Genomic DNA, 1,147,279 nt, shown 5'->3' on the forward strand with positions numbered 1-1,147,279 from the left:
CTCTCCCAGGAGATAGTTGGAGCTTGGGGTGGCAATAAAAATAACTTGACATAGAAGACGAGGGGTTATTCACTAATTATGCTCCCTCCCTCCCTGTCTGCCTTGCCCAACTAATCCAGGACCTTGGCACGTTTTTCCACATGAAAACACAGGAGGAGGTGGAGGAGGTGGAGGACAGTTGAGGCTTTAGATGGAAAGCCGAGAAGGTCTGCTGCTGCCAGGGGAGCGCCCTGCCCCAGCCAAGGCCCGCCTGCTTCTGCAAGTGGTTTCCAGAGCATGTTCAGGGAGGGGGTGTGAGCTACATGAATGTACCTCTCCAACAAAATTAGCAGCCTTCAGGGTTTCCAGAGAAAAACAAACTTGACTTTCCCATGTGTATGAGTCAGCCAAAGGCATGCTGATGCAAAAGACCAGAAATCAGTTGATCTTTATAAAGGGTATTTATTTTGGGTAGGAACTTAGAGTTACCAGGCCATAAGCATAAGTTACTTCTCTCACCCAAGTCTATTTTCACGTGTTGGAGCAAGATGGCTGCCAACGTCTGTGAGGGTTTAAGCTTCCTGGGTTCTCCCTTCCAGGGTCTTGCCTCTCTCTGGGCTCAAGGTTCCTTTCTTCCTAGGACTTGCTTCTTCCTGGGGCTGGCTTCTCTTTCCTCTCTGAGGTTACTTCCTCCAGCTCCAGCTAAGACTTCAGCACCAAACTCCACCATCAAAACTCCACCATCAGAAACCCTCGCCTCAAAAGCTCCAACTCTGTCCTTTGCCACGCCTTTTATCTGTGAGTCCCTACCTCAGCACCCTAATGACATGGCCCAATCAAAGCCCTAATCATAACTCAATCATGCCCAGGTACAGATCAGATTACAAACATCATCCAATATCTATTTTTGGAATTCCTAATTATATCAAACTACTACGCATGCAAAATATTTACAGGAATCAACAATAGATGGAATAAAATTCATAGAATTCACAGAAATCAGTTATTCAGTGCATGTCTGCAGTATGTTCTCAATCAGAGGCCCTCCAACCCTTCTGCTCAAAGACTCCTCAAAAAAGAATTCTGGAAAACTATGCGTTTTCTCAGATATTTTAAAGATAGCATCCCTAATTTTTCAATGTCAGTTTAAAGACCTGAAAAGGATGTAACTTCCAGCACACTGTAAATGTTATATTTTAAACTAAAACTACACATCAGTTTTAAGTGTGTCTGATGCAATCTAAATAGCATGACAATGTGACACCCACTTTCATCCACTAAAAAACAAACAAAAAATAACCTCTTCTTTAACATTTGGAAATGATCAGTCTTTTATTTTTCTCCTTGAACTTATACCCATTTCACTTCTCCACAGAATTCTGTCCTAATAAAATGTCTTTTTATCCTTGAAAGTCTTGTATTCATCACATGATCGCCTTGTCCTGCACCCAAAGAGGTTTCGCGACTGTGCTCACGGCTGGGATTCGGAAGGGGAGGAGGGGTGGGGGGCAGACGCACCCCCGGGAAAGCCCTTGGCGAGCGTGGCTCAGTAGACGGCTCGGCATCACCACCAGTTCACCCCACCTGACGCTGGGGTGCGGGCGGGAGGCGGCGAGTCAAGTGGAAAGTGCAAAGCTCCATGGGAGACTGCGGGAATGGGAGCCACCATGCCCAGGGAGGCCCCAGGTGGCCCCGGGTACAGCAAGGGGCACGAGGGCTTCAGTGACCCCCCAGGGGCAGCCCCCACTCTGGTGGCAGAGTCCACCCCGCAGCCGGCTCCAGGGCAGCTCGGCAGGCAGCAGCCCCTGAGGCTGGCGTGGCCAGCCGGGCACCTGCCGCTGGAGGCTGCGGTGGACGCCGGCCTCGCCCACACCTGCACCTCCCAGCTGGGGCACTCCCCTAAACTCCACACCCACCTGCCTGCCTGTGCGACGGCCCCACTGGCACATCCTGGGCATCTCATGCTTCTCCAGGCCTCCTGGCTCCAGCCCGGCCTGCTCCTTCCCACCCGGCACCTCCTCCACCACCACCGCCATGCTCCCACGACCACCTCTCATCGGTGCTTCTGCCGAGACAGGCTCTCCCCACACTCCCCGGTGGGAGAACTCAAGGCAGGAGGAGTGAAGAACGGCCATAGTGGAAAGACGTGGGGGCCCACATGACATGTCAAATAGGCACCCCTGAGAAAACAGGGGTGGACGTTCAGGATTCCTGGCGGTGCTGCAACAGCACATGGAGGTCAGCGCCGCAACACCAGGGCTTTCACCCAAGCAACTCTGTTTCATTCTTGGATCTTTGTAACCTGGGCAAACTGGAGACCTGGCAAAATCTGTCTGAAACTCTGTATAGTCCAATCACAGAGATATACAGCTTCTGGAGAGAAAAAACTTCCAAGTTTGGTGGTGCCAGGATACCATCCAAATTTATCCCAAAGTGCACTCCAAGCTACGTGGGTTTGCCCTAACTTATTCTTCAAGACATCAACTGGGAATTTCCCAATATGGGAGTACACCCAGTGGATTTAAGGGGAAGTTGTATTTTGTAGCTCAGATCAGGATGAAGGGGATGTAGCAGTTTGATATGGTTATGAATTCCAAAAATAGATATTGGATTATGTTTGTAATCTGGTCTGTAGCTGGGTGTGATTAGGTTATGATGAGGACTTTGATTGGGCCACATCACTAAGGCATTGAGTCCCCGCCCCTTGGTGGGTGGGGACTTGCAGATAAAAGGCATGGCAAAGGACAGAGTTGAGGATTTTTGATGTTGGAATTTGATGCAGAAGCCTTAAGCTGGAGCCCCAGGAAGTTAGCTCACAGAGGAAAGAAAAGCCAGCCCCAGGAAGAGTAGAACCCTGAGCCCAGGAAGAAGCAAGCCCTGGGAAAGAAGGAACCTTGAACCCAGAAAGAAGCACAACCCTGGAAGGGAGGAACCCAGGAAGCCTGAACCTTCCCAGATGTTAGCAGCCATCTTGCTCCAACACGTGGAAATAGACGTTGATGAGGGAAGTAACTTACGCTTTATGGCCTGCTATCTGTAAGCTACTACCACAAATAAATACCCTTTATAAAAATCAACCAATTTCTGGTATTTTGCAGCAGCACCCCTTTGGCTGACTACTACAGGGGAGTAGTAAAGAAAAGCAGATTTAGGATGGTGAGCCTCACTTTCCAATTCCAAGACGAGAGGAAAAAAGGGTCATTTGTTTGATAATGATAATCACCCTCTCATTCCTGCCTAGAATACGTCGGCCTCCGATAGCCGTGGCCTGAATTGAGAAGAGCCTGCTAGCGATTTTAGTAGCACATTTGGGGGGTTGAAGTTCCCTGAGTGAGAGGTCACATAACTGGGCCAAGACTTTGCCGATACCGGAGGCAGGAGCCCCCTCTTCCTCTCTGAGCAAAACAGCGGGGGCCAAGCAGGAAGAGAATCTGTCCTCTAGAAGGGGCTTCATGCCAGAGAAAGGAGGCCCCACTTCTACCAAATCACCCAAAATTGAAAATTGGTGGACAGCTGAGCCTGGGACAGAACATATTCTGAGAAGAACTTGCTGTATCCTCTAGCAGCCTCTGGTGTGTTCTCAAGAAGAAGGGAAAACAAGCCTACGCCAAAACATCTCCGCCTGGGAATGCGTGTTGGCTCCCAAGACACGGCGGCCCGTGGAAGCAATCCCAGGTCCATCCCAGGGAGCGCTGGACGGGCTGAGGGCTTCCCCACGGACCTCCATTGTAGCGTGCAGCAGGGCAAAAGGGCGGCCGGAGCTGAGTCTCCCCCTTCCCTGAACTCCAACAAGACTCCCAGGGTCTGGCCTCCAGTCCACCACGTGGTGTGGACCTCTGTCACTTACCCAGTTGTGGGTCTGCTCCGCAGAAGCGTTCGCCCCCTGGAAGCAGACGCAGCTTGCTCTTCCCTGAGCCCCTCGCCCACCGGCCCGGGCTCACTAAGACCCGTGAAGCAGCCTCGAGGCACGATTCAGCTCCCCAGAGGAAGGAGCCAGAATCGCAGACAATCTAATTTAGAGTAGCCCTGGCAAGCCGGGCTTCGGCTGACCCTCTGAGTGAACGTCCTGCAGTACATTCTCCAAGGGACCCGCGCCCCGGTGTTTCCTGGACCAGGTGCCGTATGGCTGAGGCTGCTGTGAGACGCCATGTTGGACCAGTCACCAGGAATGGTGGGAAAGAGGAGCGGAGGACAGGAGGAAAGCAGGCACGTGAACTCACCCGCTCACTCCCCGCTGCAAGGCCGGGAAGATGGCGCTGGGCAGAGCTCGCTCGGGGGATTTAAAACTGAAGTTGCGGGAAACGGATGTGGCTCAACCAATTGGGCTCCCGCCTACCATATAGGAGGTCCCAGGTTCAATGCCTGGGCTTCCTGGTGTGGGCAAGCTGGCCCACGCTGGAATGCTGCCCTGCGCAGGAATGACCCCCCACATGGGAATGCCACCCAGTGTGGGAAAGCCGCCCCGCGCAGACATACCAGCTGACGCAGAAAGCTGGCGCAGCAAGGTGATGCAACAAGAGACACAGAAGAGAGAAAATAAGAAGACATAGCAGACCAGGGAGTTGAGGTGGCGCAAGAGAAAAATCAGCTCTCTCCCACTCCAGGATTGGTTCCTGGAGCCCCGTAATGAGAATTCAAGCAGACAGAGAAGAACACACAGCGAACGGACACAGAGAGCAGACAACGGGGGGACCAGGGGGAGACATAAATAAAATAAATCTTGAAAAAATTTTAAAAATCAAACCAAAGTTGATAACGCTGTGAGAACTGGCATGAGGCATTGGCTGGCCATGTCCGTCCAAACATGTTGCTTCTATTTATAGGAAATGAATCAGATAAGAAAGGGGATTTCCTGAAGAGGAGAAGAGGAAACCTAGGGCTGTCACGTGGACACTGGGGGGTGCCCTTTGCCTGCTCTTCACGCCAGGAGTCAGCGTGGGGCTTCCCTAGGCACACTTGTCTGCGCTGGAGACACGGGCAACTCACAGGGACAAGGAAGGTGCCTGGTCTTTGAGAAGGAGTCTCCCGTGGGCCCTTGGAGGCTCAGTTGCTAAGGAATTGGTTCCAGTCTTGTATTTCATTCACAGCTGCTCCTCTAGACCACTGGGTTTTGGTTTTTGCCTCTAATGAGCTTGGTGAAAACCAAAGTAACACTCCCAACATCTCCTGTCCTTCGAAACAACAGCAATAAGAGTAGCAAACGCGTATCCCTAATGAAAATGTACAGGGCATCATTCTCATTTTCTTCCCACAGTTACTCTGTGAGGAAGTGACTACTGGATCCTCGTTTCACAAATGAGGAAACTGAGGCATGAGAGATCTTTCCCAAGGTCACGGGGCTGATCAGTGGTGAAGCCAAGATTTACCCAGCCCCAGCCTGGGCTCCTAACAACTCTACTAGAGACATGCCACAATTACTCGGAAGGATACTCGTTACTGAGGGAATACCTGAGGTAGAACTCACCGTGAGGTGGTATCACAGTATCAACATCTTACTTTCTTCTTTTTTAAAAAGCTTTTTGTTTTTATTTTTAAAGAAGCTCTAGATTACGTGACTGATACATCGAAAATATACCCCACCCCTCCCCCTCCCACACTTCTCCCCATTAACATCTCTGAATAGTGGGGTACATTCGTTACTATTGCTGAGCACATATTGAAGCATTGCCACTAGCCATGGTCTGTAGTTCACGTTAGAGTTTACACTTTCAACCGCACATTGTTTAATAAGTTTTGACAAAATGTATAATGGCCTATATCCATCATTGCAATGTCATAGAGAACAATGTCCCCAAAATGCCCCCATGTTACACCTATTCCTCCCTCTCCCTCCCCTCAGAAACTCTGGCGGCCGCTGCCTATAAATGATACAAGGCCTTCCATTGCTAGGACCATAATGTCTACAATGAAGTAATAATAAGTCTACCTCCGTCCATGGTTGCACTCCCCTCTTAATCGTCATGCCTCAGCCTTGGGGATTTGGGGATGGCGATGCCCTCTCTGTTATTTACTGAGAGGGGCCTGTTTCATCTTGCTTTTGCTGAAGTTGTCCAAAACAGGCAGCGGGGAGAAGGGGTAGGATTCTGAATCCGGTGCCCAGTGGATGGAGTAACATATGGTTCCAAGGACTGACTCCTCAAAGAGTCTCTGTGTTTGGGGCAGATCTATAGACCGTCGCTCAGAATTACTCACAGCCACGTGGGCGTGGGGCCGTCCCAGTGTGTGGAACAACTGCTCCTGTCGTTGTGAGCAGCCACGGAGGAGCCGTGAAGTCAGCCAGGCAGAGGGAGAGGCTAGAGCCGACTGAAGCCATTTGTGTCATTTGCTGCCAGGGGGCAAGGTACTGAGTTTACTAAAGAAGAGTGTGTTTTTAGAGAAACCACACACATGCCCATTCTTAGTATGGTTCTGAGACACCCGCCCAGTAACACCTTGCACAGCAAACTGGGGCCATTCTTCTGATTTGAAAAAGCTCCTTCTAAAAGCTGTTTGGACTTCTCTGGCTAAAAATGGTAGTTTTACCCATGCCTAATGCATCTAATAAAATGTCAGGAATGCAAAATTAAAAGGTCCACAAGGTCAAAGGGATGCGTCATCAACTCATAGAAGGCAGGGAAGTAGGTAGATGAAGTAGTATACAGAAAGGAGAATCAGGTCATCTGCAAAGGGGGGTATAACAAAGAAAAGAAAGTCAGTTTGCCCACCCACCCCCCCCCCCCCCAGCCCTAAACGTCTCTGGTCTTGGAAATGCCAAGTGCTATGGAAGTGTGTGTGCAGACTGGAACTGAAAATATGGATATTGGATAAAAACCGGCATGCACAGTGATTCTCCAGGCCCAGGCCCTCTCCTTTTTCCCATACAGTCAAATGACCGCCACCACCCCATCCCCTCCCAGGCGACCAGGGATTACTTTTCAGTCTGAGTCTCTAGATCAAGCAGTATATTGAGTACCCACCACAAAGGACCCAAACAACCATCCCTGGGAAATTTTAGAACATCAAAAACAAAGAGAAAGACCTAAAAATTTCTAGAGAGTAAAAATTTAAAAAAGGAAACCTCACATGAAAAAGCATCAGAAATCGAAATGGCTTTGAATTTCCTGATAACAACAGTAAACACTCTTAAGTTAGTGGATTACTGCCTTTGAAAATCTGAGGGCAATTGTTTTTCCAACACAGACTTCTGTAACCAGCCAAATTAGCAGTCAAGTGTAAAGGTAGAAGATCTTTTTAGATTTTTAAGTCCTCAGGTGTTTTACCTTTCATTTTTCCTTTCTCAAAAAAAAAAAAAAAATACTAGATGGTGTTCTTCAGGAAAACAAGGGGAAAAAACAAGAAATAAAAACTACAGGAGCCATAAAACCCAAGAGAGGATGGTAAGGTACAAGAGACTTAGAAAATAGCCAGTGCAGGCTGTGATGGGAAGAAGGGAAGTCCCAGGGATATCAGCTGGAAAGAGAGAAAGAGAGAAAGAAGAAGGAAAGAAGGAAAGAAGGGAAGGAACGAAGGAAGGAAGGAAGGAAGGAAGGAAGGAAGGAAGGAAGGAAGGAAGGAAGGAAGGAAGAAATGAATTTGTGTGGAAAGTAGAATTTGGAGGCATATTAAGAGATATCAGGGTATTTTGATTTAAGGATTATACAAATTAAAGAGACAATAACTCCAGAAACTTAAAAAAAAATTTTGAATAATAAAGTGAACATAATCATTCTATTTTACTTAGCTCAATAAAGAAAAATATTTACATGGTCTTAAGAATTTGAACTCTGAATATTGATTTACCCAAAACCTTACTATACAAATTAGGAAGAATGGGAAGTAGGAACAACCGTGGTATAAAAAAGCCCAAACGCTCATTTACAACAAGGAATGATTATGTCAAAATTAATTACATTTTCAAATGGTGCAATGAACACATGACTTGGAATTACGGTGGGAAATGCTACAGGAAAACAGTGCGTGGGAACCTCGGGAGGCAGGATGAGGGGTGGGGAGCGTTGGGCAGAGAGGTCTGTTGTTTTTGTAAAAGGCATCTTGGTCTGATAGATTTCTCAAACTATGGTCATGGGTTACTTTGATCAAAATGAAAATGAAGGAAGCAGATGTGGCTCAAGTGATAGAGCTTCTGCCTACCACATGGGAGGACCCAGGTTCGCTCCCTGGGGCCTCCTGGTTAAAAAAAAAAAGCGTGCCCATGTGATGAACCAGTGCCCACACAAGTGAGTCGCGCACCAAAATGATGATGCAACAAAAGAGAGAGGAAGGGAAGAGTCGAGGTCCAGGCGTCTTGGATGGCCGATGCTGAGGTTTTGTGTGTGGAAAGTCTGCAGCACGGCTACACAGAGCGAAGGAAACAAAATCTCTGAAAAGCAAGTCTCTTGTGGTCAGCTAGGAAAACTGACGCTCAATTACAGACAAAGCACACAAAATGGAGAAAAACCAAAAAGAGATCAAATAAGAGAGAAGGTGACCACTAGTTTGCATGTGGGTTAATTTCACATGAGTGCATTTTATGACTATGCAGATTCTGTTCACTTATCCTTTTGCATTGATAAAATCATAGCATTTAGAATTGGAAGGGACAGGAGATTGAATTAAGATGGTTAACTGAGCGCAGAGGCTGCAGCATGATGGAAAAGGGATTTGTATTAAAACTAATAAGCCCAGAATATGCCTGGAAAACAGGAAGGACATTCCTGGTGGGTCAGAAATAAAAAGGAATTCCTAAATAAGAGAAGGCAGGTGGGGCTGGGATGACAGAGGAAGCTGAGTTTCAAAGAGCAAATGGCTGTTGCAGAAGGCAGGAATGGTTCTGGAATGATCCAAGCCACCAACCCCAAGCTTGGAGGTGGCAGTTAATGAGGAGCAAGAAGGGAGTCCCAGGGCAAACGTGGGGTGACTGGGGGGGGCGGTGCGTTAGGAGCAGCCAGAGGCGCAAGCACTGACCCTGTCTTGCCAGGAGACAATTGCCCTCAGGCAGGTGCAACGAGAGCGCGCTTTGGAGGATTGCCCTGGAAGGCTGGCGACTCCCAGGAATGACGAATCTCATACCCACTAGACAAGCACTGGCACGCCCGCCTGGAAGTAGGTGTGTCCCGCCCCTGCTTGGGAAGGCAATGAGCAGAGAAATCCTTTCCAGGCAGGATATCAGGGGGACCCACTACCATGATGCGGTCCCAGCGAACGGCCATGCATTTGAGGAAAACTAATATCCTGAAGAGGTAGCAAACTCAATAAGCGGAAGCTCTTTATTTTTTCCTGCTCTTTTCAGAGTTAATATCCTAAGAGAGATAAGAGAGGATATTGCATCCTTGAAACTGAACAGGACTTTTTTTTTTAAAGGAAAAGATGTTAGAGGCATTGGAAATCAAACTCCGTTGATTAAGACAAGAATCACCCAGGCTCTTGGAGGACACGTAGTTCTACGTTTGCTTTGCAGCTGCCTTCCTGTCTTACAAAGCCATCCGTTCTCTCTCATCTTGGCTCTTGCCTCCTTGTTCTGTACTCATTCGTCCTGGTTCTACCTCTGGAACAAAACCAAGTGAATCTGCTGCTTCTGCTGCTAGAAAGCCTTTCAAACGGCTACAGACTCTTATTATACCTCTCCCCTGTCTTCTTGTCCCAGCACTAAACCACTCGTTGGCTCAGCTCTTCTTTGCCAGCTTCCCGCTCTGCCGCCTTCTGTTTGCCTTTCCCCCGGCCTCGTCCACTCCCGCCCAGGTCCTAGGGAGAGCGCCCTCGCGGTCGGCCTGCAGTGCGTGGGAGCCCAGATGTGGCCTCATTTCCCCACGGAGGTACTATTACTTCCTCTAGTTACTCAGCTGCTATTAATAGCGTCGGAGCTGCCTTGAGCGCGAGGCTTTCCTTCCCAATCTGCAGGAAGTGAGTCAGGAGTCCCGCTCCGCCAGCGTGCCAGGTTCCGTTCAGCTATTTAGTAAACAGTCTGGGTCCACAGACTCTGCTCCAAGGCTGGCCGATGGGGCTTCAGAGAGCAGCCAAGCCTCGTCCCTGCCCTCGGGAAGTGTCCAGTTTAGTGGGCAAGTTCAGATGGATCAGGCAACAGCCTCCAATGCAGACAGTGGGAGGGGACGGCGAAGGGAAGGGGGAGCTTTGGCCTGCCAGGAGAAGGCCAGTCCCTCTAAGAGCCGGAGCACTTCCCAGTGACCACCGGTCCCGAAGGCCGCGCCTGGCTCCCCCTGCCCCGGCGGCGTGCCTGGGCTGGACCCTGTTTCCGGCTTTCTCTTCTGGGCTCCTCCTCTGTTCCCATGGACGTCCCTGGGCTTGAAGCGGGGTGGAGGGGCCCCGCCTTAGATCAGCGCACCCCAGACCTGGGGGACATTGCGGAATCCAGTTCAGCTCCTCTCCGCGTTTTGGGGCTCAGCCACCCCCCGTTTTGCCCCTTCTTCTAGGTCCTGTGCTGACTTAGGGGTTCTCGCTCACATAGGGCCATCTCTCGGCTTCCAGGAGCCCCTAGCCAAGGGCAAACTGTTCCCAGCACAGGGGCCTGGCGTCAGCGGGCCAGCCAGAACCCGCAGCCGCAGCGACAGGCCTTCCGGCCCGGCCTGTCCTCCGCCAGGGGCTTTGCCTGCTGCCCTCGGGCCGGGGCCTGAAATACAGAATCCCCGCCCCACCCAGCTGGGGTCTGCCCAGCAGCTCATCCTGCAGGAGGCTGCTCCTCACCAGGTGTCCCTTCACTCGAGGTGGGTGGCAGCCTCTGAGCCTGGAGCTGGAGGCTCAGATGGGTGGGCAAGCCAGCCGGCTCGGAGAAGCTGGGGCGCCCATGTCACCAAGAGCCCTCTCTCAGTTTATTTCAAGGTGGGTTGTTTAATTTGAATTATTATTACTATTATTTTTTGGAGAATAGTCATATCTTTTTAAAAATTTTTTTAACTATTTGTACATTTAATAATTGAAAATGTAAACAATTAAAAACTAAAAAGAAAACAATTGAATGAAAGCATGCATTTCTCATTTAAATGTACTAAATACATGTAATTTTTAAAAAATAATACAATATGTTCCACAATATATTTGGTTCATAGTCGTGCAATCATACAGTATTTTTTTTTTTGATTCTATGATCTCTTTATTTTTTTTTTAAATGCTACATTCAAAAAACATAAGAGGTTCCCATATACCCCCCACCCCCCTCACCCCACTCCTCCCACATCAACAACCTCTTTCATCATCGTGGCACATTCAGTGCATTTGGTGAATACATTTTGGAGCACTGCTGCACCGCATGGATAATAGTTTACATTGTTGTTTACACTCTCCCCCAGTCCATTCAGTGGGTTATGGCAGGATACACAATGTCCAGCATCTGTCCCTGCAGTATCATTTAGGATAACTCCAAGTCCCAAAAATGCCCCCACATCGCCTCTCTTCTTCCCTTCGTGCTTTATCGTCCACCTGAGACTGCCCCCAGCTCATTCGGTGAGAGACAGTTCAGCCAGTGACCCGAGACCTCGCCCCACCTCTCACGGCCAGACCCTTTCTTAAAAGGAGGAGGGAGACTTTTCAAGGGAGAAGAGTACTGCGCTCGAGAATTAGTGACTGCTATTGACAGGCAGCTACATACTGTATGATAATAATCGGGTTATGGTCTTAAATGGGTCTACAAAGGGACAAAATGAAAAATTTATGATTTATGGGCCCACAGACTTTGATCTGAAGACTCTCCCACCACAATCCAGTCCTGGAGCCCACCAGGGGGAGAAGTCCATGCTGCCCAGCCCGCTTCTCACCACCTGACATTCCTACTCTCGCAGCGGCAGTGTGAGACAGAGGTCAAGTCCAAGACCTTCCAACCTAACTGGACCCACAGAGGCACTGAAGACCCGCCTGGGGGGCAAATCTTCCTAGGAGCACCGTGTGCTTTAAGGACGGAAAAAACACGGCGGTAGGAGCAAGCTGCTGATTCACTCAAAAAATATCGGTCGCTCCTGCCATTTCCTGGTCCGGTCTAGAAAGGCTCCACGGGGCGGGCACAGCCGCCTCCGCAGGGCACACCCACTCCACACCGCCACCACGAGCACGTCACGTCTCTCCACGTGCCCCTCGGCTATCGTCCACGGAGCAGGAATGTTCTGCAGACTTGAATGCCAGAGGAAGGAGGCGGTGAGCAACCTGGCCCCGCGCTCCTGGAAGCCTGCCTGGCCCGCTTCCCCCTGCCCCACCGCCCCGCACACCCGCTGCAGCCATATGGCCACACCGCCCACGCGCCTGGACAAGCCGAGGCTGGCTCTTGGTCTTCTGGGAACATTCCAGCCTGCAGGCCGAGGGAACGCTTGGGTCCAAGCGGGCCTCCGGTGCGGAGCTCTCGGCCTGGTGCCCACGTTTCTTGCAGGAGCTTGGCCTGCTGTCCGGCTCTGCCCACCCCAGGTTGCTGGGCCCGAACCCAGGCTGCTTCTCCATTTGTTCCCAGGCCTGGCCGTGGCCGCTCTGCCCGGCCCGCGGCTCAGCGGCTCACTGGCCCCTGGGCATCATGTTCCCAAGTTCTCATCTGCCCCCTGGTCAGGCCGTGTGCTGTCCCAGCTGAGGGTCTCGAGCCTGTCCCCAGCCCCTGGCACGCCCTTTGGCTCCCCAGCCAAAGCAAATCCCTCCCTCTTGTCATTTTCCCCTTTTACTGCCCGAAATCTAGCTGGGCTTGTCAACACTTCTCCCGTGCCATCTTATGGAAGGAACCTTTGTGCTCCAGGCAATGTCAAAGCCACCTCACTTCCTCCTGAAAGCCGAGGGGCTCTTGTCAGGACTCCTGGGGCCACCCTAAGAAGCCAGCTTAGTTTCACATTGGGGTCAGACCCCAGGAAGTTTTCACAAATCCCAATGCTGCGCCCAGCTACTGGCGAGCTCGGGGGACGGTCGTGCCCTTCTCTTTTGGGGGGTTGTCGGCTGAACCCCTGCGAAATCCACAGTCGCCTGCACCCTGCAGCCGCTTCCCGGCCGGCCCGCGGGTCTGCTTTGTCCTCCGGCGCCTCGCGGCCCCCCTCCTCGTCTCGCCAGCCGCACGCCCGATGCGTCACCTAGAGCCCTTGGGTGCCGTTCGCTGCCCTCCTCGTTGGCTGCGCTGCCCCTGCTTGTTCAAACCCGAGGCTTCTGTGCGCAGAGCTGCTGATGCCCAAGGCTGAGTCCTGTCTGCGGGAAATGGGGCCAAGCACTAGCCTCCTGACGAAGCACTAATTGCCAGGCTGATGAATTAAAAGTGGGGGGGGGGAATGCCTCGGGGACACTGCCAGGCTCATTTTAGAACAGAGCCCCTCGAGTGCGTCTCCAGAAACATCTGTCATTTAGAGACAATCATCCTTTCCCCTCCCTCCAATTCTCAGTTCCTTCGGCCTCCTGCTCTCCTCTCCCGTGGGCCGCTCAGGGAGTTTTCCTGCCAGGACCTGACAGGTCTATCCAGAATCCAGGTCTCTGTTGTCAAGTTCAGGGTCGGCTGACAAAGCCCTGCCCTTCTGCTCTGGTCGCCCTATCGGGCACCGCTCTGGCCCCAAGACATTCCTGCAATACACCCTCATTCGCCAATCGGAGCGCCCCGAGGGGTGATATTTAATTCATGTCTGTCCATCACGACACAAAGAAGGGGCCTTCAGCTGGCCGCCGCCGGCTCGCTGGCCAGACAAAGGGTCCGCGGGGAGCCCCGGCCCCCCGCCGCGCCAGGCGCAGCCGCTCCTGCCAGGTCCCAGGGTCGTTCCCAGAGAAACGTGGCCCCGGGCGCAGCCAGGCAGATTAAAATAGATTACCCCAGCCCTGCGTCGCGTCTGGGCGACAGGTTCAGCCGGGAAAGGCAAGGGGACTTGAACATCTTAGCACTTCCGTGGCAGAGCCGCCGGTCCTCGGAATCTAGCCTCTGCCTCAAATCCAAATATTTGAACTTCAGGGAAGACAGTTGGAAGGTGACGCTCCTGGCGGCTGGCTCCGTTAGCTCCGAAAACTTTAAACTGTTACGGCAGCCCCAGCACTACCAAGCAGTTGAGATAAGGATTTGTTTGGGAAGTAGGAAGAATATAAATAATAAATAAATGAAATTAAACCCTTCCGTGGCAATTGGCAGTAGCACAAACAGAGGATTCACCTGCTGCAGGTGGCCAGCAAAGGAAGGGCTCCTCTCGTGGCAGATGCGCTCACTGGGTTTTTTTAATCCCCCTGAAACAGTCACTGGGGAGTCCAGAGTGAGATTCTGCTCCCGTCTCTCTCATCCTAGGAATGGAATCAAGACGGTTTTGCAGGCTGACCATAAGCACGGCGAGGCCGCTCTGCAAAGCCGCAAGCCACGTTTCTCTGCACCCTTGGAATTCTTAATGTATATACTGCACTTTTTTCTTTCAAAACATTTGCACATGAATGCTTCAATATGTGTCCATCAGTTGGAACAAATGTACCACACTAATGAAGGAGGTTGCTCATGTGGGAAAGTGTGGGAGGAGGGAGCGGGGCATGTGGGGATCCCTTATCGTTTTTATATAACATTTATGTAATCTAAAGCTTCTTTAAAAAGTTAATACATTTTAAAAATTACATCAAAACAAAACATTTGCACGTGTGTTCTCTCGTTTTCTCCATAAAGGCACAGAATACGTCCTTAGCCTCAGTGAGGGGAGACAGCGGAGAAACCAAGGCGAGGTGGGGTGGCAGGATGGGGGGCCCCGCCAGTGTTTAGCTCTGTGACGGGGGCAAGAGCTTCCACCTCTTTATCTTCAGTTTCCTCTCCTCTGATGGAAGAGGAGCACCTGTCTTCCAGGCGATACAGGTGAGACTCTTAGAAACGGGAGCTTTCCTCTAAGGGGGCTGGAGCTTGTCCCTCTAGCCAGGATGCTTCTGGACTCCCCCCCCCCCCCCCCCCCCCCCGACCGCCGCACCTCAGTTTACTCTCTCAGCCAATGGCTTCCGCAGGCTGCACGCCACAGCCCACCCCTCCTCAGCCCCCACCCCCCACCGTCCCTTCCTCAAGGCTCCCTCTCCCCGTCAGGGAAACGGGACAGGAGAAATTTCAGGAAGCTAGCCTCATTAGACCAAGAGGCTTTGTGCCCTATCTTGCGATAGGGCATTCTTGTGACGTTAGGCTATCATTAAGACTTTAAAAGTAGAAATCCCCGGGAAGTTTGCCTTTCAAATGTGCTTGCCTTATAGAGAGCAAAGCGATAACAGCAGAAAATGTAAGTAAAAACCAGCCCATTGCCGAGCCTTCCCACCAGCTTGTTCTCTGAACTTGAAGACCTATTTAGCTTTTCCAAAACTTTCATTTTTGAGATGATTTCTATTTATTCTCACATTCTTTATGTTGCCTCCATGTTTACTTTTGGAAAGTAGGGATCCTAAGAACTTCCTATATAAAGTTATGTGACTTAAAAGCGATGGTGCGAGCAGAAGGCATAGATCTCCACCTGCAAGTTAGATGTGAAAGACCCACCATAACTTTTTAAGTCACAGCCTCTCCTCGGGTGTGTGTGAAATTTCACATCAGACCTTCTTGGGGCTTTCTGACCCAGGTGGAGTTCCAGAAGCTTCCATAGCACCAGGGTGAAGCTGGAGGTGGAGGGAGCAGGGGACCGTAGGGGGCCATAGGAGGCCATCCAGAGGCCCCACGTGGAACTTTGAGGGGCTCCCTGCCACACCTGGGAGAGGCACCTCTGATTCCGTCGGGACACCCAGGCCACATGGTCCCCTCTTTTCTGAGGTTTTGACCCACCCAGGGCACTGCCAGGAGGCCGTGGTGCCGCAGTGGGACCCCATCTTCTCTCACCCCAGCCCATTCCTCACCGCCATGCAGGCTCTTCCGGCCTGCCCACGCCTGCTCGTCCAGCACCTGCCACCAACCTGCCACAGGAGTGCTCTGCGCCTGCCAGGCCCCGGCGCTCCCAGCAGCTCCCGGACCCCAGGCCTGCTCTGCAGGTGCCGCTCCCCCCGCCTGGAGCAGCACCCCAGTCCTCCCGAGCCGCCTTCAGCTCTCATTCTGCCACTGAAGCTCCCGAGCCACCACATTCACCCTGCCTGCTCTCAGCCTCGAGTTAGATAGCCCTCCTTTGTGCCACCTCTTCAGCCTGGCCCTGGCTCTCAGCCCACTCTGTTTAACAGCCTGGGTGCGCGTCTGTCTGCGCGCCCGCCAGACAGCAATCTGCCTTTAGCTCTGTCCGTCCGGCGCCTGCATGTGCCTGCTGCGGCAAGGGCGCAGGTAGGGCGGTGTATTAGCCAGAGGGTGCTGATGCAAAACACCGGGAATCTGCTGGGCGTTATAAAGGGTGTTTATTGGGGGTGGGAGCTTACAGATACCAGGCCATAAGCCTAAGTTACTTCCCTCACTAAAGTCTATTTTCACATGTTGGAGCCCAATGGCTGCCAACGTCTGTGAGTGTTCAGGCTTCCTGGGTTCCTCTGGGCTCAGCGCCTGTTTCCTCCACAAGGTCAGCTGTAGACTGTCAGGCAAACGGCTCGTCTCTCTCCGTGGGGCTCCAGCTTAAGACTTTAGCATCGAAACTCCAACATCGGAAAAGCCCCAGCCCTGTGCTTTGCCATGCCTTTTATCTGCGAGTCCCCACCCACCAAGGGGCGGGGACTCAATGCCCTAATGACGTGGCCCAGTTAAAGCCCTAATCATAACCCAATGAGGCCCAGGTACAGATCAAATTACAAGCACCATCCAATTATTCTTTTTGGAATTCACCAATTATATCAAAATGCTGCAGGTGCTAAGTGCATTTCCTCCTCAGCAGCAGCCCTACCCTTGGCTCTCTCTTCAGGAGCCTTGCCCTGCACTTGAATGGGGGAGAAAGGGTGTCTGTACTATCCATTTGAGGCATTTGGGTTACCTGCTGGGCTCCCCTCCCCCGGCCTCTACCGCAGAAGCTGCAGGGTCAGCCGGTCCAGGCTGCCCCTGGATGCGAGACTTGCCTTTCCGATGGTCACTCCGTCTCCGCTTCCATAATTCCTAAGGCTTTGATGGCAAGAGCCACCTTGTGTCTCCATGGAATGCAGAGGCATGTGGGGTAATGCTTCCCGAGAAGCCTCCTGGGCTTGATAATTTTTAAGGGCTCTTTCTGGCCTTAGTGGAGCTTATGGCCCTTTGAGAGGGCAGGCCAGGGGGCCAAGGATGCTTGCCCTCCCTGAGCTGGTGGGCTGCGTCCCGTGCGTTGGTGTTGGCTGGAATTCTGCAGGTGAGGTGTGCACAGCCCGCCACTCTGGCTGCCAGGACCTGCGTTATCTGCACAGCGAGTTTTGGACTCTACCCGTTTTTGGAGAAGAAATAAAGAGGCGAGGACAGTGGCTCTTTGTGCCTCTCAAAGGCAGCCCTGTTTCCCCGGGCTGGCACGGCCCGCGGCCAACGTGCCGGCCCTCACGCGAGATTGATTTCCTGCTCTGCCACACTGGCAGTGCGGTGCCAGCCCTCGTGCAGGAGCGCGCCGCTGCGTCCTTCGTGGAGTGAGGATGGCCCCGAAGAAGCAAACGGAAATAGCCCCCCGAGAGGGCTGTCAAGAATCGTCACCCCCTCTTACGCACCTGCGGTGCCAGTTAGGCGAGCCCCTCCTGCTGCTTGACTGGGAGCTTGAATTTAGACAAAGTGAATTTTCTTAGACTTCCCTTCTCATTTCCTTCACTGAGATCCGTTTTCAAAAGTCGGAAGTCAGGCACAACTCCGTCTTTAGAGGGGCAGTCCTCCGCACCTCCAAGTTTGCAAGGAGGTGGCTCACCCTGGCTGAATTGGGGCAGTCTAGGAAGTGGCCTCCTTCTGGAATGTGAAACGGGAGTGGCCAGAAAGGATGCAGGTAAGCGCTCCTCTCTACCCTCGCTGGCACCTTGTCACCTTCGTTTTGGTAAAGCTCGTCCGCGCTCCCCCTGCCTTTCTCCATGGCTTCTTTCCACAGCTCCCCTAGAATGGAAAGGTGTCATGTTTTCCTGACTGCTATGACCCAGCACAGTAGGGGGTTCCCCTCTTCTTCCCATCTATTCCCTCCTATATGAAACCCTAGGATTTATTCCTGAAAATTTTCTTTCCACATATTAAAGAGAAGATAAGGGCATTTAGACAGACTTTCTCAAGAGATAGCCTGGGTCTTGCTACTAATTCCTGTTTTTGAAGCCTGAGATGCTATTAATTTCTACTACTCCTTGTTTTTGAAAATTTCCCCAGTCTTTCTCTTGCATTCTTTCTTGCACAAATCTTAATCTCCTTCCCTACCCTGCCCCCCCCCCGACTGAGAGATGCCTCAAAAGATTGAGATAAAGATCATATTTTTAAATAGGCAAAAGAGAGAAGTATGTCCCTACTTTTCAAAGTACCTCCCCAATTACATGTGCAAAAGCTCTGCCTGAGAAAGGGGGTGGCACTCTTAAGGAACTAAAAGAAGCTTCCCTGGCTGGCAGGTAATAGAAAGAGAGGGCACCTGATGGGGGCAAGAGGTATAACAAGGTGCCACTGGGGGAGCACAGAACACCCTAAGGAAAGGCCCCTCCCAAAGTCTGGGGGGAGCAGGGGATGGAAGGCTGGTCAAGGCCGTGGTGGGCTCAGACTGCCTGAAGCACCAGTGAGATTCATTCACTCGCTCACAGGTTCAGCAAACCTTCCTGGAGCACCAACTCTCTGCTAGGTACTGAGGGGACGGAGAGGAAATGCTCCTGTCCCCAGGGGGCTGACAGGTAAGGGATGGGAGGGTCACCCCTCACTAGGATCCGCAGCAGAGGGGTGCCAGGAGCTTGGGGGCTCCGGGAAGGGGTCCCGCCACCCAGCGGGGCTCTTGGACGGCTCCGCGTGTGCAGGTGGTGATGGGGCGCAGGTGATCGGACACGCAGACAAACAGGCGTCCCCCCGGGGCTGGCGCGAGGGAGCTTCCTGGGAACATCACCGCAAAGGGAAACAACCTCAGGACGGCGCCAGGAGGGTGTGGACCGGCAGCTGTCGAGGCAGGGGTCGGCAGAAGAGAGCTTGTGAGAGCCAACGGTGGAGGCCACTTGGATTTTAGGTTTGCTCCTCAAGGGCACCACGAGCTTTGGAAAGATTTTCACTGGACATCGGCACAATCGGATCCGGCCAGCAGGCCCGGACAGGAACGCAGACCCACGTGGGAGGCGTCCAGGGCCAGGTCAGCCTGAGGAGACATGCTGCCACGGGAGACGCCAGCCCACGGTCCCGAGCTGGGGTCCTCCTCCACCCTCTAGGTTGCGTTCCCGAGGACAGGCGCAGCTGGTTGTCCTCTGCGCCTCTGGAACCAAGGGCCATAGATACGCAGTAGGTGCTCGACAGAGATCTGTTGAACAAAGGAATGAAAGAATGAATGGTTCTGCCTGCTGGGAGAGAGGAAGCAAGTGCCATGCCTCTGCTGGGTTTTTGTAATAGACTTCGTGAAACCGGAGGGCCGCTCTTTTAGTAGCCCATCTTCAGGGGACACAGCCTCGGCTCCGTCCACTCTCCTCCTGGGATGGGACATCAGGTGTCCCGCTGTCCTTGTGGAACTTGGTCTTGTTTATCATTAAGAGGCAGTCCTGGGAAGCAGACTTGGCCCAGTGGTTAGGGCGTCCGTCTACCACATGGGAGGTCCAAGGTTCAAACCCCGGGCCTCCTTGACCCATGTGGAGCTGGCCCAAGCGCAATGCTGATGTGTGCAAGGAGTGCCCTGCCACGCAGGGTGTCCCCGTGCAGGGGAGCCCCCTGCGCAAGGAGTGCACCCCGTAAGGAGAGCCGCCCAGCACGAAAAAAGTGCAGCCTGCCCAGGAGTGGCGCCGCCCACACAGAGAGCTGACACAAGATGATGCAACAAGAAGAAACACAGATTCCCAGGCCGCTGACAATAACAGAAGCGGACAAAAAGAAGAACACACAGCAAATGGACGCAGAGAACAGACAACTGGGGCGGGTGGGTGGGGAACGGGAGAGAAATTAATAAAATAAATCTTTAAAAAAAAAAAAAGAGTGGTCCCAAGGACTGGACCCAAAGCTCCAGGGGTGCTCTGGCCCCTAGGAAGGCTCTCAGGACCCTTCCTCCAGTTGTTCTGCAGCCTGGCTTTGCCTGGTTCTTTTGTCACTTAGAGCTGTTGACGCGTAGTGTGCGTAAATAAGTGAAAATTCTCCAATATTTCTATCTTTAAACCATTTCTCCTGGCACAAGAATAAAATACATTTGAAAATATTTCCTTATTTGGTATATATGGCTTCTGCCTTTTCAACTCAAGTGCAGGAATTTACACTGAACTCCTTTAAATGTGGAGGTGTTTTCTGGGGCCCTTTGCTGCAGCCAATTAAGGACATATTAGCTACGTCCTCTGGCCTCAAGTCATCGGCAAACGCAATCAGTGTTCAATAAACGGCCTACTCAGACCTCCAGCAGGCATGTTTAACAGGCCAGGTCCCTGTGGCATGCAAAGAATGCCACACGAGAAGCTTCCCTGGGGTCAGTGTTTTTCATACGGTGGTGGTGATCCTTTCACAGTTTAGTTCAGTTGTCAAAATCTTCATGTAAAAAAAAAAATAGCATGGACTAGAACAGGATGCACCAGCGTTTATCGCATGAAACAAGGGGCCGGTTCTACCTTGTGAAGCTTTTGTTTCAGTCACACATATACTGTCTCAAGTTCTGCCTAGCACAATGGCAGGCAGACAAATAAGACTGTCACATGTCATCACTTAATGATGTTGGAGACTATTGTTCCACTTCTTGAAAACATTCAATAGCTTAACATTGGAACGAACCAAGAGTGCCACTGTCACACCTCCCGTTCTTGACTTTTAAAACGAAAACTCTCATTTCTCGTCGATCAGACTCTTCTCCTTCGAGAAGTGGTTTTGAACTTCTAGGGCCCTTGGAGCTCCTGGAGTGCCTCAGGGCCTCGGATCCCAGTTCCAGCAGCTCCGCTCCACTTCTTGTCTTCACGTGGCCAGGTGGTGCCAAGGATTTTATTTGGGTGCCCAATGCAGGGAAGAGTTTCCTCTGGCTTTAAAAAATAAGTGGTTCAAGTGCACTACAAAGACCATGCTTCCTAATAAAAAGGATTAGAAACTGTCTTTGACTTTCTGAGTGTGCAGACACAGTACATTGGCAGGGAGGTAGTAACGTGTTGCCTGAAATTTACGTTAGGGCCATTTCTCATGGCTACTTTGTTTTCTCCTGTTGGGGCCTAAGTGAGGCATTTTCTGGATGTTTCTCTTAATATTTTGACAGTTATGCTTTTGCCCTCAAGGAATACCTTGTCTGCTGTGGTCCTTGGTCTTATAACTAGATATTCTTCTGTCAGGTGTGGGGTGATAACCATTCAAGTTTGCTCACACATTCTGATTCTCTGTCTTCTGGGCACGGAGTGGAATTGCACTTCTCTCTATTGAGGTGAGCGGCGGTCACGTGATTCGCCTTGGCCTACCCAGGTCAGCATCCAGGTGGAGATATTGAAAGGCCACTGCTTGACCCTGTAACACCCTCTTCCCCTGCCATGCAGATTAGGGGAGTACAGGGGCAGGGCTGAGCAACGCCCCCTTGCAGACTCTTGCTGGACCGACGGCCAAGTGAAAACTAAAATAAACCTTTGCTGCGTAAAATGCTTGAGACTTGGAATTTACTTGAAACTACGATGTAAACTAGCGCATCCTGACTAATTTGTGATTTTTCATGCACTTCCTTTCCGGTACTGTAAGTATATTTCCTCTGTTTTGTGTCTTTGTTTCTATAGCGACACATCTTGATTCTTCTGTTTATTGAGCTGTAACAATCCTCTCTCCTGATTTTCCAATGTGTTTTTTTTTTTTCTTTTCTGTAAAAGAGTCACATTGCAAGAAACTTTCTTGAATGAATATCAATAGTGGGGTAGCTGGAAGTCATACTTTCTTCATTATATTTGGCAGAGAAAGCATACACTTCTTTTCAGACGCGCTCCACCCTTCAGCTGCAACTCATTACTGTCTACCTAAATGCACTGAACTAGCCAGAAAGCAAATGTTTCCCATTACAAATGACATTTATCAGCGAGGCTTAGGAATCGGGCTCCTTCGAAATTGATCTAGTTTGGAAGTAACAGTTATGACTCACTACTGGATTTCTTAGTGCTTTCAAAGTGAAAAAATGCAATGGGTGATATGATGAACATTGACCTATTGCATCTTTTGTGCATACATATCAACCACAACATTTATTTTCCCAGTAAGACATTTTTTCTTGGCTTACCAATATCAGAATGCTTTTCTGAATATGTCTGGTGGTCTTTCATTTGCCTTAACACTTGATGTTTTGAAGTTTTTCACGTGACATATTCCTTATTATATATTTAGAATCTGTTACTTTAGTTTGCTCTAAGATGCCTGTCAATTGAATTGCATTGTTTAAAAAAATGTTGGCAGAAATGTCATTCAGACTTTAAACCTGTTTGAAATACAGGAAGTCTCCAACTGCCAAGTGGGTTATGTTCTAAAACTTTGCAGTCTTCTTTTGGGAGCTGGGGTAGCATTTCCCAGAAATACTGTTCTGAAACTCATCATTCATTCACATGTTGGCCACCCAAAGTCAATTTAACCTCCAAATTAGTTGAAATACATATTAAAAAAAAAAGTGACTGATTGATTTCTCTCCCACCCACCCCCCCGTGCTATCTGCTTTCTGTGTCCATTTGCTGTTTGGTTCCTCTGTGTCTGCTTGTCTTTCCTTTTAGACAGCACCAGGAACCAACGCTGGGCCTTACAGAGGTAGGAGAGCTGTGCTCAATGTCTTGTGCCACCTCAGTTCCCTGGCCTGCTGCGTCTCTTATCGTCTCTCTTCTGTGTCTCTTTTGGTTGTGTCATTTTGCTGTGCCAGCTCTCCACTTGGCCAGCTCACTGCACCAGCCAGCTTGCCTTCACCAGGAGACCCCAGGAATTGAACCCTGGACTTCCCATATGATAGCTGGGAGCCCAATCACTTGAGCACATCTGCTTCCCTGAAATACATAGTTTTGAGTGTGTTATCCTGAAAGTCTAAGGACAATTATTACCACTTTTGGGAAAACTAATTCTGTGGCAGTGGAAGGGCACACATTGACTTGGAGGAAATGTTTGTAGCCCTCAACCATCCTATGAGAAGGGAATGAATATGGTACCCTAGGAGCTTGTGCTTATCCCTCCTGCAGCCATGGAAACAGTAGACTGCTACTATGTGTGTGATTTTTTAAAAGCATGTGTGTGTATGTGTGACTGTAAGTCTAGGAAATGTTTCTGCCTCTTCAGTTAGTTGGGATGAGTCTCTGCATATCTGGTAAGGCTTAGGCTGGACAGAAAGAGAAAATGATCTTTCAAAATCAAATACTTCTAATTCCAGAATGTTCGTACTTGATTTCATACCGAGGCTTAAAAGATACTTGAAATCGATCCATGTATAAGCAACATAATGCAAAATTAACTCAAGGAGGGTCTCAGCTTCTTATTTGGATTTTCCAATCATGAAGAATTTATCATGATTCCAATAGGAATACTAGTCTAATAAGAATTTTAAAGAGGTGATGCAGCTACAAAACTCACACTCAGCCCAGTCTAGGTCCACAGAGCCAGGGGAGGGAGGGTTGAAATGATTTTGAAACCCCTAAATTTGTAGACATGGAGCAAGCAGTATTCATTTGTTCATGATCAATTGTAGTTGTGCTGGTGTCCTGTCACCATGACCCAAAGAAGGACTAGCTTGGTGTTGAAGCAGCAGGAACCTGGGTTTTAGGCATCCTTTGCTCCATTCTGAAAGCAATGAAAATGGTGGCCCTTGGACAGGGGGGAAAATAACAGGAAAATCTGGTCACCCAGTAAGGAATGTATATAATGATTCTGCCTTAAATCATAATACCACGGTACTATAAATTCAAGTCAAAATTTGTTTTGTGTGTGTGTTTTTTCCCCTAAGAGCAAAAAGAAATGGAGAAAGGGATCAAATGCTCCAGGCACTCAATTACAGCACAAGTTTTCCCATCACTTCTTTTTTTTTCTTTTTTTTCCTATATACTAAAAGAATAAAGATTTTTATTAAGGATTGTAAGTTGCATTCAAAAACCTTCAAATACACCAACACCACAATCCAGCCACGATCAATCAAATCCAACCGCAGTTTATTCATGCACAATCCATGAGTTAGGGCAAAACTCCCGTCAATTTACAGCAACTCATCACTTCCTAGAGAGTGAAACTCCGGAGTACAGTGAGGCTTAAGGGTTCAGGAGACGATTTCATTGTAAAACCTGCCTACAGAACACATGGGATTTTCTATAAGCTGTCAGCATGACCTGTGTGCTAATTGAAAGAGACAATGCCCAGCCACTTGAAAAATCTGGGAAATGGTGAAGTGCAATCAAGAACAGTACAGGAGGGTGGGCAGGTCCGCGGCTCTTGAGGCAGGCAGCTTGGTTTTCATTTCTCTCCCGTACTAACCTCCTGGCTTCCTTGATGAAGGAGACAGAGCTCACCTCTCTGCAGCTACATCAGAGGGGTTTGCCTTCTCTCTCAGAGTTCTTGCCTTTAATCTGCCCGTAGCTCTAAGCATGAGGGCCACAGGGACAGCACTGGATCACACTTAAGGAGCAGTAGGAGCAGCTGCAACTGCCATTCGTTGAAAATTTCCTGGGGGCAGAATTGAGTGCTGTGTCCTTTATGTGCATTACCTCCCTTAGTCCTCAAAATATCATTAGCTATCTTAGATGATTTGCCCACATCTACTCAGCTATCAAATACCTCATGTGAAAAGGAACAGTGGATATTGATCTTTCTATCATCTATGCTCATAAATTAACTCCCACAGCTGTTCTGAATAAAAACAGAAATCTAATGTATGCCACCTTCTTGGAAATCAGATGGCTCACATGTGTTGGCAATATATTTTAGTTTAGACCATCAATGGACCCACTAGGACTGTGACGTCAACTAGGTACACTCATGAAATCATGCACTCTTTGAACTACAAGACACTTAAGATCATCTAGGGATACCCTTGTCCAATGCATAGCTACGAGCTATAAGTGGCTATTTAAGTTTAAATTAATTTAATTAAATTTAAAATGTCCTCAGTCACAAGTCATAACTCAAGTGCTCAATAACCACATGCGGCTACTGGCTACCATATTGGACAGGACCAATATAAAACATTTCCACCATCGCAGAAATTTCTATAAGACAGGGTGGCTCTCATAACTCAATTCTGATTCAACTCCTTGGTAGCAATTAAGATGCTTTGATGGCAAATTAGAAAACTTGTCCCAATGTGACTTGGCCAAAGAATAAGAGGGTGGAGAATGTATTGGCTATAGGACTGGATGGTTCAGCGCCTGACCCAAAGGTTCTTGAGGCCCTGAGAGCTTCTTGCCCAGCAGTCTGGGTTTCTTTCATCACTGGTCCACTCTCCTACCGCCAGTGCCTCAGCTTTGTCTTAGGCAGGCTCCATTCAAGGGGGCATACCTGCAGCGGTGGCAGAGCTCACCACCCCCTCTAGGGGAAGAACTGTCTTCTAGGATAGTTCGAAGATGGAGGAAACTTCCTTCCCAGAAGCTTAGCATCCGTTTTCTTGTGTCTGATGGGCCCATTTCAGATCCAGTTCTGAGAAATCTGTACTCCAGAGAGATAAGATGCCATGGCTGATTAAGTTACCAGGCGCCCTCCTGGGCCGAGCCCGTCATTTCATGACTGCTACCCAGTGGGGCCCCAAGAGGCACGAAGTTCATGCAGCCAAGGCAATAGTGGGCCCTGGATTACAGAGTTCACTTGCCGGGCTGGTGTAGCCAGGATGGAGCTCAGCTAACCCCCTTCTTTCCACATAATCGATCTCTATAAAATGTTTCAAAGGCAGACTATACTGGAAGAGATATATCTTTGGTGAAGTATCCTAGAAAATGTAAAACTATTGGATGCATCCCAGTAATGAGGACTCAATTCAAGAGCGCTGCCTGATCCCACAGAGGGAAAGCACAGGGAATGGCTCTCTTCCCAGCCCTGCCACTGTATAATCTGGGGTCTCTCAGTTAGACTTCTCCACCTGAGCTTAGATACCACATTTCTCTCTCTGGTGCTATAATGGAAGTTAGGACAGGAGATGCCACGTTCACTAGAGGTCTCAGCGGCTGAAAGAATGCTTTCTAAAGGTCCTTCCGCTTGGGGCTACAGTGCGCTGCTTAGGGTAAAGGACTTTGTTACTTGGTTTCAATCAAAGGGGAAGCGGGGAGAAACAGCGCCCCTGGTCAAGAAATACATGTCTCTTGAGTCTTTGCTCTCAGTTTTTAATAAATATGAAGTCTGGGGTCTTATTATTATAAATTTCTAAGGTTTATGTAAATGTAGAAGTGTACCACAACTGGTTCCTTCTCCAAATATAAATATACAAAGAAAAATCTGCATAAATCTGTTTACAATTTAGAACAAAAAAAAGGGGGGGGGGGTAGTTGTGAAGATGAGTCCGGAATGTCCAAGGCAATTTGGAGGCAGCTGGCCTTTGAGTTGCTAAGTGTGTTTATTTTTTCCATTCTCTTCTGAAACCATGGTTGCTGCAGAATCCCAGAAACAGAACTGCACTGAATCTACAGAACTACTTTATTCCATCAAACCCGAGTCACCAAACAGTGATTAAATGGGTGTGAAGAGTGAAGCAGCCCAAGATTCCTAAAATGTCACATATTTGCAATTCAACCAAAATGGAACCAAGCCTGTGGACTTGTCTCATTACTTTTTGGCCAGAGAAAAGCAAATATCCATGGAAATGCTCTTAACAATTGTCCTCGTTTTTTTCTGGGGGAAAAAAAGGTACCAATTTATAAAGCAAATTTTGATCCTGTGAAAGGTGTCTTTCAGAGACTCTCAAAGAAGAGACTCTACCCAGAGCATTGGCAAGAGCGTTGTACTCTGAGCAAGAGGTTAGACAACAAAGCCTACACTCTAGCCCCTTTATTCACCACAAGCTGAAGGGCTCTCTCCTCATAGCAGCTCCTCTTTTCTTGTGAACTCGAAACCCTAGCGTTTTCAGGACAATTGCATCTCTTCTCTGAACCCAACTCACCAGCCCCTCTGGACCAACAGAAAGCACCTTCTTGACTCTTCTTTGTCATGGGTTCAGTTCATCCTCCATAGAAATGGCCACCCTAAAAGTCAGCAGACCCAATATTCTACTCACTGATTTCAACAATCAATCCCACAGCTGGCACAGTTATTTTCTGGTTTGTTTTGGAAGTTTTCAAAGACAACAAAACACATATTGATGTCCTATAGCAACCCCTTATTTAAGACAATGACCAGATCCATCCGCCTAACTGCCTCCAATATCTGTCTCTTTTCTCAGGTAAACAATGTAAATTACTAAGGCACACTTCCCTGAGCCTTCTTGCCCCCTCATTTCAGATGTGTGCCCTTATTGATCCATAATGAGAGAAAATGGCCATCAACTCACACCGACCCTAAATGGAAATAGATGTTAGAATTAGCAAACAAGGACATTAAAACAGTTACTATAACTGCACTCCATGTGATCAAAAAGTTACATACAGAGGAGGAAGATATTAACAAAAGACCCACATTGAACTTCTGGAAATGAAAAAAATACAATGTATGAGATGAAAAGACACTGGATGAAGTTAATGGCAGAGTAAGAATTGCAGGAGAAAAGGCTAGTGAACTTGAAGGTGTAGCAATAGAACTATCCAAAATGAAAGACAAAGGGAAAAAAATTTTTTTTAACTAAAAGAGCACCAGTGAGTTGGGGGGCAACTTCCGGTAGCCTAATATATTAATATATGTAATTGGAGTCCCCAAAGGAGATAGGAAACAGGGCAGAAAAAATATTTGAAGAACTAATGGCCCCCAAATTTCCATGTATGCAAAAACTATAAAATCCCACAGCTCCCCCAAGCTCAATGAATCCCAAGCACGAAAACAATAACAACAACAAAAATCGGATTTATGCACCTAATAGCAGAGCTTGAAATTAAATGAAGCAAAAAATTAATACTTGCAAAAGGAAGAATAGATCAAATGCACGTCTATAGCCAGAGAAAATGAGAAACAAGTACCTCTCATGAACGTAGATAAAAAAATTCTCAACAAAAATTTTATCAAATCAAATACAAAAACATGTCAAAAGCATCCGGGCCAAGTGAGGTTTACTCCAAAAATGCAAGATCAGTTTAAGATTCAAGAATCAATGTAACAAACTAAAAGAAAAAAGTCCCATGATTATCTCAATAGCCACAGAAAAAACATCTGACAAAATTCAACATCCATTCCAGATAAAAATTATCAATAAAAATCCTACAGATAACATCATACTTTATGCTGAAAAGCAGAATGATTTCACCTAAAATCAGGAACAAGAAAGAATGTCTGCTATCGCCATTTCCACTCAATATTGGACTGGAGTTTATAACTAGTGCAATAAGGAAAGAAACAAAATGACATCCAGATTGACAAGGAAGAAGTGAAACTGTCTGTATTCACAGATGACATAATAATAGTCTAAGTAGAAATGCTATGGAATCTAAAAAAGCAGAATTGAGAAAAATCCACATATACAATCAATTGATTTCACAAATGTTCTAATACAATTTATTGGGGGGAAAGGAATGAATGTCTTTCCAACAAATTGGCCTGGGATAACTAGATAAGCATATGAAGAAAAGAAAAAAGAGAAAAGGAAAGAAAAAAAAACTTTGTGGCTGCTACTTCAAGCCACATACAAAAATTAATTTGAACTGGATCATGAACCTAAACACAAATGCTAAAACTACAAATCTTCTAAAAGATAACATAGGAGACTATCTTCATGACCTTCGGCCAGGCAAAGATAGCATAGAGAGGACAAAAAAGCACTAATAATAGAAGAAAATTTTGATAAATTGGACTTCATAAAAATAAAAAACTATATTCACCAAAAGACATCATTTTAAAAATGAAAAGAAAAATCAGAGACTGGAAGAACAAAAGATATATCTGACTAATAACTTGGATCCAGAATAATATCTATAAAGAACAAATACAGATCAATCTTAAAGATAAACAAGCCATTTTTTCAAAGTAGTGAAAGTCTTGAATAGGCACTTCACAAAAGAAGACATAGTAATGGCTAATAAATACATGCAAAGGTGATCAACATTATTAGTCCTCAATGAATTGCAAATTAAAACCACAATGTGATACCATTTCACACCCTCAAGAATGATTAAAATTTAAAAGACTGACAACATCAAATATTGGTGAGGATGTATAGCTACTGGAACTCTTCTAGGTGTATAAAATGATGCAACTACTTGGAAACTGCAAGTTTTTCATAAAGTTGAACACATGCCTATCCTCTGATGCAGCAAGTCCTCTCCCAGGTATTTACCCTTCAGAAATAAAAATGTGTCCATGAAACAAGAATGTGTATAGCAGCTTTATTTATAGAAGTCAAAAACTGGACCCAACCCAGATATCCTTCAACAGTTGAATGGATAAGCAAATCATGGTGCTATATCCTTACAATGGAATACTACTCAGCAACAAAAAAGATCTATCTCAAAAACATTGTGTCAAGTGAAAGAAGAGTCACAAAAGAATAAATACTATGCCAATCCACTTACATGACACTCAGCAAAGCAAAACCCATCTATGGTGGAAGGAACCAGAGCAGTGGTTGCCTGTAGGTGCTAAGGATTAACTTGAAGGAAGGAATGAGGGAACTTTCTGGAGTGATGGAAATGTTTGTTATCTTGATTGGGTGGTGATGTCATGGGCGTTTATCAAAACATACACTTCATTCAGAGTTAAGCATTTTATTCTACATTAATCTTGCCTTTAAAATTTAGATAAAATTTGACCCTATCAGGTGACAGAACATTGATTGTTAATAAAGTTTGTTTGTGTTTCAGAATATTAATTTTTTTAAATTTCAAATTTCTACACTCTGAAACATTAAATACACGTGACCTATCTGAACTTAAAAGTGGTTGCAGAAATTGTGGACATTTTTGAGCATCTCTTCCATCTGAGAGTGAAAAGTTTTAAAGTGTAGGAAATACGGAAATTGCTAAGCATGTGAAAAGACTCTGAGTAAATGTCAAATAAGTGGTCCTGCAACTTTGGAGATGAGGTCGGATGGGCTGCAAGGCTGAATTGGAGTCCACGATAACAAAGATCGAGAACGAGGGAGAAAGGGAAGAACGGCTGGAAATTAGAAGAAAACATAGACAAGCTGGCACTGAGGCAAGAGGAGTGATGGCTGTGAATAACCCACAGGCCGTGATCCATGTGGGCAAAGTCTACGTGACAAGCGCCAGCTCCGCCGTGACCTCACGCCCTGCTCTCATTCCACACATGCCTCTCATTCCACTGGGCACAAATCTGCCTTTCATATTAGGAAGAAGACTCCTTCCCGCAAGCTCAGGCTTTTCAGTGACACAAGGCGACGGCCACTGGACAGAAACTACTTCTATTCCCCCAAACTTTTATTTCTTCCCAGACAACCATATGTTTTTCTCTCAAAGGTGGTTCACTGGCCTCATTAAGTGCTGTCCATGAGGACGAGAGTTTAACATATGTTTATAAGAAAAGATAAATTTGAGAAATAAGATGTAGTATAACTAATAATTATTATGCTTTGCCAGGATGGGAGTGGTGGAGCTGGCTACAGGGACTCTCTGTAGTCTGCTCAGCATTAGAGATGTTTGCCTGCTCTATATTCTGTGTTCCAACGAGAGCTCTGTGAGGACAGGGATTGAGCCTCCTTTATCTGTGTGCTCCCACAGGGCCTTTGCACATGATTGGAGAGGATTATTTACTCGATTAAACTTAGATGAACTGCCTTTTCCTCCTTCCCTACATTTCCAGAAGCACGAGTGTGACTTTCCCTGGCACACGGGCCTCTAGTCTGCGCCTTCATTGTGCTTTCTAGCATGTTTTGCAAGTGAATATTTCTTATTCATTCACGCATCCCATCTTGATTTCTTGAGGAGTTGAACAGCTAAATAGATAAACTGTGTCTCTTTGTGGTATGCATCATGTTTTCTCTAGGATTTCCTCTGAAAGAAAGAGCAATAAATAACATGGGGCCAACACGAGCTGTGTCAACATAGCGAAACGCCTGCAGAACAGCGAGGTGAGGCTGACGCTGACTCAGGCGACTTTTTCAATGATTTGTCCTGGGTCCAACACTAAGATTTTCTTGACATGACTCTCTTCCTGCCGAAGGGTCATGACCCTTGAGTCTGGAAGAGAAATTGAGCCTAATACTGCAGTGTCACTTCTGAGAATGATGGTGAAATATGTGGTCGGATCACGTTCACAAAAAGATGTTGAACATAGATGAGTACACAAGGGAGAAAACGTGGATAAGGGTAACCACCCAAGCTTCTAAAGCGAACAGGACTTAGAGATTTTGCAGAGCAGTTTCACATATGTTACGCTAGTGCACCCCTTCTGTGCACGCACATGCTCAACAAAGCCAGGGGTGTGGCTGGAAGTCTCTTCATTGTCCAGATAAAGAAGTGGACTCTGAGCAGTGGAGGGATTTACTCAGTGACACAAAACCACATTCCTCTTGGATATTTCTGACTCATATATTAATTATATTGTATCATCTAATTCAGTTTGGGAAATGTAGAGTAGTGTAGGATTCTTTTTTTAGCAGAGCTGTTCCTCAGCTTTGATACAATATCATCCAAAATTCAGTCACACGGCTTCTGGTTTAACAATGTATCTGGGAGCAGGCCCCAAGAAATTTTCTCCCACTTGTCCAATAAAATAGTTATGAAACTATGGAAAAATGAAGAAAAAATAAAAACAAGGAAAATTAAGACGTATACAGCTTAAGAAGCTGGAGTGAGACTGTAACTGTACAGTAGGTTCAACAAACATTAATTAGAAATGTAAATGCTGAGCACTTATTTTGTGCCAATGCTGTGCTAGATTATAAGAATATAAGCATAAAGGAGAAAACCTCCCCAGATTGTGCTTCATAGTAGACCTAAACCACCTGACAAAGGGCAGGAAAACACCTCTTATTTATTATTCCTGAATGCAGAGATCCACTAGAAAAGCGGGCAGAGGGCGCGCCGCCTGTTGAAGCTGTTCCAGTGGCAGCCAGAGGACAGCTTCTTTCTCCTTGCGCCTCACCCCCTCTCCCGTCTCCTCAAATTTTTCTGTGTTTTAACAATCGTTGAGACAATTGGTGCAAAGTCTTTGGCTCGAGTTAGGATAAGTTCCCCATAAATGTTAGCCTTTTGCATCCTCATTCTTATTTTTAGAATTCAGAGGTAGCCACCCAGAGCGACCAGGTGGGAAGGAGAGAAATTTTGTGTGTGGGGGGCCTAGTGTGGCTCCCACCCAGGCGTAAAGCCCCAAGGCAGAGCACCAAGCCTGCAAGCCTCCTAGATGTGGCCCGCAGCACCGAGTTTCCACTGCCCATGCCCTCTGTGGTCTCGAAAGGCAAAGAGGAAGATAAAATGCCACACACAGAATCCCCGTAGTTGAAATCCTAAAGACTGGCAATTGGACAAGCAGCAATTTAACCTTCTCAAACAGTAAGTCTAAGGAGGCCACTCAACTTTCCCACACGCGTGCAGAGGGTGGGGCCAGCAAGGCCACGCAGCCTCTTGGTGACAAGAGGATGAATCGATCCCAGCGTAATCAAGAATGAGAAACAGCCCGAAAATGCAGGTCTATGAAAATACAGTGTCCACCCAGGGGGCAAGAATAACCCCCACACAGTGCCGAAGAATTGACACGTACTCAGTGCCGAATCCAGACAGAAAGTTTCAGAAGCTCTTTGGCATCCTTGATGGAGTACAGAAAGATGCTGGCTCTAATGAATTCAAGAAGAAAGACTAAAGCAGAAAGAAAAGATAAAAAGATGAGATGAAAAGGGAAACGATTTGAAAAGCAAAGTTGTTTTTTATTTATGAAGATAACATAATGACTTAACCTGAATATGTCAAGCTAAGAAAATACATTATCCAATGTTTATGCCCCCTGTCATTGTTGTTATTCAAAATTGATCTGGACATTCAAGTCATGAAATAAGACATGAAAATAAATAGGAACAGGGAAGCAGCTGTGGCTCAATCAGTTGGACTTACCGTTTGAGACAGGTTAAATTGCTGCTTATCCAATTGCCAGTTTTTAGGATTTCAACTACGGGGATTCTATGTGTGGCATTTTATCTTCCTCTTTGCCTTTTGAGACCACAGAGGGCATGGGCAGTGAAAGAGGTCCCAGGGCCTCTTTGTGAAGGCAGGCTCACAGAAACGCTGTGAAGAGCTGATGGCCGACGCCCATGCCGTGGAGAGCCGACTCAGCAAGGTGACGCAACAAAAAGGGAGACAAGTAAAAACACAGAAGAGCACGCAGTGAACGGACGCAGAGAGCAGACAACAAGCAAGCTGCAAGGAGGGGGGGGGGGGATAAAAATAAATAAATAAATAAATAAATAGGTACAAATATCTGAAAAGAAGAGAAAACAGAAGCTAAGAAAGAGAAGCCATCAGAGCAAATGAGAGAGTTCAGCTCTCTCATTTTTATTTTATTTTATCTCTCATTTTTATTCTTATTTTAATATTTAAAATAAATATTAAAAAATGATCACTTTCCTGTATACCAAAACCAGTTTAATAATATGGCAAATACATATCCTAAACACAAAACAATATAAACTGTAAAATAGCTAAGAATAAACTGAAGAAGAAATAAGTAGTAAGACAAGAAAAAAATTATGAAACCTTACTGAGGATGATAAAAGGAAACAAATAACTAAAGAGAAAATCTGTGCTTATGGTTAGAAAGCTTAATATTCTCCTCTTATATTCTAAAAGTGTGAATTCCCTCCAAATTAATTTATTCACTTAATTGGCTTCAATTAAAATTTTTGGGTTTTTTTTTTGAGATGAATGATCAAAGAATAGCCAAAAAAAAAACACTAGAAAAATAATAACAAAGAAGGAGTCTTGCTTTACCAGATTATCACTAAAGCAATAACAAATACGTTTTCGGCTCTGATCTTGTTCTGACATCAGACTCAGCTTTCCACTTGCCTGGTGGACTGTCAAGTCCAGTCTGAACTCCCCCCAACACCAAATTGCTCTCCTATAAACAAATAAATCACAAGTCGGGTGGGTTCACATAGCAGTATTTCTTGTCCATTCCCACTTCTGTGGCGGGAGCTAGTCCCTTTGTGATGGGCTCTTCCCTGGTGGCTGCCCTTGTCTCCATACTCAGGCTCCAAGCCAGCTGTCCCTCTACCATCTGTGCTGCTACTGGACTCTTCACCATGAAAGAGCTCTTGTCATGTCCCTCCTTCAGCCACATCCCCAATACCATTAGGGACCCCAACTGTCCATTCAGTAGAGTCTGAACCCTGTAACCTGGTACTCAAAGCTCCATCACTGCCTGTACCACTGTATCTCTCAGTAATCCACTTTCTACAGCCTATGGTCCATCAACCTGAGTGATGCCCTGGACCCCGAGAATGTGTTCCATGTCGCCACACTTGTGATTTGTTCTTTCCAGAATGCATTCTCTCCCAGTTCCGCATGCCCAAATCTCCCCCAATTTTCCATCTCATCTAATATGTCACCTGTGCTTTGACACACTCCTTGGAACGAGAGATTCCTTTCCCTCTCCTTCTCCCTCTCCCTTGGTACTTATGTTCTACTTCAAGGCATGATCATTTACATACAAACTTTTAATCTGTTCTACCAGAATATAAACTCCCTGCAGACCTTTCTTATTCACTTTTTTATTTCCTGTAATTTCCATCCATCACGGGCCTGACAAAGAACAAGCTCATTTACATGTTGAATTAATTAATTAAAAGACATTCACACAGTTGACACAAATAACGGAAAGTATAAAAAATTTTAGTTTAGGGAAACGGACTTTGGCCCAGTGGTTAGGGCGTCCGTCTACCACATGGGAGGTCCGCGGTTCAAACCCCGGGCCTCCTTGACCCGTGTGGAGCTGGCCATGCGCAGTGCTGATGCGCGCAAGGAGTGCCGTGCCACGCAAGGGTGTCCCCCGCGTGGGGGAGCCCCACGCGCAAGGAGTGCGCCCGTGAGGAAAGTCGCCCAGCGTGAAAAGAAAGAGCAGCCTGCCCAGGAATGGCGCCGCCCACACTTCCCGTGCCGCTGACGACAACAGAAGCGGACAAAGAAGCAAGACGCAGCAAACAGACACCAAGAACAGACAACCAGGGGAGGGGGGGGAATTAAATAAATTTAAAAAAAAAATTTTAGTTTAAAAATATGAGTGATATATTACTAAGCTATAATTTCAGAAGACTAGAAACAGAATTCGAAAACACTAACAGCTTTTGATTAGAGAAGAACTTCACTATGTGGTTTTTCAGATGTGTTTTTCTTTGTGCAAGATCTTCAGCTTTTCTTCATATGTTCACCCTCAACTGTCTAGCGTTTTCATTTGCAGGCATTCTTTGCTTTTCAGAATGAACAAAAAGAAAATTGTTTTTACTCATTTAGCCATTTTGTTCAACTAGCATACAAGGAGAAGGTAAATTCAAGAGGTACTCAAGAAGGTGATTCAATCAAGAATTTTCCCTACCCCTTACTCTTCGTGTCTAATTAATCACCAAACCAGTTAATTTGGTCTCTTGAGTATTTCTGACAGCACTTCCTTTCTTTTGACCAAATTGAAGTCTCTTTCACCCATCACTTAAACTCCTGTAATATTCTTAGAACTGCTCCCAACTTTCTCCACTCTCAACTACCTCCTCCATTATTGCCAAAGCAACATATCTAAACTACAGGTCTATGTTCATTGAACATGAAGGTCTATTTCTTAGAAATCAGTGTAGCTCTGATAGTAGAAGCTATGTTCCTAGATGAGCTCAACCAGGGCAAGTAAGTTGACAAGAAAAAAAAAGGGGGCTGCAGACAGATCACTGGGGAACACGTACATTTGTGGAGGAAGCAGAGGGAAGATGAATGCATGTTAAAGAAATATCAGTGTACAAGAGCAGCATTTCAACAGCCATTGGGGCAGGAGGAAAACGGTAAGCTAGTGCTGCCGTGGAAGCCACATGAGCTGATTCAAGAACGAAGGAGTTGTCAACTGCATCGAATGGTGCAGCAAACTTAAGATGAGAGCTAGAAGGTTCCCACAGAACCTGACAATGAATAGGTCATTGGTCTCCTTGGCCAAGAGCAGTTTTAGTAAAATTGCAAAGAAATGAATGAAAAGAAAAGATGTTGAGACATACATTGACTGTTCTTTTAGGAAACTGGATATATAAAGGAAAGGTGAGAAGTGAGATGGCTATTTGAGTAAATAGTTGCAGGAGATTTTGTTTGATTTTGCTTTGAAATAAGAGACTTGAAGAGACTCAGTGTATCAATTAGCTCTTGCTACATAACAATCTAGCCCAAAACTTAGTAGCTTAATACAACTATTTATTTAGCTCACAATTGTGCAAGGCTACTGAGTAGTTCTGCTGTTCCAACCATACTCAGTAGATCATGCATCAGCCATCAGTGGGTGGGTTGGTTTGGGAGGGGCTGATCTAGGTTGGTTTCTCCTGGGACCATTAATCTCTGCTTCATGAGGCCTCTCATTCTATGATAGGCAATTTCACAAAGCAGAGACATGATTCCGATGAAGAAAGCCAGAAGCACATGGTCTTAGACTCAAGAATGGCACACTGTCATGTCCATTGATTATAGTTTATTTTTATACAGGGTGATCCATATTTGTGTTAATGTACGGCTATTTAAAAATATTCTCTGTCCTTAAAGACTATCACATTTCTACTGCAAAATGAAAGATTAGGGGAGCAGATGTAGCTCAGTGGTTTGAGTGTCTCCTTCCCATGTATGAGGTCCTGGAACAATACCTGGTACTGCCTTAAAAATACTTAGTAAATAAATAAATTAAAAAGTCAGACTTAATGAGTTCTAACTTAGAAAAAATTTGTATCCAAAAAAATAATCCTCATTTTCATTTAATATTTCAGTTTATGCTGAAAAGTAATTCTTGTTACGATAAATCATTCTCTATAAGGAAGAATGGAAGATAACGCTCTATCCCATCCATATGTCATCCCCTACTCTAACAAGCTGACAAAAATAAACATTAAGAGCACTTGCCAAAAATTAAGATCACATACATTCCTCCTCAAACTAATGTAACTTATCAAATTGTGTCTGCAGTTCATTTGAGGCATATTTCTGGTTGTGCCCTCGAGCTGTGATCTTACATGGTATTTTATGTTCAACATTAAGCAAAAATTAACATATGCATATACGTGATCTACATGCTAGAACTCGTGAGTGTAAATTCAAAAGGCCTCAAGGACATGTTAGTAAAGATAAGGTAAGTGTGAACTGCATGGCAACGTCAGAAAAGAGCTTCTCTGCTGCCCTGAGAGCTTTCTGTCACGTTTCTCTGCCTGTGAGGAATAACCAGGGGTGGGCTCTCTGCAGTACGGCAGCCCAGAAGACTTTACCATTGAGTCTCCTTCATTAGTTTATTCTTCACCTCCCTCTCTTTTCCATGAAAGCAGTCTATAGTTGCTTTAAAATCAGACAGCAGATAGTACTTCAAGCACAGCTATGTAATTTATCAAAAATTGCTTGAGTTCAGTGTTACACTGCAATAGCAGCCAAGATTTTTCTGTGTTTTCCCTATTATTCACTTAGACTAATAGTTTGTTTAGACATACAAAGAAAGCATAGTATTTTAGATAAAAACATTATTTGGCACCATCATAGATTTCTATGTACAAACAGACACTAAATGCCCATGTCTTTATTTTCTCCTTATTTCCTTATTTCTCCATGTCTTTATTTTCTCCTTATCAGGAATGATGTATTTTCCCCATGATCCAATATTCAAGATCCAAATAGCCGATAGTTGTGATGACGCCTTACAACTTAAAAAAATTTCTTTGTAACTTTAAAAAAATGGTACATATTATGTAAATAGTATTTATATTTAATACCTTATCTTGTTTTATTTACTTATATAATATTTAATATTATAAATATTTATAAAAATAATATAGAAAATATAAAATAAATCTTCACTCCAACAACCTAATCCTGCTCAGTTTCATGCTAATAAATGTCTTTACAGAAATGTTTTGGGATATATAAATTACCCTCCACATACACACACACACTCTCACATTTATATAATTCATTTTCCTCATATGAGATAATCCTGTATCTACTCTGTATATGCATATCAGTTCATATATATCTATCTACCTAATTAATTTTAACAGGCATAAATATTATATTTTAGAGATGTATCATAATTTATTTACTAATGATGGATTTTTATGGGAATAGCTTCAACCAATGATGGATTTTTATGGCAATAGCTTCATACTTGTAATCAAATTCATTTTAGAATCCTGTGTGTTATCATTAAAATAGAACATAGAGGAAAAGACGGAGATCCTTCTTGCCAGATTTGCAGAGCTCCTTTAAGGATAAGACAGTGATGGAAAGTTGTATAAAGTAGTTATTATGTTGCAATGACTTGACCCCACTGTTCTGTTGCTTACAAATGAACCTTTTCCATCTCTACCTTTTAAAGGTATATTTCACACTTTTAAAAACAGAAAAACTTAAAAATATTCACAATCTTAAGTTACTATGAATCTTAGAAGAGTAAATGCTGGTACACTCATTTATATCTTAGGTTTTGAATAGAAATCAGTTATTGAAATGGAAATCTAAGCACTTGCTCTCTCTTTCTATAAACCCTCTCTTCCAAGTTCCTGAAATTATTAAAGGAATTTAACATTAGATAAGGAACATGAGTCTTGCCTGTGCTTAGAAATTCAGGGAATCTGGACTAGATTACTGCACATGGGAATTAATTTTTAAAAACTCATGATTCTCTGTAGAAGCATTTGCAGCTTCAGATTGAAAGAGCTTATCAGGAGTGTATCAAGCATGAAGAGATACTCTCCTGTACATACATAGATGACATCTGGAAGAATAAATAATTGGGAATAGTTAAGAAATTTTCAAAATTTCAAGAAACAGGACTGATGTAGACACATTTTCCTTATTAGATATTATATTATTGCAAAACTACTTTCATTGAAGAATATGGAAAGGACACAGGAGGAGAGAAACAAATACAATGAAACAGTTTGAAAAATAGATTCAAGCAAATCTACAAGAATAGTACAGTCTATTGTAAGGTGGCAACTCCAAGTGAAAAGAGAGTGGGTCATTTAATAAAGGTTGTTGAATCTAGCAATTTGGGAATAAATGAAGTTAGAGTTTGTCAGAACTGATTTCAGCCTAATTAAAGATTAGGATATAAGAACCTACACAAGCTCTGGGAGAAAATACAAATTATAATGTATATAAGATTTGGGGTTAGAAAAGGATTCTGTGAATGGCACCCAAGATAGAAACCTACAGTGGATATTATTAATAGACTTGCTTACCTAAATTCAAAATTTCTATATACTTGATCCACCATAAATAAAATAGGAAGACATGCTATGAGAAAAATTTGGAGGAATAAATAATTTAAAAATTGGTATTACTTGCACATAAGGAGCTCTCACAAATCTATAGGAAAGGTTCCCTGTAAGAAATAAAATGGGCATAGGGTGCAAACAAGTAATCTCAAAAGAAGAAATGCACATGATAAATGAAGAATCTGAAAATGTTCAGCACCTCTGATGGAACTTTCCTAACCATTCCCCAATTTTCGTGTTTTTTTTTCAAGTTTTATGATTTCCCATGTCTGCTATTACAATGTTAGAATTTTCATGAAAGGACTTCACATGGTTAAAGCTCCATGGAATTTATTAGAAACTATTTAGCTCTTTTGAAAACTTTTCTATTCATTGATACCATTTAACTGCTGAATAGCACAAGATTAATTCACAGCAAAGGTCTGGACTCTGGCTATTTTATGCAGTTTTAACCACATCATTGGTGAATGTACAAACTCCATCAGGCATTTTGATATCCTGAAATTGATTCAATGATCCCAGTTTAAGAATCTCAGTTTTACAATGGGGCCCCTAAGGATGCAGGTAGATCAAGAAACTTGTCCACAATTCCAACTCTTCCAGAGGTAGTGACCAGAGGCTGCTCTGCTCTCTTCTCCCTGTAGTTGCCTCTGAGACCGGGCACTGGTTTGGTGTGTGTGGGTTCTAAAGCCAGCCTGCAGAAGGAGGCTGGGGTAAAGGTGTGTTCATCTGTGAAATGGGAATAACATTAGAAATGACCCCACGGGCTGTGGTGAGGATTAAATGCACTGATAAGGCCTTTGAACAGAGTCTGGCACATAGTGCATACACATTTAAATAAATAAAATAAAAACAAATAAATCTTAAAAAAACAAAAAGGCTGATGAATTGGACTATCCAATGCAAACAGTGAACCCCAATGTGAACCATGGCCTAGAGTTAATAGTGCAATTATTAAAACTTGCTTTCGTCGGTTGGAATGAATGTACCACGATAATGCAAGTGTTAAAATAGGGTGGTATATGGTAACTCCATATTTTATGCGTGACTTTTCTGAAAACCTGCATCTACTCTAATTTAAGAAAACGAAATAACATCTAATGAGACTCTGAACATTTCCTCCGGAAAGAAGTAAATTTACTGCATCCGTCTTCTTCAAGCCTGTAACAGTGAGGAAATGATACCATAATTTTGTTTAGACTGTAAACCATGGATATTTGTATCTGTGTTTTAAAATATGTAGGGAAAAAATATAAAGCTCCTTCAAGTGGCTTGGAAAGCTACATTCGGTAGGCTAGTAAGGTGAAATACTTAATATTTCTTACAAATGAGAATGAAACATTGAAAACCGACCATCACAAGTTCTCTCCAGAAGAAATAAAGCTTGCACAGGCCTTTATGCTTTGTCCCTTACTTTGGTTGTTGGAGAGACGGGATTGAGGGGAAGCAGAGCGATTGCCCCTGCCTCATCTATGCAGCTGGGAAAAAAACTAGAGCACTTGAGAGAGAATCTGCATTTTCATCCTGGAAACATGAGAAAATCAGAGGTGGGGTCGTGGCACAGCTCTGGAATTTAAAGGGTAAGTTTCGCTCGAAATGCCAATCATGAGGAATAAAGTCCGGAGCAGGGAAATCTGGACCAATTCTGGACTTGAGGCGTGGGCCAGATCTGGCTAGTGGTTAAGGCCAGGCCTAGCGAGGGGTACAAGGGTGCTGGGGATGGGGTGGGGGCAGCAGGGTGATGGCGAGGGTGTTTGTAGGAGACTGGCGAGAGGAAAAATCACTTCCCACCCGGAAGGACCTGATGGAGAGGCTCCACAGCAAAAAGGCTCAGCAGTGTGGGCACATCCTGTCACCTTGGACCCCTGGAATGCCAAGACAACGTATGTTAGGGTCAAACCAGAGGAGTTAGGGCAGTAGAACATTTTAGCTTGATAGGAGGGAACCAGTGAAGAGAGAACCACATAGAAGCTGCAAGGTTTTGGGTTAAGCCAAGTCATTTTCCTAAAGATTTCCAATGTGAGATTAGTCCATGAGTCAAGTGATCTCTAGAAGCAACAACTCGTAACAGGCAAAGAGGCTCAACCTGCGCCTGTACCTTCAAATTGACTCGATGCTACTTTTGCCCCTAAAACTGTTTTTTGTAGTTATTATCACTTTTTTTTTTACAAATTGTGATTAATAGTTATTGTTATACATTGCTCTGATCAAGAATTATATTTGTATTGAAGAGAATCTTTGTCTGCAAAATCCTTTGAGATTTGCTAACTTCAGCTGGGAGTACCCAGGGTTGCTTAGCTGCCGTCACCTAAGGCAGTGCTGGCCGGCTCCCAGCAGCTAAGAAAACTGCAGAGCTTACCGAGGGATGGTCACGGCAGATTCTAGGGCAGTGTCCCCCTCATCCTGCCCACCTGGGTAAATGCTTGACTGTCCCCACGTATCCTGTGCCAACCAACCCTCTCTCTGCACATGGGAGAGCTGTCTCCATCTTAATAGTACTTCAACCTTCACTTCAGATGCCCATTACTTGATCTATTCATTCTTCTCCATAATAAGAAGTTGAGCTCTCCATTTTCACTAAATCTCTTAAAGTATTAGCATTTATTTTCTGTATATAGAAATCACAATTATCACTAGAAATGAATTAAGTCTTAGCTTTAGGAATATTTTCTATGGAGATAAGGGAGAAGGGAAAAATCCCTTTGGGAAGCACGAATTCCCTTCTGTGCCACTCAGTAAATCAAAGCTTTTTTGATAAGTCTTCACTGCTGCCTCACCTGCCTGCTTGGTTTTATACAAAACCAGAATAACTTCCTGCTGGGTGGCCAATGGGCAAGGTGATTTCACCCGCATATGCTTGATGGAAGTCTGCACAGAACAGCTCACATTTCTGGATTAAATAAGAACTCCTAAAATGCCTTCTGCTCCAGGGTGAAAAAAAAAAAACAGAGAGAGAAAGCATGCACGCTTTTTGAAGTGCCAAGTTTCTGATGCTTCTGAGATGTCACCAGTCCCTTTTTACCTGCCTCCATCTAGAGCAGGGCTTTGCAACCTTTACAAAGTGCTGATGATGCCTGGACCCCACCGCAGAGACTCTGAATTGATTGGTCTCCAGTGTGGCTGGGGCGTCGCTGGCAAGCACCAGCCTTATGCATACATTTGATCAAATTCAGGTGCTACTTCCCATTTTATCAACTCCGTTACTAGCCTGCTGAGACTGTATTTTCAAAAACATAATTGGAATTCCAAATCAGACATTCTATCAAGGTTCTAAGCTCCCCCTTCAGTGATTAGACAGTTCAATTTTAAATGAGCAAATGAGATTTCACACTTGCAGCTTGGGCTTTCATGAATAAACTGCAGGACCCTGGCATACAGCGAGGCAGCCTCTGGCTGAAGCACAAATTCAAATCCCCCGAGCCGTGAGGCTGGAGAGCAGGAGCACCTGCATATCAATTTGGTTTTGCCGTCCCTGCCAGTCAGGGATACGTTCATCTTCAGGAACTGATGAAAAGCTTTGTCTTCTGGATAATACTGGCCTCCAAGCGAGGAAGAAAATGGTGAAAGTGAAAAGTGCAGTTACATTGTGCTATGAAGGTCCGCCTCGAAAGCATTCCATCCTAAAACATTTCCAGCTCATACAGTTTGTGTATTTAACCACCCCGTCTCCTGGCACACTCAAAGGGCCTTTCGGGAGTCAGCTGCCTTTAGGAAAGAAGAAATAGGTTCATGTCGCGTTCGTTGGCACATCAGAGGACCCGGAGGCTGCATCTTGGGGTCCCCTGTGCCCTCCTCGGCTTCCGGCTCCTGCCTCATGCCTCTGCTCAGTTGGCACCACCAGCCCTCCTTGAGACAATGAGGGCAGGTTTGGGGAGCCAAAGGCCCATTTCTATGGAGGGAGGTTGGGGGAGCCAAAAGGCCACTGACAGTCCCATCTTTTGGTTCTCCAGGGCCAGCATGTGAGAAGATAGCCGGAGGATGTGAGAAGATTCCACTGCGTGCAAAGGAACATTAAAAAGAAGGCAAATTATGGCTGTTCCTGGCATCTAAGAAAAAAGAAGGTAGCCTGCACCCACGTTCAGGGGATAAAACAGTTTCCTAGAAGGAGCACACCTGCCAGCCTGCAGAGGCAGCCCATCCCCCTGCCGCAGCCAGCGCGCCGCACCACCCGCTCCTGCTCCATCAGGGAGGAGCTGCGCCTGGGAGGCCCGGTCTCCAGGACGCCTTTCCCAACGACACAGTCCTAACTCCTTGGCGGAAAAGACACCCGGCTGAGGCTTGGAAATGACAATTCCATATTTTATACAAGCCTGGGCTCCTCCAAGCGTCTCTGGAGGCAGAAGAGAAACGGTTGAGATACTCATCCCTCATCTCCATCAGAGTGAGCCTAGAAATGACAGGAGCATGTCACGTGCCCCCCCACCCAGTTAAGCCTCTGAAAGAGGGGCGGGGGGTGGGGGGGTGGCTGAGCTAGCAGGAGAGGTCTCCTGGGAATGCCAAGGGTCTTCCGAATGGCTATGATGTGGGACAGAGAACATCCTACACCTGTGACCCAAGCTCTCATCCTGGGGACAGTGGGCGTTTAACACAGTGTCCCACCCGGAAGGAGCACCCCCAGGCCCTTTGACAGACCCCCCATCCCCAAGCTTTCACTTGCATGGAATTGGATTAAAAATCTCTCCTCTCCTTCAGCCAGGCAGCCCCTCCCCACCATTCTCCCTCTCTTACTTACCTCCCGCGCCCCCAGCCCCATTCCTCACAGCTGAAAATGGTTACGTGAGAATGGCCAAGGGGCCTGGACACCTGTGCCCACCCCATCCCTTCCTCCCTTCCTCCACAAAGGGAAGACTCGAAGCTGCCTGAAGAATGCCCATTGTTCTTTCTCTGTTTTCAATTCTGGTGAACAGAATTCTCCCAGGTATTGGACAAATGAACATGATCTTGCTCCGCAGTTGTCCCTGGAATGGATATTTTCTGTCCTGGCTAGATTTGAATTTCTCCACAGCTGGATGCGGCATAACACGCAATTGATCTCACTCCCTCGGTTGCGTGTTGGATTAAAGCAGGAGTACTTTATTTTCAAAAGCTACCAGTTTATTCAGTCATTGCTTTCCAGCATGATTTTGTGAATGGTCCCAACATATTTTCCATTTCTACTAATGACAAAGAGAAAATGCATGGGCGTCAATTAAAACAGGAGAGATTAAAATTAGGTTTCTCCTTTTTCATATTTAAAATCAAACATTATTATTATTCTAACCTAAAATTAATATCTATTCACTGCAAAATCCTGAAACATTGCAAAAATATAAAAGCAGAAAATGCCAGTCATGCCATCTTTTCATGAAGATACTACCAGCGTTTGACTATAATATAACAACAACCATGTTAAAGAAGTAAGCACTTAATCATACTTTACCAAAGGTTTTTAAAAGAATTTTATTAAAACTTTTATTTTGAAATTAGTATTTTCTCATGTACTTTGTGCAAAAATGTAAGAAATAATACAGGGTGATGCAGTGTTCCATGTTTTAGTTTGCCAGGCTGATGAAAGCAGATTCTGTGAAGAGTGTTGGTTTTAACAATGGGAATTTATTAGCTAACAAACTTACTGTTCTGAGGCTGTGAAAATATCCAAAGCAAGGCATCATCAAGTCGATGCATATTATAATGACAGATACAGGCCATTATTTATCTTGACATAACCTACAGAACTGAGTGGGAGGGAGTGTAAACTATAATACAATGTTAACTAAAACTCATGCTTAGTGGCAATGCTCCAAAATGTGTTTATCAATTGCAATGAATGTACCACACTAATGAAAGATGTTGCTAATGTGGGGAAATGTGGGAGGTGTGGGGAATGGGGAATATGGGAATCCCCTATATATTCTCCATAACATTTATGTAATCTGAGTTTCTTTCAAAAAGAGAAAAGGAAAAAAAAACCAAACTCAGGGAAGCTGATGTGGCTCAGTGGTTGAGCACTGGCTTCCCACATAGGAGATCCCAGGTTCAAACCCTGGACCTCAATTACTAAAATAAAAAAAGATGATGCTTTATTCTGAAGATCAGCTGCTGGTGATCCTGGACTCCTCTGTCACATGGCAAGGTACATGGCAGCATCTTCTACCCAGATTTGTTGCTTTCAACTTCTTGCTTCCATGGCTTTCTCTCTCTCTCTCTCTCTCTCTCTCTCTCTCTCTGTATTCATCCCATTCATAAAGGACTCTAGTAAGAAGATTAAGACCCACCCCAGACCATGCTTTAACTGAAAACCTACTTACAATAGGTTTACATTCACAGGAATGGGTGAATTTAAAGAACACAAATTTCTGGGGTACATACAGCTTCAAACCACCCCACACCCTTTATCCAGCTTTCTGACATCTTGCGTGCTATTGCACATTATCACAACCTGGACATTGGCACTGATACAATTAAGATACTGAACACTTCATCCCTACAGGAGCTTCATGTTGCCCTTTTATAGCCACCCTAACTTCCTTTATGATATCTGCAGGGTCTGTAGTAATAGCCCCTGTGTCATTCCTGATCTTGGGAATTTGTGCCTTCTCCATTTTGTTCTTTGTCAGTCTTGGTAAAGGTTTGTCAATTTTATTGAGTTTTTTTTCCCCAAAGAGCCGGCCATTTGTTTTTATAAATTTTCTCTATTTCTGTTTTCAGCATAATTAATCTCTGCTCTTGTCTTTATTCTTTCTTTCTTTCTGCTCATTTGGGTTTATTCTGCTCTTCTTTTCTAGGCTCTTAAAGTGCATATTAGTTTCCTACGGCTGCCATATCAATGACCACAAGCTCAGGGACTTAAAACAGTAGACAGTTATTCTCTCATACTTGTGGAGGCCAACAGTCGAAACGAAGGTGTGGGCAGGGTTGGTTCTCTCTGCAGGCTCTGAGGGGGGATCCATTCTGTGCCTCGTTCCTGGCTTCTGGTGGCTGCCAGCCACCTTTGGCTTTTCTTAGCTTAGAACCTCATAACTCCAGACTCTGAGTCCATTTTCACATGGCCTTCTTCTCTGTGTGTCTCAGGGTCTCAAATCTCCATCATCTTTCTCTAATAAGGACACCAATCATTGGATTTAAGGATCACCCTAAATCCAGGATGATCTCGTCTCAAGATCCTTAACTTAATTACATCAGCAGAGACCCTAATTCCAAATAAGATTATGTTCTCAAGGTACTGGGGTATAGGACATAGATATATCTTAGGGTGGGGAGTGGTGACCCACTACAAGGTGGGAGTTTAGATTATTGGTTTGAGACTTTCCTCCATTCTAATGTGGGCATTTAGTGCTCTAAGTTTCCCTCCCAGCACTGCTCTAGCTGTGTCCCACAAATTTTGATATGTGATATTTTCCATTTTGTAGTTAAATATATTTTCTGATTTCCCTTAAGACTTCCTCTTTGACTCAGATTATTTAGAAATGTGTGGTTTACTTTCCAAGTATTTGGAGATTTTCCTGTTATCTTTCTATTACTGATTTCTAGTTTGATTCCACTGTGATCAGAGAACACATTCTGTTTGATTTCAATATTTTGAAATTTGGTAAGGTTTGTTTTAGATTCAAGATTTATTATGCTACAAGATTCTTCCTGGTATATGTTCTGTGGGTGCTTGCAAAGAATGTTTATTCTGCTGTGCTTGGGTGGAGCGTTCTATAAATATCGATCATATCCTGTTAGTTGATGTTGTTGAATTATTCTATATCCTTGCTGATATAATTGTTCAAATAATTGTTTAAAGAGGGATGGTGGGGAGTGGATGTGGCTCAAGCAGTTGCATGCCCACCTCCCACAGGGCAGTTCCTGGTGCCTTGTAAAGAAGACAAACAAACAAACAACAACAACAACAACAAAAACAGTGAACAGACAACAAGCAGACATCAAGCAAAAACAAACAGATAATGAGCAAAAACAAGCAAACAGGGACCAGATGTGGCCCAAGGAGTTGAGTACCTGCCTCCCACATGGGAGATCCCAGGTTTAGTTCCCAGTGCCTCCTAAAGAAAAAAAAGCATTGAGCAAAAAACAATGAGCAAAAAAACACAACAACAACAACAACAATGAGGGCAAACAACAAGCAAAAACAATGAGCAGATAAGGGAGCCATCTGAGGGTGGGGGGAAGAGGAATGATGATGTCTCCAACAAAACTTGTGGATTAGTCTATTTCTTCTCTCATTTCAGTCCACTTCTGCTTCACATATTTTGCAGCTCTGTTGTTTGGTGCAACCAAAATTTAGGAATGCTATGTCTTCTTGGTGGACTGGTTCTTTCATCATTATCTAATGTCTCCCTTCCCTTTGTCTCTGGTAATTTTCTGTGCTCAGACATCTACTTTATCTGATAGTAGAATGAAAATTCCTACTTTCTTTTTATTAATCTTTGCATGAAATTTCTATTTACACCCTTTTACTTTCAATCTGCTTATATCATTGTATTTGAAGTAAATTTCTTATAGAGAACATACAGTTGGATCATGTTTTTTAATCCACTCTGCCAAACTCTTCCTTTTAATTGATGTTTTTGGGCAATTTATATAAAGTGTAATTATTGGTATGTTAAAGCTTAAGCCTGGCATTTCTTGTTTTCTGTTTGTTCTCTCTATTTTTCATTTCTCTGTTTCTTTTTTCCTGCCTTTCTATGTGTTCCTTGAACATTTAGAATTCACTTTTTATTTAACTATGGTGTTTTTGAGTGCATGTTTTAATAGCTTTTTAGTAGTTCCTCAAGGTATTGCTTTATACGTACATAACTTTTGACATACTACTGGTGTTGGCATTTCACACACCTCTGGTGTTGACCAGCAAAATGTAGAAGCCTTACCTCCCTTTATGTCCCTTTACTTGCCCCAATTTATAACCTAATTGTGTTATATGTTTCCTTTACCTGCATTTAGGACCACATCAGACTATGTTATAATTTTTGCTCCAACCATCTTCTGACAGTTTGAATTTGGTAAATCCAAAATAATAAAGACTTTTTTTTTTTAACTAATCCATTCCTGTGGGTGTGAGACCCTTTGATTTAATTAGATTCAGTTAAGAGAACTTGATTAGATCACTTGATTAGATTGTTTTTGATTGGGCTATGCCAGAGTGCGGCGGCTTGCTCGGTCGGTAGAGGTGGGGTCTGGCTGCGGACGAGGGGTCGGTCCAGCTCTGGACGAGGGGTCAGTCCCACTTGGGACGAGGGGTCGGTCCGGCAGCAGACGAGGGATCGGTCTCACAAGGGGTTGCGCCGTTCGGCTGACGGGGTCGCCCGGCGAAGCCGGCGACGAAGGGGTCACCCGGAGAAGCAGGCGACGAACTGGGGACAAGGGAGGCCAGGCCCTTGTCGGGGCTCTCAGGACTGGAGGGCGCACGGCAGAAGAACTACCGCGGAGACAAGGTAAATACGCAAGTCCAACTTTATTGAGGGAGAGGCAACAGTTTTATAGGGGCTGGGGAAGGCTGATTGGTCGAAGCCACGCCCTGTTCTGATTGGTTGCCGGTGAAAGGTCAGTGGGCGGTACTGGACGGGGGAAGGGTGGTGGTTAGGGATTGGCTGTCGCTGTTGCTGGGGGAAGGGGCAGGGTTTAGGGATTGGTGGCTGCTATTGCTGGGGTGGAGGGCAGACTTGAGTTTCCCGCCCACACCTGGCTGTTGCTGCTGTCGGGGGAAGGGAAAAGGGCAGACTGGATTTCTCCGCCCACGCCTAGCTGTTGCTGCTGTCGGGGGTGGGGAAAAGGGCAGACTGGAATTTTCCGCTCTGCGCCTGTGCAGGGAGAAAGAAGAAGAAGGGTGCCGCCCTACAGGCATCGTGTGGCGCCATCCGGGAGGAGGGGCGGCCGCGGAAGCATGGCTGCCGAGAAGGGGAGACCCGAGGGCACTCTGCGCCCATGCCGAGCTCCCTTCAGGGGTGGCGGTGAGTCCGACCAGCCACCCTATTATGGGGGCAGCGGCTTGGCCTGCCGCGGCTGCTCCCCCGCCAGGCCAGCAAACCACACTTCAGCCCGAGGGGTGACCGCACCAGAGAGGCATGACTCAGGTTGGGTCTCCACCCTTTTACTGGAGCTTTATATAAATAGAGGCACAGAAAGAAAGAAGACACACAGAAAAGGGAGCTCTGCCATTTTGATTCTGCCATGTGAAAGAGAGGACTCAGGGATTGCTAGCAGCCAAAGCTGAGGCACAAATCCCCCAAGAGGATAGGCCCATGGAGCAGCTCGAGATTGAAGAGAAAAGCCATACATCTAATCTCCCACAGATGGGCTCATGGAGAAAATGGAGCAGCTGAGGCTGAGAAGAGACCCAGAAAGAGATATATGCCAGATTGCCCACAGCTGAGTTCCAGGAGAGAGTAGATTCTGTAGGGAAAGGCAGGGACATTGGCAGAGATTGTCAGTTATCTTGCCTCACCTTGGGGCAGGACGCCAGGATCACCAGTAGGTAACTTTGGTGAGAAAGCATATCTGATAGTGCCTTGATTTGGACATTTGCACAGACTTGGAACTGTAGGCTTTTACCTCTAATAAATTTCCCATTATAAAAGGCAACATGTTTCTGGTATTTTACATTGACAGATTTTGGTAAACTAAAACACATCTGGTAAGAAATCTACTGTCATTCAAATGTTATTTTCCCCTACACATAAAATATTTTTTCTCATTCCCTGCTTTCAAGGTTTTTGCTTTTGTCTTTAATTCTCAGAACTTTGACTATGATGTGTCTCTGTGTGGATTTCTTTGAGTTTATTCTATTTGGGGTTCACCCACATTCTTGAAACAATAGGTTTATCTCTTTTGACAAATCTAGTAAGTTTCCAGCCTTTATTTTTCATTACTATTTCAGGATTGCCTTCTTTCTCTTCTCATTCTAGGACTTTGATGACACAATATTAGATCTTTTGTTATAGTCCCACAGATGTCTTAAGAAAATGGGCTCTGTTCATTTTTTTACTTCCTGTCCATTTTCTCTCTGCTGTTCAGATTGGGTAGTTTCTATTACTCTATCTTCAAAATCATGATGCTACCCTCTGTCTTCTCTGTTTTACTGTTGAGCCCACTCATTGAATTTTTTTATTCTGATTATTGTATTTTTCAGTTCTATACTTTCTATTTGGTTCTCCTTTATACCGTCTTATTCTCTGCCAAGACTTTTATTTCTTTGCTGAGATTTTAAATTTTTGTTTTCAGTGTGCATATAATTGCTAATTGATGCATAAAAATGCTTTAATTAGTAATTATGGTGACTGCTTTAAAATTTTTGTCAGATAACTCTAATATCTCTTCATTTCATAGTTGATATCTATATCTATTGATGTTGTCTTTTTAAAAAATTATTAGAGAAATGGTGGTTTTACAGACCAATCATAAATAAAATACAGGATTCTGATACCCTGTGGAGCATTTGTTACAACTGATGACAGCACTTTCTGTACTTTTTAAGAAAGCAGTAGCAGCCAGCTTTTATTGAGAGATTCTATGTTCCAAGCACTGCGTGAAACAATTTACATGGATTATCTCATTTAAACCTCATGTAAAACACCAAATACATAGGACTGTGAAACATATTCCATTATTGTTGTTGATATTATTTTTAATTAAAGAAATTGTAGGTTTATAGAAAAAATAATTTAAAACTAGGGTTTTTCCCATATACCCTTCCAATTATTGACACTTTGCACCAAAATGGCACCCTTGTTGCAGTCAATGAAAAAATATTAAAACAGCACTATTGTCTTCGGGACATGGAGCTGCCCTGGATGGTGCTTCAGAGGTAATCACCGGACATTGTAAATCCTCACAGGGCCTACATGATGGAATAGAGGAGAGTATGGGCCATGATGTGAACCAATGTATATGAGGTGCAGAGGTGCCCAAAGATGTACTTACCAAATCCAATGGATGTGTCATGATGATGGGAACGAGTGTTGTTGGGGGGGCGGAGAGGGGGGGTGGGGGGGTGGGGTTGAATGGGACCTCACATATATATTTTTAATGTAATATTATTACAAAGTCAATAAAAAATAAAAAAATTAAAAAAAAAAAAACAGCACTATTAACTACAGTCCATGGTTTACACCAAATGTATTTTTCCTCATGCACCATCCTATTATTAACATCCTGTAAATGTATCATGTATTTGTTATAATGAAAGAAAATTCTTATTCTTGTACTATTCACCCCAGTCCATACCCACAACAGAGTTCATTGTTACATATTTCCCTGTGTTATCTTCTAACTTTCATTCTAGTAACTTACAAGACCCAAAACTTCCCCTCCAAACACATTTACATACATAATTCAGCACTGCTAATTACACTCACAAAAATGTGCTACCACCACCACCATCCATTTCTAAACCTTTTCAATCAACCTAAACAGAAATTCTGCACAAATTAATCATATTGATGTTGTCTTTGTTTTCATTCATTTCAAGCCCTTCCTGGTTCTCAGTATGTCGAGTGACTTTTATTGAAATCGACATTTTGAACATTAAGTTATGAGACTCTGGATCTTATTTAAACTTTTTGTTTTGGCTGGCTTTCTCTGATACTGGATGCAGTGGGTGGGGGTGCCTCCTCATGAGGGTAGAAGCCCAGGTTTCTCACTTGGCCTCCATTGACACTTGAGAGTGAGGGCCCCTCATTACCTTTGGGCATAGGTGGGCGTTCCATCCCTCCATCAGGCTTCCACCGATATCTCCCTGTCTGGAAGTGATAAGAATGCCTGGGTCCTGCTACCTATGGAGTCTTCTTTGACACGATGTGGAGCAGGTGGGGTGGCCTTGCTACTAAAGGGCAGTGGTAAAAGTCCTGACACTCGGCTAGACCTCATCTGACACATCATTACTGCAGGGCAGGGGAGGAGGTGCAGGCTCCCCAAATGGTCCCTTTGACATTGCTGGTGTGGGCAGGGTCGGGGGGAGGGAGGATCAACACAGCCTGGAGAGTGTGGAAGTAAGTGTAGACTCATTTAGTCTTCAGGCCATCTTCTCTTAGGAAACTAGAATGCTATGGTTATACCTCACTCCATCCCTCCTTTCCTCCCTCTCTAACTTCCTCCTCAGGTTGGTGTGTGTCATTCCAAGATTTTTTGAATGTTTAGTGCATATATATTTATTCATAAATATCATACATATACATGTATGTGTATGTAAATGCACATTTTAAATATGTATCATATCATTCCTCCTTTGGCAAGTAGCTTTTTTCATTCAACATCATTCTTTTGGTAGAAGTTGATATATCTATTCATTTAAATTACTAAATATATTTGCATTGCCTACATCCAACTATTTTATCCACTTTCCTACTTAAGGACAGGTTTTTTCTTCTTTTCTGGAAGGAGTACTTTCTACATGTCTGCTTCTATATAAAAGGGACAGTTTCTCTAGGGTGGATACCTAGAAGTAGGAGTGTTTTATAGGAGGATATGGGCGCCCCTGGCTTGCCTAGCTACTATATTGAAGCATTTGCTTTCCCCAGATTCATTCACTATTTCAATACAGATTATTTTGAGTGTCTGGTATACACAGAGTTCGCAGGATCTGTTCTAGGCACTGGGTGTGTTATGTGTAGGTATAAACCGAAAAGACTTATTTCCTGCTCTTACACTGTAAGAGCTTATCCTAGGACTTACACTGCAGACTGGGAAGATAGGAAATAAAGAAACTTAGAAAAAAATAGGTAGAAATCAGTGTTTTGAAGAATGAAATAAAGTATAAGAGGGAGAGGGAGAGCAATTGAGTTTGGAGTGGGGCGGGGGGTAGATGTGATGCTATTTTAAGGAGGGTGGTCAGGAAAGACCTGTCCAATAAAGTAATGTTTGGTCAGATTCTGGGTATTATTTGACGGTAGAGCTGGTAGAACTTACTGATGGATTGGGTGTGGGGTGTGACGGAAAGAAGAGTCAAGGCTACTTTGAAGTTTTTGGACTAACAGAATTTCCACTATGCGGGAAGAGCAGGTGAGGCACCTTGTATTTGAGAGGCCTACTGGACATTGAAGAGGAGAGAGTATTCACTTTGGATTCTGCAGACAATCCGAGGTTTGGGGCTGAGCAGCTGGGGTTGCCATTTATTGGTTTTATTGATTTACATTCCCCACCAGCCATGTATAAGTCTCTATTTCAATCGACACTTCAACCCTTGATGTTACCCAACTTATTTTTTGCCAGTTTGAGAACTGCAGAGGGGTCTTATTATCATTTTAATTTGCAGTGTCCTGATCCAGTGATATTGAGCCTCCTGGAGTGTTTAATGGCCACAGGTGTTTTTTTCTATTTTATTCATTGATTTTTAGCTTTCTTTGTTGTTGTTGTTACTGCTTTTTCCTCCCCGTAGAGTAGTCTTTTATTGGTCACCAACATGCCAGATACCAGGGATATAGCGCTAAAAAAACAGCCAAGGACTCTGCTTGCCAGGTTCATAATTTCCACCTAAAAATCAGATAGGGGTCTTTTAGCTTGCCTCTCCCCACAGTGCTTCTCCCAACTTGAGATCCATCATCGCAGAGGAAGGTAGTTTTCTTGGTATAACAGATCTAAAAAAAAAAGGACACCTTTAATCAAGAGGCAAGAAGTCATGTAAGTAGATATTTTTCCAAAGGAGTACTAGACCAGCAGTTTGCTCCGCCAGCTGCCTAGAATTTCATATCTACTCATTTCCACATCCCTTCAAAAAGCCTAAGGTGATGCCCATTTTACAGAGGGCAAGGAATTTAAAGTGACTTCAACCTAGTCTGAACCTGTTTGAAACTAAGGGATGTGCTATGAAGCACTGAGAGGCCAGCTTTGGTGTCACTCCACCTCCCTTACCGCCACCCAGACCAGGGCTCAGATCTGTTGGCAAAAGGAAGCTGAGCATGATGATCAGGGGTTCTTACAAACCCTGAATAGAAATCCCAGGTGGTTCTACCCATCACCAGTCTTCTGCCAATCCGTGGCTTGTCTACTCACTCTATTTCTAAAAATTTACTCACTCAGCCATTCTGCCTTAAATAATATAAGATTATTTCCATAACCCCCATCATCAATGAAGAAATAGAGAAGTTAACACTTCTTTCTACCGTTTCTTCCTCTTCTACTCTCGTTTTTGGTATCCTCTTGTATTTTTGATTTGGTATATTATAGTCATAGTATTTTCCAGTACTCCCCCACTTTTAATTAATAGCAATGTATTTACAATATAGTATTTTCACAATGTACATGCCCAATGTAGTGCTTTCTACATTGGATTATAACACTTATATTCTGTATTGTAGCAATAATTATCACAGTTGTCTAGCCTCAGTTCTATGTTTAAATTGTTTCCATTTCACTTTCGGTCCCTTCATATTTATTTTGAATCACTTCTTGGTAGATTTCACTACCATATCATAGCATTGTTTTGGGAAAGGTGATTTATTTCCTGAGTCTTTACATATTGGAGATGTCTTCCTATTGCTTTTATTTATGGAGGTTTTTATTGCTTGTTTGTTTTAAAATTTTTATTGGTTTTCCTGTTGCTTTTAAATGTGAATGTCAGAGTGGTTATGATACTGCCATCTTTTTTCTTTGTTTTTCTTTCCCTCCAAAACTCTTTCATATCGATTAATGCTTGAGAAGAAGTCTGAGGTCAGTCATGTTTTTTCCTTTAGGTCAGAGGTCAGCAAACGTTTTCTATAAAGGGCCAGACAGAAAATATTTCAGGATTTGCGGTCATGTGTCTCTGTCACAATCACTCCAGTCTGCCCTGTGGCACTAAAGTAGCCGCGCAGTTCATAAATGAACGGGCATGGCTGTGTTCCTTAAAACTTTATTGGCAAAAGTGGGCCCCAGACAGCATTTGACCTGGGGGGAGTTTGCCAGCCCCTGCTTTAAGCATTTCCTTACAGCATTCCCTTTTTAAAACCCAAAGCTCAATAACCTTCCCCAAATAATTATTCTCTTTTAATGTTTCCTGACACATGGTAAATTCTTTTAACCTTTGTTCTTCCAAGAAAGTCTTCTCACTTTCACTTATCAGTTAGGGCACAGGCTAAGCTCCTGTACCAAAGAGATCTTAAAAATACAGTAGAACTTACATAGAGAAGTGGCTAGATAGATTTTTCATTGTAACAATCCAGAAAAAGGCAATTCAGGCCTGCTACACTGTGTCAGCACCAGTTCTTCCTCCCTTAAGTAGATAGAGTTCTCAGGAATATCTAATACACTCAATTCAATTTTGTATCTAATGGTAATAATGCACAAGACATACTGACATGGAAAGACTGTTTCTTGTTTATCTGAAATTCAAATTGAAATGGGCGCCCTCTATTTGTATTTGCTATATCTGACAAGCCTAATGGCCAGCCATCATGAAGGGGGAAGGGACAAGGAGGGCAGGTGCTCAGTTCTTTCAAGGGCAAGACCGCTGGAGCGACAGGCCTTTCATCGCCTGGAATTTAGTCATATGGCCTCACTAGTGAGAAGGCAGGCTGGGAAATGAGGTTTAGCCTGCTGACCATGTGCCCAGACAAAAACTCTGATATTGGCAAAGGAGAGAACAGATATTGGGGAACATATCTTTGAATATTTTAAAATTTTCATTATTTCTAAACTCTGTATCAAACATCAATTTCTCTAAATTGGATTTCTTTGTTTGTCCTCCATCTGTTTCATCTTCTGTCTAATCACTTTATTTTATTTTTACTTTTTTTTAAGATTTTATTTATTTCTCTCCCGTCCCCCCACCCCAGTTGTCTGTTCTCTGTGTCTATTCGCTGTGTGTTCTTCTTTCTCCGCTTCTGTTGTTGTCAGCGGCACAGGAATCCGTGTTTCTTTTTGTTGCGTCATCTTGCTGTGTCAACTCTCCATGTGAGTGGTGCCATTCCTGGGCAGGCTGCACTTTGTTTCGTGCTGGGCGGCTCTCCTTACAGGGCACACTCCTTGCGTGTGGGGCTCCCCTACGCGGGGGACACCCCTGCGTGGCAGGGCACTCCTTGTGCGCATCAGCACTGCGCGTGGGCCAGCTCCACACGGGTCAGGAGGCCCGGGGTTTGAACTGTGGACCTCCCATGTGTTGGCTGGACGCCCTACACTGGGCCAAGCCCACTTGCCTGTCTAATCACTTTAATCTCTTTGTCCTTTTCGTTTGGATTTGATGTGCTTTTGTAAAACCTGACACATATTCTGTCAGATATTTCTTCTTGTCCCTTCTTACTTATAATTCATTTATTACTTCTTCAGTGGTATGGTTTTACTCCTGAATTTCTTCCCTTAGCTCTCCCAACTTGTTTTACATTTTTTTCATTCTCTTATTGTTTCACATTTTAGAACTTTCATTCCTTCAGGGTGTGAAGCATTTGTCTCTAATTTTCTTCTCTTTATTGGAGTTCCTCTTCTTCCATAATACATTCCAATCTCTCCTTAGAATAATATTGTTTCTTTATTTCATCTTTCTCCCCACGTTTAAAATGCTTATATCAACATTTTAATTTCCTTCCTACTCATTGTGGATCAGAATATGTTATCTAGATTTGATAAGCAGATTAAAAACAGGCTGGATGGATTACCTTTGAGTTCCTCCGGCTTCCCGTTAGATTCAGCCAATGGGGAGCCACAGCAGGAGCCTGGAGGAAGATTAGAGAATGGACTCAGAGAATATGGTATGAGATTGTGTTCCTTCCATAGTTAAATGTTTATTTTTTTCTGTTGATGGGGCACATTTTAAAAACTTGAAAGAAAAAAATAGAAAAGTTATGCAAGCATTTGTCTATCCTACTTAAGCCCAGTTTTGAATTGTCACATGTTATCCCGCAATCTATTCCTATCTGATGGAAGAACCCTTGTTTAGTTGACTTTTGGATGAGTAAGGAATCCAGGCAATTATTGACAGAGGGGTGGAGTTTACACTGCTCTGGAGTATTGATGGATACCAAGAGTTTCACTGAAACAAGGAAGGGAGAGGCTTTTATATTCACTCCTACTCTGCCCTATGAAGATGAAAGGGCCGGCTAGGACATTTTTTTTTCATTCTGTTGAAAAAGTTGTGGTTGCTCTGCACTAGGATTATAATATCAGAAGACAATTTCTAGGGAGTAGAGGTGGCTTAAAGGATTGGGTGCCTCTCTCCACACAGGAGATCCTGGGTTTGGTTCCAGGTGCCTCCTAAAAGGAAGATGGACAGAGAGCAAACAGCAAGCATCAACAGCAAGGGAGGGGGATAAATAAATAAATGAAATACATTTTTAAAAAAAGAGTCCATTTCTGGTACAGTTTCCTTGTTAGAATGAATGGAATTTATCATTCTTTTCCAAGATGATAAAAGCATACTTCAATTAAAGTCTCCAGTTGTAACATGGGTTTCTACCCAGACTGCAAAGTATTTTCACAGAACGTTCCAGCTCTTGTTTCCTTGGGTGGGTGGAAACACTTTAAAAACTGGTCTGATATTTTTAAGGAAAATTGGAATACTTATAATTGAAAGTCATGAGTCTTTGGATCTAAAATAAAAATATGCACATGGACTATTCTATTCTTTTTTTCCTTTTAAACTATAGAAATCAATTCTTAATAAGGCTGATGAATGTGACTACCATTTTAATTATGGAGATGCTGGTGCCAAAAAATAATTGAGTCCCACTGGAAATGTTTAATGCAAGATGATGGGAAAACTATCATTTAGGATTTAATGATTTAGAATTAGTAATTTTAGAATTACTGCCAAAACGCAAACAATATTAATTTTTAGCATAGTGTTTTAGCCAAAAAACATAGCTCATTCTTCAGAGATGAGGTTAAGTAAGGAGGTAAAACATGGTATTTATAAAAGTTGAAGTACACACCAAGGGTTTGTGGACACTTCTTGATAATTCATGCTTTTTGTTTTAAGCATAATTACACAGACATATACATATATCTGCCTTTGAGCCAGAGAACTGTTGGTCAGCAGGATATCTTGAGATATAAATTAATTATCAATAATAGTGACATAATACCATTCATTTCTTGAATAAGATTTCAGTAATTTTTACATGTATAAAGCTGTCCTAGGTATCATGGAGTTCTGAAACGAAGTAAAAGCCTTAGAAATCTATCCTAGAGACTTAAAATCTACACTGAAAAGGTAAAATATATAGGTAAAAACTAATGTAAGATTATTTCTATTAATGTAACTAATTAATGCTGGATAAACAAGCAGCATACTAACCCAGAAGAATAAAAGAGCCCTATAAGCTAGAACAGAGAAATTATTCAAGACTATTTATTATGCAGGTGGCACTATGTTGGATACGCTATACATTTAAATAGAGCGCCTCCGTACCCTTGGATTAGAAGTTCATAATCCAAGACAGACAGCAATCATGTGGACAGAAATAATAAGTCATGTATTTAACAAATAAGTCAGTAGCTCATTTGCATTATCAATTCAAAAGGAGTGATGAAGAAAGAAGACTCCCAGAAATTTTTCTGTGTGTGGCGAATCATTCCCTTCTGTTAATTACAATGTTAAAAGTCTTCCTAGAGAGGTGAGATTTTTGAAATTATTTGGTTTGACACAAAAGTATTTTTCAAAGAAATATTAGTAGATATGCCATTTTGGTAGTATATAACTAAGAAATCAAGTTCATAGTGTTTTCCTAGCCAAAAAAAAAAAAAAAGAAAGCTTACACTCCAAAGGGCATTCATTCATCTTAATTGCGTCAGACACAGTTTTGCTATTACTTGATCTCAAATTACAAATTTTACCTGTTGAATTCACTAGCAAACACTCATGCCTCTTAGAATTGCCAAGCTCTGTATTCACAGTACAAATCATCCATAGATTACACCAGAATAACCTTAGAAACAGGCTGGGCCACTTGGGTTCTAGTTCTGGCTTTGGCATTTTTCCTTGGTATGGTTCACTAACCTTCCTATATAATTAACTGACCCCAAATTTATGGTGTGAGGTTATAGTTCCCACCTTTTAAAATGTCTTGTCCACACTGGGGGAATTACAGTGCACAAGGTGGTCCTGTATATTTATTAGCTATACTCTTAAGAGGAAAATGTCAGTCTTGCCAAGTAAGCCAAGCTAGAATTAGTTCTTGCTTATCTGTGGTATTTGGGATAAGAACTACCAAGATAGTAACTGTGAAACCCAGAGTTAATTCCAAATCGCCTTTCAGTTACTATGCACCCAAACCTATTGTTTCACCAAAACTTTCTCAGGAGCTGTTAACAAGTAGCCACACGATTTAAGTTTGGCTCTTTTCCTTTCCCTTGCCCTCCCTCTGGTGGAGGTGTTAATGAGTGAAATGCCCAAGGTGGGCAGTGAAGAGAATGCCAAGGGTTCTTATCACCCACCAATGGCGCCATCAGCCTTTGGAGTGGAGTATGGCGGGCCGTTGGCTGCCATTTTCCAGATGCCTAAATGGCACCTACGTTGGTCTACTCAGGATGCGTCAAATGAGAGCTCAGGCATTATTAGTTGGATAGGATTATTGCTCATGCCTTCAGAAAGGAAGAGACCTAAATCTTCATTGGGTTAATATGTTCCTAATAAACATCAATTAAATGTTATAAAATGGGGTTCCTGTTGGGGAAGCAGGGTGAACTGCTTCACAATAATATTTTAATCAGAGTGATGTTTTTATATTTTTAAATGTATTTTAAATCCTTTAATTTGATTTTCCGCAAAGCCATGCCAGATAGGAGAGGTGTCCTCACACTTGGAGGTCCTCAAACACCAAGTGATTTAATAGACCAGGACTCAGGTTCCCCAAATTTCATTTCTGTGCTCTTGGCCCTTCTTTGCCCAGGCAGCCTAATACATATCTGATGCACATAATAGCAATAGTTCCCCAAAACATCTCCCAAATTTGGAAATGTCCCTAAAGATCGGAGTTCCTAATAGACTATTTAATCTCTGTAAAGCAGAAATCATAATCACATCAACCCCAGCGGTAAGATTATATCAGTTTTCACACCCGTAGAACAATGCTTAGCACACAGACAGCTGTGATAAATGTGAGCCATGACTTTTTGTTGGTGATGTTAAACCAGGCTAATGGCAGCACAGAGTGGAAAGCGTGGGCTCTGGAGCCAGACACCCGAACAGGGATACCTTTTCACAGAACAGCGCGTCCAGCGGCTGGAGGCCTGCCTGGGAAGTAGGAGATGCTCTGTACATGGTAGATGGGGTTGTTAGTTGGTAGCTCTAGTACTTAGACACATAAGCATTAATTTGCTCCTGGCTATATGGAAAACGATGGCGCTGGACCTCTTGGACAAATATGGCCTCTCTAGGATATGTTATATTTCGACAACTCCTATTTTTTTTTTTAAACTCCCTTTCCATGTCTCCCTCTTTGGCCAACATCTCTTCTCCTTTACCAAACTGAAACCCGCTTTTCGAAATAACCATTTATAAAAACTTCCATGACATTTTCAGCCTGGATGGCCCCAGCCGTAGGGTGCCCCGCTTCAACCAGGCATGTACATTTGCTTGCTTTGTGTCTCACATCGCTTTACTTTTCTGCACATGTCCTACGAGTTCACTCGAGGTGCACTGCAGGTCCCTGCATTTCTAGTCGCTTCCTTTGCTCAAAAGTCACTGGAACGCGATCGCTAGAATGTCCACCACACCCTGTTTTAATCTTTTTTTTCCCTTTGTCATTGACTGACTAATTTGATCAGGGGCTGCCACCAAATGCCAATTTTATGACCCTGTGAAAAGGACCTGGTGAAGGTCCTTCCCCAGGTGAGGCTGAGGATGTCATCTGCTCCCCTCTACGGAAGGGCTGAACCCCCCAGGACGCGGGCCGCAGGCTCCTGGGGTGTTTTTTGAGTTTTCCCACCCAGAACCAGGACCCGAGGCGACGGGCGGCGCGGGGAGGGGGGGACGGCAGTCTTCGGGGATGGGGCCGCCAAGGAGGGCCAGGTGAGCGGGGCGCGCACGCCTCTCGATTTTGTTCCTTCCCTCCCTCCGCTGCGGAGACTGCGGGACACCCCGCCCGAGCGAGGGTACGCCCCACGGCCCCCGCAGGAGGACCGGGAGAGGGAGGAGGGCGGTGCTCGAGCGCGGGGCGGCGCGCACCGGCGCGATGTGACAGGCGGGCCACTCCCTGCAGCCCGCGGGGACGGAACGGGAGGGCCAGCACCCGCAGGGAGCGGCAGGAGGGGAAGGGCGGGGCGGGGCGGGGCCGGGGGCGGGGCCGGGGGCGGGCCGCCTGCGTCAGCAGCGCCCGATTGGCCCCTGCCGTCCGCCGCGCCTCGGGATTGGGCCGTTTGCAGCGGGAGATGCGGCGAGGCCGGGGGGGCGGGGCGCTCCCCGCGGTCCCGGCGGCGGCCCGCGGCGGGCGGGGAGGGCGGCGGGCGCGCCCGGGGGCCGGGGCCGCTGGGGCCCGCGGCGCGGAGGAGGGGCGCGGCCGCCTCCCTGGGGCCCGCCAGGCGCGCGGGCCCGTCCCGCCGCAGCCCTCAAAAGCGAGGCCGCGCGGCCGCGCGCCGCTCGTCTCCCCCCGCGCCCCCGCCCGGGCAGGTCCCCGCCGGCGGCCCGGAGGACACTCCCTCCTCCTCGAGGGCCCCGCGCCACCTCGCCGTGCCCCGGTGCGCACCTCCAGCCCCACGCGCGCCGCTCCGCCCCGGCCGCTGTCCCGGGGACTGGGCGAGGGCGGGAGTCGGGGCGCGGGGGCGCGGGGGGGCTGGGCCCGGAGCCCCGCAGGCGGGGGCGGCGCGGCCGGATCCTCCAGGACCCGCGTCTCGCCCCGGGCCGCCCCCGGGGAGGGCGGGGACGGCGGGGGTGGCAGGAGGAGGGGGGCCCGGGGGGGAGGGCCGAGAGTCCGCCCCCGGGAAGCGGCGCGGCGGCGGGGCCCGGCGCTCTGTCACTCGGCGATCGCGGCGCCGCGCGGGCCCGGCCCGGCGACCCTGGGAGAGTCCGGCCGCCGCCCCGCCCAGCCCTCCCGCGGCGGCGGCCCGAGCCGGGGCGGCGGCGGCCCGGGGGCCTCCTCGCGGGAGCACCGCCGCGCGCTCCGGTGCGTGTGGCGCGGACCTCCGCCTGGGTCCCGAGGGCGCGGCGCCCGCGGCCGCCGCCGCCGCCTCCACCTCCCTTCCCGCCGCCTCGGGCCGCCGGGCGGGGAGGGCGGCGGCCGCGTGTGCGGGGCCCGGGCGGCGGCGGCCGGGAGGGCGCACAAAGGCCGGCGCGGGGGCCGCGGAGGAGGGGCGCCCGGCGCTCATGAATATTAACCGAGCTGCGGCCTAGCGCCCGGCCAGCCCGGCGGGCGGCGCCCCGCGCGGGCCGAGGGACCGAGCCGGAGCCCCGCGCCCGCCTCCGGGGGGGCCGGAGGAGCCGGCGGTAGGCGGGAGGTGGCCGGCGGGCCCCGGGTCCCCCTCCTCGGTGGCTCCGCGCGGGCGGCGCCGCTGAGGGAAAGTTGTTGGAGCTGCGGGGCTCGGGGCTGAGGCCCGGACAGCGCCGCTTCTCGCACCCGCCGCGGGCCCGGGGACGCCGGTGGCGGGGGCGAGGGGGGTCCCTGCACTCGCCCTGCCTGTCTGCGTCCGCTCTGCGGGTGGGCGCGGCTGGAGGGTGTCTGAGGCGGGGCAGCCCGTGGGAGCCCCGCGGGCAGAAGAAAAGTTCCCCACCGGGTCGTCGGGGCGCGCGGCCCAGGAGAGCCCCTTGCAGGCGGGCGCCGGCGCGCCGAGCACCCCGCGGCCTCCGGGGCCCCCCGCAGCCCGGGTTAGCGGCTGGCCTTGCCGAGGGGGAGAGGATGGAACCTTCCGGGTGCGCCGGCGACCTTGGCGTGGCCCCGCGGCCCAGGCGCCGGGAGAAAGTTCATGCCCTTCAACTTCGCCCTGCTCGGGGGCAGCCGCTCGGGGCCGCCGCCTCACCCTCCCCTCTTTGTTTTTTCAGTCTCGAGACATGGACGAAGACGCCGGAGTCGGTCGACGGCCCTAGAAGGCGTCGCGGCGCTTGGCAGGGGCAGCCCAGGAACCTTCCTTCCCCGACAGCGCCGCCGGGCGCGCGGCGCCGCCACCTCGGGGCCCGCCGCGGAAGTCTTGCCTTTTCGGCGGGTGCTGGCGTTCCCCCCACCCACCCATGTGGACTCCAGAGGACCTGGCCCTTTCCTGCCATCTGAAATGAAATGATGGCCACACGGCGGACCGTTCTGCCGGAGGGAGATGGTGACAAGCTGAAGGCCTGCGAGGTAAGCGCGGAAGCCCCGCCGGTGGGCCCCCGGGGGCTCCCGGGTGGTGGCTCGGCCGCCGCGGGACCCAAGCAGAGGCCTTCTTGGGGTCCACCTGGTTGGAGCGAGCGCGCCCGCCTGACCAGGGGCGAGGTGAAGCTTCCCTTTGGGAGGCGCTGGGCTCACTTTGGAATGTTCCAGGCACGAGCGCCCACGTACCCCTTTGGGGTGGCTGTGAATTGTTACAAGTCTGCGACTAGGGAACCTCCGGATCTGGCTTTCGGCTGCCCACATGTAGTAATTCTGGAGGTGACACGGCTGAGGGGGCGGACCTGTGGGTTTCCTGTTGGTGGCTGTGGTTTCTGACACAGGCAGGGGGGCCGATTGTGGGCTTGTTGTCCCTGAACCGTGGTCTCTCTCTGACACGGACGTTGGCCTGGCCGCTGGTGTGGACCTGTGTTTTGCAGAGAAAACAAGTCTCTTCCTGTAGGCAGGCAGTGTGGGCACAGCCTGGAAAGGTACCTTGTAGGACTGTAATCACAGCTCCCTGGACAGCCTCCTGCCTTTCCTGTCCTTTTCTTTATGCCGCTCACTGCCCAGTCCCCTGAGTGGCTCTGGTGCGTGGCTGGCGCTGCTGTTCACGCCGCCAGCATCACTGGCCCCTCCACGCCCATCAGCCCTGGCCCCTTTATAATTAACATTTTAGGGAGCACCGGCTTCTCTATGCCCTGAAGATTTTACTTCCGTCCTCCTGAAAAATATTAATCAAGCTGGACAGAAATCCTAGATATCCATTGATTTATGACATCCCTACCCCCTGTTGCCCATCAGGTCTTTTTTTTCTCCTTGTGTTTGGAATTGACTTCTAGAATTCCAGAATGAATATATTGTGCTGACTTTGTTTTTGGTGTTTCTGTAATTTGCTTACTAAATGTTTCAAATGGTATTATCCTTAAACTTTCCTTTTGCTTGTATTTTCATTTATTTGTATTTGTAAATTATCGAAAGGTTGAGAGATTGATTTCGACCACAGTAACATCCCCAAACGAGCCATCACTATCTCACTCATTTTGTGTCCCTTGAGTATTAACTTTTAACTTCAAGGCCATTGATCAAGGTCTAGTTCTCTGTGTGTGAGCTTTGGCGTTTGAATACACATGCATCAGAAGTTAAATTTTTGTTCAGCCAGCTTACGGAGGAATGTGTTCCTGGCAGCTCGCTGCTGCTGGGGTGAGGAAGTTTACGGAGAATATGCAGTGAGGTTCAGTAGGCTGTTACCGTATAATTTGCTAGACCTCCAGGTTTGCATTTCGAACCAGTGTTTCGCTTCTTGACATCTGTAAACGCCTGCCTGTAGGTAAAGCATGACTAAGTCTGACATCACAACCCTCTGATCAGGGTAAATCATAATCACTCTTTTGGGGAGGCCTCCTTGCAACCAGGTGCTTGCTTGATGTGTATTGTAGTTACATAATAATACGGGGCATAGAGCTAAAGCCCTATTTGTCATCCTAGTCTTCTGAATACTCTAATTAGCACGTTACTTGCATTATATTCGCAAGAACTGTTGTTATTATTTTTTTTAATGCCTTTCTTTGGTTATTTGAAGGATGCCCCGAAACCAAGAATTTATAATAAACCCATCTTGTCCTTGGCTAGAAAGCAGTGTTCCCAGTTGCACACTTGGCTTTTATTAACAGTGACAGCTATGTTGCTTTTTAAGGGCTGTGAAATTTGTTTACATTTGGACCTTCCTTTGTCATGACTATATTATTTCTAGTTTGGGAACGATAAAACACAGGATTTTCTATTTTACTCAAAGTGTGTGTGTGTGTGTATATATGTTTGGCTTTTCTTTTGCATACGGGGTAAATTTTGTTTTTTGTTTGTTTGGATTCAATGTGGAAATAGAAATAAAGAGACTACTGTCAGAAAACATTTTCGAACTTCAAGGCTGGGAGTCGGGGGAACTTGTGTAAGTATTGCCTCAATAGAGTTGTGCTACGTTTTTCTTATTGATGCTTCTCGTGCACATTAAACCTTGTGAATATTAGTAATAAGGGAGTTGCCTTTGGGATACTTTGGGTTGATTGGTATTTAAGTCTTTAAGCTCTATACTTAATTTTTGTGCTTAATTCTACTAGAAGTACATTCTAGAGTACCGTTGGTTTTTTTATAAGCTGTTGTTAAATGTGTGAATAATTTGTTTCTAAAAACCAGGAGATGAGCTATATGTCTTAATAGTAATGCTTTTAGTCAGCCAAAAACCTTAACTTTGCAGGGTAAGAAAAATCAATGTCGTTCATAATAGGACTCTGTTTCATGCCTTATCTAATTAGCTCAACTTTCTATGAATAAGGTCCAATGCTTTGTTCAAAGAAATCAGAACTTTCTTGTTTACCTTGTTAGAATTTAGTTTGGTTATATGAATACATTTAGTTACCTCCCCTGATACATATTAGGAGGGTGAAAAGACAAACAGCCCTCATCAAATCAGGAATTGTGACAATTCGGTAGAATACATCTTGACATTGTAAGTAAGGATGGCACAGATTGTGTTCACACAAAAGGGACACCTTGTACACATTAAAATACACTTTCCAAATTTAGGCGTGTGTGTGAAGAATTCTGGCACATAGCCTTGAGTACATTTACTCATAAAATCTCTTTATAAATATAGGTTCTTCTGTTGACTCCTCTGTGAGATTATCATCTCCTTCCATATCATATGGTGTTCGTCCTTCAAGGTTCAACTTTGTTTTCACCTCTTCAGTTTAAAGAAAAAAGCTTTTCCTCAGCCTTTATTTCGCTTTTTGTCTGTAGTCTGTAGCAGTGTTCAATAATGGCATTTTTAGTGTTTTTACTGTCTCTATTTGAAACAAACTGAGTTGCTAATGCTAATGTAATTCCACTGTAGTGTTTTTGCTTCTCCAACTAGGCTGATTAGCCTGTAACTTAAATGTGCTATAGCTAATAAAAAATAATTCTTAGTTGATTTTGGAATAAGATACATAATAAAACAAGGCATTTTTCTGTGCAGAAATTCCTGTGAAGCCGTACTTGCCCTCTCCTCTTTCTGGGATGCTGTCCGCTTTGCTTTCACCCCAGCTGCCTTTTCCCTTCTCATCTCTTGAAGCTTCCTCCTCGGCTTCCCTGCAGCTTGGTTTTCACCAGCGCTCCTAAGCCAGGCCCTTTGCACTCCTCTACCCTCCTCTTTTACTTCTCCCTGGCTTTTATGTTCCTGGTTCCTGTTCCTGTGGCTTTAATCTGTAAATTGGGGACTCCACATCTATGACTCCATCTCAACTTTTAAGGTCTAGCTCAAGACCTTTCGAGCCAGTTGCCTGTCTCCTGAAGAATTTTCTTGGATACCCCACGGGCACCTCAAACTCAACAGACTACCCCTGCCCCAGCCTCTTCCCCTGCCCCTTTTAACAGGCATCACCATCTGCTTGCTTGTCCAAGTGACAAGCCAGCTTAGCGTTCTTTTAATTTTTATTAAAAAAAAATCCTTGACACCTATCAATCATGCACGAACGTACATACATCAGCAGTAAGTGTGGAGCAAACGTTGTGAACATACAAAACAAACGTGCACGTCCTCACACAGGGCTCGCATACCTCACCCACCACCACCACCTTGCACTGCTGTGTAACCTTTGTAACCAACTGTGCACAAGCATGGCCAGAGCATCGCGACTAGCTGTGGTCCTTATCTTACATTTGTAGCTTAGCATCCTTGACTCTTCCCTCAGGCCACTCCCGGTCCCCTCTGCCCCACTGCCACCACCCTGGCCCAGCCCGCTGCACCTGGTGAGTCACTGCCCGGGCTTCCTGAGTGTTTCCCATGCCCCCCAGCCTTTGGCCTCTTCAGTCCATGCCGTAATTGGAGTGGTTGTCCTGAGATAGAAAACTGATCATTACTCCTGTGCAAAACTGCTTTCTGGCGTCCCGCTGCCTTTGGAGTAAAGTTCAGACTCCTTCAAGGACTTTCCTGATTCATCCCCGGCTCCTCTCCCATCTCACTGCTGTCTTTCTAGCCTTGCGTATTGGACTCCTTTTGTTGCCTTGGAGATATCAGGATGCCTCTGCCTTTCAGGTCTTCGCACACGCTGTCCTCTTCCATCCCACCCAGCCCCCAAGTGGTGATCTGTACAGATCTCTAGCTATCTAGGTAGATATTTCCTCCCCAACTTATCCTTCTATCCCTCAAGTGCAGATTCCTGCATCAACTTGCCTGACCACTCAGAATCTCCACTTAGATAATAACTTGGCCCATCCAAAACCAAATTCCTAATACTCTACATCTGCTTCCCCAGCCCACCTTCCTGATTGTCCCTTCCTGGGTTTTCCCCTGGGGAATAGCAATCCACAGGTTTTGGACTGACGTTTGACCTCTCCCTGTTTTCTCATACATAGGACGCAAATCTGGACTCTACATTTTAAATAAACACACACACAGAATCTACTCTTTATCCTATCCTCCCACCACTAGCCTCTCTCCTCTCACCTGCTTCTCTCCTCCGAGCTGCTCTCTCCGTCACATCCTGGCCAGCCCAGAGTCAGGCCACAGACCTCAGAATGGACCGTTGATAAGGCAGGTGATGTCACTTTGCTCCACATCCCTGCAGCGGCGCAGCCTGCGCTGGCGCCTCCTGCACCCTCATCCTGACTGCCGCGCCCTGGGTGTGGGCCATTCTGAACGCCCGCTCTTCTGCATTCTCATGGCTGCACCTCTGCTGCTGGTGGCACACTCCCCAGCTCCTCCAGGGTTTTGCTCAGTGGACATCGCCGTGAAGTTGTTGCTGCCCAGCCCCCACCCCGTAAATAGCCCGCGTTCCTTTTGGCTTTCTCCCTATGGCTACTTCTTCATCTGATTTGCTGTAGATTTTGCTGATAAGTTACTTGAGACTGACAGTGTATCTAGAATGTTAAGTGTTGAGAGCACAGTCTGTCCTTTAAGTTCACTGTTGCAGACACTCAGTAAATACTTTTTGAATGAGAGAAGACATAGAAAAACTGTGAAATGTTCTTGGGTTCATTTTTTTTTTTCTTAAGATTTATTTATTTATTCATTCCCCCCCTTGCGGCTTGTTCCTTTTCTTTTGCTGTCTCTTCTTTGTGTCCATTTGCTGCACGCTTTTTCTGTATCTGCTCGTCTCCTCTTTGTTGCGTCATCTTGCTGCACCAACTCTCTGCGGCGCACGGGCCATCAGCTCCCCGTGGCGCACAGGCGAGCCTGCCTTTACAAGGAAGCCCTGGGACGTGAACCCAGGGCCTCCCATATGGCGGGCGGGAGCCCAATGGATTGAGCCACAGCCGCTTCCCCTTGAATTCATTTTTTAATTAGTCCTGTCCTACCTACATGGATACTTATTTTAGATTCTACAAAAATAGATGAATCATGAAGTGTGTATTCTTCTTTACACCTGCCCACCTGAGATTCCGTTCCATTTCCAACTACTGTTAACAGTTTTAGGTGCCCTTTTTCTTTGCATCTTCCTTGCCTTTGGGAAGCTGGTAAACAAGTGACATCAACCAAGACAGCGTGTAGTATAAATGCATGAAATGTTTTGCACAGGAGGTGAGATAATGATGATTAGGAGAGGAGCGGAAGATGGGGCAGACTGGGGGGAAGGGAAAACTGTACAAAGGCAATATGTCTGTTTTGGCAGTGTTCCGTTTCTTAAAATGAATGTCCAGGATATGAATATTCATTTTTTAAAAATCTTTGTAAGTCATAAATTCCTATGTGATTGAAAAAAAGCTCACGGAATTGACTATAACAGAATATTAACAGTTGTTAATTCTGGATGGAGAGAATATTGGGATTGTATTATCTTTTTATTTTCTCTTGTTTGTTTAATTCCAAAACTGCAATAAAAAGACTGTAGGTTTACCAGTCCTGTGAAAATCAAGCTAGCCGACAGTACTTAAAATGATACTTACATACTTTTCAAATAGCGTGTACACTGCTCAAAACAACATTTAAATGTCTTTTCGAAAGGCACGGTATCTTCAGTGGAGGCCTAGAATTCCCTCTGGGCTGGTGGTGGTATGATATTACTGATATTACTGAGCACTACCTCGTTTTCAGTGGGTGTTCCTCCATTTTCCCGGATCTGTATGTCGGAATAGCACTGGGTGGAAAGCTCGATGCTGCTGTTGGGAGGAAAGGGGAAGCCTGTTGGAATGGAGAATAGTGGTAGTTGGCGCAGCCGGTATCGTGATGCTGGGATTGCAGCACAAGTTTGGGTTTGAAAGCACTGATTGGAACCTATAGCCAGTGCCCAGATCAAAAGAAAATTTCTCCATAAATTGTTAGTGCTCCTTAGCTTTCATCTCTTCCAAGTTAGAAGTAAACATTTTTTGAAGGCTGGTGTGCCTTGATTATATAATCCCTCGCATCCTTTCTTCATTTCTTTAGCTACTACCAGTGATGTACAGTTTCTTTTGTTCTTCGCATTGTGAGGGGAACTGTCATCTTCTTATATTTAGCAAAATGCTGATTTAAGTATGGGCAATGCTAGTGTTGATAAAGATGCACAGATGCTGTTATTGAAGGCAGCTATTTTGTATTACAGAAAGACCATATGGTAGGCATTTGTTTTTCTTTCTGGTTGTGATTAGCTTAGTGAAATGCAAGGTTATTCAATATAAAGGTTGTCCTCGTATCTGTCTAATTTTAATAGACTACGAGGAATCAAATGTGTTAAAATATGACTGACCCCTCCATATCCTTTCTTGATTTGAAGTGGGAAGATATCCTCACTCAAGGGTCAAGTTTTGAATGCTTCCACCGGAATAGTTGGTTGGTTTAAGTTGTCATATTCTCATAAAATCAAGCATTGTGCAAACCATTTGTTTTGCAATAAAATCTGGAAGGTGGGCTTTTGTGCCCCTGAGGTAATCTGGAAGACAAAAGGATATACTGCTGTTATGAGAAACTAGATATAATGGAAATTGTAATTTGTAATAAGCCCTCTTTCTAGTGACCTATGCAAGAAACCCCACGATATAGATATATGAATGAGAGAGTAGGTTTATAACTCAACTTTGATATTTCTGAATATTTGTCTGTTTAGGGCAAAGTATTTAAGTAGTCCAGAACAAACTTTATTGATTATTATGGAAAAAAATGTCAAGTTAAAGACTTTATTTACCTCTCTCTAGTGACTAGCTGCTGTTGGGTCTTGGGTTCACATCAGGCATGTCTTTGATGCAGAGTTAGTTACTTACTGCCTCTTCCCCCTGTTGCTTCCCCTGTTCTGAATCAACAGCTGGCCGAGTTAGGAGTTGTGATCTGCACGCAGAGCTGCTTGTAATCCCACCTCATCTCTTCCTTCTTACTTGATGAAGACAAGTCCCTTGGCTTCTGCTCTTCTCTTCACTGAATTAATCTGTCTCGACAGGACTTGTATTCTTAAGAACACTAGCTTTCCTCCTTATTTATAATGCGGAGAGTATCTTTAAATATCAGCAGATACAAAGCTGAATGACGTTTAGACATTTCTTCTGGATATAGTGTCGTTACCTAATATTCTCCTGGAGATTAGCAGGCACCGTTTTTTGTTTTTTGTTTTTAATTACCAGGCAGCTAGACCTTCTTAGTTCCCCAGTGTTTCTGTGATAAATATGAGTCTGTATTTAAAAGAACCTGCAGCACCTCTGTCACCGGGACCTACTCTGTCCTCTAGGTTCTGCGTCTTGGTTCTGGAAACACATTATGTTCTGGTAACATGAGGGGAAGGAATGGATGCTCTGGGCAGCCAGTTTAAATTAGAATTTTAGGAAACGGTTTTTCAATTTAGTGTTTTTCTTTGACAGTATATTATAGGCAGTCTTCTGTGCCTGTGCCATAATATAAGTAGAGGAAGAGAATCTTAAAAAGCATAACCCAAAGATATTTTCATGGGTTGTAATTTAGGCGCAACATTACATGGATCGATTGATTGGTCGTAGCATCCCAGGCAAACAGACACTCACCTCGAGTAAAGCTCTGTGGTGATGAATAAGTTAGTAATTGGGAATGGGTGAGTAGGAGGGATATCCACCATGGCTTTAGCTCTCACTCAGAACTTCCTTTGTGGGAGATTGTACACTCTCATTTCTGAAATGAGACTGACGACTAATTAAGAGTGGGCTTGTTTTGTCTGGCTGTGAGGTGCAGAACTAGGACTGGTGGATAGGAAGATGGGTCAGCCCAGTATTTTGAAGTAGATTTTAAAAAATTAGAGATAACCTAGATTGAATGTGTTCTTCGCAGGTAGAATGTTTTTCAATTAGGGAAGCTGTACAGAGAGAGATCCCTGCTCTGGTAAGAGTTTGTCAGTCAAATCTGAATAATCATTGGAATCACATGGACAACTTTTGAAAATCCCTGGCTCCACCCCTGATGTAATAATGAATCAGAATCCCTGGAGTGAGACCCCCAAACCTTAGTTTTTGAAAAGGTCCCTTGATTATTCTAATGATCATCTAAGTTGGAAAACAAGTCTACATGCCATTCATAGCTTCTTCCAAAGTCTAAATTCCTATGGTACCCTGGTTTTGGAATTATTATAACTGAATTGAAATAGATGTAAAGAAAACCAGCCAACACATGGAAGGAAATTTTAAATGACTGAAAAATTGGTGAAAATTTTAAGCTTAAAATCACAGTTATTTTCTCCTATTTGTAATCCAGAAAACATTTTTACATGTCAATGTCATGCTAAAATATTATTTTTTTTCAGATAAAATAAATTTTGTATTAAAAGAGCACTTTAAAATTCAGTAGTGGTATAGGTGTTGCACTTCTTTTTGTATGTTATAATTTAATTCAAAATTTAGAAGTGCTAGAACGTTGTTTGGTTATATTGCAGCTACTTTTGTTACTTTTTCATTGCATTACAAAAGTAATTTGTTTGGTGTCATATACAGAAGGGTATATTTCCTTTAAGCAAATAACTACTTTAGTAATTCCTTCTGTTCATCTTTGTAATTATTTGTTTATAGTAACTATCAAGAATAGGAATATTTATGATAGAGGAATGTATATGGGAGATACTCTTTAAGGGTTACAGAAATCATTGTCCTATACCTCTTTGAAATAAACAATCTCCCCCCACCGCTCACCCCTGTACGTACATCCTTCCTTATTTAACACCAGTCACTATTCTGTCCTTGTTCGTTGCATCAGCCTTGTCTTCCACTTTCACTAATTGGGAGCCACATTGGGTAATACCATACAAATACAGTACAAACTAATTGCAGGGTCCCATTGCCAATTCTGCAAAAGATGCAGGATTTCTTGAAGTCAGTGCAAGTTGGAGAAGGAGCAAAGCCCTTGAAAAAGAAGGTCTGGCGAGTGAGATTAGTTAGCAAATGAAGAAAACACAGTCAAGCCTGATTGGCACTTCAAATGATTTCACTTTCTTTTATATGTTCCTATTTTTGTAGGAAAGAGGATGACTTTTTATATAATATTTGTGTATAGTTATTCCCTGTTTATTTCAGAAACCAAAGGGTAGCTGGAGGACAGTGTATAGAATGCCTGTGGTTTGCCTTTTTCTTAGATGCATCCATCATAAAAAATGTGGTTACTCCTGTGGGGTAAGGGTGTCCAGTGCCTTTTAGAGTAAAAGCTTTATTTCACTGAAACATTGAGTTACAGTGCGTGTGACCTAGAAACATAACTTCCATCACAGTTTGCATTTGAGGTTTTGTGTGAGGGTGAACGCATATACAGAGATGGATGCCCTTTCTTCCAGGAAGTGATGAGTTTGGGCCCCATGCCTGGGCTCTCTGAAGAGTGGGTATGTATGTTTGGCTAGAAGAGGGAATGGCTGTCCTTTCTTTGGTGTTGGAGTGCAACTGAGAGCTGCTACAAAATCCTAGCTGTTCTAGCAACGTTGTAGCTGTTTAGGCAGAGGTCTAAGGCATAGCTTCTTAAAAGGGACTACTGTTTTTAAGGTTCTTGGGAGTTCTGTATATTTAAGCTACCTTCATTTCTGTCTCCAGAATCTTTGCTGCCTAAAAGCACTGGTGATACCTCAGCAAAATGTTTTATTAGCACTAATGAGCAAATTTTATTGAGGTCACCGGACACGAGGCCACTATATAAAAATCAATTATATTTCCATATACTAGTAACAAACAAGTGGAAAATGACAGCATTATTATCTTAATATTTTAAAGAACTGAATAAATTGAGAGATACTATGTTTAAGAGTCACTAGGGGGAAGCAGACTTGGCCCAATGGATAGGGCATCCGCCTACCACATGGGAGGTCCGCGGGTTCAAACCCCGGGCCTCCTTTACCCGTGTGCAGCTGGCCCACGCACAGTGCTGATGTGCACAAGGAGTGCCCTGCCATGTAGGGGTGTCCCTGCGTAGGGGAGCCCCACGTGCAAGGAGTGCACCCCGTAAGGAGAGCCGCCCAGCACGAAAGAAGTTGCAGCCTGCCCAGGAATGGTGCCGCACACATGGAGAGCTGACACAACAAGATGATGCAACAAAAAGAAACACAGATTCCCGGTGCTGCTGATTAGGATAGAAGTGGTCACAGAAGAACCCACAGCGAATGGACACAGAGAGCAGATAACTGGGGTGGGGGGGGGGGTTGGTAAGGGGAGAGAAATTAAAAAAAATTAAAAATATTAAAAAAATAGTCACTAGGAAGAGGTGAGTGCTTCAAATATTGCTGTATAGATTCAGCGCGATCCCAGCAAAATTGCAGCAAGCCTTTTTTTTTTCTGTAGAAATAGAGATGATTCTAAGATTTATATGGGAATGCAAAGGACATAGAGTAGCCAAAACAGTTTTGAGATAGAATAAAGTTGGAGGATTTACATGGCCATTTTGTAAGACTTACTCCAAGCTGCAATACTAGGCAGGGTGCAACTATTACAGGGGTAGACGTCTAGAAAGTGGAAGAGAATGGAGAGCTCAGAAGGAAACCCATGTGTGTATAAGTAACTGATTTTTGACATATGTGCCAAGGAAATGGACAGTATTTTCCACAGATGGTGCTAGAACAACTGGATATCTGCATGGAGAAAATGAACTTCAGTCCTTACCTCACAGTGTGTGGAAGAGTTAACCTGGAAAGGATCACCTAAGTAAAAGTAAAAGCTAAGACTGTACAACTTCTGATCAAAAACAAACATAAGCATAACTTAGGGTAGGCAAAGATTTCTGAGACAATATAGAAAAAGCATCACCCAGAAAAGAAAAAAAAAAGATTAATTGGACATCATCAATATTAAAAATCTCTCCCTTTATTACAGCACTATTCAGAAAGTGAAAAGTCAAGCCACAGACTGGGAGAAAATATTTGCAAAATATGTATCTGATCAAGGGCTTGCTACCAGAATATATAAGAGTGTCTACAAGTCACTAAGCAGAAGACAAACAAGCCAGTTTAATTCTTAACACATTTTTGAGTGAGCTCTCGTTAATCTCATTTCAGTTAGGAAAATTGAGTTTCAAAGAGGTCAAGTCCCTTGCCCTGTGTTTTGTGGCTGGCAAGTGTCAGACTCAGGTCTCTGTGACTGCAAAGCCTATATTTATTCCTTTTTATCCATCCATCCATTTATTCAAGGAAACATGATCGCAGACGTTTAGAGCTCAATGCCTGATGGAGTCGGAGAGAGGAAAGTCTCTGCCCTCAAGGAGCTCGCAGTTAATGGGATGAGATGGGTTAGTAAACTTCAGTTAGAGTATCATGTGGGGCCTGCCAATCTTTGTTGCAATTTAAGCTCTGGGGAGGAGCTGCTAATAGTCTGGGAGAGGAGAGACCTGAGTTAAGGATGTGTAGCATGAGTCAAATACACATGTTTTAGTGCTTGGACTCTAGAATTTATTTTTGCTGCTTTTCTTACTAATCCAAAATTATGTTTTTGGTAGATGAGGGCCACATGAGCGTTCTCTAGTATATTTTGTTTCAGTGACATGGTTTTTTTGTGTGTGTGTCTAGGGTCTAGCTAGCTACAAGCAGTTAATATAGTCTTCTAAAAGTCAGCCTGTGGGAGGCGGATGTGGCTCCCGTCTACCATATAGGAGGCACCCAGGGTGTGATTCCTGGGGCCTCCTGGTGAGGGCATGCTGGCCCAAGCAGCGAGCTGGTCCGCGCAGAATGCTGGCCTGTGCAAAGAGCTGGCGCAGCAAGATGATGCAACAAAGAGACACAGAGGAGAGCCAATAAGGGATGTAGCAGACCAGGGAGCTGAGGTGGCACAAGACAATGATTGCCTCTCTCCCACTCCGGAAAGTCCTAGGATAGATTCACAGTGTCGCCTAAGGAGAAGACAGACACAGAACACAAAGTGAGTGGACACAGAAAGCAGCCAGCCTATACAAAACAATGGGGGAGGGGGGGAGAGAAATAAATAAATCTTAAACCTCTAACTTCTCATTAGCATACCGACCTGCAGACCCTCAACGCAGTGATATTAGTGCTAGTATTTTTATTTGCCTTTTTAAGTGTTACATTAGATCATTCTGCTCCTTTTAAAATATTTTAATCTATTCCAGTTTTGTAGGCTTCCTTTTTACTTAACCTTCGTATCTCTTAATTCCTTCCTGTTCTATTTTATAACCTGTAAATTGCTGGGGTTTTTATGGCGGCTGTTTTGCTTTTCTGTCTGAGCAGGCAAGGTCAGGCATAGTGGATTTGCTTATCGCTATGTATATTTGTAGAGGACTTTGCCAAGGTGATTGTAAACTCTTAGTTGAGAAAGGGGCTAGTTGAAAATTTTTTTTCTCTGAGAATACAAATACAGGCAATTTGAACAGATTCCCAATAACTGGAAATAAAATAGTAACTCTTTGCAAAAGTGGTAGGCTTAGCAAAGAGCCATATAGTCCACTAAATTTATACTTTGTTGTTTTGGGGTGTTTTTGGTCTGAAAATTCATAAATCAGAAAAAAAATTCTTTAGTAGTCCTTTGATTTCTAACATACAAGATGGAATTGCTATCTATTTGTCTCCAGTTTTAAGTGTTTCACAGTCATTTAATGTTCCTTCTTCTTGAAGGACTTTTTGGCATTTACGTTATTACCATTTATTAGTCTTCGTATACTGTTTGGTCATTTGCAAATGCTACACTGAAATGTCTGTATCCTGAAAACATACAGGTATACCTACAGTGAGAGAAAGTAAATTTTAGATAATATTTTAGGGTTTTGAGAGAAAACTTTTAACCAATAAGTACCTTAACACATATCATTTACATCCTTTAATCTTTACAACCTCAGGAGGTGTTTTTTTTTTAAGTTAGAAAAATTCTGGGTATACAGAAAAATCATACAAGATGTACAGATTTCCCATAAAGCCGCCTTTGTACACAGTTTTCTTTATTAACACTCTGTGTTAGTGTACCTCATTACCAGTTGATGATAATTGTATCCAGTTTAAAGATGTGGACACTGGGAAACAGATAACTTAATTAACTGAACACAGGTCACACAGCTAGATGCAGATAATAACTTAAGAGACAGAATGTTAATTATAATAGTTTTAGTGGAAGTCAGAAAAAAAGGTACAGGGAGGTCTTCACGTTGACCTAGATTTACTGGTTTCACATAGGTGGAAATAGTTTGTGGTCCATTACCAAAGTGATAGTTGAATGGCAAATTAATAGACAGCTTGAAAATTGTATCAGCAGTGTATTGTCTCTTGGCAAACCAGCAGGCAGCTTGATGTCTTTAAAATGTCAAGTCATGGCACACAAAATAATTGTGAACTCTTCTGTTGCGTCAACGTATCAAATCAGGAGAAGCCTTTGAGACGACAGACAGGAAACTAACTACCTCTAGGTGTTTAAATTTCTATTTATCATTTCTTTAGAGTGGTAGATTTTAACTTCCACTAAAACTATGTATAAAAATGGTTTATTGAAGAATGCTCACCTTGTAAAAGGCCAGCTCATTTAAAGGTGAACTACTGTAACAGGGTTTAAAGTACACTATACTTATTCCGCTTATTATCTTAACTGCCCCACAGGAAATGTCTGCTCCGAGCAAATGGTAGATCATTGTCCCTTGAACAGATGTGAACGCGAAGAGGTTTTCTTATCTTGATTTCATTTTCCCTGAAATGCCCTCCCTGTGTCTTGTCATTTATGTAAACCCTATACTTCCTTCACAGTCAAGTTTGAGTTTTCCGTACCTTGTAAAGCTTTCTCTGACTTTAGTGACCTTTGTAGGAAATATTTCTGCAGTCCCAGGATAGATGGTCTTGTTTTTCGGGTCTTCTTCCTTCGTTCTTTCTCTCCTCTGCACTCCACCTGGCTCGTTACCTTTATTTCCAGCATTGTTTGCACAGATCCGTAATCCCTTATCCAAAAGTCTTGGGCTTTTCTGAATCCAGAACTTTTCAGATTTTAGTAATGTTAGATGGCGAAAGTTCTGGGAAAACACCCAGATATCAAGCAGAAGAATTTCTGTTGTAAAAGGTATTAATATTATGGGAGAAAAGTAAAGACCTTTTTTTTTCTTACAAAGAACTTTGTGTCAGCTCTGGTCAGGTCAGGGGTTACCATAAAATGAATTACGAAAAATGGTTGACTTCAGAGGTGTGTTGATTTCAGAAGTATCAATATAGGATAATAGATATCTCTTAACTAATTTTTTGGAAGTATATACTGTATTTCAGAGATAAAAGTCAAATAATAGTAATATGACACTTTATGGATATTGTTTACTTCTTTCTCTTTATTTATAGAAATGAATTGATTTCCTGAACATCTTTCAAAGGTGGTCTATCATCCAGCCAGCCAGCCATCCATTCATCCATCCCTATCAGCTATCTGTGTATTACCTATCTATGTATCCTCTCTCTCTCTCATGCCAATTTATCATCTATTTCTCTATCGATTGTTATTCTTAGGTGGTAGATGCAAACATAGGTCATGTGTTTCAATCCTTTCTATAGCTTGAGTTGTCCCATTTTTGGCCAGGGTAGCCTCTTCACAATTTCTCCTGAGTCCTTTTTATGTGGACCTAGCTGTCTTTGGTAGCTTGCATGCTATCTGGTATGATTTTCTAGCTCATCGTTTTTGTACATTCCCTGTCTGTGCTCTGGGACCAGCCATTTCTCTGAGAAGCCCTTATTTCTCTTCATGTTAAATGATATTTTAAACCACATCTGGATGTTTGGGATGTTCATTGGTACTGAGTTGTAGTTGTTTATAGACCTTTTCTTGTATTTATATGTTATACATTTCATTTTGAATTAACTTTAGACTCACAGAAAAGTTGCAAAATACTAGTGTTCTATATCCTCACCCAGATTTCCCTTATGTAATATCTTATGTAACCATAGACAATGATCAAAACCAGGAAATTAAAATTGCTACTCTATTATTAATTAAACTGCAGACTTATTTGCTATATATATTTTTTTAAGTTGAAGATACTTCATGAATTCATACTGACACTTCTCAAATTCAGGGCTATAGGTTTTTACTTACCCTCTTCTATATTGTATCTGATTCTGTTTTCTTTTTTTTTTTTAAGATTTATTTATTTATTTAATTTCCCCCCCCTCCCCTGGTTGTCTGTTCTTGGTGTCTATTTGCTGCGTCTTGTTTCTTTGTCCGCTTCTGTTGTCATCAGCGGCACGGGAAGTGTGGGCGGCACCATTCCTGGGCAGGCTGCTTTTTCTTTTCACGCTGGGCGGCTTTCCTCACAGGCGCACTTCTTGCGCGTGGGGCTCCCCCACGCGGGGGACACCCTTGCGTGGCAGGGCACTCCTTGCGCGCATCAGCGCTGCGCATGGCCAGCTCCACACGGGTCAAGGAGGCCCGGGGTTTGAACCGCGGACCTCCCATGTGGTAGACGGACGCCCTAACCACTGGGCCAAAGTCCGTTTCCCCTGTTTTCTTTCCTATGAAAAATCTTGGTTCTTAAGGACATAGGAGGGGCATTAGAATATTCCAAAAGTACTCATTTAATTTTATCCTGTATAATATACACAACAACCCCAGAGAAATAGTACAGCACTACCTAAGCAATGTGATCACTGAAAACAGTTTAGAATAATAGATTAACAGTTTTTGTGTTTTTTGGGAGCATGTCTTTTTGGCATGAATTCATTGTCTGAAGGACTGTTTTGTTTCTTATCTTTGTATTCTTTAAATTTGAGTGATATTTGAGTTTGATACTTTTCTGCTGACAATTTTTATATGAACTTAGTTTTCCAGAACTTTTTAAAAAAGTTGTGATTCAGGATAGATTTTCTAATTTCACAAAGGTTTATTTCCTGTTGTTTCACTGGAGTGTTTAAAAAATATGGCAGGGAGCGGGTATAGCTCAGTGCTTGAGTGCCTGCTTCCCATATATGAGACCTGGGGTTCAAAATCTGGTACCTCCTGAAAAAAAAAGAGAAAAAGAAAGAAAAAAAGCAGCTTGCTTTTAAAGACATTTTAGTTCTGACCCCCTCCTCCCTTCTTTTATCTGAACCTTCTCTTTGTTTCTGTTGTTACCCTACCCCACTTGGGTTTTATGCCCATCAGTCTCTCCTCAGTGTGGAGCTTTCTTGTGTGTGTGGAAGGGAGGTTTGCTGGACAGTTTTGTCAGTTCACAGTCCCTGGACAACTCTGACGGTTTCAGACATCATCATGGACTCCTTGCACACACCTCCTCTCAGAGTGGGGATAATTCATCCCCATTTTAGTTGTTTTCCTCACATTGGCCGTTGCGCTTTCTAGTAAGTACCTCTTGGCTATTTCGGTGTAATAGTTTCCTAGGGATTCCATGACAAATTACCACAAACTTGGTGGTTTCGGACAACGGAAATGTGTTCTCAGTTGTGGATACCAGAAGTCCACAGTCATGATGTGGGCAGGGTCTCACTCCTTCCCGGGAGAGCTCTGCCTTGCTCCTCCCAGCTTCTGGTGAGTCTAGGCATAACGCCAGCCTCCGGGTCCATTGTCACACAGCCTCCACTTTGTGTCCACTCTCCCCCTCCTTTTCTTATAAGGACATGTGTCATTGGATTTAGGGTCCACCTGGGTAAGCCTGCTTGGGAACTTGAAACCTTTCCTCCTCTCTCAGTTTCACAGAATCCCAGGGTGGGGTTGGAAAAGATGGTGTAAGCCTTAGTTTGCTAGGGCTGCTATGACAAAATACCACACACTGATTGGCTTAAACACCAGGAATTTATTGTCTCAGAGTTTTGGAGGCTAGCACTTCAACATGAAGCTATTGCCAGGCCTTGCTTTCTCCTGGAGTCGGTAGCATTCTGGTGATGGCTTGCCGGAGATCGTTGGTGTGATGAGTGTTATTTTAGGAGAAGAGCAAGGAGCCGTGAAAGCATCCAGCAGGCAGACCTAACGTGGTGTAGGGGACAGGTGGGAAGGTTATGTTTAAGCCAAGTCAGGAAGGAGTTTGCTGGATAAAAAAAGGAGCAAAAAGTTCTGATATCTCACTGGGAGGGAAAAAAAGCACAAGATCAAGGAAGAGAAAAATACAGAATGAGTTGAGTCTTCTCAAAGCATTTTATAGAGATAACAGCTCTAATTTCTACACAGATTTCATCATTTTCAGTATCATTTAAATGACATAGTTACAATAACAAGTAAATCTGACATAAAGAGATATGCTGAAAAAATGGCTTAGGCTGAGCCTGAGTACCCCTGCCCCCGGTGGGAGCAGAAGGGAGCAGCTAGAGCGCGATTCTGTGCTTTGAGAGTTGAGCTTGCCATGGACCAGCCAGCATTCAGCGGTGGGATGGAGAATTTTGGTGAGTCCAGCAAGTCGGTTAGGTGGGGGTCAGTTACGCTATCATCTGCTGTAACTATATTTTGGGGAATAGAGGAGCTAACTGAGGGAGAAGAGGAGAGGCCCAGGGGCAGATACTAGCAATTTATAGACAGAGGAAGAAGACAAGCCAGCTAAAGTTTTTAAGGAGTAGTTAAGAAACTAGACTTTCCAGGAGCCTCTGCGTTCAGAATTTGAGGCCTTTGCATCTGACTCTTCACCTCAGTCATATTCTATATTCGATAGAACAAGTAGGAATCTACTTTGGGAAACGACAGAAAGCAGCCTTGGAGAGGGGATTTAGGCAAGGCAGGGACTTGATTAGATTTCCTAGATGTGGGAGACAGAGGCCCTGGTGGTCGAGCTGGGGCTCAGTTTAGGCGGTGGCAGTGGGGACAGAAGAGGGCAGGTCTGATACGTATTGTAGATGTGAGAGGTGAGGAAGAGGGAGTCAGGGAGACTGGTTTCTGGCTTGGGCGGCCAACAAGATGGGTTTTGTAGACTAGGGATCCAGGGGGAGGTGCTGGTGGCAAGAGGGAAGAAATGAGTTTGGTTTTGGACATTTAGTATAAGGTGTACAGGTATGAATTTAGACGAGCCATTTTGGAGCATGGGAGAAAGGGTATGGCTGAAGAGTGGTTCCAGTAATTCATCGTTAAAATCATGGATCCTGGAGGATGACATCATGCAGGGATAGCCTAAGAAGTGAGAGGCGGGTAAAGCATAGAATTCCATTTTAGACAGGAAGGTGATCCAATCTTCAGAATACTCCTGGGATGCGGATGTGGCTCAAGTGACTGGGCTCCCACCTATCATATGGGAGGTCCCTTGTTTGCTTCCGGGGACTTCTGGGGAAGGCAAGCTGGCCTATGTGGAGAGCTGGCCCCTGCAGAGAGCTGACCCAACAAGATGATGCAACAAAAAAGACACAGAGCAAAAACAATGAGAGACACAACAAACCAGGGAACTGAGGTGGCTCAAGTGATTGGGTGCCTCTTTCCCGTGTCGGAAGGTCCCAGGATCTGTTCCTGGTGCATCCTAAAGAGAAGACGAGAAGAGAAAATAAGCAGACACAGAGGAACATGCAGTGAATGGATACAGAGAGCAGACAGCAAGTGCAAGTGGCATGGGGGGGGAATAAATTAATAAAGTAAATCTTCAAAAAAAATATTACTTAATAATCATTATTTCTGTTAGACAAGTGTCTGTTATTGCTACTGAAAACCCCATGAGGGCAGGCATTTTACCCCATTTTCCAAATTAGGGATTTGATGCCTAAGGGCTAAGCCATTAGCTCATAACACCTCCTGGTTTAACAGTTGAGGAACCAGTCTTTCTTTCTTTATTTTTTTAAAGATTGATTTTATTTATTTCTCTCCCCTTGTCCCCCATTGTCTGTTCTCTGTGTCCATTAGCTATGTGTTCTTCTGTGTCCACTTGTATTATCAGGCGGCCCTGGGAAACTCTTTTTTGTTGCGTCATCCTGCTGCATCAGCTCCGTGTGTGCGGTGCCACTCCTGGGCAGGCTGTACTTTTTTCATGCAGGGTGACTCTTCTTGCAGGGCGTACTCCTTGTGCAAGGGGCTCCCCTACGCGGGGGACATCCCTGCGTGGCACAGCACATCTTGCGTGTGGCAGCACTGTGCACAGGCCAGCTCACCACACGGGCCAGGAGGCCCTGGATTTGAACCCTGGACTTCCCATATGGTAGGCCGACGCTGTATCAGTTGAGCTATGTCCACTTCCCCAGTCTTTCTTATATGGCCTTGGTCTGTGGTTGCTCTGCCCCACTGCCTGTCGCCAAGAGGCTAGATGGAGCAAACCAAGAGTACCCATGTACCCAGAATGAGAGAATCTTGTGAGGAGCTCTTAGCAGCGCGAGAGGCTGAGACTGAGAGAAGACCAAGAAAAAAGACTCTTGGGCTTGGCGCTGTTTAAAGGTCTTTGGTGATACCCCAGCCCTGTGGTGGGGCCTGATTTGCTGTTGGATGGAGCCAGCAGGATGGATTTCTTTTATCACCTTCCCAAGTTGGGTGCTCACCGAATGAATAAATGCTAGCCTAGGATACCCAGGAGGAAGGAAATAGCAGTGGTCTTTTAAAAATCCATCATAAACCGAGAATAAGACTTTCATGAAACCTCAGGAGCCAAGAACTGTCCTGTGCCGCTTTAGGAGATGGAGGGAGCTCTGCCACTCAGCTAGTGCTGCGTGGACAGGAAGGGGAGGGGAAGGCCGCTGCCGTGGGTGGCAGCGCTGCAGGCAGAGCTTGTGCAGCCGGCGCCGGAGCTGACGAAGCTGAGTCAGGCCGGGGATGCAGGCTGCGCTGTCGGCAGGCGATGGCCCAGCTCCGGATTTTAGACTGCATGGTCAACCACAACTGGAGTTTATTGTGCAATCTCTACTGTGCCTGGAGCGGTCAGGTCTGTTTGATAAATATATGCTTTTGGCCTTTTAATTCAAAACTGCTATGATGTATAAGCAAAAAAAAAAAATCCATGAGAAGGTTGGATAGGAAAACAGTCTTCCTGTATCAGTAAGAAAGGAATCTTATAGATGATTACTTTTCATCAAAATACTTTTCTAACATGGCATGTCTCAATGCTAATGACTTTCTATAACAGAAGTAAGTTAACTCTTAAGTGGCGCAGAAGAGAATTTATTTGTAGAGCTTTAAGTGGTGGGGGAGGGGAAGTTAGAATGAATTACTTAATAAAATAATAAAACGAGCATAAATTAAAGCAAAAGGACTGTAAAATGAGATGCATGTTATATATTTCTGGAGACATTCAATGTCCTGCCAATAAGAAAGGAGGCCACATTGTGACATAAGTTGCTTTTTGGGTAGTTTTCTGTGGTTCTTGATTTCTTTTGCTTTGGAATTAAATGGAAGTTCTTCTTTGAATTTATTCTGCTGTTGGACAGGCTTTTGAGAACATAGTTATTTTTGCAGTAGAGAAAATCTGCTTGGTATATTTTTTCCAATAGTTATCACCTAGTTTTGAGTTTTGTTCTCCACGAAGCAAAAACTCTTTATTTCCCTCTTGGACCCCTCAGTTGACTTTGCCGTTATCAGGTGCAGACTGCTTTGGTAAATCAGAAATAATATTGTGCATATTCTGCATAATGGCTTCTCTTGCAGAGTAGAAAGAAACCTGGATGGTGGCTCTTGTTCTAGGAGGCAGTGAATCTTTAAAAACGATGAATTATTTATCTTGTGGGTTATTAATCACGTTGTGGGAATTCACCCTCCTCATTAAAGAAGTTCTTTAGTTTTGGCTGAGATTTAGAAGAAGAACTAAATTTAAAATATTACCGAAAGCAAACGAAATGTATCGATCGCCCTCCGCCTGCGGGCCCCCCTTCTCAGGTCTCCTCTAGCCATAACATGACCTTCTTAGTTTATGAGACATGGAATCAATTCCAAGTGGGACATTCGGGTCGCCAGTACTTTCCTTTATGCCCTGTTTTCTATTTTCGGGATTAGTAAGAAAATATTTTCATAGTTTAGGCTGAGCACAGTAGACTAATGTGTCAGAGAAATTAGAGATGGAGAAGGTCATTTAGTCTAAATTCCTTCCATGGTAAGATTGATCCCTCAGTGCACTTTCTAGTTCTCTCCCTAATGGATTTGCATTACCGTAAAAATATGGATTTTGAATGATCGCTTAGAGAGTAAAAGAAAATAGATGTTGCAATTATCTTAACATATTAAATTCATAATATTGAAGCCTAACAAAGCCAAAACCTTTAAAAAATGTTAGTGTTTAGTAACTACTTTGCAGCATTACTAAACTGATTACCTGGAGGTCCTGAACCTTTTCAAGACTTCTTTGTTCTGGCTAATCCCAAAGGAATATTTGGGTTTCAGCAAAATTTAGGGATGAGTTAATGAGTAAGCCAAGCAGTAGTAGCAAGTGCTTTTGGATGTGCCCTGGCTTGGGATTTTGCCAGGATTGCACTGCTATCTTCTCTGTGGTTCAGGTCTAACAATAGGCCATTTAGTTGCTAACATCTCTCTGGAGGAAGTTTCTGGAACTTAGCATAAAGTAAAAATGACATGTGACCACATCTCTTGTGGTTTCTGTGCCAGCCCTTAAAAAGTATTTTGTAGAGTCACAAACTCAGTAACTGTAGGCCAGGGAGGTCCCATGGAAAGGTGAAGAGGGTCAGGTGTGCGACAACAGGGGCTGGTGGAGACTGCGGCTCCCTGGGAGAGCTTATCTCAAGGGGGGCAGCCTTCAGGCCCCAGGGGTCGTTGCCATGTTAGAGCCAGGGTTGTCAGACCATTTCGTTTGCAAGAGAAACTAGAATATTGGAATTTTATGTGAACTGATACCAATTCTTAAATGTTGATGCAAGTTCAGATTTTTCAAAATACTGGGGTCTAAACAAAACACATCTGCTGGCCAGCTGCGGCTCCAGGCCTCCCGTGTGGAACCTCTGAAAGTCTTGGGGCAGCCGCGGGAGACTTTTGAGTTTTCCGTTGAAGCTGGGCGATGCCCAAGGAAGCTGCTGGATGCTCTTGGGAGACTTGGGATAGGTAGGGAAGAGGAGTGGGAGAGAGAGGTAGAAGGAGTGAGAAGGCAGATGGGACACATCGCTGGGGAATTCTGGTTAAAGGCAAGTTGGTTCTTAAATGTCCCTGCAGAGCTGGGGGGAGGCAGCGTGGTGTGTTGAGACTGGATTTTCGGGCCGAGAACCCGAATCCAAGGCCTGGTGGTGGTGCCGGCTCTGCGACAAGCCTGGGGGGGGCGTGGCTTGCTCCCCTCTGCTCCTTTGCCTGATGGATGGAATAGCACGGAGGTAGTGTTTAGCCGCCCAGCGCTTGCTTCCTGCTTCCTGTTATTAGCGACTGATGTAGCATGCACAGCAGTGATGTGATGGATTTATATTGGAAATATTGTAAAAAGATGGGAGTAAAGGTGTTTCATTAATTTTTTAAATTGAAATATAAGGCATGGTCACTTGGTAAAAATGGGAAAATAGACATTAAAATATATTTATATAGTTCAGTCATTCAGATAAACCTCTATTAATCGTTGATGTATAGACTGCCTGTTTTTTTTCCTGTGTGTGAGGTGTTTTAATTACATCATTAGGTTGATATGCTTTTTTAAATTAATGTGATATATAAACTTTTTGCCATGTTGTGACATCGTTATTAATGGCCACATAATAGCCTAGCTAGAGGATGTATATATTTTTAATCATTCCAATTTAATCACTTCCAGTTTTTTGCTATTGTAAATAAAGTGAGTGTCTCTGTGATTAAAATCGTTTTCCCATTTAGGATCATTTTCATAGGCCAGAGTCTCAGAAGTGAGGTTACCGGGCCAGAATGATCATATTTTTAAGGTGTAACATTACTAAGATGTATTTCTGCATCAGTTGAGCAAAGCTCAGGGAGGAGATTGTTCTTGGACTTTGGTGAAAGTGAATTTTTAAGTTTTATAATTGAAAGCTTTAAAGACTTGTGTAGATGTGATGCTGTGCCTTTGCCCCAACATCATTAAGAAGAAAGGGCCCTATGTTTCTCCCCCGTGCTCTTTTTCTCCCCTTCACTTTGGCATGTGATCACTGTCACGTGCTCCAGGCGGTATCCGAACCAGGCGCTGGGCGCTGGGGGACGCTTGGAGCCAGATACAAGCTCTGAGCGCGCGACGTGCTCGTGGCCGGTCCCGGGGGCGCCGAGCGGGCACAGCCACGCCGCGCCCCAGGAGGCACCCCCGTGGTGGTGTTCTCTGTACGTGTCCCCAGCGTCAGCCTGCTCGGGGTTGTCAGCCCCGCGGGGCCCTGAGCGGTGCGGGCACCTTCCTCGGTGATCGCCAGCACTTGGTGATGCTTTCCCTTCTCCTTCTGCAGCCACGCTGGCCTCCCAGGGCCTTGACGCGTGCCCTCCCCTCCTGAAACCCCCTTCCCAGAGGCATGCTTCTTCCCTGCTCTAGGTTTTCATTCCCACCTCCCCTTCTCCCTGATGCCCTTTAAAAACCACTTCCCCAGCTCTCTCTCCCCTTTCCTGTTTTGGTTTTCTCCATGGCACTTACTACTACCCGTCCTACTATTAGTATATATTTCACTTGTTTATTTTGTTGGTTAGCAAGTCTCACTCACTGCAATAGAAACTTCATAAAAGCAGAGGTTGTAGGTTTATTGTTTTGTTTATTGTTTTATCTCCAGTGCTATAATAGGGGATAAACATTTGTTGAATGACACAGTGAAAATAAGACCACAGATCTTCTGTTAGAAAACAGACAACAACAACAAAAACAAACCCCAAAACAATTCTCATTTTACTTTAATTCCCCTCTGGGATTTTGAGGAAATCATATATATGTATATATATATATTTTTAATTGTTTTTTTTTTAAAGATACATAGATCACCAAAAAAATGTTACATTAAAAAGTATAAGAGGTTACCATATATTTTTTAAAAGTCTTCTGCTCAAGTTTGTTTAAAAATGTTAAGAAGGGAAAAACAATCATAACCATTAAAGAAGACACATTTTTTTTTTCTTTGAAAGGAGGTTGTAAAATCATTGGTAAACATTTATTTAGTAGATATAATCATCCCGCCTAAGTTCATTTTTGGGAAGATGAGCCAGAGGGATCGTGGATTAGATTCCTTAAATTGGAAGGCCTTAAGGAAAATGGACATGCTGAGGACCCTCTTCTGCAGGGAAACGAGATGGAAGGTAGAGAGTCCATGTGGAGCGTTAATTTACTGCTCCCCTGTGCCCCTTCTCCCCTGGCCGACTCACCGCCTCCTTTCTCCTTAAGCTGCTGGTGCCTGAGGACAGCAGTTCCATAGAGCAGTAGATCTAGGAGCTGCTTCTGGCAGCCCTGGAAGGGGCTCTGAACTGATGGACTGGGAAATGGGGACCAGGTCCCCCACATGTCCTTTCTCACTGCTCAGTGTGGACGGTGAACGGGCAAGACCTGCCTCCCCTGGAAACCAGTACTAAAGGGAGAGAATTTGCATTTTAACAAGGCCCCCCAGGGGATTCTTATGCACGTTAAAATTTAAGAAGCTGTCTTAAGTGAGGGGAAGTGAGTGAAAGGTGGTTTTTTCTTCTTTGAGAGTTACCTCAAGGAAGGTACTTAATTGGACTGTTTTTGCTTTCCATATTTCTTTACATTGTCTTTCCTTTAAAAACTAAGACAAACACACAGTATTGTGGCATATGCCTGTATTATTATTTTTATTATTTTTACTTTTTTTTTTCATATTATTTAAATGATTACAGTTATAGAAACATTCTAAGGGGCTGCATGCACCTTCCATCTTTGTTTAATCACTGGGGAGGCTCCCAGTTTACCCAGAGTCCCTGGACATAAAGAGAGATTGCGGTGTCCCCTGTTTCATATTTCACTTGAACATGGAATTACACCGTCTGTGACTGCTACTGTTTCGATCAGCAGGACCTAGGGGTAGGGCCCTGAGGGTCTTGCCCTGCTCAGCGTAGGATGGCAGGTTGGCTCTTCTTGGCTTGGACCTCCAGGACAGGCCCCAGGGCTCTGGGTGCTCTGCGGAGGTACCTCCTCCTGCTCCCCTCAGCTTCCTGCGCAGTGGTGGAGCCGGGCGAGGGCCCCCTGGCTGGGCAGGTGACGGGAGGAGCTTGCTGGTGGGCAGAGAGAATGTGGGCTTTGCAGAATCACTGTGTGGGGACGCAGCTGGCCTTGCCGGAGCGGAGCACACAGGTGGCTGGTCTTCCGCAGGTGAGCTTGCAGGCTGGAGGGGGGAGGGGGGCAGAGGCTTGTCGTTAGGAGAAACCCAGCCAGGCAGCTTCTGCACCTACCAGGGCTATCCAAGGTCCACTCCCTAAAGCTTTGGAGTTGTAGCTCAGAGTGAGCGTTAGCCTTCTGAGGAGCCCCTCCCCTGGCCTGGAGGCAACATCTCCACATCAGCCCTGGCTCACCGTTCTGGAGCCAGAAGTCTACGGTGCATCCGGGAGACCCCTCCGGGCCTCTTCTGGCTTCCGGTGGGTTGCCGGCAGCCCCCGGGCTTCGCTCTGCCTCGGTCGTCCCATGGGGGTTCCCTGTGTCCGCCTGGTCTCCACTTCTCATAAGGACACTGCCGTTGGGTGACGACCCACCCTGCTCCAGCTTAACTGACCTCTTCAAAGACCCTGTCTCCAAGTAAGGCTGCGTTCAAGGACAAGGAGTTAGGACTTGGACGTGGCTATTTGGACATCATGTAAAATGACATGACATCAGTAAAATGACGAGAAACGACGCAAGGAGCTTTCCTTCAGTGTTTGTGAGAGACATAGGTACCGTGTAGCGAGGGCTGGCTATATGTTAGACCTTTTGCAGATTTTACCTCCTCTAATTCTCATAATAACCCTATGGGGATGATCCTATTTTCACTCTCTGTTTACAGATAAGGAAACTGATGAAACAAGGGGTCGGGTGGCCTGTCCCAAGCCTACATGCTTATTAGCTCAGAAGCTGCAGAGTCAGGATTCAGTCCTGGGGACTCAGCCGCCAGCCTCTGTGCCAGCGCCCATTCCGTCCCACTGCTTTACTGAAGAACATACTGCCGCACGTGGAATTTAGTGCTCCATGCACCCCTCTTCAAAAGTGGGAGTTAGAAAGCTGCGTTCGGAATGTGGAGGGAGTGGTAAAAATGATAGGCATACTTGCAGTTGATGGCCAGGTGGAGACAAAGTGGACTGAGGAGCCGGGAAGTGTGGAAGAGGACTGGACAGGACAGTCGGAACGGTCGATGGGCTCTTGAAGAAGAGCTCAGAGGATGAGGAGCAGACCAAGAAAGAAAGGTGTGAGAAGAGAAGGAGGGAGATTAGGTTTCGCAGTAACTGCTGGTGGGAGCACATCCCTGCTGACATCATCAGACTGGGTTTTAGGAGTCTTTTGGAATGTCGATTAGTGGATGAGTCACTTTTCTTAGCTCTTCAGCTGTTGGAATACTGCAATCTTCAGCTTGCTAATGTGTATTATATATTGTGAGTTGGTGGCCATGATATATGAACGGTACAATTATAAACATTGACCCAATGTGAGCAGAGTTTAGTGTTGAAATAAAGTTTAAAAAAGCCTTCTCATTAATGCTGTTTAATAATAGGCATAATTGCTCTTGAGCTGAGAAATGGTTGCATCTGAATGGTAGGCAATTTGTTTAAGTACCTGGTTACAGTTAAGGTCAAGCCAGCTACCTGTAAAGAGATCTGCCAAGCTCAGAATTGGCCTAGGTGCTCTGCCTGGGAGTTCAGGTGATAGGTGAAATCAGAGGGGCAGACCAAGTGGTGTGTGGTGGAATGGAATGGTAAACGCCTCTGTTTTGTCTTCTTGGTGATAGTGGGGCTTGAAGGCCAGGAGAAAAAGCACTTAAACATTTTACCTTTTGAGTGCCAACTCTGCTTTGCAGGAGACTCCGCTTGGCCTCCTGGAAACCAGCATCCTTGCCCGTCTCCGCCGGGACTCAGGCGTATGATTCTGAGCACGCCTTTTATTCCCCGGGTTTTAGTTTTCTTCTGTGTCAGCTGATTAGATGAATCCCAGGGCTTTCTGCAGTGCTAACAGACCGTGGTTCTTAGAAAAGCAGGTTATGCTTTTGGGGAATGAAGTGTTAAATCCTGTGTTGTCATATGCTTATTTATGATTGGTGGGGAAGTGGCTTTTGTAGGGTACAGTTTACCGTGATTTTTAGTTTAGAGGAAGAATGGGAGAATCCATTTCATGTGGGCTTTGTGGGTAACGGTCAAGTTTGCAGGAGAGGCAGGTCGTCCTCAGTCCAGCCCACCCTCAAGGATTGCACATCGGCATGAATTCCAGCAGGTGCAGGGCACTGTTCTCTTTCTCTTGTGATTGGCTAGAAACCTTTGATAAATTGGGAGATGTGTGGGGCTCCCCGAGCCCAGCCCTAGGTTCTGTGACTTGCTAGGAGGACGAACAGGACCATCAGTGAAAGGACACACAGCACAGCCAGCAAAGGGAGAGGCCCTGGGTCCTCTGCAGGGGAGTCACACCGGGCGCGCAGCTTCCTCCAGCCGCAAATTGTGACAAGCTCCTTCGAAACTCAGTGCCCAGGACTCTGACTTGGGGCTGGTCGCATAGGCGCCCTCTGCCTAGCAGGGCACATTTCACATTTCAGACTCCCAGGAGGAAGGAAGACAGGTTTGAGCCTAAACCACGTGGCTTACTCACGCCGCTGAGGCACAGTGAGCCTGGCTTATCAGTTAGAGGAGGTGGGAGCAGCCCTCCCTGAATCCACTGCCAACACCAGCCAAGAGCTGGAAGCAGGCCTTTCTAAGGATAGCAGCCCAGTCCTGCTATGCCAGCTTTGTAGAGGGCTCATTCAGAATGTTTTATTAAATTTGATGGCTCAGGATGGTGGAAGGTGGGGACAGGTGGTGCTTTCTAGGGCCTGGGGATCACAGGAGCTCAACCAGGCCGTGCTCGCTAATGTCTGGCCCCTAGCTGAGGTGTTGCAATGCCTGAGTCCAGGGAACTGAGGGAAAAAAAAGGAGGTTTCAGTGGTGTCTTGAGTTACATCTTTTGCTTTTACAAATACTGATTCAGCACCCGTTTTTTTCTGGCCCTGTGTTAGGCATCAGCTATAAAATGGCAGGCCTGCATGCCTGCTTTCCTGAAGGTTGTAGTCTAGTGGGAGGCAGATATTAAACAAACAGAAATAAATATATATAGTCACAAACAAAAGTTTCTTTCCAAGAAAGGAAAATATCCTTTTTTATTCATTTTTTTTTAAGTGGTATCTGTTTTGTGCCACTGTTATTACAGCAGTAAACAAAACAATGGAGCTGACATTTTCATTGCTACAGGTGGGGAGACCTGCAGACAATATATAAATAAACAGGTGACCCTGGTAAGTGCTATGAGAGGAAATAAAGCAGGATAGAAAGAGAGAGCAAGAGAGCAAGAGATGGGGAGATTACTTTGGATGGGATAGAAGTGAAGAGACCGTGTACATGTAGAATTGTGAATGAATCAAGGTGGCAAACCATACGGGTGCCTGCTTGCCAGGTAGAGGGAAGTACAAAGGTAGAGTCCTTAAAGACGGCGAGGTGCTTGGTGTATTCAAGGTGACCAGGAGATTTGGGTGGTGGGAGGAGAGGAGCAAGGAAATAAGGTCATATCCAGGAACAGTCATGTAGGATCAGTAGGAGAAGCGTTTCCGGTTTTCTTCCCAGTGTGCTAGAAAACCCACTGTAGGTTTGTTAGCATGGTAATGACATAACCTGATTCATGTTTGCTTTTGTAAATGTTTCGAGTCAAAATATAGCCATATAACATGCGTGGAGCAGGAAAGTCTAGCTAGGTGAATTGTACAAAGCGAGCCCTCCTGTGTAGTTATCGTCCAGATCAAGATACAGAACATTAGTTGTAGCCCCTCAGAAGACTCTCTATGCCCCAGTCATTCTCTCCCCCACAGAGAACCAGCATCCTGGCTTCTATCCCAGTATATTAGTTTTGCCTGCTTTGAACTTTATAAGTTTTATCGTACTGCTTGTCAGTTGCTGTGTCTGATGTTTTTCACTCAGCATTACCTTGAAGTTCATCCATCTTGCATGTAGCTATATGTTTTAAAAAATTGATCAATGGTAGTTCATTATATGGATATGCCACATTTTATCCATTCTATTCGTAGTGGACATTTGGGTTGTTTCCAACTTCTGGATCAAAGGAATAAAGCTACTGTGAACTTCTTTGCGCATGGCTTTATATGTACCTATTTCTACTTAGTACATCTAGAGTGGCGTTGCTGAATCATGGGATATGCACATTTTATGGCCAAACTTTAATAGATAATGCCCAGCAATTTTCTACAGTGGTTGTACCAATTCACACTTCCATCAGCAGTGTTTGAAAATTCCTTTTACTCTGCATCAGGGTTTCTTAACCTTTTTTGTTCCGTGGACCCCTTTGCCAGTCAGGTGAAATGAATACTACTGTAATTTATTTATTGCATACATTCGTAAGTGAAGGAAATGATAGCTATCAGTTAGAGGTCAGAGAAAATAAAGATGATAAGTTGATGACTTTTAATTCAAGTTCATGGGCCCCCTGAAATCTTTCCATGGACCCCTGATAAAGAAACCCCTGCTCCTTTCCTATAATTGAGACTGGCAGTATTTTTAAATATTTTAGCATTTTGGTGGGCGTGTGTGTATATGTATATTGTTTGATGATGTGTAAAACCATTGCATTATGGTTTTAATTTGCTTGCCTAATGAATAATGAGGTTCATAATCTTAGTTTATTGGCTATTTTGATTTCCTCTTCTTGAAGTGTCCTTTCAGATCTTTTGCCCATCATTCACTAGCTGCAGGAACTTGGACAAGTTACCGAATATCTTTCAACACAGCGCTATAAATTCATAAAATAGGAATAATGTTATATATTTTTCAGTTTCTTTGAATCAGTCTATTTGAGTAACCAAAGCAAGTTAGTGTCAGTTCTAGGCCTTCATTTTTCTGAAGTCCCTAAGAACTACTTATTAAATATTTTCTAAGGTAGATGGTCCAGAGAGTGAGTGGAATCATCATTTTAAGCTTGCTCAAATAAATATTGGAAAATCATGATTAAAAAAAGATAGGACTAGTTTATAGGAAGACGGAGTCTTAGAAATGGTTTCTTCTTGTGGAAATTATGGTTATTTAGTCAATTTTTGAGTTAGATATTTTTATGTACTTACAGGAAGAATTGTGCCATTATATTTTATTTTTTGTATTTTAGCCTGATGATTCCCCAGATTTCCAGATCCCTCTCCTGAGCTTGGAATCATTTGTATAATTAGCTACAATGTCTCACCACTGGTGCTTTGTGGGTGCTTCCAACCTGCAGCCATTCCAGAGACCAAACTGCTTTTTTTCTCTCCCAAGACCATTCCTTTCCATCTGCCAGACTTCAGCAACAAGAAGGGCAACCATGCCAACCTCAGCAACAAAAAGTTGGTTTGAAAGATCACCAGCTAGCCAATATTAAAAAAACAAAACAAACTGGCAATCTCAATTATTGGCAAGGATTCAGGAAATTCCCTGTGGCATTCAGTGAATCCATAAAAACAAGTGCACTATTACCAAGGCAGAGCAGTGTACTGCCCTTCTTCTAATATTTAATTCCTTTTAGGCTGTTCAGGTAGATCTAAATGACTGATGATTCTTATTTCTAGCTTCTAAAATTTTGGTAAGTTTAGGGCTCGTCGTATTGTGCTTTATGACACTGTTAAAAACCTCCTTATATAATATGATGTTGATATATTTATGCTTACTTTAAAATACTAGCAGTTTGCACTTGTAAATGGTTTTGGCAGTTTCTAGTTCTGTCTTTGCATATGATTGGGCCATTTCTGTGTTTTAGTCAGCTAAAGCATTTTTCCTATTTAAAAATATTACCTGTTTAAAATGAGCCACTTTATAATTTAGTTTCCAGAAATGAATTATGTTGAATGACAATTGTATTTATGGGTCATATATTAGGAAGTGATTTAAAATGATTTCTTGCCCTTAAGTAGTAAGCTCCATCAGTACCTCTGAAATGTGCTGAGATATTTTTTGATATTTAGTCATAACTTTTCATGAACAAATGATATCAAATGAGGTCTTCTTACATTTGGAATTTTTTTTGCCACGCTGGGTTTTTGAAAGAAATAAGGCACAATTCAACCTGAACGAGAAACAACAATGTATTTGAAAGGGTCTAAAGTGAGCTGTTCCCATTTGAACTCCCATTTGACTACTACAACACAATGGGATGACTTTTTTTCCTGGTTAATATTAGGTTAGTATCTTTTCTTCAGTGTCCTTTGCTTGTGAAGAGTCTTGTTAATGAGAAACTTAACTCATCTTTACATTAATAAAGTTATTCCTTCAGAATTCCCCAGCAGAAAAATATTTTGAAAGTCAATATCTTTATAATTTGAAAATCTCAAGGGGTGAGATTTTAGGAAGTGATTTACTTCATATTTGAGAAGACGGTTCTATCAGAACAATATTATTTAGAAAAGTGAGAGGTCTCTTTGTGTCACTAAGTGATAGTTCTATCGTTGCCTCTTTACGATTAGCAGATAGTTTCTGTTGGCAGCAATGAGGAATGTAACTAAAACCGTGCTCCCTGATTTTGGTAAACATGCTTAAGAGGTGATTATAAATACTTGATAGAGCTATTAAGGCTTTGATGATAGAGGCAAAATGCTTGTACTAGTTTAAATTGTATTAAACTGCAAACGTCTGCTTTGCGCTAATACTCTCTTGTTGCTTTTAGAATATGCTAAATGTGATTGACTACCACTGCACTCTTTAAATATGTATTTAGCAAATTACTTCTTTTCACCATTTTGTTCTCCTCCTGCCTTTAGGAAGTTGCTTGTTTTTTTAAAATGTAGAATAGACAAAAATAATTAAGCAGAAATTTTAACAATTCATATAGGACAGTATAATTCATATAGTACAATTATAGGGTTTATTAGAAAAGAAATGTGAATGAGTGGGTTAAATCTTTTAGATTTTTTTTTTTCTCATTTTAGACATATATTTAGTCATTTTATTCTGTGCTTCTTTACCTAAAAAAATGTAAGCAAAAGTTAATATGAGGCAGATCTAAGTAATTTTTGGCAATCTAGACATCAGTCATTATTTTCTATGAACCTGTTGCAAATATACTGAGAAGATGCTTATTAAAAAGTTAAACTGATAAACTCCTGGGTATTTTTGTTTTGTACAAGTATTTTTGTTTGGAATTTTTGTTCCTGCAAGATCTAAATTACACTAAGACTTTATTTAAAAATGGAAATGCTTGGTGTATATAGTAGATAATTCTTATTTTAAGTAAGAAAATCTTACCTTAAGTAATTGGTAATACTAATTTACCTGTGGTAGGGTTAAAAAAAATAGCAAAATGTTTTAAAAGAATCAGTAGGAGTAGGACTCATGATAGTAAATCTTTTTAAGATGAGCACAATGTAAAATGCTCTGTTTTATCATGACTAATTCCTGGAATGTGCTAGAAAGCTGATGTCCATTCTGCCCAAAGTACAAATAGTTACAAAAGACATCCTTGTGTTTTCAGTCATTTGTTCCTAACTTTGTTATTGTGTTTACTTTTGTGACTCCCTACCTCCTTCACTTCTGACTAACATTTAGACTTTGTACTTTTTCCCGGCACAAGTTTTTTCTAACAGCTTTAGTTGAAGTAAAATTTGCATACCACAAAGTTCACCCGTTGTAAGTATACATTTCAGTGTTTTTAGCAAATTTATACTGACTCAGAACAGTTCTGTTATCCTCAGAAGTTCCCTTGTGCCAGTTTGCATTCCTGTATGCGAAGCTTTCATTAGTTTTATTGTTTCAGTCTTAGTATTTTTCTTTCATACTTTCTCTCACCCTTCCTTTTAGGTTGCTTTGTCTAGTTGTTGTATCTAATTTTTATGGAGTTCATTTTCATCCTTTATTTTGGTTTCTTTTAACCTTGAGTTATTATTCAAATGACCTTGTTATGGAGTCATTGAAGGGGATCAAATGACAGTTCTCTGTCCTGGAATTTAACCGCTCTTATTCTGGTTCCTTCTTGGCTTCCTCTTCCGTGCTGTTGTGGCATGACTCAGTGGGGATGGCGAGGAGAATAGACAGACCTTGAGGAGGCACCTGCTGGGGTCTTCTCGGGTGGGGACTCCGCGCTCTACACTGCGTGTGGCCACAGGTCACCCTTGGTCAAATGCAAGAAAACAAAAGGCTCAGTGGTATAAGGAGAGGAAGAAGTGAAGAAGGCTCGTATGTGTATTTCTCTTCTGTGTCTAGTCCCCCAAAAATGTAAACCCACCCCCCTTCCTGCAAGGAGAAGGATTCAGTGTGATTTTCTGGGAGAGATTAATAATTAAGGTGACTGGGATGAGGTCTGTTGCATTGAAAATCTTAATTATTTTGCAGAAAGCAAAAAAAAAAATGGTTTGCATCTTGTCCCATATTGTCTGGTTTTGTGAAGAGCCCAGTAAAACAGGACAGAGCAGGCTCAGTTCAGAAACTTGAAGCATGAAACCACGATCCAGGAGAGTTACCTATATGGGTAAAATAAAGAGAAAAGGATACTTGAGTATATTTGAAGCTGTGAGGCCAAATCATGATACACTAGAAAGAAATGTAACACATGCATCATTTTTAAAGTGTAAAAATTAAGAGTCTTGCTGTAATAGGAAATATAAAATACAATAAATTAGAGCAAAGAGCTGTTGGGATGAAGAATTTAGGCCAACTACAGAATAGAAGAGATGATGAAAGGTAATGCAGTGTGAGGGGAAATTCTAGTGTAGGAGTCAGTCAGTTATCCCACCAACTAGATACATCACTTAGCTAAGTGAGGCCTCCGCTTCCTCACGTGTAGCTTGAAAGAGTTCACTTATTCTGAGTAAATCTTACAGACTCTTGTGCTTTAAAATTAAATAATGATATGGCCACGAAGCCCATGGAAAGATGTTCCTCCTTCATCAGCCATCAGCAAAACGCACCCCCGCATCAGTACCCAGTGACCGCAATGACTGAAATAAAACACAGTGAGTGACCACATCCAGAGCCGGCAGGTGGCGGCGAAGCCATCCGCTGCTGGTCCACGGGTGAAATGGCGCAGCCACTCTGGAGAACGCTGGGCCGTTGCTTAGAAAGCTGAACGTGCACTTACCATGGGACCCAGCAGTTGCCCTTCTGAATGTGTATCCCGGAGAAATGGAGACTTACGTTCACACATACACCTATACAGGAGTGTTCACAGCAGCTGTCTTCATAGTAGTCCCAAACTGGCAACAACCCAGCTGACTTCAGTAGGTGATGGCGAAGCAAAATGCGGTACATCCAGCCAGCCAGCCAGAATAAAAGGAGCTAACTGTGGACACACCCAGCAACCTGGGTGGATCTCAAGGGAATTCTGCTGAGTGAAAAAAACCAGTCCTCAAAGATTACTGACGGTGTGATTCCATTTGTATAACATTCTTGAAGTGAGAAAATGGTAGAAAAAGGTTACTAGGAGTTAGGTACTGGGAGTTTGGGGGTGGGGAGAGAGAGAGGGTGTGCTTAGGAACGGCAGGGGAGGACTGCCTGTGGGGAGTGCACAAACCTACACGTGGTGAACTGCGTGGAACTGTGCACTACACACACACATGTGCTCACGCACTTGTGCGAGCACAAGTAAAACTGGGGAAATCCGAGTAAGATGGGTGGGTTCTTTGTCATTATCCTGGCTGTGAATTTTCACAATAGTTTCGTAAGATGATACTGTTGAGGGAAACTAGATAATGGGACCTTGAGATTGCTGCATTTTTTTTTATCGCTACCTGTGAATTTATAATAATTGCAAATAAGATACTTAATTTTGGAAAAAACTACATATTTTATTCACTTTCGTATTTCTACTGTTTGGAATAATAGGTACATAGCAGGTGCTTGATAAATATTTATGTACTCGTGAAGTGTGTGTCACAAAAGGAGGATCTATCTAATTAAAGCCTAACTAAACATCTGGGTAATTAATGAAGTCTAGAATAACTTTTGACTTGTAAACTCTACCTAAGCATATGATTGTGGTCACTCAGGGCTCAATTTGAGTCTTCCATGTTGATGTTTCGTATTATCCCCTTTCCCCCTCCAAATTTCCAAATCTTAAAAGGGAGGATAAGCTAAAATGCATTATGATTTTGAATGTACAAAGTCTCTATAGATGGCTTCTGTGTCTCCATTCATTCAAAAGACCAAAAAATAGGGGGGATAAAGTTAACTTCATCCAGGACCGAGTGATGATAAGTTATGTATCTGTTTACAGTGTTAAATTCTAGAATAGTTTTATACCTTCTTCTGTATTTAGTTGTTTTTTTTTTTTTAATTTTTTTTGTTATTTTTTTATCCCCCCTATTGTATTTATGTTTGAAAAAGTAGAAGTTCTTAATTTTGTTGAAGTCTCGTGTTTCTTTTTTTTCTTGTATGGGTAATGCTTTTGGTGTCATAGCTAGGAAATCTTAGCCATGTGTTTATTCATATAAAGATGAACACACTTGATGGCAAGAGATAAAAGCCACCTTCTCTCACCTTTCTGATCCTACAGCATATTTTATAAAAGTTCTTTTTTGCACGTTGTCTCCTGGGGAAGAGATCAATATACAGTCACTTACCCAATCCTCATTGTGCCTTATTTTTTAAAAAGTATGTGATCAGTTCCTTAACTACCTAGTAGCACTCAAATGTAAAATTGAGTTTTAAAAAAATGTGAAAGCTCTTTGTGAAAACTAAACTGCATTTTTCTTCTCTGGTAGACATAGCTTTGTAGGTCTTTATTTGATTTATTAGCAGGCCTGTCCCCTTGTCTCAATGTGGAGGGTAAATCAGAAGTGGCACATACAGCACAGACATGAGAAAAAAGACACAGCGTCCTCAGTTTTCTTTTAGAAGTTTTAGAGTTTTAGGTTTTATAGCTAGAGCTGTGATCATTTGGGATTAATTTTTGTATATGATGTTAGTTGTTGATCAGAGTGCTTTTTCTTATTCTTTTCTGCAAATGTACAGCCAGTTATTCAGGACTATTTGTGTGTATAAATTATTGTGTATGTACAATAATAACATGCTCTCCTTTCTCTTGGAGAAATCTCTAGGAATAGAGTGGCTGCTTTTGGTGTTAGGTCTCTATCCGGACTCTCAATTCAATTCTGTTGATTTATCTGTCTCTCTTACACCAAATACTACACTGCCCTGATTACTGTAGCTTTATAGTAAGTCTTGAAGTCTTGTAGTATAGATACTCCAACTTTTTTTTTTTTAAGTTGTTTTGCCTATTTTAAGTCTTACGCATTTTAAAGTGAATTTTAGAAACAGTTTGTCAGTGTCTGCACAAAAATCTCCTGTGTTTTGATTGGGATTGCATTGATTTTATAGATCAATTTGGGAAACTTGATAACCTAATAATACTAAGTCTCCCAAACCATAAGCATGGTATATCCTTTCCCAAGATGTTCTTTAATATCTCTCAGCAGTGTTTTGGAATTGTCAGTCTACAGGTCATACAAATCTTTTGTGAGACCTATCCCTAAGCATTTTATATTTTTATGACATTGTAAATGGTATTTTTAAAGATTTTCAAATTCCAGTTGTTTATTGCTAGCACATGGAAGTACAGTTGGTGTTTTGGTTGCTGTATATCCCTCCATTGGCATTCCATTAGCTGGAGCTCAGTCCCATGGCAGCCCCTACTGCAAGTTTGGCCAGGGACTGTTACTATCTTGCTATCTTCCCAGAAAAAAGAGACAGTGACATTGATGAGCAACTGCCCAAATATTGACTATGTGATGAAAATATTCAAGATTTAGAAATCTCTTGACTTTATTTTCTTTGTATTGTAATATATTTTTGTCAAGAAAAAGTTCCTTTCAAGGGGCATTTAAAAATTTTAATATATTCATTTGAAGTACATCATTATGGAAAATTAGACTCATTGGTGGAACATAATAAAAATTGTAAGAATGAAATCAAGTATATGGAAGTATTTGCTATTAGATATGTTATCTTACATTCCTTCTTTTGCATGTTTTAATTTTAGCCACTGTATTTCTAACTTTCAAGAGTTATTTCTTGCTTCTGATTGCTAATATTTCCCAGCATCCTTTTTTAGGGAAATATTTGATTTTTGATGCTCTGCACCATTTGTTGTAAAATATAGTTCATGCCTCAAAATATGATTTTTTACTTCATTAAGCACATGTTGGTTTTCCAATATATTTTTACATATTTTTTCTAAGGGAAGAAGTATATTGTATTATGTAGTTAACGTTTAAATATCCTTTCCTTTTAGGTATCAAAAAATAAAGATGGAAAAGAACAAAGTGAAACTGTATCACCATCCGAAGATGAAACCTTCTCATGGCCAGGACCCAAAACAGTTATGTTGAAAAGAACATCTCAGGGCTTTGGTTTTACATTAAGGCATTTTATTGTTTATCCCCCAGAGTCTGCAATTCAATTTTCATATAAGGTAAGAGAAATAAAGTAATTTAATAAAAACACAAGGCAATTCCTACCTCCTTTTGGTCATCTTTTCACCTTCCCCCTCCTACCTTTTTCCCATCTTAAAAGAATTAAGTGCTATATTTGCCCTTTTTTTGTTATATTCCTTTTCTTCTTTTGTGCATTTTCCTACATTTTAGAACAAAATCTTTAATCTGTTTTCTGAAAGGTCATACAGATTCTGGGCTCCAAATCTATTTTTCTAGGATTTTGAATTCCAGACTTCTTTCTCCTCTTATCTAACATGTAACTGTTTCTCTATTCTCTGGAAAGATGTTGAGTTTTCTGGGAAGATTACGCAGAGGAAATAGTTTGTTAAAATATTCCGACAGTTATAAAAATTATGGTGATTATAACAGTGCTTAGCCTTTAGATGTGTAGTAGGATGGCAAGTCAATAAAAAGCCCAGGCAGTGGACTTAGCCCAGTGGTTAGGGCGTCCATCTACCACATGGGAGGTCCGTGGGTCAAACCCCGGGCCTCCTTGACCCGTGTGCAGCTGGCCCACGTGCAGTGCTGATTCGTGCAAGGAGTGCCCTGCCACGCAGGGGTGTCCCCTGCATAGGGGAGCCCCACGCGCAAGGAGTACGCCCGGTAAGGAGAGCTGCCCAGTGTGAAAGAAAGTGCAGCCTGCCCAGGAATGGCGCCGCACACAGGGAGGCTGACACAGCAAGATGACGCAACAAAAAGAAACACAGATTCCTGTGCCGCTGACAACAACAGAAGTGGACAAAGACGACGCAGCAAATAGACACAGAGAACAAACAACCAGGGTGGGGGTGGGGAGGGAGAGAAATAAATCTTTAAAATAAATAAATAAATAAAATACCCAGCTTCTTGCTAGAGTAAATTTATGTGAACATGCTTCATTGCATGGTAGCTCGGCCCATAAGAGGCATGTCTGAGTTTCCTGGCTGCTAAAGCAAAGGGATAGTGGGCTGGCTTAGTGGGAAGGTTTCGGCTGTTTGGTGGCTACAAGTCCCAGATGGAGGGTCAGCAAGGCAGTGTTTTCTCGCTGAAGACTGGCATTCTTGGTCCCTGGCTCTTCGTCACATGGCAACGCGGTGTCTTCTTTGCTTCTGGGCTCTGTTCTCCCGGCTTCTGGCTGCTCCCTGTGGCTCTTTTTTATAAGGCCTCCGGTGATCCGGGCTAATTCCCACCCTCACACCTTCACTAAAAAGAACTCCTTCAAGAGGCCCAATTCACACTGGTTCACACCCAGGGGAAAATGAATCAAGTTTAGGAACAGAGCTCCACTGGGGTACGTAATTCAGTCTTCCATGGACATGTCAGCTACTTGGTTTTCAAGGTTGCTTTTCTAATTTCCTAGTTAATGGGAGGTAGGCAGCAAGACAGCCTGGTCTCACTAAAAGAGACAAAATAGATCAACAGACTTTACCAATGCTTGCCAGAACTTAAATCAAGAGTTCTTTGGAGCCCATCAGTGTCCATAAAGACAGCTCTGGTTCCTGGGATAGAAAGCATATTGTTAAAGTATGGGGCAGTAGGTGATGACCAGCCGGACCCTCTTTTCCGAATTTGGTGTTCACTTATCCAGCTGCCTACTCAGCAGCCCGCATGGATGTCTCCTATTTGGCACCTGACCCACTCACAGCTTTCCCGAAACTCCATCTTGCTGGTGCCTGGGGTCAAAACGGGGAGTCCTCCTTGAGCCCTTTCTTTCTCTCTCATTCCACACCCAGCCTGTGGAGAACCGCTGCTGGCTGCCAATTTCCTTCTTCCCAGCCACCAACCCGCTCCCCTTACCTGCCCCAGGACTCCTGCACGTAGCTTCTCAACCAGCTCGGGCTCTAGAGGGGTTTGCACTCCTTGCTCCCTCTGGCTGTAATTGTCTTCACCCCCTCCTCTAGAAAGTAAGCTCCAAAGAGCAGAGCTTTTCATCTGATTCATCCAGGGATCCCAAGCACCCTGTATTTGGTCAGTGAATGAATGACTTGGAGCCAGTAAGACAAGCTTAAAAGACACTTGTTATGCCTTTAGAAGGGAGGGAAATACAATGGTTTTCTATATGTCTTTCTGGTCTTTTAATAGCATTAAATGAGATGTTAAGAGTTTTTGAACCCCAGATATATATGTGAATTCTTAGGTTTAAGTTAGAAATGAAATATTTTTCACAAAATGGTAGAATTAAACAAATTTTGACATGTGAAGGGGCAAATTTCATCTGTTTAAAATTCATTTTTGTAACATCCAATATCAGTATACAATGAAGGTGACATTTCATATCAGTCAAAAAAAGATAAATTATAATGAAAATGATGTTGGAAAATCTGGCTAACCATTTTTTAGGAGGAAAAAATCTTATTTCTTGCATTAAACTTAATTTCAGTTGGATTAAAAGTATATATAGTTACTACTAAGTCGTAAAAGTATTTCGGCAATCTTGGAGAGAGAAAGGTCTTTCTAAGCATGGTAGAGAATTCATCTCTCTGCAAAGGAAAGATTGGTAAAATAGGACAGCATAAAGATATAGGGAAAAAGAAGCAGGAATGAGGACAGTATGAAGTCACATGATAAACAGGGAACTTGGAAAATAAATCACAATATTTGTTACAAAGAATTAACATTCAAATATAATCAATAGGGGAAAGTAGCACAAGTCGATAAAGGAAAGACATCAATAAGGGAAAGTTCGTGCATATGCAGTTCACAAAAGAAAGAAACACATGGCTAAAAAACAGGATAAACTGCTAAACATGGCCCTTAATAAATGTAATTAAAACTATGGAATGCTCTACTTATTAAATTGCCAAAGATTTATATTATCTGTTGAGGGCAGAGTAGGGGCAAAAAGCACCAGCAGAGTGCAAATGGACAAATTTGGGGTGGGGGAGGGCAGTTTGAATTGAATTCAACCTTGCTATGATTTGAGCAGACTTTAATAATATGTATTCATATATAGTTCTCTTTTTTATTTTGTAGGATGAAGAAAATGGAAACCGAGGAGGTATGCAGTAAAATTCTAATTTTTCTATGAATATTTTCCTATACATTTATTTCTGTTCTTTAAGTAATATTAAATGAGATGATATAGTTTTTGGACTCTAAGTATGTATAACAATACTTTGTAGGCATGAGAGTCTTAGAAATATTTTTTACTGTGGACTTCAAAGTTTTATGAATTCCATTATCTTATTTGCTATTTGAACATGTGACAATTTTATTTTTAATTGTATGTGAGTGTTAATGTGGGGAAGTTAATTTCGAGATTTTTATTTCAGTTTATAACCTTTCTAAATTTAGGATTCTTTCTGGTAAGGAATGCTCTGTTTTATCAACTAGATTTATTGACTCAAATATTGAAAAGTGAGGGTTTGGGTTCTTAGAGTAATCTTACTGTTGATTAGAAGAGAATCAGGTTGGAGATAGGGTAATTTCTCCCATATATTTTTGTATTAATGTTTAAATCAACTTTATTGAGTTTTAAAATTTACATGCAATTCAGTGTACACATTTGAAGAACTTTTTATTTCTAAATAATTTTAGACTTACAGAAAAGTTCCAAAAACAGTAGAGTTTCCAGAGATTCTTCATCAAATTTCGCTAATGTTAAAAACTTACATAACCTTAGTATAACAAAACTGCCGGCGGGTGGAGAGGAGCCGCTGGAGGCCTCTGCGACTTCTCTCGGGGGCTCCGAGGTGTGGAGGGCGCGCGAGATCCGGGAAGAAATCGCGGAGACAGGCTGGTGGCACAAGTCTGGTTTATTGCAGAAGGGGATGCAGCTTTATAGGGTTAGGGATTGCGTGGAGAGATTTGATAGGTGCTTAGGGACTGCGTGGAGAGATATGATAGGTGCGGGCGGGTACTGCTTTCTGATAGGTGATTGTAAGCGGTTGCTAGGCAGAGGGCTGGCTGAGAGGTTTGGAATGGGGGAGGGGACAGGGGAAGTGAGAGCCGACCAGATGTTAAGCTAGGCGGAGATAGCGGGAGGCAACCGTTATATCTTGCCCGGGTAGGCTGAGGGCGCTTCGCCCGTACCAGGCTAAGGGCATGATCGCCCATTCCAGCCACCCTGAACTGCGGCTTCAGGCTGCGTGCACGCCTGCTGCCGGGTCGGCTTAGTAACGTTGGTTCGCACTCCCACATCTCCCCCTCTGTTTTTAACAGCGGGTCAGAGCTCTCAGTGGGGGGGCTTGGAGGGGAATGTGGCAGGTGTGGGGCTTTTTGGGCTTCTGTGGCTGGCGAGGTCGTCGGCTGCGCTGACAGGGTCTCGGCTCGGCGGTGTCAGTTGTGGGGAGTCACTGGTACCGGACCTGCCGGGCTAGACTGATGACAGAGTTAATCTGGACCTTGACGAGCCGGACAATCCGTTTGATGATCCATGGTCCTAGGGCTAACAGGAGGATAATGGTGAGGAGCGGGCCAAGGAAGGGGAGAAGGTAAGAAAGGATTCCATTGGGCAGCCCCCAAGAGAAGGACCATCCGGCGTCTCGTTCTAGCTTCCTTTTGTGGAGGCCTTCTCTAACTTGCGCGAGATTGTCGCGGATGAGGCCGGAGTGGTTAGCATAGAAACAACATTCTTCCCCCAAAGCTGCGCAGAGCCCCCCCTCTTTAAGGAAGAGGAGGTCTAGGCCTCTGCGGTTTTGGAGAACGACCTCGGATAGAGAATTGAGAGATTTTTCTAGGTGGGCTATGGAAGTTTCAAGGCGGGCTATGTCTTCATCGACAGCCTGCCTAAGGGTAGAAAAAGAACTATCTTGGAGGCCGAGAGCTGTGGCCCCAGTGGCAGCACCAGCAAGACCTAGAAGAGTAGCAATTGTTACGGCGGTGAGGACCTCTCGTTTTCGTTCGTACTGCGGGGGGCTGTAGCGCTGCCAGAAATCAAGGAATTGGTTATTGTTATGAAAGAGAATGCGGGGGACAATAAGAACAAGCACACAGGTTTCATTGGTGGAGTTAAGGGTTTGGACATTGAGACATGGGGTGAGGCCGGAGGAGGAACATAGCCATTTTGCATTATTAAGGGGAATTAGGAACTTGGTAGTTGCATTAGGGCTTAGGGTCAGGTTGCAAAGGGATTGCATGGGGGGGGAACGTTGCCTCCAATTTTTACTATGCAGAGTCCAGTCTGTGAGACCGACTGGAAGGTGAGTCCCACCTTTGTTTGGTTCCAGTTGCAAGAGGCAGCAGTGGTGTCTGGGGAGGCGCCGGGGAGTGCACTCCCGGGCGAAGTGCCGGGACTCGCTGCACCGAAAGCAGCCAGAGTTGAGTGCAAGGGCCTGCGCAAATGAGGTGGGCATATCAGTGACCGCCTGGTTAATATCTTTACAGGCCAGAATCCAGTCGTGAATGCCCTTCTCCTTTACAGGGAGTAGGGCCTGTTTACAGGCAGCGGAGGCTCCCTCTAGGATGAGCTCGCGGGCCAGGGCCTGGCGGGCTTGTTCATCCGTGACCTTGCGCTCGCAGGTCTCGAAAACCCGCGAGACGAAGGCAGCAAAGTCCTCGTCTTTTTTTTGGATTAGGCGGGTAAATTTCTCCGCCTTGACGGCGGAGCAGTTGCAGAAAGCGCGCAAGGCCATCTCCCGGAGCTGGAGCCAGAAGCCAGCCGGGGCGTTGATGTACACTGTGGGGAGGTTGAACTGCCCCGTACCAGTGAAGGCCTCTGCCGGGTGGTGGACCCCATCACGGCGGTTTTCCGCGACCTGAAGCTCGGCCTGGGTGTGGAAATGGACCCGCCAGTCAACGAACTGGCCCAGGAACAGGATGGCCCATGCGAGGGCGATCCAGTCAAAGGGAATGCATAGCTGCGTGGAAATCTCTTCGAGCAGCTGCTGAGCATAGAGACTCCCTAGACCATCCTCCTTAATGGCCGCTTGGAGGCGCTTTATTTCACTATGCTCGTGGGGGTACCAGGGGAGCGGTCTCTGGGGGGTGGGGGCAACATTCAAGGGAAAGCAGGTGGCAGGCAGGGGGAGCTCCGGGGAGGGGTGGGCATCCGAAAAGGGGAAGCCCCAGTGGGCAGCGGTAGGTGGGGGGGGGTTCCATGGGTTAGGGGCAACAGTGGTGGGAGCGGCGGGGGGGGGCGCCCTGCCAAGATGGCGACATGGTGGGAGGAGCGGGAGCAACCGCGCCGGACCAAGATGGCAGAGCGGAAGGCGGAATAGGAGGCGGGGCAGCGGAGGCAGGAAGGGAGGGGTAGATAGGAGGCGGGGCAGCGGCGGCGGGAAGGGAGGGGTAGCCCCACTTCCCCTTCTCAGCTGGGGAAGAAGGCGGAAGCGCGCCATCTTGCAGGGGAGGGGAAGAAGAAGGGGGGAGTGCGCCATCTTGCGAGGGGTGTCGTGGGGGGGGAGAAGAATCACTGTTTAAGACCTTGCAAGGCAGCGGTGGGCTGGAGGGGGAATCGAGGGCATTATTGAGCTGAGAAACGAGCGAAGCGGAGTCCGGGGTATCATCCCCCTCATCGTCGCCATCAGGACAAGAGACCTCGCAAGCGTGGGACGCCGCGGGAGGCGCGGCACCCTGGAGGCAGGCCCAGATGGCGGTGAGGGTGGGGATGAGGCCAGGGGGGAACCACTTGCGCTCGTGCTCCATAGCATTGGAGATGCGGTCGATGAGGACACGGTAGGTTTCGGGGTCCCAGAGGTGGCAGGTAGTCAGCCACGGATTAAAAGGGAGTAGGAGGTCCCAGTAGGCCTGCAGCTGCCTCACGGAGATGCGGCACTTGTGGGTATCAAGAAGGCCAGCGATGGGAAACGGACTTTGGCCCAGTGGTTAGGGCGTCCGTCTACCACATGGGAGACCCGCGGTTCAAGCCCCGGGCCTCCTTGACCCGTGTGGAGCTGGCCCATGTGCAGTGCTGATGCGCGCAAGGAGTGCCGTGCCACGCAGGGGTGTCCCCCGCGTAGGGGAGCCCCACGCGCAAGGAGTGCACCCATAAGGAGAGCCTCCCAGCGCGAAGGAGGGAGCAGCCTGCCGAGGAACGGCGCCGCCCACACTTCCCGTGCCGCTGACGACAACAGAAGCGGACAAAGAAACAAGAAACAAGACGCAGCAAAAAGACACAGAAAACAGACAACCGGGGGAGGGGAGGGGAATTAAATAAATAAAAATAAAATAAAAAAAAAAAAAAAAAGAAGGCCAGCGAGCGCCCGCACCTGCGGGGCCTGGCAGGAGGAGAGACAGCCACCCATATCTTACTAGAAGAGTAGAAAGGGGAGGGGGAGAGCGAACAGGAACGCGAGGAAAAGGAAGAGAGTGAATAAAGGGCGGGAGCTGCCGAAGAGGAGAGCCAGGAACAACACGCAGAGGGGTGAGAGAAGGAGACAGGGGAAAAGCTGGCTGGGGCTCATGGGTGCCTGGCCTACTAGAAGAGGGTGAGGGCCGGCGGGGGTAGGGAGGGCGGTGGGCCGCCAAGTTACGGAGCGAGGCGGCCGAAGTCCTTACCTGCTTCCAGGCGGTCGGTGGTGCTTGGCCCCACGCTGGGGTGGGGGAAAGGCCGGGGGCCCTTACCTTCGGAGCGTCTCTGTGGTGGGGTTGCTCAGCCCCACGTTGGGCGCCAGTTGCCGGCGGGTGGAGAGGAGCCGCTGGAGGCCTCTGCGACTTCTCTCGGGGGCTCCGAGGTGTGGAGGGCACGCGAGATCTGGGAAGAAATCGTGGAGACAGCCTGGTGGCACAAGTCTGGTTTATTGCAGAAGGGGATGCGGCTTTATAGGGTTAGGGATTGCATGGAGAGATTCGATAGGTGCTTAGGGACTGCGTGGAGAGATTTGATAGGTTTGGGTGGGTACTGCTTTCTGATAGGTGATTGTAAGCGGTTGCTAGGCAGAGGGCTGGCTGAGAGGTTTGGAATGGGGGAGGGGACAGGGGAAGTGAGAGCCGACCAGATGTTAAGCTAGACGGGAGATAGCGGGAGGCGACCGTTATTGATATATCTCGCCCGGGTAGGCTGAGGGCGCTTCGCCCGTACCAGGCTGAGGGCGTGATCGCCCATTCCAGCCACCCTGAACTGCAGCTTCAGGCTGTGCGCACGCCTGCTGCCGGGTCAGCTTAGTAACGTTGGTTCGCACTCCCACAAAAACTAAGAAATTAATAATCGTACAGTACTATTATTTAAACTACCGACTTACGTCAACTTTTCTCATTTTTCCACTAGCATCCTTCTGTTCCATATCCCACATTGCATTTACCTTGCTCTGCTCCCTTCTTCTCCCTCACTCTCGGACAGTTCCTCAGTCTTTCCTTGTGTTTCTTGACCTTGACACTTTGAAGAGTACTGGGCAGTTATTTTAGAATGTCCCTCACTTTGGGTTTGTCTGATGTTTCCTCCTCATTAGTGGGAGGTCATGTGTGAGAACACCACATTTGCACCTCTTTTAAGTGTACAGTTTGAGTTCTGATTAATGCCTAACCTGTGAAACCATCATCCCAGTCAACATATGTTATAAAAAAAATCCTTTCCATCATTCCTCAATATTCTCTTCTGTCCATTTATAGTCAGCACCCCACTACCCCTAGACAATCACTCATCTGCTTTCTATGACTATAAGTTAATTTTGCCTTTTCTAGAATTTCTTATCAATAGACTAATACAGTACTCTTTTGTGTCTTGGCATAATACTTTTGAGATTTACCATGTTGTTTACCTTGATAGTACTACCTTTTTTTTTTTTCCTTTTCTTTTTCTCTTTGCTCAGGAGTTTTCCTCTATGTGTACTTCCATTTGCTCATCCACTCGCCTGTTGGTGGGCCTTGCCAATCTGATTTGAGGTGTTGGAGTGGTTGTGCTAGAGCCAAGTTGAGAGGAAGAGAGTGTTTTCAGAACTTTCTGCTCTTGAGGGCAGACAGTCCCGCTCTGTGCCTTCACACGTCTTGCACCAGGTTCAGCACTTTGATACTCAACAGCCATTCCAAATGTTACTTGACGTGGGTTAGAAATAGGTGTTACTGGGGAAAGGTCAAACATTCGAAGTCAGCTCTGGCAAGAGAAGAGAAGGTAAAAAACCCAGCTCCTCCATCATTCCACAGAGAGGTGTGCTGATGCTGGGTCTTGTGCTGGGCTCGAAGCATTTGGAATCCCGTGCCTGCCGTGGGCTGGACTTCATGGTGGAAACGCACCTCCAGGAAATGTAGGATGTGGTATAAAACATTAAGCAGATGATTGCATATCTGGCATAGGAAACCCTTCTTCTTTGAGCCCAAAAATCACTGAAGTTAATGGCCTTAGTTTTGGCCTTTGGCTAGAGAGAATAGGCTTAAACATTTGCAAGGGAAAGCTTAATGGTCTGGTTCTAGTAGAAGGCACTTGGAGAGAAATGATGTGCTGGAGAAGATTACTGTTTTAAAACATTTTATTTATTCACTTATACGTTATCTCACTCTAGAAAGAGTTTGCGCCCACATGCAGAAATGCATGTATTATAGTAATATAGAAATATATGTATTATAGTAAGATTTTTTAAAAAGTTTAAAAAGTTCATAGTGAGGAGTAGATGTGGCTCAAGCAGTTGAGTACCTGCTTCCCACCTCAGAGGTCCTAGGTTCAGTTTCAGGTGCCTCCTAAAGAAAAAACCCAAAAAGAACAATAACTACAAGCAAACAAATGAAAAAATCAGCTTAGGGGAGCCAGTGTGGTTCAATGGTTGAGCACCAGCTTCCCACATAGAAGGTCCTGGGTTCAATACCCAGCCTCTGGACCTTAAAAAAAAAAAATTCATAGTTAAAAAAAATAAGCTGACATTAGAGAGACTTGGTACCCACAGATGCCTCCTTTAAGTCCTACACTATTATTAAAGATGGATTATAAATTTGCCTTTGAGCTTTCCACAGGCAAAAGAAACAATGAAAAGATTATTAGGTAAGAATCACATTACCCATAAGGAAACAACTTACTGCTGCACGGATTTCTCCCATGGCCCTTCAGATGGAAAAAAAAATGTGTAATGTATAATGTCCTCACTGTTTGCAATTCAGTTTGCAGCATGCTTCTCATCTGGGGACAGCTGTGCTCTCAAGGACGTTGACAAGGTCTGGAGACAATTTTGGTTGTCAAGCCTGGGGGTGGGGTGCTCCTGGCATCTGATGGGTAGAGGCCAGGGATACCACTAACCAACCTACAATACGCAGAACATGTCCACCACAGGGAGTTCTCCAGCCCAAGGTCCATAGGGCTGAGAGTGAGAAATTCTGATTTAAAGCAGTTACTGCCAGTTGTATCGTCATGAGAGTCTGGCGTGATCCAGAGATAATTTTGAGACGTTTTGGAAGAGTGGTGTAGTAGTTTGCTATTGTTGATGAATTCCAAAAAGAAATATTGGATTATGTTTGTCCACTGATCTTTTCCTGTGGGCGTATTAGATTATATTGGATTCAGAGGTTTGCTTGGTTAAGTAATCATGTAAACCTCTTGTACCAAGAGGGCCCCCGCCCCTTGGTAGGTGGAGACTCACAGATAAAAGACATGGCAAAGGACAGCGAATGGGGGCTTTTGATGTTGGAGTTTTGATGTTGGAGTTTGATGCTGAAGCTGGAGCCCCAGGGAGAGAGACAGAACTGTTAGCCTGATGGTCTACAGCTGACCTTTTGGAGAAAACAGAGGAGCTGAGCCCAGAGGAACCCAGGAAGCCAGAACCCTGGCAGGTGTCGGCAGCCATCTTGGTCCAACACGTGAAAATACCCTTTATAAAAACCAACCAATTTCTGGTATTATGCATCAGCACCCCTTTGGCTGACTAATGCAAGTAGATATTCAAGACAGTGTTCTTTTATGATTATTATTTCTTATAACTGACCTTTTCATCTGAATTGAGTTCCTGCTATTATTTGAAGTTAAATTATCTGGCTGCTCTATTGGCCTTAAGTGTTGTTGATTAAGGAATAATCAATAATTAAGAAAAAAGTTACATTTTAAGAAAACACAGAGTTAATATACTATTAATAACAACTAGAAAATAGATGGCTAAAAGAAAACAGCCAACAAGGTATGTAAGTGATTGAAATGTAAAACATTAACATCAGATTGAAGGAAGGAAATTATTAAAAGCAGGTTTATAATAAATTAAAATCAATAATTTAAGAGACTAAGAGATGATTTTTTTTTTTAAAGGGAAAGGGTTTAGAATAGGACAGAAGTACAAATTCAAGCACTCTACTTCCTGTGAAACAAGATTCAGCAGGGAAGACAATTAATGAAGTTTAGAAGATCTGTACTTTTTCTTCCCAAGAGGAAAAATATGAAAAGTTCTGAGAGTACCTCAAGAAACTGGTTTATAATGTACTTGGGATGAGAACTGCTTGATTATTTTTGGAGGGGGACGGAAAATTTGCATATGATAGATTTACTCCACCAGGCATCATAATATATGTTATTATCCTAATTAAACCCTACTATAACTCTTTCTGGTGGGTAATAGTCCTATTTTGCAGATGAAGAAACTGAGATGAGAAAGAGGTGAAATAACTTGCCCAAAATCACTCAGGTAATAAATGACAGAGCTACATAGGACTTCCATACTAGGTTTGTCAAACTCTGAGGTCCATCTTGGGTTTTTTGTTTTGTGTTTTTAATTAGAGAAGCTGTAGGTTTACAGAAAGGTCATGCAGGTTGACCTGCAAAGGTCATATACCTGTTCCCATTTTTAGCATTTTCCGTTAGCGTTAAACCTTTGTTGCAACTGATGAGAGAATATTAATATAATTGTACTGTTAACTATAGTCCATAGTGTATAGTAGGTTTCAATGTGGTGGTTTTGTTAATTCCAGAATTTTATTGTTATCTTTTAACATTATGCTATAAGTACATTTAAGCATATAAAGTATCAAGGGGAAAGGGAGATATCAAAGAGAAAATGCAAGTAGAGTGGTGTGTTTTTACAACACCTTTGTCCTCATATAATTCCAGAGAGCTGGGCTTATGTGTATTTCAAAACAAGGGAAGTTTGAGTTAATCATTGATTTTTTTGCCAATAAACAAAAAATTTTTCTGTTTCTAACATAAAACTTTTTTTTAAAATACATTTTTATTAGAGAAGTTGTAAACTTATAAAACAATTGTGCACATGTGTAGAATTCCCATACAACACCCCTCCACAACATACTACATTGTTGTGGAACATTTCTTACAGATTATGAGATACTATCAGATGATTACCACTAACTATGGTCTGTAATGTACTTGTGGTATATTTTTTCCATACCCTCCTATTATTAACACAGTGCATCTTTGTCATTGATTCAATAATATTACAGTTTTGTAGTTAGCTACAGTCCGTACGTTACATTAATTGTATTTTTCCCATGCTTCTTCACATTCTTACCACCTTCCAATAGTGGTACGTTTATTTCTAGTTTCGTAGAAAGATGTTCTTGTGTTTGTACTATTAACCACAATTCTCATCCACCTCTGGGTTCACTATGTTATTCAGTCCTTAGCTTATTCTCTAGTTTTCATTCAGTTGACATTTACTTTCCTACACTACGCTTTTCAGCCACAATCCCATTTATAAATCAGTTGTGTTAGTTCTACTCACTATAATGTGTTACCATCAACTCTACCCATTTCTACACTTTTATTTTTTTTAATTTTTTAATTTTTTTAAAGATTTATTTTTATTTATTTAATTCCCCTCCCCTCCCCCCGGTTGTCCATTTTCTGTGTCTTTTTGCTGCGTCTTGTTTCTTTGTCCGCTTCTATTGTCGAGAGCGGCACGGGAAGGAAGTGTGGGCGGCGCCATTCCTGGGCAGGCTGCACTTTCTTTTGCGCTGAGTGGCTCTCCTTACGGGGCGTACTCCTTGTGCGTGGGGCTCCCCTATGCGGGGGACACCCCTGTGTGGCACGGCATTCCTTGCGCGCATCAGCACTGCGCATGGGCCAGCTCCATATGGGTCAAGGTGGCCCGGGGCCTGAACCGCGGACCTCCCATGTGGTAGACGGACGCCCTAACCACTTGGGCCAAAGTCCCTTTCCCCATTTCTACACTTTTACAGTCAAGTTAATTAAAACTTCTATCTTATACCTTCACAGCCCTCCTTTTGTCTCCTAATAACTTATACTGTAGGTTTTAACTCCATGCATTTATTCTTTGTATTTAGTTCATATTAGTGAGATCATACAGTATTTGTCCTTTTGTATCTGGTTTATTTCACTTAGCATAATTTTTTCATTGTTTATATCCATGTTATCACCTGTGTCCCAATTTCATTTCTTTTTAGAGCAGTATAGTATTTTATCATATGTATATATCACATTTTGTTTATACATTCATAAGTTAATGGATACTTGGGTTGTTTCCATCATTTGGCAGTTGTGAATAATGCCACTACAAACATCAAGGTGTAAATGTCTGTTCATATGTCATAGTTTTCAGTTCATTTGGATATATTCCTAGTAGAGGAATATGGCAGCTCTATATTTAGCTTCCTGAGGATCTGCCAAACAGTCTTCCACAGAAACTGCACCATTTTACCTTCCAACCAACAGTGATGGTGTGTTCTCTTTTGCCACATCCTCTCCAGCAATGACTGTTTTCTGGTTGTTTTTTTTTTTGGTAATGGCCATTCAATGTGGTGTGAGGTCATATCTCATTGTAGTTTTGATTTGCATTTCCCTAATAGCTAGTGATATTGAGCATTTTGGCCATTTGTATTTCCTCTTTGGAGAAATGTCTGTTTAAGTCTTTTGCCCATTTTTTAATTGGCTTACTTGTTCTTTTATTGTTGAGTTGTCAGATCTCTGCTGTTTTTTTTTAATTTTTGTTATAGCAATATAACATACTACTTAAAATTTCCCCTTTTAACTACATCCTGATAATTCATGGTGTTAATCACACTCACAATGTTGTGCTGCCATCACCACTACCCATTACGGAAACTTTTCTGTCACCCCATCCAAAGTCCATGTTGTTTACATTCTGCCATCTTACTTCTGTTGACTGACTTTTTAAGTCTTGTTCCTCCTTTCTCTAATTTTGTGTTAAAAATAATTTTGTCCTTTCAAAAATACTTTGACTTATGTAGGGTCAGGATTGACTAGATAAATAGAGGTTATATTTTGTGTATTATGGAAATAAACTCAGTGAATCCTGTTATTTTAGACACTTTGCTGTATGTGAACTTCTAAGAACAAAGAATTGACATACAGGCCCGGGTACCCCCAAGTTGAAACATACAGGAGCCAGTTACTGAATTCTGGTTCCTGGGGAGAAGTGGATCTAGAATGGTTAGTGAGTTTAAGGAGGTACCAGTGCTGCACCCGCCGCACCGTGCCTTTGTCGTCCAGCATGAGCTTGCTCTTGCCCCCGTCAGTATTGGGGTCCAGCCCTTTTCATGCAAGTAGAGTACTTACAACCTTTCAGTCACCTGGTTGACCACTGGGACATAGGCTATGTGAAAAAATGCCTTCTGATTTCTAAACAGTTGTTTATAGATCAGTTTTTGGAATGTGCAGCCTGTGTGGAGACAGACTACGTGTAATTTTGTGATTGTTAATTTCATGGGTCCAATCTGCTAAGGTACCTAGTCTCTTGGTCAAGCAAGCCCTGACCTGATTGTTCCCGTGGGGATATTTCGTGGATTGTAAATCCTCGATTCCATCTGTGGCTGGTTACATCTACATTCAACAAAAGAGATTGCCTTCAGCAAAGCGGGAAGTCTCCAATCTGCTGAAGGCCTTATAGGGAGCGCGGATGGCTTCGCAGCCAGGGAGCGTTTCTGTCTCTACTTCAGCCAGCCAGCTTCTCCTGGGAATTCCCGTCACCTTCACTGGAGCTCCCAGCTTGGGGCCTGCCCTACAGAATTTGGACTTGCCAACCGCACAGTCGCCTGAGCCAATTTCTATAATAAATCTCATTATTGTAGGAACTTCAGTTCTGTTTCCCTGGAGAATTCTGATGAATACAGATATGTTACTTTAGTCAGACTGAATATTACGGCATTTCCTTTTAAGACACTTATTTTGGGGCTCATTGTGATTATGAAACCCTTTCCTGTGGAATGGTGTTTTAATGAAATAGCGTCTCAGCTTCCACTGTGAAGAGTAGATTCCGACCCTAGAATCACTGAAGAGAAAGTAATTGCCAGAATTGGATCCAAACTGCTTAGAGATTCTTTTCTCATCCAGAATCCTGTGGAACAGTTGAAAGGCTTTGTTTGGGTGTTTTTTCCATTTGGCATTTGTGAAATCTCCTCCATCGTTTAATTTTCTGATTATTTTCCTTGCCCAGCTTTTCTGTTCTGTCACCTATACCCTATGTATGTCTACTCTGTTGTGTCTTTAAAATTATTTTTCCTTCTCATTGATTAGTTTTCTATACCGTGGTGCAAATAATATTTATAAGAAAAAGACCATTTAAATGGAAAAAAAAGTTGTAGTAATAATTGCGGACACTTGATGTCTTGCTGTTATCCTGTTGTCCCTTTTATCTCTGGAGAAAAATCTTCATAACTAATCAAAATAAGAGTAATTGAAGGTCAGTAAGATATAACTAAAGATTTAATTAAAATTATGTCTCATTTTAGTTGTAGGGATATTTTCACTGTTCTAACATGTGCATGTCACTTTGTAAAGGTTTCTTAACTGTTGATTTCTACTTTGGTGTTCATTATTTTCAGATATGGTAATAATAATCAGCAATGTCATGAAATTCTGTAGGTTTTTTCTGTAGTAAAAATTTGTCTTTTGCAGTTATAGTTGCTTCTGACCGGAGAGTTTTGCAGTCTGTGCCCGAGTGTTCTAATCAGGGCTATTAGTGGCAAGAAGTGTTAGAAACTCCCTCAAGCTAGCTCAGGAAAGAAGTGGGGAATTTCCGTTTTTAAAGTCAGGAGCCAGGTGGTACCAAGGGACAGGAGAAGTGGGACCCAAGTAGCCACAAATGCAAACAGTAATAATAACTGCAGCAGAAACAACAAAATCGTGAATTTTGAGTATACATGATTTTCCTCTACGCTGACCTTACTATGAGGTAGGACTCCTAATGTACCTCTTTCTGCCTTGGTTTCTCATCAGAATACTTAGAAGTCCTGCACGAGAAATTAAACGAGTCCAGTGTAAGCACTCATGTTTAGAGATGAAATGTTCTTCCATTTAATGAAGAGCTGAATTCTGTAAAGCTGAGGAAAATGAGTATGTTTTATGCCACTGATTTCCATTAATGGATTGAAAGCCTCTTCCCTCAGAACAATATACTACTAAACTCTGGGCCTGAAAATTTGTTGCAAGAAATTTTTATTATGGGTAGGTCCATCCCTAGTCTGTGGTTTGGTGGTGCGATGTTAGAAGCGCATTTACATTGTTTTTAAACTGTAGCAATACTTTGATGTCTTTATAAAGGAGATTAACTACACCCATTAGGCTCCTGGTATAACAATAGTCTACACTGTTTGGCTTTCATTGGTAGTTAGTGAATTTACTAAGTAGTTGCTTATTTTTATTAACTCTTAATGCTGTTAGGTAGAAAAGTCACAGTCATTTGAATTATCCTCTGGAGATTTTTTAAAAGTCTGTCTGGAATGTTGCAGGTCTTGTCCTCTTGACATTTTCTAACGCTTTAATCTTCTCCTTTGCCTCGTCTCTCACTTACTGTTTCTTTGTGTGCTTTTAATCTTTTTTTTGAAACATGAACATTTTGATATTTTTTGCATGTTGTCTCTGTAATTTAGAATCTGAGGTGTCTCTTCCCTTAGCTTTCCTTGAATGCCGGAGATGACCAAAAAGACGGAAGGGAAAAAACCTCCTTTCCTGGTCTTTGCAGATTGGCCTGTGCGGGTGCTCTTCTCAGGGCTCACCCAGACGGTGAGTTTAGAGAAGAGCTCCGGGGGAAGCGCAGGGCCTCCCTGAGCTGTGCTATACTTCTGCCTCGGGGCCCGAGTGCACAGCCCTAGGAACTCTCTAGTTTCCGTGCTTCTGAAAGGCCCCTCCCCAGAAGACGGTTTCCTCCCAGGCCAGTACTGCACTGACCGCTGCAGGCTGCATTCCCTTGCCCGGGCAGCTGCTCGCCTGCCCTCCCCCGGGCCTGCAGGAGAGTCGGGCCAGCTGCCTTCCACACGCAGGGCAGGGTCTGGGGCAGCCATCCCCCAGGCCGACCACAGACACCGTGTCCCGTGTGCCTGCGAGAAGCTGGGAGCGGGGTTCCGCGCTGGGAGCACTGCTGCCTGCAGGAGCCTTGCCGCCCTTTCCCCGGCTTCTGGAGCCTGGAGGACGGGGTCTCTGCCTGTTCTGGCTGGTGTTGAAGGCTTCTGGGGAGGACTGGAGTCCTGAATGCCTCACTCCACAGCCCTGACCAGCGCGGGCGTGGGCTGCTCCCTCGGCAGGGTGGCTGGGAGCTCGCTGGAGCGTTCCTGTATGCCTGTCTAAGTGGCATGCTGCTTAGCGCCCGGGCGCGCTTGGTGGCAGCAGCCCTGCCCAGTCACAGATATGCGTAGATCACATATAGGGGATCCCGCCCAGCAGTTTCCTGAAGTGACTGCACCACTTTACACATGGACCGCCTAGGAGATTTCCAGTTGCTCCCTAGCCTTGCTAGCGCTGGGTGTTTGTCAGTCTTTTTAATTTTAACCATTCCAGTTGGGCATTTACCGGTATGGATTGTAGCATTAATTTCAATTTTCCTGAAGGCTTATGGGATTTGCTACCATTTCATTTTGTTATTAGCTGTTTGGATATCCTCTATTGCTCGTTTTCCGATGCAAGATATCTTTATCAGACCTTTTTTTTTAAAAAAAGATTAATTTGTAACAATGTTTAAAAATATTCTGGATGGAGATTTTGTTAGCTGTTTATACAGTGATATCCAGTCTGTAGCTTGCCTTTCAGTCTCTTAGTAGTAATTTTTGATAAAGAGAAGTTTCTGATTTAATATAGTCCAAATTGTCAGTCTTTTCTTTTGTGGTTAATACTTTGCATCTGATTTAAGACATTTTTTTCTACTCGTGGTCATGAAGGTATTCTCTTGTGTTATCTTCAAGGTGTTTTTATTTTCATCATTCACAAATAAGCCTACAATTCATTTGTAATTTTTTTTTAAAAAGATTTATTTATTTTATTTCCCCCCCTCCCCTGGTTGTCTGTTCTCTGTGTCTATTTGCTGCGTCTTGTTTCTTTGTCCTCTTCTGTTGTCGTCAGCGGCACGGGAAGTGTGTGCAGCGCCATTCCTGGGCAGGCTGCACTTTCTTTTTGCTCTGGGCGGCTCTCCCTAGGGGGCGCACTCCTTGCGCGTGGGGCTCCCCTACGCGGGGGACACCCTTGCATGGCACGGCACTCCTTGCACGCATCAGCACTGTGCATGGGCCAGCTCCACATGGGTCAAGGAGGCCCTGTGTTTGAACCGCCGACCTCCCATGTGGTAGACGGACGCCCTCACCACTGGGCCAAATCCATTTCCCTGTATTATTTTTGTGTATAGTTTAAAGTAGGGATGAAGATACATTATTTTTTTCATATGGCTATTTGGTTGAACCCACACCATTTGGTGGGAAATCCATATGTTTGTCTCTGCCCTGCAATATCACTGTGATCATGAAGTGCTGGTATCATGTAGGTCTGTTTCTAGACTTTCATTTATTCTATGTGTTAGCCTATTGCTTCTTATTTATATAGCTGTGTATTAGTCAGCCAAAGGGGTGCTGATGCAAAATAGCAGAAATTGGTTGGTTTTTATAAAATGTTCTTATTTGGGGTAGGAGCTTACAGATACCAGGCCATAAAGCATAAGTTACTTCCCTCACCAAAGTCTGTTTTCACGTGTTGGAGCAAGATGGCTGCCGACGTCAGTGAGGGTTCAGGCTTCCTGGGTTCATCCCTTCCTGGCGCTTGCTTCTCTTGCCTCTGCGGGCGGGTGTCCAGGGACAACAGCTTAAGGCTTCAGCATCAACTCCGACATCAAAAACCCCAAACTATGTCCTTTGCCATGCCTTTTGTCCTGTGTCACACCCTTCTGGCATAAGAGGTTTACATAATTATTTAAGTAAAACTATGAGTCTCCAATATAATCTAATATGCCCAGAGGAAAAGATCAGTTTACAAACATAATCCAGTATTTCTTTTTGGGATTCATCAATGATATCAAACTGCTACACTCCACTCTCTGAATTCCAGAAAGACATTACAGTATTCAAAAAAACCTTAAATCAGTAACAATGCAAGTACTAAATCATATCACAATCAATTTAAAGAAATATAGTTTGTCTTGAAGCAAAGTCACCCCTAGATGTCGATCTCTGAAATTACAAAACAATTTATCTGCTTCCAATACACGAATGGACCGACAAAGAATAAACGTTTTCATTACAATAAGGAGAAATTGGGAGGGAAACATGAGTCACCATTTCTCTACTGATCCTTAGACCTGCCTGGAATCCTGTGAGTTCAAAGTCTGAGAGTCATTCTTAAGATTGTTCTTCTCCTTGGGTCCACCCTTTCCACAGGCTTGCCCAACAGCCATTGTCTTGGTTCCACCCTCATCAAGATCTGGGTGTTGACCAAGCTTCAGGCCTCTCCCTCCAAGAGTATTGGGGTGATTGCCACATCTTACCCAGTCTTTATCTTAACTTCCCTCATACGGTGATGTGAAGACAATTTCCCCTTAACCTTTGGCATACAGGCTCAACCCTCTCAGAGCAACAAGTTGACCACCTGGCCTTCCCTAACCTTAGCCGGACAGATCCACCCCTTTCAGGTCTGGGGGGTGCTGACCTTAACTGCCCTAGTCCTTGGGGAATGTGCTCCACCCTTTCTGTACCCTGGGGTGGCAGAACTCTCCCAGAACATTGGGTGGGAACATCCACCCTCTTCAACTTCTGGGGCAAACTCACCCTCTCTGTACACATGGGTGGGGTTCCTCTCTTGGCCCAAGGTGATGTCTAATTCCAGATCTCAGCTTTGGTGGTTTTCCTCTTAAAGTCATTTGCCCTTCAATCTCTCCTTCCCATGTTCTTTTTATTCCAAGCTGACAGTGTTTTTGTTCATACAGCTCTCTCAAAAACCTTGTTGGTTTAACATGCACGAAGCAGGGTTCCAAGTCATCAGACAGTAAGACAAGTCTTTCCTAGATAACTCCACTTTGACCTTGATTTACCTGTTCCAACTTTAGTTAAATCCTCCAATGGGACAATTTCATCTGGGAGCTTAGTTTTCAGAGGCTTGGAACTTCCAGAATCAGTTTCTGTTTTCTTTGTGCCTGACACTTTAGTTCTTAGCATATCTCTCCCATCTAGCATTTTGCTATAAGCTGCAAGCAGAAGCAAAGCTGCATTCTCCAGCATTACTTTGGAAATTTCTTCAGCTAAATGCCCAGGATTGTCATTTTCAAATTCTGCCTTCCATAAAACACCAGGAGTTAATCTTGCTAAGTTCTCTGTAACTTTAAAACATGGATCACCTTTCCTCCAGTTTGCAGTTAATAGTTTCATCATATACTTCTAAGGCATCATAAAAAGTCTTTTTGCCATCCATATAGCTATCAATAGTCTCTGCAAAGCACTGTAGGTTTTTTCTTCCAAGCATCTCACAATTCCTCCAAAAAAAATACCCCTTGCCCATTTACAAAACCATTCCAGCATTTTGGGAATTGCAAAAGCACTACCCTACTCTTAGTACCAAATTCTGTATTAGTCAGCCAAATGGGTACTGATGCAAAACACCAGAAATTGGTTGGTTTTTATAAAGGGTATTTATTTGTGGTAGGAGCTTACAGATACCAGCCCATAAAACATAGGTTGCTTTCCTCACCAAAGTCTGTTTTTTATGTGTTGGATCAAGATGGCTCCCGATGTCTGTGAGGGTTCAGGGTCCCAGGGTTCTTCCCTTCCTGGGACTTGCTTCTTTTTCCTCTGTGAACTTCTTGGGACCCCAGCTTAAGGCTTCAGCATCAGACTCCAACACAAAAACTCCAACATCAAAAACTCTCACATCAAAAGCTCCAACTCTGTCCTTTGCCATGCCTTTTATTTGTGAGTCCCCTCCCACCAAAGGGTGGGGACTCAATACCCTACTGGCCCAGGAGGTTTATGTAATTACTTAAGTAAACTGTAAGTCCAAAATAATCTAATATGGAAAAGATCAGTTTACAAACATAATGCAGTATTTCTTTTTGGAATTCATCAATAATATCAAACTGCTACAAGCCCCCAAGCCAAGAATGGTTTCTACATTTTAAATGAGTTGTTTAAAAAACAAACAAAAAAGCAGAAAAATATGTGACAGAGACGGATGTGTCCTTTGAAGCAAAAAAAAAAAAAAATTTTACTGGCCCTTTCAGAAAAAATTTGCCAACCACTGTTCTATATTGGTTGCTTTCTTTTCACCAATGCAACAATATTTTAATGACTGTGGCTTTATAAGTGTTGCTATCAGATAGCGTAATCCTCCAATTTTGTTTTTTCATGATTGAGTTGGAATGTTCTTAACATTTGCACTATCATTGGTTTTGTATGATTTACAACATTTTAGTATTTACAGTATTGTTAAATATTTAAATATATGAAATAGTGCCTCTTCTAGGCTGTGAACATGGTATATTTTCTCCATGAATGAGTCTTGAATTTTTCTGCTTCTATCGAGAGAATCCTTTGTTTTTCCCTTTATTCTCTTAATGTTGTGATTTTTATTGATTTGTTTTTCAAATGTTAAACCAACCTTGCATTACTTGACTAAACTAGTTTGGTCATAATGTATTATGTTTTTAATATTATCACCAGATTTCATTTTCTATTTCACTTAGGAATTTTGCATCTTGTTTAAAGAATGTATTCACTAACTGTGGGCTTTGGGCTCGGTCACAGTTGGTGTCATTTTGAGTCCTCTGATTAGACATGCAGGAGATTCACTGGGGGATATGCCTGTGAACGACAAAAGAGAAGGGCAGAGGAATGGGCTGGGAAACTCAACACAGTGTAGTTCTGGCACCTGTGAGGGAAGAGCAGGTAAGAGGGGCCTCAGCCTGCAGTGCAGTTCCAGGAAAGTCTTCACCAGCCAGCAAGAGGTCCCCAAGCAAATGCTGCCCTTGAGAGGATTCCCTGCAGGAATGGGGCAGTGTGGCCTCAGCAAAGGGTGGCAGCTGGGGCTGTCGGTCAGCTACCCCTGCGGCAGGTTCGTTCGAAGGAGACCTGAGCAGCTTGCCTCTGTGCTCAGCATGGTCAACTGGTCATTCTTCGCCTCTCCTCATAGTTGTATCCTGCTGGGGACCCCAACCAAAAGCATCTGGTGTTTTCCAGGGCCCTCTTCCTTGGCTGACCTTGAAACCCCAGTTTTGTCTCTCCATCCCTTTGGGGTTGATAGAAGCTCTGTACAGCTTCTCAGGCCCTCGCCATTACTTTGGAAAGTGCTGGGACCTTAATGTGAAAAGCAGTGCAAAACGTCGTGCTCACTGCTGGACTTCGTCCTTTCTGGGCCCTTGTTCTTTTGAGTCGTTGCTGCTTTGATAGCTTTCTGGTTCCTTCACATAAATGTCGAGATTTTCTGGTTGCTGGTTTTGCATGGAACAGTTGATCCTGAAACAAGTTAGTTCACTATAGGTAAAACTGGAAAATTCTGTCCACTTATATTTAACATAATTATATATATTTCTACTTAATTTCCTATTTTATTTCTGTTAGTCCTGACATTCTTATATTACTTTTCCTCACCCTCCCCTCTTCGTTGAGATTAAAAACTAATAATTCCTCTTTTGTACTTTCTCATTGGGAATCTATATTATACACTGCTGTTCTTTTAGTGGTTACCCTAAAAATTATATGCACTCTAAAGCTAGTTAATATTTTACTTCTCCTGATGAATACAAGGATCTTTTAACACATTAACCCCACTTATCCCTTCCTACCTCCTAGCTCCTTTGTGTTGTATTGCATTTCTCAGTTTCCTTTTACTGAAATGCCTGTTTTGCCTTTTTCTTTTCTGTCGGTGTTTTATTTGTCCTTATTTTTGAAAGACATTTTTGCTGGGTACAAAATTCTAGTTTGATGTTTTTTTCTGCGTAGAGGCACTTTATTCTACTTGCTGTTGGCTTCTGTTTTTGCTAGTGAGAAGTCATGTTTTGGTTTATTAGTTCTCTAAAGGTAAACTTTTTAATGTCTGATTTGGAGATTTTCTCTACATCTTTGGTGTTTCACTGCTTCGTATTCATGAGTCTAGGTCCAGACTTAATCATCTGTGTCTGGTAGTTCCACTCTTAGGAGCCTTTGTGGTCCATTAATCTCATCTGCATCGGGTATGTTTTGCCTTGCATGTTGGACTATTTTTTGTTTGTTGACCTTTAAAAAATTATCACTGGGAATCCTTTGATGTCTAGGATCAAAATGCTTTTCTGTAAGTAGATTTGAGCTAGGCTACTTGATTTGGCCTACAAGTTCATGTAACATTCGCCCATAGCCACTTATCAGCGTTTGGCTTTCTCATCCTTTTTTCCTCTCCTCTCAGCACCTGGGTGGGTAGAGGTGGGGAGGAGTGAGGTGGGTTATTTTGGGTTCACCCAGACTCTTAAGGATATAGGCCCCGCTTAGTGTGCGAAGAGTCTCCTAACAGATTCCTGCCTGGACAGGACTTGAGCTCTTCCTTCTGCCCGCTGGGTGGAAAAGACCTTACTACGGAAGCTCAAGTTCAGTGACCTGGATATGTATTGTTTTATTGATCTCAATATATTTTGGGATTTAATTTTCTAGTAGCTAGGCTTTACATGTGTGTGTATTATGGTTCAGAAGTAAATTATCCATTCCCCTACTTATAATGTTGAATTTGCTAGTACCGTCATACTTCATTGGATGATTTGCTGACCATGTGCTTGTGCTAATATCTTTGAGTATTCAATCAATGTAATTATAATAAAACTGCCAGGTAATTTGTAGTTTGCTATTATGGGCACTGTTTCCTAATATAAATGCATATGTATAAGCTTCTATATATATACATACACTTACACACATGTGTATATCACAAGTGATTCTGTATTGCTAGTAACAAGCCAACCTCAGTAATTTTTGTTTCTCTCTGCTTGACAAGTGGGTAAAGATGGGTGGGAGGACTTGAGTCTTGTCCTAACTAAACTGGGCTGGTCAAAACATTTGGGAGCCTCAGATCTGAAGGACGGGGATGCCAAGAATACTTATGAATTTTGAAATTATGCTATGCTTTCTTAAGAGTTTGAAAGAACATGAAATTTGAAAAAGAGAGGACACGGGGTGAGAAAGTAATAGCTGTTTTCAAGTGTTTGAAAGGAAATTGTGTCCAACATGGAATATAAATGTTTGCTGGTTCACGGTACGTGAACGATGCAGGTGGACCCTCCTCCTAATGCTCTATTGGCAAGTTCCTGCTCATATTTTGGAGACAGTATGATTGTTCATGCTACATGGCAAACAAGTAGAGAATTTCTGTCTCCTGTTCCAGGGAGATGGTGGCAGCAACACAAATATGATACTGGAAAATAGAAAAATAAGAGGGAATGATTAAATCTCTTATCAAAAAATGCTCATTAAAATATGCACAGTAAGGTTTCCCTCCCCACCTATACTATTGGGTATGTTTATGAAATGTGTGTGTTTATGCATTACTTTAAGGACAAAGCTTATTATGGTTGGAAATTGTGTTTTGTTGCTGTATCTTCAGTGCCCTACCAGAACCTGGAATTTAGTAGGAGCTGGAATATTGATTGCGTAAATTTATTGAAGAATGGGATGTGCCCAGGCAGAATTTAGCCTCTGCCGCTGAGGAAGAAAACAAGGTTTTCTGCTGCCTACCAGTCTTCCTGCCTTTCTTTCGCCTTTCTCCCATCAGTCCTAATTAACACAGTGTCGGCAGCGTGTTTTGGATTTAGGATCTTTTGATTTGGGACCACATTTCACATAGCAGTGAGGTGTATAAACTAGAACAACAATAACAAAGATGCGGTAATCCTTAAGTAGGAATTTGGGCATCCTGTTTGTTGAACAGACTAGTAGGTGGTCGAGTTTGAGGAGAGATTTTAGAAAAAGATCTTTGAACTTTGCTTTAAAAGATCCAAGAAACCATATTTACAGTTGTATTAGTCAGCCAAAGGGGTGCTGATTCAAATTACCAGACATTGGTTGGTTTTTATAAAGGGTATTTATTTGGGGTAGGAGCTTACAGATACCAGCCCATAAAGCATAAGTTACTTCCCTCACCAAAGTCTATCTGGGGCAAGATGGCTGCCGACGTCTGCCAGGGTTCAGGCTTCCTGGGTTCCTCCCTTCCTGGGGCTTGCTTTAACTCTGGCTTCAAGGTTCCTCTCTTCCCGGGGCTGACTTTTCTTTCCTCTGCGTGCTGACTTCCCAGGGCTCCAGTTTAAGTCTTCAGCATGAAACTCCAAAATCAACACTCCAACACTAAAAGCCCTCCACTCTGTTCTTTGCCATGCCCTGTATCTGTGAGTCCCCACCCACCAAAGGATGGGGACTGGGTGGGGACTCAACGCCCTATCATAACTCAATCATGCCCAGGTACAGATCAGATTACAAGCATAATCAAATATTTCTTTTTGGAATTCATCAGTTATATCAAACTGCTACAACAATAATCTAAAATGAAGGAATTCGACTGAAGTAAAATAGCCCTGATCAGAAATCCAGATTTTAGGAGTAGCTTTTAAAAATTTGAAAGACACTGCAGGAAGTTAATTTGGCAGTCAAGAAAACGAATATGATTTTTAAAAAATTGTTTGTAAAGGTTTAGAAACCTTTGAGAAAGGTGACATGTAGGATTTCCAGAAACTAATGGGAATCCTGAGCAGATAGGGCTGTAGAGGAGGAAGAGCCCAGAGCTGGAGTCCTAAGGGACTCCTCTGGAAATAGCTTCTCTCTGGAAACTTGTTCCAGAGGCCCCCTGTCTCTAGGTGATTCTGAGGTCCTCATTTCCTGGCTGCTCCACACCTGGAAACCTCTGTCCCAAATGCCTCCCAGCTAGGTGGTCCCACTTTTTTTTTCCTGATTGCTCCCTAGCTAGTCTTCATTGAGGGTGGGTGACCTAATAAAGGACTTCATGGTAATAATTAGGCCCCCTGCTTTTGAAGTTTGACACACCACTTTCCATCTTTGGTATAAAAATAGCTTTAGAAATATTTGCATTTCAGTTCATATAAGTATGTGGAACTATAGTTCTTGTTTATTCATTCACTTAGGATAACTGTGAGCCAGCCTTGAATCTGGTTGGATCTGATTGATGAGCAAACTAGCCTCTGACCTCACTTTCTGCTAGTGGGTACCCCTGCTGAGCATTCCATAAGTGTTCTCTAAGAGGCATGCCCACCTCCCTGCCTCCTGCTCCTCCTTCCGCTGCTGCTGTTCTCTTGGCACATATCTCCATCCCCAGACCACTTACTAACATTTCCCTCCTTCAGTCTGCAGAGCAGGTACTTTATTATTCTATCCTTAAAACCCAGAACAGTTCCTGGCATTCATATATTGAATGAATCGGTAGGACAGGGGCTCTTGCTTCAAGAATCTCCTGGTCCAATGAAGGAAGAACATGGCAGATGATGACATACGTGCAAAACTCTTGGTCCATACGTTGTTACCAGGTCACAGCCCAAGGAATCACCCCACACCAGGGAAGGGCTCCAGGACAGGTGAATAGCGTTTTCTCAGGAAGAAGGGGAAACAGCATTCCAGAACAGATTTCAGAGGTGTTGAGGAGATGTAGTTGCCCTAAGTTGGTGGTAGGACTTGCGACTGAATTGTGTGTCTCCAGTTATGGCCAGTTCATGGGGGATATTACTTGGCCTTTCTGGCTTGAGTGGGTGGATAGATAGAGGTGCTGGGAACTGAGGGGTGCTGGAGGAGAAGCAGACTTCCTTTCTGGGAAAATGAGTTTGATTTGGGATAAGTTTTCATTTCCGATGCCTGTAGAATGTTGAGTACCTAGTGGAAAATTTGGGTCTGGAGCTCCTAGAGAGAGGTAGGGGTTGGAGAGAGATTTGGAAGTCATTTTAATATATGTCGTACTTAAGTTGTGGGCATAAATGAAACCACAGAGAAGCTGATTATATAGAGGATAAAGATGGGGCCCTGGGAGAGGACAATATCTAAGAGAAGGAAGACTCAGAAAGGAAATCTGAGAGTAAGGAGTGGACAGGTACGAGGCCAGCCAGGAGGAGTTGGTGATTTGCTAAAATGAGGTAATGGGTTTAAGGAAAGTGTGGTCAACATGTCATTTATCACAGGAATTTCACTAGGATGGGGACTGAGAAGATATGGTTGGACCCGACCTGACAAGTAGCAGATGAGTCAGGTTACTGAGCACAGTTTCAGTACAGTGACAGAAGGTGGGGCCACCACATGTTATCCAATGGAACATAAGTTAGAGCAGTCAGCCTCAACAGGCCGGGGCTGGGGTGGGCACGAGGGGGTATGTTCACCAATCATATGTCCCCTAAATTAAATGTAGAGAAATGAGAATAAGTAAGTTGAGTATGGACTCTTCTTGCAAGAAGTGAAGAGATACAGAACAAGAGGTGATTGCTATGTAGAATGGTGGAGAGAAGTTTTTTTTTTTAAGTTTGGGCAAATTTTGTATGTCCGTGGGATTTGGAGAGGAGGACAGGGTGGACTGAAGTTTTACACTGAGAAGAGATGATTAGGGGAGCAGTGTCCTGAAGAAGGCTGGGGACTAAATCCATATCTGAGATAGGATGAAAGGAAATAAGGACAGGCAAAGACTTTAAAAAGAAAGGGAATATAACAGTTGAGACACAGTGAAGTAGGAGACAGGCGTACTACTCAGCCAGAGGGGTGCTGATGCAAAATTCCAGAAATCGGTTGGTTTTTATAAAGGGTATTTATTTGGGGTAGGAGGTTACGGATACCAGACCGTAAGGCATAAGTTACTTCCCTCACCAAAGTCTATTTTCACATGTTGGACCAAGATGGCTGCTGACATCTGCGAGGGTTCAGGCTTCCTGGGTTCCTCTGGGCTCAGCGCCTCTGTTTTCTCCACAAGGTCAGCAAACAGCTGTCTCTCCCTGGGGTTCCTTCCAGCTTCAGCATCAAACTCCAACATCAAAACTCCAATGTTAAAAGCCCTCAACTCTGTCCTTTGCCATCCCTTTTATCTGCAAGTCCCCACACACCAAGGGGCGGGGACTCAACGCCCTAATGACGTGGCCCAATCAAAGCCCCAGTCATAACTCAGTCACACCCAGGTACAGACCAGATCATAAATATGATCCAGTATCTATTTTTGGAATTCATAACCGTATGAAACTGGTACACAAGGTCTTCCAAATAGTGAGGACATCAGAATGGCATACAAGTTACAGAAGGCTCTTAGATGCCTCCAGCTGCTGCCGTGAAGGAATGGGAATTAAAGCAGTGCCCAGAACTTAGCTGAACTTGCAAACTGACAACCAGTGGAGTTATGCAGTTACTCAGCTGTATTAGTAGACCCAGAAGGTCTGTCATAGGATTTCTCCATAGTTGGGGATGGGCAAGGGGAGAGCTTTAAAAGGTCAAAGGAGAAAGGGAATTGAGGTTACTGGTAAATGTTGAAATGTTGATCCTGGCTTGGATAATCTAAGTAAGACAGTGAAGGCTGGAGGAGGCTGATAGTTGTGAAGAGTGGAGAGGGCTAGAGGAAATGGAGATCTTGTAAAGATGAGGAGCAAGTTTAATGGGGGTCGACCTTGAGAAGGGTTTAAGGTCAGAGATGGAAAGCTAATTCCTTGGGGTTAGAGCACTGTGGCAGTTTCCCTGGGTTTGCAGAGAAATTAAAATCTAGCCCAGCAGGAATAGTGAGGCTGTGATTCTATGTCAATCTTTCACAGTCTGCAAAATTGCAGAAACATTAGAGAGAAAAAAATCAATGTTGCATAAACTTCAGATGCCCCGGAAGACAGATGTGGTACCAGGACTGATTTGTTTCTTGTAGAATAATCAGTGCCAGGCACATTCTAAAAGTTGGTCAATATTTGTTGAGTGAATAATACTCTCCCAGAGTCTTTCTTGCCTCCGTGATTTTTAATGCCAGACTATTTTGATTCACCACTGGCACCTAGTGGTGATGTGCTCAAATTACTCTTGAGTAGCTGCTTTTCCTTTTACTGTTTGAAGAAAATAGTACAGTCCTAGTTGATTTGGAGCCAGTTTCCAGGGCGTCTTCCAGGGCCGTGGTTGGCATCAGTCAGCAAGTATTCACTGAGCATCTATTATATGACAGGACTCCTTGCACTCATGTAGCATTTCCTCATGGATATACAGACTCATCGAATTTGAATCCAGCGGCAGCACAGTTCCAATGGGAATGGAAAACTTGTCAGAGGTTTAATTTAGGTTCCATTGCAATATTTATGTTGGAAGCCTATCTAACAGTTTTTCTTTTCTTCTAGTGCTATGGCTTGACATACTGCGTTCCATTAATGTTGAATAGGTGTCTAGGAAGATGAAAGCAGGTTTGTGGTCACCTTACATTAGGTACCCACACTGCAGAATGCTGTATAGTATGGAGAATCGTTGAAGGATTTTGTTCTTTGCTTTAAGGAAAAAAAGGCCTGATCTCTTAGTGATGTATACAATTTAAAATTTTTATGAACAAGTTGACATATCTGGACTTGCTTTAAAATATTTTAGAAAAAAGTAGTTGGGCATAGATGAAACAAGATGGGCAGATTTTTCTTAATTATTAGACTGGGTTCCTAGGCATTCATTTGACTGTTTTCTCTATTCTCTAACACTGGACGTTTTCCACGATAAACCATTTTTTAAAAATTATAAGGGTGTGGGAGTGAGAGAAAGTTTAACATGATTAAGTTAGAACATGGTCTGCTTTTTAATGTTTAGCAGGGTTTCTTATTTCACTTTTTTCCATTTGATGTTAATTGAAGATCAGATTGAGTAGAAAGATTGGAAGAATGTGTTTTGTTGTAATAGATGTAATGTGATTGAGACCTGACAGGTGACATTCACTGGGAATGTCCAGGGGTTATTGGAATTCTGGGCCTGGAGGTCATGAGAATAATTGTTGGAGCTGCCAATTGGGGATTGGGAAATAAAATTTTTAAGTGATAGTTGTCACTCTGGAAGTGATTGAGTGGAAATTTAGAGAGCACCTATATATACTTCACAAGCTGGCATGATTTTATTTACTTAGGGCTTCTGCCCTTTGCTCCCACCTGCAAAATGCACACACACATCTGTCAGATCAGTTGTCTTATATTGTATTTTGCTTAATCATTTCTCATATGGGATATGTTTATCATATGATACTGTTGGATTTTTAATGTTAAACAATGTATCTCTGTTAGGCTCTTAAGATAATTTTGTGTGCTACCAACAAGTCAAATCCTCGAAATAAAAATTAGAAGCCTGTTTAACAGTTAAAAAGAAAAAAAGATATAAAGTATTTCAGGCAAACAGAAAATAGAGAATAATGGTAACTCTCAAATGCTCGCCACCCATCCTTCATCTTGACATTTAGGTATGTTTGCTTCTCCTCTCCTCTCTTCTCACTCCCCCTCCCACTCCCCCTTCCCCTTCTCTCTTTCCAAGCACAGTTAAAACCCTTTTGTACCACCTTCCCTTCCCCATCCCCCTGAATTTGATGTTTATTACTCCTGCTTGTTGTTTGCCTCAATGGGAGCTCCATTAACCACTTCTAACTCCATAAATTTTTCTCTGTGCTGTGTATTTTTTTCCTGTGGCAATCTGTTTTCCATCAACTTGGGTCATTACATCATTCAGACCTTAGTTTATAATCTGCCCATTTCAATCGTATTTGTGGTTTCAACTCTACTCAGTCTGAAAAATAGATACTAATTTCAATAAGTCATTTGACTGGTTTACTTTATTTATTTTTGGAGGTACCGAGGGTTGAACCCAGGACCTTGTAAATGGGAAGCAGGCAGTGAACCACTTTGATCTACGTCCTGTCCCCTGATTTACTTTAAATAATTGACACCTAGAGCCTTAATAGTCCATTGTGTTATTTATTGCGATAGCGTCCACCTTTGTGGAGAACATGCCCCTCTCAAGGCTTACATAATTTTCATATTGAAACACAGTCTAGTTTCGATGTCCTTTACCTTGTGTAGAGATAGAGTTTTTTAATGGCAAAGATATCAATAAGAAGAGTACTTACTTTGAAATAACCATCATTATAAAACCAGTGATGATTTGGTTACATTTAAAAATTCTTCAATAGTGTGTTTGAGAATTCTGAAAAAAGAAGAAAAACAGCGTAAACTCAGTGATAGTCTTTATTTTCTATTGCTTTGCTCCTGGGCAAAATGTGAGATGATTTTTCTTTTTTATAAGCTATTTATTTTTCATTCTGCTGGAAATACATTTCTGCCATCCCTAGAATGATTGGATTCCCTTTCTGCTAATTATCTTTTACTCTGTAGTTCTTCATTACAGGGTTCTTTTTTGTGTGTGTCTTTTCATTTTTTTATTTTTTAAAAGATACTTAGATTACATACATGTTACAGAGAATATATAGGGGATTCCCATATGCCCTACTCCCTACACCTCCCACATTTCCCCACATTAGCAACATCTTTCATTAGTTTGGTACACTCATTGCAATTGATAAACACATTTTGGAGCATTGCCACTAAGCATGGATTATAATTTATATTGTGGTTTACACTCTCTCCCACTCAATTCTTTAGGTTATGGCAAGATATGTAATGGCCTATATCTGTTGTTGTAATGTCATTCAGGACAATTCCCAAGTCCTGAAAATGCCCCCATATGACACTTGTTTTTCCTTCTCCCTACCCTTAGAACCTCCAATGGCCACTGCCTCCATATCAGTGATATTTCTTCCATTACTAGAGTCACAATAAGTCAACAGTGGAATACCAGTAAGTCTACTTTAGTCCATAGTTCATTTCCCAATCCCGAGGATTCTGGGATGGAGATGCTTCAAACCCATATGGCCAATAAATGGGACTCTCTTGCTTGCAATTGTAGACACTCTCGTGTCCTTGGTATGTTGATTATACATCATCTCCTCCTTGTTAGTTGTCCTGGGTGAGTCCAGTAAATTGGCGAGTAGGTGTTGCAACTCCATTGAGATTCAGGGCCCAGCTGGCACACGAACAGCCCAAAGATTTAAGTCTCTTGGATGTACACCTACCAACTTTAGTACTAATTATAAGTTCACATAGAAGGACGAAGAATCATGTGTAGGGAAAACACAACTGAGTCCAACTCTGTCTCACTGGGGAGGAACACAAATTCCAAAGTAGGACCCACTGGCAAGGGACCAAACTCTTGAGCTATCTGCCCTGGCTATAGTGTCTGGATGTCTCCAGAGCCCTCAGGAGCCCCACTGTTTGTAGTAGTATCTACTCTGGCTGTCAGTGAGATCCTGCTGAGATGTGCATAAGTGTTCCTCTGGAATGACCTGACTCACTTCGAAGTCTCTTAGCTATATAAACTCATTTATCTTCACCTTTTCTCTCTTTTGGTCAAGGCCTTCCCCCCCCCACCCCTAGTTACATTGCTTGTTGGTACTTGGTAACAATCCCTCAGTGCCAGGGAGGCTTATCCTCTGAAGTCATGTCCCATCCTGGGGGAAGTTACTGTGTTTATGTGCTGAGTTTGACTTAGAGAGAGGCCACATTTGAACAACAAGGAGGCTCCCAGTAGGTAACTCTTAGGCACCCTACAACACTAGGCTAAGTTTCAATTTTAAGAGCAAAGACTCATAAGCATAATCATCAATATCAAGAGTCTATCAATGAACCATCCTCCTTCAGTAGTCATTGCCCCTGTACTTGGGGGATTGTTGGTATCCCATTATAGAATGTGGCAGAGCTCCCCAGGATGGGAATTTGATATTCTTTGGTTATTGCTTGAATCTTCACCCACTGTGACAATGCCCTGCAGGGCCCTTTTTTGCATGGTTCGAATTCTGTTACTTCTTAAAGCAATCTAGTTGCTTTAATCTGTTTGCCTTGTATATTTAATAAATTTTGAAATAATTAAAATGTTGCAAATGATTTTGACTTTAGCATTCTCCAGAGAAGATCATTAGATATTTAAATCCTCTTTGTCTGACAAGGCCCATAGTTCTAGAGACTTAGTTTTCTTGTTTCAGATGCTGTCTCTTTGATGTAGTTTGTGCCAACTTTTGGAATTTTTTCAGTACAGTCTCTCTTACCTTGCTAACTTCTGTTCTTTAGTTTTCTTCTCTGTCTTTGGCCTCTGTTCTCCTTTCCTATAATACGACAGTGACGTTTGCATGGATGTTCTGAAGCAATTGTGGTGTAACAAGCATGAACCCCCTTGGACTAACTTGCCCCTGATTTTGATATAAATCTTCTGAATGTTTATAATCAGACTAGAATGATCACAAGTAACATTTATGGAACACTTACTTATACTAGGAATTTATAAACATGTGAATGAATTGTCTCTTTTAATCCCTACAACACCCATGCCAGGTAGGTATAATTGTCATTATCCATATTTTTTTTGGATGAGTAAACTGGGACACAGATCAGTCATTTCTTTAAGATCACTTAGATATAAGGTTACCATATAAAATACAGGACATCCAGTTAAGTTTTAATTTCAGATAAATAGCTAATAATTTGTGAGTATAAATATGTCCCAAATACTGCAAAACCTGGTAACTGTACTTGGAAAATAAATGATAGAACTAGGATTTTTAACCACATAATCTGGTTATTGGGCCCAGGCTCTTAACTATCATATGGTACTGGGTATGGAGAATAAAAATCTTAACCACCTGGACATCCTTCCAGTTTTTTAGATGGCAGTTACTTTTGTAGGATTATTATTAATGTGTTTGCTCAAGTTTTTTCCCAACTGATTATATTTATTATAATAGTAAAATTATGTGCCTTTTTCCTGATTTCAAGTATAATATTCAACTTCAAGTAAACTAATGTATATTCTTTTGTCTTTTTGTTTAAGTCTTTACTAATTGTCTAGTAAATAAATAACATAAAATATGGTCTTCTCCGTACTGGGTCACTTTAGCCATTTTGTCCATGGACAATCATTGTCTTTTTCTCCTTTTCTGTAAAGATAGGCAGACATAGTTATATGTATATGCTAAAAGACACATTGTACTTTTCTTTTGATAAGGCCAAGGAAACAACACTTGGTGCTTTGAAATATGTCCTGTGAGTTTTCAAAAAATGGAAAAATTCTAAAATACAGATATAGAATTGAAATAGGCTCTTATTAAGAATTGCCAATGAATTCATTGGGCTCTGCAATCCAGGGAGGCAAAGAATCATTTTTTCTTGCTGATTTTACCATGGTCTGGCTTTTAGTTTGCATATTTAGAAATTGACTTATAAAAAGTAAAGACACAGAATTGAAGTGTAGAACACACATTCTAAATTTGTTACTTTTGATTTTCAGTTCCAAGAGAATAGTGGATGGCATGTATTAGGAAAAAGACAGCTTAAAATAATGAGCTAATTGTCTTAGCTCAAGAGTCAAACAATATGAAAATTTAAGGGAAGCTTATTTCTTGGTGGGACTTGTCAGTGATTAGGGGAAAATTTTACTACTGTCCAGAAGAAACTGGAAAATACCTAGGCAGATGCAGCATTTTGGGGCCAAAAATTCCAGAATTTTGGGGCCAGTCCAGAACTCTCAGCAGATAGCACTTATTGTATTGTGGGGTGGCCACTATTTTAGTCTATTCCGTCTTCATATATTTTTAGACATAGTCTGTTGAAAAATTTATTAATGCAAAATATCTCTGATTTTATGATGACAGTCATTGCAAAATGAGTATTTCCTTTATAGAAATTATTTTAGACCACACTCATTGTGTGTAAATGAAATTTTCTGTCAGAATTTTTGGAAGTCACTACATTGCTACCCAACCAGTTTTTTATTTGTAGAATTCATTAACAGTCACTTACATTTTGTATTTTTAAATAGAAGTAAGCTGTAATCACTTGTGGGACATAGCGGACAAGAGGACATTAATAAGAAAAACGTTTCATCTCTTTTATTGTATTCTTTTCATGAAGGCAATTACATGATATAATAAAAATTACTAAGCCCTCAGATCCCTAGCCAAGAAGAAGTAGATGGTTTTCCTTTAATGCCAACTGTTGAGAATGTTGAGTTGGCCACAGAGGAACCTAGCCTAATTACCAACTTGATTGGAATTGAGTGTTTGCATTTTAAGTGACTTAAGATTGAAAAGAAACTTTTTTTCCCTTTTAAATTAATTGTAAGTGGACTGTCTACTTCGTATTCAGGAAAGCTTGGCAAATGAATAAGTAGTCCAATTACTTTTGAAACAGCCTGGAAAACTACTCTTGGTTTCAGACCTAAGTTGAAATCCCTGCTCTGCCTCTTTTCAAGTTATTTAATCTCTGTTTCCTCCTGAGTGTAAATGGCAACACCAGGTTGGTAGTGACTATCTTGAAGGCTTGTGATACATTTATTCATTCATCAAATCACTCTCCAGATCTATGGGTATCAGTGAACATGGCAGAACCCCTGCCCTTCATTTCAGTGGGGGAGACGTAGGGACAACATGTAAGCAAATAAAAATAGAATTTAGGTAGTTAAGTGAGAAGTTCTATGAGGAAAAAAATAAAGCCTGGCACATAGTAGAACTCTTTCACATCCCCCCCACTTCATTATAATTTTCAAAGTACAGTGAGTACGTGAATACCCACATATTGTCCACCTCAATATAACTGAACATTTTGCTGTGTTTGTTTTAACTGTCCATCCGTATGTATGTGTCTCACTGTGTATGTCTCTTAGATTCCCTCTTCCAAACCCATTATATTAACCCCTGAGTACTTTAGCAAGCATCTCATGAATTAAGACATTCTCCTACTTAGTTTGGATTTAACAAATGTTAGATGTCTTCTTCTCCCTAAGCCTTTGGGTGGCAGCAGTCATGACTTTCAGCCCTAACTCCCCAGAACTGACACCAAGGGTTAGAATATTTTAATGTCATCTGCTCATAGAGATAGTGTTGCATAAAGTTGCCTTGGAAGCAGATATTTAGTTTTTAAAATTGGATATCAGCTGTTCTGCAGGGGTGATTTTATTAACTTTCAGGTTTTTTAAAATTTAATTTAATTTTTCTATATCAAAATTACAAGTTATTTCATTAACATAAGATGATAACTACAATAACAGTAAATCTGCTTTGGTCTGTGGTTACACTCCCCCCTTACTTTTGTTCATTCCTTGACCTTAAATGTTGGGATGATGTCTGCTTTGACTGCTTCAGGCTGAGAGGGTACTTAGGTATTATGGGACAGAGGAAAGGAATTGTTTTGCTTGCAGTTGAAGGTACACCTTGTTTTGAGGATGGGAATGGTCCATCATCACTGTTTTAATAGTTGTCAAGGGCAAGCCTGAAGAACTGGAGAGTAAGAGTTGGCTGCAACTCTGCTGGGTTTCAGGGCTCAACCAGCATATGAATAATCCAAAGATTTAAGTCTCTGAGAAATGTATTTAATAGGTACATTGAAAATTGCAGATTCAAATATAAGGAGTAGAAGAGTCATGATTAGGGGAATTATAAATGAGTATAACTATGTTTTATATTGGGGAAATAGATTTTCATATATTCCCAGATAAGACCTGCTGAGATGGCTTGCCTATGTGTCCAAATGTTCCTAGAGCCTTCGGGAGCACTTTTGTTTGAGACTTTGTTTACTGTGGCAGTTTGTAAAATCTGCCTGACACTGCATAAGCATAACCTCCAGAATGACCTCCTGACACACTCTTAGCCATAAAACCTCTCTTTTATTTAATATTTTCCCCATTTGCTCAAGGTCTTTTTACAAATGCCTTTCTGATTAATGCTTGGTAAAAATCCCTCGGTGCCAGGGAGGCTCATCCCTGGGAGTCATGTCCCATGTCAAGGGGAAGGAAGACACTCTACTTTTTAATACAAAAAGTATATATGATAATTTTTAAAAGCATTAAAATAAAAAAATATACAAAGTGAAAAAAACTCTTCAAAGGGGGGCACAAACATCTACCTAGAGAAAGGTCAGGACTTGTGACTCAGGGCCACTGTCTCAGGCATTGGGTTCTTTGTGGGTTTTTGAAATTCACTCTGAAGAAAAACTCTGGGCACACATAGGCCTTCTTTTTTGTTTACTATCTTTCGAAACATATTCATTCACCACTTCTTCATAACCTTTGTCTATAAAGAGCTGAATCAGGAAATCATCAGTAAAGAAAATATGACCTGGTTCCATCTTGTCTAGCATAAATGTTTTCTCCAAGTTTGCTGCCAGGTTTAAATCTTAAGCATAGCATGATCATACAATCCATGGTCATGAAGCAAGGCATATTTGCCTCATTTTAATACTCAGGAATTTGGAAATCTTGATTCAATTTCCAGTTCTTCCATTAACCAGTTGAATGACCTTGAGCAAGTAATTTCATCCCTCTGAATCTGTTTTTTCATCTTGCATACATTTTGTAAGGCAAGGTGCATCTTATCAGGGTGGACAGAAGAGAGAACAAATACCTACATGACAACATCCATGGACTCTGTGGGAACATGTTCCAGAAGGTCATCTTTAGTCAGATTGCACTGAAATACCATGCATCTTTCTGTGTTACAGAAAGGATTTTGCTTAACTTATTTCACTGCTCTTGGAGAAAAACCACAGGCATAGGCAAAGATATTCAGATCTTTTTTCAAAAGTGGGAATAAACTGTTCTCACCCCTACAGCCAGCTTCAATCATAGTCGGTTTTTGATCTTCAAACTCCCTACATGATTTTAGCTCCTCAAACTCTCTGGTAGTCCAATGCCGCTGAAGAAATGAGTACTGTTTCTTTTGTTAAAAAAAAAAAAGGTCACGGTTCTTTCAAGCCTCTTTTTCCAGTTTTTGCTGTTTAAAAGCAGACACCAAAGCACCGTGATCTCTTTTTTCAGTTTTTCCTCTTCTTCAGAGCTGAGAATCTTTGCTGGTAGCCCTTTCCTTTGCCAAGAAGCCATGTCATAAGTTGACCATAATACACTTAATGCTGCTGAAAATTCCCCAACCCTGAATAACCTGAAGGATCCATGTTGATAATGAAGAGACAGGGTTTTCTCAGATCACTTGTCAGGTTCATGCCGCAGGCAGCATCAGGGGCTTCTCAGCCAGCACCATAGCCCAGAGTCGGGATTTGGGAGCTGCCACAACCCCAAGCCAGGTCCAGACAGCCTTGCACACCTCTCAAGTTTTTAATTCTGAAAACAAAAATGTGATGCTCTCCCTCATCTGAGCAGTATGCAAGGAAGCATGGAAACCTTCATTTCCTGAGGAGCTAGCCCAGTGCATGCTGTGCTGAGTGCTTTTGCAGAAACCTGTCAAGAATGTAAAAATGCAAAACCATCACCTCTGTATTATCAAGGAGAAGTTAATACTTTCCTCAGTCACAGGGCTAGGATTTGAATCCCTGCCTGTTGACTTTAAAACATAAACAATCTTTATTCTTCCCTAGCGATTTTAAGGAGTTAAGTGGAGGGCTTCTTGCAGAATAAATAGCTACGCATGTCAGGAGAATTACTGGTTGGTATTCCTTTATTAAGAAACTTCTTTTGAGCCATCTTTGTGCATACACCATGATAAAAGTTCAGTTTTATATGGCCGTTACTGTGAGTTCTTCGTATCTGATAATCATTGTATGCCAAGTATTGCTATTTAACAAGTATGTATTACTCCACACATGAATGTGCCCTCTTTTCTCAGTTATATTCTCACTTCTTTTAGGGTCAGGACTGTGTCTTCTATTTTAGCAGGCCTCAAACTTGAGTGTACTTCAGAATCGTCTCAGGGTTCTTTTTTTTTTTAATGGAGGTGCCGGGGATTGAACCCAGGATTTCATACCTGGGAGGCAGGTGGTCAGCCACTGAGCTATATGGGCTCCCCACGAATCTGCATTTCTAGCGCATGACAGTGGTGGTGCTTGTGTGGGGACCACGCCCTAGGAACCCCCAGTGGCCTTGTGGCCCCCGGTCCTTCTCAGGTGCTTACTTATCCCCGCTCATTGTGCACAGTGCCAAAACTTGTTAGTTCTTGAATTTTGGTGTGTAATAGGGTCACCTCGGAGGCTTGTTGCAGAAGCAGATTTGGACCCCCAAACTTTCATGTTTAGCAAACACCTTAGATGTTAATGCAGACCATCCATGGAATGCAATCTGTGAAATATCAAAATACTGAGTTACAAAGTTGATGGCAGTCTCCTCGTGGCCGTGACTGTTTTTCATGTTTGTCTCTGGTTGTTTTTTATACTGTGTTGTCTTTTATACTCAGGTCTCCTACCTGAGTACCTGAAGAGTAAGGCTCTGTCGTCTTCATCCTTCTATCTTAGGGCAGTGTTGAAAAGCAGTAGTGTGAGTATGCCATTGGAATTGGCTTTGGTATTTACTAGCTATATGGCCTTGGAGAGCTTTTTTAATCTCTGAACCTTGGCATCCTCTTATATGCAGTGGTGCTGGAAATACTTATTTGTGATGGGATTTAGCGCTAGCATATGTAAAATATTTAGTGTAGTACCTGACAGACAGAATGCACCCGGGAAAAGGAAACCATCCCTGTGGTTGGGGTTGACCTTGTGTTACCGAAAAAGCAAAAAAAAAAGTTTGATTTAATGAAAACACTTAAATTATGATTTTAACATCAAGATTCAGGATATATGCTTATCATTTCATAAGAAATATTGGTTTCATTGTCTCAAGGAACTATTTTATATCTTGGTATTTTAATAAAACATTGCAAAGTAAAATCATGCCTTTAAAATATGTTGGACGTTTTCTCTCCCACAGGGAAGCAGAGGAACCGCCTGGAACCCATGGATACCATATTTGTTAAGCAAGTTAAAGAAGGAGGACCCGCTTTTGAGGCTGGATTATGCACAGGTGCTGACATTCTTCTTTAAACGCATCTTTGAAGTTCTCTTTTTACTTCTCCCTTCTTCCAGATAGCATGTTCTGTAGTCTTCCTTTCCTTGTATACATTTCTTCTTTTCTCTTCACATATAGAATTACTGTTTGTGAGACCCAATTTATACTTCTTGATACCCAAATGGATGGTTTAAAGAGCAATAACTAAGTGTAAATTGATTAACTGTGGGTACTTACAGGTATCACACAGATAATGAACTCTTGGAATTATTCTTCTACCATCAGAAAGCTCCTTTAAGAGCCTGTTGTGGATACATTTAGTTTTGACAAAGGATTACAAAATAGCAAAGTGATTTAGGTTTTTGTTGACCTTGAAATAATCTTCCTGGATCTCCAAGTTCTGGAAGTACCTGATCTTTCAGAGGTGAATTAATTAATTTGCACCACAGAAAGTTGTTTACATCTCCAGTACAGATCCAATGCAGTGCAAGCCCAACTCCATTTCTTGGTTCAATGGATCCAGTCTGATTTGCTGGATATATAGTAGCTTTTGTTCTAAAATATTTTGTGGTTTGAGATTTTAATAAAAATTAAGTACTTATGACTGCTGAGCAGAGATTTCATTCATATGAATCCATACTCTAAAAGAATTACTCTTTGGTCTTATTTTTTAAACATAAAGCAATTTAAAATAATTAGCAAAAAACACTTTGCCTTTTTTTTTTCCCTTGTTAGGCCAGTAATTCATTAAGGTAGGGAAGGAAGAGAAATGAGAGAAAATAACAGATCATGGGTCCCAGGTAGAGAGGAAGGGGCTGAAAAGTGACTAAGAGGGCCAGTTTACAGACTACAGTTCCCCATGATAGAGTATAAATCCCCAGGTTCTACTTGCGTGTTGTTCCAGGCAGGGAGTGAAGAAGGCAAGAACTGGGAGTGGAACAAGAGCAGGGGTTAAAAGGCAAGAGAGGGAAGCGGATGTGGCTAAGGTGATAGTGCTTCCACCTACCATATGGGAGGACTTGGGTTCGATCCTGGGCCTTCATAAAAAAAAAAGAGAAAGTGTGCCTGCATGGTGAGCCAGTGCCTGCGCAAGTGAGTTATGGAGCAAGATGATGACGCAAAAAAGGAGAGACGAAGGGGAGAGTCACGGTGAAGTACAGCAGAAACCGGGAACCAGGTTGGCGCAAGTGACAGGGAACCTCTCTCCACATCAGAGGTCCCCAGGATCAAATCCTGGTGAATCCTAGAGGAGAAAAACAAGAAGACACATATACAAAAAAGAGAAATAGATACAGAAGATCACACAGCGAGTGGACACAGCAAAACCAGCAGGTTGGGGGGAGGGGAAGGGGGAAGGCAAAAGAAAGGCCAGTTTGGCCTCTGTACTTCCTTTTTAAACCATTAATTACTCTGCCCCTTTGCTGATGACGGGCTGAGTCACAGCTGTTTGCTGTTTTGATTGACTACCCACCTATCAACCCCCTGGGAGGGCCCAATGATAAGGCCCCTGGAGAATATCCAGGCCTTCTCCTGGCTTCCAGGGGAAATGTCGTTCTGAATGGGAGAATCCCCTCGCAGGTTCTTCCAGCAGCCCTCTTGGGGTACTGACGTCTACCTTGGCTTTTCACCAGGTTCCAGATCTATCTACTGATTCCCTGAATTAGCCTGCTTCCTTTCCACCCTCAGAGAGTTTACACCTTTATTCTCAACGACGGGTTGAACGGTGATGGTCATTCTTCTGTAATTACTTCCTGCTGGTTAGGGGGCACTAGGCCCTACCTGACAAGGTGTAAAACTCTCCGGCTGTTCTAGCTCAGTTGGAGGAAGACGAATCTGGCATCCTAGGTGAAGCTGGATGAAGTCCCCATATGGTGAACAAGATGTTGATTCTGGAAGATATAAACTTGATTCAAGTTTTGAGAATATATGGTCCCCCTAAGAGGATACTAGACCACAAAAGTCGAAGGGGCCAGGTGCCGATAAAGGCTGCATCTCCCTGAAGTTGGTGGTTTCATTTTGCATGTTTTGAATACTGTTTAGGACTATTTCAGAGTGATTTACACGGAGATGATTTAAGGAAAGGACATGTTCCTGCCTGTGCTGCGGTCAGGTGCCATGCGATTTTGCAGCACCACAGCAGCAACAGAGTCTGCTTGTTGTTTGAGAGCGTCTAAGTCGTGGCTGGTTTCATTTATGCCGTTATTTAGCTCTAGGGAGTGACTGAAGTAGATAATGGGGTTTAGTATAAATTTCCAACCCCGGTTTTCGATGGTGGTGGTTATGCCTAAGGCAGCTAAGAGGGGGATGAGAAAAGACATTGCCTTTTTAGTTATTGTGCTGCAAGAAACAAATGAAGGGAAGCGTACTTGGCCCAATGGTTAGGGCATCCGCGTACCACATGGGAGGTCCACGGTTCAAACCCCGGGCCTCCTTGACCCGTGTGGAGCTGGCCCATGCGCAGTGCTGATGTGCAAGGAGTGCCGTGCCACGCAGCGGTGTCCCCGTGTAGGGGAGCCCCACGTGGAAGGAGTGTGCCCCGTGAGGAGAGCTGCCCAGCGCAAAAGAAAGTGCAGCCTGCCCAAGAGTGGCACCGCACACATGGAGAGCTGACACAACAAGATGACGCAACAGAAAGAAACACAGATTCCCGGTGCCGCTGATAAAGATAGAAGCGGTCACAGAAGAATACATAGCAAATGGACACAGAGAGCAGACAACTGGAGAGGGGGAGGAAGGGGAGAGAAATAAAAAATAAATCTTAAAAAAAAAAAGGAACAAATGAGAAGACAAGGTTTCTTAAAGGGTGTTGGGTTAGAGACACAGACACTGCTTAGCTTTGTCTCTTGAAGAGGAATTTCAGGCTGTCCAGTGACTGGCACTCGTACGACCCATCAGGTGCTTCTGGTGAGTCGGTACTTCTTTGGGCCGCTCACTTCACTTGCGGTGAATGTACCCAGCTGGCACTTTCTTTGACACTAATATCTCTTCTCATGTCTGGCAGTGCCAAATACATAGCTGGATTTTCTCTAGATTGTTGCTAAGTTGCATGTTCCAAGAAGGGAATGAATAAGGCCAGAACAGGAGGTAGAAAGCAAGAGCAGGGGTCAAAAGGCAGGAGAGGGCTCATTGCCTTGTTAATACCGTGTTGTGTTTTCAGCTGTAGATGTTACGTAAGTAGTGATTGTCTTGTCAAGACTTATTAGGATGCACTGTTAACTTATCACCTATCTTAATAACTGTTTCATGATATCTACTGTAAGCTAGTTTCTATAAAATTAATATTTATAATAGCTATATCAGTGTACATACGGGATCCTTTGCATGGACTGCGTCTTCCACCCTGTTCTAGGCCTCACATGTTGGGAAGGTAGAGTAGCTGTGCTGTGAATAGACACAAAAAGTGAAATCTTTTCCTAATTTTCCTCTTTCTCCTGTCCTTTCTCTCCCAATTCTTTCTGCTCCTCTGAATTTTTTGAGTAATCCACATATCCTTTTCCTCATTAAAATGAAGAACACTTTAATATGTATAAAGTCATCAGTGGGGAGTAGATGAGCACCTCCTTCCCATGTATAAGGTCCAGAGTTTGATCCTTGGTACCTTCTAAAAACAAAACAAACAAAGGAATGAATAAACCAACTCTCTTTGGGGAGCAGATGTAGCTCAATAGTTGAGCACCTACTTCCCATGTACAAGGTCCTGGGTTCATTCCTTGGTACCTCGTTTAAAAAAAAAAGTGAAAAAATATGTGCATACCCACATTTCAGTTCTGTAGTACAGCATTAATCAGTGAACTGGCTAGATTGAGGGAGTTACACAAGGATATCAGCTAGACTGAAGTAAGAGGACACAGAGGAAAGGAAGCAATCAAATGCTCAAGTCTGTTGTAGAGTCTGTTGGAAACTACTAGCTAGTAGTTCTCCAACTCAGAAGACAACTGATAGAATAAAAAATAATATAGCTGTGCCCACCCAGTGATAACAACTTTTGAGGTTTTGAAATTCATAAATGGCTGGAACTCTTATTTGGAACATGGCTGTATTTCATAAGAAGCTGGATATATTAAGAGCAACGTTAAAAATATGTACATGAACCCGCCCCATCAAGATGTTGGTGTGAGATGCTTAGAGCTCTGTCCTCCCACAGGAGCTTCAAATGAACAGTAAAAACTGGCAAAAACATTTTCCTAAAAATTATAAAGAAAACAGTTAAAGGACTGCAGAAACAGGGTGAGTGCCAAATCAAGAAAAAAGCCACTAAAATGCGTAGGATCTTGTGGCCTGGTGGGACCGTACCCCCCTGCACACCTAGTATGGATCGCTGGTCCTGGCTCCGGAAGGAGCAGGTGAACCTCTGGCACGTGCTGGGAGTGGTGGCCTGAGGGACTTGCTGCCTAGAATTTGCCCGGAGTGTGGAGTGTGGAATGTGGCTCAAGATGAGATCTTCGAAAAACTGGGAAGCAGTCAAAAGGTGCTGCCTGGGGCAAGGGATTGTTGGCTTTGGAAAACATAGGACAATGCCGCAACTGAGAGGAAACCGTTTCCTAGGGAAGAAGGAATATTTGCAATCCTGTAAATGGGTGAAATCCTAGGGAAGAAGGAATATTTGCAATCCTGTAAATGGGTGAAATCCTAGGGCGATGTACAACGCACAAGTGCAGAAAACCTGGGAGGTCCCTGTGCTTTGTCCTGGAGTGATTCCTGGAGCAATTCTCCAAAAGCATTGTATGGATAAACCCCCTAGAATTTTTTTGTTTTTATTTTTGTTAGCTCCTGGTATTCAAAGAAATCTCTGTCCTAATGCAAGCTGGATACAAGCTTAAGGAACAGGCACCTCAGGGTACAAAATGCCCAGGTTTCAATAAAGATTTCAGATCATGAGGAGAACATGAGCTGGGACATTCCAGAAAAAAAGACTTTTTTTAAAAGTCCTAAATATTCACATAGGTAAAGGAAAACATGGACAAAGAACTGAAGGAAATCAGGAAAATGATAGATGAGCACAGAGAGAAAATCAATAGAGAGATGGAAACTATGAGAAGGAAGCAAACAGAGCTGTAGACCGCAGTAACAGAAATTAAAAATTCCATCAAGGAGTTCAAAAGCAGATTGGAGATGGCAATAGAAGGAATCAGTGAACCTGAAAATCAGGCAATTAAAATCATCCAGTGTGCTGGGCAGAAAGAAGAATGAAGAAAAGGGAACAGAGCCAGAGAAGTCTTTGGGACGCTGTCAGGCATGTCAGTATATAGATTGTGGGGGTCCCAGAAGGAGAAGAGAGAGAGAATATTCAAAGAAACAGTGGCTGAAAAATTCCCAAATTTAATGAAAGACATCCAAGCTGTTCGATGAACTCCGAACAGGATAAACTCAAATAGACCCACGCCATGCCACGTTAAAGTCAAACTGTCAAATGCCAAAGATAAAGAGAATTCTGAAAACCACATGAATGCTGTGTACAAGGGAGCTTCAGTAAGATTAAGTGCCAATTTCTTGTTGGGAACTATGAAGACAAAAAGACAGGGAAGACATATTTAAAGTGCTGGAACCAAGAATTGCCCTACAGGAAACGCTGAAGAGAGTTCTGCAGGTTGCAGGGGAAGGACATTAGACAATTGACTAAAGCCATAGAAAAAGAAATAAAGATCGCTGGTGAACATGATGACATGGGTAAATTTAAATACCAGCACTACTGTGTTTTTGGTTTGTAACTCCCAACTTTTTACTTTCTACAGGATTTAAAAGGCAAATACATGAGGTAAAATAATCAGTCAATGGTTTGGGACTCATAATGTATAGACATGAAATTTGTAGCAAGAACTACAATAAAGTGGGGGAATGGAGGAGTGTAGGAGCATAGTTTATTTTTGCTATTGAAGTTAAGCTTGTATCAAAGCAAACAAGATCATTATAGATTTAGGATGTCAGATATAGACTCCATGGTAACTACGAAGAAAATGTCAGAGAATATGCAAGCCCAGAGGACAGAAATTAGAGTATAAGTTGATAGGTGTTGGGCTGGGGGAATGGGGAGTTAATGCGTAATGGGTATAGCGTTTCTCTTTTGGGGAGATGAAATAGTTTTAGTAATGGAAGGTGGTGAGAGTACCTCAATATTGTGAATGTGATTAATTCCACTGAATCGTTTGCTTGGGAGGAGTTGAGATGGGAAAATATAGGTTTTGTATTTGTTCCAACAATTTGAAAAAAGAAAAAAGAAAGAGCAACTAAAGAGACAATTAACAACTAATACATGATCCTTGATATCATATAAGAATGGAGGAGAAAAGACTCGAAAGGGCATCACTGGTAGAATCACAATAAGTCTAAAGTGTAGAATACCAGTAACTCCACTCTAGTCCATACTTTATTCCCCAATCCTGAGGATTCTGGGGTGGTGATTCCCACTCTACCTCTGATTGAGAGGATGCTTCGATCCCATATGGCTGATGGTTGGGACTCTCGTGCTTGCAGTTGTTGATTCTCTCAGTTCCTTGGTGTGGTGGTTGTCCATCCTCACCTGTTAGTTGTCCTGAGTGAGTCCAATGAACTAGAAAGTAGATCTTGCAATTCCACTGAGGCTCAGGGCCCAGCTAGCACATGGACAGCCCAGAGATTCAAGTCTCTTGGACATACACCTACCAATCCAGTGCCAGCTATAGGTTCAATAAGAGGGACAGAAGAGGCATTTGTAGAGAAGTCACATCTGAGTCCAACTCTGTCACACATCTGAGTCCAACTCAGTCACAAACTCCAAAGTAGGGCCCACTGGCAAGGCACCAAACTCTTGAGCTGTCTGCCATAACTGTAGGACCTGGGTGTCTCCGTAGCCTTCAGGAGCCCCACTGTTTGGGGTTGTATCTACTTTGACTGTCTATGAGATCCTGCTGAGACCTGCATAAAAGTTACCTCTCTGATGACCTCTCGACTCATTTTGAAGTCTCTTAGCCATATAAACTCATTTGTCTTTACCATTTCCCCCTTTTATTCAAGGTCTTTTTCTAGCTGCATCACCAACCCATGCTTGGTAGTAATCCCTCAGGGCCAGGGAGGCTCATCCTCGGGAGCCGTGTTCCACGCTGGGGGGAACGCAATGCATTTGTGCTGAGTGTGGCTTGGAGAATGGCCTCCTGATGTGGAGACAGTAGCCACTGGAGTTGTAGAAGGCAGGGAGAGGAAAAAATAATATGGGGGCGTTTTGGGGACTTGAAATTGTTCTGAATGACATTGCAAAGACAGATGTAGGACATTATGTATATCCGGTTACAACCTACAGAATGGAGTGGGAGAGAGTGTAAACTACAATGTAGACTATAATCCATGCTGTGTGGAAATGCTCCAAAATGTGTACATCAATTGCTATGAAAGTACCACACTAATGAAAGAAGTTGTTAATGTGAGAAAACTGGGAGCTATGGGGAATGGGGCATATGGGAATCCCCTATATTTTTTTGTGTAACATTTTATGTAATCTATGAATCTTTTAAAAATAAATAAAAATATATTAAAAAACAACAAAAAAGCCATCACTGGGACATGGAGAAAATTGGAATATAGAATGTAAGCTTTATATCAATGTTAAATTTCTTGAACTTGATAACGGTGCTTGGGTGATTACATAAGTGAATATACTTGTTCATAGGAAATGTATATGGAAGTATTGTTTTCAAGGATTATGATGTGTGCAACCTGCACTCAAATGTTCAGAACATATATAAATAGATGGTTAGATAGTATTTTTGTGAGTGTTCTGTGAGTTTGAAATTATTTCAAAATAAAAAGTTAAAAAAATAAGCAGATGACTCAAGAAATATTTCAAAATATGCAAAAGTAACTTTCTTTTGGACTACCTCACATGGCATTTTGCTTCTCTCTGAAGGTGACCGAATTATAAAAGTCAATGGAGAAAGTGTTATTGGAAAGACCTATTCCCAAGTGATTGCTTTAATTCAGAACAGGTAAGAGTCTTGAAACATGCTTAATTTTGGCCAAGGATGGGTTTTATACATCTGTAGAGTAAGTAGATTTAAGATAGTACTTTGTTTCTGTAAGGAGTTGGTATGATGCAGAAATGTGGAACTTTTCCATAGAGTGGTTAGTGCATTTAAGAGTTATCAAAAATCAAACTACTTGAGGATACCTTAGTTGGTGGCTTTGCTATTACAGTTATCAGATTGGTGATTAGAATCCTTTAGAGTCTGAGCACCACACATTTCAGATTTCCTGCAAGTTTCCTCTTTTAATTGAAGTAGGAATCAAATACGTTATTTGTTTATAATAAATATATAGATACATAAATGCATATTAGTTTATTGTAAAACCTCTTAGGAAAATGTGTTATCTTTAAGTATCTTGTTAAATAATCGTCTTGGCTCAAATTATCCCTTTGTTTTGACCAAGAGAGCAAGAATTCCCTTTTAGTTCATTTGTCTGCCTTTGTTCTACAGAATGTTAGGATTTTGATATCTCAGTTTAAATAAATATAGAGTGTTGATCTGTGGGACCTCAGTGATGAGTTCTGTTCTCTTTCTCTCTATCACACAGCTAGAAGTTCCTTGAAATTTTCAGATTAAAAAAACAGGAAGCCAAGAGGTTACCATGTTGAATTTCTGTCAAGACTAGGCCTAGAATCTGGAGTCTTGTTTCCAGATCACTCCCCTATTTTATTTTATTTTTATTAATTACTTTATTTTAAATTCACAAAAAGTAAAAGAACAGAAAAAAGTAGCTCAAAAAATTAAAGAACTAAAAAGTTCTTTTTCTGGGACTTTTATCATCTAATTCCAACTGCCAACGCAGTTGTCCTCTCATGTTCAAGCACGATATACACATGAACACAGATTAGTTAAATGACACAGTCAGAGTCTCATTAATGAAAAAACATTAAGAGGAAAAATATGCTAACTCATCTTCATATCTCACAAAACCAAATCACATATTCTTTTTTTTTTTTACCTTTAGAATTAGTATAGTGCCAACATTACTTTTGCTGCAAAAACATTACAATGTTGTTAACTAGAGTTCATAAATTACATTAGTTATATTTTTCCCAGATGTCACCACATTCGTAACATCCTGTAGAACATTCCTATCTTTATATTATTAATCACAATTCTTATCTACTGCCAAAATCAGTTTTATACATTTCCAATATTATCCTCCATCTGTCTTCCAACTAATAATCTTCCTATTCTTTTCAGCCACAGTCACACTGATAAATAAGTTTGTTACATTCATTATAATTTGTTACCATTAAGTCCAACCATTACTACATATTTATGTTTGACCTTAATAAACATTTTGCATACATCCAGCATCTTCTCCCCGTTCTCGTCCCCCATTCCATCGCCCACCAACCTCCACTTCATAGTCCAACTCCATTAGTCTACTCATTTAATTGTAAGAAGCTCTTCCCAGATTCAGATACAGTAACTTTTGGACTATCTATTGCTTTATGTTAGCCATACACACCTGTCGATAATTAAATTGAAGTTCTTTAGTTATTGAAGATTTTTATCAAGCATGTTAAAAGTAGTTCATGCTATAGACTAAATTGTTTACACTAATGCCTTAATACAGTGTTGGGTATTTTTTATTATTTCCTCAGTAAATTAGCTCATCATGAATCTACCCAGATGTTTTGTCAGTGTATGACTGAAGAATTTTTAGTGTATTTAACACCTCTTCTTTAACTGAAATGAAATACTATTTTTCTAAGTAATTATAACTTAATCTTTGTTTTCCTCAGTCCACATTAGTTTTTCTATCACTGGTACAGTAAGGGTAATAACTTCAGAATAACAGCAGCCTTAATTTTTCAACTAAAAAAGCAATTTAGAAAATAGAGAAATACTGTTTTTTTCTTTATTTTCTTTCAAGAAAAAAGTGTTCCTTTTGTCTGCAGTTGGTAGCAAATGGATATTGCAGCACAAAACATGGAAATTGGACAGTGTATTAATGTAAAAATGAATCCTTACAGAAGAATTTATCTAAGTATCAGTATATTAATATTGAAATAAAAATACTTATTTTGACTAGTTAAATTTATTTGAACCTGTAGTTCTTCTTGGCTTACCTTTTTTTCAGCATTTATAACTTTAAAATATGGTTCAAAGCTGTCAAAAAGAGAAACCAGTAAATTACTAGATTGGCTTTCCCTTTCTGTTTGTCTGGTTATTCCTTAATGACTTGATTGTATGGGGAAACAAACTCTTATCTTCTGTGTTTGATTAGGTATTGAAGCACCTTAGGAGACTGGCACCACTGTCCTGGCCATATCTAAATGTAGTTCCACATCACAGAACTGAGTATAATTTACTCCTATGAACTTTTTTAAGCCTAGAAAAACTGATCTATCCCTCTTGACCAGAGATTTAGAGTACTAAAATAAAATAAGACTATGAACTGTTGCTATAAGATTCTAAAATGAAATCATAAAGCAGGCAAATAGTGGAGATGTTCTATAGTTTTTTTATTTTTATTTTTATTTTTTTATTTTTTTGTTTAAAGATTTTATTTTTATTTATTTAATTCCCCTCCCCTCCCCCAGTTGTCTGCTTTCTGTGTCTTTTTGCTGCGTCTTGTTGCTTTGTCCGCCTCTGTTGTCGTCAGCGGCACGGGAAGTGTGGGCGGCGCCATTCCTCTGCAGGCTGCTCCCTCCTTCGCGCTGGGCGGCTCTCCTTATGGGTGCACTCCTTGCGCGTGGGGCTCCCCTACGCGGGGGACACCCCTGTGTGGCACGGCACTCCTTGCGCGCATCAGCACTGCGCATGGACCAGCTCCACACGGGTCAAAGAGGCCCGGGGCTTGAACCGCGGGCCTCCCATGTGGTAGACGGACGCCCTAACCACTGGGCCAAAGTCCGTTTCCTATAGTTTTTTTTTTTTTTTTTAAGATTTATTTATTTATTTAATTCCCCCCCCCCCCTCCCCTGGTTGTCTGTTCTTGGTGTCTATTTGCTGCGTCTTGTTTCTTTGTCAGCTTCTGTTGTCGTCAGCGGCACGGGAAGTGTGGGCGGCGCCATTCCTGGGCAGGCTGCTCTTTCTTTTCACGCTGGGCGGCTCTCCTCACGGGCGCACTCCTTGCGCGTGGGGCTCCCCTACGCAGGGGACACCCCTGCGTGGCACGGCACTCCTTGCGCGCATCAGCACTGCGCATGGCCAGCTCCACACGGGTCAAGGAGGCCTGGGGTTTGAACCGCGGACCTCCCGTATGGTAGACGGACGCCCTAACCACTGGGCCAAAGTCCGTTTCCCTTATAGTTTTTTTAAATGAGTCATTTCAGTAGATGTGACTGTAAACTCTGATTCCCTTTTCTTCTGAAGTCAAGATAGAATTTTTCAAAGTTAGGATGTTCAGTATTTTTTAAATTATTAAACTTGAGGGTTCTTTTGTTATTTTTATGTTAATGATTTTTTTTAACTTGATAAACAGCCAGAATGGATATGAGAAAAACCTGTAATTTGTTTTTCTAACTTGAAGTAAATGTATATACATACTACTCTCTTAGTTTTGTTCCAGAACTAATGTAAGTAGTAGACTTGATATTTCTAAATTAGAAACACATTATAAAGAAGACTTGACAGATTATGAATGGCATAAAAATCTGGCTATTTTTCATCCTAATTATCTGGATTTGAAAAGTTAAGATTGAAGAAAACCAAAAATTTAACTCTTAAGCAGTTATAAAAATACTTCTGTGTTAACTCTTTTTCCTTAAGTCTTTCCACCCCTCTCCTAAAATAGAGTGTATATTTTCAATTCCAGTGATACTACATTGGAACTTAGTGTTATGCCAAAAGATGAAGACATTCTCCAAGTGGTAAGTCTTATTTATTCAAAGATGAGTGTTGTTTTATAGACATGACTGTTAATAAAAATCCTGTAGTGGACTAAGTCAGAAAACAATTTTAGGGGCAAAAAAAAAAAAAATCTCTGCTTCATTTAAGAGTCTGGAATTCTCTATGTTTTACATAAAATAAAAGCCCACTGCTAGTTTTTTGCAATTAAGTGACATGAGAATGTTTTATCACCCAGTGCATTCTTTTAATATTATTACTTAGGATGAAATTCCTAAAAAGTTTAGTGCTGCATTCTAAGTAGTCCTTTGCCTCAAAGCCAAAGCTCAGAGCACAAGTGCACATACCACAGGCGTTAGATCTTTTGTTTTTCTTTTTTTTTATTGTGAGGACAGAAATTTTATGAAAGCTATTTCCTAATTTTGCAATAAATATTATACTGTGTGTAAATGGTCTTACAAAGCAGTTTTGTTAACAGCATCAAATAATTGTTAGAAGTAATGTTTACCATGAATTAAGTACAACATAATGAAAAATATTTTAGGCTCTTAGGCAATTACATAGTTGAAAAGTTTAGTATTGAGTCTAAAATACTTGTCTGATTTATTTTAGAAGTAAAATAAATTGAATGGAATTCTTGATCTAATAAGCCTAAATGTTGCTGGAAGTAAAAAGATGATATAAAATATATAAATTTCCTCCATGTTGCTGGAAATAAAAAAGATGATAAAGATATATAAATTTCTTCTAAGAAAATAATTTTTCAGGGGACTTTCAAATTCGGTAGACTATAACAGAATGAGAAAAACCCTTTTAAGTAACACATTGAAAGCCAGCAGTTAGATCTGTAAGAAGTGACAGTGGCTAGAGAAGACTTTTTTGTTTAATTCCTCAGTGAATAGTTGGGCTTTTTCCTTATTTTTTATAGCTAAATTCAAGAAAATCAGGAAACTTACAGAATCCTTGCAGTGGGGATAGAAGTGGCAATGTAATGTTTTTCATTTGTACGGTGTTAGTTTGAACATAGCTCAGCAACATTCCTAAATAATCTGAAAACATTTTTTACAAAAGTATCACTAAAACTGATCCTAATGATTCGACTTATCCAATATCATGTAAAGTATAATTAATGGAAATCTGGGGGCTCAGTCCTGTGTTTTGAGGCATGCTGGTTTTATTTAGGAATGAATGTTCTGGGATGGAGATGGGACCTGCAAGGTGGGTGCAGCTACCCACAGTGACGTTCCCAGGCATATCGAGGTACCACAGAGTGCTGCCCCGGTTCAGCAGCGTGACAGAGGAGCGCATAAGCACTGGAGCCAGTGGCTGTGAAAGCCCCCAAACTAGAAGTAAATGGGGTCGCTCCTCTTATGTGCTGCTTATGCAGAGTTCCACCTTTACCTTGAGTCCTCCTTGTAGCCTGAAGACCTGAAGACAGAATGGACTTCCCGAAAGGGAGTGTTTTCTGGTCTTCAGTAGACCCTTTCCCTGTCAAGGAGCAGACACTGGTTGGATGCCCTTTCACACAGTGCTCGTTGCCTGGAATGGCCGGCATTCCACCAGAGTCCTAAGGCCCAAACGCAGACTTGCCGCTGTAGGCTGCAGAGCTTATGGTGGTCAGCAAACCCTTTAATGCCGTGGAAGGAATAATTTTCTAATGCTCCGATCAGTGGAACCCTAGGCAAACCAGTCTGTCTTGTTGAATATCATTTAAGATAAATAAAATTAAACTAAGATAAAGACAAATGCAAAGTGTTGAAAATATGGGAAAATTAGGTTACCAGGTTGATGGGAGCACATGGATCTTCAAGGTTCATCAGTAAAGGACTCAGGCATATTATAACCGAAAATTCATTTCTAAACCATGTTATTGGAATTATTTTAATGATCAGAAACTTAAAAGCACCATACCCTCAAGGATAAAAGAAAATTTTCATTATTTGCAGATAACTGTGACAGAATGTTGAAAAGCCTGTTGGGGAGTGAGTGTAGCTCAAGTGATTGAGTGACCACTTCCTATGTACAAGGTCTTGGGTTAATATTTGTAATCTTATTATAAGATTAAATACATTTTCTGTTTCATGTTCCAATAAATGAAATGGTTTTATTACCCTATCAAATGCTTGTGCCTGCATGAAGTACCTGCCCCCACCCCATCAAAGCACCTAAACCGTGACACTGACCAAAGAAAATACTTCCTCGAATGGAGTAATGATAGGAGAGCTCAATTGGGGTGCCTTCCCATGGAAGCCCCAAGATACTTTGTTATACATTTGGCTCAGAGGATTTAAAATTAAACCTTGCTGTAAGTTCTGGTAACCCTGGAGATCCTTGGGTATATCTCATTTTTGACTAGGAATTCGGAACTTCCTTTGTGCTGTTCTGTGTTAAAAGGGTAAGAACTTGCCTAATATAAGACAGAGGAATGGGCAGCCCTGGGATTTGAACCCACGCAGGGCTGAGACTCGGGTCTGTGCTTCATTCACACCACGGCACCCCTGCCTCGGCACAGCCCACCCCTCTCGGCTCTGGCACTGCATGGATGTGTGATTTAAATTGAAAAGTGTAATTTAACCACAACCTTTCTTTAGGTCTATTAGACACACTTTTTAAACAGCCATTATTATGTTCATTTTGAGTGTAATAGCCTGGTTTAAAAACCTCGGTACCTGGTTGTTGAGTGTGAAAGTGAGAGTAGGAATCCTGGAGGTTTCTTTCGTATTGTGTGAGCCAGCAGCAGGTCCTTTATTCTTTTTAAAAACCTATTTTTAAATAATTACAAGGCTGGTACATGCTTGTTGAAAAGTTTCAAATGATGTAGAAAGGTTCACAAGCAAAATGGAAGTCCCCTCGCCCACCCCATCACCGTGCTCCTCCGTTAGGCGCTTGCCCAAATCTCCCTGGGTAGACAGGAGTGTCCGCGTGACTTTTGTCACAGGCGAGGGCTTTATGTCAGCCTGTGGAAGGTGCAACAGCAGGGAGGAATATGAATCTCGGTAGCTTTTTTATTCTGCAGGTTTGTTTGTTTTTTCACCATTTAGTAGAGACAAGTTTAAATATCCTAGGATATGGTGATAGTGATTTTGACTTGCCGACTAAAAACTGAACTGAAAGGCGACTTTAGTAATTCATGCTTAGTTACTGCCAGACACTGCACATGGACTCAAGACCCAGACTCTTCAATATTTTAATTAATATTCTCTTATAATTCTAATTAAAAAGAACTCAATGGGCCATCTATCTCTCTTTTCTTATTTTCTTTCCCCCTTACCCCTCCCTAACTTTTTTTGGAAAAACTTTTAGAATCTGCAGGCACTGTGGACTGCTCTTCTTTGCTTTCATCAGATGTCGCTTTAAGGTTGTTTTTTTTTTAATTTCATAAGGAATTGCTTTATTGAAAGAAAAAAATATATACACACACTGTGCAGCACTAAGAAGTGTAAATATCTAAGTCGTAGCCAACAGGTGGCAATTCACATCCAGGGTCGACAGAACGCTTGAAGGAGACTGCAACAGAGTAGGCTCCCACATCACAGGGGCGTCTTCCCAGGAGGGGGCCCCCAGCTCTGACAGCTTTTCAAGTTCCCTCCCTTCCCCGAGGATGGGGAGAGGCACTCCGTTCAAGGGGAGGTGTGCGATTCGGTGCTCTTCAGGCAGGTCCAAACTCTCCAAGTCTAGAGGATTGTAGGGCGAGACTTTTTAAATTCTGGGCAGATGTCATCCGAGGCAGGAACGGGATTTTTTGCCTTAACAGTCTTCTCAGTCTTTTTGGCAGAGAAGGTGGGCTGTTTTTGTTTGAGGGGTCCGTTAGTCTTTACTACCTTTTCTGTAGCTCTCTTGACAGTTGCCAAAGCCTTTCTGGCAGCTCTAGGTAGTGCTGGTGGAGCATCAACTACTTTGCCAAACCGCGGTGTTGAAACCTGAGATCTCCCATCCAAGGCTGTGCCCGAGGGCCCAGGGCCCATCCTTCAGAGCCACACACGTGCCTGGTTTTCCACTCTCCTTACCAACAAAGATGAGAGTAGTCATTCTGGATTACTCCCAAGGTTCCACTGCTGACCTATGGCTTTAAATTTAAATGACAGGTCTGTAGTGCCAGAAGACTTAAAACTTAAGTATGGGGTAAAGGGAATTCAGGAAAAAATAGGAAGTGGTGTGTGAAGGGCTAATCTTGTATTCTCTTTCTTTTTTTCCTCCTCCTGACAACTCCTTGAGTATTCCAAGAGCTACTCAAACGGGAAAAATTATAGAGATACCCAGTTCCATCAGAACACCTGCATGTACTGGGAAGTATTCCTTTGGGCTTAAGCCAGATCCAGAACTCAAAATCATTAATAGCTGAATATGTTACTTCATGATGTTAGTTTAAAAGATTTGCAGTCTACAGTATTTCAGACAAACTTATTCACACAGGATGATTATGACATTTATTTTTATTTTTATGCTATATATTTTTTTAAATTTATTTATTTTTTAATATTGTCTTTTTAAAAGATAAATAGATCACCCAAAATGTTACGTTAAAAAACATAAGAGGTTCTCACATACCCCACTCCCCACCCCACCCCACCCTATATTTTGTTTTATTTCAAGGATATACTTTGTTTAAATGATACTTTGTATAATTTAATGGGTGTCCTCTGGCAATTGAAAGCTTCCTCCTGGGTAGTTAAAACCCTGGTGTGCGAAACCATGAGGCTCCATGAAAGATCATATACCCCCGGACCATGCCCTGGAGAGAGAGGATGCCACAGTCACAGCTCGAGAGGTTGGACCATGTGCAGTGACAGGGCTCCCAGAAGGGGGTCGGAGTTCTTGGGGACTCACACGTGAAGTTCCACTCCAGTGTCTGCCCAAGCCTTTCCTCTAAGTATTCTTTAGCAGGCAGTTTGTCCTCTAGTGGAACACGTGCAGGCATCGTGGGATGCAAATTGTCTATTCCTAATTTATTTCCCTAAAGTTACCCAGGAGGTGAATTTGTGCCTGTATCACAGCCATAGACGTTTCAGAATTAATCCCAGGTATGTCCATGACCTACCAGTGGAACACATGCCAAGCTACAGAGGTCTTAGAGGTATTGGTCATTTCCCCATGGATGTTAATTTTGGAATAGCATTGGTTCCCAAACTTTATGAGAATGAGGGAACTTTAAATGAAGAGACTGATTGGTTAATTGGTAGATAAATGAACCAGCCTTTTTAGTGTTCATGGACTGAGAATATATGAGGAGATTAATTTAGTGATCCTCTTGAATGAGTTCATATTTATATACAGTATCTGTATTGTCTAATATAAGCAGATGTGGTTGAGACATCTGTGTAAGGTTTTTTTTTTTTTGTCGGTGCATGGCACGCTGTATGTATTTGAGGACCCCTTGCCATAACTTTACTGTGAAGCTTGGAACCATTAATATAGATTGTTTAGTATTCAGGATTGCTAGAGGTGTTTGAAGTATGTAAAAATAGTTTTTTCTGGTATTTTATAGTTCCAGTCACATTATACTAAAGTTGATATTCCTTCCCAAATTGAGTAAAGGAGGTATCTTTAAATTATTAGGTCTAGAGCAGCATTTTCCAGACTGCAAAATTCTTATCAGGTTAAAGCTCCTGGGAAAAAGTGAGTTCGATGGCTGAATGCATTTGTGTTTTATCTTCAGTTTCTCAGTATACATTAACTTAGGAAAGGTCTGGGGATGTCAAGAAAGCACCAACCTACCTTCCCCTGGATGATACATGCCTCCCCTGCCTGGTTTTTTTTTCAGGTCATACTTTATAAAATTGCATAAAATATTGTCCCAGACATTTCATTCATCCAAACCCAATTTTCCTGTCATGGAAGAGTCTTGGTCTGAATATAATCAGCATTAAAAAGATAGGCTTCTTTTGTTAATGCTCACACCCAAAATGCTTATTTTGATTGCTCGCATGCGTGCCTTTAAATTATTATGGCACAAGTGAGTGGTTCTTTACCTGTAGTTAGCCTTCATTTCTCACTGCATTCTACCCTAAGTTCCACAGCATTCATTGGAAGTTAACAAGAATTACTCTGGAAGAAACCTTTTATTCTATTCGGTAGGTGTTTTCATAAGCTAATAAAGCAGCTCCAAAGGTACAGCACTGAAGGGTGTGGAACCTGTTTAATGAAGCATTCTGTTTTCCTTCCTTCTTCCAAGTCACGGTGTAAAGGCAGCCGCAGTCAGCCGACAGCCTGTGGTTGTGCTCTCATTACAGGGGAGGGAGGAGGCTGCACTGTTTTCAGTGGATAATCGAGCATTCGTGTCGTCATCTAGAAGCAGAGATGGAAGCAGCTCAGGGGAGACGAGAGGCGGCAGTGCTGGAAGGGCAGCTTTGTAGCCCGTTACCAGACAGCACTGCGTAGTGCAGAAAATACCCGTTAGGGTGCATGTCACCAGGTGTGTTTTGCTTTCAAGAGCGGGAGGCAAATCAAATAAGCACCAGATAAAAGCCTGAGAAAAAGATGCTCAGAAGCAGAGGGAAGTGATTCTCTATGCTTCACTGCCCTTTCCCTCTCTTGGTACCTTCCAGTGAAATCAGTGTAGATGCATTTTTAGCTTGCCGTTTCCAGCATCAGTGTGACATCATGACTCTGTCTTTATATCAGTAAGCAGCTTCTACTGTGTTTTCCTATTTTCTGCTAGCTACAGTTTACAAAGGATGCCACTGCACCGGTAAGAAATGCACAGTTGCCGCGCCCTTCCTTTTTTTTTTTTTTTTTTTTTTTTGGAAAAATCCCGTTTTATAGAGATTTGTCATAAGCCAACCTATTAAAACTCTTAAGTTTGCTTAGAGAACGCCTTCCATGGTTAATCGTACTAATTTGTAGAATGTGTTTGTGATGTATGGTTTTCTTTCTTTTTTATTTTTGTATTTGATTTTCTTTTGTATCCTCTACCTAACTGGTGTTAAGGCATAATATTGATTTGCATCAGTATTTTTTTTTAAGTAACGCACCCTCTCCTTTTCCCTCTTACTTTGGTGTTATTTGTCATGCAAATAGGTTCACCTGTTATTTGTGAATGCACTTAAACTTTGCAAGCTGTCTAATGTAAAGACAGCCTTTTGATCAGAGAAGAATGTGTAATATACCACACCTAACTGTCCTAAATGATGAATGTAGTCCTGTTTCATTTAATTCCAACTATTATAATTTCACAAATAGTTGATAAAAACATAATTTGAGCTGCATGTCTGCCTATTAGTAATAGAGTAACATCTCCTTATAAAAGTAAAACAAGAGACCAAATAAATTTATACAATTTAATTTGCATTAGCTTAATATAAAATATAAATTATATACAAAAAGTTTAAATACCTTAGTTATGCCATGAGTACATCCTTAATTTCTTATGCATGCATATTCTTCTCTTATTTTAAATATAAAATATTTAGCTTAGCTGTTGGAAGGATTTACTTTATCAAAGTGGATACTTTTTAGGGTCTCAGTTATATTAATTGACTAGACAGTATTCAATAAATTTAATTTATGATATTACTAGTGCTTGAAATAAAAACGTGTTTGGTTAAGATCTTTAATATTGCCACCCTCTTTCTGGCAAAAGATCTGCTTTTGCTTGGATTTATTAGGCAGCCATTTAACCTATCAACAGCTGACAAACCCTGACTGCCTGCTAAAGCTTGCATAGGGAAAGTTTTAGAAGCAATATGGTTGTGACAAATTGAGCAAACATTTGGTATGTTTCAGCTATTTTCAGAAAACAGGCGATTGCAGTTTATATTTATGGCAAATTTCACAATTTATTTGGTTCGCAGAGCTGCCTGACCCTGTGTTTGCATGCTGTGTTGTCCATCGTTCAGGGATAAGCTGGGCATGGGCGAATAAAGTAGGGGCCTGCGAGAACAGGAAGTATTGCCCTTTGGTGATTTTGCAATGACTCTTTTTCCTCACCCCCGCCCAGGCCTATTCTCAAGATGCCTACCTGAAAGGCAACGAGGCCTACAGCGGCAACGCGCACGACATCCCTGAGCCTCCGCCAGTTTGCTACCCCTGGCTGGCCTCTGCCCCCCCGGCCACGGCCCAGCCCAGAGAAGCGTCCCCTGCAGACTCCTCCTCGAGCAGGCCGCCAGGCAGCGCGCCAGTGCTGACCCAGCCCGGCAGGGCCTACAGAATGGAAATACAAGTGCCTCCATCCCCGGCAGACGTCGCAAAGGCAAACACAGCCGTGTGCGTTTGCAACGAGAGCGTCAGGACCGTCCTTGTGCCTTCCGAGAAGGTGGTAGACTTGTCCAGTCGGAACAACCACGCGGGCCCTGCACACAGAACTGAAGAGGTGAGGTATGGCGGGGCCGAGCAGGCCTTCAAACCCGCGGCGAGAACCACGTCGCCGCCGTCCTCCGTTCCCGCCGCCCACCTCGTTCATCCCCCCGCGGGCTCCAGGTCCTTGGAGCCGTCCAGGATTTTACTCAAATCTGGAAATTACGGTGGACGTTCCGAAGGAATCTCGGGCAGCAGATCTCAGGCTGTGGATTCTCCTTCCGTGTCTGTTAATCACTATTCCCCCAACTCCCATCAGCACATAGACTGGAAAAACTATAAAACGTACAAAGAGTACATCGATAACCGACGATTGCACATGGGTTGCCGGACCATTCAAGAAAGACTGGACAGCTTACGAGCAGCGTCGCAGAGCGCCGCGGAGTACGGCCCGGTGGCCCCGAGCCGCCCGGCCCAGCAGGTGCGGCGGCGGAGCGCCTCTCACGACCGGGCGCCGCCGGCGGTGCAGCCCCGGCAGCGCAGCGTGTCCCAGGAGAGGCTGGAGGACCCGGTGCTGATGAAGTACTGCCCCCGCAGCGCGTCTCAGGGCGCGCTGACCTCGCCGCCCGTGGGCGTGGGCACTCACCGGACTCGCTCGTGGGACTATATCGAGGGACAGGGCGAATCCTCAGAAGGCGTCACTTCCAAAAGCCACGTGCCCGATTCCAACGGGGATCGCAGGCAGACCTACAAGTGGAGCGGCTTCACCGAGCAGGACGACAGGCGCGGCATTCACGACAGGCCCCGGCAGCCGGAAGTCCACGCTGCCTTCCGCGGCTCGCATCTCGCCGTGGCCGCGGCCGTGGTCAGTTCTGATGCCAGGCGGGCGGGCGGGAGGGGAGCGGGACCCGCGTCGCAGTTTAAAAAGATCCCACCCGACCTCCAGCCGCCGCAGGCCAGCAGACACTGTCAGAGCGCGGGTGGCGTGCCCCCGCCCGCAGGCGGCCCCCAGGAAAGAGCCGCTCTCGCCAAAGCCCCGCCGAGCTCCCCGAGAGCGCCTCCCGCGTGCGGCGCCAAACCCGCCTTTCTCCAGGACGCGTTCCTTTCCGTCAAAGACCAAAGACCAGGCCACCCCCTGCAGCAGAACAGCCTCTTGAGGCAGCCGCCGCGGTTCCGGACAGAGAGCGCCCCCGAGCCCCCGGCGGAGGCCGCGCGCTCCCCCCCGCGCCCCGTCCCCCGGCCGGGCGGGAGCTCCGCCTCTGCCGATTCAGCGTCACCTGCCAGCCCGCGGCGCCAGGAGCTGAGTCCCCAAGAGGCCGAGGCCGAGCAGGCAGATGTGTCCGACAGCAGGGAAGCCGTGGTGCTGAGGGAGAAGCCCCCGTCGGGCCGCGCGGCGCCGCAGCCCCTCAGGCACCAGTCCTACATCCTGGCGGTGAACGACCCCGAGCCCGCGCCGGCCGCCACCTGCTGGCTGCCCAACGACGCGCGCCGCGAGGTGCACATCAGGAGGCTGGAGGAGAGGAAGGCCGCGGGCGCGGGGCCCCCCGGCGACTCGCTGGCCGCCATCCCCTTCATAGGTGAGTGCTGCGTGGCAGTCGCCCGCCGCGTAAGGCGCCCGCCCGGACCCGTGTCCTTCCCGACTCAGCAGGTGCAGAGACGGGGCGTCGTGATGTTAAAATGCTTTGAATTCCACCAACTGCTGCAACGGGTGCCTCGGCTTTTGGCCTCAAAAAATGATTTCTCTTCTAAGGGTTTTTAACTTGACACCCTCAGTGCCCGTTGTTTACATTTTAATTTTGGTGAGATAGACCCTTGCCGTCCAGGACCCAGGCGCTCAGCACGCCCAGTGGTACGTGTTGGTGAGCCCGCGCAGGCCGAAAACCAGGGCGGGTGGTTTTGGTAATTAGCAATCTGCCGTTCATCTAAACAGTGTCTGTTGTTTTCTAAAATTTATAAGTACTTAAATTACGAGCGGTGTGCCTGTCTGTGTCACCTGTGTCCCCGGCCCTGGAACGCGTTCTGCAGGTCCTCACGAGGCCCCCTGGCGCGCTTCCTCTGGGCGTCTGCTCGATCGCCACCGCATCTGCGCAGCCATCCCTGGCCCACCTGTCCATGGGGACGCCCCCCACCCACGCAGAACCTGCCCCCCTACTCCCCGTCAGCTACCTGACGGATCTACACATTACTTGTTTCCACATTTTTTTTTAAAAGTACTGTTTCTTTGCAGAGTTATAACATAAGCTACTTGAAAGCTGCGATTTTAAATCTTCTGTTGGCTGCCTTGTCCCTAGTATCTACACCACTCCCGGGCATACGAAGGCCTCCAGTAAATATTTGTAGGAAAAATGGGGGAATGGTCATTTTGAGAGTGTGGTTAAATGTCTAGCAACTTCTCCCCCAGATTAAAAACCAAATTCTCATCATAATTACTCTGCAGTGCTAAGACATATGTTAACAGGGCTATGATCTATATCCTTAGTATCATCTTCGTTTGATAAATGTGACACTTAAGGTATGGAGAGACTAAAAAGGTCCCTAGGATCACACAGTGACTGGACTCCCCGGGTTTCCCTGATTTGGCCCCATCCTAGAGGCCGACTCCAGAGGTGCCGTTTAGGCTACACGGGGAAGGGCGCCCCCTGGAGGCGGGTGGTGCTGCTCTTTACCACTGTGACGAGAGTTCTCTGTAACTTTACAGTGTAATTACAGGCTTCCCTTTGAGTACTATTTCAGGGTTCTTCTTTTCTAGAGAAACCTTGTTTAAGTTGCCAACCTATTGGATTGTCAGGTGACACTATCCAAATCAGCTTCTTTTTAAAAAAAAAAAGTCCACCCAACATATTTGTGATACACCTGATAAATTCAAGACGCAAACATTGTAAATGGGAAAATTGCAACCTGAATTGTACTCATCTGTACTTACCTATACGTGTAAAGCCAAGCTCAGAGAATAGTAGAATTTTTGCTATAGAGGGAACCTTATGCATCACCCAGATGTTACTTAGAAAGAAACTGAGGACCGATGATGGTTTATGATTTTATAAGACATAAATGTCTTGTAGACTTTGGCTGTAATTCATGGACATTTGAGATCTTATCAGAACATTGGCATAATAATTTTCATAAAAATTTTCTTCCTACTTAACAGGAACAATATAATCAGATACTATTGGAGTAATAAAAAAGTGTGCTGGTTATATACTGTTTGTTCCTGCATATGGTAAAGTGAAGAATAAACCAGAGTCAATTATGTTGTTCAGAGAGGACTTTGGCAAAGATATAAAATATATAAAGATGCAGAAACATGAAAAAAAGAAACCATTTTATTTTTGTAAAGTATACTTCTTTTGCTTAATATACTTGACCTTTTACGTGAAAAGCTTTTACCTCTTTGATTAAGTAAAAATTCTTTCCTATAATCAGGAAGTCCTAAAGATATTTGCCTGCTCTAGAAACTGTTTTAATTATACAAATACCTGGTTGACAAGCATAGTAAGTCCAAAATTTTCTTTGAAATCCATTTATTAGTGGACTTTTTTTTCTCTTAGACTTGTAGATATTTCTCTTTCCAATCTAGTTATTTTATGTGTGTGTATATGTATATTTACATGATAATGGGATAGACACCAGCTTTGAAATGGAGTCAGAAAGATTATTTGTGGGGAGTGAATGTAGCTCAAGTAGTTGAGCACCTGCTTCCCACATGAGGGGCCCTGGATTTGGTCCCTGGTGCCTTCTAAAAACAACAGCAAATAAATGAAAAAATCAACCCAGGGGACCGATGTGGCTCAGTGATTGTGTGCTGGCTTTCCACATACAAGATCCCAGGTTCAGTCCCTGGTCCCGGTATCTCAAAAAAAAAAACCTATTTGTAACATTTTCCGAAGTAAATTCCAAGAACACTAATTCCATCAGAATATGGCAAGTGTTTTTTAAAAAATAGAAGACCAGCTATCAGATAAATTGAGAAATGCTGGGTTTAAAAGTTAAGTTTTGTTTTTTCTACAGACTTTTCAGAATCATGAATGCGCTACTGTAATAGTGCACATTTTCTAGGCGTGTTATAATATACTTTTGCGCAAGAGTATTCAACTAGGAAACCTTTTATTTAGAGTATCTCATGGATTTGGTATGCCATAAAACACACTTAGGGAATGTTAGTCTATACTTTATGCTATTTTATTGGACATTTAAATTATGAGGGAAAGCAAGGAAGAAATTAAGGTTTGTTTTTGTGTTGTCACACCCAACAATCCTCATACTCTGTGATTTTAAGAATTGTTTATGTTATTTGAAAGCATAGACTAATGGAGGTAAAATTGCCTCAAATATAACAGAATGGAGCCAATTTATTTAGTTAGTTATAAAAAATTTAGAGTTAATAATATGTTTTATAGAAAAAAAATCGATATTAACACAATGTATTGTGTTAATAGCTGTTGTTTTCCTTGTGTCACAAAAACTTAGAAAAAAGAAGAAAATAAACCATTTTATTCACACCTTGTAGATTAGTTTGCTGGTTTATTTAGGGAAATAAGTTAGGGGGGAAACAAAACAAAACAAATACAAACTCACCATTTATACAAACTGTGGAATTGTTTTCCTAGCATAGACTTTTTAGATTTTCAGCTAAATATATTCATGTAAAATTAGATCCATTAATGACTACATTTCCAACTAGATGTGTTAGTTTTTAAAATAAATCCAAATTTCTAAAACTCCCTAACAAATCCCTGGTTTATGAAAACTTAAAAGGATTTCGGGAAGTGGACTTGGCCCAGTGGTTAGGGCGTCCGTCTACCACGTGAGAGGTCCGCGGTTCAAACCCCGGGCCTCCTTGACCCGTGTGGAGCTGGCCCATGAGCAGTGCTGATGCGCGCAAGGAGTGCCGTGCCATACAGGGGTGGCCCCGGCGTAGGGGAGCCCCATGCACAAGGAGAGCCGCCCAGCGCGAAAGGAAGTGCAGCCTGCCCAGGAATGGTGCCGCCCACACGGGGAGCTGACACAGCAAGATGACGCAATAAAAAGAAACACAGATTCCCGTGCCGCTGACAGCAGAAGCGGACAAAGAACACACATGAAGTAGACACAGAGAACAGACAACTGGGGGGGGGCGGGGAAGGGGAGAGAAATAAATAAATAAATCTTTTTTAAAAATTTTTTTAAAAAAAGGATTTCATATTTTTACATATAGTCAACAGGTAATTCTACTCCTTTAGTGACTTTGTACTTGTTGTCCCCTTGAACTAGGATGGATGCTTCTGATAACCACTTCACTGACTTTTATTTTATAAATATAAAATAATACCCAGAAAAATTGAGGGGCTTTTACAAAGTCAAGCCAGACTGGACCCTGTTCTCATGACCCCTGCTCAGTCTACCTGCTTCTGTTTTGTATAATAGAATTGAAAGCTAACCTTTTAAAGATCGATTAGTAATATTGGAGGCCGGCATTTATTAAATTCTTTTTGAGTCAAGGTAGGACACTGGATACACACATGTACATCCACATACACACACCATGTGCCTCTCCCCTTGGCCCTACCCCGTGACGAAATCTTTAAAATTTAACCAGTCTGATCTGTGGGACTGCAGAAGCGTAGTGATGTGACTGCGGCCCATTCTCTTGGCAAATCTGAAAGTCATACTTCACTTGCCCTTTTGAAAACCAGAGCACTTGCTGTGAGGGTGTCAGGTGCCATCCAGCAAGGCTGTGCGGCTCACCCTTGCACTGGACTGACCATGACGGTGCGCGTCCTGCTTCTGCTCGTGGTGTCACCTGCCGCTCAAGTGCACTGTTGCTGGCAGGTCCTCCTCGATTGACTGCTCCGCAGCCTTGACCCCAGCTCCTGCCACCATGAGGTTGTGTCACACGTGAGCTGAGCACTGATTAAAAATTCAGTCCCTCCTCACGTTCCCTAAAACCTTGCTGTCTGGGTAGTAGGCAGGTACAGAACTGAGTTTAGGGTTATTAAAAACCAAGTCTCAAAATGACTTTCAAAACAACCAGGTGTTAAATTTAAATTCATGTTTATTAAGTGACTTGGTCTTAATGAAAAAACTTAATTCCAATTATGACCATGAGTTGAATTATTATTGTAAAACCTGAAGATACTTGAACTAATGGTACCCCTTACCAGTATTTATAAAAGTTGACAGGACTTATTCCTTCTAGGACTCTGTTTATAATTAGTGAAAAATGTTTGGTGGGTTTATAAGAGGTCTGTCATTTGATGGTCAGATATTAGAAGTACATGTTAAGATGCCAGTGGCTTCTTTGTAAAACATTTTTTCTGACCGTGCTTCCTTTTTTTATTATTTTTTTAATTTAACGTAAGTGGAGTTTCTTAAGCATGTCATATTTACTAACCCCCAAAACTTTTTCACCTGATGTTCAGTAGTCTGTAATGGGGTTAATTAAAATTTGCCTTGAGAGCCATTTTTTTAGGATGATTTTACTTTACTGGGTTTTTATATTTTTTTAAATCATTAAATTCATTTAAAAAATCAGAACAAAACTGTGGTATTGCCAAAATCAATACAGTATTTACAAAGAAACAGTTTGTGTTTGCCTATTAAAAAGATAATTCAACCTTACAGAACTGTTTATTTACCTTGAGTTAAACTGAAATATATATATCTGTGTGTATATATATATATATATATATGAAGGTAAATTTTAAAAAGGGATATTTATCCCATTTGAATTTCTTTTAGGACAAAGAAAACATTAACAATACTTATGTTCCTTTTTCTTAAAGAGAAGGAAAAATAAATATTTTGAAACATTTTACTGGAGGCATAGATTGCCTTTTTAGGTCATTTGCAGTGAATGTCCCTTCTTAAAGCAGCTGGAAAAGAAAGTTTTTTTCAAATTTCATAATTTTATTAAAAAGAGATAAATAATGTTGCTATTCTGGAACTGTATATATAATTTCATATTAGTCACCATTCCTTCCAACTTGTACAGATTTACAACTCTCCTTCCATCATCCAAATTAATGAGTAATGTTAGAGCAGTAACATGCCTTAAATTGTGTTTTAATTCGGGGCAGGGGGTAGCACTAATTCTTCCTAGCAGAGGTGAAATAAAAATATGTCAAGGGACTGCTGTTTCTGCCATAGTCTGTGCCCCGAAAATCTGGTGGTTTCATGGAATTGTCTAAAATTATGCTCAGCTATAATTATAGACTATAAACATCACTGATCACACGCTCCTCTGTAGAGTGTGACCTTGTGAGGAAGATCCCCAAGCCCAGCTCATTTTGGAAGGGTCTTGTTTGAAAGTTTGGCCCGACCTGCAGCCCTGGGCTCTGGGTACCCCAAGGGGTGATGCGCGCTCGTTTGTCAGAGGAGCTGGGAGCACAGCGTGCACCCCTTTTACTGGTCAAAAGTCCCTTGGTTGCAAATGGTGGAAACCCATTCCAAATCAGCCCAGGCCAGAAAGCACCTTTGGGGCGCCATCAGGAAGTTGCTGGGTGGACCTGGCACTCCGCATGCGGTGGGCAGGAGCTCAGGGTGCCATGAGGGGTGTGACACTGGCCCTCAGTTCTGCGTTCTTTCTCAGACACTTTTTCTCTGTATGCAGGAGAAAATGGCCACGTAGCTCACTGTGTGCTGGTTCCCTGAGGGAGGGGCAGAGCGGGCCTCCCTTTCCCCAGTGACCCTGCAGCGAATCCGAGGGATGCAGAGCAGTGGGCCTGGCTGGGCCAGCCCGCCCTGGGGGCTCAGAGGAGCAGGCCTGGATGGACGCCCACCCTGAGGAAGGGGCCTCAGAGCAAGGCTGGGACACGCAGGCCGCGCCACAAATGGAACACGGGGCCCGCCACGACCTTACCACATTTGATGACCTCTTTACTGGTTGGCGGCCTTGCACAGATTTTTTTTAGGCTTTTGTATTTCTTCTGTGAGTTGTCTTTTCATGTGGCTTGTTCTTTTTCAGTAGTGATGTTAGCGGGTCTTATTTATAGAGGCTCTTTGTATTAGTTTCCATTCTTTTACCAGGCTTTGCTATTTGAAAATGAACTTTATACCAATTTTGTACAGTTTTACAGTCTGCCTACTTGATATTCTTACATGTCTACTTTTTTTTTTTTTTAATATCTCCCCCCCCACCCCAGTTGTCTGTTCTCTGTGTCTATTTGCTGCGCGTTCTTCTTTGTCCACTTCTGTTGTCAGCAGCATGGGAATCTGTGTTTCTTTTTGTTACGTCATCTTGTTGTGTCAGCTCTCCGTGTGTGCGGTGCCATTCCTGGGCAGGCTGCACTTTCTTTCGCCCTGAGCAGCTCTCCTTATGGGGCGCACTCCTTGCACGTGGGGCTCCCCTACACGGGGAACACACCTTGCGCGCATCAGTGCTGCGCGTGGGCCAGCTGCACACGGGTCAAGGAGGCCCGGGGTTTGAACTGCAGACCTCCCGTGTGGTAGACGGACACCCTAACCACTGGGCCAAGTCTGCACATTTTTCTTGGTTTATGAAATTTATTCAAAGTTCTTTTAAAATATTATTTGGTAAAAATAATAGTAAACGTTCTTATTCATATTTGAATAATCAATTTAATCATTAACTTACAACATTCTCCATTTGTATATTTAATATTGGGTGTTGTAAAAAGAGCCAGTGGGCTTTTCCTGAATGAAGTAAACTAGGGCCTCAATTCTAAGTCAATTGATTATGTAACTCAACATAGATCCCCAGAGGTACAGTTTAAGAAAGCATCATAAAGGAGCATCATATGTGGTTTTTTTTAAATACCTTTTCATATTTTTTGTCTTTGGGAATTCATGCAGTAGATTCCATATGAACCTTTCGCAACTATTTTCATTACAAATACCTCTACAAAGTATTCATACTGTTAATGCTGCATGTGCCAGATAATTTCTAAGGAATACAGTCTGTCCCCATTCATCCCAGAATGAATGGACCAGGAGACTCCAATAGACCAGCATAATTTATACATATTTATCATTTGACAAACTCAGTTAAGTTTGTTGTAATTTAAGTAGTAATGACAATTTTAGAGAATAGTACATCCAGTAAAGTTAAAATTTTATCATCATTAAATTAATTTTAAAACTTCCCTGTTATCTCCTTGCTTTGCATTCTCAACTGACAGGGAGTATCAAACTTGCCATACTTATTAGTTAGGTGCAAAAGGAACTGTAGTTTCAGACTGTGAATTTTAAATCATTATAACTATGTGCAAACACTTATTAATCAAACTAGGAACCATTACAATCAACCCATTGTTGCCAATGTGAAATAAATTTGCTTATTCCTGTAGCCCAAAAATCTGTGCTTTGGGATTCGACAAACTCTTGGAAAGCATTTTCTGCATCCTGCTGGTTGTGAAAGCGTTTTCCCTGCAAAAATTGTCAAGATGCTTGAAGAAGTGGTAGTCAATTGGCAAGAGGTCAGGTGAATATGGCGGATGAGGCAAAATTTCATAGCCCAGTTTGTTCAACTTTTGAAGCATTGGTTGTGTAACATGCGGTCGGATGTTGTGGAGAAGAATTTCTGTCGACCAACGGCAGCTGCAGACATTGCAGTTTTCCATGCATCTCATCGATTTGCTGAGCATACTTCTCAGACGTAATGGTTTTGCCAGGATTCAGAAAGCTGTAGTGGATAGACCGGCAGCAGAACATCCAGCAGTGACCGTGACCTTTTTTTGATGCAAGTTTGGCTTTAGGAAGTGCTTTGGAACTTCTCAGTCCAACCACTGAGCTGGTCATTGCCAGTTGTTGTATAAAATCCACTTTTCGTCATACAACACAATCTGTATTAGCGTTCTCTAGGGAAACAGAATCAACAAGGGATATCTGTCGAAAGTAAGAGATTTATCAGAGTCTCTCATGCAGCTGTGGGGATGCACAAGTCCAGGTTCCGCAGGCAGGCTGCAACCAGGAGCTCCAATGAAAGTCCAGTGAAGATTCTTGACTAGTTCTGGGAGATATTGACTGTCCAAAACTGAGCTGGGAAATTCTCTCTAAATGCTGGAATCACTTCCCCTTTTAAGGGATTCAGCTGATTGGGTTAAGTGTCACTCATTGCTGATGGCAATCTCCCTGATTGATGTAATTATAACCAGCTATCTGATTTATCACTGCAGTAAAGTCAATGGTGACTAAAGTCCATAAATGCCCTTGTATTACAGTTAGCCCAGTGCTTGCTTGACCAAACAACTGGGCACATTTACCTGGCTGAATTGATACAATAGCCTAACCATCACAATCCAGTTGAAAAATGGTTTATTGTTTTGTAGAATAAGAGTACTGCACTTCAAAACGATTTTTTTTTTCGGTCAATTCATGAGGCACCCACTTACTGAGCTTTCTTACCTTTCCAGTTTGCTTCAAATGCTGAACGAGTGTAGAATGGTCGATGTTGAGTTCTTCAGCTACTTCTTGTATAGTTTAAGAGGATTAGCTTTGATGATTGCTCTCAATTGGTTGTTGTCAACTTCTGATGACCGGCCACTACCCCCCTCATCTTCAAGGCTCTCGTATCCTTTGCAGAACTCCTTGAATCACCACTGCACATACGTTCCTTAGCAGTTCTTGGGCCAAATGCGTTGTTGATGTTGCAAGTTGTCTCTGCTATTTTACGACACACTTTGAACTCAAATAAGAAATTCACTTGAATTTGCTTTTTTGTCTAACATCATGTCCATAGTCTAAAATAAATATAAAATAAACAGCAAATAATAAGTCATTAGCAAAAAAACAAAGTGAGAAGTGCACATTAAATGATATATAACATAACCACATTTACTTAAGGATGTATGCCAATATCAAACGGCAGATTTCAACACTGCAAAACCGCAATTACTTTTGCACCAACCAGTTAATACAAGTAAAATTAATTCTTAGATAAATCGTCAAAATGTTTTCTGTTGCTAAAATGTAAGGAACTGCTTTTAAAGAAAGTTGTAAAAACCATTGGAAATAAGTTAAAGACATTCAGGATTTACTGATTTTAGCCATAAATATAAGCATTATAATTTTGTAACATTAGGCGGCGGACTTGGCCCAGTGGTTAGGGCATCCGTCTACCACATGGGAGGTCCACGGTTCAAACCCGGGCCTCCTTGACCCGTGTGCAGCTGGCCCATGCGCAGTGCTGATGCATGCAAGGAGTGCCGTGCTATGCAGGGGTGTTCCCCACACCGGGGAGCCCCACGCGCAAGGAGTGCACCCCATAAGGAGAGCCGCCCAGCGCAAAAGAAAGTGCAGCCTGCCCAGGAATGGCACTGCCCACACAGAGAGCTGACACACAAGATGACGCAACAAAAAGAAACATAGATTCCCGTGCCGCTGACAACAACAGAAATGGACAAAGAAGACGCAGCAAACAGACACAGAGAACAGACAACCTGGGTGGGGGGGGAGGGGAGAGAAATAAATAAATAAATCTTTAAAAAAAAATTGTAACATTGTTAGGCTTCTTGATTAAAATGTTAATCATTAAAATGATAGAGCATTCATAGAATTTGGTAAAAATTAAAACAGTTTGACCTTTTAAATCAGGAATTAAAGCCCCATTTCATTTTTAAAGAATTTCATTACGGTTTTCTAAAACTGGGACATGTCGTTTTAAGGATTATAGTTATGTCATCCTGTGAAATTACATTCTCTTGACTCGTTTTAAGTATTAGGATTTCAGCCACTAATGTTACATGGGCAAGAATTTGGAACAAAGCTAATGTTCACCAACATGAAAAACAAATACAATGTCCAGTTATAGAGCAGGACCTCTGGTGTTAGGTTGTCTGGGTTCAAACTCTGTCCCTACAGCATTGTAACTTGAGACGAGTTACTTTGTGTCTTGGTTTCCTCATTGATAAAATAGTTCTCCCTTCATTGGATTTGGGAAGTATTAATGAACTAACATGTATAAATATCTAGGATGGCGCGCGCCCCTGCTAAGTAAGTGCCCATGTCAACCACCGCTCCTCTATACACACGTTCCCATCGCATATCACTTCTACCCTTGACTCGTGGTGGCAAACTTTTGAGAAGCTAAAATTCACAGCACCTAAAATATTCTTCTTCTCTCCCATGGTACCAGGCATGCACTCAAGGGGGCAGTTAGGAATCGTTCCTCCTGGGAAGAGGACACCTTTTCCCACTTGCCCAAAAGTGCCAGGCAGGCTGCACGCAGCCTTGATAACATGTCACTTTCTCCGGTGACCTATAGACTGTACTTCCTTGTGCTGCTTCGAGGCTACACCACAGCCAGATCACCTTGCTCAGCTTTCTGCAGTGATCATCTGTAATACCTTTAACCTTTGAAAAGTGATTCCTGCATTTTAATTCTAACTTGAATTCTCTCCTTGATTTGATTATTGTTCTGATTTGATAGGTTTTGGTTCTAAATGTGTATCCACTTTGGTGTCTTAATTATCTGTTGGTGAAGGGATCAATTGGTTGGCAGAAGAAGAAATTAAATGAGAAGCAAGACATTTAATTTCTTTTCCCATAATCTCTGAATTATTTGGAATCGCTGGAGCAATAACAGACCGAGGAAGCCCTCTTTGGTGTTTCGGTGGCCAGGTGCCACAGTCTCCCTGTTCTGTTAGTAACGATGATCAATCACTGATTCTGTCGTCGCTCTTACCAGTAATCACTGGGCCCCTTGCCGCCCGCTCTTTGTTTCTCGTTCTGCCGTGTAGATGAGCCAACTAGCCCTAGCATTGATCGTGACATCGCACACATCTCTGCTTCTGCCGTAATCTCAGCCTCTTCCTCTCAAGTGCCCTCTGGGGCCACAGCTCCTCCCAGCCTCACCACCTCCGCCCCGTTAATCCGGCGTCAGCTCTCACACAACCATGGTATGTTCAAGCGGGATTGCGTGAGTTCTCCGCGCAGAAGCACGTGGCGTAGCCTCGTCTTCTCACTGCTTGAGACCCGACTAAATGTTGAACTTCAATTACAGAATCCGTGGGGCCTCCCGGCCTGGACGCCCAGCTCAGCGCAAAGACAGAAAGATCAAAATCGTATGACGAGGGGTTGGACGATTACAGAGAAGACGCAAAATTGTAAGTCCTGGGAAGATGAGTCCACGTGTTTGTGTGGTGGGTATTCAGCGTAACTTTCACACATAAATACTGAATTTAATGATGTCTTGTTTTCTAACTTCATGACATTAGAAATCTAGATAAAACGATTAAATCAGACTTGTTACTTAGTAACATATTCAATTGAATTTTTAAAAATCAGCAACACATGAACAGGTGCAAATATATATTCCGTATTATATATTTATGTGTTAAGTATTCCTTTCACCTTAGACCTCCAGCCACCAGTTCTATTCTCAGACACAGCTATGTTGTATTTGTATTGTATAATTCCAAATATTCTGTGCATACAATCCCACACGTAACACAAATGCTTATAAATGTGTGTATGTGTGTGTACATTCATATTAGTTTTATAAACAAGTGATAGCAGCTACCCATACTCTTTGGCTTTGCCTTTTTCACCTAAAGGCAGGTCTTTGAGATCATCCAGTGCATCTGTGCCTGCCTTACTCCTTTTCGTAATGGTTTAATTTCCCATTGAATAGTTGTACCATAATGTATTTAACCAGTATTCTATTTAAGATATTTAGATTGAACATTGTGCTACCACAAACAATACTCAGTTGACCTAGGTTATTTTGTTTGAAATAGGATTATTTCCTCAAGGAGTATGTGCCTTTTTCATTTTAATACCTACTTAGTATTCTCGATGACAGTGATACCTGATTCCCCCACCCACCCACAGTGTGCAAATGCCTCTGCGCTTACCAACCCAGGGGTATTGCCCTTTATGCGGTGTCTTATTATATTTTTAATTTTTTAATTTTTTTCATTTCTCTCCCCTTCCCACCCCCCCCCCCCACCCCTGTTGTCTGTTCTCTGTGTCTATTTACTGCATCTTCTTTGTACGCTTCTGTTGTTGACAGCAGCACCGGGAATCTGTGTTTCTTTTTATTGCATCATCTTGTGTCAGCTCGCCATGTGTGCAGCGCCATTCCTGGGCAGGCTGCACTTTCTTTCACGCTGGGCAGCTCTCCTTGCAGGGCGCACTCCTTGCTCGTGGGGCTCCCCTACACAGGGGACACCACTGCATGGCAGGGCACTCCTTGTGTGTATCAGCACTGCACATGGGCCAGCTCCACACGGGTCAAGGAAACGGGGGTTTGAACCACGGACCTCCCATGTGGTAGACGGATGCCCTATCCACTGGGACAAGTCCGCCACCTTATTATGGTTTTAATTGGAAATATTCTTGTGAATTCATCATTTTATATATTTAAGAGACATTTTTATTCCTTTTTCTGTGAACAGTTTTTTTTCCATCTCTTTGCCCATTTTCCTACTGTTTTTTCTTATAGACATTTAGGGTCTATTTAAATGACGGAGTGCTCGCTTCGGCAGCACATATACTAAAATTGGAACGATACAGAGAAGATTAGCATGGCCCCTGCGCAAGGATGACACGCAAATTCGTGAAGCGTTCCATATTTTTGAATAAAGTGGACATTTTAAAACTAAAAAAAAAAAAAAATAAATGACGGAAACTAGCTCTTTTCTTTGATAAGTCTTGCAAGTCTTTTCCTAATTCATTATTTTTATTTTGGTTTTCTTTCTTTTTCCTTTAGCCATGCAAACCTATTTAAAATTTTTGCGTGATCAAATTGAATTTTCTTTATGGCTTCTGGATGTTGAGTCATAGTAGAAGTAGCCCTTCTCTGCTTCAGATTTGTAACAAAATTCTCCCACATTTATGTCTCAAAATTGCATGTTTTTTTTGTATATTTATAACTTCGATTCATCTGGATTTTATTTTGTTCTAAAGATTGGAATAATGAGCCAACTTAATTTTTTCCAGAGTTTCTTGATGAAATCTATTAAATGTCATTCTTTTTCCACTGATAAATACCCATTATTTTATACTAAATTCTTATGGGTATTTAGTTTTCTTTTTGGACTCTTCAATTGATTTATCTGACCCTCCATGTATATCAGATTCTATTAACTGCAGTGTTTTTATAATGTGTTTTTATTATCTGGTAGGGCTATTCTCTCTCATAACTTTGTGTGTGTGTTTGAGTTTTGTACTATGCTGGCTGCTTTTGTTTATTTTCCCATTTAAATCTCAAAGTCCATTTTTCTAGTTCTTAAATTCCTATGGATATTTTCACTGACAATTTAGGGAAGATTGACACCTCTATGATATTGAACCTTTCCATCAAAGAATAATTGGTCTTTTAAAATTGTAGCAACTTTTGTATAGATCTTCTGCTAGTTCCATTTGACTTATTCATATCTCAATGAAATTAGCTTACCCTGTACCAGCCCCTTGATGGAAGTTTGTGTGAGGTACAGGCTGGCAGGGATGTTTCTAGCAGTACCTGGTTGAATTTGTGACCTCTTTTAGCCGTTATTTCTCCCCTACTGCCATATTGCAGTGCCTTTTTCGCCCTGCATCAGCTGCACGGTGCTTCCTGCAATGGCAGCCTTTGTGCTTCTGCGTTGATTCGTGGTGACAGGCAAGGCTGCTGGCTCTAGCACGTGTTTGTCATTGATCCAAACAAGGGATGGCTGGTTTTCAGCTGTCAGAGAGCAGTGCACTGCAGTTTTGTTTGAGACATGCAACCAGTGGTGTCCTCTCTTCCTGCATCCCTTTTTAACTTCACTGCATTTCACCAGCCTTCTCCACTTATTGTAGTTTGTAGGGGCAGATGTCTCCTGCTACTGGTGCAGGTTGAATTTGCATTACCAGTGTCTTGTTACCTTGTTGGGGAGCTTCTGAGAGGAGCAGAGGATAGCACCATCTGCAGTCAAATCTTAAAACCCTAAGTTTCTTAAGTGAATTTTGAACTTAAAGAAAAATATTCATCTTAATAATTTTTAACGTGAACCTGTCTTCCGCAGCACTAAGCCTTTCATGGACAACCATTGTTCACCTTAGTGAAACCAGTCCCATGCGAGTAGTGCAGGGGTTGGGGGCTGAGTGGGGTGGGTAGCTGGGGTGCAGGTAGGGCAGTGACCTGGCTGCAACAGCCTCTTTGTGCTCAATTTGCAGTTCAGAGTGTCCACAAGTGTTCTCTCTGCATTTCCTTAGCAGCTGTAATTGATGTTGTGGAAATCCTAACATAGCATTACAGCTATGGCCAACTAATGGTGTAAAACCCATTGGTTAGCTTGAATAGCTTTTTCTTTGTCCTGAAAAACCAGGACAAGAAAATTCCATACTTGAAGCAAGACAATTTTCATTTACAAAATCAACTAGGGGAGCTTCTACCATTGAATTCAAAAGTTTAAATACAAAACTAGCTGTTTTTCTCACTTATATTGAAGGAAAGTGAGCATTTAACATAATAGTGACAAAAGCCTGTTAGTGAAAAGTTAGGAAGCCCGTTGGTGAAAGGCTCTTTGTCATAGTTAAAGCATTCTCACATCTTTAATGTATTTTATGCATTTATTGCAAATATTCTTACACTTCTTTTCCAACAGGTCCTTTAAGCATGTATCTAGCCTGAAGGGAATCAAGGTTGGTATTCAATGTTTTTAAATTATTGAGCAAATTGATAAATGTTTCTCTGTATTTTAGTTTGTTATAGCTCTTCATAAGGGAATTTTTTTTTATCACTTAGTTATTTAATGCTTAAATGCCATACCCTTTTATTCTGTAACTTAAGTACATTTGGGCTAATATTATGTATAAAATGTTAGCTAATTCCTAAACATATTCATTCATTACATAGTAGTTTATATACAATTGTGCTGATTTTTCTTACTTCAAGGCAAAAAATTCCAACTGCCCAGCAGTAGTTCTACATTTCTACAATTCTACATTTCATTCATTGTATGATTGCTTCTCTGTTCTCATAATTATTATGATTGCATACCTTTTTGTCCCCTACAATCCACCCCCTTCCTCCTCTACCCTCCCCTCATACTTCATTGGAAAAATAGAAACTGTTTAACAGGAATTTTCATTTTTAACCAGCTCCAAAAATATCATCCACCTGCATTTATTATACCCACATGTTCCGTATTCCTTACTCTCATCTTAAATGTGTTTTACTTGGAATATTATCCTATTAAAAACCAACACCCACCTTCTTCTTTGGATCCCACCACCTCTTGCTTTCTCATGTTCTCTCCCTCTTCGACAAATCACTCTTTCTACCAGCTCCTACACCACGATACATAAGCATGTTCTACTGTCTCCTCTCTCAAGGCCACATTCCCCTCCATTTACTACTCCCATTTTCTTTCCTACCTTCACAGCACATCTCCTCGAGAAAACACAGCACATCTCCCTTCAGCACGTCACATTTTCTCCTCTGCCACGCCAGCAGGATGGCACCAAGCCAGTTGCCCAAGCTAGGGTCACTTCTGTTTTTAATTTATTTGACCTTTAAGTAGTTTACAACACAGCTTCCCGCTTTTTTCCACGACTTCTGTTTCCTGCCATTATTTGGTTTTCCTTCTCCCTCTAAGACTGTTTCTCAGTCTTTGCTGACTCTTCCTCCTCTGCCTAATGTCTAGTGTCTGAGGTCTAAACGGTAGCATGCCGGGGGCTGGTTCCGAGCCCTCTTTCTTCTCAGTGGTCTCCTCAGAGTCTCCCAGTCTGCGCCGCGAGTCTTCACCTCCTCCCCAAGCTTGTGTAAGCGCCTGCTCAGGTGGCATCTCCTGTGGGTCTCTAATAAGCACTCCTCGGTCACATGGCCAAATCCACCTTGATCGCCTCCAAACCTGCTTCCCGCCCGCTTTCCCCATCTCGCCAAATCCACTTCATCCACTCTGTTGTGCAAGTCAGAACTCCAGGAATTAGTCTTACTTCTTTCCCCCTCTCCCCTATATCAAATCCTGCCACTCGACCTCCAGACATAGCCTCAGTGTTAGGGTCCTCTCTACCCTCCTTCGGGCCCCATCGCTCCTCGCTGGGTGCCTCGGTATCTCTTCTTTCGTGCCTCCTTCTGTAGTGTGTAGCTTCTCCACACGAAAATCAGAGTGGCCCTGGAGCACCATTAGCAGATGAAGCCTCTCCCCTGATTAAACACGAATGGCTTCGCTGCATTGGCTGTGGGGTCTCCTGACTTCTCCCCACCCCCGCCTCCCCAAACTTTCAGGGCTGGCTCCTCCTTAACATTTTTTCTTCCAGATTTCAATTTAAATGTTATTTACTCAGAGTTCTTCATAGTGAAAAACTTGCTTCGGATAACTTTTTAAAATGACGGTTGTGTCAATTCACAGTTTTTTAAAAACAAAACTGGAAATTTTACTATATGTAAAAAAAAAAAAAAAGCAAGCTCTAAGAGTTTAAAAAAATGACCCCTTCATAGGAACGTTAAGTAAGACTTTCTTCAGCAAAACAATTTCAACATGCAAATACTTATCCGGGGAGAAAATGGCCATTTACGGTGTTTTTCTGGCTTGTTCTGTAGCTCACAGACAGCCAGAAGTCGTCAGAAGGCTCGGGGTCCAGAAAGGGCTCCTCGTCCGAGGTGTTCAGCGATGCTGCCAAGGAAGGATGGCTCCATTTCCGACCACTGGTCACGGACAAGGGCAAGGTAGTGTGCTTCCTCAGCCACTGTCAAGGTCGACAACACAGGCCCCGACAGAGAGCATAAAATAAAGTCTGTATGCACAGGATGGCAAGATACCTGGATTAAACAATGGGAACAAAAAAACATTTATAAATATCTTTTTCTACAAAAAGGAAAAATTATTGTTAAAAAACAACAACAGCTCTGATTGGTTTAATTTTACACATTGCATCCTATGTATCAATTATATTGGGAAATATTGTCTTGAATTTTGGCAAAGTAAAAAGAAATGATATTTAAGAAGAAACTGTCCTTTGCTTATTGGTTTATTAACCATAGGTTATCATGGGGCAGCCCTTTAAGAAGTGGCATTCTCCACTTATTATTATACTTTTCCCAGTTTATGCTTATCAATTGCCTTTATAATTTTCTTGTTTCACTTTATTTTGCATATCACTGGGTTATAGAAGCGAGTATCAACAGTATCAATACATGCTTCAAGTCGACTCCAATACACTGGAAACGTCACTATAAAAATTCCAGGCTCCAATAATTCAGGCAGCTTAATTATGAGAAAATTTTAAGACAGCTCACCCTGCATGCAGATATTGTCTGGCCATGTAAAGATGATGGATGCGGTTGACTTCCTTTGTTATTTGCACAACTTTTTTTTGAATTGTCTCATTTCTATGCTATAAGGCTTGTCTTAAGCCTGACTTTTCACTGAAAAGACTGTTCTAGACCTTATTTTTTTCCTTGTCTTAGCATTTTTTATATATTTCTCTGCACTTTTATTTTAATTACTGTGTTCATTTTATTTTCCTAAGTAAATTAAGGTTGGGATTTCACTGTCCTTGACTTCGATGTTAGCGCAGTGCCTAACTGGCTCACTCGCTGTAATGTCTGTCCCACCCCCGCTGTCGTCACTTTGCAGTTAGAGGTTTATGCACGCCCACACGGTTGCCCCTTATCCTGGGACGAGAGTTTAGCCAAGTGCTAAGCACTGGTGAACCGTTCCTTGTTTTCTAGCGAGTCGGGGGTAGCATCCGGCCGTGGAAGCAGATGTACGTTGTCCTTCGGGGCCACTCGCTTTACCTGTACAAGGATAAGAGAGAACAGACGCCTCCATCTGAAGAAGAGCAGCCCATCAGCGTCAACGCGTGCCTGATAGACATCTCGTACAGCGAGACCAAAAGGAAGCACGTGTTCCGGCTCACCACACCCGACTGTGAGTGCCTGTTTCAAGCCGAAGACAGAGACGATATGTTGGCGTGGATCAAGACCATTCAGGAGAGCAGCAACCTAAACGAAGAGGTACCTGTTCACAGGGCACTGGTGGGAAGACGCGTGCGCCAGAATCTGATAACATCGTTAAAAAAAATTACAGTGTAGTCTTTTCACTTAGGAAATAGCAAAATGAAACCTTGTGCGTACCTATTTTATTTTCACTTACGGGAGACTCCCCATGAGTGAACTAGAAAACTAGGTTATTCTTAATACCCCACATACCTTCTCCAAGCAATGAACTGTTTGTCAAGAAATCCAGGTTCCTTGCCTCACTTTATGACTAAATAGTTCCAAATCTGTTTTCTTATCTCAAAGACAGGGTTGTTGTGTAGCTTCAGTTGTAGTGAAAATGCTTATCAAAACAAATTGCTCTGGAAATAGTGGTCCTTAATGGAATCATAGAGATGAGAATATAACATAGCCTCTTATAATACGATAACTGGTTCCTAAGAAAACTTGCATGATCAAAAATCATCTCATTAGCCAGTTTATTTTAAAATGAGGAATAATGTTTGGGGGCTCAAAGTTTCCAGCCCTCAACCACCAGGGTATTTTTACAGCAGGAATTTAAGTAACAGTAGTTTGTTTTTTTAAGTTACTGAGCAAAGCCAGCAGGATCAAGCCGACCTTTTTCTCAAAGTACTTTTCTTTTTGTATCATTAGCACAGTTTTACCTGTTGTGTCCATTGTCATGGCAAAACAAAACAAGCGCAAAGTTCTTTTTCCTTGTTCGAAGTCCATGGAACACTGACGTTCCCTGGAAGGCCATGCCAGTTATGTCCTCTAATTTAGTCATTGCCGTTGTAGCCAGTTCAGAATGTGGCAACTTCTACCATAGACGTGACTGAACCCTGCCTTGTTTGGGGTTGAAAATTAACACCAGACCTTATCGCTGCAACCTTTGTTCCACAACCACCCACTAGGAGGAAAGCATCCAGACTGGATTTCTGCAGAATAAACGGGGGGAACAAGAACTTGGATCTAGATTTCAGCTTTAAGTAACACTTCCAAGAAGCTCCAGTTTAATAAGCACCTGCTATCCGCCAAGCGTTCCTCTTGGCCGCAGAGCGCAGTATTAACACCGCAGGCCCTGGCTTCAGAAAGACCGAGATTCAGTTGCTCCATCATTCGCTCACTGTGCAACGGTGACAGGTTACCGATCCCCACTAAGCTTTAGCTTCTTCATCTGGGAAGCAGAGCGCTATTTTGAGGGTTGGATAGGACAGTGCTTATTTAGGAAAAGTGCAGCATCGTGCCAGGCAGATAATAAACAATTACTGCCACCACTGTCACACTGTATATGCCAGACACTATTTTAAACACTTTACATGAATTAATCTCAGCAGCCTATGAATGTGTGCTGTTATTATCATCACCATTTACTAACAGGGGAACCACGAGGCAGAGAAAAGTTAAGTCACTTCCCCGAGGTTACCAAGGGTTAGGATTGGAAGCCTGGCAATCTTAGCCATAAAATCTGTCTGCTGGTAAGGGGAAGAGTCCATTTGAATTCAAGATTGTTTGCTCAAAGTCTTTTCTTTGTAAATTGTGTTTTCTTTTGTTATAATTAAAATGAGACAAGTTTTTCTAAAAAGTTGGGGACACGTATCAATGTATACTTGGAGCCAAGAGGAAAATGTCTTTGCTTTATGGTCAGAGTTAATGTATTGAAGTTTAATAAAAAGCAGTTTTGAGCTTTTTTCACCTATTAATCTGACTGCCACTTTGTGATACTAATTGATCCTACAAATTTTGTCATTAAATTCTGGCAGTTTTTCCATTTTTTGTCTAACTGTACTATTTGTAAATGCTGATCATGGCAGGTTAATTCAGGAAGTTATTTGCTGGCCCAATTCTCGGTATTGCAGGGGTACAGAAGATAAAAAGAAAACGCTTTTGGTGGTGGGGGTGGCACTCGGGCCGTTTGTGACGGGGTAATGCAGAAAGGAGGTTTTGAAACAGTCCCACTGAGAGGAAAGTGTGGTGCTTGTATCACAAAGTAGTGCAGTGGGAAGTCTCGGGAAAAACTCGGGGGTCCCCTCTTTGTGTTTCAGATTGACTTTCTAATCTTCCCTCCTGCTTGCTTCTGTAGGACACGGGAGTGACCAACAGGGATCTCATCAGTCGAAGAATCAAAGAATACAACAGTCTGATGAGGTGAGCATCCCCGGGTCCTACCCGGTAGTCTGGGTGTAAAGGTGGTGATCGCCAAGAAATCTGCGCTTCTTTCAGCAGCAAAGCAGAACAGTTGTCAAGAACACCTAGGCAGAGCCTCAGCATCCGGCAGACACTGCTCGGGACTAAGGCGGAGCCGAAGACTCAGAGTCCGCACTCCCCCAAGGAAGAGTCGGAAAGGAAGCTCCTGAGTAAAGGTAGGGGGTCCCAGCGCTCGGATAGGTCTGGCCAGGTGGACTCGGAGGGGATTTTCCAGATAGTTCTTGTGTTTCCGTGCCGCTCCCACTGATCCTGACCCCTGTCAGCTGGGCCGACGGACGTGGTGGGCCTGCTCGGGCTGGTTGGTTAGTCCCATACACAGGGTTTTGTGGTCGAGACAAAGGGAAGGAAAACACAACCCATACCTTTACCTAAAAGACGAGCAAATCAGATCCAGGCTCGGCTGTTTTGAGACACAGCCATCACATTTCCTTTTGCTAAAAGTCTCATCGTCGAGAACGAGGCCTTGATTTCCTTTTCTTGACTGTTAAAGAGAATCCCGGTACAGGCTGTAAAAGGTAGAGAAGTATAATCGGTGCCTTCTTAAAGATAGGAAAGGTTGAGAGGAGTGCTAGCTTTAGGAAGGGAGTACCACACAGCGGTTCCGTATTTTGGGTAAGTTTAGGGTATATTCGATAGAGTAACAGGACCCCGATTTATGTAAACTTTGGCAAAAGACTTTTAAAGCCACGGCTGAAACCCTCTTGTTTCCCTTCTCTTTTTCATGTCATTTTACTTTGAATAACAATCAAGACGACACCAGTCCCCCAAAGGACAAAGGCACGTGGCGAAAAGGCATCCCCAGCCTCGTGAGGAAGACGTTCGAGAAGAAGCCTGCGGCCACGGGCACGTTCGGTGTGAGGCTGGACGACTGCCCGCCAGCCCACACGAATCGGGTAGGGGCCCGCAGCTGGACCTCCTGAGGCCCGCACGCCCCACCGCGGCCTAGCAGGATGCGAGGGGACAGCGCGTGCCTGCCCAGCTCTCTAGTATTTTCCTCTTTGTAGCAAACCTCAGTTTCTCGAGGCTTTTCTGAACCTGTGGGTGGAGGGAGGAGCTTTATAATGCATTTTTCTAGTGTTGCTCAGTCATGAGGCATGTACCTGAAATGGCAGGCAAGAGTCCTTCTTCACACCGTGTTTAGTATCTCAAAGCAAGAGAGTAAAATAAATGTAAATGGGTGTGTATGTGAGTTTACAACCCGATGTTGGAGTTCAGATCCTGAGCTGATTGACCTTACTCTCTCCCCCCGTTCTTTTCTTGACTTTATTCCCCTTAATTCAACCGAACTGTCTCCATATTCTCCTTGCTGGCTCTTATGTCCCATGTAGGACCTTATCTCCTGGTGGGCCCATCTCTTTCTTTTTGGCCTTTCCATTTTCTTCCTACTGTCCCCCAATGTCTCTTGGTGGTTTTATCTATTCTCAGCTCTGCAACGTCAATATTCTTTCTTTTCCTTATATCACATAGCAATTTATGTATTTTCTTCTGGATGAAGAGTGTGTTTAGCTGGGATAGACAGCTACTGGCTAAATATAAACGTTTGTGCTATATTAAAAAGGGTGTTTACTTCTTGTTTTGCAGTATATTCCATTAATAGTTGACATATGTTGCAAATTAGTTGAAGAAAGAGGTCTTGAATATACAGGTATTTATAGAGTCCCTGGAAATAACGCCGCCATCTCAAGCATGCAGGAGGAACTCAACAAGGGAATGGCCGATATTGATACACAAGATGATGTGAGTGTGTTTATTCCTAATTGAGTATCTGCTTCAGTGTGTTTTCTTTTGTGGTATTGACTACAAAAATACTGTGTTTCTGTTTTGTGTGCCTAGAAATGGCGAGACTTGAATGTCATAAGCAGTTTACTAAAATCCTTCTTCAGAAAACTGCCTGAACCTCTCTTCACAAATGGTGAGTTAACTCCCATGAAAGATAACAGATGAAATAGTTTGAAATAGTTTGAAATTACGTTTAGTTAGAAAACTAAAGGATATTAAAGTGACCCAGGAATAAAAGGTTTTTGTTAAGGGGAACAGGAGTTCTTATTTGTATATTAAAAGCATAATTATTGGGGTTTTTTGTCATTTGAATTATTTTTCTTCTAATAAATTTCTATGAAAACAGTTTCTAAAAATTGTTTAGAATTATCAAAGTATATATTATCTTTTTCATTCATGTTTACAGTAAGTTAAAAATATGTTGTTACTGTTCTTGAATCTTGGGACATAATAGAGTACAATTACTAGGGGGGAAAAAAAACACATTTTTTCACCAAAGACAAATATTTGAGTGGTATATATGACACTCTATAAAAGACAACTTCACTAGATGTTGTGGTTCAGGGAAGGAGAAAGAATGAACAGGCAACATAAATATAACATGGTACCATCAAGGAAATCACAAGGATTTTTCTCCTATTTGATGAAAAGGCTTAGAGGCTCATTAAAAACCGTAGCAGGGGAAGTGGATGTGGCTCAAGCAATTGGGTTCCCACCTACCACATGGTTGGTTCCAGGTTCGGTTCTGTTGTTTCCTGAAAAAGGAAGATGAGCACACAACAAAGAGACACAGCAAGTGCAGACAATGAGGGGGTGGGGAGAAATAAATAAAATAAATCTTAAAGAAAAAGTCTGTACTTAAAAAAAAAAATCTAAAAACTATAGCAGTACTCAAAACAAAGACTATTTGGAATCTTCCATACATTTTTTTGTTTTTGCATACATGTGGTTTAAAATTGAACCTTAAAGGAAAACTAGATTATAATTCACCCAAGCAAGTTAAATTTGTTTTATTGTTCATACTGTTGTTGTCAGATAAATATGCCGACTTCATTGAAGCCAATCGTAAGGAAGACCCTCTGGAGCGCCTGAAAACATTAAAAAGACTAGTAGGTATTATTTTATGTTTCCGGAGGTCCAATTGAAGTCCAGCATTTCAATATTTTAAATCTGTCATGAAAATAATATGTTTCAGATTCATGATTTGCCTGAACATCATTATGAAACACTTAAGTTTCTTTCGGCTCATCTAAAGACAGTGGCAGAAAACTCAGAAAAAAATAAGGTAGGTAAAGTGCATATTGAAGAAATATTTCCAGTGGCTTGAGTTCAAAAAGATTGCCTCACTGCTTCATGGCAAATGGTCAAAAATGTGTTTATAATCAATGAAAACTCTAAAATTCATCAAATTCACTATGTAAAGTAAAAATTCCCAAAATACTAATCGTTACCACTTTTTTTAAAAAAAAAAGTTATTTCCTTTCACTTTTGTCCCACAAGCAAAATGAAGAAAAAGGTCAAATTTTAGTTCTTTTATTTTTCACCTTTATCTTGGTTTTGTGAAGAGGTGACATATGTACACGAAACAGCAGCCAACAGGCACCAGTTGCAGTATCCAGTGAAAAATAGCAGGTGTTTTCTTTTTTGTCTTGTCTTGTTTTAAACAGATAAGTCTTTTTTTTTTTTAATCATCACCACATTATCTCTATCAAACAGTACCAAATCTGTTATTCTTTATTATATCCTAATACTCAGTTCATGTTCAGTTTTTCCTGATTGATTTTTAAAAGGCCTTTTTGCAGTTGCTTGTTTAAATCGGGATCCAAACAAGGTCCACTTGCATCTGGTTGATTTGTCTTAATCTTAACTTTTGATCATCTTCATCAGTCACTAATGATTGCTGATCCCATTGTATCATAGAGGTTGCAAAATGATGATTTTCTATACTTTTGGGCATTATTTCTTAAAGTACATAAAAAAGAGTTATTTTGATTTCCAGAGAAGAAAGAAAAAGAGCTTTTCTAAGGGTGGTTCCTCTTTACAAGGTCGTTGGTAGAGAAAATGTGTTTGGGTAGTTTCGTGGCTGGCATGTCCCAGGAGGCGGTGGCCCGCAGAGGCAGTAGAGCTCGGTTATGAGAACAGAACCAGCCTCTGTCACTCACAAGTGGAGAATTACCAGCCACGTTTTTATTTCCTTCAGCTGCTCAGTTTCCTCAATAGTGATAGGGCACATGAAAAGGTTGAGAGAGAGAGTACACCTCTCACAAAATATTACCCTTGTGTTCCCCTGGACACTATTTTTTTTCTTTTCAATTTGGCTTCAGTTCCACAGTATGTTTTTTCAGGGTTGGTTAAAGCAAAGTTATTCAACATTTTTAATCAGATCTTAGTTTCAAAATATTACACTAGACACTAAGATATGTGAAAGGAAATGAAAAGATTCATGCCTTTGTTAATTTTATAATTAAGGAATACAAGTTTTCATGGAAATGAGTGTACAAATACATAAGTATATGCAATACTGAGACATTTAAATTGATAGAAGACCAAGTCAAGAGCTTTGGTAGATTTGGTTAAAGTAACACTTCGTTCTAAAAAGATTATCTCCAGACACGCGTTTTTACATGTTAGTGATTGTGATGTAGCGCCAGGGCAAATTCAGAGCCTTGTAGGTATGGTAAGCAGTTTCTGCTTTTTTGAGAAGGGGAGGCGATCTGCCGTATTTTTGTCTTGGGTTTGAATTTAAGATTTTTGTCAGTTAATCCGGCCTTGTAATTCTAATTTTGAACCAGATCAGCTGCTTCCAATCAGAGACTTCTTGGAAAAAAAATTAATGCCCATAAAGCTTACCCATTGTCTTAAAATTCGGAAAAATAAATTATGTATAAATTTGCTTAACCACTCTTCTTTTAATTCATTCTCATCAAAAGAATTTTCAGCAATAAAATGCCAAACATTTACAAGGGAAATTTAAGACCCCACTTTCTTAAGAAAAAGAGCATCTGCTGATATTCTCCAATCTCATCCTTTGTTCCAGATGGAACCAAGAAATCTAGCAATCGTGTTTGGTCCGACCCTGGTGAGGACATCCGAAGATAACATGACCCACATGGTCACCCACATGCCTGACCAGTACAAAATTGTGGAGACACTCATCCAGCACGTAAGTCCAGGGCTCGCGGCGTGAGGAAATTCATTGTAATGAGCGGCGGGTATTTGGTAGGCAGAGTTTGGTTATCGTTTTTTTCCTAAGAGTACTTCCTCTTTTCTATACTGTCCTCCAAGGTGTGGATGTGTTTCGGAGGTTATTTAATCTCTTTCCCCCTTTTTTATTTTAAATTTTAGCATGACTGGTTTTTCACAGAAGAAGGTGCCGAAGAGCCTCTTGTAAGTATCGCCCGTCGCCATTTACTCTCTTCCTTTCATTCGGGCCACAAGGTCCTGGTGCCACCGCAGCGTCCCCTTCCCTCTTTGTATGCTCTTGTCCGCTTTGCACCCTGGAAGCAGGTCTAGAACGCTTGAGTTTCTGATCTATTGGGAAGAAAAAGATGATGCTTATTTTGCAGTTAATTCTATGCAGACAATGTAGATCACGTTAAGTGCGTGCACGCCACTGAGTAATGTCTTTTGCTAAATGCTGTTGAATTTTAAAGAAAGTGTGTTTGAAGAGATGATGAAGAGCTTTCTGTTTATTAACCATAGACCACGGTCCAGGAGGAAAGCACAGTAGACTCCCAGCCAGTGCCCAACATAGATCATTTACTCACTAACATTGGAAGGACAGGATCGTCCCCTGGAGAAGTATCAGGTAACGCTCGCCTGGCAGCCTTGATCTCTAGGATAAAAGGCTAAATTCTTATGACATGAAAGAGCAAATCAATCATAAGTAACAATTTGCCATGATTTTCTTCTTTTTCCTTTTTTTTTTCCTTTCTACTAATAAAAACCTGAATCTTCCTTTTCTGATGGACCTTAATTATCTTGCAGTGACTCTAAAACCATTGGCAGTGCATGGACTTGTAATGCTTGCCAGAATGGAACTGTGAGGGAAATGAGCATGCAAACCACTGTTTTGTTCTTTCTCTCTCTTTCTTTTTTTTAAACTCACAATTTCCATGTAATAGCTTTCACAAGGTAAAACAGATCTGTGCTACTGAATATTTGGTTGCTGTGATGGCAGAAAGTATGACCTAGAATGATCTAGAAAGTATGGTCTAGAATGTGTAAGTAGTTTTTGAGCTAGAAGTTCTGTTTAAAAGCAGTAAGTTAAATGTGTTGAGCTGCTAATGGACACTATTTTCATATATTATTATTTGTCACAATAGGTGTCTCAATAACATAATCAACCTTTTAGACATTTATCTTCTTCTGTTTCTGATCGCTGCCCTAATGTTTTGGTTAGGTATTAGTTTTCACAAGCTCTGTTGATGAAAATTCTCTCCTGCCAAACCATTGCGCTAATCTAGCATGTTGACTGACACAATGTTCTCCCTTTGTCTCTAGTTCTTGTTTGAGTCCTAAAAGGTTTTCTCAGCACTCACTGACTCAGGCAAATCTATACTGATGTTGCACAGGCGAAGTGGGAGGCGTCTTCCACGCGGTAATGTCACTAGTGGATTCTGTGGTGTCCCTGATGGACAGCTGGAATTGTAGGAAGAAGGACGATTGTTGCCCACACTGTAGCTGCCTGGTCTGCAGGAACCCCCGATTCTTGTAAATGCAAAGATGGTTGACCTGTGGTGTAAATTCTCTCTTACGATTATTGTAAACAGATCGATACTACTCTCTTAAATGTTTTTCTGCTGTTTCTTGTTATTTCTGAAGCAGAGCCTGAGGAGAAATAGCATGGTACGGTCCACCAGTTCTTAAAGTCATGAAGCATTTAGCCATGTGTCAAAAAGGGGCGTGGCAGGGGGCTCAGCTCAGTAATTTTGAAAATCAATTTCCCTGACGTTGAAATATAAAATTCCAAAATTGGTATCATCCTGAATAGTGCTAGCCCCTTCCTACCCTCTTTATAATTGTATAATCTGAGTTTTTGCCAGACAGTAAAATTATGGTCTCCATTTTTCCATTTCCATGATAGCATTCGTTGAGATACAAAACGGGTAGCAATTTAACCAAAGTCGTCCAAAGGATCCCTGGTGTGAAACTGGGGTCAAAAGCACAACAATTAGCACTATTTGATATAAAACCAAAGTGACCTGGAAGCAGGTGACCGTCACGCCTCTTGTGCATCCTTACGCATGTGGCACATGCTGTGAAAATTGAAGAAACTGAGTATAACAGTCTGACAAAAATCACCATAAATACACCGAGTGTCTCGGTTCGTAGCTAGGGCAGCCAACAATCTTCAAAGTTCTACATTGTGTATCAGTTTCAGATACAGGATGTGGTACATAGTACAACTCTCAAAAGGTCTCAGAGCTTCTCTATTGCTAGATTTACTGCGTAGAACACTGAGTCAGCCCTGGCGTTGCTGTTTAGCCCGGGCTCCTTCGCCATTCCTCTCATTGAGCTGGTTCTGCCTTCACTTCACAGCACCCTTTCATGCCAGTGGCTTTCCGTGGTGCAGCTTGCCTCTCTGTGAGCTCTGACTATCCACTGTGTTCTATGGTTTTGTTTGAGCTCTGCTTTCCCATTTTGTTCTGTGCCTGTTTCCTCCATAAGTTTTGCATTGTTTGTTGAAAGCAGTGAAGACTGGCTAATTCTGAACATGTTTTCTTTACCTTCTCACAGATTCAGCTACTAGCGACTCAACAAAATCTAAGGTAAATTGTTTAGCACAGTTTGAAATACTTTTTTGGGGGGAGTGACTTTTGGCTGATTATTTTGACTAATATACAGATGCATCCCTGCCTATGTCAGATGAGGTAGTGATACAATCTAATAAAGGGAAAAATTCCAAAAATAGATTATGATAGATTAATACCAGGCTGTGAGTTGGAATGTTAGGTTTCTACTTATTGTCATACAAAAAACAGGCTCTTTCTCTCATTTTTTTAATATGAAAACTGTATTAACATACAAAAGTAGTGAAAATAATATAAGAGCTCCCATATACCCATTATCTTTTGTCAATAATTACCAACATATGGCCATACCAACACACAGCCAACCCTGTTTCCTCTGCACCTACATCCACTTTCCACTTCCTGAGACTATTTCACAGCAAATCCCAAACATTTTATCATTTCATTTAAATATTTAAGTGGTGATACACACTTTGGCTATTACTGTGCATTTTTATGTAAAATGTCTTGCCTTATTTCAGCAAAATTGCTAATGTTGTTATACAGATTTTGTCATAATTTCTGTTACATTGATAGTAACACCAAATTGGGCAATATTTTTAGTTTTTAGAAAGTTCCTATAATTCTTAAGAAAAATTTTGACCGTGCCTTGCCTGCTGAGGTAGTAGCAACTAGGAGTGTCAATAAATTTCAGAAAATAGAATGTTTCTCTCTGGAAATGAGAGCTGAATTTTACATTTCATGTTCAAATTGTATAATGGTTGATGTGATTAAATTATATTGTTGTGGAAAATACTGTAAAATATTTTAATTTTAGCATATAAATCACTGTCACTTACCTTGTGCTAGCCAATGTCTTTATTTTATTTTATTGCAGTATGTCATTCATTCATGAACATACATAAACGATAAGTGTATAGTAAAAGTTGTGAACTTGGAAAACAAACCTGCATAACACCCTGTAGGGGTCACATACATCACCCTACGACCAACATCTTGCCTTGTTGTGAAACATTTGTTACAAACTATGTAAAAGCATCGTCAAAATAGTACTACTAACTAGTCCATATCTTATGTTTGCTGTCTTTTCCCCCCAACCCACCTGATTTTTTTTTTAGGCCAGTAAAAAGAATTTTTTGGGAATGGGGGAAAGAACAAAGCTTGCTGAGAAATTTGGTGTGGGCTCCTCTTGGCAGAGCCCCTCGTATTTTTTTTAGTATATTTATTTACAGAAGTGGTGGACTTAGAAAACAATCATGCACATGTGTAGAATTCCCATACAACACATTTTCATCAACACACCACCCCGTGGAGGAACGTTAGGGATCATGAGATATCATCAGCCTGTGACCACCAACCATGCTCTGTAGCGAACATTTGGCACACTTTTTCCATACCCCCATTATCAACATAGCCAATGTCTTTTTGCTCCAACATTTTATTTTGAAAGAGTCTAAACCTACAGAAAGGTTGCTAGAATATTTTTGATAGAGTAAAGAATAGCACACAAACCCATTACCTAGTCAACAGTTGATAAATTTTGATATATATATGTAATTTTTTTTTCTGAATCATTTGTGAGTTACTTGTAGACATTATAACCCTTCACCCATAAATACTTCAGCATTTATCTCCTAATAGCAAGGGCATTCTCCTGTAAAGTCACAGGATAATTATCATAGCTAGGATATTTTATATAGATACAATTCATTATTATCTAACATGCAGTTTTTATATAGATTTCCCCATTTGTCCCAGTAATGTTCTATATCTGTTTTGTTTGTTTTTTTTTTTAATTTTCCTCTACAGGATTCACTTGTTCCTTGCATTTAGTTGTCATGCCACCTTAGATTTCTTTAATCTACAATACTTTCCCAGCCTCTTTCATCAGAAGAAAAAATTTAAAATCAGACAGCTGTTTGAAACCATAGACTTATCTCTCATTAGATGCTTGTTTCTTACAGTTTCAACAGCACTCTCTGTCTTAGGGTGCTCTTGTGCCAGGCCTGTCACATAATGGATATTCACGTGGTGTAACTATTTGTAACAGTTTTCTCAATTCTAACCTAAATAGAATTGCCCAGCGATTACCTGATCACAGAATCCTAGAATTTTTTTAAAAGCAGTTTTATTGAGAGAATCACAACTTTCAGGAATCCTTGAAGGTGATACAATCGAATTTGCCTTTCATTTAAATCCACAGAAGAACAAGAAGTCTCCTGCCTCAGCGCCCAGGCATACCTTTATTCCATCAACAGTCTTTAGTCAACTGTGGACAGATGTGAATGCACGTTAGAAATGTACTGGATCATCAGGAAATCCTTTATAACTTATAAAAAACAAATTCTATTAATCTGTGATTTCATTTTTGTGGATCCCTTTTCCATTTTGCTTTGTAGTTTGGCAGTTTTCACTTACCTTAAGATTTTTATGGCACTAGAGATGTACTCTGCCTGCTTTAAATTGCATTTGGGCACCTGTATGTGCTGACCCTCCCCCCCACCATTTACTTAGCATATAGACGTTCTGAATTAATTAATTGGATAATTGCAATTAAGAATCTGTTCTACACAGCGGACAAAACTAGTAGCCCACCTCACAACTTCGCCACTGACATTGCACTGGCGTGTTTCTGTGGTGAGGATTTCAAATCCTTTGGTTGACTTGTTGTGTGCATTTCCTAATTCTCTTGTTACCTTGAGATAAATGAAGACATTCTCCACCTGATTTTCCTAAGGCAGCCCCCTCAAGGTCCAACCCGGCCAATTGAAGGGAAGCCCCACGAGTTCCCCCGTGGGAATGAACTTCTCTGATACCGTGCCTGGGGTGTCTGGAGTTAGAAATTGAAGTCAGTCATACAATTTTAGGGACTTCTGCCTGAATATTAGATTCAACTGTGTCAACTTATTGTTTAGCTCTTAAACTTTGATCCAGCAGAAAGAACCTGAGAAACGTGTGAATGTTGCAAAGAAGGGAGAGTCAGGCACAGAGGGATTAGCAGTAATCGGGAGAGCTAGATGCCATTAAGCACCAGAGGTCTCTCTGAAAAACAAATTCAGGTGGGTGGTGACGTGACTGATAAGGATCTCCAGGCACAGAATGGGGCAAGCTATTAAATATTACAGGTACAAGTTATTAGATGTATACATGAATACATGTATGCATACGTTTGTTTTAACTGACTAGTTAGTGTATTCCCATGGTTACTGAAGAAAAATACATAGCTATTTATAAAGCTGACGACACTCTACTAGTTCTTCTCGAGCTTCGATAGAGTTTATTCAGTAAGAAATACTTGGGGGAAACCTTTTCAGAAAACGAACTCCCAGTGTTTTTCTGCTTAAAGTCTTGTCTCTCTGCTCCCTTCACAGGGTTCTTGGGGATCCGGGAAGGACCAGTATAGCAGGGAGTTGCTTGTCTCCTCCATCTTTGCAGCCGCTAGTCGTAAGAGGAAAAAGACAAAAGACAAAGCGCAGCCCAGCAGCTCAGAGGACGAACTGGACAATGTATTTTTCAAGAAAGACAGCGGGGAGCAAGATCACAGCCGCGTTAAAGAAGAGTCCAAGAGAGAGAGCGAGGCGTCGGGCCGGAAGCAGAGGCTCATCGTGGTGAAAGAGCACGGCACTCAGCAGCACCCCAGCGAGGCCAGAGACAAAGGGAAGGGGTCCCTCGGGAAAGAGAGCCCGCCGTCCGGAGCGCCCTCGCCCCCGCACTGCTCAGAAGCCAGCAAGTCGCCGCCTCCCTGCGGCCGCCCGCCCGAACTGAACGAGGGCCCCCGGCTGCCCGCGGCCAGGAAGACCTCGCCCTCCGAGGAGACGGCGTCGGACTGCGGCTCTCTGCGCAGCGCCTCCTCCCTGGCTTCCCTGGCCCGGTTTTCCACCAAGAAGTCAACCAGTCCAGAACCGACACACGGCGAGCTCTCGGCCACCATCGGCACCGTGGCCTCGGACTGCGCAGCGCCGTCGTCCACGGCCTACCTGGCCGGGCTCGAGGCCAGTCGGCGCAGCCCCGAGGTGCAGTCGGTGGCAGAGAGCAAGGGGGACGAAGCGGACGACGAGCGGAGCGAGCTGGTCAGTGAGGGGCGGCCGGTGGAGACCGACAGCGAGAACGAGTTCCCTGTGTTTCCCACAGCTCTGACCTCCGAGAGGCTCTTCCGAGGGAAACCCCCAGAAGCCACCAAGACCAGCCGGAGGAATTCCGAAGGCAGCGAGGTCAGCTGCTCCGAGGGGAGCCTAACGCCAAGCTTGGACAGCCGGAGACAGCCCTTCAGCTCACACAAGCTGATCGAGTGTGACACGCTGTCCAGGAGGAAGTCTTCCAGGTTCAAGTCGGACAGCGGCGGCCTGGGCGAGGCCAAGGCTGAGAGAGAAACGCCTTCCTTGGCGAAAGTGTTCGACGTCATGAAGAAAGGGAAGTCCACCGGGAGCCTGCTCGCCGCCAGGGGTGAACTGGACAGACAGGAGCCCACCTGGAAAATGAAACTAGCGGATCGCTTAAAGCTGCGGCCCAGGGCCCCCGCGGACGATATGTTTGGGATAGGAAGCCAGAAGCCTGCCGTCGAGACCGCCAAGAGGAAAAGCATCAAACGGAGACACACGCTCGGGGGGCACAGGGACGCTGCCGACATGAGCGTCCTGACTTTCTGGAAGGTGCACGAGCAGGCCGGGGAGAGGGAGGCGGAGCTCTCCGCTGTGAGCCGGCTGAAGCCCAAGTGCTGCGCCCAGGACCTGTCCATCTCGGACTGGCTGGCGAGGGAGCGCCTCCGCTGCGGCCCCAGCGACCCCCACAGAGGAGAGACCAGAGACCCCCGGGCCGAGGGCACTGGCTCGTCGGAAGGAGCGGGGGCAGACGCCGCTCTGCCCTTCCCGCCCGGCGCCCTGGCTTCCTCGAGCAGACCCCTCCTCTCCGTGCCACCGCCGTCACCGGACCAGATAAATGGAGAAAGCTTCCAGGACACGAGCCACAATGCCAGTGCTGCAGGCGGTGCCCGACCTCATCAGCTGCCCGAAACCCCAGACAAGAAAGCACAGTTGCATCCCTGCCTTTAAACTGGGGTTATGTCCACTCTAGCAAAGAGAAAGCTACTGTTACACGTTCCAGTCACTCTGTAAATATTTTCTTGTACCAGAATTGTTATTAAGCAGCCTTCATTTGGGCTGGTTTCATCATTTTGCACTGTGGAATAGCTTTACGGTGCATTACAACAACCAGATCGAGCTCACTCCCCACACACACACACACACACACACGTATATACATATATATGCATATGTATATATATGTATTTCAAAATATATCGGACAGTTGTACACAAATCAACAAGGTGTTTGTTGCAACTGACTAGATAGTGTATTCCCATGATCACTGAGGAAATTAGCTGGCATTAGTGCACAGCAAATCTGTTCTTTTGGTTTCATCACTAACAAAAAGTGCCTCATCATAAAAATGCATTTGGTTTTTAGGGTGCCATATTGTTTAAATTAGAGGACTGACATTGAATAAATGAATGCGTTTTATTGGTAACAAATGTCATTACATTTACCAGTTTTAACACAGGTGGATTCAGAACTTCCATTCTTTCGTCATTCCAGTGGATCTCTGTTTTATATTCAAACTTTTAATACAGTTTTTGAGTTTTGTGTGACTTGAATTTTTAATCTTTCTGTAAAATACGTAACTTAAATGAACATATTATATGTGTATCTTTTCTTCAGATACCAGATTTGATATAAATGTTGTAACATAGGTGTGTAGATAGCAGATCCTGGATGGAACTGGCTTCTTTACTGAGAAGAATATAATTCTGCATGGGGACTTAATCCAAACCTGTGTCATGCCTGTGTGCACACCCAATTAAACACTGGAAATAAAATTTGTTTTGGTGAACTTTGCCTGCCTTGAAACTTATTCTAATGATGTTTTTAAATGTCACCCGTTTTAACTGCCGTACATGATTCATTGGTCCTGGCTTGTAAAAAGGTACCTGCCACATATCTACGCTCCCTCGTCTTACTGCCGTGCCAAGCCAGGATGGGATCTTTTAAAAACGCGAACACATGTGTTGGCATAATCTCACTCCTCCACGGAGATGAGTGGAAGCCAGTTCGGAAGGCAGACCAGCTCTACACTTCTAGATATATAAACTTAGACAAGTTGTTTAACTGGCTGAATTTGTTTCCTCGTGTAAACTGGCAATGCTAGTCCCTAATTTGGGTCGTGGATCAGAGGTCTTCAGAGAAACAAAGGTGGGGCATCAGGCTGGGAACGCGATGAAGGTGAGGATGAGTTCCCCAGGAGGAACAAGCTGGCTGCAGTAAGGTGGGAGTTCTGGGACCACTGAATCATCAGTTCACCCTTCCAGGCTTTCAGCCGGCTGGACGAGACTGCTCTCGTTGCTGAAGGCAGTCTCCTTTGTTGTCTCTACCTATAATCAGCCTGATGATTCAAATCCAGGAAATACCCTTTAGAAACAATATTGATGCTTTAAACTTGATACCTTGTAACTTAGATACTATGACATAAAGTTAATACAACTTACGGTATTAGATAAGGGGATAAGAGAGGGAAGGGAAGAAAACAGACATTTGCTTTTCACGTTTATATAAACACGCGTAAGAAAACACGGAAGAAATATTCATGGCCATTGGTCCTTGTTTTTGTAACTTGTCACGTGGTCACAGCTTGTATGTATAACTCCCTTCTTCCTCTACCCATTCCATATTCCCTTTGTCCTCAGCTGGCCATGTTCTTTGGCTGGGGTGGGGAGAGGTGACCCAGAACTTTCATTCCTGAAGTTGCTGGGCCAATGTTAGACCTGAGTGGACTGGGTTGTGCAGTTTCCATTGACTTTAGTATTAAGAGACGCCCTAGAGGATCTCCTGTATTCCAGACTCTTCCTTCCCTCCATTTTGTGTATGCGCAGTCCTCTTTCCCCTTGATAGTCAAGATCAATCCCCCCAGCCAGGACAGTTAATTCCCTTCTTTGCCTAATGATTCAGAGGCGTGGAGACCAAAGTGGCCATGTGGCAGTCTTAACTTCCAGTCCAATGGAATCGTTCCTTGTGGAAGCACTTCTCTTGGAACTAAGACCTGCGAACTGGCAGAGCTTAAGTTGCAGGGATGGGAAGTAAAATATTTTCTAGTGGTTGACTAGGGCTAATAGTGCTGCCACTCCCATTTCCACCCCTTGTTTCCTGAAACTGAATCCTAACTAGTGGAAGAAAGAGCCCCAGAGTGGATGCTGATTTAGAGCATACACAGCCTCCTGGAGAACATTGCCCTAACCCTGTAAGATGTTGCCACCTATTTGATGCCATAATTGAGTCTTCAAAAGGCCACTCCACCATTCTGTCAATCCGGCAGCTTCAGGATAATGGGAACATGGTAAGACCAGTGACTCCCATGAGTATGTGCCCATTCCCAAACTTCGTTTGCTCTGAAGTGGTACCTGCCATGTCTAGTTGCAAAATACATCAAAGCTATTCTTAGAAATGGGAATGGTACAGCTGTGAGGGACCTTAATAATCAAATCCAGTGGTTTCAACCCCGCCTGACCCAATATTCTCTTTTTATGAAAAATATTTTGTAATTCCCCTTTGTTATCCTGAAACTGAACGTATATATAATAACATCTACATATAAAACCTGGCATTTATTCTATATATTATTTCTATGGAATATCTAGAATTCCCTTGTAATAGAAAATAGGAATAAAAGGAAAGTGATTTATAATAAGCATTTCAATATTTAAATGTTGAGGTACTACTATATTATAAAATGAAATAGAAATTGTCCAATATGTGGAACCACTGACGATGCAGTAATTCCAAATGGAGATGGCACCATAAATAGTTTTGCTGTCGGTGATGTGATTTTCTGAAATGATGCACAATCTTTGGTAAAGTTCTGAATAAAACCAGCACACTTTCCTGGGTTTATATGGTAGGTGGATTCCTGGAAAAGTCAACATATTAGTAAAACCATGTGTTTTAGTTTCCTGGCTGCCAAAACAAGTACCATGCAATGGGTTGGCTTAAACAATGGGAATTTATTAGCTCACGGTTTAGAGACTAGGAGAAGTCCAAATTCGAGGTATAAGATAATGCTTTCTCCCAGGGAAAAATTTTTCTGGGGCTGGCTGCCAGTGATCCTTGGTCCTGGGCTTTTCTATCACGTGGCAGTGGACATGGTGGCCTCTTCTGGCTTCTCTGGATTCTGTTGACTTCCAGTTTCTGTTTATAAAAGACTCCAGTAGAAGGATTAAGACCCATCCTCGCTCAGTTGGACCACACCTTAATGGAATTAACCAGATCAAACGGCCCTATTTACAGTGAGTTCCCCCACAGGAATGGATTGAGGTTAAGAACATGTCTTCCTGGGAGTAGATGTGGCTCAAGCAATTGGGCACCTGCCTTCCACGTGGGAGGTCCCAGATTCAGTTCCTGGTGCTTCCTAAAGAATGCGAGCAAGACAGTGAGCTTACAATAGGCTGGCACGGTGAGCTGATGTAACGAGCTGGCATGGCAAGCTGATGCAATGAGATGAAGCAACAAGGAGACGAGAGAACAACAAGCAGGAAGTAGATATGGCTCAGGTGATTCGGTGACTCCCTCCCACACAGGAGGTTCCTGGGTTTGGTTCCCAGTGCCTCCTAAAAGAAGATGAACAGACATAGACTGAGCACAAGCAACAAAGGGGGGGGGGTAAATTTTTTTTTTAAGAACGTATTTTCCTGGGATACATAACTCCAAGTGACCCCACCTTCAAAAACATTCTATTCAGATGTTTTTTTAAAAAGATTCAAGGCTCAAATAGATTTCATTAATTTCTGCTCTTTTCTTTTTTTTTTTTCTACTTTTAAAAATATTCCCTCTCTTGCCAGGACTGATTGTTGAGGATGCACCTCCCCAGGAAAGGTGAGGGAGAGGAACACAGCCTAAGGCGGATTCAACGTTTAACCACAAGCTCTTACAGGTCAGGTGGGGACTCACTATTGTTTGCCTTGGGAGCCCGGCAAGGGGCTAAAGATATATGACCCTTCCAATCTCCTCTACTACCTGGGACTGGTTGTGGAGGATGCAGAGGGAGTGGAAATCTTTCCTACCTGGGAAAAGAGATGGGGCTGCCAGAGAAGGCAGACCAAGAAGCGCATGTGAGAAAATTAAAGAGGTTTTTTCTGGCCTTTATAGCCTCCCTCCCTGAGGCCCTAGGAAACAGGTCTGCAACCAACTACTGGGTCCAGAGCCCAGTTTTGAGCAACTGGCAGGACAATCCTAATAATCTAGGTTAAGCCAAGAATCAGAGCAGCGTTAACACACAGACTTCTGCAACTAAATCCCTACAAAAGAGAAAGAAATTGAGCATCTGGGTAAACTACATCCTAGTCAGATGCCTAGACATCAGCAAAAAATTATGAATGATACTAAGAAAATAGGAGACATGGTCCAAGAAAAGGACTGTATCAAAGCCCCAGAAGAGACACAGGATTTGAGATAATTAATTAGCAAGATATGCACAAATTTCCAAAATCAAATTAATGAGTTGAAAGACAATATGGCTAACGAGATAAATTACATCAAAAAGACAGTGAGTTAGCACGAAGAAGAATTTGAAATGCTGAATAGAGCTCATGGGAATGAAGACACAATAGGTGAGATCAAAAACATATTAGAGACATACAACAGCAGACTCCAAATGATAGAAGAAAGAATGAGTGATATCAAAGACAACAGCTAAAATTGAAGAAGACAGAAAATTTTAAAAATTGAGCAGGGACTCAGAGAGCTGAATAACAACATGAAACTCAACAACATACACGTCATGGGAGTTCCAGAAGGAGAAAAGGGAAAAGGGGCAGAAAGAGTATTGAGCAAGTAATACCGGAAAATTTCCCAACTAACACGAAAGAAATGAACTTACATGTCCAAGAAGCGCACCATACCCCAATCGGAATAAATCTGAATAGGCCTACTGCAAGACACATGCTACTCAGAATGTCAGATGTCAAAGATAAAGAGAAAATTTCCAGAGCAGCAAAGGAAAAGTAAACCTTCAAATACAGGGACACCCAGTAAGACTTATCATGGATTTCTCAGCACAGACCATGGAGGCGAGAAGACAGTGGACTGTTACAATTAGGGTACTGAAAGAGAAGAACTGCCAGCCAAGATTTTTTTTTATCCAGCAAAACTGTCCTTCAAATATGAAGGTGAATATAAAACATTCACAAACAGAAACTTAAAAGAGTTTGTAAAAAAAGAATCCACCTTTGCAGGAAATAAGGGAAGCCTTAGCAGCTGAAATATAAAGACAGGAGAGAGAGGCCTGGAGGAGAGTACAGAAGAAAGAAGAGCAGAAAGGATAATCAAAAGACTAAAAAGACAGAAAAAATATGATAAGGCCTATGAAAACCAAACAATGAAATGGTGGAAGTAAGTAATGCATTTACAGTAATATCATTGTGAATGGATTAAACTCCACAATCAAAAGATATAGGTTGACAGAATGGATTAAAAAAAAAAAGAGCTATCCATATTCTTACAAGAAACTCAGCTTAGACCCAGGGTATAAACCAGATGAAAGTGAAAGTTTGGAAAAAGATACTCCATGCAAATAGTAACCAAAAAAGAGCAGGGGTAGCTATACTAAATTGGACAAAACAGGCTTTAAATGGAAAAAAGTTATGAGCTGCAGAAGGCCATTATAAATAAAAGGGACAATCCACCAGGGAAATAGTCATGAATATCTATGCACCTAACCAGGGTGCCCCAAAATACATGAGACAAACTCTGGAAAAACTGAAGGGAGAAATAAACATCGCTACAATAATCGTTGGCGACTTCAACACCCCACTCACATCATTTGATAGAACAACTAGACAGAAGATCAACAAGGAAACAACTTGAACAGTATGATAAATGAGTCAGACCTCACAGACATTACAGAACACTACAGCCTTAATCTGGAGAAAGTGGCCATGGTAGTTGTGAGGGCAGAGGGAAGAAGAGATGAGATGTGGGGGCATTTTTGGTACTTGGAGTGTCCTAAATGATATTGCAGGGACAGATGCTGGACATAATATATCCTGCCACAACCCACTGAATGTACTGGGGGAGAGTATAAACTACAATGTAAACTCTAATCCATGTGGTGCAGCAGTGTTCAAAAATGTATTCACCAAATGCAATGAATGTGCAACAATGATGAAAGAGGATGTGGGAGGAATATGGGGGTGGGGTGTGGAGTATGTGTGAACTTGTTATATTTTTTAATGTAACATTTTTTGTGATCTATGTACCTTAAAGGACAATTTAATAAATAAAAGAGAACACTGCATCCAAGTTCAGTGGGTATTATATTCTTCTCAAGTGCCCATGGGTCTTTTTCTGGATTAACCATATGTTAGGGACAATGAAGCTCTCAATAAATATAAAAATACTGAAATTATACAAAAGATCTTCACAGATCATAGTGGAAAGAAACTGGAAATCAATAATACACAGGAAAGAGGAAATTTCACAAATGTGTGGAGGCTAAACAGCACACTGCTAAATAATCAGTGGGTCAAAGAAGAAATTACAAGTGAAATCAGTAAATATATTGAGACAAATATGAATGAGAAATATAAAATAAAAAATGAGAACACAACTTATCAAAACTTATGGGATACAGTGAAGGCAGTCTTAAGAGGGAAACTTACAGCCTAAACGCCTATTTTTAAAAAGAAGAAAAAGGAGACTCAAAGATATAACAGAACAACTAGAGAAACTAGAAAAAGAACAGCAAACCAATCCCAAAGCAAACAGAAGGAAAGAAATAATAAAGATTAGAGCAGAAAGAAATGGGATTGAGAACAAAAAACAATAGAGAAAATCAACAAAATCAAAAGATGGTTCTTTGAGAAGATCAATAAAATTGACAAGCCCCTAGCTAGATTAACAAAGAAAAAAGAGAAGATGCAAAAAAATACAATCAGAAAGGAAAACAGGAGTTACAACTGGCCACACAGAAATAAAAAAGACCATAAGAAGATACTATGAGAAACTGTATACAAACAAACTAGAAACCTAGATGAAATGGATAATTTCCTAGAAATGCACAAACAACCTACACTGACACTACAAGAAATACAAGAACTTACAAGCCAATCGTATATAAAGAGATTGAATCTGTCATCAAAAATCTCCCAGCAAAGAAATGTCCAGAACCAGATAGCTTCACAGGTGAATTCTACCAGGCATTTCAAAAGGAATTAACACCAATCCTGTTTAAACTCTTCCAAAAAAAAAAATTGAAAAGGAGGAAAAATTACTCAACACATTTTTATGAAGCCAGCATCACCCAAATACCAAAGGCAGATAATGATACTACAAAAAAAAAAAAAAAAAAAAAAAAAAAAAAAAAAATTACAGACCAACCTTCCTAATGAACAGCAAAAATTCTAAACAAAATACTTGCAAATTGAATTCAACAGCATAACAAAAGTCTTATACTTCATGACCAAGTGGGATTTATTCCTGGTATGCAAGGCTGAGCCAAGAAAATCAATGTAATACACCACATTAACAAATTGAAGGGAAAAAAACACATCATCATATCTATCAATGTAGAAAAGGCAATCCAAAATCCAGCATTGTTTTTTGATAACACTTCAAAAGATAGGAATAGAAGGGAAATTCCTCAATATGATAAAAGGTGTATATGAAAAACTCACAGCTTCATACTCAATGGGCAAAAGTTGAAAGCTTTCCCTCTAAGATCAAGAACAAGACAAGGATGCCCACTGTTACCGCTGTGATTCAATATTGCACTAGAAGTTCTAGCTAGGGCAATTAGACAAGAAAAAAAAAAAGGCATCCAAATAGGAAGAGAGGAAGTAACTCACTATTTGCGGATGACATAATCCTGTATTTTAAAAATTCTGATGTATCCATGACAAAGCTACTTGACCTAATAAAAGAGTTCAGCAACGTGGCAGTATACAAGATCAACATGCAAAAATCAGTACACTTGTACACTAGTACTGAACAATCTAAGGAGGAAATCGGGGGGAAATTCCACTTAAAATAGTAACAAAAAACTCAAATACCTAGGAATTAATTTAACCACAGAAGTATGGGACCTATATGCAGAAAACTACAAAACAATGCTAAAAGAAATAAAAGAAGACCTAAACAAATGGAAATACATTCCGTGTTCATGGATTGGAAGACTAACTATTGTGAAGATGTCAATCCTACCCAAACTGATTTATAAATTCAATGTAATTAACAATGCGGTGCAGCAGTGCTCCAAAATGTGTTCACCAAGTGTGATGAGCATGCCACAATGATGGAGGAGGTTGTTGGTGTGCGAGGAGTGGGGTGGGGGTGGGGGTGGGAAGTATACAGGAACCTTATGTTTTTTAATGTAACAATTTTTGTGATGTATATATCTTCAAAATTACAATTTACAAAAATAATGGGGGTGGAGGGGTGGGGAGTGGGTTATATGGGAACCTCTTATGTTTTTTAATGTAATGTTCTTTGTGATCTATTAACTTTAATTTTAAAAAGTGTAAAAGAATTTCAACAGCCAACTTTACAGAATTAGAAAAGGCAATTACCAAATTCATCTGGAAGGGAAAGTGCACCTGAATAGCCAAAAGAAGAGCTATATGGGAGGAATTTCACTGCCTGACCTTGAAACATATTACAAAGCTACAGTGGTCAAAACAGCATGGTACTGGCCTAAAGACAGACATATTGGTCAGTGGAATAGAATTGAGAGTCCTGAAATAAACCCTCATCTCTATGTTCAACTGGTTTTTGACAAACCTAACAAGTCCATGTTAATGGGACAAAATAGTTTCTTCAACAAATAGTGCTGGGAGAACTGGATATCTATAACCAAAAGATTGAAAGAGGACCCCTAGCTCACTGCCTATACAAGAATCAACTCAAAATGAATCAAAGCCAGGACCATAAAACTAGTAAAAGAAAATGTAGGGAAATATCTTCAAGACCTTGTACTAGGTGGTGGTTTCTTGGACCTTATGCCCAAAGCACACAGAACAAAAGAAAAAATAGATAAATGAGATCTCAAAATTAAACACTCTTGTACCACACAGGACTTTGTCAAAAGGGAGAAAAGGCAGCCATCTCAATGAGAAAATATGTTTGGAAGTCACATGTCCGGTAATGGTTTAATATCCATGATATATAAAGAGATGTTACAACTCAATAATAAAAAGACAAATGACTCAATTTAAAAATGGGCAAAAGACTTGAATAGACACTTGTCCAAAGAGAAATACAAATGGCAAAAAACATATGAACAAAGGTTCAACATCTCTAATGATCAGGGAAATGCAAATCAAAACTACAATGACATAATATTTCACACCTATCAGAATGGCCACTAATTAAAAAGACAGAAGTACAAGTGTTGTAGAGGATATGGAGAGAAAGCAACACTTATTCACTGTTGGTGGGAATGCAGAATGGTACAGCCACTGTGGAGCAGTTTGGCAGTTCCTAAAGAAGTTGAATTAGACTTGCCATCTGACTCTGCAATACCACTACCCAGAAGAACTGAGAACAGTGACATGAGTAGAAATCTGCACATCTATGTTCATAGCAATGTTATTTTTGATAATGGATAAATAAATTCTGTTTTATTCACATGATGGAATAATGCAGCTGTAAGAAGAAATGAAGTCGTAAAGCATATGACAACATGGATGAACCTGGAGGTCATTATGTTGAGCAAAGCAAGCCAGACACAAATGGATAAACACTGTATGATTGCATTTTTGTGAACCAAATATATTGTGTAACATATTGTATGATTCTAAAATAAATTTATATGTATCTACTACATTTAATTTAGAAATGTATGTTTTATTCAATTCTATTGTTTTATTTTATAATTATATTTTCAATTATTAAGTGTACAAAATAAAAGTTTAAAAATTTAATTATGCTGTGCATTTTCTGACTTCTTGAGATGGTTATTTAGATCACTGATTTTTTAAGCCTTTCTAGTTTTCTGTTATCTGCATTTTAAAGCTGGGCCATATTTTCATTATCATTCCTTTCAAAATGTTGTCTGATTTTCTTTTTTTCCCCATAACCTGTAAGCTATTTAGAAGTATATTGCTTAATTTCCAAACATTTGGGGCTATCTAGTTATTTTTTTTAATTCATTTCTGGCATTAATTCCACATGATCATTAAATACACTCTTATTTTTCAGTCATTTGAAATTTGAGACATCGTTTTGATACATATTCCCTGTCCATTTGATAAGAATATGCATTCTGTCATTATGAGGGACTGTGTTATGCTGATTCCTCAAGTTTACTAATCATGTTTGTCAGATTTCTTATATCCTTACTCACTTCTTACTTGGCTCTTGGCAGTTCCTGAGAGGTGATATGAGTGTAGATTTTTATATTTCTCCTTTTATTTCTGTCATTTTAAAAAATTAGGTGGACATAAGTTTATAATTGTGATGGCTTCATGGTGGGAGATTCTTTCATTATTACCAACCATCCCTCATTATCTCTACCAAATCTTCTTGCCTTAATATTTATTTTAGTGGAGTGGATGCATCTCAGTGGACGCAGGCCTGCTTCACAGGTACAAGGTCCTGGGTTCAATCCCTGGTTCCTCCTAAAGTATATACATAAAGATGGTGGCAGAATAAGGAGCTTCTGGAGTCAGCTCGTCCTACAGGGCAGTTAGTTATCACCCAAAGCTATCTAAAGAATCTGTTTGGGGGCTCCAGAAGACCAGAAGATCATCCTGCAGCATCCTTGAAAGAATGGAAGGAGGAGACTGCACATCTGCAGAGAATAGCGTAGAGCGCTCCACGCCATGGAGGCTAGTGCCTGTTGTGCCAGCCACCTCAGAGGCTATTCTATGACTGGAGTTGAAGGTCCACTTCCCAAAGACAGGAGGAAGAAGTTGTTGGGCACCAACTTCAGCTACTGATTAGTAAACTCAGCTGACTAAAGTATAATCCTAAGAACAGCTAAAGTTTAAACCTTTCCAAGTTGGAAAGAGGATAGTAGCCACAATTTTAACTGCCCCCGGCATGAGGGGAAGCAGGGCTGACTGAAAATCACAGTGAAGTTAGGGGCTGGCTTCTTTCCACCTAGATCAGACTGCAGCTCTAGCCTAGGCTCCAGCTCCACCTAGGCACCAGCCTCTCCAGGTAATTGCGGGTGCTTTTGGCTGGCATAGACTGAATAGTCAGATACCTAGGGCTCCATCCCCACACCCCAATAGGATAGGAGAGGTGCTGGGTATCCTTGACCTCTCCAAGCAACTGCAGGTGTTTTCATCCCACAGGAACTAGTTTGTTGAGTGCCTTCTATTCCACCTGCACCTCTGCCCCGCTCTCATATGGTAGGAGGGGGCTGATGTTTCTCCAGCCTCTCTGGGTAACTGCAAGTGCTTTTGACCCATGCACACTGAATAGTCAGACACCTACAGCCACATCCCCACCCCCAAGTAGGATAGGATGGACCTGATGCTTCCTCAGCCTCTCCTGGCAATGGCAGGCACTTTCAGCCTACACAAACTGAACAGTTGCGCATAGGTGATTCTGTTCCCACCCTCTAAAGGGCAGAAGGGATAGCATTGCCTCAGCTTCTCAGGGCAACTGCAGGCATATTTGGCCCTCATGAATTAGATTGTTGAGGCCTCCAGAGAGTCCATCCCATCCCCTGGTGTGAGGGGGTGATATTTCAGTCTTCTTGGACAACTGTGGTCATTTTAGACCCACATGGCATAGACTGCTGCCCACATGTTCAGCTCCACCCCTGCCCCAGATAGGGGAGGAAGGGGTGTGAAGCTTCATCAGTCTCTGGGCAACTACAGACCATCTTTCCCTGCACAACACATGGCTGCAGCTCTGACCCTACCCCTGGCAAAGGAGAAAGGTAAAAGCTTCAATTCCTGGGGCAATGTGGGCAGCTTCAGCCTTCACAGCATATAGCACCAACTATATCCTTGGCTCCTACTACACAACCAGCAAGGGAGAAAAGACAAGAAAGCCCTAAACTAAAGAGAGAAAGTGCACTCAGAATAAATACATCTAGTAAGCCAGATGCCAAAACACCAACAAAAAATTAACAGTCCATTCCAAGAAATAGGAAGATAAGGCCCAGTCAAAAGAACAAGATAGACCTCCAGATGACATAAAGGAGTTGTGGCAACTAATCATAGATGTTCAAACAAATCTTAATAAAGTCAGTGAGATGACTAAAGAAATTAAGTCTATTAAGAAGACACTGGGTGAGTACATAAAAGAATTTGAAAGCATACATAGAAAAATAGCAAATATTATGGGACTGAAAGGCACAATAAATGAAATTTAAAATATGCTGGAGGCACATAACAGCAGATATGAGGAGGCAGAAGAAAGGATCAGTGAGCTTGAAGACATAGTCTCTGAAGGTAAACATACAAAAGAACAGATAATGAAAAGAATGGGAAAAAACCTGATCAGGATCTCAGGGAACTAAAGGACAGCAAGAGACATGCAAACATGTCTCTTGAGAAGAGAAGGGCAAAGGAGAAGAAGGAGTATTTGAAGAAATAATGGTAGAAATTTTCCTAATCCTATTCAAGGATATAGATATCCATGTCCAAAAAGCACATGATACTCCCATCTGAATATAAATCCAAACAGACCAACTCTGAGACACATACTAATCAGAATGTCAAATACCAAAGGCAAAGAATTCTGAGGGCAGCAAGAGAAAAGATGCATAATTTATAAGGGATACCCAATAAGATTAAGTGCCAATTTCTCATCAGAATCCATGGAGGCAAGAAGGCAGTGGTATGATATATTTAAGATACTGCAGCAGAAAAACTGCCAACCAAGAATCTTATATCTGGCAAGATGTCTTTCAAAAATGAGGGTGAGTTTAGAGTGTTCACAGAAAAACAGAAACTGGAAGAGTTATAACAAAGAGGCCAGCTTTGCAGGAAATATTAAAGGGAGTGTTACAGCCTGAAAAGAAAAAATAGGAGTCTAGAAATGAAGATGATATCAGTAAAAGTAACAAAAAGTGTCAAAAGAGTGGTGAAAATAAAATATGACAGATAAAACTGAAAGGTCAAAATGGGTGAAATAAGAACTACCTTTACAGTAATAACATTGAATGTTAATGGATTAAACTCTTTAATCAAAGGACTGGCAAAACAGATAAGAAAATATGAGCCATCTACATGCTGTCCACAAAAGACTCACCTTAGACTCAAGGATACCAACAGATTGAAAGTGAAAAGTTGGAAAAAGATATTCCACACATGCAGTAACCAAAAATAAACTTGGGTAACTATACCTACATCACATGAAATAGATATTAAAAGAAAAATTGTTGTTAGAGACAATAAAGGGCATTTTATATTACTAAAATGGGCAATTCACCAGGAGGAAATAGAGATCATAAATGTATATGCACCTAACCAGGATGCCCCAAGATACATGAAGCAAACACTGGTAAAACTGAAGGGAGGACTAGATAGCTCTACAAAAATAGTTGGAGAATTTGATACACCACTCTCAACATTGGATAGAACATCTGGGCAGAGGATCAACAAAGAAACAGCTTGAATAATATGATAAATGGACCAAAACTAATAGACATATACAGAACTCTGTACCCCCAAACAGCAGGATATATACTCTTTTTAAGTGCTCATGGGTCTTTCTCCGTAGACCATATGTTGGGTCACAAAGCAGATCTCACTAAATTCAAGAATGAAATTATACAAGGACTTTCTCTGATCATAATGGATTAAAGTTGGAAATCAACAAGAGGCAGGAAAAGGGAAAATTCACAAATATATGAAGATGAAACAACACACAATTAAATAATCAGTGGGTCAAAGAAGAAATTTCCAGAGAAATCAATAAATATCTCTAGACAAATGAAAATTAGAACACAATGTATCAGAACCTTTGGGATGCAGGAAAGGCAGAGCTGAGAGGGAAATTTATAGCCCTCAATGCTTACCTTAAAAAAGAAGAAAGAGCTAAAATCAATGACCTAACTACACAGCTGGGGGAACTAGAAAAAGAACAGCAAACTAATCCCAAACCAAGTAGAAGGAATGAAATAACAAAGATCAGAGCAGAAATTAACACAACTGAGAACAACAACAATAAAAACAATAGAATTAACAAAACTAAAAGTTGGTTCTTCAAGAAGATTAACAAAATTGACAAACCCTTCACTAGACTGACAAAGAAAAAGAGAAGATGAGAATAAATATAACTAAAAATGAAAATGGGGACATAACTACTGACCCCACAGAAATAAAAGTGATCATAAGAGGATACAACTGTATGCCAACAAACTAGACAATGTAGATGAAACAGAAAAAATTCCTGGGAATGTATGAACAACCTACACTGACCCTAGAAGAAATAGAAGGCCTCAACAAACCAATCACAAGTAAACAGATTGAAACAGTCATTAAACAACTCCCCAAAATGAAAAGCCCAGGACCAGATGGTTTTGCAGTTGAGTTCTACCCAGCATTCAAAGAAGATTTACTACCAATCTTACTCAAACTCTTCCAAAAAATTGAACGAGAAAGAATGCTACCAAACTCATTCTATGAAGCCAATATAACTTTACTATCAAAGTCAGATAAAGATACTATGAAAAAAGAAAGTTACAGACCCATTTCCCTAATGAATATGGATGCAAAAATCCTCTACAAAATACTTGCTAATTGAATCCAACAACACTTTACAAGAATTATTCATCATGATCAAGTGGGTTTTATACCAGGCATGCAAGGTTGGTTCAACACAAGAAAATCAATCAGCATTAATAAAGAAGGAAAATCACATGATCCCCTTGATTGATGCAGAAAAGGCATTTGACAAAATACAGCATCCTTTCTTAGTAAAAATACTACAAAAGATAGGAATTGAAGGAAACTTTCTCAACATGATAAAGGTCATATGTGATAACCCACAGCTAACATTGTACTCAATGGTGAAAGACTGAAAGCTTTCCTGTTGATATCAGGAAAAAGACAAGAATGATCACTGTCACCACTATTGTTCAATATAGTGCTAAAGGTTCTATATAGAGCAATCAGGCAAGAAAAAGAAATAAAAGCATCCAAATTGGAAAGAGAGAAGTAAAACTTTCTCTATTTGTAGATGATATTATCCTATATCTAGAAAGTCCCCAGAAATCTACAACAAAGGTAACTAGTGCTAATAAATGATTTTGGGAGAGTGCCAGGATACAAGATCAATACTCAATAATCACTGGTGTTTCTATAAAATCATAATGCACAATCTGAGGAAGAAGCTAGGGAAAAAATTCCACTTACAATAGCAACTAAAAGAATCAAATATTTTGGAATAAACTTAACCAAGGATGTAAAAAATAATATTCAGAAAAGTATAATACATTGTCCCATGTTAATGGGACAAAATAGTTTCTTCAAGAAATGGTGCTGGAGAACAGATATCTATAACCAAAAGATTGAAAAAGGACCCCTATCTCATTCCCTATACAATAATCAACTCAAAATGGATCAAAGAACTAAATATAAAAACCAGGACCATGAAATTACTAGAAGAAAATGTAGGGAAACATCTTCAAGACCTTGTAGTAGGTGGTAGATTTCTTGGACCTTACACCCAAAGCACAGGCAACAAAATAATAAATGGATAAATGGGACCTCCTCAAAGTTAAACACTTTTCCACCCCTCAGGACTTTGTCAAAAGGGTGATAAGGCAGCTGACTCAATGGGAGAAAATACTTGGAACTCATTAATCTGATAAGGGTCTAATATCCAGGATATATAAAGTGATGTTACAACTAACAATAAAAAGACAAACAACTCAATTTAAAAATTGGCAAAAGACTTGAATACACATTTGTCCAAAGAAAAAGTAGAAACGGTAAAAAAAAACAAACACATGAAGAAATGCTAAACGTTGCTAATGATTAGGGAAATGCAAATCAAAACTACAATGACATAACATTTCACACCTATCAGAATGGCCACTATTAAAAAGACAAAGAACTACAAGTGTTGGAGAGGATATGGAGAGATAGGAACAAGTTTATTCACTGTTGGTGGGAATGCAGAGTGGTACAGCCACTGTGGAGGACTGTTTGGCAGTTCCTAAAGAAGTTGAATATAGACTTACCACATGACCCTGTAATACCACTACTGGATATATACCCAAAAGAACTGTGAGTGGTGACCCAAACACATCTGCACACTGATAATCATGGCATCATTATTCACAATTGCCAAAAGTTGGAAACAATCCAGGTGTCCATCAACTGATGAATGGATAAACAAACTGTGGTTTATTCACATGATGGAATATTATGCAGCTGTAAGAAGAAATGAAGTTATAAAGCATATGACAACATGGACGACCCTGGAGGACATTATGTTGAGTGAAGCAAGCCAGACACAAAAGGACAAATACTGTATTTGCATTACTATGAACCAAATATATAGTGTAACATATTGTATGAATCAAAGTTTTTATGTATCCAAAACATTTAATTGACAAATGTATGTTTTTATCCAACTGTGAAAAAACAAAAAACAACCAATGGAATATGATTAGAAAAACAAACAAGGGAAACGGACATGGCTCAGCTGATAGAGTATCTGTCTACTCTATGGAAGGCCCAGGGCTCAATCCCCAGGGCTTCCTGACCCATGTGGTAAGCTGGCCCACACACAGTGCTGCTGCATGCAAGGAGTGCTGTGCCATGCAGGGGCACCCCCATGTAAGGGTGCTCCACACACAAGGAGTGCACCCCACAAGGAGAGGCGCCCCACGTGAAAAAAGCACAGCCCACCCAGGAGTGGTATCACACACATGGAGAACTGATGCAGCAAGATGACACAACAAAAGAGAGACTCAGTTTCCCAGTGCTGCCGGATAATGCAAGTAGATGCAGAAGAACACACAGTGAATGGACACAGAGAGCAGACAACAGGGAGGAAGGAGAGAGAAATAAATAAAATAAATCTTTAAAACAAACAACAACAACAACAACAAAAACCCTTATTCTTTATGGTCTGGTAACTGTAAGCTTCTACCCCACATAAATACCCTTCATAAAAACCAGCAGGTTTCTGGTATTTTGCATTAGCACCCCTTTGGCTGACTAATACAACTGTAAACATGTGGAAATGGATAGAGTTGATGGTAACACATTATATTAATAGTAAGTAGCAGCTGGCTTATAAATGGAATTGTTACTGAAAATGGTAGAATAGGGATGTAAATGTCAATTGACAGAAAGCTAGAAATCAATCTAGGGACTGAATAACACAGTGAACCCAGAGGTGGATGAGAATCATGGTTGATGGTAGAGTTACTAAAGAATCTTTCTGTGAACTAGAGCAGATATACATCACTACTGCAGGGTGGTGGGGATGTGGAGAAGCATGGGAAAAATACAGTAGGTGTGACCTGTGGATTGTGGTTAAGAGCAATACTTTAATATTCTTGCATTAATGTCAAAGATATACCACGTTGATAATGGGGGGGTATGGAAAAAGTGTGCCAAATATATGCTATAGAATATTGTTGGTGGTAATAATCTGATGATATTATCTCATAATCTGTAACGAATTCTCCATGGTGTGTGTGCTGGTGAAGGGCTATTGTATGGGAATTCTACACATGCGTATGATTGTTTTGTAAGTTTACAACCCCTGTAATAAAAATATATGTTTTAAAAATAGGGTGGGTTGGGGGAAAATACAACGAATATAAGATATGAACTATAGTTATTAGTAATATTTTGACAATGCTCTTGCATAGTTTGTAACAAATGTTTCACAACAATGCGATGTGTTGGTGGAGGGGTGATGTATTGCATCCCTGTATGATGTTACGCATGATTGTTTAGTAAGTCACAACTTTTACTATACACTTATTGTTTATGTATGTTCATGTATGATGGTACACTTCAATACAAATATATTAAAATGTACTGTAATGATATTAATGAAGCTATATTAATTACTTTTGGTTAGTGTTTGCATAACATCTTTTTTTGTCATTTTACTTTAAACACTTTGTATTTCTATTTTATAGGTCTTATTTCTTATAGCAGCATATAGTTGTGTTTTTTAATCTAGTTTGGTAACCTTTGCTTTTTAATTGGAAAAAGTAATCCAATTATATTTAATATAATTAATGATGTTTTTGCAGTCACATCTACCATCTTACTATTTGTTTTCTATTTGTCCCACCAGTTTTATGTCACTTTCTCTCTTGTTTCTTGCCTCACTTATATTAACCAATTTTTTTGTTATAATATTTTTTCTTTCTATTATCATGGTATTTATGTATTCTTTTACTAAGATTTTAGTGATACCGTTGACTTAATAGGATCTAATTTGAATTAGAACATTTTCTACTTCCCACACATTGTTTATTGTTGTCATGGATGTACTTAATATGCATACATATGGTTAGGCCCATATTCACACCCTGTAAGAAATTATTGTTTTGTACAGTTCAATAGTGATGTGGATTTACTAACAATTACAGGTTCTGCTGCTCTTCATTGCCCCCTATACTTCCATGTGTCCATCTGGGGTCTTTTCCTCTTTCTTGAATAACTTTTTTGGTATGAAAATGCTAATAAGTTCCCTCAGTTTATATTTGCTTGGAGATGTCTTTACTTCACATTCTTTTTTTTGAAGGAAATATTTGCTGCCTATAGAATGCTAGGATTTTTCTTTCAGCACTTTAAAGATGTCAGTCTATTTTCTTCTGGTTTCCATTATTTCTGTTGAGAAGTGAACTATGTGTCCTATAATTGCTGCTACTTTGAAGATAATGTATCTTTTAAAATTTTCCTTTCATTGCTTTCAGTATTTTTCACTTTCTTTACATTCAGCAGTTTTACCATGATATCCCTAGCAATAGTTGCATGTGTGCGTGAGTTCATGATGCTTGGGGTTTGTAGTAATTCTTGAATATTGGATGGCTTTTGTCAATTTGGGAAAATTCTGGACATCACCTCTTTAAATATGGCTTATTTCCCAGTCCCTTCCTTATCCTTCTCTGGGACTGAAATCAAACATGTGTTAGCCTTTCCTGCCACACATCATATATTCCTCAGGCTCTTCCCTGTATTTTCTCTCCTTTTTGCTCTCTGAGCCTCAGTCTATATCATCTGCTGATTTGTCTTCCAGTTCATTCATTCTCTCTTCAGGTGTGTCCAATCTTAATTTTGGTTATTTTTATGTTATATAAATTGTATTTTTTCATGTATCTCAACTCTCTGCTGAAATTCTGCATCTTTTCATCAATTTCTTGAGCATATTAATTTAATATTTTATTTTTTATTTCTTTAACTATAATATTTTAAAGTTTGTTTCTGACAACTTAAAAAATCTGGGTTACCTGTTGGTCTGTTTCTGTTTGTTTGTTTGCTTGTTTGTTTAGATCAAATGCTAGATATGTATTAAGAAAAATGGAGAGGAATGGGTGAGTCTGTCTTCCTCTAGAGAGGAATTCACCCTGTGTCGGGGTGGTCAGGTAGCCACAGTCCAGTCATAGACAGAGCTGCTTGAGGCAGGGCTGTCGTCTTTACAGGGCTGGTTCGTCTCTGGTTCAGCCCCTCTCCTAAGATGGGGACTTCAGAGATATTAGCCAACAAGCCTAGGCTATTTCTAAGCCCTCCTCCTTGCCGTTTCTGCACTCCATTGTTTCTCACCTTAGCTGTTCGGGCATGCTAAAAGCACCTCTGGTCTTCACCTGCTATCAATCCTTTAGCCTTTTGCCTCAAATAACTTAAGGCTTTGGCAAAAGCATGAAAAGGGAAAACCACAAGGTATGGGGTTCTCTTCTCTATGCCTCACTTTTCCCAGAGACCTTGTTCTTCAAGTCTTAACTGACTTGGCATCCCTTCACTTCTTTTATTTCCTCATTTATTTTGTCCCCCAGTCCAGGAAAGTTGCTGAAGTCCTGCTGGTTGGTAAACCCTCCTCTCCCTGCATGCATGACTTCTTAGTCTTCTCCTGCATTCAAGAATCAGTAAAGACCCCAAGACAAAGTAGCAAGTGAAGGATGGACTCTCAGTTAGCTCCCCTAATATCTTGGATTTTGCAGCCTCAGGCTTCTTCTGCCTTGACAAATCTCCAGTTATTACACGTGCACATATTTTACCCAGTTTTTGCAGTTATTCTCAGGGAGTATTGGCCATTCCTTTGTGGTTGGAAATAGATGTCCCCTAAACTATAAATAGTTTTCATCTACAAGAATGTCAGACAGGACATTTAAAAATGTGTAGGATATAAGAAAATGCTTTATTATCTAGAAATTGGGCACTTTTGTCACATAGGAGCCCAAGATGCAAATATATTATATTCTAGTGATAAAGTAATAAAGCCAGATGGTTAGCATCACTTTTCTTAAGTAATCTAATTTTATGTATATAATTCAGCAATTTAAAGAAATTCAATCTGCCCTCAGTCTGTTTAAATTATTCTGCTCTCATATCAGTAAAATTTTAATACGCAGAATAGCTTCATTCCACAGATAATGTGTCTCATCTTTGTTTCTATATTTTAACCAAAATGCTTGAGGATACTTTAGTTTCATTTTACTTCTTTTTTTTTTTATCTTTATAAATTGATTTATATTTACATTTTATATAAGTGGAACCATACAATGTTACACAATATATTTAGTTCATAGTAATGCAGTCATACAGTATTTGTCCTTTTGTGACTGGCTTGCTTCACTCAACATAATGTCCTCCAGGGTCATCCATGTTGTCATACGCTTTACGACTTCATTTCTTCTTACAGTTGCATAATATTTCATCATGTGACTAAACCACAGTTTATCTGTTCATTGGCTGATGGACACCTGGATTGTTTCCAACTTTTGGCAGTTGTGAATAATGCCGCTATGAACATAGGTGTGCAGGAGTCTATTCATGTCACTGCTCTCAGTTCTTCTGGGTATATATCCAGTAGAGGTATTATAGGCTTACATAACAAATCTATACTCAACTTCTTTAGGAATTGCCAAACAGTTCTCCACAGTGGCTGTACCACTCTGCATTCCTACCAAGAGTGAATAAGTATTCCTATCTCTCCACATCCTCTCCAATACTTGTAGTTCTCTGTCTTTGTAATTGTGGCCATTCTGACAGGTGTGAAATGATATCTCAGTGTAGTTTTGAGTTGCTTTCCCTAATCATTAGTGATGTTGAACATTTCTTTATTTGTTTTTGTTTTTGTTTTTCCATTTGTATTTCTTCTTTGGACAAATGTCTATTCAAGTCTTTTGCCCATTTTTAAATTGGGTCAGTGTCTCTTTATTATTGAGTTGTAACATCTCTTTACATATCATGGATATTAAACCCTTATTGGACATGTGATTTCCAAATATTTTCTCCCATTGAGATGGCTGACTTCTGACAAAGTCCTGTGAGGTGCAAAGGGCTTAATTTTGAGGAGATCTCATTTATCTATTTTTTTCTTTTGTTGCATGTGCTTTGGATGTAAGGTCCAAGAAACCACCATCTACCACATGGCCTTCTGCGACGGTTTGCTCGGTCGGTAGAGGTGGGGTCTGGCTGCGGACGAGGGGTCGGTCCAGCTCAGGACGAGGGGTCAGTCCTGCTTGGGATGAGGGATCGGTCCCGCTTGGGACGAGGGGTCGGTCCGGCAGCAGACGAGGGGTCGGTCTCACAGGGGTTGCGCGGTTCGGCTGACGGGGTCGCCCGGCGAAGCCGGCGACGAAGGGGTCGCCCGGAGAAGCATGCGACGAACTGGGGACAAGGGAGGCCAGGCCCTTGTCGGGGGCTCTCAGGACTGGAGGGCGCACGGCAGAAGAACTACCGCGGAGACGAGGTAAACACGCAGGTCCACTTTATTGAGGGAGAGGCAACAGTTTTATAGGAGCTGGGGAAGGCTGATTGGTCGAAGCCACGCCCTGTTCTGATTGGTTGCTGGAGAAAGGTCAGTGGGCGGTACTGGATGGGGGAGGGGTGGTGATTAGGGATTGAATGTTGCTGTTGCTGGGGGAAGGGGCAGGGTTTAGGGATTGGTGGCTGCTGTTGCTGGGGGAAGCGGCAGGGTCCAGGGATTAGTGGCTGCTGTTGCTGGGGTGGAGGGCAGACTTGAGTTTCCCGCCCATGCCTGGCTGTTGCTGCTGTTGGGGGAGGGGAAAAGGGCAGACTGGAATTTTCCGCCCTGCGCCTGCACAGGGAGAAAGAAGAAGAAGGGTGCCGCCCCACAAGGCATCGTGTGGCGCCATCCAGGAAGAGGGGCTGCCACGGAAGCATGGCTGCCGAGAAGGGGAGACCCAAGGGCACTCTGCGCCCATGCCGAGCTTCCTTCAGGGGTGGTGGTGGGCCCGACCAACCACCCTATTATGGGGGCAGCGGAATTAGGCCTACCGCGGCCGCTCCCCTCGCCAGGCCAGCAAACCACACTTCAGCCCGAGGGGTGACCGCACCACATGGCCTTTAAGATGTTTCCCTACATTTTTTTCTAGTAGTTTTGTGGTCCTGGCTTTTATATTTAGGCCTTTGATCTATTTTGCGTTGATTCTTGTATAGAGAGTGAGGTGGAGGTCCTCTTGCATTCTTTTGGTTATTGATATCCAGTTCTCCCAGCACCATTTGTTGAAGAGACTGTTTTGTCCCATTAACATGGACTTGGTAGGTTTGTCAAAAACCAGTTGAACATAGAGATGAGGGTTTATTTCAGGATTCTCAATTCTATTCCACTGATTGATGTATCTATCTTTATGCCAATAACAAGCTATTTTGGCCACTGTAGCTTTGTAGTATGTTTCAAGATCAGGCAGTGAAATTCCTCCCATGTCACTCTTCTTTTTTAGAATGCTTTTGGCTATTTTGATGCACTTTCCCTTCCAAATGAATTGATAATTGCCTTTTCTATTTCTGTAAGGTTGGCTGATGGAATTTTGATTGGTATTACATAATATCTATAAATTACTTTGGGTAAGATTGAGAGATTTCTAATATTTAGACTTCCAATCCATGAGCACCAAATATCATTCCATTTGTTTAATTCTTCATTGATTTCTTTTTGTATTTTTTGGTTTTCTGCATATAAGTCCTGTTCTTCTTTGGTTAAACTGATTCCTAGATATTTGAGTCTTTTTTGTTGTTATTGTAAATGGAATTTTCCCCCTTATTTCCTCCTCACATTGTTCAATACCACTGTACAAAAAACATTAGATTTTTGTCTTTCCTGCCACTTTGCTGAACTCATTTATTAACTCAAGTAACTTTGTCATAGACATTTTAGAATTTTCTAAATATAGGGTCATGCCATTTGCAGATAGAGTGTTACTTTCTCTCTTCCTATTTGGATACCTTTTTTTTTTCTTTCTTTCTTGTCTAATTGCTCTAGCTAGAACTTCTAGTACAATGTTGAATAACAATGGTGACAGTGGACAATCTTGTCTTGTTCCCAACCTTTGAGCGAAAGCTTTCAACCTTTCCCCATTGAGTATGATGTTGGCTGTGGGTTTTACCCTATTGTGGAATCTTCCTTCTATTCCTTTTTTTTTTTTTTTAATGTTTTTATCAAAAGGATACTGGATTTTGTTGAATACCTTTTCTGTGTTGACTGAGATGATAGTTTTTTTCCCCTTCAATTTGTTAATGTGGTGTATTACATTGACTGATTTTCTTATGTTGAACCAGCCTTGTATATAACATGGATAAACCCCACTCAATTGTAACGTATAAATCTTTTTGATATGCTGTTGGATTCAATTTGCAAGTATTTTGTTGAGAAATTTTACATCTATGTTCATTAGAGATTAGTCTGTAATTTTCTTCTCTTGTAGTGTCTTTCTCTAGCTTTGATATTAGCATGATGTTGGTTTCATAAACTGTGTTGGGTAGTTTTCCCTCCTTTTCAAATTTTTGGAAGACTTTAAACAGGATTGGTGTTAATTCTTTTTGAAATGCTTGGTACAATTCACCTGTGAAGCCATCTGGTCCTGAACTTTTCTTTGTTGGGAGATTTTTGATGATGTATTCAATCTCTTTAAATGTGATTGGTTCATTAAGTTCTTGTATTTCTTGTAGCATCTGTTATAGGTTGTTCATGCATTTCTAGGAATTTGTCCATTTCATGTAGGTTGTCTAGTTTGTTGGCATATAGTTTCTCATAATATCCTCTTATGATGCTTTTATTTTTGTGGGTTAGTTGTAACTTCCCCCCTGTCATTTCTGATGTATTTATTTGCATCTTCTTTTCTTTTTCTTTGTAGTTTAGCTAGGGGTTTGTCAATTTTATTGATCTCCTAGAAGAACAACTTTGGTTTTGTTGATTTTCTCTTTTTTTTCTCAGTTTCATTTTTTCCTGCTCTACTCTTTATTATTTCTTTCCTACTGCTTGCTTTGGGATTGGTTTGCTGTTCTTTTTCTAGTTTCTCTAACTATTCAGTTAGATCTTTGAGTTTAGCTCTTTCTTTTTTAAAATATTGGTGTTTAGCGTTATAAATTTCCCTCTCAAGAATGCATTCATTGTATCCCATGTTTTAGATTGTGCTCTCATTTTCATTTGTCTTAGTATATTTCCTGATTTCACTTGCAATTTCTTCTTTGACCCACTGTTTATTTAGCAGTATATTGTTTAGCCTTCACACAATTTGCAAAATTGCATCTTTCCTGTGTATTATTGATTTCCAGTTTCATTCCATTATGATGTGAGAAGGTCCTTTGTATAATTTCAATCTTTTTATATTTATGGAGAGCTGACCTAACATGTGGTATCCCAGAGGAAGATCCATGGCACTTGAGAAGAACATATAACCTGCTGAGTTTGGATGCAACATTCTGTATATGTCCTTTAGGTCTAACTCATTTATCATATCGTTCACATTCTGTTTCCTTGTAGATCTTCTGTCTAGTTGTTCTATCTAATGATGTAAGGGGTATGTTGAAATAGCCAACTATTACTGTAGAGATGTCTATTTCTCCTTTCAGTTTTGCCAGAGTTGTCTCATGTTTTTGGGGCACCCTGGTTAGGTGCATAGATATTTGTGACTGTTATATCTTCCTGGTGAATTGTCCCTTTTATTAATATACAATGGCCTTCTGTATCTCTTATTACTTTGTTGCACTTAAAATCTGTTTTGTCCAATATTAGTATAGCTACTCCTGCTCTTTTTTGGTTACTATTTGCATGAAGTGTCTTTTTCCAACCTTTCACTTTCAGCTTATTTGTATTCCTGGGTCTTGTAAGCAGCATATGGATGGCTCATGTTTATTTATCCATTCTGTCAGCCTGTACCATTTTTAAAAAGATGTATTTTAGTTATTTATTTCTCCCCAACCCCTCATGTTTGCATTTGCTGCATCTTGTTTGCATTTGCTGGGTCTGTTGTTGTGTGCTGCTCTTCTTTTTATTTTAGGAGGGCCCAGAACCAAACCTGGGACCTCCTATGTGGGGACAGAGGCAACTAATTGCTTGAGCCACCTCTTCTCCCTGCTTTGTTGTGTCTCTCATTATGTTTTCCTCTGTGTGTCTCTTGTTGTGTCATCTTGCTGCCTGAGCTTGCCATGCCAGCCCATAGCATCAGCTCAATGTCTTGCTTATTTTCTTTAGGAGGCACTGAGAACTGAACCCAGACCTCCCATGTGATAGGCAGGAGTTCAACCACTTGAGCCATATCCACTTCCCAGTCTGTATCTTTTGATTGGGGAGTGTATTAGTCAGCCAAAGGGGTGCTGATGCAAAATACCAGAAATCGGTTGGCTTTTATAAAGGTTATTTATTTGGGGGTAGAAGCTTACTCCCCTCACCAGTCTATTGCGACATGTTAGAGCAAGATGGCTGCTGGTGTCTGTAAGGGTTCAGGCTTCCTGGGTTCCTCTCTTTGGGGTCTTGCCTCTCTCCAGGCTCAGCTGCTCTGTTATTTCCACAAGGCCAGCCATAGACTCTTAGGTGAATGGCCTGTCTCTCTCCCCGGGGCCTCTCTTTCCTCACAACCAAGCTCCTCTTTGTGCTTACTTCCCAAGGCTCCAGCTCAAGACTCCAAACTCCCTTATCTGTCGTGCAGTTTCTCTGTGAGTCCCTGCTCCCTAGTCCCTGCCGCCTTGGTGGGCAGGGCCCCAACATCCTACTGACATGACCCAATCAAAGCCTTAATCATTATTTAATCAAGTAAAAGTAAAGCTTCTGAATCTAATATGCTCTATTATGCCCAGAGGAAAAGACCAGTTTACAAACATAATCCATTATCTCTTTTTGAAATTCATCAATAATATCAAACTGCTACAGGGAGTTTAATCCATTCACAGTCGATGATATTACTATAAATGCATTATTACCCACCATTTTATTCTTTGGTTTTCATATGTCTTCTCTATCTGGAACTCCCATGACATGTATGTTGTTCATTTCACATTGTCATTTAGCTCCCTGAGCCCCTGCTCAATTTTTTCCCCATTCTTTTCTTTCCTCTCTTCATTTTCAGTTGTTATGTCTTTGGTATCACTAATTCTTTCTTCTATCATTTTGAGTCTGTTGTTGTATGCCTCTACTGTGTTTTTGATCTCACCTATTGTGTCTTTCATTCCCAGGAGCTCTGTTACTTTTCAGTTCAGGATTTCAAATTCTTCCTTGTGTTTGCTCAGTGTGTCTTCTTCATGTCATCTATCTCCTTAGCCATATTGTCTTTTAACTCATTAATTTTATTTTGGAAATTTGTGTGCATCTTATTAATTAGTAATCTTACATCCTGCATCTCTTCTGTGGCTTTGATATATTCCTTTTCTTAGGTCATTTCTTCCATTTTCTTAGTATGGCTTGTACTTTTTTACTGATGTCTAGGCAGCTATTAGGAGGTAGTTTACACAGATCGTCAATTTCTTTCTCTTTCACTGGGAGTTAGTGGTGGGAGGTTGTGTGTTACTGCTGGTCTTTGATTCTTGTTTCGACATAGATCGTTAGGATTGTCCCTGTGAGTTGCTCAAAACTTGACTCTGGACCCAGGAATGGGGGGCAGACGCACTTCCTAGGGCCTTGAGGAGGAAAGCTAAAAAGGCTGGAAAAAATGTCTCATTTTTACTTTGAATATTCTCACGTGCACTTCCTTGGTCTGCCAGCAGATGGCGCACTTTGACAGCCCCTTCAGTTCAATGCCTGGTCAGAGTGTGTTTGCTTTAACACAGAGTGGGTCAAGGTGATAGAGGTTCCTGCCTGGAGGCTAAGAGCCTTGTAATTCAAACTTTCTCAGAGTTCTCCAGCCTTCTCCGTAGCCCCTTCGCTTTTCCCAGGTAGGAAATAATTCCACTCCCCTCTTGGTCTTCGACAATCAGTCCCGGTTAGTAGAGAGGGAGACTGGGCAGGTTGGGATCTCTTTATTCCTGGATTTCTTTAGTCCCTGGCCAGCTCCCAAGCAAACAATGGCACGGCCACACCTGGCCTGGAAGGGTTGGTAGGATATAGCAGACCAAATCTATAGACCAAAGGATGAATCAGCTTCAGGCTGTGTCCCTCTGTCTCCCCTGTCCTGGGGCCAGGGATCCCTGGAGCTCCCTTTGTCTGGAGCTGCCAGCCTGAGGCCTGAGAACTCAGGAGTGTCTTTAGTGTGGAGGAGGTGCTGGCAGCAGCAGCTGCTGGTTTCCGCTCACAGTTCTGTCTTTATGATTCCCTACCTTTATGATTCCTCTGGGCAGTGTCCAGCCTTTGCCTGGTGTCCTAAACCCTAGAAGATCTTTTTCCAGGCTGTTTCAGCCCATCCTCCAGCTATTTTTCTGGGACAGCAGAGAGTCCCATGTCTTTCTAGTCTGCCGTCTTACCGGAAGACCTCCCATTTTACTTCTTTCTTGGAGGAAGGGAAGCAGTATTTGTCCAGGGTTCATTCATTGAAGTGTATATGAGGTGCTTGCCAAGAGCAGTTTCTGCCCTCTGAAGGTGTTGACAGATGAAAATATTATATTGAGGTGCTGAAAAGCCCTTTAACAAGGTCATGTTCATTCTTCAGCCTCACTTCTGGTCCACCTGGGATGCTACATCGGATGCTGTAAGTACCTGGCTCTAGCCATCACCACCCCCTGGTGAGCTGTGTGAAGTTAGGAAGTTACTGCACTTCTCCTTCCAATCTGTAAGGACAAGCGGGTTAGAGTAGTTGATCCTGATGTAATTTCCACTCTCCCATTGCAACACTAGAACCCCCTAGATTGGCAACATTGTTTTTCCTTTGAAAAATGTTTTTTAAAAAAATTTGAAAATTCCAGAGAAGAGTAATATGACACCCTGTTTACATCTCCCAGGACAAATACATGTGAACAGTTTGTAATAGCATCAGATCCTTCTAAATAAAATATTTCTGATGAATTTTTAGTCCACTTTGTTATCCTCTCCAGTCCCATGTGCTTTGCTCCCTCCCCGTAGACAGACACTGCCATGCATATATCCTTCCACACCTTATTCCACTTTTTTAATATCCACAGCCATGATTATATAGTTTGTATTTTAATTTGCATAGATCATGTCAGAGTACAGTATCTAGCTGCAACTTTTTCACTCAATGTTAGGTTCATATGTATCCTTGTTGATACATATAGATCTATTCATTTGAACATTTTCTCGGGATAATCAGGCTCCTTTAAGTTGTTTCTTTGTACACAATTCCTTGGTTCTGCACACACTCAAGAGTGTCTTAGCATCTCTGGATTGTAAAAGATGTTTTCAACTTCATGAGGTTTTGCAAATTAATCTCCAAAGTTGTATCAATTTAGACTCCACCAGTAGTGCGTGAGCATTCTCATTTCTTCACATCTCCTTGGATATTAGTTTTGTCAGGGTTTTTAAATTTTGTTTTTAAAACAAAATTGATGGGCAAGATGGTGTCTAGCTGGTTTACATTTCCTATATTACTAGTGAAGGAGAATGGTTTTCAGGTATTTTTTGTCCATTCTGGTTTTTCTGATGGTGAGTTGTCTGAGTTGGCCCTTGACAATTTGTTGTTGTTGTTTTCTCTGTTGTTTGATCTTTCCATGGTGTGTCATGGGAGCACATGTTCAGAGCACAACAGAAAACTTTAGCAAATGATGCCTTTATTGCTTACACAGCTTAAAGAGTCCAGAAGGCCAGATAACCTTTTTGCTACTTACATGGCCCCAAGAATCCACAAGAGCAGGGGAAGAAGCCCCCTCACAACAGGTTACCCACAATGGCCAAAACCTCTTTTGACACTCGGGCCAGTGTCAGTGAATGGCAGAGACAAATCTATACTGTTTGAATGTGGTTTTTATCCACCTCAGGAGGGGACTGTGCCACTCAGAATTCCTGTTCTGTTTCCAGGTTTGAGGTCTGGCAGCGCCTTTTCATTAGACTAACGTTTCCCCAGCCATAGAGTAGAAAAGGCAGGGGGTGGCTGAAGGCGCAGGATGGCCGCTTACCTGCGTTCCGATTTCCCAGGGGAGGAGGTGGGGGCAGGTGAGGGCTGGCCAATGGCCGCTTCACAGGTGACTGTGATTTCCCCAACAAACTCTTTGTCTGTTGTGTAAATTTCAAATACCTTCCTTCAGCCTTTAGTTTGCTTTTTAAACCTTGTTTTAGGTGTTTCATTGCTCAGTTTTAAACTTTTCATTTAATCAGATGTAGGGTGGCACCGTGTGGGAGCGCGGCGACAGCAAAGGTCGGCTCGTCTCCAGGCGCCGGTGTGAGTCGGACCCGGGTGGCGGGAACGGGCATTAAGGCCCTCCGCTTGGGGTTCGGGCGTACTGCTCGCCCCTCTGCCCAGCTGCACCCGCTTCCCCCTCAGTGGCCTAACCCCGCCTCTCTCCCGAGGGCCACCGCCGCGCCATGACAGCCCCGCCTCGCTGCCGCCGAGAACCCTGGCTACCCCGTCTTCTGCCCACAACCAGTGATGCACCCCTGCACGAACCTATCAGCCATCTGCCACCCCCCGGCCACGCCCCCTGCCCCTCCCCCGTCTTCGCCCTATATTAACCGCTGTACTTCCTGAATAAATCGGACTTGCGCACAGATCCTGGTCTCCTCGGTAGTCTTCTTCCTACCGCGCTTCCTCCGCACCTTGCCGGCCCCGGAGCGCCTTCTCAGAAGGCCCCTCCGTGTGTTGCAGCCCTCCGCCCGAGCCCACACCGCCCCTGCTGCAGCCTGCCGGGCGAGCCCACACTGCGACATTTGGCGCCCAACGTGGGGGCAACAACTTCCCGGCCGGACCCCCACCCGCCTCGCCCGCAAGGTAAGGACCCCCGTCTTCACTAGGCCCCGCCGTCGGCACCATGGGCGGCCGTCTTTCCTCCCACCAGGCGCCTCAGGTTAGGGCCCTTGCCGGCCTTTTAGACACCAATCATAGGAATGTCTCAGTAAAGCAGCTCCAAACGTACTGGGACCTTTTGCTGCCTTTCAACCCCTGGCTCTCCACTTGCCAACTGAGGGACCCGGACATGTACACTAACCTCATTGACCGCGTCACGGCGGCTATGGAGTATGAGAACAAGCGTTTTCCCCCCAGCCTTCTCCCCACGCTCATCGCCATTCGCTTGTGCCTCCAGGGCACCCCTGTCAATCAGGACGCTTTCCACTGCACCTGCGGTAAGAGCAAGGGAGAGGGGTCTCAGTCAGACAGTGATTCTGACACTGAGTCCTTGTCCAGCTGCCTCAACAACGCCCTGTACTCTTGCCCGCCCAAACCGGACGTGCCTACCTCGCCCCAAGATGGCGAACTTCCGCCTTCTTCTTGGGAGGATAAAGGGAAGTCCCTCCCCCTATACCCGCCCCTCCGGCCACGGCGCCATCTTGGCCCCCGCCGGAAGAGGAGCGGCCGCCATCTTACAAGCCGCCTACCCCTGGGGCAGTCCGCCATCTTGTGAGGCGCCGCCATCTTGGGACAAGCCACGTTCTCGCCCCACCCCCTGGGCACCCCCCGCCGCGGATCCCTCATCCGCCAGAGGGCCCATGGGTACTTGGCCCCCACGGGCAGAGGCCCCCGCGCATCAGACGCCGCTCTTATACCCGCTGAATGCCGCCCCCTCGCGGCACCATCCGCAGGATTGGTACCCCTTTACAGCCGACGAAATAAAAAACCTCCGCAAGGCTGTTAAAGAGGACGGCCTTGGTAGCCCGTACGCCCAACATTTGCTTGAGGAGCTTAGCACTCAGCTCGCGGTTCCGTATGACTGGGTTTCCCTCGCTCGGGCCATTCTAACCCCCGGCCAATTCATCGACTGGCGTGCTCACTTTACATCAGTGGCAGAAAAGCAAGTGGCACACAACACCCATGTCGGGGCTCGCCATCCCCCGGACACTTACACAGGCACGGGCCAATTCGCCAATCCGGCCCAATATCACAACGCCCCCCCCGAGTTCTGGCTCCAACTTCGCGAGCTGGCTTTCCGCGCTTTCCGCAGCTGCTCCGCCACCAGACCTGAGCCACTTGCCAAGCTAGTCCAACGAAAAGACGAAGACTTCGCCGACTTCGTATCCTGGGTTCAGGAGGCCTGCAAGCGCAAGGTCCCTGGTGAGCGTGCGCAACAAGCCCTTGCCCGGGAACTCATTCTGGAAGGGGCCACCAATGCCTGCCGACAAGCCATCCTACCAATGAAGGAAAGGGGAGTACACGACTGGATCCTGGCCTGCTCCCACATAGACCCACAGATCACCACGCTGGCTCAGGCCATAGCCACGGCCATGTCCCTCTCCTCCGACTGCTTCAAATGCGGAGAAACTGGACATTTTGCCCGCGAATGCCCTCATGCCGCCCGACCACGACCATCCACGAACACGCCTCGAGACACCGGAGGAGCCAGACCACGCGCGCCTCCCACCCCATGTCCCCGCTGCGGCAAAGGATACTATTGGGCCCGTGACTGCCGCACCGCCAACAGCCAATGGCAGCCTTTAAACATGAGAGGGGGCAGGCCTCAGCCCCGCCAGCAAGAGGCCGCTCATCCACGCCACCACCCCCTGCCATAATGTGGACCGTTCCACTGGGACCCAAGAAACCAATAATGGAGTTAGAGGTTGAAGGCCAATGGTTCGAGGGAATCCTTGACACCGGGGCAGAAATATCCTGCTTCCCAGAAATAGCCGCACACAACTGGGGTGTGCTCCCCGGCCCCTGTGTCATTGGAGCCACCGGAACAGCTCCCTCATTCCAAACCAGCCGAGATCTTATTTGGAAGGACAAGGAAGGCCGCCAAGGCACCCTCCACCCCCTTGTCTTGCCCGGCATCGACAATATCCTCTGGGGCCGGGATGTCCTCTCGAACTGCAGAGCCATTCTATCCACGGCTCCCCCCCAATGATATACGCCACTGCTCGCATTACACCTCCAGCACCCACTCCTCTTGAATGGGATACCGAGGAGCCCATTTGGGTGGAGCAGTGGCCCATCTCATCCCAGAAACTGTTAGTTCTCCGAGCTCTTGTCTATGACCAGCTCGACGCAGGACACATTGAGCCATCCACCAGTCCATACAACTCACCCGTCTTCGTCATTCAGAAGAAGTCAGGCAAGTACCGGTTCCTCCACGACCTGCGTGAGATCAACAAGCACATCCGCCCAATGGGCTCCCCCCAAACAGGGTGCCCCCACCCCACGGCTATACCTAGACACTGGTGTGCCGCCGCCATCGACATCAAGGACTGTTTCTTCTCTATTCCACTGCACCCAAAAGACCGTCCAAAATTCGCCTTCACGCTCCCGTGCACCAATCACCAAGAAGTAGCTGAGCGTTACCAATGGTGAGTCCTCCCGCAAGGAATGCGAAACAGCCCGGCCATCTGCCAGCTTTATGTCAATAAGGCAATTCAGCCATTAAAGAACTTTGCATACATTGTTCATTACATGGACGACCTTCTCGTGGCGCATGAAACCCCCAGAGGCCTCCAAGCCATCTCAACGACCTTGGCCTACAAGTCCAACAAGATAAGGTACGCATGGAGCTCCCCTTCACCTTTCTAGGCTTCAACATCCACAACACCATCACGCTTGCGGCCCCCCAACTGGCCATTCCGCAGAAGCTATCTCTGACAGAGCTACAGCAAATCTGTGGGCACATCAATTGGCTCCGTTCGGCTCTCCCGATCACCACCACTCGACTACAACCCCTCTTCACCCTCCTGCAAACCGACCAAGACCCTCCACAGGCCGTAACAAAGAAAATCACTATTACCTCGGCCGCGCAGGAGGCCATCCGAGCTGTCAATGATGCCCTGCGAGAATGCCAACTGCAGTGTCACGACCCCAACCGAGCCATCTTGGCGCTGATCCTGCCTACCACGGGTACGCCCACCGGGCTCCTCTGGCAGAAGGGGCCCCTTCTCTGGCTCCATACCGCCAAAAGCAAGCTCAGAAAAATCGGCCCGCAAGTCACCCTCTGGATCTCCTTGGCCATTGACCTCGTCCGGCAATGCACCCACACATATGGTACTCCCCCTGACACCATTGTGTGGCCGCTTGGTGCCAAGAAAACCACCGCACTGCTTCTGTCCAGTCCAGACATGCAAGTCCTTGCAGAACTCTTCCATGGCGAATTTGACAACCACTACCCCAGCCATCGGCTGCTTCAGGGCACCTCCCAGTTATCCTTCATCCCTCTGCCGCACCACCCCTTCCCGTCTCGCCGCCCCTACCCACATGCCACCACCGCCTTCACTGACGCCTCCAAGCACAAGTTCGCAGCTGTCATCTACTCGCCTGGTACGTCAGAGCCTCAAATACTCATCCACATCAACGTGAACTCTGTCCAGGTAGGAGAGCTCCAAGCCGTCGTCCTAGCTCTCCGCGCCTGTCCCAACAGACCCCTCAACATCTTCACCGACAGCCTGTACACCTTGCAAGTCTGCCAACTCTTGGCTTTCGCCACGTTTTTTTCCTGCCAAAAGGCCTATCGACCAAGCACTCCTAACTCTCCAGAGTCTCTTGGAAAACCGCACAGCGCCCTGGTACACTGCCCATGTGAGGAGCCATTCTGGCCTTCCTGGACCTATCGCTGCCAGCAATAACCTCGCCGATCAAGCCGTCCAAGCCCTCCCAGCCTCAGTAGAGCGCTCGGGAGGCCGACCGCCCGCCCCTCCACCTGGCGACCTCCTCAACCAAGCCAAGCTACTCCACTCTCGATTTCACTTCTCTGCCAGGAGCCTTCACAAGTTGTTCCCGGAACTTTCCATCCAGGCCTGCAAGCACATGGTCAGATGCTGCCAAACTTGTGCACCCCTTCTGCCCCTTGGGCCGCTACAGCCGCAAGGAGTTAATCCGCGTGGGCTACACCCAATGCCCGATGGCAAATGGACGTCACCCACGTGCCCCAGTTCGGCAGGCTCAAGTATCTCCATGTGGCCATCGACACCTTCTCCCACCTGTGCTATGCCGTTCCCCTCCCAGGAGAAACAGCCAAGCACTGCATTCAGGCCCTCAGACAAGCCATCCTCTTCATGGGAGTCCCATGGGACCTGAAAACCAACAATGGACCAGCATATGGCAGCGCTTCCTTCGCTGCGTTCCTGAGGCTATACAACATCACTCATCACTTTGGAATTCCGTTCAACCCCCAAGGTCAAGGCATGGTTGAACGCACTCATCTCTTCCTCAAGCATCTTATTCAAAAGGAAAGGAGCAACCATCCCCGCCACACACCTGGAGAAATTGTCACCTTTGCCTTAATCCACCACAACCTCCTCTGCTTTGATGAGGATGGCCTTTCCCCAGTACATGCTCATTGGGGCCCATCCTACCGGCCCACACAGGCCCCCCTTGTTCAGTGGAAAGACCTCAAGACTAACATCTGGTCAGGGCCTGCCCCCCTCCTTGCCCAGGGAAGGGGTTTTGCTTGTGTCTTTCCAGATGACGCCGCCCAGCCCATCTGGATCCCAGGACGCCTCATCCGGCCCGCCACCGCCGAACCGCCTGACCCGGAGAGAGAAACGTCGCCAGCGACACCTCACCCCTCGGATGGCCATGATGACCCTGAATGCCGAGCCCGACCCTCTCCGCCAACAAGGTCTGCGGCTACTCCACCTAGCCCAAGCTGAAAGGGCCTGGCAGCCGCCGCCACCCACCTTCACCCCCCCCAAAGACAGGCTTCTCGAACACGCTGCCTGGCGAGGCCCCCCCCCCAACAAAATGAGCGCTGGCCCTTCCTCTTCCACCTTCTTCGGTGCTTAATAAAAGAAAAGGGGGAAATGTAGGGTGGCACCGTGTGGGAGCGCGGCGACAGCAAGGGTCGGCTCGTCTCCAGGCGCCAGTCAGACCCAGGTGGCGGGAACTGGCGTTAAGGCCCTCTGCTTGGGGTTCGGGCGTACTGCCCGCCCCTCTGCCCAGCTGCACCTGCTTCCCCCTCGGTGGCCTAACCCCGCCTCTCCCCCAAGGGCCACCGCCGCACCATGACAGCCCTGCCTCGCTGCGCCGAGAACCCTGGCTACCCCGTCTTCTGCCCGCAACCAGTGATGCACCCCTGCACGAACCTATCAGCCATCTGCCGCCCCCCGGCCACGCCCCCTGCCCCTCCCCCGTCTTCACCCTATATTAACCGCTGTACTTCCTGAATAAATCGGACTTGCGCACAGATCCTGGTCTCCTCGGTAGTCTTCTTCCTACCGTGCGTCCTCCGCACCTTGCCGGCCCCAGAGCGCCTTCTTGGAAGGCCCCTCTGTGTATTGCAGCCCTCCGCCCGAGCCCACACCGCCCTGCAGCGGCCCTCCGGGCGATCCCACACTGCGACAATCAGATTCATTAGTTTTAGATACACTGTTGAGTGTCTCTTAAGAAATACTTCCATATCCTTGACATAAGCCAGATGTGTCATCCAGTAGGCTGGGTGTGGTTTCACTGCCAGGCGTTTACATGTCTGGGATTTACTTTGTGACTGGGTGAATGGATGGTGTGAGGTAGGATGGCAGCATTTTTCCTGTGGTCATTATTGGTAAGTTTTTGCGCCAAAGTTCCAGATCTAGGAATTCTTATGCAAGACGACAAAATGTCCCTACTCGCTACTCTACTCTAGCAAGGCCGAGAAATTGTACAGCCTCAGCAGGGATGCTGTAGCAGACTGGTTTGTGCTGATATGGAACAGCAGGAGCTAGTTGTGGTACAGGCATCTCAGCTGGTGGCTCAGAAAAGAAGAGAAGAGGGGCGTTGTACCTGGGGAAAAACATCTGCTACACGGGCCTTGCAGCACCCTGTGATAGAGCTAAAGTGAGCTAGCACAGCATCCAAAAGAGTAAAAAGGAAGACACCTCCTATGCCATCCTATAAGCAAATTACTATGGTAGTTTAAAAAATGTATACCTTCACATGTACCAGCAGGAGAAAGCTCAGCTCCTCCTCGTCAAGGAGAAGATGGAAACTCTAGAATATGCTCAGACCTTCCAGTTGTAAAGCAGTCACAAAAGGAAAATATTGGAAAATATAGACATTTTTGATCAGCAAAGAAATTTGTTGACTGTGGCATTCTGAAATTGCTTTCACAGAAAACAAAAAGATGGCTTGAAAGAATGACTGTCTGAGAATAGAATAAAGATGGCGGGTATGAAAATCTACCAACAGAATGAAGCACAACTCCAGGGTGTTTGTATTTCCTTGGTCTGAATTTCACATGGATTAGGCAACATTAGAGTTTGAGGTCTGGATAAATTTCCCCAGAAGGTAAAATTGCTATGCCTCAGATTTTGACTGCATTTATACAAATACAGATATTTCCCTGGGTAATCTCATAATGATATTCATCGTTCAGTGGTAGATTTTTTAATGTGTTTATTGAAGTCAGTGTTCATTGAAGTAAATCCATATTTTCTAAAGAATAACCCCACCAATATTTGAGGCTCTGTATCATGTCTCCCAAGTCTTATCTTTTCCATTTTGAACATTCCATGGAAGAGTCGGTCAAAGTCATAAAGAGGTGAATTTAAAGTTCAATATAAGGAAGAGAATTCTGACCAATTATAGTGGTTTAAAAATGGACCACGTTGACTGGCAAAGCGTGAGAGCACTCACTCGGGTTTCTCCCTGTGAGCCGTCAGGTGTCAACGTGCACTTGCTCTTCTGGCTTGTCCTTGCGTGGGTTCCTTGCAGTATCCAGTCTTTGCAGCAGACGCATTCCCTGCGGCCTTGAGGGCCACCGTGAGAGTGAGTCATCGTAGCTGAGTCACCAGGAGCCTCGAGAAGTCCCTTATGGGCGCTCTTACTCAAGAACCAGAAAAGAACAATCTTCTACCAGTAAGCAAAACCATACAGGGCCCGTGGGAAGCCAGGTGAGTTTTATGATTTCACTTCTCTGTGGTCAATCTCTCAGACACCTCTGGGCAACAAGCACTGAATTTTTGACTATAATGTTGACCAAAAAACAGCGTCCCTTATTTCATTTTTCAAACAGCCAGAGACAGGCTTCCACCTGTACCTTGTTCATTATCTCCACTCATTTTTGCCAAAGTGACTGCACCTGAAGCTCCCTTAGGCTCTGCTGCTTCTTGTATGTTATGGCGGTCCCAAGTTTTCCTTCTCATTAACTCTTATCTCGAGAAATACCACTTGTTTCCTTCCCATTTCCCATGCCTGAGCTGTTCTGTCAAACTCCAGGACTGTGAAGTAATGCCAGGAGCCAGGATTTTGATTTTCCAGACTCTTGCAGCTGTTACAGACCAGCAGGGCTCTTCCCAGCCCAGAGCCTGATGTCCTCAGTGGAACAGAGAGGAGCAAATCTCCTCCACTGCTGGATCTCTCTCCAGAAGCAGCAGAGCTCAGACCAGGTAGTTCTGCGAGCCCCAAACAAAAACAGAAATGTGACGTTGCTCTTCTTTTAACGACTGCTCTACCTCGATGTTGACAGAGCTGGCACTTTAAATGTTGGAAAATAGTCATCTTCCAAGTCCTCCAGGCTGCCCCAGCCACGTCAGACTAAGGAGCCTGTTTCTTAAATCCCAGCCTTGCGGGTGAAGCCTCCCGCCCTGTCCCCCTCCCCTGGAGGGACGGAGAGGCCAGCAATGGGTCCCTGCCCCCAGGTCTTTCCCAGTTTGCCCCTTTTCGAATTATTTTAGTCTCTTAATAATGCTTCCCTATGGCCATAATAATGACAGGGTTCAAGGCGGACCAAAAGAGAAGTCACCAAGAGCCCAGATTTGTAAAACCCTGTCGGGGGCGGCAGCCCAAACCCCAGCCGCCCGTGACGGCGCAGCGCGGGCTCCTGACCCACCCGCGCCGGCCCTGGCGCCCCAGCCCCGCCGCTCCCCAAAAGCACGGCGACCCTGCCGTGGCCCCGAGTGACGACCCTGGCCCCCGGGGCCAATTCGGTTTGCTGGCACAACCGAGGGGCGCCCTCCAGCCGCTCTAGCCCCAAGCAGGGTCCCGTTAGGCGTCAGGAGGCACAGAAGGGGCAGGTGGGAAGGGAGATTGCATTATTCTATTTTACTGCATTGTACCCATAAATATAACACATGCCCCATTTTAACCGTCCTAAGTGAGCGCTCGGCGGGACTAGCGGCCGTCACAGCGCTGGGCTCCCCTCCCCGCCACCGTCACCCAAACGCGCCCAGGCCCCGCGGCCCCGCAGCTCCTCCCGCGCAGCAGCGCGCGCCCCTCCCCGCCCCGCGTGCTCTCATCTGCCCGCGGTCTCCGGGCTGCGGCCTCTTCTGGAAGTTTCTCGGAGGGGGACTGGCCTAAGAGCCCGCCTTTCGTGTCCGGGGCCGGCGCCGCCGCCGCGCCACGCGCCGCTGTCCCCCCCCGCCGGCGCGACGCGGGCCCTGGGAGCAGCCACCGCGCGCCCCCACCCCCGGGCCAGCGGCCGCCCCGCGACCGCGGCCGCCTCGCCCCGCTGCCCGCGTGAGCGCGACCCCGCGACGGCCGCGGCACGCGCCCCCAGCCCCCGCCCTGCAGCCCCGCGCGCGGCGAGGGGCGGCCGGGCCTGGTTCCCGCCCCCGGGAGGCGCCCTCCCCGCCCGCTGACCCCCTGCCCCTCGGCCCGAGCTCCAGAGCCGCCTGGACCCCGAGCTGCCCCCGGGCGGGGACAGCGGAGCTGACATCCTGGCGCCCCACGCACCCACCCACCTGGGGCGCGAGAAGCGCAGACGCCTCGCTCAGGCCCTTTCTATTTTGGAGTTTCTGTGCCCTGCCGCTGAATCTAATCCTCACGGATGGCGAGGTCCAGCATCCCTATTTCACAAACGAGGAGACGCAGGCACAGGGACCCATCCGGCAGTTTGCCCATGGTGGCTGGGACGGGCACATCTGGAATTTCAAACACGGGCACACCCCTGCACAGCGCCCGCCTGGCATGGCCCCAGAATCCGAGCCCCAAGCTGCAGGTTTGGCTTTGGTATAACAGAACTTTAAACTTACAAAATTTAGAGATGTCTATTCCTTTATACTATGCTAAGAACACACAAGTAAACAAAGCATCAGGTTAGTGTTACATCTCTGAAGAAAATCTGCTCATCACTTGAGGATTTTAAATTGCGATGCAGGCGATGTCACTTGGAAATAAGGTTTTTCTACAGTGAGAATTTATTACGGGAGGTGGATGGAGAAGAAAAATAGAGGGCACACAGAACACAGACCTTCCGTTTGTTTAAACACCTTCGTTTCTCTTATCCATGTAATTTAAGCATGATTCAGTTGCTAACGCTGGGCCAACTTCGTCAGCCATTTGTTTTTTGTGAGAAAGCTAACTTCAGTAAGGACTTGGAGAAATATAAAACTCCTTGGGGAAAAAAAATGCTTCGTTTACATTTATTTTGTTTTCTGCCACCCCAAATCATTTCCTAGATATTTGCAAAAATCCAAGCTGAACCATACAGCACACCTCAGTCTTAGGTGAAATTCAAACAATAGCTTGGTGCACACAAGTTCTTTCCTTAGAAACAAAACAGAACGTAAAGCAGAGCTGTGAAAGTTACAAGTAGCCGAGGGACGGCAATGCCACATTCTAGGGCAGTTTCCTCTGTTTCTTTCCCCAAAGCTTTCCTAGAGACAGCGTTCTGGCTTTGCAGACGTTGCCTGCAGTCTCCCTTCACGCCACCGCGCTGGCCTTCACGGGGCTTCTCCGCATCTGGAAGCAGCTGCCTGTCACCAGGAAGGGCCTTTCTGCTTGGCGCCTGCAGCTGTGTAGGAGTTTGCTTCTTCCCTGGCTGCATGCCGCTCACGTCTCCAGGTGGAGGTTGGAGCGGGTGGCCTGCGCTTTGCATCTTAGGATAAGCTGGCTGCCGCCACCCCGGGGGTTTCCAAAGGAGGAAGGGTCGGCATTCTCTCTGGAAGCAAGCAAGCAGGACAGCTGTGGCCTACACGGAGAAGGGGGCAGTTGAAGATGGGGGACGGTAGATGGTGTGGCCACGCCCACGTGGGGATCCACGTGGGAAGGTGCCAAGGCCTCTTCAATTAAAACACTCACCCTGAATCAGCAGGAGGTCTCTGGGGTCTCCGTCCGGCCTTTGGCTTTGGTGTGTGGAACTTGAGACAGTGATTGAATTCATTTTTCTAAACATTGGTCTTCAGGTTTTTTTTTTTTTTAATGTAAAGGCACCCAATTTTTTCTCAGTTCCGTCATCTTGCCAGAAGCATCGGTGTTGCTATGGCAACAGAGTAAATGCGATGTGTGATGTACAGCGGAATTCAGGTTCTCCTCTGCAGATCATCATCCACGGGTGAGCAGAATTTTTTATTTTGCAGAAGGCTGGGGTGGAAGGTAGGAGCAGGAGATACCTGTCTCTGGGACCCTGGGGAATCCCATGCAATCTGGCACCAGGTCAAACCACTTCGTCCTTGTCAGCCTCTGTGACCTGTGCCCTTGCCTTCCCCACAGCCACCAGGCCGACTGGGGAATCCTTTTATAAGAAGCAGTCTCTCAACACTCCGCGAGCCTCCAGTCCCTCCCATCCTTCCCCACACCACTTCCAAAATGCTTTTCAAAACACCACCATGTCACTTTTTTGCCTAAGATCCACTAATGCTTTCTCAAAGTAAATAATTAAATTTGCTGCTTAGCATGCAGGCCCTTCTGGTTTTATGATCCCACCTCTGCTCCTGCTCCAAGGTGTCCTGCCTCCAGCCAAACAGGGCTAGCCTTGCAAGGGCCGGGAGGAACCCTCTAGAGCGGAAGCTGCTGAGGTCTAGGACAGTTCTTTGTGCCGAGTCAGGGCCTGGTTTTCATGCCTGGTCCTAGATTTCATAATAAATGTATGTACACTATTTAAGATGTTATTAAAAGGTAAAGATGTAGGGGTGAGGTGGTATATGGGACTCCCTTACACGTTTTTTTTTTTTTGTTTCTTTTTATTTATTTCTCTCCCCTTCCCCCCCCCAAGTTGTCTTCTCTCTGTGTCCATTTGCTGTGTGTTCTTCTGTGTCCACCTGTATTCTTGTCAGTGGCACCCGAAATCTGTGTCTCTTTTTGTTGCGTCATCTTGCTGAAAATCAGCTCTCCGTGTGTGTGGTACCACTCCTGGGGAGGCTGCACTTTTCTCACACTGGGCACCTCTCCTTACGGGGCGCACTCCTTGCAGTGGGGCTCCCCTATGTGGGGGACACCCCTGTGTGGCAGGGCACTCCTTGCGTGCATCAGCACTGCGCATGGGCCAGCTCCACACAGGTCAGGAGGCCCTGGGTTTGAACCCCGCACCTCCCATGTGGTAGGCAGACGCTCTATCCATTGAGCCAAGTCCACTTCCCCCCTTATACTTTTGATGTAAATTTTCTGTAATCTAAAATCTTTTTAAGAATAAAGTTTTTATATTAATTTAAAAAATAATAAAAGTAGCTAACATGATTGGGCACATTTTCAGCCCTTCATCTGTAGCACCTGGTTGAATTCTCACAATGATTCTAAAAGACGGTTTCCATTACATATATTCATTTTAGAGAAGAGGACACAGGCCCAGAGAAGCTGCCCCTGGCCACACAGCTAGTGAGTGGTTTAGCCACATTAAAACCCAGGCAGACAGAAACAGAACAAAACAAAAACCAGGTATTGTCCCTGGAGGGAATGTGAAATGTTCAGCACTTTGGAAAACTGCTGTTTCTTTTTTTTTTTTTTTAAAGATTTATTTTTATTTATTTAATTCCCCTCCCCTACCCCGGTTGTCTGTTTTCTGTGTCTATTTGCTGCGTCTTGTTTCTTTGTCCACTTCTGTTGTCGTCAGCGGCACGGGAAGTGTGGGCGGCGCCATTCCTCGGCAGGCTGCTCCCTCCTTCGCGCTGGGCGGCTCTCCTTATGGGTGCACTCCTTGCGCGTGGGGCTCTCCTACGCGGGGGACACCCCTGTGTGGCAGGGCACTCCTTGCGGGCATCAGCACTGCGCTTAGGCCAGCTCCACACGGGTCAGGGAGGCCCGGGGCTTGAACCGCGGACCTCCCATGTGGTAGACGGACGCCCTAACCACTGGGCCAAAGTCCGTTTCCCTGTTTGCTGTTTCTTAACGTATTATACATATACTTACCACACGATCCAGCCATTCCAATCCTAGGTATTTCCCAGTGCAACATGAAGAAAAATGAAAGACTTCTACATGGCTGTTCATAGGAGTTTTAGTCATCCTAGTAAAAACCGGAAGCAACCGCCATGTGAATGGATAGACAAATTAGTCTATCTCTGCAATGGAATACTACTTAGCACAAAAAGAAATGATATATTGATTCACACACTAACATGCATGAATCTCAAAATAATTAAGCCAAGTGAAAGAAGCCAGACTGGGAAAAACAAAACAAAACAAAACCACCACATACTTGTGATGATTAATTTCTTGCTTCCACTTGGCTAGGTTATGATGTCCAGTGTTTGGTCAAACATGACCTATTTGTTACTGTGAGGATATTTTGTAGATGGACTTGTGTCTACAATCAGTTGATTGCATCTATGGCCAATTACATCTACAGTAAACAGCAATGTGAGGAGTCTCCTTATTCAATCGACACTGGGAACTTAAAAGCCAGAGCTGAGGATTTCAGAGGTTGGAAAGAATTTCTGCCTCAACTTCAGCCAGCCAGCTTCTCCTGGGAAATATGAACTTGCCAGACTTCAGAAGCACCTTTACTAGAATTTTCAGCTTGCAGCCAACTCTACAGTGTTTGCACATGCTAGCCCCAGGGTAGCATAAGCCAATTCCTCATAATAAATTTCTCTCTTCCACTCTCTTTCTCTATATTTAGTATTTCGTTAGTTAATCTCCTGTCAGCTCTGTTTCTCTGTAGAACCCTGACTAATACAGTATCCTCTGGTTCTATTTATATAACACGCCAGAACACTCAAATCATCTGTAGAGACAAAATAAAAGAATCGGGACGTGCAATCCAGAAGGACAACAAAGAAGCACGAAGGAACTTAAAGTGATGTGTATGCCTGACCCAGGCTATGGGTGGGGCTGTCCATCTCTTCGTAGACAACCTGAGCTGGGTGAGAGCTGCAGCCCTGCCCTCGGTAACCATGGCAACACCTCCAGTCCCAGAAGAACAATTAAGCAATGTAAACTCCATAAACTTTAAATATTCAGGAAGGATGCAAACCAAATGTGTTAAAAGCTTACATGGAATGTATGAAGTTCATGCTAAAAGCTTACCTAGAATGTAGGGGATATGTGTTAATTCAAACTTATTGAACACTGAAACAAAGGACCATTTAACTCTTCCTCTGTATAAAAAGAACTCGAAAATCTTATTCAGGGCTTGGGTTTTGAACAGAAAGCTCCTGAGCCCGGCCGGTCGTAAATTCCTTTTTCCTTCCCAAAATTATACCAAGTCCTGGCCTTTTCATGCACAAATAATTGAACCTCTCTCGGTGTCTACAGCATGCCCACTATTTTTATTAAGGGGATGGCATCACGGGTATATACTTGTGCTAAATCAAGTGAAATTGTACACTTTAAACACATGCTGTAAAGGCATGCAATGACACCCCATGTGGTGAGCAGCTCTGATTCCTGGCGCCTGGCGGTCACCACTGGGGCCAGCCTGTCCCCTTAAGACTCTTGTTGGACAGTACAGTACCTGCAGGCAAAGGGGCAGCACTTCTGTGGTTAGATGACCGAAGGTTGTAACGTCCACGCTGACTCTGCCTTGCCAGCAGGCGCCAGCTCAGGGAGGCTGAGGAATCGAGGGCAGACTCTGGAAACAGCCTGCGGGGAGCAGAGTCCTCCAGCCACTCCCGGCCTCCAGTCAAATCCTTCCCCAGCCAGGGTTTCAGGCGAGACCCCACCCCCAGCCGACATCTGTGTGCAGCCTCATGAGAGACCCTTGGCAGAAGGCCTGGACTCCAGACCCAAGAAGCTGCGAGATAATAAATGTGTGTTGTCTTAAGCCACTAAGTTTGTGATAAGAGGTTAGACAGCAGTAGATAACTAATCCAAGAAATAAATTTTTAAAAAAGGCAAGCATGCAAGCAAACAAAATCCCCAAAATGCATGATGCACAGCCACTAGAGTGGCTAAAATGAAAGTCTGACGGTACCCTGGGCTGTAAGTGGAGTAACTGGAACTTACCCATTGGAGCATAAATTGGAAAATTCTTAAGAACTGGCAATTCCTTCCTAACCATACACCTGGCAAAAATGTATCCACACGTGCACTGAAAATGCAGTAATCCTCCAAGCTGGAAGCAACACAAGTTTCTATCATTAAAAAAGTAGATTGAGGGAACCAGGTGTAGCTCAGTGGCTTGAGCACCTGCTTCCCACGTACAAGGTCCTAGGCTCAATCACTGGTGCCTCCTTTTAAAAAAAATGGATTGATTCTGGCATTTTAATGCATTTCTATATAGCAACGAGAAAGAACCAACTGCTGATACAGGCCACACCATGGAAGAATCTCATGACTATAACTGAGGTGATTTTATTACATAAAGGTAAAAAACGGGCCAAACTGGTGATGATGGATGAATCAGAGCAGTAGCATCTGGGAAGGGGGGTAAGGGGGACTGGTCATTTCCCATTTCTTGATTTGGGTTGAGTTTTACGCAGACATGTTGACTTTGTGAAAATTGAGTGGTAAACTTATAATTCGTGTAGTTTGATGTGTTACCCTTTAGCGAAAACTTAAAAACTAATTTATCTTACTAAAGCAGAGATTTAATTTAAAAAGAGCAGCAGGGCACCTGAGGGCTGTGCAGCATCTTAGCGTTTACGGAGCTCTTAGGCACACACTACCATCCTTAAAAACAAGGCACTGACGGTTTCGGTCTAAGCTAAGGAGAACACAGAGCCTCGGAGAGGCTGAGAGAAAGGACAGCTCCCAGGCGCGCCTTCTAATCCAGCCCAAGTACAGCGACGCCTTGGGAACCAGCAGATACAAACAACCCGGGCACGGGGAAGTCTGTCCTCAAAGTGACGGCTCCCTGGGGCGATGCTGGAGCGGGAGGTGTGGACGCTGTCGGGAGAGGCCTCTCGCAGGGGAGGCAGGGAACGCCTGTTCCCCTGTGCAGGCTGTTGAAAAGAAGGACCGGGGATTCTTCACGGGGGTTAATACTGCCTGTGCATGAATTCAAATGTATCTAATTCTGTATCCATGTTTGCCGAGTTTCCGGAAAGCCGATTAAGTGATATGGACTCTGCAGGCGTTGAATATTCAGGAAGGATGTAGACTGGATGTGTATTCGAACTTACATCCAGACGGAATGTGGATGAAATGTTAACTCAAGCTTACCTGGTATTCAAACATACCTCTAAACTCTAAGAAACTAACAAAGAAAGTCCTTTTTGCATCAAAGCTCTGCCTGACCCCCACTCCTAAATCCTCTGTATAAAAAGGACCTGGAAATATTGCTTGGGCTCGGTCTTTGGACAGAAGTCCGCAGGGCCCGGCCGGCTGTTAATAAACCTTCCTTCTCAGAAGAGTCTCCTGTCTGGGCCTGAATACTGCAATCTCCAACTTCTCTCTGCTACTACAGGGTCATGGACAAAACCACGGCCAGGTTTCAGGAGAGGGATCGGGGCAGTCACAGATTCTCCAAGCAGGGGGGCGTGACTCCAGCAGGCTGGGAGCCCCTTTTGTCAGCCAGCACCCCCAGCCTCACACCTGATGTGGGCAACACCCGGATGGCGGCTGGCAGGTGGGTAGGGTGACGCAGTGCCCCCCGGTGGACTGCAGGGGCCTGCGCTGCCCCCTTGACCTCTGCCCTGCCCTTGGCCGACCTGGGCTCACCTGCGGCCTGGCGCAGGCCTTGGGGTTGTCAAGCCCACGGCTCACCTTAGGCTCGGCCAGGGTCAAGGCCATGGGTTTGCTTGCTGGGGCCGCTCCGAGGGCCTGGGGGAGGACAGGCCTTCCACCTGCGCTGCCCGCCTGACACCGACTTGTAGCAGGTGAAACCACTTTAGAACGAAGAGGAAAGGGCAAGACGGGGGAAGAGGTGCCGGCCAGCCGAGGACATGGGCCTGGAGTCCCCATGGAGGCCCCTGAGCTGTGGCCGGCCTGGCTACCCAACGCGGTGCCAGCTACTCGCTCGTGGGTAGACTGAGGGACACTCCCCAGTTCCTGGCCTCAGCTGCCGGACAGACATAAACGCCCCTCGAGCCCATGGGTGCGAGGGAGAGCAGGGCTCAGCCTTCTGCCGGTGGTACCAGGCTAAGTAGCGTCCCTGGATCTACCACCAGTTCCCCCCGATGTGGCATCCAAAAATGTCTCCTGACACCACCGCATGTCCCCTGGCGGAGATGGCCCCATTGGGATGCACTGAGGAAGAGCTATTGGTGGTCAGAGGTGCAGTGACCGGCTCTGCAGGGGGTAGGAAGGCATCCATGGAGGTTGCAGGGATGGGGGCTTGGGGTATCCGAAATGGGGGTGCCCCAGACTCAGAGTGGGCCCCTTGCACCATGTGCAGTGGTAAGAGCTGATGGCGCTTCAGGGACATGCCAGAGTAGAATTTCTCCATCTTTTTTGGTAGCAGGTGACTCTTTGTCACAGGTGCAAATTCCACCTATTGTTCCCCAGCATTCTACTGGCTTCTGGGAGGCTTTTGCTGCTCAGGATTTAATGTTGTCATGGTAGAAACACGAAGTTCAGGCCGAGGGCAGGAGCCCTCTGGAGTCTTTTGTTAAGACTTTGATAAAGGGAAGCGGATGTGGCTCAACTGATAGAGCATCCGTCTACCATATGGAGGGTCCAGGGCCTCCTTGACCCATGTGGAGCTGGCTTACGCGCAGTGCTGCCACACAGGGGCACTCCCACTTTGGGGTACCCCATGGACAAGGAGTGAGCCCCACAAGAAGAGCCACCCCACATGAAACAGGTGCAGCCTGCCCAGGAGTGGCGCTGCACACACGGAGAGCTGACACAGCAAGATGACGCAACTAAAAGAGACACAGTTTCCCAGTTCTGCTGGATAATGCAAGCAGATGCAGAAGAACACACAGCAAAAGGACACAGAGAGCAGACAACCGGGGGGGGGAGGGGAGAGGGGAGAGAAATAAATAAAACATATCTTCAAAAAAAAAAAGACTTTGACAAAATGCAAAATAATCTGCAGTGGGCTAAGGCAGGGTGCCCTCCACTCGGGGGCTTGCTTCTTTACCCACGACTTTACAGCTCCTGTGCCCGTCATCCCTGTGGCAGACAGCAAAGCTGGCTCCAGGACTCCCAGTCGTGGGACTGAGAGAACAGGGACTTCCTTGCCAGCAGGGGGAAGAGGCAGGCCGCGCTCCAGTGCCCGGGGGGTTGCACCTCCGCTCTGCCGTGGCTGCTTGGATTCCACCACGGGAACCTCGGCCTTTGACTAAACGTTGCTCTCCTCCTAGAGCCCCACAGGGCCGGAAAGGAAAACGGATTTTCTAGGGTCTTAGTTTACCATAGCTCTTTCACCCCGATAATCAGAAAGATGGGAGGTGGCAGGTAATACAGACGGGAAGCCCCGAGCGCAGGACAGGTGCCGCCCGCCTCGCACCTTCGGCCAGGACCGTGGCTGCAGCCTGCTGGGCAGCGGTGCCCTTTCAGGGCTGTGCCCAAAGCGGAGGGACCTGAGTGGAGAGATTTGCACGTTTCCTTGAGGAAGTTCCAGAAATGACCACCAGGGGGAGCAGGTGAACAACCTTATCCCAGGACACTGAGTTGCTTCAGGGACTCGGGTCTTCCCTCTTAAAAAAAAAAAAAAAAAAATATATATATATATATATATATATATATATATACACACACACACATATATATAAGAAAAGTTGTGAACTTACACAACAATCCTGCACAATGTGCAGAATGCCCATACAGCACCCCTCTACCAACACCTTACATTGTTGTGGAACACTTGCTACAGATGATGAGAACATCATCAGACTACTACACTAAGTATGCTCCACAGCATACATTTGGTATACTTTTTCTATAAGGGGTCTTACGTCTTCTTTGCTTTTATTTTCTTTTTTGGAAGAGGGCTTTTATTAGAAAAGTTGTAGGTTTACAGAAAAATTACTCAGAATTCCCATGTGCAACAACCCTGCCACAGACACATGCACAGTTTTTCCCACAGACAATACATTAGTGTGGTGTCTTCATCACCATCGATGCAGAATATTATTTTATTATTATAATTGGGCTATTTACTGTAGTCCATAATTTACATTAGGGTTCACTATTTTTATTGTACAGTCCTATGGGCTTTTAAAAATGTTTATCCTAGTAACATATATACAACCTAGAACTCCCCCTTTTAGCCACAAATACATAATTCAGTGGTATTGGTTAAGTTTAATGTTGTGCTACCATCCCTATCATTCATTACAAGACTTTTTCCATCTTCCCAAACAGAAATTCTGCACCAATTAAGCAATAACTCCCCATTCCCTACCCCAGCCCCTGGTAACTTATATTCTAGTTTCTTACTCTGAGTTTGCTTATTCTAATTATCTCATATCGGTGAGATCATATAGTATCTGTTCTTTTGTGTCTGGTTTATTTGACTCCACACGGTATCTTCAAGGTTCACCCATGTTACAGCACGTATCATTCCTTTCTACGGCTGAATAATATCCCACTCTATGTATCTTCCACATTTTGTTAATCTGTTCATCTTTTGGCATTTGTGAATAATGTTGCTAAGAGTTGAAAGTTCCTGCTTTCAAATCTTTTGGGTATATACCTGGAAGTGGGATTGTTGTGTCACCTGGTAATCCTATACTTACCTTTCTGAAGGAACGCCAAACTGTCCTCTGCAGCAGCTGCTGCACCCTTTAACGTTCCCTCCAACAATGGACGAGTGTCCTATTTCTCTACATCCTCTCCAACACTTGTTATTTCCCAAATAGGAGACATTCAGGTGGGTGTACCGTGGCATCCACAGTGGCTCTGATTTGCATTTATCTGATAGCTAATGATGTTGGGCATCTTTTCATGTCCTTACTGGCCATTTGTGTATCTTCTTTGGAGAGGTGTCTATTCAAGTCTTTCCAAGAACCCTAAGGGTCTTTGGCCTTTTAGCTTTGATGACATCCCCACCAAGTGGTGGGAACCGGGTGAGCCCCTCACCCCTCTCCCAAGCCCGTGTCTCCCCAGAAGAACAGGGTCCTCCGTGGTTTGCGGCAGGCTGCCCGGGGCGCCCGTGTGAACGTTCAGATGCTCATTTCTGTATTCGTTAATCACGGAGTGAGGACCTCCCGCCCTGACTGCTTCAGACTCTCCTAAGTGCGAGGAAGGAAAGTTGCTCATGGCGGGCACTGACCTGGGTGTCCTGGAGCAGGGGGTGGGGGCTCCCGTGAGCCGAGACAGAGGGACCGGGAAGGCGGAGGGGCTGCGTGCCGGCCAGAGGGTCGTCCAGGCCAGGGCAGAACGGGGAGGTGGGCTGCGGCCTGCGCAGAGGGCTGAGCGGGGGCAGATGGGGCAGGCGAGCAGAGGCTGGGGATGGGGGTCGGCCTGGCCTCACCTGGGGAGTGTCGCCCTGGAAGTTTACACAGAAGGGCAGAGGCCAAAGGCAGGCACAGCCCCATTTCTCTGGGGTCACTGAGTGACAGGACAGTGCCAGCAAGGGCCCGGCGACTCAAAATGCGGGACTGCAGCTGCTCGCGGCAGCCGGTGCACTCGGGAACCTTTGCTTCCCTGACTTCAGCTCTCTGAGCAAACCTGCTCTTGAGAGGGAGGCCCACTCCCCCTGCCCCCTGCCCCGGCCTGGCCCACTCCAGCTGCTGCCAGGAGCCCAGAAGCGCTTCTTGAGGTACGGGAGTGGAGAGGGCTTCCCAGAGTGCAGGAGGTGCGTGGGGGCGGAGGCCCAGGCAGGGTGAGGAGGCCCGAGAGGGGGGACAACGGGCCTTGGGGAGCGGCCTCGGGAAGTGTTCTTGGGGAGCGGGCCTCAGGGAGCTCCTGAACAGAACACCAAGTCCGTGCAGGGTGTGGGCGAGGCCTCCTCACCCCAGGAGGGCCTGGCCGTGGGCGTCGCCTGCCCTCCAGACGCGTGCCAACTGCTCAGCCAGCAAAGTCGAGACGGGCGCCCCCTTGTTTGCTTGGTCTGGAATCTTTTCACGTAAAGCCTTACAGAAAATGAAAGTGGAGGACTGGGAGGACATGCCCTGGGGAAGCCTCGGGGACAGGGCGGGCGTCATCTGAGGGGCGCGCTGGGAGCCGCAGCCCAGGAGCTGCGGGGGGTGGGGAGTGGGCCAAGGGTGTCCACCCCGCGGAGGAGAGGAGAGCAGGCTGGGGGCTGGGGAAGGAGGGGCCTCTGTGAAACTGGGGGCTGCCCAAGGGCTGCTGGCGAGGGGAGGGCTGGGCACCCGCGGCCGCTCCTGAAGTCTGAGGCGCGCTTTCGCTCCCGCCTGGCCTGCTGGGCCCTGTGGGCAACGTGGTTTCCTGCCTTCCCGCCCTCAGCCCACGCCCCACCTCGCCTGAACAGTTGTCACAGGTGCCTGAGCCTCCAACACCAGCCCCGCGGGACCCAGGCTCAGCACTTCGGCTTCTTTGCTCTCTGCAGTCGTAGTAGGTAAAACAGAGGCCCAGCCAGCACTGGAAAGACATCATGAAATGATGTGCACCATCAGCTGGAACTTCCGTAACAAAAGCCCTTGGCATGCTTCCTCTAACCAGATCTGGGGACTCGTTTGCAGGACGTTCAGGTCTTCCACAAGCTAAAGAAGGAACAAATACCTGCCCTTTCTTGAGGTCAATTCCTTAAGTTACACCACCTAGAAGAGCACTAGAAGAGCCAACGGTTGGGAAACGGACTTGGCCCAGTGGTTGGGGCGTCCGTCTACCACATGGGAGGTCCGCGGTTCAAACCCCGGGCCTCCTTGACCCGTGTGGAGCTGGCCATGCGCAGTGCTGATGCGCGCAAGGTGTGCCCTGCCACGCAGGGGTGTCCCCCGCGTGAGGGAGCCCCACGCGCAAGGAGTGCACCTGTAAGGAGAGCCGCCCAGCACGAGAGAAAGAGCAGCCTGCCCAGGAATGGTGCCGCCCACACTTCCCGTGCTGCTGACAACAGAAGTGGACAAAGAAACAAGAGCTGCTGACAACAGAAGCGGACAAAGACACAAGACGCAGCAAATAGACACAGAGAACAGACAACAGGGGGGAGGATTAAATAAATAAATAAATCTTTAAAAAGAAAAAAAAGAAGAGCCAACGGCTAACAGAACAGCCTCTAGGTTTAGCCACTGTTGGAAAGAGCTCGTCAGTCCTGGGCATGTCAAAACCCAACCAAAAATGTGCTATCATCATTTGTCACAAATGTTCCACACCTACTAATCGGGTGGTATATGGGAATCCTGTATTTCATGCATTATTTTCTGCAATTTACAACTTCTCCAATTTAAAAAAAAGCCTCCAAAATTCAGTTGTAAAAAAACACTGAAATGCACCAAGGTACAATATCTGCAGGGAGGGCAAACAGTAAAGTCATTAAATGTCGACTTAAAAAAAAAACAGTTGGCAAGTTTGAAAGAATCAGAGGCGATGGCTGAGCGATGTGAACCTGCCTTGGCGGTGGTGAGACTCGCCAATTCACCTTTATTTTAAAGAGAAAGCACCTTCTCTTACTCCTGGGACCCCTGCTTTCTCAGAGTGAGACTGTGACTCCCAGCCCAGCCCCGGAATCCCCCGGGGGAGGTTTTCAAGTCCCCTGCAGGGCAGCCCCTCTACCCAATTCAGTCAGACCCTCCCGGGCCCCCAGGTGACCGGGGTGCCCAGCTGGGCCGAGAACCCACCAGTAAGCGAGGCAGAAACTCCGGCCCAGGCTACTCCAGACGCAGGTCTGGTCTCCTGGGCGCCTCTGCCGCAGGCTCTGTCCCACCTCGCCCCCCCCCCCCCCCCCCCCCCGTTCCCCACCTAGTCACTTAGAGGGTCAGGAAGGAAGCGTGGTCTCCAGGGGGCAGGGCTCCGGTTCTAAAGGACGAAGCCCCTTTGCTGCTCGGAGCACAGAGGCTCCTGTAGCCCGAGGTTTGACGACCAAGTCCCACAAGTGGCACTCGCGAGCCTTCCAAGTGTCCCCTAAGTGTGGCCCTGGGGCCGGGTACACTGCTGGTCCTTGGGCCCATGCCCCCGAGTGCGGGCGTCTACACCAGAGGTTCCCGTGGTGCAGCTGCCGCTCGGGGCGCTTGGGGCGCCTGCGGCGCTTGGGGCCACGGCGAGGGCGGCGCGCGGCCACCTCGTGGGTGTGGCAGGGCCGCGGGGTGTCCTCCAGCAGGTCCAGAGCCCGAGGGAGCCCTCTGGGCCGAGAAGCCAGCTCCAGGTTACCTAGAAACCAAGGTTTGTTTTTCATCCTTTCAATGTGTAAAGTTCCCAGGCGTACGTAAAAGCCGGAAGAATTGTTTTTTATCCCTTCGCAGCTTTCAACGGCGTCGCTCACGACTTGGGAAAAGCCACACCACACCCCCGCTCCGCGGTGCCCGAGTCCCTCGTGGGACCCCGCAGTCCGCCTCCCTGCGCCCGGCCGCTGCGTTTCAAAAGCCCCCAGCGCGTGGGACCAGCGGGGGCTGCGGCCGGCGGGGTCCTGCCTGGCGCTGGGCGTGGGGAGGAGCGCGTGCAGAACTCCAGCTCGGCCCAAGGCAGGTGCACGTGGGGACTGACAGCCTCGCGCCCTGCCACGCCTGCACCGCCCGCTGCCCGCCGGGCGCCGAGGACCCCGCGCGGAAGAACCAGGGGCTTCCTCGGAGAAGGGCGATGCGAGGCAGGGGCGGCCCAGAGGGCGTGGCGGGGCGCGGCGGGTGAGGGCGAGCGGGCAGGGGCGGGGCCGGCTGAGGCCGCGGCGACGAGGCAGGGCCTGGCCTCCAGGGAAGCCGCGTGGCGCGGCTCCACGCGGTGCAGAGCCAGCTCGGGGGGCGGGGCGAATGCCGAGGGGGCGGGGCCGGGCGGGGCGTGACCTCGCCTCGAGGGAAGGGGCGTGGTACGGCTCGACGCGGGGGCGGGGCGAGCTCGGGAGGCGGGGCGAGTGCAGAGGAGGCGGGGTCCGCGGCGGGGCAGGGGCCGCCTAGAGGGCGTGGCGGGGCGTCACGGGCGAGGGCGAGCGGGCAGGGGCGGGGAAGGGGCGGGGCCTGGTCTGGCTTCAAGGGAAGGGGCGTGGCGCGGCTCGACGAGCATGCGGGGTGACCTCGGAAGGCGGGGCGAGTGCCGAGGGGACGGGGCCCGGGGCGGGGCGAGGTGTGGCCTGGTTTCGAGGGAAGGGGCGTGGCGCGAATCGACGCAGGAACAAGGCGAGCTGGGGAGGCGGGGCCTGAGGCGGGGCAGGGGCGGGGAGAGGCGTGGCCTGGTCCCGAGTGAAGGGGCGTGGCGCGGCTCGACGCGGGCGCGGGGTGAGCTCGGGAGGCGGAGCGAGTGCCGAGGGGGCCCTAGGCGGGGCAGGGAGAGGCGTGGCCTGGTCCCGAGGGAAGGGGCGTGGCGCGGCTCGACGCGGGCGCGGGGTGAGCTCGGGAGGCGGAGCGAGTGCCGAGGGGGCGGGCCAGGGGCGGGGCCCGAGGCGTGGCCTGGTCCCGAGTGAAGGGGCGTGGCGCGGCTCGACGCGGGCGCGGGGTGCGCTCGGGAGGCGGGGCGAGTGCCGAGGGGGCGGGGCCCTCCGGGCGGGTGTGAGCAAGGCTCCCGCCCTGGGCTTAGGAAGCAGAGGCTCTCAGGCACCCGCCCGGCGGCATCTTCCTTCCCACAAGGGCCACCTGTGGGTCGAGCAACCCCGCGAGCTGAGCGCCTGCCCACCCATCCTTGGAAGGTGAGGCGGCCACGCAGCCCCGCGGCCAGTCCAGGGTCCCTAAGCCGACGGCTCTGTGCCGCGTGCTCGTTGGCTGGATCCGGCTAACGCCACCTGCTCCCGAGGAGACGCACAGAGGGTCTCCGGGGGCAGGCCGGCCAAGCGCCCACCGCTGCACTCATCCCTGGCTTCACCGCCGGCGAGGGCTGGGCCGTTCCTGGCCCTCATCCAGCCCGCCAAGGGGCTCGTGTGAGGACTAAGGCCCCTTGGCACACCTGGCCACGGTGCGCACAGGTGGCGCGGGTGCGTGACATGCACCAGGAGGGGGACTTGCCCGTATGCCCAGGCGGTGGAGGGGCCGGGGTCCTGGGAGCCTGCCCGCCTGCTCGAGCCTAACTGGACCCTCGGGAGGCAGAGCGCTTGGCCTCTTAGGTGGGTGCCGGACCTCAGCCCCAGAGACCCTCTCGCAGCTGCCCCTGCGGCTCCTCCCAGCCGACCGTACCTCCCCAGGGCGGGGTCAGTGCCGCGGCTCTCTGCCCAGGTCACCCGGCCACTTAGGCTAAATGAGCTTTCAAGTCTGGGTGGAGCCCTCTGCTGCGCCCCACGCCCGGGCAGCTCCCCAAGGTCCTTGCACGTAGAGGGCTGGGGGGCTAGGGAGGTGGTTCCAATTACAGGGTGGGGCGCTCCGGCCCCGCGGGCTTCTTTGGTGCTATCCCGGGGCAGAGAAGGGGGCGGCCCCCAGCTCTCGCAGCCTGGGGGTGCATCTGCTTGTCCTCCGCGGGCTTGGGATGGCAACCAGCTGCCCCTCCCACCAGCTGAGGAATCTGGGACTGGTGATTTGGGCACATTTTCTCCCCAAGCCTGAAAATCCACCCACTTCCTAAGTGGGCCATGCTTCCGTAGGCTTTTCTCCAGGGCTAAGTGTTTGTTTTTACTGTGGACAGAATTCCAGCCACAAGCAGCATGGAAATGAAAGCAGCTTCTCCAATGGTGTAGTCCTACTAAAAGTTCTCCACAACCCATGGGGGCCAAAGACCACGTGCATGCAACACTAGATGCCTCTGGTCGCAACAGCAGCGCCTGGTCTGGGCAGTGCTGGTAGGATGACAGTGATCGTCTATGGAGTGCCCAGGGTGGGGCAGATGGTCTTCAGAACATCCAGGTCCTTTAATCCTGCCAACCACCCCGAGGTAGGTCCCACTGTTTTCTCACAGATGAGGAAGCAAAGGCACAGCCAGAGCCACCCAGCCAGCAAGGGGCAGTGAGGCCCGTCCAGCACCCCACTGCCCATGGCCTCACTGTCACCTCGTGCCCAGTGAACGCTGGTTGAGTGACTCTGAGAAGCCCAGGTGGTTTATTAGCTGAACGATGAGCTTCAAAGTCTGCCAGTGGTAGTTGAAGAAAGCATGAACATTTAGCAGCATCCCACACACAACCTCAGCCGCTTCGGGTGTTGTCCTAGGGTGGCTGTGCACACCTGTTGTCAGTGCCTCCTGACCCTGGTCCCTCAGGTGAGTGCAATGATCCCTCCTCTGTCTTTCCCCTTAGATGTCAGGGTGCTCTGACCTTCCGTTCATCACCTGAAATCAACCATGACCTAGCTGACCTTACCATAGCCCTGGGAATTTGAACTTAGACTGAAAAGAGCCAGCCACTCTGTTTTTAGCAGCTTACAAAGAAATCTCAGCTTGCCCATGAACAGGAGCAGATAAAATGGCTCCAATTAGCTAGCTAGGATATATATTCTAACATAGCTTCGTCGTTGAAAAAGATCAAGGGACATGATTGAAGTGGCAGAACTTTTTACACCTAAAGGCTACCTGAAAGCCACGATCTCAATCTTTATAACGATTAGGGTCATAATATAAATATTTCTGGTGAAGGCATTCAGTAAGCGCAAAGCTTGGGAACCCTAGCAGCTGGACTTCTAAAGTAATAAGGATATTTGCACTTCATGTGAAACCACTAAGTATTTTAAAGGCTAAAATAATGATAAGCAAGTTCTAGAGATTGTTCTTCTAGTTGAATCATAATGTTGGTATTATTTTCAATCTCTTTTCTCCCCATTCTTCTAAAGTGAAAACATGGAGTGTAAAGATAGTTCACCTTATTTCTCTCCAGACCAACTGTATTTTTTTTTAAAATTGAGAACTCAAAAAATACCAGTGATAAAGGCATTTTATTTCTACTTTACTTTTACTGGAGATTTGAGAGAGAGAGAGTGAGAGAGACAGAGAGAGAGAGAAGAGTCCCTCAGGTAAATGAGGGTGGAAATACCAAATCCAGGTTTGCTTTCTCTTAGTCAAACTTGCATCAGACAGGGAGAAGAAAGTGGGTTACACAGGAACACACCATACTTGCAATGGATTTACCAGAACTCGTCATTAGTGCAGCATTTACAATCCAGAGCTTTCAGAAAAGTAGCATTGCCTGAGTGAGTGTGGGAACATGCTACTTCTAATGCCCTCAAAGCCAAAGACATTTAACTCAATAGTAACATTTTATTCTTTGACTAGGAAGTAGTTATAGGGACAAGGTACAAAAAATAATAAGCATGCGGCCCTTTATTTAGTTTTGCAAAGTCTCTGCTTATAGGTTCTTTATATTACATGGCTGTGTTATACAAATACACTTATTTACAAAAACATCCTAACTGTGCAAACATGTTGCGGTTTAAAAATTTATGGGTAGTCCCATTTCTGCTCATCCCAATATATTTCAAGCATGCATAAAAATTAACTTTGGTGTGGGAAAACTACTCTATGTGCTGTCACATGTAGTATTTGGATGTCTATGTTTTATATATTTACAAAAGTGTATCAGTTGACAGAACCGTACAGAAGTGTACATTTTTAAAATCCACAATGCAATAGCGGGGGTTACCACGTCCAGGAAACAAAGGAAGGGGTTAGATACTGCAAAGAAAACAATGAGAAAACCCCAGCATGTTAGAAAAGAAGGAAAAAAAGAAAAAAGGAAAAAAGGAAAACAAAGAAAACCATCTTGTTTGGGCTAACAAATTATTATACATAATTTTCATGGCAGTGCAACAGGATTGATAAATTGCCTTCCACACACGCCTCCGGGTCGGCCCGTGTAGAAGTTCATTGGCTTATTGTCCAGCGCGCTACTTTCAAATGTACAATGCTATAGTATCAAAATGTTTTGGCAAAAAAGATCTTGAAAGGAACCATGGAGTTTTGACAAAAATAGAAATCTGTAATAAAGCTAAATAACACTAAAATAAAAGGAAATATTATAGTATCTGTTTTACAATTTGTATAGTCACACTTGTGCATTTCTCTGTTCACTTCTAGTCTCCGTAATGAAAAATAGTTTTATACAAAACATACTAAAATTCTGGAATCATACATGTTTTACATGCTTCATACATTTTGCCCTCCCCCATCCCCCTCTCACCATCCTCTCTCTGCAGAAGTCATGCTTACTTCATTCGGCGGACAGTAAACACAATGGAATTACAACAGCGACACAGTAAAAAAGGGACCCCCGCCCCCCCAGCCCACGCAGCCGCTCGGTGGCCGCGGCGCGCGCCCGGCGGTGCCGCCCTCCGCTGGGAGCGCGCCCCCGGCCCCGGCCGCGCGCCCGCCGCGGGGCCTCACGAGGCCTCCCTGGCCGGGGCCGCGGCGGCTCTGCTGGCACTTCCGTTCTGCGCCTTGGCGCCGGCGAGGCCGGGAGGGTGCAGGCTGCGGGCGCCCTTGGCCCCCGGGCCCGGCGGGCTGGGGGAGGCGGGGGAGGGCGGGGAGGGGGCGGGCGCGGGGCCCGCCGGGTGGTGGCCCTTGCCCGCGGCCGAGGGGCTCTGAAACTTGAAGGAGCCGTTAGACACGGAGGGGATGAGCGAGGCGGCGTGCGCCGGCCGCGCCGCCGGGGGGCTGAGAGGGTGGGCGGCGGGGGGCTTCGGGGCGTGGGGGATACTGGGGTGGTCACCCCCAGCGGAGGGCAGAGAACCGCTTTTCCCAGAGCTGGGGGAGAGGGCCGGAATCTTAGAGGCGGGCAGGGAGGGGGAAGTAGGCTTATAGTCCCCACCAGATTTCTTAGCACTTCCATTAGCCTGCAAACAAAGATGGCGGAGACAGTCTGTCAGAAGCCGCTCCCGGGCGGCGGCCGGCGGCTCGCCCTTCCCCGAGCCGACCACCACAGGGCCACCCCACACACCAGTGCAGGGCCGCGCTAGGGCCTGCCGGGCTCCTCTGGACCTGGTGGGAAGCCCCCGCGAAGGCAGCGCGTGGAACAGGACAGGAAGAGAGTGAGAGCGGCGGCGGCGAGCGCGGGCCCGTCCCGCAGGCCGCGCGGGCCGGGGCCGGGGGTGGCGGGTTAATGCGCTGCTAGTGCATACGGAGTGCATACGGAGGCGTTAGTATCGCTGGCTTTTTAGGGGCGGCTCGCCCACAGCGCGGTCGGCCTGTGCCCCCCAAGGGGTTCTGGTGGACCACTGCCTGCACCCGAGAAAAGTCAACCGGCCTGGCACCGAGGGTTAAGAGCTAAAATTGGGAGTCACAAAGTAAAAGACGTTTTATTGCAAGCATGCAAGAGCGGGGTGAGAAGTGTGACAAAGGCGTTTAGACTTGGCCCGTGCCCCCAGGTCCAGGGTGTCTATTTAAACCCTATTTTCACAGTGGAGACACGCGATTTGGTATAAACCAAGCCAGGGGCTGGCTTCTTAACAGCACGATTGTCCGTCCGCAAGTGGGCTTAAGGTAAAACTACCTGGCGGTATTGGCGGGGGTCCTGCAGTTTCGACGGTTTGCCAGGCTTGTCCAGGCTCCCGGGTCTGTTCTTGGAAGTCATGGGGACCGGCATCCTGCTGGTCGGTGGGGTCCCGCTGGAGCCCTGCAGGGGGACAGCGAGAGGGAGGGGAGCAGGACAGGCCCGTGAGCCCACTGTCCCCAAGGCTGCCCCACTGTGCGCCGAGAAGCCCAGTGTGAGAAGCCACAACCCTGCATGCAGGACAGACCTCGGAGACGGACATCAGGAGACACCGCTGGGGTTAATTGGAAGAATCAAACAGAATAACCGCTCCACTACTGATCAAACGGATTTTAATGTGAGTATCAGAGCAATCATTTCACTCCGCAAATGGCTGGCCCAGAATCCTTGCACATCCCGACACCAATCAGCAACAGAGGTCAAAACAGAGTCAACGAGCTGTTAGACACCTAGTTGTTGTTGTTTGGAAGGCAAGGGAGAGAGGAGAGAGAAGGATCATGGCGAACAGACAAAAAAACCACGAGCCACCTGAAAGGAAGCAAGTCAATCACAAGGTGCCTTTTGCTAATGGCGATTACGGCAGGTTTAAGAAAGCAGCTGGGTTTTTCATTTCCCAGCAGCCCAAGATACCTTACGTGAAGCCGGAGCTATGGACGTAGGGGGCTCTAGGGCAGTGGGAACTTCATCCGAAACGAGCAAGTTTCGGGGAGAGGCCTCTTGGGCCGCGGAGGAGGAGCTCGCCACAGCCTCTTGGTGGCCAGGGCAGGCCGTGTCCCCCAGGGCCCTGGGGCTGATCTCACTGATGGTGTCCTCGAGCTGTTTAATGGTCTGCTCAAGGCTGTCCAGGGTTCTGTAGGTGTTTTTCCTAATCTCGTCAGTTCTGGAGATCTGCGAGGGGCTCTCTAGACCGGGCGGCTCTGATCTCCTGAGCAGATTTTGGGGGGTGTCTTCGGGTTGCGACCTGGTAATCTCAAAGCGCTTGGCTTCTTTGTGCTGCTTCACAGTGCCATCCTCTTCCTCTTCTTCGTAGACCACCACCTGCAGAGTCTTTTTGCCCGTTTTGGTTCCCGTGCGGATTGCCTGAGTGAGAGCGGCCAGTTGCTTCTTAGGGAATTTGAATTTGAACTTTTTCTTGGGGTTCTCAACCTGGTCGTCGGGGAGGTCACCTTTGCTTTCTGAGCCTGGAGAATCTGCTGGGCCGAGTGGACTCAGCTCAGGCTTACTGGCTTCCTGCCCCACTGGTAGCTCGGTTTCTGCAGAGGGGAGCTGTGGTTTACCATCAGCTTGCCACGCTGCTGTCAGGCTGGCGGCCGCAGCCTCCTTATGGAACCTTTGGATGGCGTCATTCTGGACCAGCATGCCTCCGCTCTCCTCCTCTTCCTCCTCTACTATCTTTTCCTCTGTCATCATTTTCTCCAAGTCCTCATCACATTCCTCAAATATGGTCGAGAGTCTCTTATATGCAGACCGGATGTCCATGGGCTCATCGAAGATGATGATCACTGGCTTCTTATCCAGGCACACGACGGGCTCTCCGTTCTCCGGTGCTCCCTGCTGGGATGTCATCTCCTTCTTGGCATCGATGTTGACCGTCTGTACATCTCCTCCCTTCTGGCTCACTATCTCGCGGACCTCGCCACTGGAAAGCACCTGCACGGCTGTTTTGGTGATCATGAAGGCGATGTTGTCGCCGTTGGCATTCTCCTCGGTGGGAGAGCGTGAAGCTGGGTCTCCCTCCTCGCTGGGGTTCACAACGGCAGACTTAGCCCCCTTGGGTCTTAGAACGACTTGGCCAAAGTCTGTTAAGGAAGCCTCTCGCTCCTGCGTTTTGATGTCATGAATACTAACCTCCAGTGAGCTGGTGGGAGAGCGAAGGCTGCCCTCGTCCGAGTTTTCCTGTCCCTGCTGATTCATCTCAATTACTTTTCCATCCTTCATGCCTGGATTCTCGGAGGCAAGCACAGGGTGTTGCAGCCCCGAGACTTGAGGCCGTCTGCTTGCTTCATCTTCTAATAAACTAACGCCCGAGAAACCAGGACTGATCTTAAACCCGCTGTTCTGGGAATAGCCTCTACTGTCTCTGAGTAGGCTCTTATTGGGTATGGACTTTTCCTTCGCCAGGAAGCCAGTGTTCTGTTCTGATGTTCTGGGTGCATCAGAAACACTGTTCTCTGTTCCTTTCTCCCACGTGTCCTTGGGGTGGTTGCTAGGCCACAGAGCCCCCGCAGTCACCTGGGGGGAGGGGGAAACCGCACACATTAATCAGGAGTGACCGGAGCTGCGCTGGAAGGTCATTCATCAGCCAGGCCTCACGTGAACACAGACCCAACGAACTCACCTTTTGGGATTCCGTTTGGGGCCCATTTCCATAGTCAACGTCAGATTTCTGGACGTCTTCAGGGAAAAATTCCAAATTCTGACAGAATAGTGTAGGACACGTTACTCCACAGAACCATACCCCCCAAAGTGGACACTAACTAGATCATTCTGCTAATTATACTTCCAAAACATGCTGGCCAAGCACATTTTTCACACACCAGTCTGAAAGCCTAGAACTCTGTTTACCTTGGGTTGCTTTGTTCTCCACCTTCCAAAAATGCCCTGTGTTTGTACAAGACGAAAATCTCGATTAGGAAAAGGTTTCAATTATAACAGATTTTGTGGGGGAGCAGTTAAGAGAATGAAGGGACCCACTCTCTAGGTTCACATCCTCTTTTCAGTGTTGGATTGTGCAGGATCTAAGACTGGAAGAACGGTGTGGGGCAGGCTAGAAATCGCAACGTCTCGGCAGGCAGCAGACTCTGACACTCGTATGGATTTGCCACCGAGCTGTAACTCTCTGTAAGTCAGTTCACCTCTTCGGGCTTCGGTTTTGCCTGTAGACTTGGGAACTAGACCAGGAGATTGTGAATGTTCTTTCCAGCTAGCTATTTCACCCCTCGCTTGGCTGCTTTCGTGGAAGAAAGTGTCCTATAAAGACTTCTGCATTGGTTGAGTGTGTTACTTGGAGATGAAAAAACATGATTTCTCCCTGGTCAGATGACAGATTTAACATGTACGTGCAGTTGATACCACCAAATTTAAAGGGTCAAAATGACCTTCAAACTAAGAATAGCCAAGCTAATCAAATCCAAATTTATAGTGAGAATGCTGCTGAAATATAACTTACACACTTACAAAAACAGACACTGGATGCGGAGATGGTGACTGGCATTAGAACTCAGCTTTCCTTCTCTCTGTACTCTGATGCAGGGCAGAGCTGTACTTCTGAGGGTCTCACCAAGATTCAGAACGTAAGGACCCAGCTGTGAGGGTCCAGTACGGGGGGTGTACCACCACGGCCTTTATGAGCACGGTGCCCCCCAGCCGCGACCCTACCCACCAGCAGTGTCTTGTCCCCCCACTCCCCGCCCAGGCACTACTGCCCTTTCTTCTTGCAGCAGACGCCCAAGAAGAGGTGACTGTAGCAGGATGGGAATCCATCCAGCAGGGGCTGTTTGGTTAAAGTTGCCCCAACACAGCAAAGCTCAAGAATCTAGGCAGAGCCAATCAGCTCAGAGCAATCCTCCTGCCCTGGGTGAACACAGAAAGGAGACTCATAACACACAGACAACAGAGTCAGTATTAATCACAGAAGATACCATGGAAGACGCAAGTTGCATGAGCCACCCAACTTCTGTTTTGCTTCCCTCGCCCTGTGCAGAGCCCCCAAATAAGGGCAGTGATTCAGCTGCTGCGGTTGAACAACATACTTTCTTTTGTGGGACTTTAAATTTAGGTTATAAAACAACCCCAAGCATATCAGACTAGCACTGGATACCAGAAGGGACTGGCATGGATTCTGACCAGATACAGGCGAGTGGCTGCCCTGCTGGTCCCGTTTCCTGGGTGGGGCCAGCATCTGCTCTGATTGGACAGGGACCTGCCATGCCCACCGTTAACCATTTTGAAGGTCACTCTGCCATACGTGTATTTCAAAACTGATTTACTTGCAGAAACACTCCAATGGAAAGTCACAGAGACAGATCATTTTTTATCATTGGGAATGATTGTATCAAAGCAAGGACCTAACTTTATCCCAAGTAATCTGGTCACCATCTTCATTAATTTCAGTGGTTCATTTCTTTGATAGTTTTAGATGGCCATGAATATGCATGAAAGGTAATTAAGTCTCTTTAATGTCTATTTATAGCCCTGAGGTTTGGAGTGTTCAGACAACTGGTGAAACAAAGTCAATATGCATTTGGACGAAAAACTAGAACCAGAGACACAGTTGCATATAAAGTGAAGTACTAGGCTAGCACTTCATAATGATAGAAGAAAATTTTTATAAAAATATTGGGTTTATGGAAACAGATGAATGGCCCAGGAAGAGGCTAATAGTGACATTAATCTGAGGACAAATCTGATAACTCGTGGCTATTATGAGGTAGATCAATCCTCTAGGTATAATTATCCTGAATAAGCATCTGGGATTAAACCCAGGCCATGTTGGGTACCTAATAAAGATCGCTTATTTAAGGTTATGTTAGAATAGCCCTCACATTTTATGATCCTATACTAACTCACAGAGCTTACTTATCCAGAAGTCCCTGATAGAGGGACGTAAGCCTGAGGAGCTCTTGGGCAATGCTGAAGACTAAACTATTTGCCTTTAGGTAAAGGAAGCTAGAACCTCTGAATTCACAAATCTAAGTTCCTGGTTTAAAATGTTAGGCCTGGAGTTGGCCATTGCAGTCCTTTTATCCTGAAATTTAGACCGGGCTCTAGCTCCAACTTCAATGTGAAGTCCAAACGTTCATGCTAACGTCCTCCCCTTCCGTTTCTGAGCCTGGCCATCTTTATCGAAGCACTTGAACACTGCAAAGTATGTTTCAGCGCCGAACTCCACTGAACTTAGTGTCTTTGAGAATTGGTGATGTTTAGCAAGACGTCTGTTTGGTGTCCTGGGACGTGTGTGCAGACACACTTGTATGTGTTCCCATGTGTGTCAGCATCTAGTGGTCTGTGCACTTCTAAGGCCTTCACCTATTTCAATGGAGGTTTATTCTTTTTTGTCCAGAAGACATGCTAAATGTGAGAAAAACCCTGAGCTGCTTGGTTGCAGCTTCTGTTTTTTCTATAGCTGCTCTAGAACATCGCAGTGGGCATTTGCTCTCTAGCTGGGACCACAGGGCGAGCCATGCACAGCAGCACAGTGCTCGGCCTGGAACCTGGGGCCTCGAGGCCCCGTAGAAACCTCGACAGGGCCTCCATGGGTTCTGAGAGATAGAGAAAGAGAAAGAGGGAGGCATGGAAGGACGAGTGCAGGAGAGCCGGGTTAGTGGGGCCGCGTGGCAGAGGCGTGGGTGCCACGTTACCTTCCTGTCCTTGGCTGGGGCCGCGGGGCCCGGCCTGGCGTCCTTAGGGTGACGGTCAGGCCGAGACTGCTCAGCACTGTGTGAGTTTGCGTCCGTAAAGGAGCACTTCTGGAATGCCTGGGGAATTAAAATAGGAGGTTAACACCGGCCCAGGGCTGTGGCGGATGGGGGCAGCGGCAGAAGCCCGGCGCCTGGGCCCCCCTGCAGCCGCCCGGCCCGGAGCTGGCACCTCTTGCTGACTGAGCGGGCATCTCTGGGCAAGGCCTGCTCACCATCCCAGGCCTGGAAGCGAGCAGAGCCGGGACACCAGCCTTGCCGCCCCATGCTCAGCGGGCTGTGGCTCAAACTTTTCACGAATGTAAACTAGTGAAAACGAGAAGCTAGCTTGCCTTTCTTGTTCTTCCTGCTTTCCTTTCAGCCAGCTCTATTAGAATTCTAGGGAAAAAGCTCACAGGGCATTTTAAACCTCCAAGCTTTAGAGTAAAAGCCGCCCTTGTCAGGTCGTACTTGGAAATGGTAACAGGTATTGTCATGTTCCGAGGTGCATTCTGGACGAACGTGACGGTCTTTGGCAGCCTGTGACGCTGAGGGCCCAGGGGCTGCTGGAGCCTCCCAACGCACCTCTGAACACGAGTGATTGTACCTAGGGACGCTACAGGGTGGACCATGTGAGCCCGGCCAGACATGGGGCAACGAGGACTGAGGCTGTGTCTGTAGGGCAGGCAGTGAGCGGTGTCCTGAGGGCTCCCGGGCCCTGAGACCACAAGGGCGGGGCTGGGGTGACCCGGGTACCCCGCTACTGAAAGCAGTGGTTCTCAACCAGGACTACATGTCTCTCAGGTAAAAAGAAATTCATTCAGTCAAAACGTAAGGACTGCAGGACTTGGCTTTAGTTTTTTAAATTCTCCGAGTAATTCTAATGAGCAGCCCGATTAAAAACTACTTGAGTGAATCATCTTAAACGCTTGCCTAATCTTTTCTCTATGTCAAATGTTGTCGCTTGGGAAATGATTTAGCAGGCAGAAAGGCCAATCCGCATCTTGCCGGCATTGATACTGGAACTCTGGTCCTGCAGGGCTCAGATGCAGCTGCTGGGAGGGCCTTCCCTGAGCTCCACTTCCACTCCTCCGTCCTCCTGCTCCGGCCTGCCCTGGCTTCTGACTAAGCCTTAGCCACACCTGTTCTACCCGCTCCAGAGAGCCTTGCCTTCTCCTGACCTCTGTGAGCCGTGGCCACAGGCCTTTGGGCAGGTAGACCCTGGCTGGGGGGGGAGGGGCCCTGCCATTTCCTGGGACTCCTGGGACACCAGCATTCCTGCAGGGACAGGGGCGTGGCCACTCCTTGCCCACCTCAGGCCTAACTCTGTAGCCTGCAGAGGCAAAGGAACGATGGCTACTGCCATCAGTCAACCTTCTGGTTTGGCAGGTTGCGTCGTCCTGCTAGCAAGGGGCCTCCTGGGGTTTGGGTACATTCTGGTTTGAGTACTTCATTCACCATTATCTAACCACCAAAATTTGAGCAGGAGGCCACCCACTCCACCCATGGTTAAGCTGTAAGTCCAAGAGGGGCTCCAAGTTATCTGAACTTCAGCGGAGGGAACTGTCCTCACGTCCTAGGCTGTAAGTAGGAGAAAAGGAGTTATTTCTCTCAGAGGACCAGTGAGGGGGATTCACAACACAGAGCCACACTTGTTGAGTTAGCAGCTCACTTTGCAAAGATTTGAAACAGCCTAGTGCTCTGCCATTCATTTGAGCCAAAACGGGCTGTGACCAATTCCCGCTATAATCTGGGGGCACATACTGCAACAAACGGCCCCAAACCCATGTGCCCAAAGCCATGTGCACAGCTCAGGATCAGCAGCGACCCCAGAAATAAGCAGCCTTGACAAGCCAGTGTCCTCGGCTGGAGGGTCCTCATGCCTTAACTGTATCGGGACTGCTGTGCTTACAAGGGGTTTTATGAATCTGTGGTTCCTGTGAATTAAATTCTCCAACCCTGCTCTGCACCTGTACACAGTCTGACGGGTCGAGGGGTGCCCTGCCAGTCTGAGCTCCTGTGGGGCTTGAAGGGGCTCATGCATGTGATGCACCCACTAGTTGCTCTGTGCTCCCCATGAGGGCCCAGCAGCCCAATGCTGGCATCACCATGGAAACCGCATTGGGACAGCTGCAGGGAGAATGATGTGGCTTAAAGGGTCTCCTGCCTGCAGAGGAAGAGGACAGAGCCACGGGCCACACAAAACCTTCAGTGCAGAGGTGGCTGGGCAAGAAGGCTGTGTTCTATTTGACTGTCAGAAAGGTTAGATAATAAGCACGGGTCAAAATGAAATAGTCGATGAACAGACTTCAGGCTAGGAATTCTGTGGATGGCTCTGATGAGACAAGTTCTTAGACCACAAAGCTAGGGCAGATTCACAACCATGATCTGAATGTGGGACCAGCTTTGGGTATTGCTCAAGTGCCTGTGCCAATGAGTGAAAATACAAAATCTGAAACTAATCAGTAAAGCATTGTTCCCCGAATAGGCCAAGGAAAATGGGCAACAAAATTGTTCAGCCTTTCAGGTTATTTGAAAAGACTGTTTTGACACTGAAGGGGAACCTGGTGTGGTGTAGAAGAGAGCACGGGGCCAGAGATCAGCCACTCCTACCCCAAGTGCGCTGTTGACAAGTTCTTACCAAGAGGAGACAATGGTGGTACTTCTACTCCCCATTTTAGTTGCTTTTGGAATGAAGCCAAGAGTATTAAGACTGAAAGAGCAATAAGCCCTGCTTGCTAGAGTTAGGGAATCTCAACCGATTCTTAGTATGAATGTTCCTGAGTTGCTCTGTGAAATGGTCGTTCCTCACACAGGTCTTAACATCAGGCGCCATCTTGGAGTGGTGGAGGCGTGCGCTGGAAGACGTGGCCTAAACTCCCTAGGCCCCCTGGGCCCTTTGCCAGGCCCCTCTCCCTGCGAGTCTGAGAGAGACCCAGGTGGAAAGGCTGGGCGCTCCTGCCAATGACCTCATCCACCTACCTGGAGTTCTGCCATTATTTTGTCTCCTTCTTCTTCTTCCTCCTCCTCGTCCTTGGAGGAGGTAGTGACTGGTGGTGTGGCCTGGGGCCAGGCTGGGGCCAGCTCCTCTGTGGGGCATTTTGTGGCTCTGGCCTGTGAGGTCGGTCCAGTTTCTTCGCTGCTTGCCTATGGGAGAGCCAAACCACAGATACTGGCGTCACCCTCCCCAGGTGCTGGCAAAGAGAGCAACAGGTGACAAGAATTCATGTCCCCCACTGCCTGGTACAGTGGCTTCCTGGCACTTTAGCTGAAAGACTATTTTATCCCCTTGCCTTTAGCTTGGGTTCTGTTTGCACTAGACATTTTGATGGACAAAGTGCAGAATTATAATAAAATTGTAACTCCCCAACCTTCGGTGCATTCCAGGAAGGCCCTCCCCTGCCTCATCTCCTTGGCAATTGTATATTTAACATAAAAGACAACCTTGCAGAATGGAAGCTAAAGCTCATTTAACCGACTTCTGTGCAGACACCCACACCTGTGTTAGCTGATGCAAGGGTAGTTTTCCATTTGCTTCTCCCTCCCACCCCCAGTTCTCATGGTGCCCGGCTCGGGAAGGAGCCTGTGGTTCGCATTTTGCACTGCTGCAGCTAGAAGTCATGGAAGGCTAACCCTCATGGAGCCCGGGCTAGCGGGGCAGCCTTGCCTGGCTGTTTCCCACTGGGGCCGCTTCCTGGGGATCTGGACTAGCTGCCACTCCAGTGTTTGTTCTCTGCCTCACTATTTTCCAAATGAGGATGGGGCAGATCTCGTTGGAGGTACCATCTGAACCCCGAGACCATCCTCCCAGGGCGAGCCCACCAGACCTTCGCAGTGGTGTTCTCCTTCCTGCCGGTGTAGACCACGTCGCCTGACCTCGTGGTGGTGAGCCCGGTCCCTGGCAGGTAGCTCCGCCGTGGGGGTGGGGGGGGAGGAGGCGGGGACCTACCCCCCAGCTTCTCCAAGTCCTGCTCTGAATTTGGCGACTCTTCTGGAAAACAGTGAACCACTGCACGATAATCTCATGTCCAGAATGCCCAGTATGTTTCTACAAACTCCCCTCAAACCCCTGACTTAAAAATCTCTGTATTCTTGCCACAGCACAACAATGAAGAGTAATGGCCTTGGACCCTGACTGTCTGGTGTCAATCCCAGAAAGACCTTGTGCAAGTTTCTGACCCTCTCTGGGCCTCAGTGTAAGGAATACTATCCTCTCCACTGCGCTGTGGTGAGGATTCAGGAATAGGCCCAAAGCATCTAGAACAGTTGTCAGGCTCATAGTAAGTGCTAATGAGCTGTTATTACTGCATGAACTTATTATGCAAGAAGACTGAGGACTGCTTAGAAAGATCAAAGGCCAGAGCCTCAAGCACAGCCGGCCCACTCTCCTGGCCTCCTCAGCCTTCCTTCCTCAATGTGAAAAACAGGTGGGGGGTGGGGAGTGGGGTATATGGGAACCTCTTATGTTTTTCATATTTTTCAATGTAACGTTCTTTGTGATGTATTAACGTTAATAAAAAGTGTAAAAAAATTAATTAATAAAAAAGTTTAGCAGGAAGGATGTCAGACTAGAGCCTTTTCTGAGAAAGCAGGAGAGAATTGTTTAGAGTTTTATAAGGAGTTTCTATGTCAAGTTATAATAAAGATTTGGTAAACCATTAGGATTAAATGCAAGTGATTATTTGTAGTAGAATGGTTCCTGTGCCATGCAGCTGGGTTGACAAGCCACGTGGCATCAAACCACGTGGCTTGTTCATAAAGCCATGGCCCACCTCCCAGGGCTGCCTCACTTTCTGGGCCCTCTGGGGATTTGTGCTCAGGCTGATGGCCCAGAGGCATGACCAGTTCTCCCCTCTGCCGAGAGACAGGCTGAAATCCCCACCAAGTTCCATCATCCATGACAGCTATCCATCCTTCCATCCTTCCCCACTGCCCAGTCAGAGAACTCACGTGAGAGGAAATACAAATGGCTTTTAAAACTCTGAGCTTAGAATTTTACCTCATTAGTAAATAAAAATAAGCAATAACATCCAGGAAGCATAAAATGATATAAAGTGCTGTTTATAAGTTGTAAAGCTCCTTACATATTCAAGATGGCATTGTGGACTCTTTCTGAAAAGAAGTCAGACTGTGTTTTTTTAAAAAAAAAAAAAGACAAGAGAATTTTAACCGAGTAAAAAAGTTTGGGGGGACTAATTTAAAAATCACTTATGCAAAAACGTTGTTACTCAGAGAGAATGAAAAGTCCAAATAAGGTAAGTTAACAAAATGTAATGCCATACAGTTGCTTCTTGTTATCAGTGGTAGTTATGTTGTCTAAAGTCTGTGACAACACTGACTTCGTGAATGCTACACCACTGCTCCTAGAGGAGACACGGTGGGTTCCTGCGAGCCTCTGGCCACATTTTCATTAACCAGCCAATACGCAGCCTTGTTTGTGTGTTTCTGTCTAAAGACACTTATCTAGTATTAAATATATAGTTGATTAATCAGCACTGCACTCTCGGCCAGCAGCACTGGTGCTCAGGCCTGCATGCTGACACACAGATTTTCTCCCCAAGGCTCATGCCAGCCTGCCTGTGCTCAGGAATGCTAGACAGCACTTCAGCACTACACTCGGGGGCCATTTCAAACAGATAAAGCAGCAACGAAAAGCACCAAAACGAGAAGAATGTGGCACAGCTACACTGTGAAAACAATGCTGGTTTACCATAGGAGAGCTGCAACAAGAAGGCGGAGTGTCACCTGGTGCAGCCTTGGCTGGGAACATGCTTGTCAGGGGACTTATATTTTTCACCACTTCATGCATGTCTGTGAGTGACTGCAAAAGCACCTCCAGCATTGGGTTTGGGGTTACAAATTTTAGCCAGTAGACAATTTGCAAATATGGAAATTGTGAATAATAGGGATCAACTGTATTATTGTACCATAAGAAGTCACAATTATAAGAACTTTATAAAACATCATGTGGGGAGCAGGTGTTGCTCAGTGGTTGAGCGCCTGCTTCCCATGTTATGAGGTCCTGGGTTCAATCTCTAGTACCTCCTGAAAAACAAAACACATAATAATGGGAAGAGCAGAATTAGGCAAGATGTAAATGAAATGAAACTCTCCATGGGAACTTCCCAGGGCCCTGCACTTCTTGGGTAATTGTTGCCTGGTCCTCCAGGTGTCCCAGGCAGGGGAGAGGGCAGGAAGAGAGTCAAGCCTTTAGTGCAGACTGAGGGGAGAGTTTTAGTGAGTGGTGCTTTAGAGTACCTTTGGGGAAGGGAACACTGGAGAGGAGAGTATTATACTGCTTATAAAACATCTCCATTTCAGTGTTCTTTGAGATGTGCTAGCCAAGATGGCAATTCCTTATAAAATTAATTTTAGTTGCTGGACTGGGGTTACACAGGGATGGACATTGGGTTACAAGCAAATAATGTCTTTTCATACAATTTTAAGATCAGAAAAAAGCCACATGGCTTGTAATTGGATGGAAATTTTGTAGGTTGCATTTTTTAAAAGCTATTTTATATCCTTATTGGCATGTCAATGCTTAACTTTCATAGTTTAGTAGATGAAATATCAGTTCTAAACATTTTGATTTGAAAATGCCATTTCACCTTAGAGCTACTATTCCAAGGGCTTAAGAGCTTGCATTTTCTTTCTGCAGCGTGTGGGAAAAAAAAAAAAGGCTCTTGTTTTCAATGCTGGCCTCGTTTTCTCCCAGCTGGTACTGTGAAGTATCACAAAACTCACAGGAAAGCAGAGGCTGGGAATTGAAAGTTTCCTTTATTGGGCATTGCCCTCCTCTCCTAACAAAGAACATGGTTTCCCTACTATTGTTAGACTTACAAAGTAGTAGCAAGGCTCTCGAGCCCTTCCATGGCATGTGACCCTTGAGATGTGAGAACTGGGTCACACAGACCAGACGTGTTCAAGTTGGTGGCGCTGCCGGACCCAGGCCAGCCCGCTGAACAGCGCGGTCGATCCACACCGTACCTGACAGCTCTTGCTTGTCCACCGCCGTATCTCCCTTGGGCAACGGGCCCGAGGATGGCGGCATCTCCAGGTTTGGAATTGACTTCATGATGTTGGCCTGAGCTTCCTCTAGGAGTTTCTCAAACTCTTTTCCATTATAGTGGTCCAGATTTTGCCTTTTTTCTTCCCATTTTCTTTCTGCTTTCTGGAGGGAAAGAGCAAACGAAGAAGCTTAAAAACCAGAAGGAAGAGCTAACGAAGAGATCCGAGAGTTCCTGCAGCAGGGGGGAGGAGGTGCCGCTGCTAAGGGGCGTGTAAAATGCCGTCCCCAATCTGAGGCCCACTTTTGCACATTGGACAGCCCTTGCCACGCCCAGGCCATCTAACGCTTCTGTGGTCTGCTACATATTCTGTGGCTTAGTGGACTGTAAGCCCACGTGATATGCATCCACAGAAAAGCAGGCTCCGAAACCCACTCATCCACTAAATTATTATTGAGCACGTACCCCACATCTACTAACTGACAAATCCTCTTTCAAAAGGATACCTACTTCCGGTTTTGTTTTCTCAACTGCATTTTCTTCATAGAGGATATATTCAAACAAACAGACCCAAAAGCAGGAACACTCACCCGGGACCAAGAATTCTGCGCCCTGCTTCCAGTTCTATCAAGGAATTTCTCTAAGACCTGCTGGCCCTCCTTCCCTTAGTTATAAAACAAGGGTGTAGGTGCCCTGGAGGCGCTGTCAAGCTCTACGATGGGGGAAGAGGCCAGGGGCACGAAGCCCTCCAGGAGGGGAGACTGGGAGGATCGGTGGACAGGATCCTGCAGTGCCCCGAAGCACCACCCTGGGGCCCGGGGAGGCGAAGGCTTGCCCAAGGGTCACTGTGTATAAACAACGCCCAGCGCCGGCCAGTCCCAGCCTCTGACTTTTTGCATTTGCTCTGTGTAGGTCGGGCCCCGTGCCGTCTGCCCTCCTGCTCCGTGCCCACCGCCGTGCCTCTGAGCACCTGCCAGTGTCGGGCTCAGCGCCACGGGTCGAGCCAGTGAAGCTCACCCCGTCGGTCAGTGGCAGTGCTGGCAGGAAAGCCGAGGTCTCCTTGCATAGGCCAGGGCGTTTCCAGGGTGGCCCGTAAGTGCCCCCTCAAGACTTCAAATGCACAGTTAGCAATTAGGCCCGAGGGTGCTTACTACATACCCGTTAAACAAAGGAGCCCAGACAACGACATCCCTTTAAGTGCAGTGACCGGGCAGACCCTTCAATTCAGGAGGAAATGTGTTTTCCCGTGTCCCCTGGCCGCCCCTGCAGGCACTGGTGAATAATCTCGCTCACCCAGTCACATTTCCTCTCCCTCCGGGACAGACGCTTTTTGAACAGCTGACTTGATTTAGGGGTGCAGAGTGACATTATCTAGTATTCAGAGCCCAGCAGCTGTGACCATGGCCCTAGCAGTTTCAAGGTCACGGGGACACACCCAATTGGTTATTCACCGTGAACCTTGACAGAAGAAGGGGCAGGAGCCAGATTGCTGGGGGCAGAGTGATGAGAGGGGAAATGGAGCCGGCAAGCCAGGGCGGCAGAAGGGGTTATCTGAAGACTGATACCAGGTCCCCGTCAAAAGATTTAAAATCCTGTATTTGTGTGACCGTAGAACTAGCTTTCTCTTTCCATTTCAACTGCCTCTGCCTTTTATTCTTTGTCTACTGTAATAAATTCCCATCTGGCTCCCTTACTCTAGGCCTCCCACCTTAATCAATTCTTGATATTGTTTCCACATCAATTTCCCGGAGACGCCACCTTTATCGCTGGTCAGAAGCCGCAGCGTTTCTCTGCTTCCTAACAAAATAAACTCTGGACATCTCGGACTGGTTTTCCAGCCTGCCCTAATCTGCTTCCAACCTGGTCACTCCTTCCTGGGTCCAGCCAGACCAGTCACTCAGGGTCCTGCCCCTGCTCCCAGTATACTGGACTGCCCATCTCTGCTTTCCCGAGCTCTGCCTGTCCTTCAAGGACATCCTCAGGTCAGCGGGGAGCCTTGCCAGCAGCCGCCCGGGCCTGCCTTGCCAGCAGCCGCCCGGGCCACCCGCACTGGCTCAGCCTAGCCGTGGTCACGCCTCTTCCCCGCTCCTGTCAGGGAAGGCTCGTGGCTCAGAATCAGCCGCGGTGGCAGGAGTGACCCCACAGGGGTGGGCAAACGCCTCAGATCAGGGCTTCCCCTGGAGAACGGGTGGGAAACCACGCAGGCCGGCCTGCCCTGCCTACAGGCTCGGGCCCCCTGCTCCAAAATCACCTGCCCTTCTCCCAGCCGCCCCTGGAGACCCGCTCAGGGTTCTACACGTGACTCTGGACGTCTTTCTGAGGTCTGGTCTCCACAGCCAGGCCGCAGAGGCTGGGAGGGGAAGGGCGTGCTGCTCTCCCAGGCGGGCCGAGGACGGGGGGCAGGACTCTACCTCGATGGACACGGCCCTGTTCCGGGCCCGCGTGCTGTGGATCTCCTCGATGAACAAGCTGCGCATGGAGCCGTCCAGCGGCGACTGTGGAGACGGGGGGCCCTGCGCCAGCTGCAGAGCGGAGCCCCCTTCCTGCGGGCGCGCCGCGGGGCTGGGCAGGCGCTGGGCCTGGCTCGGCGGGGCGGCCGCGGGCGAGCTCTGTGCGTGGCGGCCTGGCAGGGGCGCCGCTTCCGGCCTCGCGTCGCCGGGGCCCGCGTCCTCCCGGGTCCCCAGGACCTCCGCGGCGGTGGCCTTCTCCATGGCCACATACTGGGCGGCTTGGGTGGCGTCCGCGCCTCTCAGGAGCCCGTCGGTGACGTGCCTGCGAGAGACCACAAGCCAGGCATCAGCCCCCGAGGCCCGCCGCCCTCACCCTGCCACGCGCACAGACGCCAACGCTGTGCCACGCAGGGCCGGGCGAGGGGGTTTCAAAATCAAAACACTCTAAGGCTCAAGCAGCAGCGGCCCAGGGTTAGGGGTTTCCATGGCAACCTCCTAAAGCCCGGGCACGGGCCGGGGGCTCTCGGGCAGCTGCGCTCTGCCGCCTTTCTGCGGCCCGCTGCGCCCACGCTGGCGCAGTTCCCTCAGTGCTGGGGGGGGGCAGGTGACGCGGGCAACCTTGTGCCAAGAACACTCTGACCTCTCACCTGGTCCCGCAGGTCCCAGCGCTAAGTCCCAAAGCTCCCTGAACGCTCGCACGGCACTCTTCCCCTGCCTGGGATCTTGAGAGGCCAGTTTCCGAGGAATGCTTTCTCCTTCCTCCTCCTTGTCCTTCAGCCTGCTGCTACCTGGCTTTTCCCACCTGCGCTCGGCCCAGCGCCTCTCAGGGCCGACAGTGACCTCCAAATCGAGCCGTGGTTTCTGGCCTCAGCCTCCACCGCCCCCTCCCACTCCAGCCCGCGCTCCCAGTGGGCAGCCGCGCCCCACGCCCCTGCCTCTTCCCTGGCCGGCCCAGAACTGTGACTGTCACCCGCAACACGAAGCAGCCTGCGGGGACGTGCGCTCTCCTCCCTTCCTCCGGGGGTCTCTCACATTGCCAAGCACGTTCGTTGCACACTCAAGACACTGAGAGAAACTTGGGTTAATTAGCAGAAAGGCCGGTGACACAGCTCAAATTTCTTTCATTTTTCAAAGTTAATGGTTTTATGTATTGTTCTCACCACTGAGTATTTAGTGGCCCAAAAGTCCCGTAACATTCAAAATACACAATCCTGTCTTTTTTTTTTTTTAGAACTTTCATTCCCTGGAGAGAAGAAATAAGACTGGGCTTCACCACTCTAGGCTGGCTCTAAAAATTTCTCTTAAATGCTTTTTAGGAAAGAGAAAGGAGGTGGGACGGTATTACGTGTCAGCCACTTAATAAGGGTGCTGTGTTTGAAGCTTTGGGGATGGGTTACCACATTTAGATTCAGGCGAGAGCACAATGAAGAATTCTTTTAACAGATTTTTATCCTACTGGAAGAAAAAAATCATTTTGGCAATTTGAAGAGAATGAACTTATGAGGAAATGTGACACAGCTATATATGCATCCTAAACTCGGTCTGATATGGACTGTACAGGAGGAGGCAATTTTTGCTTTAATTCAGAATTTCCTTGGCCTTGTGGAATTCACACAGGTAGATTATAAGGTTGCCCTGTGTTGTTACCATCTCAAAAGGAGGTTCTTTTTTGAGGCCTTTCATTACTGGAAAAATCTAACTGGCTCCTATGGTTCATCATTCATCTAAAACTTAATGCACATTGAATATATTTCTTCTAGAAATCTGGCCAGAGTCAGTGATTAAAATTCTCATAAGAATCGACAGAAGAATTTATGGGCCACGTCTCTCTGTCTGAGATCGGCTGTCCAACATGCTGAGGTTGGAAAGGTAACATCCCTGAAATTTCTGGGTTCTGTTAAAAAACAGAAAACTCCGGGATGCCTGAGCCCTTTCTTGGCGTGAGCTGTGATGACGCAAGTCCACGCTGAAGGGCCCGGGCCCCCTCGGCTGGTGGAAGACTTAGCAGTGGACACTCGGCCCCAGGCTGCCTGGATTGGCTGTGAGATTAAAATAAGTTAAAAAAAAGAGAAAGAAACCAACCCCAAACCCATCTGGAGTCAAACTGCTGATTCCTATCTCAGCCCCACCTCTTACTTGCAGTGAATTTAAGGCTCAGAGTCTACCTAGAAAGCGGGAAGAGCAGCACCTGCTGAGGGCTTTCACCCGGATCACCGCTGATGAACACAGGTGCAGCGCTGGCTGGGGTGCTGCAAGGGAAGCTCTAGTCCTTATTTTGTGCAGAGCGCTCCTTGTAACCCAAGGACAGGCACCTCATGGGTGGGATGCCGTGACCAGGCCAGCTGTGCAGGACTGCGTCAGCCCCTCGTGTGCTCCCCGTGAGTGGCACGCAGGAGACCCGGGTTCCTCTCTCTTTCCAGGGGGGGTCAACAGTCTCTCAGCTACTCTTTCAGGAGGTCACTAAAGAAACACTTGACTCCTATTCATTTTCTTCTAAATGAAGTCTGCTGTGTCCCTGAAATGAAGGAGGCCGATAACACATTTCCAACCCTTCAACTTCAAAATGCTATTTAAAAGGAAGTACCTTCAGATGACTCTAAAAAATGTTTCCTGTGTTCACTAACTTTAAGTCCCAGGAGATGCCAAATGCGGCCAGCCTGCGGGAGGCATTTAAACCTCAAGCCAGGATGGAAGGAAAGTTCAAGGGCGGGAAGGAGCCGCAGCTGCGCCAGGGCACCTCGTAGGTGAGGCCAGAGGTGGCGGTGGGGGCGGGAGCGCGGGAAGGTGGTGGGGGCAGGGGACCACGCGAAGGTGGTGGGGGTGGGAGCTGCGGGAAGATGGCGGGGGTGCGGGAGCGCGGGAAGGTGGTGGGGGCGGGGCCTCGGGAAAGTGGGGGCGCGGGAGCCTGCAGGAAGGTGGGGGTGGGGGCCTGCGGGAAGGTGGTGGGGCGGGGGACCACGCGAAGGTGGGGGGGCGGGAGCTGCAGGAAGGTGGTGGGGGCGGGGCCTCGGGAAGGTGGTGGGGGCGGGGCCTCGGGAAAGTGGGGGGGCGGGAGCCTGCAGGAAGGTGGGGGTGGGGGCCTGCGGGAAGGTGGTGGGGCGGGGGACCGCGCGAAGGTGGGGGGGCGGGAGCTGCAGGAAGGTGGTGGGGGCGGGGCCTCGGGAAGGTGGTGGGGGCGGGGCCTCGGGAAAGTGGGGGGGCGGGAGCCTGCAGGAAGGTGGGGGTGGGGGCCTGCGGGAAGGTGGTGGGGGCGGGGGGACCGCGCGAAGGTGGTGGGGGTGGGAGCTGCGGGAAGATGGCGGGGGTGCGGGAGCGCGGGAAGGTGGTGGGGGCGGGGACCGCGCGAAGGTGGGGGGGGGGCGGGAGCTGCGGGAAGGCCGGGCACCCCTCGTCCCCCGCCCCGCGCCCCTCACCTCCGCAGCAGGGTCAGCAGGTCGGTCAGGCCCCGCACTCTCTTCAGGAGGCTGTCCAGCTTGTGCGGCTCCTCCTTCAGGAAGCGCACCGCCTCCACCTCCACGCGGAGCACCGCGCGCATCTTGTTCTGCAAGGTGGGGAACTCGCCTGCGGGCGGCCCGGGGGTCAGCTCGGGAGGGAGGCGGGGCGCCCCAGCCGCGCCCACCCCCCGGGCCAGGCAGGGGGCTGTCCTTGTCCTGGCCACCCTCGGCCCTCCAGGCCCTCCAGCACCCACGGGAAGGGGCGCCCCAAGGGCAGGGACGGCGGGGGCTTATGCCCGGCCCCTGGAGCTGAGTGGGTGGGGGGTGGACAGAGGCTAAGGACCCCCGGCAGGGCCCAGGCTCCCCGCCCCCCAGAGGACGCTCACCTTTCAGGGCGGCCACCGCCTCGCCCACTTGTCGCAGGAGGAAGGCGCCGTCCTCCACGTCCTTCAGAGTGACCACGCGGGTGGCCGAGGCCGAGTCCTTCTTCAGGTCGTCCACGAAGTCCTCCAGCTCCCTGCGGGGGCGAGCCGACCAGGAGCCGGGCTGAACGCGGCCCGCAGCGCCCCCCGCAGCCCAGCAGCCCCCGCCCCCCGCGGGCAAGCGCCCCAATTCGGAGGGAGTTTGGTGTGGTCAGAGATTTGGCTGGGGCGCAAGAGGGAGGTACGGAGAGGGACGCCGCCGGCCTCGGGAGGACCGCTCCTCGCCTGCAGGGCGCGGGTGCCACCTGCCGAGGGCTGGGTGCATCCCGGGAGGGCTCAGCCAGGGAGCAGCGGCAGAGTCCTCCACCGCCACACTGACGTTTGGGGCTGGGTGAGGTGGGGGCGTCCTGGGCGTGGTCGGGGTGTAGCAGCACCCCTGGGCTCTACCCATGAAATGCCAGTAGCACCCCCCAGCTGTGATACACAAAAATGCAGATATCGCTGGGAGAGGGAGGCCAGCTCGCCCAGGTGAGCGGATTATGCGGATGTGCCGTCAATGAGAGTGCAGGTTCCTCTCTAAGCTACAAAGAAACAACCACGGAGCTGGTTCCTGGGGTGCGTGAGAGGGAGCAAGGGGGAAGGAGTGGGGAGAGCCTCAGGGTGCGCCAGCCCCAGCAGCGCTAAATGACGGCCTCTGCTTCCAAAACAACCCACACCGCCGCCCTGCCGGGGCACGTCGGTGACCCCATCCCGAACACGAGTTTGTATCATTTTATTTGTATCGTTGAAAACCTGGCAACAGGAAAGGGTGAAAGAGCGTGGAGAGATGAAGAGCCACTAGAGGGCAGTAAGAGAGCGGCTCTTCCGCCTCTGGGCGCCGGGCTGGAGGAGGGGCGGGGAAGACCAAGGCGCACCTGTGCGGCAGGTGTGCGAGTGCGTGCAGCCAGGACCCCCGCGATGTCTACTTATCTGTTATGGAAAATGGACTCAATTGACCTCTAACTACTTCTGATGAAACAAACAAAAAGAGGAGCCACTGGGGAAAGCCGCACCTGCTGGTTGTCCGCGTTCACAGATCTGGGGAGGGGCCAGCGGGGCACACCCACAGGAAACATCCTGCGGCAGCTGCAGCCTCAGGGGGAGAGAGCAGAGCGAGCTCCAGCTACTCGACCTTTTGCCTGGGAGGCTTGTTCACTTCAGAGCCAAACAGAATTGTTTTTTTAACGGGTTGACTGGACCTGTAGTCCAGGACTTCAAAGCTGTGGCCGAAAAGCTGAGCCCCAAATGTTATCAGGGATATATCAGCCACTCCGAGGCCTGCCAGGGTGCAATGAATATTCCAAGGAGCTGCCATCGGACCCAAAGTTTATCCTCTGCCTAAAAGGCTATTTTAATCTCTTCTAGGCGATGTGCCTCCTGGAGTCCATCAGCCTGCACACGAGATGCTCTTAAACTTCTCGGCTTTCCCTTTTTGATCATGGACCACACAGATACCTGTATTGATATTATCCTACACACTACTACTTCTATTTATATGTTTTGATATTTATCAAAGATAAAGCATTAAAGAGCACATTTGTTGTGTCAAATTGAAAAAAGAGACAATGGATCTAAAATGAAGGCTGAAAATAAGTTTTCGATAGTATTGCAAACCATACGACTTTTGAACAGCCCACTCTGCTCCACAAAACACCACGTGCTCACAGATGCTAAGTTTATAGGTCGCTCCATTCTGTGTAAGTTGCTTTTCTTTCTTCATTGAAAAGAAGTGAGTACATTGATGAGTATGTTTCATGGCTGGTATTAGAAATCCAAGGGTTACTTCCACGTAGAAATCCACCAAAGGGAAATCATCTTGAAGCAATTTCTCTCCAAATTCTCAGTTTCAGCGGTGGACTTGGCCCAGTGGTTAGGGCGTCCGCGTACCACACAGGAGGTCCACGGTTCAAACCCCGGGCCTCCTTGACCCGTGTGGAGCTGGCCCACGTGCAGCGCTGATGCACGCAAGGAGTGCCCTGCCACGCTGGGGTGTCCCCCGCGTAGGGGAGCCCCACTCGCAAGGAGTGCGCCCCGTAAGGAGAGCCGCCTAGCACTAAAGAAAGTGCAGCCTGCCTAGGAATGGTGCTGCACACACGGAGAGCTGGCACAACAAGATGACTCAACAAAAAGAAACACAGATTCCCGTGCTGCTGACAACAACAGAAGCGGACAAAGAAGATGACGCAGCAAATAGGCACAGAGAACAGACAACTGGGGGGGGGGGGGGAAGGGGGGAGAAATAATAAATCTTAAAAAAAGATTTCTCAGTTTCATCTCTCTGACATCTGACTGGCTCACCAGCAATTTAACCTAACATGCCCCAAAGGCATTCACGTTCCAGTGTCCGCATGTGGGTGTGGAGAAAGAGGGCGAGAGGGAGAGGTCACCATTCTCCTAACCTTCTAGAGTTGAACTTTCCAGCTGTCTGTCCCACCCACTCCTGCCACCCTGACCCATCCTGCCGTTAGCCTGCGTCATCAACCATAGTACGCTCTGCCTTGGCTTTATTTCCCGTTCCTATTGCTTGGTTCAGGCTCAGTTGGTGCCTTTTGCCAGGACCATCAAGTAGCTTCCAATATGTTTCCTAGATGCCAATCTCTTTCCTCCTTAATCAGTCCTGCCCTGACTGTCCGAGCAACCTTCCACAAATACAGCTCTCCATCAGTGCTTTCTTGAGCAAACGCTTTGGGGAGATCCAATCACACCAGGCAGTAACTCTCAGAGGTGAATGTGCTTCAGAATCACCCACATAATTCGACTGTAAAGTGCAGCTTCCTGAGCTCCATCTAGAGACATTCCAAATCTAGGGTTGGACCCAGGAACTTTCAGAATCAGCCAGATCTTCCAATCTCATAACACAGGCAGACCAGAAGAGCGCACCCAAATTCCAGCTCAGAATCTTGCACTCGGCTCTCCAGCCATACTGGAAAACCCAGTTCTCCAAGAGGCCTGCACTGCCAGGTCCCTCTTTCTGGAAGGCCTTTCCTCTCTGCCTCCACCCACCCTCAGGGCCACTCATTCCTTTTACAACTCTTAAGAGACTTTACTACCCACGTAGAATGTGCTTGGCCTGGGGGCAAGGGCAGACTAGCTACTTTCAAGTTAAACCTTCCAGATCCCTGAGGTCACAAATAACCTCTCCTTCCCCGAGGCTCACCTGTAGCTCACCTGTTTCGTTTCAGGCTATCTGCAAACTTACACATTCTCCTTGGCAGGATGGGGTATGGCCACAGGCCAGACCCCACACAATCCTCTCCATTGGTCCACTGCCCTTCCCACCTCCCTCCCATGCTAAGATACTAGTCTCAGACAGTGCTGTGACCTTTGCTGGGTCCACAGCAAGGGTTCGCTCAGCTAACCAGTAAGCATCATTTTTAATGGGAGGAAATCCACTTTTTCCTCCTAATTTTATTGGAAAAATGATAAAAATATATTTCTAAAGATGCTTTAAAGAAGAATATTGGGACCTAGTTTTAGACAGTTGGGCTGCCATAAAAACACTCAGCCGATGAACTCTGCCCATAAATATATGAACTAAATACATTTTTAGAGGTTATTTTGAAACGTGGAAGGAAGAGTGGCCAGATAGAGCTAATCTGGAAAATATCCTTGAGATTCAGACCTTTCCGTCTAGACTGCTCCTGAGGACATTCTCGTTTTAGTCAAACGCACGGGGTTGGCTCCCGGGATGATCTAAGCTACAGCTCAAATACTCAACCGACCACAGCACCTGTTCCACAGACAAGCCTGTCGTGGCCAGGAGGAGAGTTTGAGATTTCCTCCCTCACAGTCCTAAATGATAAGATTTAAGCTTTCTAAGAAACAAGAGAATTACCAAAATTACTGTTAATTATACTAAAAGGTGAAATAGTTCTGTGATGGATCTCCAGTGTCTAACAAAACCTACATTCACATAAAGGCCCATCTCCCCAGTGACTGGGGAATAAGAAAACACTGCTCATTTCAGCTGGGGCCCCGGATAGATGCGCTCAGCGAGAACCGTATATAAGCTTCTTGATGTTCAAGGAAGCATCCTTCATTCTGGATCCCACACACCCTACATGCAAATTCCTCTTTCCCGATTTTAACTACGGTTGAGTAACAGGAAGATAATTTTAGTGCTGTGTTATCTTGGCTATGAGTTTTAATTTATCGAGCTTAAATACAGACGCCCCAATTTTCACGGGGTTTTGCTAGTTGCTTCCTTTAATTTTCTGTGTGGCTGAGCCCTGCAAAGGCGTGATGCTCTAGCCTCTTTTTGCCTGAGCGCTGCGGTTTCCTCGGCCTCCAGGCAAGGCTGCCGTGCTCATGGCGAGCGGGATGCTAACCTGTACGCAGGAGGTGCTCAGTAAACAGAAAGGGAGAAGCACCAGCCAGGAAGGGCCTCCTTGGAGGCAAAGAGAAAACGCCCTTGTGCGGGTAACAGTGCACGTGCGGGAGGGGCGCTCACCCCAGCCTGCGGACCACCCGCTCCTCTTCGTGCAGGTAGCGCTGGCGCTCCTGCTCCACCAGGGTGCGCTGCCGCTGCACGGGGTCCTCCAGCCGCCGCAGCGTCTCGGCCACCCTGCCCTGCAGCTCCAGCTCGGCCGCCTTCACCATCGCCCGCAGCAGCTCCTGGTTCTGCAGCTGTTGGACAAAAGAAAGCAGCTCAGTGGGCTGTGCCTGCTTGACGCCGTTAGGGACCGAAGTCCTCATGGCCTTGGGAAGGGGGTTTGGCCCGGCGGCCCACGGTGGCATCTTTTCATTAATGTCAGGGAGAAAGGGGAGGGGCAGAGCCGAAACTGATAGCGCTGCCTCCCTCCCATCAGAGTGTCAGCAGCCATGGACCACACGACTGTCCTGTCTGGGCCTACAAAAAAAAAAAAAAAGATCCACCCTGTCTACGACCAGCGCATCGCAGGTAACGTGCATAAACGCTCGTTGAGATTTTTTTTTCTCGTTGATATATTTTTATGGGGCCCACTGGGGAGCAGCCAAGAGCTCCAGCTTCGGAGCCAGGTGGATGTGGCTCAAACCCGGACCCTGTTGTTGTGAGACCTTGGGCTCTGCCCCCACTTCTTCTTTCCACAGTGGAGATCCACTCTCCCTGGTGGGGTTTTTCTGAGGATTAAATGGGACCGTGCCTGGTGTAGAACAGGTGTTGGACAAACGCTGAACTGGCTTTGGAATATTTCAGAGTATCAGTCAAGGGACTCCGTGCCCCTCTCGGTTCAGTTCCACATCCCAAAGGCCGCGCGACCGCTGACGTTTACGGCTCAGTACCTGCTGGGGGTGGCGAGGGGGGCGAGGTGGTCCCTGGCCATCCGCCAGGTTCCCAGCTTTTTCGTGGGCTGCCCACATGGAGGCCCACAAGTCCCCGTTTCCAGAACACTCTGGGTTCTCACCCCAGAGAGGCTGGACGAGAAGTCACACACGAGGCCTGTTTCCAAGGCGGCCGCTCCACGAGGCCCTCCCAGGAGTGGGACAGTTTTCTGACAGCACGGCCGCCCAGTGAACTCACCTGAGCAGCCTCAAAAGCGGTACTTACCGTGCACCCCACGTGACAGCACACCTGAAGGTCCCTGGGACTTCGGTGGCTTCATTTTCCGGCTTAGGGATGCTGTTTCACCTCCGTGGGTGATGGGATCTCTGTCAACTGCCCCTTACCTGGTTCGCCCACTCCCTGTGCTAAGCAAGGGAAGCGCCGTCCCACCAGGCGGCTCTGGATCCTCATCCCCGCTCTTGTGAATCAGGACCACACCTTCCAGCTTGAGCCTCCACAGGCCGTCCTCGGTCCCAGCCAGCACCAGCCTCCAGGGACACACCTGGGCTAACCTCTAGTTCCCTGCCACCCAGGGCAAGTGCCTACCCACGGAAGAGGCAGGACCTGGCTGGAGTGGAGCCGAGCGCGACAGCACACCCAGTGCTTCTAGCAGGACTGGCTCTCGGGAGCCTGAGCCCTGAGCTGACCAGTCCCAACCTGCCACCCCACTTTTGCAGACAATGCAGGGGGCTGGGGGGTGGGGCTTGCTCCCACTCTGTGCCCAAGGGGCTGGATGGGCTGCCCCTCCCCACCTGCCAGGCCCTCCACCTGCTGTGCTCCCGCCACACTAAGCCCCTTTGGCTCCCCTCCCCTCCTCTCCCTTCTCTAAATGGTTGCAGTACTGAGTGACCCATGACTCAGCAAAGCCTTGGGCTCAGCGCTAAAGCCCTGACCTGCTCTGACTTCAGGGGACTGGCAGGCCTCCACACTTGTGCCTGCAGGTAAGTGAAATGCACACACACCACTGCCCGCTCTCACAGTGGTACACGGATTCATCGCTGTTTAGCGAATCCCAGCGAGCTCTCGCCTTGGAAGGGAGAGCGGGACGAGAGTGGAAATTGGTCATGTAAGGGAACAAATAAATAGGCCAGCAAATGGGTCTAAAAATAGCCGATGCCTGGCCGCCCACCCCGCTGGGGTTCTGATTTAATTGGCGTGGTGCAGCCTGGGCACTGGGAGTTATTAGGACTCAGGTGACTGTGATGTGTAGCTAAGGCTCCCGAGGGGACAGATGTGACTGTGCCTTGAGAGGTGGGGCAGCCCTCTCTGCCGCTGGTCGCCCCCCGATGCCACAGAGGCATCACAACCGATAGTCACAGCGGCCACTGAGCTGGGAATCGCCACTTGGGTCTTTAACATACTTAAAAGCAAAATTTTTGAAATACGAAGAGAGAAAAGGATGGAGATGTTAAGTGGTATGTTCAGGGTCACACAGCAGTGGCTGGGCAGAGGCAGGATTCGAACCCGCTCCTCTGTGGAGGCAGGGAGCGTGTCTGGTCTGCTCCTGGCCACAGGCTCGGCATCTGGCACATCCCAGGCACTCTGTACATAATTACTGTATGACCGGACCGCAAGGAAAATGTCCTGAGCAGCCGTGGGCCCACTGGATGCAGCCCACTGCGCGTACTGTTCAGACTCCACTGGCAGAGCCTCTCGGGGAGGGCGCAGCTCTCCTTGGGCCTCAGCCTGTCTTATTCTCCTTCCCAGAAAGGGGGGTGTACAAGGGACCGCAGAGGGAATTTCTAGAGCTCACGGCTGGCGCACGGGCAGCCATGAGCTCCTCATGCGTGGACAGACGTTTGCTTTCATCTCTCCGCTCCACCCTGCTGGGGCTTCTTGCTACAGTCCTGAGGCCGCAGGACTTCCCCGGGTGTCCTGGCAGGGGCTGAAAAGCAGTGCTGGAGGCAGAAGCAGCTGACTCTCCAAAGGCCTTCAAGTAAATGAGTCAGCAGAGCAAACAGGGCGGTTACCATTACTTAGCAGGTGGGTGCCTACTTTCATCCGTCAACATCAAAAAGCACCAACTCTACTGAGGTCTGGTTGACAAACAATAACACGTATCCATTTTAAGCACACAACTATGCATATATTTGACAAATACATACATCAATATAACTACCACTAAAATCAAGGTCCATGAATGTTTTCTATTGCCCCAGAACGTTTTCATGATCCTTGACAATTAACCCCCAACCCCCCAAGGCACCAGTCAGCTTTCCATCACTACAGATGAGTTTTTCCCATTCCAGAAAGCCAGGTAAATGGAATTATATAACATGCAAACGTTCGAATCTGGCTTCTTTCACTCAGCATATTGTTTTTAAGATCCAGCCATTTTTTAAGGGTTTTAGTAGCTCATTATTTTTACTGCTGAATGGTATTCTATTTATTGCTGAGTGGTATTCCATCATATGGATATACTAAAATGTGTTTATCCATCCACATGTTGATGGACGTTATCCCCTCTCCCCAGATTTATGGTATTATGAAAATTGTGTGCTATGAGCATGCTCATACAAGTGTTTATGGAGACTTAGGGCTCCATTTCTCCTGCAAAAATAGCCAGGAATGGAATTGTGGGGTCATATGGTAAGCATAGGTTTAACTTCAGTGAAAATTCCAAACTGTTTTAAAAAGAGTTGTATGCTTTTGCATTCGTACCAGCAGTGCATGAGGGTTCCCATTGCTCTACATCCTTGCCAGTCTTTTTAAATTTGAGCCGTTCAAGTGGCTGTAGTTGTAAGCCATTGGGGCTTTAATTTGCCTGTCCACGATGATTAATAACGCTGAGCACCTTTTCAGGTGCCATTTGTATATTCTGTATTGAGTATGTGTCTGTTTCAACTTTTTGCCTTTTAAAAGCACTGCTTTCTTTGAGTTGTAAGCATTCTTTATATATTCTGATACAAGTTATTTTCAGATATATGCATCGCTACTATTTTCTCCTATTTCTGGCTTATTTTTTTTTTTTTTCAAAGAGTAGAAATTTTAAATTTTGATGAAGTGGGTTTCACCAATATTTCTTTTTTATTATTTGGGCTTTTTGTGTCTTACCTAAGAAGTCTTTGCTTACCCCAAAGTTGCAAAGATTTTTATTGTATATTTCCTTCCAGAAGTTTCAGGGTTTTCATTTTTAATTTAAAGGCTATGATCCATTTCAAGTTAATTTCAAGGATGTGGTAAGGGTTGAGGTTCATTTTTTCCCCACATGGATATCCAGTACTTCTAGCACCATTTCTTTTCTTTAAATTAGAGAAGTTGTAGGTTTACTGAAAAATCAGGCACAAGTATAGAGGTCCCATATATTTTCCTCCTCTCACACACAGTTTTCCTTATTTGCATTAGTGTGTTATCTTTGTTACAATTAATGAAAGAATATTTCACTGATTAATTATAGTCCCTAGTTTACATTAGGGCTCATTCTTTGTGTTATACAGTTCTATAGTTTTTAAAAAAAAAATATCCTAGTAACATATACAACCTAAAATTTCCCCCTTTAACTACATACAAATACATGATAGTTGTGTTAACTACTTTCACAATGCTGTACTTCAGTCACCACCATCCATTACCAAGTTTCCCATCATCCCGAAAGAAACTGTATCCACTCAGCATTGATCTCCATTTCCTACCCCAACCCTGTCCCCTGGTAACCTGTGCTCTAGTTTGACTCTATGAATTTGCATATTCTAATTATTTCAAATAAGTGAGATCACACAACTGTCCTTTTGTGCCTGGCTTATTTCACTCAATATAATGTCTTCAAGGTTCATTCATGTTGTAGCATGTATCAGAACTTCACTCCTTTTCTTAGCTGAGTAACATTCCATTGAATCGATGGATCACATTTTGTTTATCCAGTCATCTGTTGACAAACACTTGGGTTGCTTCCACCTTTTGGCAATTGTGAATTATGTTGCTATGAACATCCACGTGCAAATATCTGGTTGAGTCCCTCCAGCACCAATGCTTGAAAAGATGACCTTTTCTCTATTGAATTCCTTTGATACCTGTGTCCAAAATCAACTGATCATATATCTGTGGATCTATTTCTGGAATTTCTAGATTTATTTGGTTCATTGATTTGTTGGTTTTTCCTATATCAATAACACACTGATTACTGAAGCTTTATAGTAAAATCTTGAAATTAGGTAGAGTTTTCCAACTTTGTTCTTTCTTTTTAATTGTTTTGGCTATTCTAGTTCCTTGATACATCCATATAAATTTGAGAATGAGCTTATCAATTTCTAAAAAAATATTCTAGGATTTTGACTTTAGGATTACTTAGAATTCATAAACTTTTTAATAAAGTTGAGTCTTCCAATCCATGGAGACTGCATACCTCTTCATTTATACAGGTCTTCTTTAATTTGCTTCAGCAACGTTTTGTAGTTTTCAATATATAGGGCATGCACATATTTTGTGAAATTTATCCTTAAGTACTTCAGTTTTTGATACTATTTTAAATGGTGTTGTCTTTTAATTTTTATTTCCCCATGGTTTATATTGCTGGTATAGAAGTACAAACATTTTTTTTTATACACTGACTTGATTATGGTGACCTTGCAAAATTCACTTAATTTTAGTAGTAGTAATTTTTGTAGATTCCTTTTGATTTTATTTATATGTTACCTGTAAGTATGTCAGTTTTTTTTTCTACTTTCCAATCTGCATGCCTTTTATTTATTTTCTTGCCTTATTGCACTTACTAGGATCTGCAGTACAATTTAAAGTAGAAATAAGAGTAGGCTTCCTTGTCTTCTTCCCAATTTTATGGGAAATATATTCAATGTACTATAGTGTTTTCTGTAGATTTTTTACAGACATTCTTTATCAGGTTGAGAAAATTCCCTTTTATTGCTAGAGTGCTGGCTGGTTTTATCATGGGTATTGAGTTTTGTTACATGCTTCTTCTACATCTATTGAAATATGAATTTTCTCTTTTATTTGGTTAATAAGGTGAAATACATTGATTATTTTTAAAAAATATTAAATCAACCCTTCTATTCTGGGGATAAAACCCAGGATAATGTATCATCTTTTAAAATATTTTACAGGATTTAATTTCCTAATATTTTGTTAAATATATTTTTATATCTATTTCCTGAGGGATATTGGACTATGGTTTTCCTTTAAGATCTTGTCTGGTTTTGCCCTGAACATAATGCTGGCTTTTTTCAGAAAGAGTTTATCCTTTAAATAATTTAAAGATGTTATTCCATTGTCTTCTGACTTGTGTTTTATTTCAGACAATAAGTCAATGGTAATTCTTATTTAATTCCTTATATGTAATATGTATTTCCCTCCCTCTGGCTGGTTTAAGATTTTTCTATTTATCTCTGGTTTTCGGCAATTTGATTATGATATGCCTTGATGCAATTTCCTTTGTGCTTATCCTGCTAAGGGTTTACCTGAGTTTCTTTGGTCTGTGTTTTATAGCTTTCATGACATTTGGAAAAATTTCACCCTTTATTTCTTCTAATATTTTTCTCCTTCCCTGTGACAAGTAATATTGTCCCACGGGTCGCCAAGTTTCAGCTCAGTTTTTTCAGTCTTCTATCTTTCTATATTTCAGTTTAGACAGTTTCTATTGCTATTCTTCAAGTTCACTGATATTTGTTACAGCAGTGCTTTATCTCTTCTTAAGAACACTCATATGGTGTTTCAGCTCTTGAAAGTACCTCTTGGATACTTTTTATGTCTTCCATTTCTTGTCTAATTATGTTCATGTTTTCCTTTATATCCTTAAGAATAATTCTGAGTTGTTTTAAAGTCTTTGCTGCTCATTCCATCATCCCTGTCACTTCTGTTTCATTTCTGTTGATGGCTTTTTCTTTTTTTCTGTAGGTTAATGGCACATTTTCCAGCATCTTCACATGTCTAGTAAATTTATTTTTTATTTTTTCACTTTATTTTCAAAGAAGCTTTCGGTTACAGAAAAGTCACATAGAAAATAACAGGGCATTCCCAAAAACTACCCTCTCCCCCTCTCACATGTTCCCCTATTAATAACATCTTACATGAGCATGGTATACTTGTTACAAGTCTGGTAAGTTTTGATTGGGTGCTGGGCATGGAGCTCTGGATTTTGTTAGACTCTCTGGCAGCCAGTTCAGTTGCTTGTGGTTCGGTTGTCTGACAGCCTTAGTTAGGTGGGTCTAGAGTAGCCGTTACGCTAGGCTGGCATAGTCCTGCCGTGGGGCATACTCATCTCTGATCTCTACCAAATGCCCCCAGTGCTCAGCCAGGCTGTCAGGTCATGAACACCTCAGCTCCCCGTGAGCTCTCAGAAGTTTTCAGCTTGCAGTGGAAGTCCAAGGTACTCCTTCAAGGGCTGAAACGTTAATTCCTGACATTTTTAAAAGCATTCTTAGAAAAATTTAATTGGTCCAAATAGGTTATCCATGTCAGTTTCATTAAGACACTACCTAAACCTAATTCCACCTGTCTTAAAATGGATACATACCTCGCCTAGTCATGACCTAAGACAGCCAGATTGTCCACAGTGGATGGTATAATTGGGCTAGTTTTGCTGTCTGGTAGTGACACTGAACAGTGTTGGTACCGCTGCCAATTACCAGACGCCAGCATGACTCTGGGCCACCTTGGGGAGTTCCCCTGAGTGGGGGAGTGAGACAAGAATGCACAGCCACACACCATGCTCTCTTGGTGCTGGGTCCCCATCCTAGGCAGCAACTTGTGTTTGAGGGTCTAACTAGGGCTTTGGCTTGGATAAATTATATTGTATGGCAGCCTAATTGTCAACCCAATTCATTTATTATTTCTGCGTGATGAGGATAAACAGCTCTGCTGATCATGGGCCCCTCTAGGGTGCTTTTCCCCGAGACACATATTCCCATCATTATTTTTGGATGTCCGAAGGAAAAGGAGACTTTGGCACATTCCCTTAAGGTACTATCTTATGAAAAGACGTCTTAAGATAACTTCATTGAATGGCGTCCTTTCAAACACAAGGACTCTGTGTACTGCTATGTTTCTTTTGTACACGGAGGCTTTGCCTCCTTTCTCTCTTGGGAAGAGACAGCAAATTCTCAGTAGGCTTAAAAATGGAATAGGAGGGAGTGACGAGTAGCTGGCTCCCAGGGCATTTTAAGGGCAATGTAACTATTTTGTAGGATACGGCAATGCTGGATACACGGCATGATGCACTTGTCAAAACCTTTGGAACTGTACAACACAGAAAGAGTGAACGCTAATGTAGACACAGACTTTAGTTAGTTACTAGCCACACTGGTTCATCCATTGTCACAAATGTGCACTGCTAACACAAGACGTTAATCATAGCGGCAGCTGCGTGCAGGCAGAGGGTGGGGAGGTGGGAACTCTGTGCTTTCTGCTCAGATTTCCTGTAAGCCCAAAACTGCTCTAGAAAATAAAGGCTGTTTAGATGAAAAAGGAACACTAGCTTCAAAATAACCCAATTCTTCACTTATCAGCTAGCAGAAAAAGAAAACAAGGTCAAGGAAAAAAATATGGGAATGGGAGAAATAGTGTAACCGTTCTGTATTTAGGCCAAATCTCATCTGGCCTCCACAGAGCCTGCACCATCTTCCCAGCAGCTTTCCTCTCTCTGCAGGCTGTAAGTAGGGCCAGACATACACTCACTTCTGCAGGTATGAGATTGCCTTGGTAAAATTCGAGCACTAGTGCTTTGGAAAAAAGACGTAGCTCATCACTGAGAAAAAGTGGCCTTTTCCTAAATCATACCAGGAGAGGTGATGAAGAAAGATAATATTCATCTTAAGAGAACACCGGTGAGCTCCAGGTCCTGGGCCTGTGCCCTTGCCCACTGGTGCCAGCTAACTGTGGACGGGAACAGAACACTGTAAGCCTTCCTCGTAACTAAGCTGAGAACCCATCTGACATGCCCCCCGGGGACGAGTGTGTCCTCTGGAAGTCACTGGGCGTGCCTAGCCCACTTAGAGTGGGGTGGAGAACTCATTTGTTCCTGCTTCCTCCTTTGGGACCGTCGTCTGGGCTCATTCCTGGGAGGCCTTTCAGGGCACTGGGCGTTCACCAGACGTGTGACCTGCACTTCGCAACACTGGACACATCCTTGGGGGCACCGGCGCCACCTTCTAGTCCACACACATGAAACCAGAGGTTCTGGCTGCGGCCGGGGGGCCGGTGTCCTTACAAAGGCTTCTAGGAGAGTCTACTGGGTGAAAGGCTTGAGAATCCCGCTCCTGCATGGACAGTTCTCGTGAAGGTGGAAAGCGGGGGATTCCAAGAAGTGGGTGAAAATGCTTTTCTGCTTCACCCTCCTCTGCCTCCCTTAGCTCTCCTTTCACCCTGTGTAAACGCGCCTGCTCTCCCGTGCTGGCACCGGATTTCTATTCCTGAGAATAATCCATCAATTCTGAAAACAAATGCTCAAATCGGCTATGCTCCACAGTCTAGGATTTTCCCAATTTAATTATCTAATTACGGGAGTTGGCTGCCAAGCACAAAAGATTTCATTCAGTTCCACTATTTTATAACACAGTTCGGGGAACATTTGAATTTCTAATTCAATTTTTGTTCTTTTGAAGACGACTCCAGAGAGTTTTGTACATCTCTAATGATAGCTGCATTATTGGACTTATAATCACTTCGGGCTTGTGCTCCATTGTCGGTGTATAAAAATACATAGGCTGGAGGAGCCCTGGCGCTGAGATAGCTTAATTATTCTAAACTGTTTTTGTCTCACATAGACTCCCCTGACTGAAAGGGCAGAGGTTCGAGGGGGAGGAGAGCTGTCGGGACAGGAAGAGTAAAAAGAGGTAGACAATAGTGGCCAGGTTAGGAAGCGACCTCGGAAGGGCACAGAAGTGAAGCTCCAAAGTTCAAAGGCACATTGGCCCATTGTTTTTTGGACACGCAGAGAGGTTGAGCAGGTGTGAGCAATAAGGGAAGCTGTGTTCCCGACGGGGATCAACAGCCCCTTTGGGGAAGTGGACTTGGCCCAGTGGTTAGGGCGTCCGTCTACCACATGGAGGTCCGCAGTTCAAACCCCGGGCCTCCTTGACCTGTGTGCAGCTGGCCCATGCACGGTGCTGATGTGCGCAAGGAGTGCTGTGCCACGCAGGGTTGCCCCCATGCCAGGAGTGTGCCCCGTGGGGAGAGCTGCCCAGCACGGAAGAAAGCGCAGCTGCCCAGGAATGGTGCCGCACCCTGGAGAGCTGACACGGCAAGATGGCGCAACAAAAAGAAACACAGATTCCTGGTGCCACTGATAAGGATAGAAGCGGTGGCAGAAGAACACAGAGCTAATGCACACAGAGAGCAGACAACTGGGGGGGGGGCAAGAAATAAATAAAAAATAAATCTGTAATAATGAAAAAAAGGAGCTCCTTTGTTCCCACAATCCCCTCTGGGGCCTCAGTTGCCACCGCCTGGGGGTTCCCAGGCGCTCCCAGCCAGCTGGCTGAAGCAGGCCCGCCCTGAAAGGTGCACCACAGCCATGAGCACACGCCTTGGCGTCCGACGCCGCCCGCGCCTTTGCAATACCCAAGACGAGCACAGCATTTGTGCTGCAGCTCTTCTGCCCCTGCCCCCCAACCGAGAAATGCTCCATTTGGAAGTGGGTAGGGGCTACCCATTCAAACCTCCGCTTGCTTTCCTTGTGAAGGTTTAGAGAGCAGCCCACCACTTCCCTACGGCCGGCAGATGGCATTAAAAGGAAGCAGCAGTGGGCGCAGGGTGGGCCCTCACCAGGTGAGAACTGCAGGAGGACTGCAGAGCACTAAGTGAGTTGGTTTGAAGTGCTCTGGAAGATCTACAAACAGAGCTATCCCACCTACAACCTGTAGTTCCAGATTCTCTTGAAATAGTGAACTATCTAGAGACCCTGGACTCCTACTTGTCTCAGGCTGAGAGCCGGCTGGAGCTGCGTGGTGACCGCCTGGTGCCGGGCACCTGGCTTCACTGCCCTTTACCCCCCTTGGCCCAGCCCCGATAAGCCACGCCACTGAAGTGCCTTTACAGGGCAGAGCAGGGAGAAGCTAGGGCGAAGGAGGGGAGCTCTGCAGGTGACAGATCCGGGGACGGATGAAAGGGCTTTGTCCCGACTGCCCGAGGGTACCTGGGACCCTGCCTCCCGGAGGTCACCTGTTCTGCCAGCCCCATGATGCAGGGCAAGGGGGGATCATGTTGTGAGCTCGACGACGGTGGGAGAAAATGTTGGGTCACGGGGTGGGCCGGGGGAAGGCCGGGGACTCTGCAGGTCGCAGGGGCGCCTGCCTCTGAGCGATGCTGTGGTCAGGTGCTTCTGGAAGGCGGGGGGCACGCCTGGGTTTAGGCTGAGCTAGCGCTACACCCCCAATGTCCAGCCCAAACTGGGGCAGGGAGGCGCCAGGCGATGCAGGAGACAGAGGTGAGATGGCAGGGACACCTGCCAGCCTGGCTCCGGTCACTGAGTGCCAGGAGGCGCGCTGCTCTGCGTCCTCAGGTTCGTGGGCCCGGCGGACCGAGCCTGGTGACCGCAGGGCCCTGCCCCTCCCTCTCGCTTCCAGGGTCGTTCAGATACCCTGAACCAGTGGAGGAAGGTAAGGAAAATGCAACAGAACACCCTGTCCAAGTAAAATGCAGATGCTTCTCTCAACAGAACACTCTCGATGGCTTTGTCCCTGCACATCTTTCTTCTATTCTAAACACATTTGTAAACCCACCCCAGGCCCGCTGCCTGCCACACCCCACGCGTGCCCGGGGCGGGAGGACGGAGGGCAGACACCATTACCGGAAGTCTCAACCGGCCGCCGGGGTGCTCCGAGGGGCTCCCCTCCCCCAGCCCTCCACCCAAATGCAGCTCTTTAATAGATCTTCATGTGTCAGGGCGTGCACACCTTACGGGGTGCTTGCCTGTGGGCTGTAGCTACCGTGGAAGTTTCTAGACCAGGAAACCATGCCTTGATGGGTCCCCCGTGTGCGTCTGCAGTTGGCACCGAGGAACAGGCTGGCGGAGGGAGCCTGGGGAAGGGGCGGTGGGAAGGGGATGAGCGAGGAGGAGAGGGCAGGGGTGCCCACTGTACCTGCAGCTGGCGCATCTGCTGGAGCTGGAGCCTGAGTTCGGCCACGCTGCGTCTTGCGTGCAGCAGGCTCTGGTGCATGGGCAAGGCGCCGGCGGGCAGGGGTGGGCTGGGAGGCCCCGCGGACTCCAGGGCCAGGAGCAGCTTCCCAGACACGTGGGGGGGCCCTGGGAGGAAAGAGCAGCACAGCACCTCAGAATGCATGGAAGGCCCCGCACGACTCCTGCTGGCGCTAACCGTGCCCGCTTCCTTCACTAGGACAACAGCCTGAAACACGTGCCGCGGCGCCTCTAAAGGGCAGCCCTGGGGGACGGGAGGGCCGTAAGCTGTGAGGCATTTGCCGTCTGGAAAAAGCCATGCTCTGGAAGTTTCATGCCCAGGACGGCAGGCCCTGGGACAAGCTGTTCAGCAGGACACCGGGGTGGGGGAGAAAAGGAACTGCCTTTATCGATGCACGTAAGCGTATTTTTTTAAACCCACAGGTCTCCCCAACCAAAGCTGAGCAGGACATGCAGCAAATGGGAACAGGAGCTCTAGCCGTGGCATTCCTTGGGGGTTTTATTATTTTCCTGAATACGGCTACTTTTTTGCTTTTTAAAAACTGCTATGCTTTTATAATAGGAAAAAATAATTTTAAAATTCTGGGGCCTTGTGCACAGTGCTTTTGGGACTGTTTCCTGCAAGACATGGGTCCTGATGATATGTGCCTTAGTCCTGGGCTGGGAAATCACAGCCACCGGGCAATCCCTGCATCCCTTCAGGTTTCCAAAACCTAGAGAAGTAGGAGGTCTGCACGGATCTTCTCTACTGAGGAAAGAAGCCACGACGCCCAGCTTCTCTATGAAATGAGCAAAGGAAGGCGCGAGAGAGAAATTTTTTCTCAGTTGTTTCTACTTCCATATTCATTTACTCCTTATTCCAACCTCAATGACCCTCCTGTATTTTGTAAATCCATTGAGGAAGGTCCTGATGGGCCAATTTTCTTTAAAAATTGTTCTAAAGAGCCCCAAGGGGGACTTCCAGGATCAGCGAGTCTTGAGGAGTGGGCACACTCTGCCCTTCCCAATCAAAGTGGACGGCTAGTTCCTCCAGGACGCTGCAGCTCAGTGGAGCGGGCCCCAGAGTAGATGCCGCATCCACACACACACACACAAACACACACACACACACACTGGTAAATACACACACACCCATCTGATATCATTTGCACGACAAGTGATAAAAGTTAATCATCACGGTGATTCACCAACCCAAACCACCCTGCCTGAACTTCTGTTTGGAAATGAGGACTGTTTTGCTAATTCCCCGGCCACATTAAGGCCTGTATCCCTTCTCCAGTCCTCCCTCTCCTTAGGCAACCCGAGGGCACTGGCGCGCTGCGTGGATCTTTCATGCCACTGAAGGGCAGTTTGCTGTCTGCTACAGTACAGTGCCCATAACTGGTAAAAAAAAATTCCTTTCCTCCAAAAGCAAATTTCTTCACGCAACGTACAGTCATTTTGTAAGCCTCTTCATCTGTGTCCTCTTCACCCACCCAGTCTGGTTTCTAACCTTCACCTCTCTTGACTCAGTCTTTGTAAGGTGTCCGGTGACCTCCCGGCGGTCAGCACTGGGCGCTTTCCGGCCCGGCGTGACCCGACTCTGGGGGCCACGTTTAACCTGCCCGCTGCTTCTCTCCTTTTCAGCCACACTGAAGCTTTCCCATCCTCCTCCCTAACTGTTCAGTCGCTTGCCCTGCTTTCTAGGTCCTTCCTTTTCAGTCCTGGTGTGCTCCGTCCCGGGCCCACTTCCTGCCCCTGCCCCCTCCACCGCCGCCCGGCAGCGCCCGGAGCTCTGCCTCCAGCCTGCAGTTCTCAGAGCTCCAGACAGGCGCCTTCCTGTCCCTCCTGGACTCCCCTACCAGCACGGCAAGGGCCCCGTTCCCACTCACTCCCCCTCCCCGTGCCTCTTTGTCCCCAGATGCCCGATGCTAGGTGCTGGCACTATTGTCCACTCGAAGCCACATGCCAGGGTCCCTTCCCCTGGGCAGGGAGCTCGCCCTCCGTTTCCTCGGCTGGAAAACGGGTGGAGGCGCACTGCGCGGCGACTCAGTTATGCACAGATGGGCTCAGCCGGTCCTGGCGCCGAGCCGGCCCTCCTTGAGGGTCTGGTTTCTCCTGAACTCTGCACCCAGGCGTGACCCGAGTCATGAACCAGCACCCGCCCGGGGTCCCGAGCCCGGGGGCTCCCTGTGCCCCACACGCTGTCCACCCCAGGAGCAGAGCCAGGGTGTGCCGGGCCCTCGGCTCCTCGGGCACCTCGTCTGCTCCCCTAGCAGATCTGCTCCTAGGCGATTGGCTTCGGTCAATTACCCCTTCACACCAGCCTGACTCGATGCGGATCGGGTGGGAATTGAATGGGTACTGTTGAGACAGAGGGACCTGGCTGGAGGCCGGCCATCCCGGCGCACCCCTCCCCGCGTGGCGGCGCCGGACGAGTCCCTCAGCCCCTGGGTTCAGTGTCCTCCTGCATATGTGGGTAATAGTGTCTCCTTATAGGGCTGGGTTTGGTTTGGTGACAGGCGCACAGCGCAGAGTGTGCGCCGTGCCATCCCTCACAACCACAGTGAACCAAGTGCCCCCGACGTCACCGGGAGCCCGGGTGTCCCTTCCTCCAGTGAGTCCTCGCCTCCGCGTGGCCAGTTTCTGCCCAGAGCACAGCTCCCTTCAGGTCTCGCATGGACTGCCCAGGGGTCGGAAGAATGAGCGTGGCTTGGGCGCCACGTGAGGCTGCCATGGCGACTAACCCTGCGGACGACACCTGGCACCAAAGCGTGAGACCAAGAAAGACCGAGGAAGCCCGAGTGCCGTAGGCGGGGAAGGAGGCGTCCACGTGCCGGTGGCGTCGCCGGTGCCTCGCCTTTTGGAAGTGACACCGGGCAGCAGGTCTCAAGTGCCACTCAACTGTTCGTCCCTTTAGACATCTTAATTTCGCTTTGGAAGTGTGTTCCAAGGAAACTCTATGTGCTGCATCCCCCGTGTTCCACAAGGGCTGGCTGCAAAGTTTATCACAACAAAGACTGAAAAACAACTCAGACACGGTCAGAGACTGGGTATGCGAACACAAAGGAGTGAGCTGGAGCCACAGGCGTGTGGGCGTGTTGAGGCATATCGTGTGTGGGGCTCAGTTTCCCCAGGTGGAACACAGGACGCGAGGGCGCAGTCGGGAGCTGTTGTGTCAACCTCTGCAAAGTCTCGCAGCAGTGCCTGGCACGCAGGAGGAAGGCACTAGATGTTTTTCTTCTGACTTCACCAGAGTGAAAAGGAAGAAGGGCAGACGACAGAGCAGCAGGGACAGACCGACGGGACCAGTGCTCCAGGACGCCAGGCATCTCTAGAGTGGGGTTGGAAGGGGACCTGAGGGACAGAAGGTCCGCGCGTATAGTACATTCTTCTAGTTTTTCAGGTTAGGTTCATAAGAGATACTAAAATAAATGAATGAATCAATATCTCCAAACTAAATCAGCAACTGCTCTGCAGACAAAGTTCAGCAGTTTCCATGAAATCATGCTCTGGGCTCAGCCAAGTCTGCCCGGTTGATTTCTAAATAAAACAACAAATGCGTCAGGATTGGGAAGGGTGGAAGAGCCAACCCTGCTGGTGGAACGAGCTCAGTGGAGAACCAAGACCACGGGTCCAACCCAGGGCGGGGCCAGCACCGACCAGGTCCAACCCAGCACACGACCAGGACCACCTGGGTGTAACCCGGGCAGCACCGGGTCTGAGGTTAGCTTCTGACTCCGCCCCCTCCACACGCCGTGCACATCCAGTCTCCGTGACTTCCCAGGATGAGGGCTGTCACCCAGCCTGCCCTACGATTCCTGTGTGGTTTAGGAGCCGAGCCTGCGGCTGTTCATTTCTCTATCTAGCCACCGGGGAGGAGGAGCTCCACTGCTTGCCAGGAGCTTGCCCTCAGCCTGGAGGACAAAAGGTTCACCCAGGAGGCCCGGATGTGCGTGAATCCCACTGGCCGCGCGTCTGGGGCCGCTTCCTGGGACGGCTGGCCTTGGAGAGTGCACCCCTCCTCCTGCCTGGACCACGGCTCATCCCTCCACTCTCCTCCTGGCTTGTGCGTGTCCACCCTGCCCCAGGCTGAACCTGTGTGGTTCCTGAAACTGTATGGAAGGTCACTTCTCCCTTCCCATGGCTCTCCCCTCCCTTCAGCTGCTGAGGCTGAAGCATCCTGAAGTCTCAATGAGATGCCCTTGGCCTGGGTTAGGCTAGTCGGATAAACATTCCGCCTGCACTTCCTTTCACTCAACACACATAACACGACTTGCTCCACGTCCATCCTCACCACAGGATTCTCAGCTCTATGACTGGGCAATGCCCAGTGTACCCACTGCCTGACCCAGCACCAGGCACAGACGGGTTAAATAAATGTATGGCCATATGAATGAATGAATGAATGAGTAGAAGCAGACGAGAGGGCAGGCTGCTATCCCAGATGCCTCTGAAATCACAGCAGGTAAGGGGTGGGCCACTTCTGAAATCAGCCAGGGCCGGGAAGGGCAGGCTGCAGGCCCCCTGGAGCTAAGGGCACTTACCAACACCATCCGTGTAGCTCTTACTGGCTGCGGTTTTCATCGTTTTCTCGCTGAATAAAAGAAAAAGAAGGTCAGCTACACAGGTTCCAAAATGCCTTTTTTTTTTTGCCCCATTACACCCACAATTTTAAGCAATTAGCAGCGACTAGTGATGGTATGAAGCAATGAGGGTACTTTAGCATCAGCACCGCCCTTGGCTGGGATGGAAAAGGCTCCCCAGGTGCGCGTCTGACGGTGCTAGAGCACTCACGAAGTTCAGCAATGGCAGATGGGGGACACGTGGTAGTGGGGGCAGGCTCTGCCTGGGCAGCCCGTGACAGCCTCATGCAAAGCCCCTTTACCCACCTCGGGCCAAAGTTTTGCCTTGGACCAAGAACTACCAGAAAACAAAACAAAAGAAAAGAACACAAACCCATGATTCATAGAGATGTGAATATTTCAGCCTTGAAATGATTACAAGAAAATGGACTTGAACGAATGAATCACTCGAATGATTAGAGAGAAACAGATTTCATTATTCTTTCATTGGTTGGCTTGCTTCTTTTTACCTAGACGCCTCTTTGCTATCACTTGTAATTGGCCCTTTAAAAAGCGCCGCCTGAACCAGGCCAGTTAAACTGGCAATCTGTTTCTCCATGGCCTGCATCCTCTCTCTGTAAAACAAGAGAATGGTCTGTTAAAGCTCTGTTGACTTTCAAACTGCTTTTCTGGGTGAGCAATCACCTCAGGTTTGACGGCACCGCCGCCGGGTAGGCTGCCCAGGTAGGCTGCCCGGGTTACCGGGTCACCGTGGCCTCTTTCCCGACCACGAAGGACCTGCCAATCTCTAACGGGGATGAAGACCCGAAGGTTAGACCCAGGGCTAAGGTGACATCCTCACTGGAAAGGCCTCTCAGAGCGTCGCCCCCCGAAATAGTTCTGCTGCACGGCACGCGTCCTGCTTGCCTTATTTTCACCTGGCCCGGGGGACGTCCTCACCCACTACTCAGGCCGCGACCGCTTTTGGTGTGAATGGGCCGGAGATGTTTGTAGAGTGTGTCGAAAACTTGTCTTCTGGCCCGGGGGCGAGGCAAACAAATGCCTCTCACCAAGGGCAGGGAAAAACAGGGTTGAAATCGGCGACTGGTTTGCGGGCAGAGGCCTCTGGGTTTGATGGCCCAGGGACGTCAAGTTGGAGGCGACCACAGAGACGCAAGCAGGTTAACACCGTGGCCACCGCAAGCCCTGGATGACGCCTCTCAGTTGAGGCCCGTCTAGAGCTCCATCGTGATTCACCTGGATTTTGAAATAGGCAAATACTGTCGTGCCTCAGACAATGGAAGTTGCGCAGCACTGTCCCCGTTGTGTCAACCCAATATGAAAACCGCACAGCAAAGCGGCCTCTGCTGACCAGTGCGCCCGGCGGGGAGACACCGAGGGGGACCGGGAGGCTCGTGAACCGGCTCTTCATGGCGGTCTCCGTCCTCCCTGCCTCGCGGAGGGTTTTCTCACCACTGTCACGGTGACGCCTGATCTAAAACAAGCGCATCCATCCAGGAGGGCTCCGAAGTACAAGCCACCACCGTAGCTGGCACCCAAGGAGAAAACAAGGGTCGTGTGTTCTATCACTGGGAAAAAGCTCATCGGCTGAGGTGGATTTACTGAAAGGTGGTGCATGTGTGACATCCTGGATGTCACCACAACCAACGGGAGTCTCAGGAGCATATGCAATTATTCGGCCTTGCTTCTTGCCTTTGGAACATAACCCTTTGTGCAATACGAAACACTAAGCTTAATGTCACCACTAGAAGCTTCTGACTTCAGAATTCTCTGCGCTTTTTAGCTTAAAATTGATGGTTCTGCTTGGATACTGAGCTTCTTGGAGGTAAATCATATGCTGTGCATAACTAATGACTGGAAACCCATGGTAAAAACCAATAATTTGAGGATTAATATTATGATCTCTCTATTCTAATAGTGTGAGAAGAATAAATCTTGGACGGTGAGTATGGACGAGCACCTCCACCGGGCACTGGGTCTTTGAGTGCCCCTGGGAATCGGGTCAGCCTCTGACCTTAGGGCACTTTCAGTCATACTTGTGCTGCTGGCCTCCTCTCTGCTGTCACATGATCCTGTGCTAAGGAGAAAAATTAGCAAAAAATTCCACTAAAGAGAGCAGGGTAGTGAATACACACTGAAAACCCTAAGTTTATCAGACCCAAATCAGAAATGCAGAGTGTGGTGGCCGCCATACCACCTGCCATGAGGGAGACGTGAACTCACACAGAAGGGCCCTTGGAAGTGGCTGGCTCAGGGGCGGCTATGGACTAGGAGAAGTTGTTCAGGGCCCGTAGCCACCCCAGGTGGCTCTGTCCATGGCAATGGCCAAGGCACGCTTATGACCCGAAGAGTGGAGGTGCATTCCGAGCGCTCTTGACAGGCACTGGTTTAGTGCTGTCATGAGATCCTAAGCAAATGCAAAGGCGTTCTTCTTTACCAAGCACGGCATGCATTTTCAGAGTCTTGGCAGTTTCACTTAGGAGGTGATTAAAAGATCTGTGAGGAGGGAGCGGGGAGAGGAAGGAATGCTAAGAGCCTACGTACACGGAGCGGACAGTGATAACACGAAGTGTGAGGAACAGGTGAGTCTACAGCTGCCAAGAAGAAATGAGCATCTAATGGTGGGAAATGGCAGAAGGGAGCCTCTGGCCCCTGCCACTGGCCAGGGACCCCATCCTGATTAGGACCGAACGGGTGTGCTCTTGGATCCCTTTCTGATGAACGGCTTTCATGACCTTGCCCAGCTAAGGAGAGCAGCACCATTAAAACCAGAAACAAGGAGCTTTCCTGGCTCAAGCAGTTGAGGGCCCACCTCCCACACGGGAGGTCCTGGGTTTGGCTCTTGGTCCCTCCTAAAGAAAACAAGCAACATGAGCAGACAACAAGCCGAAAACAACAACAACAACAAACCCAAATGAGTAAACAATGAGTAAAACAGATGAGGGAGCCAACTCAGGGGGGCTGACCTGGCTCTGTGGTGGAGCGCCCGTCTCCTGCATATGAGGTCCAGGGCTCAATCCCTAGTCTCAGTACCTTAAAAAAACCAAAAACCACCACCACCAAAACACCCAGAAACAGAGCACCCGAATCAGTCCACAAAAAACAGAGCACCCGAATCAGTCCACAAAAAACAGAGCACCCGAATCAGTCCACAAAAAACAAAGCACCCGAATCTGTCTATAGAAAGGACATTGGTCACCAGCCAATTCCTCCTTGGGGCAATGACCACAGGATGCTACAGCACAGGCTAATCATGCACCCCTACACGGGAGGCCACCAGAGATGACGGCTTTCAGGTGCAGGAAAAGCAGATTCCAAAAGCGCATCCCATGCTCCTCAGCCTTTGGGGAGGAGATGGACACCTGGGATGAGCTTAGGTGCTTTGGATCAAAAGACAGGAAGAGACTCTACCTTTTCCTTCTGTGAGGAAGGGGGTACCCTCCAGGTGGGTCCCTCCAGCCCCGACAAAGGAGCATGACGCATCAGGGACAGAGTCAGGGGACTGTTGGGCTACATCCTCCTCGGGAGAAGCTTGGGCCCCTGGAGACTGGGGGTGGAAGCGGTCCTCCCCCATGCCCCAGGACACCACGGAGGCAGAGCGGCCAAGCCGCTGAGCTGAGCGCCCCAGTTACAGTCGTGAACGGCAGGGCCAAAACCACTCTGCTAAAATATAATTCTTTTGCCACATGGTAACGAGAAAACTTTTTTCCCTCCTATTTAATCATCAAAGTGTTTCTGGTTTTGGGATTCATTTGAGGGAGATTATCTGATTTATAAATTCATAAATAAGATTGTCTTTCCATTTCATGGTTGGTAATCTGGAAACAATTTTGCGGTTTAACTAAATTACAGCAACTTGAAACTTACGCGGCCTTCTCCCATGCCGAAATGTTATGAAGAATGTTTAATGTGAAAGGCAAGAAAGAGAAATGCCATGGAGGAAGAAAAATTAAATACCACCCTGTCATTTTATTGCAGCGGCAATTCCGCATGATAATCACCAGAATATTAAAGACGCTTCAGCTAATTCTTGCCAATATCGCTCGGTTTGAGGTATTACAGAACTGGTATAATTACTGTTAAAGAGATGGTTTGAGGATGGAATCGTAAACTATTTTCTTTCATTCCATACACCGTATTTATGGGATCAGCGGGCACAGTTACCTCGTCATTTGGTGCTATAAGTCAGCCTGTCTGGATGGCTCTTCTCGGAGCCCAAACACAATATTAATAAAAAATCCAGTTGAATCCAGGTGAAGGGCCGATTCCAGGGTTGGAAACATGGGCGCAGCCAGGCTCCCCACATGCTCCATGCCTGCCTGAAGATGTGGCAAAACACGCCCGGCCGGGGGTCTGTTCTCTCCTTCTTCAGGGAGCAGGGAAGGGGCGGCTGGAGCCAGGGACTCCCTGTGCACGACTTTGGGGGTGCAAGTGTCCCCCGCAGCATGCTCTGCCTAGAGGAGGCTGCTTGTCTTCCTACCCCCCAAGACCGCATGAAGCCCGAGTTCAGTTCCGATGGTGGCAGAGCTAAGTAAATTAACAGCCAGTGTAACTCAACACCTTAACGAGCGTCGAGCTGGGAATTCCCAACAGAGAGGTGGTTAAGCGTCCAGAAGGCGTGCTGGATTAGCTGGCTGTGGTGAGCGAGCCGAGCTGTTGCGATCATGCCGTGAGCCTTTCTAACTGGTTACTGACCAGGCGTCTGGGATGCAGCACAGCCCAGCGCCACCGCAGTATCAGAGGCTGGCGTTTGGAGAGGGCCTGCTAGGTGCAATCTCCCATCTGCTACTGTTCTAAGAGTCTGCAGTTTTATCTCTTCTTGCTCCTTCCCCCTGTGGCAGTTTGAGATTATTTTATGAATCCCCGAAAGAGAAGGATTATGTTTGTACACTAATTTCTTCCTCTGGGTGCGATACCCTTTGATTGCATTAAATCCAGCTTGGATTAGACTTCCTCTTAAGATTAGGGCTTTTGATTGACTCCATCTGTGGGTGTGACTCAGGCTGAGTCCCCGCCCCCTTGCTGGGTCTGATAAAAAGGGACACTCACACAGGGGACAGACACAGGGGAAGAGAGAGCGCTGTCACTTCTGATCCTGCCTTGTGACATAAAGGAGAAGGCTCAAGCAGCTGAAGCCACGGGGAGAGATGGACCATTTGCTGGACAGCTCAAGCTGACCTTGGGAAGAGAGAGCTGATACAGGAAGGCCTAAGAGGCAGCCGTGTGCCAGCCTGCAGCTGAGGTCAGGGAGAGGCGGAGTAGCTGAGCCTGAGAGGAGAAGCCCAGCGAGGAAGGCTGAAACCTCGCAGAGATCACGTGCCATCTTGCTTCAACACGCACAGCTGAATTTGGTGAGAAAGTGCCTCTTATGGTACCCTGAGTCAGACTTTCCATAACCTTGGGACTGTAAGCTTTTACCCCAAATAAATACCCTTTATAAAAGCCAGCAGATTTTGGGTACCGTGCACCAGCAACCCTTTGGCAGACGAATACACCCTATCACCCCTCTCTCCCTAATGAAAGTAATACATGGCCCATGAGTCAATCAACAAACACTTTTGAGCACTTGATCCGTGTTGATAAGTGCTAGGCCCGGTGCGAGCTGCTGCGTACACAGCAGTGAACCTGGCACTGGCGTCCTTAGGGAGAACCTTCCCTTTGCAGAGTCAGTTGGTTTCTGGGAGAAATCTCTGAACTCATCAGACTTGGCAGTGCTAAAGGCATTTTCCAGAACTGAACAGTGAACGGGCTGTGCCGTGTTTGCTGACGCCAGATTCTTCAGTATGAGGGAAGAACCTCTAAGTAATTAAAGCTACTATTTTCAGAGGAGTTAAGCAAAACTCTGGGAGCCAGATTATCTGAATTTATGCTCAAGTTTCCAATACAATTCTGAGTGATGAACTTTCTGTTTCTGCCCAAAGTTGGCCTATTGGTGAAAAAGCTGTATCACCAAAGGCAATCTTCCCTAAACTCCAATAATTGTATCTTCTGACTGAACCATTAGAGTTATTGAGGAGTCAGAGATGTGGTCAGTGGGGACAGAGACATGGGCTACCCCGACACACACCCCTAAATATTTCAAATGCATCGATATCGTCGCCCTACAACTGCATGCCCTTAGGAGTGTTTTCTTGTATTCTTGGAGTCCAGGATAAGGATGGGCACAGAAGGCTGCAAACACACAGCCAAGCCTGGCCCCGAAGGCTGCTCTTTCTCTCTCTGTCCTCTGCTCGTGGAGTGAGAAGACAACACGTTCTGCCTCCCCTGCAGCCGCTTCAGTCCTTCGTTCTGCCTATCCTCTCGCCGTCTCCCCCCCTTTAGAATTCTGTATTCTGCATCCTTGAGTTTCCTGTCAGCCCCAGAAAATGCCCTCCTCTCCTTGGATAACTTCAGCCTAGGAAATAGATCTCCTGCCACTTATTCCCAGATCAGCAACTGCTATTGCTAGTCGTCTGCACCAATACCCCTTCCTCCCCTTTGCATTACAGATCCTCAGACTCTTCCTCATAGCCAAACTCTGACCTTAAATTCATACTTGGAATGGTTTTCCCTACCAGACGTGGAACTCCAAACTCCCATCCAAGCACAATCCTCCTTTGTTATTTGTATAAACAAGCTCCTTACCTGCCTCCCTGCCCCCGCTATCAGGACTGTCTGGGAAGTGCTGGTAAAGTTTCCTGGCCCCAACCAGCAGTGTCGGCCCCACACACTCTCACTGCCCTGCCCCGGGATTCTTGCCTCCAGGCTCCTTCTCTGCCTGGCTGTTCCTGCTACCACAGATCAGCTGAGGTGGAAAACTACTGGAGAAGCAATGGTCAGGCTGCTTCCCCCATGCCACTTCCTTTCGGTGACACCTCCAGGAGACAGACAGGGGGAACAAAGTTTCTCACTAGGTGATGAGGTTTTCCCAAGTTCAGGAAGGACTGCTACCAAGCCCAGGTGTCATCAGAAATCACGAGGAATTCCTGCCTCTGGCCCTAACTCTGACCTGGGAAGACACACCCAGTTACTGACTCCTGTTAAAAAAAAAAAAGGTGAAAACGGGAGTCCTATTTAGAAGGAAATGAAAAAAAAAAAAGGCATTTCTACGCTTTCTTGCCAACTTTGCCCCAGTGTTGAGAAAATGAAGGTTGGTGATGAGATGCGAGGAGAGAAGGCCGTGGAGAGGCTGGGCTTTCCCTCCAGCAAACAGCTCCTCTCCTATTAGCGCCGGGTGCTGTTTACTTTCCTACATGCCTTGGGTGACCTTGGGTCATCAAGGACTTCAATCCAATAGCCACTTATGCATCGTGCGCGCCGCGGGAGGCGCTGGGAAAACGGTGCCAAGGGTTTCTTCTTGACCCTGGGCTGTGGGTGATTCAGCTGGGGCCGCGAGAGCCGGCAGCAGCCACTCTGAGCACATCCACGGAGGGTCACAGAGGCCGGCGGTCCGCCCTGGCAAAGGCCACGCTGCAGGAGAGAATGGGAGGACTTTGCCGCGAGGGGCCGCGCGGTTGAAGCGTTAGGCCAAGGGGAGCGCGACGGTCTAGCAGCCCAGAGGCCAGAGTCCCGGCCCCTCCTCCCCCTGCGCGGCGGCCCCTTCGGCCATTCGGCCGCCTGATGTTCACCAAGCGCCTTCCACGTGTTGGCAGCGATCTAGGCACCCGGGACACAGACGTGAACAACAGACACCGGTCCTCGGAGGTGAGGCGGACGAGCATTCCACCGGCACGCAGGAGGAGCAAGTCTGAGACCCTGATAATATCAGGGAAAATGAGGCGGTGGGGGGAGAGGAGGGGCTTGAAACTGGAGCTGGGACGGTCAGCGGACCTCCCCTGAAAAGCCCGGGAAGGCCAGGGAGCGGCCTGGCGCCCAGTCCGGGGAGGGCGCCCCAGGCCGTGGGAGGTGCAGGTGCACCTGCAAGGCAGACGTGTGCCTGGGCGTGGAGGAGAGGGAACGAGGACACGGTAGAGTCAGAGGATCAGGGAAGTGACCGTCCAAACAGGGCCCCCTGGACGGGGGCAGGGCTGCTATCCTGCGGCCAGCGGGGACCTGCCCGCACTGTCCCCACAGCAGGGAAGAGGCTCTCCCAGTGGTCCTCGGAAGGCCCGGCTTCCCGTGCGTGCGACGGGAGCCCCTGAAGAGGACGGAGCCGGGGGTGCAGGGCGCGTGGTGATGAGCAGGGTCACCCCGACATCTCCACTGGGAACAGACGAAAGCACAAGGCAGCAGGTGGGGACCGGTTAGGTGGGAGGATGGAGGCCGGGCAGGAGAGCAGGGGTGGGGCCAGGGGTGGTCTGCACGCAGACCCGATAGCATTCCGACTGCCCGGATGCGGGGAGCGGGAGACGCACCCCCAACGAAGCCCGCCTTGGCCACTGGGAGGATCGCTGTCCTGCCTGGGCTGGGGTCATCTCTGAGACCCCACGGCCAGCGGATCTAAGGGGAGGTGTCAGCCCCCGGCCTTGCTAAGCCTCAGTTTCCCCAATTGAATTGGGCCAACCACGGCCTCAGCCATCCACAGGGCCATGGGCATCCAGCCGAGCCTGGGAAACGAGGCCAAAGGCCGGTGCACGCCAGCCCCGTGCTCGGGCGGGCGGGGCTCCTCTGACCCCCAAATCCATCCCCTTCACAAATAATCCTCCGGCGCCAGCCCCGCAGCAGGTGGCATCTGAGTCTAGAGGCGAACGGAACAAAGGTCTCACCTGGTGGAGCTTCCACCCCAGGGGGTGAGGGCAGGGTCGAGACTCTGAGCCAAGCAGGACACACGTGCACCTGTCCGTATACACACGTCACAGCCTCCCGTGCTCAGAGGGGCAGACTGAAGTGGGAACAGGGGTTGGGATTGCGGGGGGCTCGGGGTGGGGTGGGGGCCCAACCAATAGGGTGGCAGGGAGGCCTCTGAGCAGAGGGGGGCTGCGCTCACGGGAGGGCGCAGGATGCACAGACCGCGTGGAAGGACAGTCCCTGACAGGCTGGGGGGCAGGGAGCCCACGGGCTCCTGTAACCCCAGGAGGAAGGCCTGCCCCTGTGGAAGTCTGGAATTATAGAATTTTCTAGCTGGGAGGAGCTTCCCCAGGCCTGCACCCCCAGCAGGCACCACCCAGGGTCACCGTGCAGCCAAATTCCCGCACCCCAGGGCCAAGGCGCCCAGAGCCGTCCCTGTCCCCCACCTTCTGTCTGGCAGGCAGCTCTGGCCGGGGCGGGGGTGCCCCAAGTCAGGGGGGAGGGCGCAGGGTCTGGAAGGCCCACTCCTGCGCCAGGTGCTTCACTGCTCTTTGCTGTAAGGAGGCAGGTTCATGGAGAACTCTCCAGGGTAGTGATTTCACTCCCTTTTTCGTTCCCTGCACAGAGCGCCACAGAAGCAGAGGCGGGAACAGCTCAGCGAGGCAGGGGTTTCCTGCAGAGGTGGAGCCCAGGGGCCCAAGTGGGGCGGCCCACCGCCCCCTCTGCCTCCTTTGGGTGCCCCCGCTGCCCGGGAGGGCGGCCTCTGCTCCCGGCTCCCAGGCCGAGCGCCACCCTGCCTGGTGAATCACCCTCGCTTCCCGGAGGGCAGCTTTCACCGTCCTGTTCGGGAAGCGACACCTCATTTTTTGCACAGGCACCAACTTGCGGGGATGTCCGTCACAGGCTCCGAGACGCTAGGCCTGGGAGGTGGTGACAGCGCGGCGCGACGCTGGCCCTACTGGCCCTACAAGCTCGCCGGGGAAGCTCCCCACTCGGAGCTGCTCCTCTCCCGTGGAATCGCAACGTGGAGCCAAGAGGCTGACCCGGCAGCGCCTCCTGCGCCCGGGCTGGCTGCGCGTCGCCCCTTCAGCTGTCTTGGGCCCACGGGGCGTGGCACAGGCTGGCTTCACTAAGGAGAGAGCGCCCGGATGACAGCGCGGGGCAGGAGCCCTCGGCGCTTCCCTGGTCGCGGACCTCTGGAAAAGTCTCGTCACTGCCCGCTTCCCCTTCGGAAGGCCCGGCGCTAGGCCTGGGGGTCTGTCCAGAGCCCTTGGGCCCTGAGGACGCTCGGGGAGGGGACGAGGGCACTGGGGCCGTGGGGCTGCGGCAGGCGTTCTGGGCAAGGTAGACGTTTTGAGGCCTGTGCATCTTAAAAGTGAGCAGTAATGCTGGCTCTGTCTTTTGCATCCCTTCATTCATGAAAACTAAGGCCTGAAATGCAAATAAAGGCAGTGTCATCTCCATGCAGACAGAAGGACAACCATGCCTGAGGGACGTGGCTCGGTGGCACGAGGGGACCGGCCGCTGTGCTCACGGCTGCCGGGCCAGCCCGTCCAGAGGCTGCATCCGGCTGCTCTTGTCATCCTTCCAGAAGCTGAACGCTGCACTTCCACAGGCACTCTCCCTCAAAGCCGGCAAGGAAGGGGCTTGTCTGCAGCTCCTGACGCGCAGGCCACTAGGGTTTCCTTTCTGATTTGAAACTAAGGCAGCTGATTGACAGCACCTTATGAATATTCAAAGGCACGGGAGCACATTTTAATTGGATCTAATTAGTGACAGGTGATGGCTTTTCGTTTTGAGAAACGGGATGCTAAGGTGGCACAGAGCTGGTGACAGCCATTCCGCTAATGTTTTTGACTCGGCACCCTGTGCGGAGCAGAACCAGCTTCCTAAATTGTCGGAGGGGTTTGCGTTGCCCGTTCACCAGTCGGCACCTGCCTGAACTCAGCAGTCTGAGAACGACCAATAGACAGTTCTTAACCAGACAGTTTTATTCTTTGAAGGAAAAACAGCATTTCAGCTTATCAGCACTTATTTGATTTCTGGGACTGGCAGAATATCACGTCGGTATATCATTTTTAAAGACAAGCCGGTCTCTCTTCCCAGATGAGGTCTCTCGCTTCCCATCGCACACGCCCTTCGGCTCCCGCCAGCCTCGCCTTCCCACCAAGGCTGCAGACCATGTAACTCCTTCCCTGAGTGCCTCACAGTTACCGTCTGTAGCACATCTTTAGAACTGATTATGCACCAGCAGCTCCCAAATCACGGCAGGTTGGAAAGGTTCCCTGTCCTTTCACTACTGCGCACGTGGGATGTCCAGCTGGCCCGCAGAAGCCCCCTCGGCCGCTAATGTCATCAAGGGCGTGTTTCGCTCGTCCTGCCGCTCCTCCCTGTTCTCTGGGAACACGTGTGCTGACTCCACGCTCGACAGACATGCTGGGAACAGACCTCCCCGGCGGCTCGGGCTCTGGAACGTACCCCCTCGGCGGCCTGGCATTTCCTCCTCCCCTCGCCAGCAGACCTGCCACTCTCAGGGGGACAACAAGAGCATCTCCAGGCATGGCCAGAGCCAGAAGGAACTTCAAGAATGAGCTCCCGCTGCAGCGGCAGCTCCGACGAAACAAGACTCGGCAGGCATTGGCAGCCCGGCTCCCCGGGCGCTGGCCTGGGCGCAGCGGCCGTGCTTACGTGGAGCTCTGCATGCTTCGGATCTGCCTTCGCGGCTCCACTCCTTGCCCCTAGGGCCCACTTTCAAGTTTCTTTGCATCTGGCAAGCCTGCAGTCCAGACCTGAGCACAGGAGAGGAGCCCAGTAAACTCTGATGGCTCCCAATCAGAGCAACACAGAAAAGCAATTCAGACGAGGGCCGAGACCAGCAGGCACTGTCAGCATTGAACAGCGGAGCTAAGAATTCCGACCGTCCCTGCTTAGCGCGCTCCTGTCAGTCACGGGCAGCTCTAAAGGACGCCCTAAACCTGCCGTTCTCCTTGTCCCTGACTCCACAGGCCGTGCATCCTTGCCTACTCGTTTGCAATGGGGTTTGAAACTGGTTCTGATCATCTAAGCGTTGTAACTGGGACCACTGAGCCCAGCTAATTCTGTTCTCTGCTCACACTCACCCCCTTTATGCTCTTCCTGGTATCGAGTTAACAAACTGTCTCTCTGCTTCTGGAGGCAGAATCCCTCGTCTTAGCCACCTCTGTGTATCGAACTCCTCGTTTTGTTGCATCTAGAAGAATGCTTTGTCCAAAGCAGTAATTCCCGAGCACTTACTATATGCCAAGCGTGGCACCAAACACTTAAATGTGACGAGTTGTTCCATCCATTATCCTCCTATTTCACAGAGAGGCAAACTGGGGCAGGCAAGAGTCTGTAACCTGCCAAAAGCCCCAACGCTGGCGATGATTAGAACTGGGATTCCAACCCAGGCACTGGCGTCCACGTTCACACACACAGTACGTTCCTGCCTCTTGATAAGCGGTGGCAGGCTGATGGACTGACGATGATAAAAGCAATTCCTGCCGCCACTGAGGCTGCTTTGCCAGCAGGCACAGGGCAAAGGGGTGGAGTGTGGGCAGTCCCTCTCATGAGTACGTTCCACGGCTATTGTGCCAACTGCCATTCCCTGAGCACGGGCTCCTTTCCTTTCTCTGTTTCACTAGGAGAACGAGGCCAGACTCCCTTTAAAGCAGTGCTTCTCAGCTGGGGCGTTCTGCTGCCCCTCTGCCCCCCAGGAACATTTGGCAATGTCTGGAGACAGTTTTGATGGTAGCAATTGGGGGTGGGGGGAGCTTCTGGAATCTAGTGTGGAGAAGTGGGAGGCTGCTGGTCATGCTAGAGAGCTCAGAGCAGCTCCCACAACTAAGACACACCAGCCCACCACGTCAACAGTCCAAGGTGGAGAGAGCCTGCTTCAGCTCGTAGGAGAGTCCTAGTCCAACTAGTTAGGAGAGTTCTGACACGCTTCACCTTGACTACACAGGCAGGAAAGGAGAAACTTCATCAGGCTTTTTGGACCATTAAGACTCTGCTTTCTAGCAAGATAAAGCATAATTTAGAAATACCTCGAAGGTCTGCCAGTGACGGCAAGCATTTTTAAATGACATAAATTTGAATGGAGGGAAGCGGACTTGGCCCAGGGTTTAGGGCGTCCGTCTACCACATGGGAGGTCCGCGGTTCAAATTCTGGGCCTCCTTGACCCGTGTGGAGCTGGCCCATGCGCAGTGCTGATGCGCGCAAGGAGTGTCCTGCCACGCAGGGGTGTCCCCCGCGTAGGGGAGCCCCACGCGCAAGGAGTGCACCCCGTAAGGAGAGCCGCCCAGCGCGAATGAAAGTGCTGCCTGCCCAGGAATGGCGCCGCACACATGGAGAAATGACACAGCAAGATGACGTAAGAAAAAGAAACAGATTCCCGTGCCGCTGACAACAGAAGTGGACAAAGAAGAACACGCAGCAAATAGGCATAGAGAACAGACAACTGGAGCGGGGGGGAAGGGGAGAGAAAATTTTTTTTAAAAAGTCTGAATGGAGGCTTTCATTTGATCAACCGTTAAACCCAGGCTCCATCCCACCCCTGAAAGCTACCAAGACAATACCATTTAATCCTCATGAAATGAGAAAGCAATGTACAATGATTAAGAACAGACACAGCTACCAGGCGGCACGCAGCCTTCCTCCTGCACACAGAATTTTCTTTCCCCTTCTTTCGAACTGGCCAAAGGCCAGGCGTGCTGCTTCCTAAGGCTACACTGCCACACAGATCATGATGGAATCTCACCTGATTTCTCTTTATCCGGATACAGGTGCCCAGACAGGGCAGGAAGTCACTCCTCGGGGGGACTCTGCTCATTTGCTCAATGCTCTAGGTGCAGAACAGTGCAAAAATATGACTCCGGTTCAAGTTTCCTGTGTCTCGAAAAACCATATTTCCTTGGGAAGAATCTGTTCTACATTTGGGAGGAGAGCTATTAGTCGCTTTGCAATGCGTGCTCTTGAATTCTGAGTGTTATTTCCATAAAGATATTTTATATGACATGATACAAAATTACAAACAGAAAAGAGCAAAACATAAATGTCCTAGAATTTTACAATGTTTAAGGGCTGTTTTATGTGCCATAATAAATAGCAGTAATGATGCTGTTTAATGAAGTAATTTTACAACGCAGGGACGACAGCGCTTCTTGCACTCAGTTATCTGACACACACCACCTCACGCGGCAGAGTTCCTCCCACTCTCAGGAAACCACTCTCTCCTTGGAGTCCCAACCGACTGGGGAGAAGTCATCTGGGGCAAGTGACGTCATCCATCAAGATAATTTTCTTTCTAGACATGAGAGTCACCGTCCTTAAAGTCAGGGTGGTTGTGCTTTTCCCCAAATCTCCACAGCCATCCAGAGCTCTCCTCGGAGGAGAACCCTCCTAGAATTCTGCATTCCACCATACACACTGTTTTTTCCAGACCTTCTAGATGCAATGTGTTCTTGCTCATGAAATGCTTTGTCGAAGCATCTCTAAAAAGAAAAGGGCCAAATTCCTAAGATCAAGGCTCACACCCAAGGGAAAGACTCTGGGCTGGATTACCTAGTCGCCAACACTTAATTTTCAACTCAGCAGAGTTTTTATAAAATCAGGTTCCCTCGAAAAAGTGAGAGTTGGAAGTTTCCTGATGACAGATGGGAAAGAAAGACTTTTTCTCTCTGATTTCTGAAGTCACGCAGTTATGCGGTCTATTCTATAGAAGCACGCTTTCAAACAGCATGTGAATCCAGCAGTGCCCAAAATAAAGCACAGATTTCTCGGCCTCCCCCCTGTGTTTTTGTAATTCCACATCTTGAATGTAAAATTTCACTTGAGAGCCTCATATAAAAAACACGCTTGGATTTATTTGCTTTTTAATATTATGAAATGGCAACGGAAATTGGTATGGAAGTTTATGGGACCCTGTACTCGTGAAGCTGGACTTTTAGGGGAGTTGAAGACTCTTTAATAATATAGATTAAATATTTCTAAAATAACATCACACTATAGGCTAGACAATGGACTATAACGTGCTTCAGTAACTGTTGGCATTCTTTTCTTTTTAAGTTTTATTTGACAGCGTACTTACATTCATTTTTTGAAAACAAAATCTACCAAGCATGCTCTCCTCTTCTTTTGCTATTTCTGCATAATTCTGCTAAATAGATACTAGCTAAATGGATACCAGCTAGGGTTGTTGTGTTTTAAATGGCACAGGTATATTTAGCAGCCTAATTATGCAAATTCTACCATGTTTATGATTGTAAATACCCTGTAAGAGCAGTTACTTGGCATCTAGTCCTGAAACACTTTTTGAAGAGTTCCGGGAGGAATGCTCTGAATTCACCCCTGAACTCACTTCTCTGTTGGGTGGCGCTAGGGCTCCTGGTCCTCGCTCACCGCAGAGATTATTTTATAGTGGTGAAAAGTGTGAACGCGTGAGTGGCCCTGGACATTCTGCCACTTACGGGCACTGTGACCTTGGGAAGTTACATTCCCTCTCGGAGCCTCATTTCCCACTTTCGTAAAATGGAGCTGACAGGAGAACATACCACCCTGGTTGTCATGACAACCACTCCATATGACGCACGGCAACACTTCACATAGTGCTTGGAGGCCCGCAAGAGGCTCTTGATAGAGGATCGCTGCCATCAGTGCCATCCTTCTTTCGATTACTACAACTATAATTCGGCAATAGTACATTTCAACCTGGCCGCCAAGCTCTCCAGCCCCTTCAGGGTCAAATTCAGAAACACTGAGGGGATGACAAGCCCCGGACTTGCCACTCTTCCTTCTGCGTCCTGGCCTATCTGGGAAGCAGGGGGCAGGGGTGGCAGTGCTCCTGGCAAAAGTCCCCGGTGCAAGCCGCCCCTCTTACACTTTTTATGATGGGACTGGGGTGAGTTACTGAGGATGCCACAGCGACTCTGAGTGACTTCACTGCAGAGACAGGCGTGCTTGTGCGTGTAAGAGTGTGTGCACGTGTGTGTCTGTGTGTGTCTGTGTGTGTATTTGTGTGTGTGTGTCTTGGTGTGCGTGCACCTGCTCCTGTATGCCTGTGTAAGTGTGAGTCTGCGTGTGTGTGCGTGTCTCCAGGAGAAGCCGTCTCACCAGGCCCGCGTAGACAAGCGCTCTCGTTCCTCCCTCTGGGGAGAAGATGACTAGCCCCAGAGAAGCCACCTAGGCAACGGGTGACGCCATTTTTGTCCTCTCTGTGCTTTCACGTTTTGAGGCATGAAAAAATGCAAAACTTTAAAATTATAATCATAAAAAGAAATCATGTCAGGACAGTGGTGGCCAAGATGTCAGTCTATTTTGGGTGAGCGTCTTTTAAGTTCATTTTTCTAATTTTCGTTATTCAGAAATAGAAGATAATTTGGATTTTCCGAAAAAGGTTTCAAACACATAATACAGAAATCCATGGAGTTTTCTGAGGCTTGGTAACATGGAAATACCTGAAGTTGGCAGATTCTTTACAAAGAGGAAGTGGAGGCCCTAAAAAAAAAAAACAACCCAACACTGATGCTGCTTCAAGGCTAAATCCTTTGAGATTCTGGTTGGGGAGCCGAAGAGAGAAGACTCTGCCTCTTAGTAGACAGTTCCTTTGTTTTATTCCCTTCCACAACCAAATTCCTTGAAAAACAGGTTCGATGATATTCATGATGTTACGTGCATGTCAACCGTACGTGTGACCGGTGCTAGGGTGGAGAAGGACCCAGCGGTGTCACTGTCGCCGGAACCCGGCAGGGTGGGAGCACAGCAACACTTTCACATCATACAGGATGGACCCAAGTTCTCAGTCCTCCCCAGTGTGGAGAGAGGGGCGCAAGGAGGCTGGGAAGGGGCCGAAGCCCTGGCGCCCCGCTCTATCCTGGAAATGCGTCCTTTTTAAAGTGCCCTGGATTCGATGCTTGGGCATCTGAGCCCCCTGCTCTCAGACACCCCGCTCCCAGCCAGCGCCCCAGAGCCCACTGCGTGGGTGCCGTGTGACGTCAGCTGGTGCGTTTGGCGCAGCTCCCAGCCCGGGGCGCCGCTCGGTCTTCGCCCCACACCCCCGGCTCTCTGCCACCCCGGCAGCGTCCCCTTCTTTGACCCTTAGAAGTCCACTTCCTAATGACCTTGGAGAGAAAGGCATGACTGCTCTTTTCCAATTCTTAATTTTTCTTGGTCCTACATTTTCAAGCCAATCCCTCTGCTGTCTTTCTAACTGGGTGAGAGTGAGAATTTGTTGTCGACTCAGGACCCCCAAGCTTCCGTCTTCCTCTTTCTGTCCTCCTGGGACTTTCTGCTGTGATAGCCCCTCTGAACAGATAAGGAGGAACAGACCTTTTATCCCAAAATTCTGCTAAAGAGGACAGGGCTTTCTCGGCTGTGTGTGCAAGGCAAGGCGGACGTGTCCCATTTCACTCACACCTGGGGCTTCTTTTCATAAGATTACGAAGTGGGGGATGGTACCCCCTTCAGGAAGGGACAGGGAGCAGGGGTTCTGGGAAGGCACTGGGAGATTGAGTACCTGGATTTCAATCTGCACATCCCCCTGCATTCACATCTGATGACAGGTAAAACGCTTACCCTCCTTTGGCCTCAATATCTTTGGACAGATTTTTATGGCTATAGTTATTTTGTTGATTTTCTTCAGGCTAGAGAAATCCTCCCTATCAGAGTTAGCTTTTCTATTACTATATGAACTTTGGAGGGTTTTCAAGATGTAGTTCTTGGTGGGTACATTATTAAAAAAATATACAGATATATATATAGAGAGATATACGTATATACATATATACACACGCTTTCCAGAGTGTTTCACCCACAAGAAAAAGCTGCCGATCTGAGCAGTACCCGAGTATTAAATCTTAGCCATTCTATTTTCATGCAAATCCACGTTTATCACCCTAGAAGACAGACAGCAAGTCCCCCAAACAGGTGAAAGAACAAAACTGCATTCCACAATTTTGGCCATCCCAACCAGTTCCCGCTTGACCACTCACTGTCAGTGGCAGATCAATTATTGCGATCGCTCCGTCTACTTGACCGAGTGATTTCAGTCAACTGCCATTTCTTTCAAAATAATTCAGATGGACCCTAATGACGACGCAGTTATAACCTTGCTCAGGGGCCACACTTCTGGTCACCGTGGAGGTGCCGGCCCTTCTCGGGCATGACCGTGGGCCTGCAACGACCGGTGCTGACGAGGACGGCCTTTGCACTCTGACCCTCCGCGTACCCTGTGCCCTCTGCCCCTCAGCACGCCCCAGGGCGCTTGGCCAACACGGCTCCCTCGGACTGACCTTGGCCAATCAGCCCCAAGGCTCCCACCTTGTCCCTTACCTGGTCTCCCTGTCCTTGGGTACGGTGGCTGTGCTGTAGGCAAACACTTGCTTCTCGACCAGCGGCGGGCCGAGGTCCACCATGCCGCTCAAGCCCGGGGCGCCCCGGGGCTTCTCGAGGTACACCAGGGTGCCCGGCTCCTTTTTAAAGGCCTGGCGGCTGGGCGAGCCCCGGTCGGGCTGCATGGCGTGCGGGGGTCCGTGGACCCCGGGCTGCGGGTGGATGTCCATCAGCCTCAGGTCGCCGACCCGGTGGGGCGAGGCGGGCGGCGTTTTGGAGCCCAGAGTCGGCAAGTGGCTGTCGGGATATTTTCTGGATTTCTGCCTGTACAGGGACTGCTCCATATGCATCTCTGCCTGCAAAGAGGGGTTACAGTAAGCGCTCGCCGAGCGGATCGCCGTGCGGTGGTACGCGATGATGTGGTCGGGGACGTCCAGAGGGTGCCCGCCATGGGAGGAGGCGATGCTCATCCGCCCCTCGTGGTAGAGGTAAGGCTCCGCGTAGAAGCCGTCGTTGCGGTACACCGTCAGGCTCTTGCCAGCCATGTCTTCGTCTGGCTTCACGTCTCTTCTTTCTAAAATGGCGCTTGGGCTTGGGGAGATGGATCTGGAGACAGGCAGGCTGGAGAGTCTGTCCCTGGGGATGGTGGCATTGCCAGGGACCACCATGGGGCGGCTGCCCCCGTAGGGGATTCTAGAGGGCGAGGGAGGCATGGAATGGGGCACGGGAGTGGACGGTGGGGAATTTGGGATGGCATGGGCTGGCTGAGCTGTGGATCCAGGTCGAGAGGCGCCAGGACCGTCTCCTCTTGCATACACAAGTTCTCTCTGCATCTGGAAAGAAAACAAGAGATTAGAAGAGCTACGCTGACCTTCAGGTTTTGAGATGGGACTCCACGTGACGGTGAGGCCCAGGTCCCAAAGCCCCAGCACCTGTGACTGTTACTTTATACGGCGAAAGGACCTTGCTAAATCAAGTGCTGACGTCAGGGTCTTGGCAGGGTGGTCTGGGTGGGCCCAGCAGAGTCCCAAGGGCCTTTATAAGGGAAAGGGGGAGGTAGGAGGGTGATGGTTGGGGATGGAGACGTGACGAGAGAACAGTCAGAAAGAGACCGGAAGACGCTATGCTGCCTTTGAAGATGAAGAAAAGGGCCAGGAGCCAAGGAATGCAGGCAGCCTCTAGAAGCTGGAAGAGCAAGGACACCGAGTCACCCTCCGGCATCTGGCGAGGGCACGGCCCAGGCAATACCCTGATTTTTGCCTGGTGAGACCCGAGTTGGACCCCAGATCCGTCAGACAGTGAACTCGGGGTACGCCGAGGCACCAAGCTGGTGGCCATCTGTTACAGCAGCGACAGGAAACAAGTATCCCTGGCGCGGTGCGCCACGCCGTGAGGCCCGCGGGACACCCAGCACTGGGTGCGAGCGCCAGGGTCCTGGCTTCGCAGAGATGCTCAATAAACGCGGGTCTCCGGATCGCAAGTGGGAATTGTTTTCTAAAACGTGTCCTGGGCACGTGCTCTAGCCTTAGCCCTGGGGAAGAGTGTCTTTCTGAACTGACACAAAGCCATGACATGGCCAGAAGGGGAAGGAAGGACATGGGAGGAAGTCTCATTCATTCGCCACCGAGAAGTGGGGAGGAAAAGCTGATCTGGGGGGCGCGTGGGCAAGTGTGCGGCGGGGGAGAGGAGGGCAAAGCCGCCTGTCACACCCTGTCTGGCCGCCAGGGTACGATCAGGAGCTTCTTGGCGTGACCCCGGGGCCCAGTAGCGCTGCCCAAGGGGCCCGCCTCTTGGCTGTGTCATTATGACTCTCTTTAGGAAACACGGTGCCCCCCTCTGAGAAGGCGGAACCACGGCTGAAGAATCCACTTAACAGGGAGAAAGGACACCACACGGCAGCCACGACACTGAGGCCGGCGAGGAGCAGGATGCCAGCTAAAAATCAATTCAGGACGCGAAGAGCTGATGTTTTTCCTATCAGTCAAAGCACAAGCCTTGCCCGGAGGTGTCACGGACAAGGACCGTGTGAATGCCTCTGGGTGGGGGCACAGGGATGCGCAGGACAGAGGAAGGGGGCGCAAGAGCCAGAGCCACAGGCGGCGGTGAGGAGCGGGGCGAGAGGGGAGAAGGCTGAAAATGAAGCAAAGCGCGAATGCCTTCAACGGTACCAACAGGTTTCCCACCATGCAGATCCGCTCGTTGCTGTAACAATACTCCCCCAAGCTTGCCCAGAGCCTGGCCTCCTCCTAGGGCACAGCTGTGGGTGAGCGGACCGAGCCCGGGCCTGCGGAAGGCACGCAGATGCATGCCCCTCTGAAGGGGACGCCAGGGAATAATCCGCCCCCACCCCCGTGGCATCCTTATCTTGCCCCCGGAAGGACCCAGCAGTGCACAACTCCTGACCCAGGTGTTTTTCACGTTACGGTGGATTTCCTAATGGAAGTGACTCCTGAAAGGGCAAGCAAGGTGCAAACGTGTAGCAGCAACAGAGTGGTCCACGGTGAGTTCCCTCTGACCCCTTAGGGAGCCGACTTTCTGGGGATCCCAGGGTATGCACGCTCACTACTCATGAGTGCGGTTTTATGTCCCAATACCCCCACTCCCCGCCAAGGACGGCTGCCACCCCCGGAGGCTGGCTGGCCCTCCATCCTCTGCACCTCTGCATCCTCCAGCTGCCCTCCCCCAGGCCGCTCCCCATTTCTGGGTCTGCCGTCCAGGCACGCCTGCTCTTCGTGGCAGAGCCCCTTCGCTCCAGCCCACGCCAACCCCCTCTGCTCACTGGGCACCCCCGTGGCTCAGGAGCCCAGGCCCCAGATCAGGAGGGCCAGGCCCAAGGTCACTGTGAGATAATGCACGTGAGGAGGAGGTTCTGTGGCTCCTTGGCCAAGGGACGGAGCAGCGTGTGCGGTGAGTTTTGGGCCCTTCAACACTGGTGTAAGCACCTCCTGCGCTGTCTCCCACCAAGCAGGGCTCAAGGAAGGAAGCAGAGTGGGGCCACTCAGGTCACAAAAGGCAAATAGGACTCTGGTCAGCTGGGGTCATGCCACATTGCCCACTCAGTTGGCCCACACAACACGATAATCGGATGACTTCATCACAGCAACTCGAGCCAGCTGCTGGGTCCAAGCGTCAGCCCCGTCCCCGAGGGGTCGGGCGCAGCACATGGCAGGTACTGCTGTTGTTGAATGCAAAGAAACAACAGCTGGAAGAGCCCCTGAGGACGAAGAGCTCGTCCACGACCGTCGCCTTCTCTTTTCCCTCCTTGTCTGATTTCAGGTTGCACCTTGATTTGGAGGATCCTGAGCCCAATTAACACACGGCAGAAACCTTCCTTTTTCTGGCAATGAAGAAAAAGGGACTTAAAGACCCTAGGGAGTACAGAACTGTCTGTACAGAAGGGTGACGAAGAGCAGAGGAGGGAAATGTAAAATTACTTTTAATTAGTGAAAAGTTCAGTACATTTCATTTTAAGCAACAGCTATCTCATATGGCTTTTAAAAACATGTCTGGCGATGTGAAAAGGAATGGTTAGGAGGTAGACAGTACAAACTAACTTTAAAAATAAAACATTAAGAAACCTCACTGGGTTTCCTGCTGGCATGCCTAGAGGAAATCAGAGGGAAATGTGACAATTCACAATGATTCTGAGCTTTTGTGCAACCGCACAGGTAATAACCAACATCCTCAACAACCAGGATGACACTGGCACCAGCCTAACCAGAATGGGGCCTCGGTGGGTGAGGACGGATGTCCACCACAGCAACCACCATCATGGACCTGGTAATGGCCTTCTCCACTTCCAAACAATCTTGCCATCCTCTAACAGGGTCACTGAAAATCACAGCGATCCTGGGTTATCTACGGTGGAGTTGAATGGAAGGATTCAGTTATGAAAGAACAGGTAATCTGAGGTTGGATGTTTCCATCGCTACAGGTGACTCAGCGGTTGGAAATCTTTGGCAGAATTCATATGTCCATTTACCAAGCTATAAGTGACTTTCCAAGACTGGGTTTGCAAAAGCACCCTTATAATTTCATCTAAATAGGGCCCAAGAAGAGCAAGACACTGTTCCCACAATATGGTGGGCAAAATAGTTTCTAAACCTACAACTAGAATGGATGGAGCCTTAGAAAGTAGGAAACTTGGGTTCACACACTAAAAGGTTATGCATCAACCAAAATGCAACTCCCTCTTTGGGTGTGGATAGAGGAGCAGAGAGAATCTCTTTCAAGCCTTCAGCGTGAACTCCTGAGGACACCACTTGCCATTCCAATAAAAAGTAGCCTTTATTTGCTCCAAGAGATCTTCATGGCCTGATTGGCTGGGGCAGGATCATGATTGCAATTCTAGAATTCAGAATATTAATAATGAGAGCAATAAGAAGCCTCAACCTTCCATGCAAGGGGTTTTTCCACCGAAGTGGCTTTCTAGAGTCAGGCGCTTACATGGTTTTGTTTTGTCTTTTAACTCTTACTTGGCAAATGAGTAAAGACATGGCATTAAATATGCAGTTGGTTTTTCCTGCACTAGTGCTCAAAGTCAGATCTTCTAGTGAGAAAATTCTACTAAACATCAGAGAGAAAATAAACAAGCAAATCACACACACAGTGGCCATTGTTAAACACCCGAATCTCTTATTCTCTCTGAAGCCACTAATCTCCATCATCTTATTCTTAGTAAGTTAAAAATATCTGAATATACTCTATCATTGACTTTATTTTCCCAGAAAATTTCAACAGTAATATCTTTACATGAGATTTCAAGAATTTCATTTTACAGCAAGAAAGAGATCATGTAAACACAATAATCAAGGTGTCTCTACATCTTTCCACGATACAACATAGGTTCTTTGCCTGCACCTCAGCTCAGAAAAGGAAAATTTTCATTTATCTGCACTAAATAGATCAGTAGCATACAAGTGAGACCATTCTCTCTCAGTCACCAGCTTTGCTGGGCATAGTCTTTCCCTCTTTTCATTACGCCCAAATCCCTAACGTCCCTTGGACGTGTGGGTCCTTCTATTTCTCACAAGCAGGGCAGCTGCTTCTAGACCCTTACCACGAAGGCCCCCCCGGGGCCACCATCCTTGCCCACAACGTGCAGCTCCGCAAGCTGTTGGCTGCCGTAAATCCTAAAGCCCGAAAATATCTCGGCCAGCTTCAAATGAATCATCTCAAGTTCGAATCAGGAATCCTTACATGTAGTTAAATTTCATTTCCCCCAAGCACCGTGAATTAAATCAAACGAAACTTACTTGGAAGTTTCTTGACTGTGAGAAGTGGGAAAAATCTTAAAATCATTTCTAGAAAAAAAAGCTGTTGCTAGGAAAAAAAAAAAAAGCAACACTAGCATGAGAAATGTTTATTCAAAATGCTTCTGGAAACCAGTGTCATGTAATCTTGTCTCTTGGTGGAGGAGTTAAAAATACAAATTTTTGTGGAAAGAGAATATTATGTACAGTTTACTGTCTTTCAAAACCCCACCCTTCCAAGTCTACAATTTGTAAACATACCACTCAATCAGACCACACAATGAAGTCACCAGACAAAAGGGATTCTTAGGGGACTCTTTCATCCTCCAAGAATTAAAGACACTCACTTTTCCTTAAGGAAATCACCTGTATGACCAGCGCCGGGGAAGAGAACATTGGCTCAGCTCCAGTTCCGCGGTTCCTTTGTTCGCTGGCTTCATCTAAAATCTTCGGGTCCACACTCGGATAGTTTAGACAGCTTTCTCTTCGCCGAAGGCAATATCACAAAGGACACAAAGACCCTAAAACGTTCCCCAGCTTGAGTGTTCACAACCAATAAAGCCCATTTTGTTTTGCCCAGTCTTCTGAGTGAAGCTGCCACAGGCAGAGGGAAAAAACAGCCCTCCCCACGATAAGCCAATTTCTCCTCCCCTTCGAAATTAGTCACTGAATAACCTCAACCCACACCCAACCGCAGGCTACCCGCCTGGGTGACTCAGCCCCTTAACAATTGCCTCCACGGAAAACACACACCGGTGGACGAAGTCTGAGGAGCCCAGGGAGATGGGTTAATCATAAAAGAAATATTACAAAACGGATTTTACTAAGGCAAACAGGACCGGTACAACGAGCGAAGAAAGCAGCCACCTACCACTGAGCCGTCGGAAATCCCAACTCGCTACTGTCTCCCGAGGCGGGACTGCCCGGCACGTGAGCTGCTGTGAAAACCCAAACAGCACCCAACACCCATTCCGGGCCAGACGTTTGAAGCCGTGGGCTGGCAGTGGAGGAAATGGGAGCCTTTGCCCCACCCCATTCACAATGCCGGAGAGAGAGCAGGCACAGTAGAGGAGGCTGTCTATTGATTAACCAGCCGGGCTCTACTTGGCTGGACTTTGGGTGGCAACCCTGGATGGGTCCCCTCAGTGCTGGGAAGACAGCTGCCAGCATTCTGGAAAACATACCTGAGTGAGAAGTAAGACAGGGAGCCAAGCCAGGGCTCCGTGGGAAGGGAAAACGGCTCTTCCGCTCCCGCCTGACACAGACAAGGGTGCTAGGTCCACTGCAGTAGCCTGGCGCCTCGTGGGCAGGGCTGCCTGTGGCGTGGCTCCTCTGTCCCGGGAGCAGGCACAGGGCGGCGTGAGTTCACACAAGAGTCGACCTGTGGGCTGCTCGCCCAGGACAGGCTTTACCTAAAGCACAGCAAACGGCTGGCGGGGGGGCGGGGGGGAAGCTCTCGCACAGCTCCCAGGTGGCCTCCCTGCACCCGCAGCCATGCCTCCCCAGCCCAGGAGCTGAGCGGAGCCCAAGGCTCTCCAAGTGGGACTCCAGCGACAAGGAGATCACACGTGGGCTGGAAGCCCCACCGGCCCCCCGCCGCATCCCACCACCGCGCTCCGGGCAGCCTGCACATTTCTCAGACATTTCAAGGCATTCAGAGGCCGTTCTTGCTGACCAAAAGAATTCCATGACATCGCTCAAGTTCAAATCCAGTCGGCTTTGCAGGATTTCTAAAAAACTGTTTACAGCCATCGACCGCGCTGTGGTTATTAAGAGGGACCACGGAGCGCGACGCTGCCCCCTCCTAAGGCGTCTCGTGAGAAACAAAGTTTGGATGAAGTGGTCATAACACATGTCACCCATGAGGTGGAAAAGAGGAGAAAGAACGTGAAAACCTGTGTTTTGAGTTTTAATCGGATGGCAAGGGTTTGTTACTTCCCACCAGAGTGTGGGAAACAGCCTGCCAGCCCTGACGCATCTGGTCTACATTTGGCAGGTTTAGTTTCTCCAGCTGAACGCGTGCTTCCCGGGCAGGGGGTGCAGGGTGGGCACCCCTGGTCTGACTAAGCCGTAAGACGGTGTGGAATGTGGTATGTCGCGGACGTGACCTGCCACCATGTCGCGTGCCCGCGTCGCTGCACAGCGAGCCCGAGTGGGGCGCAGCCCGGTGCCTGCCGCTGGCCTGCTCACCTGCAGGCTGCCACGCGGACCTCTCACGTGGCGAGCGTGGCGCCGGTGGCACCCCGTTTGGTCAAGTGGTTCAGTCGCCGCTCAGCAGTCACGAGCGGGGGAGCGATAGCCCTGGACTGCGGATGCTGGAGGGCGCGGCTGAGACCCGCCCCTACGCCTTCCTGCCACGCTCAGAACAACTTCCTCTCGCTTTCAGGGCACTGCAGGGACCTCCTGGGCAGGCACACGCACGGCTTCATCATTACCAGGGCGGCGCCCACGGCAGGTGCGGGAGAGCCGGCCGGCTCCTGCGGCGAGAACCAGGAGGGGGTCACCGCCCCTGGGAATCTCCTCTCCTGGAACCCCACGAGCTCATTTCCTAAACAGTATCCTGGCGCCCAGACAGAGCGCCCCGACTTCTCCCGAGTGGGGGAGCCTGTGCTCCAGGGACCCATTCCTTTGGCTTGGGGTACGTGCCCGAAGCCCTGGCACCCACCCTCCCCTTGACGTGCTTCTCCAGAGCCTCCCCAGGCCGGGCCACCTTGCGACGCTACAGCCTCTAAGACACTCACTCTTCCCTCCTGTGCAGAGAGAGCCCCTCTGCATTCTCTCCCTTCCTTTCACTGGCTGGCGATAAAAGCGAACTTGGATTTACTTCTTTTGAGGCAGTGTCAAGAAAGGACATGATAGCAAATGTTCAGCGTTGCCGCTGGAAAAGCCAGTGGTACTGGGGAATTTATCCATCCTTCCCCTCTCTTATTCATTTCTTTATTAGCTTTCTTTCCTTTGGCTCACACTGGCTACGCGAAAATCTAAACTGTTTAGGGCGGTGATTAGCATGCTGGAAAAAATGTCCAGTTCATCACATTTGTACCGTAAAAGTTGGGAAGATAGTCATTTGTTCCTGTAAGTTAACCTATTACTGTTTCATCCACTCATGAATGGGAGGCCTCCCAGGCCCCAGGCAGCCCGTTGGTTGCCAAATTACTTAATTCTCAGGCGAGAAATGGTCCAGTCAGCAGTTAGCCTGTGGCTATATTTAAGGGGAGCGTTATTTCCAGATTTTGACTCAAGGAACTCTGCCCAGCCCTTCAGTGACCCAGCTAGCTGACTAACGCTGAGCTCAAAGGTGATTACAGATTTCAGCCCAGAACAGAATAAAGGAGTAAAGCTAAACAAATCATTTCAATTCCAAGGCTGGCAGGACAGATAAAAGAAAGATGTTCTTCCCTTGGCGATACTCAGTCTTCTGGGAAACTCATTATCAAGGCCAAGGACAACCTCCTTTTGTATCTAAAATAGTTACAGTTTGTGAAATGAGATCTTGCAGTGGATGGAGCAGATGACTCCTGGTTACTTATGTCCATCTCGGCACATGCACCCATTTCCTGGAAGGACACTATCCTTTTGTGCCTAGCTCCCTTTCAGTGTTTATTTGCTCCTAGTGAGTCATAGTGTCAGCCCAATATACTTCTTCAGTCCCTCTTTGACTTTATTTTTCTCTCTATGACAGTTCTTTTTTTTTTTTTTTTTTTTTTTAATTTTTTTTTTTATTGACTTTGTAATAATATTACATTAAAAATATATATGTGAGGTCCCATTCAACCCCACCCCCCCCACCCCCCCTCTCCGCCCCCCCAACAACACTCGTTCCCATCATCATGACACATCCATTGGATTTGGTAAGTACATCTTTGGGCACCTCTGCACCTCATATACATTGGTTCACATCATGGCCCATACTCTCCTCTATTCCATCATGTAGGCCCTGTGAGGATTTACAATGTCCGGTGATTACCTCTGAAGCACCATCCAGGGCAGCTCCATGTCCCGAAGACGCCTCCACCTCTCATCTCTTCCTGCCTTTCCCCATACCCTTTGTCCATTATGTCCACTTTTCCCAATCCAATGCCACCTCTTCTATGTGGACACTGGATTGGTTGTGTCCATTGCACCTTTATGTCAAGAGGAGGCTCAGATTCCACCTGGATGCTGGATGCAATCCTCCCATTTTCAGTTGTAATCACTCTAGGCTCCATGGTGTGGTGGTTGTCCTTCTTCACCTCCATCTTAGCTGAGTGTGGTAAGTCCAATAAATCAGATTGTAGGTGCTGGAGTCTGTTGAGGCTCAGGATCTGGCTATCACATTGTCAGTCCAGAGATTCAAATCCCCTAAATATATCTTAAACCCCAACATTAACTGCACCTCCAGCACATTAGCATGAAAGTCTTATGAAGGGAGATCCCATCTGAGTCCAGATTCATCACACATAAACACCATTTCCAAAGAGGGGCCATCTGCCCTGGTAGTTAACCCCATCGGCCATGACCATAACTCCCATGGGTCTCTTTAGCCCTCAAAGGAACCAATATCTGGGGGTTGTATCTGCTTTATCTGTCTCTCTGACTCTGCTCAGTTGTGCATGAGGGCAAACCTTCTGCCAGCCTCCAGACTCTTTTTTAGAAACTCGTAGCCATATAAACTCATTTCTCCTTTCCATTTCCCCCTTACTTTAGGTCAAACAGCATTTTAAAGTCATGGTATTTTATGTAGACATGGATATTCTGCTGATCCGCATTGAACCTTCCGTATAAGGTCATTTTCCAGTTGCATCATCAGTTGGTAGTTGATAGTGGTCCCTCGTTGCCAGGGAGGCTCATCCCCGGGTGTCTATGACAGTTCTTGAAGCTCCTATTGAACTTCATAAATTTTGTAACATTTAACCATATCTTGCTTTATTTACTGTCACGCTTCTTATTCTACAAAGGATTTCGGCGGCTACACACGCACACCAATAATCACCTAGCAGTTAAGTGCTTACAGAGTACTTTCAACTGGGATTTCGTTTCCTAGGTCCAGAGCTCAGTAAAGGAGAACAGGTGTTACTCTAGCCAGTGGGTCATAAGGAAATTGAGGTTGAGGGAGTTAAGAACCTTGCCCAACTCTGCATGGCTCGTAGGCAGTGGATCAGCGAGGATGGCCGTCTTCGGACTCTCCATTTCTTCCTTGTCCATGTATGAAATCTGCCTCTTCCAGGAGGCAGTGGGCTGCTCTAAGGGGACAGTCTGGCTCATGCTTCCAATGCTTCCCCTATGGGGATTTCCCGAGGACAATTTTGCTTGAGTCTGACCTTGGTGTGCAACGTGGTTAAGTCTGTTTGAGAAGTAGAGAGAGTCATTGCAAAGAAGAGGAATAGTGGGACATCTCAGGAGGCTTGGGGTCTACATCATCCAGATATTCTCTGGACTCACGATTAGGTTTTATCTCCTTGCTTCAAAATTTGTTATACTAGTTATTAATTCAAACGTTAAATGAATTCTATTAGCGGTAATAAAGTCTACCTGGACAATACCACTCAATGTGTCCAAAGAAGAAAGGATGTAGGAGAGACCCAGAGGAGAAGGTTGAAGGACAGTACTTCACAAATCCAGCAAATTCTGTTTTCTCTCAAAAGGCACAAGGACAAAAATAAAAGCAATGATGGTGACCCAATTCAAACAGCCCTTGTGCCAATTCTTCCTAGATCCAGAAGAGACACTTGGTCTACTCTTAACAGCAACTTTCAAAGCCAATAGAAGCTCCATGAGTCTCCTAGGCCTAATGGGCATGTAAGCTAGGAAAATTCTCACATACAAGACAGGGATAGGTATCTTTTGCTATATAACTATGTAGGCTTATGAATGAAAAGTTGTATTCCCCAATAGCCATTACTTATGGAAGAATCTAAGATTTCCAGGTTTATAAATGAAATGGATATACCTCTGAAAACCCATCGGTTTTCCTTGGGTTTGGTGACAGTCTGTGGCAGAGAACACAAACACCTGCACTGGGACAGGCCGGTGGTCCCAATGCTGCGGGTGGCTCTCGTCAGCCAGGGCAGCATGGTCACACGGGAAGGTCAGTACCTGGGGAATCGTGGGCCCTGCAGCCCTGGCCCAGGTGCTAAGGTCAGTTTCTATTCCTGCAAACAAGAAAGCTGGGCCAGGTGGTCTCTAAAGCCTGTTCTGACTGGACCATCCTGTGGGTCCCTGCTAACTTCAGAGTAGCCCAGGGGTAGGGCTGATGGGGGAAAAGGATCTGTAGGCAAAATCCCTACCTTTTAAGCACTTAGCATCTAGTAGGGAAAATAAGGCACGTACATTAATATCAAAAAGAAAACCGCACCAAAAAACTTGGGCAAGGGTCAAATGCTCTCGGAGACCATAGAAGAACGAGAGGCCCCTGGCTGGGCTAGTTGAGCAACAGTCCTCTCAAGAGGTAGGCTGTGAGTAGGTCCCTTGAGTGGGATTCCTGCAGCTAAGAAAGAACAGAAGGGTGTCTGGGCAGGAAGCACCACGAGCTCAGAAACAAGAGGTGGGGAAGGGCCGGCCTCTTCGGGGGCCCGGGGGTCCCAGCAGAAAGTTACTGCAGGACACCTCTCCTCACCACCTTCAGTCTACATGAGAACCACCTGGAGAGCTCCTCAGAGCACTGCTGGCTAGGTCGCCCTTCCAGCATTTCTATCAAGTTCCTGGGGGCAGCTGACTTGCTGGTCAACACCCTTGGGGAACCAATGCTTCTAGGGAGCAGAGGGAGATGGGAACACCGGTCACTGTGAGCTCTCATCAAAATCTCCCTTCTGGTGTGGGTTTGTTAAATCCTAATTCAGAAAGTGACCTCACTAAGCTTTAGGTGGCCATCAGAAATAAGTAGGGTTTCTCCATCAGAAAACGTTTTCAACTCAAGCTGACAGGAGAAGATGGAAGGAGGGAAGGAAACTAATAATTTTGGAGACGTACTATTTATGGAATGCTTTCCATATTTACCCCACTTCATTCCTAGCACATCCCCACCGTAATATTATGATCCCCATTTCACAGATGAAGGCGCTGGTAAGCTACGCCGAGTACCCAAAGTGAACCAACAGGGCCAGGAAGTGCCAGAAGAGTCTTGCTCTCTAGCGTCAGAAGTCAGGGTAGAGGTGTGCCTGCCCTTGCAGGCTCTTCAGAGGAGAGCAATGATCCCACGTGACTGGAGATTACGATAGTTTCTGCCTAAAACGAGGACGGGAGAGCTCTCCACTCATCCGTGTTGATTGCTGCAGTGGCCGCCAGGGAAGCATGCGTTAGACAGCCTGTTGAGCGTCTACAAATGTGCAAAGCTCTGCAATGCTGCGGGCCAACCCCGAGCTGCAGAAGCCTCGGGCCACAGGCACGCCGTGTCCCCTCAGGTCCATTATCAAGGCCCTCAGCTTGGTGGCTCCCACGCGGCTTGGAAATCCGAGAGGGTAAGCAGCAAAGCTACCGCTTCTCCGTATTTGGATAAATAACAGCCTCAGAGACAACCCAGGTGGGAGCTGCTCCTGTCCCACGGCTGAGCAGGGAGGCGACCTTGCCCGCACCCGCCACGTGCCCCCCGTCGAAGCCGGTCTTCAGCTGCTCCTCCGCCAGGTCCTGGAAGTGTCAGGAGCCTCCGCCACAGGGCCCAGCAGGCTGCCGGCCTCTGAGCGTGTTCTACAGCCCCAGGGAGCCCTGACTTCCTGAACATGAGTGGGTCCCGAGTGTAAAGAAGTCACACTCCCCGGGACAGCCAGCGGGGCAGACGCTGGCTAGCTGCTCACTCAAAAGTTGCCACCTAAATGGAAAGACTCCTCTGCCCCATGGGAGGTGAGGCATGGGGGGTGAGGCATGGGGGACCCTGCTTCGTAGGCCAGGAAGGGCGGCTCAAGTTCATGACGAGCACCTGGGGCTTCGAGCGCACATCAGAGAGCAACGAGCTCCTGATGAACCGCACGCAGCCCATCGCCCCAGTGCCCACCCCGACCTCTGGAGCTCTTTTCCTTGCTACCTTTTCTCTTACCACGATTAAGCTCTCTCCTCCTCTCTGAAAAGCAAGACGGGGCAAAACTTCCAGAAAGGAAAGGAAGATATGGATCGATAAGCAGACAGAGGAGTGTAAAGGGTTTCTTAAAGTCAGGGCAGCAAAACTTTGGCCAATTTTGATGACTCTCAACTCTCAACTTCTACAGTGTACTGAAGGATACAGGTTTGTTTTCCAAAATTGGGGGAAAAAAAGGTTTGAATCACTTTCACCAATCAGTACTCCATCATCCCATGCAAGTGGAGTGTGGTGGGACCAGCACTGGGCTATGAACTACGAGACTTGGTTTCTCCAGAGAATCCTTCCTCTGGGTTGTGAGCTTACTTCTGTGCCTGTGGACTTGAGTGCCTGATTCTGCTGCTAAGAAAGTACAGGAAACCATCCGTACTGAGCTCCTGGTGCCGCGAAGGGTCACGAGCTAAATTCTGTTACAGTGCTTTGCACGCAGAAAAGAGCGATTAACATGCATTATTATTAACATCACCGACACATTCACGGAGCCAGTCAAGGAACGGAGAGGCAGAGCAAAACGAATAGGATGGCTCAGAAACTCTGAACTACATTCAGAGGAGGGTGACGAGCACGGCCTTCTCTTTTTGGGATACGAGAACTCAGCACAGAACGGAGATTCTGAGAGCAGCGAATGGAAGGACACTGTGCAGTTATACTCCAGGGAGCTCATCAGCTGCAAGTAAATTCCAGTTCCAATTATCTGTAGTATGAGAAGGGCAACCGCCCATGCCTCAGCTTTGGATCCCTCTCCTTCCTGTCCTATCCTAATACCCAGGAGTAGCTCTCATGGGAAATGAAAAGAGAATCCATGTCATCACTAGCTTGTGGCCAGAAAAAACGTTTTGGTTGGTGAGGAGGCGGAACCAATGAGCACAAGACAAGTTTTTGGATGCTATCAGAATTCCAACTCTATTATCCATTCTGGTTCTTTCCCACATGTTCAGTGACAGTGGGTGTAGCAGTTTAATATCACTGATGAATTCCAAAAAGGAAATATTGGATTATGCTTGTAATCTGAGCTGTACCTGGGCATGACCGAGTTATGATTAGGGCGTTGAGTCTCCACCCCTTGGTGGGTGGGGACTGTCAGATAAACGGCAAGGCGAAGAGCAGAGCCGAGGGTTTTCTCATATTGGAGTTTGATGCTGAAGACTTAAGTTGGAGCCCCGGGAAGTGAGCACGCAGAGGAGAGAGAAGCCAGACCCAGGAAGAGAGGAACCCTGAACCCAGAGAAAAGCCAGCCCCAGGAATGTAGGCACCCAGGAAGCTGAACCTGGCAGACGTCGGCAGCCACCTTGCTCCAAATGGACTTTGGTGAGGGAAGTAACTTATGCTTTATGGCCTGGTATCTGTAAGCTCCTACCCCAAATAAATACGCTTTATAAAAACCAGCCAATTTCTGGTCTTTTGCATCAGTGCCCCTTTGGCTGACTAATACAATGGGGTTGTGGGGAGCTGGGCCCCCTGACCTAAGTTAAAGGTTAACAACCCTCCCCAGAGAGGAGTGCATGCACAGACGGTATCTAAACTGTCATCTTCCCAAAGCAGTACGCATCCTTGGTAAATGTCCCTCCTAACAGGGTAGTGAAAACACCACCAGACCCCACACGTACGCTTTGCGTGATCCCAGCAGAAGGGGTTCTCAGACGCTATGGCCTGTCCCTGTTCTGTCCCCCTCCTCTATTTCCCTCATTCTCTCACCTCTTTGTGGAGCACTAACTTCATTCGTTCTTTGACTGGCTGCCACCAGCGAGTCCCCACGGCCACTATCCCAACAAGGCTCATGCCTAACTAAACGCCAGGGCGCTCTTTGGCCTCGCGGCGGCACCACCTCGTGCCCTTCAGGGGCTGGTTTGGAACAGGGGTTCTGGGTGCCTTGGTTCTTGAGTTCTTGAGAGAAAAACATACATCTTGGATATTGCTCAAAAATAATTTCTGACCCTTTTAATTTCTGGTATAGCAAAGTTTGATGACTTAATGCAAATGTAGAGCCATTTTGTTACTGAAGAAATATGCTTCGAAGACTCTGTGCGTGTATTTGCTGTTATCTATATTTAAAATAGAATATATTCTGAGAGTTGTTTTATTATTAAGATACTTTGTGTATATACGAGTACATAACCATATAAAGCTTCTCTGCCAAAATTAAAAATACTAAATTCCACAATTTGACTTTTTTTTCTGCACTAGTCACAAAGTAATACTGGGTAGAAATTATTAGCATTTCGATGGAATTTCTTCAGATCACTGTTATGAATAATAAAAATACAGAAACATTTTAAAACAATATATTTCAGTCTTAAAGTGGTCAGATTAACATAATTATAGCCTTAGGTTGCCAACAGTGCCACATTTTTCATTTTCATGAGAGTGCCCAAGTTCTCCCAGTTCGCAAGCTAAGCAAACTAATCGGCTCCTTGGTCTAAATATACACAGTAAAATCTGCAGCAAATTTCTCAAGCATTAAGGTCTGAACCCTGGAGATATCTGGTGAGTAATTTGTGCTGCAGTGAAGCGGCTTTTTTGTTTTGCAGTTACACAGCTGCGAGGAAATATATTTTTAGATTGGCTTTAAAAGGCAACACAAAAATGGTATCTACTTTGTGGATATGTACCCAGAATTTTCCCTCAATTCCAACTTCAAGGGTCAACAACCATCTGCTAAATGTTCTAGGCTGAGGCCCACCTCCTTGGAAGAGAAAGCACCTGATGCTCAGGTGAAGCCGGGAGACCCCGCCGGCTACATGGTTGCTTTCGAGTTGTGAAAATGTTTCGAAGTAGAAGTGCCTTCTACTTCTGAATGACCCCCTCCCTGACATGGAGATGTCTGCTTGTTGTTCGGTTTATGATGCCACAGGAAGATGAAAAAGAACAAGTTCAAAGAGTGAACTCAGACAATGAAAGCATGACTGTTGGTTTTGCAGGACAAGAAAAGAAAAGGAAAAAACCCACGGAGGCAACTGTGTTTTCAGTATTTCAGGAATCTGGGGTGAGTCAGTGCTGCCTGGTCAGGGAAGAGGCCTCTAGCTTAGACCTCACACCTCTTTTCTGGGGGCTGCACAGGTCTGCACAAAAATGCCTTGAGGAACAGCTTTCCTTTTGTTCTAGATAAGGAGATGCTGAGGGTCTCCAGAAAGCATTCAAAACAAAACAAGACAAAAACGGAATTAGGTTTGATTCTGACATCACAATGCTTCATTTTTTCCAACAATAGAATCATTAATGAAGTTTTACTCATTCTCCCTCCGCCAGCCCCCTGTCTTGAGTTTTGCTGTAAGATCTCGGTCGTCTCCAAGCCCCTGTCATCATGTTGGCTGTGTCCTCACATCAGCCGTACGTTTACTTATTTAATCCTTTTCTTAAAATCAATTTTAAATGAACTTTTAAAAAAACTTAGTTGTAATAATATTCACTTGCAATAATATTCATTAGATCTCAGGTTCTTTGTGTTTATCTTTCCAAAACTCTTTAAAAATAATATTATGTAATTATTAACATTTTAAAAATCTATTTTGGTGAGTGGATGTAGCTCAGTGGTTGAGCACCTGCCTCCCACCTATGAGGTCCCAGGTTCAATCATTGGTACTGCCAAAAAACAAAACAGAACCGAAAAACCATTTTCCTATGTGCTGCCCAAAAAAAACCTTGAAAATGGCTTAAGTAGTAAATTAAAGTTTCAAATACAGTCACTGTAGGAGCTCTTTGCTTCAGAAGAGGCCACCTCTCAACAACATTGCTATGCCACCACACAAGTTTACAAAGCCAATATCATTTTCTTCAAACTTTTATAATTGGAATCAGCTGTCTTTTTTAGGCACCGTGTTGGCCTATTCTTTAATAAAAATACTGGATAACGTAAATCTGGTTAACTCAAGGTCCATTCCCTCTTGGTCCTGGCCCATGCATTTTCGATTGGAATGAGCTTGGCCCCAGCCAGGGTTTCTGGTTCTTTCTCAGGAAGATACTCCGGTGGGCAGCTGCTTTAAGGCTAACAGCGGCATGGCTTTATTCAGTGGCAACGCAGGTGGATCACAGAAGTCAGACATACGGTTATGAACCGAGGGAAAAACCAATGATCCAGAGGAGAGCGCATACCCCAGATAGCACTGAACACGGACAAGGCGTGGGCAGGGGAGGGAGGGCGCGTGGCTTGGGCTCCCGCCTGACTTTTGGCACTTCCAGCCATTCCAGGTCTCTGGAGTCTCAGCTGTCGAGTGGATGGGTTACAGGAGATGGCGCCTAAGACCCTCGTCCCACCCCTCAAATGCTGCGATTCCCCATCAGCTAGGCCTGTTTCTTGGGGTGGTACCCAGCTGTAAATCGAAAGTAGCTGGCTCGAGTTCCTCGAGCGCTGGCGAGGGGCCACGCCTACAAATTACAGGCAAGCACAGAGGTCGCCCACCACCTATAGGCAAGGGGGCGGAGAGGCAGGTGGTGTGGCTTAAAAACATTTCTTCTGCACTGAAAAATGGATGGCCATTTTTTATTTTTTGTTGTTCCCGATATAAAGCAGCACATGGTCATCTGAGAAATTTTGGAAAATGCATGAAAAAAAGACCGATGGCTTGGAAGCCCACTCCTGGGTGGGGTCTTTGCCCCAGCGAGGCAGGGGAGCGAGCTGGGGTAGGCTGGGCTGCCCTGGCGGGGGTCCGCCAAGGCGACCAGGGAAGCCAAGCCAAGGAGAACAGCAGGCAGGTGCATGGGTCCAGCCTCAAGTGACAAGGACACGCGCTCCTGCAGCGGTCCAGCTTCAAGTGACAAGGACACGTGCTCCCGTCAAAGGCAGTCTCCACTCACATCTAGATCCAGGAGAGCAAAGAAAAGGGAGGAGGCGCGGATACCGCAGGGCACAGGGGCCTGGCGCAAACCTCCAGTGCGCGTGCCTGCTACGGCGCAGGGACGCCTGGGTGCTCCCCTAGCACCTGCTGCCGGAGGAGGGGCGCAGGTCCCCACCCACCCAGTCGTGTGGGTGTGGACCCAGTCGGGGTGTTTGGGCCGTGGGGCGGCGGGAAGCCAGCCGCCTCGAGCCCGGGGCGCCCCTGCTGCATGGCCGCGCGCGGCCGCCTTCCCTGCCCACGACGCGGGTGGCAGCACCTGCTGTGCGTCACGAATCACCAGCACATTTCCGCAGCGGAGTGAAGGCCGTGGGCGTCAGGAGCGGGTGGGGACAGCGGCCTGGGCCGGAGGAGGGCCAGCCGGCTGCCAGGCTCCGGAGCCCTCAGCCCTCAGCCTGCCTGTCCCTCTTCTCAATGGCTGCGCCCCCAGGTAAGTGCGCAGGTAAGTGCGCAGGTGAGCGTACAGGTGAGCGCACAGGCCCCGCGGCCCCATTCCAGGGCACTTCCTGATCAAGCCTGCCTATTGCCGGCTTAGGGTGTGACAGAGCACCCGCAGCAAGAAGGCAGGCAAGGTTTCTGCATCCAAGAGGAAAGAGTAGCTTATCCCAATTGCTTCTCACTGTCCCCACACTGTCCACTTCGTTGTGAGGAATTTGTACCCAGTCCCTGCACAGCCCGGCTGTCTGCTCTTAGCCCGTGGATGTTAAGGATTTAAAACGAAATTCCAAAACTGCACAAAATGGTTTATCTTGAGCTAAATAATGGTTGTTATTATTAGTAGCTACACATTTTATTGTGAAATAATTTCAAACTTAATGGAAAATTGCAAAAGTAACACAGAAACAATGCACCCCCCAAGCAGATACTCAGATTCACCAACTATTATTGTTTTGCTACTTTCGGTATGCCGTTTGATCTAATTACATCTATGTATCATCAACATTTACATACCTATCTAATCTATTATTGTTTTTAAGATAAGCTGTATGGGACTGCAGCCTGGAACACTTAGTGAGGTGCACAGGCCAGGATTTAAAAGGAAGGACTTTGGAGCCCGCTGGCCTGGGATTGAATTCCAGCTTTGCTCCTTGCTAGTGTGTGATCTTGTAACTTCTCGCTTGGCCTCTGTTTTCCAATCTTGAAATGGGTATAACATGCCAAAGAGGCATGATGATGACTAAATGAATTAAAATATATTATTTAGGACACACCAGTAGAAAACTTCTCATGCACATAAACTCATCTACAAAAATGGAGAAAAATGGTATCGATAGGGAGATGGATCTCTGCATGCACGTACCTTCAAAAGGAAAGAGATCGTCTTAACTTAAAAGGACACCCTTCTTAAACGCCTTTCCCAGGAATGAATGCAAAATATTGTGATTTGCCTTTTGCAAGCCTAAAACAAAAGTGTTATCTCAGATAAAGCTCATTCTTGTCTAGGACTGATTCAAGCTGACGTAACAGGCTTCTGTTACTTTGAAACCATGGAAGTATTAGTTGTAACGTTATTTTTGAGGCTCGAATTGATATCTATTTTTAAAAGCATTTTCAAATGCAACATAAAAGGCGATATTTTTATTTTAAAATTTAAAGTGATTTTCACAAGAAAAAAACCTGCCAACTGTTTACCCTAGAATACTGAAGGACACATACTAATTTCAGCCCATTTGTAGCACGCCTTCAAATTTTCTACAGTTGTCTCAGAAGCTGAATAGGCGTAGACGTCTTGGTGAAAACATTGAAAACTGTCAAGAAACACATAAATCAACAAGCTCTGTATTTGCAAACAATGTTGACACTAAATCCTTTTCTAAATTATAAGGTTAAACAGAAGCTAGATCATGCGATTTACAGATCTGAGACAGCCCAGGGTAATTTAAGCGGATTTAAAAACAAACACTAATTCTAATAACAAAGAAGTTTTCTTCTAAGCAGAGCGCAAGAAGTTAAAACAAAACCATGACATTTTAATTTCGTATTGAATTGAATTTGAAGACAGAAGACTTGAAATTCAGTTGAATGTCAATGTGCCATCCATGGGGAAAAAATCCTGAAAATTACATTTTGTTATCAAGGTACAGTTCTTACCTTACATCTTCTGGGAACCTCTCTTTCTAGAAGAAACTTTCTAGACTTGTGGAGATCTTGAAACTCCCCATCTCTTGAATGCTTCCAGCTCTCCCTGTCTCTACAGGGACTAAATGCAGGGCTTGGCTTTTTCTTTTTTTTTTTTTTTAACAGAAGGAAGCTTTTAGTCAAAATATGTGGTTTAAAGAAGCAGCATCCGCCCTTGTTAAAACTATTTCATGGACACTCAGAGGTTTTGTTTCTACTCCATGAAAGTTAAATATGAGTAGGAAGGCATTTTTCCTGTCCCGGAAATCAGCTTAACTCAAACCAATGCTGAGCTAACGAGAAATGTTTCTTCCATGTGTTCGGTTTGGCAGACACTTGCAAACCGTATCAAGGAAACACGTGATGTTTATAAATACAATATGGCTCATGTTGTCATAACCTCTCAATGACAAAAAAAAAAAAAAGCAGGGAAAAGCAAGCAGCACAGCAGCAGGGAAGATGAGATGGTATCACGGGTAAGCCACACCTCCCATGTGGAGAGATCACCTTTCCTGCTTCTTAAAAAAGTCAGACTTTGTAACTGGAAGCAGAGAGGGAGGGAGAAAACAGCTACCACCTTCTGGAGAGCACTGTATTAACATGTGTTTGCACAGCTAATCACTGAAATAAGGGCAATTCCTCATCAGTTGCAATAGAACCCTCTTTTTTTTGCCTGTCACGTAAAAGGGACCTAATTAGGTACATCAGTCCTACGGGAGCTCCAGGGTGTGAACTCAAGCCAATAAAACCACGCTGGCAAGGATTGCGCGTGGAATGCAACGAATGTGAAAGGGTGGCGATGTGGACATCCTTGTGGATTATTCACTGTCTGACTTTCTCCCTCCGGGCGGGAGGGCTGCGTGACCAGCTTGCTCTGGTTTATCTGCACAATCATGCACGAGAATGGACAGAGGAGAGACAGTCACATTGGCCGGGGGAGGGAACCAGTGAATCTTTGCCATAAGGGCGCAGGCTTGGCCGCTCTGGAATCACCACCCCGATTTTACATAGGTTGGAGGGATGTGAGATACTGGCTACCAACTCAATCTAAAAGCAAGACTGGCCCACGAGGGAGAGACACGGGGAAGCAAAGGCTCTCCTGTTTGGATTTGTTACCCAGAGATTAGCTTACTTTCTACCTTACACGGACTTAACTCCTGAAAACTCAGTTTGAAGAAAGGCAGATTTGGGCGCATTTCTGACAATCACTTAATCTGATGTCTGAATTTTTTCTTCATTGTTCATCGCCCTGTGATAAACTACAGAATGTGCTGTTGACCTCAAACGCCTACATTTACAGAGGATTGTCCTGCTCGGCGCAGATGAGGCCTCCAATGAAAGCCCTGCAGGGAGCACCTGGCCAAACTGACACCTGATGGGACTCTGGGTGGCCTGGAGGTGCCCGGAAAGGAACCAGCGCCTGCAGCCCAGAGGCCGTGAGCTTGAGAGAGCTCAGGAAGTGTGCACCTCTAGCTGAGGGGCGGTGGCGCTAAGAGGGAGGAAAGGGGATGTGGCACGGAAGATTGGAGAAGGGGTGTGGGCGGACCCAGAGACAAGGCGGGGTGGGGTGGGGGGGGGATTACAAGGAGAGTGGCTTTTAGAGCCGGGTGGTCAAAAGTGGAGAGGGAAGCGGATTTGGCCCAATGGCTAGAGCGTCCACCTGCCCCTGGGAGGTCCAGGTTTAAACCCCGGGCCTCCTGGCCCATGCGCGGTGCTGATGCACTCAAGGAGTGCCCTGCCACGCAGGGGTCTCCCCGCATAGGGGAGCCCCACGGCTCAAGGAGTGCGCCCCTTAAGGAGAGCCGCCCAGCGCGAAAGAAAGTGCAGCCTGCCCAGGAATGGCGCCGCACACAAGGAGAGCTGACACAGCAAGATGATGCAACAAAAAGAGACACAGATTCCCGGTGCCGCTGATAAGGATAGAAGTGGTCACAGAAGAACACACAGCGAATGGACACAGAGAGCAGATAACCGGGGTGAAAGATATAAATAAAAAATAAATCTTAAAAAAAAAAAAATGGTCGAGAGTCCCCCTTGGACACGGGTGATGAATGCCACCGTGTGGGAGAGGATGCTACCCCAGCTGTCCCTGAGGCTTTGAGCACGTTCGCTAACCTCTCCAAGCCTCAGTTTCCACATCTGCAGCAGGGGGGTGGTGGGAATTCCTTGTCCTCTGGGCAGTAGTGGAAATCCTGGCACAGAACGGGCATGTCAGTTATCAAGTTTGCTGTCACCGTGAGAGTGGCGGGGACAGCAGGGCTGGGTCACGGCAGGGCTTGAGCAGATGAAAGGAAACTAGCTAGGAGTGGTTTCTCTCACTTCCATTTCTCTGGGATCATTTCCTCCCACAATATCTCAAACCCTTCTTCCCAACCAGAATGCAGCCCAGTGGTAAAAAGGAAAAAAGGAGCAGTGTGGCACAGCCTGTGCGACAAACACATTAAATGGGGATACTACTTACTTGTGTTTCCTCATGGGGGACTCCTCAGTCAGAAGAGGGCAGAATGGAACAAAGTTAAATATAGAAAGATGTCATGAAATAGACTCATAATAAGGTGAAGAAGCAAGACAAATAGGAATAAAGGGCACTTCAGGTGTTCTCAAAACCTGCAACACTGAGATGGAAATATCAAGGAAGGGAGGCACTGGGCTGAATACAAAGTTGGACAGAACTGGACAGAAATTTGATCTCTGACATTTAGCAGCTTTGTGGCCTTGGGAAAGACGTTCGGGTCTCAGTTTTATCATCTATGAAAATGGGGCCAGTTGACCTGCAGAGCTGCAGAGGTGGCAGTTAACATAAGTAACAGATGGAAACCCTTAGCCCATGGCCCACTCTGCAGGCACTCAAAAGGGCCATCAGCTTCCACCCAGAACCACTGCGGGATGGAGTGAGCACTATTTATAGCTTATCTTGGCAGATTACAGACAGAAATTAATAGAGTTCCCATATAAATGCCTACAATTTTGCCAAATAAAATTTTAAAAATAAGTCAACGTGGAATGCAGGACGAAAGGAAGATGAAAGGAAGAAAACTCAAAAGAGAGCCCAGGAGCGAAAACTGGTCCCAGCACACATGCCACCATTCCTGTACACTTGCTGTGGGTGCCACACATTGAATTCTAAGTTTTAGGGGAGCAACACAATGAGGGAAAATGATCAGTTACAAGACTCACAGTGTCCAAATGATAAAAATAAATCAGGAGAACACAACTATTTCTGGTGATGGGAACAGAGAGATATTTTTATGGTAGGTCCTCATTAATGACAGAAAATGAATAATAGTGTGTGTGTAGCCCTATCATTATAGTACTCAGTGCATTCCATTTAACAAATGTTTATTCCACACTTAGCCTGGGTAACATGCCACAACTGGTATTCTGAGGGCTCCAAAGAGGAACATGCTGTGGTTTCTGCCTTAGAAGAACTTTAGTCTTGTGGATGAAGGGAACACAATCCTAAGTGATTTTAACACAACGAGAAGGCGTGATGTCTACGCAAATGAGAGATTAATTCTGGCATAGCATTAGGCTTTCATTTCGGCCTTAAAAGGCAAGTTTTTATTTTTTAGCAATTCATCATGGAAATTTTCAAACATGAACAAAAAAAGTAGAGAAAATAGTATGATAAATGTGGGCATTTTTCAACATTGTGCCAATGGCAGATTTTGTTGCTCTACCCCCATTTTTTTGGGGGGGAGGTGCCTGGAATATTTTACAGCAAGTCCCATTCATTGTGTCATTTAACCTGTAAATACTTTAATCTGTATCCTTTTTCAAAAATAAAATCTCCAAGTTATTCTTATACCCATCTGAATTACTGATCATCCCTTAATATCGTCTGATTCCTAACACATGTTCCAATTTCCCGAATAGTTTCAAAGATGTGTATCCACAGTTGGTTTCTCCAAATCAGGGTCTACATACGATTGTTACAGTAGAGAAGGGAACGGGGAAACGTACCGGTGCCCCTCCCGCCCTTTCTCCATGCCAGCAGTTTGCTGAGGAAATCGGGCTATGTCCTGAGACGGTTTGATGGGTAGAAATCTGAAAGGTTGGTAGTGGGGTGGGAGCGGGCATTTCAGATACTTGGAACAGAGGAGGGGAGCGCATGGGGCGAGCGGGAACTGCGAGGTGGCTCTGCCTGTGCTGGGGTGGAGATGGGATCCCTCGGGGTCCCTGCTACCCGGCCGGGCTGAGGGCGCTGGCCTGGGTGGTGGGTGTCAGACAGCAGCCCGAAGAGCTGGGGAGGCTGGTGCACAACCACCCACGGGTAGAGAAAGGAATGCTCGAACTGCAGCCGCACAACAGCTGGAGCCAAGAGTCGGATCTGGAGCAGGTGCCTGGTTCGAATCTCTGCTTCCTGTTAGCTGTGTGGCCTTGGGCAAATTTCTTAACATCCCTAACCCACTGTTTCATTAGCTGGAGATATGGGGGGAGATACCAATCCCTGTATCAAGCTTTTGTCCTGGGAATGAAAGGAAATTACTTTTGCAAATGCTGAAAAGAGCCCTTGTGAGAGCAGTGGTACGGGGGATTCTGAGGAATCATCTGTACGAGGCTGGGAAGACGGGAACTGGACTCATCTGGCAAGTGATTGGCGGGGCTGAAGAACAGGAAATTAGGCAAGAGAAGAATCACTGCTAACTCGACTTTGAAATCCCTCCTCTTCCAGCCATCAACACACACGTGCTCACACACACGTTACAGCCACTCCATCACTCATGAAGAGAATAAAGGCGGAGGAAAACCAAGAAAAAAGACTTGGAGTTTTTTCATCATGATACAAGTGAAACACTGGAAGAATGTCCATGTGAACGTAACTGCTTGGAAGGTGAACATTTGGGTCTTGAATGCCAGAGAAGGCAGAGCTTGATACAGAATGTCAACGGCCATCCACAAAGATACAGAGATGGGTAAATTCATGTGTCAGCTTTCCCAGGTGGTGATGTCCAGTGGTTTGGTCAAGTAAGCAAAGGCCTGGTTTTTGCTGTGAGGGTTTTATAGATGGACTTAAGTCATCAGTCAGTTGGCTGCATCTATGGCTAATTGCATCTACAATCAGCAAAGGAGATTGTCTTCAGCAATGAGAAAAGTCTCCTCATCCAATTAGTTTGAGACCTTAAAGTGACGATGGAGGGTTTTAGCAGTCTGAAAGAAGAATATCTGTCTCCTCTTCAGCCGGCCAGCTTCTCCTGGGGAATTTACTGTCACCTTCATCAGAGTTCCCAGCTTGTGGCTCTTCCTGGGGAATTCAATGTCATCTTCACCGAGTTTCCAACTTTCAGCCTGCCCTACATTCTGGACTTGCAATCCCCACCGTCATGTGAGCCAATTCCTATATTAAATCCCCTAATAACCCCCCCCCCACATACACACACACCCATCCTGGCGGGAAGCCTGAGAGCTGACGACGGCACGGGTTCCCGTCGGTGAAGTGGCTGATCTTTGGGTTGCACATCTGTGAACTGAAAACCCTGCGAGGACTTAGATAACTTTTGCAAAGGGCCCATTTCCCACGGTAAGCTCCGTCCTTTGGGACCTGACTTATCCACGCCACTGTCGACCCTAATGACCCAAACACCACGTGATTGGCACCCACCTGGAAAGCCCCGGAAGCTCGGATCCAGCAGACAACCACACGTCTCACCAGACAGACCCCCGTCAGGAAGACAGACGCTCAAGGAACAGCCAGGCGCACGTTTTCTCCACCAAGCCTGGGGACACGCGCCCCGGGGTCCCCTGGCGTCGGAGCCGCTGTGTGTTGCCTAACGTGCTTCCTGTGCTCCACCACGGCCACCAGGAAACTGTCTCGCAGCCTGTTCTTAGACAGAGCTGCTCGTTTTCCTTTCAAAGGCAAGATAATAACGTCATCGGCCCCGAGGCCACGGCGAGGCTCCAGGGCTGCCGCTGCGGAGCCTCTCTGGATCCACCTGCTTGGTGGCCACGGGTGGCCGGCCGGGGTCCGTCCCAGGCTGGCACAGGACGCCTGCAGGTGCAGGCTGCAGGAACGGGCTCACCTGAGCCACCAGGCAGGTCCTCGGCGGCCACACGCGGCGGCGCGCAGCTCCCGGAGCACCCGCAGCCTGCCGTGGCCCCCAGGACGCCGGCTGCTCTCTGTTCCCCACCCCGAGCAACAGGACGTCCTTCCTGCAACTGCAACAGAGGCACCTCCCGAGAGGAAGGAGAGGGGACCCCAAGCCCAGTGCCGAAAGGCGAGAGGGAAGGACGCATCCGTCTTCTCGTGTCTGGAATCCGTGAAGGGGGACCGAGTGACCAACTGCTGGCAGAGCCGCGCAGAGAGGCAGGCAGGGGCACTTCCCTTGGTACCCGAACTACTTCTAGCTGGGTTTAAAAAAAAAGAGTTATTTATTTATTTCCTCCCCCCCTTGCAGCTTGTTCCATTCTTTGCTGTCTCTTCTCTGTGTCCATTCGCTGTGTAATTTTTCTGTGTCTGCTAGTCTCCCTTTGCTGTGTCATCTTGCTGTACCAGCTCTCCGCAGCGCATGGGCCATTAGCCCTCCGCAGTGCATGGGTGCTCAGCTCTCCATGACGCAAGGGCCAACTTTGCCTTTACAAGGAGGCCCCGGTACGTGAACCCAGGGCCTCCCATATGGTAGGCGGGAGCCCAACTGATGGACCCACAGCCGCTTCCCCCTCTAGCTTTTTTTTTTTAAGATTTATTTATTTATTTCGCTCCCCTTCTCCCCCTCAGTTGTCTGCTCTCTGTGTCCATTCCCTGTGTGTTCTTCTGTGACTGCTTCTGTCCTTATCAGCGGCATGGGAATCTGTGTTTCTTTTGGTTGTGTCATCTTGCTGTGTCAGCTCTCCGTGTGTGCGGCACCATTCCTGGGCAGGCTGCACTTTCTTTCGCGCTGGGCGGCTCTCCTTACAGGGCGCACTCCTTGCGTGTGGGGCTCCCCTACACGGGGACACCCCTGCGTGGCACGGCACTCCTTGTGTGCATCAGCACTGCATGGGCCAGCTCCACATGGGTCAAGGAGGCCTGGGGTTTGAACCGTGGACCTCCCATGTGGTAGGCAGCCGCCCTAACCACTGGGCCAAGTCTGCTTCCCTCTAGCTGGTTTTTAAACCATCAAATCATCGAGGGGTTGAAATCCCTCCTCATGTTGAAGGAGTCTTCACTGAAACCTCGACGTGTGCCCTGTTGGGGAAGGCGGGGAATGGACGGCGCTCATCTGGGCACACCAGTTGATTATCTCGCACCAAAACTGGGGCTCTAAGGTAGGCTGTGGTAACTCAGAAAGCAATTTTTAGGGTCTCACCTAAAAATCGAAATGGAACAACTTTACTGTACCCCACGGCGGCAGCTCTGGATTCCAGCAGGCTCTGTCCCCGTGGTTAATACTTGACACTCCTGGTGCCCATGGTGGGTCCACCTGCTTGAGAGTGTAAAGAGGTGCCTGCCGGGCACGAATGAGACCTCCAGGGGTGATTCTGGGGCCCCGGGACTGTGAGCATCCAGAGGCTCCCGTTCTGAGCCCAGATGCCCCCCAAAGTGCAGAGGCCACAGAAGCGAAGGCTCTGAAGACGGTCACTGGCGAAAGATGAGCGAAACACCACAAGGCAAACCGGCCCTCCCGGCACATGCTGCCTTACCGCCGCGGCCCCACCCGTCTTCACGGGAGCCGCTTTACGTTTAAAGTGTCACTGCCTGGAAATAAACACCTGAACCCTAGACTTCCTGGAGAAGCTGCCCACCCTGCATGTGAAATCACCTATCACCTCTCTGACATAAAAAAGCAGCAGCTGTGTACACAGGCCTTTCCCTCCAGACACGCAGCCTCTGAGTCCACAAAGTCACCGCTCACACTGCAACGGGAAATTGCATGCAAGTTCTTCCAGCACTTTCATGGGACCTTCTGGCCTCTCGGCCCTAAAGTTATGTGCTCTGTGGCGAGCAGAACAGTGGTTCGCAACGATGGCCACGCCCCAATCCCGGAACCTGTGGGGATGTTGCTTTCTGGGACACGCCAAAGGAGTAAGGAAGATGCAGGTGGAATGCAGGTAGCTGATCACCTGACTTGAAACAGGAAGATTCCTGGATTATCCAGACAGGTCCATAAAAGTGGAAGAAGGCGTCTAAGGTGGCAGCACAAGTGAATGTCTTTGTTCTTAGGAAACGCACACGGCAGCATAAAGTGTTCAAGGAGCAGGATGGACACAACCTACACTCAATGTTCAGAAAGCGGGCTGGTAAATCGATGAAGAGATGGATAGACAGAATGAAACGGCAAATGTGGCAAAAAGCTAAAACTGGTGGATCTGGGTATCTTGGAGAGGAGGGTTTGTTGAAGTTTTCTTTATGGGATTTGTGTTATGTTTGTAATTGTCCTGTAAGGTTGAATGCATTGCAAAATAAAACACTGAAAGAGAAAAGGAAAAAAAAAGTAGAAAAGGGAGGCAGAGGGGAGGGTTAGAGATTTGATGGCAGAAGCAGGGTCAGACAGGTGCGACGTGGCCAGCCAGCTTTGACTATTTGGGAAGGGGCCACAAGCCAAGGCATGCAGGCGGCCTCTAAGGGCTGGAAAGACAAGGAGATGGATTTCCTCCAGAGCCCCTCTGAGACTTGGCTTTAGCCCCCCGAGAGCTAGCTGGCACCCCTAACCTCCAGAACTGTAAGGAGGGACTCTGACTGGTTTTTAGACAGTACATTCCTGATCATCTGTCACGGTAGCAATGGGGAGCTAATACACCCCGTCAGGAAGGAGAGGGGCCTTGCATTAGGACAGAAAAGGGCCCTGGGTTTCTTTGGCAATAAAACATTCTTTTTTATTTATAATTTTCTAGTTAAACTCCAGGATCCAGCTGAGTGCTAAGCCAGAGGAAAAGTGATGTAAAATGGTGCTACCTCCTCTAAATTTGTTGGGAGCACAGTTGGAGAAGCCCCCCCCCCCCCCCGCCCCTAGCTTTTACTGCAGTGGAATGTACACTCCCCGTCAGAAGCCCAGGCCCTTTCCAGTGGGCTGGCATTAACGCGATTTCTAAGATCTGCCTGTTCAATTCCCATTCTTCCCCTTCAAAACTTCCTCATGTGTTTTGGATGTTTGGCTAATCTCCTGAAATTACTGAAATCTAGAGAACTGTAGCTTCCAAGTCACGCAGATTTTTGTGCTATGCTCCTGGCCCGGTTCAGAGAAAATCTGACATATTTAATATGGGACAGCTCACCTGGAGCAGGAGGTGATAAGTTAATTAGAACACCAGGCCTCAGAATATTTCACGCAAGAATACGAATGGCTACTTTTCATGCAGTTGTGCACAGATTTTCTGTTTGGTCACTGGCTTCTTGGGGAAAAAGAGCAAGGGACCCAGGGAGTAAATTAATGGGCTATGGTCCGAGGCCAAGGACCTTTTACGTAAAGGTTTTGGAGTGAGGGCAAGACGGGGCTCCTGCTTAGAGATACGTGGGGTGGGGGGCTATGCCCCGTTTCAACCCCCTGCCGCAGAAGGATGCCGAACCCCCAAAGCTGCGGCTCCGTTTCTCTGACGGGCGCAAATCGTGAAGCACCGGGCGGGGAGAGGGGAGAGAGGTGCAGGAGGGGCACAGCGACCGCAGGTGGACGCGCGCCCCAGGTGGGACGGCCACAGGACTGCACTCACCCTCAGGTCCCCGTTCATCGTCTTGGGCGTGTGGCTGAAGGCGTGCGCGGGGTCCTTGTTGTAGACTTTCAGGAGCGACCTGTCCTGGATCGTCCTGGAATCAAAAGCATCAGTCACTGTGGCGGACGACAGCAGCCTGACTGTGGCCATCGCCCCCGCCTGCTCGGGACAGCCGGGCCACCGCCAGCGACAGGCCACCCAGCTCTGCCCCCCAGACAGAAAGCTCTCTGACCACCAAACAGACAGACATAAATGAGGAAAAGAAGAAAGAAATGACTCCTGCTTTTCTTTTTTCTCTTCCTCAAGGGAAGAACCGTCCTCTCCACTCGTAAATATCCTGCAGCGTGGATCCTGCTTTGAGATTCTGAACGTGGAGAGCCGACTCTTCAATAACAGGACAATCAAAGAGATTTGGTTAATATTTAAAAAGTTAATTATTTACTGTGTCCAACCACCCGGCTTTGGGCTTATCTAATGAATGCACACACACACACACACACACACACACACACACACGGCAATGATTTTTTTCTTGCACGTTCAGGAAGGGAAAGAAAACCTAGGAGCAGTCCTGAAGAAAAGAAGAGTTGCACAAAGATCAAAACTACTATCTTTACAATGCCTTCTTTTGGTCTTTCGTAGCGGGATGAAAAAAAAGTCCTTTCCGAAGTAGGAGTTCCATCAGACAGACCCTTCCGCTTGCCCCCCTCCCCTGAGCCCGAGGATTGGAGATCGAGAGGAGCACTCAGCCCAAACGGGGGGTGCCCGCCTCGCGGGGAGCCTACCTCACGTCAGGCCAGGGCCCGGGCAGCGCGGAGTCCCTCTCCCTCCGTGGGCAGCTCGCAGCCCGTCTGCCTGGACGCCATCCCGCCCAGCTCAGGTGAGCGTGGCAGGTGCCCACGTGCCTTCCCCCAGGGGCACCCCCGCCTGCGGGCGCTGAGCGCAAGCCCTGAGCCTGCTGGGCTATCTTTGTTTGAAACCGAGGGGCAGATCCTTGGGCTAGTCTCGTCCCTCTCCTTTGAATATCCGTCAGTCAAAGCTTTGAAGCCACGACTTGTCCAAGCTTGCGCTGTTGTTCTGGATTGCAAGCAACTCGTGACAAGGCTGCCTAAGGGGGAGGTTTCTTCTCCTGTCACTGAAGGGGGCTGTCTTAGCATGACGGGGAGGGTCCGCAGAAGGCACCGCTGCGGGGGTTCACTGCGGGGACGCCCCCGCTGCCCACAGGGAAACGTCACAGGGAGGCAATGTGAAGGGACTGAAAACCTAACTCAGACATGAGTAAATTGTCCTGTGACTCTAAAGATATTTAAAAGACATGACGCCGGCTTGTGGTTTATTTGGAAACATGTTTGTCCTAAATGAAGCGGCAGTCAAGGCCCAGAAGGCGCTCGCCACGGCGACATTTACAGCCCAGAACTCCAGCCTGAACCCTCACCAGCATTTCCCGAAGGAGAACCCGGGGAAGCCAACACGATGATGAAATAGCCAAATGCTGAACAAATAGAGACTCACTTCAAAAATATGGGTGGATGGGAAATGCAAGCTGTCCCTGGGTTTGGAAGAGTAAAGCAATTATATAGACATATATATTTTGGGGGCGGGCAATAGCTGAGGAATCATGCAAAAAAGCAAAGAAATGAAATAATTCCTTGGAAAGAACACAACTGTGATTATTTATAATCAACTTGATATCTGTCACCAAATAAAAATGTTTTCTACACTTAAACATTTTAAACAAGATGAAAAAAAAAATCAGGTTAGCAGAACTGCAGCTTAAGTACCAAAAAGGTGATCACAGAGTGGCACAGGATGGCTGGGTACAGACTGGTGCTCAGCAATAGGAAATCTGCACATCCCACACTGGAGCAATGGTTTGCTGATTAAATGTTAAAAATTGCCAGTGCCAGGAAAGATAAAGCACATTCTCTGCACTGGAAACCTTTGCACCAAAGAGAGTTATGACTATCTCAAGACTCTCTTACAGAGAAGTTTGAGGTGGACGTTTTTATCTCAGGAAACACACACAAATTTGGATCATTTAAGCATGAAAATAAATTCGACATTAACCCAGGTTCTGCATCTAGGAGCATATAATGCCTTGAAAACAAACATCATTCCTTCGACTGTGTTGATGGATAGCCAGACTTCTATAGCTAACTGGAGAGGACGTGAAAGTAGAATGAATTGAATACAAAAAATCTGAAGCCAGGTCTGTCTTGAGATTTGCTTTTTTGTTATCATTTTCCTGTTCAAGTAATTAAACATTTAAAAGCCACAAAATCATATCACTTTTATACTATTTTGCTGCAACATGTAATTTCTCTGTTAATACCTGATTGCTGTAAGCTATACGGGTGTATTCAGTTTTCAGTATAGGTTTCTATGACAAAAGTCTACCACATAGTAAATGGTCACGTTAAGAAAAAATTTGTCCTTGTAAATATCTTCAAAGTTGTTATGCTGAACTTTATTAAAAAGCACTGTATGAGGAGAAAGAATACAGGCTTTTTTGTAAATATTTTTCTCTTCTCCGTTCAGTAATAAACATTGACCTTTCATTTAAAAAAAAAGATCATTTTTTCAAATTGTGTTAACTGAGAATTATTTGTGTGTCTAGCTCTCAGGGCTGCTTTTACCTGTTTTATCAACTGAACTTCCATCCAGGGTGGCTCGTTTAAATTTGGAAGGTTGGGGAACCTTACCCTCCCGTCCTGCCTCTCATTTCTATCTTTATGACCCTTTCATGACCCTTCCAAAGAATGGGTAAAGGAATGTCAAAGGAGTAGAAGTCAAACAATTTGACTCTGAGGCTTGTGAACGTGTCTAGAAAGTGGCGAGTCAGTTTAGGATTAAAATTCTTGCCCAGGCTTCAAGACAGTGGGGCCCAATTGTTCATAATTAAAAGCTCGTCAACCTTGAGCTCCTTAATCAAGAGTGGCTTTGTTCAGTTTCGTGCTTACTTATTATTTCTGCATCACTCAGTTCCTCTAATGGCAAGACACAGAAATGTAAGACGATGGCTGTAAAAGAGCATGTCAGGGTAGACGACTACGTGGTATTACATTGTTGCAAACACACTCTTTAAATATAACGTGATTATTTCCTGTAATATTTATCTTTCTGCTCGGTATACAAATTTATAAAAAAGTTTATACGTCATAAATTTGAGGTGCTTTTGGTAACAGCTGGATTAATAATTCATTTCAAACGACAAACACGAATTACCTAATATCCATGAATATTTAAGTATGTTTTAAAAGCAGGGAGTTTGTGGGACAGATGGAGCACCTGCACCCGAGGGCACACGCCAGGCTCCCACGGCCCTAGTGTCCTCAGACGCTGCAGCCGATATCTAAATATGTCATTTGCGATAATTGTGAGCTACATATCAGTTTACATTTATTTTGCACCGGAGGCATATTTATAAAAAAGTGGTACCTGTTAATTCCACTGTGAAGAAACAGGGCAGCCTGCTATATCCCCATGGGGCAGGGACCTGGAAACCCCACGACCTGCCCAAACGGCTGGATGGGGGAACATTCCAAGGGAGTCTAAAGAGTTCTTGACCAAGAATGCGGAGGGCCGGGCTGGAGGCCGGGGCTGGTAGCTAATTGGCTGTGTGATCTTGATAAAGCCTCTGAACGGTTACAAATCGGTTTTCTGGCTCCCTAAAGGAAACGCTGGATTACTCACTGACTAATCTTTTAAGTTCTAAACTTAAAAGTTTAGAGGCTTGTTTGTGTCATTTACGTCCTGCTTCTCAGGTGGTTTGGCTGGGACAGATCAAATGGGTCCCTTCTGCTCTGCACACGCCGGCACCACTGTCGATAGGACGCTTTAATTCCCAGGCCACCTGCAAGAGGTGGGGACTCCTTCGCCTCCTCTCCTTTTATTATTTTTTTAGAAGGTACCAGGGATTGAGCCCGGGACCTGAACGTGGGAAGCGGGTGCTCAACCACTGAGCCACGCCTGCTCCCCTCCTTTCCTTTCAGAGTTCACCTGGGCCCTGGAGAAGAGCTACCTGGAAAGTGAGATGCTTTGGGTGAAAGACAACTATTTATGTAACGACTGGAACAGGAGGCGGTCTCAGCCCTGTTCTTACGCATCCTGACAGGGAGTCCACTGCTTTCATCCTCGCTGTGAGGGCGGCCAGCATGCCCGCAGGAGCAGGGTTCTGCCCCCCCCCCCCAGTCTCCACAGGCTCTGCCGAGGGGGAAGGAGCGACTTGAGAGGGGGTTGGGGTGGCTGGGGTGGAGGGCTTGGCACTGGGACCCCACGTCTTCCTTCCCGGGCCCCTGTTTTCCGTCTTAGATAACAGCGGGTCGGAACATTTCTAACGTTCTTTCTAGATGTAGCACAAACAGCTACGGGGGAGAAGTCTGTCCTTGCCTTTGTGAAGCACACTTTGTAAATGAGTTGCACAAAACCAGGTGGTGAGCTCCCACGTGGATGAGCGGGGCAAGCCAAGCACTCCATACGACAACAGTGCTCTCTTCCTTGGGAAGCTGAGCAATCAGGGCCTGGCACAAACTGGAGCAATGCCAAATACAAGAGAGCGCGCGCGCACACACACACAATGGCGGAACTACTTACCTTACGTCAGTCAATTCGTAATAAACATTTCTGCTTTCGTCTTTGATGTAAATGGCGACACATGGCGACTCCAGCATTTTCATGGTGAGCTGCCGTGGAAAGGCACTTACGAAAAGAGCGCGGATTGTGTCTGCACTGGTGATTTCATTGGGCATCCTGAGCTGCTTGGTTTCATCTCCATACTGAAGATACAGAACCCCTACAAGCAAGAGGAACAGAATAAGCAGGGCCCAGAGGACCTCAGCATGAGCCGAAGCACTTCCATCCTCCATGTGCAGAAATGTCCAGACTCTGGAAAAGTTTGGAAACTGTGTAAAATGAGATCTATATTTGGAATTTCCAAAGGAATGCACCACTTGATTATCACATGAGTACCTGCTTTTATTCTTTGAAGTCTGGACAAATGCTAAAGAGGCTAATTTTCAACCATTTTATAACTGCCCAAACAAGAAACTAATCTCTGCTAGCCTAAAGCAAAGGATAATACTTAATTCCTTCTGAAAGGAATCTGCCCCTTTGCAGTGATTTTATCCCCACATCTTTCATTAACTGGGAACACAATCATTATAGCCATGGATATACTATCTAGCTTAAGTTTTTATAATCCATTCACAACAGTTTAGGAGGAAATGTTGACAATATTTCTGTGCCTTTAATGCATATTTATCGAATGTTTTAAAGAAAAGACACCCCAATGTTTCATAAATAAGAGAAGAACATGAGCACAGGATTGCAGAGCTGTAGCCTTCCAAGGAGCACGTGGCCCCCAAAGAACAGCAACCCCTAGCAGCCATGCCCTTGAGTGGCCCCCTCCCACACTGATGCTGGACTTGGCCATTCGACTTGCTTTGTCCGATGGCACATTAGCAAGGGTGATGCCAACAGAGGTTTGTTGAATGCTGGCTCCTTGGAGCTTGTCCTTGAGGAGAGCTTAGCCATGGGATGCTCCCTCACAGAACCCAGCTTCCGAGGAATCACATGGAGGAGAACCTCACCTGTGGCCAACTGTCCCAGCAAGCCCCCATTCTATAGCCAGGACCATTTGCCCATCATGGGGGCTGCCACCTTGGAAGCAGATCCCCTGACCCCAGACGAGCTGCTGCAGCTGAGGTCACACAGAACAGAAACCAGATGTCCCTTCCAAACTGCAGAATCACGAGCAAATCAATGAGTGTGGTTGTTTTAAGGCAATATGCTTCAGAGTCTTTGTTTTCAGCAACAGATAACTAAAACAGATTATCAAAGATTCTCACGTGTAGTTCGAATCCTACTGTGCTGGTTTGAATCTTTTAGGTGGACCCCAGAAAGTTATATTCTTGAACTGACACTGTCGTGAGCCTCTGACTGAACTGGGTCAGCTAAGGGCCAATTGACTGGATGGCTCCAGTAGGGCATAGCCAGGGTGGGTCTTGGTCCTCTTACTGGAGTCCTTTACAAATGGAGGAATAAAGCCACAGACACAGGACAAAAGCCGCAGCTACAGAAATAAGCCTCCAGATGTTGACGAACTCGAGAGAGAGAAAAGCCATGGACAGAGCAGCCTGAAGCAGAAGCAACAGGCCTGGAGCAGGGAGATGAGCAGGCCCCGCCACGTGCCTGATCACTTGGAGAGAAAGGGAGCTGGGGAGAAGCCGAGACCAGCAGGGTTTCCATTTTGCCTTGTCGTGTGGCAGGAGTCCTGGAGGAGGAGGCAATTCTGGCCCTGCCACATGGCAGGAGCCCAGGGTCACAATCAGCTGACCTTCGGTGGGACAGCATCTCTGATGGTGTCATTTGGACATTTTCATAACCTCAGAACTACAAACTTTTACCTAATAAATTCCTATGGTAGAGGCAACCCATTTGGTATATTGCATTGACAGTCTTTAGCAAACTAAAAGGCTTATTTTTCTGAGAATCTATGGGGGAGGACCTACTACTTTTGGGAAATCTTTGGGAGGTAAGAATCAAATGAGAAGAGAACATGACTACTGTTAAATGTGGCAGTTTGTGTAACATATTTATCTCAGTATTCTCCTGTAATTCTATTAAAATGATAACAAGGAGTAAAAAAGGCACAGATCCAAGAACTAGGAGAACGGGAGAGGAAACAAAAGTGGACAAGAAAAAGCTGAAGTCTAAGTCTTCAAGGCAAGAACTCAACATGAAACAAACTGCAGGGAAAGGGAGACTCAGAAAATGGAGGTACCAATCCATTCATCCATCCATCTATCCATCTATCCATCCATCCATCCATCCATTCATCCATCCATCCATCTATCATCTATAATGTGTAGCAGCAAGAGTGCCATAGCTCTCCACCCACTGCACATGGCCAAGCATCTCTCCACTGCTTCCACAATGGGAGGATGAAGAGGCCGAAGCAGATGGATGCTGGGTTTTGGCTCACCAGGCAGAATGCTGGCCAAAGGACCTGGAGGCCCCCCGGAGGAAAGCAGGTTGGCCTTTGAGAAAAGACCAACAGCTTTTGGAGGGTTTCCTTATGAAAAGTTCAAGTTCAGGTTCTCTCTGCTCACCCCAGACTGAGGCTGCCCTACCTATGGATAGAAGCTTCCGGTTAGTATGCCAGTGCCTCACTCATGCAGGCACAGACTATCAAGGACAAATGGACATTTTATCAAATCTCTGACATGAAAGAAAAGACCAAAGTGAAACAGAAACTTGGAATAGACGGGACAGACCCAGGAGAAGAGGAACTTGGTTGGGCAGGAGCTGGTTCTGTGAGCCAGAAGAGCAGAAATGACCAATTCAGTGGCAAGGGGCGAAAAGGCTGATGTGACCTCTCACAACATGGAGAAATGAGACGAAGGGGTGAGAAAAGGCAGAAAATCAGAGAATCAGTTCATGGCATCTAGATACCTAATGATGAGGATCAGGATAAAAGAGATCCGGAAAGGGTATTTTAAGGGCCCCCATGAGATTTCTGATGGATAGGGCTCACCCAACGCTCTTCGCCTTTGGGCTCGTCACTGAGACATTCTGATGACAGGGAATAAATAGAAGATCCTAGAGGACCACATGCGGAAGATCGGGAGTCAGGAAGCCATTTGTGGCCCCAGAAAACATAGGAAAGTGGAACAGCACCTTCAAAAATCTGAAGGGAAATATTTTTGAGCAAGGTTTACCCCCATCCAACTCATCAGTCAATGGGGAAGTGTGGGATAAAAATATGTTCAGACATGCAAAAGACCCAGACAGGGACCCTCTGCACTCTCTTTTCTCAGGAAGCTAGCGGAAGAAGCTTCACCATAAATGAGAGCTTGGGAAGATGGAGATGCAGGAGACAAGGGATTGATTCAGAGAGTGACAAAGGGAACTCCTGGGGGGGTGATTCATGAAGACCTGCGAAGAAGTGCTGATGCGCGCAAGGAGTGCCGTGCCGTGCCACGCAGGGGTGTCCCCGCGTAGCGGAGCCCCACACGCAAGGAGTGCGCCCGTAAGGAGAGCCGCCCAGCGCGAAAGAAAGTGCAGCCTGCCTGGGAATGGTGCCGCACACATGGAGAGCTGACACAGCAAGATGACGCAACAAAAAGAAACACAGATTCCCATGCCGCTGACAACAACAGAAGCGGACAAAGAAGACGACGCAGCAAATAGACACAGAGAACAGACAATGGGGGGGGGGAGAAGGGGAGAGATATAAATAAATAAATCTTAAAAAAAAAAAAAAAGACCTGTGAGGACAGCTGGGCTGGGTGTCGAGAATCACCTCAAATCAGATCGGAGAGAAGAAAGTTTCAGGAGGGACGAAATGTGCCTGAGAGGGTGGCATGGATGGCATGGAGAGGAGATTTTCTGTTCCCAGTATTTGGAAGTCAGGCACACATAGGTATGTAGGAAAGTGAGAAAGGAAGACTTAGAGCAATTGTTGAGTTTAATAAAGATATCAAAATGTACAAGGAGGGAAGCAGCTGTGGCTCAATCAGTTGGGTTCCCGTCTACCATATGGGAGGCCCTGGGTTTGCGTCCCAGGGCCTCCTTGCGAAGGCAGGCTCGCCCACAGACACTACAAGGAGCACCACCCGGCCCGCAAGCACCGCTGAGAGCTGACTCAGCAAGGTGACGCAACAGAAAGAAAGAGGGAGGCAAGCGAGAACACAGAGGAGCGCACAGCAAATGGACACAGAGAGCAGACAGCAAGCAAGCTGCAAGGGGGGAGGGAGAGTAAAATACATACAGACACAGAAGAACGCACAGCGAATGGACACAGCAGACAGCATCAAAAAGTCGCAAGGGGGAGGTAAAAAAATGTACAAGGAAAGAATTGTAATCATATAATTCTTCACGATTCAACGCAACAGTATTTACATAGTAGCAAAAACGTTTTATTTAAGGGTGATACAGTGTGGTGAGGGGGTGGGAGAAGGGAAATGCTTGTGAGGAGGCAGCTGAGGGAGGCAAGACAGTCAAATCTCCACCTTCCGTCAAGGAAGACAACAGATGATGCCTAAAGCAGAAGAATTAAGAGATAGCAAAGAAGGCATGTTACATAACTCTGGAGATAAACACCAGCAGAAAGGACTAAGAGATCTGGAAGGCGTGTTTTCTTGGGGAGCAGAAATCAGGAGGGGCCACGGATAGGATGCTGGAAGGCTGATTATCATTACAAGCTTAGTCCTGTTCGGCTTTTTAAAAGAAAGAATGCATCACTTTAAAGAAAAAAGTAGCAGAATAATTTCAATGATCATTTCAATTAACTGAAATAATAATAATTAAATTAAAACAGAAGAGGGAGCGCCTAAAAAAGCCCTCGCCTCACCACCCAGCTGGGAGACCCTTCTCCGCTGTGCCGCTCTCCCCGGCTCTTTTCCCAGGGACTGCCTCCCTGTCTGTACTGTGTGAGGCAAGCAGGTGATTTCCCCTTGTCTGATATGACAAAGAGCACCTGAACGCACGGTTGTGGGCGCACACATCTGTGCACACTTGTGGGAGCATTCTGCAGGACGAATTCCTGGTGGTAGAGACGCTGGGACCGGCAGGCGGGTTATGTCATGGCCCCTGCTCTCCACCAGCTCTTCCTAAAGCTCGTGCCCCTTTACTGCCACCAGGGCCTTGGGGCGTGCATTCTTCCTGCATCTTGCAGTTGTGGATACAATCAGAGCTTTCAAAAGTCTCTCCACTAAACACAAGCTCTCAATCCACCCAGGACCCTCCACCGCTCTCCTGCCCCGGCCGCCGCGCCAGCTTGTGCCCCCCTCACGCGCCCGCCGTCCCTGCCTCGAGCCGTCAAGCGCGCTTCCTGCGCGGGCTGTTTCCCCAGCTTCGTCCTGCGAATTCCCACACATCCTTCAGGAGCTCGTGGGGGTCAGCTTCCCAGTGAGGCCCTCCCTGGCCCCCTTCTCTAAAATTCCAGCCCCTCCTCCTTCCTTCGCAGTCTTCACGATGTAATAATAATACAATTCAGCACGATCCAGTCCCGTCCACATCCTGACGACCGATATGTTTACAGTCGGTCTCGGGCTGGAACGCCGGCCTCGGGAGGCCAGGGAGGTTTCAGAAATGGCTCCTGCTGCTCCTGTTCACTGCTGTGTCCTGAGGATGAGAGCCGGCAACAGACTAGGCTCTTAGTAAATACTTGTTGAGTGGTTGGTTTATCGGTCCTCAGGAAGGAGCCCCTCACTCTGAGGTCCCTGCCAGCTGGAAGAGCTTTTGCTGGGTGATGCCAACCCCTGCCAACCTCGCCCACGGTTCGTATTCACATTAGAAGTCATCCGGAAGCACTGGCTGCCTGACTAACAGGGCCCTCTTGGCATCTGGCCTCATCAGCCCGGTTTCCCGTCTGCCCATTACAGCTTGTGCCTCAGCTTCTCCAGGGAGCTGGTTTCCCAGACGTCCATGCTGTCACACCTTCCTCATTATGCAGAGAAAACCTTACCTGCCTGTCCAGCCACACAGATGGCCACGTTCGGGCCCCGACTCGCCCCTGTGATGGCTAAGGCTCCATTAAAGGCCTGGGCACAGCCGTGCCAGGCGAGCCGCTGTGGACGGGCTCTTGCCCCTCAGTCCCTCAGCAGACCTGGCTTCCATTCCCTCCTCTGCAGTTGGTATGTGTGTGGGGGCTGGAAATAGAACTGTAGGCTCGGGGGTGAAAAAAACCCACAAAACCCCAAACCACGGGGCCCTAAGCGGCTGCTGCCTCAGTGTCCGGCTGGCACGGCTGCCAGCTGGGCACACAGGCCAGCCACAGAAGGGGGACGCCGAGGAGAGGACAGAGGAAAGGAGACTTTTTGCGCTTGGAGCAGACTGCTTTCCCAGTTCAGGAACGTGTTGAGAAATGCTTGCCATGGGGGACGTGTGTAACAATGGCAGCACTTCCGTGACAAATATGACACACTTGGTTTACAGGCCCAGCGTGTCCTGGAGCAAGCCCTGAAGGGGCAGCAGAGCCCCAAAGGCAGCTGGCCGCCCCTGGAGCCCTTCTGAAGAGCTGGCTGTGTTTGAGAGCTCTGCCCCCTCGAGGGCTCTGCAGAGTCGGTGTGGATGCCTTAAAAAAATTTTTTTTGGCGGTACCAGGGATTGAACCCAGGACCTCGTACATGAGAAGATGTCGCTCAGTCACTGAGCTACACCTGCACCCTCAACGAGGATTTCAACTGAGAATTCTCCATCACATCGTGCAAAAAGGGAAAGTGCATTTGGCAGGTCAGAACTGGGCTACGCCTTTGTAGTCCTTGCACTCTTGATCAGGTCCGGAATGCAGGGCAGCTTCTAAAGGGCTCGACCGTCACGTGGCAGCTGGTGCTTCCCCGCCCATTCCTGTCTCACGACACACGACCGCCCCGGTGCCGAGGGCCCGCGATTTCATGCGACATCGCACCGCTCTGCCAGCTCCGGGGCCCCTCCTCGTGGCGTGCTGGGTCACTGCCGTGGGACCTTCCCACCACGTTTGCCTGACACACACGATCTCCTCTGGGCAAAGGTTTCCAGCCTCTCCTCCATTCCCTTTCCAGGGAGCATTGAAGAATTAATGATTCTAACATTGCACTTTATAGACACGGCCGTTGGCTTTGAACATGGCACGATGGTTAGCTCTAACACGGCGGCTTCTCCTCAGATGGTCGTGTGTTTGCTGTGCAGATGCACACATATTTTTTCATTAGAATGAATTCAATTCTCCCCTCTAATGTGGCTGAGTTATGATGATGCTTGATTGCCTTCAGGACTGGCACTACATTTTCCCCTAAAGGGCTTCCCTGAGGGCAGATGATGTAGAAAATAACAAAGTTCTTTGATTTCTCCAGATCCAACGTAAGAGTTCGGAAATCAATATTTGCATTACCTATTCAAATGGCTAATGTCTTAAGTATTTAAGGAGCTCTTAAAGTGCTTTTTGATTGGAAACTTTTCAAAATAACGAATAACAAAAAATATGAAAATTAAAATAATAAGATAGATTTTTACACCTAGCAAATTGGCAACGGTGTTTACCATGAAATAAAGAGTACTGACAAGGGGTTGTTTCCCAATATGTACTGTTAGGAAAAGTAAATTGATAACACTTTTCTTCAGAGCTATTTAACAATCTGTGTCAAAAGCTCCCAAGTATACAAATGGTCCGAGCCAGCAGTCCTAAACACTTCTTCCCCCAAAGTTATTAACCTTTACGCTCAGTGTAACATCATTTGTAAGAATAATGTCCAGAAGGAAATGTCTAACTATGGGATCAAAGATAAATGATCATATCTATTCATTGGAACACTATACTCTCATTAAAAACAATTCTAAAAGAAGGCAGAATGAGGGAAACTTCTTATTTTGTTAGGTGGTAAAGCATATTCCTAAAAGAAAGGAACAGATTTGGAAAAATCAATTACTTGATCAGCCATAGGCATGGGAACTGAGAGCAGAAATGGATACAGGTTTTCTGGAGCCTGAAGCTTACGCAATACAATTTTGAGGGGCCTCTTCAAGAAAAAGAATACAAGGTAAGGAGCCTAGAATTAGGTGTAAAAGTGAGTAATTACTCAGAGACGCTAGAACTGTTGGCTTTACCATCTTCATGGTAACTGCCTATTTGATGAATGCATCGTAATCTGAAGAGTGTTTGGCTTGGGTGGAAGTTCATGGCTGATTATGTTCTCTTCTTCATGACTTTCTCTTTTTTCCAAGTTTTCTAAAATAAGTATGCTTCCCCCTCTCCCCGCGTGTATCCATTTTAATGAAGTATTAAAGGGTATAATGTGTTAAAGAAGATTTAAAAGAATAGCAGTGGGGTAAGACAGATGAATTAAATTGTGTTTATATCCTAAATAATTACAAGAGATGTTGAAATGTAGAGTAATTCATGCTTTCTCTCCAGTTTAAACATTTCTATCCATTGCCTCTACCTTTGGTAGCTCTGCCACCAATAAACACAGTATGCAGCTTAGAAACCTAATTACTATCTTCAACTAGGAGAAAGGCAATCAATGTTATTCCTCTAAACATAAGATAAAAAGAATGTGATTCTACTTAATTTGTCCCAGGTCCCACAGTATTCTGAACTACACGCCAAAATGCCAACATGTAAAAGGCAAAGTTATTATTTGCTGTAACAGCTAGTGTATATGGAGGCTACAGACATGTGTTTTAGTCACAGTTAGAGAGGGGAAAATGCAGTTTAATGTGAAACCAAAGCCGGGACACCATAATGCCTTCGCGTCAATAGGCAACAACTTGGTTCTCCCCCAGTTTAGAAGGATAGCGCTAATTATCTTAAATCTGCACAAAATGTTATGGAACTTGGTAATTCATGATTAAAATAAAATAGTAAGGTAAATCAATTTAAGTGTTAAATATAGTCACATGATCACCAGCGGGATGCAAATCTTAAGGAAGTAACACATCAGTCTGGACATATTTGCCGCAACAGTGTTTGTAAGTTTGACTTTTTACAGACCAGGTAATTTTTTAAAAAAGATTTATTTATTATTATTTATTTCGCTCCTGCACCCCCCCCATTGTTTGTGTATCCTCTTGGTTTTTTTAGAAGGCACAGGGAACCGAACCTGGGCCCTCCCATGTGGGAGGGAGGCACCTAACAGCTTGAGCCACCTCTGCTCCCAGACCAGGTAACTTTGATACAAATAATCTGGTATCAATTTTTTCATATTATGAAATGAAGGCATTAAATCGAAGTAATTTCATTCCTCAGGGTGAGGAGGCTTCTAAAAATTCAGTGCAAATTGAATAGAGTTCTACCTTGTTGAGCATTTGAACTTGTTGACCAAGACAAAGTCCTATTAGCTGGGGATATACCAGTCTTGAGACAGGGCGGGTTCTCTCCACGCCGTGAGCTGCCTTCGCACATACAGAGCCTTTGCAGAGCCCCCTGGAGGCACAGCTGCGGTGGCGGGGTTGTCCGTTGGCTTGGCGGTGTGGCGGGTGACAGGGTGCAGTCTGGCAGCTGGGATGTACCAGTCCCTGCCTTCTGCTATGGTGAGGTTGGTGGCAGTGGTGGCAGCAGGAGGAGGCTGCCACACTAAGCTGTGAGAGTTGTGAATGTTTTCTGTCGAAATCTTCCAGCTTCTTGTCAATGAGGTCCCATCCGGTGATGCAGTACTTCAAGATGAAGGAGCTCAGGCAGCCCTGCCTGGCTGTCGCTGGGGTCTGTACTTTATAACATCCGTAGCGAGTGGTCCATTTTCTCTTCATCAATAAAGCCTGGTTCCAGCTCAGGCTTGAGCGTTTCCACCTGGATCTCATCACCGAATGGTACTGTCTTCTGGGTTTTTATCATTTCGGGTTCAGCAGTGGGCTCTGCCATCACAAAATTAGAGGGGAATGACCCCAGGCCTTGATGCGGCGCACCTTTCCACCAGCTGTGGTCACTGTCACCAAGATCCAAGATCCGTGATAACTTCTCCAGATTTGAAAGTAAATACATTGTCTTCAGCAGCTTCAAGGTCATATACAGCATGAACTTTTCCACCTTCATGTTGGTGGTTAGTGAGGGGATTGGATGTACTTGGACCCAAACTGGAACGTGGGTTGGCTGTTGCCTCTGGTCCTCCAGGGAAAACTCAAAAGCTTCTGCTACATCCCCTTCTTCCTTGTTAGTTGCCTTACGGGGTCTTGGGCTTCCAGAGCTGGGCTTGCTTTGGCTTGATCTGCAGCCTGAGAGCCAAAGAGGAAAAGGCTCTGGATGGCTGCTATCAGACTCGGCTGTGGGTCGTTCTTAAAGTCATCTGCCCATCGTGAAAAAGCTTTTACTTTTTTCACAAACTTTAGGCTGACCTCTATTTAATTTCTTGTTTCCTTCACTAGCAAAACCTCTAGAACATCCTTCTAAATGAAAAATTTTGCCATGATTTGATCCACACACTCCTCAACACGTCAGAGCTGGCATAGCAACTTGAGGCTCTTTCCTGTTGACCCTTCTCATAAGAGACCCAAGACAATCCTTGGGTCCAGTGACAGACTGACCAGCTTTATCACAAATACCCAGAATGAGGCCCCAGTCCTCAGCAGTTTTCATCTTGCTGGTTGATACCTCCACAACTGTGGTTGAAGGTGTTGTAGGTGAACAGCGGCGTGTCCACAGTGTAGCGGTGGTGGGAAACCCCTCGACAGCTCCTCCCTGGCCTCCCCTGGCAACTACTGCAGTGGCCACAATTAAGGCAGAGAATAAGAAAATTCTTCAGGAGATACTATAATTAATTATGTTTCTACTAGAACTGTACCTGAATTCTCTCCTGCATTTAGGGTGAACTGTGGGTTAAATTAAATATTTCAATATCAACTCACTTTATAAAGCTAATATTAACCTGGATATCAGACAAGTAGTAGAAGAAAGGACTTCAAATTTAAATGAAAAACCCTAAATAAAAAATTTGCAAAGCAAATCCAACAGAGTATAAAAAATTATATCATGTTGAAGAAAGGTTCATCTCAGGAATGCAAGGATGGTTTAACCTTAGTCTAGTCATAATATTTTCTGGAAAAATAAATTAGTAGAAAAACTAAACAGAACAAGAAAGAGTCTTAGGAAAAAGTCAACATACATATGTAATTTTTAAAACAAATCAATAATTTAACAAATTAAAGATAATTTCTTAACTTGATGAAAAGTATTCACCAAAAATCTAAAACAAGCATCATGCTTAATGATGGGATGTTCAAAGCATTCTCTCTGTTTTCAGGATTTTTGCTACCACTGCATCTGAAGCTCTGGTTAGCAAAGTATGTACAAGAAAAAAAAAAAAAGCCACAAGAATTAGAAAAGGATAGCCGAAACTGTGATCATTCATGCATGATAAAATTAACTTATATAGGGAGTCCAAGGAAAACCTGTAGACACACTATTAGAAGGGTCAGTATGACTAAACAATGCAAGATCAACATGAAAGAGCAAAAGCAACCCCAAATGCCAGAACTAGAGAATATAGTTTTTAAAAATGTCATTCATAATGGCAATATGACAATTTTGAAGAAAAACAATGAAAGGGAATACTTGCCCTACCAGATATTAACACTATTAAAGTCTGGTTTTGGCACAGAGATAGGACAGAAAGGATTGCACAAGAAAATAGAGAGTCTAGAAGGAGGAACAGGTTTCATAGAAGCTTGGTATATTACAGCAGTGGCCATACAAATCAGTGTGCAAATGACTATTTTGATAAACAGTGTCAGGAAAATTGGCTTTGCATATGGAAAAAGTAAAAAATACGTCCCTGCCTTACACTGTAAGTAAAATAAATTCCTGATAGACTAAGATCTTGCAATGAGAAGCTATAAAGTATACAACTTTTAGAAAAAAAACACAATATTATCTTCTAGCACATTGATACAGGGGAAGATTTTTAAAATAAGAAGCAAAGAGCATAAACCACAGAGGGAAATACTGTATAATTATTCCACATTAGAATGAATTTTTTGAGTTGCAAAATATATCATAAATTGAAAAAGACGAAATACAGTCAGAAAGAAGATATTCACAACTTACACACTCTACCAAAGATTATATTCAGAAAAATTTAATAACCTTATAAATCAATAAGAAAATAGTAAATGGGCAATAACAGATGTCTAAAAATAGACATAAATAAGCAACTCACAGAGGCAAAAACCTCAGTGTCCTATGAACACATAAAACTGCTCAACTGAGCCAGTAACCAGGGAAATAAAAATGGAAATGACGGCAAACTATTTTATACCCAGCAGAAAGGCAAAGGTTAATAAATCTAATAACCACAAATATTGGCAAGGATATGGCAAGAGGGAATCTTTTACTAATTGCTAGTGAGTGTAAATTTTCACCCCCACTTTGGGAACACCTGTTAAAGCTAAAGATGTGCATCCTATATCTGGACTATTTCTTTTAAGTTGCCCATTCCAGCCTCATGTGCAGGGTCACGTTCAAGGATATTCATTGCAATGCAGGTGTCATCAATTTGTCAACAATGGTTTACTTCATTTAGTGGAATATTAAAGAGCAGTTTCAGTGAGTGAACCAGAATTCCATCTATAAACTTGCATAAATCTCAAAAATAGAATGTTGAGTGGACACAGGGTAGACTAGCATACATGCAGTATTTTGCTGTCCATGTAAAGTTTTACGAAACACAAAACCATAAGATGTACTGATTATGAATACACCAAAGAGAATAGAAGCACAGGGATATGGATGGCATTTATAGGCTCCAACTTCAGTGTGGGGGTGAGTTCTGGGGCAGAAGGAAGAAGGAAAGAAAATGGGGTTCTACAATTTACTTGTTTGAAAATATGAGAGAGTGGAGGCAGTTACAGAAAAATATTATTCTTTCACATTTTTGACAAAAGCCCATCTAGCACTTGCTACGTGCCAGATACTGTCCTAAGCCCTTTGAAAATATTCACTCTTAATTTTCTCTATGTAGGTGAGGAATTCAGGCAGGCAAAGAGAGGTGAAGTAACTTGTTGACTCACCCAGCTAAGGAACTTACCCACTGTGCTTTGCTAACTGTCAGATGTTCAGCAGATGTTAACACTTCTTTACTTTTGGTGATGCCTATTATGTAGCGCTGTGTTTTCTATATATTTTTTTCATTTAAAAATTAATGAATAAACCACACACACCTATGCAGAAATAGGAAACCAATTAATGCTGACCAGTTCCCCTTCTGCAGACCACCTGGATCTGACCCAAAAGCTTAAGTTTCTATGAAGTTTAGGGATTTGGAAGTTTTCTTTGGTTTGTGATAAAAAAGGTGTGAAAGAATTCTGTGATAAAAAACGGAGAGAGAGGCCACAAGAGGAAGAGGAAGATTTTCTTAAAGATAAGAACAAAAGTATGAAAGTACAATAATCATGGTCCTAGAAAAAAAAATCAATTGGCCTTTTAGGGGATATGAAAAGTGCAACTTTTACAAAGCTTCTAGTGCATGTTTTCAAAGCTTCAGAAAGATTCTGGCCACAATTCAACGAAAAGCTGTAACGACCCCAGTCAGAGATTTAAACAGCCTGAATTTCCTTCAGGCACACCAGCTAGAGATGTGACCACAGAGATGACGATGTTATGGGAGAAGCCATTTGCGTTCATCTGGAATGTATTTTCTTCTTTGCTAAAATATTACTATTTTACTCAGTAATAACCAATAATTAGTATGGAAGAATGACCATACCTTTAGAAGATATTTAGTCCGATACTGTAGTTTCAAGTAACTCACATGCAGATTGAAAAAACAACCACTACCACCAAATGAGTATTTTATTCAGTTTAATTTCTTTTTATACCATTGGGTAAAATTATTCTGCTTAAGAAGGTACAAACCATTGAGGAAGAAAGATATTGGGAAATGTCTACATGATGTTCTTCTCTATTCTGGCAAACAAACTTCAGGATCACCAAAACTTGCAGAGGAACCCTTCCGAGGGAAATGGGGACGTGGTGACTTTTTCATATTTTATACCATCAGACATGGCTAATGACAAAAAGTTGAAGTCCAACTGTGACAAGAGACATGCACCAGCAGACCCCTCCTTGTGGGATCCATTCCCCGGGACAGCAGGCGACTTTTCAAGCTCATTTTATAAATGCAGTAAACACAGGTGGCGGGACCCCCTTCCACACCTCCTTCCTTGTCTCGCTCCCTTCCTGGGCCCCACGTGGGGGCTTCATCCTTTCTCTCTCTCTTTTTAAAAACCTATTTTATTTTTTAAAAAATATTTTTACTGTCTTTTTTAAAAAAAGATTTATTTTATTTATTCCTCTCCCCTTCCCCCCATTGTCTGCTGTGTCCACTCGCTGTGTGTTCTTCTGTGTCTGTTTGCATTCTTGTCAGCGGCACTGGGAATCTGTGTCTCTTTTGGTTGCGTCATCTTGCTGTGTCAGCTCTCCGTGTGCGCGGCGCCACTCCTGGGCAGCCTGTGCTTTTTTCACGCAGGGTGGCTCTCCTTATGGGGCACACACCTTGCGTGTGGGGGACCCCTACGCGGGGGACACCCCTGCGTGGCGCAGGTGGGCAGTTCACCACAGGGGTCAGGAGGCCTGGCGTTTGAGCTGCAGACCTCCCATGGTAGGCAGACACTCTCAGTTGAGCCATGTCCACTTCCCTTTTTTTTTTTTTTTTTTAAGATAGATAGATCACATAAGATGTGGCCTCAACTCTTTGTCTCAATGCCCAGCCAGCTTTCCAGGGGCTCCCTGTCCAGCGTGTCTAGTCCTGATGGCTTGTTCTAAGCCTCCTGGAAATCACCCACTCTCTCGCGCCTCGGGGAAACAGCTCAGGGTGTATAAAGAGCTCGGGTCTGCAAACAGCCCCTCTTTCCTCACCTGCCCTGACGGGGTGAGGATGGCCCAGGGGAGGGGGTGCAGGCCAAAGGCAGCCACGGAGAGAGGTTCAGCAGCACCCACGTGTTTTTAAATTAGAGAAGCTGTAGGTTTACGTAAAATCGTGCAGAAAATACAGAGTTCCCTTATACAGCCCCCCCATTTCCCCCCTTATCTGAATTAGTGCAGTACCTCTGTTACACCTGATGAAGCAGTATTATTATAATTAAACTAATAACTGTAGTGCACAGTTTACATTAGGATTCACTCTTTGTGTGGTACGGTCCTATGCTGGCTTGTTTTTTAAAAAATGTTTATTTGGCAACCTGAAATTTCCCATTTTAATCCTGTTCAAATTTGCAATGCAGTGGTGTTAATCACACGCACAGCGCTGTGCTCCCGTCACCCCCACCCTTACCAACACTCTTCCATCGCCCCGACAGCACCTCTGTGCAACTAGGCGTGGACACCTGGCTTCCCCCCCTGCCCCCTTACCCCACCCCTGGGACCTGGAGCCTATGAAGGTGCAAATTCTTTTTTTTTTTTTTTTAAAGATTTATTTATTTATTTCTCTCCCCTTCCCCCCACCCCCCACCCCAGTTGTCTGCTCTCTGTGTCCATTCGCTGTGTGTTCTTCTGTGACCACTTCTATCCTTATTAGTGGCACAGGAATCTGTGTTTCTTTTTGCTGTGTCATCTTGCTGTGTCAGCTCTCCGTGTGTGCGGCGCCATTCCTGGGCAGGCTGCACTTTCTTTCGCACTGGGCGGCTCTCCTTACGGGGCACACTCCTTGTGCGTGGGGCTTCCCTACATGGGGGACACCCCCGCGTGGCAGGGCACTCCTTGTGCGCATCAGCACTGCGCATGGGCCAGCTCCACACGGGTCAAGGAGGCCCGGGGTTTGAACCATGGACCTCCCATGTGGTAGACGGACGCCCTAACCACTGGGCCAAGTCCACCACCAAAGGTGCAAATTCTAATGATTCAGATCAGTGAGATCCAACAGTATGGTTCCCTCTGGGTCTGCCTCTCATCCATCCGTGTTGTTGTGTGTCTCAGAACTTCCTTTGTCACTGCTAGCAGCACCCACATTTCGCTCCTTGCTTTTGGGGTCCCCGGATCTTCTGGGGGGTGGCAGCTATGTTGGATGCAGGGCCAGCCAGCCAGGGGAGGCATTGCTGATGGCTGTGCCCCCTGCGGTGTTCTCTCTGCTTCCGGGGTGTCTGAGGGGAGGGCGGGGGTTTTTTGCAGAACGTGGTGAGAAGGAAAGCAATCTGGGCAGTTCTGGGGAGAGCGTGTCTTCCTCATGTGGGAAGCTCTCAACAGATGGACTTGCTGTATCTCTTGTGTGGCTCCATGCGCCCAAAACATAAAGGACTCCAATCCGCCCAACGCCAGCTCTCCCAGGAGAGAGGGGCCTGCCCGACAGTTTGGGAGGTGCAGGGCGTACGGGAGTTAGCCCCAGTGAGGGGGCGTGCAAGAGGGGCCCTGCCCTGGACACTTCACTTCAGGGCCCGCCAGCAGGCCTGCGCCCTGGTCCCCGGGGGGTGCAGGCCGCTCTCTGCAGGGCTTGGGAGGGAGCTGGGGGAAGGGGGGGGGGCGAGGGAGGACCTCCCTGAGGCAAGACCAGAACATTCTAAATGCAAACCTGGCTTTGAGTTTGTCTCTAAGGGTCTGTCCTCAAGGCCGGAGGGTAGCACACACGCTCCCTATTGGTTATTAGCTGGATCTCGACTTGTAAAATAGTCAAGGATACAACCTTGAGCCCCCAGCTGTGCCCCTGCCCCCCGCCGGCTTGTCTGTGTTGCAGGAAGATGCAGGCATTTCCCACATCAGCCCCCAGGGGCAGAAGCGTTCCCGTCGGTCTCCGCCTCCACTGGTCTTTATTATTATTTTTTCTAAGCAGTCCTCCTGGAGGCAGGCTTTCTGTATTTTTGGCTGTAGGTTCCTCGCAGCGGCTGAGTCACGCTGAGCTGCCGCCAGCATCTCCCTGCTGAACTGCCTTTGTCACCACTTGAGCTTCAGAATTTTCCTGCTACTGTTAGGTGCTGATTATTCTGTCATTTGCTTGCTGGTTCCTTCAAGCTTTCAACACGGTTCCCGGGCTATTCTAAAAAGTTCCCTCCCCGTGGCAGGCCAGAGTGGACACCCTGATGGACGCAGCCCGGGCCAGGGCTGCAGTGGGCAGGACAGCTCCTGGCCGGGTGGTGGGTCAGCCTGAGGCTGCCCCTGGCCACCCGCGTCTCCTCTTCCCCGCTGCACCCAGCTTTGCTCCTCCCATGGTTGGGGTCCAGGCTAGTGGGTGGGGACCCTGTGCCTCTGCCCTCTGCACACCAGACTCCCGGGGACAGTGCCGGGATGTCCCTCTCTTGGCACTGCCTGCAGGACTAAGGGGCCCCCCAGGGAGCTGCTGTTTAGAAAGATCCAGAGGATAAATGGGTTGTGGACGCCAATTCTCTCTGGCCCAGGACGGGTGTCCAGAAGCACAGATGTGTGTGAGTGTGCAAGGGCGTGACAGCGTGCTAATTCGGTGGCCCTTGGCCTGGGGGTGGGGACGGCTTTTATAGGAAATCCCAGTTTTGTGAGGCTTACCCTTGTCTGCCGTTTCTTGCTTGCAGCGTGTGGAAAGGAGAGAGATGTCAGAAGGCGGATTTTGGGGGGTTATGAGGGAAACAAACCACCAGGCTACATTCTCCCCCAAATTGCTGGGCCTCTCCCAGGTGGGGACGTGGGGCGGGGCTTCTGGTTGGGGGGGCTGTCAATCTTTAGGGCTGGGCCCCACAGACCTGCAGGTCCCCTCTGCCCTCCAAAGACCCGGGAGGCTTCCTTGCCCCTTGACCTTTTGTTCCCCTCTGGTAGCAGACGGCTACTTCCTCCAGCCCATTGCCCTTTGAAGTTTTAGGGCTGCCCTTCAAGGGGAGCCTCTGGGGAAGTGGACGTGACTCAACGGACAGAGCGTCCACCTACCACAAGGAGGGTCCGTGGTTCAAACCCCGGGCCTCCTGACCCATGTGGAGCTGGCCCATGCGCAGTGCTGATGAGTGCAAGGAGTGCCCTGCCACGCAGGGGTGTCCCCCGCATATGGGTGTCCCAAGCGTAAGGAGTACGCCCCGCAAGGAGAGTCACCCCATGTGAAAAAAAGGTGCAGGCCACCCAGGAGTGGCACCGCATACGTAGAGAGCTGACGCAGCAAGACAATGCAACAAAAAAGAGACACAGATTCCTAGTGCCACCTGATAATGCAGGTGAATGCAGAACACACAGCGAATGGACACAGAGCAGAAAAGGGGAGAGGGGAAGGGAGAGAAAAATAAATCTTAAAAAAAAAAAAAAAAGAGCCTCTGCTCCCAACCACACAGTCACAATAAAGAGCAAACATCCGGTGGCTAAAGCGTGCCCGGGCCCGTCTGGGCAGCTCTGAGGTCGAGTGGTGGGGGGCACAGCGCCAGGACAGAGCGCCCGGCCTGGCCCCAGGTCCCAAGGGCCCCTCCTCACTGTCTGGAAAGTACACCCTCACTTCTAGGTTCACCAAAAACAATCTCTCCCCCATTCTCACGATTTTCATAGGTAGAGTCTCCTCTTCAATGTCTCAAGGTCAAATGACAATTGTTTGCCCTCCTCCTAAAAGTATCGGGAAAGAAGTTACAAACCCTGTAGGCACCTCTACCAGCGTCTTTAGCTAACTGGATGAAATAAAGCTGTTGCACTGGGCTGTGCCCATCAAACCAGCCCCTTCACAAGCTGAGCACCAACCCTGGGCCAGGAGGCTGCTGGGGAAACAAGACTCGACCCCTGTCCCATCACTTAGAGGCACGTGCGATTCGTGAGGCTCACCATTTTACGCTGGCAATTCAACTGGCACATAACCACGGTGCTTCTTAGTCCATGTCCATTTCCACAGCACAAGATAATTCAGCTTACCCGGTGTGAGTATGCCCAGAAAAACAACTGTGTGCTAAGCAGGCGGGACTTTTATTTTGACCCCAAATGAATGCGTTAAGAATGGAGAAATATTGATGAAAATCAGGGCTCTTTTAGACTGACTGAGCAGCAGTACTGCGTTCACTTCAACAGATGTCAGTACCACAGAAGACGGATTTCACTCTACAAATATTGACTGAGTACCTACAGGTGCCACTCAGTCTCCTAAAGGCTCCAAGATCTCTGCTCCTGTGGGTGGAGGACAGACAATAAACTTAGGATCGAGTAAATGTAATGTGTCACATAATAGGGAGAAAATAAAAGAGTGTGGGGGGGATAGAGCAATGGGGTGGGAGCTGGGGGGCGTTGTTTTATATATAATCCCTAGGAAGATACTGGAAAGAAGTGTGGGCACAAACCTTGCAGGTAGCTGGGGAAGGAGCAATCCAGGTGGAGGAGGAGGCAGCATGTTTTCTTGAGCCAGGGGCAAGCCTGATGTGTCCTCGGAACAGCCGAGAAGCTAGCGTGGCTGGAGTGGAAAGAGCAAGATGGCGGGAGGGATGAGGTGAGGTTGGGCAGGTGGTCACACCGTGCAGGCACTTGCTCTCCCGGAGAGCCTGGAACCCACCAGAGGGTCGTGAGCAGAGGTGGGACAAGGCCAGACTTACTTCTCAGAGCTGCTGTACTAAGGCAGGGACTGAAATTAAGAGAGCATTCAGGGATCAAAGGCAGCAACCCAGGGAGAGAGTGTGGCTGGTTGGAAATGGTCGAGATGGGGCGAGGCATTTGGAATTTGGGCCCTCTAGGTAGAGTGAGCAAGATTTCCCAGCACACTGGATGTGAAGTGAGATCAAAAGAGGAGTCAAGGATCGGGCCGAGGGCTTGGCCTGAGCAACTGGCAGGTGGCGGCTGCGACGCACGGAGAGGAAGGTGGGGCGCGGGGCTTGCTGGCCGGAGGAAGAAGGCTGTTCTGGGGCCCGCTGAGTGTGAGACGTCAGGGAGGCCGTTTGAAACATGAATCAGACTTCAGGGGTGGGGTCTGGGCCCAGAGGCCATGGTCACGCAATGGGCGTTGGCACCACTGGATGGGCAGGTCGCCCAGGCATCAGGATAATGAGAGAAGAGAGGAGACCTAGGACTTGAGCCCAAGGTTTATGGTGAGCAAGTGAGGGACCAACTGAGATAAAGGAGAGCTAAGAGGGAAGGGTATCCAGGAAGCCAAGAGGAAGATGTGGTTCAAGGACGGGAAGGGGTCTATGGTGTCGAGTGGCAGGCCAAGTCCGTTGAGGACCATCAACGGGAGGAGGTCACTGGTAGCACGGACCAGAGCTGCTGCCATGGGGCGGTGGGCTTGAGAGTCTGAACGGAGCAAATCCAAGGGGAAAGGAGCCGAGGGGGAAGGGGGCGGTGTTCACAGATGACTCCTCCGTCGTTGCCTCATACGCGGACAGTAGCTGGAGGGGATCAAGTGCACTATGTGACGCCTCCACTAAGCAGGGGGCACTCGCTTCTCCAAGTCATCTCAAATGACTGCTGAAGACTGAAAAGCGAGTCAGAAAAGGCACTGCCCAAATGCCATTGGGAAATTTTGAAATATTTTTGTAAGATTTGAATTTCTTTTTTTCCCCTCCAAACATTTTTGTGGTATTGTTACAATCTGAATGGAAAATTATAACCAACATAAAAGTTCACAGGATCTTTCTCGTAGGAGTCTGCAAACACAAACAACTTTTGATCACAGGGATAGGGTTGGCACGGCAGGGAGAGCTCGGCCTTCCGCCGCTACTGCTGACCCGCCCTCCACAATGCTTTTCCTTGTTCTAGGAGGCCCCTTTTGTGTGCAGGTTGGATATTACCTCTGCGACCCTTGTGATATGCTTGGCCAGAAGTAAAAGCATCAATTTCCATTAGCAACTTCCTACTGATAGTATCTAGTCTCCAAATTCCAAAGAAAAACGAGAACATTTCAATGTTCACAGCTAGACTCAAGGAAGCGCGCTATTTGGATAAGATTGTTTGGATGTGAGGAATGAGGCAAAAAATCACATTTGGGGTTTAATTTTCCATTGCTTTCTTTCTCTCTGCCAGAATAGACTTGCCTCAGATTACTTAGTGATGCTTGGTAAATATAATGGAAAACGGTGTCCTAATTTAAGAAGGAAAAAATGTATGTGGCTATATGTGGGGTGTATTTTTCTTATAGATAAGGCAGGGAACTTACCAAGCACATCCTCTAAATAGTAGTTAGTGTCCAAACATATTTAAAATAATAATTATAAATTTCTTGATCACATTAATCTAAGTGCAATAAAGGGGATAAACCAATACATTTAAAGCTAAAGTGTAAAGACCCACTAATAAAATATTTTTTAAAAAAGCAAATAATCTCAAGTATCCCCAGACAGTACTCCTAGCTGCACATGGAGAACCACTTATACGTTTGGTCTGTCCCATCCACTGAGACCGGCCTCACTCACCTTTGTATCTCTTCACGTCAATCAGTATCAAGCAGGTACTCAGTACCTTATAGTAGGAAAAAATATATATGTGCGTCTACTGAATGGTAAAACACTTACCAATTCAGCTGCAATAGCTTTTGCAGAACAAATGTACTAATTAAGGTATAGCCCATGTGCACACAAGTTGGAATTTCAACCTTCATCTAATCAGATATGCACATCTTCCTACTATGCTATCTTTACTGACTTAAGTTCTATTGGTTTTGTTTTTAATAAGTGGTGCCTCTCTTACAAAGTCCCATCAGAGAAAAAGCACACTTAGCATAACAGTGAAACTTGCATAAGCTAGGAGACATTTAGACTACTGCAGTCACAAGAAAGGAAAAAGCAGAGAAGCAGATAGCTTTAGGTCTTATGGAGAAAGAGTTACCATTTGCCAATAAAGAATGGAAAGAAGAGAGATGTGGTTTTTATGCTGAAGCACAAAATTCAGGGTTATTCAGTTTCTATTTCCTGTTCCAAAGCTAGTTCTCTGGATGACCTTGGTCAAATTGTTTACTTTTCTCAATTTGTTTACCTGAAAGTTTGATAAATCTGCGATTCTTCAAATATGATCCGATTAATTTTGGCTATTTGATTTTCACTTAATTTCAGGGGTAGAACCTTTACACAAATAGCAGAGAACAACTCCAAATTGCAAAACCAAAAGTCCTTTAAGCACAGAAGGCTAAATAAATACATGTTATTGTAAATGTGGTCTCTTACTGTTAAAAAATGTGAACCTCATTAATCAACCAGTGGGTGATAGAGGGAAATAAGGACACGCCAGAAATCCACAGGCTTGGGCTCTAGTCAACTGTGCCAGGACATGTGGTTAGGTGAAGCTGGGCAATTACCTTTATTCCCCCCTCAAAACAGCTTTACTGAGGTATAATTACATATATCAGACTGCACATACGTAACGTGTCTAATTTGTAAGTTTTGACATAGATATATACCCACGACACCACCCCTAAATGGGGCTAACAGACACACGTGCCCCCTAAGGGCTTCCCCAAACCCTTTCTAATCCCCCCAGGCACCCACGGATCTGCTTTCTGTTGCTGTAGATTACTTTGCATTTCCTAGAATTTGACATAAATGAAATATACAATAAGCACTCTTGTTTCTCTGGCTGCTTTCGTTTGGCACAATCATCTTGAGCATCTTCCATTGTGCTGTGTGTATCAACAGAATCCTGAGCTGACTTTCTGAGCCTCACTAATCAAACAGGATAGAAACAGGAAAATGTAACATCCTTGAGTATCCCAGAGGTGGGTGGAGGAAACCTCTCTGGGACCGACTGAGCCTTCGCAGGCTGTGAGTGCAAGAAAGGAAACGGGCACCCCGCGGCCCCTACTTCGTGGGGTGTGAAAGTGTGTCTAGAAGGTCAACCGTCAGCTGCTCCTCCACCACTTGGTCCGTTAACGTTTTTCCCACGTCCACTGAGTGAACCTCCGCTACGTTCAGAAACCACACTAGGAGCGTGGAAGAGACAGTGAGCGCAACAAACACCTGCGCTCGTGGAGCTGACATTCTGGTCGGGGAGACGCAGCAAGTGCGTCCACAAACAAACGAACACATAGCACGTCCAGTGGTAATACGTCCTCCGCGGGACGTACAGCGGGCGAGTGGTGAACCCTACAGGAGGGGCAGGCTCCTTCAGAAGAGGTGGTCTGAGAAGCCCTCCTCCGATCCGAGGACGTGTGGACCATTTTCTGAATGAAGGAGAAGCCATCCTTCTCTCAGCTCTCTGAGAGGAGGATGCTTCTGGCAATAGGAACAGAAAGAACAAAGGTCCTGGGGTAGCAACGTGCTAGATATTAAAGAAACTGCCTGGATGCCAGTAGCTGGAGCAGAGGGACGAGGGGAGGAGAGCAGAAGACAATGCCAGAGTAGCTACCAGAGGCCAGAAGTGGGGTGGGCTGGTACCCCACCTTCGCTCTGTATGAGATGACGAGCCATGAGGTCTCCAGAAGGGTGGTGTGACCTGCCTTAGGAGATGGAATGATCATTCAGCCTGCTGGGGAAGCAGGGGAACCAGACCGGAGACTACTGCAATAGTCCCAGCAAAGATGATGGTGGACTAGGAGTGGAGGAGGTAGGTGTGGTCAGGTTCTAGCTCCATGTACAAGGTAGGGCTCATAGTTCATGACTTATTTTTCCCCAGTTACCTCCAGCTTATGTTGCACTCACTGTGGTTCAGCTGCTATGCTGAGCAATTCATATATACTAGCTCAATTTAATCCTCACAATAACCCACTGAATTAAGTTCTACTCTTACCCCCATTTTGTAGATGAGGAAGTTGAGGAAAAGGGTAGTTAGGTAATTTGATCAACATCACACAAGTAACAGGACAGAGCTGGGATCAAAGGCAGTATGCCTTCAGGGACAGGGGTTGTCCATGAGGTTGACCAGATGCCATATGGTCTGTCCAGGTTAATATGTAACAGAAATAATAACGTGACCTTAGACCAACCCATGAATTGGGAAAGAAATATAATAAGGGCCATTAGCTTAAAGCTTGGTGTCTCAAACAAAAACTTCAGAAGCAACCTCTTATCTTTTGATAAGAAGATTAACCTAGTTTCAGGTGAGTGCCTTCCCTTGAGTCCACCTTGCTACGCAGGTCCCGCCTGGACCCTGCTGAAGTCCAAGACCACCTGACACGAGTGCGCGCTGATTGGGATGACCCAAGGTGACCCTTTGGAAAAACGGTGGCTAGAAAACTGGGCGGGCACAAAGAATTCCCAGGGTGGCAGCTACATTTGCCCTCCTTTGGTGAATTCTTTCTCTCAACTACTTTTCTTTTTCTTTTTTGTCTTTTCACAAAAGAGCAGTTATCTTCACTTTAGGAAAGAAAAATAAAGCATAAATTGTTCCCCTTTATTTACTATCATTACCAAGAAATGCAGGGAGGCACCCTGCTTTCCAAACCATTTCCATCATGGCCGTTTTCCTCTAGGTCATCCTGGCAAACGGGCCAGGAGTTTATGGACGAGGAAACGGAGGCCTAGGAAGGACAAGAAACTGCCAGGGGCCTCAGAGTCAGTCCATAACAGTGGGATGGAAACACCGGGACCGGATGTTCCTGATGCTTTCAGAGAAGGCTGTGAGCGTCACCAGGAGCAGGTGCTTCTGCTGTGTCATCTGATGAAACTGTGCCAAAGAGCTGGGCAAAGAATGTTCCGAAGTCTGCACACGAAAGGGTGGGCAACCTTATGTGTTTTTAGGGTCTGCAGCTACATTTTGTTTAATGCCCTATTTGGGTTTGTGTTAATACTTCCTGCCAATGCAGAACTCTGTACACATTAAGGAAAGTGGGGTTGCCCCATAACAGACCTGATTATAATTGTAACTTCAGGAGGCAATAGATTTCGTATCTCTTTCTAGTGCATTCTCTAAGTCATCCTACGCATAACAGACGACGCATAACATCTTTTACCGGTCAGTAAATAGAAGCTTTTGTTGTGTAACGTTTCAGGTAAGATAAAAGCACAAGCTCCTTTCAAGTCTATAACCCAGAGAGCTTTTGTCCTTAATTCCATGCTCAAGGAAAGTGGGGAGCCTGATAGACCGGAGGAGAATTTTCTGGTTTCTTTAACGTGAACCTGTCAACAAATGTGAGCAAGTACACCTCATCGCCTCCTTCGTGTGTGCTCTGTGGGTATGTGTGTGAGAATGCATGTTAGCATACTGGGCTTTCAAGATCTTTTCAGCAGCAGGAGAAAGAATAAAAAATGGGAAAAAGTAATTGTTCAACAGACTTGCGGTTTGCTCTGTGTTTAAGACCCTACACCCCCCTTTCCCGACCTACGCAAGGTAGGCGCAAAACCTTTCTTCCATGCCCAGAAAAACCGATGGTGTGCCAAGCAGGGGGGACTTTTATTTTGGTCCTAAATGAATGCTTTAAGAATTGAGAAATATTAATGAAGATCAGGGCTGTTTTAGATTTACAGAGCAGGCTTTCTGGCGTAGTGTTGATCAAGGAGCGGTGTGAGCTACAGAGGTGGTGGTGCCAGAGAAGGGGCAGGAGCAGCTCACACTAAAAATACATTGCAGGATACATCCCATCTGAACCTATTGAATGCACTGGGGGAGAGTGTGAACTGCAGGGTAAACTTTATTATCCATGTGGTGCAGCAGTGCCCCAGAATGTGTTCACCGAGTGCGATGAGTGTGCCGCAGTGATGGGGGAGGTTGTTGGTGTGGGAGGAGTGGGGTAGGGGGGTGGGGAGTATACAGGAACCTCTTATATATTTTTTTGTGATGTATGTATCTTAAAAAAAATACAGTTTACAAAAATGATGTGGTGGGGGGTGGAGAGAGGGGTATATGGGAACCTCATGTTTTTTATGTTTCTTTAATGTGATGTTCTTTGTGATCTAGTAACTTTAATTTAAAAAGTATTAAAAAAATACACTGCAGGGAGCGGAGGCGGCTCAGGCAATTGGGCCTTCCCTCCCGCATGGGTCCTAGGTTTGGTCCCCGGTGCCTCCAAAAAAAAAAAAAAAAGAAGATGAGCAGACAAAGAGAGCGCACAACAAACAGGCACAGAGAGCAGACTGTGAGTGTAAACAATGGTGGGGGTGGGGATAAATAAGTCAATTAAATAAATCTTAAAAAAAATACATTAGATGGGAGTGGGTATCTCTTGGTGGTTGAGTGCCTGCTTCCCATGTTCGAGGTTCCAGGTTCAATTCCTGACCCTGATACCTCCCCCCAAAAACAAAACAGAAACATTAGAGGACGTCAGCCACATGTCCTAAGATATGCCCCGAACAAAACCTCCCCAGAGATTCGGTGACTAGAAGGACAAATTCCACTGGGTTAGAACTTGGAGGACGAGTAGGGACTGGGGAGGAGTCCACAAACGCTGAATCGAAGAGAAAGAAAAACATCGGGGAGGAAACGTCCGTCCAGACCCCTCAGGCAGACCTGGCAGCTTGTAGGGTGGTCTGCGGCAGCGGCCCGGAGCCTCCCACCGCCCTCCTGGGACACAGGCTCCGGGACCCTCGCAGCAGCGGCGCAGTCCACAGAGCCCCAGGGCAGAGCGCGAGCCACTGGGGCGCCTGCACACAGGGCCCCCGGGGAGGTAGAGGAGGGACCGCACAGGGCTGGGGCCGGCAGGGGGCCTCGCTCAGCCCAGTTCCTCTTGGCTGAACCACCAAAGGCGACAGAGTTTTCTGCAGTGACCCTACGTGCCTCCCCGGGGCAGGATACCCTAATGGGGAAGGAACCAGAGATGGAAAAGCTCAGAGAGGGGGGTGGGGTGGGGGAATGGTTAAACTGAACTGCTGAAGACAGAGGGTCCCAGAACTGAAAAGTTAGGGAAAACAGGGCACAGAGTGAGGGAGAGCATTTACACAAACCACAGGAGCTGGGAGAAAATTCTGCACAAAAACAATTCCCTGAGAAGGAACAGGGGAAAGGAAGTTTTCTCCTAGAGGTGAAACAATTACACAAAAAGTACAATCTGAAAAACTGTACTGCATATCCAGGGCAAGAATCAGACGAGGAAAAGATGAGAAAATCCGATCAGTTTAACATGGCTCCAAAGGTCAAGACCAAGCATCCAAGAAGCGCCTGAACACAAAGCCAGTCAACAACAAACCTAGACGACGGCGAAACGACCTTCACAGTTAATCATAACGATAATCAGATGCCTAGACACCAGGAAAAAAAAAATCACAAGCCATACTAAGAAACAAGAAGATATGGCTCAGCCAAGGAAGGAAATGAAAACTTCAGAGAAGATACAGAATTTGGGACCACCGCAGAACTTCAAATAAATCCAAATGAATTCAGGGAGATGAGGGAAAATACGCATAACGAGAAAGAGGACATTAAGAAGACAACATGTGAGCATAAAGAAGAAATTGAAAGTTTAAAGAAGAACATAACAAATTATGGGGATGATGAAAGGCCCAAGAGTAGAGATTAAAAATACACTCGAGTGTATATAAAAATACACTCGAGGCATTTAATAGCATATTTGTGCAGGCAGAAGAGAGAATCAGCAAATCAGAAGATAGGACAATCAAAACCACACAGCCAGAAGAAAAGATAGAGAAAAGAAGAGAAAAAATTGAGCAGTGTCTCAGGGATTTGCGGGACAGTGCAAAGCACACAAACATGTGCATCGTGAGTGTCCCAGAAGGAGACGAGAAGGGAAGAGGGGCAGGAAGACTGTTTGAGGAAATAATGGCCCCACATGTCCCAACTCTTAGGAAAGACATGAATATCTTAATACATAAAGCAGCCATTTTATTTGTAATAGCCAAAAGGAGAAATTCCCCAAATGCCCTTCGGTGAGCTAATATTACAGTTCAACGGTGGAACATCCATCCCATGGAATGCTACTCAGCATCAGGAGTGACAAAGAGGAATGAACTATAGATACACATCATCGCTCGGATGTGCCGCAAGGGAATTCTGCGGCGTGAAGAAAAGCCAATCTCAAAAGGTTACACACTGCATCACTCCATTCACATAGAACGCTCTTGGAACAACATTAGAGAGATGCAGAACAAAGCAGTGGCTGCCAGGGGTTGGGGATGGGGCAGGCGGACTTGACCACCTCGTGTCTCCACTGCTCTGTGCAATGGTTCTACGGGGTAGGCACTTAGGGAGGAGGCTCAGAGGCTGACACTTTCCCACGGTTGCACAGCAGCTTGTGATGGGGACAGCAGAGGGGCTCCCCGCCACACCGGCTGCTGCTGTTCCACCCAGTGCCTTCCTGGAAGGGAGGGGCTAGAGCTACAGGTAGCAACGGCACAGGGCCGGGTTGACCCCATACTCAGAGAGAAGCACACTGCTGCGCTGCGGCCTGCACTCCGGAGGCGTTTGTCATCAGCACGTGGCTGCTATTGTTACAGCGCCTGCCCTCGAGTGAGGCCTTCCTCTTTTGCTCACCACCAAAAATGCTGTTCATCCCGCAAAACCCAATCCCACTGCCGCTTTCCGTTAAAATCTTTCCTGGTTGCCCAAATGGGAATTTATTCCTCTCTCCGCGGTGCTTTTTGAGCACAGGGTAAGGTGAATTGTGAGGGCTCTGGAGACAGAGCATGGGCCGGGATTCAGGTCCAAGCTTCATGGCGCAGCGCAGCACATGCCGCCTGGCAGAGCAGGCACTCAGCAGATGTGAGCTGCACGGTGATGTCTGCACCCTACTTTGGGTTTGTGTCTCATACACATATGCCTCCTCTGTCAGAACACAAACTCTTGGATGACAAGGACCAATCTGATGCTCATTTCAAAATACTCACCAAAGCCAGATTTTTCTCGGCCCCTCTGTGGCTAACACCCTCAGCTCCCTAGATTAGAGCGAGACTCCTAACTTCTGCCCAGGCCCCCCTTCCATCTACGTGACGGTAAGTTTTATGTGTCCATTTGGCTAGGTCACAGTGGCCATTTGCTTGGTCAAGCATTGGCCTGCTTGTCAATTGGGAGATGGGATTTGTATCTACAACCAGCTGATTGCATCTACCATCAACAAAGTAGATTGCCCTGAGCAACAGGGGACTTATCAAGTTGCAGGGTGAAAAGCCAGAACCCAGGATCTCAGAGGCCAAAAGAGGAATTGGGAGACTCAACTTCTACATGGGTTCTCGCAGGAATTTCCAGCCAGCTCCTCCTACATGTCCAGCTGGTAGAAGTTGCCAGCCCCCCAAGTCATGGAGCCAGTTCCTCACGATGAATTATGAGAGTATATATGTCTGGAGGGCTCTGTTTCACAGGAGACCCGTGACCCATACGGTCTACTCCAAGCCCAGCAGCCAGCACGCGTCTGTAGGACTTAGGGGGGGTATTGCCAGGCTACAGGCACAGCCCTCCAGTGTAGTCGTTCTCATCCACCGGAGAAAGCCAGCCTTCGCCCTTGTACAGTCCTATGTCACTTGGCTGCCTAGGCCGCTCTGACCTCCTTCCCGTGTCCTCTGCTCCAGTGGGGTCTCCAGGCTGTGGCCTCCTCACTGCCCCTAAATGCTCAGGCAGGCCCTTTGCAGGGCCCATTCCCAGCCTGGAATTTTCTTCTCCCAGATATCTGTGTGGCTTCCCTCCTTCCCCTCCAGGTCACGGTTCAAAGGCACCCTTCTCGGTGATGCTCAACTGCCCACCCTTCCTAGACTCCACACCTTCGTGTCGTCGGTGCCCCCTGCTCCCCTGCCCTGCTTCACTCTTCTCCAGAGCACTCACCACCGGTTATTATCTATTTTTGATGTTGCTGATCATCTGCCTCCCCCAACAAAAGCTAGGTTCCAGGAGGACAGAGGTTTGCGGCTCTCTGGTTGATTGCTGTACCCCCAGAATCCCAGGGGCCTGGCACTTAGTAGGTACTCAGAACTTAATTTCTTTCCTTCTAATATAGCAGTATGCACATTGTAGGCATTTGATACATATTTGTTGAACTTTTTTACTCTTTTTTTTAAAATGTTATGTTAAAAAAATATGAGGTCCCCATATACCCCCCACCCCCCTCAGCCCACTCCTCCCACATCAACAACCTTTCATCATCGTGGCACATTCATTGTATTTGGTGAATACATTTTGGAGCACTGCTGCACCACATGGATGGTGGTTTACATTGTAGTTTACACTCTCCCCCAGTCCACCCAGTGGGCCATGGCAGGACAATGTCCAGCAACTGTCCCTGCAGCACCACCCAGGACAACTCCAGGTCCTGAAAATGCCCCCACGTCACATCTCTTCTTCCCTTAAACAGGTCCCTAAATCATCTGACTGTATGGAGGCAGATGACACGTGGGCATATAACCCTGGAGTGAGCAGACAAGGAGGAGTCAGAGCCTAAACCACCTGGCCACAGGGCAGAGCCCTCCCCAGGCATGCCGTCAGCCGCACCGGCCTCATGCTTATCCTGCGCCTTCTCTGCGTCTTTAACTACTGCCCTCTGGGTGCTAGCTGTTCGCTGACCGCGGCTGGGGCTGGGAGATGTGCAGGAAACTGGAACTGGGGAAAACAGGACAAGTGTGGACACTGTGGAGGCATATGAAAAGCCTGGCCCCCCCAAGCACAGGAAACCCGGAGGTACGATGCCGAGGCCACGCCCGCCTCCAGGTGTGTAAGCTGGGGGCGAGGCAGCAGGTGCAGCATCAAGGAGGACCGAAGTTAGCGACGGCAATGGGTAAAACGCCGGACAACCTGGGCCAGCAGGCTCGGTCCACGGCTCACTTGGGGAAGGGTCTGTGCGGCAGCTTCTCGAGAGGGCGGGGGCTGTGCACGGGGTCTGGGATTCAAGACTGAAATTCTACTATGGAACTGTTGTGGTTAGAAGGGATTGTAGCATTGGTGTGGAGAAAGTGGCCACGGTAGCTGCTGGGGGTAGGGAGAGGGAAGAAGAGATGATGTGGGGGCATTTTCAGGACTTAGAATTGTCTTGGGTGGTATGGCAAGGACAGCTGCTGGACAGTGTATGTCCCGCCATGGCCCACTGGGTGGACTGGGGGAGAGTGTAAACTACAATGTAAACCATTATCCATGTGGTGCAGCGGTGCTCCAAAATGTATTCACCAAATGCACTGAATGTGCCACGATGATGAAAGAGGTTGTTGATGCGGAAGGAGTGGGCTGAGGAGGGTGGGGGGTATGTGGGGACCTCATATTTTTTGAATGTAACATTTTAAAAAATATAAAGAGAGAGAGAGAGAGAAAAAAAAAAGTCCCTGGTTCAAGGACTCTGCCCACAAACTAATAGGGGACGTACTAGAGCGCCCTCGTGTGGTGCTAGACTGTAACAACGTTTCCATTTTTCTTTAGGGGACCCTACATCAGGCATCACTGCCAGCACCTGGGAACTCGTTAAGGGGTGTAAGTTCTCAGGTCTCTGCCCCAGATATACTGAATCAGAAACTCTGGAAGTGGGGCCGGCAATCTGTGCTTTAACAAGTTTTCTGACACAGTTTGGGAACCACTGTCCTAAATGAGATGGGCCATGAAGAAAACATGCCGCGGGGTCTGCAAACAGACTGGCAGGCTGGGTGCAGCCTTACACGGGGAGGTCTGGGTGCAGCGAGGAGTGGACTGGGCAGGTATCGGTGGGTGGGGGTGAGGAGGCGTTCCAGGGGTCCTAGTGGGGACACTCACTACTGGCAAATTTGGGACCAGCCAAACTTGCATCTTTGATTGATGCATATTTTTCAGTTGATCCTTATATGGCTCCCACGTGTCTTTAGTTACACCAAAAATCTCTTTGAAAATACAAGAACCACACTTCATATATTTCTTAAGTAACTCACATGGTACCTATAAAATGCCAGAAACAGGATTCTTAAAGAAAAAAAAATACACGAGTGGAGAAAAAAATGAGACATGGGTAAAACTTGCTGGGAAAGAAAAATGAAGGTTTTATTTTTATCACATTTAGCTTTGAATCACTGGGAGACATTTAGCCAGAGATGTCTGAAAGCCAATTAACACCTAGAAGATTCGGAAAATGCAAGTTAGTGGGAGTATCTTTTTTTTTAATGACATTACAAACTTTTGAGAGCTCAAACTCAGCCTGACAAAAATGGGAACTTTCCTTGATGGCATGTAGTTAATGCAATTAGATGTCAAACAACATTCTTTTTTTTTTTAAGCTGAGGATGGGGCTTGGGGGTTGCCAAAGAGAAAAGTTGGGAGTTGAATCTATTCCAGAGGTTTTAAAATTTGCCCCTGCAATGCTAAAAGGTCCAAACCACACACTTTGCAAAGGTCAGAGAGACTGGAATAAATTTTTAAAAACCAAAAAAACAAAGTTTGATGAACATAATTTTAACATCGAAAAGAAAGAAAAATAATAAGTTAGTGGAACTGCCATGAGCCTGACTTCCCTCAAAGGAGAAAAGGCGTGGGAAGCAGAAGGCCAGGCTTGGCCTCGAACAGAGTTGCTCAGACTGACAAGAAGGCGAGTGCCTGCGGGTGCCTTGGGGCTCCCATGCTGCCCTGCTCAAAAGCGTCTTTCCTGGGTGGGAAGCCCAGTGCCCAGGGACCCAGGCCGGGACTTGTCCCCAGCCTGAGTCACACATCACAGACCCAGCCCTGGAGATATCTGGGTGGCAAAGAACCAGAGCCCTTCACCAACTGCCTGGAAACACACACCTGTCCTCTCCAACCATGCACGCCGGGTGCCTTCCTGCATTCTCATAATCCACCTGAAACATCAGAAGCCGCAAAAAAGCTCAGGTTCTGGATATCAACAGGCAACACCTGGGAGGCCACCAGGAGGGGTTCACCAAGGAAGAAGTTCTACTTGGGCATATTATGTAAATTTGCTTCCATCAGAACACGTTTATATCTAGCATTTCATAGAATTGTCTTTAAAACCAGTGCAAAAATATGTGGGAATTTGTAGGGCATCAGAGGACGTGGCTGTAGTCTGCTAGGCTACCGAAATGCAATATACCAGAAATGGGGTGGCTTCTACAGTGGGGATTTATGAACTTGCAGGCTGACGGTTTGGAGGCCGTGAACATTTCCAAACAAGGCATCACCAGACGATGCTTTCTCCCCAAAGACTGGCTGCCGGTGATCCTGGACTCCTCTGTCACACGGCAGGGCACACAGTGGCGTCTGCTGGTCTCCCTTCTCTCATGGGTTTCGTTGCTTCAGCTTCTGCTTTCTCTCTCGCTCTGCCTCTCCCTATTCATCCCTTTTATAAAGGACTCCAGGAAGAGGATTAAGACCCACCCTGGGTCACGCCTGACTGAAGTCACCTAATCAAAAGGCCCTTAACTGAAGTACCCTAATCAAAAGTTCCCACCTACGATAGGGTCACACCCACCAGAACGGACTGGCTCTAAGGACATGATTTTTCTGGGGTCCAAAAAGCCTCAAACTACCCCAAGGACCATAAAGATTATATTTGAAAGTCTGCTTTTAAAAGAACCAGTCAACTTGGTAAGAAGCTTTTGGGAAGCAGATGTGGCTCAAGTGAGAGAGCTTCCGCCTACCATATGGGAGAACCTGGGTTTGATCTCTGGGGACTCCTGGTGAAAAAGAAGAGAAAGCATGCCTGTGCGGTGAGCCAGTGCCCGCGCAAGTGAGTCACACAGCAGGATGATAACACATCAAAAGAGAAATAAGGGGAGAGTCAAGATGAAACGCAGCAGAAACCAGAAACTGAGGTGGTGCAATTGATGGAGAACCTCTCTCCACATCAGAGGTCTCCAGGATTAAATCCTGGTGAATCCTACAGGAGAGAAAATGAGAAGAGAAGACAACACAGACAGCAAAAAGAGCAGAGCAGGAGGAGAGAGAGGGGAGAAAATAAATAAATACATCTTAAAAAGAAAAAAAAAGAAGCTTTTACCAGCATTTTTTTTAAGGAGGTACTGGAGATTGAACCTAGGACATCGTACATGGGAGGCAGGCATCCAACCACTGAGCTACATCCACTCCCCACTGAGAAGTTTTTACATAATAATAATTTAAAAATGGGGGTATGCGATTAGTTTTTCATTTACCAAAATAGCAAGATCTAATCAACAGATTTTAGGTAGAGTTCCCATGACCAAGAAAATAAGAGGGACTGATAAGTAAATATGTCCCCCCAGAAGGAGTTCAGGGGATATTTCTTACTCTCTCAGCCCCTGGCCCAGCCTAGCCAGATCTCAGCATCCGTGCACGAGTGCAGCATCTGTCCCCAGATCTTTTCAATCCTGTCTTATAAGGAAGTATGGAGTAGTAGATGGTATTATTAGAATATATTAACATTTTGGAATTTGGTCCCATGAGAGAGATTCCTTCCCTAGCTCTTCTGCCATTTCACTCTCCATCAACGACGTCCTCCTTCCCAACTCCATTGCCCTCCTTCCTGAGCCAATTTTAGCCGAGAGCCAATCTCCCGAGGGTCAGGCTAAGGCCAAGACTCTATCAGCTCCCTCGTGTATCAAATTCCATCTCTAGATGTCTACAGATTCCAAAAAGACTTTCCTTCTCCCAACATGGCTTAATACCATGTCCTTGGATTTTGAAATTGTATGTAAAGATCTAGCTCTCTGAAAAGTCTTTCATAAAACAACCAAGTGTAACGTCCTCATATACAATATGATGTCTAGAATATTATGATACAGGAGACAGCTTCATTTAGTATTATAATGCTTCCAAACTTATTTTCCCTGATGAGCTGGCATGCAACCTCAGTAAATAAATAAATCCATATAACTTACTACATGTCTTCTTCTTCTTTTTTGCCTTGGTTGCAATCACAGCAATCATCTTTATCTTACTTTTTCTGGCACACAGATTTTACCCAATTTTTGCTTGTATTAATCCGTGTTTTAATGATTCTTGTATATTTTTATTGTTTTTGATTAAGCAAAAACAAACCTCTTTTGGATATATAGAAGAGAGAAAGCGTGCCTAGTTTTCTTCTACGTTGCCTTCTGAAACTGAGGAACAGTTCTCTTTTAAACGAGCATATTTTTCACATCAGGAAAAACCCAACAGCATAAGGTAGGCATCTGGTCTAGGAGGGGTGGTGTGGCTGTGACAGAGAGAAGGGAACAGTTTCAACTGATTGGGAGGCTGTTTATTCTGGAACGGCTTTAGAAATTCAAGTCCCCAGTACAGTTCTTTAACCCAACAGCTCCAGCGGCAGCTCTGGGAAGGTTTCAGTTAACTTTATAAAAAGGTGACTTGAAACCCAGGCTTGGTAACACTCTGGCTATAAAAGAAGGAGCAGAAACACGAGACACCAAGGCTTCTCCAGGATACTGTTTCCTCTCAGATGCCTCCTCACTGTCACCCCCCGAGCAAGCACAGACCCTGTAAGAGCAGCTCAGGTGGGTTTGGACCCTGAGAATCAGTCAAATCTCCTGGTCCACCTGAAAGTGGTGAAAATGGGAAATTTTAGATTGCATATATGTTACCGCAATAAAAAAAATAAAAACAACCACTTATATTCACCTAAGTGGATGCTTTTTCCTTTCTGTAGTCTATCTGCAAAATAATCCTAGAGATACTGGTCAAGGGCAGAAAGCTCCTAGGTGCCATATTCACTAAATGATGTCTTCAAAGTCGGAGAAATCTAGGCTAGAGTTTCAACCCAGGAATTTTAATAGTTAGATATTTCTAAAGCTATCTAACTTCATTTAAAAAAAAAAAAAAAGCAAGCACAAACCTATCACGAGTCTGCACAATCCTTTTACAAGGACATTCTTTCTTCTGGGTGAACTGGGAGCCAAGTGGATAAATTTGGATAAGTACTTGCTTCCTTCAGAAAGCCTTAGGTATGAAAATCTAAGCTGCAAAGGACAACGGACGGTATAACAAAAGCATGTTTTGTTATACTGAAGAATTTCTAGAAACATTCCTTTAAATGGCTAGTTCCCAACCTCAAATCCAACTGGTTCGGTTTACAAAAAATATCTTTCAGGACATTCATTAAGTCAAATGGGAAAAAAACAATAACAACCAAGAGACAATCTTTTTGACTCACCCAATCAAACCATATTAAAGTAGGCAAGGACTCCTGCTGTATAGAGAAAATTTCTTCATCACTTTTTTCTTTCTTTCCAGAGCTTCTGATCTACTTAATGTTTTAGGTGCTTTATAGCAGAGAGCGTGAACCCTGTTCTCAGATGAAATCTTTATATGAAATTGTGGTAGTTACAGTAGAGAAAAGGCCAGGGAACACTAGAGTTCAGTGGAACCCCGTTTGCAAACCAGAGCTCCAGTTCACGACCAAGCCTCTAGAACTGGCCAGTCTGCACCTCCAGGTACCTCTCACACCTTCTCAAACAAGCAAAGCAGGAGGCACTGCAATTTCCTGGCAGCAGTCAGGGTTTGGTTGCAGAGAACTGAACTGAGTCCAGCTTAAAGGGCTTGCAGAGTCCTTGGGCTGAATTTTCAGTGTAGAATTGGGGCCCCCTGAGCCCATTTGGCAAGGAGGAAGGCCCTGGGCAGCTGCGTGCAATGCTGGCGATTCCAGTGCCGGGCTGCCTTGACCAGGCAGCCGCAGGTACTGGACAAACCGATGGCCGGTATGCAGACACCACATCTGGGAAACCAACACCTCCACCCTTGCCTGGCTTCCCAGATTCCCAGGCTGCCGTGGAAGCAAGAGGCCGTGGGCCAGCCCACCACGTCCAGACAGGCCAGGGGCTGGCTCTCATGCCAGGAGTAACACTCCAGCCCGTCCTCTGACAGCCCCCTAGAAGGCTCCGGGAAGCACCCCTAAAACTATCTGTGGGCTACAAAACCCACTTCTGGAAATTTTGTTGTTATAGCATTATATTTCCAATCTCTATTCAATTTCCTAAGCACTGGTTCCCTACACGTCAGTGGGAAGAATTTCTGTGAAGATGTAGAGGAGGTGGGTCTGGGGTGGGTCAGAGCCCACCGGGACGGCGTCTCCTCTACCCTCAGCGTTGCCAGGCCTTGGACTTTGCTGCTGGCCCTGCGCCAGGCCCCAGGTCCCCGGCGTCCCCCAGGGATGAACCTGCACCCCGCATCGGCCAGGAGGCCAGCCCTGCCCCGGCTCAGCAGAGGCCCCTGGCTCTGTCCTCCAGAGCCTTGGGGCGCCCCCCTGCCCAGCACCCCTCCCTCTCTGACCCCTGCGTGCCCTGGAGAGATGAAGGACGGGCTGTTCACAGGTAAAGGGCTTAGGTGGGCGGGTTCACCTACAGGCACAGGCACCTGCAGCGGGCAAACTTCATACCCTCCAGGTGGGGGGGCTGCTGCAAGCCAGGCCCCTCCCTTGAGGTCCTCGGGGGAAGCTCCCTGGGGGTGGGGTCCCCCAGGATTGCCAGAGTGGGGGAAGCTCTGCAGGTGGGTGCTGGCTCCCCCTGGCTTCCAGGGACGCTATCTGAGGGTTGTGGGGGGGTGGGCACACAGGGTGGGCACGGGGCCGGAAGGCCAGGCGCTCACCCCAGGGCAACGTTTAAGGGGGAGCCCCCAAAGCACCGACCAATATTACCACGTGACGACCAATATTACCACGTGACGTCCTCAAAGATCAAATAAATGCCGCCAAAGCCGCAGTGAACCCAGCACGGGAATTTTAAGTGCAGCCAGGCTGGGCGGGGCTTGCGGGAGATCTGCAGGTCCTGTGGGTCGAGATGAAAGGACGGCAGATGCCAGGCGGCGCCTGGGCTCTCTAACGGGCACGTGCGTGGGTGTCCAGGAGGCCCCGGCTCAAGGTCGTCCCCGTGCCGGGGACACGGGCCCCAGGACAGAGCCCGAGCTCCCTGGGGAGGGTCCCTGTCCCCTGGGGTGGCGTCTGCCTGGGGACGAGAGCCAGGCGCGCCTAGAGCTCGGTGAGGGGCTGCGGGCGGGGACCTCCCTGGCCTCCGCATCGCTTCCTGGGCCGGCTCCCTAGTGAGCCCCCCCGCTGAGTCTGGCCAGGACAAAGAGGGCCCAGAGCTGGCCAAGGCCAGGACCAGCCCGAGCTCCCCTTTTGGAACTGCGGCGCTGCTGCTCAGCCAGCCACTGCCCTCGCCCTTCTGCCCGTGCTCCTCAGGCTCCAGGACGTGTGAGCCGCAGGAAGAGGCTTCAGAGGCGGATTTCAACCTGCAGGGAAACGCCCGGCGTGCAGGGGGCCGGCCGCCCTGGGTGGACACCACGCCACCCCTGTCCTTCCCGGGGCCGGGCCTGCCCCAGCCCCCAGCCCCTCTGCCCCAGGCTGGCTTCCCAGGTACAGCGAGGGGCCACCTGGCCCTGCCCAGGGCCCTGGGCTGGGGGCAATGCCTGCCCTGCAGGCCACGGATCCACTATCCTGCAGGCCCCCAGCCTGCTGAGCAGGTAAGGCCGCGGCTCTCACCTGCCTTCTAGTGCAAAGTTAAGGTGTCTGGACAAGGGCCCTGGGCCTCACTCATTCCCTGCAAAGCACAAAGGGGACCCCTGGGTGGGCTCTGCCCACTGAGGCACTCCCGGGGCACGGGGCAGCTGGGAAGCCCCAGCCTGCTGCAGCCCCGAGCCGCCCTGGCCCGGGCTCCTCCCAGGCCCCGCTTCCCCTGTGCCTTCATTTATAAAATGCGACCAGCAGCTGCCAACGCTGATCCTCCAGCCGCTGCCATTTAATTAACCGTGAGCGCAAAAGGAAGGAGCAGGTTTTCTGAGGGCGCCTTCTCTCCTTTGTAAAACGAGGATCCTGGGTTATTAACTTGAGATCGGTACACAGAATTTAATGTTAAAAATGACTCTTGATCATGCACACGTTCAGACAGCTGAGAAGAGCTGGGACAGCGGGCTCGGAAGCCTTTTGCTTAGCGACACTCTTCCCATCCCCTTCCTCCCCCAGCCCTGAATGTCTGCAAAAACAAGCACTGTGCCCTGCAGGGACCTTCTACAGGAAACACAGCGCAGCAGCCAAGAAGGCCAAATCCCCGGGGCCTGGAGACCGCGCTAAGGAGCTAAAAGAGCAAAGTGAGACAGAATGTGACTATCCGGCATGGAGGAGCAGGTGCTAAGCAGTGGTGCAGAGTCCCTCTGCCCATCTCCGCGGCTAGCTGAGCGGCACCAGCCCCCCGTGCCCCCTGCTGTGGACAGTACCCCACCCCTGGGCACAGCCATGGTGGGGTCATCACACCTCACCCCTTCCTCCTGCAGCCACCTGTAACTGCAGCCCAGCTGCAAGGCAAGGTTGGAGAGGGGATGGACCCACTCCACGGAGCCCCCACCCCCACCACGCCAGCTTCCAGGATGGCGGGGAGGCACCAAGGTGCAAGGGAGTTCCTTCCGCAGCTCGCACTCTTCCTCATGCGGGAAGCAGGCGGGTCCACTGGAGACGCCCATCCCAGCCAGCCCTGAACCTGCCCCGCCCGAGACAGCTTGGACTTGCCTGGTGCCTCCACCTTGAGGTGAAACCATCGAGCTTCCCCAGTTTTGACCCCGAGTTCTGACCCATCGAGTTAGCATAACATCTGGAAGCTCAGGGGTGTGGAAGCACGCCAGCAGCAGCCAAGGCACACCGGGGCCGCCCTCGGAGGCTTACCCAGGGACCGTTCCTTCGTCTGGTTGGTGGACCTCACGACGGGCAGGCTGGCTCGGGTGCGGCTGCCTCTGGAGAAGGGACTGGGGGCGTCCCCTTCGGACATGGCTTCCAGGGAATCCCCCGACGCCTCCGACAGGTGCTCGCCCGGCTCGCCCAAGCTGGGAGGTTGAGGGCTGTGAGACAGTTTGGGGCTCCTTGTCTGCAAAAGGCATTTTAGAGAAAGAGAGGGAAACAGACTATTATTTACACAGCATATATTTTCATTGCCAAGAAGACCTGCCAGTCTGGGGAAACTTTATGGTGAAAGGACAAAGTCCACATGGACACTGAGGGCTAGGCAGAGGCAACTTAACAACCCGGTGGGTTCAAGTACCGGTGAGGGCAGTTAAGAGGGAAAAGGTATCGTTCCTCAGTATTCCGTGAAGATTTTTACCACTGAGCATCTAGTGCACAAATGCCATTTCTAAGGAGAAGTTGAGGCTAGACCGTATCAGAGGAAGGGACGATGGCCAATCAATTCCCACTGCCAGGCCAGGTCTAGCAACAGTTATCACCACAGAAAGGGCAGGCACGTTAGGTATATCCAGCATGGGTGGAGCACTGGCAAAACAGGACACTGACCACAATCAGACCTTGTACACCTCATATCGTGACTGTTTCCAGAATCGGTGAAACAGGATAGTGAGGGAGATAGCCATATTGCAGTTGAACAATTTTTCAAGGCAGGAATCCCGTAAGTAAGACTACATCAGTTTTGATGATGCCCTGTCTTGCCCATGGGCAGATGGTACCAGCAATAAATGAAAACTCACACGCCATCATGGAATCCCTCTCTTAGTTATCCACACGTAACGGCAGTGGGTCGACTGCAGTCTGCTCATACCCGCAGTTAATAACGTTCCTTGGACGTGAGCTCTGGTAGTCAGGAAAATGGACCTGCTGCCTGGCATCAATGTTTGTAAATGAGATGGCGAAATGGCTTAAGGACAACAAATGGCACCAGTTACAGCCTAATAAAGTGTAATTAACTATGGACCGTGTGGCTCATGCATCCCTCCCTCCTACACACAGCTGTTGAGGGTACACCTTGTGCTGGGACCTTGGCTAGTACAGGGGACAGAAGGGTGGACGGTGTGGACATGGCCCTGTCCTCGTGGCACTTACTGTCCAGTCGGGGGGGCAGACATTAAAAATAAATTAATGGAAAAGTACAAGCTACGGAGTCAAGACCTGGCGGTGGTCTTTTTGGGGAGTCAGCAGCAGATGATGTGAACTGGTGGCCTCAAGGAAAAGGGAAGTTGGGGAAAGGGGGAGCCAGAAGGTAATGGGGGGCGGGGTGGGCAGAAGGGCATTCCAGGTGGGGAAGAGCCTGTGCCAAGTCCCCGAGGCAGGAAGCAGCAGCAAGCACTGGAGACCTGGCGGGCTGCGAGCAGACCACACCAGCCTTGGGGTCCTCAACTTGACTCTAAGGTAATAAGAGGCCATGAAACATTTTAGGCAGAGGAAGGGGCCGGGATGCGATACGTATTTTTCAGTAGATTACTCTTGCTGTTGTGGGGAAATTGGAGATGACAAATAATCAGTTCTCATTAGTCACAGAAACGATATTCTATAAAGTCTCTGTGAGCATGAACCAAGGGGAAATACAGGCTGAGGTTCCTGCAGCCTCTGGTCATGATCAGTACGTAATCTTCCTTATCTGTGTTTTTGTTTAAAGATACCTTACTTAACACATATTGTTGCTTCATTAACGTTGAGCTGACACCAATGGCATAATTCATGCCTGAAGGAAGCTTATTCAGTATATGTATTTTTCTCTGCAAGGCACCCCACAGCCTTCTTGTGCTCAGAAATGCTAGACAGCACTTCAGTGCCACGCTTGGTGGCGTTTTAGACAGCAAAGCCACCAAAAGCCACAGAAGATGCCATGGAAAGGATGCTTGTGTACAGCGTGTGAGCCGAATCAAGATGGCAGAGCACCGCTTTGTGTGACTTCAGCTGGGCACATGTTCATCAGACAGCTCAGATTTTTCACTAATCTGTGCATATCTGTGAACGCCCATGAAAACACCTCATGTATTGACTTGGGGTTCCAGAAAAATTTTTAGCAAGTAGACAAACTGGCAATATGGAAACTGTGAATAATGAGGATCGACTGTATTTGGATCATACAGAAAAAAGGGAGATTTGTTAAACCAGGGGGGACTACACAGAATGAAGTGCCTTCTCATCAGCTTCCCCTCTCCCTCTCGACCCCCACCCCCCGACTTGCATTACATGTTTCTCTGCATCTTCCAAGAGGCAAATGGATCTGAGTTAATAAAGTCGGTAAATTTTCTCTTACTAAGATGGCAGTGGTGCGGGTTGGTTGGTGATGGGACTGTTTTAGTTTGCTAAAGGCTGCCAAGACAATATTCCAGAAATCAGTTGGCTTTTTCAATGGAGATTTATTAACTTAGACGCTTACAGTTTGGAGGATGTGAAAGTCTCCAAATCAAGGCATTGTCAGGAGACAAGTTCTCCCTAAGCTGCAGCTGTGGGTCATCAGGCATGTGGCAGTGTTGGCTCATCTCTCCCCTCTCCTCTGAGCTCCACTGCTTTCAGCTTCTGGTTTCAGGGGCTCCTCTCAGCGTCTGAGTTCCCTTGATTTCAGCCTCTGGCTCCTTCTCTCTCAGCTTCTGGATATTTCTTTCTGTGTCTGCAGCCTCCCTCTCCGTTTATCAAGGACTCCAGGGAGAGGATCAAGACCTACCCTGGGCTATGCCCTGCTGCAGCCATCGATCAAACGGCCCTCAGCTGAATCCAAAGGGCTCCATACCCACAGGAATGGGCCAATTTATGAACATAGTTTTCTACGTTCAAAACTCAAACTACCACATTCCAAGTCCGCAGGTGCCCGCCTTCCTCGCTGGGTTGCAGTTCCTTTAACTCCTTCTGGACTCCCTGAGGACACAACGCCTTCTGAGCGAAACGCCAAGTCTTGGTCTTCCTGAGCCAGCCGCACAGGGCCCGGGATGCAGAGCAGTTGGCCCCAGGCTCAGCCGGGGCTGTCTTGAAACTGGACGATTTTGTTGAACGAGGAGCCCTGCAAATTACGTAGCAGGTTCTGCCTCAAGGCTCTGACTACAGGGTTTTTTTGGGATGAGCTGAGTGTGGCGCAGTGCCCGGGGGACCCCGTGGGGGTGCCTGCTTCTTCCCTTCTTTCCTGCTAAAAGCACGAGGAGACCCTCTGCTCAGCCCTGGCTGCGGCACTTGGGACCTTTCCACGGGGGTGGCCAGGAGGGGTCTGTCGTACCCCCTGCCTCCCCCCCCCAGCATGGATGTGGTTGTGGGGCAGGAACCAGCAGGGTGTCTCGTGAAGCACTCAGATGGGGTTACATGCCAACACCACCAGAGAGAAGTCAAATGCCCCCTTTCGGTTATTTTTTCTGCTCAAGCCCCCAAAGTGTTTTTGTCCCAAATTGAGTTTTCTTTAAATGTGCTTCCTTAGAAGGGTCTGGCCTTGGCACTCTAGAGTATTATTTGACTAGGAAAAATTGTCCTAAAATCACTCAACATTTCGATCGCTCCATCAGCCTTCGATGAAGTAGCTGCGTAGTCACCACCCTCGGCAGAAGGGCAAGCTTGGGCGTCCCCGCCGCTGACTTAAAAAAATAGGAGGCACATTCGGCTTTGCAGAACAGCCACGAAATGATACTCCTCCAAACAGCGCAACTGCACTGCACGTCTGCTCTTTGGTCATCTTTGCAGCCCACGGGGACAGGCTACATTTGATGCATTGTCATTTCCCACTGCTAAAGGCAATAATCCTTGAAGACTATCAAAATCAAATCCCTAGTTCTTGCTCAGGGTCCTCGAGGTGCTAGGTGTGTCTAAAAATAAAGACGGAAGGGCTCGTTCTTTACCTTTCCATGCACAGCTATTCGGCTCCACACGTAAGCGCAGCTTCCGCCTTTTCTGTCATCCACATTCTGCTGGACGACGACTGCCACAGATTCGCATGCTCCTCACACGCGCTACCCGCCCCTCGGATGCCAGCTCTCTGCTGAGACTTCACTTAGTGCCGAGAAAAGACAGTGGAAATTGCCGGCACTGTGCCAGCTCCCCGGTGACTTGATATACGCGATGTAGAAGTCAAAGCACGTTTGCACCAGGAACTCAGCGCTCAGCTCCGAACGGGGACTGGGGGTTACAAGAGGGGTGCAGGGGCTTCGGGGGCCGCTGACTCTAAGGCTGGCAGGGAGGGGAGCAGGCGGAGGGGGGAGCAGCTGCGCCTCGGAGGCTGGTGACGCCAGGCTGCTCCCCCTCCGGCCACCGCAGCCGTGCCGTCCTCTAGAGCGCGTGGCAGAGCTTCGCTCCTGTTGCCTGCCTTGAAGATTAAGCCCTCGTTGCCCTGGTTCCGGCCCAAATCTTGCCCCCTGTCCCCAAGGAATCCCTCCCGGCCCGCACAAGTGAGCCCCTGAAGCTGACGCCCGGAGTCTCGGGTGGGGGGGGGTGGTCTGTCGTAGCCCCCCTGGGTCGCTCCTGCTGTGCACCTGGCGTCCCGGGGCACTGACTGTAGGGTTCCCTGCTTCTCTCGAGTGCACGGCGTGGGCAGTGGAGTACAGGCCCCCCACCCAGCCGGCCGCAGCCAACCGGGCCACGCAGAGGCCACTTGATCCCAGCTGGACCGACCGGACCTTCTCCCCTGGGACCGAGGACCTGCCTGCAAGAACCTCAAAGGTGAGGTTGTCTGGAGCTGTGGCCGAAATGGAGAGGAAAAGTGAAGCACACATAGAGGAGGGGATAGGGGAGAGGGGAAAGGGGAGAGGGGAAAGGGGAGAGGGGAGAGGGAATGAATGAGCACGAAGCAGATCTGTACAGGAAAACAGAAAAGAAAGACCCCCACACCACAGAGGAAGAGCCCCCCAAAACAGAGCCACCGGGCTCCCAACCCGCAGTTCCGTCCCCCGAGACCCTTCCCAGTGCTTCCACGTTGGTTTCTGCGCTAGTCGGAGGGGAGCCTGCACGTGGGTGGCAGCCCAGGCCGACAGTGACGGCCCTCCCTGCTGTGGCCCTCCCACGCCTGCAATATTAGCCTTAACCAGGAAGGAAGCAGGTGCACTGAGGCACAGGTTCCCATGACTGTGCATTTCATGGGCTACGTTAAAAAAAAAATTGTAGGGGGTGCAACAGAGGGTTGTCAAGATTTCATTTTGCAATATTAAGGCACTGAAAAATCCAAAACCAACCCCCCTTCCTATGGTTATCAGTATTACCACAGGAAAGAAGGGCTGATTAATGCCAAAAAAAAGGGGAGGCAGGATCCTCATGCCGTTTAAGACTTGCCCTCTTTTGAAAACCCTTTCTGTTGGAGTTCTCTTTCTCCTCTTGCCTCAGACAGGTGCAAACCTTCCCGATCGGCCTGGTCCGCAGCTTGTCCCTCGCCCTCGGCTGCCCCTGGTGGGGATGGACGCAGGAAGCTAAGACACGGGGACAGGAGCCAGGCGCCTGCGTGCGCCAGTGTCCCTCCTTGCTCCCTGGGCCCACGACACCTGCCTCCCTCTGTTTCCATCCCAGCCAGCTCGAGATTCACCCAGAGCTCCAGGGGACCCCAAAACCACACCCCCAACGTGGAGCCCCGCGGCACTACGCAGGGACCTGCATCCCCCTCGGCCTGTCTAGGCTTCTCTTCAAAGAGGACTCTGTCACCAGGAGAACAGCCTTCATGGCACCCTCCCCGCTTCTTACCTACACCTTGTGCAGACTGGCTTTCTAGAATATTCTCTGCCTCACGTATGGGCGAGGGAAGAGAGAAAGGGAGCTAGCAAAGCATCTGCTGCACTGTGCTAGGTGATTTCCCCATGATAATTTCATCGAACCTTCCCTGCAACTCCTTAAAACATGTTACCGTTGAGAAAAGAGTCAGAGAGGTTAAGCAAGTCGCCCCAAATTCTAGCGGGCAAGGGGACTGGAGGTCAGCCCCGGTCCGTGGGCTACAGAGGATGCTCAGTGGTGAGGCCACTTAAGCCACGAGTCGGGCTCGCTGGCTCCAACTCGGCGGCTCCTACCACAACGCGGGTCGACGTACGGCCTCACTGAGTCTTAGTTTGTTGCTTTTTAATCTGCAAGGGGAGAGGCTGAGCTGGGTCATAGCTAAGACCGCTAGCAGGATTAGAATTTCGTAACTCGAAGGCACGCACCGCACAAACTAAATTCAAAGAAGAAACGTTATCATCACCCAGACACCTTTACTTTACTGTGATGTCCTTCAAATTATTGACCGAAGAGCACCTGCTCTGTTAAAATACGCAGCCAGCTAGCACAAAGATCTAGTTTTCCGCATTTTTGTCCTTGGGTGTACTCATCACGGTTGCACGGCATTAATTTCTGAAGAATGCCATGCGCGCATTTTATCATCACGGGCAAACGTGCTGAAACCTTCGCCATGTGCACTATGCTTTATTAGGAGAACAGATTTATTCCCGTTGTTCCTTCGCAAGGCCATTGTGTTTGGAGACGGAACCCAAAGAGAAGAGAAACTTGGAGCAAGAGGCATTAATGATAGTTTTTTCACGCCCATGTTCAAACCTTTAAAACTCTCAAAATTGAAACGCCGAGGTCCAGAAAATAACCCCGCGAGCCTAGCTTTATGCCACACCCTAGCTGGGGCGCGACGGGGCAGCAAGGCGGCTGGAAAGACCCTCCGCTCCAGGTTATGTCCTGTTTTGCAAAGAAAAAACCAACATTGCCTTAATGAAGTTTTACCTCACCCTAATTGATGCAGTTTGCCACCAAGAATTCAGAAATATAATGAAGCTTTCCACATGCAAATGTATTCAGAATGACTCATTCCTGCTACTCATTAATTGACATGGTTAATTTAATCCTGACTTTCAGATGCTTGAGGCCCGTTTTTAGCACTCGTGAAGCTTTCCACGCAAACCTAGTCAACATTCTGGCTTCGATTCAAGAGAACTTTCCAGTTGCTACTAAAGATCCAGGCAGCAAAATACTGGAAGTTAAGAAACATGGTTTTATCCAGAGGCTTCCCCTGCTCCTCTCCCACCGCTGCTCCACAGCCCCGCAGACGCAAGGAGAGCTCCTGATTTGCTCACAGGGTCCTCCCTGGAGTCCACCGTGGGTGCCTTCGCCCATTCTTGGCCCTCGTCCTGGTTCCCAAAGTCTACGCCTGTTTGTGCCTGGGGGTGGGAAGGGGGCCAAGCGCTCCCCGGCTCCCCAGCCCTCCCCCTGTCCGTGCGTAAACCAGCCCGGGTGCAGCACCTGCGCAGGCCGGGAGCCTGGCGCCACCACTGAGCGTGCCCCCCGGCCCTGCCCTGCTCTCTGACCACCTCCCACAACGTCTGGGGCTCAGGCCAGGAAAACAACAGCTGAGCCAACATCTCCCCACGCCACGCTTCCGAGGACGGTCCACCCGGGACCGGCCGAGCACGCCCAGGGTTCAGGTATCCCACGGCAGGTGGACGGGGGCCTGCAGCGCCAACGGAGCCGGGACCCGGGAGGCTTTTACTGCAGGTGGACCCCTTGGGGTGGGGCTGACGCTAAGGACCCAGGCTGAGGACGAAGACTCTACCCGCTTTTGTTTTTAGTGGAAAATGTGGGTGTGAGGTGCTGAAGAATCCTGATGTGACTCAAGAGGCCAGCATAAACAGAAGAAGAAAAAAAAGGAGTGTTTATTGTGTCCCTGGGGACAGTCTGTGGACACGAGCCAGAGTCTCCTGTAAGCAGGCACTTGGGAGAGCAGGGCTTAACAACGACGAGGACACTTACATCCCCTTAAGTGCCAGCGTGCGCGCTGTGCGCAGCTGAGATTCCTATGTCTCCTTGACTATCGTTTAGCTCTGAAATTCAGGACTTCCCTGCTCTAGTCCGGACCGAGGGACATTTTCTCCAGGATTTATTGTGACGAATTATCCTCGATAAACTCAGTGTCTGCCCTGTTTCTTCAAGGGTCATATTTCAACCCCTTTCTCCCTCTTCCACTAGAAGAGGAGCCAGACGTTATTCATCATTTTCACCTGTGAAAACAGAACAGTGTTTGGCCTGGAGTAAAATCAGACACTTCAGCAGCTGAGCGGAGGACAGCTGCATCTTCTGTTTCCACCTTTTCCTTCCCTGCGTGTATTATTTCGTGGTCAGATCAGAAAGGTGGGGAAAAAAAAAAGCAGCGAAGCCCAGGGCTCCGTGCCCGCTAAGCTGGCCCCCGAGAGCCAGCCCCCGGCACCCATGGGAGGAGGGCCCTGCCCCGAGGAAAGTGAGCCAGGCGGGCCCCCTGCCACCCACAGGCTCCCAGACCAGGCCCCCGATGGAGCCTACGAGCTCGGACAGGAGCCAAGGACGGGGACACTGGGCAGAAAAGGACAGCTCTTCATTATTTAAAGAAGCTTCCAGTTCCCCGCGGAGCCATGTGTGTGGTAGGTCAATCATCTGAGACCGGATTCATTCGTCTCGTTGTCGGAAACGAAAAAGGAGTCCTGGCCCTTCCACCCGGGAACGCCGCCCAGCCTGGCGTGTCGAGGCCTTCCAGGGGCTCGGGGTGTCCTCGGCCTCCTGGCGGTCAGAGGCACCCCGAGGACCCTCGGCCACGTCCCTGGACTGGCTGAGAAGGTGGCGGCCCTGGCAGAGAGCCTTTCGAGCTGCCCAAGAAGGGGAGAGGACGGCTCCCAGCCCGACAGGAGGAGGACAGGTTTCAGGGGCCAGGAGCGGCTGGGTGCTTTGTTGTGGTGACGGCGACGGGGGGCCCCCCAGCCGTGGAGACCTGAGCTCCCCCAGGGGTCCCTCCGGAGAGGCAGGAACCGGGGGCCTGGGCTTGGGACGCCAAGACCCCCTCGAGCCCACCTGCCAACACCGGGCGGGGGAGGCCCCTGGGGTGGCGGGCAGGCCCGGCTGGAGACCGGAGGCCCTGGGCCGGCCTTGCCGCAGAGACCCTGCAGGGAGTGCCTGAGGACGGCAAGGGAGCGCCCGTGTCTCCCAAAACAGGGCTCAGAGAGACTGTCTCAGTATTTGCTGAAGCCACACCAGACTAGATCCATTTGGGAAAACTAGGGAAAGTGGTAATTCCTGCACTGGAGTCTCAGGGAACCAATCTGTATGTAATCCATTTATAAGAAAATACATTAATCTAGAAATAACCTGGAAAGCCGGTTATCAAATTAAAATGCGTTCATAATACCAGGCAGTCCCAATAAAGATGCTTTGAAGATTTTTCAAAGCGACATAAGAAATGGAGGTAATACACCCAAATACCAGCGTTGATTTTCTTTTAATGGGGATATGACGGCTAACAGGCTTTCTTCTTTCTTTCTCTAAATTAAGAATGTATTGCTTTTATAAATCAGAGAGTTACTGAACAAGCATGGTAATTTTTTTAAAGGGTGGACCAGAGAAAGAAAGCTTTTCTCATGAAACAATTTAGAATCCAGACTATTTCCTGGCCTGGCAAGTGTTCACCCCCATTTCCCCAGGATTGGATTCCAGGTTAAAGGAATTGTCCCTGAAATGGGACACAAATTCACGGGTGAAAGGCGGGAAGCAGCGGCCCATTTTCCTCTCATGCAATGCAAAATCCGACAGGAGCCCAGAATTGCAAGGACTTCCAGTTCTAAGTAGGGTACAGTCAGGAAAGGAAAAGAGAGCCAAGGCCCCGAGACCCTTTTGGAGGCACAGATGATGCCTGCCCTGGGCTGCCTCCTGTTGAGGCTCCCACAGCGTCACTCCAGGTAAGTATGGAGTTGAGCAGTGTTGCACGGTCCTGGCACAGTTTCTAAAATCCAGCCCCTTCCTGGGGTGCAGCGGACAGCGGGCTCTTTTCTCCCCTTGGCCGGGGGGTCTCTCGGTCCCTCCCGCGGGGCGGGGCACGGGCCCTCTGCGGGACAGGTGCGCCGGCCTTCTCACGTCCCGACTCAGGTGCCACACACCGGCTCTTTGGGAAAGGCCCCCTTGAATGGGCGAATTCACGGCCCTCCAGGGCGGGGGAGGCAAACCCGCTCCCCGCCAGGCCGCTGCGCACCCTTCCATCGAGCTGGACAGTTAGGTGACCCTCCACTTCCAAACCGGATCCCACGACATGACACCGCGGCCTGCCCCTCCAGCCACGCCCCCGGGCGGTAGGCACCGGGCGCTCCACTTCCCTCCTGAAGAGGGCATGGGGCCACCAGCAGGCCGCCGTCCCCCCCACTACCCGGGGGCCAGCTGGCTCCCCTCCACGAAGACAGGGGCCGACGGGGCTTATCTTAGATTTGAAACAAGGCCCATCCTGTGGCCCCACGGAGGAGGCCCACTGCTTTCTCATAGAATGAGAATTACATAACATTTTTGTTTTTTCTTAAATAAGAGCTTAAATTTAATTCTTCTTCTTTTTTAAAAGATTTATTTATTTATTTAATTTTCCCCCCTCCCCCGGTTGTCTGTTCTCTGTGTCTTTTTGCTGCGTCTTGTTTCTTTGTCCGCTTCTGTTGTCGTCAGCGGCACGGGAAGTGTGGGCGGCACCATTCCTGGGCAGGCTGCACTTTCTTTCGCGCTGGGCGGCTCTCCTTACGGGGCGCACTCCTTGTGTGTGGGGCTCCCCTACGCGGGGGACACTCCTGCATGGCAGGGCACTCCTTGCGCGCATCAGCACTGCACGTGGGCCAGCTCCACACGGGTCACGGAGGCCCGGGGCTTGAACCGCAGACCTCCCATGTGGTAGACAGACGCCCTAACCACTGGGCCAAGTCCGCTTCCCTACATAACATTTTCATCCATCAGGAAGCCCAAGCTAAACACAGTGTTGGAGGCGCTCGCTGGAACGACCGTCATCAGCATGCGTCTCCCCCTGCCCCCTGCGTCTCCGTTTCCCCACCGCAGGTGCTTGTCTCTGTACAGCAAGCTGCCTTGAAGCCATGCCCCTGCCTCCCCTTCGGCCTCTTTCTCCCTCCTTCTCCTTCGCTCTCTGGAAACAAGAGAGGCACCCACAGTTTCCCCGGCTCCCTGCCAGGAGGGTGCCGAGCTCAGCAGCGGGTGCTCGGCCTCTCTCAGGGCTGGGAGCACCCCGGGAGCATGCTCCGGCGGCCTGGGGCTGAGAGGGTCCCGCCATGTGCAGGGAGGAGGAAAGGCCCCCGCCTGCAGGCTCGGCAGTGTCCAGTGAAATGGCACCCAGGCAACACGGGGCACTGGACATGCACCCTGAGGCCCCCGACCGGCCGGGGAGCCCACCCCAGCCCGGCCTTGCACTCTGGAGCGGAGCGGAGGAGGTGGCCTGAAGCGAAACCCAACGGGCTTCCCCAGAAATGCCAAGGAGAAGACCAACGGCCCCACTCTTGTGGAGGGAAGGACTTGTCCCCAGAGGGCCTCAAGGGTCCTCGCCACCCTGCAGCGAGGAAGGAGGCAGGTGCTGGACCAGAGTGGAGACTTCAGGGGGAGCAGCCGGATGCCCCGAACATCCTGGGGGCGCGCTGGCTGTTGCTTTCAAGGACGCCTTCCCAGACACACACACGAAGCAGCACCAAACAAACGCCTGCCCAGTGTCACCGGAATGATGTTCAAACGGAAAAAGGAACACCTTGTGAAAGTTCTAGTGACAAGTTGTTCAGGTCAGAGACACTCCCGTCTAGCCCTGCTGCAGGAGAGGACAGCAGGTTCTGGAGAGCTGGAAGGAAGGCAGGATCTGGAATTTGAAGCACCACTTTTTATCATCTTATTCGCCAGATCCGGTGACCAAGGTGCTGCATGTGCACTGAAGCTGGACTCCTCAAATCCCAGCTCTGCCGCTGACTTGCTGTGTGCTCTTGGGCAAGTTACTTAACTTCTCTGAGCCTAGGCGGTGCCACTTGTCAAATGGGAATGCCCCATAGGGTTGCTGTGAGATTTATTATCTGTCAAGCTCTCAGAAGGACAAGTGCCTGATGGCAGAGAAAGTTGTAAATAAATCTTTGTGTTCCTATCATCATCATATTAAATATATGTCCGTATCATTATCTGGGCCCAAAACTGGGTGTATTGGAGCTGAGCGAGGTTGGAGTCACAGAGCTCTGAGATGGCTCGAAAGACACAAGCATGTATTTTACTTCCCCAAGGGTCTGCTGTGAACACGCTCGTTTGAGAGGCCCACTTCTCAAAGGTGGCAGCGATACAGGGCTCTGGACCCCTCACCCCCCACCCCCTTTTGTGCAGGCAAATCCAGTATTTTGAAGCCAGCATGCGATTAGTGTTCATTTTCACGTCAACTCTCACAATGCCAAAAGAGAAGCACGTTTCAGAGCGCGGTGAGCATTCGGCTTTGACAGGTTCGAACCCCGGCCGAGGGGACACAGGGAAACCAGCTGAGCCCCCGGTGCTGATTAGAAGGGCACGCGCAGCCGAGCAAAACCACAAGGGGGGTGCAAGTCGATGCAAAAAGAAAAGGTAGAGTACTAACTCGCTGGGACGACTCAATTCTCATCAAGTACCTTTGCATGTCAAGTTCTGCCTGAAGAGAGAACAGCATGCACTGCAGAGCCTGTGGGTCAGGAGAGAAAGAGAGAAGAGGAGAGAAGAAAGGGGTGAGAACCGGAGAGGAAAAGGCAGGGCTGGCCCAGGGGACCATCTTTTTGTGCTTGAGGAAAATGGGGCCGAGTTAACCCATCTCTTCCCAAGGAAGGGAAACACGGTGGCCGATCCACCCTCATATCTTAGAAAGGAATGTGGAGAAATATTGAAAGGCAGCCCTCATGCACAACAAATTTCCCCCAATATCCTGCCCCGGGGCAGACGACGTCACAGGGCGTCACGTGGGGAGGTGTCAGGTGGCAGCGCCGGGTGTCGCGGGCCTGGCGCGGAGTCCAGTGGCCTGGCCGCCCGGAATGAAATACCTTCCTCGGCCGCTGGACACCGGTTAAGACGGTGGCCAGGCGGGTGGACGCTGCCCCATGGCGAGACCGCGGGTGCAAAGGGCGGTATGAGAAGCGCAGGGGTGCCATTCAGGGGACAGATCCCAGTATGAGAAGCCGGGCCAGCCTGGGCTGTGCCTTCAGTGCTGGTCTGTGATAGCGCTTAACCATCCGGGTTCTCTTTGCTTCAATTGGGCCACTTCATTTTAAAAGAAGTCATGATGGAAAGACACTTTTACATTTGGTGGCGGACTTGGCCCAGCGGTTAGGGCGTCCGCCTACCACATGGGAGGTCCGCGGTTCAAACCCCGGGCCTCCTTGACCCGTGTGGAGCTGGCCCATGCACAGTGCTGATGCGCGCAAGGAGTGCCCTGCCACGCAGGGGAGCCCCACGCACAAGGAGTGCGCCCCGTAAGGAGAGCCGCCCAGCGCGAAAGAAAGTGCAGCCTGCCCAGAAATGGCACCGCACACATGGAGAGTTGACATAGCAAGATGACTTAACAAAAAGAAACACAGATTTCCATGCCGCTGACAACAACAGAAGCGGACAAAGAAGACACAGCAAATGGACACAGAGAACAGACAACTGGGGTGGGGTGGGGGGGCGGGAAGGGGAGAGAAATAAATAAATCTCTTCTGCAAGAAGAAGGGCTTGTACTTGCACCCCAAATCAGCCAACGAGGGCCCCAGCTTGTCAGCGCAGGTCACGGCATACTGCCGGGAACACAGATGTCTCGGGGGGGGGGCAGCAGAGAGGAGCCTCAGGAGACCCTCCTAACGGAGTGGTGCCCATCTGGGGGCCGTGGCACCGTTTACATTCTTGGCGGCACCAGGAATCTGTGTCTCTCTTTGTTGCATCATCATGCCGCATCAGCTCTCCGTGTGTGCGGCGCCATTCCTGGGCAGGCTGCACTTTCTTTCGTGCTGGGCGGCTCTCCTTACGGGGCACACTCCTTGCGCGTGGGGTTCCCCTATGCGGGGGACACCCCTGCATGGCGCGGCACTCCTTGCGCGCATCAGCACTGCGCATGGGCCAGCTCCACACGGGTCGGGAGGCCCGGGGTTTGAACCATGGACTTCCCATGTGGTAGGCGGACGCTGTATCAGTTGAGCCACGTTCACTTCCCGTGGCACCATTTACAGACATCCACACGTACATAAGTGAGCACACCTGGGCACACACACGAACACACCTACGTATTTCTTTCCTTTCTGAGTCCCGGCATATTGTTGAGAACCCAGTCACCCACACGCCAGGCACAAATATCAAGAAGAGCCTCTAAATACAGTTGACTGTATTCAAAAACCAAAATGACAAAAGACAGGTGGCCAAAGGCTGGACTGAAACATTCTACCCAGAATGCACTTCGGGGTGAATAAAAGAAAAAGAACTCCAAGGGGCTTTCAGGAGAAAAGGGAAGCAGCGTTCCGGAGCCTGCCCCCCGGAAGGCCTTTTCTGGGTGAGCGTATCCTCAAGGCGAGGGTGGCTGAGGGCTCGGGCTCGCCCGCTGCACAGCTGCGTGATCAACAGCAGAGCAAGAGGCAACGGGACGCGAGGTTTGAGGGTGGACAGGCCAAGCAAGAAGGCATGGGAAACCAGAGCGCATGTCAAGTTCAAGGGCGGAAGGACGGGAGGGGGCCAGAGACAGACCCCAAAAGGGATGGTGGAGAACGGCGCCCCCAGGAGGCCGCCAGGAGCAGCTGCACTCACCAGAGGGCCCGCAACGAGGGGAGCAAAGTTCTGGGCAAAAGGGGACAGGGGCAGTGGCGAAGCGGTGGTTTTAGGCAAGCGTCAGCTGTAAACAAAGAGGGGAAGGGCCAGAGACACAGATGAGGGAGGCAGACCCCTCTCCCCCTGTGCTATCTTGGTTCTCTTCGCTGACCGAGGCCGGTAGTCTCCAGCATCCTGGCAGGGGAGGCCAGGGTGCCGGGCAGGGGGCAGCTCTTCTCGGCAAATGCCACAGGGCAAGTGGGTCCTATGGAGAAGGGGCTCAGGAGCTTGAGGCCAAAAGAGCTTTAGCCTCCACAATCGCAGGTCAAGTTTTCTCTGGATTACAAAACTGAACTCCCAGAAACCTTTTCACTTCTCAGCAGCCTCCGTGCGGAACGTTTTAAGCCCTGCGGGTTTTGAGCCCTGCAGTAAGAAAGCCGAAAAATAACTCTGGATTTTAGGAGGCCACTCACATACGCCAGCCAAGTCAAGTGTGTAGAACTAAGAAGCCTGATTCGTGGATTTGACTATAAAGCAGAAAACGGCTCCTAAGAAATAAGACAAAGCCTGTGGGAAAGGAGCTGAGTGTCTTCAAATCACGTCAGAAAATTGTAAGGATACCCCAGTGGTTTATCGAATTTAGCGAGGTTACATCAAGGATTAAGGGAGTGGAAGGAGGAAAGCATCAAGGCCGCCACCTCAAAGAAAGAGCTAGAGAGGCGAAAAGAATCAGGCTGTAAACGTCAGGCAGATAATTGCCTCCATGCCTCCTAGTAAATTCCATAGCTATCAGGAGAGGAAAATGGCAAAAAGAAACGGCAGAGGTTGCAGCTCCACGGTGACTGGCCCTGGGCGTCTCTGAAAGGCAGGAAGGACGCTTTGGTAATGGCTGGGTGTGAGGTGGCACAGCACTGCGGGTACAGTCAGCAGCGCTGAAATCTGTACCCGAATAGGAGCAGTGTGTATCTGGAAACAAAATGAAAATTAAAAAAAAAAGATCCATGGAACTACATGGTGACCCCTACGTTAAAGCACCGACTTTAATTAATAGTACAATGATAAAAACGTGCTGTCATCAATTGTAACAAATGATCCACACCAATGCAAGGTGGGGGTGGTAGGGGGGGGGCATGGGATCCTGTGTTTTATGCATGATTGTTCTGTAAACCCAACTTCTCTAGGAGAGAGAAGGAGAGAGGGAGAGGGAGGGAGAGGGAGGGAAAGGGAGGGAGAGGGAGGGAGAGGGAGACAGAGGGAGAGAGGGGGGGAGGGGGGGGAGGGGGGAGAGAGGGAGAGAGAGAGAGAGAGAGAGAGAGAGAGAGAGAAAAGAAGGAAGGCAGGAAGGCAGGAAGGAAGAAAGAGAGCGAGAGAGAGAAAGAAAGACTTTTCCGGAGTATGGAGACAGCCCTGGGGAGCCTAGGAAGAGCAAATGCTTGAATAAATGCCTCTTGCACAGATGTGGAAAAGAAAGCCAGCGGTGAACAACAAACAGACAGCATCTTTCTCTTACTATGTCTATTACTAACTTTTTCATAATAAAGATTATTATATTACCTTTAAAAAAACAACAACAAGGACCAGTAAAGGTGGAAAACAGGAAACAAATCTCTCTCTCAAAAGGAACAATAAGAGGTTATTGCAAAGAAATTTGGAGGTTGCTAAACTTTAAAAAACTCACAAACAGTTCTGGTTTGATTCAGAAATGGAAGATTTTCCAAATTGATGAGATTATTTTACATCTAAGTCAATTCTGGACCATTGGAGCGCAATTCCGTTTGAAGGCTGTGTTGTAAAAAAACATGCATGCATGAAGAAAGGACAAGAGCTACAGAAAACATCCTCAAGTTAAATGCTCTCTAGAGTTTGTGATTACATAATGATGGCCACGTTGTCTACCAAGTCTTCTAACAAGAAGATCTAAGATTCAGGCTCATGCTTCTAGATTCACGGAGTCTGATTTTTCTCCTCCTCTCTTCTTCCAGGGACAAAGCCCTTTGCTTCATGTTGTACCAGCGGAGCTTCCACTTAGTTCATAATTCATGGAATGCAGAGGGCTCGCCTTATCCCACGCCTGAAAGCCCACTGTCTCCCTGCTTGTGGAGTCGCATTATAGAAGCTTAATTTCTGTAAGTCCATTTCCTCTCCTGACATGAGGGGATAATAATATTTACTTCACATGGTTGTTGTGAGGATTAAATGAGATTAAGGGTTGTAAAACAATGTGTACAACTCCTGGCACAGACTAAGAATGCAAATGTTAGAAACGTGAAGCCCTTTAAAAAAAACCACATTATCTAAAAAGATGCTCTACTTGAAAAAACAAACAGGCAATAACTATCAAAAGCCTTAAAATTGTTCATGCCTTTTTGATTCAGTATTCTATTCCTAGCAATGTACCTAAGGAAATAAACAACAATTATCCCAGTGTGGCCCTGGGTTTGTATATAGTGATGTGTGCACACAGTGGGACCAAGAGAACCAACTGACAATGAACAGGAGATAACTCTGGGCCAGCATCATATATATTATGAAATGGGGGGATAAAGCATGTTACAAAATATAGCAAGTGTGTTTGGTTGTCTTTGAGCGTATATGAGAAGAAAAAATATTAGGTTATCTACTAAGATGCATTCATTAGAGGTCACCTATGTGGTTGTGGGATTATGATTCTTATTTTCTACTCTTTGTTTATCTGCTCATTCTAACATTCTAGAATGTACATATGTTATTTGTGCAATACAAAATAAGGAATTATTTATAAAAGTCACCTGGGATTTAGCAACAAATTATTTGTGCTTGCTTTTCTGATTTGCTTCTAACTCTGAAAAACTTAGCACTGAGTATGATATACATGGGTCCAGATGAATTTAAAAGAAAAGGGGAAACAAGATAGTATTCCTTTGAGAATTTTAAAAGCTGGAAGAACCATAACATCGTATCCAAATGCAGAGTTGCTTTATTATCTGAATTTGTCATCTTCCCATCATTTTCCTCGAGTTAGTTATGTATGAGTAGCGCCACGAGGGGGCGCTCTGCATTAGCAATGGGAGGAAGCCGCTGAAATCCCCGCACGGAAGGAACTTTGACACCAGCACCCTGCTGGCTTCGGGTCAGCCTTCGCCCTCACACCACCCTCCCAGGGCCCCTTGTTCAAACGCTCGTGGGCCGTGGGAAACCAGTCTGTGAAAAAGCCACAGTGGGCTGCCCCGCTCGTGAGGTTACCACCAACCAGGCAAGTCTAAATGGTTTCAGCAAGCTGCCACTGAAGACACACAGTGCCGTAGCTCCTGAGACTAAAACAAGACCAAAGAACAAAAGCCGAGGTTGGGAGACGGTCTGAGAAGTCACTAATTCTACCCCAAAGACGCAGAGTCTGTCGGCCCCTTGCCGATCAAAGCAATTTCAGGTGGTTTGGGGTAAGATAAATCAATCAAGGAACCAAATTTCCTTTTCTAGATGTCTGAAATAGTGTAAGTAATAAAATTATGCAGCCTCGTGAGATGTTGTAAGTCATGCTATGATTTATCGCCAATATCACCAAATCTCTTACAATATAGGATAAAGTCTGAGGCGTGCTAAAGGGTAAACAATAAACAAACGAGGCAGCCACATCTAATAAATAAGGAGTTCAGGGTAGAAATTCCAAGAAAAGCAAAGGAGAGGGCCTGCAGGGTGGTGGCTGAGAGCATACCTTCCAGAGAGACAGACCTGACGTGGCGCCTCCATCTCAACATTCTCCGTCCACAAGACCTCGGGCACGAGACCTGGGCATGTGAAAGTCTCCTCATCCATAAGAGAGAAGCCATCACCACATCATCATCATCATCTCATCATCACCATCATCATCATCACGCCTACGTTACCACTTGAATGAAACCAGGTAATGCATGAAAAATGCTAACCACTTACTAAGAGCCGAAAAACACAAGGGGGGCCGCATGCTCCTGTGCTCAGCTGTGGCTGAGGGTCTCCCCCGGGCTTGAGTTCTCACTTGCACACACACAACACACACACGGGCATACGCGGGCACACAACGGGGTGCTGGCTTTCAAAGGAGCGAGCCTGATGGCTTCTGCAATCCTTTCTAGGATCCTGCCACCGCCCCCAGGACCCAGGCCGTGGGGCCAGCCAAGCAATGCGCCGTGGAGGCGACACCAGCAGCACCGGCCACTGCTGCCCCCCGCGGTCTGACCACGCAGGCCCCCCATGGGGAGGTGTGCTGGCGCTGAGTTGGTGCTCATCGTCACTTACGCGCTTCAACAGCCCTCGTCTGTTCCTCAAGTGATGTGGTAGAGCTTTTAGGGATGTGGACAGGCTCCTGGTCCTGCGTCCGCGACTGGAGGCTATCGGGTGAACGGACACTCGGGATGATGAGCTGTCCCTTCCTGGCTCTGGATTCTGGCCCGAGACCCGCGTGCCCACCTAAGAGAGGGCACAAGGGCAGGGAGTAGCTGGCGGGCAGGTGGGGGAGCGGAGGGTGGGCACTAAGGGGCCACCTTGTCCGCAGGTGGCCTGGCCTACCTGCCTGCTGCCCCCTGCACCCCCACGGCCCCTTGCGGAGCTCAGCAGGGGCTTCGGGGTCCGTCGTGAAAAGTCCACATCCCCAGGCAAGGCACCGCTGCAGCCTTGCCAGACAGCTTATCAGGGCCTGGAGAGTTCAGTAAAATGCAGGAAAGGGGTCCAGAAAAGAAGCAACTGGTGTGAAAAGAACTCCTCCTCACATCTCGGTTTTCCGTGAGTCCTGCCCAGACCTGGGGTGGCCCAGCCCCCCGTCTCCCACAGCACTGACCCCATGCACCGCGGGCAGCAGGTGTCGCATGGGGTTGAGCCTCCCCTTGTGCCTAAGACGGAAGCCAGGGCTGCATCCAGGGGGCCGGGGGGCCTGGGACTGGCAGCGGCGGAGCCGAGCCAGAGGCGGCCAGAGGGAAGCCAGGCTGGGAAACGGAGGCAATTTTAGAGGTAGATTGCTCACATCGATCTACGAGGCACATACGCACTTTTCCGCAAGGTGACGGTTTACATATGGCCCATAAGATACGAGCACCCACAGAAGTCACTCTTATAGTTATGACATTCTCAGTTATCTTCTTTTTCCCACATCTCTTTCTTGCTGTCTGCTAGCTCTAACGAACATAGGAAGACAGGGTTTGGGAATAACCTGTTTTATGAGTTTTCTTTTGGTTCTAGCACTTAACCTCACACTAACAAGAATAAAACTGAGACTAACTTAGAGACTGCATTGGAAATACATGCTGTATTTCAAGCTCAACTACAAATGGGTAATAAAAATGGCTGTGTCCTCCAGAGAAGTCAAAAACTAAATAATGGAAAAAGTGTTTCCTTAATTCTTCTCCGAAGGAGATTTTTTTCTTAATTACTGGTGTTTTAAGGTTTGAGTAGTCCGAATGGATCATGAAAGCAGATCAAATGTAGTGTATTCAACACAAAGTCCTTTTAAAACACATTCACAAATGAAATAGTTATCGACAACACGATCTCAGAACCAGGATGCCAAAAACAGCACCTTCAAATACAATAAAAGAAAGGCACAGTAACAACTTTCTTTCGGTGAGCTCACAACCCAAATCAGACAACCCTCTCCCCCTAACTTCCTAGCAGCTCACCCCTATGGCTGCCCCTGGAATCGCGTGGCAGGGGAGAAGGTTGTAGCTTTCGGCATCGCCGTCCTAACTGCTCAGAGGCCAGGGCACAGCGGTAAACCAGGAAGCATCTGCAGCACATAAAATTACTTTCAACTTCTGAAGCTTCGAGGCCTACAGCCAAAAGGTAATGAGCGCCCTCAAAAATATCTTCTTCTTCTTAAAAAAAATTTTTTTTTGGGTAGAGGGTGAAACAAAACAATTTCGGGGTGAAGGGTAACCACGAATCTTCTTGCTTCAATCTCCTCGTTTTCCATTCAGGACCAGGATTTTTTTCATGCCCAGCTCTCCCTGCTTTCAACGCCATCCCAAGGCCCGCTCCTCCGGGCAGGGGCTAACGCTTCTCATCACCCTTCAAAGGAATCTTCTGCTGCCCAGGACCCACGAGAACTTGCAATTGATCTCTACTCAGGAAAACACTCATTTCTCTTTAAGAAGAAAAACCACCTTGGTGCTGTATTTCTCCACCAAGTGCTCTCATCTGAAGGTGCTCCGTTCATCCAAAAGCGACTCCTGGGAAGCGGACTTGGCCCAGTGGTTAGGGCGTCCGTCTACCACATGGGAGGTCCGCGGTTCAAACCCCGGGCCTCCTTGACCCGTGTAGAGTTGGCCCACACACAACGCTGATGCGCGCAAGGAGTGCCCTGCCACGCGGGGGTGTCCCCCGTGTAGGGGAGCCCCACACGCAAGGAGTGCGCCCCGTAAGGAGAGCCGCCCAGCACGAAAGAAAGTGCAGCCTGCCCAGGAATGGTGCCGCACACACGGAGAGCTGACACAACGAGATGACGCAACAAAAAGATACACAGATTCCCGTGCCGCTGATGGTGATAGAAGTGGTCACAGGAGAACACACAGCGAATGGACACAGGGTGCAGACAACTGGAGGGGGGAGGGTGGGGAGAGAAATAAATAAAACAAAAAAAAAAACAAAAGCGACTCCTCCTCCTTCCCAGCTTTCCAATCTCGGCACGGGCATTCCCATGGTCACAATCCTGCCATCGAAAGAGGGAGGGCAAAGAGCTCAGGGGAGAAGCCCCAAGGCTCCGCAGCTGGTGGGATCAGGCGGCCAGGGCAGGAGGGCATCTGGAAGGGGCACGGCTTTGGAAGGGACCAGCCTCGGTGTCGCCAACCCACTCAGCCTGACTGAGCCTCAGTCTTCTCGGCTGTGAAATGGGGCAGCGCCACGGAGCTTTCCAGAGTCACAATGAGGAGTAAACGAAGTCAGTCCCGGGCTTGGCACATGGTCTGTGCACAATGAACACCTTAGCTTGGCTCGTTCTCCAATCTCACTCCAAAAGTCCGGTTAGAACGCAGTCAGGGGGTCCCAGCCAGAGGACGGCTCTCTGTGTCACAGATCGGCTGATTCTGGGGGCCATTTTTTTTTCATTCAGGTTTAAATGTTCTTCACAAAAGCACTCAGTTAACACATATCCACTGACAACCAATCTAAGATGCCATAAAAATATCAGAGCCATGCTTTTTTTTTTTTTAACATTTTAACACTTTATTTTTTATTTTTAGAGAAGCTTCAGATTACATAAATGTTACATCAAAATATAGGGGGAGCGGTTGAGTTCCTGCTTTCTACATGGGAGGTACCTCCTAAAAAACAAAACAAAACAAAAGAAAAAACCAACTCAGGGAAACCAATGTGATTTGGTGGTTGAGTGCTAGAGTCCCACTTACGAGGTCCTGGATTCAATCCCCAGCCCCTGTACCTCAAAAGAAAAAAAAAAAAAGGGAATTTCTACATACCCCACCACCTCCCCCTCTCACACTTTTCCCCATTAACAACATCTTCCATTAGGGTGGTACATTTGTTACAGTTGATGAACACATATTGAAGGCTTGCTAACCAAGGACTATAGTTTACATTATAGTTTATACTTCATACTGCACAATTTTATAGGTTTTGACAAAATGTATAATGGCCTGTATCCGTCATTCCAATGTCATGTAGGACAATTCCAATGTCCCCAAAATGTCCCATGTTACATCTACTCTTCCCTCTCCCTCCCCTCAGAACCTCTGGTGGCCACTGCCTTTATATCAATGATAAAAGTTCTTCCATTTAAGTCTATAATAGAATAATAATAAATCTACTTTAGTTCATAGTTGCATTCCTGCCTTATGTTTGTTCATTCCTCAATCTTGAGGATTTGGGGATGATGATGCCCACTCTGTTTCTGATTGAGAGGGGCTAAGAGCCCATGGGGCAGATGGATGAAACTGTCCTCCTTGCAGTTGTAGATACTCTGTTTTTGGGGATGTCGTTGTCCATCAGATTCAGGGCTCAACCAGCATATGAACAGACTGAAGATTTAAGGCTTTTGGACATACATTTAATGAGTATAATGCTAATTATAGGTTCAAATTAAAGGTGCAGAAGAGTCATGTGTAGGGAAATTATAAATGTATATAAGCCTGTTACATTGGGGAGCATATATTTCAGAGTAAGGTGCACTGACAGGGTACTGAATTCCTGAGATTGTCTGCCCTGCCTATAGTGTCTAAATATCTCAAGGGGGTCTCATGAACCCCACTGTTTGAGGCACTGTTTATTGTGGCAGTCAATGGGATCTTGCTGAGCCGTGTATAAGCATAATCTCTGGAATGATCTCCTGACTCATTTTGACATCTCTTAGCCGTAAAAGCTCATTTGTATTTAATATCCCCCCCTTTTGATCAAGGTCTTTTTCCAGATGCATCACTAGTTGGCACTCAGTAATAATCCCTCGGTGACAGGGAGGCTCATCCCCAGGAGTCATGTCCCATAGTGGGGGCAGGTAGTACGTTTACATACTGAGTTTGTTAGAGAGAGAAGCTATAGTTGAGCAACGAGGAGGCTTTCAGGAGTTAACTCTTAGACAATATATAATACTAGGCTAAGTTTTATTTCACAAGAAAAGGATCATAGGTACAACCATCAATATCAAGAGCCTGGCGTAATAGTCTGTCCTCCTTCTGAGGCTCTTTTTGAATGCTTGGCCTACATATGGAACAGGGACTTGCTCAGAGCACCATCCCCTCTTTAATGGGATCTCCAAAGCTATCACTTTTCACTGAAATTCTGATATGTATCCAACGTCTCTTCTTTTCCCCAAGATTTCATTAATTACCCATTTTAAAAAATTTAATAACTTTCCTATATCTTTAGGCATTTTTACCAATAATAAAACAATCTAAAATTATCTCTTAATAAAGGAGTGTATATCTGCCATGAATATATACAAGGGTCAACAATGAGAGCATTTCTTCCTCCATGGTAAATAACGCTCTGCTGAAGCCAGTGATGGAAATGGGTGTGTAAAAACCGTGAATAGCATGCTACACAGCAGGCATATTTTTAAAAAGCTGCACCAAAATCCAACAAATTTTAATGCAGTTTTAGCTTTCATTTCCCATTTGGTAAAATATTAGGATTACACCCCCATTTTGATTTTCATTTGTAATTTGGCTTCAGTTAATTTCCATCATTTAGTGGACAGCTCTAAAACAAGTTGAGTATCTTGTGTGAATACCAAATGAACTGGAACAACTTCTATTTGAGAAGGAAATTTGCTGGTAATCCTTTTAGGATAAGAATAATCATTTCCTAGTTTCATTGGATCAGTAATTACCTTTCAGCCACACAGCAATTTTTTTAAAGGCAAGGAATGACATACCAAAGGCATATACGTAGGGATATTATCCTGTTTATTCATCTCAAAACTTGAAGCATTTCTTTACAAAGCTGATATGTAATTTGCTGTACTTGTTTTTAGTGTGTCATTTTAAAAAATCAGTACTTCCTCTTTTACGTCACTACATATTTTTTTTCATTCATTCGCCCTTCCCCCCACCCCATGCCAATAGAGTAATCCATAGCTATGAAAATAAAACATTTTGGAAAAAAAAATTGTTCTGGAAAGCCTTATGGCTTTTCCATGGCACAGCCCCAACCATTAATCTCCCACTCATCCACTGCCAAGAGCGGTCAAGCCTGGAGCATATATTAAAAAATGTACCGTTTCCAATTCTTTCTCCCTCTGAAAAATGTGAGCAAAGTGTTGAGTCAGGAGAGTCTTCCAAGGAAAGAGGATGGGGAGTCCCTCCTCATTCAATTACATAGGACATTTTCAGGACTTCTGAGCATTTACTAGTGGAGCATTTGAGAAAGTCTGCTGAGAAAGACCACACTGCTTCCTTGAGGAAACAGAACCACATCTCAAGCTGTGATTCTGAGACAGTCCACAAAAAAATATGCCTTCCTGGAGGCTGGGGGTGGGGAAATCAACTCAAGAAAGCAAACAGCCTTCATCAAGTGGCCGCTGTCCTTTGGCTCCATTGACAGATCCTGCCCCTCCCCAACCTGAAGTGGGGATGATCTGAGGCATCGAGACGGGTGACCCACTGCTGAAATTTATTGCTAACGCAATCACCCATTCTACTGGTTTGTGCTTAACGTTCACGGAGCTATCCCGTGTTAATGACAACTGCAAAATCTAACCAGGAAGTGTCTTCAGATTCTAAGGAAACTTCTTGTTGAGACGTATTTAAATGGATGAAGGTAGTGTGTGCTACTTACACAATAATCCCTGTTTTATAGATTAGCAGAGAACACGAAGAACGAGGCGTGATCTGGGCTCTCCCTGCAGGGTGTGTCAGGAGGGTGCACGCGGTGCACTGTTCTTCATATGTCATCTGCACTGCAGGGCAGGTCTTTGCTAGTATATTTAGTCAAAGCGAATTCTTATCCTAAGAGCTCTCTCCAGAGGGAATGGCTCTGGACTCACTTAAGTGGCAATGAAGGCTTTAGGCCCATTTCATTTAGCCTAATGGCCTCTTTGGGTTTTTCCAATATTTTGATTCTTGGTGATATATGACTGTGCTCCTCCCTGGAATTTTAGACCACAGATGTCCTCTGGGCAGCTCTCTGGGGTGGACCCTGGTGCGACCTTTGTATTTGGGGGTGGGTGGGAGGTGATGTCGTTGCCATGCTCTTATGAGTCAGTAGCCTTGACCTACACCAAGCACTACTACTGCCCCCAGGCACCATCCGCCAGGACTCTTCGGAGCCCCTTTTAGGAAGACACAGTTGTTCATTTTCGGGGCTAATTGTTGGTGAGGAAATCGCTGCCCTTGGAGTCTCAAGTCAGCTGGACTGCTCGAAGTTTTCATATTTGAGGCAGACAACAGAATGAGCTGTTTTCCATATACCTGTGTTGCATCTCTAACTAGGGTCTGGGAATGATTAGCTTGGACACCTATGTATTGCTTGTTTTACAGCTGGAAAGAGACAATCAAATTGCCCATTCAGTGTGAGAAGGATTTACCACCTGCAGAGCCGACAGTGGCTTCTTGGAGAGTGTGCAGTCGATTCTGAGATGATAAGGGCTCTTCATCGTACCAGCTCGCTGAATCCGCAGTCTGTTTTAACTCCAAAGAAGAACCCAGGCACACTCCTACCATCAAACATATGGAAGGCAGATAGAAAGAAACCTCCTTTATTTCCTCTAGACATAAATAGTAAAGTCTCCCTTGAGCTATAACATGTACAAATAAGGAGATTCTAAAGCAGGGACTGTTCTCTGGCCATGCTAAAGTAAAGTTGCCTTCCTATTATTAAACGCTCATCCTCTGTTACAAACACCCAATCAGATCACGGGTGAAAAATCCTTCGCTATTCATACGATTAACTAAAGGGAGGCTTTAGGTTTCCACATTCCCCAACAATAAGGTCAGAACCGACTCTTGGAATCTACCCCAAAACCTCAACTTCCTGCTCTGCAAGAAGATTTACCTCGGAGAATGAATAGGCTTCACGGCTGCCAAAGCAAAGTCCTTTGTGTGAAATCAGTCAGAACAGGGCAACCCGTAACTCCACTGGACGTGCCACGTCCTAACACAAAACACAAGAAAGGCTAATACTTTTCTGGCTGACCTCTACAAACATGTGCGTGCACAGATACGGTAATGTCTTATTTATTGGACATTGTCACCAAAGTGAGATTTCCAGAGAAGACATTTTGAAAACACTTTTTTAGATGCTATTTTTTTTTTTTTAAATCATCTTGTTCCTTTTGAATTAGTTATACAGTCAATCTTTTTGAGCTTAGTATAATGGCAAAAGTTAAATCTCTTTAGATGGTACAGGATGAACCTTAGCTCTGATCTAATCCAGGAAGTCAAAGCAAAGAGGCAAGTCGCCGCAAAGCAGCAGAACTAAGAACTGCTGGGGCAGGTCAATGGCAAGCTTCGCCTTGTTGACCCACAACTCAAATACACTGGGATTGGAGAGAGAAAAAAACCAGTGGAACTGGTGTTCAGTGGAACCAAATATAGAAATCAGAAAGAGTTCCAAATACCAGCAGAAATTTGTACATCACAGGGTGGCATTTCAAATCAATGTTGAAAAGATTAATTAGTAAGCCGTCTTGACACAGTTGGCTAGCCACGTGGGAAAAGAAATACATCTGGATCCCTATAATAGTGGAATCAGGAAGACCCTTCTAGAAATATAAAAAGCTTTATAAATGAGAACACATGAAAATTTTAAATTCTTAGGGAAAATCTCTGCAAAGTCAAAGGACATACTAGAAAAATATTTGCACAATTAAGATGGACCACTAATTCCTAAAATTTATAAAGTGATTTTGCAGATCAATATGAAAAAGAGTAATCATCCAAGAAAAATGGGCAAAACCCGAAACTGGAACTCTATGTACCAAAGAATGTAACTAATTAACATATGACACGATATATGACATCATTTCTTTAAAAATATAAACACAGCAAGTCTCTTCTTGCACCCATTAAATTAGCAAAATTTAAAGAATTTTGACGCCTAGGGATGGCAACGTGAAGACACTGGTGCTTATATACTACGGGACACCCAATGCGGGCGTAACCTTTCTGGTAAAGTTTGTAAGTCTTTTGAACAAGCACCTCCACTTCTAGAAATTTATCCTACGGAATAGCTGAAAAGCTACACCCAGGGTCTAAGGCAGGAGGCTGCCTCTCTAACCACAGCGTGGGCTCGACGGCTTCATTTGTTGCTCAGCTGTCTGTGCCCGCATCTGAGCTTGAGACTGTGCCAGATGTCTATGGCGGCTGAGGCCCCGGCGCTGGGCAAGTGAGGCTCTCCGTGGTCTCATGGGTTTTGCACCCGGGCACATCAGCTCTCAGGACGGATGCCTGCATGGCTGTCCTCTCCTGCCTCACTCCAGCACGGACGGTAGGAGAGCCTTCCTTACCTTCTAAGATCTGTACACTGGCCCTCCTTTCAAACAGCATCAGGTAGCAAGAGCATTTGAAAAAGACTCGTTTGAAAATAAGGATGAGACTTCAGGAACAAATAAGGATATTCCAAGACTATGTGAACACTTCCTAATTTTTTTTTTAGCATCCCAGCCATTGACACCAACAGGACCCTTCCAGGTCATCCAACCCCACGTTTAAGAGCCTGGAACGAGGTTGTGTTGACCGCCTTGTCCGAAGTCCCCAGTTAGCAAGCGGCAGAGCCAGCGGGAATCCCAGGGGCTCCTCAACACCAGGTTCACGCTCTCGGCTCTAAAAACCGTGTTGGGGAAATCTCCTCAGTTCATCAAAGTAAATACGGAAGGGGCCATGGGATATGATGGCAAATGGAAGGAAATAGGCTTTGTTTTCCGGATTCCATATCACGACGCTTTCCCAGGAGTGTTTGGCTCCGATAGGGGAGATGCTCTGCTTATCTAGAAGTGGAAGTAATTACATAAATAAACATCACGTCTCCACTGGAAAGGGAAGCAAAAGACAGAGCTCATCCCCCGAAAGTGGTTAACACAACATCCAGCCTAAGCAAAAACAGTGGAGCAGGGCCTCCTTTCCAGGAACGAAGCGGCGCCTTGGCAAGACCGTCTTCCAGCCGGCCTGCACAGCCCTCGACGCGGACTTTAGAAGAGGCTTTCACCCCACGCAGGAGACATGAAAAGGGAGGCCTATCAAGTGCACCCGCAGGAAGCTTCTAGAAAGGGATCGAGGGGTCCGTGCACAAGCCGGGGCACTGAGGTCGGCATCCACTCAGGGGGACGCGTTTCTGGGTTCTCCTTCTGCGGCCCGAACGCTGACTGCACAGGGCGGTGGAAGGTGGCGGGCACGGGGACCCGGCCGCCCGCTGGGCAAAACGCGTGCCCCGAGGAGGGCGGGCAAAGCACTTGGAGGAAAGTAGGTGCCTCTCTCCGGGCGACACGACGAAGCACCAGCTCCACCAAACAGTGCTGGGCACGCGGGGGTGACTGCGGCAGGGGGACGGAGAGGGGCAGCTCACACCTCCTCCGGGAGGGGACAGGGGCAGGCCCTCCTGCGGCCATTCTCCCATCCACACCCAGGAGATGGTGCCATGGTGAGGGTCTCCCTTCCATCACCAGGACACCACGGCCGGCCGCAGATGTCCTTCACGACACTGTGCATCATGAAGCCGTAGCCGCTGACGCAGTGGAACGGGACAGGCAGGGGACAGCGGTCGAGCAGGTGGAGGCAGAGGAAAGGGCGCGCTTGTCTTCTGAGATCGACTTCATTTGACTAAAGTCACCCCGCACAATCATGACCCCTAAAGGCAATTAAACTGTGGCTGGTCTTGGGGTCCCCGAGCGGCCCGGGCCCAGGGGTGACCAGGCTCCCTTAGCACCCCAAGAAGTTCACCAGCCGCCCTGACGACAGAACCCATGGGCCCAAGGGCACCATTGGACGAGCTGTACCCACAGTCCTGGCTATCAGGTGCGAGGACAGTGGCTTCTGAAGGCAGGAATGCAACAGGCCCCAGACAGGCTGTTTGACACCAAGAAAGTGAGCCCTTGAGGGATGGCAGAGGATCTCCTTCCATTTATTTATTTATTATTTTTTTAAGGTTTATTTATTTCTCTTCCCTTCCCCCACTGCGTGTTCTTCTTTGTCCACTTCTGTTGTTGTCAGCGGTACGGGAATCTGTGTTTCTTTTTGTTGCGTCATCTTGTTGTGTCAGCTCTCCGTGTGTGCGGCACCATTCCTGGGCAGGCAGCACTTTCTTTCACGCTGGGCGGCTCTCCTTACAGGGCGCACACCCTGTGTGTGGGGCTCCCCTACGCGGGGGACACCCCTGCGTGGCAGGGCACTCCTTGTGCGCATCAGCACTGCGCATGGGCCAGCTCTATGTGGGTCAAGGAGGCCTGAGGTTTGAACCGTGAACCTCCCATGTGGTAGGTGGATGCCCTATCCACTGGGCCAAGTCCGCTTCCTGGATCTCCTTCCATTTAGGATGCTCATTTTCTTTAGATCGAAAGGAGCTCATGGGAAATGAACTTCAAATGAAGATGTATGTGCATGGCCAAAAATTGTATGATAATGCTCAAAAGGGAAAAAAAATGTATCTAATAACTGACTGATTATAGCCCAAATACATTTTCTGTGCTAATGAAGAGATATCCAAAAAGGGATAGTAAACAAGAATAGAGGTTAAATAAAGAGAGAGAAAGGGAGGTGTGGGATCATTATTTGAGACACTACTATGTGTCATACCTATTGGATTCTTTCATGTGTATTTTATTTCATGTGTATTTAATACTGAGAAAAATATGGTACTATTTTCAGTTTTATAGATGAGGAAACCAAGCTTCAAAATAACTTGTATATAAGTATCAGGAGTTGAAACTGTATCAATTGAGAATGGTACAAGATTTAATGAAATCACATTATACTGAGGAATCACATTATATTGAGAAATCACCTTATTAATGCTGTTCGAGGGAAACGGACTTTGGCCCAGTGGTTAGGGCGTCCGTCTACCATATGGGAGGTCCACGGTTCAAACCCCGGGCCTCCTTGACCCGTGTGGAGCTGGCCATGCGCAGTGCTGATGTGCACAAGGAGTGCCGTGCCACGCAAGGGTGTCCCCCGCGTGGGGGAGCCCCACGCGCAAGGAGTGCGCCCGTGAGGAGAGCCGCCCAGCGTGAAAAGAAAGTGCAGCCTGCCCAGGAATGGCGCCGCACACACTTCCTGTGCCGCTGACAACAACAGAAGCGGACAAAGAAACAAAAGCAGACAAAGAAACAAGATGCAACAAATAGACACCAAGAACAGACAACCAGGGGAGGGGGGAAAATTAAATAAATAAATAAATCTTTAAAAAAAAAAAAATGCTGTTCGAATACTATAAGTTTTTGTTACATGTGGACATCAACACTACCCACCATTCAAACAAACTGGAAAGTTGCCTTATTCTTCTAAATAATTTATCCTTTGAGGGTACACTGTTTTAGAACATGTCTTAAAACTCAATGTAAGTACCCAAGCACCAAAATATGAAATACAGCCTATGTGTTGTTACTACTAAGAACTTAAAGAACTTTACAACAAAAACCTGTAAAAATACCCTTATAATATGGATTTAGTGTGTTTCCCTTGTGTCAAGTGGGGAATATTTCTCTTCCTAAAATTCAGAACAGCTATAACCTGGTAATTCCACTTGATACCATCATACAATAGGATTCTATTAAATTTTAAAACTACAAGTTTTTCACTTGTGTTTTTCCCCCCTACACACCATAGAGGTTTTTATTCACAATTTTTGGTGAAAGTGAACCCTTTCAATAAAAAAGGGTTTCTTTGACTCTTAAAAAAGATAATAACTTGCATAAAAAAGTTGACTTAGGCAACAGTCTGGATTGAAGCATAAGTCACTTTGACTCAAAGTTTTCCTTCTCTGTGTAAATGAAATTTATGCCTGAAACATTCGCTTATCTTTTTTTCTAGGTGCTCTTAGCTAAGATGGTTTCAAGATGATTTTGTTTAAGATGAAATTATTCTTTCTTAAAAAGAGTGATCCATCTTATAAAAATAAATTCTGTTTAGATTTCATAGCTACCAGAAAAGAACTAAAGGAAATAAACATAAAAGCCCTCAAATTGACACTATTTTTAAAGGAACATGCATGACTTACAGCGTCGGGAAAAAAATTAATATTGTGGGAAAGGAAAATCTATTTCGAACAAGTTTCAGGTTAGACGTACAGGAATTCCTTTAGCATCACGGTCAAAATTGTAAGATAGGCTCAGCTTCTTAAAAAGTTGTCACCCGAGACGCCCTGAAGGCTTGCACCCAGGCCGGCTTCAGTGAGTGGGCAGGGTGGCTTGAGGTGGACCCCAGAACAGGAGGTCACGTGCTCTGAGGAAACAGACCAAGAGCCTGCTCTTGGGACACCAGAGAACCGCAAGGGGCTTGCACAGGTGTAGGTTCCACCTCAGGGCTTCAGGGGAGGGTTGCCTGACTCAGGTTTCTTCAGACTAACCTGGGAAGGTACCCTCATGGAAGCCCTGGGGAAGAATCTAGAAAGTTCCCCACACTGGGACACAGGCTGCGTAAGACTCTTCTGGAGACCAAAGGACCTCAGGGGAGCGGGGCGAGGCTGATGGCCCGCTGACCTCGTCGTGGGGGGCCTGGGCGCTTGTGAGCGCTCTTCTGGACTACAAACTGCGTTAGAAAACACCTCGAGAGCTTCTAATAGCCCATGGATTGCTGAAACCGGCAAAAAGTTTAGAAAAAAGGCAAATGCGGAAACGCTCGTTAATAAATGGTTCTGTGTCATACTCCCGTGAAGTGAGGTATGCGTGGGCTGTAAGCCATGGGTCACTTAAGAAATAATGCATACACAGAGTCAACTTTCCAGGCCCTTTTCCAAGAATCTACACTGCATTCCATCACTGTCAGGAAATCCTGGGTTTCTACTAAGAAAGAGCTCAGGAGGCACAGTAGCATCTTCCAAAAATGCAGTATTTGTAAACATATTTTTAAAGTCCCGTGCCAGATAAATCAGTATGCCACGTCATTAGCACACTGCCAACAAGACAACACTGCTACATTATGGCGCTTGGCCCAGATGAGTCCTATCAAGACTCAGCCGGGGGTCCAGGTTTGTCAAAGAGTATGAAAGATGATTGTAAATTACCACGTGGCTTGTTAACCCGAAGGAAGAGCAGCAGGGCGGTTAAGGCAACTGGACTGTGCTGGCTGGGTTCTAGAAGCAGCAGCTGAGGACACAAGCTGGGGCAGGGGGTATGCGACTTTTACGGCAGACGTCTGAATACTTAAGGAAACACTCCCTTTTAAAAATAAGAGTACTTTTAAACAAAGCACTTAATAAACACATTGAAGGGCAAGTGTGCTAAGCTCACGAGAGTCAGGACTCTTCTGGCAAACACTCCTGCCACGTGCCACGTTCTAGCCCATGGGCGAGGGCACCGTCATAAAGAGACGTGATCACAGCGAAGAGGACGGATGCAGAAACCCACATCAGAAACCGCGCGTGCCAAACGCAGGCCAGGGAGGGGCTCTGCAAAGTCCAAAGGGAAAAGAGCAACACTCTACCAAGCTTGTTTGGTAGGAAAGGTGCTCACTAAATGTAATTCTTAAGGACAGCTAGTGAAAGGCAAAACTGGCAAGTGGGGAATTGTGCGTTTTGTGCTGGATGAACTCCACGCTCTTCTTCTTGCTAGAGCCCCTCACCGTGGAGCCTGCTGCTTCCAGCAGCACATTCAAAGGGTACAACTCAGGGGTTTTTAGTATATTCGCAGATTTGTGCAACCACCACAAGTTTAGAACATTTTCATCTTCCCAAAACAAAACCCGGTACCTATGAGCAGTCACTCTCCTTTACCTCCCAACCTCTGCTTCTCCAGGTGACCATGAGTCCACTTTCTGTCTCCAGAGATTTGCCTATTCTGACGTATTACTGGAATCAAACAATATGTGGCCCTCTGTGATTGGCTTCTTTCACTTCGCATAGTATTTTCAAGGTTCGTGCATGCTGTAGCACATAACAATTCTTCATATCTTTTTTAAGGCTGCATAATATTCCACTGTAGGGATATATCACATTTTATTTATCCATTCATCAGTTGCTGGACATTTGGGTTGTTTGAACTTTTTGGCCCTTATGAATAATGTTGCTATGAACATCCATGAAGAAGTTTTTGTGTGGATGCCACTGCATTTTAAAAGGAGATGGGGAAAGAGGAACTTCTTTGATTCAAAAGGTATACATTCCCAGCAGTGGAACATCAACAATGTGCCATAGACCAGGAAATATGTTTTAAAGACCTTCCAGCCTCCGCAAATCATTCCCCAAATGACAACTTTCTAAGCCTGTGTCTTGTAAGCTGTACTTCTTTCAACATTATTCATTTATTCTAAAAGTATTACAACTATGTGCTAGACATTGTTGAAGTTAGAGTTTCAGTGGATGATGAACAAGATAATCGTGGTCCAGTCACCAACAGAGATTGTTACTTAAGCAACCAAATATAATAAACATTTATAGAGCAATGCTTCAGTATGTGTTCATCAGTTGTAACAAATGTACCACACTAACAAAAGATTAACAGGGGAAAGTATGGGAGGGGAGGGGGGAAGAGGTGGGATAAGGAATCTCCTTTATATTCGATGTAACATTTATGTAATCTAAAGCTTCTTTAAAAAAATAAAGTTATAAACACTACTATAAAGGGAGCACACAGTAATTGGAAGAGAGTTGAATGCACAGTTGTGGTAGGAAGAAGTCGATACAAAAGACAACCCTTTGAAACAACTTAGAAATTTTGACATGTAGTTGAAAGAGATCTGAGGGTCACCTACTTCATTCCCTACTTTCCATGGAGCCTGTGGTGGTTTGGGATTGTATGTACCTTAGAAAACCAAGTTCTTGAACTTAATCCATTTCTGTGGGTTGGAACACATGGTAAGTAGGAATTTTGATGAGGTTACCGCAGTTAAAGTGTGGCCCAACGCAGTCGGGTTGGGTCTCAATCCTATTACTGGAGTCCGTTATAAGCGGAATGAAATTCAGACAGAGAGTGAGAAAGCCATGGGAAAACTGACGGTCGGTCAACAGAACCCAGAAGAGAAGGGAGAGGCCAGGAGAGGCTGCCATGTGCCTTGCCATGTGACGGAGGAGCCAGGACCAAGGATCACTGGCAGCCAGTGCCAGAATGCCAGTCTTTGGGAAGAAAGCATCAGCTAGAGGATGTCTTGATTTGGACTTTTTCCTAGCCTCAAAACTGTGAGATAATAAATTCCCATTGTTTAAGTCAACCCATTACATGGTATTTGCTTGAACAGCCAAGACAACTAAAACAGAGTCCAAAGTCAAGTCTTTTATAAATATACATGTACTCACCCCCAAAACATAATTGCTCATAATTTTAATGATTTATTGGAAGCAGACACATACCCTCCCTCCTTCACTAACTTACCTCTTAACCTTTTTCCACACTGAATTCAAGTTTTGTTTGGCCTGGAAGTCTTACTTTCCCCAGCCTTCTCACTATATTTATGGCTCTTTTCAACATCTCCAACCACTCCTTTACTTGTTGAGCTAAGACTAGATCCTAGCTCAGTGAACGTTAAGACATGAGCTTGGTACAACGGGCTTTGCTATGGGACAGAGGTAGGTTGATTTAGAATTTCCTTCCAGCAAGGTCAGCTCTTAGCTCCACTTATAGGGCAACTGGTCCAGAAAAGGCCCATTAAAGGGCTCAGAAAGAACTGGCACAATGCTGCTTGTGACAGTTAGGCTAATGTGTCAACTTGGCGAGGTAAAGGTGTCCAGTTGTCTGGTCAAGCAAGCACTGGGCTAATTGTAATACAAGGACATTTCATGGACTTTAATCATCAGTGAGCTGATTGCATAGATGGCTGGTTACATCTACAATCAACCAAGGAGATTTCCAGCAGCGATGAGTGACATCTCATCCAATCAGTTGAAGGCCTTAAAAGGAGAAGTGCTTTCAGCATTAAGTGAGAGAATCCCCAGCTCTATGTTAGAAAGCAAGCATCTCCTGGGAACTAATCAAGGACTTTCTTTGGAGTCCCTGGTTTGCAGCCTGACCTGTGGAATTTGGACTTGTACATCCCCATGGTCACATGAGAGAATTTTATAAAATCTCATACTATTTACAGATATCTCCCGTCGGTTCTGTTTCCCTAGAGAACCCTGACTAATACATTGCTTTTGGGGAAAATGCCACTAACAGATTAACTCAAAATGCATGCCTTCTGAACAATTTATGATCCCTGTGCACAAAGGAGGACGCTCTTTGTGCCCTGCCCTTCTGCCCTGGACACTACCTTCCACCTTTTTGTTTTCATCCATATCTCCAAATGACCACAATCATTCTGACCATGGATCCTAAGTCCCTTCTTCTTCTTCTCCTACTACCTCATCCTTGTCCATGTTTCCTGCATATCTTGTAGATTACAGGACATTTTGGGAAGGTACTGGGTAGAGGACGTATCCCTTTAGGATATTTCTGGATAAGAACTTTTTTACTCCTTCCATGATGGACATTAATTCATGATTAAATGTACTTTCAATGTGCGCCACCAAAAAATCCCCTCAAAGAGCTGTATAGTATAAAATGATCATTTCTTTGCAGCGATAACACCTTTGAGAAGTGTGACTTGTAGATAAGCATCAGCAGGTGCCCTAAAATTTAACCAGATGTCCCCGCGTAGGGGAGCCCCACGCGCCAGGAGTGCGCCCCGTAAGGAGAGCCGCCCAGCGCGAAAGAAAGTGCAGCCTGCCCAGGAATGGCGCCGCCCACATGGAGAGCTGACACAGCAAGATGACGCAACAAAAAGAAACATAGATTCTCATGCCGCTGACAACAGAAGCAGACAAAAGAAGAACATGCAGTGAATGGACACAGAGAGCAGACAACGGGGGGGGGGGGGCGGGGAGTTTGGGGGGGAGAGGAAGATAAATAAATAAAAAATCTTAAAAAAAATAAAATAAAATAAAATTTAACCAGAGTACCAGAGTACCCCTTTCACTGCTCGTCAATCTTCTGGGTTGTCACTCCGTCACAGAGACACTGCGTTAGTCTGACCACTCACCTCTTTTAAATCATATTGTAAGGCCTGTGACCTTACAATCTTCAAGGTACTTCTAAATGGATTTTGTGATGACCCATTCCCCATCCCTAATTTTCCTCCAGGCAATAAAAGCTTTCAGATTTGTCATTTCAAGCTATTCTTCGTATGTGTCACATAGAAATGGCATGCTGCTCCTTTTCTACTTTCATGTCCTCTGTGGACATTAAGATTCCCAACGAATATTCAAGTCTCCTGACAGCTAAGCCATCAGTGCCTACAGATTTCAACATAAGCAGTCTGTGAACACAGCCTTCTGCCAGACCTCCCAATACTTTTGCTCCCTCCCCGAATGCCCAGTCAATACAACTAGACCAAGACTAAGGCGTTTCGCTTCTGGAAAACAAAACAAAGACAACTTGACCAATTGGTGTCATTCTAAACCAACTCCTTCCTCTACCTAACAGAGAAACCAAATTTCCCTGTCCTGTTGTTCCTGATAAAGAATGTTTCCCGCTATAGAAGCTGCATCTCATTTCCTGCTTGAGCTTTCCTGGATGAGCTGTCCTTTCTTGGACTCATCCTTGGGCCTCTGCCATCCCCTCCACTGTGTTGTGGCATTCTTGCTCACCTCTCCGCTACTCAAGCACCTCTTTGTTCCCCCTCTAGGGTGTCCTTCTACCTTCATGACCTGAGTTAGAAAGGCCTTTCAAGGCTTCCTTACGCAAATTTCATTATGGCACAGTCAGGGCTGCTGGATTCCCATTTAGTCTCTGCCCTGAGAGTTTCCCCTTAAATGCCAGGAGTCTCCTTTTAAAAAATTCAGTCCTCATTAAAGCTGCTACATTGTAGCCTTTGAAGATCCCAGGAAAAAAACTTTTCACACGATTAAGGTATTTATCCAGCTCCTGCATCAGGAAGGGATATTTTCAGGTAGGCCAGTCAAACTAGTTAATTCTTCTTCTTTCTCCAACACAAAAGGTCCCCCTTGGTTTTTGGTGGACTTATCTGACACTGTAAGGCAGAAGAGGTCTGGAGAGTCCTGGTACTGCCAGGGTCTATGGCTTGGCAGCTGTGGTCTGATGTCCAGAAAGTGCCTCCACGGCATCTCTTAAATGAGAGAGAGATCTACATCAAAATTCCTTTAAAGTGTTCTCTTGGCTCTTTTTTCACATTGTACTTCCTTAACATATAGACCTTCTGCCCACGGATCTTCTTTTATGTCTTCTTAAACCACAAGGAAATGATGCAAGGCTAACATACCCTTCCTTATTCTTATAAGTCAAGCAAGGTCTAAGTCAAGAAGAGAGATTCTACTCCCTCACTTCCTCTTCTTATCACCTGCATGTTAAGCAGATGCTTTAAAGAGTAGTTCTATGCATTGGCCACCATCTTTCCTTTGAGATTTCTTTGTTGATGGCCCATTCCCCAAACCTATTCCCTGTTGAAGCTGAGTCAAGGGTGGCTGATGCTCAGTGAGTGCCTGGTGAGGAAACTGATGCGGTGGGAGCTCCTCAGATGTTTTAGCTTTCAATGTCAACTGACCTGGCTTTCTTAGTCCTGTTTAATGAGTGCGGACATCAAGCCTCAGGGACATTAAAATAACACCTTCTGACTTACTAAATGCAGGCAGTCCACGTTCAAATTCCAACCGATCTGTTCCATCAGAGGTTACCCTATCCATCACTGCCCCCTTAGATCTTAAGGCAATTTACCTTTCCTTAAAATACACTTGGTTTTACCCGTCCCAAAGACTTTTTCATTACTTAGGGAAGCTGAGAATCCTCATTTTCCTCTGAGCCCCAAGCAGAATGTAGTAGAAATGTAATATAGTATACTACATAGCAATGCTACTAATGTACCCAATAAAGTAATACTGTCAATTTTTAAATCTGGGAAGACCCACATAGATGGGCAGTGATTTCATATCCCATGTTACAAATTCAATGAAGAAAAATGGGATCCCAGCTTACCTGGTAATATCTACAGTGCTAGCTCAGTGCATAGATTCACACAGGTACTAAGAAAAGCTCTGCCTAGAGAATAAATGTGGTGCACAAGAATGAAGAAATAAAGATCTGCATTAATTGTGCTATGTGTGAGGATGCTTTGTGGTTTTACGGTAGAAAAAAGGAACACAGTCCTGAAAAACTGAAGACTTAACATATCAATGATTCATTTATTCTTAGGAAATAGTAAATAAATGGGTTTCTCTGTTAACCAAGCTGTTTCACCGCTCAGTGGCACAATCTCTCCTCCCCGTCAGGGAGTCACAAAGCTGTGTGTAGAGAGGACATCAACATTTAGGCTCTGGAAGAGGGGTGCCATGAAAACACGCACCGACGGCCATTAGAGCCGGAATTTCAGCACTAATCAGAGAGTTAAGGATATACTCTTCGAAGCCTGAGTTTGGATCATGGTTCTGCCATTTGTCAGCTGTGATCCTGGGAGAGGTACCTAAATCCTCTCGGCCTCCATCTCCTCATCGGTAAAGTGGGAATAAAAACTAAAGGACAGATCTCCAAGGCTTTGGAGACTACTCAAGGTGGGAATGTATGCAAAGCGCTGAGGACTCAATGAGCAGTTCTCCTAAACTGCTATTGGAAAAGAACTTGGCATCAGTTAATGAAACATCAAAGACTCGTTTAAAATCACTTGGGTAAGCATGTCTTGGTGGGAATCTTAAACACCTCACTCACATGAACTGCCATAATTGTTTTGGAAGCCACAAGTGATGCTGGCTTGGTGAACTTCCATTCCTGAAACATCTTACCCTGCCTTGTAAGGTGGCACCTATAAGATGGTTTTCTAAAATGCTGACGATACATGGCTACGACTCACCAAAGGATAAGCAATACCAATTCAGAGGACTACCACTAGCTTGCATCCACTCTAATATAAATCTGATGAGTTTGCACTGTCATCATCCAGAAAATAAACCCAAAACATTTTATGCTGACTTTCAAAAATGCCCACCCAAAAAAAAAAAAAAAAAAATCAAACCAATAAAAAGAAAAACTAAAAGTGGTGTGCCCAAGACATTTCCAATACAAACGGTGATTTACCACCTTTCATGCTTGTATTTTTAGGTATCACTTACAAACCATAGGCCTTTCCACATCACTCTCTTTCCCAGCAATCATTAAAACGCCACCTTCCAACTGTGCCTCTCCTAGGAGTTGAGAGTTTTGAGAGCCAGTGTTAATTCATATAACTGTGAAAGCACCCAAAAGCAATTTAGATTTCCTCCTTCACCGGAAAAATAATAATGTCACAAACCTTTTAGCAGACAGCTCAGTTGAGAAAACGCCAAAGCAAAAAGGTAGGAAAATCCATTTTGGTTTGAGGTAATACAGAACTGACAAATCGCAAAGCATGACATTAAATAACACCACAGTAGTCACACCTGTTTGTTTTGTTGCAAGATAAATCAGAGTTGAGTTTTCTGACAGCACATTTTATTTGGGACACCAAAGTTTTGCTGTGGCAGAGGAAGCCAGATCACTCGCAAAAATGCAAGAAGGTATGGGTTCTAGGGCGGCGAACAAGATTTATAGACACAGAAAGGAAGTCAGCTTGACTCCTATTGATCGGGCAAGAGTCAGCCCATCTTACAGGGGCCGGCTTGCACTGGGTCAAGGTAATGAACTGTGGGCTTGATGGGCAGCCTTGGTGGGGATTTCAGATTTCCAAAGATAGAGAGGAAACTCAAGAGAGAATTCAAAGAGGAAATAGAATACCCTCTCCCCCCCTTTTTTGTTGTCTCTGAGGGGTTTCCAGGGTTTTCTCTATACAGTTTTATCAGTTTTTTGCTAAACATGACCTTCACACTTTAGATTTGAGAAATATTAGAGAAAACTGGAAAAAAATGTATTATAGAACCACAACCCCTGTTTTATGAAGAGCTTTTGCCAGTTATTCTTAAATAGACTACCATAAATATTTGTCTTTCATGAGTTAGACGAGAATGCTCTGCCACTAAACTTAAAAAATAACAATCTCTCTAATTCTTAGGGAGGTAAAAAGGGTGAAAGAAGAAAACAGAAATTTTATGGTTTAAGATCTTCTCCTATAAGATGTTGATTTCAAGATCTTGAGTGACCGGAACAGTCCAAGGAGGTAAATAGGATGAATACAATGATACCCTATAAGAACCTTTAAAAGTTAAAACATCTAACAGAAGCAATACTGTGCTCTAGCGATGAAGAAAATGATCAAGTCAAAACAGGATATGCTGGGCTATGATGTGGACCATTGACTATGGGGTGCAATGATGCTCAGAGATGAACTTACCAGGTGCAATGGATGTGTCATGATGATGGGAGAGAGTGTTGCTGTGGGGGGAGTGGGGGGCGGGGGCGGTGGGGTTGAATGGGACCTCATATTTTTTTTTTATGTAATAATGTAATAAATAATTAAAAAAAAAAAAGAAACGAATGTAAGGACACACACACAAAAAAAAACAAAACAGGATATGAAGTAAGTAAGGGTCTTTTACTTTCCCAGGTAGCCAAAGCCCTCACAATGGTACTTGTTTCCAGAGAGCCCTAGAACTTGCTGGAATATAAACATAGGTCTAAGCAAGGCCTTAAAAGTGCTGGCCATGATCTCTTTTATACCCACCACTTATGAGAGACTCTTGTCTGCTCTCACTGTGGAGTTATTTATAATATCAAAAAGGCAAGAAGAATTTAATTGTCTAATAATAGAAAAATTACATATATATTTTTAAAAAGGAGTGCAAATATCTTATAGCCATTAAAAATAAAGTGACAAGATGTTAATTAGTAGAAACTATTTTAAAATACGCCAAAAGGTGGAAAGGCATTTCCGTCTACCTGCACAACAGGATTTTTTTCCAAATGCTTTCCTGAACTTTCTGAATTTTCCATGATTGTGATTTTTTTTTTTAATTTCCAGAGGACTAAATATTAAATTCTTACCTTTATTTGTGATTTACACTTAAAATCACTAAAAAGAAACTTTAAAAAAGGGGCAGATTTTTAAAAACTCTATTGATGAATGACAGGGACTTTTTTTTTAACTGCCACGTTAACTTCGGATTGAATAAAGGCTGATAAATAACCTTCTGACATCTTCCAAATGCTATCACAGTCTACTAAATAAAAACGAGGCTCCTGAGGTTTTCCTCATAGGAGGGTCTGGCTCTCAGACCTATATACATTTTTCTCCCATGTATGTCCCCAGGATAGTTTTCCAAATAGGGCATAATTTAAATAATGCACAGTCCAGCTGAAGTACAAAGATCCTATCAGTCACAAACACCGACTCTAGCACCCTATTGCCAATAGTTCCTTGCCTCTGCAGGAACCTACTGCTTAACCTCAGTCCCCCTCCCACTCAGGTCTTCACTGCCCTGCACATTCAGCTCAGACGCCGCCGTCCAAACGTGAGAGCAATTACTTGCAAGTGTCTTCATCTGCCTTGCCCCTCTCTTCTGCCAGTTGACAAGCCTGGCAATCAGCACAGGTTCAGCCCACTAACTGCAACGGAGCAGCTAAGATGCTGGAGGGAAAACAAACAAAACACCACAACACGCCCGGTCCTACCTTACGCTTGTCACCACAAATCTCAAAGGGCGGTCAGCTCTGCTTGATGCCTCTTCACCACTTTCCTGATTGTGGCACTCTTTCATTTTTCAGGATGCCTAGTTCATGGTTTCCCTGCCTCCTAAAACTTCCAGCATCTTCCTTCTCAGTCCAGCTGACCACCTCCCATCATCTTACCCCAGCAGACAAGAGCTACCTCCTCTCCTCAGCCTCCAGGCACCACCTACCTGTCGCCATCCCCACCTCTCAGCCTCTCTTATTCTCGTCTCTGCTCCCGAGACACCTTTCCACTGAGAACTAAATCCCAACCCTCCAGCGAGTCCGTGTGCCCCCCTCCTTTTTCTAGACCATTCCCATGGGCACACAAACATGCCTTGATAGTTATTGCTCATTTTAAAAAACAAAAATGATGATTTCATGTTCCCTTTATCTATGTAACGCAATGATAAATCCTAGATGAACTGAAACTGAGACAGTTTTGCTGCTAAAAGTGTTCTTTAGCTGAGCAGCTTTAAGTATAAGAAAACCAAGCCATTTTCAGGAAATCTAGCTGGAGAACATACTATTTTATTAACAGGGCAACACATAAATGGAACAAAACTGCATAGAGCATGAAAAAAATTTAAAGCAAAAATGTGGTGTAGTCACTTGGCCTTCCCAAAGGAGGCTTTTCCTTATGAACTCATGGCAGTATGCACTTAGAGAAGCTTCTCTCTTGAGCAAGCGGACACCACGATAGCCACATCCCCTGTGGAGGAGGCAGGGCAAAGCTCTGCGGTGGGTGGAATGGCCTCTCGGCTCCTTCTGGGTTGAGAGGCCTATGAGAAAAGGACGATGGTGTTCTCTCAGCCACCTCTTGGGCAGGGCTGGGATCTGGACCTTTACTCTCCCATGGGTGCCCAGGTGAGGGGCCATCCTGCACGGTGCCAGCACACCTAGTGGGCATGAAAAGAAGACTAGAAGCTGCAGCCCACGTCCCAGAAAAGAAAGAGACAGAATGCATGCCGGTGCCCTTGGCAGAGGGCAAGACGGAGGGACTTCCTATCCTCGGATCCTCTGAATTCCAGGTCAGGGACTAATGTTTATGGACAAATAAATTCCTTTCATTAATCAAAGAATCACTGAAATGCAAAGACATTTTTTTCCAATAACATGTATATTTTGCATGTTATACAAATAACATCTGTTATTTACCCACCTTTATTTCTAGGGCCAGCTTTATTCAAGCAGCGTACAAGGAATAATCCAGAAGGGCGTGTTATTGAGAGCCATCCTTGTAAGTCAGAGATACAACTGGCTAGACTGCGCCAACGAATTAACCTGTGTACGCTTCACTGCCTAGAAGCGCATATAAATCTGTGAGCCTCTAATTTGGGGGACATGAACCCTGGCTCAAATCTCGTAGAATCTAATCCAAAGAACGTAAGCTCAAAGAAAATGGTGCATGGTAGAAAGACGACAAAACGCTGACATTAAATTTAGGAGAGAAACTGGCAAAATTTAGGAGACATTTCATCAGCTCCTTCTCGTCCTCATTCCTCTGGAGCATGCACACACGTAACTAGCGTGGCTACACATACCAACATGCAAAACAAACCTTCCACCCCGCTATGCATCGAGAGTTACGTTCTCTAATCTTCCAGCCACACCCGGGTCCACTGGTCACCTGTGCCTTGTCTGTTCTGTGACGGGGAAGGGCAAGCGTCCATCCTGTGGTGGAAAAGGCAGTTGGGCTTCCATTAAGCATTTGAGATCTTGCTTGAGAGCCCCGTTCTCTCTGGACCCTCGTCTGCAAGTTGCAGGGGAGGGGCCTGGATGGCCTTCTCGCGCTCCTTGTGAGATGCCCACCAGTGACCGCACAGTCTTCTCCCTCATCCCGGTCTTCCTTTCACATAGTCTGATACTTCCCAGTTCCAGGAAATGATGTCAACAGAGAGCTGAACCAGGGTAGCCTGCCCGCTCTGTCCTCCTTGAAATCAAAGGGCTAAGCTCCAAACCTAAAGACACAATAAATTCCCGAATACAAACTATTGCTTCTAAATAGCTTGCAAACCATTGCCCCATATGTCTATAAAGAGGAAATGTTGAATGAAGGAAGACAAGTGAGAAAACGGAGCTTCAATTTAAATTTACTGTGTCTTGCCTGGGGGCTTTGGCATTGTTCTTTGACAGGTGGGAACGAGAATTCCTAGATTTATTTTAAGTTGAAATGGTAGAAACCAACCAGCACCCTGATGGTAACCTGCTTATACCTTCTCCATCTCAAGTTCTGCATCGCTGGCATGTGATGGGTCAAGCGCCCAGCCAACCCCAGAAGGTAAGGCCTCTGACTGAACATCACTGTGAAAACAAGATTATTTTAGATCTTGAAATGACCATATCCAAGAAAGCAGGACAACAGCAATTTAAGCTTTCAAGACTTGACAAGACCAGTACACAAACAAGCATCAACATCACAGCTTTTTTAAAAAATGGGGTCCCAGAGATCCCATTTGATGATGGGAGGAACAGGGCTACAAAATAAATACTCAATAAGCCCCTACCTGGGGATAAGAAATCCAAGATTTCTTACTAATTCTACCACTGTGGGGCTCAAACATTGATCTCTATTTTTTCCCTCTGTTTTGAAAGCGGTTTCTTAGCCTAAGAGTGAATGTTTCATTTCATAGCATTTTATTTTTATAATTATTATTCTTTCTTTGATTGTTGGAATTTGTTGTTGTTATTCAGAATCCCCTCGTTAACTAGGGCACACTAGATTTCAGGTACTAAGAAATAGGACAAACACCTTAAGGTAGTCAAACACACACACACACACACACATACACAAGAAGGCACTGTGGCTTCCTCAAAGTCCATTAGAGTTTGGGGCAATCTTAATGCCACTCAAATATTTCTGCTAGAGAAAAAGATTCAGTCAATACTTTCTGCCTTCCAATCCAGAGTTGGTTTTCACAATGTCATTATAAAGCAGATGGTATGTTAGTCACCAAAAGCCAGAGGGCTGATTAGGCTGTTTGCAATCTGTACTTAGAAATAAAGAACTATTACGGAAAAGTAAAGGTCACTGAAACTGAATTGTATTCAGTGGAGAGCATCTGCAGGAACACTGGGGCTTGCTATTGATTTCCATAAAGTTCTCTGCACAAGGAGAATTATAGCATTGCCAGAGATTTCTCAGGGCATGAGAGGACTTAGGTGAAGTGTGGTTTGTCTTCTTTGGTAAGCCGCCGAAGATGCATAAAATGCTCTGTACATATGTATAAATTAAATTGACAAACAGGTCAGCCCTTTAATCCAATGTTTAGTCAGGGTGCTCTGGGAGAGGGGAAATCTAGGCTCCTGAGGAAACAAAAATGCTGAAGCTGGGTCACACCTTCACGAATAAAAAGGAAAGAATCACCTGTAGACGCAATACCGAATATGGCTCTTGTAAGCATTTAAAGGCCTTGCAATTCAGTCACGAATTGCAAGGATGAAAAGTAGACTGTCCATCCATTCTGAGCCTTCCTCCAAGTGAGTGGGGATCCAATGACTTTTAAGGGTCTGATGAGTGGCCCGGAGGTGGGCCAACCTCGAGACCCCTCTTAGAGGTGTATTGGACATCCCTATTTTGTGTGGTTTGAAGGCCACTGGCTGAAATGGGACTAAAGACCAGCTGGCCACCTGCATGGGAATCATCCCTCTGCCATGTGAGGGGCTGGCATCTTCTCCCCTGCTGGCCTCTACCTGTGCCTTCCTGTGCTCTCTGTCCCAGGCCTGCAACTTGGCTGCTTGGGCCTCCCACCACTGGCTACCCCATGGGGGTCACCCTGCACGGCGTCCCTGCTGCAGAAGAACTGAGGCTGAATTTCTGTGGCAGGCCCCCTCCTCTTAGGCTTGAAGGCATTCCTGGGTGAAGGTGACTCTGATGACACTGAGAGGAAACCAGTGCTGAACCCTGTAGAACTATCTCCATTTCACCAAATCAATATATGGGAACAGCCACTGAAAGTTCTTTGTGTTTAGACAGCAATTGTGGTCATATTTTCTTGGCCATTAGGTAGACCGAGTTATCCTGATACGTGAATAGGTACTGGGTGCTACGAAAGCTGCCCCAAGCTGGAATTTATAGTTTAACATGGGCCTCCTGAAGATAATCCTTTAACTAAAAAGGAGCAGAACATGTAAACCAGGATTAGGAGAATTTAAGATGAACTTTATGCTTTTGTGTCAAACTTCAAACAACAGCAGCGCCAGCCTTAGATCTACATTCTTAATTGTTCACTAGTCAGAGGAGAGGGTCCTCGGCACTGGGCACACACCTTGTGATATCTGAGTAGCCATTCGATGTCTGATTTATGGCATCTTAGTAGATGTGTACCGATTCATTTGTGTTCTAGAGTCTGGTGCATGGAGTGCAGTTACAAATTTGTTTGCATTTTCTGTAGTGCAGAATTGAAAACATAACTGTTTTTGGAGACTTGGAACGGGATGCTTTCCTTGCCCTTTATATTTTCCGCAAACTAAAAACTTAACAGATGCCAAAGAACATTTCATATCAAGCCCGTACACCCACTAGCTCCAGCTAAAGGATTCTCTAGGACTCACTGCTTTAACGTGACAAAGCAACCAGTCACAAGATGACAGCAATTTCAAATACCTGGCGTTTTTATGCTTCATTGTGTCACGTTTTCCTTTTCTCACATTACTTTATCATGGATATGGGCTCTGGTTATCTCAGAGAAACATTTTATCTGAGTGTACAGTTTGAAGAGTTGGATAAATGAATTATGCAGGCAAATTCATTACAATAAATACCAAGAAACTAAATTGTTTGAACAAAGACTCGTGGTTTTACTGCTGGATTCTTACAACCATGGCTCCAACTCAAAGCCGGGCCGCACCCCGTCAGTGTGGGCCCCTCCGAGGGCAGGTGGCTGGGCGTCGACCTCGTGCTACATGCTGAGGCTCAAGTCCAGGCGCGCTCTGCCCCACTGCTCCCTACTGCCCCTCGAGCCATCTCCGGCTCTGCTTCAGCACCCCTTGAGCAAGCATTCCCAGCGCCCTCCACCCCCGACTCCAGAAGCTTCTTCTTCTCTGACACTTCATCATACCGCTTTATGCTGCTAAATTGCTTCATATCCTACCTCCCTGACTCTACCGAAGGGTTCATGGAGAAAAGCCACCATGGAAATATTTCCTTCTGTAACACCCTTCTTTTTGGTGTCCCTCCTAATTGCACTCCCTTTGCCCCCACATCGCAGTGAGGGAACCGGATAGAAACGTGGCTCCCGAAAAGGAAAGAATTAAGATGCCGTGAAACAGGAGAGCTAAGAAAGGAATTCTTCATGGATGGAAATGTGGTTTATGTATTTTAAAAATTGGGGGAGTGAAACTATATTTGCTTGGCATGATCCTATATTTAGGAAACCCCACAGAATCCACAAGAAATCTATGAAGGCTAATAAATGCATTCAGCAATGCTGTCGGGCATAAGATCAACACGCAAAAATCAATGTGTTTCTATATACCAGCAATGAACAACTTGAAAAGAAAACAACTCTATTTATAACAGCACCTAAAAGAATAAGATATCTGGAAATAAATGTAATTAAGGATGTAACACGTGAACACTGAAAACTACAAAAATATTGCTGAAAGACATTAAATAGGACCTACGTAAATGGAAAGACGTCTCACATTCGTGGTGCAGAAGACTTAACATTGTTAACATGTCAAAATTATCCAAAGCGATTTACAGATTTGTTGCAATCCCGATCAAAATTCCAGCAGCCATTTTTGCAGAAATGGAAAAGTCAATCATCAAATTCATATGTTTTGGTAAGGGATGTGGTGATGGTAGCAAAACATGGTGAATGCAATTAGCAACACTGAATTATATATACATTTGAATGTGGTTAAAAGAGGGAAATTTTAGGTTGTGTATATGTTACTATGATCAAAATGAAAAAACACAGAACTGTACAACATAAACAGTGAACTCTAATGTAAACTATGGGCTATAATTAATAGTACATTATAATAACATTCTTTCATCGATTGTAACAAAGTTACCACCGTAGCATAAGGTGTTAATAATGGAGGTGGTGGGTGCATAATTTTTCTGTAAAACTACAACTTCTTTAGTGAAAAAGTATATATTTATTTAAAAATGTATATGGAATGGCAAGGAGCTCTGATAGCCAAATCATCTTGAAAAAGAGGAACAATGTTGAAGGACTCACACTTTTCTATTTCAAAACTTACTACAAAGCCACAAAAATGAAAACAGTATAGCAAAGCATAAGAATAGAAAAATAGACCAATGAAACAGAATTAAGAGATCGGAAATAAACCCACGCATTTATGGCTAATTGATTTTCAACAAGAGTACCAAGTCCACGCAATAGAGAAAGAACAGTCTTTTCAACAAATGGTACGGGGAGAACTGTATGTCCACATGTTAAAGAATGACAGTGGGCCCCTATCTCACACCATATACAAAAATATATTAAAAAATACACATAACTCAAAATGGATCAATGTCCTAAATATAAGAGCTAAAATCATAACACTATTAAAAGAAAACATAAAGGAAGATCTTCAGGGTCTTGTATTGGGCAATGGATTCTTAGATATGATACCAAAAGCACGAGCCACAAAGCAAACCATAGATAAAGTTGATTTCATCAAAATTTTAAAAACTGTGAGCATCAAAGGACATTATCAAGAAAGTGAAAAGACAACCTACAGAATGGGAGAAACTATTTCACAATCATATAGATCTGACACAGGTTTAATATCTGGACTATATAAAGAACTCTCAAAAGTCACACCAAAAAGACAACCCAATTTAAAAATGAGCAAAGGGCTTGAACAGACATTTCTCCAAAGAAGATATACAAATGGCCAATAAGCACAAGAAAAGATGCTCAACCTCATTAGCCACTAGGGAAGTGATCTCAAAACCACAATGGGATACCGCTTCACACCCACAAGGGTGGGTATTATTTAAAAAGTGGAAAATAAGTGTTGACGAGAATACAGAAAAATAGGAATACTCGCTCATTGTCGGTGGTCAAATAAAATGGCACAGCCACCGTGGAAACCAGTTTCGAGGTTCCTCAGAAAGTTGAACCTAGAATCTTCTCTCTGGAGCTCCTCGTTGCTCTCCACACTCTGTCTGCTCTCCCTGGCTGAGCTCACCGAGACCCGTGATGCCTCCATCTCCTGCACCTGCAGTTCCCAAACTGGGAGCTGAGCAGCCCAGGATGGCAGAGTGGCACTGTGGGAAACACAGTAGTACTTGACACCTGCCAGACACCATGCAGATGCCCAGCTTCAGGCAGTTCACGGTCTTAACATCAGTTCTCTCTACAATCCTTTCAGTGACGTCATCTTTGCCAAGTGGGATTTTCAGCAGTTCCTCCATAAGAAGCAAGGGCTGCACAGAAGGCCATATGGAACAGCAAATGGGGGCCAGGCTGACCCCAGGGTTCGAGGTGCCCAGTGCCCACAGGTGCTCACACCACACTGGTCAGTCTGATTATTTAAGAATGAAATAAAAAACTTTTTTCTTTCAATTTACGTGGTGTTGGTGTTTTTCCTTAGCTATTAAGTTGTTAGGACATAAATAGTTCTTAAATTGTTTGGACCTCATGACAAATAAAGGGAATGGTTAGGAATTTCTTTTGGCCTAGGGGTGCTGTGAAAAACTTACTAAGGCACTGAGAGTGTAGCAAACAGAGAAAGCTCAGGAACGTTGCCCTGAGCCTGATGGCTACCGGCCAGGTTTCCTTCCCGGCCAGGTTTCATTCCCGAGGTCCAGGCATGCATATTCTAAATGTGCATCAACATACCTGAACATTCTAAATGCACGGCATCACACATGCACATTCTGAATGCCTGTCTATGTGTGCACATTCTAAATGCACATCATCATAGACGTGCGTCCTGTGTGCTTGTCTATATATGCACGTCATCATACCCGCACATCCTGAACGCATATCTAATATGCACATTTTAAATGCACATTCTAAATGCACAGCCTGAGTGCATGTCCACATAAATGCACTATTCTACATGCACATCAATACACACATTCTAAATGCCTAATATAAGGTATATATTCTAAACACATAACTACATACACACACGTTCTGAATACACGCCAACACACTCACACATTCTAAATGCACGTGGACATACACACATTTTAAATACACACCATTATATGTGCACGTCCTAAATGTGTCAATAAATGTGCACATTCTTAGCGCATGCCTATATATGTGTATATTCTAAATGCATGAAAATATAAACGTATATTATAATGCATGTTGTTACGGATTGAATCATATCCCACCAAAGACACGTTCAAGTCCTCACCCCCAGGCCTGTGGATGTGAACTAGTTTGAAAATAGGGCCTTTGAGGATGTTATTAGTTAATATGCATGTACATCCCAAAGGGGAGAGTTCCCACAGACCCCTCAGCCCAAATGCTCCTAGCTAAAAGCTTCACAGCTTCCATCAAGCCTATTGTGATGTCCAGCAAGGTGTGATTTAATCCTCAGGGCCCCTCCCCATCACCTGTCCCCATCCCACACTCCCACGGAGTCTGATATAATGATCTTTACCTATGTCACATTTTAGTACAAAAAATAAAATGAAACCCCCAGACTGAAGCCCTTGTTACAACTTACGAGTTTACAGTGGGGGATATTTTTATACTTTTCCATGTCTCTGTGTTTAGAAAAAGGAGTCAAGAGAGGATCAGATGAGTACTGAGCCTGATGACAAATGAGGGCGTTCTCATAAAGTGACTTCTGGATTTAGGAGAAACAACATTCAAAAGCATTGCCTCTAATGGAGGCAATTTTTTAGACCAAAATTCCATTAAAACGAGCCTCTGCACGGCTCTGCCTTCCCACCGGAATAAACTTGAGCCAGGCCCCGTCCCCAGAGGCGCCCAGCCCCACCCAAATAGCTGAGTCTGTGGGCGGCTTAAAAGACAACAGGAACATTTGACCTCAGAAAGCAAAACTAAAGGCTGAAAGCATTCAGGCAAAACACCCATATCCATTTTTCCTAAAAGCATGCACCTCAGGGCAAAAGGCCGCCAACCTTGGGGGCAAACACTTTCTTTTGTACTTATTTCTCATAATTAAAGCTGGAAACCACTGGAAGTCGTCTCCTCTTTTTCTTCACCTGTGCAGGTAATAACTGCCCTCTGGAGTAAAGAAGCTGTTTCATCATGCATGGTAATATTTTTGAAACTGCAGTCCTGGGATACCAAGGCAATGTGACTTTTCCCTCTCAAGGAGCAACACTTACTATCAACAGAGGATGACAGCAGGTTTGGCCCCAAAAGAAGCCAGTTCATTTAAACGGGGCTCTAGCCACAGCTGGGTGAAAGCCAGCTATCATCAAGTAGGCCCAGAGCCCTGTAGCAAACTCAGAATTCTCATGAAAATAAATATGAAAAGGCTAAAAATAAATGATAACTCAGAGAAAATCCATAATACATCTTGGCTAATACTAACTTGTTAAGTACTATAATTCAAATGTATTTATCTTGCAGAGAAACAATGCCACTCTACAAGATTTATAATGAAGGTAGCACAAATAAACAAATCCATGATTGGGAGAGGGGCTTGGACAAACTAGAAACGTGATGCAAAAAAGAATAGCACAGCTCCCCGTAGTCACCTTTCTCTGTGAATGGACCTTCTAATTTACTGTCTTCAGCCCATGCATTGCATTTCTGGGCAAGCAACGGTAAAACCTATAGGCTGACTTACACAGTGCAGTAGTTTGGGGATATGAATTCCCCCACCCAGCCAACATCTCTAATAATTTATAATTCCAGCATTTTCTAGACTACACATCTCGCCGGCCCCCCCAGACACTCAGAATAAACATAACCTGGTTTTTCCAACACTGTTACTAAAAATAAAGGGCCCGCCCAGTGAACAGCTCTCGCGTTCACCAGCACATCTGAGCAGACAGCTTTTTAAAACTTCACCCTCTTCAGAGCCTTGAAATATCAGCAGCCTCCATAGAAGAGCACACAATGCTGGAGCCAGAAGGGATACGCTGGCTCGGAAACAGTATTTTAAAATCCTAGCAGCAAACCCTTTGTCCAGATGGACCAACAGGGTGAGACCTCGGTTGGGGTGGGAGGCGTGATGCCTGAGGCACCTCCGGAGCCACAGCACAGCCACCCACAGCTCAGGGTCCACGGACGCTTCAAATTAGACATTCTCCAAACCACGAGGGGCTCCTTCCTAGCCGGAGCACGTCGGGAGCCGATGCATAAGGCGAGGTCTGGACACGGGGCACTGCGGCAAGCATACCCTGCACTGCCAATCCGGTTCAGGGACCTCCTCTTCTGAAATGCAGCGCTGGAGGCGACGCTGAGCCCACCTCCCCCCTCGGGTTACCAACTCACAGCAGTCTGCCCGCGATTCTCCCCGTTCTAGAGCAGCAAGCCCTATGCCTCGGGAACCCCTTAGGCAGGGGAGCTGGGTACCCTACCCCCGTGGGGAGCAAAAATAGATCCTGCAGCCGGTGGATCCGACTTTGAAGTGGCTCAAACGTCTGTCATTCAGCAACTGGTAAAAAGCCTGGATTCTGGAAGAATACCTATAGGCATACACACATCACCTGGAGCAGGTAAGAGAAACCAGGTGCTCCGCCCATCATCGGGGGCGACATGGGCTAGAGAGCTGAAGGGGCTGCCGGCTCGGTTCCACAACCCCCCTTGCTGTCCTTTGGGCAGACACAGATGCCTACAGCGTTGAAAGAACCATTTTACAACAGTGGCCATGGGAGTTGCTGGGGGCAGGGAGAGGGAAGAAGAGCTGTGATGGGGGGGCCATTTTCGGGAGTTGGAGTTGTCCTAAATGATATTGCAGGGACAGATGCAGGACACTATATATCCCATCATAACCCACTGAATGGACTGGGAGAGAGCGTAAACTACAACACAAACTACAATCCATGTGGTGCAGCAGTGCTCCGAAATGCACTCACCAAATGCAACGAATGTGCTACAATGATGAAAGAGGTTACTGATGTGCGGGGAGAGGGGGGTGTGGGGAGTGGGGCCGATGGGAACCGCTGATATTTTTCCATGTAACATTTTGTGTGATCTACGTATCTTTTAAAAATAAATAAAATATATATTAAAAAAAATAATACAGAACGATTTTACGGCCTGGTGGGTAACTATCCTCTTGACCACCTTAATTATTCCAGGTAGCTTTCTGCTTACTCCTCTTCTTCCCCCGCTATTAGACACTATCAAGATACACTTCAGTCCAGCCACTGATTTAGTAAGCAAAAGCTGAAACCCTAAATAACACAGAAGCTGATACCGCTGTGCTGTTCATGCAGAAATGGCTGGTCGCATTCTGGCAGTGGACAAAAGCACAACCGTGTCCAGCAGTGGACACTGCCCTGGAGGGGCCGAGGCTGGGGGCCTGGTGGGGGGGGGGGGTTGAGCAGCGGCGTCCATGAGGGGCTTCGGGGCCCAGGAGCTCTCCACGTGGAAAACAGACAATGCCTCTTCCAGGGCTGGAGAGGCTCCACGGGCTGCACTCAGATGCCTTCCAGAGAACGGGGGGCGGAGCGCGCCCAGGTCGCCCTGCCTTTCAGCCTCTTTAACTGGAGGGACCTCTTCTAAGTAGGGGGTGACAAAGACAGGGAAGAACCCGTATTTGTCACAACCTTCCGGAGATGCTCCTGGGCTCGCTTTCAGCTCTGGAGAACCCTGACTCTAGGTCTCGCCGGCCGCCCCCTCTTTTCCGGCAGCAGCCCTGACTTTCCGCTGTTACCTTCCACACCACCCGGGAGCAGGCGGCTGCGCGCCGGGACTCTCCTGGACGCTCCCCCACCTTTCCACACCCTTCCTCTCTGCCTTGGTCTTCCTCAGGGGCCCGTGGGCACTGCTGGTCTCCCAGAGGCGTCGGGGCTCCACGTTTCAGGAGCCTGAGCGCCCCTCAGAAGCGACGGCCGTGCCTGTGGTGAACCCTGGGCTGTGGGGGAGGGAGCGGAGGCCATCAGCTACCCCGTGGGAAGCAGGGGCAGCACGGGCGCCACGAGGGCTGCTGCCTCCCCGGGGGCGTACTCCTTCAGGAGCCTGTCCAAGGGCTCCTGACACCACCTGGCTGAGCCCAGGGGCCCTGACCTGCTCCCAAGGCCAAGCCATCTTCTGAAGATACAGTAACACAGACTAAAGGCTGGTCGCTTCAAAGCCCCCCCCCCCCAGCTCTCTTTATTTTACAATATGTAAACAGGGAAGGGACTTGGCCCAGTGGTTAGGGCCTCCGCCTACCACATGGGAGGTCCGCGGTTCAAACCCCGGGCCTCCTTGACCCGTGTGGAGCTGGCCCATGCACAGTGCTGAAGCACGCAAGGAGTGCCCTGCCACACAGGGGTGTACCCGCGTAGGGAGCCCCATGCGCAAGGAGTGCACCCCGTAAGGAGAGCCGCCCAGCACGAAAGAAAGTGCAGCCTGCCCAGGAATGGCGCCACACACACGGAGAGCTGACACAACAAGATGACGCAACAAAAAGAAACACAGATTCCTGTGCCGCTGATAAGGATAGAGGAGGTCACAGAAGACATACAGCGAATGGACACAGAGAGCAGACAATGTGGAGGGGGGTGGATAAAAAAAAATATATATATATATATAAAATATGTAAACAGAACCTCTGGGGGAACTGGCCAGGCCTTAGCATGGCAAAAAGAGCTTGGTGATGAGGGAAGGGTGGGGGTGGCAGTGGGGGCATATGGGATCCTCTTAGGTTTTTTAAGGTAACGTTTTGTATGATCTATGTATCTTTTTTTAAAAATCTTAAAAATCTATTATAAAATGAAATCATTTTGCAACAAAGGCATGGAACTGTGGGTATTGTGGAAGTGCTCTCGTGGGGGGTGAAGTTATCTTTCCAAAGAGAATTAGGCCAACGCCTCCTTTCCAGGAGGGCATCCACCAACGACAGGATGAGCTCCACCAGCCACCCCCGCCTGCCGCCGGCTCCAGCAGGGCGCCCCGAGGCGGGAAAACATCCATCCAGAGCACCATCTCCCCAGGGCCCTGAAACCGGTTTTCTCCAGTTCATAAACAGTCAGAACAAAGACACATCTGCAGGTGGTAGCCCAAAGAACCCTCATCTAAACCACCCCCAGCAGGAGGGCGTCCAGCGTGGAAATACGCAAGGGTTTCACGTGGACTCCGGGCCGTGCCCAAGGCCCGCATGGCCACAAACCTGCCAGCTCCCACGGTGGCCAGGCTGCTTCCCCGCCCCTGCCTCCTCGGCCGCTCCACCTGCCTGCGTGCAGCATAAGGGCTCCCCCCAAAAAAGGGGAGCACCGAGCACCAGCACCTTCCCCTCCCGCTGCCGGGAAGAGGCCCTGCTCATGCATTTACGTCAGCACTTATCAACAGATACAAACACCACTTCCTTCGCATCCCTGCTGACAACCAGGCTTTCTCTCACTGTTTCCAAGGAAATGCAGGTGGGTTTTTTTGTTGTTTTTTTAAAAGGAGGTACCAGGACCTCCTACATGGGAGGCAGGTGCTCAACCATTGAGCTACATCCTTTCCCCAATAAATGTTGTTCAGTCTCCCAGGTTCCCTACAAGTCAACCGCAAAGCTGCAAAATATGTCCAACCATCCAGCAGACCTTCGTTGAAAAGTTCACTGGAAGAGATCGCGGGGGAAGGAGAGCGCTGGTCTCAGTCCAGCTCCCTTCATATACTCGTGAACCTAAAGCCCTCTCATTGGTGTATACGCTCGAAAGTCAGAACGACAGAGTCTTCTGAAATATCGATTTTCAGAAAAAAATATGCTCGAGAATTCTTCCTTAACCTCGCACAGCAGGAAAACACGCTCGGCCTTCCGGCCATTTCTACGGAGTTCCATTTTCCCTGCCGTGCCCTGTGGCGGGGCCCCCGCTAGCTGGCCTCCCTGCTGCCTCGTGGTGGACGGCTCCGGGAGGGAACGGGCCTCTTAGGCGCACATCTGCGGCCTCTGGAGGCGCCCCGAGGACCCCGGAGGAGCGAGCCCAGGTTCTACAAATAAACTGTGATGTTGACGCCATCTGCTTCTCCTCAGGTCACCCTGTGTATCCAGAGAACCTAACACCGGCCCAGGGAGGAAAATAAAATTCCACTGCAGTGAGCGTCCCTCTGGAGGGCAGAGAGCGGCTGTCAGTGGGTCACGGGGCGGGGGAGGCTTCAGAAAAGCCCGCGTGCGCCTGCCTTTTTCCTCCTGCTCCGCGGCTGAACAAAGTTCAGGAGTGCCCCGCAGCGTCCTCTCCGTCTAGCCGCAGGAAGCCCTTATCCATCCAAAGTGCCTGTCTTGTTCATCCTTAGAGAGCAAAAGGAGATTTTTCTTTCTTTCTGGAAGAACCTTTGCCAAGTACCCACGTGATTTCCAACGCCCTGCCTCTAAACCCCTAAGTGCCTACTAGTGTCCTTCAAGCACCCTAACTCACACGGCACTGCCCCCCGGCAAGGAGGCAGGAGGGGAGGGCAGCAGACTGCCGTGGGGAACAAGGAGGGACACAGTTCCACGGAGTGGAGCGGAGGCCACGGGCTGTGGAAACGTCCCGTGGCCGGCGTCGCCTCCTCGGTCAGAGAGCGGCTCAGCCGTGGCTTGCTCGCCCGCGTCTTTTCCTTCCCCTTCTCGCTGCATCCCTAGCAAGTTTCAGCCCCCAACGCTCACCACGCACCTGCTGAATCAATCAGCCCATGTTACCTGCTTCACTCCCACAGAGCAGACAGGTGTGGCGCGCACAACCGGGGCCCACTGAGAGCCAGGCGGGGCCCTTGAGGCGTTTAGACGGCACAGAGGGGCTCCGAAATGAGTGACCTTTCTTCCTCCCCCTCCGTCCTGCCATCAGGGCCTGCCTCGCCTCCCCCTGATGCCACAGGGGGAGCGCAGCGCACCTAGCTCTGGGGTTGGGGTCACTCCGGATCACCCCCCAGAGAGCCTGGGGTTCTCCGTTGGGGGTGCCGGCACTGCGGAAAAGAGCAGTTTTTGACAGCAAGGAGACCCCTGTTCAAGCTTTAAGTCTTTAAATTGCTGACAGGAACTGACATTTAGATGTTTGCCAACGTTTAGCGACACACGCCCTAGTCGAGAAGGGGGCTGAGCCCGGTGGGCCTCTGGGGACGAGGCTCTGCAGCTCACCAGGACCCCAAAATGCTGGCCGCCGCTACTCTTCTCCACATGGTTGTCAGACAGCTATTTATTTGGCAAGTGAATAAAAACATCCCCAGAGAGAACTCTCCTTTCCATATCATTTAGAAGACCCTGGAAGAAGATTGAAAAAGAAAAAAGAAAAATAGAATGCTCCCGAGGATTTAGGAGGCAAGAGCCCCAAAACGCAAAAGCAGCCCTGAGCTTCTGTTACTCCTTTCCTGTGGGAAAAGGGGTTTTCATTCTCTAAGTCAATTATTTCCATTTTACAAATGCAAATTACAGAATTGTCTCCCACTGGCCATGAAAACTAAGGACAATCGGTTGTAGCCTAAGAAATCCCTATTTGTTGGTAGAGGTGCTGAGAAACGGAAAGGAGAGAGGCTCCACTCTGCTCAGGTGTGCCGCGGTTAACCTGCGCTATCCGGATTAAGTCTCGCGTCTCAGGGGATGGAGACCGTCCCCGTCTTACACAGGAGCAAATGGGGCACCAAGGTTACTTCATTTGACTCAAATCATACAGTCAGGGGTCAACCAAGACTCAAATCCAGGTAGCTGGACTCAAGTCTATGACAATATAGATATTTTCTATCCCCCCCACCCCCCGCCCCGTGGCTTGCTTGCTGTCTGCTCTCTGTGCGCATTCGCTGTGCTCTCTTCTGTGTTTTTTTGCTCGTCTCCCTTTTTTTTTGCTGCATCACCTTGCTGAGTCAGCTCTCCATGGCACTTGCAGGCCGGGCGGCTCTCCGCTGCGTGCGGGCGAGCCTGCCTTCACAAGGAGGCCCCGGGGCGTGAACCCAGGGCCTCCCCTACGGTAGACGGGAGCCCAGCTGATGGAGTCACAGCTGCCTCCCTATGACAATATTTTTAATCCTAACCAGTGTTGAGCTTGTGCGTCCAGTGGATTCTAGGACGCCAAGAGACAGGTGCAGAGTGCCAAGACCAAATGTGTTTAGGGCAAGGCTGAGTAAAATAGTAAAATAAAGTTCGACCAGGTATCTTCAGTGCAGATTTGTCCAGAGACTTTGGAATGTGGATGTACACTGTCAGTCCTGCAGTGTGATGCAGGGCGTGCATTTGTCCATTCAGCCCACGGGACCGTGTGTGCACATGTGTGTGCGCTCCAGTTCCGTGGAGTCCGATGTGTGGCCCCACACATACCATGGTGCACCCATGGCCCTCGCCCCTCGACTGGGGTTTGTTGCTTTCACTTTCTTCCACTTGCTGACATTTTCCCTGTTTTTTATTTTTTTCTTTCACCACTGCCATCCAGTCATTCAACAAATAGGCTATGAATGACATCATGTCAAGTGGAGGGGACAAAGGAAATGGAAGGAGGCAGGGACGTCGGTAGCCATTGATCAGATGTGACCAAGGACTTCAAAATATCTCAGAGCCCCGTGTCTGAACGAGGACAAGCAGGGGAAAACAAGCCCTGGGCTAGACGCTGACGATGGCCCAGCACACGGTGTCTCACTGGACTCGAGACCTTTGGCTCTTGCAGAGAACGAAAGACAAAGCTCGGCGCCCACATCTGGATTAAGCCGAAGGCCGATGGCCGGCGCTGTTCTGCTTGGTAGACCTCGCCTCGTTCTAAAAGGGCAAGGGGGGAGCTGGGGATTTGGAAACTGGCCTCCCTCCAGTGGTCCAGACCTCCCTATTACCGCGTAACTGGAGGCAAGCGTGGGAGTGCCACAATTCCTTTGATTCCTTTCCAACCCCAATCCCCCTTTCTGGGGTGCCTTCTGTCAGTCTAGCCAGTGTATTATCCAACGGCACATGGAATCTGGAATGGTATTTCCATTCGAGGCCCTCCACATTCCTTTTCCAGGTTCCCCTCCGAAGCACATATGCTATCAGTTAGCACAGGCGGCTGAGAAGGGGCAGGGCTGGGGTGACGGGGAAGAAGAGCCGAAAGGGCCCTTGTACCCTGCTTCGCCCAACAAAACATCTGAAATGTAGCAGCAGATGAGACAAATTGATGTACTGTATCCAATTACCTTAAGCTATATTTTTCTTTCACTGGCTATTTCGGAAATTTTGAACGTCATTGGTCAGTTAAAGGATGGCACCAGGAGTTGAGAAGGACTTTCTATGGCCCAAGCAGTAACCCTACACTCTGGCGGTGCTCTGACATTCCTTCTTTTCCCGGAATAACAAACCACCCAGCGGAGGCCAGCAGATGCCCGGGAGGCTGCTCCCGGCCGTCCACCCTCAGGCCCGCTGGGTGGAGAAGCGTGCTGTTCCCTCACGACGCGGAGGGGGTGAGTGGGCCCAGGGCAGCGCTCACGCAAGGGCCGCCGTGGACACGCAGGGCTTGGCCATTCCGCAGTGGGTAGCCTGACACAGGAAGTACCAGCCCCGGCAGGTGCGTCTTCCGGGGATGACACTCACCTACCAGCACCCCCACGTGCTCTCTATCACGGGCTTTTGAGCTTCAAGAGCTTTTGAGAAGAGGCTTAACCTGGAGTGGAGGGAAAAGGAGAAAGTATATTCCCAAGCCAATAAGGGCTTCTAAAAGGAGAGAGTTGTGAACTCTCGGGAAGCTGATGTGATATTTGGGGGAAACACATCTACTTTCAGAAGGCGGGATCCAAAAGGATCTCCCGGGATGGAGGTTTGATATGGCTCTGTGCAAAGCTGCTGCCCGGTAATTAAATGGCTCAGGTCTAAAAAGCGGGAAAGGCGTCCCATCAAGGTATAAGATCTGTGCTTCCTGGGCCTCCTTGACCCGTGTGGAGCTGGCCCATGCGCAGTGCTGATGCACGCAAGGAGTGCTGTGCCACGCAGGGGTGTCCCCCGCGTAGGGGAGCCCCACACGCAAGGAGTGCGCCCCGTAAGGAGAGCCGCCCAGTGTGAAAGAAAATGCAGCCTGCCCAGGAATGGCACCACACACATGGAGAGCTGACACAACAAGATGACGCAACAAAAAGAGACACAGATTCCCAGTGCTGCTGATAAGGATAGAAGCGGACACAGAAGAACACACAGCAAATGGACACAGAGAGCAGACAACTGGGGGAGGGGAGAGAGGAGAGAAATAAATTTAAAAAATAAAGCTTTAAAAAAAAAAAAGATCTGTGCTAACAAGCAGATGGAGCTCTCTGTAAACTCAGGAACAATTAGCCTGGGGAATACAGAATGCAACTGTCCAGGGCGAAATACTCAAGCAGAGGAGCAGACAGGCATTAGCCTGCTAAATTAGTGGGGCCAGAAACTTCGCATTCCAAACTGTGGAAGACAAGCTGTCCCTTTGCAGAATGCCAACAGGGGGCAGGAAGTGAAAGGGGACACCCGGCTGCAGGCCTCCCAACGAAAGCAGGGTTATTTTTATCTCTTGGCCCATGCGGCTGTTGAAGGGTTGAGTCCCACGCACACGTGTGACGCGTGTCTAGCCTTCCCTGCTGCCTCTGGAAGCTTCTGAGAGCAGCTCTTGCCACAGGCTCACAGCTGTCTGCAGGCCACTAAGACACACCAAGTGGCCAGAGAGGCAGCTTTAAATCCCACGCTTAAGGACCTGGAGTTTTGGAGAGAAGTCACAAGTGTAGGAATTAATCACTATTCCATGAGAGCTTTCAGCTGCTAAGAAGAGGCCATTTGGTTTCTTAGTGTGGGGCCTGAGTTTAGTGCCAAGTGGTGCTCTAGTTCAACTCTGATTCCAGATTCCAGAAGTCTCAGGTACCACTGAGCGATGACGTACAATATTAAGAACAGAATGCTATGCCCCAAGTAGCAAATTCCAGGTGCTGTTGAGAAGAATGAAGGTCCATTATTTGCTATGGCCCCTGCCTTAAACATCGATGGTGGCGCATATTGACAAGAGAAAGGCACCTTAATTAAAATGTTTTTAGTGACACTGTTTGGCAGGGCCCTGGTATTTTTAAAATAAAACAACAGTATAATATTTACCTGGCCCATTTACCAGTTAGCCAGAAAATCTTAAGACGAGATGAAGTCAACCAGAATCTGAACACCAGTGGCAAGATAAGATCACTGGTCCGGAAACGCAGTCCCACGTGGGTGGTCTCCTGGGGATTCTGTCTTTGACCATTCTCTCTCTCCTGGCTTTATTTCCTCGTCTGGAGTAAAGCTCTCTCATCCTACCTGGATGCTGAAGGTTTCTAAAATGTTCTTCCAGGTTGACGTCTCTGCTGAGCACGGACCCATATTTCCCGCTGCCTAATGAACGATCTAAGGACTCCACAAAAACCACATGTCCAGAAGGAACCACGGCCCCATTTTAGCACCCACCTGGTTCACCTGCTCCTTGTCCCAGGATGTCATCACTGTTCACGCAGCAGACACTGCAATCCTACACGGATCCATTTTAGGCTCCCCTCCCCACCACAAATGTTTCTGCGTTCACTTATGTTATTTAATAAATGCTCAGGTAGTGCTGACAGTGTGCCAGCCACTGCTCTGAGAACTTTCCCAGACCTTCATCATCTTTTGCGTTCATCTTCCTGTGCTGCCTAGCCAGGTTCCTTCACGTGGCTGTCAAAGAAGCCTGAAAAGCAAACCTCGTTGTTAGACTCCTGGCCCAGACACTCTGACCTGCACATTTTGCTTGGCATAACAGCAAGGCCCGTTTTTACCTGCCTGCCAACTGTCCTTTCTGTTACCCCCTCCCTCCCCATCCTACACAGCCCCGAGCAGACACACCAGCTCCCCACCTGCCCTCCCAGGGGCCACCGGCCTTCGTACCTGTTCCTCTCTCTGCCCAGAGGTCCCTCTACCCGCCCTCCCACCACCATACAAGCCTCAGCCAGGTCTAAGGAAGCTTCCTTAGAGAAGCCTTCGCAGCCTTGCCTGGAGGGCCTACAGGCAAATGCTAAGTGGGGGCTCTAAAGCAAAACTCCAAGGGAACACAAATGAAACAGCAGGGCCCACAGAATGGAGGCCAACGGAGACTTTTCTTAACTGTTATAGACAGTCACAAAAAAAAAAACACAACAAACACACCAAAAAATAACCTAACATCAAATTGCAAATGACGAAGCAACAGCAAACTAGAACGCTTTCTGCAGGCAAAAAGAAAATGTGGGGGACTGCACAGCTGTGGCCGCGAGCAGCTGCTGAGTCAGCTAAGGCGGGTAGAGCACAGCAATCAGAGAGCGAGGGATTTACTTATATTTGGTCTGAGGACCCTCTATTTTTCACTTTTATATCTCCTGTCAGCATCATTTCTGGTTCTACCCATTTTCAGAAAGTTTCCTACAGCATTTCTCCCCCAATTGTCCTTTCTCTGCCTTTACCGATTGTGATAAAAATATCAGCAAGGCCCCTGGGTCTCTAAGACACCTCCGTTCAGCAGGTGTGAACTCAGGGATTGGAGCCCCTGCGTTGGCCGTCCCCGGAGGGAGATGGTCCGCAGACGAACCGGAGGAAGCAAAGATGACCACGCGGTGGCCAGGGAGCTCGCTGTTCTGGAAGGCGGACGGAGCCCACTGCCCCGTGGCCAAAACCCAGCCTGGGCAGCCCGGGGCTGTGACCTCCCCAGACGCCCCCTTGGTGAAGGACGGTTCGGGCCAGAGCCCTCGACTCTCCGCTTTCTGCCCTAGCCCCCCTCCAGGCAGCTGCAAGCCTGTCTGCTCCCCGGAGCGGGACCCTGCCGCCGCTCACCCCAGCACGGCCACCAGCCTCTCCACAGGCTGTCCAGGGCCTCCCCCTGCCTGGGCCGCCCCCCATTCTTGACACAGCGGCGGGGACGGTCTTTGAAGTGACGCAGGTCTTCGCAGGGCTCCCGCGGCCTCCCCTCTTCCCCTGGCTCTCTGGTCTCCGTCCCCCACCCGCTCTCTGCTCCCCGGTTCCTCGACTCCTGCCTGCCCACCGCGCCTTCCCTCTCCGGGCTCTGCGCACTGTCCCCGCCTCTGACGGGCCTTCTCTCGGGGAGACCACCTGTGCCCCTCTCCCTCTCGTCCTATTTTCCTTCATGGCCCCGCCACCACGTGCACTTCTTGGCTATTTGGGAATCTGCACTGGAAGGTCGGCGCAGAGAGGGCAGGTCCTCTGTTTGTCCACTGCCACCTCGCGTGATGCACCCTTACCAACCACGCGCAGAGATCATGGAAGGCGGGAGGAGAAGCAAGCAGCGCGTGAGGCCGCGCTGGACCCAAAGGGTGAAAGGACCCCACGCGGGCAGGGAGTCCCGCGCTCTAAGAAGGACTGTGGGCGGTGAGCTGCTCTCGTAGGAGTCAATTCACCAGCAATTCCGGGAGCGCCGAGGGCGTAAAGCAGCATCCATTGTGGGCTCCTTGAAGACCTGCTCGGCTCAGGCAGGAGGGTGAGGTCACGGGCCATCGACCTGCCCTCAAGGAGCGGGGGCGGCACTCCATTCAGGAAGGGACAGCGTGCCATACACAGATGGAAGGTGGCATCAGCTTGCTGCAAGCAAAAGGCCCCTCAGAATTCCGGAAAGGGAAAAGCGCTTCCAGCCAGGGTGACCCAATGTCCCGGGAAGGGTCTGGGCAGGAGGAGGTGTTTGGTTTGGGGGGCAGGTAGGGGGAGACTTCCAGGGCTGTTTGGGGAGTGGAAGTAGGAGCTGGGGCCGCCTGGGTGCTGAGGCCTGCGGTGACATGGTGACAACCACGATGAGCTTTCAGCTCCCCAGATGCCGAGTTCCTTGGCGCCAATTCCTCCGCGTGCTTCATAATCAGTTTATATCAAAATGAGATGTTAGAGGTCAACTCCCCTAATATCCAACGCTTCGGGAAATGTTCTCGTCATTTGTAAAGCTGCTTTGGTGTTCTTCTGTGGTTCAGTACATTGTGAAAATGTCATCGGTACAAAAATAATGACCGGGGTCTAACTTTAACATGCCAGGCCCAAAGAGAAATGTCAGGGCATTGATCCGCTCCAGACAGTGGGCTTGGCTGTGCAAGATGTCCCCAAGCTAAAAGCAGCATAAAGAAGCCAGACGCCACCCAAAATGCGGACAACAGCTTGAAGGAACCAAGTGTGAGACCCTAAGAGAGAAGCCTTTATACTCGGGACAGGAGATGGATTTATCCCACATTCATTACAGACACGCCTTCCAAAGACAAGAACAGACCAAGCCACTGCGAACACATTGGACGGGTAAATTATGAGCTGGGGAAGAGAAGGGGAATGAACAGAAAGCTCAGAACACGGGATCACTCTCCTGATGACCAGCGCCTCTCTTTTAAAAGAAATCAGAAATGATTCTCCCAAAAGGCAACAGTGATCTCTCTCCCCACACAAGCAGGCATTCATTGCAATGTTACCATTGGAAGTTGCAAATTCTGCAACTCCCATTGTCCTGCAAAGACTTCTTGGGCTTCCCCAGGTGCCCTCTGGCAGGTGAAAGGGCAGTAAAGTTTCCATATTTACACAGCCTGAGCCCTGGGAGGATGACCAAGAAGATGTGGAACTCTAATCCAATCTCTCCTGCTAAGCACCTGGAATTACACGAGCTGGTTAAAAGGAACCTAGAAGAAAAGTTCTAGCTGGATTCAGAGGGGCATAGGTTCTGGGGATAAAGAGAAGGAAAACAGGACCGGATGGGGTGGAAGAAAAGTGGAATGGAAGGGAGAATTCACTCTGAGTAAAGCTCATAAACTGGCAGGTGGGGTCCAGGAGGAAATCACCCGGGGCTCCAGGAGACAGCTCTGGCTCCGAGCTGGGTTTGGGGATAACCACGGGAGAAGAGGGTGAGCCGGGGGAAATAATTTTTTCAAAAAATTAATTTCCTCCTCCATAAAATGGTAGTGTTTGGTGAAATTCATGGAAATGTCCCATACAGGCAAACCGAGAGTCCAGGGGATTTTAAAGGGAGGCCGTGGTTCAAGTCAGGAATTTCACATGTAGTCTGGTGTCTGTGTCTCAGTAATCTGGCGAATGTGGATTTTGGAGCTGGACCCCCACAATCTATTCCTAAGGCATTTCACAAAGATTGGTCAACTTCTCTGGAAATCAGGGATAGAGTTTCTTTATTTTCCATTTTAAAATAGTCATACGACATTAGGACCATTGTATATGGTAGTCATATTTTAGCATCTCTGTGCCAGGTGTTTTGAGGCCATCAACTCTAGTCCCCATTCTGACCATGCAGGCAGCCTGTGGCAGGGCGCCCTGACTCCACCTGTGGGGAGCGCCCTCCCTCTACCTGTGGCAGGGCATCCTCACACTACCTGTGGCGGAGCGTCCTCACTCTACCTGTGATGGAGCTCCCTCATTCTACCTGTAGAAGAGCATCCTCACTCGACCATCGCAGAGCGTCCTCACTCTACCTGGGGCAGAGTGTTCTTATCTACCTGTGCTAGAGCAGCTTTATCTACCTGTGGCAGTGCCCTCACTCTACCTTTGGTAGAATATCCTCACTCTACCTGTGGCACAGTGTCCTCACTCTACCTGTGGTGGAGCTCCCTCACTCTACCTGTGGTGGAGCACCCTCACTCTACCTGTGGTAGAATGTCCTTACTCCCCATCCGTGTTCCTGGGGGTGATGCTGGTACGATTAGCCAAGGTGAGACTAATTGAATCTGGGTGGGTCTTAACCCATATTGCTGGAAGCCTTGAGGAGAAACCAGAAGCCAACAGAGAAATGCCAGAAGGAGCTAGAAGTCAGAAGTCATCTGAAAACTGAAGTCACTGAACTATTAAGGAGAAGACATCACCATGTGATGGAGACAGAGACACAATTCAGGGACCCTGTTGCGGCTGCCAGCACCGGAACATACAGACTCCGGGAGAAACAACCCTTGCCAATAACTTTGGACTTCTTCTTCCCTCAAAACTATAAGCCAATAAATGCTTGCTGTTTAGGTCAAAACCAGTTTGTAGTATCTGTCATAGCAGCTCTAGCAAACTAAGACACATCCCCTGAAGGCGGGGCCCAGGCAGTGGCAAGATCACACAGTCCTAAGGGGCAGGGACAAGCTTCAGACTCAATGTGTGCTACACCCCGAGCCAGAGCTCTTCCCGTTCCAGCGAGACAGCAGCAGCCCCAGCGTCCTGCAGGCAGGATGTGGCTCCCCCACCTCTCTCCTTCCCCCCTCTGATGAGGCCTGAGCCCTTCATCTCTATCCAGGCAAGAGCGAACGAGCCTGTCTACGCCAGTGCTTCTTGAACCCGTCAGGACCGAAGCCACTTTCTATCCTAAAATGTAATGGAGAAACTTCCCTACTCAGAAATCTAAAAACCAACATAATGTCCTATCTTGTACATAAAGGAGAAGTCTAAGAAAGAGGTACTCTAACAAGTAAGATGCATGTCAACATCCAAAGGCTCAGAGGACGTAAGGTGCAGGCACGCGGGCCTCTCAACAGAACCGGCGCACACTCGCCAGCTGCACGCGCTGACTGAGCCAAGCTGTGACGCGATTTTTCTGAAATAAACACACAAAAAAGTTCTAAACAAAATAAAGAACAACAGCCTCCGAATGTGCATTCCTGGAAAGTTTCACACACATTTCAAATGCCTTTTGTTTTATATGTCAAACACACTTAGACTGCAGTAAGAGAAATACTTTTTCACGTACAGAATGGCTGGACCGGATGTTCTAAAGCCGTGGCCTTGCATGGGACAATTCTTCACGTCTGTCCTGTGCAGTGCAGGACATCTAGCGTCCCTGGCCGGCACCCACTAAAATGTCGCCCCCATTATTCGTGACAAACAAAAACGGCCCCACAAACTTCCCTGCTCCGCAGCAGGTGGTCCCGTTGCCTGGTCTGGCTCTAGGTGTGGGCTCCTCCTCACTTACCGTTCTCCCTGCTTTTCCTTCCATTCCCAGAAAACTAAGTTCCTCAACCCTCTAATGACCCTGGCATGTTCGACCGTCATGTCACTCCGTGGTTTTCCACCAGAACGTGTGAACTGGAATGTTCAGCTTTTGGCGCAGCGGCAGAGGACATCCTGCTACCCTTTAGTCATGGCTTGTTTGCTTCTGAAGAGCACAGCTGCTAAGATGACAGAAGGGCCCCCCACCACAGGAGCGCTTCTTTCCAGAAGCTAGAAATGGTTTTTGCACCTAAGCCTTATTTAGATCCAATTAGCAGGCTTTCTCTCAATACTTATTCACCTAAGGCCAAATATTGCCCCGTGAGAGGATAATAAAATAAGAAGAAAAAAACTAGCAAAACAACCAGAGGTGACCTGAAAAGAACAGATGAAAGAGAAGAAAGGAAGAAGAGGGTCTCTGTGTTTCTAAGACTGAAAATGGTGACAGAAAAGTGATACATGCTGGGCTCCATTTTCCATGTTCACGATCATGAGGTTATCTTCTCCTACGTTAACGGAACTAGTTACGGTCCATCCATCAGAGCTCCTACTTGACAGGAGACCAGGGGTTCTGACCACGTATGGTGGCCGAGTGCGTCCAAGTTTGAGGTGCTCAGGGACCCTTGGGGGTGGGATACCGCCCCTCCCTCCAGCTGCAGGTAACACCTGTGAACTGTCTGCAGACCAGCTGGAGTCACGGGCCCCCAGGGGCAGGAGACTTCAGCAAGGCTCCTGCCTTCAAAGAACTTGTTTAAGGACAGACAGCCTGCCACCAGGACGACGACCTCGGTGCCTTGAGAGGGACACGGCGGACAGAACGCTCTCCAAGGTCAAGGAGCCGCTGCTGTCGGGGCATGGGGCTGGGGGTGCCTGGGAAGCCGTCTGGAGAAGTTGGCTTGCAGGACTGGGGATGTGGCCACGGGAGGGAGAACGTGCCGGCAGAGGGGCCGCAGTCGGCGAAGGGGCGGCGTGGGAAGCATGGGGAGCTGGGGTGAAGGGCGGAGGTCCCCTGCAGGGGGTAGGAGGTGCAAACACGATGGGGGTGGGGGCGTCTGAGGGCAGCCTGGGGGGGTGCCAGGGCCGAGTCAGGAGTCTAGAGCTGAGCCACAGGACACGTGGCCTCGGAGCAGGGGCAGGGGCAGACAGGAGGGGCAGAGGAAGAGAGAGAGGCTGCCAGGCCAATTAAGAGGCCACCGAAATAGTCCAGGAGACAGATGAAGAAGCCCTGAAATAGAGACGGTCATAAATCTTGGATAAGACCGAAAAAAAATGCTGAACCATTTATACCTTGATTTCCTATATTGGGTTTTACTCTGCATAATGATGTACCTTCTCCTGATGGGAGAGGCAAAGTTACAAACCTTCTTTAAAGGGTTTGGAGAAAACAGCTCTATTAATTAAATGCTATAGTGTGATGCTCTTGTGCGGTCACCCCTCGGGCTGAAGTGTGGTTTGCTGGCCTGGCGGGGGAGCGGCCACGGTAGGCCTAATTCCGCTGCCCCCATAATAGGGTGGTTGGTCGGGCCCACCGCCACCCCTGAAGGAAGCTCGGCATGGGCGCAGAGTGCCCTCGGGTCTCCCCTTCTCGGCAGCCATGCTTCCGCGGCCGCCCCTCCTCCCAGATGGCGCCATCCGATGCCTTGTGGGGCGGCACCCTTCTTCTTCCTTCTCCCTGCGCAGGCGCAGGGCAGAAAATTCCAGTCTGCCCTTTTCCCCTCCCCCGACAGCAGCAACAGCCAGGTGTGGGCGGAAAAATCCAGCCCGCCCTTTTCCCCTCCCCCGACAGCAGCAACAGCCAGGCGTGGGCGGAAAAATCCAGTCTGCCCTCCACCCCAGCAACAGCAGCCACCAATCCCTAAACCCTGCCCCTTCCCCCAGCAACAGCGACAGCCAATCCCTAACCACCACCCCTCCCCCGTCCAGTACCGCCCACTGACCTTTCGCCGGCAACCAATCAGAACAGGGCGTGGCTTCGACCAATCAGCCTTCCCCAGCCCCTATAAAACTGTTGCCTCTCCCTCAGTAAAGTGGACTTGCGTGTTTACCTTGTCTCCGCGGTGGTTCTTCTGCCGTGCGCCCTCCAGTCCTGGGAGCCCCCGACAGGGGCCTGGCCTCCCTTGTCCCCAGTTCGTCGCCTGCTTCTCCGGGCGACCCCTTCGTCGCCTGCTTCTCCGGGCGACCCCTTCGTCGCCTGCTTCTCCGGGCGACCCCTTCGTCGCCTGCTTCTCCGGGCGACCCCGTCAGCCGAACCGCGCAACCCCTTGTGAGACCGATCCCTCGTCTGCTGCCGGACCGACCCCTCGTCCAGAGCTGGACCGACCCCTCGTCCGCAGCCAGACCCCACCTCTACCGACCGAGCAAGCCGCCGCAGCTGGCGCCCAACGTGGGGCAAAGCAACCCCACCACAGCACAACGTGGGGCAAGGCAACTCCACCACAGCCTCACTCCATAACCTGGCGCCCCCCCCCCTCTTCTCACCGTGGGACTTCTCTCGTGCAACATTGCTGCTACCTGAGCCTTGGCTACCTCATATGATCCACGGCGGTCTGGGAGAATCGCTGGATGGCTTTCTCCTTCCATGTCGGGGGCTTATACCGACCCGCTATGATTAAGAGGAGCCTTGGATTTCTCAGGAGCATGCGCTTCCACGTCTGAAGTAACTCTACCATAGCCCTACGCTCTCCTCTCTTCTCACCCCTATCTTTTCGCTCTGCATTGCTGCTCCTGAACCTTGGTGACCTCATATGATCCACGGCGGTCTGGAAGAATCGCTGGATGGCTTTCTCCTTCCATGTCGGGGGCTTATACCGACCCGCTATGATTAAGAGGCACCAATAAAACTCTCAGGAGCGCGTGCCTGAGCACCTCCACCCCTGCCTTCACCTCTGCCTCCTCCCCTCTGCGCTTGCTCCCCTTTGCCTTGCTCCACTGCTCGTCGTCCCGCCCTCCCCTCGTCGGGGCCTTCTCTTGGCCCGCGACCACCGTCGGAGCCCCACCGGCTCCGACCCCTCGTCTCACCGCGCACCTCGGCTCCCATCGCCGCGCTCTCAAGGTAAGGGCCCCTTTTCTTATCGGCTCCAAAAGGCCATTAGCAATGGGTAACATCCTATCTGCTAAGCAAGCCCCACAAGTTCGGGCTCTTGCCGGTCTCCTAGACACTCACCGGTGTAAGATCTCTTTGAAACAGCTTCAAGTGTACTGGGACCTTCTTCTCCCCTTTAATCCATGGCTAACCACGTGTCAGCTTTGGGACCCAGACACCTATACTCGCCTTATAGATAGGGTCACTTTTGCTGTGGAGCAGGAAGGTAAAAGATTCCCTCCTGGCTTATTACAGGCAACATGAAGTCCACAAGAAATCTTGAAGGGTATAATCTATGATATGCTATATAAAAAAAGATTTAAAAGCAGCTATACCAAGAAAGTAAGAATTATGAGTCAACTGTAAATAAATTATATATTTCTGTTAATGTGTTGTAATTGTTCTGTGTTTGTCTGTCTGTTCGTTCAATGTCAATGTATATTGTGATACCTCCGGATGGTAAATATAAATTACTAGAAATCTTTAAAAGAGCTCTATTCAAATGGCCAAAAATTAAATAAGCGCTTATATTAATACTTAAGTTTATTATATTAATACATAAGTTTAAATGTTAATAAGATATCTACAATTAAAAAAAATTGTAAGTCTTAATTAACAAAATTAACTGTACGTCTTCATAAAAAGTTGTTCTTGCCTAGATTAAAATGAATAACTTATTTTTCTTCACAGGATAATATAAAGAATGTAAAACTTATATGAATATTAAAAAGGTTAAAAGTTTGTAAAAATGCTAACGGAAATGTAATAAGTTTTGCAAAAAGACGTATTTTGTCCTAAAGTAAGATGGCTAATTTTTCATAAACTCTTGAAATTTAATTTGCATGCGGCAAGTGTAAAAGGTATTGTGATAACTTTACATAAGGGAATGTGTTCTGTAAAGATAAAATTTATCTTCAATAGCTTACATTAAGGTATTAAATGGCTAATTCCAAAAGGTCATTCCTAAATATATATATAAAACTGAATTGATGATAATAATAATAAAAGGTAATTTTATAACAGGAAAGATTAACAGCAACCAAGCTCCCCTACCAACTTGCTTTTAGGAAACGGTTTCTAATATTGCATGCTACTAAGTATTTAAAGAAAAGTTATTTTTGAGGAAACAGAAGAAGATTTTGTCTTTGCAGCCATTGTCTATTTAGCAACACCCCTCGCTATCGGCCTAGCCACTGTTGCGCCGGACGATTGGAACCTTAAACAAAGACTCCTCCTCACTGTCATCTTCCTATCTATCGTTACTATATTTACTGCCCTCATTCTCCTTCGTTTATAAAGCAGTCTCCTACAAACCACAAAGCTTCTGTCTTAAATGTACCATTCTCAACCCTATCCTCTAAATGATCTTCTCACTTCCCCCACAGCCTTTAATACTCTATTTCTTCCTCATAACCTTTGCTTTCTTGATAATATTTTCCGCCATCTGTCTAGCCGCTACCACCCCAGAAGATTGTAACCACGGCCCCCCATGCCGCCATCACTCTCAAGCAGCTCCAGGCCCGCAAAACGGCCCGCAACCCGCTTTCCCCGGCCCGCGGCCTGCTTTCTAGCATCTAATAACGTTTCTGCTTTTGCCTCCCCATACTTCTGCGGAGCTTCCTCCTGTCTCGACCTCACTCCTCTTCTCAGCCATCCAAAGCATCCCTTCTCATTCCCCGCCCCCCTCCTTTTTCGCTTGAACCCCTACTGCGTTGCAGATTGGGCCGCCCCATGTCGGCCTGCCCCATTAACATCGGCCTCTCTCGCGCCCGTGAAGACTTTGGCCTTCTTATTGTCCTCGCCTACGTCTCCACCACTCCCGACGCTGCCGCCACCACCATCGCTGGTGCCCTGACGCGACTTGTCCTCACCGCTGCGATCCTCCAGACCATCACACAGTCTGCCTCTACCGCTCTTCGCCGCCAAGAAGAGATCAACTACCTGTAACGCGCTGTCATCCTGGACTTTTAACAAGCAGATGGACCTTATAGCCACCGAGATCAACAAGAATTGGACATTGGCCACCCTTGCTTGCAAGGGCAAGATACTGCCCCCCAAATTGTACATTTGTATCCCCGTCATACTCACCTCCCTCTTCAGCCCCGCTTCCCTCATTGCTTACTGCCTCTTGGGCCTCGGCTACTTGTTGCTGCTGCCATCCTGGCCCTTATTTGAAAAGAAGGGGGAAATGCGGTCACCCCTCGGGCTGAAGTGTGGTTTGCTGGCCTGGCGGGGGAGCGGCCACGGTAGGCCTAATTCCGCTGCCCCCATAATAGGGTGGTTGGTCGGGCCCACCGCCACCCCTGAAGGAAGCTCGGCATGGGCGCAGAGTGCCCTCGGGTCTCCCCTTCTCGGCAGCCATGCTTCCGCGGCCGCCCCTCCTCCCAGATGGCGCCATCCGATGCCTTGTGGGGCGGCACCCTTCTTCTTCCTTCTCCCTGCGCAGGCGCAGGGCAGAAAATTCCAGTCTGCCCTTTTCCCCTCCCCCGACAGCAGCAACAGCCAGGTGTGGGCGGAAAAATCCAGTCTGCCCTCCACCCCAGCAACAGCAGCCACCAATCCCTAAACCCTGCCCCTTCCCCCAGCAACAGCGACAGCCAATCCCTAACCACCACCCCTCCCCCGTCCAGTACCGCCCACTGACCTTTCGCCGGCAACCAATCAGAACAGGGCGTGGCTTCGACCAATCAGCCTTCCCCAGCCCCTATAAAACTGTTGCCTCTCCCTCAGTAAAGTGGACTTGCGTGTTTACCTTGTCTCCGCGGTGGTTCTTCTGCCGTGCGCCCTCCAGTCCTGGGAGCCCCCGACAGGGGCCTGGCCTCCCTTGTCCCCAGTTCGTCGCCTGCTTCTCCGGGCGACCCCTTCGTCGCCTGCTTCTCCGGGCGACCCCTTCGTCGCCTGCTTCTCCGGGCGACCCCTTCGTCGCCTGCTTCTCCGGGCGACCCCGTCAGCCGAACCGCGCAACCCCTTGTGAGACCGATCCCTCGTCTGCTGCCGGACCGACCCCTCGTCCAGAGCTGGACCGACCCCTCGTCCGCAGCCAGACCCCACCTCTACCGACCGAGCAAGCCGCCGCACTCTTGGAACGGTCACTCCTGGGATATGTTGGAAACAACCAAGTGATGCCGTGATGTTTTAAAGTTAGCTATGAGTGACAAATGTCCCCCCAGCACAAAGTACTCAGCCATTCCTCGTTCTCAGAATAGAAGGGCTTGTCATCAGAAGCATTTGCCTCTTATTCCAGTGCCCAGCGCTGTTGGAAGGTGTCGGTTCTATGTCACCCTGGAAAGAGAGGCATTTCTGGAAAAGAGCATCTGGCTTTGAAATACTGTACGAGAGGTTGCCTCGAAAATAGTCATTTCCAGAGCACGAGAATGGGACGTGTTCCCAGGTGGAAAATACTATCACGTAAAATTCCTGTCCCCACTTTCCCAGGCCAGGTATGTGCCGTGACCCTGGGATGTGGCCAGCGTCCTGATCGTGGTTAGTCTTTGGGTCTGAAAGCGTCCGACCACGGGTTCCTTCCCATCTCGGCAGAAGGCAGCAGAAGACCCTGAGATTCGTGGCAGACTAAAGGGAGAGCTTGACATCCCCACGTTCCTTTCTAAATCCTACGGAAGGGAAGATTCTTCTAGGGAATAACTCTGCTCTGAAGCAGATTTGCCCAACTGGAGGGTGCAGCGGAACCACGTTCTGTGAACGAAGCAGGCGCACCTATTAAATTCCTGTTCACTGACCTCACGCCCGGGCGTCTATCTTCCCCTCCGTGTGAGGGCACGTCACTCCCAGGACTTGTCTTCAAGGCAGGGACGTGCCCACACAGCCCACGGCCCGCCCCTGGGGGATGGCGCCTGCAGAGATCTCACCGATATTCTGAAACACGGAGTCTTCAAGTGATCAGTTGTTTAAAGAAGCATCTAGCTAAGTGCAGTCCTAAGATCTGAGCTGAAGGGAGCTAGCAGGGAAAGAGTGGGGAGCCCCTGAGCCAGGAGGAGAAAAGCACACGAACCCAGCAGGGAGAGGAGCTGGACCAAGGGCAGCTGTGCCCGCACTCTTCAGGCTGGCAATGCACACGATGCGTGGGTCGCCCCGTTCCAGGAGTTGGTTTCGTTACTAGGCACTCGGGGCCAAGAAATCGCACATTGGCTCTGGCGGTAAAACAGCCAGCAGGAGAGAAACTATTTCAAGGCGTGGCTGTAAAGAGCCCACCTGCAGATGGGTCAATTGGGGCTCAGACGTTGAAGGACACAAGCTTGGGACCCCTAAGCCCGATGGAGCAAGCTTGGCGTGGAGACTGGCAAATCACGGAGGCTTTTAAGGTGAGCCCACGGGTCCTCGTGGTGCCAGCTCAACAAACGTCCTTGGCTACCAGCTAGAGGAAAAGCCCCTGGCTTCTATCTGCGGTTTCCTGGGTGTAGAATGAAAGTCGCTAAATGCCAGGTGCTTTCCTCCGAGCAGTGCAAGGAAAGGGAAGGGGCGGAGGGTGCGCTGAGTTTGGGCAGCAAGGGTCAGGAGAGTTCCTTTGGCGACTGTCATAAAAAGGTTTCTGGAGCATACATTTCAGTGCATTTTGAAGTGTAGCCCGCAGCAGGAAGGACTCAGATTTCTGGTTCTCGGGATGCTGAAATTAAGGTACGAGATGCCTGATGTCTCCAAAGACTACCTAGATATCTTGGATAAGAATATTTCAGACCACCTTTTTATTTGGCCCACCAGGAAGAGCTGCAAGAAGTGGCGGCACATGGCAGTGTTTCATTCTTGGGCCATAAAATCCTAAACATTAAACTGAACTCAGTCTTGGATCTCTTGAAACAGCTCAACTCAATCACCACTCTGCACTTGGACCTTCTCAGGGATGAGCACGGCAATGGGTTTCCTCATTTTTGGACTCACTCCTTGAGCTGCAGATGTGATTCCCTGGGAGCCATGCACTCAGCCATAGATGGCCAGGGAATGCTGAATGTAGGAACACCCACTGCCTCCCCACCTTCTCCCTCACGTTTTCACAGACATACCACAGCAAATGGACTTCCTGTAGAGCCAGGACCCTCAGGCTCCTTAGGACGGTTTGCAGGACCACCCTGAGCCACCAGGGCAGAGGAGTGGGTACTTGGATGGGCACAGATTGACGGGATGAATGCAAGGGATGATACCGAGTTCTGGGTTCTTTTTTTTTTTTCTCTCTCCTCCCCCCCCCACCCCACCCCCACCCCGACCTCAACCCCGACCCCGACCCCAGTTGTCTGTTTTCAGTGTCTATTTGCTGCATCTTCTTTGTCCGCTTCTGTTGTTGTCAGCGGCACAGAAATCTGTGTTTCTTTTGGTTGCGTCATCTTGTTGTGTCAGCTCTCCGTGTGGGTGATGCCATTCCTGGGCAGGCTGCACTTTCTTTTGCACTGAGCGGCTCTCCTTACGGGGCACACTCCTTGCATGTGGGGCTCCCCTACGCAGGGGACACCCCTGGGTGGCAGGGCACTCCTTGCGCGCATCAGCACTGCGCATGGCCAGCTCCACACGGGTGAAGGAGGCCCGGGGTTTGAACCGTGGACCTCCCATGTGGTAGACGGATGCCCTAACCACTGGGTCAAGTCCGCTGCCGAGTTCTGGATTCTTCGTCCAAGCTGGTCCAGGGCCCTCTCCGGGCCCATCTTTTGGACTTCTCTATCAGTTAACTCGCCCATCAAACTGCCACTGCAATTTAGTCCTAACTCCAAACTACTTTGGGGTCTTTCTCTCTTTTTTTTCATACAATCCTATTAATCCAGAACAAATTGGGTCGTTCTTGCTGTATTTGATTTTCTCAGGCACGCCTCCTCTAAGTCTTCAGGGAGCCTTTCTTAACAGGAAGAAGTCGGGGAGCTCATCCAACACCTCTGTTCAAGACCCGAACAAAGGCTTCAGAGAGTATTGAATTTTTAAACAACTAACCAGAAATCCTCCAGTGTCGTTTCATTTTATTCCAGGATATCGACACTCTGCCTGTGGCAGGGATGAAGGCTCATATTTATGGGGTTCGGGGGAGGGGGGCTTTAACACATAGAGAAAGAACCTAAAGTCTTTAAAGCTGTAGACTTTTGGGATATCTTGAATTTAAATAACAGCTCTTGCTCTGAATATTCAGAAAGGGAAACATAACCCTGAGTAGGGTTTTTTTTTTTAAATGGGGTAGAAAAGGGGTTAAGATGGGGTTCTACTTTTTGACAACCCGGCCATGGTACACAGAAAAGCTACAGTTTAACCAAGACGTATTTCTGATTCAAGCACATGCAGGTAAGAGACCTGGTATGAAAGTTAGTTCCCACGGCTGCCGGGGGAAACACCCCACATTCCCATATGGGATAAGAGGGGCAGACGGGGAGTAGCTGGTCAAAGGCTTTCTAAGATAAAAGCTAATGGAGACTTCCCATGGGGACTGGGCTCTGGGACTGCCCTTGGGCGTCGGGGAAGAAAGCGCAGCTGCGGGTCTCCTGGTCCACCAGCCACCCTTGGGGCCACTGCTTCCTAATAAGCCAAACACCAAAGTGGGCCACGGGGAGGAGGCGTTCTAAAACGTGACAGAACAGCTCAAAAGAGGTGGTGGAGCGAAAACATCTTGGAAAAGTAAGGACACTATGCTATCCCTACTATACATATTTTAATCCCACCCCCCACCCCCCAAAAATAAGATGTCTTAAAACACGTCTGCTCCTATGTTGCTCTGCTACAGCTTTGTCCGTGCTGTATTCCTGTCGTGCAGCAAACTAAGCAGAGGAGAAAGAACCACCTCTTTTTGAGGGTGCTTTCAGAAATCTAATAGACATCTACTTCTCAGCACTTCTGACCTTTTTCAAAACCTTAAAATCCATTGTGCGAACTTACAATTAAAATCAGATTAAGAGTTACTTCTACTATTTGTAATGCAAGTAAGCACGTTCTTCTACTAAGGAGCACATCACCCCCACACCCACTCCCCCACACATACTACATTCATCCCTACTCCTATTCGGATACTGACCCGTGTTCACTGATGATTTTGGAGCTCAACTCCCAAACTCTCTCTTCATTCCAATTCCTAAAACCTATCTCCCCACCCCTACCACAGGTGGCTTCAGTGCCCTTAGGACAAGTCATTCCCATCTTTGCGCCCAGGTTCTGTGAATTGTTATCTCATCCGGTGGAGCTGTGGCTCCATGTCTGAAATCGTCCAGTTGGATAACCTTGCTTCCGGTCACAACCTTTTGGCCCTCACAACCTCCTAACCTGAGCCTCTCCTGCCTGCTGTCAGTCGTCTCCTGCTTACACACTGGTTCCTAAGCAGACTGGGCATCCTCCTCTATCACTGCTCCACACTTTTTTCAAAACTCTCAATGCCTTTGACCACTTATCTCCCAATCTCAACCGCCACCCAGTCCCAGTGTGAGCCTTTTCTGCTCCCACACGAGGCTTCTGACCACCGCTGGTGAATGTCATCCAGCTTTGCTGAGAGGTGTCCCTGACTATCTATGGGCCCTAACCTCAGCTGGGTCCACTGGGGCCCTGGTGATAACCCTTCTCAAGGCCCCTCTCTCATTCCCACACAAGCTGTCCTTCAAATCCTGCCCACCAGGATCTGAGGCCTCCTTTCTACCATGCTCAGCAGAAGGCCTTCACTGAAAAAGCTGAAGGCAAGGCAGGAAGCCTTCTCCAGCTCTTTGCACCACCACATTTAGCCCTTTCCTTCATTCTTCCTTCATTGATAATGGGAAAAATATTCCCAACCCTCCTTCACTTTCACCTGTTAGAGGCAAATCCCTCCACCAGCTCTCTCCACCTGTCTGGGCACAGGCTTCTGTCAGAACTATGTCCTTTTTACGTTCCTCTGGGGGTCTCTCCTTTCTTTCACAGTCAGACTTTGTTTTTTAGAACAAGTATTTATATTCCCTGATTTTACTACCCTGGCCTCCTAATCAATTATTGACCTACTGCCCCCAACCACAACAGAAACTGCTCTTCCAAGGTAGCATGAACTCACGGTGCTGAATCCCATGGCAACTGCAATAGGCTACCCTAATGACTCACGAGTACTATTTCATTTTACTACTGGGTTCAGTTTTGTTGATAATCTTGGACTGGGGAAGAGGTGGATAAGGCCCAGGAAAGAAACAGGGATAAAAGTATAGGTATAGGAGGGACTACATGGACATGGGCAGGGCCACAGCAGGGACGAGGACACGGCAGCTATGGAAAGTATACAGGCTCTTTAGAGGCAGCTGTTTATCAGGTGGAACTCAAGTCCTTCTCACTGGACTTGCCTAGAATGCAAATTTGATCATGTCACTTTCCTAATTATAATCTTCCAGGGACTTCCCATTGTCCATAGGATTAAGCCTGGACTTCTTAACATGACATGCCAGGTACGTCATTGATTTGGGTGTGACGCCTTCACTTCCCAGCATGCCCCACACACATTCTACACTACAGGCTCATCAAACTACTTCAGTCATTTCTGGTGCACACCATGATCTCCTGTGCATCCAACCGACTGGAATGACCTGTGTCTGGTCACTGTGTCTGGAAAGCTCCACCTCGTTCTTCACGACTCAGCTCCAGGGTCAGCCCTTCTGGATGTCCTTCCCTGATCCTACTGGCTGCCCATCTCTTTGCTCCCTCAGGGCCCCAGGCCTCCGTTTCCACAGCATGCTCTCTCCCCCACACAGCAGTCACCCGCCACCTCTCCCACCAGCCTGAGGGAAAGGACTGAGCATTCTCCACACTTGTAGTCCCACTGCCTGGCCCGGGACTGCTGTGTGATGTATACTTGGAGGAATGGCAAGCAGAAGTAGGAACCAGAGAGAATGCTCTACAGTGCAGCTGCCTTGTAGCAGCTGCAGTAGATAGAAGCTAAAGCCAAATGGAGACTTGGACCTCAAAGCTTCAGTCCACTGCAATCAGTTCCCTTAGATGCCTCTCAGTTTACAAACCTGCCAAATAGGAAAATTCTTGGTGATAGTTAGAATTTTTCAAATTAAAATAATACACTGGAGGAAAAGCAGTCCTAAGACTTGCAGTTTCCCCTCCCTCATGCTACCTTTCAATTAAACGAGTCAAGCTGTCCTGGCCCATGAGTGTTAGAGGGACATTAGGGAGAGGGCTCCTAAGTAGCGTGTCTACCATGTCATTAAAAACCCTGTAGTATTTCTCAGAGGGGACTAGATTTCAAAGGCTGGCTAGATTTCAACCGGCAGGATTACATTCTGCCAACTCAGTTCTTCCCCAGGCTTGATGATTGACCTGAGATGCCTTTTCAAACCCACGTGTACCTACGGTGGCAGCTAAATGCCAGCGTGAACATTCACAGAGAGAAGCAAAAAAACCTCACATTGTTAAGTGAGAAATAGTCTAGACATTTGAATTCTAAATAGTTTGGAGAACTAGGTTGTGGTTTTATTTCATTAAATCTCAGCTAGTAAAATTTAAAGCGACTCCGTGGTCACAGGAAGAGGGATGAGATTTGGTAGATGTCAGAGGTCAGGTATCTACTTCAGTTAAACTGAGAGCCAAGAAAATATTTTCTTTTAAAAAAGTTAAACCAGTTCTACTAACAGGCTAAGGCATCCCATTAACTAATTTCTTGGATTTCAACAAAAATCCATATCTGTATTCACAGCAGGAAGTCATAAAGTTCAGGCTATAAGCATGAAATAGCAAAGTACTTTTTATAATGAGCCTGGGGGAAAAAACATAAAAGACAAACAAGCTTTCCCCAAAGAAAAATGCCTTTAATTGCGTCTACAGTAGTTTGTGATTATTTCCTGTAATTAAAACTTGATTTGTCAGCCTAAATCTTTTCAAAAATGAAAGTCAGTCGGTTTTGACTGAGTAAAGCGCTCACTGACCTAAGCATCCTAATTCAAACAAGTGATAAAAGCTTGAGAGGTAAAGGACAGGATGCTATTAAATCACAATTCATAGGCATGGACTTGGGAATTTGGTATTCTCCAGTTGAATCAAATACAATTATAATCCTCCATCTTATAATTTAAAGTGAAATAAACGGGTTTACCAGGTGACCCTTCTAATTAGTGCTATGTAGAAAAGAGAGAAAACACAGGTATTTTTTGTTGGCCAAGGGTTTCCCTCCCTGAAGGGGACAGAATGCTTTGGTGGGAAAATACAGAGCAGAATTTTGGTACTGAAGAGTCTGGAGTAAAACAAAATTACCAAGAATTAGGATTTTTAATATGTCTTCAGGGAGTATGAAAATGTCTTCTGCAGCCTTCTGAAGCCTCTAAGGCAGGAATAAGTAAAGGATGAAGAGGTTATTAGGGGGATAATGCCCCGAAACTTTCAGCCTCATTCCCCATTAAATTAAATCTATCTAATACCTCCCTTTGAATCTTCCAGTTCTGAGTCGTAAACTTCTAAGGAGGGTCTTGGTTTGGCCCATTTGAGGTGAACAAGAACAACAAAAGTTGCTGAACACTAAACAAATCTTCTAACCCTGTATTAGTGAAGGGACAGTGAATTTTATCCTGAATTAATAAAACAATTCTTTTAAATTAAGAAGTTGATGATCTCACTTAAGGTCTCATAAAATATGCAGGCAACTCCGGTTTTAAGAAATACGTGAAGGGGAAACGGACTTTGGCCCAGTGGTTAGGGCGTCCGTCTACCATATGGGAGGTCCGTGGTTCAAACCCTGGGCCTCCTTGACCCGTGTGGAGCTGGCCCATGCGCAGTGCTGATGCGCACAAGGAGTGCCGTGCCACGCAAGGGTGTCCCCCGCGTGGGGGAGCCCCACGCGCAAGGAGTGCGCCCGTGAGGAAAGCCGCCACCCACACTTCCCGTGCCGCTGACGACAACAGAAGCGGACAAAGAAACAAGACGCAGCAAAAAGACACCAAGAACAGACAACCAGGGGAGGGGGGGCAATTAAATAAATAAATAAATCTTAAAAAAAAAAAAATACGTGAAGTTATTCAAAGAACTCAACAATAAGAAAACAAACTACCCAATTAAAAAATGGGCAACAGATCTGAACACCTCACCAAAGAACAAACATGTGAAAACAAGCAAATGAAAAGATGTTCAACATCATTTGTCAGTAGGGAATTGCAAATTAAAACAACAATTAGATATCACACTATACCACTAATAGAATGACTAAAATTAAAAACAAACAAAAACAAAATGACATCAATTGTTGGCAAAGATGCAGAGCAACAGGAACTCTCATTGCTGACGGGAATGAAAAATGGTACAGCACTTTGGAGGACAGTTTGGAAGTTTTTTACAAAGTTAAACACAGTCTTACCATATAATCTGCAGTCATGCACTTAGAATTTCACCCAACCAATCTGAAAACTTTGGCCTGTACAAGAAACTGCACATGAATGTTTATAGCAGCTGTATTCATAACTGCTAAAAGCTGGAAGCAAACGAAGTGTCATTTAGTAAGTGAATGGAAAAACAAATTGTGGTACATACAAGTAATGGTAATGGTAATAAAAGAAACAATTTTTTTAAAAGTGGTAAAAAGAAATGAGCTATCAAGCCATGAAAAGACATAGAGTTGGCTGATTCTAGGTCTGTGGCAGGAAATCTCCATGGTCACGGGACAGTATCACTTGGTGCCACAACATCATGAAGCCAAAAACCAAGCAACCGACACACAACAATGGGGCATGTCAAAGGGACACAAGTGCCAACTGAAAGAGCTCCCAATGGCCAAAGTTGGAAGTATTTCAGCAATAAAATAAAGAAGTACTGGATTATAACCCAAAGTATAAATAAATATCCATGAGTTCATATTGATAAATGAAGGACTGAAACAATAAACAGGGGAAAGAGACAATCTCCCGTGCAGAATTCTAAATAAATTATGTAGATCCTGCACCCTAAAAGAGCATAACTCCCCACTCTTAAAAGAAGTATGGGCTGTGAAGAGGGACTTCCTTCCAAGTGCCCAGTGTGGGCAGGGGGAGAAAGCCTAACTTTACAGCAGAGTAACCTGACAAAGTCTCCCTCAGCCAGGCAATCAAGCTCAGCCTCAACAGTGATAATCGTGCTGGTGGTACACACGTTTGGAAGGATGTGATGAAAATGGCACTTTACCTTGGTGACTTTCATCCCCAAAGCATGTAAACCCAGTCTAATCATGATAAAAACACCAGAAAAATCCCAACTGAGAGATATTTCAAGAAATACCAGACCATCATGACCTTGATGTCAAGGTCATCAAACCAAGGAGAGTCTAAGACACCATTATAGCCAAGAGGAGCGGCGGGAGGAAGACAACTAAATGTAAGATCAGAAACTGAAAGGGGTCCTGGGGCAGAAAACCAAGAAAATGTGAGTAAACGTGGTTTAATAATATTCTATCAAGATTAGTTCATTAATTGTAACAGATGTCTAACAACTACTGATGGCTAAATGTGTTAATATTAATGAAGATGTTAATTAAAAAGAAATTGGGGGTGGGTGTATAGGAACTCTGCACTCTCACAATCTTTCTGTAAAGCTAAAATGGTTCTAAAAATAAAAGTTGGTTTTACAAAAGTTAATGAGATTTGAAAATTACATTATTTTTCTACCAAACATTGCCTACTGGCAGTATAGTTTTAATAAATGAAAAATATTGATTTGAAGTAAGCTATCAACACACCAATCTAAGGAATATTAGCCTTTTTGGGTGTTGGGATTTCAATATTAACACAAGTTTCACTGGAGCATTGGATAAGTTTTCTTAAAATAAAAGCTTCATACCCATCTGAAGTTAAAGAACTGTAATGATGTTTATTCTTTTATTGAAATATTTTGTTTATGTATGGGGAAGAGACCCTCTTCAACTAGAATCTGGGCACAGTGGTCTTCATTTTAGTTTATAGAGCTCAGCACCTTAATTCACTGGCATTATTCACCTTTCTGTATCCCTGGACTAGGCTAGAAATTCCAGACAAGTGAAAATATTTTGCTTTTTTCAATTATCTATTAAATTTTGCAACAAGGCTTCTAGCCTTTTGTCCTTACAGACATAGACCCTCATCTCTTGCCAACTGGCAAGTCATGCTCCTAGTCCCTCTTAGAAGGGATTGGGTTCAACCACAGGGGGACGCAGATACTCAATTGTCTTTAACACAGGTCAATGTCAACTTCATATCATTCCATCTAAAAGACTTCAACCTTCCCTTTTTAGAGAAGCATCAATGATTTCCCTGAGAGCAGAAGAGGCTGCCAATCCCTCCCAAACCTGTCCTCAAGAGTTCTGGATACTACATCCCTGTATTAGTCAGCCAAAGGGATGCAAAATACCGAAACGGGTTGGTTTTTATAAAGGGTATTTATTTGGGGTAGGAGCTTACAGATACCAGGCCATAAAGCATAAGTTACTTCCCTCACCAAAGTCTATTTGGAGCAAGATGGCTGATGACATCTGTGAGGATTCAGGTTTCCTGGGTTCCTACTTTCCTGGGGCTTGCTTTTCTCTGGGTTCAAGTTTCCTTCCTTCCTGGTGCTGGCTTCTCTTCCTCTGGGTGCTGACTTCCTGGGTCTTCAGCATCAATCTCTAACATCAGAAATCCCCAGCTCTGTTCTTCTCCATGCCTTTTATCTGTGTGTCCCCACCCACCAAGGGGTATAGTCATAACTCAATCATGCCCAGGTACAGATCAGATTACAAGCATAATCCAATATTTCTTTTTGGACTTCATCAATTATATCAAACTGCTTACAGTCCCCTTATAGTATTTTTATTTAATTGCCAGGGAGTCATCTGTTCAGCAATATGAGCCTTCACTGATCCCTGCATATCAGGAACTTCCAAAGTAGTTTTTAAAAAATTAAACAGGACACTTGGAGGACCAAATGGCAGAGAACCTTCTTGGAACATCAGAGCTGCAACTATTAGATGAACCCGAGCCCCCTCAATTCCTCTCATGATTTTTCTGTCCACTAGCAATATTATTTTCACTTCTGTTTTTTTCAGCCACAATAACATGTTTGGCAGCTATTTCTCTCCTTCTGTCACCACAAAAAGAAGAAGCAAGAAACTTTAAATGGAGCTAATTCCTAGAAAATTTATTTCTATAAGGATTCTATGGTTCTTTTCACAAAAACTTTCATTTTCTAGAAGAAATTTAAAACTCAAACTTTTAAATTTGAGTAGTATCATAGATTTTATAGTGATGTATTAAAGATAATTAGAGAAACGGACTTAGCCCAGTGGTTAGGGCATCCACTACCACATGGGAGGTCCATGGTTCAAACCCGGGCCTCCTTGACCCGTGTGGAGCTGGCCTGCGTGCAAGGAGTGCCGTGCCACGCAGGGGTGTCCCCTGCGTAGGGGAGCCTCATGTGCAAGGAGTGCGCCCCATAAGGAGAGCCGCCCAGCATGAAAGAAAGTGCAGCCTGCCCAGGAATGGTGCCACACACATGGAGAGCTGACGCAACACAATGATGCAACAAAAAGAAACACAGATTCCCGTGCCGCTGACAACAACAGAAGCGGACAAAGAAGAACACGCAGCAAATAGACACAGAGAACAGACAATTGGGGCGGGGGGGGGGGGGAAGCGGAGAGAAATAAATAAAATAAATAAATCTTTAAAAAAAAATAAAAATAAAAAATAAAGATAATTATGACTGAGTCAGATGTCAGTGTCAGCAATGCTGAAGGATTTTGAAGTCAAGGCTACTACCTGGTTCTTTGCTCTAGCAAAGTATAGAGTGGACATTGCAAAAAAAAAAAATTGGGGGGCGGGGGGAAGTTTTATCTACAAAACACAGATATAAGGGACAGGAGAAAGCATAAATCCCCATTCCTGTTCTATCCCCTGACATGCCCATTAATTTTGGCCCAAACAGCAGATTCAAGTCTTTTAGGTCTGCATGAGTAACACCTTCACAATAAGCAAGCTTCAATCTGTTTCTTACTAAAAACAGAGACTATTGAGTGTGACATCATAAAGCTTGCTGGAGGTAATGCCCAATTCGTTTTGTAAGGAGAATCTGGCTTTTGAAATAAACGGACTGAAAAACCATTGTTTTGGTTCAAACCTGATTTTCTAGAACATACTTCATGGCTTGAGCTAGCGTTTGGTGTGCCAGAGCTGCTACGACAGATACCACGAGTTCCTGTTGGGAGCTTAAATGGCAGGAATTTATTGGCTCTCAGTTTTAGAGGCCAAAAGTCCAAAACAAAGCTGTCGGCAGGACGCGCTGTCGCAGAAGCCTGCCGCGTGCTGGCGGTGGCTGCCAGCACTCCGCGGCTCAATCTCGGCCTGTCAGGTGGCCCTGTCTCTCCCATCTCTTTCCTCCTCCTGGGTCCAAATTTCCTCGCTATAAGGACTCTGGTCAGATTGGATAAAGGCCCATCTTGATTGGGTTTCGCCTCGCCTTACTGAATCTCATCTTCAAAGAGCTATTTACAAACGCGTCCACCCCTGTGACACCGACGACTGGGCCGTGCACACATCTTGGGGGAACATGACTCGATGTGCCCCTACTAACACCAGTGATTTGCATTTGTCCATGGCCCCCCGGGTTGGAGGGAGCCAGGAACCTCTCTGAGGGAGCAAAACAGGAGCCCCTCACGTCAGGGCCGAATGCCGGAATCCTGAAACCTGCGGGGCAGTTTCTCTCTGGACTATGGGCTACTCTGAAAAATAAGTGCTTGCGTAGTGCTTTCTGATGGAGCTGGTGACAGTTGTGCCATGCTGCACATCCCGCTGGAGCTTTCGACAACTTGACAAAATCTGTAACAGGGTCTAGCCGCCCATCACACACTGGCATGGAACTGGCATCTCTGGTTTAAGTGAGAAAGCAGCTTTGAGATCATGCCTCAGGTGCTAGGACAGGGCCATTTTACACTGATTGCTTGAGATAATCCCGAAGGCTGCGGCGCACTGAGTGGCAGCAACGGGGTGACAGAGTTGAAGCGGGGTGAACGCTCAGCTTTTCGAGGATGTGATGAAAAACGTGTTAACACTCACTCTGGACTCGGAGCCTGCTCAGGAAACGGCGATTAATTTAAAAGGTTCGAGTAAACCAAAGATCCTATTTGTGTCTAAAAATACCTGCACATAGATAAAAGTATGAACAAACACGTTAACAGGGGTTACTTCTTGAGGGTGGAACTAGGAGGAAGAATTTTTCCACCTTTTCCCTATGCTTTTACTCAGAATAAACAAAATTTTAACACGTTGCACTGGTGCCGCTGCACAGACCCAGGGAGGCCCACCTTTATGAAACTGAATCTTGGGGTTCAGAGCAAATCTTACTGCAACGCGTTTTACTTTGGGCAGGGATCAATCCAAATAGAATGAAGTGGGAAGGTAAGATACAGAGTTTGGGGGGCAGGTCCAAATGTAAACTCTCATACCCAAAAGACAGGCAGAGGCTTGGCGAATGATGGATGGTTTTCAGGAAACCACCAGCACTTCAGGATTCTGAAGCCAAGAAGCTGCCAGAGCCAACGTACGAGTCAAGGTGAAAGCCTTTGCATGCCTTCTCAGTTTCCAGAACCTCAGCCATAAATGAGGGAAGCAGCACTACCTCATCTTGAAGCTGTTAATTAATCTCTAATTACATAACTAGCACGCTCCCCAGAAACCGGCAAGATTTTAAATGCCTCTACGCTCCAGGGCCATTAACTTGCAACTGGAGGCAGAGCTGGGGATTTGGGCTCAGGTGCTGGCAGCCCTTCCACTCTGTGTTACCTTGCCGAGACCTGCAAGGAGGTGCTGGCCACGGCGTTCATTTTATATTCTTAGGTCATTAACTCTGAGCTAATTTCCTCTGCAGAAACGACTTTAAATAAAGTGTCTCAAACAGAAATGCAATTTAGAGGTAATAAAGGGTTGGTTTTCTCACAGGCAGGACGCCATGTGCCCAGTGCACATTTTGGGTGATTTCTGAGTCGCTGTTCCTGCCCCAGGGACCGTGTTGCTAAGTGGACAGGATGGAAGCCGAGGGCTCTTCTTTTCTGTGGGCTCTGAGAACTTATCCTCACGTGCTCCAACAGGAAATGCAGCAAGACACACAGCTGAGCAGAGATGCCCAGCATTCCACACGTTCGTTTTGATTGCTGCACCCTTTCTGCCGCCCGGAAGTCTGAATTAAACTATCCCTTGTGTTATGGAAGGGAACAGTCATGCCATTCAAAACAATGCCATTTGCTTGCAGAACAGAACTTTTTTTTTCTGGGTTCAATATTATTTGCAAAGAAAGAGAGATGCTAGTCGCTATAGGGCTCAAATCCTACCTCCTGAGAAAGAAACTTCAAACTTCCCTAAGGAGTAGTGTTTAGCGACTAAGTCCCTCCACCCAAAGTTTGCTGTCATTGGGTCTTGATCTACGAAAATAATTTCCCTCAAGCGTCTTAGTTTGTAGAACGTTTTGTCTCGATAGAGTCCTCCTCACCATTTTTCTAAACTTTAAAAAATTTCCTTTATTAAAACATAGCTTGATTGAGCTGTCACTGCCCTACAAACAGGTAGGCAGTTCCCACCATTTCTATCGCTGGTTGGCTGGTCAGTGCAACCGATCAACACTGGTAAGATGCCGCAAAGAGATGGGGTGCCTGAGAGACGACAGGGGGCCGCAACTCTGCACAGCGGGGCCCTCTGCGCCCGTCCTCCCGGCCCTCGGCACCTCTCACCCACCCCCTGGCTTCGGATGGTCCACACGCCTCAAACCCCCACCTGCCTCTCGCCTCTCTCCTGGGCCGCCGTCGTCTGTGTTCTCACGGCCCCTGGATCACCTGTCATCCCAAACGCGGTGGCCAGAAGCCAACACCCCGTCCGCCTCGGCCCTGACACCGCTCCCCTGTCGTGTGACACAACCGGCTCCCGGCCTGACGTCCTGCTAGATGGCGGAGGCTTCCTCGACGCCCCTCCTCCTCCTTCTGTCGCCTCCATCCCCCGAGCCCTGTGAATCCCAGGTCCGTCCTGTACCTTGAGCCCACCCGCTTCTCCCCACTCACCCGCGCCAGGCTCTCCCCGTCTCTCCCAGGTTGGTGCCTCCCACCCCCACGCGCCCACCCCGTCCTGCCCTGTTGGTGCCCCCGAGCCCTTAGTTCTGCTGGCCCTGCTCTCTGCTCCCTTCCAAGCACCCTGGTGTCTGGCACACCCTGGGATACCTGCGCTCAGGTGCCATGCCCTCTGTTCAGTCGCGGGTCCGAGGGAACTAAAGCCCCCCGGCCTCTCACCCCAGCCCTTGCACAGGCCCTGCTGGGTGCACAGCCCCGGCTCCCGGCCCCTCCGACAAGCTCATGCATTTCTCAGGGCTCTTGGGAGTTTTCGTCGTGGAAAAGTTTTCTGACCCACAAGCGTGGGGAGACCAGGAGCCCGGCTATGCGTTCTATCGTGGAACTTGTCACGGTGCAGTGGAACTCCCTGTCGAGCCGGCGTCCCCCCGTGGGCACTGGGCTCCTCGTCCCCTTGGTGCCCGCCGCAGGGCCCAGCCGGGAGCAGGCCCCCGGGAATATGTTGCAGGGACACAGGAGACACCCAGCAGGGGCGCTGCCCCCCGCTAATGCCGCCCACGCCAGGGGCCTCGGGTGGAAGGCCCTGGTCACAGAGCTGCCAGCTCCGGGCTGTCCTGGCCAGCTGACAGACAAAGGTCAGCGGAATTAAAGAGCAGTCTCTAAGTCACACCGCTCGCCAGTGAATTCAGAGCCAGATCTGTGTCCCTTGAAAATCCCAACTCATCACTGCAGACACGGCCTCTCCTGGTAGCTTCCACAGCCCGAGCAGGGTCCAGGAGTTAGGCCACGCCGGGTCATTCTAATCCATTTTCTACCTGACGGGCCTTAAATGGAGACTTCCCAGAAGGCGCTGGTGGCGCTGGCCCTTGGCCCCACTGCTGCGGCTGTGCGGGACGCCCCCGTGGTGGCTGCCACCCTTCCCAGCTCCCGGGGCCTGCCTCGGTGCTTTGCGTCACCACGTTTTAAAGCCTCGCAACCGCGATGGCCTCCTCGGGCTGCGGAGCCCTGGTGTCAACAGGCTCAAAGGACAAAGGGCACAAATTCATACAGTCGCCATCCCAAAGCACCTCCTAAAATGCCCCCACAAGAAGGCAGTGGGAACTGCTCTGCGTATGGGGAACACATTCCCTGGCCCGTGTCTGTCAGGTCTGCTGGTGGGCGCGGGTTCTTGTCTGCTCAGATTCCACAGGGCGCGTCAGAGAAAGGTTCGAGAAAAGCCTCAGTGGCAGGCGCCGTCCACCCGAAGCCTCAGCAGCAGGTGCCGTCTGTCTCCCCAGGCACAGGTGTCTCCCGGGCCCTGACTCCAGGTTTCCCTCAGGAGAAGGACCTGCCACAGGCCTGCTCCATCCACCCAGCGGGGCAGCCACCCCAGGGGCTGCCCCAGACACATCCGAATAATGGAAGGAAATGCATCAGTGCAGAGAAAGCCTCTCCTTGGAGCGGACACAGCCTGTATTTGAAAAGCTGCCATCTTCTCATCAGGTGAAAATTAAGACTTGGTTTGAACGGAGCAAGAGCTTTCAGCCTACAAAACTAAGGAAGGCATTTTTAAAAGATCAGACGCTTGTAATATATTGGTTTAAAAGTTGCTGAAAAATTCAAACCGGGATTCCCACGGGAGTCTCACTAACAGCTGAGGAATAGCAAGGGCGTCCTCAACCCAGGCAGAACTGGGTGGAATTACAAGTCCTTCTGTCTCTGCATTTCTGAAAAGACCTTCATTTTTCAAAGGACACCAAAGCCGGAATGCCGTATCATTTCCTGTGTCTCCGCGTTATGTCCGATGGCAACAGCAAGACGGATGATCAGCAAATGGCAAACTCCATTTGACAATGATTAAAATAACATAGGGAAGCGGATGTGGCTCATGCAATTGGGTTCCTGTCTACAATAGAGGACATCCAGGGTTCGATGCCCAGGGGTCCCTGGTGAAGGCAAGCTGGCCCACGTGGCGAGCTGGCCCACATGGAGTGCTGGCCCATGCAGAGAGCTGGCGCAGCAAGGTGACACAACAAAAAGAGACACAGAGGAGAGACAGTAAGAGACGCAGCAGATCAGGGAGCTGAGGTGGCACAAGAGAACGATCACCTCTCCCACTAGGGAAGGTCCCAGGATTGGTTCCCAGAGCCACCTAATGGAATACAAGCAGACACAGAAGAACACACAGTGAATGGACAAAGACAGCAGACAATGGGGTGGGTGGTGGGGGGATAAAGAAATCTTTAAAATAAATAAATAAATAAAATAACATGTACCATGATGTGAAATGAAACAGCATTGATTTCAATGACCTTGCAGCCCAATTCAATCACTCTTTCATTAAATAATAGACAAATCAATAGTTCCTATGCTACTGTGTTTATGAACTCAGTTCAACTTCTTTTCCACATTCCAATCAGGCCTGGGTAGAAATAGAAGTGGCCAGAACTAGGGGAAGCAGCTATCTCCCCTCCAGGGTTAATTACAGCATTAATTAATCCACATCAGCTGGAGGACAGAGTCTGGAAGAAGCCCAAAAGTTAGACGAGCTGCCAGGCCTACAGCCTGTCCCTGCCACACTGCAATGGCAAGCCGACTCCTTTGCACAATTCCATCATCAACCAAATCACACTGGTTCTCAAAGTCAACAAAGTCAGAAGCCTCCATTTCACCCACATCTAGCAAAGGCTTAATGGGAAAAGAACTGCTATACTATTATATTTTCAAAATACAGAAAACATGTCCTAAAAAAAGTAATAAGGACTTGCAGGAAAATAGGATATTTAGGTGGAGTGGGTTAATTCATTTTTAACTTTATTGCAGATTTGAGAATCTGACCATTTCGGATCACTGGGTTTGCACTGGAGAGAAATAGCTAGCTAGTACTTTCTGGGTCCTCTATATTGTGATGTTGATTATAAATTAAACAAACAATTATGCTGAACTCCTAAGCATAATGCCTATTTTCACCTAATGAAAAGAGGTTGCACATCTTGATGACCTGCAGAACGACCGTCCTCAAAACAAGCCTCTCACAGGTGTAGGGTTGTGTTCCTCAGTAAGTGAGGACCCAAGTCCAGTCTTACTCCAAACCCTCTGCACACCCATGCTGCAAAACTGATCTTTACCTAAGGTGATAGGAAATGTTACTCAAAGGCAGTGTGGTCAGTTAGTAGAACTCATAAGGCCAGTGCTTTCCAAGCCTTATTTTTTATGGAAAGCTAAATTTCAACTAAATTGTTAGAATAATAATAGGCAAGTTCTCTAAACTAAGTAAAAGCAATTTAACACGCTGTTAACAACTTTATTGCCAGTTACTTTATTTTGATTTGGGTACCACTTTGTTAAATCTATTTCCAAGTTCTTAAAGTCAGCAACATTGAGTGTTCTTCCAGCTATCTTAGAAAGCATTCGTTACTCCCGAAAATTATCCAATAACGTTGGGCCAGTCTGAAAAAGCATCAACCACTTCAGGCCTTCTCCTGACTCAGAAGTTCCTAATTATTTCATAAAGTCAGTCCTACTTAGGTGTGCCTTTAGTAATTATTCTGATAGCTGGTAGAATGCAAATTATTACCTTAGTATTTATGGGATTTCAGTTTTTTGTTGCTGTTTAAGGTTTGCATTTCTAATTCTGGTACGACACTGGAAAATTCACTGTACTAAACACTCGCTCTGGTTGGGTTCCAGACTTTACCCATTTATGTTTAGGGCATTTATCTATGCTCTCTAATTGAGATAGGGAAGGGGACACCCAAGTCTGTCTCAATAAAATCTGGGGTTCTAATGAAGGATGGGTGTGGGAGATTATCCATCGTGGGAAGCGAAGGGCCACTTCTGTGGGACACTCAGTTGGGGGGAAAGTGGGAAATGAGCGCCTGCTATGGCATTGCCTTTAGTACACCAAAAGGGAGAACGTAAAAACAACACCGAAATGCAAGTAGCAAGGGTCTATTTTGCTTGGAGGAAGACTTAAGGTTTAGCGTGGACTCCCTACACCACCTCTAGAGAAAGGGGAATCAAGGAAGGAATAATACTTAATTTGATGTTTATTTTTCAAGCGTTCTTCTCTGCTCCCGCTTTGCAAAAGTCAATGAGTCTGATCTCTTGATATTAGCCAAAGGGAACTGTACCAGTCTCTCAACCACTCTTTCTCTTTTCTTCCCCAAATCTCCACTAAGAAGGGTAAAGTTAAGAGGCATCTCACATAGAAAGTGCCAACTTTTTTTGCTCATATATTCAGTGTAACTAAAATAACTCATGGAAAATTAACCAATTTTAAATATTTTTCTCTCCCAAAGGCTGCTCTCCATAAGCAGTCAACAGACCAGCCAAGGGGCGGGAGAGTGTGACTGGTACACTGTGAGTGTCCCCTGCCGCACTCGGGTTGTCTAATTCTTCATTCTCAGAGCGTGGAGAGCAGAGGCAGATCTGGCAGATGCTAGTCTCATGTGTGCTCTTTTCACCAAGACTTTTCAAAGACGACTTTATTCTGACATGCATTTAGAAGAAAAAGAAAGTGAAGAATTTTTCCTCCAGGCAAATAACTCATAAAGGGGGAAAAAAAACTCTTCAATATGATTTATTATTCATGAGGATCACTGAAGAATGTGTGAAAACACATCTCTGTTGAAGTTCCAGGATGGAACAAATAAGTAGAAAATTTCAAGACAATTACTAGAGAAATCCATTGCTGTTTTCACCGCTACCCCCATCTGGCTGGAATTTGGCTCGCGGGCGTGTAGGTGCATTCCATTGCACTAGAATTGGCTCTTGCTATCAGTCAGCCCCAGTAGTTGAAAGCAGGGTTCCCTAGAGGCTGGCGCAGCAAACCCATACTCTCGCCCTCACCAGGTGATTCACTGGAGGAAGTTTAGAGTTGAAAGAAAGCACAGACATCTTTTAGCCATTTATGCAAACTTGACCATTTTTTTCCCAATAGAGAAGGAGACCTGGAGTTAAAAAATGATAAGGTCACACATGGGAATAGGGCTGTCACTGAGTCCTCCTGCTTCCAAGCTTGGGGCTCCCATCCCTAAGCCACAAGGGTAGTGAGCATGACTGACATCCATGAGAGAACGGTGGCTTTCCTGGTAGCTGCCCCATCTAATTTTACTACCTAAATACAGTGCCATCTTTTACAGGAGCAGAGCCCTGATCATGGGGAGAGAAGAGAGATGGAGGGATGGGTAGGAGCTGCCGGCTTGCCTCTCCAGCCCAGAGCCCCCTCCCACCCTATTTCTTGCTCTTGGGACCTTCTCCACAGGCCTTGGTCAATCTTTGCTTCTTGGGACCAACCTGAAATGGAGGGGGGTTGCTGCATGAGCCCGGACAGTGAGTGCTATTTTATCCTGTATGAGGCTAGGTCATGTTCTAACATGAAACCATTTTCATCTGAAGTGGTTGAATACAAGGGATATATAAAGTTAGAAAGAGCCATGCACAGGGGGAAAGTCTGCCAAAAGGCTTGTGTAGGTACGATTTCATTATCCCTATTCTTCACCCCTCAGTAATTAGCAAGTATTAATTAACGAATGGTTACGGTTAGAACTGGAATTATGCAGGATCTGAAATCTCAGCCAAGATTCTCACAGCAGGTCGGTTACCTTGTGAGACTTCCAATAGCCTTAGCCGCTAACGCTCACAAACAGCGGAGCGAATACAAAGCTCGGGAATTCCTGAGCCCCTGACCCAAAAATGTGTTCCTATTTTGCCCTCCAAATGGTATATTGCATGCCAGTCAAAACAGAAAATAATCCCAAAATAAATGACTTTTTTTTTTCAATAATTTGGCTGCCAATTGGAAAACAAAAGAAAGCTTCGAAAGTACTTTCAAAATGGAGACAAAGGGCCAATTAATGGAAAAATTCCAGGCAAATTAAGAATGTGCTTCTTTCAGGGACACTGAACCTCAGTAATTTTCTCCATGATGATCTGAAAACCTTATGATTCTCACGGAAATCTGGTAATCTCACCCATTCTCCCTCAGCTGAATAAATAAGAGGTGCGTAGTTCAAAGAAACACTGCTTTAAAATGGATGGGGGGAAATGGATGTGGTTCAACCAATTGGGCTCCCACCTACCATATAGAAGGTCCATGGCTCAATGCCCAGGGCCTCCTGGTGAGGGCAAGCTGGCCCATGCTGGAATGCCACCCCATGCAGAAGTGACCCCTGTGTGGGAATACGGCCTATCACAGGAAAGCCACCTGGTGCAGGAGCGCCAGCCAACACTGAGAGGTGGCGCAGCAAGATGACACAAGAGACACAGGGAAGAGACAAAAAGAAGACGTAGCACAACGGGGAGTTAAGGTGGCACAAGAGAGTAATCGCCTCTCTCCCACTGTGGAAGGTCCCAGGATCAGTTCTCGGAGCCACCTAATGAAAACAGAAGCACAGAGAGAACACCCAGTGAATGGAGAAAGAGAGCAGGCAACGGGGGGTCGGGTGGGGGTGGGGAGAAATGAATAAAATAGCTCTTTAAAATAAAAAAAGGATGGGGTGGCACATGCCACTTAGTAGATTACCCCTGAGTCTCATCAAAAGAAAGAAACCTCTGCTCCACTCCACAGTGCAGGAGTTACATCTGTCACCTTGATTTTTCATGCTTATTAATTGGCAAAAAGATTAAAATAGCAGAGATCCCATTATCTGTGCCATTTATCAACAGTGTACTCCATTTCAATGCATCTGTGCAGAGAAATTGCCGTTATGAGGACAGAAGGACACAGTAGTTGGTGAAGATTTTACCGAACGGTCTGCCTTTAACCAAGAGAACGGCTCGCTTGAAGCTGGTTAAGTGGTGAAGAGGAGCTGTCTACCGCAGAGGCCACTGTGGTTGCACAGACCTGGGGGCTCAGTGGACAGTGTCCAAACTTACCTTTATGTCTGGAATAATTTTTCAAAATAGGAAAGATTTATGGAGCGATGATAAAAATTGATCTTCTCTTACAGAAAATTGAAGTTATTAAGGATTTTCTGTCTTCAGTTGTCTTCTTTCTCCAGTTAGGGAAACAGACTGGACAGGTGACTTAACTCAGCTCCACGACTTGAGGCCTATTTCTCTTTCCACTACCCATTCCCAGGCCCTGGGTGGGACTCTTCCCTACCTGAGCTGATTTAGACGTGGCCCCGCTGCAAGCGAAGAGATGCGGGGATGAGACCAGAGGTCCCCTTAGAGTCTCTTCCAACCACGGACCAGCGACTTTAGTATTTCACATAGCATGGAGCCCCATCTTGGGGGTGGGGTACGAGGTTTGGCCCTGCATGCCTATTTGATTTCTTGACACTCTGCAACTCCTGCAAGCGTCCCTTGATAAATATCTGCATTGTCTGAACAGTTTTTAGAACTTCTAACCGAACATATTTTACGGAGGCGGGCTGCACTGCACAAAAACCAAGAGCCCATTGTCCCGGCGCAGCATTTCTCAGAGAGGAAACCAACCCCACTCATTCTTTCTCAGCTCCAAGTGAGTGGTTGCTCAGATCCAAATATTAGCCTTTCGGTTTCTGCCAAAGTATAATTTGCTGTATGCTTTCTTGATGAGTGTTTAAAGCAATCCTTTTTAAAATGGACAAACCTTGGCAGGAGGTTAGCAAGTCAATTAAATGGTGGGGAGAAGTAGAGTGCAGTTTCACACCCAATTTAAAATAGTAATTTCAAATATAACAGGTTGCAGACATACTGTGCATGTGGCACTATTAGTTTGCCCAGTTTTATGAAAATCCAATATAAGGAATCTGACCTTTCTACCCAAATGTACTTGGAAGTGACAATGATTTGTATAGAATTCTTTCCTTTTCAAGGACAGCTTTCTTCCTTTTTTGAAATAGCTGCCACCCTAGTTAGTCTAAGTGCACAGATGATTAACTAACTGCTACAGAAGGGAGCTTCAGGGCAGGAAAACAGTTACAGGGCTAGCTACTACTGCCAATTAGAGTAATCAGAAAGTACACACATTGCTTTAATTAAAAGTAAGATAATGGGAAATGTCATTAGATTTATGAAAATTCAACCCACACCCAAATATCAAGACTGCATCTATTGCGTAATGGTAGGCAAAACCCACGCGGCATCATAAGCAGAATATCAAGTTGTTTCTAAACCAACAAGTGTTGAGCATGAGGAAAGCCTAGACACAAAGAAGTTTGCTCAAATCAGTCCTTTTCCTCTCTCTAGAACATTATGACTCACATAAGCATTAACTGCACAAATAATTTGACTTTTTTTTTTTTTAAAGCACGTTTGGCTAGATTAGCAATCCCGTCATTCCTTTAGGATAATTCCAATGTCTCCTGTTCTCCGAAGCCTTTCCTGGTTCCCCCGCATTGGGAGAACCGTTGCCTCCTGTGTGTCCACAAAAACTTTGCTCTCACTTCCCGCTGCGTATATCCCATCAGTTCTGTATCGTGAGGGTGGGCCCTGGACTGCCGCCTCCTGGAGGTCACAAATGCTCATCTTCAAGTTCCCAGCAGCAACTTGAATTCCTGGTTCTTAGATGATGCTTAATTAAATTTATTTAATTATGTTTATGGAGATGAAGAAAAGCATAAAGTTATTTTAAAAAACAACCTCAGTCTCATAATCAAAAACTGACAAACCTCCACTCCAAACTTTTCCACTCCAATTTTAGCTAATAGCACGCTCGCATCTCCATGCTAGCAGATTAAGGGGTTAGCTCTGTGGGATGCCTGTCACCTGGCCACAGGTAGAGTTATTGACGAGTATATAGCGGTCAAACAGGTACAGTGTTGGGAAAGAGAAAAGAGGACGTAGTTGGACGGCCATGAAAAGTGACCACTCCTCACAGATCCTGAGGGATCTGGGATTGACTGTAATTTAGCTCCAATGTTCTGCATAAAACAAAGCGTCTCTCTGTCCTCTTAGTTTGGAATTTTCTTTCTTTCTCCTTCCCTCCCTGACAGGTAAATCCTAGAGTTCTTTGATTTTCTTTCTGGCTTCTTTTACCTGGGCTTCCCCAACTCCTCAACCTACCCAGATGATCTTTTCTCCTGTTGAACATTCCTTTCCTTTTCCTAACACACCCCGCACTTGCAGTTGTTGGCTTACTTTAACATTTCCTTCCCCCTGGAGCTGTCACATGCATGAGGGCAGAAACCTTGTTCCTTGGTCACTGCCACATGGCACCAGGATAGAATAGATACCTGTATATTTACTCAGTAAAAACGGGGGAAGGTCAGCAGGGAAAGAAAAATGATGGCAGGAAGAAAGGAGAGATGAAGACTTTGAGATGGGAAAGGGTCGGCTCTGGCTGGCCTGGACTCCTTCGCCCTCCACTGCTCCAGCCAGAGCTTCAGGAGGCAAGAGCCTGCTGAGACCATGAGCTGGGAAAAAAAGGCAAGAGAGAAGCAAGCACGCTGAGAGGAAAGCCGAGGACCTCTGCCTGGGACAGCACAGCTTGTTCCAGACTAAAGAGTGTGAGCCAACGTGAGGGTGAGACTTTCAGGGTTGCTCAGTTATAAGACTTTTAAAAATATTCTCTGAAGGACCACACACAGACCTGGTGGCAGTTATCAAGGGGACTGACTCCAGCACCTACAATCGGATTTATTGGACTTACCACACTCAGCTAAGATGGAGTTGAAGAAGGACAACCACCACACCATGGAGCCTAGAGTGATTACAACTGAAAATGGGAGGATTGCATCCAGCATCCATGTGGAATCTGAGCCTCCTCTTGACATAGAGGTGCAATGGACACAACCAATCCAATGTCCACATAGAAGAGGTGGCATTGGATTGGGAAAAGTGGACATGGTGGACGATGGGTATGGGGATAGGCAGGAAGAGATGAGAGGTGGAGGCATCTTTGGGACATGGAGCTGCCCTGGATGGTGCTTCAGAGGTAATCACCGGACATCGTGGATCCTCACAGGGCCCACTGGATGGAATGGAGGAGAGTATGGGCCATGATGTGGACCATTGTCTATGAGGTGCAGAGGTGCCCAAAGATGTACTTACCAAATCCAATGGATGTGTCATGATGATGGGAACGAATGTTGTTGGGGGAGGGAGAGGGGGGTGGGGGGGTGGGGTTGAATGGGACCTCACATATATATTTTTAATGTAATATTATTACAAAGTCAATAAAAAATAAAAAAAAAGGGGGGACTGTTGCTTGTGCTTGGTTGAGTGAAACCATTTATAGGAGTGATTTAAGCATTGCTGTGGTAGAAGATAGGAAATCGTCAAGGACACATACATGACAAAGGCCATGGTCAAAGTCTACGAAATTGCATGACCAACACCACAGTAAGTCCCTGTTAAATTAAGAACAATTTTGGTGGCAATCAGTGTTGCACCAGACAGCTCCTTTTTCTCACAGACCACCCCCCATGTTGTCTCTACAAACAAGTTCTCATCTTAGCTGGCCCGAAACAAGTCTTTGAAGGAAAAGAAGGAGCTGGTTGACACCCACAGTTCAGCGATTTCCTGGAATGTTTTGTGCAGCTCCCTTTGTGTTGAGCTTTCCTTTTTTTTTTTTAAACTGCAGAGCTGGTTTTACTAGCTCCACACATTATCACAGACTTCCCTTCTCAGGGCCTTCCACAACTGTGCCTGCCAGGCTGATAAAATCTGAACCTGTCTGCTTTTGTCTTACCTTGCCCGCCCTGTTCCTCAACTGCCATTTGGGTATGTGTGCTCTAGCAAGTTCTGCTAAAAGTCACCTTTTTCCCGTCCCAACACAAATAAAATAAGACTGAATTCAAACTCTCTCAACACCACTTTGACCTTGATTGCAGATATTCTACCAGCCTGCTCACCTCAGAGTGGTGAAAGAAAAACCATGCTGTACCCATATGGATTTTGGGGTGTACGATTGATACATATATCTAGTACTAAATATGCAGTTACACCGCAAAAGTGTAAATGCTCTTCCAAAACCTAATATGCAATGGACCAAAAAAAATACTTTCATATTGAAAATGTGAGAGGTCTCCCATGACATGAAATGGAAACACGATTCCATTCAAGCTGGTGAGGCCAGTCGGGGAACAGAGCAGATCTCAGAAAGAGGGAGCTCTTGGGACCTGAGAAATCCCACACGGACTGCTGAGTCTCCCGAACGCACAAGGGAGGTAAGCAGTGGATTTCTCCTTGGCTGGAAAGAAGGAAGCCCGAGGTGGGAGAGCACCAAGATGAGTGAGAGATGGCAGCGGGCCAGAGCGGGACAAGCTCGGGCATCCAGGAAGCCAGAGTTCCTTCTGGAGGACACCTGCCTCTCCTGCGGGGAGGGAAACCAAGGCAGGGGACAAGATTACTGGGGCACAGCGGAGTGACCCATGCCTCTGTTTTCCAGCCTTTCTTGGAAATGGCCTGGCGGCTTGCACAGGATTCCAAGCCACCTCCATTCACTCGCCTCTCAGCTGCTCAGGAACAAGGGTAGGAGTGGACGATGATCATGGAAGTACAAATGGACAATTTCTACATAGATGCGACTCCTCAGGGTGCATGTTCGCATACAGAGAGAGGGCAGGGAGGGCGATGGGGAGGCAGGGGGGTGGTGGGGAGGGAGGGAGGGCTGCTGAGCGCTGCTCCGCTCAGAGCCCCCAGGTGGACATGCACACTTGCCCGCCCCCGGCCGTGTCTGGGACGGGGAAGCCGAGGTCGGCAGATGGGGTGCAGGACCCCGAGACAGCACTCGGTGGAGGCAGAGGCCCAGGCGGGGTCTCCTCTGGGGGCGCCCCGTGTGACCGGACCTTGGCCAGATCCAAAAGCCGCTCAACTGCACCCTCATAAGGAATTTTATCTTCAAGGACCCCGGGCGGGCTCCCGCCTTACCTAGCCTCTTAAACTGGGACTCCCCCAGATTTCACTCCTTACGGCCAAGAACGGCGCACCTCTGAGCTGCGGCAGCCTCTCTGCCTGGCCGGAAATGCCCAGGTTTTGCCACCTAGACTCCCGTGACTCGATCGGCCAGGGTTCAGCCCTGAAGTCCTTTCTGGCGCAACTCACCCTTAGAGCAACCCTTCGGAAACTTCTCGACAACGCATGCATCACCTTCAGCCTTCTCGTCAACACAATTCCTTTAACCTTTCCATTCCGTGACCGTTCTCATCACCTTTTCCTGTCTGAATCCTCTGTGTGAAATGGGACACAGACCCACTAAACGACAGTGATCCTTGTATGCCAACATTTTTTCCTTATCCGGCAGCTCAGGCAAATATCCTTACGTGCCAAACGCACAGGCGCAGGAAGCCCAGCTCGCCCCAGGCACGTCTGTCCTCTGGGTCCCGGTCAAGCTTACACCCCTTCCCCACCTCCACTGGGTACCCCGTCCTGCGCCCCCCAAATGCCCACCCTCCCCCACAATGCCCAGTGGACAGACCCCTGACAGTGCTGACTTTGACCCACGCCCCCCCCCCCCCCCCCCCGTGTTTCTGGAAAACAGGCACGTTTACGAAGGCCCCACCCTTCATATTCTGGCACCCAGCTTCCCGCCAAGAGCCCTCCACCCCACAGGGTGAAGTCTCGGGGCTGCCCTAGTCTAGCCGGGACCAGGCACCGACCCTCCACGTGGCCACTCTGCCTCATACACGACTAGCCGGCCCGTGTGCCCTGCTCATCTCTAGGAACAAAATGCTCATTCACCAAAATTTAAAACCTCTCTCTCCTCCAGACCCCTGGACTTTAAGGACACCCCCGGAAACGGGCCGCTTCCAAATCCAGTGTCCTCGGATCCACTGTTCGGTCCCACCAGCTCCCTCCCACCTCCCCACACCCAGTTCTCTCAGTGGAAGAAGAGCTTTTTTGCCTCACCCTGGAAACGCTTGCAGAGCTTAGGGTCCGCGCGCTCTCCCCACTGCCGGGGTCCACCCCCCGTACCACCATCCTTGGGAGTAAAGTCTCGCTTTACCGGGTCCAGATGTGGTTTTGCTTTGACACCACCACAGAAGCTTCTTCTTCCCACAAGGCCACAAGCCCCCAGGCAGCCCAGAGCACAGGAGGATGGTGCTAGACCCATCTCCCTCCAGGCTGAAACCTCCCAGCCCCCAGCCCTCTGACCCAGAGCCATCCACAGAATCCCACCGGTGGAATGAGGTCGGCCCTCAGCCTGGGAGGGATGCACTAAGTTCTGAACACAAGATTAGAACTCAGGACCTGTTTCCCAGAGAAGCAATGGACAAAAGTCCCAGCAGGGTGCTCCGGTGCAGGTAAACCGGGCATGATGTGGAAGGCAGGTGCCAAATTCCACACAACTAGTTCAGAAGGCCAACTTTCACAGCCCCCAGCAGTCATCTGGAAATGTGTGTGTGCACGTGTAATGGCAGGGAGGCGTTGCTCTGTGGCGTACGTGGGGCCTTGTCCAGAATTCCAGCAGCTGTTGACGCCACACGGCCATTTCTGGGGCCTCATCGGGAAGCAGGTCTTTGACCACCTGCCTCCAACGCTCTGAAGCTACTGCTACCTCACCTCTCCTCCCCCTCTTCCTGGAATCCAGGTAAGGAACAGACAGTGACTCACAGACAGAAAAGGTGAGGCAAGATAAACACTAAAATATTCCAGTATTGACCAGTTTCTGCCAAGACTAGAGAAAAGCTTTGCAGTCTAGGTAAAGCTGTTTCTAGGCTATTTTATATCTCAAAACTATCTTTTAAAATATGCTGGGGTTTTCCATAGGGTAATTTATTATATAATTTGCATGTTGAAAGTGGCGTGATTGAGTCTCTGCATAAGGAAGGCTTTGTGTTCTGCTCTTAAAGGGGCCCGCCCAAGGTCAGATGCTCCCTCGCCCCTTTCAGGGAGACTTCCCAAAGAACATGCATCCAACATGCCACAAGGAGGAAAACTGCTCGTTTTCACATCCGCTTCCTAATCCTTCAAAGGGCTCTGGACTCTCAACTTCATTTTCCTAGCTGCTGGCCACATGGTAAATCTACGCTCCCGAATCTACAGGGGGAGTGCTGGGATTAAATTCTATTTCCTTTCTTCTTGGGCCTCACAACTAAGGCTTAAACCTTTGTGTTTTCTTGACAGGGTGAGAAAAACAAACACAAGGCAGGCCCCCCACAGTGTTCTACAGAAGACGGGTCTGCAGGGCGAGTTTTAAGCCATGGAAAAAGCCCACTGTAGATACCTGAGCCCTTCACCGCCCCTGAGCACAGCGGCCAGGATGGGCTGGCTCTCGGAATCCAGCTTCTGACAACCCAGGATCCAGTTTCCCAGCAGAAAGAAGCTCCGCGCTTGTGTGCTGTGGGGTGGGCCGAGGGCCTGAGAAGGAGGGGAGGTGGTTTGCTAACACCCCTCTCCTCTCCTGAAACTGGGAGGGTGCAGGGGCGATCCCAGCAAGGGCGTCCATTTGTCCACCATCTTCAAGTCACCCTGGCTCCCACCGTGAAGGCGTGGGGCAAACAGCCTCATTCCAGGCTCCAGGACTTTCCAGACCAGACCCCCGAACCAGGCCCACGTACAGCACCTCCAAGTATTTAAGTCCAAGCTCCTCTTGGGGCAGTTCCAGGTGATTTGGCAAACTTCCTTTCAGTTAGGAGAGACCAAAAGAAAACACCAGGTATTAAGTTGTGGAAACCCACTCTCTTGTTTTCCTACCTAAAAACACACTCACAAACAGGGACACACAGAAAAGTCACTCTATTTTTATAAAACACTCGAGTCACCTGCCACCAGAGGCCCTGGATTTAGCTGGATCCCATCGCAGTCGAGCGGGGCGGAAGCAGCTGAATTGCCCACGCGTGCACCGCTGCAGCCGGGCAGAAGCTGGAATCCGCAAAGCTGCGCCTGAGCCCGGGCTCTGAGGGGAGATAGCAGGCTGGAAAAAGCTATCACACCTCAGTGTGGACTCGAGTATCCCCAGGCTCATCAGAACCGTGAGCCCCTGGGTGGAATGGCTTCTGGGGCGCTGCGCCCACGCGGGCTGGCCTGCCGGGAGCCCCTGGGAAGCTCGGCCTCGGTGGCCGGGACTCCTGCGAAGGCCGGCCCTGCTTCTCGGCCTCCGTCTGCAGCAGATCTGCTTCGGGGACTCACCTTCCACTTAGCCCAACTGCTGCCTCCAGATTTTCAAACCCAGCCAGGATCCCAAATGCCCAGCCCAATGTGTGCATATGCATGTGTATGTGTGTATGTCTGCACATGTGAGTAGCTACATGTGAGTATGTGTAGATGCGCATGTGCAAGAGCAGTACATAAGTGTCACACATGCACATGTGTGCAGTGCAGCTGTCTGCTTATGTGTGTACATAAGTGTGCATGCATGTGTGTACATAAGCGTGCACATGTGTGCGGTGCCGTTGTTTGCATGTGTTTATACATAAGTGTGCACATGCAGTCTGCATGTGTACATAACTGTGCACGTGTGCGCATATGTGCACTGTGCAGTTGCTTGCATTGTGCATGTGTGTGTACATAAGTGTGCATGTTTGCTGTGTTTGCACGCTTGAGTCTCCACACTTGGAGCCTGGAGAGGGCAATACTCTCCCTCTCCCGGGCCTCTTGCTCCCATGCCCTCCTGATGCCTGCCCCGTGACACTCGCCATGGCTATCACGGTCATCCACCCAGAGAGGAGCAGTGCACAGCGTGGGTGAACGTGTCTCCTGGAGGGCACTGCTCGGCTCCGTCGTGCGGCCCTGAGGGGCCCACAGCAGCCAAGAGGGCAGGACAGTCGGGGGCAGGGGGAGAAGCAGGCCCGCGGGAGAAGTCAGGCTGCCGCGGGCAGGAGAGGCAGCCGGGCAGGCCGACCCCCTGCGGGGTCAGGGCCTCCTAATTTTCCAGCCGCATCCACGCACTTCTACCCATCCTCGAGAGAGGGCAGTAGGTGGGGAAGCTGTTCTCAGGAAGCCTGAGACCCAATCCCAGACCGCCTCACTGCCAGGGTGACGCTGGGAGAGCCACCAAGGGTCCCTGGCCTCGGCGCCCGTCCACCCGCTGAGATGTGGGGCGCCCTCCAGCCCGCTGCGCTCACTCTCCGCGACGGTCTGGAAGAGATCAAGGCTAGGAAAGGTGGTATCTCAGCCGGAAAAGGGTGCTGGGACTGCGCGAGGGTGTCTGGGGTCAAAGAGAAAGAAAGAAACGAGCAGGGGAGGATCCTAGTGGCCCCGAGAACCTCTGGTCATCTCAGGGACTGCCCGCGTGGCCGGGCCCCCTTCACCGCCTGTGCCTCCTGGAGAAGGAGCCTGGTAGGCGAGCACTTGCTTCCCATCCCCTCAACATGAAGATTCACAGTCACTGGCACACCTGGGAGAGACGGAAGGCCCCCCCCAAAGCAGAACGCCCACAAACCCCGTCCTGGGGGGCCGCCCCGCGCAGCCCCTACTGCCTGGGGGAGAAAGGCCTTTCCTGGCCTCCCTGGTTCCACACATGGACCCGAGCTCGCAGCTCTTCCCTGCCCGGGACGTCTCGTTTCTACTCCATCTAGGTCCCTGGGCCTTTTCCTTCTCCTCCATCTAGATGACCTGTCTCTCCTCCGACCCTGGAAGGTATCTTATTCTGCAGCCACTCTCCAGGGACGCAGCCGCCCACACCTCGGCCCCTCGCCTTCTGCTGCCAGCTCGGCTCTCGCCTCACCTCAGGAGTCCCCATAAACGTTCTGGGTCCCGGACCCCCCCCCACCAAAAGGCCGGCACACAGCCCCGTCACAACCCCGAAGCTTGCACGCTCCCCACGAAACCCCACCACCCAAACCCCCTCCTGTTGCCATAGTTCCCATGAAAAGTTTAAACTCAAAATCAGTGTTAGTTCTCTCAGGACATTTCTCTTTTCTTCCCCCTCCACTCCTTTCCTCCCTCAAACTTGCCAACCTTGCAACATGCCCTAAGGTCTCCCTGCAGAACACCTTAACCCTGGCCGAGGGGAGTCAGGCCCTGAAACGAGAGACAAAGACCCACAAAGGAATCCCTGTTTTAGGGCTTTTCCCTTGTCTTTGATGTGGGTTCCAGCCAACGTCTTTCCTGCCTCCACTGCCCGAAAACGTTTTCCTGGTGGAAGGAGGTCGGTGAGCTTCTGCAGCAGCGGGGAGGGCTGAGGCCACCCACCCACGCGCTGGGGACGGTGTCGGGGTGCAGAGCCTAAGTCATGCAGGGACAAGGCGGAACGTGTTGTGCCTCGTCCGCACCTGGGAAAGGTGAGACACGCCAGTTCAGGGTAGCTGTGTGTGCTAGAAGGAACTTTAACCAAAGGGAGAGGCAGAAGAGGAGAAAAAGAAGCTTGCCTGCAAAACAGTCTGCGGAAACTGTTAACTAAAACAGACACACTCCGTTTTCCCGACCTGGTGACATTTTCAAATCGGGACCCTGCAGACTCCTCATTATTTCAGAGTCCAGCCAGGTAAGGAGGAGTCCACATTACTCAGAAACATTTTGTATAATCAGAGAAAACGGCTCCCTGCCTCTGTACAGAAAATTCAAGACATTTTTCAGAGTAAAGAAAAGCAATTTAATTATCATTAAGCAAGGCTTAGCTCCTACAGGCAATCAGCCTCGACTTGAGAAGCGTAATCTAACTCACGGCCCTCTCTGGCTCTCTCTTGGCAACGGCCCAGAGCGGGTCCCTCCCAGGTGAGCGGCCAGGTAGCCAGGAAAGAGCCCACACAGTTGTTCTGAGACCCCGGGAGGGTGGCCACCCCCCAAACGGAGCTGGCCTGTACCTCACTCCCGTCTGGCGCATGGCAGGCTCCACGACAGCAGAAGCACGCGATGCCTCCTTCCATCCTCGCCGCTTCTATGGGAGACGGACCAGATGGCTCCATAGCCAAATCCACAGGCCGGGCATCAGCTGGGTCTTCAACGTCCACGGGCAGCCGAAGGCCGGCCCCTGGAGGCGGGACCCTGCGCTTTCACACCCAGAGGGTCCCGCCGGTGCCCATTCTTCCTGCAAGCTGGCCTGAGAACCCCTTGCGGACGGAGGCACAGGATTTGGAGTGTGATTCATGGATAGAAAATACCGGTTTTTCATGGCTACGCACGCAGCCTGGGTGGAGTTTAGGTAAATCAGGATGCGGGCACCAAAAAGGAGGGTGATCCCCTGTCTCGTTTCCCGAGCTCTCAGCGGGCCCCATGAGCTCAGCCCGGCCCTGTTGATTAAAGAAACTGCGAGTGTGCAACGGAGAGGGAAGGTCCATCCAGGTGCCACCGTGTGCAGGTGTGGTTAACACAGGTGCAGTTTCTGATGAGAAACGGAGCTTGACTGAATTCCACTCTTGCCTGCGTTTCACACCAAAATATCTTTATCTCAACTCTGCCGTTGTGGTGGCTCAGAGCCACGTACCCCAGAAAAACATGTTCTTTAACTTAATCCCCTACTGTGGGTGTGGACCCACTGCCAACAGAGCTCTTCAAGGTGTTACTTCAGTTAAGGTGTGGCCCTCGAGAATCAGGCTGGGCTTTCATCCCGATTTCTGGAATTGTTTATAAGCAGAGTGGGAGTAAGCCACCGGGAACTGGCCAGAAGCTGAAGTCAACGGAAAGAGCTTCTAGGAGGGGCCGCCATGTGCACAGCCGTGAGATGGAGAAGCCAAGGCCCCAGGGCCGCCACCAGCCAGCCCAGGACGCCACCGACTTCTGGGAGAAGGCAGCGCCTGGACGACACCTTGATTCTGGACTCCTGCCAGCCTCAAGACCCGAACCAAATAAATTCCCATTGTTTAAGTCAACCCACTGCATGGCATTTTGGCAGCGAAGAAACAACAACATCCCTCATGTGGCAAAGTCCAAGTTGTCCCACTGCTTCACCCTGAAGGACACTGCAGTCGTGGCGGGTGGCTTCCTTTGTGGCCCTGCCTGCCGCCAAACCACGCCAGGTGGGAATCCACGGAACAGAATGCAGGTACAGGGTATCGCCACATCCGAGCGCCTGAGAACGGCCCAGAGGACATGCACCCGACTTCCTGAGGGCGGGAACCTGCCACACCTCCCCACGCCACTGTCCTCAGAACGTGGCCACGTAAGGGTCCCGCGGGGTCAGGCACCTGGAGACTCCAGGCGGGCTCCACGATCTACCCGAATCACACACCCTCTGCGGCTCAGCGTCCTCGCCTGCGAAGTAAGGCAGGTGCACAGAGCCTACTGACCTTCCCAGCATTCCCTTCACTTTTAGAACCAGCCCAACCTGAACAAGCCCAGGGTGAAAGGTGCCGGTGGGACTTGCATCCCAGCTAACACTCGCCAGTGCATTCCCAACGCCCGGCCTGGCCAGGAGGCCTGGCGAGCTGACCGTGTGCCCTCCGTGGGAGCTAATGCTTCCACGGGTGAGAATGTCTTAAAGGGGCCACCATTAAAGAACAAACAAACCAAAAACACCAAGTAGGACTGAAATATACAGGCAAGCGGAGTTGGCTCAATGGATAAGGCGTCCACCTACCACATGGGAGGTCCAGGGTTCAAACCCAGGGCCTCCTGGCCCAAATAGCGAGCTGGCCCATGAGCAGTGCTGATACGCACAAGGAGTGCCCTCCCACGCAGGGGTGTCCCTGGCATAGGGGAGCCCCACGCGCAAGGAGTGCACCCCACAAGGAGAGCCGCCCAGCATGAAAAAAGTGCAGCCTGCCCAGGAGTGGCGCTGCACACACGGAGAGCTGATGCAGCAAGATGACGCAACAAAAAGAGACACAGATTCCTGGTGCCGCTGACAAGAAGAGAAGCAGACACAGAAGAACGCACAGCAAATGGACACACAGAATGGACAACTGGGGGGGAGGGAGAAGAGAAATAAATAAAAACTTTTAAAAGTCTTTAAAAAAAAGAAAAATAAACGTTAGTGATTCCTTTTTTCAGTTGGGAGTTATTGGGAGTAGATGAAGGGCAAAGGTTAAAAATATCCAAAAACTCTGGAAAACTCCAAACTGTACATGAAGGCACACACCGTGTTTCAGACGCTCTTGCTTCAACTTATTCCTTTCCCTGTGGCTGAGAGGAAACACTTCAGTGACCCAGGAGTGGACGATCAGGGAAAAAGAAACCACCCCCAGTTTCCTGTCCCGTAAAACTGGCACATCTTGGGCAGCAGCTCCCACCTTGAACCACTGATAAATATTTAAGGCACCACCTGGGTGGACACAGATGCTTCCCCCCAGAATGTTTTGTGAGATGTTTCTATCGCACTCGCTGCCAGGTACGGGGTGGGCACTCGGCGCGCTGCCTCCCGGGTAGAACTTGTCCCACCTCCCACCGCGCCTTGCACAGTGGGCAGCAGCAGGCCCGGGCAGGGTTTGCATCCACGATCAGGGGTCAGGCGGGCTGGGATGGCCCATCCAAAGAGGGTAGCTGCTACTTAGCACTAGTGATGCCGCGGAGCCGAAACCCGGGTCCTCAGACCCCACCCCACCCCCAGGAGGTGAGGAGCCTGCCGTCGTTCTCCTAAAGCCAGGACAGGGGCCGCCACGCTGAGTTGCACTGGCTCCGGCCTGCGCCAGGAAAGCAGTGACCGGAGCTGCCACCGTGCGCCATCACTCCCAGCAGGAACTTGGACAAAGACCTGTAAAAGCAGCGGCGGTGGGAGCAGTGTGTCAGGGGGTGTTGTGCAAAGTGGGGGAGCACCGCCACTCGTGAACCAAGTATTCCACCCCACATCCCTCCTCGGGGCTGACAGGCCACAATCAGAGGTAGCCATGAGCTGGTCTCTTCACAGAACAGCGGACTGGGGAGGACAGTGTGATCTCCATGTGGGTTTTCTTCCTAGACCGCCAGGAAGCAGGTTGCTTAGAAATGCTTTAGGGGAAGTGGACTTGGACCAGTGGTTAGGGCGTCTGCCTACCACATGGGAGGTCTGCGGTTCAAACCCCGGGGCTCCTTGACCCGTGTGGAGCTGGCCCATGCGCAGTGCTGATGAGCGCAAGGAGTGCCCTGCCACGCAGGGGTGTCCCCACGTAGGGGAGCCCCCCGCGCAAGGAGTGCGCCCCGTAAGGAGAGCTGCCCGGCGCGAAAGAAAGTGCAGCCTGCCCAGGAGTGACGACGCACACACGGAGAGCTGACACAACAAGATGACGCAACAAAAAGAGACACAGATTCCCATGCCGCTGACAACAGAAACGGACAAAGAAACAAGACACAGCAAATAGACACAGAGAACAGACAACTGGGGTGGGGTGGGGGGAGGGGAGAGAAATAAATAAATAAACCTTTTTTAAAAAATGTTTTAGGCATTCCTGACACATCATCTCCAGCTTGACTTCAGGGGTACATTCAACCCTGCCCCCCTCCCCACTTCTCACAAGCCTGGCCAACAAGCGGCATTGCTGAAGGCTGTTCCCCAGTCCCCATCTCTACCCTTTGGTGTATCGTTGAAATGGCAACAGAAGGCAGGAGCTGCTAAAGAGGCGCGGCCACAGAAGCAAGCAGTCGATCACTTCCTGCTCGACTTCCTGTTTGGACATCCAAGGCACACGGAGAGCAAGGGTGCTCAGAAGGGACCATAGGATCCGAGGAGAATGCCGCAAGCTTGAGTCAGACTTGCTGAGTTCAGATCCCCAGCTGCCTAAAGAATCAAGGCTAGCCTCTTGTGAGCCTTGGTTTCCTTATTCCTATGTACCTCTGTGTACCTCTATGTACCTATGTAATCTTAAAGGATTATATAGATAATTTGCATGAAAGTTCCTGGTTTATACTAAGTTGTCAATAAATACAAGAATTTGAGTTACATATTTGCAGAGGTTTGAATGCATACAAGGAATTTTTAAAATTGTATTGTACTATACTGGCCTTAATAAAGCAATTTAGATTTGGACTTACATGCTTTAAAAAGCCAGCGGTTTTTGCTATTTGGAGGAAGAAAATATTGTATTTATGTATGATACAGAGAATTGTGCACATTTTTCTAATGGTACTAAAGAAGTCCAATTCGGCTTGAAAGGAACCTGCCACCACCTTGAGGCCATGGTAATTATATTCTCCTAAAATGGAATTCCTTAAATTATAGCTTTCCCTTGTTGTATGCATATAGCCATGATTCTATCCATCTTCCTCTAAGTAGAGTTAGTTCTCCTTAATTTTTAGGTTAACCAACTAACGCCAGGCTCATGTTTGTCACAAAATACCACATTAAGAGACATTTATTTTACATTTGTTCTCTTTTGCGAATATTTGCAGTTAGCTGCAGAACTGAGATATTTAAAGAAGTAATACATATATACACATATATATATTTGGGAAAATGTGACATTTTAAAAGTAGTGTTTGAGGAGAGGGTACAGCTCAGTGGTTATAGCATGCACTTCACTTATACAAGGTCCCAGGTTCGATCCTTGGTACTTTCTTACAAAAAAAGTAGTTGGAGAAGGAGAAAGGAAGAAGGGTCTAGTTACAGTGAAGATATGTGCTGATTCATGGGCAAGGAACCGTAAATTGCATCCCTTGCATTGTGGAGAATGCATTCTGTAGATCTGGATTAGAAAGGAGTTCCAGTTTAAAATAACACCTAAAATTTTCTTCGGTGTTTTTGGAGTAGAAAAAGTGTTGCTTCCTTTCTCTCAAAAGACAGACTCTGATGGTGTGCCTTTTCCTCTCGACTCGTCTTTTTGTCTTTGCTGTGAAAGGAAAAAACTCTCATTTTAGAAAAAAATTCAGATATTCTGTATATTAAAACAGGTTTCTTTTTCATCCAAGAAACGGAATCAGCTATTTAATTTCAGACCTAACAGAAAAGCCTCAGTAGCTCTTATCCAAAACAAACCCTTCGCAAACTGGTAGGGGATGGGATTTAGACATAAAGTATGTTCATGTGAATTTAAGTGAATGTTTTGAACCACGGGCCAGAAGATGCCTGACCTAGGGAGGTGAATTTCCTGGGCTTTTGTTGCAAAGTTTGGGCAGCTTAAAAAATATTTAAACCAAACACACCTGGTGTTCAGAACCCAAAACAGCACTTCTTGAGGAACGTGGCTCCACACTGGAATCTATTTGTTTAGGGAAGAATCTGCCAGGAACAAGACTATGAAAGCAGCCAGAAGCCACTGCTCCCACGAAGCGGAAGGAAAAGAGAATCACCTCACCCTTCAAGGGACAACGACATCAAAGCATAAATAAGTTACGGGATGGGCAAAGTCACTTTCCAAACCCACCTGGGAACTGCCAGTGACAGTGCCTTACTTGGAAGTCTGTGTTCTTGTAGACTAGTTTAGTACATTTTAAAATTATATGTACTCATTTGATAAAATAATAGATGCACACGATAAAAATATGGTAAGATAAAGTAGTGAAAAATAAAAGCTTCCTTGCTCACCAGCTCCCTGGCCTTCTTTCCAGATTCTTGGGTATTTTTCAAACTAGAATTTTGTAATGTTTTTTGTTTTGTTTTTTGGCTTTGCTTCTTAATGCTCTTTCAATACAAACAAGATCTACCCTTTCAAATCTAAGTGGGCTCTCACTGCATAGACTGCTGCCGAACCGTGGCTGTGTGTCCCATCCACACACGGGCTCAATTCTATTTATTGTGACGGCTGCGGTGAGCTGCATTGTCTGGATGTACCATGAGGAACACTCAAACAATCACAGTGAAAGTATAAACTGGTGAGTGTTTCCAAAAGAAAAACAGACAGTACTTCTCGGCTTTAGAAATCCAATTTGAGGGAAGTGGATTTGGCTCAACTGTCAGAGCGTCTATCTACCACATGGGAGGTCCGCGGTTCAAACCCCGGGCCTCCTTGACCCATGTGGAGCTGGCCCACGTACAGTGCTGATGCGCGCAAGGAGTGCCCTGCCATGCAGGGGTGTCCCCCACGTAAGGGAGCCCCACACACAAGGAGCGCACCCCGTAAGGAGAGCCACCCCGCGTGAAAAAAGCACAGCCTGTCCGAGAGTGGCACCGCACACACAGAGAGCTGACAAAGCAAGATGATGCAACAAAAAAGGGGGGAAATTTCCCAGTGCCACTGACAAGCATACAAGTGGACACAGAAAAACACACAGCGAATGGACACAGAGAGCAGAGAAGCGGGGGGGGGGGGGGGGGGGGGGAGAAGGGGGGAGAAATAAATAAAAAATAAAGCTTTCAAAAAAAGAAACCCAATTTGACCTCTAGGAATTTGTCCTTCAGATAGCAAGGGTGGTCTCTGCAGGCCTGGAGGTGGGGGAAGCCATCTGCAGGGCAATGAAAGGGGTCAAGGTGTATATTACGGTGCCACTACGCTCACTCTGAAGAGACAGAGTTCTACATCACAGCCTGCGGTACTCTCATCGTCAACGCGCACACACTTCACAAAGAGGCAACTGAAAACTGTCCTCTACGAGGCGACTGGCTGGTGTGGCATTCTTCTGCAGTCTTACGCTCGCCTGAAAAAGGGCGCAGATAAAATTCCAGTTCAACTGCACTATCTGATCAAGGGAACCCCTACAAAATTTTTTGTACAAATTCAAAGATGGCTTTTTTTTAAAGCGTCCATCCAGAATAGCAGTCCAAATGACTGTGCACATGTTTACCCTCTGAGCTGATTATGAAAATGGGAGGTGACGTCCACGGGACATTCTGTGGGGTGGACAAACTCCCCTGAGGTCAGACTGAAAACGGCCCAGGGTCTGTCCGCATCTGTGTCCTTGCAGCCCTTCTGTATTAGTCACCAAAGGGGCGCTGATGCAAGAGAACAGAATCGGGTTGGTTTTCATAAAGGGTATTTATTTGGGGCAGGAGCTTACAGATACCAGGCCATAAGGCCTAAGTTACTTCCCTCATCAGAGTCTATTTTCACCTGTTGGAGCAAGATGGCTGCCAACATCTGTGAGGGTTCAGGCTTCCTGGGTTCCTCTGGGCTCAGCTCCTCTGTTTCTCCACAAGGTCAGCTGGAGACTATGAGGCTCTCTAGGCTTTGCCTCTCTCCACAAGGCCAGCTGTAGACTGTCAGGAGAACGGCTCTGTATCTCTCTCCCTGGGGCTCCAGCTTAAGACTTCAGCATTGAACATCAAAACCCTCAACTCTGTCCTTTACCATCCCTTTTATCTGTGAGTCCCCACCCACCAAGGGGCAGGGACTCAATGCCCAAATGACGTGGTCCAATTAAAGCCCTAATCATAACCCAATCAGTGTCAGGTACAGAGCAGATTACAAACATAATCCAATATCTATTTTTGGCATTCATAACCGTATCAAACTGCTACACCTTCTAAAATACGTGTGAGGCAGCGGCCCTGCCGCTCTCCACCTGCTTCGCTTCTGAGCTGAAGGAGCATCTTTTCCGAAAAAGCTAGCGATGCCACAGTAAGACCTGAGGGGGCCAACGAGCATCCACCTCCACCAGCCATGTAATGAGGGTGGAAGCGGCCTCAGAATCCCTAAGGGGGAAGCGGACTTGGCCCAGTGGTTAGGGCGTCCGCCTACCACATGGAAGGTCTGCGGTTCAAACCCCCGGCCTCCTTGACCCGTGTGGAGCTGGCCCATGCGCAGTGCTGATACATGCAAGGAGTGCTGTGCCACGCAGGGGTGTCCCACGCGTAGGGGAGCCCCACACCAAGGAGTGCGCCCCGTAAGGAGAGCCACCCAGTGCAAAAGAAAGTGCAGCCTGCCCAGGAATGGCACCACGCACACGGAGAGCTGACACAACAAGATGATGCAACAAAAAGAAACACAGATTCCCGTGCCACTGACAACAACAGAAGCGGACAAAGAAGAACATGCAGCAAAATAGACACAGAGAACAGACAACTGGGGCGGGGAAAGGGGGGAGAAATAAATGAATACATCTTTTTTTAAAAATACAATTATACCAAAAAAAAAAAAAAAAGAATCCCTAGGGCATGCCCGTGGCTTAATCACAAGCAAAAGGGAAGGCATGGAAGCCACAGGTGCGACGCAGTGGCCAACAGGGTGTGGACTCAAACCACAATCCAGCCTGCCAGCAGGAAACGGGCCACGGAGTCAGCGCACACCTTGATACTGGACCGACCATAATCCCGCTGTAATCCTGCCATGACGTCCAATGAGCTGTGCATGCCTTTCAGGAAAATCTCTAGAGGATTTTTCAAAATGAGTCATATTTTGCATTTGTCTTGTAATCCACACGGCTAGGTAGTTGCAACTTCTTTCGGCAAGGTGCTAAGTCTTTCGTACAGGGCAGCAGCAGCAGAGCATTCTGTCATCAGGACAGCTCATCCCGTGCCCATCCTTTGTCCTTGGCTGCCAGCCACCCAAGGGGCCCTTAGTTCTGTTCTTTCCACCACAGCCCACAGCTCCCAGGGCCTCCAGCTGCCCAAACGCCACGCAATTTTCCCTTCAGCCGAGGAGGGAGCATTCAATCCCAGGGGTCTACCTGCACTTGCCAAATAAACACAAAATTCTTTGGGCTTTATAGAGGATGGCAGATTGAGCAACCCGAATCCTTCTCTACCTTGTTATTGTGCCTCCGTAAAAAAGGGGGGAAAATATCATTCTCCCTCATATTTCCTCTCATCGGCAGCTATACACATGAAACGCAACAGCCTGGAAACTCACGAGAAAGCAATCGATACTGGAACTAATGTCAAGGAAATTCTATCCTGAGATACAAAATGACTAGAATCCAGAGAGTCGCCCTGCCTGTGCTTTTACAATTCAAAATAAAAAAGATCCCAAGCTTGGGTCTCCTGTGGACTTTGAACTTCCAGTCAATTGGGGTTTTACCCGCTAAAGAAAAAGTTAAGGAAGGAACAGCTAGAGGGATGCCTGATTGCCCTTGACTGCCCGAGAGCAGAAGTGTCTCCCCTCCACCTGTTCAACTCTTCCACCAGCACAGGTTGGGAGAGAAGAGAAGCTAGTGTGGCATGACACCGTTTTCCAGGATGACTTGCTTTGAAATAGATTATGAGCAACTAGTCCCCTCCAGCTTCAAAACAGGAGTGTTTCTGACCAGGTCCAATTGATGAATGGCAAGGAAAGCACCCGTGCTTAACCATCTTGCAGCAATAGCTTCCTCCCAGTCCTAAGAACCCTCTACCCCCTTCCCAGCCCCAGCTGCTGGCCTGGGAGAAAGTCCTAGTTCAATTTCCTGCACCGGAGGATTTCAGGGCCTTTTTTCTGAAGAGGTAATTACCTTGGGAATTCCAAAAGGTTTTAAAAAGAGAATAATGTATGTAAAGATCAAGCGACCTTTGTAAATTCAGGTGCTGCATTTTAGGTGGAGTGTGATCACACCTGCAGGGCGTCCCAGTGGGAAACCTGTGCTACCCGGAAGGGAGGCAGGATTCGAATCCAGGCCGGCTCTTCACTCGCCACGCACACAATCTCTGAGGGCCTGTCAACTGCCACTAAATCCTGCAACCCTGCACTGTTCACGATCCACAGGTCACCTCTGGGCTATGCAGCAGGGAAGTGTGACGCAAAGCCCCCGTGGGCTTCTAACGCAGGGTCTATGAGTTTAAAAGTATAAGATATATCAGCGATTCCAAACCTATCTGGAAACTTGGCACCCTCTCCTTGTTGGATTTCATGACTTAAAAATTGCTGTTTGGTGCTTTATATTTGGGTTGGAACTTTGAATGAAAGAGATTATTAGTATGTGCTGCACTAGTGCAAAAAGCGAGTAACGGGACAGTGTGTGGAACGTGGGACGCACTGCATGCTTTTCCTGTAAACCTACAATTGCTCTAATAAAACACAACTTTTTAAGATTACCACGTGCTGCAAGCCTCATAGATGTGCCCTCGAGATAACCCGAGTCACCAAGCCAGTGCTGGGAACCCGGGCTCCTCAAGGGGGCGGACCGCGGCGCCTGGGGACAGCAGTCATCCTCTGCAGCTCGCGGCCACCTCCCATCCAGTCCCACCTGATGAGCTTTCCCAACTCTTCTGCTAAGAGCGTTTTTCCAGGAGCTTGGCACCCGAGCAATCTGAATCGTCTCACGTGGAAAAACGGGAAACACTGGCAAGAGCGTTCGGGAAAAACCTGCAACTAATAGAGTGCTTCCCCCTGGCTGGAAGCGCTGCTGCTAAAAATAACACAATGGAAAACATATTTGTCTTTTACATACAATGGACACAGAACATAATTATGGGCGCGCTTCCGTCTGGGTTGGAGACAAGGGAGGGCGGTGCCAAGCTCTGGAGTATAAATGAAGCAAAGCAAAGAAGTCAACTCCTAGCTCACTCCTGCCCCCAAAGCAGAGGGTACTGCCCCCTGGGGACTTGCCGTCCTGCTCAGGAATGCATGTGGCCTCAGAACCCGGCTCTTCTTGCAGGGCCAAGAAGGACCCGAGGCAAGTAAGATTTAAAATATGACGTGTGGGATGCGGCTTGAGCTCCTATCAGAGGTGCCAGTAGAAAGCAAATCATTACCGCTTCTCAAGCCAATCTGGAAAAAAGTGTCAGGAGCATAAAAAATGTACAGACATGAATATCCCAGCTCCTGGGACACACGATATTTTGCATTTCAATTAATCTACAGAAACAGGTGTTGCTGCTGAAGTTATTTCAGAAACATTCATTTTTTTTTTCCTGCAACTTAAAATGAGAAAAATATACAGGAAATGTGGAGGCGCAGTTCGTTAGGTTGTCCTCTCAAGTGTCCCTCTGAGCCACAGTTTCCTAGTCTGGAAAGTAGGGGCAAAAAAACTCAGCTGGCCTTCTTGGGGTGTCGTAGGGTTAAGATGCCAGTTACTGTGTAATCCACGTGGTCTGCATGCAAAATTTCAGGAGGTTCTCATGCACAGTGCCGTTTCCAAAACATTCCAACACCTGCCCACCTGCTCAGGGGGAGCTTGGGTCTCTAAAGTCCTAATTCCCAGCTTGCAGGTGTTTTCAAATGATCCTGAACTCTGTGCTTCAGTTTATGAACTTAGTGGACCCAATTTTTCAAATGTACCCCGATTCCCTGAACTAAGCCCTTTAAAGCACCTTTGCAGAACTACACAGCTCCCTTTGGTGACTGTGTCCCACGCACGCAGCTGGCAGGACTGTTGACTTAAGTCTAAGCAGTGGCTGATTGCCGCCAAGCCCCGGTTTCCTGGTTAACGCGTGTTTTGAAACTACCTTTATCACCAATACCTCCCTCCCCCTCCAAAGAAGGAACTGAGAAGTCTGACTTGGACGTCTGCCCTGATGTCCAGAAGCTCTACCACAAACAGGACCTTTATTTTCTAATCCCATAAAATACCTGTACTGAGGAAAGCATAAACACACACAGAAAAACATCGGTGCTGTGTTCGAAGACTGTTTCCATAATAACCTACGGATCTTATTTTTGACATTTTACAACTTGAAAATGCAGAAACCCACGTAGACCCCATTTTAAGGTCTGTTCTAAGAACTAAAAAGAAAAAAAGACATCTGGGAATGATCCACAAATATCTCCATTCTCGAATCTTCCTTCTCATCCTAACCTTCAGCATTTTTATTGCATTATTCAGTCAGCCTAAGGGAGCACGTATCACTTGTTTTTCCATAATCTCCGTTCACTCAATAAAAAAGGCCTCAAACAAACACACTGGCCCAAAGCACAAGCGTTCATGGTGGGAAAGCACTGCTTATTCATTCCATTTTTCCTGCAAAAGAACAATGTCAAGGGAAGAGAGCTCAGTGTTTCCAAAGAATTTCTTGCAATATTTTGAAAGGAAAAAAAAGGCATATTTACCTGTACCCAGGGCTCCACAGGTGTGGCAGCATTCAAGTAGAAAAGCTGCGTCGTGCTGGGGCCGTTTCTGTCTCTAATGGTCTCCAGAGTGACCCTTTCAGGTGAACCCCCACTCCATGTGTCTGCTGTTTTCTTTTGCAGTTTTTCCCAGCGAAACTCTTTTCATTTGCATAAAACCTACCTCTAGCCTATAGGACTTTTTGAGAAGCTACTTGTTAAATTGGCTGTCTTGACATGCTCTTTCAAGCATGACATCATGAGTTTCCATGGAAACCCTAACCCCGCCTGCCTCCGTGCCAAAGTTACCTGTCAGGCGAAAATTTAAACAATCGTCTGAAATTGTTCATTAGCGGAGCCTCTTCAGGGGCTTTGGCTCAGCGCACGGCGAAACCTGTGTGGTTTGCAGAAACCTCGTCCAGAACGATGGCTTCCCTCGCAACGCCTGAGCTGTTTTGCAGAAAACAGCAATCAAAATTATAGGCACCCGTTAATCTGCCCCTCCCTGTCTAACAATGCACTTAATCGGGGAAAGAGAAACCGACAGCGGCACACGCACCGTTCTCGGCAGGATAAAGTTACCTTGAAAACTCTGAGCTTGAGAAACCTTCAATGGAGACTTCCAAGGCTTTTCCACTCGCTCTCCACAACCCCCTGCCTACTTTTTACCAGCAAAACTCGCAAAACAGGTTCTCCACAGGAATGAGTGTGTGTGAGTGTGCATGTTCTCTTGGCCCCTGGGCTTGCAGTGGTGGTTGGAGAAGATTTTGAGGACGTTTTAACTCTTTCCTCTCACAGTCACACACAGTTTACCAAAGTGACAAGAGAAACCACTGAGGTTCCCGGCTTGGGGAGCGATGGTCAGCAGTTCTTTCCTTCCTTTTTTTTTTTTTCTATCTCCAATTTTTCTGGAATACTTAACGTTTGCATAAAACTGTAGACAAATTTCTGCCAGATTTGTGCACTCTCTCTCTTGGTAACCCTGGGCTCAGCACTCTTGCTCCTCCTCTCTGTTCACTGCAGACACACCTCGCATTCTCACGTCCAAGTCTGCTGACCCTGAGGCACCAAGAAAGGTTTGAAGCCTTACTCAGAACCCTTGGGCGTTTGGGTGAAGTTAGGCACCCAGAGATGAGTCCAGATGCACTGAAGGCGCCCTGAGGCACAATCTGATACCACACTGCAGTAGCTGAGAGAGCAGGTCCCTCCGCAAACAGCAACAGGCTGTGCAGCCCCTGTCCCCAAAGGTCAGAGAGCAAATATGAAGGCCCACCCCTTTCTGGGCCAGCCCGGGTCTTTGCTGAGAGCAATCAGAGGAAAGAGCCCCATCTTCCAGAAAGCAGAGGGCCCTTGGAATGGAAGGAAGCGCAAATGCCCTCCTGCCCCGACTGCTGGTGATTCTGGGAGTTCTGCATGGCCATTGCCCACGTCGACAGCCAGGGCACTGCCTTGGAAGGGAACCCTAGCTCCCTGGTGGATGGAGCAGTCAGAGATGGAACACTGCTAGAGGCCATGGTCAGAGATCCAGTTACTGCCTCTGCGAGGTGCACCCACCGGGGGCTTTGACACAACATGAAACTAACAGAACAAGGTACGGCCAGCCCTGGGCTTCATCCCGGGGCACCGTCCCCTCACAGTTACTTCTTCAAGTTCCACGAGAGAGAGGAGAACGGGAAGCTTCTTCAGCGGCCAGCGTGGGGATGAATGATGCCAGGTCTTCCCTGGCATTATTTAAGACACGACAAAACCTCAGATTTTATACACCGAATTCAAGCTTGGCAAAGAACAGGAAGAGTCAGAATCTGAAAGTCAGGCACATGCGGAGAGAGACATAAAAACCTCAGATGCGAAAGCAACCCATCAACCATGAGAGGCAGGCAGGGGGAGGCTGACGCTGGCAGGGGGACTCGTAACTGTGACCTGCTGCTGATGACGTAGGCAGCGTGGAATACTGGGGAAGGGGGAAGTGTGGGCACCAGCAAGCTTGGTGGCAGGGACAAGAAGGGAGAGGGTTTGGCAGACATGCCCAGACTTGAGGAGAGGTGATCAATCCCATCCACATTTTCCCTACTGTGCCCAAATGAGGAAAACATCAGCCTAACGGAGCTCTGCTAGCATTATGGTTTACCCGAGACCACCCTAGCACTGCACTGAACAAACCAGAGCTCAGTGCATGTGTCTGGATGGGCTCCTTTGTTTGTAAATTTAGCAACATCCCTTCATACCTGAGATTGGCTCGGATAGCAAATAGGATTCTTTCTCCGGATAAATGTATTTATAACAGAGGTATGAAAACCCGTCACAGTCAAGGCCCAGGAAAATACAGATTACAAAACACTGAAAGAGGCTGAATTTAACCACTTATGGCCTGGATTTTTGTTTCTTAAAAAACATGAGGGAAAGCAGACTTGGCCCAGTGGTTAGGGTGTCAGTCTACCACATGGGAGGTCCAAGGTTCAAATCCCGTGCCTCCTTGACCCGTGTGGAGCTGGCCTATGCGCAGTGCTGATGCGCACAAGAAGTGCCCTGCCACGCAGGGGTGTCATTGCGTAGGGGAGCCCCACACGCAAGGAGTGCACCCATAAGGAGAGCCACTCAGCGTGAAAGAAAGTGCAGCCTGCACAGGAATGGTACCACACACATGGAGAGATGACGCAGCAAGATGATGCAACAAAAAGAAACACAGATTCCTGTGCCACTGACAACAGAAGTGGACAAAGAAGAATACGCAGCAAATAGACACAGAGAACAGACAACTGGGGGTGGAGGGGAAGGGGAGAGAAATAAATAAAAATAAATCTTAAAACAAAACAAAACATGAGTTGGAAATTGCCATACAGAAAAGGAATACTTCTTTTAATAGAAAAAGAATGCTTTTATCACTAGAACAGCCCATACTTATTTCACTTAATCCTCACAACCATAATGTGATGTAAGAATGATTATCATCCCCCTTTTACAGAGGATGACTAGGTAACTTGAGCAAGTTTCCAAGGCTACTAAGCATTAGAGTTGGGATTTTAGCCCAGGCAGACCCAAGATTTGAACTCAAAACGCATTCGCAAGGCTGCCCCCAGCTTGGTAGAGTTGCTTGTCCCTGCGGACACTAAAACCCTAACTACACAGGCGCCAACTGAAGGGAGGCTCACCTGAAAGTGCACAAATCGCCCGCACAGGTCAAGGTGGACGTTTTGCAGGCCTGCCTGGAAAGACCACGTCCACACATGGCCTGAGCTGAGAGCTGGACGGTGCGGCGGCCGCGGCCGCAGGAGCTGAATGTGGCCTCGGGGTGGACCTGGCCGGGGTGGGGAAGTGCTCGGAGCGGGTTAGCACGTGACCGCGGCAGGCTCGGCCCCTATCGCCCCATCACCCGGACGGACGCACAGACCCTCTGTCGCCACCAAGGCTGTGCTCACAGGCAGGAGCCTGGGGGGCTTGTAACGCAAAGACCCGAAACCTGAAGTTCTGGTCCGAAGAAAAAGGGCACACTTTTAAAAGCAAAACCCAGGAGAAACGGTTTGAGCCAAGAGCACGCGACTAAGGGAGCCCAGAGAAGACGGCGCTGGATTTCTGAGTGAGGCAACGGGCCCCACCGTGGGGCTTCCTCACGCTGATGCCGTCATCCTCGGCTCTGATTCTGCTCGTGCTGCTGTTTGTTCAGAAACTACCATGCTCCCCAGGCAGCCGTGCTCCCCAGGCAGCCGTGCTCCCCAGGCAGTAGTGCTCCTGGCAGCCATGCTCCCCCTGCAGCCATGCTCCTGGCAGCCATGCTCCCCCAGGCAGCCATGCTCCCCCTGCAGCTGTTCCCCCTAGGCAGCCATGCTACCCCTGCAGCCGTGCTCCTGGCATCTGTGCTCCTGGCAGCCATGCTCCTCCATGCAGCCGTGCTCCCCCTGCAGCCATGCTCCCCAGGCAACCATGCTCCCCCTACAGCCGTGCTCCCCCTGCAGCCGTGCTCCCCCTGCAGCCGTGCTCCCCCTGCAGCCGTCCTCCCCCTGTAGCCGTGCTCCCCCAGGTAGCCATGCTACCCCTGCAGCTGTGCTCCCCCAGGCAGCTGTGCTCCTGGCGGCTGTGCAGTCTTTTTAATTTTATTTTATTTTTTAAGATTTATTTGTTTATTTCTCTCCCCTTCTCTCCCCCAACCCCGGTTGTCTGTTCTCTGTGTCTATTTGCTGCGTCTTCTTTTTGTCCACTTCTGTTGTTGTCAGCGGCACGGGAATCTGTGTCTCTTTTTATTGAGTCATCTGGTTGTGTCAGCTCTCCGTGTATGTGGCGCCATTCCTGGGCAGGCTGCACTTTCTTTCACACTAGGCGGCTCTCCTTACGGGGCGCACTCCTTGCGTGTGGGGCTCCCCTTACTCGGGGGACACCCCTGCGTGGCAGGGCACTCCTTGTGCGCATCAGCACTGCGCATGGGCCAGCTCCACACGGGTCAAGGAGGCCAGGGGTTTGAACCGCAGACCTCCCATGTGGTAGACAGACGCCCTAACCACTGGGCCAAGTCCGCTTCCCTGTGCAGTCTTGTTATCTGGCCTGGCTGCCAGTCCTCTGCTACTTGCGCTTGTCTAAACGTCATTTCAGATACAGCTCACCAAAACCTAAATTCAACCCACTGTTTACTATTTGCTGAGCAAGAGCTGTATCTGTTAGAGAAGAAGAATAAACATATTTGCTGCCAAATTAAGATGAAGGAGCAAAATTGAGTATATCAGGTGTCAAACTGCATGTCAATGACCTGAATTCACCCATTAAAAGACAAAGACTGATGGGGCTAAAAGATCAAAACAACATTATATGTGGTTTCTAATAAACATACTCAGTGTTAATAAAGAAAAGGTGGAAAGAGATGGGCAAGACATATCAACAGCAAGGGGTCATTTGGTAATGTCAAAAGACTATGGAGAAGGTATGATCATGAATTTGTTTGTAACAGACATGTCAACTAAAAACATGTAATGAAAAATTCTTAGGAATGCAAGGAGAATGTGATAAAATCCAATTACAGTGGGAGGCTTTATTATACTTCATTCAGAAACGAACAGCTCCGCAACAATAAAAAAACAAAGACTTGCAAACTTCAACTGTGTATTTGGCCCCCCCAAAAAATTTTCTTTTAAACAAACTTTTAAACAACACTCAAAAATAGGAATTTTACAGGCTGCATCCTATAATCACATTTGATAAAATTACAAGTAAATTATAATATTGACTACGTGAAATTTAAATATTTCTAGACAACCCTTAAAACAAAGAGGAAGTCAAACTCCCAGCTCTCTGGGAAGCAATGAAATGGAAAATATTCCATACAAAACTCTGTGCAAGCTGGTCAAAAAAAAAAAGAGTATACCCTGAGATATGTTCATTATTAAATGAGAAATACTAAAATTAAATTAACAGCACTCATTTTAAGAAATTATAAAAAACAAGAGAAGAACTTTTTAAAAAGCTAGAAAATGCCAATGAATTAAAGTGAAAGATGAAAATGAGATAACACTGTGGATGTGATAAATAAATGTAACCTGTTCTTTAAAAAATTAATAAGAGGAGAGCTTATACGGGGACTAAACTTTCCGACACTTAAATATAAGTAACATGAGTGTTGCCAGAAGTGGCTGGATAATGGATAATGGAGACGGGATGGGATGGACTTTGAAAGATCAATAATTTTCACACTTTTTAAATTCAGGACACTTTTACATTTGAGAATGCTGTGGCTGCCTTGAACTGTTTAAAAACTAGAGGGAGGGAAGTTCCATCTAGCAGGCCCGTACCCTCCAGCCCTGGTCACACCTGCTTGGGGCTGGTGGCATGCCACCTGGAAACCACGGGCTCGGTGAGTGGACGGAAGAAGACAGGGCGGGCTGATGAGACAACGATGAGGAGATGGGGATGCAAAACGAGGCCACGGCAGGACACAGCTGAGAGCACCTCAGGTGGGAGAAGCTACAGAATTCCGCTGGAAAATCCACCCCGCTCCAGACCAGATCTTTTTGGCCAAGCCCGGGCCGCCATTTTCGATCCACCCTCTCCTGGTTATTTCTAAGGGCACAGTGCGTTGCTCCGGTGCCCGAGTGTGTCTGCACATCACTGGCGGATGGCGCAGGAGCTCAGCGCCCTGCTCACGGTTCTGACACGAGCAGAAGGCCGGCTCAGGCCGGTACCAGGTCCCGGGGCGCCCCGCTGTTGGTTGCTGCCCTGCCGGCTCCACCTGCTGCGTCCCTTCACCCCTTTTCCAATCAGGCCCCAAGTCGTTCCCAATCTTCTTTCAATTCTGGCTGAACCCCACTCCAAGGACCCCACCCTGGGCCTCTCACTGCAGGCCTGGACTTGGCAGCTACCTCGGGGCCAGCTCGGGCTTTCCTCACCCAGGCCTGCCACACTGCACTGCAGGGCTGACCTGTCCACCCAGCTTCTACTCCACGTCCACTCAGGGCCACAGGGCTGCTCTGTTTCTCCAGCCAGGGCTTTCTGCCTGCCGTGCAAGGGCCCACCAGCCTGGCCTTCCTCTACTCCAATCTGCCGACTTCCCAGTTCTCTTAAAAATGCCACTTCACCTCCTTTAACTTAACTTCCACCTCCTTTAACTGGCCCATGAGCCACAGGGGAGCCACCAGCATTCTTGTTGCAGCGTTTTCACTTTCTCTCCCCATTCTACTCATCCAAATGATAATCCTTCAACTGCCTTGCCATGGATATTTATTGACCACCTAAAGCATACTGGCTACTGGGGAACTAGAGATAATTAGGAGGAGGCTCCTTTCTCCAGGTGGCCCCCGTCATTCGAAGAGACCCCACTCGAGTTCTGATCTCCTGGGTCAGACTTTTCTAACCAGACCCTGCAAGCTTTGGAGGTGCACACCTGCATTTCCCAGCATGTGCCCCATAAAACAGGAGTACCCCAAACACTCATTCTGTGGTTGAACAGGTTTAGGAAGCACTGAACATTCTACCCCTTATCCCCAAACCTCCTCCAGAGATTCCCAGTGCCTGTTAGTACACGAAAAGCTCTGATGAGTCCTGCAGTGAAGAGGTTCATTTGGCTTTCATGAACCAAGAATTTCCCCCATTAGAAACTTTCTCCTGCTCCCCGAACAGTTATGAACAGACTGGGGATCTAGGGTTCTGCAGAACCTGCTTTTAAAAAAGGATGGCCTAGATCACTGCACCTTAGCAGTTACATCGTTTCACCATGTCTTCAGGTGTACGCCTCCCCTTCCCAGCCCAAGTCTTCCCATAATAAGAGCAGTGGAGATGCATGATCTCATCTAATCCTCACCCACAAGAATATTGTTTATCTCACTCTACAGTTAAGAAGAGACTCTACAGTTAAGTCAGGGAAATTGACAGAACTGTCTACAGTCACGCAGCCAAGAGTGTCAGAGCATAAAGAAACAGACACGGCTGCCCCAAGTTCCTGCTCTTTCCACAAAAGCAGGTGTCACTGCACATCCTTGGCCCGGCTGGTATTGTGTTCTGAACTTTTTTATATAATGCCCAAAGTTGAGCTCACAATACAGCCCATAATAAACAGCTATTCGACAGAATTAATCCAAAAAAAACCACAAACAAACATGCAAACAAAAAGCACACCTGCAGGAAGATGGTGGAATAACGAGCAAGAAGTGAGCTTGATAAACGAGGACATTCGCAGTATGACTTCTAATCTATGCAATTGACCGAATTGTGCTGGGGTTTTTTAGATTCCTGAATACCACAAATTTCCATCTGCTTTGGTGGCAATTGTCTCTAGGTTTTGCCGATTCCTGCTTCCTGGTGTCTCCTGCCACGGCACAGCTGTCCTTTGGCTCTTGCCTCCCCCTTCCTCGGCCCCTACACCCGGGCGCCCCTTAGCAGGCTTTCCTGCAGAATCTGATCTTGAGTTTTTGCATAGCTCTTCTTAATATAGCACTCCCTTCAAAATGTGTTCTCCTGCTCCTCCACAACATTAATTAACATGAAAACTGACGCAGAAGTTGGTGGCACCCAATTAAACATGGATCAAAAGGCCCGTGTGATGAAATGATGCTGATTTATGATTCTCTCTGTTTTTTGTACCCCGTCCCATGACTGTCAACTAGAAATCAATTTTGCAAATAAAACTGCAACCCCTCGAATTTAGTGTTTTCAGTCCCTGAGTCTCTGCCGCAAGATGTCCTCACACAATTTCAAATTGCCACTTCCCCCATCCTGTAAGTCACAATTCCAAATGTCAGGCAGGTGGTAAACATTTCCAGGCTAGCTCTTTTGTCTAGTCCCTAGAGTGGCATTCTCTCTATTAAGTATTACACCGTTCCTTCTGCTGATTTTTCAGTATTGTTCTCCTCCGTATCCAAATCGAGGTCACTACTGTTTCCCATCACTGACCACATTCTGACTTCCCTTAGACATAGCCAAGATCATCCGGAATTTCTCCAAGGACAAGAATATTTTTTTCAGTGTTGATTCTTTCAATCCTATCCTATTCTTTGTTCACAGGCCTCTAGTATATCATCAAATATGCATGCACACATACACGAATGTAAGTTCTAAACACAACTTGAATTTCTGTGATGAGGCCAACGTCCTCCCATCTGTAGGTGCTGGGCTGGTAAGAGTCATGCTTTCCGAATTTGTACCTTCCTCAGGTGCTCCACTGCTCTTTATGCCACTTCCCCTGTAGCACCAAATTAAGTTTCTTCCCTGAATTATTAAAGGCAGCTCTGAGAGGAGGCTGCCACTGCCGCAGTTCTGGGATTACCACTAACTTTCATACTCCTTTGACACTAGGCAAGCTGGTTCTCCATTCCAGGCACTGTTCACTTCCTCTGCCTTCTTTCCAGAACACCCTTTCATTCTGTCTCAACGATGAGCGAGAGAAGTCGGGGGGCAACGAAGGCCCCCGCAGCCACGGCCGGGATCTAAACCCTGGCTCTGCCACTTGTAGCTGTTCTACCTTGGGCAGAACCTGCCTGCTCTGTGCCTTGGTTTCTCCGACTATTAAATAGGGCTGAGAACAGCACCCCACAGGCTTCTTGGGAGGACTGCCTGTTAATGTGTATAAAGAGATCTAGATGGTGCTCCAGGTTCAGCTGGTACCAATGACTTGATCTTTTCCACCTTTTCACCACCATGCACAGCAGTTGGGAAGACAGTGCTGAAGAAATATTGGGCACCTAATAACATCCCCACTTTCAGGGCAGTCTGTGTAAGGGTATTTGCCCTCTTCCTATGGTGGCTTGTTCTTTGCTCTGCATGCATTGAATACAATCTCTTAACTGATGTTAGTTTTCTTTTCTTTTGAGGTTTAGGGAAGACACTGATCTGTAAACCCATATGCGGTCAGTTCAAACAGCTAAATTTTACTTCCTGCTCCTAAACTTGGCTATCCTCTCTTCATTTTCCCCATTTGATTAAATTAAATTAATAGCTCATAAGAGGACACTCAGCTCTATTTCCATTACTATAATTTGAAAACTTTTCATTTTATGTATTTATTTACAAAATATGTTTAAGTTTTCAAAACCTACCCCTTCTACGATGATGTTAAACTTTTACCCAGACCTTCACAATGGCCCGGGGCCTCCACCAACTAAACCATCTGTGTTATTAGCGTATCTTTAGTTCAGTTAGTGTCCCTTTCCAGCCTTCCCTGACACATATATCCCTGAGTACTGATGCCTATTTGTGGATTTCAAGCACTTTCATATATAAGACAGGTTATTGGGCCAGAGAACTGTGGTAGGCAAAAATCTGATTACTTTGCAGTTTCTCATACACGGCAGAGGGCCTGCATATATTTCCCAAGGTATAACCTGAGACCTACAGCATGCAGAGTAATCCAGTATGACAGCAGTTGTGTGATGACACAGTCACAAAAATAGGTCATAAAGATGACATTAGAGCTGGATATGAATGTATGTTAGCATATTTATATTACAAGAAATGTGATTGATGCTATTGTACGGATAAGTATAAAGTGCTATGTAAAACAAAGTCGGTAAAGCAATTAATTACATATGGGAACACGATATAGAAAACAGGGGATATCCTTCCTAAGACAGGTTCCACAGCCAAAGTCTGGATAAGCCAGATTTCCCAGCAACAGAAGTTAGATAACCAAGATGCCACAAATAAGGGAAAGTGACACATGTCACTTCTGGCTTGACATATTTAAGAGCCTGCATATGACCCTATAGCTCTTATACTACCTTTATCATGGCTACTTGGAATCTATGCTGTGGGATGCACCATCACGAAATGGAGGTTGCCAGAATTACTAAGTTATCACAAGGATAGTTTCTCTGGAGTGTTGCCAAAGCAACAGACTGTGCATGAAAAATAAAATGTCTTGTGATATACAATGTGCCATGAATAAACCACAGGGTTTATTTGTTATGCAGCATAGTTTTGACTTTCCTGATGAATACATTAGTTTTAAGGCATACATCTCTACTGGGCTCCTTTCTTACTATAACTCTTCTTTGATGGGGCCAGCCAGGTACTGGAAAAGAGTGTGCAAAGACAGGAAGAGGGAGCCCGTACCCTCCACTCTGGTTTGTGACATCAAATGCCCTCTCCACAAAAATACATTACTTGCTTTACCCTGAAAGCATCAGTCTCACTTGTTGGTTGGTGGCATTCAGTAAGTCTGTGAGACTCACTGAAAAGCCCTTTAAACACGGGCTCTCTGCGCCTGGATGTGCTGTGATCTGGTCGTCACTGCCCGCTCTTCCATTAACCTGACTTTACAGCCAGAAATTGTACTCATTGAGACTCTTGGTAGCATTAGCTCTCCTTTCCCCTTCTATCTTCTGTGTTTACTTTGTCCCCACAAACATCCCATGGGTCTTGACCATCTCCTGGTTTTACTCAAGATGGAGTTGTTTTCTTCCTTTCATTGGTCAAATCTATAATTGTTTAACTCAGTCAGTTGTGAGGGAGCAGGAATAAAAATGAAGTGCTGAGATCCTAGACTTTGTGTCTTGACACCTGGTCTTCTGATCGGATGTATTTAAGGTCTGTTTCTTGTGCTGTCATTATGTCACTTTCCATGATTCTTGACAGAATCAAGTTTACACCTTCTGGAAAGTAAAGTTAGTTAAAGGCATAGATAATGTTGAGTGTCAACCAAAGCCACCAGCTCCAAATTCCAAAGAAGCACTCTTCACTGGTGAATAAAGTTCTTTAGAAGTAGTAAAAAAAATAAACAAAAACCAGTAGAATGAACTACAACTTGATTGTTCATGAACAAACAAGTTGGTGGAGAGATTCCTTATTTTCATTTTCACAACTGGCAACGCGTTACATTTAGGTGCCACATACACTGGGCTCCAACAGAGAGTGGTAGAAAGTGCCAAAATGACCAGGCAGAGGAAAGAGCACCAGGGCTGGTCCATACTAACGGCCAGACGGGTGCAGGAGGCCTGGGGCACTGTCAGAGGGCAGAGCTGGCCTGAGGGCACCAGCAGGTGAAAGGCTCTCTGGCCTCCTTGAACCTACTTTGAAGAGTCTTATTTTTTATGTTCATAGCTTCTTTATTTTTGTCCTCTGCAAGGTTTGTGACATAGAATATGCCTTGAGGTCTCTCTTACCACTTATTGTGAGCAAAAGAACAGATGAGGTTTTTAAGTTAAAGTGCATTAATCTTTCCTCCAAAGATTGAGCCACATTAGATATGAGAATACGTATAGAGTACTACATGCAAAACTACTTAAAGAGAAATTCCCTGGGCGAGTGGGAATAAAGATTTAAAACTCATTTTCAGAAAAGTTTCAGCTGGTTTCTATAATGAGAGTCCAGTTGGTCATCGGTTTCTTTACGAGTGAAGACAATGAGAGAAGAATGTTCCAGAATGTCCCAGAAGGTATAGTTTAGCTGTATATAAAGCTGAACTTAACAGAAGGTACATGACCATGAGGGATTGCTGACCTACAGAACTTTCTGAGCTGGGTGTTATTTCAAAGAGCACCTTTCTTTCAATGTCAACTTTATACATGGGTCTATTTTCTTTATAAAAATATGCTCTGGGCTTGAATAAGATTTATCTTCTTAAAGAAATGGCAATGGGAGTCAAGTTGATGTCTCCATTGCTGGACCCACCCTGATCTATATCATCTGTTACCAGAAGGTTAGAAAAATTAAAGGTGGAAGAAGTAAAAACAAAGGTCAGTGATGTAGGGAAAGGCCACAGACTAGAAATCCTCATCTTGCTTAAAATCTTGACTTTTAGACTCGGCGGGGAATTATTTAGTCTTTCTTAACTTCTTCGCTTCAGAAAGTTTCTTGGCTTTTTTCTTTCTGACCACTCAAACTGCAATCATTTAATTATTTGACTCTCCACCTCTATCTTTATGGCTTAAATGATAACAATGATATTTTAAAAGCATTCAAAATGCGGGCTCACACATTCATTCCAACTTTTGTTTTTGCCTAATCTAGATTGTTCCTGCCCTAAAATGCTGAGCAAGTAAGGGTGATTAAGATAAGGTTCCCGCCCTCAAGAAGATTCTTCTAGGTGGGAGAAAGAAATTTAAAGAAACATACTGTGTCGCAACTGGGTGCTACAATGAAGATGTTACTTCCAACTCAGAAGATGTGACCCTTTAAGCTGACTCTCAAAGGACCCATCTTTGTGAACGTTTTTTCCTGACTTGAGGACAGGGATTACATCCCATCACTTGTATCCCCCATGACCCTTTACCATAGTAGGAGTCAAATAAATATATAGTGGATGCATAAATGAAAGAAATCCAAATAGTAAGCTTTTGATGAAGGAATATACAGATATCAGGGTTAAAAAAATAATAATACTCTGACAATGGGAAAAATAAACCACTTTAGGCGGTCAAATATTTGTTGGTAAAAAAGTAAAATGGCTTTCGATACTAATTTTTAAATACTAGCATCTGAGTTTTTTCTTGGGACACTTTAAACCAGAATATTGTAATGCTAAGAGCTGACACTGAAAACATAAGAAATGTCTTGTTAGACTCCTATCATTTTCTTTCTCAATGCCCTAAGACATAGGTAGTGCTGTCCTTTGACAGATGAGGGAAAAGGAGACACAGAAAAATTAAGCCATTAGCTCCAAACTATACAATTTGCAGCTGGTGGAGGCTGAGCCCAGCCCAGTTCTGCCTGATCCCAGAGCCATGCCCTCAGGAACCAGGTGTGGAGGCTTCGCAGCTGACTGTCCCATGGGGGCGTGGGTGGACTGGGCTGCAGTCCAGGGGTGCAGCAGCTACTACTATGCACATAAGCATTAGGCTGCAGTCAGCACATCTGCAGTTTTTTTTGAAGACTATCGCAAGGAGTTAAGGAAACCTTTCATCTTTCAATAATTTAGACTAAAGAATATTCTGGACCAACTTATTTTCCAAGACTCAAATAGAAGGTTTTCAATCATGAATCTTCAGGGTTTGAATTCAGACTTCAAAAGATAAGCTCTCCAGTTCTCATTAGCTTAACACCAAGGAATTAGAATCCATTTTCAAAATATTTCATGTAAGGCGCCAGACACATCACCTCTAGCATCCTATTCTAGATCTCATGCTCGGCCCTCTACTAAGTCCTCTTCTCTAGCAGGGGACCAGGAAAACAGCGACCAGAAGATGACTGGGCGTTCGGGACCTCGGGATCCGCATATGTGCTCCAGACCATGGCATCTGAATTCCTCCTTGCAGCTGGTTGTTCCATCTTGCTAAAAGGCAGAAGGCTGGGGAGGAACAAAGAGGGGCCAAAGCAAAGAGGGGAGGAAGGAGGAGATGGGCAGGAGGAGAAAAGAATAGAAGAGGCAGAAGCTGTGGTGACTGTCCAAAGGAATTCCCTAAGCCACGCCTGAGCTTACCTCAGTGTGGGTGGACCGGGGTCCATTTGCAGAAGCCCCGCAGTGGAGTGAAAACTGAGCACAGATCCACATCCAATCTACCCACTTTGGGGTGGTCGGGCTTGGAATACCAAAACGGCAGAGACCAAAGGTAGTGCTCACTCGCTGTCTGGAGAAGGGGCAGCCAGGGCAGAGCTAGCCTAAGGCAGGATTCCAGGGCTTGAGCCTCATCTCTATTAGGATGCCCACTAGTAGGTTTAGCCCCAGGTCCCAACAACATTGAGCAGGAATGATCCATTAGGACATCACAAAGGAGAACAGTACTGATAACTGAAATGACCTTCCCGTGGAAAAGTATCATTTTCAACAGACTAACTCATTTCTCAGCCAAATTAATACATTTTGGTGTTTTTGAAAGATTCTCTCTCCTTGCTCAAGGCAAAATCCACTTTCTTACCCAGCCCTGTTCCCACAAACACACACCCTCACCAAGTCTCTCCCCCAGTGTACTCAGACTACATTATGTATATGAAACAGGAGAGTGGAATCAGCAAATATTCTAAGTTCTGACTCATCTGGGTTCAAATCCCAACTTCTCTGTCGCAAACTGTAATCATTCTCTGAGCTGGAGGTTCCTGCACGTGAACAGCTTTGATGAAACATGGGGCCTTACAAAAACTAACAGACAGAAGGACACAGATTCCATTTCTTAGACAGATAGTGACCCTACTACCCACAGAACAGAGGGGGCATTTTCTGTGCATGTTTATAATGGAAAGTTAGCTTTTCTTTCCTTAATTACCTGGGAATGAATCAGCTCTCTCCTCGTCCTCTAGAGCCCTGTCTTCTCCTCTCCTGGGTCTACTGTTTTCTCGCAGTGTGAACAAAATGCAAGAACAGCTCAACCACATTTGGGATTTTTAGGAACTCTGCTAGGATTCCACAGACAGAAAGGCTGAATTTACAGGAGTAAAGGAGATGAAGGCTTAAGTACAGATTTAAGTAATTCAGTTTGATGCCGATCTCCATTTCCAGGGATAATCAAAAGCTGAGTGAGACATCGCTTTTACCGCAAACCAAAGGCAAGATAGCAATCCCTGGGCTTGCCTCTCCACCTGGCCGGCAAAAATCAACAGTAGCCTGCCCTCCTCTCCCACCCACAGGGATTGCTAAGTGCTCTCCATTTCCTTGAGGGCATTTCTCCACCCAAAGGTCCATCTGATAATGCACCAGAGGGTCCAGGGAGAGTACGCCCCATCTCGTGTGACCCCCAGGCCTGATCTGGATGCTAAACGGACATTGCACCCAGCTGAGAAACAAAACCCAACCAAGCCACGTTTGGGTGCTATCTCCGTGGCTGTCAAGATAACTTGAGAACGCAGGTAGTCGAAGATAGCAGAAAGCAGAGCAGGCAACAGGCAAACCTCATGTGATTAAAAAGAGAAAAAGCAGAAACAAAAAGCCCCGCCTCGGCATCTTAAGGGAAAAGGTTTATCACAAGGTTATCTCTCCAGGCTCTATTTTAATCTGAAAATGGAGGCCTTCGCCCAGTGCTCTAGGGGGCAGAGAAGTGCGTCCCAGGCTTTGCTCAGGAAGGCCACTCCCCTTGCCTGCACTTTAGATGCCAGTGGTGGGTGGACCTGGGAACTCTCCAGCCTCCTGCTCTCTAGCCAGCCTGGCAAAGAGGCCCGAGCTGGCGGGCTAAGCCTTTTCTACAGCCTGCCTCCTCCTCCCAAGCCAAGAGGTCAGGAACAACTAAATAGTGTCACAGTCCGCTAACCGATGTCCCCTTTAAGCCACATGTCACTGCCTCCCCTTGTCTTGGGTCAAGAAGGAGCTCTCCCTCCGCACGTCGGCATGGGCATACCTGGTCCCTCAGCCTCTCCTGGTGGCCCATGATCGCCGTGGCATGGTGGGGGTACTTCTGCTTCAGATGCTCCAGGAAAGCTTCTCTCTTCCTATCCATCTCAGATGTTTGCATTCCCAGGATTTCTTTGGAACTCCGCGGCCCACCTAGGGTGTGTCTCCTCGGGATATTGCGGGAGGACCTGGAAACCGCAGCCCGGCTGTTTCCATTAGAAAGGCGCTCCCTGGTTCTGCGACATTCTGCATCTTCTACGGACGTCGCATGCAGACCGCTTTTACCTTGCTCTGAAAGCCAAAAAACACAGTCCAGAATTAATGATTTCACACCAAAAATCTCATTTACAGCATGCCAAGAGGGCTGGTGGCAGCTGTTAACATACCAACGTAACTTAGCAGATCTTTTGTTTGTTTGTTTTTTTGGCAACAAGGGGGGAAATCAACAATCATGAGAAAGGTGAAATATTGTACCTTAGAAATTAAGATGTTGCAGTAAAAATTCTGCTCTTTCTTTATTTAATGTAAAATAAACCATACCCTAGCAGGCAAATTGTTTTAATGTATTTCAAGAATTGAATACTCTGCATGGAAAAAATCTGCTATGTCTGACCCATTTTTTTTCCCCTTGAGGTTATTCAAAACAAGAATACTCAGTCAGACTGCTTGTTTGCAGGTAACTGGGTTGTCCCTTACCCTCTTCTACTATTAAAAAAAAAATTAACCTCAGTGATTCTGCTTATTTTTATAGTTTTAATTCAGCTTTAGAAAATGGCTTCTGAAACATATGTTTCATCCCAAGACCAATAATAACCATTACCCTGTACAAAAGTGGAATAGTTATTAACAGGCGAACCACTTGAAAATTCTATTTCCCATTGAAAGCAAGATGTCCTTCATACAATGGATTATTATTCAGTGACTTAAAAAATGAGCTATCCAACACCTAAAAAACATGGAGGAAGGTTAAATGCGTATTGCTTAGTGACAGAGGCCAGTCTGAAAAGGCTACATGTTGTAGGATTCCAACTAGATGACATCCTGGAAAAGGCAAAACCACGTGAGAGGAAAAGCATCAGTGGCTGCCTGGGGCTCAGGGTGAGGGGCCCAGGTGAGCAGGTGGAGCGAAGGGCATTTTTAAGGCAGCGAAACCATTCCGTATGATCCTTTCGTGGCGGACACATGACATGATGCTTCTGTCACAGAGCCATAGAACTGTACAACCCGAAGAGCAAATCCTAATTTACTAATGACATATCAATATTGGTTCATCAATTGTAACAAACGCAAGATGTTAATAAGAGGAAAAGGGGGCAGCGGAGGGAGAGTCTGAGGGTTTATGGGAATGCTCCGTAACTTCCATGCAACTTTTCTGTAAACCTAAAACTGCCCTAAAAAATAAAGTCTATTTAAGAAATTTGATTTCCTCCTAACAGCACAAACCGAGCAAACCTAAGAAATAGCATTAAAACCAATAACTACATGGACACAAAGGAAAGGCTTCAAGATTTTACTTGAAGGGGACGTCCTCTAAAACCTACGGGGAGAAGGCAAGAGATAAGATTCATTTTAAGGGGTTAAAAGCCTTGACCTAGAGATTGGCCTCTGAGCTGGCCTGGTGGACAGGGTGATCTGACATAGAACAGATTAACTGTAGCAGAACTGGCCTGGAGGGTGTGTGGGATGTGTGTGGGAACCCCCATTCGTTCCCAATGGTTGGGAAAAGGGGTGTCAGGTTTGAATATTACAGTTAACTGAGAAAGGGGTCACGTCTGTAAAACCACCACCACCACCACCACCACCACGGATGGTGAAAGTGACGGAGATAATTTAAGCTTTGGTGGCTCAGAAGTGCTCCAGGAGCTCTCGCCCTGCAGGGTTACAGAGACTGGCAGCTGAGCGGTCCTTGCCCATTGACGTGCCTGGGAAGGCACTGGCAGAGCAGCGGGGGTCCTAGGATAATTCTAGACCCCCAACAAACCAGGAGGCCTCACTGGGCCTTGCTTCAGCCGCTAATAAAATGAAGGTGTTGCACCAGCACTGGATATGCAAGGAGCCTTTCAACTCTGAATCCTGCGTCTACCCTACATTGTTTTTTTCTCTTTAACATAAGCTTCCAAAAAGAGTTTATTTGCCAGTTATTTATCTTTAAAAAATTAAGTGCAGAAAAACAGATCCCAGGATCTGAGAGGTCTGCCCTTGGGAGCCCCAGAAAACCGGGAGCCAGGTCTTCCCAGCAGTGCAGTGAAGCTGCAGGTACCCGCCAGTCGTCCCCGGGCAGTGCCCAGCCCGGCTGCCACCGCTCAGCCTAGCAAAACATCTGTGGATGGAAAGCAGGGCAGAGAACAGAGTCTAATCTTGGCTGATTGTCCCGCTCCCATCTCCCATCCCCCAGGCTCCCCTCTCCCCATCTCCTACCCCTGGGTGAGTGTTCTGGGAATAATGATTGCCCTTGTTATCCCGTCCCCTTCGCTTCTCATTACGTTGCTAATTATAGCAGGTCCATCAGACATTTATGAGGCAAGGGAGGGAAACAGCCAAATGAGTTAGCTCTGCTACTTTTCATTAGCTTTAGCAGTAAGTATAGAAGGGGAAGAAGATGAAACGATGGGTTGAAATGATACTGGGGGATGACCTGTCATTTCATTTACCTGGGTGCCCATCCTTGCTAAGTGCAGACACACGGAGGCCCCTTCTGCTGTGGTCTCTTCCTTAATGATACAGAAGGAACAGGATGGAATGAATCCAGCCCGATGCAGAAAATGCTCTATCTCGGGTTGGTGAACATGTGTGTGATCTCTTGAGGTTTATCTTTACCTTGGGAGTGTGCGCGTGCAAGAGATTTGCATGAGCCAAACCTGTACACTTGATCTAGCACTCTTGATTTTTAAAGGGATTTTTAGATGATTTCTGAAATCATCAAAGTACTTTTTTTAGATTCCTCCAGACAGATGGATTAATTCATAGGACAGGCTCTCTGGAAATTCCTTTCCAGGGGCAGAGCCATTCCATATAGCTAAATCTCCCACCTGCTGGAGCGCAACCGTGTGGAAGCTTGCACCTGCCTTGCTGTGCCCTGCATACTTCAAGAACATTCTCTTTCATCTGAAGACCTAGGAAAGAGCCAGGGCAGCGAGAACAGTCCCCCTCAGAGTCTGAAGAGTGTTCCGCTTTCTTCTTGGAAATAAATCGGGAAAAGAGCTGGCTGGGAGTCGTGGAGGTTGCGGCAGGCTGTCAACACTAACCTTTGAGTAGCCTCAGCTTACTGGACTCTAAACTCCCATCATTCTTTCCTCATGCCTTTCATTACCAAGGTCATGTCAACCTGACATTAATTTTCTTTTTTTCTCTTGTGGATTTTTCCAAAATGTCAACAGCTGCCAAACAAGGTTTGCTGTGATCTGGAGGAAAGCAGCAAGCAGCCCTCAGGTTAAAGGGCTGCCAGGCTGAGGTCCCCTCGGGCCGTGCCCCTCCCAGGCACCATCTCCTACCCTTCTGCCTACCATCCTTGCTGTCAGCACATGGACAACCTAACTCCACTGTCCACATGAGCCACTCTGATGCGCATCCCACCAGCCCGAGCTTCTCCTCAATAAGGGTCCCCTGTTCACTGCCATGACAGATGGCCCTTCTTTGGAGCTGGTGTTTCTGCGTGATGGAATTGGACTCAGAGGGGATCTCTTTTCACAAGACTTGCATGCTACTTTATTGGAATTGTAGTCGGTGCTGGGTTTAAGATATATGTAGGGGATTTGAATCTCTGGACTGATAATATGACACCCAGGCCCAGAGCCTCAACAGACTTCAGCTCCTACACTTTGATTTATTGGACTTACTCCACTCAGCTAACATGGAGTTGAAGAAGGTCAACCACCACAACATGGAGCCTAGAGTGTCTACAACTAGAAGCGGGAGGAGTGCATCCAGTACCCATGTGGAATCTAAGCCCTCACTTGACATAGGTGTGCAATGGACACAACCAATCCAATGTCCACAGAGAAAATGTGGAATGGGTGTGGGAACAGTAGCCATGGGGGCTGCTGGGTTTGGGGAATGGGAGGAAGAGATGAGATGTGGAGGCGTTTTCGGGACATGGAGTTGTCCTGGATAGTGCTTCACGGACAATTACGGGACACTGTAGATCCCCCCAGGGCCCACTGGATGGAACGTGAGAGAGTCTGGGCTATGATGTGGACCATTGACTATGGGGTGCAGTGATGCTCAGAGATGAACTTACCAGGTGCAATGGATGTGTCATGATGATGGGAGAGAGTGTTGCTATGGGGGGAGTGGGGGGAGTGGGGGGTGGGGGCGGTGGGGTTGAATGGGACCTCATTTTTTTTAATGTAATTAAAAAATAATAATAATAAATAAATAATTAAAAAATAAATTAAAAAATAAATAAATAAGGGTCCCCTGGCTGGGAGCTGCCAAGCTGAGGGAGCTGGGACAACCACTATTGTTCTGGCCGTCGGGGGAAGTGGCCTTTCAGAGAAGAAACAAGCAGGGCTGCACGCAAACAAGCAGGGAATGGGCACAGGCATTCAGGAACAAGTCCACAGCCACCGAGTCAGAGACCCCCAAGTCCCACCAACTCAGCACCTGCATGAAAGAAAAAAGCTCAACTGAAGACCATCCAGCCCACCAAAGACTGGATGTACAGTTGTTCCGTATGTGCTCTGGTGACAACATTTATATATAGGTGTGTCCCAAGGTTTGCTATTCTGGGGATTCATGGCAAACGAAAGGACCAAGTGCAGGGCAAGACACGGCTTAGGATGCTGAGAAGCAGCCATATTGTTTCTCCTTCTGGAAGCAGTCCCAGGAGAAGGCGTGGGAACAAGGAAGCCAGGGGTGACTGAGAGATGCTCTTCTGACCTCAAAAGGCTTCCCAGGTGGGATGAAGGCATTCTGGAAAGTAAAAGCACCAAGTGCAGGCTGGGGTGGACACCTAGACGGCAGAGGATTTGGGAATTAGGGAAGGCTACGCCCTTGCAGCAAGGTTTCAGAGCTGCCAGGACTGGCTTCTTCACCCCAGCTCAGGGCAGCCTATCTTCCAGCCCCTGCCAGTGACCGTGCTGAGGGCTTCCCTGAGATTTCATTCCTGGGTCAAGGCAGGGTAGGCTGCACCCCTTTGACATTTACCTTATTTGTCGAGGCTCCGTCAAGGAGTATCATGTCCGTACCATCGCTATCTGGTGGGCTGGAATCCCTCACCTCTGTAGAGTGATTTCTGGTTCGTTACCTCTAAGACACAGTTTTTTAAATGGAGCTGAGATGCTCTCTGGCTACAGGAACGGCTGCAGGAGATGTCGCCTATCTCCTCTAGCCAGCTTGCCAATCTGGCAAGCCCAGGGCCCAGACAACACTACAAATTCAAACCAGATTTTCGCCTACTGGGCACTCAGGAGGAACGTATTTTCCAGCCACCTTTGCTGAGTTGGTGCCTCATACTGAGTCCGGTTAGAAGTGACGTGGGCCACCGTTCGTCCTGACCCTAGACCTCCTGGAAAATCCTCCAGGCTCTCTCTCTCTACTCTTTGGCCAGTTGAATGCAAAGGGTCCAGTGAAAGCCTCCAAGGCCCTGAGGGACGGAGGAGTGACTGGCTGGAAGGAGCCTGGGTTCCTGAGTCTCTGGCTGGAGAAGGGCCACCCAGGAGACCCACCTGACCTGGAACATCCATACTATACTGAAGGGAGTGAGAAATCAACCTTGATGATGCTCAACCACTGGGATTCAAGAGTGCTATGTGATTAGTTTATCCCCACTCATGCACAGGTTCTGCTGTGGCTGCAAAGAGGGCAGAGGAGGAGTAGCTGGTCTATCACTTTCCAACTCCACTGCAAATATCATAAAGATGACCATCATATACAGGCAGAACAGACATTATATTCCTCGAAGGAACCTCGACAAATAAGGTAAATGATAAATAAGGCTCCTGGTGTTGATGTTAGACAAGATAGAGACAGCTGCTCCCCTACCCAGAAAAGCCCTTCTTGAGCCAGTTGGTAGCTACTTGATTGATTCACTCATTCACATAAATATTTATTGAGTGTTTGCTTCATATACTGGGAAGAGTCAGAAGGTAGCACAGTGAAGTGAGGATCAAGATAGACTTAACTCCCTGCCGTCAGAGACAAGTCCACAGTATAACCGGGGAGGCAACAGCACACAATAACGTATAATATAAATGCCACATAGTGATGTGTGCCCCGAAAAAGAATGACATAGGGGAAGGTAGAGACTGATAGGGTTTCTTTAGAGGTAACTTCTGAGCAGAGACTCAAATGTCTGCAATTCCTGAGGCTTGCACTCCATGGGAGTCCACCAATACTACTTTAAAATCCAGCGGACGGTAAACACACGAAAAGATGCCCAACATCCGCAGTGACCACGGAAATGCAAATCAAAAAACCGCAATGAGCTACCACTTCACATGAGAGAGGACAGCTATTAAAACAGAAGAAAATGAAACAAAATAGGTACTTAGAAGGATGCAGAAAAAGAAGAACCCTTACACATTAGCACTGTAAATGGTGCAGCTACTGTGAAAATCAGTTTGTTGGCTCCTCAGAAAATTGAAAATAGAATTAGCGAATGACCCAGCAATCTCACGTATTGATATATATCTTTTAAAAATGTAAAGCAGGGACTCCAATAGATATTTGTACACCAATGTTTATAGTAGCATTATTCACAAAAGCCAAAAGGTAGAAGCTACCCAGGTGGCCAGTGACCAATGAATGGACAAACAAAATACAGCACGCCATAAGAAGGAATGCCGTTCTGTTGCATGCATCCACATGGATAAACCTTGAAGACATTGTGTTGAGTGAAATAAGCCAGATGCACAAAGATAAATATTGTATGATCTCTTTTATATGAAACATCTTATGGTAGTTTGAAAGTGTATATACCCGAGAAAATCATGTTCTTATTATAGCTAATCCATTCCTGTGGGAGTAAATTTATTGTAAATAGGTTTTCATGAGGTCACTTCAGTTAAGGCATGGCCCAGGGTGGGCCTGGATCCTTTTACTGGAGTCCTTTAAAATAAAACAGGATGAATACAGAGTGAGGAAGCTGAGCAAACAAGAAGCTAAAAGCAGTGAAACCCAGAGACCAGCAGAAGCCACCACGTGCCTTGCTACGTGACAGGAGTCCAGGATTGCCATCAACCAGTCTTCAGAAGAAAGCATTTTCTTGATAATGTCTTGATTCAGACATTTTCATGCCCTCAAAACTGTAAGCTTATAAGCTAATAAATTCCAACCCATTTCGTGGCATCTTGTTAAAAGCCAACCCATTTCATGGTATAATGCTTTCAGCGGCCAAGGAAACTAAAACATATCTAGAAGAAGTAAACTTCACAAGGACAGGTTTATAGGTTACAGTTGGGGGTGGGGAGGCAGGACAGGGGGAGGGAGCTACAGCTTAGTGAATGATTAGTTTCTGTTTAAGGGGATGAAAAAGTAGGGGTAATGGATGCTGGTGATGGTAGCACAAAATCGTGAATGTAATTAATACCACTTAAGTGCATACCTAAATGTGTAAATGGGAACGTTTAAGTTGTATATTTGTTACTACAAGAAAAAGTTCTTCAAAAATGTATAGGGGAATGGGGGTTTGGAAGGAAAGCAGGTGGGCTGACTGATAGCACCTCACCTGTAGAGAAGGCTCAAGACCTTACGGCCAGAGCAAAAGGAGACACCATGGGGGCAGGCAGACAAGGCATCCCAAGGAAGCTCCCAGAACCACTCCGAGGACCTCGTGGCTTTTGAAGCGAGCATAAGACAGCGAGGTCCAAACTGAACCAAGTCTTGAGTACCTGCCCTGCAAAGTGCATTGCGCAGGAGCCTCCCACAATGCTACTTTCCTGGCAGCCATTCACCGTGGAAACCTCACGGGTTTTCACGGCTACGCGGGGGGTGAACATAGGCCCAGTTTGCCCAAGTGGTCCAGTTTACAACTGTTGTCCCAGGGAAATTACGACTAGTGTGTCCCCTTTCACTCTCAGAAAGTGCTCGGTTGGGACAAGTTACACGACCCCCAAGGATCCTTATCTACATCAGATGGATGAGCTCCAAGTCCCAGGCTGGTGGAACGAATCTTTCGTTCAACGATACGTATCGAGTGCCTTCAGTGAGCCTGGAACTCTTCTAGGTGCTGGGAACGCCGATGCACATGCTACAGGGGCCCAACGACAGAAATGGGCACGTGGGACTAGAGGTGATATTAGCAGCCGAGAGGGGGTCCCCATGTTGACCAGAAGGACGGGATATCAAGCCACACCTCTTGTTCAGCATCTTATTCACCCAGAATTCAGCAGGATCCTAAAATCCTACCCTGATTTCCTAACTCCATTTGCAATGCCTCCGGCCACCACTTCCCCAGCTCCCTGATTTCTCTCTGCTGGAGGATTGCTGGGTTATCTGGTAAGTGTTTCACTTTTTGAGGAACAGCCCATTGCTTCCCACAATGGCTGCCTCATCTTACATTCCCACCAACGGTGCACTAGAATTCCAGTTTCTCCACATCCTCACACTGGTTATTTTCTGTTTTGTTTTTTTTTTTAATAACATCCATTCTTGTGGGTATGACGTCTTTTCACTTTCTTGATAATTTCCTTTGATGCACAGAAATTTTTATCCATTGTTTGTTTTGTTGCTGTTGCTTTTGGTCTCACGTCTAAGCATCTATTGCCAAACCCCAGGTCATGGGGATTTTTCCGATGTTATCTTCTTCCACATTTAGGTCTTTATTTTTTGTATATGGTGCAAGGTAGGGGTTTGACTTCCTTCTGCAACTGGAGATCCAGTTTTCCAAACACCATTTGCTGAAAAGATGTTTCTTTTCCCAGGACATGTACTTAGCAGCGAAGTCATCGTCAACTCTTCGTTTTCTCTTCATCCCACACCTAATCCCTCAGCAAATCCCCTTGGCTTTGCCTTCGTTACGTATCTAGAACCCTCTTATCACCACCTGCTGTACTTCCCACGGTCTGAGCTTGTGCCACGTCTTGCCATGCTGGCTTCCTGGTTTCCTCGCTGGCTTCCCCGCCCTTTCCCCATGCCCCCTTGGGTCATTCCCAATACTCCACTCAGTACTTCCCTTAAAAGACAACTCAGACCCTGCAACTGTTGGCTCAGAACTCTCCAGAGGCGCCCACCTGATTGGCATAAGAGCCCACCGGGGTTCCACAGCACTGTGTGACCCTGCCCAGGCCCACCTCCCCACCACCTCCCCACCTCCCCACCTCCCGCAGGCACGCCTCTCTTCAAGATACCCGCGGTCCCCTCCCTCGCCCCTCTCAGGTCCTTACTCAAACCTCATTGCCCAGTGAGGGCCTCTCTGACAATCCTATTTATAGTCTCCTCTCCCACCTCAAGCATTCCCCGCCCCTTCTGGCCACCTTATCCCCTCTTAGTGCTATCTAATAGGGCTGCCAAAATAAATAAATAAAGGATGTCCAGTTTAAATTTGGATTTTAAGATAAAGAACAAATACTTTTTTAGTATAAGTATGTCTCATGCAATATTTGCATACGAATGTCCCATGAATACTGTATTTTAATTTGCTACATCTGGCAACTGTCATCTAGCTTGCTCTATACTTATTTGTTTGTCTCCACCCCTCCTCCCATCTCAACCCCCACCCCCACCCCCCACCCCCCCCAGGATAAAATTCAATGCAGATAAGTAATTTTCACCTCCTTTTTCACTGCGGAGTCCCCAGCAGCTAAATCAGTGGCTACCCCACAGGGGAGATGAAGGAATGGATGAAGGAAGTGACCAGTTCATTCTCTGGCCACCAACACCCCTGCAGCATCTTTGAGTTGCCCTGGCTGCTTGAAAGTTCTCTCTGAAATTGATCCCATTCTCCTGGTCCTCCAGAATCTGGGGAGAGGACCCGAAGTTGACCGCCTGCAGTGGGAGCAGGAGGGCGGGGCGGGGCGGGTCTCCCGCTGGCTTCCCAGCCCCGCTGCGGGGGAGGAAAGCCTGGGCTTCCGAGCCCCAGCGCCGAGCCTCCGCCCATGACAATGGGGCTCAGGGATTCCTGGCGTTTCCTGCATTCCCCTGGGGGCTTCCAGGACCCGTAATTGCATTTGCTTCTGTGTGGCTTCGTTTTGTCTTTTCAGGGTGGAGAGGCATGTGCTGCTGCCCTTTCATACTCTTTTGTTAAAGCACACAATTTTCCCCGTTGGAGCCCCGCATGGAGCCCCGCACCCCTTCCCCGCTGGGTTCCCAGGCGGCCCCTGGAGGAGCCTGGGCTGGGCTGGGGCTGCTCAGGGGCCTGCGGCTCCTCGAGGTCCTGCTGTGGTGACACAGCGTGACAAGACCTGGGCTCAGACACAGACCCCGGAGCGCAGGGAGGGGCTTTCTCCACCGCAGGCTTTCCCACCCCCACCGGGAAGTTTCTTTGAAACAATCTAAGCTTCTGGAAATTCCCTACGGAAAAGACAAGTCTATTATCCACGGAGCGAGACGGAGACCGCCGGGACAAAAGTTACCCACATGGCCCGAGAACTCCCAACTTTTTGAATTAAAACTAGAGACGATTCACATCATTCCAGCTAACCCTCCAGGGGCAAACAGCAAGTGTCCCTGGCACCCAGGCGCCCCTGCCGTCCTGACAGAACAATTCTGCCACCTCCAATTTCTGGGCTCTCGCTCTAAAATACCCAAAATGCATCTGCGCCCCGGAACCCCGCAAACACGGAATGGAAATGCTGCCCTCCTCCAGGCAACTGCCCCGAAGCTGCCACTTTCCTCCCCCTGGCCGAGGCGGCGAGGTTTAATCACCGCGGCTCGCTCGGGCGGACGCGCCACCGCCCGGGGGGAGAGCCCGTGCTCCCCGCGCGCCGCAGGATCGTGACGTGAGCACGCCACTCAGTCCCGGGGCCGTGGACGAAAACCCTGCCGGGGCTCCCGGCCAGCGCGAGGAGCCCGGAGCCCTCGACCCGGCGGGGAGCCCCCGGCGCCCAGAGCAGCGGGCCGCCTCCCCGCCCCGCGCGCGGTCCCCGTTCCCGGGCCGCCGGCGGCGAGGGGCGCGCTCCGGGTGGGAGGGCGGCTGGCACTTACCCGGCCGCGGGCGGCTGTCTGCCGAGCAGGGGCGGCGCGGCTCCGAGTGCGGGCTTTCCTTTTCTTCCATTGTCCCTGCCTCCGGCACCCGCGCCCCGCTCGACTTCCGAGCGCCGCTCTAGAAGCTCGCGGAAAGCGCCTGGAAGGGGGCCCGGGGCCGGGGGGGAGGAGGGCGGGCGAAACCCCACCCCAAAGTGGCCGCCACCGCGCGCGGCCTCCCTCCGGAGTCCCGAGCGGCCCAGGCGCCGCGCCCGCCGCGCCCCGGCCTCCCCGCGCCCCCGGCTCTGTCTGTCCGTCCCTCCGCCCGCGGGCCGGGCCTGCGCGCCCCGGGCGCCGTGCGCACCCGGGCTGGGCTCTGGGGCGCGCTGCCTGCCCGGGGCCCAGCAGGTGAGGACGCGCCGCCGAGGCCCCGCTGCCGCTCGCCGCTCCCTCCCGGGCTCCGCGGCCAGCCGCGCCCCGGAGGACGGTCCCCTCCGGGGTCGGGAAGGCCCCGTGCCTGGATCCCGCTCCCGGGGTCCTTTCATCTGGGGCCCGGAGGTGACATGGACTGATAGCCACATTTACCAACAGTCCACTGTGGACCCTCGCGAACTTCAGTGAGCGCCCTTGAGAAAAGAAAACGCGGTGTGAAAGAAAGAGCGTACGCCGGATTTTATGGAAACACTTTCTGGCCACTAACTTTTTAGGGAGGTGGTTGAAGGGTTTGCACAGCGACCGTTTCAATCGCTGAATCTGGACTTCGAAAAGAGGATTTTTCCCATTTGCCTCCACTTTGTCCAACTCCTGCCCCTTCCTCCAACACACTCAAACACTTCTTGACCACAAATCTGCAAAGAACTAGTAAATCAACCTTCTGAGTCTCTTGAGTTAATTACTTTAAAACATCTGAAAGGCAATTAAAATGCTTTCCTTTGGCTAGGCAGGGTCATCCAATGTACTTGTTCGCTTTTTAAACTACCTACAAATATTTATTTTGTTCTTTACCCAGTCCTTGAAAAACTGGCAAATTTCCCAGAGAGTGAAAAGAGGAGGTACAATGTCCACGAAAAAGGATGGGAAAATAATCTAAGCAACATTAACGCTGCTATTTCAGATGTTTAAAAGAACACAATAACTAGTAGGAAGAGGGAGCTATTTTAATCTGCAGTGGCCCCTCACTTGCAGGGAAAAGATGAGGACGGTTAGCTGCCGACCACACTCTGACCCAGTTTACAGGCCACTGAGGCAGGACTTTAGATAAATTTAGATGAAGAATTGTGCAGAACAATAGTCAGCCTGTCCTGCAGATTATGACCTTGAGTCACCTGTGGGTTTTGGCAGTGGGGGACTTTTTTTTTTCGCCATTTAAGGCAAAAAGATGAGGAAGCCTATGAAAGACAAAGGATATAGACCCAAAAAAAATGAGTCATGCCAGTCAGTGAGTTAGACTCATTGGGAAGGGAAGACAGCCCCTCAATTAGGTAAGGTTTTTCTTGAAATTTAAGAGGATGTGGAGAATCTTCCAGATAGTTAATACCGTTCCTTGGCAGCAGGAAGACAGGCAGTCAGATTTACAGAGCAAATAACTCAAGGTCTCGATGACTTTGCAACAGAATTACCTGTACACAGATTACCTGTACTGGTGGCCGGCGGGCAAAGGCCAGAAAAATCTTTAGCCTACTATTTTGGTATGGTACGGAATGTTCAGGAAGGTAGGACCCTTCTCAGGTAGGCTCCTTTGTGTACCACCTGTGCCCAGGGCCCCAGGTCCAGATTACTCTGGACTTTGTGTGGCTGCTGTGTATTAGCCTTCAAAGGATTCATGCCAGGAAGCCGGCAGGTGTGACACGTGGGGAGAAGAAAGCCTGGCAGGCTAATGACACTGCAGCCACAGAAGGTCCGCCCAAAGCCGAGGATTGGCTTTGGTGTGTGAGGAGGCAGCTCCTCCCTGCCATTCGTCACAGTTCGGGGGCAAAAGCCCAACGGAGGAAGGAGACAACGGCAGGCAGTGGCAAACAGCACCCTACCCAGGGTCCTCCTTGCCAGCTGGGTGCAGCAGAACGGATCCATTCGCAGACTAGATAGATGCTCTTTCCAGGGGCTGTTTGGGAAGTGTCCAAACAGCCCTGCAGGGTCAATGAATCCCCAGATGGGAAAAATGGGCCAGGGTCTCTGACCTGATCTGAGCCCCCGTTAGTTCCCAGCGAGCCCCTGGGGCTTCAAGCTGCTCTGAGCCCCCCACCTCCACCCCACCCCTCTGACAAAGCAAGCACTGCCCCTTGTACATAGTCCATGAAGCACAACTCTGGAATGTACAAAAGAAAAATGCACTAAGCAGGAAGATAATTGACACAAATTGGTAAGAACCAAGAAAGGTGAGCATTTATTACCAGTGAAACACGTCAATGTGGTCAAATGTTCAGAGCATTCTAGGAGGAAAAGCTCCCTTAGGCAGGTCAGTTGCCCTGGGGTCCCCCTTCAAGAACGAGTCCTGAAAACGCTGAGAGGAAGCACTGCCTCGATGCCATCTTGCTCAAAGCAGAGCTTCCTGAGAACGTTGGCCGGGCGTCAGATTCTGAGAGCAGTCCCCGGAAATCAGCAGCTGTCTTCTGTATCAACACAAACGGGGTAACTCAGACCTCCAAGGGAAATACTATTATTGTGGTATCTGTTTGTCTAATGGGGCTCTTTCTGGAGGAGATGCTATTGGAACCAGAGGCCCTGCTTTTTTTCTTCTTAATTTAATTTCCGGGTTTAAAATTTGCTGTTACAATCTGCCTACTGCTGTCCTTTTGAAATTTGCTGTGGAAGGCAGAAGGCAAGCAGGAAGAACTTGAAATTTGATTTTCCTCCAGTCAGAAAGAGAGCTACCATACTGATACCTGGGGGCTAAATACTCAACTGTGCTTCTGTTAGCCAGGGACGGTGCAAGTCTATTTCTTGGTTAATGGCTCCATGTGTTGGCAGTTCCTGACTGAAAAGGAGCTAACGCACCAAGAAAGTGTCGTTTGAAAGCAAGGACAAGTGATGAGCTAGAAGAGTGCTGTACGGACAAATGGGGAATTTGCACTCTTAGCTGACCCTATTACAGAATGGGGCCATTTTTGTTTTGTTGTTGTTGTTGTTCTGTTCTGCTTTTTGAAATAATTAAAAATTTGCATGACAGTTTTAAAAAGTAATGCAAAACCCATGCAGAGACCTCCAACCTATCCCTACCTAGATACCTAGATCCACCAACTTTAAGCATTTTGCCACATGCCCTATCATTCTATGTATCCATCTGTCTATATGTCCGTCCGTCCATCCATCCATCCATCATCTAGCTATCATCTATCTGGCTTTCTGTTTTCTAAACCTTTGAGAGCAGGTGGCATACATCATGCTCCTTGAACACTTAATACTTTCATGTACATTTTCTGAAAATAAAGACATTCCCGTATACAACCACCTTAAGTACAGGTACCAAGTTCAGGAAATGTAACATTGCTATAAAGCTCACTGTCCACTCTCCAGCTCCCTCATATGTCCCAACAATGTCCCTTTGAAATGCCTCCCCGTGACTGGTCTTGATGCTGCAGAGCACATGGGCATGCACGGGGCACAGTGGGCATGAATCCAGGACCCACATATGCTGGCCTCCCACTTCCGGGCAGGCCCATTTAACCACAAGGTGCTTCCTCCAGGTCAGTCCTCCAAGCAAGAGAGAAATCACCGCTAGAAGCAATCACCCTCATCGCTGCTTCTTTTCTTTTTTTATTTTACCTTAAATCTTATTAGGGACAAGAGAGCTTAGAATGATTTGACATCAGGGCATAAAAGAAATCATTAATGCCTGCTGAAGTCCATAAAATGCAATTTTCAAAGGCACTGGCAACCAGGAAAGTAAAACAAAACAAGATGAAATAAAAAACAAATAAATCAACAAATGTGTTTCACATTTGACGAGTTACCCCTCCCTGTTTCTACGGGACATGTTGTATCACCCCATATCCCAGACGTGAAGGGCTTCTCGCAAACGGAGAAATACTTGCTTACACAGATGACCTGCTGAATGTGAAATGGTGGATTTCCCACCCTAATTTTGCCAGAAATGTGTCAGGTGGGTAGGTGACCTGCTTTACTGGAAGCCAGAGCACTTGTGACAGTGAAAAGGGGGGCGATTAATTACTCCTATACCACGAGCAGAAACAGCGACTGTCCCGGCAGTCCAGCACCGGTGGTCACCTCTGTGTGGCCCTACGGAGTCCTAAGTTTTCCCGAAACTGAACGGAGCACGATGATGCTGTTTCGAGTTTCCCACCACAGCCTCATTTGAGAATTGTAAGCTTAACTGAGGTAAAGGGATAAATCTCTTCAGCACTTTTACAAACCACACCAGCAAATTTCATACCCCAAACCATAAACTCCACAGCGTGATGCATTTCTGTGGATTCACCCATCCAAGCAGAATTTTACTTTCAGGTTTAGGACCAGGTCCTTCACAGGTGTGGCCAGGCCGCCATCTTTGTCTACGGCGCTCTCTCCCGGGAGGACCAGTCTGTTCTCGTGTCTTGGGGTCAGGAGACCCCCACAGCCTCCAAGGAGACCGTGTGCCTCAGTTTCTGTTATGCACCCAGTTGTGCCACCCACAAAGACGTGGTGAAGTTGTAACCTCCAGTCCTGTGGAGGTGAACCCATTTTGGAAGAGCCTATTCAGATGAGGCCAACAGAATCAGGGTGGGCCTTAATCCAATAGGCCTGGGGGCCCTAGAGCAGAGGAAATTTAACACAGGAGGAGGTGGGGGGGGAGTGGAGGGACGGCCGGTGATGGAGGAGGAGGTGGAATTCTGGATCGCAGGCAGCCGCCACCAGAACACCACAGACCTCAGCAAAAGCCTGGCCCTGCTGACACCTCCCAAACTGTGGGGCAGTAAAGTCTTGTTGCCCTAGCAGCCCAGAGTGCCACAAACTGAGTGGCTGAAACGACCTAAAAGCCTTGTTGCACAGTTCTGAAGGCCGGAAGCCCCAAATCAAGGTGGGGGCAGGGGTCCCCCCGGCCTCTTCCAGCCTTGGGTGTTTGCCACCACCTCTGGCGTCCTTGGCTCGTGGACGCAGCACTCCCTTCCCTGCCTCCTCCGCCTTCACGGGGTCCTGTCCCGGTGTGTGTCTGTGTCTCTGCCCTTTTTGTAAGGACACCAGTCACATGGAAGAGGGCCCACCCTACTCCAGCGTGTCCTTGTTTAACTCACAGACACTGCTTCCAAACACAGTCGCATTCAGGGGACTAAGCACTGGGACTGGAGCATGTCTTTTTGGGGGACACAGTTCAACCCATAACACCTTGCCAGCTGTATCGGTCAGCCAAAGGGGTGCCGATGCAAAGTACCAGAAACTGGTTGGTTTTTATAAAGGGTATTTATTTGGGGTAGGAGCTTACAGGCCATAACGCATAAGTTACTTCCCTTACCAAAGTCCATCTGGAGCAAGATGGCTGCTGACGTCTGTGAGGGTTCAGGCTTCCTGGGTTCCTCACTTCCAGGGTCTTGCTTCTCTCTGGGCTCAAGGTTCCTTTCTTTCCAGGGCTTGCTTCTTCCTGGGCTCAGAGTTCCTCTCTTCCTGGGGCTGGCTTCCTTTCCTCTGTGAGCTTACTTCCCAGGGCTCCAGCTTAACACTTTAGCATCAAACTCCAACATCAAAACTCCAACATGGAAACCCCTCAACTCTGTCCTTTGCATTCCTTTTATCTGTGAGTCCCCACCCACCAAGGGGCGCAGACTCAGTGCCCTAAGGATGTGACCCAATCAAAGCCCTAATCATAACTCAATCACACCCAGGTACAGACCAGATTACAAATATAATCCAATATCTATTTTTTGAATTCATAACCATATCAAACTGTTACACCAGCTAAGGAGACAGGAAGTGGCCAAGAGCCCCCCAACATCCGAGTCTCCCTATTCTTATTTCTTGGAACTTTTCACCCCACCACTCCCTGCAAATTCTCCATGTGGTCATAAAATAAAGACTATACTTAGGTCCAGTGCATTAATACTTGAAGCATATTTTTGTGGCATAGGTAACTTAGCATCCCCCAACTCTAACTGCCCTTTCCTTAAACTAAACTGCAAGCTAAATTCAACTGGTCACAAGACATATCTCAGGAACAGTTGCCTGAGAATAGTAGATCTGACAGTAAAACTGTAGCTCTCTGACCTTTCCATCCTTTCACACACATTATGAACATCTGCTTCACTGATCGAAACCAAAGCATTCTGTAGAGGTCATGTGCATGTCCTTTAAAGGTATGTACCTTTAATTTTGAGTGAAATGTTGCATTCTTTTAGAGTAAGCTTATGCCACGATAAAAGACCCACCAACTTCTTGGTAGGCATGGACGATCAAGCTTGGAACTGTTGTCTCTCCTCACTGCTGAGGACGAGGACCCAGTGTAAGCCCCTAATAAATGCTCATTTACTCGCCAAGCTGGACTTTTCCAAGTTATTCTTTGGTCTGATGTATACCTCTCAGTTTGGTGGGAAGCTGTCGTTTTATACAGCTCCTCGCTAGACTCAGAACACTCTCTTTTCAGAGAAGCCACTGATGTTCATTTTCTCCGGAGTTTCTTTTATCTCTTCTAAGTTGGGAGATTCTGGAGAGCAAGGACCATGCCTGCAAGACAGAGCTGCCACCTGCCAGCACATCGTCTACAGACAGGCACTCAGCTCTACTCCTGGTCCCTGCAGACCAAGCCTGGGTCCCAAGGGGCAGCGCTGATGTGGCAATGCAGTCTGTAGGGGCTCGCCCCTTCAGGGCAGACTGAGCTCAACAGTGGCAAGTCCCAGAATTCCTGAAGACCCGGGACAACTTCCACAGATACAGGCACCCCTTCACGTTCTCGCTTGCTCAGCGAGGCCACTGCCAGCCCCTGCAGAGCTGCAGTGAGCTGTGGAGGAGAGCAGGAGCTCAAGGGAGGGCACCTGGAGAAGCCCAGAGGCAGCGAAGGGGCCTGCGGGCGTTCACGCAACCCTGCCACAGCTGCGCCATCCCCCTGCCACAACTGCGCCATCCCCCGTGCCGCGGCCCTGACCTCAGCAGCTGGCTCCTGTGGACTGGAAGGCCGGGATTCGCAGGGGTCAGGCTTCCAGGAGGAGGTGTGGGAGAGAGGCAGGCACCCAGGTGGTGGCCGCGGGGTAGCCTGGAGAGGGGCAGGCAGGGGCAAAGTGGGACCAGGTCTGGAGCGCAGTAGGCGGCCGTGAGGGCAGCGCGCGGGGCGGGGGTGGGGGGGCGCGGGGTGGGGAGCGGGGCAGGGGGGCGCGCGGGTGGCGGAGGCAGCACGCGGCGGGAGAGGGGGTGCTGCTGCTGGGAGAGGGGCCCGGGACGCAGGCCACCCCTCCTCCGCCCCCACCTCGGGAATGCATGGCTCTGCCCCTCCCCCCCGTCCTTTCCCGCCCCCCCCCCCCCCCCCCCCCCGCCCCGCCACAGCGCGCTGGGAATTGGGTCGGTGGCCTCCGTGCGCTTTTCTTCCAAATGGACGCCGAAATGGACTTGGTTTCAGTAAGGCATCTAGTTTCACTTTGCAGTTTCCCTCTCTCCCCCAAGGTCTCCGCTTCACCGGGCAGCGGTGCCACCTTTAATTGTAAGAGAGGCAGACCCCCTCAGCGCGGGGCTCCCGGCCAGGCGGCGGCCTGCTGCGGGGGGTGCGCGGGGAGGGGGCGCGGGGCGCTGGGGGGACGCGAGGTGCTGGGGGAGGGGGCCCCGGGCGCTCCCCAGCTTCCTAGAGCCCGTCCTCGCCCTCAAATTTTATAGTGGATTCTCGACAGCCAAACCTATGCTTGGCTTGAGAAGTTAAGTATTTTTACAGTAATTTTATTGTTCTCTCCCCACCCCAGGTCACAGCATTTAAGAGGTGGGGACGGAGGAGGAGGAGGGGAAACTTCTTTTCTTTGCAGATGGGAAAAACAGCTTTACTAATGAAGGACCTAATTTCCGGAGCCCCCTGGGTGGGTGGAGGGCGAGCTGATTTGGGGAAGCGGAAGACTTCCTGAAGCATGTGCTAGCTCTTCCAGGGCTCCCCTTCCCTGCCTTTAAGCCAGGAAGCATTTTGTTTGAGCTGAACATTCTTCCTTTCCCAGAATAAGGTGCTTTTTTTTTTTTTTTTTAAAGAGGTTTGCATTTTATTTTAACTTAGAAAATAATCAGGAGCATTTGCTTTTGAAACTCCACTTTTGCAAACTTTACAATCTTTGGGCAGACTTTAGTGGGATAAAACATTTCGTGATATTTGGAGCCAGTTTTCCAGAACCTAAGTCCCAAAACCTAAATTAGGAGTGTAAATTTTGTAATATGATTGAACTTTTAAACGGGAAAGGGTGAAGTGATAAAAAGCAGTTTCTGCCTGCCCCATCCCCCCACTTACACCCCCCCCACGGATATGCTCTGGGACAGCAGGACTAAGATAAGGGACAAGCGGTGTACGAGAAAGTGTCCCAGAGAGGAACTGAACATATCCTCAGGTTTGCTTGCTCACAGCCGCTTCGGGGAAGCCTGCAACCTGGGGGCTTCTCCATTCCCTTTCCTGGCCGGCGGCACCACCCATTGGGCAGTGGCAGGTTGGCTTGGTCCTGGGGGGGGGTGGGGGAACAGCTCTGGCTGCCTGGGAAGCAGGCGGTGTGACCCTCTGGCTCTGGAGAGGGGAATTTTGATGCCCAAACTGGGAAAATCCCAGGAAAACTGGGGGGAGATGGTCACCCCACATGCGGGCAGTATGATGGGCAACAGCTAAGGCCCACAGCGACAGGAGCCCAAAAGCCACGAAGGGCAGCACAAGCCAAAGAGAGAGAGAGGAGAGGGACAGAGGGACACAGAGAAAAGAGGTCAGAGGGGAGCGCAGCAGCAGGGAGTGAGAGAAGCAGCCCAGAGGGTCCCCTGGCTTCTCAGAGTTGAGGGTGACCTCAGGCAGCTACTGCCGAATCTTCCCTGGGGCTTCTGAGCTGAGGCTGCTTGTGTGAGACTTGGGATTTGAGCTGATGTTATAATGGATTGAGACTTTGGGGGGTGTTGGGATGGGGGGATGCATTGTGCACGTGGATGGATGTGAATCTTCGGGGGCCAGAAATGCAGATGCAGTCTGTGGAGTAGTGGTTACCCAGGTAAATACAATCTTCATCCCTGGCCTTTGGAAACGTTCCCTTAATTGGAAAAAGGGCCTTTGCAGTTGTGACTAAGGCAAGGTCCCTGAAACAAGATGAGCCTGGGAAATCTGGGTGGACTTACATGCCGTCGCAAGTGTCCTTGTAAGACAGAGACAGAGGGAGATGGCACGCAGACCCTCAGAGCAGGGGATGTGGAGACACCGGCAGGGCCTGGGGGGATGTGTGCGCAGGTGCAGGAATGGCAGCAGCCCCCGGAAGCTGCGAGAGCCGGGGAGGGGCCCCCAGCCTTCCAGGGGAGTGTGGCCCTGCTGGATTTCAGACCTCCAGGCCCAGAACCGTGAGAAAATACATTTCTGTTGTTTTAAGCCATCCCATTTGTGGTAATTTGTTACAGCATCTTTGGAAAACTAATGCAAGCCCTGACAAGGACCTGTGAAAATCAGAAAATTCAAGTGGAAAGAGAGTTTACGGAATCAATGCTGAGGTAAAATAAACTGAATATGGTTTGGTGCAGCTTACACGCACACTCTCATGAACTGACACAATGTTCTTTGCCCCTTCGTTTCAACGGATTTAAACTAAACAGTTAAAAACTGCCCCTGGGTACAAGTTTTCTCAGTAAAGTGATATATCGCAAGAGCTTCCAAAAATTCAAGAGGTGAAACTAGGGAAGGTCAACTCAGGAAAGGAAAGAAACCCCAGGAAAAAACAAGAGCATAAATGACCTATTGAGGTCAATGTTTCTAAAACTTCAGTCATGTATGTTTTATCATCAAATTGTCATGCCTATCAATATCAACTTGATATCAACTCACTTGAAAATGTTAAGCTTTTCCGTATCTATTGTGTGGTTAGAGCATGAGTTTTATCAAACAATGATTGACTTTCCTATGTACAGCCTAACAAATATTTTAAAAACTCTTAAATATATTGTTCACGCAACTCTCAAAATTGCCTCTGAAGCCCCTGCAGGTTGGAAGAGTCCTGGTGTAAGTCCAAGGTCACCAATCCCCCCATCTCTTCATTCACGCACACACTGGGTCAAAAATTCATTGCGCTCGCCAATGACGGTGCAAATGCTGCTGCGACTGAGGAGCCAGCGCAGCCCTGGGCTGGTGAACCTGCGTGCACTGCCCTGTGCGTGTCAGCCGGCCCGAGAGCCTCCCTCCTGGCCTTGAGGTTTCAAAGGAGCAAGGAGAGCTGGAGTCCTCTTTGGCTCACCAGCTCCTTCCCCGGCTCGCGGGCTGCGGCAGATGCTGTGTAAATGTGATGAGGCCAAGCAGAGAGAGAAAACCATCTCTGTTTTCACTGACTCAGTGAACGAAGAGACAGGTTCTAGCAGAGGCTTGAGCCGAGCGCAGGGGAGAGGGCAGCCCATCAGTCAGGCTCCGGGAGGGCTCGGCAGGGCAGGCGGCTCGAGCCCTGACCGGGAGACCTTCAGCAGGTGAAGGGACCCTGAGCTCATGCGGAGTGTGGATTTGGAGTGTGTGTGTGCAAATAACGGAAGAGACTAGGGCGTTGGCAAACTGACTGCTATAAATGGTGGGGCTGATGGGAGACTGGTGGTCAGGCCCCCTTTTGAGGGTGCTTGGATTTCAAATGAGGTAGGCAATGGGGAACGGTAGGACTAAATCGGTGTTTTAGAAAAGTGATTTGGTTGGCCCAGTGGAGGATGCATTGAAAGGGGAGGCGAGCGGCAGGGCCATCAGTTAGGAGTGGTGACAAATGGACGTCAGTCTCGGTGCACGTCTTCTGGAAGCCACGGTATCCGGCCGTCCCCCCTTCTTCTCCATGGATTTATTCGTCAGAGAAAGGGCCCAGCCACCTGCCTGCCCCGGCTGAACCATTCTCCCAGGTGAAGGGTCATCTGATAGACACAAGTTTGGGTCACTGTTCCACAGCAATTTTAGACCATCAAACCCAAAAGAGGAAAAAAACAAACAGCAGTTGTGGCCTGGCCGAATGGCAAACCAGACGAAGGCAAAACAGAAGCAGGAAACACAGTTCCTTGAGTTAGGGTGGTTCGAGTCAGGTTCCCTGTGCCGCGGAAGCCTCGGGGTGCCCCTGCTCTCCAGGTGCGCGGGAGGAGAAGTTTTGGAACCCTCTCTCATCTGTAAAACGGAGGCTCTCGGCTCAAGCCGGGACGCTTGCTGTCATGGCATTAGGTCTCAGTTCTCCTGCTCACCCGGACAGCCCACGTTCCTAAGGGCAAGGCAGGATCACTCACGCTGGGCGTCCTTGCCGCCTTAGAAGGCACTTCGCCCCTCTGCCCTCAGTTTTCCTACCTCTGAAAGGGGAATAACGACAGGGCCGTGGTGCAGATTAAAGGAGAACAGTGCCTGGCGCGTTGTGAGTGCCAGGGCGGTGTCTCAACGGGAGAGTGTGGCGGCAAGTCCGTCGGTCTCGGTCCCAGCAGACCGATGTGACAGGTATGTCCATCACCACGGACTGATGTGACCAACCAACGTTCGTCACCCAGGTGTCACCACCATCCCTGAGGAATCCGGTCATGTGACCAAAGCTGTGGGGTCTACGGGGAAGGAACAGCAGGTGTTGGTTTACCCTGGCGTGGTGAAGCTGCAAACTGTTCCCTTCCTACTTCTCGGAATTTATTCTGGCCTTTTTCTTAATGTCCATAGTGCCCTGAACGAAGATAAAATGCAGGGGCCTCGGTCATTTAAGCAGAGTAGAAATACCAAGACTCGATTTGGTCGGGGCACGCTTGACAACGACATTACGTCTGCAAGGCTGGCTTGCAGAGTGAGAACGCTTCCACCCTCCATGTACATGGGGGAGGCGTCGGCCACAGAAGAAACGGGCACCCCTCATTGGAAAGACTTGGGGTCTCCTCCTTTACCCATCAGTAACCTCTCCAATGCAAAAGAACAGACCTCTATCATCAAATAGTGTCCTCTGTGTGTTGAGGCCAAATCCAGTGAACCCCATTCTGAGCACCCAAAAGGAAATGAGCCAGAGAACTGTACCGCTGAGGGGTGTGGGAGGAGGGCGGAAGCTTCTGGGCTCTGAGGAACACAATACTCATGGGTAATAAGACTCTCAAAGCACAGTTGGTCCTGATTCGTGACATGCTGAGAATGGGATGTGGGCACCTTGGGGCTGCCTGGCTTTGCCAAGGAAAGGGCCCGTAAGCAGCGGAGCGGGAAGGAAGGTGGGTAGATAGGGATACACACAGACCCACAGGTCTACGCGGCGTGTGCTGGGGACGGTGGAGGGCAGGGCTGGACAGGTGGGCGTCCCAGGGCCACGCCGCATAGAGAGCTGGAGCTCGATCCAGCGAGCACCGTGGAGTCGCGAGGGCGGCAGTGGCAGACCACACGCGTGTTTGTGACGGAGCGGGTGGTGTCGTGGGAGGTGCACAGGGAGGCCGAGGAAAGGGTCTAAACTAAGGGGTCAGCGGGAGAGCGCAGGAAGAAAGGTGTGAAGCTTCCACCTGGGGAGGTCCTGAGGATCCAAAGGGCAACGGACTTGAGAACTGCTCAGGGACAAAGATGGCAGGAGGCTCCGGGGGCGGCGGGGGGAGGGAGGGGGACCCCACAAAGCCAAACAGACACGGTTGCTTATCCACCTCCCGCCGTCGGAAGCCCTGATTTAGCTTGGCCAGTGGATGGCAAACAAACGCGACTCCTTCCCAAACAACTCCCTTGCTTTCATATTTGTTGACACATTCTTTCGAGGTCAGTAACTCAGCTTTGCATGTGTCTAAAAAAAAAAAGGGGAAGAAATTCAACAACCTGCCAAGGCCCCTATTTCATCCCAAAGCCCGTTAGTGCTCCGGGCCCACTCACAGCCTAACTTTTGTCATATCTGCATTCTGACTGATTACTGTGTGCCGAGATATAAATAGTTGTCAAGAAGCCTAACGACCATTTATCAGAAAGGTACTGGAGCTCTCTGAAGATTGTATGAGTTATGGAGAGAGACAGCGGCAGGAAAATTACAGTTCAACGAAAATTGTGCTGCTAGGGAAGCGGACTTGGCTCAACGGGTCGAGCATCCGCCAACAACATGGGAGGTCCACGGTTCAAACCCTGGGCCTCCTGACCCGTGTGGAGCTGGCCCCTGCGCAGTGCTGATGCGCGCAAGGAGTGCCCTGCCACGCAGGGGTGCCCCGCATAGGGGAGCCCCATGCGCAAGGAGTGCGCCCCGTAAGGAGAGCCGCCCAGCGCGAAAGAAAGTGCAGCCTGCCCAGGAATGGCGCCGCACACACGGAGAGCTGACACAGCAAGATGACGCAACAAAAAGAAACACAGATTCTCGGTGCCATTGACAAGAATGCAAGCGGACACAGAAGAACACGCAGCGAACGGACACAGAGAACGTACAACTGGGGGGGGGGGCGGGGAAGGGGATAGAAATAAATAAAAATAAAAAAATAAATCTTAAAAAAAAAATGTGCTGCTAATGCAGACCCCCTTGCCTGTGAAGGCCCAGGAGTGCCCGGTGCTGCGCAGTTTGCCGCAGGGGTGAGGTCCAGCGCCCGCTGCAGACCCTCGGTTTAAGTAGGCAGGTGTCATGCCCACCTGGGCACCGTGCCTGGATGACATCACAGAAATCCTCGCTGGGTGAGTGAACGGACGTGAAGGCAGCGCTGGGCAGATTCCATCCCGGGATCGGGAGCCAGGTCCCGCAGGCCTGGGGGCCTCCTCGAGAGGCAGGAAGTCCCGGGGAGCAGGGGAGCAGCCCCTGACTGCAAGGCACCTTTAGACGTCTCCCTCAGGTACTGCACTCACCGCAGGCTTAGACCAGGGGAGGGGCCCGCAGGACCGGGAGCGCCGTCGTCCCCGCTGCCGCCTTCCACCACGAGAGGGCGCGCGAGTCCAGGCCAGCGTCCCGGTGCCAGCGTCACCCTCGGCAGGTGCCAGCCGCCCCCGGGGCGCCCAGAGTACCCTCGCCCTATTTTTTAAAAATTTAAATCCCCAGTACTGGGTTCAGCAGGACTTGGCAGTGCCATTTCACCCCGAGTGCCTCGAAGCATCCCCTCTGGCAAGGCTTTCCTTTTCTCTTATAACTTAAAAACTAAAAGGAGCCCATTTTTCCCAAGCCTGCCTGGAAGGGCTCTCCCGGCAGGCACCTCTTGAAGCCACTGCCCAGAAGCCGCCGGGTGGGACAGGAGGCAGGACGTGCTCCCTAGATGGGCCGTGCCTGCAGGGTTGCCAGAGAAAGTGCAGGACGCCCAGGTAAACTCACAGGTCAGATAAGCAACGCATTCTTTTTTTTTTTTTAGCCTAAGTCTCTCCCAATTTGGGGGGGGAGGGTGATTTGCTATTTTTATTTCCTAATCTAGAAACCCTCCAGGATGGGTGCCAGGACACTAGCTCCCCAGAGGCATCAGGTCACTTTCTCCTTGCAGCCACTGTCTGGAATGTTCTCTCTCTGCCCACCTGTCCTGTACTCACTCTCAGTGGCCCTGCCTGTTACTTCCTCTCTGGAAACTGCGCTGCTGCATGGTGTAAGGCTGCGGCAGCCTGCCCAGGGCCCCAGTGCGTGTGCAGGTGCGCTCTGGCTGCCAGCACCGGGCCAGCAGAGGGGTACTTCTATGTGGTGCTGTGCCCTGGAGCCCAAACGGCAGGGCCTCGACCTTGTTTGTGGCTCATTTTGTATCCTGAGTGTTGGGCAGAGACTGGCTCCGAGTAGAAACGCAACATGGATAAATACTTTTAAAACAATATCCCCAGCAAAGCCTAGTTCTTTGTTTAAAACAACTCCTGGGGAAGCGGCTGTGGCTCCATCAGTTGGGCTCCTGTCTACTATATGGGAGGCCCTGGGTTCACGTCCTGGGACCTCCTTGTGAAGGCAGGCTCGCCCACATGCTGCGAAGAGCCGCTGGCCTACAAGCGCCATGGAGAGCCGACTCAGCAAGGTGATGCAACAAAAAAGGGAGACAAGCAAAAAAACACTGAAGAGCGTGCAGCAGATGGACACAGAGAACAAACAGCAAGAAAGCTACAAGGGGGGAGGGGAAATGAAAATAAATAAACACAGACATACAGAAGAGCGTGCAGCAAATGGACAGAGAGAGCAGACAACAAGCAAAAAAGCCACAAGGGGGGAAGGATAGGAAAAAAAAATAACACAACTCCTGTAGTCCCCCCTCTGGCCTGTTTTCTCTCTAGGGCTCCCCCTCCTCCCCTCCTCCCTCCTTTGCTCTCCTCCCTCTACCACTCCTATTCCAGCGTGATGGAGAAGACCCTCATCTGCTCCCTGCTGTGGTGATGAGCTCCCGCGGGCCCTTTTTCCTTGCAGCAATGCCGCATATAACCTTGTCTCTTGCCCCAAACCCATGCCCCCTCTGTTTTTATCTGCTTTTCTCGAGATGGATGACCCCAAACCAGAGCCCTCCTCCTCAGTCCCAAGGACACAGGATGGATGTCCAGAGCGCCTTCTCGGGCGGTTTCTGGCTGCTTCGGCCATCGACACTGGCAGCCGGGGCGGGACTGGGGGTCCCGGCTCAGAGCCATCAGGGAGGACGGCTCCGGGTGTGCCCGGGTGGGCCTGCCTTGGTCCAGCCAGGGCCAGGTCAGAAGGAGACGACCCCTCTGGCTGGAAATCGAGGCAGGGTTACCTTCCATAGGTGTGGGCAGGGCTCGGCACCACTGTGCCCCCCAGGCCTGGGTGCGTGCCTTTAAATGCTCTTTGACGGATCTTTCCTGTGGGGCCTGGAGAAGTCCTGTCCCCAGAGCACATCCGTGTGCCCACTGAAAGGGTCCAGTGTCTCCCTCCACCCCCTGGTGGGGTGGGGACCATGGCATGCAGCCTGCAGATGCTGGGGAATGCAGAGGGACTAGGGGAAAGTGCAGGTCCAGGAATGCGGAAATGCCCACACAGGTGGCTGGCACACAGCCTCCCGCGAGCCGCAGGCTCCCGGCACGGAGCTCGGTGGGGAGAAGAGAAAGGCCAGCATGGGGGGACGCGCTCACAGAAGGCTTGGCAATTCCCTGGAGTCTCCCGGGGATGGTTTTTGATAGAAAATAAACTTTGAACTGCAGAGGCCTTGGTGGTGGGCCTGGGATGCGATGGTGTGGCTCGCTGGACCCCCGGTGGGCTGCGCGCGGCGTGGAAGGCAGCGCGCCCACGGCTGGATTGCAACCGCCCGCGGGCCTCTGCCAGGGCCACCTCCTCCCCTCCTTGTCTTCTGGGAGAAAGCCTCGTCCCTAAGCTCTCCCGGCGTGGCCTGCCCCTGCCCCATCCCAGACGGAGCAAGGCGTGTCCAGCCCCGGCTCTCTCCGCCTCTGTGTCTCTCTGTCTCTCTGCCTCTGTCTCTCTCTGTCTCTCTGCCTCTGTGTCTTTCTGTTTCTCTGCCTCTGTCTCTCTGTCTCTCTGTGTCTCTGTCTCTGTGCCTCTCTGCCTCTGTATCTCTCTGTCTCTGCCTCTGCCTGTGTCTCTGTGTCTCTCTGCCTATGTCTCTCTGCCTCTGTGTCTTTGTCTCTCTACCTCTGTCTGTCTCTGTGTCTCTCTACCTCTGTGTCTTTGTCTCTCTACCTCTGTCTGTCTCTGTGTCTCTGTCTCTGTGTCTCTCTGCCTCTGTGTCTGTCTCTGTGTCTCTCTGCCTCTGTCTCTCTGCCTCTGTGTCTGTCTCTCTGCATCTGTGTCTCTGTCTTTCTACCTCTGTGTCTCTCTGCCTCTGTGTCTGTCTCTCTGCCTCTGTCTCTCTGTGTCTCTCTGCCTCTGTGTCTCTTTGTCTGTGTCTCTCTGCCTCTGTCTCTCTGTCTCTGTGCCTCTGCCTCTGTGCCTCTGCCTCTGTGTCTCTGTCTCTCTGCCTTTGTCTCTCTCTGCCTCTGTGTCTCTGCCTCTGTGTCTCTCTGTGTCTCTGCCTCTGAGCACCCACAATGGAAGGCCCATTAGGGGCCAGGTCAGCTTCATCGGGGTGCAGCCCGCTGTGGGCAGAGCGGGAGCTGCATTTCGCCTCGGCTTCATCAGTATGTTGGCCGACACCGGGGTGCCTTTCGTCCTCGCCTGTTCCGCTCTGGTCTGCTCTGGGCTGGGTGGAGAAGAGGTTTCACACACAGGGCCTCCTTAGGCCACAAGCCCATCTAGCATGGATCATTAATCCAGCTTTCCTTGCTTAAGCCTCACCAAGGTCCTACCAGGAAGGTGCTGCCATTCTTCTATTTTAACAAATGAGGAAACAGAGACATTTGTTAACTTGCCAAAGGTCACACAGCGGGGAAGGGGAGGAGCTCACTGCCTGGCTCCAGAAAGTTCACCTCCAGGTGCGTGCCTCTCCTAGAATTCCTTCTACAATTTCTCTTTTTATCCAAGTCATTTTACGTTATTTGTCATCCCAGGAATCAACGTACACGTACAGGACTCTCCTTGTCATAAAGAAGAAGCTAAAGAGAGAGAAAACACCAAAACAAGAGGAAACAAATGCCCGGAGACCCGCGAGCTGCTCTCGGGCTGTAAAGTGGAGAACGGGGCGCTCCTTCTCACCTCTCGCGGACACAGATGGAGCTTTCTGGATTAGTGCATCTAGCGGCCCACTGATCTCCTCCTGGAGGGACAATCTCAGCCATCATTCCTGTCTGGCTAGCGCGACACCTCTGCTTCTCCCCCTTAGCTCAGGGAGCCGAGGTACCAACAGCCACATTTATGACGGAGCAGGACAGATGGCCGGCGGTGCTGCCGGGACCCCGCCACCTACACGGGCTCGGCCCTGGGACAGGAGGCTATTTAAATTGGCCACTGGAACAAAATCCTATCAGATGGCTTCACAGCGAATTTTCTTTCCAGGTAAGCCCACAGGATTCCTATAAACCAGAGCTGTAACACAGGTAAAGTTACCTGCGGGTGTTCTGGCGCCAGAGCTAGTTAGCCACGATCCACGGAAACTTCCCAGGATCCTGTGGCCAGCCTTGCCCCGCCTGGGAGGACGTCACCTCTGGCCAGTCCCAGAGTGAATTCCCTGCACGCGAGCTTTCCTCCGTCCACCAGGGAACTTGCCGGTGTGGCTTAGGTTGGAGGACCTTGCCAGGGCCCCATCACCTGTCTTAGATGTGCCTCTCTCAGAAGCCGGGGCCACGGATGGGGAGCTGGGGGCACTCGGGCCGCTTGGAAATCGCCTGTGGTCAGTCACCTGGTGGGGAGGGCCGCAGGCGGTGCCGGAGAGGTCAGCAGAGCGTTTGGAGCCTCCGCCTTCTGACTGGCCCGGATGTCTTGGGCAGGAATTTCAAAACCATAAATAGCTATCTTGAATGGAGAACTTCCTAGCCTGCCCATCAAATATTTCTTACTCCTGACCAAATTGATAGGGTACAAACGTGGGACTTTAAGTCACATTAGACAGAGTGAAACTGTGTTCTAAAAAACAGACTCTGTAGTGCCAAGTTGCCTGATAACATTTTTTAAAGATTTATTTTATTACTCGTTCCCACCCCTCCCTGTTGTTTGTGCTCACTGATCACTCTCTGTGTCTGTTTGTTGTGTGCTCTTCTTTTTTTTTTTTAGGAGGTACCAGGAACCAAACTTGGGACCACCCATGTGGGAGAGAGGTACTTAATCATGAGCCACATTCTCTCCCTGCTTGATGGGTCTCTTATTGTGTTTCTTCATTGTGTCTCCTCATTTCATTATCTCATTTCATCACCTTGTTGCGTTAGCTCACCATGCCAGCCCATCACGTCAACTCGCTGTCTCGATTGTCTCCTCTAGGAGGCACCGGGAACCGAACCTGGGACCTCCCCATGTGGTAGGCAGGCACCCAACTGCTTGAGCCACATCTGCTTCCCCCTGATAACTTTAGCTGACAGCATGACACACCTACATCCTGGTTATCTTCCTCCCCATGGAAGGGTCTGTGTTCTTCACAGCACTTTCCGGAGAGACGTCATACGCTGTGTCCTTTTAGATCCTCCCCACGAGGTGGTGACCTGCAGAGTGAACTGCAGTTTCCCGGGGATGGTGCCAAAGGAAGGAAAGGGATTAAGAAAATCACTCGCCAGCGGCCTGTCTGCCCTTAGCCACAATGTCCTCAACGGCACCGTCTAATTCTGGAATTTCTAGAGAGCACTGGCTTGTCCCAGCACAGATTTCTAGATAGCTCTGGGCTCCCTGGGCCTGTCAGCCAGAGCAATCCTGCCCCGGAAAAGCCCTAAATCACGAGCTCCCACGGCCCAGCGGGCTCCAGGCTACTCCCCACTCGAGGGGGGCCCAGGCTCAGCACCCCACATTTACACCCCCCGCTGGCCAGGCTGGTGGGACGTGAAGACTGGAGAAGTGAAGGAGAGAAACCTCTGGAGCCTGGGGCCCGTGGGCAAAGCCTCCCCTTCCTTGTTTCACAATTTCTATGTAAGAACGTCTGTGTCCACACATCAGGGAAATGGGAGGATTAAAATTCTTGTCTTCATGTAGGAATTACGGAATTGTTTTTTACCCCATAGCAATTAATTTTTGACGAGAGTTGCTCCCTAGACTCGGGGTCGCATGATCGAAGTGTCTCTCAGCAAGACGACCCCGCCTCGTGCTCCAGCCTTGCCGCCACCGCGGCTCAGCGCCAGGCAGCAAGTGACGCCTCGGTATCGGGGCTCACGCTCACCATTTTCACGGGCGGCGACAGTTTCGTCCTCTCAACAGCCCGACGAGGCAGGCGTTATTATCATCCCCGTATTACAGACGAGGAACTGGGAGCCTTGGAAGGCCAGTGGCCCAGAGGCTCGGGTAACAGCAGGTTCTCCTGCCACATCAGGGCATGCAAGGAAAGGCTGGAAAACGCCTAAGCCAGGGCTGCTCGCTGTGGATGGAAGTAGAAATGGGTTAAGGCCTCACCTCCTTCCTTCCCTCAGTACAGCAGACAATCACCTTTTAGTTAGAGCGGCAGCCAGACCAAGCTGAAACAGGCAGCAGTCCATTGCACGTAGGGAGGAAATATTGCAACTTCAGCCCAGTCGAGTCCACAGTTACTGAATGTTGAGCACGCAGCTACAACTGTGCGAGAGCTGGGGGTTCACAGGGGCGAGGAAGGGGCCCCTTTAGTGTGCGGCTTATTCACGGCTAAGAGCGTCCTACCCCGTGCATCCCGCTGGCGTGCTGGACAGTGTGGGAAGGCCTGCTGTTAATATGCTCCATTTCTCTGAGGCGTCACTATTATGCAAAGACTTGAGGTGGGGTAGGGATTAAGTAATTTCATAGCCAAGTAATTTACCACACTTCAGATACACATACATGAAACAAAGATACTATAAACTTGAATAAAAATATTGCACTATTTTATGAGACAGAACACTGGACTTCAAAGAAATTGCATGCGGATGGTTAACCCCATGGGCCGACACCCTTGAATTCTCAAGGCACTTGTTCTCTTTTTTTTTTTCCTGCTCATAGGGGCTGCTTCACAACTAGGTGGAAAAGATTAAGAATCACAGAATGAGCTAATTAATAAATGGCGGTGGGGATGTATAGGCCGCTGGCAATTTCGAGAAGCTGGAGGCAGGCAAATGGATCATCGAGGAGAACCGGGGGGAAACTAAGAGCTTTGGGTTGACTCGTGTCCTCCAAAAAGACGTGTTCAATTCCCAACCCCCAGTCCTGTGGACCGGATCTTCCTGGAAATAGGGACTTTGAAGACGTGATCACATGTGACCTGTGTCCTTATGAGACGAAGGCAATGTGGGCACCGAGACGGGGACACACAGAAGGAGGCTGAGGCACAAGCCAAGGAACGGCAAGCCTCGCCGGCGAACAGGAGCTGGACGAGGCAGGAAGCTTCTCCCTCGAGGTGTCAGAGGGCACCTGGCCCCTCCACCAGAACCTTGATTTTGTCCTTCTGACCTCCGGAGCCGTGAGGCAATACATGCTGCTGCGGTGAGCCGCCCGGCTGGTGGTCATGGCAGCCCTCGGACCCTCGGACACGCAGGAATGGGGAGTTTTGGCGGAGGTATGAGAGAAACTATGTGAAGCTTAATTCCAGTTCGCTTAATCTGTTACAAAGATTATGCGAGCAAAGGGAAAAGAATGAGAGAAAGGAGCTTAGTGAACCCTTGATGTTGTGACAAGATAGGAAACCCAGGTGAAGAAAAATGAGTAAAAGATTAGGGTCGTGATCAGGCTTTCAGAAACTGCTAAAGAACAGGTCCTGACGACCCTGGCTGGAAGAGCAGGGCTGTGGCAGAAGGCCACAGGCACATAAATGAAGCTGTGCCAGAAATGGGGCAACACTGGGCGTGGAAAAGAGAAGAGTCGAGGCCGAAAGCATAATCTGAGTCATGGATTTACAAAAATCATGTTAAAAAGTCCTAGGGGAAAAAGTGAAAAATGGAGATCCAACTTAGAAATAATAGGTATCTCTGGAGAAAAAAATAAGAGGAGGAGAACAAGATATAATTGTAGTCAAAGATAACCCAAGAAGCCTCCCTGAAATAAAAGACTTGAATCTACAAATTGAAAACAGACTAAATGAAAACTGACAAAGTTCAAATCATGAGAGGGGGAGAAAGCTCTGGAAGACAGTGGGATAATAGGTATAAAGGAATCAGGTACAAAAATGTTGACTCACAATTGAGTAAAAAATTGACGAAAAAAATGTTATAGTCAATGTTGTCACTCCAGAATAAAGGTAAAGCGTTTTCAGATTTAAGTGCTCAGGAACCAAGTACCTGGGAGCCCTTTTGAAGAAATACCAGCAGACTAAACCCCACTCATCTAAGAAAGGATTGAAAAAGCTGCAGTAAAAAGACTAGCCGTGAGGACTGAATCCCCCCAGTACCAAAACTGACAAAACATCAAGTATATAAACCACAGTGATATGAAGATAACGCCATGGCTAACAAGTCTTGGTAAGTGGAGAGAAGTTAGACATGTTGATTTCCTCATTTTTCAAATGGACGGCTGAAAGATCAATCAGATAATGGAAGTATGAACTAGAATGGTTTGTTTTTTTTTATCATGCATATTGACTACTTACTAAAATTAATTAATAAGTAATAAAATAATACATGGTCACAACAAAGGAAGAGCTGGGAGCCTTCAAGGAGAACGCTAATAGAGAATGTCTTTGAGGGGATGCTTCCCCCTTTGCCAGCCATTGGAGGAGCCGACGGCATCGTTGTTCACATGCCTGTAACGTGGACCGCAGGACCAACACGTGGATTATCTTCTTGGGGTGTTAATATGACTTAAATGCTGGGAGCTGGGTCACCTCTGGCTTTACAGGGTACCTGGTGGCAGTCTAGAGACTTCCAAAACAGTTGGAAAGCTGGTGATCCCGAGTCTGCTCTAGGCCCAATTTCCCCTTTTAGATGGCAGATAAAAGGAGGACAGAGCTGGCTACAGAGCCTCCTTGGGAGGGAGTACCCTGTCATTTCAGCCGAGCACTAGGTCAGTGATTGTGGAAAACTATTTCAGCACATGCATCTCTTCTTTATGTACAGAAAGATCTGTTTTGGAAATGTTCTGCGCATCTACATTACATCATCATCCGTAAGGAAAGAAGCACTGTTGTCCTGAGGTCACTATTTCTTGTATCTGCACCGTGAGGAGCAGGCTTCACCAGCAGGTATGCGATTTCCTTCTGATTTTCATGGACAGTGGTGGGGCCGCGGCCAAAACCCTAGCCGTCCAGAAAACCCAGGAGAAGAGAGCCAGCTGACGTTGCTCCTGGTTTGAGTCTAAGACTCCCAGCTATGGGACCAAATGCTCTGCTCCTTCTAGACTCATTCACCACCTTCCCTTTGGCTGAACTCTTGCCCCTGGACAGCAGTTGCAGGTTTCTTGGGGTGAGGAGGGGGCTTGGGCAGGCAGTGGAGACCTGTGCCCTTGGAAGGACTTAGTTTAGTGACAGTCTGAGGGTGTGATACAAACGGCAGCTTATTTGCATTGGAAAAAGGGTTTGAGCTTTCATAAAGATCCCTTCATGAAAAGGATTTTGCTAGGTATACTAAAGAAAAGATACCATCTAAAACGAACATCTGTTCCCACAGCTGCTCCGAAAAGCAGATTAAGGTACAACTGCCACATAAAAAGTGAAAAAGGGAAATATCTTCCCATTTCACTCTGATGGAATTGAAAACCCCTCCCATTCATTACCCGGTAATTCCGTGGGGATTCAGCACATTTCAAGAGCCCACAAATGAACAACTGCTTCTCTTGTAAACCAAACATAAATTTCCCATCTACCTCGCGATATCTCAGAGCTCTGAAAACAACACATATCGGTCTCCACGCACGTCCACTGCTGAACAGGAAAGCGCTTGTCGTTTAAAAGGCCTGAGAGCCACTAAGAGCGCAGGTGGCAGGACACGGGCAGGGCTGTCCCGTGCAGGTGTCGCACCTGCAGGGGTGGTGACACTGGTGGGCCCGGCCTTTGTAAAGTAGTGGGGAAGGTGGCCACTGTGTGCTGTGTGGAAGGCAGGGGAGGGAAGTGGGGGGATTTAGCTTGCAGAGAAGGCTTGAGGCGACACGGTAGTTGTCTTAATAGATTTGAAATGTCACGCAGCATAGAGAGCAGATTTGTCCCGTGTTGCTGCGAGTGTTGAAGCAGTGTCAGTGAGAAGGCTCATTTTGATTCATCATAGGCAAGATATGCTGTCTAATTGGATTGAGTAGCAAAATTGGTTGGTTCCTAAAATAGAGCGGCAGCTTGCTGTCTGAGAGCGTGACCACGGAGGACTGGCTGAGCACCGCTCGGGGACGATGGGGGCAGCTTCCCACACTGGCGAGCAGGGCCAGCCCAGAGACCGAGGTTCCTGGCCGAAGGCCGTGCCTCCTGGGGAGGCCTCTGATGAGGCTCACAACGTGGAGAGGAAGCACTGTTGGGAATCATTTTTAGGACACAGAGGAATTCAGCTCTGTTGCTTCTTTGATTCACGATTCCTCTTTTCAGAAAGAGGGGAGGCAAATTGGAGGAAGAGGGGTGGAAGGGGAAGCTGCAACTGCCCGTCGTCCTCTCTTCCCTGGAACTGAGGCTGTGTTTGAAGTCACACACGGGTCCAGCCGGGCACGGCCGGCCCACACTGTGAGCAAGAGCAGACACGGGTTCTCACCGACAGTACCGCATGGTTGAAATGGCGCTTGATTTTAGTTGTTCTCTGCATGAACATACTCGCATTTCTTCCAGTACTTCTGAGCTCGTCTGCAACTGGCTGGTGCATGACATTAAGAAAAAATATAGGCGATGTTTATGCGTTACCTTTAGAGAACACACACCCATGGCAAGCTGCCCCTCTAACCAAAGGAATGGACATGGACCTCCAAGCAAAGAGCAGAGCTGACCCAACCCTCTCCCCAAACAAAACAAACCAACACACACATAATCTCCTTGGAGATTTTGAAGCTGGATTAAAAAAAATAATAAAGGGAAGTGGATATGGCTGAGCTGATAGGGCGTCCGCCTACCACATGGGAGGTCCAGGGTTCAAGCCCCGGCCTCCTGACCCGTGTGCAGCTGGCCCATGCGCAGCGCTGATGCGTGCAAGGAGTGCCCTGCCATGCAGGGGTGTCCCCTGTGTAGGGGAGCCCCACGCGCAAGGAGCGCACCCCGTAAGGAGAGCCTGCCCAGGAGTGGCGCCGCACACACGGAGAGCTGACGCAGCAAGACGGCGCAACAAAAAAGAGACGCAGTTTCCCGGTGCCACTGAGGGTGCAAGCGGACACAGAAGAACACACAGCGAGTGGACAGAGAGAGCAAACAAAGGGAGGGGCGAAGGGGAGAGAAATAAATAAAATAAATCTTTAACAACAACAATAACAACAACAAAAAAATAGAGAACTGTGAACTCATGACCAAATATCAAGTAAGAAAAAAGACAGGAAGAAGCTCCTTTGACGGATGAGCACGTGTGTGGTCTTTCGAGTGACTCCGCATCCGATGGGCTCCAAGCCTGCAATCCTTCCCAAGCCCTCCTCCCCGGGAAACGTGCAAAAGGGCCTGCCACAACTCCCAGCCCGGTCCTGCGCACGGCAACGTGAAAGCAAAGAAGACCTTGGCGCGCCCTTTCTCTCACCCCACGAGGCAGCGAACGGCCCAGTGCCAAGCACCTCTCTGCTGAGCACCCCGGAACCGTCCTGCCCCCCCAGCCCAGACAGGGCGTCACCTTCTCTCTTCTGAACAGTTGCAAAAGCACCCACCCAGGATCTCCAAGGCCGCTCCGGCCCTGCGCCAGAGCGAAACGACCTCTCTGAAACCCCGAGCCGACCCCGTTCATCGCTCAGTGGTCGCCCACTGCCCTCAGGATGCCTTCCAGGTCCCGGGACCTGGCTCCCTTTCGGCTCTCCCTGCTGGCAGGCTCCCTCCTGCCGCCGGCTCAGGGCATGCTGGCCTCCTGCCCGGGCCTCCAAAGAGGAGCCCTTCCTGCCCCGGGGCCTTCGGGCAGGAGATTCCCTGCCTCACGTCCCCACCCTCCCTTCGCCCAGCCCTTCCCTGCAGTCTCCACCCTCACCCTTGGGTCCACAGCACTCCCAGGCAGACCAGGCGCCCTCGTGGCTGCCCCCACAGCTCCTCGTGGACCTCCTCCGTAACCCACATGGTGCTCCAAAGTCCTTGTCACCATCTGTTTCCGAAACGGGGTTTGAAACTCCAGGGCGGCAGGCAGCAGGCCAGGCTCTCGTGGCCAGGTGCCAGGGCCCCACACTCCGCCGTGCCCCGCCGGTGACTAGAGGCGTGAACGCGTGACTCGCACGCGCTGTCAAGGGCGACGACGCGCCGACCTCACTGCACAAGGGAAGCACCTGAGCAGCCGCGGGGACCCCCTGCTTCCCCCAGAACCCCGGGGGATACTGCCGACTGTCCTCGGCTCACACTCAGGAAAGCAGTGCTCGGAGTACGTAGAGCAGACCAGGTCAAGAGAGCAAAGAGCAGCGCCGGCCATTAAAGACCAGTGAACAAGTTGCACACCTGCCACAACCACCCTGGACCTTTGAAGGGCTGCGCGATAGCTTGTCCCATTAATTCCTCGGACAACGTTAGCACAAAGGGGCTAGATATGCCCTCGGAGGGAGGTGGAGGTCTGGGGAGGCATTAGAAAGGAAAGCAGCTTTGGAGTTTGCTCAAGGATGGGTGAGGTGGTGAGAGGAGAGAGGGGAGAGGTGCTGCAGGCAGAGGGAAGACAGCACCCTGGGTTCTGAGGCCGGCGGGGGACAGGGCGAGGGACACAGACTTGCTGAGAAGAAGGTCCAGAAATCGAGTGGCTGGGCATGTGGGGAAACCAGAGGGCCTGCCTGAGAGGGTCCCTGCAGCTAAGCAGAGGAACAGCGGGGGAAAACTCCTGATTTGCAACTGAAGTAAAGGGCGAAAATGTGGGATATTTAAAAAGAAACACTCCTTTTTCATAATATGCCCCATTTCCCTGAAGCCTGAAAAGACTTCTCCATAGTGTAACCTCTCCATCTGTTGTAAAGATACAGGACAGAAGATCCAGGCTAAAGGAGAAGGTGACATGGATGTCACACCAAGCGTCACTCAGTTCTAAGACCAGGGATGCTGATGCATTTCAAAGGAGGTGGAACGACTAAAATATAAGTCTAACTTTGAACTCAGTTAACATAAGAAGAGTTTCATTTTCTCCCCTCAGTTATTTCATGTCTGCTTTGATGAGTGGTGGAAAGGAATCTATTTGCTGAAATTGAAACGGCACAATCCTCTACGTGGTGGCTGGCTGAATAAAAGGCGGAGGGGTCGTGAGAAAGGATAAAGGAAAGTCCCAAAATTTCACTTTGACTCCGAGCACACGCATGGGCTTCTGAAATTTTCTACGTGTGCAGTGTTCGAGTGGCGCAGCCATGGACTGTTGGGAGAGCGTCCCGAAACCTGACCTGTCTGATTCCCTGCTGGTCATACGTGGGTTTTGTTTTCCTTTATTTCTAAAGAAGCTTTAGATTACACAAATGTTACATAGAAAATATAGGGAGGGAGCGGATTTGGCTCAATGAATAGAGCATCCGCCTACCACATGGGAGGTCCGCGGTTCAGACCCCGGGCCTCCTTGACCCGTGTGCAGCTGGCCCATGCGCAGTGCTGATGTGTGCAAGGAGTGCCCTGCCACGCAGGGGTGTCCCCGCGTAGGGGAGCCCCATGCGCAAGGAGTGCGCCCTGTAAGGAGAACCGCCCAGTGTGAAAAAAGTGCAGCCTGCCCAGGAGTGGTGCCACACACACGGAGAGCTGACGCAGCAAGATGATGCAACAAAAAAAGACAAAGATTCTCGGTGCTGCTGAGAAGAATACAAGTGGACACAGAAGAAGACACAGCGAATGGACACAGAGAACAGACAACTAGGGGGAGTGGGGAGGGTGGGGAAGGGGAGAGAAATAAATAAAAAATAAACCTTTAAAAAAAAAGAAGAAAATATAGGGAGATCCCCATATACCCCGCCCTCTCCCCCTCCTCCACTTTCCCCCATTAACAACATCCTTCGTTAGTGTGACACAGTGGTTACAATTGATGAACACATATTGAAGCTTTGCTACTAACCATAGTCTACAGCTTACATTATGGTTTACCCTTTGCACTGTGCAATTTTATAGGTTTATGACAAAATGTATTAACAGCCTGTGTCCGTCATTGCAATAACACGCAGAACAAGTCCAGTGCCCCCCAAATACCCCATGCTCCTCCCATTCTTCCTTTCCCCTCCCCTCAGAGCCTCTGGTGACCACTGTCTTAATATCAGTGTTACAAGCTTTTCCATTACTAGAATAGTAATAAGTCTACTTTGGTCCACAGTTGCAATCCGCCCTTAGGTTTGTTCACTCCTCAAGCTTGAGGATTTGGGGGTGGTGATGCCCACTCTGCTTCTGATTGAGAGGGGGCTTAGACCCCATGGGCAGATGGATGGAACTGTCTTGCTTATATTGTAGATACTCTGTTTTGAGAATCCACCGTGAAAGTACACGCAAACTGCAAATGACCGTATAAATAAGAGGTAGTATTAAATTCCATTAATGGGCCTAGCAATAATTAGCTCTAAAAGAGGTGTTTTTTTTTTTTTTTTGCGTTAAATTACTATGAGTGATATGCAAATGACAAATGGTGATGATAATCCAATTCTAAACAATATGGATGGGCCTATGTGTAGACTTAACCTCTTCATCCCGCCTCACTTCATTTGTTTTGCTCGGCTGGAAATCCTGCCCCCCAGCAGTACATCAGCGTGTTACTCTCTGAAGGCTAAAGATGGAAGGAATTTATATCTGATGTTTAGGGAGAGCGCCAAACATCAGATAAAGGATTCCACAAACAGATGCTCCTTCTTGCCATCAGCCAAGAATGTCTAATATTCTGACAACTTGTTAATCAACCAACATATGGTATCACTTTAGTCAACACAACACTCAGATTTCGCTTTCTACGGGGCCTTTGCCCAGCGATGGGTGCCGCTGACTCACCACCACCGCTCTGGGGAAGTGATCCTCCTCCTCCACCTTCATGACTTGGGGAAAAAGAAAGACAGGCCTTGAATTGCAGGGAGTTGGACGTTTTCCCAAACTGAGATTCGACACTTGTGAAAGGAGTGGAATTTCTCTGACATACAGATCTGCATCTATCACAGGTCAAAAAATGTCTACAGCTTCAAACAGCACACGTTTCACCCTGAAAGCGAGGCCACCCGGCCTTGCCAGCCTCTCCCCGACGCTCCTGGCACAGGCCACCATGCTGCTCCGTGTCTGGGCCCCAGGGCCCCGGACACCTGCTCCGAGCACTGTTTCCCTCCCCTCTCAGGAATCTTTTCTGTCCATCTCCCATTCTGGCCTCTCCTTTCTAAGCCATGGTCCCCTGGCTTCTGGACCTGCTTTGGCTTCTTTCCTGGGGCCCCCAGTCCTCACCTGCGCCCCTGACTTCAGCAGGGGCCGCACACGCGGGCAGCTGCTCTGCTCTGCGCGGCCCCCGCAGAGGCCCTGTGCACGGGGTTGCCTCTGAGGCCACTGTCCAGCTCCTAGACAAGTCCGCCGGCTGGGCCTGACCTGGTGGGGGTAGGGGAGGGGGCAGCGACCCTTTTCCACCAGCTGATGTGCCGGGGGGCGCACGCGACCCCTCACTCCTCTGACTCCTCCGCCTCTGACACAGCAGTGACCGCTTTCCCCCCTGACCCTTCCACAAACCACAGGGTCCCCGTGTTTTAACGACCACAGAATCGTCTCCTCTGTGAGAGGTCCGGCAGCTGTGCTTATGGAGCGGCAGGCACCGGAGCCCAATAAGTCACAATTCTGGCCGAATCAGAACTTTCAGGGGCAGCTGTGCCAAGAAGGCCCCCGTGGGACCCCGCGGGGCTCCGCGTCTGGCTCCGGGGTGCCCCTCCCCTGCCGCTGCTGGGAACACCCCTCTTGTCCAGAGTGGTCGGCCCTCAAGCCTGACCGTGCTGGACCGTGGTCAGTATTTGAGATGCTGCAGGGCCTGCTCCCCGTGGCATCTCCCTCCCCAGCTGCCGGGCACCCCCACCCCTGCTCCCCCTCCCCCTCCCCCTTGCCTGCACATTGGTCACTGCACATGGCCACTTGGGGACCTACTGGGAGGCTTCCCCAACCTAGCCTGTGCAACACAGCGCCCCTCATTTACCACTGCTGCCCTCCCCCCCAAACCTGAACCGCCCCCAGAGCCCCCCACCTCTGGCTGGAGACCCCCATTCACAAGGTTGCTCAGGCCAAAGTTGCTTTTAACCCCTTCCGCCCCATATCCAGCTCATCAGACCGATCTTTGTTTCCATTCTAGGAACACAACCCCCATCGAACTCTTCCTCCCACCTTCTGGAGACCATGAAACTGGGCTCCCTGCTAAGGAGTTTATAAGCACCCCTTTTTCAAGGCTATCAGGACCATATCGCCATTGTCCCCGCCCCTGCCCCGCATTTTACTCATTCCGTAAACGTGTGTTTGCACGTGGGAGGATGCAATTCCTTTTGTCTTTTATTATTTTTATTTTTTAATCTTTTCTTTTTAAAGATACATAGATCTTTTTAAAGATACATAGATACATAAAGATACATTAAAAAATATAAGCCTTTTGTCTTTTAAGTAGGCATTCCCCAAAACTGCATCCTAACCTCAAAAAACCCAACTCCTTTAATCGCTGCAGGTCGTAAGAAGTTTATACCTCCTCGGCACGGAGACTTGAGTTTCACCTTGGGTACGGCGATGGCTTTTTAATCATGCCGACGTGCGGAACGGGGGGCCAGGGCGGGGATCTAGGCTGAAATACAGCCACGCAAACTGAGCGTTCGCAGAGTTACGGCCCAGATGTAACGGCAGTGGGCCATGCACTCTGCCCTAAATGGTCTCTTTGGGTGCCAGGAGGCAAGAGCACCCTCTTCTTAGGAGAGGGGTGTCCAGAGGAAGGAAACAGACTCCCGCCATCGCTCACCCCGCAAAAACTCCCTTCTGTGATCCTCTTCCATGCATTAGGCTTCAAGGTACAGCTTCAGATGCACACATGTGGAGGTGTGTGTAGGTGTATGTAGGTGTGTAGGTCTGTATAGATGTGCATAGGTGTGCAGGTGTGCATACATGTGCATAGGTGTGTATAGATGTGCAGGTGTGTAGGTGTGCAGGTGTGCATAGGTGTGCGCAGATTTGAGTAGGTGTGTACAGATGTGCATAGGTGTGTATAGATGTGCGTAGGTATGTAGGTGTGTATAGTATGCAGGTGTGCATAGGTGTGTAGGTGTGGTTAGGTGTGTACAGGTGGATGGGTGTGTGTGTGCTCTCCCACGCTGGAGGTGCTTCTGTTTTTTTTTAAGATTTATTTATTTTTATTTATTTCTCTCCCCCCACCACCCCGGTTGTCTGTTCTCTGTGTCTATTTGCTGCATATTCTTCTTTGTCCGCTTCTGTTGTTGTCAGCGGCACAGGAATCTGTGTCTCTCTTTGTTGCATCATCTTGCTGTGTCACCGTGTGGGCGGCACCATTCCTGGGCAGGCTGCACTTTCTTTCGCGCTGGGCGGCTCTCCTTACGGGGCGTACTCCTTGCGCGTGGGGCTCCCCTACGTGGGGGTCACCCCTGCATGGCACAGGCACTCCTTGCGCGCATCAGCACTGCGCATGGCCAGCTGCACACGGGTCAAGGAGGCCCGGGGTTTGAACCGCGGACCTCCCATGTGGTAGGCGGATGCCCTAACCACTGGGCCAAGTCGGCCACTTTTTGTTGCGGACTTGGAGGTGCTTCTTGTTGGGGTCTCGGGTGTGGGGATACGTGGGCACACCCTGTGATGAGAGGCGAGCTGGCCTGAGCAGGCCTGGGCTGGTGGCCCCTGAGCTGCTGCTGGCAGGAGAGGCACAGCCCCTGGCTCTGCAGGCTGTGCTGCCCTCCGCTACCACACAGCCTCTAGGAAGCCTGCTCTCCACTCCAGAGGCAGGGAGGGCTCGACGTGATCTCGCAGTCGGGGCCCGAGAGGAGGTATTTCCATGCAGGGCTACTGACTCTGAGCCATGGAGGCACAGAGAGGTTAAGGCACTTCCCCGAGGTTGCACGGCCTGTATCTAATGGGCTCAGGGTATGTGCATGAAAACTACTCTGCCTGCCTGGCAGAGCTGTGACAGTGCTCGGCCGACCATTCATCTGCTGAGTTTGCACGTGGAAGGCCTTCGTGACCTAGAGTGTGGAGGGACTGCTCCAGGAACATGGAATCCTTCAGCAGCATTCCCCTGCAAGCCCTCCTCCATTTCCACCACTCCAGGGCAGGATGACAGAACCCTTCGCTCCCAATCCAGTGGCTGCCGTGGCAACAGAAACGCAGGACTTCCACTTTCTTCTATTCAGTACAGAGTCGACAGATCCGGGTTTAAATTCTGGTTCCATCACTTACCAGCTGAATGGCCTTGGCCCTGCCTGAGCCTCAGATACTCTTTAGAAAAGCGGGGACAGTAGCCCTGACCTCAAAGGATTGCGTGACGATTCAAGGTCGGTGCCTGGAAAGAGCTCCCATAGTTCCTGGCTTGCAAGAAGGTGTCAGTACATACTCGCTATTTGTTATGAAGTTGATTGACCTTAATAACGAAGGTAAAGCCAAATTTTACTTTAAATGTTTTTATCATGGTCATTTTTAAAGAACATATATCATGAGGCTTTTGTAAATATCTAAACCAGTCCTGCTCTGCTCCCCATTTTTGAGATCTTTTTGATGAGAATGTGTCTTGTAACTTTTCTCACATTGTGCTTTTTTAACTTCATTGTCAGTGTATGTGATGATGATGATGATGATGATGACAAGGGCAAACGTTTCTAGAGGAGCTGAGCATGGACATTCAACGGTACCTAACTCCATTGAGGATTACACGGAGGGTCATGGTGTCTGCGTGAATGAAACGCTCTGCGCCTTGCTTGCTTTGGGCAGGTTATCCCTGCCCGTCTAAGCTTTTGGCTGGATAATGCTCAGTTTTGCAGATGCAGTTCTGAGAAAAGCATGTGTTTAGAAAGCTCCGGTGGAACTTTGCTTTTCCCCTAGTCATTATTGGCAGAAGGTTCCACTGAGAAAAGCAGGTCCGCCTGGGACACCCTCCCAGGGGATTTCCTACCAGAGCCCCGGAAGGCTGGAGAACTTCCACGAGGTACCGCCAGGGACCATGTCCTGCAGCTAAAAGCACTACTAGTTTGTACTTTCCTAACTCTTGATCCATTCAGCCTTTTCTTCAAGTTTATGGGGCACCTGTTGAGAACTGTAAAGCTTCTGTCAACTCAGAACATAAGTGGATGGCGCCAACTTAAGCCTTTTGTTACACAGCATGCCTAGAAGTCACAGGGCAAGCTAGGAAGAGTTCAGCTCACCTGATGGCCCTTTAAGATGTCTCCATGACTTTGAACTTGGATACTCCTAAAGAATATGAAATTCCCAGATCTCTGAAGTTCATTTTGCGTAATTCCTAAGTGTGACATATAGTGGAGTGCCTGTTGATTGCACCTTTGATTATTTAATTACATTTAACTAGAATTGGTTGAATTCTCATTGTGAACTTTATCTCATTGATCCCAACAACCAGCATGTGAGCTAGGTACCATCCTGCCATGAGAGGTGGTACGGTCACGATGACAGCTGTGGCGAGGGTCTTTGACCGTCATACTCATTCACCACTGCCTTTGTCCTCTCTCCGGACTAGACGTGGATTTATCTGCTGAGCTCCTGCCCCAAGACTGTCACAGGAGGAAGTTGTCAAAGAAGAGTCTCCCATGGGAATGGCTCCAGGTGGCACATCCCTGCTAAACCCCCTGACGCCACGGTTCACAGCTGGGGAAATAATGGAGTCCCCAAACGAGGCAAATCTCACACAATGGCTGTGGGGACAGAGAGCAGAGCGGCTCTGTTTCCTTGAAAAAACAAAGAACAGAGATACCTGAAAAAGACTCATTCACTGCCACAAAGGCCAGCATCCCCCGGGAGACCCACTGGCCTCTCCTGCTTTCAGCAGTAACTCTCTTTCCCTGCTCTAAGTCCCAACTTGCCACCAGGCCAAGAGCAGCAAAAGCTGCAAGATATTGAATGAGGTCTTGTCAACCCAAAACAAAATTGTTTTTTGAATTTTAGTAAGTTATCTCCCAACATTGCAATTTGTGAGCTTAGACAACCACTGTTTCACAAACCTAGGGTTGGGAAATATATAATAATTTCCTGCTCAGGGTCAGGGACTCCAGGTGTGACGACCATGGAAACAAGATGGCGGCCAAGAATGGAACTCAGCTCCATCTCTCTAGGGGAGACCCCAAGCTGGCAACTTTGGACCCTGTTTTAGTTTGCCAAAGGGCTGCCAATGCAAAGTACCAGAAATGTGTTGGCTTTTATAAAGGAGTATATTTGGAGTAAAGGTGTACAGTTCCCAGGCCATGTCCAAATCAAGGCACCATCAGTGGTGCTTTCTCACCAGCTCAGCTGCCGTTGATCCCGGGGTCCTGCCACGTGGTGAAGGTGGCTGCTGATCTCTGCCAAGGCCCCTGCCTTCCCTTCCAGAATCTACCGTCTCCTGGAGCTCAATTATGGGCAGCCAGGCACAGGGCTTGGCTCTTTCTGGGCCTCCTCTCTCTGTCTCCTGGGGTGTCCCTGCCCTTCTGCAGCTGTGGGCAACCCTGGAGTCCTCCCTCTCCGGTAGAAGAACCAAAATGGTGTTAATAGTTCCTTTTCCTGTGTTTCTCTCCGTGTCCCTGTTTATATTAAACCCAGCAAGAGAGCCTTGTTGATGGAGTCTAGTCAAAAGGGTCTCACCCACAGGAATGACTGGTTCAAAAACATCATCTTTTTCTTTTGGGCTTTCATAAAAGAATTTCAAAATGTCACAGACTCATGCCCTGGGTGCCCAGCATTGGGTAAAGACTCACTCAAACCTAATCAGCTTGCTGATTGATGGCTTGCTACCTTCTCATCCAGGTTTACACTCCATTCTTTCATTCATCCATAAATCAACATTGGGGATACTGGACCTTGGGAATACAGCAGGGAACAAAACCCTCTCCCCATCCTGCTGAGCCAGCCTCCTGGTGGGGTTGGCAACCTTAAACCACGAGCGACAAGGCGGTGGAGAAACAAGCAGGATGGGGCGACGAGGGCGGCAGTGCTATTGGGGGCTGGGCGTGATCTGGGGGCTGACAGGGGACATTGATGCTCTAGGTGCCTAAAAGAAGTGGTGGGGGGCGCAGCTGCCAGAGGACGCAGGTTCCAGGGAGAAGGGACAGCGCCCCGGAAGGCAGTGGGGGGCTGCAGACACAGGCAGGGAGGACTTGGGAAAGATGGGCTGGCCCGGCCAGTCCACGAGGGCCTTGTAAGAGTCGACGCCGGGTGCGGGGGTAGAGTGCTGCCTTCTCTCCTCAAAGCTCCAGCTTTAAGGCTCTTGGTAATTTAGAGAAAAAGAAGTACACCGGGATAACCCCCTGCATAGCATACAAACTCAAAGCATGGAAGATTTCCAGAAACCCTGCCGGCCCTTATGTTTCCTGAAGAATTAACTGAGTTCACTAAGGCTGCCAGCTCCCCACCTACCCCAGCCCCCCAGGCTGGCTCCAGCCCCCCAGGCTGGCATCCTACTTATGCAGATGCAGGTCTCTGCAGCACCTGGGTCAGTCCTGGCAAGCACACCTGGGTGCGCAGGTAAGCTTACCCCCTCAGAGCTGCTGCCCGCTGCTCCGATCCAAAACAGCCACACTGAGACTGTGGGGCTTCCCTGGGCTTCTCCAGGCGGCGGGGGCTGGGCGCTCGGGACCCCCGGGCACCCCTGGAGTAAACACGTGTGAGTGCTGGGAAGGCCAGGCCTTGGCCAGGGGGAGCCCTTCACGAGCGGGAGAAGCGGGCCTGCCAGGCTGCTCCTTCTTCCCTCCTCCCTTTGGCATACAGAAAAGGGCCTAATCCTTTAATAATCAGTTCCTTAGTCTTCACATTTCTCTTAAAAAAGGAAATGCCGGCATCCTGTGCAGGGAGGGAACTCTGCCACCTCCACCCCTTCGCCAAAGGCCTGCGTCGCACGGAGGCAGGGTCCCGCGGTGTTTCAGCCTCTGCCACGTGTTGTCATGGGAGGGAGGCCACGCTCTGCCGGACAAACGCAGGCCTGAACCCCAGTGTGTCCACCTGCAAGTGTGTGTCCTTGGGCAGGGGATGGGCTTTGACTAGCCTCAGGGTTCTCATCTGAAAAAAATGAGTGCCCTCCTTGTAACTACGCTTTAAGGATTGGAATTATATATCTGTATCAATAGTGAGGTAGGAGAACAGGGAACCTGGGGCAGGTGGAGTCACATATGTAGAGAGCTGGGGCAGGCGGAGAGCCAGGTACCTAGAGAGCTGGGGCAGGCGGAGAGCTAGGTATGTAGAGAGCTGGGGCAGGTGGAGAGCCAGGTACCTAGAGAGCTGGGGCAGGCGGAGAGCCAGAGACACCTACGTGGGGAAAGACCAGCAGCCACAACAGGTTTTGAGATTTCCAGAGAAAGACACCTGCTTGCGAGAGCTAGAAGCCTAAGGCTCTGCAAACAACAAAGCTCGACTTACAGTAGCCCGCCCCTTGCCCACGTCAACTAACTGCCCTCTGTGCTCCTCAGCACACGCCGCCCCCACTTGCTCCCGCTTTCCTTCCTTTAACACTGGTCAATAAACCTGTCTTGTTGTCCAGTCTGCGTCTTGAATTCTTTCCTGGATTGAACAAGAACGCCCTCCATCAACAATATCAATCTCTCTCTGTATATCTATATCCATTACCTAGCCTCTAATAGGCACTTAATAATTGGTGGTCATCATCATGTTTATTATTGTGATTAATAATCCAACTCTTGAAATCTTTAGGTCCCTGTGTCACGCACCCCATGAAGCCCCCGGGGTGCCTATTCCACAGCTGTCTGGTAGTGAAGACTCTGCCAGAATTGCAATCCAGGTGTCCAGAACAAAGGCGGTGCCGAGACCCCGCGCCAGCCGTCACCAAGGCCTGCTCGGCACCCTTCTTGGCGCCGCTGACCAGAGTGGGGACTTGTCAAGGGAGATGGAACTGAACTCCCATACTTAGGTCTAGAACACTGGTTTTGGGTGAGGAGAGTAAGGTCAGCGAGGAAAAGGGTCAGTGAGGAATACGAGGGGAAGGCAAAGAGCGTGCAGCGCTCAAGGTGGGAGGTGGGGGGCGCGGGAAGCTGGGGCTCTGCTGGCCTGGGCGGCTCCTGCCGGCCCGGGGTCAGGGAGGCACCCCACGACAGGCTAGGTCTGAGCTGCAGGACAGCTGGCGGCACCTGGTACCTAACACGGGGTGGACAAACGCCACGACAGAATCACGGAATTCCTCGACATCCTGAAAAGTACCCAGAGGGGCCTTTGGTTTGCCTCACAGCTTCCTTCTCAAGTAGCACTCACTCGTGCATGCGTGTGCATGCATGCACCAGCGCACACGCACACACACCAGCACATGAACGCACACGCCAGCGCACACGCACACCGGCAGCCTTCGCGATGTTGCAACACCTCTAGGTGGTGACACCCTGCTCTGTGTCAGGAAGACGGAAGGCGTTCTTGGGAGCAGTCACCTTACAACAAACATTAACCAGGTCCAGGCAAGGGTTTCTACCAGTTTGCTGTCACTAGAGCCTCTTTCCCCCTGTAAAGCAAGCGTGTTTTCTGAATTTTTGTTTTTATCATCCAAGGAGGGCATTTGCCTTTTAAAAATGGGTGATGTAAAACCCACGCTATATGCTGAACTTTGAACTGACTGAGTCATCGTTCCAGAAAAGCGGGCCCTCCGGCTGTCACCAGCAGCACCGCGTTTCTTCTGACCTGGCCGCTCTCGGGGCTGAGCTCCATCATCTGCCCCTCCTCCGGCTTTCAGCAGCGGCGGGAAACACCTTCCCCCCACTGAGCCCTTCGGGAAGAGTCCGGCTGACCTTCCCGAGGGTGTGTGTATCCGCGGAGGAGGGAGCCAGGGCGATGCTCTTTCAGTGCAGACGTTCAGTTTCAAGAAAAGGCATCTTTGAAGTTTTAAAGGTGACTTGCCCAGAGGTCTGCAAAATGCTTTGAGACGACAGCAAAACGACGTTCACAGAATCAGCTCTTCAGTCCCCTCCCTCTCGAATCGTATGAACTTGGGGAGGGGTCTCTGCCTGGACCAGGGGACAACAGGCTGGTGGTACTTAGCCGTGTCTTAGTCTTGGCTGGTATCCATTGTCTTATTGTCCCTTCACCCTCAGACACGAGCCAGCAACAGTTCATCCTGGGAAAAGGCAAATGCCTGGAAAACGCTGGCTGCAGGTCCACCCGCCGGCTTCGCTCCTACTCTGACTGGGTGTTGAATGGGGTCATTTGTTTGTTTTTTCCAGGTACTGCCTTTGTCCATGCTCTGTCAAAAATGCCCCGCTGCCACTCCTCAGTGACTGCAGAGCCAGACCCCAAGCTCCTGGTGCCCTTTCAGGGTTAAAATCCCAGGCTTTTTGGAACGCAGTCTCTTTCCAGTACAGCTGGGCTGAGCGCAGGGGTGCTGACCTCCCTGCCGGCAGGGAGCCCCGTCTTCTTAGACCCTTGGGACCCCTGTTTGCTGGTGGAGAACCCCAGCCCCGGGAGCCACCCCGAGCACAGCCGCTCCAGCGCGCTCCTCCCCGCCTCGCTCTGCCCTCGCTCTCCTTCCCTGGCTGCCCCCGCAGCCAGCCGGGGAACGGTGGGCAGGCCTCCCCTTCTTTAGACCCCAATGGTGGGTGGGCACCTGCCTGTAGGCGCGGAAGAGGGCCTGCGCTGTCTCCAGGCAGCCTTCTCCTCCAGCAGCTGGCTGGTTCAGGAAGGAGGAAGCACCCCTGGGCTCCTGGGGGACCCCTGTCCTGTGAAGACTGCGTTTCCGGCGTCCATTCGCCCCAGGAGACCCCCCTCGCCTCTGTCCCCTCCTGGGGGCCATCTTGGTTCTGGGGCCTGTTGCCCGGAAGCCCTGAGGCTGGACCTTGTTTTCAAGGGGCAGTGCAAGCCTCTCTGGTCTCCAACTCGGTCCCCCGTGGCCGCTGCCAGGGGACAGGGAGAAGGCCCCGCAGAGTTCTTGCACCCCGCTCTTCAAACACGCCCCGAAACTCTCCTCTGCCAGACCATGAGGCTTCGCGGACTGGCGCATTCCTTCATCCTCTAACCAGGGTTCACCGAGCGCCCGCGCCGCAACCCGTTCTGGGCCCTGGGGTGGTGGCCGCCAGCAGGACAGGCGGGCACTTCTCCCGGACAACTTCCCTTCCGGGGGGCAAACCCATGCTCCCGAGGGTGAAATGGGGTGCGGTGGGGGTAGCGGGAGGGGAGCGTGCCCCTTGGGTCGCTGGCAGACCAGGCGTACCTGAGGACAGGTAACGAGCTGGACAGCGCGGCCGGCACAGGGGCCTGAGGAGGGAGCCTGTCTGGTGGGCCCAAGGGATGGAGAGCAAGCCAGGGGGTGGGCTTCCCGGCCCCATCTTCTTGGAAGCCACGCCCAGGGTGCTTTCCTCGGCCTGCTCCGGGCAGGCTCGGGAGACAACGAGCCCCCGCTCACTCGGCTTCCGGGGTGCCCTGCCCTCGTAGGCCGTTCCTGCTGCCTCTTTAGACCTTGCGATGTTGGCCCCGAGGGACGTGTCCACTCATATGTAGGTGCCGTGCAGGGCCGACGGGGCCAGGCCAGGCGGCGATGAGTGTGCCAAGAGGAGGAAGACCTCCTCAAGGGAAGGGTCTCGTAGCTCCGACTGAGCATCAGCTGCCACACGGGGGGGACCCAGGAGCTGGCCACGGACAAAACCTTCCCAAGGGGCCATGGAGGCACTCGTGGCGCCCGCAGAGCCCGTGTGTGACACCGCGACGCCTTACACAGAGGAACGGTCACCACGAGGCTTTTGGATAAAGGATGGCCCACAAAGGAAAGGAAACACGGCGCGGGAAAGCTCTAAGGTGCTGTTGCTCCAGTGCATTTATTACTTTAAAATAAGGGGGAGCGGGATGGCCAGGGTTGTGAAATAAAAGCCACTGGGTGGCCTGGGGGCAGTGTGGACTGCAATGTGGCCCACTGTCCACGTGGAGCAGCGGTGCTTCAGAAGTATCCGCCAGGAGCAGTGGATGTGCGGTGATGATGGAAGAGGTGGTTGATGTGGGAGGGGTGGGGTGGGGGTATATGGGGACCTCCTATTTTTTGAATGTAACAATTAAAAGAAAATAAGAAAAAAATATTTAAAAAAACAAAAACACAACCCCCCCCAAAAAAAAACCCCACCTGGGAACATTTGTGCCTCGAATGGTGTGTTTCCTGGTGGCCTAGGATTTCGGAGCTGAAGGGGTCCTCAGCGACAGCTCCCTCCTTTTACGGAGGAGGCATCACATGTCCTTGAAGTTCAGAGAGCACCCCAAGGTCACACAGCAGCCGGAATTGCCAGAACTGAACTTGACCCCTGCCTCTTCACACCCCGCCCGCAGAACATCTTACCCAGCCCGGGCCAGCAGGGTGTGCGACAGAACTGTAAACGGGGGGTGCTGTGGGGGGCAGCCTGCCGCCGGCCACAGCCGCAGGCGAGCCCCTCCTCTCGGAGCCCCAGGGGTCCGCGGGACCAACAGAACGTGGTGGCGGCCACGGGTGGCACGGCCGAGCCTCGGTTCTAGGGGACTGTGGCTCTGACTCGCCCCGTGGGAAGGGCAGTGACTGCACCCGGGGGGACGCTGGGACAGCCTCGGGGACCCCACGAGACTAGGGGGTGACAGCCTCCCCCAGCCGGCTGGGGGGAGCCTTGCCAGGCCTCCACGAGGGAGCTGGGAAGAGGCTTCTGCAGCCCATGGGCTCCCAGTCCCGGGACAGCCCGGCTCCCACCCGAGCGCCGCTGTGCCCGGATTCCTACGCCGCCGAAACTGGGGGGTCCTAAATATTTGTGACTCTAAGCGGCTACTTGGGGGTAACACTTTATGCCGCGATAGATACTTGGTTCAGGCATGAGTGCCCATCCCGCGACACCACCCCAGGTTCGTCTCTCAGTTCTGGCCCCGTCTTCTTGTCCCTTCTCACATGGGACAGGGACAGACAGACCCTTGTCTGGGCAGGGGCTGGCCAGAGGAGGTGGGCGGGGTCCCCTGCCTTGGGCCGGCAGCACCTCCTCAAGGGCCACTCCTGCTAGGTGCCAGACTTCCTCTGAGAACCTGGGCTGGGCTGCAGCCAGGGCTCGTGCTCAAAGGGGACGGCAGACAAAGCAGAGCTGGGGGGAGGCTTCTTTTAAGCCAGCACCAAACCCTGCTGCTACTTTCATGCTTTCAGAGAAATGGAAATTTCCAGAGGCTGCCCTTCCTCTGCCTTGTCCTAGGTTTAGTCTGGATCCAGTGGGAAAGTTTGCTGACGATGTCCATCAGGAGCCGGGATCTCCCGTTCTCAGGGCTGTGGACACGTTGAAAGGACTCAAGCAACGCAGGGCAGGGCATTCCTCTGGCTTTGGGGCCACCGCCCTGGCATCTCCGCAGAGCTATGTCGCCTTCGCTCGTCCTTCAAGCTTTCCTGGGGCCGTTCCATGCGGTGGGATTCACCTGTTAACCTGCCTCCTCCTGCCCCCCGTGCTGATGAGGGAGGAGGGCCAGGCTCGGCTCCAGGGTTCCTTCCTGGCATCGCACATAGGTTCCCTGGGCTGAGGGGCATCCAACGCCCTGCACGGAGGGGGCTCCACAGGTGCCTGGGAAGGACGGGGATCCCGTGGCAATGCCACCCACCTGGACGCGGACGCTCAATGGGTGACGGCACATACATGCTCTACATGCTCAGCTTCCCTTTGGGGAAAGGTGTAGAAACCCCCTACAATCCACTGTTACGTTGTCAGGAAACTGGCGACGGGAAAGTCTGGCGCATGTTAGTAACATTCTCAGGAGTTTCACACAGTCAGAGTGGCGGCTCGCACCAGATGTCCCCAAGGAGTGGCAGGCGCGTGGTTTGACGGGAGCCGGGGGGCCGCCTTGCCCCCTGTCTCCCTCCCTCCAGGATTCCTGAAATCCGCCCTTCCAGCTCGTTCCTCCCCGGAGCCAGGGTCTCTTGAAGAGCAAACACTCTTAGGATCTTTAGCCAGCTCTCGGCTCTTAAGGTTTCATGCCGAAGGAAGGCGTTTAGCAGAACGTTTATCGGGGCTCCTAGAGAACGAGAGCCTTGTGGAGGAGAAGGACACAAGACCCGGCAAATTTGGACAAGGAGACCCCCAGAGGAGGGGAGGCAGGGCTGCTCACCTCCTGCTCTAAGGGCGCGACACCAGGCGAGGACGTTTGCCTTTTGAAAAGCCCTCAGCTTGGACAGGCAGAGCTGAGCTCTAAAAATGAGAATCGATAGACTTGGGTTCTGGTAATTAGTGCTAGGAAGGTCAAGCATTTTGGGGCATACCGTTGAGTATTTCCATTTTAGCCACAGCAAAGTCCTGAAGTACAGAAGCTGACGTTCTCACGGCAAGAGCAATCCATCCCCATTATACTTTGCTGTTGTGTCTCTAATACACTCCATGTGCCGAGCTGCTTTTGCAGAAGAGGACAGCACAATTTACACCTCCCAGGCAATATGGCTACATTTTCAGCCTTATGATAGATCTCTTGGCCTTTAGTTTGAAAGGCTGAGAAGAAAATTCATTTGAGAGATAGAGGCCAAAATAGAACAGAGAAACCATTGTTTTACTGTTCTCTATGAAGACAGAACATTCAAGTTTGAAGTTCTAAATTATTAAAAGTTTTTTTTTTTAGAAATGAAAGTTGGAACCAAGTCAAGAGGACTACATATATAGCATCAAAAATATGAAATACTTAGGGATAAATTAAAAAAAGATGTGCAATACATGTACACTGAAAACTACAAGACATTGCTGAAATTAAAGACCTAAATAAAAGGACAGATACACCATATTCAAGGGTTGAAGGAGTCAATATTGTTAATTGATGTATTATAATCAGCATCTGAAAAGGGTTTTTTTTTTTGCAGAAATTGACAACATGATTCTAAGATGCCTAGCACATGCAAACGACCTAGAAAAGCCAACAGAACTTTGAAAAGGAAGAACAAAGTTGAAGGTCTAACACTATCTGATTTCATGACTTATTATAGAGCTATAGTAATCAGGAAAGTGTGGTATAGGCAGGCAGACAAATAGATCGATGGAATAGAATCGATAATCCAAAAACAGACATATTTAAATATGGGCAACTACTGATTTTTGACAAAGGTGCAAAGAAAATTCAGTGGGGAAAGAATAGTCTTTTTAACAAATGGTGCTGGAACAACTGGAAATGCATATGCAAAAAATTAAATTCCAATCCATATCTCGTGCAAGATACAAAAACTAACTCAATATGTATCACAGATCTAAATGTAAAACCTGTAGCTATAAAACCTCTAGAAGCAAATAGAGGAGCAAATCTTTGTGACCATGGGCCAAGCAAAGATTTCTTAGACATGACATCAAAATCACAGTCCATAAAATAACAAGTTGACAAAATAGACTTTATCAAAATTAAAAGCTTTGCTCTCCAAAAGACCCTGTCAAGAGATGAAAAAGACAGGCCATAGACTAGAAGAAAATCTTTGCCAACCATATATCCAATAAAGGACTTGTATTCAGAGTATATAAAGAACACTCAAACATCAACAATGAGACAACAAACAACCCAATAGAAAAGTGATCTAAACTGATATTTCTTCGAAGAAGTTATAAGGGTGGCAAATTAGCTCAGGAAAAATGCTCAATCATTGTTCATTAGGAGAACTCAAATTAAAAACACTATGAGATACACAACTATTAGAACGGGTAAAAATGAAAAAGAGCGATCATACCAAATGTTGGTGAGGAAACAGAGTGACTGGGATGTGCAAATGCTGCTACTGGGAGTATAAAATGGTGCAACCACTTTGGAAAACATTTGGGCAATTTCTTAAAAATTTAAACATATACCTAACATATGACTCACCCAGTGTACTCCTAGGATTTGCAAGGGAAAAATGAAAGCTTATGAACATTTACTCAAATGTTCATATCAGCTTTATTTGTAATAGCTCCAAATTGGAAACAACCCAAATGTCTGGCAACAGCTGAATGGATAAGCAAATTGTGATATATCCATACAAGGAACCACTACTCAGCAAAAAAAGAGAGGAAAGAACGATTGATAAGTACAAAAACATAGATAAAACTCAAAATAATTATGTTGGGTGAAAGAAGCAGACCAAAATGGAATACGTACTTCGTGATTCCAGAAAATCCAAACTAATTTATTGTGACAGGAAGCAGATTGCAGTGTGCCAGGTGACGAAGTGGGATGGAGGGAGGCATTAAGGAAGCTTTGGGGGTGATGGATGGAGATGGTATTATCTTGGTGATGGTTTATACATATGTCAAGACTCATCAAAGGGAACAATTTAAATGTACGCAGTTGACTCTAAGTTATACCTCAATAAAGTGATTTTCAAACAACATGTCAAGGGAACATCTTCCATTGCAGTCCTTGAAGTTATCTAGTCACAGTCTAGAAAATTCTCAACCCATCTGCGGTCCCAGAGGAGCCCAAATGATTTCCCGAGATACTTACAGATCCACCGTTCCATGGAAAGCTAACTGAACCAAGGGTTAAGACTTGTGGGTTTTGGTTTCAGCTCTGCCATTGGTTTGCTTTGGATTTTAGGCAAATCACTTGGTTTCTCCAGACCTCAGTTTTCTTGTGGGACTTAGATGTTTGTGGAAGTCTTGTCATTTCTGACCACGTGCGTCACTTCTGAGGGCTGGGGAGCTCTGCCCTGCTCAGCGCATTCCATTCAACCCCTGAACTCATCTCCAGCAATGAGGAAGATCAGGAAAGGAGAGGAGGAGCAGGATTAATCAACGTTGCCTGGCTCTGCAATGCGTACTTTCCTGTATGTCCCTTAATCCTCCCAGTAAGCCATTTTAGCAATGACTAATTTAAGTTGATTTAAGGCTTTGCGTGGGGTGCTCTACGTTGCACAATGAAGAAAAATGACTGGCCCAGAGTTCAAACATGTGCCTGCTAGTCCCAAAGCTGGAGCCTTCCAATACTGTAATCAGACAACAATGCATTTAATTGAAAAGGCAGTGATTTAGCAAAGAAAGGACAGAATTTTGAGAACAGTATGGAGGCCGGTGAAAACCATTCAACTCCCAGCCCTGTTTGGATTATAATAGGCTTCTTAAAACCTCACTGGATCAGTGTGCTCATCTACATAAATTGTGCGTGTGTGTGTGCTTACACTACTTCATTCCTAAAACCAAGGTGAACATAAAAATGAGATAAAATGTGAGAACGCCAAGCTCCTTCTGGAAAAGTATAGCACCATGTAACCTCCGTGCATGTTTTTACGACTCGATGCTAAAGTTAAGTGACTCTAGGAAAGAGATGGAAAGATTTCAGACAACCACCAGTGTTGCTCTTACCCTCTAAAGCACTAACTAACCCTTGCCAGGCTGCTGGCTCGGCCGGGGGTGAATCCTCGGATGTAGAATTTGCAGCCCTTACTGTTCTCCGTAGGGACATTTGCTGCCAGGACCAGCTGCAGCCTGCAGGCCTCAGAGTGAACCAGACAGGCCACCTTCAAGGAGGAAAGGCGAATGGGCCCTGGGCCCTGCAGGCAGACTTAGGGCTCAGGGTTCCCACGTGCAGGAGGCCCCAGAGCCCGAGCACATTTGGATCGGCACCCAGCAGCACTGTTTTGAACAAATCTGCTTTCAAGAATTTTCTTTTTCTTATTTTTTTTCAAACAAAAACTGTTGTTAGGTTTATTCTTAACTCCAAAATAAGGGAATGTTGTTTTCCTTTTCCAATACTAGTTATTCGAGACTTATTTGTTCATTATTAAAGAATCTTGCAAGCATTCCATGATTTCTAGGACGAGAATATTTTTAATAAGGACAAAAAAAAAATTCAACCTTAGAGTTGCCCCTTCTTGCTATAGGATTTGGCACTGCATTTTATTTAAAAAATAATAATAATAAAGATTTATTTTTTTATGTCTCCCCCCTCCCTCCATTGTCTGCTCTCTGTGTCCATTCTCTGTGTGTTCCTCTGTGTCTGCTTATATTCTCATTAGGTGGCTCCAGGAACCAGTCCTAGGAGCTTCTGGAGTGGGAGAGAGGAGATCATTCTCTTGCATCCCCTCAGCTCCCTGGTCTGTTGTGCCTCTTATTGTCTCTCCTCTGTGTCTCTTTTTGTTGCGTCATCTTGTTGCACCAGCTGTCCACATGGGCCAGCACTCCTGCGCGGGGCAGTACTCTGCACAGGCCAGTGCTCCACGTGGGCCAGCTTGCCCTCACCAGGATGCCCTGGGCATCGAACCCTGGATCTCCTATATGGTAGACAGAAGCCCAATTGATTGAGCCACATCCACTTCCTGGCATTGCATTTTAAATAATTCAATATACTCTTTTTTTTTTTACAAAGAGAAAGTACAAGAAAAAGTTGATTTAAGTGTTGGGAAAATAGAAGACAATGGCATAATATGTTCTGCTTTATTGAGTTCAAAAAGAAAATGACTGGATGTGAAGGGGGACGTGGATGATGCAAGGAAGTATCAGCTCTGCTTTGTAGAGACCATCTCCATGCTTCCAGCCAATTTCTGGGCACTTTGTGCATAAAGAGATACAAAATGCTTTCTCACAAAACAAGAATTTTTTATAATTCATTAATTTTCAGTTTGGGAACATATACCAAATATTTTACATATGGATTCACATGGAAAGGTTTTAAAAAGGCTTAACACTTACCCAGTAAATGAGAAGGACAGGAAACGGAGAGGTAAATGGGCGCTTATGTTATCTGTGGATATTTACTACAATAATAACATTTTATTTTTATAACATCTCGGTACCATCTGCAATCTGGGCATTTATAGCAAATGTAGTCTAGTCAAACTGGAGTTTAAAATACACAAAACCACATCAGGAGAAAAACTCATACACTCCTTGCACGATACTAAACGCTCCTATGGGGGGAGGAGAAAGAGAGAGGGAGACAGAGGGAGAGAAGAAGAGGGAGGGAGGGGAAGAGAAAGGGAGGGATAAAGAGAGAGAAGGAGAGAGAGGGAAAGAGAAGCAGAAGGAGGGAGAGAGGGAGAGAGAGAAGGAGGAAGAGAGGGATGAAGGGAGAGAGAGGGAGGGATAAAAAGAGAAAGGGAGGGAGGGAGAGAGGGAGAGGGAATGGGGGAAGGCAGAAAGAGGGAAGGGGAGCCAGAGGGAAGGAGAGGGGGAGAGAGAAAGGGAGAGAAAGGAAGAGAGAGAGAGGGAGAAGGGGAGAGAAGAGAGAGGAGGGGGAGGGGAGAAAGGGAGAGAGAGTTCACTACCCATATCTGTGAACCAAAAACATTGTAGAGGAAGGAGAGGCTCAAAGGAGGGAGAGAAGGTGAGGGGAGCAGAGGGACGGTGAGAGGAAGGGAGGAAGCAGGAAGGAAGGGAGAAGGAAAAGGCAGGCAGGCTCTTCTAGAGCGTGAGGTCTGACCTGTGGTCACAAAATCACCCCGGCAGGCGAGGGCCTGTGGTTTCACTTGGATGTCTGAACGGGAAACGGGCTGGGAACCGTGTGCACAGAGCAGAGGGCTGGGATTGAAAGACGAGTCCAGCCTCACCCCGTGGCCTTCAGCCTGCAGGGTCCTCACACCCCTAAAGTGGGGGCCCCGGATACGCCCCCAAGGTCCGTGTGGCTTTAAAATGCTGGGCTCGCGCCTGGCCAGAGGCCCTCAGTGCTACAGCCAGCACAGCTCAGGCGGCCCCCGCTGCTCCCAAAGCCCCCCCGGGCACCACCCCGCTGGCGTCCCGGCCCCGGGGGCTCGCCTGGTAGGTGCCTGGCTCCAGGAGAGTGTGTGGATGGCGCCTGCTGTGACCTCAGGAAGTCCCTCTTCCCGCAGAGCCTAAGTGGCCTCCGGCCAGGGCGCTGCACTAACTTTTTGCCTCTTCCTCCTCAACAAGGGAAGATGGTGACAGAGGGAAGCGCACCAGGTTTTAGAACGGAGGTAAGATTTGTGCAGGTCGGTGGCCTGGACTCTTGTGAAGTTGTAGAGGAGGTGACGGCGCTGGTGTCGGCTCTGCCAGGGCCCTCTGCAGTCGAGAAGGGCCCATTTCAGGGCACAGCCAGGTGAGTGCCTCCGCTCTCCCCTGCCCGGGCCAGTTTACGTCCGGGCCTGGCAGGAGGGAGCCCTGAGCTGAACTCACACAGGAAGGCGAGCTCCTGAAGGCAGGGGACCTGCAGGTGGCTTCAAAGCAAGGCTACCTCTGCCCCAGAGGCCTCGCCGGGTCTGGCCCACGCGTCCCAGTGGAACCAGAACCAGACTGGTGCTGGGATGAACGACAGCGAGAGCTGACCATTCTCTGAAATGAAGGCTCGGTGCTGGCTTCTTCCAGGACACTCTGCTGTACAGGATCTTACCAGCTGCTCCGAAAAACCCTTCTGAATGGTTTAGAAAAAGACCGAATAGCCCTCAGTTCTATTAAACCAGAAAACTTGTCCCTGAGTTTATGCTTATCTTCAGACACTTCAAAATCATGCACACAAAATCCTGTGTCTGTTTATAAACGAGCTGCCTCTATGTGGGAAAAAACACTGTTCTTAAGGAGCAAGGCTCTGCTGTTGATACTACACCCTTTATAAACTGTCGGCAGAGCCCTCACACGGAGCACCTGTAAAACCCAGGAGGTTTAACCACGCCTCTAAGCGAAAGCGGGGCAGACTAACCGAGGGACGGGCGCCCCGAAGATTCTCACTTGAGCACAGAATGAGGTTATCCATTGGCAATGGAAATAAAAACTCACTGCAGTTCCTGTGTTATTTTAAGACACACAAAACAGTTAAAGGTCTGAGGGTCAGAACTGAACATTTTTTATAGAAACAAAAATGTATATTCAGATAAAGAAGTAGTATAAATTTTTTTCCCAGTGCAATCAAATGTAAGCAAGTGGGGAATAAAGAAAACACTAACTTAAAAAAAAATTTTTTTTTGAAGATACATAGATCACTAAAAATGTTACATTAAAAAATATAAGAGGTTCCCATATACCCCACAACCCCACTACCCCACTCCTCCCACATCAACAACGTCTTTCATCAGTGTGGCACATTCATTGCCTTTGGTGAATACATTTTGGAGCACTGCTGCCCCGCATGGATTATAGTTTACATCGTAGTTTACACGCTCCCCCAGTACTTTCAGTGGGTTATGGCAGGATATAGAATGTCCAGCATCTGTCCCTGCAATATCATTTAGGACAATTCCAAGTCCTGAAAATGCCCCCACATCACATCTCTTCTTTCCTCTCCCTGCCCTCAGCAGCTATCATGGTCACTTTCTCCACATCAATGCTACAATTTCTTTCATTACTTGTTACAAGAGTTCTATAGTAGAATACCAGTAAATCCTCTAATCCATATTTTATTCCTCCATTCTGTGGACCCTGGGATGGTGATGTCTACTTCACCTCTATATCGAGAGGGGGCTTAGATCCCACATGGTTGATGGATGTGATTCTCCTGCTTGGAATTGTAGACTCTCTTGGTTCTCTGGTGTGGTGGTTGACCATCTTCACCTCCCTGTTAGCTGACCTGGGTAAGTCCAACGAACCAGAGAGTAGGAGTCGCAACTCTGCTGAGGCTCAGGGCCCAGCTGGCACATTGACAGTCCAGAGATTCAAGTCCCCTGAGTATACACCAACCCCAGCGCCAACCACAGGTTCAGTAAAAGTGACAGAAGAGGCATGTGTAGAGAGGTCACATCTGAGTCCAACTCCATCACACTCAGCAACACAAATTCCAAAGTAGGGCCCACTGACAAGACACTGAACTCCAGAGCCGTCTGCCTTGACCATAGAACCTATGTGTCAAATGAGTTTATGTGGCTAAGAGTCTTCAAAAAAAGAGTCGGGAGGTCATCAGCGGGGTCACACTTACACACACCTCAGCAGGACCCCAGAGACAAAGTAGATACAACCCCAGGTACTGAGGCTCCTGAGGGCTACAGAGACCCACAGGTTCTAAGTTTAACTTTCCTTTTTAGCTTTAGTAAACTGTGTCTTTCTATTTACATGTAAAAGTAGTGATTCTTTCATACAATACTATGTAAGTGTCCTGTAAGACAGTTCAAATTTGAAAATCTGTGTAAGAAAAATTTTAAATCTATTCATAGGAATGAATGCTGAAGTCAAGAATGCAAAATAGCTTGAATCCAAGAAGGAAAGAAATTCTCCTTTAGGAATAAATATTCCATATATGGTTTTTTCTCAAAGGCAGTTTATTTTTACGAAGCCAGAGGGTGAAAAAAAAAATACTTTAGCGGTTTTGGACTTATATGCTCAAAGGCGACTATTTGTACTTAAAACCATGTTTTAACTTATACTTTTTTTTTTAAAAACAGTGATTTGGTAATCCATATACCGAGTTTAATAGCTTTTATTTTGTTTTCTAAAGTAATTGAAAATGCGCATCTAGGAACAGAGTAGAAAGTTTAGTTTCCAGATGATTAGATGATTTTTCTTAACACACATCTCTGGCACGATGACTACGTCACCACTGGTTAGACACAGTCCAGCTGCTGATAACCTCCCTCTAAGACTCAAATCCTTAACTGGACCCTCCAAAGAACCTCCAGAGCAGTGCTTTAAAGTTCTGTAGTCTCTCGAAGAATTGCCAATGCAAGTCACTCTCTCTTCCGACAAAACAAAATACCAAGTTACAAAAAGAAAGACACTAAATTTGCAAACTGTCCAAACAAAGTAAGAGCGCTAAGAGTGCTTGTTCCATCTCTGCAGTGAAAACACGGTGGAAAAAAGCAAGATGTTCTGCATTTATCATCACCAGAAGCTGTAATCCAGACGATTCCATAATCACAGAGAAAGGGGCATGGAAAACACAGATCCTAGGGTCTCATGAAATCTTTTGAATTGGAATTAGTATCTCTGGAGACAAAGTGTTTTTAATTTTTTAAAAAGCTCCCTAAGTAATTCTTAGGAACCCTGAAATTTACATGCCATAGCTTGTGATGTTAAAGAAATGGGGCAACCCTCACAGCCCTCTGGAAGCAGCCCGTATTTCCCAGGCTCCTTACTTTTTTTACACCTACCCCTTCTGGGCCTACTTTCGCCCTCTGTTTTGGGAGATGGGGTGGGGGAGTCGGTTGGGGAGGGCAGGTATGTGGTACACCCTGGGCACAGCAGACAAGCCGGACCCCTTGTATCCCCTTTGTTCAACATTTCAATCAGGTTTTCATGAATGCTGGATAAAGAAGAGATTGCAGCCAGTGGGGAACTCAGCTGCTCTACAAGAGCTCAAGGAGATCCGGGAGCCATGCCTGCATTCTCCTCTAGACACCAGATTCTTAACGCTTCGCTTTCCTTACCTACCCCAGGAAAACCTGGAAGAGGAGTCCATAAATGACAAAGGACCACTCCTGCATTTTTTTCCGGCTACCAAATACTCTGAGAGGCGCTAAAGCTAGATGAAGAGAAGGCGAGTGTACAGGGGTGTTGTTGTAACTCTACCGTGGCCTCTTGCCTGGCCCCACGCCACCAATGCAATTCCTAGAGCTGGATTCTTATATCAAGCAGGTGGTTTCCCCCTCTCTTCAGATAAGTTCCAAAGGCAAAAAAAGAAATCCATATGCTGGGCAATTAGTAAACACTGACTTTCTGGCTTTTCTTTCCTAAGGTCTTGTTTTCTGGTTCTTCTGTAACAATTAATTGCTGGGATAGCTCTTACAGGTAGCACGCAAAGCTCTTACAGGTAGCTCTTACAGGGAGCATGCACACTGCTTGTTCATAACAGGAGCCTCTGACCAATCTCAGATAACCATCAGCTGGCCTTATTTGCAAGCAAGACCTCAAGTCACAGCAAAATAGACAATGAAGAACATAACGGAATTATCCTTGACCAAACGTTTAAACTTGTCATCCTGAATTTCAAGCCATTCGAGACCTGCCAGAGAGGCATCAGAGGTGAAGTAAGTACGAACTACAGAGCTGGACTCTTGGGACAAGAGCCTGCCCACAGGGAGGAAGGCTTTGCTTGCTTTTCTTCCTCTCTGTGCAGCTCCAACCTAGAGTTTCCATCATTTTCAACCTCACACTAAGCCGAAGCCAATGTGTTCTTTGATCTATAGTGAAAAGCCAAGTGAGATGAAAATCAGCAACTCAAATAAGATCCCTGTTTACAGAACCATTATACCCATGTGGCAGCTGGAAATAACTCTTTGTCTAGGATTGGAAATCTCCCGGAGAAGCAGGATATATAAATTATAAAGATGTGGGAAGGGAAGGAGAGAGGTGGGGCTGGGGAGGAAAGCAGACACACTGAGTAACTTGGAGAAACCTCAAGGACGGCTGTGAGGATATAGGGAAGAAGCAAGCACAAAACATCTAAAATAGCAGGGCCTAGGAAGTGGCCCTAAAGATAATTTGATCTGCCATTGTACTCCAAGTCCTGCCATTTTGAGCTCAGAGCTATAAAAAGGTGTCATCTCCTTCCTAACCGTTTGGCATGGATACTGATTACACATCCTGCTCTGCTCTAGTGGTCCTTACACTGGATTGCTTAAGTTCCTCCTTGAAAAGGTCAGTCACACATTATAGTGCTCTGTCATTATGAATCTACAGAATCATCGAACTGAGTCAAAAACAGTAGTTTCTCTGATCATTGCAGCTACCCAGGCAGATACACAAGTTGCAAATATATTTTAAACTGCGCATCTGTCCTACTCGTCGGAGGGCTCAATCTGGGTTAACATTTGCCTCCTATCTTCTCTTTTACTTTCCTCCATCTTCCCCTTTACAAGAGACATTACGGAAATATTCTTTTGCTCAGTTTTCCTAACATTGATCAGCTAAAGGCTTCTGAATTACTGATATGCCCTCGGTGACTGATAAAATGAGATACAAACTTTGAACCATTAGTACCTCCTTGAATATTGAAAAACATGTCAAGATTTGAATGGGTGCATAAATAAAATAAACTCCCTTATGTCGTAGAATGCTGGTTTTTGATCAATTTAATTCCACTTATTTATCTCTGGATCCTCTCTTCCCTCACTTTTCTACCCAGATTTTGTAGATTTAAGTCTAGTCTAATAACACTGCTAACACAAGCATAACTTTTTACAGATTTGGATTACAGACATGACCTTAAACCTGCTGACAAGTTCATAACTCTCTGAATGAGAATGAATAGCTGCCATGCGGCTCCCTCCTGATGGAACCAGTAGTTCTTTCTCATCAGCCGCAGGCTTTGCAGCAGAGCCGTTTTCATCAGCTCCGTATCCAAAAGCTTGCTGCTAGCTCGGTGTGTGTGCATGCACGCGTGTGTAAATATCCACAGGCTGTGCCGTCTCAGCAGTGCTCGGCTGACCAGACAAGTCCCGGCTCTCGCTGAGCTGACCACAAGACCCCTGGGAGAGCTGGTTGGCAAATTCCAGCAGCAAAATAAGTAGAAGCAGAGGGTGGCTGGGTGCCCAGGACAGTGAGGCGCAAGGGTGGGGTAGGCGGTGCCGGCTGCTGAGGACAGATGAGACACCGCATGTCTACAAGGCACAGGGCGCTGCTGGAGGCTGCGCTGCCTTCCAGGCCCCAAGCTCGCTAGCTCGCTGCTGTCGGGATGCTGCCGTCCTTCTCACCACCACCCCCACCACGTGATTGTAACCTTTCTTCAGCTGCTCTTGGCAGCCTTAATGCATGCACCTGGGACGACCAGTAAATTGCCCCTGGCTCTTTGTCCTCTCTGTCCTTCTTTTTAATGACCTAGGAAAACAATTCCAGCCTGGTGTGGATTCAGGTTATCCCTGATGTGGAATTATTGTAGTCTATGTCTCCGACATTGGCAATGAATTGTACATATCCATTCTTTTGTATCAAGAACAGTACTTGGATATTTCTTTTTCCCTTGACAACTCGGCAGCATGGGAGTCTGACTGGTTCATCCTTGCCAAACTCTCTGCTCACCTGTTCAGGAGTAGTTTTCTCTCTTTCCTCTTTCTTTCTAAGATAGCCCTTAGCACCTTCTTTGCAGAGGGCCATTCTCTCTCCCAATTGTTCCTGTAGCCACCTTTCTAGGCACAGGGGAGCCATCTCACTTACGCCAAGACGATGCCTTACAGCATCCCATCTATGTCAAATCCATGTCTAGGAATTTTGAATCACATACTTCAGAAAAAAGAGAGAGTCTGGAAGGGGTCACTTAAATTGGGGCCCTCATTTCATGGATTGGGGAGTTAATGCTTACATTGTACAAAGTTTCTCTTTGGGTTGATCATAAAGTTTTGGTTTCATTTGTAAATGTTATGAAATCTAAATCCAGAGCAAGGTTTTCTGGTTGAAAATTTAACATGTGAATCGAGCTGTGCTGTAGTAAAATATGTGCTCGGTTGTGAAGAATGAGTACAAAGAAGAGCGCAAAATACCTCAATTTTAAAAACTGATTATGTGCTGAAATAATATTTTGGATATATTGGGTTAAATAAAATATGTTATTAAATTAAGTTCACCTGTTCTTTTTACTTTTGTAATTGTGGCAACTGGAAAATTTAAGACCACTTCTGTAGCTTGCATCAGATTCCTTTCTAGAGGGGACAGGAGAACCAGTGAACTTTTCATGGGATCTACCTGGTCCCGGGTGGATATTTTCCTGTTTGGCAGGTCAACTGATCCCAGTCATGAGAAATGGAGGGGTATTCATTGTCACCAACTTTCAGTTCAATATACTAAATAAAGGTGTCATTTTCTAAAAAACCAAGTAATTGTCATCTCTTCTAGGCTGGTTTCTGAGCGCTCTCTAAATCAAATCATAGCTCTTAAATTTATTTCTAGATCAAATTTTGCTCCCTGTTAATGTCTTGTTCAAACTCAAAATCTTGGACAAGGACGAGCTCCCCCTCAAGTTCCCACCCCCAAAACTCTTCTAGACGACCGGCCTCCAATTCTTTCTGTCCTTTGGTCTCCCAAAGGTTGATCTTTTCCAATATGGAACCTGCTCTCTTAAGACAAAACACAGGTGAACAACAAGAGTCCATTCATTCCTCCTTTCTGAGACATCCCTGTGTCCCAGAGCACATGGAACATATGATGCTTAGGAAGGCACCCCGATGGTGCACCGTGCAGGCTCGTGCAGGGCTCCTGAGCTGGCGCACCGCTGGTGGGCGTCCACATCAACCTCCAGGGAGCTGGAGCACCTGCCAGCCAACCTCCCCATGCCCTGTCCCCCCCAAGTCATAAAGCCCACCTCTGGCACAGCCCTCACTTCCTGTTGAAGCCTCCCAGGAATCTCTCACCCAGCTTCAGGTTCCATTCCTGGAGCTAACGCTGGGGTAATGAGGAGGCAGAAGTAAGGAGGATGCCAGGGGGACAGGGCCCCATTAAGACCTTCTGAGGTCCCAGGGCTTAATCTGCCCCTAAAAGATCCTGTGGTCCCTGTATGTGATGCTCTACAAAAGTCACACCAAACTTAGTTAAGTAAGGTCAACAAAGTTCTGATTTGTGCCCATGATTTCTTCACTGCGTTTTAGAAACATACGGGATATTCATATCAAACTACTTTTTGTTGTTGTTTGAGGTACCAGGGCTAGGGATTGAACCCTGGACCTCATATATGGGAAGCCAGCACTCCTCTACTGAGCCACACTGGCTCCCTCAAATTAATTTTAAAAGGATTTTTAATGGTTCCTGCTCTTTGATGACCTTAGCAAATATGTAATCTGTCTATAGTATAATCCAATGAGAGGATGAAGGGGCCTCTTCCTAGCTGCCTGGCTGGGGAGATGTGTCTAGAATCTTGTGTCTGAAATTGGAATTATTTTTTTTTCTAAGGAAATAAGATTATGTGTGGTGATAAAGTTCCGTGGCCCAGCTTGATTGTGTATAAATAGATTCTCAAGGGATAGCTTAAGAATCTAATCACCATTTATATTAATATAAAGTTCCTAGGGCTTCTTAGTTCTAAGTTCTAATCAATTACAATTACATTCTAAAAACAAATTTAACAGGCCTGTAAGCGGAATTGCATGAATATGTTCTTCTTGGCTCCTTTCAAATGATCAAAAGCAGAGACCAGATTCAATTTGCGTCTAGCATTGACGTCTTTTTGTATCACAAGTTTGATGAGCCCTGGTTACTTATTTGTTAAAGAGCAGTGGCAGGATGTAATCAGGCACCACTGTGGTTGGATCCAGTGGGTGCACGGAGATTTCCGTGGAAGTGCCAGACACTCAGGAGCAGCCCTCTGATGGTTAAGAAGAATGATAACATACTCTTTATGCAACTAACACAGATATCTAAATGTCGTAGCAAGATCAACACGTACTTTCCCTTTTTTCTTTTTTACCCTTTTGCTCTGGAAAAAGAGTAATTTTCATACTATGTCCACTGTATATCTAGATTGGTTCTTTGAGATACTTTTGGTTTTAAAAGACTGCCAAAAATACATACCCAAAGATTCAACATCCCCTCAAAGAAACCAACCAGTTCATTCCTCAGGGTGCTTGCCAGGAAGTCAGAAAGGCTCTGGAGTCTAAAAACAAATCACAGAATGTGAGTTTCAGGTCATCTGGTGCCAGAGCTGTAACTCAGAGGAGACCAGACATCTCCTCCAAATGAAGCCTTCCAGCTGGAACACACTTTATGAGGGCTGGAACCCTTCTTTCTCTAAATATAGGGTGCTTGAGCACACGGTCAGTGTGGGAAACCATTCATTTCAATGCAGGAATTTGCATTTCACTAAGTCATGAGCTGACCCTCTTTCTTCTGAAAAACTCCCCTCTATGCAGTTTTGTAGCAAGCAGGCGGAGGTATCATTCAACACAGTGGAAATCTCTGAACTGTGAATGGGATATTCTTTGACCCCGATCTCATCCTTTGCCCCAGCCTTCTGTTTCCAAGAGCCTGTCTATTCCTTCTCCTCATTCTGTCCTATCTACGGTTCTGTCCACTTACAGTTTGGGGAGACAGGCATATCACCTGCTTATTGATCGGATCGTTTTGTTCCTGTCACTGCAGAAATCCACAGGAGGGGTTTAAACTAGGGCTCAATTTCTTAATAGAATCAAATAGCTGTTTCTTCATCAAATAACTAGTTCCATTATCAGATTGAACATGCCAGCACCCCTACGTGGCTGCATGAAAGAGATTAGTATGGATGACTAGATAAATACTGTGATTTCCTAAAAGCAACAAAATAAGGATTTCTAAGTTGAAAAAGTGAGGAAAAAGACAACTTTTTGTTTTCTGGAAAAATTTGGTCCTTGGTCTCAACTATGTTTTAAACATTATTAATAAGACATCTAAGAACTCTGTAAATACTTTAAAAATCATTCATGCTGTGGTAATTTAAGAGTAAAATTAGCTTTTCTCTTAAAAAGTTTAGCACACAGGCCTGTGCTCACTATTACTATTCATTTCATTTTATCTTTCAACTTAATATACAGCAGAACTGACTTTTGGTGTGTACACACATGCAGGTCTATGCATTTAAGCTTAAGTCTAGGTTCATTTCACCAGTACCGCCCTGAGGACACAGAATATTCTATCACCCAACAAAATCCTCCTTTGTAGACTCACCCTTCCCACCTCCCAACCCCCCTACCTGTGGCAAACTCTGATCTATGCACTGTCACTGTAGTTTTGTCTTTTTGAGATGGTCAGAGAAATGAAATCATACACCAGGCAAACTTTTTTGGTCTGGCTCTTTTCATTCAGCACAACCGTGTTGAGATCCACCCGTGTTGTGTGTATCAACACAGTAACTTTGACCCCTACTTTTGCTGAGGAGCGCTCACCTACATGGAGATACCAATTTGCCAACCTCTCGCCCACCAAAGGACACTTGGGTTGTCACTAGCGTTGGGTAATTGTGAATGGAGGGTCTATAAATATCCATGTCGTGGTCGGTGCCTGCAGGTTTAAGCTTTCCACTTCACTAGGGGGAACACCTAAGAGTGGGAATGCTGGGTCGTACCGTCAGGACACGTTCAACGTGAGGAGGCACTGCCAAGCTGCTTTCAAGAGAGGATGCACCATTTCACATTGTCACCAGCAGCACATGAGCACTCTACTTGCTCTGCATTCCCACCGGTACATGGCATTAGCAGTCTTTTAAAATTTTATTCATTCTAACAGGTGCGTAGCAGTATCGCATCATGGATTTAGTTTGTTATTTTCCTAATGGCTAATGTTGTTGAACATCTTTTCATGTACTTATTTGCTATCCATATATCCCTTATGGTATTAGCTTAGTATATTATGGAATATCAACTTTATTATAGATACTCCTGAAAACCGTGTAGCCATTAAAATGGCTTTTATAAATATTTACAATCCCCTGACGTCTTAAGGGGAAAAAAAAGAAATAAAAATGTTATGATCACATACATCAAGAGAGCAACAACACTGAGAAACAAGAACAACCAAACCAGCTCAAAGTCCAGAAGGAAACCCTGCATAATGCTAAGACTGGGAAGGACCGTATGCTAATATATGCTAATAGTGGTTGTCTTTAGATTGTTTTCATAATTCTTTTCCACTTTTTGGCATTTTTCAAATCTTCATTAAGAATATATTACTTTTGTATTTAAAAATAGTTGGTTTAAGGTAAAACAAATATACTTTGCAATTAAAAATAGTCCATGGAATTCACTTACGCATTTGAAAGAGATACTGAATATGAGCTGACATGTCTGCTTAAGTCCTTGTTTTTTAAGACCATGACTAGAATCAGAGTGTTTTTAATTAGATGTCATGCCATCATTTTAGTAGGGACTAAACAGATAATTAAGTCTTAATATATCATTGTCTTTAGGACGAATAGGGCATTTTTGATGTTGGGATCTTTCCAGCACAGCATACTACCTTTATTGTTTTCAAGTTCAGACTCGGTAGCCCCCAGGAGAGTTATAAATGGCTTACGACGCTTTATGTAGCGACAGGATTTTACTCTATTTTTAAGAACTGCATGCTTCAAAGGTGAACTCGGGTCAGAGCAGTTTAAAACCAAGCCTGGGCAAAAAGTGTTGGCTCTGCCCAGCTCGGTGGTGCCTGGCACCTCAAGAAAAGCAGGTTTCTTTGAGTGTTGCAGCACCTCTCAAAGAAGGTTGAAGTGGAGCAGATGACAGTGCTGTTTGGGAGGTGTCGCCTGGCCCTGAATCACCCCCAGACTGCCTCCCGAGCGCCCAGGGACGCCTGCTGTGAGCTGGGACGCCTACCAGCCACGCGGCCCTGCAAGGCTGAGTCTGCAGCTCCGGGTGAAGGTGACAGCAGCAGCTCCTTGATGGTAAGTGCCAGAGCTCTCCAAGCGAGCTCCCTCGGGGTGCATTTTAAAAACCAGAGTGCCAGAACGCCCATGCTAAACGAGTGCTGCCCCTTCAAAGGAGCTCCCTTATGTTGATGATGTCGCGAAGCCTCTTGGTACCCCAGTTTGGACCTTGCCCCCCAAGCTGATGGCATGTTTTAAAAAATCTTGCAGTGGTGGCAAGATTTAAAGCTTCAGGTTTAGTGCTTTGTAAGGAGTCAGAAAGAACAAGCCTTGTGACTAATGGGGGGGTCAGCCACACTCGGGCTAATTTCAGGGGCCAGGGTCTCCCTCCTGTGGGTGGGTCAGGGGCTTGGCCCGGGTCCAGGAGAAGCAGACTCAGGAGGAGCTGGTTGCTGCAGGTGGTGGGGGTTTTCTTTGTAAAGAGTGAGGTGAGATTCTACAGGAAGGCGGCTGTGGCCTCGCGTTATTATAAACTCCCTCTAAAGGTTACTGAGACAGTAAACTCAAACCCCAGAACACCCTCAGCGATGGCCCAGCCACCAGTGCCAGCTCACGGCCCTCCACGATGACGGTTATTGAGCTCAGTTCTGGTGTACTGGTTTCCCCACTTTTCTTTCTCTCTCCTTGGAAAGCAGCCTTCGTATACCACAGTCACACTGGGTCCACGTGTGACCTATAAAGGGTGGATTCTGGATCAACGCACTTACTCCTGGAAAGACCTAAGTTCCAAAAATTGTATGACTTCGGATAGAACGTAAGAAACGTATTCCACCCCCCTCCCCTGCCACTTTTTAAATCGAGGCTTCTGGACATAATCTATCCATTTCTTGATGACTCAGCATTCTCTCTGCAAACACTGATTACGCGTTATGCCCGCAGACGCCAGAACCTACGGCACAAACGCCAGGGGCCCGGAGCGTCTGGAGAGCGCGCAGCCTTCGCCCTCCCCCGCACAGGGCCACGCTCCTGCCGCTGGCCTGGCCCCCTGGCCTGTTCCTGTTAACATGCCCGGATCGCAGACGCTAAGTCCCCTCTTTATCTGCATCTTCAATTTAGCCCCGGGAGACCTGTGCCCCCCGAGCGCAGGGTACCTGGCTGAGGAGCTGCTGAGGACAACTGCCCCGTGCTTTCGGCATCAAGCCTGGAACAGCGTCCACACTGACGGCCCGAAGACGCGCTGACTTACTCCGATGTTTCAGCTTCTTGGATAGGGGAAGCTTCAGGACCCAGCTTCTGGATAAGTGAGGCGCCCACCCCTTTTGATGGACGAGGTCCCCGAGGCTCCAAGCCAAGCACAGAGCCCCGTCTCCGGCCCGAAGGCCTTCGTCCACTCTGCTGCTTGCTTGGACCCGCCCGTCCACTGTGCACCCTCTCCCCCTGCCACATACCGTCCCCCGGCCTGGGTATGGGGGCACACAGGCCTTCCCCTCCTCTACTCCATTTTAGATACTCCTGCCCAACTCGATTTCCCCAAGCTCCTTCCGAGGTCCTTCCTTGCCTGCCATGGCCTTGGAAAGACGTGTGAACACCTGGGCTAGCCACCTGCACCCTGTACCCCCTCCTCCTCCGCCTCCCAGGAACAGAGGCCCCGGGAGCTGCATCTCAGCCCCCCCGCCCCAGCCAGCAGGCTCAGGACCGGCAAAGTTGGGGTGTCTGAGAGCCCCTGACCTCAAGCCTCCCCCGACCTACTGGCCGGCTCAGGAGCCTCTGCTGCGCTTCTGGGTTTTTCCTGGCGGGTGCTGGCTGTGACGGGCTCGCCCACTCTTGTCAGGCTTTCCTATGGAAGGAAAGGGGCGGATGGAGATTTTCCCGGGCCCCAAGGATGTGTGCGGCGCCCTGTGCATGGACGGCCCATCCTCTAGTACTGCCGCCGCCGCAGGGCAGCTCGGCGAGGGCGGGTTCCTCGTCAGGGCCGCGGAATGGGGGTGCTGGCTGGAAGCACTTCCTGTCCACAGGCAGCTGGCTCCCACGTCCCCTCCAAGCCGAGAGCACCAGCTTCCAGCACTACACCCTGAGCTTGTCACCCCCACCGTCTACAAGCCCCTGTCCTCACACGCACTGACCAGGCAGCCCCCTCCTGGCTTTGAGCCTGGTCCCCTTACCTGGCTGGGCAGGGCGAGGTGGCCACGCCGTGCGGCTCAGCCCAGTGCGAGGCGCCCCTCGCCGCTCAGCCTCCTCCTGCCCGCCTGCCGGTCCTCAGACAGCCTGCTGGGCTTCCCGGCGTTCCTTTGGTATGGCCTTTTCCCCAAGCTGGAAGCCGGCACGCTCTCCCTTATGTCCGTCATGGCCTGCACGTCTGGCGGCAGCCAGATGGGACTGATTGTTATTTTATTTTTTTATTTTTTATTTTTATAGTTGCTCATTAATCACTTTAATCATTGGGTTTATACAGAAATAATCTCTAAAGTAGCTCAAACTTTCTTTCTAAATATTCAACTTAAAAATATGGAACGCTTCACGAATTTACGTGTCATCCTTGCGCAGGGGCCATGCTAATCTTCTCTGTATCGTTCCAATTTTAGTATATGTGCTGCCGAAGCGAGCACCTGATTGCTATTTTATATGCATCTGCGATGGTCTGTCTCCTTGCCTCCTTAGGTTGGCTGCTCTGCTAGAAATGCTCCACCACTCACCTTTCCTTCCCCAGCCCATCCCAAATCTCTGCATGTTCAAATCCCTTTCCCATGCTTTCTCCACAAGCACCTCCTCTCCAGCTGGAAGCAAGCTTTCCATCATGGACCTCCAGGAGCCCGATGTTTGTACCGTTTCCTGGGAAGTTCGTAAGTCAAAGGCAAACAGCACATTGCACAAATAAGCTACGAAGGCTATACTCAAAAAAGAACTTTCTGGTTGCCTGTCATTGTCCCTTTAAGTCCTATCAAAGGGGTTAGCTATTCCCTGCTTGTGGTGAAAATTCAGGCAAAACCATGACTTTTCTGATCCATGTTAGGCAAACGTCTGTGCACACCGCTGGTGCCTGTTCTGGGTGAACTGTGTTCCCCCTGTTCTTCTAATACTCCCCAGAGGCCCAGAGTGCGACCTTAGTTGGAGACAAGGTCACTGCAGATGGACTGAGATGATTCAGAGTGGAGCAGGGTGGACCCTAATGCGAGGTGACAGGTGTTCTAAGAGCAGAAGGCACACAGATCGGCACGAGGACGGCCACAGAATGAACTCCGAGGAACCCCAGGGATGGCCGCCACCACCCAGCGCCTTCCTTGCAGGGGCCCTGCTGCCACCTGATTCCAGACTTGTGGTGCCCAGCACCGTGAATCAACCACAACCGCTGTAAGGCACCCGGGCAGGGGTGCAGCTGCCCTCGGAGATGAAGGTTGTCACGAAACAGCCTCCCCTGAGAAAACGGAATGTCCGGCCTGATTCCCCTCAGCCCTGCACTCGTCATTCAAGGGTTATGGTCTTGGCCGTCTCCGAGCAGAGGCTGCAGGTCAGCTGCTTCCTCCAGCTCAGGGAGCGTGTGGGGCTTCCTCTAGGATTTCCCAGCTCCCATCCTCCCTCCCTCTGGAGCTGCTGTCTCTGATCAGCCTCCATCCCCAGGGGTGAAGGAGAGAAGAGAGATAAGCGGGACAGGAAACTTTTTTTCCCCCCCTAAATGAGTCATGAGAGAGCTTGGCCAATTTCTAAAGCTGATTCTTTCTCTCTATAGCCACTGCTGTGGGTTCTTCAGCTCCGAGGTTGTCCCCTGGCCTGTTAGTTGACTCAGGCAATGCAGCTCTAGGCCCCTGGCTGCTCTGCTGCTTCCTCAACCCCAAGGAGTCTCACGTCCACCGCAAGCTTTTCTCTGCTGTGGCTCCGTCAACCCTCTAGGCCGCCATATTGAACCTAAGATGCCCCCATGCACCCGTTTATTGAATAAACTCTTGAGGTGCAGGCTGATTTCAACCCAGTGACAGCTCCCCCTTTTCCTGCCATCTGAGCAGCTCAGCAGTCACGTGGTAGCGTGGTCTAGCTTCCCCAGATCTGAGTAGGACAGCAGACAACTGTGTCTCCTCCGCCACCCTCAGGGAGGACATAGATGTCAAGATCGCAAAGAGATCCCGTTGACGTCACTCTCACTAGACTTCAGACAGCCCCCCAGCCCTCATCCTGGGGTTCAGAGTGGGAAACACAGCATGGCTTTTCTCCTTAAAAACCTTCTTCCCGAAACCCTCTCTCAACCTTCGCTCTCTGGGACCTTTACATCCTCCGGGAGGGTGAGAAAGATTTAGGTTTTGGAACCCATTCTCAATCTTCCTTTAACATTCTGCAGCTTGAGCTGGGACCTCACTTTGGAATTTCCTATCTGTTAGTACTATGACCTCTCTAAGTAGAAACTTCCAATTTAACATCCTGTTACGCAAGCTAGAACATAGTAGTTATATAGTTAGCCTACTTCTTAGGAGACCAGGCACTGCCTGAGGCAGAGACAATGTCCAATCCACCTTTTATCCCTTACAGCTTCTAAAATTTTGTACTCTCCCTAACAGGCAGCACAGAGCTACAGCTACAGAAAGGGATACGCCTGGTCTTCTCTTTCGGTAGGGCCACCAGCACCCAGGACCAGCTATGGAACGATTTCCATAGAGCCTGCTGATTAGTCCCGTTCAAAACCACTGACACGCGACAGGGCCTGCTCTGTGCTTGCCAGCTCCTCTGCCCTTTTCCTCTTGGCTGTTGGCCAGGTGACATTTCCCAGCCCACGATTAGCTGGGGCCAGATGACGGGGGTCAGGCCACAGGAACGAGGACAGAACAACAGCACTTGCAGGTCTGAACCCCAGAAGACCACTTCTTGGATGGTCCCCCACGATTTCCCTCCATCTGTGGGAGACGACAGAGAAGGCAGAGGCCCTAGAAAACGGCAAAGCCACGCAAGCAGCCTGGGTCCCCCAGGGAGTCCCCCATCCTCCCCCAGCACCCCTGGCCTGGGTGGTCATGAATCCATCTTTACAGTGGGAAGCCCCTGCGATTAGGAGAACTACACCCACCAACCCAGAGGACAAGGTTCTAAGAGCACCCTCAGGTCAGCAAGTGTTCTTGTTTCTCAACTCCCCCGAGAAAGTTCAATGATCTATTGGTTTCTGTGACAATGCACATGCCCCCCTCCTAAAATATGTCTCATCACTCTTTCTGGGTTAAGTGATTTCACTTTAATTGAAAAGAAACCCAGAGCAATTCTCTCCTTCTTCCATCATTTTCTCAGAACGCACAGGCTCATAGGCTTAGAATTCATTTTTAATTAACAAGTTGTTAGATGGGAAGGTACCAAGTGGGTGCAGTTGTGGGAGGCTGACTCAGGGCTTGGGCTCTTTTGGGAGCAGCAGTTCGGGATGTGGTAGGCTGCATTTTTGGAGAAGGAGAGAGACAAGTTCATTCACCCGTGCAAATTAAATTACAAGAGTTGGAATCATTATTTCTGTGAGAATGTGATCTCCATTCCATGTTAGTTCTGACACTCTTTTTGGATTTGCTCCATAACAGTTCCATTTGGCTTCAAATAATGCAGGGTCAGATAAGTGTCTCCAGCAAAAGGGATGATGCCTAAAACTCCCAGGCTGAATTTGAAATCCTTGCTAGCCTGCAGTGTTCTAAAATTTAAAATACCTCGGAAGAAACAGCAAGTAATCAAAGAAGAGGGGAACTCTTATTGATACACATAAAATCCTAGGTCTAAAGAGCTTGAAGCAGTCCCCAAGTCCACCTTGTATCTCAGAGTGTTAACCCTATGTTTATTAATAACAAAATATAAGAAAGGTGATTCCGCAGCTTCCATGCTTACCTTTTGCAATACTCATTCTTTGTTTTAATTAAATCTTTCATGTAGTAATCTAAAAAGACATATTACTCATTAAAAAGAATTATTACCACTGCCTGACCAGTCTTGAGAAATTTAACCTTTTTTTTTTTTTTGAGGTACTGGGACATCGTATGTGGGAGGCCGGTGCTCAACCAGTGAGCCACATCAGCTCCCCTGAGTTGGCTCCCTCATCTGTTTGCTTGTTATTTTTGCTCATTATTTTGCTCATTGCTTTTTCTTTAGGAGGCATCAGAAACTGAACCTCCCATGTGGGAGGCAGGTGCTCAACTGCTCGAGCCACATCCACTCCCTTTTTCTTTTTGTGGTTTATTCAGGAAAGATGAAGAGATCTGTGTTGTTAGATTAAAAGATGACAGTTTAAAGAAGAGTGGCCAACAATCACTGCGTTGATTTCATCATGGCCTTTGGGGTCTTGGGGTAACGATGAAATGGTTGGAGATTTTATAGAGAAGTTGCAGGAAAAGTTGATGATGGTGATTAATCATATAGTATTGAAAACATATTCCAATGACATTAAGTTTAATATTTACCAAGAACTTAACAAATGCCAGTCAGGAGGTGCATGAAAAAGTAATTCCAATAGGTACTGTTCTGATTTCTACGAGCAGCTGGGTGACAGTTTACCTTTTATGGGTCGGTCCTGGACACTTATTCTCGGAGTTCCACACATTCTGTCCGCCCTGATCCAGTCATCCATGTGTGAGAAGTTCATTTTGCATAACATTGGATGAGGCCACTATCATTAGCTGCTGGGGTATTGATCATGCAAGTTAAAGGTTCATTGATTCACATAATACTGTAAAACATAAAACTTGGTAACTGCCTTAAAATAGCCTATTTCAAGCAAAATAATGAACATATGCCTTCCCAATGCATGCCAATCCTAGACATATTATGCTGCCAGAAGCCTTTGAAGAACCCAATAAATCCAATCAAGGGAGGTTTCACTGAATGGTTGAGTTGCAACTTTTACACTGAAGGAGGAAGGGATGTGATTTAGCACACCAAGAATAAATTTTTTTTTTTGCGTGGGAGAGCTGGCAGGAGAGAATGGTCAGCAAGTCTCCAAAATAGTCCACAGATGCTAAGGACACACAGCCCTTAGTAGGAAGGAAGAGGGGGTGGGGAAGTGGGAAGTCAGAGGGAGCTATGCAGGCTAGGGTGTGTGGACGGAGCCCCAAGCCTGCGGTCAGGATTCGGACCCGATTAAGAGCAACAGTGTTCCATGGACGGCCACCAGAAGGGGCAAGAGACAGGGCCCCGAGAGCTCCCTGAGCACTGGAGGGCCAATGTGGACAGGACGAAAGCAAGTGCAAGCCACGTTTCCAGCGACGCTTAAGAGGAAGCCGGTAAAGGGCAGGAGATGGCTGAGCGGCAAGGTGAGATTTGGATATACAGGACGAGAGACAGCATCGTGGGGCAGGGAAATGGCATTCAAAACCAAGATCGACAACGAGAGAGGGGAGTCCTACAGGTATGAAATGAAACCATTGTAGAATGACCAAGAAATCATTTCCTAAAGAAACTTAAAGTGTTTTTACTGAATGTGTATTCTTTTACAGTCTACTGAAAAGTGTGGCGTCTATAAACAACCAACGGCCCGATGAGACTTTCCAGTGTCTTCCAAACATCTATGCTAGGGTTTAGGGGAGGAGCAGAGCCCCCTGCCCCTGCCCTCGGCTCCTTGCAGAGTTTTAATGACTTTATTTGTCTTCTTTGACCAGATGTACATAATAGGTATATTAGTTCTTCCGCTTTGCCTCCAATTCACTCAGTCCTCTGCTATGCTGCAGCAGGCACATAATTCAAAGTGTATGTCAAGAAAACCACAACTGGCAAAAGTCCTGGGTGGTATTTTCTGCACCGGCATTTTCTGTATCTCGTAGGTCACCACCTTTCTCACCAGCTCAGGCCACCCACCTCCAGCACTTACTTCATCCCATAGGGCCTCAGACCGAATGAAAGTGCTACGTGACCCAAACGGGGCACGCTGACTTCACTTGGAAAAATTAGCTGAAGCCGGGTTAACTGGGGTGCTCCTCGGAGAGGTCTGTGCATGCCCAGGGCTACCGAGAACCTTGGCCATTACAGCTTAGGTAAAGGCGGTAAATGTGCAGTGCAACTTAGCTAAGAATTACCACTGCCGGTTGGCGAAGGAAGAAAATTAAACCATTAGCTGGTTTGACCCTGGTTTCTCTTGGAGTTCAAATTTGATAAGCTCTGAACTTGGACGACAGCCCCACCTCCCCTGGGACTTCACGCTCATTAGCAGGGACTCCAATTATCAGCGTTGTTGGAGATCTAGAGGAACGGGCTCAGCACGCACGGAGGCCGGAAGCAGCCGTCACGTCCAGCGGGGATGAATGAGCCGCGGTGGCGGGCCAAAACCACACATTAGCAGGTTGTGCGCATCAGCAGGCAGGATCAACAGAGGCCGCACAGAAATCCCGAAGTCAGCACTGGCTGGAGCCAGCCCTTTTCATTCCGGCTGATAAGGACTTAAACATTTTCATTAGCCTCGCTGATCCGCCTCACTTAAAATGACAAACACACGATCGTTATTTTTAAAGCTAGTGGTATAACCTTGGGCAGAACCCACGCTCGGTAACTTCCTAGCAGGGATCGGTGACTCCTGTGCACCCCTTCGGCAACCGTGCCGGGTCAAGCTGGGGTTAATGTTTTGGCAATCCACTTAGGGTCTAGAGTAACAACTGTTTGGGTGTGGATTCCTGCCCTTGTGGTGCGGGCTCGCAACGGTAATTCTTAATTAAGGAAAGAGAAAGACTCAGCGTCTGGCCTCGGAGCATGCAGTTAACCACCGACTCTGTCTCAAGTCAAACAGAGGATAACATTCAGCAAGCAGATGGATTTATTTTTGTAATAACTTGTTTTAGAGATAATTCATTGGAAATAATACAGTAGGGTTTCAGAAAAAGCTCAGCATTGGGTACTGAAAGAATATTTGCAATGTTTTCTCATGAATCCGTTGTTTTCATTTCAACTGTTTCCTATTACTGACTGTATTAGCCAGCCAAAGGGGTGCCGATGCAAAATACCAGAAATTGGTTGGTTTTTATAAAGGGTATTTATTTGGGGTAGGAGCTTACAGATACCAGGCCACAAGCATAAGTTACTTCCCTCACCAAAGTCTATTTTCACATGTTGGAGCAAGATGGATGCTGACATCTGCAAGGGTTCAGGCTTCCTGGGTTCCTCCCTTCCAGGGTCTTGCTTCTCTCTGGGTTCAAGGTTCCTTACTTCCTGGGGCTTGCTTCTCTTTCCTCTGTGAGCTTCCTTCCCGGGGCTCCAGGTCACAGCTTCAGCATCAAACTCCAACATCAAAAACCCTTAGCTCTGTCCTTTGCCATGCCTTTTATCTGTGAGTCTCCACCCACCAAGGGGAGAGGACTCAACACCCTAATGATGTGGCCCAATTAAAGCCCTAATTATAACTTAATCATGCCCAGGTACTGACCAGATTACAAACCCAATATCTATTTTTGGAATTCATAACCATATCAAACTGCTACACTGACTTAGCACTCTAACTTGTTGCTTCCAGAGAGAATTTTAGGGAAAAGTATCTCAAAATTATAGCATGTTCAGTGAAAGTAATAAAAGCTACCAACAATGTGGGCTTTTAGATATGTGCTAGCCAGGCAGCATTTAATAATTGACATTGGCTTTAATCAACTAATTATTTTGTTTGTTAATGTACTCTTTGACATGTCATAAAAATTATATGTGGGTAACCAGATTTGAGAAATATTAACAGCAAAAAACAAAATTTAATACAGTCCCCCTTCATATCAATAGTTTGCTTGGGTATACGTGAGTGGTAGAGAGCACTGGGTTGAATCTAGAGAAGAGTCAACAGATCTGATGCCTACGATTTGGTTGTAAGGCTACACATGGTCTGTGAGACTTGTTGGGAAAACGTCTTCCCACAATAGAAAAATCGCAGAATTCTAGAGCTAGACAGGACTTTGGGGTTTCCATTACAATCTTTTATTTAATGTCCCCCTTGTCTTGCAATAAAAAGGAAAAGACTTTTGCACTATTTCAGAAAATATTATTGTTCCACTACAGTAGACTCCCTGAAAATTTTCTCAAAGTAGGGTACAGCCCCTCCCCCCTCTCTGCTATCATTCTTAACATACCAGGCTCTGGGTGAGTTTATTGCAGAAATTCAAAGAAATGTAATTTTTCAGAGGTTATATAATAAAACAGCTAAGGTTTACATTAGTTTAAAGATTTTCAGGCTGATTTTCATATATGGCACTTCCCCCCCCACCCCCAGAAACTAGCAAAGAACTTTAGTAAGGAGAATATGATATCTGAAATCATAGTTTTAAAAAAAGATTTATTTATTTATTTCTCTCCCCCCCCAACTGCTCTGTTGTCTGCTCTCTGTGTCCATTTGCTGTGTGTTCTTCTGTGTCTGCTTATATTTTCATTAGGCGGCTCCATGAACCGATCCTGGGACTTTCTGGAGTGGGAGAGAGGCGATCATTCTCTTGCATCACCTCAACTCCCTGGCCAAGCTGCCTCTCTTATCGTCTCTTCTCGTTGCATCATCTTGCTGCGTCAGCTTTCCGCGTGGCCCTCGCTCCTGTGTGGGCCGGCACTCCTGTGCGGGGCAGTACTCTGTGTGGGCCAGCTTGCCACATGGGTCAGCTTGCCTTCACCAGGAGGCCCTGGGTATCGAACCCTGGACCTCCTATATGGTAGACAGGAGCCCAATTGCTTGAGCCACATCTGCTTCCTGTGAAATAGTACTTTTAATGGAAAATAGACCAAAGTAGGACTTCTTGCTCTGATTTTCTTTCTGAAAAAAATATTTCCTGAAAAAACTTCCCCATTAAAAATATTTAGAAATGACAGATTAAAGGCATTGTTCTTTCAGTGCATCTCTAATCCTGAAAAATTAAAAAGCGAGCAAGAGAAATATGCCCAGGTACAAGCTGCAGGGAACTAACAATCAGTGCGGTGAGGGCACAAACAGGTACTGAGGCTGTACTGAGGGGCTGGAGGGCCTCAGACACCCAGAGGCTTGGGCTCAAATTCCCCTGTAAAACTAGATGCAGGTGACAGTTCCCACAAATGGACACAATGACAATGCCTCCTGCCTCTCTTTAGATGCCAAATGAAGGGAAAGGAGGAGTCCATTCAGAATTTATAGCAGGAACATCTGAATCAAGACATTAACCTAAAGAATCATTCTGGAACACTTGGCAGATTTTTTTCTGGAGGGACATGCTCTATCCACTCTGGCTGTGTATCCTTATACAGATGCATGCACAATCCAAAATTACAAACCACGTGAAGTGACAATTCATGGCGAGAAAGAATCACCAGACACGACAACAGAAGAAACTGAAACCTAAGAAGTTTGGGTAACAGAATAAAATAATAGACTAGTTAACCTAAGTTTTAAATGACTATATTAAAAGGAATACAAATTGTATGAAAAGAACAAAACAATACAAAAATAATAACAGGAATGAAAAATACAGAGGTTGAAATGAACAACTCAGTGGATGGATGCAAGTAGTTTAGACACAGCTGAGGACATAATTAATGGGTTGAAAGATCAACTTAAGAAAGCAACTAATAATGCAGCATAGCAAGATAAAGGGTTGAGGATAAGGTTATGAGACAGGGAGTTCAGAAGGAAAAAATAATCTAACATGTCTAAAGTGACTTTTAGAAGGAGAGGAGAATTATGAATAGGCAATATTCAAAGAGATATGAACATTGCCCAGAACTGATTAAATATATGATTCCTCTAAGTTAAGAAACCAAGGTACATAAAAAATAAATCCACAGTGAGACACATTAAAGTGAAAAAACACCTTCTGCACCTCAAAGGAGTTTGTCAAGAAAGTAAAAAGGGAGCCCACACAGTGGGAGAAAATATTTGGCAATCATATATCTGATAAGAAACTTATAACTTGCATATATAAAGAACTCCTATATCTTGAAAATAAAAAGATAAACAACCCATTTAAAAAATGGGAAAAAGACTTAAACAGACACTTCTCCGAAGAAGAAATACAAATGGCAAGAAAGCACATGAAAAAATGTTCCAAATCTCTAGCTATCAGGGAAATGCAAATCAAAACTACAATGAGATACCATCTTACACCCATAAGATTGGCAGCTATGAAAAAAACAGAAGAATACAAGTGCTGGAGAGGATGTGAAGGAAGGGGAACACTCATCCACTGCTGGTGGGAATGCAGAAGGATCCAACCATTCTGGAGGACAGTATGGCGGTTTCTCAAAAAACTAGCCATAGATTTGCCATATGACCCAGCAATACCACTGCTGGGTATATACCCAGCAGAACTGAAAACAAGGACACAAACCGATATATGTACACCAATGTTCATAGATAGCAGCATTGTTCACTATTGCCAAAAGTTGGAATCTACCCAAATGCCCATCAACAGATGAGTGGATCAATAAAATGTGGTATATACACACAATGGAATACTACTCGGCTGTAAGAACAAACACACTACAAACACATGTGATAACATGGATGAATCTTGAGAACCTTATGTTGAGTGAAGCAACCCAGGCATTGAAGGACAAATACTACATGACCTCAATGATATGAAATAAACAAGCTGCCCTAGATAGCAAGAGACTGAACGATAGGCTTACAGGAAATCGGAGGGTGGAGAAAGGATATGAGCCGATGTCTGCAGGGGTGGAACTTAAGACGAGATGGTGGTAAGTATGAACACAAAGAAGAGATAAAATGGGGGCAAGGGGTTGCCTTTGGTTGGGGCTTTACGGGTTTGAGGGTGGCTGGGGAGGGACGGTTGGGTAATGTTGCCCAAAAGTGGGGGGAGGGAGGGGTAGCATACGAACACAGGAGAGGGTTAGGAGGTGGTGGAGAGTAAAATGCCGAGAAAATAATATCAAAATATAATAAAGAGGGTTACCTGTTTAGAATGCTCGGAGGGGAGGGTCTGATGCAGGACGGGCTCCTGGGGAATGTCTAAATGCTCATTCTGCCAGAGTGGGTGACACCATGGGGTAGAATCCCAAGTAGTGAGAGTGGGGGTGGACCCACATCCTGGGGAGGACTAATGCCACCAAATAGAGGGAACTCTATCCCTCGAGAGAAAGGGTGGCTCCCAGGGCATTGGGGCAGATGAGCAAGTTAGGCCCTAAACACTATTCCATCTATCTCTGGAAGTGGCTCCTCAGGAAACGGAGGTTGACTGTCACTGTGGGCACCAAGGTGGAAGGGAAAATGGACGTTAAATGTGTGGAACCAAAGTAAATGGGGGGCAAGGGAGGAGTTTCTTGAGAGTACACAAGGATGGATATAAAACATGTAATATTACACCATAACATATAGGAGACGACAGACTGATAATGTAAACCATAATGTAAAACATAGGAGAACTAAAAATGTAAAGAACTGTGTATCCTAAAGTATGCACCATAATGTAAGCACAGATATTACCATGTTAGAAAGCTAATATCTCAGACTCTGTACATCACCTTAAGTAAATATGATGTGAATAGGGTGTAAGAGTATCGCTGTGGAAGGAAAAAGGTGTTGTGGTGGATGTATGGGAGTGCTGTATATTATATATATGCATTGCTGTGGTCTAGGACTCCTACGAAGAAACGCTGAATAATTAGGGGGGGGGGGGGGGGAAAAGGATAGGATGTGGAATTTTTTCAAGTCAACATTCTTTAAGTTCTTTAACTTTATCCAAGTTCTTTATCTATCCTTTAAACCCATCGCTATATGCCATTCCCTAGTAAGGGACCATGACATTATATTGGGCTTCAAATTTCGGGGAGTTCTGGATCACAGAGTGTTTCAACAATGGCAATGGAGGGATACTGGTATGGGATACCAATGACAGGTGATATATGGCTGACAGGGAGCTGTACAGAACATATGTCCAGGGTGCATGGTAATGATTGGATATACTCATAGTGGCAACAATTAAAAACCCAGCAGGGGGGGTACTGGGTTTCTGGCCAGTGGTGCTCTGTCGTGGTCCCTAGGGGAGCAGCGATAGTCTCCCAGGTACAGCGGCGGGGACCGGGAGGGAGTGAGGGTTCAACAGTGAGCCCCTGATGCTAATGACTATGCTCGTGAGCTGATAAACCTAAAATAAGAACAAGGCCTAGAGCAACATTGTGCCTGGGAATTTCCTCCTGTCAGCCTTCATGTTACTCAAATGTGGCCAGTCTCGAAGCCAAACTCAGCATGTAAATGCAATGCCTTCCCTCCAGCGTGGGACATGACACCCGGGGATGAGCCTCCCTGGCAACGAGGGACCACTATCAAATACCAACTGATGATGCAACTGGAAAAGGACCTTATATGGAAGGTTCAATGTGGATCAGCAGAATATCCATGTCTACATAAAATAACATGACTTTAAAATGCTGTTTGACCTAAAGTAAGGGGGAAATGGAAAGGAGAAATGAGTTTATATGGCTACGAGTTTCTAAAAAAGAGTCTGGAGGCTGGCAGAAGGATTGCCCTCATGCACAACTGAGCAGAGTCAGAGAGACAGATAAAGCAGATACAACCCCCAGATATTGGTTCCTATGAAGGCTAAAGAGACCCATGAGAGTTATGGTCATGGCCAATGGGGTTTACTACCAGGGCAGATGGCCCCTCTCTGGAAATGGTGTTTATGTGTGATGAATCTGGACTCAGATGGGATCTCCCTTCATAAGACTTTCATACTAATCTGCTGGAGGTGCAGTTAACGTTGGGGTTTAAGATATAGTTAGGGGATTTGAATCTCTGGACTGATAATGTGATAGCCAGGTCCTGAGCCTCAACAGACTCCAGCGCCTACAATCTGATTTATTGGACTTACCACACTCAGCTAAGATGGAGTTGAAGAAGGACAATCACCACACCATGGAGCCTAGAGTGATTACAACTGAAAATGGGAGGATGGCAGCCAGCATCCATGTGGAATCTGAGCCTCCTCTTGACATAGAGGTGCAATGGACACAACCAATCCAATGTCCACATAGAAGAAGTGGCATTGGATTGGGAAAAGTGGACATGGTGGACGATAGGTATGGGGAAGGGCAGGAAGAGATGAGAGGTGGGGGCGTATTTGGGACGTGGAGCTGCCCTGGATGGCGCCTCGGGGGTGATCACCGGACATCGTGGATCCTCACAGGGCCCACTGGATGGAATGGAGGAGAGTATGGGCCATGATGTGGACCATTGTCTATGAGGTGCAGAGGTGCCCAAAGATGTACTTACCAAATCCAATGGATGTGTCATGATGATGGGAACGAGTGTTGTTGGGGGGGGAGAGGGGGGGTGGGGGGGTGGGGTTGAATGGGACCTCACATATATATTTTTAATGTAATATTATTACAAAGTCAATAAAAAAATAAATTAAAAAAAAAAATCTCTGCACAAAAAAAAAAAAAAAAGTGAAAAAACAAAGAACAACTGAGACAAAAGATAAGGTCTTAAAATCATCCAAAGAGAAGAGACAAATTGCCTACCAAGGAATAATAATTAGACAACAGTAGACCTCTTAACAGCAAAAATAAATAACAGAAATCAATGGAATACCTACAAAAAATTGTCAATCTGGAATTAGATACACAAGCCAATTATCGTTTGCCTATCAATGGTATCTGCCATTCATTGACAGAGCAATTCTAGAAAATTGAAAAATTTCTCTGAAAAATATTAATAGATAAAATTATTGCAAGACTAATTTAAAAAGGGAGAGAAAGAGAAGGCACAAATAACTATTTAGTTTGGTATAGAAAAAAGAAACACAACTACAGATATGGTAGAGATTTTTTATAAAAGAAATGCCAAGAACAACTTGATGTCAATGCATTTGAAAATCTTGCCGAAATCATCAATTCACAATAAAGCATAACTTAGAAAGTCATATGTAAGAGGAAAGAGAAAGCCTGAATTTGCCAATAGCAATGAAAGAAGCTGAATCACTAAACTCTACTCACAACAACCCCCCCAAACAGAAACCAAAACCACAAAACCTAAGAAACCCAAGATTCTTTCAGACACATTCTAAAAACTTTCAAGGTTAAATGATTCTAATCTTGTATAAAATGAAAAAAGTAGAACTTGATTCTGTTCCAAAGACGAGAATAAACTGATAACCTCTTCCAACTCATTTTTTGAGGCAGGACAAACATGACATAAAATGAGGAAGGAATACCACGTCAGCTTCCAGGTGACCAAGATGGTGGCGCAAGGTGCTCCCGGGTGCTCTACCCCACAGAGAGTTTGAACATCCAGCCAAAACTGGCATTTCACAAAATGAAAAGACAAGTCATGGACTGCGAGAAGGTATTTGCCAATCATATAACATTCCCCAAATTGCTACCAAGAACATATTTTTAAAAGACCTGCAAATCAACAATAAAAGATAAATAGAAAAATGGGAAAATAAGTACACCCAGAATTCTCAGTGGGAGTTATTAGAATGCTCAATAAGCATATAAAAATATACTCAGCTTCACTGGTAATCAGATAGTCCTTACACCAAAGAGATTAGCAAAAGCAAACAAACAAACAAAAAGTGCCTGATAATACCAAGTACTAGAAAAGATGTGGGAAGATGGAATTGCTAAACCCGTGGTTTACACTAGTTGTACATTGGAATTCCTGGGGGGCTTTGAAACAAACATCATTCTTGGGGCACATCTCCAGAGCATCTGGTGCACTTGATCTGAGGTCAGACTTAGCTTGGGTAGTTTTTCAAAGTTCCCAAGGTGAGCTTTATGTGCAGGCAGAGTTTGAACAACTGCTCGACATCGTTGGTGTTGGCAGGGTAAATCAGTGCCATTGGTTTGGAGAGCAGTTTAGCAATACTTTGTTGGGAGAAGCTGTGCCCCCTATGGCCCAGCAGATCAACTCACAGGTGATGAACTTTTAGCACACGTGCGAAAAAATAGGTACCAGGATCACTGCAGCCCTGTTTGAAATAGTGAATATTTCCCTTGGTAGGAAGATGGATAAATCTCCAGAGCAATGTTGAATGAAAAAACACAGTTACATGGGAAGCGGATGTGGCTCAACTGATACAGCGTCTGCCTAGCACATGGGGAGGTCGAGGGCTCAAATCCAGGGCCCCCTGACCCGTGTGGAGCTGGCCCATGCGCAGTGCTGATGTGCGCAAGGAGTGCCCTGCCACGCAGGGGTGTCCCCGCTTAGGGGAGCCCCACACACAAGGAGTGCACCCCATAAGGAGAGCCACCCAGCGCGAAAGAAAGTGCAGCCTGCCCAGGAATGGTGCCCCACACACGGAGAGCTGACACAGCAAGATGACGCAGCAAAAAGAAACACAGATTCTGGTGCCGCTGATAAGGATAGAAGCGGTCACAGAAGAATACACAGTGAATGGACACGGGGGGAGGGGCGTGGGAGAAATAAAAAATAAATCTTAAAAAAAAAAAACAACCAAAAAAAAAACTATAGTTACAAAAGAAATGAACTATACATCATATATCATATATTAAAAATTTAAACACAAAGCAACAATAAATAAATATAATCATATTTAGATACATCCCTACCTGTATCTAACACACACATACAAACACAAGGACCCCTATGTATTACATATCATAAAAGTACCAAAACATGTGTGAGAATGATAGGCAGGAATTCCAGGATAATGATTATCTCTTGGGAGGGAAGAAGGGGAAGAGAAGAAGGCAGAGTTTTGGCTGTTTCTGTAATGTTTTATTTTAATTTTATTTTACAAGTTACCTGAACTAAATATGGCAAAATAACGTTTAACCTTGGGTGGGGTCACAGGTTGATAAATTCTTTTGGTATGCTTGAGATAGTTGATATTAAAATCTGAAAGGTAGCACCTACAATCTGATTTATTGGACTTACCACACTCAGCTAAGATGGAGGTGAAGAAGGACAACCACCACACCATGGAGCCTAGAGTGATTACAACTGAAAATGGGAGGATTGCATCCAGCATCCAGGTGGAATCTGAGCCTCCTCTTGACATAAAGGTGCAATGGACACAACCAATCCAGTGTCCACATAGAAGAGGTGGCATTGGATTGGGAAAAGTGGACATAATGGACAAAGGGTATGGGGAAAGGCAGGAAGAGATGAGAGGTGGAGGCGTCTTCGGGACATGGAGCTGCCCTGGATGGTGCTTCAGAGGTAATCACCGGACATTGTAAATCCTCACAGGGCCTACATGATGGAATAGAGGAGAGTATGGGCCATGATGTGAACCAATGTATATGAGGTGCAGAGGTGCCCAAAGATGTACTTACCAAATCCAATGGATGTGTCATGATGATGGGAACGAGTGTTGTTGGGGGGGGGGAGAGGGGGGGTGGGGGGGTGGGGTTGAATGGGACCTCACATATATATTTTTAATGTAATATTATTACAAAGTCAATAAAAAATAAAAAAATTAAAAAAAAAAAAGACTGAACAAACAAGGGGGACTACAACCATGAATCAATGTAGATTTATTATTGCAGTAATGGAAAAACTTGTAACATTGACATAAAGATAGTGGTTATCAGAGGTTCTGAAGGAAGGGACCTCAGAGGAAGAATAGTTGAAACAGAGGGCATTTTTAGGACATTTGGAATTGCTCTGCATGACTTTGCAATGACAGATACAGACTGTTACACATTTTGTCAAAACCTATAAAATTGTATGGTACAAAGGGTAAACTATAATGTAAACTGTAGACCTTGGTCAGTAGTAGTGTTTTGCTTTGGTCAATTGCAACAAATGTACTACACTAATGTAAGAAGTTATTAATGGGGGAAAATGTGAGAGGGGGGAGGGGTGGGATATGTGGCAATCTCCTATATTTTTGATGCAACTTTTCTATAATCTAAAATTCCTTTTAAAATAAAATTTATTTATGGGAAAAAAAAAAAAAATCTGAAAGGTAGAAGGATGAATTAAATGATACGATCATGGGGCATATCTTCGTAATATTTAAATCACTAAAGAGGAAACTAATGTATTTTAAGAAGCCTCACAACTAAAAAGTTAAGAAAATTGGCATTGGACTTGGGGTCGGGAGGGTAGAAGTCTTTGTCCTGGTTCCGTTGCTAATTAGTGATGTTTTTGTAAATCGTGTTACTATGCTGGCGGGGCTTATTTCCTCATGTATAAAATAAAGGAATTCAAAAAGATGATCCAAAATCAATTCAAGTTTCAAATTTCTAGAAAGCTGTGGGAGAAGTGATTCTAAATTCAGTTTTTCCCTCCCCTTGGAGGCTACCTCAAAGGGTGCACTCGCTTCACCCCAGAGCAGCACATTTGTTTCCAAACGTAATCAGAGACATTCCCCAAAAGCGATGCCTTGAGAGCTATTCAACAAAGAATCATCGAATTGGTGACGCATGAGAGGTGGCAAATTATCCTAAACATGTTCCCATGACCCAGATTAGGAACAATATAAAAACAAACAGAAGTGCTATTACTATCCCGATCACTTCCGGTCCCAAGTGTATAAACTTGCTCTTGCTTTATTCATTTGGTCATTGATGATTTCAGATGCCTTTTATCCTGAATGATTGCCCACAACCAGTTCATCGCAATTTGTCATATGCTAATTAAAATGTCCTAACAGTAGGTGACATAATAAGTTTCATGTAAAACATGTTTCATGTCTGCAGTCTGCACCCTCCTCTTCCTCACCAGCTGTAATTTGAAGACTTCATCGCATCTTCTCAGTGTCTTATTTGCTCACAAGGAGAGCCCTGGCTCACCACCAACAACTAAAACGTTTGTTCACTAATGCGCTATTTTCTCCCCAGGATTTCCCTGTGTTTAACCAACAATGTTTAATTACCCCCACCCCAACACTTCAGAAACGGAAGCACGGAGAAGTCTGACATGGAGGGAAGGGTAACGAGAGCAGAGTCCCATGGCTGGAGTCCCATTTCTCCCCCGCTCCACCCCGCTCCAGCCTGCCGCAAATGCTATCCATGAACTAAAACAAGACAGAAAGCGCCGGACAACCCACCCCCGTGGTAGCTGGGCAGTGGAATGAAAGGAACAACAACAGCAGACACAAAAAGATTTTGGGGAGGCCTGTCGGTGGGGACCCTCCTGATCGTTTCCCTCCCCATCCATTGGCGTACTGGATCGACGCTGCCTCCACTACCTGCCTTACAGGTAAGGCAAGGAGGACTGGAGTTGCCAAGTGTCACAGAACATTTAGCATCACACCTGGCAAACGATGGCGGTCAAAGCCTGTCAGATGTCTTCAGCCTCAGCATCTTCTTCATCTAGAACCACGGGACACGGGCTTCAGGTTTGCTCAGGACATAGTTTTGTAAAGGATCTGCTAAGGCAACTGTTCTTCTTAACAAAGGACAGCTGCCCAAGGTTGCAGGGATCACCTGAGGTCTTTTGACGTCGAGCAGTACACTTTCCATCTAGGGGGGAAAGCCACAGAAGGCGCACTCTCACTCAGCAGGTAGATGACAGGCCATTAGAGAAGGCACAGCCGACGGGGGCCTTTGCTTCGGGCGGAGCAGGACAAGAGGCGAAGCCACAGGCTTCCTGGCTGCCCTTTGTGAGGGTCCAGCCCCAAGCTCCCCATGAATGATGGGTGAGCAGCACGCACAGGGAAGCGGCAGGGGCAACCCGTGCCCCACGGAAAGTGCCCAATCCTCCAGCTCAGCCAGCAAGGAGCCCCTCTACACACACCCACCATGGGGGGGAGGCAAAAACCACCCTCTCGTCTGGTTTCATGTCCCAAGGTTCCCAGGTCCCAGACCAACAGTGCTGCTCCCCGACGCTTTCCGAGGGGGACCCTGATGCCTGTTGTTCTCCGCAGGGCGTTGCCCTTGGACCTCGTCTCGCTCCTGCACAGCAAGCAGGGAAAATGGAAAGGACCCCGGTCATCTGAAACAACACACGCTGCTGGCTCTAAAGACGGCTGGGCGGATAGTGGCCTTGAACTGAAGGGCCAGGCGGTGCCAAGGCCAGCACAGGAGCACGTGGGCCACGCACAGTGAGCAGGGACCACGTTTCTTAGGGGACTAGGCAGATGCAGTGGCTCAAGAGTGGGGGACGTTGGAGGCCAGAGGAAGGCGCCTCCTCCCATGGAAGGGAACTCCCCTGGCACCTTTCCTTTGGAATCCATTATTTCAGACCAAGTGGCCTGAAGCAAGCCGCTGTGCTGAAGATGGTTTTGGTGGTAGAGTAGGAGGCTGGGATGCAGATCAACCAGACAGAACCAGCCAGCTCATCCCCTGAGAGACGGCTGGAGAAGGTAGCCCGACTTCTCCAGGGACAAGTCTCTCTCCATGTAAGGGGGAGAGGGCCGAGGGACTGGGTGGCAGAGGCTCAGAGCCCGGCCAGGAATGGGGCGTTTGGGGACATTTTAGTTTGCCCCTCTGCTTAGCTGTGCACTGGCCGCCCGTTTCCAGCTGGCCTGAGCCTGCAGCTCTGGATCTGTGGAGTCCTGAGCAGCCTCCAGCCTGTGCCTGCTGGAGCTCAACCCAATATCACAATTCAGGAATGGCAAGAGCCGCTGAAATATATGAATGTTTCAGTGCCCTTTGGCCACAGGACGAGATTTTTTTTTTTACTTTTACATTTGTAACGTGATTTCTTGGCATTCCCAAGAGATTCCCAAGAGTCACAATTTCAGCTAATTTTGCTCTTGAGTTTTTACAGGTTCTTCAATAAATGGACAAATATTCCAGAGAAGTCAGCCAGGGTTGACTTGCCTGCCAGGGCAACAATGCTCTTTTCAGAAGAAAATTGTACTGGCTTGTTTCTAACTTAAAAATACAGCACACATTACTGGTGGAAATGAGGCAAAGGATACCCACTTGGAACATTAATGAAATTAAATGATTCTCGGCATAAAAACACAAACAGCGCTATAAATATCACCTGCAGCCCGCCACGCAGCCTTACGAGCAGGGCCCTCGTATCTCATCTCGTAATTAATTTGTGGGGTTGGCAAATTGTTTACCTATATTTACAGTCCAACTGATAACACCAGTGAGATTGCGATACGCAAAAGGGACATTCCGCAGGGGATTAAGCGGGAAGACTGCAGGTGAACAAAGACAAATGACTTACTTGCAGGACTATATTTACGTAATCCAGAATTTCAGATTAGATTTTGTGCTTAAGGGAAGTCTCTGATCTGGGCTCGAATCCTCTGGTTCTCAGGGTACATGTGTGCCGTTGCTCCACAGGGTGGATTTTTGAGAAAGCTTCCTTTTTCAGGTCTTCCTCCAAGTGGCCAAGGTTTACTCCAAAATAGTTAAAAAAACAAAGCAGTGTCCTCTCTTCTCCCCAGAACAGAAGCAACGAGGCACTTCACAGAGTTCCGCTGGGCTCCAGGATTGTCGGGGCGCACGGCTCCTGCGGGAAGGCGCTGCCCCGTGGGGGGACAGTCCCGGCCACCCGGCCGCGCCTTGCTGTGCAGCGGCCCCAGGACGTCTGAGGAGCTTCGGCTCGTGCGCTGAGGTTCTTTGCAGGAAAGGAAAACAGATGGAGGATTTCCTGCCGAGCGTTCCGACTGAGCCAAAGTGGGGGGCGCACAGCTCTCCGGGAAGGGCCCCTGCGTCCAGCCCCGGCGGCTGCCCCGGCCTGCGACGAGTCCTGCGCGAGGCGGCCCCAGGAGGCCCCTGTCCCTCTGTCCATCCCCCTCCGGGAGGGCTCGTGGGCAGCGGGCAGCACCCTCTCCGCGCCGGGGCTAGCCCTGTCCTCATTCTATGGCCCCCTCCTGCCAGGACCCGGTGCTCGGGGCTGCAACGCCTGCCTCTGCTCCCCTTGTCTCTTCACCGTCACCCCCTAATTTCTCAGGTGAAACCAGCAGCTCAAGGGACAGCGCCCTGTGGCCAAGGTTCTGGAGTTAATCTGAAGGTTATGAGTGGATCTCTCCCCCCGGCCCTTTCCCCATCTGGAGGCACACCTCTGGGACACCACGTTTCAAAATAGCGTTGTGACGCTACGTCAGCCAGGAGTACTGAATCACTCCACGGGGAAGGCAGCCCGCCACGAAGCCACGCCAGCTCCAGCGGCCTGCCCGCTGCCCTGGCACATCGGTGTGCTTCAGCTTCAAGTCCAAACCAGCTCGGGTCCCCAGCCTACCTTCGAAAGCCCTATTTGGGGCCACTTCCTTCCCCACTGCCAACATTCCTGCCCAACATGGGAATTTTCCCTTTTAACTGAATTCCATTAACAAAGTAGTAACTGTACATTCATTCGATTATCCTAACAATTCACGCCGGTTTTTCTAAAAACCCACTCATTCCACGTCAACGTTTTTGTGCAAGAATTTGGTTTTGTGGAGCCGATGTTCCCAGAGCCCAGCTGAGGGAGTCACAGGGAAGAGGTGAAGGGGTTGGGAAGGTGGGAAAGTGGGGTGCGAGGCCTGCTTGGGTGGGGAGGACAGAGGAAAGCTTTGCGGGATTAATAAAATATGTTCAAAGCCATCAGGGAGGGCGCCTTGCATCAGAGTCCAGCAAACCACAGCGCAGGCCCAGTCAGACCTGCGGCCGTGCTCGTCCTTGGAGCTTTGCTGGCACGGCCACGCCCCTTCGCTGGCCTTGCCCTCCACGGCTGCCTCTGCAAAGCTGGAAACGGTCACCAAGTGTCCTCTCCAGAACAAGTGTGCAGGCCCCTCTCCCAGGGACTGCAGGCCGCTCGGTAAGTACCCAGCCCTCCGGGGCCGTGCCTGAGCCGGGCTGAGCCGTCCGAGGCCTCATCAGAACCTGAGCACCCCGGCAGGACGGCCTCTTGGGGAGGGCGGTGGGGGTGGGCTCCCAGGGGCCAAGACGCGTCAGACCAGACGGCCAAAGTCAGGACGGGGGCAGGAGGGGGCCGGAGCGAGCTGTGGGGACACGACCTGGGGCAGAGGAAGGCTGCTGGCGCCTTCTGAGGCCTGGTGGGGGGGATCTTCCTCGGTCCCAAGGAAAACTGGCGGCGGCCGCCCTCCCTGGCCACGCAGATGGAAGGCGGGGACGTCCCCGGGCAGGGCAGGCCGCGGCCCTGCAGCTCTGCTCTCCCGCTGCGCTGCGTGTGCACATGGCGGCCCTCAGGGGGCTGCCAGGAGGGGCAGCGGCTCTCCAGCTGGGGAGGGTCAGCGCCCTGCTCTCCCTGAGCACACGGCGCCCCGAGAAACCATCTCAGAACAACCCGTCGCCAAGCGTGAGGCCACCTGCGCTCTGGCCCATCACCCCAAAGCCCGCGCTGTCTGGGCCAGCCGGCCTGTGTGCGCAGCCGGGCGTCTGCTCTTGTGTCTGGCACCGCACAACCACGCCTCACACCGCTTTAAATCGACCTTTGATCCCTCTGCTGAGAAAAGGCTGCTGGCCCTGCCCTCTGGCTACTGCATCACTCACCCAGCAGCCCGCCAGTAAGCTGCAAAGATTTCCTTTTCTTTTGTTTTTCAAGATTTCATTATTTCTCTCCTCTCCCCCCCCACCCCCAGTTGTCTGCTCTCTGTGTTCATTCGCTGTGTGTTCTGTGTCCGCTTGCATTCTTGTCAGTGGCACCGGGAATCCGTGTTTCTTTTTGTTGCGTCATCTTGTTGTGTCAACTCTCCATGTGAGCGGTGCCATTCCTGGGCAGGCTGCACTTTCTTTTGTGCTGGGCGGCTCTCCTTACGGGGTGCACTCCTTGCGCGTGGGGCTCCCCTACGTGGGGGACACCCCTGCGTGGCAGGGCACTCCTTGTGCGCATCAGCACTGCGCATGGGCCAGCTCCACACGGGTCAAGGAGGCCCAGGCTTTGAACCGTGGACGTCCCATGTGGTAGGAGAACTCTCTATCCATTGAGCCGAATCCGCTTCCCCACAAAGGTTTCCTGAGCGCCTGCTCTGTGCCAGCACCCGTGAAGGTCTCTGTCCTCACGGAGAGGAAGAGGACGTACCCAGGCGCAGGACGGGGCAGCCTCAGGCTGCGGGGAGCCTCTGGGAGAAATCAGCAAAGTGGTGGGGCGCAGGGCAGCCCCGGGCAGGGACTTCTGTCATCCACAGGTGTCAGAGATGCGACCTTTTAGTGGACGCTGGAAGAGAAGGAGCGGGCCGTGCCAGGAGCCGTGACGAGCCGCAAGTTCTAAGACACAGGAAGGAGTGGACATGGCCTGGCCCCGAAGCAGAAATGACACGCTGCGGTGCTGCATGCAAGGTGGTGGGCCGGAGACGGGTGGGGGCCAGGTCCTTGCGGCCTTGTGCGGGGTGACGAGGGGATGGGGCTGTTTTCCAGGGGCAAGGCGGAGCCACGGAGAAGCCTGAGGCAGGGCAGCGTTGGTGACCTGATTTATGTTCCCAAAAGGATTTCTGCGGCCCTGCTGCTGAGCAGGGGTGGGAGGGGGGAGGGGGCGGAGAGAAGTGGGGAGGTGGGTGCTGCCGGAAAGAAATGGTGCCATCCAGGTGGTCCCACTGAACGGACGCCCCCCCCCCCCCCAGTTACTCTCCACTGCCTCATCTGCTGCTTCCTTCCTGTCACTAAATCTGAAATGATCTCATTTCACATCTCCCTCGTGAATTGTTCTTTTCCACCCTCGTCTGCCTCGGTGGCCACGGGTTGCCGGCCCCTGGTGGGGAGGGAAGGGCACCGTGTGGGCCTGCGAGTGCAGCTCTGCCTGCAGCTGGTGTTCCCTGCTGGCCCAGCTCTGCTCTGCGGCATCGTTGTGTAAGACAGAAGACTGCCCGGGCCAGCCGAGGACACCCTTGGCAAGGACACACCAGCCGCCCAGAAGAAGCTTTGGGCTATTTTGTCACTGGCTTCGCGCCCTGCGGGTGGTCTGGGAGGTGTCCAGGTGCCCTGCTCTGACTGTCCTGCTGCGGGGGAGTCGCAGCCACTGCTCACAGGGGATGGATCTGGCCTCTTCGTGCCGCCCGTGAATGGTGACGGTGCGTGTCTTTCCTCGCGGGTGTGCTGGCTGCCCACCGGTGGACGTGAACGAGCCCATCCATCTCCACTCTCGCTCCCATGCCCGTGTGACCCCCGAAAGGTTGGCCCCGGGGTGCAGAGTAAGCCCCGCCCCCAGGTCCACACAGTCAAGCCTCTTGGCTCAGGCGGTTCCTGGCCAGTGGGACCCCGCAGCTCCCCACATGGGGAGGGGGTGTTTCTTTCCTGTGGCCCTAGAGGACAGCGAGGGGGCGAGCTGTTTGTCCGTCTCATGCAGCTGACTGTCGGCTCTGCCTCGACGCGGGACGGGACTTCTTGCGTCCTTCCAATGCGTTTGTTCTTAGACAACCTTAAAAGTTATAGAGAAACATCCCCTATTTAAGTGAAGTAAACCATCTCGAAGCACGAACCCCCGCCTCTAATTTTTTCCCTGCAGGATACAGGCCCCTGGTTTCATCCTGCCTAAGGAGATTTCCGTGATGCTTTCAGCAAAGGACGAGCACTTGTGCAGAAGCAGCGGCCTTGTAACTAATGTCACTTCCCTCATTCACCCAAATGGACGACGTGTGACGTTTCACACATCAAAAAGCGGTTCGCACTATTTTAGATACATTGTTTTCCAGTTCAGTGGGATCAGATACCTTAAAGCTGTAGAAGCTAGTATCTCTCCCCAAAAACTGAATACCAAAAACGACACTAAAAAAATATAGCCTTAGGATGGAGATATCTTTTTTATGGGCAGAGAAGAGACAATTGCATTACTGAGCTCGACAAAGAGCCATTCCATCAGAACCTTTTTATGTCTTTTCCCCACAGGTACCTTGCCATGAGAGAATTTCATTTATCAGCAGCGCTGAAGCCAGTTAGGCTCTTCTTAGTCCATTAATTAAACTGTGACGTAATCGGTTGGGTTACCCACAGCCAGTCTTGGGAAGATTAATACACGATGCTGTTCTTTTGCTCATATTTGGCTTCTGCATGGTAATGAGATGGCAGTAAAGTTTATGTTCCCGTGATGTGTAAGAATTGTGTTTTGCCCCAAATAGCTAACATCAAAAGTAACTACTGGTATAAACAAACCATATAACACAATCCCTCTTGGTATACATTAATGCCACTGGAATATTAATACAAAGCCCACTGTAGCTACAAAAGTTAGAAATCAGAGTATTTGTTGTAAAAGTACCTCACGAAATAATTACCAAAAATATGTCACGTCCGAAAAACTAATTGGAAAACAGATTTCAGTGATTAGCTATCAAAGCACCTGATTTTTATTACGTACTCTGAGGAAGCTGAAATCTGCATTGTTCTAATTTGAGCGTTTGTCTTCATATACTTGAAGATCCAATTTGACTGTGCAGCAACTGACTGGCAGGTGGGGCCCTGAAAGTCTGTAACATTTTACCATTTTGCAACATTTCACATTCATTAGTGCATTATTTTTCATATCACTTCTCAAGAAAGGATTATACTCCATTTGCTTTAAGTGGAGAAACTAAAGCAAAAATTATTTGAGGTTATTTAGGCACACAGAAGGAATCAGAGCCACCAGGGAGATAAGGAAGAAGTTTCTGGTCAATACGTCCCAAAAAGATGCCTCCATCCACAGCTGTTTTCCCCTAGCTGAATACATACATACTTTCATTTCCCTGTTGAAGGGACACTGAACATATTAAATGGGCATGCTTCTATTGTCTAATCATGGCAATCATTTATAGAGTGCACAAATCTTTTGAAAACAAATCTTCATGTTGGTGCTGCAACTGTCCTGGACCACTTTGACAGTTGCAAATCTCCTTCTTCCCTTATCTTTTGGAACCCCACCGTTTACTTTTTTTTCCCTTTTTTATAAAGCTTTTATTCCCCCAACTGATGGCTCCCTCATCTCTCTGCTCATTGTTTCTGCTCATTGTCTGCTTGTTGTGTCTGTTCATTGTGTCCACTCATTGTCTGCTTATCTTCTTTAGGAGGTGCCAGGAATTGAACCTGGAACTTCCTATGTGCAAAGTAGGCCCCCAATGGCTTGAGCCACATCTGCTACTTGCATCTCCTCATCGTGTCTGCTCATTGTGTCTGCTTATTTTGTTTGTTCATTTTGTCTGCTTGTCTTCTTTAGGAGGCATCAGGAACTGGACCTAGGACTTCCCATGTGGGAGGTAGGTGCCCAACTGCTTGAGCCACACCCATTCCTCCACCATTTACTTTTTATTCCTGATTCTTTTTTCCTCATCCCTGGACCAATCTTTCCTCATTCTCCCTTTAATTTTTAAGTCCTTTTTCTTTTCTTTGATGATCTTCATTTCCCCCAGATGCAACATCAGTTGTAAGCTACTTTCTCTGTTCCTGTCATTACCACTGGCTTACTTCCTACCCCACACTCCTGCCCTATCTACTCCAGTCAACTGAAAAGTTAATACACTCCACGAACTGCATAAAACAAGATCGTTATCAAAATGGGAAAAAAAGGCAACTGAGAGAGTAGACAAAAAGAGTTACATGTTTCTTCCCGTCTGTGACATTAAAATAATTACATCCCCAGTGGCATCTTGTAATGTTTTGTTATGGTGCTGATCATTGGTGAAAATAGTGAGGAATAAAGTGCAATTCGAGTTACAGTCTGTTTGGAGAGTACTTGTCTTTCTCTCAAGTCTCCTCCACCATTCAGCATTCACAATTGCCTAAACTTCCTCCTACTTTCTAATCTAGGGGACGTGTTTAGATCTTGGCAAGTTTGAATAGACTAATCAAATAAAATCCTGCACAGTCTTTTCTAAGGCACAGTTTGCTAACATCTTTTAAAGCTAAGAGTACCAGGTTTTTTCTTTTCCCTCCAGCTCTTATTTACTATTCAACCTACGGTATCTTGGGAATCTCAGGGGCCTCTCAGTCATTGAATTCTGGTTACTACATGATTATCAGGGGTCCACATCTGTTTTCACCACCAGAATACCATCCACTACGGAGCAATCATAGCACTCCTGTCCCTGCCTCAATCGAGATTAGTCCTTCTCTGAAGATGTGTGATTTCCTTCTGTTATAAACATTAGTTCCTGGGGCTACATAGGTGCACCTGCCGAGTAGATAAAATAAAACAGCCTTCCTTAGGACGAGAGGTCCAGTCTGCTCTGTGCAGGTTCTGGACCCTTCTCAGGGGCTTTTCTAGAGTCTTTCTCTCTTCCCACTGCCTACCATGTCCCAGAGGCAGGGGCTCAACCTTGAATTTTTCATTTCTTTTTTCTCCTTCACTTTACTGTATCAATGTAACAGATGCAGAGAAAGTAGCTTAAAATGATGTCACAGCCAGCCCCTGCCTGTCCTGCTTTCCACTTTGCAACACTGAGCAAGTCTCTTCATCCCGTATATGAGTGTCAGAGCTTCTGAAAAAGAAAATGAGACCCTGATATGTTGTTAACAATTGTTAGGAGATTTGATGTGGCAAGACATTCAGTCCCAAGGTGCAATTATTCAAGAATTGGTGATGAAAAAGTGGGGACTTTGTAAGAACATTTAGCCCTATCATCTACATTTAGGCAGAAAATAGGTAAACTGATCAGAGCAGGTTGAGGTATATTCTGTTGCACATGTGACTTGGAATACTTGATAACAGGAAGGTAAGTGAAGCTGGTATATTCACTGAAATTCCATTTCCTGGCATGTCATACAACTCTGGGCAGCTCATAATAGAGGCATAAGGACACAAGGGTTTTATTCTGTCATGTTAAAGAAAGCGGTATAGGCAGTATAGGGCTTCAATAGGGGTTTACCTAATCAGGGACCCAATCCTCTTGTATCATTGCAATCTAATATCTGAGAGTTGACTTCCAGCCTCCCAGTCACCTCATGGTCAAAGAGGGCCTCTAGAGCTCCAGCCATTAAATCTCACTCCAGGAGGAAGGGGAAAGACATGCTTGGTTCTCTTTTTATAGGTGTTTTCCCGAAGTGCTGTCCAACAGACCACTTACACCTCACAGGTTAGACTATAATCACACGGCCACACCTACCTGCAAGGGAGTCTGAAAACTGGAATCCTTCTCCAGGTGCCATTGTAAGCAGCCAAGAACTGGCGTACGTTACCGTTGCAAAATGCCCCTGGCCACCCCGGTTCCTGGAAGTGCTCACCACGCAGGAGTCCTTCACCTAAACTGCCGCCATCTGACGGGTGCAGGGCTGGCATGGAAACCGAAACCCCAAGCTCCTCCTGTCCCCACATTCCTGGGCCTGGAGCTGGCCGCCGGGGCCCTGGGGCCTGCAGCCCCTCGGCCCCGCGCTGCTGGAGGCTGGCCCTCCCCTCGCTGCACAGCCCAACGCTCCCTCCTGGGGAGGTTCCTAGGGCATGCGGGTTCCAGATGGATGCTCCTGGGCTCAGCCCCTGCGGGCAGCGGCCTGCTCTTTCTGCTGCTTGCCCCCATCATATCCTGGGACAGTGCCTGGACCCAGGGCTGAGGGAATGAGCCAACCCTTCGCCTCGGTGGCAGAGGCCGTGCCGGGCCAGCTCTGCTCAGAGGGAGCAGGTGGACAGGTAGCAGCAGGCGGGGGCAAGGCTCTCGGGGCCGATGGGACAGGTAGGGGTCTCCGGGGCTGTAAAACGCTGCCACCCGTGGGAAGTGCACTCTCCCAGCTGCCCGTGGACCCCTGAGCCCCCTCCGTCCGGCTGACCCGATGCTGAGCCTTACGTGGCTGCTGACGGGCCTCTGGGCTCCACGCTGGGGGCCGCCCCTGTGTCCACTGCACCTATCTCCAGGGACACGGTCTCCCTACCTTTTTGTCTGTTGTGTGCCCCCAGAATTTCAGCAGGACCCCAACCTGAGTCTCCTCATTGGTTAGTTGTGTATATTTATGCTTATGCACTTACAAACTAAATGCATGCTGTTGTCACCCTTGATGGGGACTTAGGCATTTTCAACACTAGCCTGGGTGTCCTCCTAAGATTCCAAGTAGAAAATTACTCCAAGAATTTAAACTGTTAGGAATGTGGTCTGAGGGGACCCCTGTTGAATTCAGACAAGGTTTTGTAGCAGGAAAAAGGAGATAAATAGCAACCTTAATGAACGGTTGCTTCCCAAGTTTTAAAAAACTAATCTTTGGGAAGCGGACGTGGCTCAACTGATGGGGCGTCCACCCACTATGTGGAGGGTCCAGAGTTCAAACTCAGGGCCTCCTTGACCCGTGTGGAGCTGGCCCATGCGCAGTGCTGATGCGCGCAAGGAGTGCCGTGCCACGCAGGGCGCCCCCACGTAGGACAGCCCCACACGCAAGGAGTGCAACCCGTAAGGAGAGCCGCCCCGCGTGAAAAGGGCGCGGCCTGCCCAGGAGGGGTGCCGCCTGAGTGGAGAGCTGACACAGCAAGATGACGCAGCAAAAGGGAGACAGAGTTTCCCAGTGCCGCAGGATAATGCGAGTGGACACAGAGGAACGCGCAGTGAACGGACACAGAGAGCAGACAACGGGGGAAGGGGAGAGAAATAAATAAATCTTAAAAAAAATAAATAAATAAACTAATCTTCACCAACTATTTTGCCTTGCTGTGTTACTTAGTTTTTTCTCATATGTATTTTAAATTGAGATAGAATCCACATACCGTAGAAGCCACCCTATCAAGACTTAAAATTCAGTGGTATTTTTATATCCACAAGGTTGTGCAACCATCACCACTATTTAATTCCAGAATGTTTGCATCACCCCAAAGAAACCCCGTGCCCATTCCCTCCCCATTCCCTCCCCCTAGGTGAGCCTCATTTACCCAAAGGATGCAACGTCCAATATAAATACAACTGCTGCAATGCAATTTAAAAGCACAAAAACAAAAGCAAAAGCCAAAACAGAACACAGGTCAAAGTACATGTCCAAATTCTTAGAGAAAAACAGTAGGTCAGGCATTATGAAATTGTCATTTTATATGCAGAATGACCTAATAGCAGCAAATTCATAGGGTTCAATCAGTATATCTGAATCACTAAATTGCCTCAGAAAATTTTGATGAGGACAGCTTTCCATTTAACTTACAATCAGCTCCCAAGTTTAGGAATGGAAATACGTAAACAAAATATGAATCAATGAAAACTGCCAACCATTTTTAAAAGTCTTGCTCAAATCCTTGATTTAAACTTCCACCAGTGCTGACTTATCTTCACAAGGACGGATTCCTGAGTGGCTTTTCCTAAGCATGCACAGATAGGAGATCCAGGTACCGAAAAAACCATCTAAAAGACCTTTATTGAGGTATTTAAAATTGTTGGAGAATTTTATGAGTGATTTACAAACCACCTGAAAAACCCCACGAATAACTGTTAGAAAGAACTGACTTGAGTCAGTTCCTGTGACACTGTGCCACCTGCAGCCGTAGGTGCTGTTAACGCAGGATGCTCTTTCCCCCAAGCTCTGCCGTACTTTGACCTTGACTGTTATTGTGATTTGACTGGACAAATTGCATTTTGTTGTTTTGGTTCTTTTGGGAAATAGTGAAAAGCGGAACATATGTTTTTTGAGAAGAAGAAATACCATTAAAAAAATTAAAGTATGTTTGTGAACAGGACTAAAATTTTAAATGAAGGAGCCGGAATGTTCCTGATACTACACATTCACTCCAGAACATGTTTTCACAGAGTGGCTAACCCCAGGTTTACATAGCTGAAGTTTTCTTTTCCTACCCCTTTTTAGAAGCAAAGTATAAGAAAAAATTTTTTCCTAAAGTAGATATTTAAGAAAACAGAGAAGCAAATTAGATAGAAACCACAGAATTTAGGTATAAATCACAAAGATTTTGCTATACTAGAAATACATCCTCTATTATAAGAACTGATACGCTTTTAAAACAGTGTGGGAAGGGAAGAGTTAATTATATTTCTTTCCTTTAAAACAACTCTCTAAACTGGGCCAGGTCCCAAACTCAATGCCAGTCTCGCTGGAAGCAATATTCACTTCGAGTGCTGAGAGCTTGCCTCAGGTGTGCCCTAGGTGAAAGTGCCCCCACCACCCCTCCTTTACAATCAGAGGGCAGGATCAGCAGATGGACTGGGCAAGGAGCATAGTGCCGTGTGGCAGCACATAGTTATTTTATTTGCTGTGTTTTCCTTTGCTAATCGGGGGGTGAAAGATCCTGCCCTCCTTTGGGAGAAGTTAATGCTCTCCACATGACAGGGGCCCTTGCCGGGGGCAGCACGAGAGTTACGGAGAGAACGCTCTGGAAATCACGAGGACATCGGCCCGGAGAAACCTTTTCTTAAAACTCTGGCAACACCGCAGACGTGCACCTACTGTCCTCAGCCACCCGCCAGGCCGGGTACCGACTCGGGCTTGTTAGCGCAGCCTCACACTGATGCCCTGAATGATTGGACGGCAGGTGAAATAGGAATCTAAGGCCCCTCTTGATGTAGAGGGGGACTGGACATAACCATCCCAGGGTCCACAGGATGGAGGAATAGAGTATGGATTAGAGTGGACTTATTGGTGTTCTGCTGGGGAACTATTGTGATGAGTAAGGGAAGAAACTGCAGTAGTGATGTGGAGAGGGTGGCAATGGTGGCTGCTGATGGTAGGGAGATGGAAGAAGAGATATGATGTGGGGGCATTTTCAGGATTTGGAGTTGTCCTGGGTCATGCTGCAGGGACGGATGCTGGACGTTGTGTGTCCTGCCATGGCCCACTGGGTGGTCTGGGGGAGAGTGTGGACTACGATGTGGACCACTGGCCATGTGGTGCAGCGGTGCTCCAGAATGTATCCGCCAGGTGCAGTGGATGTGCCGCAATGATGGAAGAGTTTGTTGATGTGGGAGGAGTGGGTTGGGTGGGTGGGGGGGTATATGGGGACCTCATATTTTTTTAACGTAACATTTAAAAGAAAATGAAGAAGAAGAAAAAAAGAAGACACGGAGGGCCAATTGTGAGTGAGGAGGAGAGGACAAGGTAAAGAGCTCGTCCCCTTGCCAGCGGGGAGGTGATGAGCAGGCAGATAAAGCTCCACAAAATCCAGCCCATTCTTCTGTCTAGGGCAGCCCAAGGTGCTTGACCCCTGCAGGCAACTTTTCTTCCTCCTGCTGGAGCTGGGAGGTGGGGACCCAGGCGGGACTCAGCCGGATGTCCCCTGCTGTCCTCGTCCCCCCGGGGCCGGCGTGGGCCCGAGCAGGCGCCCTTGCCAGGTGGACGTCGCAGGCCAGTGCCCGGCCGAGGTGCCTCCCTGCTGCTCTCGCTCCTCTTCTCCCTCCTGCCCAGGCTGCTCTGTTTGACGGCCAGGCTGGGGTCCAGACGGAGCCCGCGGCCCCAGAGCCCACTGCAGCCCGCCTGTGCCCCCAGAGCGCAGAGGCCCCGGGCCCGGAGCGCGCAGGCCTCGGGCTGCCCCTGGGCCTGCCGCTGTTCCCTCACCCCGGGCGTCAGCTGGAGCCCCAGGGGAGGCCCAGGCTTGCACCCCGCTGGGCTGCTGGCCCTCAGGGTCCACGATCAGGGGATGTTCCTTCCCTTCTGCCTCCCCGTAAGTTCAAGTTAGGTAAAACGCCCTCTGCACCAGGGAGGGCTCCGCTCCCAGCAGTGACAGGTCTCAGGCGTGTCCCCTCCGCCCCCAGGCCTGGGGACCCTGTTCTCACCGAACCCCCATCCACAGCTCCCTCCTCGGCACCCGGAATGGGAGTTTGCGAGGTCAAGGGCGCACCCTTCATGGATGTCCGAGGGTGACGGCCTCTTAGCATTGGCTCTACCCAAGGTGGGTGCAGCCCCGGGGCAGGGGTGGGGGGGGATGCTGCTGTGGAGCTGCACCTCGGCCCCCCGTTGGCACCACCCCCACAGGTCTGCAGCCGTGACTGTGTGAGAAATGTGGCGTGGCTGCAGCACAAGTCTGCCCCCAAAACAGAGCCCCCTGCAGAGAAAACGACCTGCATAAAGCCTCTTTCACCCCAGCTTTCCCTGCAGGTGGAAAAGGTACGCAGACAGTGGTGAAACACGACTTCCGCTTTGCAGGTCGCTTGGAATCCGTCTTGGTGAGTCTCACCATCGCCACGGCAATTTCTCAATAGAGTCATTAGCTTCCTGTGCAGCTCGGCACTCTGTTTACCTTCTTCTTTTACAAATCATTCCGTCTTAATTTCCAAATCGACTTTTCCCCTCCTCGATCCCCAAAACAATTAGTTCTCCATACCTGTGGGGCTCTCCAATCCCAGGGCCTAGCATCACCACCCAACCAGGCCCCTTGTTCCTCCACGCCTGGCCCACCCGCTGCACTGCCATCATCACAGTCCGGGATTCCCAGTCCCTCCGGCACAGCATCCCACCCTCCGTCGCCTGCAGTGGCTCACCATTGCCCCCACGCCCTGCCCTAACCATGCGCCATCCCCCAGAGGGACGGCACTTGCCTCCCATTCCAAGGGAGCTCCCGCAGTGGCTACCCCAGGCTCCAGCGAGCAGCAGCGGACAAGCCAGACCCCTTTCCTGTCTGCTTTTTAGAGAAGAAGGTGCATATTAAGGATAAAGTCTCAGAAAGGAGCCACAAAAGCATGTCAGGAGGGAAGCAATCTAGTCTCGGGTTCCGGGAGGCCTCCAGGGTAACTAAGTTAAATCAGGAAGGACTGAAGTGGAGAGGGGCTGCCCCATCCCCAGAAGGAATAAGGGGTTGAGGCTGATGGACAGAGGGGGTGGGTGGAAGCCATGGGGGACAGCAGTGGTGAGGTCTCCAGGGACCGCGCAGAGCCTGCGGGACTGGCTGTGGAGTGTGGGCTTGATCCAGAAAGCAAGGGAAGGCCCGGGAAGGTTTGAAGAGGAGGAATGCAAGGATTTATTAGGCTTTAGCAAGATTGCTCTGACTGCCAAGTAGAGAAGGGTCTGCAGCAGAGCAGGATGCTGGGAGGCCAAACAGGTGCAGCTGTGGTCAGGACAGGAGCCGGTGGTGCCACCACAGTGCCACTGGAGTCCCTGGGAGAGGAGGCTGCAAATTGATTCGGAGATCAGAGGGCAGGACACAGAGGAAGTCAAGGATGATGTCCAAAATCTCAGCATGGACACCTGGGACAGTGGTGGTGCCCAGTGGACCAGCAGGAATGGCACGCAGTAGGCCTAGATGCTGGCCTGGTTTGGGGCTCCCGTGGCACGATCAGGCTGGAGCTCAGCAGAGGGGTCCTTGTGAATGTAAGTCTGAGCTGTGCTGGCAAATCTGGGCTGTCTAGGGAGAAGGTGTGGGGTGAGGACTGGGAGCGACTCCGGACGAGCACCCAACAATGTGCAAAGGCTGAGCAGAGGGAGTGCCAGCAGGGGAGGCTGCGAGCGAAGCAGGGAAGGAGAGGGAAGCGGGAGAGGGCAGTGCTAGGGAAGAGGGAAGAAAACAAGGCAGGAGGCTCAGGCTACACATCCCACGGCTTGTTTCAGGGGAGCTAGCCACTAACATCCTCTTGATTTTCATTTACTAGTTCCTAGTCCATTTTGGGTTTCTCCTACAACCTGGCTGATTTTCTTAAACATTTACATACGCTAAAATTTACTCTTCATGCCATAGAAATCTATGGGTCATTGCAAATGCATCAAGTCTCGCATCTGCCACCACAGTCAAAACAGAGTGACTGTCACTCCCAACTTTCTGCCGCCTGCCCCTTTGAGTTCAACCTCTCCTCTATCCCTGCCAGCCACTGCTTTGCATGCCACCTAGAGTTTTGTCTGGTTTGGAATGTCCTCATGCATCAGGCAGTATTTGGGTCAGGCCTCTGGCACTTAGCAAAAGGTATTTAGGAATCATTAATTCGTTGCTGTCTTAACAGTCATTCCGTTTGAGAGCTGAATAGTAGTCCATGTGGGCATGTACCAGCATTTGCTTATCCATTCGCAGGTAGAAGGACGTCTCGGTTATTTCCAGTTTGTGTTCACATGGAAAACAGCTGTAATAAATATTCATGTACTTTTTTTTTTTTTTCCTGAGCCTAAGTTTTCATTTCTCTTAGGTAAATACCTAGGAGTGGGATTGCTGGGTGATATGCAAGACTGCGTTTATCTTTATAATCATGAATATCTTAATAATGATAGTTGTTTTGGTGAAGTGGTAGGGCAAAGCAGTATGGTAGAGGGTTCAGAAGGCGGAGGGGGGGAGGGGCCAGGGAGGCGAGCGCTCTGGAGAATTTGAGCTGACTTGGAGTGGGGACGCCAGGCTGTGGGTGGAGGGGGCTGTCAGGGTAAGGGGGAAAGGGCTTGTCAGAGATAAACAAGACCCAGGCATGTTCAGGATGGAGGGAAGGAGACAGGGCCGGGAGAGGCTGAAGATAAGGGGAAGGCAGGGTCGGGTGGTGAGGGAGGAGAGTAAGCTTTCTGAGAAGGCAGGAGGGACTGGCTCTGATAAGGTGAAAACTTCTCCCTCCTAACGGGAGTGCTGGGGAGCAGAGAGCCTGTCAAACCAGCTGGCCTCACCTTGACCTCATAGCTGGTGGGAAGCCTGAACTGCTCGTCTTCTAACAGACCTGCACACACCCCAGCAGCCTCTCCACGACACTACGGATGCCCGTCCCTGAAAGACCAGCCCGTGCTTTGGAGGAGGCAGGAGAGCACCGTGGACAGAAAGGGGCTCGCAGAAAGAAGCAAGGCTACCAGCTCAGCAAGGAGCGTTTCTCTCCAGAGGTAGGATTTCCCTCAGTTTCTAAAAGAAATAGTCTTCAGATAGTCAAAATTTGACTTCAAGGCCACAAACACCCCTCAACCCAGCAAAGGGCCCTGGCCCCAGAGACACAGTCTTAAGACGCCCTGACTTGGAACAGTTTGACATCCTTGTAGCTTCCCTGACAACATAAACCCATTTCCCTTCTACAGACCCTCTCATTGCCCCTGATAGTTAGAAACAGGGGTGGCTCTTCCTCTGATTCATTAACGAGCAGAACAGGCTATATTTTTTTCCTGCTTCATTTCAGCTCTTAAAAAGAAAATAATTGTAACAATAATGACACGATAAGAAAAACATCATTTTTATTAACCCAGATGATGATGATGCAAGATGTGGGACGTGTGATTTAGGGAGTTACAATTTGGGGCCTTCAGGGACTAGGTGCAATGTCTCCAGCCAATCATTTGGTTTCCCTACAACCTCATTCTGATATTGAGCAATTTGCGAGCCAGGGCTGATAATAGCACCAGGCAGTTGTCAGATATCAGATTTAATGCCTTAAAACCTCACAGGAACCAATGAATGTTGTGTGGGATAGCTCAGCACACAACACGCACTGTGGTAATCTCATCTTAATGTACCTGAGAAGCCAGGGGTTTAAGTCAGGAAACAATTTATTATTTTTGGAAAAAGCGTTGAGGCAGTCACGCCCTAATATAATCTGGGAAGAGTTTTGCAGATGGTAAGCCAGCCCACGAAATAACCCTCAAAGATGACTAGTATTTTAATGATCTTTGGTTATTGCTTTGATTTTCTCAGCTGTGATGTTACACAGTGCAGGACTACCTTATTATAAATAAGATTGCTTGCATTTTTGAGAAATTCTTTCTAGAATACTTGGTATCATTAATATCGGGCTAAGAATATTAGTAGGTAGCTCTGTGATAATTTATTGTTGCTTGGTTTTGACTCTTAACATTGTTTTAAGGCATGATCACCCCAGGCTGGGGTCTGGGGCTGGATTAGACATAGCCCCTCCCCAGATAATGCACTCTTGGAGAGACCCCAAAACTGAGATTTTAATCCAGTGGGAGAGGCCGATGAGCTCCAGAAGCCTAAAGAAGACATCTTTGGGGAAGCTTCTATGCCTACTGAATCTTGGGGGAATGAGCAAGGTCTCCCTGACAGAAGAAGTAGAGGAGAGCAAGGCAGTGGCAGAGCCGGCGAGATGAGCTAAGGGACCCAGGACCCAGGCTTGCCTGGCCGGGGCAAGCCAGGTCGCCGAGGTCATCTGTGATTTTGATTTTTTGTCTCCAGGAAAAATCATCCCCTGCCTGCTCTTTCCAGTTTATCCCCTGCACACAGCACAGGGTCCCTGGGAGATGTGGAATTGGAACTGGCCAGTGCGCCCAGGAAAGGATGTTCAGGCTGCCTCATCGACGCGGACGGGTCCCCTGTTTGCATTGGGAAAGCCTTAGGAGCCCTGCCCTGTTTACGTCCCACTGGGAAGCCTGGCCAGAGGACCGAGAACATGGCACGTGTTCCAGCACACACGCCTTGGACAAAAGTCCTTTGCAAATGGGATAAAACAGATGGCCAGAATTAGGGACCCTGTCCCTGCACACGGAATAAAGTGAGGCTAATGAAGGGCTATGAGGGTTGAATCTGAGGCCCTTTTCATTCATTCATTTACCAATCCATTCCCTCAGATTCTCATTGTTTGCCAAGCCCTGCGTGAGCAGGTAAAGCCAGGGATAAAAGAGAAGATAACACAATGATAAAACCTCACCTATTTGGGCCCTTTTGATTAAGACTTTATAAACGATTTGGGAAATAAAATTTAACATGGAAATAAATAGTAAGTAAACCAACAAAGAACGTAAATACAATTGTAGAAGAATGCTCAAATTATGTTAAGACAATGCTTTTCAAGATCGCTCACTTTAGAAGTAACTTTAGAAGAACACAAGGGTATAATATATCAAAAACAAACTAGTCGTAAAGATTTATCAAAGTAGTTCCTTGAAGAATTGCGATTAGGACAGAATTTAACCCAGTCCTAGGAACATAAATCTCAGAAAGTAATAAAACTACATTTCTCGAAAGTTTTCTATAATTCATACTTCCACCTAAATCAGACTGACTCTTTCTGACACCCAAAGTCATAGTTGGTATTAAAACTTTTCCTGTAGAGCAGCATTCATTTAAGGATTAGGGGATTTGCTGAGCTTGGATCCCATAAATATCCGACATGCTCAGAGTCCTGGAGGACACGGGGCGATGGCTCTCCATCCGCAGCCCGGGCGGTGGCCTCCTGCGGGGACGCCTGCACGCTGGCTCTCGGTGCCACGCAGGCAACAGGTATCACAGTTCCCGCCGGACTAACGGAGGAAACACAGGCACAAGGGGGTCCCAGGTCCCCGTGAGTCACTCGTGGGAAGCTGGAGGCAAGGGTGAGAATGCCGTTCTCCTGGCTGTCCCACCTCCTTCCCATTCCCGGTGATGAGCGACTTCTCCTTTTACCGCTAATTTTGAGTTGTTGCGCTTGAGACGGCGTTTCTCCGCCATGCTGTCTTCCTCCCTTCATTAAAGTCTGGCATATCTATGGCACAAAAATCACACTCCCCATGAAACAGCAAAGTGAGGACATTGAGGGAACGTTAGCCCTGAAACATGAAACTAAAGCTTTATTCCAAGTCACTCAGACTGCAGTCTTGCGAAAATTTGGGATTCTTACAAGAATAGGAAAAGTAAAAATCAATCTGATCATACTCCTTATTTAAAATCTTGCGGAAACTTCCAAAGGGGCTCTAAGAAATAATTAGGCTAACAATCATTCCCATGTCTTTGTTGGCATAAAAATATTCTGGCTAATGTCAATCTGACAATGAATGAGTACCTGTACTCTCAAAAAGTAAGGGAAGGGAAGCAGCTGTGGCTCAATCAATTGGGCTCCTGTCTACCATATGGGAGCCCCTGGGTTTGTGTTCCGGAGCCTCCCTGTGTAGGCAGGCTTGCCTGCACGCTATGGAGAGCCACCTGGCCCACAAGCGCTGCCAAGAGCCGACTCAGCAAGGTGACGCAACAACAAAAAAAAGGGAGACAAACAGAAAAACACAGAAGAGCATGCAGCAAATGGACACAGAGAGCAGAAGCAAGCAAGCTGCAAGGAGGGAGGGGAAGTAAAAATAAACAAACACAGACACAGAAGAACGCACAGCAAATGGACACAGAGCAGACAGCTCCCAAAAAAAGCCACAAGGGGGGGATTAAAAAAAAAGTAAGGGAGGCTTGGCCAGTTTGAAACACTTGTCAGAAGCAGAAGGAAAGTGTAGTTTCCTCAGCGCAGAAGGCAGAGCTGGCGGTGGAAGGCAGCCTCCCTTTTGGAGATGTCCCGTGCCACTTTCAGTCATCTCCTCCTCTCAAGCCTTACACCATCAGCAGCCAGCCCCAGACACCTTCTCCCTTAGAACCTCCCCTGCCCGGTGGAGGAGCTGGGATTTCTAAACAGGAGGCTTAGGGGCAGTGAGAGGACCGGACAGTTGACTTAAAGTAACAGGGCAGGCACAGTTTTTAAAAATTAAGATCTGGTGATGGTGCACTTGGCTGTGGCGTGGAGGGGGGGCTGGTGGCGATCTCTGCTGGGGGACGTGAAAGTCTCTTGGAGCTACTACTCCTCGTTGCTGCTGGAACTGCAGCTTCCTCTGATTCAACCCGGACAGAAGGGAGTGCGGTCAGACAAAGCTGCCGAGACAATAAGTGACCCGATGGGGACCAGGTGATGGTGGCAAAAGGCTGCGAGCCTGACCTTTCCCAGAAGGATTTCCGGCTTGCCCTGAGGACTGGCAGCCGAGCTCAGAAAATGCAGGTACCACCCACAGGTGATGTGCTCTGGGCTTCAGGTCTCCAAAATGAGGCTCCATTTATTGGTTCTCTCTGGTCAGCCTGCCTGGGGCCAGGAATTGCCGGCAGGGCAGTCCGATATCTCAATGCCCCACTTCTCTTTCTCAGATGTTACCAGATAGGGCATCCCAAAGTCTGGAATCTCTGAACTAGCTAGCATCACCTACACCTTGCTTAAGTAAACAAGGCCATTCAGATCTTGGCAATAGGCGGTGTCAGGTGCAGTAGGAACAAAGCAATTCCCCTGACCTGGGAAGAGGCTGGCTGGCAGGGTGTCTGAACCAGGGGCAGAGGACCAATTGGACAGGCCCAGCAGGTGCTCTGTCAATCACTCATGGCTACCCTCTCAGGACATCCAGCACCCTTGGGACTCCCTGACTCGGAATCTCCCTACATTGGTTTCCGCGGCTGGCACCCTCCTGGTTTCCTCTCTCCGTGGTCGCCCGTCTCTGAAAGGCCAGCCTTGGGTGTCGTCACAACCGCCTCCCCACCCCGCGCTCCTGCAGCCTTACCCACGCTCCCACTCTCGGTGCTGTCGCAGCCTTAGCTACTGTGTCTCCCTCTGGCCCAGATCAAAGGAAATAAGACAAGGAAGGCTTCACTGCCAGGCTCAGAGCCAGTGGCTCGAGGATCCGGGGCGGGCCTGCTCTGTGCCTGCCACTCCTAGCGGCTGGGGCTGCAGGGGTAGAGAAACGGGCAAGATGCCTGCACGTGAAGAGCTTCCTCTCACAGGAGGGACATCGCAAAGAAGATAAGCGGAAGGAAGAAAATGAGTAGTAGGTTCCATAATGCCACACGCTATGGAAAAGATGATGCAGAGGAGGGGGAGGAGGGGTGGGTAGGTGGCGCCGGGTGTTTACAGGGTAGCCAAGGAGAGTCTCTAGGGCCTGCCCTACTCAGCAGGGCTGCATCTTAACTCGGGTGCATCTGTAAAGACCCCACTTCTACACAAGGTCCCATGCGGCGGGCACAGCTCTCTGGAGGTAGTAGTCCAGGGAGGGGGAGCCCGGGCCTGGGCTCTGCAGCACCATTTAATGCTGAGTTCTCTCCCCAAACCCCACTTCCTATCAGACACCCCCTTCCATGTCCCACAGTCACCTCACCCCCAGCAGGCCCTGAACTGCTTGCCCCACCCTCCCTGGGCCCTGCCGGACAACGGTGCCACCACCGCCTGCCCAAGAGGCGGACACCAGGGAGGGAGACCGGACACCCCCGAATAAACAAGGTAAGACAGACACCCTGATTCTGACAGCCACCCAGTGTCGGACAGTCGCCCCATATCTGAAAGACACGCCTATATCTCATAGCCACCTCTAAACTGATAGTCACCCCAAGCTCTTCACATAATTCTAGCTTTAAAAAATCTTTGGGGGAAGCACACGTGGCCCGGTGGTTAGGGCATCCGCCTACCACATGGGAGGTCAGTGGCTCAAACTCCAGGCCTCCTTGACCCGTGTGGAGCTGGCCCACGCGCAGTGCTGATGCGCACAGGGAGTGCCGTGCCACGCAGGGGTGCCCCCCGCGTAGGGGAGCCCCACACGGAAGGAGTGCGCCCCGTAAGGAGAGCCACCCAGTGCGAAAGAGAGCGCAGCCTGCCCAGGAATGGCCCTGCACACACGGAGAGCTGACACAGCAGGATGACGCAACAAAAAGATACACAGATTCCTGTGCCGCTGACAACAACAGAAGCGGACAAAGAAGAACATGCAGCGAATGGACACAAGAGAAAGAAATAAAAATAAATCTTTAAAAAAAAAACACCTTTGGCTTTAAATTTCACTCAATTACCACATCTCTCAAGCAGGCATAATTGAATTAACATTTGATGGAAAAATATGAGGGATATGTGTCAAGTCATGGCATGCAAAGTGCTATTTCCCTCTAGCCAGGAAGTGCTGGGTAAGATTCAAAGTCTAATTCTCCCCTAGGAAGTATCAAGGCCCCCGAAGCACCCTAAAACCTTGACTCCCGATGCTAGCTGGCAACGAGGGAGCACCTCCTCCTCTTTTACAGAATTGCAGTTTTCATAATGCTGCCCCTTACGCATGTGAAAACAAGGTCTAGAGGAGATGCCGTTTGCTCGTGGGTGCGGGGATCTGGCAGAGTCTGGATTTGCGCTCAGGCAGGGCGCTGCCAGAGAGCCGGGGCGGGGGCCCCCGTTCCTCGCAGGTGCTGGAAGGGGCCTGGGCTGGAGGTGCAAGGGCCAGTGGCCCTGGGGGAAAGGCTGACCTGCCCATCTCTCTTCTCCAGGAAAATGTGACTTTGGTATCTAGCTTTACTTTCACGCAAAATGAAAAACCTAAAAAGGAAGCAAAAGTGCCCAGCGAACAACGGACTCACTCAGCAAGGCTGAAGTCAGAAATCGCTGGAACAAAGGCCCAGCTGGCGCCCTGGGCCAACGCAAAGGCTTCGCGCTGGGCGGGCGGCGCCGCCAGCAGCCCTCCAGCATCCCCCGCCTGGCCCGGGGGAGACGGGGACACGAGCGCCTTCAACCCACCGGCGCCGTCACCTCCGGCTCGGGTAACGCTGGGTGTCCCAGCCTACCTGGCCAGGAGCTGGGCAGCTGGGCCCGTGAACCCAAGCTGGGACGCCAGGAAGCGGGCGGCGGGCACCCATCCTAAGCCCGGCCTCACTCTGGGGGCGCTTTAGGAGCTCGGGTCAAAGCAGCAGGGAGGAGGCGGCACAAACAGGAGGGGGCCGGCTGGAGGGGGCACTTCGGGCCTTAGGGGTCCTGAGGAGACCCTCCTTCCCGTTTGAACAGAGTGTGGCCGAGGAAGATAACTCTGTTTACAATAGTGGCTTCCTGGCTCATGTTCTTGAGACTTCATAAACAGCAAATCAACAAATGGGGAAATGAGTTGTGACACCAGACAGCCCACCGCAAGCTTGCTTACTTTACCCCCGTCACTCTGCAGATTGGAACCACGGTGTCATCAGACATGAGCGAGAAATGGCCTCGAGCTCGCCCACCACACAATCCTTCCACTAGAAATTCCTAAATAAAGCCAGCTCCATTTTCAACTATAACCTAAAACCCTAGGAAAGATGTAGAAAACTTTAGAACACGTCTCCACCACACCCTAACGCATATCATTCACCCAATCCGTATCATATTGATCCCAAAATACGACCATCTCTGTAATTCAGAACCCACTCGTTTAAAAATAATTTTCACAAGGGTTGAGACTACGATAATCATTGTTTCAATGGGAAAAAGCATTTGCTAAACTACTAATTCTATAAAAGTATAAATAATACGTTTAAATTGCCTGCCTGAAAGAATCAACTACTTATTAAATATCTTTTACACTGCCAATATGCATCTATTAAGTTGATGCGCTATTTAGAAATATTTATTTAGACATTAAGTCAAATGCACTTGGTTAGCCTAATTTAAATCACCATGTAAAGTTAGAAGAAATTAAAATGTTGTTTCTTTTCAAAAATCTTAGAATGGAGACAAGCCTTTCCTCTAATTATGGTCAATTAGCGAGGCTTTATTGTGATCATAAATCACAGAAGAAGCTTCTAGTTTCATGGGTGGCTGACGCCGAGTCTAATCAGATTGCTGACCTAATGCACGAGAAAGGCCTGGCTCCTTCCGGAAGGGCCCTTTAACGACAGAGGAAAACAGATGTGCCGCAGAACAATACTCACCACGCCAAGGACAGAGTGTCCCTCCTTCTGCCTCCCTCCTCTTAAATAAAACCAAGGACAAACACTGACCAGAGGGCTGGACAGACAGCCAAACAGCCCCGAGTGCCATCAGGGCTGGAGCCGCCATGGCAAGGAGCTGCTTTCCTCTCTCACGCTGCAGGGTGGCAGCAGACCCCGCCTGCCCTCGGGAGAGCAGCGAAAACCAGAGGAAACGAAGGCATCAGAAATCGGGGTGCTTTAATTAGGCGCCACTGGTGGCACACAACAGAAACCCACTTTGGCTTAAGCCTAAAAGGAAGTTTCGAGGAGGGGGTGTGTGGCCATGGGCTGCCAGCGAGTCTGGGGGCGACTGAGGAGCAGTGAGCCAGCCACCAAGCTCGGCAGACCACCGGACACCCAGGCCCCCAGACCCGCCTCCCAGCGCGGTGCTCCCCAGGGTCTGGAAAGTCAGAACTCTCTCCCAGCTTTTCCTAGAGGCTTGTCCATCTGCAGGAGCGAACTCTCAGAATTAAAACCAAGTCAAAAGTAGGGTTAATTAATAAGCACCGTCCTACCGGCGAGAAGGGACGAGACAGGCTCGAACGCGGCACCAGCATTCCCAGGTCGCTGGGGAAGCATGAAAAGTTAATCCTTGCAGCGAGACGATAACATAAAGTCACCAGCTGGTTCAATAAATTAAATAATTCACCGACGACTGAAACGAATCACCACTGACACAATTACAGAGGAGAAAAATACAACTCGAAAGGATAAACTCAAAATAGGTGTAAAAACTTGGGTAAATTTCTTTGTGCTGGAGGAAAGAATCCTAAACGTCACCCAGCGGTGACATCTGAAGCCAGGATGGAAGGGGTGAGGGCCCCTGCCTGGGCCCCGTGCTTGGGCCCTGCTCCCACAGCTCCGGCCCTCCCTTCTCTTCAGGCTGTGGTGGCCTCATATTGCCTCCCACTGAAAAACCCGCTCTTGAAAAGTCATGCAAAAAAGGAATTTTTGACGGATAATTTGGAATGCATGTCTTCCAGGATGGTGTGAGTTCTAGCCAAAGAGTTCTGCCGTAACTCATGAAATGCAGCGCCTGCTTTGAAACCGGGCTGAGCAGGTGAGGAAGGAGCACGCGCGTGTGTGTGGATGTGTGTATGGGCACATGGAGAAGTGTCTGTGAATGTGTGAGCATGTGAGTGTATGTGTGTGTATGTGATGTTTATGAATGTATGTAAGCAGTTGTACGTATGTGAATGAAGGTATCTGTGTATGTACGTGTGTATACATGTGTGGACACGTGTATGTATGTGGGTGGGTGCAAGTGCATGTATGTGTAAATGTGTTTTTGCGTGATTGTGTATGTAGGTCTGTGTGCTTTTGTGTATGTACATGTACTGTGTTTTGTGAGTCTGTGTATACACATGTAGGCGTGTGCATGAGTGTAAATGAGTGTGTTTGTGTGTGTGTGCTTAGGAGGAGCAGAAGAACTTTTAAAACACACACTGAGCACAGGCAGCTGTGTCCCTACAGTCCAGAGGACAGTGTGGAGCAGGTGGGAATGGTTTTCCCTAACTTATCATCAAGGAGATGGAAGGAGAATTTCAAATAATGTGAGCAAAAAATATTTTTCAAAACAAGGGGAAAAAGTAGACACTGGAACTCAAAGAAATGTCAAATGACATCCTCTCCTTGTTCTCCTTTATTAGCTTTCAGTTTTTTATATTTTTATGTGAAGAAAATGGAGTTTGCTCCTGACCACTCTTGCGTCACCTTAGCCCAGGGTCTGGGGAGCATGTGAAGAGAAAAGCAAGAGCCAGAGGCAATGGGTGGAAGAGGTAAGCACACATGGAAAACAGATGTGCCTGCAATACGAAAGCAAATGTAAAATTTATTTTCTCAAACGAGCTCAAATCCTTTTTTATAAGGAGAGTCCAATTATCTTGTTATACTGAAATTTTGCTATTTTGCATTTTATTTTTGTAAACAGATTATCCCAGAAGCTGAGAATTGAAAGAAACATGAAACCCAGCTGTATTAGTCAGCCAAAGGGGTGCTGATGCAAAAGACCAGAAATAGCTTGGTTTTTATAAAGGGTATTTATTGGGGGCAGGAGCTTATAGATACAGACAATAAAGCATAAGTTACTTCCCTCACCAAAGTCTGTTTCCACGTGTTGGAGCAAGATGGCTGCCGACGTCTGCAAGGGTTCAGGCTTCCTGGGTTCCTCTCTTCCAGGGTCTTGTTTCTCTCTGGGTTCAGGGTTCCTCTCTCCCTGGGGCTCCAGCTTAAGGCTTCAGCATCAAACTCCAACATCAAAACTCCAACATCAAAAACCCTCCACTCTGTCCTTTGCCATGCCTGACAGGCACAAGAGGTTTACATAATTACTTAATCAAGCAAACCTCTGAATCCAATATAATCTAATACGCCCAGAGGAAAAGATCAGCTGACAAACATAATCCAAAATTTCTTTTTGGAGTTCATCAATACTATCAAATTGCTACACCCACCTAACTGGGCTTTCCACCTAATACAGGAAAGCTGCTTTCAACCCCAACCCTTTGACCTCAGGACGGGAAACGCATGATTCTTGGAGGCAGCCTGCTTGCAGGGGCAGCCTAGCTCTCCACGTGGTCTCTTGGATCGAGCTCAGAGCTCCCTTCGCTTGCCCCGCTCTCGGCGGCCCCAGCTCTGCTCTGAAAGCCCGGAGGAGCCCGTGTCTTCCTTGACACACATGCCCCTCTGAAGAGCCATCCTTCCCATCCTCCTGACTATCCCGTGACATAGAGCTGTTCCCGTTTATCACCACCTCCCCTAAAGTGTAGCAGCTCGAACGAGACCACCTCCATGCCCCAGGCTCCAGGCCTCAGCCATTGTGTTTTTGGACCGTTTTATCCATGTGTGTAGGTCATATGAGCTGAAAACTCCCATGTGTGTGTACGCAGCCCAGGACCCTCACGTTTCAGCTCCAGCTCCCCTGCTGGCCCCTGGGTGCACTTCAGACTCCTCCAGTTCATTGTCCCAGCCAATGCCAGCCCCTCCCTCCCCGCAGGCCACCCCCCACACCACCCAAGCAGAAATCTCCACCCTTCCTCTTTCAACTCCCTTATCCCATCGCTCTCTAAAGGATGTCAACTCTTTTTCTCTTCTTCAGCCCCCCGGCTTGCTCCTTAATCTCAGCTGAATGTTATATACTAATATATATATATATAAAATTATTTTTATTATTTTTCAGGACGCACCAGGGATTGAGCCTGGGACCTTGTACATGGGAAGCAGGTGCTCAGCCACTGGGCTCCATTGGCTCCCCGCAGCTGAATGTTTAGAAAGAGAGCATGCTTGGTTTTGCTTGTCCAGGGTGGAGCGGCCCTTTGGAGGACCAGCCTCCTTTCTGGAAAGATTCCCTCTTTGTTAGTATGCTTTCTCTTTGCCTATATGCTTCATCTCCACCCCAACCCTTCAAACTGCTTCAAAAGTGAACTTTGTAGAGTAAAATTGGACCTGGTCCTTTCGTCCCTTCTCGAGATTCCTCAGTGGCTTGCTAGATTGTCAGTGTTCTAAGCAGAGCAGAAGAGGCTGGTCAAGAATGCCCCTTGCCCGGGGCAGCTGGTGGAACACATTGCCCCTCGACTGAGGCTGCAAAGGGAACACGTGGTTTGACCACCTGTGCATAAATATCTAAAGAGTTCGTGAAAATGATCATGCTCATTGTTGATGTTTCTCTCACCCATGGAGTAAAGAACAACACGCATTTCTTCTTCCCCTGATTAATCGACCCATCTTAAATTTAGTGTGACTGCACCAAATTAGTGCCTTTCAAGAGACTGCTCCTCAGGACCTGGCTGCTGTTATTAAAATAAAATAAACAGTTTCCCTTTTGGACTTCTGGTAGCATTTGCTACAAATAAAGCTGGGAAGTGCTTCTTGGTTAAGGAGTCTGAATGCTGAGTTTGAAGGATGATAAGATATTAAGGAAAAGAATATTCTCCTTCTAAAATACTTTTCCAAATACTTTTCTTCCTTTTCTCTTCTCTCTCTCCTCCCATACCATGATCCTTCATTCTCATCCTCAGGTGCTTCTGTTTTTCCTCCTACCTCCTGACAGTGATGAGCAATAATGTCTTTCCAGGTCCATTGCTGCAATCACAGTCACGGCATAGTCATCTGGTACCCGACGGCATTTCGCTAAGCGTCCAGGGCAGTGTAAATAGACTCTGGGCTAGGCTTGCTCCTTCCTTCACTATTTGTCAGCAGAAGAACTCTGAAGCAGAAATGTGACTTCCCAAAGCATGTGATTCCAAATCCGAAACCATCAAGCATGGTGTCTATTTAATTAAACATTACGCTATAAAGAGAGATTTAAAAACACTAATCCTCTTCCTTCCCCTGATTTCACTGAGCACTGAAGGCTTAGATCTGCAGAATTACTGAGATTATCTGAGTAAAAGTGGAAACAGGAAAGCTGACCTTGGGACAGCCAGTGCTAAGATCTCTAAGTTAAACTGAATAAATTTTTCAATGTATAAATGAACTGATGAGTACAAAGGAACTTCCCAAACCATCTCTTCTTTTTGTTTCCCCTGTGAGGGTTTTACAGTTAAAGAAAATTTGCAATAATTTATTCATTTCTGATTCAATTACAGAGAAGAGGATTGCGTTTTTGTAATTTCTAACTACTTAGACTGGTCACCCTAAAAGAAGGAAACTTTACGTTTTCTTGAATGACTGGAGGTTACCTTTAAATGGGGCTTCTAATTTCCTCGATGAAGGCACAATGTGCCCTTTAATTGGTCTCATTAGGTAGGCCAACAGGTATAGGGATTTGTTTAGTAGATATACTATCTGCTTTCTTGAATATCCAAGAAATGATGGTTATAGAAATGCCCTGAAAATATTAACAATGTTACAATGCTATCCAAGTGATCTGAAGACTAGTTGAATTCCATAGAGGCAAATTTTCAGTGATACCTAAAGCATGTTCTGAACATAAAACAATGATCTTCTGGAATCTATGCTCTAATGTCTGTTTGCATATTTTTCTCTGAATAGATTTTCCCCTTTTTTTCAAATTTTCCCTCCACTGATAATACGCAAATGAAAATGAGTTGAAAACACTGTCAGCAAAGATTGAACAAATAAACACTGCTGGTTTTTTCAAATATTATTTCTGCCTTAGTCTCTGTATAGTCTCCTTCTGGACATCCAATTAGACATGTTGGACCTTCTCATTCGATCATTTAATCTCTTATTCCCTCTTTCACATTTTCATCTCTTTGCTTCTCTGTGCTTCCTTTTCAGGAATTTTTAAAATGCCGTGTTTACTTTTTGTTGTAGAACCTCCCTGTAATGTAAGTTGCATGGAACCGTGATCTTCATCTTGGTTAGAGCTGGAGCAGAGCCTAGCCCACAGCAGGGCCCAGTCAATGCTCCTTCAGGGAATGAAAGAATGAACACACTTTCCCTTTTTTTTTTGGAATCATTCCAAACAACACCCTTCCACCTACCACCTTTTCTCTCACCAGTTCTCTCTTATTCCACTAACAGTGGTCTACTTTGCCATTTACTAAATGCAACAGGGACTTTGATGACACTTCCCTTTTCCCCGACCTGGCAAACTCTTATTTCCAGGGGGAAATAGCCTGCTCTGCAGATTCCAAGCATGCACAACTTTGTACAAAAATCTCTGCAGGAAATTCTATTGAGAGATCCTGATAACCTGGATATTGCAATCACCATATGGTCCTCCTCAAGGGAAAGCACCAGATTTTCTCATTTTTAAAAAACTTCCCAGTATTCCACACAATGTCAGACTCATAGTGGATGTTCAGAGAGGTTTTTTGAATGAGCAAAGGCATTGTAGGAAATATGTTTTCAGAAAGCATCCTAATCGCCAGCGGCGAGAATTAAACCATTGGCTTGAAAAAAGTCTATCTAATGTCTGTCTGACTTCTTCTATTAAAAAATGAAACTTCTTAAGTATATCAACTTAAAAGTCATGACTACACATAAATGCAATATACCAACAATATTACTCATATTCATAATGTCTATGAGAAGCTGTCATTTATAATCATAATATTCTGTAATCTGAAAAATAACCAAGTTTTATATTAATGAACCTCCTTCAAGTCTGACTGGTGTATATTGTATTTATAAATATCAATATGTAAATATGAATATCAAGAAATGCAACTTTTAAAGAATTCCTGACAGATACATCAACCATCAGATATTTCTGGTATCTACAAAAAGATTCTTATTTATGATTTTCTGGAGTTTATTTTGGTGACAATTACACAGTTTGGAAACATGGAAAATAAAATAAAGCTGAATGCATATGAGTTTTTCCCTGTTATAAAAAGTGGAGAAACCCATCTAGGAAGAGCTTTGGGTCTATCTTATGACCCTATATATCATTAACTCAAGAAACCATAATACTTAACTTGCTACAGCAGCATTCCCAAGAAAAAGGCCTTTTTTTCTGTTCAGATTTTCAAGTTTCCAGAATCATATCCTATTCATATCTGGCCATGAGCTAAGAAGGTTTGCATTATGTGATTATCAAAGAGATAAGATTGATGAAACAATTCTTCAGAACATATATAGTATATAATAAGATAAGGAGATTATTTATTCATTTTGGAGAACTTTTATAAATGTATCCCCAAACAACAAGGTTAACCACATACTTTTCCATCTATACTAATTCTGGTTATTTTTCAAATGGCCAAATTCTGATTACTTAAATGAATACAAGAGAATGGTTAAATTCTTTCAATAGTTTGAACTAAGGTGGCTCATTAGATTCAAAAACAAAGTTTGGGCAGTCTATACGGCAAAGTAAAAATCAGAGTACAAGAAATGAAAGTGAAAAACTAGTTCAAGTAATGAAATATTCTGTTGCAGTTGGCAAAATTTCTTGTGTGATTTTATACAATCTATTAAACTCTTTACAGAATAAAAATGTCACTGGGGAACAGATCTAAATTTTGGGAGGGTATTGAATAACACAGATTTTATATTTGTAAAAATAGTTTGTTATTTTAGTTTTCATCTCTAGTTAAAGCAGAAACAGAAAATCATCTTATGATTTTTTAACTTTATCAACTAAGAAATATATTCCTTTATCATGTCCACTAGAGACAAGCAACCACAAACAAACCTATATTATAGACATCCTAAGAGGTATTGACCACATTGCTTCAGCATTAAATGCGCTCTGATTATAATTAGTCTCATGGATAAAATCCATGCCCTCCCAATTCCCAGTTCATCCTGGATTTGAAGTAAGCAAGACACAATGGGGTACCAGGCGTGTAGGTGACAGGGTATAAGAGATGCATGTCGAGAAAGGGAACATTTGGGGAGCTAATGCTTAATGGGTATAGAGTTCCTGTTTGGGGTGATGGAAAATGGAGGGTGGTGATGGGAGTACAATATTGTGAAAGTAATGAACGCCACTGAATTGTATATTTGAATATAGTTAAAATGGGACATTTTATATTGTATGTATATAATGAGAATAAAAACTTTAAAAAACCATGAGCCATAATATAAACTATGAACTATAGTTAATACAATTGTAATGAGATTGTTTCATCAATTGTAATAAAAGAACCACACTAGTGCAAAGTGTTAATGCCAGGGAAAACTGTATGTGTGGGAAGGAGAGTTATATGGGAACTGTACTTTCTGGATGATTTTTCTATAAACATAAAATTCTTTAACAACAACAACAAAAATTAGAGAGAAAGTGAACATTTGAAGGGAAACCTGGAGTTACTTTAGCAGTTTCCAACCTTTTCTGCCTAGCATATTTAGAAGGAAAAAAGCACTGAGTAGGAAGACATTTGTTCAAGCCATTATAACTCTAATCTTGAGCAAAATAAGTACCTTTGGGCTTTTTCCACATGTATCACAATGGGGAGATGAATTAGATTATCTTTAAGCTTCTATCCCACTCTAAAATTTGAGACTGTCAATTCTTTCTCTTTTCAGTGGCCCATATTTCTCTCCACAGATGCATGTGATTTGGGATCTGACGTGTCAGTTATTGGTCTCTAAGCAGAGGAAGTTATGCCAAAGTATCTAAGTCTGCACAGATCGGCTCAAAGAAACCCTCTGATTAAAATGGGCTGGGCTTCCTCTCTAACATAATGAATTGTAACAGAACCAGGGAAGCAAATAAAATATAGGGACAAGTGTTACTTCTATTTCTTACTTGCCATCTAATACTAGGTGGAAGAAGACACATAGAAATAAGGTTCATCAAGGGCAGTAAGGATAACTCTAGAAGTCAATGCTATTTTCAGTGCCACAAGGTCATAGCTCATACTATATCTAGTTGGAGAAAAATGGCCATTAAATACTGGGACGCATCAAGAATGTTTAGTTCTCATTTGTAAAACACCTGCCCAGGGTGAGTCATGTAATCATTAGCAATAGGATGGAGAGAAACTGGCCTGCACAGGTGTGCAATGCATGCCTCTGCGCTCACTGCTGTGAACAATGAGCCAAGGTTAGGAATCCAGGACGTGAACGTCAGTTTCCACTGCTCTGTGGAATAACTGCTGTGCTCTTGACCTCTCCTTAAATTGAGTGGCACAGATCACAAAGGCAGGCGGATAAAGGAACGCATGTCATCAGTACCAGGCCCCCACTGCTGCTGGAAAGTACTAGACAAAGTGTGGTCCCTCCCAGGGGATGGTGACTGTTTGCTGGTGCTTTCAGCTTGCTGCAGCAGGAAGCAGTAGATGGAGTGCTTGTGGAGGGAGGACACCACAATAAAGAGACGCCAAGATCAAGTGAGACGACAGCATTTAAGGACTCTGCCCACCCACCGCCACGATGACCTTCCACGCATCTCCGCTGTGCAGGGGTCTCATGTCACTGCAGAAGCCAGGAGCCTCCAGGATTAATGTGAGCCCTACTGGAGAGAAGACAGTACTTTTTGTACTCCAGTGTTTAATGTTTTTGATGTGGACATGTTAGGCTCCAGGTATCCAAAGGAAATTTCAATCAGTAGGTGCTATGGCAAATAAGATGCAAAAGAGGTAGTCCCCTGTACAGAAAGAGTGACATGGGGCATGCCACCAGGACCATTGTAATGGACTCTTCCTGGTGGAGGGGCAAGGCATGCCATTTATCAGACAGTAAGCTTTTACCTTTCCCAGAGACTGGGGGTAAAAAGGGACCCTGCCATACTTGTGTTGGAGCCTCGGTGAGGCACTTTTCATCTGGAAAACACCGGACACACATTAACAAAGGCATTAATCCCCACCACCACTTCTCCCCTAAACCACATGGTATTATTCCTTAATGGCTGATCAAGCACAGTCAGTAAAGATAATTGCCTTGCCCAAGGCCAGAGGAAGCCTGTGTCAGGAAGGAATTAGACGTGAGTGATTCGGGGCCTACAGGCTTGAACTTGGACCACCAGTCCCTGTGTGATGGAAGAGCTTTCATGAATTGTATACAGAGGGGGGTGTGTGTGTCTGCCCATGTGTGAGTCTACACACTCAGGTCTGCAGACATGAGTGTGCAGAGTAGGACTGCAAGATCCTATTTCAATGCATCCCTTAATTTCTCAATATTAGAAGAACATTTGCAGTATGATGATAAAATATTAACTCTGGTTTATTCTCTTCTTTTTTTCATTTCTTTGTTCTGTCTAAGGAAGAGTAACCCTGCGCAGTGAATCAAAGGCTGAAAACAGAAGACCGTATTCTGAAATACAGAATGTCCCAGAAAGTTGTTTCAGGGACCAGATTATCCAATGATGAGGCTTTAATTAAATTTTTAACTTCTTTAATGAATGAGTGGTTTTTTTCTATAGCTGTAGCAGAGGAGTAAAGTGCTCAGTGTGGGAGTCAAGCTGGTGGAATTGGATTGGCTCTACCTTGTCCTATCTGCATGGTCTTAAGAAAATTCCTTAAAATCTTGACCCCAGTTTCCTTAGCTGCGAAGTAGGGATAACGATAACACTACCTCACAGGGTTGTTGTGAGGACTACATGAAGCAGTGTATTTACAATGTGCCCAGAACTGTTTGGCACACAGAAAGGACTCAATAGAGGTTGGATATCATTATCATCATCATCATCACAAATATATATGAGAAGGAAGCTATTTTTCAAACCAAGCTTGTGTTGTGTTCATGTCCAGTTCTCAAGAATGTTTTTCTTTATTTAGAACACTTAAGAGGCCAAAAAAAAAGAAGAAAAAAAAGAAAAATCAGGCCAAAGCAATCTGGGGGAATTGATCTCTATCAGTGATGTGGGCTATGGGTGGGTGGCTCTTTGTCTCTTCGGAGATAACCTTAACCTAAGCTGTCTGTCCTGACTTGTGGGTATGGGATGGTGAGAGGCTTCAGCCCTACCCTTGGTAACCATGGCAACGACTCCAGTCCCAGGAAACAGTTTATCAATGCAAATCAAATGTGCTAAAAGCTTATCTAGAATGTATGAAGTCCACGCTAAAAGCTTACCTAGGATATGGAAGATATATATGCTAATTCAAACCTATTGAGCATTGAAACAAAAAAACGATTTAGCCCTTCCTCTGTATAAAAGGAACTCATAATTCTTGTTCAGGGCTCAGGTTTGAAACAGAAAGCTCTTGAGTCCAGCCGGCCATCAATAAACCATTTTTCCTTCTCAAAATCATTCCTGAGTCCTGGCCTTTCTATACGCAAATAATTGAACCTCTCTCAACTGCTACAACATCAGAATTCAAGATAATGCAGAGAGCTCGGGAAGACACACCATATTCTGAGATGTAAACTCACAGCCTCTCATGAATAAAGTAACTTGTGGAAATCTACACACACGTCAACATCTATCTTCCATCTGATGAGTTTTCATCAAGAAGAAAGTTCTTAATGGGTGAAAATTAGATATCAACGCCTGTTGTCCTCAGGTTTATGGAGCGCCAGACTCTTCTAGACCACTGGATGAGATGGAAAAGCCCAACTGCACGACCATCACGTGGTTACGCACATCACTAAGCGCTGGTTGTGTGGCTCCATCAAACTAGAACAGCAAAAGACGACCACACGAGGTAAATAAATAAAGCAAACAGGCATATGGCTTAGATACAGAAAATGTCACCATGTACACAATCAGGTAAGAAAAACCTCTTAGAAACTAAAAGTATGAAGATAATAGAAGAGCTGGAAGAGAAGGACAAGGAAATCTCCTAGAAAACATAAAAGACCAGAGCTAAAAAAGTTATAAGAGAAAGAAAAGTCCCAGAAAATGGATGCATGACGTTCAAGAGCCCAAGAAGAGGAGGTCCATGGAGAGAGAATAAAGCAAATACAGAGGAAGAAATTATCAAAGACTTCACAGAAAAGAACTTCCAGACAGGAAGGACATTACTCCTGAAATTGAAAGGGCCTGTCCATAGTCAGTCAAAATGAATCAAAGAAAATGCCACACTTTTAAATACTTCAGTGAAATTTCAGAAGATCAAGGATAAAGAGGAGATACTTAAAGCTTCAAGTGACAGAAAAAACGAACTTGTGATCCTGTGAACGAGCTGAGAATTCTCATCAACATCTCTAGATCCCAGAAGACAAAGGAGAGAGACCTTCAGTATTTTGAGGGAGAAAATTATTTTCAGCCCCCAAATCTATGACCATCCAAACAGCACTGAAATGTGAAAAGAAACGAAAGAGTTTGTTGGCCACGTAAAACTGAAAATTTACTCCCCATTTGGCTTTTCACAGAAAGTTGGTTGGGAATGTTTTTCACAAAATGAAGAAATAAAACAAAAGATAACTGTCCAGATGTCTAGAAATTGATCAGGAATGAGTAGGGCAGAAGGATGAGGGTTACAGAGAGAAGGATCTGGAAGAAAAGGAAGTTCTATCTATGCATAGGATCATATTCAGATATGAATATATATCAACCTTGAAGTGCTGAGAGAATTAGAACTGCTGAAGGTGGGGCGGGGGTGACTGAAGAGTAGGAGAGGAAAGGATTGGCACACTGCTGGGATTAGCAATGACCATACTTACAAGATCATGATCTTTAAAGACTTTCTTGATTCAGGATTAACCTGTAGATAAGTCATGGAAGACTTAATTATGATAATAAAAATAAAATATCTATTATCAACCTTTTAGTAAGAAAATTAAAATACAACACATAAAATTTGAGAGGTGGCGAAGGGACACAGAAGAAAGGTGAAGGGAGAAGTCACTGTACTCATTTAAGGCAGGTACTAAAGGGGAGACCCACTCCTTGCAACCAAAAAGTTAGAAATGTACCAGCATACACACATATTACTAAACAAATTACACAAAGACAAGGAAAGGAAGTCAGGAACATAAGAAGCTACATAAAGAGACCAAACCAAACTTTGTGGACCAAACAAATAAGCGCTCTAAAGATCCTCACGTGGTGGGCAAGAATACACAGCCACCCACAAATCTCACCTGGCCTGACTGTTGGAGGATCGCTTCATCTCACGACAAGCACCTTAAACAAAAGCCTCGTCCAGCACGGCAGCCCTACAGAGGGTCTTAGTCCTGTTTCCCAGAATTAATGTTCCAGTTGGTACTAGAGGATGATGAAGTATGGCTATAAAACGAGACATCTGATTTTAAAATAAACAAATGTACCTTCTGAGGAGTGCTGTCTTTCAAAATAATCCAGTCCAGCTGCCAGTTTCAAAATTTGTGCCGTGGAACCCTTCCTTTTGGACAACCTAAATCCTCTCAGAGGATTGTTTGATAGGCTGCCTCCCTGCTTATTTTTTTGCAAAAAAGTTGAGTCATGTTCATTGACCTTGCACCTTGATAGTCACTCTTGGTTTCAAATGATGTTTAACTGCTCCCAAAACCAAATCTGTTCTCAAAGAAAAACTGTTTTCATCACTGAGTCTATTCAAAGTCCCCTAGGCTGCCACAGAGGTCAGCATTTTGAAAAACCTTTCCATTAAGCACCTGACCTTGGCTTGTTGGTTTACACACCTTAAACAGACACAGACACGGAAACCAGATCAAAGTTTGGACACTCTTCGGGTTGAGGCAGCAGGTACTCTTTTTTTAGAAAGAATTTTTAGACTTTTACACCTAACATCAAAGAAAGTTTTCCTTTTAAGCAGCCAAAATTCAGTCCATTCAGCAACTTACATCAATACTTCCTTAAGTATGTGTCTTTCATGAAGTATTTTGGCCCTACCTTTTGTACAAACACTTAATTGATCACAGCGGATGCAACAATGTGTAACAAGCCAAGCCAAAACAACATTAAATTTCCCCAGGAGAAATTTGCATCTTAAAGCAGTACATGGCATGAGCATATACCATTGCATATTTATTTATGATCATTTAAAATAGAAAACAGGTCAGGATTAAAATTACAAAATGAATTTAATTTTTTTCTATTAAATGAAAATTTTCACTTACAAGAATGAGAATATTAAAACAATTTTTAAAATTTTCATGTAAAATCACTGGGCCAAATATTGCATGTTTAGATAGAGAGCTCAAAAGTCATGTATTAAAATTAGCATTATAAATGTAGCTTAGTAATTTAATATATAGTTTTAGATATGAGTCGATTGCCTTCTGTGAGCATTTACACTATAATAACAGCTTTATTTTGTTACCACATTTTGCAATTCAGCCCAAATATTCAACATTATTCTGCTAAATAAAACATTCTGATATTCACCTGAGCGTGCTCATTTACATGTACGAGGTAACAATCCTAGCAGGAATTTTTGGCGTGCCTAGCAAGGAATCTTATTGTTAGATGATCAGTTCAGACACAAATCATTTGAAAAAGGAGACTGCAAAAAATTACCCATGCAAAAATTCCTTGGCTAGTTAATGATATGATTTTAGAACATTTTCTTTCTTTCTTGTTTTTTTCCTTTTTGACAGCTAAGCAATAAAAAAGAAACTTCATGTAAATACTACTGGATTACGAAAGACTTACACACAGCCAAGAATTAAAATCTATCATTCTAAAGGAGTGAAAACTATCCATTTTTCTTGTACCATTCCATCATTAATGACAGAAAGTTCTATTACCTCTATCTTCCTCATTACTGGTTTTATTAGCAACACCCTCCAGAATTTTAGAAAACATTACCACTTAGATAAGTTTTTGAGACCATAGGAAGTCTCATTCCTGTAACGTCCTGGCAGCATTATTAAGATATTCAGAAGGAAGTTTCTAGCATAAGCTGAAGAAAGCCCAGCTGGTTTAAAGCATTTACCTTTGTGTGCTGGAGTCTTCCGCTGAGCAGGAGTTGCTGCCGGCTGCACCTGCTGCTGTTTGACCAGATTTCCTTCACTTCCCGTCCTCAAAATCTTCTCACCTAAACTGACTCTTTTCTGTTTGCTGTTTGAATCTTCCCTCCTGGATGATGGCAACTTAGAAGCCGCACTAGCTAAAAAAGGTCGAGCCAGGCGAGATGGTTTGGACATTTTAAACCACAGAAGCAGCAGCCACAAAAATACCTCCCCAGAAGGCCACCTGCTGGGGCAGCAGACTCTAGGAAATCCCCTGAGCTTCGCTGCCCAGCGGACGCAGTCACAGCACGAGGCGAGCTGGATGGCAAGTGCCGGGCTGCCGCTTTGATTTCTTTTAGACAAAAGGCATCCTGCAGCCCTGGTCCCATCCACGAGACCTGTGGCATGTCAGCGTGCCTTCCGGAGAAGCGGGGACCATTCCGCAGTAGTAAACGCTCCAACTCGGAGCGAACAGCAGATGCTGGACGAGAGAGTGTAAACACACACCCGCATGACACTCGCACACACAGAACTTCCCAGCATGTACCTACTAGACCCTGGGCAGGCTGTGACAGAAAAATGTCAACAGTTGCCCCACCCGCTCAGGTGCGCTGCGTGTGGTGTCTACCCTGTGAGGCACATGCCAGATTTCATTTCCAGGCCCTTCTTTAGGCAAATATTTCCTCGCCTTAGCACATTCCTGTGTTATATTCCGAGAGTTGCCTGTGTAACTAATACCCACCTACATAATTACTTCTCCTGCTGTTTACAGAACACACAAAGCACCGTGGAAAAGAGGCAAAGCAGCAGAATGTGATTTCCCTACCTGTTTGGTTGCCGTTGGTGCCCACTAGTTGATAAGGAGGGGAGGTGTGGGTATGTGTGATGTGGTGTGGGATTGTGTAGTGTGTGTGTTAGTGTGTAGGTGAGTGTGCATGTGTGACTGTGTGTATACATGTGCGAGTGTGTCACCTGTGAATGTGAGCATGTGGAGTGTGTATGTGCTTGTAAGTGTGTGCAGGTGGTGTGTATGTGCATGTGTGAAGGTGTATGTGTGGGAGTATACTCTGTGCACGTGTGTGTGTGATGGTGGGATGAATGTGTGTTGTGAGTGTGCATGTGTGGGTGTGTGGGTCTGGAGAAGAGACAGGAATTATCCTGGCTTTAAGGAGCGTGGCATTTACTCTCGTGAACCGATGACTCCCTCTGAGTGCCCGGCTTTCTGAAAGACCCACAGTAACAAGACAGAGCTAAAGCGGGCGCAGAGGTCAGCCTGCTGGGCCGAGAAAGGTCCTCTCGCCCCTCGAACACGCACAGCCCAGGACCCACAGCCACTGCCGTCCCCAGTAAGGGTGACCAGTTCCCTCTTAGCCTCCCCGCCAGTGAGTTCCGTGACGTGGGTTAGGCTGTGGGCAGCCTCAGTTACGCTGTGTTGCCTTTGGGAGGGCCTGCCCAACTCTCGAGGAACGATGAACAGGCCGGGGGATAGGTGATCACAAAACTTCCACTCCAAGTGTAAACACCGCACGATTCCCACTTACACTTGCTAAATGCACAGCTATTGCCACTTTAGCAGAAGCAGAATTATGCGCTAAGAAGACTGCAACTGCTGGAACCAACTGGACCTGAAGTCACTGCTAAATTCCAAAGGCAGGCCCAGCCTTGGGCGAGCGAGATTCCATCAGTCAAATGGGGGTACTGGTTTTGCCTCGAAGGTGACGCTATAGATCGACCGAGAGAACAAATCTTCCCTTGCTGGCACATGGTGGAGCTCAATAAATGCACATTTCCTTGCCCCGCCCTTCCTGAAGTCCACGGTTGTCATGGTTCCCAGCATGTCTAACCCAAGACCTATAAAAATACCAGCGTTCCAAGACCATATCCCCAGCAGACCCCAGAAGCATAGGGAAACCAGGCTTGTCATGGTTCCCAGCATGTCTAACCCAGACCTATAAAATACCAGCGTTCCAAGACCATATCCCCAGCAGACCCCAGAAGCGTAGGGAAACCAGGCTCCCATCCTCAGAGCTGGGCACCTTGAGGGCCTGAGGACTGGGCCGAAACGGAATGCCAGCGCGACCTTGGCCGCGAGAGTAGAATTGACCCACCACCCTCAGGACAGCACGGCCCGCGAAGCTCAGGCGACCCCCTCCTCCTCCGCAGTTCTGCCCAGCAGGAGGGTCTGCGCTGGCTTTAGCCCACGCAATTTCTACCTGCTGCTGAGGACCCCTGCTTCCTGCCGCCTTCAGATCCCCTTCACTTCCTCGCAGCTCTAGCAGTTGACTTTCTTTCCAGGAAGAGATTTCGCCCAGCAAGGCGAGGGTGCCAAGGGGTGCTCTTCCTGGCTGGCAGGCGGCTGCCAGGGGAGCTGGGCCCAGCCGGGGGCCTGCGCTCCAACGCCAGCCTCGGGGCACTGGTCGACGATGCCGGCCGGACCCCGGGGCTGCCTGCCGGCGCCATGGACTTGGACCTGGCGGCAGCCGGGAAGGGGCCGGCGCCAGGAAAGACGTGTGATGCCGTCACCGCACCGTTTCACCCCCACGGTGTCATCAAAGCGTTTCAGAGGAGCAGAGTTTCACGCCGTTATGTCACATTCGGCTTCTCCAGGGGAGACGAAGAGTTAGACCCATGTAATAAATTAGGGGGAAAAAAACAAAAAATTGTGCAGGAGGCCACTTGTGGGATGGGGGGGGGGGGGGGACGGGGGGGGGGTGCCCTCAGCCCTGGAGGCGCTGGCCAAGCCTTTCCCGGGAAAGGGACATGACCTTTCAGACCCCCCACAAAGTAAAGGCGTGGCTGCGGAGGCGCCGGCCCTCAGCACAGGATCTGGTTCCAGTGAGTCCGAAGCGTGGCCTTGGAGGATCTCCTTCGGCTGCTCCCACTGGAGGCGGGTCCCCAGCAGAGGTTGCCGCGCCCTCCTTGTGGGGGCTGCCCCTCTGGGAGCCACCCGAGCCTCTCTCGCAAGTCCCCTTTGGTGGCTGAGGGCAGAGCTGGCCCTGGGCGGCGCCGGGCCGTGCCCAGCGGTGCCCCAGCCTCCTCACTCCCCTGGCTGGCCCCTGACCTGCCTGCCCTGCTGGAGGCCCCTCCTTCCCCCTGGCTGACCGAGGGGGCTGCCCCCCAGGCGGCCTTGGCCCCCCCACCCCGTGACGTCCAGCTGTGACGCGGACGCCTGGATGACCGGCGCAGGGGCCGTGGGGACGCGCTCTGGGAGCCATGTGGTTTGCCAGCCCGAGAGACCTATGAGACTTAGGCGGGGAACCTCTAAAAACAAGCATTCCTGGACCCCGTCTCACGGGCCATAGACTAAAATGTTCTCAGAACAGCCCAGAAGGAGGTGGTTTTATGAAAGCAACCCCGTGTGATTCTGACGGCAAGTGAGCTTTGGCACCGGGAGCCCCCACGAGTCGCCCCCTTCCCTGCGAGTGGCGGGGTTGGGCAGCTGCTGGCCGCCCCTCCACGGAGCCCGAGGGGGCCCCTGCAGGGCTGAGGGCTCCGCCTGGCTCTTCACCTTGGCGAGGTTATCTGTGGACAGGTGTGTGGCTGGTCCGATGGGGGCCCCGGGGAAGCTGGCGGAGAACAACGAATTCACGTCCCTTGTCGCCATCACCGTTTTGGTAAACGTGCTCAGCCTGAGGGGGGAAACCTTGGGGGAAGGTGTCCCCCCTGTCACCCAAGAGCACAAAACACACGCGGGCATTGCGAGAACGCCCGTGTGTCCAGGAGCTGCTGTCCAGGCCCCACAGGCAAGGCTGACTCTGCTCTTTTGGGCGGGATGCAAAACCCCCTTGCTGACCAGACCTTTCTATTCTTGTCAGCGGCACCGGGAATCTGTGCCTCTTTTTGTTGCGTCATCTTACTGTGTCAGCTCTCTGTGTGTGCAGCCCCACTCCTGGGCAGGCTGCACTTTTATTGTGCTGGGCAACTCTCCTTATGGGGCACACTGCTTGCGCGTGGGGGCTCCCCTGTCCCCTGTGTGGCAGGGCATTCCTTGCGCGCATCAGCACTGCTCATGGACCAGCTCATCACATGGGTCAGGAGGCCCTGGGTTTGAACTCTGGACCTCCCATGTGGTAGGTGGATGCTCTATCAGTTGAGCCACATCTGCTTTCCCCAGGCCTTTCTAATAGCCACTGAAATCCCTCTGCACGGGCCTCCAGCACACCTGCCCTCGCTGTTCTGGACGGGAACCCAAGACCCTCTCTCGGGGAGCGGTGCAGGAGGAGCCCCCGCGGGAGTGCTCGTGCTGCCTGGTTGGGGTTCCCCGTGCAGATTCGACCCCGCCTGCAGGACAGCCTCTGCACGGGGAGAACACGCGGCGAGACCCCATGCCAGGCAGAGGGGCAGAGGCGGCGGGCACCCCAAGACCATGGCGTGCCCCCCACGGTGAAGGCGCTGCCAGCTCGGGAGAGAGGAATGATCATCAATAACAAGAGCGAGCCTTGGCCGGGCCTCCTAGAAACCCGGCACCAGCACGGCCACACCGAGAGCTCAGCACCGTATCACCCCATCGTACAGACAAGCCAACGGAAGCACCGAGCCCCCAGAAACACCCCCAAGGTCTCGGGGATCACGAGTGCTGGAGTCAGGGTTTGGACTCGGTCCACCCAGCCCTGGGCCTGCTCTGGGTCTGCACGGATCACTGCCCGTGAGCACCCGGGGACACCGCGGTGGCTGCGGGGACCTGGGGCAGGGCCTCCGCCTGGCACGTCGGGGCCAGCCCCGCTTCTCCTCCCCGTGGCCGTGCAGCCTGTGGCCGCGAGACCCCTGCCGGAGGGGGTGACCGAGGGCCGTTCCCAGGAGCGCCACATGCCATGGTGAGTCGCAGGGGGCGGGAGTGGACGCCAGCACAGCAGGCTTCTGTGGGGAGCCGCCAGGCCAGGCCAAGGTCCTGGGAGAAAGGTCTGGAGGCGCAGTCACGCCCTCCAGAGCAGAGCAGGTGCCTGAGCAACAGGGTTTCCGGCCCCTTCCCCTTGCCTGCCTCCTAATCCTGCTTTCCACACGGCTGCCAGGAAAAGCCACCTGCCAGGATTTGCCTGACTTCCAAGCTCTACTCTGCTCCCACTCCCCAAAACGGAGAACCCCAACTTGTCGTGTAACCACAGAGAAGGCACCTGCTCCCCGTGCCTGATAACGGTGTCAAAGTGTCGGCTCTGCTCGCTTCCTGGGGTTGACACCACAACTAAACGAGATAATGAACATGAAATTACACTGACAATCACAAAAGAACGCATGGATTAAAGGTACCCGCAATGTTATTGGCTGAAAAACAGCAGCTGGCTCAACACCAATTTTCCTACTTTGTCCTGGTGCAAGACTTGCTCGGTATCCTAGGAAAACGTTCTATAACAGGGGTCAGCAAACATTTCCCGTAAAAGGCCAGAGAGTAAATTCTTTGGGCTTTGTGGGCCACATAGCTATGATTTGGCTCTGCCACTGTAGCGTGAAAGCAGCCAGAGACAAAACACCCAGGAATGGGCGTGGCTGCGTGCCAATGAAACCTTATTTCTGAAAAAAGGGGCAGAGCAGAGTGGGCCTGGGGGTCGTGGTTTGCTGACCTGCACTCAAGAGCAGCCCATGAAACATCTGTGAACCATCACGCCACTGTGATTCCGGTCTCCTTGACCAACACCTTGCCTCACTGTGTGTCTACCCTGCTGAACTCTGGGTTCCGTCACCAAACCTGGTTTGGAACGGTTTCCCAGATGAACCTCACACATGAGGGACCTGAGCGACATCTCACCCTGGTCTCCAGGGAAGGCCAGTATCGAGGCTAACTTAATTACAAACCAGAGTGGTGGCAGGACTGACCCCCTGCCCTGGTTACCTGGTGTCGGTCACGCGTCGTCACCTTAGCCTGAGATTTCCCTTGCAAAGCTTGCCACTGCGGGGAGGCTTGGTTTTCCTGCTTGAGAAACTGCACCTGTGGTCTGAACTTATCTTGTAAAATTTTTCATGTGTTGTAGATTTGAGACAAAGGCTCGTAAGTTCAGATTCCTCAATTTCCTGGTTAAACACTACAACAAGATTTCTTGATTTAACCACTCAAATTTCCAAGAATCCTTTAAAAAGCATTTTTAATGATTTCAATAGAAGTTGCTTTGTACCGTGATATCACCCATCTGTGCTTCAGGATTGTAAAAGAATCTTAAAATTATTTAGGATGTGCTTCAGTATGTTAGAACATTTTCAATGCCAAGAGAAACTTTTCTGGTTTTTATTGCAGAGCATTCCCGTATACAGAAGGCCGAACAAGTTATCTGAACCGTGAGTAGATTTGAAAGCAGTTGGGAAAAGTGGTGCAAAAATGTGTTAGACAGCCAGCTTGTGATGGCAGCTGGAATTTTGTAGTCACAGACATTTTCCCATGTGCCATTTTAAGAATTATCTTGGCTGTAACTACAAGTTAAAATATCATATTCAAGTGTGGAACCTTGAACTAAAGATAAACTATTTCTTATTAGGTTGGTCTCCTGTGGTTTTACTAAAAGTAAAACAAAGTAGGAATACCTGAAAACACTGGCCAGCCTCAATGCTATTCTCATCACTTATCACTACCAATGATGCATGCAGGTTTATCCAGGAGGTTTTAAGTACTAGTGATTCTAAGGGCAGTGCATTTCACTCACTCCAAACTGCAAAAGTGGCAATGGTGATGGGTCTGCCCCCTCCCTTAAAGAATCCTAATGACAACTCCATGGTTCTGGGGAGGAAAACAGCAGATAAAAACTAATGTAGATGTAGTGGCATTTTTTACAAGGGCCAAAAGATGGAAGCACCCAAGTGTCCATCAACTGATCAGTGGATAAACAAAATGGGCACAAACATATGATGGAATATTCTTCAGCCGTAAGAAGGAATGTAGCCCTGATGCATGCAACAACAAGGATATACCTTGAGGACGCCATGTAGCGTAGAACAAGCCAGGCACAAAGGACAGATGTAGTATGATCTCCCTACTAGGAACTAACTCTAACAAGAAAGCTCATGGAGTTAAAAGCTGGAATATAGGTCACCAGAAGATAGAATAAGGATAGAGAATGGGGAGCTGAGGCTTAATTTGTGCAGAATTTGTAATAAGGTTGAGTGTAAATGTTTGAAATGGATAGAAGTGAGAAGAGCATGAATGTAAATATGCTAATACGTGGGTATGATTGGGTCGAAAGGAAAAGCTTAGGGTTGTGTATCACAAGATGTTAGTTTTAGGGTATGCTTTGGGGAAGAATACAGCTAAGAAAACTATGGATTGTAGTGAAAATATTAATATTTTTTCATCAATTGTAAAAAAATTAAAAAATATGCGGTGGCAGTTTAAGATTATTTATGAACCCCAAAAAAGATAATGTTTGTAAACTGGTTTGTTCCTCTGGGTGTGATTCCCTTTGATTGTATTAGATTCAGTTGAGATGTCTGACTAAGTTTGTTAAGATTGGGGCTTTGATTCAACCATGATAATAGGGTGTAATTCAGGTTAAGTCCCTGTCCCCTTGGTGGGCTATATAAAGGGACACTTACTCAAGAAGACACACAGAAGAAGACACAGGGAAGAGAGAGAGCTCTGCAGACATGGCAGGGGAGAGAAGTTTGATCCTGGAGACCCATGGAGGGATGATGGAGAGAAACTAGCCTGATGCCAGCCTGTAGCTGAGAGAGAGGAAGGCTAAACCCTCTCAGAGATCGTCCACCCTCTTGCTTCAACACGTGGCAATTGACTTTGGTGAGAAAGGAACCTTGAGTTGGACTCTTTAGGGCCTTGTAACTGTAAGCTTTTACCCCTAATAAACACCCTTTATAAAGTCAGCAGATTTCTGGCATTTTGCATCAGCACCCTTTTGGAAGACTAATATAAGTGAGTGAGATGAGACACAAAGTACTACATATTGTTTGATTCCATTTATACAAAATGTAAACATAAATAAGTTTATAAAGACAGAATTAGGTTAGCGGTTATGAACAGCAGGGGAAGGATAGAGGGATTGAGAGGGGACTGTTAAGGGGTAGGTAGTTTTTCTTTTTGGAATAATGAAAATGCTTGAAAACGGACTGCAGTGATAAATGCACAATTCTGTGATTATTCCAAAAGTCACTGAATGTACACTTTAGATGGATTGTATGGCATGTGAATATATCTCAGCAAAATTGCTTTATAAAAAAACTAATGAAGATGTAATAGAGTTAAATAACTGTCACGCAGAACATTTGCCAAGTGGATGAGCATATCAATTCTTCTACCCTAATGTAAAAAGGTAATTGGCGTCATTCTTCTAATTACAAATTATCCTGCTTAAATTTTTAGTTATTATAACACATGTTGTATTTTTCAGGTTAGTAAAGGCTACGTCACAGAAAAAAAGAAAAGTAAGAAAAAAGGCACAAAGCAAAAGAGGTGATTCCAGAACTCCAAAGCACTGGTGTAATGTGAATGGCGTTTAGTTCAATATACACCTGCTGCATTTCTGAGATACCTACAGAAATCATTTCCACTTCCCACAAGCTTGAAAATGCTCTGACATAGTGGTGGTGTGAAATGAGAAATCATGATGTGAAAGCAAAATTGAATAAAATTAACAATGTGCTCAGCCTCCTGGGGTCTTGAAATTCTATAGGTTCAATCAACTTTTGATGAAGGAGGAAGAAGGAGGAAGTTTGTCCATTAAACATTTTGAAATTCATGTGATCCATCAACAACACTAATGTGGTTTTTAAATGTGTTTAAAGATTACATTTCCATTTTTTCTTTACTCAAACCACAGTAAATTTTACACAAACATAATATAGAAACCAGATACCAAAAACATGCTGAAAGTAGGAAATGGCTCTTAAAAAAAAAAATGAGAAGGTGCAGCTTTAAAACCTTTTTCAACTTCACATGCACACACAATTGGAACTCTAACTTCTGGAGAAGCTAGGGCTGGACTATGGCCTGTCTTCTCTCAATCTCCAACTTCCTGTCACCTGGAAAAATGCCCAAATGCAAGCTGGGTTCTCACAAATAAAGATGCAAGATGGGTTTTCTCTTTGAGAACCCAACATGTCCCCTTCCATAGTCAACCAGCCACATCGCAAAATAGAGATGATGCCAAACTCTTAGGAGGGAGAGGAACTCCCTTCCTCCTTTCATACCTCTCTTTCATAAGGACAAGTGAAAAAAGGAGGTCGGCCCTGGGAGCATCCTGAAGACACCTTCTCAGAACTTGGCCAACCTTCTTGGTTCTCTGGCACTGGCCCGGCATTTTCCCTGGAGAACCTCTCTCTCCTGAGATGTGTAGCAAGTGCCCTTCAAGACAAGGGAGAGATTTCCCACATTGCTTCAGAATTTCTTATTGGTAGCAAATCCTTTGACTCTGATGTTCCAAAATCTGTTTTCTCTAAATACCAATCACGGGGCCTCCCGAACTGGTGAATTCCATTCTTCCTGAGTGAGCAAAGAGTAACTGACACCTGCACTTAGTTTGATGAAGAAACAGAATCTCCCATATGCCCCCCAAAACTCTTCAGAGTAGAATAAAAGAATTTATGCTATGCTGTGTGACAACAGTCAATAACCGTCCTGTGTGACCTGTGTTCACAAACAAGGCAAGGTAAGTATTTACGTGGAGAAAGAGCATATGTCTTAAAAAGAAGTTAGACAGTCCTCATTTACAAAGCCACGTGGGGCCTGTATGCTCACATTCTGAATTGTCTTATATCTTCAATCTCAGGTAGATTATTCAGGTGATTTCATTCTTTTCCTTCCTAAAAAAAAATGTACATACAAATACCCAAACAGATGACAGACAAGAAATTTTTTCCAGTTACAGGCAGTGGGGAAAATTGTGAAATACAAGTTTGTTTCCTGTATATTTTTAACATCATTTTACAGCCCTGAGCTCACTTCACTGCCTCCTCCTTCCAGGACTTCTTTCTTTACATTCTCAGGAGACCCCTAATTCTAAGCCACTGAAAGCCTGCTTTCTGGACAGGATCCTCATGGAACACTTATAACTTAGGACATTTTTTTATATTAAAGCAAGAAGTTTAATTTACAGTGTTAAATGAAAAAATATTAAATATACTGCTTATTTATGGAGGCAGAAGCCTACTGATATACTGCTAATGACCTTGGTTTAGATTTTTGGTACTCCTCAGATAATTTAAAACATTTTTGAAATATGGCATAGAAAGGATAAATGCTATAAAAAGGACACATCCTATAATGCAAAGATGAAAGCGGGGAGAAGGACACCGTGCCCTCAGCACCTGGCTTTGGAAGGAAGACGCTGCCTCCCAAGTCTTGGGAGACTTCTCTTGCTTGGGTCCGGGGCACAGATACTGCAGCGCTCCTGATTTTTGTGGTTTTGAGCCTCTCATTCTTTTCTTCGTCGTTTTACAAATGCGAATAAATCTCTAAACAATAGGTTGTTTAGATTTCCTTTATAAATTTTACATAAATATCCTCAAATTGTGTCTATCCTTGTGATTTGGCCTTCAGTTCAGCACTTTGTTTTTGCAGTTCATCCACGTGTGTATGGACACAGCTGTCCTTCATCCGTTTTTACCTCATACAGTCCGTGTCCATGGCAAGAAGCCTCTTCCACCTGTTTATCCACTCAGCAGGTGGGGGGCACTCAGGGTGTTTGCAGCATGAGGAAAGGATCCATTTTCGTTTTTTCTCACACGGATGATCAATTGTACCACACCTAATCCATCCTTCCCCACTTACCTGAAACGCCAGCTCTGTCACTTAATAGCTTCCACTTACGTGTGAGTCTTTTCTGGGCTTTCTAATATGATTTATTTATTACTTGTCTATGCTCCTGCTGCTCTGTCTTAATTATCAGAACCTAACAATAGTGAAAACACGGGTTGGAGTTCCTGACGGGTGAGTTCTGACCACAGGCACTTCCTCATCATTATCCTGAAAAATGGACACTACTGTTATATGGATGAGGAAACTGAGGCACAGAGAAACAGAGTGTAAGGATGCAAGCCAGGACTAGAAATGCAGACAATCAATGCATAACGAATGTGCGGACAGACACTGAGCAAACACGACATATAGACAGATCTTGATCTCTGCGGGCCACGGGCTGCTTCAGGAAGGCCTGGGGCATTCTTATCCTTTGTTCCTATATATACATTTTAGAAACATCTTGCGAAAGCTATTAAAATTTTCACTGGTATTGTATTGAATCTAGAAATAAATGTAAAGTATTTTTTTTTAAAGATTTATTTTATTTATTTCTCTCCCCTCCCCCATCCCCCGCCCCAGTTGTGGCTGTTCTCTGTGTCTATTTGCTGCATCTTCTTTGTCCGCTTCTGTTGTTGTCAGAGGCACGGGAATCTGTGTTTCTTTTTGTTGCATCATCTTGCTGTGTCAGCTCTCCGTGTGTGCGGTGCCATTCCTGGGCAGGTTGAACTTTCTTTCGTGCTGGGCAGCTCTCCTTACGGGGCGCACTCCTTGTGCATGGGGCTCCCCTACGCGGGGGACACCCCTGCGTGGCAGGGCACTCCTTGTGCGCATCAGCACTGTGCTTGGGCCAGCTCCACACGGGTCAAGGAGGCCTGGGGTTTGAACCCATGACGCCCTAACCACTGGGCCAAGTCTGCTTCCCAATGTACAGTATTGGGGCTTCCCACCTGTAGCAGTTTGATATGGATATGAATTCGAAAAATAGAGATATTGGATTATGTTTGTGATCGGTCTGCACCTGGGCACGATTAAGTTATGATTAGGGCTTTGATTGGGGTCATTAGGGCATTGAGCCATACAGTTACTATGTCCCACAGTTTCTGGAAGTGGCTTGCTTAGATACTTCTGGCTCAGGGTCTGTCACGAGGTTGCAGTCAAGACATCGGCCAGTGCTGCTGTCATCTGAAAGCTTGATGGGCTAGAGAGTCCACTTCCAAAGTAGCCCATTCACGTGCCTCGCAATTATGTGCTGTTTGTCAGAAGGATGCCTCAGTTCTGTGCCATGTGGACCTCCCCATGGAGTTGCCTGTCCTTCTTGGCATGTGGCTGGCTTTCTCCAGAGTGAGAGATCCATGAGGGCACATTAAGGCAGAATGTGCATGACTTTCATGACCTAGCTTGGGAAGTCACACTGTCATTTCTTCACTAACCTAGTGGTTATTAGGTCATCCCTTTTTAGTGTGGGAAGGGTCTACAAAAGGGCATGAATACCATGAAGCAAGGACAGAAGGGATATCTGGGAGAAATGGTAGTGTGAGAAGCTCCAGGGACCAACTTACCAGTGAAACTACTGTAACTTGTAGAAATTAATAAAGCAAATAATCATTTAAAATCTCTGGAAACTATCCTAAGGGAATATAGCAAATGAAGTAACATTTATTCTAGAAAACTTACTAAATATCAGTAAGAACAGCAAGTCTGTGGCATTTGAGCCATAGCTCCCTCCCTTTGTCCTTCTCTCCCCCTGCTCAGGGTGACAGATTCTGCACTCCTGACAAGGGTGGCCATGAACACAGGGCTCCTTCTCCCCCCAGTTCCAGACAAGGGCTGGGTTTCTCCCTGGAAGGGGCAGGCTGTCAGCATTTCTCATCATCCCCAGCTCCATGATGCAGAGGCTCAATTTCCAGGGACTGTGGCCCAGAGGTAAGGCGCTCCCTTCCTCAACCCAGACTCAATTTGCAGGGCAGAACCTCCACCCAAGTGTGGCAAGCTAAGTATACTTGGGCCCCAGTTCCTTGTAGGGCAGAGGTTCTATGCTGGGAGAGGTAAGCCAAGAAGTCTAGAGGTTGCTGCCCTCACCCAGCACTCTGCTCATAAGAGTGTCACTCCAAGAGAATCAGGTCACTGTTCCTGTCCCCAGATTCAGAAAAGTGGCTCAGATATTTTTCTTAGGGGAAGAGGCAGGCTATAAGAACAAAGTGATGCAGCGCTCTCCTCAATGAAAGAGTTGGGGGTTTTTGATGTTGGAGTTTGACGCTGAAGCTTAAGCCGGAGCCCCAGGAAGTAAACACACAGAGGAAACAGAAGCCAGCCCCAAGGAACCCTGAGCCCAGGAAGAAGCAAGCCCTGGGAAGAGAGGAACCCTGAACCCAGAGAGAAGCAAGACCCTGGAAGGGAGGAACCCAGGAAGCCTGAACCCTCACTGATGTCGGCAGTCATCTTGGTCCAACACATGAAAATAGACTTTGGTGGGGGAAGTAACTTATGCTTTACGGCCTGGTATTTGTAAGCTCCTAACCCAAATAAATACTCATTACAAAAACCAACCAATTTCTGGTATTTTGCATCAGCAACCCTTTGGCTGACTAATACACCATCCATTGACATGATATTTCTCTCCTTGTATTTAAGTTTTAAATAATGTGTTTTAATTGTGTTTCCTAAGATTTCACGAATTGCACCTCTCTTGTTAGCTATATCCCTAGGTCCCCTATATTGTTTCTACTACTGTAAAGGGTACTTAAAGTTGCATTTTCTGAACGAGAGGAGCCATAGCGGGCTTTTAAAAGTTCTTGACTTACGCTTTGGCAATGCTGGAGAAAAGGGCACCAGCCTTACCCTCCCAGTTTAAACGACTAGGAAAACAGATAAAAATATGAAACGATGGTTGTGGGTTCCTGCACGACAGGCAAAGATTCCGAAGAGAAGAAGTGGGGCCACAGCAGGAAGGGGACACAGATGGCCCAGCAGGCTCTGGGCCTGAGGAGGTCGTGTTCATCGGGCAGGGAGGGACAGGCAGGATTTTCAGGGCAAAATATCCGAGGAAGTTGCTGCATGGGGAGAGGTGGAGGTAGAGAGAGCATCTTCTCTGACCACGTGGCCTTAAATAAGATACCAACAACAGAAAAGTATTTGAAAAACCCCCAAATATTTGGAAATTAAACAATAAACTTCTAAGTAACCTATGGGTCAAAGAAGAGATGACACAGAAAATTATAAAATATATCGAACTGAATAGAAATATAAAAATTTGAGTGATGTTGCTAAAGCATACTTAAGGGGGGAAATTTATAGCATTATATAATATTCTATAGGCTCACACTACAAATGTTTATGTTAGAACGTAAGACAGATCTCAAAGCAATGATCTAAGCTCTCACAATAAGAAAAAAGAAGAAAAAGATGAACAAATTAAATCTAAAGTAAGTATAAGGAGAAAGATAATAAAGAACAAATATCAATGAAATAGATGACAAAAAAACAATAGAAAAAAAAATCAGTGTAACCAAAGCACATATCTATGAAAAGATCAATACTATCAATAAGACTGAAGCCAACTAGAGGAAGGAAAAAAGAGAATTACACAGATTACTGATATTAGGAATGAAAGGCAGGACATCTCTACAAAAGGAACTATTGTGAATAATTTTGTACCAATAAACTGAATAACTTAGATGAAATGTACAAAACTTTAATGATATAAACTACCAGCACTTATTCAAGAAGTTGTAGGCAATAGTCCTATCGTTATTAAAGAACTTGAACCTTACCATGATGAAAGCCTTCCAAGCTGAGAGAGCTTCACTGGTGAAGTCTACCAAACTCTTAAAGAAAATATAAACAAATTCTACCCACACTTCCAGAAAACAGAAATGAGAGAACACTTTCAAACTCATTCTATGAGGCCAGAATTGCCCTGGTACCCAAACCAGATAGATGTTATAAGAAAAGTACATAATAAAAATTTTCATAATCATATATATAAAAATCTCTAAGAAAAAGTTTTAGCAAATTGAATCTAGCAATATATGAAAAGGAAAATGCACCCAGGACAAGTAGGATCTATCACAGAAATGTAAGATTGCTCCAAAACCTGAAAATCAATCAAAACAATTCACCATTGTAACAGACTAAAAGTGACAAACCATAAGATCATCTCAGCAGAATTAGGAAAAGCTTTTGACCAATTTCAACAACACATTCATGATAAAAAACGCTCAATAAACTAGGAATAGAAGGAAACATCTTCAATCTGATAGTGGGCATGAAAAACTTACAGCTAACATCTTAATGATGAAAGACTGGCTGCTTTCTCCCTAACATGGCACAAAGATAAATGTCTGCTCTGACCACTTCAATCCAGCATTTTACTGAAGGTTTTAGCTCGTACCATAATGGGAAGAAAGAAATAAAATGCATTCTGATAGAAAAGAGAAAGAAATTCTGTCTTTATTCACTTATAACATGATTGCCTATGGGAAGTTTCCAAAACCTCTACAATAAAGCCACTTGAACTAATGGGTAAATTGAGCGGGGTCATAGGAGACAAGGTCAGTTGAAAAAAACAATTGCATTTATATTTTTTCAGTAAAAAATAATTGGAAAAAAAATTTTAAATGCCATTTACAATAGCATAAAAAATGTGAAATACTTGTAAATTTAACATAATATGTGCAAGACCTGTACACAGAAACTGTAAAACTTGACTGAGGGAAATTAATGAAGACATAAATTAATGGAGAGGCATACCATGTTTACAGATCAGATTTACAGATTGTTTTGCTTTCAGTTCTCCCCATATTGATCTGTAGATTCATTGCAACCCCAATTGAAATCCTAGCCAATGCTTTTGTAGAAATTGGCAAACTGATTCTAGAATGTATATGGAAACATAAAAGACCTAGACTAGCAAAAACAATTTTGCAAAGAAAGAACAAAATTAGAAGACTATATGCAATAATTTCAAGTCTTATTATAAAGTTACAATTTCCAAGAAAGTGTGTTTGGCATGAGAAGAGACACATAGATCAATGGACTACATTTGAAAGTATACAGATTTAGACACACACATACATGGACAATTGAATTTTGAAAAACAGTGTCAAGGCAAATAAATGGGGAAAGAATAATCTTTTCAATAAGTCATACTGGAATAATTTGATAGTCATAGGCAAAACATGAACTTCACACCAAACACCAACATCTATTAAAATATATCATGGACCTAAATGTAAAAATTTAAAGCTTAAACTTTCTAGGAGAAAACAGGAGAAAATTATTAGGCAAAAATTTCTTAAAACACAAAATGTGTGAACCACAAAAGAAGAAATTATTAAATTGCATTTCATCAAAAATAAAAACTTGCTCCTCAAAAGTCATCCTTAAGGAAATGCATAGGTAAGCCAGAGACTGAGAAAATCATTTCAGACATGTATCTGATAAAGGATGTATCGCTTGTAACTGTTTTCCTATTTAAAAAAAAAAAAAAAAAAGGATGTATCCGTAATATATAAGGAACTCTCATAAATCAAGAAAAAGACTAATCTAAAAATAGGAAAAAAATATTTGAACAGTCACTTCACCAAAGAAGATTTACAAATGGCAGTAAGCACATGAAAAGATGCTTGACATGCCAATACGCAAATTAGAACTCCAACGAACTACCAGTATCGTCACACTAGAATGGCTGAAGACAATTCCGAGTGACGATGAGAATGTGGAGCAGATGGGATTCTCATACTGGCGGAAATGCCAAATGGTACAACTACTTTGGAAAACAGGTTAGCAGTTTTTAAAATAAAATTTAAGATAAGCATTCCTCAGGACTCAACAATTCCCTTCCTAGTTCTATGCAAGAGAAATTAAAACTAATGTCCACACATATATGCTCAAATTAACATAGCAGCTATAATCATAAATCTCCAAACTGGAAGCAACTCAAATATCCATCAACTAGTAACTGATTAAAACAAATTTTACCTAGAATATTATTCAGGCATAAAAGAGAATAACTACTCATAAACAAGCAAACAAAAAATAGATAAAAGTCAAAAGCATCATACATGTGGAAAAAGTCAGACCCGAGAGACTGTCTGCTATAGGATTTCACTTATTTCAAGCCAGGGTGGGTGAAGGAGGTTGCAAAGTAGCATGAGGGCAATATGGGGGGTAGTGGAAATGTGCCGTATTATGGTTATTGTGGTTTGAAGAGGACAGGCATTTATCAAAACATGTCAAATTGCACACTTACCATTTGTGAATTTATTATTTGTAAATTATACCTCAATGAATACGATTAAAATAAAGTTTGGAAGATTTTGAGCAGAAATATTGAAGTTGATACATATTACCACTCAAATAAGGGCAACGTCCTGCATCTCAGAAGGTTCTGTCGTGAACCTGAGTCAATACCCACTCCCTCCACCAAAGATCCAGTATTCTCATCTTACCAACATAGATTTATTTTGCTTTTCTTGCACTTCATATAAATGGAATCATACAGTATGTCCACTTTCATATCTACCTGCTTTGCTCAACATTAAGTCTGTGAGAGTCATTCATGTTATTATATGCGTTTAGTCTTTTCATTGCTACGTAGTATTAATGATAAGGATATACTACAATTTATCCAGGATTTTTTTGCAATGAATAAAGCTGTTATAAGCATTCTTGTACAAATTTTAAAGAACATAACTTATTTTCATAGACATATGTAATTAATGGGTTACAGAGCATAAATCTATTTCGTTTAATAGATACTGCCAAGCAGTTTGTCAGAATGGTTGCAAAATTTTACATTCACTAAGCAAAGTGAAACGTTCGATTTGTTTTATGTTTGCCCTACAAGTTTAAACATGGATATTAGTCTTTAAAAATTTTAAAGGTAATCAAAAGATAATTAATGTTTCCCCCTCCCTTTCCTTCACATCACTAACAAGGATTCCAGAAAATATAATTTCAATTACTCTCTCCTTACTTATATGTTATTGTGGTCCAATATTTAATTCCCCATTGATTTTTTTGTAAAACCTCACAAAGTAAACGTCATTGTCAGTTTAGTTATTGGTTTAATTGTAAATAGTTTTATAGTTGGTTAGATTTATTCCCATTTCCATAAGTCTTAAATAATGCCTTGTAATCACGTCTTAAAATATTCTGCCAATTATTCATCTTTGTTAGATATATTCCAAGATCTCTTATTTTGATTGTTTTTGAAAATAATTATTTATTGCTGTTATATAGAAATAGAATTAACTTTAAAAATTACCAAAGCCTACCATACATAGTAAAACGAGCAAATCTTAATACTCAAATCTCAAAATGTCATTATGAGATTGTTTTCATTCTCTTTTTGATATGTTCCTTTAGTAAGGTTATGTTGATTTAAAAAAAACAAAACACTTTCATTTTTTTATCATTTGGGGGAAAGGTCTTCCTTTTACTCTCATTCTTCAAATATAATTTGCTTGGTATAAATTCCAGCCAGACAGTTATTTTTCCTCAGCTCTTTTAGGGTATCATTTCACTCCACATGGTTCTTATTATCTTTGAGTTATTAGACATAAGTCAAATTGGGTGATCTGTCATTTCTGTATGGCTACTTCTTTTGACATTCTATTCTCCTTTTAAACTGTCAGCTTTTGTTTTGTGTATTTTGGGCCTCTGATTTTAAGTGTATATAAGTTTAAAACTTTTATATCTTCCTGTTACACGAAGTCCTTTATTTTTATGAAATATCCCTCTTTTTCTCTAGTATTATTTCTTGCCTTAAAGTCTTCTTTAAGACTTCATAACAACTCATGCCGGCTCTCTTATGGGTACTATTTGCAAGATGTATATTTTTCCATTCTTTTATTTCCATCTATTTGAGACTTGTAATCCAAATTGAGTCTCTTATACATAGCTTATAATTGGACCTTACTTTTGTATCCTGTGATTGGAGTATTTAGTTGATTAATATTTAATGTATTTATTGCTAGCATTAGGTGTATGCTTACCATTGTGTTATTTGTTTTCTAAATGATTCATGGCTTCTTTTCTTCCTTTGCTCTTCCTTTACTGCTTTCTTTTGTGTTTAGAAAGATTAATGTACCATTTAAAATTTCTTCATTATTTTTAAACAATATTTTTGAGTTATTTTCTTATGGGTTTCTCTAAGGATTACAATATGCCTTTTATCTTACCACAATCTACTTCCGTTAATACTGATTTAATTTATATAGTAAAATATACTGTCTTTACTCCAGCATAGTTTTATTTCTCCCCTTACTCTGTGCTATTATTGTCACATACATCATACTATATCACATTATATCTATCTGTCATAAGCCCCACCACACAGTGCTAACTTATTGCTTTATAAAAGAAAAATATATATCAAAACAAACTTTCATATTTAACATACTTACCATTTCTGGAGCTTCTCATTTCTTTCTTTGGATTCAAATCATTGGATCCAATATCATTTATTTTCAGACTGAAAAATTTTCTTTAATATTTTTTGTAGGACATGTCTGCTGATAAGTAATTCTCTCAGTATTTGACCATTTGGAATTTTTAAAAATTTTGTCTACATTTTTAAAGGACAGGTTTGCTGAATACAGAATTCTTGGTGTACAAGTTTTATTTTTCTTTCAGTTCTATGATTTTGTTATTCCATTGCCTCTAGTCTCCATTGTTTCACACTAGATGTCAGATGACAATTGTATTTTGTTCTTCTGTACATGATAAGTCATTTCCCCCTTGTTGCCATCAAGGTTTGCTCTTTGGCTTTTTCACCATTTTTACAATGCTTGTCAGGGTGGATCTTTTTGTTTTTATCCTGTGTAGCATTCTTTGTGCTTCTACAGACTAAAGGTTTCCATTAAATTTGCATGTTAGGGGTCATTAATTCTACAAACAATTTTTTTCTGTAACTTTTCTCTCTTCTTTTTCTCTGGGATTTTCATTACATGTATGGTGGCATATTTAACGTCTCTCAGTTCTCTTATTTTTCTTAAGTCTTTGCTCTCTTCTTTAAATTGGATAATTTCTATTGATCTATCGCCAAGTTGACTGATAGTTAAGTTCTGCCTTCTCAAATTTTCTGTTGATTCAACCATCAGCAAATTTTGATTATTTTACTTTTCAAATCTAGAGTTTCAATTGTTTCTTTGACTTCTTTAAACATACTTATAATAGCTGTGTTGAAGTCTTTGCATATTTTGTCTGAACCCATTGTCTATGTCAGCTCCCACAGATCTTTTGGTCTGAGTATGGATTACACGTGTTTTTTTTGCATGACTTCTATTATTTGTTAAAATGGACATGTTAGATATCATAATGTGGCAAGTCTGATTTTTCCTTCTGAGTGTTCTGTTAGCTTGTATTTTAGTAACTTGCATGGAATTAACCTGCAGGACCTGTCTCCCCTGTTTTGTGCAGCCACGGATGCCTTTGCTCAGTTTTTAACTCTTATTTTTATATTTCAGTCTGGATTCTTAGGGGGTTGCTCCCCTGCCTACAAAGTTTAGTGATTGGTCACTGATTGGAAAGAGATGATGGCCTATAAGGCTTCCATGCTCTGTCAATGGATCTGTGTATTAGTTGGGGAACATATCCAAACTTTAGGGCTTTTTCAAGTCTGCTTTATTTATTTATTTTTTAAAAGATCTTATTTTATTTATTTCTCTCCCCTCCTCCCCGCCACCCCAGTTGTCTGCTCTCTGTGTCCATTCGCTATGTATTCTTCTGTGACCGCTTCTATCCTTGTCAGTGGCATGGGAATCTGTGTTTCTTTTTGTTGTGTCATCTTGCTGTGTCAGCTCTCTGTGTGTGTGGCGCCATTCCTGGGCAGGCTGCACTTTCTTTCGCATTGGGTGGCTCTCCTTTCAGGGTGCACTCCTTGTGCGTGGGGCTCCCCTACGCGGGGGACACCCCTGCGTGGCAGGGCACTCCTTGCGCGCATCAGCACTGCGCATGGGCCAGCTCCACATGGTTCAAAGAGGCCTGGGGTTTGAACTGCAGACCTCCCATGTGGTAGGCGGATGCCCTATCCATTGGGCCAAGTGCTCTCTCAGGTCTTACCTGTGAATACCCATAGGTTCCCAATTAGTCATGGAAGTATGATGCTTATCTAGCCCTCCCATGACTTTATCCTTTCTAGGATCTTGATAAATTTCTTGCTAGTCCACTGCTCCCCCTAAACTGGATGACAACCTAGGCTACCACAGAGTTTCAGATTTTCCGTATTCATTTCCTATCAAGTGTGCTACTCTTACTAGTAATGTTCCTGATTACCACTTTTCACCTTCAAGACAAATCAAGTCAGCTCCTTTTGACAGTGAGGCTGCTGGTTTTGACAGCCAGGCCTTCCCACCCCCTGCAAATTCTAACACCAGCCAGGTTGGTGTGTGTTGGGAGTTGACCGGATCATCCCCAGTCATAAAGACTGCAGACTCTCATTGTTCTTGCCCCTGATGGCTGCATTTAAAACTCCCTGTCCTCCTTCTGGCTTGTAGTTTTATGATCATTTTTCTTAAAATGTGGATTTATTTTTCTTTTTTCCTGCTTTGAAGTTTCTGGTCTTCCTGAATCTGAGAATTGTTGTGTTTTATTAATTCTGAGAAATTCTCTGCCATTATTGTGTCTTTTCTTTCTCTTTTGAGGGTTTTTATTTTTTACTTTTTGGGGATTAGCTTGACTGATGTATAATCTACTCTCTTCTCAAATTTTGACCTGCCCTGATTTTCTATTATTTCCTAGAGTAGGAGTTGAAAAACTACAGTCTGTGGGCCAAATCTGCCCTGTTCCTATTTTTGTAAATAAAGTTTTATTGGGACACAGTCAGGTTCATTTATTTATATTTTTGCCTGTGTGAGCTTAGGGACTACAATGGCAAGTTGAGTTGTTGCTGTAGAGCCTCCATGATGCACAAAGCTCAACACATTTATTGTATGGTCTTTATAGAAAATGTTTGCCCACCCCTGTGCTAAACCTCAGATTTGACATATGTTGTACCTACCTCACTATATTTTCTTTGTCTTTTAACCACTTTTTCACACTTATCTTCTGTCTTTCTAAGCTGCATTCATAATCACTTATTTACGTCTATCTTCCTGTTCACAAATTCTTTCCTCAGCTGTGTCTAATCTGATGGTTAATGCAATTTAAAATAATTTCAGTACTATTTTTCATTTCTAGGAATTTCGTTTTATTTTTCAAATGTGCCTCCTTAGTGTCTGGTACCATGGCACTTGTTGTATGCTTTTACTTCCTTTAGCATATTAAGAATAGTAAACTTATTATATATTCCAGGTCTGTTAATGCCAGTCTCTAAAATTCTTCACTTTGTCGTTTCTCTGGATTTTTGCTACTGGTATCTTATTTCCTTGTGTTTTGTGATTTTTGTTTCTGAGCTCATGTTTCTTAGAAACTTTCATTTTACAAAATATGGTGTAGGTTTAAAATGCATTCCTACAAAGAGGATGCACATTTCTTTTGACAGACAGCTGGACATTACAAGTTGGACATTACCAACTTGAGCCCACTTTAAATTCAAATTTTGATGTATTTCAGGCTACAATAGTAACTTGTTAGGGTTGTATTTAAGCATTTTCAAGAATGACATCTTTTTCTTTCTCTTCCCAGAGGCTCCCAAAGGCTGAGGCAGGCAAATATCTCCATCAACTCTCTCTCACAGATATGATATTTTCCCCCACAAACTCTCTCTTCTTGCTTTTTGTCTAAGTATCCAGTCTTTCCTCTCAGCCTTTTCTGGCCCTACATTGTGTTTCCTATCCCTAGTGTGTGTTAGATTTTGGGTCTAAGAATAAACAAACCCACCAAGGAAAATGCCTGTACTTCTGAGCAACTACACTATCATTTAACTTCCAGCCTCTGCAGAAATCCCCTTACTTTCCAAACAGCTCAATTTTACATATAAAAATAGACATTTTGTTCTATCCAGCATTTTAGGGATGGTGTATTAGGAGACATTTCATTTAAAGCTGAGTCCACTGTATTGCTGAAACAGAAATGTATGTTGTGAATCTAAGCCAATGTGTCACCTGTCTGGATGTATTTACATTTTAGGCATAATTCCTCTTTGCAAATAAAAAGGTTATATTTTAATTAATGTTGGGATCTGAGTGAAACTGAAGGAAATATTTTGGGGAAAGATTCTTGATAGTCTCTTAAATTGAAGTAGAAGCTTCTCTACATCATTAACCAAAAATACTCATTCTTTCTTTTAGCAAACATTTATTTTGACCTATTATGGGCAGGCCTGAAAACGAGGCACAGTAGAGGATTCAAGAAAATAAAGTCAAAGTTTCGGATTGCATTATAACTATACTTAACATTTCCTGAGGATTCACTATGTCTAGTTTGATGCACTTACCACTCTCAATGCATTATATATTTAATTATGCATAATGACCACCACAAATGTATAAAGTACGTTAGGTGCTATGCTTATTTTAAATGAGGAGACTGGGCACAAAGAAGTTAACTTACTAGGTAAGGTAGATAGCTAGTAAGAAATGAAACTAGGACTCAAATACTTGTAGTTTGACTACAAAGTCCATGTTCTTAACTACTATATAATATGACACAGTATGATATGATACAATATCATATGATGTCATACAATATGATACAATACAATACCATGGGACACAATACGATATGACGCTATGCGATTATACATAAGAAGCTCAGAGCTGAATAGTAAGATAATAGAAAAAAAATACATAGAAAGGAAGAATACAAAGAAATATTTGGTAAGTGTCACTATAAAGATCATAAAAGAGAGGCTCACTATACAGTGTGATGAAATGATCATGGTAGCTTCATGGAAGATGTGGAAATTTACCTGGGCTTCCCATACCAACCTCAAATGTGCACACTGAAATATATAAAGTATAGAGTCAAATGGTGCTTTTTTCTCCAAAAATGAAGTGTTAATCCCATTTAACATAATGCTAAAAAACAAAACTGATCATACTGAAAAGTTTAAATCTTTGCTATTTTTGGAGACTCAAGGAAGCATATCTGGTCAGATGTTCATCAATCCTGATTCCTCTTTCCAAGCAAAGAGGAATTAACTCTTCCCAGAACCACTTGAAGTTATGTTGTGGCCCTATGATGAGTTCTGGCCTAAAGAATATGAGCCGAAATTATGATTGTACCTTAACAATCATACACACTCTTTCCCTTCTGCTGAGACTGTGGAGCCACAAGAAGGAAGAAACTATTTAAACGAGAAGTCCCAGGAGAGCCACCTCTGCCACTATGACGTAAGCAATAAATAAATCTTTATTGCTATTGAGATCTTGGGATTGCTTGTTATAGCAGCAAGTATTAATTGCTCTGACTAAACAGATAAGAATGTAGACCTGGGAAGTGGATTTGGCTCAACCGATAGAACATACACCTACCACCCAGGGTCTCCTGACCTGTGTGGTGAGCTGGCCCCATGTAGTGCTGATGCATGCAGGAAATGCCATGCCATGCAGGGGTGTCCACCACATAGGGGAGCCCCATGCACAAGGAGTGTGCCCCCTAAGGAGAGCCGTTCCACGTGAAAAAAGCGCAGCCTGTCCAGGAGTAGTGCCGCACACATGGAGAGCTGACACAGCAAGATGATGCAACAAAAAGAGACACAGATTCCCTGGTGCCACTGACAAGAATGCAAGTGGATACAGAAGAACACACAGCGAATGGACACAGAGAGCAGATAACCAAGGGGGAGAGGGGAAGGGAGACAAATAAATAAAAAATAAGTCTTTTAAAAAAGAAAAGAAAAAAAAAAGAATGTAGACCAAGTGAAAGTAATTCTACAGTGCTTTCAAGGAAATCTCTTGGAGATTTAAGAAAGTATCTTTTAGCCCTTGAAATTTCATTTTGCTTTGTTGTTTCCCATCTTTTACTTTTTTGGGTCTAGGTTTACAAATGGCATGGTCATGTCTATGATAATCTAAAGAAAATGATATTTGGGAGCAGATGTGGTCCAAGCACTTGAGTACCTGCCACCCACATGGGAGGTCCTGGGTTGGGTTCCCAGTGTCTCCTAAAGCAGACAAAAAAACAACAAGCAGACAACAAATAGACATTGAGCAAAAGCAACGAGCAGACAATGAACAAAAAAACAACAAGCAGACAATGAGGGAAAAAACCCCAAGCAGACAATGAACAAAAACAACGAGCAAGACAAGGAGCAAACAATGAGCAAGAAAACAAAACCAGCAGGGACCAGATGTGGCTCAAGCAGTTGAGTACCTGCCTCCCACAAGGGAGGTCCTGGATTTGGTTCCCATGCCTATCAAAGAAAAAGCAAACAGACAATGAGCAAAATAAAAAACGAGCTGATGATAAGCTTACAATGAGCAAAAAAAAAAAAAAAAAACCCACCGATGAGCAAACAATAAGCACAAACAATGAGCAAACAGACAAAGGTTCCAGTGGGGGTGGAAGGGGGAAGAAAATGATATTTGACTAAAGACAATTTTGATAGTTATATACTATTTTAGGGTCAACATTCAGTTTAGCAACAACATTATACCAGCTAATATGTATTGAAAATGCTGTGTTAGTTTTTATTCTATGTATTTTATATGCTTTGTTTTATTTAATTCTCAGAGAAAATGTTTAAGATTAATATGACTGTTAATCCTTCACAGCAGTTCAATGTGGTTTTAACAAAAACTCTTGGTACTCAAAATGATTTTCAAGCTCCTAGGAAACAAAAGTACATTTTTTTCATGTGTGAAGCTATCACTTGGCTATATTTCACCAGCATTTATTTTTCCTAAAGTTTTGAGAATCTTTTCTCATTTATTAAAGTTACTTTTTCATCACACTTGAGATTTCTAACTGCAGCTCATGAGTTAAGTGCTGTAATTGATCTAACATATCATTAAGTGATAAAATGATACAATTTATCATGTTCACTTGGAGTTATGGGAAATTCTCCCCACTGCTTTGGGTTCCTGTATATGGTTCTCATTTCTTCACATAACAGATTAATGATGGAGGAATTCTCATTTCAGTCTTTTGTTTCCAAAAACAAAGTGCGTGTAAACAAGTAATTATTTTTGAAGCAGTGTACTTTCTCCTACACTGTTTAAAGCAATGGTTTGTTTATTTCAAACAGTAAACTCTATTTTCTGCATATAAAATAATAAATTATCTTATGCATGAACATGAGAACGCATAGCTTCTCCAAGTTAGCTAATAAAAATCTCTCTCTTGCCATAGCATATTAAATAGTTTATTAAATTCCATTAACTTAAGTGCATGCAAGTGCCCCCTGGCTTAAAAGAACCATTTCTACAGATATTAGTTGTCCAAAATCAAAATTGCCTTTTCTGGATGGCCATGAAACAAAGCGTCAAGACATTACATGAGGCAGGAAAAACAAATAAACGAGGCTCAGTTTCCATAAAAGTGATGTCATTAAGCTCTGCAGAATGTGCTGGTAGTTCACCTACTGCCTCTCAAGAAAGAGTAACAGGTAAAAATTCCACACTTCAGGGGAGGAGTGATGTCTGACATTGAATACTCTCCGACAGAAAGGACACACCCGTTTTCCTCTACCTTCAGTCTTCCCTCTTTTCAACTTCCCCCACCTTCCCCCACCTTCCCCTTTTCAACTTCCCCTCCCCCCCCTTCAGGCACCTGTAGATCTGGTCTAGAGCCACACTTCCCTTCTCTCCCGACATCCTGGGACCACAGACCCTTTCTCACCTTTTGCTTCTGGCATAGGAGTCACTGGATTCTCACCCAGGCTACATAACTCTCTCTTGTCTGCGACCTGATCCTTAACAAAGCTAGTTATTTCTGGTCTCTTCTGAGATGAGAAGAGTAGCCCTGCATGCAGCAGAGCCAGTAACCAAATGGGACCCAGCTTTAGAGTGACTATTTAAACCAAAAACGTGCTATGGCTTAGGATGCACCCTCCACAAAAGGTTCATTTTTAAAAAGCACATTTCCTACTGACCAAAACACATGGAAGCCGGTGCCCGCTTTATCCAGCAGAAGTTTATGTTTTTGTTCAAGCTGTGTTTAAAAAGGCTCAGCTTCTTCCCTTGGCATCAATTGCCCTTCATCATAATGGGCATTGTATTCCCGCTTCCTCCCATAGTTCTTCTTCTTTATTATTGTTTTAATCCCAGGCCTCCAGGGTTAGAGCAACTAAACACAGCAGTTCAACATTGTGGCTAGAGAAATCCATCATTCCGAGACACAAAGGAGCATTTCACTGGTTGATCCTGGAAGAAGGGACGGCTATCTGAAGATCAAATGCCTGCCCTGCTGGGACGGAGCAGTTCCCTCCCAGCTGCCCTCTCCTCTTCCTGCTGCTGGTGCTAAGCTCCGGCTCCCTGGCCGAGGGTTATCAGGACCCAGGAAGGCGCAGGCCGAGGCCGTGGCTGCTGACAGTGGCCTGAGAAGCTGCCTCCCAGGGTTTCCAAAGGAACGACTGGACTCCAGATGGGGACTGCCGTGGAGCGCAGCTTCTGGGACTCGCTGCTCTGGTTTTCTCTTCGGGATTCACCTTGTTGATGGGAGTTAAAATGACCGTTTCAGAGTCCTTCGTGATGAATCGTGAGATATCCCCCGAAAGTTAACCGGCTCCATCTCAGAAGGACCCACAGTGGAACCCAGGCGGTGTGCAGGCAACCCGAGGTCAGATTTGGGTCGTAAAATAGAAGTCAGTGTTCAAGGTGTTTTCCAAGTTGCCTTTGGGTTCTGTTAAACAGTTTTTAAATTTAAATATTACATGAGTTTTTTTGTTTTTTAATGTTGGGGTCAAATGAAATGTCACTGCCAGTTCTTTTGGAACATGGGACCGTGCTTTCTTTCTCGAGGAAAGAAAATCCCCAGGAAACAAATACCCAGGTGTCGAGGGAGAAATGCAGGCCAAGAAGAGCCCTTGTTCTGTGCGTGGGTCCTTCCACCCCATCAGCTTTTACTCACACAATTGAATGATTAAAAACACTGAGACCCGCCATCAAAGTACAATCAAGTATCAATGACAGAGGACAGAAGAGTTTTGACGAGAGGTAAAGAAGGGCAGAATGTCAGGACACATGTAAATTTCTTACGTGCGGCACTCCGTTGAGAGTTCTCTTGTCTCTAACTGATTTCTTTTCGTGCCAAGAGAAGCCCACGCGTTATTTGAACCTGGTTCCTACAGCACTGGCAAGGCCACCATTGCACTTGCCGGCGACTGCCCTGTAGGATGTCAGCGGGCTCGCGGCTGGGCTTCGCCGGGAGCAAGTTCCCATCAGAAACCCCCTTCCCACGTTCCGGGGACCACGTACGAAAGGCCGCCCCGGCAGCTTTGGGAGTCATCTCTGCGTGAGTGGCGGCTGGTGACCCTGAGGACGTGGCCTTACTGAGGCCACATCTCCTTAATCATGGGCGGTTTCTTTCCCCCGCATTGGATTGTTACTTAGATGGGGTCACAGCCTTCGAGGGCCCTGCATTCAAAAGCGGCGGCTGCGGCTTCCTTATTTCTGCATCACGGCCCCATCCTTGGGATTTCTCTAGCCACGTCCTTACCTCCCTCTCCTGGGCAGCCTGACCCCCCCATCGCGGGGGGCAGGGGTGAGGTGGGTCGGATGCCTTAAAGGCTCGAGACCCTGTCGGGGCAGAGAAGCCTCAGGACCAGAGCAGAAGAGAAGTCAGAAGAATGGGAAGAGTCTTTTTTACAATTCAGCTGGTTTGAAAGTTTCCATTTCTTTTAGCAAATGTGTTTTCTTCTCCGAGAGCATATGTGCCGCCTGGCAGCTGATTTCTGCAACTCTTAAAGTCGGAAGACTTGGAGAAGGCTGACTCACAATTCCTTACACAGCATGTGTGAAATCTTTCAAGAGAGCCTGGGGGAAGGGACAACCCAGAGGATTTTGGATGATGCTCTGCATGGCTTTTCTTTCTTTTTTTTGTTTTAAAGATTTATTTTTTATTTATTTTTCTCCCCTTCCCTTCTCCCCTCACCTGTTGTCTGCTCTCTGTGTCCATTTGCTCTGTGTTTTTCTGTGTCCACTTGCATTCTCGTCAGCGGCACCTGGAATCTGTGTCTCTTTTTGTTGCGTCATCTTGCTGCGTCAGCTCTCCGTGTGTGCGGCGCCACTCCTGGGTGGGCTGTGCTTTTTTCGCGTGGGGCGGCTCTCCTTACGGGGCGCACTCCTTGCACGTGGGGCCCCCCTATGTGGGGGACACCCTTGTGTGGCACAGCTCTCCTTGCGTGCATTGGCATTGCACATGGGCCAGCTCACTACATGGGTCAAGAGGCCCTGGGTTTCAACCCTGGACCTCCCATGTGGTAGGTGGATGCTCTATCAGTTGAGCCAATTCTGCTTCCCTCAATGGCTTTTCAATTAAACAAGGAAAAAAGAACCAACTGGTTATCTGCTACTATTTCTACTCTTTTTTTAAAAAAATTTTCTATTTGTTTTATAGCAATAATTCTTGTTTACCTTTTTTTAAAAGAGCAGCTTTATTGAGATATATGGTATCCAATACCATAAAATGCATCCCAAGTCCGCAATTAGTGGCTTTTTGTATGCAGAGTTGTGCATTTATCACCACAGTGAATTTTAGGACATTTTCATTACTCCAAAAAGAAACACCCGACCTGCCTGAGCAGTCACCTCTCTGTCCTGCCCCAGCCCTACATAACCACTAATCTAAAAAGTCACGTAGAACATCCAGCTTTCCCATATACCACCTGGTTTAGTTTGCCAAAGGGCTGCTGATCAGAAGTACCAGAAATGGGTTGACGTTTGTAAAGAGGATTTACTTGCGGTCGACATTGACGGTTCCAGAGCTGTGGAAAGTTGGAATCGAGGCACCGTAAGAGGTGCCTCCTCCGCAATGTCAGCCGCACGTGCGAGGCGAGAAGGCCGCCCGTGTCCGTCAGGCCTCCGCCCTCCCCGCCGGGCTCAGTCTCCTCGCGAGCTGTTCTGTGGGCCCAGCCTCTTGGGGTTCGTGCTGAAGCGATCCTCCAGTTCTCTCTCTTACGTGGCAGGATGAAACACCACAGCTCCTTTTTCCTGTGTCTGTCTGTGTCTCTCGTTATATCAGACCTGAGTCAGGCCTCACTGAAGGAATCTAGTCAAAAACGGTCTCACACCTGCTTCATAAAACAACTTAACCTGCCACCCCCCGCCCCCTCCAGTGCTGACGGTTAGTATTAGTGTGGTGCCTTTGCTGTAAGTGATGAAAGAATAATGAACTAGTGCTATTAGCTAAGCCCACTGTTCACATAAGGGGTATTTTCTCCCAGATACCACCCTGTTATTAACACCTTGTACTAGCACGGTACATTTGTTATACCTCATGAAAGAACGGGCTTATACTGTACTGTTAATCCCAGGCATCACCCACAAGGTTCACTGTGTTATACAGTCCCAAGTTTTATAACATCTTCTAACTTTCATTCTAGTAACATATAGGACCCAAAAGTTCCCCTTTCAACAACATTCACTTACATAGTCGGGGATTTTATTTACACTCACAAGATGGTGCTATCATCACCACCATCCATTTCCAAACTTTAACAATCAACCTAAATCGAAGTTTTGTACAAATTAAGCATCAGTTCCTCATTTTCTACCCCAATATGTCCCCTCATAGCCTATATTCTAGATTCTATCTCTATGAGGTTACTTATTATAGTAAGTTCATATCTATGAGATCATACAATATTTATCCTTTTTGTCTGGCTTATTTCACCCAACATAATGTCCCCAAGGTTCACCTGAATGTCACATGCACCAGAACTTCATTCCTTTGTACGGCTGAATAATACTGCATCATATGTATATGCTGCATTTTATTCATTCATTCATTCATTGATAGACACTTAGGTTGCTTCCATCCTTTGGCAGTTGTAAACAATGCCACTATGAACATTGGTGTGCAAATATCTGCGTCCCTGCTTTCACTACTTCTGGATGTATGCCTAGAAGCGGATTGCTGGATCATATGGTAATTCTATACTTGGCTTTCTGAGGTACTGCCAAACTGTCTTCCACAGCAGATGCACCATTTTACAATCCCACCAGTAATGGAGGAGTGTTCCTATTTCTCCACATCCTCTCCAACACTTGTGGTTTCCTGTCTTTCTTACAATAGCCATTCTAGGGGATGTGAAATGATACCTCGTTGTTTTGATTTACATTTCCCTCATAGCTAGTGATGCTCAGCATCCATTCGTGTGCTTTTTTAGCCATCGGGAGATCCCTTTGGAGAAATGTATTTTCAAGTATTTTGAGCATTTTTATTGAGATGTTTGTCTTTTTATTGTTGAGTTGTAGGATTTCTTTTTATATTCTGGGTATTAAACTCTTATTGGATGCATGGTTTCCAAATATTTTCTCCCATTGAGAAGGTTGCCTCCTCATTTTCATGACAAAGTTCTTTGATGACCAATTTTTTTTTTTTTTACTTCGAGGAAATCCTATTTACCTATTTTTTTTTCTTTTATTGCTTATTCTTTGGGTGTAAAGTGTAAGAAACCATTGCCTAGCACAAGATACTGCAGATATTTCCCTACATTTAGTTCTAGGAGTTATGTAGTCTTGGTTCTTACATTAAGGTCTTTGATCCAATTTGAGTTGATTTTGTATATGATGTGAAATCAGAATCTGCTTTCATTCTTTTGCCTATGGATATCCAATTCTTCAACCATTTGCTGAAGAGGCTATTCTTTCCCAAGTGAATGGACTTGGAAGCCTTGTCAAAAATCTATTGGCCATAGGTGTGAGGGTCCATTTCTAAACTCTCAATTTGATCCTATTGATCTATATATCTATCCTTGTTCCCAATTTATGCTGTTTTGACCACTATAGCTTTGTAATATGCTTTAGAGCCAGGAAGTGTGAGTCCTTCAACTTTGTTCTTCTTTTGCAATATGTTTTTTGGCTATTTGGAGCACCTTCCCTTACAAATTAATATGATAATTGGCTTTTTCATTTCAGCAAAATAAGCTGTTGGAATTTTGATTGAGATGACTTTGAATCTATAAATCATTTTGGATAGAATTGACATCTTAAAGATATTTAGTCTTCCAATCCATGAATGAGGAATATTCTTCCCTATTTAAGTCTTCTTTTATTTCTTTTAACAATATTTTATAGTTTTCTGTGTACAAGTCCTTTATGTCCTAGTTAAATTTTATTCCCTAACATTTGACTCTTTTAGTGGCTATTATAAATAGAATTTTTTTTTCTTGATTTCCTCCGCTTGCTCGTTACCAGTGGATAGGAACACTACTGAATTTCGGGCGTTGAACTTCTATGTCTCAACTTTGCTGTGTTTGCTTATTATCTCTAGGAGCTTTGTTGTAGGGTTTTGGGATTTTCTATATATAAGATCATGTCATGCAAATAGTGAAAGTTTTACTTCTTTCATTCCAATTTGGGTGCTTTTTATTTCTTTTTCTTGGCTAATTGCTCTTCTTAGAACTTCCAGCACAATGCTGAATAAGAGTGGTGACAGTGGGCATCCTTGTCTTTTTCCAGATCTTAGAGGGAAAGCTTTCAGTCTTTCACCATTGAGTATGATGTTAGCCGTGGTTTTGATTTTTTAAAATATATGTTCCTTTGATCACGTTGAGGAAGTTTCCTTCTATTCCTTGTTTTCTAAGTGTTTTATAAAGAAAGGAAGCTGAATATTGTCAAATGCCTTATCTGTGTTAATTGAGATGTGCTGTTGATGTGATGTGTTACATTCATTGGTTTTCTTCTGTTGAGCCACTCTTGCGTACCTGGGATAAAAGCAACCTGATCATGGTGCATACTTTTTAAAATGTGCTGTTGGAGTCTATTTGCAAGTTTTTTTGTTGAGGATTTTTCCATCTATATTCATAAGAGAAATTGATTTGTAATTTTATTTTCTTGTGGTTTCTTTATCTGTCTTTCATATTAGTGTGATCTTGGCGTCACAGAATGAGTTAGGTAGTGTTCCCTTCTCTTCAAATCTTTGGAAGAGTTGAGTAGGGTTGACACTAATTCTTGAAATGATTGGTAGGATTCAGCTGGTCCTGGGCTTTTCTTTGTTGGGAGATTTTGATGAATGATTCAACCTCTTTGCTTGTAATTGGTTTGTTGAGGTCTTGTATTTCTTCATGTGTTTCTAGGTGTTTGTCCATTTCATTTTGGTTATCTAATTTGTTGGCATACAGTTGTTCATAGTATCCTCTTAGGATCTTTTTTCCTTTCTGTGAGGTCAGTAGTAATGTCCCCCCTCTCATTTCTGATTTTATTTGCATCTTCTTTCTTTTCGTCTTTATAAGTTTAGCCAAGAGTTTGTCAATTTTATTGATCTTTTCAAAGAACCAACTATTGGTTTTATTAATTCTATTGTTTTTATTCTAGATTACATTTATTTCTTCTCTAATCTTTGTTATGTCTTTCCTTCTTCTTGCTTTGGGTCTAATTTACTTTTCTTTTTCTAGTTCCTCCACATGTGCAGTTAGGTCTGTGATGTCAGCACTTTCTTCCTTTTTTTTTTTTAAGATTTATTTATTTATTTCTCTCCCATCCACTCCCCCCCCCCCCCCCGTTGTCTCTTCTCTGTGTCTATTTGCTGCATCTTCTTCTTTGTCTGCTTCTGTTGTTGTCAGTGGCACTGGAATTTGTGTTTCTTTTCGTTGCATCATCTTGCTGTGTCAGCTCTCCATGTGGGCAGCACCATTCCTGGGCAGGCTGCACTTTCTTTCACGTTGGGCGGCTCTCCTTACGGGGTGCACTCCTTGCGCATGGGGCTCCCCTACGCGGGGGACACCCCTGCATGGCATGGCACTCCTTGCGCACATCAGCACTGCACATGGGCCAGCTCCACACAGGTCAAGGAGGCCCGGGGTTTGAACCACGGACCTCCCATGTGGTAGACGGATGCCCTAACCACTGGGCCAAGTCCACATTCCTCTTCTTTTTTAAATGTAAACATTTAGGGCTATAAATTTTCCTCTCAGCACTGCCTTTGCTGCATCCCATAAGTCTTGATATGTTGTTTCTCATTTTCATTCATCTCAAAGTATGTAATGATTTTCCTTGTAATTACTTCCTTGACCTCCTGATTGTTTAAGGTAGTATAAGTTATTGATTTCCAACTTCATTCCATTATGGTCAAAGAAGATGCTTTGTATGATTTTAAGCTTTCTAAAGTTATTGAGACTTGTTTTGGACTCAACATATGGTCTACCCTGGAAAATGATACATGTGCACTTGAGAAGAATGTATATTCTGCTATTTTGGGGTGCAATATTCTGTGTCTATTTGTTAGGTCTATTTCATTTATTGTATTATTCAACTTTTCTGTTTTCTTGTTAATCTTCCATCTAGATGTTCTGTCTGTTGATAAGAGCGGAAGTCTCCAACTATTATTTAAAGGTGTCCATTTCTCACTTAAGTTTTGCCTTGTGTATTCTGGGGGAACATAGTAAAATGCATAAATATTTATGATTGTTTCTTCTTGGTGGGTTGCCCTTTTTATTAATATATAGTGTCCTTCCCTATCTCTTATTAACAGCTTTTGCCCAATATTAGTATAACTATTCCAGCTATTTTGTGATTACTGTTTGCATGGAATATCTTTTTTCCATCCTTTCTCTTTCAACCTGTTTGTCTCTTTAGGTCTAAGGTGAATCTCTTGTAAACAACACATGGTTGGATTATGCCTTTTTATTCATTCTACCACCCTGCCTTTTGATAGGGGAGTTTAATCCTTTAACATTCTGTGTTATTACTATAAAGGAGTACATATTTCAGTCATTTTGTTCTTTGGTTTTTATGTGTCGTCTTTTTTTGTCTCTTCAACCTCCTTTTTCGTATCATTGACTTTTTGCGATGTATCTGATGGATCTCTTTCTCATTTCTATTTCTATGTATATTTTAATACTTTCTTTGTCATTACCCTGGGGTAATGACAAACTACATCTATAATCTACCAATTTGAAAAGACAGCAACTTAGCTTCAGTAGCGTACACTGGTGCTCCCATATCTCTCTGTTTCCCTTCTTTGGTGTTTTTGTTCCCTTTTACCATTTTGTATTTTCCATGCCCATTATCAGGAAATATGTCCTTTTCTTGTTCAATTGTATTCTGATTCTTATAGGAATTAAAGATTAGAATAGTTTAATGAGGATACAGTATTATTGGGTTTTGCACTTACCCTTTTAGTTACCCTTATTATGATCTTCATTTCTTCACTCCAAGCCACTGTCTTCTGTCTTTTCCCTTCGACCTTCAGAACTCCCTTTACAAATCCTTTTAAGGCAGGTATCTTGTTGACAAACTCTCCATTTCTGTTTATCTGTGAGTATTTTAAACTCTCCATCATTTTTTTATGGATAGTTTCGCCAGATAGAGAATTTTGGGCTGGTAGTTTTTCTCTTTTAGCATCTTAAATATATCATATCACTGCTTCTTCCTGCCACGATTTCTCATGAGAAATTGGCACTTAGCCTTATGTGTGACATATCGCTTTTTCTTGCTGCTTTCAGAATTCTCCCTTTACCTTTGGTATTTGACATTCTGATTAGTATATGGCTCAGATTAGGTCTATTAAGATTTATTCTATTTGGAATATGTTATGCTTCTTGGATATATACATTTATGTCTTTCATAAGAGGTGGGAAATGTTTGACCATTATTTCCTCAAATATTCTTCTTCCCCTTTCCCCACCTCTTCTTCTGGGACACCATGACATGCATGTTTGCATGGTTCATGCTGTCGCTCAAATTCTTGAGACACAGCTCAATTTTCTTCTGTTATTTTCTCTATCTGTTCTTCTGACTGTATAATTTCAATTGTCCTATCTTCTACCTGATTCTTTCTTCTGCCTGTTCAAGTCTGCTGTTATATGTCTCCACTGCATTTTAAATCTCTATTTCTGTGTCTTTCATTCTCATAATTTATTTGTGTTTCTTTTTATACTTTCAAATTCTTCTTTATACTCAGACATTACATCTTAATATCCTTTATCTCTTTTGGCATATTTTCCTTCATCTCCAAGAATTGATTTAGGAGGTTTATTTGAATATCTTTGATTAGTTGTTCCAAATTCTGAGTTTCCTCTGAAGTTTTAATTTGTTTCCTTGACTGAGCTATATCTTCCTCTTTCTTAGTATGGCTTGTGATTTTTTGCTGATGTCTAGAAATCAGATTCTCTTGATGGGTTACTGCTGAAGACCCATTTCCCCTCAGGCGTAGGGTTTTACTGTTGACTGGCTTTGTTGTTAAAGCTCTTGTTTGCTGTGTTGTCTAACTTATTCTAGAACTTTAGAATAGCTTGTGTTTAACTCTTCAGATTTCTTCAGCTGGTTTTTGCCCTGGATTTGCATGCAATTTTTAAGATTGCAGTTTTTGTACAAGTGTTTACCTCCATGAGAGAACTTCCTATTCTCTGTTCCTTCCCCAGGAACCTTGATCTGTTCAGTTTGTTTTTGCGTTGAATTTTCTCCTCAGCTCTTGTGATTTGTTTAAATTCTCTCTCTCACTCAGTGACCCGTTTTCCTTACACTTTTCAATTCTGGGATATATTCTTTCTTATAGCAGTTCGGGATACTCCATCCCTTTTCATTTCTCTGTGAGACTTGCCTGACTCCAGTTTCTTCCCCATTAGGCTACCTTGCCCCTCTGGATTGATAGGTCAATCCAGAAAGGTGGGTCGCTTCAGAAAAGTCTGTTTGCCTTTAGGTGGTGGTCCTGGTGACTGAAACTGATTGGACACAACAGTTCTCATCAGCCTTTCTATGGTCATCTCCCCCTGCTCTCCCACCCAAGGACGCTTTATGCAGCGCTTCTCAGTGGCTCGTGTTCTGCTCTGGGCGTCCATGGATGTAGGTCTGTGTGCCTGGATTTTGCATGGAGTTCTAACTGCTGCCATTCTGTCTACAGTCTCTGTCCACGGTGAAAGGGACTCAGGGCCATGCTGCCTCTGTGTGGCTCTCGAGTTGCATGGAGTTTTCTGTTTCTTCAATTCAGTATTTGTGGAGTCTTTCTCCAGTGTCTACCATCCTCCAAAATTTAAATCAAGTGGAATTTGTCCTTTTGTTCACTAATTCTCTGGAAAGGTTTTTTCAAGGGATGTTTACGTCATCAGATTGACAAAGTCACCTCTACTCCTTTTTTTTCTCTATTTTTAAAAAATGTTCCATTCAAAAAATATAAGAGGTCCCCATATACCTTCCACACCCGTCACCCCATTCCTCCCAAGTCAACAATCTCTTTCATTGTTGTGGGACATTCATTGCATTTGGTGAATACATTTTGGAGCACTGCTGCACCACATGGATAATGGCTTACATTGTAGTTTACACTCTCCCCCAGTCTACCCAGTGGGCCATGGCAGGACACACAATGTCCAGCATCTGTCCCTGCAGTACCACCCAGGACAACTCCAAGTCCTGAAAATGCTCCCACATGATATCTCTTTTTCCCTCTCCCTGCCCTCAGCAGCTACCATGGCCACTTTCTCCATATCAATGCTACAATTTCTTCCATTATTAATCACAGTAGTTCCATAGTAGAATATCAGTAAGTCTACTCTAATCCATATTCTTTTCTTCCAACCTGTGGACCCTGGGATGGTGATGTCCACTCCACCTCTATATCGAGAGGGGGCTTAGATTCCACATGGATGATGGAGGCAATTCTGCTTGCAGTTGTAGGCACTCTCGGCTCTCTGGTGTGGTGGTTGACCTTTTTCACTTCCCTGTTAGCTGGCTGGGGTAAGTCCAATAACCAGGGTAGGAGTTGCAAGTCTGTTGAGGCTCAGGGCCTGGCTGTCACATGGACAGTCCAGAGATTCAGGTCTCCTGAGTATATACAACCCCAGCACCAACCATAGGTCTAGGAAAAGTGACAAAAGAGGCATGTGTAGAAAGGTCATATCTGAATCCAACTAAGCAACTTGAGGAGATGGGCTGAATAAAATATAGCATCACAGTACAGAGAGAATGTAATAGTTGTAGAACTTTGCAATTTTCCAGTCAATGAACCTTGTGGCATTCCAGGTTTAATTAGGGACAAGGACACTGGCTTGCGGTGATTCCACAGCCACTGAGAACTGACCTGACTAATGACTAGTTCCTTGCCCTATACCAGGTGCTATTGTTTGGACACTAGACCTGACAAGGCATTTCCTTTAAGCACTTTCTTCATCATGCATTCCAGAGAGCGCTCCAGAAAGAAGACCTCAGTGTGGCCTGTAGGAATTCTAGAAGCCGGAAGGATCTGTGTGGGCAAGTGAAATGCAGATGCAATGAAGCAGGACTTGGAAGTTATCTATAGTTTTCACGACTGCAGTCACAAATTGAGGTAACATTTCAAGAGCAAGGCTCCCAGGCTCAGAAAGTAAGAAAACCCTTAAACTCTGGCAACGGAGGCTCAAAGAGGAAGGAGAAGGCAGAAACATAAACTACAGGCGACAGGTGGTCATTTATGCTTCAATTTGGAGCTCAGAGCAAATCCTGGGTTTACCACTTAATAACTGTGTGACCTTGAGCAAAGTACTTAGAACTTTGCAGAGTCTTGGGTTCCTTGTGTTTACAATGGGAATGACAGCACCAGCCTCTGCATCGTGGTGAGGATTAAAGCATATCACACACACTGCGGCGTGGGGCCCACAGCAGTCATTGAAGAAATGGGGGCTATTATTTTTATCATTGTTATTACCCACAGTCCTGTGACTGTAACTTCACTAATGCTATAATTCATTTTTTACATTCTAGAGAACTAGTTCAAAAGCCTGCTTGTCAAATACATTATCTAGTTTAGGCTTTAAAGAGTCCCTGGGTGTGCTCTGCTCTGCTTCGCCCAGGCCCTAATGCTTACCCGAGGGTAGGGAAATTGCACAGCACCCTGGCTCCCCTCCTAGTCTTCTTGTCAACCACATTCCATGAGGGTATGGGTGGATTTCTTCACTTCCTCTTCCCTCCTACCACATCCCATACCTTAAAAAGATGCCAGCTTAGTTTTAACCCTCCCTTGAAGGCGGATTTTAATCTTCATCTTTTCAAGTTATTGAAAGAAGCTGCAAGTTCCTTTAGAGCCCTCCAACACCCGTGCCTGCAGCCCAGTAGAAATGGGAGAGACTTAGGTGTGCTTTGGCCCACATCCTCCGGCAGAGCCTGATGACTCTGTGATGAACTACACATCCATAACTCTTGACTCCTGGATTCCTTGCTGCTCCTACAACTCTAAAGAGGAAGGCTTTCCAGACTGAACCACACAGAGAGAGAGGAATGCAGGTTATTTATGGTAGCCTGGCTCTTTAACGATTCAATACACACATCATCTTGACAGGCAAGCCTGCTCCCTCCCCTTGGAGCCCTGGGGGCTGCGGTGGAAGAATGCCTGATCCCTGGCTTCTCCCTGGGGTGAGAAAGGTAGCTGGTTTGGCAGAGAGAGTCACAGCAGGATTTATGGAGACAGGACAAAATAGAATCCATATGCCTGCAGCGCGGGATCAGGGAAAGTCCCGGGAGGCTCGCAGACTCCTTAGCGCCCTCTCAGCTTCTCGCAGGAGTAAACCAGACCTCCTGACCTGCTCTCTAGCTGCACGAGCCCCGCGTCCACATTCGCGCCTTCAGCTGCCCGTGCTCCACCAACACCGGCGCTTTCGCGGAGGAGCTATGCATTCCCTTTGCGTCCTTGAATTCCCAAGCTCTTTTGCAAGCCTGACTCTTGCTTTGCTCGGGGAACTTCAGGGCTGGGGCAGACACGGAAGCCAGGGATTTCCTGATTCTGAGCTGGTGGGGTGATCCTTGGGCCGTGAGGTCTAAGACCCTGCTCATCCTAGGTGCTCGAGCGTGTGTGTGTGTTGGTTCCCACTGCTCGCTAACCTAAAGTCCAAGGTGAGTAAGAACGCGCTGGGCAGGGCCCATCTTTTCACTTTCTTGTCTTTCTCTGAATCAAATACCCAAATTTCACAGTGTGATGTCAGAATGGAGAGGGCTGTGTGGAAATAGCTTCTCCTGGTGGAAAAGATTATACTGGTCGGTTTCTGGTCAGAATTTGGGCCAAATGAAAACATCTAAAGCTGAGGATCAACTTGCACCCCACCCGGGTAGGCAGCCAAGCTCACCTGTGCAGGTGACTTTTCAGACATGGATTTCAATCGAAGGCCTACAGCTATGAAGGCTTAAAGAGACTCTTCTTTTTTTATGAATTCTGTCCACCCATAGACTCCGACAAAGCCAGCAGACACCCAGACAGCTCCCAATATTGTTGGCCCAAAGGTGGTGTTCTTTAAGCCTTGTCTTGTTCTTCAGTCATTAAGATCACTGTGAGCCAGAGTCTGATGATGGAGATAGGCTCAGGGATGCATAGAAAACATGGACCGGAAAGCAGCACATGCGGCGAAAGACCAAAGAACAAATGGCCAAAAACATAAGAGAGCTGCGCCAGAGCATCAGCACGTGTGGTCGACGCGGACATTTTGTTCCACTGGGTTTGGGGAGCGAATGATCGGAAGTCGGGCTTTACAGACAGGCCTTTCGCTCCTCCTTCGTTCAGTGTCACAACGGTGAACGACCATTTTACGGTTTAATTAAAAGACTGGCCTTACCTACAAAGAAGAGAAGGGGGTAGACTCCACAGCTGGGTCCTGCAGGCTTTGGGGCTCTGGACTGTCCAGCGCAGACCCAGGACACAGAGCGCACAGCGAAATCAGCTACAAGGCCAGGGCCTCAGTCTCTCCATCTGCAAAATACGAATGATGATGCAGTTATTTCCACCAGTAACTGGAAATTGCCAAGTCCGGATTTAGAAATTCCTGCTGATTAAAAAACACAGGGAAGGGACGTGGAGTAAACTGCATGCCCTAGGAGCGGTACTGGACGCTCATAAGCCACGCGTGCATTCCTACCCTCAGATACCCCGAGCTAGAGGCTGTAAACTTCCAGTTTTCAGTGTTTTCCGCAAAACACTAGCTGGACACTACAAAGGAAGGAAATACATTAAACAGATCCATCAACCGTGACAATAAGAGCAGGCTTGTGTCATCAGGGCGGAAGGAAATCCGGATAAACCGTTTGAGAATGACAGAGGCTGAACGGGAAGTGGAGCAACCTCGGGTCCCCCCGCCCCTTTGTCCCCTCTTTGTGTCCCACGGAAAGCCTGGATTCCATCAGCTGTGCCCCGGGGAACTCCCCTGGCTTGAGGATGGGGTGGGGCAGCCCCTAAGAGCATGAGGGCGCAGAGGCTTCATCTAAACAGAATTTCTTAGTCTGAGGCTCTGGAAATGCTTTTTTTTAATGACTTTTTTTCCCTCTCCCCTTCCCCCACCCCTTCGTCCGCTCTCTGTGGCCATTCACTGTGTGTTCTTCTGTGTCCACTCGCATTTTTGTCAGGCAGCATGGGGAATCTGTGTCTCCTTTTGTTGTGTCATCTTGCTGTGTCAGCTCTCTGTGTGTGCGGTGCCACTCCTGGGTGGGCTGTGCTTCTCATGCAGGGCGGTTCTTCTTGCAGGATGTACTACTTGCACGTGGGGCTCTGCTATGTGGGGGTGCCCCTGTGTGGCATGCACTCCTTGCACGCAGTAGCACTGCGCATGGGCCAGCTCACTACATGAGCCAGGAGGCCCTGGGTTTGAACCCTGGACCTCCTATATGTTAGGTGGATGTTCTGTCAGTTGAGCCACATCCACTTCCCATGGAAATTCTGTATGAGGCTGAGAGGCACCTCATCTGGAGGATTCCAGGATCACTGAGAAGCCCAGAAAGATAAGCTTCCACATTTCAGTTTCCCCCACAGTAGTGGATTCCGCAAGTCTGGAGGCTGTGGGGAGTTTGTTGATGTCAGTGAAGAAGGTGCATGCAGAACAGTGTAACTATTTGGAAGAACGTTTCCCCAATTGGAACCTTATATGCATACATCCCTCTTAGGAGCCAGAGAAACAAATTTCTAAGTGGAAAGAAAATTATGGGTGAAATTATGAAGAGAATGAAAATAGATCACAGGCACATTATTGAGCTTAGACCCTAAAATTGCCATGTGGTTAAACTTTCAAAATATTAGCTCTGTCTGTATGAATTAGATTATTTCTTGTGCTGCCTTTAATTAGTTATGAATTTTGTGACATTTAAAGGTTTTTATTTTTGTTTTCGTGAGTTTTAGGCATCAGAGTGGTCCATTAGAACCTACGTAACCTGGGAAAGATGGTGTTCCGTGTCAGGAAACCTAAAGCCCGGCTCTGGGGAGGTCGTTTTATCTTTTCAGGCTCAGTTTTTCCCAATGAAATAAAGCTCCAAGGTCTCAGAGAGGAGAGAACGCCTTCCCCCCTGTCCCCACCAAACCGAGTGGGATCTAATGTGGATGGGCATTGCCTCCACCTGAAACTCTACACACATCCTTCACTCCTCAGGGGTCTCCCTTGTTGGGTGCTTGTGACAATCATTCCTGCACTCCACCTCCCCAAGGCTCACTGGCCACAGAAAGGCACCGAGAGCGTGACATCGCGCCAACAACCTGACTCTTCAATGAGGAACGGCACACGGCGCCTCCCTTTGACTCCTAATGGCGGCTCAGTGAGAAAGGTAGACTGGATGTCACGTTTCTAACACGGCAAGAGAGTCTCTGGGCGATGATGAGGTGTGCTCCTGGGGCGCAGTGGAGACAGGATTTGGAACCAGGCTAGCCTGGTGCTGATGTCTGTGATCCTCCCACTTAGTAACCCCCTTGTCACGTCCACGTGCTTGTCACCCAGAGCAGAATGCCTGAAGAGACTGTCGGAAACACCGCCACTTGATGAGTTAGGCACAGTAAAGAGGACGACGAGCTATGCTGAGCGGGCGATGCTCTCCACGCATCAGCTCCCAGACTGCCCAGGGGCCAGGGATTATCCTCTCGGAGGTTAAACAAGTTTCCCAGAATCTCATCCTGAGCGGCCAGCGGGGCCTCCGACCCCGGCCGCCCGACCCCGCGGCCCGCGCCTGCTCGGCTCCTCTGTGTCTGGGTTTGAACAGCTCGCTGCCGCTGCCACCCGCCCCGCCTCGTGAGCCCTGCCACCCAGCCCCCAGGGCCACAGCGTCCCCCGCCCGAGGTCCACAGCCCACCGCCCGGTTCCGTCCCTGCTGCAAACACCTGCCCTTTGTCCCCCAGAGCTCCCGCCCGGTGGCTGCTGTGTCACCCTCTTCCTACCCCCGCCTGCTCGTACCACTGCACGGGGAAGAGGAGGGGAAGCTGAGAAAGGAGAGCCATTCCATGAGTGCAGTGCAGGTGTCGCAAAGACAGGAAAATAAATCCCCAATTGTTCGCTGGTCCCTGGGTCTCGCTGGGAAGTAATTAATAATAATAATCCACTGTTTGGATATCGTTGTCGATGGTCAAACCTGGTGAATTCAGATAATTAGGGGAGCAATTTAAAAGTGTATTATGATACATTTTCAAACAGATGTGGTCTTAAGACTTGAACGGAGTAACTGCAGCTACATTACCAAATATGCCCAAGCGGAAGTCCTTCATGGTTTTTTTAATGATGAATAACTTAACCTTCTGTAATCAGTCTGTGGTTGCTAAGAAATAAATGAGCGCATTGGAAAAGCTTGGTGCTACCTGAAAATCTTGTCTTGGGATAATAATAAAAAAAGGCTTCTGAAATATTTTGAATATTGCTACCCAAATATTTGGTAAGATTTGAGAAGAAAGAGCTGCTAAGTAAATACCGACTTCAAACCAGCTGAACTCCAAATCATTTCCAAATTTAAAAGAAGAGGGACATGACGACCATAGAGGCTGAAAGGACGCATTTTCCTGCTGACGCTGCAAATGACTGTTTGTGGTGCAATTACGGAATTCACCCTGGGGTGAATCACAGTGACATGTTGATCATCCGCGTTTTATGAGAATACCAGTTGTGAAACTCGCCCCTTTTTGCCGAAGTACGTCTCCCTCTGGCCTGCTGGCTACCAGTCAGATTTTTCTCATTTGTGAAATCCAAACTGACTGCATAGACTAGAAAGGAATACAAGAATTTAAGAAGAGAGTTCTCCTCCACGTGAAACAGTCCTTGCTCCTCAAGGTAAAGACATACTATTTGAAGAATAGAGAAGTAGGGGCTTTGCTGATTTAGTTTCTATTGAACAAAAGCATTCAAGTCCGCTGTTAGGGGCTGCCGAGTCAAAGTAGCAGCTAAGGGCTGGCAGAGGGGCGCAGGGGCGGGTGACCGCGTGGTGGGGTGGGGTGGTGGCCCGGGAGGCCACGGCGGCCTGGAGGAGGCTCGCAGGCCCGGGATTGTCCTAACGGGCCTCCCTGGTCAGGGCCGGGGTGATTCTGATGAAAGGGGGGAGCTTGCTGGCAGGGAGGGCGGAGTCCAGCACCTCAGGGTCCTCCAGCCAGCTTCCCCCGGCAGGTGCCGAGGCCGCTCGGGTCAGCGTCCACGTGCTGCAGCGTCCTCCGTCTTTTCTCGGCCCCCTCTCAGGAGGCAGGCCCCGCCTGCCGGGCCACCTGCAGCTGCCCATCTGGCTCGGGCTGCAGGTGGTGGCTGCCCCTCTGGAATGTCCCTAATTGGCCCAACAGTGACCTCCCCCGACCTGCAGCTTCCCTGCTGTGAAAACACCCGGCCAGCTCTGCCCGGCTGAGGCCCGGCATAAAGTGTGGCTGAGAGCCCCCCGCCCCGGCCAGGCTGGCTGCAGCCCGGCTCAGGCCAGCTTCCATATCTTGGGATCGAGACCCTCCCCAGGGTGTACACGCAGACGTCATCCTGTTCTACTGAAATCTCCTACTCAAGTCTACCACCAGACTAAACACAGCTGAGGGCATCCCACATACCCACGACACCAACCAGCCCCTTTCTCTGTAGGCTCATTTTAAGATGCTGGGTACTGGTTTGTCTGGTTTTGTTTTTTTTAAATCAATTTTTGGATATGCTTGGCTAGAAGGGATGTAGAAACACAAGAAAAAATTCTAGGCTTTTTTCTAGAACTATCCTCAAGAATATGAATATAAAACTATCCCAATGAGAGAGGTTCAATATTGCGTATTGGAATACACAGCTTAAACCTATCTTACAGAGTAGCCAGAGTGGTTTCTGTTTTCCATAGTCCTTTGTTGATCAGAGGCTCATCGAGACCTTTTCTAAGTTTCTCATTCCCCGACCAGTTCTTCCTCGTTGATCAGAATTAAATTCAGGATGCACTGTCATGGACACCCAAATGGTGTCAAATGTAGCTGAAAGGCTCAAGGACAAGACGGCTAAGAAAATGTCATAAAGTTTACCCAAAGACATAGCTTTCCCTGGCCAGTGGCTCCAGCATTTTCTCTAAAGTGGGTATCCCTCCAAGAGTGGCCTGTCACTGTCCTCTGTCCCCCACTGGTCCCTTTACCTCCACATGATCAAACTGACCCTGGGAGGAAGAAGGGAGTAGGAAAAGAAACAGGGTGCAAAAATAGGGTCCCTGTCCCAAAACAGATGACCACCCAGACGCGCCGTTGGGGTGTGTTTGAACTCCAAGGAATATTACAAGTAGTCATGGGAGAGAAGGTTTCATCTAGGATATATTATCCTGAAGCCTTCCAGCTTGAGCCTCTCCCCTCTAAACCACCTACCACAAATTATTTTTGTAACAAAAATGAGCTCCCAGAAGAAACTAATTACATGGGAGAACGACTTACATTTCACTGCAGTATTCACAATATATTTTTTTCATCAAATATGAGTTAGCCAAAGTAATTAGCAAAGATGATTAGGAAAGCTCTATATTGAATACGGATCCAAGCAATTTTAAAAAAAGAAAGCATTTCTTTTCAAAATGGCTTTAAACCTACATATTCTTTCAAGAAATAATCGACTTTCCCTTCAACAACAGCTTTTTGGGGGAACATGCGGCAGTCTAGGAGACTATCACTCTTCCTCTGAAATAATTCCAACTTCCTTGTTCCTTTCATAATAGAACTTTCCATAAGTTGCTAGAAAGTCTTGAAATGTGGCTCCTTCTTTCTCAAAGAGCCCTGAAAAAACAGACTTCTAAAATCCAATTATGATTCATTTCTAGGTGAGATTTAGGAATCACCTCTAAATCTGAAAAACTTTAGACCGAGTAATGCCAATCTTATAAAACTTAGCAGTAGGTTCTGGAAGCTTTTGTGTCTGCTCCTTATACCTTCACGTTTTAAAATACGTTGGCTCTTAGGAGTAAACAAGAATAGAATTCATCTGACTGAAATTCCATTTTCCCATGTGAGCTAGTTAGGTTCAGTTTGCAATTCTACAACAGGTTTTGAGCTAGCCTCGCTCTCCATTCCTTTGCATTCCGGGGCACTCCGGCTTATAGAAAAAGCTGACTGCTGAAAGACAACCAAATAGAAGCACAAAGACCAAAGTGGAAAGCCATTTTTTGAAAGCCAACATTTTGAATGTATTAAATTTTTATTTTATATATAAATTGAGATAAAGTCTATTAGCATTACTTGCTATTATTTCCTGGTTATTTTATTATTGAAGTCTTCATGGAAAATGTGGTTTCCAAGCTCCCCGTGACAATTCCATGAGCCAGTGGATTCTCCCCATCCTCTCAATCAACCTTTATCAGGTAGCTACTGTGTGCCAGGCAATACGACAGTTGCTGGGTACACAGAAGACAAAGAAAATAGCAGCCCTGCTATTTTGGAAAGTTTCTGCTTTCCCACCCACTGTCTGGTGAGGAGAAACCCACCGTGATGGCTAATTTCCACACGGCAGACCATGGAGCCTAGCTGTTTGGTCAAGCACTGGCCTAGATGTTGCGGTGAAGAGATTTTTTAAAAATCATTGCTTACTCTATAGGTATTAACACAGTATTTTTATACAAAGTTGGCCCTTGATTGCTGATAAGATTTTTTTTATCACCCCTCCCCTTCCAGATGACTCCCTCATTTGTCTGCTCATCTTTTTTTTTAGGAGGCACTGGAAATTGAACCCAGGACCTCCCGTGTGGGAGGCAAGAGCCCAACCGCTTGAGCCACTTCCGTTCCCTGCTGGTTGTATCCTCTGCTGGTTGCAGCTCTACTCATCTTCTTTAGGAGGCACCGGGACTGAACCTGGGACCTCCCATGAGGGAGGCAGGCGCTCAACTGCTTGAGCCACAGGGTTCTCCTGAGAAGGGATTTTGGAGATGGGCTTAGCATCCACAATCGGTTGACTTTAAGTAAAGGTGATGGTTCTTGATAATGTGGCTACGTGGGCCTCATCCAACTTAAAGGCCTTCCCAACAAGAGCTGTGTTTTCCAGAAGAAGAAACTCTTTCTGATGACTACAACAAGTCCCCTTGCAATTTCCAGCCAGCCTGTCTCTCCTAAGGATTTCGTATTTGCCAGCCCCCATGATCTCGTGAGCCAATTCCTTACAATAAATCTCGTATTCTCTCTACGAGCATAAAGATGGTGCATCTTTGAAATGGCTGGGTGTTTGCCACACATAGAGGCCCATGAAAGCAAGAAGGGCTGGTAACTCGGGCACCTTCTGGCCATATTCGGACGGGGGAGAGGGGGAAGAGGCAAGCAGGGGGCTTCTTCGCAGGAGGACACCTCCTGGCTTTGGGTCAGTGTCAGCGTTTCAACGCCAACTTGCATTTGCAAAGTACGTTTCCACCATTGGTGACATTAATCACAGCATCCCAGTGAGAGCAACCATTTTATGACTTCCATTGCACTCGAGAGAAAGAAGAAACAGGAAGTTAACTGACTTCTCCAAAGTCAATCATCAGCCTGGGACCAAGATTCAGAGTTTGCAAATCCCTCCCTCGTGCTCAGCTCAGCCATATGGTTAACCTTGCCAAAAAATAAAGGGCTCAAGTTTGCTCTTTAGTTCGAATTAAGACACGCGAAGCAAGAAGGTGGCACCTGGTCCCTAACACAATGACATTATTTTACTACTGGTTCAATAAAAAACTTGATGTTCTTCCAAACTTCTCAACGCTTTTATGAGGCATCCCTCGATTTCCATTTCAGTCTCTATATAGTCCCACGTACCATATATTTGCAAAATTGCCCCGAGAAAACATTACTTAGGAAATTATGAAACTTCAGTAAAAGGGAGAAATACTTTCTTAATAATGATGAAGCCATTTACCTTAATGTGTTACACACACACACACACATACACTCTGCGTGCCATAATGTGATGTGGTAGAATTGATAAGTAAAAAATTCCCACCGAGGGGCATTATCCAAAGGCCTGAGAGTAGGAATCTGTCAGGTCTCCTGAGCTGGGATGGTTCCAGAAATGATTCTATTGTGTTTCTTCTTCCTGTTTTCCCCACAAGCTAACAGCAGCTTTCTGAGTGCACCAGTGGGCCAGGGGACTGGTCTTCTGTGAATTTGACATCCCCACAAGACCATAAGCTCCCTGAGGGTAGGAGCCATCTCGCACACATCTTTGTACCCCTCATTCCCAGGACAGTGCCGGAAACATGGCGTGATTAAATTCATAAAGCATTAATTTGAGTGTGGATCTGTCCCTGGTAGATTTCGCTGTCCCTGTGCACTTTAAAGTTTAATAACATGGACTGGAGACAAAGCTTTTAAAGACACAGGAAAGCAAGTTTTCCATTTTAAAGCTTAGGGCAGAGGCATTATATAATTGTAAATAATGCATTCTTATTTTGGAGCTGGAAACCAGTGAAAAATGGCCATTTTAGACAAGAAAATGAAAGGTGGCACACCACCAGTGAAACTGAACTCAGTATTGGCTACAGAGAAAAAACCCAACCTGCTCTTAATGAGGCTTCCAGATTGACTCAATGTTCCCTCTGCTTTAAAGTTTCAATGCTGCCTCTGGGATCCATGAAGCCCGAGTACAGGAACAGAATTGGATTTGACTTTGGTCAAGGCTGCAGTGAGCCGGGGAAACAGCTCCGTACTGCCCCCTGGTGGTGCCATGCTCAACAGCCCAAAACTTGGTACCTGGACCTTGAAGTGTCCTTTAGCTTCCGACCCTCCACCACCAGCCGCCAGCTGGACAGCCCCTGCGGAGCAGCCTCATGCCGCTGCGTGCCGCACCTCCAGCCAGGCCCCGGCGTCCTCCAGTGACCAACTCAGAGGTGACCGTGCCCGGGCAGGGCCCTGCATGGCCTCTGGGTTCCCCACGTGGAGCGTGGGCACATCCACTGCAGTCCAAGCCTCTCCGTTTCTGCTGTTCTGTGACACCTGTCCCATTTCCAGTCCCTCCACTTCACCCGCTTTTTGAACTTACTTCTGAATAGGTACGTGCCCCAGTAGAGAGGAGACGTATACCTGCACCCGGGGAGCCAACACCAAGGCAGGCTTGCTGCCTGAGCACTGGGGTGGAGAGCGTCTTTTCTCCCCTGCAGAGGCTCCCAACGGGATGGGGTTCTGGGCATCAGGCAACTTGGCTTCGTGTCGCTACCATAATAGGTTGCAAGGCCACTTGTCTCTGCTTTCCACCATGGGAAGGTTACGCTGTGGAACTGGAATTCCTGCTGCCCATCACTTACTTCTGGATTTGCTTGGTCCTTCTCCACGCAGTTCAGGGGGCTCTCAGGCAAGATGCTGGCTGAAGAGCCCTCACACTCCGGTGGTGATGAGTGAGCCCTTGCGGCAGAGAGGCGGCCACATTCCAGCGCCACTACGTGTCACTTAGAGGAGGGGCAGCGAGGCCACTCAATCCTCAACACTTCATCCATCCCACCCGAGCTGGGGGAAAAGACAGGATCTACTCAATGGCTTTGCCGTGAGGTCTAAACGGTTAAAATACACGCTGTGCATGGCTTGGTGCCTTAGAATAATGGAAAAGAAAGGCATCTTCTGTGCCTTTCGAGATAGAAACTTTTTTTTTAGGAGGTGGGATATTAGATGGCACGGAATTTTATTCACAATTGGGTTCAAAGACAGAGCATTTGATAGCGCTTTTTTTTTTCAAATGATCTCCACCCCACCTACATGAAAAGCCTTTTTTTTTTTGGAGATACCTGGGATTGAACCCGGTATCTTCTCTAACCCAGGGCACTGACTGAATCACATGCGCAGGAGCAGGCGTTTGATCTGTGGCTCCACTTCTCCATCCACCTATTTATTTCCCGACTAGAGTATAAGCTCCTAAGGGCAAGGACCTCTGCGTGATCGGTCTATCCCCACGAAGCACTTAGCACAAGGCTACGCGCGTGCAGGTCTTCGGTAAATAAGGATGGCTGCGTGGAGAAACAGAGAGAAGGCCCTCCAAGTGGAATTCCAGGAACAAGACTTCTAGGCACAAGACTGAGCAAGAGAGTGCAGGTGCTAAACCTTGTACAGGTCGCCACGAGGGAACAGGACCTGACCTCGACTGTCCTGTAGACACACAGGCTGGGTCCAAACACAACATTCAGGAGAGACTAGGAAAATCCCCAATTAGTTTGATGACACGATCGATGACTAATCATTACAAGATGAGAGAGTTACCCATAGAAACTGAATTAGGAAAAGAATGTGGATGAATATAAAACACCACCTCGTTTTAAAAGGTTATTAATAATTAATTGTGAAGGCTATTATGTTGATATTTACTGGAAAGAAATAAAAATGATTTTAAAGGTTTTAATGAGAAGTAGTAGAAACGGGAAAAAAATAAAGTAGGATAGACAAACAGGGAGATGAAAATCCAATCCCTGGCCTTGGGTGGTACTTTTCTTTGCACCTGCTTAGTTGGGAAATATGTAACATGATTCACCTTTGAAGTTCAAGGTCACTGTATTTAATCCCAAAGCTATCCCCTCCTCCGTATTGATTATAACCACAAAATTCATCCCAATGAAGATACTTTGCAAAACACTTAACTCCCTAGCATGTCTAAATTTCATTATATGTGACATAATGAAAATGGTGACATGGAATCAACCTGTTTTCACTGCTAACAGTGTCCTCAGGCCACAGTCTTAGCTCTGTGATGCTAAGGTAGGATCACCCCCGTTTTGCTCACCAGGAAACTGAGGCTCATGAAGGCTAAGTTACCTGCAGATACTCATGTGTACAGTAGAACTAAACTGCCCTGCAGTTTAAAGTTGCTTTTAAGGGTTTATAGGACAAACAGGATGTAAGTTACTTGCTAAGTAGCTGACAGCTAGTTGAAGCCAGGTCTGACACCAAATTTCTTCTCATTACAGCTTCCAATCTTCCTCAATAAGAATCCCTAATTAAAAGTGCCCATTTTTAGTTGATTCATCTCCACTTTCTTTAAAGACTGTTTCCTCTAAAATTCTCAAGTGGGGGAATCCTCCCTTAAGGAGTAACATTGGTGAGGGTAGGAATTGCTATAATCTCTAGGGAAGAATATGTAGTTATTGAAAAGTATTTACAACACAATATTTACTTATGTATTCAGTAAAATGCATGAATGTCTACTGTTTTCATCATGCAAATCCCAGAAAGTTAAAATCTGGCTGGTGGTCTTGGGTTCCACTCATTGCTTTAGCACAGAGTCTGTAGCTGCTTTCTGGGGTATCCTTGGAAAAAACACTAGCCCCATCAGCTTTTGAAATCTGGAAAATGAATTGATTTGGATATTTTGACTTCTAAAGCTGTTTCAAGGTATAAATATTTATACCTTCTTATCACATCATTTTCTGTCTTACAGACCTAGGAAGTTGCTTTCAGTTTCACAGAATCGAATTCTCTTGTGTATGCATGCACACAATTGGGACATTTATGCCATCTGTACAACTTTGGTAAAATATTTAAATTAAATAATTACTGATGACATATGTTGCTTATTTCTGCAAAGCTGAGGTACAATATATTTCATTATTATAATCTAAGGACTCTATTCCATTCATTCACTCTTTGTGTTTCATGGAACTTAGATTGTGTTATAATTTTCTGAAGAGTTAGTAAAACAACAATTTTAAGGAATTAAAATAAAAATTGTTGGAAACTTTGCTTTCTAATTAATCACATCAGCAAATCAGTGCTGTATATCAAGGTATTCTGTAACAAGGTCCTAAATCATGTTCCCAAGAATTTCTGTGTAAAACATTTCCATATGGTGAGAGTCTATAAAATCTTACAGCACCTTCACAAATCATTGTGACAAAGAACACTGGTATTAATTTCTTAAAAGTCAATGTCATTTTTCCAATATAACTTTGTGATTTTTCCTTCCTCAGCCCTAGAAATGTGGGAAAAAAGCAACTCATGTGAAAAAAACAGCAACTCATGCCTTTTAGAAAATAAAAAACAGATGCATAATCAAGATAAATGAATAAAATATGTAATTCTCATGTATTTAAGGTATATTTTAATACATGATTAAAGCTAGAGTGAATTCCATAGTCTACATTACCAGTCTTTATCTTGACACATTTTATTTCTTTATGGTACTTATCATAATTTGCATATTGTATTTATTGCATAAGTTTATTTGATCTCCTATTTTTTTTTTGGGGGGGACTCCCCAGCTGCAAAGTAAGCTACTTCTGGAAAACCAAACCTCTTGGGTATTCCAAGCAGAAAGGGATACAAATAAGGAGATTTGATGGTTACAGAACTGTTGAAAGGTTGGGAAGTTTGCTGCCAGCTTTAAGAGAGTCAGGAAATTTCAGGAACCGCAGGAAACTCATAGTTCCTAGAACCACTGAAGCCAGTAACTCTAGGAGTGCCCAGAGCTGCTGAAGGCTCCCACGTCCACTGACGCCTACAGCTGTCTGTTCCTGGAGTGACAATTTGGCTTCTGCCTGCCTTTCAAATTTTGTGAGAAAGCTTCTCATTGGCAGAATCTAATCTGGAATCCTCTTGGCAAGTTATTCTAGGAAATGGAGTTCTCAGATTTCTAGCCTTGTGAAAGAGGATGGCACAAAGGAAGAGATGAGTTTGCTGGGCTGCCAGCAGGTAACTTGGTAAAAGGGAAGGATGCAGATCTCTTCCATTTGCCATCACATTTGCTACTGAACATTTCATCTCAGCATCCTTTACACTCTTAAAAAATTGCTGAGGACCCCAATGAGAACTTCTGTTTATGTGGTTTCTTCTATCAATATTTACACATAAAACTGTGAGTATTTAAAAGCATTTATGTTTATAGGTAAAATAACAATGATAATTACACGTTAACATAACTATCGTATTTCTTCTGAAAAATAACTTTTGTCAGAATTTTTAAAAAGTTAGTATTTGCACCTTCTCTCTTTTTTCTTTGTTAGTCCAACTGTTTGTCAATTTTATTAATCTTCCTAAAGAACCAGCTTCTGATTTTGTTTATTTTTTCTAGTACTTTCTTATTTTCAATTTCATTTAGCTCTGCTCTAATCTTTGTTATTTCCTTCTTTCTAATTGTTTTGGGGTTAGTTTGTTGTTTTTTTCTAATTCCTCCAGGTATGCAGTTAGGTCTTTGATTTCAGCTTTCATTTTTTTAAAAAATGTAGGCATTTATGGCTATAATTTCCCTCTCAATACAGCTTTTGCTGCATTCCATAGGTTTTGATACATTGTATTATCATTTTCATTCATTTGAAAGTAGTTACAGATTTCTTTTGTGATTTCCTCCTTGACCCACTGTTTGTCTAAGAGTGTATTGTTTAACTTCCACACCTCTGTGTGTGGGACATGACTCCCAGGAAGGGGAAAAGGGTAAAGACAGATGAGTTTATATGGCTAAGAGACTTCAAAGTGAGTTGGAAGGTCATTCCAGAGGTTATGCTTATGCACATCTCAGTAGAAACTCATTGACTACCAAAGTAAATATTGCCTCAAATAGTAGGGTACCTGAGGGTCCTGGAAACATCCAGACACTATAGGCAGGGCAGACAGCTCAGGAGTTTTGTGCCCTGCCAGTGGGCCCTACTTTGGAATTTACGCTCCCCAATGTGACAGAGTTGGACTCAGTTGTGGTTTCCCTACAACATGGCTTTTCTGCCCTTTCTATTTAAACCTATAGTTAGTACTAGAGTTGATAGGTGTATGTCCAAGAAACTTAAATCTTTGGGCTGTCCATATACCAGTTGGGCCACAAATCTCAACAGATTTGCAATTCCTACTCTACAGTTCATTGGACTCACTCAGGTCAACTAACAAGGAAATGATCATAGACAATGACCATCCCAAGAAACAGAGAGAGTTTACAGTTGCAAGCAAGATAGTTCCATCCATCTGCCCCATGGGATTGAAGCCCCCTCTCAATTAGAGGTGGAGTGGGCATCACCGTCCCAGAATCCTCAGCATTGGGAATGTATGATGGACTAGAGTAAACATACAGTTATTCTACTATAGACTTATTGTTATTCTAGCAATGGAAGAAATTTCATCATTGATGTGGAGGCAGTGGCCACCAGAGGTTCTGAGAGAAGGCAGAGGGGAAAAACAAGTGTAATACGGGGGAATTTTTGGGATGTTGGAATTATCCTGAATGACACTGCAATGACAGATACATCAATTTACATCTTGTCATAACAGTTCCAAACCACCACAACTTCATTGGATTATTTGTCTCAATTCTTCACTTCCTCTGTTAGTGACTTTGCAGCACAACAGAGCAAGTAGAATTGATACTCTGCTCCACTGAATTTGGGCTTAAGGTCTTAAGGATGTTGCTTGATTCCACTTGCCCTTCTTGTACACTCTCATGGAGTGGAATGTTCCCCAAGTAGCCACTGGTCCAAGAAGAAGACATTTATGACCTGAACCCAACACACAGCAGAGGGCCAAGGTCACCCCACCCCAGCCAAGTCCACACAGCATTGCCAACCCACAGCCCCAGGAGTAAGAAAGTAAACAGTGAATATCATGAGCCCCTGAGATATTTTAGGTTAAGTCTAAAAAAAATATGGCTACTATGGAGTGAAATACAAGCTTCCCAGTACTTTTAAAGAAAAAAACATACTATTTCAAAGAAATGTCACACTTGCTTTCGGCCTCTTCGAACAATACTTCCAGACCTCACAGTTCACTGGACCCTTGCCCTGCTCTTAGAGGGGTTTGAGAAAGTTGTTAGAAAATGCTCCATCTAGTGAAGGCTCCAGACTAGAGTCAAGAGACCTGGCCCTAATTCCTAATATGTTGGGAAAATCACACTGATTTTCTGGTACCCAGTTTCCTTCCTTAAGAATTGTCACTTGTTCTCCAACTTCGTAAGATTCACAGGATTGTTGGAAGTGAAGGAAGGAGATACTTGATATGAAAACACCTGAACACAGCATGAGCTGTGCAAGGATGGCAGCGGTTGTTACTTAGGATCTTGGCCAGAGACGGTATAAATTATTCCTGGCACATAGTCCACCGTGCCAGAGGCTCCATTTTCACTCATCTTTAAGAGGCTTGGTCCTTCCTCTCCACCTTTCACCTCTCCGCTGCGGGGTCGAGCTGCATGTTCCAGGGTTTCCTTTGGTTTGATCCCATTGAACTCTGCCCTCTTGAACTCACCTGTTCTCATATTCCCAAGACAGCAGTAGTTGAAAATGTTACTGGGATATCTCCATTTTGACTGGCACTTTCATGAATGAATCCAAGAAATGATGAACAGTGAAAAGTTCATCCCAGGCCCAGTTAATTCTCTGCCAGGTTAGGAAGCCTCAAAACATTCTCCCAAGAGTGTGGACTGTACCTCCCCGCTCAGCTGACCCTGATTTGTGTGAAGAAAGATGGACATTTCCAGAGGGAAAATAGAGGAGATTCCAGGCTGAAATACAAAGTTTTTTTTTAACCTGAAGATAACGAGTTAATATTGGAGTCTTTGCAGAGACTAAGAAAGGTGTTCTTTTTAAACTTTATTATTACCTATTGTGAAAATGACCCTCACCTGCCCAAAGATTAGTGACAAAGGCGTGTAGACTCAAAATTAACCTTTGACTCAAAAGTCACCAATAGCTTTTCTATGGGTAAGGATGTGGGGCTTTCATAACCTGCCCACATTGAGCAAGGACTAATGTTTTTGTTGACGAAATCCAGAAGATGCTTTCTACATATGAAAGAGCTATGGTTATAATTCTAAGGTGAGTTGTTAAAACTTCAAAGAAATTATTTCAGGAAAACATTCTCTGTAATGGAGACAATAAAAAATGCCATGACTTGAAATGAATATTTGAATGAAACAAATTTTCTTTACAAATTTCAAAAAGTGCTCAAACAAATCTCATGCAGATACTATTGATCAAAGTCATCAACACTTTAAATGGCTGCTAACTGGTCAAGCAAATACATTTTCTGTCTTTTAAAAGGACCCACTGACATATTAATTGAAATTTCTCTATACTCTGGTCTCAATACAGTTTTATTTTTAAACTTTAAGCGATCTTGAACGATTGGCCATATAACTGAACTTACATCATGGAGATATTGGCTAATGTAGAGCAGGCAATGAACCCTACTGATTTCAGATTAAAACATAGCACATTGGCCACACCCATATATTTCTTCTCTTTCTCCAAACATTGAAAGGCATTAACCTGAGAAGCTGATTTGGCTCAACTGATAGAGCATCCACCTACGACATGGGAGGTCCAGGGTTCAAACCCAGGGCCTCCCGACCTGTGTGGTGAGCTGGCCCACGCGCAGCGCTGATACGCACAAGAGTGCCACACCATACCAGGGTGTCCCCCACATAGGGAAGCCCCATGCACAAGGAGTGTGCCCCATAAGGAGAGCTGCCCCGCGCAAAAAAAGTGCAGCCTGCCCAAGAGTGGCGTCGCACACACGGGAAGTGTGTGTCACTTTGGAGTCGGGGTCCAGGGGGACCAGAGGAAGGCAGAGGAACTCACCCCCAAACCTGCCGAGGGCGACCGAGCCCCCTGGCTGGGCCTGCCCTACGTGCTGTAGCCTCTCTGAACTCTCCCCACCCCAAGGCGGCAAAGAGACCCCCACTCTGAAAACATGGCTGGAAATTCTGTTGAAGTAAAGACATTTTAGAAGAACCTGCTTCCTCTGTGAAGGCCCCAGGACCGTACTGTGGCCCCAACCCCTTCCCCTGAAGTGGGACAGGGTTCTCAACTGGAAGCCCAGCTGGACGTTCTCATGTTTGCATCCACGGCCTGGACTGGAATGCCTCTTGCTATTTAGTCACGACCCCTGGCAACCCGTGGGTTGTCAGTAAATGTCTGAGGACATGGGTTTACTGATGGAGCCAGCCTTTCTCCTCCACGCACCGCACGGCCTGCTGTTGCATCGTGGAGGTTCCCGAGAGGACCTGAAACTTTTAGTTCATGGCCTGGGTGGAAGTTACAAAAGGGTTTGCTTCGTAACAATTTGCTAAGCTATTCATTTGTCTTGGGTAGTTTTCTGTACCTTCGCTTTTTTAAATAATAAAATGGTAAAAAAAAAAAAAAAAAAGAAAATACCTTAAACCAGAAAAAAAGAGGGCCAGATGTGAAACCTCATTACAATATAGTTTCCCTTAAGATAGGCATGAAAAGAACAGAGAGTCAAAAATGTATGAAAAGTGGGGCAGGGCGTGCCCCAGGAATCCAATCCTTCTCTGCCTTAAAACATAAATTCCACCAGAGCAGGAAGGCGCACAGGGGAAGCGAGTGTTGGATCTCCCTCCCATTGGGATGTGTTACGTAAAGTTGGAACTTCTCTGTGTTCTTGCCTGCAAAATGACCTCTATGGCTTCACTATAATTTCGAGACCGGAAGTCTAAGGAATACTGGGAAGAGTAAGGCTATTTAGCTCTTCTATTTTCTGCGGTTCAAAGTGATTTTATTCAAGAGCAATTTAACCAAGACCTATGAGCATTCATTCAAGATGGCAGGCCACTGGGGACAGCCACAGTTGGCCTCAGTCCCCATGTACCTTGTCTGCTGCGCCAGGTACCTGGGGACATGAGCCTCTGTCACCGGCCATACGCCCTGCTCACTTTTTTACCCAGGGTGAGTCAGCCAAAGGGGTGCTGATGCAAAGTACCAGAACTCTGTTGGCTTTTGTAAAGGGTATTTATTTGGGGTAGAAGCTAACAGTCACAAGGCCACAAAGCATAAGTTACTTTCCTTATCAAAGTCTGTTGCCACATGTTGGAGCAAGATGGCTGCTGACGTCTGCCAGGGTTCAGGCTTCCTCCTCCTCTCAAGGCTCTGTGGTCCCAGCTTTTTCCAATATCAGCTGCAGGCTGGGATAAGTCTCGTCTCTTTCCCAGGGCTCATTGGGCTCAGCTGCTCTGCTCGCTCCACAAAGCCGGCTGTAGACTATCAGGAGAAAGGTTCATTTCTCTTCTCTGGGCTTCTGCCGTGTCTGATGGAGCCTTCTCTCTTTCCTCACATATCTGCTTCTCTGTGTATTCACTTTCCAGGGCTCCAGCATTAAACTCCAACTAACTCCTCTACTGTGTCATTTCCTCTGTGAGTTCCTGCCCACCACCGGGGCAGAGACTTATTGTGCTACTGATGTGGCCCAATCAAAGCCCTAATCATAAGTTAACCAAGTAAAAGTGAAACCTCTGAATCCAATACAATCTAATATGTCCAGAGGAACAGACCCGTTTACAAACATAATCCAATACCTATTTTTGGAATTCATAAATAATACCAAACTGCTACACAGGTAAGAGGCAAACAGAAAAATTCCAAACAAAATGTATCAAGACCACCCTTCCTACTATACCCCAATGGCCCACCAGAGAAAAAATGGCAGGTGCACAGTGACCTCATGATGGGACTTTAACACTGTGAGTATAGAAGACAATAAGATGATTTGTTGAAATATAGGAAAAACCCAACTTCTATTTATAGTTATCTCATCTTTAGTTTGCATTTTCTGGGTAGGCTCTAACATGCATATTTTCTGTTTGTATATATTTGTAGAGTGGAACGTGCACACTTTATATATATACCAGGGCTGTGTGTATTACAGATAGTATTTGGGGTCCATTAATTCTATGGCCTCCATTATGTTGTACTTCAAAAGCAAAATGGTGACGGATGAGAAAGGACCAGGCATGTGTGAAGGTCTGACATGATTCAACATGAAGTATCCACTGTGCTTAAGGAATTCAACAATAATTCAGGCGACTTTATCAAATAACTGCAAACCAGGGTCAGGGGGGACATCCACACATTTCCGTTCTCCTTGTTCACAGGAATAATTATGTCTCTGATCAGAAGAGGAAAAAAAGAGCAATCCACTTGGGAATCTTTAGGAGTTGATGGAGGTCAGGCTAAAGATCAAAGGAGGCTCGGTGGCGGCCTCAGTTCTTTCAGAAGACACGACTTGGAGTTTGCAGGATCTTGAGCAAGTTTCTGAAGACTAAGTTTATGGATCAGACTCAGGAATTTCCATTCCTCATCTGAAGTTATCATAATGTTGATCATTGCTAGCTTCAGCGCCAAATATGTCATCCAACTCCTGTCTCGGGGCCAGAGTCAACAGTCAACAGTCATGTTTAAGGAAAACGTTTGAAAAATTGAGAATGGAAGCGGAACTCAGAGGGAGTATTGTGCTAACAGAATTCTATTCTACAGTTACGATGAGCCTTTCTAAAGGAAAAAAACCGGGGGTGCTATTCCTGAAGAGTAGCTTGTGTCCGTCTAATGACCCCAGAGGAGGTCCCAGTGGGAGCGACTGCTCCTGCAGCTCGCTCTTCCGATGAGAGGGCTGCTGAGTGAGCAATCTGAGCTGCTCCTCTCGGTCTGTTTGGTCTCTTCAAATCATCTGGCATCTGCATTAATTTAAAAGGAAGCATCATTGGGAGCAACTATTAATATAGAAAATAACATTAACTTTAAATTGTGGCCCCAGAGAGTGGGGCAATGAAATCTTTTACAGGTGTTCATTAAGTTTCCATTTTATATAACACTGGGGAGAGCTTTAAAATGTAAAAAGAGAGTCGATTTTCTTTTGCAGTGTTTTACTTTTCAGGAAGCTGGCTTACCCCTTGTAAGTCACCATCAGTGCCAACCCTTTCTTTTATCTTACTTACCTTGCCCTTTCTTCCTTCTAACTCTAGGGCATTAGACCGTGACAGGGTGTTGGATTAAATCTGGGATGACTTCACTTCTCACCTAACACTGCCACTTATTAGCCGCGTAACCTTGGGCAAGCCACCTACCCTTCCTGAAACTTAGTTTTGTCATCTATAACATGAAGGCAATGGTAATTCCCATTCCTCCCTCTCTATGCAGGAAAATGAAAGTGCTTTGTAAACTTCAGAGTTATATAAATTTATGACATTCTAAAAACCAGGAATGGAAGATGGCACTTAATTCATTAAAGAAAAGAAGTTGGACCAAGTTTGAAATCATTTCAAGATGGGCTTTTTTTCTTAAAGCTAAATCAAAATTCTTTCCAAACCCTGGGCTACAAATCATCCTTATGGGACCAGGAAGGACCAAATTCTAGAGACAACATTTTTTCAAGGATACTCATTGTTCCATTTAGATATAAAGCACACATGAAAAAGATCTCTGTCAGCATAAAGGCTCAGAGACTAAAAGCCACAATCATCTTTAACTTTTAGCTATTATTCTGCTGAGAAAGAAAGTGGTGTCACATGGGGTTTTATTAGCTCCCTGACTGCAAAAGACTTTGCTCCTGTTCTCCTTCAGGGCAAATTAAACACACACAGAGTCTTTATTTTAGCAAAGAAAGTTCTTTTCCTTCTGAAGCATCAAGAATTTCCCTTGCCCTGATCCATGTGCTATGCTGTTATCTTCAGTTGGATCTCTGTAAAATCTCTGCCCTCCCACGTGCCCATCAGTGGGATCTAGAAAGACTTGAGGGAACCAAAGCCTTTGGCCGCCTTCGTTCTAAATTTCCCCCTCAGGAATCTTCATGCTTCTCAATCTGTATTGACAGTGTTTTCCTCTATTCTTCACAGCACCTTGCAAAGGGCTAAGTGTCAGGCAGGCACTCTCGTTAAATATGCAAAGACTGAGTTTTGAGGGATATTACCTTGTATACAAAATATTATGGGAGCCCCGGTGGAGAGGGAGAATTCTGGCATAGATGTATGTGTCACCTGCCTCTAAGAATAGAAGGCAGGTGACACATACAAGAAGAATTGGTGCCTGTGGGCACCAATGATCACATTTTAATATGCCTACATTGTTATTAACGATTTAACATTTTAGTCCCTTTGAGAATAGACCATTTTTAATTGATCATATGGATGAAGAATCTGTCCAGCTAAGCTGCTGCTCCGTAAATCCCCACCGTCTAGACATAGGCAGAGGGGTAGTCCAGAACCAGGAAGAGCCCTTGACTTCCAGTCCCAGCTTTACCCCAAGCTGCGGGCTGACTGTGAGCAAATGGCTTTATCTCCCTAAAACCCAACTCAGCCCTTCATCCAACCGCGAGGGGATGAGCCTGGCCCTGGGTGGGGTCTGTTTAGCTGGGACACTGAACTGGCCTCCTGGCGCTCCTTCTGGGTCTGTGGAGGACGGTGGAGAGCTTGGGCTGTGGACCAGGGAGCCTGTAGAGTCTGTACGTCCGGCCTTGAGCGGTTGTCTGGGATGCGCTGGGGGGGGGGGGGCGCAAAATGGGAGTTCGCATGGGTGGGAAACAATGAGCGGGGAGCCACCTCCATTTCCAGGTGAAAAACTCACATTTTAGGGGGTCCTTGGGACACTCCTAATAATGAAGGAAAGTCAAAGGAACAGAAACCCTTACTCTGAGAACTCAAGTGCACCCCGGAAGCGCCTTCCGAGGTGGGTGGGGGTCCCTCTTGATGCCTCAAGTTTGCAGGGGAAAGAGGTTGCGCTTCCTGGAGCTCCCCAACAGCATCTTCCGTGGGAGGTCGCCCTGCCCGGGTCCGGGGTTCACAGGTGGCCTTCAGCTCCCGTGAGCCCTGCCAAGAGGCTAAAGAAGCACCACCTTGTGCATTTTCATCAGAACCAGGGGATTGCTTCATCTTTATCTTTTGTTTTCTAAGAAACTTTTGGTATTTCTAATCTAATTTCACGGTAGAAAGTAAAAGCTGGAAGAAGCTGCTGCTGGGACAGCAGGCTGAAGTCTTAATTTCAGACACTTGGCTTTTTATAAAACGTGTCCTGCCTGCCTGCCAGCCAAGCTTTTCCCTGAAGCTTCCGATCTCACTTCCAGTGCGAAAGGCGCGCAGGGAGCCAGACAAGCCCAGGGAGGGGGCGGCGGGGAAATCGGCTGGCAGGGAGAGTGTAGGGGCCACTTCTCCCAATAAAAATAGCCTCTGCCTCTGGGACCAGTGGTTTCCATGGTGTTTCTAAATGGGTCTGGCACACTCTCCATGTAAGGAGAAGGGGCACTAGCCAGCCACGTCTCCAGCTTCTTTCCTTCTGTGAGGATCAGCTTGCAAATCACCGGCCCAGGGAAAGGTATGCAATCTGCAATCTGCAATGCGTTCTGGAGTAAATTAAAACTCTGAAGTTAACCGCGAAGGAGAAAGAAATAACACAGCTACACCCAGAACTCATGAAAAGGAGCCAAAATATTTCTACATCTACATTACGGCCAAAGAGCAAGTCCGTGTCCATAGGAGAGAAGGATAATCATGAAACCTATGAATTTCCGTTCAAATTACAAAGTGAGGATAGAGAAGTAACGGAAGTTGAATTGAATTCCTGCCCCATAGCAGGCGTTACAGATGTTTCATATCGTAGCCATAGTGGTGGTAGGAATAGCGATAATAACAATAATAATAAAAACAGATGGTGCATGCATTTTTTAGCATGTAATAAGAGCCAGGTTCAATTTTACGAGCTTTACAATATGCTATCTTACTTAATCCTCACAAGGCCTCTCTATTAATATCCCCATCACAGAAGGAAAACCTGAGGTTCAGAGATGCTAGTTCTTTGCTTTCCATCACACTTTTGATAAGAGAAGAAACTAGGATTTGGAAACCAGTATGAATACATATTTAACAATGAACTGCACCACCATTTTTTAGAGAAGGCCACTGAAAGTTGGAGAGTTTTGCCATTTCTCCAAGGTTAGCACCCTAGGAATTGCTGGAAATAGACTTCAAGCCCAGTCCCTTGAAAGTGTGCTTTCAATCCTCCACTCACCAGCAAAAGCTTTCCCAGGCAGCATCTAAACATAATGATCAGAGCGAGTCCACATGTGGTAGATTGAATCACATACACCCCAGCAAAAGCCTGCTCTTAACCTTAATTGGCGTTCCTGTGGGCATGAGTCCCCTGTAAACAGGGCCACTGGAAGACGTTCTTTTTAGCTAAAGATGGACCCAAACGCACCAGGGTGGACCCTAATCCAGATTCCTGGAGGTCTCATAGGGAGAAAGCCACAGAGAGTCGGGAGTCGTGGGAACCCGGAAGAGAAAGGAGAGGACGTGGCTCTGTGACGGGAAAGCCAGGGGCCCGTGGTCTGCCAGCAGCCAGCTCCTGCACGCTGCTTCTTCAGGGAGAAAGCAAGCCTTGTCAAAAGCGAGATTCTGGACTTCCTCAAGCCTCAAAACTGTGAGTCGGTAAATTCCTGTTGTTTAGGCTAATCTAGGTAAGCTAAGGTAACGTGACCATTTCTTTCTGTTGGTCAATGAATTAACTTAAATTACCTTCTTTATCGGTCACATCATTCCCTGTTCTCAACATTTTCTTCCTCATTGTCTATGTACCGGGAGGCAAATTGGGTGAATATCTCATTCTAGGACTGCTCCAGAGTGTTGAATATGCAAGAGCGGTGGGAGTACTCGTGCAGTTCCTTCTAGAGGTGAACAAAGAGTATTTTTTCAGGTAACACATTTCTTTCTTAGAAGAGGTCTCGTAAGAGAAACTCACTGGCTGAGAGCGGTGTGAAACCTAAGACTTGAGAGAATCACATAGGCTTGCAACATGAAACAGCCACTTCTCATCATTGCCTGTGACAAGGTGGGATCTTTGCACTAAGTATGCAGTGTGCTGGTTTGAAGTCTATTCAGCAAGTTATGAATTTGCTGACTGGCTTTTGTTGATCTGGACAAAATAATTGTCTCTTATGGAGACAAACACATATTATATTTTTTCCTCTAATACTTGGTGCCATTTTATAGAATTCAGCATGATTCCTCTGTAAGGCTGGAAACCATTTCAGGAATGTGCAGTTAGCTGCCTTTGAACTTTGGATTCAGAGAGATCTGGCTTTGAATGCCAGACATATATCCTTTCAAACTGAGGCTTTTAAAATCAAGCAGAATCTTTATACTGACAAATGAGTATGAAAACTGAGTATAACAAAAATTTAGGCAGTAAATTTCTCATAAAAAGTAATGTAAATTCTATGTAAATCTTCTCTCAGGAAGGAAACTTTGTTTAGCAAAAAGATCATAAAAAATTCATCAACCATCAATCAACACTTGATTCTAGAATCATCCGAAGATGGGGGAAAGAATACACTTCAACAAATGATGATAGATTACCTGGATAGTTGCATGTAAAAGAATGGAGGTGGATTCCTTTTTTAAATTTTATCCAAAAGTTAACCCCAAATGGATCAGAGACCTAACTATAATAGCTAACATTCTAGAGCCCTAAGAAGCCAACGGCTGCCAACGCAAAACCAGAAATCTGCTGGCTTTTATAAAGGGGACTTATTTGGGGTAAAAGCTTATAGTTCCGAGGTACCATCAGAGGTACTTCTCACCAAAGTCAGCTACTGCTGATCCCGGTGGCTCCCGTCTCTGAGAGGTCTCAGTCTTCCCCTCCAGGCTCACCCTTTCCTCCTGAGTTGCTCCATGGGCCCAACCTCTTGGAGCTCTGTGCTTAAGCCATTCTGTACTCCTTTCCTTCCTGGCAGAGGGTTTGTTTTTTAGGGCCTCTATTATTGTAGCTCAGCTGTGGGCAGAACTGCAGTCTCTTCTCTCACATGGCAGTTCCCTTTTTCTCCTGTGTCTGTCTATGTGAGTCTGTTTATGTCAGACCCAGCAAGGGGGCAGGGACTCAACCTGAGTAATGCCTTACTGATATAGTCCAATCAAAAGACCTAAAGCAATCCTATCAAGTAATCTAATCAAAGACACCTCAACTGAAATTAATGCAGTCAAAGGGTATCACACCCAGAGGAACAGATTAGTTTATAAACATAATCTTTTTCTTTCTTTCTTTCTTTTTTTCATAGTTAGGCCAGTAAAAGAGTTTATTGAAGAATGGGAGAAAGAAACAGAAGGGGAGAAAAAAACAGTTTATTGAGAAGTGGGAGAAAAGAACAGAATTACACATCTACAGTGTAGATCAGGCTCCTCTAGGCAGAGAGAACATCTTTTGGGGATTCATAAAATAATCTCTAAAATAATCTCAAACTGCCACACTTTGGATTAGAAATTCTTAGCTATGACACTGAAAAGTACAATTGACAAAAGAAAAAAGTTGATATATTTGAATTCACCAAAATTAAAAACCTCTGTGCTGCAAATGATGCCATCAAGAAAGCGAAAAGACAACTCACAGAATGAAGTAAATATTTGAAAATAATATATATGATAAGGTATTTGTATCCAGAATATAGTAAAGAACTTTTGCAACTCAACTATAAAAAGATAAATAACCCAAGTGAAAAACGAGCAAAGGTTCTGCCTGAGTAGACATTTCTCCAAATGGGCAATAAGTACATGAAAAGACGTTCAACATCATTAGGGAAATACAAATCAAAACCACAATAATATTTCACTTCACACTTACTCAAATGCTTATAATAAAAAAGACAGACAATAACAAGAGTTGGTGAGGATGTGGAGAAATCGAAATGCTCATACATTGCTAATGGGAATGTTAAATGGTGCAGCCACTTTAGAAAATAGTCTGGCAGTTCCTCAAAATGTTAAACATTGAGTTACCACATTACCCAGCAATTTCACTCTTTAGGTATGTACCCAAGAGAAATGAAAACATCTGTCCATGCAAAAAAACTTGTACATGAATATTAATATTCATTTGGATAAACAAAATATGGTATATCCATAGAATGGAATATTCCACCAAAAAAAGGAAAGACGTTCTCATACATGTTACAATGTGGATGATCCTCAAATATGTTATGCTAAGTGTAAGCAGCCAGACATAAATGGACAGATATTGTATGAGTCTATTTGTATGAAGTGCCCAGAATATACAAATCTGTAGAGACAGAAATTAGATTAGTGGTTGCCTAGGAACAGAGAGGTTGTGAGGTAATGGGTACGAGGTTTCTTTGCAGGGGGAGGGGGGCACAAAAAATGTTCTAAAATCGATTGTGGTGATAGTTGCACAACTCTGTGACTATACTAAAAACCACGGAATTTCATACTTTAAATGGGCAAATTGTATCACATGTGAATTATACTTCAATAAAGCTATGTATATATAAGAAGGAACAGAGTGCTGGGTGCTTTCCAGAAGTCAAATTACACAAAGCTAGTCTCCGTGAGCCAAGAAGAGTGGAAATGAGTCAGTCTTCTTGGAGAGCCTTCTTATCAAGCATATACATATCTATTTTATTCATTATTGAGAACTCTTTGGTATTCTTTTCTATAAATGCATCTGTAGCAGTTTGATATGGTTATGAATTCAAAAAATAGACATTGATTATGTTTGTAATCTCATCTGTACCTGGGCCTGATTGAGTTATGATTAGGTCTTTAATTCGGCCACGTCATTAGGGCATTGAGTCCCTGCCCCTTGGTGGGTGGGGACTCACAGATAAAAGGCATGTCAAAGGACAGAGTTGCGGGTTTCTAATGTTGGAGTTTTTTGATGTTGGAGTTTGATGCTGAAGAGTTAAGCTGTGGAGCCCTGGGAAGTAAGCTCAGAGAGGAAAGAGAAGCCAGCTCCAGGAAGAAAGGAACTTTGAACCCAGAGAAAAGCCAGCCCCAGGAACAGAGGAACCCAGGAAGCCTGAACCCTTGCAGCCATCTTGCTCCGAATAGTGAGGGAAGTAACTTATGCTTTATGGCCTGGTATCTGTGAGTTCCTACCCCAAATAAATACCCTTTATAAAAACCAACCAGTTTCTGGTATTTTGCAACAGCACCCCTTTGGCTGACTAATACAGACTCATAACGTATTTAACTGTTTCCCTCACATGGACATTAAAATGCTTTCAGCCTTTTGCGGTTATAGCCAGTGTTGCAGTAATACTCTTACAAACGTATTTTGGCCTACTCTTAGGGATATTTCTTTATGCATATATCCCAAAGCTATTTACAGGGGAATTATAAGTGCCAAATTGTCCTCAAAAGTTGCTCCAATTTATCTTCCCATCTGCAGTGTGTAGGAGGATGCTTGTTTTCACACATCTTTGTCAATATCAGAACTCTAATACACAAAATCTGGTATATCTCTCTTTTAAATAGTTGTGTTTTTTTTTTAATTATGAGGAAGTCTAAGGAACATCTCATCTATTTATTGGCCATTTATATTTTTCTTTCTACGCTCTTGTTTTTTTTAATTGATTTTTCTATGGAAAATTAAAGAAATTTATGTTTTGCCCATTTTATGTTGCAAATATGTCTCCTTTTGCTATCTACTTTCCTTCTAATACGGTTTCTGAATAATTTTCTAAAATCTTTCGCTATCAATTTTATTAATCTTGTCTTTTATGGCTTTGAGTTTTGTATCCTCTTTAAAAAGATGCTTGCCTCTTCAAGATTGGAAATAAAAGTAATTTTGATACTTTATGGTTTTACTTTTTACATTAGGAAATTTGATACATCTAGAGTTTGCTTTGATATAACAAATGGGATAAAGATTCAGCTTTACTTTTTTTCAAAATGCCTAAGACCTATCTGAACCTTCCTCAATTATTTGATATTCCACATTTAGCAGAATATTTCATAAATTCTAAAAATCTGGGTAAATTTTAGGCTCCCTATTCTACTCCAGTGATCTCTCCATTTTGTGTTCAGTACTAAATTATTTTAATTATTGTAGTTTCAGAATATGTCTTAATATTTAATAGTCTCCTCTCATTATTCTTTATTCCCAGAAAAGTTCTACTAAGATCATATATTTGGTTTTCCAGATTAATTTTAACGTCCCAGAAAAATATCTTGTTGGTACTGATATTAATTGCAGAAGAGTTTATTTATTTTTAATATTGATTTGTTGTAAGAACAAGGTGTGTTTCTCATGTGTTCAAATTTTCTTAATGTACTTCAATAGAATTTATGTTTTCCTTTATATAAATTCTGCATGTTTCTTTTGTAGTTACTCTACAATATTATTTGTTGTTATTCTAACTGGCATTATTGAAATGCAATCTTTGTATCCATTATACTTTTTTTCTTAAGTTAGACCAGTAAAAAGAATTATTTGGGAAACGGGAGAAAGAACAGAGCTTTCTGAGAAATGGGAGAGAGGGATGGAAATACACACCAAGATTTGGTGCGAGCTGCTCTAGGCAGAGAGAGCTCATCTCGCTGCTTTTTTATCTCCATGGTTTCTGGTAAGAAAGCTACACGTAATCAATCGTATTGGGACTGTCTTATGCATAACACATTGCTTTTCTTTTGTAGCTTTCAGAATTCTCTTCTTGTCTTTGGCATTCAACAGTTTTACTACTATGTGTCTGGGATTGGCTTTCTTTGAGTTTTTCATGTGTGGGGTTTGTTAGGCTTCTAGAATGTGTATATTCACATCTTTTTCTCAATTGGGGAAGTTTTCTGCCATTATTTCTTTGAATACTCCTTCTTCCACTTTCCCTCTTCCTCCTCCTTCCAGGACTCCCATAATGGCATGTTGGTATGATTCTTGGTGTCTGTATCAGTCAGCCAAAGGGGTTCTGGTGCAAAGTACCGGAAATGTGTTGACTTTTGTAAAGGGTATTGATTTGGGGTAAAAGCTTAGAGTTACAAGGCCCTAAAGAGTCCAACTCAAGTTTACTTCCTACCCAAGTCTGTTGCCATGTGTTGTAGCAAGATGGCAGGTGTCCTTTGCCTGGTCTCTCCTTCTTTCTTCCTCTTAAGGCTCTATGCTCTTTGGTTGCATACTATCAGGTGAATGGTTCATTTCTCCCTGGGGCTCCAGGATGAAAACTGTCTATGGAGCTCTGGTGTCTTCTTCTGTGTATCTTCTTGAGTGAGTGTCTATTTCTGTCAGCCCACCAAGGGGGCAAGGACTCAACTCTGAGTCATGCCCTACTGACGTGGTTGAATCAAAGCCCAAATCTTGATTTGATCAAATAAATGGAATTTATTTGAATTTAATACAGTCAAAGGGTATCATGCCCAGAGGAACAGACCAGTTTACAAACATAATCAATACCTTCTTTGGAATTCATAAAGAATATCAAGCTGCTACAGTGTCCCACATGTCTTTTAGGCTCTGTTTGCTCTTTTTTGATTCAATTTTATTTCTGCTTCTCAATTTGAATCATTGTATTTGTCTTGTCTTCTTCACTGATTCTTTCTTCTGCCAACTCCAATCTGCTGTTGTAACTCTATAGAGAATTTTTTATTTCAGCTATTATGGTCTTCTATTCCAGTAATTCTGCCTGGTTCCTTTTTAAAATCTCTATCTCTTAATGAGATTCTCCTATTTTTCATTCATCATTTTGCTGATTTATTTTAGTTCTTTCTCTGTATTTTCCTTCATGCACATTGAAAATCTTTTTTTTTTTTTCAAGTCTTTGCCTGATATGTCCACAATCTGGTCTTCTTTGTTGAGAGTTTCTGAATCGTTCTCATATTTCTTTGGATGTGCCATCATTTCTTCTTTCTTTGTTTTGAAATCTTTTGTTGTGCACTGTACATTTTAATATTTTAATGTGTTAAATCTGGGATTTAGTCCCTGAACTATTTTTAAGTTTGTAGCCAGATATTGATAACATAGATTTCCTTGAATGCCAGGAGCTAAAAAAAAAAAAAAAAAGAAGCAAACTGACACATGCAAAAATACCTTTCACAGTCTTTGCAAACTGGCTCTGCATTAGCTGGGGCTCTCCTTCAGGGTTTAACCCTCATGTCAAGAAAATCTGCCTGAGGTGAACATACTGGATCCTCTCAGTCCTTTCTAAGCCTGGATCTTATCCTGGGATGTAGCTCATGGCCTTAGGAAATGCCCCATTTACAGGAATCAGAATGCTCCCTCGCCTCCCTAGGAGAGAGTCTTGTGGCCCCGCCAGGATGCTCTATTGAGTGACTTAAGGCAGGTGATCCTTGGAGCCAGGCTGCTGCGACCTAATGTTTCTTCCACTGCTTTAGCACTTTCCCGGCTGCTCCTGCTTGAAGATCAAGTTCTGGGAAGGAAACGCAGAGTATGTCGGGCTCAGTGTGTCTGATGCCACCGCATAGCACAGCAAGGACACGCAGGCGCCCCACTGTGTGCATGGGGGTTGCTCTGCTCCCTCTCAACAGGGCAGGGGACCACAGTGAGAATGCAGGACAGCGCCACACCACCCCGAGGAGATGGGCGAGGGGCCAGCAAGGGTGCCGGGAGCGTCTCTTACCACTTTTAAAGCTGCATCTTCATAATCGCACATTCACCCAGTTACTGGAACATTGTAACAGTATCCCACAGCTTTGAAGAAGATTGCTCGGCCAGCTTTGGCTAGTTATTCACAGATTCTGTGGAGGTAAGCCATCTGGAGCTTCTTACACTGCCGTCTTGGTTGACCATATGCCCCTTACTTATTCATTTTTTAAAGTTACTTAAAATAATGTATTTATTTTTTAAATGTATTTTTTTGTCAATTGATCTTTTATTTTCTAAATTTTATTTTTATTGTCTTTTTTTAAAGATACATAGAACTGAATGTAACATTTTTTTGTGATTTATGTATCTTTTTAAAAAAGACAATTTATTATTTAAATAAATAAATAAATAAATAAGAACCAACAGGAAAAAAAAAGTCAGGAGGCACTTAAATATCCAGCATTATGCTGTTCATCATGTATGTTGTAACATTTATATATAAATATATATATATGAGTATGGGCATATACCAGATGCAAGTATTAAAGTGATATTTGTTGATATAAAATTTTAAAAAGATACATAGATCACAAAAAATGTTACATCAAAAAATATAAGAGGTCCCTCATACCCCACACCCTACCTCCCACTCCTCCCACATCAACAACCTCTTTCATCAGTGTGGTACGTTCCTTGCATTTGGTGAATACATTTTGGAGCACTGCTGCACCACATGGATAGTGGTTTACATTGTAGCTTACACTCTCCTCCAGTGGGCCACGGCAGGACATACAACGTCCAGCGTCTGTCCCTGCAGCACCACCCAGGACAACTCCAAGTCCTGAAAACGCCCCCACATCAAATCTCTTCTTCCCTCTCCATAACCTCAGCAGCTACCATGGCCCCTTTCTCCAAATCAATGCTATAGTTTCTTCCATTACTAGTCACAATAGTTCCACAGTAGAATATCAGTAAGTCCACTCTAATCCATATTTTATTCCTCCATCCTGTGGACCCTGGGATGGTGATGTCCACTCCACCTCTGTATCGAGAGGGGGCTTAGATCCCACATGGCTGATGGATGTGATTCTCCTGCTTAGAGTTGTAGGCACTCTCAGTACCCAGTTTTTGAAGAGCTTTATGACTTACCTACTGAAGAGAATAAGAATGAAAATGTCTCTGATGTTTCAATAATATTCATTTGAAAGAATTAATATATAATTGTGGAATAATTTCATAAGGTTGTTACCACGTTATTACTCTTATTGGGAGGACCAGTGTGGTGGTTTGAAGCTGTACGCACCCCAGAAGAACATACTCGTAAACTTAATCCATTCCTTTGCTGATGCAAAGGTCCTGCCCTGTGGGCGGCAGACTTCCAGCTCCTCAGCGCACAGGCAGCCTCTGACCCCCTCCCACCCCGCTGTAGATTCTGAGGGGGAAGCCAGCTGTGAACAGGGGCAGACACTCAGAGCACACGGCGCTCTGTTCACATATGCGAAGGTAACCTCAACCCTGCTGCCGTGGGGAGACCTGGACCAGGAGGCCGTGCAGGGCATTGGCTGAGGAGACACCTGACACTCTAGAACTTGGACCACGGGCCGCTCAGGCCCAGAGGACACATGCCAAATTCCTTTCCTCAACGGGGCATGATGCTTGCTCAAGGTTTGGGGCACAACTTAGGTTCTTATCAGTGTGAAGGTTAATTTCATGTGTCAACTTGACTGGGTTATGGTGTCTAATTGTTTAGTCATAAGCACTAGCCTGATTGTTACTGTCAGTGTATTTCGTAGATAAATCTGTATGGAGAGCCAGTTGTTTGCATCTACAACCAAAAAGGGAGATTGTCCTCAGAAACGGAGGCAGGCTCTGCATCCAATTAGTTGGAGGTGTGACAAGCCATACCTGAGGATTTCAGAAGTCAGAAAGAAGATTTCCTGCCTCTACATTAGTTGTCTAACCTCCTCTGAGGAATTTGAACTCAACTTCAGAGTCATCTTTACAGTGTTCCCAGCTTGGGGCCTGCCCTAAAGAATTCAGACTTAGCAGACTCCATGGTTGGCATGAGACAATTCTTCATCTAAAAGATGTTGGTTCTGTTTCTCTGGAGAAAACTAATACAGATTTTTAAAAAAGATTTATTTGTTTCTCCCCCCTCCCTCCATTCTCTGTGTCCTGCTGTGTGTTCTTCTGTATCTGCTTGTATTCTCCTTAGGCGGCTCCAGGAACCGATCCTGGGACCTTCTGGAGTGGGAGAGAGGTGATCATTCTCTTGCGCCACCTCAGCTTTCTAGTCTGTTGTGTCTCTTATTGTCTCTCTGCTGTGCCTCTTTTTGTTGCATCACCTTGCTGCATCAGCTCTCCGCGTGGGCCAGCACTCCTGCACGGGGCAGCACTCCACATGTCAGCTCACCAAGCAGGCCAGCTTGTCTTCACCAGGAGGCCCTGGGTATCGAACTCTGGACCTCCTATATGGTAAACAGGAGCCCAATTGCTTGAGCCACATCTGTTTCCCCCAATACAAATTTTAATATATAATTTTAACTTATTCGGCCCCCACTTTTTTCCAGTTGGCCTTTAATCACAGAAATGTTTCACAATACTTACATCTCTCTGTTTGAGAAAGGCTCAGAGTATTGATATTTTCCCTGTAAAATACAGCTGAGGCTGAAATAGTTTTGGGTCCTTCCCACTAGGAGAACTGATCCCACTTCACCTACATCAAGGTGAAGTTTATGTTCTTTCTTTCTCTTACAATTGGTGGTAGTACATGCTATTAAAATGAACCATTTCAAACTACCCTTTTTGTAGGTTAAAATTGGTCGAGTATTGATGGCTTCATTATGGTTCACCCCAATACTTGAATTAAGAAGATCACTGTCTGGAACCTGAAAATCTTTCTCTATTTTCCTTTAAAGAGTTTATACTGTAATAAGCTGGTATCTGTAAAATACCAGTTCAAGTGAGGCCAGACTCAGCACTGGGCATCCACCTCCTCCTGACAGGCAACAAGGAGCACAGTGTGCAGGCTGCACCTGCTCAGTGCCAGGAATTGTACCATCTTAACTTCAAGTCAGACGTCTTTTTTACAGACACAGAAGGCTAGTAGAGCCTGGCGCAATAAACTTGCATTCCAGAACTATGTGTGCAAAGTAATGGTTTAAGAGATTGATGGAATCAGAATTTTCAATATGTGCTCCAAGGGGGTGGGATAGGGATGTGGGGCAGTTAGTTTTCTGAATATAATCAGTTTTCAGGCACAGTATATGGCACTTTTCATTTGCAGTTCCTTGAGGTACATTTGAAACTATAAATCCTGAAAGAGACCAAGCATTATAGGTTCTAAGGGCCACCTCAACAAAGCACCATGAACGGAGTGCCTTAAAATAACAGAAATTCATTGTCTAGCCGTGCTGGAAGCTAGACATCCAAATCAAGGTGTGGGGAGGACACACTCCCTCCAGCCTCCGTAGGGTTCTGGCAGCGGCTTGTGGCAATTCCTGGCATTGGTTGGCTGGTGGCATACCTCCAACTCTGCCTCTGCCACAGGCCATCTCTCTCTCTCTGTGTCCACGTTTCCTCTCCTTGTAAGGACACCGGCCTTGCTGGCAGAGGGCCCATCCTACTCCAGGTGGGCCTCACTTTAAGAACACCTTTTTTTTTTTTTTAAGATTTATTTTTTATTTGTTTCTCTCCCCTTGCCCCCCACCCCGCCCCAGTTGTCTGTTCTCTGTGTCCATTTGCTGCGTGTTCTTCTTTGTCCACTTCTGTTGTTGTCAGCGGCATGGGAATCTGTGTTTCTTTTTGTTTCTTCATCTTGCTGCATCAGCTCTGTGTGTGTGTGGTGCCATTCCTAGGCAGGCTGCACTTTCTTTCGCGCTGGGCGGCTCTCCTTACGGGGCTCACTCCTTGCGCGTGGGGCTCCCCTACACGGGGACACCCCTGCATGGCATGGCACTCCTTGAGTGCACCAGCACTGCGTGTGGGCCAGCTCCACATGGATCAAGGAGGCCCGGGGTTTGAACCGCGGACCTCCCATGTGGTAGACGGACGCCCTAACCACTGGGCCAAGTCCGCTTCCCAAGAACACCTTCTAAGATCCTATTTCCCACAAGAGTACCTTCATGAGACCAGGTTAGGACTCTGTAGTGGTTGGGCTCCTGTGCACCTTGGCTAGGTCACGGTGCCCAGTTGTCTGGTCAAGAAAGCACTGGCCAAATTGTACTGAGGACAGTTCATGGATTTCAATCATCAGTCAGTTGATTGTATCCATGGATGACGACATCTGCGCCTCCAGTCATGAGAGACGCCTCATCCAATCAGCTGAAGGCCTTACCATGAGAAGGGATGATCTCAGCAGTCAGAAGAGAGAATTCCCACCTCTACTTCAGCCAGCCAGCTTCTCCTGGGGAATTCATCGAAAACCTTCACTCGAGTTCCCAGCTCGCAGCCGACCCTACGGAATTTGGACTCATGCACCCTGCAGTCATATGAGACAATTTTATAAAATTTCATAGTATTTATTGGTCTCTCCTATCAGTTCTGTCTCCCTAGAGAATGCTGCCTAATACAGACTTGAACATATATTTTTGGGGGGTGAGGAGGGCAAGATGGAATCCATAACACCAAGGGAACTCCATTGTTTGATTTCTTGTCAACATAACAATAAAAGACGTTGTTATGGGAAATTTCCAATAAAGGAGAGCAATGATAGCAGTAGACAGACAACCTGAGGATGATGATGTAAGGAAATAAGAGCTGCTTACATTTTTGAGTAGGTATGTCCTCCAGTTATAAAGCACTTTGTGGATTATCTCATTTAAGCCTTAGAACACACTATCAGGCAGGTGCTCCTTTTTTTTTTTTTTTTCAATTTCATTACTTTTAAAAAAATTGTTATATTTTTCTCTAACTCTGTTACTTTGGGGAGATAGTAGGTTAACATATATTCCAAGGTAAGGCCCACGGACACGGAGCAGCTTTCCTGGAGTTGTCCGCCCTGCCTATGGTGTCTAGCTGTCTCTAGAGCCCTCGGCAGCCCCCTGCTCGAGGCCCCATTCACTGCAGCAGTCAGTGGGTGCAGGGAAGTGCTCGTTTGACCCCTACTGTACAGATGTGAAAACTGAGACTAGAGAGGGGAATGTCTCTTTTTCCCAGATGGGTGAGAAATGCCGGGAGGAATATTCTAAGCCAAGCCCTCGGGTTCCAGGACCCACAGCCCTAGCCCTTCTCCAGGAAAGCAATACCCAAGGATAGCTTTGGCCAGCAGAGGCCTGTGTGGTCAGATGGCCAGACAGGGAAACCTGACCTGAAGCCAGCACAGGCTCCTCCTTCGCTTCCGCCCATTTCAGCTCGGCTGCTGCCAAGGAGAACGGTTTTTCTAGACATAATTAGATCTGCTTGATTTGGTTTGTCACATTAAAGAAAAGCTTAGGGGTTATTTTTAAGGTAATTTATAGGTGTGATAACACATGAAAGAGTGTGCTTTTACCAGTCAACCGAGGTACAAACAGAAAGGACCGGGGACAGCTTGGAATGCAGTGTTTTGCCAAAGGGTTTTTCTAAAATTATAGAGGCTGTGGTGAAATTTGTTGCTGTAAAATCATCTTATTTAAGAAGGTTTGAAAGTCTCTGTTTCAACCTCCTTCTAACACATGGCACCGCTGGCCGATAGCACCACAAAAATGTTTCTCTGTGCCACTTCAAATATTATTTTTGGATCAACAGGGTGCTCACAAGGCCACATGAAATATAATGAATATGCAGATTTACATCTGGATATAAGTGTAAGAGAGCAGCAAAAAAAGTAAAAGATGGTATGATTGTTAGGTTACAGCTGGAGGAAAGGCACAAAGATAAACAAACTGAAAATGTATTAACATGATATTTTATGGAAATTGCACTTTTATGGAGCCCTACAGAAATCCGTAGTGGCCCATGAAAATTCCTACCTTTCAAGTGTTTTATGGAATTCCACAGAATGCCTTCCAATACAAATTCTAAAATTCTCTGGAGGCTTTATGAAAATCTTACAATTTATAGTTCATAAAAATATAATTTGAACATTCTTAGTGCAGTATAATTTCATATTTTAGTGACTTTGATTTCCAAAGACTATCAGGATATTTATTTTAAACATAAGGTGTTTTAAATTATCTGCCCTTAGATATATTTGCCCAAATCCACAGCTGTCGACTCCTATTTTGCTACTTTAAAATAAACAACGTCAGAGTGATTGTATGACATACGAGTTATTAAGCATTTAGCCTATATTCATCCGTTTGGGGATCTTTTTAATGGACCACTTTTGAACTTATATGAGGAATAAACCTTTAATGAACCCATCAGGGTGTGTCAAAGGGGCTTGGATTCCTAGACTTTTCTCAATTTCTTAAGTGAAATATTGGGCTCCACTTCCGTGCATGCCCCTGGCTATCTAGGGCATTGTTCGACTGGGACGCAAGCTAGGATCAGAGAAGAAGAAATTCTACGTGCTCACCTACTCCTTCTCTGGACAATTTCTTTTTTTCCAGAATGAAAAGAATACTCCCCCAAACTCATTCAAAGATGGGCATAATCTCATAGGTTCCCAAGCCCAACATCCCTAAGAGAAGGAGAAAAGGCTTCCTGTTGTCTTCAAATTGCCAGTCAGGCAGCCCAAGAGGATGCCTGGGATTATTACAAGGCAGTTCAGTAAGCACCAGAAGAGACAGCTGCGGGGCACAGGAGATGTGGCTCCAGGTCCTGGCAAGATCAGCCCTTCTGATGCCGTAGGCTACGGTACAGGTCGGGGACCTCTATGGGTTGCCTTACCAGAGCCTTCCTCTTCTCATTGAGGTCTACTCCAAGCAGCCCTCTCCCGGCCCCAGCCAGGACACTGGCGCCTTCTTTGGAATTTCCCAATCCTATTTAAGGAAATGTGAGGACAATGTTAGCAAGAAAAAGCCTAGAAAGGGCCAGTGTCGTGGAGAAAGGTTGAGAGGGAAGCTGATTCCCAAGGAAAGTAGAGAGGACAGTTGACAATACAAGATCCCCAGCAGCAAAATTAGCCAAGAAATGTCCCATTTTGCCTCGACTGGTTTGAGTTAAGTTTTCTCTTGTAACCCAGACAATCAACTGAACAATCATTCTCTTTCTCTCATTTGCCAGAAAAGTTAGAAAAAATTACTCCATATGAATTCAGACTTTGCTGGGGGGAAAGTTTCAATAAAATCTTATATTAAAATCGTATTTGATTTCAACGAGAAGAGAAGTTTCTCTCCTCCCATTCGCTCGTGGATTTCTTTGCTTGCTTTCATTCGCCTCACCATTAGCCTAGTCCAGGCTTTCCATGTTTTTCACCTGGATTATTCTCACCCACCCGTAACCTGCTTCTAAGATCGTCTGGGTGCACGTTCCCAGGCCCTTCTCGCTTGTGACACCACAGAAGTCAGCCTTTCATCAGCAGGCTGGTTCCAAGTTTTGGGTGTGGCAACCAAGGCCACCCTCCTCCCTGCGTCTGTACCCACTGGCGGCTGCTCTGCCTGCCCTCTCCGGGCCCCCCCACAGTGTGCTTTGGTCAAGGGCTCATCTTTGAACGAAAAGGCCTGTCTCTCTCTATCCCTCATCTTTATCTTCCTTAGCCCACAGCACCCACTCTCACCCCACGACGCAACCTCCATTCCACCCAGGACTTGAGCGGCTCCCCCTGTGCTTCCATAGTGCTCCTCTCTTTCTGCTTCCTATTAGGTCAGCTGCATGTCTCCTCTTTCTCTCAGTGAATCCTGACTCACTTCATTGGTTCCTTCAGCAAATACGATGGGCGGCTGCTGTGCTAGACGTGGGGATACGGCGGTCAAGGCTGCCGCGTGAAGGTTTGCAGGTTTGCTTTCCGTGAAGGTGGCAAATCGTGTAAATAAGGTGTGGTGATGGAGACCTAGGAGAAAAACGACCAGGTGCTCCCAGAGAGGATGACCTGGGTGGGGAGGAGGGAGGGAGGGAGATGGGTTGAGCGGGGACTTTTTTCTTTCAGAAAAAGAACATTTAGGCTAAGACACTTTAAGACATAGTAAGGATGCCAGGGGTTAGGCTGGCAGACCCAAGTGGAAAGCAGGCAGGCGGGGGGAGCCTGTGTGGACGGGGAGGAAGGACAGGGCTTGGTGGAGGAATGACCCAAAGCAAGCGTGGCTGGACAGTGGTTGGCTGGGAAGGCCCCGGGGGAGGTGGCAGGGAGCCTGAGGGCCACGCAGGGGGCCATCCTGAGAGCTGCTGAGAACCATGGAAGAGGGCTGTAGGGCGCGAGGCAGGAGGACACCTACTTTTAAAGGACAGGTGTGGACAGGCCATGGGAGGAGCTGTGGGGAGCCAGGCGAGGAGCTGGTGGTGCAGGCCAGGGAGGACAGGCAGCTGGCAGGGGTGGGCACAGACTTGTATGCAGGACAGCGAGTAGGTAACTAGTTAGACGGACTTAGTGGCGCCAAGAATCCCTGCTGTAGACTCCATTTTAAACGCAGTGAGATAATTCACCTACTTGCAACATACTATGTCATTCATTTGATGTTCCCCGAAGTTACCAAGGACACCCAGCAATTCACAGGATACCCAATGATGCTTGAGTACGAAAGTATATGTCTTGAATGTGTGTGTTGTCTATTTTTCAGGTTGTAAATTTGTCGTAAGAATCTTTCCCAAGATGTAAGAACACACTTATCATAAAAGACAACTTTCTCATTTAAAACTGATCTTTTTCTTCCATGGTAGGGAGTAAGATGAAACAGGTCAATTAGAGAACATTCATATGCCATAGCTCCCGTAGGGATTCCCCTACCAAAAGGACTCTGAGAGTTATTTGTCTTCACTGACTCTGCTTTTGCCTGCAGGTTTGGAAACTATTTTCATAGTAACTTTCCCTGCTCTTTGCAGTCAATACAGTTAATCATCTTTCTGTTCAGCTAGCAAAAGGTTCCCTCATTTATTGTTTCCTCCCAATGCATTAGCGAGTATAGCTCATGTAAAGATTTCCAATCTTTCTGTCTCTTATTGTTCCTGTCCATTTAGCTGAGTCTCTGAAAAGAGAACTTGACTTGTCTCTTAGATTTCTATGATAAAGTAACATGAAAGGAAAGAAGGACCTATTCTTAACAACTTGGCTTAACCACGGGAATAATGACTAATCAGTTGAAGAGGATTATAGTCAAGCTCCCTACTAGCAAACACCAAATACATGATAAAACCTCCAGCTCTCCCCCCACTTTACGAGCTGTCATCTCAAAGGCGATGATGTGCCTCTTTAATCGCCTTGCACTGCATCACCCGGAGCGCTTCCACTGGGCAGACAGCCTACCTGCTCCGGACAATGGCCACTCAGCAGTCCCATCCCAAATCGACTTACTTATGTTTAGAGAAATTGCAAGTGCGTGTTCCACAGAAGGATAGAACCCAAGAGCCCATAGAAGGATGGGAAGGGGAGCCTTTTGCTGGACAAATGGGGTGAAGCGTCATCCAGAGCTGGGCAAAGATTGTCCCTTCCTGAAGGGCAGACATCAGGGATGCCCCTTGGAGCTAGCCCCTTAGTACTGTAGAGTGGGCAAGTGAAGGTGTGGGTGAGGATGATGACGATGAGGAGCATTTGCTGAGGCCCCACCGTGGGCAGGCATGGCACCTCCAACTTCCTTGTGTGCTCCATTCAGCATCATCCCCTTGGGTGGAGGACAGCTGGGAGTCAAGGACTCAGACTCTGGAGCAGAGTGCCTGAGTGATGTGGGGTGAAATTTGCCCCCCTAAATGATATACTGAAGTACCACTCCAGGGTCTTTGAAGATGTAATCAAGTTAAGAGGAGGTCATAATGGATTGGGGCATACCCTACATCCCAGTGACTGGTATCCTTATAGTAAGAGAGAGATTTAACGACACAGAGGAGACACAAGGGAGAAGGCCACATGCAGATGCAGCCAGAGTCTGGGGTGGTGTTGCCACAGCCACAGGCGGCTGAGGATTTCCAGCAACCACCAGAAGCTAGAAGCAAGGATGGATTCTTCCCTCGAGCTTTCAGAGGAAGCACAGTCCTGCGGACACCCTGATTTTGGACTTCTGGCCTCCAGAACCTTGGGGCAATAAACTTCTATTGTTATAAGCCACCCGATTTGTGGTGATTTGTTACTGTAGCCTTAGGAAATGAATACAGATTTGGGTACACAAATGTGGAGTGCTGCTATAACAAATACCTAAACTGTGGAAGTGGCTATGGAATTGGGTAATGGGTAAAGGCTAGAAGAATTTTGAGGCACATAGTAGGAAAAGCCTAGATTGCCTTGAAGAGATTGTTGGCCAAAAATATAGATGTTAAAGAGCATCTGGTGAGGTCTTAGAAGGAAATGATAAACATCTTATTGAATGCTGGAGGAAAGGCAATACTTACAAAATGGCAAAAAAATTTGGCTGAATTATGTTGGGTGGAAGGTAGAATTTTTAAGCAATGAATTTGGATATTTACTTGAGATTTCCCAGCAAAATGTGGAAGGTGGACTCTAGATTCTCCTTGATGCTTATAGCAAATGCAAGAGTAAAGCTATGACTTGAGGGTGGAACTGTTAAGCATCAAATAACCAAAACCTGATTATTTGGAACCTTCTCAGCCTATTCATATTGCAAAAGTAGTGAGGTATGTTCTGGAGAGACCACTGGGGTGTGGCTGGACAAACTTCTGGAAAGACTAAGTGTGTGATTCATGGATCAATCAACCATCTCAGCAGAAGCTGGGAACAGAGATGGGGTTATCCAAGATGGATCTGCGGAGAACCCTCATGTCTAATGGCATGAATCCCCTTCAACATCACAAAAGACCCACAAGGGTTTTGAGAATGTTATGCCACCCAAAACATGCCAGCTCGGATTGAAGAAGAAAGAGATGAGACACAATGAAGGAAGGCTGTTGGACTTCTAGGATTCTACAGGCATGACACAGGTCAATGGGGCTACTCAGCTGTGAAAATGTGCTATCCTTTAAGAAAAGGGAGGAATGACTCCAAGAGTGGCTCTGAGGCTGGTGGGCTGATGGGGTTCCCATAGGTCCAGAAGCTGGAGCATCAAGCCAAAGAGGATTATTCTCAGGTCTTGAAACCTAATGTGATTTTCCCTGGTAGGTTGTGCACTTGTTTTGAGACTCAGAACCCCTTTACTCTTCAATTTTTCACTTTTGAAAAGGGTATGTCTAGCCTATGCTTGTCTCACCGTTAACATTTTGAAAGCAAATAGCTTCTTTTTTAGCTTCATAGGTCCATAGATGGAGAAAAATTTTGCCTGGAAAATCACACCACCATCTTGTTCAGTGAATGTAGTCAATGACAAACCCTTCAAAGAGCTGGCATCTTATCATTTGCACCTCATCCTCTGGATAAACTTGAATTATACCAAGAAAGTACTGATTTCCTAACAAGAGAAGTGTTTCATCTAGAAATTCTAGATACATGATGTTTCAATAGCACTTGGGAAAACATCTCAAAGATTCCTGGAAATAAACTGATTCTGGTGCTGAAGAATCTCCACTGAGTAATTCAGTAGGAAGTTACGTAGTGCCTCTGTCACCTCCTAATGTAATTGGCTGTGATGTCAATCATTAGCAACAACAATAATACCTGACATTTACCACACCTTATTCTGTGCCAGGTATTATGCAAAGTGTTTTATGTGCATGATCTTGTTTTACCTACACAATAGCTCTATGATGTAGGAACTATTATTACTTCTATTTTTATAGACAGAGAACCCTAACTTGCCAGAAGTTGCTTGGCAAGTAAGGGAGGCAGTTAGGAGTGGTAGAACCCTTATTACTTAATTTTTTTGGTTTCCTTCTCCTTCCTGGAAACACATGAAGACTACACTTCCTAGACTCTTTACACTTCGGCAAAGCCTTGTGATTTTTCTAGATAATGAATCATGGTGGAAGTGATGGGAAGCACATTTAGGCTATGGTTTCAAAAGCTGGTGTGTCTGTCTATACCTATTCCAAAGTATATAGAAATTTGGAAGCCATATATTGAGATAGCAATGCCTCAAGTTGGAGTGAGCATGGATTCTTGAAGCACTGGATGGAAGAAAATCATTAAAAACCTGCAACAGAATTTATATAAAAGAGAAACTTGGTGTTTTTCAGTTTTCAGTGTTCCATCAAAGTGCATCAGTTAAGCCACTGATATTTCAAGATTAATTTTTCCTGGATACGGGCTAGTACCATCCTAACTAAAACACTTGGTTAGAACACTTGGGCTGACTCCAGAAACCAAATTTTTTTTTAATTAGAGAAGTTTTAGGTTTACAGAACAATCTTGCATAAAATACAGGGTTTCTATATACCACTGTGACAGTTCGAATTTGGTGACTCCCAGGAGATTGTTTTTGAACTAATTCTTTCCTGTGGGTGCGAGACCCTTTGATTGCATTAGATTTGGTTAAGGGACCTTGATTAGATTCCTTTTGCATGGACTATGTCAGTGAGGCATGTCCCAGTCTCCATTCTTGCATTATATAAACGGAGACACAGAGAGGAGCGACGCAGAGAAAGGAAGCCGTCATTTTGGTCCTGCCATGTGAGAGAGGACTCAAGGATCATTAGCAGCCACACTGAAGCACATGAAGACCCCATGAGTCTAGGTCTTTGGAGCAGCTCAAGGCTGAGCTGAGATTCAGATTTCCCAAATCCTAGTATCTTGTTCCCAGATGGGAGAAAAGAGCCAAGGAGAATATGGAGGAGCTCTGGTAGCACTGCCAAAATGGCGGGGCTCTAGAACCTTCATCAACTCCAGGGAGGTAGAGTGTGTGGCATTCAGGTTGTGGGGGACACTATTCCAGACCCCACAGGTTCCAGAACAGACCGCAATAGGGCTGACTTCCACACACTTGTCTACTCCGTTCCTGCATTTGAGGGATGCTGATGACACAAAGGTGAGGAGGAAACAGAATGGTCTAGAACATAGCTAAATTGATGGCTGTAGCAGAAGTACAAGTAAGAAGTCCAAAACACTTCCAACTCAGAAAATGTGTGTTCTGTGGCAAGGGACTGTAAAGTCTCCAGAAGAGGACAAGGTTGGATCAGGGGTAGCAGAGGACGAGTGCTGCACCTGCAGATGGCATTGCCTTGGTGCAAGCCCAGGCTTCCACTGGAGTTAGTCTCTGGTTATCACAGAGTTGGGTCCAACCAATTGTGGAGCAATAATACTCTTGGAACAGGGATGATTATTCCATCGTGCAAGCTGTTTTTCAGGGGCCGCACCATCCCTTCTGGAAGTTGCATGAATTCTTTCAGCCCTTTAAGCTATCTTGATTAAATGTATGTATTAGTCCACAAAATGAATCTCTTGTGTCGTAAGAAATTGAATACAACGTCTGTATGTTTAGCTTGGTCCTAGTCTCTATGACATGGGAAAAGTTCCCTTTGTGGTCCTCTGAGAGATATTTTGAAGGTAAGAAATGAGACTAAGTTCCCCAGCAGGAATCAGCAACCTGTATTTTCCATCTGGAGAGCGAGAGGTGCAGACATGGAAGGGGCCTTGGGTGGAAGGGCTCGCTCTGGTCTGGGACAGAGGGGAAGAACTGTGGCATGAACAGGCTGGACTGTTGATTCAGTGTGAGCTTTAGCCAATTACTTTACTGAGCTTCCATTTTCTCCAAATTACAATGAGTTGAAGCACCAAAAAAAAAAAAATCGAAAGTGAGGACATTGCAACAACCATACATAGAGGTCCTTGCCCTCCGTGCTTCCTCTTTGGTTCCTTTCTTATGATTCCCTTGGTTGGAATACCACCCCTCCCACATCACGTCCCCCGCCCCCCCTTATTTTTCTGGCTGCTCCCGTGTGGCCTGAGGCCAAGCGCAGAGCTCCTGCTTCTTCCAGGAAGGCCACTGAACCTCCCCAGGGCTGCAGGGGGTGTGGGGCACAGACCCACATGGGGGCCTCCTGGAATCTTTGCCTCCACAGGCATAACTTTCACACTAAATGGGGATGTCCTGTGTTCACGTCCCTCCCTCACACTAGACTTCCAGTTTGTTAATTGCAAGGACACTGTCTTTTATCAGGGGAATCTGCACTGGTAGAGTGACTGGCACAACCCAATAAATACCTACGAATTCACTCATTCGTTCATTCATTCATTCAAGTGTCTTTGGAGTGCCTACTGGAGGCTAAACCTTGTTCTATACCCTCAAAACAATAAAATAGTAAAGAAAACCAAAAATCTGAGCCCTTGCAGAGCTTATATTCTATAGGAAGAAATAGGCAACAAACAAATAAGTATCAGATAGTGATAAACTATCTCCAATTTTAACCCACCTCCATTGCCAACCCAAGCCCTCTCCATCTCCAACCCTTTCGGTAACCGTGGGCCTAGTCTCATCCCCACCCTACTCCATTTCCATCTCCACATCTCCAACTTGAGATTCATCTCCACACCATCCCCAAGGAATAAATTAGTGAATCCATGAGTAGAATTATTTTGCATGAGTATTTGAGATAATAAGAGCGAAGGCCTTAGCATAGGCCCGGCCCAGTTAGGTGCTCAAGAAATGTGACTCCCCCGCCCCCCCACCCTGAGTCTTGTCACTGGTCTTTAAGACCTCAGTGGGTCAGAAGTGATGAGCTCTAAAGTAAACACTATGAAAACACACAGGAAAAAGGGTGAGAGTGAGCCAACGTGCAGCACCTGCACTTTATCTTCTCATGAAGCGTCTGTTGGGTTCTCACAACACTCCAATGTAATGATCACCAGACAAGCCCTAGTAACCCTCAGAAGAAGAAGAAGAAGAGAACAAACTTTGCAGCAGAGGCTGGATTGTTGCCAAGGTTACAGCTACTGTGTAATTGCTCCTTGCACGACGGCTCAGCACAGCAGCCAAGGAAGGCTTGGTTCAAACTGCTCTGCCACTTGCTGGTCCTGACATGTTGCAGTCCCTTAGTGCTTCTTGTTTGATTTATTCATCTATCTGGTCGAAATAATAAAATCACCTACCATGCAGGGTCATTGTAAGGCTTCAAGGAGCTAATAAATGGAGAGGCCTAGTACTTGACGTAGACAGCGTCAGTAAATTTTAGCAATTATTGATTCAAGATTGTCATCTCCCCGTCCTTCCTCTGCTGCATATTGCAACTGAAGACAGTTTAGCAAACAAACTAGAGAATTTTAATTATAGAGAAGTTATAATGTTCTCATTTTGATTTTTCTTGGATACCTTCAACGTACAAAATTGAACACTTTTAAACTTTTTTATATAAAAATTTCATTCACAGTACTTGCATCATCATTATCATAAAACGACTTTCAGTAGGGTTGTTTTTTAAAAAAACAGGCAAGCTTTTCTTCAATATCATAAAGATTAAATCTTTAAAAAAAGGTGAAAATAAAGGAATGCTGCTGTCTATTTTTTTCTGGTAAGTGAAATTCATAGCTGCAATTTATTTTAGGTGTCTGGATTTAAAACATTTGTGATGTTCTGCACAAATAAAAGTGATTGTTGTCAGAGAAACAAATCCTCACTCTGCATATGTCACCCAATCTTGTGTATTTCTACAAATTCAATAACATAAATAACTCTGAGAAGTAACAAAACACCTGGAAGTGTAATAATCAGACTTAGAAAATATCTTCAGAATCCCCTAGAAAACAGCTGTCCGTTTCACTGCCCCTTTGTACATGAAGGTATCTTATTTTACAAGAACTGCCTGTATATTTTCTGTCAGGGTTTCATGAGCTGGTGAACTTGACAAATATTTTAATTTTCAAAATATTCATTTAAGGAGATTTAATAGGATAATGAATCAGCCCAAGTATCCCTAAGGGGTAAACGGCCGGTAAGGAATCTTCTGTGACTCCTGTTGTCTATTCATTTCATTGTACTTGTTTTCTTTTCTCTTCACAGTACCTAGAACTTTCTCTTATGTATTATTTAGTTTTGGACCTTTTTTATCTACTTTTATCAAATGGTGAGCTCCTCTGCTGACTTCTGGCTTCTTCTGGCTGACTACTAATATCCTCTCTTTATGCCTCCAGTCACATGGAGGAAGATCCACTGGGATTTAGTCTGTCCATAACTTAACTAATAATAGCATCTTCAAAAGGCCCTATTTGCAAATAGGTTCACACTCACAGGAACGTGGATTAAGATTTGAACATATCTGTTGTGGGAGACACGATTTAATCCCAACACCTACCATAGGCCAAACATTATTCTAGGCACTTGAGATACATCAATAAACAAAAAAAAGTGAAAGTTTTAATTAAAAAAAAAATCCATGCCCTCATGGAGCTTATTTACCTTCTAGTCAAGGGAGAAGGACAAGAATAAACAACAGAAGAAGCATTTCTGAAATACATGGACTACAGCTGCTCTTCCTTTTCCCTCTGCATAACTGGGAGATGCAGCACTTATCATCTCTTTAAGTCTCACAGTAGAGGACACTAAATCTAGTATTGCTCCAAGGTTTAGTATTGCTCCAAGGTAGTTGATAAAGGAGCATTTACCTGCAAAATCTGAAGAGCAGGTGTGGCCTTGAACCTGATGTGACCTTCAACACAACCTAAATTTCAAACCCAGGTAAAAAACTTACTAAAGCAATATTCTTGCTGTTGTTTGATTTAATAAACACTTTTCAAGCAGTCTTCTAAATACTTTTTTATAAACTTTAGCACAAGAGTCCTTTGAGGGACATTCTATTATTACCATCCCATTCTATAGCTGAAGAGACTGAAGCATAGAGAAGTTAAATTTCTTGTACGAAGTCACGCAGCTGGTGAGATAGACTTGAACGGAGCAAAATCTTTGCCTTATCAACTAATAGATTAACTTAGCTACTTTCTACAGGGTTTCCACTGGTACCAGAGAATAAAGACCCTGTCCAACCAACTTCAAAATGGCAAACAAATTGACAATGTGCAATATGATTTTGTATCTAAGAACTCAGATATCCGATGAAGTCAAAGCCATGCAGGAAAGCCACCTCCTTGCACCCTTATTAGAATGGGTGAAAGGTAATGAGTGAGTGATCAGAGTTGGAAGGATTAGAGTGTGTTAGCAACAAAGATTTCTCTACCCTGGTGAGGCTGTAAAGATGATAGAAACGCACTAATTCCTCAATTATTCAAAATAGAACTAGGTCCACGTCCCCTCACCTAGACTGCTCTTCCTAATTGTCCTCCTTAGTACTTCGACTGTCCATGATTCTCTCGAAGCTTGCATTTAAGCTTCGTTAAATGGAACCAGAGCAGACTTTAATCTAGGACTAATTTTTCCCACTACAAGGGCAATAACCTTCTGAATGTTCTGATGCCCCATGCATTATGAGGTATTCCTGCTCTGCTCGGTGGGGAAACCGACTATGACAAGTCCTGTGTGAGCTCCATGGATAATTGCAATGCTCTTTTCGAGTGTTTCATTCTCCAGCCGCAGGCATGATTTTCATGCACATGCGCTGACCATTCTCAGCCTAAGTCTCGGGAGGACCTTCTCTGATCTCTGGTGCTCTCTAGGAGCAGCTTTCTTCCCTGGCATCCTGCCCTGGGAATCCCACCTGCCCTGGCCTCCCTGAACCCCTAGGCCCATCTTCTCAGCTCAGGGACTCCTCTGGGCTTTGCATGGGCGTCCTCTCCCCACGCCGGAGCCTGGGAACTTCCTTCAGGAGACAAGCTGGCACACTCGCAGGGCTCTTCTCCCTTGCTTCCTCTCCCTCAGGGACCACTGCCCTACGTTACCTGCTGTCCAGTGCCTGGAAACCCTTCCAGTCTTTCTTGTATTTCTCCCTCCCTTTAGTCGTCTCAGGTGGGAAGCAATGCCCAGCCCCTGCTACTCCAATCTGGCCAGAAGCAGAAGTTCCTACTTACCTATGAGGATGCCAAATGAAGCCCAAGGTAGGGAAGCGGGGATGGGGTCTAACTGGCTGTTGGGTGGCTCTTCCTGTCAGCCACCTTTTATAACCTGGGAAAGTGGGGCTGGGGAGGCACACATCTGTGGTCAGGAACAAGGGAGCGCTGTCCCACATGTGTGGGGTCCGAGGTGCCATCTGGGAGGAGGACACCTACAAGCCGGCTCTCACTTAGTTGGGAGGACAGGTTCCAGGAGTGAGGCTGGGTGGCCTCTGTGCCACAGGGCAGCCAGGCAGGGGGACACTTCTTTGGATAACGATACTACTCTCCAACTCACCGGTCTTTGCACACCAGTCTTTCAGCCTCACGGGCCCATCCCACCCTCACTTCCAAACGCATCCATCCCTGTGGTGAGCTCATCTAGATGTTTGGGCTGCGTGCTCTTGCGGAAGAGCCACCTGAAGGCCAAGTCAACTGCATTTGTATCTCGGTGGCACTGCACAGCCTGCCTGCTTTGTGGAGTGTGAGGTCCACTGACCCTCAAATCTACATACAGCCCCCTCCTCCACCACTCTCTCACACCCTGGAAGAGCCACATGCATGGGACCATGACAGCTCGGCCAGTGGGGAGCTCCCGGAGTGATTGGAGGGAGGGAGTAGAGAGGCCAGGTCACCCACGCTCCAGCTTCCCTCTGTGAGGGCCGCAAGGTCAGGAGGCCACCTGCTGGATGCTGTCCCCTCCTGGCTCTTCTAAACCATTCCTCCTGCTCTTTGCCCCATGGCGAGGTGACAGCTTGGCTGCCACAGCTCGGGGCTCCTATCTACTATCTTACAGTCTCCTTGGTAATCATTCCTTTATTAACACACCATCTAGAATTATCCCAATTTGTGCGAGCCATCTGTTTCCTGTTGGGATCCTGACATTAGCCACTATCAGCTGGGCTACAGGTCTTCTGTATAACTGATTTTATTTCTTTAAGATATTTGGGGCTTACAGTACTAAAACCTAAAAGAAAAATTAATGGAAGGCCTTCAGGGAGAATATGACACACTGTTTCTTAGGAAGAGGCCAGTGTAAACAACTTAATCTATAACTAATCTTCCAGGACTTGATTAAGAATATTACGATGGCTGCAATTACGTAGTTTGCTGTCTCCCTTTTATTTGTTTTATCTTCTCCACAGGCCCAGGTTCTGAATCCTCACTTGCCTGGCCATCGTTATATGCATTTCTAAGTATTTCTCTTTCCCTGACTTCCAGTTTGTTGTTAATATGTTTTGGTCTGAGGGGTCAAATAATTTAACTTACAGAATTGTAAGTTACGCTGCATGTTAAACAGAGAATGCCAGGTTAACTTAGAGCCAGTAAGTGCTGAGGAAGAACAGGCAAAATAAAGTGTGTTGCTTTAATGACGCTGTTTGCTCACAACCATTCTGAATGTGAAAATGTGGTTTTCCTCCAAGGTTATGAAAAGTCTGACATTTGGATGAACATGTCTCTTAATAGTTTAATAATTAGCAATAAGCCTCTGGTCTATAAATGCCTCCCCTCTTCATCTTTTGGCATTCTCAGCATTAGGACGGGCCAAGAATTCAGCACACAGCAGGTGCACGTTCACCCCTTACCTGATAGAGCACAGACCTTACTTATCTGAACTTGCAACGTCCCAGTCTGGGGGAGGAAAACACGAACAGCTCATGGATTTTTATTTTTGAGTCATGAGTTCCACACTCTCACTCTTCACAGTAAATTTTACCTTTGGAAGCTGGAAACACCAGGTAAGATAAATAAAATTAACGCCTATTTCCTTTGAATAGGCTTCATCGCAGAACACTTAAACAATAGACTCCAAGTCTAGACCATATTTTGATTAGCAGAAAATCCTGGAACATTAGAGGTGGGACACACTCGGGGATCACTGAAAGTGCTCCCAGTGGTTTTTAGTGGAGGGAGTGACGGCTCAGCCAGGCCGAGGCTTCTGCGGCCACAGGCCGGTCCCCGAGCCCTAACCCAGCGCAGGGTGCTCGTTTCAGAAATGTATTCACCGTTCCCTGAAGAAGCTTTTCAAGCAACATTCGTTACTCTGCAATTCCATCCGCTTCCACCATCAGCCATCCCTTCAGAGGGTCATGAAACAGCGTGCAGGAAAGACGCGAACGTGGTGTCCACCGGCACAGACCTGCCTCCGCACCGTTCAGCAGGGAGGATGCTGGTTTCCTTACACGGAAAGCGAAACAGGCGAAATAATAGCAAACACGAGTAATGTGGAATCCCTCCAGTGCTCCACTGCACTCACCTCTAAACCGCCCTTCATTCTAATCAACTCACTAATTGTTCATAACAGGATCTCTGGCATTTAATTTGCCTGTCGTGGTAACAACCTAAAAACAAGGGCCTCGCTTACAGATGGCCCCCGTTTTACCTTCATATTTATTAATGCTCCTAAGCAACTTTATTCATCCATTTTTGCTTCGTCATTCTCCCAAGTATTAGTTCGGGCCAAGACATGTTAATGAGACTCAGTCATACGTGATATCGGTTCCTTTATACTCTGAAAACCACAAAGTAATGGTGAACGCCATCTACTCGGCTTCTTTGAAGAGAGAGAACCTCTAAAGACTTCAGAGCTCATGCATTTTTAATGTAAAAAATATGTGAACAGAAAGAGGTAGAAACGATATGAAACTAGTACTGTCCAAAAACGATAAAGAAAATTCTTCATGAAGACGGGGTTCAAAGACCTCGGAAAGAATTCTGTGTGTGTAAAGTTTCATGAGGAATTCCACCCTCCCCCTGTACAAATTTCTTCCACATTTAGGCCCTCGATTTCTCAAGCGTTATTGAAGATTATTGTTTCCAAGATGCTCTGAAGGTGCACTGTGCCAACGAGAAGAATTTGGCCCCGTTGACGGGCAGTGCTGGGATCCAGGAGGCTTCCGCCAGTAGCTATTGAATAATGAATTTTGCAATGAGCGAGGGCGAGGCTATGTTCACCAAATTCCAGGTGTGAGCTCCAGGGAGGCTCAGTCCCGGCTCTTCTCCTAAGGTGTGATGAAGCTTACCTGCTGGCTCCACCAGAGGACGAGCCACCGCCCCCTCTTCCCTGTGCCCCACGTGGCTGCCCCAGAGCGTCCAGCCCCCTTGGGCCACCAGAAGGCACCGGCAGGAGACCTGGAGAGACGCCCGGGTGCTTCTCCTGCCTGCCCCTTGCCGAGCCTCCGAGGCTGTTGCTTCTCCCCAAAGCCCCTGCGCTGGCCAGAGGTCTCCATTCCATGCTCTCCTGCCTATGCCCACTAACCAGCTCCTGCCTTGCCCCTTCCTTGCAGCCACGAGCCCTGGGAAACTACACCACCCTTTGTCGCCTTCCTTCAAACACTCTACCCTTTGCAGCTCACCCTTCCCTAAACTCTCAGCTACCCAGGATCTTGGGAAAAGACAGTTTGTCTCGCAGTTCTGAAGTCCACAGTCAAGGTGCCAGCAGAGCCACGGCCCCCTGAAGGGTCCTGGGAGGCCCACCTTCCTGGCCCCTCCCAAGCTTTTGGAGAGTGCCGGCATCCTCAGCAGCCCGTGGCTGGGGGCAGCATCCCCCCAGCCTGCCTGTGTCGCCGCGTGGCCGTCCTCCCTCCGGTCTGTGCCTCTTCTCAGAAGGACACCAGTCGAGCTGGACTAGGGACCCGCCCCTTCAGTGTCTTCACTTAAAGACCCTATTTTCCAAATGAGGCCCCATTCCGAGGTTTTGGGGGGAGAGTTAGGACTTCAACATATCTTTTGGGGGCACAAATCGAGCCATAACACACAGCTTGAACGAGCCAACCACCCCGTGCCAGGGCCCGGCAGACACACCGGAGTTCTAAGAAACTGGTACGTGTCAAAATAAGGTATTAGAAGACAAATCCATCACCGCCAAGAGGCAAGGAGAACGGTGTGCACGGACTGCAGGTGAGCTCTGCTCCCAGGCCCGGCTGCTGAGGGTTCCAAAACCTGTACGGGGATAACTTGCCCACCGGTAGCGAGCAGGCAGCCCAGGGAAACTGCGAGCCCGTGTGGGCGTGGGTGGGCGACACTGGCACGACCGGCAGTGTGAGCAGGACGAGGGCCGCGTTAGACTGGGCGTCCTGACGCAGGAGGGGCTGTGTCTCCTGCCCCTGGGTGTCTTCAGGTACAGGGGCGAAGGGCAATGGCCCCGTGAGTGGGGGGCAGCCCCAGGCCTGTCTAGGCTCGAATCCTGGTTTTGCCATTTCCTGGTATGTGACAAGGACGAGTTGCTCTGTCTCTCGGAGGTTCCGTTAGCTCAGCCGCAGGTGGAGCTGCTAAGGTTGCTGTCTGCCGCCCAGGTGTGGTGGGCCCTGCACAGATGTCCCTACTGCCGCCCAGGTGTGGCGGGACCTGCACAGGTGTCCCTATTGCCGCCCAGGTGTGGCGGGCCCTGCACAGGTGTCCCTATAGCGCTGAGCAGGTGTTTGACCCTGAGGACACGCTCAGTGAATGCCAGCGTAGGCACAGCTTGACGGATGCACCAGGGTGATGTGGGGACCAGCCCAGAGGGAGGGGCTGCAGAAAACAACAGGCAAGCACTTACCAGGAGAGGCTGACAACAGGCCCACCAGGCGAAGAAATGTTTGGTGTCCTTCGATTTTGCAACCCGCCCTGAGGTATCGGAACTGAACCTCAGGCGAGCAGTGGGAGGCAGTAGAGGGAAGGGGGGCGCGGGGGATTGGGGGCTGCGGAGGGCAGGCACGGCAGCAGCACAGGCTCACGCAGAGTTAACTTCAGGGCGGCCCGAGCGCAGCGCAGAGAAAGGCAGATGGCCCTCCAGCGGCCAGCTCCAGCCCACGAAGCACGTCCACACTGGAGCAGGCTTTCCCTGACTCTGGCTTCTGTGCAAACTGTCAAGAGCTCAATTCCCATATTGCCTTTTCCCAGCTAGACGAAGAAACTGTCACTTCTGAGTGACCCTGACAATTATGTTGGTCACATAAACATGTACACTTTGTAAGATGCAAACCAACTTTCAGAACATCCAAATGTGAGAAAATGCTTTAGAAATTAAAGAAAAAAGTATATGACATAAAACAAAGGTAGATGTAGAACTACCTCCAGTCCGCAGGAATTCCAGTCATTTCTTAGTTGGAAGAATTAAACAATATCTAGTTAAGATGTTATAGAAGCAGATATTAGAGAAACCTGGCATTTTTCTATATTTACTTTAAAAAAAAAGATTTATTTATTTCTCTCCCCTTTCCTCCCTCCCCCGCAGTTGTCTGCTCTGTGTCCATTTGCTGTGTGCTCTTCTGTGACTGCTTCTATCCTTATCAGTGGCACCGGGAATCTGTGTCTCTTTTTGTTGTGTCATCTTGTGTCAGCTCTCCGTGTGTGCGGCACCATTCCTGGGCAGGCTGCACTTTCTTTCGCGCTGGGCGGCTCTCCTTATGGGGCGCACTCCTTGCACGTGGGGCTCCCCTACACGGGGGACACCCCTACGTGGCAGGGCACTCCTTGCGCGCATCAGCACTGCACATGGGCCAGCTCCACACGGGTCAAGGAGGCCCGGGGTTTGAACTGCGGACCTCCCATGTGGTAGACAGCCGCCCTACCCACTGGGCCAAGTCCACTTCCCTATATTTACTTTTAAAGGTTTAGAGGTTAATTTTAAAATCCCTAATTTTGGTGTGCTCATCATTGTTTCCCTTCCAACTAGCGCTTCATATAAATTATCGACAGTATATAAATTATCGACAGTAAGTGAAAAGATCTTTTTGTGTTTTAAATGTTACTTTCTTTTTCGGCATTGAAATGTAAAAGCTAATAATAACAATCCATCTCCTTTTCCTGGCTCACAATGCCCTCTCCGATTCGACCTCCTCCTGTGCAGCTTTCCTCTGATGTGCCAGCCACACTGTTGTCTGATCTTCCATCGAGCCAGGTGTATTTGTGCCTCAGGACCTTTGCACTCACTGTGCCTTACCTCTTGCCATTTCCTGGGTTTGTTATTCAGACCTCAGCTGGCAAGTCCTCTCCCCAGAGGGTGGCCTTTATGACTGCTCACCTTAAACCAGGTGCCCTGAGGCTCTGGCAGCGCCGCATATTTACCATCAGTGCAGGTCCTGGGGTCACAGTGCTGGGCTCTTCCTTTGGTATTTGTGTGGGGCCTTGAGCTGCAAGCCTCCTCTTGTGTCGAATGCAGGTGGTAAGTCTCCATCTCAGAAGGCCGTAAGGAATGTGTGTGCATTTCACTGGCCACTGTTTTCCAGGGTGGAAGTTCCACGAGAACAATGAGAAGAGGGACCTGCTGCGCCCTACTGAATGCTCTGCCCCAGGCTCCAGGAAAATGCCCGGCATATAGTACGCACTCAATAACTGCTTACTAGATGGACTGTGTACCTCGATAACAAATAAACTAGCAGATACATGCAACTAGGGGAGAGAAAGGTGCACAATACTAACTAACCTTCCAAGCACTGCCATTTCTGCGAAGGTGCTTTCTCAGGTAACTGGCTTCAAAGGCAATGGCTTTCAACCTGAACGTGTTATTTGCTTCCGACCTGAAGAGGCAGTACCTTCCCCCCAGGAGGCCGAAGCGGCACAGGGAAAGCTTCCAAGTGTGGCTTGCTGTGAAACACAGAAGCTCAGTGTCTCAGACAGACTGAAGGGCTTGATGAGTGTGCACAGGCCAAGCCTGTTTCTCTCCCCAGCTCTGCTCTCAGCGGCACGACGAGGCCGCGGGACTCCCCCTGGCTGGCTCGCTGGGCACACAGGTGAGCTGCACCCCAGTCCTTCGGCCATTAGATTAGACAGGCTTGTGGGTAAACCAGTTTGCCACTCAACTAGCCGATTACCACTAGCACTCGTTATCCTACTCCGCTTCTGTTCAAAACGACCTGGGTTTATGGCACAACAGCCTCACAACCGCCCTAAGACAACCTCAGCTTCGCAGGGTCCTAAAGGCTTATCTGCTCATGCTGTGAGCGTGGAGCCCCCGGCCCGGAAGCGGGGGCCATTGGGGGCTCCAGGAGGAGCACGTTCAGGAGTGCGTGCTTCCCACAGACACCCCACCGGAGGCCGGAGGCGGGGCTGTCTCCCCTCCTGAAGACTTTCTTTCATGCAATCATGTTGGATCCCAAATGAGATCTCACTGCCTAGGAGCAGCCTTCGTTTACAGTAACCCCGAAATTTGATTTTGGACCTTTGAAATTTTGCCTCTAATTTATTGAAGGTATATTTACATAGCATTAATTCTCATATTATTTCTGTGTTACACTTCAAACAGAATAATCACCAATAGGATTGCCAGAGGAGAAACCTTAACTTACAGATGGTGTTTGGCCACACACACACATGCACACTTACATGCACATGCATGCATGAATGCACACACCCACACCATGTGCACACACATGCACACCACACACGCATGCATATGCACACTCACATGTGCACATATGCATGCACACCCATACCCACATATACACATATCCACATACGCATGTGCACACACCCATGCCACATGTACACACATGCACACCCGCACACATGCACACCCGCACACAGGCACACGTACACACGCACCTTTCTTGGGAGCACCAGCTGAGAGAAATGAGTACTATTTCTGGAGCAGAAATACAACTTCTAGTAAAAGTTTTCAGACAGTCTAAAATAAACAGGATAGATTCCTGTCTCAAATGACTTCCTGTAAACAAGAGAGAGAGGAGGATGGAAGGAAGAAAGGAGGGCGGGCCATTACCCAGGCATTTTGCTCTAGGGTAGTCCCCACTGCCCTCGGATTCATCACATTCCTCCTTTTTTTTTCTTTCTTTTTCTCATTATTTTTCCTCTGGCCCCACCCCTGGCCCACTGAATAGGAAACTCGGATGGCGCCCAGGCATCCGCGGTTCTTAAGGACATGCTCTTAGTTCTAATCGAGGAGCACTCTACCCACCGAGCACAACTGGCCCCCTGCCCCGCCCTGGTGGCTCTGCTCGGTGTTCTCTCTGCAGGTCTTTCAGTGCCCACCTCTCACCAGGTGAGCCCTTCAGTCCTCGTGTGCCTTACTTCCCCGAGCCTGATGTAGGCGCATTTTAAAGAGAAGCCCAGGTGGGACGCTTCCCTGCGACTTCTGCTGCTTCCTTCGGGGCGCGCGGGCGCCAATGCTCACAGCGCGGCTTGCCCGCCCGGCCCCCCTGGCATTCGCTCCGCCGGGATCTAGGCGAGCAGCCCCGGCCTGGCTGCTTCTCTCCCGCTCCTCCTCCCGGAGGCGGCGTCACCTCCCCGGCAGCCGCCTGCCCAGGTGCGGCCGTGCGCCCCGGCCAGCCCCCAGCCCCCACGGCGGGGTCAGCGACAGTCTCCAGGCCGGTAGGGAGGCCCCACGTCCTCCCGCGTCTCCTGTGCCCAGACGGGGGCTGCTTCATCCCCATCTCTACTCTGCCCCCCTCCCTAGCTGAGCAAAACGCCCGCAGGAGAGGGGTGGCGCTTTGGGGGTGCCCTGGCATCGCAAACCCGAGCCGAAGGTGATTCAGCCCCAAGTCCGCGGTCACAGAGCCTCTTCCTGTGGCGACCAGCCCCGGGGGTCGCGGAGGGTCCGCGGGAAACCGACGCCACTGGGGGACCCGCAACGCGGTGGAAATGCGGCAATTCCGGCGCCCTCGGGAACTTAACAACTTAAGCTGGAAAAGGCCGGAGACACGGGAAGGTCCAGCGCTGGGCAGAACGCGGGGTGGAGGAGGGGGCGGGACTGGTGTTTCTCTTGCCTTAATGTCCAGTTTCCGGGGGGCGCCCCCACTGGAGTGTGGCTCGAGGACAGAGAGCTCTGTCCTGCTCACAGGCTGCTGGGGGCGCCCCCCGCCTTCTAGGTTGGCTGAGTGGGTGGTCCTGCAGGCAGGGGGAAGCAGAATGGGCCTCTCACCCTTTAGAGCAGGGGGTCTTAGCTAGGGCTTGAGACTTAAGGGGGTCCGCAAGACTGAATTGACAAAAATCAACTTATTTCCTTTCTTTCTCGGACCTCTAACTGAAGTCTAGCGTTTCTCTCACTTAGGAATGTATGCAATTAATAAATTACTGTGTGTTCATTTCACCTGAACTGGAAAGGGGGTCCGTGGAACAAGAATGGCTAAGAACCCCTGCTCTAGAAGCCACCTTCTCTTTCCTGCGTTTCTGCTCAGGCTGCCACAACCCAAAAATTGGGATATTTCACCTCAAAGCTCTCTTGGCAGGTCAGGATGGTGAGAGTTCCCAGCTGTCTCGGAATAATGTTATTCTGCCTACCACATCAAAAGTTTTCTCTAAGTACATGTACTTTTTAGCTCGGTCCAACTCTTAAAGACGCTTTCTAAATGACTGGCCGTCTATTTGTTCCCACAACAGCTGAGTGCACACCCTACCTGAATAGCAGGTGCAATTCCCATGAGTGCCTCCCTCCCTCTTTCAGACCCAACACAACAACCAGAAGGAAAGCAGGACCTGGCGTCCATTTCTGATGCACCGTGCACCTGCTTCATCTACAGCAGTCCTCTTTGCACTGCAGGTTATTTGCACACTTTCAAATAGCATGGAAGGACCTGGGGTTCTGAGAACAAAGGTCTGACCCCAGCACGCTATAGCCTTGCCACATGAGTTGTCTACTGCTTTGAGCTCTCCGATGCTTAAATTCCCTCCACTACAATAGAAGGTGGATAAGATGACCTCTGCGGCCAGTTCACTCCCAGAAGTCTGATTCTGCTGCTGCTCTCTGCTCTCCTTGAGTCACAAAATGCCTATCTTCTTTACCTCTTCCTCTGCCAGTATAAAGGTATTTATTAAACAGTTTTTCATTCTCTTCTCATTCAGAAGCTTCAAAGTTCATTTCCACAGCTTATGTCCATGTTCGAATTTTCCATTTTGTCCTTTGGTCATCCTGTTCATCATGCTTCCTTTGATCAGTCCGCAAGATTTTCATCAACTTTTCCTCCAAGCATTTAAAAAAATACATAAAGGCATATGCATCAAATTCTTATTGGTAATTCATTTCTACAGATTACCACAAATTTAGCAGCTGCAAACAACAGGCTGCTTACAGACCTGGAGGTCAGAAGTCCATTTCCCCGGGGTAAGGTGGGCTGGTTCCCTCCAGAGGCTCTGAAAAAGAATGTTTCCTGTCTTTTTTTTAAGCTCTAGAGGCTGCCTGTATCCCTTGGCTTGTGGCCCCTTCCTCCATTTTCAAAGCACCTCCCCCGGGAAACTGCTTCTGTCTGCACATCACCTTCTGCTCCCTGTAGCCAATGACCCTGTGCCCTCCTTTTATGAGGACCCACCCAGGTAATCCAGGTCATCTCCTCATGGCAAAAGCCCTGGCTGACTCACCTCGGCAAAGCCCCTTTTGCCCTGAGAGGTTGACAGTCACGTGTCCCAGAGATGAGGAGGCAAACCCTGTTGGGGCATTTTTCGGCCCTCCACAGCATGCTTTTCCCATCATTCTGAGCCGAGGCTTCTTATTTTAAAAATCTTTCCTGCTTACCCTTGTAGTCTATATCAGAGCCAAGTTTTTTACCCTTTTCTTTAAACTCTTATCTCACCCTTCTTTTCCACCCAAGTTTTCCTTTCCTTTGTCCCATGACGGTGTGTTCCTTAAGCAACACTCCCTGACAATAAAATAATGCCCCTTAGAGTTTTTAATTATTTGTTGAACTCTGATGTTCTCGCCTCTTGAGTCAAGGACACACCTAGTCACAACCCAGCCCACAGCACTGTTTCGCTAACAAGTTAGACTGTGCCATGAACCAAGCACGCTGGGTTCCTGTGGTGGAAAGGCAATGGGCTCTTAGCTGCAAGCACAGAGCCCAGTGGGACCATCTGCTCACCATGAACCCCCAACCCCATCCCCGAGGAAGACCACGGGGTGGCACAGAAAAGGTGCTGAGCCGGTCTCAAAATAGCATCCATTTCAAACAGGGCTGCTTGGTCCCTCTGGCAAAGTTTGAGAGATATCCTTGTACTGTACATGAAATATCTGTATAAGAGCAGACGGCCTTATCATGGAAGAAGGAACTGACAAACACATGCCCAACTCCCTAGTGAAACCGTTCAAGCAGGTGAAGCAGGAAAAGCCAGCGTGCTCTCATCCATGCCATCTGTTCCGCGGGTCAGGATACAAGTCTGCTGGGACCTGTGGGTGTCTGTTTGGGGTTCTGGCCACAGTGGAGTTGTTTCTTTCTCTCTGAACCAATCCCTTCAGGGAAATCTTTCATTTCCAGTTGGGTATAGAATTCCCAATACCTGTGCCTCATCAGAGACAAATGTGCCCATTGTTGAAATGGTCCTGTACTGAGATGAACGTGGTGCTTTGTCTCCAATCCTAAAGCAAGTTCCATATTGGCTGAAACTGGGTTCACAAAATAGGAGGACTCTTGAGTCCACGGGCGCTCTCGGGGAAAGGGGCTGTCTCACGGGTAGATGATGCACCGTCACCGACTGTTCGAAAAGAGGCCGACAACCCCCTCTGGACATGTCCTCAAAGGTTCTCACAAACGTGCCATTTAATCATTCTACGCCCAAGTCTAGTGTGGTCTGGTGACCTTGTTCTAAGTTATCAACCTGAAAGACGGCAGAGAGACCAGGGCACCCTGTGGCCACCCAGGGAGCTCAGGTTGGTTCAAAACAAAATTCTATTGGAGCAGAAATGGAACAGACTTTAGTCCATCTATCCAATCAGAAAGGAGGGGACTGGCTGGAGGAGGGCGGCCAGAGAAGAAAGACGCAAGTGTCTGATGCCCAACCTGGAGCTGCACCCCAAGGTCAGCCCCGAATGCGACCTTGAAAAGGGCACGAGGCCTCTCCAAGGTGTGTTAGGGTGGAAAAAGGGTGAGTGTCGCTGCTTTGGAAGAAGCAGTGCGTGGTCATAGCCAAGACCTCCCTGGCCTAGAGGGGCTGACGGGGAGCCCAGGGCAAAGACCACCCGCCCAGGGCTCTCAGGCCAGCCCCTCGGGAGTCGCCTCTTGGAGGGCTGGCCCTTGGGGTGGTCTTTCTTGGAAGCCTTTTCTTTCTGGATTTATCCTTATGACTCATTGCCTCCAAAAGGTCGGGGGCCTGTGGGAGTGCTCTATCTCGGAAAAGCCACAGAGGAACGAGGGGCCAAGGAGGAAGCGGCATGGGCCAGCATTTCTGGATCTTTCTCGTCTGGGCAGAGAGACTCCTCCACATGCAAGTCACCTCCTCAGCCGGGGCCTGCAGAATGGGATTTGGGGCCCAAGGCCTGGGTTAAGAAACAGTCATTTGCTCCCAGAGACTAGCTCAGTGCTCGAGCACTGGGAAAGGTGGAATACACAGCTGCCGAATGAAGGAACGGAAGAATGCACGAATGGATGGGTAAACGAGCTGCCTAGCCATGGCCGAGGAGGGACCGCGTGGAATGAGGCTGCGTCATAATTCAGCTCGTGACCCTCGGCTCACGCTCGGCGCATGTCGCTTTCATGGTAAGGATGCCCCGATTACTACTCGATGGGACAAACGTCGCCCACGTCGCAATCCAGTGGGCACGAATCGAGTGAAGGCAGGGGTGGGGGCAGCTCACGTCGACTTCTCTCCACGGAGCAACCTGACTTGGGGTCGTCTGCCTCAGGAGCTGCACCTGCCCACCCACCCTGCAGTGGACTCTGGGCTGCCCCCCCCCCCACAGGCTCCTCTGACTCCTGGATGGGGCTGGCTTCTAACCGGCCCAGGGCACCCAGCTCCGACTCTGCACAGGCAGGGTCCTGGCATCTGCGCTTGGCCCCTTGCTGTCCCAGGGCGTGTGTGCACGTGTGTGCTTGTCACTGCTCCTGACTGGGTATGTTTCTTTAAATTCTTCAAGCTCACCAAACTGCTGCTATATATGGGATGTGAGCTCCGTGTTCCATCCAGCGCTGGGTACATGCTGCACTTTGTCCTGAGCAGGACTTAGCAGCCGTCTGGAATGGGTGACCTTCTTGCAAAGCCACGTGGGAAGTGACATTCCCAAGGGGTCTCGGCCGTGACCCAGGACCGGGCCAGGCCCCATGCAAAGATGACTGTGGCTAACAACAGCCTCCCAAAGGAACTGGCAAAGGGTCAGTAATGCTACGTTATCATGACAAGATGCATTTGGGATTGGTTCTTTTTCCGTTTACTTTCTACTTGGGTGAAATGAGCCAATTTCTCATTAGCCTCTTAGTTTTGTTCTCATGGGCTTTTTTCCCTCTAAGAACTGTGGGATAAAACATCTATCCATCCATCCATCCATCCAAAATACATAGCATAAACCTAAAATCAAAGTAATCAAATGATTAACGATTAAACTTCATTAAGGAACGACTCAGGGGCCCTTCACAGCTGGAAGTGGAGTCAGCTTCCCGGAGCCCTTGCTCTGAGGTTCGGGGCAGGGTGAAATGACAAGCTTGGGGAGCAGAACCAGCCATCGTTGGTCAGAGACAGCTGCTTGGACAGTTGGAGCCCCTGGGTCACCTCCTGTAACTCTCTTGCTGGCTGTTTTTCGTTGACCTTTTACATTTCCTGAGTCAGGGACGCTCTGGGACATCTCTCCACGCTGAAACTGCAGTCACTCTTGGCTCTGGAGTCCTTCGCCCCAGACCTCCCACCTGTGACCCAATCCTAGGTCCTGCTTCCCTCCCCTCTCCTTGCCCCAGACACCTGTCCTCATCCCCCCACCTCTCTTCTTCCTGCTTCTCCTCCTCTGACCAGACTGACCACAGTGTTCACAGAACACGCCATCTCTGAATCTCAGCGTGAGAAATGAGGTCAGAGTGTGCCCTGCCCTCCAGCCCCAGCCCCAGGGGCCCCTGCCCTGGCACTGGGGGCCTGAAATGGCAGGGTCTGCTTTCTGGTGAGTGACGCTGTGGACACTGCAGCTCGGGGCAAAGCTGTCTCTAGCTGCGCTTTCCCCTCTGAGTTCCCGTCTCATGTGGGCACAACAGCCACCAGGCTGTCATCAGCACTCAAGGGCACTGGAAGCACAGCTTCCAATGGTGAAGCAGTAAAACTGGGGGGCTCACCTGCTGTGGATACGTTATGTTCTACAAGAACCAACAAAAAGAAAATAGTAAGCAAAATATTTCCAGTTCATCAGGTCCTCAGCTACAGGGTAAGAAGCTTTGACGAGGACATCCAGGTAGCATGCCGGAGGTACGATGTCTATTTCAATCTAGCTCCAAAGTGCGAAAAAAGCAAGCAGTGGCCGCAACCACTGAGAGGGACGCTGCCTTCGCGGATGACTCAGTCAGCAATGTGGGTGCACAGTGAAGGAGAGGCCTGCAGCACCGGGAGGGGTGTCGGGGGGCACAGGGGAGGTGCCACCTGAGCGTAGGTGGGAGGTGGGAAGGTGGGTAGGGGCCACCAGGGATGACGAGGGGTGGGAAGGTTGGAGAGCAAGGGGCAGCCCGAGTGCAGTGTTGGCTTGACGCCCTCTAAACCAGGGCGCGAGCTGACCCCCGAGAGTTCAACTGAGAACCCCTGAGAGTTCAGGCTCACTCAACCTGTAAAGCTACTTCAGTTTAACGCGTTCATTGGAGTGCGGCAAGGAGACAATCTGACCTTGACTAGACTGGCAGGTACACCCCGAGGCTCAACCGTAACAAGGCACAGACAGAGTACTGTAACCAGCAAGCAAGAGAGTGCCTGAGCAGCCTTTCCCACCGCCACGAGGTCTTCTCAGCCCCCGTCCATCACACGCTGTGGCTTTTTCATTCATCTCCACCCCCTGAGGTGTCCATGTCCTGCCACCCCATCTTCACTGACGAAAGACCATCCACGCTGCAGAGAGAGCAGGTGCCACGAGGAGCCCGCCTCGTGCCCCCACAGGTGCCCCTCTCCCCACATCTGCCTGCCCCCCGGGCTTGCTCTGTTCTCTCTTCTGAGTCTCCCATTCCATCTCTAGAGGCAATTGTGCAGAAGCATTTTCAATAAACTTTTTTTGGGAATAGTTTTAAATCTCCAGACAAATTGTAAAACTCATATATGGTCCCCACCTATGCCTTGCTTTGCCACGGCGCGTTTGCCAAAATTAAGAAGCCGGCATTGGTCTGTTACTACTAACTAAACCCCGGACGTCATTCAGAGTCACTGGTTTCCCGCCACGGTCCTCTTTCTGTTGCCAATAGCGCTTTAACCTAGCCAGGCCTCTGCCATCTTCAAGAGCCAACAGTGGAGCAACAGTGGAGCAACAAGAAACCCTCTTTCTCCACTCCGTGGCTTCCTCCAGCTACCACCCTCTCTCCTTTCTCCTTCGCAAAAACCCTGCCATCTTGCCTGGTGCCTCTTAGCCCACTGCAACCCCAAAAACTGCTCTTGCCAAGGTTGCTAATGACCCACTTATTTCTAAAGTCAAGGACCGCTTCTTGTTTCATAGCAACAAAACGTGCATCTTCAACTACTTCCCCCAGCTGCTGTGCAAGTTCAATCGCTTTTCTTCCCCCCTTCGAGCAATTTCATTTTTTCTTTCTCTACCCCTTCCTTTGATTCTTCTTTCTCTCCTTCTTTCCTTTCCCTTCCCTTGTCTTTGCCTTTCCATGTTGTGTGTTGTCTTTCTCTTGTCCACCCCTGCCACCTGGGTACCTGAGGCTCTAGTGACATCTTTCTTGTCACCCCAGGCATTCTCGCAGAGCTCCCTCTCTCTTCTTCAATAGATAAATCTGATGAACCCTAACTCACATCCACCCCCGGATCTGCTTGAGCATTCAACACAAGACGAGCATCTGCAGTGGCCACTGCCCGCTCACAGGTGGCTCACCCCACATGCCCCGTCCCGCATGCCTCATCTGCCCCCTGCTTTCCTGGCTCCCCTCCCCAGCACCCTGATCTTGAGGGCATCACCTGCTGCATCAGGCCTGGGCTGGGGGGAGGACTCTCTAAGGTGGCTGTGGAGCAGCTGCCTGTCAACCAGGACCCAGTCACCAGCAGCTGTGCTCAGGACAATCTCCCTGGACCTGGAAGGACCCTGCTCATCACAGGCTCCCAAACCTGGGGTGGGGCAGGAGGACAGCTTCTCCCAGGGTCCTGAGGCACCTGCTAAGCTGTGGCCACCGAGCAAGAGGTGGTGTGGGATTTTGTAGGAAGACACAGGAAGCAGGAGTGCACAGGTGACTGGCCCCAGAGGTGGCCCGTCCACTCTTGGGCAACCCCTGACTGGAAGCCACCCTCTGCCTCTAAGGGCAAGTTTCCCTTAATCTGGAAGGCTCTTCCCCTCCGTGGGAGCCTGACCAAGACCCACCAGCCTTCAAATCGTGGCTTAATATCCCCTTCCTTTGGCAACTGTCCTCAAACTCCACAGCACCCAGGGACCAATGCCTCTGTAGCTCTCAGCACAAAGGAGTGGTGAGGTGCACCCTCGCTAGCAGGACAGTGTCTGTGCTAGCTGTCCAACCTCAGCACCTGCGATGCCCCTGGCTCTGAGCAGGCATTTAATAAATGTTGGTTAGTGCATGATGAGTGCAGGCTAGCCATGTGCCTGGCATGGGGAGTTATCAGTCAGCCAAAGGGGTGCTGATGCAAAGCACCAGAAATTGGTTGGCTTTTATAAAGGGTATTTATTTGGGGGTAAAAGCTTAGAGTTACAAGGCCCTAAAGACTTCAACTCAAGGTTACTTCCTCACCTAAGTCTGTTGCCATGTGTTGAAGCAAGATGGCGGGCGACCTCCTCCTAGTCTCTCCTTCCTTCTTCCTCTTAAAGCCCCATGGGTCCAGCTTCTTCTGATCTCAGCTGTAGGTTGGCATAGGGCTCATCTCTCTTCCCAGGGCTTTAGCTGTTTGGACCTTCTTTCTGTCACATGGCAGGACCAAAACGACCAAGCTCTCTCCTCCTCCATATTGTCGTCTTCTACGTGTCTTCTTGAGTGGGCATCTGTTTCTATCAGCCCACCAATGGGGCGGGGACTCAGCCATGAGTCACGCCCTATTGATGTGGATGAAGCAAAGCCCTAGTCTTGATTTAATCAAGTAAACGTAAAACCTTTGAATTTAATACAAAGGGTATCCCACGCAGAGGAACAGACATAATCCTTATCCTTTTTGGGGTTCTTAAATAATCTTGAACTGCCACAGGGAGGAAGGAGGAAAAGAAACAAGAAGCTGTCACTGCTCTTCCGCCCCCGAGAGGCTTGCGCTCAGGCTGTCTACTTCCCCGAGGCATCAAGGCAGAATCGGGAAAGAGAGTGGAGATGCCGGGTTTTTATTAGTCTATTTGAAGAGCTGGCCGATTCTCTCTCTGAGTTGGCGCCAACCACGAGCGCCAGCACTGCTCTGGGTCCAGGAATCTCCCTGGCAGCCGGCCCTGCAGACTCTGGGTCGACCTGTCACTTCCCTCCAGAACTTTGTCATATATTCTTCCCACTCTTCTCCAGAACACTCAAAAGGCGGTGGCAGATGCTGGAGGAAGCGAGCACCTCCCGGGCTTGCCCAGAAGCAGAAGGAGCACTTGGAGAAAACCAGCTGGACAGACAGCAGGGGTCTTCCCTGCCAACATGGACTCGTGCTCCTCGTGGGAGGCCGGCCTCCAGACCTGGCAAGGACCACTTCACGCTGACCCAAAGGATGGGGAGGGCCCATGCACCACAGGACGGGAGGTGGAGGCAGAGCCTTCCGCCACTCTTCTGGGTGGAAGAACGGCCTGGATGAAGACCATGGCTGCCTGACCCAAGTCAACGTGAGCTCTCGGCCCAACTGGCAAGAGCCAGGTCTCAGGGGATGGCCTCTGTTCCTAAGGATAAATGAAGGGCCACGACAGTGCTTTGGCTTTCTCCTGCTGGGGATGAGAAGGCGGATGCGATCCAGACCCACTCGGGAGAGATGTTATGAGGGGGACACCAGGGAAGGGGGGCTAAGTGGCCGTGCTTCCAAGGGTCATGGAAGTGCCCCTGCGTCCCCGCGGAGCCAAACGCCCTCTCTCCGCCTCTACCACCCTGGCTCACGTCTCGGGTCCTTCCCACCGGAGACTGGATTCTTCTTCCAATCACACTGAAAGACAAAGGGGTCTTGGTTCTACACCCCAGGGTCCGTTTTACTTAGAGTCTCTTTAGAGCCTTCCTGGCACTGCCAGGCCTTGAGTGGACGACCTCAAATGCCCATTAAATCTGAGTGCAGCTGGGGAGGGCTCAGAACCTGAACATGTCAGCTGAGGTCCCCAAAAGATGGAGCCCCAGTACCTGCGAGCGTGACCCTGTTTGTAAATCAGGTCTTTGCAATGAGGCCATCCTGGATTAGAGTGGCCCTAAATCCTGCCCGACTGCTGTCCTAAGAAGAGGAAGACAGACAGATACAGAGAGGAGAATGCTGTGTGACCACTCGATGACAGGAGCAGAGACTGGGGAAATGCAGCTACAGGCCAAGAGCTGTTTACAACCTCGGGAAGCCAGGAGAGGGGCTGGAACAGATTCTTCTCTCCAGCCTTCAGAGGGCACCTAGTCCTGCTGGCACCCCAATTTCAGACCTCTGGCTTCCAAAGCTAAGAGACGCCATCTCCACTGTTTTAAGCCGCTTAGTTTGTGACACTTTGTTACGGCAGCCTTGGGACACTGAGACCTCAAAGACATGACCTTGGGAGGTCATTTCTTCTCATTTCACTATTCTCTCCTCTCAGTTGGGGATGTGAATATCTACACCATAGGGTTCGAGTGGCTGAAATGAAATAATAATGGAAGTATTTGACACTGTCTGGGCACAGAGTGGATGTTCTTTCAACTTTGGCTGATTTCTAAGTCACATTGGGGAAGGGCATCCTGAACCTGCAGCTCCAGGTGACAGACGCTGCCAAACTCCAACACTAGTGGGTGCCCCGACTGGACCTCTGGGGCGCCTTTAAGTCAGCCATCTCTGAACCCCAGCGCATCTGCTCCTAAGGACCGGAGCAGAGGTTGGCTTCTTCGCTGGCCAGCTCCCATCCCGCTGCTCCGGCTGGGAGCCTCGAGGCCTGCACTGTACACAGCTCACGCCTCATCTCCTACTGGAGACACGGCCTCGTGCTGTCTTTCTCTGCCTGGCCCCTGGCCGAGGCCTGGGGTCTTCACCCAGGATTTGTTCTCCTTCCTCAGCGTATTTTCTTCCTTCTCACTGTAGGTGGAGGCTTGTTCTTGTTCCCACGGAGGCCTTCCGAGCTAAGGGGAGACCAGTTCCTCTTACGGGGGTCAGTGCTGTGCTGCCTACTGTGGCCAAGGGCAGAGCCAGACCCTTGCCCTGCCTGCTGGGGGCAGGGCCCAGCTTTTCCTGGGAGGAATCCTGCTGTCTCTTCTGATCTAGAAATTCTGCCCACGTCCTGCTTCTTCAGAAGGCAACTTTCACCTTAGGATCTCAAATTGTTTATCCACCTTTTCCATTGCTTTCTTCTCCTGCCTAGCTTTAACCATTTTCTATCCCCTAACCCTTCCCCAACAATCACGCTTTGCTCAGTTTCCCTTTTTATACATTTTAAGCACCTTCTTCACTTCCAGTAATCTCCCCCGCAGTGCAGAGCTGCTCTCCCTAGTGCCTTCCTCCTTGTCCTCCTCAGTCTCCCCCTAAGAAGCCAGGAGGTCTCGCTCATCTTTGCATGCTGAGCCCATGGTGCACTCCGGAGAGGTGAGGTCGTCAACGGTCATGGAACAAGCTCCCAGGTAAGGCTGCCTTCGGGGAAAGAGCCGGATGGACGACAGCAGCCCACGAGCTGCCCTCCCTGTGCTCCCAGCCTGGGGCAGGGTGTGGGGCTGAGGAGGGAGCAAGGATATAAGGTCAGGCTCACTCAGGTGCTTCGGCCTCAAGCTCTAGGGACAGGGAGATGCTGGGAAGACCGGCCATGAGCCCAGTGGAGACGTCAGCACTGGTCTGGAGGGCTGGTGGGAACAGACACCAGTGCTCATGGAGGTCACCCAGGAAAGGACGCAGAGAAAGAAGACAGGCCAGGGTGGCTCCCAGGCATGCCAGGTGTCAAGGGGCAAGCTGGGCTAGAGACTTCAGTGACGGAGCAAGGAAAGAGCAGCCAGAGAGGCAGGGAGAGAACAAGAGCCACCTCCAATGGGAGCAGGGCGACGAACCTACAGGGGAAGGCGGAAGAAGTGTAGCCTATAGGGCAAAATACAAAATTAGGGAAAATCCATGCAGCAATCCATTCTTCTATCCAGATTCCCTATCAGCAGAAGGCCCTGCGCAACCTGGACCCTGCCCATCCCCCTCATCTTCTTACCTGCTGCCCCAGTCTCGCCCCTCCGACCCTGCCCGCGGGCTCTTACACCAGGCTCACCCACCCCGGCCGAGGCCTGGCTCCTCCCTCGGAGCTCTCCTGCCCCGTCTTCCTGCGCTCTCTTGGTCACAACCCAGATGCAAACTCTTCAGCCTCCTTCCCTGACCACCCCATGCCTGCGCACGTCTACCAAGCGCCTGCCCCTTCCACCACTCAGCAGTAATGACTCTGAGCCACCTCCTTCACATATATGGCTACTTGTTGACGTTTCCTCTCCACTCCTGAAGGTTAATTCCATGAGAAGAGAGCTAGGCCTTGCTGTGGTGGTTTGGAGCCGTATGTGCCCCAGGAAAACATGTACTTAAACTTAATCCACTCACATAGGTGTGAACCCACCGTAAGCGGGACTTATTTATTATTTATTTATCCACCCCCCCCCCTTGCAGGTTGCTTGCTGTCTGGTCTCTGTGTCTAGTTGCAGTGCCTTCTTCTGTGTCTGCTTGTCTCCCTTTGTTGCATCATCTTGCTGTTGACACAAGCGGGCGCGAGCCGTCAGCTCTCCACAGGTGTGGGCGAGCTCACCTTCACAAGGAGGCCCCAGGGCGTGAACCCAGGGCCTCCCATAGGGTAAATGGGAGCCCAGTCGATTGAGCCACAGCCGTTTCCCAGCAGGACTTTTTGGTGCAGTGCCTTCAGTTAAGGTGTGGCCCAACCCAGTCGGCCTGGGTCTTGATACTATTACTGGGGTCCTCTATACGTGGAATAGAATTTTGATATAAATAGAGAAAGCCACAGGAAGCAAGAAGCTGAAGGTCAATGGAAACCAGAAGAAAAGCGAGAAGCCAGGAGAGGCTGCCCTGGGCAATGCCATGTGACAGAGGAGCCAGGACCAAGGATCTCTGGCAGCCAGCCCCAGAAGGCCAGACTTTGGGAAAAAGCATCACCTTGATGATGCTTTGGCTTGGGTTTTTCCAGCCTCAAAACTGAGTGAAGGAAATGGATGTGGCTCAAGCCAGTGGGCTCCCGTCTACCATATAGGAGGTCCAGGGTTCGATGCCCAGGGCCTCCTGGTGAAGGCAAGCTGGACCGCATGGTGAGCTGGCCCATGTGGAGAGCTGGCCTATGTGGAGTACTGCACCGTGCAGGAGTGCTGGCTGATGCAGAGAGCTGGCCCAGCAAGATGACGCAACAAGAGACACAGAGGAGAGACAATAAGAGACATAGCAGAACAGGGAGTTGAGGTACAGCAAGAGAATGATCGCCTCTCTCCCACTCTGTAAGGACCCAGGATCAGTTCCCGGAGCCACCTAATGACAATACAAGCAGACACGGAAGAACACACAATGAATGGACAGAGGGAGCAGACAACGGGGGTGGTGGTAGAATAAAAACAAAAACTGTGAGTGAATAAATTCCCATTAAGCCAATCTATTGCATACTTAAACTAAAACACTTGCCCATTGCTGCTTCCCCAGAGCCTAGAGGAAGGGGGTGGGCACGTGGTTAGCCCGCAGTGATTAGTGATTGAAGAAGGAAAGGTGAAAGGAAAGGAGGGAAGGATGGATGGAGGGTGAGGAGGAGGAAGGAAAACAGATTAGCCTGTTAGTTGAGCAGGTCAAGCACAGAGCAGCCCAATCGCAGACCTTCAGCCCTCTGCTTTCACAGGATGGGAGAATGGTGGGCAGTTTTCAAGTCCATTATTAAATATGGAAATCCATTACGTGCCTCAGGCAGCTTCGTCTACCCTGGGGCCCTCACTACCCAGCATGTAAACCTGTGAGTCACTGGGGGAGGCAGGTTTCTCTTTTTTCTCATAAACAGTCTCCCCTGTAATAGAATTTAGCACATTAAATTGCACCTGTTTTTTTAAAAAAGCCGTTTATACAAATCTAAGGGAAACTCAATCACGGTGACAGAGGCCAGTGTGTGCATTAATTACCAGGAAGTCCAGCCAGGCCAGGGCCGTGCACTGGGCCCTGCAGCAAGGCTCTCCTCTCTGGTGGTCGTGGGGCCAAGGCCTGGTCAGGGCTCGAGGTAGAGGAGACGGCTGCGCTCGTCTCCACACACAGTGCCCAGCTGACCTGGGCTCGCGGCCTCGTGCACGGCGGGGACTCGGTCCTGGAGAGGCTCAGCTCTCTAGGGGCCCACGCAGGAGTGTTCCCCCACACATGATTTTACAAGAAATTGACAACTGGAGAGCTTGTGAAATGTTTTCAGTAACCAAGACAGCTTTGCACAAATCAAAATAGAAATTTACCCGAATTACCGTGAATTTCAGCTCAAATAAAAAACAGAATCATGCACAACAACCCAACACAGAGAACAAGGGCAAGTATCATTTCTTCCTCCACTTCTCCCTTGTCATCTTAAGCACTCTCCATTTCACATATGGATATTCTAAGAAAGCAGAGAGTAATGAATAAGATCAGAAGAAAGCTTTGATTATTGTGTGTGTGCTTATGTGTTACACACCTCCCAACAACGGCCAGCCCAGTCTTGGAATTCGGAGGATTTTGGAAGTGGTTCACCTTTGTTGTTTAGTGTTTCAAAGTCATTGGGGTATGGTAAGGGACACTGCTATCTCCTTAATGAGACAGTCATTAAAAAGAGCCCCCTTTTATTTTTATCAAAGAATAGGCTCTTCCAGCAGATGGGCTCAGACGGCCCGCCGGCTCCCTCCCTCTTATCTGCTCTCAGAACCCACGGCTCCTCTAAGAGGCAGTGTGGTGCAATGGAAGGAGCCCTCCCTGGAGCCTGGAGTCTCCCTGCCATGCCAATCTCCTTTGCTGTCTGCCCTTGGGCAAGTCTTTGGACGTCCTGGATTGCCCACTGCCATCATCTGTAAGGAGACCACATGTGGGCCCCTGGAGGGAGGCGAGGTGACAACTGCACTTCATCTCGAGGCTCACGCCAGGGCACTCGTAGGCGGGGCCTGGTCCCTCAGCGGGGAGCACTGCTGAGGCCAGCTCTGAGCACCCCCTCGGCTCAGTGCTGGGTCCACTGGTGGCCAGCGCAGGTTCCCTGGTCCTGAGCTGATGCCGCCTCACCAGGGACACGTGCCAGGCGGCAGGCGCGCTAGGGGGTGGTGCACTCCTGGCAGTGTGGCGCTTTGAACACTGCCCCAACGCACACTCTTAGCTAAGGCCCCGCCACCCTGGTGGACGGAAGAACAAACAGCTGGGCAGGAAATGCTGGCCCGTGCCCGCTGGGTGACTTTGGGCAAGTTACTGAACCTTTCAGATCCTTGTTTCTCTTATCCGCAAAACCTAAAAAAGGGGAATACTGTGACCCTGTGAGAGCTGTTTGAAAGACTTAATAGGAGAGTGGCAGCGTGGCAGACGTCACGACTGCTCCCCAGTGTCTCATTTTCTCACTTCCTTCTGGGCCACGGGGTTGCACTTGGCTGCCACCTTCAAGTGGCCAAGGAGCTCTGAGCAGCAGGGCACCTGTCTCTGCCAGGTGCATGCATGAGCCGATGCATTCCTTTCTTGCTCTCTCTTGCCCTGGGAGCACAGTGACCTGGATGTGAAGAAAGCAAACCCGCCCCCGGGGGTCTCTGCACAGCCCCACCCCTGCCTGCCGCACCCTGGCCTGAAGGAGATAGAAACTTTGGCTGCTAAATCAAGAATATTTTGGAGGTTCCTGCCCATAGGGCAAAACTTAGTCTATCTTGATAAATACATACAAAAAAGGCTTTGCCAACTTGAACAAGCGCTACAGGTGTTCATTATTGCCCTGGCAGCTGCCCTGCTGCAATGGCACTGCACACCCCTAACGGCAGGCACAGGGAGGCCTGATCCTACAGGCAGACCTGGGCCGGCCCCGCAGCTCCTCGCCTCGCTGCCACCTTCAAAAGGCACAGGGCCCCCACTGTGTTCCCGGCAGCCTTCCATAGGCAATACTTTCTTTTTGATGTAAAAATATCTTAAATACTGATTGCATCTACATTTGGCACATCCTTTGAAAACACGAAAATGGTTCATCATCAAACTGTAGACACGTACAAAAGCAGCCTCTTGCTTTGCAGAACTCTAGGTTACTGTTTGTCATGGGCAGAGAGGGCTGAACAAAAATATTTCAGAATGTACAGAAATGTTCTCCTTTTGGAGCTACCTGGTAAGGAATCTGTATTTCTAGCACAGGAAATGAACTTGTTTGAGGAAGTTAGTTTGCCAAGTCTTGATAATCTGAAAATACCTGGCTCACTTTATATGGAATCGTTGCTCCCTCATTTCATATAAGGGAAGCACCAAACACTTGTCCCCAAATCCCGGGGCTAGAAAAACTTTATAGGAGCTTTTTCTGATACCCCATCAAAGCACCATCCATACCTCACAGAACACCTCCACCATGCTCAAGTTTTAAGGAAACACCAAAAATTGAATATATTTAATTGCATAAATTAACAGAAAAATTGAAACTGAAGGGATGGGGAGGAAGCTCCTTGTTTTCATTCCCACGCCTGGTGTTCGTCTGGGCGTGGTGAGAACCCCTGGGGACTCCCTGAACTTTCTTCTCGCCTCACAGTAAGAGACTGGGAGGGCTTCTTTTTCTTACGCACACAGCTTTTTTCAAAATGATGCAAAGGAGCACAGAAAAAAGCCCTTCGACTGCAATTGGGACCCAGTCCAACTGTCCCACCTTCCATTAAAATCCCTCCTGCCGCTTAGGCCCTGCTGAGGATGCTTTAAGGTCCTTCCATCAAACCCACGAGGCCATTCTTCCCCCACACCCATACCCCGGCTTGCTGGGCATTTCTTTCCTGGCTGTCTTAGCTTCCCCTGCTCCCACACCCTTCCTGTGTTAGTCCGGGCTCGATGACATTGTCACGAGCCCTTCTGCAGTATCATTGGACTGACCAGGAAAAGCTGTCACCTGCACAGCCTGCTGCCAGCGGATGCTGCACTGCACCTGCAATTCTTCTATGAGCAGGTCCAGTGGCTCCACGGGCATCTGTGCCCTCCTTCTTGTACCCACGGAATCATCATCGTGGGCAAAGAATACGTCACGGAAAGGAGCTGCAAGGGAGCCTGCCAAGGGAGGGTGAGGGGCCGGGGATGGTTTTCTCAGAGTGATAACGTTTTACATCCACCTAGCCAGACTTTTCATTCCATCTCTAGGGGGGCAGAGGTTGGCCCTGGATGCAGGGCAGAGGTTAAGGAAACAGAACAAAAGCACCCCCTTTTATGGCCAGGAGGCAGAGCACACACGGAGAACTGGAACAAGACATGCCGGGGTCCACTGGCCCCGAACGTCCCTCTAGACTTGCTGTCGAGGCCCGGTTCCAAGTACAGCCGGGATGTGCTTGGCCTGAAGATTTACCTGGGCTGTACTCTGTTTCGATTCGGGGTTGATTATTACCGCATCCAAATTCCATAAGACACCCAGCCTGTGTCACGAATCGTATTATGGAGCTGGATGTTTGATTTTCCAACATAAGCCGGTTTTGCAACTTTTACACATTTTCTTACACTGGTATGCTGGTATTCTTGGCCCTAGGCCTTGAGTCCTGGTTCATATCAGTCTAATTTATTTTCTGAAGGACAGCATCAAAGCTTTGTCAAACTCGAGAGCAGTTTTTTTTTTTTTAAAGGTACTGAGGCCTGGGATTGAACCCGTGACCTCGTATGTGGGAAGCTGGCACTCAAACACTGAGCCACATCAGTGTCCTGAGTTGGTTTTTCTATTTGTTTGCTTATTGTTTTGCCTTTGTTTTCAGGAGGCATAAGGGACCAAACCTGGGACCTCCCAGTGAGAAGCAGGTGCTCAATCATTTAAGCCACATCCGCTTCCGTGAAAGCAGGTGAGGTAGAAGACTACATTACTTGAACTTCCAAAAAGACAATCTTTAAATGAGCAGACAGCACAGCAAAGCAGTTGAGAAACATCAGACTTCCTTGGTTCCCTACTTACTAACAGAGAGGTCTTGAGCAAATGATCTAGCCTCTTTTTTTAACAAATCAATTTTATTGATACATATTAATAAAGCCTACCATTTAGCCAAAGTATACCATCAATGGTATCTGATATAATCACAGAGCTGTGTGTTTATCACTTCATCATTATTAAAACACTTTCATTATTTCAATAATAACAATAAACAAAAAACAGACAAATAAGAAAATGTCTCCCCTCTCAATCTCTCTCTTTCTTCTGCTGTACACAGCTACTATTTCTGGCTATTCTTGCACAATTCCTTAACCTCTTTTTACCTAAGTTTTCTCAGCTGGATAATAGTTACAATTGCCTTCTAGGGTTGTAGCAAACATTACCCTAAGGAAAGAAATCCGTGTCAAGCCTTTCCGTCTGACACAAAGCAAATGCTCAATCAGTGTTAGCTATTGTAATAATGGTTGTTATGGATTGAACAGTGTACCCCAAAAAGGTGTGCAGAGGTCCTAACCCCCAGTTCCACAGTACACGGCCTTATCTGGAAACAGAGCCAATGTGGATGGAATGAGTTAAATTAAGGTGCGGTCCTGCTGGAGCAGGGTGAGCCCTCAGTCCCCTGGGACTGGGGTCCCTGGAAGGGAAGGAGAGACAGATGGAGACACACGGGGGAAAGCCCTCGGGAGGGTGGAGGCAGGAACTGAGCGCTGCAGCTGTGAGCCGGGGAATGCCAAGGGCCAGCGAATCCAGCAGCTGGAAGAGCCTGGAAGGACGCCCTGTAGTTTCGGAGGGAGCAAGGCTCCAAGGACACCTTGGTTTTGGACTTCTGGTCACCCGGATCTTGCCTGTGAAATGATAAACTTCTGTTGTTCTAAGCCACCCAGTTTGTGGTACTTTATTACGGCAGTTGTAGGAAACTAGGACAGTGGTTAAATAAAAGATATTAAAAGGAGATGGGTCAAGGTCAAATGAACCAACATTTATTAAATAAAATTATCATCACCAGCAATAGAGGGTGTTATAACTTGAGCACCCACTATCTGCATTGCTCAAACATTGTCTTACTTAATCCCTGTAGAAACTTTTAGATGTGTGCACTATTCATTTATTCTGCAGATGAGCAGTGGGCCTTAGAGATGCTTCATAACCTCCCCTGGTCACAATGAGGCACGGGGTGGCGGGACCTAAACTAAGCCTTTCTCTCCAAAAACTGACCTCCTACCCGTCCTCACTACCCCTCCTCACCTCCTTCGAGCAAGGCCAAGCATTTGTGGGGTTCTCTCAGATAAGCTCACACCACTCTTGCCAGCCAGGACCTTCTACCTCAGTGGGGGTGACGGACATCCATTTTATAGACAGACTGACATAAGACCTACAGGACAAGTGCAGGAGAATGCCTTGTGCAAGGAGTTCTTTTTCAGATCAACAGTTTTTGATAGACCTACATGAATATTGAATGATTGCCTTTATCCATATGGAAAGTTCTGTGATATGGAAACAATTCTTCATTACCTGGGGATACCTCATGTATCATACATCTGGTTCCTTGCCAACAAACATCAGGAAATCACTAACAAACATCTAAACCATTCCTTGGAGGCAATATTTTCCCTACTGAGAACCACCGTATTTGTGGATTGTGGAATCAATTTAGTTGGTGGCAATCAGGAAGGAAGGAAGGAAGGAAAGAAAAAAGGAAGGAAGGAAATAGACTAGAGAAATCAGAGTAGAAATATCAAGTTGTACTGTACCTAGTATGTATAAGTATTGCTTTATGACATTCTATTTGACTGCATGTAATATTTATATGTATGCTCGAGTAAAAGACAGAGACATGCGCACACACACATACACCAGTCAAAAAATGTTAGAGAGACTTGGTCTCTGAGCTTTCTAGTAGTCTGGATTAAACCATGTGGCTCATCTTTCATCCAAAGAGTCTGTGCAGCATGAAGACAGAAGCCATTCAATAGGGGACTTTAGGGCATTTTATATCCTTAAAATGTTCTAATGGGAATAAAGCTACTAGAGTGATGGTCAGCTACGAAGCTACAGTTACCAAGTCAGTTTGGATCTAGAGTACTTTCTCTTTCTCTCCCTTAACTTATATTTCTTCCCTCCTGATAAAAAAATAGACTTGAAAATTCAAGTCAGACATACAAAAAAAAAAAAAAAGATGCTCCAACTTCATTAGTAATCAAGGAAATGCAAATTAAAGTCACAACAGGATGTCATTTCACAACCACCAGATTGGTGCACATGAAAATTTCTGACAATATCAGGTATTGTCAATGATGTGAAGCAATAAGAACTCACATACAGGAATGTGAAATGGTATAAACATTTTGGAAATCAATTTAGCATTACCTAGTAAGGCTAGAATGCACATACCCTATAAATCAGCATTTCCCTCTGTTTCTATTCTAGGTTTCAACTCTAAGAAATCTCTTGCCCAGGTACATTCAACATAAACATGGGTATATATGAACAAGATTGCTCACAGGGGCCCTGCTTATAAAGTAAAACAAATAACAAACAAACAACCACCCTCCCTAAAACAACCCACCCTGGAAACAATTCAAAGCCCATAACCAATAGAACGGATAAATGAATTGATAGAATAGATATGTAGTGGAGTGATAGACAGCGGGGAAAATTAATAGGCAAGAGCTATATATACCAACATGGCATACAATGTTGAGTGGATAAAAAAGGAAGCTGCAGAAGAATACAGAGGGTATAATTCCACTTTTATGGAGCTAGACAGATGCGAGTCATACCATAAAATTGTGAAGAGATGCAAGCATTTATGGTAAATTATAATAAAAATCAAAGTCATGACATGGAATGGTGAAGGACACAGGGATGTCTTCGAAGATGACAATTGTGCTTTAGCCCTTGAATTGTGTGTTGCATATAATCTATGAGTATACATGTATAATACATATATCTCAGAAATATAGAAGCTTTATTTTCAAACCAAAAAGTTGTGGTCTGGAAGTTAGGACTGAGGCCAGTATGAGAGCATATATGGGACAGGTTCCAGGTTAGAGAAGCCATTCTGTTTCCAATAAAGCTCTCAATCTCCTGGTTAGAGTCAGAATTGATATGCTGCCTGTTCAATAAAATAGGAGTAGCCACTGTTTTCTTCTACTCCCCTAGCAACAGCCCAGCTCAAGCACCAGAGAACACAACCAGGTGGCAGAGGCTGTGGCAATTTCTCTCTAAACACTCGCCAGTCACCAGACCCAAAATAGAATTTTACTTGAAAAAGGGAAATTGAGGATACAGGAAAGAACTCTTTAAAAAAACCCAACTATTTAAAAATAGTTTACTATTAAATCCAATGTAATGTCGCATTAGATCATTTTAATAAATTCATTACTGTAACACACTATAGAAATTTAACGCCCTTCTTTCATATTTAAGGAAAGAATAGCCTTGTTGGTTCCACATGGAATAGTAATTTGTCCTCACATCAAATAAAACTAAAAGTCTTAGCCCTGTTATTCCGCGTTCACCAGAGGCTGAGGGGGAATGTGAGGGCGCCAGGCCCCCCTTGCTCTTTCCTATCCCACGTGCCTGACTGTAAGCACGTTCGCCCCACAAAGGACCTTGGCCGACCCCTGCACCTGCGCTGCAGCTGGTCAAATCCAGTGGTGTTGGCAGCACCCCGTCTCAACCCTGGCCACCCTCAAAGAGGCTCATCAGCTGGAGACCAAAGGGCAGTGTTGCTCTTACTTCAGTGACCACCAGCCAAGCCTGGGGTGAAGGACAGAAAGCAAGAGGTAGCGTTGAGTCCTCATGATGGGCAACTTGGGCAGCTGTTACAGATGACAGGACACAACGAGGATTTTAGTTTATGAATAGTATGAGAATGAAGGATGTTGAAGAGGGCCTGAAGATCAAATACCTATGGCATTTGACAGTAGACAGTGGCATTTTTTATATCAGAACTTTATTTCTACCAAGAAGATGGTTAAAATTCATCCTGATAAGCTTAACTGCACGGAAGTTGGGTCCACATATTTATTTTCCCAAAATTCACTGCTTACTTCCAAAGAACAGATTATTAAGAAAATGTAGGAATGTTCCTTTCCAGTATTAGATTTACCATAACTGTATCCATCAAATTTGAGAGAGGCAAGCTAATAACTTAAAGCGGCTCCCACTTGAGAGTTTCTAACCTCCAAGATTTATGAATCACTAAGTACCCTCAATCAAAGCTCCAATGTAAAGGGCCTATTTTCACTTGATTCAACTTGGTAAAAAAAAAATTAGATTTCAATAAATCTCAAGAATTAAAAAATATAGTGACAATGAAAAACGTCTCAAGCATAAAGACTTACTTTTGCATAGAAAGCAGTCAGGTTATGCTACTCAAGACCTTTCCTAAGATATTACTCAAATCTTCAGGATGTTTCACCAAAAACAACTTGCTATAGCACTTAATTGAGTGAAGCATGAGTTTATTATTAAAATTATTCTTCACAAGTCTTCATCATCATGTATTATCCAACTGTATGATAGCCAAAGATATTAAGAGGCCAAAATGAAAAACGAGATACTGAAATGTGTACCCCTGTTTGGACATGTTCTTGGTCTTTGCCTGCATTCTGGTGGGTGTGGACCCATTGCAAATAAGGTCTCTTCAGAATGACACCTCAGTTAAGGTGTGGCCAACTGAATCAGGTGGGGCTCTAATCTGGGATGCCTGGAGTCCTTTATAAGCAGAGTCAAAGTCAGACAGCGAGAAGCCACAGAGAACAGCCAGAAGCTGGAAGTCAATGGAACCCAAAAGTGAAAGGAGAACACATCACCTTGTCCATTGCCACGTGACGGGAAAGTCAAGGAACCCCAAAGATTGCCAACCAGCCAGAAGATACCAACCCCAGGAAGAAGCCAGCCTTGTAGCCTCTGAAATAGTAAGTCTATACATTCCTCCTGCCATGCCAACCCACTGAAGGGTATTTGCTTTAGCAGCTGGAAACTACAACAAGATATGCCTCAGCAAAGAGTGAAATAGCAATGTAGTGGTCCGCAGCAAGATTTCCATTCAAAAGTCTTAACTGAAGTAGCTTGTCTTTTGTTTACAACAGAGAACACAGGACTCAAATTCATGAATCTTGAATAAAAGAAAAAGTAAGCCACCATTATTGAAAGTCCTTTAACATAATAAATGAGGTCCACTCTGTCACCTGTCAATGAGATCGGCCCTCCCTGGACGAAATGAAAGCAGATGCTTAGTATATGCCATTAAAATTCCTAATTCCAAGGCTGGTTTTTCCATGTTTCTGTTCCTTGGAAGGCCAAGGTTCACTGGCAGATTCCTAGACCTGAGGAGAGGAGGCAGTGAATTTATTATGAAAGATGACTCACTTGGCTCTTCCAGATGTACAGAAAGCTCAGGGAGTATGCTCTCAGGGACCGGAAACAGCCCTCCCGCTGGCTGTAATGATTTTTTATTTCCATTAGTTAGAAGAAACCCGATTACAGGAAAAATCTCAAAATTAGGTTATTTGCCTAAGCAACATTTTCATAACAGAAGCCTTTTCATATATTTTCACCTTGACAAGCAACATTTAAAAGGGAATTTCCCAGTTGAACACATATGAAAACATTTAATGATGGTTCTGTCTTCTACAGTTTTTGATTAAGAGTTTATTGAAGTGAATAACAATTACTTTCCAAATATCAGATAACAAAGGGATAAAAGATACCTGTTACAACATGTAAAATATGTGGTGTTTGTTGTTTTTATTTTATTTCATCATTAGGGTTAAATTCATGAGCATATATGTGTGTAAATATTCATCTGGGAGAAAAAGTGACATATACTTAGATAAAAATTCAGAAAGCTCATACTAGGAACCTTTTGAGATTTACAATGGAAAAAATGAGTAGCTGATACCTAATCTTGTAAATACCACAAATTATTTATCTTTCACAAAATACGGAAGCATATATTTTATGTTGGTTTCTACAGTGTTCTTTTTTCTCATTTTTTAATCATACAAAGAATAATGGTGAGGGAAACTATTTCTTTAACAAGTATAGAAATAAATACTCTTGGGAATAAAAAAAATAACTGAGAAAATAGCCAATAAGAGAAAACTAACACCTGGGCATTAAAAAGATAGATAAAAAGAATTTATAAAAGAATTTGGAGCCCTCAACTGGACAGGCCTCCTTCCATAAACAAATGCATAAAGTACACGAGGCAATAATTTCTCAGCAAAGTCCATGAGGAAGTACGAGAATGAAATCCCTGGGTGAAGAGAAACTCGTGAGGGAACTCCAGGATCACCTTGGCACGCTGTCTGAGGACAGCCTCCCGACACCAGCACCAGGGCATGGATCCCAGAGCACTGTAGTTCTCTGGTTTGATGAGGTAAAGACCAGAGTTTGAGGTCGTTGAAGCTGCTGAACCCTACATGGCTGGGTCCTGGGGGGCAGGGACTACCAAGGTGGGATCCAGTAGTCTGGGTGTGTGTTGCCCCCCAAGCCCTTTATCAGGCTTGGGCCATGCAGGTGCAGAGCAATACTCGAGGCTCAGCAGAAAGCTAAACAGATGCTGGGCTCAAGCAGTGCTGGGCGGCTTTGGGGTTCTGGTCTGATCAGGGTGGAGAGACCTTGGTAGCACCCCACCACACAATATGGAGACTGCAGGGGCAAGACAAAGGCTCACCTAGAAGAAAGAACCTAGCCTTAGGTGAGGCTTCCCCGACACCTGTCCTTTTGAAACCTGAAGCCACATCTCATCAAGGTCCTGAACTGAGAGGCAGCCTTTGGAGACTTATCAATTTGAAGGGGCTTAGGAGACACCTTGCGTCAAGTAAAAAAGGTTAATACAAGTTCAACGTGATCATTCATTCATTCAGAAATGGAACCGTCTGCAAGGCCAAAAATCAACAAACTTCAGAGAAAGAAAACAGAATCCAAACTCTGCAATGTGTCATCCAACATTTCTAGTATAAAAGCAGAATTTATTGTACATGTGAAGAGACAGGTAAATACCTCCCATAGTCAAGAGAAAAAAGTACTCAATAGAAACAGACCTCGAGGCCACCATAGGTGGGAATTAGCAAGTCCTTTAAAGAAGCTTTTATAAATACACTTAAGAACATAAGCAAGATGGTCAGAATGAGTCAACAGAAGAGGGCTATCAAAAGAGAAATGGAAATGAAACAAAAAGAGGAAAGTCTAGAACTGGACAGTACAAGGACAAAAATAAAAAATCTCTAGATGTATAATGCAAAGCAGATTGGAGATGAAAGAAATGGGCTGGTGAGGTTGAAGAGGGACAGTAGAAATGATCTTCCATGAACAGCACATAAACAGATTAAAGTAGAAATGCACAGCATTCAAATGACCTGGGGAACAGTGTCAAAGAGCTGAAAATATGTGTACTTGGAGTCACAAAGGGGGGCAACAGAGAAAGGGCAGAAAAAACATTTAAGGAAAGAGTAGCCGAAAACAATTTCCAAGTTTGATTTGTAAAATATTGATACAGAGCCGAAAAGCTCTGCATGCCCAAAGCAGGATAAATACAGGGAAAACTACATCTAGAAATATGACAAACATTAAAGACAAAGGGAAAACCATGAAAACAGCCAGAGAAATAAGAATACAGGAAATGATGCTAGAAATGATGACAGACTTCTCAACAGAAACAATAGAGAAAACAATGGAAGAACACATTTTAAAGTGCTGAAAGAGAAATGAAAACTGTCAACGCAGACTTCTAGCTCCAGTGAAAATATGCCTTAAATACAAGGGTAAAATACATATGTTTTTAAGAAAAATGAATACCATCAGAATTCACTGCCAGCAAACCTAAAGGATTTACTTCCGGCTGAAGGGAAATGATACTAGAAAAACTCAGAACTAATGAAAAATGATGAAAACTCAGAACTAAAGAGAGGTGGGTAGAAGTAAAAGACTACTGTTTTCTTGTAGCAATTTCTTTAGAAGACAACGCCCATTTAAAGTAAAAATATCATTGCACAATGGGGCTCATAATGTATACAGAAGTAAAAGAAATAAAAACAAGTGTCAACACAGAAACTTGTCCCCAAAATTCAGAGCAGCTTTATCATAATAGCCAAAAACTGACAATCACCCGAATGTCCACCAAAGGTAAACTGATATACAAATTGTGGTACATTCATAAAATGCAATACTACTCCACAATAGATAGGCATATACTAGTGATAAATGCCACAAAGTGGAGGGCTCTCAAGCATGGTGAGCAGAAGAAGCTAGATACATCAGAGTAGGTACTGCCTGACTCCAGTTATATGATGCTCCCAAACAGGGAAAATGAATCAATAGCAATAGAAATAAGATCATTCATTTCTGGGGGTCGGGGGAGGTGGTGGGCTGACTGAAAGTTTGCAAGAAGGAACTTGCTGGGTGATGAAATGATATATATCTTGATTGGGTTGTTGGTTACACAGGCCTATACATCTGCCAAAACTCATTAAATTGTACAGTTCAAACGGGGTGCATTTTATTCAAAGTAAAACTATATATCAGTACAGTTGATTTAAAAATTTCCAAGTACAGACTGATTTGCAATTAGCAGAACTATTTTTACATGAAAGTGCAAAAGGCATTTAAAACAATTTATTGCACTTAAAAGATTGCTAGTCCTCCCAACCTCACTGCCTCTTTGTACATTACTTTAGTTTCCTATTTCCAAATCCTACGGAAAAGTCTAGGTGTGTGAAACAACACACTAAATATTGTCTCTAAGTTTCAAAATGTAGAAAGATGGTTTTAGAAGCATAATCAGATATACAACTATCAATTCAAGAGTGGTACATCCCACTTATTTCTCCCAAGAGAGGCAAAACAGAGCAATGGTGGTAAAATGTGGACAGGAAAAAGGAGTCCAGTCAAATGTTGATCCCAATTCCAGCCTCAGAGTCCTTTTTGATAATTACTGGATGGGATCAAATTAGAGTTATCTCAGGGGTCTCAATGTCATGCCAAGGTTTACTGCCAGGAAGACACAAGTCTGGTCCAAGGAGTACTGGAGCTAAGTTGGGAAGCCTCACCCCTGCACACAGCCTGGACAGCCTATGGAAGACAGATGACTTTGAACTTGATTGTGTTCCATTATGCAAAAGTAAAAAATCTGCTAAAGGTAGGACAAAGATATTACATTGTTCTCTATTTACAGAGAACAAGATATGCAGGAAATCCTATGAAATGGACCAAAATTAATGAAAATGATGCAAAAGCACAAAGAGAACGGTATCCTAAGAGATAAAAAATAAATACTTGCCTGTAATAGGATAATATTTATTTTGGGTCTTTCCAAAGTAAATAAATACCAAGTCATTGGTAACATTTCACAGATTTTAAAATTTTCAGGTTCTCATATACAACAATCACATCTGCATCTTCACAAAAGCCCAAAGAGGAAGATTTTCATGGAAAAGAAACCAAGAAAAGGTGGCACAAAATATAAAAATGAAAAGTGAATACTTTCACAACTTGAGTACAGGCAGTATAGACAAATTTCAGGGCTGGTTTCTATTCCTGAAGACAATTTTTGCTTTTCCTGTGTGACTGTGGACATTGACCCTCGGGACAGGGCTGTGAAAAGACTTAACATTCTTCCGAGACAGATTCTAACTTGGCCTAATGGTAGCCTACAGCTGTGTTGCTTGCTTGCTAGCATTTCTTTTATCTTTTCTTTTCTTTTTTTTTTTTTAACAACTCTTTGTTATAAAAACATCAGTAATGGAGAAATTTCAAAGGAATGTACTTTAGAGACTAAAAACAAGCAAAACCGCCCACAACATTTACAAGAAATCTTTTCTACATCCATATCGTGTCTTAAAACTCTTACAGAACACTTTAGGTTTTTAGAAGACTCTAACATCCTTTAGAGCATATGAGCATCAAACAATGACATGAGATACTATTATCCTTTTGGTTTTTGCAATGGGGGTTAAATTATGTCCCAAAGTTAATAAAGCTTGAAGATGACAAATCTAGTCTAAAATCTAGGTTTCTGGACTCCTTGTCTTCTTCCCTATGAAACCCAGTCAGGAATATTTCAATGGCAAAGTTTATACCAGGAAAGGCCTCCAATCTCTGATGTTATCGATAGACTTACAGAATGCAGTATGAGAAAATGTTTTCCTACTAGTAAGTAATTAGATAAGTTGATCCCTAACTTCAGAGCAACCAACATTCTAGCTAAGCATTCCTTTAAAATAAAAATTTAAAATTACAAGAAAGGTCCCTAGCTCCCAATACCTCATAACTAAATTATATTTGTAGGGAAAAATAAATACTTAAAGAACGTAATAAAGACCATAGCCACCCAGCCTAAAGAAGGCTCTCTTGGTCACGGCAGACAAGACCCCTGAGAACGGATTCGCGGACCGGAACCTGAGTCTGTGTGTTGTTTCTCTCCCGTACAGGTGCCGTGGATGGAGGGCAGCTGCTGGGCTTGGCTGGTAGCGTCACCCTCCCAGAGCTCGCAGAGCTGCTCTCTCTGCTGCACCCTAGTGAGCTTGTTCAAGATGACGGACCGTGCCCGGGCCCAGCCCCCATCTGGCCGCCCATGCTGCAAGCCCGCCGGCCTCCAGCTGCCGGGCTCCTGCAGCCACACTGCCTCGCCGGGCTTGACACAGAGCTCTCAGGAAAGGTCCAGCTTGGAAAGCCCCTGGCCGGGAGGGTGAGCCATCCAGACACCCTGAGGACCGGCCTGCTAGATGGAATAAAACCGGAGGCGCCAGACTTCCAAAGAAAACAGCAAGGAAAATCTTGTTTTTGATCCCAAAGTGAGGACACCCAGGTGGATATCCACAGAGTCAGCCAGAAGCGTGGTGCCTGGTGCTCCAGGCTGCGGGGGATGGGGCGAGGTCACGCCAGCTCGGGGGGATTCTCTGTAAAGCGTGGGCAGCCACCCATCAGGGTGCTGACTTACCCACCAGCAGCTACAGCCACCCTCGGCCAGCGCAGCCCTCCCAGGGCCGAGTCAGGAAGACGTGCACTTGCACTCCAAGCAGCGCACACTTGGCCTCGGCGAGGTGGGTGGGGAAGGGGCTGTTTAGTCGGGTGCCTTGTGCTGCACAGGATCTGCTGGATGTCGGCTGGACGGTGGTTGATGGTTGGAGGCCAGGGGGGCCAGCCCTGGTCGTGTAAATGGGCCGCGGAGGCACGAAGCTGCCAGGGCGACGGCGGGGGAGAGGCAGAACGAGGGCAGGCCTGTTGCCCGCCTTCCTCCGTGGCTCCTTCACCAGCTGTGCCCACTGCCCACCCCAGCTCCACTGTGTGTGGCTGTGTTCTGTTCAGGGTACCCCGACATGCCAAATGCTTAGGATGAAAAGATGAGTAAGATGCTTTTCCTTACAGTCTTTAAAGGAGCTGGTAAGAGAGGTGATTGTCATCCCAGGTGCCCCCCCACCCATACGGAGGCACTCCCTGGGGGAGGTGATTTAGCTTCCAATCCACTTGCGCCATTCTCCCCAGCTGGAAATGGCCGCCCTGGAACTTAGCGCACCAGGAACTACGAAACACAAAGGGCCTTTTGGGTGCTGGGCGGGAGAAGACAGACCTGCAACCCCTCCAGCATCAGCAAATTAAGCAATCAGGAGAGAAGATCAGACCACAGGAGAGAAGGGGTAGGGTGAGCCACACCCAGCATGTCTGGCTCAAGTTCAACTTCCAGGCGACCAGTTGAGGACTGAGTGCTTGGAATGGCCAAGTAGCTGAAGGCCCGCGGTCACTGTCGCCGCGGGGACTCCAGCGGGGACCAGGCCCTCTAGCTCTCCCAAGCCCAGGACGCTGACCAGCGAGCTGCGCGGGACACACCTGAAGGCTGTGGCAAGGAGGTGCCTCCCGGAGCCCTTCCTCCAAGGCTACTGTGCAGCAGTGCCTGGAAGAGGCACCTGGAAAAGTGGAAGATAATGTATTATAGTGGCTGCATTTTATTTTTCCCTAGAAAATGGTGAGAAAAATGCCTCCCTACCTTGAAAAATCATTTTGCTCCTGAGACGTATTGAACTGACAGTATATTACTGAGCTAAATTGGGTAAAAGATGAAGATGACATGCCGCAGGCTGTGGCGCACCTGCTTGCTGCTCCAAAAAGGGACAGGCAGGCAGTTGTGGCCAGAGTGCCCACGACCCCGCCTGGGGCAGGCTTGTGTCCAGAGGTCACTCCCAGGGATGTGGAGTAAGCCAGAATGGGACACACTGTCTTTTGTACACAGCAACCTCGACTCAGGCACAAAGTTTGTGTTTAAGCTGGAGGCAAGTGTCCCACCACCCCCACCTCAGCAATTTCATTTAGAGAAGTTGCTGGTCGACAGAATAATCATACAGATAACAGCGCTCCCATCCGCCCACTCCCATCATTACCATTTTGCCTTAGAGTGGTACCTTTTTTACAAGTGCAGAGAGAATATTATTGTAATTGTTCTATTAACTGTAGTCCCTAGTTTAAATTAGAGATCACTGTCTGTGTTGTACAGTCCAATGATTGTTCTTTTTAAATTTTTATTCTAGTAACATAATTACAACCTAAAATTTCCCCTTTTAACCACTTTCAAATATATAATTCTCAGTGGAATTCATTTCTTTCAAAATGTTGTTCTCTGCGTCACGACCATCCATTACCAAAATTTTTCAACTCCCCAACAGAAATTCTGTAGTCTTCAAGCATTAACTCCTCATTGCCAACCATCATCCCAATCCCTGGTAATCTGTTTTCTAGTTTCTGACTTTATGAATTTGCTCATTCTAATGTTTTCCTATCAGTGAATTCAGATACAATACTTGTTCTTTTTTGTCTGTTTTCCTTCACACAACCTGCTGTCTTCAAGGCTCTTCCATGTTGTTACATGAATCAGAACTTCATTCTTTTTTATATCTAGATAATATTTCGTTGTAGGGATATACCACATTTTGTTTGTCCATTCATCTGTCGACACAGACTTGGGTTGCTTCATTTTTTGGCAACTGTGATAAACACTGCAGTGAACACGCAGATATCAGTTTGAGTAAGGGGCAAGTTTTGAAACCTAGAAACCAGAGATCTGCTCTGAGTGGTGCCCTCCCTCTAGGTGATCTGCCTGAAGTCACAGAGTGAGTTGTGTCTTTCCTGGGCTTGGGGCTCTCTTCAGTTCCCGGCCAGTGTGCAGACACAGGAGCCCTCCTGTCAAGGCAGGGCGATGGCAGGAACGCATTTGACTATTTGGACGGCTTTTGCAGTGACCATAATAACCCTTGCTTAGTACTTTCAATGCTTTCATTTGCTAAGAGGGACAAAAGGAGCATGAGCTGAAGAGACTACTATAACGCAAACCTTTGGGGGCAAGTGTCACGGGGCTCCTTCCTGCAGGGAAGTACATCCTGAGGGGGTGAACTCTCCCACTGACGACAGCCGCCTTCTGCCATAATCTCTTGCTCATCCTCTCCGCCCAAGCCCTGCTGGATTATTCTTTGATTTGCTGTAATAATTGTGATATCAGCCACATATTTTCACTCTTCCACCCGTTTTTGTGAAGAATTGCTCATATATTTTCCCATCTATATGGTGTCTTGCGAAGGGGATGTTTTCTAAATGCTAAAACCCAAATGGAAGTGAGAGACCACCTAATACTTGACCCTAGAAATACTGCTGGAGTAATTTCCCAGGAGAATGCTCCACTTGGAGTGGGAAACACGGATTAAATTCTGATTTTGTTTCTTTTTCACTATTATGACTGCTCGGCAATTGCCAATAAATAAAAAATAACTTGGTAAGTATAAATAAAATGAATACAAATTATTCCCAGATGCTATGCCAACCAAAATAAAATGTAAAGCGAATGTGAGGAAGCGTTGAATCCTGCTTCCCAACCACCTTCCATGGACCATGGACGGGGGGAGGGGGGATTCTGCATTCCCTGTCAGCCACTGTGTCCTCATCCCCTCTAGCCCCTTTCCTTACCCTGATTCGGGAGTTCTGCTTTAGAAAATGTGGACACACTCCCTCTCTGATTTTTACCTGTCTGATCTCCATGCAATCATCCTTTTGAACTCTGCTCACCTAAATCGCCCTCCATTGATACCTAGTGGATGGAGAGATCTTCTGAAAGCAAGAGTGAGTGCTTTTAACTCGCCCTGAACACAAGAAGAAGCCATGGAGGACCGATGGGGCCAGTGGTCTAGACCAAAAGGTTGAGCATGGAGGAGAAGACTGAGGCCACAGACTTCCCAACCTGAGGACCAGAAGCAAACTTCAAGTCTCGTTCTGACTGGGAGTCCTGTAACCCTCAAAATCACGGGGCTCTTTGTATGTGCTTTACTCTTTTTAATTTATTCAAAATTTCACTTAAACTTCGATGGTGGTAAAAGTTTTGACATTTCTAAGGCAGATCTTTCTGTTTTTCAGAAATGGAGGCCACGTATTATCCTAAAGAAAGGGATAAGCAACACAAGTCCACACCTGTGACTTCATACCTGTGATCAGACCTTGGGGGGGGGGGCTCGAGCCTCAGACATCCTGGAACTGGCAGGTGGGAACATAACCCAGGATCAGGCAAGACGGGTCTGGAAAGTGCCTTGGCTGCAAAGCTGCCCCGGGGGAGGGCAGCCGTCCATGTCCCCCCATGCCCAGTCCTGAGGCTGGAGGCAATCAGGCCACACATCCAGCCAGGGAGGCAGGCAGGGAGCAGGGCTGGGGCTGCCCCCTCGGGGCACGGGGCTGAAAGGTCAGCAGTGAGCAGTGGAGCAGCTACTGCCCACAATGTGGAGACATTGTCAGGGGTGCCCGGCACAGCTTACCAAAGTCAAGCATTTGACGGCTCTGGCATCAGTCTTACATAACACAATTTTATCAATTAGATTTTAGAAAAGTGTTTTGTTATCCGCAGCAAGTCCCTTTTCAGCAATTTAGCAAAATTAAAGTGATTTACAAAATAGGCAGAGAGATACATTATTTTGTTTGTCATTTTCCCAAACCACCGGGTTTACAAAGAAGCACAAATATTTAAAAAGTGCTTAGGATAGTTTAATTCTGTCTTTGGCAATTTATTACCTTATAGGAGACAGATTACCGAGATGTATTTTAGCGGGCACTAATTGTTTTTAGATTATACACTAATATAGTCATTTCATAATTGTAAGTGAAGGGGTGCATACTAATGTTCAAAGCCACCATCCTCTTTGCATAACTTAACTAATTTCAGTGGCTGAAAACTTAATCAAGTAGATTCAAAGTGAAACCGGCTTCATAATGAATATGCTCACCTTTCATCAAAATGGATAGCAGTTTCCTGCCATTAAGGGACAACTCAGGAATTCGGGACCCACCCAGACCCCCCACCCATGGATCCTGCCTCCTCCCCAACCGAGCACTGTGTGCACACCGTCGTGTCCCTCATGATCACCGTCGTGTCCCTCATGATCACACCGGCGCACACGGCTTCCGCCCTGGGCCCAGCCTTCCTGACTCTATCCCCCTGGAGAAACCTCCACCTGGTTAAATCCAACTCGCTGCCCCTCTGCACCTGGAAGCAGTGCCTGCCAGTGGCTGGAAAACAGCCCCAACCCCCTGCTGGCCTCACATCCAACCGGAAGCGCCCATGGGCTCTGCATTTCCCTCGTCCACTGTCTCTTTCATTTTGTTCTTTCTCTCTCCTCAAACCTCTAATCCTTTGGGACAGATTGAGTGATGTGCCCCCAGGAAAACCTGTTCTTCCTCTCAATCCATTCCTATGGGGTGCACCCACTGTAAACAGGAGTCTGGATGAGGTGCCTCAGGGAAGGTGTGGCCCACCGGAATCAGGATGGGTCGTAAGCCTGCAACGGGAGGCCTTAGAGGGACGGTCTCAGCTGGAGAACCCATGGGGAGAAGGTGCAAGAAATGGAACCTGGAGGAGGAAGGAAAAGGCCGCCATGTGCATTGCCATGTGACGCAAACCCCGAGGACCAAGATGGTCTGGCAGCCAGCCCCAGAATGCCACAGCCTTCTGGGAGAAAGCATCTCCTTACTGGCAGCTCAAGCTTGGACTTCTCCTTGCTTCAAAACTGCGAGCCAATAAATTAATTCCCATTGTTCAAGCCACCCCATTGCATGGCATTTATTTTAGCAGCCGGGAAGCGAAGGCAGTTCTCCGAGCCATTCCCTTGCCCATCTGAAAGCCTTGCTTCCTATTTCACTGAGAATACAGAAGCATCCAGAACACAGCATGCCCTTCAGCACCTGCCCCATGTGCCTTCATCTGCCTGCACATGCCCCAGGTACTCAGTCCTTCCCTTGGGTTGCCGTGGAGCAACTGACTGTGCATCCACCCTGAGAGGACCCTCCAGTGCACCCACGGTCCACGCTTCCCCACCCAAGGGGATTGTTTCACTTTTGCCCTCTCTTTTATAGCATCACTTCCCCCTCCCCCACTGCGTAATGCCATCGTCTCCTCGGCCTCTCCATGCCAGCATGCCCTGTCTATGACTCCTCCCTAGCCACACTCACTCCCTACATCAGATTGCATGTAAGAATCAGCTGGGGTTTTTTAAAAATACCTGTTCCAGAAACAGCTAAAGCAGATACAACCCTAGGTGCTGGTTCTCCTGATGCTATGGAGACCCGCAGGGTATATGGTCATGGCAGATGGCTCTGGAGTTCTGTGCCAAGTCAGTGGGCCCTACTTTGGAACCTATGTTCCTGAGTGTGATGGAACTGGACTCAGATGTGACCTCTCTACATATGCCTCTTCTGTCACTTTTACTGAACCTGTGGTTGGCACTGGGGTTGGTATACATTCAGGGGACTTGAATCTCTGGACTGCCCATGTATAGCTGGGCCCTGAGCCTCGGCAGAGTTGCAACCCCTAACTTCTGGTTCGTTGGACTTACCCAGGTCAGCTAGCAGGGAGGTGAAGATGGTCAACCACCACACCAGGGAACCAAGAGCGCCTACAACTGCAAGCAGGAGAATTGCATCCATCAGCCATGTGGGATCTAAGCCCCCTCTTGATCTAGAGGTGGAGTGGACATCACCATCCCAGGGCCCACAGGATGGAGGAATAAAATATGGATTAGAGTGGACTTACTGATATTCTACTATAGAACTATTGTGACTAGTAATGGAAGAAATTGTATCATTGACATGGAGAGAATGGCCACAGTAGTTGCTGAGGGCAGGGAAAGGGATGTGATGAGGGGGCATTTTGGGGACTTGGAGTTGTCCTCAATGATATTGCAGGGACAGATCCAGGACATTATATATCCTGCCATAACCCACTAATGTACTGGGGGAGAGTGTGAACTACAGGGTAAACTATTATCCACGTGGTGCAGCAGTGCTCCAAAATGTGTTCACCAAGTGCGATGAGTGTGCCACAGTGATGGGGGAGGTTGTTGGTGTGGGAGGAGTGGGGTATACAGGAACCTCTCATGTTTTTTATAATGCAATCTTTTTTGTGATGTATGTATGTTAAAAAAAATACAATTTACAAAAATGATGGGGGTGGGGAGTGGGGAGTGGATTATATGGGAACCTCATGTATTTTAATGCAGCATTCTATGTGATCTATTAACTTTAATTTTAAAAAAGTGTTAATTTTTTAAAATTAAATAAATAAATAAATTTACTATAACAGCCTTTATTTATTGAATAAATTTAATATTAAAAAAATACCTGTGTCTCTAACCCACTGCAGACCAATGAAAAAGAATTCCTCAGGGTGTAGGTGGGTATCGGCTGAGAATCACTGTCCCTGGCGCTCTCATCCAGCCTCTCTAACAGCCGGTCCCCTCCAGTGAGGGTCTTCATCTCAGACCTTGGCCCTGAACTCCAGGCTTGAATAACCCACTGCTTACTTGACGTCCGCACTTGGCTGCCCAGCACTTAGGTCACACCTAACAGTTCTAAAGCAGGTTTCCTAACCCCACTCCTCCAAACTTGCTTTGCTGCCTTCGGCACATCAGGAGATGACAACTCCTTCCTTCACTTGTGCAAGCCAAAAATTCTTGAGTCATCCTGAGTCCTTTTTTCTCTCTCATACCCATATCCAATTGGAAGGAAAATCCTGTGATTTCAACCTCCAAAATAGCCCAGGAACTCACTGCTTCTCAGCACCCCCATTACGACCACCCTGATTCGAGCCTCCACCCCTTCTCCCCAGCTGGGTGCATCCTTGCTCCCTCATTTCCTTCCATTCCCAGCCCAAATGCCCACTCAGTGAGGCCTTCTCCAATCCCACTATTTAAAGCAGCCCCTTCGCACAGCTGCACGCCTTAGCCTCGATTCCTGCTTTCCTTATTCCACAGCCGTTCTCACTGTCTTTTCCTGCATTGTTTATTCATTCTGTCTCCCTCTTAGAATGCACAATCCCAGAGGGCCCTGTTCAAACCCTGCTGTGACCTAGCATCTGAAATAGAGCCTCGAACAGGAACCGAACGGCAGTCGATAAATACGTGTTGAGTGAATGACTGAGCCTTTATTTCCTTGCCAACAAACTCCTCTGGAAATAAAATTATATAAATAAATCAAGAGCACAACAGTGCGGTCGTTTTCAGGAAGAGTTGCCCCAGACTGCAGGTGGGGAGTCCACCTCTTGATGCCATCTACTGGTTTGACGATGCAGATAAAAATATTTTGGCACATAATCATGTCTCTCAAAAAAAAAGAAAAAAAAAAGGCCGCATGGAAGAACATGTTATTTCGACATAAATCACGTCTGGGTTTTATTGGGCATGGATCTGACTCAACGTCTTGCGCTGCTCAGAGCCAAGCTGCCTCGTGAGTCAGCCTCTTGCCGCAGAGCCTTCCTGCCAGGAGGAGAGGGCAAGGGCATCTGTGCGTCTCTGCTGTGACAACGTGCATCTGTGTTACGTGGTGACTTCCCTGTCCTCACTGGCCAGGCAGCTGAACCGGATCCCCATGGGAGTCTGGCAAGAAACAACCATACTGGACGCCTTGATGCGGCTGCAAATCGGGATGACGCTGTGCCCACAGAGCTCTCCATCACGACGTCGGGGTCGCAGTATGAATCTCTTATATGCCCTCATTTATTTGTTGGGTGACAGAACAAATGCTGGCCACTGAAGAAAAAAGACCTGAAAAGGCCTATCTCTCATTCTTGTCAATTTATTGGGTGGTGAACACTTATTCAGAAGTTATCAAAGAGAATTAGCTTCCTGATTTTTAAAAACACAGTGGGGCCTGTCTGCCAGGGCAGAAGGTAAATGGCCCACTCACAGCCATCAATATTCTCCTGGGGAAACGGTAATTACAGAAGGCAAAAAGGTGTTAAGATCTCCAGACACCAAAGAAAACCCTCTAAAGATGAACAAGCACATCATGGAGTGGTCTCACCCAATAGTCAATATTTCTAGCTGTGGAAAGAATTTTGTTCATGGATGGAAAATATCAAACTGAGATTCTGAGGGCACTGCCCTTGAAATGTTAAAAATAAAAAATAAAACGTTCATCAGCTGTGTTAGGCTGCCAAAGGGCTGCTGAGCAAAGTACTGGAAATCTGTTGGCTTATATGAAGGGTTTTTTTGGGTAAAAGCACAGAGTTACAAGATCATAATAAGTCCTACTCCAGGCTGCCTTCTCACCCAAGGCGGTTGGCCCGTGTTGAAGCAAGATGGCCGCCGGTCTCTGGCTCTCTCCGCCTCCCCTCTGGGTTTCCTTTTCCTCTTGAGGCTCTGCCTCTTCCCAGTCTCGACTGCAGGCTGGCACAGGCTATAGCAGCCCAGCTCTTTTCCCAAGGTCAGCGGTGGGTTCTCAGGCAAAATGGTTCATCTCTCCCCCAAGGCTTCAGTTGGTTGCGCTTGCTTCTTTCTCTCCCATGGCAGGATCAAAAATGACAGAGTTCTCTTTTCTGTATGTCTTCCTGAGTGAGTGTCCATTTATATCAGACCCACCAGGGGGGCAGGGACTCAACCTGAGTCACACCTGACAAAAAGCTCTAATCTTAACAAGTAGTCTAATCAAAGACATCTCGGCTGCATTTAAAGCAAGCAAAGGGAATCACACCCAGAGGAACAGCTGAGTTCGTAAACATAATCATTCTCTTTTTTGGGATTCATAAAATAATCTCAAACTGCTGCATCAGGACATATGGAAATCAGATTTTCTCTGGCAGTTATAAAAGCATATATGAAACTGGAATGAACAGCCTGGGTGCAGTAGCACAACTGGAGCTTCTTTGGTCCACTGCTCCGAGGGTCGTGGCGGATAGCTGGCTCTTAGCCCCACAGGCCAGCAGCACACCTTATAAAAGTCTAGAAACTTCCATATCACCTGAGGAGGAAACGTGGACAACAAGCCACTCGTTAGCCAAAGAAAGCACAGCAAATGCCATGTAAGTCTAGAAACGCTGAGCGTGACTACTGAAAAGATCCCAGAGAGGATCCTGTCCCAACCTCCCACTCTCCTGTTCTGAAAATGGAGAACATGGAAAACTTACAAGAAGAAAAAAAAGATGGCCAGACCAAATTACCAAGCAGCCAGTGAGACAGAATCTCCAGCTTGAGGGACACCTGTGCCGGTGTCATTTCTATGGCACTGTGCTGCCTCTCACCCCAGACCAACCCCTAACCCACCCATTAGTGTTGTCATCAAGTAGAGCTGCAGAATTTCATGGCAGTCTCAGCTCTAACCATAAATTGCTTTAAATCTAGCCATTTCCTTTCTATTGGAAGAAAGGTAAAACTTTCATTGCCAAGAAAAAAGCACTGAACTCAATTGCTGAAAGATTGCTTTTCGAGCAAGTGGAGCTTATGGGAGGGGAGAACGTGACACGGGTCCCAGAATAACATGCTGCACATCCCAGCAAAGGTGACCCCAAAACATATTCCAAAAAGCATATCCTATATCCACCACTCTGCCTTATAAAACTGGAGGTCCATTTCCAGGGGAAAATAGAGCAGAACAAGCTGAGAAAGGGGTTAAAATGGAAACCACCACCTCTTTCCCTTGGTGTGCTGAACTCCACCAGTCAAGTCTGTGAAGGATTATATTTGCATCAGAAACTATCGGTTCCTTTATCAATTTTCCCAAAGCCACGGTATCCCATCTGCTCTTGGTCACATCCCTCCTATCTGACCTCTAGCACTTTGGTTCTATCAAAAAGACTCTTAGAACATTTCCCTCTTTTTCTTCTGGTTGTTTGCAATAGTAACCATTGGAGATGCCAAAGATAAACACCATATCCCCAATGTGGAGCAGCACATTCTGGTGGCACATAAGCACCAACTGGAGAGCACTGAAAAAAAAATATGATGTTTGGACCCCACCCCAAGATTTACTTGGTCCAGAGTGGGAGCCTAGCATCACTTATTCTAGAAAAGCTCTCCAGATGATTACAATTACAGCACTGTTCTAGATAAAGGAGATCTGAGCAGAGCTTATGGAATCCTGAAGGCTATGAAGTGGATCCTATAATAATAGAATTTTAGGGCTGGAAGGGACACATGGGAAGAAATCAAAGTCCAGGGGTGCTAGGTGGGTCTGCCAATCTCAAAGCCAGCAAAGGGCTAGTCCCCTGACCTCAGAACTTACTAAATGGCGAAAGGACGTCTTCTGATATCTAAGACAGTGTTCAAAGCATAAATCAGAGGAAGAACAGTTTTGCTAGGAAAATACAAAATGAAGGGCAATCAAGAGCCAAATATCCGTCACTCATGATGGGACCATCAGATACGTCCATGACCCTCAGGAGAAGCCAGCGCTGGCGGCGAGAGCGAGCGAGCCATGAGAGAGGAAAGTCAGGGTGAAACAAAGGAGGACTTGATAAATGACCAGGATCCAGGTCTGGGTGGACTACAGATGTGCTCCCATGAAACATCACATCTGCGTGTGCTCCGGGGAGTAAAGGATCAAGCACATGCTGCCACGGGCCACGCACTCTGTCAATAAGAGGGGCTGCTGTGCCTCGCTGTCGTCACTATGTGAAATCCAACGCTGGGGCTGCGTCCCGTCGCCGCAATGCCTTACTAGCAGACGTCTTCTTGCCTACCGGTGCTGGAAGACTGAACTCGCCTTACCTAAAGTGCAGCGTGCCTTCCCTTTCAATCCACTTCTGAGCAAAGAGATCGGATGAGGGCCAAGAAGAGGAGAGCAAGGAACCCTGCCTTCTCCCTCCCACCTTTTGGCCAAACTCTCCGAGGGTGCGCTCAGTAATGGGGGGCAACGGTGTCTTCACTTGGCCCCGGCATAGTCAAACATTGGTTCAAGTCATCTGCTGTGACTCATCTTCCCAACTTACAATGGGAGTTTGATACCTACCTGCTCCCAGCATCTTCACATCACTCCATGTGGTAGGACATTCCTCAAAGAGTCCTTTCTCAGAAAGAAGACCAGGATTTTTCTTGAATTATTACTAAAGAACATGAATCTTGACCCTGTGCTCTTTAGCATATACTAAATATGTCATTTGACCGTGTTCTTGAGAAGATGGGATTAAGCAGTTATTTCAGCTAAGGACTGTGGGGCTGTGGGCGGATGCAAAGATCTGGAGGGGTGCTTGCCCTGATGTGTAGTGGGGACAATTATTTTCCTATACTCTGTTGTTCTGACCCTAATTCCACGATCAGAACACCCTGCTTCTAAGTTGGTTTTTTATTTCTAACACAATTTCTAGGCAGTGAGGAGGCTCTCCATTTCTCACTGAGCAAAATGCATGGGCTTTGCGATAGATCCTTGTCACTTCCAGCCACTTCATTTCAGGCTGTTTACTTGCTCATTCTAAGTTTATGTTTCATTCTGAAGCTGCTGAAATCTGACCTCTAAATGGATGAGCTGGAACCATTAGATGTTTTTCCTTGTGAAAAACTGAATGTCAGTTGATGACAAATTCTGGGAAGACTAATGAAGAATATATCTCCATCTCTATTTCTATTCTAAAAATTAATTGTATAAATGTTTAAAGAGCTTCAGCTGATTACTGTCAGAAACTGAACTCTTGCTTTAATTGGCTTGCTTTGCTGAAAGGCTATATTTTCACAAATCTTGCCTTACAAAAGCTGGAACCCAGTTCAGCGAGCACATAAAAGTGCCATGCTCCTGAGCAAAGCCAAGCAGCTTTGGAAATGGAAAAGCAAGGGAAACCACAACCAATTAGCTTGTTAACTGTTCCTCTTCAGGTGAACACTTGCTTGTGGAGATACCTTAGCAGTGGGAAACGGAGCTCCTCACAGCTTGCGCCAGGACCAGCAGGCATCCTGGGGGAGTTCGCTTCTGCCAGGCAGAAGCAGCAGCCTCTGCAGCTCTGTGCCTCGACGAATGCCTCCTGCAAGTTGAGGATAGCCTTAGCAGCAAGCCTTAAACCTCTTGTACTTTTAGTCTATGTCTGAAGAATCTTTCCATTTGCCATTTCCGATTCACTTTAAGACAGCTCTCTGCCTTTCATCTGCACCCCCACACCCTGGCCTTTTGGACGGGCCAGGTCGGCTCTCCCAGCCTCGCACGACACTCCACAGCCCATGGTCTCACTCCACTGATCCCATGAATTCTGAGCACAAATACTTGCAGTCTCTTTTCTGAATTAAATTTCAGGAGGGAGCTGAGTGTTCTCTTCCCAAATGGGCAAATGCATCATTCAAAGATCTGGATGTGAAGAGGGAACGTGACCTGCACAGAAAAGCCAACTAAACCTGGGGAGGACTGTGTCTTTGGCTGCACATAGTGCATCTTCGTGGGCGCATGGACACGAGCCCGGCCTCATCGTCAGCGGCCCTGGTGCCCAGCACAGAGGCTGGCATGCTGGCCACACTCGATTCGTGTTTTAGGGACAGGAAATTTAAAAGGACACCTCGGTGCACCTGCCCCCAGCCCTCTTACTGTGATGAGCAAATAGTTATTGGCTGCTACTGTGTTTTCATAGTAATGACCGAATCCTCCCCACACCCCGAGGTTAGAGTTGGAGGCGTGAACAGACCTGTCCACCAAAGGAATGGCACCAACTGGTCATCCAAATCACCATGCCTGGAAAGGCAGACTTGTGACTGACAATGAGAGGGGGGAGCTGATGGGTTTGATCCTAGGCAATGACTGTGGTTAAACAACAGAGTCTGCTCAAAGGTGGGGAGCTGAACTGTGCTGATGACTTTTTAGGGCCCCAGCAAAGGGGTCTGAGGGTAAGAGCAAGAACCGGGAACTAGGACGGAATGTCCATCTTGCACTGGCCACAGGTGGAGGCTGGGAAGGACGCTGCCGCTCCTGGAGCTGCCTTAGGAAAGCAAGCCCACCTCAACGTCCTCCCCACCGGTCAAAACCTGGCGCTTGGCAAAACGACACAGAAAATACTTAAATGACAGAAGAGAAGGCTCCGCTGTGGACGGAAGCTATAAATTGTTAGGACAAGTGATCTTTTCCAGAAAAAAAATTCTGGAAGCATTTCACAGCCATTTCCACTAGTTTCCTTTGTTATACAGAAAATGGTGTGAAACGGAGGACAGAGCAGAGTTTTATCATCAAAGAGACTTGGATTCAAATTCCATCTCACTCCCTAGCAATGTTTTAGTCACGTGACCTTTAGCAGTTTACTCACTTTCACTGGCTCTCAGCCCCTTCCAATATAACATGGGATAATAGGAGCTGCTTCAGAGCAGAGTTAGGAAAGTGCCTGAGATACGCTCTGTCACAGAGGGTGGCCAAGAGCTGGTATGTGGGAGCCAGACCGCCTTAGTCTGAAGCTCGGCCAGTTGCTCTCTGTATAAACTCGGGCAAGATACTTCACTTCTCTGTGCCTCTGCATTCTCCACCTATCAAATGGGGATATGAATATTACTTCATTGAGTTGTTATGAGGATTAAGTGAATAGACACATGAAAAACTTAGTCCCCCGCCTGGCACGGGGTGAGCCGTGAGTAAGCCCACCCAGAGCTGGGCTGGGTTCTCACGACCTTGGGGCACCACGTCCATTCACTCATGCTTCTCTCAGGGCATGCGCTGGGCTGGGGCTCGGGGGCGTACTCAATACTATATACTTTGTGGTTGAGGCAAAGAAAGTCCAGAATATGAAAATATGGAATTTGAAACTCAGAGAACTCAAACAACCGGGAAATCACAGTCTCCATGCTCAAGGAGCCAGCTGCAAAAGCAAGAAGAGAACCCGGAACATTCCAGAGACGTTTCTGCCTCTGGAAAGACTTTTACCCCTGGGTATAGTCAGACTCTGTTTCCTCCCCCATCCCACTCTGGATGGATGAAAACCCCTGCTCGTGACTGCATACATGGTCTCTGGCTGGAAGAAATGCTGGGGAAAATCCAGTCCAGCAGCCTTCACGTACTGCGCCATATTTAAAGACTAATGCATTCCTCTGGGTGTGTCCAGTTGGCAAAATACCAACAAGAATATCTGCGTGGAAGTAAAGCAAATAGCCAGGAACTTTGGGGGAATTGGTATCCACAAAAACTTTGAATAGGTGCAGACAGCCTGAAACCAGACCTGTGAAAGCTCTTGGCGGCTGGTCGTCTTCCCAGCACCAGAGCCCTAACTCGTTCTCTTACCTTCCCCTCAAGATGACTTCAGTAAACAAATGGGTGAGAAGGACAACATAGGGCTAAACCGATCTGCCCTACCAACAAACTGTTTGCAAACTCTGGGACTTTCTTGGAGCCTTGAGCTTCTTAGCTCACAGCTGACTGAGCCACACCACGTAGAATTACAGTCTAGAGCTCTTATCTATGTCTGGTACTAACATTTGCTGGTTGGCGAAGGTGCTTAGAGAGCATATAAATAGATGGTTGGAGGTCACACAGCTGGCCAGTCGCAGAGCTGCCTCCCCTCGGGGTGGTCTGCTGACAGGTGCAGGGCTCTGCTCACACCTGCACGCCCTCAGCCGAGCGTGGCGTGGGAGTCAACCACCAGGGAAGGAGGGCTGGAGGGGGCTCGTTTTCCTCCAAGACACAGACCACCCACGCCCCAGTTAGCCTCTTGCCTCAGTTTCCCGGCTTCCAAGGCAAATAGCATGCAACAGGGTGACAAACAACGGGAAGTGATGGGCTCACTGGTTTGGGGCTAGAAGTCCAAAACCGAGGCACCTGCAGCAAGGTGATGCTTTCTCCCCAAAGACCGTGGAGCTCCACCTCGGCCCATGGCTCTGGTGCCAGGTGACGACGCACAGGGCAACGGCGTCTCCTCTTCTGGCTCACCTGACTGCCTCAAGTCCCTCCCCACTGGCTTCCCTCATAAGGCCTCGGGTCATCGGATCAAGACCCGCCCCAACTCAGACGCCTTAACTAAAAGCAGCGCCTCCAAAAGGCCCTCTTCAGGGTGGGGCCACCCACGCGGGACAGTGGGGCCACCCACACAGGAGTGGGATGACAAATAAGAGCACTTCTCCCCGGGGTACGTGATCCAGCCTCAGACTTCAACCACCTTTTAGCAGGTGGGTGGCTCTGCTGCTATTTCAAAATACACGCTCCGTGTGCTGAAGCCTACGTAGAGTGTTCACACATCGAACTGCAAACACATGTCCCATGGACTAATAAGATATTCACCCAAAAATGGGGCTTAGCCTTGCTGGGACAAAATCCATGTTTTTAGAAAATTATGCATTAGAGCAGAGAATCTCTAGTTCTCACGGCAAGGCTGCTTTGCAGCACTGTCTAACACTCATTCCCTTTTATTCAGGCAGAAAACTGACATTAGAACAGGCCTATTTTTATAAAAGACGCCCCAGCTTTTCCAAAAGGAAGGCACTTTCTCAAATAGTAGTCAATAATATGCACAGAAAGAGGAGCCCCGACTTGTGACAGCCAGTGATCGCCTTCTATTAGCTACTGTACCCGATAAACCGTTCTGCAGACGTTCTGGCAAGGCAGGCAGCCTGGGAGCTGGGAGGCTTGGCTACTAAAGAAGGCACCCGGCTCAGGGTGGGCTGCCGGGTGCTGGAGGTAGGGCTCAAGAGAGATGCAGGGTCTTCTCCCTGAGCCAAACGACAGCCCCTCACGCTCAGCACGGAGGCTGCCGGCGGGCGGCATGTCAGCCGTCAGAAGGAACAAGGAGCTAACCGTGGAATCTTGACCCAGCAAGGCTGCCCGAGAGGCGTGTTCGGGTAACAGATGGGCTACAACAGAATGAAAAATTAAACAGATGCCCACAGAGAGAGAAATGCAGACAAGGAGAGAGGTCTGAGCAAACACTGGCCCATTCTTCGCAGGGCCTCCGGCGCGGGGGGCGCTGTGAAATGAGGGTCATGGTGCCCTCCGGTCAGGGCGAGCTTGGCCCAGACTTTGCTCAGCCTATTTGCTGTTCTGTCTTGGAATCCTTCCTGCCAAGGCCAGCTTCGCTGAGCAGCTGTGCATCTGGGCTTCCTTCCTGGCAACAGAGGAGGCCATGTGGTCTGGAGTTCTTTTATGGGTTGAGAAAGGGTAAAGAGCAATACAAAAACGCCCAGGCCTCAACCAGAGGGAAACCGTGGACGTGGGCAGACGAGCGGGCCATGACGGCTGAGGACGGGTGCCCCACGCTGCCAGCCTTCACCTGCTGTCCTTCCCCGCTGGCTCCGCTGGCTCGTGGTCCTGCAGAAGGGTCTCGGGACGGCGTTGCCAGCCCAGGAGTTCTGGGGTGGACAGGAAGGAGTGAGGGGCCCCGCAGACCTGCTCTAGAACCTGCTCCCCAAGGCTGGGCAGGGCACGCGGCCAGGGGGGAGTCAAGCGCAAATGGCCTTGTCCCCGAGTGTCCCTCCTGCTAAAGGAAGGCAAGTCTGGGGTGCAGAAGAGTCAGACTGCCCTCTGATGACCCCCCATGGAGCCGTTCCCACTGAGGTGGGCATTCCCCGAACTTGAAAGTAACAAAGGATGGGTATACTGGCAGCAGGAAAGATTAGCGCTCCATCTAGTAAAGGAGGAACTTCCTAAAACATACAATTGTATTTTACTAAATGTCCACCAACCTTTATTTTAGGGCTTCAAATCCATAAAATAGAATTATTTAGTCCCACTTGGGGTTTGAGGCCTGATCGACTGGACCATTGTAATATTACCAGTATTACCATTGTAATACTGGTTCAGCAAACCAGCAGCGTTCGGTGGGAAGGTTTAATCTCATGAAAACCGCAGCGTGTCTTCCCAAGTAACACACAATAAAATGCAATTATCAGTAGAGCCCTAGAGAGCTCTGCGGTTGGTTTGGTATCTATTAGGAGAGGTTATTCAGTTGTATGTGGAACTGGATGAAATAATTTGAACTCTTCTTGGAAAGGTAACTATCCCAGACAAAAGCAGAGTTATGAGAAAGAACAGAGGGTGAACGTGTATGAGGCCAAGGCAGGAGCTGATTTTCCTTCCTAGCCATAAACTTACTGTAAAGTTTCTTTAATCAAACTAGCACAGGAACAAATCGATCAACAGAGAAACAGAGAAAGACCTGAGTATCCAAGGGAAAGTGACATCTGACAGAGGTGGTACTTTAAGTCAGAGGAGAAATATAAATTAAATTAAATTTAGGAGAACATTTGTTCAACAACAGAGGAGAAAGATGTTTTTAAGCAAAATAGGAATCTCCAAAGCTATAAAGGCAGAATGGTTTTTATTATAAAAATGTTTAAGAGAGACATTTAGAATAACAAATGATTAAACAATGTCAAAAACAAATGACCAACTGGGAAAAATGTTTTAATAACATCAGAGTTGTAAGTTAAATTCTGAAATATATAAATTGATAAGAAAAAGGCAGAGAAACAAATAGAAAAAATGAACAAGTACTATGATTCAGTTCTCAAAACACGATTCACAAAGAGACAGTCTAAATGATTAGTAACAGATGGAAAGATGTTCAACTTTACTGATAGTCTGGGAAATGCAACCTGAAGCTACAATGAGATGCCATATTCCCCCCCACCAGACTGCCACGAAATTATAAAGAACACAAATTCCCTGGTCCCGCCAGGATGCAAGAAAAGTTCTATGCATGCTGCTGGGGGAAATGAGGATGCTACAGCTTTAAAAAGTAACCTAGTACATCTGGCAAATTAATTGCAATGTGTTGCATTATTTGTAGTGACCACCTTTGCCCCCCAAATCCTGAAAATAACCTGCACATCCATCAATTGGCAAACGGTTAATTTAATTAATCCACATCACACTGTTGTATAAAATATGACATGTTCTGCAGCTAGTGAGACGAATGAGCTAGACCTGGAGCTGCTGGTATGGAAGGAATCCATGATACCTTGTTCAGTGAGAAAAAGCAAGATTTAAAGAAATCCATATAGTATAACCCCGTAGATACAGACAACCAAAGACCCTATGCGTGAATATTTACATTTGTATGGGTTCGTAAAAACATGGGGAAAACTGAGGAAGGATTTGTACCAAGCTCAAAATACTGATTATTATGTGTGTTGGGAAGAGAGGTGGATAGAGAAAAGGAGAACAGAAAAAAAAAAAAAAAAAAAAACTAGAGCAAAATGGAAATATGGCATGATATAAAAGAAAGTGTGGAATTTAAAACTCCATCTACAATGAAACTACGAGCACATAAAAAATGGAACAGGCATAAAAATAAAGAAATGTTACATAAATTAATTTTAAAGGAATCAAATGGGAACAGAAAGCAAAGGCCTTTTCCTACCAGGCCAGAGAGCCCTGACTCATCCCACACACAGTGAGAGCCGTAAGAGGTTTAAACACACAGATAACACGAGCATAAGAGAGTTTGCCTCATGCGCTCATTTCAGGGTACCACGGGAGCATATGGGAGTTGGAACGTGGGTTCAGACATCAGCCTGAGCTGGGTTCAAATCCCAGCTCCAGCTCTTAACTGGAAGGAGCTTTGATGCCTTATTTAGTTCTTGGAGCGTCAGTGTCCTCATCTATGAAATAGGAATAATAACAATAATAATACCTACTTCACAGGCAATTGTGAGCATTCAATGAGTTCATATTTGAAAAGCTTTTAACATGCCGTGTTGGGGTGAATCAGGCTCCCCCAAAGACATGGCCAAGCCCTCACCCCTGGACCTGCGGATGTGGCCCTATCTGGAAATAGGGTCTTTGAAGATGTGATTAATTGAGGTGAGGCCCAGTGAGAACAGCAATGTCACAGTTGTCCTTAGAGGCAGGTGAAAAGTGGACACAGGCTTAGGTAAGGAAGAAAAGACGCCGTGCAACGATGAAGGCTGAGACCCGGCCAAGCCACAGACCAAGGCACGCCAGGCACTTCCAGCCACCAGTGGAAGCTGAGAGAAGGGTGTGGGAGGGATACCTCTAATAAGAAGCAAGGCCCTCCCACACCCTGACTTGGGACGTCTAGCCTCCAGAATGCAGGAGAATACATTTCTGTTTAAACCAACCAGACCGTGTTGCATTGTTACCCAGCTCGGGTGAACTGAGACCTGCTGCATGTGGGCACAGAATAAGCAGCTGCGACTGCAGCCACGGTTTGTCTTTGTTATCCGGGGCTAGAGGGGGAGATTAGTAGACAGCCTTCGACAGAGTCCAAGCAACGCTTGGAAAGAGTGGTCCGGTGGTTGGTGGAGGGGTCAGTGCCACAGAGTCCCGTTAGGACGTTGTGTGCGTGTGTGGGTCTGTGCACGTGGGCACCTGTGTGTGACATGGGTGTGTGTGTGTACACGTGCATGTTTAGATGGGAGAGGCGGTAGCAGTAGGAATGATGACAGGGAGGCTTTCGGGGGTAATCAACAAACAGATTCCAACGTCAAGGGGGACAGAAGGTTCTGGATCAGGTGGTGATGCTCCATGGAGAAGAAGCAGGCTTGGAGGTGATGCAGGACAATGGCTCTGGTTTGGGCTGGCCTTCACGGAGAGCTTAGGATGTGAGGCCGAGTCCTTGCTGTGTACCTGGTAGACCACTTTCCCTATTACACAGTTGAAGAAAATGGAGAACAGAGACACTGACCAACTTGCCCAGGGTCACAGAGCTGACGAACGCTGGAACTGGGTGAAAAAGAGATGGAGAGAATTTCAAAGGAGAGGCCACGGTCAAAGGCACCAAGGGCTGCCAATAATCTGGAAGGATGAACACTGACCAAGGACGCTGAACTGGGTACCTGGGAGGTGACCTTGTCCTGGCCTCTGGGGCTTTGAGAGCAAGCAGCAGAGGAGAAGGCTGATGAGCCCATGATCCCGAGGAATCAACAGCCAAGGATGGGGCAGGAGGGAAGCCAGCGGCAACAACTTGCCTCTGCTTGGAAACCCCACCCTGCCTGGCTTCTTGCCTTGCTCGAAGTAAAGCAAACCCCCTACCTGGTGCCTTGAGGTCCTATCTGATCAGGCCCTGCCCACAATTCCCCCCCACACCGAGACTGGCTGCGCTGCAGCCTCCGGCGGCCTTGTGGGCCCTGGCACACACAGGCCCTGCACTGCCTCGGGGACCTTGCATGGACGGCGCTGTCCCCTCAGCCTGGCTGCTCGTCCCCAGATACCCACATCTCGTCCCTGAGGCCTCTGTCCCGTCTCTTCTGCAGCAGCTCTCCCCGCAGCCCTGGTTGCTTTCTGTTTCTCTCCCTGCTTTAATTTTCTGCGTAGCACGCCTCACCACTACCGAATGTCCCTCGTTCAGTGCTGCCTTCCCAGGCCAGGACGAACTCCATGAGAACAGGGGCTGCTTTTTTTCTTTGTCACATCTCCAGCAACTGGAGCAGCTGTTAAGCCATCACAGGAGCTCCATCAAGATTTGTTAAAGGAATTAAGAAATAAAGCTAGGGAAGCGGACTTGGCCCAGTGGATAGGGCGCCCGCCTACCACATGCGAGGTCCGCGGTTCAAACCCTGGGCCTCCTTGACCCGTGTGGAGCTGGCCCATGCGCAGTGCTGATGCACGCAAGGAGTGCCCTGCCACACAGGGGTGTCCCCCATGTAGGGGAGCCCCACGTGCAAGGAGTGCGCCCCGTAAGGAGAGCCGCCCAGCGCGAAAGAAAGTGCAGCCTGCCCAGGAATGGTGCCGCGCACACGGAGAGCTGACACAACAAGATAATGCAACACAAGAAACACAGATTCCCGTGCCGCTGACAACAACAGAAGCGGACAAAAAAGATGCAGCAAATAGATACAGAGAACAAACAACTGGGTGGGGGAAGAGAAATAAATAAAATAAATCTTAGGAAAGAAATAAAGTTGGGAGGCAGCACACCTCCTCCCAAGAAGCCTGATTGAAGTCCATGTATTTGACAGGCGCACACATATACATACACGCACACGCAGTGTTCAAGCACGCTCGGCAGTGCCAGAAGGAACAGAGCAAACAGCTCTGGGGCAACTGAGAACGCTGGGTGTGCAGGGAGAGGCTCGCTCACGTCAGACTTTTGGAAGACAGGGCGTTGGACTTGCAAGAAACGAAGTGTGAGTGGCAAAAGTCCAGTGTTTACTCCAAGGCATGGGAGTCGGTGGGCGGGGGGGGGGGAGGGGGAAGAGGGGAGGAGTTATTTGGAGACGGTCAGCTCTCTTGAGGCTCAAAATATATCACTAGTGATTCTCACACACACATACACACACTCACACACACGCAAAACATTAACTAAAGAGGCTATGGTGGCAAGGCTGGGTTTGCCCATTGCTTTTCTTTACTTGTGACTTATACATCACTTTCCTCCAACACATTTCAGGAAACTTTATGAATGAAATGAAGAATACAAAGCTGATGCAATTACCAAAAAAAGCTGATAAAGTTTTATGTCCCTTCTGTTCAGGATGCACAAGAAAACCTGTCCAGGCCCCTGCTGGGTCAGTTACTGCCTGAGTTCGCACGTCTGATCTCATTCGATAGCCGCTGGGAGAGCTTTAGGAAATACCCATGCACAAGCTGACCCCAGACCCCTATAACCTGAGCTTCTTGTCTACTGATTTGTACTACTTTTAAAATCTGTTTGGATAAAACATGAGTCCTCAAAAAATCGCCTACAGATTAAACTCTCATCAGGAAATAAAACTCCGGAGACGCAAAGTCCGAGGAGAAGCTGTAGGAGGTCACGGAAAGTCAGGGGGTTGGGGCAGCGTGACTCAGGGACACTTGTGAAGGACCTCAGGTAACCGCTGAAACTCAAGAAGGGTCACATCCGGGGATTGCTCTCTCTCCCCCTTTGAGACCCAATTTTTACTTTAAAACTTAATTTAAAAATCACAAGAGCCACTCTATGCATTCACAGCTCATTGAAAGAGGATTCCTCTTTAGTCCTATTTTTCTTTGATACTTGTCACGGCAGCAAATACCTGTTTGTTATGGAGTAAAGGAAGCCAAGCAGAGAGAAATTCGTTGTCACATGCCATTCCACAGTTTGGGGCCACTGAGCCTGCTGGGGTGATCTGAACTCACCTAAACACACCTGAAATCCAACTGACTTACTGCTATTCACAGTTAACCCCGAGGTTCGTGCCTCACAACAGTCAACAGTGAGGACTAAACTCCAAGGCGCTGCTCCCAGGTTTCCGACTCGAATTCTGTCTCTCTGGCTGCCGTAAAGAGGGCACACGCCTAGCAGCCCTACACAACACGCTGTGCTAGCTCAGGATCCTGGAGATAACACCACCCGTCTGGGCTCTGGACGCTCGAGGGCCAGGCCTGGTGAGAAGCCAAGGTCTCTGCCAGCCTGGACCCTGAGCTGCAGGCTTGTGGGAAGAATCTGCGCCCGGCTCAGCCCAGGCCTTGGGAGAATCCAGCTCCGTGTGGCTGTGGGACTGGGGTCCTGTTTCTTTGCTGACCGCTCCATTTAGCTCCTAAACTCCCTGTTGCTGTGTCACCCTTCAATCCACGTTGACGCGGAATCGCTCCTTCCTGCCGGCTCCACAGCCTTGTTATGAGACGAGATAATCTTACCAAGAACCCTCAGGAGGTCCAGCCTTGTGTGACACAGAGTGACTGAGCCCTCTCTCAAAAAAAAAAAGATTATTTAAAAAATCTTAATGCTGCTTGACCTTTATCTTGCCCATAGCAAGCTGAAAGCAAGCCAGAAGGACAGTGACACTCTGCACAGTTGGTCTCTCACAACTCCCTGCTTTTCCTTTTTTGTGATTAATAAAGCCACATCATATTTGAACGGTGTAAAAACACTGGTGCCAGAACTGCTTATGGATAAGGAAGGCAGAAGTACTCAGAAGAGCTCTTCACTCCCAAACTCTGCTTAACCTACTCATTTTAAAACATGGTTGGCCCCCTACGAAGTGCTCATGTCGTTACATGACACACTTTTTAAAAGTGGCAAGGGCTCCCGTCAGCTTGGAGGGGAGGTTGACATTGGAAGGTGCCTGGGAAAGAAGACCAGAGTGAAATCAGTGCAGTGGTTTCCAGGTAGGTTGGAAGCAAGGAGTAATGATATTAAATTATCTCCTAGGAGACCAGAGGCATGGTTTTTTAAGATTTCACGATTAAAGTCAGTTAGAGTGTGGTGTCAAGATAGAAAGTATTCATTTGTTCCTCTGCAGAGTTGCAGAGAACAGAGAACAGAGACAGGCAGACACCCCCGAATCTGAAGAAGGGGCCGAGGAGGCCAGCTCCCCTTTTCCAGCCTCACCCTCCTTTACTTAGACAAGTGACATGGGGCGCGGTGGCTGCAGATGCCAGTGCTCAATGAGCACATGACAGCGTGCGAGTGTGCCCGCCAAAGTCCGTGTGATGGTATCTTCCAGAAGCTAAAGCTTTATAAGCGCGTGACCCTGAGTAATTGTCTCATGCTGGTTGCCAAAAAAAAAAAAATTAGAGTAAAGTCATTTTAGACATGTTCATCTAAGCACAGTATTGCTTCTATGAGGCTGCTAAGCCCATCTCTAAAATGCAAATTTGCTATTTAGATTTTCTGCTGAAAGCATATAACCTTTTCTGAAACACCCTGTACTTGTTCTTTGCATCAGAAGCTTTGCCACATGCCATGGCTAGAGTAAGAGAGTTCACAGATAGATCTGCAATCCTGAAGAACTGCTCTTTCTACGTGAAGGGACCCACAGCTCACAACAGCCTAGTGGTCTGACAGCTGTAGACAGAGGCTATCCCTTGGGTGCCAGGGCAAAGAATGTCCCAAAGTATGTGGCTAGCGGAAGGTAAATGTACCATTGTTTTTTCAAAGACGACAAAGAAGGTATTTTTATTTCACCCTAGGCTAGGCAACAAATCAACCAACCAACAATGACAATTCCACCCAAAGTTACACGGTCATCACAGAGAGTTCAGTGCCTGGGGTTGGAAGCCACCCATTGTAGCAGCTCTACAACATAGGGCAAAAGAGTTCCCAGATCACAGAACATTAGGGCTGAAAAGTATCCTAGAGGTCCTAGTCCAGAGGTTCCCACCCCATGGGCTTCAGGCCACCACCCCACAAAGGGCCTAGGAATCTGCCAGCGCAGCAGGCTGTCAGTAGCCTAAGGCTGTGTGCCCACACCCACGCCCACACATACCAGGCACGTGAAACGGTAAGACATTGGAGTCACATGCGTTTCACTTGCCCTTCTCCTTTCCAAGACAGCAGCCAGGCTCTTTGTGCTCTGTTGACCCAGGATAGGCTGGAATTCCTTCCTAGTCTTTATTTTCTGAAATGCTGAGCTCCTTGGAGGGGTTATGTGATGAAGGGAAGGAGAGAGGAGGAAGCCTTAAGCCAAAGGAAGGGCGATTCTCCATACCAGGAAACGTATGGCAGTCTTTTGGAATTGAGCAGTAGACTGGGAAAGGCAACGAGGTGGAGAATATACTGGGCAGGCCTGATCCCTCAGCCAGACTGTCTAGATTCAGCCCAGATCACCACGCCCAGGGGACCAGCAGACGAGGCAAGTGGGAAAGGACCAAGCAACGCTGGATGAGGGCTACAGGCGTGGGCTGAAAATCAGAGGGACCCTAGGATTGGAGGCAAGCCCCCAAAATAACTGAAATTCAATTTCTCACTATACTGGCAGAATCATGTTTGCGATCTCCAGAGTCAGACTTAAATTGTTTTAAAGAATGTGTAAAATAGCGACATTGCTGATATGCCAGAATTTAAGGAACAAGACTGAGATCTGCTATAAACATTCATATCCAACTACTTTCAAAACATATATAGACGCGGCTGTGGTTAATAAAATGAAATTTAATTAAGAGAAGTCCTAAGTTTGTAGTCCTTTAGGTATCATTGATTTTTTAATCAACAGACACTGAAATTGCAGTTGCCACCGTGATGGGTTCCTCATGGTGACATTAAAATGATACCATAGAAAAACAGATTTCCATACGGAATAATTTTGAACATCACCACTCTTCCCCATCCTCTTACTTTCCAGGAAAGGAAACTGCAACTTGGCAAGGTTACGTTGCTTTTCCCAGACCTCTGGACACACTAGTGTCAAAGCCATGGCTATGGCTGGGCTTTCCCACCACCTTGGATAAGAGTCAGGGGAGGAAGGAGATCCGGCCTTGGCTTTCCTTCCTGGAGCCCTCAGAGTAATTGCCTTCTGACCGCTTCCCTCATGCACCTTGGAGAAAATCCCCAAGGGACACACCCTTTGCTCTCTGTCCCCTGCCTTTTGGAGCTTGCTGGCCTCGCTCCTCTCTAGGCTGCCTCTGGCTTTCGGTGTCTTCATTCTCTCCTTGGTGAAGCCTCTTCTTCTGAGCAGAAGAACGTTAAAAGGTTCTTAGCACAGACGTAACAAAATTTTATTTTCTCAGTTTTTAACTTCTAAATCCAAAGGATGTTTACCTCATCAACAGCGTTCTCTGTACGAATAAATGGACACTTAAATGAATCATCTAAGTTGCTTTTCTCTTCCAAGGTATTCCAACTGATTCTTTGTGAAGTTCTGGAGAAAGGATTCCCAGCTCCTGTCTGAAAGGTGGAGGGCAAGCACTCCACTCCCACTAGACATCCTTGAAGGCTGGGTAGTTTCTTGGCTGGCTGTGCATCAGAAATCTACCCACTGTTATCATAAATGCAGAGTCCTGAGCCCCAGCCCTAGAGCTGAGATTCAAAACCTTTGGGGGGGACCTGTCATTCCCCAGGCAGCTCCGATGCAGAGACAGCCTCAGGGGCTCTGCTCTCAGGCACACAGGCGTGACACAAAACCTACCAAACTGTTCGAATTACAGTTAAGATCATAACCGGTAGAGACGAGCGCTCTGCTGCTAGCAAATGCTTTCTTTAGTTGACCACCGACTCCCGCTCCTTTCTGGCCCACCCTTTTCCTTTCCTAAACAAGGTCAGCTGATCAACCCCATTTGACAAGCTGCTCGATAGAGACCCTGGAAGCCTGGGGAATAAAAGTTAATGGCCCTGGAAGTCCATTGCAGGTTAATAAAGCATGGGGACTTTCTCATTCTGAGACCATAACTTATTAGTTGAGAGCACTGCAAAATCTTAGGTGAATTCCGTTTGAAAAACAGTTTTTGAAAGGCTGCTCTTCCAAGCCCACAAAGGTGGGTTCATCTGTGTCCCTTCATAGAGAGGACAGCTGGGTTGTGAGATGGCAATGATCTATCCCTGTTTACGTTTCTGTATCTGCCTTTTCCCCTATAGTTGTATGGTCAACAGCCCTTCTCGGAAATTTGTATAAAATGGTGTCGGGAACTAATAGGAGGATCAAGTCCAGGATGACTTTTTCTTTGCTATTCTGGGAGATTAAAGAAATCCAAGTGAGGAGCTGGTAGCACTGCAAACAAAATTGCCTCGGCTCTAACAGCCACCCCAGCTCTTTGTCGGGGTTAATTTCCTCTAGGGAATGTTAACCATGGAGCCAATTCTTCTGTTTCCTGTGAAGGCTGCTGAGTTATCCTGTATGCTAGAGCAATTAGGCACCGGTGGGTTGTTCTTTTTAATTAAAACCTCTTTAATGGGATGGACTTTCAGGCATTTACTTGTTGTAAATGATAGAATTTGATCCACCTCATTATCAAGCCCAATTTGTAAATTGTGTTTAAAAATAGCCTCCTGGTTTGAGCAGACCATAAGAAATCCACAGGCATCACTGAAGGATGGAGTTATAGGATATTCAGATTGGAGAGTCAGTTGGATTGCAGAGAATCTGCCATAAGCTGGAATGTTAGAAGCACCTGGAAATTGGCAGAGGACTCCTAGGAGAAGAGGGGAAGAACGGCGGGGCCTGCCCCATTGGGAGAACTCAAGCCATCATAACTGAGCGCAAGTGAGGACGGGAGGTCTTCAGATAAATCCAGGGGCTGAGAGGGGCATCAGCGGAGAGCTGCAAGGATGAGAAAACCCAGCGAGAACACCTGCTACGCAGTTAGTGCGGTGTGAAGCTCAGCTGTGTTTGTGAGAACGCAGTCCTGAAATGCACTTTCAGACTGTTAGAGGTTTGCAATAATTAACAAGCTGTAGCTCAGTTTCCCCTGATATGCACTGGGGAAAAGCTAACCCCATTCCCCATAAGCCTACATGCCTAAGAGCACGGCACTTCCCCACAGGGTAAATAAAGAAATCACATAGAGATGAAGTAAAGGGAAATGAAAACCTTCCCTACCTGCATATCAGAGGGAGATAAAATTCCTACAGAACTAAGAAACATCTGCTCCTGCAGCATTCCAAGAAACTATAAGTCCCTAATCCACTATCTTCTAGTCACTATCAGGAAAAATTTTCACTTCTAGGGCTTCCCATTGGCCCCTGCACCTCACTCAGACCCTCAACCCCCTCCCATCAACTATCATTTCCCCCCCTAGGAAAGTTCTGTATAAATTCAAGTTCCCCCCTTCCAAGGGGGGGCGGGTGCTGAAGTCTGTTCTTCAGACCCCCTCCATTGGGAGAGCTTCTCAATAAATCTTTCTTTGTCTATAGTCATATCAGTCTCCATGTCCCAGTAAACGCCACATTTTCTCCAACACAGACCATTCCTTAGAAGGGACTGGGGTGAGCCAGGGCAACCCCAGTGATTTCACAGCAATAGTCTCACTCCTCCTAGGATCTCTACATGGACTCAGGGGCCTGAGCCCTGAGGAGAGAGGAAGCTAAGGGACTTTTCATAAGAAGTAGATGGGGTCGAGGCTCCATATACATGGCAACTTGGGTAGATGGTGAGTGCATGGGTAAATGAGAGCTGTTTCCCCAGAAAAAGCAGCTTGTTGCTGGCTTCCAGCTCCTTTATATCAGTTACCATTTCTAGATTGAAGATTTAAAATTTTTGTCATAAAGATTTTTAAATAACAAGGTATAAGTATAACAATGAATTCATTTATTCTATCAACACTTATTGCAAGCTGTTTGAGGCAGCAAGATTATTTAATGTCATCTTTTGTTTATTCATTCACCCAACATAGACTTTTTAGTACCTTCTATGTGCCAGGACTTTACCACATTCTGGGATTAAAAAAAAAAAAAACAGATGCAATTATTTCCACACTACTAGAGCTAGCTAGCAATTTAGTGAGGGAGGAAGACCTTAAGTTAATAAATAAAGTGAATGTGTAATTATGAACGATGACATACATCATGTTACTCAGCATGAGATAAATCATGCTGCGATCACAGACAATCTCAGCATCTCAGTTGTTGGCCACAGCAGAGGTATATTTATGTTCACAGAAAGTCCATTGTGGAACTGTGCAACTGTCCACCAAGTGGTGACACCTTCCAAGATGCAGAATGGGGAGAGGGTGGGGTCAGGATGAGTCCTGACTTATGCAACTGTCTGGATGAGGGTGCCAGGCACTGAGATGGGAAATGCTACAAGACAATATGATTTTGAACAGATGTTGAGTGTGTGCGCATGCTCACGCAAGTTCAGTTTTGCACACATTGATTTCTAGTTTCCTTTGAGATATGTAAGTAGGGATACTGGGTGGGCAGCTGGGTTTAGAGGTGGTATCAGTTGGAGCTATAAATGGAAGTCATCAAGAAATGGGAGGAAACAGAAAGCAGAGGCGTGAGTATGCCTGCCCTTGAAGAAGATACACAGGGAGACGTGAAGAGAGCTGAGCACGAGCCGAAGGGAATACAAACATGGATTAGTTTATTGCAGAGGAAACAGAGAGAAAACCAAGAGAGTGTGGTGTCCTGAAATCCAGAAGACATGCTCTTTGAAGAGTGGTCAAAATAATGAAAAGTTGCCAAGGTGTGAAGTAAAATGAGAGTGAGGCATTTATTTTGGATATGATGACAACTTAGCAAGAGGTACTTTAGTGTATTGTGGAGGCAGAAGCTATACCTTGAATAAGATGAAGGAGACTGAGAGATCACCAGTTAAAGATGGTGAATTCAAAACATGCTTTTATTGCCACTTTCTTCCAACACTGCACTAAACCAAAAATGAAATTATTTTTTAACATGCACAAACCTACAAAGACAAGGAGAAAGGAAGAGATGCTAGAAACCACTGAAGACTCCAGAAGGCTGGATCCTGAGCTGATGGGAAAAGCAGAGCAGCCACATGTACTGTATTTCAGAATCCACCAAAAGCATCGAGAAATTGTGAACCTGGTTCCTCTGGCAACAGAAATGAAGGGGTTCTCTCCCACATCAGCACACAATGAAAGGTCTATTCTCTGCAGAGGGCAAAATAGAGGATCCCTGGTTTGGCTACCCCAGGCACAATTGACGATAAGAGTATCATACTGAATAATGGAGAATTAAATGAGTTTGCCCATGGAATGTTGAGATCCCTAACATCTATTCCTTGATAAATATTGCAGCCATGCTTACATGATTAGGAAGAGAGAGGGTGAGTGTTCTTTGGGAAATCTAACCAGACCAAGATAAAAGATCCAAAGGCAAACAGGTCAATCAGTAACAACCAACACTGAAGACACAGTCAACACTAGCCTGACTTCAGGCTCCTCCTTTCCTCTGATCTCTTGCTGGGTGTCCTGTGACTCAACACAAGTGGAAGCTCGAGGCAAAGGAAGCTGCCTCCCAAGGTAGAGAACAGAACACAGATCTGTAGGGGTCAATGGAACACATCCCCTATGAGAGATTGAGTCATGTCCCCCACAAAGACACGGTCAAGTCTTAACTTCTGATCCTGCGGGTGTGAACCCATTTGTAAATGGGATCTTCGAAGATACTATTAAGATCAGTCAAACTGAATCAGGGTGGGCCTTAATCCAGTATGACTACGGTCGTTATGGGCAAAGGGCATTTGCACAGGGAAATTCAAGCCACAGGAGGAGACAGAGGACACAGATGTGACAGAGGTCTCAGTGGTTCCCGACAAGCTCCCACTGGAATGCTACAGATTTTGGAGAAGGCATGGCTTACTCATACCTTGATTTTGGACTTCTAGCATCCAAACTCTGAGCTAATAAATTCCTGGGATTTTGAGTTGTTTCACAACATTGTGTTTACTTAAGATATCATTGTTTTGCTTAGCCAACATCTATGTGCTTCAATAAAAAGGTAAAGGGTATCTACCACAATATGATGAAATATTTATACAGCAAAAAAAGACAAACCAAAATTATTCACATCCCAAACAATGTCACTTTGACCAGTAAAACTGAGGCATTGACAGTGATAATGCTTAACAGTTTATTCCATGTCACAGTTAACCCTAAGTGGTCACAAGTAAAATATTCATTTGCTGAGGCCTCCCTCAACTTCCGTCCAGCAACTTTTGGTTTTGAAAATGCTCTAAAAAAACAAATTTATTTTTTCACTTGATTATTTGGCAGGAATAAACATTCCTTGCAATTTCTCTGGTGCTTACCACTTAAGTCCTTTCACGTACATTTTTGGAATAGTTGTGGCAAATTCAACGCTTGCTGCAGTAGGTCTGAAGATTCTAATTATTATATTTTTAAAAGTCCATTTTGGAAACTTTTCTTAAAAAATGGGCGTGCTTCCTTCTTGAGCCCAGAATTTCACTTCCAGACAGAGAGATACCACATTACAGCACTAACATTTCATTCAGTACCATACATTTCATTCAGTACTGTACAATTAGTTTTCAGTAAAGCTTTGTGATTAAGAACACAAACTTTGAAGTAAGTCAAGTTGCTGGGTTGAAACTTCAGCTCTATTTACTGATAAGTTGGTGTGACAGTGGACAAATTAATTCTAAGCCTATTAAGTTTATAATGAGGATTCAATTACAGAATATGGGTGCAGTACTATCATTATTTTAGAGACCCCTGCATTTCTGGAAAATGTCATCTCACCACCAATTCTTTCGAGAACTGCCCTTTTCTCTGACTTATCCTTGTGATGACTGTGAGAGCTGGCCTTTAATTCAGTGACCCTGTTGATGGGAGCAAAGACGAACAGCTGACCAAACTCAGGCAAATTACTGTGGTCTCTGGGAAATTGGAGAGCAGCCTGGCTGTCTTCCAGCTGAGAAGATGTGAACTCACCAGCTGTTGACAGAAGCCATTGTTCGCCATGCAGATTGGAAAGCAGAAAATTGGTCTTCAGTAAGAGAGAATAAAACAGATATGAAAAGATGAAAAAGGAAAGTCTTGACAGAGTTGGAGCTCCTGATTCTCTCTGTACTGAAAGATTAGCCAGAGTCCTGTCTTTCCATTGAGACACCCCAATGTTCTTATGAATTACCCATTAGCCTTCAGTCATTCCAGGCTGGGTTTCTGGGGTTTTTTTTTGCAACAAAATATCATAGTACCTATTGCAACATAATAAACAGAAGCTACTATTTTTGAGCCAGGTATTGGTTTTTCTTTTACAATTTTCTGGAAGAAAATGAAAAAAAAAAAAAAAGAATTAATAAAAATAGAGAAAGAGGCCTCTCCTCATGAGGAATAGTATATATAAAACGATAGAAAATCAATTAGATCATCCCAGTGAATAATGTATTTGGCAGGAATACATTGGATACTCTGAAGCATGCAGTAACTATTTTGGTGCATTAAATTAAGAGTATCAGCCTACACCAAGGACTGTGTCCCACTTCACCACCACTCCACATACCAGGTACACAGGTCTTGCTGCACTTTGAACATGGTAGGCCCAACCCTGTCTCAGGACCTTTACAGTAGCTGTTTCTTCTTCCTGGCATGGTCTTCCCTCTAACCTTCATACAGCAGGCTCCTTCTCAATATTCACACTTCTGCATGGCTTTATGGGGAAATCACTTTTACAACAAGAATTCCTCTACAGACCTAGATCCATCACAAATAAATAGAGCTTACTTAGGCCAATCACTACTTTAAAATTGTGTAACCATGTACTTATTTGAATCTAATAACAACTTATGTAGTATATCCTACTATTATTCTACCTTACAGATGGGGAAATGGAAGTTCAGAGAGGTAAAGTAAAATTATCCAAGGACCTGTAATGAGGTAAGTGGTGTCCCTGAAATTTGAATTCATGTAGTTTAGCTCCAGCCCTAGGCTTCTGATCACTCTTCTATGCTTCTTTTTCAAACGAAATATGGAAAAAAATGCAACTACCAAAAGAAAAGGATGGAGAAAGTCAATCATTATCCTTCTGTTGACCTTTTCCTAGCTAGCACACTCAAGTATTTTATCCTGTCTTAATGATTATGACCATTTCCATGAATTTCTTTATAGATTGAGGGTGATATGTAAATACTTAAGAATTAAGAATAATATATTATAATTTACAATAAATGAAGCCTTAAGCAACTAAAATACATATAAAATATACTATGCAGATGAAAAAGTTGAACTTTCACCCACAGAAATTCTATCGTGTTTAAATTTTTTCTTAGACAATACATTGGAAAATAGCAAAAAAGTCACTAATACTTCATTCCATATTCCTTTCCCTCCATTAACCCTATCACTTTTAAAACCATATTCTATAACTTCTAAGAAAAAGACCTCTATATTAAGATGAAGACTAGTTAGTAGTGTTAGATTCACCTTTCCCATCATCTCATTGAAATACAATGACACTGAAAGGAAGGAATAATTAAAAGAGCACTAGAAATAAAGAACACCGGTCAATTGTATACCAGCTCTCCTAACCAAGCAAGAAGAGAACCCAGGGAGAGGGCAATGGGCAGTTTCTACCTCACCCACAGTCTGTGACTTCCTCAGGGCTGGGACTTTTCCATGGTCAAAATGAGGAAAACCATAGACTAAAAGTGCAGGGGCTGTGTTCAAAGGTGGCCAGGCCTCTTACCCACTCATCTATACCAATTAATCTATGCCTTTTCTTCCATCTTACTTGGAACACATGAGGTTTTTTCATTTTTTTTTTTGTTTAAAGAGATGCAGTAGAGTAAGGCAGATTTGTGGTGAGGCATTCCATCTTGGCACACAGAGTCTATTGTAAGATGAGGAAGAGAAGAAAGAGTTGTGGGAACCATCCAATCTGGGGAGGGAGGAGTTTTTCTTGCACTATTCCTGGAAAGGGATGATGTACAGGCTGCTTCAGAATATTCTATGAATAAATTATTCACATAAACAGATGACAGTAGAGCAGAAGGTCTTCCTCAGTGGAGCAAGACCAAGACATGGAAATCAGGAAAAGATCTGTATGAAATAATCCAGCCTACTTTGTAAGAAAAAAAGACAACACTAAGAGCAACCAGGTGAACAATGAGGGACACCAACAAGAACCAACAAGAACTCCTCAGCCCTAAGCATTGGCAAAATCAGACCTGAAGATGACCTCCTCATTTAGGATGAGCAAACAGGAAAAAATAAAACCAACAGAAAAAATTCTGCAGCTCAAAAGGAAAGAAGTGTCATATTCAAGATGAGCTGCATGCTTCAGGGAAAGGCCTGTGCAAGAGTCACAAGAAGACTGCCAGCAACACTGGCTTTGCATTTCCAAATTTTAAGCAGCCTGTGAAAAAAAGGAAGGAAAGAAGACAGCAAGAAATTAGTAAAAAGCTGTCCTGTAGAAGAAGGCACAGGGAGAGATTAAAAGGGAAGATAAAATAAGGAGATATTAGAAGAAAACCAGAAATATAATAGCCAAATAAAAAATAACTGCATATGACATTGAAAAAAATAGAGGGAAAGAATGGACATAAACATAATGATAAAGAGCATGACAAACAGGAAAGGGAAAAACATCCCCTATATATGTATAATTGGTAATCCTGAAGATGGAATCAGAACAAATAAGAGATTAATCAAGCAATAATTCCTCATAATAAAAGGGAACATTTGTTAGTTTAAGAATGTCCTGAATCAACAATATATGAAATAATTACTTTACTCAATGAGGAAAAGAGCCTTGCAAAGTCAATGGGGAGAAAAACTAACCTTTAAAAAAGAACAACAACAATAACAAAGAAAATATGTTGTCAATAAACACATAAAAATGTTGTCTCCCTACCAATGAAAGAAAATATTTTAAAATGTGTTACTTTTTCATTTGTTAGGTTGATAAAAATCTTTTTAAAATCATTCTTCTCAACGTAGGGACATTTACAGTGAAATGTGGATTCTCATCTATCAATGATAGAAAATCATTACCAACCTCTGGAAAGGCAAATTAATGCTATATTTCGAAAGTCTTAAAACTTGTGAACCTGTAACCTATATTTTAAGGAATATAGCCCAAAAAATGAGAGAAATATACAAAGATATATGCATCATGATGTTCTTCACAGTCTCATTTGTAATAGCAAAAAGGTAAACAATCTCTAAGAGGCCAAAAATGATTAAACGAGTTAGCAGTTGTCCAGTTTCAGACATGGAGAAGACTGGCAATTTGCAATTATCCAGATTTGTAGTTTACAGATGCCACAGAAGGAAACCCAGACGAGGAAGTTAGGGCTGCTGGTAAAGAGTATGGCAGAAGAAATGGACCCAAAAGTCTCAGCAGCTGAGAAGGAAGTCACTTAAAGACCTAGCTGATAACAGGGAGAAAATCTAGAAGACAATAGCCTGTAGGGGGAAGTGGTGGAAGAACCAGTACATTAAAAATAATTGATACTGCTGGGAAGCTTAATGTGCCCTTTTAATGGCAACACAGTTCTGGGTGGAAACAATAGAAAGGCCTTAGCAGAGGATGGCTGGGGCAAAGTGGATGGGACCTCGGGGATGGTAACATTAGTAGGGTATTGAATGAACCATCTTTATTGACTTTGACCTCAGCCAGGATGAAGGCAGAACATTGGGTGGAAAGATTTGTGAACCAGGTGACAAAATCTTCCTTGAATGAGGAGGTGACCAGGAGGTTGATTATTGACAGCAACTAGGACGAATGGAGGACAGGTATACCAACAGAGATGAGCACCCCGCGAAGGAGATAGAACTTACAACGGCAGTGTGATGTGGTGAGGACACCAGCTCCTCCAACCCAGCTGTCCCCAGAACGGGGAAGAACAGGATCTCCATTTGAGTAAGCACCTACAAAAATCAGATCTTCACTGGTGAGCCAGGTGAGGCCAGAAAATAAGTGAAACATTCTCGATGTAGCAGAAAGGACCTTCAGTCAAAATGGTAAAATAAATTCACCCCACTGCTCTAAAAACATACTGATATGATCAATTAGAAAAAACCATGAACAAAAACCTACTTGGCTAGGCTTTAAAATATATACCATCCTAGACCAGTAACAGAGCTGAAGCATAAAAGGCTAAGGTTGCTGCCCAGTTGGGTGCTAGTCCAGATGCTAGCAGTGGCTGAGTGTTATCTCCTAGGGGGTAAGAGGAAATAAAAATGCTCCAAGGTTTGGGAAGGTCTCCTCTTGCTCTTCTTAAAAAAAATCTGCTGGCTTCTGTGAAGTTTACCAGTGAGCTCCACTGCATGAAATTCAATGGTCTATTCCCAATGCTCATCTTCTTTACCTGACTATAAGAATGTGAACTCATTTATTGATTGTTTTCTCCTTTTATATATATATATATATAACTTTATTTCAAATTTGAAAAAATAAGATAACAGAAAAAGGCAGCTCAACAAGTTACAGAAGCATTACTCCTAAAAAGTTCTGTCCAGGCATTTTCATCTCATCTAATTCCAACAATGAACTCAATTGTTCCTCTAGTGTTCAGAAAGATTCACAGCTGAACACAGATGAGCTACATGACATAGTCAAGGTCTCCTTCTTGAAATGCTTTTCTTCACTTGGCTTCCCAAGCACCACTCATACCTAGTTCTGCTGGGGCCTTAGCAACCTCTCCTTCTAGATATTCCTTGTAAGTTCTTCTGCATCTCCCTCACCTCTAATCACAGGCATAAACCACACCTATTTATTCTCCTCTCAGATAACATTCCCTCCACCATGACCTTGTTCAGCCTCCTGGTCTACCATCTACGCCTTAGACCTCCCAGATGAAACATCTCCCCCAAACTCCAGAGCGTGTAGCCAATGGGCCACTTCACATCACCACTTGGATATCTAGTGGGCATTTCAAATGAATTTTTCCCATACCAAACTCTTGATTTCTAACCCTCCCCCCATACTTTCCCTTACCCTACATGGCACACACTCCTCCCCCCTCTTCACCGTCTGAGTAAACAAATGGCAATCTAATCCTTCCAGTTGCTCAGAACACACATGACACTCCCCCCCATCATATCCCATATATAATCCATTAGCAACTCTTTTAGGTTTACCAGGTTTTTTGTCAAATTATTTCTCAGTCCATCCACTGTTCCCACACTCATGGCTCCCTCCATCCTGGCCACACTGGACTCCTCGTTGTGTCCCAAATGGTCACATTCTCCTGATTGGAGCCTGTTGACTTGGGACCTCTGCCTGGAAAGCTCCTCTCCAATGGGATCTTTGCTTACATATCAGTTTTCCAATAAGGCCTCCCCTGATATTTTATATAACAACCCTCTTCCTTATTCCCCTTATCTTGTTTAATCTTTCTCTCCATAGTACTTGCCATCTGCTAACACAATATAAATTCATTTTTTTACCAGCTTTCCCACTAGAATGTCTGCTCATGAGGGCAGAGATGTTCTTTTCTGCCTTAATGAATCTCCAGCTCCTAGAATCATGCATGGCACATATGGGGAGCTCCGTAAACATTACAGAATGAATGAGCAAAGCTGACACTGTGTGCCACACCTTTATTTGAAGTAGTTGGCTCTTAAGGACATAAGCAGACAGAGAAAAAGCCTTTGTCTAGGAATTGAGCCAAAGTTGATCTGTTGCTTTGCTACGTTACCATGGAGCAGAAGCCTCAAAACATAATGACAAAGGCTGGTTTGGGGCTTGAAGTCCACAGGGACGAGGCAAACACAAGATGCTAGACAGGGGGGATGAGCAGATAGAGAAAGCAAAGCAAAACAAAAGGAAAAGTGGGGAACCAGCAAGATGGCAGCAGAGTAAGGAGCTCCTAGAGTCAGCTCCTGCTCCAGGGCAGTTAGCAAACACCCAGAGCTCTCTGGAGCTAGCTGAAGCACCTATTTGGGGGCTCCAGGAGGCGAGAAGAGCATCCTGCCACATCCTTGAAGGAATGGAAGGAGGAGGCTGCCCATCTGCAGAGAAGACTTGTAAGTAGAGGCTCCATACCATGGAGGCCGGTGCCCACCCTCCACTGGAGGCACAAGCTGTTGTGTGGCTGGAATGAAAGTTCCACTTCCCCAAAACGGGAATAGACAGTTGGGCACCAATTTCAGCTATATGAGGAAATTCAGTGGGCTACAGTATGATCCTGAGACCAGCTAAAGCTTGAGCCTGTCCAAGTCAGAAAGAGGCCAGGAGCAGCCATCTGAACTCCACGCCTGGCATGAGGCAAGCGGGGCAGACCGAGGATCCCAGTGCTGGTGGGGACCAGCTTCTTCCCATCCAGATCATATTGCAGGTCTAGTCTAGGCCCTAGTGTCACCTCCAGCAGGGAGGAAGCTGCGGGGACCTGCGCCAGCCTCTCCGGGAAATTACCAGCCAAGCTGCAGAGGTTGGTGATCATCCTACTCTGGTGGCATGAGCCGCCCCAGGAGCTGCTCTGTGACAGGAATTGGAAGCTCCACTTCCCAGAAACTGGGGAGGAGGAGATGTTGGCTGCTGATTTTGGCTACAGATTGGTAGACTTTGCAGGCTAAGAGATAACCCTGGGAACGGCTGGGGTAAGAACCAGCCCAAGTCAGAAAGAGGCCAGTAGCCACCATTCTGACTCTGCCCCAGCCTGAGGGGATGTGGGGCTGACTGAGACTCTCAGTGTCAGCAGGAACCAGTTTCTTTCATGAAGATCAGCCTGGAGCCCTAGCCTAGGCTTCAGGCTCACCTCTGGTGGGAAAGAGGCTGAGGAGCCCTGCACCAGCCTATACAGGTAACTGTAGGTAACTTGGCTGGCATAGACTGAAAATCAGAAGTCTACCAGGGCAACTGCGGTCATCTTAGGACTCACACTGCATAGATTGCTGCCCACACCTGCAGCTCCATCCCTGCCCCAGGCAGGGGAGAAAGGGATATGAAGCTCCATCATTCTCTCTGGGTAACTACAGTCTAGGCCTGCATGTGGATTATTCCACACAGTTGGGACTCTGTCCCTACCCCTGGCAAGGGAGAAAGTTGGAAGAAGCTTCATTGGTCCCTGGTGCAATGAGGGCAGCTTGAGCCTCCACAGCTTACAGCACCAACTACATGCTTGGCTCCTACTGCACAACCAGCAAGGGAAAAATGATAAGAAGCCCTAAACTAAAGAGAAAAACTGCACCCAGAATAAACAGTAAGCCAGATGCGAAGACACCAACAAAAAATTACAATCCACAGCAAGAAACAGGAAGCTATGGCCCAGTTAAAGGAACAAGATAGGCCTCCAGATGCCATAAAGGAGTTCAAACAAATCTCCTTAATAAATTCAATGAGATGGCTAAAGAGATTAAGGATATTAAGATGACATTGAATGAGTACAAAGAAGAATTTGAAAGCATACATAGAAAAATAGCAGATCTTATGGGAATGAAAGGTGCAATCAATGAAATTTAAAAAGCATTTTAATCATATAATAACAGATTTGAGGAGGCAGAAGAAAGGATTGGTGAGCTTGAAGAAATGACCTCTGAAAGTGAACATACAAAAGAACAGATGAAGAAAAGAATGGAAAAAATTGAACAAGGACTCAGGGAACTAAATGACAGCAAAAGGCATGCAAAAATACATGTCATGAGTGTCCTAGAAGGAGAAGAGAAGGGAAAAGGGGAAGAAGGAATATTTGAAGAAATAATGGGAAGAAAATGGGAAGAAAAATTCCCAACCCTATTGAAGGACATAGATATCCATGTCCAAGAAGCACAATGTACTCCCATCCAAAAAAATCCAAATAGACTGACTCCAAGTCACATACTCATCAGAATGTCAAAGGCCAAAGACAAAGAAAGAATTCTGAGAGCAGCAAGAGAAAAGCAATGCATAACATATAAGGGATACCCAATAAGATTAAGTGCTGATTTCTTACCAGAAACCATGGAGGCAAGAAGACAGTGGTATGATATATTTAAGGTACTACAAGAGAAAAACTTCCAGCCAAGAATCTTATATCCAGCAAGACTGTCTTTCAAAAATGAGGGTGAGTTTAGCATATTCACAGAGAAACAGAAACTGAGAGAATTTCTAAGCAAGGGACCAGAATTTCAGTAAATAATAAAGGGTGTGCTAGAGCCTCAAAAGAAAAGACAGGAGAGAGAGGCCTGGAAGAGAGTCTAGAAATGAAGATTATATCAATAAAAGTAACTAAAAGTGGCAAAAGAGTGGTGAAAATAAAATATGACAGATAAAACTCAAATAGGAATAAACTTAATCAATGATGTAAAGCACTTGTATTCAGAAAACTGCAACTCAGTGTTAAAACAAATCGAAAAAGCCCTAAATAACTGGAAGAACATTCCATGCTCATGGATTGGAAGACTAAATATTATTAAGATGTCAATTCTACTCAAATTGATATATAGATTTAATGCAATCCCGATAAAAATTCCACCAGCATTAAAGAAAAAATTGAAAACACAATCATTAAATTTATTTGGAAGGGTAAGGAGTCCTGAATAGCCAGAAAGATCATAAAAAGGAACAATGAACCCTCATTTCCAAACTTTAAATCATAATACCTACCTATAGTGGTAAAAACAGCATGATACTGGCCTAAAGACAGACACAAAAGACCAGTGCAACCAAATTTATGGTTCAGAAACATACCCTCACAGGTATGGTCAAGTGATTTTTTTTACTATCCTGTCAAACTCACAGCTCGGGCAGAACAATCCATTCAACAAATGCTGCTGAAAGAATTGGACCTCCATAGCTGAAAGAAGGAAAGAGGAACCCTATCTCACAACTTATCCAAAAATTAACTCAAAATGGATCAAAAAACTAAAAATAAAAGCAAGAACCACAAAACTTCTAGAAGAAATTATTGGAAAATATCTTCAAGACCTATTGTTAAGTGGTAGATTCTTAAAGGAAATAAAAGAAGGACTGAGTGGACAATTGATGTTTCATGTATGTAGAAGTTTTAATTATCTTTACTGTAAAAGTGTGAAAATGTATAGAGTGAATGGTATTGTTAAGTGGTAGATTCTTAAAGGAAATAAAAGAAGGACTGAGTGGACTATTGATGTTTCATGTATGTAGAAGTTTTAATTATCTTTACTGTAAAAGTGTGAAAATGTATAGAGTGAATGAGTAACAGCTAGTTTATAAATGGGGATGTGACTGAAAATGGTAGTCTAGTTATGTAAAGTCAATTGACAGAATGGTTGAGAGTAATCTAGGAACTGGATAGCACAGTAAACCAAGAGGTGGGTGAGAATTGTGGTTGATGGGAAAGATCCAAGAGTGTCTTTTGTGAGCTAGAACAAATGTATATCACTACAGAAGAGTGATGGGAATGTAGAGAAGCATGGGAAAAATACAGCTGGAGTGACCTATGGACTGTGGTTAGTAGTAATATTCTTGCATCTGTGCAAAAGATGTACTGTGTTGATACTGAGGCAGTATGGAAAAAATGAGCCAAATGTACGCTATGGACATGGCAATAATCAGATATTATTTTATCTGTAGCAAATGACACACCACATTGTGGTGTGTTGATGGAGGGGTGTTGTTTGGGAATTCTGCACATGTGCATGATTGTTTTATAAGTTTACAACTTCTGTCATAAAAAATATATATATTTAAAAAATAATAATAGGGAAGGTTAGGGGAAAAACACACCAAATGTAAGATAAGAACTATGATTATTCGTAAGATTAAGATAAAGTGCTCTTTAATAGTTTGTAACAAACGTCTCAAGACAATGCAAGGTGTTGGTGGAGGGTTGATGTATGGGACCCCTGTATGATGTTATGCATGTTTGCTTTGTAAGTTCACAACTTTTACTATACACTTAATTGTTAATGTATGTTCATATATGAATGATATAAAGATAATAACAATAGGATTGGTTAGGGGAAAAATACTTTGTTTAGTAGTAATATTTTGACAATGCTCTTTAATCATTAGTTAAAAAGGTTTAAAAACAATGTAAGTTTATTGGTGGTAGCGTGAGATTATATATGTTGGATGTTATATGTTTGTTTTGTTAAGTTCACAGCTATTATATGTTTGTTTATGTATGAGTGATAAATTTCAATAAAAAAGTTTAAAAAAAAAAGGAAAAGAAAAAAAAAATTTCCTGCTCAAAATGAGCCTGCACTTCTAAATCCAAAACACAAAAAGAAAACTAATCCTAAGAAAGAGATAAAAAAGAGAACACAAACCCATTGTAGATGCAAGTTACTTTATGGAACAGCCAAAACATGAAAACTTTTAGAATAGATAGTTAGGGCTATGCAAGGATCCAAATAAATAAATAAAATACATTGCAGGAAAGAAATAAAATTACAAAACAAAACTGATGGAAATAAAACAAGAAAAGTAGGTTTTAAAAGATTCATTTTTAAATATTAGAAATAAAAAACCCACTAAAAATAAAAGGATTGAGAAGCTACATACCAACACAAATTCCACAGCAAAAGTATCTAGAGAAAAGCAAACAATATTTAAAGAGTTGCTAGGTGAGAATTTTCAAGAATTATAGAAAGGTATGGATCTATTTCCATGAATGAAAGTAGACTCTAAGTTAAGTAAAAATAAATTCAATATAGAAATACAGTATTTTGTATGTCTACAAAATTTTGCATCTACATCATTTTTTTGGTACCAAAATTGTGAAATACCAAGGACAAAGAAAATCTTCAGATGCAAATGAAATATGACATTAGGTCAATTGCATTTTTTTCCCATCAGTGACTATGAAATCAGGGAGAGTACAATACTATGTTCAAAATGCTAAGGAACGAAAGATTTTCACCTAGAATTTTATATGCATTTAAACAATTAGAAAGAGTGGAGGCAAAATACATAGACAGGCATTAAAAAACAAAACAAAAACAACAACACTTTTGACGGCAGTGCTTCAGTCGCAGCACCTTCCTGTGATAGTCGTGGTGTGTTTTGGAACTGGCACCTCTCTGCCAGTTCCCTTGATGGCCATTTCTGTGAAATGAGCCAGTTCCTAAAAGATGAGAATAGAAACTTCATCTCTCCCAATGACTTGATAAGCCTTGCAAAACCTTGTATACACCCCTCTATGCTAAAACGAAGCTAGGTGGATCTGTTCTGGAGCTGAAACCTTAGCAACATAGTGGGTTAAATTTCTGATGAAATTCAAGGTCGGGGTGGAAGTCTGAAAGACTTCAGTGTCTTGAAAATGATTCCATGGGGTCTTTCTGGGAACCCATTTCTCCATTCATACCCTCCCTGAATTCTGCTTTGTAAAGCTCAAGAAGAGCTTGAGAAACACTGCTTTCCGTCAGAGGGATTGTGAAACCAATCTGGCACAGAAAATTGCAAGGTTCCCCAGAGATGTGAAGTCATTGGGTACAGAAGAATATACGTTTTAAATTCAGATAATATTTCTGACTCAAACTATTTTAATTCTTCTCTTGGTTACGGCAGTGTTTCATTCATCCTAACCATATCCTGACGTTTTAATAATGCCATTTTCTACTATTTGAACTTTTAAAACAATTTCTAATAGTTTACCAACAACTGGATTACACTAACTTCCTGGATGTGCCCCTCTGCTAGGAACTTGCCAGTCTTGGGGGGGGGGGGGGGGCGGGGGCGGGGCTCAACTTAAGCTCAGAGAGATTGTGAAACATTTTCCAGGCTGCTTCACAGGGCCCTCTGCTCCAGGCAGTGCCTTTGGAATACAGTACTCGCCTTGATTGGGAATATAAATAGCAATTAAGGATATTTTCCAGCCCTTAAATACATCATTTCTAATTAATACAGCCTGCCTTCTTTTTCTACCTTCAGATTTTGCAAGTCTAAAATTTTTAAAAAGTCAGTACTCATTTGCATCTTTAAATACTATCTCCACAATGAACAATTTGTATCTTTTAAGAAATATTTTTTCATAATTTTCTTAACTCTAATTTTAAAAGAAAGTATTTTACGAGCTGTAAACAGCAATTTTACATTTCTGCTTTTACTTTACTTCTTTGGTTACTACCTACAGTTAAGCATTCATTTTTTTCAGCAACTGTGATAAGATAATGAAAGCAATAGATGTAGACTTCAGAACCGGAAAACTGATGAAAATCATGTGATCTATTATCTTTTCTGGCTTTAAAATCTATACTGAGTAGATGAAGCAAGAGGAGGATCAAGAATACCTCCCAGTTTCTTACGCTTCGTAAATGAGAAATGTCTGTATATAAGACTACACCTTTTCTCATCTAGTAAGCAGAGTTATTTATAAAGAGAGCAGGACTGCAACAGAACCTTTAATCAAATTACTTTCCACAGCCATTTTACAGGGTGACATGATCAGAAAACTTCCATTACTATCAATTAATGGTTTTAAACATTCCTGTGCAACCAGAGTACTGTTAAATATGCATGTTCCACGGAATATTCTAATTCAGTTAGACATAAATGCTCCAGATTTTGCATGGAGATGGCTGTAGTCAGAAGAGGTAGAATGGCGCAGGCGGCTGATCTGTAGGAATCCATTTCTCATTCCTGGTCTCCATGAGATGTGTGTGTTGAGTGCTTCTTCACCTGAACAGACCTCCCACTACCTGCTGCAGCCTCCCCCAGGAAAGGGCTGGGCTCCAGGGAGAAGGGGGGTGGGGTGCCTTCAACATTGTCCTTATTTGGGGGGAATGAGGTTGAGGGGTTTGGACTTAGCTTGCTTGATTCTTATCCACATATCCTAATAACAAGATTGCCAATCTGTACCTCCTGCCTAAATGCAAAGAACCCCTTCAGTGTGGGAGAAAGTTACTGGAAAAGCCCTGGACAGAGAGCTGCATAAAGCCAGCAGGCATCCAACCAAGATGCTTATGTTTAAAAAAAACAAAACAAAAACCCCTGTCTTTCATTTGTAAATAGGAACCAAACTCAAGATATTTAAGAGCAAAAATACAAAAATAACAAAAACAACAGGCACTAGAGGAAACATATAATTCAAGAAATAGAAATGAGCTCAAAAATTAGAATCAGAATCCTCCAAGTGATTCAATAAGTTATCACATCAATAAAGCAAGAACAGTCTGCACTGGGAATATTCATTAGAAAATAAGACTAAGTTCTTGGACATTCAAAATCTTATCAAATATTCTTAAGTCAATAAAAATTCTAGGAAAGAAACCAATGAAATCTTCAATATAGTATAAAATGACCAGACAAAAAAACTAAGAGAAAAGTTACAACAAATGGAGTTTAATTATGAGGTTCAATATCCATCTAATGTGAGTTTAAGGAAAACAGAACATAGAAAATAGAAGTAAGAAATAATCCAAGTTATCATGGAAGAAAATATTCATTACTAAGTAATGGTGAATGTCTCCCACTGAGGACAAAGTAAAACGTAAAAAATGTCCCACATAACATTTCAGATCATTTCAGACAAAGAGAAGATCATAAAACTTCCAGAAAGGAAACCAAGTAACCTAAAAAGAACAAAAATCAGTTGGCATTAGACTTCTCATCAGCAATATTGACTATTGGAAGATAATGAAGCAATGCCTTCACAGTTCTGAGGAGACAGATTTCTGAACCTAGCATTCTGTCTCCAGTCATGCAATTAATCAAGTGTGAGGGAAAAATAAGCACATTTCAGACAAGCAAGGGTTGGAATAAAAATGAAAAATTAAGCTAAGATAAAGACTTGAAAAAGAGTGCTCTTTGATTAGGAGTGCCATGAAAAAGAGAAATCGGTATGTCAACTGTGAGGTCAAACTTGAAAGCAATCAGTCTAGATTAGAATACGAAATCAAAGCCCCAAAGAGAATGTCTTCAAAGGGAGCAAAGTGGGATATTAACGAGTTGGACGTCCCTAGAAATTAGGTGAAGGCAGGTAACTGTTCTTTGTCAGCAAGAACAGCTGCAGTTGAGAATGTAAACAACATAAACACTGATAAGGAACAGGTCTTGCTCTCACTGACAGAGGCTGAATTTCAATCGTGGTAGCAAGGGGAGGGTGGCTTAGCAGTTCACTCTTCTCATGTTATAATAGCCAATTCATTGAGCATTCACTATGCGCCAGACCTGAGCTGGCACTCTGAATGGATTATCTCATTTTACCTTCATAATAGCATAAACAACAGGTCTTAGCATTATCTCCATTTTACAGGTATATTGAGGAGTCTAGATAAAATGACTAGGGTTGATATATTAAGAGAAATGGACTTAAGTATATCATTTAGGGTTATAAGACCAACTAATAAATGGACCATTAATAAGAACAAAAGTGTCACTGGAAGCAGGAGAAAGAGTCCAAGTATGCTAAATTCTCATTTTTCATAGTAGGGAATCAATAGATACTATTTAAAGTTGATAAATCAAGAGCTAAAAGTAGAAGCACATTATTTGGGTATTACAGAAGTAACCACAAGAACTAAAAAGAGAAACAGGAGGAGTTCAAGGATTTGGTCAGGAGAGGGGGTACTTATTTTTTGTAGTTTCATCTCTGTATTATTTATACTTTATCATCATATATACATATTACATCATTAATAAAAATTCTGTAAGTGTACGAGTGGGGATGTGAGCAAGCAGCTGTGAAGAAAGTTGGGAATTGAGAGGGGGAGGCAGAAATGAAAAGGATGCCCAGTGGCAGGGTCCCAGGTTTGGGCAGAAGCTGCTAACTGTGCAGGAACCAGTAAGGAAGACAAACTTTAGAAGGAAGGTTCAGCTCAGCTCAGGGCTGCAGGAGGGGCGATGTCCCCTGCCCACTCCCCCCTTCTCACCACACACTCTGTAGAGGGTGAATAAATATGTCACACTCATTAAGCATGGGCATTTGAGGAGACATCTAGCTTTGACTGAAAATCTGCAGTTTTCCTTTTTTTATGTCTCTTCTGTCCTTTCTTTGGTAATATTGCACATGTCTGTAAGGGGAGATCTGAATAGTACCTTCAGAAGTCTGGAGCTAGAGGCAGAGGGGAACAGTTCTGGCACAGGGAAAGTTCATAAATGCAAGATCCTGTGATGGGCATACCAACTCCTACTATGGAATTTTTCTCAGAGAGCCTGGGCCATGGGCTTCTTTTATCAAAGTTGCATAGCTTCAATTGCACACAATTTTAAGCAGGTCTGAAATTATCTTATGAGGTGACCATCTTAAGAGAAACCTAGTTGTCAGCAAAGGACTGTTTATACCCCAGCACTGGGCTCCACCAGTGAAACACTTTATCCCCAAACAAATATGAATGCAGAAAATAATTATTTTTTTGTAAGGGAGAAAAGGGAAGTGCTTTTCGGAGATGATTCATAAATTGATAGTTCACCTTAAGAATAGAAAATGGAAGGGAGATTGTTTAGAGATTTCTATGGAAGATGGTGAAGTAGGAGCTCCAGGACTCTGTCCTTCCACCAAAACAGCTATTCAACAAGCAGGAACTGTCTGAAACAACTCTTGTGGGGCTCTGGAGCCCAGAAGAACACCATCGCTTCCAGGGAACAGCAAGAGAAAGAGGCTGAAAAACTATGGTAAAGAACAGGGAGTTGTACTCTCTGCATGATGGTTGCTGGCCCCCCTTTCCCCATTCTCATGTCAGGCCACTTTGGGGTCCAGCTCCTGAATAACTTTCTGGTGACAGAAAGGGACATAAACATCCTCCTTCCCAAGAAAAGGGGTGGGTAGGGCCATCACTGATCACAGCTTTGAATTACCAAACTTGGATCTCTGGGTCCTGGCTCTGAGCTATTTTCAACCTGCCCTGGACAAAGGCAATGGCAGTCATTGTTTCAATCCTGCTCCAGACAGGGTCGCAGGCAATGGGTACTTGATACTGCACCTTCTCAGGGCTGGGGGGGAACAGTTAACAGAAAGGCTGCATTTTCTAGACAGGTCAGAGAGCCACAGCCAGTTTGCCCTCTGTTTGTAGATCCTGTGCCCAATCTGGGCTGGGAAGCCAGTTTGCCCTCTGTTTGTAGATCCTGTGCCCAATCTGGGCTGGGAAATACTGACTTGGAAAAGTCCTCTCTGGGGTGACTCTCTGTTCAGAATTTGCCCTTCAGGCAAAAGCAGCTTGAGACAATGAAAGGAGTGTTAAAACCTACAGAGGAAAACAAAAGCAAACAGAACAAATCAAGATCCTGGAGAAGGAACAGAGGAAAGGAAGCTTTTTCTTTAGGAGAAACAATTGCACAAAAAGTACAATCTTTAAAATTGCACTGTGTAGCTAGGGCAAGAATCAGATTAAGAAGAGTGGGAAAAATCTTATCAGTTAAACTTGGACTATTCTAAAGATCTAGAATAGGGAAGACTAACCATCAAAGAAGAGCCTTAATACAAAGCCAATTAACAGTAAAACCTTAGGCAAGAGAGAGTAACTGACCTTCAGAATAAACTCATCAAGATAATAAGATATCAAGACATCAGGAGAAATTACAAGCCATACTAAGAATCAGGACTATATGGCCCAGTCAAGAGAACAAATGAAAACTTCAGAGGAGACATAGAATTTGGAAAAAATAATCAAAGATGCTCAAACAAATCTCCTAAATCAAAACAAGGAGATAAAGGAAAATATGATTTAAAAAATTAAAGGATATTAAGAAGACAATGTGTGGGCATAAAGAAGAATTTAAAAGTATAAAAATACATAGTAGAAATTATAGGTTTGAAAGGCTCAAGAGAAGAGATTGAAAATATACAAGAAGCATACAATAGCAGCTATGGACAGGCAGAAGAAAGAATCAGCAAACTAGAAGCCAGGGTAATTGAAATCTTACAGACAGAAGAATAGATAGAGAAAAGAAGGGAGAAAGCAGAGCAGTAACTCAGGGATTTGAATGACAGCATGAAATGCACAAACATGCATCATGATTATCTCAGAGACGAAGAGAAGGGAAAAGGGCCAGAAAGAATATGTGAGGAAATAATGGCTAAAAATTTCCCAACTCCTATGAAATATATAAATATGCATGTCAAAGTAGCACAATGTACTCCAAGCAGAATAAATCCTAACAGACCTATACCAAGACACATATTAAATAGACTGTCAAATGCCAAAGATAAAGACAGAATTCTGAAGGTAGCAAGAGAAAATCAAGGACCTGTATAGAGGATCTCAGCAGACCAATTACAAGTAAAGAGATTGAATCAGTCATCAAACACCTTCCAACAAAGAAAATCCCTGGATCAGATGGCTTCACAGGTGAATTCTACCAGTCATTCCAAGAAGAATTAGTACAAATCCTGCTCAAACACTTCCAAATTAAAGGGGAGACAACACTACCTCACTCACTCTATGAGGCCAACATCACCCTAAAACCAACATCAGACAAAGACACTACAAGAATCAAAAATTACAGACCAATTTCTCTTATGAAAATAAATGCAAAAAATTTCAATAAAATACTCGCAAATCTAATCCAACAGCACATTAAAAGAATTATACACCATGATCAAGTGGGTTTTATAATCAAAGGGGGAAAACTACATGATCATTTCAATTGATGCAGAAAAGACCCTTGACAAAATCCAGCCTCCTTGCTTGATAAAGAACATTTAGAAAAATATGAATAAAAGGAAATTTCCCAGCATGATAAAGGACATATAGGAAAACCCTCAGCTAACATCATACTCAATGGTAAAAAGTTGGAAGCTTTCCCTCTAAGTTCTATAACAAGACAAGGATGCCCACAGTCACTACTGTTATTCAACACTGTGATGCCAGAAGTTCTAGCCAGAGCAGTTATGCAAGAAAATGGAATACAAGGCTTCCAAATTGGAAAGGAAGAAGTAAAACTTTCACTATTTGCATATGACATGATCTTATAAGTAGAAAGTCCAGAAAAATCTACAACAAAGTTATCAGAGCTAAAATGCAAGTTCAGCAAAGTGGTGGGATACAAAATTAACAACAAAAAAAAATCAGTAGTTGGGGGAGTGGATGTGGCTCAATCAGTTGAATGCCCACCTCCCACATGGGAGGTACTGGGTTCTGTTCCCAGTGCCTCCTAAAGGAGATAAATAATGAGCAGACAACAAGCAGACATTGAGCCGACTATGTGCAAAAAACAACAAGCAGACAATGAGCAAAAGCAATGAGCAGACAATGAGCAAAAACAATGAGCAGCAAGCAAACAACAAGCAAAAATAAATGAGCAGAGAGTCAATGAAGGTCAAGAAGTTGAGCACCTTCATGCCTCCTAAAGAAAAGAAAAAAAAAAACCAAGTGCAAACAGTAAGCAGAAACAACGAGCAAACAGACAAGGGAGCCATTTCAGAGGGGTGGAAATTAGTAGTTCTTCTATACACTAGTTATGAGAACTCTGAGGAAGAAATCAAGAAAAAAATCCATTTACGGGAAGTGGTTGTGGCTCAATCAATTGGGCTCCTGTCTACCATATGGGAGGCCCTAGGTTTGCGTCCTGGGGCCTCCCTGTGAAGGCAGGCTTGCCTGCACTCTGCGGAGCGCCGCCTGGCCCACAAGAGCCGTGGAGAGTGACTCAGCAAGCTGACACAAAAAGAGAGACAAGCAAAAAAACACAGAAGAGCGTGTAGTGAATGGACACAGAGAGCAGACAGTAAGCAAGCTGCAAGGGGGAGGAGAAATAAAAATAAATACATACAGACACAGAAGAACGCACAGCGAATGGACACAGAGAACAGACAGCACGTAAAAAGCCACAAACGGTGCGTGGGGGTGGGAATCTATTTACAGTAGCAACTGAAAGAATCAAATATCTAGGTATAAATTTAACCAAGGATGTAAAGGACCTATACACAGAAGACTATACAACATTGCTAAAGGAAATCAAAGGGGACCAAAATAAATGGAAGGACAGTCCGTGTTTGTGGATTTGAAGACTAAATATCTTTAAGATGTCAATTTTGCTCAAACTGATCTACAGATTCAATGCAATACCAATAAAAATTCCAATAGCCTAATTTGCAGAAATGGAAAAGCCAATTTTCAAATTTATTTGGAAGGGTAAGGGGCCCTGAATAGCCAAAAAAACATCTTGAAAAAGAAGAATGAAGGTGGAAGACTCACACTTCCTAACTTTAAAGCATTATGTAAAGCTACAGTGATTGAAATAGCATGGTACCAGCATAAAGATAGATAAATAGACGAATAGAATTGAATTCAGAGCTCACTCAGAAATACACCGTTACATCTATGGCCAACTGATATTTGACGAGGTTGCCAAGTACATGCAACTGGGACAGAATAGTGTCTTCAACAAATGGCGCTGGGAGAACTGGATATCCATATCCAAAAGAATGAAAGACGACCCCTATCTCACACCTTATACAAAAATTAACTCAAAATGGATCAAAGACCTAAATTAAGAGGCAGGACCATAAAACTCGTGAAAGAAAATATAGCAAAGCATCTTCAGGATCTTATGGTACAGAACAATTTCTTAGCCTTTACACCCAAAGCACAAGCAAAGAAATAAAAAAATAGATAAATGAGACTTCCACAAAATTGAAAACTTTTGTACTTCAAAGGACCTGGTCAAGAAGGTTAAAAGGCAGCCTACTCAATTGGAGAAAATATTTGGAATTCATATACCCAATAAGCTTAAAATCCAGAATATGTAAAGAAACCTTACAATTCAACAATTTAAAAAGCAAACAATCCAATTAAAAATGGACAAAAGACTTGAATAGATATTTTTCCAAAGAGGAAACACAAAGACCAAAAAGCAAATGAAAAGATGCTTAGGGAAATGGAAATCAAAACCACAATGAGATATCATTTCACACTCATTAAAATGGCTACTGTTAAAGAAAAAAAAAACCCAGAAAATTCCAAATGTTGGAGAAGATGTGGTGAAATCAGGAATACTCATTCACTGCCGGTGGGAATATAAAATGCTGCAGCTGCAGTGGAAGACAGTTTGGCAGTTCTTCAGGTAGGTAAGTATACAACTACTATAAGATCTGGCAATCCCACTGCTAGGGATATGCCCAGAAGAACTGGAAGCAGGGCCTCGCACAGGTATTGGCACTCTGACGATCACAGCAGCATTAATTACAATTGCCATCAATTGCCATTGCCAAGTGTCCATCAACTGATGAAAGGCTAAACAAAATGTGATATATATATACAGTGGAATAGTATCCAGCTGTAAGAAGGAATGAGGTCCTGATACATGACACAACACGAATGAGCCTTGAGGATATTATGTTGAGTGAAATAAGAGAGACATCAAAGTACAAATAGTGTATGATCTCACTGTTATGAACTAAATATAATAAGCAAACTCATAGAGTGTAGCTACAGGTTATCAGGAGATAGATGGGGCTTAGAGAGTGGAGAAATGATGTTTAACTTGTACAAAATTTCTATTTAGGCTGGTGGTAAAGGTTTGGGAATGGATGGTGGTGATGGTAGGACCTGATTGTGAGTGTCATCAACAGCACGGAACTGTGTAGGTGAATGTGGTTCAAAGGGGAAACTTTAGAATGCATATATTACCAGAATAAAATTTAAAATATAAAACAAAGGAATGTACACATAGCGAAACCTATTGTAGATGATGGACTACAGTTAATAGTGTAAGCTATTTACGGGAGTGGATGTGGTTTTTTACGGGAGTGGATGTGGCTCAGTGGTTGAGCACCTGCTTCCCACATGGAAGGTCCAAGTACCTAAAAAAAAAAAAGTTCATTCATGAATTGTAACAAATGTGCAACACTAATACAAGGTGGTAGTAATAGGGTGGTACATGGGAAAAATACATCTAATGTAAATAATGGGTGATATCTGGAAGTATTTTAATAATCTTTCATCAGTTGTAACAAAGGTAACTACTGTTAAAAACAGTACAATTATAAAAAGGCTATCGTTCGTTGTAACAAAAGATCCACACCAATGCAAGTTGTTGGTGGCAGGATGATATACAGGAATCCCGGATTTTATGCATGGTGATGGTTCTATAAACAACTTCTCTTGGGAAACGGACTTTGGCCCAGTGGTTAGGGCGTCCGTCTACCACATGGGAGGTCTGCGGTTCAAGCCCCGGGCCTGCTTGACCCGTGTGGAGCTGGCCCATGAGCAGTGCTGATGCACGCAAGGAGTGCCGTGCTACACAGAGGTGTCCCACGCACAAGGAGTGCACCCATAAGGAGAGCCGCCCAGGGCGAAGGAGGGAGCAGCCTGCCGAGAAATGGCGCCGCCCACACTTCCTGTGCCGCTGACGATAACAGAAGCAGACAAAGAAACAAGACGCAGCAAAAAGACACAGAAAAAAACAGACAACCGGGGGAGGGGAGGGGAATTAAATAAATAAAAAATAAATCTTAAAAAAAAAAAAACTTCTCTAATAAACAAAAAATTTTTAAAGTAAGTCTGACACAAATTATATATATTGTATTCTGCATTTAAAAAAAAGGGGAGGGGGGAGCTTTTAGAAGATTGCAACTGTGGAATCATTCTGTCGTTAAATCAATTATTGCGTCTGATTAGCTTTCCTGCACTATTTGGAGTCGAGGAAGTTGTGTTGGCCAAACCATAAAAATCTGGCAGCCGAGAGATTTAAACATCAGCAGCCATTCAGAAACAAACAGAGGCAACTTAGTACAACAAAGAAGAATTCTTTATCTAATTACTTCTGCTAGTAAATCCTACCACTTTTCTTCCCTCTGATTTATTTAGTTCCACAGCATGAGCTCAATTAATTCCTTCCTAGGAAGAGGTCCTATAAATTCATATCTTCACCATAAATACTTTGAAATGGCTAACAACTGTGAAATACTGTGTTAACCCTTTGGCTTCCAAATGGATCCAATGCCCTGCACACTGAGGGCTCTTGATGGAGTATTTTTAAAGAGCGTGTGGTAGTTGAATCATACCAAGTTTGAGAAGAGACATGTTTGGACTATCCAGAGAATAAATAGAAATAGTTGGAGTAAATATCCAACTAGGCAGAAAATTGGAAGTACACAAATAATGTAATCTTTTGGAAACATAATAGTGGAATATCTCTGAAAACCCAGATCACCGGGAAGGAATTTTGTTTCTGCAGTCCTTCTTTTTGGCATCTGTTAGCTCAGAGTTGCGCGGTCTCTACATTTCTCTTGAAGAGAAACACCTGCAAATGGGACCAACAGTGCTCACGGGGTCCTCTCCAGGTATGGAAGACAACTAAATGGCTAGCCGCCAGGTAAAAATTATCATTCAAGTCCCAAGCAATTATGCAGGTATTAGGGGAAAAAACAGATGATCAATGAATGTACTTAATAAATCACAGTTCTTGTTTTCATAGCTCAATTGACTTCAAGCCAACCTAAATTTTGTTTCGCAGGATCAGAATCCTTTTGTAGCCACTACATTGACAAACGTTCCTTGGAGCAGAATAATCCAATGTTCAGCCTTAGCTTTCATTCCTGACAAACTGAATGAATAGCTTTCAGTTTTCTTACCCTATCTGGGGTCCTTACACAAAAGCACTCAGGAGACACGATTCTGTGCGGGAAGGAGCCTTGTAGGACTGAAGGAGAAGGGCAGTCTTTCTCTCTATTTGATCTTGGGCATTTTACTTATTTGTAAACGGTTTTATCTTAACTACTCAGCACAGCCCCCTACAAAGGCAGTGCGGGCTGTACGCAGACCACGATGGCAGAGAGGATCACCAACGTGATAGAAAGCCGCATCCCAAAGCAGCCTCGCACAGCTGCTAAGCCTCGTCTCCACTTACCGCACACACCCGTGATCAGATCCCACCACGGCTGCCTGCTCCGTGGACAGAAGGAATAACCCTACACACTGCAGAGGACTGTCAGGAGAAGTGGAGGAGAAGGAAAGAGAAGCCAACGTGGAGCTCAGAGCATTTGAGGCCTGGGCCTGGTAAGCGATCAGTAAATAGCTATCGATATTCAAGTACTTAGTTTTCGCAGCTTGGCTTACCCTTTCTCGTAGACAAAAAAAGTGTTATGTGGTGGCTGGAATCTCAGGGTAGGCCGCAAAAGCCTGTTTTACTCATAGTGTTTCTAGCCTAGCATTCGTGGTGCGATAAAACCCAACCACCAGTCTGACGGGGTCATTCGCGGTGGCCTCTGGCAACACCTCTGCCAACTGCCATGCCTGCCCTCTCCGGCCAGACTCTGCCTTCTGCCAGCGCCTCCTGGGGGTTGGAGATGGGGGAGCCCCCAGCCTGAGTCCAGGGCTGCCTAAGGTTGGCAAACTGTCATGTGGCGTCTGGTTTTATAAGACACTTACCGAGAAGGCTTGGGGCCCTGCAGCCTCCCAGAGCTTGGTACCCCCAGGGTGTGGCTCTGCAGAGCAGAACGAGAGCTCTGAGCCTGTCTGGGGAATACCAGCCCATCCCTGGTCCCTGAGCAGCTTACCGCCCTTTTCACACAGCACTCAGACCACTGTAGAGAAACGATAAAATTAGTTAACTCCAAATGACAGAAGGCCCCTCACTCTCTGGCTCAGCCTGCCCATGTAATAATGTGTTGTGTCTCTGTGCTTTGTTTGGTGTCCATTGGTACCCCCCCTCCTTTCCCATGAGCTGACACACCCAGGTTTCAAGCCCACCCTCAGATGCCCCGTCCCCAGGAACCCTTTCCGGCTCCCCCAGAAGTCGCCCCCATGTAGCTCCCACAGCCACCCATCTCTGTCCTTAACCTCGGGCTCTCCCACGCAGTTGCTCAGAGACCCCGACTTGAATGTACACAGGAACCATCTGCAGAGAAGATGCCCACTAGTAGAGAAGATCCCCAACCTGCACCCTGCAGCCCATGTCAATAGGTTGGGGTGGGACCCAAGATCTGCTCTGTCACCTCTGAGGGAGGGCAGCTGTGGGGCGGGAAACGCTGCAAATGCCGGTGAGAGATACTGTGTGCTTATGGCTCTATCGTTAATGCTTGGCCCAGGGCCCAGTACACAGTAGGCACTAAATAAGTGTTGTTAAAGGGGGGCATTTCTAAAAGTAGGTACTCATTTATCAACAAATATTATTTAATGAGTAGAAGTGGGGCTCATCAAAATCCGATTACATAGCACAGGCACAGGCGCCTGGACCCAATGAGAATGAGGTATCTTAGACTTTATTGTCACTGACCTGTGCCACTTAGCACTAGAATTTGCCTGGATTTTATTTATTTATTGCTTTATTTATTTTTAATATTACATTAAAAAAAATGAGGTCCCCATATACCCCCCACCCCTTACCCCACTCCTCCCCCCATAGCAACAACCTCCTCCATCATCATGAGACATTCATTGCACTTGGTGAATACATCTCTGAGCACCGCTGCACCTCATGGTCAATGGTCCACACCATAGCCCACACTCTCCCACAGTCCACCCGGTGGGCCATAGGAGGACATACAATGTCCGGTAACTGTCCTGCAGCACCACCCAGGACAACTCCAAGTCCCGAAAATGCCTCCACATCTCTTTAGGCTAGTGATTCCCAACTGTGTCTGCACAGTGGAACCCTGGGGAGATTTAAAAACACTGGTGCCGTGACCCCAACCTGCAGAGAGCCTAAACTTGCCTGGGATGGATTAGGAACATCAGTATTTTTCAAAGGCCCCCGGAGAGTCCAACAAGTGACCAGGACGGGGACTCACTTCTGCAGGCTCACTTCTGTCCTACTTGTACCTCTCCTACCACACGTACTTCATTCTGCCTTGCTCTACCAAATGTGCTTGCTCATCTCCCCGGCTCACTGGATTTTAAGCTTCTCAAAGGCAGGGACCATTCGTATCTGTGTTTTATTCCCCTGTACTGTGCATGACAGGAGTCTACACTAAAAGGGGTCAGAAGGCATCTATACTTAGGAGGGGACTCGAATTTCAACAACTACACGTGAGCTCGGCTAGAGGAACATTTCAAAGACCTCTGAATTTTGAACCACATCATGAAAGACGATGCTGATTAGGGGTGTGTAGAAAACAGAATTCAGAAGCAAGATGGCCCTCGAGTATTGGGGGGGGGGTCTAAGAAGAGCTATAAGGCGACTGTGCAGCAACTACAACCCAAAGGCTGCCCGCTGTGCGCACAGCATGAATGAAACCCCTGGCTGTCAACCGCGCCAACTGGAGTCCCGGGCTCAGTCCAGGGGTCAGCACCGCAGCCAAGTGCACTTGGAGAGGAAGAGTTATGAAGCATGGATCAAAGGAGACACGGGACGGACTGTGTACCAAGCCACAGAAGGTGGTTTGTCTTGGATTTCCCAAAAGTGCAAGACATTTTCTCTTATCCCCAAGAACATACAACGCAAAGGAAATTTTAACTACTCTTGAGAAGAATGACTACAATTAAGTTCTTTGTGTCAAGACCTTTGAGCTATAAAAAGCATTTTTGATTGAAATGATAAATATCATATAAATAATAAAACTCTATTGTTTCTGGGCCCATGATGACATTTCAAATTTCTAGTCCCTTCATAAAGCATTTTTATTATTGCTCTAAAAAATGATCATATAAATATTTAAACATTTTTCAGTAGCCCCTGGTGGTGTAACAGAAAAAGAAAAATTGAATATGATTAGGACGATATAAAAGAATGTCATTCTAAATAGACCAACTCTTTTGTCCCAAAATTAGGATTTGGCTTACGGTTGGGTGAGAAGTCTATGGCTCAGAAGTTAAAAGACTAGATCCCAAGCACCAAGGAGATGGTAACTCATCATTTCTGGATTCTGCCTGAGGACCAAACACTCTGCTAAGGGTTTCCGCCTGCAGTCGCAATTAAACCTCAGCTTGATGTACATGTCTCCATTTTGCACTCAGAGACACTGATGGTCAAAGAGAATGAGGAGTGCCTCCAACACCGTTCCCACAGGACCAAGCCAGCAGGTGAGCCCAGTCAATCCGACTCCAAAATCTGCATTTCTCCCACTCACCATGTTGCCAGATCTGAGCATTCCACGCCATTTAGATCTGTGAAAAACTGGATATTTCCTTTATTCTCTGTTTTTGAAAGGCATTACAATCCAAACATAATGCATAGATTAGTCAGGACTAAACTATAGTCCAATGTGAGGGTTAGGCTAACATGGCAATGGCCAGGTAATTGTCCCAGCTGTCTGGTCAAGCCAATTGTAATACTAGGACATTTCAAGGGCTTTACTCATCAGTGAGTAGATTGCAGAGATGGCTGGTTACATCTACAATCAACCAAGGAGATTGCCATCAGCAACGGGTGACCCATCATCCAATCAGTCGAGCATTAAAAGGGGAAGTGGGGAAGCGGACTTGGCCCAGTGGTTACCGCGTCTGTCTACCACATGGGAGGTCCATGGTTCAAACCCTGGGCCTCCCTGACCCGTGTGGAGCTGGCCCATGTGCGGTGTTGATGCGCGCAAGGAGTGCCGTGCCATGCAGGGGTGTCCCCGCGTAGGGGAGCCCCACACGCAAGGAGTGCACCCCGTAAGGAGAGCCACCCAGGGCTCAAGAAAGTGCAGCCTGCCCAGGAATGGCACTGCACACATGGAGAGCTGACACAACAAGATGACGCAACAAAAAGAGACACAGATTCCCGTGCCACTGACAACAGAAGTGGACAAAGAGGAACACACAGCAAATGGACACAGAGGACAGACAACTGGGGTGGGAGGTGGGGAGGGGGGAGGGGAGAGAAATAAGTAAATAAATAAATCTTGAAAAAAAAGGGGGTAAGTGATTTCAGCTTTCAGAGAATTCCCATCTCTACTTCAGACAGCCAGTGTCTCCTGGGAACTCATGAGGACCTTCACCGGAGACCCTGGCATGCAGCCTGCTATACGGAATTTGGATTTGTGCATCCATGGTCACATGAGACTATTTTATAAAATCCCATACTATTTACAGATATCTTCTGTCAGTTCTGTTTCCCTAGAGAACTCTAATACATCCAAGAAAATTGTTTTTCTTTAAACCAAAATTGAAACTATCTCATAGTCAAATCACCAGGCCTGCTGAGTGTACTAACTTTCAGGCAAGAGCTTAAATGTGGTTTAATAAGTAAGGCAACGTGAGATGAAGCCTCGTCAAAGCCAGGGCTTGCCCTTCCACTGGGCAGAAGCGCTTTCACTTGCCGCCACCATTTACCAGGATATGGTTAATTAGCATACAAACATGAATACTTAAAGCCATTTCAGGTGGACCCAAAGGATAAGGAAAAGCTTACATTTCAATGTGAAAAACTAAAATACTAGAAAGCATATTCTGATTTAACTAAGAGATAATGAGCTTTCACTCTTCCTCCAAAAAGCATGGAATTCCATCTTAAGCTATGTGCTATACCATGATACATTAAGAGAGGAAATAGGAAATCTGTTGAAAAGACAAGAAAAGAAGACAATTTCCAATACCCTCATAGAGTTCAGGTCTGTGCACGTCAGAGACAAATCGAGACAAAGGATGAGAGTGGGAACTGGAAACTTGCCTGTGGACCTGACACTCATCCATTTCACAGAATTCGGAGACCAGCCTGGGGGGAGCAGGGCTCCCAGCAACACCTGAAAAGCTGCAAAGAATGGCTAGACAGTCGCGTGCTTCCCAAACAGGACTCCACCAGGGAGGACTGCTATGTGTTACGGGCTGAACTGTGTCCCCAAAAAGAGACACTGAGGTCCTAACCCCCATGCCGTAGATGTGACTGTATTTGGAAATGGGGTCGTTGTGGATGGAACTGGCTAAATTCAGATGAGGCCACACTGGAGGAGGATGGGTCCTAATCCAACATGATTGGTGTACTTATAAGAAGAGACAGATGGACACAGAGGGCAGACGGCCCCGGGAAGGCAGGGACAGGGGTTGCAGTGCTGCATCTACAAGCCAAGGAACCCAAGAACTTCAGCAAACCTCGAGAAGCTAGAAGAGGCAACGAAGGTTTCAGAGGGGGACGGCCCTGCCACCTGGATGCGGGGCTTCCTGTCTCCAGAACCGCGGGGGACACACGTGTGCTGTTTCAGGGCACCCAGTTTACAGTACTTTGCCACGGCAGCCCCAGGAGGCTGACCCCGTGGACCGTCCCGACCAAACAGAACACCTGAGCGGCTGGAAGCCTTGCCGCTAATAAACACCGAGGGCAGCTAGTCAACGGTCCCCCAATGGGCGACAAATGCCCTAATGCCCAGATGATCGTCCTGAGCCTGACTTCAAAGTCCCCTGAACTTCCTTTAAGGCCTTGTACGCCTCTTTTCTCCTGTATCATCTTTCTCTCTTTTCCTTAACCTTCATACATGGATCCTACTCTTTTACCCTCCCTCTATCTTCCTTTCTAATTTCTTCCCCTGTCCCTCCCCTTTGCCTCTCTACCCCTTCTCTCCCATGGCCCTGCCTTCCACCCAGGAAGCTCTCTCCTGCTTCTCCCACCTTTTTTTTTTTTAAATAAACTGTATTGCCTCCCTCCTGCCAAGGCCATCCCCATTTGCCATTACCTGGAGATTAAATTAAATTTTGACATTTTGTTATTTTTATTTTAAAAACTCTGCAGCTTTCGGTTTTTAGCACTGAGCAGGTGCCCCGAATGTTTTCTATTTCTTTTTTCAGCAAAATGGCATTTTCGTAGGCAGGACAGCCCCAAAGGTGCCCGGCACTAATCTCCGGAGCCTGCAATGTGTGACATCACATGCGGAAGGAAGGCAGGCCACGGCGTTGCAATTGGGAGAGGCTCCTGACTCATCTGGCAGGACCGCGCCGGCTGCCCTTGGAAGCGGGGACCTTTCTTAACCAGGGGCAAAAGAGATGCAGCAAAAGAAGTCAGGGCGACTCGAGTGCGAGAAGGTTCCAGGCCTTTGCTGGAGAACATGAGTCTTTGTGCTCGTCTCTGAGACAGTGTCCAAACCAGTGCTCAGGGCTGTCATGATGCGGTCACGCAGGTTTGTGCTGCAAAAGGAGGAGCTTGGAGCTAACTCTCAACACTAAGGCGTTTGTATTAACTTCTAAAATCTACGATTATTGCAGAAAGAAGGTACTCATGTAAATGCATGGCTGGCAATAAATCTATTTATTCTCTTTCCATTAAACTCCTTTTCCCCTGCCCCATACACACACGCAAGAATTTTAGGCTCATGAAGATCATTTGTTAGTGGAAAGTGTCAGCTGGCTTCACTGAAAAGCAGGCAGAACTAAGTTCCTTCTGCAACTTTATCTCACCCACACCGCACGAGGTGGAGCGGGAAACTGCAATATGCAAATGGTCCCTTTTGTTAAGAGGGCTCCACCGTCTTGCAGCCATGATTTGCCATTCCTTGCTCTGTATCTTTAAAATTTTTCCCCTGGAGTCCCATTCTCATCTGTTTCCCTTCTGCATCTTTCCTTCCACAAGCAAAACAAGCACGGAATTTAAAGGGAGTGTTTCATGCTAACCAGAAAGGCAGGGCAGAAGATACCTGGTAGGAAAGCTGCCGTGTCCAGCCACCTGCCTGCCATGTGCAGCTGGATAATCCCACCCCAGGACCTTAGCACATGCTGTTCACCCCTTTAGCATGGCCATCCGCCCTTGCTCACCACCTCCCTAAAACTATGGATCAGAACTCACCTCCTCTAGGAAGACTTTTCCAATTTACTTGTCCCAGCAACACTCTCAACACTTAGGCATTTAGTTAATAATAGAATATTTTGCATTCAAGAGTTATAGAAAGGAGCTGAAGCACACCTGATGTCAATTAGAGAGGAGTTGAGTAGCTGTTTATCACAGCAAGCCAATGAGTTTTCAATGGGTGATAAGAGTAGGACTTTATTTCACGGCATCAAATGAAATGTTTAGAATTTCCTAAGTGCTCCGTAAACCAAATTTCCTAAGTGCTCCATAAACCAGCCAGCTAGTATATCTCTGTCAGTTGCTATGTCCTACAATGTAGGAGGCTAGGACAGGAGGGAGAGCCCTTATTCAGGAGTCAGCACCAAAGGTCATTCAAAATTCTATGACTTTGTTTGGCTCTTTTCTACAGAATTAGAATGTAAAGTCCTTGAGAAGCAGCTTCGCGCGCGCATACACACACACATCTCCAAATAAGGAATAATTGGGTGTTAGTCTACAGATACCAGGCACTCAGCAAGTATTTGTTAACATATGCTTGCAAAGAAGAGAGTTCCCAATGGGATTAGAACCAGTGTCGGTACTTTAAAACGAAAAAGGCAGTTTTGCAAATTTACAGCATGCAGAGCGTGGAAGGATTTGGGTCCAGTAGTCCAGGATGTCTTTACGTTATGGAGGGAGGAACTGAGGTCGGGATGGCTGGTTCCAGAGTGCAAGTCCGTAACTGGCTCAGTGACAAGGCACTGAGGCTCCTGACCCACCAGGCCAGGGTTCTCCTCCAGGCACCATGAAGTGTGGCAAGGGAAATCTGCTTTAAAATTATGACACAGAGGCCTTCAAACCACCAAGACAAACTGCCGTGGGCAAGGGCGTCATCAAGATACTGAATGAAATATACTTTTGTGTCTATTAGCAAAAACTTTCTGCTTGATGATTTTTCTACATGCACAAAGTGTTTTGCCTAATATTTTAAGATTTGTATTAGGATGAAATTTGGCTGCATCTGTCTAGAGACACCCCCCAAGTCCCACTGGCATAAATATTTGGACAGGTATTTTTCTGTCACCTAAAGAAGCCTAGCAGCAGGGGGTCCAAGGCTGGTGGGCTTCTCCAAGGCGTCAGAAACCCATGTCCCTTCAGCCACGCAGCTCCCCACCCTTCCCACATTGCATCTGGGGTCAAGGGTGCTCTAGAGTGCCGTTGCCGCTGAATTCAGCCAACAAGAAGGGGAAGGGATGGAGAAAAGCATGCACCTCTATTGGGAGGGAGCTTCATGGAGGCCCCAAGTGACATCTAACAGCAAGCCTAAGCCAGAGGCCAGTCACGTGGCCCCACCTGGCTGCAAGGCACCCTGGACGAAGGAGTCCTTTGCCATGACGGCCCAATGCCCAGCCATATCAGGGGTCACTCCTAAGCAAGAAGGGGAGCCCGGAGATAGGGTTGACCAGCTGCCTCTCATGCAGAATGCCTGCTCAACAACCCCTGCATGGCTTTCTTAATACATTTAAAGCATCCTTTAAAGTATGCAAATAACCCCGATCTTAAAATGGAATACTGTGATTTATAAGGATAAGATGAACCAGCATGACAATCATTTTAAACACATTTGATAGATAAGGAATATGTTATTAGGATGCAGCCATCATAAACTCACAGCTTTGCTTTATTGACAATAATGGGAGCAAAATAAACCCAGGATGATTAGAACATTCGTCACGGGGCAAGGAATTACACGCCAAGCCATGACATTTGTCAAGGAAGCTTCCAGGCGCTGTCCTCAGGGAAGTGCAGCCCCTGCCCCCTCCTCGCCTGCCCCTCTGGCTCCCGAGGCCAAAGGACTAGGCGGCCATCGCCAAGGCCACGGAGACCCCACTGTCTCGCTGACCCTCCTGGCCATTGTTGTGATCAGACGAGGTCTGTGGAGCAAGAAGCGGCTCAAGAGCAGAGCTGGAGGGTCGGAGTTGCCCCTTACCCAAACCATGGAAATCAAGGTTGCTCATGGCAGCTGACTTGGCCCAGTGGTTAGGGCGTCCGTCTACCACATGGGAGGTCCGTGGTTCAAACTTGACCCGTGTGGAGCTGGCCCATGCGCAGTGCTGATGCGTGCAAGGAGTGCCCTGCCACGCAGGGGTGTCCCCCATGTAGGGGAGCTCCACGCACAAGGAGTGCGCCCCGTAAAGAGAGCCGTCCAACGTGAAAGAAAGTGCAGCCTGCCCAGGAATGGCGCCGCCCACACAGAGAGCTGACACAGCAAGATGACGCAACAAAAAGAAACACAGATTCCCATGCTGCTGACCACAACAGAAGCGGACAAAGAAGACGCAGCAAACAGACACAGAGAACAGACAACCAGGGTGGGGCGGGGAGAAGGGGAGAGAAATAAATAAAATAAATAAATCTTTAAAAAAAAAAAAAGTTGCCCATTCTTCCTTCATAGCCATCATGCTGAGGAGATTACCAAGTGGGCAGCTGGAAAATGCCTTACTAAAGATTCAGGTTTTAAATAAGTGCAAGGTGTTTTCCACTGAGTCCCTTGAAAGCCCTCCCAGGTAGCCGCCCAGCATGGAGGCTGGCCCTGCACTTCACAGAGAAACCCTACATCACGCTAGCCAACAGACGTGTCGACGCTGCAGCCCGAATCAGGGAAGGAACCGGAAGCATCCCCAAGGTTTCCTTTTTCCTCGAATTTACTTTATATCCCTCACCTCCCTGGCTCTCTGTTATCTCAGTTGAGAAATAAACAAGTGCTTTGGACAGGAGCATCCTAACCCATGTCCCAGCTCAAGTGCTGCCCGGTTCAATGCAATGCTGGGACTGCCACCCCGCCACATCACAGGAAGTAAGCGAAGCTTTAAACGTCTCTTGCCGTGTTTCAGTAAGAACTCCAGCCATTTAAAACTAATTTGACAATTCTTCTGGATGAAGTCTTGTGAAGAAGAAATCGTTTGTATATATCATCCTGTCTTATCATACTTTCACAGCTGCCGATGAGCGGCACCGCTTCAGGAGAGTCGGGGAAATGAAAAGCGATACAGCCTCCCAGGTTAAGTACCAATTAAAAGCATTTCAAATCATTTTAAATGAGGGTTCTAGAATCGTCTTGGAGTGCTGCTTTTGAAAGAACTGGTATTTTGTCTTTTTGCAAAGAGAAAAGAATCATCTTGCTTCCCAACGGTGCAGGATTATCTGATGTCAAGTACTTCTGCTGCACGTGGTCTGCATCGCTGTCTTATTTCAGGTTCACACCAGCAGTGATCGCAGGACAGGCTTTAGCCCGAGAAGAGAAGAGCACAGCCATCTCCTTTCTCTTCCATTTTCCTCTTTCCTTTGCTCCTTTACCAGGATTGGTGTGGGATACAGAATAGCACCCAATGACTGATTTTCTGCACCCACCTCATAGCTAGGATTCTTCAGCTAGTGACAAAGAACACAAAAGCTGTCATCTCCAGACATGGGTCCATTTGCCCCTCAAATTACGGTGGTAGGTTGGGGCCTTTTCTAGAGCTCTCTAAAGTGAGATCGATTTCTAGCTCCTCAGCCCTTCTGAAGGAGAAGTGTGTTTTTAAATATCATGTCAATCAAACAGAGGGGGAATTGGTTCTCCTAAGGATCAAAGTGATATTTGCAAAAATATATTTCCAACCTAGTGTTTGCTTTTGTGTACTCAAAATGTCACCCAAAACCTGGCAGATAGGACTATCACTGGTCAAGGCAGGTGGAAGTGGTGACCAGGGAGTGCCTTTCCTCAAATTCTCTGCTTAAGTGAAACTGCTTGACTTCAAATGTGGGAACTCAAAGGAAACATAGGCGATCCCAAAACATTCCATTAACTGTTATTAATTGCCATTTACATTCGCCTCCAGGGGAAACAGCACCCACCTTGCAATCTTTCTCTACCGGAAGGTGCTGTTTGGCTACCTCCCGGCAAGCTTGGAGGCCAAGAATTCAAACTAGGCACCCCTTATGCAGCAAAATACGTTTTCAAAATTGTAAAATACTCAATTCCAATGAAGCTTTTATAAGTGAAGTTTCTCATTTCAGATATCTGAATTTACCTTAGGGCAATAACATTTAAAACTCAAACTCATTATAACTGAAGCACCTTCAAGTTTATATTCTCTTGCTTGGTTAAGCTAAATAATAGAGTCTTTTATGCGCATTTTAAATGATTACTTTTTACCATCCACTATTTTCACTTAAAGTAACAGTACTTTGTGTTTAAATAATGTGAACTTGATCAAGTCACTTTGCTCTTTCATCGTGTGTACAAGGGAGGGATTTGGACCACAATAGTCTCTAAAGATCTTATGAAATAATAAAAAAATTGTCTCAATTGTAACTCCTTTGTATTTTGCTTGTATCATCTCTGTTACAATAATAATGTTTTTAGATTCATGAAACTTCACTTTTCTTGAGGCACTTTCAAACCCATGATCTCATCTACTCACTGGAAAGACACAGTTGGAAAGAAGGCAGCTCCATTGCTCCACTTGCATTTCACTGACAGCTGCTAAGCCTGGGGGATTTATGGGAGCCATAAAATCCTGACCCAGAAAGGTCACTTAATTTATACCTTTTTGCAGCCTTTAGCAAAGCCCCGGCTCAAAACAACACTGGATTTTTCACACTTTGTCCAGTGACGCTTGATTAAATCAGACTCTAAGTGATTTTGGGGGGGTGGGGGGGGCTGCGTAATATCTTCTAAATGATTTAAAATAGCAGAACTAAGGCAGAATGCGTATCCTGTAAGAAGAACAAAAACAGGGCAGGCAACGAATAATAGTTTATGCCAGAGTAAAAGCTCAGGGAGGACCCCTCAGGAGATCATAGCAAATTTCCCAGTATTAAGGGGGCTCAACGTTGAGACGGTGGCTTAGGAGCAGCCTATAAAATGCAAAGTTGGGAGGTTTCTCCCCTAGGATTCCAGCTTTTCCATACCGTGTTCATTTCATTAGTGTGGTTGAGTGCCTGTGATCTGGCATGCCCCTGGATGCCGTCCTGTTGGGGATACAGAGAGAAACAAGGATGGAAGACGGCTAACCTTTACCAAGACCTAGCAGGCGCCCGGCTCTGCTCAGGGCTTCACCGACAGCCAAGACAAACCCAGACCCAGGCGGCTGGAAGTCGTAGGTCCCAGTGCGGAGCTGCCCCCTGGAGCCCGCCTTAACTGCTTCCCATTGCAGGAGCCCACCAGGCCGCTGCCCCCAGGAGACAGCCCCAGCCCTCCCAGAGCGGGACACTTCCCTTATCCATTTCTGCAAATATTCCTCCCCCTACCCCCCAAAAAACCACCACCAGCTCAGAAGAAATCTCTATGAGAGATCATTTTGAAAGTTCCTTTTAAGAAGTACTTGCTAATAACCTGGTGTTCCTTTTATGCCTTTTGAAATGAAGTGTGAAGTCACTAAAGAGTCACTGAGAAGACTTTGTCGGGATTTATGGTTTCCCAGGGCCTGGAATTGGCAGCTAGCTACATTCTCACCTTTAAATAAACGGAGGGAGCTCGGCATCCAAGAGGAGAGGGTCACACAGTTACTGCCTGATCTCTACAAACAGCACTCCTTAGGAGGATGCAAAGAAAGAACTGTGAACGCATGGACTGGCGCGACTTTCTGGAAGAGTTTGAGCAAGACTGGTATTAGTTCTTATTTAAATAATTGGTAGAATTCACCTGTGAAGCCATCTGAGCCTGGACTTTTCATTTGGGGAGGTTTTTCATGACTGTTTCATTTCTTTACTTGTGATTGGTTTGTTGAGGTCTTATGTTTCTTCTAGAGTCAGGGTAGGTGGTTCATGTGTTTCCAGACGTGTGTCCATTTCATCAGCGTGGTCTAGTTTGTTGGCATACAGCTGTTCATAGCATCTTCTTATGATCTTTTTCATTTCTGCTGGGTCAGTGGTGATGTCACCCTTCCCATTTCTGATTTTACTTATGTGCATCTTCTCTCTTTTTCTTTGTTAATCTAGCTAAGGGTTTATTTATTTTGTTGAACTTCACACACAACCAACTTTCAGCACTGCCTTTGCTGTATTCCATAAGTTTTGGCATAGTGTTCTCATTGTCATTTGTCTTGAGGTACTTACTGATTTCTCTTGTACTTTCTTCTTTCACCCAATGATTATTTAAGAGTGTACTGTTTAATCTCCACATATTTGTGGATTTTTCTTTTCCATCTGTTATTTCCACCTTTATTCCATTATGATCAGAAAAAGTGTTTTGTATAATTTCAATGTTTTAAATAAAAAATTTTTTTATTTCTCTCCCCTTCCCCCACCAACCCCCCCGTTGTCTGCTCTCTGTGTCCATTTGCTACATGTTCTTCTTTGTCCGCTTCTGTTGTTGTCAGTGGCACAGGAATCTGTGTTTCTTTTTGTTGCGTCATCTTGCTGTGTCAGCTCTCCATGTGTGCGGCGCCATTCCTGGGCAGGCTGAACTTTCTTTCGCACTGGGTGGCTCTCCTTATGGGGGTGCACTCCCTGCACGTGGGGCTCCTCTATGCAGGGATACCCCCTGCGTGGCAGGGCACTCCTTGCGCGCATCAGCACTGCGCGTGGGCCAGCTCCACACGGGTCAAGGAGGCCCGGGGTTTGAACCTTGGACCTCCCATGTGGTAGATGGATGTCCTATCCACTGGGCCAAGTCCACTTCCCTTAAAATTTTTTGATATATGACTTATGTCCCAACATATGACCCATCCTGAAGAAAGGTCCATGAGCATACTTTTGCATTTAAAATCTATTTTATCTAATACTAGTATTAGCATGGAATATCTTTTTCCAACCTTTCACTTTCATCCTGATTGTGTTGTGTATGTTTTTTTTAAATCCACTCTGTAAGTCTATTTTTTTTTAAAGATTTATTTATTTATTTCTCTCTCCCACCTCCCCACCCCACTTGTCTGTTCTCTGTGTCTATTTGCTGCATCTTGTTTCTTTATCCAATTCTGTTGTTGTCAGCGGCACGGGAATCTGTGTTTCTTTTTGTTGCATCTGGTTGTGTCAGCTCTCTGTGTGGGCGGCGCCATTCCTGGGCAGGCTGCACTTTCTTTTGCGCTGGGTGGCTCTCCTTACGGGGTGCACTCCTTGTGTGTGGGGCTCCCCTATGCAGGGGACACCCCTGCGTGGCACGGCACTCCTTGCGTGCATCAGCACCACGCATGGGCCAGCTCCACACGGGTCAAGGAGGCCCAGGGTTTGGACTGTGGACCTCCCATGTGGTAGGCGAATGCCCTAACCACTGGGCCAAGTCCACCGCCCCCATTAACTTTCAGCGTTACTACTATAAAGATGTTACTTACTTTGGCCATTTTATCCCTTGGCTTTCTGTTGTCATATCTTACTATTGTCTGTCTTTTAACCTTTTCAATTTTTCTAACTTATATTCTTCATTTCTGCACTCTTCTCCAGGGCTCATACCCTTTTTTTTTCCTTTCAGGCTGTAACGTACCATTTAATATTGCTGTAGATTCAGTCTCTTGGTAATATACTCCCTTAGGTTTTGTTTGTCTGTAAAGATTTTAAACTCGCCTTCACTTCTCAAGCATAGTTTTGCCAGATAAAGCACTCTTAGCTGGCAGTTTTTCTCTTTCAAGACCTTAAATATATCCTACCACTGCCTTCTTGTCTCCATGGTTTCTGAAGTGAGATCAGCATTAGCTTATTGTGGTTCCCTTGTAAGTAATACATTGTTTTCCTCTTGCTGCTCTCAAAATACTCTCTTTATCTTTGGCCTTTGATGATCTGAATAGTAGATGTCTCCAAGTAGGTCTATTTGGATTTATTCTGTTTGGGGTACATTGTCCTTCTTGAATATTGATATTCATGTCTTTCACAAAGGTTGGAACATTTTCAATCAGTATTTCCTCAAGTATTTGTTCTACTCCTTTTCCATTCTCATCTTCTTCTGGAAACCTGTAACACGTATGTTTGTGTTTCATGTTGTCAATCAATTTCCTGAGACCCTGTTCCATTTTTTGCATTCTTTTTTCTGTCTGTTCTCCTATCTTTTCAAGTTCAAGTATTCTTTGAATTCATTCATTCATTCTTCTAATATTTAAAATCTGCTTATAAGGCTCTAATGTATTTTAATCTCATCCATTGTGTCTTTCACTCCCATAAGCTCTGTAACTTTTTTTGCAGGCTTTCAAATTGTTTTTTTTTTTTGCTCACACAGTGTCATCTTAATATCCTTTATCTCGTTAGTCATATTTTCCTTCATCTCCTTAAATTGATTAAGGATGTTTGTGTGAACATCATTTATTTGTTGTCTTAGACCCTGAGGTTATCTAGATCCTTGGCTTGTTCCTTTGGCTGGGCCATTGCGTCCTCTTTCTTAGTGTGGGTTATTGTCTTGTTCATACCTACGCATCTGCTCATGTTGGTGATTTTGTTCTGTTGATCAATGTCTCTCTCTTGCTTAGTGGTTTTATTCACAACTCTTCTTTGCTTTTTAGTTTAATTTTTTCTAAAACTTTAATATTGCCCTATTTAAGTAGTCAAAAGTGGGGCAGGGGAGACCCAAGATGGTGGAGCGGGGAACGGCAGGCTGCACTCCTCCTCCAGAAGCTGCAGGAAGGTACGCAGGTCTACCTGGCAGGAGGGAAGCGCAGGATGGCGGGGGCAATCAGAGGGGGCAGCTAGAGGGGGAACCGGGTTGGCTGGGGGCAGGGGGAGCCATGGGGGACAGGGGAGGCAGGCCAGCACACAGCCGGCTCAGAGAGAGGGAGCAGCGACGGGAGCTGGCTGGAAGATCAGCGCTCACCGGGCTGGGGCCCAGCAGGCTCTCGAGGTGGGGGGAGCTGTGGGGCTAACAAGTGTGGGGAGCGGCACCCAGCCAGCTCCGGGAGTGGGGGGGACGAGAGATAGGGCCGGTGGACGGGATCTCAGCCCGTTCCAGTAAAAGGAAAGATGCCAGCTTGCGCCAAGGCAGCTCCCGGAGAGCAGAGGGGAAGCTGATTAGGCAGGCAGTCACACCCACCCGCCCTGAGAGAGAGGACCTGGATCAGGGAGGGGGCGGGCTGACAGGCCCCAGGTGAGAGGGGAGCCGGGAGAGCCAGCAGGTGAGCTGTCAGGTGCCCAGTGCCCAGAGGAGAAGGGAGCCAGAGGGTGATCCAGCAGGTTGTCGCACCCAGCAAGCTCCCTGGGGTGGGGAAGCTGCCGGACAAGCGGCCTCGCAACAGGGAACTTAGACTGAGGTTTGTTTTCATTTTTTTTAAAATTTTACTTACTTTTATTCATTATTCTTTATTTCTTTTCTTACATCCGGGTACCTTACTTGCAAAGGGTAGGCCACGGGGTGATTGCCTGGTGAGCACTGGCAGTCCCAGACCGTCACTAGTGGCCTGAGAGGGAGGCTAGTTTTTGCTGTTTTTTTTTTCTTTCTTCCTTTCTTTTCTCTTTATTTCTTTTCTTTCATTTTTCCCTCTTGCTTTTCTTTCTTTCACTTTACCTTCTCTTGTTTGGTCCTCATTTTCTTTCTTCTCCTCTTTTGATCTTTTATTTTTTCCTGTTTTTTTTGGTTGTTGTTGTTGTTGTTCTTCTTCTTCTTCCACATTTTTTATTCTTATTCTTTTTTATTTTTTATGTTTTTTCACTCCTATTTTTTTCCCTGGCTCTTTTATGGGTCTTTTCCATCCTTTTATTATTATTATTATTCTTTTTTCTCTTTTTCTTTCCTTCCTTTATTTTATGGTCAATATTTTTTCAGGGGAACATGGTCAATGACAAGGATATAGCACAAATGAAACCAAGAGTCAAAGAGGACCCTTAACACAAAACAAAATGAAATAAAACCCTAAAAAGAGAAGCTAACCAAATGAGTATGCCCATCAAGATGAACAGATGCCAAGACACCAGCAAAAAATGACAAGACATTCTAAGAAACAGGAAGACATGGCCCTGTCTAATGCACAAACTAAAGAGAAGGAGGAGATGCAGAACGTAGAGCGACTACTCAAGGATGTCCAACCAACTACCGTGAATCACCTAGATGAAGTGAGGGAAGAGATAAAGGATAGGAAGACACTAGCGGAACATATAGAAGAAATCTTAAACATACGTAAAATGATTAAAACTTGATGGCGCTGAAAGCCACAATGCAAGAAATTAAAACTGGGCAAGAATCAGAGAGACCAGCCTGTCCTCCTGCCCTATCTGACCTGGACAGCAGATGGCGCCCCTCAGCAAACCCTTCCCTGGTGGCCAAGTCTTCAGTTTCCAGGAGCTTTTCGGAGCTAGAGAGTATCGGTAGTCAGAGTCACCGAAGAGAGACCACCACCAGCCCTCCTCCCACCCTCCCTCTTTTCAGTCTAGTCGGTTCCTTCCCCTCTCTGTTGGCCGCTCAGCTGTAGGTTTTTACAGAGGATGTTCCTCTGGGGGGGGAGGGGGCAGCATTCCCAGCCATCGGGCACTGGCTCAAGGTTTTCCCTTTGGCTTCCCTCCCTCCAGGTCCCCAGTCCCTTTGGAAGCCCACGTGGCACTCTCCTGGCCTGCAGGGGACCCCAAGGTGGCGCCTTTGGATGACCTGCTCCTCCCCTATTTTGCACGAGAGCCGTGCCCTGCCTGAGCAGCTCTGCTGCCATCTTGGATCACCTCTTGCTGGCGTGACTTTCTGGAAAGCAGTCTCCATTTGGTGGAGAAGGTGCTCGGGCCCTGGGACCCAGTAACTCCGTCTCTTAACTGAAAGCTCTTCTAGGTAAAGAACTAGTATTTGGACCAGGATATAGCTATTTACAAGTTGCCTTACCTTTATTAATACTATCACAAATTTGGAAACAATTTCTTAAATGTGCAAGAGTATGGAGGTGATAAAATAAATTGGGGAATATAAATTACTTGGTGCTATTTATAGTTATTTAAAGATATGTTTTCAAATTATTTTGAGTGACATGGGAAAATGCTCACTATAAATTCTGAAGTGAGAAACACAGGATCAAGCAATTATATGCATGAACATGCTGTTTAAAGAAAGATAATTATAGGGAGAGAGCAGGAGGGGAAAGGAGAGGATGATATAGACACATAGGAAAAAAGACTATAATCAAACAAAAAGTTATGAAAGTAATAAAAGATTAATAAAAGTTATTCTTTTAAAACCAGGGAGAGTGACCTTGATTAGGCAATGGTTTCAGACATATGGCACCAAAAAGCACAAGCAGCCAAAGAAAAAATGGGCAAAGTGGATATTATCAAAATAAAAAATTTCATGTTTCAAAGGGCATGATCAAGAATGTGAAAAGACAACCCACAGAATTGGAGGCAATTTTTGCAAATCTTATATCTGATAAAGGGCTGGTAACTAGAATATATAAAGAACTGTTATTACTCTGTAATAAAAAATACCAAATTAAAAAAGAGCAAATGAACTGAATCAATATTTATCCAAACAGATATCCAAACAGCCAATAAATACTTGATGAGGTTCAACATGATTAATCACCAAGGAAATGCAAATGAAAGTCATATTGAGATGTCATATTGAGATTCACTAGGGTGGCTAGAACAAAAAAGACAGACAATAACAAGTGTTGGCACAATTGTGGGGAACTGGAACCCTCATATACTGCTGGAGGGAATGTAAAATGGTGCAGTCACTTTGGAAAGCAGCATGGCAGTTCCTCAAACAATTAAACATAGAGTTACTAATGGACCCTGCAATTCCACTCTTAGGTGTATCCCCAGGAGAAATGAAAGCTATGTCCATGCATAAACTCGTATGATGAATGTTCAGAGAAGCATTATTCATAAAGCTAATGAATAAATAAAATGTGCTTGATTCATACATTTAAATGGAGTATTACTCAGCTATAGAAAGAAATGATGTACTGATATATGCTATGATCTTGCAAACATGCTAAGTAAAAGCCAGCTCTGCAGAGTTAAGTCTTAGTATTTGAACCCTCCATTCCTCCCCCATATTGCTGCACCAAATGACACCTGCTCCCATTTCCACACCTCGGTGCGAGTGCCACACACGTAACCTCCTTGCAGGAAGTGGGTGTGCCAACCTCAGGATCACCTGTGATTCAGCCGCACCCTTGTCTCCCACCCAGGCCCACCGCTGAACCCTCGCAATTCTGCCTCTTAGTCATCTCTGGGGCTCATGACCCACCATCTTCACCAGAACACTGCAAGCTTTTCCAAAGTCCTTCCACCGACTCCAGGCTTTCTCTCCAATGCAGAAGATAAGAGAACTGACATTCATGTATCCAGAACAATTAACATGTTTTAACCTAATGTGATTTTTGCTTTAAATATAACTTTTCCTAAAAAGAAATTGAGCATCGCTGACAAAACTGAGTCCTGCTCTGCTCCCTTTTCAGTGCAGCTCTTTCCTCTTGGCCTGGAGTCAATTCATGTGATGAATTAATGTTATGATACGGCCTGTGTAATCCTAGGCCATATCCTTTGTGTCCATAACAAGCCCACCAAGAGGGATTTGTGGGGTTTATATTTATTTATTTGTTGATTTCATTGTTGAAGTATAACGTCAATCCAATAAAGGGCACATGTCGTAAAGGGTATGTCTTTATGAATATAGACAAAGTAGACACAGTCACATCACCGCCTCCTCCAGATCAGATTTAGAACACAGTCCTCGCCATGGAGACCTCCTTCGCGTCCCCATCACTCCCCTCCCTCATCTCTATTTTGACCTCTGTCACCAGGTACGTGTCCCTGCTTCTGAATGGCATATGAATGACAGTGAGCAGAAGTTCTTAATTTTAATGGCGGGAGTGAACAGGCTTTCTTTTTTAATGGAGTCTAATCTATCATTATTTTCTTTCATGAGTTTGTCTTGGGTCCCCGATTAAGAAATTTTTGTCTATATCAGGAAGATGTTTTCCTGTGTTATTTTCAAGGAGCTTTATCTTTGTACCTTGAATATGTGGCTCTATGACTGATGTGAATCCATGCTGGAATAGGGCATGAGGTGGGGATCAGGGTTTATTTTTCAGTAAATGCAGGTGCCAACTTTCTGCATTACATTTCGGCAATCCCTTCGTTGTAAATCAGGTGACTATACATGTAGACTGTTTCTGAACTCTTTTTTTCTGTTCCACTGGTTGATTTATTTGTCATTGCACCAGTACCACACTCTTTCATTTACTCTTAACTTTATAAAAAATATTGGCATCTGGTATTATAAGTCCTCCAATTTTGTTCCTCTTCAACATTGCCTGGGATATTCTTGCCTATTTGCATTTTCAAGTAAATTCTGAAATAAGTTTGTCAATTTGCACAAAAATACTTTCTCGGTTTTTTAAAATTTGGGATTGCATTCAATTTCACTTCTTTACAATGTCCTCAAGTCCATGAACCTGATATATCCTTCTGTTTCCTTAGTTTTTCTTCAGCCTTCATAAGTAATGTTTAGAAGATTTCTGTGTAGATGCCCAGCACATCTCGAGTAGCGTCTTTCCTTGGTATTTAATTCTTTAATACTACTGTGAATTGCACTTAAAAATTTTTTTTTTAGTTTTAATTGTACTATTTTATAGATGTACAGCTAGTTTTAGTATATTGAACTTCAGGTTAGTGACTTTATTAAATGCCTACTAATTATAATGGTTTATCTGTGAGAGGCTTGTCTTTTACGAGGCTATGTTTAAAGCATTTGCATTTATCATTACTCATATACTCAGGCTTATTGCTGGCATCATATTTTGTATTTATCTTGTTTTTTCTTTGCTCCTTTCTCCTTCTTACATAGCTTTTGTTAATTAATCATGTTTTCCTTATTCCTTTTTTTTCCTACTATATGTTCTTTTGTTTCCCAATTTTAAGCATTTCTCTTTTCTTATAATACATACTTTTGAAGTTTTCATATGTAATCTCAGTTTCAGTAAATCTAGATTTCATCAGTGTCTCTGATATCCTTTTAAGTACCACAAGGGCTCTACTCTTTACCTTCCATATTCCATGTTATTACTGCTTACTATCTATTTTTTGTCTTAAATTCCCATAACTAGAATTTTAAAAATATTACTTAGATGTGTATACTTATTTACAAAGTACTTCACTCATTACTCTTTTCTTATTTAATGTCTTTCTTTCTGATATGCATCTTTCAACTCTGGAGTGTGAGTAGCAAATGTACTTATTTTTTATTAGAATATGTCTTAGAAAATGTTTATTTAATTCTCAATATTAAACACTAATTTACCTGGGAATATTGTTCTAGACTGAAAGTTATTTTTCCTCTGCACTTTGAAGATATTTTTCCAAATGTCTTTTGGTACCTCTTGTTGCAGAAGCAAAGTGTATTGGAAGCCTAAACGCTCCCCCTGCTCCTGCCCCTCCTCCTCCTGCCCCTCCTCCTCCTCCTGCCCCTGCCCCTCCTCCTCCTGCTCCTCCTCCTTCTCCTCCTCCTCCTGCCCCTCCTCCTCCTCATCTTCCTGCCCCTGTCCCTCCTCCTCCTCCTCCTGCCCTTTCTCCTCCTGCCCCTCCTCCTCCTCCCGCTCCCCCTCCTCCCCTGCTCCTCCTCCTCCTGCCCCTCCTCCTCTTGCCCCTCCCCTGCCTCCTGCTCCCCCTCCTCCCCCTGCTCCTCCTCCTCCTGCCCCTCCCCCCGCCTCCTGCTCCCCCTCCTCCCCCTGCTCCTCCTCCTCCTGGAAAGGTTACTCATTCTCTCTTGGGAAGCTAAGATTTTCCTTATGCAGCTGATATTCTGCATTTTCAGTTACATGTCTTGTGAGGTTTACATGGTTTCCTTCTTAATGTATCCTCATAGTCAGGACCCATGTGCTCCTTCACTTTAACTCGGGGGTATTCTCACCATCGTCATTATGAATAGTGCTTTTTTCCTCATTCTTTATTTTCTCTCCCCCGTGACTTATATTATATGTTGATGTTTCTCAGTAGAGCCTCTGTTTCTTTTCATTTCTCTTACACATTTTCCATCTCTGTCTTTCTGTGCCGAACTCTGTGATTTCCTCAAGCTGATATTCTGATCCACTGCTTCTTTTCTTATTTTTTTTTTTCTTTATTAGAGAAGTTGTGGGTTTACAGAATTATCATGCTCTTAAAATACAGAATTCCCATACGCCACCCTCTTATTACCATGTTGCACTGGTGTGGAACATTTGTTACAATTGAAAGTCCATTTCCATTCTTGTACTATTAACTATAGTCCATGGTTTAATGTACAGTTCACTGTGTAGTATAGTTCCATGAATTTAAAAAAATTTTTATTCAGCTCCCATATATACAGCCTAGCATTTCCTCGTTTGACCACATTCCAATACATGTTTTAGTGCTGTTAATTAAATCACAATAATGTGCTACCATCACCACCATCTATTTCAAAACTTTGCAATCAACCTAACTAGGACTTCTGTACCAATTAAGCCTTAACTTCCCATTCCTTATCCCGACCCTGCCCCCTCGGAAACTCTCTTCTAGATTCTGACTCTATGAATTTGCTTATTCTAATTATTTCCTATCAGTGAGATCACACAATATTTGTCCTTTTGCATCGGGCTGATTTCATTCAAATCGATGTCTTCAGGGTTCATCCACCTTGTCGTATGAGCAGAACTTCATTCCTTTTTATGGTCGAATAATTCTACTTATCTGTTCATTCTACTATTCAATCCATTTACTTTTTAATTTAAATGACTCCAGTTCTAGTTTTAGAAACTCTATTTGGTATCTTCAAATGCATCTGTTTTTACACAGTTCTCCCCTTCTCTGTGGCTTTTCTTTCCTTTAGCTCTCTGACTATCTTATGGTGATGACCCTGCCATTCTATGATTTTCTGCTCCTGCACCTACATTCTCCCATTTGCTGGGTCTGCTCCTGCTCTCCACGATTCTTGTTACTCACCCAGTTTGTACTTTTTCAGTGTGAGCTCAGTTTCAGCAGGGGTTGTTTCCATCAGGGTTCTGCTGGGAAAAATACTGATGTGACGGTTTGCAAATGCCTCTACCAGAGGCTTATGAATTTCTCTTCTTCCAGAACAGTTTTGGGGTTAATTTCTCAACATGGACTCCCTACCCCACGAAGAGTCCAAACCCAGACCTCGTAGCTGCAGTGGCAGTACCCTGGAGCTCTAATTTCTCTTTGCTGACATTTTCCCCCATGACCCCGGATGTTTGGCATGCTTCTTCACCAGTTCTCAGGGACACAGCGACCTGAGCCCCTTTTTAAAGAACGAGGCAGGGCTTTGCGACTCCTGGTTTGGTGCCCGTAGCTCCGCGCTGTGTGGCCGGTTCTTCCCTCCCTGGGGGACATCAGACAGTGGGAGCCAGCAGTTACCCCACGTCATTATTTCTTTCTTACATGGTCCATTTAAGCTCGGTTCCTCTTCACTGCTCTGGCCCTGAGTTCCCGCTTCATTTCTAACAGCTGAGGATCGAAGCGGGCCGCGGTAGTTACATTTACACTTTTTCGACATTTCCGTGCGTGGAAGCGAAAGGCCAGGAAGTTGCTTCCCAGCCGTGGGGTCAGCCCTCTTCAGCTTCTCTCTAAACACAGATCTGACCCCATCACCTTCAGGGGGTACCCGTTTGCTGGGAGAACAAAGCCAATCTCCTCAGGCAGCGACTTACAAAACTTCACCGTGGGTGGGATTCTGGCTTCCCTACCTTCGCTCCAACCTCTCTCCCACTCCCCCAGCCCGTACCGCAGCCCAGCAGCCCAGGCCTTGCCCCCGCAGCCCCCCACACCCCAGCTTCCTTCCTTTAACCTCCGCACGTGGCTTCCAGGCCCTGTCTCTCTTTCCAGGAGAGATTTTTTTGCGACCTTAGTCCAAGCTGTGAACCCTTCAACATCTGCGACACTTTCATTTCAGAAAATGCCAAATGGGGTTTGAAAGGACAGCCTGTCACCCGGGTCACTAATGCACTCAACGAAACAGAGCCCAAATAGAAGAGGTGAATGCACATTCCAAAGGCCGGAGAGCTGCGCGGCCGGAGCAGCTGACCCGAGGCCCGCGAGTCCTGGTTCCTGATGTGGCCGCCCTGGGTGGCGGGGCCTGAGCTTTCATTACGTTTTCCGGGCATAGCTCTCTGCTCTTTTGGGAACACTTGCTCTGCCCTCTTCAGAAAGGGAGCCTGCTGAGGAGATGGCAGTTACACTGTGTACTAGAGCAAGGAAATATAGTTCACTGTGCCCAAATAAATCCTCACTGCTAATGGGCCAGGATATAGTGAAGCAGAGTTAGAACTGCAGGGACATCAGAGAACTGGGGGGGAAAATCGTAGGAACCAAAGAAATTGCATTTGTAAGCTTCATTTATATACCACATAGCAAGTGAATCAATAACTGGAAAATATACAGTGACGGCCCAAAAGGAGCTGATTGCAATCTTCAAAGAGCTGGCAAGAAGAAAAAGTAGCAGAGCAAATTAAACTCATTCAAAAGAGTAAAGACACTTGGTTCAAACCTAAGAGGATTCAACTAGGCTAGCAAAAATTCATTATTTCTAGAAGAGATGAGAGAGAAAAGGAATAGAATATGAAAAATGAATTTCAAAAATCCAGATGTTTCCATTTTTTTGAGAATTTTTTTCACAGTGTAATTCATGAGGATGCAGAATGATACATTTAGGAAGGCTGATGGAGGCAAAAATAGAAGGTCGCTACCAAGGTCAACGGAGTTTTAGTAATTAGGGCAGGAGCTGAAGAGATAAAAAATTACAGTCAGTCTCTAGTTTTATGCCATCACGCAAAAGTAGAGCCAATTAAACGTAAAAAAAAAATCACTCACATTTTATCATTCACGTCTTTTTGTATTTTGGACTTATTTACCCATCACTTTTAATTTAACCTAGACATGCATCCCTGTTTACATTTGAGACTATTGTCACATAACAAGGTAATAAACTCAACAAGGAAGCTTTCTTTTCAACAACTTTTTCCTGCTCCACACTTCGTCCTCACCCGTCCTTCCCCCAAGTGCACAAGCGTGTACACACACACGTGTCGACAGAGCCCTCCGACACCCCACGGGCATCTCTGGGCTGAACGTCCTGGGAATCCCACTGGTCACAGGGTCAGAGAGCTTAGCGGGAAGTGTTTGTCTTGTACGGCTCTTCCAGGGCCCTGGTCCTGAGTTCAAATTGAGGTTTCACTCAATACACGACGCCTGGGTCCATCGGCCAGCGGAGTGAAAGGACTGGAGGACTCGGCCCGTGCTCTCCAGGCGGAGCACATCCCCACGCCGCCCACTCACCCAGGCTCCTTGGCGCTGGTGGACCCTGGCAGGAGTGCATCTAGACCTGCGTCTCCCCAGCTCTGCCGGGGAAAACACAAGCCCAAGCAAGATGCAGGCCGACCAAGCCCAGAGGACAAGGCCATGCTCCTACTGCCCAGTGCAAGTCCTCAGTTTAGACCAATGGAAAAATAAAGCACTTATCCACATGAAAAAAGAGGAAAGTCCAGTACTGGGGCATATGCTTCGGACTAGCTGGTTGTTGGGTGTCATGTTCACCAAATGCAAAGCATCTGGATGGGTGGCTCTTCTGACCTCCACAGATACCTGCAAAAAGAAGAAACTCAAAGTGTCCCCAGGCACCGCTGCCCCAGCTCCCCATCCCACCCTCCTCTGCAGAGAGCAAGGGGCTCACAAAGTAAGGTCACCCACAGCCGGCAGGATTTTGGAGCACATCTGCAGCAGACAACGGCAGTCCTCGGTGAGGACCCAGCAGCCGATTTAAACCGTATTCGAAGAGTTTCACTCTACCTGTCCTCCTAATAAAGGTGAAGTACAGCCGGAAGGAAAAAGAAAGTGCAGGACGGAAACAAGCCCCAGGTGGAGGCCTATCAGAACAACGGGAAAAACGTATTTACTTGTGTATGGCTGTGCGTTTGTCTGTATGTCTGTATCTTGTCGATATTGACACCTGCATGCCCACGGAGCTACATGTGTGATTTTATGTATGTAAAATATTTCAATTTTATATATATACTTTTGTCCATAGTTACATCTAAATACCTAGGAAGCTATGGGTAATGACATTAATTTTATGCAAATACTCATATACGTATGAATCTGCATTGACATCTTAGTGTGTGTGTGTGTATGTGTGTACACAAACCCACCAAACAAAAGCATGGTGTTCTCCCAGTAGTTTCATCAAGATGCAATTTAAGATGTATTTCTTCCACAAAGCAGTGGCTGCAACAAAATAGAGCTAGGCACAAAAGATGATTGAATAGACCTCCTGTGTGAGATGGGGAAGCAACCTTTTCCTGATTTAAAACGGAAAAAAGAAGTCATTGTAAACAGAGAGGGCCTAGGACAGGTTCCCCGAGAAACAGAGCCTGCGCTCACAGCACGCCGCCCCGGGCGCCTGTGGGAGTGGGGGAGCTGGAGGCGGCAGGGGCAGGAACCGCAATGATGTCCCGTTTCCAAGGAGGCCGCGGCCCATCCCACAGGCAGCTCCGGGACTAGGGTGCCCCGTCATAGGATACGGGTGCCCTGGTCGCCCCAGCGGCCGCACTCCCAGCGGCAGGGGACGGCGCCTCCAGCCTGGAGGTGGCTGCGGGTGCCACACCGCAGCACCCATGACGGAAGACCACTGAGGCAGACCCCGGGCTCCAAGCCTGCGGTTCTCTCACCTACCCCTCCCCAACCCTTTTTCCGCACGGAGGGGGGGACCTCCACCCCCTTGCAGAGTGATCTGGCTCAAACTGCTTGCCCCCTTCGTGGGAAGAAATGGTGCTTCCATTCCTTTACCTGCAAAACGGGCAGTCGTAAAGGTACCCGCTTCCTAGGAGGTGCAGAGTGAATTAAATTAGCCATGTCAAGGTGTGAGTAGGATGCCTGTCTCACAATTAGATATTACCAGCGTTCTTATTTTCGGAAAGTTCTAGGAGCTCAATATCGTGTCCTGGTTATTAATGCTCCTTCAGAATCTTCCTCATAAGCCACCACAATGGGCAGCAGGATGGTCAGCTCCTAACACACCAGGTTCCCATGAGGTGTTCCCCGCCCCTCGCTGTAGTTGAGGGCCCAGTGATTTCACACCCCTTTTGGTTTACGACCATGTCACTGATGTTAAAAAGTTGAGTTTCTCCTTCATGCACGACTTTATTGTCATCGCTACTGAGAAGAGCAGAAAGGAGAGCTTCAGGACAGCTATTCTGAAATCAAAAACCATCGCCGTTGCCAGATGCCCCCAATCTTGAACTGCCAATATGAAATAATTCTGTGCAACAGGTCAAGTCAATCAGATACTGAGAGGTACAAGTCGCAGACAGTTCATTCAGAGGGGTTGCCGGGAAACGGAAACACTTTAAGATTGGTGTGCTGAGATTGCTTTGCTGAGGTTTTCATATGGCCGCCGTGCAATACCGGTATTCCCAACTAGCATGATTACGGCTGCACAGAACTTGGAGGCCTCAGTCACTCGTGCGTCCACGAGCTGGGGGAGACACTGCAGTGTCCTGCAGGTATTTCCCAGCCCGCTTCTTGGCACGAGCAGGAAGCGCGCTTAGCGGTCGCCCTCGGTCCTGAACTTGCCCACAGCCCGAGGGCCTGTGAAAGCTCACGGACGGGTCACGTTCAGCCCCAGGACCTCCAGGACCTGTCAGAGACAGGACCTTCCGCTCTCCACTATGCAGCCTCACATGGACCTGCTAAGAGAAACATTCCCACCAAGGCCCACCCTGGACTCTGATCGCCCCGGCTGCACCATCAGGGGCCCTCACTCGACCTGGAAGCGTCTCCGGGGAGGCACGGCAGTGGCCAGGCTGCTCCACGGGCCTTCGTGTCCATGCGCACCTGCACACTTTTCCAGAGGGACAGTCCAGTGGTCTCCACCAGCTGCATCTGTCGTGGGCAGTCCCGCATGGAGCCTAAGAGCCGGCTGGATCAGGACTGCCTGCACTATACCCGCTTCCACCACTGACCCCTGCGCAATCGTCAGCAGGTTACTTCTCTTTCGGGGCCTCAATCTCCTCATCCGTAACGGGGTCCATAGCAGAACCTACCGCGGGGGCTGCCGTGCAGAGCAAAAGGGATCAGCTCAGGTTTCGGGGCTAAGAGCTTCAAACAACCCCTGGCCACGGCAGGTGTTCCGTTGGCATCTGCCACTCTTCTTGCCACCGGAGGCGTAACTCCAAAAATGTCCAGAAACAGCGCTCTGGGTCTTCTCACTTGAACCCTTACGTCAGACTGCCAGGGAGGTTTGACTGGACCATGTTCTCTTGGGTCCAGCTTTTTTTTTAAGAGGTACTGGGGGCCAGGGATTGAACCCAGAGACCTCGTATCTAGAAAGCCAGGACTCAACTACCGAGCCGCGTCAACTCCCCAAAGTTGTTCGTTTATTTTTTTTCATTTGTTTTGCTTGATGCTGGTTTTCGGTTTTTGTTTTTCGGAGGCATGGGGAACGAAACCTGGGATGTCCCAAGTGGGAGGCAGGTGCTCAACCGCTCGAGCCACGTCCGCTCTCAGGCCCGGCCTTTTTGGATTAGGGTCATGCTCCAAGGAGCCGACCACACTGCTGTGGCCCTGGCCCCTCGGCCTCCTCTGGAGCAGCCGCTCGGGAGGAGCGAGTGGGTTTTGTCACCTCATGGGGAGCGGAGCCCGTGGCCCAGCCAGGGCCACACAAGCTGCTTGTCACTGCTGTAACCCTATCCAGGATTTGTAATTTTGTTACCCATGCCTGTCTCCTCAGCACCCACTCCCTCCGTTGTTTCTTTAATCTTGTGTTATGAACCACCTTGAATCCCCCGTGGACCAAGTCATTGCATAAATAAACAAAACCCAGTGACGTGGACCAGCTGCCTTCTGCTGTGTGGCCTCCCCGCCGCATGGGTGTCCTCTCTCCTCGGACTGGGGGGGGTGGGTGCGGTGGGCGTAAGCGGGTAAGAGGACAATCTAGAGATTTCCAAGAAGCCTGGGAGCGATCGTTTTCAAAGCAAACAAAACTGCTCCTAGAAAAATATTATACAGGTCAAGAAAAAGGAATCTTATTTAAATCTTAGAAAGGCATTTCTTGGCGGGTCAACATCGCCTTAATTCTTCATCTAACAGAACTTATGCCTCTTTGCTGCCCTTCGGAACGTGAGCCCTGTTCTGTATTTTAAACCTGGCAGTCCACTCACGCTTTCTCATTTAGCAGAGGACGGCAGCTGTATTTCATTTAATGGCGCATTTCTATCACGTACATAACCCACTGGCCTTGGGTACAAGGGTGAGGTTTAAAAAGTCCAGTAAAGATGCTGGAGAAGGTTCCCGGATTCCCTTAAAAAATCAGAAATTAATGAGTGGATCTTAATTCCTTAAAGGAGCATGCTAAAGGCAGCTGTTTTACTCTCTTAATCATTCTGACTTTTGTCGTCTTCACATATTCTGTAGAGTGACAACCTGCTCGCAGTGTCCAAAAATCAGAAGGAAATTGGAAGATGTAGGCTGAAAAATTCTAAAGTACATAGCCATTATAATAATATCAGCTCACATCTGTGTTGTACTTCACAGTTTGTGAAGTGCTTTCGTAAACATTTTCTGACATGATCCTAATGAAAACTCTGATGATAAAATCTAAACTCCTTGCAGATTTGCAAGGCTCTTCTTGATCTCGCCATTTCCTCCTGAGCATCATCTCTCATCCTTCCTTACAATGGACTAGTAATGGTCAATTTCATAGATCAGCTTGGCTAGGTTATGGGTCCAGTTGTTTAGAGAAGCAAGCCCTGGTCTGTCTCTATAAGGATATTTCATAGATGAATTTACTTGTATAGTGAGTTGATTGCATCTACAGAGGACTGCATCTACAATCAACAAAGGAGAGTGCCCTCAGCAATGAGGGGATCTCCTCATCCAATCAGCTGGAGGTCCGAAAGGCCTGCACTGAGGATTGCAGCAGCCAGAAAGAAGAGTTACTGCCTCCACTTCAGTTTTTCCTGGGTAAGTCAACTTCACCTTCATTAGAGTTGCAGCTTGCAGCCTGCCCTCCAGGGTCCAGATGGGCCAGATTTCAGAATCACCTTTATCAGCGGTTCCAGCTTAAGGCATACCCTATGCAATCTGGACTTGGCAATGCCCGTGGTCATGAGGGCCAATCCCTATGATAAATCTCTTTATATATATCTATGTTTCTTGTTGGTTCTGTTTCTCAGGAAAACCCTAATACAGGACTCCACACTCAAGCCTGTACCCTAGATGGAATTGTGCCTGCAAAACTCTGCTAAGCTATCGTCATGGCGTTAATCGCAGCGGTCTGCCTTGCCGGGCGGGGAGCACTGCATGCTTCAGAATATCTGGGGGGGACATAATCCACCCCTTCTTTCCTAGTTTCACAAAGTCTGGGGAAACCTGTAGGTTTCCTGCTTGGTTCTCAGCAGAAAATCACTCAATCCACAGTGGCAATCTACGTCTTCAGCTCCAACAATTTGGGATGTGTCTTCTATAGCAATATCCCAAAGCAGCACAGAGAAGCCACAGGGTCAATTACCCCAGAAAATGCTGGGGTACCGGGTGCCGGGGCAGTGGGCAAGGCACCGTGGGGCTCCCACAGGTTCTGCTGGGGGCAGGCCGGCTGAGGGTTTTATTTTTGTTTCTGAGAATGCACCTCGTGGGTCATCTTGGGTGGCCACCAGTCCTGTGGCACCGCTGGCCCGAGAGGGGGCTCGGCCCAGCCCCCTCGGCCTGCGAGTGCTTCTCTCCTGTCACTGTCCAGAGGTCACCTCCAGAGGAAGAGGCGGAGCAGGCAGGTGGCTCCAGGTGAGCGGTGGCACCTCCTGGAGGGCTGCGCGCAGGGCCCTGAGGTCCGGCAGTGCTCCTGAGTTACCGCCCCTGTGGGAGTCAAGGGCGGAGGTGAGAGACAGCCCCCGCCTGCGCCGCGTGGGCGAGGACAGAGCTGCGGGTTCGAGGTCAGACACCCTGGAGTTTGGAGTGCTTACTGTTGCCTCACCTCTCAGAAGTTCAGTTTCCTTCATTCTTTTTAATATAATTTATTTTTAATTAGAGAGGTTGTAGGTTTGCAGAAGAATCATGCCTGAAGTGCAGCGTTCTCTTGCGCCCATCTCTAATCAAGGCCGTGTGTTGGTGGGGTGCCCTTCTCCCAGCTGGTGAAGGCGGGCTGCTGTGCTGTCACGCTGAGAGGGAGAGAATGAACCCCTCTCCGGCGGGCTGTGAGTGGTAGAGGGAGAAAGGACTTAAAGCGCCCGGGGGCTGCAGGCAAGTGCCCCTAGGCCTCAGTTCAGCGGGGAGGGGGCTTCCTGTAAGCCCTCAGGCCTGATAGCTCCCGCCCGGGAGGGGAGGTTTGGCTGGAAAGTTTCAGACACACAGGCTGGCGCGGCCGATATCTGTGTTAAAATACACAGTTGACAAAGTGTTTAAGTTGCTGCAGCCAAAGCACTCGCCCCTCCAAGGAAGGGTCCCCGGGAGGCCCCACCGCCAGCCTCCTGTGGTCCTGTAGGCGCTGGCTCCACCCAGGGCCACCGCCTCCAGGGCTGATATCAAGGCGCACGGCCTCTGGGGAGGCCAAGTGCCACCATGATCCCAGCTTTACAAATGGGGAAACCGAGGCTTGGAGCAGCCAGGGGCGGGAGACAAGATCCTTAGAGAGTGAGGGTCCCCGGGGCACCTGGCAAGGTGGGGGAAATTTTCTACCCCAGATTTCCTTTGGGAAATAGGCAGAGACACATCAGGGAGAGAAGCCGAGGCCTCCGAGTGGGGTCGGGAGGCAAAGAGAGGGATTCCCGGGCCAGGAACCATGGGGAGGAAAAGAGAGCCAGGGCCGAGGGGTGTCCACAGCACCATGCGCATTCAGGAGGCCTTCCGAGGGCTTCGCGTACAGAAACCGACGGGACAGACCGTGTGGTGGCCCGGCCAGGCCAGGGCGAAGCAGAAGGTGTTAGCATAGAGCCGGGAGGGCGTCAAGCTGCCCGGCACACCACAGAGGACGTGGCTGTCACTAGCTGAGCAACGGAGGCAGGCCAAGCCTGACTGCCCTGCAGAGAGCAGGCGGCCCAAGGAACATCCACGTTGCCTGGTAAAATCAAGTGACATTCAAATGCCCTTTGACGACGCGGTGGAAGCAAACAGCTCCCTCACCAAAAGGAAAACGCACAAACACATTAAAATCATCATGCACTTCCCAGGGCATTTCCAGAGCTCTGGGTTTCCCTGGTTCCCAGGCACAGGTAATTCATTATGCATTTGCTTTGCTGAATCACCTTCACGTGAGTCAGGGTACAATATTGCTCTGAAATTTGACAGAATGAAAACTCAATCAGGCGGTGGACTTGGCCCAGTGGTTAGGGCATCCGTCTACCACATGGGAGGTCCGTGGTTCAAACCCCGGGCCTCCTTGACCCATGTGGAGCTGGCCCATGCGCAGTGCTGCAGCACGCAAGGAGTGCCCTGCCACGCAGGGGTGTCCCCTGCGTAGGGGAGCCCCATGCACAAGGAGTGCGCCCTGTAAGGAGAGCCGCCCAGCGCGAAAAAAGTGCAGCCTGCCCAGGAATGGTGCCGCACACACGGAGAGCTGGCACAAGAAGATGACGCAACAAAAAGAAACACAGGTTCCCATGCTGCTGACAATAACAGAAGCGGACAAAGAAGAACACGCAGCAAATGGACACAGAGAACAGACAACGGGGGTAGGGGGGGAAGAGGAGAATAAATAAATAAATAAATCTTTGGGGGAAAAAACCCAATCATGGGCGGAAGAGTGCATATGGGAACTCTTTTCTGCACTATTTTTCTTGAAACCTACAACTTTCCTAATAAAAAACTAAAATAAAGTATATATGTATTATATATGAAATGATTCACAGTTGTTAACAAAAACCAAATACCCCCGAAAAAGGATAACTGCAAATGAAAATATTAAGAACAGTTTTTTTCTGCTTTTGTAGGCAAAATGTGTTTTTTAGCGAGAACTTCATTCTCTTTGATCAAAAATAGGTAGACACAGAACTACCTGCATCACACCCCGCTTATTGAGTTACCATGCAGTCAAGTTAGGCTTTGAAAGATTTTACCTTCCAGGTGTCCATTCCATATAAGTGTTGGGATAGTTCCCAAACACGTAAGCACCTGATCATCAGTGAGAGCGGTCTCCTCGGAAGGAATGGACAGAGGACGAGCTTCCGCTAAAAGGAAGCAACCCCCAAGCAAGTGGGAAGAAATGCTGTAGACCCCTCTGCACTTTAGTCTACCAAGGAGTGGCCGAAAAGCAAGATGGGAAGTGAAGTGAAGATGCTCGAGAAAAACTCTCTGATCTCATCTTGTTAAAGGATATTTTTGTAAATTGACGGGTATTTGAAAACCAGCAGGATAATTCCTCTTCATAAGCACTTACTTAGTTGTTAAAGCAATTGGTTAAAGCTATTTCTGTTGGTCAAAGTGCCTCTGGTGAATGGTAATTAAAACTAATTTCACCTCAGTTGACCTGCAGGGAGGCAAGGTCAACAGGAAGTCATCTGCTTTCCTTTAAGTCTTTCACTGTCAGACCTAAGACCTGCCTCCCGCTGGGAGCCCCCCAGGGGAGATCCGGGCTGTTGTGTCCCGGTGGCCTGGGGGGGGGGGGCAGGACAGAGAGCAAAGAGCAAATCCCCGGGCAGCCCCCAGGTGCTCCACGAGGGACATTTCACATGCAGAAGAATTCCCGGCTGGGGCCAGGCTGGGGTCAGGCTAGGAAATGCCGCACAGGGGTGCCAGGGAGGCCACAGCCTTCTTGGTGCGTGTTTGTGGTTTTGAGTTTTATTGGGATAAAACACACGTCTAACATAAAATGTACCATTTTAACCATTCTTCAGGGCACAATTCAATGGCATTAATTACATTTACAAGTTGGTGCAACCATCGCCTCCAACCATTTCCAAAACTTTATCACCACCCCAAGCAGAAACTCTGCACCTGTTAAACAGCAGCTCCCTGTTTCTGCTCCCCTCAGGACCACTAACCTACATTCTGAATCTATGGACTTGCTTATTCTAGATACTTTACACAAGTGGACTCACACGGCATCCGTCCTTTTGTTTCTGGCTTGTTTCACCCAACGTAACAACTTCAAGGTTCATCTGTGTCGTCACATGTATCATATGGCTGACAATATCCCATTGCTTGTCTACACCACATCGTGTTGATCCATTCCTCTGTTGATGGACGCTTGGCTTGCTTCCACCTTTTGGCAATTGTGAATAATGCCACTATGAACACTGGTGTGCAAATATCTGTTCAAGTCCCTCCTTTCAATTTTCATGGTATATACCTAGAAGTGGGATTGCCAGTATGTCATTCTACCCGTAACTTTCTGAGGAACCCCAAGCTGTTCTCCATGGCTGCATTATTTTACATTCCACCAGTAGAGCACAAGAGTAGGGGAGGAAGGTGAGAAAGTGCGAGAGTGGCCTACTGAGCTAATAACATTGTTTAACTCTATTTATATAAAATGTAAATAGAAATTTATAGAGGTAGAATTAGATTACCTGATACATATGGCAGAGGAATTGAAAGGTGTATTGGTCAGCCAAAGGGCTGCTGATGCAGAGTACCAGAACTCCACTGGCTTTTATAAAGGGTACTTATTTGGGGTAGAAGCTTACAGTCACAAGGCCATAAAGAGTCCAACTCAAGGTACTTCCTCACCCAAGCTGGTCGCCATGTGTTGAAGCAAGATGGCAGGCGATGTCTGCGAGGGCTCAGCCTTCCTCTTCCTCTTACTGCTCCAGGGCCCAGCTTCTTCCAATCCCAGTTGTAGGCTGGAGGGCTTGTTTCTTTCTGCGTCTTAGCTGCTCTGCTCTCTTCTGGTCTCTTCCCAAGGTGAGTTGTAAACTATCAGCTCCTCTCTCCCTGGGGCTCCAGCATCAAAACCAAGTTCTCTCCTCTGCCGTGTCTTTTTCTGTTTCTCTGTGTCTCCTCGACTGAGTGTCCGTTTTTACCCATGAAGGGAGTGGGGACTCAAACTGAGTTACACTCCACTGACATGGTCAAATCAAAGCCCTAATCTTAAACTAATTTAATCAGACATCTCAGCTGAATCTAATACAATCAAAGGATCTCCTGCCCAGAGGAACAGACCAGTTCACAAACATAATCTCTCTTTTTGGAATTCATAAGTCATCTCAAACTGCCACACCACCTATAAAAGCTGTGACCAGAAGGTATGATTCAGATCAGGCCTAGAGCAAATAAAAACTATTTTCTCATTTAAAAAAAAAAGTGCATCTTTGCCAGCACTTATTTTACCTTTTTTAATAACAGCCATCCTAGAGGGTATGGGGTATGAAGCAGCACCTCATTAAGGTCTTGATAAGACACCTTTCGAGTTGCCTTTCTTGTTAGTGGGAGCGGGTTGCCTTGGATTCCTCCTTTTAGGGACCTCCGTCTGGATGACAGGACAGGCAGGTGGAAATACAGTAACCAGAAGAGAACGGTGCGCTAAGCCTCACTGACCACTCCTGTGACGTGATCTGGAGCCTACAGGACCCCGCCTACTTATTGTCATCCCTGCTCCCACTGGGGACAGAGGCCTGATTTTCCCACACTCCACCTACTGGCCTCACAATTGGTGGGGCACCCTGGAAACCGGCTGGAAGGCCCCCTGGCTCCATGTGCGCTTGACACCAGCTCAGGGAGGGAAAGCAGTTGAGTCTCAGGGAAATACAAATTTTGTAGAAGAGACCAGTTACAAGGCCATCGCTTAGGGTTTTTACCCAGATCCCTTTTCAGTGTAAGACAAAGAGAATAAGAATCTAATAATATTTTAATAGTAATGACATTCAAATAATATCATTTTGAAAAAGTTTTTACATAAAAAACTAAATCCCCAATATTTGTTCAAGGTTCAAAAAAATAGATAAATTCCACACTTCGCAAAAGACTGCACTGCAGTTCTCCTTAAATAGCTAGATGCCACAAGGCATTTAACTCATGGTTTGGCCCTGGAGGTATGATTCACGGGCAACTGCTCTGGAATAGCTATAGCTGAAAGTCAAAGGGTTTGTCCTTTCCCTGACCCCACTGGACCAGTCAAATGTTTGTTTTGCCTTCTAGTGCCCTGGTTCCTAAAGATAAAACACATCATAAAAGGGTCACCCAAAAGAGAAAGTTCCTGTTTAATTCGTTTCTAGAGCACTCGTCACTTTTATAGATGAAGGTCATGAAACCCTCCATAGCTATCAATATTTTTCCAGACAGAGTGTGGTAGAGATGTGCTCAAACTGCAAATCAAAGGAAAATCTTGCAATCAGCTTCTTGAATATGAAAGTGGCTAACTACTATGAATTACCTTGGATAGGGCCTCTCTGGCAGGGTCTGGATAACAGGGTGAGGGGTGAGCTCCTGCTGAGTAGAAGTATATCCCACTATCACATCAGTCAAGGCAGTCACTCTATTTCTAACTTCTACTGCAACACTCATCTCCCATAAAAATCACTGGGATTTCCATGCCTCCAGCAGTTGCCTTGTAAAATTCAAGTACTGGGCATATTTTTCAATATTTTAGGTGGTCTGATTTTATTTCCCAAGAGTCAATTTCCAGAAACTACTATGGTATAGCACAAGAACATCAAGTCACATTAAAATTATTTTTATTTAATAATTTTCGTTACTGTCCCTATTTCAAAAGTGGTTGTCAAGCTATAAAAACAACATTCATAAAACAGGGAAATTGGAGAACTGGCTAGATAAGTGGAAGATGTCCACGGATTTTTAAAAAAATTTTGGTGTGAAAATGGCATTGCAGTTATATTAACATCGAAGTGATCCCTTTCTAAGTATTTAGGAATGAATTGATATGACTGACCCTTGTTTCAAAATAGCCCAGTGAGATGGGACAGAAGGGACGTGAGTAGGAATTTAGATGAATCTGGACCAGCCATGGGTGGTATTGACATACAGGATCATTTTACCATCCTCACTTCTTTTGTGTGTGTTTGAAATTCTTCATGACACAATGTTTTCCAAAGCAGCATTCAAATATTCCACTATTTGCTGTTTGTAGATTAGCAACGTGCAGGCCAGAAAACATTGCTATTAGTCAAGAATGTCTAGAGTAATAAACCACAGTGGCTGGACTCTTCAAAGAAAGCTCTGCATCAGGAGATGGGCGGGCTTCACAAGTCATATCCCTTCACTCTTCCTTTACTTGGTAGTTGTCTTAGTTTTCCAGGGCTGCCATAACCAATACCCCAGACTGCTCGGCCTAAACAACAGGAATTTGTCATCTCACCATTTGGGAACCTAGAAGTCCAAAACCAAGGAGATGGCAGGGTGACGCCTCCCGTGAGGTCTGCAGCGCTCGTGAGGTGGCTTGCGTGCCACCCTCTGTCACACGGGCCAGCGGTTTCCTTCTGTCTCCTCCTCATTCCTTCTCCTGTGCCCAAACTTCCTCTGCTTGGACAGACTCTGGGCACACTGGGTTAGCCCCCTCTCCTTCAGTCTGGCCTCACCTGAACTAATGAATCTTCAAGGATCCACAGGTGGGTCCACACCTGCAGTCCAGGGGTTAGGACTGGAACTTGCCTTTGTGGGGGGCAGGTTCAATCTATAATAGTGCAGTGGGGGAAACGTGACCTTGTCCTTAAAAATGAGTCATTTCCATCACGTTCTACATGGCATTCATTACAAATGGCCCTGATAATGAGGACCACTTCAGCACTTAGAATGAAGCTGGCAGGCAGCAAACTTGGCCCAGTGTTTAGGGCGTCCGCCTACCACATGGGAGGTCTGCGGTTCAAACCCCGGGCCTCCTTGACCCGTGTGGAGCTGGTCCACGCGCAGTGCTGATGCGCGAAGGAGTGCCGTGCCATGCAGGAGTCCCTCCCACGTAGGGGAGCCCCACACGCAAGGAGTGCGCCCTGTAAGGAGAGCCGCCCAGCGCAAAAGAAAGTGCAGCCTGCCCAGGAATGGCGCCGCCCACACAGAGAGCTGACACAACAATATGACGCAACAAAAAGAAACACAGATTCCCATTCAGCTGACAACAACAGAAGCGGACAAAGACGACGCAGCAAATAGACACAGAGAACAGACAACCGGGGTGGGGTGGGGTAACGTGAGAGAAATAAATAAATAAATAAATAAATCTTTTTTAAAAATAATAATAATAATGAAGCTGGCCACCTCCCAGTAAAGGCAAGTAGTTACTAGTGCTTAAACTGTCAGATACAATCTAGAAAGTTTCAAAATTTCCACATTGCCCATATTACATTTTTAAAAAAGATTTATTATTTACTTTATCTCTCCCTCCCCCCAATGGTTCTCTCTTCTGTCTGCTCATTGTTTGCTTGCCTTCTTCAGGAGGCGATGAGAACTGAACCCAGGACCTCCTACATGAGAGGCGAGAGCCCAACAGCCTTAGCCACATCCACTTCCCACAGGCTGCGGCATCTGCTAGCTGGTGGCATCTGCTTGTTTCAGGCATCTGCTCGTTGCAGCAGACGTGGTGTCTTGCTCATTGCGGCAGTGTGGAGTCTGCTCCTCTTCTTTAGGAGGCACCAGGACCCGAACCCAGAACCTCTCATGTGGTAGGTGGGCACCCAACTGGTTAAGCCACATCTGCTTCCCCACACTTCATTTTTACAGTATTCAGTGAGGTCTTATGATGAGCTAGGCACCCTGCTAAGGGTTTACCCCCTTTGTCTAACTGAATCTTCACAAACACAGATGAGAGAAGCAAGGGCTGGTTTCAGTCAACCAGCCCAATGTGGTTCAGGCAGCCGGAGGCCAAGCTGGGGTAGGGACCCAAGGGTATCTGACTCCAGAGCCTGCATTCACTGCGGGTTCTGAATGCTGTGTCTATAGGAAAAAGAAACATTTAGATGCAGCAGTTTTCTGTTTTGGATGATGCTTAATTGCACCACAGAGTGATTCAGTCAACAAGATGCAGAAGTTGAGTCACCAAAGATTCACAAACCAAAGTCACAAACACAAGGAAGAACCACAAGCCACATACTGATGCCTTAACTAGGTCCCCTGTAATGAAAAGACATGACCCTCAATGAAATACCAGTAATGCATCTTTTCTCTTGTGAATTTATGTGGCAATCAAAGGAAGGGAAAAAGAAAAGACCAAGTTTTCTACCTCGGTCTCAAGAAGAGTTTTCTTAAGAATTCTAGAGCTACAAAAAAGAGGGTTGCTTGGTTTGGGGAAGTGAAAGCTCATCTGCCTTTTGCGGTGAAAAGAATTGACTATCATAGCCCCAGGAGCTTGCAGCTCATCTCTTTGAGGACACCGAGTTAACTCCACGACCATCAGCAGCATCGAGTGACGGGAGTGACCAGTGCTGGGTTTCACCTGACGCGCGCCGTTGCTTTTCCACCATGACAGCATCATCTGTGCTTGCCCTTACGTCCGTCCTGGCTTCTCCCGGTCCGCGTCCTGCCTACCTGGCAGAGCCGACTCTCAGATGATGCCCACGGGAACACCCACGTGTGCGTGCGTCACAAGGGAACTGCTGTCCCCAAAGGGGCACACGGCACCACTCGGAACGGCTCTTGTCAAAATCCCATCAGAGAGCAAATCCCAGGTCCCCTGACCTTCTATCCTTCCAGAAAGCTTCACAGGGAAGAAGAGTGGAGTGGAAGCAAAGGATAAGGTCAAAGTGGACACACCACAGAAGAACGACAGGCTCCCTACAAAACCTTTGTCAGAAACTTCGCGTGTCAGGGGAACCACGTCAGGTGTGGGGATTGAGCCCTGGGCAGGCTGAGGCCCCTGGGTGGGGGGGGCACCCTGCCTTGGGACGCAGCAGCCACCTTGGTTAACCAAGGCTGTGAACTCTGGGATCCCAGATATCAGATATCAGAGTCCGTGATATCGAGGCGCTTCCAGCAGAGAGGTCCATGTTTCTTGTGTTGGCCATCGAAAAATGGCAAGGAGAGTAATCTTTATTCTTCTTAAATAACCAGTTCTGTCTGAAAGAGGACTTACCAGTGATGAAAACATCAAACACAAGAAAGACCTTTCACAAATTTCTGTTCTAAAGGCTATCCTCCAAAAGAAATGAGAGTGGATTGATTTTTTTTAAAATTAATTTATTGAAATATATCACCCACACACAAACATACATAAACAATAAGTGTATAGTAATAGTGTGAACTTACAAAACAAACATATATAGCATCATACAGGACTCTCATAATTCACCCCACCACCAACACCTTACATTGCTGTTCAACCTTTTTAACTAATGATTAAAGAGCATTATCAAAATATTACTACTAACCAAAGTATTTTCCCCCAACCCTCCTTATCATTATTTTTATGTCATTTATATATGAGCATACATAAACAATTAAGTGTGTAGTAAAAGTTGTGAACTTACAAAGCAAACACACATAACATCATACATGGTCCCGTACATCAACCCTCCACCAACACCTTGCATTGTAGTGAGACATTTGTTACAAATTATGAAAGAATATTGTCAAAATCCTACTACTAATTATAGTCCATATCTTACATTTGGTGTGTTGTTCCCCCAACCCACCCTTTTTAAATATATTTTTTATGACAGAAGTTGTAAACTTATAAAACAATCATGCACATGTGCAGAATTCCCAAATAACACCCGTCTATCAACATATCACCACAATGCTGTGATGGAACATTTGTTACAGATAAGATAATATCATCTAATTCTTACCACATCCAGACTGTACATTTGGCTCACATTTTCCATACTGCCCCATTATCAACATAGTACATCTTTCGCATAGATGCAACATTATATTATTACTGCTAACCATAGTCCGTAGGTTATTCCAGTTGTATTTTTCCCATGCGTTCCCAACACCCTGCAGTAGTGTTATACATTTGCTCTAGCTCACAAAGGAAGGACAATCTTGCTTCTGTACCATAAGCTACAATTCTCATCCACCTCTTGGTTTACTGTGCAATTCAGTTCCTAGATTATTCTCTAGCATTCTGTCAGTTGGCATTTACATCCCAAGACTACCATTTTCAGCCACATCCCCATTTACAAACTAGCTATTACTATTTGTTACCATCCATTCCATACATTACCACACTTTTACAGTAAAGCTAATTAAAACTTCTACATACATTAAACATCAGTAGTCCATCTCAGTCCTTCTCTTATTTCCATTAAGAATCCATCACCTACCACCAGGTCTTGAAGATACTTTCCTACAATTCCTTCTAGAAGTTTTATGGTTCTTGCTTATACTTGTAGGTTTTTCATCCATATAGAGTTAATTTTTGGATAAGGTGTGAGATAGAGGTCCTTTTTTCTTCTTTTAGCTGTAGATATCTAGTTTTTTCAGCACCATTTTGCTGAATGGACAGTTCTGCCTGAGCTGTGTGGGTTTGACAGGCTAGTCAAAAATCACTTGACCGTACATGTGAGGGTCTGTTTCTAAACCATCAATTTGGTTTCATGGGTCTATGTGTCTCTCTCTATGCCAGTACCATGCTGTTTTTACCACTGTAGCTTGGTAGTATGATTTAAAGTCCAGGGATGAGGGTTTACTTTTCCTTTTATGATGTTTCTAGCTATTCAGGACCCCTTGCCCTTCCAAATAAATTTGATAATTGTATTTTCAATTTTTTTTTAAATGCTGGTGGAACTTTTATGAAGGTTGCATTGATTAATTTTGCATTGGCCGGGAAACGGACTTTGGCCCAGTGGTTAGGGCGTCCGTCTACCATATGGGAGGTCCGCGGTTCAAACCCCGGGCCTCCTTGACCCGTGTGGAGCTGGCCATGCGCAGTGCTGATGCGCGCAAAGGAGTGCCGTGCCACGCAAGGTTGTCCCCCGCGTGGGGAAGCCCCACGCGCAAGGAGTGCGCCCGTGAGGAAAGCCGCCAAGCATGAAAAGAAAGAGCAGCCTGCCCAGGAATGGCGCCGCCCACACTTCCCATGCCGCTGACGACAACAGAAGCGGACAAAGAAACAAGACGCAGCAAATAGACACCGAGAACAGACAACCAGGGGAGGGGGGTTAATTAAATAAATAAATAAATCTTTAAAAAAAAAAATTTTTGCATTGGTAAATTTCTAACATTATTTCTTTAAATATTCCTTCTGCCCCTTTTCCCTTCTCTTCTCCTTCTGCGACACCCATGGCATGTATATTTGCACATCTCTGGCTGTCATTTAGTTCCCTGAGACCTTGTTCAATTTTTTCCATTCTTTTCTCCATCTGTTCTTTTGCATGTTTACTTTCAGAGGCCATTTCTTCAAGCTCACCAATCCTTTCTTCTGCCTCCTCAAATCTGCTATTATATGATTCCAGGGTTTTTTAAAATTTCATTTATTACACCTTTCATTCCCATAAGGTCTGCTATTTTTCTACATATGCTTTCAAATTCTTCTTTGTGCTCATCCAGTGTCTTCTTAATGCCCTTAATCCCTTTAGCCATCTCATTGAATTTATTAAGGAGATTTGCTTGAACATCTATTAGTTATCTCAACTCCTTTATGTCATCTGGAGGCTTATCTTGTTCCTTTAACTGGGTCATAGCTTCCTGTTTCTTGGTGTGGATTGTAATTTTTTGTTGGTGTCTTGGCATATGGCTTACTAGAGTATTTTTTCCGGGTGCAGTTTTTCTCTTTAGTTTAGGGCTTCCTATCATTTCTCCCTTGCTGGTTGTGCAGTAGGAGCCAAGGATCTAATTGGTGCTATAGTCTGTGGAGGCTCAAACTGCCCTCATTGCCCCAGGGACCAATGAAGCTTCTTCCAACTTTCTCCTTTCCCAGAGGCAGGGACAGAGCCACAGCTGTGTGGAATAATCTGAGTCCTGCAAGCCTAGACTGCAGTTGCCCAGAGAGACTGATGAAGCTTCATCCCTTTCTACCCAGCCTGGGGCGGGGATGGAGCTGCAGGCGTGGGCAGCAGTCTAGGCAGTGTGGGTCCAAGATGACCACAGTTGCCCCAGTAGACTTCCGATTATTCAGTTTGTGCCAGTCAAAGGTACCCTCAGTTACCTGGATAGACTGGTGCTGAGCTAGCCAGCCTCCTCCCTGCCAGAGGTGGGGCTGAAGCCTAGGCTAGGGCTGATTCAGGTGAAAGAAACCAGTTCCTCCCATCACTGTGATATTTAGTCAGCCCTGCTTCCCTCAGGCTGGGGATGGAGTCAAAATGGCGGCTACTGGCCTCTTTCCAACTTGGACAAATTCACACTCCAGCTGTTCCTAGGGTGAATCTTTAGCCATCTGAGTCTCTCAATCAGTACCTGAAATCGGCAGCCAACAGTCTCCTTCTCCCCCGTTTTTGGGAAATGGAGCTTCCAATTCCAGTCACAGAGCAGCTCCTGGGGCAGCTTGTGTCACAGGAGTAGGACAATCACCGGCCTCCATGGCTTGGCTGGTAATTTCCCGGAGAGGCTGGCGCAGGTCCCCCCAGCTTCCTCCCTGAGGAGCTGGCACTGGCCTAGGCTAGACCTGCAATATGACCTGGACGGGAAGAAGTCGGTCCCCACCATCACTGGGATCCTCAGTCCTCCCCGCTTCCCCTCGTGCCAGGTGTGGAGTTAAGATGGTGGCTCCGGCCTCTTTCTGACCTGGACAGGCTCAAACTTTAGCTGTTCTCAAGATCATACTGTCGCCCACTGAATTTCCTCATCAGTAGCTGAAATTGGTGCCCAACCGTCTCTTCCTCCCCCGTTTTGGGAAATGGAGCCTCAAATTCCAGCTGCAGAGCAGCTCCCGAGGAGGCTTGTGCCTCCAGTGGAGGGTGGGCACAGGCCTCCGGGGTGTGGAGCCTCTACTTATGAGTCTTCTCTGCAGATGGGCAGTCTCCTCCTTCCACTCCTTCAAAGACGTTGCAGGATGCCCTTCTGGTCTCCTGGAGCCCCCAAACAGGTGCTTCGGCCAGCTCAGATAGCTCTGGGTGTTTACTAACTGCCTTGTGGCAGGAGCTGGTTCTAGGGCTCCTTACTCGGCTGCCATCTTGTCTCTTAGCGGATTGATTTTTTAAAATAATTTCACCAATCAGTTTAGAAAAGAAAGGGATTTATTATACCACAGGTCTAGGATGCACTGAATTTGGAACTTGGGCAGTAAGATGGGTTTTTTTTTTAATCTGGCTTTCAAAGGCTGCCCTGTTTTCTCACCGCTCCTTGCACTACCTCTGGAGGGTCGCGATTGCTCTCTGCTGAGCTTCGGAACAGGAACACACCGTTCCTCTGTCCAGGCATGACCTCCGCCCCTTCTCTCTGATCTTGAGCCACCTCGTCCCCAGGGGCCTGCCCCTGGCTCATCACTTCCTCCTCATGATGCATGAGGCGGCTTCCCGCAAGTTCCCAAAGGACCTGGCTCGACCACCGTCTTTAGCCCCACGACCTGCAGTCACGAGGCCCAGCTGCTTCTCCTGGCCTCTCCGTGAGTCGGTCTGGGACTTCTGCTGTATCCTTTCATCTCCAATACTCAGCCTGGTAGCAGACACAGCAGCAACCAGTATTTATCAAAAGTCAACTGACATAAATCTCCTAGAGTTTCATAAAGTCTTGTTCCAGTATCAAACAAGAGAATTTTGTATTTGTACAACTCTTTAAATTACCCCAGAGAACCGATGTGCTTGATGAACATTTAGAAATATGAGATAATTCATAAAGATCAGGAAGTTGTGGTTTTGTAATATTTTAAAGATATACAGAACTTGCAATTCTACTGTCTTTTACAGGATTGCTCATAACACAAAAAAATGATTCAGAGAACAATTTTAAATTTAAAAATGTTCCTAGAAAAAAATCATGCTATCAAACTTTAACATTTTTAAAATACATATGGAGCAGAAAACATTTTTTTCCCTTTCTCATCATACTCAACCTCTTCTGTCAAGCACCTGTGAGCAGCATGCAAAGGTGGTTGTCATAACCTTTAAAGGTTAAGCTTTGATGATCGGAAAATATTCTTTCACCATAGGAATTGAGACTCTAAGCCACGCAAGAAGGAAGACCAGTCCCATTGGTCCAAAACAATATCATTTCAAAAGCACTTTCTTGGTTATCTGAGACTGCTGATTTTTACTACCTTACTTAGGCTTTGATTTATCCAGTTAAGGGTTTATGATCCTGAATTAAGGAGAAAGGCCATGAAAACTCTGCCACTACCGTGGTGGCTTAGAGCTAGGTATCCCAGAAAAACACATTCTTAACCTTAACCCATTCCTGTGGGTGGGTGTGAACTCTTACAAATAGGACCGTTAGATAAGGTTACTTCAGGTAGAGTCAGAATGGATCTTTACCCTATTACTGAAGGTCTTATGGGGACGGTCACACAGGGAGAAAAAGCCAGAGGGAGCAGCCAGAAGTTGAAGAGCAAAAGAATCCAGAAGAGAAGGAAAATGCAAAGAAGCTGCCATGTGCATTACCATGCAATGGTCAGCCAAGAAGCAAGGATTGCTGGTAGCCAGCCCCAGAGCACCCCGCCTTCTGGAAGAAAATATCCCCTTGACGACACCCTGGGGTATGGATTTCTCCTCGCATCAAAACCAGAAGCTAATAAGTTCCCAGTGGTTAAGCCAACCCATTGCATGGTATTAATACTTGCTTCAGCCGTCAGGAAACATAAATAACCGCACACATTGAATGACTACAGGAGCTCACCTCTTAATCATCATGTTATATGTCACTATTTTAATTAAATGTCCTTCTGGCCACCTCTGAATACATTTTAGGCTTCTGCAGAGGTAGAAAAGGTATCTGAAGGCTACCCAAACACTGGCAAAGCCAGGAAGAAAGAGTAACACATGTCTAAATTATCAGAACTTATAGTGAAAGGGGCACAGCCATCTTAATTGTGTGAGCCTTTATGCAAAGCATTAACCTTTCCCAAAGGGAGGCCTGGCTTTTGCCCTTGGCTACTGGGAGGTGATCCCTACGCCCTTGAAATGTCCTGCCTGATAAGAAAGTCTTCCTTCTCCTAGCACTTTGGGCCACACCACAGAGGTGAACAGTGTGTTTTATGATGGCAGCTTTGGGCTATGCAGTGTCCATTCTAACCTTAGTGAAATGTAGCAGTTTGACCTCCAGAGGGGCTGAAGATGAAAGGTCGGCTATGTGGGCAGTCAACCATGTCTACATGGCTGAACTCCAGTGCATAATCTGGGCACCAAAGTGAGATTCCCTCATTGGCCATACTCCTTGTTGCTGGGAGAAGTTAGTGCTTTCCAAAACTATACTGGGAAAGGACAACTGAAAAACTCTACTAGACTCTGCCCCATGCATCTTTAATCTTTCTCCTTTCACTGTAATAAACAGTAACTGAAAGTAGCGCAGCTTTCAGTGAGTTCTATGAATGCTTCCCTTGGATTACTGAACTGAGGGTTGTTTGGGGACTCCCAAACTTGCAGTTGGTGTGAGAGGTGAAGGTAGAAGGGAGAACTGTGGGAAGACGGCCAAGTAGGAAGCTCCAGGAATGAGTATTTCCACCAGAGAAACTATTAAACAGGCAGGAACTATTAGAATCAGTTACTTTGAAACTCTGGAGCCTAGTAGAACACTGAGAAGCATCCAGGGAAGAGTGAGAGAAGGATAGTAAATTGTGGTAAAGATCAGTGAATTTCAGTCTCCATGCAGCAGCTACCATTGCCTATCCCTCATCCCCCAGCATCAGCCAATGAAAACTCAATTTGCACAGATTGTGAAAGGCATGTTTTTTACATTGATTTGTTTGTTTCTCTGAGGTTCTGGCACTCAAGGAAGAGGGAGAATCCAGGAACATCAATGAACAGCAGAATGTGCACATACTGGACTACAACTTTTTAAAAAAATGATTTTGCATCTTAAGGAGACAAAGGAAAATAGAGAAAGAACTAAAGGATATCAGGAAAACAATGAATGAACAATATGAGAATCTCAATAAAAGGACAGAAATTTTTAAAAGAACCCAAACGGAAATACTGAAGTTGAAGACCACAGTAACTAAAATGAAAAATTCCCAGGAATGTTTCAAAAGCAGATTGGAGTCGGCAGAAGAAAGAATTGATAATCTCAAAGACAAGCAAATGAAAGGAGCCCAGCTGAGGAGCAGAAAGAAAAAAAATATTAGAAAAAGTGAAAATAGACTAAGAAACCTGTGGGACACCATGAAATGTACTAATATGCACATTATGATAGTCACAGAGAGAGAAGGAGAGAAAGGAGCAGAAGAAATATTCAAGGAAATAATGACAGAAAAGTCCCCAAACTTGGCAAAAAGATATGAATATGCACACCTACGAAGGACATTGAACACCAAATAAGATAAAATTGAAGAAAAATATTCCCAGACACATGGACGTAAAACTGTTGAATGCAAAGGACAAGAAAAAAATTCTGAAAACTACAAGAGAAAAGCAACATGTTTTATACAGGGGAGTCTCAATTAAACTCAGTGCCAACTTTTCATAAGAAACCAAGAAAGTCAAGAGGGAGAGGGTTGAAATACTTAAAGTCCTGAGAGAAAACAATTGCAAACCAAGAATTTTATATCCAGCAAAACTTTCTTTCAAAAGTGAGGGAGAGTTCATTGCCACTAGACCTGCCCTATAAACAAAGCCAGTTCTTCACTATTAGGACATGACAGTGGAAAGGGGTTCAACACATCTTAAAGAAATAGTGACTTCCAGTAAAGATACCCATTAGAGTAATTACATATGCCAGCACTATCGTATTGCATTTTATTGTATGTAACTCCACTTCTAACTTCCTATAGGTGCTAAAGTGAAAATGTATAACAAGTAATGATAAACCTATAATTTTAGACATACAACATACAAAGATATAATTTATAACATGTACAAGAAAAGGTGGGGGAATGGAGGGGTATAGGAACAGTATATGTGTATGCTATTGAGGTTAAGCTGTTATCAAATAAAAAATTATTGAAATATATTTAGGATGTTTAAATTTAAACCCATGGTAATCACCAAGAAAATATATGAAAAATGTATCCAGAAATAAATGCGAAGGGACTCACATGGGGTAATACAAAAAATTATATAAATATGAAAGTAAGCATTAATGGAAGAATTGAGGGTCAAAAAAGGTATATGACTTAGAAAGACTAACTAGCAAAATGGAAGAAGAAATTCCTACATTATCAAAAGTTACTATAAATGCAAATGGATTATAAACTCTCTAGTCAAAAGGCAGAAATGGGCAAAGTGGATATAAAAGCATGGCCCAACTATATGCTATTTACAGGAGATTCACCTTAAATTTAGAGGTATAAGCAGCTTTAAAGCAAAAGGATGGAAAAAATATACTATGCAATAGTAACCAAAGGAGAGCTGGAGAAGCTATACTAATATCATCTAAAATAGACTTTAAGTCAAAAACTGGTACAAGGGATAAAGGGGTCATTATATTCTGATATGGGGGTCAATTCAACAAGAAGACAACAATTATAAACATATATGCACCTATCAGCAGAGCACCAAAATACATGAAGCAAGTATTGACAGGTTTGAAGAGAGAAATGGGTCCACATTAATAGTAGGAGGCTTTAATATACCACTTTCGATAATGGATAGAACGTCTAAACAGAAAATCAATAAGAAAATAGAAGACATGAACAACACCCTAAATCAACTAGAATGAACAGACAACTATAGAACACTTCACCCAACAGCAGCAGAATACACATTCTTTTCAAGTACAAATGGGTCACTCTCCAGGATAGCCCATATGTAGGGTCACAAAACAAGTCTCAATAAATTTTAAAATACTGAAATCATACAATGTATCTTTCTACCACAATTGAATAAAAGTAGAAATCACTAACACAGGGAGAAATGGAACATATACAAATATGTGGAAATCAAACAGCATACACTTAAACAACTAATGGGTCAAATAATAAATCACAGAGGAAATTAGGAAATATCTTTAGGCAAGTGAAAATGAAAGCTCAATATACCAAAAATTATGGGGTACAGCAAAGAGAGGGTTGAGAGGGAAATTTATAGCTCTAAATGCTTATATTTAAAAAAGAGGAAAGATCTCAAATCAGAGACCTAACTGCAAAACTGGAGGACCTGGAAAAGAAGAGTAAAAATAAACTAAATGCAATGTAAGCAGAAGGAAGGAGATAATAAAGGTTAGAGCAGAGATAAATGAAATAGAGAATTTTTTAAAAATGAGAAAAATCAACAAAACCATAAGTTGGTTCTTTGAAAAGATCAATAACATTGAAAAATCTTTAATTAGACTGACAAAGTAAAAAAAGAGGGGATGCAAATTACTAAAGTCAGAAATGAAAAGAGGGACATTACTACTGACCCCACACATAAAAAGAAAAATAAGAGGGTAATATGAACTATACACCAACAAATTAGATATAGACAAAGTCCTAGAAAGACACAAACTACCTACACTGACTCAAGAAGAAACAGATCTCAACAAAGCATTAACTAGTAAAGCAATCAATCAGTAAACATAAACTTCCCAATAAAGAAAAGCCCAGGACTAGATGGCTTCACAGAGGAATTTTACCAAACATCCAAAGAATTAACATTAATCCCACTCAAACCCTTCTAAAAACTCAGGTGGAATAAACACGCCTTAACTCATTCTATGAGGCCAACAGCACCCTCATCCCAAAGCCAGATAAAGATACCACAAGGAAATTATAGACCAGTATCTCTTATGAATGAATACAGATGCAAAAATCCTCAACAAAACACTAACAAATGAAATCCGACAGCATATTAAAAGAATTGTACACCATGATCATTTGGGATATACCCCAATTTGGTGGTTCAAAATAACAAAATCAGTTAACGGAATGCACCTCCTTAAGAGATTGAAGGAAAAAATAAAACATATGATCATCTCAGTTGATGGAGAAAAGGCATTTGACAAAATCTGTGATGCTCCTTGATAAAAACACTTAGAAAACTAGGACTAGAATGAAACTTCCTCAACACAATAAATGGCATAAATGAAAAACTCACAGCTAATACCAGACTTATTGGTAAAAGACTGAAAGCTTTCCTTCTAAGATCAGGAAAAAGACAAGGATGCCCACTGCCATCACTGTTATTCAATGTTGTACTGGAAGTACAGAGCAATTAGATAAGAAAAAGAGATAAAATGTATCCACACTAGAAAGGAAGAAGACAAACTTTCACTATTTGCAGATGACATGATCCTATATATAGAATATGCTGAAAAAAACCACCAGAAAGCTCCTAGAGTTAATACAAATTCAGCAAAGTGACAGAATACAAGATCAAAACCCAAAAACCATAGTGTTTCTATATACTAGTAATGAATGATCAGGAGAAGAAATCAAGAATAAATAATTGGCTACTATTTAAAAAAATTAAAAGTGTTGGATAGGATGCAGAGAAATAGGAACACTCATTCATTGCTGATGGGAATGCAGAATGGCACAGTGGCTATGGAAGACAGTTTGGCGGTTTCTCAGAAATTTAATCATAGAATTAACATATACCCAGCAAACCTACTTCTAGGTATATGCCCAAATAATTGAAAGCAGGGACTCGAATATCTATTTGTACAGGAAGGTTCACAGAGGCATTATTCACAATTGCCAAAAGATCAAAGCAACACAATTGTCTATCAACCAATGAATGGAGAAACAAAATGTGATATATACACCCAAAGGAACATTATTCAGCTGTAAAAAGGAAGGATATTCTGACACATGCAACATCATGGATGACCTGTGAAGATATCGTGTTAAGTGGAATAAACAGACACAGAAGAACGAATATTGTATGATCTTGCTTATAAGAAATAATTAGAATAAGCAAGCCCATATTGTCAGAAACTAGAACATAGGTTACTGGGGGCTGGGGTGGGCATAGGGAAAGGGAGTTAATTCCTAAATTTTACACCGATTCTGTTTGGGGTGATGGAAATTTTTGGTGACGGATGGTGGTGATGGTAGCACAACACTATGAATGTAATTAGCAGCACTGAAAGAAATATTTGAAAGAGGTTAAAGGGGAAATTTTAGGTTGTGTGTATATTATTACAGCACAAATTTTTAAAAAGTGAGTGGGGTCTTGTGGACTCTTGTCCCTCACTCTGCACCCACCAAAACTAAATTGTTTGGCCAAAGTGAATCAATGCCAGCTGCCCATTCACCCCTCGCCTCTCTTCACTCTACCTGGAATGCCCCCCACCTTTCCATCCCCCCTGAATCAGGGGCCCATATCCAACATCGGCCAGATCCCACCTGTCCACACGGCCTACATCAGGAAATATTTCTCCTTCCCCAGAGCCTCACAGTAGAAGTAATTTAGCTTCCTCTAAAGTCCCAGGAGAATTCTACACTTCCGTTTGTTTTATTTATCCATTGAAAGAGCTTTTCCCAAAGGTCAGTTTTGCCCCAGACAATTCCCATGACCTGCTTTGTAGTGTGATACAGATCCACGTTTTAACCTCCTGTATTAGAGAGAAAGCTACTTGAGAGCAAGTTTTATGTCTGATTTACTTTTGCATCCCACACACACTTTGGAGTAGACAGTTTGCTGCCTATCCAGCATCCGATTCCTCCATTTTCCTCTTTTCCAACAGAATTCCAACGACGTCCGGTATCGCCCTTGCCCACGTAGGTCTCAACAAGTGCCATGGCTCTGTGTTCCCGTCCTTCCCTCCTTCCTTCCCACCTCCCTTTCTTCCCTCTTTTTCTTTCTTCCCTCCATCCCTCCCTGCTTCCTTTCCGTTTCCCTTCCTTCCCTTCTTTTTTCCATCTCTCCCTCCCTCCCTTACTACTCCCTGTCCTCTTTCCTTCCTTCCTTTCTTTCTTCAATTTGTCCAACAAACATTTATTAAGGCATGCTGAGTATTTTGCTTGGTGCTAAGACAGAATAAGGACTTAGGAGAAATGTCCTTACTTGATGTGAGCTGAGGTTTTTCATGACTCCTCCACGGTCACAAAATCTAACTAAGCTCAACCCCCAAAGTCTTGAAAGAAAAAGATCAATGTTTCAAGACACTCCTGCCTGCCCCCAAAGAGCTCACAGTCCAATGGAGGAGACAAACACACCCCCCCCATTACAAAACTCGTTGCCAAGTGCCCTCACTGAGGAATATGTAGGCCTGGGGCATGGCGACGAGGGGCAGACTCTGGGGCAGCTGCAGAAAGCAGACTGCCCTGCGGAGGAGTCTTAAAGCGGGACTTAGGGAACAGGGCAAAGAAGAGCATTCCCAGCCGAGGGCGTGGAGACCCACGGCATCTTTGGGAAACTGGGTGTAGCTGGAGAACAGGGCACCGGAGAGTGGTTCGACTGCAGAGAGGCAGAGCAGGAGCTTGGAGAAGTGGATTCAGAGCACGAAGGGCTTTTGTATTAGACCAGTCATCGTTACTTTACCCTCCAGGTGAGAGAAGCCTTGATGGATCTTAAGCAGGGACCAATGAGAGTCTCACTCTAGGTCACTCTGGGAGCAGCTGGAAGAATAAAAGGGAGCATGCCTGGAGTTGGCAAGCTTTGTTAGAAAGTTCTGGTTTTGTTTTTTAAAAAACAGTTCAGGTAAGAAATAGCAGAGGCAATGGGGATACCCAAAAGGGGACAGGTTTATGCAGGAAGGGGTTTGGTTTGTAAAAGTTGGTCACATAAGTAAAGGTTGTAACTCCATACCTTTCCAATCATGGACAGCTTTACTGCTTTGCAGTTCTTCGAAATAATTATTTACTCTTCACGTAAGTGCACAGTAAGTGGTAATCCAGAGTCAAGGGAAAAGCTATTGGAAGTCCTAGAAAGCATACGCATATAAAAGGTTGCATGACAAAATCAGTATTCACGGTAGAGCTTTGAAAGGAGAGGGTCAACATAAAATTACAGTCTTGACAATTATTCAGTACCAAGGGTTCATCTCAGAACCTGCGGTCAATTTAACTTCCAGTTAAGTATCTATTAGTCACCTGGCTTAGCGAAACCACTCACACTGAGCGAGCTTTACCTGATGATGTCCTGAATAAGCAATGCTCGAGGCTACTTATAAAGGTTAGCTGGAAGCAGTTCCCATCCTGGCTGAGGGGGTGGCTTGGCCCTCCAGACCAACCCCAGATGAAGAGAAGAGGAGGAGGAACTCGCATTTTTGCAGAAGGAGGAGAAACGATTATTTTTTTCCGTAAATATTTAAACACCAGGCAAGTGTGACTTCTAGCCTATGTCCACTGCCTCTGGAAGTCCTGGGCAGTGTTCAAACATTCTGGCCATCTTCGATTTAGCTTTTTGGTACATTACATCCGACCAAAGGGAAAGATATGAATTCTAAGGCCTCATCATATCTTTCTGGTCCCTAAACCGAAAGCAGACATAAAGGAGGAAAGTTATGGCATAAAACACTGAATTGCAGTCTTTCTTCTACAAAAAGGTGTGCTTATAATTGTAATCCATTGTGGTAAAAACCCGAGATCCAGGTGTGTTATGGATATTTAAATTGTTTTTTAGTCATTCAGTGAAACACCATGTCGCAGGGAAGCATGAATGAGTTTGAGGCTCATGGATTATTGCAGAAAAAATATCAAAATCATAAGGGTGGGAGAAAAAAAGTTAGCTGAATGATATGTATAAGATATTATTTACAAAAAGGTAAAACCATGAACTGTACCTTTGAGGAAATACACAAATATATGAATACATACAGAGCCTCTCCTGTAGGCTCAGGATTTTTAGTAAAGCTTCAAAAGCTGAAATGGAGGATGAGAAGCTTCAGGCTCTAAAAAAGAGGCTCTAGCTACAGGACCTAAGACAGCTGACAAACGGTCAGGCACCCATTTCCGGTACAGTCAGTATAACTGGGGGCCAGCGGTCCCTTAGAGAGGAGAAGAGGAGTCCCAGGGGAGCAGCAGGTGTGCCCTCCTCAGCCAGGTGAGGTGGGTCTCCAGAGAACCATGGGGGCAGGGGGACAGGGAGCACCTCTCACCCTCTCACCCTCACCCCGGGTGCCCTGAGCTAGACCTGAGCAGGAAGAGCTAGCTCTTCAAGATCCCAGGAGTCAGGGGACTTATCCGATGAGGATGTAAATCTTCATCACCTGGAGAAGGCAGGGGGAGCAGCGAGTGTGAGAATGTTCAATATTTATTGGGGGTAAAAAGAATATTACCCACGGGCAAACTGGACTGTGGCTACCCGGGAGCCATTCTCAACGAGCTTCACCCAAAAGGCCCAGAGCCCAGCAGCCCTACCTGGGAGGGCCCGAGTGCAGGACGGGTGCAGCGCGCCCCTCGGAAGAGCCTTCGGGGGCCCCCTGGCAGTGAGGGCAGGCACACAGGGAGAGTTGCCCTTTCACCGAGCCCCCCTCCTGGGGTGAAGCTCCCCCAAAGAGAGACCCAGAAGCAGAAAAAAGAATCGGGAGGAAAAAGATGGAAAGTAGGGCCTGTGAGTCACCTGAGCTGGGGAAAATACCTGTCCTGGAGGACAGTGTAAAGTTTAGACTTAGACCAAACTGGATTTTGTAACGCCTGAAAAGGAAATCTCCTGCTACCTGAAAAAAGAAAAGAACGCTACAGATTTCCCCAAGACGCCATCAGGAACAGATCAAACATATCTTGGAGCCAGCGGTGGGGGGAAAATGAAGCTATCGCCTCTGTCCCTCTCAAGTTCAACGAGCCTGTTAAACACATTTAGGGAATGTAAGGGCAAAAAACATGCACGGAAATCATGATGCCAAATTTTAGAGAGTGATTACCTCCGGAAAGGGAGGGCAGAAGAGAGTGGCGCAGCATCAGGAGAGGCACGCCCGGGACCTCAGCTCTACCTGGGACGGTTCACCTGCCGAGAGCAGCAAAGTAATACCTGAGGTTGATGCAGCAAACCCTTACGTCTTGACAAAGCTGGATAGTGGGCAGAGGCGCTTAGTCTCTGTGCTTTTCCATATGCTAAAAACCTTAATGATTTTAAAAAGAAATGGTGACTCATCAAACTACGAAAGAAAGAGGTTTCTTCTAGGTCAGTTTATGCTCCTACCTGCCACAAAAACATCCCCAACGAAATCGATACTCAGTGACTTTTTAAAGAGGTAAAGAGGATGTATTTTTTGTGATTCGTCTTCTTTTCTATCCCCAAGGGTGGCAGTTACTCGTTTTTCTTCTCTTGGCTGTAGTAGTTCATTTTAGTGAATGTGTCTGAGTTTTAGCCTCCTGTCACCAGGCTGCTTCTCTTCCTCAACCGTATGCTTCCCTCGTGAATCTTTCTGAAAAGTGACAGACTGTCTTTTTCCAAATATAAGAAATTTTGGAAAATACAGGGTATGTTTGAAGAAAAGAAAATAGAACCCTCAGTAATACCGCTCAGTACAAGTATCAGTACTTGCAACACATTTTATCTAGTTATTGCTTCTATACATTTAAAAATAATGCTAGGTTGTTATGTTTTATTGAGACACCAGATTTCTCTAAGAAGCCTCAGGAGAGGTGCGCCTTATGGTATACAAAACTGTCACCTGGACGAATGGCCTGAAATAACAGACCTACCAAAACTGGATGAAGAAAGCAATACTGAGTTAGGCATAGAAATAGCCATTATCTCCATTTTCGCAGAGCAACAAATTGTATTTAAATATATCCCAGTAGTTCCCCAAAGTTCACTTCATTAGTATTGAATAAATTCCTTAAGAAGGACCCGAGTTATTTATGAAGTTATGGATCCAACTACACTGTTAACTGCATCCTTCCAATGAGTCCACTGGGGCCTCGGGTTGGCTGTCAGGTATGGCTGCATCAAGGAGACGCGATTTGCATTAACCTGCAGAGGAAATCAGGTTTCCATCTTCGGTGGCCTTGCTTAAAAAGCTGGGCACTGATCCAACGCCATTTCTCTGCTTCATATTGATTTCTTTTCTGAATACGACCTGCCCTATAACTTTGAAAGAAATCATCAGACTTATATTTACATGACTCAGCAAAAGTCATTTTAATACAATGCTACTTTCACAGCACGGTCTGCTATGCCTGAAGGATGACTCTGTTTTATGGTTCTAGAAGTGAACACAGCTGCCACATGAAATGACTTAAGCGATGAATATATCAAATATGGAGAGAGGGAAGGTGGAGAGTCTGAGGTGGAAATATCTTGAGTACGAGCTAGGTACGTCCGAGGGGAAAATGCAGATTTTATCCCACTTCTTTACAATGTTTCTAGACAGCTGACTGAGTCATCCCGAAGGCTCCAGTGATGTGAAATACAAATAAGGCCCAAAAGGCAGAGTCCATCATCAGCTAAGCTTAAAACCAACTCGAGCAACAAGTCGACTGGGTCGGAGCGACAGTTAGGGCTGGTGACTCCCCCGTCGACGACGTGGGCACACCTTGGGGGTGGGCGGGCCGAGGGCCTGGGGCAGCCGCGACCTCTCTCCAGGGCAAGCCCCGTCCTGCCCACTCCTAAGGCCTGGGCCCCGATGTCCTCGAGACACCTCCAACTCAGCAGCCCTTACCCTGGATGCCTGTCTCTCCCCCAAACCCTCTTGGCCACGGTCTTAAAGAAAACGCCACTGTCACCATAGCAATGGCTATCGGAGGTTCTAAAGCATGAAAAGAGTTTTAGGAGTCACCTGATACCTGCCAATGAGGTGACTACTTAGGTTATCAGCTAAACGGGAGCCCCCGAGGGTCAACAGCATAAATATTTTACAATTCTCTTGGCCAGCTGGCTTTGAAATTATGTAATTTAGATAACGTTTTAATTTGGTATATTTTATTCTTTCAGATTTTACACATAAAATGAGATTCTGCTAATATTTACTAACATTTAAATCACACTCTTTAAATTTGCATAATTTAAAATTCAGAAAATATGACTGCACTCTGTATTTTTAGATACTCTCGTAAATTCACAGACACGGGGGCTACACAGTCAGGCTCTGCACCGTACAAGCAAAGCAAGGCAAACTGCAAAGGAACAGGAGAGGGGTCCAGGAAGAGAGGAAGGGACTGTGGCAGAGTCAAAGCTCTGTCCTCCTCCTTCCAGGCACGGCCGGACTCGGGGCTCAGGCTTCCTTAGGGGATCTGAGTTCTGGCCCAGGCACCGTGGGTCAGCAGTGCGGGGCGCCCCTGCCGCGGCCGGCCTTGAGCGCACGCGGCCCTCTGTGCCCGCTTTCCTTCTGCAACAGTGGTGGTCGCCTCGTGCCGGAAATGGCAACGCACAAGCCGCAGGAAAGCTGGCTCTCCAAACCACTGCTTGGAGGGCTGCCGCCCGCTCCTGAGGAGCACACGGACGTGACCCAAAGAGCAACTTCTCTACGTTCAACCCTTGAGATTTTCAAGTTCATCTGTTCCGGTGGCTCGAGCCACAGTACGGAACACAAACATCACAAACGTCAAGGCGCACCACTCCCCTGGCTCTCAAATTAAATCGATTTGTTGTTTCTCTTATTTCTCCCTCCCCCGAGTTGTCTGCGCTCTGTGTCCATTTGCTGCGTGTTCTTCTGTGACCGCTTCTATCCTTAACAGCGGAATGGGAATCTGTGGGAATTTTTGTTGCGTCATCTTGTTGTGTCAGCTCTCCGTGTGTGTGGTGCCATGCCTGGGCAGGCTGCACTTTCTTTTGCGCTGGGCGGCTCTCCTTACAGGGTGCACTCCTTGCGTGTGGGGCTCCCCTACGCGGGGGACACCCCCATGTGGCACAGCAGTCCTTGTGCACATCAGCACTGCACATGGGCCAGCTGCACACGGGTCAAGGAGGTCCGGGGTTTGAACCGCAGACCTCCCATGTGGTAGACGGACGCCCTAGCCACTGGGCCAAGTCTGCTTCCCCAACTGGTTTTTAAGATTCACTGCAGAATTGCTACACACTGGGTAAATTATTTAGGAGAGAGCTTTATCCGACATGAACGGAACAGGATTCAGAGCTCTGTCTCTGGGAACCAACCCTGGAGTGGATCTAACAAGGTATAAGAAATAGCACGGCCACTCCTGCTGGCAGCGTTTCAGTGACAGCTCCACCAAAGGACGCTTCTTTAGAACGTCCCAGAACTTGACAGCTTAAGACAGGGACTGGCCACAGAAGGAAAGCCTGCTCAGGTTATGGGCCTCCTAGTGTATGCTGTCACGTCATGGGAGCGCCTCAAACTGACCCGAAGTGCCTGGCCGCACCATGCGGTCAGCCCTCAGAGGTGACTTCACTGGTTCATTGCACCATGCTTCCCACTGCACTGAGCCCCTGGACATTGGGAGAACAGGTGATGGACAGCACTCAGTCTGTACACAGAAGCGAATCTTGTGTGTGGTTCTGGCTAGACTTGGAAGATCGGAGCCTAATGGAGATGCTGGAGAAGCTCATGGGCCCCTCAGCAGATGACTGAAAACTACATTTTGAGATGCTGCGACGAAACAGGCACTCTTCCTTGTTTCTTCCCCATCCTTGGGCCCAACGTAGCCAAGTTTTTATGCTGCTTTTGAAGGGGCGCATCACCAGCTTGTCGCTTCCCCTTCCCTAAACACAGCTCAGCTCACTGAACTCTTACCTTCCCATCAGTAGCTGGTGAAAACAGACCTGAGGATAAAGGGATCTTTTAAACCAACACAAACTCAGAGTAACTAAACTAAGCTAAAAGAAAGTCTAAGCAACAGGAATAACAGGAATCAAAACCCCTTAAGGGTGTACCAACTTCAGAAATGAGGCTTGGAGATTTCAGGGCCGCGGTGAGCACAGAGGATGTATGTGGTGGTTTGAGGCTGTGTGTGCCCCAGAAAAGCATGTTCTTAAATCTAATTCAGGGAAGAAGACTTGGCCCAGTGGTTAGGGCATCTGTCTACCACACGGGAGGTCTGCGGTTCAAACCCCGGGCCTCCTTGACCCGTGTGGAGCTGGCTCATGCGCAGTGCGGATGCGCGCAAGGAGTGCTGTGCCACGCAGGGGTGTCCCCGCGTAGGGGAGCCCCACGCGCAAGGAGTGCACCCCATAAGGAGATCTGCCCAGCGCGAAAGAAAGTGCAGCCTGCCCAGGAGTGGGGCCGCACACACCAAGAGCTGACACAACAAGATGACGCAACAAAAAGAGACACAGATTCCTGTGCCGCTGATAAGGATAGAAGCGGTCACAGAAGAACACACAGCGAATGGTCACAAAGAACAGACAACTGGGGGTGGGGAGAGAGAAAAAGTAAAATCTTAAAAAAAAAAAAAAAGAATGGGAGGGAAAAGGGAAACAAAAAAGAGAATATTCTACCTGTTTGGCCCACAATGTTCACCACTGCTCACCAGAACTAGCACTACAATGTATTAAGTGACTTGCTCAATTGGATTTATTATTATTATTATTATTAATTTTAAAGAAGCTTTAGACTTCATAAATGTTACTCTAAAAATATAGGGGATTCCCATATGCCCCATTCTCTCCACCTCCCCCACTTTTCCCCATTAATGACATCTTTCATTCGGGTGATACATTTGTTACAACTGATGAACACATATTTTGAATTGTATTTTTAAAACATCAGCATTTAAGATTCAGTAACTGCATGGGGACTTGATCATTCCTGAAATCTGGATGCCTGTGTGACCATATGAACTTGTCTTTCTTTTCTAACAGTGAACTGTCCTACAATTAAGCACTGGACTTACCTTCTTTTTCATCCCCCACACCGCTACCTTTTTTTGCCCTTCCTGCTTAATCTTCTCCTTGCTATTGGAAAACAGGAAAGAAACACATCCCTGGATGCCGATACAGACATCCCACTGTGACTGCTGGACTTCAGCTCCCATCCACTCCAGACCCTGAGGCTCCACTTGTCCCAGGACCCTCCATCTCCACACACGGAGGCCACCTGAGCATGCCACAAAGTGTAGGGATGGTGGGCACCGCCTGGCATCGCCGCCCACCGAGGCCACGCACGCCTCCTCGTGCCCCGTGAGCCCAGTGTGCAAGGGGGTCTGACCCCGGAGGAGTGGGGAAGCCTCCCCCGGCACTCGCTGGAATGCACCTTCCTTCCTGCCCCCTCAGCTGCCAATCTGTAATGTCCAGCAAAGTGTGCAGCAAGTTACACCTTCTCTAAAGCCGAAAAAGAAGGGAAATCTCAGAATAAAGAAAACCTAGCTGGAGCCCAGCACGGGCGTTTGAACAGCAGGACGCAGAGAAGGGAGCTCTGTGGGGAAATGACTCCTGCCTCCTTCTACCACAGTTAACACAAAAAAGTAACACGCTTCATACACACAAGGCAGACCGGAACCCCTGAAAGCCCGCGAGGAATTTTCTAGGGCATTTCCACAGGCAGCCAGGACGGAGGCTCACGGACGTGAAGCACCTCGTCCCGAGGCCTGGAGCTGGGAAACAGGACCAGAGCGCCTGCCCTAGGCCTTGCCGACACGAGGACCTTCTCTCCACACCGTCATCAGACGCGGTCCGTGTCCCCGCTGCTCCATCGTTTCCTTCCGTACAATAAAGCCACTGCCTCCAAAGTCAGACATTCAGAGAAATCGGAAAACACTAGTAATCTGGAAAGAGACAGCTGCCCTTTCATAAACACACACACTATAAGTGTCATACATTAAACCACCAAACTCTTCCTTAGCATACCCAGTATTTTTAATGGACCCATTGGTCCATCCATTCCCCTCTTTTCTTTTCTTTTCTTTTTTTAAACTCATACGTCTTTAAAGCAGGCCTCAGAATCTGAGAACAACCCGCAGCGACGTGGACAGATGCGAACAATTAGAAAGTAAAATGAAGGTATATGGGAATTCCCTATATTTTCAATGTAACATTTACGTCATCTGAAGCATCCTCAAAACTAAAGAAAATTTAAAAAGAAAGTAAAATGAAATCTCAGCAGAGCGCCCTGGTCATCGTCACCTCCTCCTGGAGGTCACTGCTCACACCCCGTCCTCGGGGCTCGGTGACCCAGAGCCCAGCCAGTCGCCCTGTGTGACCATGACGTGCCCCGTTCTTCCTGCTAACGTGGCTGCAATAACCTAGCAGCGCTTCTTCCTCTGGGCTCATTATTTTCTCTCTCTTCTCTCCATTTCTCATTCGTCTTCTCTTTGCAAGCAGGTTGTTGTAAAAAGTTTGCTCCTCACTTGGCCACATGGGGGGAAGACAGACTACATTCACTTCTACCACGCACCTCCAGGAGATCTTTACCGGAAGGGCCAGAGAGGTATGCGTAAATCTGAGCACTATCAGGCACTCTGATGGTCACTGAAGGTGACGGAGATTAAGAGACCTGAGAATGACCGTAAGGCCAGTTGGCGACCAAACTGGGACCAAACCAGGGCTCTGAATTTCCCGGATCATGGCTGAAGACATAGGGCTGGGGGCTGCCATAGAGACTTGATATTTTCTCCCACTACCCATGGACTGGAGTTCCTAGGATTTCTCCAGGATTTTAATTCTGGAGAATTAATTCTGGAGAATTAGCTACAAGGATCTAAGTGGTCTTCTCCTCTAGACTTTTCCTTCTGTTTGCTCTAAGAAGCTCAGGAAAGAAGCTGGGAGACAGCTGGAGAAGAGTCTGGGCAGGGGCTGCACAGCTGCGGATCCCCGGATCGCGAGAGGAAGCACCGCCAGCGACACAAGACTGTGACTTGCCTGCGTGTTTCTGTAATGAAGATAAAACTCGGTTTGTATTTAATTATTGTTTTGATAATTTGGTGGTTTTAAATCATTTGCCAGTGGTGTTTTAAAATTCCTTTTCCTTTGATTTTATCTTTCCTCTTAATGCAGCAATTAAATGCCATGGATTAAGGCTCGCGAATGGAAAAAAACTAGTAAAAGCTCATGAAAAAAGTATTGCAGGAAATATTACAACGGACCCAACAGCTTCTGCCCTCCAAGGACGCTCAGAGATTAAGGAAGCATGGTGAAGCAAAAAGGAACATTTAGAAATTGAACAAGCTGAGGGTCAGGATGCAAGGACCCCAAAGCGAAGCTTAAGGGCAGACTCAGAGAGAGAAAGGAGCTTGATCCTTGAGACATACGAAATGGGTAGAAGAGAGGAGGGAGAAGGCATGGGAACAGCAGCCTCGACATCTGCCACCACGGGTGTTCAAATCAAATTCCGGCCTCAGAATTTTTGGGATTAGAGTATTCGACAAGATTCACCACAGCTTGTAGTGAGAAAGGAGGGACGTTCTGTCTGTTAGGCTAACTGCCAGGAGGTAGCGCCTGGGCAGGACATGGGACTTGGAGTTATCCTAAAGTGTCAGGCTCAAGGGACTCCTTACTCAGTGTGCCCATGATGGTCTTCGGGTTTCCTTCTAGAACATGGGAGGGTGGTCAGGAAAGGGCTTCCTCTTTCTGGAGTTCTTCTGGGAGATGCCCCCTTCCCTTCCTTGTCCTTTTTGGCATGGTTGCCTCCAGTCCGTGAAGGCTCTGTCTTCCCTGCGGGAGCCGTGCACGTGTCTAATGGATGCCGTGTGCCTCGCATGACCAGGTACGGTTCTGTACCCTGGGATTCCACTGTGAATGACCTCAGCTCCTCAGCTCAGCAGGGAGACCCCCGACAAGGCAGCCCATTCAGCAATGTGCAGGGGCCATCGGGGAGCGGTGAACTCTCTTGAGGTGGGGAGGGGGGGACTGCGAGCAAATGGGGGGGGAGTCCTGGGCAGGACACTTCTGAGCCAGGCCTTATGGGTGAGTAGGAATTTGTCAGAAGGAAAAGAGAGGTCAGAAAAAGTAAGGTGCTAAGGCAGAGCTGGACGTGAAAGCCCAGAAGTTTTAAGATCTTTGATTTCCTTTAGGTTCTAAAAATAGAGGTTTTAAATGCCTAAGAGATGGGATGGCACTTCAATGGCTCTTATTTATTTGTCATTGATCAGCTGTTGAAGTTAGTTTTGATTTTGGGCATGTGCTATTTTCAGTCACTGAACAAGATTAATTTGCTTTCTATGGACTAGACTTCCATTCTGTTCTCCAGCATCCTTCTAGAAACTGCAAGTCAGGATAACCCCTGCTTCAATCACTGAGATTCCTGTCCCCAGGTGTTATGAACTATATTATAGAAAGTAGGGTCAACCCTAACACTTTAAGGCTGCAAAGCCCCAAATCCAATTCCTAGCTTGCTTCCTAAATGTTCTAAAACTATTCTATCTACAACTTCAACCAAGAAGGAGGTGGAAGGCTATCTGACTTCTGACTACCTACATTCATAAGCAAATGTACAGATGAAGCAGGCATAACCCAGAGACGCCAGTCCACTGCAAAGCCCTCAGATGACTTCTGCTGGCAATTATGAGCTTAGTGCTCATGCGTCCCCTGCCACACGTAGCTTCCTCACCCTTGCCAGAGAGATACACTACTCTCATCCAGGCAGCCTGAGTTACTTCAGTGACCAAAACGTACTGAGGATGTCATCTTCTCTTTCTATAGCCCTTCTAAGAGATGGCCATGGATATGCCGCGTCTAATCGCGGCCGCTGATCTTAGCCAGCTTGCCTTTATTTATGCTCGACTTCCCCTTCTCTGGCGACACACATTCTATTTCTCAAACCTGGAATCTCTTTGCAGCTAAGCAAGAAACGATTTATATACAAAGATTTGGAGTTCCTGGAAAGAGAAGAGGCATCAAACTGGAGACCTGCTATGTGGAGCTTGTATTCTTAATTTCACAGGTCTGTGGTTCCCCAGTCCACCTACTTGGTATTTGTGTGAGTCCGGGCTAGGAACTGAACCTCTTCGTGCCCCAGCTTCCTCTGGTGCACTGGAGATGACACCTGGCAGAGCTCTCGTATGTACGAGAAACCATACATGGTGTGCATAGCTTAGCACAGAGCTGGCCCAGGGTTGGCACTCAGTAAATGTCTATTCCCTTTGGTTCATGATGGAACTCTTTTTTAAAAAGCCAACAACCTAAGGACACAATTTAATAATGCTAGGATTTCGTAAAACTATGGCTTCTCTCTGCATTTATTCATTAGTAACATATCAGAACTAATGTCTTTGATAGAAGTGGAAAAAAATCAATTGAAAATAAACATAGTCAAATTTATATTGCCTAAAAGAAACAGAGAAAGTGCAATATTATGTCGATAAGAGAAAATAAGACTTATAACCTACTTTTTAATTCCAACTTAATGAAAATAAAAGTGAATGTCAGCCATGGTTATTTCAATCACAGCTTGTATCAAGGTGTTTAAAATTAGCCCTTCAGAACCAATTCTTTAGCATTCGGATTGAAGTACTATTTTTTCCATGCAATTCAAAGCTATAAAATCAACCTATCTTTGGAGCTGACAAATAATTTGTTCACTGACTTCTACTCTAAAAAAGGGCATGCTTAAGCCAATCTAAAGTGTTAATAAAATGCAAATATCTTAGAAGTCAAAAGAAGGAAAGACTAGTTAGTAATACTTCACTTCATTAAATTGCCCCTCCCACAGTAACACAACACTTCAAACTTGCTAATGAATGACATTCTTAGATGGCAGGGATTAAAATCGAGATATAATCTGTTTCTTTAAGAAAACTATGTTCGGTTTACCTTGAACAACAGGACAACTAACTGCAAAAACTGGGATCCAGGGGCTACAACAAAGATTCACAAACTCCCACCCTGCCCCTCTTCCCACTAGCTTGAGGTGGGACGTGTAGGATGAGAACTAGAAAATCCATCCTCAAAACCAAAACGTAACACGCCAGACCTGCTTTTTGCCTATCAAGTTAACTATCAAGTTAATTTTTGCCTATCAAGTTAATTTTCCAGAAAAGGTATAAAAACAGTAGACATAATAAAAGCTCTCCACTGGTGTTCCTCCATTTCAACATTTGCCATCCCTCATCTTCCAGCTTCCATTGCCCATAATTAGTCACAAACATTTTTGACAGATTATCTGGCAAGAAGCCCCTGGAGATGTCTCAAAATAAAGGGACCTAGAGGTTAAAACATTTTTTTTTTTTACCTTTTTCTTCAGACAATCTGGAGACCACTAGCCACACCTGCTAATCACAGGGTAAGGAGATGAAATGCAAAATGTTCACATACGCACGTGGAGAAATGGCATTCTGCACCTGTGAGGACCTGCTGGCTCAAAGTGAGGGGCTGGGCGGGAGAAGACCCGTTTCCAGCACACGTTTCAAAATGCTTCGGCACGTGGGACCTCGCCGACAGCCAGGGTGGAAGACCCCACCAGCAGCCCTTCTATCCAGGGGACTTGCCGAGATTCCAGGGCGGGAAGGCAAGGCGCGTCCGCGCCGATGGTCCACTGAACCTAAGCACATGTTAACTCTATTGATGACCAACTAACAGCCAGATTGTCATTTGCCAAGATGCTGTGATGGGGCTTTTCTGCCTTAATGATGCCATTAGCTAGCCACAGCCAGTCCCACAGGCTCCTAAATTAGTCGTTCAGTCATTCAGGGCCCACAGGAGATGGGCACTGGGTGCAAAATGTGAGCCTGATGCGGAAGAGCCTTCTGCCTAGCGACAGGGACGGAGAGCTGAGGAACCTAAGGTCAGGGGAGAAGCGGTTTCAAGAAACCCGGGGGCTGAGAGCACGAAGGAGGGGTGCCAAGCCCAGACCTGGGGAGCTCCTGTACCCCAAAGCATGAAGAGGGCTTGGGAGAGGGGAGCAAAAGTCTGTTTTAAGACAACTGAAATAGACATTCTGGTATTCCTAGGACCACAGGAAGTCAACAGAGCCATGGTTAGGCTTGGGTAGAGAGAGGGGTGGCAAGGGAGGAAGGCAGAAGAGGTAAGCCTGGGCTCTTTTGAAAGGTCCTTTTTCCATGCCCCAAAGCATAGACTTTTTTAAAAAAAAGATTTATTAATTTAATTCTCTCCCTTTCCCCCTCCCCACCCCGGTTGTCTGTTCTCTGTGTCTATTTGCTGCGTCTTCTTTGTCCGCTTCTGTTGTTGTCAGCGGCACGGGAATCTGTGTTTCTTTTTGTTGCATCATCTTGTGCTGTCACCTCTCCGCGTGGGCGGCACCATTCCTGGACAGGCTACACTTTCTTTCGCGCTGGGCGGCTCTCCCTACGGGGAGCACTCCTTGTGCGTGGGGCTCCCCTATGCGGGGGACACCCCTACATGGCACGGCACTCCTTGCGCGCATCAGCACTGCACATGGGCCAGCTCCACACGGGTCAAGGAGGCCCAGGGTCTGAACTGCGGACCTCCCATGTGGTAGGCGGACGCCCTAACCCCTGGGCCAAGTCCGCCAAGTCCACCGCCAAGCATAGACTTTTATAAGAGCAAAGCAGAGAAATTGAAGGGTCTTAAGCAAGGAATGACATGATCAGATTTTCATGCGAGAAGGATGACAGAGTGGATGTTAAGTTGGATGGAGTTAGGAGCAGACGCTGTACTCGAAGGGGCTGCAGTAATCAGGCAGGAAAGGACGACCGCCCGAAGGGCATGGAAGGGAGGGGGAGAGAAGTAAACAGAATCAAGTCAAATGAGGAAGGTGAAAAGAAGGCGAAACAGGAACAAAGCAAATTTGGGGAGATGGTTGGGAAATGATGTGCCAGTACAGAGCAGTAAAATTGTGGGTTACTATGAGTCTTTGAAGTACAATCAGTACATAGCAGTGAGATATCTGTGTGGCCTCAGAAGGCAGGGTCTGGGGTGGCTCTAGATTTGGAAGACACCTGTGCACAGGTGAACATTCAAGCCTCAGGAGTGGTCAGTGGTCACGAGCACCAGGCAGACAGTGTAGAATTAGGAGAACGAAGAGCAGAAGTCAAAACATGAAAGGTCACCAACGATTTAGAAAGAGGCATAGATGGAGGTGCATAGAGATGCAAAGGAGATGTAGGAGAAAACTAAGACAGGGAGTCGCCAGGACACCAAGGACAAACACCACAGTGAGAAGGCAGTGGTCAAAACTGGCCAAAGCACCCGAGCGGTCAATTAAAATACAGACGGGAAAGTGCATGACAATTAGCAAAAAGGGGGTACGTGGAAGGTGGCTCCGTGACCTCAGAAGGACAAACACTAGACTGGACTGAGCTGAGGAGCATTTAGAAGGCGAGGCTTGGAAGTGACAAGCGTAGACCATGATTTCTTGAAGCCCGGCTATCCACTTCTGGAAATGTCCACCCATTCAGAAAAATACCCACATTAGATGTGGTTTAATTCAGGTGATGCTGTGTTCAGGTGGAGGCCTTGAGGTGGACAGGTGCAGAGAAGTGGAGGTGAGCATTGCTAAGAGCAAGCACTGGAGTGTGGACACTGAGCCACCCAGACTTGGGGAAGAGGAGAGAAGATGAGCCAGAGAGGAAAGGCTTCAGCACATGGGGCAGGAGGGGGATAGCTAGGACGGCGAGAGGGTCAGAGGGTCGTACCCATCAGGCAGCAAGAGTCCGAAGAGAGAAAGAGGAAACGTCACCTGTAAGATGCACAGAGAGAACAATGGGTTCTTGTTCCCAACTCCTCATTGTGAGAACACAGCTTATGGACAAATGAGCAAATTCTCCATTCATTCCTCTATTCATTTACCCAAGAAGTACCTCCCTACCTGCTGGTGTCCAGGCTGTGCTAGATAGTGGAAATACTCTCAGTAAACACTCAGATGGTTTCCTGCTCTCCCAGAACCTAGAGCACAGAGGCTGCTGGAGAAGTGAGAGCCTTGAAACGGAGGACAGTTTCCATGGACACCCGGGGGTAGAGAGAGCTTCCAGAGAAGAAGTGCAGCTCCCAGACCTCATCTAACATCTTCATTCCCTTCCTTTATCTTTCCCTGCTCAAGGCGAATCTCCTGCTACTGCTCGGCAGCAGTCTTCCCACCTCCTGCCATTTTCTTCTCCAGTGGCCCACAGAAGTCTCTTTTTGGCTGGCCAAATGTTTTGCTATATCCCCTGCCTCTGGGACCACGTTGCCAGGTGATGAGTGCCACGTAATGCCACGGTACCTTTCCAGCGCGGTGTTTCTGGAGCCGAGCTGCTCCTCTGGGCCCCGGCAGGTCCAGCTTCCTTCCTGCTGGCTGAAGGCCTCCTGCCAGATCTCACGAGGCCCTTCCTCACCAGCCCGAGTCCTGCCCCCTCCCTCACTCTGCTCAAACGAGAAGTCCTTTGTTGTACTTCGCCTCCTCCTTCCGTTCCCATCCCCACAGCTCCTTCCATAAGGAAAACAATCCCCATGGCCGTGGAGCCTGGCCCTTCCGTTGCCTCACACAGGTTCTCACTCAAATTCCACCTCGTACAAATAATGCTGCCACCCCTGGCACAGGGACAAGCACAGGGCTGCCCCTCGACATCTGTCTGGGATGGAGAGTAATAGAGGGCAGGGGGTATGGCGAGGGAACGCTTCAGTGCAGTGCCTAGAATGTTGGTGTTTGTAAAGAAAAGGGAGAAAAAATATGAGCCAGGAAAGAAAGGCAAGCATGAATTCATCTTCTTTGGCGAGCTCTGGAGCACATGCTTCTGCCCACAGCCCTCTGCGCTCTCAGCATCGATGGGCTGCCTCTCGCCATCTCCCTCTGGCTGACCATTCACCCACCCGCCAGGTGGTCACTTAGCCTTGGTTTTACCGAGGGCTTTGTGAGTGTCCACACTTGTCATTCTGGCTTTCCACAGCCACAAATTACCCGTGGGCCACGTAATTACAAACAGCCTTCACAAGTTTGCTGGTAAAGAAGACCTATCACCTCTCTCTCTCTTTCCAAGGGCCGTTGTGTGTGTGTGTGTGTGTGTCTGTGTGTGTGTGTGTGTGTATTTGGCTAAAACAGCTAAAGAGTTCTCAGCCTGTTCATTAGCATTTCTCACCAGGGTGCCAGCTCCTCAACAAGACATTCTGAACAGCTGTACATTGAAATCTACTGCTGATTTTTCTGTGTTAATCAGCAATAGCAAAAAAATCACAGCCCACTTCCCAAGATGCCTGGGAAGAGGCAGGGGTTCAGGCCTGACCTCGCGAGCCACGCAGTGTAATCACGGGGTGTTAGCAGAGCCATGCTGGCCGGGACGGAAACGACCAGCCGGCCGGGCACGCTGTTCCCAAGGGGAGCTCAGCTGCACGTGCTCTCACCCGCTCCCTCGTGTGCTCCTGCTTGAGCACCTGCAGCATGCCAGCCCAGATGCAAGGACATGGGAGAAGGCATCCAAAAGCCCTGATGCCTGCAGAAAGACCAAGGGGCTGCCCCTGCGCTGCCCACCCAGCGCCCCCGATGTCGGCCTCGGCGCCCGTGGCAGACCCAGAGCTGCTACTCAGCCCTCCTGGCGCCCAGTATCAGCCATGATTTCCAGAGCCCATCCCTCCTGTAGCGCTCGCGCCCATCTCCAAGCTGCCGGCGGGACCTCTGCGCTCCTGCTCCCCGAGCTGTCCCTCCAGCCTCCTGTAGTGGCTCCTGACCTCAGGGAGCCACGGCCTCCACCTTCCCTCCTGCCCCTTCCACACACATGCACACACACACACACATGCACACGCACACCCAGCCATCCTGCCCCAGCCCACCCAGCACTTCTTCACGTCAGTCCTCAGCCCGGGCCGGCCCCAGAGCTCCAGGCACCTCCACAGCTGGGATCACCTCCCAGAGCTCTGCTGCAGCCTCTCCCGAAATCCGCCGCTCACATGGCCCCAGAACACGAAGGGCTCAGGGACTTATTTGCTCCAGCAAGAACGTGAGTGCGATCCTAGGCTTCTGCCAGGTCCTCCAGCCCACACCCATTCCGTCACTGCTCTCCCACCCTGTGGGGTCCCCACTGCCTCTCCCCAGTGACGTGGCCTGCATCAGCCCCCGGGCGGTCTCCTGCCCTGCAGGCAGCTCTCTGTAGGACGGCTAGTGGTGGCTCCAAAGCACAAATCAAGGAAGTGGATTTGGCTCAATGGATAGGGCTCCGTCTACCACATGGGAGGTCCACGGTTCAAATCCCGGGCCTCCTTGACCCGTGTGGAGCTGACCCATGTGCAGTGCTGATGTGCACAAGGAGTGCCCTGCCACGCAGGGGTGTCCCCTGCATAGGGGAGCCCCACGTGCAAGGAGTGCACCCCTCAAGGAGTGTCGCCCCATGCGAAAAAAAGTGCAGCCTGCCCAGGAGTGGCACCACACACACGGAGAGCTGACGCAGCAAAGTGACACAACAAAAAAAGAAACAGAGATTCCCATGCCACTGACAAGAATACAAGCGGACACAGAAGGACACACAGTGAATGTACACAGAGAGCAGACAACTGGTGGGGGGGAGGAGAGAGAAATAAATAAAAAATAAGTCTTTTTTTTAAAAAAAAGGCACAAATCCCAAGTCACATCCCTCGCCTGCTCCACACTGTCCAAGGTTCCTCCTTACGCTCCAAAGCCCCTCCAGCTACCAGGCATGACACCCTGAGGGCGAGCAGGCCCCCGTCCAGCACTGAACCCACTTCCCCCTCCTTCCCTCATCGGCCTCCTGGAGGCTCCTCAGCCGCATGGAGCGTGAGGCCACCCCAGGGCTCTGCACTCGCTGCTTCTCTGGCTGGACCCCCCAGGTCTCTGCCTGCTCACGTGCTCCCACCTACTCAGAGTGGCCTTTCCCAGCCATGAAACACCGCAGCCCTTCGGCCTCCACTCCCTGGCCCCCATTCTGCTTTTTCGTTTAAATTATATTAGTTATTTGCTTGATGTCTGTGGCCCCCACTAAAATTATGGAGAGGGAGGGGAGCCCTTGTGCAACTCATTCACTGCTGTACCCCCATTCCAGGCTTGGCTGGCACCCCCGGCAGCCTGGGACTGGCCCTGATTATATAAATTATGCATTTACAGAAATACATGCCCTGAAACTACTTCCCAATGCACCTCTGAAATACAAAGGGAGGTGCTGGTTAAACCAGCGTCCGAATATGTTTTCTTTGCTCCGTGAACCACTTGTACGGATCTTTATTTCCCTGTCCTGGACCTGAACGATCGAACAGGTATGAAATTCATCAGAATTATCCCAAGGACAAATGAACAGAAAGCCAACTCCAAAGAGCGTAAGCATAACAAGAGAAAGAGAGTAAAAATGAGATGAGGAAGAGGGAGGATGCATCCTCCGGTGACCTCAGCCCAGGCCTCTGAAGAAGGCCGCCGCAGGGCACGTTCTCCCTCCCAGCGTGCCTCTCGCCTCGCCTCTGCGTGAAAGCTCTGAGCACTCCTCTGTAGACAGGCTCCCTCCACGCAGCAGAGCAGGATGGTGTTGATAAGTAACCGCGGTGACAAGCCTGCCGTTAAGCCCAGGAGGGACTGGCCTGGCGCAGGGTGCACCACGGCTCCACCATGGCCGAAGAGCTCAGCCCCGGGTGCTCCGGTCAGCCGGGGCGAGAAAGGAGTTCACGCAGGAGGTCTGTGAAGCGCAGGGCCGTGGGGCAGGGGAGTGGACAACGTGCCGGACAGCCGAGCAGAGGAGAGGGTGGAAAACCCACGCCGAGAGAAGAGCGAAGCAGCACTGGACGGGCATCTCCTTTACCCAAAGCAGGTGGAGCTGTTTTCCCAGCAGCCCTCATCAGTTTTGTTGTATTTTATTTTTATTTTTTTGAGAGAGAAAGAAATGTCAATTTCATGGTGGTTTCCACGATTTACAGACAACTTTAAAATGATAGGCATGTGCCAGTTAGGCCCTGAATCTCCACAGAGCCGCAACATCTGTGCTCTGGTTCACTGGACTCACCCAGGACAAGGAAGTGATGATGGACAATGCCCATCCCAAGGAACAGAGAGGAGCTGCAATTGCGAGCACGAAAGCGCCATCCATCTGCCCCACGGGAGCTACGCGCCCTCTCAGTTAGAGGTGGAGTGGGCATCGCCATCCCAGAATCCTCAGGGCTGGGGAATGAACAATGAACTAGAGTAGACTCACGTTATTCTACTAGAGACTTATGTGATTCTAGTACTGGAAGAACTCTTATCATTGCTATAAAGGCAGCGGCCCCCAGAGGTTCTGAGGGATGAGAAAGGAAGAACAGGTGTAAGAGGGGGGCATTTTCGGGGCATTGAATTGTCCTGAACAATACTGCAAGGACAGACAGATACAGGCCATTATACATCTTGTCATAACTTACAAAATTTTGTGGGAGACAGCGTAAACTACAATGTAAACTATAATCCACGCTAGTGGCAATGCTCCAGTGTGTGCTCAATTGTAGCCACTGTGCCACACTAACGAAGGATGTTGTTAATGTGGGGAGATGTGGGAGGTGTGGGGAGCAGGGCATGTGGGCATCCCATACACTTTTCATGTAACATTTATGTAATCTAAGTATCTTTTTTTAAAAAATATTTTAAGTATATATTAAAAAAAAAAGACGGCCGGACACTTCCCTCCCTCCATGGGGACGATGAAATGCGGGACAGATGGAGACCCGAGGCCACAACTGTGTCCTCAGACATGCCGCCGGCCCCTGGCATGTGGCCCAGCTGTCTCGACGGCTCAGTGCCTGCAGAGCGGGACCTCGCCGGCCTGGGCAGGAGCGAGCGGGCAGGCAGTGGAGCAAAGGAGAACGCGCAGGCGGGGGCGCAGGCTCGGCGGCAGGAGCGCAGAGGCCAGGGAGAGCTGGGTCAGCCTTCCCCGCGCTGAGGCCCGCACCGTGGGCAAAGTGGAATCAGCTTTCCCGCCCGAGCTGCTCCTGCGGCTGGCACTGGCCGCGCTGGGGCTGGGGTCTCGGGCTTGGGAAGAAGGGGTTACGGGCCACAGCCCAGCAGACAGAGCGGGGAGCAGAAAGGCCTACGCTCTTCTCCCCAACACCTGCTGACCCGACGCCTCTTCCAAAGGGTAAAAAAGGCCCCAGCTTGGAACTGGAAGGGCGGCAGGCGTGGAGGAAGGGGCTCCAAGCAGGGCTGAGGTCATCTGAAATGTCACTGCTCCCTTCCGGCCTGCCTCCCCTTCCCCAACCCCAAAGACCTGGGGGGGCACGCCTCCCCAACTTACCGGCTGAGCACAGGCCCCAGGAGAGAGGAGGCGGGAGCCCGCCCCGGGCTCTCAGGGAAGACCTGGGGAAGGGGCATTGAGACAGGGGACAGGGGGACCCCTGCTCTGTCCAGCCTGGGGCCCTGGCAGCCACGGTCTCCAGGCCTTTGCCCGGCTGCACCGGCCTTTTGCGCATCTTGCGCCCAGCGAGGACTGGCTTCCGCCGGCGCAGTGCCCCTTGCGTGGGCCCCGGCAGGGGCTCCACCATGAGCAGGTAGTCCTGGCCCTCCTGGGACACGTGCTGGCTGCAGAACGTGCCCACGATGCCTCTCCAGGGCACACGGGGTCACTTGCCCCAGAAAGCTTCGGAACTCGCTGGCTGGGGCCGGGCGGCAGCAGTGGACCCCCGCCGGCACGCACCAAGGATGGGAGCGTCGTGCCCACTCAGGCTGGCTGGGACGGCAACACCAGCCACCCAGTGTGCCCGACAGAGCGAGGCCATAACCAGGCGCGGCCCGCACAGCGAGGCCCAGCGTCCCGGTCACCTCCGCCCACCCCACTCTCGGGCCTGACGGAACTTTGGATGCAGAGCCTGGGAGCCCTGACCCAACCGCGGGGCTCGTACCCAGGGGTCTCAGGCCCGGCGGGGCCTCCCCAGGGACCCCCACGCCCGCCGCACCTCTTGCCCGGAGCCTGGTCCACCCTGCGCCAATCTTCCGCTCCAGAGCACTTTGGGCGGGCAGCAGTGACCAGGTGAGAGCAGTCTTCCCAGGCTGCACCGCCTCCGACCCGGGCAGACCGCTTAGGTTCAAAGGACCAAGCCAGGCAAACAACCCACACGTGCTCCTGGGCACATGTTCCCGGGAGAAGCCCTAAAGCCCGTGCCCCCGCGAAGGCAGATCAGCGGAGACCCCCAGGGCGTCGGCTCTCCCAGAAGTGAATCCAACAGTTGGGGACGTCAGCGCACTGACTTCTCTCTCTACACTGCCTTCCCAGGCGTCCCCAGAACCCTGGTTTTAAAGGCCATTTATCCACCGGCAAACCCAGTGCTGCGGCCCTGCCTGTCCCTGCGCTCCAGACTGGCGGGTCCAGTTGCCGAGGCCAGCTCCGCGTGGACGTCCAAGCAGCGCCTCAAACCTAAGACGCAGAAATGGAGCCCTTGGTCGTCCCCTCGGCCTTGCCCCGCGCAGAGGCCAGCAACTCCGATTCCGTTTTCAGGCCCCAAGCCTCGGGCTCGCGGCAGCTCCCTCTCAGGTCCACCGCGCCGCCCGTCACGGCGGCTCTGATTCTGGCACTTCCAGAGCGGAGCCCCTGACACTGACCCGCGGCGGTCCTGGCCGCAGGCCCCGTTGCCTCTCACCTGGATCCCTGCGGCAGCTCCCAGCGGGCCCCCTGCCTCCCCCAGGCCCCTGCGGGCGATGGCCACGCAGCGAGGGGTCCTACCAACACACACAGGACCCTCCCGACACGCCAGGGCAATCACAGCGCCGAGTCCCTCGCAGGCCTGCTCACGTCACCGCTTGTGGGCTGGCCCCTCGCTCTCTGCTCAGGTAGTTTCTCCTAACACCCTCCAGCCACGCCCCACTAGAGGCTTCTGGAAAAAGCCGTTCTTTGCACCTGGAATCTCCCCCAGATGTCTCTGTCCTGCACCCCTTCTGAGTTTAAGGCAGCCCCACCCAGCCCATCCCGGCTCCCTCTTCCCCCACCTCACCGGCTGACAAGTGGTTTATTTGTTTGTTTGTTTATTCCTCATCCCCCAGTACAACGTGATTTCCACGAGGGCCTGCTTTGCTCGGAGCTGTGTCCCTAGTGCCTGGAGCAGGGCTTGGTACACACTACGAGCTCAACAACCACGTGCCAGATTAATTAGTCATGTACCATAAATGTCTCCTAGCCAAGAAAAGACAATGTCTGATGGCCGATGGTTGAAAGAAACCCCCGTGCCCTGCCTCGCCAGCCCCTCTCACGCAGACTTCAAGAAACAGAGAAACATTTTTTTGATATCTACTTTTTAGCCTAATATGATTAAAGAATCTATTGAATAAGAACTGGTTTAAATAAAATATGAGCAGAACAAAATGAAACATGTAGTCAGTGCAATAAAATCAGTAGGCATGCAGAAAATCAATTCATAACTGTAGAGGACAAACTTGAGAAGCACACCCAGAATAAAGGCCAAATGAATAATGTTCTGAAAAATGCCAGCCGAGAGATGACATGTTTGAAGGACGAATCACACAGAGAAAACCCACCCATAAAAGATTAAATGCATGGATTCCAGGTAAAAACCAGGTGTGGGAGGATAAAACACTCCAGACCTGAAAAATAGACTTGAGATGAGAAACTGTTGATTTAACATTTCCCAGGGAAGCTTTAATGAACAGAAATAAATATTAGGAATCTCCTTACAGAAATTTTAAACTTAAAGAATTTTGTAAATGAGTCCTAAAATTAACTAAACTGGCAAAAAAAATCAATTATGGTTCCTTTTCCATTATCTCCTCTATAACAATAGATGCTAGGCAACAGGCAGTTGAAAAGTGGATGATTCAAGAATTTTATAAAATGTGTTGTTGCCATTCATATTTTAGGACAAGCTATGTGGCCTAAATGAATAATGTTATAAGAAACTAATACCTTGAGTATGAAAAAATCTCATAAATTTGCCACCCAACAACTTTTCTACAAAATTTGACTGGAAATATACACTGGATCACCAAGTGGTTAATAAGATTCTGGGTTCAAAAAATGGAGCCATTATAATGGCAAATAACTGTGGACTTTGAAACTAACAACTTACAGATTATTAAATAAATACACTCATCCCTATGGGAAAACTAATATAGTCTAACAAACATAAATCAGTTTAATTATTTCAACTGTAGTACTAAAAGAGAATACTAAACAATACATTTACTGAAAGAGAAGCATTTTTGTTTCAAACTTTTTTTTTTTTTAAAGATTTATTTATTTATTTAATTTCCCCCCTCCCCTGGTTGTCTGTTCTTGGTGTCTTTTTGCTGCGTCTTGTTTCTTTGTCCGCTTCTGTTGTCGTCAGCGGCACAGGAAGTGTGGGCGGCGCCATTCCTGGGCAGGCTGCTCTTTCTTTTCACGCTGGGCGGCTCTCCTCACGGGCGCACTCCTTGCGCGTGGGGCTCCCCCACGCGGGGGACACCCCTGTGTGGCACGGCACTCCTTGCGCGCATCAGCGCTGCGCATGGCCAGCTCCACACGGGTCAAGGAGGCCCGGGGTTTGAACCGCGGACCTCCCATATGGTAGACGGACGCCCTAACCACTGGGCCAAAGTCCGTTTCCCTCAAACTATTTGTTTATGGTTAAATTTCAGATTTAGTTGGTGGAAGACAAATAACTCTTTGCAGGTGGTGAGGAGCAATGATGGGATGATAGACTGGGAATGTAAAAAAGACGATTCCTTTTTAAATGTTAATTTAAGTACTCATAGAATTAAAAACAGATTATCTGGCTTCCATCTATAAATCTAACAAATTGTGTGCAAGGCATGCATGGGGAAAATTACAAAACTTTTTCAAAAGTCATTAAAGACCCAAATGAAATGCTACATTCATGAGTCAGAATACTCAATTTTGGAATGATTTCATGCTTCTCAAAGTGATCTTCGGATTAAATATCATTCAATCAAAACCTCAAAAGTTTTTTGTTTGTTTCTTTGTTTTTTTATGGAACTCAGTAAGGTGATTCTAAGATGTAAATGGTAGAGCCAAGTCCAAGAAGAGCCAAAAAGCTCCTGAAGAAAACCAAGGCCATGGGCTTGCACTGGGGGCTGTCAGCCTCATTACAAAGCTGAAGTGATCAGTTACCAGCGAGCAGGGCTGGGTTAGGGACACACCACAGACACAGAAGCGAGCTTTGCTGGGCCTCTTGGGCGTGAAACTTGGTATAGAGAGAGGTGGCACTGAGCGTCTCAGGACAAGGGAGGGACTATTCAACAAATGGTGCTGAGACAACTGAGTGTCCAGGGGGACAGATAAAACTGGATGCCGACATCTCACCATACTCAACGCCCTACACACACCATACCAAAAGACTGAAGACTTGCACATGAAAGCCAAAACATCCGTTAAAAAAATTATATATATATATATGTGTGTGTGTGTGTGTGTGTGTGTGTCATTAAGATCTCAGATAAGGAAGAACTTAAGACAAAGAAAGAAAGAAAAGAAACAAATAAATCTGACTATGCCCAAATTAAGAACTTCCGTTCATAAAAAGAAACTCTCATGCACCACTAAATTACAGTGTGAAATGGAAAAATCCCTTTGGAAAAGAATCCAAATTTAAGCATACACATAGTATACACCCAACCTTTCACTCCTAGTTAGATACTCAAGAGAAAAGGAAATACATGTTCATGTAAAAGGATGTTTATTGCAGCTTTATTAGTAATAGTGTAAAACTCGAAATAACTCACATGTCCATCAACAGGTCAATGAATAAACACATTGGTAGTGTATCCATATAATTAAACAGTACTCTACAATAAAAAGGAGCAGTGAACGTGCCACGATGATGGAAGAGGTTGTTGTGGGAGGAATGGGGTGAGGTGGGTGGGGGGAATATGTGGACCTCATATTTTTTTAATGTAACTTTTAAAAGAAAATAAAGAAAAAAAAGAATGAAAAAGAAAAACGAATGAGCCACTGATGCACACAAAAAACAAGAATGAATCTCAAAATAATTATAATGCATGAACGAAGACAGACACAGGAAAGCATATGCTATTGATTCCATTTATATAAAACCCTAAAAAATAAGAAAACATATCTATAAGGACAGAAGCAGATAAGGGGCTGCTTGGAGGTGTGGGGAGCACAGAAGGGAGCAATTACAAAGAGACACAAGGAAACTGTGGGGAGCATAGATACGTTCATGACCTTGACTGTGGTGATGATTTCATATGTATACACAGATCAAAGTTTATTTAATTGCACATTTCAAATACATCCAGTCTATTGTATGTCAATTACAACTTAATGAAGCTGTTAAAAAAAATCATAAAGTGGTAAGACAAGACAAAACTGGAAGAAGATATCTGCAACACACATAGCCATCTAAGAAACAGTACTCATACGATATAAAGAATTCCTTGAGCCCAAAAAGCATAAAGCAAATAATCCAACAGAAAAATAGACAAAAGATGCAAACAGGCATTTCACAGGAAAGGGACCACAAATGGCAAATCAGCATATGAAAAGATGCTTAAACTCATTAGTAATTAGGAAAATGTAATTTTAAAATCATAATGATAAGCCATTTTACATCCATAGATTTATAAAATTTTACAAGTCTAACAACACAAAGTGCAGACAAGGATTTAGATCAGTAGGAAGTCTAATGCATCACTGGAGAAGGGTGAAATGGTATACCAGTTCAAAAATCAACGTGACCTTATGCTTTGACATGGAAGTTCTGAATTCTCCACCTCCCAGTAGTTCTATTCTCAGGAGCACACTTTAGAGAACTTCTTGTATGTGTTCATGAGAAGATACCCACAGCAAACTGGGGGAAACTCAAGATGCTCACCAACAGGGAAAAGCAGGACTAAACCGTGGTATAGTCTTGCAAGAGAAAGTTTACGATGGTAAATCTGAGTAAATCTGTATGCAATAACGTGGATGATGCTCAGAAACTTAACACTGCAGGAGAAAGAGCATGTTGCAGACACTTCATGGAGTAGGATAGTATTTTTTATAAATTCAATAAAAAATCCAAGGAAAGTCACAAAATATTGCTTAGGGATTCAAACATATGTGATAAAACTTTAACAGTAACTTCATAGAGAATGAGAACTCCCAAATGAAGAACAGTGGTTGCCGACGAAGGGAAGCTGGAGATAGGCAGGGCACATTACGGAGGGTTTAGGTCTGGGTGTCTGGTTAATCTGGTTCCAATTAAATTGGGTGGTTCCAGTTAAGTTGACATTAATAATAATTGTTAACAATAATTTATTTTTATAACTTAGATATCTGCTTCATATATTTTGTATGTATCAAATGGTGCATGATAAAAACATTGGAAAGAATAAATGCATACTTCTTTGACATGATAAACAGTCGGCAATATATAAATATATAAGAAAATATTAGAAATGCAGTGGATAAATTTTTAAGTGATGAAGAGAAACTTACAAAAGATAAAATACAACTAGAACGCAAACATGGAAAATATTTGGTCTTATTAACTATTAAAAAAATTGCCTTTTGGAACAATGAGTTAGTGTCGATCAATTAAATCAACCTACTTTCTAAAAAAATTTAGTGTCAGCTATTATATTCTTAAAATGGACACTTAAAATCCTGGTGGTACCACACATTAGAATACTATTGAAAAGTAAACTGTAAAAACATTTTAACAGTATAAAAATATTCATACATTTTAATCCAGAAATCCCACTTCAAATAATCCTTATTTTGATAGTTTATTCATAATAATGAAAACCAATGTAAATGTTCAAATTATAAAGTTATTAAGTAAATCCTCCTAAATCTCTTCAAAGGAATGGTTTATAGACATTAAAGCTAATAGTTTTGAAGATTATATAAGAACAAAAAACATTAATGAACATTAGATGTAAAAGAAAAAATTTATGTACACCATTATGACAATGATATTTTTAAAAAGAAACAAGCCTATAAAAAGGGATGGAATTCAATACCCCAAAGTAATAACAGTGGTTTTGCTGGGGTGATACAACTAATACTTTAATTTTCTCTATCTTCCAAGATTTATTATATTTCCTTTATAATTTAAGAAAGCTAACAAGAAAATGAAAACCTAATGCTCTAACGTTAAGTTTACCTTCTACAAATTAGTTTTATCCTCCCCAAAGTCTAAAAACATTATCCAGATTCTAAAGAAAAGAAAAGAAAGCACTAAGATTTTTTAAAAAGGGATTTAAACCCCAGAACAGAAAGAGCCAAAGCTAAATTTAGTTGGAGAAGATAAAATTCTTAGAGAAAGAAGTATTTCCTTGAATTCATATAAAAGGGCAACATAGAAGTAAAAGTGCAACCCCCCAAGAATGATTTCTTATTTGAGGGAAGAAATGAAAGAAAAATCCTAAAGTTTAATTTCAAATTAAGAAAGTTCATCCATTTGAGCTTGATTTTTGAAGTACAGGCAACCTTTTCAAACAACTAGACACAAAGGTATAGAGTTAGTTTGTGTATCTATTAGCAAACTGCTGCTTATAATTTTGGTTTAGAGTTGGAACACTATTCTTGGAAAAACCAATCGTGTTCAATTTATAGCAGATGTAACCAAGCGTTTGTTACAGTAAAATGCTAGTTTCAGTAAGTCAAAAGTTCAATGAATAAACAAGTCATGCGTGTAAGTTGAATAACATGCATTGTTCCAAAACAAGGAATTCACTCTAATCAGTGGTAGACATTAATTATTCCATTAACTACAGTGTTCTGTATTTTACTCTACTTGGAAGTGGGGGATGAGGGGGCAACCAGCTCATTTGCTGTGTTTTATTCAATTATGTCAGCTCTCATAGATCTGATACATGATTGCACTCATGAAGTTAAACCTAGGGAAATACATCAAAATTTAACTTTAATCAACATTGCGCCCACGTTGTAGTCTTTAATCTAAAGAGAAAAAAAAGTGTAATTTCAGATCTAGTTTAGTAGACTCTGCATAGTCCTTAAGTGATCTAACAAAATAACATCGAATCGTGCAATTTTCCTGCCAGAGCTACAACTCGGCGCCTCCTAACCAATGCTCCCAACTCTGTGGTATCCCCTGAAACCCTCCTCTCAGACACTCGCACATCGAGTTTCTAGAAAGACTCTGAATTGGCCACAGAACTTTATCAAGATCTTAGGTCTTCACGGAACTGGCTGGGTCAACGGAGCCAGGGTGCTGAAGGCCGGGCAGCAGGAGCCAAAATGTGGCGTAAAAGAAAAGAAAGTGTCAAGAAACAGAGAAAAGGGATCCCAGGGGACCAGCAGGCAGGGGGCAGGCGGCTGGGGAGAAAGAGGAGGACTGGGGTGAAGTCCTGGGGGTAGGAGGTCCCCACTGTGAAGGGCTGGGGCAGCGACATGCCTGGCGAGAGCCACGGTCACCACCTAACATATAAGGACCTCTGGGTATAGGGCAGCACCAAGGCCAAGTTGTCAGGTCAACACAGCTCGTGTTCCTGGGCATCCATTCCCTCAATAGCAAGGAATTGAAATATAATCCTTGCGTTAAAACAATTACGTGCATGTTATGGATGGGAACACAAAATTAACATGAATCTTTAAGTTGAAACAAGAGCTCAAAGAAATGTGGATGGTTTATTGGAAATCTTTTAGGGCTAGCCTCCCAAATTATGGGACTATGCCTTCCTTTGCTTTCACCTTTAGGGGTACTTAAGTAAACGTTTGAGCGAATCTAACATATCCAGCCTGCTCATCCAAATCTTCCACAATGGACTTCTTGTCCATTTTTTGACCTTATCTTCTATTATTGATAAGTCCAGTATTATTGTGAGAAATAGCTTGGCCAACATCTCAAGAATGCTAAGGGAAACAGATGTGGCTCAACCAACTGGGCTCCCGTCTACCATATAGGAGGTTCAATGCCCAGGGCCTCCTGGTGAGGGCAAGCTGGCCCATGCAGTGAGATGGCCCATATGGCATGCTGGCCCATGCTGGAGTGCCACCCCACACAGGAGTGACTCCCTGTGTGGGAATGCTGCCCAGAGCAGGAAAGCTGCGCCACGCAAGAGTGCCAGCTGACACAGAGAGCTGGCGCAGCAAGATGACTCAACAGGAAACACAGAGGAGAGAAAATAAGAAGATGTAGCAGAACACGGAGTTGATGTGGTACAAGAGCATAATTACCTCTCTCCCCCTCCGGAAGGTCCCAGGATTGGTTCCCAGAGCCACCTAATAAGAATACAAACAGATACAGAAGAACACACAGCAAATGGACACAGAGAGCAAAAAACGAGGGAAATGAGGAGGGGAGAGAAATAAATAAATAAATCTTAAAAAAAAAAAGAATGCTAAAAGTTCTAATTCTAGTAATTTCATAGTAGCATTGAAAAATGTAAAAGTACTATGTACGCTTTCATGTAATTTCGCATATTTGTAATGAGAAGAAGTTCCTCATGAGCCATTCTTAACTACTTGGAAACTGGAAAGGGAAGCAGGAAATGTGCAAAAATGAGTCTGAGACAACCAGCAAGATGGTGGCGGAGTAAGGAGCTCCTAGAGTCAGCTCCTGCTACAGGGCAGTTAGTAAACACCCAGAGCTTTCTGGAGCTAGCTGAAGCACCTGTTTGGGGATCTAGGAGACCAGAAGAGCATCCTGCAACATCCTGGAAGGAATGGGAGGAGGAGACTGTCCATCTGCAGAGAAGATTCATAATTAGAGGCTCCATGCCCTGGAGGCTGATGCCCATCCTCCACTGGAGGCACAAGCCGCCTCAGGAGCTGTTCCGTGGCTAGAATTGAAAGCTCCACTTCCCAAAAACAGGGGAGGAAGAGAAGGTTGGGCACTAACTTCCGCTACTGATGAGTAAATTCAGCGGGCTAAAGTATAATCCTGAGAACAGCTAAAGTTTGAGCCTGTCCAAGTCAGAAAGAGGCCAGTGGCCACCATCTAACTCCGCGCCTGGCACAAGGGGAAGAGGGGCAGACTGAAAATAACAGTGCTTGTGGGGACCAACTTCTTTCCATCCAGATCAAGTCTAGTCTAGCCTCCAGACCCATCTCTGGCAGGGAGGAAGCTGAGGGGACCTGCACCAGCCCCTCTGGGAAATTACCAGCCAAGCCATGGAAGCCGGTGATCATCTGACTCTGGTAGCACAAGCCACCCCAGGAGCTAGTCTGTGGCTAGAATTGGAAGCTCCATTTCCCCAAAACAGGGGAGGAGGAGATGGTTGGCCACTGACTTCAGCTACTGATTAGCAGACTTGGCTGGCGAAAGTATAACCCAAAAAATAGCTAAAGTTTGAACCTGTCCAAGTCAGAAAGAGGCCAGTGACCTCCATTTTGACTCCACCCCCAGAAGGAGGGGAAGCTAGACTGATAGAAAATCACAGTGATGGTAGAAACCGGTTTCTTTCACCCAGACTAGTCTGCAGCCCTAGCCTAGGCTTCAGCTCCACCTCAGGCAGAGAGGAGGCTGGCAGCCCTGCACCAGCCTATCCAGGTAACTGCAGGTACATCTGGCTAGCACAGACTGAAAATCAGAAGTCTACCGGGGCGACTGTGGTCATCTTGGACCCTTACTGCATAGATTGATGCCCACACCAGCAGCTCCATCCCCACCCCAGGCAAGGAGAAAGGGGTGTGAATCCTCATTAGTCTCTCTGGGCAAGGACAGTCTAGGCCTGCATGACTTGGATTATTCCAAACAGTTATTTCTCTGTCTCTACCCCTGGGAAAGGAGAAAGTTGGCAGAAGCTTCATCGGTCCCTGGGGCAATGAGGACAGCTTGAGCCTCCACAGCTTATAGCACCAACTACATCCCTGGCTCCTACTGCATAAACAGCAAGGGAGAAAGAGCAAGAAGTTTTAAACTAAAGAGAAAAAGTACACCCAGCATAAATACTGTAGTAAACCAGATGCCAAGACACCAACAAAAAATGACAATCCACACCAAGAAACAGGAAAATATGGCCCAGTTAAGGAACAAGGCAAGCCTCCAGATGACATAAAGGAGTTGAGATAACTAATCATAGATATTCAAATAATCTCCTTAATAAATTCAATGAGATGGATAGAGAGATTAAAGATATTAAGAAGACATTGGAGGAGCACAAAAAAGAATTTGAAAGCATACACAGGGGGAAAAGCAGATCTTATGGGAATGAAAGGCACAATAAATGCAATTTTTAAAAAATTTGAATCATATAATAGCAGATTTGAGGAGGCAGATGAAAGGATTGGTGACTTTGAAGAAATGGCCTCTGAAAGTGAACATACAGAAGAATAGATGAAGAAAAGAATGGAAAAAATTGAACAAGGTCTCGGGGAACTAAATGACTGCAAAAGACATGCTAGCATACATGTCATGGGTGTCCCAGAAGGAGAAAAGAAGGGAAAAGGGGCAGCAGGAATATTTGAAAAAATAATGGTAGAAAATATCCTAACCCTATTGAAGGACATGGATATCCATGTCCAAGAAGCACAACATACTCCCATCCAAAAAAATTCGAATAGAACAACTCCAAGACACATATTAATCAGAATGACAAATGCCAAAGACAAAGAGAGAATTCTGAGACCAGCAAGAGAAAAGCAACACTTATGTTGCTTATATGTTATAAGGGATACCCAATAAGATTAAGTGCTGATTTCTCACCAGAAACCATAGAGGCAAGAAGACAGTGGTATAATATATTTAAGATACTACAAGAGAAAAACTTCCAGCCAAGAATCTTATATCTGGCAAGATGTTTTTCAAAAATGAGGGTGAGTTTAGCATATTCACAGAGAAACAAAAACTGAGAGAATTTCTAACCAAGAGATCAGATTTTCAGGAAATGCTAAAGGGTGTGCTAGAGTCTGAAAAGAAAAGACAGGAAAGAGGGGCCTGGAAGAGAGTCTAGAAATGAAGATTATGTCAATTAAAGTAATAAAGTGTCAAAAAAGTGGTGAAAATAAAATATGACAGATAAAACTCAAATAGTCAGGAATAAATTTAACCAACATTGTAAAGCATTTGTATTCAGAAAACCACAACTCAGTGTTAAAAGAAATTTTAAAAAGGCCTAAATAACTGGAAGAACATTCCATGCTCATAGATTGGAAAACTAAATATTATTAAAATGTCAATTCTACTTAAATTGATATACAGATTCAATGCAATCCTGATTAAAATTCCATCAGCATTTTTTAAAAACTGAAAACATGATTATCAAATTTATTTGGAAGGGTAAGGAGTCCTAAATAGCCAGAAACATTTAAAAAGGAAAAGCAAACTCTTATCTCCAGACTTTAAATCATATTACCTAGCTATAGTGATAAAAACAGCATGGTACTGGCATAAAGACAGACACATAAACCAATGGAACCAAACTGATGGTTCAGAAACAGACCTTCACATGTATGTTCAAGTGATTTTTGACTAGTCTGTCAAACCCACACAGCTTGGGCAGAACAGTCCATTCAACAAATGGTGCTGAAAGAATTGGATATCCATGATTCTTCTGAGTAGATTAATATTTTACTGTATCTCCAAAAAAGAGTCGGGAGGTCATCAGAGGGGTCACACTTATGCATGCCTCAGCAGGATCCCAGAGACAGCCAAAGTAGATATAACCCCAGGTACTGGTTCTCCTGAGGGCTACAGAGACCCACAGGTTCTATGGTTATGGCAAATGGCTCTGGAGTTCAGTGCCATGTCAGTTGGCTCTACTTTGGAGCTTGTGTTCCTGAGTGTGAAGGAATTGGACTCAGATGTGACCTTTCTACATATGCCTCTTCTGTCACTTTTACTGGACCTGTGGTTGGCGCTGGGATTGTTGTATACTCAGGAGTCCTGAATCTCTGGACTGTCCATGTGACAGCCAGGCCCTGAGCCTCAGCAGACTTGCAACTGCTACCCTCTGGTTTATTGAACTTACCCTGGCCAGCTAACAGGGAGGTGAAGAAGGTCAACCACCACACCAGGAAGCCAAGAGTGCCTACAACTGCAAACAGGAGACTTGCATCCATCATCCATGTGAAATCTAAGCCCCCTCTCGATATAGAGGTGGAGTGGACATAACCTCCCAGGGTCCACAGGATGGAGGAATAAAATATGAATTAGAGTGGACTTACTGGTATTCTACTATGGAACTATTGTGACTAGTAATGGAAGAAATTGTAGCATTGATGTGGAGAAAGTGGCCATGGTAGCTGTTGAGGCTAGGGACACGGAAGAAGAGATGTGATGTGGGGGCATTTTCAAGACTTGGAGTTGTCCTGGGTGGTACGGCAGGGACAGATGCTGGACACTGTATGTCCTGCCATGGAACACTGGGTGGACTGGGGGAGAGTGTAAACTACAATGTCAACCATTATCCACATGGTCCAGCAGTGCTCCAAAATGTATTCACCAAATGCAATGAATGTGCCATGATGATGAAAGAGTTTGTTGATGTGGGAGGAGTGGGGTGAGGGGGGTGGGGGGTATTTGGGGGCCTCATATTTTTTTAATGTAACATTTTTTAAAAATAGAGAAAAAAAAGTAAAAAAAAAAAAATTGGATAACCACACCCAAAAGAAGGAAAGTGGACCCCTATCTCACGCCTTATCCAAAAATTAACTCAAAATGGATAAAAAACCTAAAAATAAAGGCAAGAACCATAAAGCTTCTGGAAGAAACTGTAGAAAAATATCTTCGAGACCTGGTGGCAGGTGGTGGATTCTTAAAGGAGATAAGAGAAGGACTGAAATGGACTACTGATGTCTAACGTATGCAGAGGTTTTAATTAGCTTTACTGTAAAAGTGTGGAAATGTATAGAGTGGATGGTAACACATACTGAGTAAGTGTTTATAAATAGGTATGTGGTTGAAAATGGTAGTCTATGAATATAAATGTCAACTGACAGAATGCTAGAGAATAATCTAGTAATTGAATAGCACAGTAAACCAAGAGTGGATGAGAATTGTGGTTGATGGTACAGATACGAGTGTCCTTTGTGAACTAGAGCAAATGTTCATCACTATTGCAGGGTGGTGGGAACATGGAGATGCATGGGAAAAATACAACTGGAGTGACCTATGGTGGTTAGCAGTAATAATATAATATTCTTGCATCTATGCGAAAGATGTACTATGTTGATAATGGGGCAGTATGGAAAATGTGAGCCAAATGCACACTACAGACATGGTAACAATCAGATGATATTGTCTTACCTATAGCAAATGTTCTACCACTGTGTGGTGTGTTGATACAGGGGTGTTGTTTGGGAATTCTGCACATGCGCATGATTGTTTTAAAAGTTTACAACTTCCATCATAAAAATATATTTAAAAAATAATAATAGCTGGGTTGTAGGAAAAATACACCAAATGTAAGATAAGGATTACAATTAGTAGTAAGATTTTGACAATATTCTTTCATAATTTGTAACAAACGTCTCATAACAGTTCAAGGTGTTGGTGGAGGTTTGAGGTAGGGGAGCGCCACATGATGTTATGAATGTGTGCTTTATATATTCACAACTTTCACTATGCACTTATTGTTTATGTATGTTCATATATAAGTGATATAGTAGCAATATTTTGACAATGCTCTTTAATCATTAGTTAAAAATGTTTAACAATAATGCAAGGTATTGGTGGCAAGGTGAGGTATGAGAGTCCTATATGATGTTATATGTGTTTGTTTTATAAGTTCACAACTATTACTATATACTTATTGTTTCTATGTGTTTATGTATGAGTGATATACTTCAATAAATTTTTTTTAAAAAAGCCTGCACAGCAAAGTCCCACACATGGAATCTCATGCATTTTGTTCTTAGTAGAGTCCAGCACACCATTACTGTTAGCCTATTTTTAAGTTTTTATATAAAGCTCTAATAAGATTATGCTTTTTCACTTTCCCAGGGCATGGCAGCTAAGTTGCAGATAATCAAATCATCAGAGGAGGAAAGAGAATACTGCTGGGAACCAGCACGCTCATGGCAGCTGGAAGCAGCAGCTCACAGTGAGGGCGAGGGGAGAGTCAGAGAAGCTGAAACGCGCCAGGCATAATCATTTAAAAAGCAAAGGAGCTTAGGGACATTTGGTGCAGAAGCAAACAGATCAAAACTATCAACAGCCCAAGAAGAGGCATGATAGAGAAGAATCAGACTCCCCAGTAAATACTTGGCCCCAAATTATTAATTTAGCACTCTCTGCTGGTCCACCACTAGGATAAGAATGGGATGTGAACAAATCCTGGGCAGTGAGGAATGCGATGAAGTCCCTGAAGGCTGGCTGCGGAGACTCAAAAATTCCTCTGGCCATTCACCACCAGCCTTGTATGAGGCCAACAAACAGGGTGGGGCAAAACCAAGGGAGACACAAAATCAGAAAGCTTCCCACGCAAGAACTGGAATATGGGTGAGCACATTACCTCCTCGAAGAAGCCAGCTTGGGTTGGCTTTTCTCTTGCTTGTAGCCCGAGGCTTCTTAACACACAGACTAAGCTCAACTCTTGGCTCTACCCTTGTGTGACTTGAAGTATGGTATTTAACACCTTTGAGCCTCAGTTTCTTCATTGGTAAAAGTTTCCTCACTGACAATTGTGAGGCTTTAAGGAGGTGACAGGGAAAAAGAATCTTGTATCACATTCGGTATATAATGGGTCTTTGGATCCAAAGGATGGCACACTTTAAAAACCAAGAATGAAAATAAACTACACTTAAAAGGTTAGCTATGTTTAGAAAGGATTTCTACCCAAAATGAACTTGAAGTTAAAAACTACAAATATAAAATAGCAAGATATTTTAAAAAGAAAAAAGAAGAGGAAATATGGATGCAAATAAGAAAATAATAAAATACAGGAAAACTTTTCTGTATCTGATTTCATGGAAAGACAAAGCTTCATAATTATTATTGAAAGCAGCCATTTCATGTGTTTTAGGCATTTGGGTTGATTTCTATTAAAGATGATCATTTGCAGAAAAACATATGCTATTTATAATAGTAACCCTGACTTCCACAGCATATCATGCTTTACCTATTATTTTGTCCACAGGTTAGGCAGCGGCACAGGGTATATCAGAGCCAGTCAGGTAAAAGCTGGCAGCCCTAAGACATTAAATTAAAATGAGACTGGAACTTCTAGAAGAAACTGTAGGAAAATATCTTCAAGACCTGGTGGTAGGTGGTGGATTCTTAAAGGAGATAAGAGGACTGAGTGGATTACTGATGTTTAATGTATGTAGAAGTTTTAATTAGCTTTACTGTAAAATTGTGGAAATGAATAGAGTGGATGGTAATACACGGTAAGGAACAGCTAGTTTATAAATGGGTATGTGGCTGAAAATGGTAGTCTAGAGATGTAAATGTCAACTGACAGAATGCTAGGGAATAATTTAGGAACTGAATAGCACAGTAAACCAAGAGGTGGATGAGAATTGTAGTTGATGGTACAGATCCAAGAGGGTCCTTTGTGAGCTAGAGCAAATGTACATCACTACTGCAGGGTGTTGGGAATGTGGAGAAGCATGGGAAAAATACAGCTGGTGGGACCTATGGACTGTGTTTAGTAGTAATAATATAATATTCTTGCATCTATGCCAAAGATGTACTGTGTTGATAATGACGCAGTATGGAAAATATGAGTCAAATGTACACTATGGACATGGTAACAATCAGAGATATTATCTTATCTGTAGCAAATGTTCCACCACAGTGTGGTGTGTTGATGAAAAGGTGTTTTGGGGAATTCTGCACACATGCACGACTGTTTTATAAATTTACAACTTCTGTCATAAAAAATATATTTAAAAAATAATAATAGGGTGGGTTGAGGGAAAAACACACCAAATGTAAGATAAGGACTATGATTAATAGTAAGATTTTGACGATATTCTTTCATAGTTTGTAACAAACATCTCACAACATGCAAGGTGTTGGTGGAGGGTTGATATATGGGACCCCTGTATGAAGTTATGCATGTTTGCTTTGTAAGTTCACAACTTTTACTATACACTTCATTGTTTATGTATATTCATATATAAAGGATATAAAGATAATAATAATAGAGTTGGTTGAGGGAAAAATACTTTGGTTAGTAATATTTTGAGAATGCTCCTTAATCATTAGTTAAAAAGGTTTAAGGAGGAAGGGTGAGTTATGAGAGTCCTGTATTATGTTATGTATGTTTGTTTTATAATTTCACAACTATTATTATACACTTACTCTTTATGTATGAGCGATATACTTCAATAAATTAATTTTTAAAAAAGAGAAATCAGAAGTAGGAAACCCCTTCCTCATCTCCTGCTGGGGGTCCTTCTTGGGGAGGGGTGCTCAGGAAGGGAGGAAGGCGCGGGTTCTGATGGCAACTTGGAATTCCCGAGTCACTTCAGAAGTTACAGCTGACTTTTCAAGGGCACCTGCTCAGGAAAGCTGGCTAACTTCCCAGATAATTTGTGAAGCTCTCACATTTTGCTTTGCAAAAATGATTTTTTCAGTAGACCTGAAAAACAATATGATTTAAAGACTACAAAATCCTATATATATAATAGAACTGGGCGCAAAGAAGCTATTATGATCATCTAAAAATATTCGAAGAGTGTTCAAGAAATTAAAAAGGTGTCCGTGGAATCCATACCTCTTCATTTTGATTTTCTAAGCGAAGCCTCTGCTCACAGCTCTTTCCTCCCTTAGGCAACCTGAGCCATTTCCATATGGGTGACCTCGGAATAATTCTAGGCATCAAGGATTAGTACACTTACACTGATTTTTTACTATGAAATTTAGGAGGGACTAGCCTACCCCAGGAGAATATTCTCCGTGTAGTCAGGGTGAAGCTGGGAGATTCTAGTACCTTTAAAAAAAAATTCAATTAGAAATTGAAAGCAAAGAGAAATGAAATGTTGAGTACAGGTAAGTGATAAATGGGAGAGAGGTAACCGATTTCTCAATCCCTACTGCCTCTCTACCTGCACCTTTGGGGGAGTTCTGCCGCCCAGCCTCCTTTGGGCTGTCAATCTCTTCAGCACAATCTCAAAACCCCAGCTCAAAAGGCACTGCCCAGGGAAACAGATGTGGCTCAAGCAACTGGGCTCCTGTCTACCATGTGGGAGGTCCCGGGTTCAGTTCCCAGGGCCTCCTGATGAAGGCATGCTGGCCCGCACGGTAAACTGGCCCATGCGGAGAGCTGACACAACAAGATGACGCAGCAAAAAAGAGACACAGAGGAAAGACAATGAAAGACACACAAACCAGGGAGCTGAGGTGGCTCAAGAGACTGAGCACCTCTCTCCCACGTTGGAAGGTCCCAGGATCGATTCCTGGTGCCTCCTAAAGAAAAGAAGGCAAGCAGACACAGATGAACACACAGCGAATGGACACAGAGAGCTGAGAGCAAACAGCGAGTACAAACAGCAAGGTGGGGGGTATAAATAAATAAAATAATTCTTGAGAAAAAAAAGAGGCACAGCCCACAACGAGCTTTCTCTAAATAACCCTCAATGCTCCAACCAGTTTTTTAGTCAATACTCCTCTAGGATTTAGACACGTCATTGTCAGCACTGTATATTATTGTAAAATCTTTTAAGCAAACACTTGTTTTGTGTATACATTGTGTCTAAATACACAACTTCCTTTTTTTTTTATTTTATTTTTTCATTTTTTAAAAAATATTACATTCAAAAAATATGAGGTCCCCATTCACCCCCACCGCCCCCACCCCACCACTCCCCCGACAGTAACACTCTCCCCCATCATCATGACACATCCATTGTATCTGGTGAGTACATCTCTGGGCATCGCTGCACCCCATGGCCTGTGATCCACACCATAGCCCACACTTTCCCACGTTCCATCCAGTGGGCCATGGGAGGACATACAATGTCCGGCAATTGTCCCTGCAGCACCACCCAGGACAACTCCGAGTCCCGAAAATGCCTCCACATCTCATCTCTTCCTCCCATTCCCCGCACCCAGCAGCCACCATGGCCACTTTTTCCACACCAATGTCACATTTTCTCAATTATTAACCACAACAGTTCATGAATAGAATACCATTAGGTCCACTCTAATCCTTACTGTATTCCTCCTTCCTGTGGACCTTGGCTTGGTTGTGTCCATTCCACATCTATATCAAGAGGGGGCTTAGATTCCACATGGATACTAGATGCAATCCTCCTGCTTTCAGTTGTAGGCACTCTAGGCTCCACGGTGTGGTGGTTGACATTCTTCAACTCCATGTTAGCTGAGTGGGGTAAGTCCAATAAATCAGAGTGTAGGAGCTGAAGTCTGTTGAGGCTCAGGGCCTGGCTATCATATTGTCAGTCCAGAGATTCAAATCCCCTAGATATATCTTAAACCCCAGCACCAACTACAATTCCAGTAAAGTAGCATGAAAGGCTTGTGAAAAGAGATCACATCTGAGTCCAGCTCCATCACGCAGAAACACCAGCTCCAAAGAAGGGCCAACTGACATGGCAGTGAACTCCATCTGCCATGACCATAGAACCTGTGGGTCTCTTTAGTCCTCAAAAGAACCAATACCTGGGGTTGTATCTACTTTATCTGTCTCTGAGACTCTGCTCAGGTGTGCATAAGGACAATGCTTCTGACAACCTCCAGACTCTTTTTTAGAGACTCATAGCCATATGAACTCATTTGTCCTTTCCATTTCCCCCTTACTTTAGGTCAAACAGCATTTTTAACTCCTGTTATTATATGTAGACAGGGATATTCTGCTGGTCCGCATTGAACCTTTAATTCAAGGTCATTTTCTAGTTATGTCATCAGCTGGTACTTGGTAGTGATCCCTCGGTGCCAGGGAGGCTCATCCCCAGGTGTCATGTCCCACGCTAGGGGGAAGGCATTGCATTTACATGCTGAGTTTGGCTTCAAGATTGGCCACATTTGAGTAACACGGAGGCTGTCAGGAGAGAACTCTTAGGCACAGTGCTGCTCTAGGCCTTGTTCTTATTTCAGGTGTAGAGGCTCACAAGCATAGTCATTAGTATCAGAGGCTCACTGTTGGACCCTCATTCCTTCCTGGTCCTTGCCATTGCACCTGGGGGACTGCTGCTGCTCCCCTAGGGACCATGACAAAGCCCCCCCCCCCCCCCCCCGGCCAGGAACCCGGTACCCCCCCAGCTGTTGTTTTTAATTGCTTCTACTATGAGTATATCTAAACATTTCCATGCACCCTGGACACATGCCCTGTATAACTCCCTGTCAACCATATGTCCCCTGTCAATAACATCCCATACCAGTACTCACAATAACTTTCTTAAAGAGAGGTCCTTCTCCATTTAAGTTTGTTCTTTCCTTCCTTCCCTCCTCCCTCCTCCCTTCCCTCCTCTCTCTCCCCACCCTCCCTCCCTTCCCTTTACTTTCTTTTTTTGTTTGTTTGTTTGGAAGTTCTATGGTCCCAGATATGTTTCTCTAGATGCTCCCAATCTACTTGCTAAAAGCTTATTTCACCTACCTAAACCTTGAGGCTTCTATAAAGAGAAAAGTCCTTTAACAAAGAGAAATCTTATCTTTTATCTTCTTTCACTAATCAGTTCCTATAACACTTTTCCTTACTATTTACTTTGCTCACTATCTCTGCAAAATTTATTCCATATCAAACCAGTTTTTGTTTCTTGACCCATATACAAACATATTCTTGTCCCCTGAAAAAGGATTTATCAGTAACTTAAGAATAATGTAATTCGAAAAATGTTTTAAGCTTGTGATGAAGAACAAATTATTTGAACATGGAAAAAACTTGGGACAAATCATGAATGATGAACTATTTCCCTCTGGCACAAAACTTGCTTGTAGACAAATGACTCTTCAGAACATTTCTGTTCCAATAACTGCATTTAAATATTTACCCAAAAGAAAATGAGAAATAAAACTGTTAATATAAGCACTAAGATATTTAATAAATGAAGGCCGACTTCAGAGCAGTTACTTATTTAACTCCTGTTATCACACTTTCTAGTGAGACCATAACGTGGAGAGAGAGAGAAAAGTAATATTTCTTCTGCAGCTACTGAATCATCAACTGAGTAGACTAAAGTGGGAGCAAGGAGGGTTTAAGTTCACCATGAGAAGGCTGAACTGATCATGATGTCTCAATATTAAAACACAGGTCAAGGAAATCAGGGAAAAAACCCTGAAATATTAACTGAATGGATACATATATTTGCAGTCCTCTGCACATTTGTCATCTATTTATCACTGTGAATCCCTTATTTGATGATGCTTCCATCTTTGCATTGGCTGCTAGGAAGCTCACAGTCCAATTTTCTGGCCATATCTCCAAGGGTACAGGGCTTCATAGCATACATTTTACATGCAAACTTCATCCTAGGTTCATTTATTTTTTATATCCCTATTTCCACTCTCATTACAAATGTCTTCATTGGCCTGATTTAAGTTCTATTAGTAACAATATAAGAGCATACATATATAAATATCTCAAACTTCCCTTTCAGATGTTGGAGTTTAGAACTCAAACTCTAGTTATCTGGTGTATTCCCACAGAGTGTAACTACTCAAGGTTGGGGTGATCTTAAGGTGACCGGTAGCATTTTGCCTGAGAGCTGAGAAAAACGTACTGTGCCTGGTTTTCCTCAGTCTTAAGTGGTCAATAGACATTAGCATTCATTAGCTACTGTTTGCTAACAAGTCCTCCTGTGAGCTTACCACAGTGAGCTCAATTTCTGCACGTGGTTTTTATTTGCTTGTTTATGCGTTTAATGCGCACTCGTATGTGTATGAGTGTGTGTGTGTACATGTGGTGTGTGAGTGCGTATGTGTGGTGGGTGTGTGACTGTGTTACTGTAGGCATGTGTATGTGTGTATGTGCACGCATGTGTGTGTATGTGTGTGTGAGATTTTAGGATACAAGAAACATGAACACGTACTATGGGCAGGCAAGAGGAAAGATGCTAGATGATTCTAACACTGTCCCTTCTGTTAAGTACTCTAAAGCAAAGGGAAATGAAAAGTTAGGACCTAAAAGACAATGGATGATGCCAAAGCAAGCAATGCTCCAAAATGGTCTGGGGTCTACTTTGTACACTGACCATCCCCAATCTACTTGTCCTTTAAGAAGCCCTTAACCTGAGAAGACCCACCAACGCCTCTCTGCATCGAAGCTTATCTTAGTTTATTTTTTTAAAAGATTTATTTTTTATTTCCCTCCCCTTCCCTGCCCCCCACCAATTGTCAGCTCTCTGTGTTCTTCTGCGTCCACTTGTATTCTTGTCAGCGGCACCGGAAATCTGAGTCTCGTTTTCTTGTGTCATCTTGCTGTGTCAGCTGTGGGCGGCGCCATTCCTGAGCAGGCTGTGCTTTTCTCACGCCGGGCGGCTCTCCTTACAGGGCACACTCCTTGTGCGTGGGGCTCCCCTACGTGGGGGACACCCCTGCGTGGCACGGCACTCCTTCTGCCCATCAGCGCTGCACGTGGGCCAGCTCCCCACACAGGTCAGGAGGCCCTGGGTTTGAACCCTGGACCTCCCATGTGGTAGGTGGATGCTCTATCAGTTGAGCCAAATCTGCTTCCCCGAAGCTTCCTTAACAGACTGGACAGGTGCAGACCCAAGAGCCTGCTCGTGGTGACATGGTTCAGCTGTCCCGTGCATCCCACCACCAAGTCATGCAGTGTCTACGGGCCTGCAGGTCTGGGGTGGGCTGGAGGTGCAAAGGGGAGGGGTCTCCAGACAGAGAAGGGGGTTGAAAAACCATGTATTACCAGGGAGGGCCAAGAAATGCTGTTTTCTTCGAAAGACAAAGCAAGCTCACCCTGTCCTGGCAGGAGGCCTGACTTTATAGATGGAATTTGCGTTTTAATTTGTAATTTGCAATCCACAATTTTTTACACATTGAGTTTGTTTAACATAAGGACTCTCTAGGAAAGGGAATTGTGTTGATGAGTTTATATATTTAGAACTACCACAAAATGTATGCATAAGAAACCAATACAAATGCTCCAGCGCTAAGTCCTAAACTGTAAATTAAAGCGGTGCTTTAGACAGATTTAAAGAGAGGTGCAGTTCAGCAATCCCATGGGGTGCTTTCCAAACGCCCTGGGCAGAGTCTGGCTTCGTTTTGCGAGCAGTCTTTTATGTTCATATATTTTAATGACACGTCCTCATCTGGTGGAAGTCTGAATAAATTTCTCGTAGACAGCATTAGGCAGAATGCTTCCATAAAACCTTATTTAAGGAATAAAAAGTACAATGATGCCTTTCAAGATGGAGACAGGCCATGTGCATCATTTGTGCCTCAATTTCTGCTTGCTTTATCACTGTTAAGCAACAAAACAACCATTAACTTGCACACTGGGGCAAATGTGTCCCTTTAAACCAAAACCATGTTTTTCAAAGATCCCTGGCTTTTAAAAGACCATTTTGGTACCCTGAATAATGTTATTTATCTTTTAAATAAAATGTTTTCAAAGTTAAAGTGTCATAGAAACTTTGCTTTTCTTTCAGGGGCAAGTTTAATTTTTAAAATTTGAGTAACGTAATTAGTTCCTTTAGAATCGTCTGCACGTAAACTTCAAGAATATAAAGTTTATAGATGAGCGAAAGCGAATACACGTTTTTAATTTTTATTGTGGTAACATATGTACAACATAAAATATCCCATTTTACCTACTTTCATGCGGACAATTCAGTGACATTAATTACATTGACTCTACTGTGCCCCCTCTCAAGGCTGAACTTCTCACTCCCGTGAGTCCCCCGCTCAGTGTTCATGTAAATCTCTAGGATATACTTGAAATGTCACCGTGTGAATCATAAAATGAATGGAAAACTTACAGCTACGTAAAAGAGGCGCTCAAGTTTACACTTTTGGCCATCGGGTGCACGGTGCCCCATCCAGGTATAGCTGCAGCCAGGAACCCAGGCTCAACGAAAAGGAAACAGCCGGGGCACGGTGGGCACGACCTGGCCACAACACTTCTGTCAAATTTATTTACTCCTTCACTCACTCCACTGCCTCAATAGATCCCGGGCTAAGCATCCGAAGGGTCAAAACAAGAAGACCTGGCCCTGCCCTCAACCGAGAGGGAGGGACGGGCACACCAACGACAGGCGCGAGAGCACCACGTAATGGACACGGAAGCCGGCACCAGGCCTGCTAGGGGCGGCTGCAAATCTCTGCAGAGGGAGAGCGGGAGACAGACTTCCTTCACTGTCACCCCTATTCCAAGAGTTGGGTGGGAGGAAGTAAAGGAGCGTTCAGGCCAGGCGTGAAGACCTTCGACAGCTCACTTAGGACATTAAACACCACCCTGGTTGCTTTGGGGGGGCCAGTGTGGGGTCCCGAGCAGGGGAGGGACATGACCACCTGGAAAGCAACGTGGAAGAGATACCAACGGTGCTCCACCCAGACCCCAGGATCCTCTTTTTTGGTTGACCAGGCATGAAAGCCTAGCTCCTTTGCCTCTGATAGGACAGACTTTTGAGGTACACCCTCTACAACAGAGTGCCCCCCCAGGGGCAGGGCTGACCTACCCATTTTGCAGTGTAGGCACACAGCCAAGGGACCACTGCCCTTGTAGCGGCCCACCAAAATACCTTAACCGTAATCTCTTCTAGAATCAGAAGGAAAACATGCATATAAGGATGAATCCTGCCTAGATTATGTGTCTCTGTATGCCAACGCAGTTGGAAAATAAAATTTCTGTGTAATTAATTTTTCCTGTTCTGTTTTTTATGGAGGCGTCATCATGTGGCTGTAAGTTCACACCCTTGCGTGGCTCCCTCCTCACCCTTTTCTACCTCTCCCCCACCAGCAGCAGTTCCTTAATCATCACTTGCACATGAAGCCTCCTGACAGGGTCTGCTCTGAGGCTGGTGAGAAAGTCATGGCAATAGCTGCAGGGGATTTCCCAGGCCAATGCCTAACACAGAAGAGGAAAGGGGCAGGCTGGACGGCGGGTGGGGGCAGCAGCTGAGCTGGACAGACGGGTGGCAGGTCTGGAGTCATGGGAAGAGGGTGATCCTTCAGGTCTGGACGTGGTGAGTCTGAGGGGCCTGTGAAGCAGCCGGCGGGGCATGATGACCAGTGTATGTGCACGCCCGATTCAGAAGAGAGCTCTGGGCTCCCCGGACAGATTTGAGAGGACGTCTGAAGCCACAAGGGCAAATGAAATTGCCTAGAGGTACCAGAAACAGGAGACCAAGAAGCAGTCATTTTGCTGGGGACTAGGGTAATCTAAGCTGACTATTTCCTAGAAGGCCTTCAAATTCCAGAATCACATCCCATCTTCAGTGGACATTAAAGCCAAACTTTATCAGAGGTACCGAAGAGATCTAAAGGGTTGTCTTGTGCAAGAATAAATAATGATAATAATGTCTCCATGGAAATGAACACAGGCTCCTAGACAGACAAAAATTAAGCAGAGCCTTAAAATTAGACTCTCTCCAAGCAGAACCTGCACAGTACCTGGAAACGTGGGGTGCAGCAGGGCCACGGCTACTGAAATCACTCCTGTGAAGCAGGTTCATGCAGAGGCTAGTAATTGCTTGCTGACGGGTGCACTTTTAGAGAAGCATAGTACCTGCACTACCTCCTGGGCTGTGCTCTGCTACCTGGGTCCAAAGCAGAATGATGTGCTGAAAGGATGAGAATGAAACCTCTGATGAAAATGTAAACCTGAAATGACTGGTGACTGTGCCCTGAGAGCAAGAGCTCTTGCCCATAGCCTTCCGGTCTTAGAAAAGAAGAAATAGCTCCCAGCGATGGTGAGGGGTAGAGAGCTGGGCGAACCTGCCGTACTGTCTGAGGCCAGCAAGAGCCACCAGGTACCTGAGCCCAAGGAGAGCTGCGGACCAGTTCATTTCCGGGTGCTCTGGCATCTTGCCACCTGCACTGATGCCTTCTGTGTCCTCCGCTGACCCACAGGGCCTCCCTGCAGGCCCTTTCCCACAGCCCTGGCTCCTGGCCCCAGACCTCGGCTGGAGGATGACTCTGCCCCCACTGACCGCCCTGTTAGCTCCTGCTGCTCCCCTGCCGCACGCGCGGACCTCACGCCCAGCAAACGCCTGCCCTGCAACCCAGCCCGCCACCCCTCCACGCCGGCAGAAGCAAGCCTGTGCGCTTTTCTTCTTTAAGATTTATTTTTTATTTATTTCTCTCCCCATCCCTGCCCCTGCCCCCAGTTGTCTGAGCTCTTGTCCATTCGCTGTGTGTTCTTCTGTGTCTGCTTGCATTCTTGGTGGCGGCACCGGGAATCTGTGTTTCTCTTTGTTGCATCATCTTGTCGTGTCAGCTCTCTCTGTGTGCAGCGCCACTCCTGGGCAGGCTGTGCTTTTTCGCATTGGGCGGCTCTCCTTACGGGGCGCACACCTTGCGCGTGGGGCTCCCCTACGCGGGGGACACCCCTGCATGGCACAGCATTCCTTGCGCGCATCAGCACTGCGCATGGGCCAGCTCCACACGGGTCAGGAGGCCCTGGGTTTGAATCCTGGACTTCCCATGTGGTAGGCAGGCGCCCTATCTGTTGAGCCAAATCCGCTTCCCCCTACACTCTTAAGAGGCAATTAAAGCCGAACTAATCGGTCATGTGCGACTCTTCTGAACATGCTTGATTGAGATCAGCAAGGAAAAGTGCATGCTGAGCTGACTCCTGCATTATTTACTTAAATGGTATTTATAACTATTAACAATTAGATAACGGTTCCATGTGCAATTCCATTCAAAACTTTAAAAGTAAAAACAGTGGCGTGATAACACCGGCGTTCAGAGGCCCTGCAAAAATAAAATTCTGCTTCCGACCTCTGCAATGAATATTAACTTGGCTTAAATTATTTGTTAAAAGCTTCAAAGACAAGTGCCCTTGAAATACTGTAGGTTCAAAATGGATACCTGGTGAGTTCTAGTGAAATTATAACGCAATCCTTTTAAGCATATTCATGAATATTCAATTTCCCGTCATCTCTCGCTTCCCTGTGCGTTTCCCGCACAGCGCTGCGGTGCCCTGAAGAGTTGATCAGGGTTTTCACTGACTGGGCTCATTAGGGCCCGGCCTAAAGCGGGGAGGGAGGTGCAAAAGCCTCCTCCGGGCTCCAGCCTCGAGCTGGAGAAGTGGCCTCCTCCCAGATGTCCCCACAAGCACCCCTGGCCCATGCAGGGGTGCGACGGTTTGCTCGGTCGGTAGAGGTGGGGTCTGGCTGCGGACGAGGGGTCGGTCCAGCTCTGGACGAGGGGTCAGTCCCGCTTGGGACGAAGGGTCAGTCCCACTTGGGACGAGGGGTCGGTCCGGCAGCAGACGAGGGATCGGTCTCACAAGGGGTTGCGCGGTTCGGCTGACGGGGTCGCTCGGCGAAGCCGGCGACGAAGGGGTCGCCCGGAGAAGCAGGCGACGAAGGGGTCGCCCGGAGAAGCAGGCGACGAACTGGGGACAAGGGAGGCCAGGCCCTTGTCGGGGGCTCTCAGGACTGGAGGGCGCACGGCAGAAGAACTACCGCGGAGACAAGGTAAACACGCAAGTCCACTTTATTGAGGGAGAGGCAACAGTTTTATAGGGGCTGGGGAAGGCTGATTGGTCGAAGCCACGCCCTATTCTGATTGGTTGCCGGCGAAAGGTCAGTGGGCGGTACTGGACGGGGGAGGGGTGGTGGTTAGGGATTGGCTGTCGCTGTTGCTGGGGGAAGGGGCAGGGTTTAGGGATTGGTGGCTGCTGTTGCTGGGGTGGAGGGCAGACTGGATTTTTCCGCCCACGCCTGGCTGTTGCTGCTGTCGGGGGAAGGGAAAAGGGCAGACTGGATTTTTCCGCCCACGCCTGGCAGTTGCTGCTGTCGGGGGAGGGGAAAAGGGCAGACTGGAATTTTCTGCCCACGCCTGGCTGTTGCTGCTGTCGGGGGAGGGGAAAAGGGCAGACTGGAATTTTCCACCCTGCGCTTGCGCAGGGAGAAAAAAGAAGACGGGTGCTGCCCCACAGGCATCGGGTGGCGCCATCCGGGAGGAGGGGCGGCCGCGGAAGCATGGCTGCCGAGAAGGGGAGACCCGAGGGCACTCTGCGCCCATGCCGAGCTCCCTTCAGGGGTGGTGGTGAGTCCGACTAGCCACCCTATTATGGGGGCAGCGGCTTGGCCTACTGCGGCTGCTCCCCCGCCAGGCCAGCAAACCACACTTCAGCCCGACTGGTGACCGCATTTCCCCCTTCTTTTCAAATAAGGGCCAGGATGGCAGCAGCAACAAGTAGCCAGGGCCCAAGAGGCAGTAAGCAATGAGGGAAGCGGGGCTGAAGAGGGCGGTGAGTATGACGGGGATATAAATGTACAATTTAGGGGGCGGTATCTTGCCATTGCAAGCAAGGGTGGCCAATGTCCAATTCTTGTTGATCTTGGTGGCTATAAGGTCCATCTGCTGTTAAAAGTCCCGAATGACAGCACGTTACAGGTAGTTGATCTCTTCTTGGCGGCGAAGAGTGGTAGAGGCAGACTGTGTGATGGTCTGGAGGATCGCAGCGGTGAGGACAAGTCACGTCAGGGCACCAGCGACGGTGGTGGCGGCAGTGTCGGGAGTGGTGGAGACGTAGGCGAGGACAACAAGAAGGCCAAAGTCTCCACGGGCGCGAGAGAGGCCGATGTTAATGGGGCGGGCTGACATGGGGCGGCCCAATCTTGAGAGCGCGGCGATGGGAGCCGAGGTGCGTGGTGAGACGAGGGGTCGGAGCCGATGGGGCTCCGACGGTGGTCGCGGGCCAAGAGAAGGCCCCGACGAGGGGAGGGCGGGACGACGAGCAGTGGAGCAAGGCAAAGGGGAGCAAGCGTGAAGGGGAGGAGGCAGAGGTGAAGGCAGGGGTGGAGGTGCTCAGGCACGTGCTCCTGAGAGTTTTATTGGCGCCTCTTAATCATAGCGGGTCGGTATAAGCCCCCGACATGGAAGGAGAAAGCCATCCAGCGATTCTCCCAGACCGCCGTGGATCATATGAGGTCGCCAAGGTTCAGGAGCAGCAATGCAGAGCGAAAAGATAGGGGTGAGAAGAGAGGAGAGCGTAGGGCTATGGTAGGGTTACTTCAGACATGCAAGCGCGTGCTCCCGAGAAATCCAAGGCTCCTCTTAATCATAGCGGGTCGGTATAAGCCCCCGACATGGAAGGAGAAAGCCATCCAGCGATTCTCCCAGACCGCCGTGGATCATATGAGGTAGCCAAGGCTCAGGTAGCAGCAATGTTGCACGAGAGAAGTCCCAAGTTGAGAAGGGGGGGGTGCCGTCAGGTTATGGAGTGAGGTTGTGGTGGAGTTGCCTTGCCCCATATTGTGCTGTGGTGGGGTTGCTTAGCCCCACGTTGGGCGCCAACTGCGACGGCTTGCTCAGTCGGTATAGGTGGGGTCTGGCTGCGGACGAGGGGTCGGTCCAGCTCTGGACGAGGGGTCGGTCCCGCTTGGGACGAGGGGTCGGTCCCGCTTGGGACGAGGGGTCGGTCCGGCAGCAGACGAGGGGTCGGTCTCACAGGGGGTTGCGCGGTTCGGCTGACGGGGTCGCTCGGCGAAGCCGGCGACGAAGGGGTCGCCCGGAGAAGCAGGCGACGAAGGGGTCGCCCGGAGAAGCAGGCGACGAACTGGGGACAAGGGAGGCCAGGCCCTTGTCGGGGGCTCTCAGGACTGGAGGGCGCACGGCAGAAGAACTACCGCGGAGACAAGGTAAACACGCAAGTCCACTTTATTGAGGGAGAGGCAACAGTTTTATAGGGGCTGGGGAAGGCTGATTGGTCGAAGCCACGCCCTATTCTGATTGGTTGCCGGCGAAAGGTCAGTGGGCGGTACTGGACGGGGGAGGGGTGGTGGTTAGGGATTGGCTGTCGCTGTTGCTGGGGGAAGGGGCAGGGTTTAGGGATTGGTGGCTGCTGTTGCTGGGGTGGAGGGCAGACTGGATTTTTCCGCCCACGCCTGGCTGTTGCTGCTGTCGGGGGAAGGGAAAAGGGCAGACTGGATTTTTCCGCCCACGCCTGGCAGTTGCTGCTGTCGGGGGAGGGGAAAAGGGCAGACTGGAATTTTCTGCCCACGCCTGGCTGTTGCTGCTGTCGGGGGAGGGGAAAAGGGCAGACTGGAATTTTCCACCCTGCGCTTGCGCAGGGAGAAAAAAGAAGACGGGTGCTGCCCCACAGGCATCGGGTGGCGCCATCCGGGAGGAGGGGCGGCCGCGGAAGCATGGCTGCCGAGAAGGGGAGACCCGAGGGCACTCTGCGCCCATGCCGAGCTCCCTTCAGGGGTGGTGGTGAGTCCGACTAGCCACCCTATTATGGGGGCAGCGGCTTGGCCTACTGCGGCTGCTCCCCCGCCAGGCCAGCAAACCACACTTCAGCCCGACTGGTGACCGCACAGGGGAAAGCCCGGGTGCTCCATTTCTCTCTCTCGCCAGCAGCGCCCTGGCTGGAGCCCACGCGGACGGCCCTGGCGTGGGAGCTGGGAGGCGACACCAGTGCCCGCGGCTGGAGGGAGGTTTGGCTCCTGAGCGCGTGAGCACTGCGCCAGCTGAGCGGACTCCCCGCGACGCCCCCACTCTGCGGTTCTGGACAGTGGTGGCCCTGGGCGGCCACCCCCAGGCTCCAGGGGTGGGGATAAGTGTCTTCCCACTCGAGAGGCCTGAGCAGCTCCACCAACCCTGCGGGACACTCCTTCTCACTCCTCCCCTAGGAGTGGTTGGTTTCATCAGAGGCAACTTGACCTTAACTAGTACCCACTGGTAACCGTGCTTTACTAGCGAGCGGGGTTACTTCGTTGCTCACTTTCTGGGATCAGACCCAGAGCGCTCTCCCTGCTCCGAGTGCCCTTGAGGTCAGCACGCATGGGCAGGTTCCAGAGCCTTCTAGAATGGCCTGCCAGTCTCATCCATGTTCCGGCAAGTGGTACTAGGATCTCCCATGGTCCCTCCCTCTACAAGCACCCCTGAGCTTGGGGGGCCCAAATCTAGAGAGAGTAGAGGAGGAGCTGGAGGGAAGCAGATGGAGCTCAACTTGTTGAGCACCTGCTTCCCATGTATGAGGTCCTGGGTTCAAAACCAGTGCCTCCTGAAAAAAAGAGTAGGAGCTAGAGCTCCAGTGTGGGTAAGGACTCAACCATCCATTCAAATGCAGATTTCATCTACGATCCATTCAAATGCAGATTTCATCTCCAAGCTCTGCACTGGGGATTCCTCAGACTAGCAAAATCAACCTCTTCCACTGGCTAGCCGTCTTTCTTGTCCAGCTTGCTTTATCATGAGAGCCCTAGCGAAGGAGAAGGGTAGACGCAACCAGCCCCCCAGCCTCGTCCACCCAATCCAGCAGATTCTTTGACAGGAATTTGTTTCTCCTGTATCTATTCTGTAATCCAGGTTTTTGTAAAAGCCAATTTTTCGCACCTCGAGGCGCACCGGTATAAATTTATGTTTGAGTAAAAGTTCAGCCTAACTTGGACCATCTGCAAAATGCAATGAATTTTCTAAAAAATGCCTGCACGACTTGACACTGAACATACAGGAAAGTCCCAGCACCCAGTCTTTCCCACTCCACTATCAGCACAGAGCAGAAGGCCGTGGGAAGGCAGCCAGGAGGTCCACTCTGCTCGCCAGGGAGCTCGGAGTACGCAGTAGGACTTCCACTTGCCAGGTGCTTCAGCCGACACACTCCTCATTAGCTCGGAACAACGGCGTCTGGATGACACTCGCAGCTGAATATTTAAATCAATAGGAAATGCAGAAACGTCCTTGGTGATAAGAGAGCAGCTCCTCCACGGAGCACAATGTGTGTCAGCACAGGAGCCCTAGCCTCGGTTTTATGGGGAATAGCATTATGTGATTAGAACACACCCAAGGATTAATGACATTTTAAAATAAGACGATGGCAGAGCCAGAAACGACGCTGGCCTGAATCCTGCTGCCACTTAGGGACTCCTTGGACTAGAAAACGGGGAGCCCGCCTGCCGTGCAAGAAGCCCCCTCTCTCCTGCCACTTTTCTTTCCTAAATATTCACTCATTCCTCCATTCCGATTGCTCCACCTGTGTCTGTTTTGTAACTGATGCTGGGAAGGTGGAGATGATAAACACCGCTCATGCCTTCCATGCACTCACTCTCCAGGAGGGAAGGAAAACATTCAAACAGCTCTGCACACCGATGGGCAGGGCGAGAGCAGAGGCATCTGGCAGCAGAGGGAGGGAGTCAAGAATTCTGCCAGGGAGCACACTGAATGAGGCAACACAGGGTCCAATCGACTTGTACAAGGGTGCCAAGGCAACTCCCCAAAAATAAATAAATACTATTTCTTTTCAACAAATAGTGCTGGGACAACTGGATATCCACAAGCGAAAGCACCAAGTTGTATCCCTTCTTCACACCATATCCAAAAAAATGAACTCAAAACGGCTAATAGACTTAAATGTAAGAGTTAAAATTATAAAACTCTTAGAAGAAAACATAGGACTATGTTAGAAGAAATCAAGGAAATTGATATATCACATAAGCGACCCAAGGAAAAAACAGATAAATGGGACTTCATCAGCATTAAAAAGTTCTTCTCATAAACAAAGTCATCAAGAAAGTAAAAAGGCAACCCACAGAATGGGAGACAATATTTGCAAATCATGTATCTTTTAAGGGACTTACACCCAGAATATATAAAGAACTCCTATAATTCAAAAATAAAGAGACAACCCAATTCAAAAATGTTCAACCAATTTGAGTAGACATTTCGCCAAAGATACACAATAAGCATGTGAAAAGATGCTCAACATCATTAACTGTTAGGCAAATGCAAATCAAAACCATAATTAGACACCACTCATTCCCACCAGGATGGCTGTGATCAAAAAGACACAAAAGGTTGGTGAGGATGTGAAAAAATTGGACCCTACATGCACTGTTGTGGGAATGCAAAATGATGCAGCAGCTTTGGAAAACAGTTTGGCAGTTCTTTAAAATGCTAAACATATAGTTTTTCAAGTGACCCAACAAGTCCACCCAAGAGAAAAGAAAACCTCTGGCCACACAAAGACTGTAATGTGAATCTTCTAGCAGTATTATTCACCATAGCCAAAAGTAAAAACAAACCCGACACCCATCAGCTGTTGAACAGATAAAACGTGATCTATCCATACAATGGACTATTAGTCGGCAATAAAAAGGAATGAAGTACTAGTACATTCTACAACTTGCATAAACCTTGAAAACCTGATGCTACATGAAAGAAGCCAGTCACAAAAGGCATATCTTAGATGACTCCATTTACATGAAGGATCCAGAAGAGGCAAATTCACAGAGATAGAAAGTACACCCGTAGTTGCTTGGGGCCGGGGTGGGGGTGGGGAGGCAAGGGAGGGAATGGGGACTGAAGGTTACTGGCAACAGGGGGGAGACAAAAGGTTCTATAATTAGATTTTGGCAAAGTTGCACAGCCCTATGAATATGAAAAAAAAGACAAAAACCCACATTGAACTGCATACTTTAAATGGCTGAGTTTTATAGTATGTGAATCATATCTCAATAAAGCTATAAGTAAGTAGGAAAGTAGGAAGGAAGTGAGGGAGGGAGGGAAAATAGGAGAGAAAAAACACCCAGAGGTCACACTTGCCCTCACTCGAGGCTGGCACCCCATCCTCATGCTCACCTCTTCCCAGAGGCCTCCCTCTTCACAAAGACCCAAGCCTGGGTCCCGTGGCCATGTGCTCCAGGTGCCTCACCCGAGTGGGGTTCTTCTCTGAAATGGACAGCTACATGGATATGTGTGGATGTGTGTGCGTATGTGTGTGCATCTACTACACCAGTCCTCCAGAACAGGGTTTCCAAACACCGGCCCTGATCACCTGTTCCAGGGGTCAGCAAGCCAAGGCCACAGGCCAGATGTGGCCCTCAGCCGCTCTGCTTTTATACTGCCTTTAGCTAGATATGGCTTTTACGTTCTTAAAGGGTTGTTAAAAAAAAAAAAGGAGAAGAATATGAGACAAAGACCAAATGTGGCCTGCAAAGTCTAAAATCTTTAGTTACTACCTGGTAAGTGAAATGTTTATTGATTATCTGGCCCTTTATAGAACAAGCTTGGGGACCCCTTGACCTATACCTGCTATTTCCCTCCGTTTACCAAATCAAAAGAGGAGGAAGGAGAGAGGACAAGAGGAGAACTTACATCCTTTCTTCTACATCACTGTTAGCAATAAAAACAGTGGCAGACCGGGGCCAGCTGGTGCTGTTCAATGAGAGCCAGTTGCTAAGTTTGCAAGTTCTGCAGCCCGCGGATGTCAGGTTACAACCCAGGAAACTGCAAACGCTACCGGCCGGGGCTTTTCGCTCCTCCCGAGAGGAGCGCACCCTCACAGCCACTGCCGGTGCTCGGAAGCCAGAGCGCAGGAGCAAGCTCCTCGCAACCTGCTCGTTGGTCCACGCGGACGTCTGTGGATGGAACGCGTGGCGCACGGTGTGGACGGTGTGGGGTGGACCGGAAAGTACAGGGGCTGAACCTCCAGCTCCGTCCTCCCCTAGAGAGTCCCCCATCCTGCACATCAGAGTTGCCGCCAGGAGGGTCCCCGCCCCCGGGCCCTGGAGACTGCGTGGAGGGGGCGCACCCAGGGCAGGGCGCATTGGGAATGCCAGCTCGGGCCTTCAGCAGGCGGGCGGGAAGGGGTCCCGGCGGCCACTAGGGGGAGGGCTGGTCGCGCTTTGCACGAGGCGCTCCGGGGACGAGAGAGTTGGCCCAGGAAGGAGAAAGGAGGGAGACCGCGGGAGCAGGCGAGGGGAAGGGGGCCCGCCTTGGGGGACCTCAAGACGTGGACGCGCTTAGCAGCGGTGGTGCATTTTATTTACTTGGCACACTGGATTAACTTCGCAGCATTTCATGAACTTGCTTTTAAAAGCTGGCAGATAAAGGGGATCCAATGTCACCTATTCAGCAGAATAAATACATGGGCGCACAAACCAGAGGAGGCCCAGGAGCGATTACTTACAAAACGGTCAACCTAGATCTGGATGGTATCACATGATTGAAATTAGAATTTTATTAATTAGAGATTAATATCCATTTTCCCAGATGAAAAAGAAAACTATGGTATTATTTTTAATGCTCAGCAATGAATTAAATAAGTTTTTCCAGAGACAGCTGGGAACCTAAATTCCACATGTAAGACTGTTTCTATGAGATAAAAATCCAAACCACCTACTTACAAAGGAACTTTTCCAACAAAATGTTTGTAAACTAGTCAAAAAATTACATGTACACCAGTTCTCCAGAAAGTGAACAGGCAAGCCCTCTTCCTTTTCATTATTAAGAGTTTATGTTTCTACCCCAGATACCGCTCCCTCCGCGACAAGGCACATGCACACACACACACACACACACGCATCCATGTATTTGTGCACACACATGTACACATGCGTGCATGCACACACACACAAATCTATCCTAGAGTGCTTCTGGCTGCCTGTCTTACAGCGACGGGAAAATGGATTTCTCACGGACATCCTTCAAGGCTGTCAGTCCCATTTTTGCTGCTGCGGTAACTTTTCCTGGCTCCAGAAAAGCAACTCGAAACTAATGTAAATTGGACAAGGTTGCAGAGCTTGCTGAGAACAGTACGGGTAACCTAGAAGTATGAACCCAAAGAGCTCTTTCTATTTCCAGAGCAAAAAAATGGGCACAGCATAACATCCTGATGTGGTCGGACAAAGCTGTTTTGAGCACCGGGGGTTGAAAAGACTGTTGAGCCAACTTCTAAAGGGTGCACGCTTTGAGCTAGTAGGAATTCCCAGCTGCAGAGTTTGGTGTAGTAATTTGCATAGAAATGTAATAAAACCCCCAACTTCAACACACAGGCACAGGATCTGCTCGCAGGCTCCCGGCACAACCATAAAAACATCTTACTGGCTCAGCCAAAGGTGCATTTACAGCCTATTAGCAAGCAATTAATACAGGGCAGACTATTGCAGTTAGGAATGTTTATCATTTAGCACGTAGGTAGCCCGAACCCTAGGGATGGCTTTCCAGGGACCATTTAATTTTATTTTTTCATGCAGTGCCTCATCGGTCAATTGACAGGGCTTCCTAACTCCTCCTCTGCTAAACTCTGTGGGTCAGGAGGCGATCACGGAGGACAGTCATGGTAAGAGCAGCAAGAGGCAAGCCCAGCTCCAAGGAGACAGGGCAAGCGAGGTGGCGAGGTGGCGAGCAGCTGCCTTCTCACATCCCTTTTCCCAGGCCTGGCTTGCCAAGGTGACTCCACTGCCAAAAGACGTTCCAGAAACAGCAGCTCTGTTTTCCAGTTGGAGCCATGATCTCCACCGCTCTCCCAGCCCCCTACTGCCATTTAAGAAATAGGGTGTGATCCCTTAGGAGAAGAAGAGCAGTAAGGCTGGAATGCGGATGGAGATAGAAGGGTGTGCCCATGCCCTGAGGAGAAGTTCACAGCCTCCACCTCCCAACAGCGCCCAAGGACTTTCCTGGAAAGAGTCTTTGATGGGCTTTTATTTCCTAATCGTTCCCTGCAGCAGGTGTCAATAGCCTTCAAGACTTTTAAGACGCCTTTGGAGAATGAGTTGTGCTCTGAGTACAGTCCAAACCACCAGCAAAGGTGACGGCATGAGAATGTAATATACCTAGAAGGCAAGGGCTGTGTGCCAGGCACTGTGCAGAGCTCTCGAGATCCAGGACATGAACACTATTTTATTTCCCTGTATCCTATCAACTCGACAAATATTTACTGAGCCCCTTTTATGTTCCACGTATTATTCTAACCCTGGGGAGAACAAAATGAAAAAAAAAAAAAGGAATCTCTACTGTCATGGAGCTTATTACTAGTGGGAGGGAGAAAAATAAGAGAAAGGAAAAACAAGTCTATCATATTAATCAGAAGTGCTGATGGGGAAATAAATACAGGAAAGGGGGGGATTAAACGTTAGAGCAGGGGTTCTTTTCTTGACAATGGGTCCATCAGCTTGAATTTAAATTTTTTAAAAATTATTCTTGCGGGGACATGTTGGTGTGGGTGTGATATGTTTATTAAATAAAACACAGCATAGTGTGGACAACTTAGTAAGGAATCCGTGGTTTTCACCTGACTGGCAAAGGGCTCCGTGGAACAAAAAAGGTTAAGAGCCCCTGCGTTAAAGGCATATCATTTTAAACAGGGTAGCCAAGAAGAGACGATGAATTGGGGAAATGATTTGAAGGACATAAAGAAGTGAGTTAAGGAGGCACCCAGGGAAGAATGTTCCAGAAAAGGGGCACAGCCGGTTCACTGTTGCTTAGGGGAGAGTGTCTGTGGGTGTCGAGCAACAGAGCCGAGACAGAAACACAGTGATTAAGTGCAAACCAGAAGAAGCCAGAGGAGCTGGAAGGGGCTACGTAACAAAAAACCTGAGGGTCACCGTAAGAACTTTTTCTTTCCTGCTCAGAGAGTCGGGACAACATTGTAACTCTGAGCAGAGCAGTAATGCAACCTGGCTTCTGTGTTCACAGAATTGCTCTAGACTGCAGAGTGGTCAGGATAGGGGCACGGAGGGGGGTTATGGGGCTGCAGCAATGGCCCTGGTGGGAAATGATGGATTAGTCAGTCCCGAAGGAGGCGTGAGACTGCTGGGCTTGGAAAGCACGGAGAAGGGAGAGCCGCAGGATTGAATGCTACCTGTGAGAGGACGAGGAGGCAAGAGTGGCTCTGGGTTCGGCCCCGAGGAACCAGAAAAACTGGGGTAGGAGAAGCAGGTTTGGGGGAGGGGGCACGTCAGGGGCTCATGGGTCCAGAAAGAAAGGTTGGCCAAATAGTTCCCATCTGGAATCTTTAGAAGGGGCTGGTTCTCATGACAATCCCAGTTCTACCCAGGTGATGCCTCCTCCACACATTCATTCATTCAACAGCAATAAAACAATGATTATGCATATATTTATATACGGTAATCATCTATTAAATAAGACCAAAAAGCACTCATGAAGAAGAGGGAGGCCCTGGAGAACCTAGGCAACTCGCTACGGCCGTCACCTGGGGAGAGCCAGGTGCGCGCACAGCTCAGGGGTCTCCTTCCTGGACCCCTGCTTGCGTGGTGGCATGAGCCACTCCCCCTCTCTAGGCCCTCAGCCCCCAAGGCCAGGCTAGATAGTTTCTGAGCTCTGAGCACCCCTGAACACACACACCCAGAACCCCAGCATTTCTATATCCTCCCTAAACTTCCAAACTAGCCCCTGCCCCCAGAGCAAGCTCCTTGCCAAGCCTGCAAGACTCACGCAGGAGTGATGCGAATTAAGAGCGCAGTTCTGCGAACAACGAACCAAACCACAAGAGAAGACACATCACAGCGCTAGGTTAAAGAATCCCAAAATTGAGCGACCTTTCTCACTATGTATTTGCATTTACTGCTAAATAACCATGTTTAAGACATCATAACTCATTCACAATGCTCTTCCTAACACTCCGATAATGTTTTAAAATGTCCTCAAAATAATAATGAAAAATAAAGGACTTTTTCCCTATTCATTCATGAAAAGTTGCTTGCCAGTGGCAGCATACTAAATAAGTGACAGCAAATGCAGAATACAAAGTCCAAAATAAAATAGTAATCTATATTGACATGTTCTGATTTTAAATGCCTACTTAAATCCTGTAAATAAAGCAATTTTATTGCGTTAAGTAGAGAAAAAGTTTACAAAGAGTCTAGAATGACCCCAAATCACATAGCACTGAGAAGGTCCAATAAATAAATCCAAACACTGTATTATTATTACCACTGATAAATATTGATAAGGTAGTACAAAATAAGTGGTTCTGTTGTGCACTTAAGAAAAATACATGAAGCTTTGGCTTTCTGGTAAAAAATAATAAAAGAAATTAAGGAGGGAACCTTATCCCTCACTTTGGAATTTACCACCGTCTTCCAGCCTGGCCTGCCAGAGTAAATTAGGCTCAATTAATTAAACCAAGGAAAGTCTTGGCTACATGGGTTTGATCTTCATTGGTTATATATATGTATATATATGTATGCATTTTAAATCAGATTTTAATGAACTATTAACATAAAAGGGATGGAAATGTACAGATTAAATGGCAACCTTATTATCAGATGTTTGAAGGAATTCTTTTGGTGATTCTAAAGGCTTTTTCCCCAACCCGTCCCACTACCCTAGACATATCCAAATCACTACACTATCAGCGTATGATGTACAGCACTACCACCTCCTCATGTAAATCAACAGGGACCCTGCTTTAAACGAGTTATGACCTCCAAGTCGACAAAAGTTATGACCTCCAAGTCGACAAAGATGCGTGTGTTTCACAGAGAGCGGGATAACTGGGTACTGATCATTTCCACCTGTGAACATGGGGGCGGGGTTAATATTTTAAGCCCTCACTTCCCTTCTCTTTTGCACCCCCCAGCTTCCTTAATTTTTTCCCCTTCTCTTTCTCCTCCCTCCTGATATTTTCCTAAAACACAGCATGATACTTCAGCTGTAACTATGGCTAATCCTCTCACTCAGTTAATCACTCAACAGTCATTATTGATGAATGACTAAGGGCCTGCCGCTGTCGGCCTCTGGACAGCCAGGAAGGCGGCGTCCTGCCTTCAGGGAGGCCGGTCCATCACATGCTGGCCTCAGCCTGCTGGGCTGGGCTGACTGGACACCAGCGGGATTAGCAAAGGGCTGACTGGACACCAGTGGGACTAGCAAAGGGTAGCCCCCCGCCCCCACCCCCCCTTACTGCAGGGCAGGACTTTGGTCCACCTTCTTTCCAGACCACTTCTCTGCGCATTTATCATTCCTTTTGCCCTAGCATCCAACACAAGGCCTGGCACACAGCTGATCCCTACTAAGGGTTTTGGATAGATGGAAGGATGGATGGGTGGGTGGGTGGATGGATGGATGGAAAAAAGAAAAAAAACGAAATTGGGGTCATCAGTTTGCATCAGGAAGGACCTTTTGCAGTTCGCTTTTCAGTTCGGAGGTTTCAGTTCACTCGGCTTCCTCCCATCCCACCCCCACCCCGCAAAAGTAGCCTTTGGCATCAGAAGCTGAGTGGGGGTCGGCCTCCCCGCAACAACCTCGTTGCGTTAATAAAGCCTCCCCGAGACCCTCCCCAGGGGAGCCCCGGTGGGCGAGCTGCCTCGCGCCGGGCTCGCCCGCCCCCTGCAGGCCCTGCCCCTAGCCCGAGCGCAGCGTCCATGAACTTCTTCCCCATTACAAGTTCGGTCAGTCAAAGAATGAGACCTCCCGGGGGCAGGCCGGTGAGAGAAGGAGAGCCCCGAAGAGCTGCGCGTGACGGGGAGCCGGCGAGGAGAACGCAGAGACCCCAGCCCTCGCGGCCGCCTGGAACCGTGTGAAGACCCAGGGGACCCACCGCGGCGCGGGGCGCGCACGGGCGGGGGCGGGGCCGCCACCGCCGCCCTGCAGCCCCTTCCCCGGCGCTGCCGTCCCCCGGTAAGCCGCCCAATTACCAGAATTAGCGACCGTCGCTCCGAAGGCGCCCAAAGCGTCACGCCCGCTCCTCCCTCAGTCTCTGTCGCCTCCGTCAGGCTGGAGCCTCTGCGGGCACCCCGACCTCCCACCCCGAGCCCTGGTCGAGGCGGCCGGGCGTCCACCCTCCCCAGGCTCGGCGCCGGCTTCCCTCTCCTCGGATCGCGGCCTCCCAGCCGGTCGGGAACGCCAAGCCCTCGGCGCAGCCCCGAGCGAGAAGGGAGGCGAAGACCCTCGTTGCACCCCCATTACCAGCTTCTGATAAGCCCCTGGCTCGCCCCTCGAGGGGGGCACCCCAAGGTCACCAAAATAGGTGTGGCTTCCGCCACCTTCCCTCGCCCCAGTCCCTCCGTTTGTGAGGTCCCCAGGGTCGGGCTCCCGCCGGGCCCTCCCCTAATTGTGGGTCCCTGCTTTGACCCCCCGTCACCGCACCGGGATCCCACCCAGTCTGAGCCCCCCGGCGCCTCGGCCCCCTCCCGGAACGCTCACTTTCCCTCCCGGGCGAGGCTCGCTCGGAAGTCTGCCCTGGGTCCCCTCCGGGACCGAGAGGGGGAGACGCGGCCGCCCGCGCTCGGGGGAGCGGCAGGGACCCGACGCAAACTTGGGCTGCACTTACTTCGGGCCGAGCTGCCGCCCCCTCGCCTCTGCTCGCTCTCCCGCCGGCGGCTGCTCGCGGCGACCTGGAGCCACGGCGCTCGCATCCCCCACGCCGGTGCGGCGGCGACCTGCGCAGGAGGGACCCGGGCACCGCGGGGCGAGCGCGCGCGCCCGGGGGTCCCGGGGCCGGGGTCCCGCCGCGCTGCCGCCAGCCGGGCCGGGCCGCCTCCGGCCCCTGGGGCCGCCGCGCCCCGCGCCGCGCGCGCTCCTCGGCTGGCTCGTCCCTGTCGGAGTGGCAGTTTCGGGGCCAGCCAGGACTGCAGGCAGCAGCCGCTCCGTGCTCCCGGCAACGACTTTCAAGTCACCTGGAGGCCGCCGAGGCCGCCCGCGGCGGGCAGGCGGGCGCGCGGCGGGCGGCGGGTGCGGAGCGCGGGGAGGCGCGCGCGAGCGGCGGGGGTGCCTCCGGCCTCCTCGCCCCGGAGCGCGCACCCGCCCTCCCGGGCCGCGCTCCTCGGGACTGCAGTGCTGACGTCACCGCCCCCACCCACCCGGGAGCGGCGGCAGGCTGGGGGGTGTGGTGGGGGCAGCGCGCGGGGACGCGGGATGGCGCGGGGATGCGCGCGGGGGTGCGCGCGGGCCCTGCGAGCCCGGCCGGGTCGCCACCGCCGCCGGAGCCCGCGGGGAGCCGGAGCCCCAGCGCCCCGCGAAGCGGCACCGAGGGGCCGCCGCCGACAGCCGGGGGCGCTCGCTGCCAGGTGGGGGCAGAGACGCGAGCGACGCCCGGTTGGGACGCACCCCGAGGAGATGGACCCGGGAGGTGCGGGCGGGGGAGAGCGCAGCGGGCCGCGCTCTCTCCCCGAAGTTGGAGGCGCATTGGGCGCCCTTGGAAGAGCTGCGTGGCGGTGTGGGAGCAGGGTGGATTTTCCCTACAGAAGGTGCGGGAAGGTGGGTTTTCGCGCTCCTGTAGGGGTGCGTGGGGTGAGAACAGGGAGCTCTCCGGGTTCTCTCGGCCTCCCCCAGCGCCCCCAGGTCCCAGGAGGGAGCCGGCGTCGGGCGCCTCTCCCCCACTCGGAGGAGTGGGTCGGCCCCGCCGCTCCCGTCTCCTGACAAGTCGCTGCGAAGGGCTCAAAGTGGCCGGGTCTTCTCCTTCGCATTTCCGGGCCTCGGGGACCTCGGGAGTCTCCTCCAAAAGCTGCGAGCGCGCCCCGAGCCAGAGACGGGGTCTGAGGCCGAGGCTGGGCCCCTGCGCGGGATCCGGCCCTCGAGCCCTGGGCCTGCGGAGGTGACAGCCGTGAGCAGGACACAGTTTGAAGTCCTCCTCCAGGACCCTATGCCAACCTCCCTCATTCTCTGAAGTTGTCCTGGGGCGCGAAACCAGAAGAGACTTCCCGCGGAGGCGACAAACGAGGGCTCCTGGGGTGGCGCTGGGATGAGCAGGGCTTGTCCCTGCAGCGCAGGTCCCTTAGCTGCGGCCCAGCCACCTCCCGGGCGCGCCTCCCGCGCTCCCCTCCGCGCGAGCGGTACATTCCACGCGCTCCCGGCTCCCCCGCACGGTCGCCGGCTGCGGGCCCCAGGCGCGCTCCGCAGGCGCTGCCCGGCCGCCAGCACCTGGCGCCGGCCACTGGCACACGTCTTCCTCCCTTAACCCAGAGGGCTGCTTAATCGCCGAGGGGCCGCTTATTCATTCGGTTTGTCCTTTTTAAGTGGAAAGGGTGAAGGGTGGGAAGCGGGAAGTAAACAGAGAAGGGAAGGAAAATACCCCCTGCCCACAAATCCAGTCCTTCCTTTTAAACTTCAACTTTTTAAAGTTACTCAAGTAGAAGCAAACCTGGTTGAAGCAGCAGAAAGTTTCATTACCATTTCGATTCTCAAGTGGAAGCTTAACAGAAAATAGGAGTAAGTCTGATACTAAGGTCTATTGCCTCTCACGCTTGGAAAGTGGAATTCTAGCTAATTCAGCAAAAGTATGGTTGGGTTTAAAAAAGACATAATATAATTAAAATACATAAAAATAGAGCATGTTCCTAATTGAAGCAAGGGATCCAGAGAAGGATATGGGCCACTGGCCTCCAGGTCCTCTTGGAGGCATCCTTTTTTGTGTTTTTGTTTGTTTAATTTATATATTTCAAAACACCTTGTCCTCATGAAGGAATTATATAACTAGATCCTAGTATTACATTTTTCGGAAACAGCAGTTCCACCGCAGGAATCACTGTTCCAGAAAATGCTCTCAGATTAACAGGGTGGGAACAAGCAAGTCTTTGACAAAGGAAGGGGACAGTTTGGAAACAAGACCGTGGCGTGGCTGCAGGGCAGTGCACGGCCACCTTCTCAGGTGGGTGGCAGCGCAGCTTCCAAGTGTCCAGTGTCCAGAGCGAGTCAGTGGGCTCTGGCAGCAGGCAAGGCAGCAGGGCCACGGGGCCCTGGAAGGAAGTGGCCATCCCCGCCTGAGCGCCCGCCCCTCAGCGCCTCTCGGTTCTGTTCTCGCCTCCGGGTCGGCTCATCTCCGTTCTAAAGTGAGGGTTGTTTGCAGCCCGACTTCCTCCTGAAGGACAAGCTCCCCAAGGGCAGGCGTTCTGTCTTGGTTCCCAGAGGTCCCTGCAGGGTGTCTGGTACACAACAGGTACATAGTAAATAATGTTAACTGCATCAATTGTTGCTAACGAGTATGAATAAATACCTAAAGATCAGTTTTCAGATGACGGTTATGCCATCGTACACGTGTGGAAACCAAAAGGAAAGGAAGGAGAGGGGAAGGGACGAGAGGAAATGGATTCTCCAAAGGAGATCTGGCTGAACAGGTCACTCCATCTGGGCGGGCGTTTTAAATGTCCACGAAAAGTTGCTTGCTGCTCTTATCCCGTGGGAATTCCTTCATGTCTGTCTATTCGCATTCACATGTTTAAAGAGTCTGCTGTTTGGAGATTGGACACTGTCCAAAGGACATGGCAAATAGTTTTGAACTGTTTTGACCACAGCAGATCATTTATGCTGAGTGTTTGCACTGCTGAGAAATCAAGAACCACTTGCCGAGACTGCCCTCAGCGCTGTGAAGAGAGGCAGGGTCCAGGCACTGTCCACAGGGACAGCCAGCCATGGGCCAGGACCACATGGCATTGCATTGAAACTTGGGACACTTGTGGCCCGGCAGTGCCATGATGCGGCCATTTCCTGGAACCACACATCTGTACACACATACTCGCACATGTGCACATACATATGTACGTGCACATGCACACATACGCACATGCACACAGGCATGTGTATGTGTGTGCGTGTATACATGGGTACAAATATGTGCGCACATATACATAAATGCACTGATATTCATACACCTAAATATGCACACATGATAGTCATGTATACATACATCTGCACACTGATATACACAAGCACACATCTGCATGCACAAGCTTACACAGATGCTCACACATACACACATATGCACACATACGCACACATCATCACACGAGTCAATCCCAATCTACCATCCAACCAGAACATCCTGTTTACCAAGAAGTCAAAGCTCTGTTGGGAGTGAGGATGGGGTGTTGTAGAAAGTACTATTTTGAGTTAACATAGCAGTGACTTTTATCATAGCCACAGTCATTAACGCTTTAAATCAAACTCTGCAGCAACAGTATGGAGACTCATCATTCTATTCTTCTAGAAGCTATCTCCTGAGCAAAGCAAGCTCTCTCTGTCCTTGATGCAATTTCTCATTTTCTGCAACAACAACAAAACAAATAGGCAGAAAAAAGGACAATAATGAGAATAAAAATTATTTTCATGTAAGATTTACCTTCCTGTACACCCCCTTAAAACCAGCTGTGGTGGTTAAGCTCGTGTCAGCTCACCAGGTGATGCTGTTCAGTCGTTTACTCAAGTCAGCACTGGTCTGATTGTTACTGTGAGGCAATCTCATGGGCTTAAACCGTCAGGAAGTGATGGTGTCTGTGGCTGATGACGTCACCAATCAGCTGAGGAGATCGCCTTCAGCACTGAGAGGCATCCCGCCCAATCAGTTGGAGGCCTTAGAGGGAGATCTGATGACTTTAGCCGTCAGAAAGGATTTCCATCTCTGTTTCTGCCAGCCAGCTTCTCCTGGGGAATTCGTGGAAACCTTCACGGGAGTTCCCAGCCTGCAGCCGGCCCATCGGAATTGGAGTTGCTCATTCCCACAGTCGTGTAAGTCAATTCTTATCTTAAAAACTCATAGTATTCACATAATACATATACGTAGATCTATCACCTGTCAGTTCTGTTTCCTTAGAGAACCCGAATACACCAATTAACATATTTTTTCTTGATTTTTCTTTTCTACCATCTTAATAGTGTATCTGTATACACATATTTTAGCATGTTTAGTACACATATGTATAGATTCACACTTATATACACACACCCACACCACTTATATAGACATATAGATTATGGTCGAAACAATTTTACTAATCTATCCAATTAAATAGATATCTTATAGAGAATCATTTAAGAGGAAGCTAAAATAGCTCATGTTAAGCAAAAACATTACCAAAAAATTTTAAACACTTGTGTTCGAAGCCTAGCAAATTTGATATCAAACACTGGAATTTTCCTGTAGCTTCTCTCAGGGCTTGGATTTGTTTCTTAATATTTTATGCTTCATGATCTATTAATACCTTTGTATTTGAACTGCTTGTGTAGTACCCACTGATCCTGGAAGAGTTAACCCTGAGGACAAAAAATAAGTGATCTATTTCTTTTTAAAAAGTCCTAAATTGATAAATTCATAATTTCCAAAGTGCCAAAACAAATATTTGACATAATATATTTATAGATAGTTCTCCCAAAAGTAATTTTAAGTTAAATTTCATACTAAAATGTTAATGAAGCAGCATTGAGATAACCTACAACTTTGTGGCTAATCACAGATTAGGAATAATTTTGTTATGAACATTGGATTTGGCTGGTAATATTACATTAAAAAATAATGACATCATTTTACTCATATACACATTCCTATGTTGTAATTATCCATCACCATAGATTTTCAAAGAGAACTAGTAACAGACCGCTCCCTGGCTCTGCTTTTCATAAATTACGGGGCACTCTTCCTAAATGGTTCACAGTGACGCCTGAGGACATCTGTGCTGCATGTCAAGCCTAATGGGCAGGAGTGAAGAGACAAGGGGTGGTGGTGGTCAGTTCGAACTTGGGGAAGGGCTTGTCAAAGGGCAAGTGACTGAATGTTTTATAAGGAATGTTCTTGGTTGTAGATTTGCTGATATGTGGAAACAAGGCTGCTTATTCCAGAGTTTTCACTCTTGCCATTGCTGGCAAGAAAAATCCTAGCAAAGAGAACTGATTTAGAGAGGCAAGTACCTGATGAGAATCCTTCCTGGCCTCAGAGAGCCTCCATTCCAGTCTCCTTCCTCTTTGCCTGCTGACTTGGGCTCTGTGCCCGAGGATTCAGACACCTAGAACTGGGCAGGTTGGGAAGACGGAAAATATAAGACCTGTTAGAATCTCCTAAAGGGCCTCAGAAAGGATTTCGAAATAGACTTAGTCACTTGGTTCTCCCTGTCTTAAATGGAGTAATCCAAGCTGAGTCTAAGAGAACACCTGCTCTTACGTTTCGTAACACTTGTTAGATAGTCCTTTGTAAATACTTCGTTCTTTAACTAGGCCTTTCAACCCCATTTTCCCGCCTGGTGGCCTTCTCCCTTTGCACAGAGTGGCTTTTTTTTTTCCTTCAGTTAGATTGTTTAATTCAGGCAATTAGATCTTAGGCTCCTCTGAGCCCCTGTCTGCCTACGTGTTTATAAAGCATTATGTGCACTTACTGCACTCTATAAATAATAATAACAGTAATCACCTTCCATACAAAATTAGAATATGAGCATATTCAACCAGTCTAGTGTGCTGATTTGCTTTAGTGCCTCATAATTATCTCATGAAACCTTTGGTATAATGGGCACTACATTATACAGTCTTCCAAATATGTTACTATATATTCTGGCAGAGAGATGCACCTGCGGTTCTTCTCCACCCACCACTAGGATACAGAAATGGCAGGGCGATACTTAAGCTGTATTCATGTTGCAAACCATTCAAAGAAATCTCCTTTTCAGCTTTTTCCACTCAAAAAGCCAGCCAACAGTAAGTACGGTTAAGATACATATGTCCAGAAGGAGACATTTGAACGAGAAGATGGAAATGTGCAATTTGCCCCACATAAAGGACAGCTTGAGCATTGCAGGCTGCCGCGCACCATGCCCAGGAAGGGTAGGGCCTGGGGCCATTTAAATAAGCTGTAACCAGTGGTAACCACCGATGCCACATTTGTAAACTGGTTGAGCTTTCATTATCTGATTAAACTGCGACCAAAAAATTAGCTTTGCTTTTGCTGTGAAAACAACGAGTCTCCTCTCATTTTCCAACTCAAAGGAAAGAGCAAAGAAATTGCTGAAAATGCAACCTCTAGCCTCATCTTGGTTTGTGCAAAGCGGCACTGTTGATCTCTTCTGGCAACACACTTGACAAGTTGGAGGTAATTAAGTTTACGCTGCCGCTTAAATCATTAGCAGCCAGGTGAACATGCCCCAAACAACCCCTGGCATCTGAAACTATATAGTATCGAAAGAGAAGTACTACGTAGAATGGAAAACCTCGCCCCATTTTACTACCCAAGAAGAGGGAGCTCCCTGCCAGCCCTGCTTTTTGCCCCGGGGTTTTCTTCTGATGCAATAATGTTATTTTAATGTACCAGAATGCAAACCTTGGCCAGAGCTTTCTGCAGTCAAAAATTCCAGCGTCTCCAGCTGTATTTTTAGTCTGCTGAATTAATTGGACATAGCACCTTACAGTAAAACTCCCTTAGACACTGCTGCAGAAATACCTAAGGCGGCATGCCCAGAAAGAACTGCTTGCTGGCCACAGAGTAAAACGCTGGCGAAGGTGCCGCGTCTGCACTCCAGCAGTACCACCTCCCCAGGTTCTTTCCAGCAGAGCAAAATCTATTGATTGTTACAGGACACAAAGCTTACTTTGGAGGATGTTGTCATTTTAAATGTTATCCGATCCACCCAAATCATCATTAGGTATGCAAGTCTTCTCTTACAGTCGCTTACCAAATTAAAAAAAACAACACTGCCTTGAACCAATCCTCTGAATTGTGTGTGAAAGACCATGGCAAATGAAAACTGCAAGCCCTGTCACCTTCCAGGACTTTTCCATAAAAAAAATAAAGGGAGAAGTGTACAGTCACTCTACCGTTCTCTAGCAACACCTTCTGAAGTTTTAAACTGCACATCTTCATAATTAAAACACCCTCAGTAGATAGACAGTACCCAATGACAGGCAGGAAAAACATATATCAAAGGAGAACTATTCACAGAGATGGGAGAAGGTGGAGTTAGGGCAACAGAGGTCATGCTGCAGCTGGAGTGTAAGCTTGCACCCCAAAGGTCTACCGACAGTCAGGGTTCAGTCTGAGCAAGAGAAATCATTCTGGATATTTTAAGCAAAGAGTGATTTGATGCATGGAATTAGGTGCAGGCAAAATCACCGGAAGTTCTGGAGAAATGCAGAACGGGCCTCCCAGTGCCAGGTACCAGGGTACCCATGACCTCTAGGACTGCCCCGTTTCCCGTCTCTGCTGCAGTGCCCAGAGGGTTTCCCAGCGCCCGCAGAGCAGGACGCTGCCACTGCAGGTAAGCTTGAATTCCTGCAACCTTTCCTGCCAACGGAAACAGCTGACGCCGGTGGGAAGACGGGCTGCTTGGCTTTGCCTTCCGGATCTTATGCACTAACTAGCGAGCCGGATGTTGAACCCAGAGCCTTAGATCAAGGAGCTGCAGGACGTGGAGCTTCAGCTTCCCAACTTGCCCAACAAGGAGGGTGGAATGGAGGTTGAGGGTGTGGGTGCACGGTCCAGCCATCAGGGGCCACGAGAGAACTCAAGCAAACCCTCACCTAGTAGGGGACAGAGAGGGTGAAATGGTGCTGGGCTGCAGCAGGGCAGGGGTGATTTGGGGGACACTGTGTGTCGGGGTCCTGGAGGCAGAAGAACCTAGAACCTGGGAGAGAGCCACTTCCCTGGCACCCTCCCCAAGGCTGCACGGGGCCGGCCCCAGCATTGGCCTCAGCCGTGGCAATGCCCACGGGAGTTAGAGTCTCCCTCGTGGAAGGAAAGCCCGGCAGACCTGGTGGACCTGAGAGCCACTGACTGGTTACAGCATGGCGGTGTCCACTCCACAGGCTGCAGAGAGACGGTGACCAGGGCTGCGAGGTGGCATCTGTGTGGCTGCACAGAACGTGAGGCACCTTCTCCGCGTTTTGGTCCCTGGGAGAAGACAGGGAACCAGAAAAGAGGGAAATCACATGCATCCGAGGTGGCGGAGAGAAGCTTTTACGAGCGGACCCCCACAGGGTGCAGAAAAAACTGGGGTACACGGGGAGGGGGTGCTGAATAACCAGGGACCAAGTGGTCCATTAGGGCAATGGGCCAAACCCAAAGTAGCAATCGAGTCTTTATTCACTTACTGCCGTAAGGCGGACCAGAGTGCTGGATCCCAGTGCTCTTCTCCTCCCCCAGAACAGCGCCAGGTGAGGGGCGAGGGCCAGGGAGACTGGGGCGCATACCAGATCATCTCACTGCCCAGGAGCTCCAGGTCAAAGGCTCTGCCATTTTATGGACCTCCAGACCAGTGGACTGGAAAGGAAGGGAATGACAAACATCAAGTCAGGGTGGAGAAAAGAGCCGTGACCGTGACCTTCCGTGGCCAGCCTCCGGAGGGATGCACGCAGGACAACCTGTGAGCAGGACTGGCCCGACACCTGAGTCCCTGCTGCCGCGCTCTCCCTCGCTGGAACTGCACCAGCTGTGCCCAGGCTGCACCCTGGGTGCACCCCCAGGTGTGCGTGGGAGGGCGGCTTCCCCGAGGCCCGCGGGGCCAAGTTGTAATTGCCTGTGATCAGGCCTGAGAGATGTCAGAGGATTTGCGCTTAGAGCTGCAATCCCCAGGGGGAAGCAAAGGTGCTTCTAGGAGGAGTCTAGTCCAGCGATGGGATGCGGGTAGAATCACATGACTACTGAATGCACATGCAGGTATACGTACATCGAGAAGCCCCTATTAAATCCCCACTCTGGTGGTCAGAAGAAACAGATTGCCTATTTTTAGTGAATCCACATAGAACTATAGAAAAAGGACTTCTTTGAAAACACCGAGGCACCTATGGAGAAATGTACTATTCTTTCAAAGCTCATTGCTTATTTGCTTCCCAAGCCTGCCAGGGATGCCTTAAATTATCACTGCAGTGTTCACAATAGCTCTTGTGTCTGAAAATTTTTTTCTGGAACATCTGAAATCTTAAACACACCCTGCGAGAGAGAGAGAGAAAAAACCAGGTGGGGTAAACCCCAAGTCTCAAGCTTTACTTTTTCTTGGAAGATTTCCAAGGAGATGGCATTGTCTTCCTGTGCTCATCGCACGGGGCCCCCTTTCTCCATTTCCCTGGGATCCTCTGGGAACCAAAGCAGACTGGGCAACAAGAAGCAGGTCATTTCTTCTTGGGCTTTTTATGAAGACGTTCTGCATCCTGTAGGCTGGCTTTTGGTTTTTATATTTTGTCTCCCTGGCTGCTGACTGCACACAAGTTTTTGGACTTCTCTTTCAGGGGAATCTGCAAGAAATAGAGATGGACCTATGTTCTGGGTTGTACCCAGGCTCTCTTGTCTTGGGGACTAAATAAAAGATTGCTATACTACAAATTTAGGACGTTTCATTTAAAATATGACTACTAAAGTTGTATTATTTTATGTTGATTACGTTTAGTGATTGGTCAATGTATAGGACATATGCCGTGTTTCGGATGCACAATGATTTTGAACACCCTTCTAAATCTGGGGCCTGTTCCACCTTCTAAGTTCTACCTTGTCAAGAATATGAACTAGAATTCTCACTTGCTCAGCCTCCTTTGCAGCTAGAGGACAGGCAGGTAAGTTAACGCCAGCCACCTGAGCTAGCCACAGGAGACTTCGGTTCAGAAGTGGACGTGAAAAAGTGATCTCTGGGTGGAACATGCATTTTACTGGAGGGAGTGACAACAAAGACTTCCAGCTCTTAGAAGAGCTGTGATGGCAAGAGTCTTTGCAGGTGGGACCAGTGCTGGCAGCAGGAGCAGCCACGCTGAGCTGCCGACCTCACCAAGCTCCCAGTACTCAGTGGTGGCAATGGCCCTAATTTCTCCTCAAGCCAAATCCATGATGTGGTGTAGAGGTGTTATTGGAAAATTATCCCTGAGATTGTTTTTCCCTACTGGGAACGTAATGAATCTATAGATCCATTTGGGCAGAATTCATACCTCACCACTTTTGAGTTTACCAACCCATGAACACAATATCTTTCTGCATTTATTTAGGTCTTTAAAAATGCATCCCAGCAACGGTTTGTAGTTTGCACATTACTTGTCACATTTACCCCAAATATTTCATAATGTTGGTGCTATTGTAAATCCTTTATTTTACCTAATTTCTGATAGTTCTTTGCTAACATATAGAAACACACTGACTTTGGAATATTAATGTTTAGCTTGCAACTTTTCTCAACTCATTATGATGGTTAATTCTGTGTCATCTTGGCTAGGTGATGGTGTCCGGCTGTTAGCCTGGATGTTACTATGAAGGTACCTTGTAGATGTGATTATCATCTACAAGCAGTTGACTTGAAAAGATTATCCTTGATAATATGGCAGTCCTCATCCAATCAGTTGATGCCCTTAAGAGCCAAGTATGAGGTTTCCAGAAGAAGAAAAATATCTGCCTTAAGACGATACCTTCAACTTCTCTTTCACTTTTTAGTCTGCTGGCCTTTCATGGACTTCAGACTCAAGATTGCAGTATCAACTTTTAACGAATTTCCATCAGGTCTTCCTGCCTTGCAGATATCAGACTTGCCAGCCCCCACAATCCTTAAAATAAATCTCTTTGTATGTCTGTGCATATACACACATCATTTTGGCTTTGTTTCTGTGGAGAACCCTGACTGATACAGTCAGTTAATAGTGCTAATGGCTCTTGCACGTTCCACCTGATTTTTCCCATAGATAATCACGTCACCTATTAATAAATACAGTTTTACTTCCTTTCTCAACTTGATGCCTTTGATTTCTTTTTCTTGCTTGATTGCACTGGCTAGAAACCCCTGTTTGATGCTGAGTTGAAGTGGTTTGAGTGAACATCCTTGCTTTATTTCTTATCTTAGGGAGAAAGCATTTGGTCTTTCACTATTACATATGAGAGCAGTCATGCATTTCCCATTTATGCCTTTTAACAAGTGGAGAAAGTTCATATATGTATATATAGACAAATCTAAAATCTTAGTTTTTTGAGATTTTTAAAAAATTAAGAATGGATTTGAGGGAAGCAAGCTTGGCCCAGTGGATAGGGCGTCCACCTGCCACATGGGAGGTCTGCGGTTCAAACCCCGGGCCTCCTCGACCCGTGTGGAGCTGGCCCACCTGCAGTGCTGATGCATGTAAGGAGTGCCACACAGGCATGTCCCCCGCGTAGGGGAGCCCCACACGCAAGGAGTGCACCCCAGGAGAGCCGCCCAGCGTGAAAGAAAGTGCAGCCTGCCCAAGAATGGCACCGCACACACGGAGAACTGACACAGCAAGATGATGCAACAAAAAGAAACACAGATTCCCAGTGCCGCTGATAAGGATAGAAGCAGTTACAGAAGAACACGCAGCGAATGGACACAGAGAGCAGACAACAGGGGGGTTGGGGGGGAAATGGGAGAGAAATAAAAATAAATAAATCTTTTTTAAAAAAAGAATGGATTTGAGACTTTTTCAAATACTTTTTCTTTTTCTACTGAGAGATTCATATGGTTTTTCATTTTTAGTGTTAATATGATGAATTACATTGACTGGTTTTCAAATGTCAAATCAACTCTCATTCCTGGGATAAATCACAGTTGTTCAAAATGTATTTTCTTTTTTATGTACATTATTAGATTTAATTGCCCAAGTTTGGTGAAGAAGTTTGCATCTATGTTCATGAGGATTATTGTTCTCTAGTGTTTTTTGTGTGTGTAATTTATTTGTCTTGATTTAGGTATAAGGATAATGCTGATAATATGGAATACGCTGGAAAGTGTGCCTTTAACTTTAATTTCTGGAAGACTTTGTGAGAATTGGATTTATTTCTTTTTAAATGGTTCATACCATTTACCAAAGAAACCATCTCACTCTGGAGTTTTCTTTTTAAGGGGGATTTAAACTAAAAAATCCTTGACCTTCTTAGATATAGGGCTATTCAGATTATCTATTTCTTCTTGAATTTTCACTAGCAGTTTGTGTCTTTCAAGGCATTTGTCTCTTTCTTCTAAGCTATTAAATCGGTTGGCATAAAGTTGTCTATAATACTTGTATATTATTCTTTTTGTAGCATACAAAAAACCAAACAAGCCACAATCATTGATTTGTTCATGAGTTTGCTATTTACATAGGGCTCAGTAGGGATGGCTTGGCTGGGAGTTGAAGAATCTATTTTCAGGAGGACTCCCCTGCCTAGCTGGCAGTCACCTGGAAGCTCAGCTGGGGTTGTGAGCTGGGGGCTGGGTTCGCTCCACGTGGGCCTTTCCAAAGTAGGCTAGACTTTGTCACAGAATGCGGGCTGAGTTCCAAAAGCACGTGTACCAAGAGAATCAGGTGGAAACTGTATCACTTTTTTCCAATGGTGCTAACATATACCTAACATAAAATTTGCCATCTTAATAATTTTCAAGCATACATTTCAGTAGTATTAGATACTTTTACAATGTTGTGCTACCATCACCAGCTTCCATTACTAAAACTTTCTCATCACCCAAAAGAGAAACTGTTTACCCTTTAGGCAATAATTCTCCGTATTTTACCTTTTATGACGTAGTTTCAGAAGCCACAAAGTGTCCCTTCCATAGGAGCCCAGATTCCAGGAGAAGGTACAGAGACCCAACTCTCAATGGCAGGATTTTCACAGTTACATTGTAAGAAGAGTACGCGGGTCTCTTCAACAAATGGTCCATATGCAAAACTGGGAAAACTAGATGTCCATATGCAAAACTGAACTCCTACCTCACACTACAGACAGAAAATAACTCAAAATGGTTCAAGGACCTATACTTAAGAGCTAAAACCATAAACGCCCAGAGAGAAAACACAGGGGAAAACCTTCATGACCTTGTATTTGGCAGTGATTTTTTTTTTTAGATTTTACATCCAAAAAATGAGCTAAGAAAGAAAATATAGATAAAGTGGCAGGACCATCAGCACATACATTGCTGTGATGATTCCAAAGGAACCTATGGCCATTTACTAAGATTACAGTGTACGCTTAAGAGGAATAATCAGACATTCTGAGGATTATTTTCATAGTGTTTGAGTTGACACTGATACTCTGAGACACAAAGCATCATCATAGACTCCTTTTAGAGTAGACTTCGGAGGCCCAAGCAATAAATAGAATCCTGGTGAAAGTCCTGCTCACAGTGAGCACTGGGTTTGCAGACCCACTTAATGGTTATTTTCCTTTCCCCAAGGGTAAACTGGAATTGACATGCTTGGCCTTTGGAATAACCCTGGCATTGGTTCCCTAGTCTGTGACATAGAGCTGTCACAGTGGAGAAGGCCAAGTAGGAACATCTGAAACTGCCCCTTCTCCCACAGCCAGGATCGCTGCTATCTTTAAAAATCTTTAAGTATCTAAACGATGTAGGGAAGGTGGGCCCTATCATATCTCTGTGTAGTTCACCAGTCTCGCCCTTGCAGAAACTGAACGGGTCCTGGAGAATGGCTATGGGTAAACCACAGACTCAATTAAGCAGTAGCCCCAATTACAGCACCTTGCTGGACATCACATAATTGCTAGAGCACAATAACAAGGTCTCAGTTACAGTGGTATGTAACCATTGACTTGGTAAATGCATTCTTTTCCATTGCAATCAGAAAAGAAGATCAGGAGCAGTTCATATTCACATGGAATGAATAACAATATTCATTTACAGTTTTACTTCTGGGTTGTGTTTACTCTGTCATAATATAGTCTGAAATTTTCTGGGCCAGCTGAACATCCCACAGAACTTCACATTGCCCTATTACATTAAAAGCATCAAGCTGAGTGGATGAGATGAATAAGATGTGAATGTTTATTATCCCTTTAATATCTGTAGAGTCTGTAGTTAGTCATCTTGTTTGTTCTTGATATTGGTAACTTGTTTTTGTTCTTTTTTTTTTTTTGACAAATATAGCTAGAAATTTATCAATTTTATTCTTTTCAAAGATCTAGATTTGGTTTCATTGGTTTTTCTGTTGTGGTTTGTTTTGTTTAGTTTTACCTTGATTTCCACTCTAATCTTTAATTATGTCCTACTTTCCACTTATTTTGGGTTTAATTTGTCCTTCTTTTTCTAGTATCTTAAAGTGGAAGCTGAGATCAATGATTTGAGAACTTTCTTAATGTCAATAATATAAACCTTTAGTACTATAAATTTCCCTCTATGTGCTGCTTTAGTGGCATCACACAAATTTTGGTATTTTGTGTTTTCATTTTCTTTCTGTATAAAATACTTTCTAATATATTTTTTGATCTCTTAATTGATCTATGGGTTACTTAGACTTGTATTATTCAGTTTCCAAATATCACGATTTTCCAGAGAACTTTCTGTTATTGATTTCTAATTTAATTCCATTGTGATCAAAAGACTTAACGAAATTTCTTTTTTTACATCCTTCCTGATATTTTGACTACCTGTTCTATTAGATTGAACTCTCTGACTACATTTGTAAATGTGTCTATTTCTCCTTACAATTCTATCAGTTTTTGCTTTATGTATTTTGAAGCTTTTTTAAAAAGCTAGATCCATAAAAGTTTGGGATTGTTATGTCCTCTTGATGAATTGAAGTCTTTATCATGATAGAAAAAAAAAAAAAACCAAACTTTTTTATCCCACATAATATTCTTTTCTCTGAAATCTACTTTGTCTGATATTAATATGTCCCCTCAAGCTTTCTTTAGATTAGTGTTAGCATGTTATAACATTTTCAATACTTTTGCTTTTACCTATTTGTGTCTATAAACCTAAAGTGGGTTTCTTATAGACAGTCCAGACTTGGGTAATTCCTTCCTAGCCACCTGTCTCTGCCTTTTAATTATGCTATTTAACCCTTTAATTGTATGTGACTAATGATATGATTAAATTTAAATCTACTATCTTGCTCTTTATCCCATTTGTTCTTTGTTCTCCTTTTCTTCTTTTTCTGAAATTTTTTAATTAATTGAATTTTTAAAGATTTTTTTATTAGAGCAGTAGGTTTATAGAAAAATCATGGAGAAGCACAGTTCCATAACCGCCCCACCCCCCCGTCCCTGGTTTCACACACCCAATTTTCCCTGTACATTTGGCATTAGCATGGTAATTTTGTTACATTAATGGAACATATTGCTATAATTTTACTATTAACTATAATCTGTAACTTATGTTAAGATTCACTCTTTGTGTTATACAATTCCATATTGGTTTCTTTTTTGTTGTTGCTTATCCTGATAACATATATACAACCTAAAATTTCCTATTTTTATCACTTTCAAATACACCATTTCAAGTTCTATAGTGTTAATTACAGTCACAATGTTGTCCTGCCATCATCACCATTCATTACCAGCTTTTCCATCATCATGATAAGAAACTCTGTACCAATTAAGCATTAACGACTTTGTTGGCTAACTAGCTATCATTCTTTGTTTGGTTATCTTAGAGGTTACTTGGGTGTTTAGTATATATCCTTAACTTGTATTATACATCTTTAACTTATATATAACTTCAAATGTTATACCATGTCACATATTTTACAAGAAACTTACAAGTATACTTCCATTTTTACCCCTCCTAGCTTCTGTGCTATTGTTGTCAAACTTACTCCTACTTGTGTTATAAACTCCATAAAACATCATTACTGTTTTGTCTGTAAACAATTAGCTTTTACAGAGACTTAAACAGGAAAAGCGTCTTTTATATTTACTCACAGAGTTACTATTTCTAGTGCTTTTCAATCCTTTGTATACCCCCATATTTTCATCTGGTATCATTTTCACTCTGTCTGAAGGACTTCCTTTAATTTCTTGTAATGTGCCTCTGTTTATGAAGAATTCTTTCAGCTTTTGTATGTCTGAGAAAGCCTTTATTTCAGATTTGTATTTAAAAGCTATTTTCACTGACTATGTGATTCTAGTTTGACAATGTTTTGCTTTGAGTATATTTAAGTTGCTCCACCCTTTTCTCACTGACATGGTTTGGGATGAAAAATCTGCTGTCATCCTAACCTTTGTTCCTCTCTATTTACCATCTTATTTCTCTGGCTCCTTTAGAGATTTCCTCCTGATCACTGGTTTGCAGAATTTGATTTAAATGTGCCTTAGTATAGTTTTCTTCATGTTTCTGGGGCTTGGGGTTCATTGATCATCTTGGATCTGTAGGTTTATAGTTGCCACCACATTTAATATTTTTTGGCTATTTTTCTGTATCACCCTCTCTATTTTTTTATGAGCTGCCATTTCACATATATTAGGTCATCGAAGTTACCCCCACATTTCAGTGATTCTCTTCATCTTCTTGGGTTTTGTTTTTGTTTTTGTTTTGTTTATTTTAAATAACAAGCCTTTTTATTGAATTTTAGAACCATTTTAAAAACTGGTTTTGCATTCTTTAAAATTTGAAAGCCTTTTCACTTTACCAATTATTAAGAAAGTTCTTAAATACTTTAAAAAGTATTTAATAATTTTAAAAACTAATGTTACAATTGAACAAAGAAAATCCTAAATATATTATGAATTATGTATAAGAATTCATTTAAACTTGGAAATATTTCTATCTATGAGCTTAATTTTTATTTATTTATTTATTTTTAGAATCAGATCATTTTATTCCAACTCATATGTTATTTCAAGTACACCACACTGACAAAAAGTTATCACCATTTTGCACTAATAATCATCCGTATTGCTAACATTTCTCATTCTCAATGTTTTCTCCATGCTTTTTTTTCTTTTTTTTCTTTTTTTTTTTAATGTTACATTAAAAAAATATGAGGTCCCCATATACCCTCATCACTCCACTTCTCCCCCCATAACAACTCTTCATCTTCTTGTGAGTTTTTTTCCTCTATGTTTCATTTTGGATGGACTCTGTTTCTGTCTTTAAGTTTACTTATCATTTTTTGGTGATGTATAATCTGCCAATAATCTTATCCAGTGACGTTTTCATTTCTGACATTATAGTTATCATCTCTAGAGGTATAATTTGGTTTTTATTTTTAATTTATTCCACACCTCTACTTAACTCTTCAATCTTTCCTCTAGCTTTCTGAACATCTGGAATACAGTTATAATAATTCAATGTATTTGTCTGCTAATTCTAACAACCATTTTGGTTCTGGGTCTATGTTTTTTATTATTATTTTTAAAATTTATTCCCCCTTCCCCCCCACGACTTGCTTGTTGTCTGCTCTCTGTGTCCATTCACTGTATGCACTTCTGTGTTTTCATTTGTCTCCCTTTTTAGTTGTGTCACCTTGCTGAGTCAGCTCTCTGCTGCACTTGTGGGCAAGGTTACCTTCACAAGGAGACCCCGGGACACGAACCCAGGGCCTCCCATATGGTAGACGGGAGCCTAGCTGATTGAGCCACAGCTGCTTCCCTCTGGGTCTATTTTGATCGATTGAATTTTTATCCTTATTATGAGGCAAATTTTCCTGCTTCTTTGCATGCCTGTTGTGGTACTTTGAGTTATGCATTTCAGAAAACAAAATAAAACATATTCTTAGTCTTAATGAGAATTCCTGTGGGTGTGAACCAATTGAAAATAGGGCCATTTGAAAAGGTTATTTTTTGTTAAAGTGTGGGACCAACTGAATGGAAATGGGTTTTAATCCAGATTACTGGAGGTCTTTTAAAAGAGGAGCTAGAAATCACAGAAGCTAGAAAGGAGAGGACATTACCATGCGAGGAGAGGCAAGATGCAAGCTAGGGCACCCTGGGGTTATGGCAAGCCCAGCTCCAGAACACTAGTCTTTGGAGAAAATTCCTGGTCTTGCCAATGTCTTGATTTGGGGCTGCTCCTAGCCTCGAAATCGTGAGCCAATAAATTCCTTTTGTTAAACCAAAACCAGTTGGTGGTGTTCGTGATAGCAGCTCAGGTAAATTAAGATAACCCAGTAATTTTTCACGGGATGCCAGACATTGAGAATTTTATCTTTTTGGATTCTGAATGTTTTTGTATTCCTGTAAACAGTCTTGAACTTTGTTCTTCGGTACAGTTAAATTATTTGGAAACTGTTTGATGTGTTTGGATTTGGCTTTTATGATTTGTGAGGCATATCCAGAGTAGTGCCCAGTCTAAAGCTAATTATTCCCCACTTCTTAGGCAAGACGTTCTCGAGTATTCTACCCAATGCGCCCAGATTCATGATTTTCTTTTTCTAGTTTGGATGGTAGGAACTGGCACTATTCCTGGTCCTGTGTGAGCACCAGGTTCTGTACTCTGTAATCCTATTAAGTGGTTCTTTCCTGCACCTCTGGTAATTTTCTTCTATGCATATGTTGATCAGTGCTCTGCAGAGTACTTGAAAGGGCTTATCTGGAGATCTCTGGAGTTCTCTTGGTGCAGCTTTCTCCTGTCTGGTGCTGTGTTCTTCAAACCATACCTTACTTAACCTCCCTGGACTCCCAACTGCATCACCTCGATTCAGGGAGACTTCTAGGTGCTCTGGTCTCCTGAGACGTGGAAATGCACTATGGGCAGTAAGCTGGGGCAAGCGGTTTTATAGATATCATTAAGGTGACTCTAAAGTTTACATAGAAAAGCTAAGGAAAGAGAAGAACTAAAGCAATTCTGAAAAAGCATGACAAAATCGGAAGCTTCATACTATCTGATCTCATGTCTCATTATAACAAGTACAATAAAAGACATTGAAGTATTGATGAAAGGATACAAAAATGGAATAGCATATAAATTTCAGAAACAGAGCCATACAAATATGATCATTCACTTTTCACAAAGGTGAAAGGAAATTAAATCATGAAAGAAGCATCTTTTCAACAATAGTTTCTGGAAAAATTAAACATGCATATACAAAAAAAATTGTTTGACATGTACCTGACATCTTTATAAAAATTAATTCAAAGTGGATTATGGATCTAAATGTAAATCTATAAAACTTTTATAAGAAAATATAGGAGAAAGATATTTGTGACCTTGGTTGAGCCAGAAATTCTTAGTTACAACACCAAAAGCACAATCCATGCAATAAAAAATTGATATATTGCATGTCATCAAAATTAGGAACTTCTGCTTGGTTAAAGACACTATTAAAGTAGTGAAAAAGGAGCCACAGACTGGAAGAAAATATTTGCAAATAGACATCTACAAAGGATCTGTATCCAGAATATACAAAGAATTCTCAAAACTCAACAATAAGAAATCAAACCCGCCCAGAAAAAAGTGGGCAAGATATTTGAAAAACTCCTCCTCCAAATGAGATACATAATGGCAAATAAGTATATGAAAAGGTGATCAACATTTTTAGTCATTAGAGAAATGCATGCTAAAACCACCATGTGATACAACTGCTCATCTATGAGAAAATAGACTACCTAAACAAACAAAATTCCATTCTTAATAGTACCAATTCCGCTGAGGTTGCAGCACTGCTGGGAATGCAAAATGGCACAGCCACTTTGGAAAACAGCTCATCAGTTTCTTACAAAGTTAAATAAACATTTACTACATGACCTACCAATCCCAATGTTTGTGGTAGCTTTACTCAAAACCACCCAAAACTAAAATCAGTCCAAAGGTCTTTCAGTAGGCAAATGGATGAACAATTTGTGATACATCCAGGGAGTATAACACTACTCTGGAAAAAATAAGGAATAAACTACTGATGTCCATAATAGATGGGTGAATCTCAAATGCATATTATGCCAAGTGAAGGTAATAAGATACAAAAAAGTAAAGAATGTACGATTCCATTTATATGACATTCTGGAAAAAGCAGAATCTTAGGGTTGGTGAATAGATCAGCAGTTGTCTGTGGTTCAGCCTTGGAGGCAGCTGCCCACAAAGGCACGCATGAGTGTGTTTAGGAGGGATAATGGGACTGTTTCGTGTCTTGACTGAGGTCATGATTATACTACTCTGTGCATTTGTCAAAATTCATAAAACTGTACACCAAAAAGAGTGAGCTCTATTGGTGTAAATAAAAAAATATAATTTAAAAACCTTCATACTGAATATTGAGACATCCACCACCTTCCCATGATTCAGCTCCAAGAATGTAGGCAACCGGGCATATTCCCCAAGCCTGGAGAATGGATAATTCTTTGCTTGAGATATAAAAAGACTTGGTGGAGAATGAAGGGAAGATTTACATACACTGACAATTGAGAATACTGCATTGAAACAGCTGGGCCTCTGTTTTGAAACTCGCATGAAGCTCTAGTATATATGTTCCGCTTGCACACACACGTGTTCCAAATAGCTTCTTAAAATAAACTGCTATCCAAGAATCCACAGGAATTGGATGGAAGTCTCTGAAATGATAAACAGACAGCAATTGCCCAGTGAAAAAATGGACAAAATATTTGAAAATGTTTTCCACCAAGTGAAACATAGAGAACCAACCCAGTAAAGAATGAAATTCAGTGAAAATGAGACAATCAAAACGTTGAAGGTAAAATTTAAAATTTGCATTGATAGCCTCAAAGAGCTAAAGAAGGTATTGGCTCCATTAAATATATATCAGTAGGACCTAGTTTTACATGAACTCAATACATGCAAATTCAGATATATATAATTGGCAATTGAAAAAATAAAAGCTGAGAGAGAATTAAAATTTGTTAAAATTATTTCAGTGATTACTTTTGTTTACTTATTTTTACTAGAGTGTTTATTTGCTTTATTTATTTTAAAATGTGTGATACGTGTATTTGTATAAGAAATACTAATTAAATAATAGGGCTTTTTATTATGCACTATTTTCAACTTAATTGAAAGGCCTTGGAACATATTGGTCACATAAAATGAGGTCCTCCTGTATAAAGATTTAAAAAGTCAGAATCAGAGAACAACAAATAATACTTAAAAATTAGACATAGGCTAGATAAAATAAAAAATATCAGATGGGCTAGAAGACAAATTGAGGAATATTTCCCAGAAAGTAGAATCCAATACAAAGATATGGAAAACAGGAAATAAAAATTCTAGAAAATTGCAAGATTAATTCAAAATTCCAAATAACGAGTAATGCAGAGAGAACAGATGTATCAGAAGATAGACAAAATGTAAAATACAAAATAACTTCCTAGAATTGAAATGATGAACAGATTACTCAGAAAAATGAATCATAAGAGTCCCAACCAAAGCAAGTCATGATGAATTTTAAGAACACCAAGAATTAAAAAAAAAAAAAAAGAAAGGGAAAAACATGAGTCAAAAGTTATCCATGGAGAAAAGGCAGGTGAAAATCAAAGAACAAAGAATCAGAATGACATTGGACTTCTTATTAACGACATTGGAAGTTAGAAGGCAATGGAGCAGTGCCTTCAGAATTGTGAGCAAAATTGGAATTCCATATCCAGCTAACCTATCAAAAGTATCAAGCTGATATAAGTAGACTTGTAGACATGCAAATCTCAAAGGTGTCACTTGCCAATTCCCAGGTACTATTTCAGGAACCTACAGAGTGATATTATGCAGCAAAATAAGAAGGAAAAACAATAAAAAGAAAGACAACAAATCTGAGGGACAGGGGCTCTGCTACAGAGTCCAAGGATGTCTTCTGTCTAGTAAGCCAGATCACACAGCTTCAATTAGAAGACAAGGATGGGAAGCTATAAGAAATATATCTCCAGAGGGAACAAATGGGAATTGCTAGACTGCCTGCTGGGTTTCACCATGTGGAAAATAGTATCAAAAATAACAACACAGGTGTTTTATAGTTCTCTTGGCACATGTGAAAAGAATTTGTGGTGGGGACATTTAAAAAAAACAGCAAATAAAAATGAGGTAGAGGGAAGCAGATTGGCTCAACAGTAGGGCTTCTGCCTACCATCCGGGAGGACCTGGGTACAATCTCTGGAACCTCCTGGTGAAAAAGAAGAAGAGAAAGCACACCTGCGTGGTGAGCCAGTGCCTATGTGACAAGCTGAGTGCCACGTGGTGAGCCAGTGCCTGCTCAAGTGAGTTATGCAGCAAGATGATGACGCCACAAAAGAGAAATGAAGGGGAGAGTCAACGTGAAGCAAAGTAGAAACCAGGAACTGAGGTGGCACAGCTGACAGGGAAACTCTCTCCACATCAGAAGTCCCCAAGATTGAATCCCGGTAAATCCTAGAGGAGTAAATCAAAAGAGAAGACCAAAAGAGAAATAGATACAGAAGATCACACAGCAAATGGATACAGACAACAAAAGCAGCAGGGTGATGGGGAGGGAAAGGGGAAAAATAAATAAATCTTTAAAAAAATCCAAAAAAAGAAGTAGACATTAACTCCAAGGAAAACAAAAATTTCATAAAAAAGAAAATACAACCTTAGCACAAGATTTCACTGAGCAGTGAATAATATTTTCACATCTATAAAAATGTAATGCTGATTATTGATTTTATTTTAAAATGCTATATAAGTATACTGGGAGGATAAAAGAAGGAGGAAGTTGAGGGGGAGGCTGGCCTCTCGAGAAGACTTCCAAATGCTCATCTCCCATACTAATGAGTCCACAGACAATATCTAAAATTGAAAAATCAAAGTGGCAGTAGTATTTAAAATTATTTAGATAATTATCAGAAGAAATAGCTAAAAGAAGTGAAGAGGTTGCTTTCTGAGAAACCCAACTGCAATTTTGGGTCAAGGAAGTGCTGTATTTTCCACTAGCAGACTTTTTAAATTAAAAAATAAAAACAAAAACTGTGTGCATGGATTTACTTGAAAAAAGTCCTAAGACATTTTATTGCAATTGCCTATTGTGAGAATGTCAGTCAGAGTGGAAAGTGTAGATATTATATTTTTTGAAGAAAAGAGAAGCTGTTTTCTATTTTTCAAATCTGCCTAGGCATAAAGCAAGCCCTGCTAGTTTCTAGGGAAGGAAAGACTCACAGCACGATTTTTAATTTTCAGACCTTCTTCTTAGAACATTATTTTCTTTAAAGGGAGCAAAAGGATAAGAACTTCTCTCTTTTAAAGTTTCTCTGTAACTCTTTCCTTTCTGTGGTCTTTTAAATAGATTTTTTTTCTTCTAACATAAATAGTCCCCCAGGCTTTTAATGCCAGTAATGTTTTGCTGCCCTAGACAGCCGACTACAGGTCTGTCTAATAAAATTGTCCCTGACATTATGAAATTGACATGACTAAATGTCACCATAGACAGGAAATGCTGGATCATATCTTAGAAGATCCTGCCCTTAGATGCTCCAAAAAAAGGAATTCAGCCCTGAGGAAACATGCCGGATGACATCACTGAGATAGAAGTTCAATGTCAAAGTCCACAACACTCCCAATAGTGAAAGGCTGTGTAGAAGTGCTCCGTCGAGAGGTAAATTTTATGAGATCCAGGGAGACTGCTTAAGGAACTCCAGGGCTGGCCTAAAATAGCTCTCATCCTCAGGACAGTGGGTGAGGAAATAGAGACATGCATCTGAAGGTCTCCACCAACCTTGACGGCAAAGTAATTCTGACTTGTGTGACATTTGTTGGATTAGGCATGTGAATTTCTATGTATCAGGCAACAGGCAATGGACAAGGGACATAATGAGCACAGCTCGGCACAGCCTAAGCCAGGTGGAGAAAAATTTCATAAACTTTTTCTTGCAAACAGAACAAAGAGAGATGGAAAAAAAAAATGGATTAGCAATCTATGCTTTTAACTGTGATACTCATATATTTGGCTTTCTTTCTTCTATCTTGTCTTTGTGCTTCTGGCCTGTCCAATTTTTTTCTATGTGTCACATGGTCTTTTGAATTGATTTTTTTTTCATGCCATCTTTTCTCCCCTATGCTGATTTGGAAGATAGCTATTTTATTTCCAGTCCTTACGTATCCTGGAAATTTTTACATACTTACATTTGAAGCTCCAAGGTGAATCCATATCATTATCTGCCTCCTGAATAATATAAGAGCTTAGGATGCTTTAACCTGATCACCTGCCTCCAAGCTTACATAACTCTAGCTTTTTAATATATGTCTTTATTTACTTGCAAGTTTGCTTATCATACATTAATTATGTGGATAAACCTGCCACCCAATGTAAGATATACAATATTAGCATTGTAGCTGCCGTGGGCTCCTTCCCTATTCATCATACTTGGTTTGGTTTCATCCCCAGAGGTAATAACTGCCCTGATTTTTACGTTAATCATTTTTTAAAAATAAAATCATTTTTATCACACGTTTACGTGGGCCTCAACAATGAATGTTTCATTTGGTATGTTTTTAGGATTTTATGAAAATTTCCTACATGGTTCTCTGAAACTAACTTTTTTTTCCCCATTTGCTCTTATGCAATTAAGAGGCATCCACGTTGCTGTATTGGAGATTGTTTCTTCCCACCAAGGTACAGTATCTCCCTGCACGGCTCTTGCCTGTGCTGTGTCCCTAGTGGCCTGTCAATGGCGTTGGCTTCGTGCACACATCTGAGGTGTGGCCTTCGGATCTCCTTGAAGAAGAAGCTGCTGGGGAGCAGGGCTGGTCCCCCCGCAGCTGCTGCACGTCAGCCTTCACACTCCCGCGGAGACCCCAGTCTCCCCAGACTGCTCCAAACCAGCGGTGGAGGTGGCCGGTAGCCCACCAGCACCTTTCAGTCCCAAGCAGGTCTCCTCTGCGGCTCAGCATCACCCGGGGAGACTCTCAGGGCTGCAGTCTCAGGCTCCTCTTCCCCAGGGCTTCTCCCACGCCCTCCCCTAATGGTGCCAGCCCTGCCTGCCACACTGAAGTTCTCACTGCCACCCTGCTCATCTCCTTGTGCTCCTAAGCCGTTTCCCCAGACAGCTCCTGCACTTCTAGTGCATCCTGGTGTCTGCTTCCCAGGGGAACTGAAGTAACCCAGGGTCATTTGAATGTGTTGTCATGGTGGACGCTACTTCCACAACCATTCGGGTATGCAGGAATGGTGCATGTGTGCAAGACTCTCACTTGGGCTGAATTTAAAAGTGGAATTACTGAGTTGTAGTGCTAGCGAATTGACCATTTTGAAAAGTCAAATTATCTTCCCAAGTAATTTGCCAATTTGCATTGCCACCAGCAGTGTAGAAGAGATTTCTGTAGGTTCTAGAACCCTTGGTATTGTCGGACATCTTACTTCTTGCCGATTAAATGGTATTATGTAAAACATTATCTCGTTGTGGCCTGACTTGATTTCTCTGGTCACTAATGAAGTTGAGCATTTCTTCTTTGGTGTTTTGACCTATGCCTTTATTACTCTGTGAAAAGGCTGTGTATGTCTTTTGTCCAGTTTTCTATTGAGTTCTTTCCATGCTATTGTTCTTTATACCCTTTTTTAGTTATGTGTATTGTAAATATCTTCTCCCAGTCTAATCAATTGATTTTCTTTAAGATGAATTTTGATTTTCTAAAAAGTTCTTAATTTTTATGCTACTGAATTTATAATCTTTTTCATGTACATATTATTAGTACTTAGTTTAATTTAGCTTTTCTACTCCAGGAAAAAAATTCATCTGTATTTTCTTCAAATTGTTTATATTTTTAAAAAATTCTTCTACCTGGAGTTGAGTTTTATATGGTGAAACATCAAGGGGTTGCAGTTGTCCCCATCATGCGTAGCTATAAAGTTCATGTGTATGCAGGCAATGACAGCTAAAACATGCCCTCCCCTGGTAGCTGTTGCACACCATCTCTGATTCTAAGAACTAGCTTAAAGTCAGGGATGCTAAAATGGGATAAAGCTTGTGTTTTAGAGTTTATGAATACAGAATTTTTAATTTATATTAATTAGTGAAATGACTATCCAATGATCATTTCTCACATTGTTCATATCTGGCTTTACTAAGGGTTGCCAAGGCAATATATCAGAATGGGTTGGCTTTGACAAGGGGTTGATTAGTTTAAAAGCTTGCCATTCTGAGGCTGTGAAAAAGTCCAGATCAAGGCTTTGTTAGGTGATGCTTTTCTCCCTGAACACCGGTTGCTGATGACCTAGATCCCCTTCACATGCCAGGGCACAATGGAGGCATCTGCCTGTCCCTGTCCCTGTCCCTGCCTTCTCCTCCAGGGTCCATTGTTTCAGCTTCTTGTCCCCGGCATTCTTTCTGCCACTGTGGGTTCCTCTCTGTCTCTGTGGCCTCTTTTCCTTGTATTACTCCACTTTATAAAGGACTCCAGTAAGAAGATTAAGACCCACCCTGGGTCATGACCTATAGAAGTGATCTAATCAAAAGGAATGTTTCATGACTAAATCTAATCAAAGTCCCATCTGCAGTATGTTTTATACCCACAGGAATGAATTAGCTTAAGAACATAATTTTCTGGGGTTCACAAAACACTCGAACTACCATAGACATGAAGGTTAAGTGGGTTCACAGAATGAATTTGGTAATATTACATTTTTTTTTCTGGTGTCTGGAAGAGTTAGTAAAAGGTTGGGATGATCTGTTCCTTCAACGTTCTGTAAGATCTGTAAACTGACTGGTTCTGGAAACATTTTTCAGCTACTACTTTAATTTCCTTAGTAGTCAGTTTTAGTAAGTTATATTTTTCGAGGAATTTTCCCATTTCATGTAAGTTTGCAAAATTTACTGGGAAAGAAATTTGTTGACAATATTCTCTTATCTTTTTTTATCTTTGTTGTATGTAGTTATGTCCCTTTTTTCATTCATAATATTATTTGTTATTTATGTTTTCTCTCTTTTTTTTTGTCTTTTGCATGGATATTAGCCTATTTTAAAATTCTTTTCAAACAACCATTGGCCTTTTTTTGATCTCCCCTATTGTATATCTGTTTCATCTTCTTTGATTTCTTCCCATATCTTTGTTGTTGCCATCTATTGTTTCATTTTTTAACTTTTAAATTTGGACATTTCATTAGTTTTTTACCTCCTTGTGTGTGTCTTTAAGGGCTCATACTTGTGCAAACTCTCTTTTTTGGACATTTGAGGCCTGGATGGAGGAAATGTTAGTATTGGAAGAGGCGGGCTTTCTTTCTGAGGTCATTTAAGGGAATGTCTGACCAGATCCATCTCCTTTATCATATGATGTTATACATCACACAAATAGTGTACAATCAAGGTCTAAGCTACATGACATACTGTGAACTCAAAATTTGGAGTGACAATTTCTTTTTCATCTTACCCAGAATTGAAGCTGAGAAAATTTTTCGTGCTACCTGACTCTACGGGGATTATTTTCTTCTTGGCCACTTTTTTTTCTCTCACTCAGATATTAACATTTCCTAAAACTTTTGGGGGGACAACTCTAAGCTTGAGGATCTATAGCTGTTCTCAGACATTACAGCAATTTCAGCAATCCCTAACCCCCTGGACTCACTTTCTCACTTTGTACATGACTCACTCAGTGGGATTCTAGACTTTCCATGAATATGACTTTTTAAAAATACTTTAGTCCTGGTATTTTTAGATGATTTTCCATTTAAAATTTTGACATATCTAGTTGGACATACTACTGTACATATTTTTGACACTCAGATAGTTTGTACATATACCCATATGATATGATGGGCAATTAAATTCAAATACCATAGAATGGTCATAATCTTTTACCCTGAATATTATTATCATTATTATAAAATTTTTTATTACTTACATTTTAGAAGACCTTTTTAAGTCTGACCTCTTATAGAGATTAGCCAGCAGTTTTCTAGCCACAATTGCCAATAGGCAGGGGAGAGATTCTACTCTAGCTGGGATGGGTTTCAGGTATCCATCCTAAATCCAATCAGTAGGCCCTTGGGTGTATCCTGTCACAGGTTGGGTTATGTGGATGCTGAGATAGAGTTTAGGGTATAGTGCAATTATGAGTGATCAATGCCTGCGGGAGAGAGGGGGAGAAAGCAGGACATTGGAAGAGGGAGATGTTAAGCTGCCATGAGACCTTCAAAGCCTCATCATTCCTACTCATCCCTACCCAGGAGCTTTGGGGCATGCATCAGAGTTGTCCTCACAATTTGCCTTTATACCCCTACCAAGATCAGTCACTAGATGTGGGCCACCCTGGGAAGTGTTCTTGGGCAAGGTGACTTCCCACAGCTGAAGCAGTCTGTGAAGGAGCTGAGAGCCCTCCCAGAAGCTTGGACTCCAAGTCCTCTCTTGAGGGATATCTGGGGGCTCATCTCCACATTCACACAAGGTGATTTGAGTGCTTATTCCCAGACCCTCCTTATGGACCTTGTGGAATTTATCTCATAGTTTTAGCAAGGAAAAAGTTAGAAAAGTTAAGTCTGGTATATAACAGACTTGATAAAGGTTGACCCTCTGGTGATGTCTTTTTACTTATGGCTGCCATTGATGTCCCCTGAAGACAAATGTGGAGTACAGAGAAGCTTCATGGAGTGACTGGCCAGGCCCTGCAGCCCATCTGTAGACCAGCTGCTGCCCCATCACTCAATGCCTGTCAAATACATAGTGTATACAGGGGGCAGGCTTGGGCTGGGGAGTGGGAAGCAGGCTTCCAGGCCAGTGTGAGACTTGTATAGGTCAGACGAGAGGATGGGCCACATCACCGAACAAGTTAGACCTGAGGTACAGTCATGAATGAAGACACATGGCAAAACCACTCAATAAGGTGGGATGACAGCTGGTGCCTGCTCAAGGCCAAGACAGAAGGAAAGGAGACCAAGCCTGAGGAAAGCTCCTGGTGAGACTTACGGCAGTGGAAAGTTTGGAAGAATTATTGCAATACCTTGGCAACCCAGGCTTCCTCAGCCACCCTATCCCTGGAGTTGGCCCTTTGCAGCCTTAAAGAGCTAGGCCTGTCAAAGCAAGACCTGCTTCCCCATGAATACTGCATCCATTTTTCATCCAGAAGCTTTTGGTCCCTGGATCAGATTTTATGCCCTTTGGGTGGGTGTAGAGCTGAAGAAGACAATAGGCAAGCATCCACTAAATGCATTGTGAGCAAGGTAGGTGCTGGTTCAGTGTTCTCTGGTGCATCTCATCAGATTCCCTTTCCTCTGGGCCAAACCCTCCAAGATTAGGTCAAATATGCTAATGACTAAACATCTGGCAGATCTTTAATGACAACCTAGAAGCCTTCTGGTAAGCACTCAATGGAGAACATCATTAGACAACACACTGCCGTGTAGCATGAGGAAGGAAGGTGATTCTACTCCAATTCTTAATTAAATAAATATTTATTGAGTTTCATGCACCATGTAGATTTAGGCGATACAAATTTAAATAAGATTCAGTCTCTGCCTTCATAGAGCTCAACTCTAATGAGGGAGATGATAAAATAGTCAAAGTATTACACAGTTATAATACAAGGATTATTGTGAACTAATTTTGGAAGACTAAGGTACAGCAATATCACTGTGGGAAACCAAAAGGAAGAAGAATCAACTTTCCAGTCAAAAGATAAAAAGTGAAATGAGGCTTCTGGTCAACCACAATGGTGGTGTGAGAGACTCCATAGTGCCATCCCCCTAAAGAATCTTTGAATAACTAACAAAACACACACACACACAAACTAGCAGAACCATTTTCCTCCAAACTCTGGAAAGCAGTTAAAAGGTTGCAGTAACTGGGCAAGTGCCATATCAAGAAAAAACAACCTCAAAGATAGTAGGTGAAGCTCATGGTACCCTTGCTAGTCCCTTCCCCACCCCATTCCTGGTGTAGTTTGCAGATATCCTACACTCCCTGTGGGGCCCTGGCCCTGTTCCAACAGAACAGAGTAACCTCTATGCATATACTGGGGTGCTTGTATGTCAGTGTCAGTCTATCCAGTGGAACCTGAAAGTTTTAACCAGGAAATTTATCTCAAGCTCACCTTCCAGAATTTGCTCTGAAAGCAGAGAAGCTTGCAGAATGCTAAAGCAGTATAAGAAACATTTAAATCAAAGGAGACTGTGACTAAAAACTAGCTGCCATTAAGTCATGCAGTAGGATACCCAGGAGGAGATGAAAGTCTATTTCTGGAGAATAGAGGGGGCATTCTGTCTCCTATAAACTGTAAACAAGGGTCATTCTGAAGCCAGGAGCAAGCACAGCCCAGGAATGAAAGCAAACTCCAAGACTGAGATAAGATACAAAGGACCCAGCACTTTGCACTTGCCTGGGGCTGATCTTGATAGGAGGGTTAGGCCCTGAAAGAAATCACCAACCAAAGTAGAACAAACTTGCAAAGACTTTGAAAGGTGCCTTTGCGCTTTGATTGGTTTGCTTTTGTTAGCTCCTGGTTCTGAAGGAAATCTCTGGCATATAACTAGCTGCATAAAACCTAAGTAACAAACAGCTCAGAGACTGAACCTCAGAGCTAACACTTTAAAATATTAAAATGTATGGTGTGTAATAAAAGATTACAAGACAAACAAAGAAACAAGAATTGATGGCTCACTCACAGGAATAAGATTAAAAATTCAGAAATCATGAACAAAGAAGACAGATTTTTTACAAACCATAAAAGACATAAATATATATATACACAACATGTTTGGAGAAAGGATAACATGGAGAAATAAATAAAGAATATTGAGAAAATGGTGAGTGAATAATATGAAAATCTCAAAAAAGAGAAAACTTTTTCAAAGGAATCAAACAGAAATACTGGACTTGATGACCACATTAGCTGAGAAAAAAATTCCCTAGAGACTTTCAATAGCAGATTAGAACTAGCAGAAGAAAGAATTAGTGAATTTGAAGACAAGATAGTTGAAATGATTCAGGCTGAGGAGAAGGAAGACAAAACAGCCTAAGAGACCAGCGGGACACCATCAAGCATATTAATATATGCATTATGGGGGACCCAAAGGAGAAGAGAGAGAGAAGGGGGCAGAAGGAATGTTCAAAGAAATAATAGCAGAAATTTCCCCAAATTTAATGAAAGATATATATATATATATATATATATATATTCCCAAGGAGGAAAAACTTGAAGAGAACCATGCCGAGACACACAGTAGTCAAAATATTGAATGCCAAAGACAAGGAAAGAGTTCTGAAAACTGCAACAGAAAAGCAACATGTTATAAATAAGGTAGTCCTAATATAATCAAGTGCCAATTTCTCATCAGAAACCGCAGAAACAAGAAAGTAGTGAGATGAAATACTTAAAATGCTGAAAGAAAATAATTGCCAAACAAGAATTTTGTATCTGGTAAAACTGTGTTTCAAAAATGAGACAGAGATAAAACATTCCCAGAGAAACAAAATCTGAGAGATTCATCACTACTAGACCTGTTCTATAAGCTGTGCTTGTAAAGAGATTTCTTCAGAGTGAAGGAAAGGTCAAGAAACAGTGGATTGAAGAGGCATGAAAAAATAAAGACCTCCCATAAAGGTAACTATATGGGTAATTATAAATGCCAGTCATATTGCATTTTTCAGTATGTAACTCAACTTTTTCCTTCTTATAGAGTCTAAAATGAAAATGCATAAAAAGTAATGTTACTGCTATTGTTTTGAACATGCAATGTATAAAACATTATTTGTTATAAGAACAAAAGGGGAGGGTGAAGAAGGTGTATAGGAATAGTATTTGTGTATACTATTGAATTTAAGTTAGTTTCAAATATAGCATGAGTATTATAGATTTAGAATGTTAAATTTAAGCCCCAAGATAACCACAAAGAAAATATATGGAAAAATATATACAGAAGGAAATGAGAAGGGACTCAAAATAGTACACTTCAAAGAATTAAATAAATATGAAAGTAGATATTAAAGGAAGATTTGAGGGAGAAAAATGATATGACTTATAAGACCAAATATCAATATAACAGAAAAAGTCCACGTCATCAGTAGTTATATTATTTATTCATTTATTTATTTTTAAGGAAACTTTACAGTACATAAATGTTAAATAAAAAATATAGGGGATTCCCATATGCCCCACTCCCTCCCACTCCCACACTTACCCACATTAACAACTTCCCTCAATAGTGTGGCTCATTTGTTGTAATTGATGAACACATTTTGGAGCATTTTCACTAAGTGTGAATTTGAGTTTACATTATAGTTTAAATTCTCTCCCATACAATTTTGTAAATTATGACAAGATATCTCTTGGATATAAACGTGTCAACTCTAGTACTAACTGTAGGTTCAAACAAATGGGCAGAAGAGCCATGTGTAGGGAAACCACAACTGAGTCCAACACTCACACTGGGGAGCATAAATTCCAAAGTAGGGCCCTTGGGCAGGGTGCCAGACTCCTGAGCTTTCTGCCCTGCCTATAGTGTCTGGAGTAGTTATTTTGAATGTAAATGGAATAAACGCTACGGTAAAAAAGGCAGAGATTGCTGAAATGGATAGAAAAGCATGGCCACACTAAATACTGCATATAAGAGACTCGTCTTAAATTCAAAGACACAAATAGGTTGAAACAGAAAAGATGGAAAAAATATTCCATGCAAGTACCTACCAAAAGAATGCTGTGGTACTTATACTGATGTCAGATAAAATAGACTTTTAAAGTGAAAAACTCTTACAAGTGACAAAGAAGAACACTATATTCGGATAAAAGAATCAGTTCATTAAGAAGACATAATAATTATAAATATATAAGCACCTAACAGCAGAGCCCAAAATCTATGAAGCAAATACTGAATGATTTGAATGGAGAAACAGACAGTTCTACATTAACAGCAGGCAACTTCTATACACCACTTTCAATGGAAAGAACATTCAGACAGAAAAACAATAAGGAAATAAAACACTAAGATAGAAACTCCAACAGCAGCAGAATTCACATTCCACTCCAGTGCACGTGGATCATTCTCCAGGATAAACCATATGCTAAGCCACAAAACGAGTCCCAAGAGCTTTAAAAAAAAAAAAATGTATTTATTTATTTATTTATTTATTTTCTTCCCCTCCCCCTCCCCACCCTGCTGTTTTTGCTCTCTGTGTCCATTCACTGTGCGATCTTCTGCATCTATCTCTCTTTTTGTCTTCTCTTCTCATTTTCCTCCTCTAGGATTCACTGAGATTTGATCCTAGGGACCTTTGGTAGGGAGAGAGGCTCCCTGTCAATTGTGCCACCTCAGTTCCTCGTCTCTACTGCACTTCACCTTGACTCTCCCCTTCGTCTCTCTTTTGTTGCATCATCATCTTGCTGTGTGACTTACTTGCACGGGTGCTGGCTCACACGCAGGCACTCCTGCAGGCACTGGCTCACCACTTGGGCTCTTGGCTCTCCACACAGGCACTGGCTTGCTGCGTGGGCCTGGCTCACCACGCAGGCACTCATGGGGGCACTCAGCTCGCTGCACAGGCACTTGGCCTGCCATGTGGGCACTTGGCTCCCTGCACGTGCACTGGGATTGCCACGCAGGCACGGGCTCGCCTTCTCTTCTTTTTCACCAGGAGGCCACAGGGATCAAACCGAGATCCTCCCGTATGGTAGCGAAGGCCTTATCACTTGAGCCACATCTGCTCCCCTCAATTACTTTTAAAATATTAAAATCATACAATGTATCATCTCTGACCACAATTGAATAAAGCTAGAAATCATCATATTAGTCAGTAAAAGGGGTGCTGATGTAAAATACCAGAAATCTATTGGTTTTTATAACGGGTATTTATTTGGGGTAGAAGCTTACAGTAACCAGGCATAAAGTGTAAGTTACTTCCCTCACCAAAGTCTGTTGCAAGCAAGATGGTGGGTGATGAGCAAGATGGTGGGTGATGTCTGTGAGGGCCCAGCCCTCCCGGGTTCCTCTCTTCCCAGGCTTGCCTCTCTGGGCTCAGCTGCTCTGCTCTCTCCACAAGGCCAGCTGTGGACTCTCAGGTGAATGGCTCATCTCTCTTCCCAGGGCCTCTGCCATATCTAATCAAGCCTTCTTTCTACTCCTCTGTGTGCTTACTTCTTGGTCTCCAGCATCAAAACTCCCAACTCTGTTCTTTGCTGTGTCTTTTCTCTGTGAATCCCAGCCCACCTAAGGGGTGGGGATGCCACACACTACTGACATGACCCAATCAAAGCCCCAGTCATTATTTAGCCAAGTAAAAGTAAAACCTCTGAATCCAATATAATCTAATAGGCCCAGAGGAACAAATCAGTTTAAACACATAATCTAATCTATTTCTTTGGAATTCATAAACAATATCAAACTGCAACAATCATTAACAGGGGGAGAACTGGAAAATTCACAAATACGTAGAAATAAAACTACACACTCTTAAATAAGCAATGGTTAAAGAAGAAATTACAAAAGAAATTAAGAAATATCTTGAGGCAAGTGAAAGCAGAAACACAATATAAAAAACTTAGGGTATGCCACAAAGGCAGTGCTGGGAGGGAAATTTATAGTTTTAAATGATTACATTAAAAGTAAAGAAAGATCTTAAATGAAAAACCTAACCACACAACTGGAGGAACTAGGAAAAGAAGAGCAAATTAATTTCAAAGTAAGCAGAAAGAAGGAAGTAACGAAGATTACAGCAGAGATAAATAAATGAGAGAATAAAACTATAGAGAGAGAGAAGTAATGAAACCAAAAGTTGGTTTTTTCAGAAGATGAATAAAGTTGGCAAACCTTCAGCTGGATTGACAAAGATAAATTAAAAGAGACAGGATGCAAATAATTAAAATCAGAAATGAAAGTGGGGGCATTAGCATCAATCCCACAGAAATAAAAAGAATTATAAGAGGATACTATGAACAACTGCCCATCAACAAAGTAGAAAACCTAGATGAAATGGACAAATTCCTAGAAACACATAAACTATCTACAATGACTCAAAAAGGAAAAATCTCAATAGACCCATAGCAAAGAGATGGAATCAATATTTAAAGAAGAAAAGCCCAAAACCAGATGGCTTTACTGGTGAATTTTACCCAATATTCCAAGAAGAATTACCATCAATCCTTCTCAAATTCTTCCAAAAACTTTAGGAGGAAGTAACACTTCCTAACTCATTCATATTACCAAAGCCAGATAAAGATACAACAAGAAAATCAAAATTATAGTCCAATGTCCTATATGAATATAGATGCAAAAATCCACAGAAAAAAATACTAGAAAAACAAATCCAACAGCACATTATTATGCATTATGATCAAGTGTGATTTATCCCTGGTAGACAAAGGGTGGATCAACATAAGAAAATAAATTAATATGATACACCACACTAATAGAATGAAGGAAAAACCACATGATCAACTCATTTGGATGCAGAAAAAGCTTTTGGCAAAAGCACCTCTTCTTGATTAAAAAAAAAATTCAGAAAACTGGTAATAAAAGGAAACGTCCTCAACATGATAAAAAGCATACATGAAAAACCCACAGCTAACTTCATATTTGTAGTGGTTAGGTTAATGTGTCAACTTGGCCAAGTAATTATGTCCAGTTGTTTGGTCAAGCAACCACTGGACTAATTGTAATACAAGGACATTTATGGACTTTAGTCACCAGTGATTTTATTGCATTGTCAGCGGATTACATCCACATCCATCAGGGAGATTGCTGTCAGCAATGAATGATGCTTTATCCAATCACTTGATTGCCTTAAAAGGAGAAGTGATTTCAGCATTCAGAGAGATTTTCCCAGGTCATCTTTGGACAGCCAGTGTCTCCTGGAAACTCATCAAGAACCTTCATTGGACTTTCCTAGAGCCCCTGGTTTGCAGCTTACCTACAGAACCTGGACTTGTGCATCCCCATGGTCACGTGAGAGACTGTAAAATCACATACTATTGATAGATATCTCCAGTTGATTCTGTTTCCCTAGAGAACCCTAACTAATACAATACTCAAAGGTGAAAAACTGAAAGCTTTACCCCTAATTCAGGAATAAGACAAGGATGCCCATTGTCACCATTGTTATTCAGCATTGGAATTTCTAGCCAGAGCAGTTAGGCAATATAAAGAAATAAAAAGCATCCAAATTGGAAAGGAAATAGTAAATTTTCCTACTGCAGATGACATGATCATATATATAGAAGATCCTTAAAAATATCCACAACAAAGCTACTAAAGCTGATAAATTGAGCAAAGTGGCAGCATACAAGATCAACACACAAAGGTCAGCAGTGTTTCTATTCACTAGTAATGAATCATCTGAAAATAAAATCAAGAAAATAATTACAGTTACAATAGCAACAAAATGAAACAAATATCTTGGAATAAAATTAGCCAAGGAGGTACAGGATTTGTACACCAAAAACTACAAAACTTTATTAAAAGAAATAAAAAAGACCTAAATAAATGGAAGGACATTTCATGTTTGTGGTTTGGAAAACTAAATATTGTTAAGATGTCCATTCCACCGAAAGTGATTTACAGAGTCAACACAATCTCAATAAAAATTCCAATAACCTTCTTTGCAGAAATGAAAAAACCAATCAGTAAATTGGCATGGAAGGGTACGGGGCCCTGAATAGTCATAGCCATCTTGAAAAAGAACGAAGTTGGAAGACTCACACTTTCCAATCTTAACACTTATTACAGAGTCACAGAAATCAAAACAGCATTGTACTGGCACAAGGACAGATATATAGACCAATGGAATTGAGCAGATAGTTCAGAAAGAAAAATGGGGAAATAATAAGACTCTTCAACAAATAGTGTTGGGAAAACTTTTTTATCCTTATGCCAAAGAATTAAGATGGACCTTATGTCACACTATCTACAAACATCAGCTCAGAATGAATCAAAGACCTAAATATTAGAAACAATAATATAAAATTCCTAGAAGAAAACATGGGGAAGGATCTTCAAGACCTTGTGCTAGGCAATGGCTTCTTAGTTTGTACACGAGCTATTTGAATACAATACAATACAATACAATACATAGAGGTGTACAACACAATGAACCTTAATGTAAACTATGGGCTATAGTAAATAGCATAATTGTAATAATATTGTGTCATCAATCATAACTTAGTTACCATACCCAGAAATAGAATTCCCAGGGGAACTGCAGCTGACTGAACTTAGTTTTGAATTTATTTTCAAGGAGTTTGGACCAAATTTGGTGAGAAATGGGGGCCTTTAATAGGGGTCACGGGTTGTAAAGGTTAATTCAGGAATGAGTGTAGAGGACTAATTTGAGGTGAAAGACTACAGGGATGAAGATGAAGCACCCTTTCCCACAACTCTTCCGAGACTCCATCCATAGCGTCAGATACTGGCCTTGGTCTGCTGCTGCTGGAAGATTCCCATGATCCAGTGAGGCTTCCCATCATCCCCTGCCCAGGATGGCTACCCAGATCCTGAGGGAGCACTTGGCTGGCTTCCTGTGAGGCACCCTGCTCAGGTCGCCTGAGGACCCCTTGTTTTCATTCCTCTTTAAAGCTGCCTACCTTCTGTATAACTTCAGTTCCTCCTTCCCCAAACCTGGCAGCAGTAGAGATGGTTTTTTTACCTTGACCCTTACCTTCTGGTCTCAAATCAATTTGTGGGCTCTTCATTCTTGAAGGGTTTACCAGTGTCTCTGTGGGAAATAGGGATAAAAGCCAACAGCATGTGGCAGTTACATGAATACAGAAAATCTTGTAAGGTCCTCATGTTCTAAGTCTCTGTTCTATAGCTTCTAATTCCCATTCTTTTATTTTTTTAATGTTACATTAAAAAAATATGAGGTCCCCATATACCCCCATCCCCCTCACCCCATTCCTCCACTCATAACAACAACCTCCTCCATCATCATGAGACATTCATTGCATTTGCACCACTGCACTTCATGGTCAATGGTCCACACCATAGCCCACACTCTCCCACAGTCCACCCAGTGGGCCATGGGAGAACATACAATGTCCAGTAACTGTCCCTGCAGCACCACCCAGGATAACTCCAACCCCCGAAAATGCCCCCACATCACATCTCTTCCTCCCACTCCCTACCCCCAGCAGCTACCCTTGGCCACTTTCTCCACACCAATGCCACATTTTCTTCGATTACTAATCACAATAGTTCATGAATAGGATATCTGTAAATTCCCATTCTTAATATCTGGGAGCTTCAGAAAAAGCTTCCCACTTCCCAAGAATTTATACTTCAAACATTTCCCGCTCAGATTCCAGAAGTAATGGGAAATCACTTTGTTTCCCTAGCCCTACTCTCAGAAACTCCTGGACTAGCTCTGGCTTTGAGTTTCTTAGCTCAACTCCAGTTCTAGTGGGACTTCTCTCCTCTTACATCCCTCTCCCCCTTTCTTTTCCTTCTTCTCCCATCTTCCATAACCCTACCTCAAGTTCTTTCCACCCAAATGTGGTTTCTGGGCTGGTGGCTGCAGAACTCCGGCTGTGCCACCCATAACCAGAGCCTTGGCTTGAGGTTTTGACCCACATGTCTTCACCTCGTGACATTTTAAAAGAATACCAGAGTTTTGTTGTGTGTTTTGTTTTAAGATCATATAACAGAGCTGAATTGTGAGCTTGTCCTTTTACAACATCAAACTGTCATGGAGAGGGCAAAAAATCTTGACAAGCCTGCCAGCATCTTTAGAAAAAATAAATGAGGAGCTAACCACTTAAATGGTGCTGTTATTTTGCTTTGAGCCAGCCTTCTGCCAGTAAGCCCTTAAAAGCGTGTTTATTGCTTCACCAGGTAATGCTGTTATCATGTTCCGATGTACAGCAACCGCACAGCACCCAAAGGAATAGGATTATCTGGGGCTAAACATGCTGAGAATTCTTTATCACTTGCAGAAGAAGGAATTTCCTTGAATTACAGCGCTGAAAATTAAAGCCATAGAGCCAGCTTATTCTTGACGAGCTCCTCATTTTAAGTGAGATAATGTGCTTCCGAGCAGTTGAGTGAAACAAGGAGCATGTATAAGACCTGATCACTTACAGAAATAGGAGAAAGTCAGGACCCGACAGCTCTGAGGTGTTGAAGAAAAGACTAGATTATTCAATACGTTTATGTCTTTTATTTCTTGAGTGTGGGCAACTCCATTGGAATCTCATTGGGACATTCTGTGCCCTAGATCAGAATTTGTTAAACTCTATCCAAAAAGGTACAGTTACTGAAAGAATCACCCGATAAATTAGTTTCACTAATAAGGATAGCGGTCCTATATCTTGAACTTCTCTGGGAGAATTTATTCATTCTTTAAAGGCAACACATTCAGTGTATAAACAAATATGATTCCATATTATTCAATTTAGAAATTACGAAACAGCTATGGCCAGACCATGTATCCTGACTTTAAGTTTATAAAATAAGGTCACCATGAACCCTCACAAAATGTAGTAATGAAATTCTACCATATTTGTAATGCTCAGGAATCTCTGCTAATTTAGCTTAGATTCACAAAATCATCAGAGTGTGAAAGCACTTGGAAGGTAATATAATTTATCCTTCTCCTTCAGATTGGTAGTCACACCTGAATTATCCTGGGCTAATTAGAATTTATCCTGTTTTTAATGATCAAAAAAGCAGATCAACAAACCTCTTCCATTTCACCCTCCCTCTGTGAACACACACACAGCCATGGTCTGGATAAGAGAAAGTAAAGTTCTGGAGTGAACTGTCCCACACTTAGGGTGAGGGCTGTTTGCCCCATACCTAAGGGGGAAAACTATCCAAATTGTTTTATCCTAAACCACTCACAAAATTGTCATCACACTAACAGATTTGTCATGAGAGGAAAGACTGTGTGTCCTTATCATTTCTTTCCCCTGACTCATCCTCTTACAGCTCTCCTAGTTAATAGATAACACATGGGTCTTCTGGAACTCTCCAGACCCTGTATAGAAGCTCCGAGCGTCATGAAGTCAGTCACTGAGCTCTTGTTCCACTTCTTTCCTCAGCTGAGTCTGGCTCTACTGTGAAGGTCACGGCTTCCCAACGAGCCCTATCCATTGGGGTCTCCTCGCCTGCCAACGGTGTTGTTTCAGGGTCAGGAGGTAGAGTTGGCATGATTTTGCTGCCTTCATGGAAAAATGCCCTCTCTTCCGAGGCTCATGCCTCTCACTGGAGCACCTTCTTCTCCCTCCTGTCCATGTCCTTACTGAGGTCCTCATAACTTCTTTCTCCCACTGATGGCATCTGGCTCGCAGTCTCACTTCTGCGTGCCGTATTGTTCAGTGTTGACACGGCTGATCCGCCCACAGCTCAACTCCAGTGACATTCACGTCTAATCCTGGCTAGCTGTCTATGACCATGGCCACATCTTGTGGTCACCTAGTAACAGCTTCAGTTCCAACCCTCTCTTCTCTGACCTATCTTACCCTTCCAGGACTTTTATGCCCCCAATTTATTGATTATCTGAAGTCTTCTCCCAGCATCTTACTCAATTTCTACCCTGTGCCTTTTGCAGCAACTGCCTGGTGTACCCCAATGCTGGATGACTGCTACAACATGCCTTCTCCAATCCTACGTTCAGATAAGTAAACTTTTGCAGAACTACAGCACAAAACCTCTTCAGAGTCACTCAGCTGTACTGCTTGGTCTCACCACCGGGAAATCCTTTCACTTGTCATTGGTTGGTCCTGAAAAGGTCATTTCTGATCAAGCCCACTCTTCTCTCTGCATGCCTCAACCCTCTACACATATTTTACTCTCTCAGTTTCAGTTGACAAACTGGTCTCTTGCTACAGGGAGGAATTAGAATCCATCTGGTATGACTTTCCTCAAAGTTTCCCTCCCTTCTCCTTCCCTTTAAATCATAGCTTCTCTCGCACCCATCCTTACCTCACTTCTTCTAGTCCCAGGCAGTGAGCTACAGGCAGTGAGCTACAGCCCATGGCAAACCTCTCCACCTATGCCCTTGATCATGTGAGCTGTGGGGACTTGAGCCATCAGTCATCCTCAGTTACTCTTTGTTATGTGCAAAGTCCACATTGGCTCATTCCAACCTCATCTCTTCTCATTCTCACCTGCTCCTCTCTGCTCTAGAGCTGAGCTGACCAGCATGACACCACTAGCCACATGTGGCTATTTAGTTTAATTAAAATGAAAGAGAATCAAAGTACAGCTAGTCTGTACTCACTATTTCTCAAGTGGCCAATAGCCCACACGCAGCAAGTGGCTACTAAATTGGACAGCACAGATAAAGGGCATTGCTGTCATTGAAGAAAGTTCTCTTGGGCAACACTGCTCTCCTTTACTGAAATGCTTGCCGTTCCCTGAAAGGGCGATGGTTTCCCAGGTCTCAGCAAATCTTCATGATAATCAAAAATTAAACTGTCAGTTTAGACGGAACAGTCAGCTTACCTACAAGTTTATTACAGCTTTTCCTTAGAAAATCTTGTTTTCAATTTTCAAAAGAGAACCTACGATAAACCACCTATTTGTCCTTGCTAAACTTTTGTTTTTATTGCACCAAGATGATTACGTTTCCATGCGGCGGAGAGGACACTGGGATATTCAACCACCACACTATTTTAGGAAATGTTTGAAAGAAGTTGCAGTAAAAGAAAGTGAAATAGTGACTTTTTCAACTCCACACCTTCCACCCTAAATTAGGCCTTGGCTGTGTGACTTTATTATTTCATTTAAAGTGAGTTCTTAGAAGACCAGGCATTATAACATTTAAATGTAAACATGAAACACATGCCAAAACCAAACATCAAGGTTGTGACAACCAGTTATCACTTTGAATACACTCCATAAATGTTATGACTGGAGGGAAGGCGGGGGACTCCCGCTCTGCCATTTGACGATTGTGAGGCCATCACCTCCCGCTCCTCAGTCTCATCCCACGTGAAGCAGGAGAACTGGAGGACATTCTCTCTAAGTGCCTTTCGACTCTCAAAGAAAGGATGTGTCTGGGTTGTGGACAGAGCAGGGCATCCATTCACACAATCAGTATTTTCTCAGGTTTATGTAAAGAGCAATACAATTCCAATTTCAAGTTCCTCTTCCCTTCCAATCTGCTACCACTTAATTCTTTGGGCATAGAAATTCTGTCGTCCCCAGAATCTAAAATTTGAAAAACAAATATGTTGCAGAGTATCAACAAGAGCGATTTATAGGAATGGACCATGAGGGAGAAGAGAAGGAGGAGACGAGAGAACCCACAGGGGCCGTGGCCTTGGCAGGACGGGCAGGCATCGCCGCCTGCCGTTAAAGACAATGCTGCTGCCCGTAGCAGCCCAAGCACTTCTCTTCATTCTCCTTCGTTGGCCGTTTGTAGAAACTATTTGTAGACTTTCCTGCAGGAAATACTCTGTTTTTAAAAATTACAAATATGCAAACGTTATCTAAAAACGTAATTTTTAAAACCTTTAGAGGCTACAGTGCCTCTGCAGGTCTGGGCCCTGCTTCCGCCAGGAGTTCAGCCACACTCCCAAATGCACCCTCGACGTCTGAGGCAAGAAGGTGAGAAATGAGATGCTGTTCCAGTTTACTATTTTCCCATGCATGGTGATAAATGAATGGAGAAAAGGACACCCTCCAAGGTGGAGGAAAGAGTCTATTTTTCTTCTTCAAAATGAAACTTTTAATTATTTTAAATATGTGACTTAGCTGACTTGGAAACAGTCCACCTCAAAATAAAATAAAAAGACATGAAAATTGATGACTCAATGGTTCAGTGACTAAAATATTTTAGGTCATTACAAACAGTAGAAAAACCTTTCTAACCTAAGCACTCTAAGCAGTTGCATCTTCTGAGGCTGGGGTGTGTGTGTGTGTATGTGTGTGTTCAGATAAAATACCATTGTGCAGATTATAGGTATTTTCTTTGAAGACAAAAATAATGATTCTTTTTTAATGTACTTTATAGGTGCATACATTCTTTAGAAAGCATTTTATACCACTCATTTATTTAAGGAACAGGTACACACTACACACGACACCCCAAACACCCCACATTCTTATTCCCTTTTCTTCAGACAAACACAAATAAAGCTTTGCGTCCCTGGTGGGTAGTTGTTGGACTTTCTGGTGAGACTGGGGAAAGAACAAGGAGCCATGGATGTGGATTTGTTAAAAATGTGACAGAAAATTAAGGGCTTGGTTATAGAATGGCTCCTATTCTTAGTAACATCTTAAAGTCAGGTTACCTGCCTCTCTCTGCAACCTTCATCCCTTAACAAGGAGAGAAAACAAACAAAAGAAACTCTACTTTATTATAATGAGTTACTGAGCTTTAAGAGGCTGCCTTAGCCAATGCTTTCCCTTTATTTCTGGGAAGAGAGGTAAATGCATAATGTAGGAAAACATTTAACCAGCTTCTAAGGTTTCAGACTGATCTCCTTAGAACCATAAAGTTTCCATCACGGAGATGTTACCAAGATAAACACAGACACCTGTTTCTCTCTGAAATGATTTTGAAATAACATGTAAGTGCATCGATGCATCCCTGAGTCTGGCAGCCTCTCTGTTTTTCTAGCCTTTGCGAAGAGTCCAAGATCCAAGGAGGAAAAAGGTGAAATTTCAGCTTTTTATCATAATCATTGTATGTGCAGAGAGGGATAGAAACTACAAAATGTCCATTTATAATGAATTGATTAAATAAATTACGATGCAGGGATGGAGTATTACGCCACTGTTCAACAGAGTAAGATGGACTGAAGAGGCTAAATAAAAACATCTTCTTAAGTTAAAAGCATGTAAACCGTATATTAATATTCTTTTTAGTGAAAATACTAGTAAAGTAGCATGGTATAGTGTGTGGTAAACACACACAGAAGGGCACAGACATAAAACATTTCCATCATTGAGGAAACTTCTCTTGGACAACATTGTTCTCCTTTACCGCAGAACTCGTGGTTCCTTCAAAGAGACGTAGTTCCCCGTGACCCCCCACCTATGTGTGAAGATTGAGTATCCACTTCGAGAGCCAACATTTGGTATGGTGCAAACAAGCAGAGAAGTTCTTAACATCAGTATTTCTTCGTGTGGTTATTAGTACACCTTTAAAGGTGGCAGTGGGAATAAGGGAAACTGTCACATCATGCATAGTTTTTATGATACGATTTTTTTTCAATGAGTACGTGTTATTTTTATAATCAGAATAAATACTCAACTTTTAAAAAAGAAATTACATTGGAAACTTCTGGAAATGAGCGTGGCATCCTGAGCAGACCTGTAAACTTGGTGTGTTTTCCTGCAGATAATATCTGAGGGTCTGGGAGCCAAGGGGGTGAAGTGGGAGTGACATCTCTCACTTTCATCCCTAATTACTCCCTTGCAGAATTGCTGTTTCCCAGGCGCAGACTTTGAACTCTGTTGGCGAACATGGCCCCTTTCCCAAGGGAGCGCTGCTTCCACCTGTGCCAGGGTGGTTTACTGAACTGAAACTCCAGCCTGGACGCTCTCAGGCTACCCAAGTAACAAAGAAGTTTGTTTCCTGCTCTAGCTGAAGTGATTGACCTTGATCATCAAGCAGAGATAGACTAACTGGAAGATACCAAAGGCAGGGACGAGCATGTTAATAACCCAAAGAATCCCCTCGGGTGCCTCCTACTTCCTCCAAGTCCAGGAGTGAAGGGAAAGCTTGGCTCCCCACACCCGGTGAAGAGCTGGCCCCTGCACTGCTGGCTGAGGGCAAGCGATCCGTAAGATGGGTGGTGGACTTGGCCGGAATAAAAGCCAACTGTGTTCTCGTGGCTTGCTGCAAGACTGAGGGCTGTAGCAGCTTCTGCTTTGTTATGTTTATATTTGTGTGTATTAGCCAGTTTTCCGTTTCCTCTTCTCCTTTTCCCTTCTATTTATATGGGTGGTTTGCTCGTAGGTAGCTGTAATTTAGTTTGGGGGTTCTAGGATATCAGGAAAAGTGTGACCATCGTCAGGGAAGGAGTGGGGTTTGGGTCCTTCCTCTGGGAAAAGGGCGGGTGAGATGAATTTGTACGAGGGGTGGCTGCACAACGTTGGGTGTCGTTGCTGCTGCTGCCACGTTCCTTGCTCTTTGGACTTCTCCACATCCATAGAAACGTGCTGCAGAGGTAGAGGAGTCCCGGGTTTGGACTGAGAGATGATCTGACTCTCAGCCCTTATTTCATCTTTTTTTTTTTTTTCTATTTGGAGATTTAGAAAGCTAAAGCCTACTAGCTGCTGGGATTCTGGGAGTGAATTAGGCTTGCCCACTGGAAGCATCTGCGTGAGCTGTTTGAAGGCACAGCGTGAGGACACCATCTCTGGGCCGCTGTGTGGGTAGACAAGCGCGCACCAGTGGCAAGGGTCCATGCGGCGGGCAGATGCCCTGACCCTGGCTCGGACCAAGTCACTGGCCAGCGTGGCTGTGAGGGAGGCAATTCTGGGGACAGTGGGGCTACGATCTCCTAATCCTGGGCCCCATCAATGGCGGGTGGACGGGAAGCCAGAGTTCCAATGGTATACCCTGGCCTACGTGCCCCCGTCACCTCCACTTACTTTATAGGGACCTGGTTTCTATATCAAGTCCTTTGCTAATTGAAACACCTTGAGAATTTCTAAGCCTCAGTCGATATGTGACCCTAGAAAAGCACTTGTACCTGCGCACGAAAAACACAAAAAAGGATGTTCACTATAGCACTGTTTGTAATAGTCTCCAAATAACAACAATGTAAATGTCCAACAATAGGGAAATGGTTGAATAAATTATGGTACAAATACACTATGGGATGCGGCAGTTAAAAAGAATGAGGTCGAATTTATGCATACTGACATGGAAGAAGCTCCACTATACATTGGTCGGTTAAACGGAAAAGTAAATTACATGATATTTGTGATAAATTAAAATATTTATGCAAAATATCACATATGCTATATCTTTATTTATCATATTTATCCCAGGCATAGTAATATACTTGGAGGGATATGTACCAAATTCACAACAACAACAACTTCCCTGGAAAGAACTGACACCGTAGTTGGTGATAAAGTAAGAGTTTCATTTTACCAATAAATGACTGCAATTTTGCTATTAGAATATGTCCCTGAATCACCTGATAATTAAAAAAAAAAATTATTAATATGGCTGTTGAAAAATAATGCAGTTATAAAATTTTTAAACTAAAATGTACTTAATATTAAAAAATAACCTGGACCTGCTTAAATAAAGTCTAGGAGGGGATTGGAGAAAAAGGGTCTGTAAGGCATATTAATTTCTATCTTCTTTGGGAAGGAGGGAGCAATAGAGTGGGGAGAACACCTGTATGTCATTTTGTTCTTTAGAATGATAGGGAAAGGTAAGCTCAAATATATTCTTAATATAAAGATAGCCAGTAGTAGAATAGAAATTGGACATGTAACTTTCAAATCACTAGAGAAAAAGGAACAAAGAAAACTTGATCAATACAACGAAAGATCGCAAGAAGAGAAAAGAAGCTAGAAGGCACTGTAGCAGAGAAATTATTTCCTAGGGAGCTGTCACATAGCAAAATTGACTCAAAAAGCATGGCAAATTTGCATAGCATAATAACCAGGAAAAAGACTGAAAATGTTTAAATAATAATGAGAATGAGAAAAAGAAAAGAGAGTAGCCCTACATAGTTTACGGACAAGGTCTCTCTATTCACCAGAGGCCTGATAAAGCCCTGAGCTAACTGTACAACTACAGAAGACAGAAACATGAAAATGTCATCCAGTTAATTTTATGAGGTTACCATTGCTCTGAAGTTTACAATGAGCAAGAATAACATAATAGACATGAACAGCTGAAGATCAATACTGTTTATAAATATACTGTAAAAATCCTATATAAAATATTATCACATCACCCAATATTTTGTTAATTCCAAAGTAGAATTGTTTCCAAGACTTCATGAAAGCATCAATATTAAGAAATCTATTCATGTAATTCATTACTCAAATGGGTTAAATGAGAAAAACCATTGATAATTGACAAACGGATACTTAAAAAAATTCAATATCCAATCCTGAGGGGAAAATATTCTTAGCAAACTAATGAATGGAAGGATATTCTCTTACCATGATATCAAGAGTATCTATGAAAGACAAACAGTAAATGTCTTCCTAAAAGAAAAAACATTGGAGGCATTCCCATCGAGGTCAGTCTCATGACTATTTGTAGTATCACACTGGAAATACCAGTAATAAAACAAGAAAAAACAAGAAATAAAGTACACATTTTGAACATGAAGGAACAAAAGGAAAATGTTTGCAGGTATATAATACAGTATTTAAAAATAAGGAAAACAACTAAAAATATAAAAATAAAAGATGAGAGTTTGGCCAAGTGCAAAGATACAAAATAAATGTATAAATGTCAATAGGTTTCTTATAAGCCAGCAAGAAAAAAAAAGAAAGAAAGAAATGAAAAAGAAAAACAATCCCATTCACAATAGCATAAAATATTACAAATGCCTAAAAATTAAATGTTCACAATACTTAATGAAAGAAAACAAGACTTTCCTGGAAAAAGTAAAAGAAAACTCAAATAAATGCAGATAAATTCCCTGAATGGGAAGATTCAATCTTGAAAACATTCAACTCTCTCTTAAATTAGTCTATAAATTTAATTCCAGCATATAATTGCTTTCCTTTCAAAATATTATTTTAAAGCAAACACACAATTATAGTAAAGTTGATACAAAGATTTTCTTTTTTCTGATTTATTTGAGAGTTAAATCACTTTCGTGTCTCCCCATCATGCAAAACTTAATGTAAATTTCCTACAAATAAAGACATTCTACATAGTCCTACTAAGGCTCTAAAACCGGGAAATTAATATGCCTATACCTCTGCCATATAATTGTCACACTTTCTTCATCAATTGCCCCGGTAATCTTTAATAGCTAAAATATCCAGTTCAGAATCAGGCATAGGATTTATCATGGTTCTTTAGGCTCTTTCTGTCTCGCATTGACTTTCATGACCTTAGATAACTTTGGAAGACTCCAGGTCAGCCCTTCTGTAGGAGTTCCCTCAATTTGGACTTCTCTGATGTTTCCTTATGATTGAATTATTTGGCAAGACTGTCACAAAATTATGCTGTGTTCTTTCCCTTGTATCCTAGTGGGTGGTACATGAGTTCAATTTAACCCATCACTGATCATGTTTATTTTGCTCACTTTGCCCAAGAAGCTTCTCATCTGTAAATTTTGTTTTTTCCATTTTACAATTATAATAATAAGCATTTTTGTGAAGACATTTTTGAAACTTCATACATAGCCCACACCTTATCACATTTTCTAGGTATTAATTAATTAATATCTATTTCCTTTTTTCAATAGGTTATAATCCATTACTGTCATTTATTTTAATGTTCAAATTGTCCCTAATGTGGCCCATGGGAAATTGCTTAAAACTAATTTCTGTGTCTTTTTGGCATTTCTCCATCTTTTTTTTTTTTAGTTCTTCCTTATTTTCTGACAAAACAAGATATCCCAGCTCATCTTGTATTTTACTTCCCTAGCCCTAGAATCAGCCATTCCTCTAAGGATTTCTGGTTCCTTTGAGTGGAGAATGGTACTTAGAAGCCATGAGCTAGGCAGTGGATGTGCCCACTGCTACTGGGACATCATTGTCTCTAAGTGCTTTCAGGGAACAGAGCTAGGGAATATATGTTTGTGCACATTTGCACAGGCACATTTTCACTCATTTATTTCTATAGCTAGCTAGATAACTGAAGTGCATGAGTTTACATCAATATCTCAAATTCCAACCCAACACTATGTAATGCATTAACAATGCCTCCCTTTCCATGTTTGAAATTCTTTGTCAACAGTGAGGAATCTTACTGCCATCATTCTTAATATGCTTACTTATTTGATCAATTCATTTGTGTGTAAGCTATCTCCCATCACTGTCCTCTGCACAGACATTCTCCTTTCTCTTCTTGATCTCTGACTCACCATTCTGGACAATGGACACACACACACACACACATGGACATGGACAGCCCACTCAATAATACCCTTGATCTTCATCCCCTCCCATGCTTTGGTTGTCCTCCCACCCTACCTGGGCTCAGATGCCCATGTCAAGAGCAGTGCTGCATGGTCTCCCCCTTCTTCCTTCTGGAACTCCAACACCCCGCACCACCACCAATTTTCCCTCGATAGGAACACCCTCCTTCCCCTAACACCCTTTGGCAGGAGTCTTCAAATGTAATGCAATCCCAAACAAAACTATTTTAGGACTTTGCGATATGAGGCTAAAATTCAACTTCAAGAACACATGTGTGAGAGGAGCCAAAATATGTCTCAAAAAGAAGACTGAAGAGATTTGCTTTATCATATGTTGCAACATATTGTAAAACCACAGAAATTAAAACAATTTGGTTCTGACTCAGGAAGAGACAAATCTGTGATAAAAATGAGAGATTAGCAAAACAGATTAAAGAATATTGTGGTATTGGTAGTCAGCATAGAAGTAATGAGTTAGTTGGACAATGAGATTTGGAGAGAAGCATTAATTAACTTTTGACATTATGATATACACAAAAGTTTAAGTGTGAAAAACCTAAAATTGTAAGGTCATATTGATTCATAATATTATAATTCTGGGCTAGGGAATACCTCGCTATACATAGTGAAGGAAGATTAATAACTTAGGCTATAAATTAAAATATCCAGTGTAATAAAAAGCATACAAAGAAAGGCTGCTCCAGCCCACACTGTGCTTTCTTCCTATGTGGAATGAGGCCTTTGGGTAAATGATTGTGAACATCCCTTTAGCTCGAAAGTGATAATTCTCCATGTTTTATACATGTGATTTTGCTTACCTTAAATTGTATCCAGGTCTGCTTTGCATCTTTCATATAATGTCAACTCCTGGAAGGCAAAATTTTTATTTTAATTTTTTGTTCCTTTTATAGTGTTATACTTGCTGGGGTCAGTGAAATAGCATGATTTCATGTCCATGGCCAGTCATATGGAGCCCGTGAATTTGAGCATTTCCATATTGTCCTGTAATGTTCTGAGTGATGAAAGTTGATGTTTTCCCATTCTCAAGTGCATTCCCTGCAATTCCCAAATGTGAAAGGTATTGACTCTCTTCCTTTTAATTAAGAATAAGATTTATGAACCCTGTAATCTCATTCTTTTCCCACTGTTGGCCTCATCCTTTAGAAAGTGCCTGCCTCAGTACCTACAGTCCTTGCTCAGTCTTCTAACTCAGTCAATCACAGCCTGATCCCAGAGTTACCTTTCTTTCCCAGACTCAGTCATTCTCCCTGCAGTGTGGCCCCTGAAGTACTTTTTTCACTTTACCAGGTAGAAAATTCTACCATGTGACAAATTATAACTGCCATTGTGTGGTATATTTGCACACACAAAATGGAAACTATCACCTGCTTTAAAAAGAGCTATAATGTTTTTAGGTGAAAGCAGTAAAAGCAAGAAAGAATTAGTATGTCATTGTGTTCAGGAGATTATGTGTTAATATGCCTTTTATACCTAACAGGCTGACATGCTGTCATTACCTCTAGATTCTCTTTGATTCTCTAAGTGCTATTATTTTTGATACATTTCTATGTTATTATTCCTTCTTATCTCTTCATTTCACTGCCCAGCAAAGTTTCTAAGAATATATCATATTTTACTACAATTTTTGACAAAAGAAAGAATATTGCTTTGCACCCAAGTGGGTCTGCTCCCATACCAATGGATTACTTGTTAGCTTTGTGTCATCTTTACTGAGCTAAAATTTTACGGTTTATTCATTATATATTATGGTAAAGCTGTTATTAACAAGGAATTTTAAATAAGGATTTAGATCCAGAGATCTATTACAATTTCTTAACTCTAGAAAAGAAAGCAAGAAGAGAATCATGCAACAGACTGAGAAATGGCAGCCCACGAGCTGAATCAAATATGCAGATATGCTTTGTTAGGCATGCAAAGTGGTTTTAAAACAGAATATGACTTAGTTTTAACATTTTAAAATTGGGAGAGTTCACCAAAACAAATCCTAATTTCTCTGTCTTTGGGGAGAAATCAGAAATGGTGTCTAGCTGTTCTGAACCTGCCTTCCTGCATGTGACAATTGGCCAGAACTGAGTAGTGAAAACTCCTCTGCGTTGGAGGGGGTTTACTTAGAGAGGGGCAAGTGTTCTCCCATTCACATTCCTTCATGTCTGGCCCCACACACTTCATTCATTTATGTTCTCTGTCTCACTCCTGCAGACCTTGGAGTTTGAAGCCCATAGTATACTCTTTTTATTCTCTTGTCTGAAGAACATTTTCACTCATCTTTGCTTATCTTTTTTTTTTTTTTTTTTTGGCTTATCTTTACTTACCTTCTCAATATTTCTGAAAATATCAAAGAGACTAAGAGAGGGACTAAAGAGAAATACATAGAGGGAAATAAAGAGAAAGAGAGAGAGAGACAGAGACAAGGAAAGAGGGTATGGGTTGCAAGCTGGTTGTTAGACACCATCTAGATGCATCATGAAGCAGCTTCCAGGACAGGGGATGGAGACTGACCCAGAATCTCCAGGCTCCTCCCAACTGAGCCTGGGTATTGAAAGAGTTCTTCATCTATTCCGGATACAAGTTTCTTAGCAGATACAGAATTTACAAATATATTCTCCCATTCTGTGGGTCATTTTTTCATTTTCTTGATAGCGTTCTTTGAAGCACAAAAGGTTTTAATTTTGATGAAGGCCAATATATCTATTTTTTCTTTGTCGCTTATATTTTCAAAGTCATCTCCTAAAAGCCAATGCCAAATCCAAGGTTTTGAAAAGTTATTCCTTTGCTTTCTGCTAAAAGTTTTATAATTTCAGCCCTTATTTCTAGGTCTGTGACCCACTTTGAATTAATTTTTGTGTAAGGTTTGAAGTAGGAGTCCAAGTTCATTCTTTTGTCCATGGATATCCAGTTGACCCAGCACCATTTGTAGAAAAGACTAACATAGTCCAATGAATTGTCTTGGCACCCTGTTGAAAACCAACTGACCATGAATGCAAGGATTTATTAATGAACACTTAATTCTGTTTCATTGATCTATATTTCTTTTCTTATGTCAGTATCACACTGTCTTGATTACAGTAGTTTTATAGTAAGTTTCAAAATCATGAAGTGTGAATCTTCCAACTTTGTTCTTTTTTCAAGATTGTTTTGGCTATTCTATAGGGTCCCTTGCGTATCCATAGGATCACCTTGTTAATTTCTAGAAAAAGAATGCTGGGAATTTTTTTTAAAGGTTTATTTATTTATTTATCTTCCCCCCACCCCGGGCCTGGTTGTCTGTTCTCTGTGTCTATTTTGCTGTGTGTTCTTCTTTTGTCCACTTCTGTTGTTGTCAGTGGCATGGGAATATGTGTTTCTTTTGGTTGTGTCATCTTGCTGTGTCAGCTCTCCCTGTGGGTGGCACCATTCTTAGGCAGGCTGCACTTTCTTTTGTGCTGGGTGGCTCTCCTTACGGGGCGCACACCTTGCGCGTGTTGCTCCCCTACATGGCACGGCACTCCTTGCGTGCATCAGCACTGCACATGGGCCAGCTCCACATGGGTCAAGAGGGCTGGGCTTTGATCAATGGACCTCCCATGTGGTAGACAGATGCCCTAACCACTGGGCCAAGTCCGCTTCCCAGAATACTGGGAATTTGATCAGGATTGCATTGAATCTGTAGATCAATTAGGGGGATATTGCACTCTTAATATTAAGTCTTGGGAAGTGGATGTGGCTCAAGTGATTGAGTTCCTGCCTACCACATGGGAAGTCATGGGTTCGGTTCCTAGTGCCTCCTGGAGAAGACGAACAAGACAATGAGCTGACGCAACAAGATGACACAACAGGGAGATACAAAGAGGAAACACAATGAGAGAGACAACAAAGTAGGGAGTAGAGATGGCTCAGGTGATTGAGCATCTCTCTCCCACATGGGAGGTCCCAGGTTAGGTTCCTGGTGCCTTATAAAAAGAAGACAAGCAGACACAGAGAATGGACACAGAAAGCAGACAACAAGCACAAACAACAAGGGGGGTTGGATAAATAAATAAAATTAATCTTTTTAAAAATTAAGTCTTTCATTTATTTAGTTCTTCTTTAATTCATTTCAATAATTCTTTGTGGTTTTTCAGTGTATCAGTCTTGCTCTTCTTTTGTTAATTTTTTCCTAAGTATTTTGTTTTTTGTTAATGATATATTTTCTTCTTAATTTATTTTCAGACCATCAGCTGCTAGTGAATAGAAATGGCAATTGATTTTTGTATATTGTTCTTGTATCCTGAAAGATTGCTGAACTTGTATATCAGTTCTAATAGTTTTTATTTGTAGATTCCTTAGGTTTTTTCTATATACAAGATAAGCTCATTTTATCTAGAAACAGAGATGGTTTTACCTTCTAATCAGGGTGTCTTTTATTTATTTTTCCTGCCTAATGGCTGTGACTAGAACCTATGACACAATGTTAAGTACAAATGTTAAGAGTAGAGATCCTTGACTTGACCTTAAGGGGAAAACCTTAAGTTCTTAACCATTGAGTATGAAGTTAACTTTGTTTCTCACAAATGCCTTTTATTAAGTTGGGGAGGTTCCCTTCTCTTTTTAGTTTGTTTTGTGATTTTATCACTAGATTGTTGAATTTTTTCAAATGTTTTTCTGTATTTATTGAAATTATAATGTGATTTTAGCCTTTTGGAATTTTTACTGGGATTGCATTGACTCTGTATATCAATTTAGGTAGAACTGACATCATAATGATATTTAGTCTTCCCATCTGTGAACACTGAATGTTCTATTTATTTAGGTCTTCTTTGATTTCTTTTAGCAATGCATTGTAGTTTTCTGAATCTCCTTCATTTTTGAAAGACAGTTTTGTTGGATATAGAATTCTTGGCTGACAGTTTCTTTCAGCGCTCTGAATGTTTTTCTCACTGGCTTCTGGGGGATTTGATTTCTAATGAGAAGTCAGCTGTTTATCTTAGTGGTAATGCCTTTTATGTAATGAATCAGCCAGGCTGCTGGGTTTCGTAGCTACCTTGATTGGCTGCAAGGCTGTTGGTTTTGAAGGTTATGGTGGAACTGGGGAGATGAAATAGGCCATATTAAAACAACACAAAGATCATTGCTTTTGTTAAGGTTCAGCCATTTTTCTTGAATAAATGCTACTTGGATTGTTGTAAGCTTTTGGTTCATTTCCAGAGTTCTGGAAAAGCAGTTTGACGTTTTGCCAGTGAAGTCTTTGCTTTTATTGAGGAGCAGATTTTTGAAGGTCCTTATTCTACCTTTCCAGAAGTGCTTCTGCCTATTTCTTTATAATTTGGTTTCTGTTTTATTGGTTCATAGGAGTTAAAATCCTTTTTAATACCTTTTTTAAAGAATAATTTTATTTATTTCTCTCCATCCCCTTGTCCTCCCCATCCCCTCATTGTTTGCACTTGCTGTGTCTGTTCATCTTCCTTGTTTCTTTAGGAGGCACTGGGCCCTCCTGATGAGGGAGGGAGGCACCTAATTGCTTGAGCCACCTCTGTTCCTTGCTTTGTTGTATCTCTTGTTGTGTTTTCCTTCTTGTGTCTCTTGTTGGATCATCTTGTTGTGTCAGCTTGCTGTCTTGCTCATCTTCTTTAGGAGGCAAGGGGAACCTCTGCTCTCTGCTTTTGTTGTGTGTCTTTCTTTTTTTCTCTTGTGTTTCTTGTTGCATCATCTTGTTATGTCAGCTTGCTGTGCCTGCCCATCACGCCAGCTTGCTGTCTTCTTTAGGAGGCACCAGAAACTGAACCATGGACCTAGCGTGTGGTAGGCAGGAGCTCAGTCACTTGAGCGACACATGCTTTCCAATACCTTCACTTTTTATTACAATTTTGAAAGGTTTTTCATTGAAAATATGCCTTATCAATATCTTCTCCCAGTTTGTGACTTGCCTTTACACTCTGTTTAGCTAATCTTGTACTTTAGTGCTCAACTTAAATTTTATCATGTAGAGGAGTATTAAATACTTAAGTATTTAAGAATGTCTATTGGCTTAAGTAGAAATGGGTCAGAGATAGGAATACATGGTCATTGGGCTATGTGTACGAGTAAATGTCTTATTTTATTCTTTTCATTTTTTACATCTTATTGCTAAAATAATATAGGCATACATTCTTATTATACAACACGGAAATGAATAAGTAAACAGTGCGAGTTTGAATGTTTCTCTTCCCTTCCTTATGACATAATCTCAAGGCTGGCATTTGGTGGGTCCTTTCCAACTTCTATGTATCTACACACACATGCATGCACATGCGCACGCTTCTGTGGGAAGGATTAAAAATTGGCATCATAGTACTGTGTGTTTTGTGACTTGAGGATTCTCTATTTTTGTTCTTTTAAAAACTCTACATATTATTTAATAGTAATCATTTATTTTGCTGAAGATTTAGATTGATTCCCCTTTGTCATGCTAAGAAGAAACACTGAGATGAGGATCATTGTGCGTATATTTTTAGGTATGTGTGCAAATATTTCTGTAGGACTGAATCCTAGAAACAGAATGTGTGGGTCAAATGATAGAAGCATTTATTTGTACAGAATAGCAAATTGCTCTCCAAAAAGGCTGCCTTGAGCTGTGCTTTCACTTACAATTTATGGGAATATGTATTTTTGTGCATCCTCACCAAATAGTTGATATAAAAATTATTTTTTATTTTGACAGTTGGATGGTTAAAACGTATTTTAAGGTTTTAATTTGCATTTTCCTGATTATCTGTGAAATTGAGAATCTTTTCATTTGGTCATTTTTTATCTCCCATTCCATGAATTATTTATTCATATATTATAGCTATTTTGAATCTTTCTTGTTGATTTATATGTATTTTTGTGTATGCTGGATAGTAACCTTTTGCCTGTTAAGTATTTTGCAAATATTTCCCAGTCTCTTGCTTATATTTTAATTCTGTTTGAGGTATTTTTATACAAATATTAAAAAGAGATCATCTGACTGATTTCCTTTGTATTCTCTAATTTGTGTCTTGCTTAGAAAGGCCTGCCTCATCTCGCTGTTTTAAAAATATTCTCCTATATTTCCTTCCAATAATTTTATCATTTTGCTTTGCAATTTCACTTTACCATTTTTGTAGACTGGCAAATTGCCTTCCAAAAAGGTTTTTCAATCCATTTAGTAAATAAGGGTGTTTCATAGTGATTTAGCTTCATTTTTTGTCCAAATGAGTAGGACATTACCATTTATTTAAGAGTCTACCCTTTATCTTGACTGATTTGAAATGCTACCTTTATCAAAAGCAAAATCCCCATGTTTACAGGAGTCTGCCTCTGAACTCCTGTAATATACTGATCAGCAAGTCTGTTCCTGTGCCCTGTTTTATTTACTGCAGCTTAACGGGATGTTTTCCTTTTTGGCAGGGTAAACCTTACCCCTTTCTTTGTTCTTCTTTTTCATAGATGCCTTTGCTACACCTAAGCATTTTTCTCTTTTGTGTGATCTAAAGAATAAACGTTTCAGCTTTCTTACCAAAATTCTGTTGGAATTTTGACTGGGGATGTCTTTAATTTATCAATAAATTTGAGGTAGAAGTGATATCTTTATATTGCATATTCACACCCAGGGATAACATATATTTATGTAGTCCTTGATATATTTCCAATAAACAATTTTAATTTTATCCAAACAGGTGTGATATTTCTTATTAGGTACATTAGAAATACATTGATAATTATAAATAGCGTCATTTTGTTTATTACATTTTCTAACTGAAAATTGTAGATGGCCATGTATATTTATTTCTCTATGATTTTCTTGTGTCCAGCAACATTAGCTAACCTCCAAAAATACTGAACAACAACACTGACATAGTTATCCCTGTCTTGTTCCCAGTTATAGTGGAGATGTTTTTAATGTTTCATCATTAGATTTATTTTGCATTTTAAAGACGTTCCGTTCTATTCTTAATTTAATAGTGTTTTAATAATCATTATCAGTTTGAGGATTGAAGTTGTTCCTTCTGTTTGTTAATGTGGTGAATTAGACCAAGAGGAGTCCTGTTTGAACCCCTTTCAATTCATGAGATTAAAACGTACTTGCTCAACATGTGTTTTTTATACAACTGGATTTGATTTATTAATATTTTATTTATGCTCTTGCATCTGTATTTTCAAATCAGTTTATAATTCTTCTTTACGTGAGGGCTATGCCTGTTTAATTTTGACATTAGAGTTATCCTAGCTATATAGAGAGACTAAGGAAGCTTTATTTTTTAATACATACTCTTCAACATTACATAGCAGTAATTATGTTACTTTTTTTCCTGAAAACAAGTTTTATTTAAATAAGAGTTTAAATATGTTAATAACATTAAAACTGAAGGGGTGGGGAACCAAAACCCAGTTCTGAGACTGTACATGGCATTGGGCAGCTGTTGCTAATAAAACGCAAGCTCTGCAGCTAGCTACGATCAATGCATCACTTAGAAATTTGTTCCCTTGTCAAAAGTTTAACTGTGATAGAAGGGAGGCCTCCCATTCTGGTGGCTCTATGTTTCAACCTCAGCTAGGCTATTATGCCTGGTCAACAACAACAGAGACCTCGGTGGCATCACCTCCCGAGAGGGCAGGTGGCCTCTCTAAGCTCTGCTCACCTGGCCAGCCTGGAGGCACCAGGTACTTTTCCTTTGCTACCAGAAGGCTCCCTTCTTGAGGTTCCACTGCTGGGCCGCCTCACCCCGTCCTTTCTCAGCTCCACAGAGGGCTGGTCAGGTGGTGACATTGTCCCAGGGCAGGGAACTCTGCAGACGGAGGACCAAAGACTTCTGGCCAAATAGAGGCGTCGGGGCCCTGGGCGTGGCTGACCACCATGTATTGCTTTGCTGCAGGCTGGACACTGCCCAGCACCCACTGCTGGAGCGCTGGTTCAATGAGGGACTTGAAGACCACAGCACAGCTCTTTTCAGTTCATTGCACGAAGGAGTTACACTCGTCCAAGTTAAAAGCGGACCCGGAACGGTGACACTAGACAAGCTGTGAGGTTTTTCAACTTGTGACAAGGGACAGAAGGGAAATTTTCTACTCATTGCAAGGAAATGCTCACTTAAGGCTCAGTGAGCCACCAGCTCTTAAAATCCAAATCAGCTGGTCGCCCTTCGCCAGCCCAGTCTCGGCAGGGAACTGCTTATGTTCCTGGCTGGTCCCCTGTGGCTGATGCACTTCCCCGTATTCTGGAAGGGGCAGCACCACTGCAGGCCCTTTCTTCTTGGGCCTCTCCACTGGTTTCTTTTTATGGGAATCGTCCGCCATCCCTTGGGCAGTGGTGAGGCCATTTCTCGGGGGAATTCCTGCACGGGTATAACCCTCAGTCCCTGCAGCCTCTCACTTGTCTCAGCAAAGGGGTGGACAGAGTGGCGCTTCTGGACAGCGGACCGATGAGAGTCCTTTTCCTCGCGGAGGTGGTGGTGGGAGAAGGCGGGCAGCAAGGACGGAGCCGCAGGAGCGAGGGGGCTCAAGGCGGACGCTGCTGAGACCCCCTGGCAGCTCCAGGACCGGGCCTCCCTCTTACCTTAAGGCGTGGCAAATCTCCAGAAGCCAGGCCTGTTGCCTTTTGGGGAAAGGTGTTGGTATTTAACTACTTTTCTCTATCTGCTGTAGTTATAGTCTAACAAAGGGTCTACCTTTTAGAATCATTGGGTTTTTTCCAAACTTGCTGTCCACTAGATTAAGGTAGTTGGAACAAAATAAACATTTTGAATAAATGGACTGATGAGCATTTTCTTGCTTGTATGAAGGACAACTCTTCCTTTCTCCTTTACAATGGAAAAATCCCAGTTTAAATCGATACTTAGATATGCCATGATTCAAAGCACATTTCACTATAAAAAAACTTATAAAACAAAATACTCTAGTTTCGAGCATATTCATAGGCTTATCCATATGCCGTAAGGCACACTTGGGCATACTGATCGTGCGATATCTTACATTGTAGCACCCAAATTAAACTCTTCAGTGCCAGGGAAACTGGGTGCTTGGGATTTGTTGCCGGGATTGGGTTTCCGGCCCCATGCGCCCTGCGTCAGAGCTGCGGCCTTCTCCAGGGAGTGCGAGCTGCTCGAGTTCTGCAGTGCGCGCCGCAGGCCCTGCAGCTGCCGCTGGCTCTCCGAGGTCTTTGCTGACTGTGGTTCTCCGTGTCCCTGGCAGTGTCCACCCACCGTCCCCTGGCCCGGGGCGGAGCCCACCTGCCCCCCAGGCTGATGCCGTGAGTGCCGAGGTTGGCTCTGGGAGGGCATTCTCCTGTGACCTCCACAGAGCCCCCCGGTAGAGCCCTGCCCTGGAATGAATTGTGCTCTTGGCACATCCGGGAACACCTGCAGGGCCAGCTGCAGCGTGGGAGCCTGCGGGCTCTCTCCGGCAGCTGTGCGAAAGGCGGAGCGTGCTCCAGTGGCCTGTCTCCCGCCTGGGGCTCAGGCAGCCGCTGGCGTGTGACAAGAATAGGGTCATCTGGCTTCAGGTGCTGTGGAGGTAAAGGAGGGACTTTAATCGGGGTTTTTAGAGATGGAGTTTGGGGGTTCTACAAACATGCTTAAATTGTGTCCAGGAGAATGCGCATTGTACTGGGAACGGGTCCATTGCTTTTGTCGGGTTCTACAGGAGTCAGTGGACCCAAATGGGCAGCGATCTGGGCGGAGGCATGACGGCCCCTTTAGCAGCGTTCGGGTGAAACTGCAGGCAGCCGTCTAAGCCTCAGAAGACTTGGGGACAGAGACAGGCTTGGACCGCAGTCAAAGAGGCGGGGATGCAGATCTCAGCTGCTCCGCAGCCATGGTCCGCAGTCCTGGTTGCACGTTAGAACCACCCAGGGGGCTTACGAGAAACACTGGTGCCCAGAAAATGCCCAGGTCAGGCAAGCACGGCCCAGGCGTCGCCCCCGGGGTTGGTGGCGTCGCGCTGACGTGACTTAAGTTGGCTCAAGGAAACCTTGCCCAGCTTGGCCAGGAGAGCCCGGGTGTGCGGTCCTAGGTCAAGCCGCAGGTCTTCAAGAGGAAAAGGCCCTTCTGAGGAGACGGCGTCAGGCAATTTATACCTCCAGAGGAAATACTTTGGAGAATAACTACTCGTGGTGGAATTAAAATTCAATGTTACTCATGGCAGTGGAGTCGTACCTGCCGAGGATCTGAGAGATGACAGTAGACATGCTTGGCAAATACTCTTGCCTGGTGTTGAGAAAGCTCTGGAATGTTTCCTTCTCAGTACACAGGCCCACAACCACGTTGGAGTTCAACTCACATTTGAAGTACCCAGGACTTTTCCCTATGCCCCAGGAAGATTATTTGACACTGTCTAAACGTCTCAAACCTTGCATTTTCCTGATAGGCAGCCCAAGGTTTTCTCAGCTTCATGTCGTCCTATTATTACTTGTAACCGTTATACCATGACTACCTCGATGTATGTCTCATGTAAGCAACAAATACTTTCAGAAAGAATTCATTCTCTTTGCAGCCTGTGGCAAATCATTATAGCAATTAGGTCTAGTCACTATTTAATTTTGATTAGTGATCTACCAAGTAAATTGGAGAAACAGGAGCTATCCAATTGAGGACATCATCCGAAAGACTCACACAGCAGCACACTGTGGTACAGCATTTAAAAGAGGTTTATTGTCTGGGTAGTTTTAGCATGTATCATAATTATTTTAAAAACCTTCCTGCACATTGCTCTTTGGTTTAGAAGGTAAGCAATTACTGCCGCCTGTGCAGATGATAACTAAAAGTTTGAGGTCTAACTGCCCCCATCCCATTGCGATTTTCTCCCTCTGTTGAATTCCCAGCTCTTCTTGCACAACCTACCACCTAGATTCTGCATTTTCTTTAAATACGGAATGCTAAGACAAGCTAATGGTGAAAAGTTCATCAGGCACTTGAATTTAGCATGCAATCTGCCTCTTAACTCTAATCAGATAAATGCCAGTTTCTGCTGCCAAATTTAGGAAAGAGTGGTAGGAATGGCGTGTCTAGGAAACCTGAGAGACCTGGAGAGCGGCCTCCCCCCGCCAGCCTCACCTGCCTTGCTTCATGAGGTCCTGGTTCAAATCCCACGACTGCTACCTCTCGACCCTCGGACCTCCGCGACTGTCACAACCCCCGTGACAGGCACAGCCTTCACGCAGCTCACTTTTCCACCTGCAGCGCGCGGTGCCTGGTCGCTGGGGGCTGAGACTGGGGGAGACCACACAGGTCTCGGCGCCTGAGCTGGCCTGGCCCGTCCCAGCCTAACCCAGCAGGTTCCTGAATCGCAGTTCTGCAGGCGCCACATCCAAAATCAGGGCGGGTTCCCCGACTCCTCCAGGGCAGAGCCCCTCGCCCGCCTCTCTTGGCCTCCGGAGCACTGGTGGCTCGCGCCGGCGCCACTCCAGGGCCCGCCTCGGGCGTCGCGCTCGCCTGCCGCCTGTGTCCCTTCACGGCTTCTCACCCGGGCGCCGGCATGTTGGACCCGGGGCACCGCCTCCTCCACGACGACCTCGTTTTACCTTAACTGACTCGATTATTTCCAAATAAGATCACAATCGGAGGCGCCGTGGGGGAGGACTTCAACCTATCCGTGTGGGGTACGTAGGGTATCCACTGGGTAGGAGACACTCAATAAATGGAAATTATCCACACTGCACTTTCCCAGCAAATACAAACTTAGTACAATTCCTCTAGAGTGCTTATTTTCATATAATCATATTTTCTATTATTTTCTTCAGCACCACCTAACATTTATTGCGCGTCTGCTTGGTGGCACTGGGGGTAATGTAGAGGAAAGCTCAGGCCCGGGGTTACCGTTTCGCACGTGTCACCAGTGATGAAATCCATCGATACAGTTTGTCCATCTTTAGCTGTTTTTAGAAAGAAGCGGAAAAAGCCCTATTAGTCTGAAACATCACAAAGTCAATTACTCCTTTTAGAGACAAAGAGCTTGGATTTATTGATTGCAAACTGTGCTCAACACTTTATTAACTCAGTTAATCTTCCAGTGTCCTCTTGGTAGTCCTGTGCTGGGGCTACTATTTTTTGCAGATGAGAAACCAAGGCACAGAGCAGCGAAGCCAGGGCACAGAATGGACTGAGTACCCAGGCGGTCTGGCCCCACAGGGGGACTGAGGTCCAGAAGCCACCTCGCCTTCTTGTCCCTGTGGAAATGTGGTACGTGGAGGCTCGGGGTGCCGGGGCTGTGGACACACCTGGAGAAATGCCCAGAGGCACCTGGAAGGAAGAGGCCCCTGGCAAATAATGGCCATCAGCTGGTTCTAGATCCTAAGATCTCAAACAAAGTGGGGGCGGTGGGGAAGGCCACCTTTCACCTCTCAGGAATCATTCAAGGCACAGAGAGAACTTACCTAGGATGTGCCAGGTGATCACAAAAATTGTGTCACTTATATTGGATTTGAACCTGTCCCAAAGGGACCTCATACCGCCTTCTGTGAGAGAAGGGCTTTTATTAATGAAGAGTGAGCTCATGGAACGTTTCATTAGCGGGGAGAGTAGAAGGAAGGGGTGGCGGCGCTCTTCACTTGTGAGGTTAATACACAGACTGCGCCTCCGTGATTGAGGGGCTGGGTGTGTTTGGAGTGGAGGGAGCTGAGGACCCTACAAGGCAGGAAGAATTTAATCAAGATCTTTAACCAGGCGCCCTGGCAGTGAACCCAAGAAAAGTGGCGGTCCCCATCCACGAATCCCATCCATCAGCCATGTGGGATCTAAGCCCCTTCTTGAATTAGAGGTGGAGTGGACATCACCATCCCAGGGCCCTCAGGATATAAACTATGGATCAGAGTGGACTTACTGGAATTCTACTATAGAATTATTGTGACTCTAGCAATGGAAGAAACTGTATCACTGATGTGGAGACAGTGGCCATGGGAGTTGCTGAAGGCAGGGTGAGGGAAGAAGAGGTGTGATATGGGGGCATTTTGGGGATTTGGAGCTATCTTGAATGATATTGCAGGGACAGATGCAGGACATTATGTATTCTGCCATAACCTACTGAATGTACTGGGGAAGAGTGTAAACTACAATGTAAACTATAATCCATGGGTGCAGCAGTGCTCCAAGATGTATTCACCAAATGCAATGGATGTGCCACAATGACGAAAGAGATTGTTGATGTGGGAGGAGTGGGGGGGAGGGTTGGGGATGAGGGGAGGGTATATGGGATTCCCTTATATTTTTTAATGTAACATTTTGTATGATCTATGTATCTTTAAAAAATTTTTTTAATCTTTTTAAAAAAAGGAATGGAGTTCTGAGACAGACTTGAAGACATCACACTGAGTGAAATAAGCGAAACACTTAAGGACAAGCACTGTATGATGTCACTTATTGAGATACTAGAAAAAGCAGCTTTGTAGAGATGGAATAGAGATTAGGGGTTACCAGGACCTGGGGAGGGGGAAATGCAGGGGTACTACCTGGTGGGCACAGAGTGTTAGTAAACTTGGGGAATGTTGAAGTAAAGTTTACAGTAAGGGGAAGAGAACGCCGCACAGACAGAACAGGGGCGGACGGGCATCCCTGGGCCGCTTTCCTAGCGAGCCTGCAGGTGGCACGTCCGCTAGGAGCCACACCCATCGTGGCACAGGCCCCAGGGCAAGGGCGGCCGAAGGAGGGGCGCTGGCTGTGAGCAATGGGCAGCAGAGGTGGGGGCTGCGGCCGCCTGGCCCAGGCCGCCCCCTCCTCCCCCTTGGGTTTGCGAGGTCCTCCACTGGGGGAGTTTTTTATCTCCTCATTTCTAAATAGTTATCACCCATGTAAATTTTAAAGATTCATACATGGGGGTGGGGTTTGCTCACATTTTTCACAGGCGGGGTACCGGTCAAAAGCGTTTGGGGGTGCCGCAGACGTGCGTTCAGAGCGGGACGCGCCCACCAGGCCAGCTCCTGAGAGCCCCCGAGGCCTGTGGGGCAAGCAGCGTCCTGGACCTGTGCCTTCTGTGCTTCCTTCCTCTGAGCCCCAGGAACGAGGACCCCGGACACTGCCCGGAGGCAGGAGGGCGAGAGCCGTGGAGGGCAGGGGGCTGAGCAGAGGGCCCCCGCGCTCACAGGAGGGGCTCCGGGCGAGCGCAGCGGGCCCTTGAGCTGCATGAGCAGAGGCTTCTTCCTGCTCCTCTTTCTCTCTTGAGTTTTTAAAGTTGAACTTTCAAGTAGTTACAAAGTTGAGCTCCTTGGGGATCATGTGACATTAAACATTTAAGAAACACAAAGATAGTCAGAGACATCACTAAATATAATGAAACTTTCACACATCTCCCCACTCTATAGTTCTAATAGCTGGACATTTTTTCCAACAGAGAAAAAGCAGATATAAAGAAATTACAGGAAAGCCACTAAGAAACAAAAATATAGGAAATGTCCAAATTTCTAAGTCAGTGGATTTTAATATTATTTGCAGTCATCAAGCAAAAATGAAACAATTGCAAACATGAAGTAGGAAATGGTGTTTTACATCCATTATATTCCGAATTCCAGGACTGTTGCTGCGATGGCGGGGTTCATGCCATGGTGAAGAGGTCACGGGTGATTGGTTACTCTGTCCTTACCTAGCTAGGTCTCTTCTTTAGCAAATGTTCTTGTCTCTTTTTGTTCATTCCATGTGGCCTAACTATAAAACTGCCTTGGGCTATTAAAGTACTGTAAGCTACATTTAACAAATGATTCATGATTTGGTCCAAAATCTAGTCTCCAAAATCTGGCCCGTGGCTGCCCACACCAGTCAGCTCTGCTCCTGAGTCTGGGTCGTCCAGCCAGGCTGCGTTTTAAGCGCAGCTCTCTGTCTTTGTCCAGCGCAGGGCAAATCACACGTGCACATGAACAATTACAAAAGAGGTCAAATGCACTCCAGACTGCAAAGGTGGAAGGCACGAGAGGTGGTGGGGAGTCAGAGAGGGAGCATTCATTCACCTCCTGCTGGTGCGTGAGGAGGCCGGCAGGGAGAGGTGCGTTTGGCCCAGGCAGAAAGGAGAGGGGGAGCTTAGGAGGCAAAGGAGGTATGGGAAGGTGGGGAGGGGAGTGGAGGGGCTAGGGGGCAGGGATGGGGAGGGGCTGGGGGCTGGGGGAGGGGCTTAGTGGCTGGGGAGGGGAGGGGCTTAGTGGCTGGGGAAGGGCTTAGGGGCTGGGGAGGGGAGGGGCTGGGGAGGGGCTTAGTGGCTGGGGAGGGGAGGGGCTAAGGGGCTGGGAAGGGGCTAAGGGGCTGGGGGAGGGGAGGGGCTTAGGGGCAGGGGAGGGGAGGGGCTAGAGGGCTGGGAGGGGCTTAGGGGCTAAGTGGTTGGGGAGGGGAGGGGCTAGGGGGCTGGGAAGGGGGGGCAAAAAGGAATCAGCTTCTGAGACAGGGAATGGAACAGTTGGGTCCCCTTAGGGAAAGGTGAGTGCTCATCTTGGCCCTAGGGCAAGTGGGAATGAGTGAAGGAGCCCTCGATTGAGAGGAATAAAGAGGGCTGGGTGGTTGGTTCCTGAGCCCTAAAGGAGGAAGTTCTGACTCATGTGACATGAGCAAAAGCATTAGGTTGACTGAAATATGCCAGACACAAAAGGGCAGATGTTGTACGAGTCCCCTTATATGAAACACCTGGAATAAGGAAATTCATGGGGCCAGAAACTAGCCTTGAGGTGACCAGAGGCCAGGGGGAGAGGGGAACGGGGAGCTCGTGCTTACTGGGCATAGCGCTTCTGTTTGGGGGGATGGAAGCGTGCGGGCCACGGGCAGTGGTGATGGCAGCACAGCGCTGGGAATGGGATTAATGCCACCGACGTGTCCCCCTCAGATGGCTCCCATGGGAGGTCTTGTGCTACATGTATGACACCTCACGGGAAAAGAAAGAACTTTCAGAAATTCGGAGCGTCCCCTGCCCTTGCCTCTTTTTCCCCTCACTCCACTTGAACACACCCATAGGCTACTAGTCTGTGGCTTGTTGGTGCATTTGTCACACCTTGTCCCGGGCCGGTGGTCCCCATCCTCTTCGGCCACGAGCCTGACCTCCAGCAGGCACCATCTCTGCTATTGGTGTCATGCTGAAGCCTTTGCTGCTAGTGACCGTGCCTCACCGGTAACGTTTTGTGAGTCCCAGAGAAGACCATGTTCTTGGAGTTGTCCATTCCTGGTCATGGAACCCTTTGATTGGGTTGGATTCAACTGGGGGACTTTGATTGGATTGCTTCAGTGAGGCGTGACCCAGGGTGGGTGTCGGCCCCCTTGCTGGAGTCCTATATAAATGGGAGAAACCTGCAGGGACACACAGAGAAGGAGAGCCACCATTTTGCCCTGGCAGGTGACAGAGGACTCCAGGGTCACCTGCAGGCACTGAAACACAGAGAAGCCCTGAGAGGCTGAGGGAGAAATCCGAGGCTGGACTCAGAGGGGCAGCTGGAACTGAAACAACAGGAGCGGGGCGAAAGGAGGCGTACGCCCGATCTCCTGCGGCAGAGCTCCAAGAAGCAGCATCTGGGAAGCACATGGAAGCACATGACGCCATCGTGTGCTTGATGGCCCACAGCTGCAACTTGGTGAGAACGCAGCTCTTGATTTGGACATTTTCACAGCCTTGGAACGGTAAGCTCCAAAGCTAATAAATCCCTATTGCAAAAGCCAACCCATTTGTGGTACTTTGCATTGGTAACCTTCAGCAAACTACAAATATTAACAAAGGACAAAAGCAGGGCAGCGGCTAAGAACGCCACCTGCACAGCCGGCTCGACTGGTGGCTTCCAGCTCGGCCACTTGCTCGGCGTGAGCGCGGCCGTGCGGTACACACTGCGTCCCCTGTCTGTAAAGCATGCCAACAGTGCTTACCTCATGGACTTTGGGGAGGACTAAATGAGCTAATGCGTGCCAGACCCTTAGCACGTGGCCCTGCACACAGCCAGCACTTCATTTGTAGAAGCTGTATCATTACTTAACATTAACTAAGCTTGTCAACACCCCTCGGATGGCTGTTCAAGATGTCACAGTGACACTGCCTTTATATTTAAAGCTTGGAGGCTGGATCTAAAATCATACTAACATGACTCTCTTTCTGGTGGGTGTATTTATAGAAGGACATTTTATTTGACATATGACATGCACACAGGAGATTGCAGACACACAAGCATACAGGGTCCTGTGTGACTATAAAGCAAATACACGTATAGCCGACATCCCGGCCAAGCTATGCGGTATCAACCACTCCTCGAAGATACGCTGTGTCACTTTCTAACCGAAACCCTCTTCCTCGCCCTGGGTGACCGCCACCTGGCCCTCTGGCTGGTCCCACCCTACCTACCCTGGCCTTCCTTTATAGTTTCATCACTTAGCAGGTATGCTTTCTCCTGCCTTTGAAATTTATGAGAGTCAGAAGTAGATTGCCTGCCTTCTTTTGTGCCTTGCTTTCTGTGATCAATATTGTGTGTGTATGATTCTTGCAAAAGAAGCACCAGTTCATGTTTGTTGATTGTTGTAAGAATTTCAGTGTGCTGATATATGGACCGCAACTGTGCTGTTGATGGGCCTTTGGTTCATTTCCAGCTCAGGACTATTATCAAATTTTTGCTTTGAGCCTCTCGACACACAAATGCTTGCATTTCCCTAGGGATAGACCCAGAATGCTGTCAGAAAGCAGAGCTCGCTCCAGTTCTCTCTGAGAATGTGAACTGGTCTCCAAAGCATCACTCCTTCTACCCTACCAAGAGTGCAGGAGACACCCCGCCACCCACGTCCCAGGACACAGTGCCGTTGTCATCACCCGCTGAGTACACACGGGTCTCGATACGGTCTTCGTTTGCACTTTCTGATCGATGAAATTGAGCATCTTTCCATATTTTTATTGGTTGTTTGCTTTGCCTCTTTTGTGAAGTGCTTGTTCAAGCTTGTTGCTCATTCTTAAACTGGGTCATCTGCCTTTTTGTAATTATAAATTCAGTCATTTGTGGATACACTTTTTTATTGGTTATGGGCTGCAAATATTATCTTATTCTGTAGCTTAGATGTTCACGCTCTTGATACTGTCTTTTGAGGCATGTAACTGCTTAATTTTAATATAGTTAAAATCGTTTCTTTCTAAATCACATTTTAAAACACTGCCCAATGTCATAAAGATGTTTCTAACCATACAGACACTAAACCTTTTGTGTATGGTGTGAGGAAGGGGTCCAGTTTCATCTTTTCCCATTTAGAGTCCCAGTTATCCCAGGGTCATTTCATGAAAAGCCAGCACTTCCCCACTGTTCGGGTACCCCCTTTGTCCCGTGGCGTCTGTATGTGTGTGGCCTGTCTTTGGTTTCTCTACTCTGCTCGTGGGTCACCTGTCTCTCCCCATACCATGCAGTCGTGACTAGCACAGCTTCACGGGAGGTCCTGATATCAGCAGAACAACCCCCCAACTTGTTTCTCCAAAATGTCTTGAATATTCTCAGGATTTTGCATTTCTTTGGAAATTTTAGTATCAGCTGGTCAATACTGAAGAAAAAAAAGAAGCCCACTGGTATTTTTATTGGGATTGCATTAAATTAGTAGGTTGATTTGGGAAAAAAAAGCAAACTGTTAGTATATTACATCTATCAATTCATGTACATGTATATTGCTCCATTTACTTTTGTCTTTTTAATTTCTCTCAGTAAAGTTCGTAAATTTTCCCCATCGTGTACTTGCACTCTTTTTCCTAGATTTTTTACTGATGTAAAATAGCTGGGTGTTTGTACTGTGGGTTATAATATCTTCCATTTATGGGGCCCTTGGTAGTTTTCCAGCATCATAGGAGCCCCGTGAAACATGGTATGAGTTTTAATCCTCACAGCAACCTCTTCAGGCACTCGCTGTCTCAGACCTTAATGGCAAAGAGAAGTCTGCAAGGAGTCTGGGAGCCCTGAGGGCGTGGGCTTGCCTCAGTGGTACCACTCCTGGAGACTCGGGGACCTCTCTGCCGTTCTGTCACTCAGTCGCTATTTTCAAACGGAGCTTCGTCAACCCGTTTCCGTCCCCTTCAACAGGTGCCTTCCATTGGGATTTTCATCTTGGCATGTTTCCCGTCATGCCTGTGGCTCTTTCCTCAAGCCAATTCTGAGGCTAATTTTGGGAGAATGCCTCTATCTTGAGTGTGCAGGCCAACTTGCCTCTCCTACAGATTTCACGAGCAAAAATTCTCTGATTCAGCTCCTCAACATCATTCTGCATTTTAAAAATATACTTACAAGTCCAGCCGGTCACGGACTCGAAGAAGCAGAATGAGCACAGATGGCCCACGGTGCTCAACGCCCGACGCGGCTGCCCGAAGCTGCTGTTAATAGTGTTGAACTGCTGCCTCTCGAATTCCTCAGCAAATGCAGCTGCCTTGCAGTTGGTTTGCAAGAGAGATCTCTGTGCAAGGTGAGCAGCCGTTCAAGGCAGCTGTGGAATAATTGTGCTTCCTCCATTGTTCCGTTCAGAATAGCTGCTGTACCTCATACTGTTAAAATAGATCCAATTATGTAGAAAAATATTAAAGAAACAGCAAGCGCTTCTTCAGCGCCTATAGCTTGCCTGGAAAGTAAGCAAGGACTTTTTATTCTTAGTTCATGACTACACATAAATTAGAGGTCCAATAAAATGCAGAAATATAGAAATAAAAATATGGATGGAAACCTTCCCTCAGCGTAGATTCAAGCCTTACTGAAAAGTATGAATGTTAAAAGTGCAAAGGGATGATGTAAGTAAATCTATGCAAAGTAGGGGCTTCATTTCATTTATTAAATCAGGAATGTGGACACAATATCTAGCGTGGAATACACTTCTGTTTCACATAGAAATGCCAGCACACATGTCTCTAGTGCAAATAAATAAAATTTTAAATAAAAGAAAGTTCGTATATTTTATCACTCAGTAAATGCATGCTGTCTGAGTTGAAGGCTAAGTAATATAGTCAATTTGAGCTTTAGAGTAGTTTATAAATTACTTAATGGTTTAAAGAATAGCGAGCTCTCCCCCTCCCCCCCCCCTCCCCCCCATTTTGATCAATTTTATTTTCTGTGCTGCTAAGCCCTCTCTGATCTGACTTGTCAGTTACCGGAGCCCTGTTGGGGGAATGTTTTGGACCCTTTCATTTGCCATTCCCATGGCTCTACAACTTCAAGCTTGCCTCATCTTATGAGGTGATTTCTTTTTAAATTAACTGACGTGTAGGAAGTTGGAAAGATTTTCTGTAGAAACGGTGCTGTCCCTGATTGGTGGGTCCGGGTCTGACGGCGGAGCACGGTTTCCCACAGCTCGTGGCCTAAGCCTAGTTCCAGGAACCCCAGAGAGCCCGTGGGCTGGTCTCGCAGCTCCTCATGGGGGATGAATTCTGGGCCCCACGCGGTGACAGCACACGTGCAGCTTGTACCCGCCTGCGTGGGCCTCGGCCCTCCCTTCCCCACCCCTGCCCTGTCCAGCGGGGCGGTGAGCCCCTCGCGACTCAGGACCCTCCCCGCGGCTTCTGGCCCCTGCAGGGGGCTGGGGGTAGCCGAGGCAGTGCCCCGGGGGGAGTTCAGAGGAAGAGGGACAGGGGCTCAGGGTGAAGCTGTCAGGTCCGGCGTCCCTCGGAGCTAAGGGCCACTGTCCCTTTTTACCTGACGCTGCTCCCAGGTGAAAGTCCAGTCGCCCTTGCTGCCCCTACCACGACGGCGCTCCTCCCTTCCCAGAGAGGAAGCCCAGCCCCCGCACGTGCTTCCACCTTCCAGCCAGAGGCAAGGTCAAGGACGGAGCCCGGTGGAGCCCCCGCAGGTTCTCAGCCCTGGGGATGGCTCAGCAAAGTTCCGCAAAGCGGGGCCTTGCGTCCACGGAGAGCTGCGCAGGTGTGGAGGCCGAAGCTGTGGGCCCGTCTGCAGGGGGACCCCGTCCGCCCTCTCCTGGCTTCTGGAGGCCCCCGAGGTGGTGGAGCTCTGCCTCCAGCCTCCGTGGCCTTCTCCCCTGCATCTACACGTCACGTCCAGTCCCCCTTCTTAAAAGGCACACAGGGCTAAGGGGAGCCCAGCCTTGACCAAGGGCATCTTGAAAGACCCTGTTTCCAGGTAAGGTCGCATGCCAAGGATGTTGGGACGGGCTGCCCTCTCCACTCCTAGGCCTATAGGGTGTGCGTCTGTTTGTTCTCCAGCTGTCCCTGCAGAGCATGTAAGGGAGGATCAGGCCTGCACAGAGGTCAGCTGTGAGCGCTCCACGTCTCGTGGGGTCTGAACGCAAGCTTCTGCACTGACAGCAGACCACTGCTTCCTCGCAGGTCTAAACGTCCAGTTAAACAGAGGTAGGAAAAGCAGCTAGCACAGTGCTGGCGCATGGTAGGTCCTTTTCCCTTTTGGGCCTTTCGAGGTTTGTCAAATGAGGGAATCAGCTCCTTTCCCGGGACCAAGAACCTCTCCGCGGGTTTAACTGGAAGATGAGCACAGCAGCATGTATTCTGCAAAGCCTGTTAGCAGAGCTTGTCAGCGCCCGTCCGCCGGGTTAATTACACTGGACGTCTTTAACAGGCGTGCACAGATGGCCATTTGTACTCAATGGTAATCTCAGCTCAAACTATTTTAACATCAAAATGTGTCTGACGATGAATTAATCTTCTCAGTTTTGGGTTTTCTTCTGTGTAGAAATACTTGCTTGTGAGTTATTTGGTTAACAACTAAACCCTAACAACTAAAGAGTGGTTACTGTAATAAACCATACAACAAGCCAGTTAATTTTTGCCCTAAGAGATATTATTTCAGGGATGAAGTTCCTAATATGGGAAAAATTATAATGGGATGATGTCACATCCTATTTTTCATGTCATTGCTCTTTGTTTCATGTAATAGTAGAAACAAAAAGACACCAGCACTTTTGGAGGGGTGGTCTCAGGGAAGTTAGAAATTCTGGTTGGTAGCATTTCTGAGTATATCAGTTTTCGTTAACTGAAAAATTGGAAACCACCAGGCACTTCAAGAGGCATCTTCAGACAAGAGTGTTCCTGGGGTGGGGAGGAAGAAATGGAGCAGGTCAAGGTGTTAAAGTAGCCTTGGGCTAAGTTGCAGCTCACCTGGCCCCAGCTCTGTGATGGAGTAACGTTAACTGGACACCACGATTATCTATGAAATGGGAAAAATGTCTGCATCATGAGGCTCTTCTGGGGACCTGGAAAACCATCTAGATGCCTTAGCCTTGAACACAGTGGGTGCTTATTAGCATAAGTTCCTTTCCAGCTAGCACACAGTGGGTGCTTATTAGCATGAGTTCCTTTCCAGCTGGCACACAGTGGGTGCTTGTTAGCATGAGTTCCTTTCCAGCTGGCACACAGTGGGTGCTTGTTAGCATGAGTTCCTTCCTCTGCTGGCACACAGTGGGTGCTTGTTAGCATGAGTTCCTTTCCAGCTGGCACACAGTGGGTGCTTGTTAGCATGAGTTCCTTTCCCTGCTTCTAAACCCGTTCCATCCCAGTATTAAAGAATTTAGATAGCATGCCAAGAGTAAGTCAATTTACTTCTCAATAAGAAAAAAAATACATGTATACATATAATGCTTACTATGTTGGAGGACTGTCCTAAACACTTTACAAATATTAACTCATTTAATTCTCATAACAACCCTATGAAAAATATTGTCTTTACTGCTATCTTAGAGATGAAATCAAGGCAGAGGAGCTAACAGCTTCCCCGTGGACAAAGCTGGTCAGTGGAGGGGCCAGATGTGAATCCTCCCTGTGTAGTTGCCCTGCAGCCCTAAGCTAGTTGGTTCTTCCTGGTAATAAAAGACAAAGAACAATAACATTCTCTGTCATCATAATTTCTTTACCAAGAGGGGAAATAATATAGAAGATATCAAAAGCATATTAACATCTGAAAATGTTTTAAAATGATTAAAAATAATATGAAAAATAAAATAATATGATAGATGGCAGAAAAATGTTGTGCCTTAAGGGATCTATGGGGCAAAGGGCGGACTTGAAGGGAGAGAGGGCAACAGTGATGGAGGCTTCGGGTGGAAGACGGGGAGGGACAAGGAGCTGCCCGATGACAGGGGCAGGGGTAGAGGGTGTCCAAACTACCTGCTGCATCCTCCAGGCTAATGGACTCTGGGGTGATGGCAGAGGCCGTGCCCCTGCTCGTGGAACCCCCTGCCACCAACGCACGCCATCGAGTCCTGTAAGCAGAAACCTTCCATCCTAGCGGCCTCTGCTGCCCCTGGTCCATCCATCGAGACGCCCTGAGTTGAAGACCGAGGGCCCGTGGTGGCCAGAGCTGCATCCCGCCCCTGCAGAAAGGCCATCCCAGCACCCGGGGAGGCCGCTGCGGAATCCGCACAGGTGCCCCAGCCCTTCTGGAGTTGCCTCAGCTGCAGCGCCTGCCCACCCGAGGTCAGGGCCTTCCGCAGAGCCCACCGGTCCGAGTGACCAGTCCCCTAGCCCCAAGGGGGACAGCTCTGCAGGACCGCCCCCCTTGAGCGCTCCCCGTGTTGCGTGTCATCTCACCAGCCTCATCACCCCTCTGCAGACACCAGCCCAGGTGTGCTCCCGATGGACGTCCAGCGCTGGTCTCCGCCCCCGGGGCTGGGCGGCAGGACCCCACCGGCGGCAGGCTCCTCTCACGCCCCGTCCTGGTCGCACCAGTTCCAGTCGTCCTCCCTTGGCAGGTGTGCGGCCACTCCCTTCCGCAGGGCTCGTGGCCCTGGCTGCTGGACCGGACGGCCTGCACCCCTGCGGCAGCACCCACCTGCGCCGCTCACACCACCAGCCTTCTCGGCGCACAGTCTGGGGCTGGGGGTCCAAGATGCAGAGGCGGCGAGAGCCCGCTCTCCCCCGGGGTCCAAGCGTTGGGAGCTGGCCATGCTCTGGATTCCGCTGGTTTCTGGCTTTTTCTTTCCGACTGCATCTGAACAGTTTGAAGGCCCCCAGGGCTAGGGATAAAGCCCACCCTGCTCCCATTGGGCCCACCCAAAGAGCTTCGGAGAGCCTACTCACAAATGAGGCTACCCTGAACCAACGACATTGCCTAAGAGTTTGGAGACGGGCTCACACCACAGCTTCTCGGACCAGGATTCGAGCCTGTCTTTATGGGGGCACCATGCAGCCCCCAGCAGCCCCCTTTGCAGCCCCCACTGACAGAGCAGGAAATCAGCATCTCCTAGGGCTCTCCTGAAGACACAAACTGACGGGACACTCCGTGGCTGGAGGTTTTCCTGGGTGCTAAACAGTTCATCAACTATTGCCCTGGAAAGGGAGTGGCGTTCCTGAATTCCTGGGCACGGGGCTTAGGAAGAAAAGCCTTTTTTCCTAGTTAATCTCTTCTGTTTGGTTCTCACAGTGCGACCGGTGCTGCTTGTTTTAGGAGGCGATGTGTCCCGGGTGCTGCACAGGCTTCCCGCACATCTGAGAAGCGAGGCTTCACGTTTTTGTGGGTTCAAGGACGGAGTGGAGCACGGCTATTTTAAGAAGGGATTAAGAGCAGCTTTTTTTAGCCTCAAAATTCAATCATGGTTTTTTTTTTCATCAATTGTTCTCTGACAAGAAATTCATTTCCAAGTACTCTAGGCTGGAGGGGGCTCCGAAAGGCCCATGATTCATTCCTTCCAGATCCGCCTCAACAGGGAAGGCGGGGCCGTCATCCAGACGGGAAGGTTTCACGGGGAGCGCGCGACGAGCCGGGCTGGGGACGCTGAAAGAGGGGCAAGGCCCTGGGCGGGCGCCGGCAAGGGGCCCCAAATTTAAGCAGGTGAAATCCTGATGCATTTCCCTCCTTTAAGGACAGCAGAAAGACATGCAATCTCTTCTCAAATTCAGGCTGTTGATTTACCAGCGGCGGAGCCCTCCTCTCCTCTGCCCTGCCACCCTTTCCATTTGGAAGCTTGTTCTAGAAGCAAAGTGCTAATGGAAGCTGACCCCAGCACATTTCTCAGAGCAGGCTTGAGCGGCATCGAAAGGGCATGGTCTAATTGGAATAGTCCCAGGAATGATATAATCACAGGGTGCGGGACAGCTAGGAAGACACAAAAGGTAACATTTGCGCTCGGCCCGAATTTAATGCCATCGGTTGTGACATATACAAATACTTTCCTTGTTCAGTAGGTCCAAAGAATTCAGCAGTATAGAAACTGTCTTCAAGCAGCACCGATTCTAGGATGCTCCAAAGGAGTATTTTCCCATCCAAAAATAGTATCTATGTGACCTACTTCGGGAAAAACTCTGATGCACCAAATTTCTCATACAAATAAATAAGGGGAGATTTTTCAATTTCGCAGGGTCCATCCCTTCTCTCGTACTTGGAGGGATCCCCTCCCAAACCAGGGACTGCCTTCAAGGGTGGAGAAGAGCTGCTCACATTCCCTGGGAAGGCTGCCAGAGAGGTGCACAGCAGCCCCGGCGACCCCTGCTGCGACACCCAAACATTTCCTTTCACAACAGCCCTGATGGCTGAGGCTGGCGTCCTCAGACTCTCTGGTAGCAGTCTCCACGTGTGAAAACCTCAGGCTTCTCTTCCTTTTCCTTTAGACTGCCCAGCGTTTCTCCAGGGGCGGTCTGCGGACTGTTAAAAGGCACTACTGAATAAAGCCTTCCAGGGCCAAGGGCATTCAAAAACAGCGGGGTTTAAAAAAAAACAGCGGACCTCTTAGGGCGTAAGACCTGCTGATGTGACTCTCCAAGGGTGGGTAGAGGGTGCACATCCCCCGAGTTTATTTGACCATGTAACTTCTTTTTTTTCCAGGGAACAAGTTGCAGGGCTAGTTTCCCAGGGAATATATTTTGGGAAAACTTATCATCGTCTTATGCAGTGCTTCCAAAATGGCTCATTTTGAACCCATATTTTAAAATTCTTGGTCCGTGCATTTCATAAATGTATTCTTTGTTTGGACAGCACGTATTGCGTGCTTCGTAACAGAGGAAGGAAAGAATGGAGACACAAAGGCAGAGAGGAAATACGTTATGCCCTGAAGGCGTTTCTTCTAATGTTCATGCCCATTTTAAAATGCCTTACCACACTAAAAGCTAGTAACAATTTCTTGAGTGTGGAGTTCATCTATTTCTACAGTTTATGACTTTTGCTCTAATTTTCAAAGCTGAAGAAGTCAAAACAACAAACAATCAGAATCTACAGCTAGTCCTGGCAGACTTCACATGCGCCTCTTGCCCCAGCGGGAAGCTATCTCCTCCTGCCCTTCTTGGCTCCAAGTGGCTGTCGGTCAGAAAAGGGAGACCACTGCTTGGGGTTCCTTAAGAGTCCATCAAGGCCCCTCTTTCCAACTTCTCCTCCCAACATCAGAGGTCTGGGAGATTCCATCAGGGATGTTCCTTAGACCATAAAAAGCTCACAAAACCGTGCCTTGTCTCTGAAGCAAACAATTCTCCTGGTGCAAAAAGAAAGAAGAACAACATCTCTAAGATAGAAATAACCAAGGATTCACCTCATTGGATTTTTTAAAAAAATATGTACTGAAGCATGGATTCATACACACACACATAGAAAAATAATAAGTGAGTAGTAAAAGTTATGAACTTACAAAACAAACATGCATATCATCACACAGGGCTCCCATACCTCACCCCACCACCACCACCTTGCATTGTTGTGAGACATTTGTTACAAACCATGAAAGAGCATCGTCAAAATATTGCTACTAACTACAGCCCATATCTTACATTTGGTGTATTGTCCCCCCAGCCCACCTGGTTTTTAACACCCTGTATTAGTATTATATAATTGTTACAGTTCATGAGAGAACCTTCTCTTATTTGCCCTGTTAACCACAGTCCAGTATCCACCACTGGACTCCCTGTGTTGTCCAGCCCCTGGCCTTGTACAATGCATTCAAAGTGTACACTCAGGGGCTCTCATTTTCATCACAGAGTTGTGTGTCATCATGCCAGTCAATTTTAGAACAGTTCCATTACTCCTAAAGGAAAAATCTCATACTCTTTTGGTTGTCCCTTAAAATTCATAGATCTTTTTTGCCACTGCTGCAAATATATTACAATAATACTATTAACTATAGTCCATCAGTTCCATTAGTTGTAATTTCCCCATATATCACCATATTCTTGCCACCTAGTAATAGTGACATACACTACTTGTAGTTCATGGAACAGCATTCTTGTGTTTGTGCTATTAACCACAATCCTCAAGCACTGTCGAGTTCACTGGTATTCAGTCCCCGGATTATTATCTAGTTTCCTTTCAGTTGACATTTATGTCCACAGACTACCCTTTCAGCCACAATCACATCATAAATCAGCAGTGTTAGTTATATACTATAATGTGTTACTAGCAACTCTATAATTTACACACCTTTACAATAAACCCTACTGAAAATTCTACGTGCATTCAGCCTCAGCTCCCATTCTCAACCTACATCCTTTCTCCTAGTAACCTATAGGAGTTTAACTCCATGAATTTACTCATTACATTTAGTTCATATTAGCGGTACCATACAATTTTTGTCCTTTTGTGTCTGGCTTATTTCACACAACATAATATCCTCAAGGTTCATCCATGTTGTCATAATGCATCCTGATTTTATTTCTTCTTACAGCTGAACAGTATTTCATTTTGTTTATCCCTCATTGAATTTTTAAATTACTTTTAATTGATTAAACGATAATATATATGCCAAATTCTTAGTATAATCTGACTTGTAGGAGTATCCTAAAAATGTTAGCAAAATAATATTCAGTTTTTAATTTCAGGCTTAACTTTGCTTTTAATTTCACCTCAGTTTTGTTTTACTAAAGCAGGACATTGCTTCTTGAAGTATCATAGCATTTTCAGGGTACAATGTTTGCCCCTAAAACTTTACAAAGCAAAAGAATTCCTGCCTGCATACTCAATTAGTTTACAAAATACAAGAATTCAAAAGTATCATCATTAGGAAAGAGCGAGGAAACAGATTGGAAGACAAGGACTTGGAAAAAGGAAAGTGAGATTTCAAAACTCCATGGAAAAGGCAGAAAAGGAGCACACATCTCCAGCTCTTGGGGTCAAGGTGCCCCTCCAGCCAGTGGGTGCCCAGACAGCACCGAGACCTGTGGTTAACTGAGGGCTCGGGTGAGAAGGGAGCGCGCCCTGCTGGGGGTCAATCGGGCGAGTGCCCGTCCACGTGGGATAGAAGAGTCTGCAGACTAAAGCTGGTTTTGCACATGACAGAAAGCCAAGAACTAGCACACAAGATGGGGGAAAATGATGGAAAGCAATATTGGTTATTTGCATAAAAGGGAGAAGTAAAAAAAGAAGCAGATTTTAGTTCCCAACTTTAAATAAACTGGCTGATGACAGGGCTGTTCACACGGAAGGTACTTCCTGCCAAAGAACTGACCCGTTGCTGAGAAGGCCTCCTGTGCTCTGCAGGCCTTCATCCAGGGTGCTGGGCAGAGGGAAGTTTGGAGGAGCTGACCTCGGAGCTCCCGCCTGGGTCTAAAACCCTTGGCTTTCTGAGGCGTAACAGGCTGGCTGGTTCTCAGCTTGCTCCTCATCCCCGAGCTACGGCCGCATCTCTGTGGCTTTATGGGCAAGGAGAGGATTCGGTTCTAGCCTGGGAGAGCAAGCTTCCGAGCAGCCGGACGAGTCCTCCAGGCTGAGATCAGGAGTGAGGTGCCCCGTGGTGGGGGGGGGGGTGTCTGCACAGGGTGGACATGTGCCCCCGACAATGTTGATGTCAACAGCAGCCACCGGAGCTCCTTCCCAGTCTCAGCTCCGGCCAGAGTTTCCCTAGACGGGAGTCTTCTCGAGGTCCCTGGGATGGCTCGTCCACTGAGGTCCCCTGTGCAGGCTGCTGCGTCACAGGCAGGAAGCACTGGCCCCTGAGCACATCTTCCCTGCACATTCATCTGTGCAGCGTTCCCGGGGCAGGACCCATCCTCTGCCCCAGCGGCTGCCTGGCGCTCCACGCACAGACCTCGGGATCCCTCCGAGCTCCATGGGAAGGAGAGCCGTGTTTGCTTTGAGAGGGACCGGACTAAGAATGTGATGGCTCCAGGGTGGCGCCTCTCATTCTGGCACCTACTGAAGAAATCCAATTAGCACAGTGCACGTGCATTCTGACACTGAACTAACCCGGCCTTTAGAAAAGGGCAGTTCTGTGCTTGAAGGCAAGACGCTTTGAGAGTTTCTGGAAAATTCAATACAGGGTTTCAAATAGATAACAGCCAACGTTTGCATAGTTTTAAGGTTCTGAGTCAAGTACACCGACTTAGGCAGCAAATCATTGCCTTCTTCCTAACATTCCATCACTGTGATTGAAAGAAATGTCCACGCTGGGGACAGAGCAGGCTCTACTGGATGAAGCCTCTGATAATGCCTGTCGACCTCCAGCAGCCGACTTGGATGGCCTGAGGACGGGGGGGAGGGTGAGCAGCTTTAACTTGAAAAGGATCAGAAGCAATTACAAAACATGGTGAGACGATGTGCATGGAGAAGTGCAATATCAGGAGCATTAGCATTTATCAACCCCAAAAGCCAGCAGGACTCCCCGGAACACACACCATAAAACTCAACAGAAGCATGCTGCTAAGCAAGAGAACAGCTAGTGTCCAGAAACTACTTAGCTATTCTCTGTGTCAGTGTCATAATCCTAAAAAGAGGGCAATAGGGAAGCAGATGTGGCTCAAGCAATTGGGCACTTGCCTACCACACGGGAGGTCCCTGGTTCAGTTCCCAGTGCCTCCTAAAGACAGTGAGCAGGCGCGACGGGGCAGGTACAGCAAGCTGACATAACAAGATGATGCAACAAGAGACACAAGAAGAAAAAACATAATGAGAGGGAAGCGGACTTGGCCCAGTGGTTAGGGCGTCCGTCTACCACATGGGAGGTCCACGGTTCAAACCCCGGGCCTCCTTGACCCGTGTGGAGCTGGCCCATGCGCAGTGCTGATGTGCGCAAGGAGTGCCGTGCCACGCGAGGGTGTCCCCTGCGTAGGGGAGCCCCACGCGCAAGGAGTGCGCCCGATAGGAGAATCGCCCAGCGCGAAAGAAAGTGCAGCCTGCCTAAGAATGGCGCTACCCACATGGAGAGCTGACACAACAAGATGACTCAACAAAAGAGACACAGATTCCCGTGCCGCTGAGAACAACAGAAGCGGACAAAGCAGATGCAGCAAATAGACATAGAACTGACAACTGGGGGGGAGGGGAGAGAAATAAATAAATAATAAATAAATCTTTAAAAAAACATAATGAGAAACACAATAAAGCAGGGAAAGGAAGTAGCTCAAGCATTTAGGCACATCTCTCCCATATTGGAGTTGTGGTGCCTCTCAAAGAAACAAGGAAGACGAACAGACACAGCACGTGCAAACAATGAGGGGGTGGGGAGAAATAAATAAATAAATCTCAGGAAAAAACGAGGGTGATAGTACCCTCATTTAGCGGGCTTGTTATAAAAATTAAAGATACTGGGAAGCAACTGTGGCTCAAACAGTGGGGCTCCTGTCTACCATATGGGAGGCCCTGGGTTCACATCCTGGGGCCTCCTGGTGAAGGCAGCTGCCCAGCCTGCAGGTGCTGTGGAGAGCTGACTCAGCAAGGTGACACAACAAAAAAGGGAGACAAGCAAAAAAAAAAAAAACACAGAAGAGCGTGCAGTGAATGGACACAGACAGCAAGCAATCTGCAAGGGGGGAGGGGAAATAAAATAAATAAATACAGACACAGAAGAATGCACAACAAATGGACACAGAAAACAGACAGCATGAAAAAAGCCACATGAGAGGGAAGGAGATACAAAAAAAATTAAAGATACTGTGTCAAGCACCTAGCCTAACGCTTGGTGCATAGTACACACTCAATAAGTAGTAGGTTTATTAAAATTTTGGACTATTAGAAAGATGAGTGACAGAAATGCTCTCAAAATTCTAGTAATTTGCTAAAAATTATCAATAATCCCAAGCTTTCTCAGGATGTTATTAAGCAGCAAACACTAGTAACTAGACAGTGAAAACACAGGCATTCAAGGTAGAGGGTCAAGTGAAATAAATTGCAGATGGAATTTTAATGCAAAAATTGGTGAGATTTTTTTCCAAGGAGAATTCAGAGTTTTTGCTCTCATTTGTCCTTTCCTCAGAAGGGCTGATGGTTGTTAAAGTTTCCTAAGAGCCTGATGACATTGTCTAAACATTTGGTATAGTGATAGCAACCATACAGTAAAATAAAGCACATTTGTGAAGACTTGTCTGGAATTGCAACTTGGATAATGCATTTTGCCCATGAAGAAATCAGTATGAAAGACTCAGTGCAGGGTATCAGATAGACTATGCTGGTGATGGCCCAGAAATAAATTCTGGGAAGCACTTACTGATTACTTGTCTTCTGACTTCTCTGTTCCCCACCCTTAATCTGGCATCCTCACAGAATGCATTAGACCATGGTTTTTTACATAGAGAGTATTCAGCTGATTAAGGAGAAACAATACTAAGTCCAGTTGCTGTGGAGTCTTTGATGTGTTTCTCTCCCTTAAGGCAGAAGGATATTGAGTTATAAAGAAAAAATGAGAATTTGCTTCATACTAAATTCCAATTTTTTTCTCAGGGTCTCTTTTCCTATACAAAAGAATACGGGTTTTGCTGGTTTGGGGTGAGGATCCTCTTCCTTTGGTGGAACGTTTATACTAATTTTTGGCAGGTCATGTATTTCACAATCTACTTGTTACACAATAAACTCCTGTGACTATAAAATATACTATCCCCTTGGGATACCAGTTGTCTCTGAACTGGAAGACCTTCACATCAGTAAGGAACTAGAAGGGATGTCATTTTCTTTTAGTCTGCTACACAATGTGACATCTTGTTTTGCTTTGGCCGCTGGCTCTAGCCCACCATTACTGTCCTTTCAACCATTCACTCTTGAAGCTGTTGCCTTGGAAATTCTCTTCTTTCTAAAATGCTTGGTGGATAATGATGCTGCTATGCTGTCAAATCCTTCCAGAAGTAATATATTGGTTTTTGACCCTTGAAGGGGTGTAGTACTAATCCAAAAACCCAGTACAATGAAGAAATGGCTCCCCATAAATTTAGCAATCCCTGCAGTCAAACCATCGTCCCTCTCTGGAAAGTAGAAACTTTGGCTTTGCTAAGAAAGGACTTGATAATCAGAGAATATAACTGAAGTTGACACATTCTCATTAGAGTGGCTGGAACAAAGCACATATGGATCTTTCTGAATCATTGAACACACTCTTCCTGATAAATTATATTCTCATTTTCAGAGGCTGTATATCAGAATGTCTGAGCAGGACTTTGCTGTCCTCAGCTCTGGGGTTTCTTTGACTCTTCTCTGTGAGATGTAGGTGATTACATAATTCTCCCTAAGGGCCTGATTAGAACAAGGAAAGGGTCCTGAGGGAAATTGGATGAGATGGGCAGAAAAGGCTGAGAAAGACTACCTCCAGAGCTGTGATAGTGGCTCAGGTTAGCTTCCAGATCTCCAGGTCCAAATAAAAGAAAGAACCGGTGTCAGCCAGGGTCTTAGCAGCAAGCAACTGACACCCTCTCTGACTCACCCAAGCAGAAAAGAACATGGTGGGCACATAGGGTAGCTCACACAATTGGCCAGGAGGTCTGGAGACCAAGGCCAGACACAGGTGTGGACCGCCTGCAGCCTGGCCCTCCCTGCTCTGGATACAGAGCCCATCTCTGGCAGTTGTGCCTTTGGGACCTGCTGTGTGTCACCAGCTCTAACGCCAAAGTTCCAGTGGGAACATGTGACCCAGGCCTAATTCTGTTCTTATACTACTGCTGCAAGAATGGAGGTGAGGCCCAGTAATTGACCTCCCTCAGTTTCTTTTGTGCGAGGCAGGTGGATTCTGATGCTCAACAGAATTTCTGAATAAAGAGGAATGGGGTGGGGATGGGGGGGGAGGGAAGGGAAGGGAAAGGCAAGGCAAGGAGGAAGGGAGGCAGAGGAAAGAAGGAAGGGAGGGAGGGAGGGAAGGAGGGAGGGACATCATCAACATGTCAACATAAAGCATTCCCTGGAAAAGTCTCCCCACAGAATCAACTAATGAAAGGACAAATTCCACTTGTCTGGAACTCTGTAGGACAATAGAGACTGGAGAAGGACTCCACAAATACTGAATTGAAGTAAAAGAAAAGTAACCTCCAAGATTATGTAGGAGATTTCCATCCTGGACCTGCCAATCCAGACCCCTCCCTCTCTCTTGGTCCTGCACAGATTGGGAATCACACAGCAGCAGAATGGCCCAAGTCCCTCCTTCCTCAGACCTTAAATTCACTCAGCAGTGAATCAGAACCCCTCCCCCACCCCCATATCCAGGCACAGGGACACAAGTCCATAGAGACGCAGGGTGAAACACATGCAGCTGAGGAGAGCTGCATACAAAAGAGCCCCAGGTGGAATAAAAGAGAGAGAGAGAGAATATGGTAAAACTATAGGCAAGAGGGACACACGCTCAATCCAGTCTATGTTGGCTGGACAACCTAAACACAAAACTGTCTTTTCTAGATGTACCCACCTTTCTGGGCTGACCCCTTCTGGGCCACCAGGGAGGGATACCTTAACACAAGGCAGAAAAATCTCAAAGGAAAACAAAACAAAACAAAAAAAAGAAAATGGAGGGAAACGGACTTTGGCCCAGTGGTTAGGGCGTCCGTCTACCACATGGGAGGTCTGCGGTTCAAGCCCCGGGCCTCCTTGACCCGTGTGGAGCTGGTCCATGCGCAGTGCTGATGTGCGCAAGGAGTGCCATGCCACACAGGGGTGTCCCCTGCATAGGGGAACCCTACGCGCAAGGAGTGCACCCATAAGGAGAGCCGCCCAGCGCGAAGGAGGGAGCAGCCTGCCAAGGAATGGCACCGCCCACACTTCCTGTGCCGGCTGATGACAACAGAAGCGGACAAAGAAAAAAGATGCAGCAAAAAGACACAGAAAACAGACAACCGGGGGAGGGGAGGGGAATTAAATAAATAAAAATAAATCTTTAAAAAAAAAAAAAAAAAAGGAACTGCTGTAAAACAGGACAGATCCCAGAACTGAAAAGTGTAGAGTAAAGGGGACACAGAGTAGGAGAGACAATTAAGCAAATCATAGGACCTTGGGAGAAAATTCTGCACAAAACAAACTAAACAGATTAAGATTCCCAGGGAAAGAACAGTAGAAAAGACGCTTTCTCCTGAAGGTGAAACAATTGCACAAAAAGTACAATCTTGAAATTTTTACCACATAGCCAGGCCAAAAATCAGATGAAGAAGAGAAGAGAAATTCTGGCAAGTCTAAAGATCCAAGATATGTTGGAACAAGTGTCCAAGAAGAGCCTTAACACAAAGCCAATTAACAGTAAGACCCTAGACAAGAGGGAGAAACTGATCTTTAGAGTTAACACACAAAAAATAATCAGATGCCCATATATCAGCAAAAAATTACAAGTCATACTAAGAAACAAGGAGATATGGCTCAGTCAAGAGAACAAATCAAAACTACCAGAGATATATAAATTTGAAACAACTAATCAATGAAGTTCAAACAAATCTCCTAAATCTATTCAAGGAGATGAAAGAAGATGTGGAAAAAGAGCTAGAGGATATAAAAAAGACTATGTGTGAGCACAAAGAAGGATTTGAGGGAAGCAGGTGCAGCTAAACCCCTTGGGCACCTGCATATCACATGAGAAGTACCAGGTTCGGGCCTGGTGCCTCCTAAAAGAAGATGAACAGATGCTGCCTCCTGTCACAGTGAGCTAGACTCTGCTCCTGCAGCAACAAGTAGATGCTACAAGCTGTGGGGAGTAGATGTGACTCAGGCTGTTGGGAACTCACCTTTCATGTGGGAGATCCTGAGTTTAGTTCCTGGTGCATCCTGGAAAAGGCAAGCAAACAATGAGCAGACAGATGATAGAATCATCTGGGGAGTGGGGTGGCTAAATAAAGAAAAATAAAGTAGATAAAATAAACCTTTAAAAAACAGGATTTAAAAGTTTAAAAAGAGACATAACAGAGATTTTGAGGATAAAAGGCACAATAATGGATATTATAAATACACTAGAGGCATACAACAGCAGATTTGAACAGGCAGAAGAAAGAAACAGTGAACTAGAAGACAAGACAATCGAAATCATACAGTCAGAAGAACAGGTAGAGAAAATAAAAGAAAAAATTGAGCAGTGCCTCAGGGATTTGTGTGATAGTGTGAAGTACACAAACATACACATCATGGGTGTCCCAGAAAGAGAAGAGAAGGGAAAAAGAGCAGACACAAGGAAATAATGGCTGAAAATTTCCCAACTCTAAGGAAAGACATAAATATATATGTCCAACGATCACAATGTACTCAAAAGGAATAAATCCAAATAGACTTACACTGAGACACATACTAAACACAAGATGTCAAAATTCAAAGATAAAGTGAGAATTCTGAAAGCAGAAAGTAAAAAGCAATGCATACATGCAAGGGATCCTAATAAGACTACATGCCAGTTTTTCAAGTTTGTCATCAAAAACCTCCCACCAGAGAAAAGCCTGGGACCAGATGGCTTCACAGGTGAATTCCACCAATCATTTCAAGAAGAAGTAACACAAATTCTGCTCAAACTCTTCCAAAAAATTCAACAAGAGAGAACACTATTTAACTCATTTTCTGTGGCCAACACCACCCTAATATCAAAGCACATAAAGATACTACAAGAAAAGGAAATTACAGATCAATTTCTCTTGTGAATATAGATGCAAAAGCCCTCAACAAAATACTTACAAATCAAATCCAACAATGCATTAAATGAATTATGCACCATGATCAAGTGGCTTTTATCCCTATTATGCAAGGGTGGTTCAACATAAGAAAATCAATTAATATCATACACCACATTAAAAGAATGAAGGTTAAAAAACTGCTTCATTGTCTCATTGATGCAGAAAAGGTATTTGACAAAACCCAGCATCCTTTCTTGATCAAAACACATAGAAAAGTAGGAATGGATGGCAACTTCCTCAACATGGTAAAGGACATATATGAAAAACCCACAGCTAACGTCTTACTAAGTGGTGAAAGACTAAAAGCTTTCCCTCTAAGAACTGGAAGAAAAAAGGAAACCCACTGTCAGTCACTACTGTTATTCAGCATTGTACTGGAAGTTCTAGATGAAGCAGTTAGGCCAGAAAAAGAAAGAAAACACATCCAAATTGAAAAGGAGCAGTAAACTGGTCATTATTTTCATATGCATGATTCTATATATACAATATCCTGATAAATATACAACAGAGGTACTAGAGTTAATAAACAAATTCAGCTAAGTGGTGGGGTACAAAATCAACACACAAAAATCAGTAGTGCTTCTATACACCAGTTAAGATCAATCTGAGGAGGAAATCAAGGAAAAAATTCCATTTACAATAGCAATGAAATGAATCAAATATCTAGGAATAAATTTAACAAAGGATACGAAGAACTTATTAATGGAAAACTACAAAACTTTGTTAAAAGAAATCAAGGAAGACAATCAATAGAAGGACATTCCATGCTCATGGATTGGAAGACCAAATATGGTCAAGATGTCAATACTACCAAAATGACTTACAGATTCAATGCAATCTCAGTCAAAATTGCAACTGCCTATTTTGCAGAAACGGTGAAACCAATCATTGTATTTATTTGGAAGGGTAAGACCCCCTGAATAGCCAAAATCATCTTGAAAAGGAACAAAGTTGGAGGACACATACTTCTTGACTTTAAATATTTTATTACAAGGCTACAGTAGTCAAAACAGCATGATACTGACTCACAGATAGATATTAAACCAAAGGAATTGAACTGAGAGTTCAGAAATAGACCCTCACATCTAAGGCCAACTGATTTTTGACAAGGCTGCTAAAGCCACTCAGTTGGGAAATAATAATCTCTTCAATAAATGGTGCTGGGAGAACTGGATATTCACCTGCAAAATTATGAAGGAGGACCCCCTAACTCATACCATGTACAAAGATTTACCCAAAATGGATCAAAGAACTAAATATACAACTCTTAGAAGAAAATGTAGGAGAACATCTTCAAGATCTTGGAGGCAATGATTTCTTAATCTTTATACCTAAAACACAAGCCACAAAAGAAAAATATAATAATAATCTTTTGTTCATCAAAGGACTTTATCACAAAAGTAAAAAGACAAACTACTCAATGGGAGGAAATATTTGGGAACTATATATCCAATAAGATCTTAATATCTCTTATATCTGTATATTTAGGGTTTATTTATATCCTTGTAAAGAAACCTGCTGACTATAAAATGGGCAAAAGAATCAAAAAGACATTTCTCAAAAGAGAATACAGACATAGCTAAATAGCACATGAAAAGATGCTCAATATCATTAGCCATTGAGGAAATGTGAATCAAAAGCCCCAGGAGATACCATTTCACACCCACTTGAATGACCACTAATTAAAAAAAAAAAGGAAATTACAAGTTTTGGGGAGGATATGGAGAAATAGGAACATTCATTCACTGCTGGAGGGAATGTAAAATGGTGCAGCTATTATGGTAGACTGTTTGGCAATTCCTCAGAAGGTAATTATGAAATTATCATATGACCCAGCAATCCTTCATGTACACTCAAAAGAACTGAAAGCAAGGACTGGAACAGATATTCAAAGTGGCATTATTCATAATTGCCAAAAAAATGGAAAAAAAACAAGTGTCCATCACCTGATGTATGGATAAACAAAATGTAGTACATACATACAATGGAATATTATTCAGCCTTGAAAAGGAGTACAGTTCTGGTTCATGGGACAACATGGATGAACCTTGAAGACATTATGCTGAGCGACATAAGGTGGACACAAAAGGACATACATTGTATGATCTCACTGATATGAAAAATGAGAATAAGCCAATTCAAAGAGTTATAATCTAGAATATAGGCTACCACAGGCTGGGTTGGTGGTAGGGAATGGTGAATTCATGATTAACATGTACGGAATTTCTATTTAGGTTGGTTGGAAATGGATGGTGGTGATGGTAGAACAATATTGTGATTTTAATTACTAACACTGAATTGTATGTATGACTATGGTTAAAAGGGGAAATTTTAGGTCCTATATATATTATTAGAGTAGAAATTAAAAGATGAAATACAGGAATGTACAACACAGTGAATCCTATTGTGAATGATGGACAATGGTTAATAGCACAATTATAAAAATGTTCTTCATAGTTTATAGCAAATATACCACACTAATGCCAAGGTGTTAATAATCAGATTGTGTATGGGAAAAATACATTCTAATGTAAACTTGGATGATAGCTATAGTACAACTTTAATATTCTTTCATCAGTTATAACAAAGGTACCACACTAATGCAAAGTGTTAATAATGTGGGGGTTTTATAGGACCACTGTATTTTTATATGATTTATCTGTAAACTTACAACTTCTCTAATTTAAAAAAAAAATAGAGAGGCAGAAGGAGAGAGAGAAAAGTGAGAGGAGGGAGGGGGCAGTAAGGAAGAAAGGAAAGAAGGAAGGGAGGGGGGATGGAAAAAAAGAAATCAGACTGGGAGCGGATGTAGCTCAGTGGTTGAGTGCCTGCTTCCCCTCCTGTATGAGGTCCTGGGTTCAATCCCTGCTACGTCCTAAAAAAGAAAAAGAAAAAGAAAGAAAGAAATCAGGCTGGATGAATGCTCACCACAGAATCTCTCGACAATTCTGGCAAAATGCAGCATAAACCGGTTTCCCCAGAAAGAAACCACTGCCCTCTTTACCCCGCCTTTAGCCCACTCAGCTCGACCTGGCCCTCACTGGACAAATGCAATTTGAAAAAAACCATCAGAGGGCACACCCGACCCCTCCCTTGTCCCTGGGCGTCCTCTTTACCTGTGACCCAGAACCCTCTGCTACAGAGATTTTTTACGCTGAATTAAAAAAAAAAAAACAACAAGAAACCCTGAAGGTTATTTTAAAATAAAAATGTCTGAATGGTGTAGAAAGAATAAAGACATGTTCTTGAAAATCTGTCTGGTGATTTTTGCAGAGCAATAATGAAAGTGGCCCCAAATCCCCAATTCTCCTTCCAGATGAAAAAAAAAATTGCCTCTAGAGTCTTAATTTCTCAGAACATTTTCAAATATTTTCTCCTCATAAGCATACGTGAATAGGAATCCCACAGAAAAAGACAACCAAAGCAAGGCTAAAAATATTTTTTAGATTCAAGAAACAGAAAGTTTTACTATTTTTTTAAATAGTAAGATAGATGCCTAAAGTACTCCAGCCACAGAATCTGCAGAATGGAAATCATCTCAGAAAAATAAAAGTAGAAAATATCTCCTTGGTATCTGCCTTTAGCACTCTCCGCCTCCCACCACCCCAAGGTGTGGAATTCCTACTGATCTTGCTTCCAGACAAGCATTGAATGTGGCGATACCTGAGACCCCTTTCAGTGGGTCCCTCAATCTGAGTTAAGAGCTAATGCAATACATGGGGCTCCCCCCACCCCTCCGCCCCCTGTGCCCAAAGAAGCTGAAGACACTGGGCAAACTCCAGAACATTCCTCACCACCTTCTCAGGGTTAACTCCTCCCCTTGAGTGGCTGCAAAAAGAACGCTCGCTTGAATGACTGGCTTTACCCCACTGGTGGAGATCTGCTCAGAAGAAATTACTTAAACCCCCCCTAAAGTAAAGAATAAAGACCGGGTGTTTGCTTGGGAGGAGTGTTTTGCTTTTTTGGCAGGAGAGCAAGTCTATCCGTCACAGATATTATTAAACATTGGCTTAACGACAGTAGGAGGTATGAAGGTAGAACTGTCTTGGCGGCAGCCAGGGAAGGACGTTTTACACGTATTGCATATTTTAGATGGTCATATTGATTATTAATGCTGAGAGAAGGGGATCCGCAAAGCCTCGTGTGGGGGTTCTAATGTAGGTGCAAGAGCAGCAAGTTCTTTAAACATTCCCCCTCTTTGGGGCTGTTGTGTGAGAAAGAGTCCCACCTGAGTCGCCTTATTACTGCACTGTGGGTGACAGTGTACGCCAGGGAGGCTCACTCTGGCCAGGTTGCTTTCTGTAATGAATGGAGAGTCTTCAAATTTGAAAACGTATAAAAACAAATAAGTTCGGTTGAGAATAATCAAACTGAATTACAAATTCAGTTTTTAATTACTGCACAAATATAGGCAGCAAATTATAAATAATATACAAAGTGTGGGCTTGTCCTCCAAACTGCTCTCTCTTGGTGATGATGTTGAGAGCTCTGGAGACATCCAGACCCTACAGGCAGGGCAGGCAGCTCAGGATTTTATGCCCTGCCAGCGGGCCCTACTTTGGAATTTATGCTGCCCAGTGTAATAGAGTTGGACTCAGTTGTGGTGTCCCTACACATGGCTCTTCTGTCCTTCTATTTGAACCTATAATTAGTACTACAGCAGGTAAGTATATGTCCAAGAGACTTAAATCTTTGGGCTGTCCATGTGCCAGCTGGGTCCTGAATCTCAACGGAGTTGCAGCACCTACTCTCCAGCTTGCTGTACTCACCCAGGACAAGTAACAAGAAGGTGATGGACAACCACCACACAAGGAACAGAGAGAGAGTTCTATCTATCTGCCCCATGGGATCCAAGCCCCCTATAAATTAGAAGTAGAGTGGGCTTCACCATCCCAGAGTCCTCAGGATTAGGGAATGAACGATGGACTAAAGTAGACTTACTGTTATTCTACTATAGATGTATTGTGATTCTAGCAATGGAAGAACTTTTATCATTGATGTGGAGGCAGTGGCCACTCCCTAAAGATAGGGAGAGGGAAAAACAGGTGTAATTCGGGGGCATTTTGGGGACCTGGGAATTCTCCTGAATGACATTGCAACTACAAATACATGCCATTACAAATCTTGCTATAACCTACAGAATTGGGTAGGAGAACATATAAACTACAGTGTAAAATATGACACCATGCTAGTGGCAATGCTCCAAAATGTGTTCGTCAATTGCAATGAGAGTACCTCACTAATGAAGGATATTGTTAATGTAGGGAAATGTGGGAGGTGTGGGGAATGGGGCATATGGGAATCCCCTAGATTTTTTATGTAACATTTGTATAATCTAAGTATCTTTAAAAATAATAATAATAAAGTGTATCTGGCACACTCGTCTCTGCACTGGTGTAGTTTTCTCTTCTGCTTCTGCAACTTCAAATGATCATCTCCAGCTGCGTGGTTCTCGCTAGAGTGTGCAGGCTCAGTGGCTTTGGCACTGTCCTTAGTATGTCACTGTGAAGAGTTCTCAGGCTCATCCAGTCCCCAAATCTCAGCCTGTAGAGTACCAGCTTTTGGCTCCAGCATCCTATTATTGCTAATGGCAACAACATGAATCTTTGCAATAAAGAAGCTCCAAAACTTGTGGCTTTTCCCAGGGCTTTTGAGTGGGAGGGCAATGCAGCCTCAGGCTAAGAGAGCTCTGTGTCAGCCACAGACCACCTGTGTGCTCCTGAGCAAATCAGAGACTCTCTCTGAGCCCAGGGATTATAGAATCTTTTACTGCAATTGGCACCCACCCAATAACCACTCAGACAGTGGTGGCAGTTCCTGCTATTTCCTCACAACGTCCCCTTGGGTGGGAGCAGTAGGAGGTGGACGGACATGAATGAGTTTAGTTGAAAAATAAAAGCTGCCCAGTTGGTTGCTGCCTACAGAATATTTCCTTTTACCCCAAATTTACTTTTTAACAATTTTCTAACTCCACCCTAAATATCATCCAATGCAAAGGAATCACTGCTCCCAAGAGTGGGATCAATGGGTTGTAGGAGAAAATATGGTATTTGCTATTCATTGACCACATAAATGATGGGAATTTGAGAATGCAGGTATAATTAGTAATTGTTAATTCTACAGCCTTTGTTCCCTGCTGCTGGCTCCCTGACCGGTCACTGCAGTTCCTGCAATGGCCTACTTGACCCCGCAGACCTGACCAAGGAAGGTCCCTGGAGCCTGTCCAGTGCAGGAGCCCCCATGGCAGGCCTGCCGTTGTGCAGCAGAGAGCCGGTCAGAGTGCAGCCTGCCCTGACTAAAAGGTCTATTTCTAAAGTGCTTTATTTCTAAAGCACCGTGCTTGGGAAAGAAAGGGGTGACGGAAGTGCCTGTCAACAGAAAAGCAGTTTGCGTGAACACATCAGGGGAAATGGAGGGTAAAGAACACCAGAAAGAAGGTGTCTGTGCTGAAACATGAAATCGGTGCAAACGCCATGCCGAGGAGTGGCATCGGAACGGGAGTGCATTTGAAGTGACCGTGGGTCAAGGGGTCTCAAGAACATTAGCTACTGACAATACATTTGCTGTCGGTAAATGTGTTATGAAAAGGTGTTCAAACAAGAAGGCAAGACACATAAGGACAAATACTGCAGATGTCACTCACAAGAGATGTCTAGAAATGGCCAATTTGCAGAGGCAAAGAAGGTTAGAGGCCAGCAGGGGATGGGGAAGGCAGAAAGGGGAGCATCGTTGAGTGGATATGGAGAGGTTATAAATGAAATCAATTTTTTAATAAGGGGGTTCATTTGGAGGAAGGCTGATGGCAAACTTTAAATGGAGACATTAAGCTGCTACCAGCTTGGAAGAGTCTTAGCATCACTAGAATTACTGGGACAACCAGTTACCATGCATTCAGGGTACACATGCCCTTGGAAGTGTCTTGTGCGACCTGTGAAGTCGTCTTGTCTGAAAAATTAAACCCGAACTTTCGAGATCCAATTTCCACCAACAGAAAGCACAGAAGCAAGAAGTTAGACGACACCTTGAGGAAGCCATCAGCCAAGTCCAGAATCGGGGCATTCTACAGGGTAAATGGCCCAATTTCTGTAACAAACTAGAGGCATGAGTAAGAGGGAGAGTAATTACGAGACTAACAAAGCCTTGCATATTCGTTAAATGCAGTGTGGTCCTTGTTTGGCACCTGAAAAAATAAACCAACTATTTAAAAAACATTTTTGAGACAATCAGGGAAATTTGAATATGGCCTGGGTTTAAATGCAACCAAAGAAATTAGTGTTAATTTTGCAATCTGTGATTGTGGCAGAGTAGTTATGCCGCATAGTAGAATGAAGGCCTTTTAGTTAGAAATGCATACTGAAGTTAATAGGTATGAAATAACATAGCATTTGGGGTTTGCTTGAAAATACTGCAGCCAAAAAAAGGTGGAGATGAAGTATGATTGGTAAAATGTTGATAATTCCTGAAGCCAGGTAAAGGGTAGACACGGATTTACTATACTGTAATTTCTACTTTTGGCTATTTGATTATTTCCATAGTAAAAAATGTAAAAGATGTGTACTTCCCCAATTATCTGTATATTATAAATTTGTTTAAAGGTTTTAAAACTCTGTTTACGTGCAACATACTAATAATCAAATTAAACTCAAAAGTGGAAATTTCCCCTAGTTGTGGAATCCAGTAATTTTACTTTGGAGAAAGGAAATTTCCCAAGATCTGATAATTTCTGGGCATAAATGCAACATGCATAAATTTTCAGCATCTTGTGAAAAGAATACATAGAAGCAGTCTCCCTTGAAATATTGAAGGGAGCCCTTATAATCCTTTCATGATAAATGCACCCATTGTGTCCTGGAGACTTTACTAGAAGATGGAGTGGCCCTGGCAAAAAAATTGACTGGGTCTATTACCAACCTGCTCTGATAAATTGGGACTACTGATTTAATCAGACCTTGTGAAAAAGAAGTCTCTTTGAAAAGGAGCTGGTTCTAACACGTTCTGCCCCGGCAGTATTCCTGGCTAACAGAGAAAGATCCGGTCCAGTTGTAGCACTCAGTTTAACGTGATAAATGTTTAAAACTGTTAGAAACATGAAAGAGAAAATGTGATCCCTGCTGAAAGATAGGAATACAGTCTCAGCTGGGCAGGGGACAAGAAGAGGAAAAGAATTGGGTGTTATTCTAAATTACTCTTACAGCAAGGGCAGCAGGTCCAGGAAACTGGGACACAGTCCCCCAAACAGAACATTACTTGTGAGGCTCACAGGACATGTCCACGGAAAGGGTGTCCCAGCTTGCATAGACAGATGAGGGCCGTAGCTGCGGACAGAGATAAAATGATGTGCTGACCGGTCCACACAGTCAAAGCCCTCAGGGGCTGCTTGAACCCACATAGTGGTCTTGGTGTAGGGGATGCCCTATGTCGCACCCCTCAAGGTCATTTCTAATACCCTTAGGGACCCTCTTCCATCACTCCAGTGGCCACTAGGTGATTTTCAGCCAAACTCTCAGCCCAACAGAATAAGCCCCACCCAAGAGGCCAGCTTTGCGAGCAGCCTTGCTGACCTCACTTCCGGTAGAAATAAGACTGTTACCCAGAAGCCCATATGTGCATGGTCCTCAAACATCAATTCAGAGACAGGAGATACCACAATCCACAGCCCCAGTCACACCAGGAAATTCAAGTCCCCACAGTTGACACTTCCGTCACTTAGTATGTCTAGCTCAATATTTTGAATGTAGTAGAGACTCAACAATTATTTTTAGAAAGAAAGAATGAATTTTCCTATTTCACAAGTTTCATTTGCCCTTGACGGCAGATGCCCGCCTCCTTCCTACTTCTCATGGTAGCTTTTAACAAATTGTAACACTATGCACGTTGCATTTAAATGGTTACCCAATGATGATCCATTTCAAAGCCACATCTTCATTAAGCTGATGCGGATATTCACTGGTGATGTCTGTCATTTGGAATGCTTCCCTTAATAAAATTTATTGTAAGCAAGTAACAAAGGGCTATTGCTTCAGGACATCTGGTAAATAAAAATGGCCCCTTTTGCAAAAAATTGGCTGTTAAAGTGTTTTCATTAAAAGGGGCCCTACCTGAATTATACACAAGTTTTGCCAGAGTGAAACAATTCTTCCACCACCTAAACAATGTCAGCTACCTACAGCTCATGGGTCACAAAAGTTTCAGGGGAGAATGAACGAATTATGCCTCTGAAGAGTAGCTGAATGTTTATTTGGACATGGCTTGCACAGGACAACCAGCAACCTCATTTAAAGTAAAGTCCTTAGTCTGTTCCAATAAGAGTAATTGTATTGGAACTGTGCTCTCTGCCGCTCTGAAGAGGGTACATCCATTTGCTGCTGCAGAAAAGTCTCCAGAATGGATCTCACCTCTTTGCTTTGTGGGTTTTGTTGCTGCTAAGTAAGCCAGTGACATTTGCAGTTGGTGGCGGTTTGGACACGGTTGGGTGGAGCCTCGCGAAGGGCTTTTTCCTTCAACAACTCAATCATGCCTGCAAAAACACGATCAGCCTCAGAGATGTGGGGCAGTAACTTGTCTTGACAGCAGGGAACTAATGAACATCCATCATTAGGTTGCTCTAGCACCTTTCACAGCGCAATATCTGGCTTGAGAAGGAAATGACGTACAGTCTTCAGCACCCCTGGAGCATTCATCGGTGGCAATCTGTAGTGTTTATTTGTAGTTTAAATGTGAAAATGAAAAGAAAATCACTCTGATGTTTCATGCAAGGCTGCTTCTGAAGCAAAATTAACAATGGCTACATTTTGCCGAATGGTCCTCTCAGGTTGTGCAGGCTAGATCCACCTAATTTAATTCCTTTGCTGTAATGACGTAAAATATTGCTGAAGAAACACTGAAGGCTCTGGGAGCACAGCACAACTATATATCCCTCTATTTGCCAGTCTCCTTTAAGGAATGCCAACTCAGATTATTCTTGGCTGCACAGCATGTTTGCTCTCTCCGGTAAATCTGACATTTTTTAAAAATTTATTCATCTCATTTTTGGTGACTTCTAACTGGTTCTCACGGTGTTTGGCAGCCACCAAACTGATCATATGCCAGCTTAATTGACCCCAGGGATATTTAACAAATTGTGTACTATTTCGCTGTGCACTGAAGGGTAGCTGCAATTATTCTTTTTTCCTTTCATAACCATTGGGCCATTGTGACAGCCTTGCCCATGATTTATTTTATGGCGTAATTTTCTGTGCTAGAAAAATAACAATGCCTCACCACCTCCATTTCCTGCACCACCGAAAATATGATGAGATCAAAGATAGATGCCTGCTTATACATGGAGAATAATGATTGCTAGCCTGTTAATTTGTAGAGCAAATTGTGACTTAGCTCCATGTAACTCTGGACACCTACAAAGATGCATTACAATGGAAACATTGTGTGGTAATTCATGCCATTCTTCCTGAATGAGCATTTAATCAGCTAAAAAATGCAATAGACCTATTCATCAGGCATTTAATGAATGAGTTTTAAATAACACAGGATGGTAGAAAACATCTCTGAGACATCTGAATCCAAGCTTTGTTTCTTTCAAAACAAATCCATTAGTGAAGAAAAAAAAAATCGCACTCCATCATATTGTTTATAAGCTACAGCGACTTAACTTCCTGGTAATAATTTATAAATCAATGAAATGAAATATGCAAATTTTCAAGAAGCATTCAACGTAAGAGGCTTATCTTGTTTAGAAAACTTTAGTCTTTTTGATCCTTTCAGTGCCATGAGCTGATGCTGAACAATGAAACGGTGTGACTTGATAGAGTAAAACTGAGTTATCAGAATTTGAGCAAAGGCTCAAGTTGGAAGGACAGATGGGGAGCAGCATGCAAAGATCACAGAACCCCCTCTTTAATGAGGTTACACTCAGCCAGAGACAGGACGACGGTGCTTCTGCTGACCTCTGGAGTGCAAAGAGTCTTCTGGGTGCCACGCTGTGAATCAGCGCTGAGGTCGGACAGCAAAAGCTGTGGGGAGCTGTAATGAATTGCATCTAATTTGCTTTCCTGAGAGGAGAGTTTGGATTTAGGAAGTCACGTCTTCCTCAGTTGGCAAATAGGACACTTCCCAGACCTCCTGTGCCATTCCTTCATTTCTTCTTTCCCTTTCTTTTCCCCCAGCCATCTTTCTTCCACTCTCTTTTTCACTGTGTTCATTCTGAGGCTGGTATGAACCAGGTATCGATGTGCTGCCATCGATTTTAGGGCCAGCTGCTCAAACCTTTGGTACCTTTGAAACCACCAGAATGGTTCCCCTGGGGTATCTGTGGTGCCCTTTCTACCAACCACAGAATTGGTTCATTGAGCACATACTATGTGTCTGGAACTGTTTTAGGCACTTTTGATTTATTAGGCTGCGGTATAGACACAGCTCTGGAGGACCCCAGCTCTGGGCCAAAATTCTCTGTGGGATCTCCCAGGCATTGCCAGGCAGTGTCCTCACTGGGGGGCATTGCTTGCTCTTACACCTGCCTTCCTTCCTATCTGGGCCCCTTCAGTTGGGAGAGGGTCTTGGTTGAGCCTCTATTCAGATGCTTACTGAGATCCCCTTTGGAGAAGGGGGGCTATGTAGTTTGCTAGGCTGCTGAAATGCAATATACCAGAAATGGGGTGGCATTTACAACGGAAATTTACTAACTTGCAAACTTATAGTTTTGAGGCCATGAAAATGTTCAAATCAAGGCATCATCAGATGATGCTTTCCCCCCAAAGACCGGCTGCTGGCCGTCCTGGACTCCCAGTCACATGGCAAGGCACATGGTGGCATCTGCTGGTCTCTCCCTTCTCTTGGGGTTCACTGCTCCAGCTTCTTGTTTCTGGTTTTCTCTCTGTGTGTCTGTCTCTGTATTCATCCCATTTATAAAGAACCCTAATTAGAGGATTAAGACCCACCCTGGACCATGCATTATTGAAGTGATCTAATCAAAGGCCCTTAACTGAAGGAACCTAATCAAAATGTCCCACCTATAATAGATCCATGCCTGCAGGAACGGATTAACCTTAAGAACATAATTTTCTGAGGTCCATCAAGCTTCAAACTGTTGCTGAGGCCTCGAAAGCACTTTTCTCTGCTCTGACTCAGCATTCTGCACTTTGCTATTCAGAGTCCTTCCCCCGTCTCCCTCCTCCACAAACCAGGAAGAGCTCTCTGTCAGCAGGATGCTCTTCCACCTGTGCTTCCACCTGTGACCCTCACCCAGTGCCTTTCTGCGGGTGGGGGGAGGCAATGGAAAACTGGGGGACCAGAACCTTCTTTCTCTTGCTCATACCATCTTAGTAAGTGAAAATAAAGGTTCAATTGTTTGGCTCCTTGTCCTTAGTGATCACTTCAACATATGACCACTAACAGGTCCCTGCCCTTGTAAAGCATACTTTCTAGAATATTCTCTGATTTGGGTAAAATAGTAAAGGTTGTTTGAAGGCAAATCACAGAAGAGAGGTAGCACATTAATTTGTTGTTAGTGAGTAACAACTTAACAAATTTTATTTCAGGTGCTGTTAGTTAAGGAAGGTACAAAACACAAAATGCTGCCCAAAGTTATGGGTCCAGGAAAGTATTTCCTGAAAGGTCTTGGTAGCCATGAAATGTTAAAGACACCACAGGCTGGGGTGATGGTGGCCTTAAAGGAGCTCTCTAAGCATCTGGTTTTCTTTCTTTGTTGTTGTTTCTGTCTGCCCGTCAATTTTCCTTCGAAAACTGTCCTTCCCCATTGGTGGGGTTGCCAGCCACCTGATTTAAGTGGCCAATCAGAAGAGCCCCTCCCTGACAGTGCTCAGCGATTGGCTCAGGGTGGATGGAGCACAGCCCTGGGGGCCGTCAGCTCTTGCCTGAGCTGCTTCTGCCATAGTCCCCTGTACGCTTCCTTCTACGCATTACTTCTGTGGTTTGGTAGAAAGTGTGTGTGTTGTGTACACATGAGCCTGCTTAAGAGAGAGGGAGAGAGAAAGTGAGAGGGAGCTATCTGGTATATTCTCTGAATTCAGCCATGTGCAAATTATCTTTCCAAACTTTTCAGTTATAAGAGCTGAAGCTAGTTCAAGGTAGGATTCTGTCACTTGCAATTAAAGGAGCCTTGCCCAATACCTGCAAGGCTGTAGTGAGCTGAGGGACAGGTGCGGGCTGGCATCCCTTCATGATGTTGCCAGCATTACTCTTGCTCTCTGGTGTCCTGAAAGTCTTATGGGGCTTCTTTTTACTCCAGGTGAATCAAAACATTAAAACTGATCTACACCTCGAGGAAGGCATGACAACTGGCTAACAGATCATTGGAGACTTTAAAAATAATATGAAGTATGATTTCAAACCATAAAAGAAAACTGGTGAGCAGTATTAATCCCCAGCCCCCATTCACTATAATCAAAGGGAGTAACCCTGTGACTAACCTTTATTCATAGGGACATTTAAGAAGCTTAATTGAAGATTAATTCAAAACCAGATTTTAGAATTCTAATTCTAAACCTCACTATGGTATCACCCTATGCTTTAAACACATGACATATAATGAACTACAGTGACAGATCTATGCATCTATGCATGACATATGATATATACAGATATAAACACACATAATTTTTAACTAGTCAGGAAGTACTTAAATTTGCAAATTACTGACTTTTAAAATAAATTATTGCAATTCAACATTATCCATATCATCTCTCACTCTGATTCACATGCACTCTCATACAATTTCTTGAATTGGAGAGAGGAGCATGGCATCACAGGCAGGGAGCCAGGACTGAGCAAAAGCCACCCAGAGTTTACCGACGCCTGACCCACAGGGTGAGTATTTATACAAACATCAGTCACAAGTAGTGACTCAGAGCAGGAGTCACCAGAAGCCAGGCAGGTAGAGGGAGCCCATCTGTCCACACGGGTAGCCTTGAAACCCTCTTTCTAGAAATGCCCCCATGGCAGAGACTCTCTCTCCTTCTATGTGTTTTTACTGTATGTCTGTAAAGACAGCAGAGGGATGTGTGTGCAAAGCCCGAAGGCACAGGGAGAAGTTTCAGTGATCAGTCCGTTGTCATCAGCTCAGTGCTCTGATGATCCTCGTGGCTTTTGTTCATTCTAAGCCGAGCATTGTTATTGCCACTGAACCGTGTTTGAAGTTGTTCTGAACCATGATTTAGTTGTACTAAATCCTTCAATCTGGGAGGATTTTCTTTCTTAAATGGAATGAATAAAACCTAACGCATTTGTGTAATTGTTTAACATGAAATAATTCTTACCGGAAGCAGCATAATGTACGCACGTGAGCTGTCCTGACCGCGTGGACACACTCAGAAGACTTCGAGGGCCATCTTAGCTTCCTGGCTGCTGAAACAAATATGGCGCCCTGGGTTGGCTTAAATGATGGGAACTTAGTGGCTCACAGTTTTGAGGCTAAGAGAGGCCTAGATGGAGGTGCCAGCGAGGCGGTGCTTTCTTACTGAAGACTGGGGTGCTCGGGGCTGGCTGGCCCCCATCCTGGGGTTGCTCGATGCACATGGGGGTGGTGTCTGCCTTCTTTCTGGGTTCCACGGATTTCCAGCTTCTTCTCCTTTGTGGCTCTCTCTCTCTGTGGCCTCCTCTCTAAGGCCTCCAGAAATGGGATCAAGCCCCTTCCTGATTCAACTGGCCACCCCTTAACTCTAAACAGTCTCCCCCTAAGGCCCAGTTCACATGGGCTCACACCACAGGAACAGACTCAGATTAAGAGCAGGGTTTCCTGGGGCTCAGAATCCCACCCACTCCAGGGGCCGAGGCAAGAAGAGCTATGTTTCAGGTGTTTACCAAGACAGACGAGCTTTTCAGAACTCTCCTGGCCCAGTTTTAAAACACTTTCCCTTCAGGTTTAAAGGCCCTATTACATATAATTTTATTGAAAATTTCCCAGAACTAGCTGTACTGTATGCGCCTCCTCAGCTCCCCCAGCTGTACCTGCCTCAACCCATGCTGCTACTGCTAAGGGCTGAGCAGGAACTCCCTGCAGAGGCTCCAGGCCTCCCCTCGGCGGCCACCCCCAGTGCGGGCTTCTCCCACCTCCTCTCGTGTAGAATGAAGAGCCAAACCACAGAAGCGCCAGGTTGCAACCCAGGTGTATGGGGGACTCGCTTTCCCACTGGCTCCTGAGGTCCCAAGAACGGATGCAAGAAAGTCTTAGAGGAGAATCCAGGGGCAATCTGGATTCCAAAAGCCATACTGCAAGGGAGACCTCGTGAGGGAAGGAAGGAGGGAGGAACGGAGGAGGGAAGATGGGGGGGAGAGGGAGGAGGGAGGAAGAAGTGAAGGAAGGAGCCCGTGTTCAGGCGACACCCAGCGCCGCGCTGAGCTGCCCACTCGCCTCAGGGGCGGGAAGCAGCAGCTGGGCCTGAGTCTTCTACCTTCCCTAGGTTCTCCTTCTGTTCTTCCGACTCCCAGCCCGGGAGGATGTGCTCAGCTCTGTGACACGGGACCCCAGCTTCCACAGGGTCTCCCCATCACCAAGGTCAGAGGCAACGAGAGTGGATGCGGGATGGAGACCGGCCTCAGGGCCTTCCCCGTGGACTTCAGGCTCCGGCGTGAGATGTGAAGACCCAGCCCGGAGCCTGCCCAGCCAGCCCTCCCCCTGCACGAGCCCCGTCCCCGGACAAAGCCCCGCAGACACCCTCTCCCACTGGCTCGGCCGGTTGAGCCCTGACTGATTTGCCTGGGAAAACCTTTGACAAAGGGAAGCGGGCTGGGGAGGACAGGCAGTCACAGCAGCTCCTCCGCTTGCCTCTTCCTCCCCAGCCTGGCGCCGCGTGGCAGCCCTCCAGGGCAGCCGCCCGCGTGTGCGTGGACACACCTCTGCAGGCACGGCTGGGTCCCTCGCCATCCTGCCGTGCCCAGCGTGGCAATGCACCACGTTGCGTAGACTCATGGCTCTCCTTTCTTCTCTTCCTTTTTCTTCCTCCTCGTTGCCCTGGACTTGAACATGCCATACAAAGCATGAAAAACCTTCTTTAATCCTTGACTCAATATTTTCTAGAGAAACCTAAACTGAGAAAATTTGATCCAGGACATAGTTCTAGAAAAACAGACGCTCACGACAGCATTTAGGGGTTGAAGCCAGTTTTCTGAACCTTCTCCCACCTCTCGGGCAGCTCTTTTTGGTCTTAGAGACAGACTGAAACTTAGTGTCGGTCTCTTTTAACCTTCTCCGTGTGTTCCACAGAGTGAGAACTCATCTGTTCTCCTGTTTTCAAAGCCTGCCCTGAGGTAGATGCCTCTAAAATCCTACCTCCAGCCCAGACCTTTCTCCTAAGCTCCAGGTTTATGTCCATCACTTCCAGTCTCATAAACACTCCAAACTCAACACCTCCCAGCCTGCACTCATCATCTTTCCCCCACACCTGAGGGTGCAGTGTCAGCACAGCCTGGGGTCTTCAGCCTCCCCCTCAGCTCCACACTCCGTCAGCCAAGTCCTGTTTAGTCTCCCTCGTAAGATATCTCCAAGGCTAGTTTCCTCCGTGCCCACTGCCACCACCCTGATTAATCCGATCAGCCCACTGTCCATTCTTGTCTGAAATAATGCCATGGTCCCCTAGTTGGCGTCACTTCTAACCTTTCTCCCCTCCAACCCACCCTCCATGCTGTAGCCAGAGCAATCTTTTGGCGAAAAGAAGAGTAAAACCCTTCCAAGTTGCCTATCATTTTTAGAACAGCACCCAGGCTCCTTAATAGGTCTGATCAGGCCCATCAGGAGCTGCTCCCTGCTGGCCTCCCCAGCCTGCACCATCTCCACCCTGTATCCTAGCCCTGCGGAAATTCTTCCAGTTCCTTGAAGGTAGCTGTCACGCTCCCCTTCTGGGCTGTCAACGTGAAATTCTCTTTGCCGGGAAAACTCTTCTCGCCCCTGCCCTTCCCAGCTCTCTTGGCTGACTTCGCCCTTCGTCTCTCAAATTCAGTATCACTTTCCCCAAGAAGCCCCCTTGACTAGAGGTTATGGGGTCCAAAGCCGCTTGCTCTTTTCATTTGGTACCACTAATCACGCAATAGTGTAATTGCTCGTTTAATTGCCACTTCCCCCACTAGGCTGTGTAACTTCTGGTCTCACTCTCCGCTGCATGCCTAATGCAGGGCGCAGAGCCGGGCGAGGAGGAGACCCTCGTGTCACAAATATTTCAGGAGTGGATGACCATCATTTCAAAGAGATAGGAGGGCTCCCAGGTGGGGATAATTTGGCCAAAATACGATTAAATGAACCAACATGTCTAAGTTAAGAATGTCTCAATCATTTAAGAACTGATCAGTCTGGAAACCTAGAACAAGGTGAGTCATGGAGGGAAACGCTGGAGTCATGGAGGGAAACGCTGGAGTGTCTCTCCAAGCATGTTCAGGAGTGAAGGGGTCTGAGCTAATGGACCTCAACACTGTGGTTCCATTAGTAAGAGTACCCCTTTTATGAATTAGATATATCCACTCTTCTGGCTGGAAGCCATTAATGCCCCACACTCATGAAGCAGTTTTATGATTCCTTGGCTTCCCATGTAAATGTATGCCTGGGAAGAACGACGCAGGGGTTTTGGTTACTTCAGGTCTTCACGCAGTGACTTCCACAGTAGATTGGTCAGCCGCCTGCAGACTTTGGTGGGCACTGATCACATGACCTCACCCGGGCATGAGGCACTCCCCCTGCTTGCTTAGGGACACTCCAGCCATCTTAGTTTGCTTCTCAGCTTAAGCAGCCAAGGTGGAGGAGCCAGCCCCTGGCATCCCACCAGCTAGGGTGGAAGGGGTAAAGGCTAGAGCTGGGGCTATGCCCACTAATGATCCATTCTTCTCAGGCTCTCGGTGAGTTCCCAGCCAAGCATCCACAGCACATAGCAAACCAGTTAGGGAGCATTTTGTTCTTTGGCACCAGCAGAGAGTTATCTTAGAAATCACCAACCTGAGCAATTGTTAAATCATGCTGACCAAAAGAGCACAAAAGTGAAAGAATTTTAAAAGCAAACAAAATCAAGTAAAGGGCACTTGAAGTACAGGCTCCTGGATGTGACATCCAAGGACAAGTTTTCATGTACATTTACAATCAGCAAGTGGAAGTTGGTTTCCAAAGGAAAGACACGGTCTTCCCTTGTTGACGGAATAAAGAAGCAGCAGGACACTCCAAGTCCCCCTATTTCCATAATTACTATGTATGATAAAAGATGGCTTGACAAGTAAAATACAACGTATTATGTTTCCATTTATTTGAGGAAAAAGCCTGATGGTTTATAATTTCAGTTTTTGAAAAATGTATGAAATTAGTAGCATCAGTTTAGTACAAGTACTAATGCAACTAATCCAAGGAAAAATTGTACAACTGGTGCAGGAACCTTGTAGAAATATATGTATTCAACCTCACGTGTGCTTCTTTAGCAGCATGTAGAAATGTCAGCAATTAATGCTCTGTTTCAGAGAGGAAGTTACAACTCCTCATTTAGATCTTTGTCCTTTAAAGCAAAGGAGGACACGAGGTAATTGGAAACAGTCTTGGAACTGTGCTACTTAGGAATTTTCCTGAGTGGGTGTTGGTCTCTGGCTTTGTTTCTGTTCTTATATTGAAGAATGGGGTCCAGTTAAATTAATGCAAAGTAAAATCCTGTTTAGCACTAGACTATATCTTTCATTTCTCCAGTGACTGGAGCAAAACCTGAGTTTCCTTTAATTAAAATATGCAAGGTGAATGCTAATGAAAATTTTGCTAAGATTTGAAAACAAACCATATCACATTAAGAAGAGGAAAGAAAAAGAGGAGAAAAGATAGAAGAAAAGAAGAAAATAAAAAGGCCCAATTAAAAAAAAACATTTTAAATGTTTTTCATCAATTTCTTGGCATTTAACACCCTAAAAATTAGGTAACTTAGATTTTTTTTTACAGGAACCTCTTATATTTTTTAGTGTAACATTTTTTTTGTGTGATGTATATATCTTCAAAAAATACAATGTACAAAATTGATGTGGTGGGAGTGGGGAGTGGGTTATATGGGAACCTCTTATGTTTCTTGTTTTTGTTTTAATTTCTTTGTCTTTATTTTTTTTAATGTTACATTTTAAAAAATATGAGGTCCCCACTTACCCCCCACCCCTCTCACCTCACTCCTCTCATAATAACAACCTCCTCCATCATCATGCGACATTCATTGCACTTGGTGAGCTACAATCTCTGAGCATTGCTGCAACACATGGGCAGTGGTCCACATTAGAGTTTACACTCTGGTAGCTTAGATTTTCAAGAAGAGATGACTAGAATTCCTTGTTAATAAAAGCTGATGATGCAAAGATTATATTACAGGACTCTGAAAAAGCAAGCAAAATGTGCCAGCATTTAATCAATATGTAGGTAGGAAGATCAAAGCTCACTTTTTAATGTAAGCGGAGGTGAGCACAGAATTACAGCCCTGATCATTCATTTCCCACCTTTTGTATGTATTCTTTAACCTCTTGACACTAAATCTTCATTAATTCTTTGGACCGTCTAGAGGCCATTGACCTTTTCTTTACTGTGCTAGACACCATTACATAACCAAGCTCTGCCAAGCCCATCTTCCCCCGCCTGCCAGCTCTTCCTAAAATAGAATGAGTGCCCCCATTCAAGACTTGGGGAATGTTAGAAATTGAAGGGCCCGGATTACACAACTTCCATTTTGAAGGGGACACGCAGTTGTCTAGAGGGCCCAGGCTAGGTGGCTTCTTGGAGACAGAGCTGGGAAGGCAACTCAGGGCTCCCAGCAGCTCAGCCCTATGCCTCCCCCCCACAGGCTCTCATGTGTTTCAGTCCCATGTTTGATGGAAGCCGCATCGGACCTGGGCCTGGACCCGTGAACTTGAAATCAACCTTTGTTGAGCCATGTGTGATCTGAGGCAACAGGTGGCCTCAGTGGCCACATCCCTGGCCTTGAAGCCACGGGGTTGAACTTGATGTTCTCTAGGTCCTTTTCCACTTCGTCGTAGGAATCCTCCAGCTGAGCACAATCATCCTTCTGCTCCTTTGCTTATCTCTCTCTTTTTTTAAAAATATGCAGATATATTTATTTTTGTTGTTATTGAAGTTTTCTCCAATGAATTCTAATACCCGAAATGTTTTATTTTATTTGATTCCACTTTTAATGGAACTAAGTTCGATTTGGATAATAAAAGCCACTTCTGGTTTGCACAGTTATAAAACCATTTTCACTGCTGCTGTTCATCAATGGCCCTGTCACCCCAAAGCAGGATGTTGTTTTCAGACAAGGCATCTGAATCTGGTTAGACCCTGGGTACCACCCTCTCCCCAAGGAGGTTCCCTTGGGAGGCCACCTGGATGGAGTGCTCAGTTCTGGGCTGAGGTAGGGACCCTCAGCTGGATAGGAGCCTGAGCTCGCACTGGAGCAGACTTGGACACCATGGAAAGCCTGGATGTCCTGCTTCCCAGGCGAGATTTATAGCCATCCATCTCAAGTCCCTGCAAGCTAAGCCGAAATATCCATTGCTGCAAGCTGTGGCCCGTGAGCAGCTTTCAGAGGGTGGTGGATGTTCTTTGTCTTTCCGAAGGAACGCACCGAAAAGGCTAAATATATCCTATTGAAGGGAAAAGGAAGAGCAAAATAGTTCCTTTATTATATGGCTCAAAAGAGAAACTGTCAGAGAAAAATCCTATGAAACCTTTTCCTTTTCTGTTTTCATAATGGATTTTCTTGATCATAAAATGCACTTTCCAGGGGCTGGATTATCAGCTCTGTGCACATGCCCCTGGCACAGTGGGTGGTCACCACACACTTATTCATTGATGACAGAAAAAACTAAAATTACAGAGAAGGATTGATTAAAACATCCAAATAAAATGTAATCCCACTGACCAAAAAGAGCCATGCGTTTCACCTAGCATCGTTTTTCTTAGTCAGTAAACATGCTTCAAAAACACGCTTTGCGATACTGGAATGAAACCCTAATAGGTGGATGAACTACGATTTGTTTTTGTTTTTTTGGAGTAGTTCATATGCTTTTTATTGCCTGTTTTGTGAGAAATTCTGTATTTTAAGCTTGAAAGGGATTTTTGCCTTTTTTTAAAAAATATCCAAAGAACAATGCATCACACTTGTGAAAAAGCCGTTGTCAATTAAAATAAAAGTAATTGTTACTTCTAGCAATTGCTAATGGAGACACGATTGCCTTTTAATTTAATAAGGTCATGTAAGCCATTTTAAAGGAGGTTGTCTTTGTGTTTTTTCCAAATAGAAAGATAATAAAGATTAACTGTTGTGTTTGTTTTATCAAGTGGAAGCAGAGGCGATTTAAATCGCTCTGAGGCAGGCTCGGCAAGCCCAGCTTGGAGGGCGTCCCGCACTGCCGTGCCCAGGCGAGGAGGACACTGCCCACTCCCACGGGGCCACACGGACCCACCAAGGCTAAGGAGCGTCTGCACCAGGACAAAAAAACATGTGAGCAAAAAGCTCTAGACACGAGGCAAGAGGCTGGGGTCCTCACATCTGCAATCCCCCGAATTCTTTACCTGGCATTCTGAGCTAGGACTCTCTTTCAAAATACGGTTTTACTTTTATGAAAGTATATTCTTCGGTCGAGAAGTTCTTACTTAACTATGCTTTAGGGAAAACATAGTATATACGTGCCTGCGCATGTGAGTATGTTCAAACGGGTACTCCGCGGCCCTCCGTGTTTATAAACTGGAGGAAACAATAGGCCACATCATCTGCTCAAATAAAACTACTGGCTTAGAAAATTAAATCCGAAAGATTAAATAAGTAGGACACACACAAAATATGTGTGTGGCCCCAAACAGTAGCCACAAAACCACAAATTTAACGCGGTTGGAAAAGAAAGATGACTTTAAAGCAAAATTAAAAATAGAGAAATCCCCAAATCTTAGCAGGCTGTTTAACTGAACTTTCAAAGGAGAGCTGTGAAAGCGTCGAGCCTCAGGGCCGTCACAGCCGCGGAGGCAACAGTGGACATGTACTTTGTTAGCTTTTGTCCCTACTGTAAGGGGCATTTATTCCTGGAGAAGGCAAGCCACTTGTGGTCACAAGAGAAGCAGCCAAATGCAGAGCTGGGGGACACTGAAGTAAATCTTTCCCACCTTCGCAATCAGCTCATCATGGATTTGCCAGTTCTTGGATTTCTTGGTTCTTCAGCTGCAGGACCCTTCCAGGGACTCTGCCTTCATCTACTCTCTCAGCCTTTGCTTTTGCTCCACCCTGAGCAAATCTCTCCATTGGCGTCGCCTGCTTTCCTTCTCGAGGATTTTCAAGGCCTGATATCGCAGTTCCTCGGGCTTACCTCAGGCTAAGTGGCCCTGAGCATATTTTCATTCTTCTTGAACACTTCCAGGACTCTTTTCAGGTTCTCACAGTTCCTGAAGAGATCTCCTGAAGAGATCAGCGAGAGACCCTGCCACAGAGTTAAGTCAGCCAGGGCCTGCTCCTTCTCCAGGGGCCATTGCTGGAAGCTCTTCTGAGAGGCTCATCGTCAACCATTTGGGCAGTGGTCTTGTCATCATCAGCCACAACGTTCCTCATCTCCAAGACATCTTGTCAGCTCTCTTCATAACTTTTCCTCCCCTCATCTTCTTGGCTCTCTATAGATGACCTCTTCTCTTACCAAGGTGAGTAGAGCTGTCTTACCTGACCCCCGGAGCCAGATCCCACCTGGGGGGCTCTCACTCCCCCAGGCCTCACCCAGTGCCTTCTCCATATAGGACTTGGACAGTCCAGGCACAAAAGGGCCAGCTTTCCCCATCTTCTGGCATATGTCTTCCCTCAGCCCTTCACCTCGGCCCCAGCTGATTTCTGACCAGATTGTTGAACGAGGGGCTCGTTGGGTAAGGACGACGGAGACAGACTCACTCCGGAGACAGTCCATGATGCACGTCTGCTTTATTGAGGAAGTTGCAGCGTTTATATAGCGGTTTGGCTTACGGGGCATAGCTGACAGGAGGAGGGCTAACGGGAGGAGGGTGAGGCCGGGCTGGAGACATTTGGCTCAGTGCCCGTGCGCCATCTTTTGGGTGTGCCCAAAAGCGTGTGGACTAGAGAGAGTGCTCATCTAGTCACTCGCAACACAGCCAGACTGAATGTCTCTGCCGCTCTACCTACACCAGATGACGTGGATGCCAGGTCTCTTCGACAGTGGCATGGAATCCTTACTTGAAATGCCTGGATTCTGGGAGATTGCTGCTCCTCCGTCCCGTGAACATGCATCTGAAGCAGGAGACCAAGTTTCACGTTTCTTTGGCTTCAGCCACTCCTTCTTCCTGAAGACTGGCTGCCGGTGGTCCTGGGCTCCTCTGTCACAGGGCAAGGCGTGTGGGGGCGTCTGCCAGTCTCTCTCTTCTCTTCCGGATTTCATTGCTTCCATTTTGTGTGTCTGTGGCATTCTGCTGAACATGACTTAAAAAAAAATATTGAAGTATAACACATACATAAACATACATAAACAATAACTGTACAGTAGCAGTTGTGAACTTACGAAACAAACATATATAACATCACACAGGACTCTTGCACCTCACCATACCACTAATACCTTACATTGTTGTTAAACCTTTTTAACTAATATTAAAGAGCATTATCAAAATACTACTAAACAAAATATTTTCCCCCAATCACCCTATTATTATTACCTTTATATCATTTATATATGAACATGCATAAACAATAAGTGTATAGTAAAAGTTGTGAACTTACAAAGCAAACATGCATAACATCATACGGGGTTCCCCTACATCAACCCTCCAGCAACACCATGCATTGTTGTGAGATGTTTGTTACAAATTATAAAAGAATATTGTCAAAACCTTACTACTAATTATAGTCCTTATATTTGCTGTATTTTCCCACCAACCCACCCTATTATTATTTTTTAAATATACTTTTTATGACAGAAGTTGTAAACTTATAAAACAATCATGCACATGTGCAGAATTCCCAAACAACACTCCTCTATCAACACACCATACTGTGGTGGAACATTTGTTGCAAATAATATAATATCATCTGATTGTTACCACATCCAGACTGTACATTTGGCACACATTTTCCATACTGCCCCATTATCAGCATAGTACATCTTTGGCATAGATGCAAGTATATTATATTATTATGCTGACCACAGTCCATAGGTCACTCCAGTTATATTTTTCCCATGCTTCTCCACATTCCCATCACTGTGCAATAGTGATGAACATTTGCTCAAGCTAACAAAGGACACTCTTGCATCTGTACCATCAACCACAATTCTCATCCATCTCTTGGTTTACTGCTATTCTGTTCCTAGAATATTCTCTAGCATTCTGTTAATTGGCATCTCCATCCCTAGACTACCAGTTTCAGCCACATCCCCATCTATAAACTAGCAGTTACTATGTGTTACCATCCACTCTATATACTTCCACACTTTTACAGTAAAGCTAATTAAAACTTCTACATATGTTAAACATTAATAGTCCATCTCAGTCCTCCTCTTATCTCCTTTAAGAATCCACCACCTACCACCAGGTCTTGAAGATATTTTCCTACAATTTCTTCTAGAAGTTTTATGGTTATTGCTTTTTAGATTTGTGATCCAATTTTGAGTTAATTTTTGGATTAGGTGTGAGATAGGGGTCCTCTTTCCTTCTTTTGGTTATGGATATCCAGTTTTTTTCAGCACCATTTCTTGAATGGCCTGTTCTGCCCGAGCTGTGTGGGTTTGACAGGCTAGTCAAAAATCACTTGACCATACATGTGAGGGTCTGTCTCTGAACCATCAGTTTGGTTCCATTGGTCTATGTGACTGTCTTTATGCCAGTACCATGCTGTTTTTATCACTATAGCTAGATAATTTGATTTAAAGTCTAGAGAGGAGGGTTCACTTTTCCTTTTTAAGATGTTTCTGGCTATTCAGGACCATTTACCCTTCCAAATAAATTTGATAATCTTGTTTTCAATTTTTAAAAATGCTGGTGGACTTTTTGTTGGGATTGCATTGAATCTGCATGTCAATTTGAATAGAATTAACATCTTAATGATATTTAGTCTTCCAATCCATGAGCATGGAATGTTCTTCCAGTTATTTAGGGCTTTTTTTATTTCTTTTGACATGGAGTTGCAGTTTTCCAAATATAAGTGCTTGCATCATTGGTTAGGTTTATTCCTGACTATTTGAATTTTATCAGTCATATTTTATTTTCACCACTCTTTTGACACTTTTAGTACTTTTATTGATATAATCTTCATTTCTGGACTCTCTTCTAGGCCTCTCTCTCCTTCCTTTTCTTTTCAGGCTCTAGCACACCCTTCAGAATTTCCTGAAAATCTGGTCTCTTGGTTAGAAATTCTCTCAGTTTCTGTTTCTCTGTGAATATGCTAAACTTCCCCTCATTTTTGAAAGACAATTTTGCTGGATATAGTATTCTTGGCTGGAAGTTTTTCTCTTGCTGTATCTTAAATACATCAGACCACTGTCTTCTTGCATTCATGGTTTCTGGTGAGAAATCAGCACTTAATCTTATTGGGTATCCCTTATATGTTATGCATTACTTTTCTCTTGTTGCTCTCAGAATTCTCTCTTTGTCTTTGGCATTTGACATTCTGATGAGTATGTGACTCAGAGTTGTTCTATTAGGATTTTTTCAGATGGGAGTAGGTTGTGCTTCTTGGACATGGATATCTATGTCCTTCAATAGGGTTGGGAAATTTTCTACCATTAGTTCTTCAAATATTCCTTCTGCCCCTTTTCCCTTCCTTTCTCCTGCTGGGATACCCATGACACAAATGTTTACATGTCTTTTGCTGTCATTTAGTTCCCTGAAAACTTTGTTCAATTTTTTTCCATTCTTTTTTTTTTTTATCTATTCTTTTGTATATTCTCTTTCAGAGGCCATTTCTTCAAGCTCACCAATCCTTTCTTGTGCCTCCTCAAATCTGCTATTATTTGATTCCAATGTTTTTTTAAATTACATTTATTGTGCCTTTCTTTCCCATAAGATCTGCTATTTTTCTATGTATGCTTTCAAATTCTTCTTTGTGCTCATCTAATGTTTTCTTAATATCCTTAATCTCTTTAGACATCTCATTGAATTTATTAAGGAGATTTGCTTGAACATCTATGATTAGTTGTCTCAACTCCTTTATGTCATCTGGAGGCTTATCTTGTTCCTTTAACTGGGCCATAGCTTCCTATTTCTTGGTGTGGATTGTAATTTTTTGTTGGTGTCTTGGCATCTGATTTACTAGATGTATTTATTCTGGGTGCAGTTTTTCTCTTTAGTTTAGGGCTTCCTGCCCTTTCTCCCTTGCTGGTTGTGCAGTAGGAGCCAAGGATGTAGTTGGTGCTGTAAGCTGTGGAGGCTCAAGCTGCCCTCATTGGCCCAGGGACTAATGAAGCTTCTCCCAATTTTCTCCTTTGCCAGGGCTAGGGACAGAGCCACAGCTGTGTGGAATAATCCAAGTTGTGCAGGCCTAGACTCTAGTTGCTCAGAGAGACTACGAAGGTTCACATCCCTTTCTATCCTGCCTGTGGCAGGGATGGAGCTGCAGGTGTGGGCATCAATCAAGATGACCACAGTTGCCCTGGTAGACTTATGTTTTTTCAGTCTGTGCCAGTCAAATGTACCTGCAGTTACCTGGATAAGTTGCTGCAGGGCCCACCATCCTCTTCCCTACCAGAGGTGGGACAGAAGCCTAGGCTGGAGTTGCAGGCAGATCTGAGTGAAAGAAACTGGTTCCTATGTCACTGTGACTTTTGGTCAGCTGGCCTTACATTGAGGCTGGGGGCGGAGTCAAAATGGTGGCCACTGGCCTCTTTCCAACCTGGACAAGTTCAAACTTTAGCTGTTCTTTGGGTTATACTCTAGCCAGCTGAATCCACCAATCAGTAGCTGAAGTTGGTGACCAACCGTCTCCTCCTCCCCTATGTTTGGGAAACGGAGCTTCAAATTCCAGCTGCAGAACAGCTCCTGAGGCGGCTTGGGCTGCCAAAGTTGGATGACCACTGGCCTCTGTGGCTTGGTCAGTAATTTCCAAGAAAGGCAGGAGCTGGTCCCCCAGCTTCCTCCCTGCAGAGGTGGGGCTGGGCCTAGGCTGGAGCTGCCATCTGACCTGGATGGACAGAAGCCGGTCCCCACCAGCACTGGGATTTTCTGTCCGCCCCGCTTCCCCTCGTGCCAGGTGCAGAGTTAAGATGGTAGCTCCTGGCCTCTTTCTAACTTGGACAGGCTTAAACTTTAGCTGTTCTTAGGGTTATATTTTAGCCTGCTGAATTCACTCATCAGCAGTTGAAGTCAGTGCCCAATGGTCTCGTCCTCCCTTGTTTTGGGGAAGTGGAGCTTCCAATTCCAGCTGCGGAACAGCTCCCGAGGCGGCTTGTGCCTCCAGTGGAGGATGGGCACCGGCCTCCGCGGCGTGGAGCCTCTACTTACGAGTCTTCTCTGCAGATGGGCAGCCTCCTCCTTCCACTCCTTCAAGGACATTGCAGGATGCTCTTCCTGTCTCCTGGAGCCCCCAAACAGGTGCTTCAACTGGCTCCAGAGAGCTCTGGGTGTTTGCTAACTGCCCTGTAGCAGGAGCTGACTCTAGGAGCTCCTTACTCCACTGCCATCTTACTGGTTCTCTCAACTATGACATTTTAATCTTTTCCTTACTTTAGATATTTAAGCTGTTTCCAGTTCTCATTATTATAAAAATTATTGTGGAAGATGTCCTTGTAAACATAACACTGTGTGCTGTTTCCTTGGAACAAATTTCTAGAAGTGGACTGATTAAGTCAGACAGATACACATCATTAAGACTTTGATATATAATGTCATTTTTTTTTCTGAAAGCCTTTACCAATTTATACTCCTTCAGTGAATGCGGATTCTAGCTTCCAATAATAATCATCACAATTAGTCAAGCATTTACTACGTGCAATGGCAATTAACACTTTATAAGCATTATTCACTGAACCCCTTCAAAAGCTCCGTGAAGTGGTTGCCAACATGATCACGGTTTTTCAGATGAGGAAAATAGGCTTAGAGATATTAAGTGGTTTGTCCCAAGCCGCGTAGCGAATGAGAGGAGGTGCTACGATGCACACAACGCCGAAGTGACCAGCGTGAATCTAGTAGTCCCTCAGCACCCTCTGCCAATGCCGAGTGTTACTTTTTCTTACACCTTTGGAGAGACTGCTTTCATTTGCATTTCTTGGCTTAATTTGTTTGGAGCCACTTCCCTGTGTTTTGAGCCGTTTTTGGCATGCTTTTCCGAGCACACTGTCGGCTTTCTTGGTGCTTTCTGCTCTTGCTGTGGGTCACACAGGGTTAAAATCCGTGCCCTGCCGCGCACCCACCAGGCCCACACAACTCGTGGACACCCCGTTTGGCCCAGGCCTTGCTGAGGTTCAGAACAGGCAGCTCTGATTACTCATTGCAGCCGAATTTCAGGATACTGTCACCGTCTCGTGAGCAAGATGCATGTGAAATAACCCACCCTTTTGCTAATTACGTGAAGCCTTTTTTGGGGTTTAGGGATGTTGCAAACAATTTCAATTGGTGGTTTCTTAATTTTTATTATATCTATCTTTATTTGTCTTAATAAATCTTCATGTTTCTCCCTCAAATTATGTAAAAAAGAAACAAAGAAAAAGAAAAAAGAAATAGAAAAAGGAAGGTAGCTAAAGAAAGGAGAGGGAGGGGAAATAGAAGGAGGGAGGGAGAGAGAAGGAAAGAGGGAGGTAAGTGAAAAGAGCAGCAAAGACTTCCTTGCACCAACCTTTACCTTGTTGTCATCACTGAAGTTGAAAAAGGGGCAGCCCGATGAGCAGATGTAGCTCAAGCAGTTGAGCACCTGCCTCTACATGGGAAGTCCAGGTTCAGCTCCCAGTGCCTCCTAAAGAAAAAACAGACAAGGAAAAAAAAAGAGCAGGTAATGAGCAACATACAATAAGCAGTTGACGAGCACAAACAACAAACAAAAATGAGCAACAATGAAAAAACAGATGAGGAAAAGCCATCTGGGGGGGGCAGGGCATTAAAAAAAAAAAAGGAGGCCACCCGCAGCTCTGAAAACAGCAGGGAGTGAGGATGGCCCACCTGGTGGTGGTGATGGGGGGGGGGGCGAAGTCTTCTGGACTTGTTTTTGTCCTGTGAATCAGCCTCAGCCTTGCGGAAACATTTACCTGGGAGACCGTTTCAGGTGAGGGATGGATAGTTACATGTTGAAGAGCTTAATTTAAGGTAGGGGAAGCGCTAGTTCCTGGCAGCCCTGAGTGGACTCTGTGCTGCTGGGGCCACAGCTCCTCGGCCCCCGGCAGCCGCGAGGCTCACCTCTGCAGGTAGACTCAGGACAGAAGGGAGTAAGTAATTCACTGCCCCATGCCTCGTCAGTCCTGTGAGTTCCACATTTACCATTAGAGCCTGGAGCGCCCTGACCTCCCCCAGCGACCGCATTGCTTTTTTTGCTTACTTGTTTGTTTCTGCAGATGTAAAGACCAAGGCAAATCTTCTCTCCCTGAAACCCAGTACAGGCCCTTTGATCGTTTAGTAAGTGAGGCCACAGCCATATCGGCTCCTCAGCAGCCGCGGTCAGCAGTGTCTGTGGGAGCCCCAAGCTGAGGGAGTTAAAGACTTCAGCCAGCGCTGGCCTTGATGAGCTCCCACCGCAGTGGCTGCTTCCTGGGCCAGGAGCTGCCAGGGGCCCGAGGAAGCCCGCCGTGGCCGCTCTGTGCCAAAGCTCCCCGTGGGTTGCTGGCAGAATGGGGCCACACTGGGAGCTTTATTTTAGATCGTTCTGTGGCTACTAGCAAATCATGCAAGCGGTGGTGGAGCTGAAGCTGCTTTAACCAAACCCTAAAGAAAGTATCACTAATATGCAACTGCAATAAAAGAATATGCAGTTAGTCTCATTGAAAGGCTTTAGGACAAAAATTAGAATGATCTTCACATTGATGTAAAGAGTCCAAGCTCACCATTTGCTCCTCAAAAGAGAACCTGCAAGAGAACATTTGCTGTGGAGTCTCCTGTAGGGATTTTGTATTGTTTTTGCAACTGCCCTGTAAGTTTGAAATTATTTCAAAATAAAAAGGTTAAGGGGATAAAGGGCTTTCCTGCAGAAGGCACACCGGCAGAAGTGTAGCGATGGTTTCCTCCCCACCTGGCCTTCCTGGCGGGCCATGGGAGCCATGGTCACTCACCACACGCCAGCTGGGTGCCCAATGGAAGAGGCTCAGGGAGCCACTCTGCTGGCCAGCCTCAGGGATGCAGCAGCTATAGCCTTGCTCAGCGCAGTTGTGCTATTGACCTGGATAAATCCAAATAACTGCTTCATTTCTTCATTTTCCCTGAGGTGATAACAGAAGACTGCGCAGGTACTGGCAGAATTCCCTAGCCCACAAATAGGATTTCCTGGAGTCCATGAGTATGGCTGGACAGGGATACCCAACTCGCAGATACCAGGTATCTTAGCAAAGGGGTGCTGGTGCAAAGTACCAGAAATCTGTTGGCTTTTCTAAAGGGTATTTACTTGGGTTAAAAGCTGACAGTTACAAGGCCCTAAGGAGTCCAACTCAAGGCTGCTTTCTTGCCAAAGTCAGTTGCCACGTGTGGAAGCGAGATGGCAGGCGATCTCTGCCTGGTCTCTTCTTCCTTCTTCCTCATAAGGCTCAATGTGCCCAGCTTCTTCCATCTCAGCTGTAGGCTGGCATGGGGCTCGTCTCTCAGGGCTTCCTAGATCAGTCTGGCGTAGGGCTCATTTCTTTTCATGCTTTCTTGGCTGTTCAGCCACAAACTATCAGGTAAATGGCTTGGCCCTCTTCCTGGGGCTTGAGCTCTTGGAGCCTTCTTTCTGTCACGTGGCAAAATGACCCAAGCTCTTTCCTGTTTCGTGTATCTTCTGTGTGTCTTCTTTAGTGAGTGCCCATATCTATCAGCCCGCCATGGGGACAGGGACTCAACCCTGAGCCATGCCTTACTGATGTGGTCCCATCAAAAGCCTTAAATTGATTTATTCACATAAACTTAAAACTTTTGAATTTAATACAATCAAAGGGTATCCCACCCAGAGGAACAGACCAGTTTACAAACATAAACCTTCTCATTTTGGGGGTTCATAAAAAATCACAAACTCCCATACCAGCTATGGTATCTGGGGATTCTAAAAGGAGATTAATTCAATAAATAGATCCAAAAGTCCAACCCACTCAAATACCTCTCCAAAGAAAAGGCCATTATTTCCTGGATTAATATCAGTTCTTCCCAACAAACAATTTGTCAGGAGACGTTATATTTAAAAACACAAGCCACTTGGTGTTAGGTTTTCTTTTGCAGGCGAAAATTACTTTATATTTTAAAACAAAACATTTTTCTCTCAGAAGACAAAACTACTCTAGCTTTGGATAGATTGTTCTATAATTGCCTGGAAATTACAAATATATCTCAGCTTTACTAGAGTAGTCCTTATCCAAAATTATATCAAGTATGAATACTGCAGCTAAATTCTAATTACTGAGAAAAGATAATTATATGCAAAACAAATAGAGCTAATCAAAATCATTAGCAGAACTTGCTAATCAATTACTCAGATCCTATCTGGCCATCCAGAAGCCTAGGAGTGGGTGAGCAAGGAGGATGGGCATTAATTAAAAGGATTCCTCTGAGCCTTCCAGAAATTGACAAAGGGGTAACAATTTCCATGAATAATATTTGCAAGAGTGAATTGAGAGATAATGGTATCAGTTGCTAACATGCTGGTTTCCAAAATATCATGAGCAAGGACAAGCATTTCCTGATGGTTCTTTAAGACGCTCCTAGCAAGTTTGTCTATTTATAGCTTACAATTGCGCCCACACCACCCAAGTGGCCGAGACAGGGAAATATGATCTGAAAGAGTTTTGCACTATTTCCTTTCCTCAGAGGAAATGGATTCTAGGCCTCAAATCAGCACCTGAGCTACTCTGTGCTACTGACCGTTTCCCTGTCAGCCTGAGATGCATGTCCCCTGACCCCACACCCCAGAACTCAGAGAGAGAAAGAAACCTCAGCTCAAGATGCATTCAATTGCATTTTTAGCACTTAAACTTAACCCCTTTTGGGTTATTGTTTATTCGAAGAGTGAAACAATCCAAAGAGAACACACTGAATATGGACAAACATACAAAAGGAGTAAACAATGAGAAGCAAGCCACAGAGGAGGTGAATACTGAGATATAGCAGGAGGAGCAGAAAAATACTGGAATAAAGATGGAAGAAAATAATAGCCACCCATGTGAAATTTATCATGGGTGAAGAAAAAGCATCTGGGCAATTGCCATGCCAAGATAGGTGAAAAGACTTACTGTAAATAAAAGAATTAATCAGCAGGGAGGTGATAGAAATGGAAACTAAGAAGTTCACCAAAGACATTTAATTGGTATCTACTTCCTAGATGTCAGAAAGTGTGGTACATTGAATTATGTACCCCAACTTAGACATGTTTTTCATCTTAATCCACATTCCTGTGGGTATGAATCCATTATAGTTAGGGCCTCCTGAAGATGTAATTTTGAGTTAAGGTGTGACCAACTGAAACAGGTGGGCCTTAATTCCCATTACCAGAGACCTCATAAAGAGAAGAAACTGGTAGCTAGAGGCAGAGAAACCCACAGGAGAAGCCGGACTTCAGTGGGAACCTGAAAGAGGAAGGAGAGGACATCACCTTGTGGTGGATAGCCAAGGAAGCTCAAGGATTGCCTGAAGGTGGCACCAGAACACGGCCTTCAGGGAGAAAGCATCGCCTTGAAAGTCCTAGTGGATGAACTGAACAGCAAGATGGAGCGGTCATAGGAAAGAATCAGTAGTCAGGAAAGTAGAACAGCAGAATTCACTCCACCTGAAAAGTAACAGCAAAAAGAACAGAGACTAAGAATTGTGGAACTACAAAGAAATATCGAATATTTACGTCATTAGAATCCCAGAGGTGAGGAGACAAGAAAACAGAGTTGAAAAAGTCCTTGAAGAAATAATGGCCAAAAATGTCCCAAATTTAGCAGGAGACATAACAAATTCCAGGTTTTTAATTTGCAAACTCTGAACAGGATAAACTCAAATAAATTGATGCCAAGGCAAATTATAATTAAACTTGTGAAAACTAAAGACAAAGAAAATATCTTGAAAGAATCCAAAGAAAAACGACGGTTTACCTACAGGGGAAAAACAATTTGAATGATGGTGGATTTCGCATCAGATGTCATGGAGGCCTGAAAGAAGTAGGACAATATTTTCCAAGAGTTGAAAGAAAAGAATTATCAGTCTATAATCCTATAATCAGGGAAGAAATTCCTCAGGAATGAAGGGGAAATCAAGACATTCTGAGATTAAAGAAGCAAAGAAAAATTGTCGCCAGCAGACCTGACTTAAAATGGACAGAGGAATTTCTCTAAACAGAAAGAAAATGATAAAAGAAGGAAACTTAGAACATCAGAAACACAGGAAAAACCCAGGAAGCAAAAATAAAGGTAGGGGCTTCTGGGAAAACGGCTTTGAAGTTGGCAGGCAGGGCTCAACTCTCACAAAAACAACGGAGGGAGGTCAGAAAGCGATGGGGGGGGGGGAGTTGCTTTGGGGATCTGTGGCCAGGAGACCTCTGTGCATCACCCAGGAGGGAGAGGGACAAAGAGATAAAGCGACAAAGAAAACCATGAGTTAGTGTCCCTGCAGCTGGGAACAGCACAAACGCCCCCTACCCCCAAGGCAAAGAGCCTCAGTAAAATCCCTGTCGCACCACCACCAACTGAGTGGGGAAAGAACCTTCTCCTCCCTGGGAGGAAGAGGCATCTGATGAGGGGGGAAGTGGTTTCTCTTCGGTGAGTTTGCCTGCTGAGCCCCCTTTGAATCTCAAAAAGCCCCCAGCTGGCACAGAAGCAGCTCCAGGGAGGGGAGATGGGGCTCTGCTAGGCAGGCTGTCACACCCAGCTGCCCTGGGAGAGAGGAACTAGGTCAGCAAGGCGGTGGGCAGAGACAGATGCCTACAGCCCTGGAGAGAAGGGAGCAGGAGAGATGGATGGCAAACTGTCAGAAGCCCAAGTTGCCTGAGGGGGACGGGGGGCCAGAGAGGTTTTCAGAAGCCTACCTAGCCTGTGGAGGGGGTGCAGCTCAGTGTAGGGACCCTGCCTCACATGTACGAGGTCCTCCTAAGAGAAGAGATCGAGAGAGGGCTCTAGCAGCTTGTCAGGCACCCAGCAGGCTCCTTAGGACAGCAGATTGAGATTTTTTTGTCTTAAAGTTTTTTGACATGTTTTGTTTTATTTTATTTTTTACTCCTTATTTTAGTCACTAAAACCGGATACCTTACCTGTGGAGGGCAGGCTGCAGGGTGATTGATTGATGAGCTGGGGCAGCCTGAGATGGCTCCTAGGGACCTAAGAGGGAAGCCTGTTTTTCCTGGGTTTCTTTTTTGTTTTTGTTTTCTCTTTCTTTGTTTCCTTATTTTTTCCCCTTACTTCCTTTATTTCATTTCTTTCATTTTTCCCTCGCCCATTTCTTTTCTTTCATTCTACCTTTTCTTGTTTGGACGTCATTTTTTTCTTCTTCTTCTCATCTTTGTGGCTTTTTATTTTGCTCTATCTTTTTCTTATTTCATTTTTTATTCCACCGTTTAAATTCTTATTCCTTTTTATGGTGTATTGCTCATTACTTATTTATTTTTCAGGTTCTTTTAAGACTTATTTGTATCTATTTACTATTATTACTATTATTCTCTTTCTCTTGTTCTCTGTTTCCTTTTCTGTGATCTTAATTTTTTTCAAGGGAACACAGACAACGACAAGGATATAGAATAAGTGAAACCAATGATCAAAAAGAAACTTTAACACAAAATAACAACAACAAAAAATCCTAGAGTAGAAAGAGAAGCTAAGCATTTAAATAAGCTCATCAAGATAAACAGAGCCCAGACACCAGTAAAATATTACAAGCCACACTTAGAAACAGGAAGACATGATCCAGACAAATGAACAAGCTAATAAACAGGGAGATGCAGAACATGGACCAACCAATAAAGGACGTCCAAACAAATATCATGAATCAGCTAAATGAAGTGAAGGAAGAGATAAAGGATATTAAGAAGACACTGGAGGAGAATAATGAAGGAATCAAATACATAAAAAGATAATGGATCAGATGGTGATGAATGGCACCATGCAAGAAATAAAAAATACACTGGAAACACGTAACGGCAGATTTGAACAAGCAGAGGAAAGAATTAGTGATGTCAACAGTAGCACATCTGAAATCAGACAGATAGTAGAACAGATAGATAAGAAGATGGAAAAACTTCAGCAGGGACTCAGGAAATTGAATGACAACTCAAAAAGCACAAATATGCACATTATAAGCATTCCAGAAGGAGAAGAGAAGGGAAAGGGGGCAAAAGGAGTGTTGAAGGAAATAACGGCTGAAAATTTCCCAACTCTTTTGAGGGACAGGGATGGACATGTCATGAAGTGCAATAAACTCCAAACACTATAAAGTCTAAGAGGTCTACCCCAACATAGATACTTATTGTATTAGTCAGTCACAGGTGTGCTGATGCAAAATACCAGAAATTAGTTGGTTTTTATAAAGGGTATTTATATGGGGTAGAAGTTTGCAATTACCAGGCCGTAAAGTGTCTTCCCTCATCAATGTCTTTTGCCACATGTTGGAGCAAGATGGCTGCTGATGTCTGCCAGGGTTCAGGTTTTTGGATTCCTCTCTTCCCAGGGTTCATTTCTCCTCTGTTTTCTCCACAAGGTCAGCTGTAGACTATGAGGCTCTCTAGTTTTTGCCTCTCTCTATAAGGCCAGCTGTAGACTATTAAGCAAATGGCTTGTTTCTCTTCTTGGGGCCATCTCTCTTTCCTCACTACCAAGCTCCTCTTGGGTGCTTACTTCCCAAAGCTCCAGCTCAAGACTCCAGTATCAAAACCCCAACTAACTCCTCTGCTCTGCTGTGTAGTTTTATCTGAGTCCCTGTCCACCAAAGGAGTGGGGACTCAACATCCTACTAATTTGGTCCAATCAAAGCCCTAATCATAATTTTAACCGCACCCACGTATACACCAATTTACAAACATAATCCAATATCTATTTTTGGAATTCATAAACCATATCAAACTGCTACACTTATCAAATTGTACAATGCTCAAGACAAAGAGAGTCTACTGAAAGCAGCAAAAGAAAAGAGATCCATCACATACAAGGGAAGCTTGATAAGAGTAAGCACTGATTTCTCACCTAAAACCATGAAGGTGAGAAGGCAGTGGTATGACATAGTTAATGTTATTAAAGAAAAGAAACTGTAAGACAAGAATTCTGTATACAGCAAAGCTGGCATTGAAAAATGAGAGAGATTTCAAAATGTATACAAATAAACAGAAATTAAAAGAGTTTGTCAATAAGAAATGTGCCCTTCAAGAAATACTAAAAGGAGTTCTGCAGGTTGAAAGGAAAAAAAAAAACAGAGGAGAGTATAGAAAGAAAGATTATTAGTAAGAATAACAAAAAAGATAAAAAGAAATAAAATATGACATATATAAACCTAAAGAAAATATAGCAAATGTAAGTACTGCTTTGGCTGTAATAACATTGAATGTTAAAGGATTAAACTTTCTAATCAAAAGACACAGATTGGCACAATGGATAAGGAAATATGACCCATCTATACGCTGTCTACAAGAAACTCACCTTAGATGCAGGGATGCAAGAAGGCTGCAAGTGAATGGTTGGAAAAAAATTTTACATGCAAATAATAAACAAAAAAAGGGTGGCAGTAGCTATACTAATATCAGACAAAATAGACTTTAAATGTAAAACTATTATAAGAGACAAAGGAAGACACTATATATTAATAAAAAAGGGTAATGTATCAAGAAGAAAGAACAATCATAAACATTTATGCACCTAACCAGGCACCTCAAAATATGTGATGCAAATATTGGAAAACTAAGTGGAGAAATACATGCCTCTACAATTATAATGGGGGGCTTCAATACATGATTATCACTGTTAGACAGAACCTCTTGACAGAGGATCAATAAAGAAACAGAGACCTTGAATAATATATTAGAGGATCAGGACCTAATAGATATACACAGAACATTATACCCAAATACAGCAAGATATGCATTCTTCTTGAGTGCACATGGATCATTCTCCAGATAGTCCACATTCTAGGTCACAAAACAACTTTCAATGAATTCAGAAAGATTGAAATTATACAGAGTAATTTCTCTGACCACAATGGAATGAAGCAGGAAATCAGTAGGGGGCAGAGAAGCAAATTAGGTATAAAGATATGGAAGTTAAACAACACACTCTTAGACAATCAGTGGGTCAAGGAGGAAATTGCCAAAGATATCAGTAACTACCTTGAAATGAATGAAAATGAGAACACACCATATCAAAATCTATGGGATACAGCAAAAGCAGTGCTGACAGGGAAATTCATAGCCATAAATGCCTACATTAAAAAGGAAGAAAGAGCTAAAATCAAAGACCTAACTGAACATCTAGAGGAATTTTAAAAGAACAACAAACTAACCCTGAAGCAAGTAGAAAGAAGGAAATAACAAAGTTTAGGGCAGAAAAATAAGAAAACACTAGAACAAATGAACAAAACCAAAAGCTGGTGCTTTGAAAAGATTAATAAAATTGGCAAACCCTTAGCTAGACTGACAAAGAAAAAAAATAGAGAAGATACCAATACATAAAATAAGAAATGAGGAGGGGGATATTACCACTGACCCCATAGAAACAGAGTATCAAAAAGGATACTTTGAAAATTGTATGCCAACAAAATAGATAATTTAGAGGAAACAGACAAATTCCTAGAAACACACAAGAAGGCTATATTGACTAAATAAGAAATTAAGGAACTCAACAGACCAATCACAAGGAACAAGATTGAATCAATCATAAAAAAATTCCCAACTAAGAAGAGCCCATGAACAGATGGCTCTACAGGTGAATTCCACCAAACATTCCAGAAAGAACTAACACCAATCCTTTTTAAACTCTTCCAAAAAAATAGAAGTGAAGGAAATATTGCCTAACTCATTCTATGATGCCAACATCATCTTAATACCAAAGCCAAATAGAAAGGAAAGCTATAGACTGATCTCTCTAATGAACCTAGATGCTAAATTCCTCAACGAAATACTAATAATCTTACACAACAACATACCAAACAAATTATACACCATGATCAAGTGGGTTTTATCCCTAAAATGCAAAGATACTTCAACATAAGAAAATCAATCAATGTAATACACCACATAAACTGATCGAAGGGGAAAAAACCACATGATCATCTCTATAGATGCAGAAAAAAGCATTAGACAAAATTACACCATTTGCTGATAAAAACACTTTGAAAGATAGGAATAGGAGGAATCTTCCTCAACATGATAAAGGGTGTATATGAAAAACCCACAGTTAACATCATATTCAACGGTGAAATCTTAAAAGCTTTCCCTTTGAGATCTGGAACAAGACAAGGATGTTCACTGTCACTGCTCTTATTTAACACTGTGTTCGTACTTGCTTGAGCTCTTAGGCAAGGAAAAGATAAAAGGCATCCAAATTGGAAAGGAGGAAATAAAAATTTCACTATTTTCAGATGACATGAACCTATACATAGAAAGTCCTGAGAAATCAACAACAAAGCTTCTAGAGCTGATAAATAAGTTCAGTAAAGTGTCAGGTTAGAAGACCAATGTGCAAAAATTAATAGCATTTCTGTACACCAATAATGAACAATCTGAGGAAGAAATCAGGGGAAAAATCCATTTACAATAGCAACTCGAAGAATCAAATACCTAGGAATAAATTTAACTAAAGATGTATTAATAAATTATTTGTATGCAGTAAACTACACAACACTGCTAAAGGAAATCAAAGAAGACCTAAATAAATGGAAGAATATTCCAGGTTTATGGATAGGAAGATTAAACATCATTAAAATGTCTATACTACCCAAACTTATTTACCAACTTCACACAATCCCAATAAAAGTTATTACAGCATTTTTTACTGACTTGGAAGAGCTAACTATGAAATTTATTTGGAAGAGCAAGGGGACATGAATAGTCAAAGGCATATTGAAAGAGAAAAATGAATTTGGAGGAATCACACTACCTGACTTTAAAACATACTACAAAGCTACAATGGTCAAAACTGCATGATATTGGCATAAGGATAAAGTTACTGACCAATGGAACTGAATTAAGGGATATGATATAGATCCTCACATATACGGTAAATTGACATTCACCATGCCCATTCAGCTGGGAGAGAATGGCTTCTTCAACAAATGAGAACTGGATATCCATGTCCAAAAGAATAAGAGAGGAACACCATCTCACATCTTATACAAAAATTAACTCAAGATGGATCAAAGATCTAAATATGAGAAACAAAAACATAAAGATCTTAGAAGATGATATAGGGAGGCATATACAGGGTCTTGAATCAGGAAATAGTTTCATGAACTTTACACCCAAAGCACAAGCAACAAAAGTAAAAATAGATAAATGGGACCTCCTCAAAATTAAAAACTTTTGCACCTCAAAGGAGTTTATAAAAAAAGTGAAAAAGCAGCCTATTCAATGGGAGAAAATATTTGGTAACCAACTATCTGATAGTAGCCTAATATCCAGCATATATAAAGAAATCCTACACCTCAAAAAGAAAAAGAAAAACAACCCATTTTAAAAAGGGGCCAGTGATTTGAATAGATATTTCTCCAAAGAAGAAATACAAATGGCTAAAAAGCACATGAAAAGATGCTCAACATCACTAGTTATTAGGGATATCATCTTACACCCATTAGACTGGCAGCTATTAAAAAAACAGAGGACTACAAGTGTTGGAAAGGATATGGAGGAATGGGAACCCTTATCCACTGTTGGTGGTAATGTAAAATTGTGGAGGAGAATTTGGTTGTTCCTCAGAAAGCTAACTATAGAACTGACACATGATCCAGCCACCCTACTGCTGGGTATATACCCAGAAGAATTGATAGCAGGGACTTGAACAGATATATGCACATCAAGGTTCATAGTGGCATTATTTGCTATTGCCAAAAGTTGGAAACAACCCAAATGTCCATCAATAGATGAATGGATAAGCAAATCGTGGTATATACATACAATGGAATATTATTCAGTTGTAAGAAGGAATGCAGTATTAACACATGGCATAACATGGATGAATCTTGAAGACCTTATGTTGAGTGAAGGAAGCCAGGCAGTGAAAGACAAGTATTACATGGCCCCACTGATATGAATTGAGGAAATTGAGCAGACTCACAGACCTAGAGTCTGGAAGATAGGTTTATAGGAAGCAGAAAGGGAGTAGGGGGTTGTGAGCCAATGCCCATATGGGCAAAATCTATGATAAGGTGGAAGGGTGTAGTTGTACAGTGGATGAGCATGGCAATGGTGCAGTAATGCTATTGGTTTGGACAGTGCTGGTCTGTGAAGGGGGTAAGGTGGGGGGTGGTTTGGACTGTCCGTGGAACTGGGAGGAGGATTGGGGGAGAGAACAGGTGAACTCTGAGATTTTGGAGTATGTGGTTGAAAGTACAATGCTGGGAACATTCTTTTGATTCAGAGTGTTGGATGTGGGGGGCATGTGGGACAGGGCACACCTGGGGCAGGTTTCTGGGAGTGTGTGAGTGTTCATCTTGTTGTAGTGTGTTGTGTCAGTGCATGGAGAACTACAAAACGAATGGGAAAGTGTTGGACTCCCATCCTGGGGAGTCCTGCTATGTTCTCAAATAGAGGGGTGGAAGTCTCTCAAGAGCCTAGGCAGTGCCTAATTGGGGAAGACAGGCCAGTATGTCAAGCCCTCAATGTCATTACAAGTAACTATGAATCTTGTTCTTCAAGGAATAATGCTTGGTAGTTGCCATAGGTCCTGAGGGGAAGGGAAGGGAGGAATAGAATAGATGGAACATGGGGCATTTTGGGGGCATTACAAGTGATCTTGCAATGATGGATACAGGCCATGTTAAATTTCATCAAAATTTATAAAAGTGAATGGTTGTAGCAATTTGATATTATTTATGAATTCCAAAAATAGGTATTGGATTACATTTGTAAACTGATCTGTTCTTCTGGGCATATTAGTTTGTATTAGATTTAGAAGTTTCACTTCACTTGATTAAATTATGACTAAAGCTTTGATTGGGCCACATCAGTAGGATGTTGATTCCCTACCCCCTTGGTGGGCAAGGACTCACAGAGAAAACTACATGGCAAAGGAGAGTTTGGAGTTTTTTTGTGTGTGTGTTGTTTGTTTGTTTGTTTGTTTTGAGAGTTGGACTTTTTTACCCTGGAGCCCCAGGAAGTAAATACACAGAGAAGCAGATACATGAGGAAAGAGAGAAGGCTCCACTAGACACAGCAGAGGCCCTGGGAAGAGAGACAAGTCATTCATCTGATACTTTGCAGCTCACCTTGTGGAGAGAGCAGAGCACCTGAGCCGAGGGGGAGAGACAAGCCTTATGTTAACCTACAGCTGAGAAAAGAAGGAGTTGGGACCATGGTGCCTTAGGAGGAAAAGGAAGATTGAACCCTCACAGAGACTAGCAGCCATCTTGCTCCAACACATGGCAATAGACTTTGGTGAGGGAAGTAACTTATACTTTATGGCCTTGTGACTGTAAGCTTCTACCCAAATAAATACCCTTTATAAAAGCCAACAGATTTCTGGTACTTACCATCAGCACCCCTTTGGCTGACTAATACAATGGCCCAAAATGTAAACCATAATGTAGTTCATTGACCATGATTAGTAGCAATGCTTCAATATTTGTACATCAATTGTAACCAATGTACTATCCACATGTAAAACGTTCTTAATAGGGGAAAGGGGGAGAGGGGAAGGATGTTGGATATATGGGAATCTCATATTCTGTACATGACTTTTCTGTAACCTAAAGCTTCTTTGAAGACAAAAATGAAAAAAAAATAAGACACTGGGGAAAAAAAAAAACAGAAGAAAATGCCCCTGTACATACAAGACAACAGATCTTACAGTTACAAAAGACATAAAGCCAAAAAAATTTTTATTTTATATTTTTAAAATTATTTTTTCATTTTTTCAAAATTTTTAAAAAGTATTGTATTTCTTTTATTATTTTAAAAACTGTCATTATTATTTCATTTTCTTATTAATTTATTTCGTTGTTTTCTTGACTTCATTTTTGAAGATGTTTTGGATCACAGAAGGGTTACAATTATGGCAGGGAGGATTATTGTGTGGGTGCCAGTGATATGGGATGCATGGGGGGAGGTTGACCTGCAGCATACCTATAAGGCATATGAATGTATTCAACTGTTCATTAGGCATTGTCATGGTGGGTGGAGAGCCACACAATAGCCAATAAACCAAAAGAATATAGAATTCCCATCCTGGGAAGCTCTGCTGCATTCTCTAATGGGGCAGCAAGACTCCTCCAAGTACAGAGGCAGTGACTAGTGAAGGAGAATGGACCATTGACAGGCCCTTGATATTGATGACTGTACTTATGAACCTTTACTCTTAGAATTGAAATTTAGCCTTGTATTATAGTGTGCCTAAGAATTATATCCTGAGATCCTCCTTGTTGCTCAAAAGTCGCCTCTCTCTAAGCCAAGCTCAGCATATAAATTCATTACCTTCCCCACAGTGTGGGACATGACTCTTGGGGATAAACCTCTCTGGCACCAAGGGATTACTACCAAGCACTAATTAGCAAGGTAACTGGAAAAAGACCTTGACCAAAAGGGGGAAAGAGTAAAGACAAATGAGTTTATATGGCTAAGAGACTTCAAAGTGAGTTTGGAAGGTCATTCCAGAGGTTACACTTATGCACACCTCAGCAGGATCTCATTGACTGCAAAAGTAAATATTACCTCAAATAGCAGGGCTCCTGAGGGCTCTGGAGCTATCCTGACACTAGAGGTAGGGCAGACAGTTCAGGAGTTTGGTGCCTGCCAGTGGGCCTTACTTTGGAATTTATACTCCCCAGTGTGACAGAGTTGGACCCGGTTGTGGTTTCCCTACACATGGCTCTTCTGCCCTTTCTATCTGAACCTATAGTTAGTACTAAAGTTTCTAGATGTATGTCCAAGAGACTTAAATCTTTGGATTTTCCACATACCAGTTGGCCCCAGAATCTCAACAGCATTGCAATACCTATTCTCTAAGTCATTGGACTCACCCAGGACAACTAAAAATGAGATGATGATAGATAACAACCATCCCAAGGAACAGAGAGAGTCTACAATTGCAAGTAAGAGAGTCCCACCCATCTGCCCCTTAGGATCTAAGCTTTCTCTCAATTAAAGGCAGAATGGTCATCCCCAGAACCCTCAAGATTGGGGAACGAATGATGGATTAGAGTAGACTTACTGTTATTATACTCTAAACTTATTGTTATTCTAGCAATGGAAGAACTTTTATCATTGATATGGAGACAGTGGCCACTAGAGGTTCTGAGGGGAGGGAGAGGGAAAAATAGGGGCAATATGGGGGCATATTCAGAACTTTCGTATTGTCCTGAATGATGTTGCAATGATCATTATATATCTTATCATAACTTATAAAATTGTGCAGGAGAGAGCATAAACTACAATGTAAACCATAATCCACACTTAGTGGCAATGCTCCAAAATGTGTTCATCAATTTTAACAAATGTGCCACACTAATGAAGGATGTTGTCAATGTGGGAAAATGTGGACGGGGTAGGGAGTGGAACATATGGGAATCCCTTGTATTTTTTATGTAACATTTATGTAATCTATCTTTAAAATTTTTTTTAAGTATATAAAAAAAAGAAAGTGAATAAGCAGCCTATACTAAATAGGAGAAAATATTTAGTAACCATTTATCTGATAAAGGTCTAATAGCCAGCAAATATAAAGAAATCCTACATCTCAAAAATAAAAAATGGACAAGAGATTTGAATAGGCACTTCTTCAAATAAGAAATACAAATGGCTAAAATGTACATGGAAAGATGCTCAACATCATTTGCTATTAGGAATGCAAATCAAAACTGCAATGAGATATCATCTTATCCCTATTAGACTGGCAGCTATTAAAAAACAGAGCACTACAAGTACTGGAAAGGATGTGGAGGAATGGAACAGTCATCCATTATTGTTTGGAATGTAGAACTGTGCAGCTATTGTGAAGGACAGTTTGTCAATTCCTCAGGAAGCTAACTATAGAACTGCCATATGATCCAGCAATCCCACATCTGGGTATATACCCAGAAGAACTGAAAGCAGAAACTCAAACAGATACATGCACACCAAAGTTCATAGCAACATTATTCACTATTGGCAAAAATGGTGAGCAACCCAAGTGTCCACCAACAAATGAATGGATAAGCAAATTATGAAATATACATACAATGGAATGTTACTCAACTGTAAGAAGTTGACAACATGGACGAATCTTGAAGACCTTATGTTGAGTGAAGTAAGCCAGTCAGTGAAAGACAACTATTACGTGCTCACTGATATGACTTAAGCAAATTGAGCAGACTCAGAGCTAGAGTCTTAAAGATAGGTTAACAGGAGACAGAAAGGGAGAAGAGGGTTGTTAGCTGATGCTCAATATGGGCAAAATCTATGATAAGGTGGAAGTGGGTGGTTTAGCAGTGGATGAGAGTGATAGTGGTGCAGTGCAGTGATGTGATTGGGTTTGATGGTTCTGGAATGTTAAGGGGAGTACAATGGGGGTTGGGTTGGACTATCCATGGAAATATGGGGAGGGCTGGAGGAAGGAACAGGTGAACTCTGGGATTTATAGGTCTGTGGATAAAACTATGATGGTAGGAATGTTCTTTTGGCAAATATGGCAGGTAAGGGTTACTGGTGCAAGGCATCAGGTGGAAGGATTGGTGCAATAGGGTGTACCTGGGGCATGCTTCTATGGAATATGAAAATGTTCATTTTGTCATAGTGTGTAATCTCAGTGGTTGGAAACCCACGCATTAAACAAGAAAATATTAAACTCCCATCCTGGGGAGTTCTGCTATGTTCTCAGTTAGAGGGGCAAGAATCTCTCAAGAACATAGGCAGTGCCTAATAAAAGAAAACAGACCAATATGTCAAGCCTTCAATATTATTTCATGTAACTATGAACCTTATTTTTCAAAAATTGAAACTTAGTGGTTACCATAGTTTCCAAGGAGAGGGGGAGAGAAAAACAGAATAGATGGAACATAGGGCATTTTAGGGCATTGGAATTGTTCTGCATGATCTTGCAATGATGGATACAGGCCATTTTAAATTTTGTCAAAACCTATGAAAGTCTAACGTACAAAATGTAAACCATAATGTAAACCATTGATCATGGTTAGGAGCAATGCTTCAGTATTTGTACATGAATTGTAACAAATGTACCATACACAAGTGAAATGTGATTAGTAAGGGAAAGTGGGAGAGGGTGATGGGGTTGGGTATATGGGAATCCCCTATATTTTCTGTGACTTTTCTGTAACCTAAGTCTTCTTTGAGGATAAAACAAACAAACAAAAAATAAGACTCTGGAGGAATATATGGACACAATTGTCACTGTACATATAAGATAACAGATCTCATGGTGATGAAAGACACAATGAAAAAATTGATTTTATTTGTCATTTATTATAATATTTCTTATTATTCTTATTTGTTTATTTTTTTGCATTGTATTTGGGGAGGTTTTGGATCACAGAAGGGTCACAACTGTGGCAGGGTAGGATCACTGGTACAGGGTTTCAGTAATGGGGGATGTGTGGGGAGGGGTATACCTAGGGCATGCCTCTATGGCATATGAATATGTCCAAGTGGTGATGGGGTATTGTCTCAGTAGGTGGAAACCCACACAATTACCAAGGAATATTTAATTCCCATCCTGGGAAGTCCTGTTACGTTCCCTAATAGAGCAGCAAGAATCTCCCAAGTACATGGGCAGTGCCTAGCAAAGGAGGACAGGCCCTTGTTATTGATGGTTGTACTTATGAGCCTTGTTTTTGTGGAATTGAAACATAGCCTGGTATTATACATTGCCTAAGAGTTACCTCCTGAAAACCTCCTTGTTGCTCAAACATGCCCTCTATCTAAGCCAAATTCAGCATTTAAACACACTACTGTCCCCCCAGCATGGGACATGACTCCCAGGTATGAACCACCTTGACACTGAGGAATTATTACCAAGTGCTAACTAGCAATATTTGGACAAAGACCTTGACCAAAAGGGGGAAATATTAAATACAAATGAGATTTTATGGCTAAGAAATTTCAAAGTGAGTAGGGAGGTCATTCCAGAGGTGACGCTTATGCACATCTCAGAAGGGTCTCATTGACTGCCAAAGTAAACAGTGCTCCAAAAAGGAGGGACTCCTGAGGGCTCTAGAGACACTTAGACACTATAGGCAGGGCAGACAATCTTAGGAATTTGGCCCCTTGTCAGTGGGCCTTACCTTGGAATATATGTTCCCCAATGTAACAGAGTTAGAACTCATTTATAGTTTCCCTACATATGGCTCTTCTGCCCTTTTATTTGAACCTATAATTAGCACTACATTCATTAAATATATGCCCTAGAGACTTAAGTCTTCTGTCCATTCATATGCCAGATGAACTCAATCTCAGCAGAGTTGCAACATCTACTCTCCAGTTCATTGGACTCACCCAGGACAAATAACAAAAGGATAATGATGGATAACACCTATCCCAAAAAAATTAGTATCTACAACTGCAAGCAAGATAGTTCCATCCATCTTTCCTATGGGGTCTAAGCCCCCTTTCAGTCAGAAACTGAATGAGCATCACCATCCTAAAATCCTCAAAATCAAGGAATGAACAAACATAAGGGGGGAATGCAACTATGGACTAAAGTAGACTTATTATTATTCTAGCAATGGATGAAATTGTGTAATTGGTGTAAAGGCAGTGGCCACCAGAGGTTCTGACAGGAGGGAGAAAGAAGAATAAGTGTAACATGAGGCATTTTTGATGTATTGGAATTGTCCTGCATGACATTGCAATGATGGATATAGGCCATCATACATTTTGTCAAAACCTATAAAATTGTGCAGTGCAAAGTATAAACTGTAATGCAAACTATAGACCATAGTTAGTAGCAATGCTTCAATGTATGTTCATCAATTATAACAAATGTACCACACTAATGAAATATATTGTTAATGGGAAAGTGTGGGAGAGGGAGAGGGTGGGGTATATGGGAATACTCTATATTTTTGATGGAACATTTATGCAATCTAAAGCTTTTTTAAAAGAAGATATATATATATAATAAATTCAAAATAAATGTAAATATAATAGGTTTTCTTTCTCTGCTTGGGTTTTCTAAATTAGATTGGATGGTTGAAGTAAAAAATTATAACACAGTCAATTTATACAGATGAAATATTTTAAGACAATTCTGTAATAAATGGGGGGGGGGACAAAGGGATATAAAGGGAGGTAAGGTTTCTTCACTATCCTTGAACTGGTAAAATAATGACACCAGCAGACTGAAAAATTAAGTATATATAATGTAATAGCTAGAATAACCACTGAAAAAGCTATACAAAGAGATACACTCAAAAATACTACATAAAAAATTAAATATAACTCTAAAAATTTTTCAAGTAAGTCCCAGGTAAAAGGGAATAGAGAAATGAAAAACAGAAAACAAAAATGACAAAATTACCATTTGCTTGGAACTCTGGAGTTCCAACTGTGAAAGACTCCACAGTTGATGAATTGAAGAAAAACATACCAAAAAAAAAAACCCCAAAACACCAAAAAAAAAAAGGTAGGAGATCTATGGACCTGTACCAGTCCATACCATCCCCCTCCATCAGTTCCAAGCAGCCCTGGTGTCACATAGAAGCAGCATGGTCCAGGTACCATAGACCCACTCACGCCATTGAATTAGGATCCCCTACATATCCAGGCACAGGGAACCAAGTCTGCAGAGACCCAGAGTAGAAAACAAGTGGCTATGGAATGCCACATACAAATATTCCTCCAGGGGAAAGAGACATGCAGAACTGTTGGCAAGAGTTGAATACATTTGCTCTAATCTCTGTGTGCTGGACTACCTAAAAGCAAAATGGACCTTTCTTTGATTGATTCCATCAATCAAAGACAAGATGGGTCCCAGAACTGAAAAGAGTAATGAGAGGGGGCACTGAGTGATGGAGAGAAATTAAACAACTCATAGGAGCTGGGAGAAAATTCAACACAAAAACAAACAGATCAGATTCTCAGAGAAGCTAAAAAGGAAAGGAAGCTTTCTTGAGGAAGTGAAATAATGACATACAAAAGGACATTCCTCAAAGTTTTACCACATATCTAGGGCAAGAATCAGGTCCAGAAGACCTGAGAAAATCTGAAGAGTTAAAGATATGCTACTTTAAAGGTCCAGGAAGAAACTGACCTGCAGACGTACTAATCAGATGAAGTCATCAGCAAAAACTTACAAGCTACTAAAAACCAGAAAGGTATGGTTCAGTCAAGGGAAAAAATGAAAACTTTAGAAGAGATACAGATTTTGGAACAAATGACCAAAGAAGTTTAAACAAATCTCCTAAACCAATTCAAGAAGATGAAGGAAAATATTGATAGAAATAGGCAGATGAAGAGCTAAATGATTTTAAGAAGACACTGTGTAAATAAAAGGAATTAGAAAGTTGAAAAAGAAACATAACAGAAATTATGGGAATGAAAGTCACAATAATGGCTTTTAAAATACACTAGATTTCTAAAACAGCAGATTTGAACAGGCACAAAAAAGAATAAGTGAACTAAAAGACAGAGCAATCAAAACCATACAGTCAGAAGAACAGACAGAGAAAAGAACAGAAAAAATTTGAGCAATGTCTCAGGAATTTAAGTGACAGCTTTAAGCAGATACATCATGGGAGTCACGGAAGATGAGAATGGAAAAGGGGCAGAAAGAATATAGTGAGGATATAATGGCTGGAAATTTCCCAACTCTTATGAGAGACATAAATACACATGTCCAAGAATCAAAACATACTCCAAACAGAATAAACCCTAATAAACATACTTTGAAATACACACTAATCAGAATGTCAAATGCCAAAGGAAAGGGGGAATCTGAAAGCAGCAAAGGAAAAGTGATTCATTACATACAAGTGACCCTCGATAAGACTAAATGACAATTTCTTGTCAAATACCACAGAGGCAAGAAGGCAGTGGTATAACATAAGTAAGGTACAAAAGAGAAAAACCGCCAGCCAATCATTCTTTTTCCAGCAAAATCGTCATTCAAAAATGAGGGAGAGTTTAAAACATTTACAGATAAACAGAAACTGAGAGAGTTCATCAACAAAAGACCTGCCCTACAATAATTGCTAAAGGGAGTCCTTCAAGTTGAAGGGAAAAAACAGAAAAGATAGTAGTTTGGTGCACTATGAAGAAGTGAAGACCTTTGGTAAAGGTAACTAAATGGGTAAATGCAGAACCCAATATTACCATATCCATGATATATAACTCTAATATTTTATTTCCATGGAAGTTAGAATACAATTGAAAAAGAAAGAGTCATATGCCCTGATAATGGACACTCAAAATATGAAAAGGTAATATGGGACAAAAACAACATTAGAGGAGAAAGAGAGAGCATGGAAGCAGAGGATGTGTATGCTATTAAAGTTAAGTTGTTATCTTTTCAAATTACTAGGTTATAGACATAGATTGTATAATAAAAACATAAAATAATAATAATAAAGCATAACCACAAAGACATTATTTTTAAAATATACAGAAATAGATTAAATGAGAAAGGGATTGGTCAGATATATCACAGAAGATCAACTATAAAGAAAAGGAAGCAGCAATAAAGAAAAAGAGAGACCAAAACGTAAGAGATTAAAAAAACACAAAGGATAAAATGACTAAAGTAATTACTTCCTTTATGGTAATAATACTGTATGTTAACATTTAAACTCCCCAGTCAAAAGGCATAGATTGGCAGAACAGATTAAAAAGCATGATCCAACTGTATATTGTTTAAAAGAGATGCATCTTAGACTCAAAGACACAAATAGGTTGCAAGTGGAAGAATGGAAAAAATAATCCATAAAAATAGTAACCAAAGGAGGGCTGGGGTAGTTATAATAATATCAGACAAAATAGACTTTAAGTCAAAAGCTGTTGTAAGAGACATAGAAGGACACCATATATTAAAAATGGGGTCAATCCACCAAGAAGAAATAATAATCATAACTATTTATGTGCCTAAACAGAGTACTCAAACATATGAGAGGCAAACACTGGCAAAACTGAAGGGAGAAATGGATGCCTCTACAATAATAGCTGAAGACTTCGATACATCACCCTCATCAATACATAGAACATCTAGGCAGAAACTCAATAAGAGAACATGAATAATAATACCAAATGAACTGACCCTAACAGACATATACAGAAGTTTGCACCCCAAACAGCAGGATATACATTCTTCTCAAGTAAACATGGATCATTCTTCAGAATAGACAACATGTTGGGTCACAAAACAAGTCAATAAATTTTAAAGGATTGAAATTATACAAAGCAGCTTCTATGGTCACAATGGAATGAAGCTAGAAATCAATAACAAGCAGAGAACTGGAATAGCCACAATTATATGGAAGTTAAATAACACATTCAAGCAATAAATGAGTCAAAGAAGAAATCACAAAGGAAGTCAATAAATATCTTGAGACAAGGGAAAACAAGAACACAGCATATCAAAACTTGGGAGATGAAACAAAGGCAATGCTAAGAGGGAAATTTATAGTGCTAAATGCTTACATTAAAAAAGAAGAAAGAGCTCAAATCAAAGACCTAACTGCACACATGGAGAAATTAGAAAAAGAACAGCAAACTAAACCCAAAGCAAATAAAAGGGAAGAAATAACAAAGATTAGCGCAGAAATAAATGAAATAAAGAATTAAAAAACAATAGAGAGCATTAACAAAAACAAAAGATGGTTCTTTGAAATGATCAATAAAATGGACAAAGCTTTAAGACTGGATCAATACGTGGACAAAGAAAAAAAGAAAGAGGAAGCAAATAAAATCAGAAATGAGGGGGCACCTCACTACTGACCCCACAAGGAAAAAAAATGATCATAAGAGGGTAATATGAATAATTATATACTAACAAATTAGACAACCTACATGAAATGGACAAATTCTTAGAAACACATGAACTACCTACACTGACTTTATAAGAAATAGAAGACCTCAACAAACCAATTACAAGCAAAAAGACTGACTCAGTCATCATCAACCTCCCAACAAAGACAAGCCCAGGACATATGTTTTCACGAGGAACTTCACCAAACATTCTAAGAGTTAATACCAATCCTGTTCAAATGCTTCCAAAAAACTGAACAGAAGGAAATACTACCTAACTCATTCTATGAGACCAACATCACCCTAATACCAAAGCCACATAAAGGTACTACAAGAAAAGAAAATCACAAACCAACTTCTCGTTTGAATTAGATGCAAAAATCTTCCATAAAATACTAGCAAATTGTATTCAACAGAATTTAAAAGAATCATAAACCATGATGAAGTGAGATTTAGTCCAGGTAGGCAGGGTGGTTCAACTTAAGATAATTAATGTTAAACACCATATTAACAGAATCAAAGTGTAAAAAAAATCAAAACTACCATCTCAATTGACATAGAAAGGCTTTTGACAAAATCCAGCATCCTTTCTTGACAAAAACACATAGAAAAATAAGAACAGAAGGAAACTTCCGCAACATGATAAATGACATGTAAGAAAAGCCCACAGCTAACTTCATATTAAATGGTAAAAGATTGAAAGTTTTCCTTCTAAGATCAAGAACAAGACAGGATGCCCACTATCACCACTGTTATTCAACATTGTACTGGACGTTCTAGCCAGAGCAATTAAGCAAGAAAGAGATTTAAGGCATCCAAATCAGAAAGGAAGAAGTAAAACTTTCACTATTTGCAGATGACATGGTTCTATACCTTGAAAATCCAGAAAAATCTACAACAAATCTGCTATGTTGTTTACTATGTCTAATAACAAATTCAGCAAAATAATGGGATACAAGATCAATATGCAAAAATCAATAGTGTTTCTATGTACTAGCAATGAGCAATCTGAGGAGGAAATCAAGAAAAATAATCCATTTACAATAGCAACTAAGTGAATCAAATATCTAGGAATGAATTTAACCAAGCATGTAAAGGACTTATACATGGAAAACTACAAAACTTTGCTAAAAGAAATCAAAGACCCAAATAAATGGAAGGACATTCCATGCTCATGGATTGGAAGACCAAATATTGTCAAGATGTTAATTCCACCCAGTGCAATTTACAAATTCAGTGCAATGTCAAACAAAATTCCACCAACCTTCTTTGCAGAGATAGAAAAGTAAATCATCAAATTTTTAAGGAAGGGTAAGGGACCAGAATCATCTTGAAAAAGAACAAAGTTAGAGGACTCACACTTCCTAACTGGAAAATTTATTTAGAAAGGTACAGTGGTCAAAATAGCATGATAATGGCAGAAGGACAAATGGAATCAAAATGAGAGTTCAGAAATAGACTCTTACACCTATTGCCAATTGACTTTCGACAAGGCTGGTTAAACAAACAATCTACGTAGAACATGGGAAAAAGACATGAAGATACTTTTTGTTGAAGAAGATATAAAGATGGTAAATGAACACATGAAAAGATTAGCCACTAGGGAATGGTAAGTTAGAAGCACAATGAGATATCCCTAAAGATCTATCAGAATAGGTGCATCTAACAGTGAACATCAGAACAGGACGTAGTTGCCCTGAAAACCCAATTGACATGTTAACTGTGGGTCCTCAGGATAATAACTACCCCATGTGGATTGCCCACTTCTTGGCAGGAGGACCAAATAACTACTTGCCATTTTCACTGAAGATGCAACAGGAATAAGTAAATCAAGTTTCGAAAACTGAAAAGCTTTTCCTAAATCTAATGCCTGTGAGACAATGGTTCTGTGAGAACCAAAGAACATCTCAAGATACATTTCTGAATGGGTTGGACAAGCACTATCAAAAAGCAGAGGTTGAATTAGAGCAACATGCTTCTAAGATACACATCTAATATTCACTATTCTGGCTCTGCCTACTACTGTAAAACTAAAAAATCATCAAGGTGGTGTTCCCAAAGGTTCAAGTCAGTCCAAACCCAGAAGTTCATAACAAACAGTAGTAGGCCCTGAAGACTTGAGTTGACTGAGGCCACCAAAGCTCCTCATCCCTTTGAAGTAAACAGAAAGACAAAGGCAGATTGGATTGTTACCAGCCCACACTTCTGGGTCAAAAGAGGAATAACCAGGCATTCACTCTGATCATTTCCTGCCATTCCCAGTCAAAATAATAACAATAATAATAATAATAAATGATGGGCCAAGAAATTATTATCTGTTTTTTGTCCATGGCTACAATTTTCTCCATGAGCTTTCTATTCTTTACTTTGGGCATCAAATTATAAATGTAACATGTAGTATTTCAATGTTATGTTCAGTCACATGCTATCAGAATTCCTTAGTTTCCTGTAATATATAATTTTCACCATTAAAGAAAAAAGGTTTAGTAACAAAAGCCCATTGCCTGAAACCACAGTTTGTCTCTTTGCTTACAAAGTTTGAGCAGATGGCTATAGGCCGACTGGAATGATTCAGACTTGAAACATGATTCTGAATCACTTCCTTAGATGAACATAAGGGATTCCAGCTTGCCCATAAGCTGTAGTCATCCTAAGACAGACATTCTGGTTGTATCTTGAAGGCCCAAATGATGGGACACCCAAGGCCTATTTAGGCAAGGGACTAAAAATGAGGAGACTATTAATCAGGTACACAAGTTTGGGTCAAGGCCAAAGGCACCCTGCTCAACAGGACAACTGGGGAAAGGGAGATGTCGGCCACCATTTGTCGGATGGCACATCTATCTCCCCAATTCCATTGTGGACAGTCATTTCCCAAGAACCTCTGTGAGATGATGAGAGCCCAAGTTGGCTCGACTCTGGCTTGTAACACATGATATTTGGGAACAGGAGAAAGGTTATCCCCACTTTAGCAGAGAATCCAGCAGGGCTTTTGTGCATCCGCTGCAGCATCTTCGCCGCAACACGTAGATTTGGTTCAGTGTGGCTGGACAGGAACGGCAGCAGGATTCTGTGCTGGGCTCAAAACAGGGCATGGGTTTGGCTCATCTCCACAGTTCCTTGGACAGCATCATAGGTCAGGGCAGCAAGAGAAGGGGACTGAAGTCTTGGCCAGGAAACTAAGAGATTAACTCTCTGATTTGAAAGTTTTCTTCTATTTTAATGTAAGCATTTAGAGCTCTAAATGTCCCCTTCAGCGCTGTCTTTGCTGCATCCCATAAGTTTTGGTATGTTGTATTTTTTTTCGCTCTCTTCAAGATACTCCTAGGGCGGCGGACTTGGCCCAGTGGTTAGGGCGTCCTTATACCACATGGGAGGTCCCTGGTTCAAACCCAGGGCCTCCTGGACCCATGTGGAGCTGGTCCATGTGCAGCGCTGATGCGCGCAAGGAGTGCCTGCAACGCAGGGGTGTCCCCCACGTAGGGGAGCCCCACACGCAAGGAGTGCGCCCCGTAAGGAGAGCCGCCCAGCACGAAAGAAAGTGCAGCCTGCCCAAGAATGGCGCTGCACACACGGAGAGCTGACACAAGATGATGCAACAAAAAGAGACACAGATTCCCGTGCCGCTGACAACAACAGAAGTGGACAAAGAAGATGCAGCAAATAGACACAGAGAACAGACAACCGGGGTGGGGGGGGAGGGGAGAGAAATAAATAAATAAATCTTAAAAAAAAAAGATACTCCTAGTTCCCCTGTGATTTCCTCTTTAACCTATTGATTGTTTGAGTATATTAATTAATCTCTACATATTTGTGAATTTTCCATTTCTCTCAAAACCTCTTTTTGTGAGTTGGACTTTATCCCAAACTCACCTCTCGATGGCAAGGTCACCCTCCCTGGAATTCTACCCAACTGGCTTGCTTTGTGGGCTCCATTTGAGATGCCGTTCCAGGGTGGGTGAGGGCCTCCCACTTCCTGAACACTGCTCTTTCTCCCCTTTCCCCTGCTGTGACCATTGAGGTGACTGAGACTTCCATCTGCTTATTTCTTGGATTAAGGTATCTGGGAGAATCACGGATAAAGCCAAAATCAGCCATTATTACCATAAGTTGAATTAATTTATCTGTTTAACCTTAACGGAGAGTAGGTGCTGAGGTAAGTTGCATTATGGGAAGAAGAAGACAGGATGGGAGGCAGGAAGAGGGTGTTTAGGCAATGTATTAGTCAGACTGCAGAGAAACAGAACTGACAGGATTGATATTTATAGTTGAGATTTATTGTAAAGATTTGTCCCACACCACCAAGGGGGCTGGCAAGTCCACACTGTGTAGGGTAGGCTACAAGGTGGAAACACCAATAAAGTGAGACTGAAGTCCTTAGTCCCAGTTCCCCAGGAGCAGCTGGTTGGCTGGAAATTCCAGCAAGAACCAGTGCTGCAGTTAAGTCTGAGTTTCTCTTCTGACCTCTGAAATCCTCAGTTCTAGATTTTTAGACCTCTGACTGTTTGGATGAGGAATCTTACCATGTTGCTGAGGGCAACTCCTTTGTTGAAATGAGATGAGACAGATTGATTATAGATGCAGATCCCATCTTGAAATACTCTCCCAGGAGCAAGAAGGCCAGGGCTTGACCAAACACCTGGATACCATAACCCAGCCAAGTTGACACAGGAAATTAACTATCACCAGCAGGAAGTGGGCAATCCGCAGGGGATTGTTACTACCCTGAGTTGCCAGGACCCACAGTTAACATATCAATTGGGTTTTCAGGTCAACTACGTCCTGTTCTGATGTGCACTGTTAGGTGCACCGATTCTGGTAGGTCTTTAGGAATATCTCTTTGTGCTTCTGACTTGCATTTCCCTAGTGGCTAATCTTTTCATGTGTTCATTTACCATCTTTATATCTTCTTCAACAAAAAGTATCTTCATGTCCTTTTCCCATGTTCTAAGTGGATTGTTTGTTTTTACTGTTGAGGTTTGAGAGCTCTTTAAATGCTTCTGTCATTCCAACTAGATTAAAAAATCCTCATGGGAAGGGTGCTTCCCTTTCATAGCTCTGAATTTCCCCCAGAGTGCCATGAATCTAGTAGGTATTCAATAAATGCCTGTTGAATCAATAAACAAGTCAGTGGAAGCAAAGGGGATATGCAAAGGAGAAATGAAGAGGCACAGAAGAAAATCTTTACAATTTTTTTGTCCAGGTCTGCACTTTCTAATTCCATTTGCATTTGTTGCTGCATATGACTTCTTTTCTGTGAAACCCACTAAGATACCCCCGAGTGTTACTAGATGTATTTGAGGAGGATTTCAAATAGAGAAATTTGGAATCTTGCATGTTTGTAAGTACAGAAGAGAGAAATATCACTGGTTGCTGTTGCCATCGTCTTCATTTTAACCTGAGGCTTAGGTTGCCTAGGAAACACAAGTTACAAACCTAGGGCACAGAAGGACACAACTGCAACTAGATCTTGAAGAGACTGAGGAAGGCTGCAGAGAGCATGACCACTGCATTTAAGAATATTTATTCCAGCATCCTTTCAACAAGAGGAAAGTCAAACTTAAAAAACTATAGGTTAGCAGCTCTGCTGTTTTCAAATCAAATGGTTTCAAACATTTTAGGTCCAGAAACCATATTCTGCTTCAAAAGATCTATGGACCCCCTCTCTTCCAATTGCCATTCCAAAATCTCCCCAAAATTAACTTGCCAGTTTTGGTGTGTACATCTCCAACTTTACTTCACCTAAACATCTCAAAAGGAATACATCTAAGCAGAACACATTATCTTTTATCAAATTCTACTCCTCCCTCTGCAGTTTCTATCTCAATAGAAGTCCTTCCTACCCACCAAGAGCTAATTAAAAATCTAAGGTCCTTCTGAATTTCTTATAAACAAAAGAAGTTGGACATGGAAGAGAGAAGCCATGAGGAACAGCCAGAAGCTGGAAGTCAACAGAGTCTGGAAGAGAAAGGAGGGGCTGTCACCATATGACAGAAAAGCCATGGAACCCCAAGACTGCTGGCCAGCCAAAGATACTGACTCCAAGAAGAGGCCAGCCTTCCAGCCTCTGAAACCATGAACCAATGAATTCCTGTTGTGAAGCCAATCCATTGTATGGTATTTGTTTTAGCAGCCAGAAAACTAATACATGAAGATACTGCATTTGTTTGTTTGCTTCTCGAAGGGATTGATGTTGTCGAGTTTCACTCTACCTGTGTAGATTTACATTACTAAAGAGAAACAAAATCAAGAATGCATGATATGTGAGGAGCATCTTGAGAAAATTATTAAGACCATAATGCGCATTGGTCTCAAGCATAGACCAGCTATTTTTTTTTTTAAACACCAATTTAGTTAAGATATGAATACTTAAGGATCCTTTGACCTGCAACCCCATATCATGGACTTTGCCTCGCAGAGAAAAATGCACTTATACGGAAAGGTGTATCCATAAGCATATTGATATGGATTCCAGAATTGTTTTTAATTACTAAAAAATAGATGCAAATTAATGATCCACATGTGAGATATGGATGTGTAAATTATTATAATTACATATAAAGTGCATATAATAAAACTCTCTCTAGTCACTTAAAAAAGCAATGGTGTAGATAAGTGATGGTGCAGCAGCAGAGGTGCCTATGAGGTACCTGCTGCCCCTGCTGCCCTCGCCACTGCTGTCTCCATGGCGAGGAGGAGGAGGAGGAAAAGGAGGAAGAGTGTGAGCTCAGGGACACAAGTACACAAATAAAGGATAAAGTATTTTATAATATGACTCTCCGATCAAGTATAACATTTTAATGCTTTGCCTCTAGACTCCCTTGTGCCATCACTCTGCCAGCAGCAACTGTAGTTCATAGCCAAAGAATGTGTCAAGGTTGGGCTTGCAACCTGGATGAAGAGATGAAGTAAAATTTTCAATTATAAGAAAATATAATTACATTGCCGTGGACACCGAGTTTTCAGGTGTGGTGACAAGACCCATTGGAGAATTCAGGGGCAACCTTGACTATCAGTGCCAGCTCCTGCGGTGGAATGTAGACTTGTTAGATAATTCAGGTAGGACTGATGCTTATGAATGAGCAAAGAGGACACCCTCCAGGAACTTCAAGGTGGCAGCTTAATTTTAAGTTCAATTTGGCAGAGGACGTGTGTGCCCAGAACTCCATAGAGTTACTAACAACATGAAGAAGAAGGAATTGAGACCCAGTACTTAGGAGAAAGTCCTCTGACATCCAGAGCTGTCCTCTGTGAAGGGGTGAAATTGTTATTGTTTCCTAGTGGTTAGGACTTTGGTCATTTAGTCAAAATCCTTCTTTGAGCTCCTTCAATTGTTTCTTCCTGTCACTTATGATGTGAAGTATCACATGAAGAGCTGCAAATATCTCAAAGGTGGGTTACAGGAAGTTGCTGATCAGTTAGAGCTGGGACAGGTAGTATGACACATCAGGCAGGAGCTGCTTCATTGCTGACAGTAATGGCCTTTTTCAAAATGAGAGAAGGATGAAGACATCCATGTCATTTTCCCAGTTAGTTTTTAGATTCAGAGTATTAAAAATCTTATTTCTGGCAAGTTCCTGGGCAATAAATCTTGTAGCAGTTTGACATGGTTATGAATTCCAAAAATAGATATTGGATTATATTTGTAAACTTGTCTGAGTTATGATTAAGGGCTTTGATTGGGCCACATCAGGAGGGTATTGAGTCCTCACTGGTGGGAATCACAGATAAAAGACATGGCAAAGGGCAGAGTTGGAGTTTTGATATTGCAGTTTTGATGCTAGAGTCTTGAACTGGAGCCCTGGGAAGTAAGCACAAAGAGTTGGTTGTGAGGAAAGAGAAGGAAGTCCCAGGAAGAGAGGAACTCAGGAAGCCTGAACCCTATAGACATTGGCAGCCATGTTGCTCAAACATGTGGCAAAAGACTTTGGTGAGGGAAGTAACTTATGCTTTATGGCCTGGTAATTGTAAGCTCCTACCCCAAATAAATACCCTTTATAAAAACCAACCAGTTTCTGGTATTTTGCATCAGCACCCCTTTGACTGACTAATAAAAGCATCTATTAAGTGAAAATAAGTTTAGAGGTACCACATAAGTCATATCTACCATAGTCAAATGAAAATATTCAAGAGTATTATCTTGAAATGTAATTCAAAAGGAAATAAAGTAATTAGCACTTCATGGAATCACTACTTTAAAAACTTAAATGTAGGTCCAATCATGTTGTTTCTTAGATCAGAGAATGGAAGCCAGAGGCTGTCAACTTTTATCCAAGAGCACACAAATTAGACACCAGTCACATTTGTGCTGCTACAGCCAAGTCAAGGAATCCTTATGTTAGGTTTCCCTTGGCATTACCTTCTCATAGGCATTTAACTGCTGGTAAAAATATTACTTGCTCATGCCATTCTTCAGCTTTCTGATTCCAAATGTGTAGGATTGGACTACTGCTTTTTTAGTAAACTGAGGCTTACAAAGGGGGTTGAATTCTAAAGGAATTAAATCTGGTATAGTAGTTAAATCAAATTTATATTGGGTAGACCATCCTTAAGTGCCAGAAGGTGGAGATCAGTTCCTCAAATAAAGGAAGTTAGTTATAGAATGTGAAATGTCATGCATCCCATTCTACTCTAAGGTTATAGAGTTAGGTTACATGTACAAGTATACCAGGCTATAGGTAAATGTGAAGAGAAGAAAATTAGTTGTGCAAAAACAAATATTTTGCCTGGAAAATATTTTTCTTTTTGTGAAATACTTGATGTAGAGTTCTTTCAAATATATCCACTCAGATATTAAGTAGACTCAAAACTCTTCTGAGAATTTTTTTTTTAAAGATGATGTAGATTTATATCTTTTGGCTTAGAACATGTCTACCACATTTAGGCAAGTGAATAAGTCAGGTAATGGAATACCATATGTAGTTTGACCCCATTTATGTAAAAAATTGTTTTCCATAGCTATTGAATTTTCATACACAGAGAGGTATTCAATGGGCATTTAATCAAATGGTATGACAATTAAAAATGATAAAAATCATTTATTTAAACTTTTTTATTAAAAATTAATATAATTAACCTATGACCCTTATTATTACATTATTTTCTTCTTTCTTTTTTTTTTTGGATGTTACATTAAAAAAATATGAGTTCCTCATATACTCCCCACCCCCCTCACCCCACTCCTCCCTCATCAACAACCTCTTCCATCATCATGGCACATTCATTGCATTTGGTGAATACATTTTGGAGCACTGCTGCACTCCATGGATAGTGGTTTGCATTGTAGCTTACACTCTCCCCATCTCCATTATCCTGTGACTCAAGAACTATTGTGATCTCATTTTTCGTATCAGGGATTAAAAATAAGAAATTTACACAGGCACCACTGCTGGTAAGTGATGGATCTAAATCTAAGCCTTTCTAATTCAAACTCTGTGCTTTTCATCACTGCCTACTCTACTTCTCTGCTCCACACATTTTCTTGTGAGTGTCTAATCACTTTTTTTTTTTTTTTGCTGATTGATGGTTACTGTGCTCTTTCCAGCCTGTCAGTGGCCTAGTTCTGGGAACGTACCAAGAACGTCACCTGTCGAGCCTTTGTTGTCCTGAGACATGGGGCCAATTTGGGATGGGGTCGTTCCTTCCCCTGCTCCCATCAGATCCTTTTCTCAACAGGGCCTGGGGAAAAAGAAACCCATAGGAACTATATACATCTCACACAACACACACACATACACACCCACGGCATTTCTGGGGACTTTTTGTGAACTTCCTCTTTCTACACTGCACGGATCCATTAACTTATTTAAGAGGAAAAGTAGGACTAGAGCTTCTCCCTCAAATGGTAAAACAAAAAGAAACAGCAAAGGTCTTTGACAGACAGTAAGAAAAACATGTTTGGGGGACTACTTATTTTTAACAGAATTCCAATAACTATACTGTCCAACCACTCTGGTGCTTCGGACAAATGCACAACAACTTGGCTGAAATTACTGTGACTGGAATGGGCTCAACATATACAACTTATTGAAATGGCCATAAAGCATTCTCAAAAAGATCAAATAATGACACATTTAATACAAACTGATTTCTTGCAAGTTGAAAACCAATTGAAATCCTCCCCTCCACTCCCTACCCCCAAAAAGAAATGGTAATAAATATTTGAAGTTAGGAACAAATAAACAGAGCAATAGAATTATACATACTGTAAATGCATGGAGAAGTAGAATAATAAAATTGAATGTAGATGGAAATACTATTAGGTAGATTTTGATTTAGACACAAATATACAAGTATTAACTAAGGAAAAAGAACTTAAGGTGTGCAATTATAACTAATGTAGTAATGGGATTTCTTTCTCTTGTGTCTGTCTCATACCAGGGATAGCACAAGAAGGTTTGTGAGAAAGATGCCTATTGCTACTGTGATGCGTAGCAGTTAGCCAAAGGGGTGCCGATGCAAAGTACCAGAAATTTGTTGGCTTTCATAAAGGGTATTTATTTGGGGTAAAGCTTACAGTCCAAGGTTGTGGAAAGTCCAACTCGAGGTACCAAAGGGGTGCTTTCTCGCCAAGGTCAGCTGCCATGTGTGGAAGCAAGATGGCGGGTGATCTCTGCTGGGTTTCAGCCTTCCCCTCTGGCCTTCTTCCTCTGAGGCTTCACGGGCCCAATTTCTTCCTGATCTTGGCTGCAGGCTGCCATAGGGCTTATCTCTCAGGGCGTCCTCTCTCTCCTGGCATAGGGCTCATTCCTTTCCTGGCTTTCTGTATTCGTCTCAGCTGTTCTGTTCTCTTCCCAAGGTCAGCTGCACACTATCAGGCGAATGGCTCATCTCTCCCTGGGGCCCTCTCTCTCTCCCTGGGTGTCTCCTTGAATGAGTGTCCATTTATATCAGGCCCAGCAAGGAGGCAGGGGCTCAACCTGAGTCACGGCCTCTGACATAGTCAAATATAAAAGCCTAATCTTAATATGTAATCTAATCAAAGACATCTCCGCTGAATCTAATGCAATCACACCCAGAGGAACAGATTAGTTTACAAACATAATCTTTATCTTTTTGGGATTTGTACAATAATCTCAGTGGGGTCACTGAGAAATTGCAGCAGAAACCAAGAAAACAGAGCCCCCGGCTGCCCGCCCTCATTGCCAGCCATCAACCATTCTCATGACAGTGGCATCATCACATGGACCCCTGCAACCTGCACCACACCTGGCTGGCTCTGGCCATTGTGTAGAAAGTCTAGGACAAAATACAGAACGGCTTCAAAAACAAGTAATATGTTTTACTTTCTCATAAATATATGCTTAAATATATTTAATATACTATAAAATTAAAACTGTAAGTCAAAAAAATCCATTGTATAACAGAATGAAGTAAAAGGGTACTAATATTTATTGCACACCAATTTTGAGCCAGCTACTTGATCACAATTCCACCCCATTTTGTAGACAAGAAGGCTGTAGTCCAGATGGGCCAGGTACCTACACAGGCCAAGCACAGGTAAGGGTCAGAGGTAGAACCACAGCCCAGGCAAACTGGCCCCAGGATCCGTCACCTTCACACTCTCAGGCCCTACCTGCCTGGTTGGGGCCTGTGTTCCCACTGAACAGATGTGCTTAATGTATAATTAGGGCACTTGTAATTTAGACTACTGTAAATTGTCATTAGAACCCATCTAACAGAGTCCTTGGTTGAAAAAAGGGAAGGGAACTAAATTGGTGGTTTGCCTCCCATTTGCCCTTACGACAACAGGAGGACTCAGAAGTAATTATTTCTCATTACCTGGCTTCTATTTCTGCAGTAGAATTCTAACGAGGAACAAAAACAATGTTACAATGAAATACCTTGAAATGAGTAATTTGTTGAAACGATGTTTGTTCTGGAGTCAGTGTTCTAAGATGCTGGACCATATCTGCTTCCTACAGCAAGGAAAGATGCTGCAAGGGCCCTGAAGCCTCTGTAAAAAGCCCCAGGTATTGAAATTGTCCCAAGGCAGGGATGAGAAGCCTCCAGCCCAACAATTTAATGTCCATGACCACCCTGTAAATTAATGTTATCCCCCTTTTAGAGAAGAAGAAAGGGAGGCTTCAGGAGGCAGGGCAGCCTGAGGTGTAAAATCAGAATTTTTCTCACTCAGCAGATGGGAGAAGAGGCCCCTACCTCTGCTTTCTGCACCCTGTGACGTCTGCAAGCCATGTGCTGGTAGATTTGCCACTAGCTGGGTCTGGTAGACGGAGGAGAGTTAATTGATTGGAGTTGCCTGGCCAGGAGAGATAAGTCTCTGTTGGTTTCGACCCGAAAGGCAGATGGTGGGAAAATGGATGGTGAGGGCGTGAGTGGGGTCTGTCATTTTCAAATGGCTACTGCCAAGAAAAGAAAAGGGGCTGGTGAAAACCGTGTGTTTCAAAGTAAGTGAGCCTAAGGAAATACTTCTTTTGTTTTAAAGACACACTTCTTGTCTTACTTGTGATGGAAAAATGTCTTTTTCAGGGAGGATACAGTGCCAAGAGGCTTTATGTGACGAGCCACATTTTACAGTTAAGCAGCTTACAAGGCCAGTAAAAGACAAAAGAAAAAAGGTTCACAAATGCCTTGCTCAACAACAGAAGTTATTCAAAGGCACAGCATTATAAGATGCTGCAATGCATGCTATATGTGGATCCTGAAATTTTAGCCAAAAAGTGTTCTTCAAGAATAGCAAAATAGAGAAAAAGAGAAAGACTTCAAGGTACTCATCTCCCCAACAAATGACCCAAGAAAAGATTACCCAGCAGGGAAACTCAAAGTTGACAAAAGCCAGTCATGATCACAGAACTTCTTTTTTTATTTTTAAAGTTATGAGATACTGAAGGCCATTATATTTCTACACAAGCCTCTTTTTTTTTTTTAAGGTTTATTTTTTATTTATTTCTCTCTCCACACTGCCCCCCCCCCCTTGTCTGCTCTCTGGTGTCCATTCGCTGTGTGTTCTTCTCTGTCCACTTGCATTCTTGTCAGCCGCACTGGGAATCTGTCTCTTTTTGTTGCGTCATCGTGCTGTGTCAGTTCTCCGTGTATGTGGTGTCACGCCTGAGTAGGCTGTACTCTTTTTGAGCGGAGCAGCTCTCCTTACAGGGTGCACTCCCTGCTCATGGGGCTCCCCTACGCAGGAGACACCCCTGCGTGACGCAGCACTCCTTGCGTGTATCAGCACTGCACATGGGCCAGCTCACCACATGGGCCAGGAGGTCCTGGGTTTGAACCCTGGACCTCCCATGTGGTAGATGGGCGCTCTATCGGTTAAGCCAAATCTGCTTCCTGGAGCTGATTAGAAAATCAGCATTTTGTCCCCTCAGCTTGATCATATGTGGACAGCCAAGATGTGCCAGACATATGTGAAACCCTCTAATTTAAAAGATAAAGATCAGAGCAGACAGGGAAAAGCAACTCAGAGGAAATAAAAACAATGCAAGGAGAAGAGGACATTTTTTAAAACTGCAATTAATATCCTCAAAAACATATGAAAAGATTGCATTCATTAAACAAGAACAGAATGCCCCAAAAAAGAACATTCAGAGAACAAAAAGTGTTCTGGGAAATAAAAACATGATAGTAAAAATTAAAAATTCAAGATAAGGGTTGGAAAATTCAGAAAACAGGGGGATAGGCAAAGAGAACGACAACTAAAGAAATAAGAATATTAGAAAAGTGTCCAGTAAGACCAACATCAGAATCAGAGAATTACCAGAAAGAACAGAGATAAAAGAGAATAGGATACCACAAGCAAAATTTCCTGGAACCAAAAGACATCAGTTTCCAGATTGAAAGACCCAGTAAAAACCCAGCACAATGGAAGAAAATAGACTTACTCTAAGGCTTGTCAGTTCAGAATCCTGCAGACCAAAAAAAATGGTCCAGCAAGTTAGAGGGAGAGGGAAAAAATGGTCACTGTCAAAGCATCACAATTCATAAGGGCTTTGGACTTCTCAACACCAACCATGTATGTGATGTCCTCAGATATCTGACAGAAAATCACTTCCAATCCAGAATTCAATGTCCAGTCATAAATTAGAGGTGATGTAAAATTAAAACACTTTCAGAAATGTAAGGTCTCAAAAAATTTGCTTTTCATTGCACCCTTTCTCAGGGAGCTATCAGAACATGCCCTTCACCAAGAAAGACTACATAAGATCCAGAAAACAGGAGATTCAAGACAGGAGAGAAGAAAGGGGAAATTCCAAGGTGATGGTGATGAGACACTCCAAATGCTAATGGGCACCAAGACTTAAGGACATTAAGTCCAGAATGAAATCGTGTAAGTCAGGAGATTCACATAGCTGCTGTCAGGATTCCTTCTGCTATTATAACAGATGACAATACTAAACTACGTGTGTCAGTTAAAAGGGGAATCAGAGAAGATATGAATTCAGGAAGCCCCCTAAGACCTGGAGGGGAAGTCCATGTATCCAAGGATGGCTACTGGTTAGCCAGCTCAGAGAGAAATTAGCTTGGTGAGAAGAAGCAAGAATTCTAAGGGCAATTTTTCAAGCTATAAATACAGAAACTGATAGAAAAGAGGGTGATCTTATAGAAGGTATTAACTGAAAGACCATTGAAAGATGTGGAAATAATGAATGAAAGGAACAAAGAAAACTAAATAAATGGAAAGCAAGATATTATTAACTTTAATATAAACAAAAGGGAATAAAGGAAAAGCAATCATAGTACACTACAACGATCAGCTATAAAAAATACTCGAGTAATCAAAATACAGATTTAACCAAAATCATAGAACTATACCCCTACCTTGAATAACAAAAGGACCTCACATTGGTGTAGTACTTTACAGTTTTCAAAGCATTTTCTCAAGATCTCATGGGATCCCTCAATGGTCATGAAATGTAAGCCGATAGAAGCTCAGAGTGTTAAGTGATTTCCGAAGGTCCCTCAGCTGGTCGTGGCAGTCACGAGTAGGACCACCTACTTGTGACTCTTCCACCTACTATGGTGTGCAGTCTTGTTTTCAAATTTCATAAAGTCTCCATTTGTTAAATGGCTCCAATTTCTGGCAGCTGAGTGACCAGATGGTGGGAAAAAGAGAGAAAATGTGTGTGAATATCTTTCTCTAATCCCCAACCTCTGTGCCCAGAAAGATCGGCCCCAAGACCTATCATTCAAATAGCACAGATTTGGGGTCTTAGGACTTTCCACATTCAAGAGTCTCTGGACTCTTGGATTAGAAGTATTTTGAGAAATAGAATACCTTAACCCTTATCAATCAGTGCACTAGAAAAGATTGGTTGACAGCCAGCTAAAACTAAGCCTGAGATACTGGAAAACATTTAAGGGAGGAAGAGAGAGGCACCGATTTATACTAATTCAAAATTGTTCCCAGGGTTAACCCTGGCCATTTTCTGGGGTTGAATCATGTCCTCCACAAAAGGCAAGTTCAGGACCCGCCCCCTGGTCCTGTGGATGTGAACCCATTTGTAAATAGGACCTTTGAGGGAGTTATTAGTTGAGGTGTGCTCAGACTGAATGGAGGCGGGGGGGGGGGGGGGGGGGGGGGGGGGGGGGGCGTAATTCAGTAGGGTCAAAGTCCTCACAAGCAAAGGGAATTGGATACAGAAATAGAAGCTGCAGAGAGAAACTAGAAGCTGGAAGTCAACAGACTCCAGAGGAGAGAGGAGAAGATACTGCCATGTACAGTGCCATGTGACAGAAAAACCAAGGAACTCCTAAGACAGCCAGCCAGCCAGAAGCTACCCACCCAGAAAGAAGCAGCCTTCCAGCCTCTGAAACCGTGAGCCGGTACATTCCTGGGGTTCAGCCAACCCATTGCATGGTATTTGTTTACAGAGCTAGGAAACTAATATACCATCCTATCTCAAATGTTTTCAAAAGATTCCTTTAGCAGGAATGCTCGAGTTGCCAACTCTCATTTTGTCTGCCAATGAATATATAGAGTAATTGGAACAATGATGACAGCAAAACAACAACAAAAGTCTCCACGAAGTCCAAGTCACTATGAAATATTTGGATCAACTGGCATTCTAATCTTAAAAGTTATTTTTCAATTTAAAAGCAGCTGAACATTTCATTGTGTTCATCAGGGACAAGATTTTTCTCCCTATTTTTAGCACAAATCGCAAGCTGGGCATGGGCAGCCTTTACTAAATGGAATAAGAACGAGGATTGTGTTGGTTCTGTGATGTGTGGGAGCATGCCATAAGGCTCAGCAAAGGACAGAATCAACAACAAGCTGCGATTATCACCTTGAGGTAACCAAACAACGTGTCCAGCGCAACGATGGTCTCCCCACTGGTTATTAGCACTATACTTTTATATTTTTAATGAGTATTACACATAAAGTTAAATTCATAGCCTATTAGAATCCATTTGTGCTAGCTCTATGTATAATGAGTCACAAACTCTATGAAGATTTAAATATAGAGTAAAGGATAATTGTAAGATATCTCAATCAGGGTTTCTGCTATTCTTCCCTTATTTTAAAGGCATAACACACAGAGGTTACATAAGGGCCTCCATGGAAAACCCTGCATTCAGCACTGTTTTGAAGCCTGTTTGCAGCTGAGTGTTTACTAAATCAAGCACTAAAAACTAGATTTACACTGGTTGTTCGAAGCTGAAAGCCAGCTGCAGCTGCCATTAGAGCAATTCAATTTCTTTTTTATAAAGCACAAGTAAGGCTCAATTTACTAAAGTTTTATATCCTTTTTATGCATCCCATATGCTAGGGGAAAAATTAAGTTTATGACATTAAAAATGAGTTCTATGCTAAATGTTTACAAAGTTTCAGCTGGCTGCATTTGCAAGCCCCCAAACGCACCAAGTTCAGCTTCTGGATTTTTCTTTTTCGTTTCCACTCCGACAAAAGGAGGTCGTTGTGTTTGCAAAAGGAAATTACCCAGCCCTCCTTCTCTGCTCCCACCGAGCCCTAGCTTCCTCTTTCACATCATACAAGTTTATAATGGTTGAGGTAGACAGATAAGTAAGTTCCTCCATGATGCCAACATCTTCAGAGAAGATTCTTGTATAGCCTCAATTTTCAAAAAAGTATTTCTTTCCTCCATTCCTTATTTATCCTGTCTGGTGAGAGGTTTCCCAGTTAGAAGAGCTCACAGACACCTCTAGTACTGGGGTTCTTGGGCAAAGAAGAGAAATGAAGACCATCTCCCAGGTGCTACCTAGATGGGGGAAGGGTTGATGTGAGACACTGGCTAAAGGACAGCAGAGTGGGATTCACTGGGGGCGTGAACCTGTGTTACACTCCAAATAATCCCATCCCAGTGGGTAACTCTTAGCAAACAGGAAGGTTGTCTCCAGAGCAATGATAAATCTCAAAGACATATCACAGTAAGGCCTGCAGCTTCTAAGAGCAAAGATGGGGCATGGCAGAGATGGCCCTGGAATTTCAGTGGGGGTGCTTCTAGCCATGAAGGAGAATACTTCCGGCTCCCGGGGGTACTTGAAGGCTGGGCTTTTATAGGAATTACTTTTATAGGAAGGGGCTTAGAGCACAGATCTTTTATTTTTTTGACATGTTAATTGCCACCCATACTACTTCCCACTATTATAGCTTAGAAAATGAGCCACCATGGCAAACCATCAACTGCACCCTTGATAGGGTGATCCTTATCCTTCTGCTAGAGAAGACAAGATGCATGACACAAACAGAAACATCATAGGTAAGGCATTACCCAGGATTCAGCAGAAATTTGGGAGCAGAGGGACCCAGGTCAGCATAAGAGATGAGTCTTGGGGGATGTAAAACATTTAGAGCAGGCGTTCTTAACCTTTTTTGTTCCAGGACCCCTTGGCCAGTCAGGTGAAAACCACAGACCCCTTACTAAGTCCACACTATACTGTGTATTATTTAATAAATATATCAAACCTGCACCCACACATCCCCACAAGAACAACGCTTCTTTGAATCTCAATTCAAGCTCATGGACCCCTTGTTAAGAACCCCCATTTTAGCCAGAAGACTAAAAGCACAGGAAGGAATTTGAGCTGTAACATTCAATCCCGCTATGGAAGGGGCTTATTTGTAGATGGGTGAGGGGCAATGATGAGAAGGCCAGTTGGAGCCAAGGAGAGGAGAGTTGCAGATGGTGAGCCTTTAAAGGTTGTGAGAAGAAAAATGGCTTAACAGATGCGACATCTTAGAAAGCTGATCCGGTAGTGGCGGCAGAATGGAGTGGAAGGGCGTGAAGCGAGATCACTGGCGAGGCAGCCACCCTGTGACCTGGGCATGGGGCAACTGACAACCAGCAGGAAATCTGAGCAGGAGGAGAGAGGGGTCAGGGCAGTTCGTCTTCCCACGCTCCTCCCACCCATCCCGGGCCTGGCGGGCAGTCGCACTTCCATAAATCCAGTTGCCTCTGGTCCCCATCCGTGCCACTCTTGCTCCCTGTGCCCCACTGGGTGAGAGGTGGTTGCAGCACCTGATGTCCCTGCTACCTGGGAATGGCGTCCCTTTATTCTGTGTCCTTTTTGAATGGGCCATCTGCTTCCTTCCTGTCCCTGACTGTCACAGACCCCAAAGACATTTTTAAAGAAGAGTAAAGAAGTTATGTATGGGATTGAAAGGAAAAAGAAAGCTGACGACTGCAGAAATGAGCGTGGGTCATCAGGAAACACAGAAAAGAATGATTAAGTGTCATCTTGGCTCCTCCTCTTAGGAGCTGAGGGACAGCTGTTGGGGTCATCTTGTTCGGTCTTTCTAGGCTATAAAATAAGGATAATTCTTATTTTAAGGATAAATGAGTCCACACACATAAAGTGCTTAGAATAGTGCCAGGCTTGGTGTACATACTATCTAAGTGTCCTCTATTATTATTAGCAATATTCTTGTTATTACTGTGAGAACTCTCATGGGAAATACTGATTATGAACTGAGATTTGTACACTTTGAATTTAAAGAAGACAGTAGACTACTTAAATGGAAATGTCCTGAAAGCACTTGGAAATAAATGCTGACATTCAGGTAAGAGGAAATTACAAAGTAGCCTGTATGGAAGAGACAAGTTAAACTTTGAAAATGGATGAGCTTTCCAAAGGAAAGAAAGCATCACAGAAATAGCAGAGTCCTATAAGCTTTGGGATATGCCCACAGTTATTAGGTAGGAGGAAGATGAGGAGATGAGGGGTGAAAAAAAAAAAAAAGAGAAAAAGGAAAAGAAACAGAAGAGCTGGATCTCATGGTATTAGAGAAGATAATGGAATAAGAAGCAACAAAAACGGCAAATGACTTTGAACTTCACAAAGAGGTTACTTGGGCCTTCAGGAGAAGAACCTTGAGGAAATGGTGGGAGTAAAAGAAACAAATAGGTAATGATTTTAAAGAACTAGATAAAACATGTACAGCCGAGGGCAGGTTACTCTGGTTTTTTCCAAGATGGGGTAGACAAATGGAAAGAGAAGCAACTAAAAGAGTGAAGCTGAACGTGCTAGAGAAAGAATGGATAAGTAAAGTATCAAGATGCCTCTGGGAAGAGATAAGAGGCTAGTTTATAAATCCAGTCAAAATTTCCTTGGAAATGAGAAATCAAAATTCCCAGTGTTTGCAGGGTTTTTTTCTTTTTTTTACCCTAATAATGTCCTTTTCATTTATAACAAAGCTAGCTATTGAGATTTTAATTATTATGGTCCAGCTGTGAATTTGAGCTAGTTTTTTTTTTTTTAATTTTTTTAATGACAGTCTATATTTTTTCACTTCCAAATAGCATTGTGGCTAAGAGCATGCTCCCCAGAGTAGGACTGGCTGAGTTTATACCCCAACTTTATTACCTACCAGCTGCATGCTTTGGGCAAATTATTTTTCTATACCTTAATTCCTACATCTCAAAAATGGAAATAATAAAAAAAAAAAAGGAAATAATAATAATATGGATTCCATAGACTCGCTGTGAGGAATAAATGAGATAGCACAAATTGCTTAGAAGAGTGCCTGGCATCTAGTCAGAATTCAATTAACATTAGTTCTTAGTTATTCACACGTATCCAACTCGTACAACAATTTTCTCTTAATTCTTGCTCCTCAGGACAATACTCTGATTTCCTTCAACTCAAAGAGAGCATTATTATTAAAAAATCCCTTAATAATCATGTCCTATGATCATGTAAACTCAGATATAATATAATTGGAAATTGGTAAATGCTTCGTCTGTGCCCAGCCTATTTCTCCAAGGAGGAAGAGCAGATTTCACTCTCTGGATGGGGAGATACAGGCAATGAGGGGGAAAGACTGGGTAGAGGAACAGGCAACCCTGTCTTAGGAGACAGGGAAATAAAGGATGTTCACAGCCCAGTAATCTCTTGACCCATCCTCCACCCCCACTGGGCTGAAGAAATGGGCACCAACTGACTGGTAATTTCTAGAATCCCTGCTGCTGTTGTGGAAGTCTAGCCAGACCCAAGACCAGAAAGCAGAAGTCACAATAGCCACCAATTGTTACTAAATTGCATCTAACACCAGGATGGTTTTAAATGATGCAGCCAGACCTCAGGACCCTGGTTAATAACTGCACAGATTCCAACCTCCATACGTTATTTTATTTATCTTGCAATAACTTTGGGTCCACGTGTACACTATTGGGATTTTTAGACCTTCGTTTATCAAGTTATAATAGGGCTTTACTGTACTTCAGTTGTCTTCACTAAGCTACTTTAGGTTGAATGATAGCCTTGAAAAAAACATTTTTCTGTTTCAACCAACTAAACTATTTTCTTGAGGACAGGGCTCAGTTGACCTAAGATGTTGGTTGTTTAGGATCTCCATAATGCCCAGCACAGTGTAGTAAGAAAATAGATACCCTGATATTGTGGGGGGGGGAAGGGGAGCTCAGAGGGGATCAGGAGAGATTTAGCTTCATCCCACCATTCCCTAATCTCCATCATCTCCTCCCCACTCTTAGATACAGTTACTTGACATTTTCTGATTTTCTATAGGCTGCTATTAGTCAGCCAAAGGAGTACTGATGAAAAATACCAGGATTCTGTTGGCTTTTATAAAGGGTATTTATTTGGGGTAGAACCTTACGGTTACCAGGCTGTAAAGCATAATTTACTTCCCTCACCAAAGTCTATTGCCATGTGTAGGAGCATGATGGCTGCTAACATCTGGAAGGGTTTGGCTTCCTGGGCTCCTCTTTTCCTGGGGCTTGCTTCTCTGCAGGCTCAACTGCTTTGCCCTCTCCACAAGGCCAGCTGGCAAACAGCTCTGTCTCTCTCCCTGGGGCCTTCCCTCCTTCCTCACAACCAAGCTCCACTGTGTGCTTACTTCCTGGGGCTCCAGGTCAAAACTCCAACCTTCCTTCTCTGTGGTGCAGTTTCTGTATGAGTCCCCACCCACTTGGTGGGCAAGGATTCAATGTCCTATTGACATGGCCCAATCAAAGCCTTAATCATTATTTAATCAAGTAAAAGTCAAACCTCTGAATTCAATACACTCTAATATGCCCAGAGGAAAAGACCAGTTTACAAACATATTCCAATATTTCTTTTTGGAATTCATCCATAATATCAAACTGCTACAGCTGCTATACAAATACCATTTCAAGAACTCCCCTTTTCGAAACAAATTGCTTTCCCAATCCCCTTCTTTGTATAAACTCTGGGGCACCTTCTGAATTGGTGCTGAATAAATACGACTGAAATTGTCTGACTTGACCATTGGATGGATCTCTTGCCTTATGTCCCTTGGGGTGTTGCTAGCTCAGCACGATGGAGGGTAAAGTCAAGGGTATCTCCAGCAGATCATTCAGCTGGTCAGGGTCCTGAGGATTAATTAAGTTTTCCTACAAGGAAAGACAAATGCTATTTTGTTGTCTCACTGCAAAATGTTGTTGAGAGAAACAGCCTAAATACATAAAAACAAGAAGCAGACTGACAACAGCTACCTGATCAACTTCTTTGAGTTGGAAGCATAGCATTCCAAATCTTATCCACTCTACGGTCTGAGTCCTCATAAGATTACACACAACTTCCCATCTCTTCTTTCTGCCCGAAAGGCACTTTCCAGGCTCTGTGGACAATCAAAGGCATTCAGAGGTGTTCATTCAGATGCCTGACAATGATTGTTACAGCTGCTTAACAGTTCACAGTGGACCAGAGCCTCTATCCAGGTATTGCTCTAGAGATGAAATAATTGCCCTCTTCCCACTCTAGCTTATCCAGTGTAGGTTACCAAATTCCACTTCTCTCACCCACCAAACTGTTCTGCTAGACACGGGCAGATAATGGCACAAGGCTCCTCCTTTGCAGTATCTTCTATCACTACACATTTAGCACTACCACCTTCGTTATTATTATTTATTGATTCAGAATTGATGTTGCCCAGGATATAAACTCCAAACTGGATAATTAGTTCATAGTTCATGGTTTTAAACCTACCAGTTGAATTAAAGACTCTGTTTGTGTATTCGTTTACCATCAAGGTACTGGTGTTAGCCTCAAGAAGTTGACAGCAGATTTGGGAAGATGTAGAGATAAACAGACAATGGCAAGAGAGCATGGTAAGTGCTAAGTTAGGGTAACCCACATAGTGAGGAAGCTGGGAAAGGTTGGCTGATGGCGGTGGCACCCAAGCTGGGTGGTGAAGCCATGGAGGCAGAAAAGAGCAGGAACAGGCACAGTACATTTAGGGGGCAATAAGCATGGCTGGAAGGTGGAATGTTAGGAAGGGACTGGCTAGAGGTTGCTTTGGAGAAGGAGGACACACAATCAAAAGAGTTCACGAGTCCTTGGCAAAAGAATCATGAGAGATCTTAAAAAGAGCATGAAGAGTTCTTCAGTTCAGAAAACTAACTCCAGAAGAAGAATGGTATCAGTTTGGAGTATTTGGAGACTAGTAGAAAAATTAAAGGCTATTATAAAAAGCCGCAAATAATCAACTTCTTGACTAAGGAATTTGTCATAGGGATGGAGAGAAAGAGATGCAGCAAAGAAATATAAAGAGCATGGAAAGATCATGGAGGGGGGGTCAAAAAAGGTGGAGACACAAGTTACTCACAGGTAGATGTCCCTCATGACACTCAATGGCATGGGGAATATGACAATTTCAGAAAAGTTTAGTGGTTAGATGCATTGGCTTTGAGGTTTCCACAAAAAAATGTAAGAAGGACTGCCCAATACACAATTAGAGATGTGGGTCTTTTGAGTTAAGAAAGAGTTCAATCCTAGAGATGTAAACTTGGGAGCCACTAGCACATTGGTGGGACCTAAAATCGTGAAAGAGACAAGTTCATTGAAAAAGTTTGTAACAAGGAGAGGGTGGGGAGTCAAGCCTAGATTTACCATGAGCAAACCCCACCCCTTGCTGATGTCTCCCACTCTACATCAAAATGCATCCAGAATAAAGGGAGCCCTACTCTCCATATTGTCAGGTTGGGTTGCTTCTTGTTCTACAATCTTTCATGGGGTTTTGAAGTTCATTCTTGAATTAATGTGATTTCATGAAGACTACATCTCTCAAATTTGAACTGGTCCAAAGAGCTATTAGTGGGGATGCAAATGAAGAGGGAAGGGTGGGAAAGTTACCTGATACCAAACATGAATCATGGGACTGAGGTTTTGGCAAAGGTTATGTGGGGCAATTTTACTTAAATGAGGCCATGGAAAGAGCAGGCATCCATTTTGACACACCTAGCATAAGCTCCAACCCAGAAAACATAAAGCATCTTGGTACTTCCCATTGGTAAAATTTAGTCATCACAATGTTTTCATAGAAATCTCAGTAGTGAGAAAGGAAAATAAAGAAACATACATGGTGTACAATGAGGATTTTAGGGTAAAAATTCTATCTCCTCCTTTAATTCTTCAAACACCCATGTGGCTGCAACTTTACTCAGCATCTTATGAATATTCTATGAGGTAGAATCAACACCAGTGATGGATGTAGGATGACCAAATACCTGAAAGTAACTTGTTTCTCTCCCTGTTGCTAGGATACAAAGAAAAGAATTGTATGTAAATCAGAAGGGAATGAAATGCAACCCTCTCTTTGGGCCAAATTCGCTTTTGGTGGTCAAGAATATCCTGTTGAAGCAATGAAGTGTGAAAACCAGCTTCAACCAGTTGGAGGGACCTGCACGCAAAAGTAACCCCTTGCTGTCCTCACTTCAACTTGCTTAATTAACATAGTAAAATTCCCACCCAGGGGTGGAGTTAACCGCCCCTTTCTTGATCATGCAATGTATGTGCAAGCGTGATTTCCTGAACATACTAATCATATAATTATATAACCAGCTATGTGTGTTCATCCATATGCATAAAAATGAATGCATAATCAAAGCAAATGCTAAGTAGTAACTTGGGTATTTAAATAAGAGTGGAACTGCAGCACAGGGAGTCTGTCAGAATCACTTTGGACTGGCCTTTGCTCCTTACCTCTGCAGACGTAATAAATGTGAGTTTGCCTAACTCTCGTGTTGAAGTTTTCTTCATGCCATCTCTGGTTATCCATAAAGGCCTTGCTTTGAGGTCAAACACCAGGTCTTGACAGATTCTTCTGATCATCCTCTACCTGATTCCCAGGGCTCCTGAAACCTGTGGCTTTGGGACCCTCACCTTCCTGCATGTTCTGTTCTCTGATACACTTGAGCAAGTCATTTGTCTACATGCTGGCAACATGTGCCCTGTATTGAACAGGACTCTTGGGATTGCAAGAGACAGAAACACAATTCAAACTAGCCAAGGCAAAGGGGGAGATGTGCTGGTTCCAAGCAGCCTGGCTCAGACGCCCACCCTCCCGTCCTGTATCTCTGCCCCTTCCTGCATCTCAGTTTCCATCTCTCATCTCATGAACTGATTTCTCCACATAGGAGGAAGCAGCACCAACAGCCTCTCCCGGGATGCCCATCTCACAGACCCAACCCCAGAAAGGTCCTAAGAGTCACGCTCACTGTTCCCAAGTGCAAAACACCCAAGGAAATTCCCTGATTGGTCCAGTCTAGGAAACACCCTCCCCCACCCATTACCACTCCTTTTGTCCAGACGGATGGTATTTCCCAGAGAAAAGAAAAGGCAAAATAAAAGACACCCACCACATGGTAGTAGCAGAATTCTCTCTCAGATACTAACTTGCCCCACAGATAAGCCTGAATACACATTCTATCGCTTTTTTATTCTGCTCAATCACTCCTGAAGGTCTTATCTGCTCCCGAGTGACATTCTTCATGTCTCTAACATTCTTTAGAAATCTTTGCTTCCAAGAAACCCTCGTGAAAACTGTCTTCTGTTCATCTCATTAAATCACTGAGATGGGAGAAGGTCAGAGTTCAGATGTGTAGGGCTATAGGTGATTCATCAAAGAGAGAATATTTTCCCTGCTGGTCTCTTAAGATAGCTTTGTAATCCTACCAAGAAGGAAGGTTTTTGAAGTCAAAGTGGACAAATCTACCATTTCTTTGTGCTAATTCTGATTTCAAAAATCTTGTTAGAGACATATGGCAACTTAAGAATGCAGGAAACCAAAGAACCTGACATTCTTGGAACAACAAACAAAATGCTCCTTAAAAGGTAACAAGGAAAAGGCCTCTGAACATGGACACTAACAAGTGAGGTAAGCAATAAGGACTTAGTGACTCGGCTCTGCTGGAAGTTATTACTCCAGAATAGAGCCAAAACAGGAACTTAGTCTGATCTAGAGTTCCCAGTTAAACAAGTCAGATTAGCCAGAGCGTAATCTGGGTGGAGCATTTCTCATGGACCACTAGGCCAACTGGTGATTAACTTTGGTTCTTTGAATATAAGAGAACCTAAGAGAGACTGATGATGGGCTGGAAAACATGGTTACCCCCAAGACCTCTTACTGACGGTTACATCTGAAAATGATACAAGTTTCTAAGATTATAGTTTTACCCAGAACTAGAAATGAAATGAGTGCTCTAAAAGAAGTCCTGCAATGTATTCATTTCACTCCATGAAATGTTCATTGTGCCTACTGAAAGCTTCCCCTCCATCAATTACTGGAATTTTTGCTTTGCTAATTGTTATTTTATACCATTCATGGCACGTTTATTGTTTTCTTGGTTATGTGACCTCTACTGGAAAGAACAAAATTAATATAGAACTATGTTTCCATAATTTATTTTATGATATTTAATCTTCTACCAGTAAACAAATATTAATTCAAACACTTGAACATACATCATGGTTATGATTCACTTTACTTAGTTCATGTTCATTAAATTGAAAACCATTAAAGCTTTCACATTAACATTTAAAAATTTTTTTTATTTTTAAAGGAGCTTTAGATTATATAAATGTTACATTTTTAAAATGTAGGGGATTCCTATATGCTCCAACTCCCCACACGTTTTCCCACATTAACAATGTCCTTCATTAGTGTGGTACAGTGGTACATTATCTTTTAGGCGTAAGAAATCATATTTCACATAAATCACCACTAGGTGGCTCAGATAACTAACACTCTTCACTAAATTCAATATATTAATAGGAAAAGATCCTCTTAAGGATTTAAAGATTTATATCTCTTTCTGTAGTTACATTCTTTATACTTTACCTACACACTTCTATATTATTTATAATTATTGCTATAATACTATACACTGTAGACAATCTCTTTAATGTTGGTCACCCCTACTATGGCCTTTTTATGAAAGAGAGGGAATTAATGGTCAAAATGGATGAGTTATGTTACATTTTGTCATTAAAATGCAATAATATAATAAATTAGATCTTACCAACTCACTGAGAATGAAGTATTAAACGGGGTCTAAAGAATCAGAGTCTTGGGTTGTATTTCATCTCAATTTATCTAGGCAGTTGTTTTAGAGATTACCTGCTCTATTTTCCAGAAGTTGTGGTTATTTATGTTTCTTAGAGATAAGCGACTTGCAGCCAGAATCTGAGCTCTCTGTGGTCCTTGAAAATCAAGCCCTTCTTCCTTGGCATAGCGAGCTATTGAATACAGCACTCTCCACACACCACCGTCCTCTTTCCAGTTGGCTCTGAACCCTTGGCTTATTCTGACATGAAGAAAGCAAGAGCAGAAAAATGATTATTTTCTCACCCACTTTAACAGGCATCTTATAATTTGATTTGACTCTTCAAGGATAGAATGCCAGAGGGTAGAAGAAAAAGATTCTCTCCAAACTGGAAAGGAAAATATTAAGCCTTTAGATTCAGTCAAAAAAGAGAAACCACAATGGTGACCCTGAAATGAGAGGGCCTTTTACATTTCCTAAACAAGAAGAATCAATAAATCCTCCCACGACTCTGAAGATATTTCATTCCCTTTGCTTTCTTAGGACCAATAGAAGCCCTGCCCAGTTGTAGGTTAAAATTTAGGGCTATTCAAATTTTAAAGAAAATATTTTAAGGTGATGGTTTTATCCTCCCATTACTTGTCTTTATAATCACCAGCAATCAAATTTCCCACCTTAAAAGTTACGTGACTGACACTCCACTGAGGGAAATGCAAGATCCTATACAGGAAGGATCTGAGGGATGATTTTTCCCCAACACTAGTAAGAGACAAGTAGCATTTTTTCCTAGTTATTTCCTCTGTAGAGGTATATATTTTAATGTCTCCCTTGGCCATTTATTATTTGTCATTTGGAAGTGCATTTAGGAATCTGAATTTGGCTTTTTAAAGAAAGTATTGATTCTCCCTTGGGGAGCCATAATTCAGTTTCAGTTGCGGTAACAGCAGGTCCTGATATTTTTATACTCATATTTAGGCACCTGACATTTAGATTTTATTTGAATATGGAGTTGGAAATAGAACAGGAACCAGTTATCACATATTTCTTAAATACCGAGATCTAGTTAATTCCCTCCAAACATAAAAGTATACTTGGTCAAAGATCTAACCAGTGCTTTTGAGAAGAATACAGTCTTATCTTCCTAAACTATGGCCATGAATATCTTCCACTGAATGACAAAAAAACCAACTCAATGTGGCTTAAACAATAGCAGAGATTGAATGCGCATGTGGCTGATGCTGGAGGTCAGGCCACCTTCAGGAGTGGCCTGATTCAGTTGCTCATCAACGTCACCCAAGACCAGGCTGACTTCTGCATCTCTCTGCCCTTGGCAGTGTCGACTTCAATCCCAGTGATGCTATCTAAGGATTGAGAAAAAAGGTGGTTTCCCACAGTTTTCCCAAAAGAGAGAGGACACTTCTTGCTCAGAAGTCATCCAGTCAACATTGTCTGCAGGTTCACTGTCAACCCTGATGCAAAATCTCTGGCCAGGGAATGCAGTCAAGGCCTTGGAGTGTAGGCGCCTAGCTACGTGGTCCACCTCGGGAGCTGGGAATGGAGACAGCTGCCCCCAGCAGACGAGCTGCAGGCAGGAGGTATGCACGCCTGTGTAGAATCAGGAAAGGGGTGAGGAGTGGTTGCTAATGCCTACCCTGGCGCAAGGCCTGGGGAACGAAACCAAACTGCCCGAGTCTGAATCCAGCTCCACCTCCTGGTGGCTTGACAATCATGGGCAAGGTGCTTGACCTCGCTCATCAAGTAACAAGTGGGTCAGTGATGTGCTTGATGGCTTATCCCAGGGTTTTTTAAAAATCCAGGCTTAATGCCAAGCATTTATTGTGCTCTGCCTTTGTGTGGGGCTTGTTGAAAGAATTGGAGAGAACGCAAAAGTGAGCATGCCAAGACTCCACTTTCAAAGAGCTGGTGATGCAGGAGAGGAAGTAAGAGCTCAGAGATGGTGCTGAAAGACAGATGGGATGAATTACATAAAAAGATGTGCTTCCCCAAATGACAATTTTTTCTAATTAAGTATTCTCTAAGAGCATTTTCTAGTATTTTTCACGTCCTACATGAAGTTGACATCATTTTTCTGGAATCAACAGATGTTAATGATAAATGACAACAATAATTAATCTGCAGAACAATGAAAGTGCAAGAAACAACAAGAAGGAACTAACCAAATTTCAACTATAAGGTGTGTATAGTTTAATGTCGACTACTCTTTATAACATTAAAGATAATGGAAAGAGCAGAGGTTAGAACCGTCCAGAAAGGCCTGGAATTTGTCCTTGGCTGATTTTTATGTTTATAATTAAGCATGCGAATGCCCGTGTTTCCCTGACTGACTGCAAGACACAAAAATGAGCCTCATTGTGGAAAGCTGGGAAGTTACATTTCCCGGGCCCTCCCAGGCTCAGCAGTTTTATGGAGTGGAACTAGACAGCTGTCCCTTGTCCTGAAGAGAGTCTATTCTCTTGGAGATAAATGTAGTTCAGTTTTTGCTTTTCTAAGGCATATCAGGATAAACAGAAGGGCGTAACACTTTTATTTATTTATTTATTTTATTTATTTCTCTCCCCTTCCCCGCCCCCCCCCCCCTTTATTTTACAGATGGAGAGGCCCATAGAGGGAAGTAACTTGCCTTCTGTCTCTGAGCCAGTGGAGGCAAAGGGTGACAATGAATGATGTCACACACACACACACACACCCAGGTGAGTCCCAACTGCTCCATCTGGTGGTGGTCACATCCGCCACCCTAGGCTCCAAAACAAGTGCTGTCTGCTCAGAGGAAAGGGACTTTTTCTTGAAAGGTCAAGCCCTGCCTTGGAGTTTAACTTCAACAGATGATCTCCAAGGCTGCAGCAGTTTACAGTCCAACACATGTTAGAAATAAGAAACCAGTTAGGCTCCTGCTACTCACGTTATGCCAAGGCACTGCCGTCCAGAGTGGGAGGTCTACATCACAACCCAGCACCCTGCAAAGGATGGCCAGAAAAGATTTCAATTCCTTTGCAGGTCTTTGGAGGATTCATTGCACCAGTTTCCAAAAGACCTAGATCACTGGAAACCTTTTGCTGATAAGATGCAAGCTCAAATCAGAAGGAGTATAGAGTGGTACAATCACTGTGGGGGACAGTTTGGCAGTCCTCAGAAAGCTAAGTGTAGAATTGCCATAGGAACTGGCAATCCCACCACTAGGTGTATACCCAGAAGAACTGAAAGCAAGGATGTGAACAGACGTTTGCACACCTATGTTCATAAGTGGCATGACTCATCATTCTGAAAGTCTGAAACAACTCGTGTCTATCAACTGATGAATGAATAAACAGATTGGGGTACATACTGTGATAGTTAAAGCTTTTTGTAAATCCCAAAAAAGATTATGCTCTTGGAATTAACCCATTCCTGTGGGTGTGGGGTCCTCTGATTGGATTGAACTCCACTGAGGACTTTGATTAGAATCCATCACTGAGGCGTGACCCAGGGTAGGTCTCAGCCCTCTTGCTGGAGTCCTATATAAATGGGAGAAACCTTCAGGGACACACAGAGAACAGGAGCTGCCATTTTACTCTGCCATATGAGAGAGGACTCCAGGATCACCTGCAAGCACAGAAACACAGAAAAACCACAAGAGGCTGAGGAAAGGCCAGAGGCTGGAATCAGTGGAGCAGTACAAAGCTGAAGCAACAAGGCTGCAAGAAGTAAACAGAGCCCGGCCGCCATTTTGCCTTGCCACTCGACAGAAGTCCAGTATTGCCAGCAGCCAGCCTTTGGTAAGACAGCATCTCTTGATGATACCTTGATTGGGACATTTTCATGGTCTCAGAACTGAAAGATTTAACCCCAATAAATTCCCATTATAAAAGCCAACTTATTTCTGGTATATTGCATTGACAGTCTTTAGCAAACTAAGACAACTAAGACATATATGTTGGAATATTATTCAGCTGTAGGAAGAAATTGAGTCCTGATGCATACGACAAGATGGATGAACCTTGAAGACATTATGTTGAGTGAAATAAGGCAGACACAAAAGGGAAAATATCGTATGATCTCACTAATGTGAATGAATTATAATGAGCAAACTTATAGAATTAATGTCTAGAACATAGGTTACCAGGAAATAGAATGATGGTAGAGAATGGGGAGCTGATGCTTAATTTGTGCAAAATTTTTAATAAGGTTGATTGTAAATGTTTTGAAATGGATTGTGGTGATGGTAGCAGATTATCGTGAGTATAATTAACAAAGCTGAATTGTGACTGTGGCTGAAAGGGGAAGTTTAGGGTCATGTATGTCACTAGAAAGCTGGAGGATGAAACATAGGACTTTATAACATAGTCAACCCTGTTGCGGGTGATAAATGTGGTTAATAGTACAAATCTAATAATATTCTTCCATGAACTTAAACACATGTATATCATTATTACAAGGTATTAATATTAGGATGAATGGGGAGTGGATGTAGCTCAGTGGTTGAGTGTCTACTTCCCATGTACAGGGTCCTGGGTTCAACCCCTGGTACCTCCTAAAAGAAAAAATTATGGTGATGTCTTAGTCAGCCAAAGGAGTGCTGAAGCAAAATACCAGAGTATTTATCAGGGGTAGAAGCTTACAGTTACCAGGCCATAAAGTGTAAGTCACTTCCTTCACCAAAGTCTATTTTCAGGTGTTAGACAAGATGGCTGCCGTCATCTGCCGGGGTTCAGGCTTCCTAGGTTCCTCTCTTGCCAGGACTCATTCCTCTCCAGTCTCAGCTCCTGTTTTCTCCACAAGATCAGCTGTAGACTATCAGGCGACCAGCTCTGTCTCTCTCCATGGGGCTAGATTCTCTGCAGGCTCAGCTGCTCTGCTCCTCTGTGTGGTTACATCCCGGCTTCAGCTCAAAACTCCCGCATGAAAACATCAGCACCAAAACTCCAACAACTCCTCTGCTCTGTGTTTTATCTGTGAGTTCAGGGTGGGGCTCAACTACCTACTGATGTGACCCAATCAAAGCCCTAATTATAATGTAATCATGCCCAGGTGCAGACCAATATACAAACATAATCCAATGTCTATTTTTGGAATTCATAAACCATATCAGACTGCTACAGGTGGTATATGAAAAATATATACCTAATGCAAACTATGGACTACAGTTAAAAGTAATATTTTAATATTCTTTCATCAATGGTAACTGTGATAGTTAGGCTATTGTGTCAACTCGGCCGGGTAATTGTGCCCAGTTGTTTGGTAAAGCAAGCACTGGACTAACTGTAATACAAGGGCATTTATGGACTTTAGTCACCATTGATTTTCCTGCAGTGGTAAATCATAGATGGCTGATTATAATTACATCAGTCAGGGAGATTGCCATCAGCAGTGAGTGATGCTTAACCCAGTCGTTGAATGCCTTAAAAGGGGATGTGATGCCAGCATTGAGAGAGAATTTCCCAGCTCATCTTTGGATAGCCAACGTCTCCCAGAACTCATCAAGAACCTTCACTGGACTTTCACTGCAGCCCCTGATTGTGGCCTGCCTGCGGAACCTGGACTTGTGCATCCCCACAGCTGCGTGAGAAACTCATAGAGAATTGCATACTATCAACAGATATTTCTTATTGGTTCTGTTTCTCTAGAGAACCCTGACTAATACAGTAACAAATGTACCATACCAATGCAAGAGGGGTAAAGAGTTATAAGGTTTTTCTTTTTGGAGCAATGAAAATGTTCTAAAATGGATTGTGGTGATGAATGCACAACTGTGCGGTGATACTGAACCATTAATTGCACACTTTGAATGAAATGTATGGTTTGTGAATAAAACTGATTTTGTAAAAAAAATCAGAAGGAATTTGCACAAGGAGAGTAAAGGTTGCCATGCAGGTGCACAAGAAACAACAGAATTCCAGGGTGAAAAGGGAATAGCATGCAGTGGAAACCAGCAATCCCACCAAATTGCCTAGTCATGGGGCTTTCTCATGGGCTACTCCAAATTTATACTCCATCCAAGAACAGATGCTACAGTAAATAAATGAAGGGCTGCCACTTCCATTCATGAATTCAATCATTCACTCCTGCATTGAGTAGCTATTTACCGGGTGATTCGTATCTCAGACACTGTGTTTGAAGATGGATGCAAAGATAAATAAGAAACAATCTTTCTTTCGGATGGCTCAAATTCCAGGCAGGGCGATAGAGAGGAACACAAAATACTAGGCTGCAATGAAAGAAATGCCCTAGAAGTATGAGTGTGGGGTCAAGGGAGACTAGAGAAGGGGGGTGTCCTCTCATATCAGGGTGTTCATTCAATTAGAGTTCTGGTGCCAAAGACTCTCTGTTGGCTCATTTCATAAACTAACAGTCATACAATTTTCTCTCTTTAGTGGTAAAAACCTCCAACAACATTAACTCCAAATTTCCCCGGTTGGTACTTAATAAACATTTATAGAATTGAATCTTGCCTCTCTCTCCCTGATGTTCCACCTCTTTTAACCCAGCATGACCCTTAGTTTTATCTTGTTAGCTGGAAGAAAATGCCCTTGCAGATTAGCAAGGTTATACACTCCCTTTTATAGTGAGGAAACTTGAAATGATGTAAAGTTCAACTGTTCTGCAGTTAACAAGTGAGGTTTCAAAGTACATTATACCCTTTTTTTGCCAAATCATAGAAATTCAAGACAAAAGGGGACCTAGGAGATTACTTAAACCGGTGTCTCTATTTTAGGCAAAGAAATGGAGACATTATGCTGGTGGAATGGATTAGTCAAGCTCATAAAATTAGCATTAGCCCTCAGGATTGCAGTCATCTACAGAACTCACAGTGATGGATCCTCAGTCACTGAAGATTTTAGACCTCACTCATTGCCTCTTTTTGACACTGCTCCTGTATTAATTCTTGGGAGTTTTGATACCCCATGTAGGCAACCCATCCATCTCACTAGCCTGTCAGTCTGCAACCTCTTCACCTACCATCTCACCACAGCCACATACCTCCAGGGCCAGCTCCTAATCCAACCACTTCCAATAGTGCCGCCCATTCTGGAGCCCAGCCTCAAGCTTCCACTGCCCTCCAGAACCTCTTATACTCCATCTTCAACAGTATTTGGCCCAACTAGCACCTCATTTTCATTGTTCATTCCCACCACTGCATCCTCAAATCCCACAGGTTGACATTATATGTGCTCCCTTTCACACACGTTCAATTCCACTTCGACCTCTCCCTTAGTCACACTTCCTGATTATGCCAGTTTGAATTTTGTGAATCCCAGAAAAAGATTATGTTCTTAAATGAACCCATCCCTCTGGGTGTGGGGCCCTTTGACTGCATTAAATTCAGTTAAGGGGCCTTTGATTAAATCACTTGATAAGATTACTTTAGGGCTTTTGATTTGACCATGCCAGTGAGCCAGCTTGGGTCTCTGCCCTCTTGCTGGGTCTTATAGAAATGGAGACACAGAGAGAAAGAGGACACAGAGGAAGGATGCAGAGAAAGTGAGAGGACTGCAGGAAAATAGAGAAACCTCAAGAGTCCTGGAGTCTGGAATCTGAAGCATACAGAGACATGGGAGGATGCCCCCATGGGACTGGACCCATAAGGCAGCTCAAGGACAAGGAGACAAGACCTGCCATATGCCCGATCACCACCTGGCAGGACCCCAGGACCAACAGTGGCTGGCTTGGGTGAGAAAGCATCATGGTGCCTTGATTTGGACACTTCACAGCTTCAGAACTGTAAGCTTTTACCCCAAATAAATCCCCTTTATAAAAGCCAACATATTTCTGATACTTGGCATCAGAAGCTCTGTGGCAAACTAAGACAATGACCAAATTCCACCCTTGACTAAATCTGCCCACACCCTCTGGGCAATTGAATGTGACTAAAGAAAAACTCATCCATGCACAGTGGTCTGTCTTTAAAATCAGGACCATAACAACAGGCAGATCCATGGTGTGGCCTGCCAATCCTTGAAAACTTTTATCCATTCTACTCTCAGAAATAATAGTTAACTCAGAAATAACTATTTCCCCACTTCTCTCTTATCCTCTAAACACTGTTCCCATTCCCAAACTCAGTTGATTATGCTGCTTCTTATTCAAAGGGAAAAGCCTTACCAATAAATCTACTAATGTTTTGCACCTGCCGTCACATCCCTTGTCTTCCCCTCCTCTAACGATGAACTTGACCTTACGGAGAGTGAGCCTTCCATTCTTTTATTAAATCTCACCCTTTCCTGCCTACTCAACAACTTCCCTTCAGCACATACTCCCCGGCATCACCAGCCTTTCACTCTCCACTTAAACATTTCCATTGGCATTCACACATGCCTCCTTCTGGAAATATCTACTGATTCCACATTCCCCTCTACAAACTAACCCATTTCTCTGAGCTCTATTATAGAAATACTATTATCTGCTTTTAGATACTATTATCTACATCCTCCACATTGCCAGAAATAATGATTGATCAGTCTTCCTCTTATCATCAGGATTTGAAAAAATTGGACCACTCTGACCTTCTTGAAACATTTCTTCTCTGGGTTACTTGACAATACACTCATGTTCTTCTCCTTTGTCTCTGGCTACTCAGCCTCGGTCTTTCTGATGGGTCCTTTTCTTCTTGCCAAGGTCTAAATGTTGGAAGGTCCCAGAGCTTGTTTCTCAGACCTCTTCTCTATCTGCCCTTACTCCATTAGTAGTCTTAGTCTATAGGCTTTAATACCATCCATATGCTGGTGACTTATTTATACTTTCATGCCTGATTTCTCCTCTAAATCCCAGACACATGGATGCAACTTATATTTCTATTTGGAAGTTAGCCTAAGCCTTCTTAAACAGAACTTTAACCCTGTCCCCAAAATAAACCCTACTTCTCTCCTTTCCTTCTCCATCTCAGGAAATGCCAGCTTTGTTCATACATGTGTTAGAGCCAAGTCTTAGAAATCACTTTTGACTTCTTTCTTTCTTTCGCTGCAGCTCATATCCAATCTATATGTAAATCTTGCTGCACTACTTTCAAAATACATCCAGAACCTGGGCAAAAGATTTGAATAGACATTTTTCCAAGGAAAATAAATAAATGGTCAACAAGCACACAAAAAGATGCTCACCATCATTAGTCATTAGGGAAATGCAACTCAAGATCACAATGAAATACCATTTCATACCCACGAGAATGGCTATCATCAAAAAGCCAGCCATTAAGAAGCAGTAGTGAGATTGCGGAGAAACCAGAGCCCTATATGTTATTGGCGGGAGGGTAAATGGTGCAGCCACTGTGGAAAACACAGTTTGGCAGACCCTCAAAAAGCTAAACATAGAATTACCATATGTCCCAGCAATTCCATTCCTGGATATATACCCAGAAACTTTGAAAACTGATACTCCAACACTTTTACATGAATGTTTGTAGCAGCGCTATTCATAATAGCCAAAAGATGGAAACAGCCCAGATGTCCATCAAATGATGACTGGATAAGCAAAATGTGAGATATCCATACAACAAATATTATACAGTCATAAAAAGGAACAAAGTACGGATAATGCTGCAACATGGATGAACCTGGAAAATATGTTAAGTGAAAGAAGCCAGGCTCAAAAGGTCACAAATTCTATGTTCTATTTATGTTAAATGCCGAGAATAGGCAAATAGAGACAGGAGGAAGATTGGTGGCTGCCAGGCGCTGAGGGGAGGGAAAGCGGGGAGTGACGGAGTGGCTGCTTAATGAGAATGGAGTTTTTGGGGGGGCAATGAAAATATTTTGGAACTGGGTAGAGGTGGCGGTGGACAACATTGTGAATGTATTAAATGGCAGTGAGCTATACATTTTTAAATGGCTAATTTTGTTAGGCAAATTTAAAAATATAGATATATCCAGGCCTCTGTCGCTCCCCGTCCCCTCCGACTCTCCCACCCCAGTCTGGGTCTGGACTAACGGAATGGTCTTTTAACCGCAACCAGAACGAGCCGTTTAAAACTCCAGCTGAATCATGTCATTCCTCTGGCTAAACCCCTTCACAGCTTTCCATTTTGCCCGTCCCCCCAAGTTACTGGACAATATGGGGGTTTGAGACCTGGTCCCCCCAGCGACTGCTCGATACAGGAGTATAAGTCTTGGTACCCTAGAGACTGGTTGATACGGGGGTGTGAGGTGTACGCCTTCCCCCCAGGATTGGTCAGTATAAGGAGATGAGGCTTGGTGCCCCAGTGAAAGACTGATATCGGGGTATGAGGCCCGAACCCCCAGTGACTGGTCAATACGGGGGTGTGAGGCCTGACCCTCAGTGACCGGGGAATGTGGGCACGAGGCCTGGCCCCTGGACGCCGCTCACTTCGCGGCCACCCTGAGAACTGCCTGGGCTTCCGCCTCCTCACAGCATCTCAGCTGGCCCCTTGAGCCCTTTGCCACAGCCCTGGCCACACTGCTCCTTCTGTGCCCTTCCCTGGGGGCCCCAGCTGTGACTCAGCCGGGAGAGGAGTGCGGAAATGAAGTCTACTCTTGCCATGACACTGGGGGGCGGGGAGGCATGAGCTCCGGGATCCTGCCAGGGGGTCCACGGAGCGCTGCCACTCCCTTCCATCCAGGGGCTCAGGGAAACCTGAGGCCGCGCTCTTCGTAGGACTATTTCTCACGCTCTCAGGGAAGAGAAGACAAAAGTTAACTTTCCCGCCCCAAGACCCTGCAGAAGTCTTCATTCTTACATGGAACCCTTCACCTCTATTGAAGAGGCGCTGTCGTCACAGATTGCATTATTGTCATCAACTTCTCCCCACATCTCCCGACCAGAAGCCCTTGCAGGAGGGCTGTACTCCTCCCCACCCCCCCCCCCCCAGGGTGGCCTGGAGACACGCTTTGTCCAGTGAAATGTCAGTGGAAGGGACACATGCCACTGCCAAGAGAGGGTTCAAGAGCTGTCCTCATGGTTACACTTCTTGCCTTCTCCTTCCTGAAATCAGTCTTAATCCAGATACGGTGTCGCCTTCAGCCTCCCCTGGGGTGAAGCTGTGCGGCTGTGACAAAAGCTGGTCTACGCAACAGGCGGTGACGAGTCTGGCTGCAGGCCCTGGTTTGCTGACCCCTGCCATGGAGTACTATCGAGAGAGGAAGAGGCTGGAGGGTCAGAGCCCTTAGTAAAGATTCCATCCGTGGCTGTGGGATCACATCTTGGATCATTTTACCCACCTAATATTATTCCTGGAAGCTTTGTAGTGAGGAAGAGCAAATGTGCTTTGCTGTTTCAGTTCTTAGAACCCATTTATTTGTAGCCAATGAGTAAGGCTTACGAGGGAGGAACAGCCCAGGATGGCAGAGGGGGAAGAAAAAAATGACCTAGAAACGGCACCTCTGCTCGCAAGAAGCCTTCACAAGCAACGGGGAAGAAGAGGAGAGAGGAGGCCTGGCCAGAACGGGATCAAAAGAAGAGAAATGGGAAAATGGAGAGAAATAAACACAGGCAGGAGGAAACCGAGGAAAACTAGGATTCCGCTGCGACGTTTTTCAGCATGGGACCAGGAAGCTTGCTTGTGCCTCTGCTGCCACCTTCAGTTCCTCCAGGACCGTGGCGCTAACGCTGCAGTTTGCACCCATCGATTCAAACTGCCCAGGGTTGGAACTCCGAGGAGTTCCTTTTCCATTTTTTCTTTTTGCTCCATCTCCCTGAAATCCACAAGGGGTCAAGAATGGCAGGGCCTGCGCGAATGATTCTGATCGGGGGAAAGAGGACAAGCTCCGGAGTGAGGATGAAGTGGGGCAGAGGTTCCTGTTAGGCTGGGGAAACGGGGAGTCACTGAGCCATGGGGAAGAGGAGGCTGGGGTTCAGGGAACGGGGAATTTGGAGAGACTGTCTAATTTTATGATTCCCAGTAGATCAGGGTCCGCATGCCGTTGGGTAATACCAAAAAGTGACGAGATGAATCGACAGATAGTGTTAATTATGACCAGGATCTGAAGGGGTGAAAGAAAAATTAAATTATGGAATGACAAAGAGCTCTGGGTAGATTTGGGATAGAAATTCAGAGCCTGCATTTCCCTCTCGCTTTATCACAGCTGGTCGAGAAATCTGCGATAACAAGAACATGGGATTATACTCTTTTCACAGATTGGCTATCACCTCGATCATTTTATTATCTTTTCAGTGTTTGTCCACGTTGTGAACAACGTGAGGCCCAAAGAAACCTACCCGTCACGGGAGTGAGCGCTAAGGAATTCATGCCGAATTAAATGGTTTCCTTGCAATGATAAAAGGCAGAATTTTCAAAATTTCTTGTGGAAAATTGTCAGTTCATTAAAATGGAGAGTGAGAGCCCTTTGTCCCCTGAAGCCAGAGTATGCCACCTCTCAGCAATGCCTCCATCCTAAAAATACCTTCTCCATTTCAACCCGCTCCTGGCATTCCTCTACCTGCCAAGAGTCCCGGGCAAACGGGCAAAGCTCTGATGGAATCACTGCAGTTACAGCGCTGGCTGAGCGTCCCATACCGGCAGGCTGGGAGTTAGACTGCAGCAGGGGAAATCTCCCCCAGCAGAGGTGCTGGGAGCAGAGCGCGCGACCAGGAAGTGCCCACTGTCACCCTGTGGTGGCACCTCCTCCTGGCAAGCGCACCCTGGCCCAGGCATGGGTGATGGAGAAAGCACTCGCTCTGTGTCAGTCATGACATGGGTCATCTAAGCTATTCAGAAAGTGGAACTGTTTTGCTCCTGGAAGTAACGCTGTACCGAATAGCAGAGGTAAAGTTACCAAGGGGATAAAACAAAAACCAAAATAATCCAACGGAACCGTTTCCTTCAGGAAGTGACCACGCCTGCTGTGCTCCAAACAAAGGGCGCTGAAGGGCTTTTCTCTCGTGACTGAGGAGACTTTCCCTGGCAAACGCTCATACAAATACCTTCTGGTTCAAGTCTGAGGTCATCTCCTCTAAGGATTCCTTCCTGGCCCTTTCCCCACACGCCCAAGATTGGGCGAGCGCCCCTGCACCGCCCGCACCGCTTTCATCCTCCCGTACTCACTCACTTCCTGACCCGCCTGGCTCCTGCCCCACTCTGCCAACCCCTGAAGGGCAGGAACCATTCCTGAATTGCCTCTGTCAACTTCAACCCAAGCACCTGGGAGACGCAGATTAAATGTTTCTAAACGAAGCTCTTCACTCATTCAGCAGTGACCGAGTCAAAGAAACCTCCAGTTCAGTTCTAAGAGCAAATTCTCCTCAGCTGTGCTAGTCGACGACTCCTTAAGTGGGGAAAAAGTGAAATAATCCCACAGAACTTTTCCCGTCGCCCTTGGCTGTTGAGGTCCCTCGGACATCTCAGGCATTGGAGAGAACTGGAAGAGCTGCCACAGCAATGCAATAATGGACCCTTTCTCTCATGGCATAAGGACTAGTTGCTACTTTAAGCTTATATCTAGAGCCATTTAAAGACACAGAAACTTTCTGGTATAGCTGAAAGATTTGAATTATTTTGTCGATTCTGATTATTCTTTTCTCAAAAGGATATTTCGCTTCAAAACACAGATGTAATACCCATTTTTGGTGACTTCAGGAAAGGTCTACTTGGATAAAGGATATTCCCTGCAATTTTCTCACTTTATCTCTCTCTCAAATCAATTGACATAAACAGGTGTCCCTTATGCATTCTCTTGCTAAGTAAACTAAGCTTGCAGAACTGGACAAGTTACTTTTCTAAAAGATTGGTGCAAATAACAGGATACAGTTTCTAAGGGTGCAAAACGAATATACCCATTTATATAATTACAGATACATCTCTTAAGTCATGATTATTTGTAAAACAGATAAAACCCGATTCTGATCGTGAGCCTTTGTGCTCCTTTAAGCTGCATGCCCAGTAAATGATGAATGATGGGGCTAATTGCTGTCAAAGGGCAGAGTTTGTGACAGTATTGTCAAAATTACATCACTTTTTAATCCTGGTTTTGTTTGGTTCTAAGCACATATTTTTCGCATGAAAGATCTGCAGAGCATAGATTACCATTTTTCTATTCCATATATGGGTTTATTTGTCTTTAAGCCAAGAAAGAAATGGGCCAGTCATCACGCTGAAATCCAAAGTACATGGTATGCTGTGGTACAGAGAATGGACACACAGTAAAAACCTGTTGAAAGATGAAAAACGTTTTCTGTCAAGAGCAAGTCAATTTTAGAGTAAACACATTTGTATTATAGTCTGTAACTGCTTGGCTCGATCGCCCGTCTTTCTATTCCAAGACTCTTATATAAATAGCTTAAGTGTTAAGAGTCAAACAAATGCACTTCCTTTCTGGGCACTTTGGGAATGGAGAAAACCTGAAAACACCTCTGTTCTAAAACTAAATGTAATAAAGTAAGAGAAATCTTTAGTGGCCAAGAATGATGGAAGCCGAAAGGAAGGCTAAGCTGCTAGAGGATTCTGGAGAGCTCTGCGGGGTCTGCAGTCAGAGGGCTAAGGCTCTAATGAGCACAGGAGTGAGCCCGAGACGCCTTCAGCCTCTTCCAGAAAAGGGAGACGGACTGAGGCAAGAGAGGCTCCCATGCCACAAAAGGTACATTGAAAAGAAATTGCTGTCCAGGAAGGGAGAGAGCAAAGAGTGGGAAAAAAACAGTAATCTCCCCCAAAATGTGTAATTATGACCCTAGTCTGGAGATGTCTAAGACAAAAATCTAAAAAAAACAACAACAACAAAAAAGTGCTGCCAAACTGGCAGAAGGAACTTCAAAGCTGCTCTGGAGACTGTATGAGATTCCCACCAAAAGAATAAGAGTTCACGATCCCAAATTCACAGAGAAACAAAGAAACTGTAGTGAAGATCCGTCTGCTCAATTCATAATGGGAAGAACTCAGAGACAAGAAATAATTATGTTTAAATGATTAAAGACATAAAAGAAAAATCGAACACATGAAAAAATAATGATGCTATAAAAAGGCAAGACATGTGAAAAAGGATAAAATAGAACTTACATAAATGAAAAATGTAATCACCGAAAGGAATAGGAATGTTAAGCAGCATATTAGATAGAGCTGAAGATAAAATAAGCAGGAACTTAAAACGGGGGAAATAGCCCAAAAGGCAAATAGAATCAAGGATGTGAAAAGTAAGGGAAAAAAAACATGGAAGATAGAAAGAGAAGATTCCAACATAGTTCTAGCATGAGTTCCAGAAAGGGTGAATAGAAAGAATGCAGGAGAGAAAATATTGACAAAGATAATGTCTTCACTTTTCCCAGAATTGATTTTTTTTAAAACCGGGCACTTTAGTTTCAGGAAGCAAAACAAATCCAAATAGGATTAACAAAAATTCACTTATTTACAGCACAGAAAAATCTCATTCAACAAATTGTGCTAGATACCTTGTCAGTGAGCCTTACCTTGGAATACATGATAACCTACCTCCCCAGAGTAACGAAGTTAGACTCATTTATAATTTCCCTACACATGATTCTTCTATCCCTTTTATTTAATCTATAGTTAGCACTATATCCATTAAATATAAGTCCCAGAGACTTAAATTTTCCATCTGTTCCTACACCGGTTGAGCCCTGAACCTCAGCAGAGTTGCAGCCAACACCTACCCTCCAGTTCATTGGACTCACCCAGGACAACTAACAAAGCGATAGTGATGGACAATGCCCATCCCCAAAAATAGAGATTATCTACAACTACAAGCAAAACTTTTCCTTCCAACTTACCCATAAGATCTAAGCCCTCTCTCAACCAGAAATAGAGTGGGCATCACCATCCCCAAATCCTCAAGATTGAGAAATGAACAAACATAAGAGATGTAGCAGTTTGGCATTATTTATGCATTCCAAAAATAGATATTGGATTATGTTTGTAAACTGGTTTGTTCCTCTGGGCATATTAGATGATATTGGATTCAGAGGTTTCACTTTTACTTTATTAAATAATGGTAAAGGCTTTGACTGGGCCACGTCAGTAGGATATTGAGTCCCTGTCCCCTTGGAGTTTTGATGGTGGAGAGGAGTTTTGAGCTGGAGCCCTGGAAAGTAAACACACAGAAGAAGAACACATAGGAATAGAGACAGCTCCATAGACAAAGCAGAGGCTCCAGGAACAGAAAGACTGATAGCCTATAGCTGACCTTGTGGACAGAGCGGAGCAGCTGAGCCTGGAGAGAAACAAGCCCCAGAGGGAGATGAGACGTATCGCAGCCTACAGTTGGTATTGGAAGGAGCTGGGATCACAGAGCCTTAGGAGGAAGAGGAAGGCTGAATCCTTGCAGAGACCAGCAGCCATCTTGCTCCAACACGTGGCAACAGACTTTGGTGAAGGAAGTTACTCATGCAATTTATGGCCTTGTGACTGTAAGCTTCTACCCCAAATAAATACCCTTTATAAAATCCAAAAGAACCCCTTTGACTGACTAATAAAAAGGGGGAATACAATTATGGACTAAAGTAGTACTTATTATTCTAGTAATGGAAGAACTTGTAACACTGAAATAAAGGCAGCAGTCAGCAGAGGTCCTGAGGGAAGCGAGGGGGAAGAATGGGTAGAACATGGGGCCTTTTAGGGCACTGGAATTGTTCTGCATGATTTTGTGATAATGGATACAGGCTATTATACATTTTGTCAAAACCTTTAAAATTGTACAGTGCAAAGTATAATCATAATATAAACTATAGACCATGGTTAGTAGCAATACTTCAAAATCTGTTCATCAATTGTAGTAAATGTACCACACTGTTATTAATAGGAAAAAATGTGTGTGTGGGGGGTGGTATATGGGAACCCACTATATTTTTTATGTAACTTTTCTATAATCTAAAACTTCTTTTAAAATGAAGTTAAAAAAACTAAGAATAAATAAATAGTGCTAGAATAATGGGCTATCCAGATGGAAAATAAAATAAAATTAGATCCCTATACCGCCTGATTTATAAAATTCAATAGCAGATAAAATAAAAAGCTAAATGGAAAAAAAAATATTTCAAGCAGAAAGTATTTAAACATTTCATTTTTTAAATGTTTTGCTAAAACAAAATATAACATTAAGAAATTTTTAGGGGACATGGCATTGGATTAGGTGGGCAAGGCTCAGTTCTCACAAAAACAAAGGGAGAAACAGTCAAAAGCTGCCCAAGGGACCCGCTTTGGGAGTGAGCAGACCAGGAGAGTGCTTCACAACGTCCAAGAGGGTGAGGGACAGAGAGAAGAAGAAGCAAAACAACAAAGTGTGAGTCATCAGCTGCCAGGGTGGGCTCCCCTCCCCCACTCCCGAGATACTCAGTGGGGTTAAATCCCTGGCTCATTTCAGCTGACTGAAAGAGCAGATGTCTTATATGCCCAAATATCAAAGTGCTATGAAAGAATAATAACAATAGGCAAGAGAGAGAAATTTGCCATTGGAGCAAATTCACCAACATATCAGAAGGGAGCAGATGTCTTCCTCCCCGCCAGCTGTTCACAAGGGAAAAGGGAGGGCGAGTCAGGGGCTTTTCTCAATGAATTCAGCCCGCAGAGCCCACTTTCAATCTCAGCTCTGGCCAGACAAAAACAAAAGGAAAACAAGAGAGAGAGACACCTCTGTGGAAAGGTGTGTCAACAAGCGCCATCTGCTGGCAAGTCTGGAAATTACATGGACAGAAACTGCTTTTAGACCTCTCTTTACCCCACCCCTGAGAGAAAGTCTGTGCCCCATTAGTAAGTCCCTGGCACAACTTTGGTAACTTAAGCTGGGCAATTTAAAAAACTTAGAATAAGTTGAACCAAATATCAAAGTGCTATGAAAGAATAATAACAATAGGCAAGAGAGAGAAATTTGCCATTGGAGCAAATTCACCAACATATCAGAAGCCTAGACAACAGCAAAAAATTACAAGCCGCAGTAGGAAATAGGAGGAGTTGACCCAGCCAAAAGAACAAACCAAATATTCTGAAGAGATTCAGGATTTAAGACAATTAATCAATAATAATCACACAACTCTCCTTAACCACTTCAAAGAACTGAAAGAAAATATAACTAAAGAGATAAAAGATATTAAGAAGACACTGGGTGAGCATAAAGAACAATTTGACAGTCTGCAAAGAAAAGTAACAAACCTTATGGGAATGAAAGACACAATGGATGAGATTAAAAATACATTGGAGGCGCGTAAGAGCAGATTTGAACTGTGTGAAGATAGAATTAGTGGTTTTGAAGACAGAACATCTGAGGTGGAAAAGACAGGAGAACAGAAAGAGAAGAGAATGGAAAAATTAGAACAGGGTCTCAGGGAATTGAATGACAATGTGAAACACAAAAAACATATGTATTATCGAATCCCAGAAAGAGAAGAAAATGGACAAGTGGCAAATAATTAAAGAAATAATGACTGAAAATTTCCCAATCCTTATGAAAGACATAGATATCAATATCCAAGGAGGACAAAGCACCTCAAACAGAATAAACATGAATAGACCTACCCTGAGACACCTACTATTCAGAATGACAAATATCAGAGATAAAGCAAGAGAAAAGCAAAGCATCACATGCAAGGGAAACGTGATAAGATTAAATGCCCACCTCTCATCAGAAACCATGGAGAAGAGAAGAAAGTGATATGATGTATTTAAGGTTTTGAAAGAGAAAAACTGCGAGCTGAGAATTCTGTATCTGGCAAAGCTGTCTTTCAAAATAAGGGGAGTTCAAAGTCTTCACAGACAAACAAAAACTGATAGAATACATTACAAAAAGACCATAATTAAAGAGATACTAAAGGGAGTGCTGCAGCCTGAAAGGAAAAAACAAGGGCAAGAGACTTGAAGAAGAGTGTAGAAATGAAGACTATTAAAAAGGGTAAAAAGATAGACTATAATATGATATGTCAACTGAAAGCCAAAGGTCAAAATGGATGAAGTAAGAAATGCCTTTTCAGTCAAAACATGAATGCTAATGGCTTGAACTCTCCAGTCAAAAAAAAACAGACTGATAGGATGGATTAAAAATATGAGCCATCTATATATTGTCTACAAAAACTCACCTCAGACATAAGGACACAACCAGGTTCAAAGTGAAGGACTGGAAAAAGATATTCCATGCAAAGAGTAACCAAAAAAAAAACTGGAGTAGCGATACTAATATCAGACAAAAAAAGATTTTAAATGCAAAACTGTTATAAGAGATGAAGAAGCTCATTATATATTAATAAAGGGGGCAATTCAGCAAGAAGAAATAACTATTCTAAATATTTATGCACCTAACCTCAGTGCCTCAAGGTACATGAGGCATACCCTCTCAAAGCTGAGGGGAGAAATAAATGTCTCTAAAATAACAGTTGGAGACTTCAATATAATACTCTCATTCGTGGATAGAACATCTGGACAGAGGATAAATAAAGAAACAGAAAATTTGAAAAATGTGATAAATGCACTGTACCTAACAGACATCTATAGAGCATTGCTCCCCAAAATAGTAGGATATACATTTTCTTCAAGTGCTCATGGATTCTTCTCCATGATAGACTATATGTTGGGTCACAAGACAAGTCTCAATAAAAGATTTAAATTATACAAAACATATTCTCTGTTCATAGCAGAATGAAGTTGGAAATCAATAATGGACAGAAAAAGGGAAAATTCATAAATATATGGAGATTTAACAACACACTCTTAAACAATCAGTGGAGGCTACCTAGTAGCCCTGTCTGTGCCAACAGCTTGTGCCCAGCGCTCTCCAGCTGGGGCAGTGGCAACCCAGTGGTGGGGAGGGATGCAGAGGGAGAGGAGGAGGCCTAGCCACCCCCCAGACCACCTGGACTGCTGAGGGCAACCCACCCAAGACAGTGCCCAATGCTGTTGCACATATATTTTCCTTCTTCCATGATATCCAACACTGACAAAGTGGAAGAAACTGAGGAGGTACTGGGGATTGAACCAAGGATCTCATTGAACCTAGGACTTTATACATGTGAGGCAGGCACTCAACCACTGAGCTACACCCACTTCCCCACATGGTCACTTTTAAAGCTAGTTTTGGAGAGAAAGTTTTAGTTAGCAGTTCAAGACTATGAGCACCCACTACAGTTTACAGTTGTTAAATTTTATCTATTTCTGAGAACATGGAACAGAATATTTATAATATATGTCAATCACAAAAAAAATATTAAAATGAACACATGTACCTACAATCCACTTTAATACATATAACATAAAGTAAAAACAAAAACAAAAACAATCAGTGGTCAAAAAAGAAATTGCAAGAGAATTCAGCAAATACCTTGAGATGAATGAAAATGAAAACGCAACATATTAAAACCTATGGGACACTACAACGGAAGTGCTGAGAGGGAAATTTATAACCCTCAATGCTTACATTAAAAAAGAAGAAAGAGCTAAAATTGATGATCTGACTGCACACCTGGAAGGACTAGAAAAAGAACAGCAAACTAATCTCAAACCAAGCTGAAGGAAAGAAATAGTAAAGATCAGAGCAGAAATAAATTAAATCAAGAACAAAAAACAATAAAGAGAACAAACAAAATCAAAAGTTGGTTCTTTGAGAAGATCAACAGAATTGACAAACTCTTAACTAGACTGACAAAGCAAAAAAGGGAGAAGACACAAATAAATAAAATCAGAAATGAGAGAGGGGCCATTACCACTGACCCTACAGAAAAAAAAGAGATCATAAGAGGATACTATGAACAATTCTATGCCAAAAAACTAGAAAATATAGATGAGTTGGACAAATTCCTGGGAACACATGAACCACTTATACTAACTTTAGAAGAAATAGAAGACCTTAACAAAGCAATCACAAGTGAAGATATTGAAACAGTCATCAAAAATCTCCCAAAGATGAAAAGCCTGGGATCAGATGGCTTCACAGGTGAATTCTACCCATCATTCAAAGATGAAATAATGCCTATCTTGCACAAGGTCTTCCAAAAAATTGAACAGGAAAGAATGCAACCTAATTCATTCTATGAAGCCAACATCACTATAATACCAAAACCAGATAAAGATACTATAAAAAAAGAAAATTACAGACCAATATCTCTAATGAATATAAATGCAAAAATCTTCAACAAAATACTTGCAAACAGAACCCAAAATTACACTGGAAGAATTATATACCTCGATCAAGTAGTTTTTTATCCCAGATATGCAAGGGTGGTTCAACACAAGAAAATCAATTAGTATAATAAACCACATTGATAAATTGAAGAAGAAAAATCCCATGATCTTCTCGATTGATATAGAAAAGACATTTGACATTTCAGCACTCTTTCTTGATAAAACTCTCCAAAAGATGGGAATAGAAGGAGACTTTCTCAATATGGCAAAGTGCATATAAGAAAGACCTACAGCTAGCATTGTATCCAATGGTGAAAGACTGAAAGCTTTCCCACTGAGATCAGGAACAAGACAAGGTTGCCCACTGTCACCACTATTATTCAGTAGTGTGCTGGAAGTTCTAGCTAGAGCAATTAGGCCAGACAAAGAAATAAAAGGCACCCAGATAGGAAAAGAAGAAGTAGAACTTTCACTAGTCACTGGTGACATGATCCTATATCTAGGAAATCCTGAAAAACCCACAGCAAAGCTATTAGAATTATAGACTTGTTTAGCAAAGTGGCAGGATACAAGGTTAATACACAAAAAATCAATAGTGTTTCAATACACTAACAATGTGTAGTCTGAAAGAAGAAATCAGAAAGAAAAAGCCATTTATATTTATGACTAAAACAACAAAATATTTAGGAATAAACTTAACCAAGGACATAAAAGATCTGTATTCAAAAAACTACAAAACATTGCTAAAAGAAACTAAAGAAGACTTAAATAAATGCAAGGACATTCCATGTTCATGGATTGGAAGACTAAATATCATTAAGATGTCAATTCTACCCAAACCAATTTACAGATTCAATGCAATCCCAATAAAAATCCCAATAGCCTTTTTTGCAGAAATCGGAAAGCAATAATCAAATTTATTTGGAAGGGTAGAGGGCCCAAAATAGCAAAAAATGTCTTAAAAAAGAAGAATGAAGTTGGTGGATTCTCATTTCCTGACTTTAAAGCATATTACTTAGCTGCAGTGGTAGGAAAAAGAAAAAAAAACAGCATGGTACTGGCATAAGGACAGACAGACTAACCAATGGAACCAAATTGATAACTCAGAAATTGACCCTCACATCTACAGTCAAGTGATTTTTGACAAGGTTGTTAAGTCCACCCAGCTGGGCCAGAACAGTCCATTCAACAAATGGTGCTGGGAAACCTGGATAGCCATATCCAGAAGAAAGAAGACCCCTATCTTATACCTTACACAAAAATTAACTCAAAATGGATCAAGGATTTAAATATAAAAAGAACAACCATAAAACACCTAGAAGAAAATGTAGGAAAACATCTTCAAGATCTTGTGGTAGGCTGTAGTTTCTTAAACCTTACACCCAAAGCATAAGCAACAAAAGAAAAAATAGATTAATGGGACCTCCTCAAAATTCAACACTTCTGTACTTCAAAGGACTTTGTCATAAGGGTGAAAAAGGTAGCCAACTCAATGGGAGAAAATATTTGGCAATCACATATCTGACAAGGGTTTAATATTCATTATATATAAGGAGATCATACAACTCAACAATAAAAACACAAAGTATCCAATTTAAAAATGGGCAAAAGACTTGAAAAGACAACTGTCCAAAGAAGAAACACAAATGGCAAAGAAACACATGAAAAAATATTCAAAATCACTAGCAATTAGGGAAATGCAAATCAAAACTACAATGAGATATCATTTCATACCTATTAGACTGGCCTCTATTAAAAAGTCAAAAACTGTAAATGTTGGAGAGGATATGGAGAGACATAAATGCTTATTCACTGTTGATGGGAATGTAGAATGGTACATCCACTGTAGAGGACTGTTTGGCAATTTCTAAGGAAGTTGAATATAGATTTTCCATGGGACCTGGCAATACCACTGCTAGATATATACCCAGAAGAACTGAAAGCAGTGACACAAATAGACATCTGCACACCAATGTTCATAGCAGCATTATTCGTGATAGCCAAAAGTTGGAGACAAGCCAGGTGTCCATCAACTGATGAATGGATAAACAAATTGTGGACTATAAACATGATGGAATATTATGCAGCAGTAAGAAGAAAAGAAGTCATGAAACGTAAGACAATAGAGATGAACTTGGAGGATATTATGTTGAGTAAAGCAAGCCAGACACAAAAGGACAAATACTGTATAAATGCCTTATTATAAACTAAATAAAGCGACATATGAATATGGGTGGAATTGAATATTGAATATATAAGACCATTTTTCTTTGAAGCTGAACAAATATAAGGTAATAGTACAGAACATTAATATCAGACAAAAAAAAAACCTTATACCAAGTGAAGGAGACCAGACACAGAGTACTTTATATTGTATAATTCCATTTATATAAAATGTAAATATAAATCAATTTATAAAGATGAAAGGAGATTAGTGGTTTTGTAGCACTGGGGAAGGAATGCTAAGGGGTGCAGTGTCTTTCTTTTTGGAGTGATGAAATTGTTCTAAAATTTTTGAGATGATGAACGTACAACATTGTGATTATACTAAAAGCCATTATTTATACACTTTGGAGATAATAGCCAGAAACAGCAGCTATGTACAGTGGGAGGGCATAGAGAGATTTAGAAGTGAGGAATTTTCTTGTTTGTTTGTATATATTTTTGTTTACTATTGTTATTATTGATACAATGAAAATGCTCTAATGATGATGGAAGTGATGAATATTCAACTATGTGATTATAGTAAATACCATTGGCTGTACTCTTTGGATGAATTGCTTATTAATATGCATCAATAAAATTTATTTGTTAAAAATTTTTTTAAAAGCCACAGATTGGGAGGGGAAAGATTAGTAGCCAAATATTATAAAGAATAAAGAATGTCTGTATATCATTAAGAAGTTAACCTAAGAAATGAATAAAGAGATCAACAAAATTTTCAGACCAATACACATATAAAAAGATACTTACCCTCATCAGTTACCAGGGAAACTCCCATGAAAACTCTAGGATACCATTTTACACTAATGAAAGAGTGTGAAATATTTCATATTTGCCAAGCTGGCAAAAATGAAAACCTCTGATAATAAGCAGTGTTAGTGAGAACATGGACCAACAGGAATGTGCAGTAATACATGACTGGGAAGAGTATAAATTGGTACACTGTTTGGGAGGACAATTTGACTACACCCAGCCTTGGTACTGACCCTGCAATTCTGCTCCTATATACACATCCCAAGAGAAATGCTTGTATTAGATATAGACACATGTAAAGGAATGTTTAATACAATACTTCTGCAAATGAGAAAATTTTGAGACAGCCACTAAGTATGAGAAGAGCTGGGGGAAAAAAATGGTCTCAATAAAATACCAAACTTCAGTGAAAGTGGATAAAACAGAGCAACATCTCAACATGGTTAAATCTCAAAAATACATTGTTAGATAGATAGGTAGATCTGTTTAAGAAGGATATGTACAGTAGAATGTGATTCTGTATAAAAATTAAAGACATGACAAAACACCATGATTTGTAAGGCTATCTAGGTAGGAGTGAAAGAATAAAAACTGGGGAGGAGAGTGGAGATGTGGGAGGGGAGTTTCCCGAGGACTTCAGTTGTGTTTGTGACCTTCTATACCAGATGACCCGTACATGGGGTGTTTATTAGACTATCATCTATACTATTTATAGTCTAAAGTATTTCATAATTTTTAAAATATAATGCAAAAAGATGCAACTACCCCTACCCTTTGAGATGAAACCTTAAAACAATTCCTATATATTGCTGGGGAATGGGTTGGGGAATGAGGACTGTGAGGGTCTTAGGAAAGAGAAGGAGGCAGGTCTGCCACTGCTTGGGTAATTAGTAAAGGGACCATTACTAACCTGACTTCAATTTCCTCAAGTATATTACATGAAATGTTTTGAATTTTAGAATACCCATTAAAGCTCCCTGATAGCATTTGAGCCTAATGAACTAGTGGAAATACATTAGCTATATTATTAAAATTTCTTGTTTTATGCATTTTGTGATGACAAATCTTCCAGGCCCCCAAACTACAAAGATAAAATGGAAATGGAACATTTTAAGATAATTTGCTCAAACCTACCTATGCAGGCTTCTCTCACAGACAAAAGGAACAAATTTTCACTAAAAATATTTATTGTATACACTATGACATTTATTTATGTGTATATATTTTTAGGACATACATGGTCTACATATATACCATCTTTATCACAAGAAACATTTGAAGTAGCTGAACCTATCTATGAATAAAATGAAGTTGTGTACTTGGAGTAAGACAAAGTGTATTAGACAATTCCTACTCGTAAGAAGTTGAAAAAAATGACTTAAGAAACCTTTGATTCAAAATGACCAGCTTTGGATAGTTAGGATACTTAACACAGCTGACGGCTAGAAAGACACAAATGGCAAAACTCCCTTTCCCCGTGTCACCTGTCAAAGCCATGAGCTCATTTAGAGACCGCCTAGAGTTTCCCCAGTCACTGATGGAATCAGCATTAACCTTTCTTACTGGTCATTTTGTGACCCCAAAAATACATAGAAAATCCAATTTGCAATTTCATGGCAACCCTGTAGTTCCATGTTAGTAATTTTCCTTATATAGTCTCCCCAGCATCTCTAGGCAGTTAACTAATAAACCTCGTGAAGCAATGTGGCCAAAAGCCTAGAAAAATGTTAACAAAATTGTGTCTGGAAAATGACCTGACTCAAAATATTATTGGAAAAAAGAAAGTATTATTGGAGAGTTACTACCTTAGCAACGTCAGCAGCAGAAGGGGCCTAGAGAACACTTACATGGAATAGGCTTGCGCCGCCAGTCCCACCCGCATGGCCAGGGATTGAAAGCCTGTATTCCCTGAAGTTTTAGGAGTCCAGAAATTTTTCTATTTAACTGGTTTGAACTTTGGAAACCTCCAGGAAGTAAATAACAGCAAAGCCTGTCCCAAGTAAAGTGAAGGGGGAGGAGGAAAAGACCTGGGGAGTCCCCTGGACTGTGGCTTGGGGCAGGGGATCCCATCACGTGGACGCTGTATTTGAGTAGAAGGGGTTGGGGTTGGATTGCTTTTGTGATCCGGGCATGAGACATGAATTAGCGCCCTACAGTCAGGCGACTTCTTGGTGGCTGGGGGCCACCCATGTCAATCAGATATACTCCATCCGAGCTTGAAGAGGTTGTCTGCCAAGTGGCAGACACCCAAACTGGAATTGGTGCCCTTGGCGACACTTCTAAATATTTATCGGGGGAGGCTCTGTGATGCTCCGAGAGGTTCAGGAAGCACAGTATCTGTCCGTACAAGCCTGCAGGGGACAACAGCACGCTGTGTTCCCAGCCAGGGAGAACACTTGAGAGCAGGGGAAAGCCAAGGCCTTCCACATCCCGTGAAGAGGAAGAGGAAGTCCAGCTGGGGCTTGTGCCCAAAGGTGCCCACAGTCCAGAGACAAACACTCAGCTCCTGAGAAGGGAGCTCAAATTAGATGACAGTCCCTGCTCGATGCTGGCCACCCACAGGAAGACGTGGACCCAGGAGAAACGCCCAAATGAGCGCACTGGATAAATCTGAGTCCTCCCGCGCCCTGCTGGGCAGCTGCTTTGGTGCCGGCAGTATTTAGCCTGCCTCTTCTCTGCTAAACTTACCTGGCTGGAATCCCTGTACTTTCCTGCTATCCTCTGCTGCTGGCTTCAGGGAAGATGGCTTACTCCCTGTTCACTTCTAGGTAATAAATACATCTCCTCGACTATGGGCTTTCTCTCTGGCGGGCAATGTTCTAAGGGCTTTACATGGGTTCATATTTAATCCTCATAACAACTCTATGAAATAGGTTCTACTGTCATTTTACAAAGGGGGAAACAAACCCAGGAGGTGACGGGACCAAAAGCCAGGTTTTAGTGGTGGATTCAGATGGTCCATGGGGTGGCACACTTACTTGGCATGCAACCCAAAGCAAAGTTCTAAAATTTGGGATTTCTTTCAGGTGAGTTAAAGGGAAAAGGAAGATACCACCATAGACTGTAAAGAAGAAAAGAAAAAAAAGTTCCTAGCCCCTGCTGACAGCCCTCCAATCTGTGTGGAGAGCCGTGCATTGCCCCCACCCCAACTGGGCTGACCTCATCCACTCTCCAGACAGCTCGCCGCCGAAGCCTCAGAAGAGCCCGGATTCTCAGGCTCTTCCCACTGACTCCGGGGAGAATTCCTCATTTTGAAAACATCTAGAATATGCTTCAGACAAAAAAAAAAAAAAAAAATCCACAAATTATTTCCAAAATCTCTTTCAGGTCATAGAAGTCATGTGATGTCAGTGATATCATCGTCTCAGATGCTAATCAGCATCACTGAAAAGTATTCATTACTTTATAACCTGCCTGGTTGTGAAAAGAATTTCAGTCACACTAGCTTCACATGGAATATGCTATTCACTCTTTGGGCTCTTTCTTGTTAGATATTTGGGAGTCCAGTAATAAATCAGCTAAGAATCTTTTTAGTCATACTGCAGGAGAAAAACAAATCTATAGTCATTTATAAGTTAGCTCCTCTGCAGCTACAAAATCAGAGGATAAAACAATGAGTTCAGGCAGGAATGAAGTAATATTTTATACTACCTTTAAAATGGAAGGACTGACCCAGAGGAATCAATACCGTGGTATTTCATTTATTTTGAATTGCTTGCTAAAGCCCAAATGCTTAAATAAAAGTAGAGTTGATTCCCTTAGTGCAGGGCTTCTTAACCTTTCTTGTTCCACAGACCCCTTCGCCAGTCAGGTGAAAACCACGGACCCCTTCCTAAGTCCTCACTGTACTGTGTATTTAATAAATATCACACCTGCACCAACACGTCCCCACAAGAATCATGGTTTTTTTTTTTTCATTTAAATATAAGTTCATGGACCCCTTGTCAAGAACCCCTGTCCTAGTGTTAAGTATTAAGAACTTTAGCTCATCAGCTCTAAAACTCAAACTGAATGTCATTCAAACAGTGCTTTGAACACCACCTGTACTGCTCCATGTATCATACGCACACACACACACAGGCAAAAGAGAAGCAGCCTCAATCCAGTTTGATAAATACAGAAAAACCAACACCCGCAAGAGGCAATGGTTACTTAATTAAGCATATCTGGCTGGGAGAAACCCGATGAGACTGGGATACCCTGTTTGTCTGGAAGTGTTCCGCAGAAGAAGGGATGGGAAAAAGCACCCGTAGAGTCCAAGTCAGTGTATTCAGAAACCTTGGAGCCCCCTTTTTGTGGAGCCTGTCTGAACAAATAGCACAGCCTTTTGCATGATCCTCAAAATGCCGTTCTCATGTCTTTTCCCCTAAAAAAACCCATCTTCTCAAAAGACTGCTTCTCCTTTCTAGCCCCGGGCTGTACAGAAGTTCTCTTTTCAGACAGCAAACTCATTTGGCCCTTTATCCATCTCCTTCCTTCCCGATCCCTTTGCAATCCCTTCTCAAACCCTTTCAGCTATAGACACAAGAGAGAGTTTAGAAACAGACCAATAGGACTCCAAACTTGGGCCAGGCAATCTCAAGTCCCAACTGACCTTGGACAAGTTGTGTCAACTTTCTGAGGCGCAGTTGGCTACCTCACCTATAAAAATAAGACTGTTGCCCACCCTTAGGAGACCTGCTGTGTGGATTAAATGAATGAGTCCGTGAAGGCGTCTATCCCTGGTCAATAAGTTACCAGTTTCCCTCCTGGCTGCAGCCGTGCTCTTACCCTGGGAGGTGGACTATGTGCATGTTTGCCTTCAGCATGTCTCCACCGGGCTTTCGTATTTGTTCAAAGCTAACTAACAAACTCTTCCACCCCTGCCTCTACTCCCTAAAGAGCTGATTTGGAAGTAACGGCATCAGTCCTTTCTCACCACCTGAGCTGGAATTCCAGAGGTCATGAAGCCTAAGGGATTGGAATAGCCATGAGGGCGCCATCCGTGCACATTAGCCATGGAGACACGCAGGCCATCAAAGAGCCATGAGTGTTTAACCAGCGGTTCTCCAAGCGGGGTCCCCAGGCCAGGAGCATCAGCATCCCCCAGGAAACCCCCCAGACCTACTGAGTCTGACACTAGGGGAGGGACCCCGCACTTTGTGTTTTAACTAGACCTCCAGGCAGTTCAGAGGCCTGCCAAAGATGAAGCCCTGGTTTAAACAGTCCTATCTTCAACCTACTATCTCAGGCCTCAGGACAAGAGAAGTAGTTCAAGATTGTGTACATGAACATGCACAACTGAATAATCAGAAATTATCTTGGGACACTTGAATCCATTATAAAAAGTTCAGACAAAATACTATGAAAATTTAAAAATACATTCCCATTTCCTAGCCATGGATGTAAAATATTTAGAAAAAGACTGAGAAAGTGCCCATCTTAACTCTGTGAAAAAGAGTATTCTTAAGAAACAACATGTGACTTACATAACACCTTGAATCTGCTATACAACAATAAAAAAATTAACTTTTAGAAATAGGTGGCAGAATTTGTTTTTATGGTAATTCCAAACACCTCTTCCCCATACCTAAGTAGCATGTGATCCACATGTCTCGCATCATTACAGAGCCAGTTACATAGAGGAATAACTTAGCCATTTTAATTACTATGGTAATTGCTGTCTTCAAAGATACGAGGTTAAAAATAATTGACACATAAGAATGCCTTTGGGACTCAGGAAATCTCAGATCTATTTTCCACTAGTAAAACGAGGAAGCATTAACAAGATAGATATAAATCAGAGAGTTTCAAGTTCCTTCATGACCTGCAAGATCACTAGAAGAGCCAGAGCGACGGCATTACCAGAGACAACATGGAAGCATGACATGTGCAGCCACTAACCACGGAGACGCCTGCTGCTCTAACCGACCTGCAGAATGGCTGTGGCTCTTCAACAGTGAAGCGCTTCAATGCAATGAAATAGAACTGATCCACGTGGCCAGTTACTGCTTATGAGCACTTGCTTTCTCAAAGGATTATTATCTAGATAAAAAAACAAACACCTAGAGAAGATTATAACTTCTGAAGGTCATTCAGGAAAGTTATTGCCATGCACAGGATTAGAAAATAGATAGTCCAAGTGAAATAAGCACTGTCAGTGATGACAAGGTGGCAATTGTCTGCTAACTTTACTCAATTTCTGTTACTTCTGAATTTAAGTTACTGGCCAAACACAGAATAAATTTCAACTACATTTACATATTGGTTACTTGGCTCTGGGTAGCCTTTCTAGTCGCTATGGGTCATTTAATTTCATCTCAAGTATCAGGCAGGCCTTTTCCCTTAATTCTGCAGCTCAGCAGGTAGCAATTTATAACTTTCATTGAGGCTCACTGCAGTTTATGCAGAATAACAGGATTCCCGGGGGCTTGGGCCCAGGACAGATCCTTGGTCATGGGTTTGCTCCCAGCCTCCTTCATGTAGTAATATCTATTACTTCACTGGAAATGCTCCTGGAATCTCATTCCCCAGAGTTCCGACTAAAGCAAGTTCTAGCAAGAGAGAGAGAAAAAAATCCTTGTACCCCACCCAGTTTGCCTTCAAGGTATCATGTTCCAGGATTGCCCACACCCTAAGTTGGTTGACAACAAGGATATCTGTTTCTTTCAAAAAAAAGAAGCAAAACAATTATTCTCTTGGCTGTGCTTAAGAAAGTCTGAAAGTGTTTGATGTTGAAAGCAGAAAAGGCTAATTAAGAGTGGAGAAGAATGGGGACCTGAACTAAGATAGCAGGGATGGAGATTTAAGAAGAAAAATTAGACAGGAATGGTTGACTTAGTTGGGTATAAAAATAGTAGTGAACGTTCAAAGATGACCTTCAAGTTTTTGGCTTAAGAAAGTAAGTGAATGGTGCTACCTTTAACACAATGTAGGAAAAGCAAGGAAAGAGCCCGATGGAAGAGGAGCTGTGTTTGAAACTCAGAGGATGTGCCTCAACAGTGATTCAGATTGGGAGGTTTTTGGAACTGTGCTAGTGGAAATCAGGACAGTAGATGAGATTGCCTGAGCAGAGTGTGAAGAAAGAGAACAGAGGACAGCTGTGGGGAGGAACCATGGAGAACACCAATGCATAAGTCAGTGAGCAGAAGACAAAGATCCCAAGAGCAGGTTTCCCACAAAAAGGACCCCAAGAGAATGGGACCACAGAAGTGAAGGGATCCACAGCCACTGCTCTCAGCGATTGACACTTTCTAGAGGTTATTGCCATGCCATGGGCTTTGTCAGTATTACCTGCCACCTTCATGGCAACACTACAAGACGCCATTGCTGTATTCCTTTATAGAGATGAATGGATAACCATAGAGGAGAAGAAATTTGCTCAAGGTCCCACAGCTAGTAAGCCACACAGCAAGATTCAAAGCAGGTGTGTGGTGACACATTACCACTCCTGACTAGCAGATGCCACTGAAAATTATCTAGATAGGGGATTATTAACAAGGGGACTGTGAGCTTGAATTGAAATTCAAAAAAAACATTATTCTTATGGGGGTGTGTTGGTGTGGGTGTGATATAGTTATTAAAAAATACACAGTATAGTGTGGACTTAGTAAGGGCTCCGTGGTTTTCACCAGACTGGCAAGGGGTCTGTGGAACAAAAAAGGTTAAGAACTCCTGATCTCTATAGAAGGCTTCCATTTTTTCAGTCCTCTACTTTTACTAATTTTTAAGTAAGAAAATTCACCCAGCAAATTTAATTAAAATAAGAGACACCTCAATAATAAAAACAAATTGTTTGGGCAACTACCAGATGAAGCATACTACTTCATTTTTAATATAAAATTAAAAATGTCTTTGTTGGCTTCATTCACCATCAGATTATTTACCACACGTAGGTAAAATAATTATATACTGGTTTACAAGGCCTTAACTGAAGCTCAGCTGCTAGCAAATTGCCCCTAGTAGAGACCTAGGCACAGATGGCCTAGAATGGAAAAAGAAAGAGCCATGAGTAAAATTAAGAAGTAAAAATCAGTTTCCTGCAGCCTGAGGTCGTGGTCTCTCCAGAACACATCAGAGGTCCTTGAGAGGTTCACTGGTCAGCAGACACATCAAAGAAACCACACCAAAACGCCTGTATTTGCTTCTAATACCTTTTCCTTTTCAACACGTGCGTGGCAAGACACTAAGCATTTTTTCTTAGCCTTACATGTTGGAGGCCTGGTTTACTGTTCCCTAATTCCTGGAAAAAAGAAGTAGGATGTTCCTCTGCTTCCTAACGCCCGGCCAGTGAGGTGCCTTCTGTGGCTTTTCCCTCCCTTCTGTGGAAGGCCCAACCCGCAGGTGTGTCCCTCGAGGCCAGCTCCTGCCATCTCCCGCCGGAGCCTCAGTTTCATCTGAGCCTGGGTCACTATCGCTCACCTTTTCAGGTGTGCTGAAACATTAAAGCAAATAACACAGACCAACTCCAAGTGATGCCTCCTAGGTAGTTTAAGGGGTTCAGAGGTGCTGTTTGGAAGTGATGGAAAAGTTCTGGTAAGGGATGGTGGGGATGGGAGCATTACACTGTGAGTGTGATCAACCCCACTGAAGCGTATGCTTGAAAGCGTTAAAATGCGAAATGTTATGTGGTATATATGTTGCCACAATTTAAAAAAAATTTTTAAAGATGTGTATAAGGGAAGTCATTCATAAACAGTAGATACTTTAAGGTGGTTTTTTGTGTGTGTGGCCAGATCCTGGCCACATCTTTGTATCCGCTCAAAACACTGCAAGTTTAGGCACAAAAGTCAAAGGCTGGAGTGAATTAAGCCACACGAAAGGACAAGTATTGTATGATCTCACTGATATAAACTAATTACAAAAAGCAAACTCACAGAGTTAGAATCTAGCATACAGTTTTTCAGGGGCTAGCCTAGGGTTAGAGAATGTGGAGCTGATGCTTAATTTGTACAGAATGTCTATATACGTTGATTGTAAAGGTTTGGAAGTGGATGGTGGTGATGGTAGCACATTATTGTGCGTGTAATCAACAGCAATGAATTAGATATGTAAATATGGCTAAAAGCATATGTTGCTAGAATAAAAATGAAAAGATAAATCATAGGACTGTATAACACAGTGAACCCTATTGTAGAGATGGACTACAGTTAATAGTGCAAGTATAAGAAAGTTCTTTCATGAATAATAACAAATGCATGGCACAATACAAGGTGTTACTAATAAGGGTGGTATATGGGGAAAATACAACTAGTGTAAACTATGAACTATAGCTAATAGTACTATTTTAATAATCTTTCACCCATTGTAATAAAGGTAACTACTGTTTTAAAAAATAGCACAATTACCAAAAAAGGGGTATCATCAATTGTGATAAATATTCCACACCAGGGCAAGGTGTTGGTGGTGGGTGGTATATTGGAACCTGTTTTATGCATGATTGCTCTGCAAACCCATAACTTCTCTAATTTTAAAAAAAATGGTTTTTTAAAGTAAATGAGACACGAGATCAATTCCTTCTGCAGCACAGAGAAGTGAGCCAGCCCACCCAGGACAGCGAAGGTGTCAACACGCAGCAGCCTAAGCCCGACCCAGAGACTTGTTCTGACAAGGAGCGATGTCCTACCAGGCTCTGGTCGCCTAAGTTCCCATCACAGCACCAGGCACGATTACTGGTCTGAGGGTGACAAACTGCAGGGGGCCTCAAGAGTCTGAAGAGGAAGCTGTGCCGTGGATGGACAGTTTACAGTCCCTCCGGGCTCTTGTCACTGGTGGGGCGGCTGTTGCGGGTTCAAATACTGGGGATCAGACGGCCCGTCTCTGTCGTCTCGCCTGCCCCCACCCCCCGTCTCATTACCTGTTTTCTAACTGGGGGGAAAGGACAACCCCTCTCAAAGCCACATTTTCCCATTTTCCACATGGAAATAAAGAGTCGCCATTCAGGGATGATTATGAAAATTAAACGATATTATTACTGTTTGTGTAGCATTTGATACTAATTCTCCGACAGATAAGTTTTTATTCGGAAATTCCCTTAATGAAATAATGTGATGTCTGGAATTGCTTTGTAACGGAGGCGGGGGTGGAAGGTCGAGATCGAGAGAACACAAGGTGGATGTGTTGATGGCTGAACCTGGGGGATGGCGATTTGCTGTTTGATTCTTCCAACTGTGCACATGCTTGAAATTGTCCATAATGAAAATGATTTAATTCCCTATTTCACTTATGTACTATTTAACTTTGCTTGAGATAAGATGAGTGTAGTGGAGAAGAGCTCAAACTCTTGAATCCCAGGGGTTTTTTGGGGTTTTTTTTTAGATTTATTTACTTATTTCTCATCCCGCTTCACCCCCGTCATGTTGATTGTGCTCGCTGTCTATTCTCAGTGTCTGTTCATTGTGTGCTCTCTGTGTCTGCTCACCTTCTTTTAGGAGGCACCAGCAACCAAACCTGGGAACTTCCATGTCGGAGGGAGGTGCCCAATCACTTTAGCCACCTCAGCTCCCTGCTTGTTGTGTCTCTCATTGTGTCTCCTTGTTGCATCATCTTGTTGCATCATCTCACAATGCCAGCCCATCACAGTCAGCTTGCTGTTTTGCTCATCTTCTTTAGGAGGCCCTGGGAACCAGAACTGAGACCACCCGCCGTGTGGGAGGTAGGTGCCCAACTGCTTGAGCCATACCCGCTCCCCATCCCAGGGTTTTGATCCTATTCTTTGATTTCTTCAAGTGCAAAACAGATGCTGATCTTAATTTTTATGGTATCAGGTTGTTCAAAGGCTTAACTGAGAAAATCCTAATAAACCATTTAGTACACACAGGACCTGGCAGCTAGTAAGGACTGGGATATGTTACATGGTTATTATAGAACCACATGAAAACTAACCAATGTAATTAATTACAGGAATAATTTCCATCAATCTCTTTGAGTGACTTGCAAATGCTTTAGCTTAAATGAGTTAACAAATTGACAAGGCATATGTAAATTTCAAAAAAAGAAAAAAGGATTAGCTATAAACTCCCCTTTAGCAAACCTGTTCAGTGTCAATTTGTCCAAGTTTTATAAAATTACTATTTAAAAGTACAACATAACCTAGTATTTTGGAATTTTTCTCATCACAATTTGTCATCAAATTATTGCTATAAATGTTATAATTTATTAACAGTATCTAAAGCAGGGTTTCTCTTTCATGAATAAAATGTGACTGTCTTTTTTTACTTTTAAAATTATTTTACTATTTAAAAAGTTAAATATGACCTTCAACAAATGAAGGCAATATAGAAAAAGCTCACTAAAGTAAAAAATAACCCCAATTCCTTCACCAAAAATAAAGCTATTTATACTTACATACTCATTCTTTTGAAGTATCTCTTTAATATCATCAAACATTGCAATTACTCCTTACTGTATTTGACAAACCAAATACACTTACTCAAAGTAGATATCTTTCTCTTTCAATTAGGGGCTTTTCAAGTGTAAGGCTTCTGAAAAATCAACCTAGTCTCATAAAATCAAAAGGAAGAAGAAAAAGGGCGAGGCTCCGCCATCTTGCAGTCCTGCTGTCTCCTTGGTGTTTACCTGTTCGTTTTGTTTAACGATCTGAAAAAGTATCGTTGTGGCATATGGGTAAGGGCTATACATCTCACATGAAAATTAATTTTAATATAATTGGAGGAGCAAATGTTATCTTCCCTGGAATGCTGCCAAAGAAGATATTTAGGAAATCAGAGATCTTTTTGAAAAACTGATGAAATGGACATATAAAAATGACCGTGCAGCCTGTTTTAGCAGACTCCAGTGTCCCCAGTCCAGCCAAGGACTCCGTCAAGGTCATGGGCTCCCTGCTCTGAAAAGTCAAATTTATTTTTAGAATAAAACGCTACTGTTCTGGGAGAATTTATTCACCAATAATTAACTGGTCAATGTCCAGGGGACCTTGACATTCGCTAATTAATTATTGTTTCCGCTCTCTCTTGGGGTAAAAAAAGACTATTAAGCACCTCACCACAAGGCTCTACATCCTTTCCCAGAAGACAAACACGGCGACCAGGGAAGAGCGCATGTGCTTGCCAAATGCCCGTGAGAATTTTCTGTCTGTTCAAACTGCTCGCTCCCTTGCCAGCGAAGGCAGCTCCTAGAGACACCGGGGGCAGAGGGGCCGCAGAGGGCCGCCCTCCCACCTGCACCTCTATTCCACGGGAGGTGGCAAAGGGCAATGACACCCACTCAGGCCCCAGGACTCCGCGGGGAGCTGCAGGCAAATGCCGCCAACCAAAGTAGAGAAGAGTCCAGCACAGTTCAGAGATCTTATCAAGACATATTTCCTCGTGGACACACAGGAAACAATGAGCGTGAGATCTAAGCATTGCTCACCATGGTTTGTGTTAGAAAGCAAAGGGAACAGGAGGAAAAACCCTTTAACTCATCATTGCCTTTTGGTGTCCAGAAAGCTCCGCCTTTTGCTAACCCTACGGAGACAAAATTAGGCTTTTTAAGAGATGGCCCCCCTCACTGCTGATGGCAAGGCCCTAAAGCAATTACCTTTTAAGGTCAGATTGCTTTGCAAAAAACACAGTGCATCACCAATTTCCAACCTGTTAGAAGCATTTATCTTACATCCCCATTCTGTGGTTCTTGATGTTTTAATGCAAGGGAAATAAAGGTAGAAGCCAAAATACCAGGCCTTGCCAAGCACCGTGGAGTTGCATCACAGGCTGATTCAGGTAGATCTCAGGACAGTTTACCTCCAGGGCTTTGGGCCTGAAGCAAAGGCGGAAAGAGGTGGTGGCAGAGGGTGGAGGAGGAGAGAAGAGGAAACAGAGGTTCAGGCAGCTGCTTTGTTTGTGCCAGAGGCCAAACACAAGCCATGGGCAAAGAACTCCAGGCTCTGCGACCATTTCCCAAAGTCACTCCCAAATACTTGACTGCTCAAATTAAGCTTGGTGACCTTACCTTACACCACTGCCTAAATTGTACAAGCCACAGCAAAGAATTGACCCTTATTTTAGAGTTAGTGGCAAACTTTCTTCCACAAAATGATTAGACAACTAACAGATTTAAGATCCACTGCCACATTTTCACCATTTAAAAGGCGTCTCCTTCCCAAATTATCATTCAACAGACATAAACAAATTTGAAATGATGAACTCCTGTGGCCTTTGGAGCATACCCATAAGTCATACATTGACACATACTCAAAAAGTCTTAATAGGTTATATGGTTTATCCTGAATTATTATGGAAGGTGGAGATAACAGTGGGTTATAAAGTCCATTTTGTCTCTTTTTCTCGTTGAAGTGGTCTATTTCAGTTGAAACCAACAGTGGTATTTCGAAGAACCAGGCACCCAAGGAAGCCAGTGGATTTGACAGAGCAGACCACTTTTTAACACCCTCTTCTGTGTGAAAGTAATAATCATGCAATAATCAATAATAATCACTATTTCCTTGTGTTCTTTGGTTTCAATACAAGCGATTACTGATTGAAAATAAAAAGAGCTATATGTTTTAAAGATGTTACTCCAATTTGATAAAATATTTCATGCATGAGCTAAAATTTGCACTTACCAAACAAAATATTACACCTTGCAGTTCATCCTCCTTTGCATTTGAAACACAAATACAAACTCCCAAGTGGTCTCAGGTAATGACAGACTTGCAGTGACTCAAGTTGTCTCTTCTACCTCACAGTCCCTGTACTTTCACTGTGTTTCCAAACTTGTCATTCAATGCAGGAGTTCACTGCACCCCAGGGGCTGGGGAAAAATGCAAAGCCTTCCCACCCTTACTCTGGAAATGAGTGCGTGTAGCTGAGTCCACCGTTTAACCAAAAAGTTCTGCAAATTAACTTCCAGCTAGGACCGAATGTTTATTAAAGGATAAGAAATTAGAACGTACTCATTTGACACTTTTAATTACTAGAACTCAACAGTAACCACAGCGATTGCTTAGAACTTAGACCAACAAAAGATTTTTTTAGGGGAGAAGTATTTTATCACTGAAGCTGTTTAGAATTGCCAGCACGTGATGATAAAAGGCGAGCAGGCTTCTGGTTCCTTCGATTACTGGTTTTAAACCCCCCCTGAATGGATCCGTCTTTGCCTGTGCCCCGGGCTGACCCCCTCCCCCACGCCCCCTTGGCGTGCCATGGCAGGGATAGCGCATTATCTAAAAACATTACCTCTTTCACACTTTAATAGGCACGTTTTACTGCAATTCCTAAAGTGAATTTGCAGCTAACACCTGCTGGCTGCTGCAAATGACTATCCCCTAAGAAACAGGGCCTCTCTGTGCAGCACCCTGCCCTTTCCACACAGCATGCTCATTGGACCAGGCCTCAGGGCCACCCCTGGACCACTTTCTCCCCACCACCCCCCCCACTGGACACACCTAACTACAATCAGACGCACCCACTCCCACTGAGGAACCTGGGTGAAGACCAGGAGAAAGGGCGATCTCTCCCCGCGCCCCACTGGGGGTCATGACCTTGAAACTGCATTGGGGAGAGAGCTCCAGGACCCTGGCTGAGGAATTTGGGGAAGGAGGGAATGAAGAGGCCCCTGAGCCCAGGAGGTGGAGGCTGAGGCTGGAAGGGGGTGGGATCCGGAGCACTAAGGGGAGGGGAGCAGATGGCAGGGCCCTGGGGTTGGCTGGAGCTGCCCGCTCCGCAGGGCACACCGGGTTGAGTTGACTCCGGGAGCGCGGCCTGGACTGCAGGCTCCTGCAGGGGCGTGGGTTGCTGCTGTGGGCTGGGAGGCGACCTGGGGGAGGGGGCAGCTCTGGAGGCGGAAGCCAGGGGGCCTGGCAGGAGTCCCAGCTTGGGAGCACCCTGGGGCCTCTTCTAGCCTGTGCTTCTCCAGTCCCCAGTCTGTTCTGAGCCCTCACATGCTCTCCTAAGGTAGGTCAGTGCTGAGCCAACGGCTTTGCTCTGGGGTAGGACCTGGTGGTGTCCCAACTAGACAGAATGGCCCAGGAAATGTAAATGCAGATGCCCAGGCCCCAGCCCAGAGCTACTGGTCCAGCCTCTCCACCGGAAGAGCCTAGGAATAAGCACTTGAAAGCAGCTACCTGCCCCCTCATTTGATGTTTGGACCGGAGCCGTCCACGGGGAGCTGGCGACTCTCAAGGTAATTCTTTGAAGGGAACAAAGCGCCTGTGCATCACCACCCACACCAGAGTTACCCTGAGCTCCCTGAGGGTGGGTGCCCTGGTGGCGCGGAAGTACCCAAAATTTGAGAACCCCTCTTTAAGGTGGTTTTTAAACTTGAATCTAAAGAATTCTGGGACACTTGGTAAAGGTAATAGATCGAGCTCCCCCAACCCCCCTCTCCAGGCCTACTGCGATAGAGCCTTCAGGAGGGGGCCTGAAGCCCCCAGGGGCTTTTAATCACGAGGCAACTCAGAGAATTAAGCGAGACTCGCCCGGTGGCCTGAGCAGGCCTGCTCTGCTTCCACTAGTACCGAGGCTCCAACCACACCGTCGGGTGCTGCGCCGGCTCCACCTGCGCCGGTCCCAGGGGCCCTTGCACCCTCTGAACCTCGGGGCAGCCTCGTTTCACACACAGAACCTCTCAAATTAGGTTCCGAACCCCCCGTGGCCCATGAGAGGAAGCCCTGACTTCCCTTCTCCACATTTTACAGAGAACACCCCAGAATTCTTCGCAGAGAATAGAAGCACGATACATATCGGTGCTTCTGAGAAATCCGAGTCGCCCTCCTTTCCATCGGGTGCCTTTGGCAGTGCAGAATTCCACCTTGACTTGGGTGCTGGAGAGGCAGAAGGTGGCCGTGGAGTCTGCGCCTCAAAGCACAGACCTGAGCTGCTCCGGCCCGCGGCGGCGCCCAGCAGAAATTGAACAAGGAGCGGAACACAGACGATCCTTGCCAGCTGTCCCTACTTACCCAGATCCCGGCCAGGGAAGAGAATTTCAGTCCCTGAGAGAAAGGTCATGGGCATCTCCAGCTTCCTGACTTGCCCCTCACCCACGGGCGTATCCACCCTCCAGTCAGCTCCCTGGGCTAAGAGCTTCCCGTTCACTGAAAGCCCATCCTCCTGGTCCTTTCCGTTTCCTTTCACACTTGCCTGTACTTCACAGTTTGCACATTTTCTGCTTCTCTGGTCTCTGATTATTCAGTAATACCAAAGATGATACTTTCAAGCTTTGCATCATTTTTCTCCATTCAGGGACAATTGGAACAAAGAGATGATAACTGTTTTCCTAGCAACAGTTATTTTAAGTCCTTCTGCCTGGAGAAGACTTGTCCTTACACTATGAATTTAAAAAGCACTCCATGGGATCTCAAAACACATTAGGTACCTACTATGGTTCAGGTTTTTCTATTTAACACTTACAAACTAGAAAAATAGACCCTGATATCTCCATTATTCCAGATAAGAGCGAAACAAAATGAGGCAGTTTGACTAAAGTCATAACATGGGCCCCAAGAAGCAGCAGGATTTGATGCTAAGTCTCACTCCTTTCCACCATTCTGCAACACTCAACCTTCAAACTCTTGTCATGATTCACATGTTACTATATCACCTCAAAACGCGGGAAAGCGCCTTGGCAGAATCATGCAGGGCCACTCTGTACCAGTGCTGGGCTAAGCATTCAGCAGGGACACCATGAAAACTGGCAACGGCTGTACCCCCACCCACCGGAGTTTAGGAGCCAACCAACTTCCCTAAATCATCCAGGAGAACTCCAACTCAAAACCCTCTTCGACCGAATTGACCTTTCAGAATTCTTACACCAGAATTACAAATCATTTAATGGAATTCCTGGAATACAGGACTGCTGCTTAGGCAACACAGGTCTTTTTTGTTTCTGGAGATTTCATACTCTGGGCAACCTACCTTGCATCAGGCATCTCCATTCAGTCCACACCACCAGACTGAGGGGATATGGGACCTGCGTTCTCGGCTTTATCTTTTCCTTCTTTTTAAATACAGGGCAGAGCATGAATGTAGTCCTGCACTACCACAAATTATGCAGTCCAATTCCCCACGTTTGCGGAAATCGCAGAGCTTAGCACATAAGAGCAATGGGAAGCCTCACCCTACGAAAATCACCTTTTCGATCATGGTGTCTCCTCTGCCAGGTAAGTCTCCTCAGAGTTTATCTTGACTCAGTCAACACGGGGACCGCTTTTCCTTACTCTATCCATTTAAAATTACTTCCTTGGAACTTGCAAAAGTTGTCAGGACACCACTGTGTAATATGTGGTGGGTCTCTGTGATCTGTTGTGCATTTTATATACCCAATAGTATCGCTCTGCTCAGTTCCTTAGCCATACAATGGATGACAACAGTGATTTGTAGATCTTTTCCAACACTTAGGTGAAAAATGAAAAGAGGGCGTAGACAGGAACCCTTCATTTAGCAATCCTCAAAAGATGGTCTTTCTCCCAAGTAAAGGATTTCTAGGTATTCGCTGGAGTTCAGATTCTCTGTTCACTCAACCACTCATCTCTGGGCTTGAACAATCAAAATCCACCTCTTTTGCTTCTCCGTTGCTATCACCCTGATCCATGCGCCATGCTTTCTGGCATCAGTCTCTTAACTCTTGCTGCACTGCAGCTCATTCTTTACACAGCAGTGATTTTTTTAGACAGTAAATCAAATGTCTTAATTATTTGAGTGTTTAAACCCTCCAACTGCTCCCCAAATATGCTTAGAATAAAACCAAGCTCTTAGCCAAAGACTACAATCCATTCTTGGCCAGACCCCTGCCCACATCTCTAGCTTTTTCTCATATTTTGTTGAACGAACGAATAACTCTTTTCTCACATTTCCAAGGACGTGCCAGCTTCACAAAAGCCATAGTGCTAGGTGGTAACATTTATTGTCGTGTATTCATTGGATGGCAACTAATGGGTCACTGACACAGGCCAACATGCCTGTGTGCCCCTCCCAGGTATGCTGTGAAAGACCTCGGATATCTTTTGTTTTGAGGTTGACTGAGATCTAATGAGGTAAAATCCCAGAGCAATATCTATACCTATGTTTACGCCTACATCTACATCTATATTAACCAAATACTACCCGTTATGGGCGTGTGATATTCACGCTAAGGATTACCAGTTGGCTGATATCTATTAGTTAAAAGCAATCAAGTCATAGCAGCTGTGCTGGTGATGACTGATTTGATTGTTGATTGATCATTATATCAATTAGACATTCTTTACAATTCATACAAAAGTTATTTTTAAAAGAATCTGCTTTTGTAATTTAAGAAAACAACCATGGGTTATCATTTTCCTAAGCTCACTACATTTTAGATCTACTAATGGCACCTAATGAAGTCATGGTCAGCAGTTAATCAAATTATAAGACTGAGATGTGGCAACACACTCATGACCTGTGAATTGCTGACAAACAGTAATTGGGTGTCAGCTGGAGGGATGATGGGCAGGTTTATTAAAAACTGCTTCTATGTGGGGAATTCTCATTAGAAGATATTGCTTCACCCTCCAGTTGTCAAAGTTGGTCCCAATGGGTAAATTATCATGATACAAAAATGGACTTCAGAAATAGCTCTCAATTTTAACGGTTTCAATTTGAAAAGGCACACTTGGGCAAATCCAGCAATAAAGTAACCTAGATTGTTCCTTCAGCTTACATTTAGAAAGGTAAAATATTTCAAGCAAAAATATTAAATTAGTTCAAAACCGTAAGACTATTTTTATAAATCATGATTTTCTTACCTATCACTTAACAAATACTTATACTGGATCAGAAATGTGAAAGAGCTGTCTGGATTCTAGAAGGAGACTCTTCATATCAAGTGCATAAATTCAGAAATGCATTTAGAAGGCATGAATCACGATATCCATCAGTCCCATTTTGTTTCCTGGAGTAGCTCAAATCTCACTAGATCCCATTCAACCCTAAACATATACTGTTGGTCAGCCAGATTATTTCTTAAAGACAACTGGAAAAGTGTATTGAGTCCTGTTTCCCAGAGATCTTTAATCTAGACTGAAAGTAAACCCAGATGCTTAAAAATGCTTAAATATTGTAACATAATTTTTTTTTAAAGTTCATCTAATTCCTAGCCTTTGAAATAAAATCTTTTCAATCTAGATCTGAATGACTCAATTGTGCAGACCCAGCAAACATGCAGTACAATAAGACCAGTTTTTATCAATGGGTTTATGATATCAGTTGAGGGTCCTGAGAGCGTTAAATGCTCTAACCTGTCCAGGAAATGCTCGCCAGCCAACAACGCCCAGAACAAAGGAGAAGTCAAGATCAGATATCAGGCTGGCTTCATAGATTTCTATGGAAATGGCCTATTTCAGGTTCAAAATCTTTTCTAACTGACTGAAAATAAACCATCATTATTTAAAGGGAGTTTTTTTTTAAAAAAAAACAAACACTACTACAAGGAAAGGACTTGTCTAAAAATACCCAAAGCCTAATGCCACCTGTTAGGAAAGCATAAAGTGAAGAATTAAAAACACGGGATCTGTAGGCCACAAGGAACTTGGGAGCAAATTGAGTAGTTCTGAAAAGCAGAGATTAAGATTTATTAAGATTTAATTAAGATTAAAATTACATAGTTCTTAAAAATTGTATCTGACTGCTGAAAAACAATTCTCCCTGAGGCAGGGCTTATCAAAAGTTCGATAACTTCTGCCAGTACTGCACATGGCTGCCGTACTTGCAGTCACCAGTTACAAGGGAATTCAATTCTGAATGACCACCGGGTGTGACGCCAGCCCCACGTGTTAAGGACAGACTTGCCCAGAGACCAGCTGCAGCTCTGGGCCCAGGTCACACGCACTTCTGACCAACTGCCTGCAAATTCAAGGATTCCCACCACCGTGCGAGGCTTGACGATTCGCTAGGAGGAACCACAGCACTCACTGAGCGCTGTATTCACAGTGACAGCCTTGCAGTAAAAAACCACAAAGAGCAAGAAGCTCAGAGAAGAGACCCACGGGGCTAGGTCTAGGGTGGGGGTCTCGGGTGCAAGCTTCCACGTCCTCTCCATGCGGACTTCTGATTCCACAGCACAGAGACGTGGCTTATCCATCGTGGCAGCTCACCCAGTTTCTGACTGCCCAGTGTGTGTTCAGGTTTCCTTACCTGCGTGATGGGTGGAATCTGGGCCCACATAGGTGAACTCCATCTGCAGCTCCCCTCCCCTCCCAGTGGGCTCAAATCCCAACCCCCAATCCTCGGGTTGGGTCTTCAGGTGTGGCCAGCCTCACCCCACCCTAAGAGGACAGGTGTGCTGCCCCCCACTCCCGGTCTGGGGCCACCATGAATAAAAGAGTCACCTATGGTAGGAAAGTCCAGAAATGTAGCGGCTACCTCGTGGGGCAACAGAACTGGAGGCCAAATTCATCACTATGCAGGGACCCCAGCCTTGGCCTCTGGCCTGCCCTCTGGATAGCTTTTAAAAGGGAGCTTTTAGTTCAACTTTCTCATACATTTGACCATCCATATCAGTACGCTGGTCTCACCAGCAATGCCTGCGTTCTACCACATGCAAGTGAGAGTCAGTGACTCCAAAATGTGTTCACCGAGTGCGATGAGTGCGCCACAGTGATGGAGGAGGTTGGTGTGGGAGGAGTGGGGTGGGGGGGTGGGGGTATATGGGAACCTCTTATATTTTTTTGTGTGTGATGTATATATCTTCAAAAAAATACAATTTACGAAAATGATGGAGTAGGGTATGTGGGAACCTCTTCGGTTTTTTATGTTTTTTAAGGTAACATTCTTTGTGACCTATTAACTTTAACTTAAAAGAGTATAAAAAATTTTTAAAATTAAAAAAAAAAGTCAGTGATGGTGGCACGTTACTAGAGTCCCACTCAGTCTAGTATCCAGTCCAATATCAAATCCTGTTACCCAAATCTCTGCCAGGCCACCATCACTGAGGCTTGCATATTTCCACTCGAACATATCATGTTTGTTAAAAGAAATGAAACAAAATAGAGTTTCTGTGGCTGAGAGATTTCAGATGGAGCCGGGAGGTCCCTCTGGAGGTCCCTGCTAGGTCTCAGCAGGTGTCATCAGCTGCCACTGTAGGCGAGGCCTCAAGCAGCAGCGTTGCCGAAAACC

At 45.9% G+C, this 1,147,279-nt stretch overlaps 2 protein-coding genes, 1 long non-coding RNA gene, 3 other non-coding genes and 4 pseudogenes across 37 annotated transcripts; 4 read left to right on the forward strand and 6 right to left on the reverse strand.

Annotated features, from left to right (window-relative positions):
* Positions 1-61,715: 61,715 nt before the first annotated feature.
* On the forward strand, positions 61,716-196,508 carry ARHGAP21 (Rho GTPase activating protein 21). 16 transcript variants are annotated; one of them, XM_058297816.2, is made up of 26 exons: positions 61,716-61,913; positions 63,211-63,505; positions 101,031-101,210; positions 104,185-104,209; positions 140,935-141,027; positions 148,889-148,967; positions 152,776-152,830; positions 159,466-159,495; positions 160,744-162,616; positions 173,714-173,872; positions 173,977-174,079; positions 177,545-177,581; positions 179,485-179,610; positions 180,616-180,900; positions 182,966-183,030; positions 183,106-183,245; positions 183,841-183,983; positions 184,672-184,827; positions 184,924-185,002; positions 185,905-185,978; positions 186,065-186,154; positions 187,907-188,032; positions 188,215-188,256; positions 188,572-188,677; positions 190,609-190,640; positions 193,994-196,508. In XM_058297816.2, exons 2-26 carry the CDS (start codon positions 63,443-63,445, stop codon positions 195,668-195,670), a joined length of 5,838 nt encoding a protein of 1,945 aa, XP_058153799.1. In that variant the 5' UTR covers positions 61,716-61,913; positions 63,211-63,442; the 3' UTR covers positions 195,671-196,508. The 16 variants fall into 16 exon arrangements, with proteins under 16 accessions (XP_058153799.1, XP_058153803.1, XP_058153811.1 ...); XM_058297820.1 differs by having other exon boundaries at positions 61,724-61,913; positions 183,109-183,245; XM_058297814.2 differs by lacking the exon at positions 61,716-61,913 and adding an exon at positions 62,264-62,338.
* On the reverse strand, positions 138,158-139,119 carry LOC105745279 (tRNA N(3)-cytidine methyltransferase METTL6-like; annotated as a pseudogene).
* On the reverse strand, positions 156,238-156,836 carry LOC139439002 (securin-like; annotated as a pseudogene).
* LOC111761466 (U6 spliceosomal RNA) lies at positions 175,447-175,553 on the forward strand. The gene has a single exon (XR_002794827.1). It is a non-coding gene; the product is annotated as a U6 spliceosomal RNA (small nuclear RNA).
* A 55,330-nt stretch (positions 196,509-251,838) lies between the features above and the next one.
* On the reverse strand, positions 251,839-939,023 carry KIAA1217 (KIAA1217 ortholog). Of its 17 annotated transcripts, XM_058297837.2 has the most exons (23): positions 938,856-939,023; positions 687,491-687,624; positions 518,451-518,734; positions 385,703-385,901; positions 346,623-346,821; positions 342,030-342,123; positions 312,160-312,992; positions 294,617-294,721; positions 294,069-294,118; positions 289,487-289,650; positions 277,605-277,780; positions 273,080-273,210; positions 272,673-272,820; positions 269,221-269,581; positions 266,790-266,973; positions 263,630-263,793; positions 262,785-262,949; positions 259,767-259,883; positions 256,972-257,007; positions 256,745-256,822; positions 255,037-256,638; positions 254,407-254,529; positions 251,839-253,750 (listed from the first exon to the last, which is right to left on the reverse strand). In XM_058297837.2, the coding sequence occupies exons 3-23, from the start codon at positions 518,562-518,564 to the stop codon at positions 253,298-253,300; spliced, it is 5,496 nt and encodes a 1,831-aa protein (XP_058153820.1). In that variant the 5' UTR covers positions 518,565-518,734; positions 687,491-687,624; positions 938,856-939,023; the 3' UTR covers positions 251,839-253,297. The 17 variants fall into 17 exon arrangements, with proteins under 17 accessions (XP_058153820.1, XP_058153814.1, XP_071071593.1 ...); XM_058297831.2 differs by lacking the exons at positions 687,491-687,624; positions 938,856-939,023 and adding an exon at positions 529,526-529,692; XM_071215492.1 differs by lacking the exons at positions 518,451-518,734; positions 687,491-687,624; positions 938,856-939,023 and adding exons at positions 502,783-503,229; positions 503,362-503,925.
* LOC139439003 (signal transducing adapter molecule 1-like) lies at positions 355,844-374,704 on the reverse strand (annotated as a pseudogene).
* LOC139438939 (uncharacterized) lies at positions 536,954-547,233 on the forward strand. Its single transcript, XR_011648770.1, has 3 exons — positions 536,954-537,037; positions 539,030-539,119; positions 546,942-547,233. It is a non-coding gene; the product is annotated as an uncharacterized lncRNA (long non-coding RNA).
* LOC111766045 (U6 spliceosomal RNA) lies at positions 590,645-590,751 on the reverse strand. Its single transcript, XR_002798211.1, has one exon. It is a non-coding gene; the product is annotated as a U6 spliceosomal RNA (small nuclear RNA).
* A 142,432-nt stretch (positions 939,024-1,081,455) lies between the features above and the next one.
* Positions 1,081,456-1,083,039, forward strand: LOC101429398 (CCR4-NOT transcription complex subunit 7-like; annotated as a pseudogene).
* A 60,113-nt stretch (positions 1,083,040-1,143,152) lies between these two features.
* On the reverse strand, positions 1,143,153-1,143,314 carry LOC111766044 (U1 spliceosomal RNA). The gene has a single exon (XR_002798210.1). It is a non-coding gene; the product is annotated as a U1 spliceosomal RNA (small nuclear RNA).
* Between the last annotated feature and the right edge of the window lie 3,965 nt (positions 1,143,315-1,147,279).

The sequence above is a fragment of the Dasypus novemcinctus genome, chromosome 5 (assembly GCF_030445035.2).
Source record: "Dasypus novemcinctus isolate mDasNov1 chromosome 5, mDasNov1.1.hap2, whole genome shotgun sequence".
NCBI classification, from domain to species: Eukaryota; Metazoa; Chordata; class Mammalia; order Cingulata; family Dasypodidae; genus Dasypus; species Dasypus novemcinctus.

What these genes read in the sequence shown, in the direction of transcription:
- ARHGAP21 (XM_058297812.1), top strand. Translation starts at nt 83,568, where the DNA reads ATGGCCCAGCTCCGGATTTTAGACTGCATGGTCAACCACAACTGGAGT. An exon ending in TGAACCTCTCTTCACAAATG is followed by an intron (nt 185,003 to 185,904) that starts GTGAGTTAACTC and finishes TGTTGTTGTCAG; the next exon opens with ATAAATATGCCGACTTCATT. An exon ending in GCGACTCAACAAAATCTAAG is followed by an intron (nt 190,641 to 193,993) that starts GTAAATTGTTTA and finishes CTCCCTTCACAG; the next exon opens with GGTTCTTGGGGATCCGGGAA.
- KIAA1217 (XM_058297831.2), bottom strand. Translation starts at nt 529,595, where the DNA reads ATGGAAGAAAAGGAAAGCCCGCACTCGGAGCCGCGCCGCCCCTGCTCG. An exon ending in CTGCTGACCCTGCTGCGGAG is followed by an intron (nt 269,582 to 272,672) that starts GTGAGGGGCGCG and finishes GGTCTCTCGCAG; the next exon opens with GCACGTCACCGACGGGCTCC. An exon ending in GGAGAACAAAGCAACCCAAG is followed by an intron (nt 256,823 to 256,971) that starts GTAAACAGAGTT and finishes CTATTCTGTCAG; the next exon opens with AATTTGGAATTTTTCCCTGA.